The sequence below is a fragment of the Ischnura elegans genome, chromosome 2, assembly GCF_921293095.1.
Source record: "Ischnura elegans chromosome 2, ioIscEleg1.1, whole genome shotgun sequence".
NCBI classification, from domain to species: Eukaryota; Metazoa; Arthropoda; class Insecta; order Odonata; family Coenagrionidae; genus Ischnura; species Ischnura elegans.
Genome location: NC_060247.1, coordinates 61,175,451 through 62,328,883, shown reverse-complemented (window position 1 = coordinate 62,328,883; position 1,153,433 = coordinate 61,175,451). Strand labels below are relative to the sequence as shown.

General features: G+C 37.4%; 20 protein-coding genes and 1 long non-coding RNA gene across 27 annotated transcripts; 14 read left to right on the top strand and 7 right to left on the bottom strand.

Annotated features, from left to right (window-relative positions):
- The first annotated feature begins 21,828 nt into the window (after positions 1-21,828).
- On the top strand, positions 21,829-39,146 carry LOC124153839. The gene is made up of 7 exons (XM_046527218.1): positions 21,829-21,922; positions 29,453-29,548; positions 29,754-29,930; positions 30,291-30,353; positions 33,546-35,991; positions 36,842-37,022; positions 38,148-39,146. The coding sequence occupies exons 1-7, from the start codon at positions 21,830-21,832 to the stop codon at positions 38,614-38,616; spliced, it is 3,525 nt and encodes a 1,174-aa protein (XP_046383174.1). The 5' UTR covers position 21,829; the 3' UTR covers positions 38,617-39,146.
- A 7,363-nt stretch (positions 39,147-46,509) lies between these two features.
- Positions 46,510-52,794, top strand: LOC124153838 (vanin-like protein 3). The gene is made up of 6 exons (XM_046527217.1): positions 46,510-46,672; positions 48,352-48,474; positions 50,133-50,297; positions 50,586-50,752; positions 50,869-51,083; positions 51,668-52,794. Exons 1-6 carry the CDS (start codon positions 46,613-46,615, stop codon positions 52,474-52,476), a joined length of 1,539 nt encoding a protein of 512 aa, XP_046383173.1. The 5' UTR covers positions 46,510-46,612; the 3' UTR covers positions 52,477-52,794.
- Positions 52,795-58,943: 6,149 nt separating this feature from the next.
- LOC124153834 lies at positions 58,944-68,333 on the bottom strand. The gene is made up of 7 exons (XM_046527212.1): positions 68,204-68,333; positions 67,829-68,009; positions 67,407-67,558; positions 67,190-67,327; positions 64,693-64,827; positions 63,732-63,821; positions 58,944-62,826 (listed from the first exon to the last, which is right to left on the bottom strand). The coding sequence occupies exons 1-7, from the start codon at positions 68,256-68,258 to the stop codon at positions 62,087-62,089; spliced, it is 1,491 nt and encodes a 496-aa protein (XP_046383168.1). The 5' UTR covers positions 68,259-68,333; the 3' UTR covers positions 58,944-62,086.
- A 90-nt stretch (positions 68,334-68,423) lies between these two features.
- On the top strand, positions 68,424-90,434 carry LOC124153835. Of its 2 annotated transcripts, none has more exons than XM_046527214.1 (6): positions 68,424-68,806; positions 69,309-69,496; positions 69,575-69,666; positions 77,956-78,468; positions 84,081-84,235; positions 89,020-90,434. In XM_046527214.1, exons 2-6 carry the CDS (start codon positions 69,373-69,375, stop codon positions 89,438-89,440), a joined length of 1,305 nt encoding a protein of 434 aa, XP_046383170.1. In that variant the 5' UTR covers positions 68,424-68,806; positions 69,309-69,372; the 3' UTR covers positions 89,441-90,434. The 2 variants fall into 2 exon arrangements, with proteins under 2 accessions (XP_046383170.1, XP_046383169.1); XM_046527213.1 differs by lacking the exon at positions 68,424-68,806 and adding an exon at positions 68,813-69,123.
- Positions 90,435-90,509: 75 nt separating this feature from the next.
- LOC124153836 (phosphoglycerate kinase) lies at positions 90,510-102,157 on the bottom strand. Its single transcript, XM_046527215.1, has 9 exons — positions 102,003-102,157; positions 101,714-101,917; positions 100,926-101,070; positions 96,170-96,369; positions 94,335-94,473; positions 93,206-93,340; positions 93,002-93,123; positions 92,494-92,693; positions 90,510-90,712 (listed from the first exon to the last, which is right to left on the bottom strand). The coding sequence occupies exons 1-9, from the start codon at positions 102,062-102,064 to the stop codon at positions 90,669-90,671; spliced, it is 1,251 nt and encodes a 416-aa protein (XP_046383171.1). The 5' UTR covers positions 102,065-102,157; the 3' UTR covers positions 90,510-90,668.
- A 614-nt stretch (positions 102,158-102,771) lies between these two features.
- On the top strand, positions 102,772-105,769 carry LOC124153837 (DNA-directed RNA polymerase II subunit RPB9). The gene is made up of 5 exons (XM_046527216.1): positions 102,772-103,030; positions 103,112-103,166; positions 103,442-103,515; positions 103,632-103,758; positions 105,617-105,769. The coding sequence occupies exons 1-5, from the start codon at positions 102,957-102,959 to the stop codon at positions 105,677-105,679; spliced, it is 393 nt and encodes a 130-aa protein (XP_046383172.1). The 5' UTR covers positions 102,772-102,956; the 3' UTR covers positions 105,680-105,769.
- A 10,365-nt stretch (positions 105,770-116,134) lies between these two features.
- On the bottom strand, positions 116,135-120,440 carry LOC124153833. The gene is made up of 2 exons (XR_006863770.1): positions 119,452-120,440; positions 116,135-116,395 (listed from the first exon to the last, which is right to left on the bottom strand). It is a non-coding gene; the product is annotated as an uncharacterized LOC124153833 (long non-coding RNA).
- An 8,853-nt stretch (positions 120,441-129,293) lies between these two features.
- Positions 129,294-147,612, top strand: LOC124153832. The gene is made up of 9 exons (XM_046527211.1): positions 129,294-129,486; positions 129,810-129,924; positions 130,148-130,390; positions 132,340-132,742; positions 137,523-137,660; positions 138,011-138,085; positions 138,977-139,148; positions 145,174-145,333; positions 146,302-147,612. Exons 2-9 carry the CDS (start codon positions 129,862-129,864, stop codon positions 146,557-146,559), a joined length of 1,512 nt encoding a protein of 503 aa, XP_046383167.1. The 5' UTR covers positions 129,294-129,486; positions 129,810-129,861; the 3' UTR covers positions 146,560-147,612.
- Positions 147,613-157,650: 10,038 nt separating this feature from the next.
- On the top strand, positions 157,651-202,676 carry LOC124153831 (casein kinase I). The gene is made up of 8 exons (XM_046527210.1): positions 157,651-157,924; positions 159,390-159,496; positions 178,518-178,743; positions 184,469-184,608; positions 190,590-190,668; positions 192,130-192,204; positions 194,577-194,835; positions 200,227-202,676. The coding sequence occupies exons 1-8, from the start codon at positions 157,793-157,795 to the stop codon at positions 200,235-200,237; spliced, it is 1,029 nt and encodes a 342-aa protein (XP_046383166.1). The 5' UTR covers positions 157,651-157,792; the 3' UTR covers positions 200,238-202,676.
- A 33,983-nt stretch (positions 202,677-236,659) lies between these two features.
- On the top strand, positions 236,660-787,340 carry LOC124153830 (serine/threonine-protein kinase 32B). The gene is made up of 10 exons (XM_046527209.1): positions 236,660-237,228; positions 347,820-347,875; positions 415,841-416,006; positions 494,068-494,227; positions 497,688-497,725; positions 757,495-757,584; positions 766,334-766,551; positions 777,343-777,468; positions 780,967-781,101; positions 781,494-787,340. The coding sequence occupies exons 1-10, from the start codon at positions 237,174-237,176 to the stop codon at positions 781,827-781,829; spliced, it is 1,380 nt and encodes a 459-aa protein (XP_046383165.1). The 5' UTR covers positions 236,660-237,173; the 3' UTR covers positions 781,830-787,340.
- Positions 787,341-788,317: 977 nt separating this feature from the next.
- On the bottom strand, positions 788,318-797,887 carry LOC124153829. Its single transcript, XM_046527208.1, has 5 exons — positions 795,404-797,887; positions 793,389-793,607; positions 791,204-791,453; positions 789,565-789,697; positions 788,318-788,593 (listed from the first exon to the last, which is right to left on the bottom strand). The coding sequence occupies exons 1-5, from the start codon at positions 797,460-797,462 to the stop codon at positions 788,456-788,458; spliced, it is 2,799 nt and encodes a 932-aa protein (XP_046383164.1). The 5' UTR covers positions 797,463-797,887; the 3' UTR covers positions 788,318-788,455.
- Positions 797,888-803,825: 5,938 nt separating this feature from the next.
- On the bottom strand, positions 803,826-827,578 carry LOC124153828. The gene is made up of 5 exons (XM_046527207.1): positions 827,534-827,578; positions 824,919-825,400; positions 813,309-813,585; positions 805,516-805,648; positions 803,826-803,982 (listed from the first exon to the last, which is right to left on the bottom strand). Exons 2-5 carry the CDS (start codon positions 825,388-825,390, stop codon positions 803,827-803,829), a joined length of 1,038 nt encoding a protein of 345 aa, XP_046383163.1. The 5' UTR covers positions 825,391-825,400; positions 827,534-827,578; the 3' UTR covers position 803,826.
- A 17,947-nt stretch (positions 827,579-845,525) lies between these two features.
- Positions 845,526-859,659, bottom strand: LOC124153827 (metalloendopeptidase OMA1, mitochondrial-like). 4 transcript variants are annotated; one of them, XM_046527204.1, is made up of 7 exons: positions 859,559-859,659; positions 854,447-854,586; positions 853,701-853,877; positions 850,998-851,105; positions 850,565-850,765; positions 848,995-849,162; positions 845,526-845,757 (listed from the first exon to the last, which is right to left on the bottom strand). In XM_046527204.1, the coding sequence occupies exons 2-7, from the start codon at positions 854,540-854,542 to the stop codon at positions 845,728-845,730; spliced, it is 780 nt and encodes a 259-aa protein (XP_046383160.1). In that variant the 5' UTR covers positions 854,543-854,586; positions 859,559-859,659; the 3' UTR covers positions 845,526-845,727. The 4 variants fall into 4 exon arrangements, with proteins under 4 accessions (XP_046383160.1, XP_046383158.1, XP_046383159.1 ...); XM_046527202.1 differs by having other exon boundaries at positions 858,845-859,655; XM_046527203.1 differs by having other exon boundaries at positions 859,294-859,652.
- Positions 859,660-873,785: 14,126 nt separating this feature from the next.
- Positions 873,786-890,941, bottom strand: LOC124153826 (kelch domain-containing protein 2-like). 2 transcript variants are annotated; one of them, XM_046527200.1, is made up of 9 exons: positions 890,738-890,941; positions 890,507-890,598; positions 890,343-890,431; positions 890,102-890,255; positions 883,854-884,198; positions 881,273-881,388; positions 879,604-879,752; positions 876,800-876,858; positions 873,786-874,505 (listed from the first exon to the last, which is right to left on the bottom strand). In XM_046527200.1, the coding sequence occupies exons 1-9, from the start codon at positions 890,849-890,851 to the stop codon at positions 874,388-874,390; spliced, it is 1,236 nt and encodes a 411-aa protein (XP_046383156.1). In that variant the 5' UTR covers positions 890,852-890,941; the 3' UTR covers positions 873,786-874,387. The 2 variants fall into 2 exon arrangements, with proteins under 2 accessions (XP_046383156.1, XP_046383157.1); XM_046527201.1 differs by having other exon boundaries at positions 876,800-876,852.
- A 92-nt stretch (positions 890,942-891,033) lies between these two features.
- Positions 891,034-908,188, top strand: LOC124153825 (atypical kinase COQ8B, mitochondrial). 2 transcript variants are annotated; one of them, XM_046527199.1, is made up of 10 exons: positions 891,034-891,444; positions 891,520-891,607; positions 891,724-891,974; positions 893,401-893,710; positions 896,665-896,789; positions 899,786-900,008; positions 901,757-901,897; positions 903,230-903,432; positions 904,663-904,815; positions 907,396-908,188. In XM_046527199.1, exons 1-10 carry the CDS (start codon positions 891,034-891,036, stop codon positions 907,663-907,665), a joined length of 2,175 nt encoding a protein of 724 aa, XP_046383155.1. In that variant the 3' UTR covers positions 907,666-908,188. The 2 variants fall into 2 exon arrangements, with proteins under 2 accessions (XP_046383155.1, XP_046383154.1); XM_046527198.1 differs by having other exon boundaries at positions 891,724-892,130.
- Positions 908,189-926,997: 18,809 nt separating this feature from the next.
- On the top strand, positions 926,998-929,069 carry LOC124174081 (larval cuticle protein F1-like). The gene is made up of 2 exons (XM_046553216.1): positions 926,998-927,256; positions 928,563-929,069. The coding sequence occupies exons 1-2, from the start codon at positions 927,245-927,247 to the stop codon at positions 928,890-928,892; spliced, it is 342 nt and encodes a 113-aa protein (XP_046409172.1). The 5' UTR covers positions 926,998-927,244; the 3' UTR covers positions 928,893-929,069.
- Positions 929,070-971,285: 42,216 nt separating this feature from the next.
- Positions 971,286-973,293, top strand: LOC124174080 (keratin, type I cytoskeletal 9-like). The gene is made up of 2 exons (XM_046553215.1): positions 971,286-971,369; positions 971,894-973,293. The coding sequence occupies exons 1-2, from the start codon at positions 971,358-971,360 to the stop codon at positions 972,962-972,964; spliced, it is 1,083 nt and encodes a 360-aa protein (XP_046409171.1). The 5' UTR covers positions 971,286-971,357; the 3' UTR covers positions 972,965-973,293.
- A 33,682-nt stretch (positions 973,294-1,006,975) lies between these two features.
- Positions 1,006,976-1,012,513, top strand: LOC124153824 (chromatin modification-related protein eaf-1-like). Its single transcript, XM_046527196.1, has 2 exons — positions 1,006,976-1,007,265; positions 1,011,220-1,012,513. The coding sequence occupies exons 1-2, from the start codon at positions 1,007,254-1,007,256 to the stop codon at positions 1,012,174-1,012,176; spliced, it is 969 nt and encodes a 322-aa protein (XP_046383152.1). The 5' UTR covers positions 1,006,976-1,007,253; the 3' UTR covers positions 1,012,177-1,012,513.
- Positions 1,012,514-1,049,509: 36,996 nt separating this feature from the next.
- LOC124174079 (mediator of RNA polymerase II transcription subunit 15-like) lies at positions 1,049,510-1,052,566 on the top strand. The gene is made up of 3 exons (XM_046553214.1): positions 1,049,510-1,049,655; positions 1,050,283-1,051,236; positions 1,052,298-1,052,566. The coding sequence occupies exons 1-2, from the start codon at positions 1,049,632-1,049,634 to the stop codon at positions 1,051,207-1,051,209; spliced, it is 951 nt and encodes a 316-aa protein (XP_046409170.1). The 5' UTR covers positions 1,049,510-1,049,631; the 3' UTR covers positions 1,051,210-1,051,236; positions 1,052,298-1,052,566.
- Positions 1,052,567-1,081,887: 29,321 nt separating this feature from the next.
- LOC124174078 (putative mediator of RNA polymerase II transcription subunit 12) lies at positions 1,081,888-1,088,023 on the top strand. The gene is made up of 2 exons (XM_046553213.1): positions 1,081,888-1,081,990; positions 1,086,312-1,088,023. The coding sequence occupies exons 1-2, from the start codon at positions 1,081,979-1,081,981 to the stop codon at positions 1,087,683-1,087,685; spliced, it is 1,386 nt and encodes a 461-aa protein (XP_046409169.1). The 5' UTR covers positions 1,081,888-1,081,978; the 3' UTR covers positions 1,087,686-1,088,023.
- A 51,405-nt stretch (positions 1,088,024-1,139,428) lies between these two features.
- LOC124153167 (SHSP domain-containing protein AacuJ-like) lies at positions 1,139,429-1,143,029 on the top strand. Its single transcript, XM_046526269.1, has 3 exons — positions 1,139,429-1,139,710; positions 1,141,274-1,141,881; positions 1,142,840-1,143,029. Exons 1-2 carry the CDS (start codon positions 1,139,429-1,139,431, stop codon positions 1,141,874-1,141,876), a joined length of 885 nt encoding a protein of 294 aa, XP_046382225.1. The 3' UTR covers positions 1,141,877-1,141,881; positions 1,142,840-1,143,029.
- The last annotated feature ends 10,404 nt before the right edge of the window (positions 1,143,030-1,153,433 follow it).

Sequence of the window (1,153,433 nt, the reverse complement as noted above, 5' to 3'; positions counted from 1 at the left end):
AGGGGGGGTTCCGGGCTACCGGGTTTCCCTTGAACCTTTAAAAGAGGGGCCGAAAACGAGTAAGATGGCCTCTATAAATAATTTTTAATAAATAATCGTGCACAATTAAAGTTTTTGAGTCCTAAAAATCACGTTTTCAGCATTAAAAATCCCAAACTTTCCCGGGGGAGAACCCCCATTTGCCCTGGGTTATTTTCCATACATCCCAGAGGGCCCAAAAATCTCCGGTGAACCCACCCCCTTTTCAAAACCTGGGTACGCCACTGCTTCTAAACAAATAATTTTCTGTATAATATAATAATTATATTTACATGAAATAAAATAATTTTTGTGGAATATTCCTACGATCAAGTCTACTTCTACTAGTTGAAAACATCGAGCACATAATTTATACATACACCTTTAAACAGTTTTCCACCAGAAGCTATACGGAGGGTTTCTTCGCCCCATTCCTGCGCCGAGGGTGTGGGGCGTGGATGAAGACGGCAAGGAGCGAGCGCAGCGGGAATGAAAGATGAGGGTGGTGGCGCTAGAAGCTCTCCAGGACGAAGAGGTTGCGTTTGAGACACAGGGCTTGTGGGGGAAGGGTTGCGAACACCCTCTCCGACTCCCCTCCCCAAGGAGGATCCCCAAGGGGGAGGGAAATAAGGGAGATTGGGTGAGGAGGGGGTGGAGCGCATAGTGGAGCAATCCGAAGGCAGCTAAGGGGGTGGGGAGGAGTGTTCCAAAGGGGATAGGGCGGAAGGGAAAACCGAAGAGTCTGTAAATGTGTTGCAAGGAGGAAATACGTGGAAGACACGAAAGACGGCGCTGAGGGAAAAAAGGTTTTATATGGCAGATGTATAGACGTATGGGTACATAAATATAATACATGGAAGTTTTTCCATCACGGCATGTCCTCAAACCAGATTTATTTATGTACATGCATTTTTTTTAAATATGTTGTAGCCTACTTAGTTTAAGAAGTCTATATACCTCACAATTTGCGATGTAAGTATTCCCCAAACAATAAGATTAATGAATGATTTGAAACCCGGCAGCCAAGATTAATAGGTTCCTAATAGATTACCACCCTCCACCGAAATTATCAAGTGAATAATTTTAGTGAAAAATGGAGGAAATGGGATTTTATTGATTTATTTACGTGTGCATGTGTTTAAATAATGGTCAGGAGGAAGTATTCATTTGCACAGAGCAGTGCGAATGAAGGTCAGCTGCAGAGGCTGTTTCTTTCGCTAGGTCACCTCGCACTTCGAGGATTTTTGAACGGGGTCCGCAGACGTCACCAAGGTTTTGAAATCAGGACTCTTCGATCAATAACAAAAGGCTCAAATCATTACATTACCATGCTCCCCCTTGCCATTTTAGCTAACGTTTTATTTTTTTTAATTTGATATAGCTTACTAAGTTTAAGATGATATAGACCTCACATTAACGGATTAAAAAACGGAAAAAATGTGGGTCTTTTTTATTTTTTAACCAATCACACTCGGCATTGAAATAAGATAGACAAGCGAGGCTATTCCTGGCCGAAACAATCTCAACTCAGAAGGCTAATTGTCGCTTAAGTTCTGCTTAATATTTGTGGTAAACCAAAACAGAAATGAATGTGAGAAATGTTGAGCCACATGCTGGGAGAAAGAGAAACAGATATGGACTGAGGCAAAGCAAAAAATCTTACCCAAAGGTAATGCAGGATGACAAGCAAACATGGGCCATCAGAGAGAGAGGAAAGGAAAGAGGCATAAAGGAAGACCATCCATCTAGATTAAAGGATTACGGAGCACTCCACCAACCATGGGGTGATCCACCCAGGCCACACGGCTACCATCCGAAGATGAACCTCGTGTGCTCCCTTAAGACTGGAGCACAATGAACGTCCACCCTGGGATGTGACACGTAAACGTGAAGCGCGAAAAGATGAACCTCAATGAACGATAGGGAAAGGACTGCAAAAACTTTACAAGTCTCAATGCGTTGGTAGCGCCCAATCTCAATGGTCAACTGACTTTCTAATTATCTCGGTGAACTGTCACAGGTCCAGTCTCACGGTGCACGTCTGTGTTTCAGGCTTTAAAGGCCTGGTTACACTATACATTAACACGTACAAGTTAATTATTTAAATATACCGGGACTAGCCACGGTGATAACTTTTTACGGAGTCACCCGCAATGCACAAATTGTGCGAAAAATCCACAGAGGAAAAATCATTCGCCTTGACCGGGATTCGAACCCGGATCCCTCGATTTCCGGCCGAGTGCTTTTAGCCAGTTAAGCTACCGAGGCGTCATTCTTTCCTGTGGATATCGAGGTTTCTAACACGGTTGGTGCCTATAAATATCCGTCTTAACTCATCGTGAGGCGATTTCCAACGTTTTGAAATCTCATGGGAATGAAATGCTCAGCGGGAAAATGAACTATAGTTGTCGCCTGCGGAAATCGAGGGATCCGGGTTCGAATCCTGGCCAAGGCGAATGATTTTTCCTCTGTGGATTTTTCGCAAAATTTGTACAAGTTAATGTCTAAATTTATGAACGAGTGAATGAACACTGAAATACACCATGAAACCACCCAACTTGAGCGAACACATGAACGGAAAATAGAACCTGTTCTAATTTGGTTCATGCTTTCGTACATGTTCCGTTCCGGTCCACAAAATTCATTAATGTAAACAGACATTAACTCGTGCATGTTAATGTAACGTGTAACCAGGCCTTTAGAGTTGATAGAGAACACTGATGGGAAAACATTGCGTGTCAACAAGAAAAAAATTAGGGTCGTATCCAATAAAATGAGCTGTTTTCTCCCTTATAGTTACAATGATTTTAAAGGATACCGATCAAAATCTTCACTTGACACTTTCGAAGTGTTAACCATGGTAGAAAGATTATGGGAGCGGGGTATCCAAGTGATTAGAGCCTTAGCCCGCATCGAGCAGTCCCGGTGCAAATATCGGATTAGTCCTTAGAACACCCCCAAAATAAATCCTTGAGGTGAGAAGTGGTCAAGGAAAGGAACTGGCCTCCATATCCTCAATGCTTGAAATTCACAAGCCTTAGGGCCGTATTCTTAGTCGACGCTGTAGGGCCAACCGACCCTGGATACGTCATCAGCCCCTACATAAACCGATCTCGCCCTACATACGCCACATCAAGCCCTACATTTGGCCGTTTTTGGAACTAAACAGGCCATACTTGATGTAGGGTAGCTGAACCAGTCCTACACCCTACAAAACATTATGCTCGGTCATAAATTTTCGGTCGTCTTTTCTTAGTTTCATAGTTAGTTCCATTACACCACCAGAGTGTAAAATTAGCACTTCGCCATCATCTACGTCACTTCAGAGAACGTGACGACGGGATTACCCCCCACCACTTAAGTAGGGTCGACCGAGAAACGCATGTAGGGGCCTTTTGTTATGTAGGGACGGATACGCAGGGTCCACTAAGAATACGGCCCATAGGCTTAGTCCAGGGTGATATCTATCCTCATCTATTCAAACCAACCTTCCTGTTGAATCAGTGAGTGGTTGCAAAATATGATATGGCTATGACCTCGGAATTTGAGCAACAACAATATTTGTTCATCAACTGTATTTCTATACAAAACATAAATCATATTATTTATGTTTATATGACTAATAATTTTTTTTCAATAAATCAATATTTTATTGAAAGAGGATTTATTCTAGCTTTACAGAAAGTTTTTAAAAAATCTTCACGAAAAGAAACAAGATTTATGCCAGTAACATTCTCAATGGATAAGCTACATAGACGATCCAAAAATTCTTTCGCAACTTCATGTATTTCACTAAAAAATAAAAATACGACTGTAGGCCTCAAAATAGGTGTTCTAGCAAATCCTGCAAACGAATTACTTCTCATTGCACCACTACGCATCTTTTTAGGTACGTAATCCTTTTTTAATTTCTTTTAGGTAATCGCACACAGCTTCTGTCATATAAATATGGTCATAATCATACAAATATGGTTTATAATCTACAAACAAACTTAAATGTGATAGAAAAAGCCAAAATCATGGCGACGAAGTATTTTGCAATCGTATCAAAAACTTTTGAAAATCTACAAAATAACAACATGAGAACGATGGGTGAATCATCTGCAATAACATAATTATTGGAAGTTATTTCATAATTGGATTCATTCGCGGGATGGTTGATAATAAATTATTAAAAATTTTCTTCTTTCTTTCACTTGGGTCAACAAATTTCACCAGACGGCGGATGACTAAAATTTCACATGAAATATGACTGCTCCCAGATCAAGGACTTAATATTTGCTCCAGATTTTTTTCAATTTGTGCTCCAGCTTGCTAAAATTCTACATTCCATCAGATCTACTTGTAATGAAAGCTTTACTTTTAGTAAGCCTATGCTTTTCATCAATTAAATTCTTAGCCAAAATATTCTTGAAAATAATGCCTACGGTTACCATTTCTGGCTCTACGATTTAAATAGTATGAAAATTAGAAACTGAGAACTTCCCCACCCTTCTTTACTTAAAAAAATCACTAACCTTACATTAATTGAAAATCGTTTCTGCGATTCCAGTTTCCCATTTTTTCCAGAATATCACTATCCAATCTCAATTCTCGAACATTTGCCTCGACAACATAAAATCTCTGACCAGTTAATGCTTTATCAATGCTACAACGAATTAATAATTGCTAATTATGCCGATACCCAATCACCCATAGCTCGACTGTGAGAGCCCCCTTGTTCAGGCAGACGCGAAAACAGGAAGCTTATTGTTCCCCACCTCCTTTTCGCTATGTTGCTATTTCTTCCGCCCAGATGTACGAAAAATCTGGTCGTGCCCTCCAAACTTTTTTGGATCAAAATGAAGTAGAAAGCGCTGCCTAGGGCCCAGGATATGATTTTTCTTATTGAAATTAATAAAAAAAATAATATTTTGTCTTATTAGGGCGAAATAGAGACTGCTTAGTCCATTTTATTCTCCCAATCCTTCGAGAATCATTATTTATAGAATAATTTTTTTATTGTAAAATAATGCAATTCCGAGGATAAGCAATCCTTAAAATAAAAATTTATTCATTAAATTAATAGAAAATATATTTTTACTATGCCATTGCCAACGGATTAACGTGTGTCCAGAAACATTTCCAAAAAAACTAATTCCTTACCTTAGTATTTCTAAGATTCACGTATACGTAGGAATAATCTCCATCTGGGTAGGTCGTCGTTTCAAAAATTAATAATTAAAAATCGCGTTCAGAGAAAGAAAAAATAAAAAGCGTGAACGCGGACAGATACAGAAAGGAAAAGCAAAGGGAGGGAGACCGTGAAAAGAGACGCGTGGCACGAGAATCCCCCTTGAAGTGAGGGAGGGCGTAAGAGAGAAGGGAGATAGAGGACCGGAAGGGGCGAAAAGAGAAGAGGGAGGGAGGGGCGTGGTCGCCAAGTCGGACGAGTCGACTTGCGGGAGAGAACGGAACGATTGGCGCATGCGCGGAACGTCGCAGGCCGCGAGGAAGAGAATGCACACACACATGAACGTATGTAAGTATACACAGTGAGTGATGCAAATAGTGGAATCAAGGCGGAGGGTAGGAGAGAAAGTGCTGGGTGGGTCATGCACAATGAAGAGGAAGCATCAGTACAGCTCGGCCGGTCTTTTTCAGTTGTACATTAATCGTAACATACTTATTCTATCCACTTGAAAATTTCACGGTGTATTTTGTGAACTCGATTCAAATTATGGTCGCATCCCAAATTTGAAATTTCCGCCTCAGTATGATTGATGTAATATTGTAGTTTTCACACATGTCTCCTCTATGTTCCTAGGAAATTTTAAGATGATAACATGAAGAAAATATTTGAATTTTCGCGGTGTGTGACGCTGAAAAATTGCTGTCGGGTCTGTACCCGGACATTAAGCGACTTTGCAAACATTTGTAAATATCGTGTATTATTGGTGATGGTTTTCCGGGTTTACACCGCGTTGATACATGTTTTGCAGACGACAGTTTCGGGCGCGTTCCAGCTCCCGTCTTCGGGTCCAAATGATTTGGACCCGAAGACGGGAGCTGGAACGCGCCCGAAACTGTCGTCTGCAAAACATGTATCAACGCGGTGTAAACCCGGAAAACCATCACCAAATAACTAACCGCGGAAGCCTCCGTAATAATCGTGTATTATTATTTTTTCTATTTCGCGTCCTGGTAATTTAAATCATTTCATCTCGTTTCAGCCGTTTTAATTTTCATCATATTGACGCACTCGAGTGCGTCTTAGGCTTGACCAATTTTTGAATAGACATATCATGAAATGGATGAGTCATACATGAATCGGAGAGGTAAAACATCAAACTTTAATCCGGCAAATAATAGAGAGCTTGACTTGTATATGAAGCCGAGAGCATTTATCAACAATATGAGTTTTACGATACTAATTTGTCCCGACCGGACGAATTCCATCTTTCTTGCGGACTTGTCTAAAACTCGCACTATCATCTTTAAATTTTCAGCGTATAGGGAGTAGATGCTTTTTAAAAACTTGCTAGTATCTCTAATATGAAAATTTTACTTCCGAGATCATGCTAAAATAAAATATTCAGCATTGAGATACAGGCTATGTCAACAAGTATCAACTCAATGTACTCTTAAAAATTTCAAGATGTTAGCGCAAGTTTAAAAGCAGTAGTAGTACGTAGGAAATAAAAATACCGACCGAGCGGCAGCGATGAGAGTCCCTCCTTGCTAATGCTCGAGGAGGAGGCCCGCGGGGACATCAGGTGCGGGCGCCTATCGACGCCGGGCGGTCGTGGAATTGGAGCGAGTCGATCGGTTTGAATTCGTATTAACGACCACATGGGAGGACAGCGCGGTCGTGAGAGAAGGGGCACGCACGTACGGAGCCATCTGCGTCGCGTGCCGCGCAACTCGAGAAAGAAATAAACGAGGGGGAAACTCCGGGCAACTCTGCAAAGCGCGACTCTCGACAAACTGAATTAAAAAGGTAAGGGATGCGCGACCTGCCGGGAAAAAAAACAAGACGTAGTGCAGCAGTTGGGAGTAACCGAGTTGCTGACATTAAAGGTTAACTTGAAAATAACTTAACAGTAGCCTCCGAGGCGAATCACGGCCCCTGAATGTACACGCATACCAAGGGATTCGCATGGAAGAGGGGATAAAAGTTGATTATCCTACGACTCCTGTTCATATATGGCTCATCTTTTATATTTTTATTTTACTAATTGCAAAAGACTAAGACGCCCTCTAGTATGTCAATGTGATGAAAATAATGATGGCTGAAACGCGATGAAATGATTTACACTATTTTGATGCGAAGTAGATACCAATTAAGACAGGAAAAACGCACGCCATTTCCAACTGCTGGAAAAGTCACTTATATCAAAGGACAGTCTATGAGATCGCAAGATATAATATTCACCTAGTTAAAGGGTATAGGAAATAAAAATGTAAAGAAACTTTATGCAGCACAAAGTTCTAAGAAATGCTTTTTCTAAGACCAAGGATCATTATTTATTTATAAACACCAGGAAAAGTACGCGTTGAGTAATGGGCATCCGATACTCTAATGCGTGGAAAAGAAGAAAGTTTAAAGCGCCCTACGACGAAGAGTGGTATGAAAACCTATTGAAACTTATATACAAGTATAATACAAGTGTTTTCTTTTCTCGTTTCTGTGTCACTAAAGCTGACAATTTTAACCAATTCTGGGGCATTAAAGTTACTCAATGGAAAATAAAATATTTCAATTTTTAATAAAATTTGACGGAATATACGGATACGGACGGATAAAAACGGAAATAGACTCCAATATTTGGGATATTTGGCATCGACGACTATAGAACTACGATGGCAAATGCATAAAGCGATTCCATTCCATATAAAATAGCACATACAAGATCTCTCCAAGAAGAAAATCAATCAATCGGATCAAGAAGAAAACGAATCTAATGCAAAAAAACTAATCTTTATTCGTAATAACTCAAAGAAGAACTTTAGTGTAAGAGAGAGTGAATTACAAACTTGCAAGGAATGCTCAACTCGCAGTTTATATAATTCAATGAATCTCCACGGATATGCATTTAAACTACAGCCGCAGTGGCGTAAGCACTTCAATTTCGCTCAACATTTAATTCATCGATAATGTAGTATGATCATCAACTCCACCAATGATTATGAAACGTTTGACGTACCTTCTCAATGGATTGACCCGGTAAAATAATGTTGACATTCGAATTACGCATTTCATATTACGCAAGAAGAGATATACTAACGATTTTGCTGAGGCTTTCACTTTTTTCATGAAATTGATGCCGTCCATGCTTTGAATGTTTTTCCTGCTGATGAAGCACGACCCGGCAATTATGGATGTTCTCTTTTCAGGTCCGTATTTTAATCATACACTAATAATGATGAGTCGAATTAGCTAATTAAATAAAAGAATTCTGCCAACTTCTCAAATGATTGAAATAAAGTGGTACTGTCGCCATTTAATCCATATTGGCCCGAATGAATAACTAATATCAAACATCCATTTATGCTAATGGAATGATTAATGAAAGTCATAATGTAATCGCGAGTAACGATGGAATAACGGTTAAGCACGGCGAAAAAAATAATTGATGTTTCAAAAGCGAAGCTTTATTTCCATGGAAATAGGTAGTATTTAATAATACTACCGAAATGTCATCAGCATACACCCATTTCCCGTTCGACTTAATGTGAGAGCACTTCGTTATCGTCCCAATATCCATCCTCCTCTCTTTATGAAGTGAGCCCCCATAAACGAGGACTCGAGGTAATTTGTTCGGCCACTGCGGTCAGCTCGAAGCAAAAGTAACATTTACTGAACATCTATTTTAAAAGCCGCAATCAGTATAGAATTCCACTGGCGTTCTTTCGGTATTGTAATTAAAATCACAAGATTCCACGGTGCATCGCAGATATTGAAGCGTAATAGGAATAAATAGCAAACATGAAATCCCACCACTCACCATTGATGGCGAAAAGTAATATATCCCAGAGTTCAGAAAAAAAAAGATTCCGACTCCTACAAATTGCTTAAAATATGACAAATATCCTATATTTACCACTGAAACGGTAGCAGAATAATGGAAGAGGTAATTCTAAACGACATAATAAATTCCAATTGATACCAATAATTTAAAATACTACGAGGATATATTAAGTGATCGATATCGTAATCGAACAGTAATGGAGTGCGGATGGCATTTTATAAGTACACAATATTCACCTCATGCGGCAAAAAATGAATTTATCCATTATAATTAAACATTTATACATTTTTGATGTTGCGTCTTTGCAACATCAAAAATACATAAACATTAGCCGTATTAAGGATATATCTAAACTACGTATTATTTTTCGGTGTAAGTTTAATGACGAAATATTTAGCTGGCACGACATTATGAAGGCCTGGTTACACGGTACATGAGAATGTACAAGAAAATGTGAGAATGTCTGAATCTCAGAATGAACGCGAAAATGCACCGTGTAACCACGCAAAATGTAAGAATGTATGAATTTCTGAACGCCTGCTCTAATTTCGTTCAGACAATCATACAATTTGACCTAAGAGTCACCTGGTGGCAGACTACGAAAACGACACATTCATTTCATCTGGCTTGTATAGGCGACTTCTTTGTTTACGTACGGCCCCGATAGTTATTTCGATTTGATATGATCTTGCTTGACTTGGATATCTCACTGATTGGATATGGGTAGCGAAAGAACGGAACACAAGAAAAGGGGATGGGTAAAAGGAAGGATCAGATGGAAAGGCCAGTAATGTATGAAACGCGAGAATTGTCCAAGGATGAGATCCAAATGATCGTTAAAACGTCATAAAAAATCATGTGATAGGCAAAGAAATAAGTTTCAAGTGCTATTTACGCTGCATTTACTCAAGTTCCTGTTTTTGAATCGAGACCGACTGCAAAACGAGTTGAAATTTTAGGTGTTGCGTTGACATGCAGCGAACGTTATGGGCATCGCAGTAATAAATATTGAATTTACCTTGCCAAAAACCTCATATTTCTCGTATATTCCTGTAGCGTGCGCCGAATCACGGGAGAAGGATGGAGAGAAATCACGACACACTCGCTTTCAAGTCTAAAATTCAACTGCCTTTATTATGTCCTGTCTATTATATCACAAGGCTTAAGGGCACGAGAAATTTTGAAAATGTGCTTTTATTATGGAACACTACTATCCAACAAAATTTTAACGATATCGGTGAAAGACACTTCGTGAATATTCCTTGTTAGGGGCTCCTTGTGACGAGAGGCCGGCCGCCCATTACATTCCTTATTTTTCACCGTGGTTTAATCGTAATCAGTATTTATTCCCGTAAACAGCCACTTTCCTTATAATTTGATCCTACAATGGTTAAAATGATAGGTACATTTATAGAGTTGTTTACAAAGTGAAATAAGTAACTTGATAAAATCCTGCGGTAACCCTGATTTAAGAGTGTACTTACGTTGAGGATATCCCGTTGACAATATAGATAATGTATTTGACTCCATTCTGTGAATCATCAACCACTTACTCCTCTTATTTTTGTCCCTTCTAACACAAGCAAAAAACTTCTCCGGCGAGTAAATAGAGGCACTAGACGTCGGGGCACTTTATATGGTTTTATGGGATACACGATTTATATGGTTTTCACACGTTTTTCTATTGAAGGTCCGTGCTGCAATATACTTACTACAGCAAATGATGTAGATCTGTAACGTAGATCACAATCTGCAATCAACTTATTTTAATTTAATCTTTCTAAAGCCCCCCAAACAATCGCCTTTATTTGTTTCAACAACGCCTTGGCAACCCAATTTATTCACAATCCGAAGTTTGACGTTAAAGCAGCAATTATGTTCGCCAAATTTACGTTTGAGTCCCTACATAGACAGTTTTTCTATCCACTTCCTCAGTCTGTCATCAGTGGATTCCAGGCCGTTATGTAACGCGCGCACGCTCCGTCACGTGTTTTCAAACAGTCGATGAAGATTATTTTTTAAGACTCATATCTCAGCTATAAAACATTATTCATCCGCGAAATTTTCGGCAAGTACATTTGAGGTAAGGATCTTATTATTCTAGTACTTTTAAAAAAGTTTGCATGTCCCCATTGGTTTATATTTGAAGTTGAAATAATTTGTTGCGCATTTAAAAATGTACGAAAAAATGTCCGAAAAAATGTACCGTGTAGCCACCTACTCGTGGATCTTGTCCATGAGAATGTACAAGAATCTGTTCAGAAAACCATTCAGAAAAATGTACAGATTCTTGTACATTCTAATGTACCGTGTAACCAGGCCTTGATTGAGGTCAAATTTTTCAAGTTTACAAAATGAGAAATTTTGAAATTCGATTTCTCCCAGAAGCAGCTCTGGTTTAGGAAGGGTTAAATGGCAGACAGCAATTGAAAGCAAACCGTTGATATAAGTGTTTCCTAACTTCTTCTAATCCAGTCCTCTAGTATTATCCCGCATCGATCCAACGAGGAATCAAGGCTTCGTTCCTGAATCCCCCGCAAATAATGCTGACCTAGTCCTCTCCTATTCACTTCACTAAGGATTGGGATGTAAACATTTCTTCTCTGTGCCACAGAATTCACCCCTACCGATATCCAGGGATGAATTCAAGGGAAAACGAGCCCGAAAGATGGGTTCCGCAGAGTTCCTGTGCCAAAAAAAGTTTTTATTAAATAGTGGACACAGCAAGCAGCGGAGCCAGGATTTCGCAGTAATAAGAAGGGATGTTGCTCTTCTATCGGAAAAAGCTAAATAGTTTCCATAAAACGCGGATGGCGGGAATGCACCAAATATCAGTAGAAAATACGCTCTGGTAGATGAAAGTTGATGTAATATTGGGTACCGAGAGGAATTCGTTCGATTTGAAAAATTTGAGGCTGAAAATCTTTTTAGGGGGAGACTTAACATAATTGCTCATGACAAAAACCAAAAGACCATTGTTGCCTAAAGGTGGTTATACGTGCACTTAATACAAATAATATGCGAACGCGGTAAATATAGGATATTCGTAATTCCAAGCAAAAATGTATTGTGTAATGCAACGGATACGATAATAGGGTGGTTTCCTATCATTTTTTATTGCCTAAATCGAAATATTATTACTCCTGGAGTACGTATTTCACGCTGTTCGATTTTTAAATGACGATTTATATTTTTCGCGATTAAATGAAAAGTGAAAATTTTTCAAGCGCGCGAAAAAGCGACTGCTAAGTATGAATGCTGGGAAAAGCCCGTGTGACGTCTGGCTGCTGCTGTGTTAGTCCACCTGGGTGCGAGGCTATGAACGCCGCATGAGTTTTCACATTCAGACCACTCAACTCTAAAACTTAATTTCCACGACTTAGATACTATTTTTTTTAAATTTATAGGCAGTTTGATTATGTGTACTTCATCTAATGTACGCCTTAATGGCAAAAGAAAACATAAAATTTTCAATCAAATGCACAAAATTACGATAATTAAATGCAATTTCAGAGCTACGGAGCATCGTTTGAATATCGATGATACATACATGTGCACAAGGACGAAGAAATATCAACATTTTTAATTTTACCAGAGGTATAATTTTTCCATAACCTTTTTTACTATGCCAGAAACCCCACGACTTTTCATGCAAAATTAACTACCAGCTTTCTTATTTTTGCCAGCTTTTCGAGAATGGCTTCCCTAATGTATCATTTTATTATATACAGCTGAAACATATTCCTGTACAGTATTATATACTGTTTTAGCATTTTTAGTAGGAATAGTTATTTAAATAATAATTTATATGAACAGCTCCTCGTTGCTTCGCAAGGATTGAAGCCTAAATAAATAAAAAAAGAAATCATATAAATCCCACCACTCACCAATGATGGTGAAAAAGGACATATCCCAGAGTTCAGAAGAAAAAAGATTCCGACTCATTGCTTAAAATACGACAAAAGATATATTTAATAAAATGTTACGACCTACTATAGTTAATAAAATGCTATATATTTGTAAACTATGTCGTAATTTTCCTATATCACAATCAAATATAATTAATGGCTATTTTGGTTTAATTGATAGCTGACCTTAATACTATAGTACCTACCATAGTACTAAGGTCAGCACGGTCGCGAACTTAAGTGTTAATAGGAGTACATCTATGAGCTACCTTTATGGTGTTTGCAGGGGATGATCAATCACCAGCATGCAGCATGCAAAAGAATTCCCAAATGCACACCACGCGGACATAATAATGTTACGCATACTAAAAAATTATACTTTCACATTCAAGCTAAGGCAAAACTTGCCAGCCACTCATGAAGACAATCTGCCAATAAAGCTAGAACACTCAGAACATGCTGTTAGAAATAATCAGAAAATTGTGAAACATGCATTAAGGAACACACAAGTTAGAGGACTAAAGCACAAGTCAGCTAACTTATTTCTAAGTTTTAACGTTGCCGTTATAATTTCTCATTGATCGCGGAAAAAACGCCATCCTGAATCTATCTACTCTATGTTCTATCTCTCTTATTTTATTTAGATGATCTGATCTACCGTAGTAAGTTGTCGTTCGTAAGATATGGCTAACTTCGTAGGAAAATAAACTGCTCTTGAATTTACATAATAGGTTTAGTCTTGCGAAAGATCCGCAGAGAAAAAATCATTCGCCTTGACCGGAATGATCTTTTCTCTGTAGATCTTTCGCACGATTGTGCATTGCGGGTGACTCCCGTGAAAGTTATCACCGCGGCTGGTCCCGGTACACTTTGAACTAGGTTTAGTCTAGTTATCAGTCTACGGTCTGACATAGATTCTAATCTAAGAGGTCTGTAACACTAACAAGACTATCGTAACGATTTTTCATGAAACTGACAGATCATCTATCCACGCGTTCTAACTGTTTCATGAGGATCTCGAACACTGGCAGCGAATTCTATAAGGGGTCTAACGAGGGAGAAGAAGCTGATTTCTCACAGTTTTTCGTCGCACTTTCCTAGTATTCTTTTAACAAAACCCAATTAACGATTGGCTTGACCTCTTATGTCCTGAATATGTTTATTCCACGATAAATAATAGGTTTAGGATAGGCTTGAGTTTGCGTACAGTGAAACCTCTGTTAACGGACACCTCTGACTTAAGGACAGTACTCAATTTCATGACAGAAGAATATGCATTTGTATTAGGATAGAACCTACAGTATACTAATACTCCCACTGACGGAAACGAACACTTTTTAGGCACAATTTTACTATTTTACGGGCACCATTGCAATGGGTTTCCTGACCGATCGATCAAAATTTGAGAGTTTTCTTTAATAAAAGGATTTCATTCAGCGGGCTTAAATTCCTAGACTATAATACTTTCGGAGTATTGTAAAGCGTAAAAATGAGGTTTTCTAAAGGTCACTTCCGACTAAAGGACACCTCTCACATACGGACACATTTTCAAGGACCGTAAGCGTCCGTATACGAGAGGTTTCGCTGTATTAGGTTTAGAAGCTAGACAAAACTATTACAAAACGAAGCTTGTACAAAACGAGTACAGGATTACACTCACTCTGCATTGCCATCCTTGATGGACCGCGAGGGCCTGGCATCTAATACCATGAGCCTCGGTGCAATAGCCTGAATAGTGTAGTAGTCTGCGTAGTGACCCATAAAGTCAAAGGGCCGTGGTTCGATTCCCGTACCAGGGGAATTTTTTATCATGACAATTCATGTATATTTTACCGCCGTTCACGCGGCAGAATTAGAAATATTACACGAGTCAATGACTACTCACTTATAATTGAATCGCTAACTGCAGAAAGGCATTATGTCGACGTTAGACCATCTTTCTTATCTCTCAATAAGTTGTTGCTTGGTGCAAGGATCACTCAACGTTTCCAAATAAAAGGAATATGTCCGCTCGGTGTTCGGTGTAGTATTACATGTTTCCTTTGGAAACGTTGAGTCTTACACCTAGCAACAAATTAAAGGAAAAAAAGAAAAATCGTCCAACTTGGACATGATGCCTTTCTGCAGTTTAGCGATTCAAATAAGATCAACTCTTCTCACATTTGATTAGTAAGCACTTTCTAGCTTTCTTCCAATGCAGTGAGCCCCGTTCCACGATTAGGACACCGCCGCCCCCTCCCTGATCCCATACCCCGGCAAGCACATGGCCGCATAGCCGCGGGGGAGGATTCCGGACGCATTCGATTTTTTAGCTCCGAGGGCGCTCCTCTCCCGCCAAGGTTGAGGCCATTCCCGACACGAATGACCCCCGACGCAGAGAAGGAAAAACACACACATACACAAGGAGGAGGCGGCGCTCGACCCTGGGGGCGTGATTCGATTCCGGGGGGAGGGAATTTGGGTTATCCTGCGAGGAGCGGCCACCCAACCACCACGCTCCGATCCCTCCCTTATGCGAGTCTGTTCCACTCAAAAAGCAAACGCGGATGCCACTATCTAACATGCGCCAGCCTGAACTTTTCTCCGAACATCCTTGGGGCTGGCCAGACGATTTCCCTTAATGCAAACCCCGTCCACGCCAAAAGCATGATCACTTAAATATGACGCAATATTCAGTTAATGAGGGGGTGAGAAGCCAATGGGTACTAGTGATTTTCCTTTCCAAACATAGTTTGGTACAGAAATCAGGTAAATAAAGCAAATGAGATCAACTAGATATTTAGAAGATTGTTTTATTTTCCTCTCGCTGTCAATACAGGACAGAGACTCAATCGTACCCCTTGGCCACCAAGTTTTAGTATATATTTTTCATATTAATTTCTGCACCTAACTCTTTAGAAAAAAATCACTTTTACCCCTTGAATACTTAACCCATCGTTTGAGAACGTTCAAATATTATGCAATCACTCATAGCCAGAGAGTGGGATTTAAGATTTTGCTTATTTTTGGGATTCACTTGTGTTTATTTTTGTCTACTGACGGGAGAAGCAAGAAAGAAATTATCAGCAGAATAGCCCAGGCGAAGAGAGCATTCCACCAAAAGAGAGACCTGCTTACAGCGGGAAACTTAAATATAGAAGTAAAGAAACAATTTATAAGAACCTACATCTGGAGTATGCTCCTATACGGAAGTGAGGCATGGACAATGACCGCAGCGGAGAAAGCAAGGATAGAGGCCTTTGAAATGTGGTGCTACAGAAGAATGATGAAAATCAAATGGATCGACCGAGTTAGTAACGAGGAAGTCCTAAGAAGGGTAGGAGAGAAGAGAAGCCTCATGAAAACCTTAATAAGAAGACGGAACAACCTTATAGGCCACATCTTGAGACATGATGGCCTGATGAAGACAATCGTCGAAGGACAAGTGGAAGGCAAGAATGGAAAAGGAAGACCCCGAACAAAATACATGGAACAAGTAAAGAGAGATGTGAAAGAGAAGAAATACGTAGGAGTGAAAAGATTAGCTGATAGGAGAACTGAGTGGAGAGCTGCGTCAAATCAATCCTAGGATTGTTGACCAGTGATGATGATGACGTGGGGGAGGGGTTAACAATTGCCAAAAATGTGTTTCGTAACACTTACACGCTCCCCTTTAGAAGGAGCAAAACACCGAGACAAATCTGTCATAGTTATTTATTAGGTTAACTATTCAATCGTGTAAACACAAGATGTGTTGCTACGGTAAAATCATAATCCCAAAATCAAAACTTTATCATGAGGAGCTTGTTCTGGACCACTATAGCGTCACATCCACCATAAATGGCGCTTCGAAAGCACAAATAAGAAAAATAGCTCCAAACTGTGTCATGAAAGTGCCCCTAAAGTAAATACATATAAACGGCGCGACGTCTTTGGTACGGGTTTACGTTGGCATCCTAGAGTTTACAGCTCATAAAGGGACATGTCTAATTAAATATATTAGCAATGGATTGATATAAAAACAATATATGGTGTTAGCTTAAAGACATACCTATTCCAATTCTGTCAACAACTCGGCTATTATAATTAACAACAAACTTAAATGAAACGTCTGGTAAAGCCTATATTCAAATGATCGATGGTGTGTTGTATAAGCTTATTAAACACAAAAATTCCTTATATAAATAATTACTGGCTTGAATAAATTTTTAATTAAAACCCTAATTTTTCTCATGAAGAGTATTTCACTCTATCCATTGGAGATCAGGCAACGGAACTTAATCTGAAATTGCAGCGACAAAACTCATTCATTAAATTCATCTAAGACCTTCACTGCGACAAACACATTTCACACAAAATGGGTGAATCTAAGAGGCTGGAGATTTTCTCAATGCGGAAACACTTCTTTTGTATCTTTTAACTTTCCCTTTCCCTATTCAAAATCAAAACACTTAAAATATTTAACTGACCGCCTTCAGAACGCGCATGAAACTATAACCATGATACCACGGAGGAAATCATAATCTATATTTACCCTCACAGTGAACTACAAAGGGAATCATAGCTAATATTTAACGTCATATTGAACTATGATGATCTATCAACCGTTTTCCCGTAAATCTACCGCAGCAAGAGATGAAATTCCAATAATTTGTATTTTTTTATCAATATTTTAACACTAACAATAATTTGGAAGAGCAAAAAATGTCGAGTTCAAGTTGCAATTAAAAAATAGGCTGTTTATTCAAGATAAGTACCTTACTAAATCATTTTAATTGTTAAATATGAGTTTTCTGAGCTTGATTTTAAGGACTTGAACCCAATTTTGACTTTTACATCGTTTCCGAATGATTTAATTTTTCACTTGAAACCGCCAAAAATTCAGCAGCAAGAGATGAAGAGAACATGAGTTGCTTATATCCACATTGCCATGGAATTCAACAAAGTCAATCAACTTCCCTCGAAATATTTTGTTTTTCACAATTCATATGAAAATCAAGGTAGAGAATTTTGTTATTTAGATTTCACTAACATTTTTCTTAGCATTTTCTTAACACTAATGCTTTTCCCTCTTTTAGGTATGATTTTTTCTCACAGCCCTGTGAAATACTATCCGCTTTAGCTGGGTGAATGCTATCGCGACGCTCTTGGCAACACAAGCATGGAAATACTATCCGGGCGCTGTTGCCCCAAAACATTTCTTCAGTTGGCAAAGACTAACGTTTCATAAAATTGCGGGATTCGTCCCAAAACTTAACGGGAGGCGTCATTAATCTACGGCTGCTTTGTGAATTTCTGGCCGTGCCGTGAATGTGCCGATTCCCAACTACGGGGATCCACATTCGCTGCACTCCAAGCAATTGCGGGTCACGGATAAGCCGCCGATGCAATCGATTCCGACACAAAATCAAGCGGCAGCTAATTTAATGCATCTGTGCTGGACCATCGGGCGACCGCGTTTCTCGCTCGAGGCGATAACTGCGGATCACCGGTTTGAATTTGGAATCAATCTTTGTCCACTTATCACTACAGTCAGATTCACTCTTCATTCACATTTCTCCCATTATCTGTGAAGTGAGTATAAGTAAACGACCACGAGGCAAAAATACACTTTCGAAAACAATAGGCTCGTATATGCAAGCCTTTTTGCTAATTTTCATAAAGTTTTGATGGATAGTTTTCTATTACTTGATATAGGGGTGTTGAAATTCAAATATCTAGCAGAAATGAAAAAAATAACAGACTCGATATGATCTTCTCCGAAGTTAACTATTATTACTTAGGGCGTATTCCATTACTGGGTAGTTTATTACAAAAATTTGGAAAATGACGAAGCGAAATTAAGGCAATGTGATGGAGAGGAGAAATGAGAATATTAATACCTAATCAAGAGTAACGGTTAAGACAAGAACGAAATCGTACACAATCAGATTCGTCCACTAACAAGAACCGTAAGAACTAGAGAATGAAAGAATGAAAGATAATTCGATGTAGGAGTTGAAATGTACGGCTGAGCCTCTCACGAGACACGATAATTGCGTCAATCAATCCTCGTCCGCTTATCACTACAGTCAGTTTCACTCTTGCTTCTCATTTTTCCCATTATCTCAAGTGAATGACCACAAGGCGAAAAGACACTTTCAATCATAACGGGCTCGTCTACCCAAGCCTTTTTGCTAACTTGCATAAAGTTTTGATGGAGGGTTTTTGACAAGCTGAGAGAGGGGGTGAAAATTAAAACATCTTGCATAGATGAAACAGTAAAAGGCTCGAAATAATCCTCTCCGAAGGAAGGTCGTAATGATTGCTAAGGGTACACGCCATTATTGGGAAACTTACGAACAAAAATAGCAAAAATGACAAGGCGAAATGAAGACACTATGACAAAGAGGAGAAACCAGAATATTTATGGCTAAACAAGAGTGTAATTGATCTGTAGTCAGGACAAGACATAAATCGTAGACTATCAAATACGTCCACTAACAAGAGCTGTGTGAACTATAGAACGAAGAAATGGAAGGCAATTCAAACTAGGTGTGCAATAAGAAATAACGATGGAATGTCAATAGATGGCAATTACGAAAGAAAAAAGGATAACGACGGCTTTACGCCGTTTCATGCTAAAGCTTTAAAAATACGCAATTTCACGTACATATATGTAATAAATAGTTAACTTCACTCGCCGTAATCATTTATCAACTACGGGCACCTCTCTATACCTCCATTCGTTCACGAAAATTGAAAGAGTAATATTCGCGATTTTTACTTTCATTAACAAGAAAATATTACCCATTTTCACCAAAGTCATTTTTCCTCCGCTGTAGTCAGATTCATTTCAATTCTGTGACATAATAAATGACATGTATTAATATCATATATTTATTTATCCGAAGTAAAAGTTTAAAAAATAGAACGTATACACACAATCAATTGTCAATTGATCTTAATTATACAATTATATTTCTCAAACAACCAAATGAAACAGAATTACAGAGATAGATAGGCAAAGTCAGTGCTCTAAGATGAGAAAGAAATGTTTTATAACTTTAAAGACTAAAAAACTCAATATATTAAATGCATAATATAACTTCAATTGTTCATTAAAAGTAAAGAGACGTCCCCTCGCATTAATTATCGCATCAGTCATCTTTTGATCAAGTACATTACGTAATCACCATTGCTTTTCAATCCACAGAACGCGTACACACGTGTGCAGCTATAGAATAGAAACTATCGTTGAAGCCTTGATGGTAAAAGACTAAGTCATAAAGTGTAGTCGCATTTCAATTATAAATTATTGCGTAAATTTTGAAGAGAAATAAACAGATGATAATGCGCTATACTGAAGGTAAACTTACAACTCTGAAACTTAATCTTGCAAATGAGAAAATGCATATTTGGCCGAGTATAAAGTTTGACATCTCCCTGCAGGTGCTTCCAATTGATATTCAAATAATGACAAGTTCAATTCCAAAATTGAACAGCATCTCAATTATTTCGCAAACTTTGAAGTTGCCTGTAACTGCACTAATCAGAAATTCGTGCAAAGGATAGAATAACCTAGGTCTCATCACGTACTTCTGCAGTAGATGAAGCGATACGCAAGCAAATTTCTCATAAGATGATAACCCGTGTAATACGAAATTTGCTTTGAATTGCATGAAATACTTCTTAAGTGAGGAAGGCCCTTGGAAATAAACAACAAAAATAATTGGCAGTAAACATAGAATCGAAAAAAGTTAATTAAAATGTTCTGGCAAGATTCACAAAGGAACACAAAACAATATTTTCCAAATGATACTTGCACTTTATTTGAATAACATAAATGAGACGTCCAGTACTGCGTATTTGCGATTCGAAAAAATAAAATTAACATCACTTATTAATATTTAGCATTATGATTAAAGCGAAGCAAAATATCATGTTCTCTCGTACAACCGAAGAAACTAACCATTATCCCCGCAAACTCACCAAGGATTTCGCATGATCTTTTGTTCAGAAAAATCAAAAAAAAAGTAGTCATACCGCACAAATAATTCAATGCATAAAATAATAGCATTCTGCTGTTTGCAAACCTTTTAGCTATCATTTTCGTCTACAATATCATTTGTTCAGATAAATAAAAAAAGTATTCCAACTCGATAAAATGTCAATACTTTTACAAATAAAAACGTAATTTTTCCAATTTCAACACATTTCCTTCGCAAAATATTTATTAAATCAAGACGACATTTTAAATCATTATGGTTATATTATTTTTTCTTTCAAGAAGTGACAAATAAATGTTTCATTTAAGTCCAAATTTAATACGGTAGCTATCAACCTATGATTAAAAAAGTAAATAAGACATAGAAACGACTTTCAGCAAACTCTTTAAATCTTCAAAATAATCTTTATTGTAACCATAACCCATAAAATTTCGGTTGATTGAAAATTTCACAACAAACGTACACAGAAACGTACACAGAAACGTACCACTTTGGGGAAGTGGGAAAGCTGAAACAAAGCCGTCTCGAAAAAGAAACACCTCTAAATTAAAATGAGAAATTTTCAGAGGCAGTAATTGGTCGCGTTCAGCAGATGCAACCGTTGAGTGAACGGTCGATTCCCGAAAAACCGCTCACACACCTACGGTGTAAAAAAATTCGCACCGACTGGTAAGTAACTGCACTGTGTCTTTAAATGTGCGCACTCGCGGCATGGCTAAATTCTTCCCAGAAGCATATATTTTTTTGTTGTCGTCAATTCAAACTTTAAGGTTTGCGCATTGCAGTCAATTAAGTCCGAAGCAGAGAATTTTCGCCGATTTGTTTCGGCTGAAGGCGACCATTGTTGACTCCAGATACATTCAAAGGGGGTACAACAATACCGTTGCCAAGGACAAAAAATTTAGTTTTGGATCAAAATTTGAAGATGGAGCACGTATGCATTTCACCTCCATACCAAATTCTAGTAGTTGGTGACGTGGCCTCAAAGGAATTTCACGCAGCATGTTCAATTATTCAGGTAAGTGGTTTAAACGTTATTCCTATTAACATTATTTAGAGTGTTGAATAAAAATACCACGCTCAAGTTTACCGTGTGATGCTATTGAAATTTACCGGTTAATATTTGTATGATAAGAACATTATGGGATGTTTTTTTCTTCGGTGAAACCCAAACATATGTCAATTTAGTGTATATCAGCAGTGTATGCGACTTTATTTGAACACTTTAACAATAATTTATACGAAACCGTACGAAAAAAATCATAAACTGACCATAAGGCATGCAGCAATGATAATTACAGTGCATACTTATTACAGCTGGCATTAAAGGCGTGCCCGATCCTTATTAATTAAGCATGTAAACTTAGTACAAGAGATTACGAAATATTCGTATCCAAACCAAGAGTAAAATCAAAATTCCTTATAATAAATAAATTTATTTTAAATGTGCGCATGGTTAAATTTTTTCCCAGAAGCCAACATTTTTTTCTCGTCAATTAAAAGTTTAAGGTTATCCCATCGCATTCAATTAAGTCCGATTGGTCCAACTACACTCCGAACCAAATTATATTCACGCCTATAAAGTTGACGGCATAAAATGTAGACCAATGTATAATTTATTTAAGCATCCTCATATTGCATAACCGAAAGCGAAAGAAACATGATATCATACGAAATTTCTTGGCATGATTTTTCAGATGTATGCGATACAAAAAAATGATTGACGCGGAAGATTTATGGATAAGGTAGAGTGAATATAAATCGCAGACAGACGTAGAAAATGAAATTTCCCGAAAAGAGAAAGTGGTCATACTAAATTGATTAAGATAGTAATTTTAATTGCCATGAAAGATTAGTGAGGGCATATTTTGAAAAATCGCTTATCTAAGCCACGGCAGCACTACCAAGAGTGAACAAAAAATTTGGAAGGCTTAAAAAATATAAGCAAACGTGTTCTTACTATTGAAGTTTCGAAAGTTTGCGCACAAATACAAATGCAACGCTTGCCAATAGACCTGGAATTAGTTCAAAAAATAGTTAAAAAGAAAAACAGAAAGAATTATCTGCCAATTATGAGTAAAGAAAAGTAAAAGTTCAACTATTATGTAAGAAATAATTTCTGCTGAAGGAATGCAATACATAAAGAAATAATAGTTTTATACCAACGACTCGACATGTGTTAGTTTTATTGCTGCTTTACTTTACTGCTTTATTTCTTCTTCATTAAAAGCCTGATTATTATTTAGATAACCTATTCAAAACTAAGACTAAATATACTTCTATGACTACAATATCAGATGCAAACTTCATTTACTATCCCGCTCATCGTACAATTTCTTTCCATTTCTTACATTTCTTTGGTTGTTTTTTTCTTTTCATCATGTAACTTAATGCTATCTCTAAAACTTCTTTCTCATTCATTCTGCTGTCTGTGATTTGTGCTGGACAATTGATGGGCTGTAATGCTACGCATAGTTTTATGCGGGAACTAATTAGAATCTTTTGGTACATTGCATGATATGTTTTTCTTTCTTTCTATTTTTTAACTTTGTACAATGGAACTCTTTCGTAATATTGTCCAATTAGTCTATCGCTCACAACGAGTAAGTTGATTTCATGATTTTATGTTTACTTAATTCTATGTTTATATCTACTCTATGATTCTGTACAAGTATTTTTTTTAATTCTTAGATGGTCCGAGTCCTAGAAAAATAAATAATATCTAAATCTAATAATAGTTGGAGTTAAGAGAGGGTAATAAATAGCTGTGAAGTCTAACGAGGAGTATATGAATAGTTTATACCGGCATTTATAGGGAAAGAGTTCCTTTAAAAACGTTTCTGCCTTCCTTAAATGCCTCGCAAAAGGATAATTGAGGAAATGAATTAGTCAAATATAAGGTATACTGCCAGTCTACCGTTAGAAAGCAAATACGAACGACAGTACCATGACCTTCAATGGCATGATTGTTTCGCGGATAGTCATAATATTTCCATTTAATTATGTGCACAATAACGACAGCAAGAAAATGATACAATAAAATTCTGCTGTTATGTATGTCTTCTCAGCTGGCATTTGGAAGTTGTTCCCACCACCTCTCTTATCTTGCACAAATTTACGAGGTCATAACGGTCAATGACCTCAAGTCAAGAGAAATGGCTTGGATGACATATAAACGCAATGGACCTTGCGTGGTTAGTGTTCATCACGACATCACGTAATGTCCGTAGTAAATAAATTCCATAGAGACCACTAGGGTGCATGTACAAAAAAAATATTTTTTATTTTTACAGTAGTTCTAACCATGAGGCTCAAACTATAGTTCGAACATTTCCTCATTGAGAAAATCTTTCGATTAATTACTAGCTTCCTCTGTTTGGAAGGCGCCATTATTTAAATTAATATAATTATACAAATATATATTAGGCTTAAACAGTTTCAAAAGGAAATAATGACTAGTAATGAATTAGCTAAAACCCATTCCAGTCTAAAACGTGGAAAATATAAAAGGTCCAAGGATTGCGATCTGAGCTAGTGCGTGATATTAGCATGAGAAAAAGAGGAAGCCGTGTTCACTTGGAAATAATAGTCACCATAAATGATTACTGAATTAATCGATCCGAAAGAGCGTGGGAGTCTTCTTCCAGCGTTTGAATACGAAATTCCCAAACAAAAGCGTCGTAGCTAATCTGTATTTTTCTGCTTATCATAGCTGATCGTTTTATTTCCGACAGTCATTCTGCTGATAAAACAGAAACGCTGGGAAAGAATGACTGCATACTTTCTCTATGAACTGTCATTTACTGAGGGGGTTACCAAAATCTTATCTTTCCATAGAATTTTTCATCGATATCAGAAATAACAGTCACAATAGTGGATAGAGTCGGAAACCCTCTCTTAGTGACGTCTGTACCCAAGAGGTGAATGAAACCTTGAGTACAGGACATTTTTTGGCGACTCGTTTCAGCATTCAAGCGAAAAATACCCCTCAAGGCTTCAATTTGCGCGTTCATCATCATCACTGGTCAACAATCCTAGGATTGGTTTGACGCAGCTCTCCACTCAGTTCTCCTATCAGCTAATCTTTTCACATCTACGTATTTCTTCTCTTTCACATCTCTCTTTACTCGTTCCATATATTTTGTTCGGGGTCTTCCTTTTCCATTCTTGCCTTCCACTTGTCCTTCGACGATTGTCTTCATCAGGCCATCATGTCTCAAGATGTGGCCTATAAGGTTGTTCCGTCTTCTTATTAAGGTTTTCATGAGGCTTCTCTTCTCTCCTACCCTTCTTAGGACTTCCTCGTTACTAACTCGGTCGATCCATTTGATTTTCATCATTCTTCTGTAGCACCACATTTCAAAGGCCTCTATCCTTGCTTTCTCCGCTTCGGTCATTGTCCATGCCTCACTTCCGTATAGGAGCATACTCCAAATGTGGTTCTCATAAATTGTTTCTTTACTTCCATATTTAAGTTTCCCGCTGTAAGCAGGTCTCTCTTTTGGTGGAATGCTCTCTTCGCCTGAGCTATTCTGCTGATAATTTCTTTCTAACTTCTCCCGTCAATAGTTATCTTGCTTCCCAAATCACTGAATTCATCAACCTCTATTAGATTTTCCTTCCCTATTTTAATGTTAGTCTTGACTTCTTCTCTTCTGCTGCATACTAATACCTTGGTTTTCTTCGTTTTTATTTTCAGTTGATATTTACTCATTAACCTACCCATATTAACCAGAATATTTTTCAAATCCTTCTCTGTTTCTGCTATAACGGCTATGTCATCGGCAAATCTTAGCATGCTAATTTTTTCTCCATGGATATTCACTCCCAATTCCTTTTCTTTGATTTCATTAATGGCTTTTTCAATGTAAACGTTGAAAATTACGGGTGACAATGTACAGCCTTGTCGCACTCCTTTCTTAATTCTTGCTTCTTCACAGCTGGGCCCTGATTTTATCACGGCTACTTGGTTTTTGTATAAACTGTGGATGATTCTTCTGTCATTATAAAGAACCCCAATTTCCTTTAGGATTCCAAGCATTGTGCTCCAATCCACGTTGTCAAATGCTTTCTCTAAGTCCACAAACGCAGCGCGTTAACGGTCAAAAATAGAGGCACGCTCTTCACTCGCGTCATTTCGTTTTATTCCAGGGGCTCAAATAGTTTATTTTGCTGGAAAACATATTACAGCATTTAAATCCTACATTATATGCGTTTGAAAGAATCATTAGACTTGTAAGGGCTGTTCACGCCGATTGCTTGACCTCCATGGTATCATACTTCAAACATAAACACGGTCGAACAGGTCGAACTCAATGAAACATTACGAAACCGTGGAAGCAACTTCTACGCCGATACATCACTTCTCAAACTCTCGTGGCCCATAAGCCACACCTACAGCATCCTTGGAATTACTTACAAACTCCGAAAATGAAAATGAATGGAAACTCGGTCCATGGATAGTTTCTGGCATGAACGGGTAGAAACCATGCGTAGTCAAATAAATTGATATAATTTTGAACAAGTGAGTTGACTCGTTATTTCTATTTGACGTGATTATGACGCTAAGCACCGAAACGAATTGTTATCGCTAATAAACCAGTGGACAGTACAAAAAGTTTATCGTTTTATTCAGCATGCTGTTCCACTATTCTCGCCAAACATAGTTGTACTCATGCATAGTTGCACTTCACACCAACGATTCATGCAGGTCCAATATTCTTCATCCTGAGAGTGCGGTAATAAAATGTTTAATTAATTCAAGAGAGTCATAATTATGCACAGAGCACCACGACCTACTCTTCAAATTTCTCACTAATTTTCAAATTAGTTGAAGGCACTCACAGGTTTTCCGCATTATTTTAAAGGAGAATTTATATCTATTTCTGGCACGTATGTAGATTTATCTAAAGATTTTCCGCGAATACTTCAATTTAAAAATTGTGTGTTTTATTTCAACTCAACGAAAGCTAGCTGTAAAGTTACTCATACCGCGAACATTACCCATGCCTTTGACTAGATGACAGCCAAAAGTTCTATGCGCAGGTGACTCAAGGTTTATTTATGGAAAAACCCATAGCACTAGTTGGTTTTTTTCCACTATCCATCATTTCAGCTTATACTTTAACCAAAGAAAGAAGATTATGGCGATGGATGAAATATTGGGGAGGGCCTTGCTTACAGCGCTAGTCACAGAAATTGGTTATTAATGGGTGCATCTATAACTACGGTCGTATTACACGATGACCGTAGTGAAACACCAGCAAATTTGAATCCCCTTGAATTAATTTCATTGATGCTAATAAACGTGGGAAAAAAAACAAAATGTATTTTAACATACGTTTTATTTACCCTTAGAGCGGCTACAGCAACAAGCTAGCAAGCTTTCGTTGAGTTAAAATGTAATACACAACTTTTTCATTGAAGCATTCTAAATTCTCTATACTTTCTATAAATAAAAACTATCTAAATTCTTAATTAAAGTCATGCGGGGAATCTGTGAGTGGCTTCAACTAATTTGAAAAGTGGTGACTAGAGTTCGTTCTGTAAGCATAATTATGACTCTCTTGAATTAATTAAACATTTTATTACCGCAGTCTCAGAATTAAGAATATTGGACATGCATTAATTGTTAGTGTAAGTACGACTTCGTCAACAATACACGTAATTTTCAAGCAAAGTACACTAATTGTCAAAATTGTAACATTTCGTGTTGTAGAACACTGTCGTTATGCAACAGAAGTATAGTCAAGGATGGATTATTTAAGATAAGAGGAATAATCATGTCAGTCACAGGCCCTTAAGTTAGGATAAGTAATGAGGAGTACAATATTCTATTACATTCTATAGCACCACGTTTTCTTTCATGCTGACTACCAACCACCTGATGGTGGCACTCAAGTTGAATTCACTCTAGGGAATCAACTTTTTCGGATACCCTCTTCAAAGTTTTCCTCGGTGTTAAAAGTACACTGCGATTAGTATAAAATCCATGGGGAATGCATAGAGGAGACCCGATTCCATCCCATAGAAGGCTGAGTTCTGTTGTCACTCCGGTCTCATTATAATCTGCTTGCAAAAATGTCAACGGCGGGGTGATGAGTGCAATTCGATCCACTTTTTTCCAAAATTTTGCAGTATGGCCTTTGGAAATGGTAGGGATAGCATTAAAGAGTTATGAATTTGATAAATAACATCATCATGAATGTAAATTTCGGTTGACACCCCTAATTTCGGTGTATATCTGTGATGAAATTTGTCAGTTTCGAAGCAATGAAATGCTCACTTTGGTTACTTTTTGCTAATTCATCCAGAACAACGGATTGATCAAAATTTTACTACTGCCTGTAAAAAAAAGCAACACACCCGAGTCTGAGGAGTTCTATGGTCTAAAGAAAGCAATAAATTTCGTTAAAACAAAAAGCATACGAGAAAGAGCTTATTTCTACGTTCGATCAGTTGCTTTAAAAAACCTTCGGCTCCATAGAATTTCCTGTATTTATTTTTTTCCCCAAAATAGATCCGGTTTCTTGCGTTTCCGATACCAAGCGCTTGAAGTTGGGAAACTTTGAGCACTTGGTATTTCCGTAGTTTTCGTTCCTATGTCTTGCAATTTTGATATAAGGGAGCTAGATCTTATTGTTAGTAGACCTTTAACAGTGAAGTTTAGAAATCCTTTGTTCAAGTAACGAGGCATATGTGGGACCGTTCCCCTTTATCCACTACTAGATCTTCAGGAGGAAGATTATTTTGCATATCTATTCAAACTTTTATCTTCATCACATGTATTACTTCCGAATTTATTTTAAAATGAATACATATTTCATGTGCTTTACGGATGCGCGTTTTCGGAGGTTCCAAATTGATCGTATGCTAGCAACGTATTTACGCATTAAAAAATCAAGCGCATGCAATTATATTTCAACCAAGAATACCTGCAATAAAAATAGGCAATATGCCAAAGTAGGGAGACAGAAAATAGTCGTATCAAGACACTTGGCGGGAAGGAAGAATTGGATTTTAAAGGAAACATATTTACATAATGCATGGATCTAACAGATATCGATCTTACGCTTGACAAAGAAGCAGCTAGCCAAATACGTCTAGTTTACTACGGTACTACGAAAGGGATTTATTTTTGGCGTCTTAAAAACGGAGACGGTGCGGAAGACAATGTACCCTTGAAATAATTGATCCCCAAAATTAACCTATTACACGGCTATGATTCATAAGGCCCTACAGCCTCAGCTCATTAAATGCAGAGTAAAGAATGATCAACATAATTTTTAAGGTTATTTTCATCATATAACATGTTATAATTATGGAAATATAAGAAAGATAAAATTATATAAGATAAAAAGCACTACAAAATCGATGATTCAATTTTTTCCGATGCATCCAGCATCATAAACTGAGTCACTACCTATATGCATTCGACATACTTTGTAATTTAACTTAAAATGAATGAAAAAAGACCTAATTTATTGACTTTTATGCACTGAATAAAAGGACAATATTAAGATGACTTTGTTTCATTTCATTTTCTCAGGATGAGTACCGTCTATCCCCGAAGAAGTTTCATAAGCCTATCATTAAACCACTATTTGAGTACAAATGGAAGGAGTACTTGTGCGCAGAGAGAAAGGTAAGAACTTCCAATCAAAAATTCAACCTCATAAATTTACAGCAATGAGCTCAAATAATGTTTCGCTATAGATGGAGAACTCATTATACTGCTCTCCAATAAAATTCATGTCAGTCCTTTCCACAAAACCTACTATTTGAATTGTTTAAGAATAGGATACTCCTTTGAACATCCTATAATTTAGCATTTCCTTCGTTAATCATAGCGAGTGGGAAAGTCAGCTTGGAGAATTCGGCAGCCAGTATTTGTCTACGCGAACGGATGTTTGATTGGCGATTTATCAGCCGTCATTAGGAGTGGCCGTAAGCTGGATTACTCCTTCAAAAACATCGACTCATGGAAAATGTCATCTGCTTATGAGGAATACATGTCAACATTTAAAGTGAGTAATTTTTTTATTCCATTCCAAATAGCCTAATTTTGCTCCTTAGACTTACTATCGAACGTACTGAGAGCATAAATTACTGCAAACAAATAATAATTAATTTATTAAATTCATGCATAAAAACAATTAATTAATTACATAAACATTTATTTATTCTCTATATCTTTATCTTACAAGAGAATTATTATACTCAATTCAACATCGAAATTTGTGAAAACATATCGCTATGCAATCCGCGGTCTGCTTCAAGGCCTTCTTTTCAGTTTCAATCATTTCAAAATTGATTCAAATATATAAAATCAAACATACTCATTTCCTAACCAAATATTTAAGTTACTTCCAATTTTTTTCTTGCAGAGACACTTCGTCTACATGGATATATCCATTGATGAACGTCCAGTTGGCCGCCTAAAATTCATGGTAAGTATACGTTTATAGACACTTTACTAAAGTACCCTTTTACACCAAGATACAAACGAACCTATTAATTTAAGAAAAAATATATATGTACTAAAAGTCTTGAATACGCACGGCGAGTTTCCGATTTAATTATTATTTTGAATTAGAGACGAATCGGAATCGAAGGTCACTCTTATTTTCTGTGGAAAAATGATGTGTTTAAATGGTATATAACACAATATGTCATCGTTTTAAAATTATTAGGAGCTTATTTTCTCTACACATGCGGGCGATGATCATGGCTGTAACATATACGAAAGAGAATTCATCGTAGGGCGAGGTGATATAAAGTTAATCCTTTTTTTCTCGACCCCAATTCTCGCCTCCACATTTATTGAATGTGGGCTTACCAAAGTTAGCAGATGATGCCCTATCAAGGTAAAAGCCACACCGAAACGCGCCGCTAACTTTAGGAGCAAAGAAAGAAGCTTTCACGCCATCGGTGACGGCTAACTTTGGCCAATAAAGCCTCCACGAAAGTTCAACTCCGGTACAAAAAATTACCAGTTGCCAAACAATAAACGCAAAAAAGATAGGTATTGAGTATGTACAAAACGGTTATGAACTTATGAAGGTAATTTACGCATAAAATAGAAACATCTACGGACATGATAATGACTACTTTTTACATTGCATAAACAAGTGACTTTTTAAGCAGTCATGCGCACAGTTGCAAATTTATATACACGAAAAACGAAGTTCTCCATGAAAAAATATTTGGCTCAGCCGGGATACGAACCCGGATCTCCCGGTTGCTGGTCATGGCTAGAATTACGCCCAAACGATATATAATTCACCTATATTATACAATTAGGCAAAAATAGATAAACTAGATAGAAATCATTCCCATCAATCACGATTAAACTTAATGAAGCAATGAATCGCTTCCCTATAACTGACAGATGGCAGCAAGAAATGATATATTATCCTCAACCAAAACAGTACAGTCACTCTCTTCTTCGCTCCAATACCTACCGAAAATAAGATTAATCAGTGAAAATTGAAAATACTTTACAACATACTCCGCAGATTTCCAGATACATTTAAATCTTTTTTCAAATTGAAGTTGGGAAACAGGCTTTCTACTCTCTATGAATACGAAAACAGATTAATCAGACTTCCATTTAATTGGTAAGACACGGAGTTGGCAAATAAGGATCGCCGAAGGCTGATTACGCGGTTTAACTTATGCAACGACCGTTCACTGCACTTTGGAAAGCTACCAGTTTTTCACGGCTAATCACTCCACGTGGAATTCCTCCTGACCTGTTTTCACTCTTCTCCGCCGTAGCAGCGAACGGCTTAAGCCCATCAAATGAAATATAAATAAAAGGAGTGAGGGTTACATAAAATTTGTTATTCAACTATAAACGCAATTATGAGCATTAGAAATCATAGAACCAAGTACAAAAAGATATAATCCTAAACTCCGTGACACCTTTTGATATTCATATGCATTAAATTCCTTCATTAGAACAATGAAAGCTTCATCAACAGTTCCACCTCTCTGAAATCAATCAATAGGTATTCACCGGCTCACACCAATATGTAAAAATGATTTCTGCCTTATAGGACCACTTGCGGAGTGAAATGAGATAAAATTTCCAAATAAAATCGAATTAAATATTAGTTCTCAATCGTAGCTATAAATCGTGTCGTTAAATAGAATAAGTTTAAAATTTTCGACTCGTGTAGGCAATTTCATTTTTAATACACTTTAATGTATGATTTCAACAATTTTTCAATCGTCATCGCCGTGACTTCCACGAAAAATCGTAGAAACTCACACCGTGGGATACATTTTCACTGAGGCTCTTCCAATTTATAACTATCGCAAAACATTGTGAACAGACAATCAGTGCTGTGCCAAATAAATTATTCCAAAATTGTATTTGTCGAACTACGCAACTTGAATACACGCCTCGCCGTGTCATAAAATTGACCAAATAATTGCATCTCAGAAGTAACGTGATCTTCGTGATTTCATTTTAGCACATTTGTTTTTACCATGGCAATCGTACAATCAGAAATATTAATTCAACTAGGATTATCCATTGAAATTGCAAAATATTAGTTAAAATAACCTCGAATTACAGACCAAATAATGCCGTGAAAGCAAAATCTCACATTAATAAGAAGCAGCATTAACGGAACATTGAAAATATTTCATGAATTAATGCCTAAAAAAGAGTAAAAAATACAATGGAAAATCAACTAGCAATATTATTCGACTGCATTCATTCCTCATAAAATTATATGCACTTCAATTAGAAATATTCGATACATGAAATAAGTGCTCAACTTTTACGATTTTAGGGATAAACAAACAAACGTCCAAAAGGCATTTAAACGCAAAAAAAGATACAATAAATAATATTTATACTCTAGCCCATATATACTTCATTTATTAACTAAGATCCATGTAAACATACATTGAAAGATATTCAAATAAACCTCTGAAACAACTCGAGAAAAAGTCCTACATTTGAATTGTCGATTAGCAAGACATACTTCCACCACGGAAAAGTAAAGCTTTCTGATATCAAGAGCATAAGTGTTAACTAACATTTGTACCAGAAAAAAATTCTTCTCAATCACAAATTAATTGATTTTTAAAACGAAACATTAAACAGTAAAACTCGCTAATAGCAATTTTCAAAGGACCATCGTTCTATTTTGTTATAAATGGGATTTTGTAATATCCATAATTAAGATTTTAGCCCAATATATCTCAGGAATTCCGGCTAATATTCCGTAAATCATTTTTATTTAAGCAACTGATCCGTTACCCATTCTCCCACAGAATGTATTCAAATAGTGCCCACACCTCAAAAATTGCATTTTTTTAATAATATTTCATTAAATGCAATAGAAGTATAAACTAATTTGTTAATCGCCAATGTAAAATTAATATTAATGGAACATTAAAGACATTTCATTGGACAGAATATTGGAGATATTTTATGATTACTTGCTGAAAAAGACTTAAAAAATACTACGGGAATTCAATTAGCGACATTTTTCAACTACATTCTTCCTTAATAAAATTGCATACATTTCAAATTCCGATATTAGATACATGACGGGACATAGGCACGATTTCGTTACATGCATATAAGCGAGTTTTACGATATTATCCTAATCGTCCCGCAGCTCTACTCGGAAGAACTTCCGGAGACCAGCAGGCGCTTCGCCGACCTGTGCCGCGGCAAGACCGTGGAGGAGGAAGAGGCGGTACAAAAAGAAAAAGAGGAAGAGCCGGAGAAAAGGAAGACGAGCAAAGAAGCCGAGGACAAGGGAGAAGAGGAGAAGGCGAAGGAGAGAGGAAGCCGAGTGAGGACCACCATTGTGTGGGAGGACAACGCGTGGAGACCTAAAATCATAGTCAAGAGGTTGGGTCGATGCGCACCGGAACGAAAGAACTGGGATGATCTGCGGCAGATCATTGAGGAGGAAGTGGAAAGGGTTTGTCCGGACGATGAGACGGGCGAGGAGGAGCCGGCAAAGGATACCAGGGCGAGGTTGTGGTACCGGGACAGGCGGGATTCGTTCCACAAGTGGCAGGCGGAGTCACTGATGAGGATAGCCAAAGGATGGTGGGGTCAGGAGGGCATACCCGAGGACTTGGGAGACGAGGTGACCGAGCCATGGAGGAGACCCGTGATGCACGTGGGTGGGGTCGTGGTGCACGACGGGGCAACGTACACGCACGTCCACGGCGTGGTGATGCCTCAGGAATGGGAGCGGGAGGAAGAAGCGGAGGAGAAGCAACAGTATGCCACGCACGTTGGCGGCATCGTGGTGCACGACGGGGAACCCGTGGTGCACGTGCAGGGGATCGTGGGATACGGGCACTGGGACCGGGAGGAAAAGCAAGGGTTGACCCCACAGCCCGGCCACGTGGTGCACGTCGGAGGGGTCGTGATGCTCGACGGCGAGGCCGTGATGCACGTGGAAGGTATAGAGGCGCGTGGAGAGATCCAGACAGGTGACGATACGGAGGAGCAGAAGACGGATTCCGAAGCGAAAGAAGGTAGGAGCAGCAGCGTTAGAACGCGGGAGGGTGGGAGCAGGTCGAGTCGCAGTAGCGTTCCCCGCGATGACAAGAGCGAGACGCACGGTGAAGGGGACACTGAACCAGATGCATCGAAGGAAAAGGAGGAGAATGGAGATGGCAAGACCGAAGTGAGGGAAAGTGGGGGAGGAGAGGAGCCACCACAGGAAGAGAAAGAAGGCGGTGAAAAGGAGGAGGAGAATGGAAATGGTAAGCCGGAAGTACGGAAGAGTGAAGGAGGAGAGACAACACCGCAAGAAGATAAAGAAGACGGTGGCAGCGAGGAAACGGAGAAAAAAGAGGGAGCGGAAGAAGCGAACGAGGGAGAAAGCGAAGCGGAAAAAGAAAGAACCGACGAAACGGAAACCGAGGGAGGAGAGACGATGGTGGGAGACGAAAAAGAAGCAGAGAAGAACGAAGAAGGGGATAAAAAAGAAGGGGATGAAAATGAAGGACAAGAGAGCAAAGAGGAAGGAGAGAAAAAAGTTGAAAATGGCGAGAATGCGGAGGAAACGGAGGGCGAAGGGGAAGCAGCAGAATCGCAAGGGCAGCTAGGGGAAGACGATGACGTCGTCAGAGAAGGAGAGGTGGAAAAACGAGGGACCGTAGAAACGGAAAGAGAGGCGGCCGAGGAGACGAAGGAGGAAGGGCGCCCAGAGACCCCAGAAGCACCACCACCCGTGATGCACGTGGGGGGCATTGTGGTGCTCGAAGGAGAAGAGGTCATGCTGGTGCACGGAGTGGTAGAACAACCTGAAGAACCGACCGAAGAACCGACCGAAAAACCGACCGAAGAACCGACTCAATCGGTGCACGTGGGAGGCATCGTGATGCACGACGGTGAAGCGGTGGTGCACATCGAGGGCATAGTCGAGCACGGCCACTGGGAAAAACCCCCCAAAGCGCCTGAAGAACCAGCTCGCGCGGTGCACATCGGAGGCATCGTGGTGCACGATGGAGAACCGGTGGTTCACGTACAGGGAATAGTGGAGCACGGTCAGTGGAAGGAGCCGACGAAAGAACCGGCCCGCGCGACTCACGTTGGCGGAATCGCGATGCACGACGGCGAGCCCGTGGTGCACGTCCAGGGCATCGTGGAATACGAACGGTGGGACGAAGAAAAGGTACCGCCCCCAAGGTGGCCGCAGGCGGGTAACGTGGTGCACGTGGGTAGGATCGCGATGGTCGATGGAAGACCCGTGATGCACGTCGAGGGGATAGTAAGGCAGCCGATGCCTCTTATGGCGCCGGGTCACGTGATGCACTTGGGCGGCGTGGTGACGCACGATGGGGAGGACGTGGTGCTGTGCCATGGAATCGTGGACCACAGCGAGTGGGACCGGCCCACGTGGGAGGAGCTGGGCTACGCGGAGCATGTCGGAGGAATGGTGACGGTGGATGGGGAGACCGTGAGACACATCGCCGGCATCGTGAACCTGAGGGACTTATCCTTGGACGGCGACGCATTCGTTCCGAAAATGAATCCATGCTATAAAGGTTCCAAGATCCACCGCGTCGTCAAGGGAGGCTGGATACAGGGAGGTGGTGAGTTGCACGCACGCCCGGAACTTCTTATTAGTTTTTATTACTTGGTAGGTTTAATTTAGCATCAATTAGAGAATAAAACTGGGTACTGCAGTTCTCTCCGTGGTTTTTCGGGTTAGCAGCGTCGGAGTTATTTTCAAGATGAGGTTTCGAGGTCTATGGCTACATCTTTAGATCAACTCTGAGATGTCTGGTATCAGACTTGATCTGGGACAGGAGGGTCACGTGCCTCGGGCGGCAGCTTTCAAGGGGTGGGGGCAAAATGTGAATATTTTATTGAAAAAGTTATTTAGTTTTTAGTACTAATTATGCTAATAAAATATTGTAACGTATTCAGTCATGGAAAAACTGTCGAAGTGATGACTTTGGTAGCTTTAAATATGTTAAGAAAAATGGTTACGTCTAAGACTAATATGAATAAACTTGTGCAGTTTTGGAATGCATGGCTTCTACGATCAAAGGAGAAAGTGGATTAAAAAGATTGATATTGATATAAAGAGCAGAAAACTGTTTCAGATCATCTGCACTTTAATGGTGGAATCAGACGAAAGAAAAGTATTCGAAAATTTCCAGGGAGTTATGCCAATGGCAATTACTTTCATGCCAATGTCCAGTACATAAACCGGTGTCATAAAAAATCATGAGGTTTCCTTGAAACTTGAAAATGACGTAGAATGTAGAAACAATGGTTGGTACTGGATTTATGCATTTAAGTGTATAAATTACCATCTGTTGTTTATATTGTATCATGGATGAGGTTTCTCCCATCTGTTAGCAAAAATTATTTGGCAATAAGAATAAAGCTCTTTGCGAGCTATAACCTTTTCTTACTTCCTTTTCGCCTTGACAGAACTCGATGCGAAGGTAATGGAGGTGCCGGAGTGTTTCCCGGACGAGAGCTTTTCCGTGCCGTTCAGCCGACGAGGAGTGCTTGCAATGGCAAGAGCTGACACACACCACACCAACTCGACGCAGTTCATTGTCACTCTGGAGCCCACCCCATGGATGCGTTGCGAGTACGTGGCATTCGGGTAAGTTGTAATCCACGTCCATTTTCGGTCCTACTGCCGTGATTTCTGTCTGCATACAATAATCACCCTTTTTCACCTTTGGTTCATCGCCGGTAATTTTATTTTATGCACAAATAAGAAGGTGAAAAATATGAGTTTCAAAAAAGAAATCCTAAAATCTCCGAAATCATTACCAATGTTTAATATATTTTTTGATCAATTTAAGTATACCGGTACTAGCCACGGTGATAACTTTACGGAGTAACCCGCAATGCATGAAATGTGCGAAAATTCCACAGAGAAAAAATCATACACCTTGACCCACTGGCGTATATATATGGGGGCGCAGTGGGCATCCCCCCCTTGCGGGGCCGCCCGCATTACCGAACATTGAAGACCACCACTGTAACTTCTTTTATATCATAGGATGGCATTGTCTGGCATATGCGTATTATCATTTTAAATAAAACTTTGTGTGTGGCTTAATTATTTGTCATTAGATCAAAAGTAAAGGTAGCTCAAGATATCTTTTGCGCCCCCCCTTGAGTTTTTTCTGTATCCGCTACTGCCTTGAACGGGATTCGAACCCAAATTTTCCAATTTTATATAAGGAGAATAATCACACCTACTGTATTTGGCAGCACGACAAAATGCAATATCAGGAAGCGAAATGAACATTACTAATCCTAATCCCACTTTTAATCAGAGATTCTATGTTTTTATGGACCAAAAGATCAATTCTTTGTTGCCTTAAAAAAAAGAAATTTTAAATTCAGCTAAATCATAGTTTGGAGAATATTGACATATTATTTCACTTATGATTTTTCTCCTCCTCGCAGAAATATAACGTGATATTCCGTAAATTTAGACTATCACCGTATGTTTTTCCGATGTCAGTTGCACTCTTAAATCGTAAATTTATTTCACCTGCTTGAAAAAATATTAGCACTATGATCACACGATCAAACCATGGAGGTTTCCTTGACGGAGGTTTTTCTTTGAGGAAACCAAGCTTAAACTATCGTTCTGTTGTAAATCGATTCAATTTATTTTTATTTTTGAAAGCAATAAAGTTACTTTGCATACACAAGACGCGTCACGATAGAATTCCATCAGAAAAATCAATATCTTTTTTCATGCCCACAGTCAACTCATCGAGGGAGAGAAGGTACTTCGGGCCATTGAAAATGTCGGCACGAGCTTAGAGTCACCTACGGTGACCATCTCCATCAGCGACTGCGGAGTGCTGAAAAATGCCGAAGAGAGTAAACGCTCCCAGCAACGACGCAGAAGAACCACGGTGAAGGAAGAAGAAGAGAAGAAGGAACAAGAGGAACTACCGAGGGTGCCCACGGAGATATTCGTGAGGGACATGCTGATCGCCATGCTGACAGACGTGGCTGCCGGGATGGCCAAAGCAGATTCGCAGAAATTCCTGCGACAGATCCGGAACGCAGTGACCGTCGAAGCTTTGCTCGAGGTGATGGACGCGATGGCTAGGAGTATTCTGCGGGAAATGAAGAAGGATAGCAAGAACCAGCGAAGGAAAATGGCCCAGAGGCGATCCATGTACGGTATAAAGGCGGGAGGCAACGCTAATTTCTGCGGACGTTGATGCCAGGAACACCATTTTGTAAGGACAGAAGGACAGAGTCTTGATACATTATAGGTGCATCGCTGGTTTGCCGCTTTTACAAGAGGAAGAAACCATATGAAGTCAAATGACACGTGACCACAGTCAAAGGACTTGTGCAAACAAGAGCTATGAAACAAGTTGACCACACAGTCACAATACCATTCCAAGTTTCCCATTTCGAAAGAATGATTTGGTTCACAGATTAAAAAATAGAAGTCGACTCCTATTTAGATAGCGCATGAATATCAGATTATATAAATGGTATAAAGACAAGAGTGATTCTTCATCGTTCCATTATTGGTTTGCCTCCGCTACTTTTGCTAAGAGGCACTACCTGATGAAAGGGACCACTGTCAAAAACTCCAATCAAAAATCATCAAGCAGGTTGGCGTCACCAACACATTCACAACATTCCATTTTTCCTTTTCGAACAAAATGTTTTCGCTGAAGAGAAAAATTTATGTCGTGTTATTTATACACTGCCTGAATAAATATAAATTTTGGCTCCACGGGCTTGTTTCATTAAGAACTCACGCTGAAGGTATAAGGGTCGTTGATAAACAATAATGTCTCCTTAAATTCGCTGCTACCCAACATGTTAACAGAAAACAGTCTATTTTAATGTTTTCATTCTATCAAACTTAATCACATTCAACAGTAGCGTAACTAGGGATAGGCTCTGGGGGGGATGGGATGGCCGGGGGTGGGTACCCCCCACCCCCAGGCAACGGGGTCCGGGAAAATTTTTGAAAAATTACATGCCTGTAAATACATTTTACATCATTTTGGCACTTAAGACTTAACTATAAGCAGATGCAGTTATTGCATGACAAAACTAGATAATATTTTTAAATAATTTTTAAATTTCTGTGAGGCCTTGGGGGGGGGGGGTTTCTATCCTATTATCCCCCACATAGTTACGCCACTGACATTCAAAAACGCAGTCTGACGATATGTCACGATTTTTCGCAGCCAGTTATTTCAGGAAACCCTATTGATCCATGATAAATATTCGAATCAAGCCCAAAATGAATGAGAAAGCACATCGTGAGAAGAGGGCTTGTTGAATAAAATAGTCCGATTGAATTAGAAAGTACCTTCATGAAAAGGGAAATTAGTGAAAAATTGTTGTATTAGTAATTAAAAATAGGGGCTTGAGAATGGTTTGATTTTCACTGTACCATGTACCACACTCTACCTGTTGGGTTCCCCCCTGTCTTGATTAAAAATTATGTATCTCGATAATGCCAATATGCCTTCCTCATTAATCTAAAATACATTATGGATGAATAATCTGCATAATTTCATGTGTATTTTACAACACTTTATGTTTTTCTTCACCAACAACGCACTCTTTAGCGACCGAAAAAAAGTTTCCAAAAATGTCAAAAAATATGACGAACGTGTAAGATGAACATTATGAGATGGAGCTTGTGGATAGTAATTTTTACTCACATCCAAATGAAGGTCATGAACAAGACCTGATACAGTGAAAATTTCCAACAGTGGCAATGAGTAAACAAACGAGTTTCCTACATAATTACATCGCGCTACCAGATAAATGAACACGATAAATGACGTCCCTATTCCTTATAACGGTTCAACTGGTTCAACCACGCGGAACACTCATCGTGATCACACGCCAGCATTTCAACGCGAGATGTTATCGTGTGAGGAAAGTTGTTATTTGAGCCGTTTCAATCTTATCAGATGACACACACCGATAAAAACACACAGCAATCACGAAGTGAGTGACACCAGCCTAAAGACGGAACAAAATCTAAAATATACAAATATACAGAGAGGAATATTCCGATCGAACCTCAGAAACACCTCAAGTAATAACAAATAGATCACTGCGGCATATTGAAACTTAAAAACTCGTCAAGATAACATATTAATACTAGCCATTATCGAGAAGTTATCATTGATCCCTGTAGAGTTTTCACTACAGTTTTCTCCGGTGTTCGTTGACAGTAAAGACCCATGCAAAAGCCTTCCTCTTATACCTACCATATCACAGGGACCAGTGGCATAACTAGGAATATGCTTTGGGGGGGGGGATGAGGGGGGATGGGCAAGGGCGACATTCTCTCCCCCCCTGTTTGGGAAAATTTTGTAAAAATGACACCCCTGCAAATACATTTTACATAATTTTGGCACTTAAAATTTGGGTCTCATTAAAAGGTTACTATGTTACTGTGTCCAAACTAGACAATAGTTTTGAATTTTATTTTTATTTCTCCGAGGCTTTGGGGTGATCTATCCCCCTCACCCCCCATAGTTACGCCACTGACAGGGACGATGACCCGAATAAATTGAGACGCCAAAATCAGCAAGACAAACAAAATCAACAAAGGATTATCCAGCTTGAATGGTTAAAACGAAAGAAGTAGGTACTTATATACGTGGAAGAGGTGTCCTCTCGAGTTTCATCTGCAAGCTTGTCCACGGCACTTAAAAATCGAAAAAAATGCCATATTTAGATTGTAACCACGGATTCCTCGCCCCGAGCGGAATAAAAATCTGACACTACTGATCTGTTGTCCACGTGTCACGGAATTTGCCAGTGCAAATTTTAAATTATACATACAGACAGACAGAAAAATTGGAAAAATCATTCCATTGAGGCTTTTTGACATTAGCTGAATTAAATTCCACGGAAAAAATTGGTATAGACTCTATTGATATAAACTTGAAATTCCGCTAATGTTCTACGAGTGAAAACACTCCAAAGTGGTACATACAAATGAAAGACAAAAGAGTTTGAAACATAAAAGAATGATGATCTCTTAAAAAAAATATAACTACAAGATTATAGGGTGTTTTAAGGTAATATTCATATCCTATTCAAATCCTTTGCGCACTTTATCCAATTGCCGAAGCAGTACTTTCGAATATTTTCTCGGATTTATTTACCCACCCAATGCACCCAATGCTGAAATTCGAAAGATATAACAGTTAGGAAGAATTGAATGCTTTTTAAAAACTAAATGCAGTTTGATCCCGGTAATCCGACACAAATGCAGCCGTAGAATTTCCGGATTATTAGAATCGCAGAGTAAACAAACACAGTGCACAAAAAAACTCTTTATGTAATAATTTTGTAACGATTAGTGACTCTAACTCTCCCTACTTCTTCGTGTGCGAGTCAAGTTACATATATGCATGGTGATAAAACAAAAAGGTACTATGCATTGAAAAATCTTATGCTAAAAACTGATGAAATTATGTAAAGGGAGGTCGCCAGCCTTGCACGCCGGATTACTGGACGAGTCGGATTACCTAAGGCCGGATCACAGAAATTAGGTACGCTGTATTTTAAATTGGCAATAAAGGTCGATAAATTTCAAAAAACACAAAGATATGAAAAAAAACAAGACATAAGAAAAGCTACTTTTTATATAAAAAAACCAAACGCTATAAGATATGTTTAATTCAACAGTTCCTAGCCTTGAAAGATTCAACTTATTCAACTGAAACGACATGCATTATATATTGATAATGTCGCAAATAAAATCTTTCGTAAAAACTCACATAATTTACTGGCCCGAATAGATTGACAAAAATATCTTACCACGAGTTGCAGGAATTCACACCAGAGTTGAAATAAGTACGAAATGGACTTTATCTACATCGCTAACGAAAATTGAGTAATTGACAAAAGTGCAACCACGACTCCTCAAATTGCGAAAACAGACACACCTGCTGTGTCATTTCACTAAAAAGAAGACTAACCTCAGGATTACTGGAATTTAAAAAAACTTCAAACTGGAGCCCGCGTCAAGCCTCGATGCGACGCTATACTGGCGTTTAACATCCAACTTGTATGGGGGTCGCGTCGCGGCAGGTGTCAGCTCTCACCAGAGGCAAGTCTGCAATCATAATGACGATGTACACAACCGCCACCTGCATTCGAATGAATGTGGCTCAAGGTGCACATGAAGAGGAGTTGGACTAACGCCAATTCACCGAGTTATATACCATTACTATGGGAGGTCTTGATCGCGAATTTCGTGAAAGAAACAACTAACGGGCATCAGTGGTGTCATGGTAGATTAGAGGTGCCGGAACGCACTTTCCAGAACTTTTTTTACACGCGAAATATCCCTCAGCGTGTTTCAATTATTTCAGCAAATATAGAATAAACAAATCGAAAAAAATGGATACGAATGAATATATTAGAAAATTTTAGGCACCATTAGATTTTGATATAAGCGTAGACTACTATGACTTTTTTAACCAGTTCCCGAACGGCGCTCTGGCGCGTTGCGGCATTATAACACCATTGCCGTGCATGTAAGCAGTAAGACAAACTTAAAACATTTCGGTGTATAAAAAAATTCATCCTCGCTTTCAAACACTCTACCATCTCTGGATCAATGCATACATTAATTGTTGATGTAGTGAATTTGTCATACGGCTACTTACACTAACGATTGTAATTAGTGTGTATTTAATAAGCATGTATAACCGGTGAAGATTTTAATAAAACAGGACAGAAAATTAAACAACTACTCTATAACTGCATCTAAATCAGTGGCGGATGCAGATGTGGGCTTAGGGGGCGCGCATACCCCTTGCGGGCCCGCCCATATTGCCAAACATTGCAGAACCAGAGTTATAACTTTTTTTACATCATAAGATGGTGTAACAATTAATTTTGAGTTGGGTGTTGATGTGACAATAAGTGAATGGAGGAACAATGAGGCAAGTGATGGGGGACTGAGATTGTTGTGGACAGCGACGGGGAGTATGGTTGTAAAAGTTGTGGCGTGCGGGTGTCTTCGCTGCCGAGAGTTTTGCCGTGGAAGCTTTTAAAAGTGATTTAATTTTGTGTCAGTGACGTTTGTGTTTTAAGGTGTAAAAAAACGTTACAATGGTCCTGTATACGTGTGTAATAAATTTAACTAAAATTTTCTTAAACTCTGCATGTTACTTGGTTATTTTCTTTTACGATAAAGGTAAAGGTATCTCAAGATATCTTTTGCGCGCCCCTCGAGTTGTTTTTTTGTATCCGCTACTGATTTAAACGCATCGTGTCATTCCACAAAGTAAGCGCACCCACCATTGACATTATTTACTAAGAATTGCACTCCTGTGCGCATTAACTTTATTCCTTCGGAGGGAATGGGATTTGAACAGACTAAATACTGAAGAAAGAAAGATAGCAAAAAAAAGAGGGGAAAACATGCAACAAATGAAATGAAGAGAGTATTCACCAAATATAAAAATCTACTCACAGCAAGAACGCAAGTGTAGAATTTAAGAAAGAGTTCATCAGAACTTCCGTTCGCATCCATGAGGCATGGTCAATGACAGCAGCAGAGAAGTCAAGGATTGAGAATTCCAAATCTGACACAAAAAAGGAATGATGATCAAATCGATGGACCGAGTGACCTACGGGGAACTCCTGTGAATTTTATGCACAAGGAACGAATTATTTAAATGCGTCAAAAAGTACATACCTTAACTCTATTGTTGAGAAAAAATTTATCTTCTGTCTCAACTTCTTCTAATTCATACTAATTTAAGTCCAGACTGAAGGGCAAATTCCATACACTTTTCCAGACATTTGCTTTCCAATTTTACACTGCCTTAATTATTTATGTGCCTATGTGTCCTTCGTACGTCTTAACCTTCTTCTACTAATAGACTATTATTTAGTATTATTCTTGTCTCAAATCTCGATGTTGATTTTTTATTATCTCACCAAGTTTTCCTACTTATTAACGAAAACTTGAAAAGAAAAAGATATAATTTGAAAAAATACGAACTTCGCATTAGTGATTTCCATAAAAAATAATAATAAGATAATTAAAATAAAATAACAAATGTAATATTTAATGATGTTTACTGATGGATAAATTGTAAATTATTTTTCAACCAATCATTTTAAGTTCCCTTTTTCACACAAACAACATTGAACACAGTCAACGGTACACATACCTAACCATTTAATTAAATTTCCTTACGTAAATTAGCTGATTAGGGTGGGTTTCGACTCACCTGTACAGCTATTTGTCACGCGCCTTCGTGGCGGTCATTCCGTGAGATAGTAAAGTTTTAGATTATACAATTAGATATTATGTTCAAGACGATCGTCAATGGAAAAGCGACGGGTGAAGGGTAAAAGAGGACTTCGTATTTGACAAATACGAAAGGTGATTAAGATGGAGGAATACGTAAATATTATAACGCCACGAAAATATCAAAGTATCACAGTAGAAAACTCCGTCAAACCAGGCATGACAATATTGTCACCGATGTTGATGAGATTTCTTTCAATTAATTTTATTAAAAAAGTCTCATGGATTTTGAAAAGACTCGCTAAGTAGAAATAGTTTTGAGAAATTTCTTTTAACCCACTTGCACCAGTAAAAAAATTGGCTATTTTTCGCCTGAGATTTCAACATTTAAGTTCTGAAAATGTGAAAATGACCTTGAAAAATTAGTAGGTACGCGAGAGAACTCTTGCAGTGAATGTACCAAGATCGTAATTGATTTAGCTTTATTATTTTTAACTTTTAGGACTTCAGGCTTGAGATAAACTACGCCATCCAAATATTTCATTTTTTTCTTACGTTCTGATCTCCAAATTACAAAACGTTAATAGTACATAGGTACTTGACGTTATATTTTTTTTACATCTACCATGAATCCTATTTTATATAGTAACTAACGTAGGCGGATTTAAGGGGGGCACGTGCCCAGACGCTCAAAAAATAGACAAGATTTTTAATACCGTTATCATTGCATTAGTTTTGTTTTGTGTATTGCGGAGCCTCAATCATTTAATGTCATACCAATAACGTTCATATTAATACAAAGAGAATGCCTGTCAGACCCTAGTGCCCCACCCCCCACCCCTCAGAATAAAAATCCTGGATCCGCCTTTGGTTACCTACCTACAATCAATTCTAACCGAACGGTTTTAACTTTACGCTCCAATGCATACCCAGCGAGGGGCAGGAGGGGGTAGCTGCCACCCCTCCCCCAAGAAGCAAAAATCGCAAATTTCTTTAAAGAAAATAATATTTTTTAAGCTAATATTTTATAAACTAATAAAGACCTGTTACAGTTTCCTTAAAATGTTGGTTTCATTCACTTTTTCCATACTTAAATCTAACCTATAACTTGAACAACCATGGCTTGCCCCCCTAGTTTTGATCCTGGGTACGACCTAGCTCCAATGAACGGCTTGATGAGGCAATGAACTTTGTAAAGTTCTTGACACACTACTCATAGTAGTAACAGAATTTATAAACATTACTCCTTACTTACTAATTACTCCTAAGGTACAATGATCATATAAGATAGACTTGGAAATTTTTTTTCATGAAACGTACATGATGGTTCATCAGTTATGAATTAATGCCGGACATTGAACTCTCTGCTGTCGTATTTCATACTCGCTACCCCATCGGCACCATCATTTCCAATTATTTTCGTTGGTCTACAATGGGAAAATATGTCGATCTTGTAGGATAAGTCGTAACGATAACATTTATTTGCTAATATCTAATTGAAACTTATTAAAAAATAACATTAAAGTTATCACATTCAGAATAATTTTCCATTAAAATGTTGAATTGTTTAATTAAAAACGAACCGAAGTATATTAATCGGTTGCCGAGACAGGTTTTCATATTTTTCTACTGAAGAAAAAAAAAACAATCACTAGCGACTTGCTGTAGATACTAGCTGTTCGCGGTATCTACCTTGTCGGCGATTACACAAGGTGTAGAATTTTCTATTGGTCATCCTTTCAAAGAGGGCAGTTAGTTCTTACGTCTACCGTTCGAGCGCATAATTCGCTTGAATATGAAAGACGTGAAAGAAAGACCTTATCCTTATCTGGCAAAAGTCATCAGAGGGCATCGTACACATTGGTGAACCGTCACATGAGAGTGTTTTCGATTTCTCACCGAGGAGTGACAGAGGAAAGAATTTCAACGGGTCCTACTCCGTCTTCATGGGGCTGTTACATGGAATACTTTTCGTTCTATTAATTCCGCTCTGCGCAGCACATCGAGTGAGTGTTCTTAATGAAACCAATATTTTCTTATTCGTATCCTGACTAAATTCCACTGCAATGAATTTCGCATATCGTTCCTCAGTCTTCGGCGAATAACACCCATTTTTCTGCCTCAGAGATTTGTCCGTAATTTAAAATAATTTTACGATCATTTAGGGCACCGATTGTTGGTCGCAGGGGATGGAAAGTTTCTTATGGGAATCTTTCCCAAGATAATTGCCCTATCGGAGAATTCGGGGGTCCTCCCCCGGAAAATTTTTAGAAATTGCATGCCTGCAAATGGATTTCGACGATATTCAGACGCCTAAAAACTAGAAAAAAAGATTTGAAAAAATTCGCAATTTCGTGAGAAAAAATAAAATGGAAAGTGAAAATTTCACAGCATATAAAGTATATTTATGTATTATGGTTCCATTATTTACCTAGTGATTTTGTGACCACTTAAATAACCTTTTCGAAATACCCTTTCATAAAGCATCAGCTTCTCATTTATCTTCTGACACCCTTATTTTTTAAATTTATTTATAATCTTTTTTACACTGATTGTACGTGGTCAATGAAGCAACTAATGAAAACATCGAATTTTATAATTTCTTAAAAAAAACTTCTGTTCTAGTAATATGAATCCTTCTTTATTACACCTTTTATATACGCATCATTATAGACGTGAGTGTTGTGGGGGCCCTCTAAGCTTGAGGCCCTCAGCAATCTCCAACTAGTCGACCTGGCCAGACTGTCCCTGTTTCTCCCCCAAGAATGCACATACTGTCTCCATAAGAGACTAATAAAATTTCTTGATACGGCTTTATATTAGCAGATCCTCTCAGAATAGGTTCCTAACAGTAACAATACTGAGAGAGAGACGGAATTTCTAGGATTATTAACTTTATCTTTTATGAGGTGCTAACAGAAGTACCTACTTTCAATGTTGGATACAGGCAACGCATTGTGAATGTAAAGTCGGTGCAGAGCAGATGGAAGGGCAGTTCAAAAACGCAATAGACGTAAGGAATGCACTATGTTATGGTGGCACCATGGGTGGGCCAGTCCAAACTTTTTTAAGTCCATCCTCTGGTCCACCCAAAGAAGATAAACAAATTTTAGAATAAAAGTCCAAAGTTAAACTTTATTTTAGAAAATTAAAATAAATTGTATAAATTCATATGCATATGGAAAACCACTCTGTTAATTTGTAAATTTTATATTGTCCATATCAATTCCATAAAATAAAACCAATTCAATGGAAGTGGATTTTACAACAATGAATGCCCATTTTATAGTCAATGCCCTCCACCCCCACCTGACACATGCTAAAGCCACTGCTGGCAGTAGGTATGAGAAAGTAAAATAGAAAGAGTTAAGTAATACACATCGTAAAAATCAGATGGGAGGAAACTAAGCATAAATGGAAAATACTGCTAGGACTGATGATGGGTGAATGCTAGACCCTAAATTTAACAAAGTCAGATATTTAGCTAAACTTAAAAAACCCCACCAGTTGATAGTATGTCCAGAGAACTAAACAAGAGAAGCATTACATTCTTTCAACAAAAAAGAGAAAATGCATGCATTTTTGAACAATTAAGTTCATTCCTCTCAATTTGTATCTAGAACAAATTTAAGTGCAAACATACTATTTACAACATACTAACTAATCAATGCCACTTAATCCTCAGAAAACATACAGAGCAGCAGTGGTAGAATATCACCCCCTAGGTGACAGACATGATAACGCAAGTCATATACTGAATCTTAATGTGGCTGAATATGAGACACTGATAGAAGAGGCAAAAAGAAAGGTGAGTAATATCAATCAAACCCCACCTTATAACATTCTCTCATTAAATTCTCTGTTTCACTCAAAATATTTTTCACTACCTAAAAAACCTATCAGTTACCTTCCTTTCTCACAAACCCACTCCCAACACATAGAAATGAGCATTTAGGAAAACGATGGATAAAAACTGACTTATAAAAATTTAAAGAGTGCGTTTAATGGAAAGCTAGTGATAGCAACTACCTCTGAAGGCATTAGAGCCTATGTGAGCATGATAGTGTGTCCACCGGCACTCAGGGCCAAGGTTTAAACATTGGTAAGGATGTAATCTATCCATAGGAACCTCAATCCCACCTTGAGTACTGGACCCTGCTCAAGTTCTCTTCACATCGGCTGGCCCTGAGATGAGGGTCAACACTTTAGATGCAGAGTTCGTGGAGGTGGTGCACACACATGATGTAAAACTCTTGGTCCATTCAATGGGAAATAATATTCGATGGTAACCATTAGGGTAGGCCAAAAAATAACTTTTTCCGGATTAAAGTTGCTCTCTGCAGGGAAGTTGTCTACTTATATCCGAGTCCCAAATTCACATTTTTTTCAAAAGCTGAAAATATTAGTATCATGACTACCCAGTAGTGCAGAAGAAATTACCAATTAAATTAAAAAAACTTTTTGGAAATTGATTGCTTCAGGTGTAACATGGTGGAAATATTGGATATTCATGATTGAATAACTTTACTTAACACACTCAATGCAGGCCCGATTTTCATGAACGTTGTCAGAATCGGTCGATAAAATAAAAAAGAAATATAGAGAGAGGTTTTCATGCCATAACTTCCATTCAAACACTGCTATTTACAAATGGCACACATGGTCAAAAGAGGGAAGCTTGCTGAAGGCCATGCACATGATCAGAAGACTCGGAAGTGGATATTAGTCGCATACGGAGGCGGAGAAAGGCTCCTGTCCGACCGGCAGATCACGTCAATTGATGTGCTCCGCTCTGAATGTGTAAATTAATACATGATTTCAACAGATTTATTTAAGACTCGCATAACACGTTTCACCACACTGGTATTAGATGTTAGAAGTCCAAAGAAATGATTAATAAAATTTTGATTTACATTTATATGCATTTCAATAATTTATCAGTAATTAGGAACAAATTATTTCTATACATGGGTAGGCAAGTAGGATATCAGATATTTTTGGTGGTTTGGGTACAAAACTGCTAAGACTGTATTATGAGGTTGTGATATTCATATACTATTTGGATTCACTAAGGAAAATTTTCTGATGATGCCAAGCATCCAAATCATTTCTTTAATTTTGCACAGGTACTTTTGAAATTTTAACCTTAGGAGGACATTTCAACACCTCAACATACTGTTGCAATAACAATAATCTATTCCTATGTCCTTATATTTTCTGATCACAACTTGTAATCAATCAAGGTTTTTTTACATTATTGATACTCATGGCCGGCTCAAGGCACGATACTTACCCGGGCAAACTGCTGTTTCCCTCCTTCCAGGGGGTTTGGTATGGAATACCCCCCAATTAAATGGGGGTCCAGGCATTTGGTCGCCCCCCTAGCTACGTCACCCCAGGCAGTTGCTTGGGTAGCCCAGCCCTTAAGCCGGCCCCGATAATACTGATAATATTCTCATTTTGAAGGGAGCTGATATTGTGGTCTTCCCTGAATATGGACTCACACAACTAGCTGCCTCATCCAGCCGCAACTTGGCAATTCAATTTGCCCAAAGTGTCCCAACACCACCAGCACCGGGAACACCAAGCAGTGCTGCACAGGTTCCATGCCTTCTTCCAAATTCATCAATGGTAAACACCCCGCATTAAGATTAGAAAATGTTTTCCTGCCAAAATTATTAAAATATTTTACTAATCAAGGTATATAAGCGAGCAAAGATATCAGATTATTATTAAAATTATTTTCTTTTTTTATTCATATTCCTAGCCATAAGTAACTTGGAATGAATGTGCCAAATTCATTTATTATAAGTTTAAAAATAAAGGAGTATGCTAAAGCTGTTCATAGTTAAATTTCTGCATGCAAGCTTTGAGAATTAAATATGTATGTGAATAATTCACCACACATTGATCATTCAGGCAATAAGAAGATTAAGTTGTTCAGCTCGTGAAAATCAAATCTACGTGGTGGTCAATTTACTGGAAATTGCACCTTGCAGTATAACAGACCATGCATGTCCTGAGGATGGTTTCTTCATTTACAATACAAATGTAGCTTTTGATAGAAATGGAGGTGTTGTATCAAAGTAAGTTACTTACAAACTATATTTATGGGAAAAGGACTAGGATAAGCAACAATAATGCCAGATATCCTCACATTATTTATTGGAAATGATCCCAATGTATAACTATCATTTTTCAGGTACCATAAATACAATTTGTTCAAAGAGCCATCAGTAAATACTCCAAAGCATTCTATGTATTCAACATTTGACACAGATTTTGGAGTAACTTTTGGAATGTTTATTTGCTTTGATATACTTTTTGAAGATCCTGGCTACACTTTAGTAAAGCGTATGAATGTTAACAACATGATTTATTCAACTGCATGGATATCAGAACTTCCATTCCTCACAGGTAATGTAATGAGAAAATTTTCAGTTGAGTGAAAAGATTAGTTTATAACAGCCCTAAGGGGAGAGGTGGTCAAACCAATTTTAGGATTGTCAATGATCAAATGATGAAGGGCATGTAAGTATGAAAACAAAAACCAGGACTACATAAATTCTCATTCGTTGATAGTGGCATTATCCAGGTACATAATTCAAGTTGCTTTGTCTCCTTTCGAAACATATCTCAATACATAGTTGACAGATTACAAATAGGTATTTCTTTAAATAAATTGTTTTTATCAAATTTCTTTATTTTTGTGCCAAATTTGGAAATCAAGCATTATAGTAGATTAGTAAGTTTCTTAATAGAATTTCTGAAATGAATTGAGGAGCCAGAAAAGATTTTCATTGCCTTTCTAGAGGAATACATTGGTTGGATCGGTTAATAGCCCATGAAGTTAATGACGATACTTCCAGCAAAAACCAAAAATTTGACATCAACAAATAACATGCAAATATATCAAAATTAACTGATAGCAAATTAAATAAGGCATTGATTTTTGCCATACTTTTCTAATAGAAAGGCTAACAATTAAATTTTTTTCACAGCCACCCAGACTCAACAGAGCTGGTCCCTAGGATTGGGTGTCAATCTCCTGGCTTCAGGATTCAATAATCCCATGGGTGGAAATGGTGGAAGTGGAATATATGCTGGCGGAAGTGGGAGGCTAAATCTATTGATGCCTTCAACAGCAGGAACAACTTTATTATTGGCTGATGTCCCAGTGGTCTCTAGCAATCGGCTGAGAGGAGATTCTTTGTCTGAACCAGAACTATCACTTGACCTGCAAACTGGAAATCAAGCCACTAGTGGCCATATGTTTGTACTTCATGATGACCTTTCGAACTACAAGAGCAGTGAAGTGCTAAAAAATGGCTTGAATGAGTTGAATATGTGCCAAAATAATCTTTGCTGTAATTTTAAAGCGGATGTCCAGCTAAGCAGCAATGGTAGCCAGGCTCCAAAGTATCGTTTTGTCATTACTGACAGCATCATAAAATATGCCAGAACCTATCCAGCTCATGTTCAAGTTTGTGGATTAATATACTGCAAAGGTGATGATGTCAGCAAATGTGTCTACTTCCCCGATTTACCTGAAACATTGGATAATGTCAGTTTTCGATCACTTGGTATATCAGGAAACTTTTCATCGCCAAGAATGGTATTACCAAGTACCCTGACTACCAGTCTAGAGCCACTTAAAATATCTTCAGGTAATTTGATGGAAAAAGATGAGGCTATCACCCTCGAATACAACTCTGATACTCGTGGACTTCTAACATTTGCTCTCTATGGTAGGATATTCCAACAAAATATGATAAGGAATGAAGAGATAATGGATAATGACATCTATTAATTACGAAAACGGAAAATAATTAAAAAGCACTTAAGAATTCAAAGGCCTTGATTCCATCAACAGGAATTGATATCATACGACATCCTAGAACTTTCCACTCTTAAATCATTTTTGTATCTTCTGTGTAGCTCATACTGTTCACAATAATCTGCATCATACAACCAATTAACAAATATCTGAGTTAAAGATATGTTCACTCATATGAAGACTGCAACAAATTGTTTAACTAATATAATCGTGTGGACCAACGTATTGGCTCTTCAACAAATTTGTTCAACTCTATAATATTAAAATAAAAACATTTATTTTTTTCAGTAAGCATAAAAATTTATCATTATTAACCATGGTTAAATAAAAACACAGTACTATTCCACAACCTTATATTTTTGCAGTCTACTAGTTTCAACGTTTACAACGTCATTATCAAGACTGATCAAGACTAACTGAGAAAAGCATACAACATCCAGCCTTATTTATCCAACAATAGTGTGAGGGAAGGAGGAGGGGGGGGAACTAAATGAGGAGGAGCATTGAGCATTGTTGGTTGGGCATTGTTGGTTGGATAGGAGGTTCAAAACAAAAAGTATAAAAGCTTGGGGAGGTGGGGTAAATATAAGGTTGTGGAATAGTACTGTGTTTTTATTTAACCATGAATATCTCATCGTTCCACCAAGTAACGCCTAAATCTGTTGATTATTAACCAGTTTAACCCCATCAATTTCAAAAAATTAGAGATGTGCGAATAGTATCCATGAATACTCGATTACTAGAAAGTTTTTGATATTCCCATTACCCCAAAAAACAGTGACCTTTAGCCGTCACTGATGAAAACACACGGACACACTACAGAAAATGGATACCAGAAGCAGTCTGCACCATTACTACATACCTACTCTCCAACTCATAGCTACCTAATGTACACGATTCACAGGTTTTAGGGAATACAAATTATACACCTATCAAATTACTAGAGCTGGGTCACTCATATGTTCAAATATATACTAATTGCCAGATACTGCAAATACTTAAGCAGTCTTCAGGTTTTAAATTCCGTACGAAAAGTACCTTTTGCCAAAAACTCAACAAAGTGTGGCAAAGATTTTTTTTAATGGGGAAAGTAATGCAATGTTGTGTATGAGCTCGTCCCATTTGGTTTTGTTTTTTTTTTTTTGTTTTACCAACATGCTACATAATTTTTTATTCAAATTTTTTCATTTTTCTACATAGTTTATCATGAAATACCGAATGCATTTTTCATGAATGTTTGAAAATGTTAAAATATATTGAGGTATGCAGGGTAAACAACATTTGAAATATCTGGAAGAGAGCCTTGAAATATCTTAAGATTAATTACCACATACTGTCAAAGTCATCAAATGTCACACTTAAACTTCATGAATGAACTAAATGACTAAGAGAACAGGATTCCTGTCCATTCTATTTGATATTCGATCATGGGCGTACCCAGAATCAAAACTGGCGAGGGGTAAAACTAACCGTGGTTGTTCACGTTGTAACTTTTCTGCACAGAAAAGGTTAATGAAACCAAAATTTTACGGAAGTTATCACAGCAATTTATTAGTTTTTATAAATATTTGCTTGAAAAAATTATTTTTACTTTTAGTACCATGTCATATACTAATATCATTTTTCTTCAAAAGGAAAATTTGTTCATAACTTTTGTCTTGAACTCAATTTATTTTCCCTTCTAGGGGGGAGAGAGGGGTAGTTGCCCCCCACTGGGTACGCCAATGTATTCTATTGCAATATTCAAGGAAAGATTAGATTTTTAAGATACTTGAAATATCAAGGAAAAAGTATTCCCATCACCACTAATTAAACTTTGATTGGCATGAGAAAAAATGTATCTTAAAGGCATTATTTAACTATGTACTTCAGTCATGATGACTAGGAAACGGAAACACCATTGAATATTACATGTAATATAGGAGAAAGAATTCTTTCAAATAATTCATTAGTTTATAAAGGCCATAAATATATAATTACAGTTATCCATTTTGCTTTAATTATTGTCAAATGTGGTCTTTGTGTCATTCTGTATACATATTATTGGTAAGTTTTGGGTGATTCCAAACTTCTAATGTTAGCATATACACGTACAGAAAATAAAGAGGTCATAAGCGCAGAATCCTTAACTATGACACAGGATTTGTCATATAATATGCTGAGTTATACACATATATACCTTAAACAATTCCACAACATGCATAAAAATTTCTGCAAAGAAAGCTATTATGTGATGGGTGAGATAAATTATATGAAATAAAGATGAAGTGAGACAAACAAAGAATGATACTTACAGAAGACAAAGACAGAAGGTTAAAGAATTATTAAGAAATATGTATTTGGAAATGGAAAATCCAGATTAGGTGTCATCAGCCCTGTATGAATGAGTGAATTTGATAACATTTTCTGGGGAACAAAATTAAAGGTTGATAAAGTTTGCCTAACAAAATACCTAAGATTACATACTAAAAAAAACTTAAGTCAAAGCAAGCAGCAGCTATATGTACTTATTTTATTAACTAAAAAAGACAAGAAATCAGAGTGTAAAAATACCGCCTGACCGGGACTCGAACCCAAAACCTCTATACATGCACGCTAAAAAATTTAATACTCACCTCCAACTTATAGCAATATGCACAATATTGCTTTACCAAAATGTTTCTAGGTTGTTAAAAATAGGTACCTACTGCTAGGGTAAATGAAAAACGAAAATGTAACTCATCATTATTCTCATCTATGCAACACTAGTAATAACTGCATATCAAAAATTTGTACATTTTGTATATTGCCATATTACATGAGAAATATACAGTGAGCAAAAGTGTTTAAATAACTAGAATATCTGGGTGCTGTGTCATTAACTATGAATATCTTGACACTTTACCCAAAATCAGGTGATTTTGAATTAATTACATAAATCCATTGTTATTTCAATGAGATGTTCCTTACCTATCCTAGAGCCACATCAATCACAAAATAGAAAATATATAAAAACTGAGTTAAAAGCTGTTCATGAAAACAGCAATTTGTAAGAGATTACTTTGGCAAAAAATATGGCATCATACACCCATAGTATAACTGAAAATATCTCTTATTTTCTTTACAGTCACAAAATATTTTCACACATAAACCTTGATTAGAATCATATCAACCAACTGCATTTAAGTTAGTATATTTGTACTTAATGATATTGCAGTTCTTTTTGAAATAAAAACATTGAAAACAGACAATAAGATATGTCAATTGAATTTCATTTAAGTTGGCATAAACACTTTCAGTCCATAGAATGGCATACCACGAAATGCAAAAAATAACATACACTCCCATCAAGCAGTTGGTTAATGCAACAGCATCAACACAGGTATTATTCCTGGCAGTTGAGCATGTACACACAACATTTATAAAAATCACCCTACGACTAGATAAAACAATTTTGCGCAAGTCAAAACATTTCTTAAACTGATATAAAACTCCACAATTCAAATATTCATGTATATACTCATGTATATATATATATATCATGTATATATCTTTCATGCACACTATTTCTAAAAATTTCCAGCATTTAACAAGGAATTATTACTCCTGCATTTGAATTCTAAACATACCTATGCATTCAACATGGGAAGACTTAGATGCCAACAGGCATTTCTGTTCACGAAAACACACTGAAAAAACATCGTCAGGCACCAAAGATGTCCCAACAGCTTATCAGACAAAAGCATCTGCAAGCTTACCCTGATTTCTTTAGTGGCATATGACAGTACCTATCAGAACAACTTACATAATTTTAAATTGCTATCAAAATGGCTCACAATGCCAAAGCAATATAAGAGGTGAAAATTGACGGAAGGATGAAATTGATATCAGTGCCCATTAATGATTTAAATACGCATACTGAAAACCAGAGAAATTCAAAATATACAATATTTCTGAAGTTGGAATAGTTCAGAAAGCTATAAAATAACATTTTCACGCAAAGCAAAGACATTACTTCAATGAATATTCTTTGAAGCCTGAATTACATAATCATTTTCACGCACTACTTTGGTGATAGCAGAAATGTTAGGGATTACAACTCTTTTTTTCTGCCATTTGTGACCATTGTGTGTTCTGTACCAGCACAAATAAAATAAAATCCATGCTACCAAGACGTGTCTGGCAACAAAAATATACTGTTCTGTGTGTTAATAACACTAAAAAGTGCTAAGAATGGCAGGACTGGAAATGAACTTGCAATATGGCTAGAGCCAGTATTTTTCCAATCATTGAAATGTATTGCCCAAATGGTCCCAGTACTCATGCATGAGAAAATGATCATCTGATTCAGGGTCAAGGCAAGGTTATGTTTCACATGATATTATACCAAAATGGCAACTATACCATAGCTAACTTCAAAGATATAAATTAACTCAAAGTAGAATTAACATAATTCACTGACACATTTTTAACTTTGTGGTATTCCATTTTAAGGTTTCTTGGTCGGACGAGTTGTACTGGCACCACTTCTTCTTTAAATAAAGTGAACAGGGATTCGATGAATAATCATCATCATCAGGCAAAAATTATTATATATTTATCTTAATATCGTAACCTAGTTACCTTACAGAAGAAGATTGACTATCAACCAAATGTTTTCAGAGGACGAGATTAAAAAGAAGCAATTGGGCACAGTAACGTACCTTGATGCAGTTTCTCTGAAAATGGCTCATCATTTACCAAGAGACGAATTCCACATGGGTTTTAAACCTAATACCACTCTTCCAAGGCTGCTTGTAAAATGTAAGGATTCGATATATCAATTAGATAAATGTGAAGTGCATTAATTGAAATGCAGTGATTGCAATGGTGTCTATGTGGGGCAAACAGCAAGAAGCTTCAGTGTTACAAAAAAGAACATTATTTAAGCACTTACATAAATAACTAATAGTAATTTTGCTAAACACTTAACATGTAACCACTACAGGAGTGATTTTAAAATGAATATTTTACAATTATGCAACAACCGCCACAAAGTTGATTCTAGAGAGCAGTTACAAATTTTAATAACCAGGACAACACTCTCTTAAGGCCGTTTTACACGGTACACGGAATTGCGCAGGTTAGAGCTGCATTAATTTCTAAAATGGCGTGGAATTGCGCGAATGCATGAACGAAATTAGAACAGGGGCTATTTTGCCGTCTCGCATCCATGCATTCTCGCATGTGTTCTAGCAATTCACCGCTTTACACGACGCAATTTTGATTGCGCCTTCACACGTACGTCAGACTGCGCAATTCCGTGTACCGTGTAAAACGGCCTTTAAACAAATATCTTTATCCATCGTTTTCCCCTATTCTGGCATTCATTTCAAAACTCACCTCTTCTTCTGTTAGGTAACTGGGTTACAATAATAAGATAAATACATTATAACTTACACCTGATGATGATGACTCATCGAAACCGGGTCGCTATATTCAAAAAGAGAAGTGGTTTACGTAAAAGTTATCCTGCCAATAAACCTAAGAATTAACATGCTTTATAAGATGTGTTCTAAGAAAAAGATACAAAACCATAGTTATGATTTGTTATCTAGGAAAAAATATTTTCATGAAGCAAGAGTTAGATTTAGGAGATCATGATATTCATTAAAGCCCTAAATGATAAAACTGGAAGTAAAATTTGCCTCTAATAATGCTGCTACCTTTAAACGGAATATACTGATAAAATCTGACAACAACTAGGTTCTGATATTACATTTCATTACAAACAAAAATAATACACCCAGTATTGGGTGGTAGGAAAGTAACCATTATGAAAGGCAAGAGATTGATTGGACCCCAATAAAATTATCTTTCAAAGGCTTATCCCAGTTCATTTCAAAAGACAATGGACAGACATTCCTGACTGGGACTGTGCCACTAAAAACCAGCAAAAAGGTGAAAAACAACAACTAGATAAATGACAGCCCTAATATCTATCCAAATACAGAATATCTATAGTATTCATTCTAAAATTCAGCACCTAATTATTAAATCTCCTAAGTATCCTCCCACCCTTTCCTGCACAAGGTAGACTTCAATAATAGACTCAGACACACAAGAAACAGATCAGATTGGTAAGCTATGAGAGGAGATGAAGTGTACCCCACCAGGTCAGGGCCTATTACAAAGCACAGGAACAGATTACAGTCTCATGACAATTCTAAAGAATCTCATATAGGTATTTGATTAGAAATTTTCCCATTATTTTAATGTGAACTTAGATGTTATGACTTTCACCTGATGACGGCTGGTTACACAATACATTAACACACAATAGTTTATTTACAAATGCATGAACCACTTTGGTGGATCAGAACAGAACATTAATGAATGCAGGAACTAAAATAGGACATACTCCATTTACTGCTCTTGGATCAGTACAATTTGGGCGGTTATATGGTGAATTTTTGAATTCATTTGTTTACACATTCCCTAGCCTGTGTCAATGTATCATATTACCAGGCTTTTATTGATTCCTAACTCATGGCGACTCACACAGTGAGTAGCCAAAATCCAGTTGAAGTTAATGTATCGTGTAACCAGGCCTTGAAAATGAGAAAATATGCACATAATGCCACTAATATTCGCAAATGCCTTAAATCAATAAAATATGTACCAATTACTTTAGGAAACTCAGGATCCATGAATTGGAAATAAGGATTTTAAAAAAACGAAATTACATAAAGCCCTAAGAACCAAATAAGTACTTCCCTCCCAAAAAAAATGTGTAAAACAGATTATGGACAAAAAACATTTTTTCACAAAGGTAACTGTCAGATTAAATCAAATTAAATCTAAAAATTGCAGACAGACTAAGAAATGGACTTTCTCATTTGCCTCCCATTCAATGTCACTTACAAAATAATTTTCCAGTAGAAACTCTATCTCCTGCCACAACCCACCTTTCTTACTGAGCAATTTACTCGAGAGATGTCATTAATCATAATGCCAACGCATTAAAGAAAAGTATAAACCCTATCTTTCAGATTAACAAATGCAGCCTGTTTCCCTCTCAGGTAATCGTTAAATCTAAAAATTTTAATTTCACTAATAGTAAATCTGACTTCAAAGCTATTTTCAGAAGGCTTTCAACTTTCATTTACATGTATAGAGTCTAGATTTACAATAAGTATTATACTGCAATGAGGAGGAGCAATTCTCACAAAACTAGATATTTACCTCATTTTTTTAAGTAACTATGATAATCTTGTAGACAATTGATAAAATTCTACAAATTCATCTGTTTTTTTATATGATTTTAGATTCAATCCAAACTATGAGAACACCACCAAAACATTTTCATCTTAAACCATATACACACATATGTAAGATGAAAATGTTTTGTAAAATACTTTTAAAAAAAAAAGCCCCCCTACTTACTCCTGAATGAAGATTCCAATAATTGCTAGAATAAATTGATCATTTAAAGCATGTAAACATATTGGAAAACAACAGAATTCAAAAGGCTAGAAATCATAGCATGGAAAATTAAATTGAAAAACAGCAGTAACAGTCCAGAAAATAGAATTTGATTTTTCAATTGACTGAAGTTGACTTCACTATGCAAGTGTAACCATTTAAATTTAACCAAAAGGGTTGTCAATGGAATTGTATGATGGTCACCACCAGTAAAAAGTTAACACATCAGACTTTCATAAAAAACATTTCTATGATTAGAATCCCATCTATCACATCAGATAAACTTCGGTACAATTTCAACAATCAAATGCTTAAACAATACCAATACCTCTGCTAGGGTTCTACCATACCTCCTCATTTGTAACAACTTATACTGTAATATCCAACATTTTTGAGTTAATAATGCAGCTATGTAAAAGTTCCAAATTCATATCTGGATGACACAACCCTCAAAATTGGAAACTACCAACAATATGATACACATTGCAACTGTCTCAACCTCTACCCTTACCACATCCATTGCTTTTCCAATTTTTTTTTATTCCACCCATAACTTGAGATGCCAGTCATCAAAAATGATTGACTATTAGAAAGAAGAATGTCTGCCAATTCATCAAAGTCTCCATGAAAGCTGAACACTGGGATTGAATTATGAACAATACAAATAAAGTTCTCCCTCCAAAGATGTATATTAAAAATAAACTGTCTATACTTTATAACATGTCATTTTGATCAAACACTAATTTCATGAAACCACAATCGATTTTAATGCAAATTATCAAAAGTTGAATGAAGTAAGCAATATTGTCATAATCCTCCTCATTCTTTTTCTATTTCCTGATTGATAGAAATGGAGCAGGAATACAAAGATTCAGCTGAATCTTATCAAATCCATGGATTCAAGATCTGATTGTATACAAGGCTTCGAGATTCGTCCTGTCTATGAATAAAAGGAAATACCATCAACAGTAATAAAACTATCGATTTCAGATACAGAGAAATATCTGAGCCATTTTTTAGGAAGGGGCTAGTCCAAGTTCCAAGAACAAGACAGCAGCTGAACTATTCTGATTTTTTTACATAAGAAGCATTTATGTAAATTTCTGCTCAGCACAAGAATGGATAACACACCTAATCTCATTACGTAAACTATTTTATGGATTTTTCAGAGAACACTATCAGTTGATAAGACCTAATAAAATCCTAGACAACAGTTAATTTAAATAATTCCCATTAAAATAATGAATATGTAAGATGAGTTGACGGCACTACAAAAATTATAAGATTATTTCCCACATCATTGAGATAATTTATCTAAGCTCCAGAGATTCATCGTGAGTATTTATTATGGCTATAGAATCTATTCCTATCTCAGTGTGATGAGATTAAGTGGATGACTATATATAAGAAGTATTACCATGAGAATAAACCTTATATCTAACGCAATATGATACTATTTAACTGTTGAGTGAATAGCCAACAAAACAGGGAACAATCACAAATGCCAATGGGCACTGAGCAGCCATCATATAACATGCAGTCTAAAACTTGCAGAATTATCTTCAGATGCCCAAATGATATATGTAGTTAAGTTATACTCTTACAAAGGGTAAAATAAATGCAGTGCACATGAGCTTTATGATTAGTGCAACGTAATAATTAGCATTTGAAAAGAAACAAAAATCAGATGCTCCAATCAAGCACAAACATTTATATCAGGCAATATAAATACTTGTGCTCTACATAAATTGACAATACATAGTTATATTTGAATACCTAATTTTATCTTCAGAAATATCAGTGCTTGTCTTTGTTGCATCAGTGTCATTAAATGTTATAAAATTTATAGCTGCCTCATATGGTAAGTCAGTCATAAAAAAGAACCTGTAAGAAAGTTGTGGGCATGCACTCCTAAAAATTACCCTAAGAGAAAAATATCACATTCATCACCATTTAGTGACACAATTTTACGATTTTCTTTCAAGTGATCAACAATTAGAATTCCAATTTTCAGGTATTGTACCATAAATGGAAATTATCAGAGTTTTGCAGCCTCAAAAACTTCTTTAACTCTGGTCCCAATTCAGGTCCCATGTGATACCATTAAAAATATTGCTTTAAAAACTTGCATCATTAAAAGTCAATCATTTTCTACCGATGAATTATTCCTTCCTTCTAGAGACGGCCCTAGGAGAGAATCAGTTACTTGGGATTCAATATTTACAACTGAGGGCTCCATCACCGATGACTGAGATACCTCTCTGGACCTTTGAGGTGACTGGACTGGAGGAGTGGGCGGAGGTGTATTGTGTGGCGTGACAGAACTGGTACAAGATGAGTTTCCGGCAGCGGCCACTTGTGTGGATGGCATCTGATTCAAAGCCTGCGATGAGATGTCCTCATGCGACACATAGGGAGGTGGTGGACCTTCCCTTGGGGGAGCCGACATCACCTCACAATATGGAGGAGGGTCCACAGGTCGGCCCACAAACTGAACACCATTGTTGATGTTGTATGTCACAAGGAGGCTGTGTGGGTTTTGATTCACCCCATGTGGACCCTGATCTCTACCACTACTGCCAGGAACGCCGGTGGCAGCATTCAGGTATACATCCAGGTCGTACAGTTGGAGAGAGTGGAGCGGCGTGTTAGATGATGGATCCATGGGTTGGTGGTGGGTGAGCAGGGAATGCGTGGCACTATTCCTGGATAATGCACCACCAGGAAATCGGTTGCCACCATTTGAGAGCCGCGGGCAACGCACCCCATGAGAAGAGGTCACAGAAGTAATTCCACCGAGAGTGGAAGAGCGCTTCATGTGAACTCGGCATATGGCGACCACCAATATCGTAACAATGAACATGAATGCCATGGCACATCCTGTGTGGCAAAGAATGCTTCATCAGAATCATGTCAATTTAAGTGCCTTTATTATGCAACTATGTATCACCTTAAGACTGTTTGAATGAGGATGTTGATTTCACATTTGAACAATTTTTCAAGTAATTTTAGGAAAATATTTAGGCCATATTTAAGTTTAAGTTATGAACAACAATGAATTACTCAAGTTACAAGCCATTGTGTTGGACCTCAATAAAATAGAGCACACGAAATTTTCTTCAAACAGTAAGTACTCAACATATGAACAAGATGTGTTCCGAGGCTACGTTTATAGGTTGAAAAATCTAAGCGAGGCAGCAAGAGTCCTGCAGCATACAGCACTTCCTTGCATTTTTGCACTTACTTACAGGTGTCAAAAACTTATCTAGCTGCATGGGCAATGCTCACTTCTCAATGGCTAAATTGATACCTTAAATAAATAGTATCCCAAAAATAATTTCACTATGTGTATAGGCAACATTATGCCAGTTATTTACCACTTTTGTGACTGCTGGCAGTGTATCTTGCTACAAGTGCAGACAAGAAAAAGTATGTCTTTATGGATAATCACACACATGATTATCATTGCCACTTTTTTTCGCACTTAAAAATTGCTTACCCTATTCCGCCCCGGGTACCCCTACATATTTCATATTTTCAACAGTAAATACTATACGGAACCAACTATGCCAAGAAATAAAAGTGTCTTTTATTGCCCTTATAGCTTTGATTCCTGCAAGCAAAATTACTAACAAAAATTACAATTTCCAACAAACAGTCCTGAACCTTTAAGTAAACCTTTAATTATGACTAATAGATCTAAAACTTTTCACTAGATATCAACAAATTTTCAAAGGATTACTACTATAAAGCTACACTACTTCCACTAATTAGAGTCGACATACCAATCACAGTGTAAATTGTAGTTTGCAAAAAGCCCATGTCACTATAACGCTGCTGTTCAGATAGGTACCCATGATCATTGTCCATGTATACTGAAATGAAAATGATAGAGTTTAACGCTGTTGTGATTTTTCATTCACAATGTATACATACATATTTACAGAAACATAAAATTCAACATAGTAAAATAGAAACTAATACATTGTATCACTAAATATAAGAGAAAGATTACCATTACCAAATGCAAGAGCAAAACTACAATAAATTTCAAAAGATGCCAAAAGTTTGTAAATTGATTGTGTAACTCAAACTATAAGCATATCAATGTAAATGAGGTGAGAGGAAAAGTAATTAAAACAAAATATCTATGTAATTAACGAAAACAATAAATAGAAAGGGGCTTACTTCTATACATGCTTGGCTCGTTTGCTGCTATATACATGTACTTCTGTCTCAAAATGCATTTGCTTTTTTGCAGGACATTAAATGATTTTGAATCGTCAAAAACTAGAGATTAAGACAGATTGCTAATTATTATAAATCAACAACACATCTTGGACCAATAGGTATTTCAATGGCTTCCATTGAGATTATCCTTTATCCACAAGCAGAAAGTATGGGACAGATATTATATGATCAATTACTCTTATTCCCAGTTTTCAAACATTAAGTGAAGATCTCAATTGATCAGCCCAAGGATAAAGATGGAGAGAAGGATAAATACATAGGTACTATGTAACTGCAACTTTGGCAGGTCCAGAAATGGTCTATGTCACTACTTACACGGTTAGGCATTTTAATTTTTCCATTGTTACATTCATAAATGACTACAGATAAATAAAACGCATCAATTAGATAAATCTAAATAGATACAATCAGATAAATCCACCTATAGATATAAAAATAAACCAAAAAATATAAAAATACAATTAAATATGGAGTAAAAATGAAAGAAAAACCCACATTTATGCCACTGCGAACAGCATGCGGGCTTCACTTTGACAGTGCAGTTTGGATCACTGCGCTGGTCACAGCACCAATATTTAGGAATGCAACGCCCATCCTCACAGATTATTCTTCCCTGGCATGCATCAGGTCCTATTTAAAAAAAAAGGCACTTTAATTATTCAATTCCAGCAAAGAATACACAAAAATCAAATAATACTTCGCTAAGTAAAATTCAAAGGCACACCTAAGTACATATCTAGAATAATTGACAAGTAGTAAGGCAATGGTACGGCATACCAAAATCACAGTTGTTAGGCAAGTGAAATATGAGGACAGTTTGATTTGTTTTATTTCAACATTGAGACCAACAGGGAACAAAGGAAACATCATTTTTACTTGAAAATTCCAAAATTTTCTCTTCTGATGCATTCTCAAGGGTACAATTCCCAACTTTTTAGGAGTGGGTATCACATTCAAATCCAATCACAAATGTAAGGGCTGAATGAAAGAGGGTAGGAGGAGTGAGGTTGAATAGTCATGTAAGGTAAGAACAGTACATACATCTATCTTATTCTTGCCCATTTTTAATCTTTGACTAAGAGGACATACAAGGATAAGAGGATATTGTGTGTAGAGAGCATATGTCAATTAGGCACAACATCGCCAAAGAGACAGCTAAGTATATCTTTCAAGAGATTACAAAAAGCTTTGAGGTGGAGCAATTTCATTTGCATATTCATGTCATATAAAAGAAAATTACAAGAGAAATTGTTTCCTTCAAATTCAGAATATCTAGGTGAAATAGAGTGGAAAGGTAACATGAATATCACTAATAAGCATACATCTTTTGCCAATTCCACAGAAATTTAAAAAAAAACATAATTGCAACCTTTTGCTTGTTGTAGAATCATAAGGTAAGAACCAGAAATGATGTTAAAGCTGACTCTGCCTCGAGTAAAGAAATTCCCTCTGACACAATATTTATCCAAAATATTCAACCAGTGCCAAATTCATGACTTTTTTTAACCCTTTTGCTCAGGCCAACCTTTTGCAAACCTAACTGTCACATGCTGTGAAAGTGCTGACCGCATGGCAGGGAGGATGTAAAGATACGTTCACAGCAGCCTGCCATGCTAACGTACCGAGTACGTTCACAGCAGCAAAAGGGTTAAATCACAAGGACTTTGGCACCAGTAGAAACGTAGACATGAATTGCAAATGCGATACATTTACATAAGGCCATCAATACGTTATTCACACTACCGAATATATAAATAGTAAGGGATATGACATAAATTAGAAACCTATTAGATTCAGAAAAGTCCACTTTTGATTCATACTTAATTTTCCTGGTATCTACACCAGGAAATCTTAAGAGCAGTTGTGACTTAAGTTTATGACCTCACTCATGCTTCTGAACTTGGTTAAGACCAACTGTGTGTAGCTCATAACACCAGTAGAGTAGCTCTTGCCTTAAACCCAGTTCATCAATTAAAACTAGTTCAGATCAACAAGAATTTAGCTAATAGTCACCAAAATGTACCTCTTGATTCTAGTCATCAGTTTACAGGTAACTGTCCAAAAAACCTTTACCAAGAGCAAGTGAAAAGTGACTGACCTGAAGTCTTATAACCCTCTGACCTTCTTCTTAAGACATTTCGGTAAAAATACATTTCTAACATATCCCATGGCTACACAGTTTTACATGCTCTTTTGTACCTCACAGGTAACTTTTAGCCCCCTTCTTCCTTTTTCTTATTATTCATACATTGCTATAGATCTGATTTTGTAAGGGTGCATTTGTCTATCTTTCCTTGCTACTGTTACATCCACCAAAAATTATACTATGGGTGAAAAAAATCCCATATAAATTTGTGTCGCCACTATCGCTCTCAGGGAAAGACATGTTTCCTTTCTGATAGCAAATAACTCTTAGGGACAAGACAAGAGTAATTCAAATGCTATCTTTCATCAGCAACTAAGGTTGAAAGAAAATGTCATTTTAGGTGTAATTTGTGCACGTCACCAGAAAGGTAATGCGTTCCTTATTCTCTAAAAGTCTCATTATAATTAACTCCTGAGCCTCTCCACTGTCTCCCTATCACCCACCATTTGTTCAATGCTTTGCACCAGCTCTTTCACTTGCGCAAGTCCTGGAATTGCCTTCAAGCCCATCCCCACTTTTTCGCTACCCATTATAATTTTATTAATACACCTAGCAGGGTCCCATTTTCTAACTTGGATTCCCGCACACACTGGTGTACAGAGCTCAGTGTAGCCACTAACATGGAAAAATGCAGCATACTACATGACTCACTGAATCACCCTACATATCTTGGTGTTCCTGTCTACTTTGTACGTGATACAGTGTAGGACTGAAGATAGCAAAATAAGGCTCATAAAGGCAGCTACATACATGTTTCACAAAGATAGAAAAATAGAGACAAAGAAATGTATAAGGAAAGAATTTTCTTATTAAAATGTTTGCTTAAAAATTGCAGTTTGACCTTACCACAATACACAACTGCTTCATCAGCACCACTATCACAATCAAAAAATCCATCACACATGTAGCGACGTGGTATACATTGTCCAGCAGAGCAAGAAAACATCTTGTCATTGCATGACGTCTTTGGATTGAAAATTTTCTCTAGAAACGAAACAGGCAATGTTATCAAGTGAAAAACCAATTATATTATACAATACGAGATTGTGAAAGTTATACTCACTGTTTTTAACATTAACCGTGACAGATTCTCTGAGCTTAACTTCACCATCCAGTTTTGCCTCACAGTTATAATCTCCAGAATCAGACACTTTCAAGTTCTGCACAACCAAGGTCAAAATGTTTAGCCCTTTTCCATATATGACTCTATTTTTACTGAAAATAATTATATAAATAAACTTTCACCTAAATCATTTTGCATCTCCAGCGAAGGGGCAATGTGGGCCACCGTTTGTTTCAAGATAATAAATTGCATCCAAGACGAAACTTGGTAGGATGCGGAACACGTAAAAGGTAAATTTTACTAATAATGCAGAATATTACGATATTCTCCTCCACATTCTTCACAGATAACAAATTATTTGAACAACATTACAATCAACAATACAGGCACATTCTAAACATCACATCTCCACTGAAACTTACCTATTCTGCGGAGTGAAAGGCAGATCCCAGTTTAGGGTATACTGGGGTAAAGACCCTGTCTCTGATACAGCCCTGCATGTCAAATTAAGCGTTTCCTCTGCTCTCTTGTAAATAACATTCGTGCCTTTCGACTTTGGATATGAAATAATTACCAGTTCCACTTTAGCATTTTCCTCCGAGCCTTAAGGAGAATAGGAAATTGTAAAAAATGGGACATACCAGAGCGAATAGAATTAAATTAATCATTTTACAATTGACAAACATTAGTTTAGAAAACGTTGTCGTGTAGAGAAGGATATCCCTTCATAATGCCGGTAAATACGAACTATGCACAAGACATAGTTTTAAATAAAAAGTAAATACTAATTAGCTTACCGTTAGCTTTCAACGTCAAGGATAATAACAAAAACAACAACAAATTACGATCCATTTTACATCATGGCAGACCTAAGTCATTTTGCGCACATCACTCCTATTTTTTAATACGCGCTTTCTTTCTTTTTTATTTTTCATAGTTGGCCAACCGTACAAAGTTCATGTAAACATAAGATTCTTGCGGATTCTTGATTACCACATGCAGCCACACGCTTTGGTACTCGCGTCGATCGCTATTAAAATATCATTTTTCCATCACTGTCAAAGTTTTCATAAGAAATAATATGATTTGGTGCTGAATTCCGAATTAGGGGCCTTCCAATTTAGTCCATCTTGGTACCACATATTAGCTTGAATTTCATCATAATCAACGATTTTTTTATAGAATTGTCCTCGCAGTTGCTTTAACAGTGAGTTTCCTTCGGGAAATATATGTTCACAGGAAATATTCTAGGAATTCGTTGCAAATATATCTTGAAGATTAGCGTTAAATTAATGGCATTATGTTTATGGCAACAAAAGAAAATTTTGGCATGTTGGTAAGGCGTATTCATGCATTGGCCAACAAAAGCCAGCTATCAACATAGCAAGTAAGAATATGCGGTACGTGTGCGTGAAATACAATTACTTTATTTTATGTGACACCCTCCACCTTGAAGAAATTAGGCGAGAGTCTGATCATTGGAATACTGCTGAGCTCTAGTGATGGACCGGCAAATGACATAAGGAGATAAAGTTCACTTGCTCTGAAATTCTGTCTGAAATCCAAGATCGTTCTTGCTTCGATAGTATCGTAGACTTGGCAATCCTTCATATCGCATTAAGGACATCAATTATAGCTGATGACAGTCTGATCCTTCTCGTTGTGATCTAAGTTATTTCAACATAAGAATTTAGCTGCGAGTAATGATGTGTTGTTGGTTAGTTGTCTACATCTCGACTATTAATATCTATGATGTGTCGTGGAAGAGTAATACTAATGAATTAATTTAAACGACATGGATTTTTTGAGCATATACTGAGCTTTCTTTTATGCACTTATATACTTTAAATTATTTAACTTAGTGGGATGAAACGCACTCATGTCTTGTCATTTTTTGTATAGTTCGAGTCACTCGTCTAAAGTAATACTGTAAATAATCGGATTGATGGAATAAAATGCTGTAAGTATGATGTCAAATAATACGTGCGAGCCGCCAGTGGAGGAAACGCTGCCTCCAGGAAATTATGTTGTCGTAACGTGGGACTTGGAAACCACGGATCGGCACATAGATGACTACATATGCCAAATTGGTACGTCAACTTATATTTCTCTATCTGAATTCATGACTGTCATTGTGTCGTAATTTAATACCCTTCGTCTTTTTACAGGCGCTTATTGCCCTTCATACGAGCCATTTAATCAGTATGTTTTACCTCTAAAATGTGTGGATCCAGAGGCATCGAGCAAGATACATCTTCAGGTATGGCGCTAAAGCTACTGATTTATTTGACCCTTGAATCAGTTTTTGTCATGCTGCTTACCAACTTGTGTCATAACTAAAGCCTTTGTCATGTAATCGGGAATACACTGGTTCAAATCCACCGAGTAGATCGCCCATACTCTGGAAATTGCCATCTGTGCTGATGTTTACTATGAGTCAGTTGGAAAAATTGCTATTCTTTCAAGTATTTTCGATTTGAGCATGATAGTGAAGTAGTTAAACGCATACTGGAAGGCGTGATCGAATAATTAATTTTATAAGGCCAGTAATAGAACAAAGGCCTTACAAAGCAATCTTGCAGTAGTATCACATGGATCAGATCATATTCCAATTTGAAGTTCCTATAAACGTAAGATTGGTTGAATATTTATTAGTTGTTTAATATGCACCATTTATTTAAAATAATTCTTGCGATATGCATCCTCCTAATAACAATTGACCTGGCTAACCCTGGGTTTAAGATGTAAAAAGATCACCAAAATAGTGAAGGGAAGTCTGGTGACTGAAATAGAGAATGATGTCGTGATGGTGATAAAATAATCAGATATTTTGTCAGCTAGATAATGAGTAACAGGGACAGTATTAAGAAATGTCTTCAGGAGGCAAAGGTACATTTTCATAGCAACACCTCAAGAGCTTGGAAGACCTTTCAAGAGCAGTTGGAAAATGAGAATTGTGTAGTACGACCAGTAATTCATGAGAGTCCCATATGATGATGCTCATTTCAGTATAAGTTCAAAAGTGGTGAGAAGATTTAATTCTCAATTTGCGGATGTTATTGTTGACAATTAAAGCGAAAATGAGAAAATAATGAAAGATAAATATTATAATTAATGAACTTATAACATAGAAACATCTGATTACATCCCTCAGATTTTCAGATCACATATATTTTTAAACAAGAAACATATCTGCTAGGATATGAATGTGTAATGTTCTTACTTTGAAAATGTATTAATCAATTAATGCAAAATATTGCTAATTTTGATTGAAATTACATTGATTTTACTTTAAAGAATCAGGTGATATGAATCGATCAACCTTGGATTGTACTCAGCAGCTTCGTTCAGACTGTTTTGTCTGCCAGAGAGGCCATTCTAGCCATAAAGTTAAAATTATGGTGAGGAACATTACATGTTATGTCTTGAACAAATTTGTTATTTTTGAGTATAGCATGAACTTGAATCACATCATCAAGTGGGTAAAGTTACTAAATACTCAAGCAAACCAATAAATTCTAATCCTCTTCCTTGGAGGTTTAGAGAAATGGCCTCCTAAAATGTATTTTGGTCACTGACTTTGAGATAGATGGCTTGTAAAGAAAGATCTGAGGTTTTCCCGGTGTATGATGATGTTGAAGTTGTTTTGGGTTTCCCACCGGGTGAGGTTCTCCATCTCTGCCGATGTTTAGATGGACAACACGACCATCGAAACGTTGGTAGAGATGGAGAACCTCACCTGGTGGGAAACCAAACAACTTCAACATCAGATGGATTGTAAGTTTGTGCTGTGTATATTAGCATGCAAGGTGGAAGAAATGAATTGTATTTAACCAACCAGTTGCCATTGGAATGATTGACTAAATTTTCATTACGTTTCGTGTATATTTTTGGCACTTCAAAGCATTCTCAGTTCAGGACTAGTCCAATTTATATCCTAACTGGGAAAAATACCAGTGAAAAGGAACAGATATAGTGGCAGAACAGGCTTTTTAGATTTTGGTTGCAAAATAATTGGTAATAGTAGCCTCAGGCCGTATTCTTAGTCGACCCTGTAGGGCTAACCGACCCTGGATACGTCATCAGCCCCTACATAAACCGATCTCACCCTACAGACGCCACATCAAGCTCTACTTATGGCCGTTTTTGGAACTAAACGGGCCCTACTTGTTGTAGGGTACCTGAACCAGCCCTACACCCTACAAAAACATGGCAACCAAATATCGTCTGCTGATCACTTCGATTAAAGAATCTACATTGTAATGCATATAAAGCAAGACGAGCTCACACGAACTATTTTAAAATGTTCAGAAAAACAGCAGAAAGGTAATAATAATACCACAGTATAGCCACCAAGTTAAATAAATCATAAAATTGACTGAACTAATAAAAACAAAATAGTGATATACATGCACCTTGCTTCTACGAATATATAATAATATTTTTCACGTTTGGCACTTGGTATACTTTTGGGAAACCAATACTTCGTTTACCTATAATCATAGAAAATGTATTTTCATGCCACTATTTGCCACATAATAAAATTAAATACGGAAGATGAAAGGGCATGACGAACCTTGATGATACAACGTAAGTTCCCGCATCAATGATCATATTTGCTCCGTACTTATTACCATCTTGTACAGACCGCTTTTGAAGTAAGTTAAAGACAGTATGGTTCTACTTTTGGCTCGATATGAGAGTATTTGTAGCGATAATCAAGGTACCGACATGACCTGGCGGACGACACCGATTGTTTATTTACATTGAGCCGTTGCCCTAACAATACGCCCGAAAATTATCGGATGTCTTTTCTTAGTGTCATAGTTAGTTCCCATTATGCCACCAGAGTGGAAAATTGGTGCTGCGCCATTATCTACGTCATCTCAATATATCAATGTCCATTCTCACTTGATGTACGGCCTAATTTTCCTGGGAAACACGACAGCAGCTGCTAAAGCTTTCTCATTACAAAAACCAAGCTATCAAAGCCATTTTAGGTGTGTCCGTGAGGACTCCAGGTAGGCCAATATTTGAAGCTCTTGGCATTCTTACACTCCCTTGTATATATATTCTGCAATGCTCTATGTTGGTTAAAAACAATCCTTCTCTATTCCCACCAAACAGTGACTACCATTCATATAATACACTTGGTAGAGGCAATATACATGCATTTGGGCATAATTTAGAGTATTTTAGGCGAGGTCCTTTCTACCCAGCTTCCCAAATATACAATTAGCTCCCAAGTTCTTTAAAGTCTGTCTCTTCCCCGGCCATTTTCAAAAGCAGATTATGTAAAATTCTCTATAACAAACGGTATTACAACTTTAATGAATACCTGGAAGATATTCTCTAATTGATTTTTTGTGTATTGCATATATTGCAAGTTTGTATATTGTATTAGTATTCTATACAATATGTATGTTTCCAATTTGACGAGTTCTATGTCACATGACCAGCGGAACAATAAATTTTATTATTATTATTATTATTATTATCTCAGAGAACTTTACTACGGAATCACCCCCCACCACGTATGTAGGGTCGACTGGGAAACGCATGTAAGGGCCTTTTGTTATGTAGGGACAGATATGTAGGGTCGATAAGAATATGGCCCTCAGGAAATAGAATATATGGATGCATTAATATTATTTTTCATATCCTTTGCAATTGATCAAATAGTAAAGAATTATTGATGAAATGAAATGACTTAACCTGAGTTTTTCCTGAATCTGTGGGATGTTTTACGTGTGATTGTTCCAGAAAAACTTTGGGGAGGGGGAAACTCCCCTACAACTCCATATGAAGATAAACATGGGTAAAGGTCGCTCAGAATGTGAGGAACTTCCTATGATCCATTCTGGTTAACTTCTCTCTATAAGAAATTTCTCTGGAAAACATCTATTCGATTTACATTCTGTTATAGGACCTTGAGGCTATTAGGCATGTCATTTGTTGTTAAAGCCTGGTTTCAAATAATTAAATCTTAATTTGCCTCTAAAAACTTTATGTTGGATTTGAGAAGGGAACATTTCTCTCTTCCTTCCTTGATCTATTACTGTTTGCCACAAAACTCATTAAAAATATTCTGCATCACCTTATATCCTTGAAACTCAAAGAGTGTGGGCAAGAGATGACTCAAATGTTATGGGCCTAAGAGCATAATAAAGGGGTGCAGATAGGTGGATACTTCTGAAAACTTACTTTTTCATTTTCTCCCCAATGATTTAGAGATGGCTTGGAGAATAACTTGTCAATGGTATGGAAGCTTCCACAGTTATTAAATGGCTGCATTTTCTTTGTATTTTGGCCATGTTATAATAATAATAATAATAGTTTTATTGGACATTAAACAAATTAGAATTTGCAATAGTCTTCGTCATACACACAGGAATTATCAAACACAAAATACACATGGCAAAATCAATTGGATTATGCATCAAGAAAGGACAACAGAATTTCACATTCGAAAAACTCATTAATGGAGTAAAAGGCTTTTTTTAATAGCCAGTCATGAATAACTTTTTTAAACTTTGTCACACTCACAACTTTAGCTTCTGAGGACAATCTGTTAAAAAAACGACCTTTCATTATATCAAATGAATTGCTGTTATTGCTTAACCCGCAATAACTTTTTTAAACTTTGCCACACTCACAACTTTAGCTTCTGGGGACAATCTGTTAAAAAAACGAATTTTTAGTATATCAAATGAATTGCTGTTTTTGCTTAACCTGCAATAAGGGACGTCTAGGGTGTCACTATTCCTTGATGGCATTGTATGAAAATTAATCAATGCAGCCAAAATCTGAAGAAAATATGGTGATTAGCATGTACCTAAATGTTGCTAGACTTATATGCAATGTAAAGAATGAGCATCATGGAGAGTACTTTGAGCTCTGGTTGTTTATGATGGGGAAATGAAGGGGAAAGATCAAATGGATAAGTGAAAGAGATGGATAATCCCTTCATTTTCTCAGAAGTCTTTACCGAAGTTAGTCTGTCGTGCTTTCTCTGAATCTTTTGTGCCTATTCCATGTGGATTGTGCCAGAATAAGGGGGGTGGAGGGCTGTGATGAAATTTAGGCTAACAAATGAAACGAAGGAGGGGGCTATTAACAAAACTTGTGAGATTTCAAAATAAAAATTAAACATACAGAAAAAGCGAGCGTTCATACGGTACATATGGGGTGTAGGGTGGTTGTCGTGGGCAGTTGAATTATGTGCCAGGGCTCAGTGTTTGAAAAGAGACTAGTCGCTGCTAGAATCAAGGATACCATAGAGTAGGGTGCTGCCACAGGTAATCAAGCGACCCTCAGTCATAGAATTGGGGAGCATAAAAAGCCCAAGTTGGCACCCATGCTGCTCTTTGTCGGGCGCAATGAGTCTTACGGGCACAGCGTGTGAGTTTTTTTTTTATTTCTCAGCACCACTTGGTGGCATAAACTCTCGACGCCCATAGTAGCAGTTTTTTTTCTTGCAACTTTTCCACTTTTCTCTTTTATGCCGTCACATCAGTGGCTAATTATTTAGCATAATAAAGATAAATGATCTTATAAAATTCACATGCCAAAATACATTACCTGTAATAATACTTCATTGCCTAAAGAGCACGTTAAATCACCCCTTGCTGGATCAGTTTGGAGCCGCATGACAGCCTGTAAAGGGGCTATGCATAGAAGTGACATCTAGACTAATATGCTAGATATCATTGAAGTGTTTGACTACACTAATAATAGCGCTTTAAACGTTAAAGTTGTACCACTGAGCCATGCTAAGAGGTAGTGATGTTGTTAAGCATATTTGTATAAAAATTGAGCTCTGGTTGTCATTACTCGTAAACAGTTAGTGAAGACATGAAATCTATCTTGTGCCTCTCAGGCATATTGCGCCTGACAAAAGGTTAAGAATTTTGCTGAATGACTGTAATGGAGGCCAGCAGTTGCATTTCATGTTGAAGGGCCCTGATCAAGGCAATGGGGGCTTTGGGAGAATCTGGGTAGTTCTATTTGATATAGTGAAAGGTCCATAATAACTGAGGGGTTGTTCCGTTGTAGGTGCCCTGTTCATTGCAATGGAAAGGCTTAGGAAAGGGAGAGTATAGGAGGTAGGAAAGCGAGAGTGTGGTAGTGCTTTGAGGAATGGCTAGAGAAGGAATTAGCAATTGATCCTAAAATTTAAATCTACTGTATAAACGTGTGTAAGAGACGTACCTTTTTTCCCAGAAATTATGGCTGAAAATAGAGGTGCGTCTCTTACTTGAATTTCTCATCCCCCCACCCTTCCCTAGTCGCAGGTCCAAGTGGCCTTGGTTCTCAGCATGAGATAGTGAGGCAGCAGGCAGGGGAGTTTCTCCCTTAGTGACGTATTTTTACAATGCTCCTGTTTGCGCTTCTTACTCGTAAACTTCGCGCCGTCGCCTCAGTACCTCAGAGGTAAAAGATCACGGAGGGTTTTTTCCTCCGGAGGGCATGATAAATTTACTGCTATGAGTGGGCATTTTGCAGCATTTATACTGCAAATAGTAATTGCATAGCAAACTTAGAGAAATGCGTAGTTTTGATGGACATTATATGTTTAATAGTCAACATCTGTCTTGCCCAGTAATTTCCATTGTGCCAAAGCCCTCATTTTTCAAAAATGATTATCAGATGCTATTATGAGGATCATTGAAATTGAAATTATATTGGTGTTAAAACCTGCGGGTGTGTACACTGTTGAACTTAATGGCAGATAGAAGAAATCAGGAATGCTTGTTAGTGAAGACAGCTGAAGGAGAGGTAGAGGGGAAGGAGTGCACTCCTCCCATCTTTCAAGCAACGAGGCTTCAAGCGAAGGAATAAGGGACAAACACGTCCAATCTTGCATGTGACGTCGTTGCCTTCAAAGTAAAGGGGTGAAGGTGCGGCAATGTTATGAACACAGTTTGCTTTGCCTGAAGTTTCCAGTCCGTCTCATCTTGTTTGAATGTGCTCATGCTGCATTTGTTTTTTTCTGAAATTGTGCTTTTGGGACTATGTTGAATGTTAGTGACCTTGTTGCAACTATAAAGCTTTGTGTCAATCAATTAGAGCTTAAAAAACTTAAATGCTGTCAGATATGCGTAGCGTTAGGTCTCATTTTTTTTTGAACCTTGTGCACGTCATAAAATTGTTGAAAGTTATCAGGATATCTTTGGGCTCAGTAGGTTACTCACATTGCATTTGGCCTCCAGAAACTGGAAAAATTGAAGCTGGTAGACTGAAATAAGGTCAGTCAGTGAGATTGATTAACAATGAAACACGTTTCCATTGTTCCCATGTAATTTGATATTTTCCATCTAAGAAAATGAATTATGGTCTTTGTGGTCTTGGAAAGGAAAAAAAGACAGCAGCATTGGTTGATGGAGGGCAAAGGGTAGTTTTGTGAAATCTACGCAGTGGTTATTATCTTACGGCGCTGAGATTCCCCCAAGTGTTGTGCAATCTCTTGGGAAGGTTCACGCTATATGCCTGTCGTGTTTTGCTTTAAAATTTTCCACAGGTGAAATTCTATTGCGATACTCTTACAAGAGCTTTTAAACAAAATTGTTTGTGGGTAGGTAGGACCAGTATCACAGAGCAAAGGTGTATGCAAAGAGGGGATCGGAACTCTTTCTACTACTTCTTATGGGACAATGTTTTCACAAAATGATTTAAAATCTCGGATTCATATTCAATTTCTTCAACGAATTTGGATCCGAAGTATATGGTGAATGGCATTAACCATGGATATTTGGATCCAAGGTATCCGGTCCGACTATACCTAGTTAGCATCATAAGGTTAAGGCTACAAATGAATACTGTCTTATCTCCGAGCGCCTTACGTTTTGTGTAAATTTAGCTGAAAAAATGCCGGGTAAATTTTTAGCGTTGAAAGAGGAAAATTTGATAACTGTCGAAAGTCCAGTTATACGTCTGCAACACCGTGCGATAGGATAAAAAATGCCTCAAATTTTTTTTCTTTAGTTCCGATGCTCATAATAGGGACGTGCGTCTTACGCTGACATTTATACAGTGTTTTATTCTGTACTTTAAAATGAAATATACTGTCTGCTGGTTTGCTAAGTTAGGGCTCATAGGAATTTAAATTGGTGAGGACTGAAGGCAGGGAAAGATGCAATGTACATTTTGGGAATTCATGCTCCTTGAGAAAATTTGATTGCTGGAATAGGCTATTACTGAAGATATTTAGCTGTTTAACTGGTTTTCCTGTGAAGTGCATGTTCATGAGAGTGAGATAATTCTGTAAAAAAACTGATGTGTCCAATTAATAACCTGCCTGCGATTCTTCTCAGTTTCAGTGTATAGATTACATCAGTGAAGCAAAATCATTGACTTTCTGGTGTTTGTTAAATAAATCAGTTGACACCTGAAAATATGATATCAGCTAAATAACTGCATAAATAGCTATACTTTTTCTGAAGGTGGCCCGAATTTCAGCTCACACTACATGATGTGTGAGAATGGTCCTTATCAGTGTTGTTTCTAGTCAATTTTTATTACATATTGTTGAACCCTCTTCCTTTTTCAGGTGATTGTACATGAGGGAAAAAGAGTACTAATCAACACCATAACGAGGAAGATTTTGGATACCTTGGATGAATACACTGCCCTAGTACGCTTCTATGAATGGCTCAAGATGGTCTCTGAAGGGGCCACAAGTAATCCATCAGAATCTCTGCATGCTCCGGAGGAGGCTGTTAATTACTCAAAGGAAACAGGGATTAAGCAAATGGAGCCTCGCAGTGTTGTTTTAGTGAGCCACAGTGGTATTAAACTTGACATTCCTGTTCTCCTTCAAGCTCTGGAACGGCATGGATTGACTGAGTTATTTTTTGAAGTCGTTTGTGGATTTGGTGACTCTTTTGCACCATTTGCAATGGAACTTCGATCTCAGTTCTCTTCACTGTCACTTCAGAGCTTGCACTCCGCATTAGTTGGAATTGAAGGTACCAAGGAACATGATGCTGCATCTGATGCTGAAGCTGTGTATCGAGTTTTAGAAGCTGCATTTGGTGGTCCCCTCTCAGTCAATATTCCTCAGGTAAATCAATTTCCTGTGTATTATGTTGTCTTAAAACTAGTTATCATGTAAACATTATTCTTACCCAATTTCAATCCAGATGTGGTTGAAAAAAGGTGTTAGCAGTGAACGTTTTTCAAACCCTATGATTGCATTCTATAACTATGCCACATGCCCTGAATCTACGTTGGAGGAGGTATTAACCATAGAGAAAAAGTGGGATCTCTTTCAATGGTAGATAAAACTCCTGCCTTGGGAAATTTCTTTTGATATTTATTCTAGCATAATTAATGAAATATCGTTTGCATCACTCAATAAATTACTGATTTTTTTTCCTACAAGCAAAGTAGCTCGCATAACTTGTATGTACTGTTATCAAAATTTATGCATCTTTCAGTTTTACCATGGTCAATGAATTTCTGTCATTGTAATATTTAAAATTTTCAAGTGTGAGTGCTAATAATCATTTTATGCCTATGGGTTTAAATTCTCTTATAAAGCCTTGTAAAAATTGTATATATTTTCAATTGAGAGTTAATCGGGAAGAATATACACTTTCAACTTTCACTAAACCAGTGCTAGGCTAATTGCCATTTTAATCAGTACACTGTTACGTACCCTTTTTCCGAACTGATGGTGGGTGACCTTGAACGTGCTCGAGGGCCACCCTCTCTTCTAGCCAATCACAGAAGGGTGGCAGGTGAAAGTGTGTAGGAGGCCGTAATCTCTCCCCAACTTTCGTGCAGTGAACAATGCTCTCCAGCTTGCAATGTTGCCAAACTTAATGTGTGGAGATTGCGCTCGTACTGTCTAACATACAGTTTTTTCCATGGACTGGCAATGCTGGTCGGCAGGATGGAGGGGAAAAGGGAAGGGGATGGAGGAGAACATTGAGGTGGAAGGGGTAGTGCTTCTGATTGGCTACTACCTCTCTACTGCCCAGCCGCCAACAGTTCGGAAAAAGGGTATAGTTGGGCGTGTACCTGTAAAAAGGCAATAAAAGTAAAAGTAGTGCAATTATTAGTGGCATTTCAGTTTTTATGTGAGCTTCCATCAACAAAAGTTTTGGGGCCTATGCATAAATATTTAGAGAACTTGAGATGTCCTTTTAGTAGTAAAGTATTAATAAAATTACTAAAAACATTTACATATAGAAGCATGAATATCACTTCAGAATTCTCTATAATGTACATGAGCACTGGGATTGTCACATGTAAGTAATGTAATGGTGGCAATGTTGTGGGGGGGGGATGAGTCATTAGTTGCCAACCTTCGTAGGGCAATAAGGCCGTTTCCTCTGATTGATATTCAAAATATTGGTTAGTTTTTTTTTTTAATCCAGACTTCAACTGCACCTTAAACTTCAGTGGTGTCAGGCTTGATCTGCTGGAAATGTAACATGTTCATATAATAAACTGGGAAATTTCATCTAAAAAATTATGAAAGAAATGGTATGAAAATTGGTTGATGGTGAAAGTTTAGTTTCAATACAGTTCTTTTATCCTTAGGATAACTTTTTGTCGAAGTAAAATATATGTTAGTGGTAGTAAATTTTGTTATTCTAAAATTGCCAGTCTCTTCTATTCATTTGGATTTTATTACTGTCAGTCTCTTCTATTTATTTGGGTTATTATGTCAAATATCCAGTTATAATTACTAAAATGTAGTTAATATGTATTCTGTTGTAGAATTTTATAATTCCTATCCTAAAAGGTTAAATTAGTAAATGACAAGTGAAATACATCATTGGCTGAAATTTTATCAGGTCAGGGTTCATCATAATGGTCAGAGAAATATCAGTGAAATAAAAATAGGGACAGGAAGGCATTGAAAATGTCAGGAAATTAGATTCTTGTGAGGGAAAAACTTGCTCAGCTTAAAGGTGAAAATCTTAAGTTGAATGCGTAGTGCATAGCTGGGTCAGAGTAGTGAGGCGAGCATTTTGTTTAATTTGCATTCAGGAAAAGGGAGGAAAGAAAGCTAATATGAGGTCATTGGTGCAAAATTTGACCAACCTGAAGACAAGATGGCCATGGTAGCTACTGAAGGCTGGAAAGTAAGTGCCAATGGTTGGTAGTTTGCTGTTAAAATGGCAAGCCTAAGACAAGTTTCGTTTTTGTGATTTTTTGTGATTTATAATGATCTCAGACTTTCAGCTTTTTTTATTGTGGTTGGAACATGGTACATTCCAAGGATAAACAAGTTTTATTTCACAATGTAATTTGCTGATTTACATTTGACATAAAATCAGGGAAATGAAAAATTTTGGATTAGAAATCAATAATGGGAAGTTTATATTAACTTTGTAGAACAATTTCAGAAATACTTTTGCTTTTCATTTGAGTAACAGTTCCAAAAAGTAAATTTGGATATAGTGAATTACATTAGGTCCTTATCAGTTACTGCTTTGTGCTCATATCGTCAAAGTCATGTATTTTGGGCTTATCCTCAAGGCACTCGTAGGATAAAATTAGATGAGGAGCCATCTCCAGGAAATCAGGAAACTGCCGATTCCACAAAAATAAAAACTTAAAACATGCCGTGGCTTTAGCTTTTTATAGCTCCTCAAATGGCAGATTATTTAGTTACATGGCTAGTGGGTGTAAAATTTGCAACAGAGGGGACCGCGTAGTTTTGGTCATTAGTTGGTGGAAAGGAATGAGAACTTCATTTTTGGGAGAGTGTTTGTGGTTGGGGTGCGGGATGGCGCAGGGAAGAAAATCCTATATGTTATTACAGAAAGATCTTTTTCTATCATTCCATGTATGTTCTGTTAATACTGCACCTTCAATGATAAATGAGGTATCATTTTAAACATCGAATCGCCAGCTTTTGACGAAAAATATAATCTCAATCTCAAATTTCACTATTTACCCATTAATTTGATTTAAAAGTTTCGATTTTCCATGTTGATTACTCATGCAAGGTATATTTACTCCACACATGTTTTTATTCTAAACTACAAAAAAGGTTTAAACAAACCCGTTAAATCCCTAACTACACCAAACACCTCATAAGCAGGTAAAAATATTAAAAATAAAATCTAAGAAGTATGAGACCTTAAAATTTTCTGTTATTTTTGTTTTGTTTACTTTGTATTAAGGATGAGTCGGTTCTTAAATTTTTTCGGTTCTCGGTTCTGGTCTGGTTCTACTCCATCAGTTCTCTGTTTTCGATACTCAGTTCCAAGGATGAACTCCTATTATGTGAATGAATGTAAATGAACAAGCACAAGAAGGGAATGGAAATAATTTCACTAAAGATGTAAATTTGCAGAAAGCTCTGTAAAAAAAAAGCTTATGATCGTCTGTACATATAAATTTATTTGCCAAGTAAAAAAGTTAAAATAACATGTTGTAAAAGAATGCATGATTGACCAGTGTGTCACATTACAACAGGCAGCCACTGGTTCTTTTTCCGGGTTTTGATTTTAAAAATTCAACATTTTTACCCTATCTGAGTCTAATCTATTCTCTTTTTGGCAGAAATATTTTCTGCAGTACTGCACAGGGATTCACAGAAAACAGTATAGATCAATGTTAATTTTGAAGGGCCGCACAAAATATGCTTGCATCACATTTTATGCACTGCATAGCATCAGGATCAATGGTGAAACTCCCCCAACTTCTGACGGCATCATCCTTAAATTGTTGTAATTGTGGGTCGGTCAAAATTTATTCTGTTTTCTACGATGTAGCTTAAATTGTTACTTTATTTGATAACTTGTTCGCATGCTTCACTGTCACAGTTCTTATACCCTCAACAATAAACTGCTCAACACACCGGTACAGCGACACCATGGATAAACTGAGTGGCCCTGAGTTAAGGCAAAAGTGCAATGCAGTGTGGCATTCTGCAGGATTACCACACACACACACGCCGGCCTCGGTGGCGGCGGGGTAACGTTCTCGCCTGCCAAACAAGAGGTCGCGGGTTCGCGTCCCGCCTGGGTAGGTTTCCCCGGTCCAGGGCATGGTCATTTGTGTACGTTTACTTGTTACATTTGTTGAACACCCCGGTGTAAAATGGCCAATAAGAGCTGTATCCGGTGGTTTGAGAATAAAATTTAAAAAAAAAATAAAATTTTCGATGCTGTGCTGTGGGTGGCAAGCAAAAAGTCGGCTAGTTTGAAAGCGGCCTAAGCTACGGAAATGTTACTATGTTGGCGAGAGCGACAAACTAACAAACCCTTAAAAGCATGTTTTAGCGAGCAACTCTCAAAGGAAAAAAAACGTGGTTGCAATATGATCAGAAAGTAATATATTCATTTTTTAACCTTTTTTTCCTTTTTTGGCCTTGAATAGGCTGCGGAGCATTTCTGCTTTGGGTGCCAAATTCAAATCCTCGCCACCATTCCAAGCTAGTTCCAAAGTACTGACCGTATGCGATCAGTTCTCAATAGCAGTTCCAGAGGCTAAGAACCGGCAGTATCGAGAACCGGGTACCAAAACGGACCCATCTCTACTTTTTACGTTACAAGGAGTAACTTTCCTGTTGTTGGCGGTGAATTCTCGTTGTTATTTAAAAAAATGATGAATGCTTAACATTCTCTAAAAGAGACATCGTGTGTAAGAAACTTAAAATATAACGCAAATAAAAACTAGGAAACCCTTGCAAAAATCAGTAGTTTCTTTCTTATTTAATATGAGGCATTGGTGTATTCTTATAAAATATTTTTTTTCCCTGTGCTTTGCTGTCCTCCTACCCTCACATCTCCTAACTGAACCAAAGTGGCAACTTTCTCATTCCCTTCCACTTAAAGTTGACCAACCAAACTTACTTCTTGTCCCTCGCAATGCTTTAACCACCATTAGACATTTAACTACGGAAGTTGGCAGACATGATTCATTCAGCTAGAAAGTATGACCTTTGCATTAATTGAAGTACTTTTTATGCAATGGGAATTTGTTTATTTTCTGGTTGTGGTGATGTTATTTTTTATCACAATAATGACAGAACCTTCAGAATTTTTTCAGTTTGAATGTTACAATACTATTCCTGCATTAAACTCCTCCAGTGTATTTTTTTCAAAGTAATAGATCAGTGATACATACTAATTGTGTTAATTACTTTTAACAATATCACATATATGCATATTGTAATTGAATGGAGTCTGCATGATCAAAAACTATGAATAATGTTGTTGGTCAAAGATCATGAAGATAAACTGGAAAATCTGTGTTGATGATCCTGTGATTGTAATTAGTTTTTTCTTTTGCTGTATATAAGTAATCAAGGTTAAAAATTGGACTTAGGATTACTGTTTTCTTGGAGAAAATCTAATTTTTTACTAATGTAATTAATCCTTAAATTATATTTGTTTAATTTTATCTGTTGATAAATTGTTATAGAAAAATATTAAAATTTTAATATTCTTTTCGATTTCTGCTTATTTTTTTGTTAGGAGTGAAAATTTATTTTTTCCATAATTTAGAATGTCCTTTGTGTGTCCCCATAATGCCAATATGTATCATGCATTTTGCAATAATGAACCTCAGTTGCCAAATTGCCTCAAATAGGCAACCATGCCAGTTTTACATGACTGTATGATAATATTAAATATTTTTTGGGGGTCCAGTGAATTGTTGAAGGAATAGACTAGATTGATGTACATACTCTTTCTTCCATTTTAGGTTGGACGATATTGTTACACCCGCCATGCAATGGTTTATTATGTTGAATGGAAGCGTGCATTCAATGAAAAGGCAAAGGGGATGAGAGCAATAGTAGCCCATGTGAAGGATTTTCGTCAAGCTGGAAAAATCAAATCTGACCTTCTGACTCTGGGGTAATTCTTTTTTTTATTGATCTTAACATGCCATTTTTATGTCTCTTACGAGGTAAAATATCTTAATAGTTACAAAATTTTACTAAACTCCTTCATATCTTGTTTTTTTCAAAACTCCAAAAGTCCTTCATATCTTGTTTATCTGCTCTATCAACTCTATTATGTCTCTATGATTATATTTTATAATGGATGCGGAAAGAATGTAGGTTAGCCACTTAAAAATATTTGATAGCTAAGATCATAAACTGAATTGTTAAGCATGTCCTTTTTTAATGTGTATTCCATTCTAAGGAATCAGTGATGTACATGAGAGGTAAGAAGTATATCATGAGCGAATGATTTAAGAGAATATTTAAGTGGCAGTAAAATTTCTTTTAGTCTTGTGAAAAATTAATGTAGTGCTAAAATTCAATGCTTGTAGTTGGACTTCGATGCCACACTTCTCCCAAAATTTTATCCTACTCTTTTATCTACTCCAAAACACGCTGAACACTATGAAAGAACGTGTGGTGAAAAACATGGTCTGAATCTAGTCAAGAGTTTCTGAGTACATCAAGCAGAGGAAATGATAACTTGCAGGAGGAATGACCACATTTGTAGGTCAGAATAACTCAGAGCATGGTAATTGCTATAGTGCAGTCCAAGACAGAAATATCTTACCACCCAGAAGCCAAAAATTTTCCAAGTCCTCTGAAACGACTCTGACAATGCCACTGATTTATGCCTCCACTGCAAATAACAATTAACTTTACCAGCAAGGGCCTTCTTCCCTCATCATCATCAACATCACTGGTCAACAATCCTAAGATTGGTTTAATGCAGCTCTCCGCTCAATTCTCCTATCAGCTAATCTTTTCTCATCGACATATTTCTTCTCTTTCACATCTTTCTTTACATGTTCCATATATTTTTTTGAGGTCTTCCTTTTCTGTTCTTGCGTCCACTTGTCCATCGGAAATTGTCTTCATCAGGCCATCATGTCTCAAGATCTGGCCTATGAGGTTGTTCCGTCTTCTTATTAAGGTTTTCATGAGGCTTCTCTTCTCTCCTACTCTTCTTAGGACTTCCTCATTACTAACTCGGACGATCCATTTGATCCTCATCATTCTTCTGTAACACCACATTGCGGAGGCCTCTATCCTTGCTTTTTCCTCTGCTGTCATTGTCCATGCCTCACTTCCGTATCGGAGTATACTCCAAATGCAGGTTCTCATAAATTGTTTCCTTACTTCCATATTTAAGTTTCCCGCTGTAAGCAGGTTTCTCTTTTGGTGGAATGCTCTCTTCGCTTTGGCTATTTAGCTGATAATTTCTTTCTTGCTTCTCCCGTCATGTGTTTATTTTCAGTTGATATTTACCCATTACCTTACCCATATTAACCAGAATATTTTTCGTATCCTTCTCTGTTTCTGCTTTGACGGCTTTGTTATCGGTAAATCTTAGCTTGCTAAATTTTTCTCCTGGGATATTCAATCCCGAAGCCTTTTCTTTGATTTCATTAATTGTTTTCTCGATGTAAAAATTGAAAATTACGGGTTACAAAGCACAGCCTTTTCTTACTCCTTTCCTAATATTGCTTCTTCACAGCTAGGCCCTTATTTTATCACCACTACTTGGTTTTTGTATAAACTGCAAATGATTCTTTTTTCATTGTAGAGAACTCCAATTTCTTTAAGGACTCCTAGCATTGTGTTCCAATTCACATTGTTAAATGTCTTATCTAAGTCCATGAACGCAATGAACATTGCCTTTCCATTCTCTTCCCTATCAGCAGCCTAAGAGCCAATATTGCTTCCCTTGTGCCTCTGCTTTTTCTAAATCCAAATTGGTCCTCATCCAGATACTCTTCTGCTCTTCGTTCTATTCATCTATATATATTCCCTGTCAGTATCTTTGAAGCATGGGTAGTCAGGTTTATGGTCCTAAAATCTCTGCAGTTGTCTGCTCTTTTCCTCTTAGGAATTGGGATTATTATTATCTCTCAAAGTCCTTCGGTATCTCACCTGTGGAATGCATTTCACTTATGATTTTGTACAACTGATTTAACATCTTTTCTCCTGCATTTTTAATTAGCTCTGCGGGAATATCAATTCCAGATGCTTTGTTTATCTGAAGGTCTCTTACAGCCGCATCAATTTCTGATCTTAAAATTCGGGCTCCCATATCATCCTCATCCACTTTCTTCTCGTTTTTGATAGCATTCATTCTTAGGCTGCTTCCTTTGTATGTACAAATCTTCCAGATATTCCTTCTATCTCTTTCCTTTTTTTCGTTATCGATCATTAGTTCTCCATTTTGTCCCTAAGGGTATTACATCTTACGGCCTTTCCTTAAAGTGGCTCCTCACTATCCTATAGGCGGCCTCCACTTTTCCATGCACAAGGTTGTTTTGTACATCTTCACAAATATTTTTCTTCCACACTTCGGAAGCCTTCTTCGCTTTACGGCATACTATTTCATTTCTTATTCTCTTGTAATAATTCTGCCCTTCCTCTGTTTTTGCAGCCTTGTATTTTCTGCTCTCTTCAATGAGATCTAATACTTCCTGTGTGATCGATGGTTTTTTTTATAACGACTTTTCTTTCACCAAGAACTTCCTTAGCTGCTGTCTGCAGATCACTAATGGTTTTCCAGCTCTCTTCCACTGATTTATTGGTTGTATCCTCCTGTATTCTCTTTTCTACAGCATCTTTAAAAGCCAGTTGATGCTGAACGTCTTTCAATTTATCAATCACCATATGTTTTTCACCGTCTCCAACATTTATTTTTTATTTTTTTTTATTTTAGGTGGCATTTCATATAACTAAGTTATGGTCACTGTCGATAACTACCCGTGGGTAGCGTTTTCAGTCCTTCACCTGGTTCCTTAATCTTTGTTTCACTAGAATGTATTTGATTTGGTATCTTCTAAGGTCTCCTGGCATATTCCACATGTATCTTCTTCGCAGAGGATTTTTGAAGTGTTGGCAACCGCTAGCCTATATTCAGTGTAGAAATGAAGTAGCCTTTCTCCTCTTTCTTCCTTGTTAGTTAAAAAGAGTTCAGAATCCCATTGAGGATGACATTTTGACCCATGATTTTTATGATGTGGTGCTCCTGGACGAGGCAGTGCCCTCCCCCCTCTTTTCTTCCCTCTGCCCATAGGGCGGACCGGAAAAATCGTTTTTTTTTTTTCAAATCCATTTTGCCCAGTGAAAAAAAGTTGTGGGATCGATCAAAAATAAGGCCTGAAAATTTTGAGACCTCTAGGTGAACCCCTGATCCTCGCTCAAATTCAATTTAGGGGGGAGGGTCAAAATTCAAAAAAATATAATATTTTATGGTCTTTCCCTATAGATTTTGCTGAGTTACTGCCCTTCTATTACAAAAATTTCGTGAAATTTATACCTGCCATCATTTCGCCACAAAATTCCTAATTTGAGTTTGCGTCAGCAAAGAAAATATTCTAACGCCCACCCAGCATTGTGGATACAAAAGCAGCAGGCCGATCCCTTCCCCTCCCCGCTCGCTTCTCCTCCTCCCACGCCTCGAATACAGCAAAATTCATCCTGCGTGTGCTGCTAGGAGAGCGTTCATCTTTGATAATATAAATCGGAAGATGGTAGAAGGTAAAAAAGGATGTGTAGTGAGACGACTTGACCCTTATTTAGCGCCTCGTCTGTGTTAAACAAATCGATGTTACCAACTTTTAGAGAAGCAATGAAATATTTTTAGATGCGAGAACGAAGGAAAGAACGCTGTTGGACAATAGCGGAATAGAAGTGCATAACCAAAGTTCGCACACCTTCCACTAGAGAGGCCTCTTCATAGACCGTAGGCTCCTTTTCCTGATCTGCCCTACTGCCCATCCGTCAGACAAAAACCATTTTTGTAGGCAAAGGAAATTACTAGAAAGAAGGAAGTGGCTTACAAATAATACATTTGTAAGCCACTTCCTTCTTTCTAGTAATTTCCTTTGCCTTCCCAAAGACTGCCCAAAGACTGGGTTGCTGAATCAATGCTAATACCAATTTGCTTTAGCAAAATTGAGGTTTTGAAGTTCACAAAGCTATGAAGGATCACAAGATTCCTCACTGATAATTTATGAATTGCAGGAAAAATGAATGCCTCTCTCAGATGACCTCTTCAATTTTACTTTATTTTAAATATACAGGCGTGCACCCATATTTACAATAAAGGTCACAATGTTCATTATTATATTTTGCAAGATTTAATTTGTTTTCTTTAACATTTTGACTTTTCTTTACCTTTTCTGAAATGTAAATGCTTTCTACTTATCATTTTTCTCACAATATTTTGGCAACTTTAGGCTTTTGTTAATATGAACATCCTTATTGCTAAGTTTTTTTTTTTCATTTTCATGAAGCAAATCATTGATCACAAAAAAGGCTAATCAAGTCTTTAGTAAAATAAATGCTTCTAAAAATTTTCATTATTATAAAATTACAAAGCTCACTCCTTGGGCTGTATTCTGTGTTTTGCAATTTTGTTCTAAGCAAAATATTTTGTTCTAGCACTGAATCATTTCTCAATAAATGTTGTCTCCTTATTGTATCTCGGGAACTCTTCCAGCTTGGTAATGTGTTTGTCATGACCATAAATTGTATTGCATGAATAAAAGTAACAGCAACTTATTTGTTTCTTTTGGATAAGTTTTTTGAACTCTCTTCAAATTATGTCTAGTATATCCTGAAAAAAATTCTCCTTCTCTCTTTGAACCATGGTGTATTTCTAAGTAGGAATCCTTGACTGTGCCATGATTCCATTAATATGTCTGATTTTAGGTATGACTACCCCACACTCTGTTGGAAATGGTCCAGTATGGGTGAAAGCAGGTTCTCCGAGGAGCTTCAGTCAAAGTTGGAGACCAGTAAGAAGAAAGGTGGTTCATCTTACCTCACCCACATGTCTGAGCTACCCCCTGCAGTGGTGGTAAGAGAAGTGGCACAGCACTTCAAGAGGAGGAATGGGAGCTGGGGCCAAAGAAACAACAGGGGATCTATGTCGCATGGAAATGGAAGGGGAGCAGGCATTGGGTACTCTCCAGCTTATAATCACAGTGGTCAGCGTAGGGGTGGATTTAGAGTGAATAGAGGAGGTGGAAATGACAGCGTGATGCAATCCTTTGAAAGTGAAGGCAATGGGATGCAGAGGATAGGCGTTTGGAGAGGCGTCATGCATGAGGTGGCTGCAAATAGGCGATAAATGCTTACAAGGATACAAAAATTAAGGGCTTCTGTCAGAATGCTTCAGGCATGTTGGAACTCCAAGAATATAAGTCTGATAGTTATTTTTTTAACTCGCCAAGACTTAAGTTGTTTGTAATGGATGTGGCCTATCATTAATTGTTATGAAGTTGAATGAGACAGAAAATTTCTCCCACAAGAAAAGAATCACCACCACTCAAGAATGTCCATCAAATCAATTTTTAGGTGTTTGATCTTTATTCCAGCAAGATTATTTGAGGATGAGCCTTCGAAATCCTTAATTGTTTATGTTACATATTTTAACTCATTGTAAACTTTGCTGAATTTAAATTGAAGAACACCCCTATATAGATCATCTTTTGTTACCTTCCTTTGTGACATAGTGTCTTATAATTGAAAGAAGTGTATTAATGATATTACAAAGGTGTGGGAGGTGATAGCAATCAAATTATTGGCTGAGGAGAAAGAGAGTAAATTTACTAATTGAATTATTTGTAACCTTCATATTCACGTAAGGCTTTATATATTTATCATGATTTAAATAACTTTTATTTTGAATCCATTTACAAGCAACAGATTGAAAGTTATTTGTATATTTGATGTGTAATTTGTTTTTTTGTATCCTCCCTTGGAGCTTATCTGGAAAAGTGATGAATGAACTGTGATCTTAAAACTTGTATTGACATGGAAGCATATGTAGATTAACTTTAACTATTTGAGGCATAAGGTGTTTTTGAATAATTATCTGTATTTTAGTCTACCTTTACTGGTGCTATGCCACTATAAACAATTAATTGCTGAAATGTGGCAATTCCAAATTAAATTTTATGGTATGCTAAGTTTGATTGTGCACATTGCAGGCAGCATACAAAACTGAATTACAAACTGCCATAATATAAATACAAAATATTTTGATTGACCAATTATTTGTGGTTTTGCTGTACAAACACTGTGATAGCTGACAAAATATAAAATACCAATGCTCATGTCTATTCTTGGTAAATTTTTATAATTTGACATTGGCATTATTTTTAGCTGTGAGTCATTCACTACAAAAATGCATATTATTTTCATTCTTATATCCTGTAATTTATTGAAGTATACATCGAACAATTAAATCAGTAAGTGAGGCCAATTTAGGACTTTCACTTAGAGGGAACTTTTTACACCAAACATACACAAGGAGACTGGGTGACTAAGCATTATACAATTCAAAAATGATTTCTCTAAGCTGGATCGGACAGAGCAGCAACACCAGGCAATGTCTTCCCTGGAAAAGAGTTGAGGATAAGGATTAATACTATAAAATATATCAAGAATATTTATACCCCAGAGTTAAGTACATTGTTTCTTATGAATGTATTTCATCCTATGGACACTAAAACATTACTTGGTCATCATGATTGATATGCACTATGTTTACCAATGAAACTCTGATTGACCTGAGAAGGAAGACAACATTACTTTCCCATACTGGCTTGAGACCTAAGATGCTAAATGTGCCCTTATACATAAATAGATACGACTATCATTATTACTGGTAGATATGTTTCAGGAACTAGTTTGATATCAATACTTCCAAACCATATTAGTAAAATCAGCAAATCCCCATGGGAATTTCAGATATCAATCTGAGTTTAGATCAATTATCAATGATATTCGATATCAACCTGAGTCCAACTATAAACATAGTGAAGCTCATGAAAATAGCAATCTTACAGTACCCACTTCCAATGGATGAAAATCCTATTTTGAAAGCGAATGATTCTAATAAGGACATTTGTAACCCTATCATCACATGAAACTTTAAATTCTTCGCAAAAAGTGCAAAACTTGGCAATAAATATCTAATTCAGAAAACTGTGCCATTGATCACAGAAAATATTATTTCAGTTGAATTTCTGATTCACTTTTCTCAATAATGGAAGCCTATAAAAAAGGAAATGTAATCCCAAAAACTCCTTCTCACCAGCTGTGAGCGCAATCTTCATGGAAGAGGATTTAAAATATGTATCATGAATATAGCACAGCTTAGAATGATTCTCACTTAATGCTAGAAGGCCGACATCGCACACTACCCTGAGTTCTGTAAGACAGCGGTTCCCAAACTGGGGGTCGCGACCCCCAGGGGAGTCGCGGGCCGTTCGGAAAGGGGTCGCAAGATGTATACGAATAATAAAGTGAAATATGTACTTAAACTTAGACAACCATTTTTAGGGGGTCGCGGCTAAAACGTATGGGCTAAAATGGGTCGCAGAAAGAAAAAGTTAGGGACCCGCTGCTGTAAGAGATGGTGTCACTAATGTCAAAGAGTCTGATAAAAGGATAGCCCTCCCAAGAGATAAGTTCATGAATAAGTTTCCATGATTTGCAACTAAAGGCTATACATGGTGAATTATCATGCTGAATGATCACAGGATCATGCGAGCAATATAGAACATGTAATTTTCACTGAATGACAATACACATGACGGTGATTTGCAAATTCACTATGATAAAACAGGGCTCTATATGATATAGAAACATGTTTGGAAGTGTTTCAATAATAATAGTACCTGTATAGACAACTATGATACAACTATATTGACAAACTGTTTACATATTACATGTCTACCAATGAGATTATAATGGCTTAATAAAAATCGTTCATTTGATGTTAGTGTTGTTAAACTATACATAGTTTTAACCTAACTTCAGTAAAAAAACTATAGAGTCACTTCACTCAAGAAATTTCAGACTGGTTGCTTCACAGAAAAATGCAGTAATAGAAATGAAATTTTCAACAATTTAATGGCTTTCCTCAGGAGGTAATTGCTGTCAGTAATTACGGATGCTCTTCACTTAATTTCAATGTAATTCTCTGGAAAATGAAAAACTGTAATCATCATAATAGCAGTGCAAGCTGAAGACAGTCTTCATTTAGCATGAGAATAATTATGTTGGGAAATAACCCAGACTTCCGGTTTCTTCTAGTTAGTATTTGAGTAAAACTGGAGGCTTGTACCTTGGCATTAATAGTGCTAAAACAATTCAAATACAACCTGATCTTACCTTCCAATAATTCCAAACTAGCACCACCACCAGTACTGACATGGCTCACTTTATCTTCTGTATTCCATTTGGCACAGCAGGTTGCTGTATCTCCTCCACCAATGATAGTCACTGCACCCTTAGCTGTTGCTGCAACAACATTATCCATCATGGTTTTGGAGCCTTTGGCAAAATTCTCAAACTCAAACACACCCATGGGCCTTAAAGGAAGATAGAGGAATTGCCGATATAGACTTACAGTGGATAAATAATTGAATATTTACTTTAAAAGGCTGGATTGCTTGTCATTCACCAGAGAAGATTGTAAAAGGTGATCCAGACACTTCCCAAAAATTCTTGCGTACCCTTAAATTAACCTTATTATCTCTTAAATTATGGAGCCAATTTGCAAAGATCAGTTCTTCAAAATAAATACATTGTCTTTATCCACAACACTTGAAAACAATCCAGCAATTCAGTTAATTCAACTTCATTTCCGCACAATGAGGTTATGTGGATGCCTTCTTACCCATTCCATACTACAACTTTTGCTCGAGCGATAGGTTCTGCAAACAGGGCAATACTTTTAGGGCCAATATCCAAACCCATCCATCCATCAGGTACGCCTGACTCCACTGTTGCTGATCCAACCTGGGTAATCAAAATCACATTGGAATTATCTAAATTCAAAACATAATGAAGTAATGTGCAAGTAAATCATTAAAGCCTTTACCTCAGCATTTTCAGCAAAACGATTACCAGTAACAAAGTCTACAGGAAGGTGTATTTGAACATTATTTTTCTTTGCCTTCTCCATCAAACTCTCGACAATCTTAGCACCCTCAGCATCATACAGTGATGAGCCAATCTGAAATACAATTTTATATTTGTAAAGAAATCCTTCACCTCCTGGGATATCCTATCGCTCACTATTTGAATTACACATTATCCAGAAAATACCCTATCACGAAGAACCTATTTTTCAGCAAATATTAAGGGTATAACTAAACGGCATACACAGGCTTATTACAAGATCCTGGCTTTCAAACTTCCTGCATTTTTCCCAACCAAAATGTAATTTTTTACTGACTTTTATAAACACTACATAAAACCAAAGTCATATCATCAACACGTATACACACAATTTGCGAAGAAAGCCACAAGCGATTTCTGATCCTATCCATCTTACTCATTACCTATAAAGTTTGCTACCAAAGTGGGCAGCCATAGATACTATGCATTTTTGCTTGAACACATTCATTTCACACATAAACCATGGAAGCTTCCACAAAGGATATAAAAAAGAGATATTTGGAAAGCAGAATAGTTGAGCATCTTATTTGAGCTGTGGGGGACACTTTGACTAAATAAAAAAAGTTGGCATAAATACCAGGGGAAAAATCACCTTAAAAGTTACATAAATATTAGAAGAAAAATTATTTACATGTTGACTGTTTAGTAAATATTTCCTTTAACCTATCGGTGTTCTTTTTATCACTTGCGTATTATTGGGTCATAACACATAGAAATATCATTTCAAATCTATAATCTTACATTGAATGAATTTTACTCTGTTTTGAAGTATGTCCTGCTGTCATGATAACCACAACAGTCACAACTCATGTCTAAAAAATTGAACTGAGTCATCCGTGATGTCAGAAATCTACTGCCCATGGGACCATGCTACTGCCATTTACTCGCTCCATTGACCAGTCACTAAGTCCAGAATGGCACGATGTAAATATGTATGTGTGTACTTTAATTTTACAACAATGACCAAATATCTTCTTTATTAACCTTCAGGTGGATAAATTATATTCTTCACAAGCAAAAACAATGCAATACACAACTGGTATACGTACATTCATCCCATGTAGAACTTTAATAATAGTAAATGCCATTCCACCACCAATTATCATTTCATTCACTTTATCCAATAAATTCTCAATAAGCTGAATCTTATCAGCAACTTTTGCTCCTCCCAGTATCGCAAGGAATGGTCTGAAATAAAATGAACACGAATAATATTAAACAAAATGTAACAATTAATGACCTACATTGAACGTGATACTAGACAAGTAAATGTCCACCAATTAAACCTATGACAAGTGATTTTACTTATACTCGACTCCAATGGTACCACATAAATATGAACCGAGAACAATTCACTGAAAGTAAAAAGAATGGTGAAGGATTCCATTATTAATAAACATATGCTATCATGAAGGTTCTTCAGGTTTTCCACCCAATCAAAAATTCACTCCTGCCAACATTTTCATGGTTCAATAATCCATCCTCATTTTAGGTTAAGCCTCAATCAAATATTCAATTGTTGTGCATCTCTGAGGAACAGCTCCAGTAATAGATTCTCAGGGAGTTTGCAACGGACTATAGCCATCATATTTTGTATCTCACATTCATTTTCCCTATCCTTAATCCATCATTTTTTGCAGACCCTTCATTTTTAACTCCCATTCCATGTAAAGCATGGACAGGCTTAGTTATAATAAAGCAACCGGGATCCAATTTTATGGAGCCATTCCTGAAAATTATCCCCTTAAACAGTTCATTTTCCATAAAAATATGTACATTTGCCTTATCATTCAAGCTCATGGAATGGACAAATAAAGTAACATGTGAATCAGGTGTTATATGGAATGTGAAAATCCATTATTAAGATGGGTATTGATTAATATATTTGCTGACGGTATGACATGCAGTTTTATACTTTCAAATTTATGCTTTTTCAAAACCAATGCATAATTTAATCATGATAAGCAAAATAATGGATGATGCATTCAGCCAGGAGGATTGTGGATGACTAGCTAGAGCAATGTCGGCAGATGAAGTTTTTGAGCAAGCGGAAAAACCAAGTATCCCTCAAGACAAAAATTGATTCCACAGCATTAGGACTCTCTAGTAAAAATTTTCTGATGGAGAAAGAATTTATACCCCCTCACAAAAACGCTTCCATCATCGACAACATCTTGTCACTTAAAATGTCCGTAGCTTTTCTGTAGAAAGTCTAGGAACAGAACATTTCTTGACACAAATAACAATTTAAAGAAACAATCAAAAATTTTCCTGGAGAAATATATTCAGGAACTATTCTCGGGCTCTACACCAGGTTAATTCAGTCGTATTGGTCTAAGTTTCAAAAAAGACTTTTCTACCATTCTCTAGTCCTGTTGCTGTCTGAATGTCCAATTTCACAAAGAACCGAATTGACCATTTAGCAGGGACAACAAAAAGGCTCAGGTGTCGTCCGCTTGGCTGATGGTGTTTTGAAGTTCTTTATGTACTTTCCTAATGTTTTTATGCAATTAATAACAAGAGTCCATGTCTTGCTAAGATTAAAGCCCATATCATGATTGAAATTTCATCTTAGCAAGATATGGACACCTGTAATTAATTGCATAAAAAATATAAGGAGAGTACATAGAGAACTTCAAAACACCATCAGCCAATCGGACAACATCTGAGCCTTATTGTTGTACCCAGCAAACTTTCAATTCGGTACAGTGTGAAATTAGACATTCAGACAATAACACACCTTGAGAATGGAAGACAAACCGTAGGCCAATACGAAAGAATTAGCCTGGTGTAGAGCCCAAGAAGATTTCCTGAACAATATAAATGTTTAAGATACTATTTATCATGAAAAAAATAAATAACTTGAGAGAACATTCAACATTACCTTTCAGGGTTATCCAGAGCTTTGGCAAAATATTGTAGCTCTTTCTTCAATAGGAAACCAGCTGCTCTTTGTGAAAAGCCTTCACCCATCATTGAACTATGGGCACGGTGGGCAGTTCCGAATGCATCATTTACATACACATCACCTAATTTCCTCAGTGATTCCCTAAATGATTTGACGTCATCAGGCTTGGCTTTCACCTGAAAATGTCAATTAATGGATACAAAGAAAAAGTAAATCAAATTTGTCATCAAGGATGTTCATCAAAACTCTGGTACAATCCCATAATAAAATCTTTGATGTACATATATATTTAGGCATTGTTTGGAAACTGGCTTGAAATACACTGAACTCGCATGGTCCTAATAATGGAGGAGCGATGATATGGGAATTCTTGAAATTCGTCTTGTACTCCCTTAACATTGGAACATCATAATTTTGTCATGATCTACCTTATAAACTAATTGGGAAAAGTTTCCATTTATATTTCAATCACACCTAAACAGATTACATTGGACCAATTTTTGACAGTTTCAATATAAAGCAGTTTATCCATTAAAACTTACACATAGTGCACAATGATTCTATCAATAATAAAGAAAAGTATGAACTGCATTTATTCAAGCACATGTACAATTCACCAAGCCAGCTCACTGATTCTCAGCATCATCACTTTCATGGCTGAATATAAATTAGGAATATGTAAATAATAATAATAATAATTTATTCTTCCATGCATACATATTTTTTACAGACTATTATATCCATTCAAGGAAGTAAGGTAGCCCATAAGGCAATAAGCCTGTGCTTGGGCTAACTTCAATTTTCATAAATTGCGGAAATGATAACACATACAACCAAAATACACAATACCTTGAGAAAAAAATACATGTGCGTAATAATATAATAACAGAGCTGACATTAAGATGAGATACAACTTATAATGTACAACACATATGATGCCTAGGGTATTTTCTGCAATATACCGACCCTTTACCATAGCTTTTCGATGTCTTCAAAAGTCATTATCCATTTCTGTATCAACCTTTTGTATTTACCAAAACAATTTGTCTCTTTAATTGTATTTGGTAGCATATTATACAATTTTGGTCCCATATACAAAAAACTCCTTTTATACATCGTTAAATTAGGCTTGTGCATAGGGATCGAGAAACCTCTGCGAGAATTAAACAGCACATAGCTCCCAAAAATTTTTGGGCTATATCCACTACGCAAAAAAAATTTTTTAACACTTTATAGCAATACATATATCTTAGCGGGAGTATGCTAAGTTCAATGAATAAAGGACGGGAATGTTCGTAACGCTTTTTAAGTAATAATAGTCTAACAATTTTTTTCTGCACGAAGTAGGCTGATTTTAAGGTGTTAAAATAAGCTCCACCCCAACAAGTAAGCCCATAATCCAACTTGGAGTGTACCAAAGCATTGTAAATCATTTTTCGGGCAAAGAGAGGGCATTTATTACGGATAAAATAAAATTTGGTGAGACTACGCTTTAAAACAGCACTTACATTTGCGATTTGCTTATCCCATTTCAGGCGATAATCTAATGTTACTCCCAGATACTTCACTTCTTTTGTCATTTTAATAACAGGGCAAGTACAAGAGTGCATTAAAGCATGTATTATGTATTATGCAGTGCATAAAATAGAAACATCAAAATATACAGCAAATGCATGGTATGTCCCATATTTTTCCCATGACTTCTAAGTAGAAAGTATTATAAGGAAAACAGATTCTGATTTCTTACCATCTACTTTTCATTGTACATACGGTCCAGAGCACAAAAATTTTACCACCCAGGAGCTGAAAATTTTCTACGTTTAGACTTCAAGCTGAATTGGCTTCCTTACCGAATTGAAAACAAGCCTTAAGAGTCAGAGTAAATTTTTCACAGAGTTGAGTCATAAAGTATTCTGTTATCATCATTTCTTCCTCGGAAGGCATTTTTGAACGTATTGCTGGGTAGAACATATGCCAGAATATAACTGAAAAGCGATATTGTCCCAACCATTAGATTTGTCATATTAAATACTAAGAAATGCCTTTGCGATCACAGTCATGAAGAGTGCCTGATTACTATGATTTGTCTCTCACAGAGGAGACAAGGTGAGGGCCAAAGGCCAAGGGGTAATCCATTCATCTATGATTTACAATGGTGATGAGATTTTCTGCTATTCCACCAGTCAAGTGTCAGAATTATTGAGGATATTTCAAATACCTATGCAGTTTTTGAAAGCTTTTCGGCACAAATGAGAATCTCAGTCAGATATTCAAGAAGAATGCACTCAATAAAATTAATGATATATCACCACGGTAATACATATGTATATTAATTTTTGAAAGAAGAAATAGGTAAATTATTTCCAGAATCCCTAAAAGCTACAATAAGATTTAATCTGTGGAAATAATTTCCTCCTTTAATTACCACAAATCAGTGTGGCAGGTAATTCTTTAGTATACTCAATCCCCTGGCATAATATTTAGCTATGCATCATGTGAGACTGAAAAACATGCAAAACAAGCCATTGCCATCTTTTTTGTTACTTTATTATGTATCTTATCCCTGCTTATACACTAAGTTAATGAATGAACCATATTCCCAGCACAGACACATGTCTTTGTTATATTAATCGAAGCATGTTCTTAACTACAGCCTCGGGCACATAAATGTCACGTATGAAAATAAATGTATCAATAGAAAAAGTAATTCTGCACACACCGAAAAAAAGGAAATTACCTCTTTAGAAGTGGCTACCCGAGAGAGGTATTTGGTTCTCCCGTCAGTTATAAGTTACCAATATGGAATCTTAAGAGCATCTGAAGCTTTGTGAACTTCAACATCTTGTTTTTCCAAAATCAATTGGGATTCAACTTTTCCTCCCCAATTTCTTTCCTTTCCTGTACAAAAATAGTCTGTTCAATTTCTGGGCGGGTGAAGAAGGAGGTGGGCATTGCCTCAGCCCAGGAACTCGACCATAAGAATTACGGGTCAAAATGTCAAATGGAAGAAAACCTCTTTGAACAGCCCGGAGAAATAGGGTGGTTTCCCATTATTTTTTTATTACCTAAATCAAAAGATAATTTCTCCTGGAGTACTTATTTCACGCTTTTAGATTTTTGAATGGCGATATCTAGTTTTTGCGATAAAATGAAAAGTGAAAATTTTTAAGCTGGCGAAAACGCGACGGCTAAGTATGAATGCTGGGAAAAGCCCGTGTTACGTCATTCTGGTTCTGGCTGCCGCCGTGTGAGGCCACCTTGGTATGAGGCTATGAGTCTCCTGACTACTCTTATAGCATCTACGTCCCTATGACGCCACGTGGAGTGGCATCGCATGGCCGCCAATCTGACCTTTTTCAAATGAGGTTAAAATTGACCATTAACATTCGTCTAACCTGGGATTTCTAAAACCAAATAATTCGTATATTATGAATACACTAATGGTGGGTAACAAATTGCAATCAATGCCTTTCATTTTCTTTGATGAAGGAAACTACCCAATTCCCTTGTCCTATTTTCTGTTTGTTGTTCTCACAAGCAGGAGTGTGGTTCAGTAGCATTTCCAATTTTTTGTCCGGTCAAGACTTAGAAAGTTTCCGGCTCATGGGTGGTAAGATTTTTCTGACCATGAATGCACTAGAACCTCCAAGAGAAAGTCAAAAGTTGAAATATTACAGTAGAAATAGCAAGTATACAAGTGGAAAAGTATGTATGTACATTAGGTTCAACATGCACCTTCCTTTCACAGCAACTTCATTCAGACAATACACATTAACAATGCAGTATCTTAAGAAGGTATCTCACCGGCAGGGTCCCTACTCAGGGTAAGGAAGGGAGGGTAGAGAGCAATTTCTGGCCTCAACATTTGCTCTCTATGGCAGATGCGAAAGGGAGCACATCTAATGTCCTATCAAACCAATGGAGTGCAGTGCTGGGAAGAATTCTCTAGACAACTCATAAGCAAGGGTCAGCATGCTTCTGAAAATTTCAGCCCCTGGGATTTGGATCAGGGATCACAGAGTGGAGAGCCCCTAGCACAAATTTATTCACCATTGATTCATAATTCTTACTGCATTTAGTTGAGCACATATTTTCAGCCTTATTTGCGGCAGGAAAAAGTCCTCGTCTGCCAAACACATGGCCGCATATTCGCGTCCTGCCTCCGGACATAGGGTGAGGGTGTTGGGTCATTGTTAATTGTTGAATACCCCCAGTAGTAAAAGCCCACAGGTGTGCTATTTTTAGGGGAAATGAATATTCAATACTCCAAAATATCCATTGACATGCTCATAGTCATATTATATTATCTTTGTGTAAATTTTTATTTTTTTACTTACATCTTGGCCCTGAAAACGTCATGAATGTGTCCTTATCAAAGGGGAACATTCAACAATTAACAAGGAACTATCACAGACACCTATGTCCTAGATAGGGGCTGCCTATCAAGGTAGGACTCAAACCTACGACCTTTGGTTTGGCAGGCTAGAACTCTACCCTGCCACCACCATAGCCGAAAAATGTAAAGCAGTGCTCAAGAATCTTGATAAATTAAAAAAATAGAATCAGAAGGAAACTTGAGATAAGGTAAGGTCAAATGTAGGTTAAAACAAAGTTTCTTCAAGGTCACTGAAGGTCTTGGGGGCAAATACTATTTGATAAGGATAGTCAATGAGAAATATGCCTTATACTCTGCAAGAGCTTTATTTTAAAAGAAATAATATCTAAATAATACCTTATTTCCAGATGCATCCACTCCTTTTCCCTCCTCCTCAACATGATACCTCAAGTTTTCCAAGAGAATGACTGTGCCAGGTTCTGGATCAGCACAGGCCTTTTCAACTTCTGGTCCCACGCAATCCTCAAGGAACATGATATCCCTATAAAAGGATCGACCAAGGCATTATTTCTCGATCTTTTGGAAACCAAAATACCTTCAAGGATTCCTCCAGAGTACCGTACACAGTACTGCTTCTCCAATGCAGAAAAAAACTCAAGTCCCATGGAAGGGCATTATACATAATTACATAGGCTATGCATTTATGAATTTGGCACTGAGAGAACCGGACTCTTAAGACTATTTATAAGTCTAGAAAACTGAATCCACAATTGCTCCGAACATGAATGAAATGCCCACAAGAGACTGGCATCAGCTCTCAGGTGTCCACAGCCAATAAGACTTATCCACGAGGTTACAACGGATATAACTTGAATCCAATGGTCTACTTAACACCCTATACACTGAGGGGAGAAGTCTAAAAGGAGGAAACGCAACAAGAGAAGAAATTTAACTCCTTTCGGGCATATAACCCAGAGTTGAATGCCACAAATACATCACTTTATGGAAGAGAACTTCAAGAAATGCACAAAAATTCCACTGATCCCTGTATTCATGAAAATAACGTCATCACCTTCAAGCTCGAATTTCGTTTGATAAAATAGGAATGATAGATGAAATAAATCAATTTTTAGAGGAAAAGGAGAGAAAAGACGGATATTGGAATAATCAAGAAAAACGCTCACCTGTTCAGCAATTTCTTCAGTTCTTCTGCCACAGGCTTAAGGGTGTACTTAGCATTTCTGTTACCATCAGGCCGACCAAGGTGGGACATCAAAACCACAGACTTGGCCTTTTTATCCAAAGCATACTTGACACTATCAAGCGCAGCAACAATTCGCTGATTGTTAGTGATCACTCCATCTTTCAAAGGAACATTGAAATCCACTCTGAAAATACACAACATACAACACCCTCAATGACAGACCCATACATTCTCAAAATTAACCAAGTCCATTAAAACATAGCTTCAACCTCATTAACACTCTCTTGTTGGCCAAATCCAGAGCGTCAATGCTGAGTTTTTTGAGAGACATTTTCAATCCTTTGTACCAAGTCTTCTTTACTGCCGGCCTGACCCTTATTCAAACCCCGCACAGGTTTTTGACCTTGGTAAGGTCAAAGCGAAAGGCAGAGAAAGGGAAAGTATAGTAGTTATAAAGTTGACCGTATGATGTCGCAGTAAACTATAGGGCCCAACATTCGGCATTAAGATTTAGTTGGATTAATAGTCCTCGGCACGAAACTACGAGAAGAATCCATTTACCTTGTAATATTTATGGTAAATTAAAGAAAATTCTAAACAATTTAAGCAGGAATCAGATAGATGTTTGCTTGAAGTACAGATTGCGGCGTTTGCGGCAGGCTCTGAGTTCAGTTTATTTTTATTCGTTTACGGCAGAACTTTCTTAATTAAGGGCAAAAATCTTTATCTTATTGAATCATTACCAAATGTCTACAATTTTTCATCTATGTTCAAAGTTACATCTAACTATTTATTCACATTAATAAAGAAATTCATTGAATCTCACGATCTCTGAGAGTAATAATGGCTAACAGAATTTTTATTCTAGATCAAGAATATTCATGGCCATGGAATATTTCATGATAACGAGAGAATATTTTCTTGCGTAATTCTTTAGCAGTTTCCCCCTAATTAATAAATAAATATTTAAATGGTTGTATTACGGCGCCTTTCGTACTAAACTATCGTTTATGGAAATTATCGGAAAACAATTGACACATGAATATCGATAGAATCGATTATTGAAGAATATTTTCAGAAAGTGTTTATGTGTGGTGTTTCCTGTCATTGATTTATAATAAGCGCGAGTTTTGCTGTGCTGGTGAGAATTTTCCGCAAATTTTTCCATCGCTCGCGGATTATTAAACCACTGATTTTGTCATTGGCGTTGGGCATTTGCCAAAATGTCGAAAATAAGTGGATATGATACTCATGACGATGGCCCTGGTTTCGTTGGAATAAGATTCTGTCAGGAATGGTAATTAAAGTAGATTCTATTTTATGTTTATGATGATTTGCTTGTAATAGACGTAAATCTACCTTGTACCTCTGCTTTCAGTAACAACATGTTGTACCCCAAGGAAGATAAAGAAAACAAAGTTCTTCTTTATGCGGTGAGTATTCATTAACTTATTTTCCTCTGCAGTATTTCTTAAAAACGCTAAAATGAATTCCTACCCATACCTATTGATGTGCATTCATATCCCCAATCTGCATCAACATTTGTCGATCATAAATATATGCATAAAGATCATTGCTACTTTGTGCTAATTACCAAAAAACCGTATGGTTTTATATTGGCATTGCAAAACTTCTATGAGTGTATGCATAGTTTTTCCAGTGTGTTGTGTATGCATGTAATGATACCAAGAATTGAACTTTGTTTCAGTGCCGCAATTGCGATTACAAGCAGCTTGCTGACAGCAATTGCATTTATGTGAATAAAATTATGCACGAAATCGAGTGAGTTCTACTGTTATTTTTATATTTACAATAAATTGCCATTAATATTTAGAAACTTTTATTTTTATATTTACGATATTTTTATTCTTGGTGAAATTCTACTTACTTTTTTGCAGTGAGTTAACTCACATCGTATCAGATGTCATATCGGACCCCACACTCCCACGAACCGAGGAACATCCATGTCCCAAATGTAATCATCGTGAAGCTGTTTTCTTTCAAGCCCAAACTCGACGTGCTGAGGTATTTATTTTGGTTCCATTATTTGTTCTTCGTTGTTGACGGAAAAATATTTTGTATACGAATAACAAAACAACATGCCGTTGCCTTTCTTTTTTCGAGCAATTTTTCTATTGTCTTCACTTCATATCTAATGAAACTTATTTTCTCAATTGTGATACGAATTGTTAAAAACTTATCTTGAGCCACTAATGTTCCTTTGCTTTACCCACTGTAGCTATTTTTAAAATGAAGGTTCTCCAAATCACATAAGATTTAGTGTCCCCTCCTAATTATGTGATTTGTTGACTTAAGTTTTTCCTTCTACTGTCAACTTAAATTTCTCCTTCCTTAATATTAGTACGTAAGTTATTTTTTCCTGATATTTTTTCATATTGGTTTAATTTAATTGGTTCCAATAACTTTTTAATTAATTAATTACTATTTTTGAGTCTTTACTGCCAATATCTCATAACTTCAGGAATTTTACAAAAAATTGAGTTGTATGAATTTTTTACCACGTCAAAAAACACTTCGTAATGTTCAATTATGAAATTAAGCAGGCTCGACCCGGGTTGCATAACCAAGGTATGCTATCAGGTAATAATAGTCTGACCATATGATTAAGTGATGAAGCCCAATTGATTTCTCTAGAAATTCATAAATGGTAACTTATGTGGTCCTCTTACTTTACTCTCTACTGTCAATACTTTGAAAATTTGTCGTCCCTCTTGTATACCATGGGGTTAATTCTTTATTTCCAAATTTGGGCTGAAATTTGGATGATGTCATAGATTTAGTTAAACAAGGGCATTGTTTGGAAGTTAAATTGGTGGCCGAATGCAGTGTACAAGTTATCTCGCCTCTGTGGGAATGGTACATTTCCATCATGTGTTTATTGTTTCCTGAATGTTGTTTCATCAAATGACTTGTCCATTAAGTAACGAATGACTTGATTGACTGGAAAAAGTTTAAAAAGAAGAACTTTGTGCTTTCACATTAATATTTATTCACGACCATGGTTTCAACGTTAGACATCATCATCAGGTGATGATGACCTCTAACGTTGAAACCATGACCACTTAGGCCATGGTGTCTGATTCATCCTCGTCCTCACATTGAACATCCACCTTGCTTTGTAATGTAAAATTTACAGGACACTCACATATGGGTCCCCCACAGCATTCCTTGAGCTAATTAGTAATCTCTTTTGGCCTGAGCAGATATTCTGTCAACGTCCATCATCCTTAAATTCCCAGCTCCAGATACTACCCTCTCCAATTAAAAGGATCTACTTGATTACCCTCAAAGTCTTCCTCACAGCATGGCAGTCGCCCACAGCAGACTTAAAGTGTTTTGTGTTCACGTGGGGCCAGCATTGTTAAGGGTGGATTAAGGTGGTTCCTAAGTTTATTCATAAAAATCATAGATAGAAAACATTTTTCTCAATGTGCTTCAAAACTGTTTTCAATCAACTGGTAAGAAAAGATCCACCCTCCCAGCTCACAGTGCTTGTTGTTCTCTGCAGTAGGCATGGTATTCATGATCAAATCTAATCTGTTATTATGTTTGTAAACCTTTTAATTTCCCTATTTTCTATGGATTGAAGCAAATTTATTTTTTTCCAATTTAAAATAAATATGTTTATGTTTCTGTGGAAATTACAAAATTTTCATTATTCCATCACGAGTGTTTAACGACTTTGCTCCATGTATTGCTTTAGGATCCCTAGTTAACCTAGTAATTCCTTCACTTCCGGCGATGGTAAAATTTAGACTGATTATATGTGTGACTGTTGTTTTTTCAGTTTTATGTGTACTGTAATGTGGGTAATTGTCAACCTGGAAATCCCTCTAATTTTATTTTATTATTATTCTTGCAGGAGGAGATGAGACTTTATTATGTGTGCACCTATCGTCATTGTTCCCATAGATGGACAGAGTGATGTCATGTTGTTTTTATTGTAAATATCATTTTTGTATCAATTTGTAATTCAAAACTCCTTCATTAAATAAAATTTTTGTGACTATAAGTACATGTTATTTATTATTTTCAACTGTAGTTTTTGTCAAATGAGTTTAAAATTATTTTCAAATTATATATAACCGGTTTTGGCTATCAAGCCATTATCAAGTACATACATAAACAATGTTGAAAAAAAATTTGGTGGTTACAGGTTTATGTATGTTATGGGGGTTTTTTAGAGGGGGTTCTAGGCTGGGAGGTTAAGCAGGGAGGGGACAGGTGTGGGGGAAATAAATTTTGTCATTCAGGTTGGGGGTTTTTGGAGGGTGATGAGTAATATTAATTTTACGGGAGTAAGCCCAATTTACTAATATAAATTGTAAGGAAAGGGGTGGGTTAAGAAAGGTTAATTTGTCGAGAAGGTTTCCGTTTAGTGTAATCTCCATAATTTCCAGTGCATCCATCCTCCTTTTCCCGGTAAAATGTAGCATTTCTGGCTCAAAGTCGCTTTGATGCCACATCTCCAACAGTTGTCAGGAGAAGGCTGATGGATCATCCTTAATCTTTCAGTATGCATTGTGTTCTTTCACTCTTGTCTTTAAACTTTCTCCCATTGGGCCAATATAGCAAGATTCACATATTAATTTATGTGTACCAGATTGTAAATTAGGTTCAATTACATTATTTGCATTTGTCATCAACTGGCTGTTCGAAATGGTCCGGCAGGTGCTGCCCCTCTGGGGGACGCCGAGGAACTCGGACGGTCGAGCCAGTAAGGAGGGTGACGCGCAGTCAGTCGCGCGGAATGTGTGTAGAGAGACGGTGCGAGTTTTGTTGAGGGAGTACCACTCGAGTGCTGTAATAATCCTTGCTACCTCTGTTAATAAACCAATACCTCACAGTTCAGAAGTGGGATTGACCAGCGAGCTGCGGTGGAGTTGTTCGTGCACATCCAGCCATCAATAGATAGAACATCAAAAACCCCAGTGCGGACTGAGTAAGGTGAGAGAGTGTGGTTCTAGTTGTAGCAATGACCAGTCCGACGAATGCGTCGTGGGATGGCGAGTGTCGCGTAGGTAGCTTCAACGGGGTCCATTCTGCGGAAGGAAGGGACGCGACTGAATTGGCGGGAACATGTCGAGAGCAGGAGAGCAAGGCTGGCGTGGCCAGGGAGCGTAGTGAGATGCACCGAGAGGCTACCGCCAAGTGGGTTCTGCCTGCGTCGACGCCGTTTGCCGCGAGAGACAAGGCTAAGGAGGATATACAGGCAAGAGGACCCGGTGAGCAACCGCGCGAGGCTACTGTCGTGTGGCCTACTAAGGGCAGAGAACCGTCGTTGGGAAATTGGCGGTATCCTGTCGGAGAGAGTAGCGTCCTTAGAAGCGCAGCGGAGAGGGAACAAGCGCTCTTGCAACACGAGAGAGAATTGCTAGAGAGAGAAAGGAAACTTCTAGAACGTGAACGAGAGCTTTTAAATGGGCAATCGTTAGTTCTTGAGAAAAGTATGGTGGGTTATCGAGAAATAGCAGAGCAATTATTGCCGGAGTTTGAACCTTCGCTAACCCTGGGGTTCACGGCGGTACAGTGGGTCAGGCGAGTAGAGAGCATTGCATCAGCCTACGGATGGGACGAGTCGATGTTGTTAGCCCAATCCGTTAGTAAGTTACGCGGAGCGGCGAAACTATGGCTGAATAGCGTAGCCGAGGAAGTACACTCTTGGGAGGCGTTCAAAAAAGGACTATTATATTGTTTCCCATCAGTGGAGGACCAAGCCGACGTGCACTTGAGTCTTACAAAGAGAAGAATGCAGCGTGGCGAGACGCATGAGTCATATGTTTACGCGATGAAGACTATCGCTAGGCGTGGTGAAGTAAATGAATCCTCCCTTATCAAGTACATTCTAAATGGCATGTGGGATAAGGAACTGGTGAAGCTGCTGACTATGTGCGACTTTGAAGATGTAGAAGGACTATTACGCAAGATAAGACGATACGAGAGTGTCACTGATAGGGCCAAATTGGGAGATAGGGCAAACTTTCACAATCGACCTCCTGTGACCATTGACAAGAGGGCTGAGGTCAAGGAAGTGAGGGGCGAAAGGACGCCTACCCAGGGCGTTTGTTTCAATTGTGGAAAAGAGGGGCACCTCGCTAGGGAGTGCCGAGTAGCTGCCCGTGAGAGAATTTGTTACCGGTGCAAGCAGACGGGACATATGCAGAAAGATTGTTTGCAGGCAACACCGAGAACGACCCAGAATGAGAAAAAGTGGAACGTTAGGAAAATCACACGACCCAATTGCATCATAAAAGACGAGTACCACAAGTGGATAGAGATAAACGACGACAGGGTGGTTGGCTTCGTTGATTTAGGAAGCGATGTTGTAACCCTGAGAAGAGACGTTGCACAAGAACTAGGAGTCGAATATGAGGCGAGCCAAAAGCGTTTAGTTGGGTTTGGATCAGGGGGTTGTGAAGCTATTGGCACGAAACGAATGATCTTGAAAGTAGACGATGTGAATGTGGAAGTAGAGGTTTTAATTGTCCCAGAAAATTCTCAGGAGGATGCTATCATTGTAGGGCGGAGTGCCTTAGACCAACCAGGAATTCGGGTCGAAAAGGAGTTTGGGAGACTCACCATTTCCAGAGAAAACACTGACCTTAGTGAAAGCAAGAATTCTCAAGTGCTGAAGGTGGAAGAGGAGTCACGGATCCAGAAAGACGAGATAAACATGAACGAGAACCTGACGACGCAAGACGAAGGGGCACTATGCGACCTCGTAAATAAATTCAGGGGATGTTTTGCTAAAAACTTAAGCGAGTTAGGCAAGGCGAAATTCACCAGCTTCAGCATTGACTTGAATGACGACAAACCCGTGACGTGACGCCCGTATCGTCTGCCTTACGCAAAAAGAGAGAGCATGCAAAAAGCGGTGGAAGAGCTGATGAGGATTGGAATAGTCCAAGCTTCTACATCAGAATATGCTAGCCCGGCTCTGTTGGTGAAAAAGGCAAATGGAGAGGACAGATTATGCATCGACTACAGAGGGCTGAACCAGAAGACCCGGAAGGAGAAGTTTCCCATGCCGGCGATTGATGAGCAGTTGGATAGCCTCGCGGGAAACCGTTATTTTTCCACTTTAGACTTCGCGTCGGGTTACCATCAGATACCAGTGGCGCCTCAGTCAAGGCATCTTACAGCGTTTGTGACGCCGGGAGGGTTGTTTGAGTTCAACAGTATGCCCTTTGGTCTGGTAAACGCACCAGCCGTGTTTAATCGGGCGATGAGACAAGTTATCAGGAACACAAAACCAGGGGATGTGTTGATATATATGGATGATGTTCTGATACCGAGCAGAACCGTGAAGGAAGGACTTGAGAAGCTGGAAAGATTTCTAGAAGCACTCAAAGAGACAGGACTAACATTGAAGTTGGCAAAATGCGAATTCTTCAAGGAGCGCGTAGACTATTTGGGTTTCGAAATAAACGCAGATGGAATAAAACCCGGCGAACGAAAGATTCGAGCCGTGAGAGAGTTCAAGCGACCGGAAAATGTCCACGAAATCAGGCAATTCATTGGATTGGCCGGGTTCTTTAGAAGGTTTGTGCCAAGATTTGCTGCGATTAGCCAACCGTTGACAAAATTGACGAAGAATGGAGTGGAGTTCAAGTGGAATGAGGAACAAGAGGTGGCATTCCAAGAACTTAAGGCAAGACTGGTCGAAAGACCTATGCTGACGCTTTTTGATGTGAGTGCAAAGCATGAGGTTCACACAGACGCCAGCAAACATGGATTAGCAGGCATTCTTATGCAATCGCAAAATAAGGGACCATTGAGACCTGTGGCGTACTACAGCCGACAAACAACGGATGCAGAGAAATCCTATCACAGCTACGAACTCGAAGCCTTAGCGGTAGTAGAGTCAGTTGACAAATTCAGGATGTACTTGTTGGATCGAATGTTCAAGGTAGTAACGGACTGTAATGCATTAAAGACGGCGATGACTAAGAGGGAGCTGTTGCCAAGAATCGCCAGGTGGTGGTTGAGACTACAGGAGTACGACTTCGAAATCGAATACCGACCAGGCAGGAGCATGAGCCACGTAGACGCCCTCAGCAGAAACCCGGTGGGAAAGGCGGTAGAACCTGAGATGGTGGACTCAAAAATATTCACCACCAGAATTCAGCAGGAGGATTGGCTGTTGACCATGCAGCTGCAAGATCCGAGTCTCCAGGAAATACATGCGACATTGAAAAAGCCAGCACAGACAAACGAGGATAAGCAAGTGCACACTGATTATGTAGTAAGAGACCATCGAATATGTCGAAGAGTGGAGGGGGGAAGTCGTTGGGTGGTCCCAAGAGATGCGATTTGGAGAATCATAAAGGGGAGCCATGATGACATGGGACATTACGGAGAAGAAAAGACTCTGGAACACCTGAGAAGATATTTCTGGTTCCCGAGGATGAGACAAAGGATAAAGAGATATATCGCAGTCTGTATCGAATGCGCGTACCACAAGAGACCAGGCGGGAAAAGGGAAGGAATACTGTACCCAACTAAGCGCGAGGGTACGCCTTTTCATACTGTTAACATAGATCACCTAGGACCATTCCCTCGTAGCAAAAGAGGCAGTGAATACGTCCTCGCGTACCAAGACAATTTTACGAAGTTCATAGTACTACGAGCTGTGAAAAACACGAGGTCAAAACCAGTCTGTGAGGCATTGAGTGAGATAGTTAGTTTGTTTGGTTGCCCGGACCGTATCATTTCGGATAGAGGAACGGCATATACGTCGAGAGAATTTGAGGAATTTTGCGAGGGGCATCAGATAAAACACGTCAAGAACGCCACTGCGACGCCTAGGGCAAATGGACAAGTAGAGAGATCAAACGCCATAATTACTCGAGCTATCACTACGATGAATTCAACGGAGGAGGGAAGTGATTGGGATGGGCGCTTGAAAGACATTCAATTTGCCATGAACTCGATGAAGAACAAGACGGTGGGAGCCAGTCCACATGAACTGTTGTTCGCGTACCGCCCGCGGAATGCGTTAAGGAACCGAGTTGTAGTGACATTGCAGGAAGATGAACCTGAATTGAGCAAAGAAGTGATAGAGGAGGTTAGGAAGGAAGCTTTAGGCAGGATGGTAACATGTCAGGAGAGGCAGAAGAAAAGGTTTGACGAAGCTCACAAGGAGCCAAGAAAATACGTGCGGGGAGAGTTAGTGTTAGTCGAGCGAGAAGCCCAGGCTACGGGAACGTCTCGAAAGCTAACACCCAAATTTAAGGGACCATACAGGGTGGAGAAGGTATTCCCCAGGGATAGATATTTGCTGACAGACATCCCAGGAGCAGCCAGAACCCAGAGGAGGTTTCATTCGGTCTTTTGTGCAGATCGAATGAAACCATGGTGCCAACCCCCACCAGACTACGACCCCGATGCTGTAGAAGAAGATGACAACCCACCCCCATGCAGCCCCGGAGACCAGGGAGCCCACGAGCAGATTCAAGAGGACCCCGATGCTGTAGAAGAAGATGACAACCCACCCCCATGCAGCCCCGGAGACCAGGGAGCCCACGAGCAGATTCAAGAGGACCCCGATGCTGTAGAAGAAGATGACAACCCACCCCCATGCAGCCCCGGAGACCAGGGAGCCCACGAGCAGATCCAAGAGGACCCCGATGCTGTAGAAGAAGATGACAACCCACCCCCATGCAGCCTCGGAGACCAGGGAGCCAACGAGCCGATTCAAGAGGAATCCGATGCTGTAGAAGAAGAGGTCAGCCAACCGCAAGAGCGGGCCGAGGACGGCCCTGAAATCAGGAAAGGCCGACTGTCATCAACTGGCTGTTCGAAATGGTCCGGCAGGTGCTGCCCCTCTGGGGGACGCCGAGGAACTCGGACGGTCGAGCCAGTAAGGAGGGTGACGCGCAGTCAGTCGCGCGGAATGTGTGTAGAGAGACGGTGCGAGTTTTGTTAAGGGAGTACCACTCGAGTGCTGTAATAATCCTTGCTACCTCTGTTAATAAACCAATACCTCACACATTGTTAAGCCATCTTCCCTAGGTGTTGTTCTTATTCTCGTTAAAGCATACCTTGTATTTATTTTTTGGGATGCCTTGGGACACAACATAAAATAGGGAGCTGATAAAAGGTATTTTATGCCATTTGGTCGACTTTTTAGGCTCGAAGGGTAACTAGGAACTTGAATAAGAGTAAGCAATGCATTTTAATTTTCTATTAAAAAATCTGGTTAATTAAAGATTGCTTGTATCCATTTTAATGAGAAATTTGTCCTATTATATTTATTTCCTGTTTCAACTCTTTTCCTGAAGGGGAATGTTAACCAGACAGTGAATCATGGCATAAAACCATGTTTGGCTACTTATGTTCTTCGATTATATATATATTTTAGAAAACTGCAAGTTCACCTTTGCCCTGTTGAAAGTAATCAATTGAAAAATATTCAGTTGAAACTGAATCTTTTCAGCAACTTTTTCAAATGAAAATAATCTCAATTTCAAGAATTCCAACATCTAAAGAAATATTTTATTTATACATGCATAGAATTCACAGTTGGAATCTCATTTGAAGGTGTAATAGTAAAACTTAAATTGTGCTTTTCCACATCTTTCATCAGTTCTAATAATCCTGGATAGTTGTTTAAAAGCAAAAGTTTAGCCATGATTAACAGAACAACCGCTACAACAACAAATATCATGAGAAGGGTATATCTCCTCTCACGGGTGGTCTGGCCAGGTCGGCCGGTCGGTGATCGCCGACGGCCCCGAACTTGGGGGGCTTAGTGTAATAAAAAGACTCGAGAGTACTTGAACCAAAGTTTTTTTGCTGTTATAAAAGTCTTATGTTTTCATTGGTTGCTTTATTTATGACATACTCTGTTTATTAAGATTGTATAAAAAAATAAAATAAAGGCGTCAGAAGATAAAAGAAAACTTGATGGAGGAAGAGTTCTCGGGTTTCCAGCCGGGTCCAACGGTTTTTCAGCAGCGACGTTTCCAGGGCAAAGTCTACCATTATCTTCCTTCACCCTGAAGACGATGGCAGACTTTGCCCTCAAAACGTTGGTGCTGAAAAACCCTTGGACCCGGCTGGAAACCCGAGAACTCTTCCTCCGGTCTATTCGCCAGGAAAACCATAGATCTAGGGATGAGTCGATTCTCGATTCCACCGATTCTCGGGCACGGAATCAGAATCGAGAATCGATCGCCTAAAGTCGATTCCGATTCCATCGATTCCAGGAAGATAAATGTTTTGAGCATAGACTATAAAGACTAGACTAGACTGTTTGGGGCATAAATGCTGCCACACACCTAAGCGGCCGCGGTGTCAGCCTTGCCCGCGCGGAGGATACGCCCCGCACGCGGGTGCTGCGACGAACATACCTAAGCGGCCTCGGAAACATGAAAATGTCGGCAAGAGCGACAAACCGACGAACCCTGAAATACCTCGTGTTCATGAGCAACTCTCAGAGAAAAAAAATTGGAAACCACGGGATCGAGAAGCAACGCATGCGTTTTCCGTTCTTTTATTAACCGCTGGTCACGGCAAATCAAATTTTACGATTATGAATCACATTCGGAGATCCCATCTGGACCACCAATTTTAAAGTATAATAGATCGAAATATATTTTTTTACTTTCGAATGATATTTGAAGTCTGATGATAATAAAAACGTGCAGAGAGCGAGTTTTTCTGTGAAAAAAGTTTCTTGTAAATACGCGCTGAGAGCGGTTTTTTTATATGCGTAACTTTTTTAGACTAACACGCGCCTGCGTCAATAATAAAAAAAATTAGACACATTCGCGTTTGTATAGCCCAGTTTCATCAATGCAACCCTTGAGGAAGTTTATACTTGCTTGGCATAAGCCGCCGCGGCCTCCGGTCGGACTCGACAGGTTGCGTTCGGCCGCCACCGCGCACCCGCCAGGCTGCTCTGGTATGTACCGACGCCATGAACGCTATATTATTGTTTAGCCACCGCGGCCAAACGAGAATGTAGCCACCGCGGCTATTGTTATTTTTAGGGATGGTCGGATCGGATACCTCGGATCCAAATACCCGCGGATATTGCCCTTCATCGGATCCAAAGTCGCGGAAGACATCGGATCTGGATCGGAAATTTTAAATAATAGCTTCAGTGAATGTAACGCCCCATAAGAGTGGAAAGATTTCCGATTCTCTCTTCGAATGCGCCGTCGCATGCGATTCTTGTCCTACTCATGAACTGTTTTGTTTGAAAGCTCTCGCAGAGGTTGCAAGTAAAATTTCAGCCGTGGCCAGGATTTTCAGCATTTCAAAAACTATGTCGCAGATTTCAGAAAACCACCCTCGGCCGTCCATCAGCCCGTGCCTCTGTTGTTTTTTTTTCGCATCCGAAATCACACGGACCAAAAATCATTGTCTTCTAAGGAAAATATCAAATCACACGAAAACAATTGAAGCGTGTTTCATCCCTACCTCGTCTCACCAACTGACCTTTTTTGGCCTAACTGCTTCAATTCTCCGTTTCTAGACTACAAATGCTAGGAGAGTGATTTTCTGGGAAAGTGTTAAAATTATTTTAAAACCCATTATTTAGTGCCCGGTTTTTTCAACAATTTTCCCCCCTGGTTTTGGATCCCCCCCCCCCCCCAATTGAAATTCCTGGCTACGCCACTGCTCCTTCCCCTCCACCTCTCCTTTACACGCTTTTGCTGCCCACTCCTTCCTCATGCTGAGCGGTTGAGCACCTCGTCGCGCGTGACGTTATTACCGTTTTAAATACTTTTAATTGTGTTGCTGATTGCGCAGTTGCAATTTAATTTAATGATGCACCAATAAAAATGTCTTTCATTGTGTATAAACATTTCCATTAACAGGAGAACCAATGAATGCAGTGTGCGTGCACTATGGCGTAAATTATTGCGAGGATGTGCTAAATCCACCTCACCATACTAAAGCATTTTCGGATTAAACACAAGTCCGTATGCGATGAGAAAGTAAAATTCGGGGGAAACGCGTGTGAGGAAAATTTGAATTCAGTCGATAGCAGGGGGGTAGCCAGGAATTTTGTTAAGGGGGGGTCCAAAACCAGGGGGGAAAATTTTTAAACAACAGGGTACAAAGGAGAGGTTTTCAAACTAATTTAACGCCCTTCATAGTAGAAAAAACTTCATTTTTCAGAGATTCATTTTTTTTTCATTTTTGTAAATTCATGATTTTTAATATTTTGTTTCCTTTTATGAAGGAAAGTAATTGTGTTTTTATATTTTGGGGGTCCTCTCGCTACGCTACTGGTCAGTGGTTCATCCTAAGATTTTTCCTATTTTCATTTCCAAACCCAAGCGTAACAGTTTAGGCCCTGAGTATGTAAAGATGTTTTTAAAAAACAACTTGAAAGCCCATAAAATAATTTTTAAATTATAAAAATATAAAAATGTGTATGAAAATCTAAAAAGCATTCCATTGATTGTATGTACCCACAATAAACTTGAATAATGACTTTGTTTAATGGCAGGAATTCGAAAATGCATTTGGAATCGAAAATATCCGATTCGAAAGATCTGGCTCCAAAAATCCTGGATCCGTCCATCCCTAGTTATTTTATTCCATTCAATTCTTAAATTTTAATGACAGCGATGCTACAGATAAATCAAAATCCCACCATTTAGAATGAACAAGAATCGATGGAATCGGAATCGAGAATCGGGAATCGATTTGAAGGAATCGAAATTGGAATCGGAATCGAAAAAAAGTGGAATCGACTCATCCCTACATAGATCCTTCAAGATAACTTGATGCTTTTTGAAAGGGTTATTCGAATAGGTTATTTTTTTAGATTTTAGCATGGTTTCAAGTAAAAAATGCACTAAATAATAGATAATATAACCACCATGCATTATTAAATTTTATAAGCTGTGAAGTTCTCACTTTTCATCACATTTTTTCTCAAGAAATTTTTATTTTTTATTAACTTTTATCTTGCTTTTAAGTGCCAGAATAGTGTTAAAATCTGAATCCAGGCATGCAATTTCGTAAAAAGTTTCCGGGGAAGGACCCCCTAGTACCACCAGGGTAAGAGGGCCCTGTCATGAGCCCGAGCCGAGGGCCCTCAATCACCCCAGACTACCCCTGTCTCCTCTTACAATGATAATAATTCTTGGGTGTACATTTAAATTTGAGTACTATTTGAACTGCACAAAGGACAAGTTAATGTGGGATGTGACAAAACTACATACTGTAATTTTAACTGGCATACAAACCCCTATGAAAAAATTGTATAAACCTGTTTCAAAATTTTATACAATTGCCATGGCAATGTATAAGATTGTATAAAATTTTGAAACAGGTTTATACAATTTTTTCATGGGGGAAGGAAATAATACAAGGAGGAATGTGCAGTTAAAATAAAACTTCTGTGAACGAGAAGTTGAGAGCTGATTGCATTTTAATATTTATTCACTGGTGCAATACAGGGATGAATAAGTTTGTTTTCACACTCAATGCGGCTGTTTTAGGAGAGAGAATTTTTTTGTAAAATTTGGTGATCCTGGATACTTCTTGAATTTCGTTTCTGGGTTTCATGGTGTTGGTAATTTAAGACAGGCTTTTCTGGTGCATGCTGCAATTCCGGTCGGTGTGCATGTGCATGTATTGCAGTCAGCTTGCCATGATTCCCCAGGGGTGCATCCTGAATCGGCAGATTCCAAGGCAAGAAAAAACATTAATTAGGTTCAATTAGCAGCAATTTCTTCATAAAGTTCCAAAACATTAGTGCTTCAAGAGAAAATTCATTAATGAAATTTTTTATCTTTATAAATATCTTTGGTATCTCGAGAGGGTACCTATACCTTTTAGAGGGTAATTTTACAGAAACCTTGATCAAAAAGTATTACTGTGTTAAAAAAGATGTGGGTCCAATTTAATTTGTGTGAACAAATAACTTGGCCATTGGCGATTCAGTGAACTTGAATCAGGCCAATAACGCCACTTTAATTATCTGTTCTTTGCATAAATTCGCTAATTTCATTTTATTTGAAAAAAAGATGAAATATGCACGACTTCCTGCCTTAGAATGAGACGTTGGTCGCTGTGAATCCATGCAGCCCGCATGGCACATTCACTCAGCGGTGAATGTGCTAAGCGGGCCACCCGCGCTACGTACCACATATACCTACACGGCCGCCCCTAGCAGATGCGGGGCTAGGGGCGAACCTTCAGTGCGGCGCCCTTCACTTAAAATATTAAACTCTATACCCCATCTACAATCTCGAGCATTTTGAATCCGTACCACTCTCTGGCTAAGTATGTGTTCCCCTCCCAAATTCAGACTTCGTAATTACGCGGTTATGATACCATCACGCAGTTGAGTTCAAAATAGTACAATGCAAATAAAATTTATAATTATATTTATTCATAAAATTGTAACGTAAAATAAACATAAAATGCGCGCTTTTACAGTTGGTACGTATTTTATAAGTTAGATTACGAAAGTTAATTAGTTGTAAGCCTAAAGCATTTACTGTAAAATGAAAAAAGATAGTTTTAATTTCACATGCAGGCAATATTATTTTTTGTCTAGCACGGACTTAACAACACAGTAATAGTTGAAATTGCGTTTTCAAAACTATCGTATATTTTAATTTTTTTTCACGAACGCGGGGCCCCCCAAAGCGCGGGGCCCGGGGCGGTCGCCCCGCCCTAAGGCCGGCCCTGTATACCTACGCAAGTCCGTAGTGAGGTGAGGGGTTCAAACACCCCCTATTTTTTATATCGATATCGATTAGACCGATATATGTACGGCGATAAGTGTTCCCCTTCAAACCCCAATTTTTTTTTGCTTCGGCCAAGAAAAGATAACGATGTGTGCATTGCTTTACTTTCGATGATATATCATCACCTATTTGGTTCTTTCTATCGTTCTCAGTCAACTCATTCCGCTGAGGTCAATTCATTTCCATGCAAATTAAAAACTTTTTAAATCAAAAGAGAGCGTATTAGAGACAGGAAGTTTTGAATATGTTAGACCTTGAATATCTCGCATTTTTATCCTCGTATCTCTTCCCTCCAGATTCAGATCGCAATCATACACAACGGCATGTTCGAGTATACAGGATGGATATATTAATCCCACTCAGAAGCGCCGCATTTTGTCCGCAAGTACTCAACAACATGCATGTATCCATATTGATCGATGGAATGTAATTAGAAAATGAAATGGGCAAAACTGAATTTCATGGCGTGATAGTTAGCCCTCCACTTTTTGGAAGCACGGTAATGAATATAATGCTAATGTTAAATATCTCTATGATAAACTTGGGAAAAATGAAGATAAAGCTGCGCACATCAAAAAGCCTAAAATCCGTTGTAAAATTCAGTACGCGATTTGCAGTCGACCCTTCCGATGTATCATTATCATATACTTGTCCCTCCCCCACTTCTAACTCGTATCGTTGATACTGGCCATACTGACTGACCGGAGATTTCGGTGGCGTAAGCGCCGTAGGAGAATTTCGCTTGGGGTGGGATATTCCATTTTTACTGCGTTCCTCCCCTATTCTTCAATATTTTACTTTCAATACATGCATTACGCGAAAGCGCGCCAAGACTAAGAAGGTGCCACCTTTCCTATTTATTTGAATACGGTTCGTCGCAACCCTCAGCCTAAGACATCGTCATAGTTTAACCAAGCCTTGCCTTCTACCTAGCTATACTGAGCCGTGACCGAGTTTTCTATAAAGACTATTTTACACAAGGTATATCATCGCGCAATCTGACATGTGTACGAAGGCGCAGTCAAAATTGCGTCGTGTAAAGCGATGAAGTGCGAGACCACATGCGAGAATGCATGGATGCGAGATGGCAAAGTAGCCCCAGCTCACATTCTCGCAATTTCAAAAATGTTTTCAGAGCTAACCTGTGCGATGACATGATCCGTATAAAACGGCCTTAATAGCTGGTATAGCATCCACTTATGTTAGAGCGTACTTCTTTTGTGAAAACATCTGATGCACATAGCACTATTCTATGTCTAAGATATTTCGTGGAACTCCAGTTGATATCGGATACGGGTCATAATTGACTGAGGGCGCAAAATAATGTTTATTTTCCATGTGCAGTTCAAGAGGTTACTCGAAAGATCATACCTCCCTTCGAGGTCAGAGCAAGCGGGGATGGGTAGGGTTTGGGGTCCCAGGAGCGCAGCTAGGAATGAAGTCTGGGGGGCTTAGGTGCCCAATTGGGAACGGGGTACGAATATTCTCGTTATTATATATTTAAATTATGAAATATTTTCATGTAAATAACTTTAATATTAAAATAAAGAGTATTACGTACAATAATTGTTGTATGTTTTTTATCTGAAATATGCGAAGAGCGTTTGCCTGTTAGACCATTATTGTACCCCCCCATAAAAAATCCTGGATCCACCCTTTGGGAACCAAGTGTTGGCATATTTCTACTTTTAACGAAAACGTTTCCGAACTGAGGATTGGACTCAGGGCAACCGAGCGACCCATTCCACGGCCGATGTCCTGCTGTCTGAACAACCAGCAATAGATGTGTGACTTGGTGATAGGTTGCTATAGGGAAGCCTCTTTCAGGCGTTACACCCTTGCTATGAGGGTAAGCTTCCAGTATTCCAGCCACCATAAAAACCCGAACGCTTTAAGTTACTTCAGATATCAGGCAGTTCCATTAGATAAGGAATACTAATAATGCAAGTAAATTTGAAAAATGTTTACTAACCAGAGTCTCCCGCTGGTGAGGATAGCGCCACTGGCAATGCTATGAGAAAAATAGCGAGGCAGGCGATGATAATGATTCCACGGGCTCCCATTTCGGATGTGCTTTTTCCAATGTTTCACAGTGGATTGTTCGTTTCCCAAGCGGCTCGCAAGCCTTTATACCTCCTCTCCCTCCCCTACCCTTTGTGTATTCCTCCACTTCATTCTCATTTCTGGGGACTTACTCAGAGTAAACTCTGCGGGAACTTCCTCCCGCAGTCGGATCCTAATGGAAGGATGAAGGGTGGGGAGAGAGACCTTGGCGATCACGCGGCGATGTTAGTATTGGTGAATTCATAAAGCGATGTTTGCGTTTTACTTCACGAAATAGCTCTGTTGTTCTATGGATTTCGACAGTGGTGAGTCAAAGGCTGGGGCAGTCGGGGATCGGATTTACTTTTCTATCGAAGGACAGTATCCTCATTCCTAAGGTCCGAGCTCGAATCACGGTGGAAATGATATTCAGGTTTATAGGAAATCGTTTATTTAGAATGCATACAATTTTTTCAGGGGGATAGTGATTTTTCTTCGTGAACAACGTTAACTTCTATGTTAAATATAAGTCTCTAAAAAAATTCGTAGATAGCAATAATAACCTACGAAAATGTCCTATTACGAACATATATTTAATGAAATGTGTAGGAAGATGTTTCTGGTGACTTACAGTGACATCGCTCCTTCATAAATGGAATTCACATCCCTCAAATCCTACATTGCGATAGTTATATCATAAATTATTTATTCTCTTTTTTCGCAGAAATATTTAAATTTGTAATTGTAAAACTGTAAACATGCGTATCCATCTCCACCGAGATTCGAACTCGGACCTTAGGAATGAGGAGACTGCCCCTCCTTAGCAACGTATGCTCGATCACCGACTTTCCCAGCAACTGAAACTCCGCTGTCACAACGCACAAAATGAAGTTTTTTAGTGGGAGTGGCTAGTTAAGATTATCTCTGAAAAAATTTCTTCCACGTATAGAATATGAACGTGGGCCTCCCGCCTTATCAGCCAATAATAGGGGTTCCCTTCAATCTTGCGGGCTCACCCCCCCCCCCCTTAAATGAATAATACGTATTTAGAATTCTGAAATCCCTAATTTCCTTCAAATCATCCACCCATCAGTCAATTGCTAGCACAAATAGGAATTCAACAGTAATGTGATGCATTACATTGATTTTTTTTAAATCCTTTGGTAGTTAGCGCCTCTCTCCGCCTACTCCAACAAATATTTAATTAAATACTTAAATTTAGGGAGCGTGCTACCTTAGTGGGTGGACCTAAGGGATGGAGGTGTGAATTCCAGGTGAACCCTTCTGACACCTCCAAAAATCTCTCGAAGTTAGGAAAGGAACTGGACCCCGTATTCCGAGTGTCACTCTCACGCAGTGTCGGATTTTCCTATAGGCTAACTAGGCTTCAGCCTAGGGCCTAGTGACGTACATTCAAATGTTATGGTTAAGATCGACGGGAATCTAAATTTTAAAAAAATGGGAGGTGATAGGGCCTCATAATTGGAGTAGCCTGGGACCTATTTTTATCCAAATCTGGCCCTGCTCTCACGCTTGTGGCTTAGTCCAAGTTGATCTTATTCTGTCTCGATCAACCTGCGGTGCGAAACGCCAAGTGAGTGAATTTATTTTTATCGGTTTTATTTCAGTGCCCTCTTAAGTACATACATTTTCACGATTCCCCTAAAATTTTAATGTCGCGCTCTTCGGCATAAACTCCTATCCCCCTGGTCTGTATCCCCCTGTCTAACTGAACACCCTTGGTACCCAAGTTTGTCCGCTGTTTAGACCATGTTCTTTCATCCATACTCCAATCCAAATTCCTATACTACTTTTAAAAATCATATTCTAACCATCTGAAGTTTTATAGTTGTCGATGGATTCTCTTTGATGGAAAATCAATATCCAACGGGCTCGTTTACCATTATTGTATTGCTATTTTTAATTGATCAAAAAATAATAATTGTATCACCTACCTACTACCAGTGGCGGATTCACGGTAGGGACTGAGGGTCAGGGAGGCCTTGGGGTTAACCTCCTAGCAGTTGTGGGAGTCCAAACAAAATTACCATTTTATCTTGTGTAAATTGGATACCCCGTGGGGCTATAGACCCCCTTAACCCTCTCTGCATCCGCCACTGTTAACTACTCAATCCACATGTCTAATCACTGTTGTATTACGCCGCATTCATTTTTCCTAGTTTTATCTCAGGTCTTTGATGACGTTGGAAACTCTTCGAGGAAGCCTGGGAACGGACAAGGCCTTTTCATTTCCGAAATTTTAAGGAGCCAGTGGGCTGAATAAAAAGTTAATATTTCGCCAAAAGTATTTTTCGCTTCAATTACGTGGAAATTATTTAAAAAAAAACGGCAGGTCCGTGCCAGATTGATCTCATGTGGTAAAATAAGTAACTTTATTTATCTTTTGGTTAATTTTATGCGCTGTCTGTTATGTATGGATCTAAACCGGTGGTTAAATAGGTCAAATCCATACCTTGAAGACTTGAAGAAAGTAATCGAATTTTTCGCCATTTCTAGAACGCATCTGTTAATGGGTGTGGTCGTAACTACGAAAAACTCTCCAAAGAATTTGACGGGGTGGGAGTCGTTTATACAATGACTTTGCGATAAGAATCCCGGAATCCCGGATATTGCTGTTATGGTTCCTCTCAAATACGTAGCTAATGATGGGAGATTAAATTCCTGGTAATTCGTGGATAACTCATCAGTTATCTCGCATGAGTCAGATGACATCCGCTTTGCTGTCTAGCTTCGCACACTCTAAAGCGTTTAAAGTTATTATTTTATCGATTTCGACTTTTATTCGTCGTTTTCCTTAAACCCAACCCCAAAAGATAACAATATTTATTACTGGAATGTAATAGTCAACAGGTGTTTTTGGTGGGCGCTGAATTGAAGATATGAACAACTGATATAATTTATGGGGGCTAGGTGGGGGTTCTGGGGGGTAACCACCTGGAAGTAGTGGGGATCCGAAAAAATAACCATTTTTTCTAGTTTAAATTGAATAACCAAAGGGGGGCTAAGGCTCCCTCTAACCTCTCTCTCGGTCCGCCACTGAACCTTCGCATATCACGGTCAAAGATGATCCGCAGCTTTTCTTTTCGGGAAAAACAGAATGAAATAGCGAAAAATATTTTGAACGAACAAATGCATTGATTGCAATTTCTTAAGCTTGATGAATGCGATGAGAGATGATGATGAACATCTTTTTACTTGGGAAATGATACGAATGGAAAATATTCTTCTACAGTCTCCTTCTAGGAAATGACTGCGAGTAAAGAAAGATTGCCTCATTGGGACCTCCGCAGCGAAGCTAAGGACGAGTTATTGTTGATTCCCCATTCTCCATGGATGCAAATATCTGCGGGAAATACAAAAGACTTAATAAGTGCCCTTTCCTATAAAAAAATGAGCCGATTATCGAAAATAATGCTTATAAAATGACAAAGCACTGTATGAAACAAGTGATTTTGTACGTAGTCACGCGCATGGGTGCAAATTTATAAACACCAAGGGCTAGGCCAAATATTTTTTTCGCTATTAATCCTTTTCGCATCCTTGATGTTTATAGCATTTAGGAAGGCCCTTAGAATGCAGAAAATTGTACTTCAAGACATGAAATATTTTTATTGCCTTTTTCTTCTCATGCATGGATTTCAGTTTTGCTGTGTGACGAAGGACGTCAAAACGAAAATACTTGCCCATACCATCGGACGATGGGTCAGGACGCCGGTCGTCATAGGAAACGAAGACGAAGGATCAATGCGGAATGAGTAGGCAAATATTGACTCCCTCATTTGCACACCCCAAACCTGAGTGTTTTCTCCTCGCCTTGAGCAGCCCGTCACCCCTCTCTCCCCTGATCGTCACTCGTGATTTTAGCTTGTTCATCGTAGGATGTTGTCATGTTAGATTACTTCCTCTGGGAAAAGAGGGAAAGGAGTGTGGTGACTGATGTTATAATGCATATTGTATTTATCTGCACGCGCTACTAAATTTTCCCCTTATTGAAATCACTAATAGGGTGGTTTCCTATTATTTCTTATTGCCTAAATCTGAATATTATTACTCCCGGAGTACGTATTTCACGCTTTTAGATTTTTAAATGACGATATCTATTTTTCGCGATAAAATGAAAAGTGAAAATTTTCAAGCGCGCGAAAACGCGACGGATAAGTATGAATTCCGGGAAAACTCCGTGTGGCGTCGTTCTGGTTCCCGCTGCCGCAAGTGAGGTGACCTTGGGGCGAGGCTTTGAGCTCTGATACGACGCAGGATGCTAGCAGGTAGCCGAGTTCCCTGCTGGCTGGTAGCGCTTGGCTTAAATAAGGATTATTCATACCTTATCAAACGAAGAAAACTTTCCGACCTTAGCCAGTTTTCATGGCAGATTATTAAGACTTGTTTCCCTGAGCTCTGTGCCTCATGCATGCATTGGTAATCTCAGACGAGGTAAAACTCCTTTCTACTCGTATAGAACCTAGGTCCCTGTGATGTCACGTGGAGTGGCATCGCATGGGCGCCAATCTGGCATTTTTCAAATGAGGATAAAATTGACCCTTGCCATTCGTCTTAACCGGTATTTCTAAAACCAAATAATTTGAATATTATGAATACACTAATGGTGGGTAACGAATCACAATCAATGCCTTTCGTTTTCTTTGATGAAGGAAACTACCCTATTCTCCAATGGCCTACTCCGTTATTCCTTGAATAATTCTCTCTGGGAGGTCTTTCATTTTTATTTTAGGTTCGTTAGCTGTTTGCTCGTGCATGCCTGGTAAAGTAATTTTAATTCGTAGAAATACTTGACTGTGTAGGAAATTGGCTGGCATCGGAGGAAACAACCTACAGCTAAGTTAATCTTATCCGTGAAGAAAGGGTGGATAGATACTCGGCACGGTGCTAGCTTAAAGGCACCCACCATCTATGCTTATCCAACCAACCGGACGTGCTTTCTTTCGGAATTCCTTATTATGCATAAAATTTTCCTGCTTGAAGTGCCCTTCCCCTTCGTATGTAATCTTAGAAAAGGTCTAAGTTTTGTCGGATGGTATTTCAATTAGTTCATTGGCATTAATGATGTACAAACGATCGGGCAAGAAAAGTTAGAAATTTAGAAGTTTTTCTCGCCCCTTCATTTAGCCATACCTGGAATGAAATAACCTCACTCGCTAAGTGTACCGGGAGATGCGAATGATCCTTCGACCATTGATTAACTCAATCATTTTTCCTTTCGATTGATCTCACTCAATTTATTTCATTCTTCCAAATAATTTTTTGGAAACTTGATTTTTTATAGCTCTATTTCTATTATTTAAATATAAAAAAATCGTTAGTTAACATCTGAAGTGATTCATCGGCACATATTTTTTTCGTTGGAAAGTATAGCATTCAGATCAGTCACTCTAATTTCCTCCTATTTTTTAGACTCGATGGTGGTGCGTTCAAGCGATCGCTAGCCAATGCTGAATATCTTGGGTTCGATTCCTGCCTTTTATTATATAGATATGGGATGGTATTAGTAGGAGGCAGCCGACAGCTGAGGTCATTTGCGCCATGAGGGATGGGAAAGGAGGGAAGGGTGGAGAGAAAGCCGGCGTCAGTATTAGACTGCTCTTGACGATAGTCGCCAAAGGGACCACGGCTTAACGTTCTATCTGACGGACGCAGTGTTGCCCTTGTTATGTCCTCCACTCAATATTCACTCAAGGATAGAGCAGTCTCTGAAAATTTATGCTTGCGCCGGGATTTGAACCCGAGCCTACGGGATAGGAAGCCAACACTCTAGCTACCACAAAACCAGTTCCCCTTTTCTACATAGTACCCCACCCGGGTTGAGAGCGTATGCGAACGATGTTAACAGTTAAAAAAATATGGGACCACAGATCCCGTAGGTCACTCGATAAAAGAAAAAAATATATATAGCATATATTGAGAGTTGTGCGACGAAAATGATGATGCGAGTGCGGGCGATAAACTTAATTTTAATATCATTAATTCAGCATCAAAAGCGTTTCGCGGAAGACTAAAGGCCGTATCACACTAGCGACTGCGACCGCCGCTGCGACCGCGATTTCGGCTCCGGCTGCGACTGCACCCCATCACACATTGCGGCCGACGCCACGATCGCGCATGCGCACGTATGAACGTTTCTGCTTGTGGCATGTTTGTTTACGAAAGCCCAAAGAATAGATAGAGAGCAGCAATTGTTGAAAATGTTCTTAAAATATGTTAAAACGTACTTCATTTTCATTCACCTGTGTACTCGGGTGCAATATCCAATATTCTGGGCTTCCATCTTCACTTTAAAAATCCAAAATTATCTCAACGTTATCTTATAACCTTCTTGAACTTCCCTCGCTACGGTAACCAAAACAAACAAACAAGTCTGCCGCAAGCGCGCGAGATTGAAATGGAGCTCTCTGATTGGCTGCGACTGCGACTCAGAAGAATTAAAAAAAAATAAAAAAGTATAAAGTATAAAGTTTGAACTCAGAAGAATAGCCAGTCGGCTTCGGAGTCGCAGTCGCAGCGTCGACTGCCTCGCTCTGATTGGTCGACGGGCCAGTCGCAGCGCCGGCCGCAGTCGCTAGTGTGATACGGCCTTTAAGATGATCGCCTGATGAACGTAGTGGTGTCCCCTGACCCAATGGAAAATCCTTGATTTCACACCCCTCATCAACCTAGGAAATACATGTTTTACCAGGAAATTTGTTGAACCTTTGACATCATAGAATTACGAAAACTGCGAAGGGGTTTTCCTATCATTTATGGGAATCGCGATGATTGCACGGTTGAGGAATGCTTCTTCAGGGATATGTAGTAACTGCATTTAGTCAAATCATTCATGAAATCCATGATTTCTGTCAGGAAACGAAGTAAATATTCATGGATTTGATTCCCACCACTTTCTTTCAGCAAGTTGCTTTTCCAGTATAAGAAGAATCTCAGATAGATCATGGGAGAAGCCCCCAACGATAATATTTTTGGACCGTAATTAGATGACATGTGTTCGATTTCCGAGTGAAGACGAATCACTTCTCTGATAGAATTCCTCACATTCGCAAGCTTTCACAACGATAAAATCCGGAATTATTTCTCCTTTTATCCGCGGATATTTTGGGGGATTCACCGACCACGACGCATATCCAATCTTTTTAAATTTCTTAGAATGTCACAGGGCTTTTTTCCGGGCCAGTGACGTAAGAAGTCAATCGTCCAGACAAGTTCCTATCGGGATGATTAAGGTTAACTCGCCCGACAAGGTCGCGACTTCTATAGTCTGCCTTGAGGTCAAAAAATATTATCAATGAAAGTATATGCCGTAAGATTTTGTCTTCCCGTTGAAACATCGTCATAACGCTCAGGTCCAATCGGATGACCCATTTTTCAGTGTTTTCAATTTTCGTTGGAAACGATTTTTTCTGTCGTTCCTAACAAATTAATTCAAATAGGTATTCCTAGTTCACAATATGAGACTTACAGTGAAAAATAATTTACTTAACAGTGAAAATTGCAGAAAAACTCAATGGGGCGCAAAAGATATCTGGAGCCCCCTTTACTTTTATCGTAATAAAAAAATAATCAAGTCACATGCAATGTTTAAGAAAAATCTATTTTGACTGATTACATACATATACAAGAAAATGCCAGTTTATGGCTTAAAAAAGTTTTAACGTTTAAGTGGTTCTGCAATGTTCGGCAACGCGGACGGCCCCGCAAAGGGGGTGTCCCCATATGCATCCGCCACTGGTAGCTGACACCGCATTTCGAATTATTTGGTTAATATACGACGTATGATACTACGCAATGTATCTTCTTTAGAGATCTGACAATAAAAATTCCAAGCCCTCGACGTGACATGCCAACATGTATTTCTTTTTGGGATGGGAGGGTTGTCAGTTTTGTGTATCATATATTTTATGTTGCCCTTAGCCTTTCTCATTATATGCCAAAATGGAAATATTATTAAGAATCACGGTCTTACTCACAGATAATTTTATTATGACAATCATCTTCATTTAAATATGCTAGCATGTTCTCGGTGCAAAGTTTGTCTGCATGTGTTTATGGCGTTTGCGCTTGTGAACTGGTGGTAGTCTCAGGCTTATCCATCAGAAGATAAGGCTTTTCCAAATTTTAGTACGATGCTTGGTAAGTACCATATGCACTAGTTCTTTTGTTGCTAAAATAAATATTTTCTGACGAAACGTAGCTACTATTATGGTAGTATTTATTTTATTGCCTTAAAAAATTCTTATTTTCTCAACTTTCAGATTGAATTCTCTTTGGTCAGCATGATTTAAAAAAAGATATATTTTCTTTTTGCTATCTCTAGTTTTTGATATTTTGGCTATTCAAAAATTTTTAATGACTACATGATAACCTTATCATTAGGCGCGAATAACCATAATATTTCATAAACGCACGTGTAGTTATAAAAGGAAATACCTAATAATAGTAAAACTTGTTCATTTCAACGGTTATCTGTCTTTATATGTCATCTAATCCTTGTCAATGGGAGATCCTGAACAAGCTTGGAAATCTTACCTAGTACCTACTCTGACACTTATCCCGTTTTGTTGAAAATAATATCCTATGAAATAAATGCGAGAAATGGGGGATTTGGGAAAATAAGGAATAGAGAGAAAGAATAACGTGGAGAATATTTTTACCTGTTTGTCTTTTATTGATTGTCCGATAGTTGTGAATTTTAATATCTTTGGAAGTGGTATTTCCAATCAATTGAGTCAAATTGCCTACCACTGGAGATATCTAGACCTGCTACCTCATTATTGTCATCCCCTGAAATAAGTTACGGGGCTTTTCTCAGGGCTCTATCCGCCCTTCGAGTTTTTGCGAGAAAATTGACCTTCTTGATAGAATAAATGCAGGAAAAATAGAAAAGTTATGTTGTACGACTTGGGCCACTGTCATTTCGTAAATTCCTTTAGTGGAAATTCTCGAATGCGTTTTCATTAATTGTAATATGTATTTTATGACATTATTCCTTAGAAAAAAGACTTTTTTTAACGCCTATTACTTATATTGAAGCAATATATGAAAAATATTTGAATACATATGGTAATTTATTATCTTACATCAAATTATGGATAAGGTTGCGATAGCCCGTTCACTAAAGTACCAAAGACGCACGCTGACTCTTAATAAACTAAAAATCACATAAATCTATTTAAGTGCCAAAATTATCTTAATTAAATACCAACATTAGAATACGACCTTAGTAGCCTAAAATACTATTCTGAATTAATTTAAGTAAAAATAACTAAACAAATTGTTTTTTATTGCAATGTAATGAAACATAGATTAACGTGTTTACACTGAAAACACGAATTGTGAATAATCTCACGTGAGATCAGAGGGAGGGAGTCGAGCCAAATCTCACGATATCTCACTATGAGAAGGATTAAAAACCACAAAATCACCTCATGTAATTAATGGACGCCGCCTAATAAATTCGGCGTACGTAGTAAGGATAGCACACTTCCGGATAGCGCCACAAAATACCCTGGGAAATAGTGGAAGCATGTACTTATATTTTTCGAGTATTCACCACGGGTTTCATTCAGCGAAGAAAGCGACTTTCAGAAATCCGGCTAATATTTTATACTTTTCTGATATAAAGATACGACACGGTGAATACTTGAGAAAATGAAGACAACGCGCATTTTTAATTTTGTAACATCAAAACGATAATTTGAAACTCGCGCTGCATGGCCTTCTGCATACTTCCAAAACATGCCGGTTGCCTGATTTGGCGCTAGGATTCGGGCTGTTTTGGGGAGTGTAAGGATCGTAAGGATAAATGGGGAAGGGACACGGAAATTAGGATTTAAAATACTCTCAAGAGTATGGAAAGTCATCTAGTCAATATTTTTCATCAATCTATTTGCTGTCGAATATACTATATTTGTTGAACTCACTGGATATCTGGTTGGTAAGCTTAAATGGAAATTTTACTCTACGTATATTACTTCTCAGGTAAACAAGCTGTAGGAATTGTAAGTTATATTTACCCCATTTGGGAAGAGGGCATTTTTGATTTTCTCCCAGTGATTATATCACGATAATTGATAGTTTCTGCATATGTGTGGGTGTCTCAGATTTTTTTCTCGTAGTTTGTCTTTCAATTATTAAAAATCGAGAGTTTTAGAGATCCAATTCCGTCTTATTTTTCACGAGGAAGTAGTATTCGTTTCAAATAGTAACAAATTACTCCATAAATGAAGCTAATCATTATTTTACCTCTTGAATCCTCAGGTTTACTTGTTGATGCTCAAACGATCCGTGTTATTTAGCTCAGTAAAATAAAATGTCTTCGGTATCAGCCAAGGATATTTCCGATTGTATCAGCGTGTGGATGTCATATTTGCAGGTGAGTGACTTTATGGAACTTTTATTTTATGACTTAGCATTACCTTAGCGTAATAAATTAGTCGGGAGACTCTTGACTTTGTCATTAAATAGCCACTCAACTTTAAATGAGTGAGTACTTAGCAGACTTTAGATTTTGAGTGAAGCTTTGTCTAATGTTTCGATAAATAATTGTCCTTATGGAGATAGCGTTCGATCAATATCAAATGTAACGTTTGTTTCAGATGCTTAATGGATTATGCAGTGCTGGATCGAGACTATCCCAAGGTCTTCAGTCTTTGCTTGGGAGTTCACAGGGTCATGTTCATGCTGCACCTATGGCATCCCATTGCCGAAACATGTGGGATGAACTGGCAAGAGTTACAGCTGCTACTACTGCAACTGTTAGAAGTAGCATTATAGCTGCCCTTCAAGAATCTGCATTGAGGATTAACAACCAAGATGCCACCAAGTGTGAAATTGGTGATGTAAGTTTAACATCGACTTCTTCACTAGTTCTTAGCTAATTCCTGAGGGATTGAAACTAAAAAAAATCGATATTCTCAATGCTAAAATATCTATTGTCAAATAAATTATGGAATCATGTTTTTTATTTGAGAATGTGAGATTTTATTCTCATGAATTATTTTCCATGCTAGTTAACCACCAATTTGCTTTCATAAACCTGGGAAGTAACTACTGTTAGGAAACTGGAGTTGTATTGCATTATGCTGAGTTTTCAGGAAATACTATACTTGTAAATAAACGGGTCTGTAGGTGTATTTCATTGAAGAATTTGGCTCTCATGCTTTCACAGAATCCCTTCTCAGTTTCTTGACAAATAATGGTCCAGCCAAAACCACATGTACAATTTCAAACAGTACTGTGATATGCACCTGATTAAGGAGTAGAGGGGTGGGTGCAGCTTCTAATCTTTAGACACGTATCCCATGTGTGTTGGATATTTGGACGAAATGACTAATTATCTTTCTCTCCTATCTTGCTATCCTGCTTTCCTCCCTTCACCTATGCAACATCTGTGTTTTTAATTATTCAATGAATGCTTGAATTGTCAACTTCCCAGTTTTTTAATCCATTATCCATCCCAAAGATCTCTTATTCTTATAACTTCCCTTTGCATTCATGTGGGTGCTCACTGCCTTTTTTTTACCATCCAAGGAAAGGGATACTCGTCCTCTACAATTTTATTTTGCATACTTATTTTTTGTTACCTTTCTTATTGTTTTCTTTACCTAACTTAGATCTTGTAGTTTTATAGGTATTTAAATGTCTTTCTTCAACTGAATGCTGACACCGATTGAATGCCGACGTGGATGATTGGTATTATTGTGTACCTACATTATCTTCTATTGTCAGTTGTAAAAAATTTTTTGAAAATGACCAAGTATACTGACAAAATACTCATGTGTAATACTTTGCCGCAAATATAGTATTATTTGCCCTCTATGTGCATATAATCGTTAAGGATCTTAGAGCTAAGGATTCACTGTAATTAAAATTTGTGATGTACCATGAGCCCACAGTTGAAAATTATGGTGTCACTGACAAATTCCATAGGAGTAAAAGTATTACAAAGAGAGAATATTATGCTCTGATTTGGACTTTAACCAGGATTCTTTGAATTCACTTGATGTCACTAAAAATTGGCATAAAGGCTCACAGCTATAAAAATATTTAATATACTTTCTGTCATGATTTCACATAAAATGTGGTTTTGCAGATATTTGATATATATTAACCCATTAGCTTTACTAAAACAATTCAACGTCATTACTTAGTCTAATCTTGGAAAGTTTGTCACATCTTATGTGAAATATCTAGAAAATTTGTATTTTCTTGAAAATACAGCAGAAGGCACACTTTCATTTTTTAGGTTTGGACTTAAGGGACCATCTCCTTTGACTACAGGGCTAGGATAGTTTTTGCTGTCCTATCCCATTTGGGCATATATGTGACATTGATCCACTACAATTTAAAGCATTTTTTGCTGGAAATTTGTTAATGCCTGGTAATTTTTTATAAATTATGTTTGTAGCCGGCCTCGGTGGCGGCGGGGTAAAGTCCTCGCCTGCCAAACCGAAGGTCGCAGGTTCGAGTCCCGCCTGGGTAAGTTACCCTTTCCCAGGGCATGGATGTTTGTGATTATTAAATGTTATCAACCCCGATGTAAAGGCAGAACAGTGCTGTTTTCGGTGGTGTGTGAAATGAATAAAATAAATAAATAAAAAATGTCGCATACCTATATTTTATGGTTCATTTATGACTGCTGAAATCATTTAAATTACTAGATTATGTAGAGTGCCTGGAATAGCACAATGAGGGCACTCTTCAATTACAGTCGATTTCAGTGGCTAACTTGGCTGTGTCTTGTGTCAAGTCTTTGCAAAGGGTAGCTTAATGCCATATTTTGTTACAGGTTGCTTGTGCTAGTCTTTCAACTTTCATAAATATGCAGTACCAGTTCTGTTTGAGTTGTTGTGAGTGCCTGCGTAGCATGAAAATGACAAGGGGCATACCTGAGCCCAGAGAAGACTGCCCTCTTCCCAGTTGTAGGCCATCCCTGGCACCCATGCAAGTTGGTCAGCAAAGGAGGTGGTCGGAGGAGGTGGCACCCAAAGGTCGAAGTGCTTCAGTACCTGATGCTGGGGATACTGGTCCACGTCGGTGGTCAATGCCCTGGGAAAGTGGAGGCTCTCAAAACACTAGACTCTCTCCATCAATGCCTGGCGGCTTCCCAAACCCTCTTCCCCTAGTTACTCCTGCCACTTGCAATGCTCCACCAAGAGAAACATCCCACCGTAGTGGCTCCACCACTCCTGGCAAGTATATTTTTATCCATAGTAAGCCCCCTCTGCCATACCTGAGGTTAAATTTTTATCACAATTCTCCCCCACCCTTTTCCACCAATGCACCTGTCACGTTATTCTTACCCCTCACACCAGCACCTGCCAATAGCCTCCAGCCCTTCCCCCATACTTATCTTCCCCCACTCCTCCTGCCAATAACCCCCTTTCCTCTCTCTCCTATGGCCATTTGTCTCTCCTTCAGTTGTGCTAATAGCCTCCCTCTTCAGTGGACCTGAGGTAGCCAACTGGATGGTTGGCAAAATATGTATAGTCCAGAAAAATGGATATATGCAGAGGAAACCTGGAAGAATCTCTACCTTCCGTCAAAATATCTGCAGAAGCCTACATGGAAGCCTCTCTCCTATCTTCTTTAGCCCTGCATTCCTGTACCAACCCCACCCTCAACCCTTTTCCATTGGTTCCCCTTTATTATCACCCTCCAATCTCTTTGATATTTAAATTTGATATTCCTCATGTCCTCTTCACTTTCAACTTAGTGCTGGAGGTGCTTTTCCTTTCAACTTTCTGAGGAGGGCCATCTCATTTGCTGAAATATGTATTCAATGCGGTTCTTGTCCTCATCTGACCTTCTTAGAGCTAATTTCTCTTGGAGTGTTGAAGCCATCTGTGTGTGAGTGTTTTCTAAATGCTTGTGTGTGAACATCTACCCACAACTTGGCATTCTTAGCTGGGTCTCTCCAGCCCTGCAAAGCATCCTGGGTTGTGGAACAGGAAGCATTAGTTTGGATTCCTTCAGCCCTCTCAAAGGAACGTTTTTTGCTTGCATGTGTACATGAGTGTGTTTGTGAGTTTGGTTATTCCAGTTGAGAGGCTGGGATATGGTTCCTGTGGTGAAACTCTCCCATTCCTGAACACCACCATAGTGATTCATTTGTACTAGGTGGATGATCGTTGCGAGATATTGTACGGTCATTCACTTTATGTAGTAAAGTGAGTTTTATAAAGTAATGTGAGTCATCTAAGATTCATCTCCTTTCCTTTGCATACGGAAGACCTGAGAATAATGCAAGTATTCATCAATGAAGGTGCAATAATATTTACAAACACCAATTGTTTCCGGTGAAATCAGTCCCAACAAAGCCAAGTACATATGTTCAAGCAATCCTCTAGCTTTCTCTCCATCACTTGCAGGGAATTTCATTCTTCTCATTTTTCCTTGCACTCATACATCACTTCATGTAGGCAATACCCCTGCAAAGCATTAGTTTGGATTTCTCCCTTCCCTCCCCTCCCTTCAGCTCCCAAATATAGCACCTTATTCATAGAGGAGTCATTGAGGTCCTGCAAGCGGTCACGCCAATTTGAAAATGATACTTTTGATGCCTTTTGCTACCCTCCTAATTCTGTCTTTAGCTGAACAACAGTGACTCCATTCTCAGTTGTGACATAATACAGAAGCCCAACTCTATGTACCTTAAATATTAGATTATCACCTTCAATATCCTTGTCTCTCCACCATATGCCACAATTTTCTGTCCATTTTCTTCCTGCAAACCCTGGAAGATGAAATTTTCGTGTAAACTTGGAGGCATAGAAAACTTCCATGCAGTCAATGTCCCAACCACCTCATTCAATATGACAGAGCACTTATCACTTTCCTATAATTAATATTGAAGCACCATCCCCAACTGTGACTTCTCCATTGATGGGTAATGAGTCTCTGATTAAGTCCCTCCTATTCGTCATATGATCAGATGCCCCACAATCCAATAGCCACACACTCTCTTACTGACTAAAATTAGACTTTTGAGGTCATAAGGCTATATACCGTATAAGCTTGTGTAAGAGGCGCACACGTGTAAGAGGCGCACCCCTATTTTGAGGACCTAAGCTATAAAGAAAAAAAATTTTGCGACATTTTTTTTATCCTATCGTGCGGTGTTGCAGACGTATGCCTGGAATTTCGACAGTTATCGAAATGTCCTCTTTCAGTACTATTTGAAAGAGGAAATTTTGATAACTGCGGCGGCATAAGAGGGAGTAGAAAGAGTTCCGATCCTCTCTTTGCATACGCCATCGCTCTACGTTGCTTGTCTTACTCACGAACAATTTTGTTTAAAAGCTCTCGCAGGACTATTGCAATAGAATTGCAGCAGTGGAAAATTTTAAGGCAAAACACGACAGGCAAATGGCATGAGCTTTCCCAAGAGATTGAACAACAATCGGGGCAATCTCAGCGCCGTAGGATAATAACTACGTCGTAGATTTAAGGCCCCTTGCACACGCACCGATTTTGGACGGCCGGTAAAACATCGGCCGTCCGCATTCCAATAGTGAACAATGGGAGAGCATTGGAGCTTGCACACGTACCGACCACACGCCGGCACCGGCAAAATGCCGGTTAGCTGCCGGCTATTATCACTGTGGATCGCCGACGCTGGCTCAAAAACTTAGCAACGTATCGTTTGACCGGTAAAAATCCGGCGTATGTGCAAGCATCGCTTCGCCGGTAAAATATCGGCCAATATTTTACCGGCCGTCCAAAATCGGTGTGTGTGCAAGGGGCCTAACGGAACTACACTCGGCTCTCCATCAGCTAATGCCTCTGCCGTTTTTTTCCTTTCCGAGACTCCACAGGAAGATATCAAGTTACAGGGGAACAATGGAAACGTGTTTCATCCCTACCCCATTCCACCAACTGACCTTTTTCGGTCTACCAGGTTCAATTCCCCGAGTTTCTGGAGGTCAAATGCTACGTGAGTCACCTTCTGAGCTCGAAGATATCTCGATATCTTTCAGCAATTGTATGACACGCGAGAGGTTCTAAAAACAATTAGACCTAACGCGACGTATATCTGACAGAATTTAAGTTTTTTAAGCTCTAATTGTTTGACACAAAATATTTATAATTACAACAAGGCTACTAATATTAAAAATAAACAAACAGGACAATTTCGGAAGAAACAAGCGTAGCATAAGTGCATTCAAACAAGACGAGACGGACTGGAAACTCCGGCAACGCAAACTGCGTATATCACATTGCTGCGCCTTTGCCCCTTCGCTTTAAAGGCAACGACGTCACATGCAAGATCGGACGTGTTCTTCCCTTGCTCCTTCGCTCGTAGCTTTAAATACGGAGGGGAGGGAGCCCTCTTCCCCTCGACCTCTCCTTCAGCGCTCTTCACTTATAAGCATTTCCGATTTCTTCTATCCACCATTAAGTCCAACAATGAGCACACTCGTTCGAATTTTTTCAACCGCAGGTTTTGACACCAATATTACTATATGCAGTATAAATGCCGCGGGATGCCCACTCGTGGCAATAAATTTAGCGCGCGCTCCGGAGCGAATCATCCCGCGCGATCTTTTCAATGTTCACCTCTGGGGTACCGACGTGACGGCGCGATGCTTGCAAGAAATTCAAACAGGATAATTTTAAAAATACGTCACTAAGGGAGAAACTCCCCTGCCTGCCGCTTGATTTTGACCTAGGGTTTCAGATGACTGACTCACGCTGAAAACCAAGGCCACTCAGTTCCCCTTGAACTTGCAACCGGTGAAGGGGAGGGGGGGAAGATATGAAGTTTATGTAAGAGGCGCACGCCCATTTTCGGCTGCAATATCTGGGAAAAAAGGTGCGCCTCTTACACGCGCTTATACGGTATTCACGCATTATGACTTTCACTATGGTATCTTATCTTCATGATGAGGCATTTACTGTTTAGAAGCCTTTCTCGGACAGTAATGGAAAGCGTGGCCTTTCTCTCCAGGTTTATAGTTCCAAAAGGTCTTCTTTGATTTCATTTGATCAGATTTCCTGTGGTCTGGCATAAGATTTCCCTTGGTCTTGGGTCATTTACTCCCAGCATTCCTCTTCATTGTTTTTAAAGCTTTAGTCCTTCTGCTGCTTGCTGGACTGCAATTTCTTTTCCTCCAGAATCACTTTTCCTTTCTCCTTTCAATTCATCATACATCCTTCGATCCGTCTTTCCAAGCTCCTGTTCAATTCCTCATACTTATCCATTGGCAGGCCCATCAAATAAATGAAAGCCAGTGCACTGTAATAAAATACCAAGCCACATTTCGCTACCTTTCGATTCAGGTCTTGAATTTGGCCAATATACACAGTGATGTCATCCCTCTTTCTCATGTTAACTATCTCAAGCATAAATGAACTTTGCTGCTGGAGAACACATTCTTCAGCACTTCCCAGTTCTCGTTTGCAGTTTCATAGGCACTGAAATAATTGAGAAATTAATCATTTATGTATGTATGTAATAAGATTACCTTTTCAATAGTGTTTAATTTTGCCTGCGGACGAAGTTTGGTTGTATTGATATCTCTGTTGCCTCTTCTTCCACATATTTCCCTATGTTTAGTGTTTCCTGGGCCCAAAACCTGTTAGAATTTCCTTTGGTTAAAATTCTTATTACTAATATAGTGGCATATTAATGAAAATACGATGAAAGAACCAACTGGTTTATTTTTTTACCTTTTTATTCTCCCCAAATAAAAAGAAGCTTCAAATCTATCAACACATTATATAGAAAAATGAACAATCAATTACAACTGGAAATGGCATTCATCCAATAGTAATCGATATCTTAATAATAGAATTTTAATTGAGATTTATGATTTAATAATTCATGCAATAATACAATAATCTTTAAACTCTTATGCTTGTTCTTATATTAGATTATTTACAGTGAGTTATTCATTTTGTGTATTTGATGCAACAAATTTAAAAAATCATCAGTAAAGTTGGTATTTAATTTATTTTATGTTTTCATAGATTCAATTTGGCATGGATCCTCATTTGCCAGCATGGAAGACCTTCAAGGTGTGATACATCTGCTTTCATGCCAACCAGGTTCCACTCTCCCGAATTGCCATGTGACACATCTCCATCAACCTAGTCAACACGTTCCAGGTACTTATCTTGATCTACGTTTAATTTGTATTACAACCACTTTCAATATAATACCCTAATTTTCATGTATGATACACAATGAACACACTATTAGTGATTTGTGGAAAACATCTTTTAAGGTTATTGGAAATTTAGAAATTATAGCGAGATTAAAAAAAAGGTATTTTGCCCTAAGCTCTCCAATAAAAACCTCACAGTTGTCCTAATGACTCTCTTTGACTTGACATGGCTGCTGTAATTGAGGCAAAACTGCCTACTAAAGACAAGAAATGTGTGGAGAGCCACAAATGATTTTAATTTTTTTACCTTGTCAGATCTATTCTAATGTATTCTATTTTTATCGCTTTTAGGTGTAACTCTAACAAGCTGCTCTCTCAATGAAAAAGATATGCAGTCATCATGGGATTGGGGTTTGGAAAGCCTTGGTTAGTACATGAAATAATCTATCTCAGGATATGTTTTATGAATGCAAAGGTAATGAAATGTGTCTGGGTCATGGTTTATTAATTCAAAAATTAAGGCAAAGTATAATTGCATGAATGGTCGGAGAGGAAGGAAATTAAGGACTTTTTCATTACTTCATGTCAGCCTGAAAAAAATTTGTGTGCCATAAATGAGTTAGTGATTCTAACATACTATGAAGTCAATTTTTTGCCGAAAAGCCTTTAGTCTTAATTTTTTAACAATTCATTTGCATTGCAAAGAGCTTCCAGTGATTGGAAAACAGTGGAATTGTATTAATGAAATGTAGAACCATTTCTGAAGCCAGAAAAATTTTTGTAGGGGGAATTTCTCTTGGAGAGGAGGTATAATTTGGGAGCACTGTACTCATTTTAGAAGGTTCATGATATTAGAGGAGAAAATGAATGAGCCTAGTATTGAAACCTGTGGGACACCAGATGTGATATTCAAGCTTTTGGATACAGACTCATCAGGAGAGGGAGACTTTACCAGATTGAGAACATGATGAAGGGTGAAGGAGGCATTAAATTAAAGGTTGTTTATTTCTTAATTAAAGCCTACCTTTTTCCCAAAACTTGCAAAATTGTAAAATTTGACTCTCTTACTCCCTGGAAAAAGAGGTCATGTATTATTGTCCTCTTATGTATTTGATTAATTTCTTGTGTAAAGAATAATTAATACATACTCAGGTATGCATGAATTCACAGTAATTATTCCCTTTACTTTTTGATCTGGTTTTGGAAAGGATGGAAGTATTTTATGTGCCATTCCTTCCTTATTTGACATTTGCAAGTATCCATCATTCCATCAACATTCTCTTAGTAAAGTATTTTTTCTTATTGTCATATTATCAGGTACACCTGCAAGCACAAAATGCTCTCCTAGCGTAGATGACACACCAACATCTGTTGAGGAAGAAACTGCTAGAATCCTCTCTGGTTCACAAAGCTATGCATCAAATTTACTGCATCCAGGGTCCAGTAGTAGAGTAATACCTGGAGTTCTTAATTTACCTGGACTTCAACCGTAAGTCTTTCAGTTTCTTTGATTCATAAGCTAATGGGACCTCAATCACGGCATAGCATAGTTTTATCAGTTTTTTAATGATTAGCGTAATTTTTAATGTTTTTAACCTAGGTTTTGACCATGTTTCAGCCATTTTGAAGGTCTACATAGCTTTACTAAATGGGTTTATGTATTTTTATAAGTTACATTATTTTCACAATCATAGTAAATCTCCAACAAGAGGAGACCATATATATATTCGTTTTGTGTTCTTCTTTATTAAATCTTCATGCATATTGCTACTCCCTACAAGCCTTTAATGCCATGTGCTCCTGCAAGTTGTCGTTTTCATTTTTAATGTGGAAGTTGATTAGTACAGGGTGGGGCAACATAATTTCCTTAACTTTCAAAACTTAAATCCCATTTTATCGATCAGAAACTTTTTACTTGATTTTTATAATGTAGGCATATATCTAAAGTTCTCATTCACACAATTTTGAAGACTAGGCCAGGCAGATTGATGTCCCCCATTCTCTAGACAATGAGTAAACCATATTTCTGGCATTTGTCATTGCTGTTACCGGCATATCAGGGGGTATGCTGGCAAATTCATCCCAAATGTTGGTATTTGAAGCTTGCAGGGTCCTTGGACTTTGTACATAAACATGAGATATCAAAAAATTCCATTGAAAAAAATCACAAGGGGCCAAATCGGTAGAGAGGGCCGGCTACTCCTAATCGCCCCTAGTTGTGATGAAGCGCTCATGGAAGTGTTCCTTCAAAACAGCCACCTATCCTCTTGAAGTGTGAGCCAACTTAACGATGCATGATGGCGATTAAATTCTGCAGAAACAAAAATTTATAGTCACACCTCTCAAACGAGACCACTGGCGCTCCTCTACAACATCAAATGACTGAATGGCGCCCATTTTAGAAAAGGAAGTTATGTTGCCGCTCCCTGTGTAAGCAGTACAAAAAATTAACGTTCTGATGCTCACCAACCCTTTCTAGTGTATTCTTCATATATGCGAGTTTGAAATGACACTGCTTAAAAATGTAAATGCCATTATGATGATTAAATTTCCCCTTTTGCCTATGCTTACTTCAATTAAATTTAAATTTTACCTAGTGGCCATACGATGAAAATGAAGGCAGTAAAATATATTGCCACCATCTAGCCGCAAATCCTGACCCCATGGTGACAGTCAAGGATGTTAACCACTACACCAACTGGCCCATCTAATAGAGAAGGAGTTATTATATAATTACATCAGGCATGTTTAAAGTACTGAATGATTATTAATTAATTAATGGCGAACTAAGCCCCATTCAATGGAGCCACTACCAGTTCCGAGATGCATTCACCATTCCAAATGCCATAAAAAGGTGGTATTGAAAAAGGCGGAGCAAAGTATGTGGTCTTCTCTTGTAAGTTTCGCCTGCCCCCGCTAATTGAAACTATAGTCCATTTAACTCGATTGACATCTTGAATCATGTGACAAAACTACCAATTATGTGGATAAATATTGATTTTGTGTTAATTTCAGTATTTTTAACAGCTGCTTACCAGAGGTATTTGACTTGGAAAATTACAAAATTAAAAATAATGCAATTTGTCAACTCAATGAAAAAAATTGTGGCTTCTTTATTATGACAGCTTCTGGCTTCAAATTCTTTTAACCAAGGATATTTATTAAGCGGAATATGCTCCATACATGAAATGAAGGATTTTGTAACTTTTATTTTCCCTAAAATATCTGAAAAGTAGCACATTTTTTGTTTTATAGTACAAACTTAGGCAATAATTATAACAATGGAGTAACTGTCATTTCAAGTTATTTGGTATACTAAATTATTGACTCAAGTATGCATTACATATCCAATTTTATTTTGTCCTTATGAAGATACTTAACTCCATCTGAGAAAATGAAGTTTCCTCCAATGCTTGCAGTATAGGTTACCCTCTGTACTGCTGTAGAAAAATGGCAGCCAAAAGAATTTTATGCAGCCTCTTTGGTTTAAACTTTAGTTGATGAAATTCTCCTTTGAGGTGTAAGGAAATACCTTGTAAAAGCAAACACAGTCATGGGCATAGGTGCTGTGGAAGCTCGGTTTAATGATTGTTCATAATCCATGATAAATTGCTCTCTTTATCAAGTGGCCATCATATCTGAAGATCAAGCTAGAAGCCCCTAAATTCCCATATTCATATTGTGACAGAGCACGTCATCACATACGTGGTTTGGAGGGAGATAATCACGATCGTCCCGACTCTTAAACATACAAAATATATTTTACCCTTCATGAATTGTTACATTTTTCACAAAACAAAACAAAAAGAATAATACCCTAATGAGAATGATATGATTGAAATGACCCCACTTCGCAACAAAAAAATAATGACGATGATGAGAACGTGATGCTTCCCACCCTCCAAAATAGTACAAGTTACAAAAAAAATCTAATGTGAATTATTTGGGCCACTATCGACTTGTATCCTGGGATAAAGTTTTTTTGAACTTGGCTTTTCTGAGCACTTCTTAAAGTTATTTGAAAGGACGCGATACACTATGGTCTTGGAGAAAACAATTTCTCCCTTCTGATTAGGGGAAATGAACGGTCGTCTGACCTTAAACAGATGATATAAGAGTCGCGACTGCGACTTTCTTACAGTTTTCTGTTGCGGCTGGAACGGAGGAATGATTTGTAGCACAATGTTGTGGATCAGATGATCCACGGCACCGAGGTAACTCCTCTCGCACCGGGCGTGGGACACTGCCATAACTCGTCCGGGCTGATGCCAGCGTTGGCCACCAAAAATACTCCGCTTCCAGCTTTGATGGCGATCACGCACATCAATACTTTCCCCTTAGTCGTCAAGTCAATCATGCTCTCGATGCATTCCTTTCACGGGCATTTATACCCTTCGGGAGGGGAAAAATCACAGGTGGAATGGTTTGCGGGGAGGGAGGGTGATTCCACTGGGGCCGGAAATAAGTGGGTCACTAGCTGGTCCTAGATAACTGGGGCCAACACACCGGCCACCACACACCTGACTCATTCCCACTCACGCATACACACATCGCAGGACGCTATGTCCGGCTCCATGACTATCCCCTGCTCGAGTCGTCACTCTAACGTGAGCAAATACGAAAAATGCCCATTCGGCATATAATAAAAAAAATTACTTTCTGTACGGTACGCTACAATATGTATAAACTGCTTTTATTTCATATCTGTGCAATTCTACAGAGAAATAATTCCTGAAATTATAAGAGAGTGCGTATTTGTGTATAATTTTGCTTATGAAATATTGGAAAACAATTATTTGCACATGTTTCCGAAAAACATGCATCGGTGGCTGTGTGTTGCGCAATGTGACATCACAGATCTGGGAGTGCCCGGTATTGGAATGGTGCATCAAATCACTGTTCATGGCAGAAACCATGTTTCAAATACTGTGCCAAAGAGTTCCACTGTACAAAGTTGTTTGAGAGGCAGTCATAGGGGGATGCTGTTCTGTGATCAGTGCAATCATACCAATTAGAAAACTTGAAAACAATAAACATGAAGCTAATGCAGCTACGGCACTGCGTCGATGATCCGAGTGCAGGAGCGGAGTCAATTAGTCCAGCATACAGCCTTGGTGAGCTCTTGAAATTGACCCAGATCGATGACAGGCTGCTGGGGATGTAGACGAGTCGCCCCCCACACAAAGCTATGCAGCCATAATGCTGCTCATCTTTTGTAGAGACTTCTTGCCTTCTAAGCCGGTTAGTTATTCTGTTCAGTTGTGTCCAGTGATTTAATCCCTGCAGTTACGTGTTTGATTTAGTGGCCGCTGAAATAAATATCATGCACTTGTTTTTGGAGTTATATTTCTGCCATCATCAGTTCAACAGGTAATCCCTGCTCATAAGTTAACTAATTATGTACAGCTGGGAACAGATACTTTTGCCAACTTCTCATTGTAACGTGATTCTTGCTATATGCCGTTCTCTCTGAAACGAGTTTCCGCTATATTTATGGATGGATACGATGGGGCTTGCTTTAAGGACATCAAGTTTGCTGAATAAATTCCAATGCATTGGCAACGGTTTTGAAGGAAGATGTGATGGAGGAAGCTGGAGGTTGGCCCAGGAGTATTTTGTGGGTACATGTAAATCGCATCATTCTAAGACTTGATTATCTAGTCATTAATACTACTTTGAGAGCTACCGAAATAAGTATATTAATGATTAATGAATAAATAAGAATATATAGCAAGTGGCCAGGAGATGTCCAGTCAAAAGGAAATAGTCTAAGTGACTAGTACATACATATGGAGGGTTAAATTTTTGGGTTTTTCAAAAAGTTAGTATTGTTTATGATAAATTTATTTAACTTGGTTACTACATTAATGTATTGGATATTATATCATCATCATCATCACTGGTCAACAATCCTAGGATTGGTTTGACGCAGCTCTCCACTCAGTTCTCCTATCAGCTAATCTTTTCACACCTACGTATTTCTTCTCTTTCACATCTCTCTTTACTTGTTCCATATATTTTGTTCGGGGTCTTCCTTTTCCATTCTTGCCTTCCACTTGTCCTTCGATGATTGTCTTCATCAGGCCATCATGTCTAAAGATGTGGCCTATAAGGTTGTTCCGTCTTCTCATTAAGGTTTTCATGAGGCTTCTCTTCTCTCCTACCCTTCTTAGGACTTCCTCGTTACTAACTCGGTCGATCCATTTGATTTTCATATATCCTTAAAAATTAGCCAAAAGTATGTACAGTGGAACCTCGTTAAAGCGAGTACGGGCTATAGCGGCACCCCCGCTATTACGAGAGATAGCTGATGCACCGTCAATTGACGCTATAATAAGCGTGTTAAAAAATTCGTTTTACGAGACCCTTTCGGTGTTGGCTCTCGCCATAGCGAGGGTTTTACCGCCGGAAGACTTTCATGAAGACTCCTTAACCTCTGTAATTTCTAGCGATCTGTTAGAAATGAAGTTAATGGAGTGCTCAGTCTCAAATTTATGTGGTAAACTGTCGTTCGATAAATATAATGATGACGAAACAATGCTTTGCATGATTTTTATTCAGTGCGGCGCTTATAAATTGTTTGAATAGTTAGTCGTTATTTGAGTAAGGAAATTTAGTGATGCAAAAAAACATCGCCTTTCGTCTGGATTTATGCTTACGTTTATCGGATAGATGTTTATCTGTCGCCGCACCACTCCTGTTCCTGTATATCTGTTCGCAACAGGTATATTGGCTATTATTTGCTCCACCTCCTGTAAAGCGACAATTCGCTATAGCGAGTGTTTATTAGTGCACCGTGGGGTGTCGTTATATCGAGGTTTCACTGTATTTCATTTTAACATTTTAATTTGAAAATTTGAGCTCTTAATAGCCCAAAGGCAAATGATTGTATTTTTTAAATCGGCTGCAGATTTTTCCTCCCTTCACGTCTTTCTTGTCACATTGCCAACGATCATGATAATTGTTAGTCACTCAAAGCCTAGTTATTTGATCATTGACTGTTTTTCCTGTTGGTGAAAAGATCTAGATTGTGATTTTGCCAGTTTAGTTGGGAAAAAATTCTTGCAGCAAATTTCGGTGTTCATGAGGAGCCTTTTCAAAAAAACTGGTATGATGTTTACTCAGTACAGGAGGACAAAGAAGGTTGCGCTTATCCTAGATAACTAAGTGATGATGTTAGCTGTTACATACTATGCTTGGGCTGACTCACTTCCATTCCATTCCTACTGGACGGCTTACCTTCACATTCCTCACTTTGCCTTCTCTTTCATCCTGTCATGACCTGCTCATTTTGTAGTGTCCACTTTCAAAACCATTGTCAACATATTGGATGTTGCCTTGCAAATTTTACGGGAGGGTAAGTTTTTAGTAAATTTTACTATTGTCAAGGGAACACCACCAAATTCATCTGCGAGTACTTTTGCACGAGCGTGTACCCAGTAGTATATACAGTTTTACTGGTATGCATAATGAAGCACACATGACCCTAATTCTTTAGCCTGTGCATGGTGCAGATGGTGTGAAGGTGATGGTGCTAGTGGAAATCTTGGCACCTCTTCTGGATGGACACAATCTGCCTCAACAGAAAGTGGTGGTCTCTCTAGAAAAAGCAGCTCTTCAACAGATTCATCTGCCTATAGTCGATCAGTGGGTTCTGGATCTGATGGTGGCTCTGTGAGTATTATATCTTAATAGTGGAAACCTCCTTTTCTTTACTAATCGTAGTCAACTTCAAGTATCTAAACCCAAGCTGGATCAAAGATTTTTCAAAAGTTAGAAAAAACAAAACTTGGAATGATGAATGTAGTGAATAATGAAAGCAGGAATCTCAAATTTCGGATTTCATATATTCAAATGAAATGCTAAAGATCCCTGCAAAATCACTCTTTATAGTGCTAACTTGTTATAGGTTGTCAGCCTCGGTGGCGGTGGGGATAAGTCCCTGCCTACCATACCCAAGTTCGCAGGTTTGAGTCCCGCCTGGATAGGTTTCCCCTTCCAGGACATGGGTGTGTGTGATTGTCTGTTGTTGTTTAAACTCCCGATGTAAAGGCCACATTGTGCTGTTTTCAGGGGTAATTGAGATAAATAAATAAAAAAATAAATGAATAAAATAGGTGATCGCTATAGGAGGTCTATCGAAAAATTTTCAGGTTATACTCCACGGAAAGTGAAATATTTGTGTTTGGTATTAATGAATGCATACTTATCTGGAAGTAAAAAAATATATATTACGTTTATTTTGTAAATAATTACCTTGTAGTAGTAAATGTTGCTTTGAAGTTGATATGGAAGAAAATTTTGTTGAAATGGAAGTTGCTTAGCAAAGATTCTATTTTTCAGTCAACTCTTTCTCATTATCTATCTCTCCATAGCAAGCATTCTGAGTGTGCCTCTGCCTTTAGCAATATCTTCAAAGAATAGTGATTTTACTAGCAAGTTATCTAATTTCAAATTAGAACTTACTGTAGTAATGTGTATATGCTTAAAAATGTACTCTGAATGCATAATTTTTGCATGAAATTATTCATTTACAAAATTCTAGCATATTTGTGTACCATTGTATATTTGTAAAAATCTATATTTTATAAACTTTTATTCCTGGATGTGATTAATTTGAAAATATTTTCTTCGTTGATCAGGAGAATCGCTCTCATCTATACTGTATGTGGAAAGGTGAGGCTCCTTTCATTCAGTTAACAGAATCATTAGTGGAAGGAGAAGGATGTGAAAGTGCTACACAGTTGTGTTCAAGTGGTAGGAACAATTCTGGAAAGCTGGAGGAGGAATCTCGAGTTGGTGATCCACATCCACCAGTTCCCATGGCGTCAACATATGGGGAAGAGAGGATTCCTTGTCAAGATGAGGATGAAATTTTGGTTATGAAGGAAAGGACGTAAAAGTGAAAAGATGCATTTGAAATTGTTTGAAGTCGGAAGTTGCTGGTGGATAGAATACTTAAAAAACTGGAATCATGTCTTTGGGTTAAAAAAAGGTAAGATGTGACGTTATGTGATGTTTGTGTCTATGCTCTTGTTATGTAGTATGCTCTTCTAACAGAATGATTGTTTCTCTGAGTAATTCAGTGTTTCAAATCCAATTGGAATGGCCAAGAAAGAGATGGTAATTGAATTATGTGCGTGTTACTGTGTGTTGTTGACTATTCTGATGGTCTTTTTTTAATGCAGAAAAATCCATCAGTCTTATTCTGAAAACTTTTACTGTTATATTCTCTTGGTGTTGAACCTTTTTAAATTGTTATTTTTTATGACATTATATGAAAGCTAACTCTCAAGGCATATCACCGCTGTGAATGGCATTGTAATTTAATAATTTGCTGTAAAATATTTTTATGGTAGCCAACCCTTTCGCTGACGGTAGGCTAAAATATAATGAAGTTGTTGGTGCTGCATTTCTATGACTTATACACATTTGCTGGCTTTGTAGTACATACTACAAAGTTGATTCATTAATTTTCGCCATCTTTTCCTCCATTCAGGATGTAAAAATGTGTCGTAAACATGTACCATGATGTTTTATTCAAACATATTATGATAAAACTTTGATAGAAATATCCTTGAATCAAAATTATTTGTAATCTTTATATTGTTCAGAGAGAAAGGGTTGATACTTAAGAAAACTGCTTATTATAGAAGAATGCTGGCAGGTCCATTTCTTCTTTTAATTATGGAATCATTTAATGAATTTTTAAATTATTTATCTGAGAGTACCCAGGAGATAACCTGAGATATCTAATGGGAACAATATGTACTATGAATGCATTTTCCAAAAATATTCAGATATAGAAAATCTTAGAGTGTGTTCCTTTATATCAAATTCTATGGATTTAATTGCCACTTATTTCATAATTGCTTGAGTGTAAAGGTGCTTGAAACTGTGAAAGTGCCAAAGAAAAAAACTAAGATAATAAAAATTGGAAGAATACAAGTGTATATTTTTCATAGTTACCTTCTCAATTATTCTCCAAGTAATACATACAATTAATGAGTATTACCTCTTGAAATGGCCGTGATGGATGTCCGTGAAATAACCAAATGTTTCTCTCAATACTTTTGGTGTCAGAAAATCTTATATTTCATTGACTACAAATTTTTCCGCTCTGTGGATATCATTCTAACTATAATTGCTTCTTCCACATACATACTGTTTATTTTTATTGAATGAGTTTTCTGTGATTAGTACTCTGTTATTATATGAGGGTTGTACCAAAAATAAGGTTCCCAATGAGCTACAATGTTGAGCGAAGGTGCTAGGCTAAATCCCACAACATTGCCGTGCACGGTGGTTCCCCTACTCTTGAGTCCGCCAGTCCACGATTCACCTTGTTGCTCATTATTGGCTTAGCAACCGTCAAAAATGAAAGTGATGATCCCCGTTCCTGCCAAGTGTGAGGATTGAGCAGTAATCCGATTTTTCCTTGCAAGGAAGTTACCGCCCTTGGAGATTCATCAGCAACTGACTGAACTTTATGGTGAAGAGTGCATGTCTTTTCAGCAAGTCCGCAAATGTTGCAGGGCTTTTGCTGAGGGTCGCACGGAAGTTCATGATGAAGAACAGAGTGGAGACTGCTGGTTTTGGATTGTCCAGAAGATCAACAGTGAGCTGCTCAAAGATCGGAGGGTCATTGTCCGTGAACTTGTTGAACGTGAAGCTTCCCACGGCACAATTCAAAGAACTTTAACAGAAACATTGGGTTATTGCAAGATGTGTGCTTGCTGGGTCCCCCATATGCTGACCGACGGACACATGCAGCAATGCCTTGACTGTGATCGCTAATTTCTTCAACAATTTTTGGGGGAAGGGGGCAAAAAGGAGAAGTTGTTGGTCTCTATCGTCACTGGAGATGAAGCGTGGGTATTGCATTATATCCCTGAAACGAAACTCTGCAGCGATGAAGTCCGAGCTGAGGTCACACACTTCCTCAACGGGTTGGTGGGAGACTTCTTCAGCTTAGGGATAGAAAAGCTGGAGCATTGTCTTTTAAAGTGTTTTGAAAAAAATGGAGACTATGTTGAAAAATAAGCAAAAGTGTGAGCTTTTCAAGGATGTGAAAATTAATATCAATAAAAAAAGTTTTGTATTTGTAAAAAAACATGGGAACCTTACTTTTGGTACAACCCTATGTAGGGGAGAGTGGGCCTCAAAGAGACATTATTCCCTTTATAATTTTTTTATTTTTTCCTATTGATAAATTGTATTATTACTATGTATCTTGTCAGCTGATAACTTCACTATTGTCTACAATTTCTTCTCTGCTTACGATGATGTAATGTAAATTTGACTGGCTTTTAAGTTATTTTACAAACATCCTTGCGTCTCATTGTGGACCAATGTCAGGCCACAATGAGACATGGTAATTAACATTAGAATAATACATTTTAATAGCTATATTTATTGTAAATTTTACTTATAAAGGAAGTTTATATTTTAAATAAACCTCTTTTACATTTAAAATACTTGTGTCAAGGTTATAATACTTGATTTTAAAGTTATCAATTTTAGTTAACAGCAAACATATATAAGGAATGGAAAAATCATCACCAATTGGTGAAGGTTTTTGCAAAATCATTCTAATCAATGATACAAATGAGAGAAGAGGAAAACAAAAATTACTTTCATTTGTAATTCTATCATTTTCTTTATTTTCGTGTAAGAGCCTTAATGTCAGTGGGAGTCATAGCTTTTTCGTAAGCAGTAACAACACAACGAGCTACTTGATAAATGGTTATTGGTTTGCCTGGATGGTGCAAAAGTCACCTTTATAAGAAGCTTATCAATTTCTGCAAATTTTCAGGTAGGAAAAGATTAGTTAGTTACTACTTCAATAGGGCGAATCAGCAATAAGAATTTTTTCAAGTTTAGTAATGTTTTTTTGTTTTATTTATTAGCTTTTATCTTTAGGGATTGAACTATAAATACAGATGATTCCATGGGCCACATTGAGATACCTGAAATCTGTCTCGTTGTGGCCCAATGTGCAGCCTTTGATTGTTTTGATTGCATACAACTTGTTTCAAGAGTGATGAAGTTAATTTAAAAATATTGAAATGTCACATTTGAAACATTCTTTAATGCTTTACTATGAAAAATCAAAATATTCACCTTAACTGAGAGGTAAATGACAAGGAAAAACACCAGTATTTTAACTTTTGCACTGTAAAAACAATAAAAGTACATCAATCTACAATAGGGTGATGGTAGCCATAAATAAAGTGGAAGCATGATTCAAAACAAGTTTAATGCTACAGTAGACTCTCGTTATTACGAAGTTAGCGGGACCGAAACACCGGAGGTTCGTAATAACGAAGTTCGTATCAACGTTTCTTTTAGGAATCATCTAAAAAAACCGTATTTAATAAACACGATTAAATTACGCGGGAATTTGTTTAAACAGGAAAATTCATTCCAGTTTCTCAGCAGAAGAATGCGGCACGACGCAATCGAGGGTTGATATCTTCCCGAATACAGTAAGTGCGATATACGCACTGGTTGCGTTCCAAGACGTTGTTCCTAAGTTGATAAACCTACAGCACGGCCGCTGAGGGTTGTCCGATGACACACAGAATGGTCTAGGTCGGGGTAGGGGCAGGGTTGCCATCTAAGAAAGTGAAACGCCTACAAAGGGTTCCACGAAGAAAGGATGCGGAAGGGACGCCGCGCGTGATGGACCCAGACGAAGAATCACTTGTTTTGGCGATTCGAAGAAAGGATTTTTTTGATGATCAGCCATATTTCGGTGCACCTTATGCAGTTGACAACGTTGAGAGACAAGGCGAGGGTTTTGTTGGGCAGCGATTGACTGTAAACCGTGCTGGCGTAGGGTTATCCGCCTCTCCTATTGTGCCGTCATCGGGCTACTTTCGCCGGCCGGACTGTATGAAATTGCATCATGAGAAATACGGTCATCCTACAAAATGCAACACTGAATCACAATCGTGCTCTAGCTCACGATATTACGAACTGATCTAGCTGGGCGTGCGACGCAGCCGGAACCGAAAAAATCACTACTCGCGGTAAGGATGAACAGGCGAAACGCTGAACAGTTCCTAAATTCACACCGGATTCAATGATACTTTGTTCAGATTGTGCCCAAAGTGACAGTTCCTCTACGCCAAGCCAAACCGCGAAGCATCGGCCAAATTGAAAGGCGCCAAATTCGAAATTTGAATGCTCGTATCTCTGAAAATTCGTAAATCGAATGCGCGTAGGAAGAGGACTTACTGTACGTCCAATTTACGAGCGGTTACAAGTGAGTCACCATGGCTCCACAGGAATGAAACTTATTACATGATGTTGCGTGTACACTGAAGAAAGAGCCATAATTGACGCTCTTGGGCGCGTTTCACGAGAAGAACTTAAACGCGGCGCGATTATTATAACTCAGCGTAGTGAATATGCACCTAAATGCCGTTGCTTACACGGGGAACTTCGTAATAAGGTTTATTTTATAGCCGCCGGGACCGGGACTGAGGTTCGTAATTTCGTAAAAACGAAAATTTCGCAATAACGTTTCTTTTACTATAGCAAGCATATGCCTTTTCGTCTGGACCAACGATTCGCTTCGTAATAACGAGAACTTCGTAATAACGTTGTTCGTATTAAGGAGAGTCTACTGTATTCCCAAAAGATAATAAGACCTGTCACACAACTCCAAAGCTAAATATGCTCTCGGTCTCAAAGTGGCCAACTTTCCCCTACCTTTAGTGTTTGTTTCAATCAGAATCTAGTTTACATTTCCATCTGATTTTTTAAAATCATTTAGAAGTTGCCTTAATGAATGAATGCTATCTGAACTAGGCTATGAAGAGGTAGTTATTTCAATTCCTTTGGCTCGTAAGGTTCAGTGAACCTGTCACTAGCCTTCAGCCAGCGTCCATTTGTAGTTTCAATGGTTTGCAGGATTTATGAAGGGAAGAAAAGCTATTCCTTTGTTAGCAGAAAGATAGTAGCTTCAGACATCCCGATAGAAGTGTAGTCTAATCAGCAGTAGCTACTGTGGGGTAGGCCGGCCCTCATTTTTCAAAATTGAGAAAAGTTATGTTTTCCTAGTCTCAAAATGATCCAAATGAGGTTTATATTCACTTGATAAAATTTGGTTACTTTAAAATAACGGCAACCCATGCCCCAAGTACCGAGGACCCTCAATTGAATTTTTTGGGGCTGAAAAAGAGCTATCCATGTGTTAAACGTAACAGTAAAGCACTTAAAGGACCGATTTTGTTTGTTTTGACCTATCTGTAAGCGTTTACGAGATATCGTCTGTCGTAATGCAACCCACCACCTCAGGGTGCCACCCCGCACCGCTGAGGTACGAAGCGCACCACTTAGAGACTTCCCCTCCACCCCCTCCGCAAGACTTCGCATGTTAGTGGTACAGAATTGGAAAGGTTGTTCCTCTTGTGTCATGTTTATGTTCATCAATGCTTTTAAAGCCTACAATGTCAATTTTAACCATTCAACGCCATCCTATGTACTGTGTACCGGCCCCTTAAACCTTAATTTGTTGCCACCATATGACCGTGCACCATTACAGCATACTTTGTTCCAAAGTGCTCTTTGTGTACAAAGAATTAAAAGCATTTGATGCAATTGTGTTTGTGAATTATAAAGGAATGTAGGAAATCAGCAGGGCTTCCAGGGCTATAACAGTAGGTAGAAATATTCAAGGAAGAAGAAATAAGTGTCAGTTCACGGATGTAGATCAATGTGGAGAGATAGTTAATTCTTGTGTATGGTGTGCAAAGGATAGGCAGGGCTAAGTTTTTTTAGGATTGAAGGAGAAAAGTGGTGAAATAACTACTTTATCATGAATACACCTGACGTTCATTTTAAGAATAGGCCAACAAGGTAAACATAAAATCAAGACTTAATTCAGACATTGAACTGGTTGGAAAATAAAGTGAAGAAATACTTTGGCTCTAAGTTACTTACAGTGAGAAAAGCATTGTGTGTTTTGTCTATCACCTAATGGGTCCGAAATGTATTAGACTTAGTGTGAGGAAAACATTAAGAAATGCGTTTCATTCATGGAGCAAAATGAGAATTCCTGTTATTATGGAAAATAAGGCGATTGAAAAGTTGTAAAAATTACACGACAAATGGATGAACATGCAACAACATAAAGAGAGAGTGGGAACTACCGTGGAGATGAAAAGAATCTTTCATAACAAAACTTGATGATTTGTTTGACATTGCAAGGGGTGGTGTCATTGAATTTTTGACGCACGAGGAGCAAAGTGCATCTCTCGGATATATGTGCGTGGGCTGAGTAAAATTAAATTGAATTAAGGAATAAAGTAAAATTCTTAAGCAAACAAGAGGAGCACGAAATACAGGTATTGGTGGAATAGATTTCAAAATGATCAAGAAGAAAGAAAAAGATGTGGTTCTCCGCTCCTTATGCTGCATCTGCTCCCAAGAATGAATTACGAAAGTGTTAACCTGGACATAGTGAAAGCAGTACAAAATAGGTTTACAAGCCACTTGTGGTACCTGAGTGAGGAGTTGGTAGGCCTGTCATTCTTTGAGGGATCCTTTTCTAGGTGTAATAAGGAAAACGTGATATGCTGTATGAGGACACGTGAGGGAAAGTATGATCCACCGGAGAAGGCATTCTATAAACATTAAGACCTGATTAAGACATCCATATCGCTACTAATTCGAGAAAGTTGTTTAATGCATTGGAAATACGTACGTACTCCATTCTTTGATATGTCCACGCGAGAATGGGATAAATATATGTATTGATTTCAAAAAAGATTTGTAAATTATTCGGGGGTATTCAAGTGGTAAATGATTGTTATTAATGAGGGGTGAAACTAATTCAAGATTTTTAGTCAGTCTCATAGAAGGAAGAGAGCTTTCAAAATTTATTACCAAATGAGAATTTTCATCGTAGCACAACCCCTAACACGTGCAAATACACTTTAAATGCCAAATATGGAGTTTAAGTGAAAGATTAGAAATACCCTGAAAATGTATTTTATTTTGGTTAATAAATACCGAAATTCATAGACAAGTGAAAATAATTTGATCACTTTGATTGGAAATATTGTCATGGCAATTAAATTCTTTCTAACGTAAGCACATTCCTTCAAAGGCCAGTGGGAGCAAAGTCTTTGCCGAGGGAGGGGAAGTCTCTATTAAGTGGTGCACTTCGTACCTCAGTGGCACCGCGGTGTGGGGTAGCACCCTAGGGGGGTGGGTTGCATTACAACAGACGATTTCTCGTAAATGCTTAGAGATAGGTCAAAACAAACAGAAAATCAGTCCTAAAAGACCTTTACTTTTACTTGGGGATAGCACTTTTTCAGCCCCAGAAAATGCAATTGAGGGTCCTCAGTACTTAGGGCCCCTGGGGCACGGGTTGCCGTTAATTTAAAGTAACAAAATTTTAACACGTGAATATAAACCTCATTTGGATCATTTTGAGACTAGGAAAACATAACTTTTCTCAATTGTGAAAAATAAGGGCTGGCCTACAGTACAACCACCATTCTGCTTGCAGCTAAACCTGGACTTAACTTACTGTCCTTGGGGATTTTGGACCCAATAGAAAAGGTTACTATATTTGTGTGTGTGACATGCCACTTTTCTGCATGACATAGTTTTTATAGCTACTTTCACTGCTGAGATATCAAATTTTATTTCTCAAGCAAAAGCATCTAGGATGGGAAAAGTAATACTGAAGTTAATTTTTAAGCTCTTCTGCACTCCTATTACTCCTCATTATTGGCAACTGAGAACCCGCCAATACAGCATCTGTCTAATTTTTCAGCTCCCATGTTGTTTTTTTGGAGTGGGAGTAATTATTTAATTACCAATTTTTGCTTTTTTTCTCAGTAACAGTGTTTCCACCCAGCACCTCTAGAGCTGAAGAAGACTAACCAAATTTAAGGGTAAATACAAACACCCTTAACAGAATTGGCAGGTAAAAAAAATCATTACGCAGTTAGTCTGAAAAATACCTTGCAATACATTTGTACACAGGAACAATGGGAGAAATTGGCTACTGATAATATCAAGGTTTGAGGACATAACATTCTTTTGTTAGATAATTTTTCCTTCTTTTGGAAGATATGATTATGCTCACTCAGATAATTCGATTAAATCCATAATTTATTCCTATTAATGAAGCAAGGCCTTAAAATAAGTAAGGAGGAAAAACAAAAAAGCTGGAAGACAGTGTTTCCATGATCTTAAACATCTCATAAATGATGTTTTGTTTCATAAAGGTACAGGGCACAGAATTGCGCAGGTTAGAACTGCATTAATTTCTAAAATGGCGTGGAATTGTGCAAATGCAAGAACAAAATTAGAACAGGGGCTATTTTGCCATTACACATCCATGCATGTGTTCCAGCAATTCACAGCTTTACACGATGCAATTTTGACTCCCCCTTCGTACACACGTCAGATTGTGCAAGTACGTGCCCCGTGTAAAATGGCTATAAGGCCTGTTTACACGATACATTAAGACGTACGAGATGATGTCTGTTTGCATGAATGATTTTTGTGGACCGGAATATGTACGAATGCATGAACCAAATTAGAACAGGTTCTATTTTCTGTGCATGCATTTGCACAAGTTGGGTGGTTACACAGTGCATTTTGGCATTCATACCTTTAGACATTAACCTGTACAAGTTAATGTACCGTGTAAACAGGCCTATAAGCAAAAATGTTAACGGTTTATTTGCTTGACAACTATCTGAAAGTGATTGAATACTTGATTCCTCCAATATCCACTGCAAGGTTCTAGTAATTCAGCTTCCAAGCACTGAATTTCCTTCTACCCTGGAGAAAGATGACGCTGAAAATATAACAATGTGCACACTGCCCTGATCTGAAAACTGATCATTAAATGAACCTGAATTATGCCAGCCTCTATGTTCCAATGGCCACTACAGTATGCATAGATATCTACGTCTATGATGTGCAAATAATTTATTATTTTACAGGAAATTTGAATAACAATAAGCTTGTCCTTGAAGCTAAAGACCTTATTTTCTATAGTTGTTTTCTATCCCAAGCCAGGCATCTTTTCCACTGAGATGTGTGGAATAGAATGTATTCATGAACCAAATTAGAACAGGTTCTCTTTTCTGATCATAAATTTGCACAAGTTAGGAGGTTACATAGTTAATTTTTCTGTTCATCCACTTAAAAATAAACTCATACAGATAAATGTACCATGCAACCTGGACTTGAGTATTGCAGCGCAAGAAATTTCTTTCAGAAAATTTAATTAATTTCTTACAAGCATATGCAATGCATGTAAGAAAATAACCTTTGAGGGGGAAAATAGGTAACACATAAGGGTCCTGCTCTGTGGTTTTCCTGATCACAAGTAACTATCCTTAACACCAAATTCAATTTTTGATCGCCACAACTAGGCATCTGAAAACTGGGCTAGCCGAGAATGAAAATAAGGCACAGGAAGAGGAGAGGTTTACTGCATGTATACGAGTCAAAATTACAGGGAGTTACACATTACAACGACATTAGGATTTCTTCATGAAATTCTTTGAGAAAGAGAAATCATTATGTAATAGTTTCAAATGAGACGATTGAGGGAAGGAAAAGTATGAGTGGAGGGAGACCAGGGAGAAGACATTTAACTTAAATGTTATTAGGACAAAACCATGCACATTTAATGAAAAGTAATTCTGAGAGGCATGCATACCGAGTTAACTCACGCAACTATCTGATTCAGAAAACAAAGTACATGACATACGTTTAGACAGGTTTGATATTGTAATGTTTAGAGGCTAGTAGGATGAGAAAGGCAGAGAAAGAAATTGGGCAAATCAGGGTAAAATAAGAGGTGGGGAAATAAGAAAGACAACGTTATATGTTAGTGCGGGATGACTAAGTAGCTAGACGAGAGATGATGGCATTGAGGATTTTGTGGAGTTCCACTTAGATTGCCTTTCACCCAATCAGGGTGCAGTGGTTTCTGCACTTCACCGCGATAAATTTTCTTCATTAAACTATAAGAAGTCTTAATGTGCCCTCTTTGTCACCCCTGAACCAAATCGCCAAGGTATAAAATTTTATTTCTAGCATTCAGCACTGGTAATTTTAAAACTTTAATCCGAACGAAATAACTCGTTTGAATGTAATGGTACATCATGTACTGGAAATTAATCGAGAAATGCTTAATAAGTTGACAGTTTTTCAATCCAATTGGCCACCAGCATATAAATGCTAAGGTAGAATCACAGGTGTCAAAAAAGTTATGAAGGTATTAAAAATATTCACTGGATGAACAATTTGAAAATAATAACTTAATGAGTTATATTACTTTCACTATTTTATGGAAGATATATCGATTGTTTTCCATTTTTACTCGCATGTGTTTAGATGGCAGTGAGCTGAGGTAACGGTTGTAATGAGGCCTCATCGACAGTCCAAGATTACATATACCGGAAACACGAAGGAATCTTCACTTAATTTCCTAATATGATAATAATGGATTTTTCTGAGGGGGCAAAATATTTGCAATACACACTGGCTACCACTGGCAGGAGTCCACAGAAGCAATTAGACCATAATCTTGACAAGAAAAAGATACAACACTGGGCAGCTCATCGCTCATCGGAAAAAAATGAAACCTTTCGAATGAAATTCCCAATAAGTCATGACTAAGGTGGTTTATCACAAATAGAGTCCATTGAAACGCTGATCATTGCCAACTTCTCCCACTGCAGCCATTACCATCGCCGACCTTCGCTGCGGACATTTTCTGACATTGCCCGGAAACATTGAATCAGTTGAGAGAACGAAACGACTGCAATACTAAAATGAAATATTTTATGTAAAATTAACTCTATTTTACAAAATTAAAATATTTTTTAACGATAAAGAGCAATTTTAAAGATGAATTTTACAAACAAGAAAATAACTGGTGTCAGCGTCAATCGCCTCTTTGCTCTACATAGTTGAAAATTGAAATCCCAGGATTCAGTTCGTTGCTTTTTCCCTACGTCAGTCGTTGTGACATGGAGGAGTTGTAAGGGAGATGTCGGCCAATTGATCATGGTGTAGTGACTGGATATTGATTCGAATAACCTGTTCAATTCTAAATCTGTGAAATCTAAACACTTAAAAATGTCAATACCAATCATTCAATCCTTACCCTCTAAGGATTTCATAGTGTGTGGAAAATATCGTTTAGTGCGCAAAATTGGATCTGGTTCGTTTGGTGACATTTATTTGGGCATTAACATTACAAATGGCGAGGTAAGGATTATGTTTCTTTGTTACAGTGGTTCTATTGCATCGTTGTCGTGTTATGTGGTGTCCGTCTGTTGTGGAATCATTTTACATTAATGGCTCGTAGTACATGTAGTCAGCACAGCCATTTAACATTCTTTGTGTCATCTGTAATGAGAATATTCGGTTTATTACTACCTTTTTTGTGTTTAGTGACTCGTTCATCTTCCATTTAATTGCTCGTGAGATGCATTGTATGTGAATTGTTATTTGTGAGCCATTCAATCGTCGATTATAGTGTTATACTGGATTTTTTGTTTTACGAGTTCAGCCATCTTAGATGAAAACGCTTTCGTGATAAAATGAGCAATGAGGGATTCACGGAACTTGGGACGTTCCTCATTATTCACTTAAGTTCCCATATGACCCTGATTTCCTAGCGTTTTCTCTAAATAAATATTTATTTTTATTTTTCAAATATAGTTTGATGTGTGATTGATAAACTACGAATACATCGAATCAACAAAGGTTATGATATTTTTGTTGCGTGTTTAACCCCAACCATGCATAGTTACGTTGCTTCTTCGTTTGTGTGTGGATTTATTGTACAGTTTTGGTTACCATAAGATACCTAGGGGCCGTTGAAAGTGCTGTTTGTTTATCTATGACTTCATTTTATTTCACTTGGTGAAATGATAATGCATATATTGACCTACTCCTTATTTAATTTGTGATAGTTAAATATCTTATGAAAGCCTTAATGTTTTAACTCCATTATAGAACTTCTCATGTGTCAATTGGACAACAATAAGATGTTTGTGCTCCGTGCATATTTGACCTAAATAGCATTATCGATTCTTTGTTTTTGATATTATAACATTGTGGATTTTGTCTACACAATTTATCGGTGTGAAAACGTACATTTGTCAGCAACTCAGCATCTCGTATATTATGCTAGATTTTGATAGCTACCAATACCGGATGTGCGTTCATACAATGCAATAACAGTTATGTTTAATAATGGCGACAGAATACCGTAATTTTTCGGAGAAATCCTTACGTAGGTATGCTGTATAAAATGTACAGTCACCAGTTAATTGCTTATAATCTGTAATTGATGCTTATATCATTGTTTATGTCTTCCATATGGTTCGTGGGAGGTGTTTTGAACTCGCCTTATTGTTTTCAGTCGTTGAGACCTGGAGTTTGTACACTATTGTATTTTTTTAAATCGGTATTCTATTTTTCTGAATGGGATAATAGGGGACATTGCACATAGAAAGTATGTTGGCGCATTAAAACTGTCCTAGGATAAGGTTCCCTCTTTCAAGCCGTATATAATTTGCTGTAATTACTATTCACAACTGTTATCGTCACAGGATAATTAATTATTACCCCTGTTTGTCTTGTTTCGTTTGCGTTTTTTCGCAACTTTTCAAATGCCTTATTTTTGAGGGTATATACTGATTTGATGACGATGATTCAATTCCAGGAAGTTGCGGTCAAGCTCGAGCCCATTCGAGCAAGACACCCACAACTGCTCTACGAGAGTAAATTATATAAAATTTTGAATGGCGGCGTAGGCATTCCACACATACGGTAAGTACTCAACATTTTTGTAATGACTAGTAGACTGCATTAAGTTCTCGGTGAGTTTTTCCTTCGTGTCCACCATATATTGTTCCTTCCAGATGTCCAAACCTTATTTAACTTCACTTAAATATCGCATCGCCAAATCAGCCACGTCGGTTGTAATGGTTGATTGGTTTCATGTCGAACAGGTGAAAGCAGTGTTGTAGGGTCCTCTCGCCCTTAGGTTAATTCCCTGCTCGAATCGAGAAGTTTTCAGGCTCGACAGTCGACTGGGGAAAGCTGGTGTTGAGGGTAGGGGGAAAGTGATAGATCCGATGTTGCCATATCTTCGGAACGGAAACCCTCGACGGAAGACGTGATCAGCCGTCCGTTAACTCAGTTGCTCAGAGCAAATACCTTAAAATTTTATAGTCCGAGAGTCGGCCGACGAAAGGCCCTTAGAAGATTTGAATTCGTTCGAATTAGACGTCGAATTGAACGTTAAGTTATTAATATCTTCTTTCATCTAGTCGTTTTTGTGTCGGCTATGTTGGTTTGATTGGTGTATGCGACTGCTTAGATAACGTTATGCAGAAAAATCATCATTCGATATCATCATCATCACTCCTCGATGCAGAATGGTGTATTTTCAGTTTAGCAGCACTGGTATCAAAACAGTCGCGTGAATGAAACATTATTGTATTTTTGCAAACTTGCAATTGCAAATTGCAAACTACGTATTGCATTGAAGCTACGGTATCTCTTTGCTGTTTTTGTTGTTTTCGATATGAATAGTTGGTCATAGTACTGAAGGAAACTTTTGGTTGCTGCGTTTGTCTTGCGTAGCATTTCTCAAACCTGTTAGCTACGATACATTTGGTGGTCGAATGACCCCTCTCCCAGGGTATCTTAAAGCTAAAGCACTTTGAAAGCCTTCGTAACTGGTCCTTCTAAGGTTAGGGCCACTTCAACCATAGGAGCTGCTTGAAAGGGGAGGTTGAGAACCATTGGTGTTGCCGATCTTGGTTGATCCATTTATCAGGTTTTTGATGCTGTTATGAATGGAATCTTCGACTTAATTGAATTTCTTCTGTATCCATTCATTGTCCTCTGAAACATAGTACTACAAAATTTGATTTCGTAGTATCATGGTTTTCAATGTTTCTACTTATTTTGAAAATGAGTCTATGTGATTATAGGGGTCTCTAAGCGTTGCTCTTCCAATTTTGGCCCTTACACTGTCGTATAAAATAAGGTACACGCAATGGACTTGTGAATGTTATGTAATAAGGGGCGGATCCAGGATTTCTTTCTGGGAGGGGCACAAGCAAGGCCGTATCCAGGATTTTGTTCAGGGGGGGGCACAAGGATACTTCGTTATACAAAACGAACGAAATGATAATGGGACCGTATTAAAAATGTAGCATATTTTTAAGGGTCTGGGGGGGCACGTGCCCCCGTGCCCCCCCCCTGGATCCGCCTATGTATGTAATTGTTCAATTTTTTCCATTCGCCATCGTCGAAGTAATCCTTTGACTGAACCCTGCATAATTGACCTATGGCAAGGAAAGGATGCATACATTCACCGTTTTTACATTCTAACCATGACAAGGAAAGGATGCATACATTTTCCGTTTTTACATTCTAATTTTCATCCTACGTCTCTTATACGAAATCAATTTTAGTTCATTGCAATCCAACAAAAATTGCGTTTTCATAGTTTGATAACAACCCTGAAATTTCTATCTTAAATGATTATTTATGGATAAGGTTTGCTACAAGGTCTTCCTTTACGTTATCTGTAACCTTTGCTAATGTTCTTTGGGATATTCTGCGAACTTGCCTTCACATTAAATGTAATAATGCACCTCCCTCCACCATTGCATACGAGTGAGCAGAATATTCATTATTGTGGAATAGATTTGGTAAAAGCAGCCTAAGTAATTATCTTGGCTGTGTAAATGGTAATTAAATTTTTTGCCAAAAATTCGTCACTCCTGTATTTAATTCTTGGGCTTAAGCCTGTGTCTTTAGTTGCATGAATTAAGATGAAAGAAGTATTCAAAATTTGATTCCTTATGGGTTAGGAGTCACAACACTGCCTTGTTTACTCACATTAAATTTCGGGTGTACCGTGGATTGGGTGGTTAACTTTCAAGGTTTCAGATGCAGTTATGCAATATGGCGTATTTATTTAAACGAGTTCGAGTACGGTTACTGGCATATCACTTACAAGGGGATTATCCGTATACATCGGCAGTGTTGAAAAGTTTGTTGGTGTTACCAAATCTATTAACCTTACTTCCTCAGGTATTTTTTAGTGAGGCCTTATTGAAATATGTATTTATATTTGTGTTGCATTGGCCATTTTAATGTAAATATGACTGGATATGCAGCTGCAGCATTTGCCTCACGAAAAATCGTAAAGAATTTCCCTCGGGTTTGTTACTTATCCGAAGTATCTGCTGTGAATGTCGTCTGTCAGGTGTGTGGCGGCCAATTTCGCCATGGCCATCTGCGTTCAATTTTTTTACCTTATTTTCACTGTATGCCTAAAAAATAAAGCGCCCGGCCATTTTGCAGGTGTTTTGAAATGGATCGCGTTACTCAGGTGCCGTCTTTTCGCCTGACACTTGTTCCTTCGCCTGGTGTTATGCTATTAATTTGCTGCCTGTTATATTTTCGGATGCGGGTGCGGGCTAGTCACATTTTCACGCGGGTTTTCGGTACTAATGTTCGGTTATTCGGTGGAGCGTTTAAAAATTAATCCGATTCGACGTCGAAAGCCGTGCTGATGAACGTCTCGTTTAATGAATTATTTTTTATGATTGGTTTGAAGTGAAGCTGAATAGGGTCCTCGTACACATGGTATTGCTACTCCATAACTTCGCCTTAATAATGGTTTGTTTATAGTATTTGCTCTTTGTACCCGCTGTTCAAAATGTTCTCATACATTTGATTGCTTTTTCGGAGTCGTTTTTCATGCCTGTATGACATTATTCTGGCGGTTGATGCCTTTGGTTGGCAGTTCGCTAAAACTTAGTGGACTTACAATTAGTTATTATTTGTCGGCAAAACATAGTTGTCTCTCTGTGTTTATCTTTGTCTACGTCGAAAAACAAAACATTTTTCTTTTACTAATGAATTGATAATCCTGTGGTGTGTAAGTCGTACGTTTTAATAATGTTAGGCAATAGGGTAGCATCATGCCATATAACTGGTGGTATTGTTTCAGCCATGGCCCTGTTTCAGCATTGAAGCGTTCTTGGGGGAAATCAAACCGTAGACATTTTGTGGATGGGACTTTCCCAGGGAAAGTAACCTAGCACCTGTACTTCACATTTACTTTTGCTCGTAACTCTCCGAACATATTTTCGTTTGTCGTTAGCCCTTTCCAAATTTACGTCTTTATTTTACCAGTTCCTTAATTTTACCTGTTGCATCTGCCATTATATGCCAACTGCTCGCCTTATGACCTCAAAGTGTGTAATAGAACTCGCTGCTTTTACTTTTTGTATTATCCAGACCACAGTTATAGTTTGACCCGTCCTTGCTTTTCGTTCTCTCAACGACTGCACTTGGAGTCAGCGTGGTCAACGTGTAATGAACGTTGTTGGGGAATGGTCCGTACTGCGGGCGTGGAAAATATTTGCGCAACACTATCAGTTGCTCGACAAGGAGTTATTTAGTTGCTTAACTGTAGCTGAATGGTCCATGCAAGTGAACTTGAAATTTTGTTGGTACGGCAATGCACAGAAAGCCTGACTTTCTGCATTTGATCTTGATGAATGATGAGAAATGCATGGAAGTGGAGAATCGCTCATTAAGTTCTGTTGCCGTTGTAGTTGTGATAGATATCACTGGAGTTCTGGTCCTGGTGAGCTGAACTTCAGTGGCACTGCTATTTTTTTGTGCGGGTAATTTAGACCACTTTTTTGGTATTCCGTCGTGAACATGGCTGGTATCGTTTTCGTTTCTCCCCAATTTTGAAAATTTCAAAGTATCTTCCTCCTTATGCTGTTTTAGCCTATTAATGATAAAATCATTGTTTTCCCGAATGGAATATTTTTTGCCGATCCGATTTAATTAGGTGGCCTTATGCACCCGTCTTCTCTCCCATGATTGCGTTGATGCGCTGTTCTGTCCTAATCATAACTCGTTCGCTGTGTTTGGTTCACTGTTCGAGCCAATGGCCATCTCGATGGTGCGAATCCTAGTGAGGTTCACTGCAGAGGGGCGTCTCTGTAACGGTACATTCATTCCGCTGCGGGCAAAGCAAGGTTTGGGGAGGCGCATGCAGTCAAGCAGCGCTTCCGTGCTGTAACTCGCGTTTTGTCTTCGCGTCAGCTGCGAGGGAACTTGCTTGTAGATTCCTGGAAATTCAGTCTTTTTAATTTTTCTCCGTCATGTTATATCGTAAAACTGTGAAAGGCAACGTGTCTCTCATTTCCTAAACTCTGTATTTGTTTTTTTCTGTTTGTTGCCGAATGTATTTTTCAGCTGATCTCCATGGGTTGGAAACTAGTTTTTGTGACACTTAAAGCTATTGTTTAACTTGGTAGCTCTTGAGTATTGTTTGTATAAATCTCTGCCATTTGTTAAATCTTCTGTCGGCGAATCATTTATTCTCTGTTGTGCACTATTTGGAATGTATATTCACAAAGATATGTAGTTATTCACGCAGATTATACTGACCTTCTTTGGTAGGATTCTAGGTGGTGGGGACTGCTTAATAAATAATAACATTTTTGCTGACAAAGGGGGGGGGGGTACCCAATACATATTGGATACCCAATTTACACTACCCACTACAGTGGGCTATAGCCCACTTAGCCCCTACCATAGATCTGCCACCTTATCCCTCTGTCAGTCAGTCTGAAGCGCAATCCATTCCTGCTTTGTAATCATATCCTTATCGTTCCTTAATTGTGGTTATAATTGTTCTTTCAATGTTCTATTGCTGTTCTTAAAATATCAATAGGTGCTTATTTTAATTTCAGAAAGCGCATACTTAAAGTGCTTTATGTTGACATTTCTGTACAAAAATGTAAAGTTTTCGACTCATTTTGCCATGACTTCTTTTCGCGAAAATGTGTCAGTCAGTTTTAACTAAAGTTATGTTATTGTCTTTTGTCATTAAAATCGAAATACTGTCATAAGAATATTGTTTTCAATTATTATTTACCATACTATGTTTTTAATATCCGCGGAAATATCCTCATGCTTCTTGTTGGACGACAGTTCATGTTCGGCAAGTTTTACGGAAGGGTTTTAGATAGAGTGAGTGTTTGCCATCATTTTATGTGGTTATTGTTACTTATTATTAATTTATGAAAAGTCTTGCCGAAGCACAAACGCGTGTATATGGGTGAGTATACGTTGCATCGTAGCGCAACTCGAACTCAAAACTGATTTCGGAATAGAAGTGAGATAAACAATGTAAGGTTATTGCGAAGACAGCCAATATAAAAATAGTTGGTGAAATACTATTGAAGTCGTCGAACGCAGAAAATCCTCGGTTATCCTTTATCCCGTCCTGCGTTGTTCTTTCATGATCATTTCTACCTCAATGCTATCCGTGTCACGCTGCGATATTTACAAAAATCTTGACCCAAATAATGAATTAAAAGTTAAATTAATTTGGCCCTTATATTCGACGTCATCACTTAATTTTATAGGCAATAGGAGGTGTAAGTGGTGCCATCTACACATGTGTCTAGACACATATGTCAGTATTATTCATTTTGATAACGCGTCTGTTTGTATTTTGGATTGCGATCTACTCCGAACGCAACCTCAAGGTTACTGTGCCCTTCCCTAGTACATTCGATACCTCCGGGAAGGGAAAGCGGACCCGAATTTTATCTAATTCTGAACGATCTGTGACGTGGGGAACTTTCTCACATCTATTCGCGATTTAACGTTAAATAATTTTGGTGGTATCGTTTGTGATGTGCCATATTGTAAGTTTCGTCATAATGTTTTTCAAGGAGGGGCTGTGTTGTGTTTACTTGAGAGCTCATCGATTCGTGGGAAGCGCAAGTTGTCTTATCGGTTAAAGCGCTGTTGCCGAGGTGAAATGCCACTGTTGCCGGAATGCTATGGTTGTATTTCCTTGGTCAGCTTGCATGCGCTCGCGATAATTGAAATCTAACGCGATTTTTGTTTTATGAACGTGTTATTATGCTGTAAAATAGTTTCGGGCTGTCGAATGTCGGTATCATTTTAGAAGAATTGAATTAAATTTATTTTCTTTACTGGCAACATGTGCTCATGCGATCATGTGCCTTTTACAGTTCTAATAAGGATTATACATTTTTCATTAATATTTAAGGGAAAGATTTCACTCGTACTTAATGTGTATTTTGGGAAACTATATCAGACATCTAATGTGTGACGATTGGCGTGATGAAGCTCTGTAAGCATCATTGCGGATTTATTGCATGTACACTACGCAGAAAGGATTTATATGGCATCATGTTTTACTTGAGGCTTTGTGTACCTATCTTGTTTAATTTGTTCAGTAGTGTTATTGAGATGAGTGACTAGTGGCGTATCATAATACCTAAGGAAGTAAGTTTATTTTGTTTCCCAATAGCGTTCTCGCCGTTTCGCTAATCTCCGTTTCTTGAACACTGAATTTATGCTGGAATGTAAAAGCTGTGCTCAGCCCTGCTCGCCGTCATTTTGATTTCTATCGATATTTGATTTCTTGTACGGTTAACGAACGGAAGAGAATTATTATTAGAAAGCAGAGTTATTAAAGCATGAATGGATTTCTTTGCCAACAAGAAGTTTTTTTTCTTTTTGCTATTTCTTTGTTTTTTGATCGATTTTGATTGATTTGGTTGATACCGTGACAAAACGTTGATAGTAAACATTTCTCGCTGATGATGCTCATATTGTCATTTGCGTCAACTAACCTTCCTACGTTGGCCCTTAATTTGCTGAATGGGGTTGTGGAATATGAAGTAAGAACTTAATTTGAATAAGGTCAGCCTTACCAGATTCCCTTGAATAAACGACCATCGTCAGTCGGTAAACGTTGGGGCTACCCAAGCAATTGGAGATAGCTCCAAAAGTTTTGAACTATTGTAAGGAATAGCGTGCCCATATTTAATTTGGGCGTAATCCTTTGAATAAATCTAACTGGAACCTAGAAAATAACTCAATATGCGAAAATGTTTCTTAATACGTATTACGAGTAGTAAACCACTAGCGGATCTATTATGTAAATATCATATCAATTTACCTGTGTCTGGTGTCATGAGGGTTTCCTGTGCACTATTAAAGTCACTCCTGAAGAAGACGCATCACTTCCGCTCGACCAGTCTGTTTGGTGATTCATTATTTGATTTAAAACCTTATCTACCTTTATCATAATGAAATTACTTTCAACCATTGAAACTATTTTCTAGATATTGTATGCTGAAATCTAGGTCGGTTGAAAAGAAGGAGTGTGGGAATTAGATGAAGTGATTCTCAATGGTAAATATGTTTTACTTTGCTGTTGCACAAGGACCACAGTGTCTACGTCTTGCCGGTCGTTATTTAGATAAAAGAAGAGAAAATAGGAAATTAATGCCGTCCGAAAGAAGTTGCAATTTTTATCCCTATTGATCAGTCACTGCTTACTGATGAGATAACTTGGTTAGGGCTAAGGTTGGGGTTAACTTATTGTTTCGGTTGGCTTTTCATGCTAAAATGCAGTCAACACTTCATTTGTCTTCCCTCTGATTATATTGGATTATTTTATTCGTGAACGCTTTTAGGAGGTAAATTGACACGGTAAATTGTGTGAACTCTATGCAATTGTATGATTGACGAAGCTGAAATAGAATTCAATGAGTATTAATTTTTGTTACGGTAATTTTTCTTTTGTATCAATGAATATATTGGTACAGAACCAAGTAATTAGCTTGCTTAATGCACCATGCTATATCAAATGTTCAATTTCCACCCTCTAAAAAATTTCTATAATTAGGTTTTAATTGTTGATAATGGTATAGGTCAACGGTCTGCCATTGGAATTGCAACCTCCTCTTCGTATCTCAACACACCACCTTCTACTCTTAGTCCTCCCATCAGATGAAAGGAAGCGTGATGGAACGTGTTTTCATGACTCATAGTTCATGTACGAAACGCACCAATTCGTCAATGCCGCGCGAAATTTAACTGTGCATTTTATGGTGAATTCCATGAACATCAGAGATCACTATCCACAGAACTTAACCTATTATCGAATTGAAATTTCTCAAGTTGTACGATTCCTGATTGGACATAATAGTGTGGGATTAATCAACACCCTCTGAGAGAAAAACTCAGACGATAGTAATGAAATTTTTATTCGAAAACGGATATAATCACCTGCAAACGCCAATCAATTACATCTGAATTGTGATTAATTACTAGAATACAATTATAATTTTCTGTGAGGGATCGGAAGAGGTCATGGTATATTGTTGTTTAACTGCATTTTCACATTTTCATCCTCCTTGCACCTGTACTCTAAAATTTATGAAAAACGTAAAATTACTTCACGAAACATATCATGAAATTTGCGAGCGGAATTTTTTCTTATTTATTTTGTTTAATTGTCGAGGGTTTGGGCAAATGGTAAAAAAACTTGCTATGGTAAACGTTTCGCTTAATCGATATAGCATTCCAGAGCATGGATTCATGAGTAACACAATTAATGGATAACATAAAACTTTTTTATTTACTCGGCAACGAAAGATTAAAATATAAGGGTTTTAATCGTGTAACCATACCTTCACGAACGTGGCTACAGGAATATGGAAAACGAAATTGTCAATAAAACAAAATTATTATACGACAATAAGGAAGCGCTACCAGATCGAACACACTGGCCCTCACTACTAGGCATGGAGTAAGAATAACGTAAATTCGTTCTCGTTGCGCCGTGAAATCCGTTTACGACATGCTTACGTGAGCATCTAGAATTCGCATAAATTTGCTCTCGCTCGTAAAGTGATTGTCTTGATTTTACGTAAAGATCAAGTGTCTTTAACAAATTGCGCTTACGAGGGCGTGCGTACCTATGGATATCGAAAAAGTAAGGACATTTTGCTTGCTATAACCATGTTGCGGAGTCGACGCTCAAAATCCTTTTCCGGTTTGGTGGAAAGCCAACGGTGACCTAAAAAGCAAAGAGAGCCCGCTTGCTACAACACAAGTAGGTTACGGGGCCGCTTCATAAACAAAACCTCCAAACCTGGCGTAACGTGCACGAATTTCTACTCACCGTATGCCCTCTGTTTCATTCCAGTATCTAACTTAGTAGTTGATAATGTCCTTATTTAAATTAGGACCTCATATTTAAGTAGTTGGTAATTACGCATTATTGTCCTTATGGGTATTATAATCCATATACTGTTACACTGCCACCAGTTCTATGGTGTACGTTCAGCCGTGACGGCGAAGTTTATATCTTCTAGGTTCGTTCAAAGTAGATTGCAAGCAGTTTGGTACCCTTAATTTCGTAATGACAACGAATACGCATCGAAGCGGATCCACTTTAAGTGCTCTCATTAACAGTCGATATTGGAGCACCATTATGACTCGTAATATTTAGCAACAATCAAATTACATGCGGTATGATGCTTCGTAATGAACCGGAAAAAATATCATTATGCCAACGTGACATTCAGTTAATTTGTTAATCATGCAATCTCATTATAGTTGGTAACCTCACTGCGTGGCATTCGTATCCGATACAGAATGTGAGCGTTCATCCCAGCTTCTTGGTATAATTTTTTGACTTATTAATTTCCCTATTTTTTTTAACAATAGGCGATTGATATCGAATTTAACGACAAATTTTAATTTTATTAATTTTTAAATTTTTAATAATTAATCTTAATAGCATTTGCATTATATTAGAAATTATGTTTTGTAATTTATGTTTTTTGAAATGGTTGGGACGTTAGTTCACTGTGATTAGGTTGTTTGAGCTGATTGTTAATGTTATCGTATTAAAACTAATTTCATTGAAATTGTCCTTTTAAACCGGTCAATTGAGTCATTAATTTCCATAACGCTCCCGTGGTACTTCGATCGCAGATACGTGTCTGGCTACGCGCCAAGAGATTGTTTATATTTGCAGGATGTCAGGGAACTATTTATTTATTTGGATTTTCTCCTCGCTTAATGTTTTATAAAGGATATGGTCAAGTAAGCCCTAGCGAAGTGGAAGTAGTCCGTTTTCGTTTCTTGACGTGAAATTTTGAGAAGATCGTGGGGCAGAACAAATTTTGACTAGATTTTCACCAACTTTTCCGCTGAACTCAGTTATACCTAATTCCTCACTGCTCTACTCGCTATGTTTTAGGTTTTTGTAACACGTAAGTTTGTCTTCCTGTGGGGTTCCATATTTGTGTATTCTTGATTTTCATTCTCTTTTTTCTGTATCTGCTTCTATTATTTTTGTTCTTTGCCCCTACATGTTGAGAGATTTTAAAAGAGAACGCTTCATTTTCCAGAGGGTAGTAGCACAAGTAACAGCTGTCATGTGTATCGATGTTATTTCTATGATGATTTCAGGTTTTTATTAATTTTTGTTTGTATTAAAGAGGAATGCCAACATTTTTCCTTAACCCTTTCATTTAAATTAATTTCGCTTTACGTATGGGTGAAGCTCTTCCCCCAATCGCCTATTACTCGCAAGGTGGCTGACGGAGCGTTTTTTTTTAATTTGCGGTCCTTACTCCTTAGTTTGATCATATTAACATTCTTCGTTCCTCATTATGAGGAATACCGTTACCCGTTAATACCAGAATGACTGCAATTTTTTCGTAGTTTTTGCCCATAAACGGTGGTATCATTTTCCCTGCTGAGAACGTATATATCACTGCCTTTTTAAATGTATTATTTGCTCAGCGTGCTTAAAAAGTATACTTTTCCTTACTGTTAAGTTTTAGGATATTATTTACTGAGTCCATAGTGCTTGGTTAAGCTGATAATAATCCTTCCTGCTGGTATTTTCTCGCATTGCACCGGAACTAATAGGGTGGTTTCCCATTATTTTTTTATTGCCTAAATCGAAAGATTATTACTCCTGGAATACGCTTTACGGTTTTAGATTTTTAAATGACGATATCTATTTTTCGTGATTAAATGAAAAGTGAAAATGTTCAAGCGCTTGAAAACGCGGCGGCTAAGTATGAATGCTGGGAAAAGCCCCGATCACTTTGTTGGTCCCTTTTCAGATATCGATGGAGCTATCACTCAGGAACGGAATAAATCATCCCATGATACAGGCTTGCGATGTGAAGGTTTATGTATATTGCATCGACTTGGGAGATAGGGAAGCTAAATAAGGTATCTACGGGAATGCATGGGCATATTAGTTTTACGAGACAGTAAAATCGTATGTAGGCGCGGTCGGGGAGAGTAGTTGGTTGGAAACCTTTGGGATACGGAGGGGAAAATGGCTTTAGGAGTTCGTCACTAGACGATGGACCGACGCGACACTTCTTTCTCTCCGAGTCCTTGGCCCTTTCGATTGTGAGGAAACTTCCTATGACAGGAGTTTTCCTTGCAAATGATGTATTTTTCTGCTCATTGTGTTCTTTTTTGATTTAATTTTTCTGGTTTAAAAGTTAAGCAGTACCAGCATTAGCGCAGTAGCGCGTATGCCCCTATTTTTTTGTGGTAGATGTTTCCAGATATTCCCTTGAAAGGTATTTTGTCATAATTATTACACCAACAGGAAATTTTTTCATTGCTTCATATTTTGCCTACCATGTTGTGGGATGTCTGGTTCGTATCTATTCCGTACCTTTGATTCCGTGAGTCGGTAGCTTTGTGGTCTGGATTATTTTTGCTAAGTTTTTTTTGAACGAAGGGGGGAATAATTACAAATACTATTGTATTTTATGTTTATCATGTCTGTTCTTTAATTAAAATTCTAAGTCCTTAGGTCATTGGGAAGTTCATTTTACATCGATTGCAAACTTACAGACTAGCGGACAAGTTAGGAAGTTAATTAAAACAAAGTAAAATAGAGATTGGTTTCATGCAGATAGCAGATTTTTTTCGCGGATCCATGCGTTGAATTAAATTATAGAAGTGAATTTCAGATTAGCCATCATTACCCGTTTTCCATTCCGTTTCTATCCTAAGTGTCTCCAACTTTTCGTAAGGTTGTCGTTAGTGTATTGACGAGGGATCCTATTCTCCGTGATAAATGAGGGCCATACCGGAGCTGACTCCAGGTTTGGCTTCCTATACATTATTTATTGTCAATTGGTTGGACCATCCGTTTGGCCTCGTGCTGTCACTCATTTTCTAGTGCTTCTTGGTCTCCAAGTACATCATTTAGCTATTCATACCTTCCCTTATCCCCCCATCCGTCTTGAGATTAGCATATTCGTCTCGACTCGAGCCTTGAACGGGCGGCATCAAGGCCATTTCACTGTGGTAGATCCAGCATTACCTCCTGTGTCACGCGATTTGCGGTTGTCAATGAGGAAAGACTTATTTTCTACGAGCGAGGTATTTTATGGTAACGATAATAAGAATGGTTATGGAATACAAATCCACATGTTCGTTATAAATTCACTTCTCAGTAATGCCGCCTATTAACACAATATTAAAGTGAAATTGTATTGACGATTGTACCTTTTTCGCGCAGGCGTTTTGAAATTTCTTGATAATAATTAAACATAAAAGACACTTCATAATTTTGGTGGCTCTTGTGGAGTGGTACTTAGGTGGCTAGCCACAGCATTATGAAGTGAGATTAGGTGAAACCATTATTCGTCTGGTGCAGTCATCGAAACAGTTTTGATTTGTTGTGCTTGGAACGAGTGTGTATTCAAATGACACAGTCATATCTTTCATTTGATTAATTCTTGGTTCTAGATTTTCTAGAGATATATGGTTCAGGCTAAAGTTTCCTCGCTATCTGCTGTGGTTTTTTTGGAGGGTCAATGGGTTTTTGTGTGAAAGTAGTCATAGCTGCTGAGAGCTCCTGATTTACAATATTACCTGTTCATATTATTGATTCTAGTATTACCGATTGCGAAGTATGATGTGTGCAATAGATCGCATTATGTAAGCGACCTTACGTCGTCTCTACGCCTCTTGATTTGGCCGTCGTGTGGGCTGTCTTCTTTCGGAGGCGGTCTTCGAAGGTCGACATACATATGTCTTTAGGACACAGGTGCCACAATTGTTTTTGGTAGTAGAAAGTGCGTGGTCTCTATGGCAGCTAAGTTTTTTATGTAACCTTGCGGTGCGTGGTTCCAAATGTTATAGTGTTGGCCAATTCCCGTCTGGGATGTTGTATTCGCGGCATAATTCCAAATATTCACCATTCCGAATGAAAAAAACCCTCTTGAAAATCAGATCGAAGGTACAGCATCTACAAACGTAGATGAGATTATTGGTTATTTCTCGCGCAGGAACTCTTGGTTATATATGCAATTTTGTATCGTCCTGGAGAAGGCATTATGCCATAACTTGAACGTATACTGAAGCATTCTCGCTTATTTAAAGCAAATTTCTCGAAAATAATTCGCAATTGATGGTATTTCTATTTCTACCAATATTTTTAAGTTACAAACTTCAGACGAAATAGATCCTGATTTCCTTACTCATTATGTATCTGCGTACATCACTACTTTTTGGTCTTATCAGCTTCCCAATGGTGTGCACTTATTCCTGTAGCCATGTTTATTAGTCATTATGAATATTAATTGCATCTGTGATGTCGTTACCTCTCAAAAGGTAATGCAGAAATCTTCCCAGTGATCCTTCATGCTCGTCTATCTAGGGTGTCATGCCACCTGCTGCGTTAAAACGTGACGATGAACATGTTAAAGATTCATGAATTCGACTCACATCAAACCTTCGATCCAAACCCTTTGGAAATATTTCAATCAGCAAATGAGAATTATTTTCACTAGCAATCTTAGTGAAGGATATGGTTGGTTAATGGACCACTTCCCGTGAAGACAAAAGAAGTACTCTTCCGAATATTTGGTTAACATTGGCTGCGTGCTCAATTCGATTGAATTCTTTTAATTCTCCAGAGTATCTAACACGCAGCTCTTATGGCTGCGCAGCTCTGGTGTTTCGTCTTTGGCGATCATAGCAGTCGCGTCTCTCTTTGACGCATTCGGAATACAAAAGGCCGGGGAAGAAGTTCCGGCGAGCTTGAGGGCTGCTCGTGACGTCACGTTAACGGAATAGGATAGGAGAAGCGGACACACTCGTTTCAGGAGGAAGAGCCTTCGTCTGTGTGGGGAGTGAGCATCTCGGAATCTGTTCGAGATTTTATTTCAAGATATTTCATTTGCATGCTTAATAGCATTATTCGATTACCTGCCATGACAATGGCCTCCTTTCAACCGCCGAGATTTTTCCCTCTCGCATACTATTACCTCAGCCCACTCCTTAAGGTTGTCAGAATTCTTGATTTTGCAACCATAATCGTCAGAGTTTGGAGCAAATTCTAATGATAGTTTTGCAATGGAAGCGTCATTTTTTACGCTGTTTTGTGATAAAATTGGGTGCTCCGTATGTGCAGATTTACTCGACGTTTGTTACTCGTTCCATCGACGTCGCGACGGACGAATTACTGAATCGGGACCACAATTATAAGAAAATTTTATTTTATTTAAATATTGAGGAAAGATGTAGCAACTTCATCATAGTTCCTTCGTTAACACCTTTTTTCATTTGATCTTCTCAAGGTTCTCCCTTTCTGCTATGACTATTCTAATATACCGTTCCGTTTACTGTGGTATGTTTTAACATGATTTTACTGTTATTATTTGTTTTTGTTCTCTCAGAGGTTGCGGAAATCGTCTTTTTGCTTAATTCCTTTTGGTAAGGATTCATATAAAATATCTGTTTGCTTTACGAAATTGTTTATAGTGATTTGTTTCTATGTAACGAATAATTTCATAATTATCGCGTGGGAATCACCCGTATCCTGCGGGTTCATATTCTCCATGGCCTGATGCCATCCTTGTTAAGTCATTTCGATCTTTATACGTTTATACTTACTCTCTAACCGGTAATCATGTAGTGTCTACGTAATAAGAATCATCCTGAAGCCGTTTCGTGGTGAATGGAGGTGCCGTGAACATCGTGTCGTCTTCGGATAGATTATTCTCGCGAATCTAATTTAAGTATGATTTTCGTGAGAGCTGTGTCCGAGGTGTCCAATGGTTGCGTTGCGTGAGAATTCATGTAGCAGCCTATATTCGAGAACAATGGCTGTTAGACCACGTGTATTTTCTCGGCCACAATGGACGACTTGCTTCGTGAAAGAGGTGAAGCAATCGGCAGGAGCCCTTGCAATCTTACGGAAGTGGGGTTCGGTTAGGCTTTCTTGCTTTTCTTTTTCATTCGCAATGTTACCAGTGGTGAACTGATGCGTGTGCGCGGGCTGGAGATATTATCCCCTTCATCATTTTTGATGAATTTTTTGCTACTCTCATTTCGAGTTGCGTCGGATCGGCGTTTGTGAGTCGTTTACTTGTATCAAATTGTTCGTCAGTTGAACTGTATAAGTAGTCAGTAGCGGATCCAGGGAGGGACTAGGGGGGACCCTTGGGTATCCAATTTACTCTAGATATAAAGGTAATTTTGTTCGGAGCCCCACAACTGCTGGGAGGTTACCTCCTACCCCTCTCCCTGTCCTTATCCTGGATCCACCACTGTTTGTAGGTTATTGTGAAACTTCTCTGTAACTTAACAATGACTTAATCTTTTGCATTTTGTAAAGCTGTGCTGGAAATTTTTGGTTAAGGGCCATTACAGTGGCAATTATCTGAGCACCTTTTCCATTTAGTTGTTGATGTCAATTTAATGGATCATTGACGAATCAATCCTTGCATTAGTAATTTAAGTTATTTATCAATTCCGAATCAATTTTAGATTTAGAATGCTGAAAAATTCTCACTTTTGATTCATAGGTAAGAAAAAGTGTGTCATTGTAGTCTCATTCTAATGGAAAAATGCCTGTTAGACTACTAGGAACATTAAAGCCATTTTTGGTATTTCTCCTGGAGACTGACGTTTCAAGCAAGTTTATCATAAAAAATTGATTTATGATGAAGGCAATTTAAGCCTTGAAGTTAGGCAACAAGGGATTAATCAACACTTTTTAGTGGTATGTAAATACTCTTCTTGACAGGTAGCCCACCATTCGGAAAAACAGAAAACATAGGGAAAATGAAATGCAGCCAATTTGGGCAGGGAAACGTTTGGGATCTTGGAATATTTTTCAAAATGTGGGAATTGATAATAATTAATTTTAGCCATCTACTGTGCAGCACAGTGTGTTGTTGGTGCTCTCCTCCCAAAAATTCCAAAATTTTTGGTTTATTATAGAAATTTCTGCAATAGTAATTATTTCTTTATTAATTTTTCCATAATTATTGATCCCCTAAAATTTAAATTCTTGGTGTTTTGAGGGTGTTTTGTTTTGGTCCTGCGCGGGTTTCAATGTTTCTGAATTTTCAGTTCCAATTCTCTGCAATAAAAATGAATTTTATTTGTTAAAAGCTCAAACGATAAATTTGCATGCATGAACAAAATGAGGCTCTATAATTTTGTTTTTTCCACCAATCCTGCTAAAACAATTAAGAGAAAATTAGTGAATTGCTCTGCTGGGATCTCAAGCACTGGAAGTTCTAAATGAATGAGATCAACTCCTCTGCCAGTTAGTGCATGTTTCCAGATGTTAGTTTAAATGACAAGATAACTATTTATGGCACACTCAAACATAGCCCACTTATTTATGTAATTTATACCTTTACTGCTTCTAATGATCTATTCTATACATTCTCAAGATATTAATTGATCATCTTGTGTTCGCCCTTAGAGAGCAGCGTTAGTATGGCAAGTCTTGTGGTGTGCTAGTTATAACTCGGTTCGTAAAAGTTAACTGCGTAAACATGCCCCAGTACCCGATGCGTAAAAGTGCCTGGGTCTACCCTACACATTCGGCTTTATTCACTTGAGTCATGTACCTTCTGATATGCAACAGTTTTCGTTTCGTTATGAGGCGGAAAAACAGATGAAGTGGATGGTCTACCAACAGGTGAATATGCAACATATACTTGTTCATGAGAAAAACATGGTGCTCCTAGATTCATAGCACAAACACTCGCCTTGTTATTTGATAATCATCATTGCGAATGCAACACGACATGGTAATTAAATTTGTTTAAACTCAAAGGGCATATCGATTGGGATCATGGGAATCCTCGGAATGAGAACTTCCTCATATTTGAATTTTCCATTGAGTATAGTCATATGAATCACATTATCAGTTTTTTTAATCAACAAACACTTTCCATTGCGCAGTTTAGGTTGGTTTAGGTTTTGAAGCATCGTGAACATCGAACCCAACTTCAGCTGTAAATTGTGCTGTGGTGAGCCAGACATTAAAGGACTTTAAAAATTCAGATGGATAGTTGGTGACTTCGTCTTTGTTACACAGTCAATAGATTTGAATAAATGCTGAGTACAAACTGTTTGATCCTAATTTACCAAGTTTCAGTTATCCACATCTTAGTTCGTAGCCGCCAAAATTGCTTGTGGTTATCTATCATGCTCGTGAACTTTGTTGATAAGCTCATCTTTCGATGATACGAAATCGCAAAACTTCCAAGGAAATGAAATCAATCTGCTCTATTCGTCAACAGGTACACGGCCATTACTTAATGTTAGTCAACAATTGCTTGTAGATTTGTTTACACAAATGGTAGAGAAGTGTTTGTTGACATCACAATTCGAGCTGGGCTAAGCTTCAATTAAATGATTTTAATATTATTTTAATAATAATTATGTTTTAACTATTGAAATGCTTTAATTATTGTTAAGAAGCTCAGTCATTGAATTTGTTAAAACAAAACAATCTAGTTTGGACCAGCTTGATAGCTTTTGCAGTGTTACCAACTCCTAAAAAATAACCCTTTGATCAATATCATTTTTTTTTCGTGAACTTTTACTATTTTTAAATGTTTATTCTGTTATCCGGAGCTGTGACAAATCAAAAAAACTAAATATCATTAAAATCAGTACTGCAGGTCTCAAAGTTATAAAAGGTGTTACTAACACGATTTTGGACTTTCTTTTATGCATTAAGATTTCCATTGATCTGACAGAATAAATTTGTAGTTAAAGTGACACAGGTAGTGAGAATATTACCTAGCTCATGCACTCAAAAGTATAGAACTTGATCATGAAGAACTGTCAACAGAAGTCACCAACGGTAGAGCTTGTTAACAATGCTTCCGGTGTGAATTCAAGCCAGTAGCGACAACTGGTGGTGAAATACAGAAACCATAAACAATCAGAATGCTCTCGCTTATAGATGTGGGATGCAAGCTTCTATGTGTATTCGTTGTATTCCTAGAAATCATGCCATTTCCTTCTGTGTCAATAAATATCTTTTTATGTATTTTTCATGCATAATTCTGTAATCTTGGGAAAATCATAGAAATAAGTCAGTTTTTGTTGATGCACTAGCTTACCAATTCATCTGGAATGAAGGCTTTACCTAGGATTTGAACTCAGGATCCTTTGTTCAAAAGCAAAGCGGTCTGTCCACTAGACCACCATACTCCTGTTACGATATTTGAGCACAGTAAATTGATGATTAAAAGATACTTAGATGACCACTATAAGGTTTGAATTTTGTGCATGGTGTCTAGAAAGTGGGAATTCCTCAGTACCTATAAATGTCCGGGAATTCCATTACATCCGAGAAAAACCTGGGATAAATCCAGGGATATGACTTTAAAAGTTGGAATATATTGCTGTGTACACCCATTTCTTTATATATACATATATGCTTTTAATGCAGTAAATGGAACTAGAGTTCATAGTTAAAATTAGTACCATTGTAAGCTTAAATTAGGAAATTGCACTAAATGAAATAATTCATTCCAGTGGTTGTGGTGAAAAAATGTTGTGGTAAAGCCTTCAATTTTATTTTTGAGTGGAAACAATGAATCTGTTTTTTGTAATTTGTGAGTTAGTAGCATTTTCTTTCTCATTGCAGATGGTTCGGCCAAGAACGGGAATACAATGTGCTGGTGATGGATTTACTTGGCCCTTCTTTGGAAGATCTTTTCAATTTTTGCTCTCGTCGCTTTACTCTGAAAACTGTTTTAATGTTGGCTGACCAAATGATAGGCCGCATTGAATACGTTCACCTTAAGTGTTTCATTCATCGAGACATCAAACCTGATAATTTCCTCATGGGCATTGGCCGACATTGCAATAAGGTAAGCTCAATGAGTTAGAAAAGTCATCATGTAATTCTTTACATTTTTTTTAGGGATTACACAATATAAAATATATTTTCAATGTTAATTGTATAATTTACTTGTTTAAATCTCATGCTGATTGAGGTATTTTCTTGCTCTTCCTCTTGTCATTTTCCTTGTGTTATTGAGTGTAGGCCTTATTAACATCACCATTGCATAATCAAATCCTTCAGAGTTATTTCTATATATGTACTAGTTATTGGAAATACTTTACTTTGTGTTCATTTTTTCAATACTAGAAGTGGAGTGAATAGGGTGTTTTCCTATTTTCTTTTGCCTAAATTGAAAGATTATTACTCCTGGAGTCCATATTTCACGCTTGTAGATTATTAAATGACGATATCTCTTTTTCGCGATTAAATGAGAAGTGAAAATTTTCAAGCACGCGAAAACGCGATGGCTAAGTATGAATGCTAAGAAAAGCCCATGTGATGTCTGGCTGCTGCTGTAAGAGGTCACCTGGGTGCGAGGCTATGAATGCCACTACAATGCAGGCTGCTTGCTGCCGAGCATGGCAGTAGCGTAGAGTACCCTGCTAGCAGGTAGCGCTTGGCTTAAATAAGGATTATTAATATCCTATCAAACGAAGGAAACTTTCCGACCATAGGCAATTTTAATAGGTGATTATTAAGAGATGTTTCCCTGATCTCTGAGGATCATGCAGGCATTAATCTCAGATGATGTAAAACTCCTATCTACTCTTATAGCATCTAGGTCCCTGTGGCATGTTTGTTGGCATCACATGGGTGCCAATCTGGCCTTTTTCAAATGAGGTTAAAATTGACCATTGACATTTGTCTATACTGGGATTTCTAAAACCAAACAATTTGTATATTATGAATGCACTAATGGTGGTTAATGAATCGCAATCAATGCCTTTCTTTTTTTTTAATAAAAGAAACTACCCTATTATCATAGCTATTAATATTTCTTTGAAATTCAAGTCAGTCAAGTAGCTTGTAAGGATCTGCCTAAATGGTTTTCGGTGACACTTAATGGAATCTTCTATAATCCCTTGAATGAGAATTTAAATTTGGTAATTCCAAATTTATTTTTAACGCTCATGATTTTGATGCTTTACTTCTTTAGGACCTTTAATGTTATAAATTTATTTAGAAATACGAAGTTTAAACCTTTAATCATGATGAAACCTCTTCTTTTCCTGGATTCAAGCTTTAAGTCAATGTAAAACATAGCTGCTGGTGTTGTTAAGGTCAAAAATTGGACTAAAGGCTTGAAGGTGGTCCTTTTTTTGTATACTATCGTCCATATGTTTAAATGTCCAACCCTCCCATTGCTTTTGTTTTGTATTAAGTTCATTTTTATTTATATTTTTACATCCAAGGATTAGGTTCTTTAAGTCAAAAATACAGATGCAGGTTATTTTGCATGCCGTCATTTATTGGACTTTAAACTTGATCCTATCAGATATATTTTTTAATAAAATCAAATTACTTGAATTAGGGTGGACATATTTTTGTACTAATCTAAATTCTGTGGAGGGCATGGATAACTTTGCTGTGGACTATGAAATAGCTCTCTAAAAATGATGCATTAGTAGTAAAAATATTGTAGCTCAGGATCTGAAGAAATCAAGCTATTATCTTTCAAGTTTTCAATACACAGGGTGTATTTCTAGAATTTTGTGTGATTAACTTATGTGTTATGGTAATGGTATGGAGTGGTTATATCGATAAACCCTAAATATTGAAGAGGATTACATTGAGGCAGTAAGGACATACTACTCCCTTGAACTGGAGTGTAGAAATTTGTGAAAAACTAGTCCACTACAGTTCAAATGGCTTATGTGAATAGATAAATCCTGTAACATGTCACCATGTGGTAGCGTTATATTCTTGATTTTCTATCAATACTTAGGTATATTGGGTGTCAATGCTGGGAAATAGAAAAGTTTCAACTGCCCATGTTAGATTTCTTGAACATCTCATTTTTTACTTCATCAATATCCCTCAATAAGCAAACATTAACTACACCTTAGCAAAAATGAACAACTCAGTGAAATTGAATAACTAAGCAGTAAAAACTCTGTATGAATACATACTGCTCTGTACTTATTGCGTTGTGCTTATTGTGTGGACAGTTCATAATATGCTGGTTCTTTCCATGTCAGTTCATCCAAGCATGACTCCCACCATCTCAGATTTTGATGACACTTAACAAGTTTAATCCTTCATGTGTATATGTAGCAGTGTAAAAGTTTTTTGCTATATCTACCTGTTTTTTCATAATCATTTGAATTTAAGGTAAAACTTCAATTTTTGAAAGAAATCTCTCAGGGAATTCATGCCTCCTGAGGAAAATAAACTTTGTCTTATTTTTCATCCAGTTCTTATGAATAATGCCAGGGTTGTCATTGTGATTTCAATATTACAGTTGAGGACCTTAAATCCGGAATCCAGAAACCTGAAATCCAAAATGTTTGAAAATTCCTCTGCGTAGCCTTGTTCTGGGAGAAGTAGGAAGTCAGCACATGCTATGAACATGAACATATTAACAACCTAGGCAGGGACACATAGGGATCTCAAATATCGAATGCAAGAGCCTGAACGCATGTATAAATTGATTAATTAACAAAACATACCGCGAAGACTAGAAATCCAGAAACCCTTTGGTCCCAAGCTTTCCAGATTTGAGGTCCTCAACTGTAATTGCTAAAAATCCAAAAATGTTGAAAGTGCTCTAAACACTTGGCAGCAACATTAAATTTTAGAAAGTATTATGTTTGAAACATGGTTCTACGAAACATCAAGTATTGACCTTATGCAGCCTGATAATCAAGCTAATTAAAAAAAATAATTTTCCTAAATGTAAAACCCACCAAGTGTAAAAATAAAGTGCATGGCTTTTGGAATTGTTAGTTAGAAAATGATGGTGTACAAGAATAACACTTCTTCCCCCTGATTCTGATAGTCAAGTGTTGCCCACTCTCAATTACATCTAATGGTTGTAACTCTGCTGTTTAATGAGATTAAATTTACTCAGCTTATTACCGGAAAAGGAAAAAATGAGAAACCTGCTTTCCTCTTGAATATGAAAAAATATTGAAAGAAGAAACATGAATTACAAACTAAAATGTGAGTGTGGAGAAGCTTAATTTGGACCAACTGGATGGTAATTTCACATTGTGGCAGAGAAGTACCAGGACATGTGAGAAATCATAAAGAGGCAGCATTTTGTTAAACATTGATAGTAAATAACCACATCAGTGTGTTGACTTCTTAAGTTCTCATTGTGGAAATGGAAGGTCTAGGTTGGCTAGGTTATAGTGCATGCTTTATAGCAGATGGAAATTTAAATGGTGCAAGTGCGAAGGAAGCTATTGTTATTGATTTTTTGTAACCTGCCCACTCTCCTCTTGTAAACACCGAACCACCGTTATCAACAACATTGCAGCATATGGGGCAAGCCCCTCTCCTTACCACAATGAACATTGGGCAGAAAAGTACCTGCTTGGTTTGCTGACATCCTATCCTCTCCTGTCCTGATTTCCATCATATTTTGTGAAGAGTGCCCTCAGAGAATAGCGTTCTATTCTAGATGTGTCCATGTACAAGGTTTTCATTTTGTTGAAGATTCACCTAAGCATGAAAATGCACTTCAAGGCTTTGTCTTTTCAAATTAAAGATTTTTTTATGGATTTACAGTTAGCTTATCCATTTACGCCAGAAATGATTCCATTCAGTCTCACCTGAAACCATCTATCATATCATCTATGTGTTCCAAGATTCTAAGAAAGAGAAACTGTTAAAAATCATTTGATTTTTTGAGAGCTTGGTTTAAGCAAATTTTCCTAACACATGAAGTCAAACCTTTAAAATGGGTATGCCTGATAGGAGCTGGTGAAGAGCATCAAAAATTGTTTTAGGATTCCAATAAAATGGAATCAGCTTCATGTTCTGAAGCATTTCAGGAAAGACAATTCTCTCTTCTCATCTACATCCACATTATACCCTGAGAGCCATATTTGGAAGGAGGTGAAGTGGATGTCAGCACCTGAGGTTTGTTACATTGCAAGAGCAGAAGCAGATTAGATCATGAGAGTTGATCAAGGCAATGGGAAAGTTGGGCCCAAAGGGAAGTGTTCACAGAGGTAAAATGCTAAGCCATTAAGTCGTTTTTTGGTTCCAGTATGTGGTAAGTTATGTGAATGATTTCTTTGGCTTATCGTTTTTGGTTTGAGGTTAATGTTGATTGATACACATTCAATCTATGTTGCAATTCTATTGCACGGTTGCGTGATTGAAATATCTTACCTAAGATGATTAGTAATAGTGGTAGTTGAGTCCCAGTATTTCTTTAAATTTATTACTCACGATGATTATGTGGGCTTCATATGGGTATTCTCATATTGGCTGATCTTGGAGAAAAGTTTCTTCTCCTGTTATTAGGCATCTTCAGGTCAAAGTTGGCTTCAACCTGAAGAAGTCTGGGACTCCAGAAGAAACTTATTTTTCTTAATGCTCTCTAATGTATTTAGAATAAATATTGGTTGATGTCTTCTACCAGCTCAGGCATTTCGTTGCATTTATGATCCTGCCATTAATTTAGATGGCTTCCTTACTTGAGTACAGGCGGTCCTCGACTTTCGTACAAATTGCACTTTTGTACGTTCCAAATTGACACCTTTGACTTGACTTTTGTATGCTAAATTTGGACTTTTGAACGTTGGCCTGTAATTTTTTTTAAATCCCCACGAATGTTACTGTGCATCCCAACATTCAACTGTTTTAAATAGCAGAATATGCGAACAATAGGAACATACACAATCAAACAAATACATAGGGAATTGTTGGTTTTTGACTTTAATCAAGGCGATTTATTTGAGAGAGACCTTGCCTGCTACACGATCCTTCATCAAGAGAAGAAGAAAGCTGTAGTTCAGCCTTCATTGGAGAGATTTTACAGAAAATTGGGCTAGGCATCATCAAACAGCTGGCAATAAAATTAGTAAGTCCTTTTTCCTAATTGTGTTTTTCCCTTTGAGAGCTGTTTAATTGATGAACCTCTCAGGAATGATATTGTACGAAATATCATCCGAATTCCATTTGTCTTTTGTCTTTTTTGAATAACATGCGAAATATACGCGAACATGAATATCACCAGCCAAGTAATTTTGATGTAAAAATTTAAAGGTATCAAGAGTCAGGGTTCTACAATCACATTTTGTTATGCTTCTTGATATGTCTATTTATTTATGGTGGACAAAATAATTTGAATGTCAACTTAAAAGGTGAGAGGTAGTTTCACTCGGTACTCAGCGGAGTTCTCGTATTTTAACTTATATTTTCATTTTCAATGTATTTTCAAAAGAAATTACATGGTTTGAGGAATTTTATTAACACATTATTAAACATTAGTTATAAAAAATAAAATCTGTGTAAAAAATAAAGTTTTATTACATATATTTTGCTCTTTTGGAACATAACCCCTAATCAGCATGGAACTCAATGGTTCGAGTTTTGTACATTCGACGTACATGTTTTCAGGAACACATTGTGTGCGTGAGTTGGGGACCGTCTGTATATTATTTTATTGTAAACGTGCCCTGAGATTACCAGAGAAGCCCTCACCCACAGCATGAGAAACAAACAGCTTCTTAAATTTTCTAGGTGTTGACTATCTCAAATCTTTAATGGTATTGTAAAATTTGTTTGCCTTACAGCTATTCTTGATAGATTTTGGACTGGCCAAGAAATTTAGAGATCCTCGATCAAGGCTGCACATAGGTTATCGCGAGGATAAAAACCTTACTGGAACTGCCCGTTATGCTTCCATTAATGCCCATCTTGGCATTGAACAGAGGTAAGTTTGTGATTTAGCATTTCAAAGAATAGGGTAGTTGAAGATATGCTAAGGTATTTTATGTTGTATTAGACTTGGAGAAAACCAAGACTGGAATCTTATAAGTGTTATAATCTTGGAAGTGGAGTGCCAAATCTTGCCTTGGATCTTTTCATTCATCTAATGATCCCTTAACTATGAATTTGTCTGCAGTGATTTTGCTCAGTTTTTTAAAATTTGAAGTATAGTTAATCATTTGCCTTAGTAATTAATTCATTCTTTCAGCTTCCTTTCCTTATATTTAAGTGGCTTAAATTTTTTATCTAATCACCTATGTATTTTTGTAAAGTAAGTTGTTCACTTAAGTAATTTTTATGCGGTGACATTCGTGATGAGGTCATGTATGTGTCTGTGATAATTAAGTGGGTGTTCGTTTTGGAGTAGGATTTGAAGAATTGTAGCTCATCTGTTTTAGTCTCAGACTTCCTTAATTTTTCTCCATTTCAAGTTAGTTCCTCTTCTCTTCCCATATTTTGACCGTTATCACTCCCACTTCCAAGCTCCTCCTCAGAATTTGTGGAGACCCTAGCAAGTGGCTTCCACATTTCAATGCAACAGCATTAACCTATTTATATCTGCTCAAACAAGAGGCTTAGTACTTCAGAAAGTATCATTTTGCAAAGGTGCCTTTATCACAGGTGAAAATTTGTAGAAAAAGGTCATTTGAGGTAAATATTGAGCCAGCTGGCGTGCTCAAATTGGAAAGTGAGGGTAATGGTATTTAATCTGCGGCAATTTCAATCAGGATTATATACTTTTATATTGATACTTAATTATAAACCTAAGGCATATTTTTTTTTGTATTACCATGCCCTGAAGCAGTAGTATTATTCCAACTGTAATTTTTCCGACATAGCTCATGTACTGCCGATAACTTTTGCCTTTTTAGATAGTCCGTGAATTCATCACCTCTTTCAGCACTTGCGTCAATCAACGTCTTCATGCCACAATCAACAGTAGCAATTTCACTTGCTGGCTAAGGTTTTTTTTAATACAGATTAAGCAAGGTTGCGGCATTTTCTAAGAACTGAATACAGCACAAATTTTAATGTATAGGTCTAGCAATAGCCACGTGTTTTCACTACGAGGAAATATTTAAAACTAAACCTTTTGTCCCTATTGTTGGTGGCTGGACGAGTATGAGCTAGTTGCCAATGCACGTATTACATGTCCAATAATATTCAGAGAAGGCAACAATATAATAATGCATATTATGGAGAATACAGCTCCAACTAACTTTTGAATACATTTTTCTCAGAAATGGTACTATCATTTGCAAAAGTCTTGCAACAAATCGAGCGGCGCCACTTTCGCTCCACAAAGATTGTGCCCGGAAATTGTATGGTTTTCGGGTGTATGCAACAATCCAATACTAGTCTTCATGGTTCAATGCATGGAGAACGGGTCATTGGGTGGTTGAGGTATTTTGTCATCCTTTTCAGTCTCGGGATTTGACCGCTTCCATTTAAGTGAAATTAATGTTCATGATATTCCCCCAAACACATTGTAGCAATTAATGCAGTAGGAAAGATCGAAGGTAATTCCTCGGAGAGATTTTAAAAAGTTGGTAGCTTGGCTCTTTTTGAGTGATCTCAGCTCTTTTCAGAGAGCTGGAAATCACGAGTCGTTCACTGTGAACATGGTAGACTTTTGTTTACGGCTATCGACTCGGGTTGATGTTTTAATACAATATCTACGACATATGATACGAGGCAGCTTTGAAATTCCCAGTGTTTCATCATATAAATATCTGAGCAAACACGTAAAATATGAATTAGTTAAGCTGATCGGCATTAATCGTTGCGTAAGTAATAACAGAGTTCTCCGACGTCCGTCAATCGGTAAAGATGTATTCCTTTCCACTTATTCAAAGTATGACGAGGAAAACTTAATTCCAGCTAAAAGTCCCATTTTTAATGATTGTCGGATTTCAACAGGTATTGTTTGATAATATGTTCTACTGCTGAATTAGTGTGAATGCGAATAATAACTCTAAGCTGCTATATCGTTGATGATTAAGTTATCTTATTTAGATGCAATCATTTACATAGTATACACTGATGAATTCGGGATAATGTAGGATACTTACTTAGCATTATTAATTGAATTATCTACTTGCATTAAGTAGGTTACATTGTATTAGGAAATGTGTTTGTTGGCCATACGTTTTATGTTTAAGTCATCAGTGGAACTGCAGCTCATTTCATAAAACCTTTCAAGTCGAGTAAGAAGGACGTAAGCAAATCCTGACAGAATTTCTGTTTGTAATGAATGTATACGCTTGCTTCATTAGAAATACAAGTACCGAGTTTGAAACATAATAACAAATAATAATAACTTAAAAAGACGATACCATACCGAAATCGCAGGCGACAACATCATTATATTCCTATTGTATATACTAACCAGCCGAAATATAGAGTATGCGAAAGCCTACGTGCTCAAGTTATAATCATATAAACGAATAAAAGACTAATATACCGAGAAAGTGATTATTTTGATCAAATTCGTTCAAGTGAGAAGCCGTAGGAGAAGCACATGAAGGAGCTCAGTGTTACAATAATAACAAATAATCAAAATTACGCCTCGGTGACCTGGAGCAAGTAATAGCTCAGTTGATAAACAATCGGGCTGGTGATAGGAGGGGCCCGCGTTCGAGTCCTTCCCGTGGCCGAAATTTTTTATCCTCCGCAAAGCCGTGTTTTATTTTAAAGTTTTTTTATTTTTGAAATTTATGTTAAGAGGGTACCAGCTGTTGAATTTGAGCATTTTTTGCGTCAATTTCTAATTTAAATGACCGTGCGACGGGAATCATGCGTAGTTAGCGCGGTAGGACGAATCAATTGCGTTTTCTTGAAGGAACTCCAATCAGAATCACTGGTGAATGTAATTCCTAGTGCTATATGGTTTCCTTTACAGGTCCGTAACTGCTCAACATTATTAACCTTTGGAATGAGAACTATCGTAATAATCTAAGGTTCCATATACGTAATTTCTTAAATAGATCACTTTTATCTGATTAAAAAGAAAATTATGAATGATATTTTGCAGCGATTATGCTGCCCGCCTATGTTGTATGCTGCCTATTTGTCATCAACTTGTCGCCATTTCCTACCAAGTTAATTTCTCCAGTAAAGTTTTTCAGAACAATTTTACCCTTTTTCGTTTCGTAAATGAGCAGTGACGGAAACTTTTCTTAGAGATAGAAAAAGATATAAATTAATTGAAGAATTTTACTTTTAAACTTTAGGCTTCAGTATTCTACAATCAGTGTTTTTTTAATACAGTAATTTTGTTGGAAAGGGACAGAATGTGAGACCAGCTGATCTACTAAGTACAATCCTAGGAATAACCTATGTAATGGTAATCCTTAATCGTGCACGCACCACGGCCCTTATTTTTAAATATAGGAAAGGCTTATCTTGAGGTGTTTATCAACTATTTTTCTAGTGTGTATTTTCTTCAAGCAAATTGTGGCATCAACATGTATATATGATAGGGCTACAAATTGGCCCTATTTTCACTATTTTGGAAGTACGTGAGAATCACTTACGGCCTGCAAGTTCTACTCCAGGTAACTTACTTCCTCATCCCTGGCTGATAAAGTTGGGATAAAGATGTAGGGGAATACGAGGTGCAGGACCTATTAGCTGACGTAAAGAACTATTTAATGCCAATCAATTAAATATGGTGGAGACGACAGATTCGTGTTTTTTTCGGAAAATTGCCAGTTAATTTTTTTCATTTATTAATTCTTCTATATCGAACAAATATTTCAACAACTTAATATAAAGTCTCCTGAACGACGTTGAATCCCTAAAAAAAGGGTTACGAGCGAGTTGATTTCCGTGTTCCTAATGGCGAAATCGTGCCCCCAGCCGGCCTTTTGGGGTTTACCATTGGAAGCCAGGCGTCATAGGTAACTCTCGCCACTCTTTTAACGGGTAAATATTTTCAATTATCTACTCCAGTCAACTACGGGTACAAAAATAATCTCAAACGCCGCGACGACTTAATAACATCTACGCTCGTTTACTCAACTGAACATCGTAATGATTTCCTACGTCTCACTCCCGTGTCACGATGACCCGTTCGTGAGTCGTTCCCGAGCTACCATGAAGATTCATACCTAGATAGTGATCATACAAACTTAATGGTGGCCAGAAATCGACAATGGAGCGAAAGTGGCGCCGCTCGATTTGTTGCAAGACTTTTGCAAATGATAGTACATCTTAGAGAAAAAAGTATATTGACAATTTTGTAGATATTATCCAGGGTTCCCACTTAACCTTGAAAACCTTAAAACCGTGAATAAGCTGTGAATTTTGCATATTGTGACAAAACCTGGAAAAAGCCGTGAATTTTGTCCTAAAGCCTTAAAAATCTTTCAATCTTGATTGTATCATCGTAGAACTATGATTGACAGATTAAAAGAAAAATGGATGTTTCGGCCATATTTCAAGGTCAGTCACACCCAGACATGGCCACGGATTTGTCTGGACATGTATGTTTGAAGCGCAATTATTGGTCTTTGTCTCATGATGACACGTTGACCTTAAGCCAGTACCAAAGCCGGAATACTGGTAACCAAAGAGTTCATTAACACTTGTGAAAATTCAGACACTGCTTAACTTCCCTGGCATCCTGGTCCCTCTATTGTCCCACTCACAACCTTAGGCTGGAGCTGAATTTTGCGAACGATATGTGACGTCAGGAGAGAAAGCACTTCCATTGCCACGTTTGCATACACGGTGTCTGTCGCGTATGTTAAATTTGTAGTTAACGTGCGGCCGATGATTGTGATGTGATCAATATTTTTGCCTAAAATGGTGTATCTGCGAACCGTCAATTTGAAGACATTAAGACTGTGAAAACCTGGAAAAAAAACGTGAATTTTATAATTTAAATTGAGTTGGAACCTTGTTGCCTGATCGACAATTTTGGTCATAGCAATTTTTATCGTAAAACTAACTGTTTGGCCAAAAACAAAAAAACTCATTTTTGTGACCTTTGACCTGGAATAGAAAATTTTGCACTCACAGGAGTGATGGTGACTAAGTATTTCATTAGAGTGGTATTCCTAGCGTTCCCGTAAATTTTCAGCTTGTTAGGAATTTTTTCAAGGGTCAATGTCTATTTTGACCGGGCTAATAGTCTTTTTGTAGGTGCAAAGGAAAAATTCAGTTCCAGCGCTAATGAAGTATTTTCTTATTCATAAAATAAATATTAATTAGATAACATAAGCATCATAAATATCCCTATAGTTAAAAACAAATTGTCAGTGGGAGCATGATAAAGTGTAAGGATTATTTTTGCTAAGTTGTGCTCTAATTTTTCTCAATGGTGTGAATATTGAGGTTAAGGTTAGGTTGAAGTAACTACAAACAATTTTTAACCTATTCAAAATCCAGGTACTCATTGTGGAAAGCAATTTCTATCACCAAAAGTTGCTCTCCTTTCTTAAAACTGCTAATTCTGTTGTGTGGCCTTGAATAATCTGAGAATATTGGAAGTAGCGTTGGCAACATTCAGTGAAACATGGTTGGAGATTTGAAATGCTATTTGACATGGTCATTGTGCAATGGAGCCGAGTTTTTTATGGAATTTTTTTGTGCATATAAAACTACCCTTGAAACTTACCCACATCCCCTACAAATTTATTTTGACCACCTTATGGTGATTGGTTCATTTTTCTTGGAAGGCATCATAAATGAGCTCGAAAGTAATCCTGAATCTCAGTTTTAATAGCTTTATATATAAGTGGTACTAAAAACGTGTATAATTGGATGTATATTACTTTTGAATTGGACTTATGATTCGATTGTGAATAGTAGTTACTACTTACTTACGATCTCATATGCTAGCAAACTTGTCACTTCCTAAACATTACTGTAAATATTTTTATTTGAACTCTTAATTGTTTAACTGCACTTACTTTACAGTCGTCGGGATGACATGGAATCCTTAGGATATGTCCTAATGTATTTCAACAGAGGCAGTCTTCCATGGCAGGGATTGAAGGTATGTGTTGTGTTAATTAAATTAATTACATATTGTGATTACTGTCTGAAATACAAAGTTGAGTGAAAAAAATGAACGGGTACACAGCTTGAAAAATATTATGATTAGCATCAAGTATCAATTATAGCAGTTTTAGATGAAAATTGAACTTTTTAAATAATCTTTAGAAGTTGCTGCACCCTTGCATGTTCCTCCTCACAGAAAATTTCCTGTTTTCAATCTTTTTATTACCCCTGCTGTGTTCCTTTCCATATTTTGTCTACTCAGCATCCATCCTTTGTTACAAGTTTTTTGTATATTTATTTCAATCTTCCTGATTGTTCCAACTCTCAGGTTGAGGCTAATAGGTAATATCTCTCCCCGTTGGAGTATTGTAGAAGCTATGTTGTTGACAGAGAGTATGGTACATAACTTCTCTCTTAGGGCTTGAACTCCTGAAGATTTTTTCTCTGGTTTAATGCCACTTCTTTTGTTCAACACAATAGAAGTGAACTGAAGAGATGTATTGCTTTTTCCACTTTTTTTACTCATGTTTCATTATGAATCATAATGGGTTTGGTCCTTGTCATCTGATCTTGGATAGGATGTGGATATGTTTCCTATCATAATGTGCCATTAGCATTTTATGATTTTTTCCACTTTATTTATTCATGTGTCAGTATGAATTATAATGGATTTGGTCCTTGCCATCTGATCTTGGATAGGATGTGGATAAGTTTCCTATCATAATGTGCCATTAGCATTTATTGATCAGAGCACTTTTCCCCGTATGTTAATTTTTCAGTGAATTTCCTGATGTATTAATTTTTTTGGCGACTAATATGATTTTATGCTCTTTTGGCTCCATACTCAAGAGAAATGTTTTTCTGGAAGTGTTTACCTTTGAATTTGCTTAACTGAATACTTTCTGGAGTTGTAAGGCAGTAACACTCTTCTTTACCAAAGCGGAATTTTACCATTTCCTTAAACTTTCTACTGTCAAATATGTTTTTCTAGGCAGGGTGACAAATATGGCTGAAGTTCTTGCTCTTGAACAGCACTTAAACATTTGCATGAATACTTCCACCTGCCTTTCTTACTAGTGGATATAAAAGCTTTTCTTTCTAATAAAGCAATTAAATAAAATGTAAAAAATACCATTCAAGGGGTTACAGTGATAAATTTTCATATAATTTTTTCTGTGAAAACAGTAGAAAAAAAGGAACAGAGTGGTTTGTGTGAAAATCACTTCTTTCCTTCTGATGGTAAAAGTTGGGGCAAAAACGACCCAATTTTTTTCTATCTAAAATCCTTTCTTAGTGTGCTTTTAAAACCCGTTTATGAGGTACCTTCGACATTGTATGGCTTTATAAATGTACTTTGCGATGACGGGTGAGTGAATAAGTCAGTTAATGATGAACTTATATTTTTTCATATACTGAAATAATACTTAAATTGTTCTGTTAAATGCTTATTTTGCAGGCTGCAACAAAGAAGCAGAAATATGAAAAAATCAGCGAAAAGAAGATGTCAACTCCTGTAGAAGTTCTTTGTAAAGTAAGTTAATGTCAGTTTTATGAGTTACTAGGTATGGATATGATTTGTCTTTTTCCTCTCTGAAATGACATTTTTCTGTCATTACACCACTCATCATAGCCACCTTTTATATCAGCCTATTTATTATATTTTGGTTGAATTGATGAAGGAATTTGAATCTCTGATATTATATTTTTTATATTTGTAGGACTCTAAAAATATGTACAAATATTTTTATATGATGGTTAGTTTCCTGGTTTATTCCTCGTCGACTAATTTTTGGCGGACGACAGTTTCGAGTGCGTTCCAGCTCTCGTCTTCGGGTCCAAAATAATAACATTAATTTTGACGGGAGCTGGAACACGCCTGAAACTGTCGTCCGCCAAAAATTAGTCAACACGGAATAAACCTAGAAACTAACCATTAATTTAATCACCACGGAAGCCTCCGTAATAATATTTTTATATACAGTAGAACTTGTTAAGTATGTTTCTGAAGGGACCACAAAAAATGAGCGTACTAACCAGGAAAACGCTCTAATGAGGATAGTAAATATTAGCAGTTGGGGTAATTGCAATCTGTGTAAAAGTCGTCATAATCACAATTACTATCGGTAGTTCTCGTGGGATTGCCTCGATTGCTTTAGATAAAGTGGGAATTGGATAAGACTCATTTCCTTCTTCAGCATCATCGTCATTACTTCCATCTTCGTTTTCTTTAGACTCCTGTTTGTGAATTTCATCGATTGATATGGTACAGGAAACAGTGAGATCATCATCACACTCACAATACTCGTTAAAATTAATGTCTCTGTAAACTAATCTAGGGAACAGAAGATGAGGACCTCGGGGTGGGGAAAATTGTGGATGCAGGAATGTTCAATCCTCGTGCTAATTCCACTCGCTTTACGAGTGGATTTTGGTCCACTTCCTCGAGAATTTCAGTCTTTCCTAAAGTTATAATCTGGTGATCTATATGTTTTCTCTCCATTTCAATTGTAATTTAACTGCCCTTGTGATGATAACTTGTGCAATAGCAACAACTGCCCACTCGCGAAATTTGTGCAGTGTGTGGCAAAAAGGCAACAGAAGGTGAGGAGCTCGGGGTGGGGAAAATTGGGGCTTCTCATTGGTTGCATTTTGCATTGGCAGACATTCCCGAAAAATGGCCTCATTTTATTATTCATAATGTCACAAGAATTGAGAAATGCATTTGGATAAATCACAGTCGTAGTAAGAGAGATGTGGAATGTATGTAAGATTGTAAATGGCTGATAGTAATAATTTAAATCATGAATTTGGAGGTTTACAACCCTTAAGAAGATAGAAGATAAAGAATTGCGGGTTGCATCATGGCAAGCAATTGAGCTTACTAACCAGGAAAGCACGACTTTTTCAAAAGTACTAACCAAATTCTTTTACCTGTATTTCGTTTGGATAGTACTGGGACCAAGAGAAATCGTCGTACTAACGAGGAAAATGTACTAAGGAGGAACGTACTAACCAAGTTCCTCTGTATTTTATATGCATGCATAATTTTTTTGCTACTCAGTGAAAGTTGAATATCAGTTTTGACATGCATTGTGGAAGGAAGACTACTTCTGTTAGAAACTAAATTAGAAGCCCACAGATTATCAGCTTGATAACCAAATTATTAAATGCTTTGCATAGCAACTAATTACACAAGATTTGTCTTTGATTTATCATTTGTTTAAAATTGAGTGATTAATGAGCGTATAAAAATTATAAGATCAAGTTATGGTGTTTCTGTTGACATGAGATAAATTAAGTTAGTTCCAATGTTTAAGGAATTTTAGGAAGTGTTTAAATGTTGAAAAAAATTCAGTTAGTTTGAGAGTATGCCCTCTTGTGTTCATGCAGTAAGAAAAGATGTAAATATATATTAGCTTTACGTTAAAAATATGTGAAAATCATCTGAAGCTTAGGATAATAGGAAAATTTGGTGCCATTAGTTTTTATTGTAAGCTATTGGGTGCTCTTTATTGATTTTCAATCTTGAAGGGTTATGGTTGGCATCCAATTCTGTTGTTCACTATTAGCCTTACTTCTGTTCATAGGTAAGCAGTTCATGTCTTTGTAATCAATGGAGTGTTAAATTTTAGTGCTCCAGTAATGCTCTTTTGTTTTCTTTCCTTGATTCTGGTCGCTGGATTGAAGATTTACTTATTCTAATGTATTCTTAGCTAATATTAGTACCTTTTTGGTGGGTAATATTTTTCTCACACATTTTGACACTCCTAAATGCTTAGTGTAATTTCCTCAGTCAAGCATTGAACTTCTGTGTTATTAGTTCCTAGAATACTTTTGGTGCTTGGCAGAAATGTGAACTTTCTCATAAGTTCAGTATTTTATTATTTTGTACATTATTCGTAGGGATTTCCTGCAGAGTTTGCTATGTACCTCAACTACTGCCGTGGTCTCCGCTTCGAAGAAGGCCCGGATTACATGTACCTGCGACAGCTGTTCCGTATCCTGTTTCGCACGCTCAATCACCAGTATGACTATACCTTTGACTGGACCATGCTGAAACAAAAGGCAGCCGTCTCGGCGTCTGCTTCATCGACACCAGTCATAACAGCGCAGAAGGGTGGACAGACGAGCACTCCTCCCAATGGGGGTGGAGCAGCAGCAGGTGGGGGTGGTGGCGCTGGGGGCGCCGCAGGTGGTGGTGGGGGTGGGGGGGGAGGGGGTGGAGGCGAGGGGATGTTACCTGTACCTAGGCTGAAGTGCTTTAAACTTCATCCGGCCATGCCAGTGATCACTCAAGGTGAGAAGGCAGGGGCCGTTCCCTCTGCGTCCTTCCCAGAGGGTGCCACCGAGAAGCACCGGGAGTGAGGAGAAAGACAATGATTGCGAGGAACTATTTATTTGAAAGGCGAAATGGCCAAAAATTGAATTTGTTTCACTAAACTCTCCATTTGGCCCTCTTTTTCCTAGATAGAACTTGGAAATACTATATTCCTCTATCAATTATTTCTGTTCTACCTTTTCTTTTGCGTCCCAAATTTTATTGTCTTTTAAGAAAGGGGAAGTGAATGATGGACAGCTATATATGAAATTTGACTTTCACTATGCACTCCTTGAAGATTTGTTTTGAATGTAGTTCATTTGTAGAAATTCATTCATGATCAGGTGTATCAGTTACTTCCGTTATGCATCAAGGAATGTAATTCCCAGGAATCAATCAGTTTCTGCCATTTTTTACCTGTAATTGTAAGGAATCAACTCTTCAGTCAAAGGTTCTAAACCAGTAGTATTTCCAAAATTTCTTCTGTGTTAGAGTAATCATTTCTCATCTCTGATCATCAAAATATCTTTTCCTTCAATTGTACATCTACATTATCCCTGAAACTGTGTTCTTTTTCATTTGAACCCGTGGTTAAGTTCGTTATTATCAATCATTTGCATTTCAACCATGCCAGATCTTTTTGTGATTATTATTAGGACAACATCGCAGTTTTTTGTGAATTTTTTTTACTACAAATCATTTGTTATTAATTTGTACTCGTTACTTAAAATTTTAACATGTTTAGGAATGAAGAAATGTATTCCTTGATGTGGCATGCCATTTCTTGTAAATATGTAGACAAGATATGATCATTATTTATCTGTGGGGGTGCTTGGTAATTGTGATGGAATGTTACCAGACATTTGAATTTTGTATATAATAATAAAACAGGAAAAATTACAGTAAATGAGCCCAGAGTATTTGTTCTAGTTCCATAGATTTTGTAGTAAATAACTCATTCCACAGCTTTCAGCTATTCTTTTCCACAAGTGGTGGTTTGGATACATTGCATGCACATTCAGATTTTTAAAGAATGCTGGCTTTTTTATATTTTTAATCAAAAACCGTGAGTGTAATTTGCTAAGCTGTATCATTCTTGCAAAAGAATAATCCAATTTTATTATTGGCGTATTGGTATTTAATAGTTCTGTTGCATGACCAAAATTATTCCTTAATTTTCTGTTTTCCTGTAGTTTTGAAAAGTTTTCGCAGCTATTATAATTTTCTTTGCTGATTAATGTAAATGTGTAGGTTAAAGTTATTTTTCTCCAGTATTGATGTCACCTGGAAATTATGGCTAAATTCTTGGAGGGTGAGCCTATTTAACTATTGATGAGGGACGTATGTGTTGAATTCTTGTCTTTGTTAATATCCATGGATTGTAAATTTATCTATTTTGTGGAAAATTAATCACAAAGACATTGCATAAGAATTAATTCTCGGCATGATAACTTGAGGTATAAGTAATAAAATAGGTAGTTAATTATAGTGATGAGTATGCCGATATTGAAGGCATTTAATGAGATGATATTGAGATTGACTCTTCCCACTATTTGCATCAGTGCAGGATTACCATCAAAATGCCAGTTTGATATATTTCTTGATATATTGGCTTGCAAGGGTGATGATTCTTAGTTGCGTGAATTGACAGGTTTATTCTGCATGCATCACTTGTAGGTTGAAATATTTGTCTTAATTTGGATGTTTCATGGTTACCAAGTCCTTTCATTTGTATTGAGTTTAATGAGAGAGTCTAGTGGTGAATGCATAAATATTTAACTCTTCTTTAAGCTAGGTATTCAAAATGAATTTTGCATTCCTTGGATGCTAAATCTCTATTGGTATTTTACATATGGGATGGCAGCCCTTATCAATATTTTAAAATACATCTAGCCAATTGATCATTGGCCTCATTACCCTAAATAATGCAATTATGAGTCAAGAAAATGTTATAACTTTTTTGCATTGAGCAATTCTATCACAAATTTTAATGAAAAATTGTATTTGTTTGATAGATTTTAAATAACTGATGTCGTAGTATTGTATGAAAATGTTCCCGAGCAAGATTGAGTTTATTTGAATGTTACTATGAGCAAAGATTTTTTTAAAGTTACCGTGTACATATTTGCTGACAAAACTCAATAGGGCTACAATCTGGCATGCAAAGTGTTTAACTGTTTGTGGCATTTCTTTACTACCCCTGTAGTGACGTCCTAAAGTTTTCGAAGTAGGTGCACACGAATTTTTAAGCTTGTCTCATCTGTCAGCTCCTTGCTTTCATCTCCCCATTGCTAATGTCTTGCCTTCCACCCCTGATATAGTTTGAGGTGGTACCTCTGGGTTCATGATTTCTGGATGAAGTAAGCACCAGTATTTAGCCAGTAGCATGATTTCTGTGATAAGATTTTTGATGCCCTGTTTCCATTTTTATAAAGGATGAGATGCTAATGCGTGCAATTTTCTTTTGTCCCTTCCACTTGGTAGAGAATTCATTTATTCTTATCATGATGTTTACCTGTTCATTTTGCATTCTATGCTAGGCAGTTAGTTAATAGAAGAATAGTGATGTAGCTTGTGATGAATCTGGGCGTAACTCTGTTCTTTTGACTGGCACGTTAAACACAGTCTCTCTTGATTTTTGAAAATCTAAGTCATCAATTCTGCATCAAGTATATAGGCTGAAAGCTGATGATTAAGTGATACATTTCTCATACACACTTTTGTAAGTGAAAAACCCTTTAACAGGATGGTTGTGAATTCAGGAAATTATTTATTCCCTCTTGATGGTAGGGATATAAAATGATTTCGGAGTCACATAGGTGTTTTCATGAATTACATTAGGTTTCCAATTCATTGAATTCATTAAAATGGAGAGGTATATTTGCGTAGCTAATGCAAATTCTTTGGGGTGAAATTAGCCGTGGGAACAATCATTATTCATTCCTGTGGAGTTAGCTTGTTTTTCACCTTGAGTGTGTCTGCTCAACTCAATCCTCCCTTGACTGTGTCACTGGCATGATGACCGATGTTATCCTGAGCCATGGAGGAAATGGCTATAGTCATATTGATTTTAAAATTAGTCTACTTATGGCAGGGTCAATCTTTGCTATTATCTGTTTTGTGATATGAAGTTGGGCAGGTGATGACACCATGGTAGTCATAAGGTTGAAATGGTAAACTTATACAGATTTCTCATGAGACAATGGATATTAAATTATTAGATAAACTGATGTGTAAAATTTGTTAATAAAGGTTATGTTATGTTAATATCCTCATACTTACAGCATAAAGTCATTTTTCTATAATTAATGTTCCTATTCACCATTTAAACTTATTTGAATTATTTTGTGAAATAAGTGATTTCAGATTTGCCATCATTATCACCTTAGTACCATTAGGTTTGATTTTAGTTAAATTAAAATTTCCTGTTTTCAAAAACGTTTTCTATTGTTTTGAAATGAGTTTTCAGTCGTATTGATGCTTGCTGTAAGAACTTGTGGATTTGTATGCAACATGACCTTTCTGTACTTTTTTTTTTTCGAACAATTAGTATATTCATCAATTTTCCCTTGGGATTAGGGACCATTGCTAACAATGTTAATCGGTATTGTCTCTTGTTATGTGGTACTATATTTTCTTTGAATTGTATACCCTCATAAATGTCCTCTTACAAATTGTTGCCCTTCTCTAAGTATCCCCACTAAAATGAATTTGTGAAAAGAAACAAATAAATCAACTGGAGGTTTGCATTTGTATTATTTGCTTGAAGTATTCCCTTTATTTATCATGTTTGGCCTTATAGCTTAGATCTTAAAATTAAATTTGATTCCTGTTCATGGTGCTTGGCACCTGTGTGTTAAAGGCAGGGTAATCCGAATTACATTTAATCTTCATACAAAGAATAAAAATATGTTCATAGTGTACTTCAAATAAAGATCTCTCTTCCTATTGTTAAAAAGTTTTGCCTGGGAGATTTTACTAACTTAACATCTCTTCTCACTAATGCTGTTCATTGACATTCCATAATTTATTTAATGCCTCTCTTTAGAACTTGATGCTTCAGTGAATTTTCCTGTGACAAACCTCATTAATTCAATGAAAACTAAAAAACTAAATTTAAGTCTTAATTAACTATTCAGGCTAGTGTTGATCAAAATTTAGATTGCACATTGTGGAATCAATATGTTGTAGACTTAATTATGTGGAATCAATACTGTGTTTGCTAAAACTTAAAACATCTTGGCTTCATAAATTATTATTAGGCATCAAGTGATTGGTTTCTAATAGTGTTAAGTGCTTTTATTTGTTTGGAGTGGTGTTCATTTTTCTTTGGAAAGGACTTTGTGCACCATTTTATAAATATAGTATTCAAGAGAATTAATTTAGTTAACTTTCCATTGACATTTTTTTAAGTTGTCAGTATTGTAATTGCCAGTCAATTATGGTTCATTAATTTGTTGAGAATAAGATAGAAACTTTAAGAGAGCTATTATATTTATTTCTCTATAGATCTATTCTTATAAGTCACTTAATCTTCGAAGCATGTGGATTTGGTGGAATTTCTGTTACTTATGTGGTAAACATTAGGAAAATGCCTTGTGCCAATGCTTTAGCTCTTTGGAAGTGAGCTAATAAGTTATATGTTCCTGGAACGTTAAAATTGGTTTTGGTGTGCATGTTTGCATTTGTGTTTTTCCTATTAATTATAAATTTTGGATGGATAATGGTGTGGGGAAGTATAGAATGAGTATCTGTCTTCTTGTAGAAGCTTGTATGAGGTGTCATTTTGCATCCTTAAGCCATTTTCATGAAATGTCAGTATTATTTATCTGAAAATCTTTATATTAATTGTTTGTTTTTTTGAACTTCATTTCACTTATTGCAAATTCAGTCTGATTAATTAGATTGAATGGACTACTTTTATGCTTTCAGTGGTGACTGTTGTGGTAGAAATCAAAGTTGCCCATTGACATTTCATTATTATTTAATGACATAAGTTCTGATATTATATATTTTGGCCAAGATGTTAGCTTTCGCAAGTGTTGAAGGTTGTGGTATTGTTTTTGTTTGATTTAAGGTTTGTTCTTCATTTAGCGAGTGTCTGTATAATTTGAAAAAAGGATTATTTTTGCAAACAGTATTACATATTCTGATGGGAATCATCTCTTTTGACATGTGCTGTAAGCGTGTGGCTGAGTCAACCAGACAGGTCAAATTTTTTTTTCTTCTTTGCAGATAGCCACTAAAGCAGAGGAAATCAAGGACTCATTGGTTCATCAACTGTTTTTAGAGTAATGGTGTGTTCACCATTGGCCATGAAATCTATTTTACTGTTCCTTCAAGAGAACTAATGGTTTAATTTCTTGGGAAGATTGTAAAAGAGAGCAAGCATGTTTAAGCATTTCAGCTCTATCACAGCTTTGACAAGTTTGTGTGTTTGTATAGAACGTTTATATGTGTGGAGTGATTGTTCTGAGTGAGTTTGAGGACGTTAATCCCCCAAGTGGTGGTATTGATTAGCTAAGGTCTGGGGGTTTTCTCAAGTGAATGAATGCGGGTGAGAGTGTAAAATTTACCTATTCATCATTGGTGAATAGAAGTATTGATTATGTGCTCCTTGAGTCTGAGAAAGTTGCTTGCAGATGACCATTAATGCTGGAAAAGGTTGCATAAAATGGTCTATTTAGACTCAAATGGATAGGAGAGATATGCCTATGCTGCCAAAACTATTTTTTGGGAATGATATATTTGAGTAGTGAAACTATTTGAGTTACATTAGACCAGAAATGGAAGTGTAGGCTGATCAACAAATAAGAGGGACCTTAAAACCTTCATTAGGGCAAGAAATGCCTTAAGGTAAGGCTTATTGCCTTGAGTTTTGATGTTGGGATTGGTAGACCTGGTATCCCATTAATCTTTATTCTTTTCTAAATATAGGCTCTTATTTTGCTAATGGCTAAGAATTTCTTTTTTACATTTAAGTTTAAAAATGGACATCAGAAAGTACCTGCTTGTCCTCTTGGCATATTCAAAAATGTTTTATTTAGATGTTTTGATGCTGGTGTGAGGTGTTCAAACAATTTCTTCTGAAACTGCATACAAAAGTGTACATGGGCTTAAGTGTACTTAATCTTTAATTTTCTTCTCCTTTTAGCTTAATACGAGTGAATAATTCTTCAGTTTTATGTTCCTTCATGGCCCATGTAGTGTAGAGAATTGAATTTCTTTTATTTGGGTTAGGCTGTTAAATGTAAAGTCTTAAATGCATATGGAATCAAATAGCTGTTCAACGAATAGATTTAGAAAGACTTGCTGTTTATGTAATGGTTTCATGGAATGAGGCAAACCAAGATATAAAATTACAAAAATTGCCTGTGAAAGGTTTTTCTGAATCTCTGCACATAAATCACAGTTAACAGATTTTTCATCCCATTGGCCATTAACTATGGCGTAGTCTTATATATATCTATATAATTGGTATGGTTGTATTGGAGATGTAAAACAACTGACTGACTAATCCAATTTGTCTTTTGGGTCTTCTATCAAATATGTTCATGTAGACCCATAACAGTTAATCTTGAAGCATATAAATTTTGATAGTTAATTTTGTGCACTCCTCAAGTATGATTGACTGGTGCCTGTTTGATGGAAAGCTGGGGTATGTCCATTGCGTGTGTCATCTGTGCTTTTACTTTAACGAATATGCATACTGTAAGAAAGAATTTAAAGATATTATCAATTGTAGAGTTCAAGAAACTTTTTTTCAGTGACAGTGTGGTATTTCATCTGGAAGTTAGGTTATTTAATTATCACCATTCATAATTGCCTAAAATCATAATTAAATTGTGAGCTTTTTCAAAGTGTGTCTGGGGGTGCATGTAAGGATGAATTTTCCAAACCACTGATAGTGGACTTAGTGTGTCATACATCTGTCCCTAGGCTATGGAATCACATTTTTTTAACAACACGCAAATAATACAGAAAATAACTTCTCGAGTTGTGTGAATTTTGTCCTTAAAATTTTTTTATATGGTGATGAAATTATGCCAAACCAGCCAGTTGGCCACCATTCAAGTGAAATGGTCATTAATGAAAATGCTGTGGCATTAATTTGGTTATTGCAATGGAAGTTCATAAATGATGGTAAATGATTGGGAAATGAAATCTTTTTTGTATTTCCTCAGTCAATTTCTTGAACGACAGAAAGGTTTTTCTTTCTGCCTACTCAGAGTAAGTGAATGTCAGATGAAGAGCCAGATGTGTTCATAAATATATAGGCTAATTGAGGCTGAATCCTAGAAGAAATGGAATACTTGAATGAAATCCTGAGAGACCATATGGTTGTCATGTGCAGAATGCAGATTTATATTGTTAGTACACGATTATTATTGCGGTACTGATTATTTATTTTACTAGAGTACATCTGATTTCTGTTATGTGATATCAATTATTAACTGTCTTATGTTGGTCTTGGTTCAATTTTTTATCTCAATTGTCGTTTGCATAATTGTGATGGTCGATCAACTTCTCTTCTAGTTATCATCCTCATTTTGAAAAAATATTATATTTCAATGCTTTTTCAATCATCCTCATGACATCTGTGATTATTGTTTCCAGTTCACTTGTATGTGTTTAATTACTGTAGGTAGGACAGATGATGACAATAAAAAATTCTTCAAAATGAATTAATATGCGAGTGTTTAACTTTACCTCATTATCTCACAATATTTGTTCTCTTTGTCTTCTCACTCAAAATGGTTAATTGTGGCATTGCATGGCTCATAAATTTCTACTATTTTTTGTTGAGATCCAATTTTGAAAGGCATATAAGCCCTTTGAAGGAATAGTAGGTAATGGTTAAACCTATTTGGCTTGAATTTTCCTGCTTTTAGGTTGCTGTTTTTCAGCTGTATGTTCTAAGTGATCTAGTGGCAATAACAGCTTGAAAACTCGATTGTGCATGGCATATGTGTGGCAAGTATAAGTTCTTCCTAATTTAGACTCATGGTAGTGCTACAATAAATTTGAATTGGTAACACTGTTAGAGGCAATTACTGCAGCATAGTGCTGGGATTTTGGTTCTTTTTGAGGATTTGGTTCACGTGATATGAATCACGTCAATGATTCGACTATTCAAATCATTCATAATGAATGAGAAACCTAGAAATTTATGAACTGGATCAATTACACATCTGTTGTGGATCTTCGTGATTTTTGATTTCATTACAGATGAAAGTTCAAGAAATCAGCATACATATTTAATTTCTGTGGCAGATTACACTAGATAAAATAGTAATTTTGTTTGGGCCCCCACTACCGCTGACAGGTTACCCATTCAGGCCCCCCACCTAGGCCCTTAGTTTCTATACTGGATCCAAGGATAGATTTAGGGGGGTCTAAGGGGTCATGACTCCAAATTTTATCAAAAAGTTTAAATTTTTATTAGTTAAAAATTTTTTGTCTTGGAAAGGAGTAAAGTGAGTGTAAATGCAAATGCATGGCCACAAGTCCCAAACGTGAGAGAAGGTTTAGTTGTATTTATCCTATGGCGTAGAAAGCTCCCTACTATTAAAATGCCCCTCTCTCCCGCAGTGGCGCAGCGAGGGGGGGGGGGGGTTTAGGGGATAAAACCCCCTCCAGAGCTCAGAGAAATTTTTATGTTTAATCCATTGTACTTAATTAGATTGATATTGTTAATAGAATAGCGTAAGGATTAATAAAATATCCCTCAGAAAGCCGTAAAACTCACCATTTTGAAGCATTTACATTATAAATCTGCAATTCACTAATCTCTCACCTACCGCTTATCCTGGTGGGTGTACTAACCCCCACACACCCCGGTATTAGTTGCACCCACGGTCTTAAAATGTTGCACCTAAACCTCCCCCAGCCTTAATCCCTGGCTGCGCCCCTGCTGTCCCGGGGGGTATGTATTCCATACTTCCCGGACCCATGTAATGCCCCCCCCCTCCCCTTTCATACTGAATCCGCCCCTGCCTGGATCCGCTACTGATTAAATCGAATATACACTAAAGAAAATCGAAATCAGCTCACGGCGATTAAAATTGATTCCTCTCGGCAACCAACTTTTACTGTCAACATCGAACTGACCTCTCAAATTTGGTAAACAAAGATCTTAAAGATAAAACTTCGCTCAGTAATTTCCTGTTCACATCTCTCACAAAATGCAAGTATGCCACAATCTGAAACCTCTCATTATAAATTGTTCTTTGAGAACGAGTTATATTCGGCGAATCACAGCAGCTGCATCAGTTGATTTCCTTTAGGGGTGCTGGGGTTGCTATAGCAACGCAACGAACCGCAACTGTACGAGTCCTCGTTCTTGTTCATTATGAACGTTTTCTTTCCGTATGAACGATTTAGTTAATTTTGGACGAGAGTAAACTGTGGGAGATATCAGTTATGGTATTTGGTTGTTTCTAAGGTTATCCCTGCGGAGTGTCTTAAGGTTATGCGGAGTTGGTCGTCGTGGCTGTAGTGGTTTTAAATAGGTTAAGCGTCAAGGTAACGAAATGAACAAGTGAACAGTAGCTCTGCAAGTAACGTCAGCAAGTAGCATCGTTTTCCATGCTAACGGCTCTGGCATGCTCGAAGTAACGAAGAATTTAGTAAGTTCTATGAAGTAGGTTCACTTAAAATTTTCGGACCAATGCTTTCATTACCATCATCTAATGCACGACTATCTATGAGGCCGTTTTACATGGTGCTCATCAGTGCGCATGCGACTCACTGCATTCTGATGTATGTAGTACGAGGGCGAAGCCAAAATTGCGTTGTGTAAAGGGATGAATTACTAGAACAAATGCGTTGATACCAGATGGCGAAATAGCCCATTCTCAGTGACGTCATGGCAAAATTAGCAGTGCCGGAACGCATTTTCCGTAACTTATTTTAGAAGTGAAATATTACTGATTTTTTACAAGTTAGTATTTACATTTAATTATATTTTTTTGTTTTGGTTGCGAATGTATAAATTGGGAATTTTGAGGCAGCAAAATTTGATAAAAATTATATTTGACTATTATGTCTTGTTAACCAGAGGCGGAACGGCGTTCCGGCACCATGCCACCCCTGCCCCTACTCTAATTACGAGCTCGCATTCTCGCAATTTCAACATGTTTTTTATGATAACCTGCGCAATGACGTACTACGTGCCTGCACAGTACGTGCCTTGTGTAAAACGGCCTTAATGGACGTCGTGTAGTCTTCGATGAATCTCAGCCTAATAGCGTATCAGGATATCAGTGACGAATATTTCATTGAACTTTCTGATTTACGCGTATGTATTCCACGTAGTCAACCATAGGCGGATATAGGGGGGGGGGGACTTGCCCCCCTAGGACGCTTAAGAAATGGATACAGATTTTAACACGGTTGTCATAAAGTTTGTTTCGAAATGTGTATTACGGAGGCTCAATCATTTAATTTCATATTAAAATCAAGAGAAAAAGGAGTGATGGCGGGCCCTCGGCTGGGGCTCATGATGGGGCCCGTCTTAATGACTCGGGCGTCCTCCCTATAACATTCAATAAAATAAAATTTAATAATGTATTATGGTTATATCATATATTTAGTGAGTTTTCTCCTTAAAGCTGCACTGAAATCTAAAAAACCTCTTTTTCGAAGAGCCCTTTCAAAAAAGCATCTTTATCTCTTTTATCTTCGGACACCTGTATTTTATTTTTTATAATATAATCTTGTTACACTGAGTATGCTGTAAATAACGCAACATAGAATTTTATAATAGCAAAAAAACTTTGGGTCAAGTAATCTGAGTCATTGTTTATTAAACCTTTCATATACGCTTCACGATAGACAAGAACGTTGTGGGGGCACCCTAAGCTCGGAGCCGTCTGCGATTACCAACGACCTGGCCTCACCGCCACTGCATGTAACTTCAAATTTTTGACGAATACATAGATACTACCTGCGCGTAAAATATTCCTTAATACATAAACAAGTTTTTGGAAACATTCCTGCATCTTATTACCAATACTTTTCGGGCAAGTGGCTTACAAGTTGTAAGTTTATGCGAAGCGTTACGAGAGTAGCCTTTTAGGTGTCGGGAGTGAAGAAAACTATAGGAGTTAAAATAACGCAATTTTTAAATGTTTTTAAAAGTACTCTCCACGATAGTCAATGCTTTTTTGCATTCGATGGAACCAGTCGTTATAACATTTATTCCATTCCGAAGTAGGGGTAGTGAAAATGGCTGTTTTGTATGCATCAACCGATTCTTCAGACGTCTGGATGCGCTTTCCTCTTAGCATATTTTTGATTCTGGGAAATGTGAAAAAATCATTGGGGCTTAAGTCCGGGCTGTATGGGGGATGATCAAGAATTTCGACGTTTTGCTGCCCCAAAAACGACTAGCGACTCGATCGGTGTGTGAGCTTGCATTGTCATGATGGAGCGAAATGCGTCGATTTGGTTTATCTTTCCGAAGCTCGGCGATCACTTCCAGCAAGCAAATAATAATAATAATAATAATACGTCTTTATTGGGCGCGATTGGGACTAGAAAGTCCCATCTTCCATCTAACCCCTCGTCAAACATTAAATACCCAGACGGCACAGAACCCTCCGTATCTAATTCGTATGTACATAGTACCCATTGACTAAGGGGATACTGTGCCGCTCCGTCGCTTTTCGTCAATGGATACATACCATTCGCGGCCTGTCGACGAAGCGCGTACGCAGCATGTGAATGTCCGCTACTAAGCACGTACGATTGGATACATAGCGCGCAGGAACACGGCACTCAGGCTAATCTCAATCGATTAGGTCGAAATTAGTTATATCGTAACTCGCACGATCGAAAAATGTATCGAACGCAACACAATCGATAACTACCGACCGTAGCGAGAACCTTGATACGAATGAATTGTAAGTTCTCAATAGGTAAATAACACCATATCATGAATTCTAATTACCATGAAAGACTCACGACCGACAAAGTTTTTGTCGGTTGTGAGTTTTTCATGGTAATTAGAATTCATGATATAGTATTATTTACCCATTGAGAACTTACAAAACTTACTCGGCCACTTAAATAACTCTGCGAAAAATGAGATTCTCACGGCTAATTCACGCACCACCAGCATCCAGCATTGTTAAGTGGCTCGCACTTACTTGGAAACCTTGAGATGTTAATGAGAGTAAATTCTTATTAATTTTGACACTAAATAAGACATCACATAGCCCACGAGCATTAAAAAGCTTACCCTAAAGCCTGACGAAATAAGATTTTTAAATAAAAATTGCCGATGAAACAGGATTGCTGACACATCTGCTATTAGTATGATCGAATTCATCAAAATGCAAGCAAAAATTAACGTATAGTTCAGTCTCAGCTACTAAAACTTACCCATATCAGGCGCTAAAGTATTTGAAAAATTATTTGGTATGAGTAAAAGTCCCTAGGTAACTGCAGTAAATGTATCAACCTATTAAAAATATGAAAGTCCTGCCAAATCACCAGCATAAACACTTGTAAAATAAAACATGTTATCTCTTAGATCACACCTCCGATTTTATACTTACTTTGCATGAAGTCACCACCGCAAGAAATTTTAAAGAGGCAGGAAAGAAAAAACCCACAGAAATACAATACATATATTATGTATTTTCTATTGTCAACCACAATAATATTTCCAATTTTCTCTTCTATCCCACATCTAATTTAGCGAAACAATTACTCTTATTCTCTTTCGAATAGAAAATTATTTAAAAGAGGACTGGTCGATACATACAAACTATCGTCAATACTTTCTCCGATGAACGTCCACTATCACTGCACCAACTTGCACAAATCAAATCCACATCCACAAATATGTCACTTCTGCCACAATGTCTGTCTTCTTGGCGACAGGTAACAGTGAAGCAATGGTACCTTCCTCCAATCTGGGCACCTTCCATTCAGCAAGAATTTTCTCCTCGTCTTCTCGTCCAAGGCCACAGATTACTTTCTGATATCACAATGGTGCAATGTGAAGCTCACACACCTAAAATTAATAAATAATAAAATACCATGTAACTTATTAGGTCAAATCATTTCCAATTTTTGGTATTTCTGCATGAGAAATCAAATTACTAGGCTCGTAAATATAGTAAATATTTGTATGCCTGATATTTTTATTGTTTTAAACTATAGCATAAGATAATTTGAAATGATGAAAGCCGACGTGTAATACACCATAGGGCAAGCTAAGAAGCAATATTCGATCCTATAAACTTGGCAGCTTATTCCTAGTTTCTCCTTTAACCACACGTTTACCGAATGAATTAATACAAAAAAGACAACTAAAATGCAAGAATTTTCAAAAGAATTGCTGCTACAATATTTTGAATCACCATTTTTAGTACTGAATAGCCACTTCTGACTTAAAATTACATCCAAATAATTACAGCGAGAAAGAGTACATACCTCACAGTTTTTCGTAGGGGTGAAATGTTTTCTTCTTATCGCCCAAATGCACTTCTTCTTCAACTCAGGATCTTTTGGAGAGCTAAAAACTTGAACCATATGTCCCGGAGTTTCCATTACATCCCGACAATACACACACGAAAGGCATTTCTAACAAAAATATCTCACAAACACGTTTCTGAAGCCCAGTGAATGAAATTAAAGAATAAGGGAAACTTCCACATTACCAGACACTCTATTCTTCACTAACTTAACCACAAAAATCCCTGAAATGTAGTGAGACGTGACGTAAACGACGCGATCTCCAACGGCTTGTGAAGGCATGTGATCTTTCTAGGAGGATAGGGCACGATGGCACCAGATGGCACCACCCGCGAAAGAAAATAGTCCCAGACCGAATACAGTTTTATCGATGAGATACAATTTTATCGATGCATATGAATTTGCCAGTCCTCTTGCATCTTTTTTCGTCATTAAAGGAAATAAAGAAACAAAACCTTCTAAGTAACTTCCTAAGCGCGATTTTTGTATCTTGATTGTCCACCCTCGTATTTAGGTACGAAAACTTCCTGTGCCGTCTGGGTATATGCAGTTAAATACATTGTCAAGTTGCTCATGAAATTAAATGCAGAGAAATTACATAAAAATAAGTAGAAGTTCCATTTTCAATCAACAATTAGCATTATAATTTAACAAAGTTACTATTGACCAAGTGTAAAAAGATGTTAGTGAACGTGGGAAAAACCTAAGGATATTGACTGTCGTCCTTATTGGAAAAAACCCACTGCAGGAAAACGCCCACACAAGAAGGGGGGCGTGAAAAACCTGCGAAAACCTACTGAGAAAGCTAATGTAAACCTGAGTATACAAATACAATGAATTACATGGAAAATTTCACCCAGTACCTGTAAAGAAAAGGAAAATTAGAAAAGGAAAAAAGGAAAAGGCTGGAAGAAAAGGGTGAAAGGCGACCAAAAACCACCGTCGCTCAAGAAACGTGGATGCTGTGCGTAACGTGATTATAGAAGATCGTCATGTTACATACCGCAAATGGTCGTATACCATTGAGCATTAACTGTTCGCGACCATTTTCTTGGAAACGCTGCGAGAGCGAACAACTTTTGTCGGTTTGAGCTCACTTTGGAAGACCCATACTGAAGATGGGCGTTTTGATTCAGGCTCGTAGCCATAGATCCATGGTTCATCTCCACTTACGATGTTGTGAACGTGCTTTGATGCTCCTGAGTTGTAAATTAGTTCGACACCATTTGACTCGAGCTGCTTCCTGCTCTTCGGTGAGGAGGTGCGGTATCCATTGGGAAACATATTTTTTAACTCATAACTCTTTGTGTACGATCTTTTGAACTGAGGTCCCTGAGATGTCCAATGATGCCTAAATCTCACGGTATGTAACATGACGATCTTCTATAATCACGTTACGCACAGCATCCACGTTTCTTGAGCGACGGTGGTTTTTGGTCGCCTTTCACCCTTCACGCGGTTCGTCACTGAGGCTAGAGCGTCCTCGCTGAAACTAAGTATACCAGCGATAAACGGTTGTCTTTGATGGTGCTTCTTCGCCAAAAACCACAAAAAGTTCAGTAACTTATTCTTGCTGGGTGAGGCATCGCCGAAAGTTACAGAAAATTATGGTACGGTACTTTTCAGCGACTTGGGAACGTTGACACGCCACCGTTATAACACTATCAGGCCGATCTTGATGAAACTTTGCATGGGAATTAACCTCAGAGTAAGGATTGGGGTAGAGGGCACTTTCAGGCTGCGCAGTAGCAGATTCTTGTAGTCAACATGGTTACCACGTGATCGTGGGAAGTAGTGCGGGAATCCCTTGTGGGAAGAATTGTGGGAAGTGTGGGATGTATATGCTGTGTATGCGGGATCTTGACTACATGCGCAGTAGCCAAAGCGCACTCTCCCCCATCCTTACTCTGAGGAATTAACCAACTCAAAAAGTTGTTTATAATCACCATTTATAGTTGCTTGGTGATAAGGAACGTTCTATTCCCGACACAAAGGCTACCCTCGTATGTTGACCGTTATGTTAGTCATGTGTAGGGGCGCAGGTAGGAATTAAGGCAGGGGGGGGGGGGGTTAAGGTGCAACTAATACCGGGGTGTGTGGGGGTATGGAATACCCACCAGGATAAGCGGTAGGTGCGAGATTAGTAAATTGCGGAATTTTAAGATAAATGGTTCAAAATGGTGAGTTTTACGGCTTTCCGAGGGATATTTTAATAATCTTTACACCATTTTATTAGTAATATCAATCCAATTAAGTAAAATGGATTAGGCCTAAAATTTCTCTGAGCTCTGGGGGGGGGGGTTTATCCCCCAAAACCCCCCCCCTCGCTGCGCCTCTGGTCATGTGCCTCTCCTAGTCCAACCCAATCCAAACGGGCGCTGCGGACGCACTCGTCTTCTGGCTCTTTCGAAAACATTACATTCACTTATTTTAGCCTTATACGTATGTGATACATATAATACGCAGGGGTGCATCCAGGAATTAAGGCTGGGGGGGGGGGGGTTAGGTGCAACTAATACCGGGGTGTTTGGGGGTGTGGAATACCCACCAGGATAAGCGGTAGGAGCGAAATTAATAAAATGCGGAATTTTAAGATAAATGGTTCAAAATGGTGAGTTTGACGACTTTTTGAGGGATATTTTAGTAATCCTTACACTATTCTATTAGTAATATCAATCCAATTAAGTAAAATGGATTAAACTTAAGCATTTCTCTGAGCTCTGGGGGGGGGGGGGGGTTTAACCCCCTAATCCCCCCCCCCCTCTGTAATTACCGCCGCTGTAATTACGTGTTAAAATTGTCATCTTAAATCATGATGCACGACAGTAGCGTAACTAGGAATATGCTTTGGGGGGTGGGGGGGGGGGGATGAGAGGGCCTGGGGTGCGACCCCCCCTCCACGAGAAACGGGAAAATTTTGATAAACGACATGCCTGGAAATACAATCTTACATCATTTTGGCATTTAAAATTTAACTTTGAGAATATGCAGTTATTATATGTCCAAACTAGACAATTGTTAAAAATATTTTTTATTTCTCTGAGGCTTTGGGGGGGGGGGATCTATTCCCCTCATCCCCCCATAGATATGTAACTATGAGTATTCAGTTTTTTTGAAGTTTACGGTAGTTTGTTTATGAAATTTAGGCAAGATGAATATTGCGAATTGAAGTGCGGCAGTGCCATCATTTCGCAATAGCTCCATTGCAAGCTAAATCATTCGTCTCCAATGAAGGTCTTACAAGCTTGGCAAACTTGACACAAGATTGATATTTTCATAAGGCGGAGCGAGGGGTAAGTGGCTTTGGCGGTCAAGAAAGTCCTTATCGAGACCTTAACTCCGATCTTACATGGTTGACGTGGATCATTCAGTGTCCATTTTTGAGTGAAATGCCTTCGTTTTTGGATAATTTTTTTTTGAAAACTGTTATGTTAAACATCTGAAAATCCGATGGAAAATGCGAAAAAAGGCCTTTCCAGGTAATTGAACTTGTCTACCGCGACATTGAAGCATATTTTCGAAGGAGGGATTCATTTTTGGCGAAAAAATTCAGTCCTAATATACGGAACAAAATATGGACATAAACCATTTCCTGGGGATCGGGAAGACAATACATCGACCGGTATGTTTTATGTATATTAATCGATGCAAAATACTACTTTTCCGAAAATATTAAAGAACGAAAGCAATGAAAAAAATGTTGCAAAAATGCCGTAAAATTCAATATTTATGTGCGAAATATACTTTGAAAGCATAGACATTGACGTTTTTGCAATAATAATCTACTTGGAAACGCCAAAAAACGCCATTATTAACGACGCTTACGCCATGAAGGTCCTATTGCATACCTTTACTATACGCAACCAAGATTCTCGGTACGTAGTGAAGATAATCTTATCGCATTTCATAACGTACCCAAAAATACGATTTAAGCAACAAGGAAAATAGAATAATTTTTAAACTCATTCGAGTGAATACTTGGGAGTTCCGTTTCTATTAACCGACTTCTGATTATTTCTGAAACCACTTATGCATTTTTTTTGCATATATTAAAGAATTTTCGTTTTCTCGACTAAACGAATCAGACTGAACCTGGCCATGGTATGTTGGCGCGTATAAGACGGTTCCAAAACAAATGATGACGTCTATAAATCGCATGGATTCGTTCACAAAGAATTGCAAACGTATGGAAAGCAGTCACACATGAATCTTCTCCGTACACAGCAGTTACAATACGAAGGATGACGTCCGGAAATCCTGTCGAATCGTTCAAAAGAAGTTCCAAATGTGTGGAAAGCAGTTCCACACGAACACACTCTTTACAAAGAAGTTCGAAAGGGAATTACAAATGAGTTACAAACGTCTTCATATTTCCTATTTTTGGTACAAATGAGTGGAAATGAGTTCCACAGCAGTTCTATGATAGATCTTGGTGTTTCAAAACATATTCAAAAGGGTTCCAAAGCAGTTGGAAAGCAAAAATTGTCCCCTGAGACGCCACTGATGCACGAAGCATGAATTAATGCTATTTCTTATTCGATAATTGTCTTTCTTAATTTAATTTCTTATTTGATAACTTTCTTCGATAATTCGATAACTATCGAGCAGATTTATTATGCACTCAACCTAATATTAATAATACATTTGACGAAGAGACGGACCCTGTGATTTTATATGGATGAAAAAGGATAGAAAATCGGAGTTACATGGTATTATGAAATCCTTAATATCGGTAGCAATAAATGACTGTGAAATATAGGTTAAAAATGGCGCTACTATTTATACCAGTTGACTTCCCGTCAGTTTTAATTGTGGATTGCATCTCAAGATCACAGCCGGGTAGTATTATTGGAACAATATGTTTCTATGATTTTTTCTGTATCGCTAACGTGGATGCTAAATCCAGGAGGATAATGCCTTGCCCCAGAGCGATGACAGAGTCAGCTGCCGAATATTTGGCCGAAAAATAGTTAATATTCTCAGATGGCTATCATTCCGTAAATAATTTATCCATCGCTACTTCCATCCGAATATTGAAGAGTTAATTTTGTTGAGTTTTTTCAAAGAATCTCACTAAAAAAAGTATAATTTCTCCGTAAAAATTACACATCTTGTTTACGAGCTTAAAAAATATTTTTTATTCAAATTTATGTAAATATTTTTAATAAAGACAAGGACCAAAAATGATATTATAACCCGTAAAAGAATGAGAAGCAAGTTTCTGCAGTGCTATTGGTCCTCGTGGCTGCTGGTCATAAATTTATTGCCATCAATGAGGGTTGCTACCTCAACGCACCAGTAATGGGGTAATATTTATGAACCACCATGATAATGTCATATATAAAATAGAGCTGATATACCGCGATATCTTTTTCCAAATGACTCTGTGCTATATATTTTTTAATTTTCGGAGATGAATAATTCCCGTTAAAAAGTATTTAATGGGAGAGAAATGTGTAGAAATTAGTGTACTACAACTGACCCATCTGAAGAAAATGGTATGCAACCGCATTAATGACATGGTTTTATTCGATCCATTTGGCTCTAAATGCGAGAGAATTTTTTTTCGATATTTACAACGCTAAGAATACAGCGTACGCGTATTATGGAAATACGTATTTATATGCGCAATATATATTATGGAAAAGGACACAAATTAATTGAGTACTAAAAATGTGTCTGACCCCTCTATTTGCTAATCGAAACTGCGTGCGTAGAGATACATTTTTGAAGTCATAGATACATCCTCAGCAGCTAATGAAAATATAGCATCAAGGAGTACGTAATATGAATGACCAAATGATTATTGAAGAATCTGGAAGCTTTGCATAAGCTGGTTTTTGTTAACATATTTACAAATACAAAGGATAATGATTATTTACTATCTGAAATCTATTTTTTTACGAAGTTTAAATAGACTTGTACTTTACCTCACTCTATGTACTTGAGCTGTGCTAATTCTGAAATTAATAGAGAGCAATTATAGCATTTTGAAGAATTTATTTCTATTATTGAGTGTTATGTGAGATGCAGTGGCGTTATGGTGACGGAAAGCCGCGGCGCGCCGCCAAAGTAATGTTTAAACAAAGCGATAATAGTCAAATAACACTTTAATCAATTTTGTTACCCCAAAAATTCTAATATATACATTCGTAGCCAAAAGAAAAAAATGTAAATTGTAATAAAAACACAGAGTAATATTTTACTTTTAAAAAAGGTTAAAGAAAGTGCGTTCCGGCTCTGCTAATTTCACTATGACGTCACTGGTGAGATGTTGAATAAAAACGTTTGGACTTTGTCGCCGCGTCAAGTTTTGGGTGGCCCCAACGTTTCCCGACCGATGCTGGTCGCTTTCTCAAGGGAATCCGAATGGGAAACGTTGGGGCCACCCAAGAATTGACGCAGCGACATAGCCCAAAAGTTTTATTTAACATTACGAATACCAGCGGAAGTTTTTACGAAGAATGTTCAGTGAGTATTAAGGCCTGTTTACACGATACATTAACACGTACGAGTTAATGTACGTTTGCGTGAATGATTTTTGTGGACCGGAACGGGACATGTACGAATGCATGAACCAAATTAGAACAGGTTCTATTTTCTGTGCATGCATTCGCACAAGTTGGGTGGTTACACGGTGCATTTTGGCGTTCATTCTCGCGTTCATACATTTAGACATTAACCCGTACGTGTTAATGTACCGTGTAAACAGGCCTTTAGGGAGTGTGTGAATGTGTATAAAAGTTACAAAAGTATGAATTGATTTAAATTATGGGTTTTCAAAAAGTTTCATTTTAAATCTATCGATTATATTTGAAGTTAAGCTTCGAATTAAAATTTGGTAGCTTGATAAGAACGATTGTGTAATATTGGAAAAAAATCTTATCCCAAATTAATGATCAACGCTTGATTAGTACTGAAAAAATACATTGTTGTAGACAATAGTTGCCTGCACCCTATACTTTATACTCCCTAAATGCCCTAGTACTCCTGATACACTAATCATGCAGCACATACGTTGCACTTTGCCAGAAAATTTTTCCCGGTGTATGTCCGCTGAACGCGTCCAATCAGAGTCTACATTTTGAGTATATGTGCTGAAGTACTTAAATACCTATTTTCTCAAATTCTGGCATATATACTCCCAATCAGATTCTTTTTTATATTTCCCGGATCGGGCTATCGAATTTCAACGTTACTGCACGCACCACGGGCTGGCAGTAATGGGCTAAATTGTAATGTGCATTGGCCCTGATGGGCTTTCGGAGGCAACTGATTTGGGGACAGTGGGGCAAGTGGGGAGGCATATTGATTTAAAAATTGTCTAAACTATTCTTATCATTCTGTGCGTTCTTATTGTTGCCGCTAGATGCTACTACTGCCGATATAATTATAGAATTGATTGTTTAAAGACAGATCAGTTGAGTACCCCGAATCCGGAATTCCCTAATCTGGGAACACCCGTAATCCGGCAGTATTGCCGAGGCATGGTTCGTGGGTAACATCATTTTTTGCATTCGTCTTCACCTGCAGAAACTGTTTCCAACTGTAGACAAAATTTTTTACCCCTTTTATATTTAGACAGTAGGTCACGCAGTTACTCTTTTTACACTTCATTGCCAAGTCACAAATTGCTTCATGTGCTACCGATGCGATGCATGCATGACTTGACTAGGACTGACGAAAGAATGTACTTTTGAGTTTTATCGTATGAAATCATTGAATTTCTTAGAAATAATTTTGTATTTATCACCGTAGACATTATCATGGCAATTGGAACTAATTTTTTAATTAGGGTTGATTTAAATATCAAATCAGATCTGTGCTAAAATTGTTGGAAAGGAATTAATGTACTATAAGGTAGTGGCATCAAAGATCCAATTTTCAAGCATAAAATATGAAAATTTGCTTGGAATTTTCCTTAAAAAATTCATTTTTGAATATTACATTAGAATAATTATAATTTCACCTTACAAGTTGTTTTTTTTTGGGGAGAGTATACTTCCTCGTGTTTTAAATCCTTCCTTACAAATTGATGGAGAATAGAAAGAGGACTCAAGAGGATATCTCAAATTCTGGGAATAATATTTCGTGATTTGTTAGATGACCAGCCAAATCATCAAGAATTGTAGTTGTATCCCCAAATATAATATCTGGATCCTTTCCAATAATTTTACTTATTAAATTTGGGCCTCATATATAATTTGGCCCTTACATGTTTCCCGTGGCCATTCTCTCTCGAACGTGATGAACCGCCAGTATGTAGTGCGTGAAAATGTTTCTGAACGATTGCAAAAGAATATTGACAGAAATGATAAAGATAATTTTTCCCTTATGAATCTTCAATTTCCTTCATAATTGCTTCTGGCACTGATGAGCATTGGCGCAGCGAGGGGGGGGGTTTTGGGGGCTAAAACCCCCCCCAAAGCTCAGAGAAATTTTTAAATTTAATCCATTTTACTTAATGGATTAGTATAACTTACATAAAAGTCTTAAAAGTCTTGTTAGGATTAATCAAATATCCCTCATAAAGTCGTAAAACTTGCCATTTGGAACCATTAATCTTAAAAATTTTCTGGAGGAGGGCCCCCCCCGCAACTCCCACTTACCCTGGCGGGTATGTAATACCCCAATACCCCAAAGTATTAGTTGCGCCTAAAACCCCCCCTAGCCTTAATTTTTGGCTGCGCCCATGCTGATGAGGCCTATATAAAACGTATTTCGCTATTTTATTAAAATTTACTCCATTGCCACATTCCAAGTAATCTTACTACAGAAAAATGGAATGGAACATAATTTGACCGTGTCGAATTTAATAGTGCTCATTAGGTTATCTGTAGCCCTGAAAAAAAGTAGATAAATATTCCGTTGTTAGGGACACTTGTGTGCTGGATTGCCTATACCTATGATTCAAAGATCACGCGCGTTGAGATCTCTTCCCTCACTTAGTATTTGCTCTAATTAGATCAGACTTGATTTAATTCCATATCAGACCCGATTTTAATTGATCAAGTTATATCAGGTCTGATCTGGAATTAAATCAAGTTGGATCAAGTCTGATCTAGTCAGATCAGACTTGATCCAACTTGATTTAGTCAGATCAGACTTGATCCGATTCGAGATTAGACCCGATCAAGTTAGGTCAGACTTGATTTCATTTCTGATCAGACCAAGTCCTGATCAGATCTAGTTATATCAGACATCTCCTTGCAAATGTGCAGTGATCGGAGGAGTTTGCAATGGAAAATGTGTCATACACGGGTTTACTTCAAAATCTCAGGAACCTGGAAAACCTTTTTAACTTTAAATACAATTGTAACTCAATTAAAACTTGTAGCATTCCCTGGACCTCTAAAAATTGCGGAAGAGTAAGAAAAATCAATTGCTGAATTGATATGAAGCAGTGGGTAGTTTATATCTAATTTCAGTCCAGTCTTGGGCAAAGTCAATTATATTAACTGTCTTGATAAAGATTGCACAGCAACTGACAGGGAAGGATCCAGGATTTCTTTCTGGGGGGACACAAGCAAGGCCGTATCCAGGATTTTGTTCAGGTGCCTAGTCCTCAACGATATTGCCGAGTTTACCCTATGTTGGAACCCCTTGGTTTAACTCATCAGTAAATTTGATTATTTTGTCCCTGCTTAAATTTTTAGGGTGAGTCTAAGGGGCCCAAGAAGTACTTCCTCAGTGTGTTAAACTTGAGGGAAGGCACGGGGTAAGAGGCTCAAGGAGAAAATTGCCCCAGACCCCCAGACGCACATGGGCCCGAGACGCCATGATAAATCCATTCCCAATGTTTGATGCCATATCCTCGTAATATTTTCATCCTCGCTCAAGGTTTTCAACGGGTGCGTTGAAGGGAAAATCCCCTACCGGCTGGGGACTTACTTATCGGGATAATGGGCGCATGGAAGAGGCAGAAAAATTCATAATAGATGCAGTTGGTACGATACTCTTCAAATGTACTGGAAAGGGCTACTGAAGAAGTAGATGGTAATTTTGTGGACGGGTGTCCGGACCAGATGTAAGTACAGGCAATATAGGTTTGTATCAACGGGCAGCGGCTCAGCGTAGTTATTGTATACAGCCAGGGGCGTCCCATGAGTTTGACTATGCTGCACCTGTAGTGAAAGTCCGTGACCAGAAATAGTATTTCGGGCCGGGAGTAAGCGGAGGAGGGATGAGTTCATTTTAAGAGGGGGTTCATTTTTGGGGGACTTATTTGTAGGGTGCACACTTGAGAGGGTGTGCGTGCGTCATTTTTGCAAAATTATTTCTGATTTCGTTTTCCCGCGAGAATTATTTTGACAATGAATTTAACTACTCATTGAGTTTTTAGGAAACAAATGTTGTGATAAGATGTTGTGAAGTCAAATCACGTTAGTTGCATGACTGTATCGCTACAGTGGACTAAAATAGCTGGAATAGTGTCAGTTTAAAAATATAAAGATCGGAATATCTACATTCTCTGTGCCCAAAATTTGCCTTTCAGTCTCGATGGATGACGCCTAAGATGGTAATATTATTTTATATGTACTGGAAAAGTATTTTCATTGATTCATGCAGTCGCGGTACTACGTACTTAAACGACCTTCCATAAACCTTTTAGATAAATGCAAGAACAGTGTCTTTACTAACGAAGTTAGCCATATCTTACGGACGCCAAGATACTACGGAAGATCAGATAATATAGATAAAATAAGGAAGATAGATTGTAGAACAGACAGGTTCAGAATGCCTTTTTTTCCACGATCAATAAGAGATTATAACGGCAGCGATCGAACTCATAAATAGATTTCATGACTTGTAGTGTAGCCTACTAACCTATGTAAAACTTAATGCGTGTTTCTTAATTTTATTATTATTTCTAACAACATGTGGTAGTATAACTTGTTAGTATACGTGACGTTTTTTGAACCGTGTGGTGTGCATGTGGGAATTCAATTGCATGCTGGTGATTCATTACCCCCTGTCAAACACCCTAGAGGTGGCTCGCAGGGTATTATGTAGATGTAGACCTTATCTACCGCACATCTCTGGGAGAAGAAGGGGGTTTGATCTCCTTGGCTCATTACGGCATTGCCGCACTTTCGACCATAGCAGTCAACGCAGTGCAGCTTCTTCAACAGTGAGCCCGGGGCGGACTCCTCCTGGCTATACCTCTGCAATGAACCCGCGCCACAATGGCTGTCTTTACTTCTGACTCCATTGACCTGGATTGTGTTTCGTACTTCCGCACTCTACCACTGGCGCACAAATTATCTTTACATTGAAATAGAGAAAGCGCTCGCTTGTTATATTGTTTGAATTCATGTTATAATGATGTAGCTTTACTGTCGTTCAGGAGAAAGTTTTTCAATTCTTCCGAGACATAAGAGCCAATATAAAATCCATTCTTCATATCACAGGAGTATTTTAATTTTAATACAATTCAAATAAATTACAGCTATGTTGATTTAAAGAAAATTATATTTAAATCTTCGTTAAAACTTTCGGGGGTATTCGTCATGTTGAATAAAATTTTTTGGGCTATGTCGCCGCGACAATTCTTGGGTGGCCCCAAGGTTTCCCGACCGATGCTGGTCGCTTCTTCTCTTGGATTCTTCTCTTGAAGAGAATCACTTGAGAAAGTGACCAGCATCGGATGGTAAACGTTGGGGCCACCCAATAATTGAAGCGGCGGCATAGCCCAAAAGTTTTTATTCAACATTACATTTAAATTTTATCAATAATACATTGAGAGAGGAGCCATTTCATCTTGTTGCTGTCGATTTTATCTAACTAATGAAAGCAGTACTTCGAAGCTCAGGTTTTGCCTTAAGGTCTTGATATTTTTTCAACATGGCAATGATGATGTATCGACGTAAGGATGTGGGAAATTTTAAATACAGTGACATGATATCCTATGCCTCAGTATATTTTGAATTCGGAGAGAGAATATTTGCTTCATTTTGTGGCAGTTTAAATTACGTGTATGCAGGATTTTTACTTTTAATGAATTCTATGAGGAAACTAGCTGGCCCGGCAAACGTTGTTTTCCCATAGAAATTATTTCTAGTAAATATTTTTAGGGTCAAAAAAATAACTGATTCATTGTGTGTGGCGATGTAGTATATGACTTAAAGAGGAATGGAGCGCTGTGAAGGATGAAAACCTGTATACATAAAAAAAACTGACCATTCACGTTTTGAATACATTGTACTTTTATTATGTAAATCAATTAATTTCAAATTACATCTCTCTAGATATTTATGTTTATTATAAAAATTGTCGTTCATGTACGACTTAGGCGATATGTGCTCGAAGATGTAGGAACTTGCATGGAATATAAAAATTACTCAAGTAGTTATTTTTAGAAACTCGTTACTGCTACTTTCCTCATCAGCATTTAACGAACACTACCAGTGGGGAGTTACTAATATTTTAGATGGCTCACCTCTCGAGTTTGATATCGATTAAAAAAAAAGTTATGCAGAGTTCTCATTTCTATCGTATGCATCCGTGCGTTTCGACTGCCTCCTCATTTGGCTGGCTGTTTTATAAAATGTGCGTTTTGATTCGAACAGGTTGATATTATGGGGACGTGAAAGTTGGGCCCATTTGCCTTTTAATTAAAACCAGGCGACAAGAGACCTTTCATGAGAGGCACACCACCGCACTATTGAATACAGGGCCACCCATCCCCTGCCATGGATTCGGAATCCAAAAGACTCAAGGGTACTGTTGCTGTTGCTCTCTCCCTGAAGTCCTTTCATGCTTTTTGAAAATGTCGTTCCAGAGTTGCTTTCAAATCGCTGCATACTCGAGGTGAACGTAACTGTCGCATCCGGAATGGCATCCCAGTGTAAGCTTTTCTCTTTTTATTGAAACGAATCCATCACGTAAAGTTCCTGCAAAGCATCATAAAGTTTGGGATATTCATTTCTGAAGAGGAAATTTGTATATGCACACCAGCAATTGAAATAAGTTGCGAATAAATTGTGAGGACTAAGAGAGGACTGAAAATCGTGTGATTCAGACGTGAGGAAGGATTCTACTCTTATGGGAGTGTAATGTAGTGAGAGGTAATTAAAACTGAACGGTGGCCTATGAAAGCCGGATTTGCACCAACAGATAGAAAAACCTCAAATAGCCGTATATATAAAAATGTCAAGGCATTGATACTTATTAAGGTGAATAGATTTCCTGGCGGGGCAGTTCACGTTATTTGGATACACTAAAATCAAAGGAATCACATACGATATAAGAAATATTACACTTGCTATCGAAATAACGGAATTATTATCTATTTGGGATGACACGGGTAGAGAAATGCAACATTAGGTGTTAAGTATTAATCGTTAAGTGTTAAGGATGACATTAATCTAGCGCCGTTTACCGTCTAGTCATTAATAATTCAAAGGAGGGACCGGTATTTCTAAAACCAAATAATTTGTATATTATGAATACACTAATGGTGGGTAACGAATCGCAATCAATGCCTTTCGTTTTCTTTGATGAAGGAAACTACCCTATTGGGCAGGAGTCGGGGCCCGTGGGGTAAGAGTCCTCATGCGGACACTTGCCCCAGGACTCTTACCCCAACGGCACTTGAAACACCTAGTAAGTGATAACACAATCACATGGTGAGCTGCGAACCAGCTATATGCGAACCAGCTGCATGAATTTTCGAGGCAAAGAATGAATATATATAGGAACGCTGGAGAAATATATTACTTAAATAAACGCCCTAAGCACAGATAAAAATAACGCGGTTTGGCAATTTAGATAAACGTTGCGTAAATATGAAAAATAAGAAAAACTCACTTTCTGTCGTTCGTTGTCTTACATTGAAAGCACCCCTGTGCTACATTTGGTCACGTAAATGAAACCGGTTGACTATAAGTGTCATCTTACCGGCATTTAGTTAGCTATTGCGGAAAAGAAATCTTACCCCATGCTGACTCTTGCCCCTCACTACCCTATAACACATACGCAAAGTATGCGGGGAAGCCAACCGTATATTGGGATTTATATGAACCTAAATCGATTATTATTCGCAATGTACATATAAAATTTTATATATCTGCAAATTAGTCGCGGCAGGACCGAGGTGCCACTTCGTCAACAGTTACTCGTCTGTCCAAGAGAATCATTTCACATGAAAGCTCAATGTTTTCTTCATTTGTGGCGTTAAACGTTCGTCTGGCTCCTTCATCGTGCGAAACACTTGTGCAACCATTTTGGAATATTTCAATCCATTCGTAAACACTCGGTTGTAGCAAAACAGAGTTCCCGTATTGTACCGAAAGTCTTCGATGAATATCGGCCCCTGTTACGCTTTCCGACTACAAAAAACGGATCACTGAACGTTGCTCGTCTTTGGTGCAAATAGAAAGCGCCGTGATTAACGGCCCGACAGCGATAACGAAACTAGCAGATTGAAACTTGCAAAAACATAAGAACAAAGCATGAGCTATCAAGGTAAAACGTTTGCCATAAAAATAATTCTCGCGAAATGCCATAGAAATGACTATAGCACGCTGAAAATGTTTCTTGGTCCAACGATGATCATTTACTGAATCACCTTCTTTCTCTATTTCAGGAATTCATCCTATTTACGTGCCTATAAATGTAAACCCTGCTGTTATCTGGCAGCCAGGTGAAGGATAGAGCGGTATGTAAGCGCCAGGAAACACTACGTGGTGAAAAGGGAAAATACATATCTTCTTAGAAAGCAAAAAATGCATATTTTTTCCTCTTTTGATGGATAGTCAAAGAAAGAATTTTAATCATGAAATAATGAATTTTCATCAAACAATCGTTTGATAAATTTAAATACATAGCGGAAAGATATCTGCTGTCAGTATGAAGTGAAGAAAAAATGTAACTCAAAATATCATTAATCTGCAGATAAAATAACGCATCACTCTCACTCAACCGGTCATAAATTGCGTTTCTCCATGGCATATTTCTTGTTGCTAAATTATTATTTTGAGTATTATCTATAAAAATTGGGGTGCATTCTAAGAGAAAACCCTCATAAATGTTCACCTGGAGCTCAAATATATGAGTTTTATTCCCGAGAAAATAGATACTGACGTAACATTTGCATACTCATGAGACAGAAAAGTTTTAGCAAGGGTTTGTCTTGCAAAACCTGAAAATTTGAATACAATAGGGTAAGATGGCGTCCATTAATTACGTGAGTCGATTTTGGCTATTTTTGAAAACCTCATTTAGTGAGAAATGGTGAGATTTGGCTCGACCCTCTCCACCCCACCCTCTAATATCTCATGAGATTGTTCAAAATCCTTATTTTCAGTTTAGATATGTTAATCTATGCTTCATTGCGTTTGATTTATGAAAAACAATTTGTTTAATAATTTTTATTTTAGATTAGTTTAGACTAGTATATACGTTTACTAAGGTCGCAATTTCACCCTGCTTCTTGCGGGAATACATATTATGTGATACTTTCCAGGACCCACCCCTACCCCACGTGAGATTGGATGAGAATCGGCTTGATCCCCTCCCCCCCCCCCCTAAATGCCTCACGTAATTAATGGATTAATGCCCCCTAAGTAATAAACCAAGAAAAAAATCCGGTCAAGTGGAAGTGAAACGTCCTTTTAAACGCTTCTTTGGCGGCCATAAAAATACGAACTTTTTTTCGGGAAGTGATAAAAACTTATATAATTAAATTCAATACTGAGATGAATTAATGTATTAATTGTTTACGCCATTTAATATTACTTGTTATTATTGTATATTCAGCTGTTGATTGGTAGAATTAAGTCACAAGCTCTGCGGATTTTTCGAATGATAAAACAATCGATAAACATTTATTCGGAGTCAATGATAAATTTTGAGGGTAACTAGAGCAATGAATCACAAATCACGTGGACTTAATGTGGAATAGGTTGCAAGATTTCATAATTATTTTTTTGTAATGTAATAACATTTTTACGGAGATATTCATTACATTATATTGAAAGTAAGATTGAAGAACAACTATCCACGAGTGAAACTCATTCTTGAATTTAGCAACTTTGATTTTTCATTTGATAAAGCATTTCCTGGAAAACTTAAAGTAGTGAACCTTACGATTTAAGGATCAAATTACGAAGTTTTTTTGCCTTAGCAAAAGGAAAATAACATTCACTCTGTTTTCCTATGGGTCTTCTTTTAGGTAGGCGTTGTAAAAGTCGGAACTGTGATATTTGTACATGTTTATTCCTGCAGGCTTCTTTTCTCCATTTGTATTTTTTCTTTCGCGAGTCGCCTCTTTTCATCTAATCCATTAACCCTGTTTTCTTCCGACTCTTCCTTCTCTATTAAGGAGGCGTTCTTCATTCTATCACGGACTTCAACCTCACCACCCTAACCATTTCACTTTCCTGTTTTCATCGCTGGTTTCTCATCTCCTTTATCTTTGATTTCGTGGGTTTCCATGTCCACCTATAGTTTTACCTCAAAATTATGTTTGATAAGATGTGTGGTCATTATTAGGTTAGAGACCTCTGGGGTTTGAAATGAGATTTTGTAATTAAGTACCCTATAAGCTAAGGGGGATAAGTGCAATATTTGTTGGAGATAATTTCAGGCAACGGTTGGTGGGGTACACAATGTTGTTGTAACAAAGAGTTACATGTAAATCACTGAATCTATATGTATATGCTTATCAGTGATTTACTTGTATCCCTTTGCAACAACAGTATTGTGTACCCCACCAACCTGTACTTATCTCAAAAAATAAAATATTACTCTAATCCCCCTTAGCTTCTAGAGCTCTCAATTGTGATTGGGTATTTGGCAGTCATTAGGATATCCTCACCCTCGAAAGCTTTATGATCGTTCATTAGCATAGTTGACTTGAAGTATTGAAGGCTATCATTGTTCGATGGTCCTTAATCAGGAGAGGCGAGGAATATAAAAAACAGACCTTCTTCCACGGAAGAACGAAACGGGATGACTTTTCGGATATTTTTATCCGATATCAGTTTTCTAATCTGAGTGTGCTCGCTATCATGCAGAATTTCTTGCTGTTTTACAAATCATAGGCGCTAATAGTTCTACCGCCTCTTTTTCCCGGAGACTTTCCCGATTAAAAATATTTTGCTGTCATATTTATTACGAAGGAGGAAATATGAACCTCTGTTTGTCTGTGACGGCTTTTTCGTTTTTTCGTGCTTGGATTGAGTTAGGTATTAATTGATTGGCTGAATCAAAGATTGGAATATGCTTGTAACTTTCACTCCTCCTTAGTTTCATGCAAAGGAGTGTTTTGCGCCAAAAGAAATTTTAATGCCAAAAATACTAGATTCAAGATTTTTGTGACTCAAAGGTGATAAAAATAATAATATGATGCCTGTATTCGAAATTTGACATAAGCCAGCGATTTGATTGTAGTATTGAAAAGGATATTTTAATGTTTCAAAATTTAGTAAAACCAAGCTGCCATTTTTAATGTTGTTATATGTATATTTAAACGCTTTCTTCCTCATTTATGATAGCTCGTATAAAATTACCCGCTCGGTATTTGGAATAAGAAAGCAGGGTTAAAATATCGGTGGGAATTTTGAATTTTTGTTGGTAATTGCCAGACTGACCTACTCTTTCGACCTCTCTTTTACAGTATCAAAAACGGATCATCATCAATAAACGTGGACCTCTAGCTAAATGAACAGCATCACTGAAATTGTAGTCAAGTCTCATGAAGATGGTGACGGGACAAAGAAGTGAGGTAAGCTCATTTTCTCTCAGGAATATTATTTAAAAGCTTCCATTTTAGAGGCATTGCTTTCTTTTGTCATAATCAATATTGTTTTGCTGTTCATTTAAGTTCATTGTCTTTTTCATGATCAGTAATACTACGTAAAGTCAGATTACGTCTAAGTGCGCATGTAATTTTTTTATTACAAAGACTCAGGTATATCCAAATAAATATCCATACCTCGCCACCAAGGACCGATGAAGTTTTAGTAATATTCTTGTGATTATAATAATGGGAGTCCCGTTTGAGTATATTATTTTGAATAATTTTAAGTTTCACCACCATATTAATGTTAGCTCTACAGCAGAAAATTATACTGCAAAATTAACCAGCGTTTCCTTTTTCACGGTCGGAAGAAATTCGATACTAATAATTGGCTTGTTTTTTTCTGCCTTCCTGTCTTGCTTGTTGCCTAGTGACCTTTTGTTTTGGGTATACCCTACGCTAGGGAGATAAATGAGTTTCCGCGTGGATACATGAATAGCCATTTTCACGTTGGAATATCTTGTGTTGAAATTCAAAGCCAATGATGTAGGCTTTGTAATGGAACCCGTTCTTTGAACTGACCAGAACCCAGCGTTCGACCTCTACTCATTGTCTGATTTAGAGTACCATTCGCCATTACGTTCATGGTGGAAGGGTTCTCGCTTGGCATATAACATTGTATGAAGGATGAAAGTAAGCTGCAAATGTTTTCGTAGTTCTAGTTCCATGACTTGAAGCTATGTGCTGGTCTAAGATTGCTTGAACAATCAAGAACAGATGCCTTTCAGAATTTCGCCGGGGATAATTATAGACCGAATTCCAATCTAAGTGTTCTATCTCAATATACCCCATGTATTAAGTGTATCCAATGCACATACTAAAGTACATCTTCGGAGCGTACTGGCAAACCAGACTGTGAGTACTTACCCCTTGGTATATCCTTCAATTTTATCCACGATTATTTTTTCACGCAATTGCTGTGTACCAATAAATGGTCAATCCACCTGTTCTTCGCATGTCCAAGGAAATTTATAGCCATCCAAGTCTAATGTATATTTGATGTAAGTATAGTCATATTTTCTAAAATCAATATGCTGGCATAAAACTGTTTCATTTTATATCTTTTTAAAAAGATACGTTGCAATTTTCGTAAATATTTCAGGTGAAAAGTTCAAAAATTGTCAATTCAAATTGCAGTACCGCTCAATAATCCCTGGAACATTAAAAAGTTGGATTTAATTGGAGCTATGTTTTCAATATGAGTTGCTCTATTTTTCGTTCCTTTCGGTGAGCTTATCAACCTGTATTTTATGGCATATAAAATCGATAATCATTAAAAAAATACTCATGCCAATTGAGATTCCCTGTAGAATAGGCGGATTAAGGGGCACGTGCCCCCCCTGGCGATTCAAATATGGACATTATTTTAAATACGGTTATCATTACATTCGTTTTTTTGTACATTACGGAGCCACAATCATTTAATTTCACATTAATAACATTCATATTTGTTGGAAAACATGTATGCATAAATTTGGTGATGTATGTATTTCCTATGTATTTGTGATACTGGGTGTATCGATACCTTTGATCGATACTATCGATTGTTAATTGTCGGTGCGGTCTGGTTGGTAACCAAAAAAATAAGTTGGTGTTCTTGGAGTTTAACTGTTTCTTTTCTCGCTTGTGTCACGTCGATGACTGTTTAATTAATAAACGCAAAGTCACGCAAAGTCTACATATAAATCATTCAACAATATTAAAATAAAGAGAATATTTCGTTCAGTAATTGTTATATGCTGTTTTTAATCTCAAATATGAGATGACCGTTTGCTGTCAGACCCTTGTGACCTCCCCAGACAAATATCCTGGATACGGCCTTGCTGTAGAAACAGTTTAAGAATGATGAAACCATGCAAAGAGGTACAAAACTAAAGATGTCATACGCTCATTTTACAGAAGGATAAACGGCCCAGCATCAGTTACATGGTATTCAATCAGTTGGTTCATTACGGCTAAGGCCAACGCAAAGTTACAATTTAAAGAATGCCATTTTTATTACAATATCGCATATAAGCATCCAAGTACTGAGAATCGCTCACTACAAGAAGCAAACAGAAGCTCATTACAGTTTTTGGATTTATAGCAGTTTTCGAAAATAATCCTAAACAAACGAGTAATTTATTATACAGCAATACCGTGCTCACTTGCCACAATAGGGTGGTTTCCTTGATCAAAGAAAACGAAAGGCATTGATTGCGATTCGTTACCCACCATTAGTGTATTCATAATATAAAAATTATTTGGTTTTAGAAATCCCAGTTTAGACGAATGGTAACGGTCAATTTTAACCGCATTTGAAAAAGGCCAGATTGGCGCCCATGCGATGTCACTCCACGTGACGTCGCAGGGACCTAGTTTCTATACGAGTAGATAGGAGTTTTACATCGTCTGAGGTTACCAATGCATGCTTGAGTCACAGAGCTCAGGGAAACATGTATTAATAATCACCTATTAAAACTGGGTGAGATCGGAAAGTTTTCCTCGTTTGATAAGGTATTAATAATCCTTATTTAAGCCAAGCACTACCAGCTAGCGTGGTACTCTGCTACCTACTAGCATCCTGCGTCGTATCAGCGCTAAGAGCCTCGCCCCAAAGTCACCTCACTTGCGGCAGCGGGAACCAGAACGACGTCACACGGAGTTTTCCCGGCATTCATACTTACCCGTCGCGTTTTCGCGCACTTAAAAATTTTCACTTTTCATTTAATCGCGAAAAATAGATATCGTCATTTAAAAATCTGAAAGTGTGAAATACGTACCCCAGGAGTAATAATCTTTCGATTTAGGCAATAAAAAAATAAAAGGAAACCACTCTATTTCAACGCCAAGCCTTTTTATTTGTTGAGCAAGGTTATAGTTAGCCCAAAACAAAGCTTTTGGTGTGAAATGAAATTGACACATGCTAAATATGGACTTTGAGGAGGCTTTTATTCGCCTCGGTGCATTTTTCCTGTGCCGCCTGCGATTCAGATTCAACTCAGTACAAGCTTGGCGAGGTTTTAATGGTGCGTATGTCTAGGGGTTTCGCTTGGATTTGAATGTGGATTATCCCGCCTATAACCAGGTGCTCTACCCAATTGCAAGCCACACAAAAAATTAGTGATGTTAATCGTGCGATAAAACAATTTATTTTAATTGAGTGCAATTTCTCGGCTTGGAGAAGCATCAACGTGAACCATTCCAAAATATTCGTTACAGTAGGAGCGAAAGGGCGCCGACTCCCTTTCCTCTGAGGGAATAACTAATTTGGAATCGATGGACATTAAAATTAATCCTTTTTCACCTTTTTTTGGCATATTCAGACTAATTTTTTGCATTGGTTTTATTATTCACAGCTAAGATGTGTGTTGATGTTTGTTCGTAATTTTCCGGGGGAGTGCCCCTGTGCACCCTTGGGGAATACCATGACATCCAAACCTTTCAGTTCGCTTCATCTTCCAGTCTACCGCCTATTACAAAATTCCATCTGTCCGTGATCAGTTACGACACCATTTAAGTTTACTTATTAGCTCAAATTTACTGATGAAAGTGTATTCTTTGAACCATATTCAATCCGGTGTCTGCAAGCCTACAATTTTAGCAGAATTATTGCTGGTCGGTTGACTATTTGACACAGTATATTATAATGGAGGATTTCCACTTTTTTGATATTCAGATGAAGCGGAAAGAGCTCTCTTGGGCATGTAGAGGCAGACGCGGTAAAATCGCAACTTATTAATGTCGATGTGCTCCTAAGGTTCCGATGTTTCAGCATCCTATTGAACGGAAGCGCCAATGTAAGGAAAGGTTAAATAAAAATTTTTGGGCTATGTCACCGCGTCATTTTTTCGTTGGCCCCCATGTTGGCTGGAGTTGAGTCAACGTGGTCCGTGATAGCCGAACACGCCGTGTTGGGCCACACAATCGGCAATTTAAGGAAGTAAAAACTGTTGCCAGAGTGAAAGGTTTCAAACAGACTAGTCAGAGAAATAACTAAAGAATAATTTTAACAGAGATACTGGTCTTAAAATAAGTCGCACTTGGAAACCCGTAATCCGGAAAAACTATCAACAATATATAATATAAATTATCCGCGTTATTATTATGTATATAGATTCCCCCCTCATCACAATCCCTTGAGAAAGCGACCAGCATCGGTCGCGAAACGTTGGAGCCACCCAAAAATTGACGCGGCGCCATAGCCCAAACGTTTTTACGAGTGCCCGCGAAAATTTTAACGAAGAAGTAAGGAAAGGTATTAGGCATAACGTGGAAAATTAGGTCTATCGTGATTTTCCCACGTCTTGATTCGATATAGCCGGGACCTGGTAATCCGTACTCCACAGATTTTGCCTGCCTCGGTGGATACGCACGTCCGTTTTCTGCACGGAGCCCAATTCTGCTTTAACCGCAACTGTCAGCGGACTACCCCAAACCCAACTTTCCGACTGTGAGCGTCTAAAATTTTCATATTGGTGCTATGCTAATGGCAATAGTTCATCTCTAGGATTTAAAGTAGATATATAGTTATGTGTGTGTGGTACCTATAGGTATAAGGCATCTTGACATTTTGTGAAAAAAGTTTTTTATTTAACTGGTCGAAGCATTAATTTAACATCAGTGACCAAACCAAAAACCAACAGCAGGCGCTTAAGATCATTATTTAGCCTTTCTCATGTCGATCCATGTACCTATGGGCGGTCTTGAGTGATTGAGGGCCCTCGTCCAGGGCTCGTGATGGGGCCCTCCTCTTCGGGTGTCCTTCTTCGGGAAATTTTAGAAAACTGCATGCCCGGGAATGGATTTTGACGCTATTCTGGCTCGTAAAAATGAGATAAAAGTTGATTTATAATGCAACTTCGAAAGAAAAAAAAAAGTAAAAATTCTACAGCATGTAAAATTTAAAAATGTACGATGGATTTATTATATATTTTGAGAAATTTTTCCTTGAACCTGCATTGAATTCTAAAATAAATCTATACATTAACCTTTTCGAATAACCCTTTTTAAAAAAACATAAGGTTCTGTTTTATCTTTTGACACATTTATTTTTTTATATTATTTTTACGCTCTGTTTTAAATAAAACAACTTATGAAAAAGTAGAATTTTATAATTGAAATAAAACAGGTTCAAATAATATGTCTTTTTTTATTATATCTTTCGAATGCGCTTCACGATACACGCGAGCGTTGCGGGGGTCCCTTAAGCTCGGGGCCCTCTGCGATCGCCGACCAGCTGACCTGGCTAGACCGCCCCTGCATACAGTGGCGCAGCGAAAGGGGGTTTTGGGAGATAAACCCCCTCCCCCAGAGCTCCGAGAAATTTTTAAGTTTAATCCAATTTACTTGATTCGATTGATATTATTAATAGAATAGGGTGGTTTCCTTTTATTTTTTTATTGCCTAAATCGAAAGATTATTACTCCTGGAGTACGTATTTCACGCTTTTAGATTTTTAAATGACGATATCTATTTTTCGCGATTAAATGAAAAGTGAAAAATTTCAAGCGCGCGAAAACGCGACGCGTAAGTAGGAATGATGGGAAAAAAGTCCGTGCGACGCATTTCTGGTTCCCCCTCCCGCCTTGTGAGGTGACCTTGATCAAGGCTCTGAGAGCTGATAGGACGCAGGATGCCAGCGGGTAGCTGAGTACCTTGCTGGCTGGTAGTGCTTGGCTTAAAAAAAGGTTTATTAATACCTTATCAAACGAAGAAAACTTTCCGACCTTAGCCAGTTTTAATAGGTGATTATTAACCCTAGAAGTGCACACTTATTTTTTCAATCATAAAGTGCACACTGGGGTCCAGCGGACCCCATAACTTTAAAATTTTTTAATTTCAACCCCCTGATATATTTTTACTATTAGTATAGTAAATATCAATAATAGAAGTGTTTCTTACACAAATATGTAAATATAAGTTATTTAAACATATTAAAATGAAAGTAAAACAATATTTTTCATTCTAAAGACATAAAAATTCTTTAAGAAAGTCACCAATCCTACTTTTATTTACTCTTACGAATGCTTTAGATGTACAGACAAATAGTTTTAACAGCTTAAGTATTACATTGTGTAGTTCATGTAAAAAAATGTTTCATATTTTTTCTTTCCATAAAACGTATTAATTTTAACAATTGAAAACAACAAAATTTTCCAGTGTATTTTTTTTATTTTTTTTTCACAAATTTCATTAGGACTTTCTATTGCTCCAAAATGCACATTACTATTATTTATTTTACAGGTAAAATATAAATTTTTAGAAAAAAATGCTTTGTTGTTAATTTCTCACTCCAGTACAGGTAGTACACAGATAACTTCGGTGCTCGTCACACATCGGAGCGCGACACGATGAGCATATAATTCTTGTTTTTCTGTCTCTAATCCTTGGGCATGAGCTGCATCGTATTTTGCTGTGATGGATTTCAGGTTTATCAATTACTGATATTTCAATTTTTAAAATTTCCACAATAGTATTCCTGATTGAAGAACGCAGGTTTTTTTTCCAAAATCCGTTGATGCAAATGAGGTTTGATGAGTGACATAGCCAAGTTTTTCAAAAATGTTCTCCGATTTATTTTTTCATTACGATCAATATGAGAGTAAAGAACCATTGCGTTTATACCAGCTTGGTCTAGCATGCCATAGAAAATCCGCATTGGCCATCGAAGGGTTTTTCTGGCTGTTGTATATTCATGACACAGTTGGTCAAATGTGCCTGTTCCTCCTTTAGTGGCAGTATACATGCAAATACTCTCGGGCTTTCCATTGTCTTCATTTATAGCTCCATCCAAATGAAAAGATGACAACAAAGGCGCTATTTTATTTCTTTTCGGTGTGAAAGACACCAGGGTCATGTCAGGGTCAAAGGCAAATCGTGAAGATTGAACAACAGCTTCTTGTAAAATCCACTGGAATTTGACGCTTGTTTTTACGAATGGTGCCCACCATCGTTATTGAATAATCTTTTAGCATCTTCAGGGGCGGATCCAGGATTTTTTTCTGGGAGGGGCACAAGCAAGGCCGTATCCAGGATTTTGTTCTGGGTGGGGCACAAGGATACCTCGTACGAATGCAATGATAATGGGACCGTATTAAATAACATGCATATTTTTGAGGGTCTGGGGGGGCACGTGCCCCCGTGCCCCCCCCCTGGATCCGCCTATGAGCATCTTCTTTACAAGCTCAACAGAAGTGAACCGATTGTCGCACGTAATATTTCTATTCGTGCCATGAATTGGTGTTGACTATGTCCGTACATAATATGTCGGAACAGTTTCATCTGGATTGGTAACTACTTTTCCTATGTAAGGATAGGCATTTACCATGTAAAACGTTTTTGCATCATTCATCATTACAATTTTTATGCCATACTTATATGGCTTTCCTTTCATATATATCCGAAAGGGGCAACGGCCTCAAAAACCGAGAAGTTGTTCATCTACTGTACAATACTCATGAGGAGTGTAACATTTCTTGCAATTATCTACAAACCCTTCCCAAATTTTACGAAGTGGCGCAAATTTATCGATCGTTCTGCGCTGCATTCTCGTGTTTTTATCATCAAAACGCAAGGTTGACAGCAAAAACAGGAATCGGTGAAGAGACATGGTGCATTGATACAACGTAGATCCAAACTCAGTTGACCACAGTTCATACAAATTTGTGTGGCACGTCTTCTGCACCCCAGAAAAATATGGAAGTCCAAAAAAAGCCTCAATCTACTCAACATCTACATCACCGTGGTACGATTGAGGAATTGTGACATTTTGATGCTGCCGTTGTATTTCCTCAATTGTGTGCGTCATTATTTCGTAAAGCGCTATCCAACAGTAATTCCCAAGCTTGCCGGGGAGTTTTGACGTCGCGCGCTGCTCCTTTTGATCCAGGCACATCCGAAACCAAATTTCGCTCTCTCTTTCGATCTCCAAATGATTTCAAACGTCAATGTTTGATGAATAGTTTACTATTATGAGTAATATATGTTCAAAACTATTGCTCTACAATCCATTCCATTGAAGTTTGTTCGTACGTCTTTCACTCCGAAGTTCCCAAATTATTTGCAAAAGAGGAAACCAAATTATTTCACAAAAAAATTTGATGTCCTCAAATATCCCAAAGTGATAAAAAATGATAAATGACATTTTAATTACTATAAACGTATAAATACGATTATAACAAATGTATTTGCAGCAAAAAAGGCAATAAACAAATGTGTTAATTTTTTTTCGCAATTTCAAAAAAATTTCATGAAGTGCACACTGGGGTCCAATGGACCCCAGACCATTTTCAACATTAAATTATAAAGCAATAAGTGCGTTGAAAAAATCACCACACACATGAAACTTTTACTAAGATATGAAAGGAAATTTACATTGGTATGAGCTTTCAATATTTTGTGCATTACAAAAGTTACAGCAAAGAAAAAAACTCCTGGGGTCCACTGGACCCCAGTGTGCCCTTCTAGGGTTAAGACATGTTTCCCTGAGCTCTGTGCCTCATGCATGCATTGGTAACCTCAGACGATGTATAACTCCTATCCTCTCGTGTAGAAACTAGTTCCCTGTGACGTCACGTGGAGTGGCATCGCATGGGCGCCAATCTGGTCTTTTTCAAATGAGGATAAAATTTGACCCTTGCCATTCCTCTAAACCGGTATTTCAAAAACCAAATAATTTGTGTATTATGAATACACTAATGGTGGGTAACGAATCGCAATCAATGCCTTTCGTTTTCTTTGATGAAGGAAACTACCCTGTAGTGTAAAGAGTAATAAAATATCCCTCAGAAAGCCGTAAAACTTACCATTTCGAACCATTTATCTTGAAATACCGCAATTTATTAATCTCGCACCTACCGCTTATCCTGGCGGGTATTCCATACCACCACACTCCCCGGCATTAGTTGCATCCAACCCCCAAGCCTCAATTCCTAGCTGCGCCCCTGCCTGCACATACCGGCAGTGTACTCTAGGGTCTCACGAGGGAAAAGTAGCACGTTTATATAGCGCAGTCTTCACAATTCCCGAAAATGATATCAAAAATACGAACAACCAGCTACTGGTCATTTGCTGAATACAGGCGGATGGATAAGTGGACCTTTTTCGACCCTTGTTGACAGGCAGAAAATGCCCGGAATACGGATGCGACCGCCGCGCCGGTGCTTGGCTTTGGACATTTAGTTCTGATACGGCCGATTTTTCTTGGTAACTTAGCCGAAAGACTGCGCTCTGTTCTTAAACCCTATCGATGCATACTGTATCGGAGAATTGGTAAGTGCATATTGTGTTCCAGTGGACCCAATGAGTTTAAATTTTAATTCAGCCATCTCGTTATCATGGTAAAGAAAGTATACTATTTATTTGGAGCATTTCTAATTTAAAATAAACAAAAATTAAGTTATAAATGTGCATGGCAAAAGAAAAAGTAGGTACGAATTAATATTGACGACCCATAAAACACTGTTGAATTTTCCAATCTATTATTCTTTTCACGCTTTCGCAGTATTTTTTTGTTTCTCACCCGTTACAACTGTTCAGTTTATTTCAATGGAGTGCACGTTTCCATGTATTTCCTTCCATTGGTCCTCGGACAATGTTGTTCATCAGACCATCCTGTCATATGATATGACAAATTAAGTTTGTGTTCTTCTGATGATTTTCTTATGCGATGCTTTTCTCTCTCTCTTATTTGGACTTCCTCCTCACACGGCCGGTCAATGCATTTAATTTTCATCATTCATTCGAAGCGATAAATTTCGAATGTCTCATCCGTATATTTTTCTACTGCTGTCATGCTACAATTATTTGCGAAAAAATTGTCAGGTTTCATCTTCCGATGTAAGAAAGTCGCGCAGCGTTTGTTTTATCAATCATTATTTGACCTAACACCTGGATCAGACCGAGTCTATTCATCTCATGAATGAATTCCATCTTTGCAGGTGCCACCCATGCACACCCTGCCACGTGCCTTTTATGCAACTCCAGGGTTAGCAAATACACGTATTTATCTGTTGACCTTGAATGTCCCTTCGCCTCGCACTGCTTGAAACTTACCACTACTACATACACGGAGAGGCACATACGGTAAAAACGTAGGATCGGGTCTTGGAGAGGAGCGGAGCGCATGCGTAGGAAGTGGCCCACTTCCTCTCCCCCTTCCATTTCCTCCCCTCAAATCCCCACCCCTCTTCCCGCCACACCCCTCGACTCCTTCCTGCCTCCCCTCTCTCGCTGAAACGCACAAGCACTATCCTCCTCACTCCACCCTCCCCTTCGCTATCGCTCCTTCAGTGCCTTACCAGTCCTCTTCACCCACCACACCCCTTTCCGTCCTCCCGCACCCCTTCCCCCCCAGAACTTCACAGGAACGACCAACTCCTCTCAAAACGTCCGCTCCACCTCCAGTCTGTTCCGCGGCGCGGTTGATACCCACCGCGCGGGCGAAAACCTCGTCGATTGCCGGCGAGATTGAAGTCCTGGAAGACACGCTATTGACCAATTTGACAGGTTCGCGCGTTGGGCCCATTTGACAGCCCTCCCGCGATCGTCCGCGTCTTTCGCGGATTTCGCGCATCGCAAACGCCGACGTTTAACTGACATCGCTTTGACTTCCCTCACCCCGAGAGAGGTATTTCCCGCGAGACGACGGCGCCCTCGCCGAGACCTAATGGCCTGATCGGTCCCCGCTCAACTGGGAAACGGTAGCCTCGCTTTCCGGCACCGAAGATTGGCGTCTTCGGTGTCGTGCCGAAGAGCGGGGACGCCGCCTCCTCTTCACTCCTAGATGTCCCCCGTTCGTGCCAGTCGTCGGATGCAACGTGGACTTAGCGGAGCGTGTCCAGGACGGCGCTTCGGGATCGCTTGCGTGTAAACAGCTGGCGCGTGCCGCCGCGACGCCACGGATCAAGTCATGGGGGCCAACCAGTCGGGTGCGCGTTCGGAGAGGCGTGCCAGCGATGAGGATGGTCAGTGGAATTATTTTCTCATTTCTGCCCCCGTCTTGTCTCGCCAGAGTTTTCAATTATGAGAACCGAGTTTTTCGTCTTTCACAATACGTTGTCTGTATGTTTTATCTTTCTTTAAGTTTCACCGTCGATTCGGGGCTGACGTGCTAATTCTATGAAAATAATGGAATATGTGTACTCTCTCGTTCAAGAGTTGTGTGTCACTTAAATAATTTTCATTTTCAAATTTTTGCGCAAGTTTTGTGAACTCATTTTTTGATTAGTGGTTGGCGTTCGTGCCACGGTTATTTTAAATTCCACTTCGGACTGTAAGAGTAATTTTCCTCTAAAATGTAATCAAGTACTTAAATCTAATATTTCGTTGATGTTTCATGCAGTATACATCCGAACAATAGTTGCTATTTAAAAAATATCACGTCGTTAAGGATATTGATACTGTAGAGAGAGGATACTTTATACCATACCATGCCACGAAAGTAATTTTCTCGCTTGGTAATCACTCATTTAGTTATTAAGATGGCGCATTCCTGCTTATTGATACTGATTGCTGATATCTTTTTGTTTTGGTTTTTGAACAGAGTTCATTTTGTATCACCCTTTGTAAAGGAAATCTACACTGCTGTTTCTCTATGGTATCGTCTTTGATGTATTTTCTGTAGAAAATGTTTCATGCACCTCAAATCAGTTAAAAATCCGTGGAATACTCCTCGGCATTTCCAAAGTTTGTCGCTGGTGACGGGGTACTATCCCATGTTTTATCGTAGAGAGTACCTATCAAAGCTTTTAGTTGATGATGCTTTATCGTTATCAGTGCTCATTTTTTCCGTGGTCATCTGCCCGCGTATCTGATTTATCCTTTCCAAAACGATTTGTTGATTTTGGGGACCTGCGTAAACGCTTGGTTCCCTGGAGATATATGTATTGATGTTAATTAAGTCTGCTGGTCCGAGCCGTCCACAATCAAAATTTTGAAAAAGTTCTCTTTGGCTAAAGTTCAATCTCACCGTGGCAATGAATAGATCGCCAATATGCGATGAGTGTCAATTATTCACGAAGCTAATTCCCTGCGTGTGAATCATTCAAATACCCTTGCCTGAAACCGTCGTCTCGTAGCCACTTTGGAACGTACGGTCTTCATCAAGTCTACATCATTCATCAGCTGGCTGTTGTTTACCCTCACTGCCATGGGCGTGAGCCGGGGAAACTTCGTAGTCATATGACGTCGCTTGGGAATCCAAAACGGGCGTGTTTCTCATGAAAAATCGGGCTAATTTCGTTAGTGCTGACTTCAGCAGTGATTTCAGAGTTACAGTTTCATCTCTAATATTTGTTTTTCCATTTTGGAGAAGAATGAGAGAAGAAATGTCTTTGTTTTATTAACTACGGGTGGACATGAGCTAGTACGTTGATTTTTGGGATTGGAGTATGAAATCATTATGCTTTTCTGTAGGTATTCATATTTTGAACGAAGACATTTTAACTTTTTAAGAGAAATCTACTCTTTTTGGATTTTTGGGATTGGAGTATGAAATCATTATGTTTTTTCTGTAAGTATGTATTCATATTTTGAAAGAAGACATTTTAACTTTATGAGAGATATCTACTCCTTTTAATCTATAACTAAGCCATATTCTGATGATCTCCCAAGTGTATCCACGTTTTATCCACCCTACAGCGTATGGTATTTAGGTTATCAACAGTAGGAATGTGTACCGAACTTCTATATTTTAGCATCAAAAAACAAGCTACACTTCAGTTAGTCAGCGCTCAAGCCTTCACTTACCGGGGACGCAGGACAACTGGATTTGTCCACGCTTATTATATGTGCTTTATATTTTGGTGGTCCCGTCGAGGCCCGATAATCCTTGGTTTCAGCTGTGTTAGTAACGTGGGAAACAATGTTAACGGAAACTAATGTTTCCTACTTTCGAATGTTTTGAACTCTTAGCTTCCCCCGCTTGGTTCTTCAAAATTTTTAAAATATTAATACAAAGCCCAAACCGATTCCACGATTATTAATATTTCATCAATGTTGCATCAATTGCATCTCCCATTGCTTTGCAAATATGTTTTATGATCATCAATTCGGCATTATTCGCTTACCTTTTATAAGTTGCAACGTAATGCTCGCAGTTGAGGCACGTGCGTGTTTTTGAAAATGAAGCACTTTATAGGAGGGGTGGTAACTAATTCTTTTCCTCATGCTGGAATTGCTCACGGAACTGCATGTTTAGCATGGTGACGAAATTGATTCTACGTTAGCGATACTTCATTTACCATATTTTGTCCTGGAATGAATGCACGTAAAGCAATTTACCCCCAAACAAACCTGAAATGAGGTTTTCAGCGGGAAATGGGCTATTACTGTGTATTCACATATAATAAAATATTGGCGATTGCGGATCACAGCGTGTTGCTCTGCGCATTTATTGTCGGAAAGCGTGATTTTTTTCGAATGAAAGGTATGCTGATTTCCTCGAATCATAATCGTCAGAACGCGATACAGTGCGTCTTCTAGGAAATCCGTACTTGACTGCCGACGCGTCCCGGCGTTCTCAACGGCGCCTGGCCGCTGTCGCCTCGTGCCCCGCGCCGGGATTCGTCGTCGCTCGGGAGGCACCTGTTGAGGGATCCGACGAGCCCATTTCCGCGGTCCAAACAACTCTCCCAGCTTCCGATGTTCTCCAGCTTTCTCGGTTTGTGTTCCTACCGCTGGGGACAGATTGCATCCCAGCTCCCAAGCAGAAAATGGGTATCAGATATCGAAGCCATCCCACCCTTGAAACATATCGTCATATGCTTTATAATTTACATGGAAATAATTGTTTTAAATATGGTTTGGCTAGAATTTAGCTATTTTCGGTATTGTGAGTATTGAATCGAATAATTGTTTGCACCAATTCTTGAACATACCTACTGTATCCTAGCCAAATTTTTACAATCACTTAGCACATTCGTGATTTTGCGCAGTTTATTTTATTGGTTAAGGGATGAATATATAAATGTATATAGGAAATATCTTACTCAGAATTTATTGAAAAAAGGGATCGGGATCTATCTGAAAAACTGAGGTGTCACTGTGCCGTTATTGCAGCCTTTATTGCTGCTGTCCGTGTGCATAAAAAATGATCGCGTTATTACGGCTTAGCATTTTAATTCTCTCGGTATAATAAATTTTACGCCAGCCATCAGATGCCTTGGGGTATGTCATGCTTTTGTTTGGTTATATCGTTGTAATTATGGCCATATCCTTTGGAATGAAATACGTTAAGTTCAGGTAGCCAATTCTGATCGTAATGGTGTTGAGCAGCGGCTCCCAACCTTTCAGAACCGCTGGTGTAGAGGAAATGTTTTGGTTGCGTATATAAGTGGAAGTTTACGAAAAATGGAAGTCAAGTTGAATTGAGTGGGTTTGAAGCCAAGGGGTACTAGTGATTTCACTTTTATATACAGAGTTAGGTACAGAAATTAGGAATAGAAAAGAAAAGAGATCAATTAGATACTTAGTGGTGCACTTCATTTTCCACTCGATGTCAGCACAGAACAGAGACACATTCGTTTCCCTTGGCAACCAGGTTTTTGTGTATTTATTCTAAGAATTCACTTTACCTAACTCTGTTGAGAAAATAATCACTTGTACCCCTTGGCTTCCAACCCACTCAATTTTTATACGACTTTTATAATTTTTTTGATGGATATTTTATTCTTGGAAATCCCGGAGAATACTTTGCGTAATGATTGTATTGTAAATATGCCAGTTCCACTCCGCTTTATTTGGTAGAACCTCGACCGGTTACAGCACTTCGGTGTCATTCAATAGGGGAGATACAACTGAAACTGTTTCCTCTCGAGAATGACGTGGGAGTATTGAAACTGGTCGAGGATTTGCCATTTAAAGCTTTATCTAATTGAAGAAGTTTCTACATGTTTATTCAGACATTAAATATTTGTTCCTTGAATTAAACAAATAAACAATTGAAGATATTCTCGCGAGTTTAGGGAACCTTGATTTAATCTTTAAGGATCTCTGAAATTCGTTTCAAGGAGGTCCAAAATACATTAACACCCGGGATATTTCAATTTTATCGGGAATTATAACGGGAAATACAATTAAACTAGCGCGGTAAGATGGTGGTGTGCGGCTGTGAAATTTTTTCTTGTCCTTTTATTTGGAGTCAGTGAAGAATTTTCGAGAAGAGAATGCACGAGAGAAGGGAGACTTTCAGGAAAAAAGAGTGAAATGAAGTTGAAATCAAAATTTGTGAGTGCTACCGGAAAAAATGTGTATGGTTTGATTTATCTTTGAGATAGGTATTTTCACTGTTTTTGGCATTGTATCAACTTCTCTACATTATATGTCGATGATAAATCCTATTTTTCCGGAATTAACTCCGGATTCAACGGAACGAATATTATTGTACGACTGCATATTTTGTTTATCTTGGTGAACAATTTTTTTTCTCCATGTAAGGAAATAGCTGGTTCTTTTGCTGATAACGGCTGGGATCTCTCAAAAGTCTAATGTGATGGCGTAGTTCTAATATTTTTATTTCATTGTCCTTAATTGTTTCAGAAATGAGCATTAGGATATCCTTGCGTGACGGTGTGCAAAGTTATGGTATAAATAAAACGTCGTGAATTTTTTGTATCCCATTGAAAGATTAAAATAATGATGTCATCATAGAAGCAGTTCCATATTTGAATCTCTCCTTGGTAATGAGAGACGAGTGCTGCCCATGGTTGCCAGGAAGATGGGATGAGCGATGTGAAACGTTAACATTACTCCTTTCCGCGATAGGATTAATGCATCTCATAATTGCCTGTCGTTAATTTTTTGGCTTAACTTAAGGTGAAGTCATGTGATGAAACTAAAAACAGAAAAATAACGATATTTAATTATATATTTCAAACTCTTACCGAGATTCTGTTGACAAAGCATATAGCTGAAAAACAAATATATTGTCGATAGGTATGTGCGAGTAGTGCTTTTTGATCTCGAGTTGAGTATCGAGTCGAGTATGTTATTTCCTGGACCAGACAATACAACAGTATATTCTCCAACATATTCTTACTTTTCCAATACCCTTGTTAATTTTCTATTGCGAAAGCTTAGCTTGATGTCTATTGAAAAGATAATTAGGGACTTTGATGGTTATTGTGTCAGAATTTGGAGATGAATTAAAATTAATGTCTCTTTAAAAGTTCCATTTAAGCACAATTGAAATGAATTAACCTAAAGTAATATGTAGTCAATTTAATAAATATATGTATCCAAACTACTCGGAAGAGCCCTGAGTAAAGGAATTTGCACAATTATATTAAAAATTATATAGGTAAATGAAGCATATTAAATTTGATCCTTTCAAATTCTCCTGCTGAAAAACCAATTAGCTAAAAGATGGCACCACTTCCAATGTCACCAGCATTGTCCGCTGAAACCTTAAAAATGCATTGTTTTCATAGAAATCTTAACGATTTTTAAGTATTCTCGTGGCGTTTGTGTAAATATAGTAGGGTAGGGCAAAAGTATTGAATAAGGGAGTATAAGCGATGCAGCGGTCCACTGTGATAACTCAGAATACGCCGCCGGGTTAGAAGACGGTCAGCCGCCGCGGCAGAAGAAAAGGTATTCGGCGCTCACGTCGACTACTACAGTGGTTGACTGCTACGCATACAGCACGCTGAAACTCCCAGGCCAAGGCATTTTAACGACTTATCGACTTTAAAAACGACTCGAATTTTCGAGTACTCGCACATCCCTAATTGTCGATAATTCGGGATATATTCTTTATATATATATTCTTTCTTGCTTTATATGACGCTTCATGATATTAAACTCCGGTCAGTTGGTTATTATAATCAGGGGGATTACATTGAGGAGGCCCAATTCCATCCTATAGACGTCTGATTACTGTTGCCACTTCGGTCGCATTGTAATCGATTTGCAGAAATGTCCGCGGCGCGGTAATGAGTGCAATACGATCCACTTTTTTCCAATATTTTGCAGTATAATGTTTTTCATTGCGAGAAATAGCATTGAAAAGTAATAAATTTGATATCACATCAAAATTTGTATACATTTCGGTTAAGACCCCTAATTATACCTTATTTCCCCGTAAAACTCAGATCAATTTGTCTGTCCGCGACACGAGTGGCGACTTTTGTAAACCCATCTAAATGCGCGGTGGGTGACAACATATTTGGACGCCGACTCGAGGATACTCTTTTGTAATATTCGTGATTATAGTTAACATCTGAACAGCGCGGAGGAATTTCTGCTTGGGTTGCGAGGGGTGGTATGAGGGGGGGTCCTATGGCCTTTCCGGTTGGTATGGAATAGATTGAATTTTATCGTATTAGATTGTTACGCGGTTCCGTCATGTTTCGAGCTAATCTTCCATGACTGATAGCTCTGAAAAACTGAACTTTGTCTTCTATGTGTTGTGAGTGATATGAAAATGTGAAGCCTTTTTGGAGAGTGAGTATGTTGAATTAAAACCTCTATTTTTAATGCTTTCAAACAATGAATAGTTATCCAACTTTGGCATATTAAACGGTTGTTACATAATTCAAGAAAATTCATCTTGATTTAATAGTCATTGATCTAGTGGATGAATTCAGCTGTATTTTCCGCTATTTAATCTGCTAACCGTATCTTAGAATAGTGTCGCTCGTTTGTCGTTCGTTGTCTGTTGAACGTATTAATTTTTCGACCCGTGAAAATTCATGAATATGAAATTATTAAAATTCTGTCTAAATTTGTTGTCCTTATATATTTGTGTTTAAGAAACTGCCTCATCGTAAAATATACTCATTAGCGGCAGTCTTTTCTTCTCTGCGCTCTCAAAGTATTCATAATTGCTTCCGCGCAGCAATGGTCCCATGAATTATCTTTGTGGCCAAAATGTGAATGTAAATCCGTTTTTGATGAAAGATCAAATATTTAATTTAAAAAAATATTAATTTTCTCTGAAGGTAGGATTGTTTCTCTCGTTTTTGAAATTATCGACAAAGTCTGAACATTTTCCTCGTTAGAAGCAGCTATCAGTTTGGTCTGCTAATATTCATTGTATTCTTTTGAAAGGGGAATTTAATTACGGCCTATTTTTTTCTGCAGCTCAGATATAATTTATCTATATTTTTTTCGCATCTAGAATGGATCTCAAATCATTTCATCGTGTTTATACTATCCTGATATATTCTTCCCGTAATTCTATTCTACGTATCTCGAAATTTTATACTCTGCATTGGAGTAAGAATGCTCCTTTTAAAGTTCATATTTTCTGCGAGTGGTGGTCACAGTCCCTGCGTAGGAGAATTCCACTTGCCTCTCGGTTTCCTTCTGCCGCATTTTTCCTCGTTCTTGCCTCGATTGAATTATTTATAAATGTTATCCGAGTACTTTCAGATTATAATTTACATTTTTGAGCATTGATTCATCCATCATTTCAACGACCATATCTCAGTGGATATCTTCTCTCATGTCTCCTATTATCTGCCATGCCAGCCATCAATTTTCGGTATGTGGTATCTGCCTCACTTCTCTCAGGTTTATGTGGTGTTGCCATCTGTTCTCCTGCAAAACTCGCTATCCTGGATTAAGTCATAGCGTGGGAGATAGAACGAAGCTGCTTCTCATTCAGGCTGGGATTTTTTAAAGTATACACGGTTTGAGGCGAAATTTGGTGGTAAAGATTTGTTGATGATGCTCTGAGAAGTAATATCATATTCATTTCTATGAATCATTCATAGAAAGAGGGAGTCGTTCATTCATGACTTTTGCCAGGAAGTTTCGTCGTGGGCACAAATAGATCAAAATGAGGAATTTAAGTGACGTTTATTTGGAACGACTTATTGACTGCCAGAATGAGTTATCTATTCTTACTTCCTGAGTGTATCATGCGAGTGTTGCCAGGCAACGGAATCATGGAAGAAATTACACGAAAAAGAGTATTGGAATTGCGTCGAATGTTTATCATTTTCCCCTCATATTGAGATTATGATGAGAAATCCCATTCCTTTGCTGAATCCATCTGTGAAGTAAATTAGAAATAACGCGGAGGAAGCAGCGGGAGCTGTATATGATGAATTCCTTCTTTTCTGAGCACGATATGTTCCGACGGTCGTAACACACTTTCATCTAGTCACCCAGGATTCCATTTCGCAATCTTACTGTGCTTCTTTTTGATCGCCTAATATTTCCTACTACCTCGCTTCACTTTCATCTTCCATCCTACTCTCTTTTGAATTCCTTCTATGCATTTCTTTTTGCGGATCCCTCATCTCCCCTAGACACGTCACGCTGATGGAAAATTCATATATATCCCGTGGTGCGGTTGTCACTCCGAATATAAAATTTTTATTATTTACCATTTTTATTTTTAAGCATATTGTTTAGCGTTTAAATTTTCTCTTGAGGGTCTGCCGAAATATTTATCGAGCCATTTATTTTACTTTCCGTTTTCTTTATCGAGTCACTTGCTCGAAGGGGGAAGGATGTTTTTTTCTGGTGCCTTTCAAATTGCTGCTCAGTGGGCTAAAATCGAAAAAAAGCTGACAAAAATCTCAGAAACGTTTTTTTGACCTAAGAAGGTGAATTTTTGCGTAAAAATTCTCAACTAAATTGTGCATATCTTGCTTGATTGATTTATTCGTGTGCCCGCTCGCTAACAATATGTATTAGGCCAAAGTAGAACAAATTTTGCGTAAAACGACCCCACTCGATTTTTTATTAAAATTACTAGCTTTAGCCTCTTGCCGAAGTTAAATGAATTGCTGTGTGAGAAAAAATACACCTTTTTAAAGTAAAACTTTTCTCTTCCATTTTTAAAGATTTTTTTTAATTATTCAACATACATAAACAGCAAAGTAGCGAAGCCTATTTTAAGTCATTTTTAAAAATATATGCGTAGAGAAACACTAGATGCTTCCGCCGAATTCCTCCAAGTGACTTTTGCCGGGCTATTCTCCTAAATTTCTAGAATAGGAGTCTAGAGTAAAATTCTGCCCTAACTGGCGACCACCAATTTTTTACCCTCTTAGTTCTCAGCTTTTTTTTCTCAGCCGAATAGTTTCACGAACCCAAAAATTCAGCTTTGAGGTACTTAATTGTTCAAATTGATGATTATGCAGCAACTGAACGCTTGAATGAAAAGTCAGGATTAATTATACAGGTAAAAATTAATATATTATGAGTAAAATAAAAAAAACAGCATGTTTACATGCCAACAAATTAAATAAAATAAATTTTTCCTTTGAGATGTTATACATAATGAAAATATCTTTAAAATTTCTCGCCAGTGCCAATCCAAGTAGGGGGCTTTAATAAATTTTAATCGTTTTTTCGAGCGTGCGGCCGACACTGGTTCCGCGCGACGGGGGCGGATGGTACAGCTACGCGACAAGCGTGTGAATGCGATATGGATTTATTACCTTTTCTACCTTGATAAGTGATACTCTAGAGATCAGAATAAGTCTCCATAAAATATTGAAATAGCCATGCTACAAATGACACTTATAATATAATGATAGGGCACCATAGGAGATATATTTAAAAACTTATTTCTTTGAGTACATCCGAGATACTTCCACGGGGTTTACACTCACATAGCTAACTTTGTATGCAGAAGAAAATATGCTTCTTTCATTGACAAAATTAATACTCATTCGTAGGCTCGAGCCGTTAGTTGGTTTGATTGGCATACACTCCCCAGCCTCCCATACCTATTTTTATAGGCTAACCAACAAGGGTCGTTCTATGGCACTGTGGAGCCCCTCTCTTACGTTTTTTGCAAATGATCAGATTACATCAGATTTAGGTATTACAGAAGATGTAATTGTTAAATACTACAAACTTAACTGTCATTGCAATACAATTCTATTTTAAATTGAAAATATTATTGTCAGGTATTGACTTTAACGTCCAAAATGTTCCTTATTTACCACTTTCAAATGATGATATGAGATAGAAATATTGGCATGCATGTATTAGAGAGAAATATTAAATGAAAATTTGACTTCATTACTTTATTATAGAATAAACGACATGAACTTACAGGTAGCATTAATTTAAAAAACAATTATTATAGCCTATGCTTTAAATGATTTTCACATTGTGCCACTGAATGATATTTGTTCTAGCCACAAACGAAAAATATCAAAACTAAGTAGCCCAATTTACACTTTTACCCAGATGATAAACAGCTAGTTATATTTTAGCAATTTATTAACTGTTCGTCGTTTTTTTTCACAACATGAAAGGGCCTTTTCATCTTTACTACCTGAACTCAAAGATACTCATATCTTCCGTTGACCTCGTATTAGAGTCGTTGAACTCATATGCATTGTTGGCACGCAGGAATGTGAAAAAATAATCAGGCAAGTCATACACCATTTGGTGGAGATTATGTATACAAGGTTTCAACTTCCTATGTAAAAAAAAGCTTTTGAGGCATTACCCCACTTTTTATCGATTTCACCTCATTGTCTGCTGTTGTGAAAAATGACACGTCAAAACTCTCCTGTAAATATTTACCTCTAACACCTTTCCATCATGCATGAACGTGCCATTGGCATGAATTGAAGGAAGTGCAAGGAGCCAGTGAAGGAGAATACGGATCTTTTGCAAGGGCTGAAAGAACCAAACACGATTAGATAAAAAATCTGGGCGAATCTGCTCAACACGAGCATAGACTAAGTAGAAATGATATTAGTGGCCGATCTTAGAGACTTATTAGACATGTTACCTGTCAGCTTGTCTTGGAACTCTGGGATAGAAAGATATCTCTGTGAAATTGCACAGATTCCCTACTAATTCTAGAGAACGGTATTGAAACCCATTTATTTTACAATTTATTTCCTAAATTTACTTTCGGATCCAGTTCCGTTTGATTATCTGTATTTTGCGATTCCATTCTCTTCAATGTCTGACTGTTGATGACTGGTAGAGTGCGTTTGAAGATCCAACAAATAAAAAACACTTACGAAATTGCTTTCTTATATTTTATTTCATCGATTTTGAAGGATAGCATGGAATGGAGCTCCTAGCGTTAGAGCGCCTGATGCTGCCATACATCATGCAAGTGAATCCGAGATGGAGCGACGGCGACTCTAAAATGGTCCTCGATAGTGATTGGGCGGAGAAAGAGCCCTACAAAGTTTCAAAGTTCACTTTCCGGCGTCATTAATTATCCATCGGTAAATTTTTCTTCTTTTGTCGCTGGGAGCGCGTTGTTTTCCCCGTCAATATTTCAGCCACACGTGAGCCTGTCCCCAGGGAATCTTATGCCGGAATACTGGGCTTACTGATTATTTCGTGTCATGGCAAAATTTGGCCGTTGACAATTGCTTCATGTATACGAGAGTGTACTAATCGCGTTCTTCATGCCCTTATATTATATAAATAATTAAGAATTACAGTTTCGGATGAATCTTCACTAGTTCTCAAAACAAAATTTTATTGAATAATGCCTTCATTTGATATCTCTCAGGTTTTTCTGATTATTTTCTACGATATTCATCACTTAAAAACCATTTTTTCCTTCTAAATTTGGTAAATTTTTATACCGACACAATGAACTCCATGTATTCTGTATGGTCGTCCTTAATACGCTTGCTAATTCTTCTCCCTACTATATCTACGGGACACGTGTGGCAGATAGGTTTACCCATGCTTGAATCATTTGATTATTATCCCAATGAGGATTTTCATTCTATCCGAATGAGCTCTTAAAAAAGAAGTAACATTTATTTTGAACTCTCAATTCTCAACACTGCGATATTTCGCCGAATGTTTAAGGCAAGAATGTTTCACCGAAACTTATATATTTGTCCTATAATTAAACTAAGATTGTTATAATTTGCCATAAAAATTATTATAAAAATTTTTAATGAGAGTTTATGCGTTTAGTTGGTCCAAGTAATAATCATTTCCGGATAGCTCAATGCTTTAGGTGTAGTTTGAATAGTATATCACCCTACGGTACTTCGCGATGATAATGAGAATTCTATAGAACGCTATGTTAAATTCAAAGAATCCGTTGGGGGCCTTACACTTTCACGATTTACTTTGGCGCGGTTCCCGGTGTATTACAGATATATTCCGTACATTTAGCTGTTTTTTTTCATTTCATATTTCAAGTAAATCTTTTCCCCTAATATTTTGTTCCTCTTGTCTCCCGTTTAATTTTTTAATCCTCTAATTGCGCTCTCATTTTCGATGTCACGTACACGTGGTGTCGTAAGAATAGAAAGCGTATTTTTCCTCCAGATTAAGTTTTTTTTTATCTTAGGGATGACAGTTTCTGAGAATGGAATCTTTTCTTATTTTCAAAGCTTCCTTCAATATGATAGTTTTATTCGTCTGATGTGTTGTTATATTTTCGATGTGATAATTGTGCTTTAAAAAGAAAAATACTATGGCATCTACCATCTATCCAAATACTGATTAAATAGACCGGAAGACATACGATATTAAATATTTTTATTGTTTTACTTTGTAGGTCGATCACAGGGTATTATTGGCTTCAGTGTTATAGTTTTTTTTTAATTTAAGCCTGTAATGTGTCATCATCATTGGTCAACAATTCTAGGATTGGTTTGACGCAGCTCTCCACTCATTTTTCCTATCAGCTAATCTTTTCACATCTACGCATATCTTCTCTTTCACATCCTTCTTTACTTGTTCCATATATTTTGCTCGAGGTCTTCCTTTTCCGTTCTTGTCTTCCACTTGTCCCTCGATTGTCTTCATCAGGCCATCATGTCTCTAGATGTGTCCGATAAGGCTGTTCCGTCTTCTTGTTAAAGTTTTCATGAGGCTTCTCTTCTCTCCTACTCTTCTTAGGACTTCCTCGTTACTAACTCGGTCGATCCATTTGATTTTTTTCATTCTTCTGTGGCACCACATTTCGAAGTCCTCTATCCTTGCTTTCTCCGCTGCGGTCATTGTCCATGCCTCACTTCCATATACGAGCTTACTCCAAATGTAGGTTCTTATAAATCGTTTCTTTACTTCCATATTTAAGTTTCCCGCTGTAAGCAGGTCTCTCTTTTGGTGGAATGCTCTCTTCGCCTGGGCTATTCTGCTGATAATTTCTTTCTCGCTTCTCCCGTCATTAGCTATCTTCCCGTCAGTTACCTAAGATCAATCCTGAGGCCAAATCCTGAGCAATACCTCGGGAAAAACTTGATCCCGTTACCTTTGGTTTCATCTATAGGCGTTTTGATATCATGATTCAATACACTCAACGTTTTTTCTTCTGAGATGGCGATTGTTAAATGAGCTATTTATACTAATTTTGCTGTGTCGCTCACTTCTCTAACTATGGAGTTATATCTTGAAACGCGTTGAAATGCGGACATTCGGTTCAGTCTGATTTATTGAATGCTCCATTCATTATTTACGGTTGAAAGTGGCCACGACTCACGTGTTGGTATCTCACACAGCATTGATCTGCGGCTTGCGAATAGAACGGAGGTGGTCTCCGCTCTCATCCGGCAGCAGAATTGTCTGAAGTCTGACACTTGCTCTTTGCCGTGTCAATATCCTTATTGATTGACTCGGGGTATTCTCGTCTATTAGCTGGGGTTGAGTTGCCCGAATAGCTTCGGTTAGGTCTCCTGTACTGTTTGCTTTATCTAATTAGAGGCACTCGTGGAGCTGGGCGCATTAGGTAGTTGGTAGTAAAAGTAGTAGTCAACGTCTCATTGCCTATTATCCTTGTAATTCTTGAGTATGCAATGCTACTCGTGCGGAGGAAATTTTTGATAATTTTTTAGGAAACATTTCCTCAAATCATTCGACGTTAGTACATAATAGTATATAATGAAGGCGTTAGTATATTTGGTCGTACATAAAATCAGTCTCTTAGTGATTAAATCCGAAGGTTTTTTAGGAGCATATTATATTAAAATATTTTTTTTGCTGGCAAGTTGGGCTGTTATACAGGATTTCTTTGAAACCTATGAAGTTAAAGATTCGCTTTAACAGAGAAATGGTGTTCCCATGAGGGTTACATTGACCCAGTTGTCACTAATTTTTGAGAATGTGGGAATTCAATTCGTGATATTTTTCTAGTTCGAGTCATGTATAATCGTTTTAATCGATAGAAGTGAGAGCAGAAGGCCTTCGAAATTTTTAAAATTTTTGCTAAGTGCGTAGTCATTCACCGAAGAAAAATGGTATTCCCTTTTTTCCCAAGCTGGTCCATTGGAAAAGCGAGCGAGAACTATGTGGAGTGGTAATCATGTAGCCATAATAATATGTGCTTTCAGTAGGTAGGGTTTGTTTTTCAGGCTCATAAAAGCGTTTGCTTTACCCACCGTCTAAAGGGTCTTAGAACAATTAAAATAATAATGCCTTATGGGAACAGGAGTCTTAAGGTAGGCTGCGAATCTGACGATTTTAAGTTTTAAATAAGATGATTTGCTTTTAAACTGGAACTGGCTGGAAATGTTTACTATTATTTTATACATCAAATCGTCTTTTCTCTCGAAGTAGGACATCCTTACCTGGTATTGGTTTTTTAGTTACTCTTGATCTACATGTTGACTAATTGATATTTTTTGGGCTTATGGTTAATACCTACCATTCCAAAAATAAATTACTTCTTACGAGTAGATCTTAGAAAGAAAATATAAATTTTGAAGTTCAATGGCAATTCGAATCAAAGTCCGCAAAGTTTTTGTGGAAAATTCATGCCTTCGGTTATGTTCCCTTGATGGAAATACACCATATCTCAATGGGATTATGTGCAGCTATTCATTTATCAATATACCTACCGTCTATATAAAAAATACTACTCCAATAGCCACCGCTTTGGATATTAGTTTGCGGTGCTATAACAGGTGTGAATGATATGGGCATAAAATGATTAGTAGTGATGGAGGTAAGGAGAGCAAAGAGCATATTTAGGTAGCGTGTTTACTGTTCAGTGAACACGGTTCAGTCTACGCTTTGGTGGCCCACAAGTTTCTCAAACACTTCACTCCCAAACTCTGAGTTTCCCCCTCGTTCTCAGCCGGTGAAAGTGATTTTTTGTGAAGATTATATAATACTAATTGTAAGTTGTACAATTACCAAAAGCTTATGGACTGCGAATGAGACATTTGATCATGAGGTGCCTCAGGCGCGCTAGTGCTTTTTACTTCTTTCTGCGCTACTGAAGTTGTCTCTGATGGTGTATTGATTAAAGTTCAATTGACACTAGCGCATTTTCGTTTCAAAGGCATCTCCTATTAATAGAAAATTGGTTTACGAATGAGCTCTCTTCTGTCTTCACTTTGTGAAGCATTTGAGATGGACGATTACTTAAAAAAATCATCATTTTAATAATAAAGAAAAAGGATGTTTGACTCTTTCATTCACGTGTTTGTAAAATAGGCCGGTAAAGAGAGGCACACGGAATCATGAAATTAAAAATGAGAGAAGGGGGCAACAATTCGACGTCAAAACAAGTGTTCTGTTGACCAGACAAACATTGGTTTCTAAGGCCCAGTTTCACCAACACGGATAATATTCTCTATTATCTCAGTTTTCAAAAACTCGGTTAAAATTATTATCTCAGAAATGTGAGGATCGTGTTTCACCAACGACGTATTAGGTATCTTAGTTTTCAAAAACCGAGATAATCAGAATAAATTATTTGGCTCGTAAATTTTTCATAACTCCTACGTGGGAAAAATAAATGACGGTAAGCAACCGTATGGCATGGAATCAGCTTTAATAAGCCGGTAAGAGTACAATCAAGTACAGAGTGAGAAAATGAGCAGCAACAGTGTTAATATTTACAATGAGAGTTGGAAAAGCTCAAATATTACGTTTTCGGGGATGGATTTATTAATTTTCCTTACCGAATACCACGAACGGGTAATAAAAAATAAATAAAAAACAAATAGGGGAACCGCGTTTGGATAGAGCAAGGAATGCGAGAATATTGCGGTAAAAAAACTTGCAAGCTCCTTCGTATGCATCGTTATTAAAAAATTAATTTTTTTTATTTACCGAGACTCCCAGATTTAAATAAACACAGTTCTTGGTTATTTTGTGCTACAATAATTAATTACGTCTTACTTGATAACATTGCGATTTCGAAGATAACGATGCTGTTACACAGGTATTAATTTAGGAAGAGGACAGAGATTAAAGATTTTTGTATATATATGTGAGAAAATTCAAAGAAAGGTTTGTAACATTTACGGATACGAACATATTTCGGCAAGAGTTGTCGGAATCATTGGCTCAAGAGGAGCATAGGCATGGAAAGCCTCAAGTTTAAGAGAAAGTAGCGTGAAATTGCTTTGACAAGGGGAGGTCACGAACCCCATGATGATGATAAAAAAATTTCCTCATGTCTATGCTTGCTTCAATTAAAATTATTCATATACTTGTCGCCGTATGATCAAAATGAAGACGACAAAAAAAGCTATGCTAAAATTGCTATCGCGAAGGCTCGAACCCTGGCCTCCTGGGTGAGGGTCGACGACGGTACCACCATACCAACTGCCCATCACGTTAGAAACCGCGCTATTTTAGCTTTATATATTACTAGTTGACCCGGCGAACTTCGTACCGCCTAACAATCAATGAACTTACAGTTTACTTACACCATTTATAAATCAAGAGCGGCTGTATCGTTTTTAATCATGTTTAATTTATTATAATAAAATAAGGATACAAATTCAATAAAACTACGTAAATGAGTACCAAAATTGCTTGTCAGAAAGACATTTTCTTCATTGAATCTACATAAGGTGAATCGGAGCACGTTTACGCGGATTTTTTTCAACAAATTTTCTTACGCTTTAGCTTAAGAAATTTTGGGCATTGTGGTTTAATAAAGCAGTTCATGAAATAAAAATTATACCCATTCAGTTGTTGGCTATTTGCGTTATTAGCTGTAAAAAAATGTTTTTAGGTCCAAGTCTGTTGCATACACTTGGCCCATTCAGGGGGCAGGTTGACACGACCCCAGACCGACGCTTGACTGATGCTCAAAATCGTGCAAGAAAAGCCCCTATGAAGCAGCATTTGCATTAAATGACTTAAGGCGCGCCAGTTTTAGTATCTCTGTTTGGAAAAAATGCACTGCGTAAACGTACTGCATGCGTAAACGCACCACGGTGAGCCCTACACATTCGGGTTTAATGTCTTGCGTCAAGCACCTTCTGAGAAACAACAGTTTTTGTTTTGTTATCAGGCGCAAGATGAAGCGGATGAAGCTAAATAAATATAGCGAAGCAAAGCAGTGACACAGCGAGGGGAGGTTTTGGGGGATAACCCCCCCTCCCCAAGAGCTTAGAGAATTTTTTTATGAAAGATTTTGTTATTAATATTTGGGGGACGGATGACTAACAAACAAAACATATTTAACTATTCACACAGCCACAAAACCCACTATTTTGAACCATTTATCTTAAAAAATGTCTGGGGGAAGTGCCCCCACACTTCCCGCTTACCTTAGCGAGTTTTCTATACCCTACACACCCGTGGTATTAGCTGCGCCCAAAACCCCCTATCCTAGCTACGCACTTGAAGCGAAGGAAGAAATACAGAGGATGGTTTATCGACTCGTGAACATAGCACGCTAAATTGACCATGAGAAAATCATGGGTTTTCATTAGCACATGAGCACAAACAACACAAAAACTGAAAGAATGACCATGCGATTTTTTAATCGTTATCACGAATGCAACACGAATTGTAAATTGAATACGTTTAAGCTCAAAAGGGCATATGAGTTGAGATCATGGAATCTACGGAATGAGGACTTCCTAACCTTTGAATTTTCCTTTGAGTAAAGTTGCGTGAATCACATTCATCACCAATTTTTTTAATGATCAAACACGTTCCGTTGGATAGTTATGGTTGGTTTAGGCTTCGAAAGATCATGAGCACAGGCATTACCGTTTGTCAACAATTGCTTGGAGATTTGTTTACAAACACGGTAGTGAAGTGTCAACTCGAGCTGGGCCACGGCTGGGCTTACAATCAGCTCGAATTAAATTTTAAAAATGTAATTTCAATTTGATTAATATTTTGAATATATTTAGTAATTAAAATGTTATATTGTTACTAAATTTAGTTATTAAAGTGGTAAAAACAAAACTAATTATTTAATTTGTAGTTTTGACCGACTTATCAATTGTTGTGTTACTATAACTCCTAAATGCATGTCCATAGGAAAGAGATGAATTTTTTTTGTGAAATTATCCTTTTTTTAATGGCCTATATGTTAACCCCGCCTGTGACGAATCCAAAGAACCAAATCTCATTGAAATCGGTGCAGCCGTTCTCGAGTTATAAGTGTTCTAACTAACACGATTTTCGACTTTCTTTTATATATATAGATTATTGTATAAGGCTTGTTAAAAGTACCGTATGGAAATTAATTAATTACAGCCAAACTGAGGCCCATTTATTAGAACCACTACCAGTTTAGGGATGTGTTCGCCATTCCGAATGCTATAAAAGTAAACGGTATCGGAAACCTCCACCTCCCCTTGTGAGTAAAATTCGTCTTCTTCAATGAGAGCGAGAACTGCCTTTGCAGTTTCATTTGCCATTTTGGGATGAGTAAATAAATGTACTCTACCATGTATATTAAAATAATCTGCACGCTCATTTATCCATAATGAACATGGTCTCCGAATAGAATGTCGATATTCTTCATCGCTGTCATTCGTATTTTCCGAGAGCTGATGAAGCTATATGCGCGCCATGCCACGTTACATCTGCCCTCAGATTAACTCGGATAATAAGCTTTGAACGGCGGAATATCGTCAGTAAAAGTATAAACCGAGATAATAGCCCAAAACCGAGTTAATGCATCTGGTGAAACGCGATTGTTGTGATATCTCGGTTTTTGGAGAATATTATCCGAGTTAATTCAATTATCCTCGTTGGTGAAACTGGCCCTTAATGTTACTTCTTGTACGAATGACTGCCTAATCTACTCAATGTGTCCCATTCCCATTTTTTGACTGTTGAAGTGTTGTGCTATCAAAAGTATTTCTATAACTTTTCTCCCCTGTCCGAACGATTGTTGACGAGTTTACTTTGCGGAAATTCATATTTATGAGGAACAAACAGCGGCAGTAATTTTCCACTCTAATTTATTCGTATGATCAGTTCCAACGTTTAAACTTCATTATCAATCGTTTAAATTTCATTATCTCAAGAATTGGGAGTTATCAAAGGTGAAATTGACAACATTCAAATTTAAATCAGAGAATTGTCAAGGGACAGCTGCTGACCGCCCGAGCGTATAAAGTAGTGTGGAAAATTACTAAAGCTGTTTGTTACGGAGATTGGGTTGGTGTGGTGGCTAGAGTGTTGGCTTCCCACCCCGTGGTTCAAATCCCGGCGGTGGCAGAGATTTTTCAGAGACTGCCTGATCCCTGCTTGAATGCTATGTGGAGAACATTTCAGACGCAACAATCCGTCCGTCGGATGGGTCGTTAAGCCGTGGTCCCCTTGGCGCCTTTCATTAAGAGCAGGCTAATGCCGACGCCGGGTTTCTTTCCACCCTTCCTAACCTAACCTTCCCTCATGGCGCAAATGACCTAAGCTGTCGGTCGTCTCCTCCAAATACCATACCATACCAGCTGTTTGTTTCTTATTTTCTCCCCTGCCTGAGAGAAAATTAATCGGTCGCCAAAATCGAAAAACTGTGGTTCAGCGTTTCCATTTCCTGACCGGTTATATTCCTTGAACAGTGTTTCTCCGATGGCGAGTTGGCGACAAATTCCAAATCGTCTTCCACCTTGCGTTGGCCTTGAGACTTGAAGTTTTCCGGCCAACTTTTTCGACTTGCACGCGAGAGGTTTAAGGAATCCATTTCGAAGAGTTTTTACGAGTTCGGAAGCACTTCCGCTTGGCCGCGTGGACTTCATTCTTCGAGGCGTGAAGCGAGAGCGCTGAATGGTGCATGACTGTAATTCTTCCATAACTTTTGTGAGATTTCCACGGCATTGTAAGTTTTGCGGAGTGAATTTTTTTATTTTTAGGTTAAATCCGTTCCACCGAAACGACTTTTTCCCACTGGGATTCTGTGCTCTATTTGTTGCGAATATTTTTCGTTTTCCTACTATCATTTCCCAAGGAGTTTGTTGTTGAACTTCGTTGTTTTAAGCGTTTGCCTGTTACTGTTTCGTTTTGTTACAGGATATTGTTTTATGGAGTCTCGGCAGAACGTTTTCATCTGTATCTACATAAGCCGCCGTAAGCCGCCTCGATGGGCGTCGGGCTGGGAGTGTTAGGACACCAGGCATTTACATGTAAAAAAGCAATGCGCAAACGAAATTACGCAGAGCCTTTCTTGAAGTTCTTGATGGTGCGGGGGAAACGAATTCCCATAATTATCCGTTCGTTAAAATATCGCAATAAATTTATCGTTTCTGGAAATGTAGCGGGGTTCTATTACAATGGTCTCCGTGTCCCTCTTACTGATATTCATTCTCAATTGCTCAAGCAATCTGAGCCTAGCGCGCAGCCTTATTTCCCGGCTTCCCTTTCAACGATTTATTTTTGGCGTCTTCATTTGCTGTAGCTTTTCACATGGGTGCAAATGATACTATTATTATTTTAAGCAGTGTAGTTTGCTACATATCAGATTTATTCATCGAGCATGGAATAGTTTGCACCATTCCCCTCGGTTACTTAGGAGAAGAAAGATTTTCATCGCGATATATCTAGATGTTATCTAAATAATGATGCGTAAGACTCGTCAACTTAAGGCTGGAAGGCGATACTTGGTGGAACTTGGTGACAGGAAACATAATGAAGACACCCTTTTGTATGTTCCACAGGAGTTTTAATTACCGACCTAGGTTTCGACAGTACACTATGTCTTACACCTTGTACAGTACACCTTGATAATGACATAGTGTACTGTCGAAACCTGGGTTGGTAATTAAAACTCCTGTGGAACATACAAAAGTGTGTCTTCATTATGTTTCTTAAGACTCGTTATCAATATTTTGATGGTGATTTTTATGACATATTGTTATGTCATCGAAACAAAAGGTATTCGTCTGTTGTGACGGTGATGTATACTTACAGATGCCACTTGATGCCTTGAATGTGTTATCATGAAGAGTGCGCAATCAGTCGGTGGCAGTAATATTTATTTAGTTTGGCCTCTTAATTTTTAGAGAAACATCAATGTATCCTCATGCTCCATCAATAATATTTATTCTTGGCAGACTATTGAGTTGTCGAATAATTCTTGCTTGGCTTTCCCTATGCATGTACGTACTTTTCCCCCCTACCCTTGCAGGCATCTTTTAAATGTGCATGGCGTATTTTAGAGTTCAGTCATTTGTCAAATTTTCACCTGGATCTTCTATCTAACACAAGTAAAGGAAGCGTGATTGGCAATAAATAAGGATGTACTATGAGGTGACGAAGAAACCATTGATTCTATCTGTTGTAGATAGATGCAAATACATCTTATAAGTGATGATCATTTTTTTATTACCTCAGAATCATAGCGTGATTATGTTACTGACTCAATCGATTTAAAATAGTTTTAGTTTTTCTCTCGTAATTCTGTACTTATAATGTGCAGTGGATAATGCTAAATCAACATACCCAGGTGGTAATAATGTAGAATGCATTTTGAAAGATTTTTATTTAGATGTTGTTTGCATCTTTGATAACTCCCAATTCTGAGTGACCTATCATGAATGGAGCATAACTCTCGAAGAAGGCAAACTATTGGACAGGGTGGCACAAGAAGATGAAATCATGCTTCCTACGTTCCGTGACGGGAAAAACTGGGTTACGCGTCCTGCACACTAGAGGAAGTTTACGAGGTTCATACATGTTTTGCAATGATAAAAGGATTTTATAGCTGGTTTCACGATGGCGTCACGTAGCTACCCTTAGTTTTAAGAAAATCTTCATCTTGGCTCATTCGTCGGCTTCCACATTTATGTTCAATAAATAGAAGGAGGAATTTATTCCCTCCGAGTTGTTGCCATTTTATTATAGACGAGGTGTTCTCCTGTAAAAAGATGGACTTCTAAAAACGCTACCTATGCAATCAATACCTATTTTATGATTTCTTGAACCGAAAACGATTTGTTGTGAGACATTTAGGAGCCCAGGGCATTATAAAATAAGATCGTCAGATTTCCCGGCGAGCTAGTTGAAGGAATTCTTCTCGGGTGCTTCACCCGCTGAGATTCGCTATGGCCGAAATTTCAATTCTCTACTGGGGTACATCTCCCACTACGACTTACCGTGAAAGCCACCAGCAGGGTGTGTGCGGCAAGGGTTATTTCCCACCAGGCATGCAGCACTCATCCTAGCCTTGCGACCATGCAAATAAAACTATTAATTATTAATAGAAAACGAAGAGTTAGTGTGGTAGCCGATTCTTGTATCAGTTATAACATGCCAAGTAATGCCTGCAGATAGCAAGTATTGACAAGTACAGTCATTGTAGCTGTACTTATTAACACATTAACTGTACATGCAGTCTATTTTACCTATTCCTAGTCAAACTATTGTAGAGATAAACTATCGGGCGTACAGACAGTGTTACCCAGATGTTAAGCGAATCAGGCTGGGAGCCGTTGCAGACTCGGAGGCGCTAGGCTTAGATTGCTTAAACAATTGAGAATGGATATCTTTAAGAGCGACACAGAGAACATAATATTAGAGCCACACTATATTTCCAGGTCCGATAGAAGCGATAAATTAAGAGAGATGTTTTGCCGAACGGATAGGTATGGGAATTCGTTTTTCCCCCGAACCAAAGAGGACTTTAATAAACGCTAGTCCCAACCTCGTTAGATCACTTCATTTTTTTAGCTGTAAACGGCTGGCGTCCTAACACCCTATGCCACACGCCTTTTTGGCGGCTTGCGGGGTCTTATGTAGATGTATCGCAGGTATTAAGTTCCCTTATAGTGCATGAGAAAAACGACATCTTCAATCTATCAACTATTTCTAATTAGTACAGTCTATTTCCTTCATCTAGTACTTGTATCTACCTAAATATTAACTAGACTCTCTATAGATATCTTGAAAATTCTACTTGAAATTTTCGCAAAAGATTTTATCTAAGTTCTCCCTTTCGATCGGTTTACTTTCCCATTCTAAATTCCCAAATAATTCAGTTACCCTTCTATTTTTATCGTATCAGTTATTTTTTTACAAATATTCTTGATATGTCGTCCTCACTCATCTGCCCTGAGGACGATACCCAAGTCGAGTATTGAAATATTGGCTACGGAGGATCTCAACCGGTGGAGAACGCGGGAAGAATTACTTAACCAGGACAAAGTAGTCTTTCATTCGCCTATTCCCCTCCGCTGAGACTGTTTCGGGGATTCATCAGTGCCTCTCAAAGCGGGGGTTGTGGGGTAACCACATCCCCAGATACTTCGATATGCGGCCCTTTTTTTCTATATGGTCGTCTGTTGTCATAAGCATAAAACGGGATGGAAATCAAATACACGGATTTTATTTAGACGTCAAAAACAGGTTATTTTGGGAGTCAATAAGACAACAATTTTAGATGAAAGGCGAACCAGGTAAAAATTTTAAGTTTAGGATTTTTGAAATGATAATATTAGAGATTTTTATATATTTATATTGGAGAAGTGACGAAACGAGAGATTCTAATAAAAGTGTTTATTCCATCGATCCTAATTGAGGCTTGTCTTATATTTATGTATTTCGGATGGCTGCTCTGAAAATATTTCATATGATCATATTGTAAAAATTATTTAAAAGCCGCCAAAGTAATTTTGTGGGCAATTTATCCCTAAAACAGTACTGTTTCCTTTAAGAGCAAAGTCAGGACTATGTGTTTGGATAGAGGGGCATAACCCGGGGGGCCAGGAGGGTGGAACCCCCCCTGGGGAAAATTTTTATCTCTATAAACCACATTTAATGTTATTTTGGCTCTTAAAATTACACAATGGATGGGTCTTAGGTGGATCCGCTTTTGGACCCCTGGCTACGCCACTGGTCTCCTTGCCCGTGCTATCTCAGTATGCCGTTCATCCCAATCATTCCGTAAGGTAAACGCATCATTTTCATCCCTGCCTTTGGTCCTCTTTCGTCACTGGGCTCTGATGCATCGCAGCGCTCTCGGATCACGTGACATCCAATTCCTCACTCGACTCCGCCTGCATTTAAAGATCATACGGCAGCGACGTAATGGCTCACTGAAAAAGCATTCACGGGGTTAATATGGGATGGAAGGGCGCACAGAGGCGGTAGAGGGCTCGCGGAAAAATGTGATGCCGCTGTCGGAGATGAACTGTAAAAAATCGTCAAGTCTTCTTCCTTCGCGAGGTGAACGAAGGAAGTATAACACTCGAGCGAACCACAACGGCTTCTAGTCTATAACTTGGCCAAGGGGACTACTTAGAGGAGGCCCAATTCCACCCCATAGAAGGCTGATTTCTGTTGCCGCTTTGGTCGAACTTTAATCTGTTTTCAAAAATGTCCGCGACGCGGTGATGAGTGCAATGCGATCACTTTGTTCCAATATTTTGCAGTATGTTTTATGATTGCGATGATTTATCAAATCACCATGTGCAAAAAAATTTTTGGTTAACACCCGTTAACACGTCATTCATTGTATACATTTCGGTTAATACCCCTAATCATACCTTATTTTACCGTGAAATTCGGATCACTTTTTCCGCCAGCGACGCGAGTGGTGACTTTTGTAACCCCATTGCGTACCGGGGTATTTAAAATCCCAGGAACGCCGATTCTGGGTGGAGGTGTTGAGATTGGAAATATGCCATTGGTTTAAACATGGTTAAAAAGCTAATGTTTAGAATATAACTTTACCCAATCAAACGTCATGATGCTTCAATTCATTATGAATGACGAACAACAACTGAAAACGTACTAACGAATACGTATTGTACGCTTTAAAATTGTTTAGGTTGACGCGTCTAAATGACGAGAATCTTCGTCATCCGTCCGGAACGTTCGGGAAAAAAATGACGAGAATTCTCGCCATCCGTACGCAACATGTTAAATGCGCGGTGGGCGACAGCACATTTGGAGGCAGACTTGAGGATCCTCTTTTGTGATGTTCGTCATGGTCGCACGGAGGCGGCAGAGGGCTCGCGGAATATGTGATGCCGTCGCCGGAGATGAACTGTAAAAATCCTTTAGTCTTCTTTCTTCGCGAACTGAATGGAGGAAGTATAACGCTCGAACGAACCACAACCACTTCTAGTCCATAACTTGGCCATAACTCGGGGTGCATTGCGGTAGAATAGTTGGGCTCACCGTATTTGAACGGCTCACTTGCCCCTCCGCTTGCATTGCCGTCGATCCGCCTTTAGAAGCATCGCTCATGAGCACTTCGGTGGGTAGGCCACGGTATCAAAATGTATAACGCGATACTGTGCGGTTGATATGCGAGCGAGGATCTCCTCATCTCGTCTACAGCCTTCAAATGTGCTTCACTGAGACCGTACCCTACGTAATCAATAGTAGTTTTCGGACTGAAAAGGTTTGTACGTAGTATTTCTCATATGATGAAATATGCCAGCGATTGAATCCTGCAGTGTGTTAGTGATTGAATTTCTATTGAATGTGTATTATTTTTATGAATTGGAATAATATACCATAGCTGTGAGTTATATGCATGTAAATGTCAAAAGCATACATCTCTCACAAGAGGCGATTGACGTTAACATGTGATAATGATTTCGTCCTGTAGTGTGTTGGTGATCAAGTTCATATTATGTGTGTGATAATTTTTAATGAATGGAATAAATATGCGATAGATGTGAATTTAATTCTTGCAAGTTTTGAAAACATATATCTCTTACAATCGTCGACTGGTTTTAAACAATTTATGCGTAAAACACAGTTTCTAAAACTAAAAATGCGAATCTGCTAATTCACATAGATCATTTAGGCCACTAAAGACGTATTCCACCACATATTATCAAAAGTATCAACTATTTGAAACTTAAAAATATTTACCATTTTTATTTAAACGGCGGTGACTTGTGTCATCTGACGGCCGTGGGGTTAATGCCGTCTTCCCTTGTTAACCAGAAGACTGCGTGATAGAATCTTAGCTCACCTCTGCGTTCACTGGCGGCAGAGTATTATAATATGCACGAAAATGCATGTGCCCGTCCAATGATTGTGTGGGACGACCTATTGGTATTGTGTTAAATTCATCACATAGTTAATAATCAGTAGCATATTTGAGCCGACTTGGAATAGTTGTTCTCCATCAAATTTATAGTCAAAACCCAAGAAGTATTTTAATTTAACCCAATTTATTTTGAAGAAATGTCATTGGTTCAATCAATGGCCATGGGATGAATTCCATCTCAGTATTGAAACTTGGAAATAACGGTTTAGAGTATCATCTCACGTCTATTTTTTCCTCTCGCGGCATAGAAGCATTTTAAAATTATTACTGACAGTCAAATATTCCTTATTGATATGGATTTATTTAGCATTTAGGGCTTCTAATTCGTAAAATCAATATTATTATTTATTTATCAGCGAGAATGTGAATACAATCAATTTAGGTTTTACTTTGTGTAAACTCTCTATAATCATGGCCAAAGAAGAACTCTTACCTAGTATTATTGATTCACACTTTAGTTAAAACACCGACCCGAATTTAATGGTCTAGTTTGGATCAATGCTAAATAGTGTTTTTCTTAAGCATCATACCGAGGATCATGCACGCTACCGGGGGAGTTTGAAGGCTTCAGCCGCTCCCCGAATTTTTTTCCCATGTGGTGACCACCTGCGATGCATCTGCTGAGGAGACATGCAGCTCAGGGGCACTGCATTCCTCCTATGACCCTCTTTTTATCAATACAGTAATATTTGATAAAGAATGCCAATAGCCAGCGATGAATTTAACTTTCAGCATAATGCAAATGAAATATGTTGTTGAGTTCATGAAATGTATAGTTTACCGATGCGGGCGAATTGGCACTATATTTGTTTGAGTCTCTTTTTTATGTGTCTTAAATACTGTATCTTACCCAACCTGTGTTATATTTATTTGTACTCGTCCAAGAAATTTATGGAATAGAACTACTGATCGAACCTGCGCGCACTCGTTGAAATGAAGACGAAATTATAATTCTCCCTTCGCGGTAATAACTAGCATTCTTCCGCGAGAAGCGACGCCGGTCTCTGTGATAAAACGAGACGACTGATCCTCTATGGTTTCCCGGGTAAAGTGAACGTCCCTCATTCCATGGAAATGTCCTCGCGGATAAGTAATCTGCCTATCGCCCCGAACGCGACCTCTTATTCAGGCGCTGGCGCCTCTCCCTAGCTCGCCCGTGGTGACACCATCGCGCGCACTTGGTGACGCGTCGCCGCGAATGAAGCGTGATAATAACTGCGGACGGCAAAGTGAATTCCGGCGCAATACCGCCCGGAGGAGTGGGGTGCAGGATAAAAGATTGCACCGCGGCAAGTTCTTATCTCGGGGTCCGTGCGGTCGTCCCGAAGCTCTCTTTGTTCCGCTTTAATGGATGGAGGCGCGTTCCGGATTGCATTCCGGGATTCTGTGCCTTGGGTGGCACCATCAACAATTCAAATGTTCTCGTGGTAATACGCCCCGGCGAACGTTTGTAGCAAGGATTCGGTTACAGGAGGCCCAAGTGCATGACTGCTAAGCGTTATATCTGTTACCGTTTCGCCCGCATTTTATTCGGCGGCGCCACTAGGCAGCGGTATCTCGTTCAGATTAATTTTCACCGTTAACCGTTGTGGATGTGGTGTTTTTAATCGAAAATATCCGCGCATATGTTTTATGTGTGGTGTATATGATTTATTGGCTCAGTTACCTATTATTTCCGTGTATTTTCTCGAGAGAAGTGGATATCGATGACTAGTAGCGACACGAGTGGCGATTTTGAAATCTGATTTTAATGCGCGCGGAGGGACAACAATTCTAGCGTGGGACTGGTGATCCTCTAATGTAAAATTCGTGGTTTGCTGATAGCCTGTCTCACCCGCGCTCCGTTCGATACCTTGTGATCTGCTTTGATGTCCTCATTTCTCAGCCTCTTTCCCCGTTTTTTCCAGCATATTTTTCTTTTATATGTTATCGTTCCATTTTTATGCCTATTGATTGATTTGAAATGAAATGTAAATAGAGTGAAACGTGCCTGAAGTGGATCTCTAACGTGTTGGAGGAAAGTGGCCGTTTGAAGAGGTGACCGATGAGTGGTTATGGGAGATGAATGGGTTTTAATGAAGATTAGTGAATAAAGGAGTTCTTACTTAATTTTATACCTTAAATTGGTTTGATTACCTAGTTGAAGTGGGGTTTCGGGGTTTGTATGGTGGCTAATTGGTTTTCCACCCTGTAGGTTCATGTTCAACTCCTATTGGTGGCGGATATTTTTCAAGGACTGCACGATGCCTGTTTTAGTGAATTTTTAGGGCACTTCAGAAGTACAGCACTGCGTCCGTCGTACGTGAAGTTAAGCCGTGGTCCTCCTGGCGCATTTCTGAAAGTGCTGGCTAATTTCAGCATCTGATTTCCCTCAACCCTCCCTTCCCTAACTTTCCCTGCGGCTTTGACCAAGTCGTCCATCGCCTCCTTTAAACGCCGTACCATACTGGATGGGGTGGTAAAATTTTATTTTACGTACGGGAGGTTTTTATTCCATTAATAGGGTAGTTTCCTTCATCAAAGAAAACGAAAGGCATTGATTGCGATTCGTTACCCACCATTAGTGTATTCATAATATCATATACAATTTTTTTGGTTTTAGAAATACCGGTTTAGACGAATGGCAAGGGTTAATTTTATCCTCATTTGAAAAAGGCCAGATTGGCGCCCATGCGATTCCACTCCACGTGACGTCACAGGGACCTAGTTTATATACGAGTACACAAGAGTTTTACATCGTCTGAGGTTACAAATGCATGCATGAGGCACAGAGCTCAGGGAAACATGTCTTAATAATCACCTATTAAAACTGGCTAAAGTCGGAAAGTTTTCCTCGTTTGATAAGGTATTAATAATCCTTATTTAAGCCAAGCGCTACCAGCTAGCAGCGTACTCTGCTACCTGCTAGCATCCTGCGTCGTATCAGCGCTCAAAGCCTCGCCCCAAAGTCACCTCACTTGCGGCAGCGGGAACCAGAACGACGTCACACGGGAGTTTTCCCAGCATTCATACTTACCCGTCGCGTTTTCGCGGGCTTAAAAATTTTCACTTTTCATTTAATCGCGAAAAATAGATATCGTCATTTAAAAATCTAAAAGCGTGAAGTACGTACTCCAGGAGTAATAATCTTTCGATTATTACTCCAGGAGTAATAATCTTTCGATTTAGGCAATAAAAAGTAATAGGAAACCACCCTATTGTCTTTATAACGCTCGGTAGACGGTCTTTATTACGAAGAGTTGTTTTATAATTACAATAGATTGATTTATAAACGATATACCTAATTATTTTGTGTAGGCTAATGTCGGGGGCAGGTATCTGAAGGGTTGGACACTGGCCGAATAAAATTTGGCCGCTGGCCGTTGCTTGAGGCGGAAAGAGTCGTTCGCTTAGTCCCGAAATCGTAATTTATGAAATTAATTCGGGAGATGGAAGAGAGAGATATGTAATGACAAAAAAGTCTTCCTCATTCAGCTATTCTCTCATTACTTCAAAATGTGAAAATTCGATATCTGCCGCCCGATGTTTTCGTTCGACGTTGCTGACGTCATCGGAGTTCCGCTATTTTTTCCGCGGTTTCACTGAATATAAATCTCTGAAAATGCTAGCTGGACGGAGGAAGTTGTCTCGATGGAACGCTGGGTTGCGCTCTTTGGTTCATCCTTTCTTGTTCATACGGGTAAAATTCCATCTAGCAGCCATGAGTGCATTACTTGCCTGATTCAGGAATACATGTTACATGAGCCAGGAAAGCAATGGGACTACGCCAACCGGATTACCTCTGATGACTGTTTTTCGCAATCAGAATCTCTTTCTTGCTGCTCTTTTCTCATGTTGGACTGAATGAAATGTGTATCCTGGGGATTCATCATGGTTTTTCCCTCCTCTATGTGGGATTTAATCTGCTTTTTTATTTAATCTCCTCTATTTCCACTCGTGTTTAGTTCATCGTTGATATGTTTGCCCTTTCTTATGCCTTAAGAGGACGTATCGCCTCTTCATCGGTGCATTCCTTCACCTCCGTGCTGTCAATTATGCGCCGTTTTCTGTATTTAAAGTTTAGTAACATTTTCTAAGGATTTTCATTCCTGCGGAATGAACCCGCCAGTCCTACCGCTAAATGATTCTCAAATCTACTGATTGATGACTGTAAATTACTGGGTTTAATGAAACTGAATTTCGAAGTTGATTTCTAAGTTTCAATCTAAGCTGCAATCCTTGACAAACCGTTTAATCCGTCTTTTTGAATGAATGGAGACGCACGTAAAAGATGGATGTATAGTAAGAGTAACTCGCTGTGTTTCGGTTCAACGAGGGGTGCAAAATAGTTATCACGTTCCAGCCCTTAGGAGTAGTTTATGGGGCACTCTTCAGGATTACAGTTGCAGTAGTATTTATCGCTCGTTTCTCACGACTCCTCTGTTTTTCGATGAAAGTTTCGTTCTATCTTTTTTTTTATTCTTGATGTATTGCTGTGCTGATGCGCCCATGAAAAAGAATCGGGTTGTTTTCTACCTCCTCAGGCATATTTACTTCTTCCATCAGTTTTATTAATTATCGTTTTAAATTTAATAATATCCATACTAGCACTGGAATTTCTATGGGTGTTTATATGCTATAATGTCTTCCATTTTATATTTAACCCTTGCATTTAATTGCTTTGATAGTTGCTCATTTAATGAACTCAGCATCATAGCCTCTCAACTTGATCTAATTGTCACGTCAAATTCAAGTCAAATGTGTCTAAATATATTATATGCATGAAATTTACCTTTTTTTGCTAAACCAGCGTTCGATCCATGTGATACTGAATCCTATTAGAGGTTAGAAGCACCTTCTAGCAGTTGGTTAGTTCTAGTATAAGTTGAGTTTCATCACCATATGTATTTATACCTTTTTTATTTATACTCATGCTTCATTTTTTACGGCGATTTTTCTGTTGGAAAAGAGAAAATGGCTTATCGTAGGATATTGTCAGTTTTCTCCCGCCTTATGCGCTCTGCCTCATAAGTCGCGAGGGATATATTTTTAGTTATCCATTAATTTCTAGTAGTCATCTTCCTCCGAAAGAGAAATAAATAAAGCTTCCTCTGGACGCTTCCCAATTATTGTCAAACTCGGCGCAGTCATTAATCTCAGAAGTCGAGGGCCGAGCCCGCTTGCTTTTTAATCTCCACTCGCTCTTCTGTTATGAATTTCTCTCCACGATCCGTAAGACCTATCCTCTTCCGCCGCGAATTTTCAATTATTCGTGCCATTTCAGGTCATTAGGGACCCGTAGATTTTAAATGCAAGCGTCGTGCATCTAGCCGAGTGAAATTCAGGCATACCTTTGGCGATCCTTCGTTTGGTGAATGTTTTACGCATTCCTAATTTGAAATTAATTTTCCGGAATCTGAAAGAATCTTTTTACATAAAGCGCTCACATTTGCTACTAATTTGTAGGTGCTATTGAAGATTGAGCTTGAATTTGCTGTGAAAATATCAGCAAGCTGAGGTCACATTAAAAAAATACAGGGTGGAATATGTTATTTTGCTGCAGATAGGTATTGATTTGGCAACATTTTCGGAATAAGCGAACTTTTAAAGTAAATATATAATTTAATTTATAATATATTGGTAAAAATAAAGTGTTTCATCTTACAGGTTCTGGTATAGTTGCATTTGGTATAGCATTATTGGATAATATGGTTTATTTCGATTGAGCTTATTTTTTAAAATATGTAAACGTAACCTATTTTCAGCTTCATACGTTCTACATCTCTGTCAATACCCATGCCTTTGTACGCATTGCAACCTTTCGATTGTTTAAAATCATATTTTTTAAGAAGAATTTTGGAATCAGCATTGTGAGAGGCCGATAAGGGATTATATGTTGTATTAAATAGGATTTTAATGAGTAACATGCTTTGCAGTCGCGAAGTTCATAAATCATTTATGAACGGTAACAATAATTTAATAATTTTTAATGTAAAGAGATCTAATAAGAATTAACCAAATTAATTCTACTACTATAATCCAGGAAATTAAATTACGATATAATTAAGTTAGGGAAATTAGTAAATGTAGCATGGAATCCAATATCTGCTTTGAATTAAATACCATTGATAAATCAATACATTAGTGCTTAATGGCCTCAATACATATGGGGCTTTAATTAAAGTCATCATTGGTGCTATTTTATTGGAACTCGTTGAATAAATGGATGCAAATTTTGGAAAAAGATCACTTAGTGAGTCATATGATACTTGCACATCATATGATGCATATGCAATGATGGAGTTATTAGGAGTTTTTATACAGTGTTCGTTGACACAAACTTCGTTATTATATGCTGTAAGGAAGCTTGATATTTTTCTTTGATCTGTTAGTATATTTCCAATTTCTTTATTACAGAATGAATTTGTATGAATTTCATTGGACATTCGATGTTACTCATGATATCATCGTTTTACTTCAAATTAGTTGGGACCTAGGTGGATTTAGAATAATTGGATATTAAATATCCCTTGTATGTATCCCTAAGTTGTCACTTTGCTCCCATCAGAGGTTAATTATAATGGCAATTTGTGTGAAGAAAGGGAGCTGTTATTAATTTTTCTTGCATTTCGTGTCGATCCATGAATGATTAAAATACTTACTTGTCTAGATTTACGCAGAGTAAGGCGTTAGCCCTAAATATTGTTATTAATTGAAAGAGAAACTCGAGGCAACATGGTGGTAAAGGATAGGCGTAAGTTGTTGGATATTAGTATGATTTGAAAATATATAAAATGAAGGGTTAAAACCGTACTCTACTCACAAATTTTAAGAAGCGGTGTCTACTGTAATAAAAAAATAGTCCGTCGTCTTAATGGGGTATTTAAATTGCGGAGATCCGTTTGGTGAATTCGCAAGGCAGAATCTGTTTTTATCTTTGTTGATTGTGGCATTAACTTATTTTCGGTTGTCATTATGACAACGATGCGCTTATCTTTCTTTATTATCGTTCCCTTGTTTGACTCTAATTCACTTTGTGTCCCGGTGTTCAGTAATGAGCCAGTCCCTAATCTCCTTGATAGAGATTCGACAAAGCAGAAGTTGTCTATTCTTATAGTTCCACATTTCTCATAAATATTTCACTTGTATTTTTTATGAAGCATGTCTCTCAAAATTTATGAAGTGATAACTTTTCTTTAATTTTGAGTCGTACCGAATTTCTTTTGAAACGTTAGTATGTTATAACCTCACAGAACGGGATTTACGCATTGATTTTAGAAATTTTAGCAGTATTGCATTTACTGCATTACCAAGAGTGTTGTTGCATTTTTTCCAAATTCCTAATAAAGATCACGCCTTACATATACTATCGACAACTTCATTTCACTTCATATTGATGATTTTTCCCCGGAAAACTTTCTAATTGAGCCATCGACTTACTAACTCGTAAGTGTAAACGTGGAAATAGCGAGGAATGCGACAGTGTAATTGGTTTCTTCCGGCGGTCGTATTGGTGTGGTTCTTGCTTCGCATTCTTGAACGTGTGGAACCCGCACGTATTCTAAAGGATGAGATTTACTTCTCCTTTTGGGGCTGAGCGCTAACTGACAACCATCTATTTGGTGAATCAGGCAGCGGTCATTAAGCTTGGAAATTAGGGTCGATAGTTTGGAATGGAAGAGCAGCTGTTTTATTCTTGTTTGTGGCTCAGTAAACGTACGTGAACCTAAGATACTCATGTGAAGTACGCAACCCGCTTATTTACGAATAGAGTACTACAGAGTTATTACTAGGACGGAAGCCTGATCTTAGTCGGCACTTTGGTCTTTAAATTTTTATCGTTTTCTCTTTGTGCTTTTTTAAATCAGAGATTTACAGCTCGCGGGCCGCATGTGGGCCCAAAATCAATGTCGTGTGACGCAAAGACAGTTGGTTATTTCTTTTTAAAATATAGAAAATAGTTTGTTTTTTTCTCATATTCATAACATGCTTTTATTTATTTAATGCAATATCCATTAAAATTTTTGGTATATATGCCCATCGTAGATATTGCCCGCAGGCAAGATGAACTCAGTAGTACGGTATTTGCGGCAACGCTTGATGAAAAATATTTCTGGGAGTGGCGGTACGTCAGTGGAGTGAAGAGGTGTGTGTTAACAATTTCTTTGGCTAAACCCTTAACATCAGAATAATTAGAGAAAATTGTGAAAAAAACATGAAGTGCCTGCTGGTGATACTCGGAATTAAGAGAAATAATTGTTTTCTAATAACTTTCATTGATAAATTTAGGCATCTATTATTTCCCATAATGAAGTTAACTACTTTAATGGCCAGTATTTGTCTTGCCAGGCAGTTAGTTCCTCTGCTAACCTTTTGCTTTCCCATCTTAAATTTTCGAGATTGACTTAATGGACTCTTTTAACAAAGTAAATTCTTATATCGCTCGTAATTTTCTTACCACCTTATTTGCCTATTTCAACGTGGAAACATTATGTTAAAAGTGTTGTAAGATTCTTATTCGCGTCTTTATGACTAAACTGGAAAGCGTGGTAGTTCACTAAGTAAAGCGGTTGGGTACCGTCCCAAGGGTCCCGGACTAAAATGCAGGGAAAGGATTTGCCTCCTACTCTAAATATGTCATATCCCACACTTGTAGCTTTGTCTTGGGTGATTTGTACCTCAACGATCGCTTTGGGTGGGATTCTGAGTGATGCCTGAATAGATATTATTTTCAACGCCGGTAGTAATTTTATTTTGGTCCAAAGTAATATTTTTTGTTTAAATTGTTTATATCCTATTCATTTTCTTCATATAGATGATTTTTTTTAGCTATCATCAAATTTGAAAATTTTCAAAATTACTGAAGTTGCGCTATCTTTTTTCATCTTGCTAATTAGGCTCTGTTCAGTAGGCAGTCTATAAGAAATAAATATCAGCTTATCCATAAGATGTCATTTTCCTTATGGTCTGTGTTGGTTTCGTGTGAGAGGGAGTCGAGAAGAAATTAAATTTTATTTAAAATAGCCTCCGTTATGAAATTAAGTCATAAAAACCAGAGCTTGAAATGGTTTTTGTCGATGCTCCACATGATTTTGTATTGTCTGGGAATAATCTAAATGGATTCTTCTAAAGATAAATATGTTCTGCAGGTTCTGTTGATACTTTTGGAGATAAATAGATTTAGGCTTGTATCATGTGGGGCCGATGAATCGAAAATCTATAACTTTCGATTGCAGAAAGTACTAATTATAAAAATCTAACTCGAATAATTAATAGCACCCATGGAATACAACTTAAGAACAATATTCTTGTTTAAATTATAGTTCATATGTTTATAATATATAGTTTATATAGCTTTTTATTTACAATTCTTTAGACACTCGATAAGCAACCAATCAATCTAGCGAAAACATTTAGCACGATTAGCTGAGGTATTTTAAAGACAATTTTCTTGAAAATACGTTTTTTGGAGTCTTATGCGTATTCTAATTATTTTCCATAAGGCCTCACAGCAAGATCCATTAACCTCGGTTATTTTCTATGGGAATCAATGAAGATAATGTAGTAGTCTGCGTTGTGGTCCGGAGAGCCAGTTGTCATCGGTTCCATTTCTGGTGCAGCGGAATTGTTTCCATCACGATTGATTTGAATTTCTCCACCGCTCATTCCGCGGGATTGAAACATGAAATTCTTATGACTAAGTTGACATCCTCTGGGTGCCTCTTATCAAGTATAATGGCGTACTTCGTTCGAGCTGAGTCTTGACTGCAGACGGGGTTCAACCATGAAGTTGACTCGAAGAGTTCAGACGTTTTTCGTCTCCAGTTGTCCGCGTTCTCCATTCGTCCCTTTCCGAGTGGACTTATCTCGAAAGACCTTTTGGGATGTGATAGGGTCATAGGAGCCATGGCCGGCAGAGGGTAAAGGCTTGAGGTGGTAATTCCAGAGGGAATAAACGTCCGTCGGAACACGGCATTGCGGCTAACTCTTTAAATCCGTGAGCCCAACCCCGGTGGCTTTATGTCCTTCCTGCGGTTCACGAAACGGGTAATCCAGGTAGTGACGATGAGAGGTGACGTTACGTGGGTGCTAAAACCTGTGTCTTTCCGCTGTGCAAAGTTTCAGTTCGAGTCAGTGACTTCGAGCAGTGATTTTAAGCACATTTGTTTCAACTGCGAAACTTTTAGCCGTGCGTTATTTATCCGTATGTTTTGCCTGCTCTCTAAAATATGGAGTGACCGCGATGTGCTGCTCTTAGTCGACGAAATTCTCTCATTTGGAGTACTATTATTTTTTAACAGGATGGAAATGATTTTGAAACTACTTTTGTCCTGACAATTAGTAGAAGTAGGAAGTTATCGTAAAATTGGGATCGAAAATGAGGGTGAATTTTGAATGGATTAAATAGTTACCTACTTATTACTAAATTTACATTTTCTCGTAATATGCATCCAAAATATTAATGGCAAAGATAGTAATTTTACTTAAATGAACTTTGAATTTTCTGTTTGGATACTACCTATGACCTCAAAGATTGCGACGATATCTTTAGTAAAACAGCTATTTCATTAGAAATTAGCTTTTCACTTTTTCGTATTCAATTCTATCTGATGCCAATTAATACATTTAATGAAGATATTCTTTGTTTTGATTGTTTACGTTTATATTTCATTTTCGTTACTGGTCCACTCTAAATTGGCGGAAATTTTTGTATGTGAGCATTTAAATAAATAAATAAAATATTACAGGTTTTCAAACATCCAACTTCCTCTAAACGAAGATTTGACGATTTAAAAAAATACTATGTATGCATTCCACCAAGGCTGGAAGATCATTTCGAATGCATCTTTCCATCAATACTAAAATCGTAGCCTGGAATTTTGTTGCAGACATATCAGTAGTCAGGTAACAATTTGAGGAGATTTGGAGAGAATATACATTTGAACTTAAAATGACTTCCTATTTTGAAGATTAAGGAGACACTCCACCTTTCCTTGAATCGCAGGTGTTGGAGTCCCTTTTAATTTGAATAATGGAAAACTGGGTCGAATTTGAACGAAATATTCTTGTATGTTTCACGGTAAAAATCTGTTTATGATTCTATCGCTAGTGTGACCAGATTTAATAGGTAACGTCAGAGAAAAAGGCAGAGAAATTTCCTCTGCCTATTCCGTGGTGAATTTTCCTCCTCGTTGTATTAGTGGTAAGGATGGACTCGATCGAGCGGGAACCCAAAAAAGTTCTTTCTTTCATTTTTTACACTCATCATATTGCTATCGTTTAACGATAAACACTTCAGTTGTGGAACTTTTTCCTCGTCTGTTGGTATGAGTTAATATTTTGTTCTTTGGCAATCCTACCAGCTTTTCTATTCTATTATGTATTCTCTCATTGTACTACAAGTAAAATATCATTCTTATTCTATACACCACAATAACTGTTGTCCATTCTCTACAATATTCCGCCCGTATCGCGGATAAGTCAGTATTTATTCATCACTTTAGTGAATTAATCCAAACTCCTTTTTTTTCCAATCCTGAAATATATATTCCCAGGCTGTTCATCTCTTATCTTCTCGCTAACCTAATTCCTTCTTACACCAAGGTATTTAATGTTTCACTTTTTGATACTTACATTATCATTTCTAAATTCTATGACGTAGCATTTCAATTGTTTTGCTGTGAAGAAAATGATATGATCTTCTCAAGAATGTTGATGATTCATGCCAAAGAGGTCTTTTTAATGTTTTTGTATTTAATGATAGAATGGGCAAAAGCTGGCTGTTGACTAATCAGTTTCCAATCCAGATAACCAGTTTCCAATTCCAGTTGACAAATAAATTTTCATTGAATTATATTTTTACACCCACTAAAGGAGTCACGAAAGGATTTTCACAACATAGCTCTCGTAGTTACTGTCAATTTCAAAGTGCCAATGGCAGTCTTCCGCTAAAAACTCGCTCTAATTGTTTCTTTTGACTATACCGTTTAGGGAACAAGTAATTGGCTCCCTCATTAGCGCCAGTATACGTAATCCGTTTCAGATTACTCATCATTAGATGAAGTTTTGTATGATTATCAACAGTTTGAAGCACAAATTAGGTAGCAGATTTTCAGGCCGTTGAAATTTTACGGGTCGTAGAGCCTAAATGGGAAAAAATGTTTACGTTTATCTTCTTTGTCCTCGGAGGGAATACCAGTAGCTTTAATGCGGGAGTTTAGGTAGTTTACGACTGCAAGAACTGGGTCGTTTCGCGGTGAGCCGTTTGCGTAAAGTATACTGTTATTTTTTGCTTTTGGAAAAAAGATCTCACTACTGCTAACGATATTTAAAGAGTTTTACTTTGCTAGAGAAAAGGTGAATATATTTATATCATTGCCAAAGCAACCCTTTCGCAACCATTCGGGAAAAATAAGCAAAAAATGGCTTCCCCGGTATAGATGCAAATGGTTCAGTACGACTTTAAAATTAATCATCATTACTGGTCAACAATCCGAGGAAAATTAATGCTCATTTGAAATTGTTGATTTTTTATAGTGGTCATCTAATTCATTCCATCATAGTCACAATTACGCTTCTATAACGGGTTTTATCGACCCACATCAATCAGAAAAACATTAGCTATCTACATTGTGTGGACTGAGAGCTGAACCTTTTACTGTGGCGTCGTTTCACTATTTCGGATCCTTAGAGATTTTTGCATAATTTTGTGAACATTACGAAGCAATTGTATTGTAGATTTCTTTTTTTGGCCAGGTATATCGCTGGGCTTAGGGTTCGAGTGCAACAATTGCAACTTTAACCCGTCTCCATTTTTCTCTTTTTTTTCATTTTTCGTCTCCAAACAATTCTCAATCTACTCCATACCCTTAGTAAGCTACGGCGATTTTCGTTGCGAACCTGTTAGAAGATTGGGGTGATTGTTATCAGGGGCGGATTCAGCTTCGAATTTGGGGGGGTCATGACCTGGGTCTGGGGAGTATGAAATAAACTTATACTTAAACTTTTATAATATTATAGGGGAGGATTGTATATTTTAGAAATTTGCTTACATATTCCCTTTACTCCTTTACAAAAATACGAAAACTATTAACCTAACAAAAATGGATTTTTTTATATAAAATTAGGGGGGGAAAGGTCATGACCCCTATGTCCTACCCTCCAAAAATACGCCACTGGTCGTTATCCCTGCTGTGACGGGCACTTCAATCTGCTGTGGACTCCGTCCTCTTGCATCTCATTTATGCTCCCTCAATAGTCATCCATAAGTTTCAGTTGCTTTCCCCCCTCTAACTTCTCACCTTACATCGAGCCTTCGAGTGCTATTGCAGTATTCCATTCCTATATACTAAATATACGCGTATATACTTCACTATATTTTATTTTCTATTGAGGAATGCGGTTACCTTAGAATTTTACACTCCTCTTCACTTCTCTACCTTTACACTACACTTCTACACCTCTACACTACACTTCAACCCTTTGCTGCGTTTCCTCTCCCACTTATCATCTCGACTTTGTTTTTACCTCCACTTCCAGATGCTTTCTGCAGAAAGGACTTGGGCACATTCTGTGCAGCCCCCTAACCTCGTAGTTTCCCCACTGAATATTCGTATCCCTTCGCTGTGGTAGCGGTGGTGGTTGGGCCATTCACTCCATACTGTGCGCGTCCGTCACAGAGTAATAAATGTTCCTCTTTTGAGTCAGAGATCTCGAATCCACGTATGGCCGAGTTGAAACGCGAGGTCTAGTTACATCTGTCATCATTAGGGTTCGTTTTATTTTTCTTTCTTTCGAATTCTCCCGTGCGGAATTATCCTGACGACTTATGCCGAAGAATATCCGACGAAAAATAAGGGAAGGATTCGCGAATAAAGCTGGAGATCCGTGTTTCGACAGCGGTGCGGATGAAATGAAAGGTCGGCTGGGTGTGTATGGCCGCGATACAGCAGAGCGAAATCCCTCAGTCTGATGTCCCATGGCGGGTGAGCTATCTTCTTTTTTCTTAATAAAATACCGTGCGCCTCTACCCAATTTGGATAGGAAGGAAACAAATGTTTTTATTTTTTATATGAAGGCAACAAATGTTTTTATTTAAATAATATAAATTATAATAAAAGTCCCTTTTTATCATACTTGAGATTGTTCCGGTGAGGTCGGAGTGATGCGAAAAGTTTTGGTGATTTAAAACGAGAAAAAAAGCTAATTTTACTGATCCCTGTGGGGTTGGATGTCCCCCTCGTTAGCCACTGGATGATATTGAATGACATTAATTGGAGGGCCTCTAACAGGGATTTTTAGAACACAGATTTTTATTGCAGTATGCATTATTTATGTCGTAGGTTGTCTTTTCGGCTAATGGGACCGGAAAACGGATCCTTCTATGATTCTATTTATTTTTCCTCCAAACTAATGCCACGTTGAGCGTAGGTATAGGAGAGGCAAAGATCATTTTGCAATTATTTGTTTGGTTGTGGCTCCAATGAACTTTCGGGTTGGGAAAAAAATTTAGTTCACATTTATTTTTTCACCGTGTTTAAGTGAAGGGGTTGAGATAAAGAAAAATAAAATCTCAGCTGTTTCAATTGATAATAATACCTGTATAATTCGATGGGAGTACCCTTACATAATACAGTCCACCATGCTTGAAATTCTATTTTTGTAAAGTTTCATTTTATTCCCATTGACATTTTCTCACAAAAAATGGTGACGTCGGCGACGAAGGATTGATATTGTTATCTATTTTCCGCCGTGTGTTTTACGGCTAGCAGTTGAAAACTTTTCTTCGCTTTTGGTGTAAATATAATAATTTGTTTGCAAAATTATGATTTTGCTCGTCTACTTCCGAACTTCTTTGTGAATCAATCACCAGGTGTGTGGCTGTAACTTGAGCTTCATCATCATCAGGTATTGTGCTGATTATCAGGTCCTCCATAGACTTTCCTCTCCTCCGTCTTGTGCCTCCGTCTTCATTACCGCGTTTTTTACCTCCTCTCCTAAATCATTCGTTATTTTCTCTCTTCGCCTACGTCATTTAACCTTTCCTTCCACCATTCATTCCAAAACATCCTTCACTAAAATTATCTTATTAATATAATCCTGAGCCTGACAGGCTAGGGATATAGAAAAAGGACTCATTAATGTATATAGTTTAGACTTCATAATTGTGTCATTGAGTGTAATCAGAAATGATTTTCTGATAACATTAAACATTTCTACAGGAATTGGTATCAGAAGCACTCGAAAGATATTATGTAACACAGAAAAGTATTTTTTCTCTAAGATAGCTGCACCTTTATCACCGCATCCAAAAATGATAGTTTCCTCATTGTATCTTCCCGAATTGAATCTAATGCGCCAAGTGGCCGGCAGAAGTTTTTGAGCTATGGGAAATTTATTTATGTATTTTATTCCGAGGTTCTGCATACGAAATGTTGGGCTCTGTGGTTTCCATGTAATTCTTGTTTTCATAGGATATTTTGGTGAAAGCTTTTCATTTTGGAAAATGCCTTAATGATGATCGGGGTAAATGTCGTGTTTGGGCTTCAATTGTGATGGCTCTACTCTTTTTAGTCGGCCCTTCTCTGTATGATTCCGGTTCATATCATTGTTTTCCATCTCGAAGATTCTATTTAAGCTCTTGATGGTGTTGTGAAGTATTTACCGAACGTTGTCCAGCAGATATTAGTACATATGTTATTCTACTTCCCTGACGAGGGAATTCATTTACCTCTTCCATTTTTTGTTTCTATGTTTCTAGGTCTTATCCGTTTCAAATTGATTGTAAACACTAGTTTTAACGGATTTTTTGATATAGTTATTTTATTTCTCGCGCTTGAATCTCTCGAATTCGCATAAGTATTGATTCAATTACGTAGTGGCTTTCAGTGTACCAAATTAGTGCCTTATAAAAGGCACTTTCTTGAATCTTCTCGCGCTTGAATCTCTCGAATACGCATAAGTATTGATTCAATTACGTAGTGGCGTTCAGTGTACCAAATTAGTGCCTTATAAAAGGTATTTACATTAATAGGATAGAAGTTTGATGTTTTGGAAAGGAAAATGGATTTTATATGGCCTTGGTCTTCAATGCTGAGATCGCAGGGTCAAGTAGTGGAGAAATTCTGGAAAGCGAGTGATAGCCTGGAGGCTGAGGGTTGCTCTGATCGCCCTTCAAAAGCAGGGGTCGGATAACTTTGGAACTGAAAGAGAGCCCAACCTTTACTTTGCACCGACTTTTCCAAGTCCGGGAGCCATGAAAGTCATTTTGCAGGGAACAAAAATTTCAGCGTTACTGCTGAAAGTTTAAATACCATTTTTAAATCCGACGAATAACCAAAAAAATGAACTTTTTTGGGATGTATCATTTAGAAAATTTCAAACTATTGTGCATTCTATCTATTTGATTTTCAACTCCAATGCTACATTTACAAAATGAAAGACTCCTATTCATCTAAGCGCTGTTCTAAACCAAAATATCTCATTATGGCTGTTCAAATATGGTTCGGAGATTTTATTTCCTATTTTTTTCGACGATAATATTTGAACTGTTTACCCTAAAAAGCGCTTATTACGTGGTCCTTCTGGTAATTGCTACGTTTTTTCGTATTGTGATATCCGGAATTTGCATGTGGGTATGCTATTTTTGCGTGAAATTTATTATTTTGTGGAATACTGGAAGATTATCCCATAGTTTTTTCCAGATGCGTCGTACGGTACACAATTAACTAGGGGGTGATTCTATGTTTGACGTTGCTAACCCGCGGGGGCTGGTATCGGTTAGATAATTCAGACGGAGGCATATTTTTTAGTATTATGTTGCTCAATGGAAATGGTGAAAATTCAGTGCCATAAACTAAAAAAGTTGGCTCGTTGGCTAATGAAATTTTGATGTGTTGTGGAACGAAGGTTATCAGTCGTCGATTCCTGGCGATTATCGATGCTCGTCGGGTTTGGTTGCCTGCACTGTTAAAATTCCAGGATTGGTTCACTACAGCCCTAAATTTTGCCTTATCCTATCTCTTTTCTACGCTTATCATTTCCCGTATCCATCTTGTCTTGCCTCGGGAATTTGTCTCATGGTCTACCTCGGTTGTGATTATTTGTCGCTGAACTCAATGGAATGCTGGTCAGAATGCACCGCGTTCGGCATCAGTGAAGCCAGGCTAAAACCGGTCCTTATAATCTGGTACCATGTATTTTACATGCGTAAAATTAGAATGAGAGGATTGTGCATTATGAAGTGCAAAAACTGTGGTATGGGATCCTGTTAATATAGGTATATATTTCAAGTTACAATCTCATCCTAGTTATTAGAGTGGACAAAGAATTAAACTTTGGGTGACTTTCTATGAATTTTATTGGACCGTAATATAAGAGGTTCTTCTCAAGGTGGCCAGGTTCCCTTAGTCTGGGGAGAGATTATCATTATTCCTCTGTCTTTTTGTTCAGTGTTATTTGCCGTCAAAGGTGAATATGTTTTTCATATTATTTTGCTGACGCCAAGCAATCGATGACTATAGTTTTAGCGTAATGGTAAGCTACATCTACACCTACGTACTACCTCACCGCGAGGGTCTTAAGACACTAGCCGTTGACTTAAAGAAAGCACTTACTGAATCCAAGTAAGCATTTATTAAAATCCTTTATTGCTCTGGATAGAAAAGAACTCCTATACCTAGCCGTTCGGCAAAATATCTCTCAAACTTAATCGTTTCTGTTGGACACAGTAAAATATTGTGAGGTATTTAGATAATGTTCTCTTTGTCGTTATGAAAGATATCAATTCTTAATTGCTCAAGCAATCTAATTCTAAGCCTAGCCCTTGGTCTCTACGTAGAACGTATTTAGTTTGTAATGCCTGTAAACTTCTGTGAATTTCAGCATGGAGTGGCCACCGTGTTCCTGTTATAATTACGGTGAAATAATTGGATCATTCCCAGGGAGATAGCCTCATGGGTGTGGCGGTGGGTACTTTTACTGTTCATGCCCAAGGGATCGGATGTCATTCCATTCAAAGGAACGGGAGGCTGCGCTTGTTAAAGAACATGCTGTCCCCGCTGCTCTGTGTTGAGTGGAGATGGGGGAAAAGTTGCTGCCGCAACCGAGGCATCTGGCAGAAATTAGGCAAGAAGCTCCCCCGTCATTCTCTTCCTGGGAGAGAATGAAGGGAGATGGGTTGGATCATTTAGGGGGGCGTTGTGGTCGGGGAAAGCAGGCCGTGCCGGCAGTAGGTTCATGCATGCAAGACTGTTTTTGGGGTGGTATCATTTACCTTTTAAACTGTGGTTTTCTGGCCGGAGGAGTCTCGTTTTCCCTCATGGCGCTCGCTTCTCGACGCCTCCTTGATGACTACCAAAATCAGCGGCGGTTGTTCCCGTTTCCCTGTGGTGGGTGCCACCCTAAAACATTCAACCATCCTTTTGCGTTTCCACTGGAACCCTCCTGATCATCCTGCAGTCTCTCCCCTGTACAAAAACTCGCTCGAAACACTCTCCCGACCGAAGTCCCCACATCGGACGACCGACGCCGTCGGATACTCTTTCCAGGGGTGCAGCCAGGAATTACGGCTGGGGGGGTTTAGGTGCAACTAATACCGGGGTGTGTGGAGGTATGGAATACCCACCAGGATAAGCGATAGGTACGAGATTACTATATTGCGGAATTTTAAGATATACGGTTCAAAATGGTGAGTTTTACGGCTTTGTGAGGGATATTTTATTAATACTTACACTATTCTATTAGTAATATCAATACAATTAATTAAAATGGATTAAATTTAAATATTTTTCTGAGCTCTGGGGGGGGGGGTTTATATATATGTGTATTTTACTAATCAGAGTTTAATTTTGCCCTGCACCGAGTAGAGCCATGTATAAATTATATTCGTATGCATGAATGGAGACCTACTATAGTATAGCTTTTCTTCTCATTAGGCCGCTCCACCTCAATTCACCAAACTTTTGTTCCTAAGGATCTCTGATTTCGATGAAAATTTCAATTTGAGTATCCATCTCAAGCTAAATACCCCGTCATTGGTTTGCGGAAATAAAGTTTCTGCTTTAATGCGCATGTTAATTTTGTCGCAATTTTCCCAAAAACACATGTCTCGAATCATGTAATTCCTTATATTTGCACCATCAAATTGTCCGAGAGCAATAATTTATAGCTTATTTTAAAACTTAGACTTTAAGTAAGACACGAATAGTGCAAACATGTCATTAAATTCCCTCTCCTATTATTGTGATATTTTTATGTTTAAAGAATTGTTAATTGACCATTCTCCAATAATCCATCTCAGAATTGTCCAAAATTTAATTTTATAATTCAGACATCATCTATCAGCATCCATCTTTACAAATATTACTAAAAACTACTACAAAAATTAAAATCAGGCGGCAACTTATGAATGGATATTTTAAAATATTTAACGTTTATATTTTTTCCCGTGCAGAATTGCGGCTCCTCTTTTGGAACATACCGTATCCCTATTAAACTACTCTGTGGACGTGATAACTGCTCCAAACCATAGTAATAATGTCTAAAGCTTCAATTATAAACTATGAATGCCGTCAATATTTTTATTTACATTATTTACGATACGCTCCTGACGAACTTTATGCGAGAGCTATACTGAATATTCGAATCAGAGAAGCAGCGAGTATGATGTAATTTTCAAGTTTACTCATGACGTATGGTTTAGTAAGAAATAATTTTTTGTCATTGAAAGGTGAGATACTATTTAAAAAAATGTCTACAAATCTTCAAAAGTGAATAAGGATAAGGGAATTTTTTCTTGATACGATCCGATTTGTCTGAATAACAATTATTTTTTTTCCTACGATAGAAAGTCCGTTTTCGTTCATAATGATTGTAAAACAAACTATAAATCATAAAAGTGTGACATTTTAGGTTTTAACATCGCTCTTACATTGCGAGTAGTGTTAGTTGGCCTTAAATCTTGCAATGACAGCATAGAGAAAAGAAATATGTGATTTTTTGAAACAGTTTGTCTTAATTTTTATTGCATTTAGATTCTTAAATGTGAACATTATTACAATTCGTAGCAACATCAAATGCTGTTCGTGTCTCTAAATAATTTTTGTAATTTATGTTACTTTTATGATTGAAATTGAATTACTCATTGTTGGCATTCTGCACTCCTCTGGTTAGGTGGCCTCTCATGCAATTGAGTAAGTTTACGTTCATCCACGCCTAGATGTCAGAGATGATTATTGCAATTAATTATTAATGAATACATTTTGGTTTGTCTTCTATTGTACCCATTGCTCATATTTCATTGCTCCTAATATTTGAGTTATTTCTCATTATTATCATTATCAATTACCGATAGCTTTGGATGGGATGGATGGTATTGTGAATGGTGGTTATGGTGGATCTCTCTGTTGTTTGTCAGCGGATAATTAGTGGATGTACCAATTAAACTCTTTGTTATTTGAATGTTGTTGCCTATTTACGCAGCTGGTTATATTTATGGCTCAAAACTCAGTAGCTTGCTTGATACAACAGCTCCCTTGGATAAATAATCAATTTGTGTGGTAAAATTGGGCCATAATTAGAGTATAACTAGTTTCATCTCATGGGGATATGAAGGCTATGTATAATTTTACTGAATAAGTTTTCTGGCTGACACTTATGTGATATGCTTTTCGATGTCATGAACTCCAGTATTTTCATCGCGGGAATATGAAATTCATACTTTTTTTTGTTAAGAGATGTTTATTGAATCCACGAGTGCCCAATATTCTACTTCTTATTTTCGGTGTGAAAATAAAAACCAAGTATTATATTTCTGTATTTCGTTTTGTTAAATATTTATCACGGAGTGGCATTATACTACGCACCTTCATGTATTTTAAATATTTTACTTCATCTTCGAGAGTAACCTGACTTTTAAGTGGTTTATTTTCTCTAATGAGTTAAATACCTTGTTGTTTTATCGTGAGACCAACGTAGAAACGAGTCTTTCCGTCCCGTTAGATCCAGGTTTTTATTTTCGTAATGGAAAGGCTTTTCTTTCTCTAGTAATTTTCCGCAGGCATCCGTCCATGTTAATATTCATAAATTTGTAACGCTTCCAACCATTTGACTCTGCCAAATTGACTAGAAAATTTTATTTGGCTCCTAAAACTGTGTGTAATTGAATTTATTTGGAGGATAGTCTAACTTTTGGATGCTTTCACGAAATTAAAATTGGAAATAGTCCTGCCATTTCAATCTTTCCCTCGAAAACATTTTTGGGGAACTGTACGCCTCTGTTTTGGAGCAAACTGTTATCTTTGGTGGGATGCCAAGAATCCTTAGCCAGGTTAAAGAACCATCCACCTACCAATTTATTTTTAATGAATAGTTAAGATATAATTTTTTTTTAAGATTTCATGGCTCGATATTTGAATTCTCAGCCAAAATAATAATAACGCAGGCCTCTTGTTTTTCTCTCACTTCACATATTTTCCGGATTGCAATAAAATTTACCCGTTCATATTCCCTCTCAACTGTTTTTGCTTCCTCCCTATTTTCTCCTTTTTCCTCAACAATAACAATCTCCCCCTTAGCTCCCACCTCAAAACGTCCGCAAACATTCAACAATCCAGCTAAAAATAAGAAAACTCTAAGTGTCCAGAAATGATAGAAAACATCAAAACTTTTATCTTACATTAAAAAAACGTAAGTTACGTAATACATTATAATATCTATTGTTGTGCCATTCATCTATGTTTCTTTTCCTCCGAAGTTAGAATTAACTCGGCGAAGGACGTTTTTGATTACAGAGTGATTTTGTTCTCCATTAGCTTTTGGGAGATTTTTTTTTTAAATTTTGCAACAATTTTCCATCGGTATTATCAGTAGATTATATGAATTGCATCTTAAAGTAGCTCTAGAGCATAGTTATTATTTTCTTAAAATAATATCAGAAATCGGTTTCTGGATTACATTTTTTAACCGAAACTCATTAAGGTGACTACTGACGGTTAAAGGGCTCGTATTTTTTGGCTCTTAGTTCAAAGGAATTCCAGAGAGTACACTGTAAATGTTCACCAGCGACTGACCTAATACGCCAATAAGTTTTTCAACGCTAGGAAATGGAAATATCGTCGACCGAAAGCGGAGATTATGGAGTTATTTAATATTGCCGTGATTCAAGTTCGCTTCGTGCTCATCCGGCATGCATCCTAGATTGTTGTGAAAAAGCATTCTAAAATACAGCTGGCCTCGGCGGCGGCGGCGGGATTTAGCGCTCGCCTGCCCAACCGAGAGTCGCGGGTTCGCGTCCAGACAGGCTAATGTAATGAAAATTTAAGAAGATATAATAAAAAATAGGAAATGTTAGTTAAACCCTCATCCACATTTAGCTGTAATTCAGGTATGAAAAATTTTCCTATACTTTGCCTTTCCCCTGAGGTAAAAAATTTTGGTTGAGATAAAAATAAATGTTAAATAGGGTCTTTCCTAAGCAAAATAGAAATTTCGAAGTGATACCGTTTGGTTTTAAGAAGTAACATGTCGGCAGAGAATGAAAAAACCCCGGTCGAACCGGATTAATTCGCCTCCACTCCTTTTCCGGCTCTGAATTTCTCTCCTCCCGATTCTCAATTCCGGAAATAAAGATTCTCCCCCCAAAGAAACGAGGGTAGCTCTGGGGATGAGGATATGACACCAGGCCAGGAAGTCATCCTCTGAAGCAGAGTGCGGTCGGTGAGATATTAAAATGACTCCAGTTGAAGACTGGGGAGGCCGCGAGGGGACTAGATGTCCCTAATCAACTCAACCCAAAGTTGTGGATTTACGATTTTTGAAGCCCCCAGCTCCCCACGGCTGTACCTCATTCCGCGCGGACAGAAATCCTCGGCTCGTCCCGCGAATGCCTCCTGTGTCAGGCGTTAAAGAGTTGGCCTCCGTCGGTGGCTCTCTTGCTGTATTCGTTGGAACTTTTTATCTCGCGGTCTCCAGCCGGCATTGGGATTAGTTTCGGTCTCACGAGCTCTCACAGCGGTTAAAATTAATGTTCCATCTGCCGGTTGGTGGTGAAATTAATCCATTTTTTTCTGACAGATGGTTCTTTTTCTGAAAAATGAATTTTATCCTGCCAAATGAATTAATCATTTCCAGTTAAAGTTTGGTTTTATGGTGGCTCTGAAAAATCGGATTTTGCTGAAAATGTGTTAGAGGTAACAAACCGTCGATTATACTTTTTATATTATTGAATATTATTTTTAAGCAATGAGAATGAAGTACTATTTTTTTCTGTAATAGGTCATCGATGACTCAGTCAAAAATACTGTGATTGGTTTGTGGCAGTTCTCCTCTGAACTTGCCTGTTTTGTAATGTTTTCATATTTACGCGGTTTCGCACGTCTAAATTTTTCGTGAAGTTTAGTGTACTCGTACTATGAATACAATTTTTTCTCATATATTTTTACCGTCTACCTATCCTTTCATGTTTGCCTTCATCGACTGTTAAGTCTAATTGGGTTATTATTGGGGATTGGGTAACCATTTCACCTTCTTCACTTCTTCTCTTATTAATTGTAGTTCTTCACCTCTTGCTACATACTTATAGCTTAGCTTTCCTTTTCTTAATAGAATAGAATATCCTCTTCTTAAACACCACTGGTCTATTGAACTTTTTCCTTTGGAAGAAAATGTCTATTCCTCCCATAATTGCTCTCTTGGTGTCTGGCGTTAATAAGTTGGCTACCTTTTGTGGCCCTCTTGCTTATCATATCATCATTTAATGGTAAGCCACTCTGGAAGAACTTTATATCCTTACGGTGACTGGCAAAAACTTTATAATGCTGCAGTCTCTAGGCAACATTTGCATTTGAAATGGATATTTGCCTTGTACAGATTTCGTGTGATAAAATTTAAGAGAAATGTACTGAAAAAATAACACCATAATTTTTGGTCTTACATTAGCGCACCAGGAGTACGGGTATTACTGTTATTTCGGTGGAATTTCTCCTTTTCCTATAAGAAAACTGGAAGTTAACAAAAATTTTACTGATTCCTATGATCTTCATCTAATATAATTTTGAAAGGTTTTTTTCTTGTACTGGAATTGTATATACCTAGGTTTATTGCTGTTCCCTGGTTTTGTGACATTATGACGTCAGTTATGGAATAAGTTTGTCTCATTGTTATAAACGATATTTTTCTCTAATTGATAGTAGCGGGCGTAACTTGGTGGAAATCCATAATCGCAGGAATAGTAGGATCCACAACTTTGGTATTTCCACATGGTAATTTATTGAGACCAACCATGGTTTCGTTACAGAGTAGCATTATCAAGGTGTCCTTGTAATGACCTTGATAATGTTACTCTGTGACGAAACCATGGTCGGTCTCAATATATTGCCATGTGGAAATAACAAAGTTGTTGATCCTTCTATTCCTCCGATATTTTTCTCTTTTTATTTTTAGTCTAAAGTTCTTCACCCAGGGTGTGAAATTGATTAGTTGCTATAGTTTTTTGATTAAAATCCGGGAAATTTTGATAGTTTCTTCTTTAACTGCATTTTATTGGGGTACGTTGCAATTCATTTATTCTAAATTCCTCGGAGTTAATCGATTTTCAATTTCTCTCCCAGCGCCTTATGGGTCTTTATATTATCGGTGATTATTTATCTATCGCTTTGAAAAATTCAAATATAATAGAGATCCGGTGTGCTTCTTCGTGGAAGGTTTTAACTGTGTTTACTACTGCACAAAATTCTCCAAGCAATCTTAAGGGTTTATGAGCGGAGTGAATTTTTTTACGCAGTTCACTGCATTGCTACGCAGAGCATTATACACGCATGCATTAATGTGTAACCTATCACCAATAATATGTTCATGTACCCTTAAGAAATACTTAAGATAGAAATTGCAAGCTATATGGAGCATTTTTCTTGGTTAGTATTACTTATGAATACAGCAATAAAAGCCAAAGGAAGACCGAAAAAAGATTAAAATAAAATAAGGTGTGTTAGACAACCTTCCTTGCAAAAAGTGTGATTCTTTGAATATCATGCGTTGATACACAATTACTTTTGCCCTAATAAATGAATTATAGCATGATTCTGCCATAAATTTAATTGTCTCATGTGACTTTTTCTTTATCAGTGTGCTTTTACGTGTAAAATGTAATAATTACCTGCTGAAAATGGTGTCCGTCTACTTTGTTAAATTAGCTCAACCTATATTTTGCCTTTGGCTAAAGGAAGGCATGCATGCTGCCTAGACTATGATATTTTCCTTCTCAATTGGTCTTATAAAGCCGTGAGGCGTGATTAATGACCTGCAGTTAATTAACATGAGGGCTTAATTTGATTTTAGACTGAAGCAACTCGTTAAACTGTCGCACAACATTGTTCTTGAAACGAAGTGTCGAGCTCTCGGGAGATAAACAACAGATTAAATTGGCGCGCGGCTGGTAAGTGAGCGATTTCAGCTGTCGCTCGTTTAAGGGTTCTTGGACGTTAGCCCTTCTCGTGGAGGAAACGAGGTTAGCAGCCGGTGCAAGTAACAGCAGCCTCAACTTATAATTACTCGCGGGATCTCAGGGGGCTGGAGAGAAAGGACTGGAATCCTTGGCCTTGAAAGAAAAAAGTATTGCTGTGAAATCCTACTTGGTTCGGTTTCCAGATGAATTTCTCGGATTTAAAATTTTTATTTGATTTCTGCCTACGCCTGAGGAAAGTACGTGTTTAAGTATAAGCAAATGTTTTAAAGATTTCTATGTGTTTATAATTATAATGAGTTAAGTAAATAAAGTGATGAATGGATGACTTCCATATGCTATCCAGAGCTCGAGTAAGAACTAAAATTACTAATATTCCCAAAGGTACGCTTTAGCGCACAGAAGTTTTAGAATATTTTCTTTACGTTGCGTACACTAAGGACGAAGTCCGGGTTCGAATCCCGGCTAATCCAAATATTTTTCATGACGAACTTCAAGCTTAGTGTATAAACATTTGTACCATGTAAAATGTGCACAAAATGGTTTTCTTTAGACTAATTAGGCATCTTTGATTATCAGCATTCAGCATTTATTTTAGCTTCGTTGAAAGTGCGTCTGAAATCCAGGTTTTTTTATCATTTAGTAAGGCATGGTTATATATTTTCCCCCAAAAAATTGGGAGTAATTTGCTTTCATGCATTGCAAAAAACATATGGACACTTTTTCATTAATAGAAAATTGTCGATAATAAATGACATTAGCAGTAAGTTGGTTTAATATGATGGAAGTCATGTATGAAAGTTTTTTTTTTAAGTTTTGTAAAAAATTATAAAAAGTAGTATTGTAGAAGGTAACAGTAAAATTAGGGATTAAAATTGAAATAGATGTCTGTCATGTGTCTTACTTCGAGAAATTTCGGTCTAAATTTTTTAATGAAAGTAAATATTTTAGTCTCCCCATGTTTGGACTGCTCAACTGTGGCTCAGATCTGCAGTGTTTTGAATAATGGAAGTTCAGCTTCCTACCACGTGTTGGCTGTGGTAATGTGTTTCTCGTTTAATAGTCAACTTGTTACCGTAGCGAGTGGTGACGCATCTCGGACCGAGGCGGACTGGCTTCGAGACTAATATCATCGCTCCATTTTACCCGAGTAACTGATTGCAGGTCTTGAGCTTCGCGAGATTCGATTCTGTGACCATTAGGAAATGTCCCGTGGGGACGCTACTGATCCGCTAACAGGAACAAGAAGCTGCGCGTAACGATTTCAGTCCGTCCGTCTGGTTTTAAACGCAATTGACCGCGACGTATTGGACTAATGCCTTATGGCTTAATCCAACTCGCTCGCTCCGAGCACTTAGGTAGGAGCTCATTTTGTTATTGGGTTTGTGTTTGCGCTTTATTATTGGGTATGTTTAATGCTGAGCCAGTGAGGTGAAAAGTTAGGATATTACTACAATTTCAGGTTCGAATATTGGAAAGGTTTTTTGTCTTGCACAGCCTCACTAACTCGTGGAACTTCCTCATTATTGATTTTCCATGTGATGAAATTATATATTCCACAAAATACTGATTTTTTTACGGCCAGTTTAGTTACCTGATTGGATCTATTGGAAAACGGATATAGGAGTGAGGATAAATGCATTCGAATGGGAGACCTGCATGAATGGAAATTGAGTTAATTGAAGAATAACCGCGAGCAAAAATAAAGGAACAGCAAAGAGTCCGGATTGTCATAGATTTTAACAGTGGAAGGCATTCATATAAACTCCGCTTATATTTTATTAAAGTGCAAGAGGAGAAAGGTAGGTGGGAGTTAGAAATGGAGGTGGATGGGGGTGGAGAATTTATTTTACCCGAGTATACCCGATTTGATACGTGTGCCTGATTTTGAGAACACAATCACTTTTGGAGTTCGAGTTTTATCAAAAAGAGAAAAACCGACTGACCTTCAATGTGGATGATTCCCTGAGGGTACTGGTTTAAAAACCAGCCAAACGTGGAATCTAGCATATTTCTAAAAAAATTTCCGCCTCATACCATCCACCAGCTACCTTTCCCTCACCAGAATGAATCAATTCTCATCAGTAGAATTGGTGTGAGAGTACATATATATTTGTATCTGCTATCGGCGGTCCGTATTTTATTCCATGGACTAATGAATAGTAAAGAAACGAAATAAATCATCGGGCTGTCACCATTTAGCATGCAAAATTGTACTTAAATCATACGAAATTCATCGTAAGTACTTTGTTTCGGTAGTTTATTATGTGTGTATATTAAGGCCTTTCGAATTTTTCTAAAAACAATTTGACATCTTTTCTGCCCAGAGAAATATTTTCTGTTGTAAAAATTAAATGCGTATGCAATGTTTTAATTGTTTTACGATTTGAAATTTTGATCAGTAATAAGCTTTTGGTGATTCATTTAATGTCTCTTGCGTCATAAAGATGAATAGCGAGATCGGTGGACATTCCTTCGTTGGCATCTGCGTTGCATCTTGTATGTCTTGTAAATATCCGAGAGGGTATTACCGAGGAGGTATGAAACGTGTTCTTACTATTTTCTTTCCATTTCATGATGAAAATATTTATCACGAGTATAAATATACATCGAATTAATTAGAATCTACGCATTGTTGTTCGCTTTTGTGTCTTATTCATTGTCATGTGGCGGTAATTTAAATTATTTCTATTGCCAATCGTGTGGGTCACATTTCATGATCGTGCCAACTCAAACACATTCTTGACTTGAGTACAATATGATCTGTGTCTTTGAAAAAGGATTGTTTTCAGCTTTTCAGCGTGGTACGTAATTAAGGCCAAGGTCGTGTGAATTATCCGTATTACCAATCGTGTGGGTTCAATTACCAGTCGATCATTCCATGATCATGACTACTCAAACACATTATTGAATTTAGTAAAATATGTTCTGTGCCCTAGGAGAAGGAGAATTATTTTCCATTTTTCAGCGTGGTAAGTACTTAAGGCCAAGGTCGTGTGAATTATCCACGTTACCATTCGCGTTAGAGGACGAGATGAATGCGAGACACGCGCGTGGAAGTCGCCCGGTATGCGGGGAACAATCAGGGGCGACCGCGAGTACACCCCCATCCCTTGCCACCAGCAGTTCAGAAGGACCCAATTAGCTGTCCTGCAAGAGACGAGCGCGGCGACCATATTTCACGCACTCGAAAAGAATGGCTCTCTCACCATAAAAGGTGGTTGCAGGGTTATCCAGCCGGAATGGGAGCGAGGAGTTGGTTGTACCCGGGATTTATGATACCTCTCTCTTTCTCGTTTTATCCCTTTTCCTGTCTCTCCCGGCCACTATTTCCATCACTCGGCACTGTGCTCTGGGTTGTAAGAGACCGTTGAGCCGTGCTCTGGTCTGCATTTTCCGTCCGATTCGTTTCCAAAAAAAAATAAATCCGGTCATTTATTTTTCGTGGTAAATCTCAATATCATGCTAGATTTTAATGACTAATGTGCTGCTTGTTGGAGAACTCACCCGAAATTTTGTATAGCGAGTGCACTGAATAGACTACTTCAAAAAATAGGTATTTGCTGCAATGTAATAATTTCATTCTCTTCACAATGTTTGACTCGAAAGAATGCAGGAATGAATATTCAATAGATTTTTGAGACTGTTTCGCATGCGCCATAAAATGAGGTGAATAAACAGTGGTGAATAAAGAGAGGAATCGAATTGTCTCATGGAAACGCTTAAATTAGGTCATGATTTCTATCCTGGATAGATACGATGTGGAATAAAAAAGTTTCTGGTACAGGGACGGTTTTTAAAATTAATGCTACTGACTGAAATATTTTATTTATTTTCGTAAAACGTGCGTCTTGAAGATATTAGGTACTATCAAATTTTCATTGCATCAAGTTTTGAAACAGATTTTAACATTAAGTTTTTCTCATAATTTTGTGATCCCAGGTGTGTAAAGCTACCTTTATTGCCAATTGTAACTCATGATTCCGATGTAGTATTAATCGTCTCATTGCTGGATGAGATTAGTAGGGTATTTGTTTTATTTTCCTTTTCAAACCTCTGAAGCAGAATGGAGGTCAACCTCCTCCAAGCTCTAGGAACTGGCAGTGGTTTTGAATAATTACCATTGATCCTTTCATTTGCTCTAGCCGTTGTCTTTCTAGCATAGGCTGGATAGTGCCATCATAGTTTGAAAAATCACTGTCTTTGAGCACGTTAATGAGAATTGTATCAGTATTTGTAGTTATTGTACGATTAATTTAAATCTCTTTATTTTATTATCATATCTCAGATTACCAGTTGATGAGGCGCGAATCTCAGTCGCCTCAGACAAGAGTGTTGAGGAGTCGCGCTGCTTTCCTTGATGTTCAAATTTTCCCGTCGACAGAGTTAACTAGAGCATGAAAACTTTTGATAGCGTCGTTTCAAAGCACTTATTTTTGCAGCAGTAGGAACTGTAAACGAAGGTTTTAACAAGGACTTTTTTAAAATGTGGATAGCATCAAAGGAAATTAAATCATGAGCTGTTAATATAACGGCGAGAATTAAAATATGTTATGGTAACAGTTTTACCATGCATAGATCTAGATATTTATTTACATAATAACTGGGAGACGAATGTAATAATAAGTAAGTTAGCCCAAGAAACAAGAACATTACACGATCTCTTTGAAGGGAATATGAACTAGACAGTAAATGAGAATTTTATCTAGGCTTCTCACTTGAAGCGTCTTTCTTTCCGGCAGAGAGATGAGGAAGTTGAATGCAATGCAAAAATATTGTAAATAATTTCATAAGTACGGTAAAACTGGAAGATGGTCTCTAATTCGTCTCACAGCCACGACAAAGAGACTTCATACATTCTCATGAGAACATTGAAGGGAATCGCAGGCAACCTAATAGAGACACGACAGTCTCCTGTTTTGGGTATATTAATAGAAATAGCCATCCAAGCTCTTGAATGGATAAGTACATGGAACCTTGAACGGCGGACAGTTAAAACAGAATTTAAAATAAGAGGGGTTTTTGGATATGAAGCAATTGTCAACGGAAGTATGCGGTGTAATTCAAGCCTGCCCCGTGTACGGCGGTGAAGTCTACGTTTATTTCCATGAGAAAAATCTGGCCTAATATCTAACACCCTTGAACCTTGGTAAATTTGTCAAGTGAGTTAAAGAAACTGGATATCGAAGCGGTCTGCGCAGTGGCCCGGAAAGATGAGGGTCCATGGTTCGATTCCCGGTCCAGGGGAAATAGGGATCCAGGGAAAGAGGGTCCCGGTCCAGGTCTCTCATGGCAATTAAGTGAACGGAAGGATGGATTAAAATTGAAGATTTCAATATAAAATTCGAACAGCGTACACAAATAAGTAAAAGTGAAAACAGAATTTATAAAAGAGAACTAAAATACAAATTTAAACGAAGATAGCATCGCGGCAGGCCATTTCATATCATGAGTGGTGGTGTCCACTCGACTAAATAATTCCCTTGAAACTTTTTACGGCCTTTTTTCGATTCTCCATTGAATATTGGTAAAGCTGTACCACGAATAAGTTTAACAGATTCAGGCTTCAATTGGTGGAAGTTAGACATATTAAAGTAAATGAAAGGTCGTAGCACTTTTCCACAAGAATTCTTGTGGAAAAGTGCTACGACCTTTCATTTACTTAAAGCTGTACCAGTTTATTATTATTCCATTTAGCCACTTTCCAGTTTCCAAATGGCCGTCTTTGGTAAAAGTGATCTGAAAAGGGATTTTTTTGTGCTTTTCAAAAAATTTGAGAATTTCATTCCGGGTCAGTTGCTTTTTTGCGGATGGTAAATTTTAGAGAGGGAAAATTCTTAAAACAATATTTGGGTGGATTTTTTAAAATCTTTGTGTGGAAAACAAAGAAAATCTCCGATCTATTTAGGCCTAATCGTTATCGAGGGTGAGCCTAAATAGATCCGAGAAAAAGTAGAAATGAACGCGCGTGATGGAGAAATTAGTTTCGTAACTGCGGAGAGTTGCCTCCCTTGCAAATTAAGGACCATTCCGCGGAGTATTTAGGCGTGTCTTATTTTCTGCGCTTTTCGTCGGCTTTGTCTAATTAGGCGAAACTTTCGTATCTAGAAAAAACGCGCTCCAGTCTCGGCTTGAAACGGGCTGAAATTAACGCTTTTGAAGTGAGAGAGAGAGAGAGAGAGAGAGAGAATGAGACGTAGGTTTCTCTCTCTTTTTCCCCGCCATCAATTGCACCGGAGTCGCTCGCTGGAACTAATTAGAAGGTTGGTTTGTCATGCATGGTAGAATGCGCTGTGTGTAACGATCTTTGTGATAGAGCGGAAGAAAGAGTCATGAGGTTTAGGTCGTCGCAGAGTAATTCCTCTCGCGAATCAGGCCATAAGAGGTCGTTCACTAACGCCAGTGTTTTTTCTATGGGCGTGTAATGGGTTGTTAGTCATGTCGTGACGCGCAACGGTGCACTTTCGTTCGCTGTCCAGCTTGTTCAAAAGAAAGCCACAAAGGATCCGTTTAACCGTCGTTGCAGTGAAATCACGCGTAATATAGTTAATATTTTTTAAATTTGAAAGAGGGAATGTTTTTTGGAAAGGAATGGATTATGTCCGTTTGGACGGTTCGTTTTGTTTTGGAATCGCATTTTTTCCATTAGCACCTCGCTATTTTCATTTCAGTATTCTCATCCATGCGATTATTTTATTTTGATGAATGATTCAAACTCATGGATGTCAGGGCTCACCGAGATATTCAGCTCTTTCTTAATTCTGCTCTCGCGGTAGGGTAATCAATCCTGCTGAGGCTTACCACGGGCTATTTTTTTCAACTCCTCCTGCTTCTTGTGATATATCCATTATTTTCATAATATTAAGGAAAGTCTTCGCTTGCGAATAATGGCATTGATAAAAATTATTTGAACCAGAGACGGTGAGTAATGAATGTGGGTAAGTACGGAGTGCTCACTACATTGTGGGCCATCGCTTGGAGCTGTGATAGTGTTATCTTTTCAGAGATGAACAAATTACTTATGTTCAATGTATTTTTGAGTCTATAGAGGGCAATTTAATGTAATTTTGCAACGTTCTTGGTATTAAAAGTAGTTTAATGCTTTCATGTCGTTTTCGTTTATACCAATTTATGTGACAAATACCATCCGTTGTATGGAAATGGTGAGTAAATGCAATGGAGTGCCTGTTATGAGTAATGTGCAGTAGTGCAGTTACTTAAAAGGTCATTTATTATGAGCTGATGGTAAAAAATTTTTGTTTCAGTATCTCTTTCATATTTTTCGTTTTGATAGTGCGTAGAAGAAGATCGTATGTTGAGCAGTGAAACGGAGTAATCAGTGAAGATATTTAGTGGCATCTATCACTGTGTGAAATGGATTTATTTTTATTGTTGAGAAACCACTTGTGGGATTGTAATGAAAATATTTACGGCGTTAAGACAGAGTTTCAGGTGACTTTTCGTAGCTGTATTGTTTAGTGAGAAATGACCCTTAAATGGCTTATACTGTAGTCGTTTAATGAAATCGTAGGTACATAGCCTAAGGATTATGTCATACACAAAAGTATTTTATTGAATTTCGACGATTTTATAATGGCATTACATTGCTGATGCCTTGGTTGGTTGTTGTAAAAGTGTAGATAAATAACATGTTTATGTTTTTATTTCTCAAAATATTATTGAATTTTTTATTGCTGAAAAGAAAGCAAAGACTGTCTATAATCCATCGCTTTCCATCTTTTCTTTCCATCTAGTTTTTCGTCCTCGCTCCCGCTGTCAGAACTCTGAACGTCAACGCAATTTATTGAAGTCAGAGGAATATAGGCATTACATTAGCCGTTGGCGTTTGTATTATATAAAAGTGTTTTGTCGAAGTTCGACGCTTTTATAATGGTAGTAACTTGTTGATGCATAAGCGTAGATAAATACCACATTTAGGGTGTCATTTTTCAAATTGTTATTGACTTTTTGGTTGTTAAAGAGAAAGCATAGACTGCTTGTAATCCATCGCATTCCATCTTTTCTTTCCATCTAGTTTTTCGCCCCCACTCCCGCCGTCAGAACTCGTAGCGTCGACTTCTTTCTGAGTGCCTTTCCTTTCGAGATTACTCTTGCCCTCCCCGCCCGCCCTGAACTTTTAGCCCCGATCCACCCGAATCGCATTCACTGCCTTAAATTATTAGATTGAGCCATCAGTCGCAGCGGGAGGAACTTGGAGGGGAGGTAACTAACTCCCTGCATTTCGGATACTTGGTCTACAGCTTCATCCATCCCTTCATCATCCTTCCGCTACTACTTTTCAACGTTTCTCCTTCCCAGTCGTCAGCTCTTACATCCCCCTTGGGGACATCACTCACTCAAGCACAGTCGGTGCTTCAATACGAAGGTTGGTGGCGATATGTGAGGCTGGAGCTCGTCTAGGCCTAAGCCAAAATCGTATCAATGGAATCCTTTACTTATCGCATTTAAAGTTAGCTGCAATTTTCCACAGTAATTTTAATGCGTTTCGACTCACAGTGCTATCATCTGGCAGAACACAATTTTTTATACTGTCCATTGTGATAGAGTTTTGAATATAAAGAAAATGGACTTTTGTATTTTTTTGTCCGTCGCCAACTTCTCGAGATATTTACGATGGAAAATCGATGGAATAAGTTGATGACGCCACACGATCCTACCAATAACCCGTATCTCTTCTACTCTTACCCTGCCTCTCCGATCCAGGTTTCGTGGATCCTTGTTTACACTCATGTGAGCGATCCCTTTTCTTCAATGAGCGACTTTCTCTTAACGAGTTTAATTATGACGAAGACGTCACCAGCTCATGAGAAATGGGTAGTGAATTCCGCGTTTTTTACTGATAAAATTAAGATAGAATTGTTTAATGGGCAACATTTTTTCGTTTGTGACTTCTATCAACATAATTACTTTAATTAAATAAGATTTCCAGTCTAAGTAAACGACTCCATGACACACATTTAGTATTGAGTTTGCGGGGTAGTTTCCTTCCCTAGCCCATATCATAGTGGGAGGTCTTCCAGAACCTAGTCATAAGTAGCCATGCTCTCTGCCTGATTGGCCTGTATGATTCCCGAAATCTAAGTTGCAGTAAGCCAACGGGTAGGATACTGAAATAGCCATCCATTTGTTGGATCGCTCAGTACTTCAACCCGAAGATTCATATGGAGAGCTCACTCCATATAAATTCACAGGGTTATAGATTTCGCACGTTCTGGGGCTATTTTTTTTTACTCTGGACCACTTTTCATCGTAAATCTATATCTTTGGAGGTTGCCGAAGGCTTCATCCGGGTGCATTTGAACTAGGTTGGTACTTTTTGGTCACTATCCACGCAATATGCCCACCACTTACGACCCTACAAGCTCGAGCCTGATTTTTCACTGCTGTTGCTATCTAACGAAGTACTGATAGGGCAGTGGGGCAAAATATTCCATGGAAATGGAATGAATCTGAATTATAAGATGCGGCGAACTTCCTCACTCTATTACAGGGTTTACCATTTACGAGTTTTCGTTACCCTCGAAGTCATCTGCTATTTGGAGACCTGAGGAGTTTTCTTATGAATTTGGATGTAGGTAGGTGGATATTTTTGAGCTTTTTTCGGAACTCTGTATGGGAAGCTCGAACCATGCAAGCTAGTTTCTCCAAGGCTGGAGCCAATTCATTCAGATCCGCTGGGGCGATCGAGTTCGAGAATAAGTTTTAGCCCTTTAGCACCACTCTATTGAATATTCACCGCTACTGCGTTGCGTTCTATGAGAGTCTTCTCCTGTCACAGATGCGCTGCCTCTGCAGGTCGCAGTTTTATGAATTTCACAACCCAAAAGAAGTCAATCCCTCAGATATTTCTATGATGTATTTCTCTGGCGATAGATTCACCTGTTTCGCAGTCAACTTCGTTTTTCTAATCGTTTAATTACGAACAAAGTAAAGAAAATTTCTTTCGCAACTTTGCCAGTTCGAATCCAATTTCACAGCTCTAATTTATTGAAAAGGATTTTGTATACGATACCACAATAAAATTAAACCAGGCCCTTTTTCAGTCATGTCAAAAAAACATCAGATATGATTGAAAGGTTTTGTACTCCGACTATCTAAAATATAATCTAGATATCTTTTTGATGTTGCATGATTCGTCTTCGTGCAACTACTTTATTACTAAGAAACGGGCAGATTTCAAAACGTAATCGCTTTAATTTTGAATCAGACAACCGGCTACCACTGGCAGCCAATAATATCAGTCAGCCGTGTAAGATTAAGCCATCAGACGGAGAGAGGGAATTTGGGGAGGGCAACTTAACTCCCTGAATCCCGACTACTCGGCCTCAATCCTCCCTTCATCCATCGGCCACAACTTTCCCCGTCCAACTCTCCAGCTCTTTCATCCCCTCCGGGGCATTGGCTGTCCCTCGCTTGCTCTGCCCCCCCCTCTTTGCTGTAGACTCGGGGAATGCTCTGCCTCCCTTAATTACGGCTGCAGCCTCCTCAGTCTTCGATCCTCCCATGTTCGTTCCTTTCCGTTACATTCGTTCCCATAGCCGGCGAATATCTCTCCCTCGTATCCATATTCATCTTGTTACCACCAGGAACAGGTGTCTCGCCGGATGGATAAAGCCTGCTCTGCCCGTCGAGAAATTTAACATCTGAACTGATAATCACTCACAGGTGACATTGAACGGTGAATTTTCTGGTTGAGCTTTTCTTTAGAAGAGAGAACTTTTGTTTCAGAATTAAGTATTCATGTTGGCTATTGTATTTGGAAGTTAATGAAAAAGCCTTTAGCTTCCATTTTTGACTTGCTTGCCTCTTAACCGTCTATCATCGATATGTGTGCGAGATGTGATACTGTATTTTTATATTCTCCATACATTTCGTAATGAAGTTTCAAGTTTCATTCTAATTAACTGGTACACAACAGAAATACCATTAACAATAATGTAGACATAACTGCCCTAATATGACTGTAGAAATAACTTTCCTGATATGGCTACCTTCAAAATGACATGCATTGTTATACGATATGTTTACGTGAGGCCTCTAATTTTATATTCATAGCCATTGAAACGTTCTTTAATTCACGTTTTCCAATGTAAATTAGACCGTGATGTTAGTGAATATTTCTTCCGATGAAAAAGGAGAGAGGCATTGCTAAAATTTTCCTTGCAAAAATTTTAATTACCTATTATGTTGCAGCAGCGGATGGTTATTTTCTGGTAAGCTTGATTATAGGTTTTTATAAAAACTTCCATTCATAGTGCTTTAAATTACTCCGCATACTTTCTGGAAAATTTTCTCGTATATTTGCTCCGGCCTTTATTCTCGCCCTCCCGAAGCATGTTCTTTCTCTTCACTCACACTCTCTTCAAATTAAAGGAGATACTCATTGAGATTCTTTTTAGAGACGATTCTTTAAAACGAGGATCTATTGTTCAATCTCAAAACAGTCTGGATGTCATGCTCGGATCGGGCATTATTTTCTATGGAAACTCAGGACTTTGTTTAGGCAATGACTTTATCCAACTGCGCGGATTTTTACATTCTGAATGGTTAATCTCTCCGTTGCTCTCCCCTTTTTCTGGTCTATTTTTACTCCACTCTGAACGATTTATTGATTTCAAACTCACTGCTAGTTTTACCAGGCTTAGCGGTGTAATATATATTTGATATCAGATTTTAGTTTTTTTAATCATCCATCCATGCTCTTATCCTTTTTTACGAAAACTACAATGCCACCGGAATATCACTTTTTGTTTCACATGTCATTATCCATTCCATTCCATTATCATAGTTCTATGAACGTTTATATGGAAAAAATAAGGGTGGATGAGTGTGTTTGTATGTTAAAGAGTTCATTGGTAATTGGAATGCTAACTTAATTTGGTTTTAATAATAAATAGAATGTGAAATTTGGCTGAGACTTTTATGCTCCGTTATGTGTGTTTTATATGAACTTTGGTGTTATTGTGCGAATATAAACTGGCAAAGGTTGTATTATAAGTTATTTTTAAAAACTAAACTGGGAACGGCTTCTCCATCCCCGGATTTCATGCCAAACAGAAGAGCGTGAGGGGAATGATATCATAATGTCAGCTTTAAAAGTTTCTTCATATAAATATACAGAATGGAATACACAAAAAAATTTGATATACCTCTTAACTCTGAACATATTTATTGATGTTTTGTTGCTTAGGTATTGCCACACCTAGGTTACCATTAATTTTGATTTTTTTGTTACCATTTTTTATGGCTTTTTGCATATTTCATCATTGGCAACGAAAGTTGTTAACATTATTCCGCCGATAGAACTAACCACCCACCACAGCTAATCTGTAGAGGATAGACTCTTCCACTCCCTAAATAATTTATTACAGCTCTTAAAATCCCTATATTCAGTCACTATAACAGCTATGTTTAAAGTTCTTGGCACCTAAATGCGCTGAACGGAAGGGAGAGTGCAATAGTAATGTAGTGCTTTAATAACTCTTCGGGTAGTCTACTAAGGGGGAGTTTGCTTGGATGGGAAGGTAACATCCTCTCCCTTCCAGGACTTAAGGTGAAGATAGGGTCGTTAGGGTAGCTAACTGAAGAGGGCTAAATTTTAAACTGTTTTTTCATGTTTATTAAATGGAAGCATTTCGCTTGCTTGTCAGAGATCTCAGTCGTTCTCAGTGAACTATCTAAATGAAGAATTATTGTCATTTTCACCTGCAACCTTGTCTCTCTGCAGTTCATCAAAATAGATTCGCCCAGGCTGAAATCGAAAACTGTTTTCTGCGCCACGTAAATATAGCAGAGCTTCACGCAACTCCGCAAGATTTCACTTGGATTGCCTCTCCTTTTTATTTCATTTTTTAAGCTCTACAAATCCAAGCTTTTTTCTTCACTCTAATCTTTGCTTGTAATCGCGATCCTCCTCTGCTAAACCCCCACTAAGATCTGGCCACCCAATCAGACCGTCGCTTCATCTTGTCCCCTTCGCTTCCATTCCTCTCGCGCACACCTTTCTCATTAGCCAGTCTCCTCGGCTGATGATCTCGTCTTCTCTCACATTGCCGTTCATTCCAACCGCCCACAAAGGTGGTGGGAAGTGGGAATAAATCTCCCAACTCCCACCAACATAGTCTTCCTCCCCCCCCCCTATGTTCAACATAGGTATTAGTGGGAAGAAGGAACTTAATACTCTCAACCCCACCCCAATTATTATTATTATGACCCGTTCAAAGTGTAATAAAGGGTCCTATTATTAATCGATTGCCTAAAATACAGTGTATGGGAAACAAAAGTCATGAAGAAAAGACGGAAAGAGAGAAAATATATTTTGAAATAAGTTGATGGGGTAATATAATGGGGTTTTTACTGTTTTGTGGTTCGTTTAAGTTGAGGTCGAAATCCTTAACTATTGCTTAACTCGTTATAAATGCGCCTGGATAGTAATACTATGGAAAAGAGCAATAACGATCTGTGGCACTCATGTTTTATCTAACCATATGTTTCAAGACTCATACCACCTCAATTATACCCCATTACCCCAGTAATGAGAATGTGTTTGCCAAGTAAGTTAAAGGTTCTTTCCGCGCGGAGAAAACGTTTGAGGGGAATGAAATAACCTTGGTTCTCACTTAGCCAATAGATTTGTTGTGATGGAAGAGCAATTTCTTAGCAATTATTTAGAGAGTTTTTTTTATTTTCTACACGTTTACACTATCTGATTTATCATTAGGTGCAAGAGCGGATTGATAAGTTTTTTGAGTAACTTATTATCCCTAATTCTGCAGCAATTATTACGCTCAATTTTTAAAAATAAAATATCACAACTCATTGATAGTAGTTTCATACGATCATATCCTGTGTAATTTTATCTGAGAAATGAAGGATGTTATGTGGCGGCGCGTTAGTAACCGAGCAAAATACGACGTGCAATTTAATACTACGTGGAGATAATTCCAAAGTTCAAAACTATTTTATTCACTCACACCGTTAAATAAATTTATTCGTGCATTTGGAGGAAGAAAGAAACGAATATTTTTCCTCTGATATTGGCTCTTCATCGTTCCCATAGTCCGTCATGTATTTTGTGTTTTCTATTTCTATTTTATTTCAATATTTCTTGGCAGGTTCCCAATGAGCTCTAAAAAACCTCCGTATTACGATCACTGAGATGTTTATTTTTGTCTTCAGATCAGTGTAAGTTCCATAACTTTTCATCTTATCCCTATACCCTGTTATCTAACTCCTTCTGTAGTTTTCTGGCTGCCCGAACTAATATTACGGACTATAAAACCCTCTCCTCTTAACATGCTCTGTCTAATATGTCTTTTTCTCAGGAAGACACATTCTCTGCCATTTATTATACACTGGAATAAAATCATTTGTGATAAGTTTCGGAATGAGACCGATTGTTATCGGTCTTATTTCGATATTTTTTATTCCAATATTCATATTTTATTTTTAATGGTGTAGTCGGGTTGGATTGGGGCTGGGGGTCGTGTTGAACCCCTCCAAGCCAAAAATAGTCCTATCAAATGTGATTGTGATAAAATATTATTAATGAAAATTTTTTCATTGCGATGCCTTTTAAGCTGATCTATTTTTGTTATTTTACAAAAGCTCCCTTTTGAAATTTGCAGAATCTCCCAAGTACCTTGACGGTGAAGGATTGCGATTAAAGATGGAAATATTAAAAGGGTACATGCCTCGGGAATATGGTTAAAAGATAGTGCCGTATAACGTTGAACCACGCTGTACCTCGTGAGAACAGGCAGGTTATATACATTTACTGTAATTTGTGGAATGGAATGAATTGATTTTGGTAGTTGTGAGTCATAATGCTACCGACATTTTCATTCTAGGAGAAACGAAAGTGACTATTAATTTTACTATATTGCATTAGATCAACGGTCATCGAAACTAGGATTATCAATGTAATGCTCTGTAAGCTAACCTGGATACCAATAATTTTAGCAGAGCCTTTTAACTCTTTGTGTCACCTTTGCAGGTGTGACAGATTCGTTAGTTTGAAGGCTTTTGATTTGGTGTCACTCTCTGGATTTTCATGCATCTCTGCCTGTTATTTTTCTTTGCCTCCGTTCGCTCAATGAAACTGATATTATTTTCTCGCGAATAATCCATTACGTGAGATTGAAAGCCCTAAAAATCTCACGGCTGCCAAGGACATGCAGGCGCCATCGTTCGATTCTGGCATCATGTCATGTGATGCCTTTTGGGCTGATACCAAAACAATCACATTCCTTTAGCTTTGATTTGAATTTTCGCTCAAAAAAGTTTTTGCACAATACTCCAATCATATTCGGTGGTTAGTGTGATATTTCATGCAGAACAACATGCTTGCTTTCTTTGTCTTCATTTTTCTTTGCAATTTAAGGTGATGGACTGTATCAGAGAAATATCTGACGTGTCATATACGCTGATGAGAATATGCCTGGAATACTTTTTTTTGAGACAGGTCCAACTACGGGGAGGTGGGTGTACTTGTTAATGAGATACATTTTAATGGTGGATCACTCCTGATCGTTATGACTGTTGTTATGACGGGTATATTTTATTATTTATCTTTAAATATAATTGTTAAGGCAAAATTTTGCATGTATTAAGATCGGATTTGTGTTATTTTGTGCTAGGTTTCCCAGGTAAACATCAGCATAGGAGTGAGGAAATTATTTTTGGACCTTCCCAAAATGCTTTTTGCCTTTTAGTGGACTTGACGTTCAAGGAGTTGCAGAAAGTTTATTTAACATGGAATTGTGCTTTTTGTCTCATATTAAAATTTAATTTTTGGATAGCGCCATTAAGTCCTCTGCCTACTTGCCTAAATTTATGACACATTGCATTTCTTACAGTTCCTAATAAATAATATAGTTGTAATTGGTTCTTAAACGACCCCTCCTGTGAAACCATCGTTATTTAATTGGCGATTTGAGGATTTATCGCTTGCTGTTTGGTCTCATGTCTGTACAGTATAAAAATAAAAATAGATATTAATTGTAAAATAAATTTGAGTGCTGTTGGCATGATTTTTACTCGTGTTCTTCGAATGGTCAATCGTAAATCAAAACTAGTTGATCGCATCTGGCGTAATGGCTTCCATTGTAGTTTAAGTTATGATTACAGGATTTGTCTTGGATTCCAGGATTATTCTTTGAAAGGTAGTTGCAACCCTGAGCAAAAGACTCCTTAGTGGTTAATGTTTACATTGGCAGATAACGAATGGATATTTATAACGGGCTATTGACTAATCAATCTTGGGTTATATAATTTTCATCCACGATACCAGCTGATTGAGGGGGTATTGAAGGGTGCAAGAAGTCCGCGTTCCCGGAAAGCGGGCCTTCGCTTTATTATTCTAATGGATGACGCAAGTGAGTATTTATAGTCGACGGACGTGACTAGCGTTAGATTGATGGCCTCGTCGTTAAGCGCGATGTGTTTTGCAGTCTCCCGAAGTCTTTGCTATGTGTTTCCAGGTCCCGGCAGCTACCCTTGAAACCCGAAACTGCGGAACACTTTAATGTGCCTCGCGCTGAATTCTTTCCATCGGCTGTTGCAACTCTACACCGCTGGGGGTCCAAATGAGACCGGGGAGAGATAGAGAGGAGAAGAGGGAGATATATACGTATGCGGGCCGACACCGGAAACATAACTTTTCAACCAGTTTTTTTTTCTCTCTCCGGGGTCGAAAAATAAACACCAAATAGTCAGCTCTTGACCTCGTACGGCATGCTTTAATGAGGCGTTTAGGACCCGCGAGAATTCGGACTCCAGCCGGTGTGTTAGCTTTTCGTTATTATTTTTTTTTAACTTCCTCGCTCCGCACCACTTCGGGTTCCCGGAGTAATTTGACGGATGTGAGGCTTCGTGTGGATCTTGCGTCGGGCGCTTGTGTTGTGGGGTTTGGTGTCGTGTGGCGCCGATACCGCCGAAAATGAAGCCGCGCCTCCGCCTGCCGCGCCCGTTCCTCCCTCCCGCACCCCTTTCATGTGACCCACGCGCTCCGCATGCCTTTCTGCCGCACCCAGCTGTCTCCTCCTCCTCCTCTTGCGTTTCTCACCCCGTCTCTCGTTATGGGACTGTTATGCGAAAGTCATCACCATCGCCATCATCATTTCTCCCTAAAGCCCTCTTGCAGTGACAGATCACCCCTCCGCCTCGTCTCCAATACTTTTTTTCTCCCTACCTATGCCCTTCCCCTTCAAGCTTCTTCTTCCCCCAGCCCTTTTTTTTTTTTTAGGTTTTACACCATTCAAATCACCTCTTTCTCTCCCATCAGATTGTATTTTTTCGCACTCATTACATCCTTATCACACATTTTTGGAAGCAGTAAATTTTAAAGTTTTGCAATATTAAGAAATATTGAGTTATATATTTAACGGTTATTATTTGCACTCAAAATAATATTTTATACCTTACCTTAATTCAGTTACAATAATGATAAATTGGCTTTTAGATATCCGTTTTATTATGTCAACGCCAAATAATAAAGTAGAATGAAAAAAGCTATGTTTTAATATGACTTGTAGCCTTTTCCAGAACATTTCACATTCCAAATCCATTTATTCTGCTCCCGAATTTATAGAGGCGAGTCAAATATTCAGAAATTAGGGTTGGTGTATTCAAAGCTGTCGCGGGAAAGACGCATTTAAAATATTTGGGTTAGAAGCCTACCATACCTAATATTCAACGCGCGGAAATTCTTCGTGGGAAAAAGTAACAGGGATACTATTTCATACAGTTTAGATTGTGAATAAACTAATAACTTCATCAGTAATGTTGATTGCTGCTCTCTAGGAAATCAGCCCAAAACACGGGTGTTTCACATTTTTTAATGAATGTATCTCAATGATTCGATCGTCGCTGATTCAACTTTTTGGAAGACCGTTATATTAGTGGAAGTATTAATGACTTAAAATGTACCGCACTACGTTTATTCAACCCGACTGTTTTCAAAAATAACTGAGGAGTTGTACCCTAGGGAATGAGTACATCTACATATACATAATACCCCGCAAGTCGCCTAAACGGCGTGTGGCACGGGGTATTAGGACACCATCTGTATGAAAATATTATATATGCATGATAAAATATAAACTGCAAGTGGTAAATTTCATACTTCAATATATTACCCTACTGCCAACAATGGTATCGACAGGCTATGTGATCTATCCGCTGCAGAGGTAGTTCTATAGCGGCTATAGGACTCGCTTCGACGCTCTATGTCATTTTCAAGGCCTTTGATTCGAATCCATGGTTAATATTAGAGTTTTATATTAAAATGTAGAAATTGCCTAATTTTTATCATATATTTTATCATGTCGTGCGAAAAATTGTTGAATTAATATTAGTTAAAATAATTATCATTAATGGAATCAGATTAATTGATTTTCTTGGAAATTTGGCTTGGGTTAGCGTTCTTTTTCCACTGTAATTTGTTATATTCCAACCTGTCGTCGTTCATTCACTGGCTGCCATTCTTCCGTAGAATATAATCCATTGTCGCTTGTCATGACGTTGGGGTTCTTTCAGACGAGCAAGAAGCTCAAATAAGTTTTCACTTTCACTCGTATACATTCAATTCTTCCTGATCTGCTGTGTCATTTACCGAAGATGCTTTCTAATCCCTTTCATCAAGGATTACATCACACGCTTGTGGAATTCCCTCTTGCACCATTTTCCTTGTTCTCTTCCGTATTACAATAGGAGCCAACATTGAAACTTGTGATGGGATTTTTCTCCAAGCCATGGAGACGAGGAAGGGTTAATATTTCATGAGGGAAGATTAAATGTGGCTTTCACAGTGATTCCTGAGTTATTACGTGACATTCATTGCAAACCAATTCCGTGTTTTATTACCCTGCATACTATTTCTCTTCAATTATGATCTTTATGATTATTCCATAGGAAAAATTGTTGCTAAAGGAGGATCCTTTATTTCCCAAACTCTGCTGAAATATACGGCTAACGTGGCTAATGGAATCTTAAGATAGTTTTAGATTTTGTTTGATAAGCACTCGAATATATTCTAACCATTGAAGAAATCAATGCTGTATCCGGAATTCGAGATATAATCTTCTTTACAATGCCACATCCAATGATAAATTGTATATTTCTCAATATTACAAGTGGCAGTAATTGGTTTTGGAATAATGAATGCTTTAAAATTCATTTAAATGTGGAATTATGGATATTTGGCCCAAATACAACTTTAAAAATATAGTTTCTACTGTCTAACCATTTCAAATTCAGAGCTCAACTAGTTTTATACATTGTTTAAAATACAGCTTTTCCTGTTGACGTGCCTGAAGTAATGAGAAGCCGAATCAAGATCCAAACTATGCAGGTTGTTGATGATTGTGTTATTCTGGACGCCCTTTGACTGCCAAATAAATCAACTGCAGCGCAATTTCGACGGAATCAACATATGTCCAACATCTGTGTTTCGGTTGCTCTCTTAAACCGCTGACTATACGGAATTGAGGTCCACCACGTTTAACGTACGTTAGCTGACAATAAGGTGCCATTGCAAGTTAATTTAGCGGGTAAATGATTAGGGACTGACACGATGTGTTGCATTACTAACACGATGAATGCATTTTTACACATTTAGCCCGAGTATTTACTCTTTTTCGAATTGAAAATTTCCTCCAGTAGTTCTTTTTACAACTTTGTCAATTCCACATATAATGATAAATTGTTATTCTATTTAGTAGTAAATTTCCTTAATTTTAATTCTTTAAATGGGTAATGTTATAAAATTCCATGTGCATGCATTGAAATGTTTGGGAGGGTTTGGGTTCGTATAAGACTATAATTTTTTTCCCATAAACGAATTCTCTAGGCGGTGAGTGTTGAGCAATTGTGTGCATGATACGGGTATACACAAGTCATATTTATGATAGAAATTTTATGACGGATATGATGCGCGGAAGATTGTCAGCGTCTAAAATTGGAGAAAATGTTGATTTTTCACAGAGAAGCGATAATAGCCTAACGTACACCAGTATTTCAGGACGAAGGTTTCAGATACTCCTAAACGAAGCCAAAATAAAAAAAATCATTTTCATTTGTTTTTAATCCTGACAACAAGACGAATTATAAGAGATCCTTAGCTTTGAATTAATCTTCGATTTCTTATTCTAATTGTTGATTGTATTTTCAATCAAGAATTACGAATTGATAAAATAAGGATGAAGATAACTTATCCCCACCAGTATGTAGGTAATAGTTAAGTTTGTGGTAAATAAAAAAGAGTTTTATAGATTTACTAAAAACTACATGAAAGAGGCATAAAAAATAAAGCTGATGAAGCTTTTTGATAAAATTTGTAAGTTTTCAATAGAATAGGTTGATGAAATAAAAAAATGAGTTCAGTTTTCTGCATTTGCGTATCTATAAGAATATCGTCACGTAAAAGCAGATGTAGGGATACACGTGCTGCATGGTCATCGTCAATATAGTGCATCAGTTAATTTTGGGGATAATCCCAGATGATGCATGTTTGACGTGTATGCGACAAGCTCTTGGTCACTGCGTCCAACCGAAGGCAAGTGAAGCATGCTGCCGCATGCCCTGACCTAATTTTTTAATTGCCAAGTCTGCCGAAAAACGCAGCAAAGAGTCTAGTATGGTGTAGGTACTTTTTTTTCAAAGCTCCCGTTATATCTTGCGAAAGGCGCTTCAACGCCCAATTTAATTCGCGACTCATTGGGGTTAACATTTCGGCAAAGGGGCGTACAGGCGGAAGTCATGAATAAATTCATATTATTCGAATAAATTATTTTTATCTGATTAATTACTTTATTAATTATTGGGCAAAATACAATTTTGCCGCAGTGTGGATCGTGGCATTTTTGCAGAAAACCTGGTGTAGCTGGCGTTAGTGAGGAATTTTGGAATTGCATTTCTGTGGGTGTTTTTTGATCTTAAAATCCATTCGAAGTTTTTGTTTTTAAATTCTGACGTCAAGACGAGTAACTTCTGATCCTCAATTTTGGATCGATTTCGAAGGTATCATTCTATGTGTCGATTTTTTTGTTCAATCATGGTTTAAATTTAAAAAAATATACATTAAGATTCATTATTCATAGATAGTGTAAATAAAGGTAACGCTTGTGGTATTCATCACTCAACTTCAGTATAAGAGTTGAAAGGCCTTCAAGGGTTCTTCTTTGATCAAAAGAGTTGAACGGGCTACGTGAAATTAATGGTTTCTTGTATAAGTATACTTTTGAAATATTAGGGTTGAAGCATAAGATTTTATGAATCAAAAGCGAAAAATATCAGCCACCGTATTAGCTTCGTTGAATTTGAAATTTAGTGCCATATTAAAATGTAAACGCACCTAGAAATTCATGAACCAAAACAATTGTGGTACATAACCTTAATGGCAAATTCCTGCCCAATATTAGAGCTTTAATTGGTATGAAGAAGCGTGGAGTAGCTTAACTGAAGCTTTCTGATACGAAATCAGAAAAATGGAAAAACTCACTTCGGAGACTGCATTTGAAGGAAAGAGGATTGAAAACATACTTAACGTGTTCCGCAAAAAAACTTAAAATATATCTTAAAGTTTTCACGAGAGACAAATAATGATTTGAAAAGTAGCTGAGCTGTTAGAGCGCACATGTTTTGGATTGAAATTAAAGTTGAACTTTTACTGCTCATAACACTGCCTCGTACTTCATTACAATTCACTCCAGGAAACCAGGAAAAACTTAACGCAAGGGAGGCAATGTAAATTTTTCCTTTATTTTATGGAATTTTACATTGCTCGTCGAACGTCAATATCTGTAGTTTGAATATGCCGATCCATTGATGTCTTAACTAGTAAGTTCTCCACTGGGATGCCTCGTTAGTTGAACGCTCGAGTCTCCATTTGTAATGTAACGGTTTATCGATTGATATACATGTTACATATTTGGGTCATGGAAGAAAAAATGCCCTGCAACGGCTCGAATGTATTTGAAACATTATCAGGATATCGTTTGGCAACTTCGACTTCATTGTTTTGGAATAAGGGGATGGTGCAATATTCCATGTTATTGTGTTATATCACATCGTCATTGTAATTATCCCAAGTTGAATTTTTAATCCTTTTTCTTAATACCTGAATTCGTAGGTGAGACCGTTAATATGCGTATCCAAACGATTTTAATTTATTAAGACCCCTGAGTAATTTAGCAATGATACTTCGTCTGTTCTTATTTAAAACTGGCAATTAAAATTTACAATCCGTATCCTTGTCAAAAATCATTAAGTTTTATTTGGTAATACACGATTGTATGACCATGACATGTACTATAATGTGTAGTATGTGTGTATTGTATGATTGAATTTATAACCATGTTCTAATATATTTGATTAATATTTTGTATTTCTTACCAGATATTGCCAGAAAATCCGAAGGAATAGTTCCCATTGTTCCAACATTGTCGAGAAAAGGATAGCTTTAAGCACATGACTTGAAGACTAAAAAAAAAGGGTCTCTAATTTCCCCTGGTAAATATAACTGTAGGAGTACAAAGGTTTCACATTATACTTGGAATTGAAGACTCTTTCAAACAATCTTACTGTATTTTTGCCGTTATATTTAACGAAATACGTTCCCGAACTGCAGGCCCATTTCAGCTTGAAGGAGCGCTGTTTCTACGGAGAAAGATAAGCCGTGCCCGAAAGATCCTTTAGGTCGTCTAATTACATCATTCCTTCTACACCCTTTAGCCCCATTAACTTTTTCCCCAGCGACGACCTTCGCTCGGCGGAAATTCCCCTGGGTCCTCGCTCCTCCTCATCCACACGCTATCCACTCGTCGTCCTTCTGCTATCCACCCTTAAAGGGACCAATAGACCTTTCTCCCTTTTTCTTTTCAATTATCTCAGTCTGTTTCCGTGGAGCAGCTCGAGATCCTAGGGGGTGCTCGCTCGTTTAGGGTCAGGGGATTGATCCGTCGTTTTCCTCGGCGATCATTTCGATCCTTCGTGAGCCTATTGACGGCTTTTCCTGCGTTTATCTTACCGTCGCCGTTAAGAGGCCGCATTGCCGTTTAGGGGCCGCGTCGCTCCTTCTCGACGGTCGTATTTTGTACTTTTTTTGGTGAAGTGATACTCGTTAAAAAAAACTATTCATTTCGTGTGTGTGTTAACTTTATCTGGATTCCCACCGGGTTCAAAAAGTCCATATTTTTAAAAAGATGCATGCGAGCCGAAAACAATTTGAACAGTGATGAATAGTCTGGAACTCTCCTAGTTCATCAAGAGGAGAAATTTAAACCCACATCCAAAGGAGCCACCTTCAAAGACTGCTGACGATACCTAATATCCTACTGTCTCCAATCATAAGGCTTAAAGCAACAAAGGTCCACAATGATTTCCTTGGGCGAGCTCGAGATCTTAGGGGGTTCTTGCTCGTTTTGGGACACGGAATTAATCAGTCTGTTTTCCTCGGATATCAATTCGATCCTTCGTGAGCCTGTTGACGGCTTTACCTGTGTTTATCCTATCATCGCTGTTAAGGGGCCGAATCGATCCTTCTTGAGGGGTCGTTTATTTTCCTTTTATTGGTAAAGTGTTACTCATTGTAAAAACTAATTCTTTTGTTTGGGTAAACTTTTCTCGGGATCCCACCGTATTAAAAACTCCATTTCTGGTGACGTTACGAGCTCCTACTCGGGGCTATCCTCAGGTCTGCTGAATGTGGTTTTATAAAAAAATCATATCTTTCCTGAGGATGAGCCCAGACTCGGAGCTCGAAACTTCGCCAAAAATAGAGTTATCAAACCCGGTGGGAATCCCGAGAAAAGTTTATCCTCACAATTCGCCAGGAAAGTATAAAATCTTATTTATTTCTTTCGTATTGAAACTTTCACGATGGGTACGTTGAAAAAATACTCTTATCCCAAGCATAAAAATTTTAAATTTGAGAAGATGCTAGGGAAATATTTTTAAGTTATAGGCAAAGGAAAACATTTAATTCGGTCTATTCTGCACACTCTGAACACTTCAAGAGCGAGACGAAAAATGACCCATTGAGCGGGAGTGTTATTTTAAGCCGTTCGACTACAGAATGCTCCCATATAGAACTCTCATATTGCAACTTTCATGGCGTTCATGGTAAATTTTTTTCAAAATTTGCCTTTAACTCGGACGCAAAAAATTACAATTGTGGAGATACCGAGGAAACATTTCCAGCTTTTAGGCAAAGTCTAATGTTAAATACGCTCCAATTTACAAATTCTCACACACTCAAAAAAGAAGATGACACTGGCATTAACCCTTAACCAGTGACGTGCAATTCTTGTTACACTACCGGTGACGTGCGGTCTGGGAGACCGCAATAAATCAAAAATTCATAAAATATTGTTACGCCAATGTATTGTTATGTTTAATTTTTCTTTGAATGCTTAACTATTTTAAAACTTATATTAAAATTTTTACACTCCCAATACGAACCAATTTGTCATAAAAAATTGTGATTTGAAGCAGGATCAAAAAACTGATGCCAAAAACACTTGAGTTATAATTATTATATTTATGTATCAATATTTCGCCAGATTCAAAAAAGGCCTTAAATGTTAAAGTTGGAAGGCTAAGTAGTAAGTAGCCATGAACTTTGTCCCGCTTATTCCTTTTCTTGATGCATTCTTAGTAAGTGACGTGCGGCTTCACAGACCGCTAATCGAGTTTAATTGCAAATTTACAGAAATTAATAAAAGGAACGTTAAATTTTAAGAGTGGGATGTCCTTGAAATATAATCGGGTGTTTTCCCGGCGTAGGTGTTGGATGAAAAGTTCTCGGGCTTTCCACTAGGTAATAAAATCCTTCTCCGCCGACGTTTCGATGTCCATCAGGGGCATCATCCTCAGGGCAACTGAGTCACTCAGTGACGTCGCGTCGGCGGAGAAGGATTTTATTACCCGGTGGAAAGCCCGAGAACTTTTCATCCCCTGGGATGTCCTTGTTATGCAAAAATATGAAGCTAACGAGAATTATAGATATTTTGAAATCTTAATTTTGAAAATATTCATAATTTTAGTAACGCAGCGGTCTCTCAGACCGCACGTCACCCGGTAAGGGTTAAATTAGGTATTTGGAACGAAAAATGACCGGTCGAGCGGGAAGCGAAGGAGAAGCTTCATCTAAAAGTGCTCGGCTCTGACCTGCTTCTCCTTCGACAGTTCTCCGAATTCTTTTCACTTGGGTTTCGCTCTGCTCGCTGTCTCTCTCTCCTGTGTACTCACTCTGTCGAATTTACGGGCAAAAAACCAAGTGTGGCTGAGGGTCGATTGGGTTTGACGACTGGAGTGCTGGATGTCCGTCTCGAGAGCTCGGTGTTGAGGCTCGTGAAGTGTGGTGATTTTCCATTCGCAGGAATACGTGTCGCCGCTCTGGCCATGTTTGTCAATGAGTTAGGTCGTCGGGTTTTGATCGGACGCTTGGATGATATTCAATTCTCTCCATCCCTTGATTCCTGGAAAAGAGTTGTCTGTGGGCAAGTGCCTTTTTATGTCAAGTATTTGTACTCTTAAAATCTGGTTGAAAAATTTTATAAAACGAAAAAGTATTCTTTGGAAGCAATAGAGTAGTTTCCTTCATCAAATAGAACGAACGACATTGATTGCGATTCGTTACCCACCATTAGTGTATTCATAATATAAAAATTATTTTGTTTTAGAAATACCGGTTTAGACGAATGCTAACGGTCAATTTTAACTTCATTTGAAAAAGGCCAGATTGGCGCCCATGCGATGCCACTCTACGTGACGTCACAGGGACCTAGTTTCTATACGAGTATATAGGAGTTTTACATCGTCTGAGATTACCAATGCATGCATGAGGCACAGAGCTCAGGGAAACATGTCTTAATAATCACCTATTAAAACTGCCTATGGTCGGGAAGTTTCGTCGTTTGAAAAAGTCGTTTGATGAGGTATTAATATTCCTTATTTAAGCCAAGCACTGCGTCGTATCAGCGCTCAAAGCTTCGCCCCAAGGTCACCTCACTTGCGGCAGCGGGAAACATAACGACGTCACATGGGGTTTTCCCGGCATTCATACTTACCCGTCGCGTTTTCGGGCGCTTGAAAATTTTCACTTTCCATTTAATCGCGAAAAATAGATATCGTCATTTAAACATGTAAAAGCGTGAAATACGTACTCCAGGAGTAATAATCTTTCGATTTAGGCATATAATAAAGAAATAATAGGAAACCACCCTATTGTATCAATTTCTCGTAATAATTTAATTAGTGAATGGAAAATGATTGCTTTTTTTTGGTATTACGGTATAAGGGTTATTCCCTCCGACAGTGGCTTAGTAAGCACGACCCTCGCCACATGTGCCACAGTGTGGACTTGTGGCGTCAACATCTTGTTCGGTAAAACCCATCTCGAGGTTCCCTTTGAGAAAATGGCTTGGTGGTAACACACCTGACCGGCAATTGGGAGATCCGGGTTCGAATCTCGGCTATGTCAAATGTTTTTTCATAGCGAGCTTCATCCGTTGGTGTATTTAATTATCTTAGCTTTATATATAGCCCTTAACAAACTAATGCGGAAACCTCTCGCGTCCAAATTTATTTTGCACCATCGAAGCATGTATTTTTGCTGCCAAAATTAGCTACAGGAACCAAGGGTTCTTTCAAGAATCCACGAAAAGTCTTGATTTTCTAATGTTTTACGCTGATTGACATCTGCTTAGAATTATTCTGCAAAGAAAAACCTAAATATAATATACCAAACGCTTTCATTTAAATCTCGCTACGCTAAAAATTATATCTTATCGAAATATTCCCGCGTCTTACCATATGCAACCGTAACCTATTTTTCTCTATGCTCAATGAGGAACCCCATCTTGTCGTGTGAAATTGAGTATTTTACATTTCATTGGGAAAGTTGAAAGATTTATTCATAAAGAATGCAATTAGCCATGGTAGTTCGTGACCCGTGATGAAAAACTCGCTCTACTAAATATATCTTAACCAATGCAATAAATTCGATTATTTTAGCACTCATGCCTAAATTGCTCTTCTTTACCTTTACAATACCTTTAAAATTATCGTTGATGAAAGAAGGCTGCTGGTATGCTAAAGTATGATAACCGTCGTATGATAAAGGTAGGCGCAATACAAAATAATTGGACGACGTAGTTTCGGTACTTTCACCTATAAAAATTATTTCAGTACCATTAAATTGGTATAACCAATTCATCGATCTATAACACTTTAAGAGATAAGCGATATGCCTAAAAGTTTATTGCAGTAATTCGTCGTAATGAGGTCGATGATCAATTAAGTGGGATATAAGTCGACAAATCACCGCGGTAAATTTTCAGTGATTATGGTATTCGATAAATCATGTACTAAAATGACCCATTTGTCTTCATAAATTTCTGATATTACCACTCACTAATTCTATTCGCCATCGCTGCTTCGTTAATTGCTTTTTGTCAATGCCATACAATCTCTAATAAAATTACATTACCAATCATCATTATTTTGATGGATCCCGATGCTTTCAACCCAATTTGTGTTAGATATGTACTATTAATTGCCTTTTTACCATGAAATAATCCTACTAGAAAATTTAAGGCAGAGCTTTGGAACTAATTGTTATTGATCAGAAGATAAACACTGAAATCTTCTGCTGCTTTTAAGAATGGATAGTAAAGCGATTATTGGGTAAGTAATGACGAATTTGGCAGGAGATTCAAATTGATTTTATGAAATTCTTGTCTGTTCATTTTATTGTGTAAATTACTGCAAGTTCGTTATTTATACTTCTGCACAACTGAAATATAAACGTAGTCGGGATATATATTTAAGGTCAATAAATCAGTGTTGATAAAATGACTTAAGTTAGATCTTCAAAGACATCATTGGAAACTTAATATGTCACTGAAATTGATGCAGATTGATGCTATATGATGTTGTGAAAAATAAGGGAAATTAGACTCGACGCTCAACTTAAATAGGAAATAATTGCATTTTAGTTGCTATTCCAGTTTATTGGCAGGTATTCATAGACTGTAATAGTTAAGATTAAATATAAGGAGAATTTTGAGAATAGTGAAGAGTAGTTCAAGTAAAATGCTCAGCAGATGATGATGTATGTATACCAGAGGAGATATATTTTTAGTAGAAATACGGCAATAATGAATAGTTGATGCTCTACGCCATTAACATGCAAAAGATGCAGTTGATAGCATTTGAAGAAACATTTATATTTTTATCATTTGGTAAAAGTTTATTACTGATTAATATTGGAAATTCTGCGCAATCATTTGGATTCAGCACTAATTCCTTGCATTTATATTCTCATTATCTACATTTTGCGTCTCACCTCTGCTCAGTAAATTTAGCTCGTATTTATTCATATAATTTCAGGCAATTAATGAGCGATCCATTGCCCTAAATTAATTCATGATACGAAGTTGCTCCGTTCACTTTGAAGGTATATGCTTCATGGCGAAGTGTATTAAAACTTTCAGCCGGAATCGGTTAGTCGCGTGAAAACAAATTTGAGGCGGAAATTTTGGTGAATATTGCGGATGAAATATTTATATTCCTTAATTAGGGCTCTTTTGCTCTAAAGTGGCCCAATAAGGTCTTTGGGATTTTAATATCCTCCTTCATAAATGTTGAAAGTCACCATTGTGCGGTAATGATGATTAATTCGAGCCAAGACTGCCAATTACTGTTCAATTGGCCTTCGCCTTTTCATAAATCCTCGCTTTCAGCCATCATGCGGTTGAATGCTGATCTGGAGTTACCCCTTTCCTAAAAATCACTCAACTGCGTTGATTGCAAGGCTAAATGGGATTGAGTGATCGGGAAGATTAACACCCTCCTATTGAGGGAGGCAATGAGTAGCTAATGAGTTTTCAAAAAGAGGAAATTCTTTTTGTTCATTTTTTGTCGAACCGTACCAGAGAATGGCTTTATTCACACTTTACATAAAAAGCGTGGCAATGAATATCGGTTATGGCTGTAAAAAATATCAACATTTAGGCAATACGTACACCTACGAGGTATAGTGTTGAAGCAATGGAGATATATAATGAATTTCTTTTTCAACTGAGTAAATTAACTATTTGTTTTAAAATTTGATGTATTTTAACAGTAATTCATTGAATGATGTATTATCCTGAATTTTTATACTTGAAAAAACTTCATCGAAAGATTGGAAACGATCACTCGGTTTAAATATCTGGCAACGATTACGTTAATGCCATTTATTAACTTCACTTTATATTTTCATCTTGTTTGGTAATTCTTAATCTAAAAAAATATATTTTTGTTTTCAATTTTTGTATTCAATTTTTAATGAAGTTAGTAGTGTTTCTTGCTTACGGTTCACTCCAGAGCTAGGCCAGCTATGTGAGGCTTAGAATCTTATAAGTGAATTATCATTGTAGCATTTGGAGAAAACAGCCTTAGCGCGGCTATTAGGCCACAGGAGGTAATCCTTAGCTGTAATCCTTTTTTTACAATGAAACTTAAATGACTTGTACCTCAGTATTTTTTATTTCAACTTTTTTATGTCTGAAATTTTTATAAAGTTTTATCAGTCTACTTTACTATTTTCTTTCCTTTTGGTTCGTGATGTTTAGGGAAAACTATGCATTAGAATATATGCTTCAGTAAAGGTAAAAGAGAAAAAAACATTGTGCATTGTGCTGTGAAACCCAACTCTGAGACCAACTGTTTTAATTTTACATATTTATCAAAAATACAATGGTATGGATATGCTTGGGTCGCTCCTATCAAAGCTGTTCCTCTCCTACCGTTTTGAACCATCAAAAACTCCGCTGTAACGTGTCAATTTGGATGGAGAGGGTTTGGAATGGATTCTGGAAACATTTTGGCAGCTCCATCTGCTCCTTTCAGAAATAATTTACATTCATAAAAGCCTCGCAGGTTGAACGAGTATTCGTTGGAAATAATTTCGGAAAAAAAGAATAATTAAAAACTTTCCATCAGAAACGTGAAAGCGGTATGACCCTCGGTTGGGTTTTCCATTTCGCTTCAATTAAGCAAAAGACTCCGTCGCCATTTAAATATCACGGTTTATCAAATTAAGGGATCACTCTTCCAGTCCCCGGGTGCCATCTGGTCGCCTGATGACTCACTAGTGCCTCTCAAAAATTCATCTAATCGGCGAGCCGTTTTGTGAGGAGGTCGCCGGAAATATTTTGGCAGTTTTATTGCTCCGAGAGTTTATTCGCTTAGGTGACTTAAATGTTTAATCGCCGGTAAGGGCGCCGCGAGAGGCATCTATTCCCTGAAATTTATTTTCGCGCGATGGATCTTTCGTAGCGGAAGAAGTTATATCGAGGCTACATTTCTCATTATCGGTCTCATATCTCTATATGCTTCCATTAATCCCACCGCCGAGTAGAAACTGGTGATAGCAAATTTTGTGACAACTATCGCTGCTGCGGGTGATAAATTGATTCACTTTGATTCACGTTTTTTTTTCTGGAATGGGTGAAACATATTTGATATGATTTGTGCCGTACTATTTAGAATTTGTAATTGCAATTGTTCATACAATTTCTTTTTACTTAAAATTGTTTGCTATAGTCACTGCTTTGGTGATAAGAAGCGTGTGTATAGAAGTGATTTTTACAAAAAGATTATGTTTTGAAAACTTATAATTTCATACTTCTGTAGCTTATCGCCCTAATTGAGTCTTGTATTCTTCCTTACTCCTTCGTCTCCCTTTTCGTCACTAACAAGCCTTTTAAATTTTATGTTCTCCAATATTACCAATTATTACCAATATGTCGAAGGCTCTGTCTTCGGACTGGCCAAGTGATGGATGATTTTTTTCAACCGGCATATGAAGGGAAAAACATGAGACCTGTCCATAATCGGCTTGGCATTATTTTTAGGGGCAAAAAATGGCCTCAAAGTTCCAAAGTTTTAAATGCTATAAGGGGGTAGGGAAACGTAATTTTCCTGTGCAGTATCACCGTAGAAGACAGCGTAGCTCAACAAAATCACTTGGAAATGTCATGTCCATGTCAATGATCGAGGGCATGTACATTGCACATATAAAAGGGATTGGGATACTTCACATTGACAATATACAATTTGGAGTCTGTCCGAATGCATCTAACATTTTTAGATTATTAACAATTGTTCAATTCTAACAATTATTAATAATCTTCCTACATCCGACGTTAAATTTTCGTAATGCAGTGGGATTATATTCGTCATTTCAAAGCATTTTGTGATAAATATTTGAGATAGAATTCGACGGTGTAGCGCACAGGTGCGTAAAGTTTTGGTTTGGTTCATCCGTGAAGGAACCTCTTTTACATTTACATCGTGGTTAAAAATTTAAAAACTTTCTTTTGAGGCGACGGTTTTATTTATGTTTTGAGAACTTCCTTTTTTTATCATACCTTCTTTCTCCATCACCAGCCAGGAAACTTTATCCAGGGCATTATACTTCTATGGCTTTCCACCTATGGACTAAAAAAAGGACGCGGGAGATTCAGTATATTAAATCAAGGGAGCTGAGGCAAAGTGTATGGTTACCAAGCAAGTGCATTAGTTTACCTTCAAAACGTAAAAAAGTATTTTACCTTTCTTGGTGAGAAAAGCCTAGCATTGTAAAATTAATCTTTCAAAACTTATTTTTAGGCATTTTGCGTTACGCGTCAAGAATGGTCTTAGTGTTTTATATTCAGAGATTTAATGGCGTACTGATTCAGACGCACTGTTCCTTGGTATAGCCTTTTTCTCGTGAAAATGACAATTTCCACCGCCTTGCAAAAGTTGATTCTTGTTGGTATATAATGACTACGTTTAGCATTATTTTCAGATTCAGCAAAATGTTTTGGAATCAAGAAGAGTTTTAAAGTCGGTGCGTTATCGGCATTTGATTCGATTGCATTTAGAATTACCTTCTTTTCCAATGATTATTTTGAATTATTCTTGAAATGAGGTCCCGAAGAAAACCACTCGCGGCAGAAGTGTTGGCCCATTATCTTATTAGGTGACAGCAACACCTGCTTCTTTAGATTTAGTTCTCTTACATAACTTTCACTATATCTATCCTCTTTTGACAAATTTATGTCCAGTTTGTGGTAAATAACTCACAGTTAAATATTAGGCTCTTCATGAATATGGATACTGGACTCATTAGTACACCAATAATCTAAGCGCGTTAGTATGTTAAATAAAATAATACTATGTATGATCTTCGGGAACTTTAGTTGGAAGATTAGTTTATATATTAACCAGCCGTCAAAGACTAAGGTCATCTCATTTTATAGGAGTATTCATAATTTTATTGTATTGAAAATTGCGAGGTAAACGTTGGCTTACTTTATTAAAGGACACTGTGATAAAACTGAGTTATAAATGGAGAATGATATTCATAAAAATAGATAAATGTTTGATTTTTGATGAGTTAGGTGCAGTCCGTAGACGATAGAAACAGTTCCTAACAAGAAGAGGAGAGTTGCGTGGATACTGTATGAAGGATCAAATTAATTTACCGGAAAGGACGTTAATTAAGGCCAAGAAATTAAGTCTTTCGCCTTAAAATACAAAACATGTCTCCTTTAATCGGTATAAAATCATTTTTTTAAATTGGCCATTTTTATTTTCATACTTATCCCGTTATTCCAGGTTAGAAAGTTTTGATCGAAGCTTGTCATTGGGAAAATGGAGACGTAAATTTGTAAAGTGAGCTCAAGCTCCTAATTGAGAATGTTTTATCTGATGTCCAGCTGTCAATATGGGTTAAATAAATCCACAAACAGAGTAGTAGATTTATTTTTCATTAACGATAGCTGCGAACTATGCATGTTTGCTCAGGATAGACCTCATCAAGTTTAAATCGGTGTTTTAATCGCAAGTTTTTTCAAATGATATTGGGCAAGCCAATTCATCGCATGCGTGAAAATTGTATTGTTTTCCAAAAGTTTTCCGCCATACTTTAGGGGAACGGTTTTTTAAAACATGAGCTGGTATTTATCTTTTTCTATAAAGGATTATTTGTTTTATCAAATAATGTATTGACATAGTTTTTTTTCATTTATAAAATATAGTTGATGCTTGTGATGTATATGCCATAGCTTTTTAAATACCTCATTTTTTCAAATCAAGGCATTCATTTGCTTAATTTTTGTGTTTGTATTATTGAAGTCATGCTAATCATGGCTTCGAAGTGGGGCTGAATTTTACTCCCTAATTACGATGCAAGTTTCATTGACTCCCATGAATCCTTCTAGAAACTTTGGTACTGCATGCAAAAAGCCTTAGATTTTTCAATCATTCGAGCCTGACCTAATTTTCTACCCAGGTAAAAAGAGAATGTGTTTTAAAATTAGAATTGGAATTGAATGGACTTGAGATTCAAGGGACTCTTCTATTGAAAGAATAAAAAAACGCTCTTTTTATTCGTCTACTTGTATTATAATCTTTCTTATTTACGCGAATTCAATTCCTTTTTATAAGCCCCTTCGACGTTCTTGAATGCTTGGTTCAATGAAGTAGTTCGCGACTCGATTTTTGCTCTTTGCGCCTTGAACAGGGGAAATTACATTACTCATCTGCATCCAGGATGTGCCTATCCAAGAAGGGGTCAGTGCAAGCATCGCCTCCGAATTAGTTGTCTTTCGCGTGGCCTAAATTCTGCAATCCAAGTATTTTAAATGTATGTTACGCTGTGATTTGTAATTCTGTATTCAAAGAAACTGGGGAATGTGTGCATAATAAAAAATTATTTTGTTCTCAAATTGCAGCCAAAAGTGTTGAGTGCTAAATGCTTTATTGTGTAGTGAATGCAGTTTGTATCTGAAATTGCATGTATGATCACAACCATATTCCTGAAATATTGCAGAAGTAGGATAGACATTTTGTTTTAGTAAAGGAAAACAGAAGGTTTATCGCTCGATTGAGGGGTTTCAATACAGGGCGTAATACGTAATATCATTTCAGGACTAGGAAGGGAAGTAAAAAAGTCTTGAATTTTACTAGATAGATCCTGAATAAAATTATAGATGCACTGCAGAAAGCAATAAGAATTGCAATTTCTTATTTTAATTTCTGAAATTTATGTTTCATCTACCATGGGTGATGTTGAGGTTATGCTAGCAAAAAATGTTTTGCAATAGTTACATCAGATATGTAGTTAGATATAAGTGCTTTTAAACGTTCATTAATTGGTATTGTGCCGATGAGTAAGTATTCAACTCATTTAGTGCATTATTATTAGTGCATTCAATTGATTCAAAATATTTCTCGCAAATGAAAATATCGGAAATGAAATTGCTTACGCTTAGAATTTCCGGAGTGAAGACAGATTAAATTTCCTTTCGTTGGTCTTTAAAAGGATTGCTAAATTTTTAATGTTAAAGTTATGCCTAAAGGAATGAAAAACCTTACTAATGCCTAATGGATAACGAATGGACTATTTATTTTGCCAAAACTTCTATTTAATCAATCGTAAAAATCTTCCTTTTTGAATAATGTAAATTTAAAATCAAAGAGTTAAATTTTTCGTAGGGAAAAATTGGTTACACATTTTATATAATCCATAGAGTTTGTTCTCACGTTTATTTTTGGCATACAAGGAATACTCGGAGATTGCCGAATACACTGGCTAGAAAAAAGTTACGGTACCATTAATTCTGAGTGCGCCGTGACTCGATAATGGTGTTTCAGAGGTCTTTTCATTTATTTGCTTCCCATTCCATTTCCAATGGCTAGAATCTGTGTGAGCCTCTGTATCTAATTGCGTTCCCAACTTGTTATGAAGTCTGGGCTTGCTGGGATACGACTTATTCTCCAGGATCCTCCTTCAGCCCCTCTCGAGAAGAAGAGGCCTTGGTTAAGTTTTGAGTACATTTTCTTTTAACCGTGAGCCTCTATGCCTGGGCGACGAGAAGCTCATACATTCACGCCGGTCTCATCTATCAAGGAATTTCCAGAACTCATTTGCGGAAGGAAATAAGGAGTTATACGGACGAAGGTAGGTAAAGGAAGCAAATGGACGACAGAGGGGGGGGGAGACTCTTGTGTGAATGCCTCGGATGAATATAGTTTCATCTGAATATGCAAGATACAAAAAAAGCTTTAGATTTACACTCAAGGGTTGGCGAGGAATTGAATTTCTTTTCATGATGAAGGACTCGAATTTTTCACTCAAAATTCTGAAACCCGTTCTCTTCGATTTTACTCATTAAAGCGTGCAAGTGGGTATTCATTTTATTCTTATTTCACGAGTTATGTTTTTGGGCTCACGGAGGTGGAAATTCTATTTTTGTGACATAATGTTTGTAAATCGTAGTTGAAATGATGCATTCGAGAATATCAATGAAGTTATTTTTTTTAGCACGAACTTTAATTCTGTATTTACAAGTATCAAGTCTTTGATATCAGTCAGATATCAATAATCAAGTAGGATATATGATCTTAGAGCTTACCCAGATTTATACACGAGCGCATGATAAATGCGATGGTGGTTGGCGTAACATGGTGGAACTCCTTCATGATGCACAAAGGTTGAGAAAAAGAACAGCGAAGTCTTTTTCTTAACCTTTGTGCATCAACGAGCGCATGAATTTCACTCTTACAGATCGAAATTAAATGGAATTGAAGGAATAGTTCTATTATGATTGCTGGACTTACAGAGTACATATTTATAAAAAACACAATGAATGGAGATTGTCATGTTTTTTTAATAGATATTCGATATCGACAACACAATTTTGCAGTTAGCGGTGGATATTTTTGGAAAATATTTTATTCCTTCAACGGTTCGTTTTGCATTAGTTTCCCAAGATGATTAGTGGGAACCATCGTGTTAATTTTATTCCCCTGTGTTACAATCATATAACGTGGAGCGTCTACTACGATGTCCCCATGATACTTGACAAATGCATGCACGTGAAAGAAAAGCTTTAATAGCGGTGAAGTGAATTAATATTAATCCCCGTGCATTTTTCCTGGGGTGTAACTTATTTTTCATGCGGTTAAACGATGCGCAATGCTCACACGAATTTAATGAGGATGAAACGCTATGCTTCGAAAGTGCTCTCCAAAATTTCATTCGTGCATAATGTGAATTGCTTTTTTTTAACGAGCAACTCCTGAAAATGCGTATTTATAATGTGATATTTCGCTAAGCCCTCGTTCACATTCTTAGAGTTTCCGCGTGTTTAAGTGGTAGATTTTTGAGCGTGTGAGATGTTTTTAACCATGAGAATTTTCTGAGGTAGGTAGGTAAATTTTTTGCGGGGAGAATACTCGCGTTTACGGAAGAAAATCCGTAGAGGTACCCGTCGCTTTCCCAGTGAAGGAAGTTTATAGGAGAATTGCCTCCAACTGTCTTCAAAATAATTTTTTTTTGTCTTAGCTGTAGCAGTACATCACTGCTTAAAGATATCTGTTTTGTAACTTATCCCATAAAGTTGCTTGGAGAAATTATTAGCCTGGTTTAAATTTGAATGACTGAACGAAGGTACAAAGTGAAGAACTGCCATTTTTATTCTGTTCTCTCTAGAGAGCGCAGCACAAAAAGAATGTAGTGAATTACATTTTCGTTCATGAAATTGCTGTTAGCCCGTTGAAGCTTGTAATACAATTTTGTAGATCGAAAATATCAACATAAATATGAATGGTCGCAGTCGATTCCCGAAAAACAAGTTGCACGTCGCTGGTTGAATTTTATAAAATAGTCACTTCCTCTCTCCAATGACACAGTAAAGCAGAATCTGGTCCACGCAAAGATCAATTATTGTTATCATGGCGCTGTTTTGATTTTCAAGCTTTGTAAAACTGCTACATAAACTTATTTTTTATTTAAAGGACCTAAAAAGCGCTTAAGGAAACCATAAGTGCCTATCTATGCTAGTAAGAAATAACGTTGCAGTGGAGTTGCTCCCTTTCGGCCGGAACGTTTCTTCGTAATGGAGTGAAATCACAACTTCTCATGCGGGTCCTACATGCTACACTTAAAACTTTTTTGAAGGCCCTTTCAAGTCCGTATTTGTCTTTTCCCTCTGGACTTTTCCTTTTACATTCCCAACTCCAAACAAGTGTCTGGAATCACGAAGGCTTGCAGTTCACCCGTGTGTTGATGCTCGACTACGATGACATTTTCTAAGTGTACCAAATGTAGTGCAAGGTATTAATTTTTTACGTGCTCATAACAGCACTCACTGACTTTAGTAATGCTGAAAACATTTCGAAAGATAAATTAAACCTGTCTGAAGCGAGTTCAGGTCCAGTGAAAAAACTAGCTTCACCTAAATCCAATACTTCTGTAAATTACCTCCTCCAGGCTCATACCCTATGTAGACGTTTCAAAAGGGAAAAATGATTCTGTTGAGTGTAACCTGTGATGCAGTTTGCATGGACTTCCTTCAGTACATTCATTACCTGACACGATGGAAGAACACGAAAAAAGCTGAAAGAACTTGATCGTAAATTACAGGAAAACCGTTGGAACTTACAGACTTACAAGGAAAGCCACTCATACATATGATCTCTACACTTGTGTGACCACTGCTAATTCCCGTGAGAGTAAGTTGTTTGCGGTCAAGGTTTTCCCCCATTGTGTATCATTCATTTCTCCTTAACTCCACGTATCCAGGAGCTGTACAGTCTTTCCTCTCTCAGTTCAGAGGATGCTATAAACTTAATACCAAGCCCTAAAAAGGCAACGTATCCGCTTGCATGTGCCATTTCGGAAATATGTAAAAGTCGTAGCATGTCGTCGCTTTTGAAATTTCTTGAATAAACGAGAGATATTCATGAAAACGCCTGTATTTGAGCTTACTTGTACCCGTTTATATAAGATATTGTATATTTTTAATGAAATAAAATTCATATGAAAAACATATAATTTAAATTTTAAAATTACTTTCATGCCTCAGAAAAATGTTGAAAATGTAGGTAATTTGAGCATCTTATTTTCATCATTGGGCTTCCTGGCATCTCAGTTTTAGCCTTTTTATGTCTGAATATTCAATGATAAAGTGATAAATGTGATAAGTGATTTTTAATTTACAATTTATTCAAGGTTTGAGACCGCTCATGCCACGAGAAATATTTAATGCTGAGGCATCGTGTCGGAAACGATACTTAACCAACTTAATTACCATTCTCCTATGCAACTCGGTACACCTCATTTAAACGATTTGAATGGCTCCGCACGCTCCGCAGGCATCATACGGGCACTATGAAAGATTTGTAAAAGCGAATATTCCACTGCAAAATACAATTTTTAGTGGCTAGTGTCCTGCAATCTGAACATTTTTTTCTCTTCGCCGGTGCTCAAAAACTCCTCTGCCGCATTGAAGGTTCTTTATGGTCTTGAAAGAAAATAGCTCGTAATTTAGAAGTAGAAAACGAGGCAGTGCGTGGAGGGAAATTGGTGTCCGTTGAAACAGCTCGAAGTAGGGATTTGGTATGGTAAGGTCCGGTCTTCTCCACTGGACGCTTTGCTTAGCCCCTCGGACTCTCTCGCTTAAAGCTCTCTAAGCCCCAAAAGTCTTTTGGCGACGCGCTCTCAGAGTTGGGCCTCTTGAGTTATTTAGTGCAGCTTACCCCAGCTCTCAACGAACCTTTGGTCCCTTATGTTTTGCACGGACGACGCATTGAGGCCGCGAAGACAATGAAATGACCCCCCTTTGGTTGCTTTTCTTTTGACTGAAAACTCATGAGCGCTTAAGTTGCATTTGTCAGCAAATTTACATTTCACTTAATACCATTGAATTGATTTGATGTGGTATATGTAAATAGTTCCTGTCATCCAATCGCTGATATATAGAGTCAAACACGGTTTTATAGACTTTTTAATGGTGTTTATTTTTATTTCTAAGAAATTATTCATCCTTTCCGAGTTTTGATGGATGAGCGTCATTAAATGATGCTGATTAGCCGTGATCTCTATCTTATCCTTGCGAAAAATACTTCTTATTTTTTAATGATTGAATAATTGCTGGATGGAGGACAAGATCTACGATTAGGCTAATATCTTTAAAATATATTGTAGGTAGCCCATAGTGAATACCCGGAATATCATTGATAGCTGATTTAATGAGTAGCAATGAAACAACTCGGCTCTGTGCTAGGTTAGACCAGAAGGCGGAAATCTAAGCCACAAACAGACATCGTTTGAGACTTATTGACTATCATTGCGAATGCCAAACTAAATGGAAACTGAATCGGTTTGAATTCAATGGGCCCACTTGTCGCATTAATAAGGATTGGTGGTAGTAATACATGTTCTCCTTAGGTATTTCCATTAAAATTTTTCGACAACGTTTTTCATCATCTTTTGAATGCCTTTGCACAGCCGTGGTGGGTTCAAATTACGAATCATATTTAACTGGGGATCCAACCTTGTTGTAAACGGTGCGATGGTATGCCTGGCAAATCCAATGAATTCAAAAACTCAGGTGGATAATTTAAGCCATAGGTATCGCTAACTGTATCGATGGAAGAGACGTCAAACCACATAAATGATACTGACGGTCGTCAAGGCGACAGTGAGCCAAAAAAGCTAAAATTTAAGCATTTTTATGAATATTTTTTCAAAATTCACCTTGAAAGTAAATCGATCGCAAGAATAAAAATGTGCCTTTCTTTTTCTTTCCAATGGTATATGTCTCAGCTAAATGTGACCATTATCACTAATATAAATATGCAAATTTAAAAAGGTCTGCATGCGTTAATAACAAACGTTACATGTATTTCTTATGGAAATGATTCAGGGCCCAACCCAGGGCCTTTTGGGTCCTGCAGAATAAGAAAAAAATTCATCCTACTCTCAGACCTACTGAATATACACACAAAATTTCATAGGAATCGGTCCAGCCGTTTCGAAGGAGTTTGGCTACAAAAAAACTGTGACACGAGAATGTTATACATTAGAAGATTATACAGGAATAATACGTCGATATTACGTCAATTTAGTCCAATAATAGGTCGTCTTTTCCCTCCATGGAATTTAAGGAGGTGAGAATTTAATTTAGGAGATAGTTGTCTTCGAGCTATTATAGGAAAGTCGAATTGATAAGCCTAAAAAAGCAAAGGAAAATATTATGGAAGTAAAAAATACCACGGAAGCCTTGGATTCCAAAAAAAGCATCAGTTCACCCGGCAGTGTTTCAAAACAATCCGCCTCCACAATCCAATCTCCACATCTTCAATGCTGCTAAACCCACTACATGTGCACTTTAAACGTTAAAATTCTACTAATATCTGGGAATGGCGTTCCTTGGTCTGAGAGTAAGTTAATTAACTTCTTTGGAATGGTAGTAAGTCAGTAATTAAATGTTATGCCTATAGACATGCGAATGAATAATTCACCTTCTACTTCTCTCGGGGGCATCTGATATGCTCGTGTAGCCAGTGGAACTGTGCTTCCGCCTACCGTATGCTCAGGTTGACGCGCTGCCGAAGATATTACTTGCCATTCAGGCGAATGGAAGAAGACGAAGTGGCATGGGTTTAACTTCTTCCTACGCAATGCTACTAAATATGGATGGATGTTCTGTCGTTTTTGATTTCCATTTATGGATGTCTCTGCTCTCGCCAAAGCGATAAAAGTGGTTCCTCCCGTGAGAATTTTTTTATTCGAAGCCACATCATGCGTAAAGTTGTGGTAAAAAATTTCGTTTATATGTTCGCCAACTGTTGTCGTCCTTAAATTATTTGCTGTTTTTGAGGAAGTTCGAATTAACGAAGTAACGAATACAGTAACGGAAAATAATTCCTGTTTTCAGTAGGTAAGCTGAAGTTTTGTGGATGATTATCTTTCCTTATTAGTGTTAAGGTTTTTCCAACAGGTTGAATAATTATGCTTTATTGGATAGTTCAGTATATAGGTACTTTACCAGCTCATTAGATTTATTCCTATATCTAATTGAAAATAATCACTCAATTGAAAATCAATAATTACTCTGTCAAAATTTCGAACAGAATTTACTTTCCATCTCTATTCCTAAATTTACTATTTTATTTCTAAGATTTAAATGAAAGCTAATGGATTTCAATGTACTTAGCTACATATTATTTCTAGTTGGGGTTTGAATCACGTAATAAGCCTTATTTTTCTGGAAATGTAGATACATTTCTTTGGGTATTTACATTATATAGACAACTATTTTTAAATAAAAATTAGAAATACACGTCTTGTGGGTATTACTATACAATGAAATAACTCTTATCTACTATATTTTTTGCATCTTTTAGTGAAAGCTCTTTCTTGAAGTAATCTCACCAAAATTTTTATTTATGGGACATAATTTTGGGTTTTGGCAGGAGAAAGATGAGAAAATTTTATTAACTGTGTCTTTTCACTCTCTTTGATAGATTTACAGTGAAAATATTTCGATTTAATTCAGATTTTGGGTATGGAATCACGTTTCAGGTATTTGGAACAAAATATTATTTGAATTTTTTGGATTTCAGTTCTTTTTATCGGATTCATCTTTGGTTTTAATGGTCTAATAGTAGGTATGTCACGTTCGGGGCACAAACATGAATTCACCACCGACTCGCGTACTGTGGATTTTCGTATCCAAGGTACATGACGAAATTCAAATAAACTCGCTGGCTGGGAAGCATGTGATATGAATTCCCCTACCGGTCGGGTGTAAAAAAATGCGTTTTAAACAGCCATAACGCTCACGGGGAGAGCTCAAAGATTGTTTGAAGCTTAGGGGAAGAAAAAAAAAACATAGGCTTTCAGGACCAACGAGAATGCCATACGAGTTAATATAGGAAGTATACCTGGTATCATCTTTTTTCTTGACATTTAAACTATTTTCCCGAATGGAAACTCTGAGTGGCGGTATTGATGATTGGCGATGGTACTTGGAAATGGCATGAAGTATGAATTCAATGAAACAGGTAGCAGAAGATGTATCTTATTTTGCTAGTTTTCGCTCGCCATTGACTATTTGAATTTTAGAGTTAGGTTTTTTCTAGAACTAAATTTTCGGAACTTGAAATTATAACACACTTTTGAATGCAGTAATAGGTACTTCGCAGTTCAGAATTGTTGGGTTTAAAAGACGTTTGGAATATGGTTGCGTTGAGGATAAAAGTATTGGAGTTGAGAAATATATATTTTTTAATTAAAAAGATCTAGCTTGGCCATATTCGAAAGACAAATGCTAAGTTGTGAGGTCAGTTCTTTTTCGTGGCTCACCTTTATAGCATTTTGTGTCCTCTTCTGGATTTGAACCGAGGAACATTTTGCTAAATAGCTCTTTTAGGTTGCATTAGTTATATCTACTGAGCCCATCATGCAAAACAGGTCGTTAAAGTTAAATGCTACATTTAAGGCTGATATACAGAATTGTTGCTATTTTGATCGATTTAATGAGTACTGCTACATGGATTTTAATGGTTAAACACTTATGATAGCGATGTTGAAGTATGTAATCAGTTTTGCTTAAAATTATGTTCAAATAAATAAATAAATTATATATAAATGTTGTAGTTTTGGATGGTTTTAATAGTGGAAATGCCATCGCTGCTCTCAAATTTTGCTATGAACTTTAATAGTTTCTGGGATACATTTATTTAGTCGAAAAACCGCGTAAAAATGGACTGTTTGTAGAGAGATCACTATGAAATCGAGAGAGGAATACACGCGAGAGGGAGGCCTATGTTGGATGTTTTGAATACAACGTTGCTCGTCTTGTCGACTATTGTTCTTCGTCGTTTGTGGATATGTTAGTTGGCGTGGGGAATATTTCGACACTTTCTCAGCTTTTATTCTCTGCTGCTGGAGCCGTCCACCTTATTTCTCATCATTATACGGAATAGAAAACCCTCCGGGATGAAGTGTTGCGTAAATAAAAACTCCGAGCTTAAAGTTAAACTTGCAATGGGCGTAATCCACATTCAGTCTACCACTATCCTATTGTCTTCCCTTATCTCTCTGTAAGAGAAAAAAATACGTTTGGCAGCCCTAATAAAATGCAAGGGGATATCCCGAAGGAGTTCCTCCCTGCTCGCAACAGGCCTCTTTCGCGTTTTCTTGTCAGCGTATACGTACCCATTGTAGAATTTCAGTATCCTTTTGAATGGAACCTCTCATGCCATAGGAATGATGACAGCTTTTAAGCCCAGTTGTACTCTTCTCGACTTTTTGTTTTTCTCCGCACATCCATTCTCCTTTCGATGTAGCCGAGTTTCGCTACAATGAAGTGCTGCTTTCCATGCATTAGGTTTTCAAAACCTTGATTTTTTTATGTCCGGTATAAAAATTCAACAAGCCACACGCTGGTTTCAATCGATCAAATTCCCGTCCTCTTTCCAAAAACGGAAACGCGAAAAAACAGAACTACTGACAGAGATCAAACTGATGTAAGTACTCCTAGAGAAAACATTCATAAGTTATCTATCATTAGGAAATCGGCAGCCGGTGTTTTCTTTTTAGATATTGGTATAATTCAGGAGGAATGGAAAAAAATCCCTTTCAAAAAGCTAAGTGCTAGAAAATCTAAGGAAGGATATTCGAAAGGTTAGCCTAAAAATCATTAGTAGGAAAATAAACAGTAGAGACCCATCAATTTTCGTTGAAGTGGTTAGGATGTGCGAAAATGGCGATTTTTGAAGTAAGGAATAGATTTTTGTGTATATCATGTACGAAGTAAGTACTAAAGTAAAGAAGGACATTTTTTTCGTAGTTAAATCGTTAGATTTTTATTTTATAAGCTCCAAATTTATGATTTAACTGAATTACTATATACCACTAGAATAGTAGTCTCACTCACTTAAGTTACCTTTAAATAGCTGCCCATAATATTTTTCATCTTAAAGGAGATGCAGCTAGAGAGGTAGCCTGAAGGAAATATTATTTATCGATTATTTTCTTAAAATTGGTTTATATTGGTTTATATTCTCGATTCTTAAAGTATGGAGAACCTCTTGGGGAATAAATATATATATTCTTGCATAAAGAATATTTTCTTACTATTGGACTAAATTCGGCTACTTAGAAAAGCAAAATGATTGCAAAAATATTCCAATGTCCAGAATATTTTCTTTAATTCCGTATGTTTCTGGTGGTGAACTCAATATGATATTGGTACTCTCAGTCAGATTATAAAATCCTCTTAAACCTTCGTCATGTCTAAAGTAAAAACATTCAAAAAGTCTCTTCGGGTTACCTCACATTTGTGGTTACTAACATTTCGGAAAATTATTGCCAGCAAAAATATTTTCTTAAATTTCGTAATTTATTGGCCGTGAACTCTTGCTCTCAACTCAATTAGTATTGTCTTTATAGAAGATTATTATAGAAGATTAGAAAATCTTCTATAATAATGAATCGCCTTTTACATCTCAGAATTGAAAATGCTCACACCCTGCATGTATCGAAAAAATATGTCATAAATTATTGTAAACGTGGCATAACTACTTGTGGATTGGAATGAAACAGTCCTCACCAATGGTTACATAGCAACGACATGGATTCGGGTGGTCCTTTACCATGTCTTCCTCTTCCTGGATGGGCGTCATATTCGATCCCTTCACGCGGGGGGTGAGGAGAGAAATGAAATGTGACGTGAAGGTTTAAAGGAGAGATGGGTTCGGGAAAAAGAGAGAGAAGGTGGAATGGGAGAGGTGTCTTCCTTTGCTATTTTTCACTCGCCATCGACTATTTTGAAGGTTGGAGTGATGCTTTTTCTAGAAGTCAATTTTCAGAACATAAAATAAGGACACACTACGGTATGCAGTAATTGTTCATATTTCAAAATATCAATGTTTAACAGATTTATAGGTTACAGAAGAGCTGAGGAAAACAATGTAGGAGTAAGGTACATTTTTTTGGTTAACATCCTGACGTGGACGTGTGTGAAATGAAAATATTAAGTTTAGAGGCCAGTTCACTTCCGTGGTTTACCTCTAGAGGATTGTGTGCCCTCATCTGGATTTGAAACCAGGACCATTTGATTAGTGGCTCCTTTAGATTGTATTATTTTCACTCAACCTATCATGCCAGTTAAATTTAAATGCTAAACTTATGGCCGATAAAAAACCTTATGAGCTGTTTTGATCGATTTTGTATGTGCTTTTGTGTGAATTATAATGGTTAAAAACTTATGAGAGCGGTTTTGATGCAGTATATAATCAATTTAATAGGTACGATAGTACTAATAGCATTTAGAGTTCACGGTCTAAAACTAACGGAACTTAAGAAAATGTTATTGTTGTTAGAATACCTTCGCATTCACTTTTCTACCTGTAGCCAGATCATTTCTAATGGTAAGAAAATATTCTCAGTGATAGACTTATTCTTATACTTACGAAAGCGGTTTCGATATAGATATTCATTGTGAGGAGAAGAATGAAAAGTGACAAGAAGACTTAGGGATGAGATGGGTAGGAAAAAAGAGGCAGAACGTGGAATGGAAGAGGTGGTGGGTAATCAGCGATGAACGTGCGTTGGCAAGAAGGGCGTGGGAGTCGCGGAAATACGATGGAGAGGGTTGGGGGATGAATGAGACCTGAGTGAGAAGTGTGGGGATGTGCCAAAACGGAACTTTATCCCCTGCAACTCAGGGTGATAACGGGAGTATTTATTAAATAAACAACTCGGGAGGAATGCTCGAAGGCTTTTATTAAAAACCGGAGGCCGACTCCAATATCGCCTTTTAAGGATCCTCGTCAAAGTTTTCGAAAATCCACACCGGGGGATACTCGATGGGAGGGAATTGTGGGAAAAGTTTCGAAAATTCTTAAATACGATATCGAAAAGAATTCTTGAAATAATTTTGAATTTTTTTTGTGAAGGCGTCATTATCCCGAGCAGTGATCCAGATAATGATGAGAAAACTTTTGGACCATCGGATATTTTACGAAAAGTTGTCATGGGTTATTAGAAAGTTTTTATTTTATTTTAAAGTTTGCCTAAAGTCCGTCATTTATCATCGCAAGCGGTAAATTTAACTCTTTTTCATAGTCATGTTCCCGAGTGTGGAAATTATATGGGGTTATTTGAGGAAAGCGTTCTGGTTTTAGGGAATTATCTGTTATATGATCGCATTTGTAGTTTCGATGGAGTTACCGTGGCAATATTTTTTATCGCTCCTTAGCATTGAAGTAATAATTTGCGGATGAAGTTGACACTTATACTATTTCTTCCTTCCATTTCTTTATTTAAGATGTTTTGAGATAAGTAGGTAAGCGAAATACTCCCATTTATGAGAAACCATCGTGCTTTTACGATTTAATTTCTGTGGTATAACCTTAGCTTTTTAATTTTTTGGATACGTTTTGGATATGTTTTCGGAAACAAGTTAATTTAAATACCTGTATGACTTCCTTTATTTTGAAAATCGATGGAAATGAGCTATTGTGTGAAGTGCAGTGTCTTCATATGTGTAATGGTGTACGGTTGCGACAGTTAATTCAGTTTTAAGTATGTTAGCAATGCAAAACAAAGCAACATTGTTGGGTTTAAGAGTTTTTGGCACTCATCGGCAACGGTACCTAGAAATTGAACTGTTATAATGAATTTGATAATCTTCCTTATCATTTATTAATATCTCTTATTTAAATGTATGCACCAACTATGATTGCATCCATTGATTGCTTGTATTGGATTTTTAAGTCTATTCTTCATGTATTATTTTGTTAGGTTTAATTTTGTAAATGCTATCTATGAATTTATGGTGCCATAAATATTATTTTGTGCATTAACTTTAATGCTAAAGGTGTTGAAAGTAGTTAATATAAAGCGCGTAAATTGTACTAATTTCGTTTCAGAACGTTTTAAAACATTTGATGCCAAAGCTGCAATGGTGATGAAAAATAGAAAATAATCATATATTAATGGTGCGGTATTAGTAAACAGAAGAGAGGGCATAGATAGGCGTTTTTATGAGAACCATACAGTTTATACTGCTGTCTACCAATGTATATAATTGCTTTAAATATTCCGTACCTGGAATTTCTCGTGTGCATGGCGGTCTCTGCATATAATATCTTGAACGAAGCGAGATTTCAGGGATCATGAATAATGCATGAGTTATGAGCTGGTGTGGCTTTAAGGGGCTGAGTTGGTACCCTAGCTAATGGTTTCAGTGTTTTATCCGCTCTCGGTTAATCCATATTAGTACAAGAACCGAGGCTTTTCCGTCCCATCGATCCGTTCAAATCCGGGGATGACCCTAAAAATGTGCTCCGCCAGAGTTGTCAGATTACCATGGTACATCATATTTCCAAGCTCACCGATAGCTATAAGAAAAATTAAAAGAGATATGATAAGTGATTTCCTTAGTTTTTGTGGCGCCAGTATTCGTTTGAACCGATCAATTTGCTGACCTGTGCAATTGTAGACTTATTTATTTTCATCACTGATATTTATTTTCCTCCAGCTATCCCTTATTTTGACGAAAACTTTTCAGGAAACGAGCCTACTCTAAGATCTGGCGCGTTCAATGAATTTTCTTGATAGCTGCCATAATAATTTTTGCGATGGTGTTCGGCAGAGAATCACTCAGTTTTTACTCAGAATTTTTGTCCAGTGTCCTTCGAAGTCATTTTATTGGCAGTTTGATTGAAAGTTTGTCCATTTCATAAAAGGTAAATGTGTTTAAAAAGGGTAACTTTTTTCTCAAGGATAAATTAAGAAAACCAGACGTTGGATACCTACAATAGGCTTAGAATGGTATTTTTTAAGGTAAAAATTGATGCACTTAGTCCTTAGTATCAGTGTTTCCAGATTCTACTGCCAACGTTTTTTTTATTTTAATTTATCAGTATCTTATCAGATCTCTAATATCGGTGGTTAAAGTTTAATGAAGAATTTAATTTGTGATAATTTATCCGAGTCATATTCGATGCAGTGATAACCGTCTTAGACAGTGTCTGCGAAAAGAGCCTTTCCAATTTGATGAGAGCATTCTATTTCCACCATATTTTTCTCAATTTTGTGCATCTTATCAATTGTAATTTGTTTGGAAAATGTGGCGGCACTCTGCAATTTATTCTCATTTTCTGCAGTTACCCCAAATATGTAGAAGATGACATTTATTTGCTTTTGTGGCGGCTCTTCTTAAATGAGAAAGATGTGAGTGTGAGACGAAATTGTCAACGCTTTTCTCTGTCACGTTGAGCCCGATCGTCATCTTGCGGGCGTGGCTTTTGGCGGTCCTGAGGTCCTTGAGAGAGAATATTGGAGTGCAGGGGAGGAGGAAGTGATTGAATGGGCGGGAGAAAAGATTTGGGCTCGTGGGGAGCCGAGTGGGACAACGTTTATCATTTCGGAGCCCAGAGGGCGGCGATATTGAATACTTCTTTTCTCTTCCGGCGTGCGTGACTGCCCTCCCTCTCTCGGCCTATGCTGCCATTTTAACTTTAGGTTTCTGTTTCTTACGTAGAGGAGACCCGTAGCACCCACTCGTATTTTGTCCTAGACTAATTAATTGTTTGCAACTTGAGCTATTATCTTGAAGTCTTAAGGGTCTACCGAGTAGACATATGTGACAATTTGCCCTTATTTCAAATAAAAAAATATTATCTCAATATTTTCTCCGATGTAATATTTCTCTGTAAATAAGAAGGAAAATGTTGACATAGATCAACTCTACAAACGCTCTAAATATTCGAAAAAGATAACATTTTATGCGAATAATTAGTCGCGCAAGCAAGATGCTGATGTGATGCGTCCTATTTTGGGAATCCATCACAGCCGCTCAGCTGGGGGTATTTTGTCCTTTCTCCTCAACGAATAATTCGTCTAATGATTCAGATAACACATTGAAATTTGTCATAAAGAGTTGCCCTATTTCAAAATTTGACTATATGTCAATTGCAAAAACCATTCATCGGCGAAAATAGTCGCGTAAAATTCTCAAAATGGAGGTTAAAGCAATTGTAATTGTGATTAAACAAATTTTGATTAAGATTTGGAATTTGGGAAATTTGGAAAAAAACAAGGATTAAAATATGTTGATAAGACTCTACTTCATTTACTGGTGCAGCGGGTAAGATGCATTCTCTTTACCTATATTTGCATTGGGTACCATCGAGTTTCAGTAATGCGGAGAGGTCTGATTGATTGAAGTCGATGCTGGTCAATTAAGGCCTTGGTTCGACTTTACGAAATTCGCGAGTCCTTCTTTGCCAATAATTTAATTTTCGTGCGTCATACATATGAAAGTCCAGCCTTTGGTCGTTCTTTTTCTTTTTATTGTATTTGAATTACAAAGAAACCAAAAAAACAATCTGCCAAAATACCGAATTTTAGCCTACCCATTTTGGAGAGAAGAAGCGAAATTAGTTTCCTCACTTGCGATATTAAATACTAGTACACCTTAAATTTAAGACTGCTTAATTTTATTTTACTAAATTTCCTTGAATAATGTTAACTTTAGTCCATAAAATCGCGTTAAACATGGGGAAAATTAACCTTCAACGAAAGATCACTTAAAATTTCTGAGATTTTGTTTTGATTATAGAAACGAATTTTATATTCCGTTACGTGTCATCTAATGGTGAAGAACATTTTTCTTTCATCATCCAAATTATCTTTCAATTTATCAGCGTACCCCTAATACAAACTGCGCTAGCGGCTGGTTGTTAGAATTTAAAATAAAATGGCTAAATTAGAGTGAATCAATGATATGGAATTAATTGCCATATTCTATCTGAATGCTGATTCTAAAGAAATATTCTTTTGCTCACTATTCTTCCTTGAAAGTCAAAAGTATTATCCTCTTAGTGAAGGCAATTCCGTGGAAATACCATCGAATTAAATTGATGCCGAGTCTAAAGCTAAATTTTGAATTCTTTCCAAATCCCAAAAAAGTACGGAATCAAGCCTTAGAATGTACATTGAAGGAATAAAACATAAGAGCTTGGTTGAATTAAAGGAACGCTAAGCTACCCACCTTTTCCAAAAATGTCGCTATTGATAGACGTATTTTATTTTATACTGTGCACCGGTGCAGAAGTAGGTCATCCTCGAAGGCTTAACCATGACGTATTGTTCATAACGTCAAATGGCTCGCAACGGAAAGGAAGATAGCGATAATTTTCATCTTTCCGAATTAGAGTCTGTTATATCAAAAGTTTTAACTATAATCCCTCTTTAACTGTCGTAATAGCATCGGGATGTAATAAAATATGATGGTAACTTAAGAGTTTAGCAGAGACTATCATATTTACAATCTCAACGGGCCGAGCCGCGCTGAGATTCTTATTATTGTGTCCTAATTACTATGAATAGGATACGTAGTGGTTTTTCGATCTTTAAAATACCTGAATTCATTTTTTCGTATTATCATCTGTGAGTAATAATTTTTGGTTGAGGGTATAAATCGTAGGACATTCATGATAGGTAACCTTTTCAATGCATTTTCTTCAAGGTTTTCTCAACAGATATGGCAAATATATATTGTGAGCACAGGCAATAGGCTAAATATGATACAACGAGGGTTTTATCCAATAGCTCTGTTTCATAGGGTATTGATAACTGCGCGCGCCATAACCTTTATTGGGATTGGTATTACTGAAATGAGTTAGGCGATTGTATTTCTCATTATTACTCTTCGTGTATCCATAGAACGTACCTCATTCTAATGCAGCAATATTGAATTTACTATTTTGCGAAAAGGCATCGCAAAACAGATCGTTAAAGTGCCGTAATAAAATTATCTGCGCTGGCTCTGACGGCGCAATCAAAAATTATGTTAACATTTTCGAAAAGATATTTATTTAAAGCATTGCAGGGTTGCCAATACATTTCATTGGTATGTATATTTTCATTGCAATGCATTAGAAATCTCCTTTACTGTAGTATTGGCGCTGAACGTTGAGTTTGTTAAATCCGGTTACTCGTTGGAATGGGCTGAAATTACTTTTATTATACAATGGCTGTGTGCTGTATTGATGCTGAGGATATTTTTATGCTATCTTGAGAAATATTATCAATTTTAATTTAAAATTAAAGCAAATCTTAATGTGTTAATGGAAATAGCAATGCAAGTAAATAAACGCGGTATGATGTTTTCGATTTAAAATTTTTTATTGACACCGGCTCGGTTAAAAAAAATGGACTCTGGAATGGACTGAATAAGTGACTTATGCCGCCGAAAACTTCTTGAAATTTCAATTTTGATGGGATGAAAAACTCGCATCATTTCAGGAGAGAAAAGTTACTTGAATTATTCTATAGTACTACCCAGATGAATTGGGCGTTGCGTGACTACAATGCAGGTTTATATATGATTGTCTTTCCTCTTACTAAAATGTTTATGGGTAGAGTGAAGTTGTGAAAGTCCTATTAAAAAGACATTTATTCGAATTCCATTTTTTAACCATTAGTTATGTTTGCATGCTTATTTTTTGGTAGACAGAACTGAAATTTTGGCAATTACATATGGGAAATCGATTTACTAATGATATGTGACTTGAGCCACTTAGATGTATGATTTTGATACCGGCTGGTTACTTTGAAAAGCATTCCGTTTGAAAAAGAGACATATGAAGCTGATGAACTTTTATGCTTACTCTTGCTATGCTTTTGCATCACATCTCGCGTTTGAATTTATGCTACAAAATTGAATGACTTTGATTTCACCTTATATAATTTTTCATGTTACCAAGCAAAATCTGTTTTGTTAGCGGAGAGAGTACGGTGCTTATCAAACTTGAGTATGGCTTGTGAAATAAAAAACAATGGGCGTATGAGCATAATATTTTGTTTACTACTAGCATTTGTACTAGTATTTGATGTAATTTGGGTGAAATGATCTTATATTTTCGTAATTTCCCCTGAAAATAACATTATTTTTGTGGTGGTCGATTCTGGAGGTTTCCTCGAAGTGTGGGTATTCATGATTTGATGGGTTTAAGCTGCTCATTATTGAATCCCATCTTCCAACTCTTGCGAATTTCATGATTTTTCCGCTTAAAAAATAGGAACTTATTAAAAAAAGCACTATAAGTTTCTGCTACCGTGCCATATCTCATAGCCACACATATACCATAATATGGACCAGCGTTGAAAATAAATGTGTGGAAGGGTGATTGAATGACATCGTAAGATCCTTGTTTTCATATTAATCGTAAGATCCTTGTTTGATGCGCCTTTCAAATGCCAAGGGTGGAACGTATTGCCCTCTGAAATCAATTTCAACTGGTTCTTCTTTAACAGGAAGGGAAACCTAAATTTTACTTCGTACTTCGTACCGCTGAACAGGTCACTCTTAAAGTATCGTTCCAATTGAAATAAATTAATCACTAAAAACATTCCATTAAAATAAGCAAGATATGGTGGTAGTCTTCGTTAGAAAGTGTCCAACTTGCCCGGTCACACCTCGCTAGTCCGAGCGATGCCAAGGTTAGATGCAGAATACATGCCGCTTGCTGGATTAGGACCCATGACCTCCGGGTTAACCAGACCGATACAGATTCTCTCTACCTGGCACGATGGTGGACATGGATGTCACGTCATCCTAAAGCCGCTTTCTCTCACTCTCTCCATCCCTCTCTCTCGTCCAATTTATGGCGAAGCTTCCCTTGAGGGATGGCGTTGTGCGGTGGTGAGGGGCAAGTGGGAAGATGGAGAGTAAAAAATAGAAGACTGTCGTCACACGGAGAGAGAGAGAGTAAGAGAAAGAGAGAGGGGAGGGGCGAGGGCACAAAAGGCGGGTGAAAAAAAAATCTCGTAAAGGAGGAGTCCGATGGCTTCGGAGAGATGTCCCTGTCGTAGACGCGAGAGTGATGGCCAGGCGTGGGGGTCACAAGAGAGAGAAAAAAAAGCGAATGGCGAAAGGCGAGGGCGGGGGATCGGGTTCTTACTCCGTGAAAGGGACTGTTGGCAGATCAAAGCGACGCGGAATGATTGTGATAGAAATAGAAGTCTATTGCTAAGGTTTCTCTGATTCTATCTTCGTAACGATGTTTGTACGTCACAGGAATTTTTCAGAAGGATTCTTTTATCGTGAAATGTTTCCATGGCAATTCGTTTTTTCATCATAATGGGTAGCTAATTATGTAGTAATGCATTCAGTTTTAGAAATAGTTAGCCTATTAATGACGAATATTACTAAAAATGGGTAGAAAATAGTGATATCGAACTCTAAATGTCGTGTAAATGTCGCACTTCATTTACTTTAGTCCAAGGGAGTGTTGATACTAATGTATATTCTCTTTGCATTGTGTATTCTTCTTCATATTCAATAAACGTAACCTGTCCGTGATCATCCTCTCTTTTCGAAGTGAATATTTTAGGGCGTGTTAAACAGGCATTAAAAAATGAAATAATATAATTATAGCGGGAAGTCGATTTTGGTTAATAGTGAGGTGTTGTTGGCCCATAAAAGCTTGGTCTGTGAAAAGCCTATTGGCTATCCTTGTGACATAACGAAGGGCGTGCATTAAAACACCATTTTATAGAAAAATGGATGGAGTAAATCTTGTCTCTGTACCTAAATAAAATTAGTGGGCCAATTTTAATAGGCACACATGATTGTATGAGTATACTTTGTTACATAGGCCACAATTGTCTCCAATCGCATCGTGATTAATATTACTCTGGCAATTGAGGTGCACTACCTATTGCAGTATCATTGTAATTATTAAACAGGAGTTTTGGTGACTTAGATTGGTAAGTGCATGATAAGCGTGGTGTAATCAAGGTGATAGACGCATGGTTCAGGTAAATTTCATGATTATTATGGCATATTGTTCGGTGCATTGGGATCAATCTTTCATTAGGGAAATAGTTGGAGTGAAAGCAATGAGAATGGATTGTATTTCCGAGAGGTCACACCTCCCGAATTTTCTCTGCGACTAATTAAATATCATTATGTGTGGCCGATAATGCACTTACCTGTGCTTTTGTGTTACTTTTTACAAATAGGTCATCTATCAAAATGCGTGAACTATTTTTCAATATTGATAATTTAAGATCCATTTCTCGCGAGATAAAATATTTTAATCGATACCGTTCCCGAGGAAAGAAAGTATCAGAGAGAGTTATGGCGTGGGGCGCGAGAATGAGATATTTACGATTTGGAATTTACGATTCTGACAGAGGAGCCTCGTAAATACGTTAGATGTTGTCATCCGCGAGTGAGAGTGACATAAAACAGGATGGGATATTAATGAGGGTGGGGGGAGGATGGAGAAGGTATGTATTTGACGGAGTTGGTGTAGATCCGGGTGAAAGAACCTGGGACGGTCCCGATGGGTGATTGAAGTCGAAGGTCGTAAGCACGGAATTAGGCGTTAAGAGGAACGCAAATGTCGAGCGTGAAGAGAAAAAGGTAAATCTCACCGGGGAGAGTGGATCAGATCGGATCGCTGCTCTTCATATTGTCTCATTACGAGCCTATGCGTGGGGCTCCGAATGACGCATGAGCCTTCTTCTGAGTGCCTTTTCCCGTGTATGATCCACGTAGAATTTTTCTCGTTTTTCACCTTTAGTCCATGAAACTATGTTCGTTGATTGGCACTTCGCTATCATACTCATATTGTTTACAACGGTGGCGTAATTATGGAGAAGGGTGAGGGAAATAGGTCTCTCAAAAAGCCTTAGAGAATTTTATAGCATAGAAATATTTTCTCTATTGTGATTATTTTCCACGGCATTACGAATGAAACCCAAATTTTGAGTGCCAAAATGGTGTCAAATGTATTTCCATGGACGTCGTACTTAAATAATATTCCCCGTTGCCTGGGATGGTGACCTCCCCATCCCCCCTCAAGTCATATTCTAACTACGCCTCTGTTTTTGAGGAATATTCGGAAATACTTCTAATGGTTGTTTGGGTTTACTCAGTTTCGAAAACAATTCGGAGAACGGCCCTTTGAAATGGGTCTTGTGGTTTGATCAATTCGTACATATTTCCGGAATTGCATAAATATTCTCAGTGGCCCATTATGAATTACGGAATTAATTTTGACGTGCATGTACTTCAGGGGGCTCCCTCCACTTTTGTTTCACGGAGGTGTAGTATTATTATTTGCGTTACCAAGTATACACAGTCTGCCCGTTGATTGGCAATTAATTAATAATGAACCTTGAAAGCCACTTCATTATGAAAATGGAAACCCTGCGCATCCAAAACGGTAAAAGGGAATTAGAAAATTATTCATAAAGTAGAAAGGGCGAGCTCATGACGAATTTTCAAATATTCACCGAATTGAGCCCCAACTTCATAACACAGAAAGTTATACTTGGTTTTCCATCGTGAAATAATGAAATTACATATGTCAAGTAGGTTCATGGTAGTCGATTGTTAAAAAAATGGAATGTGCAGGTTGAAGTTTTTTTTTCCAGAGATAAGCATATTCTTGCGTAGTCACCAATATCTTTTCCCCGTTTATTTCCATCTATTCAGTCGGGGGACGGTGGCAGATTTAGGGTGCCCTCGCACGTGCTTCGTGCTCCATAGGCTTAAAATATTTACAAGATTTTTAATTAGGCTATCATTAAGTTCTTTCTGTCTTTTCTGTTTGGTGTATCACGGGTTCTCAATCATGAAAACCGTGAGTCCAAGTCAAGAAGACATATTTGCCAGTCATTGGTCATTCACTAGTCAACGCACAAAAAAAAGCATCGCCCAAGTGGGGAAGGGGGTCGATAACCGTCGTTATTATTATTATAAGTGTAACTTCTCGATATTTTAATATTAATAACTTTCATATTAAAATTAATAGAATATTTGGAACGGTAATTGTTGTATGTTTTTTTAATCTCAAATATGAGAAGACCGTCTACCAGTCGGACACCTGTGCCTCCCAGGGAAGAATCCTGAATCTGCCCCAGTTTTAAACCCTATTTTTTGGTGGGTGGCTCATGGTGTCTGTGACGGTGATTTTAAAAGAAAAAAGTCACATAAGAGTAGTGATTCGTGAAAGAAACGGATGGTGGTGGTGTATCAAAGCAAGGACCAGCCACATGAGGCGGGTGTTGAGGAAGAGGTGTCAAGAGCAGAATCATGTGGGGGGAAAGGCGAGTGCAGACTGAAGTTAAATAGCCTGCAGAATGGAGTGGATTGGACAAGCAGGAGGGGAATCCATCGAGTGGAGCGAGTAGGGCGGAGTGTGCAATGCATTGACGGTGCTGCAGGGTGTATTACAAGGGGGAATAGGTGAAAGTTATCGCGGCTGGTTGGAGAGACTGATTGGTGAGTGGAGCTGATGGGTTGGTCGGATGTATGGGGTGTTGTCTTGACATGGCTCGCGGAGGGCCAGTTATGTAGAGCGGGTAGGGGCAGCGTGTGAGGTTATAGGGAAGCGACGCGGGGATCGAATATGGATCTGAGACCTTTATTTCTCACCTCAATCGCATATCTCTCGGATAGGGTGGTGTAAAGCTTTATGGCTTGCTGTTAGGTTTCGCGAGTGATAGATACATTATAAACACGTGCTTAGTAAAACATATTACTTCTAAGAAAGATTTATTACTTTCCCTGCGAATTGACTACGTAAATAGTTCTCGGGAGCGCCACCAGGCTCAGGAAATGCTTTACTGCCAGAAATGATGTATACTTTACTGCCAGGAATGAAGAACAATAATTTGAAAAAATATGGATTCTGAAGTTTTTTTGAGTTTTAAATGCTATTGATGCAGTTCCTAACCCGGTGGCGATCCCGAGAAGTTTTACTACTACTTTGAAGGGCTGTTATATTGAAATAGAATTTAAGTTTCTTGTGGAATACTTTTGATTGTCTATTTCTGCAGTGGAAGCCAGAAGTATATTCCCTACTCGATGATTTGTATACGCACTGTAGTAAGTGGAACGTCAAAAAATAAGACGTCCAACTGGCTATTTTTAAATTGGTGCCAGTCTTTCTTTTCCATAATAAGCACACGCATTAGAAGCTAATCCTAAAGAGAAACCGATAATTTGAGATAAACGTGATGGATGGTATGAATTTTTGCTGTTCCTTTTTTATTCGTTTTTATTAATTTTTTACTGCCAATAACGACCAAGGCATTAAAACTTATCGTATCTATTTGAACCTTAGATGATGCATAAAATTTTGCTAAACGTCGAGGTAAATTATTCGTTCACAGTTGCACTGAAGTGATGGGGATGAATATTTGCATCTTTACGTCAGTGATAAGCACATATAACCTTTCAAGAGGATGAACTGCTATTATTTTCCGCTTTCACTTTTCCCCAAGAATAAAAATTTGAAAAAATAAGGAAGCAGAAGTTTTTTTAGTTTAAAAATATAGCGTGATTAATTTCAATCTTCCAATTTTTAAAGATTTTTTTATATAATATGAGTACGTAAATTCAATAGGAATATCCGGTTGTGAATGGTAATTATGCCTTTTATAACATAATCCATAAAGGTTACATTCTTTGAAATCCATGAAAATAATGTAAGAAAATATAAAAATGTAGAAAATATAAAAACATTAGGTTTGCATTTTCCTAGCTCTTTTAGGTTAAAGTATGAGTGAAAATTCCAGAAAGTATTCAGCTATTTTGAGAACTTCCTACTAGCAAATACCGGGATAAATCCATGACAATATTTTTAAAATCAAATAAACCGTATGGCATTCAGTAAAAGTATTTTTCAATTTTATTCAGGGCGGATATTTGCTACCGGCATTATTTTTATGACTTATTTTGGTGCAAAAATTTCGGAAGTCAAGTTGCCGAGATACATTGCTGAAAAATATGTTATGGGAAGAGTTGTGGAATCCTGGTCCCGCATTCCTGGCTTAATGTCGCCTGAATGATAATTTTTTGTGAAAGTCGGGATATTTTTAGCTACGGTCTTTAGCACCGAGCCATTTATTCAAAACTGGGAGAAGGTATAGTTGATGGAAATGCTGCTTTCCGACCGGATATTTTCCTTTCCACATCTTCTTTGGAGTAAGCCCGGAGTACAGTTGTGGAAACAATTTTGCGGATCCAATATATTCTCAGTTCAGTGACATTTAGAGCGATAAAAACGTACGTGATACAAGGTTTGCATGGAATTCCTTCAACGATTATAAAAATGAACCACTCAAAGTCCAACGTTTACGGGGGAAAATATACAAGGAATTTCCAGCCTAGTTCTATTTTGTAAAGTCGTCATTGCTTTGTGTGTACTATTTCAATACCGACGCGTGGACGGCGTGAAATTCACATTAATTGTCGTGAGAAAAATTTCCCTGGACCGGGAATAACCAAGGCCTTTAGGCTTTTCGAGTAACGGTGTAAAGCCAAAGGTCGTGGTTCGAAAACCGTTTCAGGTGAATTGTTTTCATGGCAATTAATGTAAATCATTTGTTCGATTTATTCCTTATACCAACTGCATATTTTTGTGGCCTATGAGTTAACAAAATTATTGTATTTTATGTCCTATGTGCAATGCTCATTTTAGCGAATAATATGCGCAAACATAAAGTTGAATTCTTTTATATACTGCGTGTATTTACGGACCATTTTCCTATTTGAATGAAACTGTGGCTGGGAATGTTTGTTTTGAACACTGAGGATCATATTCTGTTTTACTCTTGAACCAGGTGTAAATAATGTTTAATATAGATCACATTTATTATTGTGTTTGTGAAATAATAGGAGAAATATTACCACTGTCGGTTAGAAAAGGCCATTATAAATTGAATTCATTATTCCCCACATTATCCTGCATTGATTTTTGAAAACGCATTGCATATTAGAAAATAAGCTGAGTAATAAAAGCTGAGAGGAATATAAGCTGATTTAAGAATAGCTCACAAACGATTTACTGACTTAGAATTTACGACTGAAACTGCCGAAATAATTTTCCTCTGGGAAGCTTACTTCGCTTTAAGCAAAGTGCTAGCGTAAACAAACGTTTTCACCAGAAAACAACCAGCAAAGCTCCTTAAATTAGTGTGTCATTCTTTCCATACCTGTGAATTCAACCACCGTTTTCGTGGTGGTATTAGATTAATACTTAAGTAAGGTATTTTTAATAATTATGTATTGGTCAATTCTACTATTAACCGTTGTGTTTTTGTTTTTCAGTGAACTTCGACCATTTCCAAATTCTCAGAGCCATCGGGAAAGGAAGTTTTGGAAAGGTCAGTGCACAAAATCGAAAATACTAACTGTTATATTTTAATCCAAATTGATATTGAGCTGCGTTTTTTGTTTTTTAAATTTCTTTCACCTAGCTCACAAGTTGATGAGTGACGCTCACACTTTTAAAAATCAATGTATGTATATTTCAAAGTAGATCAGTGCTATCGCACGTTTTATAGTTAGTTTTGAAGTGTTTCATGAAGATAATTTCGGCATTAACAAGTTTTGGGAAATGTTTTTATCTAATTGAATTGAATCAATTTGAAATCAACTACTGCGGTTAATTGGATTACCTGGAAGGATTACAATTGTTTCATGGGTATTTAGGCTCATTTATGTATATTAAGCCTGAATCACTCGATCATTTTTTTTCGTCGCGAAAGTAATCATTGTCGCGATCACTATTCCCGTCGCGGAAAGCGATCGCTCTATTGATAATTTTTCTGAATCACAGGTCACTCTTGCCGTCGCTTTTCGCATAATTTCCGATATCACAGCTCGTTGTCATAGGACCCGCATCACGTAAATATATAGCGTGTTTGTTTATCTATGTCGTTCCCACAATTGTCAAACGTTGCGCTGCAATAGCTCCATACGGGCATGCGTTCCGATTGGCTGATATGGGGTTTTAGGGACGGTTTTAGCGACGGAAAAAGCGACCGGACGAGTGATGAAAAATAGCGATGGGAATCCTCATCGCGATCGCGAACGCGAAAAACAATTGCCGGCGACGATCATTTCGCCAAGTGATCGCGATAGTGATCACTTTGGCGACGAAAAAAAATGATCGTGTGATTCAGGCTTTAGACTCATTTGGATTGTTGTCAACGGCTTTCGGGAGGAGTTGTGTCTTGCGCTTTGTCACGCGAGATTTCGCGGCCATTGTAAGTCGCATCATCAGACGATGAATTCATTCTCCCGAAAGCCGTTGATAACAATGCATCTCGCTGCGAAAGCCTACGTTCCAGGCTCAATTGGATGTATTTTATTCATTGCGTCAAGTTTTATTTAAATTAGGTAGGTTCTATGTAATATCAATGTAAGTAATAAATGTACTTTCGATGTTCACGGTATTCGCGTAGGGAAATAGAATTCATTTTGTAGGTTTTGAAACTGAATATTCTTAACTCGGTGTAAGTTAAATTTTCAGTATTGATAACTTAAAGTGAATTATATATCCCTGTATCGCGGTTGAACTAAGGTAAGCCGGGAACAGGGTATTTGCACCTTGAACTTAGGCCTTTTTTCCTGACATTTAATATGTTAGTCGTATGCCGCGCTATTTAATGTTCTAAACTAGCATTTGTTCTTTGAGTATTTCCTAGATGACATTCAGAATTCATCGCCCTAGAGAAGACGAGATTACTGGTCTTGCGGGAATTTATCAGCGAGTCTGGGGATGGCGTATGAAGTATAAACCAATGCTTTGCTCAAGGCTTTCATTGTATTACGTCGAAAACTTCAGTGGAGCTCCAGGCTATCTGAGTATCAGGCTAAGCGTGCATCCGATTAATTAGTGCGCGTTGTGATAAGCCCTGCTTCTGACGTGAGGCTGAATATATTCGAGGTAACTTTTCAGCGGGTTGCGTGATAGGCGAATATCCTTTGGCAATACCCCTGAGGATATTTCCTGAACTTGATAAATTTTACCATTACTTACGTATCATGATGTCTATGCATGAGACACTGGTCACCTGCTTTCGTATAGAATGTGTAGAACAGCAATATTTTTATGATTAGTCAGTAAATGTTGAAGAGGCTGATTGATTTCACAACCTTTTCATTGACAATTATGCCTCTATATATAATGGTCTTATTAGAAACAAACCATTTGAATATCAATAAAACTTGTAATAATTTATCAATAATTTCTTCAGCAATCATATTATGATTTGTTTAGTTTGATCTGCAAAATTGCACATTATCGGGTTATCTCTGATGTTGGGCCTAGTTGCGGGTGGTCGAAATTCCACAGAGGAAAAATCATTGACATTGACCGAGATGCGAATCCATATCCCTCGATTTCTGGGCGAGTACTTTAGCCAGTTAAGCTACCGAGGCATCAATCCTCTCTGTGGAAAGGGCATAGCCAAATAAAAGGGTGAAAAGTCCCCCCTCCGGGATTTTTCCCGTACTTGGGGTATGCGATTTGGGATCAAATAGGACAAACCTCCCCACATTTCCAGCCTGCTAGAGGCCCACCAGGGCCGGCTAGATCGAAAATACGATTTTCACTCTTTTTTAAATATCTCGTTCAAGAAGGAATAGGAATTGAGCAGATTTCAAATTGTTTTCAAGAACTTTGAGTGGGAAAAGAAGATATGGCGTCGATTTAAAAATTTCTAACGAATGTTTTCATAAAACATGTTTAATAAGAAATAAATATTTTCTGGAGGTGTTTTTTAATACCTTTCGTCTGGCGTATTGAAAAAATAATTTTTAGGAAGTGGAACATCGCGAAAAAATGTGATTAAAAATATGCGATTTTGGCCATTTGGCTCTATGATCTGGCCTATAAATAACACCCGTTTTTATTTATCATGGTATTCTACCGATTAAGGTGCCCACCATAGGGACAGGATCGTTTGGATACTGGTGCCAAAAATGGCTTCAGGGCCTCCGAAAACTACCGGAATGTAAGAATATGGATTGAGAAAATGAGCTCGATTTGAGTTTTTCCCGCGTTGTATCTACGCACAAGTGTTGTTTCATTTGTGGATATACCACTACAAATTATCTCCACCCTGTACCCGTAGAAGCTAGATTGCAGGTGAAGGAGGTTGACCATTCCTTTCAAAAATGTGGTCTATAAAGATTATCTACATGATAAGCGGTTTTTACCGATGAAATTCCCACTTTCCGTATCTATTGCATAAGTATTTCCTTGCATGTTTAAAAAATTCGTCTATTTGTGGACAAAGTCGCAGATGTATCCAACCGCAGTTTGGCGGCGGAACTTTGTGACTTCCATTTTCCAGAGAACTGATTGTCCGCGAACTTTTACTGGTTTGCATGTCTCACGAGGTTTCGAAGAATGACTTATTCTTGATCTTCAATGCTGAAATGCAATTTCGATTTAAGGTTAAATGTATATCTGAAATTCAGGAGTTCCCCTGAGGCTGATGAAAAAGTTCTTCGAAACGTCGGGAGGCATGCAGCCCATACCGGGAATTCTTTTTGCACCTAATACGCCGGAAAAATCTGAACGAACGAATTTTTTCTCTGTCGGATTTCGCACGTTCTTGCGTTGCGAGTGACTTCGTAAAGTTATCACCGTTGCCAGTCCCGGTGTACTGGAATCATTTGAGGATGGTCGGCCATCTTGCTTGGCACGATTCAGTCTAGGGAGAGTGTTGCCCACTGATGGGTCTGGCCGCAGCAAATGTGTTGTACTAGCCGTAGTTTGGGAGAACAATTTCATTTTTCTTTCGACCTCTCCACTGCCAGCCATTAGAGTCTCTAAAATTCCCACCGTGTTTCGGCCTCCGGCTTTCGCTGGATGTCGTCCGAAGCGCTGCTACGACCGTCTAATACGATTTCCGCGAAATTCTGCTGGGAGCCGACACTCGCGCCGACCACCAATAACACAGGCCAACAAAAAAATTTTGTTTGGAAACTTTTTTTATTTTAATAACTGATCTTTATAGATTTTGATGTGCCAAATCCAAACCTGGACTTAGTTTTTTTGTATCACCCATAGTTTCCAAGCAATATGTATTTAATAGTAAGTCTAATACCCCTGTACGGTATACAGGGAAATCAATGAAACACAGTGTTATATCATAAATTTTGTTGTATTTACTGTTCACTATATCGTAATAATACAGGGTTCACTTGTCAACTGGAATTGGTCTACATTTTCTTTCCCTTTTTTCCTTGTAGAATTTTCTGCGATGAATCGCTTGCTGAAATTCTTGGTGAAATACCAACAGTAATACCCATGATCGTCATTCATTAGAACTAATTTTTCAATTTTATTATAACTATAAAAAAGCTGTTAAATTCTAAAATATTGCTTGATTTCATAACTTTAACTGTAAAATGTGAATAAATGGTAGGTGATGCAACTTTAAAACCATCATATTTGGATTCAGCAACTTTAAAAACATCAGAATAAGGTATTATCAGTAAAAAAGTTTTTTCATTGTTAGCCTGTGTAATCGTGCTAGGTTGTGTGGAACAGTTAACATCGCTGCGTGAGGGCGGAAATGAAATTCATTTGATGATGCACGTCACACAGTACAATGTTTACGATGAAATGAATGTTGAAGGTTGATAATTTTCGATGTGGATGTTGAGGGTGTTACATTGCAGCGTCATCTTGTCTTGCTGCAGTGTAGAAGTGCAACATAGTGTTGGCTACGCGATCATAATATTTTTGTGTGATCTGAATGAAATTTCAAAAAATATGTCGGTATACATTTTAAGTCTATAAGGGGGCAACCATTATTCACGAGAGGCGTTTAGAGGGGGAGGGGATCCAGCCAATTCTCTCCCAATCTCACGTGGGGGAGAGAGGGGTCCTGGCAAGTATCACGTAATTTTTTTCCGCAAGAAACAGCGTAAAATCGCCATCTTAGTAACCTTAAATAGTTCTTAACTAGTCTTAAATAAATATAATTGAACAAATTGTTTTATTCCAAATCAAACGCAATGAAGCATAGGCTAACGTAATAACACTGAAAATACATATATTGAACAATATCACATACTCGTAAGAGGGGGAGAGGATCAAGCCAAATATCATGGTATCTCACCAAGGGGTGGGGAATGGGGTCCAAATATCGCCAAAATCACCTCTTTTGTAATTTATGGACGCCCCTTAAAGAGAATAAAATACAATACATGCTAATTTTGCTAAAAATATTTTCAACGTTGATTCCATTGTTTAAGACTATCCCTTAAAAATGTTTTGGATCTGCTTATACCACTTTTAGTTCTGAGAACAGTGTTTTTTTTTTACTTCGACCTCAAAATTTCCATATTACACTTCCGAAAAGTTCACATATTGAGTGTTATATTTTAAGTGCTTAAAAATCAATTATTTATGTAAATTCAGGGTAAGTAATGGAAATAAATCAATAAATAAAACGCATGTCAGCTGAAATGCAATCATTTATTTACTCGACAAATGAAAACGAACTTAAGAAGTTTATGCATAGAGCACTAAAAAGATATTTTTTTACATTTCAAATTGGCCGCGTACAATGCTTACCGCTTAAACCAGCCCTGATATTACTGCATTGCATTGAAACATGTTGACTCATTAAAAAAATAAATATATACGTTGAAAACTGCAAAGTATCTTTACTTAATCCCTTAAAAAGTTTACTCCGAAAAAATTGTAATCTTTTTTGTGGACAGTGAGGTGATTTTATGGGTCATATAGCATCCCGAGAGAGAGAGGGAAAAAGACCTAATTGGCTCTTTGTCCCTGTTTGTATCGAGTCCCTTTTGCTTTTCTCGTAATTAAATTTCGCGTCCATTTGTTTAACGTGTATTTGGTTGCACGTTTTCCCGTCGATAAACAATGTTAGGTATACGGATCGAGCGCAAACATGGCTTCGTGCGCCAGATGTCCTCGTTATAGACGGATACCAGCTCGTTTGCGCTCTCCTTTGTGGTTTGTTCCGTTAATAATCCAAGCTAACCCAGCTTCTTAAATAGTTTTTGATTCTTAGTTTGCGTGAGACTGTCGGCAGTTTAGGCTGGGTTAGTATGTGAATGTGTCCGTTAACCCTAAATCACACGATCATTTTTTCCGTCCCTCGGATGGCTACAGCGATATGTTTTCAGGGACTAGAAGAACGATCGCTCTATTCATCTTTTCCTGAATCACCTGGTCATTCATACCGTCCCTATTCCCATAGCTTATTATTATTATAGTATTCTACCGATTAAGGTAGGTTTCCATGGAGTACGCAAGAAGTGATCTGGGAGCCTCCCTTTCCTTCCAGCACTGCCTTCTTTAACTCAAAGTAAGGCCTACTCTCTTTCAATCTATCTAAAAATCCTATTCTTTTCCTTCCCCTCCCTCGTTTCCCTAACATTCTACCCTCTAACACCATTTTCAACATCCCCTCACCGCTAAGCACTAACTCCATCCATACTTCTGTCTCCTCCGTATCTCATCTAAAAGCTTCCTCTCCTCGCCAACCATATCCAGCACTTCGTCGTTCCTTTTCCTCTCCGTCCATTTCACGGCGAACACGCAACAAAAAACAAAATGCACCACTCGGCGGCAAATACGAAAAGGAAGTTTACCGAACACGTGGTGTTACAATCGCTTTTAGCGGCCGCGCGTTCTTATTGTCTGAGGGGTGGTGTTAGCGATGATTTCAGCGACGAATGGAATATCAATGCTGCTTCCACAAAATAGATACTTTTCCAGCTGGATATATGAAACTAACCAACACAAAAAAATCGAAATATTCGGTTTTCAATAAAAGCAGTAGGAACACAACAAATAGAACCGTTCGACATTGCATAAGAAGCAGATCTAAATTTGAAAGAGAATATGCCTTAATTTGCATTTCAATATAAAAAGAGAATATGCCTGAGAATAAATATCAGCAAAAAACCACTCCCGTGTACCTTTTCGGCAATCCTTTTCATAGGTATGGGAGGCTGGGAAGTGGAGGCCATGGATCGTGGACGGCTCTCACCTATAAAGAGAATTTCTTTGTTAATAAAAAAGGGACGAGCCGAGTGATGGAAAAGGAATGGGATCTCCATCCCTGGAGCCATCGCGGAAAATGATCTCGTGAAACTGTCATTTTTTCCGCAATCATTGGAGCTATCGCTGGAGCTGTTCCAATCAAAGGATGGAAAAAATGATCGTGTGATTCAGACTTTAAAGAAGAAATGTGAGGGCAGGGGATGGACTGCCGTATTGTTGCACCTCTGCATTGCCAAAAATTTTGCGGTTAACATTCTTAAGATGAGCATTGATATGCCCGTGAATTTCTGTTCAAATTATTGTAACGTTGAATTTACGTTACGCTGAAAATTCTTCCGCGGTTACCGCTTAGAACCAAAAACCTTTTATGAAGGCAATTATAATGATTATGTGGAATTCTCAAAGAAAACATTGGGTTCTTTGCTTTGCAACTGTAGTAATTTTCATGACTGAAATCATTTTTTTACTGTATTTAACATTTTTGGAAGTTTTGACGCGCTTCGTTGTCACCAAATAGCTTTACAATGGTATCACTGTCAATTTGGATTTTAGTTTATCTTTTACATTTTTGGGAAAGTAATTTTGAAGTGACCTTGTAAAGATAACTATGATCAATAAAATCTAAATTAAGGTAAATATCAATGAGAAGTTAATGTTTTCTGCTTATGTTAAACTGAATTATCTACCAAAATTACGTTAATTATTATTGCGTAAAGGTAAGAAGAACGAGAAACCGGAGAAAATGGAATTATTCCTGACTTGTATCACCATACTACGTGTTCTCAATTAGGTTGCGTCGTTACAGAGACGCAAACACTTATATTTTCTCTTGACGACCGAGTACACCTCGTGAGTCCACATACCTGTATATTTTAGTTTATTGACAGATTGTAGGAATCACAGCATTGGCATTGAAAAATTAAAAACTGAAAAAATCAACAAGTTTAATGCGATTGAGCGAAGTAAAACAGTGAGACTTTTCTATGCACAAAGGTCCTTTCTATGTGATGGGCGAGGTCAGGTTTTCGTAAAAGGAAAGGTTATCCTCTGACATAACATTCAGTCACTATTCATATTGCTATCACTCATATGTTTTATCTTTGTACCAATTTATTATTCGCCAAAATAATGGAGGTCATTATATGATGCCACTTGGCATGACAAGCCAAAACTGTCGTATAAGCCACGTGATACTATTTGTAAGACCTTTGTATATTGTTAAAATTGCATTCTTTCTCTGTTTCTACCTCGCGGTATATTGTCTTGCCCTTTAAACGTGGATCAATAAGCTCTGCCATTATGTGACAACTCGCCCCGATGCTGGTGTATTTTTTCTGAAATTGGGTCTTACGGCTTAACCTTTAATCTCAGTTCTCCCGATGCATATCTTCTTGCGTGTTTGGATTCTTCGAAAATGTTCCTATCAGCCGTTTGACTTGGGCTCTATCGTGCAAGATAACTGCAGCTTTTGCTGTGGGTACAATGTCGCTTTGCCCGACATATTTCCCCAGTGCGCAATCTCACTTAAAGAACAATTCTGGGTTGCACGCGCAAGATAAAAATGGTCAAATGTTCCCGGAGGGAATGTAAACCTGTTTTTCTTCCTAAGCCCAGCGCGTGTGGTCTTTGGGCAAAACGTATGGGTCAACTGCTATCTTAACCACTAAGCTTAAGCTGCTTTTACTCTTCTTGCCGTGTATCGCAAAAATCTCTCGTGTCTTTTGTTTTGCCAGCCTCAGCGGTGGGGGAGTAAAATCCTTGCCCGCCTTTTAAAAGAGCGCAGGTTCGAATTCAGTCTGGACAGATGAAGCGCCAACCCCCTCTCAATTATGGGAAAAGTGTGGCTGTTTGATGATTTCGTGCGAAGCATTTACTCATATGGAAACGTTGATACACATTCCTGCAGGAAAACTGGAATAATTTTGTATGCACAAATTTTCCGTCTTTAGGTTCAATTTTAGGCAATTGTCGATAATCTTCGAAATGGTTACATTGCAATTTTGTAGTAATTTAGTAACCATTCGTAGCTAACGACAGCGTTAGTGATACGTCATCGTATTGTGCCGTTAATGTATAATTCTGATATAAGCTGTATGGTGCGTGTACTTGTACTTACTCATTACAATAGCGTAATGAGCCACTCTCATTGCACCTCTTCGCCAAGAATTGATAAATCACTATGTCAAGGCTGTTCATTCATTTATCGGCCTATCTACTCTGTTTTTTTCTTTGTAACTATCCGTTGAAATTATAAAAGTATAAAGCATTGCCTTATATTACTATTTAATTTTATAGTATTGGAGTGTAAGAAATAAATATTTCATTTAACGTATTTAACATGGTATTGGGCTAAGCGATATGACCATTTTAATGCGATGTGATCGAATGAAATTTCAAATTAATATGTTGGTATGCATCTCCTGCCTATAAAGAGAATAAAATGCAGTGCATGTTGTTGAAAATATTTACACTGTTGATTCTATTATCTAAGAAACATATCTTTAAAATGTTTTTTTTTTCGGCGTAGACGGCTCTTAGTTCTGGGAAGAGTGTTCTTTTATATTTCGACCTCCAGTTTTCTGACTTAAATGAAACTTCACTTGTGTACTTCAAAGAGATAGCTGGCGATAGAGGAAGACACATTCAATCACAAATTTTTGGGGTACAGTCGTAAGTGCTCTTCCTGAAATGCATACCCGCTTCAGTACCATCTCCAGGAAAACTCTTTGTCTACGACCTCGATGAATTATCATTTTACATTCGTCTGGCCAGTTTTCTTAGAAAATCCATGTTAGCTATTAGAAGACGATCACGCTAGTGATAGCAAATACTAAATACGGTAATCGCTATTCTATTAACTTCTTTCCTTTAAGGTAAAAAGGTGATTTTTCTTGCATTACCAAATGGATCGTTAGCATCAAAATGGAATGTGGTCCACGTCTATAAGTTCCATTTGCCCTTAATTACTTTGAGTACGCTTTTACAGTGATGGACCTGTAGCAAGTGAACTGGAATTGTTTGCAAAAGTAGATTGTTATAATATTTGTATTTGATTAGTATATTATATATACTTATTTCTGTTAGAACATTTACATTTATAAAATGGTCAAAATGAGAACATTCCCGGTGACGCGAAAAGTATTCAATACAATAATATTTCTATAAAAAATATTGTGTATATAGGTACAAATTGCTTTAATCAATCTCTTCTACACAATTATATTTATCTTTAATAGATTTAAATCAGGGGATTAACAGGTTTGCAGATTTAAATGGAAAGGTCATTTTTCCAGTTCTGTCAACATAACTATTTTAAATGTGCAATTTAAAATTTTTCTGAAGTTTCAGAAGAAGTATGACTCCTGCTAAGTCTTGCAGTCACTGTCTCACTTAGCCATGTGGCTGCATTTTATACTTCACTTGAAGTTTGGTTGTTACCACACCACTTGTGTGGAGAAGAAAGCCGTCGTTGAGCATTGTGTCAGTTGATTAAATTTTAATTGTCTCGCTCACCGCTATCCTCTTCATGAAGAGGCCTTTCTTTTGGAGAAAGGTTTCGTTCTAACTTCCTGCCGGGTCAGCCTTGAGTGGGTTCGTTGGCATTAAAGGGCGAATCTCTCTAGGGAACACACACTTTTTGATAAAAGGTCACTTTGAGATTGGCTCCGTCACTGGATCTAGAAAGGCTATCTCGGCTCAGTGTCCACTACGTGGAGTAAATAAATAAAGTAAATAAAACTATAAATGGGAGAATGGGTACCAGATCATTATCGTGTCCGCGTATGTTACAAAGTATCGATTCATATGGTTTTATCGAAAGGAAATGGTTTTTAGCGTTTAACTTTTTTTCCACAGCAGTCCCTTCATCGACTATATCGGGAATGTGGCAACAGATTACATTGGTCTTCTTTTATTAATTTTCTGTTGCAGTAAAAATATTAATAACCTTTTAGGTTTATTTACGTAGAACATTAAAGTTTTTATCTGTCGCATTGTGTGTGCATTTGTTGTCTTAAAAAAGAACATACTAAATACAGCTTTAAACTATAAATTAGAAAACTATTAAAGAAAACTATATCTTTGTATAGAGGAGATAAAAATGTAACTCATGTGATTTTAAAATCAAGTTGCTGAAATGAGTGTATGCAGGAAAACTTCTATCATCAATATTCTAAAAGACAAGCTTAATTCAGGAAAAGATATTTTGAAAACACTGGGGAGTACCCCCGAGGAAAAAATGGCTAAAAAAATGCACTTGTGGCCAAATAGCACCGTCGGTAATTTTGGCTTCCTTGCCAACGTTCACTAACTACCTTTTATCGTCGTTAGTGTATCTTTATTAGTGGAACTTTGGAAACTCTTAAGAAGAGATTAATGGGCTCCACATCTATTTGCGCAGATGCCGACTCCGCTGTACCGTCTCTTGGCCTACAATTATGTGGTAAAGCTAGAGACTGTGTGCACCAGTTTGCTGGGTAGGAAAAGGTTTCAGCATTGAAATGCATGGCGAGGACTACCCTATTCATGAAGTTGTTGGCTTGAGCTCTGCTGGTGTAATATATCGCTGTATTGTTCCCCAGTATATTTACCTTCGAAGCTTGCCTTCCTATATGCTAATGTGCCCTTAAGAAGGTCCATTCCCATAGCGGTGGATTATAGTGATCTTTAATGAGAGTTTGAAAGTTTTAACCTTGTTTTAGATGTATCCCTTTGGTATGGTGCCCTTTTGATTACTAACAATAAGTAGTTTGAAGTATACGTATATTCTAGCAAACTTATTCTCTTTATCCAATGATAAATATATTTTTGTCGTCCGAATGTTGATGATTTTCGACAGATATACTTTTCTTAGAGTAATCTGCCGTAATTTTTTGAAGGAGTGAATGTTCTTGGAAGTATCTATGTTTCTAATGCTGAAGAAGATTCTCTAAGGTAATAATTAAAGTGAGACTTAGCGGTTTGCCCAACTATTTGATCTCCTATTCAATTTTTCGTTCTCATTGCATTGAATACGAATAATTTCCAAGAATTGTAGAAGCAACAAAACCGTATTGTAAATGATGTTAGAAAATTGCGGTATCGTTTTTAGTGTACAAAATTCTAGTGGTGTGTATGAGGCAATACGCCTGCGTGGTGATAAGTCTTTATTTTTACCCATTCCCGATAAGGAATATTTTTTGTTTTAAGTAGTGAATATTCTGTGGTTGAGAATAGTGTTCCCATTTTGAACATGATCAAATCCCAGCATAAAGGCTTCGAGGCATTTCTGACTCCACATGGAAATGTAATGGCCTACCTCTCTATGAGAAATTAAATGCTCTAAGTCTTCAATAAAGCAAACACACGGTTCATGATAAAAGGCTCGTAATTGAAGGCCGCATTTTATTTCCCGTTTCAGAGACCATTGCCATTTGGATTTGGCCCCACTTATCGCTCCGCGAGAAAGTCAGTCCCAGTGAATGTTGTGGAGTGAAAAAATTTTGAAAACGGTTTTAGTCATTAGCATGGGAGCCGATGTTTCGTTACCTGCTGAGAAATAATGTTTTCATGCAGGAAGATAGAGCTGGAAACTCGCTAATACGAGTGTTCATGAATATAAAAAAACTTGGGAGCTGCTTTTATTTTAAACGACTTTCTTCGCTTGTAACGGAGGCATGCATAATATCAAGGCGTACTATGCTGTATGTTACATCTTTACTTTTCATTGACTTTATCAAATGTATTTAAAATGCTAGTCATTACTTAATATAATATTCACCTTCATTTATCTTCTTAAAATACATAATTGCGAAAGGAACCCGTCGAAATTCAATGGGTAGTAAAGAATGAATAGCTGTTCTTACTCTGAAGCAATTGGTTTACTGTTTGCTGAAAGTTTAGGTTAACATTATTATTATCGAATTATCCCACCTTTTATGCCTTCATTAAATTCCAACAAAAATTTATTACCTGTATTTAATCATAAAAATTTATGTAGAGAGTGTGAGTGCTTTTGTTTCATCAAACGGATAGTAGATAAATGGTAATTACTGACCGCTCTGAAGGCTCTAGTTGCTACCTAGGATGAGTGATCGAGCGTCATATCTGCTGTCATGGAAGCAGGCGTTTCGTTACCACACAATGGTTTTTCAGGAACAAAATGACGTGTTTCTTCGTTAATTATTTAAGGAATTCTTAGCGGGTTGAGGCAGACGGGTCGTGAAAGATATTCGCATCCCCTTATCATGAAGGGATTAAAAAAATTGCCTCCGCGACACAGGCTTTATTCGAGGATCAAAAGCGTCGCTTCACGGATACACCCAACCATTTATCTTAAAAGGGGTAGCGAGCTTTTATTTTTATTATTCTCTAGCATTTTTCATTGTTTGCGACGAGCAATAAATCAATCGTTTCAGCTTTTGAATCCTGTCGGTTTAATCCCTTTCCGTATGGTATTGACTCTTAGTCGACTCTGTTGGTTTTTATCCTGCGGCTCTGTGCGGCTTGCGCTTCGCAGAGTTTTATGCATGAGATAGGGACTTAACGGTCAATTCAAATTCGGGTCAATCGATTTTATTTTCTTATTTAGGGGCCATGTCAAACTTACGACATTTAAAAAAATAATCTCTTTTGAATTCCGTGAAAATCGTTGTGAATAATTTATTACAAGACTCTGTCGTATAATTATGTAAAATTTTGCAATATTTAAAACTATTTTATTTTTTCCAATACATAATGTCTTGAAATTCAAAGTATGTACCAATAAATTTAACTTATGTTTTATATGCGTAAATGACCAAAGCGTTAACATTTTCCTCTCTCATCTGATGCTTTGATGATGGCAAACACCGTGTTAGAGGGAGGAATGTTTGATAAGTAGGGAAGGAGGATGGATAAAATAGGATTTATGGACTGATTGAAAAAAGTCTTATTGTGAACTAGCCGGACTCCGGGCGTTTCCCGGGAAGGATAGTACCCAGAGAAGGGGAAACTTATAACTTTCATTACTACTCAACTGATAACTACTGGTCATTGACCTATAAATGGCAAAATATGGAAAAACGTAGGAGTAAACACGATTTTTCGAAATTATTGGTTAAAAGTTTGTTCGTGGGCCATTTACCTGTGAACGGTTAAATTGCGAGAAAAGTCAGTATTGGGAATGGAATTCGCCAAATCGGCCTTCACCTCGCTCACAGCGCACACAAAGATATATGTACAAACATGACAGAGTGAACGGAAATGTTTTCGGAAGGTGTGAGAGTAAGCAGTGGGTGAGGAATGGGTGATAGGTGGCGCAGAGCGCACTTGCAGGGTTCAGTAATGATAAAAAGATGGGAATGACGCGTCGGACGCATCCGAAAGTAGCACTGCGGGCATCGAGAGTACGAGATGAACCTATGTAGAAACTTTGGCCGTAATCCATGCAGCCTTAAGGAAACGCGTAGCGGACAGGCAGATAGACATCCTCTTGCATATATGTTGATTGAAAGGGAAATTTTAATTTGTTAGAGGGAACAAGGTGGTGTGAATCACAAAAAAAATCCGAGTTAACCTTCATTTGCCGGCGGTGTACCTTTAATGTTTTAATCGTTGTATAAGTTATAAAAAGTTAAAATTTTCTGTTTTCAGGCCTCAAAACGAGATCCATAAATTAATATTGGCGCCGAAAATGATCGATGAAAAATTATTTGCAGTGATATATTCGTCAATTGATACTGCAATATTGAAGCCGAAAGATATTAGTTTTAAACTGATTTAGTCATGTGATGCTGTCATACGCTCATTTGAATGTTCCCGTAATATATCATGCCTCTTAGCATAATTCCTGTGTCTTCAAACCATAACCTGGAATCTGGATCAACTGCTTTAGTTCATGAATATGTGATGATGTTCGATAAAGATATCAAGAGAGATCTTTCCTTCCAGATAATACCATGTCTCAAGTATTATGGCTTGTCTTACGGCAATATTATTCCGCGGCGGCATAAAATACTGCCTCTTGCGGGAACCCTTAGTTTACTTATGCACCTACCTCGGGAGACTACACTTCTATCTACATTGTTATACTATCCTGTACGGTATGTCCTCTAGTGTGTTCCGTTTCATACGCGATCAACGTAATAATTGGTGGTTAGAAGATATGGGTCGCTGCGATGATGACGATTGTTATCGTATTTTCATATTAATTCTTACTTTTATCTATCTTAGACTTGAAGCCCTGTAAATTCATCGCTTATATTTGTCTCCTTAATTATCATCTCTAGTGTTTCGCATTTTTATTTTTTTATAATTATTAATTATGTGTCTCCGTGTAAATGGTATTTTTTTCGCACTGGTGAATGAAATGGAGTTCCCCATTTATTCAAACAAAATTAATCATCCTCCTACCAGAATATTTCTTTGCTTCCCATTTCTCCCATTACGCGAATAGAAACGAATTGAGGGCGGTGCACATTTTCTATTATTTATTACGATTCCCTACCTTTTTCCCGAATCGTTTTTTCCGACGACCTTTTTCCCGAATATTTTTTCCGAATCCATTTTTCCCGAATAACCTTTTTCCCGAAAGCTTTTTTTCCGAAACCCTTTTCTCCGAAACATTTTTTACCGAACACATTATTTCCCGATTGTATAGAAAACAAGCTATTTATCGTAAAATTCAACAAAAGGGACTCCAAGTCCCTTACAATGACCCAACAGATAGAACCCTCAAAATGACAGTTCATATGATGGCAGCTTTAGCGTTTGTTCCAGTTGAAGACGTTGAAACAACTATCGAGCTTCGAAGAAAGCACGCGGATAAAAATATTCCCAGACTTGAGCCAATTATGAAATATTTTCAAGAATCATACTTTATTGGTGTAAAAGCTGTTGGCAGACGACGCGCTGTTCCTCCTAGTCTATGGAATCAACATGAAGCTACAAAAGCAGGTTATGCAACAACAAATAATGCATCTGAAGGTTGGAATAACCGCTTTAGGTTACTAGTCGGGAAAAACCACCCGGATTTATACTCAGCTGTAAAAGAGCTGCAGAAAAAACAAGCTGACACAGAGATTGCCTTGATTGAATTAAGTGTTGGGAAAAGTATCAAGGGCAAGCCAAAAAAGAAATGGTACGACATGCACGAGAGGCTGAAATCGGTTGTAGAAGAATATGAAGATTACAAGAACGATAGGAATTTTCTTGAATTTCTTAGAGCTATCGCGCACAATATAATTTTCTAAAAAAATGATGTATCTTGTGTATGAATATATTTGGTTATGAAAAATATGAACTCATTTTTATACAATCGGGAAATAAGATGTTCGGTAAAAAATGTTTCGGAGAAAAGGGTTTCGGGAAAAAAGCTTTCGGGAAAGAGGACGCGTTACGATTCGGGAAAAAATTCTTTCGGGAAAAAGGTCGTCGGAAAAAACGATTCGGGAAAACGGTCGGGTACCTTTATTACAATTATATTGGCCTCAAGTTAGAAATAATAATTTTTATATGTGCGGGGTTTGAGAATTTATACCTGCACACTACCAGGAGTTGGCTTGCAAACCGACGACTCTTAGAAATATCTATCCAAAGAAAGTCATCACTATGCATTTCTCTCTATAATTTGGTTTTCTTAATGAGTTTTGAGTCTATAGAAATTTGAACGGAGGTTTTCCCATTGAAATAAATGTTTCACTCTCGTTTTTGGTGGTCCTTTTTTGTTAATTGTCTTTTCATTTGTTTATTTCTCGAATGAGCCTCATTAAATAATTATTTCAAACTTCCATTGAAATTAACGAGGAAAATGGGTACCTATTTGGATAAATCTCCGTTTTTGAGATATTTAATATTCTAGTCAAGGAATAAATTCATGAGAACGAAAAATATACCGTTCATATTAACTAAAAATGTATGCTTTTTAAAAACATTTGGTGCAATCAATTAGAAAGTAATCCAATTAGATAAAGAAAAAATGAAATCAGAAATCCTATAATACACATGCGGAAGACAAAATTGTAATTTACAATGATGCATGGATAATTGATATATTTGATACATCATGAAGATATGAACAAAGAATCAATTATGACGTGCTATTGATGCCATTTTATCAATATAAAGCAGTAATGAATCTTCATTAATTTATTTTAAACGATTCATTCTATTTCTCAAGTATCATTCCGTTTGCAAGTTTATTTTAAATGTCAGTCTCCAATGACTTGAATGAATGGGTGAGTAAACTCGCCTATCCTGAGATTGCAAAATAATATCGCTATTTTTAGGTAGCTATTTCAGTAATTTGATGTAATTTTAGGATTCAATCTCTAGACATAACTTTTTCACGTCAACGGCTTTAAAAATATCCAATGTTTACTATACGAAACACTAGGAAGAAAATAAAAGCGGTCCTCGACGATTATGGAGTTTTCGTTAGGGCGTAGTCTTCAAACACGCTTTCCATCGTAAAGTTGGCCTATGCCTGTATCGTGATAGCATTTTTATAACCAATTGCTTTTGTCCTTTTGTACCGTGTCACATGTTACTCACACATTTCCTTATTCTTATTCGTCGCGGAAATTTCATGCATATAATATTCATAGTCCAAGCGAGTTCAGTGTCTTTCGTGGCTTTCCTCCTGAATGCAAAATTCTTTTATAACGGCTGTGATAGTTTGTTATTTCGTTCACCACCCTGTTTCGATATACTACGTAAATTTTATTGTTCTTGAAATATTTTATGTCTAAGATTCCTGGAGTGTAAATTGTCACATCACAATCTAAGGTGTAGATGTGGAAAGGAGAGGGATGTCCTCCCTTCACTGAGTCATACAAAATAGTTTTGGGAATAAGTAAACTATATTTCTGTGAAAACAATATGTTCCTATCAAATTAAATCATTTAGTTGCCTTTGATTCATCTGTAAGTTTTCAATATGATTCCAGATAAAAGATAATATAATCATAAGTCGTCTAGCTAGGCAAAAGAAATAGGAAATCATATAAACTCTCAATGACTCAATCCCTCTGAAAACGTTACCCCTTTCCCTATACAATTCGAAATTATTCCTTCGGGAAATTGTTGTGATTATATTTATTAAACCACTAATGCGGTTTGACCAGTTGTAGGTGAGTTCACTTTTTGGAAATCCATTGTAATAAGATTCAAACAGCTGTCGCAATTTTTACACGTCCTTATCTAGAGCTGTCCCTACAAGAGCTGTAAGATCAGCTCTTGATTATGTAAACGTTTAAACCGGTTGAGCGAATAAAGTAGCCTGAAAAAATTACAACAGCTGTTTGTACCTTATTATAATACAGACTTTATGTAATCTATTCTGCTGTTTAGGTCTTTAGAGTTACTCCTCTTAGTTTCCATACTCTTCGGCTTTCATTGAAGCGAAGCGATTAAGCAGCCCTTTGTCGCTAGCGGTGTGGCTGGCTCAGGCGTCCTCCGTGTTGTTGGTGCGGCGACTTTGACTGCAGGGGGTCTTGTCAATACTCCGGAATAGCCGTGCTCCCTCCTCACAAGGAGGCTTTGCCCTTGCTGCGATGTATCCGTCTCATGCCGCCGGCGAGTAACATAAAGGAAGTCACCTCCCCTTTGCAGGACGTGAGTGTGAGGGTCGTGTGGTAGGTACACGTAGCCGGGTGAGATTAACTCATTCTCGACGTAAGGCTCTTCCACCGTCGTCGGCGTGTTGTGTGCCCTCCATCTCAGTTCGACTCGTTGACTCCGTTGTCCATCGAAGCTTATTGCTCTGGGTCGCATCCATAATGACCTGCCATGCGGTGAGGGCTCAGAGGGTTTCTCGTGGCAAGAGCCAACTATCCATCTTCTTAAGTCCTCTCGTCTATGAAAGATGTTATTTTTTGTGTGCTCTAGGGAATGCACCATGCTTGATCAGCGTTTGCCCAGAAATTGGACTGAGAAATTATTGCTCAGTAATCTTGATTAAATGTGAATGCAAGGGCTTGCTCTTATTAATGCTGAAAATCTGTTGGGGAAGCAAAATTTATTTTTTTTTGCCAATACTTCAGAAATTCATGTTGTTATATTATTGTAAAAATGCAATATGTAGTCTTAGCTTGAATTGAAGCAATGTGCGTTTTAATATTATTTTCCAATCAAGTCTTACTGGTTCATTGTATATGGGTTCTGGTTTTTGGAACTAAATGTGTGCTTCAGCTTACGGCAAATACTTAGGTTTTTTGCCAAGTGAATTCATACCACAATTGCGTATTCAAGCATAAAAAGAACAAGAATCCTCATTAATTGAATTTTCAAATATTTTTTTTCCAAACGAATGAAGCCATTGTCATTACCTTATATTTTATTTTAGAAATGGTCATAGAGAGTTTTTTTAGGCTAAAGAAAATTTATAACATGCTAATAAATTGAAAGTTATGAACAATTTATCTTAAATACATTAATTTCACTTCAATATTTCAGGTGACCTAAAGGTAATACAAAACAGACCTGAATATAATAATAATTTAAGTTCTAAAGATGGTAAAAAATTAATCGAAACCGGTCGTGAAGTTTGTGTGGAATATTTCCCGTAACGTTTTATTTAATTTAAGGACTGGTATAAAACTCCCGATTGCATAATTCCTCTTCTTGATATCTTAAGGAAGACTTGTCTACTGCCATAAATAGCGACCCTGAGTTTGGGCTTGATTCCTACAAACAGTTCTAAACACATCGTCTATTATATGTCCTCGTAAATCATCCCTGTCTTTCTTCTGGCCGTACAATCTCGTATTTGTCAAGTCCACCGCACTTGTTCAGTTCAGATCCCGTCTAATCCGCTCACCTATACCCCGCCCCGCCGCTTACGCCACGGGCTGCCACCACCAGTCGCAAGCTATTCCGGAGTGAAGGATACGTTGTTTTCCACAGACGCTCCCAGATCTTCAGACCGATTTCTCCCAACTCTCCGAACTCCCCAAGCACTCCTCTTATCCCTTTGTCAACTTTCAAGCTGTTCCAGCCCACGCAGCTCTTGTGTCCGGGTGAACAAGTTAACGGGATATTTCGCGTCTCTCTCTAGCCATGCTTTGTCTCGATTGCGATACTTGCATTGAGTCACAACCGGGAAAGATTTCACTCGCCGGATGAGGGAGTTACGACATAGTGCAGAGAAACTTTTACGGAAAGGCTATGCGATTATTAATCGAGAAATCTTTGAAGAAAACTTGGTAGATCGGCAAATGAGTCCTTAAGATGACGGTTCACCCTCTGGACCGGTCTGATTTTTTTATAGTCTGTTACTCATCTAAAACTTTTTATATTTATTTTTGCCATTTTTAACTCATTTTTGGGATCTTCTGAAGATCTCCTGAGGATGAAAGCAAGTCGCTGCTCGAAACGTCGGGAGACATGGAGAACATCAAACGGTGGAAAACCCGAGAAGATTTTCTGCACTTTATACGCCGGGAAAACCTAAGATCATATAAAACTGATTGTTTGCATCTCGGATGAGGGCGCGGAAATGAGTGACTAGTTCTCTGTATCAAATCTCTACGAAGTATAACACGTCAACAGCACTATTTGTGTTCAAGCGAGCATAAGAAACATAATGAAGATACACTTTTGTATGCTCCACAAGAGTTTTTAATACCGACCCAGGTTTCGGCAGTACACACTGTCATTATCAAGGCTTGATAATGACATATTCATACATACATTATCATACCTTGATAATGACAGTGTGTACTGCCGAAACCTGGGTCGGTATTAAAAACTCTTGTGGAACAAACAAAAGTGTATCTTCATTATGTTTCCTGTCAACAAGTTCCACCAAATATCGCCTTCCAACCTTAAGCTGATAAGCGAGTATAAACTTAAACATTGTTGTTAATCAAAGACCTGGCAGTCGCTGTAACGTAAAGATTGTCGTGGAAGAAAATTAGTAACATTTTTACTTCCTCTTATAAAAACTTATATTAATCACATTGACAACTATTTTTGGTATTCTTATTGAATATTATAGTGAGAGTAACTTGGTAATATCGGTATTATAATGTTCGTCAAGCAACAATATGGCGTATAGCAAAGTATTAAAGAAAGTTTGGGTGGAGGTAAAATGGTAATTATAGCGATAATGTCAAGAGGAAATGCAGAGCGATGAAAATTAGCATTAGAAATTCAAGAATTGACAACCTTAATACGTTGAAAATAATGTCAGTAAGTCTCCTGAATGTGATGTCTTATTTAATATTCAGACTACCATTCATATGCCTGGTGAAAAGAAGGCTTTCCAGCAACAATATCGGTCAAATATAAATAGCTAGTCTTATAGTAATTAATGGTAATAGCCGCTTTTGTTGCTTCAATACAAAATAACGTTATTCATTGCAATAACACTCATGTCATTTCACCTTGTGAATGCAATAAAAATAGTAATGAAATTTTGGTTTGCATGAAAACTTATTTTATCTGGCCTAAAAATCGTATTCCAGCCCATAGAATTAGCAAATATGAAATTACATTTGGTCGAATTGTCGGGTGAAACGAGTTTTTTTTTTGGCTTTTAAGCGTGTAGATAATGAAGTTACCGAAATTATACACTTTTTATTGGGTTAAATGACAGCGGTTGTGGTTTTAATTTTACGGGGCCTAAGGATGTAGCATGCTATGTCATGCTTGCGTCGTTCATCACGACATCGCATCCGTTAGATATTTTTTATTATTTTGTTTCTCTCTCATCACAAAATGTACGTATTTTAAGAAGCAGATAATAAAATCGTAAAAATGCACCCCAAGTTTTTACGGATTAACAGAATATGCGCTGTGACAAGATGAGGCCATTTTGCTTACAAAAAATATTTAAAATAATGAAATTCTCAATGATGCGTCGTGTTATAAAGTCGTGTGCTGAACTCGTGCAAGGTTATTATTAAAATAACTGTAAACAAAATGTGTTCTTATATGCCACCTCGCATCATGAATAATGAGTGCTGAGTAATTATTAGACGGCGGCGTAATGAGTGAGATGGAATAGTTGCGGAAATTATTTTGGTCCGTTAAGGTGGGAGCTTGCGTGCCGGTCTTTCTTCGTGTGACAAATGAGGGAGGCTCTCTGAAAGCTGGCGTGAGGGCTCTAATTTATGACGGAAATTCGAGACTTAGACATTCGTATAATTACAGGAATTTCATAGTTTCTGCGCGGTCTAATCATAATTCAACGTGTATGACTAACAATTTGTAAGTTAATTGTAAACTTTCCTAGGGTGTCCATAGTGAACTTCGTATTTTTCTCAAAGAGCATTGCTATTTTATGTACTCAAGTTCGTCGGTGAAGAACTTGATGAAATATTATTCCCGCTGTGGTAATATTTTAGGAGTTTTATGTAGGTATTTGATATATGGTAACTTCTTTACATGCACAAAACACTATCAAACCTTTTTTGTTTATATTATTGGTCAGTTCATGTATCATTGTTTTCCCAGCGTTTCGGAAGTTAATTAACTCTGACATCTCGGCTACATAATAAGTAATATGTGATGGTACCGCAAAGATGCTATTGGTAATGTTTGGGCTGCTTAATATCAGCAATATTTAGTAGAGTTGTAAGTCAAGTGGTCGTAAAAGTCAACCGCTACTTCCTTCAGGGAAGTCGAGTCACTCCAGCCTCCAGGGGATAAGTGAATTATAATGGCGAACGCCTTGTATGGAATATCATTCCTCATGTTTGATATTTCGTAGCATTTTCCCTCCACCAATTTGAAGCTTTATATTCGTTTTTATTCCTAATTTGAAATAATTACCAAAAAGACTTGCACATACATTTGTGGAGATATAGGAAGGCGTTATGAATGTCTAGGCGGGATGAACTCATTTCGTTAAGTCATCCTGTCAATAAAATAGTCGATGGATAGCGTCGCAGGCATACCCCTACATAGATATCCCACTTTGATTTATTTGTAGACTTCATACTGGCAGAGATTGCGACAACTTCCCGACTTTCAAATGATTAAATCACCGAGGAAGACTTATGTAATGTGAGAAATAAATTAGGCATGGTGAAAGATGAATAATAATATCGTCTTTATTGGAATTACGACTATGCTCTCTATTATTTCGTACAACTCTGATAGTCAGACACATCCTATCTCTGGTAAGTATACCTTACCCTGATGGGATGTGACCATACGACCTTCGATTCAGCTGCCAAGAGCACTCTATAATAGTGGCAGGACGCAAAGCTGAAGAAAATCAATCTTCGTGTTAACCGTCGTTCATTTCTTTGTAAAGAGTTGAAGAAATTCCCAGGGAAAACCTTTAAATGAAAAAATAGTCATCTATCATTGGAGCGTCTTAGTAAACGACGTAAGCGTCGTTCGATTCTGCATCGTATATATAATGCATGGGTGGGAAAACGCGAAAAAAGTGAGGAAAATTCCATTTCACCCCCAGAGGATGTCGGTTGGTTCGTCTAAGAAATGATTTTTTTTATAAAAGTGGCTCTCCCGGGAGAGACATTTTCCTCATGATGGAAAGAGTACCTAGAGGAGACAAATAATAAAAAGAAGAAAGGTTTTTTTGCACCTCACTCAGCCAACCCTCAACCCCCAGCGGAGTACGCGGCTTATGGTTGATGGCGACGGAATTTTCATCTCCTATCCATCTTTCTTGGGCGTTAAGTGGACCGTAAAAAGAATGTTGCTTCCGTCCATCTGCTTGGGTGTACGAAGCTGCCTCGGTCGCTTCCCGGGGAAGGGTAAACTCTTTTGTCGGGGGAAGAGGGACGGAACTGGAGCTTCACTCACGAATTTCCAGGTGAGCTCAATGCAATGCACGTCAAGAAAAGTTTATGCTTTCGGAAAGTATTTTCACGATTCCTCTTCTGTATCCTTTTTAAGACTTCACTCAAAGATGCGAGGAAGTGGAAGTGACGCTTTATGTACCACTCATGCGCTCAAAATGAAGGGTTTACCTTCCGTCTGCTCAAATACGTTTGTCGAACTACTGTGCCTTCGTAGGATATTTTGTGTATTTTTATTTGAACAGCTGTGATATATTGACGCAATGAAACTTCATGGATGCATAGCTATTGTCGTTGGCGGGACCTGTTAAGTGCTCAATATCAGAGGTTTCCTGAGAACAGTCAGATCACCTCGTAGAGAGTTCCAAGAGGGAGAAAAAACTATCGATATTCCTTTTTTTTCAAATCTGAAAAGTCATACTTTGAATGAAAACGAGTTTGTTATATTGGTTCAGAAATTTTTGGATGTATGATAGCTTTATTTAGCGTACCTGTGAAGTTCTAAACAAAAGAGACTTCGTAAGGATTTCGTTGGACTTATGGAGAAAATTGTAGTTGTCGTTTTGAAAAAAATATCAACATTCCTTGTTTTTTTTCATTGGAGAAATGTGAGAATCGAGAAAAGGAACTGCAACATTAAAATGAAAAAAAAAACTGGAAAAATTTATGCTGTCGTACTTAATAGGAGAAGAAAATATGTGTATGCATAATATATGTGAATGTGTAATATAAAAATATCCCATGGATCACTCTTTTTGGAAACAAAAAAAAGAGCGAAGCGACCTTAGTTACCTGCTGCTCCTCGTATTGTTTGCACAATAAACTATGCGTCGCTGCAACAGGAGCTCATTACAAATACGATTAAGTTTCGTTGATATTGAATCTTTTGTATTTATACTATAATCGACTTGTTGTCATTCGAGTGCTTTCAATGTATCTTGAGTATTTCTGAGTGCTGAATTCGGATTATGATCCAGAAGAAAAAAATAGTGACATATCAGCTCAACGTACGTCAATGTTATTAAGGCCCCTTGCCTGATACTTTCAGTTATTTTCTTTAACGAAGCTGTTGTTTTTCCCAGAAAAATAGTAGGATAATTAAAACAAATAATTAGCCACAAAGGAAGATGAACGTAGAAATTTTCCTTAAATCCACAATTTATTGATGAGAAAGATTAAAAAAGTATGTTTGCCTGGTAAAAACTAAATTATTTTTATTTTCAGGGATTTTTATTGTTAAGTATTACTTCCTCGAGTTATATTTCAAATGCAAATTTTTCTTGCTTTTCATAAGCTGATTTCATTATTATCTCTTTTTTATAGTTTTTTTAAAATACCGTTATATTATTTGTGGCCTATAAATGATTCCTTGGACGATTAATTGACCTAGCATTATGCATCTACTTGGTTAATGTTATTGTAACAACTTTAAATACCAAAGGCGATTATTTTTGGTCGTAGAGCTTCAGAGTTACCGAATTGCTCATTTGTCCGCCCATAAAATCTGGCATTCCAGCTTGTCACAGTAAAATTGATTAGTGGAAAATTTATCGCGTAGCTCACTTATGGTCTCGGTCGGTATGTGCTTGTGAATACTCTTGTATGACGTCGAAATGTCATCCGCTATGAATCCATCGGAATCCCGAAGTACCTGGGATAAGCCGAGTACGTGGCGAGGACGAGTTCGATGCATTAAATTTTGCTGTACCATCACGGAGCTCCGCGGAATTAATCAAGTCCACGGACGTGCAATTTGAATTTTAAAGGTGGATTGTATCTGTGCTCTAATAATGGAGCAATAAGAGGGTTATACCTCGGATCCTCGATTCATCTCATACGTACAGTACAAGAGTGAATCCATGCCATGTTGCTTCATTTATTTTGGATTCTGTGGGTTAAGAAGGTATTTCGAAAAAGAAATTTTTGGGAGAATGGAGGGAATTTAGGTTGTTGATAGTTTCTTTGAGGAAAAAAATAGGCATCGTCTCTTGCCATCTATATTTAGATTGCCTACCTCCGTGTTCGCCTACATTTGCAGAGACGGAATTCCCGCTGGAAAAGAGGCGGAGCAGGATGGAAATAGTCAAAAGACCTCTCTCACTGCTTAAAGACCAATTTCAATTTCCTTGAAAGCTTTTCTCTTGGAGAATCACATACCGAGGCTTTATAGATCTAATCGCAACATTCTTTTTTAGGAAAGACTGAGAATATTTTATCCCAATGGGATCAGGGTGATAGGATTTTCTGTGGGAGAATGTAAAATAATGCACCTGGCCTGGAGTGGAATGTTGCACGTTTTAATTTTTCATTTTTATCTACTTCATTTTGATCTTTGCCTTCTCTTTACTCTTTTTTAACAATTTTGTTCTTTGTTGTCAGTAATCAGGTTTGATGGCTTCAAATTTATTGTTAAATTGGTGTAAATCCTTGCAGAAAAATTGGGCTATTTTGAGATTTGATTTTGATTCCTGAGATAATTTACGTTTTTATGAAATCTACTTTATGCTATTTTGAGGTGTTTTCAGCTAGATGATGCAGTAATGATAATCTATGAATTCCATAATTTGGTTTGATAAACCCAAAAATTAAGCTAAGCTAAAAAATGAATATAATATATATGCGTTGGTATTTGGAGGCTTACGAAACGCATGCACAGCTGCACTTAAATTTGTGATCTTGCGCGGGAGAACTTGGGTGGCAAAATGCCATCAGTGCCGACGCTATTCGAGACTCGCCCATCATTTCCATGTTATTGTTACACCTGTATTTTTATAGGGATTTTTTTTGCCTTGCCAGTCTTCGCTTAAAAACCTTACACATCATTGAGAACAAGGAATGTTGAACCAGGATCTTTATTGTCCTTAGCGCATCATGGACCACGTTGCAACGCTTTTCAATAAGGATTGATCAAGAATAATAGGGTGGTTTCCTTAATTGCTTTTATATTGCCCAAAGCAAAAGATTGTTACTCCTGGAGTACGTATTTCACGCTTTTATATTTTTAAATGGCGATATCTATTTTCGCGATTAAATGAAAAGTGAAAAATTTCAAGCGCGCGAAAACGCGACGGCTAAGTATGAATGCTGGGAAAAGCCCGTGCGACGTCATTCTGGTCCCGGCTGCCACCGTATGAGGCCGCCTTAGTGATAGGCTATGAGCGCCACTACGATACAGGCTGCTAGCAGGTAGCAGAGTACCCTGCTAGCAGGTAGCGCTTGGATTAAAAAAGGATTATTAATACCCTATCAAACGAAGGAAACTTTCCGACCTTAGGCAATTTTAATAGGTGATTATTTAGAGATGTTTCCATGGGCTCTATGCCTCATGCATGCATTGGTAATCTCAGATGACTCCTGACTACTCGTATAGCATCTAGGTCCATGTGACGTCACTTGGAGTGGCATCACATGGCCACCAATCTAGCCTTTTTCAAATGAGATTAAAATTTACCATTGACATTCGTCTAAACTGGCATTTCTAAAACCAAATAATTTTTATATTATGAAATCGCTAATGGTGGGTAACGAATCGCAATCAATGCCTTTCATTTTATTTGATGAAGGAAACTACCCTATTGAGGAACTGTCATCCGTCCAGAAGCATCGATGAAGAGGCAAAATCATCCAAAAAGTAATTAAAAATGGACAGAAAAACATTATTCTTGCTTTTGCTTTAATTATTCATCATATATGCTGAACAGACAGGATAATGGGAAAGTCGGAGGCTTCTTGTTAGTGGTTTGAAAGATGCTAGCAACTTTCTACTGTTTCAAGATTTTGAAGTGAAGTGTCATTGACATCATGTTCAATAATTCTGAATGAAAGTAGACTAGAAGCTGTTATTGAGAAAAGGGTTTAAAAGGAGGATGAATCTAAGGCCTGCCAATAAATAATTGTGTCACTGTTATCTCACTTTCTGTTATTTCTCTTTCTGACTCTGCGATTTAGTTGCTAAGTAATACTACGAATACCTATTCATTTATTTATTTTATTGTACCTAAAAATTACCATACTATGATTCGCCATTGAAACAGCGGTGATTAGATTGACGGAGAAGGAATGAAAAAAGATTCTGGTGAATAGGGGGGGGACAGATATATTATATTCACTGAAAATGGTAAGCTTAGAGTTGAGGGAAGACGATTGTTTTTTATTTAAGTTATCCACAAAACCAAAGAGGGTATGATTTACGATTCTCAAAATATCAATCCAACTGAATTGTATTTGTAGGGTCTTGTTATTTTAGCACTCACCATTAATCAATTTAAGATCTTAATTTTTATTATTCACCGTTGTTTTCATGGTTTTTAATGCTGAATGTAGGGTTCGGGAGGTTGACTTTTGAACCCCTCTTTATCATCCGAATTTTATGGCCTTCATTCCTATCAATGAGTTGAATATAGCGCTTTTTTTCCTTACCTCACCTCCGACAAAAATCTCGACCTCCAATACGAAAGTAAGCCCGTCATTTTTCGTTCTAAATAAACGTCATTTTTCGTGACAATTAATTCCGAAAATCTCGAAAAATATTTGTGGGCATAAAAACCCTTTGTGTTCCAAATTATTCATAAAAAATGAACAAAATTTTTACCCCTTTTCAACGTTCATTCGGTGAAATGTACGCTTCATATATTAACCCGCATAATTATCTCGCATCCTTTGATGAGCTGTTAATTTCAGCCGGAAGATCAATCACAAATGCCACAGCCGTGGCTTCGATTCGACACGGCAATTTTTTATTTGGCATTTTTTCCTGTTGGATGGTGTTTTGGGGTGCTCGAAAATAAATGATTGGAACTTGCTTGATCGTAAAACATCTCCATTCACATGGGCTGTATTCGAAAAATTTGTCCTTCAAATTCGTTATTTCCATTTGGACGTGCCCCACCCACGTTAATGACTCTCTTGGTCGTTATTTCGATTTTGAAGTCGATTTTTAGGCCCTCTTTAGTAAATTCCTATCACGGACGTCGGCGATGCATCACATTATCGGGAATTATCAAGCTATTTAACCATAAATATCTGGGTCTTGCTATTGTTTTTCCATTGGGAATGTATGGTAAAATATCTTGATATATTATCTGTTAATATTTCAAATTGTCGTGTCCGATACAAAGAATATAGCGATAAAAAATCTTAATTTTTCTTTGAATTATATTATAATGAAATAAATCACAGATTGAGAAAATATCACGATATATCTTACGATGGATAACCTGATTTTATCCGAATTATCTTGACATCTTATCGGGAGACGATTTTCTGTAGAGGTATATATCACGATATTTTATCGTATCCTATGAAGCGATAGTTATCGTCCATAATTTAGTTATCATAATCGCTAATTATCCATGTTAAAAACTCTCTTAGCCACTCTGCTCCGCTCTCCTTCGATTATACCAGCCATCGTCTAGCATCCTTCTTGTCACTCGATTCCGTAATCCTACGCTCCAAATCCATACTTTTGACGTCTTCACTTTGTTGTACTCTGTCCTATGCTCGGCATAGTCCTCTGTATAGGATCTTATCCTCTTTCTCCCTCATTTTCTAATTATATATCTGTTCCTTTATTAACACCTTGTCTGATTGTGAGTCAGCCATATTTGTGTTGAATATAATGTAAATATTATATAAAAGAGAAAATGTTTGCTGCGAATATTGAGGAATTAATAACGTGCCGTGGTGAATAAATGCTTCGAACATTGAGCAGCGCAGTAACTTACACTATCCCAGTCGTAATTCATTCTTAATTGTTCACCGTAGTTATTTATTATTTATTCCTCAATATTTTGGAAAAGAAATAAGAAAAGAAAATATTTTCTATATGATACAGTATTTGCGTAATAGAGATCACAAGTATGGCTGAATAATGGCCGTGGAATTGGACATCGTACTACGTGATACGAATGGTGCAGCCGTACCAATAGAATTCTATGCAAACACACACTTTCCCATACATAATTTATTCCTAATTGTTCTTTTTTACTCTATAATTTTTGCATTTGTATTTTAGTGTAAATTTCTTAGCTGCATTCGAGATTATAATTCGCATGATAAAAATACATTTTAAAAATTCACTTCATCCTTGTTCCAACATTCAATTCCATTCAACTTTGTTTTTAAATAAGATTTTCTGAATCAGTGATAGTACTTCGCGCACCAGATTGTATAGCATAGGGTCTGGATATTGTAAATTGTAATCCCAAAAATTATTTAGAGATGCAATATGATCACCACTACGTTACTAGCTCGTCGTAAACTGTATGCTTGCTACATTTAAAGCATCATCTTTGAGGTTAGACCCGTCAAATCACTGTATGCAATAGTGAGTTATAATTTAATTGAACACCTGTTACTGTATGGTATCTTCATTGTAAAAACGAGATAATATTCTTTATTGAACCAATAATCAATTTTATATACGCTTATGCCTTGATCCACTTGCAAATTATTAATGGAATTGAGGCGACTGTATTTTAAATTAATGAAAATAAGTTTGCCGCCGGTTCTGGGGTCGATAAACCGCGATTCAAATTGAAATTTAACAGAAGGAACAAATAATCCTGGTAGATTATCGAAGACACAAAATAGAGAATAAATAAAATAGAGAATCTAAATGGAGCATATGTCAAAGCCATGGGTACAAATTCATGCGACTAAATGGGCCAAGATGTAAAATTTTCACTTCAAGAAATTTAAATGCCTCCACAGATTCATAAAATAAATTAGACACCTGTTTATTTATTTTGGAGAGTTATTTTTTTCATTATACTGTCCTTTGAGATTTTTATTACCCTTATTCTAATGATGACTAATTCATTCAAATTAGTTTTTTTTTGGAAGTAAGAACTATCGATAAATCAACCAATGCATCGGTTTTTTGAGTAACTCTGTGAAATAATCCTCCTTTTCTCAATTCTCAACGCCGCTTATATCTTGCCTTCAGATTTTTTTCCTCGCTCCGTTTTCCTCCCAATCTCCTCATTCCTCCACAACTCTCCGCTACTCTACTACTATTTCTCCCTCTTGTTTGTTTTTCGGTTGCCCAGCGTATCGCTAATTTGGTAAATCCGAAACGATATCCCCTTCTTCGTATTTCATCTTAAGTCAAAAAGAAATGCTTAAGGAGACACGAGGCTCTTGTCTTCCTTAGGCTTAGGTTAATGTGCTCTCTAATGACTGCGGTATGCAAAATTTTGAAGGCATAAATTTGCTGCTTTAGTTGTGAGCTGAACTTAATTCGATTTCTTCAGTTGCCATGCTCGAAGGAAAGAAGGAGGGCATTTATCTTTTTCCTGTATTTTGTAGTGGTATTCTAACGAATACAGAGAGCTTCAAATGTCATTGTGCCATTGAAACTTAAGCTATTCTGCTATAATTTTTCGGCATATTAGTGATATTATGCGAGAAGATATGGTGAGGTTCGACATGATATTCACTCTGCGCTCCGTAGAACCTCACGCTCCCCTTGTTTTTTATTAAAAACAATTAATATCAGAATAATAAGATGGTTTAAAAAATATGATATTTTATTTAAAAGAAAGAAATTTCAATGTGAACGTGACTGATCATGAATTTTCAAGTTCTCTGTAACCCAAGCACTTGTAGAGCTTTCTTACAGTGATAAAAAGATTTTTGACATCAAAATCTTCGGCTTTTGGGCTAAAATATATTATGAGGTGCAATATTATGTGTAGTTGTTAATATAACTTCTGCACATTCTTTTCCTGGATGTTTAAAATTTATGTGGCATGAACGGAACGGCATACGATGAGCGGAAATTAAATCAATTTCTAAGAATCCCAGCTGGAATGTCACTGGCTAAGTAAATTTGAGTTGATCTGCGTGTGACATTAGGTTTTTTTTGCAGTCTGAATTTGTATTTTTCCTCTTGACTGTATTTGATTAATGAGCCTAGTATTATTGGCACTCGGGCAAACCATTTTCAGTGAATTAATAAATATTCACGTGGAATTTGACAAATTTTGAATTTAATTTGCTTCACAAGCTCAACTTTCATTGCGTAACAATATTTTTCTTGAGGATGACCAGACCAAGGATAATAGAAAGCCTCTTGTCCTCTTTTTTGTGGTTCTTGGCCGACTTATATTTGCAGTCATGGACACCATGCTCGGTGAGTTAATAAATGTTCAACTGGAATTTGACAAATTTTTTATTTAATTTGCATCACAATGGATTTCCATGAAGTTGAGGTTTAAGTATTACGATTTATATTTCAATGAAAGATTAATTTTGTTTTTGCAGTGAGCTAAAGGGGTTATCGTTCTTATGCCCACGCCAATACTTTCACCTGTGGGTGTGTTGAAGGGCTGATTTACCCGCGTGGGAACTGGCTTCCTATCGCATGCGACCCAACGGACAGTCTGTCGTCGTCCACGGATCTGAGGCTGTCCAGGCGACTCCTTTGAGGAAGAATTCGGTATTCGCATTGGACCGCCCTCTAGATAAGCGCATTAAGGGATCACGGCGTTGTAATACCGCTCCGTTGAGCAGCGTTCTTCCTACCGGCGGCCGTGCGTGCCCCGTCCGGGAACGGGACCTACGGCCTCTGGGAAAAGTGCCTTCCTCCGAAATCAATTCCGGTCCGCTTTCTCGAGCAATGGGCCACCACTAGACCGTCGTCTGAGGCCATTCGCTATCAAATTCCTAATGGACTCTACTTGAGGGATTGGAAGGTGATTCGCCTTACTGTACGGTTTACTCTCTTACTTCATCGATGGTTTTCGGTCGTGATTGATTGTAGGCTTTCCTAGGGCCATCTTTCCTAAGGGTTTTAGGCATTAAAGACCCTACTCGCTTTTATCCTCGGGTTCACCATTAACTTAATCCTAGCAGGGGAGTTGGGTTTCTGTAGAAAGCACATTAAAGGCTTGAGTGATGTGGGCTTGCGGTATTCAGCATCCTTGCGTAATTGATAAAGATCTATCGCGTGGATCATCAGTAAACAAAGAAGATATTGATTTTGTATCCATGGTAAACATATAAATCGTTGCGTTATCGGAGTACACCAATGAAGTTCCATTGAGATGGCAATTGTTAGTTGAAATTCTTATTTTCAATATTTTCATTTTTTTTGGTTTGACCTACGCACGAGCATTTATTTTATGAGATACGAGAGTTCGTCACTACCCAGGTTATCGATAGTCTCCAATTTGTTACCATATGACGGTATTGAAGGTATCGGATTAGTAAGTCCAAGGTAAATTAAGTTTAAGAATTTACTGTGGGGAGTAAGTTTAATACAAAAAGCCTGAATAAGATTTAATAATACATTTCATGTAAAAATATATTAAAAATACGATATTTTTAAACAAATGTTCAGAGTAAGCGATTCGTTGAATTTTTCCGATTATAAGGTTTGTAAATCGAGCAATTAATCCTAGAATTAAAGTTATTATTGTGAAAATGCTTGATATCAGTCAGATCGAGGGTTTCATTGATCGAAAATTCGAGTTCATTGCTGCTAAGGATGCTATCTTTATTTACCTATTGTGCAAGTTTTACAAGACTTCCGGCATTTATATGGAATTTTAGTATTGCATGTTAATTATGTCTAGAAATACTGACCGAAGTCGTTTATTACGAAAATTATAGTTGAACAGGAAGGCTACTGATTAGCGATGCCAATTTTTTTGGCATAAACATTAGTTGATTTTTCGAGGCTTTCGAGGTTAAGAGGTGGGAACTCGGGTGGTATGAAATGCCCTCTTTAGGTAGCGCTATTATCCTTCCTAATTCCGCGACCCTTTTATAGAGTTTCTCTATTGTGTTGACCCATAGCCTTAAAGTTATTTTAGTTGCTGCCTCCGAATTTCACCGAGAATATGCGTTCTCCCTTGGTATCAGCGTCCCTCGAGAAAGTCTTTCGACGCCCTCAGTGATCGCAACCCGGTTGAGAGATGCTGTGGTAGTGAATCCCTAGTCTAGATTATATTCCTTTCTGTATTTATTTCATCTTGCACGCATGGGTAAATGGCAAACTTTAGACGATTTATAGTCTGTCTTTCCCGTCTTTATGAGGAATGGCGGCATTGAAGCCGAATGAAAAGCATTTGCATAATTTTTTTCGCATTTTTCTTGCAATATTGTCTTTACCCCGTGGAATATGAAACCAACGTCTATTGATGATTTTGTCGCCTGGGGAACGTACAACTTCAATATACAATAACGTGGCGGTGATAATGTATAATTTGCATATTTCGTAGATTATGATTGAAAATGTAATAAAATAATATTTATAATTATTACCGAATGAATTTAGAAGAAATCAGGACAAGAAAGATATCTGCTGCCAATTGTAAATGCCAATGGAAACGATCTATCAGTTAATTTGGTAAATAGACAGGTAAAAGCCTCATGTTGAGTTTTATAGTACCTTAAGTAAAATAATACTCTGTTGACATAATTATTATTGTTAAAACTAATCCTCGTCCTGATTTTACCACATATTGCGAAATTAAATATACTTTGAACAAAGTCATGACCTTACAAGTTCGTCACCTTTTCCCCGACTGAGCCTGAGGAGTCGGTAAACATTGGTTTCACGAGAAGTGGAAGTTAAAATAGATTATCTATTTGTAGAAAAAAATAAAGGATGTTTTAAAAGGAGTATTTTTATCGATTAAACATTTAATTTTGCTAAAATAACAAGTGATCAGCGTACAAAACCTCCACGGAAATCACAAAGGACACCATTATATTGCGAAATATCCAGATTCTACCTGTGGGATATTATATTTATCTCTATTTGAAGGTCGTCGTATTTTATGGTTATCTATCACGTTCGCAATGCTTTGTTTTTTAACAAGTTTGACCTTTAGACCTACGAGGGTCTTCGAAGGTCAAAGTGGCTGTCGTTAGGACTTAATGAAACAGAATCAAAGAGCATATACCCTTTTCAACGGTGTTTTCAAGCGGTTTTATCAATTTTTTCCCGCAATATCGCTAGTAGATAATCTTTCGTGCTGGAACGAGAACATAGCGATTGGCAGATAATTTTTTGCAGCGTTTTTTTTCAATGATATGGAAAAACTTTAACCATATTCCCCGTATTGGTATTTAGGGAAGGAAGATTATGAGCGGAGGGCGTTTTCTACGAAGTTATATCCTCAAGCTGTATATGGTTACCTCTCTGGAATATGCTTGTTTCAGCTCATTCTTAAAATGAAATCCACGTACTCATAATATTCGTTTTTATTAAAATTTCCTCTTTGGCCCGCTAAATTACCGAGATATTAACTTTTGTCCTCATCCACTTCCTGTTCGATATGCCAAAATTTTCTGCCCCCTTATCGATGCCCCTCCCTTGCCTCGCCCTTATTATATTCGTCCCACATAACCCTATTGCTTCCTTCCCACAGTATTCACCAACCTTAATTCCGTATTCTCCCACCCTCAGGTCTTTTTTTACGCAACTCTTGCTTTGTTCAACACCATTTCTCTCTCTAACCATCTCTTGATCTCCATTTTCATTTTGGAAAAATTAAGCTTTGAAAAGCCACGCCCTCTTTATTCTCAGCCTTTTACTCATTTTTCGGTCATTTATTGATGTTTGAATATTCTTTTTTAATTTTTCGTTTCGAAGTCATATTTTTTATACCTAATTTATTAAAGCAGTCGAATCTTGGTTTTAAACATTCGATAGAGAAGCCAAAATTGGGCGAATAACTCAGTAAAGCAACTAAATTATGACCTTAGGCTGTTTCTGATTTTTGTTTGTGTAATCCCCGCTAGGAAGGGTCCACGGTTTTCCCCAAAAATCGTGAAGAAATAAATTGTATCTCTGCTATATCTATTATATACTATTAGGTATATTTTTATCTCTGTTGTACACCATGGAAAGGTTGCTCTGCGTTATAATTGATCATGCATTATATAATGGTGCGGTCGTCTCCATCCCTATCGCAGTTCGTCCTTTAACCGCTGTCCCAATGCATGGGTCGTTACTCAAGAGACTGAGGAGAAAAACCCTCAAATCTTTGAAAACGGGTGCTAATGGGGTCACGGGCAAAATCACATAACGTCCCTACCCATCAACCCTTCACGACTCAACACGGTCACCTCTGTGATTTCCATCTCTCTCTTCCGTTACCGTCCTGAATATCTTTCTCTTCTTCTCTCGAGGCGATAAACGGAAGGAAGAAAGAGGTTGTAAAATGTAATTATGTAAATGCAATCCCATGAAAAGTAGGCTATCTCAAGTTAATTATTATTGATCTTGAGGAAAAACGATGTTAAATCTCGACCATAGCGTACAGAAATAAATAAAATGATACTTAAATACCCCACATAGCCCCATTAAGGTCTTAATGCCGCACTGCTGATAAGTATATAAAGTAAAGCATGTATTCCATCGAATTGCATTGTTGTAAATGAAGATTTCTCTCTTTTTTTGTTATTTGAATACATAATTTGAATCTGAGACCCCTGACCATTTTATCATGACCATTTTACTGTATGTTTAATTTATTGACCACGATTCTATTAAATATGGTTCACATTTTAGATTAAATTGCAAAATGTAATTTTTTAATTCTAATAATTTTTTTCTTCCTGAAATGTGTAGGAATTAATTGACGTTCATTATTGTTATGATTATTGATTGACAACGTTGGAAAAGCTAATTAACAATTAAGTGCTAGAAAGAAACTAGCAGTTGCTTCCATAGAAGAAAAATTTCAAGTAGTTTAATTGGAAGTTATAATTTTCTCGTATTTAAGTATTTTATTTATGTTAATACAGTTTGTTGAATACTTTCCCAGTTCCATCCCGATAGGTGAAATTTGATGAATATTATTTGATTAATTTAATACCGTGTTTTATTCTGAATCGTATATTTTATGTGAAGAAAATCAGTTTAATTAGTAGCATGAGGGCTTGTATAAAATCGTAAAGTCTTTCTGAAATTTTCGTTCCCTCGCTTGATCTGACCCTTGCTCAATTAACCTGGAAATAAAATACCGAACCGAAAGGAATGATATTCTCCATTCATTAGTCATTTTTCCTGCCAGAGGGGGTTGTAGGGTGAAGGACGTATACAAAGCGCGAGCAAAGGGTTTGATTCCGTTCCTCCGTGGACCACGTTGGCCTCGAGAGTGATTTGAACCTTCCCGTCTGCCCCAGGAGAGATCCTTGATCCTCTCGGTGCGGACGTCATCATTATTCATCGAAAATCCCACTCCCCTGTTTACGTAGCGTTTCCTGGCGCGGAACCGCGCTGTCCTTGCCGGAGTACGGTGGTACATTCTGCATTGCTTTGTCCCAAGTTGTTTGCTTAAAGTCCTTGCCTTTGACCTACGTTTGGTATGGTAGGTTCCGTGCCCTATGTATCCCTGCTTTGGCTTTCCCCATTCTCCCAAGTTCGTTTAATATGCTCCTCCTCGATCTAGTTTGTCGGGGGATTTTGGGTTGCACAAGCCGGCGATTTGCCCTCCTCTGCCTCTGTCTTTGGGGGTTTACGAGCTTTGCTGCTGCTGTTTGCTTTAGGATCATTCGCCGTTCAGGTTGGACTGTGGTTTTCAACTTGAGGTACCCGCTACAACAGGCGGCAGTTGGATATGGGCACGCGAGAGAGGCGAATTTGATCCGTGTGGCATGAGGAGGTGAAGTCAACTTATTTCTCAAATGGGACGAACTTACGAGAAGCGATCTCCACCAAGTCACAAGGCATTGAAAACCGCCAGATAGTGTGCAGCTGTTAGTTTTGATATTCTTTTCTTCTGAAAGCTGGGAAGATATTTATTCGGGGTTATAGGCAGGCTCGGCCGGTATCTATCCCATTCATAATTATTCCTTTTTTCCGTCAATGGGAGAAACAGTTTAAAAAAAATTATAAATCGCTCTAAGAATATATTGCGATAGCAACAATCGCTTCATTTGAATTTTTTCTTTCTGATAATGTTGAAAGCCTGAACCACATAAATGCTGAAAACCACTGCTGTTATTGTTTTCATTATTTCATACATATTAATGGTAGCGCTTTAAATGGGTGAATAATAAATATCGAGCTCAATAATCCAATACTGAGGCCGGATCATTAAATTGCTAAAAAAATACAGTTTTTATCCCAATTAAATTCCGGGTAAAACCCATATTTGGTCTATTTATCGACATAATTACCTGGTTATTAATGTTTTGTTAATAATATATTAATGACGAGTGTTTGTCAAGATCTCGGACTATCTTTCCACTCTTCTCAGAAGCATCCTTTATCTTTAAGTTTATTACCAATATGCATTGATAAATAACTTCACCTATACGTATCAATGGCTTAGTCAAACTCAAGTAACTAGTTCAGCAAGGTTTCTACCTGTAGAATTGCGAGAAATCCCATTTTAGCAAAGAATATGTATTGAAAGAGATATTTGCTTAGCAGGAGTTATTTATCACTATCCACTTTATCATTTAGAACAATTATGACATTACGAGAAAAATTGGTCACTTATATTGGAACTGGGACGCTTATAATCGCATGTTGGATACAGTAGTGTGTGTAAAGATGTGAAGATACAATACAAATATTAATTCTCTACGATTCGGTACCATTGACTGGGGATTGATTATAATAAATTTGTATGCTACAATTTATGAGTGCACCAGCAGTGTTATCGGTACTGTGTTTACAACTGTGACGGTAGGTATGAGGAATGAGTGTGTAAGTTTTCATTGAAAATAAATATTGATTAGTATAGCTGTCTCTTTACCAATACCAGATGTTGCGCTTAGGGTCAGTTCCCGATTAATATCCTGAGCGAAGGGAAGGAAAAAGCGGTTATTTTGAAGCATAATGATGTTGTTCGATTATGATAGGGTTTTGTGTAGAGAACGAATAGATTCTTAGGAAGGTAGAAAGAATAAATTCAACGGAAGTTGGATTATTGTGTGAAAGTCTTTTACCTTTTCATGTCATGAACTGCCTAGGCTTAGAAATAGTTGGAAAAAGCGGTGTAAAAAAAACGATAAAGCGAGCCTGAGCGTTTTGGATTAATAACGCACCGATTGTTTTACATGAATGTAATTAGAAAATATTTCCTACCTATGCGACTGAAATTTCGTGAAATATTTACTGCAATTTTTGATTTCTGTGTCAATGGATATGGCATCATTTACTCGAGTTAGTGCATGAAGGTAATTTTTTATACCCGAGATTTGAAAATAAATTTTAAGGTCATTAAAAGTTTAGGGAGGACTAGGAATAAACTTCATGAGCTATGTATCACGCAGAACTTCAAGTACTAAAAAACGTCTGAGACCAGAGCAGTGGACTAAAAACCCGGGAAGGCATTTATAAGCTCAGAAGTTGGAAGGGAAGTGAGGCCTTCTCCCTTTTTCCTACGCGCTCATTAATTCAATAAAACTGATTTGAAATGGCTCGAGTTAATTTCAATTTGAGTCGTTAGAACTAATTGAAAATTGTGGCGCATTAATTATTTTTTCGCATTATTTATTTTCACCTTAATTTTGGTGAGCAGGGAAAATTCAAGCTCTAAGTAGTAGTGAGAAAGATTGAAAGTAGTGTATAAAAAATAGACATTGTGTTCAAGAGGTTAGAATACATATATATATATTTACATATATATTTGGGGACATACTAACTAAACTGCATGAAAATAGTTGGTAACTACTAATAAATGTATGAGACAGTGGTGAAATACCTGGCGATAGCTGTCATCGTTACGTAATCAGTGCAAATGTTAACAAATCCTAGGTCGTGTTTCTTGCTAGTAAAAGTTCACATAAGTTCACCTCTGTAAGAGAGAGAACTAATATGCAAGATGTCTCCGGCTTGTTGTTGTGGAATACCATAACCCACGAAAAATGATAATTTCAATTGTGCTAGATTTCGTAGATATTATAATGCCCGAGAGAAGATATTTGAGATGATAAAGGGAATAGCCATATGGAGATTGAGATTGAACGCTAACCGGCATTTGCGGGTGGAGGAGAAAGAGTAATGGGTCTCTCGCCTCTTGCTTTGCTAACCAGTCTGCTGGCAGAAAGGAAACCTAAGATAAAAGCAGGAATACCCTTCTGTTTTGTCGGGGAAGGCCCTGATGTATAAATTATCACGATAAATATTTTTTGCTAATTAAGTGCATCATGAAGGATCCATAAAAATAGGACCATAATGTAAAGGAAAGATATAATTATGTGATTTGGTCAGTATTAGTTCAATTTTTAGGCCAGGAGTTGCGTGAGAGATGTAGTTTGTAATAAGTTGTCGTTAGGAATGGAAAATGCAGAATTGCTCATACTTGCAGCGTGCAATTATGGCTAGAATGATAAAATAATAGATAATTTTGTTAATCCATTTCATAATTTGATTATGAGCGTTAAAGTCACTGCTATCATCTACTCTTTCCCCTAAGGATTTAGGAAATTTGAACCTATACGAAGTGTACAGAATTAACACTTCTTCTAATGTGGAATGGCATCAATTAATATCCGAGTCATTTGTCATTTATACAAGTTTGATATACCTTTATATATACTTAATTCTTTAAAGATATACAAGCTAAGTCGGCATGCCTATTATCAAAATTTGGCCCGAGATTTGTGATCAGAAAGCGATTTATTGCATGGAAAAGGGACAAATGCTATTAAAAGATAACGGAGGAAATCAGCTGTGGTGCATTACAAATGTAATAAAATCTTCCTCTGCCAATCAAAGTGAACTCATCAACTATGTTCTAATGAAGTCAGTAAAGGCTAATTTTCCTTTAACTCAGTGGAAGGTCATTGGTTGAGGCAGCTGAAATTCCTCCTGAAAAAAGAGGTCAATGACTTATAGAACTATAGGGTATAGAACTATATCTACTGATTTCTTAGGCTGGAATGACTTCAGTTGCTGTTTATTTTATTCAATTTTCATGCATCATATATACAGTGCAGGAAAACGAAACTTATAGGGAAATAGGACTCGACCTTTTCCACCAAAAGATATAATATAATAAAAGATTATCAAAGTGTTTAGTGCTAGTGCATTATGTTTTTCCCCCTGAAATTTGTATTATCATTTTGTAATCTTGTGGTTCATTTGTTCTGGGAACCCAAAATAATTGAAGCATGTCCGTTCATCGTTTATTCCGAACTGAGATGTGACAAGATTGTCATGATTATTTTTGTGTTGAAAAGATTTTTACGTGTAAATTTTATTATTATTATAAATTGTTACAAGTCGACCATAATGTCGGGTGGTAACATAAAATCAGTAAGTACATAATACAAAGAAACAGAACCAGAACATATATCCATGATAAAAATAATACCCTTATTCTAATCTCATACAACTAAGAATTTAACATTATCCCAATAAAACAATTTAAAACAATCCATTAAATACATTAATTCTAATATAATACAACTAAAAAATGAGCATTGACCCAACTTCAAACTCTTTCTTTGAACCATCATGTACTTAATCAATAGTTTAGTGCTTCACACTTCTTCCTAAAAATTTTGGCATTTGAAGGGAAGATCTTAAAAATCACTTCAGGTAGGTCATTCCACTCTTTTATTCCTCTATGTAGGAAGGATTTTCTCAAAATGTCCGTTTTCTGTTTTTTCAATTGAATTTTAAATTTATGGTCTTTCCTTCCTATGTAGCAGGGGGAGCCCAACTTTAGATCTAATTCTTTCCAACCCTGCTCTTTTGTAAAAGCTTTGTATACGCCGCATAGCCTATTAATGGTTCTTCTCACTTTTAGAGGTTTCCATCCTAAGCTCCCCAGCATTGCTGATACACTTTCCCCTCTTCCATGTTTCCCTAGAGTGTACCTGGCTGCCATGGTGGTATTCGTAGAGCACCAATGGATGTCCAACCATCGAAGCTAGTGTTGCAGACTTATTTCATACGTATAGTAATCCTTGATGCTTATTGTATTAATCGTTTATTTTTAACGGAAAGCTTGAAATAATCATTAATAAAAAACGCCGATGTTTCATAAGTGACATTGAATTAATAATTTATTGAATGTATAAGATGAAGTGTCCTATGCAAAGAGGCTTAATAATAATATATTGCCCTAATATAAATACTCGGAATGTAATATAATGCCCTATTGGAGTAAAAATTCATTAATTAAAGGTTCTCACTGATTTTTTTAATTAAATGAGATACTAATTATGACGATTGCGTGTTGTATTTTGGGACAGTGTTATGTTTGAACGTATTCTTGTTGGACATATGATAACCTTGACCATTAATTCGTCTGTCTTTTTAATGTGAGGCTTTGTTGGTTCTCCAAATGCTATTTCGCACAAAGTAATAAACTTGAAGGCGGTTCCTCTACGTGTCCTGCAATGCATCACAAAGGCAAAATTTTAAGGCTACCTCACCCCCTAAAATATCGATAAGGATAGGTAGTAAAAACTAGCTTACATTCAGTGTGAGTTCCTATTTTCTTATCGTGTTTTGAAATTCTGTGCGCATGGGGACTTAAGCTCTTTTTATAACCTTCACTATCGTCTCATTCTTCATGCCTTGTGGTCAACCTGCTGTCTAATGTGTACATGAGATCAATTGTGCACGGAGATTTATATGTACCGGAGTGGACTTGCCCGCCTCAGGCGAGTTATTTCTTCGGGCAGATGACCTCTGAGGCCATTCACGGGCGCCCCGCGTAGCTTAAATATGGCTGTCCCTGCCGCTTGGCTTGCTTTATAATTCATTGTTGTCAAGGAACGTTTCAGGGAGGTTACCCCACCAACCCCTCCGTCGTGCTAGATATCGTGCCGCGGGGAGCTCGGAGCCCCTTCCGCGCTCGCTTCTCGCTGCCAACCACTCGCACTTGGGAGCTCGAAATTTTCGATCCAGCTCGCTCCGCGGAATGAGACATCGAGGTCAAATGACGTGGAAGATTTCCAACCACCCCTCCTCCTAGCTACTCCCTTTCCGTCAATCCTTCATTGCGCACTTTAACTTGTGTTATGAGGAAAGAAAAGAATGTTTCTATTCACATAATTCTTCTGTGAAGAGCATGGTAGTTGCCTCTTAATTATTAGTGAAGTAGGCGGTGCATTTACGTTGATTTATGTTATTTTTTTTTTTTGGAATTGTGTCCTAAATATTAGATCCCAGCATATCCCTATTCGTCAATCCTCTGTCGTGCTCTTAACCCAGTCTTACGAACAGAGTAAAGAATGTTCAAGTTCAAAAATTTCTATTTGAGAGTATGGTAGTTGCCTCTTAATAATTAGGGTAGCATGTGGTGCATTTAGGTGGATTTATGTTTTTAACTTTGGAATTTTTCCTCAAAATTTGGAAAAAATTTCGCCACCGTCCTTGTGTTGAAAACATTTTTACGTAATAACTGTAGAATCCGTAGAGTACCAAGTGTTACAGATTTATTTCACACTTTTTATAACCCTGATGCTATTTTCATACATCGCTTATCTCTAACGGATATCTTTAACTAGTTATTAATAAAAATCTTCGATTGTTCAATAGTAGCATCGACTTTATATTTTATTGAGACGGAGCCATTCTTTGACAGATTTTTATTGTACTTAATTTTTTTCATGTAATGTCATTAAGAAAATCCCTAATTATTAGCTGTCACAAATCACGTGTATGAACTTGCCGCATGTATGGAACAAATTTTGCCCAGCTCTTAGGAAACGTATGTACATACCTGTATTAGCAATTTGTGATTGTGGGATGTGTAATGGATTCAATTCTTATAATGTCAATTGTAATCGATGAAAGTAGTTATTAGGTAGTCCTATTCTTATGTAGGCCTCAAAGTAATTAAACATTTTACGTAAAGATGACGCATTCATAAGTGAATATTTAGATGACTAGAAGGCAATTGTTAAAGTGTGGAAATATTTTAACTCAAGTGTATAAAAGAACTATAGGTTCTATATATTTTCTGTAATTTACTTTTCCAGTATAATAACTAGCACACGTTGAGTGAGTGCGATTGTGACCCTTATAAAATTATGCATGTGTATTATAATGTGGTTCTCCCTAAAACGATTTAAAACCTTAAGTGTCTAGTAGATATGAATGAAATCCGTTCGTGCGCTCTTTTCATCAGTTAAATTCCATATGTATTTGAGGACATATGAAGGCTCTACCTGAATATTTGCGGTTTTATCACCATGGAAGATGTTGTTTTCAGTAAGCGACTTTATTCAGCGGAACGCAGTTGAAACGCCTCGGGAGCATTCGGCATCGCTTAAATAATTTCGACCTGTCCTCTCGCTTCCATCAATAATTCCTTGTTAGCTCTCAATTTACGCACGGCGCTAGGCGGCAATCGAACGCTTTCGAAATCGCCTGAGTGAAATGAAATTTCGATGTTGCAATTCTGTCTTTGCAGAGATTTTCTCTTCATTCTGTCGATTTTTTCATTTTTTACCGATAACAAGAATAACTGAGGTATTAAAGAATAGTACGATCGCTTTCTTTATCCTTTTTTATAAATTGAAGGACAATCAATTCCCCAGGAGTGCATTTTCTGCACATCTAGTTATAAGAAATAGTTAACCTTCGTGCACATAAGTCAATGGCTGCGTGAAATAAACAGTTTCATGTGTTCAGGTGATAAGAATAGGGTGGTTTCCTATTATTTTTTTATTGCCTAAATCGAAAGATTATTACTTCTGGAGTACGTATTTCGCGCTTTTAGATTTTTAAATGACGATATCTATTTTTCGCGATTAAATGAAAAGTGAAAAATTTCAAGCGCGCAAAAACGCGACGCGTAAGTAGGAAAGTCAGTGCGACGCATTTCTGGTTCCCCCTCTCTCCTTGTGAAGTGACCTTGATCGAGGCTCTGAGCGCTGATAAGACGCAGGATGCTAGCGGATAGCTGAGTACCTTGCTGAATGGTAGCGCTTGGCTTAAAAAAGGTTTATTAATACCTTATCAAACGAAGAAAACTTTCCGACCTTAGCCAGTTTTAATAGGTGATTATTAAGACATGTTTCCCTGAGCTCTGTGCCTCATGCATGTATTCGTAACCTCAGACGATGTATAACTCCTATCCTCTCGTGTAGAAACTAGGTCCCTGTGACGTCAAGCGGAGTGGAATCGCATGGGCGCCAATCTGGCCTTTTTCAAATGAGGATAAAATTTGACCCTTGCCATTCGTCTAAACCGGTGTTTCAAAAACCAAATAATTTGTGTGTTATGAATACACTAATGGTGGGTAACGAATCGCAATCAATGCCTATCGTTTTCTTTGATGAAGGAAACTACCCTATTGTGTTTTTTTCGAACAGAATTTTTTTTTCTTTTTCGTTTTGTTTGGAAAAGGATGATCAGTGAATTAAAAATCTAAAATGATGATCCTTCTATCTGTCACTGCTGAGATGCGCAAAATTTCAAAAAGCTCATCTTATTTGGGAAAATGTTGGTTAATAATGTGAATGATAACTAAGTGAAGTGATTGAGATGAAAATAAGGTAAATGCCGCTTAGCATTACTATTTCGACCCAAACGGAAGCTTCCAACAAGGGAATGAGATGATGAATCTTATAAATTATCTGATCATGATAAAGCTAGGTATTGCTATAACACACCCGTAGATATCGCGTGCTTCATCTGTTTTTCGAAATATTTATGATCTCTTTCAAGGCAGCAAATTTGCACTTTGTGTAAAATGGAGTGAAACATCATTCGCAGCTGTTACCCCATTATTCCAGTGAATTTTTCGATTCGAACTCAAGTTCAAGCTGTTCTCCCGCAAAATTAACTACATGTCAATGAGAACTCCTTAGTTCCAACGCGACGCTTTCAATTACCGCGTGGAACTTAATCGGAGGACGGAAATTCGTAAAATGCTTCCGTCCTCGAGATTTAGACTGAACCTTGAGCTGAGTACAACATCGTGTATTACAGGCCATAGAGGACGGGCAGAATCTCGATTAAATATCTTCAAGGCGTTCTCAATCACTCTCAATTCTGCTTGCTTGCGTTTTCTGGGAACGTTTTCCTTTCCAGTGCTATTTTCTCCCGGAAATTCACTGTTACAACACTTTACGAGAGTGTTTTTGAACTCCACTGTGTGGCGGAGAATGCGAGCGAGGAGAATATTTAAGGGCACGGAGTGCGTGTAATTTCTATGCTTCGTGCGCCCTTTCTGCTTTAACGAGATCGCATGCCAACTGACGATCTTCCTTCGCATTTTGCCTTATTAATTTTGTTTGCTGACGTATCTTGATAATGTGCATGGGTGAAATTATAACAACTGTGCGTAGTAATTGCATCGGGTGGCATTCTCATCATATTTTTCTCTCCCACGAAATAAACGAGGGAAGAAACGAGAAATGTGAATTCATTTTGCAGAAAAAGTTCTGAGACTATCCCTGCGGCTGAAATCAGGAAAAAGTTATATTTGCTTTCCAAAGATAATGACGTTCTGAGTTTTAAAGGAAAAATAATTACTTCAGTTTTGCATTGGACGGTATATGATATCTAGGTTGCATCTTGTGAAATAAATGGGTATAATAAGTAGTTTCTGCCGATAAATATATGGGCACGACCGAGTCACACAGCAGTGAAAATATTTAAATTGATAGTATATTTTAACTGTGAAAACGATAGTAGCTGTGCGCATATCTGTTGCCTTTTGGTAATGTGTTCCCTCATGTGTATTTACAGTTTAAATGTAGTCTGAAATGAAAACTGTTCGGAATAAAATTTGATGTTTGAAAAGACGTAATGAACTACACTCAAACTTTAAATTTCAACTTACATTTCTTTGGCGTTTGAGGAATTTGTTGGTGAAAATTTGGGTATGGTCTTCATCACTGAATTGTCAAAGTCACTGTATAAAATTAACTGTTAATCCAAATTCAACAAAGTCAGAATATTCTTCAAAACACTTTGGTTACTGGATAAAACATGGATATGCTAATTTAGCCTGCCAAAAAAAATGGAGGTTTCTTCTTTTGTCAGATTTACCTAGTAGCCATAAAGGTACCACCTTGTTGCACTATTAAACATGTTATTTACATAATCTATTTTCTATTTACTTCAATATTTTAATCAACTTGTATATGATTTTTTTCTGAGTATACTGTTAGCGGTCCGGAGACATTCTAAATTCCGATGATTTTAATGTTTTCAATGAATGTTGTCGTGGGATATTTAACGTTCGGGGTTGATTTTTGAATATCGGCGTATTATTGCGAAAGCTCAGTTGGCGAGGGTTTAGAGAATGGTTGCATAATTATAATATTTCAGAGGAACTGGGGATATTTTCATTTCTTATCTATTCGTAGGTGTTATTCGAGTTTCCGTCAAAACATTATCGAGATATAGATTATACACAATATCTCGCTTCATTGATGAAGTGCGGGCAGAGAATAACGCTTTGCCGTGCGAAAATCATGCCCAAATTAAATGCGATGGTGGTTGGCGTAACATGGTGAAACTCCTTCATGATGCACAAAGGTTAAGAAAAGACTTGCCCAAATTGCTCTCATGCTGAGACGAGACAGTAAATTAATTTTAGTTCTTTATATATTTTCGTTGCATATATTTCGTAGTTTCCATTGCTTTATTGTTTAATATTTTAGCCCTTTTTCCCTCACTCGAGTTAAAAAAGGAAACCAATAATATCAGTCCTTTCTTCTAAATACATTTAATACTCAGGTCAAGGACATGAATATCTGTTTAACTCTTGCTTTGGAAATGGATGCGGAGCGAATCGGTGACAAAATGTTCTCGAGAGCCTGTCCCCCAGACGCCCATGACATTCTTCTTAGAGTGAATTGGTTTACGGATGAATGTGATAAGATGTAAAAAAAAAAACCAGGATTGAACAGGGGAAATGCGAAAAATAAGTTTTTCGATTTGATAATGATCAAAGTCTCTTCGGATTTTAATTCATGCCTTAAAAGAAAACTCAGGATATCCAGGGCGCTCTATCGATGAAGAAGTTATCATGATCGAGTATCTTTAGTTTTTTATATTCAGAGAAGCATATGATAAAATGATAACTCGGATTTTTCTTCTCGTTAGTAATTATAACTCCTAAAATAAAAGCCGCCTAAAAAAAATTATCCCATGGAAATAGCTTGTGGTACAAATGAAAGAAAACCAAGAAATTGCAACTGACGAGAAAGTGTCTTTTGATAAAGTATTTTGAAATAACAGGATAATGTGCTTTGATCAAATTTATTATTTAAGCGACGTATATTGTGTTTACCCTGCCTTACAATCAATAATATATTCTATATAGTAATATCAGAATTATCTTGAGTGTGAATTACCCGAAGGAGGGAGAATATGAACCTAAGCCAATAAATGCCTAGCCGGTTTTTACTAGAGTTTTTACTTGCTAGCCTATCCTGTTTTGTGCATCCGGAGACCTTGAGTTTTGTTTTTATTTCAAGCTTCTACTTTTACGCATTAAAGAAAGATTGAGCCGTCATACGTAATATGCAACGTTACTCTGTACGTGTATTGGACGATTATTTGTTGAATTTTGGCCCAGTAATTCCTAATGGTATTATAAACCAGTTTATGTTTTGGCTCATTATTTTAGGGTATCAAATATCCATAAAAATTATAATTATTTATGATATCGACAGTAAAATGAATTGATTTCCGGAGGGCTGTATTCAATGATGTCATTTTCATTCTTGAATCGAGTAAAATTCTTTGAGGCAATCTGGTATTTTGCGATCACATATCACATCACATGAGAGAAGTTCTTTTCCGCAAATGTCAGCGGCAGCGAGGCGGAGAATTTAACGTGAGACTGCCTATTTGGCTTTAGTTCTATTATGCTCTTGTTTGACTTCTAAGTATGTTTTGCTTTTATTATTTCGCAAAATAAGTTGCCTTGTGTTCGTAATTTAATTTATATCGAAGATAACCATTATTTATTAAATTCCTTCCGTAAATTCCACTGTGGAAAGGAATTCTTGGACATACACGCTACCTAGATAACTTAGGGATCTATAAAGCGTGTTTACAATTTTTTTTTAAATTTTATTTTATTTTTCGTCTACCGCGGAAGTTTAAAGCGCATAAAAATATTACAGCCTCCAGGGACCCTAACGTACTAGGCTGCCCTGTGCTACTCTCCCAGTTTATGTTCACCGGCAATTTCAAGTCATTCTTTTGACATGTGTTTTTCATTGGAGAAAGTGGACTGTGAAAGTAAAATCTTCTTGCGCTGTTTTCAATCCCATTGGTTCCAATCTCTTTTTGAGGTGCTTAGATTTTAAGACTCCGATTTGCATTCAAGGTTGCAGTAGTCTTATCGAACAAAACCATAAGCTCCGCAAGAAAAGGCGTTGTTAGTAGGACTGGAGCACGCATTGACATTGAGAAGGGAAAAGACGGAATATTATTTTTCAAATGCCAAACAAGAATTATCTATTACAAAAATATAGGGTCAAAAATTTTCCACAGTTGATAAGATTCCACAAATTGCCCCGTTATTATCCAAGTTGTAGAATTATGCAAACTTTTATATGAATATTTATCCCTCAAATGGGCCCGGAAAAAGGAAGTCAAAAATGTTTAAATGAATCATAGAATTTTTCTGATACCAACAATTTCTTCCGATGTCCTTCTAACATACAAGCCGCAAAGCAATCGTTATCTTTTCAATACTTTGGGTTGTATAAACAGCCCTGACAAATGAGACTTAACAGTAGAAGTAATTATTCCATTGCTTATTTCAGTACTATTCTGGATGGTGAACCACCCTACTGGTTTATGACTCTCCTTACTGTAGGTGTTTAGATGGAATGCAAAAATTCTAGAATCCAGGGATGAAATCTTGAAGTGAAGGGTTGTGATGATTGATTTATCAGACTTTCTTCCGCGTCTATCATGGATCAGAAAAAATTATCTCCACAACTTTTAGACTTCAAGTAAGTCTTCACGCGAATCAATTTAAGTGAAGAATTCATAAATTCAAGATTTGATTATTAACTTCAGTTGGATGCTAGATTTCAACTTCTTCTGAGTGGTCTTGCAAATGAAACAAAAGACCCTGGAGATGATAGTGATTTACGAAATGAGAAGAATAAAGACCCATGGTTTGATTACTGTCCTAGAGGGATTTTTACGGTATTATTAGTGAAATTTTTATATATATTTACAGTTTATTTTCTGCTCGAAAGTGGAATATAAAGGGATATGTCCTAAAACTAATTAAGGCTGTTATTGCCCTTGACCACATGTTTTCGATTCCCAATTGGTCCCGCAAAACTTTTGTCGGTTTACTACAAGCTGTAAACTAACAGAAGTTTTGCAAGGTCTTTTATTTTCATGGACTCTCACTGGAATTCTGCGACGGTGGTGATTTTATTTTCTCTATAAGACCAATAGTAATCCAAGAAACCCTTCAATGAGCCCCACCTCGTACCAAACCACACAAACTAAGTGTGGGGGACTGAACAAACCTTATTGATGGCCTTCCAAAAACGAAATTTCAGGAGAGTTTCATAATAACAAATGAAGTTTTCTTTTTCAATATTTTATTTCACCAATAGTTTGATTAGAAAAAATAAAAAACTTTTCAGAAATAGGTTGCGCTCTATGTGGAAGTGCAACCTGTGTCCATGGCACGCCAAAGTAGTCCAAACGTGTTACCAGCGGCGACTTGTTTTTTTTTTTATAAAACCCGCATTAGTTTTTTTAGCTACGTTGCTTAAAATCTGTATGTAGTCTGCCTTTTAGCAATAGAACAGCAATATTTTTATGAGGGTATCAATAATGTCCTTGCCGTCAAAGTTGAAGGCCTTGGTTTTTCAGACGGATAAGGATGGTGGCTGTTTCTTTCCACAGTTAGTTCTTTCATTTTATTAAGCCTGATTTCGGATTCGATTGTGACCCATTTATTTCTTTCGTTAGATAAATAAGACTCTTAACCTTTCTCACTATTCTTTCTGCTCGAATTTTCACTCTTTTTAAAAACAGCTGGATATGAAATTCATTTTTAAACACATTCTAGTACCTGTTATCAGCTCCGATGACAATGGCACAGACAGCCGTTGAAAATGCGACAGCAGCCGCTACCCGTAACGTGTAGAAAACTCTCATCAGAGTTAGGAAAGGAGCGAACCATATTTGGCTTCTGCGCGTTCGGAAAAAGGTTGAAGAAGAAATTCTTCCAAATCTACGTAATGTCGCCTGCCCTTTGCGACCCTAACCCCTCCGACCTTTCCGTGACAGTGAGAGCGGTACTTCCGTGGATAAAATAATAAAAAAACAATAAAATTAGTAATTTTTGGGACCTGCATTTTTAAATGGGGAATTAGGCGTCCTAATTGGTGGAGTATTAGCGTGTTTATTGAAGCGTCCATGGTTCAAATCCGTGGTGAAGCCTTCGAACACTCAATAAGTAAACTCCATGACGTCAGAGGTGGCCCGGGAAGGAGTCTCTCTCACCTTCAAGGTTTGAATTCACACACCTGAGACTTTGTATTGGGTAAGCTTACTCTCACTTATCAAATCAACCTTCGCGTTGAATTTTTGAGTGAGTAGTTTTAACGTTGGCTTCAACTTTCGGTTACTTGGTGGCCATTTTGAGTGCGGGAGAAGCAACATTAGAAAACAGATTGAAATCCACGCTTATATGTTGTTCGATTGATGCTCCAATCATGTACGGAGTAGATGCATCCGTAAGACAGAAGTTGGTAAAGTGCCTAATAATTTTCAAGAGGAGTCACATATTCTTCGAACATCATATGGCTAATTGACGTCAGATAGTATCATATCTTTGGAGTTTTTCTTGGCACATGTTAGTCAGTGGTCTTGTTAGATTTTGGGAGCAATGGCCTTCGTAATTAGGTTTTCAAAAACGGGCATCGGTAATCGAAGGGTTATTTCTGAAAAAAAATTTTGTATTTAATATTGTCCTCAGGGATGCGTGGTTTCCCAGGGGCTGCTGATCTAAGGGTTTTGGTTTCAAACCCTCGGCAAAGCCTTCTGAGCCCTTATCCAAAACTTCGAAGTGGTTTTGATTAATACGATAATACGGTGCAGAAATTCATAATAGAAACAGATGATATCAAAGTTTTCATCTAGCCACGCAGTGATTTGTCATAGTTTATCAGTATTTACTTACCATAGTAATGCAATTGACGCGTTCCAAATGCAGGAATAATTCTCGGGTTTCCCACCGGGTATTTTTTGAGTACCCGGTGCGAAACCCCGAGAACTATTCTTGTATGTCATACGGAAAAAATCAATTTCTACGTGTTTTAAATGATGAGAAAATCAGTCATGCTTGAGAAAATATATATTACAACCATTACGAGGCGTCCCAGCGAAAGAACTAGCCCCCTTAGCCACAAAGTGTGTAATCACGCGTATTTGGGTTAGATTGGGGCGATTGTGCTTTAACCTCAAATATCCTGACCAACATTCGGGCTGAAGCACTGAATGAGAATTGTTCCTTAAGTCAACTTTTTGCGGAGAGATGCGGTGGAACAGCATAACTAATGATCAACGAAGATATCATTTTGCCCACAAATTTTATTAAAACAGCTTACTAAACGCGTTTAGGCTCTCATCGTCTATTCACTTTATGTCTTCGGGTAAGCTTCGTGAGAGCCCGGACACTCTCGGATGGCTTCGCCGTTAGGGGAGGGGTAATACCGAGAGAGGGAGGAGGAGCGAACTCAATGTTGCCAAATGTACATAGCCGCCCTACTTTGTCACTGAAAACGTGTGAGTCATAGGTAGCCACAGGTATTTTGGCCCCGGCGCCGAGACAATATACCTACTCATTTGGAAGTTATAGGGGATAATCCTTTCACAGAAGCCCATGACATTGTCGGATACCGCAGTGAATGAGACACCGTTGGTGGAAGGCATACTTAGTCATATATAAGGAGAACGCGTGAGGTTTGGCAACACTGCTCCACGAGCATATTCACGATGTTCACTCGGCGGACGTCTGAGAGCGACTGACTGAAGCCACGCCTACTGTTTGCTGATTGGCATAGGCAGAGTCACATGTCGAGAAACATTCCCTCCCCTCATCTCCACTTGCTTTGGCCGCACCAGCTCACCCGCAGAGATAAAATGAACAGAGTATAGTACCTGATGACGATTGTGTAACAATCGAGACACGTGTAGTAAGCCGTTATAATGAAATCTGTGGGCAACACGATATCTTCGCTGATCATTTCATCGTTCTTAAAGCGAGCAGCAGTGTGTCATGGCATACAGACCTTTCGGTGCGTCTCAATCGTTGATTTCCACTCCAGGTCTTCCACCACCCCTTGGCCTGCCATTTCCATGGGAGTTGAAAGTGGAGGAGCGGCAGGCATCTCCATTTCCTTACTTGGCCCAATCGATTCCCTCAGACCGTTCGTTTTGACGTGGGAGACGTGCGGTGGGGGGTTGGAGGTGGAGAGAGAAGAGATTTGCTTGAAAGTGCTTGAGATCGCCAGTCGGAGATCTTCGACCGCTGCCGCCGTGAGCAAGTGGCTTAATTCGCCACGACTCGGGATTTGGGTCCGTGTCTCGACGTCGTACTTTAAAGAAAAGGTTCTAAAAGGAAAATGAAAAGAAAGATTGGTCCTCATGTCGTCCCCATTGTGTGGATGGCTGTGGGACATGTTTTTTTATGTTTTATCACGGAGTCCTTTTTACGTAGGGTTTTTACCTTTTTTATTCCCGTCTTTTCCTAAGAACTTATTCAATCTCTCTTTTTTTAATTTCGTTTTCGACAGAAATGCTAATCACTCTATTTGGAGAGTTGGCATATTCTGTGATAAGAGACTTATAATTCAGGGAGCACAGCAATTCTGAACGATCTTGTGATGTATGCAGTGCATATTATCATCTGGTTAAAATTTATATTTTCCATTTGGCTTGCCTTTGGCCGTAAATTCATGACTAATGATAACCTAGGCTTCCACAATATCCATTCATAATTTGAGGAAAATTTTCTGGTTAGCTCTTACAATTTATTTTTAATATCATATTTGAGTGATTTGGAAGCCAAGGGGTACAAGTGATTTCTTTTTTCTATACACGGTTAGGTACAGAAATTAGGTATAGGAAACAAACGAGATTAAATAGATATTTGATATAGTGCATTTGATTTTCCACTTGATGTCAGCACAGAACTGCTGCAACTGACTCGTATTCCTTGGCAACCAATTTTTGTTATTTCTTCTAACAAATTAACTTTACATAACTCTGTTGAGAAAAAAATCACTTGTACCCCTTGGCTCTCACCCTATCATTTAAATTTTTTTATGAAATATATAAAATTATCATTGAATTTATACTGTCAACATTAGATTGATATGGCAGTTATACAGATGGAGAATTTATCGGGATATGTTTCATTATATTGCTCTAAAAATTCCTGTTTACTTTTATGATTTGGATTTGTATATCTTGGCTTAAAAAATATCAAAGTATACGTAAAATAAAAATAATTTTGCCCAGTTATATTTAATATCAGCATAGTTGAAGGGTTAACTATACCAATGTGTGCCAAAATGGAGTGGTTTTGGAAGGTTCAAAATCAAAGAAAAAGTAGATAATTTTTCGGTCAAAACAGCAAATGTATAGAACTTGTTAAATCAAGTGCAAGGCTAAATTGCTGTTTTGTACGAAACTTTTTAAGCTGTTGAAATGCAAATCGAGTAAAAGTGATGAGATACATAACGTGAAGACACCACTGCTTCAATACGTTTGATATTCGGTTGAGTTCCTTACTTTGGGTCTCTCAGGTTTCTGACGCATGTTACAAAAAATAACAAGTAAATAACAGTTATATTATAGATTTGGAGTGTTTAAAGCTCAATATTTCAGGACAGTATTTGGAAAAATTACTTTCTATCATACTTGATAGAATATTACCCAATTATTTATTATTATATTACCCAATCCATTTATTCATGTTTGTATTAAAAATAGATTCAATTCTCGAAATTCTATGCCATAATTTGGTATGTGGTACTTGTCTAAATGATATTAGTTTTAATTGCTTAGTTACCTCAACAAGAAATTGCAACAATTTCTTTGTTAAATTTTGTAAAAACAATATTTTTCATAGTAATTTTGCCACCATGGCAATGAGGTTATTTTACAGTGCATCACATGTGACTGATTCTTACATATTTTATGATTCTCTTGAGTCATTTAAACGAAATATTTGCTGTCAATACACTACCTATCGACTTGATGTAAATTGTATATGATATGCTACCTTTATTGCACAATAATTATAACTTTAAATGTATTAATTTTCTTGTAATTTTCCTTACAGTTAATATTTGTAAATTGGGTTTACTCCCGTAAAATAAATATTATTATTATTAACTTTCATCCGACCTCTGTACCAGCTTGCACCCTAATATGGCTTTCCTACGATCATCATTTCCCATTCCAATCTGCGAGGTGATGTGTAAGCGGCGTGAATAACCTCACTCGCTACAGGTACAAGCTGAGGAAAAATAAAATTTTCCGCCATCACTCAACATTGCGTACCCTTCGCGCTCTCTCCCTTTGCCCTCTCTTTGGAGCTGTCTGCTGGCAGGTGTCTTCCGAACCCTCTTTTGACGCCTTAAGCTGCGTGCTTTTTCCCTTTATCCTTTGTAGCCTTTTCCATATTATATGTGGCCAAATGTTCTTTTCCCTTCATCCCCTTTCTTTGTATTCTGCAGTTCTGCTTGCTTTGAAGTTTTCATGGGCAGGAACGTCGCTTACATGCAAAATCCAGTGTAAATCTTTATGTATCTAGCAAAAGGTCTTTCTGGGGTTTCCACCCTTCCCAGGAATGGCATACCATTATTTCATTTTCTATTAAAATCGCTTCCCCTTTTATTGTAATGCCATATCGCCCAGATTTTTTGGAGTGAAGATGATTAAGGGCCTGAGAAAATATTTTCACCTGTAAACTTACTAGTTGCTCTTAATTTATTGCCATCAAATACACCCTTATTAAAAAGTGTTTTAGTTTAGTCTTGCTAAGTACGTTAATCTTAAGTTATTGTGGGCCATTTTATCTCAGCATCATTATGAGATGTAGTTTTGTTCTTACCCTTACGATGTCTCTTCCACTTCAAGCTATATCCAGCATCAGGTTATGGTCACCTGCTCAAATTTTATTGTCCCAGTCGTATGCACTCACAAAGGTTTCCAACCATATCACGTTTACTCTGATCCATAGGAAACCGTAACGGAGAGCTTAACTCTATGAGCATCCTACGCGAGGAAAAACAGCTCCTATGACAAATTTTTTTCAGTTTCCGTCTGATAATCCTTCCGCCGTTAAACTTTTTCTCTCTTATTCAAAATAAATTTAACCATCCTATATTTTGGAGGACGTGAATTCCTGAGTTTAATTCCATGATGATGTGCAAGTTTAAAGCTGAGGTGGAGCCTCATCTTTGGAACATATGACGCGTTTAAACTTCCCATTTTTTCGCCGTCAGTGTTTGAGCATGTGCTTGCATATTTTCCTTGGAAAGAATATCGTCATGAACTCAATTCTTTAATCAAATGATCCTTTAAAAGAAGCTTTGTTACAATTTCTGTAGGTCCAGTAAATGGCGGAGATTTGACATCAAACCACGTTGTTATTGGTCGTGAGTATTTTATCGGTAATGCAATATACATTTTCCTATATATACACAATTACTTATAGCACTTATTTTTTATCAAAATAAGTGGTATAAGTAATCACTTACACCATCGCTGATTTTTTTAATCACTTATTTTTTTAATGCAATATAAAATAATACCCTCGTATAGTATTAAATCGCATGCCGCTATTACTCGAATATCAATATATTTGGCCTCGAAAGCGTTTTATTAACAGCTAGTTCCCTATTTTTCGCTTAATGCTTTCTAACAATTTTTTTGCAGATATAATCGCTGGATTACTTTATAGCCTAATACAGAAGATTACTACGGATTTTGAAACGACAAATTCTAGTACTAAAAACGATAATCCTGGTTCGCATTGATTGACGCTATTTCGGAGTCGCATTGCAGAATGATCCATATTCGAGTATTTCTCCCATACAAATTCAATTATTCCTCTCATATATATTCGAGTACTCCTGCCACAATCATTTTTATTGAGAATCAAGTGGGCCACTTAACCGACTGGGCTCTCTCCCATGGCGAAATTAAAGGACTTTAAAAAATCCGCCACTCGAAACGCTGTGGGTAGAACGATTGGAATTTCACGGGGAATTAAAATAAAATTAGGCCTGTTAACTGGAATAGTTATTCAAAATCGCACAATCTATCGTATTCTTAGCTTTTCCATATTGTTCCTCGTTTGGTTGCAAATGCTCGATTCCAAAAATTGGAAACAAATGAATCGCTGTACGGTCATCGCTGAGCTGCGGTCATTTTTGAAAACTTATTCAAAAGCAAGCTTATGGATCGTATAGTAAATCAAGCCCTAAGGGATGCACTGGGGAAACCTCTAAGCATTAGTCTCTTTGGTACCTTAATTTTGAGTGATCCCTCATTGCATTGCCAAACCTCAATAGTGATGATTGCTGTAAAGGTGACCGGGAAACTGCCGACTCCATTTGGCAGGCGCAAAATCTGGAAATTTCTGACTTGTGTGGCAATAAGGAGCATTCGTTATGTTCAAGCATTCGAATGTCTCATCACTACTATGATTTCCGCATTTATTACGAGACGCGTGGGAAATCTCCATGTTGGCCCATTTACCTCGTTCGACCTGTGCATTCTCCTATCCTAGCTTTTCTCTATTCGAGATTTTCAAGCGCGCGCGTCCTTCCTCCCTCACATTTAGACGGAAACTGAGGGAAATATGGGTCAACTCGTGCCCTTTTCCGCGCGCGTCTCCTGGGTGACGCTCCCGTTAGTTCGCCCCGGCAAGCGCTGGAGATGCGACGACATTACTTGGACATCTCCCCACTAACCCTTTTTCTTTTTGCTCCTTCTATTGCTTCCGTTCGTGGAAATATTCAAATGTTCCGTCGACGGGAGTGAAAGAAAAGAAAAAAATCGGTCTCTCCATCCGTTCCGCCATTTCTTTCCTCCCCGGAACACTTGACCTACCTCGCAAACAAGACCGTGTCTCTGGCTTGTCAGAATTCTTCCCATCGACGCCCCTTGTCACCCCGCTACTCCCTCTTTCACTCCTCGTCATCGGAGGCTTTCTCGAGTACCGGGCGTGGAGGAAGAGAGGGAGGTGCGCGAGGTGGCGCGTGGGAAGTGGAGGAGGTGAAGACAAAGGAATACGTTGAACGGGAGGTGTCGGGAGGGTGAAAAATTTCACAGATACAATCGGGAAGAACTGGAGGCTGGGTTTTGGGAAGTGGCAATCCGATGGCTGAAGACGAGGTAGTGGCGTCGAGGGATCAGGGTAGATTTGAAGGAAGGGAAAGGAACGGAATTTTTTGAATGGCACGTGTCGTCGTCATAAGATATTGGGTCAGTTGAGAAATTTTGGTGAATCTGGTGTCCTTTTCGGAGTGAAATCAAAGTCATGTTCGGAGTGAAATCGTGTTGTGGTCCAAAAATTTCCACAAATTTCTACAATGTCGGTAGCTTAACAGGCTATATCACTTGACCGGAAAATGGAGGATCCGGGTTTGAATCCTGGTCAAGGCGGATGATTTTATCTCTTTGGAATTTTCGCACGATTTGTGTGCGCATCGCGGGTGACTCCGTAAAGTTTTCACCGTGGCTAGTCCTGTTGTACCTAAAATTTTCAATATCTTTTGGTTCTTCTTACTGGAAGAAAATAAAATTCCTCGAAATTATACTTCACTTTGAAATGAAAAACTCGCTAATTCCACGACATAAAGAGATATTAACTATGACCTGTTTTTCACTTATAACAGTATTTCACTTATTATCAGTTAACTTCCTCAAGTGTGCGCTATCTTGTATAGTTGACTGAGGGAGTGTGGGTTCTGTGTTTGGAGGGGGAAAAGCCTTAGCGTACTTGGGAGATCATTGGTTAGTGGAGGAATGAGAGGAAAGTCGTTTATTGGTTTTTATGGTGGTTTCCCCATGGTAGCGCTGGAACATTCTGAATATGATTTGTAATAAACAATATTTTATTCCGTTGCGTGTGTCTTTTACTCATTGCGTGGTACGAGTTTCCGTGTATATAATTTTATGTATCGTCATCTTAAAAATTCTGTTTACATCGGCTGCCATATTTTCATCCCCATCCGAAAAATCCATGGAATACTCTAGTTTTGTTTGTATACCTTTTAATTCAACCTAATACAAGATAAAGTGCCTTTCAATAAATTTTAGAGTCTTAAAAAATGGTTTCATATTAGTGGCAAACATTTTCAAATCGTTATCGAGTCTATGGAAGTATGTTAATATTGAATTAAGATTTAAGGCATTAAAAAAACATTGATCGCATGCTAATCTGAGAATTGAAATCGAATCCTTACGACTTTCAGATGCGCCAGTCAACGATAACTTTTGTAGTGAGAAACATGTGACATATATGTTCATTGATCGATTCTGCGTACGTCTTTCGTCTCGGATGTTGATGTCAAGGAAACGCGAAAATTCAAGGAAACGGGCCGAGTGGAATTCTCGCTCCGTCACTTCATGTGATGGCTCTCCTTGCTCGCATCATCGGATGCCTTCGAAGGAAAAAATAATCAATCTTTCGTGCTATTTCCGTTGAAATTTTACACCCGTCTCTTATCGAATTTCATGTAAATTCATCTGAAAGTGTACGTTTTTGGCATGGATTGAAACAACTCTGGTCGTTTCTCGCGGCATTTGAGACTTATAATCAATCTTGTACATTTTTTCGGTACCTTATATGTATGGAAAATAAGGAAAAAATTTGTGAGACTCTTTAAATATATTGCTATCTGCTATCATTCGTCGTGTAAGAGAATTTTAAAACTTCTCTGGCATCGAATCATACCCCATCCTGTCTGTGGGTGCCTGAGGAGACTCATGACGTTTGAACCTAAATTTTTATTTACCTTCGTTTTAGTCATAATGTTGTCGTCATGGTTACCTCGGGTAGGGGTCGGTATTTCTGCATTTTCTCCCATGGCGAGGTTTTGACTCCTGGACTCAAACGCAGTAAGCTGATGAAACATTCTCCACGCTATTACCAAAATTGTTTCCTCCGTATCCGTCTCTGTTATTGGGTCATGGAGTGTCCACGTGCTACCGAGATTATAAATTTGAGCCTGTCGCGCTGTCCACAGAATCTCATCCTTCGTCAAGCTAAGTACATGGTGTGATGAACCCCATTTGGCGTTATTCCGCGTGATAAAAAGCGGCACTACAGCTAGGCTCTATCCCTCACGTTCACTTGAGATTAACGCGCTCAATTTTCGGTAAAAAAAAAACCTAGCCGCTCTGCCGTGGCGAGGAAATTGCTGCAGCGTCTGTGCAAAATCGCCGGAATAGCTCATGCCGCTAATTATCGTGCGCATTAACTCTCTCAAGCCTAAGTTCGTTGAGTCTCTGGAATATGCGGTGGACAGTTTCCCTGCTGTGTCGTAATCTACTCGGAAATGTTATCAAATGGTATCTGTTTTGGGTGGCATTTATTGTATGATGCCATTTGGGACAGTTGGTTTGTTCAGAATGAAGGCATGTTTTCAATTAACCCCGCCTATATGTACATATCTATCGATAGGTGCAAGGGAGATGGTAATTTTCGAACTCAATGAAAAAAAAAATGGATTTTGAGGGTTGAATCTTGAAATTCTGTTTGGTAATGGGCAATTATCTTTGGTGGAAAATGAAGATAGTTATTTGATGCGGTGGTAAATAAATATCCGGAAATGTTCTTGTCACAAAATACAGTATGGTTCAATTTAGTAGAATTCCATGCATGTAAAAAATTAAAATCAGTTCTCGAGAGATATTTTGAACTCGAATCAAATTACAAGATTTAGCATTTTCTTATATAGCGTGTAATCCAAAAATTCACATTCCACTTTCATACCACGGTGGAAATGTCAGGAAATATGATCCGTTGGCGAGAACGCATTCTTTGTGTTCTTTCTTTTATTCTTCGTATTTCGTTTTGTTTGCCAAAATTCTCTATGACGTATGTGTTTCTAAATCATCATTGTAATGTTAGAGTTTTCAACACTTTTTAGTTTGCATTCATATGTTACCGTTATTACTTTTATGAGAATTGTACGGCAAGCTTCATAGGAGGACACGCTGTGTACTCCTATGAAGCTTTCCCTGTTCTCTATTCCCACGCCTTAGGCTCCGAATGTCCGCGACAGCTTGAATTAGTGAAAGAATCCATGTTTATTTTCTTCATTTAATTCGTATACTTTATGTTGACCAAAAACCTTCAATAAATTCCTAGATATCTAAAAATGGTGTTTACCTTAATCGCAGATGAGATTTAAATTTTTTTCGTATAGTCAATCAATACGTCATAAAGATCCAAGGTTTTAATCTAATTATATGAATGCGAAGATTAAGTGATCAATTCATTGGATAGTTCGAATGGAAATCGCTGGGAGACAATGAAGTTCTTTTTCCACAGCTGCCATGAGTTGATCAGTTTCCCTTTCTGTGCTATGGCTAAGTGGATACCGAACTACCTACTTCGCACACAATTGCTCCCTGTGTTTCTCTCAAGAAGGTATTAGGATTTGGATTAAGATAAGCACGTTGTTTAATATTTAAGGAGAGAGTGCTTGAAGGATCGGCGAATTTGAAAAAAGCATTTGGAGGTCCAAGAGTCATTTCATTGTTATGAAGAAACTTTTTCTCAGATGCTTTTATTATTAGTTTTTGTTTATCGAGTGAAAGCTTTGATCGTTCGTAATCAAAATATGGATGCTCAGAATAATCATATTTATATGCATAAGCACAATTAATAAAAAAATTGCATTTATCTCCAACGTTTCTCTGCAGTTGCGGGGGACTTAAGTCAGCAATAATATATAATACAGATAAAGAGCTTGCTATGTGAACTTCTCGCTTTTTATGAGTATATGGGCGAATAGGAATCCAGAAGGGATATGTGGTTGGAGGAGGTAAAATGCCGTTTGATACTCTAGAATTCATCGAAAAAGGTTACTAATAAGCCATGCAAGTAAAATAATTATTGCATACGTATTCTTCTAAAATTAAGCGTTTTTTTATGTTTACCCGATTGTTAGATGGAATGCCATTCGTTGTTTTCCTGGTGGCTGAATCCTTCTCATACAATATATTCTCAAATTTTATCGATTAGCAGTGCTAACTTGAATATTCTGGTGGGCAGGATCGTGATTTTAATACTTGTTTGATTGCGTAATGATATTTCGATTGTGTTTCCTATGGTAATGAAGTTACTAACTGTTGCCTGGCATAAATATTAGCGGAGTTGATTCACATGTTTTGATTTAAATTGGAGACGATTAGCTATCTATGTACGAATAAATAATTGCAGACGTTTGCTTTGGAGCGTACAGTAATTCGTTGAGGTTTGCAAACCTATCAATATTGCTTTGAAAATTCAATTGGCGCCTCATGATTACTCTCGAAATGGAATGCTCCCGAAATGCTATTTTTATCTTGGGGTGCGGCATTCATTAGCCCGTTTGATTGCTGCATCCGTTGAGCCACAATGATGTTATGCGTGAGACCTCTGGTGCTGCAGTGCTTTTTGTTATTTTCATTGCAAGCGCTGGTACTGGTTTTAGATTTTATCCATTTCAGCTCAATTCTCATTTTTCGATGGGCGATAAATTTCCGCGGTGGAGCCTCTTTTATATAAGCACAAAAAAGATTGATCATTTCCTCACGGGGAAATGAATTGCGGCTCTTTTTGCTTGATGATTTATGTACACAACGACTACATTAACCTTCCGATCTGTATAAAATATTGAATGTAATAAATAAATTCTGTACTCTCAGCTGTTTCGACGAGTGCTGCCATGAATTCTTTTGTTTTTGTAATGGAATAATAGTAATTTATTGTTAGTGTCATTATGATTGTTAAGAATATTGCCATGATCATGACATATCATCAGTGACCCCCCAACCGCGTAGCAAATAGATCTTCAACAGAATCTATCAAAAATCGACGGTAGGATCTTCGAAATTGGTTTTGCTTTATTTCATCATTTGTATAATTAGTTGTGGCAAACTGATCGCTGGAGCAGTGTTTCATCCCATAGGTTGGGTCGTCAATGTCCTTTCATCATGAGTAGTATTTTTTCTTTTCCTGCTTTTATGAAAGTATTGTTTTGTAAGTTAATGAAAGTATTGTAAAGGATGGTTTTGAGTGAGAATACTATTATCCATGCCTAGCTGACCTGAGATTATTATCCAATGCTTTATGGAATTAATGGCGATGAACAATATCAGAAGACTTATATTTCCTGTACATACAATGGCGTTTTCCTCTAAAATTTATAGCTGTGTATTATATATAGCTAAACTCTCGCATTATGAAAAAAATATCATCTCTATGAATTTTACTATGCCAAAGTTCATATGGTAAGTTATAGTAAATTTTGATCGGACATCTTCCATTAATTCAACAGCTGCATGGGAAATCATTCCTCAAATATAGAAATCATTACTACGAATAAATGAGTAAAAGAGTAGCTATTGCGATTTTTTCTCCCAATGTGTTGTTTAATGATACATTTTGTTGTAAAATCATGTATCATATCAGAGATTGTTTAGGTTAATGCAAATGTATTTTAAACACGAACAAAAGCTGCTGTTGAGTGAAAATGGTTGGTGGTCATTGGTTTTGCGGTTACAGATCAAGCTTTATTTTGGTAAAAAAATTTCAGTAAAAATGCGTTGTGAAGAGTGTAAAGGTTTAAAGTTTTTTTTTAAATGAATTTATTAGAAAAAGATCATGAAACGATGGAGGGTGAAATCACAAGACAAAGTGTTTCTCGAAACTCAAGTCGAAAAACTTAGGGCACAATGTTTCTACTGCCGAAAAGTGGTCGTATTGTTTGCGTAAATGTGTAGTTAGTTATGTTTAGAATGTATCATGTTAGGGAATTTATCTTTTTTTCTATTCACTCGAGATCATGATAAATTATTTTATAATTATGTTTGTAGTTTCTCATTTTGAGGGTCATATATCCGTGGTGGCGTTTATAAGTCTGGTAGTTGGAAGGTTGTGTCCAAGTATGTATGGTTGAAGTTTTAACGTGAATCTCTTATTTTTCAATGTCCTCTTTCTTAAGTACATATATTTAATTTCTTTCATCGCATTATCTGTATCCCTTTATCAATTTAGAATATTCATTTTGTCTTACCTCCAATATTTCTCCTTGTCTTAAATATTGCTCTCTGTGAATCACTTTTAAAGATTGCAGTTAATTTAGGGAGTTATACCTTACAACTTTGAGCGAAAGTAATCACTCTAACGCGAACGCGTAATACTGTGAAAAGCAGCAGATTTTGCTGAATAAATTTGGGGGCCAACATATAATGGCATAAATTTCAGTAATGTATGCAAGCGACACTTCATTTATTTGGATTTCGCCGTTTGGGTAATTCATTCATGAATGTTTCAGTGTTAAAAACGGGGCTTCATTTTGGTATCACATCTATCCGAAGCCATTACCTATGGAGATGAATATCCAAACAGGTAGCTGCAAGGATTATGTTTCCCACCGGCATCATAAAATTATGGCGATGAGTTATCATACACGGGATGCGGTGTGAAACCTTTTTTCCGAGAAGTGTAAATAGCCAAGGCGAAAATCAAGCGCAGACAGCATAAAATTTACGCTTTAATTTACCTTTCCTATTTTTGTGGAAATTTTGCTTACGCTCTGGAGAATTGCCTTGAGGTTGTTCGCGCAACATTATTAGTAGCTTTTTTTGTTTCAATGTATAAATCCTGAATTGTGTTTACTAAATTATTATATTAAATTATTATATTGAGATTGCCCTTGGAAATATATTTTTACAGTAAATTGTGTCAAAGCTTGTTATATCATTTTAAAAATTCAAGTATAATAAATAAGCGTTGAAAATTGATAGAACAGGTTTCGAAAAAAAAGGATTTCTCACAGTCAAGTTTTTATGAAGATAAATTTACGCTACGTAGTCTTGTCCACCACTTATGTGATGCTTTGTTGAGAAGATGGTTTTTGCGAAACCTATCAATAAAGCTATTAATCTTGTTCTTCTTTTACAACTTGGGCGTGATTATTAAAAAGTAGTTCAAGGAATTGGAATTTGAAATTGTTAAGCAACACGCCGGAAACGATAGCGTCGTAATGAGGGAATGGTTTTACTTGTTAAAATGAGATTAGAGTAATTTTATTTGTCATTTAAGTACGAAACATTTAGTTACATTTTAATTTTATCATTCACTTCACTTTGTGATCATCAGAGCGATTTACAACATTTTCATCAGCTTACTTCCTCTGAGAACACTTGCCCTTTTATTACTTTATTTAAAAAAAACCAAAGCGTTTGATTATCAGCACTGGGTTCATTTAAACCAAACTTTAAAATATCTACTGCAGAGAATAGAATCTGTAGCACCACCATTCTACCCCTGCATGTCCTTCAGAGGGAAATCGCAATGTGGCGTGTTTTATTTTATCCTCAATTCCATCCCGTGCTCTATCGGAGTGACCTCGAGTGTTGTTTTTTTTTACGGAAATGTTTCGCGGCAATTTTTTTTTCGCCTCGGGTCTCATTCACGAATCAAAGCCTGGGAGATGGAACAAAAGTGGCAGAACCGCACGTGAAGAAGGGTGATTGGCGTTAAGTACCGGTGACCTGTGACGGGCGAAAGAGAGGGTGTATAGCATGTGGGAGTTGGGTGATGGCTGGGGTGGGCCGTTGTCGTCGGATGCTGGGTGATGGTTCTGAAGGGTCGCGTAAGAGGGTCGCGCACATGGGGTTGGTTGCGGTTTGTATATTTTTTCCCCGAGTGGTCGAGTGAATTTTTTCCGACGTCAGCGTTTATCAACCCCCTTTTGCACGAGTTGAAGGGTGAAGTCGACCGTGAAGGTCTGTTCATCCCCGGAAATTATTTTTCAACTCCGTCGCTTTTTTTTCTCAAAATTTCCTCTCCCTCATTGCAGTCGCGCGAGTTCTCTCAATGACGCGATTAATCGTCCATTAGTGGGGGATTCAATGGACGTGGGGAGGTCACCACGTCAGTTTTTTTTCAATTACGTTGCTTCATTTGATTGAGCACCTTCGATAATTTTGTCAAAAGCGATCCTTCCCAGATCTTTCATCAACATTTTATTTGTTGACGACTTTATAATAGTTTGGTTTAATGCGCTCAGTCTAGCCTAGTCCATTCTTACTTCTTGATTTTACTTTTATGGGTTGAAACGATTAATGAATATAAATTTACCTGCGAAGAAATGTAGATTTAAATTGCATGTATAATTTTCTTTGAAGCTTAAAGAAAAGTGTGATTACTGTTAGAAACACAGAATATAAGCCGATGAATTATGTAGGATAATGAAATCCGTAAGCATAGCGATTTTGCATAATACGATATCATCAAATAATTTCTTTATCTTCTTCATACCAGATCTAATAAGTAACTGCGGTTCATAATGCAAAATACATGTGTATTGATTTTCATAACTTGAATTTAATGAAGCTATTAATTACAGTTGATAATAAAAAAAATCAATTCACCACCTACTGATTTTGACACCCCTTGCTGCCTTAGTATTCTCACTAGCCACATCGCCACTAGACCGAACAACTTTCCGCCAGCCATGTTATTTTGCATCCAGTAATTTTTAGTTAATTTCACTGCCTGCCTGTAGACTGTGATAAAGAACTCGTCGGCAATCCCCGGTATCACGGGTTTAAGTCCCCTGGTCTTGGTCTTTCTCGAAATGAGCGTGATTGTTATTTGATCCCCGAAAAAAGGGAAACGAACCATTGGAATAAATGGGAATCAAAGGTACGCGGACCAACGGTATTGTCCGAGAATAAAGGAAAAGGCCCCGCATTCAATGAGGTGAGCCACGGTAGGAGGGCCATTATTCCTGCCCTCAGAAAGATTATTTTAATGCAGAAACTGTATGCCATTCTTTACCTCGAATCTTGTGCGAGCCTTAAACCTCCTTCTTAATTGAATCCATACTTATTAATTAGTCATAATTTGTTCTAGTTTCTTTATCTACTCCTAAATTGGACTCCTCAAAAAGGCTCATTATAATCTCGATTCATGAGTTATTGAAGTCCAACAGGTAAACAATGTATAACCACCCATATGATGTTTTACGACATTTAAAGTCTCAGGAGAGTACTTTTTCGGCGGTAACCGTAGGATAAATATTGTTTTACGAGCATAATGATCTAATTCCTAAATTACAGCTTCATTATTTTTTATTAATTGAAGGTTTTTTATATTATTTTGACTCAAGGTAGATGACCCATGCAATGAGTATTGTCGGAATCAGGCACAAGATGGTTTATGAATGGATAATAGCTACTTTCGTTTGTGCATTTTTCATTCTGAAGCCTTTAAATCAATAAGTTTATTGTATTGAAATTATATTTCCTATTCAAAATATCATCTGGATATGACGTGAATAGCTCAAAATTTCTCCGTGATAGTAGGAGTTGTCGGTTGCAGAGTTTATAAGGAAGCATGCCAATCAGGGCCAGTCGATATATAATTTGTTTTATCGATTCCTCTGGGGTATTTTTATTTCCACTCGTCCATTGGTCTCTGCAGCTATCTATCGATGTCTGTGAAGATAACTTATTTTATTTTAGTTATATGGTCGTTTTTGGTCGAATTACTGTATTCTTGAATAATTAATGAATAATTATCCCCGGAGGAATTTTTTTCATTAATACTTCACGAACCTTTCGAAGTCCAATATAAGTTTAATAGAATTCCAATTTTCAATCTATCAGCGTTTGCGGAAAGGTATTTTAAATGAAGTATTCCGATACGTTTTTCCGGCTGGAGGAAATTGTGTTCAAAAGCTAAAAAATAATGGTAATAGTTGTAAAATATTAATGAAAACTTATTTATCATCAAATTCGTATGAACTTTTATGTTGAATTTGATAAATTATTTGTCCATATACCTTTTTATAGCTATTATCATTCTCATATCGTGTTTAAACGTATTATTCTACCCTCTACTGAACTTATAATGTGACAAGAGCTCTTAATTGCCGAATAATTACGTTGAGGATATTTAAAAGTCGGTATTTTTCACAGATAGGCTGTTTAAGCATCATTATATGTTTGTGTCGACTGTAAGCCGAGTGTATGTCTTGTATCATTCGCAAAATATGTGATATTTTATCGATAATTTTGGCGAAAAGGAAAGAATTTATTGTAATAAACTTAAAAAATATACGAGCGTAGAGGATGAAGAGTACACTTGGCTCCGGTTCAGTGGTATGTTTTGGATGTAACGTGAGGCTTATCCTCGAGGTGGTCGGCCGCATCTTGGCTCTTATGGCTTTCATTGACTAATTTACCAAGATGTTAGGTGGTATCATGTGCTCAACTCTTATAAATTTAAGGTATGGAAGGGACAAGGTTTCTAGTTGGCACTTGTCGATTTTCATTCCCAAAACGCTCTCCGCTTGAAGTCGAGGTTTGGTCACAAGTTCCTCTGTCTGGCGATGAATTAACAGCCTCTCTTTCTTGATCCACAGGTGTGCATCGTGCAGAAGAAGGATTCCAAGCAGATGTTTGCCATGAAGTACGTCAGCAAGCGGCAGTGCATGGAGAGGGACGCGTTGAGGCACGTAGCCCGGGAGGTGGAGATCCTGTCCACTCTGGAGCACCCCTTCCTCGTCAACCTGTGGTTCTCCTTCCAAGGTAGGAGCCAAGACGTTTGTTTCTACTCCCTTGTACACATTTTTTCATTTCAGGATATTGAAATGAGAAGGTTTGGAGCACTTCAGGTCGCGCTGCAGAATTTCTGGGCGAATGAGGGTTAATGTGTATTGCGGGGCGCTTTTCGTGGACGAGTGGCATTACTCCCTCTGCTTTTATTTTGGAAATAACAGCTTATAGTGTATGAGTGGTTTATGCAAAAGATGAAAAGCCTTAAAATCATTACATTTATTGGATCGTCATTCAATTCGAATTTTACATATACGGCAATATTATCATTCCAAAAAATCTAAAATGAGTGGGTGAGAAGACAAGGGGTACAAGTGATATCTTTTTTTATACAGAGTTATATGCAGAAATTACGTAAAGAAAACAAACGAGTTGAATTAGATATTTAGTAGTGCATTTGATTTTCTACTCGAGAGACTTTCATATTCCTTGGCAACCAAGTTTTTGTGTATTTCTTCTAACAATTACCTTTACATAACTCTATTGAGAAAATATCATCTGTACCCCTTGGCTTCTCACCCCCTCAAATATGAAAATTTATCCTTAAATTTCACCTCTAATCGTATAAAATAGCAGGCAAAATTATTCATGGTCACATTTAAAAGACAATAAAACCAAAGAAAGACGCTTTACTTCATAGGATAGGCTAAAGAAAATTCAATTCGCATCACAGCTTTTCCGATAATCCTTCAAATAAATGTGATCCAATGATTACAAGTACCAAATGAATACCTTCTAAGCCTTCAGCAGTGGATACGGTAATTTCAGGGTGGTGGATGTTGAGAAGGTCAAGGAAATTGCTATCTCGTAATTGTTTATACGGATATGGCTTAAGATAAACTGGAAAGGACCGAAAGGTAGTATTAATTTATTACATTCAATTTTACATAAATTAAAATAAAATGCCAGCGTCGGTGGCGGCGGAGTACAGTCCTCGCCTGCCACACTGAAGGTCGCCGGTTCGAATACCGCCTGGATGGTTAACCCCTAACCTGGGAATGGCTATTTGTGATTGCCCTATGTTAATTGTTGAAACACATACGATTTAGAGGCCTAATAGTGGTTTTTTGGGGTATTGGAAATAAATAAATAAAAACATGAAACGAAGTACTTCACATTATTTCTCACAGACACTACTGTAAGAATTGTTATGCGTTGAGGTTAGTTGCGAGAAAGAAAAATGATTAAAAAAACCGCTTTTAGAACGGATTTGGAGAGAGGAAAGACACACATGTTGAAGATACAGCGGGCATCCATGACTAATTTACGCAGATCTCAACTCAAGGTAAACTACTAGACGTACTTTCACCGTTTGGTGAGCTATTGCTGTTATTTAAGTTGGAGATTCGTCAATCGTCAAAGGATAAACCTTTTCGTGTGGTGGGAAATGTGTATTTTTCGTTTCTACATTCCTTCTACATCGACTTCGTGCAGATTTTCCGCTGACACCGCTGTGGCCTTAGTGATTTAGCGGAACGTGCTACCATTTGCATCGCACCCGACTGCTTTTCCCGCGCATCTCGACGAATGGCGTCACTTCCCGTCGCCGGAGACCGTAAAAGGGCGAGCGAACGAACGTTTTCCTCCTCCAAAGGGTGTCATCACGAATTAACTTTAATGCGTTGTCGTCGGCGACGCTGGCGCTATTCATCGGGGAAAACAAACAAAAGAGGAGGGCTTTGCGTTGACGCAAAACGCGTTTCGGAGGGGCTAAGTAAGTTTCGCAACGACTGTTTGTGCATCAATTAAAATGCCTCCGGTGGAAAATATAAGGACCCTTGGAGTAAAGGTTGATGCCTTTTTTAGGGCATAAAAACATCACGTAATAATCCTTACCGTATTTGTTTTATTTTAATCTGATTTGAAGTACGTAAATTGAAACATTTAATATACAGAGCATGCTTTTTGTCGTTTTAACAAAATGCCCATCTTCGGCGAGTTTTGCCTAATATGTCTTATTTGAGATTAAGTTTAAATAAAACTATATCGAAATGAATTTTATTTGCTAAATCAAAGTCGAAGTTAAGCATGAGTTGGTCACACGTGTTTAATTACAAAGTATCAAACTTCTATGGAAGACTTTTAGATACGTGCTGTTGAACAAATTATCTTCCAAAACTTATTTAAGATAGTATTGTAGAGCGGGATTGGCCGCGTTGTGGAGGATTGGAAATTTATGAGATGTAATAGGTACTGAATGGTCGTTCTAATATCAAAACTTGGGCGGATCGTCCGTCATTCTATTTTTTTATCTCTTTTATTCAGGCCGATAACTGATTCCACGGTTGTGTTTCAGTGCTAAAAGTTCCGTAAAAAATAAGCTGTGTTTGTAAACTTGATGCTATAAGTCATTAATTGTTTAAGCTGGACAGGTATCAAAATTGTATCTAAAATTACCTTTCAAGTGGTGGCGTATTAATCTGCTTTAATTCCTTTGAGAATACATTAAATTTTGGTAAAGATTATAATGCCAAATACAAATGAATGCGGGTAAAGCATACGTTTTTGATTTAATATCATTTAACTATAGGAAAGTAGAATTGCTGTTGCCAATATTAGTGGACGATCTTGGTTTTGATGGTTTGCGTAAGCATGAAAACAATGAAGTTTAATTCGAATTCCTTTGGAAACATTAGTAACAGTTCCCTGCTTCCCAATTACTGTGATTGTGAGGCTAGAGAGGTTTCTGGTTTTCGGCAGGCTCAATGATGCGTCCAAATGGGGCGAATGGTAGTGTGGTGAAAGGTACCTAAGCTAAGATTTTGTCGAGAAATTAATGCCTTCGCAATGTGGCCGTAAAAGCAGTTAATGGCACCTTTGCCCGTTCCAAAACCTCTCATCTGACACCTTTGTACCTGCGTAGGCGCTCTTCAAATTTGAATTTTTGGCTTATCTCCGTGTTGAATGGTATTATTATTTAGGCAACATTTTCTGGTCTCTGAAATATTTTTGTACATTTTTATGAATTTTGTTTGTCTCGCACTGATATGGAAATGGCGGTTTTGTACTCCACCGCATTAGCCCTTCAAACGGGCCTCGCAATTTAAAATTATGTCTGCAGTGATTCATCTGGCTTAATGGTGACGCCTAAGTCGCACATGCCTTCGTTTTGGGGCGGGTAACCCTCAAAATAGAGGGAAAGGTTTTCCATGTCATTGCTCACAAAATCAACTGCTGTACATGTGCTCATAGTGACCCGTTTCCAGCCTACAATTGCGGATATCCAGGTCCTAGAGCATGGCAATAGCTTAAAAAGAAATTTTTATTACGGCCTCTAAACAACTACTGACGGACTTGCGTTTACAACACCTGGAAAAATATTATAACGCGTCAACGTCAAATTGAAATAACACATTGAAATGAAATTAACTGTAGCGATTCGGTTTACGCTGAGCAAAATAAATAGTTTCTTATGCAATAATTATATGAAAAAATTAATTGAAGTTATTCGATACGTATATCAGAAAGAATTTTCAGGGTCTGCAGCTATTTACTGGTTTAAGGTATATGATAGGCAGTGGCTTGATATAGTAATATAGAGTTGAAGGCTACCGACACCAAAACCGAGGCCACGCCGCGGCGCCGTCGCTTACTTAGCTAAAAATGAGGAAGGTATCTGAAGGTATAAACTCTGAATTGGAATGAGGGCTCTATATTGTACTTAGTTTTGCAATTCGTTATCTTTGGAATACAATTTTTAAATATTTATTGAGTAATTCGCGCCGCGAAGACCATCGGCATGGACATCAGTGCATCAGAAGCAGCTTATCTCTCTACTCTATTCTACCACTCCTTTCCTCTGTGTTAATACCTTGCAAACAAATTGTTGTAGGAGAAATGTAATTAATCAGTTTTATAGTTTCTATTGGGCGAAGTGAAGCTATAAAATACATTTCTTAAATTACCCTGATTCGATAAAATTATTTGGAATTCCAGAATCTGTTTCGGTTCATATCAGATATGGTGTATTCTTCGTTTATGGCAATTATGCTGTGATTTTCGGTCACAGATATTTTTTTATAATTTCTTCCTTCGTTGAAATCTTTATTTAGGGACATTTCTCTATCTCTGTTGTCATAATCTTATACAACGAGCTAACTATGTAATGGCATGCAAAACATATTCTTTTAGAGAAGTATTTATTTTCAGAATGTGGGGATTATTATATAAAAAGAATAGCTAACCCAGCGAACGTAGTACCACCTAATTACTTATATTTGAATATTATATAGAGTAATGTCTCGTCAATCACATTGATTATCAGTTATTATAATCACAAAACGCGTTCCATTGAATAGTTTTGGCTGGTTTAGGTTTCTAAGCATCGTGAACACCAAACCTACCTTCCGCTATAAATTGTCCTGTGGTAAGCCACGCTTATTTAAGGAATTTAAAAATTCAGATAACTAGTTGGTGACTTCGGCTTTGTTTGTTACACTGTCAATAAATTTGAATAAATGCAGAGTACAAACTATTTAGATCCTGATTTACCAAGTTTCAGTCATCCACATATTCGTTCGAAGCCGCCAAAATTGCTCGCTCAATCAACCCTGTGTGCTTTTTGTTATCAATCATGTTCTTGAACTCTTTGTTGATAAGCTCATCTTTCGAAGATACGAAATTGCAAAACTTCCGAGGAAATGAAATCAATCCGCTCGATTCGTCGACAGATATACGGCCATTTCCGTAAGTCAATAAATGCTTGGAGATTTATTTACACACACGGCTGAGATGTGTTTGCTGGCATCTCAAATTGAGCTGGCCTTAGCTTAAATTAAATGATTTTAATATTGTTTTAATATTTTTTGTATGTTTTTACAGTTCAAATGTTTTTTTATATTTTTAAGAATCCTAGTAATTAATTGGTTAAAACAAAACAAATCATCCAGTTTTGACCAACTTTATAGCTCTTGCAGTGTTACCAACTCCTAAAAAAATAATTCTAATATCAAGATCAATTTTTTTGTGAACTTTTAGTGTTCTATAATGTTTATTCTGTAATTCGGGGCTGAGACGAATCCAAAACATCAAATACCATAAAAATCGGTACATCCGTTCTCGAGTAATAAATGGTGTAAATGACTCAATTTTCGACTTTTTTTTATATATATTGTGACGGTACACGCCCGGTTGCCGTGCACCGTCGAACTGAGATTACAATCAGAGTTCTTAATTTTTCGTAGGTTCTTGGGCTCGCGGTCAAGATGAGAACTCACGGCATTGAACGCAATGGCACAGCAAGGGGATGAATGACCTCGTACACAGCGAATGACTGTCATACAAAAATTTATTCAGAGAAAATAAAAACGAACACTTTTGTCCTTAAACACTAATGAGGGATGGAATGGTGATGCTGACTTGGGCGAGACGTCAATGATACACTTGCAAAAAAGAAAAATGAAGCAAATATGCCAGACACAAAAAGAAAGAAATCTTACATCTAATAAATGAGGGATGAGATGACTATTGGGGTAAATGAACAAAAATGGACAAAAATAACACTGAATACCTCAATGATTGCTATGGCACGGGCACTCGTAATCTTGCTCTAGTTGCGACAAAAACCACTGCACTTCAAAGACAATTATGGGTAATGTTCGTTGTTATACTTTCAAATGTTACATGCTCCACGTTCTGTTCAATCAAAAATGAGTCTGATGTCAACCAGATGGGATGATGCAAACGGGAGAATCGTGATACAATTTAAAATGGTCTTTAGACCGAGAAAGAGCGACGTGAGTTTATTTCAGAAACCACATGGTTATTAGGATGACACACGTGCACATTGGGGACTTTCTTCGTTCAGGGGCGCGTGGGCTGGCTGGAGCGGGGGAGGATCGGGATTATTTCCCCGTCCCGGGAGAGGGTTTAGAGTACTTAAGTGTCAAAGACGGCGAGTCCGAATCCTGGTCGCCGGGTCACGATGCGTCGATCGCGGGGAACCACGTCCCGCGAATCCTTGGACGATGTCGTGATGTCCTGACGAAAAAACGAGGACACTTTTCTTGTGCCTCGCTGTACTCCACGCTTTCCTCTCCGGCACGCCTTTCCCCTGGTCGCGTTGTCCGACCTCCAGAATGCCGTAGCCCTCGTCTGCCGCGGCCCCGTCTTATTGCCCCACCTCGGCACTGTCACAGCTGACCTCCGTCCTCTCTAGCGGATCAACCACCGCTTTCTCAGGAATCGACCCGAGTTCCAACAATACCGGGCCTTATATACCCATTAAACAACAAAAGACATGCTAAATTCTAGCAGACGACACAAGAAAAAAAAAGAAGGTCGCTCATCACTCGCTGTTGCCGCGCGCCAACATGAATCGGGAAGAAGACGCGGACGCAGAATGCGCCGTGACGAGGCATTTCGTCACAATATAGAGAGAGTTTTTAAAAAAGCATAATTTTCATTTCTAATATTTAAACCAGGATACATGCTCTTTGCAAAGTTTGAATCATATGTATGAGTGTAACCCTAAAATTCCCTACACCATGAACCCCCAAGCGCATAGGCAACCCAAATACAGTTTAGTATGCACAGATGCATAGTGCTCAGGATTAATCGGTGTTTATTTTCTCAAAGGCCAGGGCGTTTAATAACGTTGTTAGGATAGTATTTTACCGTTAAATAATTCCACGCTCATAGTAAATGATAGTGCCAATATCGTGCGATATGAGGTCACCAGATTAAAAGAGGAGGGGGAAAAGAAAGGGGTGGTTTCATTACATTTTAAACCACACTTCATGTTTATTTACTTGTAAGATATTTCTTCAATCATCGGTACAATATAAATTAAAGTGGTTAATTGTGATAAAAAAATCTTAGGGTGTGTCTGGCATTGAACGTTATTTTGTTTTAGTTGAGGACATGGTTTTTTATAAACCAATGTCCCTGGCCGTAAGGTATAGCTGGGATTGATAAAATAAATTGTTTTCATTACAATAATTAATCCAGGGAAATTTCCCTTGTTCTATGTATTTTAAAAAAGGGTTTTATGTTCCGTATAAAAATATTCCAAAACAACCTTAACGAATATTCGTAAATTAGTGAATATTCATCATTTACGAGAGTCATTTTTCCAACTTAAAATACTTGGATTAATGCGAATGTGGCCTTGAATGATTGAATTATAAAATTTCAATGAAATCAACGTTACACCAACGGCAGAAAACATTTTGGGCTTTTTTCTTTTTTCACTACATTTTTTGAAACTAAATACAATCTTTTTCACATTATTGCTTGGTCGATGATTTTTTCAGTGAGAGAAAAATTATCCGTAAGGGAAGTGAAATAGTTCTCGTTTGTTCCGCAAGGGTATTGTTTGCTCCTCTATTGATATCATGGTTTCCAAGTTTCTTGCAACGCATTTCAACGGATCAAAACAAAAGAGGAATATTCTTACTGGTCATATAATTGAATAGGTTTCCTTGGTAAGAAAGCGTCTCAGGGTACACCTCATTTTTCCCCGCCGTAGAGAAAAATGAATTCTCGAAGAGAATATTACGTGTTCTCACCTCTTCATGTGGACGCAATGAAACTAACCACCACTTTTAAGTATTTACGTGAACGCAACCAAGGTTTTGATGGAAGAATAATAATAGGACCACTAAGGAAGAATCGATTGTCCCTTCCTCCAAGTCCCTCCAAGGCGTCTGAAAGGACTAAAAAATTGAAAAAATGACATTTAACCGGCTTTTGTACGTACTGTCGTCTTTTTGGGAAGCAGTAGGTACGATTACACTTTTTAATGAATAAATTAGTATTTATATTTGTAGGATAGGGATATTTTTTCGGAAACTTAGCCTTTACCTGTGTTTCTTTTGTGAGTGAAATTATTAGTGAACCATAGCGATGCTAATGAATCCAAGGAAACAGTTTATTATCCCCAGTGGAGTTTACAGAATAGCCTGAGTCACCTGACTAAGGTGTCAAAATATAATTAGGGGAGAATGGCACTCGTTCTTCACACCGCCTGGATGAAATTTCAGAAAGTTAATTTTAGATAGTAAATGCTCAAACTCGATTGTTCTGGCAGCAAAGTGAAGATGTTTGTTTAGAATTTTTTAAAAATAACTTCAGTGTGGGCTACATATTGTTTTTTAATAAATTTCGAGATAATGTTAGCTACAATATCTCTCATCTTTGTGAAGTTTATAACAATAGGTGTTCTTTAGATAAGATGCTGTGCAGTATATACCTCTATATATTTGAAAGCACTGAAGGAACAAGTGACTTTGTACGCAGTCACGCGCACGGGTGCAAAGTTAAATACACCAGAGGATGAAGTTCGCTATGAAAAAATATTCGACTTAGCCGAGATTCGAACCCGGATCTCCCGTATGGGCTTGGTGGTGTAACTGGTAGCACGCCTGACCGGCAATCGGGAGATCTGGGTTCGAATCCCGGCCAAGTCAAATATTATTTCATGGTGAACTTCATCCTTTGGTGTCTATATATTTGAATTGCTCGCATACTTTTGTTTTGAATTTCATGACCATAAAAGCGAGGATAGCTTAAAAAATACGTAGCTAGTTTCTTATTTTATAAATTGGCTTCAAATGTTTAACGCTTTTCTTCTCAGAAAATTAAAAAAAGGTGGGGCGAGCGCTGCCTTCCCTCCAATGATATGATAAGGAATTGCCTCAAAGTTACTGTTAACTTTTTGTGCGGCATGGAGTAGAGAAAAATGTTATCCTAGAAGCTTTTAATTATGAAACCCGTCGTAGATATGGAGGTCAAGTATTCCTTTGAACGAATTAAAAGGAGATAATTCCGAATGGTTAAAATTAGGCCAGTAACTTCACTTTGGAACGCGAAAGCTACAAATTTTCTCCTTGAACTAGCGAATTCGTAGTTAAAAAGGTATTTTTTAGGATTCGTATGGTATTATGACATTACCTTAAATGTTTTAATTTTAATTACTGTGAAGATTGTCTTAAATAACTGCATTTCACTTTTTTCTAACGATGTGGTGAAGATAACACTATAGTGGTTTACTTTCCTCGTTTAATACTTGCGACATATCTTCTTCTGTAGTTCCCATAATTGAGAAATAATAATTTTTCTTTTCCTCTTGAAATGTTACGATAGCATTTAGCCAAACCTTTTAGCAAATGAAATTATATCGAGATATAATGCCCTCACGTTTATTTGTATTTTCATAATGGCGAAAAAATTGATTTGGATAGAATTTTAAATTTGGTCTCTTTTCTACCATCAGTTATTTGAGATTCATTAACCAAAATGCCGAAAATGGAAACTAGGTAAGCCCAAAAGGCTCTCCTGGCCGAAGGTTTCCTTTTCCCCCCCCATACTTTTTCACTTAAAGCTTAAGAGCAAATATCGACGCATCTTTCCCTTTAGGGACCCAATATTTTCATCCGACGTATCGCAGCCACGGCCCCGAAATAATCGGCCATTGCCTTTGACACGATTGCGTGGCTTGCCTCCGTGCCCATCGTTCGTCTTTTCCAATTTTTTGTGTACTCGCTCGCATACTTTTCCCGCACGGATAGATTCATTCTTATCATGCCAGCCTTTTCTTGTAAAAATGAACCAGCCTTTATTCCGCCTCCTTCTCTTCCTTCCTGCCATGGTCTGTTCTTTAAGCCAGAGGATCCCTTGGTGCTGTACCCAGGCTTCTTATCTTCGCGTCCCCTTCCTTCAAAATCTAGGATATGTTTCTTTTTTCAAAATCCACTTCCCTCATCCTTCCCCGCATCAGTTCTTCTCATCGCTCTCAGCCTTCTTTTCAGTTCCTTTATCCACCCTTCTGCCTTACATTTTCGTCTTCATTGGCCCTTCATATCCCTCTAAGTTTTCACCACGCTTCTTTGAATGGATTCTTTCAATTGTTGTTCCTAAATTCTTTTTTAGTTTCCGATAACAGTGCATGCCTTGTTATTATTTTTAATCATTCTAGTAGCAATAGATTGCTTTCATCTACGTGTCCCTACTATATTTAACTCAGCCCCAGGCAATTTTTGAGGTCTACACTCCTAATATTTATCACTATTTTTACGCGAAAAATGTCATTGAAAGAGAAGATGGTAATAACCCAACGGATAGTTTCTTTCGGTTATTGGGCCTCTAATTATTTTCTAGTTGCCTTTATCAGTGAATAGCTCAACCGTTTTACCCAATCTTGGCTCAATTAAATGCTTTCATTTACGTATTGTTTTGGCTTCAGACCGAGGGAATTGCAGAACCTTACATCCCATTATTTATCTGAATATTGACGCGAAAAATGTCATTAAAAGAAAGGAGGATACTCAAACCCGTTGTTGCGTCGGAGGGTACCCAATCCAGGTAGATAGTTGTGCATTGTACATAATTACTATTTTATATTGTAAAGTATCTAGTAAAATACATCGAGAATACAGCTATTGCTAGTCATTAAGTCATATTATTCCTTTCAATGCTCCATGATTCATAAAATATGAGTTCTTCATGTAAATTATGGATGTTTTAACATTGTTAACTTTCAAAGTATTTATATTGCTCCCCTCAATAGTACTAAAATTATGAATATCTAATGACGAGCTATATTCGTCATTGTGCGATTTGTTAATGGAAGTTCCTGACGATGAATGATAGATCTAGGGCTGCAATACTCTCCAAGTCCCGTCCCCAAAGTAAACTCTCATTTTCACTTGTCACTATTCTCTACAGCATTATTTGACGCATATCAACACTGACTTTGATTTGGCCTCGATCACATAAATGAAATTTCATAATATCTCAGCTTCCCTATTACCCCAATAAATTTATTCAGGAATATAGGAACCTGTTTGTAATTCGAGATCGTAATATTGCGACCCTACTGTATATTCAGTTTAGAGAGTGTGACTGTAAAGTCTTCCTAGGGAATGTGCAAAGAAATATTATAATACATACAATTCTACCATAAATGCTCAATATCATTAACATTAGAGGTACATGTGTCAACGACTATGGTGCCGCTTTGGCTCACCCTCATATATTACCTTAGTGGAAGATTTAATTTTATTATTATTATTAGATTTTGTTAACATTTACTCGAATAAATTTCAATGTTTAATAATATACGCTATGTGACCATTCACGTGATTTTAAGTTATGTATTATACCTTTTGAAAGCATACTCGTGTATTTTTATTTGAAAAAGATCTACAATATCCTCATGTTGGACACTCTCCGAAAAAGCAAAGGGTTTAGGAAATTGTGCTTCTCCTAATTTTTTTTTCTCTCGGAATGGATGCTATATATCGGAAGCGGTCGTCTCAGCCATCCCCTTGGGCTGAGGCAGCAGAATAATGCCTGGATACTTCCTATTTATTCTCCTCGCGGTGTCTCTTTGAGGATCGGTACTGGGGCAGAATGAATATCACTGATTTTCCTTCCTCTGGGAAGTTTGGACTTTGGTTGTGTCCTTCGAGGATCTTCTGATCGGAATTCCGCCAATGTTGGACTTTGTTTATTTTTTTATTTTCCTTTTCTGCTGGGTTCCTCCTAACTATGGATACAATGAACTTGATTTCTAGCTTCCGCCTGTGCAGGTTCATTTTGCCTCGGGGTTGCAAGAGTCTTCCTTCGATTGCCTCTCGTTCTTTCCGAGTTTTCTCATGAATCCGCGTGATTGGAGGCAGAATTCTTCTCCAAGTTGGTGTAGTTATGCCCTAGCGTATTAAGATTCTTATCTCTTAAAAATGAGGAGTTTATAAGATCAGTTCTATTTACGGAAGGTCTCACAAAAAACGTGCAGTACCAAGTGTACTACTGTATTGAAAATAGGATATCACAAGGAAAGTGGTTTATTCCAATCCCAAAATGTAAAATAGGCCTCTCTACTCGTTTTACTTTGTGATTTTTTTATAGTCGAGCTACTCTCCTACGACTAGGAGAAAAATTTGAAAGGACATAAATTATAGGGCAGTACATTGTTGGAAATATTTGAATTTTTTGATTAATTATGGATATAATTTATTAATAGGCAAATTAATGTCGTTTTTGCGACACCGCAAACCTCATGAACTTATGATCTTGTTTAGCAATTGACGAGTTGAACAATGACGTGGGTGGTAAAAATCCCACTCAGGTGAAAGTCGAACCTAAAATGCCTAAATCAGCTGACGAGGGTTCAATGAGGGAAGCAGTAGATTTTTGTAACACTTGTTTTTCTTAATAACCGCCTGCTGATAAAAAATAATCCTACTGACTGTCGGAGTTTGCAGAAACGAATTTTCCATTCTTTCGGGACCAGAGTTATGTAATAGAGGCCGATAATTGCCAACATCTTTAATTAAAATGAAAACAAACAATTTGGCTGTTACATTTGCATTATTTTGTGAATCTCATCAATTGCGTGGCAGCCGCAGATTTTCTTGTCAATAGGTCACACCGCTAGTTCTAGACCGGTCGTATTCAATATTTATTTTGATGTGTTATTCGTGTTAATCTTTAGACACCATCTTGTCATTCTCGTAGTAAAGCCTTATTAACATTAATCTGTTTCTGAAACATGAGACTCATTGCTGTGATAAACATAAAAAAAAGTGAGATATCGTATATTTAGTATTTTTTGAGTGTTATTTAACACATTTGCATTTATTTTCGATATTTTCTGATCGTTAGTTAACAACAGTATTGTAAATAATTAAGAATAAGTAAAAACTAGCTAAAAGATACAATTTTCAAGTTTCTACTTTTGATTTTTAGCATGCAATAGTATCACTTTAAAATACGGAAACGTCTTATTTTCTTATTCTAACTTGTCTTTCAACAATTTCTCTGCCATTAACATTGAAAGGTGTGAAATGACTTTTTATCCAGCGTTGATAAATATGTCACTAAGGAAAACGGGGCGTGTATTGTCCTTGCAGGACCTCCCAAAGTTTCGGGGGGATGTAGGAAGCTTCCTTATTGATAGTCCAGCATCGCCCCCATCCATCTCCGTCCTTATGCATTATCTACGTCCCATCACCCGGGCTCTTTCCCTTCCTTTCTCTTGAGGCGCCTGCTCTCTTCTCCTTTAAGTCCTTTTAGCATCCCACCCTTCCCTGCCTTCTCAAGAAGTTTCCTCCACTCCACCTCCTACTCCCCCTAACCCTAATGCACACACAATTTCATACTTCCCCCACCCTCACTCTCCCTCCAACACTTTATTCATCTCCTGCCACTTCCTCTGCTTTCTTCTTTTCCTATACATATTTTTTTATTTACGTCAACTTTTTTTTCGTCCTCGTTCTCCGTTTTTTTTCCTCTCCCTCTCTCAAGGCGGCTTTTAGGTCGCCTCCATCATCTGAACCTCCCAACCGCTCCCTTCTCTCCACGTTTTCTTCCCGTTGCTTCCTCTCCATGTTTTTTTTTGAGTCGTCGGCTTCCGCTATAGTACGGGATGAGCCTCCCCAAACTGTGGGCCAGAAAGAAAACTGGAGAAATGGCTTTTCAGTGGGGTGGGTTTTTTCTTAAGAGTTTTATTTTGAAAAAAAAGAGACAAATTTGGGTGAAGCTTAAGTAGTGGATGTGATTATATTTTTCAGTTGTATTTTTTTCTCCAAAGGGCCCAAGGTAGTTTAGGCCCAATTATCACTTAAGGGATTGTATAAAATCTCTTCAAATCTTTTCCTGATTTGTGCCTTCTCAAGGGTAATGTTCTTCCTGTGTTTTACCTCATGCCTGGAGCGGTATTTTGAGAATTTAAAGAATTTTTTAGTGTTGGATGGCCCAAACGTTTAGTAATTTTTTAACAATGTTTTTTTTAGTTAGGCAGGCTTTTATTACTAGGAAAGTAATTTATTTTTAAATTTTGAATAATAATTATTACAAAATCCGATTTATTCGCCAAGATATTCTTCGATAAATTCAGAACTATCCGCTTCACTATATTGTTGATTTTAGCAGGCACAATAAAACATTATTAGACCCAGAATCTAGTTATTTAACGGTAAGTTGTAGTGGTTACATTTCTGCCATTGATTTTTTATCTTACTAGTGTTTGTTATTTCTCTGCGGGGTGTGATGCAAAACATGTACCAAAATTTATAAATATATGCGTTTGAATATTTGGCGTTCATCTGTAGGTTCTGGATTTTTTTATGCGCCTGAATTATTGTTTGAGATTATATTTTGTGAGCCTGTATAATATAACTAAATTTCCGAATAGTAAGAAACTTAATGAACTCAGCCATATATTTAGTATTTCCTTAATATTAAGATGTGCGAAAAAAATTTCTTGTTATACCTACCAAAATTGGTACGTGCATGTTTTTAGTGCAATGTTTACTCTCTAAATTATTTTCCCACCCATTTACGAGCTCCTGTGTGTTATAAGCCATGTATCTGTGTAATGTAATTTTCGCTGTGATTTCGAGATTTTTTATTATAGAAAGCTGCTAATAATGTAAATTCATTGCATTTATTGCATTGAAATGTTGTGACTGGCTGTTTAATGGTTTTGCGGTGCTTAAGTCGTGTAGAGAAAATTTTATAGAAGTGCGGGAAGAATGTAAAGAAATCTCATGATGGCAATCTTTAGGCAGACAGCTATGTAACGTTTCCAGTCTCAAACGAGGATAATACGACTTCGATTTAAGGAAGGATCAAGATTTACGAGAATGATCTCACTGATAAAGAGGTATTTAATGGCTGGTGAGTTTGGTTACTCGGGAGAAAGACGAGCAGTAGCCTTCATTCCTTCCGTTTACGGCTGGTGCGTAATAGATATGATTGGTAATGGGCAAAGGCCTGCTTTGATTGGAGAATGTTTGAAGCTTAGATCGTAGTCTGTTCCTACCTGCTTTTAACAAAAGCGTCAAGGTATTCAGAGTACCTTATATATAGAGCTAGTATTGGGCTTATAACATATTTCTACTACATGAGTGTGTATTAGTTTACTTATAATTTATGATATGATAATAACATGAGTTTTTTTACACGATATATATGAATTTTTAGCAATAAATTATGCTAATATTATCAGTATGCCGGCCTTGGAAGCTCCTGTCATTGCCTCATTTTACTTACCACTGTATTTTTATGTATTTTTTTTAGCGATGTATAGTCTTGAGTTTTATTATAAATTAGGACAATATTTCTCAGTAATACGGAGAACAGGATCACCTTTAATTTATTCGCTACGTCGGGTATGGTTATTGTGGTTCATGTAATAGGGTTGGATTTGTGCCTTTGTTGCGGATAGGTCGGCTAGTGTACGAAGGAGGTTGTGCCTAGCAGAGGAGTGGGCGAAGCTATTCTGTGCTGACGACGTCGTCTTTGCGTCGTGGAAGGGGCTTCTTGCTCCTTCACCATCTCCCCCGAAGCTCCTGCTGATACATACTCCCACGCGGCACCATAGGGTTTCACCCACGTGGTGTATAGTGTGGGCGTTTCCGTGGCTTTGAATCATTATAGCAGTTTACAATCATTTCTCTCTTAAAGAACCGTAAAAGAGAGTCTCAGCCTTTCATGTTTTGACTAAACGAATTGCCTAATATATTAATTCCCGGTATATCTAGTGATCTGCCACTCGCCCCTTGTGTTCTTGGATATCGTTGATGGCCAGGAAGCTTTCGCAGGCATCTGCGAAGGTAGCTTTTTCTAGACCAGGAGATAGCATTTCTGCCAGATTTAGGTGAAATATTCTTTAAATTCACCGAAGTACCTATTGTCGACGAGCAGGATTCATATATTCGTAGCTTCATGAAAATAATAAGAATTAATTATTGCTCAAAGAAGGTATGAAGGTACTTAAAAGAACTTTTGGAGAACTTTCAGGAATCGGAGGATTTAGTTTTTTAGGGACTACAGTATTTTTAATCTTCCTCATCGTGGAAATTCTCCGAAACCTAATTCAATACCAATGGTGGTTAAAGTAATTTTTAATTCCTCATAATTTATGAGTAATTAGCGAGCTCAATTCAACTATAGGGATTCTTAAGTTCAACTATAACAAATGGAATTATCCGTCTAGTAAAAAAATTCTTACACTGCTTCAGAAGTTTTTGCGTCTCATTGATAATCATATGCGATCACGACTGAGTATTAATCGTATAAGTTTCCCGTGGCAAGGGAATCTCAAACAATTTCCTTACATTTGGTCACCATTTGAAAAAATTGCAGAGACTGCTTCATGTCCTGTAGGAGCAGGAGATGGTAGCATAAGCAACGTTCTTTTCCCTGTGGAGAATGGGGTGGTGCAAGGGTCTGAACTTGGACCTCATCCATCGCCGAGTTATGATGTTGAATTCGTTCTGAAGGAAGCTGTGAAGGCAGAAATGGAGGAATCGGAGTTCGTTTTGAATAAAAAGATAGTTGAGAAATAATCTGTTCCTCAAAACCTCGGACAAAGACAAGTAAGTTAAAAAGGGACGCGTCACTCAGAACTTACTTTATATCTTTTTTATATGTTTTATTCTAGTAACAGTACTTGTTTTAGATTTCACTGTCTTCTCCAAAATTCCTGGGTATACAGAGAGGGAATCGTTAGAAAATTTGTGTATATTTTAAATGACATAGTCCGTTTTAAACAATGTTGAGGTTTGAAAACAGACGGATCGACTGATAGTGATAATCGTTCCGTGCCATAAGTTATTTGGAAAAATATTTCAAATTCCCCTGCCACCTTTATCATTTCACCGGGATCAGAATTGCGGATTTGAAAATTTTCTAAGCATGTGTTTCAGAGCAGCAATGGCTGGTCTCCGATTTTATTTTTATACAGTGGATTGAAATGAAACGCCTGCTGCGTAATTGGAAATGATTCGGTTTTGTTCGCAATTGGTAATTATAGAAGTAGTCGAAACGTACCACAATTTTTTTGTATTTCATTGATCGAGTCAATTCTTGTGCTAATTATCCCGACGTCTTCAATTGAAAGGTCCGAAAGCTCTAGGCACATGGCGGAATTTCAGTTGTTAGAAATTTCGCGATTTTGAGTCACATAGTTTATATTTAATGGCATTAATGTTGATTGTTGTATCCATCTTTCAATGATCTTTGTTTTATTCATGTGTAATTTCATTTGCTACTAGATATAAAATAAATATGTGGTCCTGGTTGGAATATTTGTATGTGTACATAGCCTCATATTCCTAACCATGTGGAATGACATTTTTAGTGCTTCGTGCAGCTCGTTTGTCCTTTCTTATCGAGTAATATTCTCTGATAGAGTTGACTTTTCCCGGAGTCAGTGATAGAAAAGGGAACTTGTGATCATGCGCATTTAGGTGGTTGGTTGATTTGTTTCAGCGCAGTCGTTCTTCGAGAAAATAATACCGCTGCATTTTTCTTCCCTGCCCGTGTCACTAGATCGAGGTAGAGGGCAAGGCCATTTGTTATAGTTCCAACCAAGCGTGTCGTTCGAGGCTACCTTGTTAGATAATCGGGTCACAGTTGCTAGCTCCGCTGCGGAGCACAGCGATGTGCTAGAAAGCCGCAAATGGTGTACAGTTTCATATTTAATGGGCGACTAGGACTCGCGAAAAATCTGGAAAATTGCATTTTACTCTCACTTGATTTGTCCACTCGTTACGTGTGTGTATATTTTTCATTTAGTGTGCCCGCGGTCGCATTTTTGTATTCTGACCCAATATAATCCCCTCAGATCTACACGTTTGTGAGGGATACATGTTCTTAGTAATTTCTTAGTTGACACGATTTTTATCTCCCCATTATTTTTGTGAAATCATTGAAAGAAAGTGCGACCAGAAATACTTTCTTAACGGAAATCATGTTGTTTGGGAGTTCACCGTGAATTAAAAGTAGTAGATCGTACCCTCTCGCTTTTCGTACATTTCGTTTTCTTGGGCGGTATCACAATGAATGGTTATCATCTTAATTAATGTGTTTTTAATATGCTCTACCATTGACCCGATTGTCACTTTCCGACTTTTATCATATTTCTCCGCAGTCTGAATTTTTTATCATCATAAGGCTCTTTGTCAGTTGCATCGTTCAGTTACGGTATTTCTTTAAACTATTATCTAGAATCCTTCAATATTCATCTTTTTTATCAATTTTTAAGTTTTTTTAACCTAAGTGCTATTTCTTGTGTGGATGTCGTTGGATATGTTGTCAATATTTTGGATCTTCGTTCTTTTTTTCTCAGATATTTCTAATTTAATATTTTTTATCTGTTATTCAGTTTCGCTGATATGTTTCACGGCGAATAAAAATGCATTATTACTTTGCAAGGACAGAGGAGAGTAGGCTAGTAAGATATACTATCTCGGGGTTTGGTAATACATTTATTTCGTTGTTTTTTAAATGAGGCTGAGAAAGGATTTTTTAAATTAAAATCAGGGTTTTATTTAGTTTCAAACTTTACTGTACTGTTTTACTGGCTGAACCTAGGCGATTCTGTAAGATTTTGTAATCATTACATGATTTTAATCCGCAACGCCTGCCTCTTTATTGTAAATATCTTCGTATTTCACCAGGCACTAGGTACGCTTGCCTTGGCGCTCGAGAAAGTGTAGGAACTCCTCATTATCGTATCCATTTGCCATTCCTCCTATTTCATGCGCGTATATAACTAGCTGAAAATCCCATCGACAGTAAACAGAGAGGACAATGAGCCCGCGGAAGGGATATGCTTAGTTTTTTTCGCTATGATGAATAAAATAACTGTCGATTACTTCTCTTCCACTTTTATATTCTGCGCGTCTGTTATCGTCGTGTGAAACATGATCATTTTAGAACCCGTGATCAAATATTTCTCTCGTTAGTATGTAATCTCAAACGTAACAAAAGGCTGAAAATTTCATTGATGTGAAAGAGACCTATGAGATTTTGAGAATAAAAATCTAGATTATCTGTCGAAATACGGTTAAAGAAATATAATGGAGGCAGGATTGAATGGCTTATTTTTTTCCACTATCGAAATATATAGCCTATTCCTCTTATAAGTTATTATTATTGCGTATTATAGAGTGCTTATAATATATAGAGTGAACTACATAATGAAGTTGTCATTATTGCAACCGAATTTGGGACAGTCCATTTCGTCAGTCAAATTATTTGACTATTACGTAAATCCATGCTCTGATTAGTGGTAAATCCACCTAGGCGGCATGGGAACCCGCGATCTCTAGGCTGGCTGTCGAGGACGTTACCCCGTAGCCACCAAGGCCTTGTAGGGTTAGTAAGTCTTAGCTCAATATCATATCTGCAGTCCCCATCTCGCTAAATGATACGGCCGCCGTTCTCCTCGGCTCCCTCCTTCCCTTTTTAATTCTTCACGAAAAGCTAACTTCGATCAAATTTTCGAGGAGTGCTGGCCATTCGGTCTCAGCCCACGGGAATGTAGTCCTTTCGCACACGAACGTGCCTTTCCATCCTTTCCACCCTCAGCTTCGACTTTCATCCTTCCTTTCTCCTTCGCCTTCATTTTACTTCCACTCCGGCTCCGCGGTTGAAATTATTCCGTCTCTCCGTTCTCTCATGTTCTCGCTCTCTCTCTCTCCCTCTGTCTTTACTTCTCACTCCCTCTCGCTCGTAATTAAGGTCTGAGATCGCTTTCACCGTCGGTTTCATATGCATGCATTTTTTATTTTTTGGTCTGAAATTCTGATACCGGAATCGTTTATGCCAGCTTCGCTTCCCAGTCCTCATTCGAGTCGATACTTGTACTTCCTCGGCAGAAAATTTCAATTAATACCCAAAGTATGAGATCTAGGACGTTTTTGGTGGATTTTTCACCCATGGGATTTCAAGAATTTCTATGTTAAAATTGCCATATGGTTATGGTAATATGGTGAAAGTATTCCGGTTAATAATCCTCATATGAGTCAGTACTTGTACCTCCTCAGCAGAGTATTTCGATTTAAATCCAAAGTTATGTAGGATGTAGGATGTTTTTGATATATTTCTCTCCCTTTGGATTTTGAGAATATCTCTGGAAAAATGTTATCACCTCCATAAATTAATATATCTACTCCTATTTGTGAATTTTCTTTGGGGAACATTGAACACATAGCCAAATAAAATTGTTGAAACGTTGTAAATCCACACAGCTTTACTTGTTTGACCTCTACCGGTGTCAGTGCTCACGTGTCTTCAAGAGAGAATATTTGCCACAGTTTATAAATTTCAATGTATCTATTGAGTCACCATTATGAAAGCTTGTCATACCTCAATGCCTCTTTGAAAAACGCGAAACTTTAAATTCGGAATGAGGATAAAATTATTTCATTAGCTGATGTTTTCCATTCAATTATTTAGGGATAACATTTTTAGTTGTACCCGCTTCCTTTTCCTGGTATGGTGTGAAATTTAAAACTGAGTTAAATCATTCATGGCTCGTATTGAGTTAACGAAGAGATTTATTGGGAAAATCATCCCAGTAGAAAACAATACTATTTTTAAAATATCTATTCCTTTTTAAATCGAAAGCAATAGTATTTTAATCCATCGCTCCCAAAATTTGTTTGTTTGATGATGAAACAACCAACGCAGTACTCGCAGTAAGTGCAATTTCATTATTTTATAATTTTCTAAGCAGTGTGTGTATATGACAGATAATTATAGATTCTTTGTCAGGGTGGTAGTAATTTATTTAATTGTTGAGTGTAATGAGTGACTTATTAAAATAGCTATGAAACAGGTGCTTTATTATTTTTTTTTACCATTACGATCGTTAATATTTTTTCGTATTATTGAACTAGCGTTGCGATAATTATTATCGGTGTGATGGAGATAACTATATGATTAAGTAGGATTGATTTGACGCCTATTAAATGAATTTTCTAGAGGTCCTGAATTCCATTTCCAGTCAATTACTATTTCTTTAGTGAAATACTTATTTCCGCATGTGAAGGAACCTACCTAATGGTTTTCAGTATATGTGAGCAAGTTGACCCACATTCTATTCCATGTACCGCCTGAATATGAAAGGAGAGTAATGTTAGCGATTGTCAACAGCTCTGGGATTATGCGGTAGCCGTCCTTCATCAAAAATACATAAGGCCTTGTTGCCTTTTATTTTTTGCTTCACCTACCATTCCCTCAGCTATTTTAAAAGGTATAGTTTTCATCTTCCACGTTGCACTACTTAGAAGCCTTTTAATGTGCACTGTTAAGCTTTAAAAGTCACTTTCTTATATTCACCTTTAAACGTTTAGCTATTATCTTTGCTCGCTATCTTATCTCTTTATGACCCTTCCCTTCAATCGCAAGCCCAATTATCTTTTGACACCCGCTACAGGTTCACCTATTCCGCACTATTCTTTATTATGCTTCAAGGAGAATTAGAATATTCTAATTGAGATTGTCTCGGGCAGGATGAAAATACGTGGGAAAGAGTATTTGACGTTTTTTTCATCAATGAGGTCTTCGAACGTTCCTGGTGTAGGAATTGCGAGATGGCAATTTTTTCTAGTCCTTATGTGAAGGATCCATAAATTGTCTACAATCCCATGTTCGTCTCTTGATCATTAGTTCTCTCCCTCCACTCTCATCATCCCTGGGTCCTCTCTTTCGCGGCTCACCTCGCCAGCCCATTAACTTCCCCTGGTTCATAACGGAATTTTGAATCTCATTTCAGCGCTTTTTTTTACGAGCTCACGGCACCACGTTCTGCTCGAAATTAAAGTGTTTCATCCCCTGCTGGGATTAATTGCCTTGCCTACCTCGTTCTTTACGACTTGTTCCAATCCCACTTTGGGTTATAAATTCTTTAATAAAGACACGTAACTTCTTTGAGAGACAAATATATTTTATTTCAACGTAAAAGTGAATGAGATCATTGCATTTTTGATGGAGAAAAAGGGATGACGACGAAATTATGGCAAAATTAGTTCATAACTTTGATGTTTTCTACTAATAACTTCATTACCGTCGTATAACAACTGGTAAAATTTCCAAACTTATTAATGAGATATATTTTCCGGTTATATATCGAGGATAGATTTTAAATTCGAAATGGAAATCTCAGATATTACTCAAACTCCCAATATTTATCTCAAAACCGTAGCGATAATATGATTAACATGCTTTTGGTCCAAAATAATTATCACTCGTTCATCTGATCTCGGCACTAAAGTTAATACCATTATGATTCCTAAAGTTTTTCTCACATTTTATCGAGCTATGTGATGATTATATGGAAGGGCATAATTTAATGGTTATATCCTCGTTTTTCTTCTCGTTTTCGACGCGTCTTCTGAATGAGATTTACGAATGTGTTTTAATTGGTTATTGGATCCATAAATTACCACTAGAACCAGTGGCGTATCCAGGAGGGGGGAGTCCAGACCCCCCCCGAAATATAAAAGCACACTTACTTTTCATCACAAAAGAAAACAAAAAGTTGAAAAATCATGAATTTACAAAATATTTCTCTGAAAAATGAAGTTATTTCAATTATTGAAAGTGTAAAAATTAGTATAAAATCCTCTACTTAGTACCCTGTTTTTCAAACATTCCCCCCTCCCTCCGGTTTTGGTCCCCCCCGAATAAAATTCCTGGCTACGCCAATGACTTGAACTCGTTTTGTGATACCTAATGAAGATGCTGGGGACGAGAAGGGATTTAATACTATGTGACCAAAATTAGGTGCAAAGTGAAGACCGCTTCAGGTTTGCTTCGTTCCTTCCTTGCATAGCTACAAAGAAATTCTGAAAAGTTTGCTTACAGATGGGCGTTCCCAAAGCTCGGTATGTTTCTAAACTCAGATATTTCCAATTAATTAATAGTAGCGGTCGTAACTTCGTGGAAATCGTTAACCGTAGGAATTGAAGATATAAAAAAATACTTGACTATTTCCGTATGGTGATTTATTGTGACCAACCATGGTTTCGTTGCAGAGCAGCATCATGAAATTAACCTTGATAATATTACTCTGTAACGAAAGCATGGTCGGTAATAATAAACCAGTATGTGGAAATAGCCAAGTTTTTATATCTTCAGTTCCTCAGATATTTCCATTTAAAACCTTTCTAAATGGCCAAACGTCTGTGCTCATCTCCCTCCGTACCCTGTCTCTGCGGAAATTAAGAGTAAATACTGATATTTTGTAAAACGGTGATCCCATCCAATTGGTCCGGATTCAAATCTCGGCGGTGGCAGGAATTTTTCGAAGACTGCCCAATCCGTGCTTGAGTGCATTGAGGAGGGCACTTCAAGTGAAGCACTCCGTCCATCGGATGGGACGTTAATCTGTGGTCCCCTTGGCGCCTTTCGTTAGAAGGAGGTTAATGCCGACGCGGGGTTTCTCTCCACCCTTCCTTCCCTACCCTTCCATCATGGCGCAAATGAACTAAGCTATAGGTCGCCTCCTCCAAACACCATAATATATCAAAAGACGTGGAACGGTTGGCGTAACGTAATAACTGATAAAGTTTGTATGATCCGGAGAATTTTATTACTAACTCTTTCGCGTACAAGACGAGTATAGCCATAATTGAGTTGTGAGCTCCCTGGTACATGACGTGTCAAGCCTTCTATTTTTGAGAGACAGGGATTAGCGGATTAGGTGTATTTTGCTGAATTTGTGAGGTTTGATGCTCCTGAGAAAGGTATCATGTTAGCCACTTTCCGCGACCAAGGTTTCGACAACTAATATCGTGACTTTGATAAATACGACCAAGTTTTTGAAAGCAAGCTTGGTTAGTAAAAAAAATTCTATGGACCCTACAAGCGTTTTCTGCCATAATGTCTTTGCGTTGTAAACTCGAACCCTCACAAGGCACCACTTTCCTTGGTTTCCTCCCAACCGGGCTGGGCAGAAGGAGAAGCTGCTCGTGTCAAGGTCAAGCCCCTTAAGTGACGAGCGAGTGGCGAGAAAGGCATTTATGGCCCGATGGAAGGAGGAGAGAGAGATGTTCGCCCTCACCTCTGATGGGATCCAAAATTATCGCGCGCCGAGGCAATTTGGAGAGGGCCCTCATAGTCGAATTTAAAACCAAAGCAAGCTTCCCCAACCGGAATGAGGTTACCCGCTTCGAAATTGACTTAACGAAGAGGAATTGCTGGAGGCCTTGCCAGAAACGCGCTCTTCGCGGTGCGAGGGAGGAAGTATTTTCGGAGGAGCGTGAAAAAAAATATAAATATTCTCGAGGGGCATTTTGAAGACTTGGCTTGAAATTTTCTCAGAGTAGTTTGTGCGAACGGGAGAAGAAGGTGTGTGGAGAGGGGAAGGGGTTGAGTTATTGAACGTTTATTGGATCAGAGCGAGGCGAGAGCGAGGGTTGGTTGGTACGCCTGCCAATTCCACGTAAGCCATTATCGAGACCGCGAAATCGTTTCATTTCCCTCTCTTCCTCCTCACCATAGCCCTCCGACCTCACGCCATAGTACACGCCACTGCTCTTCCCTGTTTTTATCTCACCTTCCGACCAATCAGATCTCCTGAGGCTGGACCCCTCTTCTCTTGACGGGTCCGCAATTTCATCCTCATCGCTGCGGCGGAGGCGGTGGCAAGGGTGTTTTAGCGAGTCACCCCCTTTTCCTCCTTTTCCGCATCCCATCTACTTCCACCCAGCCGACATCATCGCCCTTTTACCGACGTCATCACGACCTCTCCTCTTCCCTACAAACTCCTTCCAATGTCTCTACGTCTCCAATAACACAGGTCTTCAAGACGATTTGTTTTTGTTTACAAAGATTTTTAAACTATTTTGTGGGCACTGATTTTACATACGAAACTAGTTTCCTTCTATGAGCTCTACTTTAGTGGATATTGCATTTTCGTATCCACATCATTTACATTTTATAGATATTTATTATTGATAGAATATACGCCTCTTTAAATATTACAACCTCATTATTTTAGTATTTAATTCTGTTGTGTATTCAATTGTTATCAGAAAAACTTTCAACTCACATTATCAAATTTTTGACAAATTTTTATAATGTTAGGAGAAATTAAAAAAATAGATCTTCAAATTAATAAAAAGGATATGAGGTAGTAGGTTTTGTTCAAAGCATGCCAGAATTCATTCGTGTACACTGTTTAGTAGTTAATGGCATTGGCGCGCATCACAAAGCAACTTATAATTGTTGTCTTTGCCAAGCTTCCGCCGCGCCGTTTAAATCAGGTGAGATTTTCTGCTACATTTATCAATGGCGAATTTTGCATCCTTTCCTTCATAGCGCCATCGAGGCTAAAATAAACCCTACGTCAACGCCAAGTTTGTTTGTTCTTGAAGTGTATGGAATGAATTTGTTGCCTCAACCACTGTAATCTTCTAGGCAAATAATTTGAAAATACCTTACGTATGGTATACTAAGAAGGATTCTCGAAAAATCGCAATGTTAAAAAAATCACATTTCAAAAAGACAACCTAATCTTGTTTTAGAGTAAAAAGCTGATATTATTGTAAGTTGATGAATTGGTTGGTGTCGATTATTCTAATGGATGTTGCTACGTTTTTAGGGAATATACGTTTAAACTAAAAGGGAAAACTATTACCGACTTTAAGAAAGCCATATCTAGGATATTTTGGGGCTCAACTCGGTTATCAAGATCAACTTGGGCTCCAAGTATAATGTACAAAATATATGTGAAACAGTTATGATATTGGGCTATTGGTAAAAGAAAACGTCTCAAATCAGGTGAGCTTAAGGCTTGGAAGGAACGCTTGAACCACGCTGATGACTATTATTTCTGCACGTTGAACATTATAGGAAAAAATAGGAGTATTCGCTGCAAGGAGACATATCCTAAAATCGACCTCACAAGATGCCTAGTTTCACACTGATTAAATACAAATTCCACAGTTATTCCAGTGCACAATGAGGATGAAATTAATACACGAGAAAATTCTTATGACGGAATTGATGACTCTGGCAGGACTTATTTGGGAGTTATATTTATATCCAACGTATTTCAGGAAAGAGGAGCTCAGTGACCTCGTAAGAGATTTAAACATTTCAATAACATCTCTATTATTTTCTTTAGTTGACTTATAAAAGGTTTTGGAAAATGGAACAAAAATTACTTTTTATGGTTCATAGGAAATAGATTTGCTCTCCTTTTTCTCATGAAAAAATCTTGTATTATATATCCTGTCAATAAAACCTGTCAAGATGTAAGAGTAATCGTTCGGAAAATGGGTCTTCTTGAGTGCTATGCGGACTATTTTTGCCTATTCATTCACATCTCTTAGCAAAGTTTGAATTATTGTATACTCATTCGCAGTGGCAACAAATTTCGCTCAAAACTAATTGTACATTCATCAAAGTTGAAAGAAGAATACGTCACCAATGCTTTGGTTACGGAGAAGATAAAGTATCAAGAGCATCAATGGTTGATCAATGTGGATTTAAAAAATAGTTGAATATCTCCATGGAACTCAACGTGACTTTGCAAAATATCCTTATCTCTTATGTGTTTAGTACAGTAGAAAAAGAGAAAACCACTGCGTGAGAAAGGATCTGTCTGAGAGGGAAGCCAATATTTTTGACGAGATACACGTCGTAAAACATACTTTTGTTGAAGGAGGTAAAACCATTTGCCTTCATCGTTATTATGGGACAAGCAAAGATCAAGATGAGCAATTTCCTCAGGATATGAAAAATAGTGAGGACAGATATCAGGGAAGATAGACTGTGGACATGACGGTAGATCGTTGCTGCAACCTTCAGAATTTATTTTCCGGCCTAGTGATTCTAGATTTTGTCAGCGAAGGAGCCTCTAAAGTGCTCTCTGACTCCTTTCACCATGTTTTCCTTCTACATGCGAAGTTTATTTCTTATCACGTGCTACAATTTTGTAAATGAGGTATTCATTTTTCAATTTATCGAGAAATATGAAAACATAAACAATCAAGGAATATTTAGTTCTCACCTAATTATACCTTAAATTTTGTAAGTTAAATGACCAAAGCTTTGTTACTCAAAAACTAGAACTGTAGAATGGTGAAACTATTTGAGTTTTTATGTAAATATTGTACTTTTTTATTTATTTTTATTGGCCTTGAAAAGGATATGTAAATCATGCATCATATGATTATTCAATTTTGGATCCATTATCAGCTTAAGGTTGGAAGGCGATATTTGGTGGAACTTGTTGACAGGAAACATAATGAAGATACACTTTTGTATGTTCCACAAGAGTTTTTAATACCGACCCAGGTTTCGGCAGTACACACTGTCATTATCAAGGAATGATAATGTATGTATGAATATGTCATTATCAAGCCTTGATAATGACAGTGTGTACTGCCGAAACCTGGGTCGGTATTAAAAACTCTTGTGGAACATACAAAAGTGTATCTTCATTATGTTTCTTGGATCCATTACTTTGATTTCCATGACACTACTCAATAGAATAATTAGGAGGCTAAAATTAGCATAGCTTTATCTAGTGTATGAGTTACCCATTGGAATAAAGTAAAATTCTCATTTATAGTACTCTTGTAGAAAATTCAAGTAGATAACGGGTAACGGGTTCATCTATGGTCTGTAAATAAGTATCCATTTCATCAAACTGTGAAATACATGAAATAGCGTACTTTATGGATCGATGAAAAATTGATAGAATCTTATTCAGTAGGGAATGGTGTCCCGAAAGGAAACTTTCAAGGCACGTGAGAAAAAATTGTTATACGACCCATGATTTTCCCATGGGTGTCTTCGGGTGTGTCGGTTCGATTAACGACGATTGATTCAGTCCAACCGTGACCTCGCACTTTCGCTGAATAGGGGCGCTATGAGTTCCCCTTGGGTTACGCTTTCCTGACGTGGATATTACTTTTATTTCGGTTGCAATCTATCGATTTTGGTGTTAAGTGCCATGTGCCATTTTTCTCTTTCATGGTCGATGTTTCATTTTTGCCTTTCATATTACCTCTTGTATTGCTTATTTCCTTTGAGGTTCACTGCTCAAGTTTTCATTGCCTTATTTTTGAGAGGCCATCAAAAATTTGTGGTTCCAAGAAACCACAAAAAATTTGTGGTTCATGTCGCGTCTAATTTATTTTCGATTCGTTTTGTCAGTCAACTAAATGTTAAAATTGTTATTATTTAGCCAATCAAAGACTACCAACCTCCATCGAAAGCAATAATCTGACAATCAATATCCATTGACGACCGTCCACAGTTGACCACCATAGACGACCGTCTGTACTTTACAAGGCAGGGGTGCAACGTTGGTAGGGATTGGGTAAAGGGGGCATTGCCTACCCCCGCAGTGAAGAGGGGTAACTTCCCTTAAGAGAAAATATAGGATTCTGATGTATCGTTTCCTTACTTATATGCTAAAATTTCCCGCTAAAAGTAAATCTTTCTTTTCGTGGAATGCTGTCTTCGCCTGGGCTGTTATACTCTTCCATCTGTAAGTATTATTTTTTCCAAAAAGCAGAATTCATTCACCTCTTCCTATTTTTGTTTCCCTATGTTTCTGTTTGTCTTCAATTTTTATCATCTACTGCGCATATAAAATTATCAAATCGATTGAATTTACCGTTCATGGAGCAAACCTACCTTTCACTCCGTCTCGGTCGCTTAAAGGGGCTTTGATCGACTAGTTGGAAAATGGAGCGTACTTCTTCAGCGTGAGGGAGTCACGTTTCCCGTGGGCCCAAGCACCGAGCCATCGTCCCTCTCTTGGGGAAAAAGAAACTTAAGGAAACCGTGTGGAGTGAATTCTGGTGGAACCTTGGTGAATGACGGGGAGATGTGGTCCACCGTCCGGGACATCGGTCTCCCTATGTATGTGTGGGTGTTGCCGGCTGATGGACGCCTTCCGGCCGGGTTGCTCGGATGATGACGGTCTGCGCTGTTTGTTTGTTCTCGGACAGAACGGGACTCGTGGTCTCTCTCCCTCTCTCATCTCTTCCTTCGGCTCGAAACGTTTTCCAGGGCCGTGAATAGTTGGGTCGTGTGTTTAAACTCGCCACGGCGGCGCGGCGTCCATACTTGCCGTTCCACTCCACGCCCTGTGCCCGTGTCCGGAGCAACGGACTGGATTATTGGAGCACGTGTGAGAAATTTTAGTTCTCCCGCACCCCAATAGCTCTCTCGGCTTCCGATTCCTGGAACTGTTACGGCTGCAATGATGATTAATTATTCTTTCCGCCGCCGGCAGATTCTGTCGTGTCGATAGAGCGTGTCCGACGCACCGCGCCGGGCGGCGATCGATTCGTGTGTGTGTGTTTTTTTGTTTTATTTTGGGTTCGTTCCGAAATTGATGGACGTGTTTGAAATGTTGACGCACGTGAACGCGCTCTTGATAAATAAAGGGGAAATTAGCATGGTTCACTCACGTTTAAAATCTGCGTTTTCGAATGAAGGCTTAAATTATCGCTTGTCAGCCTATTGGTTAACATATTTAACATTCCCTTTATATTGACCATGTGTGACTTATTGCAACCTTGTCACGTGAACGGCACACAGTGGTCCCGAGTCTAAAATCGCCGGACAAAAGTCCACATTAATTATTTTTTGAGATTGCTTGTCGAAGAATTGGAAAAAATACTCAAAATCGATTTATAATCAGAATTAGTAAGTCATTTCTTTTTGTCACCAGCTGTTACCTAGATACTGACTCTCAAATACAGCCAAATTTCCAAAAAAATTCCCGCTCTCGTTTTTCTTCGAAGATCTTAAAAGTTAAGCTAACATAGAATTAATTGAAGGAATTTTTACAAAATATATCAGTGGATGTACGACATCAAATTGGAGTTAATATTAATGATCATTTATATCAATTATCTTGTATCACATGCATAGGTATCAATTGATTACATATTTAATTGCATTTTTATAACATTTTTCAAAGAACTATGCGCTCATCACCTTTAGGCATGCAAGAATCTAATGAAATCCAAGGAAATTTAAATCTTATAATCATTTCCTGTTTGCACAATGTACAATGCACACTTTTAATATAATGTCCGTAAGTGTAAAACATATTTTCAGAGAGTAGGTTACGTGTACAATATATACGTCGGTAATATCTTTGCTTGAGAAAGTGTACCCCAGAAAAATCGGGCACTGGCTCTAAGCTGCGGCTTCAGATTAGTTTTCATAAAAACATACTCATTAAATGTACTCTTGGCTTACAGCCATCGGACAAAAAATGATTTTGATTATTTTAAGTATTCAGTTATACTTAAGTACGGATTTAAAGTGCAGTCCAACAAAAAGTCGCTCTACCTATAGAGACTTTTAGAATGAAGTGAAATATTGCGTCAAGAAGACGAAGGGCAACCGGCGTTGGAAGGGATTATTGGAACAGAACTTTCCCACAAAATGAATTTATACCCTAGATTTATAGCATATAGATTCGTTTGACGGAAGACCGGTTGAGTTCAAACTTCGATGAAATTGCTTCTGTTTTGGCTCAAGTAAATCTCGCTAGTAAGTAAGTCGCTGTGAACGGGCTCTAAGTTAAGTTATTTTTTTTACGCGTTCTAACCAACATTTACTTTTCCTTGGGCAACAACCTTTCCACGGCGGAAAGACTTGCCCTTTCCTATGACTGGATGAAGTGCGGGATATGGTGGGTGAGGAGATACAGCGTCTAGATGAGATATGGTCGGGACAGAAGGTTTGAATGGAGCGACTGGTGAACGGAAAGGGGATGTTGAAAAAAGTGTTAGAGGGTAGAATTTTGGGTACGCGGGAGAAAGAAAGGAAGAGAATATAATTTTGAGGTAGGGTGAAAGGGCCTTTTTGTGGATTGAAGAGGAAACTCTAAGTTTGGAGGGGAGTATTCCTGAATATTTCTTAAATAGTCCATGGAAATCTACCTTATTCGATAGAACACTTAAAATAAATATTTCTGGTTCAGGGAATGCATCAACCCCGTTTCGGTTTCATGTTATGAGCAGGTATTCTTATATGTTTGTAGGTGAACATCATTCTTTAATTCTTATCTAATACCTTCATTTTTCTAGTGAAATCCGAAACCATGAAATATTAGAATTCTACTCCACAATTCCAAGGAACATTTACATAAGCCTAATGAACCTATCACTGAAGTAAAATTTAACAATACTTTCATTAGATTCTGTTTTATGAAAATGTTTTCGCAAAAAATGTTGCTGAAGAATGGATGCTCGATCATATGGCTTAAAATTCTTAGGCTGTTTAATGATTTTTAAGAAACCTTTCTGAAAAATGTAGGATTTTTCGTTTTCTTAAAGAATAATTAAAACTTCGTGTTTTTCACAGAAAATTTCATGTGATCGTTGAACATTCCTGTTTAAACGACAAAATTTGGATTATTCACCGTTAATGCTCCACATTTCCTCAAACTTTCGGTTAAATAATATTTTTTTCGTATTCTTTTCGTACATGATTTAATTTCAGTACCTTGGAGATGTTTCGTCATTGATTAATGTAAAATGTTGTATAGAACTGCCTACGTAACTTATGCTTCTTAGCATTTTGAAAGTCTTAAAAACTTCAATAGAAAGAAGCCATAAGGCATGCTAAATGTAATTAAATCTCACTGCCACTTCTCGGATTTCTCGGTAAAACTTCGTAAAAACAAGATAAGGACACAAAATACTAGCCTGATAACAATTCAAAAAATGAAAAAAATGAGTTTCATGAGTAGATATTAATTTAAATTAGTGTTTTAGTCACTTGTTTATCATTAAATGGATTCATATAACTATAAGGGGTGTATATATATCACTATTCAGGATGAATAATTAATACTATTTTGTACAGATATTTATCTCTTAGTATTACATTCCTATTACAGGGATTGATTTACATTCATGCATGACCATGATTCATTAGGTGAAGATAGGAATTCCACTTGTTCCCCTAAATACATGCAAACGTTTAGTACTTGTATTGTAGTGGATATGTTAACATCGTACCGTGAGTATGGAGGGATTATCGATTCGCTTTCGACTGCGTGATCTCTCTCTTCCAGCGCAAATCCCAGCCACTTCATCCAGTATTTGCACCTTTCCCTTGATGTTCCTCTTTAGCACTTTCTCCGATATCCTCTCTTCATAATCTCTGCCTCTCCTCCGCTTTCAATATGTAAGATAAGTAATCCACAGGTGTCTGCAGACAAAAATTATCTCTCAAAACTCATAGAGGAAAATTGGCTTAGCTAAAATTCTGACTGATATGGCCAGATATCAGCTGAAAATCAACAAAAATAAGACTAAGATATTAGTTTGCAGCAAAAGAGAGGAGGCTAAAACAACCATCAACCTAGGAAAGCATAAGCTGGAAGAGGTGAACGAGTTTTCTTACCTGGGAAGCCGAATTACCAGCGATGGACGGAGCAAGAAAGAAATACACACTAGAATAGCGCAGGCGAAGAGGGCTTTCTACGAAAAGAAGAATCTTTTTACAGCTGAAAATACCAGCATAGAAGTAAGGAAACAATTCATCAGATGCTACATATGGAGTATGTTTCTCTATGGAAGCGAGGCTTGGACGTTGACAGCAGCAGAGAATTCAAAAGTGGAAGCATTCGAAATGTGGTGCTACCGAAGAATGATGAAGATAAAATGATTGACCGTGTGAGTAATCAGGAAGTGCTAAGGAGAGTGGGAGAAAAGAGAAGCCTCCTAAAAACATTAAGCAGAAGAAGGGACAACTTAGTTGGCCACATTTTGAGGCACGATGGTCTGATGAAGACAATCGTTGAAGGACAAGTGAAAGGGAAAAAGGGCAAGGGACGGCCCCGGATGAGTTATATAGGACAAGTTATAAAGGATGTAAAAGAGAATAAATATGTAGCTATGAAGAGATTAGCGGATAGGAGAGAGAAATGGAGAGCTGCGTCAAACCAATCTTAGGATTGTTGACTAATGATGATAAAAATTCTGACTAGTTCAATGGGTCAGTTTTGTGCCGGAGAATATTTGGAAAGTACTCCCCTTGCTGTTTTTACTCTTCAAAATACCCGGAAAAATGAATTTAAATTGGTGTTCTCTGTTTCACTCAAATCACTGTTAAGAGCAGAAAACACCTGTCAATTTTAATTGAGGATTCGGATCGCATCTATACAAAGCATGGAAATAAATCATTGTCAAACCGAACAAAAATGTTCATCCCCATGACAGGATCCTCAGCCCTCGTGATATCCGAGGTGATTAATATATACACTAAGGGTGAAGTTCCCCATGAAAAAATATTTTCCTTTTCCAGTATCCCTTACCTTCAACCTAGGTGTATATAAATCTGAACCCGTGCGTGTTAGTGCTTACAGAGTCACTTCTTCCATACAGTGATCGGAGGTGAAGTTTCTTGAGTCTTTGAGCCGAAGTGCATTCACATAAGTCATTCTTGTGCTTAACACAGCATGCACAGTGGTACCCCAATATCCCATTGGAAATAAGTAAATATCTCTACTTTAAACGCCCAGGAAATTTCAGAATGGTATCATAAGTTTTCAAAGATTATAAGTAACAAAAAAGAACCGTCTCTCGTAGGTAAAATTATCCAGTCATATACACAGTGGTTGATAGATATTGACAACGTCATGAGGGCGGTAGATAGTGTGAAACTGGAAGTCAAGGAAGCTGGTACAACAAAATTTGGCGAACTCATTTATATTCATCTTTAATTAAGAAGAAAAAGCTTAAAATATCGTTCAGAAAATTCAGTGTTACGTGAAATAATTCACTCCTAAGCATCATAGCGCCGTTCCACTTATCCCGCCTGGCTTATGTGACTTTTGAGATGAATTTACCAGTGTAATGGCTGCCTGCCATTTTTGAAGTGAGTACCCTGGTTTTGTAAGTCTTTTTGAGGATCTTTTACGCTTATGGCACTTTCGACACAGAGTAGGAGAAAGCGAGGAAGAGACCGAAATGGGAACATATTCCGCTCTCCCAACTTCCGACCAACTACTATCCCTGCCCTCTCTCCATCTCATCACTTCGCTGCGGTTTCTTTCCCCGCACATCTCTTAGCACTTTCCAAGTTTCCCTCTCCCAGCTCTTGGTACTCCTCCCGAGGGAGGCATCTGACCGCTAGCCGGCCTTTATATTCTGTTTCGGACGGGAAGTATGGGCATGAGAAACCACGACCCCGTTGTGGGAGATACATCTTGGGTTGGCTGTCGACTCTCGATGGGGCTGCTGATGGGGGTTTCTACTCTTGTCTTTTCTCTCGTCTGTCTACTTGTGTGACATTGAGCACGTCCTTTCTTCTTAGTTCTCCCAGACTTTAACGGAGAAATCAAATTTCACCACTTTAATTGGAAAAATGAATCTCAAGGACAGTTTCCTCCTTAACTATTGCGTTCTGTGGAACGTGAGTTATAGACGACAGAGTTTGACAAGTGATTTCCAAGTCTGGTTTCACAAAAATGTTTCCTACAGCGTTCGAGATTCATTCTTGGGGTTCATGTCCTCATTGTACCCATTATACAATATATACATATCACCCAGAGACACATATTTAACCATAGTTGGAGTGGTTGAATCATCATAAAAATTATATTAGAAGATGTACTTCAGAGAAGCTACAGCTAAAGTAATTCGGGCTCGTATTTCTCTTAATTTTTTCATTTGATCAAAATTCTGATAAATGTATTAAGATGACGATTGGTGATTACTTGATAATACTCATGGATTGCTACGAAATGCTGCATATTGATTTGCGTCATGTAAAGAATCTATAGCTGCACTTCCGTTGCTAACCCAAACTTTTATCCTAGTGAAAGTCACTTGCCAAAGAATAGATATTAATTCCATTTATTGTACCTCACTCCTATCTTGTATCATCTATTTATTGTAGAGATTTGGCCTGGGTGTTGAAATTCAATAATATTTTTCTCTCGTCTAAGACAATACTAGGTGATATACTTGATGCTCCGTGTGCAATGTGGCACAGGGTGGTAAGCCTTTGGTTTACGTATTCCCTTTAGCGAAGGGAATAAAAATATACCTACTATTCCTCTGTAAATGCGTGAAAGTACAATTGTAGGCAATCTTAGCCGCATGGACCTTGTGAGCTACTTCTTTGTGCCAAGATTTTCTACTCCTTTTTTAATCGATTGCGATAAAATATGTGCTATTATTTCATAAGCATGAAACTTCAGCTTTAATTATTATGAATTTAATTATTCAACAGCATCATGAATTTAAACATAGTTTTTCATACATAAAAGTCTTCGTAACCTCGTTGAACTTAACATAATATTTTATATTAGGAATGGCAAGTGAATTTATGAAATATGGCAAGCCATTGTATGTGAGTCTGAATTTTATTTCGGCTTTTAAGTTAAAATTATGTCCCTGCAATCAAATGACCTACATTTCAGAAATATTTTCCTCTTGGTTTCTCTATAGCTCAGTGTTTTTTTTTTGGAAGAAATACTCTCCTGCCATGCGTCCCACTCAGAACAGTAGAGGCGCGGCTCTGACATAAAGCTTTTAAGCGAGAATAATGAAGTAAGCTCGGAACCGCGCAGAAATGCAAAAGCAACGTTTTTCCGAAATCCACAGCCCTGGGAACCTGCGAGTCGTTGCTTTCAGCGCCATCAACGCTATGCGGTACAAATACTCGAGCACTTTCAACGCCCTCTCTAACTTTCCACGAAAGACTGTTTGAGGGAGTGATGGGGACCTCAGGAACCATTGAGACTTAAGTGGAAAGGTTGGTTAGCGAAGGATTAATGGGGAAATAAAGGAAGAGTAAAGCGAGACTCGGTATCTGGATTATCCCTCTACTGTCTGCGAATGGGCCAAAGTATCTGAGTCTGGATTTTTTTACTTTACTTTAGGACATTGCCTAGTGTGGTTCCTGGAGATTTTGAGGGAAAGATTTCGAATCAGAGCCGTGACGATGATATTTCAGTTAAATTCCGTTGCCTGGTGAAGGGAGCATTTCAAGCTCAGTGCTCTCGCAGTTGGATTTCACTCCGTGGACTCACAGACAGTGTTCCTTGAGAGAGGCCGGCCGATGTATCATCGTCATCACTCCCCTACCATTTCCTAGCGAAGATGATAATTCAAGAATTTACGGTGAAAAGTTCCCGTGCGATTATTAAAAACTTATTTTCCATGGTTACTAAAATTAAAAGACGCCCTCCGAATGTAAGTTTGATGTACCAAAAGTGATGAAAAGTAAATTGTTGAAACTTCATGTTAACACAATTTTTTGTGAGAATCTTGATAGTTTCAATATAGCCCTGTTTCAAAACTAACTTTCGTCCGAGGGGAATGGGATTGGCTATAATACTCTACACTTATTCTTATCTGCGTCACAGGCATTCGAAGGTTTTTTTTATGCCAATAACAAACTCCGTAATTCATACCATGTTTCGTAACGTTTCAGAAATCCATCCTCTATAGCGTACCAATACTCTCTCAGCGTTGATCACTAAAGGCGGGGAGAAAAAAAATGGGGCATCGACTTTCATTTATGGTATAGCAACGAGTGACAACGCTCTTGATTCACAAGGGGTGGCAAAAAGACTGCAATTGACTGCAAGAATCAAATAATTTGATGAGTAAACATGCACATTGATGCAAATGAAGAACTTTTAATACTACTGATGGGACTTTAAGGCCGCATGTTAACGTTGCCAAGAAAAATAGGCATCCAGGTCGTACCTACTATCTAGTCGAGGGAACTTGATGTGGGGGAAATGGTCCCCTTAGCAGAGGTTGGCTGTCATGGGAACTTCTGAGGTTTCAAAACGAACTAATATTTGTCCTTTATTTCGCTCTCTCGCTTTCGGAGCACGTAACTGTAATTATGTGAAGCACTACATTGAACAATTAACTTTGGACACAGTCACGCGATCAGATGCGTTATATGTACCCAGGACCAAATTCGCCATGAAAAAATCACTGGTGGACTTGAGAGGTCAACACCTTGTTCGGTTAACCCTGTATGAAATTTACCTTGGAAAAAGATGGCTTGGTGGTATAATTGATATCATATATGATCGGTAATCGGGAGATCTAGGTTCGAATCCTGCCTAATCAACTGATTTTTTAATGGCGATTTTCATCATTGGCATACTTCTATGTTCTTCAATAGTCATTTTTCCCATCGGAAATAGCTAATGCATAATGAGCTGGGAAAGGGAAGCAAGTATTTTGTATGACACCAAAGGTATTGAAAATTCATTTAAACGACCGTTGCTTCGAGAAATGAGATTTAAATTCGGATGGAGTGATAGTGGTTTCTCTTACGCTCGAGTTTTGTCTCTGAGGGAATCTATATGCTCTTGTTTCAGTTCAGGGAGCGTCAGGCAGTCCAATCTTTTCAGCATTTCCTTCGTGGAATTTGGAAAATATCCAATATATATTGCCGTTACAGACCGTTGTATCCTGCCAGCAATCTTTTCCCTTATCTGTCTCTGCGATGTATTTCGTGGGAACACGCCTTGAAGTCTGCTCCGTTTGTTTCAACTCGACAAACCAATAAAAGCGGCATTCTTTCCGTTCTTTCCATTCTTAGCAATTCCGTTTCAGTCATTGAGTTCTAAGGAATACTTTGATATTAAAGTGATAGAAGGCTTTTTGGAAGTTGCAGCTTGTATGCAAAAGGTAGGCATATGTATCGAATAAAATGAGACGAAATGAATCTCTGCTTTGTATTACGTATATTTCACTGGCTGCACCGATCTTTATGCAATCGTTGCTTTGGGATACCCTTGCTGTAGTTCATGCCCGAAGTCCATGTGCCTTCAATGAAACTTATAGAGATTAACGATTTTTGCTACCTTTATTATTCGAATGATTGTTTTTTGACTCGTTGATATTGTGGTAGTCATAAGAGCCATTTTTTGTAGGATGATTTTGACGGCTAAAATGAGGCGGTTGTGGTTATAACTTCATGGAACCCTGCGGAATAAATCAAAGCATAGGGTTGTGCGTGGGGGATGATTACGTGAACCACACTTTCCCTACCGTTAATTTCACATCGATTAAAAAACTCTCTCTTCAAATGAAGATTAAAATTAACCATTGCCGTCTAGTATTCTATTTTTAGTTACTCATGTTAATGTGCTGAGAAACATTTCTGTTCCTGTTTCAGTATATTTCTGTATTGCGCAGCAATTGCTTGGAATTATATGGAAAACAAAGTTAACTTTTGTGTACAGTTCTGTCAATTAAAATCCAATCGACGAGAAGACAATCATAACGGAAGGTGGATGGTAATATGACTTACTTTATGTAGTGGTCATCTGCTCTAGAAACAGAGTTTGATAAAATCTTGAATGTTAACAAAAAAGACGATAGAATTCAAATCGATAAAAAAATATTTAATTAGTTTGTTATATTCTGCTTTGCAATGAAGTAAAATACCTTTATACGGTGAATTAATTTGACTGATGTGAAATTTGATTAGATGTCACGGGACCGAACGGCAAAAATGAACTATTTCCGTGCAAAAAAATTCCACTCAATTCTTCAAATGTGATAACTTCAAAAAAATAACCACTGATACCATTGATTGAACTGGATTACAAATAACCGAACGGTATCCTTTTCTTGGGAGTCATTCAACTTTGAAGATCTCATCATCAGAAATCCTTCCCCGAAATCCCTACTCTCGAAAATAAGAGACATTTTTTATCCGTCCTCTCATCTCTTCTCCTCTCTCCGTTCTTCTTTTTCTGTGGTGCACCGTATGCCTTTCCTCCTCTTTATCTTTCTCTTTAATATCTCTTTGGATCGTCCCACTCCCTGTATCCTTCCCCGCAGCACTTTGGGGTCGGAAAACTCGTCCCCCGCCGACCGTCCCTCCCCGCGGTCTGTGAGTCGAGGCCCTCTTGAGGCCTACCCTTTAAGGGGCGTCCACTGAGAGTGTGGGAAGAGAGCCAGTTTGGCACCCTTTTGCCCTCCAGGACTCCTTTGGATGGCGACCCTTCTTCCCCCCGTGCTATTCCTCCGCTCCTCCCCCTAGTAGCTAACCCCCTACTCATTCTCCTCCTCCTCCTTTGAAATATCCTCCCTCTTCTGTGTTTCTCTTCCCCTCCACTTCACTCTCTCTCATCGTATCTCTCTAAATCTTCCTCTTCCTGCTCTCGGTCGCTCCCCCGTGGCGACGACCTCTCATGCGGAAGGGCTTTGTGATCCGGCGATATATATTATTGGCCGCGTGGCATCCAGAAATTCTTTAGTATCAGCCATATAAAATTTGATAAAATTTTGGATGCTAACAAAGTTGTCAGATTCTTTAATTCGCTTGTATTACTCTGCCTTTTATTCAAAGTAAATATACGTGGATACCAGGGAACTAACTTGAATGATGTGCAATCTCAGCAGATGTTACGAAACTGAACGGGAGGAAAAACTATTTCAACGCAAAATACGCAGGAGTGGGGCAAGGAGAGCGTGCGGAGAGAGCCAGTTTGGCGACCTTTTTCCCTCCAGGACCCCTTTGGATGGCGGCCCTCATGCTAACCGTGATATTCCTCCGCTTCTCCCCCTAGTAGATAACCCCCTTCTCTTTCTTCTCCCTTTGATATTATCCCTCTCCCTCTTCTGTTTTTCTCTTCCCCTCCACTTCACTTTCTCCCTCTCCCTTTCATCGTATCTCTCCAAATCTTCGTCTTCCTGCTCGCGGTCTCCCCCTGTAGGGTTGAGTTCTCGTGTGGAGGGGGCTTTGCGATACGGCGATAAATTTTATTGACCGTGTGATGCTTATAAGTTCTTATATTTTAGAAATAAAAACATAATTGTCCTACTAAGTAATTTTAATTGAATACAGTTTTTTTCGAAAATGAAAAGGGGACTTCGTTCATTTCCACTGATTTATTTCGTCCGTACGACATATGTCGTCCGACGAAATAAATCAGTGGAAATAATAACATAATAACTTTAACACAGTTAAAAACATTTTAAAATTTCTGAAATTAGTTATTGCCAGCCTATCCCTAAGGTTTAGTTCCAAAATGTTTTATTTTAATGGAGTATGTTTTAGATGAAATTTAAACTAACACTTGTCAAGATCTTTTTCATGTTTATAACAACCTTTGCCTTTCCTCTGTCGTACGTTATCACATATTTCTTATTCATCCCGCCCGTCCTGCTCCCGTGGCATCGACCTCAACGGAAGATTTCCGTGATACGGTGGTATAATTAATTTACAGACCATCAGGTAAGAAATATTTTTATTTCTTTGGCAAAAATTTACATTTCCTTTTAGATGCATTTTAATCTCGACTCTACTGCATGAGCAGTTTCATTTCACCACTAAGGTAGGGGTGCATATGCTTTATTGACTGTGAGATTATCGAATGAAATTATTTGAAAAACAAGTTTAACTTCAAAAGGTATGTTACATGTTTTACTTTAATGGATAGCCAAATTTTCCTGCCAAAAGCGAAAAACCCCTGGTTTTGAAGGTTTCAAAGCATTTCTCTTACATTTTTAGCAAGTCTATCCCATGGAGTACGGTTTAATCGAGTGCAATGTAGCATTAACGTAAGAAATTTAGTTAATGTTAAAAAAAGCTGGTATTATCTCTCTTCTTTTTTCGAATCTCTCTTTCCTTCTCACTCTTCTTTCTCCCCTTCTCATTGCCTCAATATCATTCCTCTTCCGGCTCGTGGCCGCCACCAGTGCAACGACCTCTCATGCTTCGGGACGCAATGATATTTTTTATTGACCGTGTAATTAGAATGGTTTTATTACAGAGGCAAAATGTCATCGAACAGATTTTGTATTGTAAGTAACATCACTTTTACTTTTATAGGCTCAGTGGTTTTCTATTGAAAGAGCGTTCTAGCGATGCATTAGTTTTTATTTACTATGAATTTATTGTAATAGTTTCGAAGGCCTTATAATGTTCTGCTAAATTACCGGTCTGCACGTCCCCGGGACAACTTTTAAAAAAATTGAAATCCTGAATAGCGAGTCACAAGTGAAATTTTATTGTGTTACATTATAAGATGGTAAGTTTTATATTAGTAAAAAATATTTTTTTTAATAATAAGAATAACTTGGTTCGTTTAGGTTTCGACGACGATGATCATCAAAGAACTGAAAAATTATCTAATCAATTAGCATGAAACGGAGATCCGTTGTGTTGACACTGACTTTTAAAATGGTTTTTCTACGTGGCACAGTGGGCTAGAATCGAAAAAAGCTGGCCAAAACCACAAAAACGATATTTTTGAGCAAGGAAATTTAAACTTCGCATACATATTCTCAATTAAATTATGCAGCACTTTCCAGATATTTCTTTCCTTTGTTTTCACGTTAACAAAATGTGTGAGGTCAAAGTTGAACAAAGGGCATAGCCGGATAAGAAGGTGAAAAGTCCCCCCTCCGGGATTTTTCCCGTACTTGGGGTATGCGATTTGGGATCAAATAGGGCGAATATTTTCCTCCCCACATTTCCAGCCCGCTAGAGGCCCACCAGGGCCGGCTAGATCGAAAAACGATTTTCACTCTTTTTTAAATATCTCGGTCAAGAATGCATATTTTGTAATGCGGTTTGCGGCACTTGAAACCTTATTTAATGGAGCAGATTTCCAATTGTTTTCAAGAAATTTGAGCGGGACTAGAAGATATGGCGTCGATTTGAAAATTTCTAATGCATGTTTTCATTAAATATGCTTGAGAGGGCTAAAAAGAAAAAACGTTTTCTGGAGGTGTTTTTTAATACCTTTCGGCTGGCATATTGAAAGTATAACTTTTAGGTGGTGAGACATCGCGAAAAATGCGATAAAAAATATGTGATTTTGGCCATTTGGCTCTATGCTCTGGCCTTCCATAACACCCCTTTTTATTTATTATTATGGTAATCTACCGATTAAGGTGCGCATCACAGGGACAGAATTGTATGGATACTGGTGCCGAAAATGGCTTCAAGGCCTCCGAAAACTGCCGGAATGTAAGAATATAGATTAAGAAAATGAGCTCGATTTGAGTTTTCCCCGCGTTCATATAAAACGGGAGCTGTTTTATCACTTTGGGCGCCTACGGGTTGAAATAGTACTTTTTTCACTTTTTTTCGAATATTCTCCTTTATTTTATCTTCCCTTACTATTGCTCCAATGGAGACTTGCTTCATTGATATGGCACCCCTTATAATGCGAAAGGCAAGAATGTTCGGTGCGGAATAAGACCCAGTTCACTTTAACTTCAGTTAAAAAAATTCGTATGCTTTGTTGGTCGATGACATTAAGAAGATGATTTAGTGTATCACTGTGATAGATTTTATCATTATTACATATATCATTCATTAAATTCATTGGAGTAATGCAAAACCACTCATGAAACGTTCATAACTTATGAAGTAAACCAGAAAAACTTTTTTTTTATTCTCTCATTTATTGAAAACTGATTTTTCCCAGTATTAATTCGGAAGCAACATTTTAAACGTCGTTATTCATGTATTACGTTAAAATTGGATCATGAATTGGCTGACGCCTGACGTCAAGCCAATTGGGCATGTTTGTATGCTGACCATGCTTAACTTAATTTCATCTTATGTGTCAGAAGCATTCATAATTTGACCTCCAAAACCCTTAAACTCAGTTCCATGATTTAGAGACGGAAGAGGAATGGCACCTGCAAGTTCAGGCTGAGGGATAAATTCCTATCATGGCTTCTTTGCTTGGTCATTGAAGTATCGGCAGCTGGAGTGATGTAGATTTTTTTTAAATTATTGTTTCGGGTCACCATGTCCGTAACTAGATTTTAATTTGTGCCCACAACGTTCACCGGAGATGGAATAAACTGAATATCGGAATAAGACTACAGGCAACCGAAAACACATTAATGATAGGAGGGAAGTATATCCCCTGGAGACAATACAATATTCGAGGTTAGGACCTGAGCAGGAGTTCCATATGATCATTCCTTATTGATGCGAAGAAATTTATACACACTTCCATTGTACTTTGTGAATAACGCTGAAAGTGATAGTGAACATTTTTTTAATGATTAATGGAACCGTGGTCGTAGAAGGGCAAAGTTAATTATTTTGAAGCCATCATTGTTGATGACCTATCAGTTACAAAAGTTTCGTGAATTCCGAATTAATACAATTAATCATACCCGCTTCATAGGTGCTCTAATGGCTCTGTCGAACCAAAGTCAACAATTCAGAAAAAGAGGTGTTGTAAAGAGATTCCAGGGTGGGTTAGAGTTTCATTGTTTTTAGACTAAGTACATTAACAAAACGATTCTTTTTGCGATACTTCAGATGTGGAAGTGATAGTTCCATGTCAGGTGTCAGCGATTTGAGGCTACTATCTTCTTTCAAAACTTTGTTACATCTTAGATAATGATAAAAAATGAATTAAGGTACATTCTTTAAAGTGTGGCTTGCGTTTTTGACGCATACAGCTTAAGTGAAACTGTCTCAATTAAACCTTTCGTGTTTGCTATTACCGATAACTTATTCCAACCAAAACAGAAGTAATGCCACTAACATTAATTGCACTCTCTCGGGCGCACATTTTTTTATTATATTCCATGTTATTAATTCTTGATCCTATGTGTTAGTGTGCAATTTAGCTGAACTCATTTTTTTATCCAACATTTTTTTTGCCTCTGTAAAGTTGTTGAAAATGTTGTTGCTGTTGCCTTAACTTAATTACCTTGTGAGAATTCAACTTTGAATTGCAATCATGTAGGCGTAAAAATATGAACGTTTTTAAACTGTTTTTTTTAGAATATCCGCCATAATTGCGCTAAGGAAAAATATATTGGAAGTTTTGAGAATTCTTTGGCGCTGAAATATTAAGTTCATTTGAAAAGAATAACTATAATTTCGTCGAAGAAAGTGCTCAATGCAACTTGAATTCACATTGCTTGTGTAATATTTCAGTTATAAAATTGTGAATAAGGACACTTGTATGGTCAACTTCTCCTTTTTATTGTCCTACCACTTCTTTTCCTTCCACCACAAAATGCGTATCAATCCCCTTTACATTGCTTCGCCCTCCAATAACCTATCACCCATCCCCCCTCCTCCCCTCCACCCTGGCACTGTGCACTCCTCGTGCCCATCTTACTCTCCCGCTCAATCTATTTGAAGGGCTTCGAGAGTTTTGAGAGACACACCCTTCTGCATTCGATGCTGTCTACCTCCTTACACTCAGCGGGGCTCGCCCTGAAAACCCTCGCGTTTATCATCCAACAGAAGTATATATCTTCCCCTTTCTCTATACCTGTAGTTAATATATGTCTCCCAAAGCACACCACGCCTTCTTTTCACTCTATAAATGAAAAACGCTCACCCAGTGCTTATACGTACAGGTGGTTGGGAGTTAGAGCTCTCCCCAAACTAGGGATCTCGCTTTTAAATTGAAGAAATATTGGAAAGTACCAGAGGTACGCATAATGTAATCCATGCGCGGAACTTGGTGAAGACAATCGTCGAGGGACATGTAGATGGCAAAAACAAAACCTCGAATAAAATATATGGAACAGTTAAGGAAGGTAAGAAATACATCCATCATATCACCTTTTGGTCTATAAATAGGCTACCAAAATGTGATATATATGGCTCTAGATCACTGTCAATAGCTCGTGGAAGTCACTTTTGCTATGAGTTTTTTTATAACATTAGAAATATAAGTGACCTGTAGAAAAGGCCTCGCAAATGAATTATGTTTAATTTTTACTGATTGTGTTGATATTCTGGGCTCTTTGAAGTCTTTCGTTGAATTTTGGGGTACTTTTTTAGGTAAATTGCTTCGCTAAAATTCGTAAACTTATTTATTTTCCTTGCTCAGGTGTCGAAAACTGTGACGCGTTTTCGGCAGAGAAAAATACAATACCGCATGTCTGGTGGCGACTTGGCGAGTACCAGCATATAAATTGGTTGACTGAGAGCGGAGGATTTTTCTTTTCAAAGCATTTCAGCCGTAAGTTTACGCATAAACGGTGCCAAAAATTTGGAACGAATTCCATCCTTCGCTCATCTTCGCCATTTCGAGCGGTCGAGAATATAGGAGGCAAATGGTGGAGATTTCTCATTCAAGCGTGATTCGCGCTGTCTTCCTCGCGTTACCTGAAAGAATCATGTTGAAAGTCCGTATTTGTATGCTTGAATTAATTTTTCCTATTATGGCTGGACGTGTTGGCATTGGAGGCCAAATCTTTGGATAGAGATGTGGATAGAAGAAAGATTGTGTCTTGAAAAGTGATGTTTGTGAATTTTACCTTAAATCAACAGACGTTTGGTTGTTGCAGTCCAGGTTTTGATGTCTTTTTATGAGTGACATTAACTATTCTATTATGTCTAACATTTCATGGCTTAGAACTCAAACGCAAAACTAATGAATACCACATCTAATTCTTGTTTTGTTTTCCGATAGGTAAATCGTTTTTACTTAGATGCTTGGAAACGACATTCAATTAGGGAAAATAAGGCATGATAGAACGGTTTTGCATTACTCAATGTAATCGAAAGCTCTAAAACTTTGGGTAGATAATGGACGCGTATTTAAAAATTACCAGTTAAATTATAGTAATTTATAGATGAATTGTGGAAATAATGAAGTGTATTTTATTGCTAATATGGAGCCCTTCCACCGCGTACAAGCTTCAAGTTTCGATTTGAAGAATTCCTTGCCCAACCGGACAAATGATACGTCGCCAGTGCAATCGCATTAGATTTTGCTGGCTGATCATCTCTCTGGACTTGACATCAAGGAATTAAGATACTCTCAGCGAGCAGTATTTTATGGTGGCTATATATTCTACTTTTGCTGCTGACGTTCTCCTTATCCTCCTCTTTTCTCTCCCAAATATCGTCGTCCCTTCCTCCACTGCGCGCTGCAAATCCCTAAGCTGTTCTTCCAAAATACGCACGCATCCCCCATTTATATCACTCGCAGATCTTTTGAGGGCCGTTTTTCACTTCCACATCCTTATCCACTCTCCGCATATTTACCCTTTCGCTGCTGCTCTGCAGGACTACTCTGCTATGCTGCGAGAGTTCGTATATGTACCACTTCTAACTGTTCACCCATTTCAAGAGAATTAGATTCCAAATATTTAACGTAGTTTTCGACTCTCCCTTTTTCTTTGCTCACTTGCTGCAATTACACGGGTCCTAATGAAACTATGCTAATGATTATGTGTATCTGCTTACCAATGTAACATCGGAAAAATTGAGTATCACTTGGTGAAGGAAAATCACTTTTAGATTATGAAGAATGAGAAAGAAGAAACTGTGCTCTCACATGAAATATTAATCTACGCATTTACACGACCATGGTTTCAGCGTAAGACGTCATCATCAGGTGAACTCTACAGAGGTCCATGACTTTTAGATTAAATAAGTAAAGTATAAATTAAATGATAAGGGATCTCCAATGATCCTGCGCGTAATTCTTGATCAGTTTTTGAAACATAATGAACTTAAACTCAACGGTAGGTTCTCACGTTAGGTAAAATTTGATACTATTAAGATACCAAAAATGGTGGTTCTGTGATCTATCCATCAACCTGTCAACTTAAGAACTTCGCAGTGCTTATCCGAATATTTTAATTTTTGATCAAGCGATTTAAAATGCGGAGAACTCTTTTGATTTTAAATATTCGAAATAAAGATAGAGCCGTCGTCATTTTCTTTTACTATCGTAAATAAATGATTGGAGGGAAATATAAATTAGGATGTGCAGCATTTGGACAATGATTTAGTTAATATTTGTTTAATAAATGGGCACATATTTATTTGAGGGTGTACTTACCACTTTCATTACGTAAAATGCAGTTTAAGATTACATTTAAAGGGTGCAATGACATTTGAGTAAAGGTTGAAAATATTTTTTCGGTCATTGGTCGGAATAGTTGATCGGGGAAGTAGAGTAAATAAGAATGGTCCAAATTGTATATCAGTAGTCATCCAGCGAATTAATATCATGTACAATAATGGCCACTGGTGTCCTTTATTTGAAGTATCTGGCCTTTTGTGCCCTTATATCGAAGTAGGTATCATTGAATTTCACTGTGTCTTAGCGGTGATTCTTTTTTTTCATAAATGATGAATATTTAACAAAAAGGTCCTAGCTTACAATTTGAGATACTTCAAGGAGTGGCTAATAGTACTGTAAGTGTACCCTTGAAATTAGCGGGTCAAAGTCGATAGCTGTTTCCAATTTGCGTGAAAATATGTGTAGTTCTTTGTCTTTCAAAGTTTCTATTTTCTCAAAAAAAAAGCAAAATTCATTCAAGCTAGGAAAAAAGCCATTCCTGCTTCGAGGTAATAGCCGCGGGCTATCCAGGGGCCTGCTAAAAACTAACACGCAAGTGCACGTAAAGTGAAAGAATTCCGAAGAGGAAAAAGTAGAAGCCCGTCCACCTGCAAGGTATTTCGAGGGATCTGAGTCCAGGCATACAATTTTTTCTTGAAATTACCGCACTTAATGAGCACTCAATGGAGAACCCGCCACGGTACTCTACCGTGGTTTGCAGTTCTTCGCTATAATAATGGTCAAAATCTTTAGGAGTAGAATAAGAGATTTAATTAGGCAGATTTAGTCAACGCTCATGTAAATTACCGCCAACCAGTATGCAGCGTACCTTTACGAAGTCACCTGCAAAATCACTTAAGCTGTGAAAAAGTATATCGATGAATTTTTTTTTGTAACCGGTATTCAAAAATGTATTCCATAAAACCGAAATTTTCAGTAGCGAAAATCCCAGTGCGGAACAGATATGCACGAGCTTGGAATTTTTGAGCGTTCATTCCTTGAATCATTGCAAAAATCCCGAAGGGAGTCTTATTGTGGCCAGGTGTGTTTCTTGCTCCGCTTCCCGTCCCAAGCGCGATAAAAGCTCTACTCGACTGTTAGTGGCTTTTACCCGCCGCTGGATCGCGCTCTCCCTTGTGCACGCATCATAGAATTCGTTCTGATCGCTCGTGGGCCCACAGGTGCGTTAAGAGATGATTTAGGTCATCTGTCGCCTCCGCGAATGGGGGACTTGGCCCTATGCACAATTCCCTCAAGTATCGTCTGCAGCGGCAGAAGTTTCATACGATTCTGTTGGTGACTCGCCAAGGTGAACTGAGCCGCTCCTGAGTCAACCTCCAGGTTTTAATGATTTACATAATATATGCAACACTTCTTACAATTATAAATGATACAGAAAACGAAAGAAGATCTATGCCAACGTTTAACCAAAACGTGCTCAATTTGAGCTCTATTTCTCGCATGTTACTAATCCAGATGATGGGTGATTTTCTGTTATGCCTTGACCTGTTTGTTTGAATTCATTGATGCGATGATCTATTCATTCCAGTTTTTGAATCACGGTCAGTCAGCTAGAAAAAAGATTATCTAACACAAACTCATTCGATAAAAATGCATTATAGTTGGTTAGAGGGAATGTGGAGGTGAGCAAAACATGCTTTCTGATTAGTAATCTCCATTATTGGTTCAAAAACTGTCAATAAAAATAATAGAATCAATGAAAAGAATAAAAATAATAATAGAAAATACTGTATCTGCATGCGTGAGCTTTTACTGCAAAACTATTTGTGCTGGTTTTTCATTTGGTTCAGCGAATGAAATCATGTGATCATGTAAATCTGCGGTCTTAGATTTTCCCGGCGCAGAAAATCATAACTAAAATGATATAAACACCACAGTAAATCCTTATAAATTCATTTTGAAATGCTTATTATTACATAATTAATTTATGAATAATATTAGTGGGACCCATTTTACATGAACGAAGCTTAGTTTGTGGAAAAATGTTCTTGAAATGAAAATGATAGGTGCACCAAAGATACACATTTACAGAACTAATTTCACATTTAGATTTTGATTTCGTGAAGAAAGGACTTATTTTCGTATCCCTTTGTGTTCGACTTACTTTAAAAATCTATGACTTTAACGAGGTTTGGTTGTTTTATCTTATATGCTTCTAGATATACTTTTACTGTGATCGGTACAGGAGCATTCTAGGAACTATCTGTGTCTGTGTAACAGGTTATTATCCTCCTCTCAAATCGAGGACGCTACATGGCTGGAAGGCCGTATCTGGTTTCTTGCTTCGTACGATCCACAAGATGTTGTACGCCAAAATGTGCCAAAGTCCCTCTTTTTATGACTCTATGCCGTATAGTAAGATAGAGATGAACTTTTGACATTAGTAGCGTCTATCTTCGCTCCCATTACATTCTCCCCACTACTTGGTGGTCTTTTATACCTTATCACAAGAGGGGCTCGTTGCACGCTCCTTAATGTTATATAATTACCCAGTGTACACGCTAGCATAATTATGATGGATTAGGACGTAAAAAAACGAAAATTTGAAAGCTGAGGGGGAAACTCCGTTTTCTCATGCTAATGCGTATAAAAAACATTCCACTAATTTTAAGCTCAAGCTGACAATATATGATACTACCGCTTCGCATTCAGTGTTTATATGTTTCCATGCTAGCATTTATTTTACGTCGCCTACCTCCCAGGGATACGGGCACGTTTAAAACCGGAATTAATTGTAAAATCTTAGCGCTAAGTATGTCAACCATCGGTAGATATAATAAAATCTCTGGCTACGATTCTAGGTATTACGGCTTTTTCAAAATTCATTCCCTGGATGAATCCATAATTTTCTTTTGCAAATGCCGATTTCGTTCATTCTTTTAAGAGCTATTTACGTTGGAAGCATAAGATCCCTTATTAACCATGCGTATTTGTTCGAATAAAATATATTCGTATCCAGTGGCGGATCTATGGAAGGGGGTTACAGCCACCCTCCCTTGGGTATCCATTTTACACTAGATAGAATGGTATTTTTTTTCGGGACCCCACTACTACTGAGAGATTACCCCTACTTAGCCCCCCCTTGTTCCTGTCCTGAATCCGCCATTATTCGTACCCACCCAGTATAATGAAAATAGCTATTTGCATAATACGTCTTTAAGTAGCAATTAATAGGGTGACAACCATTTGAGTGAACGGTTTAATTTTGTATTTATGAATTGTAGAAAAAAACAATGGAGCACAAATGCCGTTCTAATGAAGAAGATGCGAGAGACATAATTATAATGCAAGAATAATAAAGGTTGAACACTATGTTCTTCAAGAAACAAGTTCGCTCAACTTACCTTGAGCAGAGGTTAACTTGGAAATACGCGTACAAATAATGAATAAAGTCTGCATTAGTGCTTATTGCTTGCTCTGGTTTATTATTTTTGCTAAATTATCCCCATTAAGTTATATATGTTCGTAATATAAGTTGAATGTTTGGCTTTGATAGATACTAGGTTAGCCTAAAGAGGTGGTAATGATATGTTTTTGTGTGCCTAAAGAGGCCTTCAGGTAGCCCGATATTAAGGATAAACCTTTAAACACCGTATTTGTTTTTTTAAATCTGTAGTCTTTGTGGAGGCCTCTGTTTCGTTCACATTTACATGTCTTGGCGGCGGTATTGTTCGACGCTGTCATTTGGGAACCGAGCCCCTATATCTCGGCGCCGTCACCTCGGCCCTCCTCGATCCCTCTTTCTCAGGTGTGGGGGATTCTGGGCTTCGCGGTATGCTGGTCGGACCCTGTGAAAGGTCGAAGGGTGTCCCACATGATGTTCGCCCTGCGGAGAATATTAAAGTAGGTGGTGAAACTCAAGTGTAGTGTGTGAGTAGTCGGAAAGGAATGAGCAAGGGCTTTATCTTGACTGAACATTCACGGTCAGCAATCAATTAGCGTTGATTGGCTGCTTTCAGGTTCTCTCACGCGTTGTGCATCTCAGGCGACGACATGTTTCGCAAAAGTTGCAGTTTGCTTCTTCAGGTCCGAAGCGTAGGATGCAGTTGGTGATTTCCTTACACAACTTTCCTTCAGACAGGGACCGGCTCCTTTTGGTACGCTTTCTTGTTTTCGCTGAAAACTCGTTTCCAACAGCTGGGCAGTGTGTAGCCATCTTCTCTATTCAAAGAAACTGAAAGCAGCCAATCATCGGCACCACTACGCGGAAGCCTTCTTTCCAACATCCAATTAACGTTTTAATTATCAGAGAAATCATGCGGAATACGTTAGCTCAAGAGACATATTTTGGCTCATATTCGTTCATTAGAAGAAACATTTATATTTGTAACAAATCGGGATATTTTAAATTTTTCCCTTAATTTCTTGGACAAATATGTTAGCGATGGTCACATTTGTTAATATCGCCTAGTACTTACCAGTTACCAGTTCTTGGTGATGTTGACTGCCGATTTTTTTAGAGCTTTTCTAGAAGAAAATCAAGACAAATGTGTAAAATCAAGGGAACAGATAAAGGCTGGCAATTTTAATTTGTGGAAGTTCGCAATAATTTTATATTGAAATCTTTGCCTTTTTCCGCCAATAACAGGAAAAAAATTCAATTGTGTAGTTCCATCAATATTTGAATTATATTTTCGGTAATGACGTAAAAAGGTCGACATCGGCTCAGGTTTTTTTTGCTCTTAATGCAGGAGGAGAACAGGAGAACTAAGTATTTTATTGAAAATGATTCCGAAGAAGGAGATGGTCGAAAGAAACTCTTATGGTCGTTGAATTATTACTAAGATGACACTGTTTTGGAAGTTTTTTCTTATTTTCTTAAGGATCCTCTCGAAGATCAAGTTATGGAGTTATCGTCATTCATGGCGTAGGAGTTTAAAGACACCCGTCACAAAATTTGGATGCTCTTTTCAACGCGTCTCCGCCCATGGTAGAGACAAGGGTTCAACTATGAATGGAGAAAAGGCTATTCAGGCCGTTCCAGTCTTTCATACCGGAAGAGGTCTATAACAACCTCCCAAGGATTAACCGCCTATCACCTAGCTATAGCCAACGTAACAACCCTCAAAGCCACATTTTATCCCTTATATTCTTCTTTAGGGACTAGCCTCTGACAATCTCCAGCCCAGCTCATATAATATTTTCGTCGGAAATAGAAAATCATGCATATTTGCTTTTGAAGATGAAGAAACCTTACAATACGATAGCGATTGAAATTTTCTGGTATTTGAACTGTTCTATCCTAGTTTTTGAATTTTCTATCGGTAAAAAGTACGGTATACACGTTTTATATGATGTTCGAAAACAAATTTTGGTAAATTTTTGAATGTAAAAAATGCCATATCTCTGTTTATAGCCAGGTGAGCACTATACCAGCCTATGAACTTTGCACTTAGATGGCGTTAGGAGTGTTCTGGTAATAGAACTTTTCCATTCTAAATTTCGGATTTCTCGATCTGGAAGAGTAAAATCGTAGATAAAAACGTAAAAAAAAAGAGTTGGAGATGATACAAAAATAAATTTCAGGAAATTTTCGTTTATAAAAAATACTATATCTCTGATTCTAGCCAGCCGAGCACTTCACCAGCCAATAAACTTAGAAAGTTAAAGACGTAAAACTAGGCGTTGGAAATGATTCGAAAACAAATTTCAGTAACTTTTAGAGTATAAAACATTTCCACATCTCTGTTTGAACTGTTATACCTGGCAGGGTGAAAAGTACGTTAAAAACGAAAAATAATGCGTTCGAAAACAAATTTCGGTAACTTTTCGAATTAAAAAAAAATGTCATATCTCTGTTTCTAGCCAGTCGAACACTTCACCAGCCAACGACTCCACCCAGAGATCCCCTTCAAAGCCACTCTCTTTCCCGCTTCCCTTCTCTTCCTCTCAGACTCCCATCTCTTCCCTCTCTCTGATTCGCTCGTATCCTCATCCATGAAGGACCCAAAACCTACCTTCCTCCTCTTCTATCCTTGTTATTTCCGCTTCCCCTGCGTCTCCAATCCTTATCTCTCTCCCATTCGCCCTCGCGCATTCGTCTCTTAAACATCCCAATCCCGTAGCTCTGCACTCTCCTTCTTCCTCCTACATCTCCACTTTCCCCGCGTCCTCAATCCTTACGAGGGCCACAGGAAGGAGAGCAAGGGCCCTCGTCTTGCGCTCCGCACTGCCCCGTTGGAGCGAAGGAGACCCTCTCCTCTCGAGGAATAAAAATAAAGTACGCATCCGGCGTTACTTTCTCTCCAATTCTCTCCCTTGGCTCCTCTCCCGTCCCATTTTCTTCTCGGCCTACTCTCCAGATCTTGATACATTTTTATTTTCGCCATTAGCCCCCCAGACATCTCTTTTTCTCTCTTTTTTTTAGCTGGATTCTTAAGGATGTTGTGGGCAGTACCTTTTCAGCCTTTCCTTTCTCTCCGGGGAGTATTGCGGCGTGGTTGCTCTCTTGGCTGCAGAGGCGCAAACTTGGTCTTTTGCCAATGCCGTGAATTATCGTTGCCGTTAGGATTGATATTAAAGTATAGCTGCACCCTGGGGTCATTAATATTCAAACCTTATCTGCCAACGTTGGCCTCTGTTAAAGAAATAAGATTTTCTGGGAAAAGGATATTTTTATTCAGAAATAAATCGAAAAATTCATATTTAATCGTAAGAACTTAAGCTTTACATTTTGGTTTTAAAAGTATGGTGAGTTTTAGAATAAAAATAGTGTTAACTTATAATCGATTAATCACTGGCGTTGCGTTGTCAGGCAATGGCTGCGTTATTTAGAGTTGACTCCCGAAACTCACATTGGGATTAGCTTGTTTATTTCATCAACAGGCAGATTTAAAATGAAGAGCAGATGAAATCAACTTTATTATACCCTAATGTTTTAATTATATTGCGTGAATTCTCTGGAAAAATAGGCAGTGCTAATTTTTGTTATTCGACAAGGTGTTGAATGGTAACCAGTTAAAATGCGTCAACTTTTCTGGTTCATCACTAGTGACTATATGAGTAGCGACTTCATGGATCAAATGAGGATCAAATTCTTGTCTTTAATGATACATAGAATCCTCTGTTCTGGATAATATTGGGTATTGAACTATTGAAAAACCAAAAGAATCATGTCTCTGCCCTGATTTTTCCATGGTGATTTCTGATACTCCCATTGATCATTTGTATCATGTCGTTGAAAGTTTTTTACCCCCATGTACGATGGGAGGTTAGCAAGCGGAGAAAATGAAACAAATTTTGGGCATTTGAGAAACAAAATCGACGTGAGATTCCAATAAAGTTCAAATGGTGGAAATTGTTTAAAGCTTCAAAAGGGAAGCGTACCCGTCAAAATGGTGAGATATCCGAGATAGAATCAGAAGAACGAATAACTTGGATAAATAAGATGTGGTGATGGGGTTGGGGGTGGTGTTGAACCAATGCCTCCCCCTCTTACCTTTTCCTTTGCCATCTTGATCCCTTTTCCCTTCAGCTCAGTTTCTCGTTCGGTGGAGACGAGTGCTTCTGTTTGTGTACGCCGACTTCCCCGCCACTCCTGGCTTCTTCCTTCGCTTTGGATTTCCGCTGCAAGGGGGAAAAATGGAGGGAAAAGGGGAATTTGAAAGTGGCAAAGGGGTGGAAAATGAATATCTTGTATCGACTCCCACTTTCGGTGTTCCCGATATCGTTTTCCAGGATTTGAAGTAGTAGGCCATAACATGCGTTTTTTTGTCGACAAAACGTAAAACTGTAGTGGGTACAAAGCATCATGAAATAATACGTGTTACGCCTCGTGATGCAATGAGTAATGAAACGTAGGAATACGTGGGGATTTTCCGTGAATGGATCTGACATTCAGTAACTGTGCTCCTTAACCCAATAATCCCCAGACTGTATGTAGGGTTTTTAACTTCGGTTGTTTCGCATTTTCCGAGTTATTTTGGCCTAATTAAGATGAATTTTTGGAAAAAAAATATTTTCATCATATGATATGATTTTCATAATGTTGCGTATACGCAACGCTGGGAAAACTCCGGCAAATAAATACAAAAAAAGTAATAAAAAAACTTAAGTTACATGTTTTATTTTTTATCTTAATTTGTACGTACACGACATCTTCGCCGGGAGTTATCAGTATTCCTTTGGAGGAAATTCCCCATTCTGCCTTAACGGACATGCTGGGGTATGTCATTTTTCCTTGGATGTCTCGTATGTGCGCATCGATTTTTATGCCAAACGCCATCAGCCATAAAAATACAATTATATGAATGAAAATGTTGGTGAAAATAACAAAATTAGAAAAAAATCAGTCAGTAAATCGAAGAAAAAAATATTCTGAGGTTGAAACTTGTTCTGAGAATTAGTATTCAACAATGTTGCGTTAACGCAACGCTGGGGATTAATGGGTTAATGTGACGCTATGTCAGCGTTATAGGCATGAGATTGTAGGTGACTTTATAGTGATTGGTTTTATAGTCAGTTGGAAGTGAGCAGTGGATATAGAACACAACTGAAATAAATTTCTTTTTCATGCTAGTAAGCTAGGCGAATCACATTTTAAATTACGGAAGAATTATCAAGTAAAATATGTTTTTTTGTTGCATCTAAAAAGTCTGAGTCTTGACGATATCTTTATGATAGATAAAGCAATAGGATTGCCATTTTGAGTGGCAGTGGAGAGGTTAATGCGTAATTCTTAGATTGACGGTGCTTTCCTTTAATTTTTGACCTTATGTTTTCATGATACTAAACAATAGTTATCGCCTAAACGTGATACGTAAATAAATAAACTGGTTATTTGTGTAAGCCCAGAGTGTAGAGAAGGGAAAGTGGTTGGAGAGGAGAACAAATAAGGAAGTGCCGGATATGGTTTGTGTGGTGAAGCAGATTTTACAGGAGCAGATGGCAGTCAGAGGGAATGCTTATGTAGCTAATACATGGAAGGATACTGGCTGATGAATAATATGTATGATAGTAGCAGGTAGTAGAGATATGATAAAATATGTTGGTTCTAAGCTGGCCTGGAAAATGTTGTCAATATTTACCTAAGTAATGAGGAAGTCCATAGAAAAACAGGACGCAAGAAAAGCTTTTAAGGAAAAAGCTTTTCTTGCGTCCTGTTCAAGGTGAAAACCTTGATAAGAAGAGTACACCACCTTATCGGTCATATCTTGAGACGTGATAGTCTGATGAAGACAATATATGAGGGCAAGTAGATGGTAAGAATGGAAAGAAAAACCACGAATAAAATATATCGAAAACGTAAAGAAGGATATGAACGAGAAGAAATGTGTTATTACGAACAAATTAGCTGATAAGAGAATTAAGTGTAGAGCTACGTCAAACCTATCATAGGATTACTGACCAGTGATGATGATGAATCCAACAAATCTGAGTAATCTGATTCATATGTCATTGGTAGCCTTAGTGTTCTGACTTTGCTGGGGAATATAAATTTCGTTAAAATTGGATTATAAATGTGATTTTCGCAATGCATATATAGTGTGCGTTTCATTCAATCTTCCTGGTCTTCCTTTCCCTCAACTATCTGAAATAAAATTAATCGTGCATAGAGCTAATTTTAAACTTATCACGAATGAATGTGGTAATTTGTACAAAAATGAAGTATTACTGAATATTTTGTGTAATCCTATCATGAGATGAACCGACAAAGCCGCATTTATGTTTCTATTCATGGATTTTTCGAGCGTAAAGGCTATTATATTGGCAGGTTGAAATATCCTTCTATTTATTCGTTGCTGCATTTGCCTGCACGCCGTGGTTGGAAGTATCGCAGCATTGTGCGGTATTTTGGATAGAGTAAATCTTCCATTTAGCAACGCTCAAGCTCGTTAATCGCTCAGCCCGATGGCAGAGCGAGGACCATGGTGTAAGCATGAGGAGAATAGAAGTGCGAAGAAGTTCGACGGAGGGGTTGGCGCGGGTTCGGAGACGGAGATGAAAGGAGCTTTTGCTTGATACCCCTGCACTCAACTCGCTTCACTTCGACTAACCCCCTTCCCTCTCCTCGCATACCGCACCGCATACAGGACCCACCTCCTTGGAGCGCGCTTCGTCATCGTACGATATATCTCACAGGGCACACCCTTCCGCTGTTCGACGCCGCATTAGCATTCACCTTCATCCGCGGGAAGTAATGAGGCCGAGGTTTAACGGTTGGATGTCAGCCTCTCATTCGGTGGGTCCACCAAACCGCACATTAAAGTTGGAAACACGAGCGAGTAACGGGAGGTGGAATGGGTCAGGTATCATTTTCTGTTTTCCTACATCCACTTTACCCTTTCTCTCTATGACATCGTGTTGAGGGAACTGCTTTCTCGGGGTCCTCGCTGAGTATAGTCCCATGGGATATATTGGAAGTAAATTAAGGGGTGTCTCACGAGTTGGGAGAACTAGTGTCGCCCCAAGGTCGAAGTGTTGTTGGCCCGCTCGCCACCATGCCTGTTCAAATGCTATTTGGTTGATGAGTTTCTCTTGTTCTGAATGCTGGTAGTCCAGCGAAGTTTTGTTTTAGCATTCCTGTCTTGTTTTATTATCGGCCTGCGGTATGCGTTCAACGAGTGCTGAAGCATAAGAGCGTTAGGTTCTACCTTACTATCGATATGGGTTTTCATTCTAGTGAAAAGAAATGCGAATTTGGTTCTTTGCCTTGATGTTATCAGCGGAATGGTTGGTTGGGAAGCATAAGTTAGGGATTGAAAGGACTGTTGAGATTAATTGGGCTAAGTCTATTTAAAGAGCCAAAAGGTTCATTGGCAAAATATTTCAAACAAATTAGTTTTTTACTGCTTCCTCCTTCATCGTAGGATATTGACTACAACATCAGGTCCACGATACCGCACCGTTTTATAAAGATCCTTTCTCTGAGGACTTTCATGAGGTATATTGGGAGTAAGATAGTAGAAGCGTGACCCTATGGTAGGCTAGTGAGGTGATGGAATTCGTGTCGTTTTAACCGGGGGAACGTGGTTGGCTCGTTCGCCAGTGTACCTCCATGGATGCTATTAGGCTGATGAGGTTCTTGTGATTTGAATGGGAGTAGTTTGCCAAAATTTGTTTCACGACGCCTCTATGTTCTTGGAGAAATCCAGAGCTTGAACATCGGTGAGTTTCCGGAGAGTAGGAATTACGGAATCCAATGGTACGCCAATGAATGGGTTACCAACGGGCGAATACGGACCTTTGCCATGCTTAGATTAGTAACTTAGTTTTAAAATTAGTTATTAGGTTTGGTAAGGAAGTATGAAATAGCGATAGAAGGAGTCAACTTTAGCTTTGGCGGAAAGCCCAAAGATTTGTCGTTGAAATGCCGAATTAAATCACTCACCTCAACAGGCTTACCTAGGGACAGTTCATCATAGTCATAATTTATTTTGATAATGGTGATTAATGCTACCATGGTTGTGCCTTAAAAAATTCTCGTACTCTGGTAAAAGACGTTATTATTATCTGAGATCCCAAAAATGTGGTCACATAAGCCTTATTGCGAATGGTTGACTGTGGAACTTCATATTGTAACCTGAAATTGCACTTCATAATGAAAACGGCAAAAATCAGTCGTCGCGACTCGATTTTTAAACAATAGTGTTATAATTTGTAGCCTTTTATACAAATTATTATGATGATGGTGTACATTCTCCATTCAACCCTGCGCGTTTTTGATAAGTTGATTAGCTATTATCCTTCTCTTCTAAAGGAGAAATACCGCAGGGAAAACGGTACACATTCTTCCAATTTCGGTAGTCATAGGTTAAATTCGAAGACACAAGAGGTGCTCGCTCGTCTTATTACTTGGGAATGGATTTCCTATTAAAAATATTTATTTCTACCTGAATGTCGCTATTTACAGCATCGTCAAATTTTGATGCAAAAATCATCAGCATGGAAGGGAAAATAATCAAATTAGACGCTTTAGAGCAGATAATCGAGAATTTATTCAGCAATGTATAAGATAAGTTCAATAACTTCGGTCGGAATAATTAAGTTCTTCCCTTCTAGTACAACGAATGGAGCTTGATGAACTCAAATATGCGGCATGGAAAAGTTTGAGTTCTATTGTGCGAAGTAAGATTGTATTTTTAGAAGGTATTTTTAAATTGCAGTTGTATTTTGTATTGAAACTACACTTATGTGAAGTAAATTTTCTGTTTGGAATACAATTTTTAGGAGTGATTTTTTCAATCTTAAGTGCAATTGAAACGTATTTTACCCACCTCTGACCGTGTAATGTGTCAAATATCTGCTGGTAATTTGGCCGAATTTTGTGAGAAAAGGTTGTTGGACCTTTTTCCGCAGTTTATCGTGTTCAATCCCCGTTTTTTCATGCTCAAGTAATCAAGAGTTTAGTTTCATTACTGTATCAAAGACGAGATGCTTTGTAATAAAGATTCCCGCACTCATTTATGATTACGTGTCAATCATACGTTTGAATTCATCTTTGGCATACATTATCATCGTGATGTAGAGCTTTTACCTCTATTGCCTGGTCTGATATATTGCATTTACAGCTCTAATCCGTATCAAGAGTCAAGTGTTTTCTTACCTTAAGATCCCGTCTTTTGTGGTGTGTCCCCAAGTCACAGTTTCTCTGATGGAACTTAAACTTGGGTGAAAGTCTAGTCAAAGTTACGGGGAAGTATCATGAGGCTAATCCACCGGAGGTCACTTAGCTCGACCTGTAAGAGAGGTCGACACTCATGAGAGAGATGCCTCTCGCCAAAGGCAGGGGTCAATGGCCTGAGGCACTTTAATAAACGTAGACTGATAAAGGAAGAAGCTTCCCAAACTTGACTTTGCTTATTGCTGACGATGTAGTGCTAATCTTCTCCCGTACCCTGCACCTATATCGTACGAGGGTCGTTCAATAAGTCCTTAGAATCTCCAAGGAATTGCTCTCTTAGTATACAAAATCAATGTTGACTAGGAAGTAACACTCGGAGCTAGTCAGCTGTTAAAGTTTCGGCTGTATCCATCCCATAGTTTCATTCTTGTTACCGATTGTAGTGAACAACTTTCATTTGTTTATAAACATGGATGAAAATGAGTTTTGTGCGATGATAAACACTTGTTTTTGAAAGGGTTCACGCCCAGAGATATGAAAACTAACCTTAATGAAGCATATGGAAAATCTGCTCGTGTTAGAAACTATTGAGAATTGTGTAAATGAGTTAAAACTTGGCCGTACATCCGAAAAAATTGACATTGTTCCGGACGCTCTGTGGAAGTGTCGACCTCCCGAAAATTTTTGACAAATTCCGCGACATGGTTCTAAGTGCTAGACGAAGCAAAGTGCGCGATACAGGTAAGGCCACAGGCATATCGCCATGCACCATTGCTTTAATTTTGCATTCAAATTTGGGCGTGAAAAAATATCGGCAAGATTGCTGCCGCGTTTTCTCACATTGGAGAATAAATGAAAGTGTGGTCAACTGAAAGGCTGTTTTGGCGATTTTTCTTCGCAATCCTGAGCATTTTTCGCAACAATTAATAACTTTGGATGAAATATGGACTCATCACTACACTGCAGACACAAAATAACTGGTGGAACAATGGAATTTTGAAGATTAACCACCTTTAAAGCAGGCGAAGATGTTGAAATGGGCCGGTCAAGTCATGGCAACGATATTTTAGAAGGTATGTGGAATTATCTACATCGATTAATTGGAAAAAAACGATAATTGGAAAGTATAATGCATCGTTATTGGATCAAGAAAAGCGCCCTCATTTAAAGCAGAAAAATTTCTTCCGTCAACAAGACAATGCACGGTTGCACATCTGTTCTGAGTCAATAGCAAAAATTACAGAATTGAAGTTTTAATCATTACAAAATTCACCGTATTCACCATATTTGGCCTCCGGTGACTCTTTTTAATTTGGAAACTTGAAAAAATGGCTTTGCGGACATAGGTTTACGTATAAGGAGTAGGTGATCGCTCAAACCAATGCCTATTTTGAGGAGATCCCAAAATTTTACTTTTTGGGCGGCTTAAAATGTTTGAAAAAATCCTTACAAAGTTTTATATGGCTGAAAGAAGACTATGATGAAAAATATAAAAAAATTGCCTGATATAATTTGTTTTTATACCTATTTCTAAAGACTTAGTAAACGACCCTCATATTTCCAAGAGTAATGAACAAATCCTCAAATTTGGGATGTCTCTAAGTTTCCTTAACGCAATAATCCTGTAACATTTGAAAACTTAAATCCAACTAGGGAACGATGACATTGAACGATATAAGAATGTTAGAACGTTTGTGCGATATCTAAATCCATGGTTATGATTACTGCCTCTTATATTTCCTGTATTTTTTTAACCTCGTTTTTTCTACATTGGACTGCCTATTTTCATTCGTCAGTGTACTCTAGTCCTCACCCGCGTCTCATCAGTTACTAAATTATTTTTATTAATTATTTATTATGTGATGGACTGCCTTCTAACCCTGGTAAGGAATGCCATCAGGGCAGTATTCTCAGGTGTTTACCAGGCGTATAGCGTCTGGGAAGGCTACTCAGGTTTTCAGCATAGTCAATCTTGATCACATCAATGTGTCCTAACTGGAAACCGACTCGATTTCCAAAGCGTCGGCAGTCAGGTCAGCATTGACTTGGTTGGAAACTGGAGTTGCATTCCAAGAATTACCATCATCGTGAATATTAATCAATTAAAAAAATTCTTTATAATTTAAGTTAATTTTAGAATGATGAAACAGCATGAAGATCTTATACTTTTCGTAATTGTGTGCGTATATGGAAACTAATGGAAAATGTTTTCCCAAGTCCGTTCAAGGTTGTTTGATCCCAATTTCAGAAAATAAAAAAAGGAAACGCCCCTGACAAGAAATTGGACTCAAAATCCCTGACCTAACCTTCAATAACTTCGTTCTTTTGGATGTGATGACTGCAGAGGAATAGGGTGTCATATGTTTGCCTTGTGTGTAATCTGTTCACCGATAATGCCTTACTTTTCGTGTTACAAGTTGTCAAGGTGGTAATAGGTTTGCTGACGGGCTAAATTGACGGTGATGGAAACACTGACGGAAAGGAAAATGGAGTTTCCTCGGATTGGGGAGCGACGCGAAAGTGCCCAGGTATGGTGGTGCGCGCTCAAAGTTTCCGCGGGAAAAGGGGCGGCAGGAAAACTTTCCTCTCGGTCGAAGAAAGAACGAGAGCGAGAAAAGCGAAGTCGTGTTCCGCCCAAATCTTTCCGCCCCACGACACTGGGTGGGGAGGATCGAGGTATGGTAGAGGGAAAAGGTCACCGCATAACCCTTTCCGAACCTCATCCACTTCCCTTAACCTCCTTCACAAAATCTTATCTAGATATAACACGATTCAATATTACCCACATCTTATTTGAAAATTTCTACTAATCACAGCTCAGAACGTATCGTAACCCGTTCATGTAAAGAGTCGCCGATATACCGGCCTGTTTCTATTTTCCCTAAGCTGACAAATTGCTGGTTGCGTTGTTGCTGTGGCATTTTTAAAATTGCTTATGAATAATATTTTACACCGAAAAAATTACATTCATTCCATTACAAATAAAGACACGGATCTTGTGATGAAGTTTTATTCAGGAAAAATTAATACATTCATGAAATTTTTAAGAATTATAAAGGGAATTAGGTCCAGAAATTCCATGAAAAATTAAGAGGCGAGTGGTTTAACCTCTGCAGCGATTTAAGAGATCCTTCGATGGTTCATGCGATCGACAATAGATGTTTTTTAGTTTCTATGACTTTCTTCTTTCAATAGGGATTTGATGAGCTATGAAAAGCTTACTATTCCAAATCGAGATACGCTATTTGAAGTTATGTGAACCAGTAGACGTAAATTCTTACTTTCTTCACAATACATAGAGGTAGAGGGACAAGGTCACCGCCCCCTTCTCAGCCTCCTCTAAGCCCTTATCTTCTCTAAACGCCCTTCACAAAAATATATCTTAGGTGAACATGATTCAATACCCCCCAGATCTTAGAAATTGAAACATTCCACCAATCACAGATCGGATCTTGTATCAATCGTATTAGCAATTTAAGAGATCCTTCGATGGTTCATGTGACAGTTGATAGATATAATTATTTTCTCTTGCTTGATACTTCCAAGCTACATTTGATGAGTTCTTATAATCCATGCCGAGAGACGATAAGCTTAAAAACTCACTGATTCAAGTAGAGTTACACTATTTGAAGTTATGTGAACTAGTAGACTGAAAATACAAGAAAAATCTTACCCTCTTTGCAATAGAATTTAATCCACTAACCCGGGTTTTGCCCACTCCGCAGATATCTTAGTGTATAGTGTAGACACTAATGGCTATAATGAATTGAATGGATAGTTGTTTGTGTTGAAAATTTCAATTATTGATTTTTGGAAAACACATTTTTATTTTATTTTAAGCAATAATGCAGTCCTGACATTTTACGCATGAAACCGTTCAGTATCAGCAGTGTACTTTCTTCTCGGGTGTTCAAATCAAAGTTAAGCCGTGTAAAACGGTTGTGAACAAGACTTAACAAACCCTCTCCTTAACATGCTATTATGTACGAATTCCGTTCTGTAAACTTTATGCGGCTCAGAGTTCGAAAAAGCTTCTCTCTTCCGTATCTCCTCCCAACGCGATTCCAGGCTTTGGAACTCGCTTAATTCGTTTCCAACGGAGCCTCATCCAAGAGAAGGTAACATCACACCCTCCTTTCTCTCATTCCCTCCCCTGCCCGCAAATCCCGCTATTATTCGCCCGTCCTACCTCCCCATATCATCTTTGCATATATCCGGTTCAACTTCTCATCGCTCCCTCGTCGATCTCGACCTTTGCTGCGGTGGGCGGCGGTGAAGTCTTCGAAGTCGGGGGCCGACATGAAAGGTTCCTGGTGCGTTGTTATGATTCATTGATTAATTATTATTGCTGATCGCAAGTTAATCAAATGTATATGGAGCGATAGTAGAGGCTTTGTGGCTTCCGAAATCTTCGGGTAACTCTGGAATGGCGGCATTTTGAACCATATTTTGAGGATTGAGAAATGTTATATATATTATGAAAGTATAAAAAACTCTACTCTTTTAGTTCGGTAAGGGGATGTTTGATGGTTATGGGTTTCACCTTCTCCTCATGCATTGAATGGGAGAATCACTCTCATATCCTTATTTTAAGGCCACCGTCGCGAAAAAAGAATGCATTCGCGGGTTTTATTGTGTAAAATTTGAGAACTAATTATAAAGCATAACTTACAAATTACTTACACTAAAAATCACTTATTTAAGTAACAATATGCTTATAGTTCTGAATACCTTTATGAAATTTTTAATTTCTTTGTCCAAATGAAGTATTCCTGTACATTCCTCTTCTGTGGTTTCCACTCCATTATTTTCATTTCATACTTAAGTCAGCTGTAGTGAGATTTCACGATAATTTTCGCCATATTAATTATGTTGCCCAGAGGAACAAAAAATAACGGGTCTTAGTCTATTATTTTTTATTTTACGATAACTAACGTTTGGGTTTTGCCTTCAAACGAAGTTGCAGAGAATTAAAATGGCAGTAACCCTTGCATTTTTTGAGAGCAACCTCATGGCGGGCACCGTCGGCAATCGTGTGTTTTTGGGCACCTTCCCTTCCCGTCCCTCCCCCAACCGGTCTGCCGGATCCCCCCCTTCCTCCGGATCGGCCCAGCATGCCCCGCAGTCCTCAGCCGTCAACTCCTTTTGCCACGGCGAAATCCTCGCCTCCGCGTCGTGATGGGGTCGGATGGATGGTAGCCTATCGAAAATCGAACTCCCCTCTTCCCTCTCTCTGGCTTTCTCTTCCTCGTCCAACGTCTCCCTCTTCCTTTCCGTCTCTCTCTTTCGCGCTTGCGACTCAGGAATTCGATTTGGGGCGAGTAGTAGTGCCGCGGCGTGTTTGTCTGTGTGTGGCTGTCTTTTTCTTTCCCACCACCAGCCCCGGGCAACACCCCTTTCCAAAAACTGCCTTCTTCACCCAGCAAACCGCTCGCGCCCCCCCCCCCCCCTCGCCCCCCTATCCGTCTGGGTTATCTCTCGGATGGAGGCCAGGAAGGTGGTGTTGGTGGTAGCGGAAAAGTGGATGGGAGTTTATTTGGCGGTAGCGGCTTTGGTTGTTGGCTTCGTGACGCAGGCAATGACACAGAATGGGGTGGAGAGTTAGATATGGGTGGACTGGGAAGCCGTTGGGGAGAAGACAGGATTGATGGAAGGAAAGAGAGACGAGAGAGAAAGAGGTTGGGATTTGGAAAGAGTGGAATTTCGTTACACGGAAAGTTTTGGTCGGGCGCTTTTGAGTGCAACCCTGGAGTGGGGGCGCGTGGTAGGTACTATGTCTCCCTCCTATTCTGCGCGTTTTTTTTCTCTTTCCCTCATACTTCACACGTACACTGGTCTTAGAGGCGAAGGGTTCTTAATTACGGCGTGCTAGACTTCGCAGCTCCGCTTCAAGGACGTCATTTTAGTGAAGAATCCTTTGCGTGTACCGAAATTAAGCTGTATTGAAGAACAAGGTTTATTTGAATGGCACAAATTTGAGGAAGTATCCTCTGCCTCTAGGAATTTTTAATAAATACCTAATGGTTTCCCCTAGAGAGTACTTTTTCTGAGAAATATATTTCCATGGGTTAAGTGTAATTGAGTGCAGTAAAAGAGAAAATATGCGAAAATAATCTGGAAATGAAGCGACATGGTCATTAGATTAGCTAAGTGTCATTGAAGCAGCACATTATGAAAATTATTTGCGTTCTAATTTAACCCTCGGTCAGTCACGTTACATCCAAAATGTGGAGTGATTTGAGACCTCCTTTTTTATGTGTTCCGCCACTAATTCTTTTGCAAGACTTTTATTATTTGCAAGAATTCATAAAATTTCATTAGAAGTTTCAGGGAAATAAAAATTTCCTCACAATTATTATCTAGGAATTAATTTCTCCTACATGAGCATTGTTTGAATTTGGAGTTATTTCTATTCATTTTGGAGGCATTTTATTTTGAAAGCGTGTTCAGTTGAAATTGAACCGAAACAATTTTTCCTATCAGATTGAAAAGTTATTACTTAGTGCAACTACAAAATTATTTACTGTGTATATTTATGGTTAACTTAATGCATCCACCTCTACGTCTACACCCTGCAAACCACCATAAATAAATGTGAGGGACGGTGGAAAATGGTATAGTACTTACATGCCAAAGGTCACTCAAATTATGTGAGAGCAATAGTAAATTATTTGCAATAATAGTTTGTCAGGTGTTATGTTGATTACAGTCAAAAATTGGCAGCAATAAGACGCGTATTCAAAATTAAATGCATTTAATAGCAGTTTGTTTAAATTATAAACGTATTAAAAAACTTTGCAATGAATATCGCGAAGGTCTTACCATATAACGTATTGTACCTTAAGTTGTCGCGTCGCGTCTACCAGACTCCAAAAGTAACAAAATATTATTTTTTTTGCCGTAAATGTGACAAAACATTTAATCACATTGGTGACCAGTTCAGAAGCATAAAATAATAAGATACAAGGAAGGTGATTTTTTTTTAACTGCGAATACACGACGTGGGAAACGAAAAGAAATTGGCTTGGCGTCTGGTAGACGCCGCGCGACCAACGGAGGGTTAAGATTATCCCCGAATAGTACTCGCGCGAATAGGCGCAATAGCAGAAAAGTGGAAAAATCAACCGTGACACTAGGTTTAAATTCATTGAGGGCAGTAGGTTGGTGTAAAATAGGTGGCTAATCAATTTCTGCTGAAGGCTTTGCTTGAGGTGGCTAATAAATTTCAATAGAGATGAGTAAATAACACTTGGAAAAGTCTCATACGCAATGACACGGCGAAATCGGGGTCCTCGATGCTGATTGGTCGTGCCACTGCTAGACCATCCTCAGGATGGTAAATATAGAGAGCCATTTCCGTCTGTCGGCACTCAGACCTGATCTCAAGATGTGACCAGAATAACCTTCGAAACTTGAAAATGACTTTTACCCGAATACCCGAAAACCATGGAGAGAATACCAAAGGTGGCTTATAAATATAACTGATGGTTACTGGCTTAACTTTGTGAAAACTTTTCACTATGGAATAATAAAAGAATAAACTTTGTTATCATGATTACTTCCTCATGTGAAGATGTAGCCATGTTACCAAACCTGGGTCTTGACTTTTAAATACATTAAGGTATTAATTAATTTAAAAACTTAACGCTGCTAATATTGAAAAAAAAATGAAATTTTGGGTTCATTTTTCCTTCAGGAAATATGCGTTACCTATATCAGCTACTAATTAAGTTATAAATATTGATTGATTTTTATGGTGATTTTCCAGAAAGAATCATTCCTCGTCAATAATTTCATATTGTGTATAATAATAATAATTTTATTAAGATACAAATGTTAGTGGATACTTAACAACAAATGAATCTATGTAGCAGTGATTGCATCCATTTGTACGACTGTGAAAAGGATCTCATATTATTTTAGGGTGAAAAAGTTATTATGGATTTTGCGGCGATTCTCTTATACGTATTTTGGTTCTTAGTTTGAGTGGGGGAGCAAGTAGAACTAATGCCTATCATTCGTAACATTTGCTGAAGCCCTTTTTTTCCAGCTGGAAAAAACAAATTCCTATTCCTTACATTACGACAAAGAACCTCCTATGCTATCTTTATTGTTGGAAATATGGTGCGGTTCAAGGTGTTTTGAAATTAGGAAGGACTAAAGAAATGAAAAATAGCAGTTACTGCATTGCCTAAAATGTTGGACCCAGGTTCGACCTTAGTTGAAATTAATAGGCACTTTGCGGCGCTCCCGCTAAAGGGGGCTCAGCTGCAAGGGATGGACGCATGGGGTGTAGCGGGTAGGTATGTGGTGCCAAAATCACTCTCCCTCGGGTGCATCCGTAGAGCCAAATGGAAACGTCAAGTCACGCTCGAAAGGCTCCATTCGATCTGGCAGAGGAAAAGGGGCGGCTCGAGGTTTGATGTTAGCCAGGAAGAGGGGTGCCGGGCGGGTATGAATCCAATCTGAATCTTATTTGCTCGCGTTTGTTTGTGGTCTATGGGTGGAGGTGGTGGAAGAGCTGTGCAGAGTCGGCGTGGGTGCATCTTGGGGCGATGTGTTAGCCATGGCAGGCCGGGGTTGAAGGGTGGCCTGGGAGGCAAAACATTTGTCGAACTTCGAAGACGGGAGTAATCAATGAACTGGAAATCGAGGGCGGGCCGAAATTACCATGTATAAAATGATTTGAAATCAAAATAATGGAATTTAGCTACATTTGATGTATGGTGACGTGTAGAAAAAACCGCAGCGAAATTAGCAGAAGATGAATACTATCTTTATCTTTAAGAGTTTAAAGTTTCACCGTTTGTTTGGGATGTGAATTAGACAAAATGTTATTAAATTCCATGCGATCTTTACTTATCTTATTACACCACCTTCGCTGATTCGTAAAATTAAATAGCTAAAATTAGTGAGCTTCGACCTATCCTGAACAAAATGTTTATCTTGGTAATCAGTTATAGGTTTCCTAAAATGGTCTCAATAATTTTCTTTAGATTTTCTTTACTTACAAGAGGAACATTTGGTCAACAACCCTATCCCCGGTTAAAATCTCAAATCAAAAATTTGTGTAGGAAAGTTATGAAATGTTGGAAATGATATTGTTTGGAATATTTATTATATTTTGCACATTTGATTAAGAGTTTTCCTTAGCATTAAATGCTATATCAAGTTATTTAATAGTTTCATCATGAACGGAATCGAAACTGAATTAAAATACGATTAAGAACTCGAAAACTCTGAACAAACAAAATAATTCAACTCGAAAGTGAGCAAGGCCTCGAAATGCAACAAAATATTTTTCTTATCTTAGAATGTGGTGAAAATATGAAGTTCACTGCGGTAAAGGTGAAGTTACTCTTGTAGTATAAAGTTATAGCGGCCGAGATAAAGATGTTTGTAGTATAGTGTGATTATTACAGTGTTTTATTATGTGCAATCGTGAGCGGAATAGGGTAGTTTTCTTTTATTTTTTTATTGCCTAAATCGAAAGATTATTACTCCTGGAGTACGTATTTCACGCTTTTAGATTTTTAAATGACGATATCTATTTTTCGCGATTAAATGAAAAGTGAAAAATCTTAAGCGCGTGAAAACGCGACGCGTAAGTAGGAATGATGGGAAAAAGTCCGTGCGACGCATTTCTGGTTCCCCCTCCCGCCTTGTGAGGTGACCTTGATCGAGGCTCTGAGCGCTGATAGGACGCAGGATGCTAGAGGGTAGCTGAGTACCTTGCTGGCTGGTAGCGCTTGGCTTAAAAAAGGTTTATTAATACCTTATCAAACGAAGAAAACTTTCCGACCTTAGCCAGTTTTAATAGGTGATTATTAAGACATGTTTCCCTGAGCTCTGTGCCTCATGCATGCATTGGTAACCTCAGACGATGTATAACTCCTATCCTTTCGTGTAGAAACTAGGTCCCTGTGGCGTCACGTGGAGCGGAATCGCATGGGCGCCAATCTGGCCTTTTTCAAATGAGGATAAAATTTGACCCTTGCCATTCGTCTAAACCGGTATTTCAAAAACCAAATAATTTGTGTATTATGAATACACTAATGGTGGGTAACGAATCGCAATCAATATCTTTCGTTTTCTTTGATGAAGGAAACTACCCTATTAAAATTCATGTGCCGATGAAGATTTTACGCAGTCTCTTTCTAATGGTTGCTCCGGCAGATAATGACTATCGGTAACATGCCGTCAAAAAATGGAAAACCGTGATTTTTCTGATGTGATAGTTTTGCTCGTGGAAGCAAGCCCCCTTAAAGAGAGGAGTTGGAGGGTGGCCGCGGAAATAAACTCCAAGCTGCAGAGACAGGGGAAGTTGGCTGATCCGATCGCGGGTTATAGGGAGAGAAGGCATCGCTCTCCGCGCAAACAAACTTCTCCTCCCATCCCCAACGGACGCATATGTACCTTACTTCTCCCCGCTCCTTGCTCCCAGCACGTATCCCCGTGTGGTCGCGATTTGCGGCAGATAAATGCCCAATCAAGGCGGCATCCTCTTTTATCATCCGTGGGGGGAGGATCCAACCCCAGAGGTTTCGCATATATTCCCCCTGGTGTTGGAGTGTAGGCCACCGTCCCCCCTCCCGCCCCACCCCGACCGATTAAATTGCACCGGAGGTTATTAGCGGAGTTGAGCATCGTCGGGTAGCTAACAGTGGCGGCCCCTGAATGTACGCCTCATCATCCACCGCCGTCCCTGACTGCTGCCCCAGGATTCATTATCTTCGCCGTCGAACAGATCGTGGATCGAGAGGCGTGCGCGGCAATGTCTATATGATGCGCCTCCGGTCATGTCCACATACGATCGTGTTGCGTAATTATCGCCTCAGCGGTTGCTATCGAGTGTTCTGCCGCTAACCCTCCAATGAATTACTTGAAAACTGTTATTTCTACTCTTTTTTTGCATCGTTTCCCACTCCTTTAACGTCATTGCCTACTCTTATTTATTCAGAGATTGAAAATCAATATCATATTATCACCATTATCATAAAATTGAGTGAAATTTTTGTTCTCAAACATGCGGTGCTTTCGAGGTTTGAGAACAGATTTTAAAATATAAAATGAACAGTAATCTATACAAATACTTAGAGGAAATTTCGTCTTAAATTGTTCATTGCATTTTCATACTTACCTACATTAGCAACTTATACTGCGAAATCATGTTCGCACATCATAACCACTTTCACGCGAACTTGAATTAGTTTGATTGTAACTTATTGCCAATTTAAGGAAAAGTCAGATTAATATAATAGAGATTCATTATCCAGCTAGGGATCGGGGACTATTGAACTGAACTGAACCTTTATGACGTAACATTTCCTAGTTAGCGTCATATTTTGAGATCTGTTTCATGTAATAGGAATGGTTTGAATAAGGAAAAACTTTTTTCACACGAAATTAATTCCTTTTTACTCTTTCAAGGTACATACTAATCGTGGGATTAAAGGAAAATAAAGACAGGGATTAGAAGTCATGGAAGCAAATTACATATTTTCCCCAAAAAAATACCAATGGCGCAGAGAAAGGATTATCGTGCTAGGACGCAAGGAGTATTTCTGCGTTCGAATGAGTTCGTTTTGTTTCCTTCATCAATAAAGAGAAATTATTATTGGTACTATAAATTCGCAGAAATAAAAAAAATCTGGAAAAAGATAGCGAAAATAAAAGAAAATTTTAAATGGAAAGTTTGTATGAAGCATAAAGCCTGAATTTTTAAGAATGCAATTGCTATAGCGGGCTACGGCCCCATTGCGTTTTGGATGTCCTCCATTTCTAGATACCCAGATGACAGCATGGCAAAGTTCCTACCAGAGAAAGGTCGATCGTGAGCGAGTTACACGCTCCAGGGGAAACGGAGATAAGGCGGGTACGGAGGATGAGGAGGCTTCATCCTTGGGAGTTGTTGCAGCCGTCGAAGTTCACGAAGTTATGACTAGCAGCAATCGTGGGAATCCCTGCAAGGAATCCCGCCCGAATCAGTCTCGGCGAAAATTTTTGACTCAGGTCAGGTCCGTGCACTTACCAGGTTTCGTTCACTAATATTGGGGAGAGGGAACATCGGGACAGGCTCAAGGTGCTTAACAGAGGAAGGGAGGGAGGATAGAGGTCCCTGCGGATAATGCGGCCCTTAACGTATCATTGGAACCCTGTGAAGCGGAAGTGATTGCCTTCCTAGTTACATTCTCCCTGACATAAGCTTATGAGCAACAGTCTGCTTTTAATTTGATGGTGATAATGATGAATGAATTCTAGGTATAGTGTACCATCGTAGGCGTGGTAGGTAAAGTGTACCATCCTAATTACGGAATATTTTGGACTTTGTTTGCGAATTAAAAAGTAAAAAATATTGAATTTTATAAATTTTTGTATTTTTTTCAAATTTTTACTTGCTTGAAATAATTACGAAATTGAAGATAAATGACCGGCTGATTGTATGTATTTATTTAGATCCTTCTATACGCTACAGAATTTTTTTAACTATTTAACCACGCTTCACAATTGCGCTAAAACTATTGATTTCGGTCTTCAGAATTTGTAGTGCTTTGAAATCTTGAGTTATTCGATTAAACATAAGAAGTATGGTTACTCCGTGCTGGCACTGTAGAGTTTTTGAATATCCCGGTTTTTATTGATGAATATTAGGCTGATCTAGTGCTTCAACTTAAATATTCATCCACTTTGAATCACTTTTTAAATGGTTTTTCTAAATCCGGATCACATCGTTTTTAGGTTTGTCATGTGGAGCATTTCCTTCCCATCTGTAATGCTTGGGGTCTGGAGATGGAGTGTTCTTCGTGTGTTGCCATGCCTTTAGGAGTCAGTGGCACTATAAAAAATTATTGAATACGTATTGAAAGATCTATGAACGCTATTGTATCTTTTATTAGGCATTATTTGATGGTAGAAAGGCAAAATATTTTCATGGCTATAGTACGCCTGTCGGAATAAATGAGTATCTCTTCAATCCATTGACTGAAAATATAAGGATATGATTATTTTATGGTTATGGATAATTATTTTATCGAAAAGGCGTATGTAGGCTCTAAAATGAAGGGCTTTTGATTTAAATAATTGAATGCAAGGGATTGAAATTAGAAAGTTTACGCGAAAAGGTTCGATAAAATTTGTTTAATTTTAGTTCAGAAGATTGCATTAAAATTCCGTGTGATTATTAAGCTCTTAATACATGCTAATTAATGTGAAATTTGTATTGATTGCCGTTGGCTGTAATGATGTCGCTATATTTTGTGAAAATTGATGGCCTGTTACTTTGCGCTCAAAATGTAACGTAATGGCTTTCGAGGAAAATTGACATTATATCTAATATGGTTTGTGTGGTGTACCGGGCTCAATGATTTTACACACGTGATTGACAGTTCAGCGAGTCCGACTGGCTCGGCGGCAGGTAGGCAGGTAGGTAGGCAGGCAACTGGCCTCGAGCTAACAACTGCAGCTGAGAAGCCGGGGTAGGCGGCGTGCCGGTCGAGCCAATCGAGCCTCATTTATTTCCAGCACAAATACAACAATTCCTCCCTTTCAAAAATGGTTGCATCATAGGACAAAAGTTAATAACAAAAAAAAATAAATTTGTTTCAATAAACAAAAATTTAACAATTCTTGGAAACACATATTTGGAAATATAAAGCAATAACAATAGCAGTGTAACAATGCATAAACTATAAAAACTAATATAAACACCAACTAAACTCTCAAATATAACCAAATAAACATGATCATTGCGATTGAAATCTATCAACCGGCTTCCTAATGCGCTGAGGGTATCTTTTATCAACAGCTGATCCCCCGTTTGGAGATGGAACACTTGCATTTGACTGAGAGTCAGAGTGAGAAGGAACCGGGGATTGCAGCGATGGGGATGGGTGAGGCAAACGTGGCGTACTGGGAATGCTTGAGGTGGTTGAGGAGTGAGGGGAAAGGTTGTTTTTGTTTGGGAACCTCTCCGCTACTGCGTCATTATTGACATTGAAATCACCCGTTTTAACATCATCAGAATTGGCATACACTGAGCTGGAATTCATCCCAATGAGCTGATCAATATGTCTGTTACAAACAAAACCAGACTTGAACATTACCGAATACATGACACCACTTAATTGTTTTAATACGATCCCTTCAACCCATTTGTCTTTACAGCGATAATCCCTAATTAGAACAGGTTGATTTTCAAACAAAATCCTTGTTTTCTTAACACCAAAATACTCTTTTTGTTTTTCTTGCTTAAGTTCCACTCTCTTGACCACATTAGGCCTCAATAGATCTAGTCTGGATCTTAAAGGTCTGCCAAACATTAGTTTAGCTGGGGTTTCATTCGTAGTACTATGAATAGAGTTTCTGTAACTAAACAATATATTACTCAGGGCAATATTTACATCTGCATTTTCTAAAAAAGCGCAACTTAACTTATGCTTAGCATACTTAACAGAACTCTCCGCCTGGCCATTAGATCGAGGGTGGTATGGCGGCGAAAATGAGTGCTTCACACCATTTGATACCAAAAAATTTCTAAATTCTAATGAAGTGAAAGGTGGGCCATTATCGGAATGTAAGGAAACAGGTAGTCCAAATCTTGAAAATAGCTCTCTGAGCTTTTCTATGGTTACCTTAGCCGAGGTAGAGGTAACTTCAAATACCTCAAGCCACTTAGTATGAGCATCAATCACCACTAAATACATCTTTCCTTTAAAAGGGCCCAAGTAATCCACATGTAACCTCTCCCAAGGAGAAGCGGGATAATGCCACACATGAAGTTCACTCTTGGGAGGGCTAGAACGTTCTCTAAGGCAAGGCGAGCAATTATTAGCTAGGTCTTCTATTCGTCTATCAATATTAGGGAACCAAACATAATTTCTAGCCACAGATTTCATCTTTACAATACCTAGATGACCCGAATGCAATTCGTTCAGAACATAGTCGCGCAATTTACTTGGAACAACAATTTTGTACCCCCACATAATAATACCATGCTCTACAGTCAGTTCATCTTTCCTTAAGAAATATGGCTGTAACTCACTATTTTCCTCTGAGATAAAGTTAGGCCACCCATTCATTACATAATTATACACCTTCTTTAAGATAGGGTCACCCTGTGTTTCTTTTCTTACATGTTCAAAATTTAGTGGTACGGAACTCTCAGCTATACAATGCAAATAAGTTCCTACCCATTTTGTGTCTTCATTAACAGAGTGTAAGTCAGGTAATGGCATACGTGAAAGAGCGTCAGCATTACCATGTTTTTCAGATTTAACGTACTGAACATCAAAATTATACCCTGATAAAAACAAAGCATATCTCTGCAGTCTACTCGCGGCAAAAACAGGTAATCCCCTTTTTGGGCCAAAAATGCTTACTAAGGGTCTGTGATCGGTACATAAAGTAAATTTCCGTCCGTACAAATATTGGTTGAACTTCTTGACGCCAAAAACAACATCTAATGCCTCCTTATCTATCTGCGAGTACCCACATTCGGCAGGAGATAAGGTTCGCGAATGAAATGCAACTGGCCTTTCGACACCCTCCTGAGTGACTATGCTTAAAACAGCACCAAGTCCGGTGGAGCTGGCGTCAACTGCCAATTTCACGGGCAGTGTTGGATCATAGTGTGCCAACACAGGTGCTTGCGTCAAGATTTTCTTTACTTCATTGAATGCATAAAGACAGTCCTTGCCAAATTTGAACGGAACATCTTTACGTAGAAGTTTATACATAGGATTTAAAATGGTTGACATGTTTTTAATAAACTTAGAATAATAATTCACAAGACCAATAAATGCTCGAACTTCATTGACTGATTTTGGTATGGGTGCATTCACAATCGCAGTTACTTTATCTTGGGATGTGTGCAATCCGTCTTTATCAATTTTAAACCCTAAATATTCAACCTTACTTGCAAAAAATTTACATTTTTCCTTTTTTACTGTTAGACCACATTCACTAAGACGTTTACACACAGCCTCCAATCGCTCATAATGAGTTTTAGTATCCGGTGCACTAACCAAAATGTCATCTAAAAACACAACAGTACCTTCTAACCCTGCTAAGGTTTGTTCAATGGCCTTTTGAAATACTCCTGGAGCACTCGAAATACCATAGGGCACTGTGCAATAAGAGAAGAGACCCTTGTGTGTGCTAATAGTACAAAGCTTTTGTGACTCAGAATCTAAGGTCAATTGCATAAATGCATTGCTTAAATCAATTTTGCTAAAATGCCTACCTTTATGCATGCTTAAAAATAAATCCTCAATGCGAGGTATGGGGTATTTATCAACCTCCAAATACTGGTTTAGTGTGACCTTAAAATCCCCACAGATTCTGATGTCACCATTAGCTTTTAACACGGGCACAATTGGCGTACCCCAATTACAGCTACGTACAGGCATTAACACTTTTTCGTCCACTAGACGTTGCAATTCGCTCTCAACCTTTGACTTCAAGGAAAAGGGAATGGGTCTTGGCTTGAAATATTTCGGCTTAGCACTCTCTTTAAGAATTAATTCTACTGGTTCGCCTTTGTACTGGCCTAATTTATTGGTAAAAACTTCAGGGAACTTTTTTCCTAAATTGTTAACCATTAAATCAAAGTTATCAAATATTTTACTTGAATCGCTAATTCCGTACAGATCGGATTTATTTTTGAAGGAAATGTCTATGCCCAATATTTTAAGCCAATCACGTCCTATTAACCGATGTGATCCCCCTTGGATTACATACATATCAAGAAGTTTATTTACATTCTGATAGCTGACCTTGACTTTGATTTTACCAATTGGAACAATCGGTTGATTGGTATAGGAACATAGCTTTAACTCGCTAGGGTAAAGCGTACATGAACTTAGATTATTCTTGTAAAATCTATCACTAATAACAGTCACACTTGCTCCTGTGTCTACTTCGAACGTAGTCATTTCACCCTGAACGACAATATCTACCCTTATTGGGTCAACTTTGACTTTCTCGGTATGTTCCTCATACATGACAAACATATGCTGAATATCTTCGATGTGAAAATCGTCAGCTTGATTTCCCACACAAAAAGCACTTGGCGTATCGGAACATTTTTCCAAACCCACGAAATTGTGTTTTGGCTTTAACATAGACTTATTAAAAGACTTACATTTTGGTGGTCTGGAAGAGCCGTAACTATTATTACGCACAGTTGTCACACTTGTCATCGCACTCGTCGATCGACAAAACTTGGCAATGTGGTTTTTCTTCCCACACTTATGGCAAGTAACACCATACAATTTACACTGATTCTTTACATGCCCAATTTGCCCACAACAGAAAAACTTCACACCACCATCCCTGGACACTGAGTTTGACCTGGTTGATGTAGGGTTGTTGATCCTTTGCGTTGCTCTCCATGATGCGATGTGCTGTACTCGGCCGCCGTTGTCGACTCCTTGGACAGCCAAGGCTGCTGCGATCTTCTCTGCTGCCTCCACTGAGCTGGCAATCTTGACTGCCTGCTCGAAACTCAAGCTGGCCTCTGCAAGTAGTCGCTGTTTCGTCGACTCATTCCTGATGCCACTTACTAGGCGATCCCTTAAATAGTCATTTAAGGAAGACCCGAACTGGCAATATATTGACAGCTTTTTGAGGATTGCGATGTAATCAGCTACCGTCTCCCCCTCATTTTGATTTCTCTTGCTGAATTTGTAGCGCTCAGCTATAAATGATGGTGCCGGGTAAAGATGGTCCTCTACCAGCTTTACTAACTCGCTATACGTCTTTGACGATGGTTTGTTCGGCGTGCACAAATCACGAATCAAATTAAATGTTTTAACTCCCACAACGGTTAAGAAAGTACTTACTTTCTTACTCGCATTTATCTCGTTACATTCCACGAACAATTCAAATCGTTCGACATACGACGACCACGTGTCTATCGTACTATCAAACTCGCCAACCGAGCCTATTACTCCAGCCATTTCAGAATTACTGGATCACACAGAATTACTTCCTTTATCCTAGCAGTTATCGATCTGTTACATAACGCTAGTTTCCACATAGTTTATCCTCGTCGCCATTTGTGGTGTACCGGGCTCAATGATTTTACACACGTGATTGACAGTTCAGCGAGTCCGACTGGCTCGGCGGCAGGTAGGGTAGCAACTGGCCTCGAGCTAACAACTGCAGCTGAGAAGCCGGGGTAGGCGGCGTGCCGGTCGAGCCAATCAAGCCTCATTTATTTCCAGCACAAATACGACAGTTTGCTAAGTATTTTTGTCTATTAAGCGATTAAGGGCCTTAAGTTGATTCCAAATACTTACGCAGAATTCCTGAAATGTCTTCATAAGTAGACGCGATGGAAGCTCAGAAAAACCTTTTTTCAACATTTTTTCGAGTCATTCGCAGTGCTAAAATGAATGTGATGGCGTTTTGACATCTCTTGATGATTATAAAAATAGTTCCATAAAAATTTTTTTGTATCATGTCTGAAATCTTACATTTAAATCAGTTAAATGGAGTTATTTGAATGATGATCCTCGGATGGAATTGGATTGTTGGGTTTCGTATTTATTTCCATTATTTTCCTTCGCATTGACTCTTAAAAAAATTCTGTTAACTTATTCAATATCTCCTAAAAATGACTTGAAATGCAAATTTGGTGGTAATATATATCCCATTTTGGAAATAAAAATAAATGTGAGCACCTGATGCCACGATATGAGATAAGGTTAAATTTCCTTGATTGAACATACTGGTACAGATAACCCTTACTTTGATATGAAATGTATTTGCTAATTCCTGACAATATTTTCAGGGAAAAAATGTATACACCTTGTGGCAAAAAATGCTCATTTAATACTGAAATATAATAATGATATTAACATTGAAAGGGGTATATAGTGCTGTGATAATGATCATCAAAGTTCATTGTCTTCTCTTCTTGGTTTTAGATGAGGAAGATCTCTTCATGGTATCTGACCTCCTCCTCGGAGGTGATCTTCGTTACCATGTTTCCCAAGAAGTTCCATTCTCAGAAGACTGCGTTGTTTTGTACGTGGCAGAGATCGGATTGGCCCTAGACTACCTTCGAAGAAAACGGATCATCCACAGGTAAGAAAACAAGCGGGGTAGCATATCTTGTCATGCATTTGCCTCATTGAACGATTATCTCGTATTTCATATTGTAACAAGATTTTCATTAGCGTGTCAGAGGAAATAGATTTTTTGTTGGAATTAGTTTTTTTTACATTAATTGCGGAAGCATCAATCAATGGTTATAGTCTGAGGTTTCAGGCGAGATGGAGTGGAAACGTGACATAATGAAAATGAAAAAGCAGGAGCAATTTCCACAATTTTACATTTATTAATACGACCGGTTTCGCTTTTCAGCAACATCAGGTACCTGATCAGGTACCTGATGATGCTGAAAAGCGAAACCGGTCGTATTAATAAATGTAAAATTGTGGAAATTGCTCCTGCTTTTTCATTTTCATTCAATCAATGGTGTTCCAAGAAAAAGATATTGTAGATTCTCCCAGTTTGATCCATTGTATTTAAAAAATGTTTGAAAGAAGTGCGTGAGTTGTAGGATATACACACCGTTCCAGTCATGTTGGTCACTACAGAATTGTGGAACCACCTAAAGAAACCTCTGAGAGCAATTTGTTAGGAAAATCTTTCTAGAGGTGTGGACAGAATTTGACTATTGCACTGCCTCATAACTAGAATGGTTGAGGGATTTGCATCTAAATGCATACAAAAGTCTTGAGGTTATTCTTAAACACATAATCGTTGCCTGTTGAATATGAGGTAATGGTGCTCAGCCTTCTGTTACAAATTAATTGTAGGTTTTGAAAGCACGAAATTTTCAATGCAATCAAATAGCTAAACAAAAATATAAATAATTGAAATCATCATTAAATTTCCCGGTGTTCGTGTAAGGTGCGTAGCGCAAGCTTCTAGGACAAGGGCGGTCAAACTGTTTGAGAATACTGAAAGTTTTTAATAGCACATTGCGAGATATTGGACTCCCTGAATTTCAAATAGGAATTATTAAATACCTATTTGACCGGTGGAGGAGCGAATTCCCACGCTTAACCATTTTGTCATATGTTTCTCTTATTTTATCATTTCTGTCAGAATTAGAAACGTAGTGCAATTCTTGAATGATTTTCTTCTTGTCCCATTAAAATACATCCATTCCTAATGCAATCTAAGCTATGTATCCTGCCTCCGAGTTTCTTTAGTGATTGTTCATATACCATGTTACCTTGCCTGTTTGCTTGTTGTAGTACGCGGTATACGTTCAGTGAAAGGATACCTGTTTTAGCAAGCAGTATTCATGATATATTATTTAATTCTTTCTATTCAAAAGCTTCAACATTATTTCAAATGACTTATCGCGTAAGAAAGCAACTTTTGTTTTCAGTCGTCCCAAATTTTCTTACGTACTAGCCACCAAGAAATGAATTTACTCCGACTTGGTACCACTTGCCAAAACTTGCCAGATTACTGTATTTCATCCGGTACGACCCAATACGCTAGCCAAACTCAATTCGCAACTCAACTCAGTTCCGCGCGCTCTTGATGAGATTTGATGCTATCGTGGGTCTCCTCGGGCTGTCCATATTAATTATGGCGGGCATATGATAGCATTCCGATATGGAAGTATGTAATGTATAAGATAAGTATGTAATGTATAAGAAAAATGAAAAAGAAGAAATTTTTCATAATGAATCGCTTTCACAAAGTTACGCCTCAAGCCATCAATTTTATAATGTTTAAGATTTTCAGAGTGCTGATATCAAGTCTTTCTTTACTTACATTGTTTATATTAGATATTTATTTATTTCCGACGGATAAAAACATTTTAAAATACCGATCAAATGAAGAAATCAACAACAACTAAAACAATAAGCGAAAACAAAATCAACAACAAGTGATTACTTAACAAAAATAAGTGTACCAAAGTCAAGTAACTCCATACAAGACAAAGGAGTGCATGATGGTTGTGATTAGATAGGAAACATGAGATATAAAAATTTGATGAAAACATTATAATCTAATCAGTCTTTTTTCTTAAAACTGTGTTTTAATCATTGAGGCATCCGTAGGAGAGGTCAAAGTGTTGCATGTTCTACATTTGGAGATGTGTTTGCGCGAGACAAAATTCGTTTTCTTCGTATGCCCATTATTTTTTCAAGCATCCATTGTTACTCAGTGGAATCCATATGAGCTTTCACAGTTTTAGTAGATGGTGGATTCTCCAATTCATTTCGAACATCTTTAGGCCAAATTAATTTATGATTGTTTTCCTTTAAAGCGTTGTGATTTTTAAAGGAAAGACAAGTATCACTCTCCAACAAGTTATTCTACGGAAGTAAATAGTTATTTTCGGACAACATTGTGCTGTCTATTGATATATTCTTATGTTTTAGTGATTCATGTATCATTAAAAACAAAAATGACTTTTTATTGCTTAATAAATATAAAATAATTATGTTAGAACTCGTTGAAGTTTTGTTTTCCTCAAGGCAAGGTTACACGAATTGGCATGTATATTTTCTATGGATTTTTGTGCCCTTTCACGCTAATTCGTTTAGTTATTCATTTCGGTAGACAGTTTTTTTTTATTTTATTCAGATAATTTATAAAGTCCCATTGTGCAATACTTTTGCTTAAGCTTACTGCATTTATTCATGTCCTCTTGTCGTCATATCTTATCCTCAATTTTTTTTATTATCCGTTATTTCGTTATTTCGCGGGAATATATGTCACTGAAGTATTAATTGACGTGAGCTTCATCCTAATAGATCTTCATTTCCGACCGTCTTTTAGTCATTGTGGCCGCTCTCTCGATTTCTGGAGTTGCAACATGAGTCGCGAAAATTCAGCTATTGGTCTATTTTATTTAGTGTAGTAGAAAAAGTAATAATAATAGTCATCAATGCAAACATTCCGACTAAAACATATTATATTCAGCTGTTTCTATGCTGTGTGAAATTGAGTCGTGGAGCATAGGCCTAAGGCTAAACCTCTGTTTGGCATGCAGCTGTTGGTGTTTCATTCCATCCAACTATTCGAGATGATTTCTAAATTATATTTAAAAATAAAAAGGTAACTGAAGCGCTTAAGATATGCTAATGAGGTTTCTTTTTTCCAATTCCTTCTTTGCTCGGTAGTAGTCCTTACTTAACCATTGTTATATTTTCTAGAAAATAAAGAAGTAAGTTAAATTGTAAAAATTTAAATTATCCAGGGAAATTTATGTTGAGTAAACAGTATATGGCCTCTAAAAAAGTATCTATTGTATTACATTCAGCTCCAGCAATTATTGGAAAAATATTATATGCTTGTTTATCACTGTGATTTTATGTTGATTGTTGGCAAAAATTAAATCAATTGAAATACACCAAGCCGGAAATTTCAATTGAATTAATGTTTGCCGGTTTGGATTGAAATAGTTCAACTGCTGCGGTATAAGGCCACAAGAATTGTTATCAATTTTTATTTGATATTAAATTTATTTTTACTGCGATTTTATTAATTTCATGCTGTATTATTTTTGCAGGGACATCAAGCCAGACAATATACTTCTGGATGAGGAAGGTAAGTTGAAATTTTCTGTTTTAATTTTAAATGGTATGTGAAGGCTTACGTGATAGTACATCTTCAATTATGCTTGCATTTGGAAAGTTGAGAAACATTATTTAGATTATAAAGAGCCCCTGTGTGTGCACAAAAGAAAGTAAGATATTTCTTTTTTCGATATTATCTCGAATTTTTCATGTTGCTTCTAGTTCACCTCAGGCAGAACTTTGATATTAAATTCCACCCTGTATACTCTGTCAATTTCATGATGATAACACACGATTTGAGCATGTGAGAAATCAAAACCATACACGACCAGCTGACAGGATTACTTAATTTGTGTTGTTTCGATTCACAATATTCATTGCTATAACCTGATATTGGATTAGGTATTAAGTATTCCTATGTTCACTTTATCGTTAAGTATTCTCCCCTAGAGTCTATACATGCGTGGAAAAAAATTATGTAAATGATATTTGGCAGTGATTGGGTGTAAAAAGGCATTAAATATGCCTAATGGTACACTTACTTTATCAAAGGAAGAAAAGAGAAAGTAAAGCGTCAACATTTTATGAAAGTACAGGCATTCTGAAAGACATCCTGGAATAAGTTAATTGGTTCGTGGTTTTCGCACATTGAGTTAAACGGCCCATCTGTCAGCATCGGGTAATCAGTTACTTGTTATCGTATTACAGGATTGTGACGCTGCTCCGCCGAGATGTTTAGTACGAAATTTAAACAACTACCTCTATACTTCCCAACATTTCCAGCATAAGTTCCTCTAGTTGTTTAAATTCAACGGCCTGCCAATTTGCCTGGGGAAATGTAGATAAGGCTATAAAATTGAATTTAGTTTTATCCAATGAAAACTAAACAATCCACGGCTTCGGCAGTTTCTAATTTTGTTGTCTTTATTCATTGAATTAAAAACGGCAAAATTCACTCATGAAATATTTGGTTTAATAGAAAATCCAAATCTCAAAGCGTATTTGACCCTTGCATATGCACCTAAGTTATGATGTGACATGGCTGTTACTCAATATTTTTCATTTTGTATCCGACTTAATTAAATCACTGATGTAATTGAGGCTTGTATTTCTCGGTAAGACAGAATGATTAATTATAATCATTATACTGAATTAAGACCGGGACCGAGGTAATTATAAAAACCGAGTCTTTGCGCTAAATGCTATTAGTAACACATGCATATATTTTCCCATACAAAGCTGAACAGGGTTAACTTCACATCAGCTTCAGTGCGACCATAGTTTATTTTCACGGTTCTATTTTAATTTTATCTTGGAGTTATTCACCGTATTCATTTCTGTCTTCATTTGGAACGAGTCGCATTCCTCAGCGTGCTTCGAATATCTCCCATTGCTTGCCGCGGGATTGAAGAGTTTCTTCGTATCTCTTGCATCTGATGTTTTTTCCTCTCTCCACTCCACCCCTCTTTGTGTGGCGGCGTACTAGGATTTTATTCAGTCCGGATCCACTTACGTCCACGCATCCCATTCATTACCGTCACGCGTGCACGTTTTTGCGCCCGAGTTCACAAGATGATCACGAGTAGCTTTTTTTGCCTCCCGACGTCCTCATTTCTCAGACGACGCGGAAGTCGCGAAATATGTTTCACCCATCTTTGAACTGAGATGGATGCTTGGCTCGTGTTGGGGAGGTTCCCCAGGGCGTCGTAAATAACAATCTTTCTTCCAAGAAATAATTTGGCCTGGGGGAAAAACGTACCGGGGAGGTGGAAAAAACTGCCGTTCATTGTGTTTTTTTACCTCTTAAATTAGTCATTGATGTTTTCCGAGCGATGCAAAAGCGTTGGAAAAGTTCGTTGATGATGCAGAGATGACTAGGCTTCTATCACTTTTGTGCTAATAAATTTTCACCTTTGACATTTCCATACAAAATCGATTATTCTGCATATATAAGGTCAAGCGACAAATGCCATGGTTGAATTTGTCCTTTCCTCTCTTGTATTTTATCTTCCTAAATTTTAACTCTGCTCTTATTCCTCTAATGAGGTTATCGTAAATTTTAGTTTAAAATTTGAGTAAAAATTGAAATAGGATAAAATATGGACTCGGATATTAAAAATAGATGGAATTCAAATGAACTCAGGGTTCATTTAGGCAATTAATGATGTGGTGAATTGACCACAATTATCATAATTTGCGATACCTCTTAGATCAAAAAGAAGGTCACTGATTACTAATAGGATTTTATTACAGCTGATATATGGCGCTATTAATAAATGATAATGGGGGTGTAGTCAACTACTACACATGATTTAGTAATTATTCAGTTTTATACCGTTCAATCTTTTGCGATAAGCGATGAAAATAAATTAGATGGTCAACGTGAATGGGAATATAATATAATGTCCCAATTAAAACGGGTGTATGGCTCGGAAGCGTCAAAATGTCTTTGTTTTAACTATGTAACCTTTTAAACGCTCGTGCATTCTAAGAAAAAATTTCCTCCATTCTCCTCCCATGTATCAGGAAACATTTCTGCAAAAGTATTGAATGCTATGCGCGTAAGTGTTTTTTCTCAGTAACATCCTTTGATGCGAGATCGTGCTGTGACATTGGTGTGATGGGCGGTAAAAGGCGAGTGCATGTGACGTATCTGTGTTGACCCACAGGTTGCCCTCGGCCCTTGTTGATAACGCTCTCGTCTGTGGTGAGGTCGAGGGGATAGTTGTAGAAACTCTCTCTCGTCTCCCCATCAATTTCCTTCCCTCACAGTCTCCTTCGTTATCGGAACCTCCCTGGTTGCTCTCATTCCCATGTTGTACGCTGCCTTAGCCACCTCTATCTTCGTTGACCACCTCCCACCAATAATATGACATATCGTGGCTTTCCGGTGCATTTAATCCTTCAATAACCTGGAATTCTCTCCCTTATCTAAAATTTCTTGCAAAGTGTTATTAATAAATTAAATTAGCTATACAAGCAGCTACTGTGTATTATTAAAGACCCTAGATATTTCTATACCCTTATCCGTGATTTACTTGTACCTATCCCTTTGCTACAGCAATTTTTTGTATCCCAACAACCATTATCTGCGCTTATCTCCGACATTATAAAAATTGCACTTACACCCCTTGGCTTCTAATGCCCTTATTTAGAATATATTCAATATATCGCCCAAAATTTTGAGGAAAGTGATGAAAATAAATTAGATGCTCGAGATGAGTGGAAATACACTCTTATAGTCTAATTTAAATGGACAGGATGGATTTTTATCAATAAAATAACAATTGTAAGAATTATGACTGCGATGGGTCCGTCGGAGGAGGGACAGGGGACATTATTAAAAGAAATGGTGAGGTCAAGAGCATGCTATTTTTTCACCGCTTCACTGCTTCTAGCTCCTTCGGTGGGAATCATGTTGGTGCGAAGGCTACAGTGCTTGCTTCCCACTCAGTCGGTACGGGCTCAAATTCCGACGGTGGCAGAGATTTTTTGGCACTGCTCAATCCGTGCTTGAGTGCATTGTGGAAGGCGTACTTCATGTAGTGCAGTACTTCACCCGTTTTATAAGAATTTAAGCCGTAGTCCCCTTGGAAACTTTCGTTATAAGCAAGCTAATACCAACGCTGGGTTTCTCTTCACTTCCCTCACCACCCAACTCTCCTCGTGCAAATGACTTAAGCTGTCGGTCGCCTCTTCCAAATAACATGCCAAACCACATCTCGCGGTCATCTGCACGCCGCGAAACAGCTTGCCCTCCGCCTCCAACTCCGCCTATAAGCGTCCGCACATGATCGGATCTCACCTCTTCCATTCGCCGTCATTGCCGTGGCATGAGGTTCGTAAGTCACTCATGTTGCAGTAGCAGTGGGTTGGAATGAATGTTGTAAAATACCGATGAAATGTTTAGTCTCTTACGTAACTAACTTAGTGGTGTTGTCTAAATTCAGCAATTTTCGTTTACTTGCGTATGTATGCGATAGAGTTTGAAGGCTAGAGAAACCTATATGATTCCGTTTTTCGGTGCATCTCCTTCTTTTCGATTTATTCGTGATGCAATATCTCTAGTCTCAACCCTTTTCACAGATAAGTTATGACGTCATGAACTCATACCTAGCGCTAAACTGCGTTTCATCTACTCTTCAAAATTGTGCATATATTTCCCTTGGTTCGTTTTTGTTTACACGGTTGTGAGAAATTCCCTCCATAAATGCAAGGCTCTTCCAACATGAATGCGTGAATAAAAATTGTAATGACGTCATAAACTCATGAAAAATGGGCGGCAACTTTTGGGTTTTGTTATTTAAACTTAAAATAGAATTTATTAATAGGGAGATTTTATGATTTGCAACTTCGAATATGAGTGAACGACCTTTATTATCTTTGTCACGCTTGAACTGGTCTCTTCCCTTATTTCAAACTTTACCTTCATGTGCCTGTTCGTGCATATGCTCCATTTATGTCGCATAATTTATGTGCGAATAGCATGGATCACTTGATTGATGGATTTATCCCAGACTCACTTTTTGCATTAATTAGCAGTTTTCATATTACCTAACAGCGAAGCCTAATTGACCGCTCATCAATCATGACCATCACTCCTCATCAGCCTCTAATCCTTTTCGCTTCAACCCTATACGTCTCTCTTTAATCGCGTTCACAAATATTTCTTTTTCGTTTGAGGTCTTTTCTCTGTGCTCTTTATATTATGCCCGATATTTGTTCCAATTAGTGTTATTATTTAATTCATTACCCAAATAAGTGACTTTTTACTCTGTCACTAATTGTATTGAACTGGGAAATAGTTCCAGTGATGTGTAATATTTCTTAATACTAAAGTTTTTTTTTGTATTGACCAATAATCGATTGCGAATTGAATCAACTAGAATAGCACGTAGTTGTATTTCTCTCATCAGAGAACCTGAATCCTTAATAACATACAAGTTTTCTACATGCTTAAGTATAATATGCCCGTCGATCTATCATTAAATATTATATTAACGTTTTAAAATGCTAGTGTGATTTTTAAAACGTGAAATAAATTTCAAGAATTAACAATATACTTACAGGTAATATTAGCTGCTAAAATAATTTTCCGTTTTCCTTAATGATGTGTGCAAATAATGGCATTGCAATCGAATAGGTTTGTATGGAAGTACATAAATACTCAGCAGACATATTTAAATCTCATCTCTATACTATGATATATTAAGCCTTAAGTGTTGTATTTTTGTGAATATTACTGTTGAAAATGCTTAGGAATGATGGATTCCTCGGATTAGAAAAGGATTCATTTTTCAAATTGAAATTTCGTATTAATTTGGTGTAATAGCCGAAATTATGGATCGGAGACACCTACTATGGCTTTAACATTGGTATTCATTCCAACATTATTGTGAATGCTGTTGGGTACTCTTTTTCCACTCTTAATCTTGCTATTTAATTCTAGGTTCAAATTTCGTAGTAGCCTATTATGATTCTCATTTAATGAACTCATATAATAGACATTAAATTTGAATTTTGTTGCCTTGGCATATCCTTATAATGATAGAATTTTAAGATAGGTGAAGAAAGCAACTTCCAGTTGAAAGATTTCCGCGCATGAAAACTTTTCTGAATTTCTCAAAATGAACAATTTTATCTCTGAAATATTTCAAGTACATGTTTTTGCAAAAATAGATTGTATTTCGGGTAAAAACACTTCTGAGATGTATGAGTTCAAAAAAATATTAATGTGTTTTCCCTGCGTAATGCAATGAGAATAGGTAGGTGAAAGGCTCGCCCCTATCCCACGCGAAAGCCGGATAAAAAGGAGAGTGATTTTATGTAGAGGTTTATCTAAAGACCTCACGTCTCTGCGAGGGGTCGAGATCCCTTAGTTAAAACACTCTGATCTGCATAATTTCACCAGTGGTCGAGGGAAACCTAGAGAGTCTTTTCCCTGCTTTTCTCAAGGTGGGACCTCACCCAATCCCAACGGAGAATTTCAGTAGAACCCTAAAATAGAACCTTTTCTTGTTCTTTCTTGCGGTCCCATTAAATTTTTTATGACGCCGAGACCAGGCAAAATGCATAGTCTCTAATAGGCCCGTAATAAACCCTTCTTTCCATCTCGCCATCCATTCCCGCTCAAGCATAAATCCAGGGACTACCGTTTCAAGTTTAAGCCCCTTGTCTTTTTCTTCTTTACTTTCACGCTTTCCTTCGTGTTCGACGTCTCCCCTCCTTTTACTCATTATTTTCTGCGCTCTTATGTCTCAACTTACCCTGCTCATATTTTATCCTTTAAAAACCTGCGTTTTCACTTTTTCAACCTCCTCTCAAATATTTTCTTCATTCTTGATTACGGGATTTAATTGACAAGAGACAATTACTTCCATGCAAAAGCTCTAATCGCAATACTTGAGTTGAGCCGGATAGCTTATGAGTCTGCGATACTTTAACGTTAACTGAATAGAAAGTAATCTTTCAAAGAATGCCACAGTGAAATGGTGAGTATGTAAAATGCATAAGTTACCCACATAAAATGGAATGTGCATTAACCACTGTCTTATTTTCAGAATACTCATAAGCAATATCCGTTGCTAGTTAAATGACTTCAGTTTCATTCTTACCTTTGTATTTGTAAGCACTATTTCAAAGATGTATTTGAAAGAGATATATTTTTACAGTTTCCACAAAAATTGTATTATTGACGCAGGCAATGCATGTAATTAAAAATCAAATGCATTACAAAACAACGTTTCAAAGTTGCTAAGTAACAAAAGCATTCTGGATTTCCTAATTGCATTCTTATTTGATTTTTCTTATTGCATTCATTTCTCCGATTGCTTTTAATTAGGGTTTTCCCACTACATGTCACCTAAATTGGTGCGGTATCGTAGTTTATACATATTACGAAGCAATTTTCGCTGTTGGATAATTTTGTTTCAATACATTGCAAGGCAATTTTTAGCCGTTTTTTTTAGGGCTATCACTTTTTCCATTCGTGAAAATTGTCTTTTACAATTAATAACATTTTATTTCTTTAAAATCATGTATATAGTCCTTATCTCCCTCATTTAATTAAAAAAATGTTTGCATATAATTTTTCGACTCTTATCCAAGAGCGTTGCTATCTTTTTGTGATTATATTTCTGTGCAGGCGTCTACTTTTTGCCTGCTGTCCTTTTATAATAGGCATAAACACTTAAAGCTGCTTTATATTTGCACCTATATTTTCCCATTATCTTGCGTTATTAATGCTGTACATGAGCGATAAACTCAAATTAGGCCGTAAATCCTCCAATAGTGTCTTTGTAATTTTCACGATCTTTACACATTCATGGCGTCCTTTGTTTTAATGGGCTCCTTTATGCAGTAAACGTGCTTGATCTGGCGTAATTTTTCACTTGTCGGCGAAAAATGAAATAATTTAGCCTTTAATAGATGATTTTATTACCCGGTAGATAGGCTGGTGGTAAAATGGGCATTTATATTCTTTTTTATGATTAAGTTACGTTCCCAGTTGCTTTCATGCATTCAAAGGCGAAAACTAGATTTTTTGCTAGAACCTTGGCTTAAGATGATGTTGAGTCATTTTTTGTGATGAGAAACCGTAATTATGCTAGTACTGTAATTTAATAACGAATACTCTACGAAAACAGTCTTCTCTACCTGTTTGATATGAGTATCACAACAGTTATCCGCAGACAATGATTACATGATCAGAGCGCATTACAGCTTAGTTCTTAGTATATATATATATATATATATAGTTTTTAGTATCATACAGTTTTTTTTGTCGTCGAGAGGTGACTTTGTTGATTAAGTATTAGCTAATAGTATTAGCATATAATGGTAGTGCGTTTTTTAATACCACCACAGCTTGAGGAATTGCGTTTATTCGTGCATGCAAGAACCTTTGCAATTGAAAATTGTCAGTGGTACTCCGAGTTCACTCGCTTGAGTACGTAACCTCGGTACATGCTATAGTTTTCCTTCAGTGACTCGATGTTTGGTCATATTTTATGCCCTTAATGGCCTCCATTAATTGATTACTCGTACGGCAAGATGTCATTGTCGTGATCTGAAAAATCTTGGCGACAGAATACATGAAAATTGCATACGCTTTTTTTCTATGAGTCAATGTCTATCATCTTACTTTTTATCGTAATGCATAACTGAGGAACTGAAAAAAAGGTGAATATTCCTAACTAAGGTAGCGTAACAGTATCACTGTTTGTCCCTCTTTCTAATAGCAATGATAAGCGAAGTTTAATTGTTTATTGAATATGCTTAACCTAGAAAGAAATCAAAGAAATTCACATGCTGGCGATCTAGTAATTTTGAATCGTTACATGCTCTGCTATTGGGTGATCATTGTTTGGTTTGGTTGAAAAAAGGCTTTTGTGAAACGTTTAGGCGCGGATCGTGGACTCCGCGAGGAGTGTGAACTCCACCATTAGCTGGATACATGCTATGCATTTATACTTGAGAACTGTCGTTAAGTGATCCATATCTTTAAAAACTGTTGTTATCAATGTGATGTAGGAAATGGCCAATTGTGATAGCTAATTAGAAAGTACCCTCCCCGAGGAACCGTATTAAACAATTTTTCATTATGTTTTCATAAATATGTTACAGAGAGATCGAATGGGCTCTGCTTTGGTGGTTTTACTGTCCTGTCTACGCTGCAGAGTAATGCATTCGAAATGAAGCACTTTTACCGAGCGAGACCAGAAAAAAGGCGAAATTCCTTCCTTTCTCTTACTTGGGACACAAGGAAGAGTAAATTATTCAATAGCTGTCTTGTCTTCTCTGTTGAAAAGGACCGTCATCTTCTCATTTTTCCTACTTTCTTTACCTGGCAGAATTCCTCTGTAAAGTTTTATTTTCCCTTGTTAGAGTTGTTTAAGGTTCAGCTTTGTCTGGTAGGAATTTTAATTAAAAAAGGCACTCTTTTCGAAGTATGTTGTGCCCTTCACTTGGAGTAAAAACTTTTTCTTAACCAATGTCCAATTTAAAATGGTTGTCTATTCATAACCGTCCGAATTGCGACCAGCATACGACATTTCCAATGCCAATTGAGTCATGAAAATGAATTTTTGAACAAAATTCAAACAAATAAATTTAAAGATAAACCTTTTTAAGTACCCACTGTTGGCTACAAACATTTTAATGTCACATTTAAAGCAGAATTCATGAAATTCACATATTATTTTACGTATTTTCATTTAATTTTCTATATTTTGGCATTAATTTAAGCATCAACAAGCTCTGTATTGACTGTAAGCTTTAATTTGATATAAAACTGTTTATTAGTTGTTATTTTATCCCGTTCCTTGCTTATAAATACGTTAAGAGCATAATGTTACGACTGTGGCGAAAGAAGATCATTTTTATTTCTGATTTGACTCGTGTAGTCATTCGACCAGGCTTTAAAAGTTGTGGTGGATAGTTCTAGGGCCATACCGAATTCCAAATTGATAGTGACCGCGATATACCGTAACCAACCATGGCTAGGAACGTATTATGGAAGGCAAATTGACGAGTGGCGCCGAATGGACCAGGTGAAACGATGAGAAACCATTAATGCACGTTCCCATTCACCCTTTGGAAATCGAGCATTTGAATGGATAAAGGCGAAACGGATTTATACCCTCATTCGCGTCGTAATAGGCCGTTGAACCACCTATTTCGAAGCACCGATCGAAATGAGCAGTATACCCACCACGGAATGAGCTTGCAGCGAAGCTGTTGAAAGTTGCAGAAAGCCCGTTTGATAGGCGTTTAAGAAATATCGTCATTGATAAATTTAGCCGACGATGCAATAGCGTCATCCATTGTTTTTTTTTGCGCCAAGGGAAGGTAACTTGGTTATGCAATGTAGTAGTCGAATTTCGACAAATAAATATGAGCGTAAGAATTCAATATCCATGAAACATCCTATGGACCATGTGATACGTTTTGCGAAGTTTTAAGATCAGAAAAATATCCTCAGTGTTTGTGCAGCATCTAATCATCCGTCGCTGAGACTTGATCTTTGGAACCTATGTTTCGATGCATGAAGGTAAGGTGCGACTTGGAGTTTGAGGTTAAGCTTAAATTTAGAACATACCCACGTGCTCGTTATTTGTTTAAATTTCTCCTGCATATCTAAATCGATGCTAGGAAATACTTTCATAAATCCCTTTTTTGCTTAATTCACTTGGAAAGCATTTTATTATTAGCGGATAGTAACGTGAAAATTTTTTGTGCAAGAATTTTTATTTCCTATACCTTGCTTGATAATTTTTAATACCATTTTACCCGAAACGAAGAAAATAAAAATGTGTCACATATTACCTGTTTAAAACTTGTATTAGTTGTCAATAACCTGTTGCCGGCCTCGGTAGCGTTGGGATAAAGTGCTTGTCTGTTAAACAATATGTCACGGGTTCGAGTCCCACATGAGTAGGTCTTCCCAATCCAGGGCATGGTTGCTCTTGTATCTTTAATTGTTAATTTTGTTAAACACCCCGGTGTAAAATGGCTAATACGAGCAGTAGTCGGTGGTTTGAGAATAAAATAAAAACAAATTAATAAGATAAAAAATAAAATCCAAAATACATTTTCTACATTGTGTGCATTTCATTCCGGCTTTGATTAAAATAGAATACGTTGCGTAAATAAATTAAGGAACAGGATATAGGTAAAAAATTATCTTATTAATTTATTCATGGCAATCTGATGTTGTTTGCGAACGAATCATTTTAGTATGTGGCCTCTTTTTTTCCGATTTCCTCCGTTGATTATATTCTAGTCATTTGTAGCCACGGCACTGTAGGCTATGTTTATGGAAATCTTACATTTCGGCGAGAAATGATTCGAAAGCATATTTTCCTTCTTAAACATAAGTGCCGCAAGAGGCAAGAGAGTAGGGGTAGGTGGCAGATCTCAATAATCAACTAAATAGGTTGTGCTCGACCTCAAATACAAATTTTCAATTGTGCTATTTTCTGTTCCTGGCTAACATCGAAAGCATTTTTGTGGTAGCTGTAAACTTTTTTTTTACTTGTTCACTATTTCATCCTTGGATATAGTTTTAAATATGCCAAAAAATGTAGTGTTTTGTTAGAATTAATCAATTTTAGCAATGCTCGATGTAAATATCTCACGAATTAGGGAATGGAGAGGAGATATGTGATATGCTCTTAATAATTTGAACATTTTAAAAGTTGCAGCTGGTTTATGATCTAAAATGATTTTTTAGTTGGTTGAACAGAATACAGTCTTTTCCTTGAATACAGTCTTCTCCTTAGGATATTAAGAATTCATGTATAATAATATGAACGAGTGTCTTTCATTCAACTCTCATCCGGTGATAATCTAATGATAATTCTGAATGAGTTGGTATTTTGATATCTGAATATGGATACAGTCACTACCACACGAAGAGTCGTCCAATCTCACGCCACTTGAGGAAACATTTAGGTATTGCCGCGCTTTAAGAGGAAAACCCGGAGGAACTCACGCTTGTCAAGCATTAATGAGGGCATGGCACTGAAGGCCCGCCCTGTAATCACAGGGAAGGGTTCGGAGAAACGTTTTCGTGGGATTCAGACCCGTTTTCACCTCATTCCTTCTCGCCCTCTTCTCTCCACCACTTTCGCTGGCGTTCCCGTCTATCTCTCCCCATTTCACCTCGCTCCTCCCTACCCCTAGCCTTCCGTCTCCACGAGATAACCCTCCCACCCCTTTTGCCGGCAGTTTCCAATGCCCTTGTTTGCTCCCTCGACCGATGCCTCGTGATAGTCTGACCCTCGTCACCCTGGCTTCAACCTCGCCTCAATCTCTCTCTTCTCGTTGCCTCTTCCCCTTCACCCTCAGTCCGAGTCTTCGTCGTAGAAACAAACCGCCACACCGCTTTCATGCAGTTCTTGACAGCCGTCCTTTCTCCTCTCAGCGTGCGCAGATACAACAGCAAATCGTTCGTGGACTCCCATCCCCCTCTCCCTTCACTGCTCTCTCTGACCGCTTTCTTCCCCCCCCCCCCCCCGGTTCAATTTTGGAAGTTTTTCTCCCACATACGTGCTGCCATTTCTTTTGCAAACACTAGCGTTTCTTTGGAATTCTTCAACTGGTAAAGTCGAGAGGATGAGTGCAAAAGCCTTGATGCACAAGGAATTCCGGCAGTCAGTGGATACATAGTATAGTCCGGTTTATCGTTAATATTTTTAAGAATCAATTGCTGAAATATTTTTTCTCAAAAAACTATACAATAATGCATTGCGTTGGTCATTATTTTGATTCATTTCGAAATGAAATTGATAAAATAAAATCCTTGTTTATTATTTTGGCTTGAATTAAGAGTAATCTAGGATGAGAAGGAAGCTACGGTGTGCATTTCAGATACAACGAAATTGGAGATAAAATTCAGAACGATGAAAAGGGCCATAAAATGTTTCCTCTGTATTCCAGAGTGAATGTTAAGCTGAAAAACTTATCGCCTGGTAACGTAGAGGCAAAATAAAGTTCTCACGCACATAAAATCGCTCTTTCGTGGAGAATCCACGCCGCCTTTCTCTCTAGTGCTCTATCGGACCACTTCCTTCTCTCCCGGCTCAACAACAACCATGTCGTGGAATCATTGTCTTCAACTGAAAAGGGGATTTCTCTTATCAAGCATGCTTCGTTGATATTATCAGATTCCCCTAAGGTGGTACCGATAGCCACGCATTTGAACGTCTATTTTCGTCTGCCTCTCATATATTTGGTTCACAGCAATCAGCTTGGGTCCAGTGGGCACTTCCTGGTGATAGCTCGACTGGAAGAGAGTTTTTCCACCCCAGTAGATTCAAAGCGTGCTAATCCTCGTGAAATAGTCGAAACCTTGAAATTATCCTCATCTAAATTTGCCGCTATCCTCTTACATTTCACACCATCTCAAAATTACATTGCCACCTCACCATTGGCATGTGATGCCGAAAGCTGGGTAATGATCGAATTTTGAGACTAGGTAGGTATGCTTCAATATTCAGTTGATATTTTTAATACATATATGGAATTGCAATTATCTAAATATAATTATTTAAATAATTTCCTAAATATTTCCCTAAACACTACTAGCACTTCCTCTAGTCAACTAAACATTGATTTGTGATATATAATATATATTGTAAGGGTTTAATCGATTCCTATGTGCCAACTAGATGCTCTAAGCGGATGTATAAAATTTTTGCTAATTGTGTCTAAACGGGGTACCAAAACGGTAAAGTATATATCTGTTTGATAACAGCGAGTCTGTTGGTAAAATGCTACACCAAGGTGTCATACTAAATGATGATTAGACGTGGGAAGATCATATTGTTATTGTCTATATAGGTGATGACAGACCAGCCTGAATAAAAAACATCAAGAAAGCAAGATAATAAAAAACGCTCTATGAAAACTGAGAGAGGCTCATATAAGCTGTCCAAGATTCGCTCAAGGAAGGAAAGTTCTTTCTAGTTACTTTTAAACTGTGTAGCAATGGGTGAATTTCAGCCTAACAGTGAACGGCTGTTTGTTTCGTCCAGTTGTTAGGCTTCTGCTCGTGCTGTTACCTCTGATTCAAGGGTACGTGAACAATTCGGGATTGTACACGTATTATCCTCCCACCAAGGAGCAATCTCTCATTCAGAACCATTACAATCTCAGGTGATTGCTTTTAAATGAGGGACTTAGTTTCTGCGCTGATGTCGCGGAGTTAATGAGCCTACTAGCTTTCTCTTCGAGTACGATGCTATAGGTCTATTGTACAAAATTAACGTGCCACGTTTTCCGTCATAATATGAAGGGGATGATGGGAAGTGGCCTCCCCTGCTGTAAAGCGATTAGACGAGACTTTATCCGATTGATGATGTGTCAATGGGTTCAAAACTCATTATCTTTGGGAGCCATCATGTATTGTCCTTCTCCAGGATATGGCAAGGAGCAATGGTCAGTCCCAATCCATCGAGTGAGTGGCTTACAATGGTAGAAATTATAGCTAGTATTTCAAAACTTGTGAAATAACAGGCCCAATTAGAAGGGTGGAGATATTTATTATTAACGTATTCTCCCAAATGAGGTAGGTATACATGGAGGATTTAGGGAATACTTCGATCTGATCCCACTCCATAACTTAACTTGCCTCTTTGGTTCGTATAAAAAGGTGTATTCCCTTTCATTGCAACTACAAATGGTGTTCTTTTCCCCTCCCTTCCTTGCTTGCCAATTTTTCGTCCATACTATGCGATTTATATATTCCTAGCATTAGAATTTGCTCATTCTAAACATTACTTCTTTCGTCCTCATTCTTTAGCGTCAACGTTTCCGCGGCCTTCATTCCAGGTCAGTATCCTTTTCATAAAAATCTTCGGGCCACACCCAATTAGGAAATTGGGATGGCGAAGGTATATTCAATCATATCAGAGTTATTTATTTCCATCCATAAGAAAACGTGAGTTAATTTTAAGTTAACTTTTCTGCGCTTATGCACACACAGAGATACAGAGTGATTCTGCCGTCACTAAAGTTTAATAATTTTTAAGTTGGTTGGGGAGGCGATGTGATGGATATTATTATTAGAGGAGCTTGGGCACCGACAGGTACCGAGCGATATCCTCGCAAATATCCTCGTCGCACAGTCAATGTGACTACCATTACATAACAGGGTTTCTTTCAATTTATACCTAAGTTTATTCATTGAACAACATTCACGAAATAAGTTGTACTCGTGAAATTAAATCTGCGCCAAATTTTGATATACCAGGACGTCATTTTTTTTGGCTCAAATGAATTCTCACGTGTTAACGTTCATGGGCCACGCAGTCGTCAATTAGCCATTTGTTTGCAGCATGAGTTTTGTTATTTTAGCTGCCAGCACGTGTTGAAATGATACGCTTGCGAAATAATTAAGCGCTGCCAATGGAAAATGAATGACAACCTCGTAAAGTGTGCTTTCACATCGGCAGCTTTATTGATTTAACTTTGAATTCTAACCCATATATCCAAACCCCTTATGCATAACTGATTGACGCATGAATATCATTACGCTTTTGGACTCCGGATGCATGTTGTGACAATACTGGGGCTGATACATCCGTGGAAAATGGGAGATATTGAATGGTGAATTGAGTGAATGTAAATGAATAGTCTCTGAACAGTCATTTGAAGAAAAAACATTATCTTGTTGTGAAACCTTTAATGAGTGAAAATTCAACGAGGCATATTTTAGTTTTATCATGTTTGAATAGCTACGTAATGTGTTGTTGCTACATTGAAATTTGAACAGCATAAATCATGAAATTCTGGCTTATATATGTGGTATTTGAGGGTTTTAGCTGAGAATTTTAGAGAGAAGGCTGGAGGAATAACCTTAATCAGTCTTAGTTTGGAACGTTGATGGCAGTAATTGTGCGATGGGTGCGAATTACCATTCTGCGCCTACGTTTTCCTCGGGAAGGGCTCTAATGGAGTATTCTACTCCCTGCTGGTGTGCAAAAATTCCGCGGAGTGGATTTACCCTTAAGTCCTCGTGCCATCGTCTTCTGTTCCCAGGAGGCACTACTTCTCTCCCCAGCTGATATTTCACCCTCGTAGTTTCGGCATGGCATTTTCCAACCCATTTTCCTCGCAGCTTTGCCTTATATGAGTTCTCATTCATCATCTCCATTCCCACTTATCACCTTCCTCAATTTTCCGCCCTTATCGACTCTCCCTGGAAATGAGTCTTTCTGCATAATATAGGAAGTGTAAGAGGTCGCGAGAGTAAAAGGGTTTTGGCACTATACAAACCCCTTCCCCTCTAAATGATTCACCACAGGGATTTCCCCCTGAAACCTTCCCGTCCTTTCATATTCCCTTTGAGTAAGTGCGGCAGAGAGTTGGTCGGGAGATATGATATAAGGACTCTCTTGGAACCCACCGACGATTACTGACTTCCCCTCCTGTGATTTAAGGTGGGTTTTTTCTTCTTGAACGGAATTCAACTGCATTATATAGTTTGGAGAAACGTTGAAAACGCGTCAAAGAATTAAAGGCCTAAGATTTAAGTGGCCCGGGTAATTTTATTTTTTCATACCAAGATGCGCATTCTTTTTATTATTATTATAATTAAATTGTTACAAGGAGGCCATTGGCCTGGTGGTAACATGTACATATTATGCAAAAACAATAGAAAACATTATAAAAAGCCCTTGGTCCCTACTTCTTCAACCGCTTTTTAAAACTATGTAAATTTTTCGGGAAGGCCTCAAATAGTTTTGCTGGTAGATCGTTCCAGTCCCTTATGGTCCTATTCAAGAAGGAGAACTGCTTCGCATTTGCCCTTTGTGATCGGTCCTTTATCTTAAACTGGTGATCATTTTTTCCAACAAAGCTCAGTTTTGAAATGTCCTTCCCAAATTCTTCCTATGCTTTTTACCCACTCATTATTCTAAACATGCCGCATAGCCTGCTTCTTTTCCTCCTCTCTTGTAAACTCTCCCGCCTTAGAACTCTGAGCATTTCCGTTTTTTTATGCTTTCCCAGCACATACCTAGCGGCTTTTCTCTGCACCTTCTCCAATTTCTTGACCTCTCATGTAAAATGTGGGTCCCAGACAAATATCTTAGCGTGAAAAAAGGTTATTTCACCAAATAATATTTTTTGGAATGTAACCTCTCAGGTTTCCGAGCGATGATTTATGATTCTCCATCTTTTCGAGTATCAACAGTGTGCAGTTTTGCTGGTAGTTATTATTGTCAGTGATGGTCCCCCCTGTGATTTATTATGGTTTTTAAAATCTTCATTAACAGATTTCCAGTAGAGTATGTGGGATGGAGAAACGTTAAAAACGCGTCAAAAAATAATGGCCAAAACATTAAGTGGCTCGAGGAATTTATTTCTGCTTAACAAAATGCGTTTAATTTTTCCTCTGCATTCTTTTTTTTCTCATATAAATGGAAATCGTTATTTTATGAAATTATATTTTTGGGAATACAACCCCACCGATTTCCGTTGGGTAATTTACGATACTCCAACTTTCCGGGTTTCACTGCGAGCAGTGTTTTGTTGAACGGCATTTTTTGCAATTATCCCACCGCCATCTAGTAATAGAAGTACCAATGAAAGAAGCATTCATTCATGAAACATAGGCAAATAAGCAGGAGGAGTTCGAGAAAATCACAACTTGGCATCTTCTTCCTAATGACACAAGTAGGATAACTGCCGAAACCGTCGCATCTTATAACAAAATTCTGTACCTAATGGAAACCCGATAAGAGGAAGCATCATATTATGTACGGGAAATTATTTTCAGCGTCCTTACGAGGTTCTACTTCACAAGGAACGCAAGATAAATTTCCTTAAAATTTTGATAATCCTGCTACAAAATCGCAAAAAATACTTTTTTCAGGAAAATAAGAACAGAGGACCTTGTAAGAGGAAGTAAGGACGGATGGCTTCTTACTGTGGGAATCTGCCGTAGTTTCTCAGTATCAGAGATGTCTAATTAAAAATAAAAGATCTGATTCTTCCTGTTGTCTAATTAAGTTGTTTCCATGAATTTTCTTTCCTAACAATTATTTACTGTGGGACTCTTTGATTCTCATGCAATCGCTGGATTCTCCAAAATATTTTTTTATCTCGTTTCTCTGGAGTTATTTGAATAACGATATCCTCGTTCATGAGGATAAAATAAAATGGTTAACTTCCACACACTTTTTATTAACAAACTACCGACCCGGTTTCGACACGTAGTGTCATTACCAAGGACCACATTATATACCTTGATAATGACACTACGTGTCGAAACCGGGTCGGTAGTTTGTTAATAAAAAGTGTGTGGAAGTTAACCATTTTATTTTATCCTCATGAATATAAAACATTTCCACTATATATCGCCGGACACTGTGTATTAGACATCCTCGTTCTCGTAAAATGCGTTTACATTTCAATTTATGCCTGAGGACCCTTGAAGAAAGCATTTTATTTGCTTTTATTGATGTAAAAGATGAGGAATAATCATGAAAGCCGAGCCTCAAGCAGAGAAAATACCCGTTTTCTATTGGGTGGTTCTTAGAATTGAAAAATCATTTTTAAGTCATGAATTGATGGTAAGACCAAACACGACTAAAGGCCTTTTGTAGTTACATGAGTGAAATTTGTGATCATACCGCCTATATAGTTGTTCGTTACCTCTTTTTTGCTACTCCTTCTTAATGATCGTTTTTTCCCTATATTTGCAATTCTGGGTAACTGGGCACTGGTAATTTCACATTACTGGTTTTTGTGATTTATGGCGTTCTTTCTCATAAAATTTTATTTTAATTTTTTATATAGAAATTGAAATATTTTATTATTCTAGGAAACATCAGCCAACATGCCTTTAGTTTCACTTTACTAACGTAAGTCATCCGAAGTAAGTCGTTAATAATCGTTTTTCTCTATTGTATATGTACAATTAGAAGATATCTCATATTCCAGGTAATCGTGATTTACGGCGTTCTTTCTAATATTATAATATCTATCTCTCTTCCTTAATCCACCAGTATGTTCTCTTCATTTATCAGGTTGGGTCAGCGTTAAATGAGTGGTAGTTGAGTTCCAGGGTGAACTTATCTACGGGTCGGGAGAGAGGTGTCTTCACTATTTTTGCTTCATGAGTCTATAAACTTCCACCATGACGCGTCCATGTGGGTGGGGCGAAGGATATCCTCCCAGGGGAGATGGAGACATTGGGTTGAGGATAGTTTCCGCGGGGTATGCGCGCAGGCGTGATGAAATACCCCTTTGGGGGATCGGTTACCCGAGCTGCGGTTTCCGTGGGGATACTCCAGAGTGTCTACCTCACCCCTCAAAGGCCGCCTCACACTGGTTGCAATGCTATGCTATGTGCTACGTGTCTCTCGTTTGGATGTACGAATTTTTAGCAAGTATTATGATTTCTTTATAATACCGTAAAACTTGTTTATAGGTCTCAATGCTAACTTTAGACTTGGAAATGTTTTATTATTCAAAGAAAAGACCGCGGACAAACATGTAGCGTACCTTTACGGAGTCACTGGTATGTTCACGTGTTGTAAGCTAATTTCAGGGAGTAAATATGATTTTCCTGAAGTGGAGCTTGATATACATTAGTTTCATATCAGTTTTTTGTATAATAACGAGACTAATCGACCTAGGTTACGTTGGACTCTATAAAATTATCTAATTCATTAAGCAGCGCGGGAGATATTATTCAAAACTTATAAAATAAATATATAAATAAAAAAATGTTTCAATTAATTATTCATTAATTAATTCAGGGATATTTGTGAGCAATACACGTGATCATTTTTAAACGAACACTATAATATTCGTCTGAAGACTTTCACAGCTTCTTTTATCTATGTTGCTGGTGGTTTTCGGGTATTGCTGTGTAGAAAACATTTTAACTCGACGTTTCACTCCTCCTACTGGGAGCGTTATCAAGAGAATGAACACTATAATATTTTTTTTTTTAAGTTTAAACACGTAACCGAAATTGTTCGAATCCTTCACCAAGCTCGGCCTTTTAATAATTATATGTAATAATAAATTTGTTGATTAATCACGATAACCAAACATTTTTTCCGAACAGTAGTCCCAGTAGCTGATATCACGGCAGTTAACCATTACGTGCTAAAGTGAGTGTCCACAGCGGAATCCGATGCGATAAAACTTTTTCTAGCTCGGCATCGCACTCGGGGGGTGGCGGTCTGTATGCCCCATCCCACTCTCTCCTTTCCCTCCGAGCGTATCTCAGTCCCCAAGTCCCCCTTCCGGTCTCTAGGGGGTGATTTATAAGAGTTTTCCTTTTTTATTCTCGAGGGTGTGGAGGGGGGTTGGTCATCGAAGTTCCCCCATGGCTCCATTGGACACGAAGATTTGTGCTGGCGCAAAAATGGGTTTGGCGCGCGAGGCCAATGGTCCATTATGATCGGACGATTCACGACCGTGATTACACGGCGGAGCTTTGGCGCTCGGGCGAGATTAATGTGTCGCGAGTTAATTGGAGGAAAGAAATTGTTAATCGCCGGGTAATGAGATTTGGGAATTGAAAGGGGATGAATTACGATCTCTCGTGGAGGTAATCATTCGTTTCATTTTTGTTTTCCTTGTTTCTGATTGGGATTTTCTGCGAAAATTGCATTTGTTTTGTTGGAGAGCCTTTCCGGTTCCAGATAACTGTTTTGGTCAATCAATATGGGTACGGACAATGGCAATAGGGTTCCATTAACATTTTGAAGTATAGATTTTCCGTTATTCGTTAAGGCAACGGGTAATCAGTGAGGTGTGGTCATCAAACTCTTTTTGTTGTGTGGCTTAATATCATTAACGTAGTACATATAATAGTGGGAACATCCTTGTTCTGGTTCAAACTTTGCTTTCTGCCGATTGCCTAGCTAAAGTGATCGCAATAACTTTAAGCATATAAAAATGGTTGCGTAATAAGACTCTTTTTTTAAAATATTTAATGGAATTACCTTTATCCTTTTCTTCAGGTCATGTTTTATTCATACTTACAAAACTGATTTTTGCGTACCATACTTACGTTTTTGGTGGACCTTATCTTAGATAAATGAACTAATGGAAATATTGGAATTCTACATTTTTGTTCTCTAGTTTGGAATCCGATCTACTTTTGGTAATTGATGACAACTAATTCGAATTGTAACAAAAATATGTTTAATTTTAATCTTACTGTTTGGATTGTACTCATCTGTAAAACTCATCTGTAAGTGATAAGCTTAGGGATTTTGTCTGAATAGGAATTATTTAACTCCTATCAAGGAATTTTAAATTATTGTTTAGTCTTAAAGCGAGATAGCGCTGAAAATAACGCCACATTCAGCCCGGTAAAATCGCATTAAATCCAGTTTTATTTAGGGATAAGATGAAATTCATATATTACTTATTTGAATTTAATCATGAAGCAAGTTTTTCGACGGCAGTGCATAAAAAATTTTCAGTCTGTTACCGAAACACTCCGGTCATTCTCGATAATTATAGAGAAAGTTATGTTGAAATCACCTGCTAATTACTTGTCTATGGAATACTATCCTAAGGCTTGTTTTTCTTTTGTTACTCATGGTCATTTTAGTCTATATCTTTCGCAATTACCTCCATGTTTTAAGTTGTATTTTAGTGGACGTATTTCTCGCCCAAACATTTTTTTATCACTTTTTCATCTTACATAAGCCTCTTTATCTTAATGCTATAGCGATAGTTTAACAATTTCGCGACGGCGCACAGTGGGCTGAAATCGAAAAAAGCTGGACAAAACCTCAAAAACGATTTTTTTGAGTGCGGAATTTGAAACTTTGCACAGTTGTTGTCAATACATAAGTGCATTTTTTGACACAAACCGTTTTTCATTGGTAAATTTTTTAAACAAATTACTTGACCTCAAAGTTGAACAAATTTCGCAGAAATTGCCCTCATTGAATTTTTTTCGAAAATCAGCATGTTAAAATTAATGCCACACCTTCTGTAGTAATCCAATAGAAACAAAAATTTACAATATTATTATGTGGTTTATTATTGTTAATTCTTGGTAACTTTCACGACTCATTTGTATTATTTGTGATCGATACGATACGAAATGGCGGACCCTGTTTTTCGTCGAAATTTTGTGTTCATGAAGGATTTAAAAAAAAAAGGATCACCGAGTTACCTCGAGATCCGCCGCGGTGGACATGTCTTATGCCAGCTTGCGATACGGACTGCGGTGAGTCTCTTTACGTCTCTCTTTAAGGACCTTTATAAAAGGCATTAGAGAAGTGTTCCACGGCAGGTATAGCCTCCCTAATCCCCAACCTTTTTTGACCCCCCTCTCCGGGGGGACCAGTCCATTATCTCGGACTCCGAGGGACCTTGAGCTCAGCCCCTTGATAGTGGCATGGGCTCAGGTGGTCTAGATATTGTTCATACACAGTTTAACTACATTTATATTTATTGAGTTAACAGAAATTGTTGATTTATAAATTAATTCTTTGTGTTAAACTTAAAGTTTTAAAATTGCAAACGAACTCTACTATTAATATTAACGACTTGAATGTACATACTAATTGCAAAGCAGGAATGTGTGCTGATAAAATGCGCTTTGATTCCACGTACGCCCTCAGAAAACCACATTCCTTTGAAATTAATTAGCTGATATAAAATTTTTGTCTTAGAAATGCTCATTTACCATCACAACTATGAAATCCTTGCTATAATTCGGAAAATACCCCCGCTGCAGGCACGTAATACTCGCTTATACTACTAAAACTTCTCTGGAATTTCATCTACCTTTGAGTACCATCTAAGTTGTTCTCAGAAAAATCTATATTCGAATTATTGTTCAAAATCCGAAAACACTACTTAAAAATTTAGCCGCTATTCACTCCAGTCTTAGAAAGTAGTCGGTTCGGTTGTGGTACTGTACTTGAACACCTCTTTCTCAGTATGTAGAAAAATTCGGATACCACAGAATTCGGAAAAATATGTGCTGTATGTGACGTTCTTCTTTGTGTTTTGTCGTGCTTCAAGGTATTTCTCACTCACAAAGACTGTTAGCGGATATTTTTTTAAATATGGAAGATGAGGTATTCGTGAATGCCAATCGCTGCTGAATTCTATGATTGTCCCTACTTGGTTTCTCATTTTATGTGTCTAATATTATTCTCTTTCTATGACGACACTTTCAAACATGTGCAGCGCTATAGATATGGATCATAAAATGATTTTCACTCATCGTGCAGCTATGGAAATGGTAACTTGGGTTATACAGCGATTTGTAGTCGAAGTAATAAGTTTACTAGATTAATCTTAATCCGCGACCGAGAATTTAGTAGATGTACTGAATTATACGCTTTAACTACATTTTCACATTTACTTAACTATTAGTTGAGCCATAAAGTATTTGAAAATAGAAATTGGCTAGTGAATGGTTGGAAGACATAGAAGCCCTTTTTCTAACGGAATATATAATTAAAATCCGACATTAGGTTTGAAAATGTTCAATATTTTGACCTCTGTTTTAGCGCAATCATTTTGGGTTTATTACCTTTGTCAAGTTAGGTGTTAAATTAAAATTGTTAAATTACAAACGACTTCTCTTCTTAAAATATCTTTATGGGGAGTAACGAATTCTAGCTTCGCATTTATGGATGAAATCATTCGTCAATGAAACCCTTCACCAGTACTCTTTACCCCAGTTACAATCTCTGTTTTTTGTGCAGAATTTTAGCACCACTTTAAGCGGTGAAATCATAGCCGGATGCAGACTTGTGCGAGCACCCATGTACTAGCGTAAAAGTTCCGCATCTTAATTGCACCCGGTATCCATCTTTTAAAGTCCTCCTTTGTTAACTTCTCATATCAATTTACTCACAAACGGAGGATTTCCTCATACTGCTAGCCGTTTCCTTTGCATGCTCTGCCTTTATAAGAGTCTATCTATCTTGCCGTTGATTAACATTTTTTCCGTCTTGTCGTAACTACTGTGGATAAGATATTTTGCACCGGCCATTCAGAGAGCAAGGGCATGGCCTAGGACAAGTTGTAGAGGAAAAATACTGCCTCAAGGTAATAAATATCTATTTATGAAGTTCAAACACATCATAATTTGGTAAAATGAATCGTGGAGGCCGGTGGTATGTGAAATTCCGCTCTAATGGAATGAAATGATTGACTATATAGCCACGTGTACATTTATTTCACGAGTTAGCATATTTCAGTACACTGAAGAATGTTTATTCTGTCTTAAATGTCCACCAGCGCAATGATTATCCACATTAATTGAATTATTATAATATTTTCAAAGAATATTTTCATTGAATTTCCTATTCTGTCCATAAAAACTAAATGTCATCTACACACTAAAACAATGTGTGAACTTTCGCGAGGAGTGGTTGTTTACAATGGAATAAATCCTTGTCCAAAATAAAAGGATTTTGAAGAGGTCGAGAAAGGAAAAAAATAATGATAATAAGATTTATCATATTCAAGAAATCTTTTTTTTTCGCGATCCACTTGTCATCAATGCATTCATACTAATTCAAAAATATGCCACAATTTTACATTAAAAATATATTATTTTATATTAAAAACTATTGCTCGGATGAAAAGGGGATAAAGTGAAATTTCCATTCATCCTGGTTTACCTTCATTAGGACATTACCATGCAATTTAAATATTTATCTTACCTTTAGATTTGCTTGATTAAACACCCCTTTTTATTACAAATTTTGCTTACGTACGAGTTATTTGCGGAGCGAAACGGAACATGTATGAATAGATGAACCAAATTAGAACAGGTTGTATTTTCTGTGCATGCATTCACACAAGTTGGGTGGTTATACGTTGCATTTTCGTGTTAATTCTCGCGTTCATACATTGAGACATGAACTTGTACGGGTTAATCTACCGTGTTAACAAGCATTTATTTAGTATAAGTATTTTGAATACAATGTAATTAGCATAGTAAGAATTTTCAGTTCCTTTTTTGCAAACTTTACAGTTTCAATTAATAGCATAAAATTTCTTCGTTTTTGAAATCTGTATTATCATTAAGGCAACTATAGTAGCAAAGGCAAGTAATTTTTTCGTCTGCGGAATTTTTGCTGTCTGATCTTATTCTTGCACCGTTCCACGTGTAATTAAGATGATAATTTCTATGAATGAACACTAATTTCCAAGCATTCGAGGTCTCTAATCATATTCCCGAAAGTATCGCGTAATGTTATTTCCTATATGGAATGTTTTCTCTCTGATAATTTCCTAGCAGTATCCCTAATTAAAGTACGCCTCGCCAGTCTCGGTAGAAGAGGGTGAAGTCCTCGACTGCCAAACTGGAGGTCGCGAGTTTGAGTCCCGCCTGGATAGATTACCTCAATCTAGGGAATAGGCGTTTTCCTTCTTTAATCTTTAGTTGATGCTAACCGCGATGTAGACGTCGCTAAGTACTGTTTTCGGTATGTTACCCAGTCGGGGAGGAAGAAAAGTAAAACTACACAAGTCCGGTTACTTGAACGTCTCTCGCTTTATTAATTCAACAATCTCTCCCGTAAAACTAAATTTCGCAGCTTTATTGACAAAAAATGAACAGATCAGATAAATTGAACACATGACCAATACGGATGAGCGCAGGAGCGTGGCGTTAGAAGGTTACTTGGAAGTAATTGAATAAGTATAAGGGGTCTAAGAACTTAATTAAAAATATAACCTCGGTATAAGAACACCAAAAAAACCAACTTGAAATACAAATCTGACAGCGATGTCCACCGTATTGCAGATAAAATGTTTATTTATCACAAAAAAGTCCTTTGCGCAGCAACAATCTAAAAATGGCTAAATATAAAATTGTAAACTGGAGAAACTTTAAAATCAAGGGGAGTACATATAGGAGGCCCGTTTCCATACCATTATTTCTGTTGCCACTTCGGTCGCTTTCCCGTTAACGCCCAAAGTTTTTTTTCAATTCACACATATTTCACTTTTAAAAAATATGATACATATGATCTTAACACAATGAACATAATTCAAACTGACTGAGTAATAGAGAAAACCTTCTACTAAGTATGTGCACCGAAATGTACGCTAAAATTCACATATTAAATGCATTGTAGGAGTATTGACTCAGCACTGCACTGGGTTCCATATGGCACCCTTGGGCGTTGACGGGTCGGTTTCCAAAAATGTCCGTGGCGCGCTGATGAGTGCAATGCCATCCCCTTTTTTACCAAAGTTTTGCAGTATACTCCTTTTAATTATGAGGAATAGCATTGAAAAGTTATTAATTTGAGTAATCGCGTCATCATCTTTATAAATTTCGGTTGATACCCATAATTATACCTTATTTCCCCGTGAAACTCAGATGACTTTGTCCGTCAGTGACACGAGTGGCTACTCGTAAACCCATTTAAATGGGCGGTGGGTGACAAGGCATTTAGAGGCCGACTTGAGGATCCTCATTTCTAATATTCGTGTAGAAACAAATGAAGTTAGAAATATTAACTAAATATTAATGAAGTATGGACGACGTAAGTACTAAAAGTTCCCAGCCCCAGGTCGCAGCTATATACTTGATAGGCGGCTATTGTGTGTGTATATTGTAGAGTGCACGTGCAGGATAAGAGAGAGAGGGAGGACGTGGGGGGGGGGGGGGACACGACGACTTTGAATGGAAGTGCGTTATACACGCGATGAAAGCACTTCTTCGCAAGGCCTTTCTCTCCAGCCTTCACGGCCCACACACCCCAATTACGGGAGGGGGCGCCCGTCTCATTTGAGGAGCAAGAATTTCTTTTTGTCTCTCACCACGGGAGACGCCCTTACGCTTCCTCCCGCGACTACCTCCCTCCTCCCCGGGAACTCTGGGAGAGCCTTCCCTCGAATTTCTCCGCGAATCTCTCCTCTCTTCTCACAATATCTCTGTCCAATCCTTTTGCTTTCCGTTTCCTCATTCGCTTACCTCCGAAGCGAAAGGCCCTCTCAAAGCCTTTTCCCTCCGCTTAATTTCCCCTTCGCCATGGCCTCTCGCATTCCCTTTATATTCTCTCCACCCATTCCCCTCATGGCCGGCCCTCGTATTTTAGCCCGCCCCACCACCCCCAGGACACCCGCAGTTGCTCTCTCGCCGCTGCCATTTCCCTTGTCCTCGTGGTGGGTCCTTTCTTGTGCAGTCATTGCTTTCCACTTCTTTTCGCCCCACATACTTAGTCTTTCGGAGACGGAAGTTATGGATGAAGCGAGTACTTAGTAGGGAGATAATGCTGAAAACAGTGCTTGGGTCGAATGTTGGGTAAACGAGGGAGAGGAATTTCCAGAAAAGATTTTTTTGATAGAACGAAAGGGAGTTGGCCTTATTGCAAATTGAAGAGGGAAGCGTACGAAGACAGTAAAGGCTCCCAGAATACTTCTAAAGTACACCATGGAAATCTACCCTAATCAGTGGAATGCCTAAACAATAACTTAGTCTTAAAATTTCTCATTACTCTCATTCCTGAGAGATACTTCATTTTACGGCTGTATCTCCTTCTTATACTGAACACTTATCTTTGGATATCATACCTTTTTACTGTGATTAGTCCTTTCTGTAATAGTTACGGTTTCCTGCTGCTTAGCCCTTCATACCCTCATAATGCCTCTTCACTCCGATTGCCATGCAATACGTTAGCTTTAAGTGACATCGCCTCCTAATACTTCTTAGTTTTACTATGCATATACTGATGTCTTGAAGTCGTGAATCCTTTATTTTGTAGTCATGGCTTTCTACTTCTTTTCACGCTACATACGTAGTGTTAACTTCTCTCGTTACTCTCATTCTTTACGCGATGTTTTAGTTTTCGGTGATCAACTCCTGATACTATACACTGATCATCAGGGGTGCCGACTTACAAAGAATATTGGGGGGGCCCAAACCGGGGATCTTGCCCCGGGAAATTTTATATGTAGTGAGTTTTAAGTTTTTTAAACATTTTATAAGAGTCATATGATCATCATTAGAACCCTGATAACTCGAATCTCGATATCTGGACATTCCGGGGAAAATCAACGAGCCCGACACATTTTTTCCTCACGGTCATAAAGAACTTTTGAGGGGGCTCGGGCCCCCTCAGGTCCCACGGAGTCGGCGCCACTGCTGATCATTGCATTTCTTGCTTTTTTTTACTGTGGTTAGTCCTTTCTTTTGCTGCCATGGTTTACCACTCCGTTATCACTTCATACCCTTTATCTTGCCTCTTCTCTCCGGTTTCAATGGTGCACATTACTTTATAGTGGCATCGCTTCCTAATATTTCCTCCTTTTCTAATACAGGTATCATACCGTATTATTATTCGCCTCTCACGACGGTAGATTCCCTTAAATCCCTCCCTTTTTCACTCTTGATATTTAACATTTCTACCCGTAAGTTATTTTTTTATTTTTTCAGCTGTATTTTTGATGGGCTCAACCGTGTACGACTCAAAATCTTTGCGGCTTCGTAGGAAGTGGTGAATTTATATGAAAGCCATTTTCGCACTGACGTTATCACCATTTTCCTTTTTTATCGAAATTTTAATTGACACCATAGGGATATGTTGATTTTTTCACCCTCTGTAAACGTGCAAATGAGAGGTTAATTTATATTAATGTAGGCATACGGACGCGAGTTATCATCTAATAAGAACCAGCGATGCTCCCGGTGAGCGATTTTATGGTTATATATTTAATTCAAATTTACTTAAAGATAAAATCCAAGTTTCGTTATATCTGTATAGTTACAAATCATGCCGTTCATTACTTTTAATTCTTAAACTTCATTCTACTTAAATAGCCAATAAATCCGAATATCGACGTTAGTCAAACCAAAGGTTATAATTTGGTTGAGAGGAGTTCCATGAAAAGCATGTGTGGTAAAAAGATCGTAATGAAAATTAAACAGTTTCAAAGTTCTCTTTGTTTCAGACAAAAATCCGCTTTTCATTCACGCTAAATGCTTCCTTTTCCTGCAGCATTTCCTCTTCGTTTAATATTCTTCCCGGCATCGACCTCAGAGTCACCTTTTCTTTCTATCAGTTTACTCGTCATGAGAGTTGGTATTGTATTTTAATCCCTTCCTGCCAAAATTCTCTTTTCCTGCACCCTTGATCTCCCTCTTTCTTGTATGGCTTCCTCTTTCTAAAGTCTTCCTTCCCCGAATAAGCACCAACGATGTACCCTTTGGGAAATTTAATGATTATATATTTAATTCAAATTTATTTTTAAGACTAAATCAACGCTTAAAAGCATTGTATTTGTAAAGTTGTAACAAAGCCGTTAATTATCATGCTTAGATAAAACCTAATGTCGACGTTTGTTATACCAGAGTGTTAGTGTCATAGTTTGGATAAGGACATTAAGGACCATTCAATGAAGAGTTACCGTAGGACAAAAATCGCAATGCGTATTAAACGGTTTCAGTTAAAGTTTTTTTTCCGCCTTCTTACATACTTCCTTTTCCTGCAGCATTTTCTCATCCATTAGTTCTCTTCCCGACAGTGACCTCAGAGTCACCTCTTATTTCCATCAATTCAGTCGCCAATGCAGTTAGTTTCGTACTTTAATTTCTTTCTGTCGAAATTCTCTTTTTCTTCTCGGTTAATCTCCTTCTATCTTGAAGCGTTTCCTCTTTCCAAAATTTCCCTTCCCCGCAATGACTTCAGACCCGCCTTCTTCTCATAGGTCTCCTGCTTGTTTTCGCTACTCCATCTCAATCCACAACTCTGCCAGCACACAATCTCTCGCCAGATGATCGTTTCGGCAGTTTTCCTCCTTCTCCGCTGCCGTTTAGAGTCTTCCTCTCTGTTTACTCTGGTGAGCTCTGTGAAATGCCTTTGTGAATCGGCAGCAGCGTTTGGTTGGTTTGGTGTTGGATGCTCCCCCGTCTTGTTCGTCTCGCACGCTGGGCGTCGACGAGTCGCTCTGCATTCCCGCCCCTTCTGACAATCGCCGCCCGCCGCGCGCCTCTTAGCTCCCTTGCGATCTCTGTCTCGCAGGATTCCGCGTAATTTGACTCGGCGCGGGATTTTCTCGGGAGGATGTCTGTTCCTTCCGGCTTGTGTCGTTATCGCTTTCCCACGTGTGCCATTTCCTACCTTTTCACAGTCGGTGCAGCCTCCAGAAGAATTTCCTTCGGGTATTTAATTCCTTTGAAATGGGAACTGTTATCAACTCGTAGGAGCAGTACCATTGATGCTGATGCTTTGGTGCATGATGTTTTGGTACTCTTGCAAGTTATTCCTCATGTATAAATCCACCTGCAAATAATACATTATAAAAGTATATTAATAATAAATTTGCTGTATTTTTTTCGCATTTACTCACATAAGAATGGGTTTTTATAATTATTGTTGCACGTATAATATCTGGAAGTGTCTTAGGATAAATAATCAAATACTTGTATAAAAAGGCATGAAGAAATCCATTATAATCAATCCAGACCCCTATGATATACCTATGTGTCGATAGTTTTCCATTTATTTTTTGCGTAGAAATTAGTTGAAATGCCAATGCTAGTGAGTTTTTATTATGCTATTAAGCACCAATTTAAAAAAATGTGCACATTTTTTTCATGAATTTGGAGCAGCGAGCTAATATTTTGCCTAAACGCTCGTTTCCCTTATCTTTGCCGTATGCTCCATTGAAAAGCATGAACTAGACAGAGCCGAAGAAACATTTTTTTACTTATGTCTTTACTGAGCAAGGAAAACCTCGCCTAAATTGATAGAAAAAATTATCTTTATGAATGCTCAGAGAGACCGGTTTTTGCTTCCAAAAATTTCCATTCTTAGGTGAAAAAATATTGAAATATTCACAGGTTTTTCCATAATTTCATCTCAGTGGAGTTGTGATAAATAAAATCTGTAATAGGAATTGAAAATATGTGTATTTTGAGATATTCATATCTCGAATCCTGGTCCAACTGAAAGATTTTATTATTTAAGGTTTGATCTTCAAAATAAAATATCTTTTATGTATCTTATCCTTGAGAGTTAAATATAATATACAAGACAAACAGCTGATACGCGTTTTTTTGACATATCTTGAAAGCCGTGTAGTATTTATTAAACACAAAACAACAAGCTGAATCGAGTTTTTTTGTCATATCTTGAAAGCCCTGTTGTTTTAGTCTTTACTTAAATTCACCTCAGATTCTTGAAATTCAGTCTTATGTCATTCAGCTCTGTATTTATTTCACTGCTTTTCCATATCTCCGGATTATACCGTATTCCATTCTTCTACTGCTTTTCTTATTTCCCCATTCGTCCAGTCATCTTATCCAAGACCCCTTTCTCCATCGTAAGCATCCTCTAGCTGTTGCTGTTCATTCTTTGCCTGTACCATTCTTTTTTCTTTAGCTCCTATCCTCGTCTTAGTTACGTGTTATTCTCGCGTTTTCTCGACCTTATTTCCTCCTATATCATAATCTAGTCCCGTTTTACGGAAGGGAATCCTTCTCATCCTAATTTTTCCGAAATCATGAGCGCATCCCTCTTCGTCGTAAATAATCGCCTTAGCACGTTTATCTTTCCGCTTTATTGTGTGGATGAAAGAAGCGCCGTATAATCCGAAGAATCGTCGGCATACTCCTTATTTATCCTCTCTGCTAAGAGTTGTTTATGCTCTGGGTATTCTCGGCAATGTTTTGGAAGCAGGGTTGAGCAGTAATCTGGGGTGTGCTTGTTGAGTGCGAATTCAATGAATAACATGTAGCGGTGGGTGCCTGAGATTCGCACGTTCGCTCGCAGTTTTTATATGATGTTCTAATATATAATTTTCATATATCCTTATTCATTTAAATATTCATATTTTAAGGAATGTGGTTAACGAATTCATAGACGTTAATTTCGGTTTTAGCGAGCACATTTATGTGAGGAATGATGAAAACCTCAAGTGGGCAAAATCAAGTCGGCATAATCACTTACTGATTGCCAGGGGCGAAGCGTCTTAAGATTTCTAATGTTGTGTAAACCTTTGAAGTTCTAAGCACTTAATAATTGTTCAACCGTGGATGCTATTTTTTTAGTAATTGATGCTGCTTATATTGTCATTTTTGTATAATTTCTTGCTTGAAGGTATTAGGCCAATTTGGGTGAAAATATTTCTTAGCCGATCCTAATTGCAGACCTTCAGTGCTGCCTGCTCTTGCTCACCTGCCGTTGTGATTAAATTCCTTGGACTCAAGTTCTTCGTTTCACATGTCACCTATCCCGTTTTTACAATTTAATTTGACCATGGTGAACAACTATAGGATATATGGCTCTGATTTAAGTGGTAAAATTTAGTTCTTGATAACTGATGCTATCTGATACATTCTTTGTGATTGGCAAACCTTTAATTGTTTCTTGCTCTTTTTTTTGCGAAAATAATCATTTTATTCCCGGGAATTCGTTTGATTATTTACTACTTAGATAAGCATTAGCTCATCTAAATGATAGCAAGTACTATCCCTAACTCATGCAACTGTAGGGTGTTACTTTCATTTTGTTTATTTTTCTCCCGATTTTTCGTCTACGCAGCGGAATCTTATATTCTTTTTTTTACCAGAAAATTTATTTCATTGCCTTCAAGTTGCGTATGCATGAGGTTTCCTAAAAAGTAGTAGCTACCTTGATCTATAAATAGGTGTGTCTGTGTGTTTGTAGTATTTTTTTTCCTATGTGTGTTAATTCATCGTTTTTTCCCCCTTATTTACATTGTGCTCGTCTACCCCATTTATTATCCGAGGACAGCGAAAGAATTGGCTATTTTTTCTTCTCTATTTTTTCAGGTTCAGTCTTTCCTTTCTAGAGTTCTTTTTCCGAAGGAATGGTTATAAAAATGTTGTGAGGTTGTATACGAAGTCAATTTTATACCTCATATTCCCCCATATTTCACAAATGTTTAAGTTGGACTCCTCTGCAAACACCCAATTTCCAATATCGTTTTTCCTCCTCCTCTTTATTTTCTATTTCTTTATTCTATATTACTTCATTTCAGACGTATTTGCCCCTTTAATTGTCAGCATAGATCTGTTAAAGCTGAAGTTTGAATTCACCTAGGGAGGGAGGCGATTTTTCTCATCCTTGCATGGAGCATATATTTCACGTAGCCTTATAACATCCACACTCCACAGTTTGAGAAACCTCATTCGAGGCTCATACTTTTCGATTTTAAAATTTTATTCTATGCGTGAATTATACTTTTATGGGGATTTCTGATTGAAAATTCGCCCACTACGTCCACACTCCACAGTTTAAGAACGCTTCTATCAACGAGGCTCGCCTTTTTGGATGTTCAAATTTCACTCTCTGCGCACCAGATATGCAAGCAATTCTAAATGAAAATTCGCCCACGGTTATTGGTTTACGGGGAACACGATGCGAATACTATTTCGATTAAATTCCGTGGGGATTTCATCTCATATCTGTTTTTTTTTGCGGTGTCTCAACAGTGCGAGCTTGTGCTGCCCTCTGACCTCTCGCTATCGTCCCCAAAATACTGGACGATGTCCCTTAGTGCCAGAATCTCTTCTTCTCAGAATTCCTCGTCGTCTCGACGTAATCTCGCACTCTGAACGTCCTTTATTGTTTTTTCCGTCTTTCTTCATTTCCTTCCACATCTTTCGAAACTCACGTCCCATCACTTCCCGACAGGACCCGGAACTTTACGGACCTTTCTTCCGCCCCTGAGGCTTTACCTTACCCACTGTCATACCCTTTTAATTCATTGATCTCCCTTACCTGGAACTAGGAGACTAGAGCGTGCTTTTAACCTCCTTGAAAAGGGAAGACATGCAGTGGACATGAAAGGGTATCTCGCCTGTCGAGGGGAGGTGGAAGGTGGTAGCTGAAAAATCAGTTGCTGCTGGGCCTTTAGGGGGAGTCGAGCTGTTGCCTACTTTGTGGGAATGGTAAATATCGAGTAGGCCGGTTATTTATCGATGAAATTTAGACGAGCACTTACCCATAGCCAGCGTTTGCAAAAAAAGGCATTCATTACTTTTAGCAGTATTGAAGTAATTTATCGAATCAGTTTTACAAATCCTCATGGCACTAATTTTGTGAGGAATGTTTTTCCCGATATTTAAATATTGGGATCTTTTACCGACATTGGTATTTTTAAGGTTTCGGTAATAAAGTATATTTATCGCTAAACGGCTTAAAGTAGTGCAAAGACGGATAATAAATGGAATTCCTCGCGAAATTTAGAAAAAAATATAATTTTTCATAAAGAAATATGTCCCTCAAAGCATATGCCTTTTATCACTTTTTCTTCTACCGTAATGGATAATGCATTTATGACTTTTAATTATTGCGTGACTCATAAATTACTATTCCTAATGGATTTTTGTCATTTATTTTTGAGTAGATATCCTGGGAATTACCTTGAATCACAAATATCAGAAATAAAAACAAGAAAGCGTAAAAATACTTTTAAAGTAAATTCACTGCACAATTTGTTTTGACACTTATTACGTAATCTTTGGACATTGGTAATGGTCAATGTGTCTCGTCCAGTATAAGTAAGTAAAGATGTAGCAATAAACGTTGACAATTAGGTACCGGCGGATCTAGGATAATGGCAGAGTATTTTGAGGCTTTCAACAATACCTTAAGGTTACTAATTTTCCAAAGAATTAATTTTGTTAAACAAACATATGTGTACAATTATAGTAATTTTTCTCTCTCTCCTGTAGGTATACAGATATATATAATTAATTACTGAACAAAATTACCATTTTATCTAGTTAATGCTTGATATCCTAAATAATAATGTTGGATAAAGTATTTGGTTCCAGGCTCTACCCCTGAAGACGATGGCAAACTCAGCCGTTGAACGTTGGGAGTAGTTACCCATTACTACACCCAGGAATGAGTAACCCTGGAATTATTCCTTCAATATACGATAAATATTTGTATTATAATGTATTATAATGCTCAAAAACATTATCTCTAGTCTTCCGGTTTGATTATTTACTATGTGTATCAAGTTTTTTTTTTATTCTTCACTTTTTCTCTTCCTCCGCCTTTACTCTAGGCTGTCATGCCCTTTTAACACATTGATCCCAATGTCCAGGGAAAAAAGGGGTTCCGTACCCTGCCGTCGAGACTCTTTGAAAAGGGAAGACATGCAGTCAGCGGACTTGAAAGGGACGGCGGCAGTTGTAATATCAGTTGCTTCCAGACCCTTGGGATGCCGGGGTTGGTTTGTTGCCCCAAGCAGTGTAAACTAGGATCTTATTTTTCATTCCGTCGGATCGCTCCCTTTTGAGGAGAATCTGTTTACATTCCTCTCTTTCTTTCTCTCCCAATCCGCCTCTCCTCTCTCTCTCTCTTATTTCTTTTGAGCGGATTGCCTCGAGTGTGCATAAACTCTCTCCATGATTAGAGTGAAACGAGTCGGGGAGAAAAGTGGTTGGTGGGAGATTGGAATGGCTGAGGAAAGAAAGGCAAAAAATCGAGGGGGAAGAGAGAGAGGAATAAAGCAATTGAAGCCAGAGGACGTCTCCAACCTGGAAAATTCCTGTGTTTCTGCGAATATGTTGGAAGAATACCGTAGGGTGCGCCTTATTTTTTATTCGGACAGGGTTGGAGTCGTCGCTGGTCCTCGAAGATTTTTTCTCCAAAATTATATTATTATTATAAATACATAATTTGTTACTAGTCGACCATGAAGTCGGGTGGTAACATTAATTTAGGAAAAACATTAAGACAAAAATATAAAATGCAAAAAATTTTAAAAACCCCTCAAAATACCATTTTTACACAATACATGTCCCCATGTACATAGCACCAAATCAGTAGAAAACAATACATTTACATTGCTCTCTAAATCCATTTTTACACAATAATAAACGAAGGCCAAAGTAAAAAAAGACAAGAAACACCGAATTCAAAAAATATACGTTTATAAAGACCTCAAAATTCAATATTATTTATCCTATTGATAAATATAGCGGCGTGAGTCGGGAAGGACTCAAAAGAAATTTCCTCCGGTAAACCATTCCAATCCTCTATCCCCCGATGTAGGAAGGCAAATTTTGCTCTTGGTCTTGATATGCTGGCCTTCCCGACAACTTTACGGTTATATTGTTATTAAATTGAAATTTTGGAGTGTAGGTCTTAAAATTGACGTGAAATTTTTTTCCGGCGATTTGGTTTATTCATTAAAAATCATCAGGGTTTGAAGTGAAAATGAGTGCATTAAATTGGTAGATTAACGAATGAAATGGTTACAAAAATGTTTTTACGATGATATAAAAAGGGAAAAATTCAGTTGTAAATTAACAAAAAGAGAGACTAGAATTTAGACATGCCTTTTTGCAATGTTTATTGATGGTTACTAAGCTAATAGCATTCATGATTACCGTCAAATGTTAATACTTAACTAATAATAAATTTTGTGTAAGCATTAAACATAGATGTAAGGAAAAGGAAAATACTCATTTTATAGAATCAGTATTAGTATCTAGTGGTGTTTGTATGTGCTCATATACGGCGTTACGTATTGTACATTCTTTAACTTCTGGTTTCAAAGTAATCCCAATGAGATATATAAAGTGAGCGCAATTCGCCATAACTATTACTGAACACGATCGCAGCATGCTGCGTTCATGGTCTGCTTTTGTTCCTTTATCAAAAATGCTTGCTATGGAGTAGTGAGCGGATATATAGAACTCGGATCGGAATAAACTTGTGAGGAAAAAATACAAGGTAATAGAAAATAGCTACATGCATTTTATAATACTCTGAGTTGCTTAATTTTCTATGCAGAATCAGCCAACCGATGTTATTTTCTGGCCTAAATGATAAGAATTAATAAATCTCAGGAAGAAAATGAATTGATGGCATTTGCATAATTAGTTTCTTCCACACCGTAGAGAAATATTATTTTTTTAACCTGATAGAGTGATTCATCATATTTTTTCTTTGATGAGCATAAAGCATAACGTCTGGAATTCTGTAGCTGATATCATGAAGTTAAGTTATTAATGATCATCTAAGGAACTACATTGTAGAAATGGCTATTCAACAGCTCACTTCGTTTACTTAATATAAATGTGTTTTTAAAAATTCCTTTCATATGATACACACGTAACATTTGATCGGTACAATAGAAATATCGAAGTATCGGACGATGCGTAGTCGGCATAGTACCATGCGCCTAACTGGAATCAGGGCGGTCTAATTTAATTTCCTTTCCGGGCGGGCGATGGAAATATGCGGCTTTATTGGGAGATCTCTCCACTCATTTTCATTCCACATTCCTTCTCCTCCCTCACTTCCTTCTCATTGCTCTCTCCCCTTCTCTTTTAGCGTTTTATTCCCTCATCCTTCCGAGGACTTTGTGTATCTTCCCCCCCTCTCATGGTTCGTCTCCCTCGAACACACGCCACAATACCCCGCTGTCCTCTTTTCACCCTCGCAAGTCTTCCTTCCTCTTCCTTCGGGTCCTTCTCTCAAGGATACCATCCGTCGTCATGCGTTCTTCCGCCCCGTTCGGGCCGTCTGGACCCATCGCCATTTCCTACGAGTCTTCAAACTCCGCTAACATCAACAGTGATGCGCTCTCAGGCATGACTGATAGTTTCGGCCCACGCGCTTCATGCCATCATGCGCCTCAACGGTCGCCCTGTTAACTCAATCTATTTCACTCATGAATTGGGCTCAGTGGGAAATTAAATTTTGACGCAGATTCATGCATCGTAAGTACGCTGAAAAATAGGCTTAAGAATGGTAATGGTAAATGTGGGTTTGGTGATTGCCAAAATCGGAATTGCATTCCATCTGGCTCCTGTTTTTATTCAATTATATTTCTTGTATTAATAACGCTAGTCCAGCTGCTATTTATCTGTAATGTTTTCCTGATATATGTATCAGTAATATTTTTATTAAAAACATAGTTTTTGATCGTGAAATTATCTAGCAAAAGTCGTCCAAAATATATGTAAAGCTCCAATTTTGGCTGGTACTCTTGAGCTAGAAAGAAATCTTCTTGATTTTTCGCATAGTTCATCCTTATGTCAATAAAATTAAGTTTAGTTTGAAATTTGTAAACTTTTGGCTTTACTTGAAAATTCTGCATCTATTGGTCAGGTAGTTAGGTACTGTTCTCTTGAAATTTCATTATTAATCGGCAAGCCTGATTTAGATTTCTTAAATTATTTAAATATTCACGAAGAAATAGCATATGCAAAATTATGAGAGTTATGTAAATATTAGCAATGAACATCGATAGAATTCATCAACCTAAATGATACACGCGTCTAAGCAGGTCAACTGCGCCATTACAGTTTTTAGTGTGTTCCTAAAATTATTTGATCAGTTTACTTAAATTATCCGAGAAAAGAAATGATCTAATTACCGTTTTATGAAATACTTGGCTGATGTTTACATAGTACGCGGAAATATCATTCTCTGAATAGGAGGTAATTTGGCCATCATACATATTAAACGGAAATGAAACTCTGTAGAAGGCTTTTACTAGCTCTAGTTTTTTCACTCAAGTAAAATCAAAGGAATTGGTAAATTTTATTTTATTTGAAAATTAGATTTCACATGTGTATACTGTATGTGTGTGTTCAACTGGTATGAATTTTGATTCTTGCTCTTTCTCTGTGTGATTCTATTCCTCCCTTTTTAATGCAGTTATGTACTTCATTTCTGTGCATTTAAAGTTAAATGGATGCTCGTTTTTTTTAGAAAATTGCGGTTTAATTAAATAACTCGTGATATTGATCGAATCGTACAATAAAAAAATTCTGTATCGACATCATTTCCTCTATGCATTACTATGGGAAAAACGTTATAATTTTCGTCTGCTGGGATGATACCAGACAAATCTCTTTTCTATCATTTGTGGCAGAATGAATATAGTAAAACCTTAAATTAATTAGTGTCTAATGTGGAAATGTGTTCATTAAATCGATTCGATATTACTGCGGAACATATTTTAATAGATTATCCATGGTACTGATTCAAAATATTTTGATGTAAGTTAGATTTTTTATCTATATATAGCTTCTAACCACCGTGTGTTATAGCCTATATTTTTCTCTATTACTTTTCCTTATCTCTTTCACCTTGGCCCCAATATGCGTTTTCATATCTGGGGAGGATGTTATTGCGGCGCTTATTCCGCGCTTTTGAAGCCAGCACGTTATTATGCGGCCTGTTAGACGGCTGACCGATTACAGTGTACACCCACGGTCTTGGGAAACAGCGTATCTTCGGTAATCTCGATGCATGCCTTCATCTTTAGGTGGACAGTTTCTGCCTCAAGCTGCTGCAATGTTACAGAATTGCCTGAGATAGTGGAAAGTAGAGCGGGAACTTCTTGCCGTTGGTATTTCATCATCCACCTCCTTGTCCTCTCGCTTAGCCAAAGTCTATTGAAAATTCGATCCTCGTAGCTATTCGCATGAAAGGAGGTCTATTATTTTTTGTTCTTCATGCATGATCCTCAGTATATTCATCAAAAGTTTATGAATAATTAGGAGTTTCACAAACTTTCGTTGAAATCCTTATTTTAACTTATTTAGTCTTCTTTATATTATTATAAATAATTTTATGTATATGTTTATAGTGAAATATGTTCTTTTTCACTAAATCACTTGAATAATTATGCCAAGTTAAATTTTTTCGGGACTCCAAAACTTCGTATCCCTCCATTTTCGTCCTTAACCTAAATGGCTATAAGTCCTCCGGTGTTCAAACATTGTTAAATTTAATAGTATTCTCGGTGTCTTGGATTGGAAAATGGGTATTTTATTAATACCATTAATTTCCATCCTCCCATACAAGATATTATTTCTTCTCTTGCACTAGAAGGTAATAAATTAGAGTTCATAGCCTTAACCTAGATTGAGATCCACAATTGCATCTGATCTACGATCATAGCGGCATAAAATATTTATCTGTGATAAAATAGTAAACTCAGATTGTGTTTCATCGCTGCATATAATCTACGATCAAATTTGGAAGGCTGTTTTACGTGCTGCGTTTTAGGCTGCACGTGATTGCGCAGGTTAAAACTACATTAATTCCTATTTATAGCGCGGAATTGAGCGAATGCACGAACGAATTTAGAACAGGGGCTATTTTGCCATCTCACGTCCACGTACTCTCGCATGTGTTCTAGCAAATCACAGCTTTGCACAACGAAATTTTGCCTGCGCCATCGCACTCACATCAGATTTTACAAGCTCGTGCCCCGTGTAAAACGGCCTGGATATAAAATAGTAGATGCGATCCCTCAACCGCGTCCTAGCAGAATTGTGTCTCCTAAGATCAGAGTGTAAGAGATTGAGACGTACTCGAGACGTACAATAATAATTAAATTGAGCGAATGGGAATTAAATAGAGAACTTTAACAGGAACGAATGCGATATATTCATGAGAGTACTTTTCAGGGCAGCGGTTCTCAAGAGTAACTCTTAAAGGTCCGGTCAAAGCATAAATTATACAGGCCAGATCTGGTGCTTCCATTAAAATACGTTAGAAATCTTCTCGTTTTGCCCCACTCAGTCTTCTTTTTTAACCAAAATTTCAAATGGCAACGCGGTAATCGTCATCACGGCTTTTGAGTGGGTGATGGACCAGATGGGATTTCTTGCATTTTTTAATGAATACTTTTTTCATGAGTGCTTAAAAAATGGGGGTTCGCTGGATAAAGGAAATTGTACCTTACTCGCGGTCTGTATAATACCATTTAATGTTATCGCGTCCGAGCAAGATCATAAACGTGCGGTTGTCCTAAATAATTTATCTTTGAGTTTTATGAAGCGAGTGGTTTTAGTGAGTACCAACAATTTAATTGCTCAATATAACCTATTTTGATATTAATTGTTTCAGACAATTATGAAGGCATTTTTTTCCAACCTTAAGTATTTGATGTTCTTAAAAATCCAGAGTATAAAATAAGGTGTCAAAAAGGCTGGGTACCTAAGAATAACTGTTTTTGTGGGAACTGCATCCAAAGTGCATATGGTAATTGCATCCAAAACAATGTTAGCGTTGCTGTAACTAAGGATTTGCAACCCATTGTGTATGGATAAAAAATGCTTAAAATTTTCTCCTCTACCTTCTCCTAGAGTAATTCGAATTCCACCTAAAACACCGTGTATATGGCAAAACGTTGACACAGAGAATAGGTGATTTTAATTTAATACATAACATATAGTGACCAAAACTCTAGAACGAACGTATTTGTGTATTTTTAGTTGAAAATATTTTTACTTGCGGTTAAGGAAAATATTGGCACAATAACTCTGTAAACTTTGAAAATTTCGAGATGATGTCTGAAATTAGTGGTACGTCAAGAATAAAGACAAAATATGGTGAGACGTAGAGATGCGCCCCCTTAATTCGAGCTCTCTCGTTATAGTAACATCTTGGATTCATTATATTCCCCGATGGTCATTTTTCTCTCTCCATCACCATCTGCTGTGTCCGTCCGCGTGAGTGGTCGTCATCTTTTCGGTCCTCCTTTAATCGCAAATCTTTTCTTTCGCGACCATTCTCTTGAAGGGGGATTGTTTTCTCGAGACGACAGCCTCGTCGCGCCCTCTTCTCCGATAACCAATCCATCTCCATTTTTTCTACATTATTGCCGTTGAATCAATGCGAAAGGAATTGGAATGATATAGGCGGATTGAATGCTATCCAGCGATATTCATCTTAGAAGCTTCTATCGAGAAGGGATTTGAGTGTCTGCATTGATGCGAAATCAATCTCTCCCGGTGATGATCCAGATTCATGCTTATGGAATTTTTCTTCATCTTTCAAATGAACGGACATCTTACTTTCTGTTGCAATTTTTATAGTAATGATAATAATAGTAATAGTAATAATAACTCTCTCTATAGGCCTTACCTCGGCATCCACTGGTCAAAATTAGAAAATATTTTAGGTGCAGCATGTAAAATGTCCAATATATCGTTGGTTACCAAAGAATATCAGTTGAAAAATACCAGCGCCTTCTTATCGCCACTCGTATCCCAAAAACAGCCAAAAATGCCAAAATTTCTCTACTTAAAGTGCGATGCGGCACGTCTTCCCCTAATTAAATCGAAATAATATTTTACAGGATATGTTTTTACACCAGTTGGCAAAAAATGAGGGAGTGTCGCGAAAGAAATTCGAAAAATAAGGACCACCCTACTGAGCGAGTTATTGGAAACATAGTCGCGTCACAGCGTTCGTTAGACTGAATTTGTGGTGTAAATGTAATAAATTGCCGAAAAAATCAGTAAATTCGGATCAGTCAAGCATTGTTATCATTGGCCTCTCGATTATATTTTAATCTGACGAAGACCAAAGATCTAATGCAATTGGAAGCCGTAGTATTTGTGGTGGTTTTTATTTTGAGTGTGGTTTCACTTAATCAGCCCTCAGTAATGCGCAATTCCAGGGAACATCAATTTTTTGGTATACTTACGTACATATATTTAATTTCTTTAGTTTCTACTTACTTCTACATTTCTTGATGCTATCAATTTTTTGTGGTAGAGGTGCTTGACTTCCTGATTATTTGCGATGATGTTTTGATAAGGTTTTCTGGTCGTTGCATCCCATACACTGCACCATGAAAGTTTTTTAAAGTTTGTATGACGCTTTACACTGGACATTTATTTGAGCTGTTTGTTTGAAATCTACCCCTCCAAAATTTCTTTATGTGGAGAGGTATTTCAGTGACATCATACCATTGTATTATTTTTGAAATGTCATTCATCAGCTGCACAAGAGTATACGTATCTCTCGGCCAGTGTTTGCACGTATTTTTCTGTATTAATTTCTTCATCTTTCATTACGTGGAGATGAACCGAGGGTTATTAATTATATTAGGGAAGGATGTGGAATTTTCCTTGTGAGGTCTTACCGTAGTTATTGCTTGAGATAATACCTTGTTTTGACAACTTAACCCAGTAACGCCTGAATTAAAAAGTTTCTGCGATTTTTGTGGTAATCATATATTTTAATACCAATGAAATTCGGACTCATTCAGTGCAAATTTTATTCTTTCAGCACTAATAGTTACCAAGATACAGCCTGGTACTATATGGTACCGCTAGGCGTTTACGGGTTAATATCTTCTAGTGGTAATGGATATATAAAAAATTGTACTCAAGGTAGTCTTTTGCCTTGATATTTTCTCTAATGATACCCCTTCGGAATCGTGTGCAATGTATTCTTAAAATATATGGTTATTGGCTTGGAGTCGTAATTAAGTTGGTTGTACGCTTATGATTCATTTTTCATTCCCAGTGTTAGTAATCCATAATTTGAATCAGGAATGAACATTTTCACTTATCTACGCCGATATATATCACTTGATCGATGATTGAGTATTCTTGAATTGTATCTTAATTCTGTATTCAGATCGTGGCGATCATATGTGGCATCATGTGTGATCAGGCTACATTTTGTGCATCGTCCAGTTCATCAGAAGTATTTCTTCGGATTCTTTTGGATCAAATTATCGCTTTTGCCAACCCTAGGGATCCTTATCAGATAATCAAGTATCGATCAATGGTGAAATCAAATCTCCGAGTCATCGTCAGGAAATGAGCTATTCAACAATTCTGGTTATTTTTCGCAAACTAGTAACTTCTGAGGACGAATGTTCATGGGAAGCTTCGGGTTGAGTGGCGTTCTATCTTCCGAAAAAAATTCGGTAGGATTCATCAGAAGCAGTTTCTATGCTGCTCACGTTTTTTCTGCCTTTTGCATGCGTCGCAAGCGATGAATCGCAAAAGATATCGAATGAGGAACTTTTGGAAGTCCACACGAACGCACATAGACTACCCATTTTTCCCTGAGGCGAGCGTTATTCCCGTAAACAGTACCCTGGAAAATGGCTGAAGTTCATCCCGTCCTGCAATGCAATTGAAAATCATCACTCTCATTGAAAATGATTCTTCGGGGACCTTACTATTACGACAGAAATGTTGTGCAGGAGATGAAGGGAGAAAAGAAGCTGATAGGTTGTACTATTTTCATCCTTGAACCACTTATTGGGAACTGGATTTCAGCTGATACCGTGAGCGAACTTGGCGTAAGTGCCTTTTTTTGGAGTCTTCCATGTTGGTGCTTACATTTGTTTGTTTTCTTTGCTTTCATTCGTAGATATTACAGCATTCCAAATTATAAAATTGTTTAAGTATTGCGCTTCCAGTGTTATCGTCAATAGTAATCGCATCTCTTTTCTTGAGAATATTTTGCATCTGATCATCGCTGCGTGAATTTAAAGCTCTTTAAAAACTCCCTGTTCACTAGCTGAGAGTTATGCATGCTACTTTTCCTGCCTTAATTTCTTGGTTATTGCTTTGGTTTGACGATTTGTGGAGTAGTCACCTTCATTCTGTCATTCTTTTATGGAGTTAATATAATATACTGCTACAATATACTATGTATCAAATGTATTTATTTTTCTAAATTAGACCATTTTTCATTTTAAATTTTACTTCGCACACATTTGAACCATGATGATGCCCAATGATGAATCGGATGTACAAAGATGATTTGAAATATTAAAAAAAATGTTGCGTGCGAGAACTGAAGTTGTCGAAAATGTTATTAAATAAAATATCGTTTAAATTAAATAAAATATCGTTCAATTTGGAAAGAAAATTCTATTTTTGAAATTTAACGCACATGAAAAGTACATGTTTTCAACCTATTTTTATTATTTTTTTGGCTGCAAAGGAAAGTAAAATCAGTGAAAGTAATTAAAGACTCAAGACAGCATGCAACAGCCATGAGATTTATAAATCAGAAGACGGAAACGATGCTTGTTGAATGGAAGGAACCAATCAGAGAGAAAAAAATTAATCTGGGCACTAAGTCGGTTCCCATCACCTCTAATTCTTATTGTCTTCACGGTTGCGTTCGCGCGAGTGCGTTGGATCCTCAACTTACTGTGAGCGCACCTACGTCTCATTTCCGACGCGATTTCCCGTTCCTTCCTATGTAATTTCCTCGTTTCTCCTTCGCTCTTCTTTTGCGAACGATCATTCCGTTCGTATTATTCCTCTGGGTGAGACCTCCGCCCGCCAGGGGGCTGAAGGGAGGCTGGAAGGCGCCGGGCGGTGGAGGTCTTAGGCGCATGAGTGGGCTGGCGGACGTCCTTTCTTTTCCCTTCTACGATCCTCTCTCCTCCCCCAGATTCCGGCGGACCCGTGCTTTCCCCTGGCGCCCCTTTCGCCTTTTGTCCTCTTCCTTCCTTATCTAACCAGCCCCTTGCCCTTGCTCCCCCCTTATTATTTCATATATTCTCTCACTCTTTCCATACAAAGTAGTGGTCTAGCCTGCTAGCTCTTAGGTCAAGCATGAGCACTCGGACATTTTGGTGCTTAATTTAGAATGAAAATTTCAATGAAGTGTCAAGGTAATTCAATTTGTAATATTATTCTTAAGAAAGATAAGCTGATTTCTTCTATAGAGATTTAGCGTCAAATTATTGTTCTCTGACTTTCGTTCCTAACTCACCCCTCTTCTAGGCCTTCCTTCCCCTTTGCTATTTCACCTATTCTATCCTTCCTACGGTAGAAAATAGTGGTTTTAATGTTGGGACCTGCCCCCTAGCTCGTAGACCAAGCATGTGCACCCGAACATTTTGGCGATGAATTTATAATGAAAATTTCAAAGTACTTCCAGTGTACTAAAATTTGATATATTATTCTTATGATACATAATCTGATATCTGGTTTAGAGATTTAGGGTCAAATTATTATATTGTAGGAGGGTTTTTTGGTGGGAGAAAATTTTCTTGAATAGTAACTTCAAGTTAACCACGATTTTTGAACGCAAAAATACATACAATTCTGGTCTTCTTAATGTTCTACTAAAATAGTTCCCTTCCATTCTTATCTCATCCAATACTAGCCTTTCACTCCCCTTTATTTTTTCGTCTGTTCTCTCCATCCTACCCCAGAAAGTAGTGGTACTAAGGTAGTATCCGCTACCTCATAGAGCATGAATATTCGGACATTTGGATCGTTCTTATCTCTAAATAAGAGTGAAATTTGCAAAGGAGTTCCAAGGTATTTAAATTTGAAATATTATACTTTAGATACATAATCTGAATGCCGATTTAGATTTTTATGGTCGAAGTAAGTCTATGAAGGGAGAAAAGTTTCTTAAAGATTTATTTCCAGGAAATCATTCGTGTCGTCACAAAAATAATTCTAGTAATTATGAACTTTCATATAAAAAAAACTAAAGTGTCTAGCGCTCTAAAAATCATTATGCCATTCAGAATTATCTTCTCTGAATGCCATTGACAATAATTATTTGAAGTGAAAAGTATCATGATGTCACCTTTTCTTAGGAATTAACGTACCTACCATGGCTTCTTGCATTCTTGCTATGGCGTAATTTTAATGGCTTTGGAATTGCCATTTTATATTCTATGTGGGTTGTAATAATTTAGCCATCAAGGCGCACAAAGTAAAATTGCCTTAGTCATTGTAAAGTCTTTATCTTGCTGGAAATTACTTACTAATAGATTAATTATTACTTTCAGAACAAAAAAGCCTAGAGTAAAAAATAAGAGTTAGTTTTCAAACATAATATATACTCCTGCGTAATGGTAATTGGAATAAATATGCTACGTCAATAGAATAATCCAGGGAAAGAAACGATGCATTCGTTTAATTTACAATTTTCGACCTTAAGAATATAGTAATTACATTCATTTCTATTGCATGAACATTGTGACAGCATTCCAGATAAAATATAAATAATATAGTGAATTCAAGATAGGGAAGTATTTAGACACGGAAACGCAGCATATTATTTTCCTTATAAGCTATATGGCTGAAATGTCAGTCGCGAACAGAATACGTCTGTTTTCCAAAGTTCATGAAAATATAGGCATTTGGCCAATGCGTATAGTTTATTTTGAGCTTAACGCAGCATTTATCAGCATGAGCATTTAACGAGGAGTAGCTAGCACCGAGTTACGGTGTGCTGAGTGCAGATTGGAGACGACTAAAACAAGGGGAGAGAAAATAAGTGTGCCTCAGGAGTATATTCACTTTATTTTATGATGAGGCAAACTTACTATGCTTTCTTTTTCGATTGAACCTCTGTAAGAGCGCATTGGCACGTTTTGTACAAATAGGCTTTCTAAAGAATTTCACGTTACTTTATCAACACAAAAATTACGTTCATCATACTAGTGCGGTCCTAAGATAGCAGGTACAGTAGCCATCCAAATCTCCCTTTCCCAAGAAATGCCCTTCACTGTCCTGAATTTTTTTCTTCTTTGTGTCTTAAGCCAGATCTCCTAGCTTTCCTACGGGGCATTCTCCTCCTACATTTCTATCCACTCTATTTCACACGTGATCACTTTCTTACGACATCGCCTATCCACCCGCATCCATTTATGGCGTATGGTGGTACACATTTGCCTTTCTTCCCATATTCTGCGGCACTTCTCACTTCTCACCCACCCATCCATTTTATCTTCAGCACTCGCTGACAGCACCAAGCCTCGAAGGCTTAAGACTTTTCAAATCAGCTTTTTGCATAGTGCATGTCTTCAATCCGTTGAGAGCCACAATCGAAAACAAGTAAACACTGATGCATTTTTCTCTTTAAAATTTATTTTGCATTTTATGCCCCTGTACCTATCAAGTAAAAGCGCGCGCCGCGGAACATTCCCGTTATAATAGCACATCCTTACCATTTCGGGCACAAGTTAGCATTTTGCATACGAATAGTTGATCGATGCAGCATGATGAGAAAATATTTTGGGATATTTAAGTTTAAAGGTTACAGGGAGTCATGGCGAAAATTTATTCCGTCAATTGAACTTTAAATATTATTTCCTTCCATTTATCTATTTATGAGCTTTACTTTTGACTTTATATCTTTACTAATTTTAATCAGAATGGAAATTAGGTACATTGATACGCTCCATAGGTCCTCATTTAAAAATAAAGTATGAATTTCTTATTGCGAAAATCACACACGATTTTCGTTTTTGAAAACTGAGAATCCAGATTCATGATTAAATTTTTGAATGTGTACATCATACAAATTTTCTTAATAATTCGAAAACTTTCGTCACATTTATGATTAATGTGACATAGGAGCACTCGTAGCATAAACTATTTCATTTTTGCAAGCCGAGGTACATAATTTAGATTGCCGTTACATTTAATGCGACGTGTTTGAGTGGTAAGGGGAGGTGTGAAGGCGATAAACGGGGTAAACGTACACCTTTCCCTTCTTTGTTTTCCGTGTGATCTTACGTCTCCATCCCGCACCCATCAGTCCGCCCTCCCCTCCAACGTATCGATCTCCCCTCCCCCTTCCCTTACCTCCCCTTTTTCGCGCCTACTCTCTGCCTTCCATTCTTTCCTTCTCTGTCGCTGCCACACCGACTTCTTTCTCCCCTTCAACTTCCACTCAAATCCAGTCGCGTTATTTTTTTGGCCTTCCCTCCTCCCCTCCCTTTCCACCTGTCCTTAATTCCTCCGCCTGCTATCCCCTCGCGCATTCCGATGAATTTTTCCATCATTTACTTTCTCCTTCTACCTCTGTTTTCGTTTTTTTTTTTCGTTTGCGTATGCTTTGGGTAGTGGTTTTTCCGTGGCCAAACATCTGTTCATGTTCTCAGTTTATTATTTTTTGTCCTAGTTTATTAACTCGAACCAAGCTCAACACCGATGGGGTAAAATATAAAAACAATTTATGATTTAGAGATGGAAGAGCGATTGAGAAGGCTGTGCACTTCGCCTACAGTATACTGTCATCTAATTGGTGTGAAAAACGGGAGTAGCTTCTTATGACTTCATTAAGATAAACTTTAAATTGTCTTCTTTTGGAAGAAAAACTAATTTTTGCCCATTCTCACGTGTCTCGTGGCAGATTAAATGTACGTAGTTGAATATATCTCTACCCATTACAGTTTATGCAAATAAAATATTCATATGAAGGTGGTGTTCGGGGTACTTGAACTAATATTTCATGTATTATAAGAATCTTCACGGAGGTAATAAAATGATGAGGTGAAAATACGTATTGATTTCAGACCTCGGGTAAATTCAGTTATGATACATTCAGATCCAGGAACGATAACGATCTGTGCTCGTTTGTCATAGTGTCATTTTTACAGATTTTGCTATTAAGTAATTCATTTCATGGCGGAGGGGGGTTTCACATTACTTTTACATTTCCAGGGATAAAAATTCGTGAGTTAATTTTAATGAGTGGCATTCTGGTTTCACGACTGATTTTCTGCTTACAGTTCTTTATTTAAAATTCAAAGTTGTCTATGAAAAATTAAATGGTGTTCTCGAAGTAAATTTATTATAATAAAATATAATTTCTACACATTTTCATTCATTTTATTTCGGGTCTAAATTGTCGTTAGTTGAAAATAACTTTTTTTCCTGTTGTAATCGTTATGGATATTAAAATATTATCCATTACTGGTCAGTATTCCACTGCATTAAGGATTACTTCATTTTTTCGCAACACAACGGTAACTCATTGGTCTCGTCGGATGAGAATAAATTGGTGAAAGTGCTACTGGATCCATTACTCTCTTAGACATTTCCCAAGGAGAACATTTATCATCTCTCCTGTGCAGTCATCTGCCATAAGCTCCGCGCTTACTCTCACATTTCTCCGTTTCAAATTGAAGAGGCGGAAAAGCTAGCTAATCTCTCGGTGCTCAACGTTAAAGCGAGATACAGAGGTAATATGTCCAAGGTCATGAGATTATTCCGACATGAAAGAATGATTGTCCAAGAGCACAAAACAGGAGGGTATTAACACGAACTTTTCGTAGAGTGCGGGTGGATGGTGATTTTCAATCGAGATACCAGCATTAATATCCTGGAAGTGATATCAACATCATTTTATTGCAATGAAATGATTAATTATTATAGTATTTAAATGTATACTTTATAAACAGAATGCTTATGTTTTGCATAGAGAAATGGATGTCTGTTAGCGATTCCTTCAGTATTTCTGGCATATCGAGTTTTAGGTTTTAGCTTACTTAACAGTAAACCTCTTCAGGTACTTCAAAATTGTCAAAATAATCTTTCATTATAACATATCATAGAATTAAAGGCGCACTCTATTAATTTATCTTGACGGCTATTTTAGTATAATATCAAACAAGTACCTACCAATTTTTGGGTATTGTGTAAAAATGCTCTTACCTTTCAATATCCTTTTATTAGCTCTTTAATTATATGGCGGTTGGAGTGGTTTTCGATGCTTCCTGAGCATCAAGAGTGGCAACCGATACCTTTGAGCCCATATTTTATACCACTATGCTTTTATGAATAGACTTGAAATTTTCATCTTCATGTCTAGGTTTGATATTTCCAATGACTTTTACACTTCAAATCCAAGCCAAGGTGGTCGAATGGAAATTTTACGCGTGAAATGTTTCGGAGTGTTCGTTTAAGCCTTTAAATCTGTAGATTAGGTCCACAGAATTTTGAAAGCCTTGCCGTTAACGACATTTTTATGTCCCATGGTTCCTTCTTTCCTTAGCTTTCTCTTAATTTCCTTTTTTTTGCCCAATACAGATGGCTTTTGTATTTTTCGTTAGCTTTATCCCTTCTTATTTCTTTCTTTCTAATCCTTTTCTTTTTTTTAAATGTCTTCCTTCGTGGTTTTTCCGCTCCGTCGCCTTCCCACAGCGCCATTTCCAGCCTGCTGATCCTCTCACCCTCTCTACTTTAGTTTTCCACTTTCCTCCTCTCGGCCTTCATCTCAAATTGGGGTTCGGTTCTTCTAGGGTCACGAAGTTTCCACTCCAACTCCAGTCTCAAGTTGTGACTCGTTTGTTAAGGAGGAGGAAGAATAGGGAAACGGTAACAATGAAATCGTTCCACTCTCACGAAATAAAACAATACGTCACACGGAAAGCTACGTTGAGTCGAGGTTTTCGGTCTTTAATTTTCATTAATATTATTAAAAAATAAAAGTCATTATTCTGTCGATAACAAGTGGTGTTGAATTTTACCGAAAAATATCTGCATGCAATAGTTAAGATTGTATGCTTGTTAAGCTGTTCAAATAGTTTAGCTTGAACCCTTTCAAAACAGTGAAATCCCTGGAACTTAGCAGCAGTTACTTGGCAACTGCACTAAGTTTTTCTTTACTTTCCTCAATCAGTTTCAAAATGTTGAAGCTGTGCCTAAATCGTTTGCTGTAATTCCGTAGTAATTTTATGAGCAATTTTTCATGGCTAATTTCTGGCCAGCTGGATGTAAACCACTAGTTCCAATAACTGTTATCAGAATAAATATATTTACATTACTGAGTGTAAATAAGACGTAGCTTTGAATTATTATCAGCTAAAAACGTTGAAAACATTGGTGGATGGTACATCCTATGTCTTGGTTGTGTTGAACTTATTTCTGACGAAAAAAAGGTCAACGTCAGTCAGTGTCACTTCGTTAAATACTGAATCGGCATCTTTTGTGTTTTGGATGGAGAAAGACTTACTTCAGGATGTTTGATACTTATTACTTATTATTCATAGCGTTTTATTGTGTTATAGTGAAGAGTTTAAGTATATGCTAAGTGCTTCGGAAAAATCACGTGTAAATACTTTATTTTAAGTTTTGAAAACAAAAGGAAACGAATTTGGTGAAGTTATTGAGAAATTACATAGAGTCTACTGTTCACACTTTAATTTGGGCGTTTGAATTTTATGGTCTTCTATACTTTTGAGTATAATAGTATACTACTATACTCTCGAAGAGTATACTATTTCCTGGTTTTGCCTCTGTTTATGATTTTAGTTTCAAAACTACTCTTGGCTTTGACTACGTTGGAATTTTGGTTGAATAGTGGCGTTATACTCACGAAAACTAATTTTAAATCTTCCCAAACCTTAAGAATAGTAATGGAAAGTGGTATCCGTACACGCTTTTCATGAAGTTGCGTTTTTCCCGGATATCGATGTGTTTCTTTAAAAAAGGTACAATTTCCTACTTTCCCGTTTGAAGAACTTAAATCAGTACTCGCCAACCACTGAATATTCATATCTTTCGAGTGCGCGGCCAGTCGATTTCAGGGGTTGGGCATTGTAAACAAGAGATGTTGACGTTGATCCTCACAGAAAGTGGTCCAATTAAGACTCCCGTTCTTTTTTCTTCCTCTTCGCTCTCGTCCATGACTTTCAAGCGCTGAATGTTACACCAGGCCATGATTATTTCAGTGATCATTAACATCGATTTGATGAACTTAAATTGAACAATCGACCACGGAAGTTACTTGCGTAAAAAGTTCTATTATTTTTCGAAGTACAGTTAATTGAAGTATGCGTAAATGGTTCTTGTAATCTAATATAAAAGTTAGATTTTTTTATATCCAGATGATAAATCCATTATTTTTCAATCGAAATAATAAAAAAATTAAGTAATTTTTTTCACGGTTTAGTCATGTAGAAAATGTGTTACGTAAATACGATATTTACATCCAGGCGAAATGAAAGATTTCTTGGTTCTTTCTTTTTCCCTACGGTGTAATCTCAATTAGCAAAAGGTAAAAAGACTGAGGGTAGATTTCCTCGCGGATTTTTTGGCACGACTTGTTCAAAATTAGATGAAATTCATACGGTTAATTTTATAACGTGAAATGTAAAATTTTTCTGGATATGCTTTGCATATTCCTATGCCTTTTCAAATAGGTATATTTCTATGTCTCTGCATACATTAAAAAAACATGCGTTCTTATTTTTAAATACATGGTCCAATATTCCCCTGATAGGACATAAGAGCAAAAATGAATAATTTTGGTTCATTGTATAGTAAAATTTTGCTTAAAAAAAGTAATTTTGTTGCGCCGTAAAAATGTTCTTCTACTTCCTTATTTGATTAAGGGATGTTTTTTAAATCTTCATTACTTCTATTTTGATAAATAAAGCGAAGAAAATATTTCTCTTTAATAGGAACTTAAAAAGGAACATTGCTTACTTGAATCCAAATTTCGACACTTAAGCTATGGTGCAAGTATAAAATTTCCAGCTAGTTCATCCTGATGGCCTGAGGAAAACAATCACGGGATAAGTAGATGGCAAGAACGGAAAAGAAAGACCTCGAATGAAATATATGGGACTGGTAAAGAAGGATGTGAAAGAAAGGAGATACGTAGGTGTGAAAAGGTTAGCTGATAGGAGAATTGAGTGGAGAGCTGCGTCAAACCAATCTTAGGATGGTTGATGATTATTATCGGCGCAAAATGGTACAACACTGAACTTAAAGGATTTGTAAGAAATTCTGCCGAAGCTCTATAGGGTCGTTTAGGGCCGCGGTAATGCACACTGCCAAAATGGCGAATTTCTTATTTGTGGTTTATTTGGCTAGAGGATCAACATCAGCATATCCTTCCATGAAAAGTTGGAAATTTTATTCCCATTTATTAAACGTAATTTGGATAAACTCGTTCTTTTTTATGCATGGGAAATTTGAAATTTACCTTTCGGCCATTTTAAAATTGACAATATGGGTAAATTTTAATTTTTCACAAAGCCATTTTTAATGCGAAGATGTCGTTCTTTTTATAAAATAACAACAAAGTTCACCAATCAAATATTATGTCCGTCACGAGATGAAGAAGACTACGGTGTCGCCGTTTTCATTGTTTTTCGCGCGTTGTTCTTCACTCTTTCGAACGAAGAAGGTTAACATTTATGTTCAGATAATGTTTAATGATTTATTGTAGTAGCCGATTAAACAATGAGTACAACGATATATTACACGACCCTTTGGAGATCCAGCAGAATTTTTTACATAAAATTCAGCGTTCTACCTGTTTTGCGCTGATAGCAAATCATCATTCATCACATAATGGAATACTGTAACTGCTTGATCATAATACACAGATTCAAATTCATTAGCCCCATATTCGCGTTGTATTTGTTGGATTATTCATATGGTGAAATGCGGTGCAGTGATAAATACCCCTCTATAAGACATCATAAGGTTTCATAGGTAGTTCCCTGAATTTTCCGGCTTTTTTCGGCAACTTCCTTCATTTCCCCTTCATTATCCACCCCCTTTTCTTGTATATCCCTCCCTCTATCTCTCTCGCCTCGAATGTTTTTTCCGTCCCCTGTTCCAAAGGGGTCACGACCTGCGCCATTCCGACTTGGGCAATTTCCCCGTCAGGAGTGGCGACGCATGAATTTTTAACCCGGTCTGCCTCTTAACAAGCCGAGCAATTTGGAGTCTCCTCCGTGCAGGAGCTCTGCTGTGTGCACAGCGTGTGGGTTGAAGGCGGTGCCGCCGCCACTCGCTTGGTTAATTGCATCCGGGGAAAGGTTATGTTCTCCGTTCACGCGGGGTGATATGACACAACGACCGCCGTGAGAAATGCAGGGATCTTGTATCCACCTCAGATTCTATCAAGAGAGCCTGTGTATACCGTGTTGCACATGACAGGTGTGGTTTTCGATTAATCCACAACCAGTAGAATCTCCCACAGTCTACATTGTGTCATTATTGAAATCGTGAATTTCGAAGCAACCTCAGTCCAATCACTTAAGTCCCGAGACAAACTACATTTTCTGTGTGTACATTGTATAAGCTGCCATAGCAATCAATTTTACTTTCCTTTCCAAGAATGGATATGTTAATTTATAAAGTATCCATTATTTAAAAAATCAAAACAATATCTGTATTAGGCCCAAAAATATGCAGAAAAATGTTAATTCTTAATTTTTTCCAGGTGAATGTGTTCGGTTTTTCAAATTTTGGTTTTATTTGTGTTGTGCAGCCAGTATATTAACGGTAGCGTAGCAAAAAAAATAGAGTAAGAGGAGAATTGAATTTGTGGTACTTAGCTATATACTTTTATCAAGATCACTTCTGAGACTAAATCACATTATTTATTATAATTATGTGAGCCAAAGATCAAATGATTGTAAAAATATTAATTAATAATTTCTATCTTTTTAGATAGTCTGCTGGCGAAGTTAGGTTTTCATTTACTGTACCACGGAAAAGTTGTGTTTTCCATTCCTTTTGTTCGTGCGAATGACGCTCGTGATGTTTGTGTGGCCCAATGAATGCCGTGAAAAAGTTGGAGTCCCTTTATCCGTCTTAGATTTTATCGAGAAAGCCCGCTTATCGTGTTGTACTCGTCGAATGTGATTTTCTGTGAACATACAACTAGAGGCGTGTTCGATAGTTGTTATTTTCGGTAACTCCGAACCGAAACCTCAAACCATTGTAAGAATTCAACCGATGGAAGAGAATAATTAGTTTCGGCCAAAAACTCGCTTTTATTCGGCCTTTATTATCGCAAGTTTACAGCATGCAAAATTTGTGCCCACTATTTATTAGTTTACTACATTGTTATTGCTCTCGTTTATCAACTCGTTCAGGGAAATCCGCTCATTGAGGGATGAAATCGCTCACAAGAGTGAACACATCCAGAATCGGAGCTAATTCTGAAAAGTATCAAATCACGTAGTCTGTGTGTCTTCGAAGGTACCTAGTCAGCCATTACAAATTTTTCCTGTCAATAGGCGTGTTACTTTATGCAATATCCATTCGTACTTAAGTCTACGGAGCAGCTGTAGTAGTTCCCAAGATATGTATGAAAATGTTCATTCTAAATTCCTTCCAATTGGACTAGTGCAATTTAGGAAATCATGGTCTCAATTATGAAACGATAAATTTCCATGATTTTGGGGTATGATCCTCTGCACCGGTACAATTGTCACAACTGTTGTTGTCTGCTGTGGGAATACTATCACCATAAGCACTTAAGATAAAAGGTTGTTTAGTTATTAAAATAATAATTATTATTTAAGGTCATCCATTTTAAAGCTAAGTTATACATTTGAAATGTCAGGGAAATGTATGTTCTCCATTCCTTACCTTTTTTTCCGCGACAGGTGAAATAACACATCGACTTATGCCTGTAAGTAACAGAGGGATATTGATTCCTTCGCCGATTCTGTCGGGGAGACCTGTCGGTCTCACGCCGTTTGCAATTAAAGTGCGCAATTGGTGGCAATTATTACTATCCTTAATTTACGTTAAAAATCTCATTAAGAGGAGTGATGTGACATGACGGCTACCTTTATTGACGAAGAAATCGCGCCCTAGCCGCAGATTTTATCGATAGAGCCAGCATATACAATGCACTCACTACTCCGGGGTAATTTCCCATGAATTAGATGCCTATATGAAAAAAATAGCGTAACTTCTCTCGTAATTTTAGAGGATACGTCTTGATTAAATATCTTTAAAAAAAGCACTACTTTTAGTAGTAATATTGCTAAAGAAAAATTTAAATGGAGTATGCCGGAAAAGAGTCAGACCCTCCGCTCCTCGTCGTCGCGTCGTAACGGATTATGTGTCTAGACTACCTTTAGTAGCACTGGTATGTCGCACGCGCTGCAGATTTTAACTATGACACTTACCAAGGATGTTTTCCTCACTTTTCCTTTGTTTTTAACAACCAATTGAGCCTAAAATTTTGGGAGTATTTCCTACAGTATCGTAGCACTGAAACAACAGTGCTTCTGATCCCATGAAGTGGTAAAAGTGTCACCTGATCCATTTATAAATTAAGTATAGTACTTGAAAATGTACCAAATTATGACGCTTGCTAAGGGTATTTTCCTCTTTTTCTGTGACCAACATCCGATAGAACATAGATTTTTAGGGATGTTTCGTGCAGTATTGTAGCATTGAAGCCACAACGCGTCTGATCCCCCAAAGCTGTAAAATGTGTCACCTGAATAAATTTGCAAATGAAGTATATTTCTGGAGATAGTTGTTGAAACCTTAGATATGCTCTACCCTTGAAAGGAACCACCCAGCGTTCGAGGAGTTTTCAGCTGAGATTTTTAACCGGGTTTAACACCTGTATGACGCATGCATTTATTTATTGCCGAAATATAACAAGTAGGTAATGAAATTAGATGTGCATTAATGTCTGTCGAGCAAGGTGGTAAAATATATGTGAAATTCTGTTTTTTCTGTTTTTTTCAACGCAAATTTTATGAAGGTAGGGGACAAGAAAAAATTTTTCCGCGTAGTACCAGACCGCACCAGAAAAGAGAGGGTTTTATGATATGCATACCACGAGCGGAGCTTAAAGGACTTGCGCCCCGAAAGACCTAATGAACCTTTTTCATTCTTCTTTATTTTTTATTCCTCCTCCCCGCCTTCCTTTCGCTCACCCAATTACTTCCCTCTCTCTCCTTCTTCCTCTCATTTTCTTAATTTAAATTTTCGCGCACGTTTCCCAGTCTCCCTCCATCATTCCATTCCACTCCCACTCCATTCCCTGCTCATACCCTCGCCGCATTCCCCTCCACATAGCTCTTCCTCTTCTCACCGTTATTGTCCCCGACCGCCTCCCGGAATCACCAGCGCCCTTTCCCGCGTCCCCTGCCCGTCATCCCGAAATGTCCCACCCTCGGCCTCTTTGCTCGTTATCACCCGTGCGCGCCTGCCTCCATGTTTTCTCCCACTTAAAAAAATCTCCCCTTTCACGCTCCCCCGTCGCTGCGAAATCATCCCTTAACCACCCGCCCCAACCTCCCTCTCCCCCTCGTCCCTTCCTGCTTTCCTCCTCCTCTGCCACGTCCCTGTCCCTTTCTCGCCTCGCCGCTGCCCAGGTGCTCGATCTTACACTTCCAGGATCTTGGGTGCTTCGTACATCTCCTCCTTGCCTTGCTCGGTGCCAGTTCCATTTACTCTTCTGAGAAGCCCTCTCTTGGGTGTTTGGTAGGGGGTGATTTTCACACACGTATAGTAGGGTGCTAGTGTCGAAGAAGAAAAACTGGTTTATTTTCCTCAATTTGATAACTTGTTGGCCTCGGTGGCGCCGGGGTTATGTCCCCGTCTGCTAATCTAAAGGTAGCGGGTTCAAATACTGCTTGGGTGGATTTACTACCATCCGGGACGTATGTATGTCACTGCAAAACAAGTAAATTGTAAGAAGGGACTATCTACTCCTAAATTTGCCTGTAATTAAGATGAAATTATTATTTTTATTATTATTATTACTATCATTATTATTAAGGTCTGGCGGGACCGAATTGTTAAGGCTTTTTGCCTAAAATAAAAATAATAATAAATTATTATTATTATTAATTTACAGGGATTCATTTGAGTTTCATTTTTTGACTTGAACTTAAAGATTTCCACCGAATTTCGCTTGATACGCATTACACGCTCCCGAGTAATAGTATATATTATTAACTCTCTTTATAAAGTTAGCAATCGTGGTAACATAAAAGCCTTACGTTTCCCTATCAGGTTGATGAAAAAATATTCTCCGACACACGCACAATGGACAAGAAATTTATAGAACGTTTGTAATAATTTATCGACAAGTAAATGTTTTCAACCACGGCTAAGTTTTTCTTGACAGAATGAACAACTTTTTGCTGTTTTTTTTCGGCATCCAGCTATGTCATGATACCAGTGTTCACAACCGGTTTGATACTCTGTATCCGAAACGGCATGTAAGTTGTCGGAGCACACAAAAACCGCTGCAACGAACTTCATATTGATTAAATTTTAATTCTGCTGTAAATAAATTGGAGGCTATATTGTTTTTCATTTTTTTATGTTTACTCAAGACGGATTTCAATGCCTTAAAGTATCATTAGTCATCAGTAGAGTAAAAGTTCTCTAGTGGAACTTCTTCCCCAAGAGTGGCAAGTGTCTAAAATTCAAGGTCTACGAGATAAAAGTTGAGAAATAATGCTAAGTTTCTCATCAACTTGGTTGTAATTCTTGATAATGCAGTGATAAAAAAGAGATCAATTTGTTTCCATTTGAAAATGGAATTCATACGCTAAATTTAAAATATCTGTTGTGTGTGAAAATTTTAATTAACTAAGATGATATGTAGCATATGCCGCGTAAGAATTGAAATACTTTAATGTGAGTTAAAAATTGACCTTTGGGCTTCAAATAATATTCATAATTATTCGGACTTAAATTTTTAAATTTATTTGCATAATTTTAAACCCAAATTTGATTGGTGGATGGACATTTTGGATACACCTTGCATTCCGAATATTTTAGCGAAAAGAGTATATTTACAATCACAGCTGAGTTTTTCTTGAATAAGTAAACAAGGTTTTGCTGTTTCTTTTGGCATCCAGCCACGTCATGAAGTCAGTTTTCATATTCGATTCCATGTTTTGCATTCGTAACGTATTTACCGTACATTCAAGTAAAGATAATTTAATAATTAACATCGTAATAGTTCATCCATTGAATCGGCTTCCCAGGGCGAAAGACTGAACTTGTCGCGGCGTGCCTCCTGATAGAGAACCTTCTCATGCACCTCCGCGGGCTTCGAAAATTAGAAAAGATTCGCAATTGCATGCTGTGACTGCACGTACGCTTCCGTCACCAGCTCCGCGCCAGCACAGACTCCGGCCGTCATTAGATTGGCCGTGGAGTCGGAAGCGGGATGTGCAAGGTGATTGGGCGGACGAGCTGCGTGGAGTGGACTCCATTGATTGATATCGACCCGCTAATATCGAGTTTCGCGGGCGCCGCGGGGTCCTTCAACGTGTGCATTCTTTATTCCTCTCTTCTCTTTCCTTCTCCCACCTCCACGCCGTTAGGCCTTGTGCATCCGCCCTGCATCCGCATAGGTGGCGCCATCATTGTTGGAAGCGGGTGGGAAGGGAATGAACCCTAAGGAAAGAATTTAATATTGTATGATTTGGACAGGGTGCTGGCATGTGAGGCGGTTGCTATGGAGATTCTCTGTTGACATCGAGGACATATATGGCAAAGGTGTGTGGGAGTGCACGTGCAATGATTCTACAGGGTACTCGAGGATTCGAAGAAGATAGAGTCCAACTGAAAATGTACCGGGAATCGTCGACCTTGACGATTCCATTTTCAGATAAAGGGAGAGGTATGGATTTGATATGACTGCGATATTTAACTGAATAATGAGCATTTACAGTATAAACTACCACCTGGGAACGTATGAATGCCTATCAAGCGGAATTTGGTGGTCATTTTTATTTTCAGGTCATAACGTCCCTGTAAAGTGGCTGTTAATATTATACGCAAGTTATTGAATATCTTTTGAGGAAAAAGTTCCGTTTTTCTTTTTTGACGTGCGGTTTAAAAATTATGATCATCGTAACATAGGCCTATTTGATGTTAATTTTCTTATATATTTATAGTTATATAAAGATGATTACGTATTTGAAATGGTATTCGAGTAGGGGTGAATTTTTAATTCGGAATTAAGTCCTTCCGCTATTCTTATCGTGCATTCAATTTTGAGCCTAATTTAGAAGATAATCTGGGCTACACTTTTGTGGATGTCTTCGTGATTTGAATAATTTCGAAGTTCTTTAGTGAACATATTCATTACTGAATGACATACACTGATATTAGTCCTTTTATGCCTTTTTTAGGAGCTATAATATTGTGGAAATATCACTTTTTATTATGATATCCCTTAAAATAAGCCGAAATTGTTGTGAAAATTATTCGGCGTCTTTGAATTATCCAGAGCTATTATGTATGCTGTCATTGTTTTATTGTGACCTAAGATGTTTTATTTAAATTTTCGATAGAGATGCATAACTCTGGATATGTGCATGGGCATCCTATTGAATTACATATTTTGATCTTAGAATAGGTTAATCCTTGGTTACCCTGGAATTAGAAAAATATACCAACAGCTCCCTTTGACGAAAATGTGATTCATGAAACCCATCCACATACTCTAAGTGGGAAAAATGGAATTAATGAAAACATACGATGATGTTGTATCCTGTCGAAACCTTTCCTCGCTCCTTGGTATCGTGAGCATGTAAATGAATGCTCATTCATCATTTGTTCATCAGCAAAATGATAAATTAAGAACAGCCATTGCTACACCACGTCATACCGTTATGTCCGTTGAATGTCAGAGAGATCTAGGTATGGCTGAGCCTCACTCTCTGCTGTGTAATTACAAAACGACGACATTTCTTGTCTCGCCCACCAGCCGAAGAAGTTCTAGCTGCACGAGTATAATTGCATAGCTTGCTTTAATTGGAGCAATCTAGCCATCGTAGTAATTTAAGCTCGGTTCCGTCCGGCGTTTAATTAAACTCTCTACCCAATGATGTTTCTATCAGCTAAAGCCTTTGAAATTGAAATTGACCCAATGAATCCAGTGTTCTCTCAGGGCAATAAGGTCGCGCTCAACATCCGGTGTCATTGAAGATATAAATAGGTCTTTTTAGAGATTTTTTTCGGACACGTGGCAGTGGTTTTTAGACCTGCTCATCTGAATCCAATAAAATGATTAAATCGTTTACGTCTCTGTGATAGATATGTTACTATTTCAATCCCAATAGGGGATTGAAGTGGAATAGCATTGCTTCTTGCATTTAAATAAGAAATCGTATTTCCGTACCGAGACGATTGACCCACCGAATACTGTCTTAAATCGACTTATGAAATTATGTTGAAACCAAGTCAATTTAATGAATGTTTGTCTTTCAAAAATGGGAGCATCTTTGGTATATGTAATACACAAAGCTCACTTATTGCCGGACGACTCTGTCTGTCTCACTTGGGTTAAAGGCAGAGTTCGCATTATAATCTCAATAATGTCGTAAAATGCAGATGCCCGCGCATATCAGACTTTGTCATAATTTTTCTCCCATAATTTTCATATTAACGCATATCCTTAGGTGCTTAACTCTTTTCATGGTTATACGGTCACTCTTAAATCGTATTTATGTGCTATATTGCGCAAAAGGAAGTAGCATGCTAGATACATACTTTTTAGATACATATATAGATAATTTAGGATTTTTTATTCGATCCAAATATGTGAGAACGGTGGTTTCCTCAGTGTGCGTAAAAGTTCTTCATTTCCGGTAACCACCCCGTCGGTTAGTGTGACGATAACAATAATTTCCTAATAATTAGTTATTAAAAATTCTGGAAATTAGAGGAATTATTATTATCAAGCGTAATTTTACTTTTTTGTCACAAGTGCTCTCATAGCTTAGTGATTTTGCGTGTCAGCCAGTTTTGGCAAGAAAGCTAGTTTCAGTCCTCCATTTATTCCACTTTCACATCCGGCGCAAATCATCCCTTCGGATTTCAAGAGAATGCGAAGCAATTTCCATGATTTGCGTTCTCAAATAACACTGTATCGAGTTATCAGCTGTCAATTCAATCATGGAGTTATCCGAGCGGAAACAGGAAGCAAACGTGATTAAGTCATTCCCGATTCGGTCGTTGCGCGAAAAATGTGTTTTCCTGTATAGTTATTTTACGAAATATCTCCATTAATTGAGTTTTGTGGCCTGCATAAATGTATTATTCATTAAATTATGTAAATAAACTAGCAATGGTATCGCATGATTTTTTTCTTATTGCTTAGTATTTATTTTATTGGATTTTTAAGACACATTAAGTGAGGAATTGACCAATGAACGTAATCGTTTACATCTCTACTAATTCAAAGCATCGTAAATTTAGGCAATATCAGAAAATAAATTGTGTTGTTTGAATTTCTCTCTTGGTTTGATATCTAATATGCGAGTGTTAAAATCAAAATTAATATGAATGCACCGTTACCATTACTATTCTGTGACATTACGTCCTATTTTGGGTATAAAAATTTCGTAAATATTTTTGTTACCATTCTGTAGAATAAACATATCACACGTGTTAAGGCGATTTATTGGTATTTTTAGCTCGCTTAGTGCACAAAATACTAAGCACTCGTGTTTTTTTTATATTCACTGTGTGCAACAAAACTCGAAAGAGTGACTCTATGTGGTACAAAAAGCTTCGAAAAAGTTTAATAAAAATATTATTGGTGACTGATTTAATAAGAAATGTTTGCATGAGAAAGTTCAAAACAGTCAAATAACGTGATGAAATCTAGTGCGTTTACCGTTTTAATGGATATTCTCAAGAAAATTGGTGTAGATTGGAGGGATAGGCGACTGATTCGTAATCTGTACATACATGGCCTAGACTGCGCAAGTGATGGTAGCGGACGGAGAATCTGGGTAGGAAAGCATAGGCCGAGGAGTGAGGCAGGGCTGTATTCTATTGCCACTTCTCTGTAACGTGTACGCTGAGGAGGTGGTAAGGGAAGCGTGGGATGAGATAATAGCCGGAGTAAAAGTGGGAGGAATGATGTTCAAATCAGTGAGATTCGCGGATGATCAGGCGTTGATTAGCCAGTCGGCAAGGGGGCTTCAGGCTCTAGTGGATGCGTTATACGAGCGTTGCTAGGAGCCTGGGATGAGGATTGACCAAGGTAATGCGGTTTTGTAAAGCATCACGAGCGAGGAATGTGAAACTTAAGGTGAAGATGGGTGGTGAAAAACTTGAGCAGGTTGAGCAGTTCAACTATTTTTAATTCATGGCTTTTAGCGAGTAGAGCATTTTTTGTTCAACTCCAATTATCATATTTAGGAGATTAGAAAGCTCTAACTAGACCGTATATTGCTTTTAATTCATTCTTAATTGATATCTGATCCTAGAATGTTATCCAAGATTAATTACCATTACGTTACCTATAAAGGGTTGGATCATAATGGGCCAATATCGTATAAATAATGAAAACATAGTGAATTATGAAATTTATTCATTTACCGTAGTAAACAACATCTTATATACCATAATTTTACTTCAATTTATAAATTAATTTTCACAAAAATTGATGCGCCAAAATAGCGTAATTTTTCTGTGGTTTAGTTTCTGAATCTCTGGCCTTCAGTTATATTTGGATGTTTGTTTTACTGGGTAGTTCCCAACAACCGTATATTTTTCTGTTACAGGAGGTGCTTTGATCATTTTCTTAAATTAAATTCCGTTTCATAAATGCTCATTCGGTATATTGTACCAATTTTGAATCAGCTGACACCAACACGTCGGAAAAAATTCAAATGCATGCGAACTGTGAGAGCGCCCTAATTTCAGGGTCCTGGTGGACAAGTGGACGAATATGAGGTGAGGCAATTGGAATGACCTATTATGGGTCATTGTGCCACGAAGTGCGCGCATCGGTCATTTTAACCGTGGGTCGCCCACTTCGCTATGCGAAACCAAGTTTGAGCCGAGACCCAAGCGCTCTGGCTGCGCGGATACTAGATTTCAGCGTTGAGTGGATTAGACTCGGACGTCAACTGCCCGCACTCATTGACGCTGGACAGAATTATGCACCGACTTGCCGTGATACCAAAACCTACGTGGAGCTCTCTTGGATCCCAATTTGGCACGCCAGACTTCCTCCTCGCTCTCATTGGCTTGTATAGGGTGCGCCTGCACTCATGCGGCCATGTGCGGAAGAACTCAAGTTCTCGCGGGATGGGGGTGTACCGTAATCTAATCACGCATCGCAGTAAGGGCATTTAGTAGAGAAAACTCGTTTTCATTCGAATAAACATGTGACAAAAGGTATAAAGTTGAACTTAGTGTGGTACTACCCATGCATGTTACACAACACGATTATCGGATTTTGTAAATTCACACCACTGCGTAGATGTGAACCACATATCTTTCGCTGTTTTCAATTTCCCGCAGTGAGAATTCACTGCTGGATGAGCTGAAAATTTGTAACTCCTTGGCGAGCTTTAAAAGAAAAATTTTCAATGCAGTACTCCCCAGCATGATGAAATGAAAATAGAAATAGATTTTTGTATTCTCTGTACCGTTTTACTCTAATTTACTCTACTTATCGTTGAATTATCCACTCAATCAATAAGTACACACAAGTCGGGATTTTTAGTTGCTTTTTTCTCTATTATGTTTTATTCATTTGTTTTTTGTGTAAATTTATTATTTTGGTTGTACATCTATCAGTGCTTGAAGGACTAGGGAGTCTGCAATGATAAATGTTTATTAATATTATTATTATTTAAGGTTTCAGGAAAAATTTAAACCCTACGTCATTCATGGATTTCGCATTTTGCTTTGACCCGTGTTAGTGACTTGCTATAACCCATTTCCGCCCAGAAAATTTTCTGTCTGTGCTTATGAAAATATTTAGGTACGTTGTTCCTAAGGTCATCTCTAGTGATGTTTTGTATACGCATCAGCTTGTTGCTTTAGAATGACCGGTCAAAGAGCTAAACGGAGTGTTTACGAAATCATAATTTAATATTGTTCAATTTTTACGAGTGACCTTGATATAAAGGATGAATATTAAGTGCAAGAACATTTTTGTGATGAAGGAAAGTTAAAATAATCTATACAATGCCAGTTTCTGTTAATTTTGTGTATAATATAAAGACGTTAGGCCCTAATATTGGATTTCCGCTTCGCACAAGTCTTTTTCCGTTAGTGGGCTTATTTAGATCGGCTTCAAAAATTAACCAGCAAGTGGATTAAGTCACTGAAAGCTTCAAAAACATATCTGTGTCCATTCCACAGCAAAAAAAGGGAACGGGTTTTCCACCAAAGCCATACGTGCTCAGAATGGTTGGATAGCCATACGGTGGGCGGCAATGTGTATGAGAACGCATGGGAAAAAAGTATGGGAAGAGTGTGGATTTGGAAATGGAATCCTTGAGATAGGGATATAGCGTGATTTCAAGGGGAATGAGTTTGGGAAAATGAATAAACGCCCATTAAAAAATTAAGATTAGTCTAGCAAATGAAGACATAAGGTTTTTGCTACGTTCTTTTCGTAGTAGATATGTTTCCATTAGCACTTGCCGCTAATCTTCTTAGAAACTCAATTCTGGTTTCATTTAATGGGCCGTAGTGGTACTGCAACATTATATAAGTAGCCTCATCTACGGCATTAGTGAATAAGAAAAAATTAAATATGTTCGGGTTATTTTGTTGTAAGTAGGATTTGTGAGTGAAGCACAGTCCTTCATTACAGCGCTTCAATATTTCAGCTAAATTATTTGCTCATAAAGCGGACTCAAATGCGCTTTTCACTGCGGCATTTTCCCCATTGATTTTCGAAAGTTTTCGCTAAGGTTGAATTCTTCTCGTGAATTCAAAGTTCGACTTATCCTGATAACCCGAGAATAATGAATGTATACGAGTGATTATGCTTGCGGCACTTCTGAAACTCAATGAAAAATAATAATAATAATAATAATTGTAAAGGCAAAGCAAAATTTTCCAATGGTATAATTTTCGGGAGCCCCTTGTTACAGAAGGCTTGCATAAAATTGAGTGACCGCTCGCTGAAATAATAGTTATTATAAATTCTCAAGTTAATGTCACCTGCAAATGCTTAACTGCGTTTTTTGTTTAAACTATTGGTTAAATAACCCCATCTGGGGGATGATTCGCGGACAGCTCCCGATGGATTACAACATAAAAAGTTTCGTTGAAATCTGAGACTCAATTTAGTGAAACTCCCCTTGTAAGATTTTTATGAAAGTAGAAATACAGGTATTCATCTATATTCCAATAAACAACTACGAATGGGTTTTTAAATAATGACAACATATTCCTATGATTTTGCTGTAGATTTCCAATTTTTTTAAATGTGGACAATATTTTCATTTATATTCACAATGGAGATTGTTTCCCGTCGAATACCCGAAATCCTTCGATATTATTCGCTGTTTTAAATTGACGTCTGGGCAAGACCTGGTATTTGGCCGTGTATTGTGGAACAGGCACATTAAGGTCATGAGGAAAAACAAAAAAGAAACAAAAAAGAAAAAAAAACAAAAAAGAAAAAAAATTCCTGATTACTCGGAATCTTACTTCGGCCCACCCTAACGATTCGGTCCCTATGTTTTTCATTTTATTCCATTCGGTAATATTTCGTGTCCTAATATTCTCTGTTATCACCCACTTGGTAAATTTTTATATTCTCACCCGTAACTTTTTCTTAGCTATTTCCCGACCGATTAAAATTTTTCCTTGCAATAGCTGTATTCCATATTGTCGTACCTACTCGTACTTTGGTCGATCGTGGTCGAGTACCCGCTATCGACCTATTCACATACATTGTCTTCTACTCACTTTGGGAGTGTTCCAATGGAGAGGTAACATTTAAATAATCTCAATAATTTTTAATTAATTTCAATAAAAATAATTTTTAATATTTGATCCAATTGTCGATAATTGAGTCCTGAATTATTTTGTGAAAATTGCTTCCGCACTACTTATATTCAATTACTTACGAGAGCTGTGCCCCAAGCTTTAGAAGTAAGTACCCTTATCGGGTTCGCCTGCCATTTGTTTTACGAATTTATGCATATTGTAAAGTCGTGCATCTAGATTTAAGGTGTCTCAAGTCAGAAATATGTTACCGAACTAGAGCGTTAATCACCTGCTCTTACTCAAGCGTTCTTACCACATTAAAAAAACTACCCTTTAGTTGCCTTTGGTCACCCTGAATCATTAAAACCTTACCTCAGTTTTGGTACAAAGGAGTAGTTTGTTTACGTAATGATATGTACGGCGGCGATATAGAATGACGTTATACAAACTATGTTTCATTCACTGTTGATTTTATTTCCCATTTAAAAAGCTGTAGTGGAAAGACTTATGGGTCTTGTTTGCAATTGATCGATATTCGTATTTCAAAAATGAAATTTAATTAGTGTTACACGTTACATTTGATATTTTTAGTATACATTTTTATAGCTTTGACGAAAAAGTTGTGAAAAATGCCATTATTTATTTTTTTCGTTCCATGCTTTGCCGCGCAGAAATGTCACAAATTCGCCTCCCACGCAGTGGGCCGAATACTGGCAGTATAATCCCCTCACATATGAGTTTAGTTTTTACCATCCGTACATACATATGTAATAGGTTTACGGCGATTAGTCACGAATCCACCGGAGATCAGCAACCACATGCCGTTTATTGGTGCGATGCAGTGCTCGCTAGTTGTGGCCCACTATCCACTGCGGCGGGTACAGAGTATTCCTGGCCCTTATCCTCTATATCCACTCATCCTCCTTCCCCAAAGAGCCCATCACTCCATTGTGTGCCGGGTCTTCCTCGGTAAAATGTCCATTAGCTAATGATGCCTCTCCCGAATCCAAAGCGCAGCGCTGGCTGGCTCTCAAGACGACTAAAAGCGCAGGGAGTAGTTGTTTTTTCAAATGCCTAGGAACGTAATCCCAGTCGGCTCAAGAAAGCGGCGAACCAGTAATGGGGCTACAGATTTGCTGGGCCACCTTCCATTTTCCACTTCCTCGGCTCTTTATATTTTTTTAAATATTTTAATGGCCCCTGGAAAATGAATATTTCATCTATGACATTTTTTATCAGTTTCGCATGTTGATTTTATGTGTTTCATAAGTTATCGGTCTGAGATTTTTTACGCGTTGTTTTCGTAAAATTATCAAAGAATATATGACAGGAGAGCACAGCACATTTTTTCTGCATACCTATTTCTAAAATTGGTATTCTGTAACCGCTGTAGGTATACTGCAGTAAAGGAGTCGGCCAATGTAAAAATTACCAGATGACTACTTTCCAAAAATTAGTATTATTTTAGTTCAGCCATGTGTTCAGTTTTATCTTCAAATCATTGATCCAAGAATTACGCAAAAGTTGTTGTACCCTAACTGAAAATACTACTTTTAAAGTATAGTCACTTTTATTATTGTTTTACCCCACCGGGTAGAAGTATAATCATCCTACGACGATTTAGTTAGATATTCATCTTAAGAGGGTGACGTTTTTATTTTATTATTTTCTAATACAACGGCAAAAGAATGTGGTGAAAATGATAAATAATCTATAATATTTTACTATCGGTTTTTCTTTTTCCAAGATTCCAGCCAGAACTCATCGGAAATAATCTATCTCTACTCCATAATGTACTTCTTTAATTTGATAAATAGCTGTACTGGTTTTTATGAATGTAAACTTGAGTTTTTCAGCAAATTGTAAATGGTGAATATCATAGATGGTAAGTCTATTGCACTTAGTTTATTTTTAAGTGTACTCTAAAATGTCTTTCACTTACAATTAACTTATGATTGCAATTTCTATAAAAACAATGGTTAATTTCACTCGTCATTGAAATATGGTCTAACAACAGTGACAATAGCTTTAGGGTATACATCACCATATTTCTTTTTTACTAAACCTTCCATTAACGTTTCTTATTCCTTATATATTACGCTATGAAAATCCTATTTTACCTGCGATGTCTTCCGTTTCAAACACTTGCCACCTGCTGCCAAAAATGCCACAAATGCCACCTGCTGTTTACTTTATTATTCGTGCCAGTGTAAGCTAAGTGAACGTGATCTATTTTTTCAGGCTTTGAAAAAATGAGCACCACGTAGTGAAGGATATTTTTAGCGTCATCAATCGGATGATAATGGGTTTTTGATGCTTTGCCTAAGTTGAAATTTTTTCTTGGCCTTCCTTTGGCTTCGAGTGACTTTCCATCCTAACTTGGCAGAACTTTAACTCCTGGCTGAATCTTGCTGGAAATTTTTGGTTGAATTGACTTCGCTCAACTGTGGAAGTGGCTGCCAAGAATGAAGAAAGAAATGGCTTGAATAATTTAAAACGGATTACGGACAGTAACTAGAGTAATTCATTTTTAATAATTCCGTAACCAAATTTAAACTAGAGAAATGTTAGCCTTGACTTTTATTTAACCATTTATTGGCAAACGTAGAAGGTACTTCCAGAAAGTAAGTTCCGTTTTGAAATAAAATAAAAAGAACAAGTACAGATATTTCAAAAAAATGTATAGCACACATCTCTGTTACTCTTACACTATTTTTCGACGTAGATCCCGTGATTCTCCAATTTGTCATAGCGTGGCACACGTTTTTGCACATTCTCTCCGTAGGAAATTGCCGCCAGTGTCGTCATCCATGAGGTAACATGTTCTCTCAGCTCTTTGTCGCAGTTGTGCTACTGACCGCCAAGAAAAGACTTCAGATGCAGAAACGAGTGAATTTCGCCTAGAACGAGGTCGGGGCTAAACGGAAGATGCTCAAAAACATCGACAAACAGCAGCGAAGAGCTAAAAGACACGATACCTCATGGATGACTACTCTGGCGGCAACAATCTACGAAGAGGGCGTACAAAGGCTTGTGCAACGCTATGAAAAATACTTTGAAAATCACGGGATCTGCGTCGAAAATAGTGTACGATTGGTAGAGATGTGTGCATTAAATTTCTTCGAAGTATCTGTACTTGCTCTTCTTTTATTTCTAAACGGAACTTACTTTCCGAACGTATCTCGTATCTCTTGCGATGCACCGTTCGAGCTTGCTAGCATACGATATCTCCATGCATTTCTTTACACTTCGGGCGATTTAGGAAACATGTATTATAAAGACATCTCTGTCGGAGTTCTTCCGAACTTCTGTCATGTTTATGAATAAGCAGATCGCTAACTCGTACATCATTGGTCAGTTTTGTTTTTATTATAATTTGTTGCTTATGGAAATGCAGAAGCCAAAAACAGCGTGACTTACGTTTTTCATGGAGAATATTTAGAATGTCTTTCTATCCAGTAAAAATAAATTATTTAGCCAAAATCGGCAAATGTATATTAGGAGATTCGTTAAATTATTTTATAAATAATCAAAATTTTTGCAAATAAACGATTATGTTCTGTCATGTAATTTATGTAATTCTTACTTATCTTGGAAGCGAAAGAATATTTTCACCTCAAAATTAGAGTTATTAACCGATTTAGGGTTAAGTTATTATCGATGAAAATTTAAGAACTCCCAATTGTTTTTTTCTGGTTAGGAATTCACTTTAAAATGAGTATTTAACATTTAGTTTGTATTTCATTTCAAAATTCTGTAATTGATAACACTTTCCCTATTTCATCCTAATTATTATCAACAGCAAATCATGAAGACAACAATGATACCTGTATTTTTCCAATATTAAAAAAATTATTTTGTTTTCAATGTCGTTAAAATTCATGAAATCCGAGGTTTTAAAGATGACGCCTAGTTTCTATGTCGCATATATGCTGTCTTTATTCAAAAGATAGATACTTGGGCAGTGGAACCCCGTACTACAATGTATTCGTCGTTAGAAGGTGGAAATATAATCCGTAAAGTAGTTGATGAAATGCAAAAGCATATTTTAATCTGCCTGATAATAGGATAAACCGAAATTAATAGTTAAAATCGATTTATGTAAAACAATTTTTATTTTCATGCTGTCTAGAAAACAACTAGTGGGAGTCAACATAATAAAATAAATTTCCCTGTAGGCTTTGATAAAAAAAGGGGGCCTCATCTTCATTCACCTCGAGTGTATTGTAGCCCGCACTAAATCACTAAAGCTAAACATTCGCACAAATTTGCTTCTTAAAAAATATTTTATCGACTGCTGATGTGTTTTTACCTGTACCATTCTAGAGAGTAGACTTTAAACACTCATAATATGATTAAAATCTGTAGCAGTATTTTCTGTAGCAAGTATGACTGTCACACTGATTAGATTGCCCACTTTTTAATGACAGCCTTTTATTATAGAGAATATGTTTTATTTTGGAATTCGTTGAGGGTTAAAGACTAAAAAGTCCCCAAACATGGTCAATGAGTTTAGCTTGCAATATTCTCTAGAAAACTGTTAATTCTGGTCCAAAACTGTATAAAATAAGAATTAGAATTGCTAAAACGATAGCTGTTACTTTTTGCACTTTGTACGAATGTCTACATTCGCATTAACTTGGACAGATGTCTGCATGATCAGTCTTCGTCTAGGTTTTGGTACCTTGATTAAAACAAATTGACTCTTATGTTTAGTTGACCACAATTTGTCCTTCAGATGGATTAATGCTTAGTATTTATATTATATTGGACATGATTGAATTTGAATATAATTTTTATGATAAGAAAATCGTGATTTTTCTAGTGAAGTCTAACATTTTCCCATATTTTTTTCCTTTTGTAATTCATTTTGCTAATATTTTGAGTTGCATCTATTTACTAAATCACTTTTGCATCTATATATCTAATATATCTATAATTACACTTCTACTACCATAGACTCGTTTCATTATGGAAACTGGTCTTCTTGCGCAGCGCCTTTGGCCTCATAATTCGATTCGTAATTACGTTGTTAACTCTCAGTTGAAGGTTGTGCCTATATAAAAATCAGAACTTACTTCGTGAAAGTTGAGGGACAAAATGAGTTGAAAACTTTTAATGAGTGTTTTACGTTTTCCTCGCGCGGAGTTGCCACTTCGTGTTGTTGGTTGGGTTCTTGTCTATCCTCGATTTGATTTAGATTGGAGGGAACATTAAAGAAGTTTAATTTGATTTCAGAGCTTACTAATGCCAGTAATTGAAGGAAGCGTGCATATTAGTGTCTATCTTCTCACTTTCTAGATGTTCATTTTCAGGGAAGATAAGATGCATCTTTATTAATAACTTATTATTCCGAGATATTCATACGATTATTTCATTGAAAAAAATTGCCTCTTCTATCGTTACCTATTCTGATAGTGACAAGTTTCTTTCATGTAGCAGATCTGTTTTGTCTACTTATTTTTTTAGCAATTACTATTCATCACGCGTCTACTTTTAATACTTTTTCATTTTTCTCTTCCTTACCGTGAACTACTTCCCATTTTAATTATTTCTACTGAAGTAATTCTATTTTCTTTTCTAGGTGAGTACTGCCCTGCTTGCAACCCTTCACGCACACATTGGTAATGTACCCTTTTTTTATAACTTATAACTGATTTGGAGAGGTCAAGGCTTTAATTAATAGCCATTATTTTGCAGCTTTATAAAGTAGTTGAATGGTGACCGATATTTTTCATTTTTTATTATCAACGATTTCATCAGTATTTTAACCAAAGTGTACCCTTACTATTACTCTTAAACTTTTCATGGCATAGAGTATAAAATTTTTTTGGGTCTAGAAAAAATGTAAAATATAAAGTAATATTGAATTGTATTGGATATTTGATCGATCTTATTCTTAATGCATTTTTGGAGTGAAAGTAGAGATTTTGTTGTTTGAAGACCTAGATTGGCTAAAATACTACTTAGTTAATTTACTTAGTTTTTCAATATCTCTTCAACGTTATTCATGGGTTCATAGTACAAAGACTGACTTAGATATTGAGGGTTTTCGTCTATTACCGTTTCGTTGTGTGACGACTTTGAATATGAATTGCTAAGATTTAATTCTAAAATTTTACAATTTGGGTCCCGAATTCTCAGGTTAAACGGCGAAAATTCTTTTTCTACATATAGGGATTTACTACTTACCGTATTTTGCCGCATTAAATTTCGCCCATCATTATTCCTTCCTGAATGTATGTGTATGAAAGTACTTCGACCACTTGGAATCACGTAGGTCCTTCAGCCAGTGAGACCTGGGAAGGAGATCTCGTTAACTCCGGCGAAAGGGAATGCAACCAAGATTATTTCATCAAAGAATGTACGGAGTTCGAGGTTAACCCGAAAGTGGAATATCCGAAAATAGTCCCAACCTAGAAAGCCGTCTCCAATGCTTTGTGATTCTGGAATAAAGAATATGGCCTGAATACAAACGGTGCACTGCGCTGCTTCAGTTATTTAGAGATAATATAACTCGCTTCCCAGATTTTTTGTTGAATTTTCTTGCCAGTGTCCTATAACAACCTGGTTTATAATAGTTTTCTTTCAGTATTCCTTAGCAGACGGGTAGTTTTGTCGCAAAATGTACGTAATAAAATAGTGAACGAGAAAAAAAATTATAAAAATGACAGTGGTCATTTCCCTAATTAAAATACATACGGTTTTCTGCATGCGTATCAATGTGGGCATACGTTTGTTTGATCATTATTATTATTATAGTTGCGTGAGTAGTAGACAGGAACATATTCAAATGTTATAATTATGATGGATTTTGTTCCAGTTGTTTTGTATGCTCATTGAAAATAGCTATCAATTTTTACAAAGCGGTTTTGACTGCTTCCTTTCAAACATAATTATTTTAAATTCATCAACAATGGCATTGGAAAAGACAAGCGTTGATTTTATACTTAAAAACTTTTTATATGAAAGATTTAATTTTATTTTGATTGATGCGGCTTGTAGCATCTAAATGATTTTTCTCCAATTTCGTTATGGGAATTGGATGATTTATTTGAATAAGGACAAAAATACTTAGTCTAATTTCCATTTTTTTTACATAATATTCTTGTGATACAAGACTGACTTACTCATCAACGAGTCAGACTATGTTTTTCTTTCAACATTTTCAGGAAATATTCTTAAGTCATCATGTAGCAAAGTCAACGCTGATACCGTGACATTTTTCTTCCCAGTCGAATTTTCTCCCTCGTAAAATTTAGTACGCGCCTATCCATAAAATTAGCAAAAAGTGTCAAGTAAAAGTTCCATTCAAATATAATGATGGTGTTTTGGAGCATATTTTAAACATATAATTCTCAAAAGTTTGGTATCTCACTCATCCTATGATAATTTTCTCAGATAACGAACGCCCCTGCGCAAATAAGGTGGGAGGTACTTCAACAATTAATTCAGGCTAAAAGGAATTTAAGTTGTTTCCTCTCAGCATTCAATCCCGAAGCTATTTGGATTGCACTTAAGCTATCGCATTAATATTTTGATGCTCAACAAAAAAGAACGCAAAGGAGAGTGATTTTTTTCGAACGTATCCAAACCTGTTTAATCCAGTAATGAGATGCACTGCACCCATATTACCAGGATTCCATGGAAGGTTGATCCAGCTGCATACATAAGTGCCGTGTACACCAAAACTATCCCATGTAAGTAAAGCCATAGTCCCTCCCCTTCATCCAACGTTATTCCCTCGAAGAGAAATCATTGCAGTTGGCTTTGAGGTCTTCTATGTATCCCATCCTGTGCGTATTGAGCTACTTTGTGGTCGGGTTTCAGCAGGAGTGCTCGAATGAATAGGGAAATGTCGGGAGAGGTTTAGGAGTAAGCATTTATGCGCAGGTCAAACAGAGGAAACAGATTGACACCGAGTCGAAACCAAGGAAGTTGGAGGGAATGGCTATAAGGGGGAACCCGCCATGATTGTGTGCATTCGTTGAAACATTCAATTCAATTGCGCGCTCCGACTGGATGTTGGAGTGAGATTTTAGCCTCCATCCGCTTTCTCTCCGGTTGCGATTGTGTTGCCAGTTTGCCCCAGCGCCGGCTCTGGGAGGGAAGTCCCACCTACGGGGCTCGGTAGTCTCCCGCCCAGCAACCCACCTGCGTTCACCTTCTACCCCTCCACGATGAGAATTGGAGAGAGACCAATTGTGTGAATTTCCCAACCGCCTTCATCCAGTTTCGTGGCTTGCTCGATTTCATCCATGCGGCAAGTAAGAATGATATTTAAAGGAACAAAATAAGCAGTATAAGTTAGCTGATAGGAGAATTAAGTGGAGACCTGCGTCCAAATATTCGAAGGATTTTTAACCGATGATGATGATAATACCAAAATGTCCAACATATAGCCGCAACTCTCTAAATCAAAATAAAAACTTTCATATGAAAAAATGTTCAGTATAAAAGCAACGCTAGTCATTTCTAACACCAATTGATGAATTTTAAATAATGATATTTGAAAGAAAATAATGAAGTCCGGCTTTGTAAAAATTGATGCCTACTTTCAATGAGTATACAAATAAACTGGAAGAAAAATCAATGTAATTGAGGGGGTACGAAGCCAAGGGTGCATGTGATTTTTTCTCTAAACGGAGTTAGGTACAGAAATTGATAAAATAAATATACAAAAACTTGGTGGCCAAGGGATACGAGTAAGTCTCTGTTCTGTGGTGACATCGAGTGGAAACCAAATTCACTACTAAATATCTAGTTGTTCTCATTTGTTTTCTATACCTTATTACTGTACCTAACGCTGTTTAGAAAAAGATATGACTCGTAGCATTAACCTTTTCACCCCCAAAATACAAAATTTGAATATTTTCTTGTCTAGTCATGTAGACCTATAAATTAACTATCATGTAAACGCATTTTTACATCTACACTAATGCAGATATTCGTAGGAAACTTAAATTAGATTGTAGGAAAAGAAGGAATAATAATTTTTCTATTCCCACTTTTCATTCTATTTATACTTATTATATTTATATTATATAGTTATTATTCCTTCTATTCCTACGATTATGGATTTCCACCAAGTTATGCCCGCAACTATTAATTAATTAAATTAGATAAATGACGGCTATCATTTTTTCTTAAGGGTACTTTAATATTACGTATTTTTTCCCATAAAACTACCCGTTTGCAAAACATTGTAAAATAAATCGTTTACACACCAGGCTATTAGTGTGCTCTGACAAGAATTTTAACGAAAAATATGGGAAGGGAATTATGTTATCCCTTTGATTAACTGAATCAAGGAACTATACCGCTTATATACGGACCATATTCTTTATCTTATGTACATGTAAAATTTGTATGCATCTACCTACCTTTTTTTCACAATATGTTCATAGTCGTTGAGCTGTATTCCTGGATATTGAGTAGCAATTTGTTTTAGATAAATTTCTTAAGAAAGGCTATTGTAAAAAAATCCAGTGTGTTTTGCTGGTGTGGAATTCAAAGCATTCATAAGTATGTCAGGATAACGTGTTCCAAGACTCAGCTCCCAGTTTCGCGGATTGTATGATTTCATCTGATCTACAATAAAGAGCTCGGGAAATGGATTCGCACAGCAAAAAAGCCTTTTCTTCATAAAATGTGCGAAATCTTTGTAAAATGAGGAGGCGTTGAATTAGATTCCTATAATAAGTAGGATTTGATAGGGTTTTATTCTTCGAGATTGTTGAGCTTAATGTGTTGAATTAAAAATTTTCGCATAATAACGCATTTCGAATCAACCGTCTTATCGTCGCTTACTAGATTTCATTCACTATGGAAGAAACAGCTCAGAAATTGGATCACCGCAAAATGCTGTCTTTTTCATAAAATGTGAGAAGTCATTGAAAATAGAGAGCTTTGGACTGAATTCCTCGTTAGTAAGTAGAAATTGGTATTGAATCCCATAAAAATGGCTTTATTCAATTTTATTCAGTTTATTTAGCTTTAGGTGGAATAGAAAATATTCTGTGTGAGGATAAACTATTTCGAACAGATTTAGTCTTCCATTTTCTCGACTAACTTGATATCATTCACACTGAAATTAAGTTTTTAAAAATGAATAAACACCGCGAAATTCCATGGCTACGTAAAATAATATGCGAGGTGATTATTCTTGATGTAAAATGAAGTCGGTAATTAATTTCTGAAATTAAACAATGAGGGTACTCTAGCTTTAAGTGTTCAGTTTCAAACGATCTGAGGATGTGAGACCTACATATTCCAGGCCAGGATCCAACTGTTTTAAAACTTCATTAATTTCGTCCTCTTTGAAGGAATAGCTCGAAAAATGCACTCTGCCTTGTACCTAATAAGCCCAATCCATTTTTATGTTTAGTCATTGAGCCAAGTTCATTTGACGGAAACCAATTATAATTACGATTAAACTAGTCATGCAAAATAAGCAAACATTTTGACGGATTTAATTTATTGTTATCGGTATTTTCGTCCTTATTTCATTTTATGATCTCGAAAAAAATATCAAATATATGTTCTGCTCTATAATCTGTAAATTTATCATTTTCTGAAACCCATTTTTTGCCCCCAATGTACTTGTAGATGATAAGGTTGGCTTCAAGCTTTTCCTTCCGATAGTATGTTGCCTTACCAACCCAGGATCAAAACTAGGGGAAGCAAGCCATGGTCGTCCATATTTTAACATTTATGCACGCTTTTAAGTGGTTGAAACCAAAATTTTAAGCGAAAATATGCGGTCGTAGAATTTTGCTAGGCATTAAAAGTATTTGTTTGATAAGTGTTTATTTTTATTGCAATTACATGTATTATTCTGAAATTATTTTTTTTTAATCTAAAGAAATCTTTTTCGAAACATTTTAAAACTATAATGATGTTTGCTTCTAGAGAGAAGCTGCCCCCTGTCCCTCGATGGGCACGCCCATATCGTCGTAGCAATATCCCACTTCCTGCTCCCTCCGTTTTTGGTTGGCCATTTCCTTCACCAAAATTCCCTTCCCCGAAATCCTGCTAATTCTATCATCACTCCTTTCTCAGTAACCCACTCGGGGACTTCTACCCTCCTTGCTAAATTACTTACTCCCTTACCTATCCATTTCTAATGATATGCGGCCCTTCTTTCTCTATATATTCATCTCTGCCGGGGGAGGCGGGGGAGGGTGGAGAAGAATAGATATAGGGGGAGCCCTTTTCCTTCCCATTTCTGTAGTTCTTTCCCCAATATCGTTCTTCTACAGTTATGACAAGAGTTCTCCTTCCTCCCCTTGATTTTTCGGTTTTGTCTCTTTATTTGCATGTTTTCTCTTTGTTTCCCACTGCATGCCTGTTTCCCACCCTTTCCTCATGAATGTGAAATCCTCCTCCACCTCTTCCTAATGGGTGTAAATATGATGCTCTCATGTATAAAAATGTTTTGCACCAGATGATGGCTCTGTGAGCTGAAACGGGTCGCACTTCACATGTCTCTTTGAATTCTTCTTTCCGAGAAGCTTAGTCGAAACACCTACTAGTTAACTTACGACCTTTTATTGCTACCCTTCGGCAAAATAATGACTTGCCAGTAAAACACAGTTTGCTGGGTTGAATCACGGACGAGTAGTAGAGGCTTGCGGGAGGAGGGACTAAGGGATATATAGGGGCCGCTGATGGGCCCTTATACGTTACATTCTTTGTCCTCTCTCTAAAAAACAGCGCTTTTCGAACAAAGAGGACCGATTTCATTCCATCCTATTCACTAGCTAAAACTTTTTTTGTTTCGTGACGATGTCGCACCTCTCCCGTGGTCCCTCACCACAGCGTTCGCCGGCATGAATCCCTTGCGTTTGAAATATTCACAGACGTCGTCGAGGCGGGCGGGCTCCAATGCGTTATTTTTCTTCATTCTTTCGGAATGAAGCCACTCCCAATTTTTTGTGTCCCCCTCCCGACTCCGTCATCGCCGATTTCGATGAAGCGGGGACTTGACAAAAGTATTTCGCCATTCTCTCTTCTCCCAAAAGTTTTATTCCTAAATTTATTCTTCCTACCTCTCTCTCTTGTTTTTTTTTCCTCGCTCTCTCCGACGGGATACCTATTTGAATATTTTTTCCTCTTTTATTTCGCAAAGCTTGGCGTTGCTTAGCGATGCAAACTCGATCTTTTTGTGTTTCCGCGCTGTTGCAGAGGAATTGGGTTGATAAACAGTGTGATTTGGGCATATAATGCTGAATAAAAAAACCAAGGAAATCTTATCGACTCGTCAGAAACTGCAACGGGCGTACAGAAATCGTTAAACAGATGTTAAGAGAATTAGGCTGACTTGAAAGCCAGCGCGCTAGGATTAGATTTCTTGAGCAATAGAGCATACATATCTGTGAGAATGACACGAAGAACATTATATAAGAGCCCCACTTTATTTCTAGGTCCTAAAGAAGCGATAAATTAAGGGAGAAATTTTGCCGACTTAGTTAATTGAATTCATTTTTCCCCCGAACCATAGGGACTTTGATACATGCTTGACGTAATTTAATTTGAGAATTTTTTAAATGTGTAAACGACTAGTATCCTTACACCCCCGCCACTCGTCTTTTTAGTCGCCTTGCGAGGTAGCATGTAGATGTAAATTAATATTCACACGCCAATATGTGAATGGCTGACCCATGCGGTAACTATGCAAGGAAATTTGTGATTGCAAAAGAAATTCGGCGTACATCCCTCAATTTCGTAATAAATATGGCATAATTTATTCTTTAATTAATTATTAAGACTTATTTAATCCCAAAAAACCTATATTTTTTGACGGTGTAGCTTCTTATTAGGAATACTTAAGAATTTGATTGACTCTCTTAGTGTATATGTGGGCGATAGATATTATTTTGTGGGTGTAAATTTTTGTCCCCATGAACCGATGCTATTGCCCATCTGACGCCATTTTTGTATGACTGGCAAACGTCAAGGTCAATACTAAATTTGATATTTTGTCAAGTTTAAGTATTTATGTTATTTTTCTCTTTTTTTCTAGATTTTTATTATAAAAACATTTATTGATTTGCAGCTAATCGAATTAAATATAGAAGTGAAGAAGAGACAACACTGATTTAAGCTTAATTGTTTGTGATGCCTCTTAACTCTATTGCAAAAAGCTATAATTTCACCTCTCTAGGTCTCAAAATTAATGAGGGGTGACTTTCTGCCAGAAGGGAACTTGGAAATAGATGCAGTTCCCTCGAAATATTAGTTCGACGTGCATAAATTTAATATACTTCGTATTCTGCGAACTCGGCAGCCAGCGCAGTTCCATTAGAGTAGCGCGTGACATAATTTGATGGGGCTCATGGTAAACATCACCTATTTGCCTTTGTGAGCGCCTTTGCGGGTAAAATCTGCCGCTGTTGCACTCTGGCGATCGTAATGGCCTTTTGCCCCCGCTACGGGCGAATGCGCTGGGTGATCGACGGTTACACGAGCTGTTTGTTCCCGTATCATTTGGATCATAAGTGAATTTTCTACGATAGCACGGCAACTCTCGTGGCCCGAATGATCGACATTTGCGTAGCTTTCAAAATCGTCTGATCGTATAACTTCCATTGGAGTCTGGGAAGAGCATCAAGGCAGTTTTTATTTCATGGAAAATTTATACCTGTATCCTAAGGCATGACGGGGAAGGAGTTTTGATTTTCAAACCTTACTTTTTCAAAATCGATATAAGTATCCAAGGTGGTGAGAGATGTCACAAAAGTTGAGGGCACTGTCTTTAAGAATGATTGCATAGGGCTATTTCACGTTAACGTAAAACTTTCAAAAGGTAAAATAATTGAGTCCGCTTTTTCGGTGTAGTTATAAAACGTGTTGAGTAGATTTACTACTGCTAATTTGAGATAAAATTCATATTAAGTGAGATTTTGTGCGAGATGATGTGTACATTTTTTCGGTCTACAGTGGAATAAAATATTAATCTGGTTTCTGAAAATTTTATGTTTTTCTTTAATTGGAATGAAACTTCATATCTAGCAAATAAGATGAAGTAAAGGAAAATAATCACTTCTAGCACCGTTGCCTATGCGAAATGGAAAAAATGTGAAACTGCATAGACAATAAAAACCACATGCACCACCCACTTTTTTGTTGCGCATGGTGATTCTATCGTAAAATGTTTTTTTCCCTCGTTTTTGTCAAGTAACCGCTACATTCCCTCATATTTGCCTATTCGCTATTTTTAGGGCAATTTTATTATTTCTTCTAGTATTCCATCTTTGTTTTCCTTGGTGAGCTTTAGCAATTGTTGAAATTAATGATTGTATCCCCTTGCTTCTTCGATTATAACTTAGATGGTGCGCTAATTAGTTAGCTATTTTTTCAATTTCTTTAATCATATTATTATCCGTTAGTAATTTCTTTAATTTTATTTTTCCTGTACTCTTCTTAATGGAATTGAATGGAAAACTCGGAAACGGAGCGTGAATTGCGCAGTTGGTAAATATATTTTTTTTTTTAACTTTACCCTGTAAATTAAATTATCCTGTGCCCTTTTGTAGACTAAACCGAGAGAGGATCTCTCTCTTTCCAAGCATGAGGGCCTCTTAATAGAATAGTTGTGTTGTGCGCTGGAAGCCTGGCATTTTTTTCCTCGTGTACTTGATACTGTGTGTCATTTTCTATCTTGGAATCTCTATTCTCCATTCCTATGTCCAAAATACCGTCTTCATTAACCGACAACTAACATTTGGGAGGGAGAGAGTTTAAAACCAAATCTACAGTTGTTCGGTTGTTGTTTTGTAAGACCCAGGGGGCGTAAATGTCACGTTTTAGGAGGAAAAGTTAGCTGACGAAGGAAGGATGTTATAAATGCGTGAAAGATATGCATTTGGCACTGCTTGCAACACTTAAGTCCGTTGGGAATCGACGTCGCATCTTTACTTCAAGCAGAAAAGCGCTTCACTTGATATTAATAATATGAGTTCAGGGTGTGTATTAAGCGATTTGGACCCTTCTGTCCAAGTGTCAAGTTAATTTAACTTCTTCCTACTCTGTGTTTCATCATGAATAAAGACGGCATATAAAGTTCTCAATTTACTGCTTTGCCTAAATCACCACTACCTTCACTTTCACAAATGCTATGCATGAAAATTGATTGTTTAGTTAAAAAAGAGCTTACTCTAAATTAATCTAGAGTTATTAATGAGAATCTGTTGAGGCGTAAGCAAAAAACGTGAATAGTCTCGTTGGACTTCTCTTAGGTCATCCAGCTGTGAGACCATGATCGAAGAACTAAAGTTTATAAATGTAAAAACATCATTTCTTAATACCCTATTATGAAGGGATATTTTCTTCACGAAATATTTTACGTCAAAAACGCAATATCATGACTGAGTGTTTGTAGGGGCATTAGCCACATGCCATCACGTAAGAAGCTTTCCTTTATAAAATAATGGCTTATCAATAATAATATGTTAAGACGGAATCAGGTAATCTGGAAATAATGTACCACCTTTATTATTATGAAATTCAATTAATTCTCAGGTCATGCAATCTCTCGGCCATGATGAAGGAAAATCATTGCGTGTAGAAAAAATATTTATCAATACCATTTTCTAAATTGAAATCCCCTTGTAAAATTTGAGGTCGGAAAACCAATATCACGGCTTGTAGCACGGTCTCTATCGGAGATTCAGCCCTCACACCATGAGGGAAGGAAAGACCAGGTACCATGTCCAACTCACCCACCTGGGACCCCTGAAATCTGTATCGATACGTCGCTTGAATGCTCTCGGGGCAATCCTAGAGGGCGGGGAGGGGGACTGGTGGGCTTTTGTGCGTGATGGAGCACCTGCGAAGGTTAAGAGGGTAGCGGGAGTGGGAAGGGCATCATGTCGAAGACCCAACGACACGCACAATGCGGGCCCAAGACATCGACAAGGGTACGGGGATGGGATCCCTTTTATTTCTCCCGCATCCCCTTTATTCACGTGCGCCCCGGAACCTTGGTGATTGAGATGGAGGATGAAAAGGGACAGGGCTTTGCCCTCCTCGTCCCTTTAAGGTACGCGGGTGTGCCTCGGGGTAGGGATGCACGTGAATAGTCTGACCGATGGATCCAATGTGCGATATTTCAAGTAATAGGAACTGTTAACAATTGTTAGTTTTAGGACGATGACTTTCGATATTTGTTCGTCTTTATGTATTGCTACTACCTTCAGATTTACGCAGGTATGCAGTAGCTTATTAAAAATATGCTGGAAATTAGTAGGATAGTCCTAAAATAAAGCGAAAAAATGAAAAGTGAAACGAAATTGCGCGAGTCTCTTGAAAGGATGCATGTGGAACTACAGGTGGTACATTATTTTCAGATTACCTGCTTCCGTCTCAGCATATTATTATTCATAAGCCAATATTTCATAAAGAAAATAATATGTCCATAATTTTCCATATATACGTATTATGAGGACGCCGCTGCATTGAGAATTCAAAAAAGATAATTGTATGGTTATTAATAGGTTTCGTTACCAAGTTTTAAAAATATTACCATCGAGAACATTACATGCTAGAGTGAATTCTATTTCATGCTATTGGGACCGCGCTGGAAGAAAGATTAAGCGACAGCATTAATCATAAAACCCAAATTATTAATCCTTCGACAACTAACATATCTCTTTGATTGCATTGTGTTGACGAAACTCGTACTAAGTATGTATTCCATCTATCGTTTGAACTTGTAGAATAAAGCATATTTTGTCTACTTCGGTTCCAAAAAAATCTCTGGCTATAATATGCTCTCCGGAGTGTGTGAAGTGGTGCAGTACAAAGAGAAGCGGTCTACATGGATGGAATCGTCGAATGTCGGCAGCCGGTTGGGGCGTTTTCATTTCGCCGTTTACACCACTAAAATTCTCGAACATCCGAAATGAAACGTGGAATTTCGGATGAGCGAGAGAGAGATAAAATGGACGCACATACGTGGATGATCGGCGAGCGTGTTTATATTAATCGCAATCCTTTTCGGATCCGATTAAATTTTTCATCAACATCATCCCGTGGGGATGAGCGCTTTCTTCGCTTGATCTCTCGCCACTTTTTTTCTCCCTCCGCTGAACTCAAAATTGTCTACTTTATCCGCACCCTCCATCCGCAAAGGCCTCGCAAATTTCAATTCGTTCGACTAGTGCATGGTCGGCGATCATTGTGTGCGCGCTCTCTTTTTCGGGGGCATTCCGGCATCGGCGGCCGAGCCGACATAGTCTAATCGCTGTTATTCATCGGTGGATTCGAATGCAAATCCTAAAGCCGCTTATCGCTCATCCCCGCTCTCTCCAACCGGTTGCTTTCCCCTCTCTCTCTCTCCTCCCTCCACTCTCTCGCCCCGTTTCCGGGAGTTATATGGTCAGGCCGAGTTGGGTGCACGGGTGAGGTGGCCAGTAAATGAAGCCATTGCGACTCGCAGCTGGAGATAGACGCGATGCTGCGCGCCGTTTGATCCCGTGTCTATTCGTGGAATGATACGTGGAAATTTATGACTGGGATCCAACGAGTAGGGCGAAAAAAACTCCCGAGTGTTTGAGTTTTACATGGGAATGAGTAGTTTATGTCCGTCTAGTAAATTCATCTGGTGGCCTTAATAGGAGGATTAGCTGTAACTTAGTTAAATTCCACCTTGTGGCGCTCAATAGATACTACGAACTTTAGCTCTAAGCTGTATATGCAGATTATGTATGATCTTTAAAATATTTTTTCGAACTTTTAAAATAATGTCATTAATGGATTATGTGAAAATATATGATTGGGAAGACAGAAAAAAATTGGGTGCTAAATTTATGCGAGGGAATGAATAGTTGATGGTCTTCTAGAAAACTCATCTGGTGGCATTAATAGGTGAATTACCCGTGAATTAGTTGAATACCCCTGTATGACGTTATGTAGTTACTAGGAACTTCAGATCTAAGCTGTATATGCAGATCATGTTTTGTATTTCAACATATTTTTTCGGGATTTTAAAATTATATGATAAATGTAAAACTCCCCTCTTACGCAACCTGCGTTATTTTTATTCTATATTTATGCTTTTTGATACCCATTCCGTTGTATTAATTTCGAGGTATTGCAAATGACGAGGACTGCAGCATGAATAACTCGCTTTGAATAAATATAGTGATAGACATATAGTATGGAATTCAAGGTTAAAAAGCACCCGCAGCGTGCAATATTGGAAACTGTCTAGTCTCTGCAACGCAGGTGACATTGAAACGCGCCGCACCGACGCTATGTGTCGGTTTTATTTCTCCACGTGTCGAATTTTTCTTTTATCACCTTTTATTTCCAAAGGATTTTGGTCTTTTATACCGGTCTTTCATCTTCTGTCGAGAAAATATTTAATGCCACTCTTTCACAAAGTATGAGATACCAATATGTCAAGTCGTGCTAATATCAACTAAATCATTTCTATCGTGCGTAAATAGTGCATAAAAGTCTTACCATTTGGCTAGGCCGTGTTAGAAAGATATCGTATTGAATTTAACTATTACCTTCCACAGTTGTTTTGTGTTGTTATACCTTATTCCATTTATTTATCGTGTATTATAATTGCATATCTTTGCAATTTATTGATTTAAAACAATGTGGAGATGTTAATAGCACTTTCTATGAACCATAAATGAAAAATCCAATTACAAATGTGGGAAGATTTATGTAAAAAACACTCTATGTAGAATGCATATATGCGAAGTATCTCCATTTTTCATCTCTGTCAAGAGAGATGTTGAGTGTCAATTAGATAATAATGTCCCACTGGAGCTGTATGGAGACACACTGCTAAACACCGCAGCTGCATGGAGACAAAATTTCATTACAGATAAAGAATTGGTATTCTTCCCAATGGACGGTGATAGGCATTTCAGTCTCATGAATTTCAAAATCCTAAAAACGGTCATCATTTTGTGAATAATTTTTCCGTGAGGTTATTTGACGCCAAATGAGTGTCCACACACGAGATCTGGTGTCGTGGGTTCAATTAATTGCTTGAATAATTAAAACTCTCATTTGATAACCTTCTGAATAATGAAATAACTTTTTTAATTTCACTCGACTCTTGATGTCATAAGTAATTTGTGAAAACAGTTTTCTCGTTAATTTCAACCGTTTATGCTGTTTCTTTCAAACTTTAAAGCAAGATGAGAATATTGTTGGGAAGTCCATCTATTTGTATGAAACGAAAACAATTTCTTAATTGATTTGGCTGGTAACTATTCACCCTTACTTTTATGACCATGAATATGTGGGTTTATTTCCTAAGCTTAAAAATTTCTAAACATTATTTGTTTCTCTAAATTTAGAACACTACGCAAATTTCATTTGCGAGGACTAGCAAAATTTCGGAAACACATTTATTTTATATTTGATTTGTTTTCATTGGAGAAAGTATTAGCACCATTAAAAGCAACTAAAATAAATTACAGTTAATGCAAAAGTTGTTGAATTCAGTATTTTATAGCCGATAATTCTTAAAATACATGCTAAGGGATACATCGAACAATTTTTGGCTGCTGAGAGAAGGATAAATGCGCAAATAAGACATCAATGAAATTCCAATGTTTTTTATCTTAATATGAATCGCATCGCTATTTTCTTGTGCAGAAAGTAGTGGGCGTTACGCTTATAAACGATAAATAAACTTGAAAAAAGAAAAAAGATATGAGGGTTATGCAGAGGTTTTCTCACCTATAGCCACGCCTTAAAAATAACGAGTGTTAATTTTATTTAATTTGGTTATATTTAGAAAGCATCTTGGTCATACGGATTGGTCTGAAGAATCCCCGAATGTTCTCTTTACTGAGTTTTTTTTTGCTAAAATTGGATTGTATTTCCTGTGTGTACATAGTTGTAAAGTGCCTTTCTATATTATTCAAAATGTGTTTTGACATGAAACTATGAGACGACAGCATCTGCACGGAGGAAACTGAATGCATCATCTTTTTTTATTTTGGCCCCATTTATTGCCATACGTCTTTACTATCAGTGACATTTTTAACTTTAAATGCTCAAAATGAGCAGTTGTGATTAAAGTTTCATTATGCCGTGAAAATCCTCATGTAGGAAAAAACATATCTTGTGAAAGTCTCGCTTTGTCGATCTTATTTTGATCTTTAACAGGTTAACCTTGCGTTAGCCAATGCAGTATTTTAAGATATTATATTGTAATAGGTCACTGCTTGATTTTTTTTATTTTACGCACGGTATATTTGGACATGAATATTTCCGAGCCCGTTATCAATCTCATTGTAATTTTACACATTTTTCACAGTCATCCAAATAAGCGTGGAAAATTACTTCGGCTGTTTCTATCTTATTCACATTGCCTTATGGGTAAAGAAATTACTTTCGCACTCCTGCCAAATAAGCCGTAATAATCGCAGTAAACAACAAGTCTGGTATTCTAGGCATCATGCTCATGTCAATGGTACTATAATGAATCAAATCATGCTACTTACTCAAAACAATAACTGTTAATATTAAAAATGGAAGAAAATATACATTTGCATATGCTGCATACTCTACCACGCCAAATATTATCTAGACAGGGAATGGAATCGATGACCTTTTGATATCCTGGTGATGCTCCTTCTTCAATGCTGTAAACGGTGTGCGGATTTTTTTATGATGTGCTCCTGACAATCTACCACCATGCATTTTATACAAGATATGTAAGAAGCATACTTATCAGGATGCTAAGAGATATACTTTTTATAACCTCAAGTAAAGTTTTCGACAGTAGATCTCATTCTTTGGCAGTGTGAAAACTGGAAACCGGGAAAGATTTACGCTGCATAGAATGAAGAGTGAGAAAACAAAATAATAGGCTTCTGAGTATTCAGTTCCAAAAATATCGTGCATGAATTAAGAAAGATATTCATGCGGTCACCTTCCGCAATATACATATTATAAAATATTGCTTCATTCGACGTAAATTTTACCTTATTTCAGTATACCGGGACTAGCTGCGGTGATAACTTTTACGGAGTCACCCGCAATGCACTAATTGTGCGAAAAATCCACAGAGGAAAAATCATTCGCCTTCACCGGGATTCGAACGCGGATCCCTCGATTTCCGGCCGACTGCTTTAGCCAGTTAAGCTACCGAGGCGTCATTCTCCCCGGAAATCGAGGGATCCGGGTTTGAATCCCGGTCAAGGCGAATGATTTTTCCTCTGTGGATTTTTCGCTAAATTTTACCTGTTAAAGATTAAAATAAAAGTTGATAGAGTCGTAAATTCACAAGGGTCAACTCTTGCCCAAGATGGGGAGGATCGACTCATGTGAATGTCTGTACTCGCTTCGACAGCTGAATGGTGTGGGCGGGAGATGGGATGGCGTAATGAGACCAGGAGGGACCCCATCGTGGGCGAAGCGGAATGGAAGAAAGCGGCAGTGTGCTGGGCAGAGATGGTGTGAGACGGGAAGAAGATGGATGAAGGAATTGGGTGCGAGGTAGGGGGTGTCGCAACTCGGAACTTGCTCAGACTTTGGACAGGTGAAGTCCGGACTTGGGGGTGGGAGAGTTTCTAAGGAAATGATAAGGGTTGGGAAAGGTCCGCGGGGGGATGAGACGAATAAAGCGACGGCTAATTCGGTAGATTATTGGATGCGGGAGGGTGTGGGGAGGGTTTTTCTCCGTAATGGGGGATGGGGGCGAAAAGAAATGGAGACGACTCCCGAACGAATGGAGAGTCATTCTGGTGAGATTGGCTTTGGTTTGAAAAACGAGTTGTGCTTAAAAGCCTATGCTTTTATCTCGTTGCTCCATTAATTTCCCTTTTCCGATCCATTGCCCTTGCGTTCGCTCTCGGACTATGGATTCGCGATTGCGGTCGATTTAGGTTAATGACTGGTTACTCTGGTATAAAACCTCACCAAAAGTGGGGACGGGCATATTTCTTTGAAGTATCGTCAATCGTGCTGATATCTGAGTCATTTCAAGTTCGTTGCTAAAAACTATTCTTTAATTTCTTATCTTCTAATTAGGTTGATTGACTAAGGGTATTTCTGGTTTAATTCCTCAAAACTACCTGATATTTTCCTGCTAATCCATTAATTTCCGATCTCTTATTCATTTTCTTTGATGGAACTAAGTTTCACGGTTCACAACTTAGAAGTAGAGACGCAACTTAAGCATTAGTGTTAATACATAAAAGTTTTTTTGAGACCAAAACATAAATTATGAATAGAGCCCCGTTGCTCAAGTACCTCAGTTTCCCCACTCGGTTTTAATTTATGTTACAAAAATAAGAGACGGGAGAAGTTCATGGCCTGCGTTACGGAGCATTTAATGACATTTATCGAAATTTTCAACTGCCTGTTTTAACGTCAGTATATTTTTATATCAGTACCAATTAGGCATTCCATTGAAGGATTAATTAAAAATGCTGAATATGAATATTAAATTGAATAAATACTGATACTGATTAAAATGCGGACGAAATATGAGGATTAAACAAGGCAGGGTGAACTCAGTACTTCACAATTATGATGCTGATTACGTTCAGCTCTAGTTAACGAAATCTTAAAATCTCGATCCGTTTTTTCTATTGGTCACGGTAAAAGGGAAGAAATTGGAGTAAATAAATTGTACACAAGCGTGATGCACCCGCTCCCAGCGGCCTTCCCCCGGTCTTTTTAATGCAGGTCCGCAGATGGATAGGCGAGTTTCTAATGTTAAAATGTAGAAAAAAGGCAGGGTCTTATGTACACATTTTATTGGAATGTTCATGTACAAATTGAGGTCAGAGGACCTCTTTAAACACAACATTGGAAGTAATTACACTATACTCTGTTAAAACTTGTTTAGCGTTTTCCTTAATATTTACAAAAATATTTTGAAAAGATCTTGCCCTAGAGAATGCTACATAAAGTTGACCATGAGAGATTACAGGGTCAGGCAGGAATAAGCCAGCTCTTTGCTAAGTCTGACCCTGAGCCTTGTTAATAGTCATCGCATAGGAAACCTTAATAGTAATTTAAATGTCTGCCAGTCAAATTAAAAGGCATGGTGAGATCCGACGGCGTTAACTGTATTTTTGGAATGAGGACAATCTTGCCGGAATCCATTTTTTTGTCTGAGTGTCTAGAGTAAGAATTCGCAATTAACTTTTGTGAACTATAAATAATTGAATTTTTGCCGTAAAACTACGCTTATTGGGCTGCAGGGGAGAATATTCCTTTCGGAAATACACTTGATAAGTTATTTTTTAAACATGCTGTCCAATCTACCGTTGGTGCTAATTGCCATTAGCCTCCATTTAATAACCCAACTACCATTGCCATTTGTGTTCAATTGGGCTCAGTTGGTCGGTGTATTTTTGCCGGATGTGGCTTCCAATAGTCTAGTGAATTTTAAAGGAAAGAAGCTAAAATCAACATTTGTAGTCTAGATTCAGCCGGCGTACATGTCATTTCGTCTCGCTCGTCCAAATTCACCTGCCTCTCTTCCCCGTGGATTATCCGCCGAATCCCTAAATGCTTGCACATGGGATTATTTCCTTTGCTATTCAATTCAGATTTCGATTTATCCGCAAGTGAAAATGTTGCTCCGACGTTTGATTTTTGAGCTTAAAAAGCAGCTGCAAAACGTTCTTCTTTAAAAATTCAATTCTGAAATCTTTCAGAATAGCGTGTGTATTTTTCCTTGCGAAGAATTTAATTCGCAGGCAAAAAGTTCGGAATATTTGTATGCTCTAGTTACAGAGTAAATGATTGGCCGGAGCCGAAATTTTTAAGAGGGCTTGCTAGAAAAACAATTTTGATTTTCATTCGTCGTGTGCATTAAAAAAATCTTTCAATATGACTTATTTACCTTACTAACTGTCGTTTAAAATGATTCGGCTTTTGATACTTTTAACGGCGAAAATCTACCAATTGGTTGATGTGGCAGTTCTATCGTAGCCGTGGATGAAATATTGATCACAATAAGAGCAAATGAAATCCAGAATAATTTTTGCAATGAATATATTTAAAAAAGTTTGGATTGGAAATACGAAATTCATGATCAATATATTATGTCAAAACTTCACCCAGCTTAGTCTATAGTTAGCAGCGAATTTTGTTCTATTTAACGTCCAGTATGTCTTATGAACGAGAATATTTTTTCTCTAATGACTGGCATCATTATAATACTCCGTTATTATTTATCCGGCATGTCTTACTCTATAAATTAGTATATTGGCGTGAAAAGGTATCTTCTCTCACAGTGAATCTTGAGTTTGTTTGGATGGAATGAGGTTTTATTGCTGTACAGCATAGTCTAGGAGGAAACACCATTTTTCCCTGTTGCTCCCGATACCTAACATTGGATTCACTTTACGTTAGCCGACGTTATCCTTTGTGCTTACTGATAATATACTAAAATCGGTGAGTTGGTGACGTAGAATTTGCTTTCGAAGGAAAAATTCATCCTAATGCTTTCACAGATTCTGAGCTTTGAGAGGAGAACGCCGAATAGAATGCTTATGATTGCAGTTTTTCGTAATGTTTGTCACAGTATGTTTCGTCTCACTGTTATGAATCCCTTGAGTACCGTTTTCCTTTATACCCTGGTAACAAAAATGAATTATCCGAAATTAGCAGTAATTGGGACAGTACTACTATATTTAATTTTAAGCAATTAGGATTATTCTTGCCATTTATATTTGTATTACCGTCATAAGAGTTATTTTTACCCTTCTTCGTAAGAAAATTGTAATTATGATTGGACGTAATTTCTATTATATCAGTTTATGTGTAGATGGATTATGGTAATGGTAACTGAAAAGTCATTGCGGTTTTCATGCACGTATTTCGTGTATATCCTATTGTTACTTACTTCCTCTTGGGTATTCTCTTAACTAAGAACTACAATTTATGCAACATTCTCAGCAAATATATTCCGTAAAAACGATTTTCTATAATCTTACTTTCTTTTTGAGCGGAATTAAAATACTATCAAAAAAATTCTCTTTGAGGTTGAATATATATCTAGAGGAAGAAGATTGAACAAATATTTTGGCTGGCACAATTGCTTATGGTAGCTACTGAGAAAAGGGAATGGAGAAGTGTAGTACAGCCTGGGCCGCCGTGGATCTTACTCGCTATCACATTTCTCGAATAAAGCCGGCTACTTCTCTTTCTTATCGCATCTAAAGGCCTGGAGATATAAGGAAACTACTTTGACCCCAGCAAGGGATCTCACTTTCTTCCCTGGTGTGCGATTAAAGAATAACGCTAGCGCAAGTTTCGTATTTTGACCTTCGGAGTGCTGTAAAGGGAGAGGGCACGATATCGCACAGGCAAGAAGTGGAAATAAATTGGGCCTAGATCCCCATTCGAAGAGGGAATAAAGGTCTGGAAGGATGTAAAGAGTTGACTTGAGGTTGGTTCTTCTGGAGTTGGGAGGATCCCAGGAGAAATATAAGGGTTGGAACTGGAGTTTAGCATAAGAGCATGACTTAAACGTGTTTACTGCCAATTTTTTCCTGTAATCGACGTATAAGAATAGTTATTACACTTCAAATTTATTTATTTTCTCTCTCTTTGCAGCACATGTTTATTCCTGCGTTATACAGGAATGGATTAAATGGATGGATAATCGTAAATGGATAAATTTTTATCATTTTATTTCATCTTATTGCAATTGGTGCATCAAATATTGTTTTGAGACATCCTATAGATGAATATCCTTGAAAAAGAGCACAGGCCAATATTTCAGCCGCTTTAATTTAGCTTTAAAGCTAATTCAGTGACCATCACATTTGTCAGACTTGATTATATTAATTTGTGAGAATGCAATTAACCCCGAAACAGCTGAGGCTAAAATTTGAAGTTTCTATCGGTGACTAATTGAGCACAAAGAAAGTGGTTGCAGCTTCTCCCAATAAACGGCTAAATAATCATTCTGTTCTTTTAATTCTACAGCTATCCTGCCTACTTTCCTCAAGTACTGTATTCTAATGTGAGATTGTATTCACGATAACACTAAGAGGACATTGGGAAGAACGTACCGGAGTTTTTTTTATATTTTATTTATGGATACAATAGTTGGAATAGGAATTCTCCAGCGATGGAAATTGTGAATCAATCTACCGATCACTCACCTTGACAAAAAATATTGCTTTTAATTCATCTGTTATCAACTCAACGTTCTTGACACCATTAGGCTTGTAAATCAATATCGCCCGCGAAATGTAATGGAAGAGAATTACCGAATATCCCCCGTTGTCTGTGAATTTCGTCAATTATAATCTTCGCCCATTTTCTTACTAGCGTTAAGGTCACTATTTTGCCACTAATAACTCTTTTATATTTATATTTTGCATTCAAATCGATGTCCTCCGAACTTTAGGGGTTTATCTTCAGAGGCCAGGACTGCAAGTCAACCCGCGCTGTATTTGAGGCCAGAGCGTGAACTACCACTGCTGAAACCTAAAAAATAAAATTACTTTCCGGGGAAAAACGGTAGACCCCTCTTAAGAGGTGATGGTTAACGGTATATCCCCAGGCTACATCAGATTCTGTAGTAAAAATTTGGCCAAGGAGTCGGAGGAGGAAAGGTTCAAACGGTGGGATCCATCCGGCTCTAATGGGGGAGGGGGGCAATGGAAAAGGACCGATACAGGAGTGACACAGACACTAAGAGGTGTTACGATTGCGTAAGATACGAGGAGGGTCTAAAGAGAACAGGGGTGCGAGGAGGAGGAAGAGGAAGTGATTTCTGGCTGGGGAATTCTACTCTTGTGGGAACAGGTTCAAATGCAAGTTGTGGTGGGGTGGGGCTGAGAGAAAAGGAAGTGTCGGTTGACGCGTTAGAGATAGAATTGAAGGGAAGATATACGTTGAGGTTTGCTTTGTCATGGCTCTTTGAAGGAAGCGTTGATACTTCTCAGAGCTCTGAACGGGAATGGAAATGAACGTAACGTTAGAACGCAGCGTGCACTAAGAAGGCATTTTGAGTGCTCTGCCGTGAATATATGACGACATAAACTTCATGGAAAATTCCTCGTACGCAGTGCTTTGAAGTGATGATGCCATTAATGTTAGGATGAATGTCCATAGATATCCTATCCAATTTTATATATTTATAATATCCAATATATATTTATTGGTTGAATAAAATCGTGGTGATGCATCCGCGGTTACATCTAATGAGACACCTTATTGACCGCCGTGAAAATATTAATGGATCGGTGCCTTGATCTTTTCCGTCAGTTTCTGACATGAGTTCAATTCCGTCAACATTAATTTTCAGGGTTTGTTTTGGATTAAATAAAATGAAATATTTATGCGCACGAATAAACGAGAAAAAATGGCGAATAATAAATTAGGGCCGATTATATTTTGGTTTTCATTTCTCCTTCCTTATTACAGAGAAGTTACAAGTCTGCCTTTCAATGACCGAAATGTTGACAAGCTGTTTTACACAGGGAAAAATGTCTCAATTCATTCTAGATTCTGGAATTTCCTATCGCTACCAAATCATCACAATCCCTTCAATCATTTAAAGAAATATTGTGCTGTTATTAGAAGACCAGGATTTAAGTTTGTTTACCATTTACATTTTTGGTGCTATTAAAACTTTCTATTGATATAAGTGCACGGTTCGGTTTCTCAAAACTTATATTTCATATTACTGATATTGAATATTTTTTGTGTAGTTGTCAATTTTTTTGTAGCCCCGCTATAAATTCTTTAAAAGCAAAAAATAATTATTTTTGTGTCGCTGATATGGAATATTTCGTTAAAATGATATTTGCTTACAGAGCAGAACATGATATGTAATTTCTTATTTTTGCTCGTACAGATTATCCTATTGCATAGTTAGCATTCATTCGTTCATATTTTGAAATGTTAATGTAAGGAAATTCAAAGGATATTTTTATTGTTAGTTACTAGATTACGGATATTTTAACGTAAGCCGTATTACTTGTCTGTTTTTTTTGTTCCGAGAACTGGAAAACTGGTTAGCGGACATTCTCATGGGAGCCTTCTACGTTCTTTTTGGACGGCGCACTTGGGAAGGTGGCAGGAGGGGAGCGGTAGGGTGTGGCAGAAACTCAAGCTTCCCCAGCTATTGTGCTCGACTTGATTCGATATCATCCCCCAAATAGTTTCCCTTCCTATCGCACGTCCCCTTGCCGCCGGGAGAAGTTTTTGGGATTTTTTTCCTTGGTGTGTCGGAGACTTGTTATCTCTCGCCTTATCAAATAGTGGTAGATGCCCCTCGAGGGCTAGGTAGGTTTCGGTAGAGTAGAATGATAGGGCCTTAGGCACGAGCGAAGAGGATGTTATTGGATTCCAGACATTGCGTCTCTTTATTAATCCAGCCAAGAGTTGGACACCGCATCTAACAAGGGATTGCGTGTCTCAAATATTTCACTGTGTCAATACTGAGGTACCGTATGTAGTTTATTATTAGTAGTAATCTCATGAATGGACTCATTAAATCTGAGTACGACTCAATTAAATTCAGTATTCATTGAAGCCGTATGGCTAGTGTACTGATAACTATACATCGTGCACTTATGCATTGCTTTAGTAGTTGGCTTTCAACGTGGCGGTTGTCGAGCATACAGAAAGTTTTCCGTCATAAGGTGTTGTTTCTGCATTAAAGCAAGTCAGTTGAATGGAACCGTAAATTTACATCATTGCTACTAAGATCTTTGACCCACGCAAATCTTGGCTAGGATTTATCGACCACAAAGATATATCTTTAGATTTGGTGTGCATCATAACTGCTTGAAGGATTTGAAAGTTATTTTCACCAGAGCCGTATCAATGAATGGAAATGGGTTGAGACCATTGTTATTCTCGAATCGATCCATAGTATTCAAATGTAGCTGAAATTTTTCGTTGCCTTGTCGGTATCAATAGTCTCATGTACGTGGATATCGAATTGATAAGAAGTAACTCCTTATGCATCGCTATTTTACCAATATTTTTAAAGTAATTATAGTATATTTTTCACTTATTTTGATATTACATTTATAATATTATGTCCTTTTTATTAACATGAAGATGATTTTTGGACGTAGAGAAAATTATTTAAAACTTCTCATGCGGATTTATTCAATTAAAAAAATTAATCTTCATACTCAGTACAAAATTTCAAACAGTCTCTTTTTGTAGGCAATAAGAAAAATACATTACTTAAGGCTGAGGTATGCCTCCACCTCCATTGCTAACTATTAGAGTCCCTGCGAGGATAATCCCAACGCCCAAGAAATTCTAGGGAGAATGAATAGTTTATTGCCAATCTTCCGCTCAACTTAGCCGTCAAAGGGATACCCTATCTCTCACTTTCTTGCCTCCACTCAAGTGACGTATCGCGGTGCCTTCTCTTCTCCTTGCCCGCTCATATCTCCCCGTTATTCCACCAATAGATCCTCCGCTTTTCAATAATTTAGAGGAGACGATAAATTTGACCGCTTGCAATTCGGGCGGGTTCCCAGGCGCGCGTAAGACGCGTGAGGCGAAAGCCGTCAGCCGCCCGTTGAAAAACAACTGACGTCCCTAAAGTGCGCTGACGTCACTGCTAGCGCACTTGAATCGCTGTCATGGAAACGAGGCCAGGTTTTAGCGTGGAAGCCTCGGGAGACATTAAATCGCCTACGCATTTTGTACTGGCTCATTTCCTCTTAGAAAGAAGCTTTTAAATTGTGTGGAGCGAGAAACGAATGATTTATTGTAAAAGATACAGTTTCTGGCGTAATTCGGTGGATATCTTTATTTACCCTAATTAAGAGTACTTGTTTTTTTCCACACCTATTTATTCATTCCAATCGATCCATGTGAAATGTCATCTCAATGCAAAATGTGCATCACTATGTTCAGTACAGCCAAAATTATGGTAATAAACAATTTAGGTTGTATTAAAAATTGTTTGCAAATATTGAAATTTTCTACCTTTAAAGGTGCATCATTAGCCACATTACGGTAGTATAAAACCAGATTACCTGGAATAATAAATATTTAAGTAGATGGAGAATTTTATGAACCAATCTACTACTTCTGCCTTAATTATTACATGAGGCGACTATTTTAGTCCAATACTATAAGAAAGAATGTTCTAAGTTTACGGTATCTCGTGTGCCTGGGAATAAAATTAAAATGGAATTAAAACATGGAAAATGTTCATCACTTATGATGGTGATTTGTATATTACTTTATATATTTGATTAACCATAAAAGGGGAAAATTGAGATAAGTTTAGAAAATGCTTTAACGATTTAACGTGGAATCCAAGGAAAGGAAAATGAGGGTTATATTGATATTCATCTCCTATTGAAATTGTTAGACGGAGAAAGAATTCTATAATTATAAATAGATGCAGAAATCAGGGAGAAACGATGCTTGTATTTTATGCTCCTGGTACCCGAGTTCAGCCGACAAAACAGTCCGGTGAAATGAAAATGATCTAACACATGAATTGATGATTATATTCCTAACAACGATTCGAATGCTGAAGATCCATGATTTTGTCGCAAGTTGTATGAACGGTCATTATTTTCAGAGGACTTGCTCGCTGTACAGTTTTCTGCAATCATAATGATATGGATATCGTCTTTGTAGAAATCTGTGAATTCATCGACGCCAAACGAACTTGAGGGAGGGGATTCACAAGGTAATTTATGCGATTGTTGCCGAAATTCGAGGGATTTGGTGAGGGAAGGTGAGAAGGGGTGGAGTCATTTTCCTTTCAGGGCTCGGCCCCTTCTCCCCTGAGGCGTCTCCTCTACTCGCCGAGAAGCATCACCGTATTCCGTCTCTCGGAATGAATAAACAAGCCAAGTGCGGGGGAGGAAGTTTTCTCAAGGCGAAGTCCCCGTCTTCCTACTTAAAAGTCCTTCATTCCTATCCCTTTCTCTTTTACCCTGTGCTCTTCACCCTCTCTTCCTTCTCTTACCTCTTACTTCACTACATCCTCTACGAGTACATTACATCAGATACTCCACCAGCCGCTATGATAGGCGTGCGGTGCGGTTTTTAAGACTTCAGCCGTTTGTCTGTTAGGGAATAATTATTATCAGAATGATAAACAAAGGTATAGTACTGCCCACTTAATTTTATTTAACAACTCAAAACACGTGTTTCTATTGCCTTGCAATAATCAGGTACTGTACTTAATGATGATTGAAAGGAAATCGAATCACATGCTGTGAGCTGTTGAATTAGTGAGCAGTAGAATATCTTTTCTATAATTCCATATGCTGTTCCACAATATATCTCCATAGACATTTGACTTTATTATGAAAAGTTTAGAGTACATATTTTTCTTCGCGACCGGTCTTTTTTAAATAATGAAAATAATTCTATTTTAGTACTTCAGTTATCATCTTGAAATCTTCAGGAAATATAGAATAGAGCATATTAATAAGTTAACAACTACTGACAATTTTCCAAAATCACTTAAGTTTCATGGCCAGTTTCAATATATATTTAGTCTTATCTGCAGCCCTCAAAATAATATAAAATACTATTAAACCGTTCGTGAAATTATAGTATTTGAGGAAAATCTCCTGTAACTTTGAATTTTTTTTTATATTTTAAATTTCCCCTAGATTAGCGTGAAGCAACCCTGTGTAGAGTGGAACTTCGTTCATATTGTCCTGTGCCCCTAATATGTACATTTTACAGCAGAACTTACGGATGTTCTCGGGTAAAAATCCTTAATTTGCAATACAGATTAATGCTGATCAAGGTCAAATCTACTTACCCATATTATTTTGAGATGACATTATTGAAATCTTCTGCTAAGCTATAATGTCTTTTACTTTTTCATGGTGACAGTATGAGTTTCATAAAAGCACTAACCTCAAGAAAAAAGAGCTAACTACGATCAATTGGAACAATTCGGGATCTTAATCTGTGTGCTGTGTTTTATTATGACTCCATTGTTATCGCAAAAATAAGTCTGAAATTTCCCGTGGGAAAAAGTAACTCCTGCACCCATGCTTTCGACAAAGAATCTCTTTTGTTTCAATGTAACTTTTTCATTTGGAAGAGTGGTGAAGTTTCTAAATGATGTTATTTAGAAAGAATTCTTTTCTTCTATGTTCCAACTGTAAGCCTTGCTCGTTTTAAGTAACTGCCGTATTTCCATCTCCTTTTACCCGCTCTTTTGTTTCCTTCGTTGCCACTATAGCACCTTAACCTCAGACTAATAATAAATAAAGGTGAACAATCGTCTTCTGCGCATCTAACCAACTTTAAAATGGGATAACACGAGATCAGTTGATGGTTCTGACGGTTCTTATAGGCTGAATCCGAGGATAGTATTTGTACACGTGTTGTTTGTTTAGATCAGAAATTTTATTTTCCATTAAAATTAATACCCGTAAAGAAAAGAAAGTTCAAGGATGTTTGTACCGTTAATCTCTTTAAGTTTTAATATCATTTGCCGATATATTTTCGGTTACTAAAAATAATAACAAATTTGGGAAGTACTTAATTCCTCAACGAAGCATAGAATGGTTATCCATTCTTTTCACACCGAGTCGACCGCTTATAGCGTCGACCTTCAGATAAGGTGTTTTCTGCGGTGATTGAACGCAGCCTGTTGAGATTACAGCGGTAATATTGAGCACTTGCGCCAGGTTAAGTAAAGAAAGGAAAATCATGATAAGCTCTGCACGGATGGTGAAAGTTGCGTAAAAAATAAGACTCGAGAAACTCAAAAAGAAGAGGGCGACATGAAATAACTGCTTTTCTCAGCGCAAGCTAATGTAATTTTATTTTGAGCCTCTGTCTTTGGTTCCTGTGCGGCTATCTTGAGCGGCCTTGCATACCTCGAATAGTAATATAGAGGAGTCTTAAATCGGCGTCCAGACGTGTTTCCACCCTCCTCTCATTAAATTTGTTTATCATAGTCGCCGCTCGCGTCATTACCGGATTGATCGATCAGAATTCCACGGAGAAAAAAGCCACAATTAGGGCTGTTAACCCAAATTTATATTCTTGATGATGTGATTCGTACAATCATGACTTTATACATCGCGATTGCAAATATTATATGGGGCAGGGGGTGAGAAACGAAGGGGTATAAGTGATTTTTTCTAAATATAGTTAGATGCATATAGGTCAGCATACGTAGATACAAAGTTAGGTGAAGGAAATAAACGAGACTAACTAGATACAGATACGAATCAACTAGATAAATAGTGGTACATTTTATTTTCCACTTTCATGTGTGTATAGAATAGAGACTAACTCGTATCCCTTGGAAACCAAGTTTTTGTATATTTCTTGTATCAGTTTTTGTACCTAACTCTGTTTATAAAAACCCTTGTACTCCTTGGACTCTCACCCCCTCTTATACAGTATTTAGTTATAATAAATGATCGCTCTCCACTCATTGCCACGCTGTGGGTATACTTGTTAACCAATTAAAATGCGCCCGAAGTGGCGGCAAAAATCAAGCTTCATCGGGACGGACTGGGGCTCATTTTATATCCTTGGTATCTACTGCGACGCCTTAAACAGCCCATCGCCTACCGTCCAGCTTGATTGTCGCCAGTAACGCCCCCTAGCGGCCTCGCTGTCATCGCTGCCGCCGTACCGGCGCGCCGCTGCTTGTCTCTCCGGAACGCCATTTTGTTCGTCTACGCCGCATTTCCAGCGAACGCCGACCTCTATTAAGCACCTAACTATTCTCTCAGGAAGACTTTTCCACGGTCAGACAATCCATACTTTTTCATGAGGTTGCCTTCTCGAAGACTGTGGCGAAAAGTGGGACGAAGGAAAATGGAACGCATTTTCTCTTATGAAATTAACAAGCCAAATTCCACGTCTTCACCCACGTATCTAAAAGTAAAATTTAGTATTAACCGATGAATGGGAAAAAATAATTTAAAAATTTAGAATTTTCTTAAAGGCGGCCCTTCGGTTCACAAATTAGAAAAAAACATAGACTAGGCATGTATCACTAGATGCCGAATGCCTATGAATTCGCCAATTGCACCATACCAACGCATTGTCTTTTTGATGTTGCTATTTAAAAGCTTGGGGCCAATAAACGAGGATAATGAAGAGCCTCAATGCCTCCAAACGGGATTTTACGCTCCATATCCACTTTAATGGTCATTGTACTTAGAAATTCCAGCATTTTCTCTCTCCAGCGGAAGAACATCATCCTAAATTTTTGCTGTCGTAAGATTCGTAAAAAATATTGAAAAACGTCAGGTTTGCTAGAAACTTCATTATGGAAATACCCGATATTCAGCAGTTTCTATAGTTCTGAGTGCTTTTTTAAATATTTTTTCTTGTGGAGGTGCAATGTATGCATACAAATTTTCTTCAAATCAAAAGAGGTCAAGGGTAAACTCTTGCACGAGTTGGCGTGGAGTGATAAGCCTTTTATTAATAGTATTCTAGGTCGTTGGTTTCAAATAATATCTGCATTGTATCTCGTGATCTTTTCCATGACTGTTTTATCGGGGAATCTATAATTACTGTAATGGGGTCACTCCAGCTCAATTCAACAAAAGGTTTTTCATCATAATTCGATGAAAATTTCTATATTGGTATATATATATATAATATATATATATATATATTTTATATACATCTCAAAATAAATAACCTTGCACTGTTTCGCGGAAAAAAATTACGCGTGTTTTAATTACTTCGCATTTAAAAAAAAAATGTGCTTTGAGCCTTAAAATACCTTTTGCTTCACCAAAAATCATCGTAGAGCCAATGATTTATGGTTTATCTTAAAGTTAAGACAATGAATGTTCAAAAATTCAATTAATGCCTTTTCCTATTAATGATAGATAAAAATGTTTAAAATTGTTAATTAACATTTATAAAATAATATATTTAAAAAATAGTCCTCACTACTATTTTCTGATCTATAATGCTTTTAATTACTAATTCCAAAATGTAATTTAATGGTAACTATTAAATTGATATTAAAGAAAATTTTAAATTTTCCCTAGTGTAGTGTTTCGGCTACTCCATCGGAAATAAATACCGTTATAATACAATTTTGTGGATGTGATATATGCTCCATACCATAGTTACATAATGAACAGCTTCCATTATTATTTTCAATCCTACCAATATTTGTTATCGTTTTTTATTAACAATAGACTTTCGGCTAAATTAATGCGAGAGCTCTACTGAAGATTTGTATTATACAAGCAGCTAGTATGACTGAATTTTGAAGTTTTTTTTATAATAATAGTTAATTGAGATATAATTTAGTAATTCTAAAAGAGGAGATATTAATTGAACATATTTAAATACCGTCAATAGTGATCCCTGTGTATAAACCACTCCTTTTATCTCTATATGTGATCTGACTTGTGTGAATGATATTTATCATAAAGGCCTAAGAAAAGTCAAATGATTGTTAGCGCACCTAATTGAGACTCTCTATGTAATAATGTCGGTATGTCATCTATTACCACGACGGAAAAGTGTAGAAAAGTTTCGGTTTTTATTATTTTAAATCGAGTCGTTAACGGCTAAAGTTTAATTTGCGAAATTTGTGTGAGAGCTCTTTTTCAACCTAATTTTTTAATTGTGTTACCAGGAAACCTATGGGGTTAGTCCATCTCAATTCCGAAAGCGTTTGTTTATCGTATTTTGATGAAAATTTCTATATCCACCTCAAACGAAATGCCCAAATTTTTAATGCGTATTTTTATTCTGCCATATTTTTGACAAAAAAGTGCTCTGAATCATAATATTCCTTCTCTTGCACCAAATACTATCGTAAAGTCATGATTAATGGCTTACTCTCAATCTAAAACTTTGCTTAAAACAATAAGCTTTTTGTCGATCTGGCATCTCCATGCGAAATACATATCGTAGGCTTATAATACCAGAGAGGTTTTTTTTCAACCTTCCAAATCTCAGCAAAAACTACATACAAGCGACAGACGGGTGCTGCGCGGGTAGGGCAATTGCGCATCCTTCGCACCACACGCTCAAGTCATTTCTTACCGTAAGTTGTTAGTTTAGGGTTAGTAGCAATCTCATTAACTACACTGCCTCAATTGATTCTCCTGACAAGTTTGCACTGCGGAGCGACAGCCAGAAAACTCGCAGAATGGCTTCAGTTGACATGCCTTGATCTATATGCCGATAAAAGATAATTTTTCTTCAATGCAATGTGGCTAGAATGTGAAACAGTTTGAAAAATTACGTCCATTCCCATTCAAAACAAAAGAAGAGGCATGCTGAGTTATGGAAGTGTTCTGATCCATGACAATGCCCGTCATCTCAGCGCTATGCAGCCGAACTTCTCCTTGAGCAATTTTAATGGAGCATTTTCGATCACCCCCCGTGTAATGCCAACCTAGTGCCGGGGACTTCCATCTTTACGCTGAAATGAATATGTGACTAGATGGCAAGCGTTTTCGAACGGGCGATGAGTCACAGGACAAAGGCATAATTCATTGGAAGTCATTGGCGGCAATATTCAATGAAGAAGGTATAGTAAAGCTTGTCCACGGGCACGACCAATTCCACAATTGTCGAGGCGATTACATTGAAAGGACACCACAAGTGTGCTTAATATATAGCAATGAAATACTTTTTAATCAATCACTTCGTCTTCTGATCATGACCAATCGGATATTAAAAAAAATGGCCCTCGTAAAATGTACTAGTGGGAAAAATTTCGAAGTTGTGAAGTACCTCACAACCTTGAATTTTATTCATAGCCTAAAATGGCGCAGAAAATGTTCCTTACGGCTCTTTTTGTTCCCTCGCCAGATTTTGCGGTGATGTATCATGTTTTCTTCTCCTTCCTCGTTTCCTCGACCGATGTCTCCTTTGCAGTCGAGCTCTTTTGTCATTGTCCCCAAAGGCTCCCCAACTTCCTCGCCTCTTCTCTCTGACGCTCTTTCTCCCACGTCCCATATTCCGCCGTCACCAACCCTGCCTTTCATCATTTCTTTGGGGGTCGCAGGCGATAATTAATTCCATTCTTTGCCCGAGAGAGTTTGAGGAGGAGGAGGAGGAAAGTGTGGGGGTAGTCAAAGTGGCTAGAAATTGCGGGGGCAAAGGGGGAACGGTTAGTCTCACTGACGACCCGATAGGTGGAGGTCTTTTCTCTGAGAAGATTTATAGGTGCGCGGATGTGGTGTTAATCTTTTAAGGATCGCGATCCTTTAAGGCGTTCTAATTGTCCTCACATGATTTTAAATCCATGCTAGCCTATAATTTTTTCTTTCAATGAGTATAAAACTTTTACTGTACTTTCAGCTATTTAAGTGTTTTGTATGAACTAATATGAGAGAATATATTAATTTTTAAATCTAGTGTTTTTGTAATTTATTTATAAAATCAAGGTGTAATTACTTCAAATGTAATAATTGAACATAATGTTTACCATAAATTTCCTTAAATAGCTCAAAGCGCTTGTCTCTGTTAAGTTAACATGTAATTTCTCAGACGGCTGTGACGGAAACTGTTCTAATGCAATCTTATATTCATTGTTGCATTTCACGTTACTTCTTAAATTTAAATATCAACAGAGTATCCTTTTTCCACCTCCAAATATAGTGTAATACCTGTTGTAGGAGCTACTTGCTTTAGTAGGCCCTTAGGTATATTCCGCGTAACTTTTCGCCTGCAAATCCGTGGTATTTTCACCTGCCAAAATTTTCTTTTTGATTTGTGTCGAATTTTCTATGAAAATTTTGCTTCTATTGAGTTCTATTTCACTTTAGAAATTGTATGAACTCAAGTAATATATTATTATCTGTAATTAGGATTAGATTTTTAATTCACGAATTTCCGTTATCCTTATTCTTGATTCTATGACCCTGGTTTACGAAAGGTTACATATCTACAGAATCCAGAGATTCGTTTTGCTACAGAGATATTTCTCTAAACTCATGAGCTAACGGTATTTTTTGTCATTAAACGTGAGACTATACTCTATCGATCAAGTTCCTAATGCCTAACTTTATAAGTAAGGATGAGAATCTGTTCAGTTTATTTAGCATCGCTGAGTCATGCCAATAGGAACTTAACGAGAAAGGCCATTCCTCGTTATCATATGAATGAGTAGGAGGTGTTGGGTTGGAGAGGACTTCATGGGCGCGAGGTGAAGTCAATATTAAACATAGCTTCGCCCCAGATGGGAGATCTCGCGAGAAGTGTGAGAACTCAAACAAGCGATGGGAAGGGAATTTGACTTTTATGTTTACGCGGGGACTTATAATTCCACGAAGGGGAATAGTTCCGACGCTGGCGTCTCCCGCTTCATTTCTTGTCTTATTCCATTCCTTCGAATTTTGGAGTTAGTTGCCCATTCTATTCCCTCTGTGCATTTCATTGCTTGGCCAGCTAACAACTGTCTGCCTCTATTTGCCAACGGAGGGGTAAAAATTGAAATTAACGACGTAGTGAATTCGTCGGAGAAAGGAAGAAAAAAATGGTTGAGAATAATGATTTCTTCGTAAGGTCATAGTAAATAGATGCCCTCTCTATTCAATTATTTTACTTTAAAATTCACGTGAATCAACAAATGGTCATTTAAGGGGAAGATTACATGATTGTGTGTTACAGTCACCAGTGTTTTTACGAAAGTATTGAATGAAAATATGCCTGTAGTTTTGGGGGAAGCTGTATCGAAATCGAATTTTTTTCCAATGGAGACATTGGAAAGTCTTGAATTCCAAGCTAGGTAATCTAATCAAATGCATTTATTAGGGTAGTTAATTTTTGTACTCTTTGGAAAAGAGAGCCAATCCCCTTGCATGAATGAATATAGTATAGATGAAATCAAAGTAGTTACATCGCGGGTGACCGTCAGTCATTTCAAAACTTAATTTCAGGAAAATATCAAAAAACGAGACAAAACTTAATCTGTTTGTGCAAAAGTTTTGTTCAAATTGTGCTCATGTCTTTCAAACTTATTGTAATGCCGAAAGAGAGGAAGAGGAATGTAATTGCATGGGTCTTTGTATTGATACTTCTGGTCCTCATGGGATAGAAATCGTGATATCAATACCATTCTTTGAGTACGTGTGAAAACCTTATTTCAGATAGCATTTTGTATTTCGTTATTTAATTGCATTACTGCATTTTTTATATAGTATAATTAATCTTGGAGAAATCATATCTGTTTCCTAAGGTCTAAAGCATAAGAAATTGAATTAATTTGAACCAATGTGGTAAATTACTCTTACAATCAATTCTTATCGGTCTCTAATTTAGGCTATTGTTTTGAAAGCATCGTTGAAGAAATAGAGGGCATTACCGTGGGTATATATTCAGTCAGAATTTAACTTTTTATACGGTCATTATAACGCTTTCTCACTTAGCCTCCTCCAAAAATGTCTGTGGAGGTCTTGTATCTGTTAAGAGCAGATTTAGGATCCAAATTGACGAGTGGGAGAACTTTAGTTACTTTTGTTCGAATTTCATTTACTTCCACTGAACCTTACTCCCGACACGAGCTGTTTGACGGGGCGAAACGATTTGGCGCCGTTTCTGCTTCAATGGAATGGACACATTCAGGACTGCTAGCATTGAAACGTATCAAACTCGGCGAGCAAGTTTTAATCGTCCTCGAGATGTAAGGGAGTGGAAGAAAGAGGGGCGAAAATTGTGGGAATTTACCGAGGGGGAAAAGGCAGGGGGGAATTTTTTTTGCTCACGAAATGGGGATATTCCGAAGGGTAATGCGTGACCGGGGTCAAGGTTTTCAAAGTGGAGACGAGTAAAAAGGGACAGTGAGGAGGAAGACGGATGATTTGGTGGGGCTGGAAAGATGGTGAAAGAGGAGGGGGTTGCTCGGGCTGGTGGTTGCTTTGACGTTTTTGTAATTTATCGCCCGGAAGGGTGACGTCTTCGGAAGTCATTAGCTCCCTCTCTCTCTATCTATCTCCCTCTATATCTTTATCACTCACTATCCTACTATCTTATGAGATTCTGAATATTGGCGTAGTGAACAAAAAATAGTAAGCTAGTGTGTGAATTCTTCTTCTAAGGTAACAAGCATCGTCCTTGCGCCGTTAAGGCTCGATAACGCAATTGAAGATCCTATGTTAAAGATTTAGAAGCATGCGAAAGGTATAAATTTTACTTAATATCGTAGCTTAACGCTGGTTGTTTTCGTCTGGTCAGAATCTCTGAACTATTCAGCCGTGAGTTGAACTTAAATAATTTTGAAAGTTATAAAATGCCTTAAAAATTACAGTCAATTGCAATAGTGACCTGAAGCGGAAGAAACCGTTATTTTTTGTCTCAGTGCCACGCACAAATGAGACCATATGTACATCATTAAGTCGATCCGTGAGTTTTTCTCAATTAATGTCCACGAATTTAAGCATTTCATAATATGGACTATATTTTATTGGCTCTAAATATAATTGTTGTACAGATAGGTGCGGCCGATACTAACTTTTACCCAGCGAAAAAGGATTCCATCTTATTCGATTCATTTAAAAAAAATCAACACCTAAAGAATAAAGGCAATGCTCGGAATTCTTTCTCGGCCTACCTTGACGAGCGCTCCATCTCCCGCAACTCCTAAATCTCGGCAACTTGCGCGACTGTGGCCGATAGTTTTTTTGGGCGCGATCGGGTGAGAGTCAACCCGTAGCCAGTGTCTCTGCTAAAGTCTCTGACGAGAAGGGAAGAGGTAAGTTTGAAGATGATGGATTGCACCAAATGTCGTCTTTCCTCTGGAACGAACGCTTGCCGGCTTGTTGATATATCAATCGAGCCGTTTATGGCGACAGCGTAACGACACGGTCCTCGCCCTCATTCGTGAAGAAACGCAATGATCGATGATTACTCTTGTGGATGAGGTCAGATGCGTCATTGAGTACGAACGTGTTAGTAGAGGGGTTGTGTTATCTGGGGAAGGATAAGATGGACGGTTTTGAGAAACTCGGTGTTGGCATTGGGAACAATATGTCATGCATTTTGCCGGATGTTGGTTAAAATGTATTGTAGATTTTGAAGTCTCTCTCCAGAAGCATGATAATATTTTGATTTTTACTGAAAGCTGATTCAGTGCTTGTTCAGGGATGTAAAAGCCATTTATTTGTTGGCATGATTAGACAAATAGGAGCGAGTGGTATTATACCTATTTTCGACTTACCGTTTTTAAAACGGAAGGCCCGAAACGGTCAAAAAAGGTTTGGCACTCCTCACCTAAGGTGCTGTAAAATAAACTTTTCTTTACGTTCTTTCTATATTTATTTCACTTTACAAACTTATCCATTAACTCGGAGTCAATAGGAAATAAGTACTCAATGAAGGAGAAGCAATATTTTTGACGAAGTGAGAACGAAGCCACGCTTAAGCTACTTCCCACTTGAGCAGAAAATGCAAATTTTTCGTCCATAAATGTATTTTTTTAATTATTCGAGTGCTAAATTGAATGTCTATGGAGGGAAAATAAAGCATCTTCACTTTAGGATCGAAGGAGATAAATATTTTGCAACTAAATTTAGGGGTGTTTCTGTTCTTCTTCCGTTTGAGTTTAAAGTGATACACGGCATTTCCAAAAAATCCGTGTGGAGAGTGAATACCTCGGCTTTATTTAAGCCTAGAATATTTTATGCTCAGCATATTGTTTCCTGAGACTACCCAATAGAGATTAGTGAGAGTTACCATTGATATAGAGCTCATATATCTTTGTAAAACGAAAATTTAATGCGCTACTATGCTTTACGTGAGAGATGCATACCTGTTCTCTCCAATTTCCAATCATTGGTCCCCTTTACTCATTGAGTCCGACAGTGATAATTTCATTCCTTCGCCCTTCAGAGTAACGAAGTTGTTCAGATGAGGGAAGGCGTTTCTTGATAATGAAGAGTAAGTCTTGCGAAGCAGAATTTCGAGGGTCTCCTTCTTTTTCCTCTGATCCAATCGTGTTTCTGGGAATCCGGAGGCGTTCGAAGTGAAGCCTGCTGAGGCGCATTCATTATGTAGTGGAATTTCCAATTTCTCTACCACGGATTTAGCCTCATTACTCGAATTCCACTATAGTGGCTCTACGGAGAAGAGGTAATTGTTCGGGCTATGAAACCTCGTTCTACTCTAATCCCTAAAACAGGACATCAACGTCAAAGCATCAATATTTATTGGGCGCCTAAGAGTGAGTTACTGCAATTGGATGGATGAAAGGCGGTGGAAATGATTTGGTCATCAAATTTGTTCTTTTCTCGTTGTCCATTGAGACTTGAATAAAAAACTACGTACGTTACCGCGTGGCAAATTGTTTTTTTTGTACCTCCATTCGAGCCACTTGACGGTACAATATGCGGAAGAATATAGATTAGTGCCCTACCTATGCAATTCCTACGTGTGAGATGAACTCAATATTATGAGCGGAAAATGATCCTGTATTTTTCATATTTTCTCATACTATCAGTCATTGTAATTTTAATGATTGAAATGTAGTATCTTATTATACTAATAACCACTTTTTAGGAATTGAATAGGATTATCTTTCCTCAAAGTTGATGTAAATCCTCTATGATTTAAGGTATAATATCTACGTAACTCCAAGTCAGTGGTATACCCGAATGTGCGGTTCCCGCGTTAAGGATGACAATATCGTTAAGATCACACATTTTCGTCATTTGTTCTCACTCTAAGCCTTATAATTATTGGAAAGACTTATCTCAGTGTTCTGGCAGCGCTCTTATTGGAAAACTGTTGCTATATACTACTTATCCTTATTAAATAGCTTGAAGAACGACGTCAAACTTTGCATTGATAGTTTAAATTATCTGTATTTATATTTATTGCTGAATCTCAGCAATAAATATAAATACAGATAATTTCTGGCTTTTGCCGGTTTTTGTCGTTCAGTCACAAAAAATACCCTAGTGTATAAAAAAGCGCAGAAATTTTACACTTGAAGTGGTATTTAAAAATATCGATACTCAGGGCCATTGTGAAAATCTATCAAAATTTTTGGCGAATACTGCCTATAATATCCCTTTTTACCACGTTTTATACTGGCTGTGAAGATTTTTCGAGCTTTATCCAGGGTAAGATTTTCAATATCTCCCTCCAATGATTCGATGAGCGACTCACCCATCATCCTCAGGCATTCAGAAATCCAAATTTCCAGGAATAATTGGATTTATGAATCTCTGATGACGATAGTTGAGCCGCTCATTGAAGTTTTGGTAGGAGGTATGGAAAATCTCACTTAATGTGAAGCCAGAGAAATCTACTATGCCATTGTTCTCCGGATAAATCCAGGCGATACGATATTTATTCCTTATTATTCGAAGGAAATAAAATGAAAAGTTACGTGGTTAGATTTCGTTGTGTAGTGATGATAATTCATTAAAATGTAACCCTTTCTCGTTGAATTATATGTATAAATAATCATTAGGTTTCTATAGTGGCTTGATTTGTTGCTGCTAACGTATCGACGGAACACTTATGTATTCTCCTAAGAAAGGTAGTATTTGCAGGAATTTTTTTCCTGCGCTTTTGTTTCCGTCTAATCTAATTCTGATTGGGCATTACTTCCTTGATTCGTTATTTTTTTGAAATAAAGGTTTCCACTTCCAGCTGAGGATATTATCTCGGTGAGTTTCGCTTAACGTTGTTATTCTCAAAATTTATGCTGATTAAATTTGTTGCAAGAACCAATACTTGCAAGAAATAAACGTGAGCATACTTACGATTCATGAACTGGAACATATCTCCCTTTTTTTCTGTGGAATGCTCGAGCATACTTTTTTTTCGAAGAAAAGTGTACTGTTATCTTTAGGAGCGTGGAATGTGAAGATCACGGGGATGGATGCATTGGGGGCGTGTGTGGGCGGAGAGGGTGCGTTTTTCCTGACGGGGAATTATCCAGCCGGGCCAAAGGTCGGAACGGAGAAAAACGCGCGTTCCTGAGCGTAGTGCGGCGAGAAATTCCGAGGTCGGTGGTTTCTGCGTGAGGCACGGGAGAGAAAAAATTCAAGCAAGGAGTCAAGAGTGTGGAGGGTGAGTGGAACGCTATAAACGGACGAGGAGAGGAGTATGAGGTTTGCTTTAATGTATATAAAGGCTCTCTTGAATAATTAAGCAGGCGGAGGAAGTCGACTTGAAACCGAAGAAGGGAAATGAATTTTCAGGGTGTTTCCACCATGAAATGAAACGAGCGTTCTTCTTTTTTTACCTTCTCATGCGCGTGTCTTTCGCAGGAAAAAAAAACGTGTTTCTCGCTTGATGGCAGAGGCTGGATCAAACTTTTCAGCTTTACTTTTTCTGATGTCATTTTGCTTTCCTTTGGGGGTTCTGTTTTGAAATTCTTTCCTATTTTTTAATCTTACTTGTACGGTTTGATTCCTTCCACCGTGCCACAAGTCATGGTAATATAGAGTCCATCATTAATTCTCTTGTTGTCATTAAATGGAATTTGAAAGCCATTGCGTATGATATATCTTTTTATTATCCGCTAAGAAATTGCTTTTCACTGGGAATGAATGCTATAAATTAGTAGGGATTTCCAAAATATGATGCAATTTGTTAATGAACTAGCTCTGTTCTTGTCAAATTTGTAATATTATTAACACGGCGTTTTAATTGCCATTTATTACCCAGCAGAAAACTGTGTTACAGGGAAACGCTGCTATGAAACAGAAGGGGAACCCAATATGCTCAATGTATTGAGGGAGAGGGAATAACCCTTACCGACACTGAACAGGCAATTGAAAGAGGGATTTATTGATTGATAATCGATGATAAATTAATTTAACGCTGTTGTTCTTAAGGACCTGTTCATGAAGGGGGATGAATTCTCTGAGCATAAATTTATTGATGTTAATGTACGAATAACAATTTGATTTCATTATTGTTTCATTCGCTGTACTTGGCTCTCAGGATGCTCGGATTAGGAGGGAATCGCAGGTAAAAATGCTGATGAGTCATTTTATAATTGACCAAACCTCCAGTGCGTAATCAAGTTTCATATAATAACTTTATTGCTCTCGTTTCACGTAAGTACTTTATTGTTTTTGTTTTCTCAGATACGATCCCCATCACAGTCAGTGCTTATCGCCGATTGATCTCTTTCAATAAGCTTTCGTAAAATTACCCTGAGCCATTTTTTAAATCTCTTCTTGTGCGTTATGTATCTTTTGTTACAGTACATGAATTCCAGGTCTCTAATTCGAAGCACGTAGCGTGATACTAACTATATCATTGAACAATGTCCTTGCTAAAGAAATAGTCTTTGGAAGTTCTCAAGGTGGAAAAAATAATTCCACAAAATAATAAGCGGCTAAAGGGTAGGTACATACCTTTACGTGCAAAGTACTTTGAGTTAAAATATAAATGCCTTAGGAAAAAAAAAGTTTTAAGGAGTTTCAGTGGCGGGCGTATTTTACTCAGTCTGAGAAAAAGGTCGAAAATAGAAGACATATAGAAGAAATAAAGCAAACAGAACTTTGGGTGGCGCGAAGGATCTTGTAAGGGAGAAAAGAAAATAGTAGGAGATGAATAAAACTCTAGGGGTGCCTAAGAGTGCAAACATAAGACACTGATGAATGAGTCTAATTTGGGGCATTAATGTCGCGAGTCGCCTGGAAACTTTACGCTTGCGTTAAAATTTGTGGTTGAAGCGTTCCCGGCCTTTGGACGGAAACTAAAAACATATCCCCTTTAACCTTTGACTACCTAACTTTGCAGCAACTTTGTTTATTTAATAAAGTAGCTGGATATAAGGGAGAAATATCTGTCCTGTACGGTACCCTGCGGTTGGTACACTAATTTCACCGTTTCTGGCAGCATTGCAAGATAGTGTCGGTACGATTGTGTTGGACTGTTGAAAGAAATGGTGCTAGAGATATCTTTGGGAAACAGTCGTTTATTTTTTCTCTTCATAATGTAAAAAGACTCTTCTTACATTTACATAATCTTATGCATTTGTTTTTTGCTTGCCTGTTATATTCTTATCTCACATTTAAATGTTTGCCTGTTAGAAAAAAACACAAAGCTAGGTATGAAGGGGTAGCACCATTTTAGTTATACTCGAATGGTAATTCATTGTTACGTAATCAGAAAGTTCGGTTGGTTGTAGTCATCGATGACTAAGTACATGTAGTTTTGTTGCAGAAGACTTTTTGTCTATTAAAATGCGATTTAATTGTCCTAAAGTTTTAAAAGTGGCCCTTTATCATTGAAATAGATCTCATAAAGTGGTATTCAACTTTAAGATTCACCTTTGAGTAGGATAATTGAAATTCTAGTACATTGCAATTCATTAACTTATTAAGTTATTCAACAGGAAGGTTTTCTGAGAAAGGGGAGGGTAGAACTGACTCCGGAATAAGCCTCACCAAGCATTCAAGGTAGGAACGCCCTTTCCTTGGCCACCTCCTTTTTTGAAGGTTTTTGTCTTCCGAGGGGTTAACCTGGGATATGAGTTCCATATCCTCCATTGAACAGCCCCCTGCATTACCAACTGGGGCTCAACTATCTCAACGTGTTTGAGCATTGCCATACAAAATTTAATTGCGTTAGAGTATATCCCCAGAAGTAATTTTACTATTTGCATTTCAACGCAAAAAAATAAAAATATCCGGTAAATATTGGGATTAGTGGTACGGTCTATTTTTAAGAAACAGATTCATTCAAATTTCACAGGGTGACTTAAGGTATGAAGCAAATATTTTTCATTGTTATGCGATTTGTTAACAAGCTACAATATAGAGATATGCATGCCGTTGTCTATGATAATGAGCAAAGTTTAATCCTGTTGCAACAATAAGGGCTTAAAAGTTGAATATTTTGTATTTGAATCTTATTACACTCATCGACCATAATTTAATTTACTGTAAGTCGTCTATGGCCTAAATTATCATCTATTATAAAAATTGATTTTATTTTAAAGTGGAACTTTATGAAATTCTTAAATGTATCTCATACGTACTTACTTATATAAACGTACTCCCTGAGTCCTTTTAACCCCCCACCCCCCGATTCCCAGGACTATCAGAGAGGAAAATTTATCCCCAATTTTCCCCCTCGAAATGGGATCCTAGCGATGGAGGATGGTTTTGAAAAGGATGTGAAAAGTGAAGGTTGATCTTCTTTGCCAACCTTCCCATCCGTAAACATTATTCCTCATTCACTGGGGTTTGAAGCAATATTTTTTATTGGGTGGGGAGTTTTACGTTGCCGTATGTTCCGCGTAAAATTAAGTATTGGTTACTAAGGTTTTAAGAGCCTTATGAAAAAAAGAAAACTGTTACTCCGAAGGTAATTCACAGTTGACTGAAATGGATCTTTTTTAGTCTGAGGAAAGAGCTAAGCATGTTTCATTATTTCATTGTTTAAATTTTCATTCCTTACAACACTGTAAGGTTGCCGCCATTTCTTGGTGTGACTCTTCAAGTGCAAGGGATTCAATCTTTCATGTTGACATATTAGCCAGCTTTTTTTATAATAAAAATATATATGTGGATATGCCGTATTCTAAGAAGACGAGCAAAGATTAATTTTGTGGCGAAAGAATGACTCATAACTTGTACTTTGAATTTGAATCAATGTACAACCTTTCGAAATGCTAATTGTTTTAAATGATACCTATTCAAAAATATCTCAGCTTTAATATCTGTTTTGTATTAAACAAATTTATTCGAAATTCACGAGGTGTTATAAGGAATAAAATAAATGTTTTTCATTGTTATGCTATTACCTAACTGAAATTTAGTGAAAATACGCCGATATCAATGTTTTATAGATAGTAGCAACTTTCACGAAACGATATAAGATTTCACGAACCTGAAGTAATACATTTCTATGCTCGGTCAATTCGTAGATGAAACCGAAAATTTTTAAGGCTGGAAATCACTGTGCTCCATTTAATTAAGGTCACTTTGAAGACTGCATTAATTTTTTGTGTAAAATCCATAGATTCAAGGTGTTGGAGCGGATTTTTCTGTATTGAAATACATGCTTGAAATTTTCCAGGGTTATAAAATTTATTCCGACCTAGGTTTCAATATTATTTCATCATCTTCAAAGTACATATGGTGTGTATTGCATTCAATTTATGCAGTTAATGGCTTCACTTCATGGTACAAACGTTTGCGTACGGCATTATAATCATTGCTCATTTGGCCTGAGGGTAACGACGTGGTAAGGCTCCCGGCAGATAACTCATCCTTTGTTTCACTGCGATAAAGGCACCGTGCATAATAGCCATTCATTCTCCACGCTTGGTTAGCCATCACTGCTACTTGAAGCATCAAAGTCATCTCAACTGAGTGCCCTGCGGAACGTGGTTATTCGCTACCTTGTCCTCCATCATTATAATAATTCAATTTGAGGGATCAAGACGGTGGCTATTCAAAAAAATTAATGGAGGTAAGATATGCTATGTTATGGAATCACTGGATGTAATTATCTTAATGCAACTAAAACCATGTAGATTTTTAAAACACAATTTAAATTGTGCTATACTAAAATGGAAAATAGTCCCAATCGTTATATAATCCCACCTTAAATATTTATGTTAAAAATCAGTCAAAATAAACAGTTTACACTTGTAGTCTGCGAAATAATGAGTATTGCTAATGATTGCGTTTTAGAGACGAAAATTTGAGTACTTTCGTGTTAGAGCTAGTGGACCTTTGATAGCAGAAGTATTTAGTTTCGTTTTGCCTACCTTATTCGTGAGTTGAACATCTTAGTTCCGTCTAAAAAGCATTAGTTCAATGCTCTCACGAATCTTCTTAAATTGATTTTTTGACCATATTTTATTTTCAGTTTCAATGAGATTCATTTTTGTTTTAGATAATGCACAAAAGTTTTTTGACGTTTAACTTTTTCCTTCAACTTCTTTCTGGCATAATCTAAAATAGTTACTCGTGATGACCTATCAACGTTGAAGCAGCGGAGCGTATTAAAAAATGTGGGAATTTACAACTTAGCATTTTTTATTCATTTGAAGAATATGCCACCGTATTTCTTCAGAAGTGAAGTTTATTACCTCATCCTATACACCAGTAAGATCATAAGTCAGCATTCACATATATACTGGGTGTCCATAGGGGGAAGATTTAGTCCATTTCCTGCGGATAAATCTGGAAATGGTGAGGTTCAACTCGAGGGTCTGGTCTGAAATGATATATTTGGTCATCAGGGTGGAGTTAATGAGGTCAGAATGTAGTTAGAGGCTAAATCGGTGCTCAAAGGACAGGGGCAGCTTCCTTTGTTATAAATGAGATTGATACAGAGCATGTTAGGGTGCTGTGGGAACTACAAATGCGTCTTGCTACCCTCTACCATTTCGTGGAATCGCATTTTCCTTCCTCTGGCATAGCCGAGAAATGGTCCATGACGGAATCTCATCTCATCTTGCTGGAAAAGTCGTCATGTAACAGTGGTCCTGTAAAATATTCCAGGTTGTTGATTTTTGGTGGGATTTACATTTACATTGTGGTTTAAATTGGCATAACGCATCATATTTAGATATCATAATACGCCTCACAATTTTTCGTGCAATTTAAGGGATCTTTATCTTAGTAATTAGTTTTTTACCTTCCTTCCTATGCGGAATATATTTTGGGCTGCCATCATATTCTCACGGTATTCTCGTTGCAACTACTTTTTAATTCAAAAGTACTCACTCTTTTTTATTTAGGTAACGTTTTCAGTGCTAATTATTTTTCAATAAATATGTATTAAAAAGGATTCGGGGTTATTCCCGTAATGCTTAGAAAGGTTTAATATTTTTATTCATAAATCATTGCTTGTATAAAAATGTCTTTCCTTAGCCATGACACTTTTTACATTCATTTCGCTTAAAACTAAATGAAAATAGTTCGCTTATAAATATTCCCCAGCGTTAAATCTATTCATATATTCATAGCCAGATGTCTGCAATCAGAGAGGCTGATAAAAAAATATTATATTTTACACAAAATTTTATGAAAATTTGCGCGTTTAAAATATTCTTTAATATCATTATTATAACTGAATTGTTAATTTTCATTTCAGTACGGACAAATTCCATTCCATCTAGGTGGAATAATCGACTTTATGCTTAATTAGCAACTTGATTTCACTAAACGTAAATTACCTGCTAGCATATTATATCGTTCATAGAAATAATGAGGTTCCATCGTTAATGTTCTTCCTCATTAGGATGTTAGGGCGAGGCATTGTTGTTGCGGGAAGGTAAAATTACCGAAAAAAGGAGCTTTGATTCTTAAGTAACGCCATATTCGGTCTAGATGGAAATTTTTTTCTGCATAAAAATTTCATGTAGGATCGACTTTTGACGAACTTTGGATTTGGATCTAGGTGACAAAAATCGCACATGTGGACGTATTTCGTCATGGTGTAGTGCTGGTGTGTGAAAGCTGGAAAACGCCGTGGCAATACCACCCACCCACAGTATTCACGCATAGGTTTAAATTCCCATTGGGCAACCTTGATAGTTCTGTCCTCTGTTCTCCGACACTGAATTCGGTCGCTCTACATTTTGGATAATAGTTTATATTCAACGCCAAGAAGGCGGAATTTTTTATCCGGAGTTCCTGTAACATAATCATACCGTATTTACCATTTACATCCCTTCATGAATGCAAGAGTATGCGGAAGGAACTCAATAAAATGATTGAATAGCTCATAATGCGCTTCAAAAGGTAAAGAAGCACGATTAATGATATTTTTAACCCATGCGTTCATGAGTTCTATTGTTTGTAATATCCTTATCGAAGACATTAAATCGCGTTGACGGATATAGTATTATATTATAAACTAAATAGTCCTGTGTATATCTAAGTAATGAAAGTAATTAAACTGGAGTTCAATAGTCATTCTTTTCCAAAAGAATTCATTGGAAGTTCAACCCATACTATATCAGAACCTTCTAATGTTTATTTACTGTTTTTCTGACGTCAAGAATGGATTTCATATTTCTTTTCCTTTTTTTCTCTCTATTTGTAGTTTTACTATTATTCCCCAATTCCATAGGGCTTTATAAAGGAAGAATAAGGATTTTCAGTGTGAAATAATTCAAGGTTATCTGTGCTAGTTTCTTCCGTAAGTCTTCATATATCACTGAGACTTAGCTAAATTAAACTGTACATTATATCGACTGTTATAATATTTTCTTATAGCTTTTATGAGAATGGATAGATGCATTCATAAAATCCAGATATAATAGCTATTTAGCTTGTGCATGGAAATATTTTTCGCTTCTAACGGCTGCAGTACGTTTATAACTGTCTTTCACGTGGGGTCATAGCGTTGCAAAATTGGCTTCTTAGAAGGCAAAGCGTGGTTACGTCTCTTGTGGGGTAATTGGGGCAGTGCTGTTGGCTTCATAAGAAAAATAGGCGCCTAAACCTTCACTCCTGCTTATACACCTACACTGTGCATGAAGAAACCATATTTAATATATGACAAAGCATACATGAAATTTGAAAAATACCTTTGCCAGCACTGAAATGGATACTGATAGCATCTATTCTACAGGAGGTGTTTCATGACAGTTGGTGCCAGAGATGGATCGACCTTAAAATGCTTCTCGTAATTTTTACTCCAGCATATTCATGCTCTTGCGGAAACTGCGAGGAAAATCGCGCCGAATTTGGGCAAAATTCTGACCGTACAATGCGTTATAAGTGAAAGGTGAAGGATTATATGGCATTTGCGAATTTGATTGCGGCTACATAAAATAAGTTTTTGACTGTTGATGTAGCCGTTCAACGACTCAATCAAAAAAAAAACACACGAGCATGCAGTATTAATGGAAACATTCCATGGAGTAATGAAGCAACCTCATGAGAAACTAAATCCTCATTTTTATTGATATTTGGAGTAAAATAAGTATTCAAGGACAGCGTTACGTTCATTTTTTGCTATGAAGCGAGCTAGGTTAATAATTTAGCTTGAAAGTAGAAACCCACCCACTTTCGTAAAGCATTCTCTTTTCGTGGAACGTCATTCATTTCATTGCTGCTAAAACGATCATGCCTACTCTGTCTCTGCCAGAAAGATAAAAGGAAAAACCACCTGCGGTATTTCTTTTTGCGAGGTTTCTTTTTCCACCAAAATTTTAGGACTGAATATCTCTCTCAGTTTTTTAATGTTAGTCATTTTAAAAATGTGCATAGATAGGCACCTATTGACAGTGGACTGATAGAGGAACATAAAATTTCCTCATTATGTAATGTATCCGGCTTTGATACTATTTTGAAAGGCTCATACAGTGACAGAACAACCTTTTTTTATTAAATTGATCTGCGTACCGCAAATCGTGGCTGTAGTTGAGATGAACCGAGAGCTCTTTCACCAGGATTGTCGAGGGTATCGCAAATCATAATGGAGGTCCCAGTGAATTGAGGATAGAAAGACCTTCCTTTTGGTTCCATCACGCAGAGCGGAATGAAAATTTATCTCGGGCAAAGAGACTAAAAAAAAAGAAACGATCGAGAGACGCCCTGGGAAAGGGACCTTCGTCGAGCAGAAAGATGGTAAACGGAGGCATTCTTCCCTGCTTGAAGAAAGGGGAATCGTTTTAAAAGCGGGCGCTCTTTCTCCTTGAAGGAGATGGATAGGCACTTGAATAAACGAACGTACTTTTGAATGAAAGCATTGTCGAGAGGAGAGTATGGGTAGATGAGAGTGCTGGGGAAAGTGGAGGTAATAAGAGTAAATAGCTTCAGCAATGCTCTCAGGTGGGTTACGTACCTATAAGAATAAGAGTCGAAGGAAACCCTCTGTACGATATGCCCTCGTGGATTGATAAAAGTTTTAGATACTATGAGAGAGATAAATTTGGTGAAAATAAAAAAAGTATGTACCGAGTTATTGGGACAGTAGAGATGATGGTATTAGTTTCAGTTTAAGAAAATATCTTCGTTTTCATCTAAGAGCCATGGATGTTATACCTCCAAATCTCATGGGAATCGAAGGAAAGTTTCCCAGTGAAAGTCAGAGGAAAATTCTGATATGCACTTAGGGATTTATTTTTTATACTCGTATGGGCATAAATCTATGGAAAATTCTGGATATAGAAGTAAGCTGTCAATATAGCCGCGACAGATTACGCTGACGACTCTAATTATGCTGTGGAAAACATTAGCAGTTTCATCCGAGAATTTCATGAGCGCGATAAAAACAATAACTTAGTGCCTCATGGGCTAAAAAAGATATGTGATTACCTAAATGCCAATCGAATATGATAAAAATTAAAACTGCTATTTCGTAAGTGTGAGATTTTTATTTTTGTTTCCTTGGTTACGCAAGTGAACTCCCTCGGGAAGGATAGACATTTAAACAAACGAAACTTCTCCGGATGAAAATTGAAGGGAGTGTTTGGTAATGTTTTGGAGTAAAATGGAGGTGATTGGAATATCTTTAGCATTCCTGGTAGAGGATATAGATGCAATTTGCATAAGACACCAAAAAAAATTCTTGGAATATCGAATTCTCTTAGGCTTATAAAATACTATTTTACTCTTAGGTTGATCAAATTAGGGAAAATATTTTAAGAAACTTTCGAATGCCATAAAATTAATCTCCGCATATGATACGAAAGAAATAAATGATTATGTTTAAAACAAAATGAGTTTGGTGGTTGGTGAATGCTTATTCCTCATGGATTGGAAACATTTAATGTAGTTCCTTGATTTTTGATGTAATGGGAGAAAAATTTTCAAATTTAACTCGCCATAAATGCTAACTTATTATTATAATTTTCTGCATACACATTCTATGGAATTTGCTTCTAGTGTTTCGGACTAATCTTAGGTTTTGATGGGTAAATGTTTGAACAGACGAAAACTCTCCGGTATAAAACCCTCGGGAGTTATTGGTGATTTTGCGGAGAAAAATGGAGTTAATAAGAATAGGATAAGCATAGTTTTTAGCTGGAATAGATATTAAATAGAATAAGATACTAGGAAATATTAAACTGAGAGACACTGCGAACTAATACTTCGGCGTGTGAATTTCACGCAATAAGGGTTGTGGGAGCCGTATCTTTCCTTTATCCACCTGTGATTTAACACCAAGTTACGACATGGAAAAAACAGGATCGTGAACATTTTCGGAGTCGACTGACTCCTTTAAAGTGTTTCGCTCCATCTCGGGAAGATTTGCGTGCACAGGAAGTGAAATGATGCAGCATGCTACACAGCATCGCATAAATTGGAGAGAGTTCTTAAACTTTTCCGCTATCTTGGGTTACTTACCGAGTTCTATATTTCGAAGTAGGTTTGTCGTAAAAAAAAAGAAAAAAACGTTAAACGAAGTTATGCCACGGGAGATATTTAAACGGAGAAATGAGGTAAGAAGGAACTTAATATGGAGATATATAATTTTTTCAGAGCGGACGCGATATAAAAAGAGTCAGGGGAGACTGTCTCTAGGGTAGGGATCTCCAAACTATGGCCCGCGGGCCGCATGATTTCATCCGTTCCGCCAAACGAATCCCTGTGTATTGGCCTTGAAAAAATAATAAGTAATAAAGGACAGTATCATTCGTCACACTAATTTGGTTTCATAAAACTAAATACAGGACTCTATTTAATTTACCCTGATTTTATTCAACAAGATATATTTTTAATTTTTCTATGTTAATACTCTGTGTGGAATGTGTTGAGGAAATTAAATAACCTGCACTGATTTGTTTATTTATTTATTTATTTTTCATTCCTTCCGCCCGGGAAATATATACTATGGTACTGATATTCGTTTACCCTGATTTTTCCCAATAAGTTATTTTTTAATTGTTTAATGTTTACACTCTAATTTTTAAGGAAATTAAATTTATGGCACTGTTTTTTATTTATTTTTTTATTCCTTCGGCCAGCATGAATGTAGGAAATACATTATGTGGCCCTTACATTGAAAAGTTTGGATACCCCCCCACCAGAGGGAAAGGAGATCGGGGCGAAATGGTAAGAGATGCGTAATGGAGAAAGATTGAGATGTGGGTAAAGTTGGTAGATGTGGCGGTAGGAATCAGGCAAATGTGATGGGTGGGGGCGTTTCGGTTGCTATGGGAATAAGTGGATGGGGTCACGGGGTACGACCGATGTAAACTCTCCCCTCTACCACGCACACATGAGCTGTGGTAGGGGTTGGATGTGAGGAAATTGGAGGGGGGGAAGCGAATGGATGAGGTGAGATTGGAAGGGGAGGTAAGTGATGGATGTCCGTTGGTGGCCATCCGTCGGAACGGGGCGGAATGCTAGGGAAAAAAATCCTCGGTGGGATAGTGTAATGGAGACGAATGGTCTAGCGGGTTTATTACGGACGCCGATGCATGCGATCCGACCCATTCTCGGTCGATTAAATGGGACTCAGGCGCATGATTTGCGGTGAGGATGTTTTGAATTTTATCTCGATCAAATTGATGGGTCCCTCGTATAGGAGACACCAGTACGTCTCGATGAAGCTTGATTTTTGTTGACACATGGGTTGAACTTCAATCGGTTTTCAAATATGTCCGCAGCGCGGTGATGAGGTGGGAGCAGGCCATGCATTCTCAATATTTACCATATAATAGTCATGAGGAATGTTAAAATAGTTCTTGGAGTGTAGGTCAACGTATGTTATGCAAAAAAGCAAACTTTTCTGTTTATTTTAAACTGTCATCAGGGCATAACTTTGTACCTATTTATTATCAATATGTACAAATTTAAGCCCTGATGATAGTTTAAAATAAACAGAAACGTTGGCTTTAACTTTTTTACATAACATACGTTGACCTACACTCCAAAAACTATTTTAACATGAATGAAACGAGGTCAAGATAAGGAAAAAAAATAATTGTCATGAGGAATATTACGATAGAGGATCAATATTATAAAAGGTATGAATTTCATAGAACACATCCGTTGAGCTCGGAATGCCTTGTTTTTGTTCTCCACATGAGGGCGGGATGTATACCGGCCGCACAGACCTCAGACCGGATTCGCGTGGTTGTATACAGTAGGTACTTGTCTGTCAGCGGCATTGGTGTGGGTCGTTCTACCTTTTGATGGGCAATGTGACACGAAATTTCGGATTGTGGTATTTAGTGATTATTATAGAGTCTTATTCGCTCAGGTCCGCAAAATGAGCTCGATTTCAAATTATCTTATACATTTGACGGCAGTAGTTTTTGAAAAATGAAGTGATCCGTATATTTACGTTTTGCGATCCGTAAGACGGTGTCCTGCCATCGATAAAAGTTGGCTAAACCCCAAAACAGTTTATACCATAGTTACCAGTGAAGAAGTTGAAAATCTACATGAAAAAAAAATTGTGTATAATATGCAGCATTAATTTTTTTGTGGGTTCAATTAACCACGTATGTGGTGTCAAAATTTAAAAAAAATAAAAAAGTGGCACTTGGTTTTTGACGTGTCAACGGTCAATATTAAGAGATAATCCTCCGACAAAACAGAAACTCCGACAAAATCATAACTGAATTTGGTCTTCTTGCTTCTGGTTGGCTACACTGTTTCAAACAAAAAAGAGAAAAAATTGTTCAAATTTTTCCTGACGAGATGACGAATCACTTGAGAGTGTATATTGTTCATATTTATCACTTTCGTGACGTATTACCTCTTAAAACATTAAGTTGCAACGCTGAAATTTTTAGCAAGCATGGAAAAGAGACTTCCTGTCATTTATCTCTATCTCAAGAATACGAATTTGTGGCTGAGAAAAACCTGAGGAAAGTTTTGATTTTAAAATTTGAGACGCAGGTAAATGTCTGCAAGGATCTTTTTCGTGTACTCTGAAAATTTCAATTTTATTATTGGAAATGTTGCGATAGAATACTGGTTGAGCGAAAAAGATGCATTCTACTCATTGTCAGTAGCACGGAAAAAACCTACAGTGTAATTTGCGATGTTTGGTTTGAATTTCCATCTACAGTATTCATAATAAAATTTAATTAATTATAATTTATTTGATTGCATCGGCTGGAAATTTTTTCTTAAACGAAATGTTTTCTTAATGCGAAAACTCAAAATCAACTAGAGGGGAAGAAAAAAATCCTGATTTGCTCCTTGAAAACCATTCTTGCGTATAGAGCTGAGTGCTCAGTGTGTATTGAAAAGTAGTGGAAATCATCATCAAATGGATTACTTTAGCTTGAATTAATCGTTTCACTCAATCTAAAGCTGAAAAAACCTGAATAGCTGAGGGTGAAACAGAAAATTTCGTTCCCAATTGATGGAGATGGAGAATATTTAAATTTAGTCTCCTTACATTACTGTAATAGTATTACAAAGTTAGCGGCTCATATAATAAGTCATTCATGTAAATATTGTTACAAATGAGATATTAGCCAGGTGCGAGATATTGCGGTTCGGCTAAGTATTTAGGTTAATTTTTTCCACTTCAGCTTTTCAGGTTTCAGGAATATTTCCAGGCAATTATGCAAATGAATTAAAATATATATTCTTTTAAAATAAATTTCTTAAAAATGTAATTCATCTTAATCAGCAATACTCAAAGCACATTCTACTAGTCCCTTTCATTCCAAGAGCGGTGCTTTCAATTTAATCTGAAGTTTTGCTAACCGCTCCACTTTAACCTTAGGCGCAGACGAGTACTTATGGTGTGCCTTGCATTCAAGTCTCGTACGAGACCGAGCGATGAAACTTTTCACTCAAAGGCGCGATCTTCAAAAGGCTTCGAAAGTCCAGGTAAATAGGAACTTCTCATTAAACCCTTTTTCTGTTGTAAATAATTACTGCGAAATGAATAGCGGAAAATAGAACCGTCAAAATGAATTCCGTTTGGAATCGTATTGAAGATCCCGTCAGAGTTTTTTGTCGCCTTGCCTTAGTGTCATGTAAATGAATCAGCCTTCATTGCTTTTTTGCGAAAAGGTTTTAGGAAAAGGTGATTATGATCTCCGTATCAGTTTTTAGAAGACAATTACTACTAAGGCGTAATTGCGTTGATAATTCTTTGGTATTTCTTTTTTCCGCTTAAGTATTCATCTCAAATAGCATTTTAGTAATGATAATGTCGCTGGCTATTTTGGTGTGAATATATTTTTCTTCAGCAGATTCAATGTAAAAGCAACAAAAGAGACTTTAAGGACGAAGTCTTAGCTCACAATCTCTATTTTCTTCGTGGTCTCTTGGTCTGAGTCATTGTTTTCAAGTGACTCTGGCAACCAAAATTTAGGTGTCTTTCCTTTCCTAGTGTTGTAAGTTTATTGTCAAAGTGGTTCGTTATTTTACTTTTATGCCTATCAAATGTATTGTAAACGTAGTTTTGGAACGAAGTGTAACCGCCATGCATTCATTTACCTGGTTTTTTTTTTTACTTTACAGAACACGTAAAGAATTTTTTTCTGCAACTCTTATAGAGGTCTTCATCACCTTATGACTTGAAATAGTCAAAATTTAGTGTCTTTCTTCTCTATAATTTCATTAGAAGCCCCAGTAAGTCTTGTGTTTGTGGAGATGATTTTTACAACAAAATCATTTCTTGTTGAAGAAGGCACACCATACTGTGCAATGGTATTACGTTAAATTTTTATGTAATAATTAAATAGCTGTTCTAAATTATGCTTTTCAAATAGTTTTAGGATTAGTACACCATAAGTGTTGGAGGAAAGATTTGATCAAAGCTGTTTATTCTATAGTAATCTGGGACTTCAACATTTTGGACTGGATATTGTGATGTGTCGCATTTATTTCTAATCTTCTCCATTTCCCATTGCTACCTTAGAGAGGCAAAATGTAACCGACCTCAAACCATGCTACTGCCTTTTCTTATCATTGAATGGTAATGAATCATTCTGATTCTCATTTGGCATGCTGAATTTTGTCCTTTTTATGATATTATGCATCAAATTCATTTCCAACGATATCAATTTCGTTATGGGAAGCGTGGCTTTGTTCCAAGCGTAGAAATTATGGTTTCCAAATATTTTCCCCGAGGTTTATGCTCTTGGCTTATTCCCAAAAAATATTGGCTCACTTAGTCTAATTTAGACTAAAATTTTGTGTAATGTCTCTAATTGTAAGTCTTAAGATCAATTGGGATTCTGAATAAATTAATTATTTTTAGACCACTTGGGAATCATTTTTGAAAATGACATTTTTCATGCATATCATATGTCATTATTATTAGGTAAGGAAAGAAAGGGATAATTATTAATAGAATTGGTTTTAATAGCCCGCAATAATTTAAAGAATTCTGCGAAAGGGAAAACTCGTTTATTTGATGTGGTCTCAGTTTGATTCTTTTCAAATCAATGGACCCATTTATATGCACAGAGCATCATGAATATGCGACGAAGCAGATTGCTTCAAAGCGTGACGCACGCGGCACTCATTATTTGCCCTACGTTTATGTTTCTGCATACAGGTTAGTTCTCTACTTAGATTTTTTATCGGCTTTAGGGTGAAGGCATGTACGAAGGTCGAAGGTTAAATATATTTTTCTCTTTTGAAGCATTTTTTTATTAATTTATTATTACTTTGTTAAAAATGGGCTACTTTTTAAAGGTCATCCGTATATTTTTGCGATTTTCGCCATCTTACAGGAAAAAGTTTGGGTCTAAAATGTAAGTTAACTTATTAAGTGCAGACTGAGTAATGTGATTTGGTTTTTGTTTAGCTTCGCCTTGGTGTGCAAATGCTGCTGGCTGTTAGAAATAAATGAAATATATATGTATAGGGAAGGCGAGGTTTTTGTGAAAGTGCATATGGAGTGGCTATTCCTCCTGAGAGCTTTAACATTTGCACGGGATCAATTCTGCCCGTGAACTAAAGCACCGAACGTATAAAACAAAATCTTGACGTCTCCTACTGGGCAAATTTTGAAAATAATTCCGGGCCGTGTGATAGTAAAAACGTGTGCTTTTGTGACACTAATTGCATATATTTGAGCTCATTGCGCTTGGTTTTCTCGCTCACTACGCATACAGATCGATACTTAGGAATTTGTTGGGTACCTATGCTTGAGGGAATTAAATTAAGCTGAGTAGCTGCTTCATAGGTTTTGCTGATTATTCCTTCGTAAGTGTGGCATTTCTGCTATTATCTAGAAAAAAGAGGATTTACTCTGGATATTCAACAATATATAATGTAGTTTATAATGGATATGATCTCAGTTCTTTTCTTTAATCTCACTGATATCTATTGTGCATTTCGTTAAAATATCAATTTCCTTACCTTTATTGCACTATTTTATGTAATAAGTTGAGCTTTTTATTAGGGAGGAGTGGCGTATATAAATACATCTATATTTTTTATAGAAGCATTTTTCGCAAAATTGAGTCATTTTTGTGTAAACGTTGACCAAGAACATATAATATTCGAAGATATGATAGAAATATTTGAGCATAACTGTCCCCTGTGAAAATGACGTCTTCATGATGGGCATCTTCGTTTTTATAGCTCCTATAATGTAATCCCTTACTCGGTGCAACATTTTAAAATATGTATTTGTTTTCGTATTTTAAGGCTGTTGTACTTCACAACCTTGAGATTAAAATTGTAATTTTCATTCCTTAAGTGCCAAGTCGTAATGCCCTTATATCGGGCATAAGTATTTTTTATATTGGGAGCAATAAATGTTATTTTTGTAGACGATGCAGAAATATATCAATCGCAAAGAATTCGTTCGCCTCAGAGTTTGTTATACTTCGACTAAAATATCTAACAGTGAGTGTAGCCTGTTAAATAACCCTGCGCGCTATCTTGGTAATCGTGTGTGATCTTGTCTCCGGGCTTCATTCATTCACTCAGTGGAATTAGACGCTCAGTATGAGGTTTAGAATGATTTCTTGACCTTTTCTATTTTAAGGGGTTGTACCTATGTATTTTTACGGAAACTCTAACTGTTTCATGGTGGGCTAATTTTTTTTAATATAACAATGTTATACAGTAATCAAAATGAAAATTAATACATTTATTGTATGTGATTATTGTCGGATATAACATTATAGAAGGAACTCTGCAGATGCTAGAGTTGTATCATTGACTTCATAGGTACCATAGCTCTTTGAGTCGCTGATTTTTGCTTAAAATGATTTGATATTTTATCTGAAAATGATGATAATATACTAACGAAAAAATTAACTCAAAGTTATTGGTAATTAAATGTTAGATACATCGCTCCAAACATTTTAATAATTTTACTGCGATTTCTGGAGTGTTAAGGTTGCTATTTCCATAAATATTATTTTTGTATCTGAAATTATGACTATATTACGTTAGCTAGATCTTCTGGTTTTGCTGGAAGAAATCCATAGATTTCATCAACTATAATGGCATCCCGGTATAATATCAGCAACGTGAATGAAGTTGCTGACAGTGTATTTTCCCCCAATATTTTTCGCTAATAATCTATGTTCAGCCACTAAATGTATATTTCTATTTACATGCATAAACTGAAGCGATCAAATTTGGTAGGGAACTATCGATAGTCATAAATTATTTATGTTAGATCACACTTTTAAAATTGAAATTGTTCGTACTAGGTTGCAATTTGGCGCTGGAATTAAAAAGAAAGACACATACCGATTTAGTGATGGTGATAGAAGGTGAGCACATTATTTTAAATTCTTTAACCACGCCTTTCTTTGGAACTGTACCGCTACACGCGCGATTGAAGTTATAATGAAACTACGCTGAGTTTTATAGCTGGCGGAAATTTATAGAACCGGAGGAAATGCATAGTTCTGAAAACATGCGCGCACTAAACCTTCACTTAGGTGCTCTGTGTAAAAAGCTGAAGGATAACGATGCATACGGGATAAGTGGAGAATGTATTGGCGCCTGTCTTCCGCCATTAAATTTGACTTACGGCGGCACGTCTAGTACATATTTATCTCTCTCTCTCCGTCTGATCATTTTTCACAGCGTAATCAAAAGTTAAGGGCCCCGAGATCTCCCAAGTGTACTGCCGCGGAGATAAAAAAAATGGCGACCTTGAATACAGGCCGTAAACGTTTGAACACTTGAATACAGGCCATATCACGTACGGGTAGGGAGGTTGGGAGATCGTTCAACGCATTCATGAATAAATGAGAGATAGCTAGGCTTGTTGGCTGGGGAGAGCGTTGCTCTCTTTCTCCAAACAGTCTTAAAATTTAAGCGGCGCGATAAAAAAAGGTAGGAGATCCATGAATTATGCCTTAATATTTGATCTAATGACGTCCTTCCCTGCGGCAAGCTAAGTCTCGCAATATAGGCCTCTTTTCCCAAGAAAAGGTGAAGAATTCGTGGAACAAAATAAGTAATCAATAGCGAGTAAAACGATGAATAATCGAACGTGGGCCAATTTACCGAGCTAAGGAAGGGAAATGTGGTCGAATTAGATCTTCAGATTCTTTCTGTTGGGAAGGAACAGCGAAATTACCATCGAGGTACACTGTTAAAGTTAATCGACTATCGTCATCATATATGTATCGTCCACCATAGGGGTTCGGCGGGAAGACTGGCGCAATGATTTTGCTTCAAGCAAAAGTTATTTTCAATGAGTTATCAGTATAGAGAAAATTAATATTTTCAATTGAATTATTTATATATTGCTATAAATTTCAACAAAATTGCAACATTTAACGGATAATAAATGCGCCCGAAAGAAGTCAGGTGTGACAATAATGCTTAAATGCGGTAGTGCGTGTCATGATCTGTTTTCACTCTATTTTATATTCTTTGCGGTTCCATTGTTTAAAAAATACACTCATCGCTATTAAATAATTCATGTCCTCGAAGTAGCCAAAGGCGGTATTTTATTTTTCATTGTTTTCCATTTCTATTTGTTTCTCTTTCGAGCTCTTATTGTCATTCATATGCTTGTGTTTTTTTTATCCTGAGCTTCCCTGATACTTTTGAAAACAAATTTTGGCAGTAGCTTTTACGATCCTCAGTATCATTTATATTTTGCAGCCGAAATTTTCTCAGTTCATAGCGTCATTACATAAACTGGAACTGAGTTGTTTCTGGTGATTTGATGAACTTTGTTTTGTTTTCGGATCATTTCCTGTTTTTTTACAGTTGAAAATGACAACAATTCGAGCGCACATCCTTGAGTTAATATTGAATGATGATCTAATTGCTATTAATTTTCTAATGAATTAAAAGGGAACATATTCTGACAAATGAAATCTATGAAAACGAATAGATTTCTAATGCTTTTATACCAAGCGTCAGTTGTGAGTTTTAACTCGGCGAATCATTTTATCATTCACTAAGAGGACTCAAATTTTCCATTAGTACCTATTGTAAAAGATTTAAAACCTTAGGAAATCTTAGGTGTTTCATTTATAGGATTAAAGGTTGATATTCTTAAACTAAGGAATGAACAATGCCTCGACTACCGTTTGAAAAATGATTTTTTTTCTGCGGAAATATGGTCTTAAGACAGCACAGTTCAGAGTGAAACAGGCTGAAAGGTTAAATTCGTCGGTAAGAGTTTTTTTTAATTTTATAATCCTCAGTTGTTTACTTTATAGGATTAAAATTTGATATTCTAAAGCTAAGGAATGAATAGTGCTTTGAATATCGATTTGATGATACTCTTTTCTGCAGAAATATAGTCTGAAGACAGCACAGTTCGAAGTGAAACAGACTGAGAGGTTGGAGAGTTCGTCTAATAAAATGAGATCGTAGAGATACGTGGAAATCGCACTTTCATTTTCATTTTATCGCACTTTCAATAACAGTTTATCGCGTTTTGTAGCGTCTAATTTTTTATTTTTATAATGAGGTAGCTGACGATAAAATGTTGTGAAACACAGTTAAATGACAAAATACAGAATATTTTAAACAACTATGTTGTAGAACAATGATAAATTAAGGAATAAGACAGATAGTGGGGGAGGTGTAGCTTGCCCGCGCCCACTTGTAGTTCGCGGCCGCATTAAGTCCCAGCCAACTAGCAGCTGGCCAGTCGCTCACTAGCTTTAAGCGGTGAGTATCGGCGGAGCAGTTGAACTGCGCTCGGCACAATATGTACGAATTTTGCCGTCGAAAAGGCAAATTTGCGTAAAAATATCACAAAAGTCCTGTCATCGCATCTATGCCGCATTTATTTGCGCACATCGCATTTATCGCATTAGCGATTTTCGCGCATCTCTAAAAATGCGGAAGCCATGATGGATAAACACGATGAAATATGAAACGGAGGCCAATTTATTAGTCCCCGGAAGGAAGACTGACTGCATGGGCAGGGAAGGCTAGTGCTTGGATTGGATCCTCAGGTGCTGGCTCCTAGACAGGAAAAGAGGGATTGGGAGCTTTTAGGGTCTCAATCTTGTTGTTTGTTGGGAGGTGTGGGGAGAGGAAGGAAAGGCACTTGCGAGAGAGGTTGGACGAAAGACGGCTAGAAGTGGCGAACTTATGGATGCTCCCGACGCTCTAAAAGCTTGAAGGGTTCCTCCAGATCAAGGCTCCGGCAACTCCTTTGACTGCGGGAATGTCTCTGGAAAATTAAATTTTGAAATGTCCTAGTCTATCTTCTCTCTCAAGCATTCCTTACCCTTTGCCGAACCTCTCTACGGTGGTGCTTTTTTACGGTTTAGAGGTAGAGATGGAGCGAAGCAGTTCAGCTTATGCATGGAATGGATCGTGAATCGGGAAAGTTAACCAACACCATAACGGTCCGGGGAAAGCCAGATGCTGTGATAATAATTAGCGAAGTATGGAATTGCAATATTCGAATACTACTATTTATTTAGTGGTGGCATAAATCTTTTTGTTAAATGAAACATTAAACCTTTTGGCTCCTGCTCAGGAAGTGGTTGGAATTTTAAGTGATGAATTTCATCGTTGAATTCGATATATTAGTTTAACAGTTCAATTAAACAAGAAACTCTTTGAATAGGATCAATTACTAGTATTAAACTTAGTGGTAGTTAACAGGGAATGTTTTTTATCCTCAGATGCATGCCTCTAATAGAAAAAAGAGGAATAATTTAAGATTTTGCTGCTTTCGATAGCTGGATTTATATTGTATGGAAGAGAGTTTATCGGTGTAGTGATGTATTTTGAACAGGGGCGCCGACTTATAAAAAATATTGGGGGGGGCCCATATCGGGGTCTTACCCCGGGAAGAGATTAAATTCAAAGTGTGTCTCAGCACCGTAACACTATCATAATTCACACCACTTGTTTTCAGTTAACCTGCTTACTACCTTAAAATTATTTGTTTTAACACATTATTGAATGCATTTTAAAAGGTACCTATCGTCAAACATGGGAAAATACCAATATATTTTTGTGATTTTCCCAAAGCATAATATAACTTAATTATTTTCTTGAATTAGTATTGAGGGGGCTCAGCCCCCCCTAACGAATCTTTGAGGGGGCTCGGGCCCCCTCAGGACCCATGGAGTCGGCACCACTGATTTTGAATATGATTGATACGTTAGTGTCTGTTGAAAAAAATTTCAGACTCCCGATTTTGAGGAGTTTTATCATGTAATGGAAGTGACTTATTGGTTGCATTGCGTCGTAGGTGATGACTCTTTTAGTTCAGGGAAATTTTACCTTTTTCATTGCATGATACCCTCAAACTTTGGCCAATGGCTGGATTTAAATTAATTGGTAAGCTGAGCAAAAGTTCCAGTGGTTTTATTTCACTGCCAGAACGATTTTCTCCAAGAATCTCTTTAAGTTAACTTTTGCCTCTTTTTATAAAGAAGCATCAGGCTGACGATTCTTTTGAATTTTTATATTTTTATTTGATGAATAATGTAACTGATCAAATTTGATGTTAATCGTTTGAATATTATTTCAACCACTTTCTCTGTAGTGTGCCAAATATAGTGAATGGGATGTAAATGTCATCAGTCATTTTACTTGTCGTTCAGCAGCGACCCTCCAAGAATCCTTCGATGCCTCAATGGGCGCGTCGTTACCTTCCCTTCTCGTTCCCGAGTAAAAGTGACAGACTAAACGGTGTCTAGAGTAGAAGGCGGCTTTGTCCCCTACCTTTGCCCCCTCTATACCCGTGCGCCCCTTTGCGAAACGCGCTTTGTTCCCTGCATGAAGCGCCGACTGCGTAATTGTTTCAGCTTAGCGGCTGGGGAACTTATCAAACGCCTTCCCTCTCTCCCTCGCAAGCACTTCTCCTCGCTTATATACATTCTTTTTCCCGCCGCATGCCTTTAAGTGGTTCCTCAGCCGCGTCGGAATTTGTCTGAAAGCTCGCGCTCTTCCGCCTCGTGAAATGCAAATACCTATCTCGTCTTAAATAACCTTTCACTTTATCTCTCTCCCTCTCTTCGCCTCATTTCATATCCTTCGTTTCCCTCCTTCTCTCTTTCTCTCTCTCATCCGGAGTTAAGGATGTTTGCTTCGCGAGTTAATGCTTCCTGCACCACATATTGGTCTCTCGGTTCGTTTTTTGCGACAATTTTCACTGTTTTCGGCTTCCTTATGGTTACAGATACGTGAAAATCGCACTTTCATTTTTATTTTATCGAACTTTCAATAACAGTTTATCGCGTTTTGGAGCGTTTTTTTTATTTTCATAATGTGGTAGATAACGATAAAATGTAGTGAAACACAATTATATGACAAAATACAGAATATTTTAAATAAGTATGTTGTATAACAATAACAAATTAAGGAATAAGACATGTAGTGGCGGAGGTGTAGCTTGCCCGCGCCAACTTGTAGTTCGCGGCCACGTAGAGTCCCAGCCACTAGCGAGTCGCTCACATGCTTTAAGTGGTGAGTGTCGTCGGAGCATTTAAACTGCACTTGGCATAAAATGTACAAATTTTGCCGTCGAAAAGGCAAATTTGCGTAAAAATATCACAAAATTCCTGTCATCGCATCGATGTCGCATTTATTTGCGCACATCGCATCTATATCGCATTTATCGCATTTGCGATTTTCACGCATCTCTACTTATGGTGTATTTTTCCGTATTGAAGCAAATTTACTGATAAATATTAAGTATTAAGGTGGTGAAGCTGTGAGATTTGTTTCTATTAATATCTTTCATCTATATTCACCTGTTTCGGCTTCCTTATAGTGTATTTTTCCAGAATTGAAGCCCATTTATTGATTAATACCAACTAAGTATTAATGTGGAGACGCTGTGAGATTTGTTTCTATCAGCATATTTTCGTCATTTGGAGTGGATGAAAGTTAAAATATTGATATTAGTTTGGTATATGCTGGTATTTTGTAGTTCCTATACATTTTTTTCTCATTATTGATAATTTTGATGTCCCATTAGCTATATTTTGGTCAAGTGAAAACCGTGGGAAAAAAACTCATTCTAATGTTACTTTTACCGTGAGTGTAAGTGACAAGTCGTACTCGAAATATCGGCAGGTATGGAAGTTCTTAGGCGATGTATTGCAAAGAACCCTTCACCAGGGTAACTAGTTTTGAAGTTAAATAGCTAGCTTATTCGATGGTAGTTTGATTAACATTAGCAGTCTATCTTAATATATCTAGATGGTGTTGTTCTAATGCATTTTGCATGTCATCGGAAGGTGGTGGATTAAGGCAGTCTCAGTTGGTTGCTCCTTTCCCGTGTTGGTGCGTTTATATTTGTCCATATTTAACACTGTCTCTATAACTTCAACGACAACAGAGCCTCCTTTATCAGTAGAAAATATTAATTGGACGCCAGATATTCAGGGTTCTCCTCAGGAAATTGTCAAAAATAATTTTATTTCGAAAAAGTTAGAGGTACTATGGTTAAACCAAGGCAATCCAAGAAAATAGTTGCAAAATTGTGATTTGAACAGTGATTATGAAGATTATTCATTTAATTTGTATGTCTACGGGTCATCGCATTTCCACTAGTCATACCTGACATTTATGCCACAGTTTGAATTAATCTGCATTATTCGCGCAAATAAATGGCAATTGGCCGTTTTATTATATGCCCCGCATATATATCCTCAAATATTTCCATTTGTGTAATTTCTCTCTGTGATGATGTGCTATTAGTCTTCCTATCATCATACCTCCAGAGTAGAGAGCTTACTCATGAAGCCGCAACGACCAAGTGCTTTTGGCTATAAATCATGTTAACTTGCCCAGCAGTATGAACTCTCCAGATTAGAGTTTATGGAGCTGAAGGCTATTAATTTCCTCAAGAAGGAATCGTTATTGTATGCAAATTACTTATAAGCCCCACTTCCATTAATACGATATCTATGTGTACGCGGCTCGTGCTTGAGAAAGGTGATGACGGAAATTCCCGAAAACTAAATGAAGCAATAACGTGATAAGAGAACTAAATGCTGAGAGTCCTCGAGTGAAGGGAGTGTTTAATCACTAGCAACTTTCATGGGCTCTGTTGAGTTGTTCTGTTAATCTCGCTTATTACCACTGGTATATTCGGATTTATACCTGATGATGAATATGCATTGCATTGACTCGAAGTTCATTTCTTGTATTTAGTGGATGATTCTCCGGCTGGGACTTATGAGCTCAATTCTCACTACTGGTTTTCTGAGGAGTAACCATTTCCTATTTAAAGTAGGGCAACATTATAAGATATAATATGAATGACTTCAAAGGTTAACTTTCAGCAATGCATTGGCTTAAACACTTTAAATATTACAAGATATTACAATGAAGATCCCTTCCTTAACTTTAGTAAATTTCCGTTGATTACAGCCTATTAATAATTACTTTAATGGTTGAAAATCTTTTATGAAGTCGATTTGAAACCTACTCCTCGAAGTCAATCAATGATGACGGCCCAAAGAGAAAGATCATTTATGTACACGAAGTAAATATTTTACTAGCTAAGATCTTGGATGGTGCAACCCCATTTAGTACTATGGCTGGAGATGAATGGGCTTAAAGTCTCCTAAATGACTAAGAATTGTTTAAAGCATCTTTTTTAGTCACAAGAAGGGTACACGATATGTCTTAAGTTATAACCCTAATACCAGTAGGCTATCGAATGACACGTATTGATTTTTTTAATTTCAAGAGAAATTACTGTTTCCTGAAAAGAATGGTTAACTGATTAAAATTATCCAAGGCTGTTAATTTCAAGACGGATTACAATACTAACTTTTCCGTAGAATGTGTACATAAATTATCGCTTTCAGGGGTTTCTTTTGCTCGTAAATTGAAAAGTTCTTATGAAAGATTAGTTCAAAGCGTGGAAAGCGTCGGACGTGAGGTTTATTTTTTATTGATTTATGTAAAGACGTTTTATGCTAACATAAAGTTTTTTTCCAATAAATTGCTTTCTTGGTCGAGTTATCTGACACAGAATTACCGACTTAATAATGATTTTTTCCACAATTCGCCAAATCAAAAAGAGAAGTATGCTCTAAATTATTTTCATTTATCAGGTACTACGTAAAAGTGAGAATTTGAAATTAAGTGAGAGTGAATTTACGTAGCAAGTGTTTCTGAGTGCCAGAAGAAGTCATGCATCCGCGAATACTAGCTGAAAATTATTTGTGAAAATACCTGTAAGATATTTTATCCAATCTTTAATTTTGCAAAGAAGCTGTGGCGCTAGTAGGAGTCTTGATTCCTTCGACATACTGTCAGTACTCACTATTAAGGTCTTTTGGAACGGCGATTTTTTTTCTTTTCATCAGTTACTTTGTTAGTTGTGAGATATTTCATGGTATGTTATGATGAAGCTCGGAAAAGATGCTTCAAGTCACCGGAAAAGCATAATATATTGATTCATTGATGTATATATTCGATGAAGAAATCCTTCAATGTAGCGTTTTTGAATCAAGCATTGACTTCTAAGGATGACAGTTATACTTTGCGATCCTAAATTTTTTTAATCAATGGAAAGGTAACGTCTTGGCTTTCGTGCACTCACTGTGTGACCCAAGCGACCAACCCACCGCTATTCTCGGAGCAACTGCAAACCTCGATAATACCTACGCATAATTGCGAGTGCTCATGACAGGTGTCTGTCTCTCATCTCGGTCTTTGCTGTGAATTACAGTGAACTATTGTCCTTTCTCACAGGGTATCAAATATTTTTTTTCTGTTTGTGTTTTAGTTATTAGAAAACTTCTAAGATGAAACACCTTTTTATCAGTGCGGCTAGTAGAGTGGTATCGATATTTCGTTTTTAAAGTACAATTCCTCGCTCCAAAATGAAAATGGAATATAGGTAAGGAATGCCTTTAAGGTAACCTTTTCATTCTGCTGAGTAGAAAAATTCAGATCGTTGCACTAAGTTATGTTCCGTGACCTTTACTCTATATTACCGAACATCGTCAATTTGCATTTATCATAATCATAATTTTTCATGAGATTTTCGATTTAGCCAACTGTCTTAAATTGCACTACGTTCAATTTACAGCCCACAAATAATAAAATTATTTTTATATTATTGAGGCAAGCGGCTTTGTTTGCTGAGCAACTACCTTGATATTGAAGGCTCCCGGGTTCAAATATGGGAGAAGTCTGTGAACACACTCAAACAAAAAACTCGCGATATGAGGTGGCTATAGAAAAATAGTGCTATACATCACACGCCCATGCCTTGGTTTTGGGTGAGCCTCTAACATGTGTTAACCTACTTCCGGGATAAATCACTGACTTAGAACAATGATAAAATAAAGAGGGTATTCGAAGCATCTTAGCAGATAGAAAGTGAGCTGCACTGTAATTATATGTTTGCTGAAAGGATTATTTTCTATTCAATATGTTGATGGAAATTATTTCTATGGTATTAAGAATATTGGAATATATCACGGGGCCTACTGTTGAGCAAGATTATTTGCAATGATATAAGTAAATCGAATGGAGTAATTTCCCTTACACTCTATGCAATAAATCGTGGCAGACGGCGTTGAATTGATATATTTTATTTTTTCTTAACTAATATTTTTGTCTCAAGTCATATATTGATAGGAAAAAATGTTGAGTGAGGAATTTTTTAGCTATTTAAATTTCAGCTGCCTTCTCTAGTTTATTTGAAACAGCCAACAGTAGTTGTAGTTAGCCCAAAAATATTGATCTTTCTCTTAATACTCAATTATGCCAATTAAGGTCTGTTGGAATTCATTCAATTATATAGACCGAGGAGAATGCTTAATTTGACGTTCCGTTATTTTCCAAGCACCTATATTAACACAATGTGAATTATTTTACCGAAGTGAAGTTCAGCAAATCACACCTTCCTCCCGTGATATTTTTTCTGCTCAATAAGTGTGTATGACTTGCCTTATGGACTTTGAATCGCTGTACGTGTATGCATTTAGCCAGCGGAAGAGAAGACGGATACCAGGCTTCTACGGTTCCGAGGAAAATTTCATTGGGTGGGGAAAAATAACTTCAAGATAACGAAAGGGGAAATCAATTGCTTGAGTCTGATGCTTCCTGAATTATGACACACCTGGAGGCGTTAGAGCGTTGGAGCCGTTAAAATGCCGTGAGGTTGATTTTGATTTTGCCTCTTTACGAGTTCTAAAGCAGTTCTCATCAACGGATATTTCTTCAGGGATTTCCGTTGTCCCAGTAATTAGATCCCCAGTCTACTATTAATGGCTATGCAGTTGTATGATATAAAGTCGGGGCACAAAGCCTTATGGCCATTTCACGCATATTAAGCCTATTAATGGAAGATTTAATGCATCGCCGTTAATGACTCACTATGTGGACGCGAAAGACTTCGTAGTGAGATCTTATAGGCTCAGGCTATTATCTGTGTTGCCTTCTCAGTATGCAGCGATAGCTAGATTCAGAGTTTGAAGGGAAGGAATATAACTTATCCACGTAATTGTTTCGTGAATACGCGGCCTAAGAGTCTAAAATTATGAGGAACTCTAAGTATTCTATTAATTTTCAAATACTTTGATGTAATAAATTTTACTTGTCATGATAATCCAGGGACGTTGTATTAGCGTGATGGTCTGGTGTTGGTGATGATTTCCTTCTTCTCCGTGGCATGTGAATTCGCTATATGTGTCTTAACTTAGGGTCTTCACTAATGACGACTGACTATACTGTCCCCACAGATATTGTCGTTCACGGATTCTGAATTTTGTAAATTACTGATCAAGATTTGCTCAGAGATTTGGCAGCTAATTTTAATTGCGATTACGAAACCGATTTCAGTGTGTTTTTTCAATAGGTGAGAATATATATTCCCGTCTTCCTGGGGAGGAGTTGCTAATTATGGCGTCATTCGCAAGGACGTTCAACAAAGTTCAGCGTGCAAGTAATTATAATACGTTAATAGCATGGAATTTGACAATCTTGACTTTCCTTGTCTCTTAAGTGATTTTTTGATTTACTATACAAGTTTTACCCTGCGAGGATGAGGGCTTTCATGACATTTTTTATTTGTACTTGGATCCTAGATTAAGCTCCAACTTCCTCTCTTTTTTTAATATGTTATATACAGTCTTCATATGCGGGATAGATGTAGTGGTTTTATTTTGCTGATGTGAAAACAATGTTTTGCATTTAGTCAGGAGGATGAGAAGATGGTTACCAGGCTTCGATGGTTTAGAGGATATTTCGGTCTAGAATTTCATAGGGTAGCGCAAAATAGCAAGATGACGAAAGGGGAGATCTAATGCTTGAGTGGAAATGATTTCATTTTGCCTTATCTTTAGACCGCGCTCCGCTTAGTTAACAGATACTAATGAAAGCACGATATAAATCATCCAAACATGGCTCTTGCACAAAATCCAGCCAACTAGCTGAGGTTAAAGGAATTTCCATTTCAAGGAAGATAACTCTATTTCTTTGCTAATCGTTTTCTCCACATCTTCCACCTACTTGTGCGAGATAGTATTGCATAAACCGATGCCGATTGGATGTCAAAAAAGCCTTTCATTTCAATTGTATTTTTTTTGTAATTTCTGTAATAGTAGATTAAAAACGTTTAGATAAATAATGGATATTCTTCGTAGTAAACCTGTATTCTTCGTAGTAAAGTTGGGGGAAATAATGAAGTTATTGCTGATGGTAAGGACGTCAAGTGAGTATATTGGATGACAAGTATGAATAAAGGGGAATATGCAGCGAGTCAGCTAGTAGGTTTTTCGAATGCTGAAAAACTGCAGCTAATTCGTTGCTGAGATTTTTTTCATTTAGAAAAGAACCTATGCCCCAGCTACAATTGTGTACTGCGTATTTCCGGAGAATTCCGTGATAGCGCACGGGTGTAGGTCAAGGGAAAGTCACTGGGTGGCTCGCGAGGGTACGGAAAGAGACGGTATTGAATGTACGAGGCTGATATCCTTCCTTTCCTTCTCTGCTTGGTCTATCGTTTGGCATTCAATAACGAGTAATGAATCCAGCTCGTCGGAAGCAAATGGGATTTCACGGATGGTCGATTCGTTTGAATCCATAATCGGTGCCGTTTTTGATGAATGATACCTGTAACGGTTCGTCGGCTCAATCTGCCTACCCACGCCTCGGCGCGCCGTGTGTATCTCACTCCAATAACGATCAAGGGGAACATCAAGCTGTTCTGCCTTCTTTCGACACTTCGTTTTTTGCTTCTGGTATTTCTTAACTTACAAACCTGCTAAATGTTTTTTTTTTCAAGGAATTCAATTTGACCAGTTCTATAATGGATTCTGCCAAGATATGAGTAAGAGTTTTCCTCCACTCCACTTTCCGTCGAATTAATTATTTAAATATTTTTATCGTGTGAGCGAGAGTAACTTGGGAATAGTTTCTTTTGCATAATTCTTTAGTGCTATAATATATTAAGAAATAATTTTGTCACTGGCAATGGTGGATGTAACTAGAGGCTTAGTTCTTTATTAGTGGCATTCAATTTCATAATTCATTATTGCTTCTGGTGTTTTATTTAAATATGCTTCTTGATCATATTTTCGGGAGGCAGATTTTAGCGTAGTGATGAATCTAATAGAGTGGATATGTGCAAGTCAACTATAGTGTTTCAGTCATTAGTACGACTTCAAAATGTAACGATATTGTAATTGGTCCCTTCAATCTGAGAGGAAGTCTCCGTAAGCTGTCAATGTGTTACCCATACCGCGACTAAATGACGGAGTACTAAATTTGGAGAGAAATTTATGTTATTTATAGGATTACATAAACCCATGGCTACAAATTTCAATTCTGTGGCATCCAAAATTGAGGTTTTCAGGTTTAAATTCACTTCCTCCAAGCCAAATAAATCTTCCATTGTCAAACTATGGCTCTAGTTAAAAATAAGGTTCAAATTTTTTGCTTTAGGAACAATAAATTGAATGGAATTTCTTAGGAATAGGTTAAAGAGGGAAGTTCTTCAAGTCATATTAGTATTAGCCCTTTACCCTTACTCTCAAAACTTTGATTAATCTATTTTCTCTGAAAGGAAGGAGGAAAGATTTCCCTTGGCAATGACTTTACCTTTCACAAATAGGAATTCCACCAGTCTCCGTCCGTCATAAAGTTTTAAACTAATTGAGAGGGAGTTGTTTGAGTTATCTCAGGGATGAGACGCATTTTGGGAATGCAAATGCTCACGTGGGTTAGACTGAACTTTTAAAATTATCGCTGCGGTATACTATGTTTTCTTTCTTTGTCGCATTATCTAGAATTCATCTTAAAATAAATCAAATTATAACAGTGGACCTGTAAGTGATAAGACCGGTAAATTAAATTCAATGCAACACCCCTGCAAGGTAACGTCGATATTAGGATCGTTATGTTGTGTCAATGTTCGCTGACTACTGCTGGACTGTGACAACAGGTGATCCGCCAAAGAGATAATAAAAAAACACAAAGAGTGCGGCATTATGCTAGAAGAAACCGTTCCTTTCTAAAAAATTTCCAGTAGATAATGGAAATTTTTGCATTGTATTAAAACTACTGCGCGGAAATTTATTTATTTTTAACATACCTTTACGTGAAAAGATGGACTTTTGCGCCTCATTCTTCAGTGGGTCTTAAGAGGTCACGTACCTTGCTCCGCCTTTTTCAATACCGTCTTCATTTTGATCATACAGTGACAAGTATTTTATTTATTTTAATTGCAGCAAGCATATGCATGAGAGAAATGCTTTTGTCATCATAATGGCGTTTAGGTATTTCAGCAGTGTCATTTCGAACGCGGAGTATGTATTTGATATATTCAATTCCTAAATGAGGGCAATGCCACTAAAAATGCATTACTCCACCTGTTAGTATGAATAAGAATCGATGAACTCAGAACCGAGAATCGGGTATCGATTTGCAAGAATTGGAATTGGAATCGGAATCGAAAAAAGTGGAATCGATACATCCCTATAAAATAGCATAAATTTTAATGATTGAATTGAGATTTTATGTTAATGATCTAAGAAGGAATATACAGGATAAAATGTTTAGGTTTCCTGCCGCATATTTTTACCCTTATGGAAGTGTCCAAGTTTTTCCTCCAAATGTCTCTCCGCGTTTAAATTTATGCCCACCGTTTCCGAAAGGAATTTTAAATTTTTATCGAGTTGTGAAACAATTTCCTCCAAGATCTCGAGACAACAACAACTCTCTCCATCCGTCTCTGCATACCAAGTAGCCGCGTCGTAAACTTTTCCCGTTCCGTACGTGTCTGAATGAAACCCTAAATTTGTCTCCTCTTGCTAGCTGGCGTACGCCACTCCCAAACGAGTTTCAAACGTCTTCCGGCGAATTCAATCATTCAAGTGTTCTTCGCTTCCGAGGTAGACTCTCGTATTTTCGACACACTGTGTGCAGCCTCCCGGGGCGATTGTTCGTGACTTGGCTGCACAAGCGTGCTTGAACCTTATCGAGCAATTCACGCAGTTGGGCGTAGGTTGAAGGCATGGCGTTACAGCCATGCGTCAACACCCACCAAATTCTAAGTCCTCGTGCTTGGAATACTCCGAACTCTCTCAATTCCCAACCCGCAGCTGCGGTACAAACGCAAACCTCGCCCCAGGTGTTCCGATTGTAAATCCTCTCTCTTCGAGCGATCTCCGCTCGATAAGCCCTTTGTGCTTGCAAAAATAGTCTATATTTACGTACGCCGCTGGCATTATTATGAGGTGGCAACTGGAATGTGAGATATCAGTAGGATATTATTTAAGGTATTAAGAATTGTTCGCATTTTCTCCGGAAAAAGTACCATTATTTATGTTACTATAAATATCTCTGCTTACAGTCATAATAGAAAGATGATTTCTCGTTTTAAAGCTAAGATTCCAAAAATAAATAAACTTTATCTAATAATTTTTCATTTTTATCGTAAAATTTTCACAAAAATATTAAGCCACCTTTTATGAAATATGCCTTCTCACACACAGCTGAAACTATTCTTTCATAGCCCACTTATCAGGATTGAAAGAGTTAAATTTGTTAAGTTTAAGTCAAAGTTTAGCGGCAAAAGAAAAGGAAAATTCGGAGTCTGCTTTTCCTCTAACGGCCATTTATCTCTAAATGGCCTCCAAACGGAATTTTTCTTCATTTAATCGAACAAAACCTTCCCAAAGTTTTGATACAATGTTTAAAATAAAGTTAATTATGACAGGTAGAAGATGTGAAAAGTGTAAAAAGTGAAGGTAATTAAAGTATTTAAAATGTTATTAGTAATCGAAAAATTGTTTAAACAATTTTGAATCCAGAACCTCCCGGTTGCCGGCCGGGTGATCTTCCAGTTGCGCTGATAGGACGTTTAGATTTACCATGATTTCGGCGTGGATTTATACTCAGAAAACTCCCTTTGCTTTAGCCCACAAGAGTAACCAATGGATGGGGAAATAATCACTGGGGCAGCTCACCACTCATCGACAGAAGAAATGGGAAAGGACACAAGACCACAGGCGGTCAAAGTTTTGGAATCCCCGAACCTTGGATCGATTGCTTAAAAGTAAATTGGCACGCTGAATTTTTACGAGAAAAAATTGCCAAAATGGCGATCGTGGACAAACTCCAAAAGCATTCGTTTCGTCCGAATACAAAAGCGTGAGCCTTCTTTTTAGGATATGCTGAAATCGAATGAGATACCCTCCAGGTAGGTAGCGTAAAGGGGAAGAATGGAGCGAGGAGAAGACGAAGGAGTAGTCTTGCACACTTTGTAGGGAGGCAGGAAGTAAGGGAGAAGTACTCGGAGCGAAGGTTTCGAGGAATAAAGAAAAAAGTGTGGAATGAAGAGAAGATGAATAGTGTGCGGGAAATGGTATTGGGAGGAAATGGAAAGAGGTCGGTGGGTACGGCGCGGGCGGATGCAGATGAGGAATAAAGATGAAGGAAGAGGGACGTGGTGGATGAATTCTAAAAAGAAAAGTATTAAGCCCTGAGGGAAGGTGAGGGTTAGGTCGGCGTGTATTTTTTTCTGGACGAATTTCAGGGTAAGATGCGATGAAGCCGCGCATGGTGTGTTATTTGCGAGGGCGACGGGAGGATTTGAAGGCCCAAGGAAGTTGCGATGAAGTCTCTTACATTTGAGCAAGGGAAAATAAAGAGTGAAACAATTTCGAGGAGGAAGGAGAGATAGCAGCGTTGGGGGGAAGCTGGATGAAGCGTGGCTTTGAATCAGATTGATTGTCGACGAGTTCACTTTGTGGAAATTCATGGATAGTAATAATTCAAACAGCTGTAGTAATTTCCCACGCTTTTTTTATTTTCTCAACCGGTTTTAATGTTTTCCCATAATTTCCAAGATCTATCTTTAACAAGGGGACTGTTCTTGATAATGGTGTAAAAAAATTCAAACAGGTTTAGCAAGTCAAAAAAAGTGTGGAAAATTACTACAGCTGTTTGCATTATTACTATGCATGACTCCGACTCTATTTTTCCTGTGATACGTCAGGTTGCATCGTGTGTTGGTTTCTTATACAAAGAGATCTGGTTCAAAATATAAATGAACTGTCCCTTCACACTGGTTCACATCCTTCAATACCTGGTCGCCTCATCTTAGCGTCGACCAGCCTCATGGACGTCTTCCTAATGGTACAGTATTGTAAACCGCACTCCGCCTTGTTACGTTATCTCCTCGCAGGACATGGCCGAAGCAGCTCATTCTTTTTGCTGTAATCGATGGTATAGTGTGTGAGTACTGGTAAAGAGTTTATAATTCTCTTCTGATACGCCACAATCTTTCATCCTTTATTGGACCAAATATTTTACATACAACCTGTGTTTGTAAACAATAAGACGACCTTTGTTTTTCTTAAGTTTCGCTAACATTTAGTAAGACTAGTAAAGATTTAACATAATCTTAATTTGGTACATTGTGATAGTGACCTTGATAACAAAAGTTTTTTACAGGCTCTAAATAATTTATTGGCAGTTGCTCGTTTGTTTACTTTTGTAACTCTACATCTTCTATAGCATCGAGGTACATGATTAAGCAAATAATTCAGCAAATACAAAAATCGCTCGCCAAAATTTGGACCCGAATCTGGATCAATCGAATACAGTGTGTGGATTAAGAGGACACATTTCTCAATCTAGACCAATAGTATTTTTCAAATGACGCATGACTCGTTTTAACCTTAACCCTGAAGTCCTATATAACTCATTCGGGGCCGTCCCTTGCCCTTTTTCCCTTCCACTTGTCCTTCAACGATTGTCTTCATCAGACCATCGTGCCTCAAAATGTGGCCATCTAAGTTGTCCCTTCTTCTGCTTAATGTTTTTAGGAGGCTTCTCTTTTCTCCCACTCTCCTTAGCACTTCCTGGTTACTCACACGGTCAATCCATTTTATCTTCATCATTCTTCGGTAGCACCACATTTGGTGGAATACCTGGCAAAAATTATGGAAATCTGGGCTCGTATCAAGTAAAATGATTTTTTCTCTGTAGAATTTTTGTACTTTGAGCGCACTTGCCGGTGAATCTGTAATGATAAAGTTAACTTCATCTGGAGAGATATAGTGGAACAGCATTTCAGCAGAAAAAGAAAGATATCGCCTTGCTTGCTTAAATATATTTCGCAGATCTAATACGCGTATTTCATGAAAGTGATGTTTCATGTTCAGGCCCTTGTTTCATGATGATTGTGAGCCAAAATTTGGTCTATTATTATTTTAGGTGCCGTTATCACCATCAGGTACTAATTATGATTGCAAGCCAATCGAAACACATGTATTAGTCTGTGATATAAATTTAAGCAAGCATGGCGATATATTTGTTTTTCTGTTGATATGCTATACCACCATATCTCTCCATAAGAAGTTGACGAATTAAAATCGGTGTGTGATATCTTTGTTTTTTTATTTCCATAATGGTAGACTGATGGCTAATAATTTCTTGGATAGTACAGCTAGAAGTTGAGTGCGGATAATGAACTGAGAATGACGGGGAGCAAAGGAGTGAAAGAGAAAGAATTTTCCGGTAATTCGAGCGGAAAAGAAGGAAATCGGGAGAGAAAGTGAGTGGGAAGGAAGAGGGGAGTAGATTGAAAGAGTCTTGTGACGCGTCGGAATCGGGCCGAAATTTAGTCCAGCTGTGTTCAATTCCCAGAATTTAGCCGACACTCTCATTTAAGTCGACTGGGGTGAAGTGAGTGAAGAACTAATAGGTAGGCAGTTGATTTTATTCAACCCCTTGGGAGAGATGGAAAACCAGGACGAATTCCCGGAATTCGGCGGGAAGTCGGAGGCGGAAGTGTGCGATGGACGCGTGAATAACTTGGCAAAATGAGTTTTTCCTACGCGTGGCCGGCGATCGATGTAACGGAAGTCTTCGCCGCCGAATCAAGGCGCTAATGAACCCTACGGGGACTCATATCTTCGTCCTGCAGTTATACGCAGCCTTGAATAATATCTCCTAAAATCGCATTCTCATTATTTTACATTAGAAATATTTGCCGCGCTTTTTTCAGCTTAAGGTCAAATAACAAATATTATTAAATAAATGCTTCAATATTGGATTTATTATTTCATTTGACCTTTTACGAAGAATGTCCTCGTGAAGGTTTTCACTGCCAAAAACCTTGTTCCTCACCGGTGAATATTATTCAACGGGTAATTTGAATGTAATTGGTAAATTTCAGGGGTAATAATGTGAAAATTTTCCATGATGTAAATTATAAAACTTGCGCATTTTCCTCTATATTAATTTTTATTATAACACGGCTCGGGTTTAACAACATTGTTTTTTAATTATTTTCCTTAGCATGATACAAAGCATTGAAACCTTGCTTGGTTTCTAATTAAAATTAAAAAACTGAAATTCGCATGTTTTATTTACTTCCACCTAGGATAGACTGCTTTGATGGTTTCCGTAATTGTGAGTCGTTGGAGATTCATTTTTGAGCGTGAAGCTTGAGGAAAAAAATTAATATTTTTGAAAGCCAAAGGAAGGTCTTTTGTATTAGCCTCAGGGTTAAAATAATAAGTTTTAAACCTGAAATCTACAGTCTGGTGATTTTCCTCAAGGGTCACTCGTTTTTCAGCTAGTTCATCGCGTGTAGACTTTTATCGCTCTTAGGGAAACAATTTGTTGAATATAATCTGTCTGCAAGGTATTCACCAAATTTATGATCTATAATTCCGTGTTATAGAAAGTTTGTACTAGTTACAAGCAACATAAATCATCGCATCGCTTCTGAACGCATTACAGTAATGTTACACTAACAGTACTCACTGGGTGATCAAGAAGAGCTCATTAGAGTTCTGGGGTGCTTACCCATTTACTTTGCTATTTTATTTTCTGGAAATCTTTACACAAGTCATAATGTCTCAGTAACTGCACCGCTTTTGAACTTATTATATTTTTTCCTCTGTTACTTTTTTGTAAACTCTGTACTTTGAATTTGGCGGTATATTATTTTTTCCGTTAGCGCCGTCCTATTAAGAAGCAATTAGAAACTTCTCTTTTTATTGGTAATTATCTGTTTGGTATAGTCTTCCTATTAAATCCATATAGTCTTATTGATTTTTTCTTGCACAAACTATGAAATAAGGCATTGGGCTCACAAAGGTTATCAATAATTTAATTGATAGACATTTCTCTTCTAACAGCATTTTTATTAATGTGGCGAAAAATTCCTCATTTTTTATAATTCTTCTAATTAAAGAGATGTTTATAGTTCATATCGTTTATTAAAGTAAAGCTTGCCCATTTTTTCCAAAAAACATTTTATGAATTAGTACAAACTACCGACTCATTTTGAAACTATGTATCTTTTCTTTCTCTTAAAGATGGTAGTTTTATACAAAATTAAGTAGTTTCAGGTGATTTTATTTAGAAGATTGAATTTTCTTATATTAATTGGCCATTTCTTTATTCACCTACCTTTTTAGTATGTGAGGCTTTGGTGAAACTTTGCTAAATTGACTTGCCGACTTTTCGTTATATTTTAAACTTAGGCTTGGAGTACATTAAGAAAATTAATGTCACCATAATTAGTGCAGTAAAATTAAAATATACCATATTTTTTTAAAATTAACTTTATTCATGGTGATCCTATACCTTGGTGATTTTTTAAAGTCTAACGAAGCGTTGGCTAGCTAAGCCAAGCTAGTTACATTTTGACCTAAACCTCAAAAACTGAAAAGGAACCTGGATAATTACACTCCCGCTCGAGAGCACGCAGATACGGATAAAAATATCATTCACATATTTTTATATGCGTTATATGTTCGGTGTGCCTGTGTTGAATTAATTGCTTCGTAATAAATCGGATGTACGTATGTAATTTTCACTGAAGGTATTCAACGTACGCTTTTGAATAATGTATTATCTTTGGTAACTCAAGTGAGATTTACGAGCGCTAGCTTGATACTATGCGCTGATTTTAATTTACAACTTGAGTGATACTTTGTGTTCACGGTTAAAAATGAGGTATTTTGACGTGAAAACAAGTTGAATGCATTATCAAAAATACGTAAATTATAACTTGGGTTGGAATAGTTACGTTAACATCTCGGTGTTAATTATTGAATTCTTTTGGATTGTTTCTAAGCTATTTTTTTTATCGCCGCTATCCGAAAATTCCACAAGAACAAGCTGGAGATATTTCTCATTGTTTTGAAAACAAACTATAGCCCGGTCAAAATAGACATTAACCCTTGCATAAATTGCCAACAAGCTGAAAATTTCCAGGAGCGTTAGGGATACCACTCTAATAAAATTCTAAAAAGTCCCCATCGATTCCGTGTGTGCAAATATTTTTATTCAAGGTCAAAGGTCACTAAAATGGGTTTTTTTGATTTTTCGGCCAAACGGTTGGTTTTACGATAAAAATTGCTCCGTTCAAAATTGTAGAGCAGTTAATTTTCTACAAAATTGTTTCCATACTTTTTCTCTAAGATTTATCGTTCCTGAGATAGAGCCATTAGAGCAATACACGTGTTACGTGTCCAATAATGTTCAGAGAGCGCAATAATATAGGTATGCATATTACTGAGAATACAGTTAGGGGTATTTTCGAATAGCTCTATCTCAGAAATGATAAACCTTAGAGAAAAAAGTATGGTGACAATTTTGTAGAAAATTAACTGGTCTACAAATTTTTAAACTGAGCAATTTATATCGTAAAACCAACCGTTTGGCCGAAAAATCCAAAAAAACTCATTTTTGTGACCTTTAACCTTGAATAAAGATTTTTGCACACACGGGATCGATGGGGACTTTTCAGGATATTATTAGAGTGGTATTCCTAACGTTCCTGGAAATTTTCAGCTTGTTGGCAATTCATGCAAGGGTACCCCCTTTTTTTGGGCTAATTTGACCGGGCTACTGTGTGAAAAACGTATTCTCTTAGTCATGTGTGATTATTTCCTGATTTTCACGTTAGAGAAATTCCCAGAATCCAGTATTCTGAATATCCGTGGATTGGGTTTCTGAAAACAGACTGCGAACGACTCGTCCGGGGCAAAAAGCGAGGCAGGTGTTAATTACTTCTCGGGGAAAAAGGAGTGGTATCGATTCAGATTGTTGCTGTGCGGGGGCGCGAGATTAATGAGGTCTCGGATTTCAACTAATTTAGATGAGGAGAGGTGATAAGCCTTGGAATTAGAGTGACGAGGAAAGATGTGAGAGAGATGTTTTTGACAGAGCACGTAGGGTCTTCAGTTCAGGGTCAAAACGACAGAAAGAGCTTAGGTCGTGGGAAGTTACCGCTTGATAATACATATTCCCAATAAAATCATTATATTCATTAACGTAGAAATGTCGTTAGATAATTTCCGTAGAATCTATATGGAGAGATATGCAACGTTTTCCCCAGTTTATAACCCTTAATAGCCATTAATAATTTGTGAATTAACTATGGATTGGTGAACATTACATTGGACTAGCGAGGGTCATCGCTTTATATATTTATCGTTGGAAAAACTTCGTATATATTCTAGAAGAACACTGCTTCTACTAAAAGGATTTTTCTGATTTTATCGGATTATTCTAACCAATATCAGCGTAATTTGAATATTTTTGTCTTTATTACAGTCTTCACCAACGAAAAATGAATGTTCTGCTGGATTAAGAAAATGTGCGTCTCATCTTTGAATATATCAACGAAATATTTCATATTTGGATGGAAAATGATCCCAGTCATTGCCAACTTACCTTTGAACACTGATTACTGATCAATGGCGATTTTCGGACCTTTTAACCATTTTACGCCCCCTGAAATCTGAACAAATCAACATAATATGAATAGTATTGTTGGCTTAAGAACTGAGGAGTGTAGATAAAGCATTTAGAGGTCTCTTTATTTAATCTCATTTTTCTTGAAGCTTCATTTTTTTCGTCCACTGCCTAACTGCCATACTCACGCAGTGCACGGTCGCAGTTAATGTAATGGAAATTTTTTAAAATTACGTGGTCTTTGCTCATAAAAACGGTTTATCTATTTCATTGCCATTCCTTACAGTACCTGCAGCCTTACTATTCGAGCGTAGCTTCCAAGGTTATACTACAGTGTATTTCTGTAGTGTCTGAAAGAAATTAAGGCTTCGCATTCAGCACTGTTATACGATATAAGACAATGTATTTGCAGTATAGCATTGGGCAAGTCGGGTAGAATTTATCTCTGCTAAGCATCCCTATATAAGCTATCCCTAGTGGTGGCTGGCAGGGTATCAAATAGCAAAAGATAATAGTAATAGACCCTCGGTTAGGTTGCGGGCGATGTAGCAGTACTTCTCAGGTTGAGAAAGATCCATGCCCTTCTCCACCCAATCCTTGATCGTTGGCTATCCCATTTGAATGCCACCACGGTCACCAATCGGCGAGGTTCTGCAGATTGGTGCTGGGAGGAATGTAGGTGGACCGGACCTTAAACGTCCGAATCTGAATGGATCTCACCCGATTCCTTTGGGCCAAAGAAGCCATTCCGTTGACCCAAGTCCCAGGCCCCTTTCTCGAGGCTGCAGATGAAGGCGATGGAAGGACGTCGTTCCAGGGAATAAAGCAGGGGCCTCGCCCGTGTTTGTGATGGGAAGGGAAAGGGGCGTGGGGGTGGAATGAGAAAAGAGGGGTTTTTTATCGTGAGGCCGTGGAAGGGTGAGATTTGCGTGGGGAGTTTGAACCTCAAAACATCGAAGGAAAGGCGTCTCAAAACGCTCGAGGATTGGAGGGAAAGGCGTGGGACAGGGGTGAAAGGAGTGATCCTGCGAACGTGAAGTGGGTTCGGTGAAGGGCGGTGGTGTGGTAAGAATGTGGGTTGAAATTCAGTGCGCAAGAATGATGCTGGTGGGCGCGTTTGGAGAAGTGTACCAACTGTTGGCAGTACTCCGGTATTGACCTCTGATCCGCCGACATCGGCTACTGGTCCACGCCACGAGGCGACGACGATTCTGATCGATCAAATTTTATTTATTTATTTATTCCCATGCCACCGAAAAAAGCACACATTGGACTTAAAGCGGGGGTATCAAAACCTTTTATCCATTCTAAATGCATGACCAACCATGTTTTGGATAGTGGCAACTTACCAAGGTGGGAACCAAACCCGCGACCTCACGTTTGGCAGGGAGCTCGAGTCTAGGCGACCTCGCCTAGACTCGACCTCGCCTCCATAGAGGCCGGCGAGTCATCAAATTCCTGAGTCTCAAAAATGTTGCCCATCACTAGTATGCGCTCTTAATATTTATTCTTTGTTTTTCACTTCTTTACGCTTTCAATCGTACTTACAATTTTCATTTTTCAAATTCACCGTAGACATTATCGGCGTAGAGATCGGCGTGCCATCAAAATACCTCCGGATGCCGCTGCCATCGAAGTCGACAGTCTACGCACAGGCCTATCACGGTATTTTTTAACATGTACAAAAGTTGTTTAAGCGTTAAAAAGCTGAAATTTAATGAATTAAAGGCTATTAATCGAAAACCAGATGCCTACTCGTAAATATTGCTTCATTATTATCTTAAAGCATGTGCGTTTTGGCTTAGTGAGTGAACCGCTTGACAGCTGATCGTAAGGTCCCAGTATGGTATGATACGGTATTTTGAGGACGCGTCCGACGGCTTAGATTAGCGCAATAGCGGCAGGGAGGGATGGATAGAGAGAAATCCGGCGTCGGCATTGGCGGGCCCTTAACGAAAGGTCTCGTCGTAACATCCCATCCAACGGACGAGTGTCGCACTTCAAGTATTGGTGCTTTCACGATGGCCAAGTTAGGCATCAAAACGTCGGCAGAAAGACCCGGCATACGAGAAGCGAGAACTCCTCACGCATTTTTCTGGTGAACACCATTTGTCCGGTGTGACCACTTAAAACACATGTTACGTCGTATTGTATTAACTCACTTTACATTATGTTCCTAATCTTCCATTTTCTATTGGCTAGCCGGATAGTAGAAGATGGCAGTATGAATCGGAGTGGTATTGGCCTCTCTGCGAGAAAAATCATTAGACTAGAAGGCATAAACCTAAGAAAACGGCTCTTTAGACGTGAAGATGTTTTCGGAACGTCTCCGGTATCATCCCAGCCGGAGGTCTGGGTCTGGGTGAGAACCTCCCGCCCAATATATTCCCCCCTGGACCCACCCACGGACGAAATTGCGTATACATGCATGCATAAAAGGCGATGAGGCCGGCTGATATGCGAGTCTCCGAGGGTGAGTGTATGCGGGAGCAGGGATCTTCCTTCGCGGCGCTGTTTTCGGAACGAAAATTCGGTTAGGACGTGTGGGAACTCGAGGGACCAGGAGGAAAGGAAGACCCCGAATGCATTTTTCTTTTCTTCCCTTTAATTTTTTTTTCTTATTTCCTCGCAACGACCTGAATGGATGGCTTTTGGCGCATATATTCGCGCCATGCACCGTGACCACAGGACCCGCGCCACATCGCCGCGACGATCGGGTTTGTTTTTCTCCCCCTGGTGGGACCAGGAATGTATGGGGCTGAAGATAGCCATGGTTTGAGGCTAAAAGATTGGATGGTGCTATTTTGTGGAGGGAAAACTTTGCCAGTTCGAAGGGTGCAGCAGCGAGGACATTGCGTCTGTCCTTATGATAAGAACTCGTAATCAACTTTTATCTGCTCATGTCCTCTCGTCATTATTTATTATCATATGTTTTATATTGTAGCATTAAATGTCACTTTTTATGTCTACGTATGTATTCAAACCAACATATTAAAATTATAAGGATTGTTAAGGTCTGAAATATGTTAAAACCGACTACAATAAGTGACAAGATTTTTATCTGTAAATTCATTACCCAGGATAAGGAAATTGAAGCGCATGTACACATTATTGAATTCTATTATCCTAGTACGTATCGCGTTCTATTATAAGTATCCTGCTTGCATTTTGCTAAATAACTTCATTCTTATTTTTAGGATGGTATAGCGCTCTAATATTAATTGCTCTGTTGCAGTACGTTGGATATAAGTGAACTTCTTAATAGTGTGCCGCGCGGAACTGATCCCTAAAGAGAAGAGGAGAAAATGAGTCACATTTCCCCCTGAATTTTAATGTTTGAATCTACGTGAGTGCTGGCAAATGCTTCCCTGCCATGTTATATAACAACATGCTGATATGAGTTAACTTTAACCATCACACGCTCCGCAGAACGATTCCATCATGCCTTGCCCTAAAAATTGAGTTGTGATGCTCCCTTTAATCTTCCTCTTGAATTTTATTTTTCATCTGGTCCACTGTAAGTAGTTTTACTCCGGTAAATCACTTATTCATATGAATCGTTTGGATTAGAGTTATGTGACTAAATAGCTGTGAAAGAAGACTTTCGTTTCAGCCTTCAATATAAGTAACCGAATCTAGACTAAATAATGTAATAAAACATGTATTGGTCATTTTATTTTGATTAAACCAGAATACAATACTTATATATGCAGTATCAATCCATGCGAAGTTGATAGTATCTAATGAACTTGAACAAAATATCTAATTTCTCTTTTACCTTCTAAAAGGGAAAATATTTCGCGCGCACTGAATTTTATATCCCGACTTTTTGAAAATTTCGAAGGTGTACTTGTAGAGTTATTAAAATTGCACTCCAATCCAAAATTTACATGTGCTTCTGTATGAAGTGTTTCGCGTATTTTCTAAATCAGTGATCTGGTTGTCTAATGGCTGATATACGAGGCGTGTTTTTAAATTAAGTACCGTTTTGACATAAAAAAACAAGTAAATTTTTTCAAAAATAATTTATTCACTTGAAAAGCCATACTTTACTCTACTTTTCTACATAATTCCCATTACTATTGAGGCATTTATCGTATCTTGGGACCAGCTTTTGTATGCCATCGTCAAAGAAGCTTGCCGCCTGATTAGACAACCACTGCTTCACGGTCGTTTTCCCTTCGTCATCATCGGAATGGCGCTGACCCGCCAGATGCTTCTTCGAGTGCATAAACAAATGGTAGTCGCTCGGCGCTAGATTGGGACTGTATGGATGGTGATTTAATTGTTCCCAGCCAAAAGAAGTGATAAGGTCTTGTGTTCGATTTGCTGTGTGTGGACGGGCATTATCGTGGAGCAAGACGACACCTGCACTCAGCATTCCACGCCTTTTGTTTTGAATAGCGCGGCGCAGTTTTTGTAAAGTCGCACAGTACGCTGTTGCATTGATTGTGTCGCCGCAAGTCAAAAAATCGACCAGCAACACACCCTTAATGGCGGGACAGAGCCATTCCGATGATGAAGTGAAAACGACCGTGAAGCAGTGGTTGTCTAATCAGGCGGCAAGCTTCTTTGACGATGGCATACAAAAGCTGGTCCCAAGATACGATAAATGCCTCAATAGTAATGGGAATTATGTAGAAAAGTAGAGTAAAGTATGGCCTTTCAAGTGAATAAATTATTTTTGAAAAAATTTACTTGTTGTTTTTTTTTATGTCAAAACGGTACTTGCTTTAAAAACACGCCTCGTATCTATATTACTAACTTTTGTTTTGCTTTCAATGTTAGCTGAACCTCCTTTTCACTATTATTTTTCAAATAAGCGACTTTTTAAAAAATATTATCTAATTGCGTATTGAGAATGTCAAGTCTCCTAATGGTTCCTCCGAGTATTATTCTACGTATGCTTATCTGAAGAATGTGGTAGATTAATTAATGATTAAGATGAATGATATTTTCTATCTTGGAAACGTCTAGCGTTTGAAATGCTACTTAGACGGAAATAATATTTTTCTTACCTCCAGAGAACCTCGTTCTTTGAATTACAACTCCGGAGGGACTTTAATATTCCGGCATGAGGGAATTTTCTGCTTAGAATCGGCAAGCACCAGTATTTTTTCCTTACTTTCTTCGCTTTCTCTTACCCCTACTCTCTCTCTCTCTCTCTCTCTCTTTTCGTCTTCTCCCCTTAACCAACCTGCACACTCTTTTAAGTTTTTTCCTCTCCACATTTTCGCGCCATTCACGACGCTGGGAACGCACACTGCTCGGCACCCCATTTGACTCCCCTTTCCCATTTCCTTGCCCCATTCTGTGCGAGAGTCGATATTCAGCGTGCGCTCCCAGCTCGTCGTCTTCGGTGTGGATTAACACGGTCCCGAGACCTTTTCCCCGGTCCCGGACGTGAGCGGAAAGGGTAAAAACCCATTTCCGAAGAATTTCGAATCCGGTGGCGTTATTCTACCCCTCTCTCCTACCCTTTATTTACCCCACTCTATCCCACCCTTCATTCAAATTCCTCGAATAAATAACAGTTCGGCTACGATTTTTTAATCTACTCTGACGGATCTGAGGTGTTTTCATGTAGAGCACGGGTAGAAGAAGTCTACAAATAATCGAAAAGTTACTAAAGTGATTTTCCATATTTACTAAGTTATGCTCTTCGCTTGGGCCTATTTATGCCTATTCATGCTGCCTACGGTGAGAAAACTGAGGTGTTTTCATATACAGCACGAACAGTAAAAGTCCATAAATACTAGAAAAGTTACACTAAAGTCCTTTTCCATATTCACTAACTTATGCTCTACGCTTGGGCCTATTTATGCCTATTCGTGCGTAGTGTGTAATGTGCTCGTGTTAATGTTATTTCTCGTTGTCCATCAAAGGAAATATCATCAAAGAGCGTACTGATCAATACTTTGAAGGCTCATCAACTTTGGACAATATGCATTCATCTGAGACAATACTTTTATAAGTTCATTTTTTAAGATGATTAGTTATTAAATTAAAAATTAATGATGATTGATCAAGGAAATTGGCAATTACATTTTTTTAATACCGAATTGGGGTATAAAACAATATTTGGAATAATTACGTTTGACAGAGAGAGGTAGAAAGTCTCATGGCAGTTTCTAGATTTGTTGTTTCTGGATGCACTGAAATACTGATCAAATGAGTTGGGTTTTCTCCCTTCCTATTTTGTTTCGATTGCCTAATTATTTCTTATCCTCGTGCAATTGTTTGTTTTGTAACTTTACTATCACTGCTCACAATATTTCTCCGAACAGATTTACGAACTGCCACGAGCTATCCTGCCCTCATCCTTCAAATTAACGTCGATCGATAACAAGGGGCCCCAAACACATCAGCCTAAAAATTTTGGTTAGAGGGCGACATCCCTTGTTCAATTAACGACTTAATTATACGAATAATGTAAAGAAAATGACGAAAAACGTCATCTCATACCCTATTCGAAGGGAAGACAAGGGAATTTTCCTTCTAAATTTGTAATTTTGTTTTTTTATCCCATTAAAATTCCGCTTTATTTTTTTTCCCAATGCTATTCTGGTATTTTTATAAGCCCTTTTGGAAAATTTTTTACGGAGGTCTGCTCCCGAAGGGGACAGAGGTCTTGCATCAGTGATTGGGGGGGGAAATCATTTGATCAGTCCAAAAATGTTTAAGTGAGCAAATGGCCTCTAAGGGACTTACGACGGTTGATTAGTCATTCCAAACGATTAGTTATCGGCTAATATTTCATGGGTGATGTTTTTCTTTCTCATTTCGCAAAAAGGCGCTTCGATGAATAATTTAAGTGTTCATCCAAAATATTTTGTGAGGGCTAAAATCAGTCGATAAACATGTAACAATATCCTAAGCGATTAATCGTATTTACAAAATCCAGTGTAGTCCAACTACCGTTCTAATTCCTTTACAAAACCTGGACGTTCCCAACAAGCCGTTTGCCACACTTGCAGCCTTCCGAGTAAATTTTTCGAGGTGGGAGTTCTTTGAATCATTACCACGTGCATACTTTCCACGAGGAAGAATTGTATTTGTTGTTGTTCCTTTTATTTACACGCGCAGGGCTTTGTATCCGGAGAAACTACCGGAGAAAACTAATAGTAGATTCTTTTTTAGGTTTTTATTTGCTTATTTTATTTCTTTTAGAACACGTTTTTTGACTGAATTTGGATCTTACAGAAGAGACATTTTGCTAGCGAAATCCCCATGAATCTAATTCTCTCTACGATCATGAATTTCTTTCTAAATTTCTTTTTTCCTTCTTGCCTTCTAATCTACTTTCATTTTAGTGAGCCATGATATTTTTGCTCAAAAAGGAGTTTAGGCATGTTACTTAACCAATATATGCTAACGAAATAAATTGTTCGGGGCAGTTTTTCCATTGTGGGGTTGTTAAATTCCTATTACGTGGTCACGTGATCAATTATTTGATCAAGTGGAAGGAATTTGAAAATTTCTCAGATCACGTTATTCATCTCTCCTCCAATCTTTCCGCATCAAGTGAGATCGGATGGCTAACTGCGACAACTGCATTTTGCTACCTTGTTTATTTTGATTGCAAGTTTTATTTCCATTTTTCAAAACATTAATATGAGACCTACACAAAGGTCTGTGGTGCCATGATAATGAAGGCTGCATTTTCTAGTTCCTGTCTTGTATCTTGCATTCCGCGAAGCGTGTTCAGTTTGAAGGACTCGATGCCGTGCTTGAGCTGCCCTTATAGTCTAGTAGAGGTGATGTGTCTTGTTGCTGAGTGGTCACTGAAACTTTATCTCTCTTTGGCGACCAATAAGGAGGGGTACGGGAAGAAGAGTCTCTTCCGCGCGTTGTGGAGTTGATAGTTGATTTTTTTTATTATGAGGACGTTTGCTTATTTCAATCGCCTATCGAATGATCTTGGGCAAATATCTGGATTTACTGGCGATAATGTTTTTGGAAGTGGAGTGGAGTGGAAGCATTCGAAATGTGGTGCTACCGAAGAATGATGAAGATAAAATGGATTGACCGTGTGAGTAACCAGGAAGTGCTAAGGAGAGTGGGAGAAAAGAGAAGCCTCCTAAAAACATTAAGCAGAAGAAGGGACAACTTAGTTGGCCACATTTTGAGGCACGATGGTCTGATGAAGACAATCGTTGAAGGATAAGTGGAAGGGAAAAAGGGCAAGGGACGGCCCCGAATGAGTTATATAGGACAGGTTATAAAGGATGTAAAAGAGAAGAAATATGTAGCTATGAAAAGATTAGCGGATAGGAGAGAGAAATGGAGAGCTGCGTCAAACCAATCTTAGTTGTCTAATGATGATGAATTTTTTTCTTACCCAGGCTGAAGCTGTATCCTGATTCTGACCAAGCATGCTAAGCCAGGGCTGAGAGATGTAAGCGTTTATTTTTCACCGCTTTTCCATGCTCCTTTATGCGGCAGCACTTCCGTCCTATGTGCGGTATTCCGCCACTGCGTTCAATCTCGAACTCCTGGGCGTGGGCGGTTACGGTCCTTGGGAGTTGGTTGAAATTCTCCTGTCTTCTTGACGCAGTCGAAGCGTATGTTAACGTTGAATTTTTATTTAAAAAGGGCATCAGATTTATAAGCAAATCGATTTATTTTTATTTTATGTTTTCCTATTTCGCTATGGTATTTAATTTTGATGGTTTCAGTACAGTACCAATTGACCAGTTACTATACTCCTAATTTACGTATATCCATTCTGAGGTCGCAACATTCTGTTTGCCGTAAGCCCTCCGTGGTCCATGTACAGTGGTCATCCGATAAAATTCCAAACCATCCCCGATAATTACTACATTCCGACTTGGCACGATAGGAAATAAAAATTTATGCTAACTAGCGCTGAACCCCGGCGGGATACTTAAAAATCGAGTCAGATATGCGTTTGCGATTTCAAAGCGCGCCGCTTTTCGTTCAAATTTTCGCGAGTCAGCTCCGAGTACACGTTTACAGATCAAATCGGGTAGCGGAATGTAATGGCTGCACTTACAAGCCAGATTCGGATTCACAGTGAAGCGATCGGTATCAAGGGACTTTGGTCTCGAGGATGCTCCGTGAAATGAGGTCTCCATTAGCTTCCTCTCTCTCTCTCTCTCCATTTCTCGCTATCACTGCGCAATCCCATATCAATACGGGTTGAGTAGGCATTACTGCGGTCCTCCCGAAGGCCTTTAAAGGTCGTTTTATGCGGTATACGGAATTGCGCAATCTGACGTACGTGCGAAGGCGCAATAAAAATTGCGTCGTGCAAAGCGGTGAATTGCTAGAACACATGCGAGAATGCGTGGTCGCGAGACGGCAAAATAGCTCCTGTTCTAATTTCGTTCATGCATTCGCGCAATTCCACGCCATTTTAGAAATTAATGCAGCTCTAACCTGCGCAATTCCGTGCCCCGTGTAAAACGGCCCTAATATTACGCAGTAGAAGATTTTGGAACTCGACGTGCATATATTTTCTTCATTTGGATAGTCATGGGTGGAGGGATTGCAATAGAGCACAGTGGTTATCAAGCCGAAAATAGAAATTACTATTTCAATAGTTTTTTGTGTTAATTTAAGAGGTGTAGTATCTTAGATTTATTATTGGTCGCTAGCCCGGCATGCAACTGGTCTTTCAATTGGAATCGAAATCTACCACTAACTCACAGGTTGACCTTATTAAAGTAGTATGATCTTGCAGTATTAACTTTATAGGAGTGTGAATTCAAATGTTACGCCCTGTGTTCTTTTTCTCTAAGTTATTTTTGGGTGGGAAATTAGTTCTGAATGGAATAGACTCCCTGCAGAACTGTTTAAGCCCTACCCTAACAACGTAAGGATTTTCAAGAAGAGGTGTAAAGGATTTTTACTGGAAAATTAATATCATTGCATTTTAAATATTCAATAACTAGTTTCATTTTGGTGATATATTTTTCATTTACAATATTTTTGTTTTTTTTATTTTGTATAACCTGTTACCACCTGGCAAATAGCCAACTTGTAACTTTTACAGTATAATAATAATAATACATTACTTAATATATTCATTATTTATCAAATCAAATATAGGAAAAGTATTTTAGGGTACTCTTTAATATGAATATCTGCATAGGATAAAAAAAGGATATGGAATGACCCAAAAAAATGAAATTGAGCCAATTGATTTCCCGTTACTATAATTGACTGTCGATTTTGGAGCTAAAGTGCTGTTGCAGTAGGATAGGTTTTGATCTAGTGTTTAATATTCATGTCTTAGCGACGACTAAGAGGTGATAGAGTATGATAGTAGGCGTCTATCAGACTCGTCAAGGTTTACTTGAAAAACGTCTGGTAATTGGCTTTTTTCGTTTTAAGATACACTCTAGATACAGTATGCAATTATTTTTACTTTAGCGAACGATAATTGTTGCTTACAAATTTGCAGAAATGAGATGACTATTAATTGAAAAATCTATCAGTCTGTTTTCAGGGAAAGAAAGTTTTATATTTATGAATTTGAGTGGTAGGTAGGAGTCGCTTAAGGGATGGCGCTTTGCTCGTTTGCTGCAATTGCGGAATTTTGGTATTTTTAATGAGGTACCTCTAATTGCCTTTTTAATTAGAGGAATTTATGCATGTCTATTTATAAACATGGTGCGTCGACGAAAGTTTTTGCGTTGAAATGCAAACTGGCTCCCAGGTACTTGTACACTCAGCTCATACGTTTTAATAAAAGACCTTTTGCACATTATTCAATGCATCATCGGAATTAATCAATCTAAGCTATGAGACCAAATTTAAATATGAATGTTAATACTTCCCGTTCCAATGCAATTAATTAAATGGAGGATGAATTTGTCGTCCGTACCTCAAAAGTGCGTAAGTAAAAACATCAACAGTTCCCTTTTAGCTTGAAAATGCTCGATTTTGAATTTTGATTTTGAATTTTATCCTCGTTCGTTCAGAATTTTAAAAAAATGCAAATGGAAATTTTTGTTAATGAAGACGAATCTTTAGCCTCGTGTCCGTTTCATATCATCTCTGCCAAAATTTGAGTGCTGAGTTGTGCTTTTTCATGGATATCCGCTGATTATTACTCATGGTATTTCATTGTTGCATTTTGAGGCAGTCACCGAATTAGTGGCTCCAACTTACGTATGCAACACATATGAATTTGTAGTAGAGCATCACACCTACGCTACTGACCTTTTTCAATAGTTTTGTGCTATTTGGATGAATTCTTCCGCAGATTTTGCAACCAATGCATACGTTTAATTTGATAAATTGAACTTGCCATCAGTAGTGGGGCTTAATGCAATTAATTTAAGTTCATATTTTTCATGTTGTGGAAATGGATATTATTTCCTTGAGTAGTCTGATTTTTTAAAATCAGAATTACTTCAGAGAAGTCAGGCCTCTTCTTGAAAGCGTTGAGTACTTAATTGAGCATATTTATGGGAGGTGTCCTTTTCGTATGGTACTTGAAAATACTTATTAACCTGTCAGCGTACTGTTTGAGCATCTCAATGATTATGTGTCTTGTATTGAACTAAAATTAATTCAACCGCAGTGTATATCAAAGTGGTAGTATAATTTTGGAGTTAATCGTCCGTAAGTCCTTGTTTAGAAAATAATACGGAACTGAAACGCTATAATATTCTAATTATGTAAAGCTAAGAATGCTTTGCTCTTCATATATGTTCATCTATTTCTATTTCTAGAAGAGAATAGTTTTATATATATAGCAGTCATATAATTATTGCATAAATTATTAATAGCAGTCATTAAATCACTGTGTCTCGTAACCTGTAATACTAAAAGCGTTGCCAAACTATGAATACATGGCTGTATTCGTAGATACCATTTAAATTCTGTTACTGACCTTGAAACTTAAATTAATCTTAAATTAAATCGCTGTTACTCTTTTGAGATAGCATCATTATAAATGTTCATTTCTTCCTTCATTGCTTCTACTAATCACTTTTTTTCTTTTTTCAGGTAAGAATGATTGCTCAACTATGATGTCTATTCATACGCCATGTAGTTCATTCGGTGAGTAATCACTCACCTTAAGTTCTTGGCCTGCTTGAGCACGTCTATATGGAAAAGGTGTGTAAATCATGGATATTTTAAGTAGTGTTAATTTCAGTGTAATTTAGCTTTACAACAAAACCTCCGTGTAATATATGTATTCTTAGTTGCTTTCCCTGGGTGATTTTGTAAGAATGTGACTAAATACATTGTATTAATGCTTACTGTAGTGAAAGACATTAAGATTAAGAGATGGAATTAAAGATATTTCGAGCTAGAACGAACCCTGGCGTCAATGTTAGCCTATTCTCATTGAAAACCGCCGAAGAAATTATTGTTGAGCTCCCACTGTTGAAAATGCAGAGTTTGTAATGACATATTATTCATTAGTAAGTTACAAATCTCTACGTTAAGCTTCAGTCTTAAACCTAAGCCAATCGTTAGGAATTTCTTCTCGTGGCTCTAGGAAACTATTCACGATTTTCGAGTCATTTACTTATAGTTAATCCGCCGTTTAATAAGCGACTTACTCATCTGAAGTTTAAGAAAATAGTCTTTCCAGCAGATTGTTAGTTATTATATAAATATTACTCAACGTGCATGCATAATAAACAATATCATCTTCCACTAGTCTTGAATTGGTATTTGTGGCTTGTATCCATGATAAAAAGAAGAGCTTAATGGTAATTTCCACACTTTTAATATTACAACTCAGCACCGACCATGGTTTCAACACATAAGTATCATTATCATTACCTTGATTATGACACTTATGTGTTGAAACCATGGTCGGTGCTGAGTTTTAATATTAAAAGTGTGGAAATTACCATTGTGTTCTTCTTTTTATCATGGATATAAAGAACCTCCACAAAATCGAGCCGGATACGATTTTATACGTTTGTGGCTTGTATCTTTCCTTTAAATTTTCATTTTTTTATCATTTTATTCCTTTACATGTACGCGTACCATTTTTTTTCTGTTACGTATCTTAAAAGCAGTCATTAAATTAGCAGTTTGGTTTAAGAGAGTTTAAATCCATGTCTCTGATCTGAGAAAAATTTCAGATTTGCGTACCAATATGAAGTACATTTTGAGGAAAGGGAAGAAGTTTATCTATCATTGACTAGGTATTTTAACATGTATTATATTAAAACATTTAATCCATGCCGAAAAGTGCTGAAAAAAATTTCAAAGGCTCTAGGACCCTTTGAATCTACCTTAAGAGAGTAAGAACTACCTTAGTACCTTAATCATATGTATTGCAGTATATAATATGGCACAGAACTACATTCTTTGTGAAACTTCAAAATCTTATCTGGTGCCTTTTCAAAATAGAATATATCTGAAAACCTTTTATTGATCGATCTTCACTCTCGTATGAATATTAGATTGACAAGGCTTTTAGCTAATGATTTCAATTCAAGTTTACATTCTTTCGCTTCCTTCTGTATGAGTGTGTCATTTCGACTTTCAATAGCGATATATTAAAAAGCTTACTCTTTCAAAAACTCCACTGATTAATTTGAATTAGAAGTTATTGCGTAATTTAAATAAACTTCTTCCACGATTGCAAAGTACTTAAAGCTCTACTTTCGCTGAATGATAAACGAGCGTAAGCACTTGGTCTGTCGTCCACTGAGATCGAAGAAAAAAGGTATAACAAATACTGGAAAGGATTAGTCTCAAAAACCTACGATTATAATAAAAAGATTTTACGTAAAAGCCTCGTCTGTACTTCTAGCTTCTTTGAACATGGAAAATATTAATAATTGCTATCTCATAAATATAAATAAACAATTACAGTGAAGATGCCACAATCTCTGTGCCCCATCAGAAATTGTAATTTTTCCCAGATAAATTAGCAGTATTGCCATATTTGTTAGCATACACCTGTTTGGTATTGGGTGAGCAAACCTGGTTTGTTGATGAACCAGTTACAGTGCCTTCGGATTGTAATTCATGGTGTGATGCTCGGAGTCCTAAAATATAATTTTCGTTTTCTTTTTGACTCCCTATATTTATTTTAGCCGTTAAAAAGCTCGCACAAAGAAGAAAATGCTGTCGAGATACCTTGTTGTTCCACGTAGGCACATTTTCTCATAAGTCAGATAACTGATGAATAAACACGTCCCATGGGTTCATGTTTTTTTTATCCTTCAATAAAGCGCTACAGCTGATGATGCTTATTGCCAAGCAGTGACTTAAATGACACTTGTGACTCGTAAAATTATTATCAGGGTAACTCACCGGCTACAAAAAAGAATTTTTCTACTGTTGGAAAAAACTGTTGGAATTAATTTTTCACTCGAAAGAATGAGTCAAGCCAGTGTTTTTCCTTTGCCAGCTATACTGTTATATGCATAACTTACTGATAAAAATGTATATAATGATATCAATTTTGTTTAATTTTATAATTTTTTAGTGTGTAAGTTTGAAAAATGAAAATGGTAAAATATAACGTTTAATTTTTTTTTCACTGTTTCATTTTTTATGAATTAAATTATACAGTTTAATGTGTTTCAAATCAATGCCAACCTAATTATAAATGGCGGTAATAGCGCCACAAACATGGCATAGCCATGAGGCTCTTCCATGATTAGAACGCAGTCAGAGGTGATCGACCGGGAAAGAAAACTGCGTGCTTACAAATCCTTGATGAATTCAGTATTTCTGTAAAGCAAGTTGAAAATTGTAAATAAATATTCCAACATAGGACTCATTTTTGCGTTTTGATGTCTTTCATTTATTTGCCATTCATGTATTTGTGTAAATCACAATGCGATGGCTGAATCTCGCGATCAAACGTTAAAAATATCAGGAAAATCATCTCTCAACTCCAGAAATCATGTACCGATGCGCCGTTATAATCATTTCCTGTCAAAGACCTGTTTCCAATTGCTAGTTGACTCTAGTAGTAAAATCATTACTGTCTTAAATTTCCAACGCAGGCACCGAGGCAAGATATTTTACATGTAGCATCCGTATTCATTTAAGCAATAATTTGCGTTCATGGATTAGTGTCAAATACTCAATTCAACCATTTAGTCTCCTTTCTATCATTGTTCACCTCTCCTCCCCAAACTCGTCAAGCCTATCTACTCCACTTATCAAACACCTTTACCCAGACACTTCCATCTTCGTCCGTCGCTAAGGATTCCGGACGCGTCGGAACTCCACCTTTTTAAAATAACCCATCGTATGTGATTCTATCAACTCCTACCTTCGTTCCCGTTTGATCGTCGTCTCTTCATCATCCCCATCCATCTTTGCACCTTCTTCGTTCGCGATGGCGCTCATCGGTCGCATCCATTTTATTTGCCCTCGTCATCATCGTCCTTCTCCTCCTCCCGCAATCCACCCCTTGCTTCCCCCTCTGGGAGGGGAGCTGCGGGTATGCGGAGGGGCCTACATCATGCAAATGATTCTGAGGATTTGCGTTATGTTGTTCTCGACGTGCGATGCATAGGGAGGCCCCGATATCTTCGTGACCCACGATAACTCGTCAGACAGGTTTAACTATTGTTACTAACTCAGTACGCTATCCAGGTTATTAAATTCCCATGGAATGTTTTAAAAGAACCTGGATAGCGTAGTGGTCAGTGTAGTGGCGTGAAAAGGCAAAGGTCCGTGTTTCGATTCCCGGTCTGGGGAAATTTTCCTCATGGCCAAGGGGACTGCATAGAGGAGGCTCAATTCCATCCCACAGAAGGTTGACTTCTGTTGTCACTTCGGTCACGTTTTAATCGGCATTCGAAAATGCCCGCGGCGATGTGATGAGAACAATGCGATCCAATTTTTTCCAACATTTTGCAGTAATGCCTTTGAAAATGCGAGGAATAGCATCGAAGAGTTATGAATTTGGTAAATTTTATTATTATGTATTTATATAAATTTAAGCCAACGCCCCTAATTATTCCTTACTTCCCGTGAAACTCGGATTGTCCGTCAGCGACGCGGGTGGCGACTTTGGTTATCCCATTTAAATACGCGGTGTGTAGCAACACATTTAGAGGAGGGCTTGAGGATCCTGAGATAGCAATTGGTGAGGATTTCTCTCATGGCAATACACGTATATTTCAACGACGTTCACGCGGTAGGTTTGAAAGAAACCACGGTAGGTATACTTAAGTTACTCGCGACAATTGTGATGCAGACTATGGTAAATTGTTATACCGTGTGGACTCCGTGGATTACCTAATTTTGTTCTCGAAATCGATACGTTGAGGCACCCATGCCTTCATGAACCACAATAACTTTCATAGATTGTACTGTATTTTATTAAAGGCTGTGGTAAGCTGTCATACTAGGTAGATTCCCAGGTAGCCGTAATATTGCCCTCCTTTTGCGGTTCGTTGAGGCACCGAATTATCGTGAATCACGACAGCGCCTTAGTTCACTTGAACGTTATGTGTACCTGTAATTTAAATACATATGGAAATTTTAATCAGTTTAAGACTGTTCGGTACCACGTGCGAAGCATTTCGGTGGTACGCAGATCGGCCCGCTTGACCGAGAAATTTATATTGATCGTTGGTTCTGTTGTCTGAATTTTTTCTCACAGAGCGGACTGTTAGTTCGAAAATAAGGGGTGCATCATTTGCAGAGTTGATTTAAATGCCATTCCCTACCTGTTTCGACCATTACGTGCAATTATCAAGGGTAAGCTGACGTTCTTACTAAGGGAAACTCTGAAAAATAAAGGGGCTAAAACCTGCGGGTTAGTTAAAGGTGACATCTATACTCTCCTATCATGAACAACATTTAGATTTAATGACTGAATGATTGACCTTATGCCATCCAGGTACGTCTACAAACCCCCGTGCCCACGAGAAAATAAACTCTCAGTAATCAAGTTAGTTGTACTTACATTCTGCTTAGTCAGGTTATCAACCTTATTGGTATCATTACGTCTTCTCTTTTGAAATTCTACGTTATGGATTCTCCCTTTGAGCCAGAATATTCGTCTCATAGGAATCCTTCTCTATACCCCAGTCTTGGAGCCCCTGGATAGAACGGTGTTTTCTCCATTACACGTGGATTTACTGCACTTTTAATGTCGTCTCCAAGTGCTCTTTTTGCCTCTCCATAACCATAAGTATTTTGGCTCAATGCCTCTCCGCCTCTCTCATTCTTCATGGGCTCCCTTTCCCATCGTTTCGATGGATCAAATGGATGATTGATTGTTTTTCGATGTGGTTGCCAGCGTCATATTTGTTGTTCTCCCCCTTTCCCACTCGTCTGGCCACGCCCATCCGCTAAGCAATCATATGGGTGCTACTTTTTTCGTTTTTTTTTAAATCGTCTCTTTCCTCTTTCTTCTGCTGACTCACTGGGCGTTCCTCCCTCGCACCTTCCGAAAATGATTAATTCTCGCTATTTTTGTGTGAAAGAGCGGTCGAGACGTGGAATCTGTTTGCTCGCCGCTATTGTCTGATGCTACGGATTTCTTGAGAGGGATTCAAGTGACAGCAGTGTGTGCGTGGCGTAATGAAAAATCCGTGTTCAAGAGACAGTTCTTGAGAATAGATCATTCTTTTGGAAAAAAATACCTGCAATGGGCAGAGAAATAAGTTTCTGTCATGAAATCATAACGTTGGGCGCATGGCTACCCAAAACGATTTGGTTTGATTTAAAATTTGTGATTCATATATTAACCAATTTTATATTGCATGAACGAAGTTATAGATTTTTAAGAATTAATAAATATGTGTAATTAGTAAGTCAGATTTATCTATTCAAAATAATTGTTTTATTAAAGTGCTTCATAGGAAATGGATAAGAAATGTAATTCCGGCCAAATCTTGTCGATAAATTTGTCAAGTTCACTGGAAACATCTTTTTTGACTAAGCAACAGAAATGAAAATGAGCAAATGTAAATTTGGATCCTATCAACTTTTTTGTGGCATAGGGAGTGAGCTTTTTTTCTTTTGATGTTAGTAAATATTTTCTTGAAATTATTGCAGATATCTCGGCTAAAAGTCAGCAAGAATATACTACCCATTGAAATCTCTAGAATCTTTTTAACGTCTTCCGTTTTCAAACCACGTTTTCAATATTTTAAGCATTTTTCATCAAACTTATCATCAAACAGCAAATAATCTTCATCAAACCTTTCTATCCAGATGATTTTATTCCAGCCTTAATTCTTTATACGAATGAATGGTCGACAAATTGCTCTTCAATGGAGCATAATTTTGGCTAGGATAATTTGTTTTATTATAGCATGGTATAAATTATTTACCATTGAATTCAGAGGTCTTTATCGGCCTATGTTTCTGTTTAATGTTCTTTTGGAACCGAATTAATCGCCGAATAACGGTAATTTACTTCGTTCGGAAATAATAATTTATCCTAAGTTTCATTCATTAATCATGCCACACAACAAAAAACACATGAGGAGGTTGAAAGAAGCTTCAAGTTAAACTATAAGTATACATTCTATAATTTCTCTTTCCTTGAATTGTTTAGCTTAATAAACTTAGGAAACGGAATAACTCATAAATATCGCGCTCGAATATTAGCCAACAGGATATTTCGTGTAGTGAGAATGCGAGAAATTATTTACATAGAACCACTGTCCGATACGAATGCTCTCTATATATCGAGTGTTTCAGGATGAATCTGCATTACTACAGGAAGTGGTAAGGGAGACAATTTTAAGGTTTTTTTTACCAATGTTTATTGAAAAAGTGCTTAAAATACTATCCCCAACCACCTCCTGAAAAATTGCAGATTCCTCCGGAAACACCCTGAATAATAAGAATATTGTAAACTTCTGACCATATGAACGCAACCATAATATTTCCATTGTCATTTTCAGAAAAAATGTGCAAAAACCTGAAAACTGAGCGATTCATTGAAGTAGAGGTTGAAAATTGCCAAGATGCGTTTTTCATCAATGAAGTGGATGAGACATTCCTCTACTAGGTTCTTTTCTGGAAGTCACTCTATTCAAGTTGGTATGCAGTGGTATTATGTCATTAGGAGATTTCCATTATCCCCATGCGTCACTGCGCATCATTTTCTCATCACTGCCTCCTTCATAACTCCCACGCTCCTCTGGAAATCCAATTCCAGTCCTTCCACGTTCTTTCAAGATTGCTGCTAATCGTCCATTTCCACCTGATCCTTTTCTCTTTCTCATAATAGTCCTATTCTACAGAGAGCTGTGGGGCAGTAGTAAATATTTTCAAGGGCTGTGATGGATTTCGATGGTGGAATGGATAATGAATTTCCATCCCGCGTAGCATTTAAGACTTGAGAAGCGAACCACGGATACCATTTTTAGAGGCAATCGATTAAAAGAACGTTAATATCTTTCGATAGTGTCGATTTTGAATTTAGAGATGTGAGCACTAAATTTGTGTGATATAGTTATATTCCGTAAGTATTGGTCCCCCAGTCAGAAGCCTGTTGGTTGCCTATAGATTGGTGTATCTTGGGAGAAGGTTTGAAGATCAATGTTAAGTTACGTTTAATGATTTTAAATAAGGACACTGCATGATATTTTGTGCTTCAACTACATGAAAAATAATAAAATAGGGTGCGATACATCAATATTTCCCTACTAAATACTTTGCTATCTATTCCTATGTTACCAATGTAGTCCACTGGATTGAACACTATGCTTTGCACTCACAGGCTGTCGGAAGAAATATTGAGCAAGCAATTACATACCAATGCAGGAATTCTTACCCTAAGAAGTTGTTTTTCTTTGTCAATCTTGGCTTGCTATCTATTTGAGAGAGAATGGAACCCTATGAATGTTTTCATATTTATGCTAAATGGTTATACTGGGGTAAGATTTAACCTCATATATCAAACTGTAATTCGGCTTGAAGCCTTGAGAGAGGTCGTTTTATTCGGGAATTCTTTTTATACTTCGTATTTCAAAGACGGATATTGCATTTTAATTTAAGGCAACTTCTTTTTGTCTTGTGCCTCGATACCCTTTTGTCCGTGTTTTGATGAATCATAGTCAAAATAACGATTCAGAAAGGTCGTAGAGACTAAAAATGTTCTACATTAAACTGTAACAACATTAATTTATTCACATTTTATGTGTTTCGTGAGGGAAACATAAATCATAATTTTATACGTGCACCGTATGAAACTTCATCCTTAACGTTAAACTCATATTACGGGAGAAAAAGGGCTGACTGGCTTTTATGTCTCCTGGTTGAGTGATAGAACACAAAAACTGCTTTGAAATACGAGTGTAATAAATTTATCGGTAAAAGGAACTGGGCTTTCTCCGCTTTTTCACGTCTCGTCTCGAATTTATCAATTTGTCTCGAGAATACCACTCTTGTAATAAACGAATTCGGTTCCAGGTTGTCGTTCTCATTTCCGCTAGTTTTTCATCCTTGCCCTGCAATTCCATAAATCTTGTAGAGACTCGGAAAGGAGGATGAGAGATTCGATCCTAATGAAAAGTCCCTTTCCTTTTATGTTGTTCCTTGCCAGTTCTCTTAATACGTTACTGAAAAGTTGAACAGCATTATTTGAGCACGTCTTGCTCTGAAATCGCTATCAATCGCTATGGCAATAAATAGTATTATTTTTTTTCCTCTTCTATTCTTGACCTTGTTTAAGACATTTTATGATATTTATTGGACATTACTTATTTACATTGACCTAAACTCCAAAAAATATCATAAAATGTATGGCAATAAAAATAATCAAAAGGTAGTGATCTCCCGAGAGCATTGGATTTGGTGTAAGGATTATGGGAGAGAAGAAAGGGCACTTGGAAAATGAGTAATTAAGTCCGTGTATATCTTTTGATTATTCCTTTACTTGCCTTTCGTTATCAGTGACGGCTAAAAGTGATTTTTAACCATCTTCAAATGACCCGTTATTTTGGTTGTATCAAAAAACGTTTTTACTTTTTTTCCTATTCTCTTATTACTTTTGCTGTGGCTTTCAATTGTTACTTCATTGATTTTTTTGTACTTAATTCATTAAATTTAAATCAGTTAAAAGACGGGAGTGATTCAGTAATTTTCATTAGATGTACCATTAGGTAACGGCAGCGTAAATTTGATAAAATTTAACTGGTGAGTTATTAGGTCTCAATGATGTTGAACGCTTTTAATGCAGTAAGATTTATGAAAAGGTTAACAGTACTTCGTGGGGACAAGTGAATGCTTGAAAAAGACTGGTTGAATGGCATTTTAAAATAAAGTTGGTTATTTACAGAGGTGCAACTGATTATCCCTATTAAGTAACTTCATTTTTGCTTACGCTTGAAAAATAGCTATGAATATTGATTATTTACGTCTTTTATAAGCATGTAAAAATATACTAACTTTTTATGATACGGAGAGCTATAGGGGAGTAAGATTGAAAGCTGCAATGAGTGAATCTTTTTTATATCTCTTACTCCGATTAATCACTATAAATTTTCCGTTGTTAAACACCTCAGTTAGAAAAAAAATGGAAGTCATTCGTAGCCCAAAATTTTTGTAAAATCTAATTTTCATTCACATGTATTGTCTTCCTGGGGCTTAATAATCATAGTTTGATGCAGTTTCGTAACCATTTTGGTAGCTCTTGCCTGTCAATGTAAAAACAAACCATGAGAGTGTGTCCAATGACACGGTGAAAGCTGGAATTGAATCCGTTTAATTTTCCTTCCGTTATTGTTCATTCTTTCGAGTTAGGTAATTTGCGTGTTTTTGAAGTTGCTTAAAATTCTATTTGCATTTTAGTTAATTAATTCAAATGTGCTCTTCGAATTTTCAATTCGTCTGTACACTCAAAAGTGATCATTGTTCCGAAAATGATAATTTTTCGTTTTCAAATCATATTTGTAAAAACCTCCAGCTTGTTGAAAATACCAACTGTCAACCAACTGAAACTCAATATTTGCACAATGAATAAACATACATTGTCAAGCGAGTTGGACCGAAGCGCACTCATCGCACATGCTTGAGCGTAAATTGCCTTTGCATATTCATCCATTTGTTGTAAGTGAGGCTTTTGGTTGTTTTGTTTGTGAGTTGAATGCATTATTCCATTAGGGAGAATATGTTTCTGTACTGGACGAGCTGTCAACGTATTCTGAAAATAAATCTAATTTCAAGTAATTCCAAACATTTTCCTCTTTATTATGGTGTAATTTAATCGATATAATGATGAATTCATGAGTCTCTTTCACTATCTTTTAATTTTTCTGCGCATCCTCTTCAATTTAATCATTGGACTGAAACAGCATTTGTTGTGAAAGAAGAGAATTGAACAATTCATAACTGTAGTTGCTAGTTGCCAGTGTATTTCTTGGATTGAAAATACAAATATAAGGAAGGTATTGAAAATTTTGATCGTTCATCATTTATCGGTAGAGGAGCTCTTGGCCGCATTTCAGTTTTGATCCTACAGCATTCTTCTATGCTAATATTATTCTCCAAATACGACTCTTAATTGTTCACATCGATTTTACATATATGTGTTGAAGGTTGAAACAATCAATTTTTTTCACGAGTTTAAGAGTGCAAAATTGAACCGAAATTGCATACCATTTTGTCATCGCACACTGATAGACAAATTTTATTTTCAAGCGTTGATATTGCTATAATGAACTGGTAAAGTTATGAAAGTATACCGGGACTAGCCACGGTGATAACTTTTTACGGAGTCACCCGCAATGCACAAATAGTGCGAAAAATCCACAGAGGAAAAATCATTCGCCTTGACCGGGATTCGAACCCGGATCCCTCGATTTCCCAAATTTCCACAGAGGAGATTGACGCCTCGGTAGCTTAACTGGCTAAAGCACTCGGCCGGAAATCGAGGGATCCGGGTTCGAATCCCGGTCAAGGCGAATGATTTTTCCTCTGTGGATTTTTCGAACTGGTAAAGATTCGTTTTGTAATCCAACCTTAATATTCGTATGTTTCTGCCCGATGCGAAATTAGAGACAAAATCAATGATCATAAAGGATGAAATACGATGCAAAATATATAAAAATATTTTTACTAGGAAAATATCTAATTAATGAGAGGAATCAAATTCCGTCATTTTTAGGGAAATGAGTGGTAGTGGGTAAAATGTCTCCGCGAAAATGAAACTGGCGAGAGCGAGCGTACTCTGTAATTAAGCGAAATAATGTGTTATGATTTTCGACTCGAATCTTTGAACAAAAAAGCTTTAAATTCTTAAATTTTATTTTGCTTCATTAAGATTTTTGGTTGGCACCCATCACCTTTTGTTAATATTTTGTAGCTGTTTTCTTTTAATCTCTTTGATCATAATCTCTTCTGACTGAAAATTTCCATTAGCAATAAATCTTATTTATTCTCTTGCTGCTATGTTTTTAGCCCTTTGATCACCTTTTTTAATCACTTGGGTAGTTAATGTGTTTCTACCAAGTTATTCCTTATTTACGTGCCGGTACTTCTATTTTTAAGAAAGCTCATCCAATATTCCGTTTTTACCTTCTTTCTGTATTTATATTCTACTTTTACTAACAGTTTGCGATCCACGGCCTTGTTAATTGCTATTTACTACCTTTTTGGGTACCTTCTCGCTTTTTTTAGCCCTTGTTATCGCGCGTTTTACAAGTCCCCGTCTTCGGTTTGGAGTATGTAGAAACTATTGCAATATTAAATATAAAGCATATATAACGAGTCTTGTCGTGATAAATCCAAAAACATCGTCTGCTTGTCTGGTGAAATTACGTTTTAGCAATACTAATATATGCGCTGGGTAATCTGAGAAATTAACTACGTGGTAGCGATTGTCCACCAATCGTATTGCTTGATGTTTCCCTGGGCTAATAAATAAAAAAATATTGCATTAATTTTTAGTAGCCTTCGTTATTTACCACTCGATGGAAATCTCGTACTCGTATCCACATGGAAAAAAAATTTACATATGGTAGAGCTGTGCCATTAGTAAAAAGTGCCATTTTAACTTAATTAAAATATATTTCAATGTTTTGGTTTTTAAATTTTCCTAGCGGTTTCACGTGATATTCAGGTGTGTTTATTACCCCGTTTTACTCTTGTTCCGATAGGTTTTAATGCTGGGAAAAACCAATCGAATTCCTGAAATTTATTGAAAAAAGTTGTTAATCATCTGTGTAGAGTAGTATTGAAATTTTGTACAAATAAACAGGTTAAATATTTAATATAATTGTATATTTGCTTTATAATTTTTAAATGCAGTCACTGTTGAATATGAAATCATTTTATATAAAATAGAATTTCATAATAAATGTATTCATCTAAAATATTCCGTAATAGTGAAAAATAAATGCCCGGATATGATATTGAAAAAACTCATTTTCTCTTGCACGTCAAAAGTAATCTAAATTTTTCCTAAATTGGAAATCAGCGCTTAATATTTCTTGGTTAAGAGTCCTAACTAGCAGTAACTCTCAATAAGTTATGCCAATATATATATTTGCCGCCCTAATTAGCAATGATTTATATTTTTAGGCTATCAGATCTACCCATGACCGTGATGCGAATTTTCTCCGCCGAAAAAAAGGAATTCTCTCTCCCCTTGTTTTTCTGTGGATAATTCCCACTAATTTCGTCTGTTTTATATTTTTTCTTGGAAAATAATTTCCTTTCCATTTCTTCTTAATCTATTTGTTTTTAATTGGGCTTCAAAATATAATCTCTCTTGGCCTTTTCTCTTCATATTCGAGGAAAGAATATGCCTGCCTGCCCCCTAGTGGGAAGGATGGGAAGTAGGCTGGCGCACCTGAAAAGGAAAGATAAGATTGAAAAAAGGGAAGGCGCTGGAAAAATCCGCTCTTGACTGTATTTTCGTGGCATATGAAAAATTTCATCGCCGACTCATACCTTTTAGTTTCTTTTTTCCTCTAATTTTCCTCTTATTTAAACTAAATACTGAATGACATTAATAAAGTATTTCAATTTTTTCACTGCATAAGGTAACGTTTCTTAGAATATATATTCATCAAAGTTGAGACACAAGCATTTAAGGTGTGGAGTTTTTTCCAAAGTCTAATTTTTGTTTTTCTCCATGAAGTTTGCGATCCACGGCCATGTTAATTGTTACCCACTGCCTTTTTGGGTAACTTCTCGCTTTTCTTAGCTCTTTTTATCGCGCGTTTTACAAAAAGTCCCCGTCTTCGGTTTGGAGTATGTAGAAGCTATTGCAATATCAAATATGAGGTTGGTATAACCGAGTCTAGTCGTGATAAATCCAAAGATGTCTTCTGCTTCTCTGGTGAAATTTCGTTTTAGTAATACGCATGTATGCGCTGGGGAATCAGAAAAATGCCTTCTGTCATACGTTATGCACGCTTGAAATTTCCACTTACTCGGTTGTTTGGAGCATTAGTTAGAAATTTTGTATAATCAATGGCTACAACTTAACCCCTGTTAACCCTTAACCAGTGACGTGCAATTCTTGTTACACTACCAGTGACGTGCGGTCTGGGAGACCGCCATAAATCAAAAATTCATAAAATATTGCTACGCCATTTTTATTGTTTTGTTTAATTTTTCTTTGAATGCTTAACTATTTTAAAACTTGTATTAAAATTTTTCCATCCCAATACGAACCAATTTGTCATAAAAAATTGTGATTTGAAGCAGAATCAAAAAACTGATGCCAAAAACACTTGAGTTATAATTATTATATTTATGTATCAATATTTAAGTAACTTAAGTGTTAAAGTTGGAAGGCTAAGTAGTAAGTAGCCATGAAATTTATCCCGCTTATTCCTTTTCTTGATGCATTCTTAGTAAGTGACGTGCGGTCTTACAGACCGCTAATCGAGTTCAATTGCAAATTTACAGAAATTAATAAAAGGAACGTTAAAAATTTTAAGAGTGGGATGTCCTTCTTATGCAAAAATATGAAGCTAGCGAGAATTGTAGATATTTTGAAATCTTAATTTTGAAAATATTCATGATTTTAGAAACGCAGCGGTCTCTCAGACCGCACGTCACCGGTTAAGTGTTAAGCACCGAAGTGAAGTGCACCTTGGATAAAAACATGATCATTCTATCCCTGATATTGGTGAAGCTGTCGGTCTCACAGCCGAGGAAAGTATTTATAATTCCATGGATAAAATGTATTGATGGAAATAAACAGGTGACGAATTTAATTGGCTATTAGCATAAAAATCAAAATGTGTCCAAAATGTGACGGGAAGAGTGAGTAACATTAATTATGAAAATACTGGAGACTAGGATAAACTGATTGTAGGTAGATATGGTTATGAATGAGAAATTTGCCAAAAGCTATTGGTTTTATAAACGTAATAATATGGTTGACGGTCGCAGTAATCCGGTAAGGTACCCATTATCCGAAATTTCTATTGCGAGTGGTATTGTTCTGCAGGAGCAATTAGTGTTATCACTATCAAACCTTATCATGAACGGCGAACCGCCTCTTTTAGCGTACCTTAATTCTTCCGCCAATGTTCTTTTATTCCAAGATGCCTTTCTCCACGCTCCTTGTTCAGAGCTCACTCCTTTAATGATTTATATCAGCCGACGATCCCTCCAAAATCCGATATTCTGCACTCAAAACGTCATCCTTTCTTCTCTGTTCTCCTTCCCGTAATTAATCCTGCTGGCAAGTCTAAATACATCCTTCTTCCAGCGCATTTCTGATCGATCCCAGACGTAAGATGAGCGAAAAACATTTCCACCCTAAAGCTAAGGCAAGCGGCAAACGCTGAGACCAGTGAACTAACACGTCTCAGCTAGCGTATAACCTTACACGTTTTCTTCTATGAGCTGTCAGTTATTTTAAACGAACCATATTTATACCCAGCATCTTGTTTTATTTTCATCCAATTCCGTCCATTTTTACTACGTTTTATTGACTCTTACTTGTTATTTTAGACTTCCTTTGACTTACGAAATTATCTTCTTGTGCATAATATTTTATTTTAAGGCGTCGTCAAAACTCGATAATAATTTATTCTCTGTCGAAAATATATTAACGCCGACAATTCCATTAATGCTGTATTCTTGAAGGAATTTTTCCCTCGTAATTTTCTTCGTCTATTTTACTTACTATGTTGCCAGTAGTGGAACTTATTGGTGGACAAAATATTTCTCCCAGTGTTGAAGATTTGACACTCGTTTCCTTTAGTAGTTTAAAAAAAATTCTTCCAACGTAATTTTCCATAAAGTATCCTTCATCTTTTCCCTTGAAACGACTGCAAGAAGGAAGTTGTTGAGACAGCGTAAAACGTACGTGCTCTTCACAAAGCTAATATATGCGTTCACTGATGCCAATCCTAATGTGATTCCTATGAGACTTCGCTGCATTTGTGTGTTTTGCTTGTATCTACATAACCTCTCCATAATATGTCTATAATTTATCCGTTATAATGATTACTGGAGCAATTTCATTACAATTTAGATGCTTTTTATCCTCTTGCTTGTTTAGAAAGCCTATAAAAATATTAATGTCTCATCAACGGTTTCCGGAAGCCGTTTAAAGACCCGTTTCTCTGGAAGTCGTATATGCCTCTGAAATACGGTACCGGTAATGGTTTCAGCAACGGAAAAATGGACGAGCCGAGTGATGGGAAAACGGATTGGATTTCCATCCCTGGAGCCATCGCGGAAAATGATCGCGTGAAACGGTCATTTTTCCGCCACCATTGGAGCGATCGTTGGAGATATCGCTCGGAAGGGGCGGAAAAAAATGATCGTGTGATTCTGGCTTATAATTTGGCTGGAAAAACCATTTGCAGTATTTTCGTGATCGTGTCGTCATTTCTTTCGAAGAATTAATTTTTGTTTAGCAGCGCGGGATGGTAATTCTCGCCACTATTCAGGATATTACGCTCCAAATAAAAATAAAATCTGGTCTTCCATGTTCCAGGGGAGGGAGTAGGGGAACCCGAGCTTCAATGATGCTGAACAGTGCTTGTAACAATATTATTAATAAAATAAACTTCGTTACTCCCCTAACGTATTTAAAAAATTCCGGCCGGTTTCGGCTGTTAGACCATAATCAAGTAAATAAAGTATAAAAAAGTAAATAATAATGATACAAGGTTATTTTATGTAAATGCTCCTAAGATGAGCGGGCTCGACAGAATTAAGGCAGACATGAAGACCATCAACGCCACGCCAGTAGACGCCCTGGATCGAGCCAAGTGGAGAAGACTTAGCTGAACAGCGGACCCTGCAATAGCACGGGACAAACGCTAGGATGAAGAAGAGAAGAAGAAGGAGCCTTTATGTAATTGCTAATGGTGTAACAGCCGAAACCGGTCGGAATTTTAAAAATGTATTTCGTAATCAACAAAGTGTCTTTTATTGATAATATGGAGCCTTTCCACTACATACAAGCTTCAAGGTTGCGATTTAACGTTGTAACAATATTTATCGTGCAATTAAAAGCAGGAGGCGTGCGAAGCGGCGATTTGAATTCAACAACGGGTCGTGTGTGCTCACTCGTGATAAATTCATGAGGGGCAGCCCCGGCGAGGGGCAATAAAAGGCGAGGAGAATTGCCCCAGAAAAGGGAGGGCGGAAACGAGAAATAAAGAGTGCGAAGTGCCTGAAAGGGAAAGGGGAGGATTCGGGGTGACTCTTTGTGCGGGAAATGGAGGGAAAATCCAGTGTCCCCTTTTTGGAGAGCTCTCCGGGAGTACTGAGTTCGGAACAGTCGTTGCCATTTCCATCTACATAGAGTCATATCCAAAGAAAAGTTAACTCTGAATCATTGACATAAGTACTATGTGATGTGAATGCATCCTAGCTCCTTTTCTCTGTTTCTGGGACTCTGAAATAGAGTAGCATACTCCCGTGCAAAGGTTTTATTTATCATCAATCCACAATCCAAAGATTGGTTTGATTCATTTCTCCACTCCGCTCTCCAATCATCTAGCATTTTTAATGTAAGCATTTCCGTACTTTTCCGTAACATTCTTTGAAACTTGAACTTCCACAACCGATTTGAGGCTTAGCTTTCCTTTCCTTCGATGCATTTGTCCTTCGACGGTTGAAAACTTAGACTATCATTAAAATATTTTACGATTCAATTTTCCGTTATACTTAGTCTGCATCCCATTAATTTTGCGTTTTTCTGTGAATAGTGAGTAAATTTAACCGTTAAATGGGATATTTCCATTTTTGATATATCTCTTTGCAAACTCATGAATACCAATGTACCAATAAAATAGGTACGCAACCGCAATTTTTCTTTAATCTAATGGACTAAAGTAGCTCGCTAGTTGCTTTATTTGTGTATGTATTCAATAGGTAGGAAATTATTTAAGCATACGTTTAATTATGCGTATAAAACCTTTCTGTTATGGAGGCTATTTTGCCGGAGATAAAATGGACCAAAATTTAGTGTGCAAGGGAGAAATCTCTACTGATACATTTTTTGCGCAGCTCAATTGACGAGAAAAATTATTAGCATTGGGATTAAAGAGAAATATTCTTTTCAGAACAGCTTAAGGCAACAAAATTTTCGATGTATATTATATGAGGGTGAAAAAGTACTATTTTTCGTAACAAAAACGCTGAATTGCGTTAAAATATATTTCCCTCGATGTCAACCTCATTATAGTGCGGCACCCAAAGATAGATAGGGAGAACAATATTTATGTTGTTTATCGTTTCCTTTCTGACGTATGCACATGGCGAGACAAAGAGAGAGGGAGGGATGAATTGTACGGTAGTAAAGGGTAGGGTGAAAAGCCAAGAAATGCTCTCATAACTGCTTCCTTTTCATGTCGCCCACCCGACTGACCCTATGTGCCCACACATGGTGTCCCTCTCTTTGCGAAAGCCACAATATCATCATCCCACCCAATGGAAAGCGCTGTTTACCCCTTAATTACATATTTATGCCATTCCGAAACTCAGAGTGCCAGCCCGTGTTATGGCTGTTTTCCACTGGTGCGCGGGTTCCTCTCGCGGTAGGAACTCTGCGGCCGGGTGGGATTGTGAGGCCGGTGTCGGCGGCGACGCGGCAGCGGAAAGATGCGATGGGAGTCGCTGGTTTGCTTTCCTGTTTTATATGGGTGTTTTGGTTTAATTTTGTGGGAGGCTAACCGAGTCTGTGCGAATGCTATTCGGAATGTTTATAAAACAATCTGCGGCAGCTCTGGAGTTCACTTGCTACCCTGTATGTTGCCGAAAGCCATTTGTTTGATTATGATCATGAAAAGCTTGGTCTCAGGGCTAACGGTAGCCTATGATGGGAAAATATGTCGTGCGTAAATAGAGCGAATTATTTCAGTTAGTCAGGATTTTTAAAATTCGCATTTCCTAATTGTATATTCAACCCATTGTGTTTGATCAAAGATAATGAACAGCTTAGTCTCAGGGATTAGTTACCTATGATGGGTAAAATTTTTACTCCGTAAATACTGCGTATTTTTTTCAATTTCTCAGGATTTTTAAGCTCGCAATTCCTAAGTTAAGGTATTAAATATTTTCATTTGGTGAATAATTATTCTAATCGCGGCATCTGCAATGAAAAAAAAATTCAAGTGATTTAATCATAGGAAATATAAGAGCATAATTTATAGTGATTCTAAGTTAAACTATTTATTTCACAATGGGAGTAAATCATTACATGACCACTTGTGTAGTTCTTCTTATGATATTAACCCTTTCTAACCCACAGCTGCTTCTGGAAGGAATCTAATTTCAACATTTCTCATTTTTTAAATGTGAAAATTTTCTACTCATAATTCTTGTGATTACATCAGCAATAACAGCAACATATTTCATCATTAAACTTTACAGGACGAAATAACAGATACCTAGTAAAAATCTTTACTTAATAGAGCTGAAAATTTATACATTTTTGATGTTACTTATGAGCTACATTGGATTATAGTTGTTGTTTCAACTTTCAAATAATACCACATTTTTCTGACAAGATGGATTTATTTTAGAATAATTGTAGTGGCTCAAAAAAACCTTTTCCAATAACTTGAAACAAAGTCAACCGTCCTTGCTGAGGGAGGAAATTTGTTGATTGTATTTCGTTGACTCTCGTAGTCAAATAGTTAAAAGCATTGCCAAAGCATGTAATTCTTTTATTGTATGTTATTTTCGAATGTGCAAATTTTGATTTTCCATTAAAATTTTCGCAAATCTTTCGTAAAAAAGGAATTAAATGAGCCCCTTATATTACAAAGTACTGAAGAGGAATGTTTTTCTGTTTATCGGTTAAAAATTAGCATGGCTTCAGGAAACATGGGTAGCCATGGATTTATATTTAATTTGATGAGTGAACTTTGGCATTTTGTTGACCTTCCAGGCATGTAGTAGGGTCTCGGCTTTCGGAAAGTTTTCCCGGTTTGCTTCTAATTGGGAAATTTAAATATAATAAATATTTATAATAAATTTAATACCGCGGAGTTCCAGTAATGTACCGGAGGTTTTATATTTAAATCTTTATTATGCGAAATGCTGTACATTGTACAATTCTAGGCTCTCAACCGAGGTGTGGTCTATCAGTGAAATATCAAGTTTTGCGTTCTTTCTTCTGTGTGTGCTGTGTTACTCTGTTCGGACGGTGTGTGATTAATGAAATGTACAATGCATGCTTTCACATTCTGAAATAAATGTCAGTTTTTTTCCAACTTATACGTTAACCTCTATTAGGAGACTTTTACCCTCTCCTCTGGGTCGAGTTTTAAATGCATTTCGTGGCTTTCTTTATGTGTACTTGCACGTGAAATGAAATTTTTATTCCATAATTTTATCGCACATAGGTTTTCTGCAGTATTTACTGTGTTTTTCTGACTCATCGGTATGACCATATGTTTGGTCTTGCCTCTAATTGCTCCTTCCATGACCTTAGGTGCTTAAACTCCTTTCGCGTCTGCTCCAGCAAAAAAAGAGGCAGATTTGCTGTTGTTATTGAAAATCCTGCTGTTCATAATAAATATTCCACATCGAAAGCTATTGTTCTTGATTTAAGATCTTAAAAAGCTTGGTCTCAAGTGTAACGGTTACGTGTCATGGGAAACTATGTACCGTATGTTTTTTTTTAATATCTCAGAGTTTTAAAATTCAAATATCCCAATTTTTAATTGATAAATAGCTAGTAATTGGTAATTGGTTAGTAAAGGCCCCAAATGTGGCCTCCGATTTGTGTCACATTATAAACGCCTTAGGCGCATCGCACAGTCAGGAGCCATCCCAAAGCTGCCTGGTGTTAGTTTTTCCGCTAACCGAGTTATTAAAAAGTTGATATTTTCCTCGAAAATATGTATTAAATTAAGTAAGTTAAGGAGAACCAGTATTGGAAAACTTATAAATTGAATATTGGTTCATTACTCTGCCCTAAAATCTTCAATTTTTCACAATTATGTTTTCCTGTACAGGAGCTTTTCTTACTCGCGTAATTGTTCTTTGACTAAACTACGCTCAGTTTCCATTAATAATCATAACAATTACTTTCACATTCCTCTATAGCCAAAGAAAAAATTCCACAATCCCGATTTCAATGCTGGAGTATCATCATCAAGTGTTGTATTTCGAATAGGTCACTGTATGTCACAGGTTATAAGTAACAAAATCAAACAAAGGGAGGCCGATTACCATTTCATTAGTTTCCCATAATTACTAATAAATCATCGCAGTCCCATTTTCTCTTAAGAGGTCTCACCTACTGATAATCCACCCAAACTATTTTCTGTTCGGCCTGTTCAATTTCTTGACGGCCTCTGTTGATGACAGTTGCAGACGACACTGGTTCTGGTCTGCTCTCACTCAACTCCACGCACACAATGCGTTCCTCCTAGTTGCAAATATTTGTTCATTTAGTGACGTGGGAACAGGATCTCGGGCGCATTATTAATTTTATACTTTTCATGATTTCATATTTTTCATTATTTCATGATGATGAAGTATTTTTTCGACACGAGATATTGTATGAGTGTCTTTCAGGACTTAACTGAAGTCGCTCTCAATAATTAGGTCATGGGAAAATAGTATATCAGGATGATTTTTTCACTGTTAATGGTGCTATTGGTATTATATTCAAAGGAATATGCTAAGCACGTCTATAGATCCTGTTCACAGGAATGCTATGTTGTTCTTTCTACAATAATTAGATTTTTTCCTTTGAAAACATAATTAGTAAAATAGTGAATATTCCGGTGCGGTATATGTAGAAATGAATGTTTAATCTGAAAATAATGCAATTTTCATTCCTTTATATGTAGTATTACACCGGGTAATGTAGTATTGGTTAAACTACTTATGCAAGATCTGATAAAATAAACATTTTGTTTTAAGAAATAATTCCTGCGAATTTAGCCTGCGAGTAATGACTATGAGTAATAACTTATGTAAAACAATAAGTATGAATGAGTGTGAATAAGTGTGAGATCAAATATTATGAGGTTTTTGTGATTACTTAAAATCTAGAAAAAAGTAACGAGAGCTATACATATTGTAATCGGAATATTATGCATCATATTTTTAGAATGAACATCACGTGATAGCGAGTAACTCTGGGATCGCAAGTATTGTTTCGCACCAAGAAGCACGCTTGCTCTAACCTGCCTCTTATTGAGATTATTATGACGCAAATGAAGACCTATTCCAATGGGATAAGAAACCTTGAGAAACTCTTCGAAGCATCGTGTTGATTTAGAAAAGTCTAAGCGGCTGTCGTGACAACGTTCGCGGATGAGAGGATGAAATTTTTTCCCTCCAGTGTCTATGCTCGTCAGTGCAGGCAACTGTGCGGTTGCCTGCGTGACTATTTGTTTTCGAGGAGGCCCGCAGGAATGAACGTTTGTTTGCTCGCTCGCTTCCTCACATTGAAGAACGGTCGTGAGCTGAGCGAGAGGCATTTTGTGTATTCTAGCTCATGACTGATGGATCTTTTATATATCTCCGTTTTACGGCCAAGTCAGCGGGTCGGAAACATTCCACGCTTCCAAGCGACCTTTCTGTGACGTGCGAACTCCGAGAATGTCGAAGGACGTCGGGATTAGCGACTAGAAGGACGGGGCGAGGATAAGTGCGAGTTCTTCCGCGAAGGCGCGTGAGGGGGGCGTGACTCGGGTGATGATGATAATGCTCGAGGCAGTGGAAATTTAGCGCTTATCTCTGTGACTTTGCATAATAAAGAGTGACTCTTGCGATTCAAAAGAACCTGCAATGCGTGCGCGGAGTTGAATAACTTTATTATTTTTGCCCCTTGTGAGTCGAAAGTTTGTTTTTTGAAGCGAAAATGTTTTATCGTATCACTAGGAATAGCTAGGAACATATCTTTCAAATTTTTACTCGATATTGAAGAAAGCATCGCAATGTTTCACAATAATTTGTTACTGAGCCCCTATTTTTATGTGCCGCAACATATTTATGTTTGGAAAATTTGGAAGCGTTCTTCAATATGAAGAAATACCACCATATCGCACCTGAGGATATTTTTTGTCCATTATTTTCTCGTAGAGAGTATGGTTTTCTTTTTGACGTGGTGAGTAGTACCTAATATAAAAATCAATGCTTTTTATACTATATGTTTCCCGGCTGAATGGAAACCGTATTAGGTCAAAACAGCTAAAGTTATATGATTAATATCTTTCAAACTGCTCATTGACTATCATTTAAAAATATAATGCTTTATTTTGTAAAATCTCCTTTGCAGATGCAAAAACACGAGCTTTAATGCATCCACTGCGATGCGTCATTCAACCGTATTTTACTAATGTGTACTTTAATTCGGAAATGTATTCTCCATTGTGGTATGTAGTTTTATCTTTAGCTCATCGAAAACATTTTTTGCCACTTTTACTATTAATATTTTCCTGTGATAGGCTTTTCAGAAAAAGCAATAAGTTTATGCTAATTGTGGTTTACAAACTAATTTTCTCAAAGTACGATTTTGGATCCAGCGTTTTATATTCTCTTTGAAGGATTTCTATTCTCACAGTGAAGCTATCGCATCGCATAAGAGAAGTTGAATGGTACCCTTTATCAGCTATCCTCGGCCAATTAAACTCGGAAGATTACTGTACTGAAATAAATTTCCGTCACATTTAGAGTCGCGTAAATTTTCCTCGCATCAAGTGGTCGACACGGTTCTCTCTACTTCTTTTTTTCCAAGTTTACGGAAGTAGATTCTCCTTCAGGATACTCACGCGACACTTCTCAGGGATCCCTGCGATGTCAATGTGCCCCATTGTGAGCCAAGTTGCATGAAAACGAGACTAACTGGAACATGGCGAATTGCCTAATTGGATAACTCTTTTCCGGGGCGCGCTTTTTGTCCCTTTTCTTTATTTTTTATTCGTCTTCTTTCCTGATACCCTCCTTAATTTTCGTCCCAGCTCTTTCATATGTTTTTTTCTTATTTTCCCTGTTGTCTTCTTACGTCTTTATTTCCTCCGCACGACGCTAAGTGAGTGGCAAACGTCCTTAATTCCCTAAGACGGATGGTCTAAGAGCGTGCTGTTGCGAGGGTACGCTCGAGGAGGTCTCACAGCCCGGGTGGAGAATTCGCCAACTTTCGCCACCCCCGCGAGGGAAATTATTCACGCGGGCAAACAAGTCTCGGATAGCATGACCTAGGAGGAGAGTGTTGGGGAGGTGAAGAATTAATGGGGTAGTGCGAGAACATGGCTTAAAGAGTATGGGATAATGGCAAGGAGAGAGGAGTATTGAGTTATGATGGAGGGGAAAGTGGAAGTGCTGTTAATGGGAGAGGTTATCAAAATTGCGAGAACTATATCTCGTCTTAATTTGGATTAAATATTGTTACTGTAGATACATTATATAGGCCTGATGGAATTTTAGTTCCTAATTAGTCTAGGCTATTTTGTAACTTATTTGTTTAATTACTGTTAAATATGTCGTGAGAAAGGGATAGAGTCCCAGAACTAGTGAAAATTTTGATGACATTTCGTGTAATCATTTTGGATTCGGTATCGGTATTGCATATATAATATAAGATATCGGTATAGCAGATATAATAAAGAAAGTGACCCAAAATTCTGATAACCTAAAATTTTGGGAAACTTTATCTACATATGGAATTCCCTTTGCTGATTTCAATGTAAATCACTACTTTATGGTTAAGTAAAGTAAACTTCATTCTATAAATTAATAATTTTTCATTTATATAATGACGTGAAGTACGAGGATCAGTCATAAATGTTGTTTAGCCACACCAACTCACTAAATAGTACAGTTTAGTGTTGTAAAAGTACTATTCATCATGGGAATATAGTTCCAAATCTGTTGGTAGTGGGAAATTATCTTCGAACTGCCATTTTTAGTATAATTTGTATGGTCAGCAAGGATAAAGTATATTATTGTGTATCATAATGGATAAAAGGTCACCCTAATTGCTGTTGTGGTGTGGTGCATTCATTTTCGAGTTCTACATACATTCATGCCTATTTATCTTGGTTAACAAGGGTTTCATTAGGTATTCTGCTATCATCTTAAACATGAAGAAAAGGTCACCTGTTATCTTCATGTATGAAACTGTCTTTTGACACTGCGCCTTCATTTGATGGAAAAGAAATAATGTCATCAATCAGGCAGGATACTCCAGGGATGACCGATGGTTAAAACAATTTAAGCATGTAGTCTTGTTTTAGTGTGCCAAATGTGTGATCATTGGAGAGGTATTTACTAATTTTCGTGAGTCGTCATTAATCCAGGACTCATGATTTTTCAATCTACACACGGCATAATTGAAAATGTGTAAGAAATAAAAAAATAGGATTAATAAGGAAAGTGGTAAGGTTTTTATCTCGATAATATTATAACCCATTTGAAAACGAAATAATGAGTGAGTGGTTTTAACATGATACTTTTTGTTTGTTACCACTAGTTTAAGCGTCAGTGGATCATTTTTGTCGACTTAGATCACTTTAGAGTCCTAAAACTAGTGCTGTTAAAAAGAATCTCGGTGAGAAAAAAGTAAAGTAAGCCTCATATTCGACAAGAGTGGGAAGTGGAGAAAGGAAGCAGATGGCAGGAGGAAAAAAAGAAGAGTATTGAAGAGGAAGAACAATGGCGGACGAAATGGAAACGGATTGTGACGGATGAAAGTGGGAGTGGTGCAATTTCATGCAGCATTTATTTTATCCAGTCCCTCGTCTTTCATTGCCGTCCTTGGTCCCGTTTTAATTCCCTTCCCCGTCCGCGCACTCAGCGTGGCGCCGGGAGTCGTGTGGAGATCGCAAACAAACGCGAAGAGTTGACGTATTAATGAAAAAGGTAGTCAGCGGCCGGGTTCAGAAGGGCGTGGACAAAGCGTGGGGGAGATAGAGAGAGTAGGACATTTATATATATGTATGTAATTGTTGGCGAGAGGAGATGGCGAAGTTGGGATGGATTAAAGAAGAATGGGCGAAGGGGACTTTCGCTGGTGAAAAAAGAGAATTCTTAGTAATGCGGAGCGCGATGATTCGTCAGAGGTGTTGAATGGGGGAACGTGTGCGAGGATTAGCGGCGGATCATCCCACCCTGCAGGGTAAACGTGGTGCCCTCTTCCCGGTAGGGGGAAGAGGGTGTTCCAGTCCCATAACTCTTCACTTCCCAACTTATTATTTAAATTATTTATTCACCGGAGAATACTGCGTCATTTCTGCCTAGCTTCACCTTTATTTGTGTTGGCACAGATTCCTCGCTCGGGGAAACGATGATAATGTGGAATAATAATATTTATTGTGTCACCAAGACTTCAGGCCTGAATTTGCAAGTAACCGGTATGAGTGAAAATGAATCAGGGATGGAATTCCTTCATGTTTTTATCGAAATAGAAGTTCAAGGCTGGTTATACAGAAATTTGTCCAAGGTAGAGTATTTATACGTTATCTGCATGTTATGTGTATACCTCTATCTCGAACTTAAAAACCCTGTTTCTAATTTGAAAAAAGCAATTCAGTAAGAAATATAATAATCTTAGTAATTATTAGACTCAACAGAGATGTTTTAAGCTGCTTAAAATTTGAAGATAATTCTAATTTAATCACTAGGTTATAGATATATCCTAATTCCAAATTATTCCTTTTACCATTTCAACGTAACTTAAAGGCACCTTAATCAAAGGAACATAACTACTTTTGGATTTGGGATGCGATCGTAGAAGCCATTTGTGGGCATGAACGTATTCATGTCTAAATTGTTGAGATAAATCATGGAAAAAAATCATGATTATGAAATCTCGTGTTTGCACATTAAAGAGATTCATCGAAAGAGGAATACCTTTCGTTAATTAAATATTCGTGATTAGTTAATCACCGAAATTTTCTTACTTATGTTCCGTGTGTCCTCCAAGTGAGGTAGCCATAACAGGTTCTCTCGCCCTTCATTCGGACCGAGCAGCTTATGTAGAGGGCTTGGGAAGTCAAATCATTGTTTTTTCGCGAAAATTCTTGGGCGGAGGTTTACGAGGGGACAGCGACATAGGTATAAATAGATAGGGTAAGCGAGGGACAAGACAGTATACAATGGGAGGGATGCTGCTGGACGCTAAGGGAAATGGAGAGGAAATAGCGTGGATGAGATAGGGAGGAAATGAGCAGAAGACATGGCGGTATTGTCCGGCGTCAACCCTCTCTGCGCTAAAGCGGATGAGATTTTGTGCAAGTTAAACTTCACGTGAAAGAGCATTGTCATATGCCAACTGCGACGTGTTACACAGAACGCTGGGTGCTTATTTTTTTATATCCCTCATTGCTCGCACACGTTTTTTTTTAGCGACTCGCTGCGACTTCAATTACTTATTCAGTTGAGAATTTCAACATATTTTTGCAAGTATTTGTTGTTTTTTGTTTGCTGGTATACAGCCCTCGTTTGGAAAATATCATAAATATTTTTAAACCAAGCAGCTCTGTTAGAAAACGTAAGACTAGGTCCACCGTTGTGCAGGTGTAGGATCGATGATAAAAATAGATCGAAGATAATAATAAATATGGCAAAAATAATGATCTTAGTTTAAGATATTTTTTAAGAAATAAGGAGTTGTTCTTATTTTCTAAAAAAATCTTAAACTCAGATGTTAGATTAATGAATCAAATTTATTATAAAAAATGTATTTTGTGGCCATTTCCATGTTGTATTCCTCTAACGATGTATTTTATATAGTGCATTTGATGTGTTATGGCCGCAATTTACAGTAAACAGCTATTAGGAGCAATTATTACTCATTTAATTACCTTTTTAACCTACAGCGGTACGTATTCAACTCAATTATTTTATACCATAGCACTCTAGTTACCAGAGAAATATTCCAATGATTGTTTTTATCGTGCTTTTTGAAGGCTTAACTTATGAGGTTTTTTCGATCACGTGGTAATCATCGAATCTGTGGGAGATAGTTTTCTCGGAGGCCTGTCAAAAGGTTTTAGCTCGTAAACCACTCATTTTTTATATTATAGCTTATACTTGCAGAATTATTAGTGTTATGAATAATTTGTGAGTCCGTGGGTCATAGTGGCTTTGTACTGAGAATAATTTTCTCCTTAAGTTCTTCCGCTTTGAGTCTGAAACTAACCAAAAATTAAAGCGTGCTTTGGTCCATGCCCTTTTTCCTTTCATTTGTTTGCCAGTGCTCCCTTTGCTGCTGAACATTTTAGATGTTAATCTCGTGAGTTGATTACCGTAGAGAATTTAGATGCCTCATTTAGCAGCCTCGTGGTGCATGGAGGATTACTTAGAGATTATGAAGAGAAATCATCAGCTCTCAAAGGGGAAACGATTATGAAGCGGATGCAGCCAATTTCATGATGCATTTCCTTGGCTTAGAATTGGTTCAGAAATTGTTAATTCCTTCCCAAAGCATGTTCATCTGCGAACAATTTTTCGAGTTAACACTGTGGAGTTGGTTTTCAATTTTTCCCATCTTCCCTATCATTCCTTCCGTTTGCAGCTCTGAATATTTTCTACGTACTTAAGGCCACATCTTGGATACTCAAACGCTCATCTGTAGATATCGAGACATTTTAATACCGGGAAGTTTAAAGTATGCTCTCGATAAGGAAAATGTGGCGTGGATAATTAATTCTCTACTGCATATCTCGAGTTCCGAGAGAAAGTTAAATTAATAGCGATATATTTCCTAGCGGATAGGTATAGATATAATATTTTACATTTGAGCAGCTGAGAGAGTAAATTTTATATCGATGCATTTGCCTCAATGAAATCAATTACCGAAGATCATTTTTATATTTTCAAAAATAACCAACGTAGTTTTTCACATTTCTTAAGCATAATTTGTAACTTCTATTCTCAATTAAGGTTCAAAAATATGAACAAATTTATGAAAATTTATTCCGTTGAAATGAAGTTTCAATATTGATAGAAATGTATAAGTTGATAAGGATGTATTTTGTATTGCAAATACATTCAGAAAATCAAAGTACGGTTTCCATTAATAAGAGATGTAGTAGTTATTACACTATCTTCAAGAACCTGTATTTTTTAATAAATAAGTACAAGAAATGCTAGCATCTTAAATACTGTTATGATGTTTTGATGCCGTTTTCATTAAGTACCCGGTTGGAGTTTTTTTGCTTATTTGTGGAACTAAATGTACCGCATAAAATCTAAATCCTTGTGAAAAATTTGTGTGGAAATTGTAGCCTTATGTAATCGTTTGGACCTTTCCTTGTGGTGATAATGGCAATAAATATTTGCACCAGTTTCATTTTTATCACATTTAAATACTATGAATCCCTTATGTTGCCACAGCTAGTTCGGAGTTGAAGAGAGGGCATGAAATATTGAAAGCCGGCCATGCTATTCGTCGTAAATGTTCCATTCCTTTCTGAAAGAAGACCTTTTAAAAATGCCCCAATGAACTCCAATTTGCCATAAGCATTTTTTTGCTTTGCGGGGCATATCGGTGGAGGAGAGAGGTTCATTTATCTCGGGGCATAGAATGAATTACGCGCATAAATTCAATTTACTGCCCTATCAGCCAAGGGTTGGCGCTGAGCAACACATTTCTCTCGAAGCTCCTAAAACATCATTTAGAATTTTGATTTTTGCGATATGCATGAGACATCGTTTTTATTTAATTTTTTCTGCGTCTCATGGGCATATGGAAATATTACGAATGAAATGCTGTGAAAGACGTGACAGTTCCAAAACTGGAATTTTTAATTTGAATGAGGATTTTACTTTGGGCATATCTTACTTCTGTTTTGCGGAGTACCCTGCTCATTTTTTGTAGCATAATGAATTATATTCTTGCTTTTACGGCTAATCGCGAGTTATAATAAAGTAATTATAAATACACATGAATTCTGTCCGGATTATTAGTTAAGCAGCAATTAGGTCAGTTTTAATTAATTTAATGATTTTATCAGCCTTAAATTATGTGTTGCGGCCATATATAATGAATTAAAATACAATTAATAATGCTGATCAAGTTTGCATGTTTAGTTTGGTCAATGGCAGTATGTATGCTTAACAGTTGAAAACAATTATTATCACGAAACATCTGCAGAATACCGTAATCTCGGATGATTCAGAAGTGGGAAAGACTCAGTTGATTCGGAAGTAAATCCCATCATTCCTTTTTTAGTTACATTTATGTTCTTCAGCTTTCAGAAAATGTTTAGTTCCAAGAAGCCTATTTTAATTCTCTGAAAATGATTTGTTGAAAGTTTCAGCCGACTTGAAAAATTTTGTTTCCATTGGTAAGAGTGATATTTTACGTCTGCTCATCCACATATATCAAATTCCTTGTCCTTACTGTGAAAAATATTTAATAGGGAGTTATTTTTCAGAAAAATAAACCTCGAATTTTTGTTTTTCAATGTCTTGGAATTAACATTATCAGACACATGTACGAATATAAAATTGGAGAACGCTATCATACGGCATATGGTCACATGGATATATTATAAAGTTATAACAAAAGAAGAAGTTGAAAAGCGTTACTAAGCAAAAGTAGATTATCATTATTATGTTTTTCATAAGAGTTTTTTTTTATATTATATTTCCGAAGAAAGAATGATATTAATAGTTTTTTCATACAGCCGTACGTATCTATCACTCTCCTGTCGTCATCGTAATTAGACGTAGCTACGTCTTAATTATTACCGAAGTATCATTCCTTACATAACTGCTTTACTGCAATACGGCTGCGCTACGGACTGGTTTCGTTTGATTAGTTTCTCAAACGCCTTAGAAATAGGTTTTCTTATCTTCAAGAATTATTAAATTTCAATCTTAGCGATTTTCGTGATATTCCCTCCTTATCTTGTTGAGTGTTTTTGATCCTAAGGTACCTTAGTATCTATAGATGGAAGCTTTCATCTCTTTTATTTTACTTCACCTCGCTACGGTTTCCTTTTAAAGGATATATCCTCGTTTTACGTCATGCATTGACGGAGAATGCCCCTTTCATCTCTCATAGGGTACCAGGCACAAAAAATTAGTATCCTAAACTATCCTAAATTAAATTTGTATCCTAAATTGTCAATCTAGGGATTCATGTAAAAGGAAAGTTTAAACCCTATGATAAATGGATATCAAAGTAATATTTCAAATTCATTTTCTTTAAATGGTTCATTTTCCTTTTATGTTTAAATTTTATAGATTCATCGCCATTCATGGAACTACCGGTTTTAACCAAACTGAATTGTACGTCTTTTTATTGTATAATTATAAGTTTATAATTAATAGAAACCATAACAATGGATGTATTTTTACGCTGGTTTCACTTCCATTCCGCCTATTCATTGCATGGCATGACTTGAAAATAATTAGGATTATTATGATGAAATAATCGTCATCGTAGATTGATCGTTTTTAATACTATAAACAATAGTTGATTATTCCTTGCAGGCCTTGAGCTGAAACCTTAGGGATTTGGTCATTGATCTGATTCTATAAAATATTTTGGAGGGTGATTTTCATTTGATTCAAACTGCCGTCATGCTTATCAACGCTGTTTGTATTACCTATTTTGAATTGAACTCAATTTCATCGTAATAGACCAAGTTGGGAAAATCAGAGGGAAAAATAACATTGTTAATGCTAATCATAGTAAGATAATCGGAGTCGTTGTATGCAAAATTTGTCTTTGTAAGAATTTAAATTCCCAGCACGCAGTTCAATTGCCCACGATCCTTTTTTTTTACTCTCCGGCAATCCCTTGAGAAGAGAGGTGGAAGGTTTGCCCAAAGGTATTCTTATCGTAAGTCAGTTTGGCCGTCCCCTTTAAGAGGCTTGAGGTTCGACTATCGGCAGGTTTCTGCGGAGAATTTGTGACCTTACTCGGTTAGAATCACGCCGCGCCGTAAGATAAAGAGCTGAGTTCAAAGTGCAGCGGGATTCTACCCTATCGGTGGTTGCTCGTGCCCTTTCTAGTACTTTTTGGTTTCCGGTTTGGCGAGGATGACTTTTGGTCTCTTAAATTTGCTAGTCATGCATTCCCGATAAAGGCAGCTAGAACGCACCTTGTTCACACTCCGGAAAATATGGCTAAATTCCGAATTTTTTCCTTCCCTATCTATTGCGAGAGCATTAAATATTCGAAAATTTAATGTAAATAAGAAGTTTCAATGGTTTTTCTTCTGCCATTAATCTATTTCAAACCTTATATTCATTTATAATGAATTTTTAAAAAAACTGAAAGTCCATAAATGTTTTACTGTACAGCCTAGGTTTCGACGTAACGCGTCATCATCTGGTGATGGTGACATGCCACGCCACAATATGATGACGTATCACGTCGAAATCATTCGGTTGCACTCACAGTGATAAATTTATGTGGAATTACAAAGCTTTTTACATTTCACATTGTTAAGTCGATTCCATTTAGTCACACCCGAGATAACGAACTAAATTCATTTTATCAAGCATAATTGGCTCAAACTTCCCTCACCTAAACTATGTACAATTATCAATACCATATGCCATCGAAGAGGACGGGCAATCTTCATCTATATAGTATCCTGAAATTAAACTCAACAACCTTGAACAAACAGTGGTAGCTGTTTGTGTTGAGCAATTTACCGGTATTTGTTCTACAAAACTTTTCTGACATTTATTGAAGTCCTTTATTGTTTTCGGGAAAAACTAATTATTTTTTGGACCAAAGGTTTCTGCGCCGGATCACATACGCTTTCCGCGTATTTGAGATGTGGTCTCATGAGCACGAAGCACCGTCTCTCCGTCTTTTACTCATCCATAAACCATCCTACGACAAGCTTTAGATATCCTGGTTCCTTTAGGCTCCTATCTTAACCGATGCAAAGAGGCTAGGTAACAGAACACTGGTCATAAATTAGATCAATATGGTTTTCTCAAATTCAGCCGGAAATTACGGAATTTTTAGGGAAAAAATGATTCATATTGTCGTAAAATAAGTGAAGTAGATGAAGGTCCTTTTCCTGAACAACAGCGTGCTTGCAAAGAAAACCTTGTGATCACATTGAAGTTATTAGATTACACCACAAAAAAGATTGTATACCTTTTCTTTCGCGAACCTCTCCACTAGGCAAAATTCCGCTTGACGAAACTTAGGGCTCCGAACAACATTTTTTAACCGATCCTTCCTTTTTTATATCAGGTTAGATGTAAAATTACAGTAACTCCTAAATGGAAACTTCGTTCAAGCTTCGTGCGGTATTTGCCATCGAATTCCAACGGATGAACTTATTAGATTGACTCCGTTTAGAAAAATGTACTCGGAATGTCTACTATCATCGGACGGCTAAATTTTAACTTAACGGTTAATTTTAACTTAACGGTTAGTTTGATGCTTATTTCAAGAATTGTGTTTCCGTAAATGTTCTGAGATTCGTTCAATTCTCTGACATTGGCTACGCGAATGAATGATTTTAGGTCAAATGAGAGGATTCAAACTCAAGAGTCTTCACATATTTCGCGATTGTGACAGCATCGGGTGGAAGTAAATATATTTTGCCTTTGACTCGAGAGCTGACGGAGTATGTCGGTCCTCACCGATTATCCTTAAAATATTTATCCGCAACTCACGTTGAACTCTCGGCCCTTGAGGATAATTTCCGTATTTCTACATTGTATAGATTATTCATTTCCTCTTACCGGTTTCCGTGCACTAATTGGTTTTTGAGTAAAAATGCATTGGATCCGGGATGAGCTTAAATGTGGAAAATACGATAAGAATTTTCAGAATAATCACACTTCCAGTTTCAATACAATGAAGCGAGTAATTCAAATGTTAAATACCACTGCGGTATCCTTTTTTCTGTACTCCTCGGTGCCTCTCTTCATGAAAGCCCGCAAATGCTGACGAAAGATTTTTCTACGGCGTCTCTTCTCTCCTAAAATCCTTTTTTCATCCACCCTTCCCATATAACATGCATTGTCAAACTGGCCATGATGTCAAGATTTCGACCAACGTACTATGTGGAACGGTACCGGCAATCCTTATTGGCAATGTGTGTTTCTCCTCTGGCAGTCGATCCAAAGATTAGTCGACATCAGAATCACTGGTCGGCACTCTCAACTCCTCACGTTTTGCCGACTTACTTTTCATCTCTTTGTTGCTCCTGATTCCGGCATCCTACGTTGTTTTGAAAGTGAATATGTGGTGTACTGTGCATTATGAAGCATTTTGTGCTATGAAAAATTATTTTTTTAATATTTTCTACTCTATCAAACATTTCTACGTATCCAAAAGATTCAATCTATTCCTGAAGTGCTCATAAATCTTCCTTTAGAAACTCCTTAAGAAACCGGTCAATCCATAAACCTATTCCCCGCATGTCAGTGGCCATAAATTCGCTAATTATAAGAACATTAATAGAAATATCAAAGAACTTGAAACACTATTTTAAAGTGTCGAATTTTTCAGAATCGTTGGTAACGGACTCCTCTCCCCGAAACAGCTATCACTCAATCACAGCCTAATCCATCCCGTAATCATTATTCGACAACGTTCGATGTGATGAGATTTCAAGGGGAGCCCGCCCGATCAAGATTAGAATCCATCCTTTTGCTGTATGCTTTTCACTGCATTTTCTGTTGGTGGGAAGGGGAAGGAAAGAGGGTTCGTATGAGGAGGCTTTTTTTTGCTGCTCCGATAAGTAATCCTTCCCAAGTGGATGGACGCGCCCTACTCTTTTCCGATAGATTTCCTCGTGGAAAATAAGCAGGGGACCGGAAAATCCCTCCTCCGGTGGTCCATCTCTCGCAAGGGCATCCGTATCACCCGGGGGAAAATCGAATCCGTGATTGTGAGGTTTTGTGAAGCTTAGTGGGATAACAACCCCAATAACTGTATAGTAGTCCTCCGCTTTCCGAGGGAGACGAGTGGGGGTGAGGGAAGAGATTGGTTTGATAGGGCAGGAACGGACGAAGCTCGAAAAATGGATATCTTTTTCCCTTAGGGTGCCCACGTTTTTAGGGTAAGCTTGTATAAGGGTTCAGGTTGTGAGAATCGGTATTGGGAGGGGATATGGATAAGCCAAGGGTTTTTACTTTCCAAGGGGTTTGCGCCGCAGGGCAAGGTCCTCTCAGGATGGTAGATAAGAGCACGTGGAAGTGATGGGCTGTATTGTCTTCACCCTGAAAGAATCGTTCAATCGATGGGAGTATGCAGATTCGGTGAAAGAGATATCTTTTTTCAAGAGATGTTTTAGGAGCTCTTAGGAGGATTGATAATTCAAGATAAAGGACGGGTTGGATGTAATCTTGCGCTTGCTTCTCCTTCCTCTTCCGGGCTCAATATTTTTATTTTTTTTATAGCTTACATTTATTGTCGGTTGATTGCTAGTGTTATCTGTGTTATGAATCAAAATACCCGTATAAGATTCAATTTTTTCTTTTACTTAGGGAACCAAGTCCATATCTATGTATGTCTCGCAGGAATGTAATTGATAACTTTATTTGCCTGCTAGAAATAGAAGAATTTAAGTACCGTTAATGCATGAATAAACTCTCTGTAAATTTATCCTGATGAAACATAAGCAAATTACTGTGAAATTCCAGAAAATGTGACTTGTACCATAAGATGCTAAAATTGACGCTGGTGGAGAACATCTAGAAAATAATTATCCGTCTGTAAGTACCATAAATTCACTTTCCACTCAAAATTAACCTCCGGAATGTAAATTCTCCCAAGGATGAAGTTATTGGATGAATAATTGACATGCTGGGTGAGGGTGGAAATTGATAGAAATTAATAAGTGTTTATCATCCGTATTCTACTAGATGAGTTGCGGAGGGCATCCGTAGTACTGAACCGGGCTGTGAGGAATCTTTGCGGGGGATTTTAAGCCATCAAGCTCCAGTGACAGCTCAGAGAGTCACCACTGCGCCACCACTGCGCCACCACTGCGAGTGTATCCAAACAGCCTTCCTTTCCTCCCTCTTCTATGACTTCCCTCTCTTTCTTGTCTCCTTGTTTCATATCTTGTCTTTTGTTTCATCCTTAGAGGCTAAATAAAATATATTCATAGCGTAGGGAACTATCTTATTAAAAAACCAGAAATTCATGGTTTTTGAGTTATTCTATCTTGAGCAGCATTTTGAGCTATTAGTCACAATAAAGTCGTCAATTCGAATTGGGGTTAAGCTGCTACCAATCTGTATTTTCACTTCAACATAGCGAGATGATGAATGGAACATTTGTAAGGGCCTTTTCTTACTTGGATTCAAGACATAAATTCTGCGCCACCACTGCGAGTGTATCCAAACAGCCTTCATTTCCTCCCTCTTCTATGACTTCCCTCTCTTTCTTGTCTCCTTGTTTCATATCTTGTCTTTTGTTTCATCCTTAGAGGCTAAATAAAATATATTTATAGCGTAGGGAACTATCTTATTAAAAAACCAGAAAACCATTTTTCAAGTTTTTTATAGACTCAATATTTCGCCAACATAAGCCACGATCATCTTTCGGCCTAATTAGGGTGTAAAAAATTGATATTATCAGAGTTTTTGAATTTGAAAGTACCAGAATCTTTGCGTAGTGCTAGTAAAGGATAGCGATTAGTCAACCATTGAGCATATCAAATTCATGGTTTTTGAGTTATTCTATCTTGAGCAGCATTTTGAGCTATTAGTCACAATAAAGTCGTCAATTCGAAAAATGTTGTAGATTATTTGATGGCAATAAATGACTACTACTACTACTACAATCTATCAGCGGAGTGACTTCATCTTCAGCAGCTTCTTAATACTTGCTTCACTAAAAATTAAGTATCGTAATTTAATATCCTTCGCTCTGAAATCAATGGCTGACGAGTTTATATGGATGACGTTCGTCAAGATAGTAAAATTACTCCTAATGTTCTTCTTTAATAATTAACAAATATAATTGAACCATTTTCGGCCTCTAAAGGTGGTTATTTATTGCAAAAAAAGTATTTGTGTATTCCGTTATACCCTTGTATCATGAGACTAGCCTGAAAAGCTCGGAACTGATGAAATACGCGGAAACTGAACGGACGCTTTCTTAATTAATTAAGTGCACTTTTAAACTCGTCCATCCCCCTGCTTGGTGAGGGGCATGCTCAGACTCTGAGAGAATCGTCTGCCATCATCAGTCCTTTTCTCGCTAATTTTGAAAGGAAGTCTTCAGCTTCTCGACATCATCCTCAATCGCACTCTCTCTCCTTTTCTTGATAGCTATCATTTGCGTAGGGTCTCTTTCTTCCCTTGAAGTCGTCATTTTCTTCGCATGGAGGGTCCACCTTTCTCCTCTCCTTATTCAGTTCCCTCCTGCTTAACGCTCCCGAGGATCATCACAGCCTCTTTACCGTCGAGACTCCTTTCTTTTCCCCTGTTTCTCTGGAGAGGAGCCGCTTTTGAAAGCATCACATCCCACATCCATTATGGAGTGGCAAAACGTTGATCCATTCTCCATCCCTGTTCCGAAATAAACTCAAATACATTTACGAAAGTTTTCTTTGCGCTTCCGGGATTGGCGTTGTCGCAAAATGTCGCACAAAAGAGTAACACGGTTGATTTTTCCGAGTGAAATACCTCTCTTGGTTTCCCTCTTAAGTGACCGAAAAAAACATGGAATTAAGCTGTTCTCTAGAATTATGCGCCCTTGAAGGTGTTAATTTGATTTTTATTTAACTCTTCTGGAAGTAATTTTTCTACGCCTTCCGTTCCTGTGGAAACATTTAGTATCTTTTTACATTTCTGAAGGTATGTGTTACCTTCCGATAATATTTTCGACAGTGTAAAAGCATTGTAGAATTGCAAAGGTATTGAAACTCAGTAGTTTTGTACTGCCCATATTTTTTATTAGCAGAAACAAGCTATGCGTGTTACGGAAGTATTCAGTCACAATTAGGTCCCCTTAATGTTGCAGACGCAAGCCTAATGATGTCGTGTAAGTGGCAATTTGGTGTGGTGCGTATCCGATAGATCTTATTATGGCCAAAACATTGTGTTTAAATATACTCTCTACATTTACTTAGTAAGATTGATTTTTTCAAAAATTAGTTTTCGCGTGAAAAATAAGTTGCTCATAACTGTTACTACCCTCATATCTAGAAAATATCCAATAAACAATACCCGAGAGATAAAAACTTATCGTTTTCTGGCTATATATTGTTTTCAGACTGAAACTTCATAGTTGATCGGTGTTCTCCTGGCAATATTGAAGTATAATTTTCATATTTTTCATTAATACTGGGCATTGAAGTGACTTTTCTTATACTTAGTGAATACAATGATATTTTGACTTTAAAGAAGCATGCAAAATCGCAGGCTGTTTAAAAATTATTCAACAAAAAATAAGAATTCTTTAATAAATACGTGCAGCGTTAATCTAAGAGAAAGTGAATCTGTGTAGAGGATATACAGCTGTTATCCTCTATCAATACCTATTCTCTTTAGAACTCCAATTAATACCATACCATGTGCATTATGCCTGCTTTGTTTACTTGATGTTTCGTCTCGGGTAAATAGCGGCCGAGAATGGAACTTTCCCGCTTCGTGTTTGTCTTTCCATAATTTCATAATGTGTTTGTCCCTCTTACTCACTCAGAGACTCAACCTGAAATTTGGTTTGAACTCCTTTGATATTAAAATTCATACCAGTAACGTTACTTCCTTTAAGACTTTGGTCTAAAAATATACATAATGGATACCTCTGAAATCGGCTGCAGTTTGAGCTTATTGAAATATATCTATCTTTATTTATAGCCTCTACTCGGAGAGAGTGGTTTACTTATATTCTTGCTAAAGTAATTTAATGCTTGCAAGATTTTGACGACGATTTCTTCATAGCGCCAACGTAATGATGGTATATAACTCCGCTTATAAAATGCGGTGTTGCATATTTCAAAATCTGCTGTACTGCTCATCCTACCGTGACTTTTATGCCACATCAAAGTATGTATTAATTCCTGATGCTTTATATTCATATCTTTGTATGGTTTATTTCCCCTAACCGTTGCATCGATGCCAAAAAAATTACCTCTGCGAGAATAAGCATTAACTATCTGGTGTCTATTTATTTCCTCATTGGGTATTTAAAATATCTGTATTAAAATGATCAGCATCGGTAATTTAGCCATTTCAATAAATTATAAAAGAAATATATTTTAATTTTCAAACTACTTAATGTGCAAAATCGTTGGAGATATGCTAAAATAGTAGAAATGTTACTCACCAACTTCCTATCAAAGAGAATAGTCGTCGAATCAGGTTACAAAGGATTCCTGGTATTTCCGGAATTACTCTATGTAGCTGATAGCGAGCCCCTGTGTTTAAATTTAGTATGGCGTTACTGGACCGGAAATCCTTGAGCCATGTTCATTAATGAGACAGGGCCTGCAATGCGGTTTGAGGCTCATTCAAAATATTAAATTTTAAACCAAATTTTAAATGAAAACAATTATTTTGTTAAACCTCGGAAAGTTGCAATCATAATTTCTGTAAATCGTGCACTTTAAATATCTCTAAGCTTTTATGCTAATTTACTCATTTGTTTTGCTTATTAATAAAATCCAGAATGTGATTTTATCAAGTGTGTTATCTGAGACTCTTGACAGACTATCAAAATTTATTATGTGAATCCTAAAAATTAGCTGCAACAAAAGGCAAAGGGATTTTAATACTAAAAATCAGTCACTGAAGAATTAACCATGTGGTTAGTTTGTGGCTGGGATTAATGTATTTGCCGCGAACTAAAGTAAATTCTAGAAAACGTATTGAGATCTGATGTAAAATTTCTCGAAATACTACTAAGAAATACTTGTTTTTGTCTTGCAAGCTGTTCCGAAACCGAAGTATTTACATTCTTAACTTACTACGTAAAAATATGTATTCATCCTGATATAATAATTAATCTGGAAGAGCACAAATGTTTGTTCACCATCAAATCATTGGAGACTACAGGTGTTAAATAAGCATTTAATTCTCAAATTAACCGGCTTGGTGATAATTATATTCTCTTACTCTACTAATTCACTATGAATATTTGAACTATTGAGTGATGAAGAAAGTGATGACGTAATAACTCTTGCTCACTGGCGCAAAATGAGGTCCTTCCACCGTTTCGCGCTTGAGTGTAAGGCTGCGTGGAAACTCATCAAGAGATAATCGCTTGACCTCAGCCGCCAGAGCCACAGCGTTGAAGGAAGACGAGCTAGATTCTGGCTTGCATTACCTGCCTCGAAAACATCTTTGATGTCAGTAACTGTATGATGCACTTTTTTGGCAGCAGTAAGATCACATTTCGCATCCCAGTCATATTTTTCCCTTGCCTTAATTATGCCCTTAAAATATCTGCGTCACTGCACTCATCTTTCTGCTACGTTGAAGTGTAAAGACCGCTTTGAAACGGTGCACCATGTTTTAGGAGTGCAGTCTCCTCGTTTGTTTACGAACGTTGAGCGGCCTGCAGGGAAATTGAGGAATTTCCACCGCTCCTCACGCTTTGAGAAGGTGCCCGGGGCAACCTTGGGGTCCGTTTCGTCACGAATTCAGGTTGGAAGTAATGATGACGAACTTCAACTCCAGCCCGAACCCCAACGCGATGGGGTCGAAACAATCTCGCATTTTTTTTGGTATGCGAGCGAGTGTGCCCTCATTCTCAGAAGACATTTAGTGAGTTCTCAACGTTGAAATTTGTGAAGAGCAGCTTGTTACTACTTTACGATGATGCATCAAAGAAATTCTTTAGTGTTTCGTACAAGAAGGACCAACCGAGTACTAAGACGTCCCCGTAGCCTTCTTCCGCATTAAACTTCTGCGGTCTGGGCTAAATGTGTCTCTACTATGTTATCGCCAGCGAGAAGTAGGTCAGGTTAAGATGTTAACGCGACCTTTATAGCCATTACCCACGGAAGTATTATACAGGCGGTTCATGCCTATAAATAGGAGGAATAAGTGAAAAGCTTTTTTAGCCAACATTTCTTACCGCAAATGTTAGACATCAATCGATCTAATTTGTTGTAAATCCTCTCATATCAATTTCAAGATTATTTTGAAATCTCGTAATTTAAAAATCTCTAGCTAGATCGAGGTAAAACTTTAGTAAGTTTATTTTTAATAAATGGAATAAATAATGAAATTTGATGCTGCGGCCCCGTGTGAAAAATATGTCACATATTTATTCTCTCTCCAGTTCTAAACTAAGTTATCCATGCATTTTGTGACAAAAAGATTTCTTCTGGTCGATTCAAGTATCGCCATGAAAAAGGTTAGAAAATTATTTCGTAATTGAGCGTTACGCTTAGCAGTTCGTATCAATCGCAAAATCTATTTAAAATTTGAATTTCTCCGTAATTCTGATCTTTTGGCTTCGAAATTTGGATATTTCCATTAATTATTTGAAAATATCAGTTTTCCTACTTTTCTGTTTTTTTTTATGTTTTCAGATCCTCAACCACTATTTGTTAACGAAGAGAGTGAACAATCTTTAATACTAGTAATATAATGATTTTTATTATTATCATTGTTATTCTTTGGTTTCACAGCATTTTTGCTGGTTTGAGGCGGGTATCACCAAGGCACGGGTATCACCAAGCACTCTCGTCTTTTTACTCTGTGTTGAAATTTTTTCTGACAATCCGGCATGTATTTAAAATTGCTGCTTTTTGTATTGTAATGAACAAGTTTTCCGGCAGTCCAATAGTTTTAAGACCTTGATGAATTGAATGCGGCACTATTCCTGTGGCAGGGATAATGATTGGTATTATGTGTACTTTATCTGATTATCGTAATCTCTGAATTTCATCTTTAAGTTCTTCATACTTTTTCCATTTTGTTGGTGTAGGCTGTCGTGATGTTATGCGAATGAGGTACGTCAATGTCTATCGAGTACGTTTCATTGCAAATTTTATCTTGCACTACTACATCAGGTCTATTGCTATGGACCGTTTTATCGGTGATAATTGCTAAGTCATAATAAATCTTACAGTGTATGGTTGGAAGGAAATTACTTTGCTTTTCTAAAAAACATGTGTTTTGTAGAAAAGCAAAGTAATTTCCTTCCAGCCATATAATGGAATTCTACAAAGTAAAGGCCTCAACAATTCAGTGCATCAAATCTTACAGTGATCGTTTTCAAGCCTGGTTTTAGGTGTGTATTCATAATAAGGAACTGCATTTTTTTATGAGTTTATACTTTAGAGCTCATTTCTGGTGGATGATGTTGCATATTTGATTGTGTCGGTGAAGATAGTCTTTTAGGGATAAGTTAGTGCATCCACTTGTGATGTGCTGTATCATCTCAGAGACATTGTTTCATTTTCTGCAACTTTCATCCAATAAAGTTGGTTATTTAATTATACATATTTCATAATTTTTTATTTTCACCACCTGGTTTTCTATTGCGATCATAAATCCTTCTGCTTCTGGGAAGAGTTGCCCATGCCTGAGGCGTGCGATGCATTTTAATCGATTTCAGGGGCCTCCTGGGCATGAGGGTGTCTTCGTGAAGCTTTCCATGTTGACATTTAACTGCCTATAGTAACAGTGGTTTCACTAATTTGCGTACTTTCGTCAGATAGGTTTAACGCTGTGTATTTATTGTCTGTGTCGCAGATAATTCTCAGGAAATCCGAGGTAGATTTCTTGCCGAAAAAAATTTCCGTAATTGATAAAGTTGTGAGTTGTGCTGATTCTTGATGTCTACTATACCCCTTCCACCAAATTTTCTGGGCAACGTGCTCCGCTCTATATTCGAGTTTTGATGCAGCATTTTTTTCGCTGCCACTTGGGACCGAATTTTCTTTGTAGGTCGTCTAGATCTGTTTGTGACCATTTTATTATACCAAAGGAGTATATCAGGGTAGGGGTGGCAAAGGTATTAATTAATTTAGCGAGGTTTTTGCTGTTTAATTCAGTGCGAACAAGTTTCTTGATTCTATTTTGGAATTCGGTTGTAAGTTTTTGCTTTATCGTAGAGTGGTCTAGTCGTCTTGCTTGTTGGAATTCTAGATATTTATTGGTATCGCACTCATCCATGGCCTCCATTATTTGCCCATCTTGTAGTAGAATATCATTCCTTTGTACTTTACCTCGGACTATTGTGGCAATTACATTTAGCTATTCCAAATTCCATGTCTATAGCCTTAGGAAATATTTCAGTTAAACGGGTTAATTGATATTGATTATTATTTGCTCCTGCATACAGCTTGAGATCGTCCATATAGAAAATATGTGATAGAGTATGGCATCTTGGTTCTTTTCCTTTTATTTTGACTCCATATTGAGTATTATTCAGGAGGTTTGATTGAGGATTTGGGGCAAGACCGAACCATAACGCACTCAAAGAGTCATCTTGAAATAATCCCCGTTTGTTTTTTATATTATTTGTCTGTAAAAGACCCTCGTCTGTTTTTATGTGCAAGATAGTGCTTCATTTTTTCAAAACGGCATTGAGTCCTTTGAAAACTTCTGGGTGAATCTTATAGATGTTTAGTACTTCTATAAGCCACGAATAGGAAACAGTCAAAAGCGTTTTTGAAATCTACGTAGCAACTGTGTGCGTTCCTCTTCTTTTCTTGTATTTGTTTAAGAATTATTGAATCAATTATCAACAGCACCCTTTGCTTCCTCTGCGACACCCTTTTGGCCATTCGTTTTTGATAATGAAGCACCTTATTTGAGAGAATGAAATTAATTTATCTAACGATATAAGTAATTGAAATAAATTATTTTATATATCATTATCCTCTTGGGTTTTGTAAAGTTACCGATAAGGAGCCCGAAGCTGTAATAGCGTATATCAGAATGGGAATGAATTTTGGTACAAGGATTTTATATCAAATTCAAAAGTACTTCTGAGCTATCTAATGCCCTTCTTAAGGAAAAGTATACATGTTTTCCCATAAGGCAAAGAAAATGAAAGGAACGATAAGAAAATTTCAAAATTTATTATTCATTCTTATATGTAACACTTTTTCATAATGGAGAGAGCTTTGCCAATATTTTTATTTCGTTTGTTAGAAAATATTATTGCTCGCAGTTTCTTCGAATAAAAGTTTCCTTCCCCGAATATGCCTTAAAGAAAAGCCTTCTCTTACAGGTATTTTTTTTAGAAAAATGGGACACAAATTTTGTTTTTTTTTTTTTTAATGGTTAGGTTCTAAAGTGTTTTTATTTAAGCATAAATATACTCTTGACTCTTACGTGAATATGAGGGCGCATAATATGAGGATATATCACCAGATAATACTAGTTGGGTATCTGCAGAGTATTTAGTTGTCTTGAGCTGTTAAATACGCAATACAACAAGAATTTGCCTGGGAGCAACATTCTTGAGAATATGAAGAATCTTAAACATATTTAGAAGGTTTTCATTACGGTCTTTGAAGCCAAGCTGAAGTAGTTCAGTGAATTAGAAAAAGATAGCGCATAGTAGGCTATAATCGAACAAAGCTGGCCAAAATCTCACAAACGAAACCTAAAAAATTCTCCGTAGTAGTATATGGAATGCACTCGAAAACTCGAAAAAAGAAAGCCTTTCAGCGTACCTCTTGCAGTGCCCAGCGATTGCATAATGAGTCATTCGTAGTAATATTTATTAATTTTACTTTCTGGTGATTATTTTCCATCACTATTATATCTATTAACCAGATATAAAAGTGAATGTGGCCATATCGCATCCAGACATTTGTCTCTTCGCCGTACTCTACGCCGCCGCCGGCCAGAACCGGAGTCGACCGCACGCTCGAAAAAAAAATTTTAAATTCGGGGTTGCAAGTTGGTGCAAGATTTTACTTTAGATCCACGATGCAGAAGCTTCATAAAACGACGTGGTATAAGTCACTTGGTGGAATTCGCTGGCAGCATCTACTTTTTCTCTACATTTATGTAAAATGTGGCTGAAAACAGGCTCCGCCATTTTGTTACATATCTATGGTTAATGATGAAACAAAATCTTTGAAAACCCTCAAAATGAAATGAAAGTTGTATTAATTAAGATGGGATAACATTTTTGTGAATAAAACTATTCATGAAACCACTGCACGGGGATAAAATTGCCAATTTTCAGAAAAAAATTGAGGATGGGTGTTTTACGCGGTCGTAGGACGGTCGATTTTAAATTTGTTCAACTTTAACCTCAAATATATTGTTAACGTGAAGGTACAGGATATAAAAAATCTGGTATATTATGCACCATTTATTTAAAAATATGGGAAGTTTCAACTTCCTAGCTCAAACAAAATCGTTTTTGAAGTTTTCGCCAGCTTTTTTCGATTCAAGCCCACTGTGGAGCGTTAAAATCCTTGAATTTGCTTAGCTACTCAACTACTTACGGATTTGTTGAGATTGCAAGTCATACAATCGTGTTCTGAGATGCTTTTCTAGTGTTAAACACTGTAAGTTGGTTGTTCAAATTGCCCGCTGCCCATTGCACGATTGAATTCTGTCACCAAGCACGTGACTCATCTCTCACGTAGTAATGTTCCGTCTCGGCCTCATATATTCCTCACTTTCCGCAGCCTGTACGTGATCCACGGTGTAATGGAAAAACGGGGAAATGAGGCAAGACGGAGACGTGCAATTAAAAGAATTGATGACCTACTATCTATCAATAATTTTTTTTTAATTTTTCCGTGCAGCTTTATTTATTTGAAACGTGCACAATCATCTTGAACTTTTCAGGGCATGTGGTGTGAAACTTTATTTTGACAAAATATTTGAATTGTGGGCTCAAGACGTAAACTGGAACACGTTTCCAGCCCTCATAATTTTCGTAAAAGCTGCAAAAATGTTAGTATTTTATGGAACCAGCATTACCTCATATTGCTGTCAATGCATAGCCTAAACATTATAAAATAAAAACCATGATTTGTTTAATACTTTATTGAGTGATCTTAATTGAGTTATAGTGTCATAAAATCGATTAAATAGTGTTAAAGTCAGCAAACATGATATCCTGTCAATTTACTGGTATCAAAGAAGTCCTTATTCCTTTTTTCAGATTCAGTCAGAATCTTCTGACAGTTTATTTGATACTGTTAAGGTGAAACTTTCTAACGCCCAATTAGCCTCCGATGAAATACGTAGAAACTTTTAAGATGGAGCATGTTGACAAGGGTCAACATTATTAATCTAAAAGTTTTAGGTGATAGCTAAAGATTTAACGCGTGCTATGGGCGTAATATAATGCCACATGAAATCTTTCGCTTTCTTCAACGGGATTAATATTATGCCATCCGTCTTTTGAAAAATCAAATTTTTACATTTTTCAACATAGTGGTACTAACCTTTAAATATACAACTGATAGAAAAAAAGAAAAGTTTATTCTTTAAAATGATACCGAACACTTATTCCTGGCATCGAAAGTTGGTCGTTGACATATAACACAAAACTATTTGAAATGACCATCTCTGGAGTGCAGATCTAAGATGAATGTACTTAGGTCAACACGCTAAGTGCTAAGCAAGCAGTACGTCGCGACAAAAGACCGATCGATGAGAATAAATGCGTTCTCTTAAAAGCCTCCATCCTCAAGATGTATGCACCGACACCTCAAAGCCGCATCGCCCGCTTTACCCTCACTTTCCGCCGCAGCTACGTGATCCACGTGCGAAATGGCGTCAACCGGGCCCGCTTGATGGTTTATTTGGGGAACGGGGTTTAGCCAAGTCGGGTGGGATGGGCGGGCGGGGGATATATGTATGAGGCCGTGCGGATCCGTGCGGGTGGGAGAGAATTCTGATTCTGAGCCAGTCGGGACCTATGAGAGTTGCGGCGTTCGCAACAGGTGTCAACCGATGGCGGCGCGCCGTTGCGGGATTATTGCAAACCTCTTGGAGCCCTTTCGTCAAAGGGGGATAGGAAAGGGCTGGTTTGTTACGAGGTGGACCGCTCCGGTGTCGAAAATCTATGTGCCACATAAATCTAGGGATTGCCTTACGGCTTAAGAACCGGGCAGCATATGTGTTCGCGGCGGTCGGCTCTCGCACGTGGAAGCCAAACAAGAGCTGTCAGGGGCGAAGTACATTAATTTCGAGAGTAGCAGGCACTGGCAGTGCGGTTGACTCATCCAAATCGTGGTTGATCGCGCGAAACAGAATTCTGTGCGGCGGAAATGCAGGAGAAATGAAGTTCTGGTGTGTATCTCACAATGTAACGAAAGGTAACTCAAGGGCATTGAGCAAAAGACCTTTTAATTTATTATTCCTGGTCGTGGATCAATTTGTTCTTCACCGAGGAAGGAGGAGTTGATGCAACAGCATCTAATATTAAGAGGACGCATCACTTCCGCATGACCGTTATTTTATAATGACCATTTACCCATTTATAATTGATCTACTATTTTATATTGTTGACCCTTGTTGACATTTACCTGTATTTCGCTTGATGTTTTCCCAGATGAAAAATATTTGTGCTTGCATTGATGGAAAATGTTGAAAAAGTTCTCCTGTTTCAATTTCAAGATAATTACTTGAGTTTTAATATAATAAATACGGCCGTTTGAAAATCCCCTAAAACCTGGAATATCATTGGTAGTTTGACTGGTCTACTTCATATCAGTGCTTAGTATTTGGTCGTAATCGAATTGCCCTTGTCCTATGCTTTGGTTTGTGTGATGCATGGAGAAGGCTCTCACATTGCTATTATAGTGTAATCGAAACACGCTACTATCAAAATCGTGATTCAGTTTATGCTTTAAAAATGAATTTGCTATGGCATAAACCTCATTATGCAATTGATGTGAAATAAAATTGATTACAGGTTTACTAGCCCATGTGTTTATAGGTATAGAAGATGCTGGCACGTTTCCTTACAATAGGCAAATCAATAGAATAGTCTTTTCCAATCTTTTATTAGACCCAATGAACACGTTTCTGTTCATTTTAATGAGGCCTTGATGATTTAAGAATTTACTGTCGTCTTTTTGCGCAATAATAGAAACAAACCTTAAATACTTATTCTATAGCCATTATTTCTTGTTTCTTAAGAGATGTATTATTTTATGAAGCCTCACTATTCTGGTGGTTACAAATTGTAGTGAAATCCAATTCTTTGATTTTATCATCCGTTTAGATGTCTTCTTTTTGTATTGTTGACCTGCTGTATCTTACCTTAGGTATGGCTTAGGAGTTTCATCAACCTGTTTGGTCTATCGTATTGATATTTCTGATTAGAGAAACGATATATCGTTCATGGTAATTAGCAGGAAGTGCGTTGTGTCGAAGGAGAGGGACTGTAGAGGTTAAGGAAATAGGGTAGTCTGAAGCGAATAAACGGAAATCAATATGCACACCTCGTTCTCTCCCCTATTAGTGTGGTAGTCGTAAGCCCTCATTTGCATTTGAAACGATGACCGCTGTGTGGATAAACACTCCGGAGGGAAGACTCCCGTTAGGAATCGGACAAAGAGCTGAACGCGTGTGCTACCGGAAACGGCGGCCTATCAGTGACATTTTTAATTTTAAATTGAATTTCGGCGTGTTTTTCTTCTTCTGTGAAGGAAATTCGTGCCACTGGCTTCGTTCCGAGTCTACATTTCCGACGGCTGTTGTCTGAGTGCACCGTTTAGTCTCCGCTCTGTCTAATTTACGCTCATGAATAACGCAGTGGATGGGCAACTACGATGTTTTCGCGCGTGACGAATTGAGTTTAGAGAACTCCACAGGGCTCATTACAGTGGCGTTTTGAGTTGAATTGGTGACAGTTGAGAACGAATAGACCTTCTGCTATTTGTATTCCTGAGTTTCCGCGTGTCTAAGGAGGTAAAATTCAGTTAAAATCATTATCTATCAAATGTGCGAATGAAGTCAATATTGTTTAAGGTTGCTATAGATACTATTTATTTCAGCGAAGGCTAAATTTTTACACATATTGGGAGCTGGACACAAGAGCTACTTATATACAGAGAGAGAAGAGTTTCAATGAATGAAACGAGGCTAATAAATGAAACGGTTAATAACCTTCAAGCAACCTATTGTACAAACGAAATTCATTATGTTTGAAACAATATATAAAGAGTGAGATCAATTTCTTGTAGCTAGTGAATATTTGTCTCACTTAACTGTTAAAATTGCATTTGATTGCTTAAACTTCCATCACCAGTTTTGCGCAATGTTATTCTATTTTTTTTGTTTACGCCTTTTCCTTCCTTTTTGCTTTCCTAACATTTTTTAACTTCCTCCGACTTTCGAGAGGTAGCTATATATATTGTTTTTATTACTTGACATGACATATTATAACTTTCTTTATAAACTAGCATGCTTAACTTCTTTAGATTATGGTGAACGCCTGATGGTGATCCAGATGGTGACAGGCCACTTAGGTTACCAGAACCCTCTAGGTGTGTCAGCTATTAGCTGAACTAATTTTTAATTCACACTTCCATAACCATATTTTCTTCACATTCTCAGTATGAAAAAAGAGTTACAAGAGAAAGGCAGCATCTGAGTGGAAGGGCTTGAGGACCCAGGTAACCAGAAAGCAGAGCAATATGGGTTGTCAGCGGTTCGTATTTGTAGAGCTATGTCTTAGGGTGTTTGTATATTTTTCTAAATGATCTAAATCGCAATTATTTCTTGAGAATAATTAAAAATAAGTACCATAAGAGGCTATTTTTGGCATTTAACGACATATTTGGGGCATGCACTTATTGATCCCAGTGTCTTTCTATCATTCGTTGGATGCATACTTGTGCAATCTCAGTTAAATACAATGAAATGTTTTTTTAAGCGGCTTTAAGCATTTCTTGTATAGAATTATCTTGTGTTTTTTTAGGTAAAAAAATGTAGTCATAATGCTGAAAAACACCCCATGTACACACCATAAACACCCTATACATAAAATTCCTCATTGAATAATTATATGGAGGTATATTTTTTCTTCAGTCATAGGGTACTCGTAGAAGTGGTATTTTCAGGCTGCCAATGAAATCCATTGAGATGGTCATTCGTGCCATTAAAGAAAGATAAAAAAAATTCATTGAGGAGTAAAGTTCACTCTTTTTAAATTGTCTGAACCTCTCGACAGCTTATTTGATGATGGAAGTGGAACTTAACTGATTTTAGCATTAAACGTGACAGTTAATGCAAATCTTTATTTTTTATAAATTACTGCTCATCTGTTAAAATCTAACTGTGAAACAATTCAAATAATTCAGATATTTCAGATAATTTAGCGTTTTAATTTGGGTAGAGTCAAAAATAGGAGCTCAAGGCTTATTGCCGGTGGATTTGTAACTAAGGTAAATAAACCGCTACAGAAGTTATTTTCGGACGTCGGACGTCATTCTTCTCCTACACCAAGCTAAAGGGTTTCCCATCTGAAGTGACGAGTTGATAGGACTACTCTTGTAGCTGTAGATATTTGGAGTCATAATAACGTTACCATCTGATCAGTCACCGTGGGGCTGAACACTGTTATGATGAATTTTCATTTAATATCATTTTGATCACCACAAGTATGTAGTTAGCAGCGGAATTTTATAACATAGTTACTATTCATAATAATAAATTAATTTAGATATTCCATCTCATTTGAACAAAAATGAGTTTCAATTACAGTGTGAGGATTTACTTGCTACTGAGGGCAATTATCTGTTGTTGGAGTCACTTTTAAATCAGAACTACAGGTGCTACGTATAGAATAACTAATTATCACCAGGGAGAAAAAGAAAGAAATATTTTTGGCAACGGTTATCTTAAAAAGGTAAAAATGAGTCTGTATGCTGTAAGTAACCGATAAAGTATTTTGCCAATCATATTTGTCATAAGTGAATGAAGGCGATCCTTAAAATTTATTCATCGAAGTAAATTTTCAAGTTCTGCGATATATTGCAGCAAATTCTCCCAACTCATTTTAATTAAAAAAACTAGTAATTTGCGCAATTCTTTCGCAGACGGAGATATTTTAGAAGGCATCAATCGCGTATTCATGAAGCTTCCCAGGAGCGGTTGGAATGGAGGCTGAATATTTTACGACCCCGCGGACGTTTGGGCAGTTTTGACGTTCACTCATTCCTCCGCCGTGGGTGGCGGCGGCGCGACGGTCGCGGCTGCGGCATTCCCGGAATGTCGATGTTGACATTCCGCGGCGAGAGGGCCAAGGAATGGGTGGTTGCCTTGTGGGAAGCGGGTACGGTTTGGATGTGAAGCGAGTGGAAGAACTCGCCTGGGTCGTCCGTTTAATTATGGAAAGTGAGCCAGCCGTCGGAGGGTAGCGGAATACGCGCGCAATCATAGTAACGAGTTGGTTTCCGTCGTGAAAGAAATAATATATGGTCGCTTCGCGAGAGGGAAAAATGAAGGCCATGCATGGGCAAGCAGCTCACTTTGGCGGCCATGAAAATTAATTGCTTTCCTTTTCTAATTCATGGTCCGTACTCGCACTATTTAGCATTTGCGGAAATAAGTACGGTATCGTGTACCTTATCATTAGGTCGACGAATATGAAATTTCTCTGTTCTTAATTCATTTTGACTAATTCTGGTGTTTGGTGAAGAGACAAAAATGGTATTTCATTGAAATTTACTGCAATTTGGATTTTTCCTTTGGATTTCATGTAAACATGTGAAAAGTGAGTCTTGTAACTGCTTTACGAATTATACCGATTAAGTTTTAGTGATAGTCCAGTTTATGTGAGTATGGTTTTAACAAATAGTGTTTTGAGTATTACTAAATTTTTCACCCGAAAGCATTTTAATGTTTTGAATCTCTTTCAGTATTGTTCTCACGTGTGTCTTTTGTATGTATATATCCTCAGGTATATTGTCCTTGAGTGGTATGTGATGGAAAAAATAATTTTGGCGATTCGAGACTAAAATTTAAATAGCTGAACAATCATGATGTAACAAGCCTTGCGTGTCATCACTTACAAGAAGAAGGCTACTTATTACATTCTCCTCCAAGAATGATAAACATTTACCAGAGTTGCTTCACACTCTTCTGTAATTTCTGGTAGATTAAAGGCTTCATTTATGAATAAGATAGTCAGTCTAACTGTTGCGTCAATGGCGAGTGATTTAGCTTTTCTGGATGGTTTCTATAAAGTTATGTATAAATTAACGCGATTTCTATATCCATGCAGTAGCCTGCAACTCATTGCATGTCTTCATATCCAGTGTTTTAGTAAAATCAAATAGTAGAATTTAGGAAAAAGAAGGTAAATTCGCCGAATAAGAGGGCCACTGCAGCTTATTTTATCCACCTTTTGTTAAAATTTAAATGAAATTTGATATTAAAATGTGTTTTGCTCCTTCATTTTAGAGTAATATGAATATGAATTCATCCAGTAATTATATAGCACGTAAAACTAACACTGCCTACCACCAGATCATATACACCTGATACTAAAAATTTTTCTAAATAAGTATTGGAAATATTATGTTTCGAAAATTATTTATGGTAATTTGTGCTATACCACTGAATTAGTGTGCCTCTGAGAGGAATAAAGAGGAAAATATGAGATAGAAGCTGACGTAAATTAAAATTTACTTGCAATTGTCCACAAACAATTTCATTCTCGCGACCGGCTCCCATACATTTTGTATTACAGTCAGGTGAATGTGAATGGTAGATCAAAATTAAGTGTAACATATTAGTACTCAAGGAATATCCACTATGCATAGAGCAGTGCACATTTAAGGCGTCAACCGCTAGTGCATCCAGGATTCCTATGAAGAGAAAAGAGTTTTACCACTGGGATTTACGGTCTTAAGTATTTAGAGCAATGTATATTCTACGCTTTGAATTTGGCTCTATTTTACAGTTTTTATTCCTAGATATTATAGTTTTTTACGCCCTTGAATGTAAGCTTAATTTCCTTATGTCAATATTTTTACTATACTACAGGCCAATTTTGTCATTGGTTGAAAAAGTTTTATACTCAACTCGTATGCCTCTGAGCTTGGAAGAAACTTATGTACTTACCTATTTTTTATTTGTATTTCCTGTTGAATGACATTTGGATGACTTAAAAAAGTGGCATTTTCTTAGACCTAACCTGAATTTGATTATATTACTCATATTTCTAGCAGTTTCACCTAAATTTAAATGACCAGATGGCAGACAATGAATGGCCATTTTTGGCGTTATATTGTAATAATTTTATCTGATTTATATTAATAAACTTCTTAAAATCTGAATGCGAGGGAGTTTCTTTTGATATCTCTTATCGTTGCTGTATAAAAATGCTTCGAGAAAACACTGTGCACTATGATTAGCATTATCGTCTTTTTTGTCATTATCTTTTGGTAATTAATCGCCTTTTTTTTTAAGATAAATTATTTCGTAGAGTCCTGATGTGGGCATGATTGGCTAAAGCATCCCTTGTCGTTGACAGGGTGTATTCAATCCTGCAACGTACGCCACCCACCACTCAAATCAGTATATAAAGCTGCATAACCACACGGATACGCAATAGAACAAGTTCCAATTTTGGCCACTTGAGGAGTTGTAATAGCATGGAAGTGGTGAGCAGACGTTGAGGGGAATATCAATATAATTTCACCGATATAGATTACCCGTTTACGAGAAATAATGAGGGTAATTCCTTAAATTAAATACTTAATACGTCATATGATATGTATGCAAACTATTATATCAGAATACTTGTGTGTGCATTCTGTTTGCTGGAGTCAGCCAATATTAATTCTTCTATCCTAGAAATTTGTATTTAATTCACTCTAGGCGCCTTATATGACATAACACTTTGATAAAGGGTAAGGATGTGGGGGATTTATGCGTGGTTTAAGGCTCATATTTTGGAAAACTCATACTTCCAACCATTCAAAAAAAGGGGCACATAAATATCAATTAGCGTGTCCAATGATGTGTATCAATTGGTGGATTGACGGCTGACTGGCTCCATATTTTTAATTTTCGTTGTCAATCACACGGATGGAATAACACTTAAAAATTATTTACCATTTCATCATTCACCCACCCTCATGGAAGGTCATAAGCATGATATTACCACCACTTATTAAATTTAATATGCTGCATATCAATGTTCAGGTTTTTTGTTTGTAAAAAAATTATCTTTTTTCAAAGCCAAAATTATTTGATCTGAGACTCGAAAATGGCAGAAATTTAAAATATGAGCTCATTTTGATTAGCAGCACGTTTCGTAACCGAATTGAGTCCCTTAACATTTTCTGCTAAAGTAATTCAACGTAATGTATGAGTGTCTAAAAATAATTGCATTTTATTTTTTTGGTCTTCTTTATATATTTATTCTTGATTAAGTGCTTTCTCTATAGTAGGTATTCTGATTATAAAAAAATAGACGAATATATATTCTAAATAATCTTAATGACTATATGTCGCCAATCGATTTTCGTATGACGCATCTTTGAATGTATTACCACAGTTGATGATTTAATTTTAACGTTTTTATACTTTTCTGGGGTCATCTTATAAAGAATTAGTTCTTTATGCTGTTTTATTGTTACTTACCACCTTTTTCTCATTGGTAAGAGATCGACGAGGTGCTACACTTGGATTCTTTTATGCTGCTACTAAATATATATGGTGCGAAAAAACACGAAAATGATCTAATATGAAATAAACTTGTAAATGTATGCCTACTAAGATTCATTGAATTGACGCAAATTGGCTGTAATCACAAGTTCAGTTTCCTATGCATACATTTTTTCTGGTTTTTCGTTACCCTCGGACTGCGCATTAACTCTGACACATGACTTTATTGGCAGAATGGCTTTTGCTGTTGATTTATCACCAGATCTTCACTTAAATGAATGCGATGGTGGTTGGCGTAACATGGTGAAACTTCTTCATGATGCACAAAGGTTAAGAAAAAGACTTCGCTGTTTCAAAAAATAATATATATTTGCGACCGGTTTCGATAAGGCGTATCATCGTCTGGCAATTACAAGAATCAGTACATAGAATTTATACCCTTGAAGGCGTTAGAGGGGCGGTGGAGTGGAGGTGGAGAAAGGGGGGGGGAATGGGGGAAGGGGGTAAGGGAAGGGAAGGTAGGTTTGGGAAGTACGTCGCTGATGGGTCACTGCACGGGGTAGCCGAGGGTTGGTGTATGATGATGAAATACGGGGAGGGGTGTTATGGTGTGGTGAGTGGCATCCGTAATGGTTTCTCAGAAAAAACATTGAAAAGTGGTGAATGGTGAGAATACAATTGATCGTTAACTAATGTTATGTTGGGTGAGGTTTGGCCCACAAAAATTTCCAACTGCTCGAGTGCGTCAAGCCTTGGGCCGTTGTTTTCTTTATGTAGGATTATCGGTTCGAAATCGCTTGTGTGGTTGGAATCCAAGAGGTGTTTGGTAAAGTGTGAGGTTTCTTTGTTGTTAATAAAACATGAACGATGTTCCTTGGCCCGGATGTTGAAATTCCGTCCAGTTTTTCCTATGTAACAGGAATTGCAGTCATTACATTGGAGTTTATATACTCCAACGTAATGACTGCAATTAAATGAATAATTTGGTTTTCAGGAAACAAAATTTATCAAACTTGTTGAATTAATTTGGGTGATGTTGCCTCTGCAACTCTAAAGTGCTGTTATCATCAAGTACCCCTCCCTCTTGTTCTCTCTTCAATTTAGTCTTTCCCACTCGCCATTGACAAAATATGCGTCTATGATATAAGGAAAATGACAACCTACATTCCAAATTAGCATCCATACCGCAGGTAACGTATCTTTTGCATCCGAATATTCACGCCATTTTAACTGTATTTAATTATGGAATTCTGTTGGAAATAACATGGGGCTCCAATACTAAGCCTGTAACAACGTATGCCCTCTATTTCATTAAATTTATTGCAATATGCTTTCGTTCGAAAAACTGTTCGTTCTGCATCGCCGTAAAAGAAAGCACCTTCCTCGTATTCTGTATTCATCGCAATATTCCCTTTACTGCCACTTGTGAGCTTCAAAGGAGTTCATTGAGCCACGGCGGTGTAAAGCACGTTTAGGCTCATAAAATTAAATTATATAATTGATGTTGAATTTATGAGGACGCCCATGAAAGTCCATCTGTTATTACTTTAAAAATATTATATCAGTATTGCGGATATGAAAACAAAATTATTTATTCTGCGTAACTATTTTTGGCGTGCATGCTACTTACTGCGTTTTAATCGACACTGATTACTCATGGCATAAATCTTCTACTACCATTATATGGTGTTCTTGCCGGCAAAAATTATTTTTCCAAATCTGTAGGCCCCTTTAATCCTATGAGTGAGAATGTCGTATAAGACGAGGTTTCTAACCTATATATTACGTCTGCCACTCTTCGCAAATGTGTTTCCTGAAATTCAAGGAGGACATTTTTAACTTTTAGGGCAAGTTAGATTCGTGTCCTCAAGGAGCAATAAAAGCTCGCTCTGACCGAGTGCTGTGGGAAAATAGGAAGCTCAAACTTGTTGATGCATCTCTTACTCCATGAGAGAAAAGATTACTTCCGGCTAGGGCCATTTGCTCCTCGGATCGTTTGCTTTGTATACACTGTTGATTCCCACTCTCTGCTTCCCACAAGTGCAGTGACCGGAGTACGTAAAGGAGAGGAAATATTTCGTATCACGTTTTTATTGCTTTTATTTTATTTTAAGTGTGCGAAATAGTGGCGTTAAAATTGTGTTTGAAGCGGAAAAAAATCTTTAAGAAGCATGCTCTATCATCAAAACTAATTAATGCGTACTGGATGAACTCATCGTAATATATATATATAGGGTCTATGAGAACTCCTTTTCATTTAGATTGGAAAAAAATACCAAGGAGTGTCTCTTAATGTTTTGAAATTATCTTTCAGTCGTCTACCAGGGTGTTTTTTCCCTGATTCGGCTACACTCACACGCGGGGGCAAAATATGTATATGGCTTGTTGTAGGAATTTCCAGTTATATTACAAAAATTGTCCACTATATATCCCTGTGATAGACTTCCGGTCCTATATTTCGCGCGAGACTTAATGATTCTCGGGCGAGCTACCTAGGAATTCTCTTAAGCGGGGTATGTCGGTGAATGAAAAATTAATTAAGCATGGGGATGAGATCTGAAAGGATGAGTTTTTAAGTCCCCTCACAAATCCTTAAAGCGCGGTTGGTGGAGAATAATTTTGACGAAATATTCCGCCCGGCAATCCAGAAAGCTCCTGAGGCGAATGATTAAAGATTGCCCTGAGGAGATGTAGGGTCCTCTTTTCCCTTCTCTGCCTTTCTCTCTTATACTCCTTCCCCATTCCTCATGCTGCCACTGCGGTTTATTACTTGAGCGTACACCTCTAGAGGTGCGTCGTTACTTTTATTTTTTTATCCTTTTGCAATCATTCAACCTAGAGATCACTCGAATGTTTTAGAAATATTATTTTCCAACGTAATGATCAAAAATGTTCAAACTACCCAAAAATTTGAACTACCATGTGAAGTTGAATGAAGTTGAGTTACTAATTGGCTTTAGTGAATGTGTCCAAATATAAGAAATCCGAATTCGATGCATAAATGAGAAAAGTTTTCTCCTTGAAATAGGTAAATATCACCTCGCTAGGAGATTTTTATCAGATTTATTTGGAGTTTAGATGATATTTATTTTCCTTGTAAGGATATATCTATCTTTTCCCAAATTTTATTGGTATTTGGATTTTCTGTACTCGGACAAATTCACAATAATAAATAATGTGGATGAGAAAAGCTATGGAGGAATCCAATCCACTGTGTGATTATTGCTTTACAATATAGTTTTCTCGCAACATAGTCAGATAAGTTAGAGAGAAGTGAATTAATATGCGAAGCAGACTTGACTTCTCGAACCATTCTAATTCCCCCTCTCTCTCTCTGTCTCCCTCCCTCTCCCCCTCCCCCACACCTTTCTCTCTATGTGTTTGTGAGTGGGTTACCTGCATAGTGTTTCCATGGGAACTTATCCTTCATAAAAATCGTCTCGTTAAATCAGCCCCTATTCTTTACGCAGTGAGATTTTTGAGACTTTTACTATGAATGAATCTGGTAGTTTGAACTAATAATTGGGCTTATAAATAATTCTGTAAGCGTTCTGAAATGCCTTTTAACTCACACACCCATTTTAGAGTCTTGTGACTAAATATTCCTGTTTTTTTGTTTTTCGTCATGGTTTTGAGAAATGCAGAGCTTTGAAAAAGTGAAGATTCAGGCATCCTTGAGCAGAATGAAAAATTAAATGGAGAGATTTGCAGACATAAAGTAGGGAGATTAATGTTTCATGAAACGGGTTCTTTTTTCCACGTTTCCTTGAAAATATAGTTGGTGATATACCTGATATTGTAGCAGCGTAAACTTTTTATAGAATTTATGGCGAGTATTCTGAAATAAAACGTGCTGATTACTGGCGAATAAGTATTGCGCAGCAAAAATAGTGATAGCATGCATAGAGCAGCTTTTGACCTTAGAATAAGCATACAATTCTACCATCAATCAACTACGTGCCTTTAGGGTCCTCTGGAAAATTAATTAAAATTCGTGTAAAATTGAATCAGCTAAGAAAAGCAGCAAATTATTTTTTTTTTCAGAAAAAGTAAAAAATATTTCATTACAATCACAAGTAGTTCCATCCATCACATCAACCAAACTGCTTTTACAGATTGCAATAGTCATCAACTGAAATTGTATTTGTACGTAAAAGAAATAATTGCTCCCAGCCTTCACGAATACTAATACTGAATTTAATTATAATCTAATTAACGACTGGGCTTCGTCGCTATCGCCGGAAATTGCTCTACCCGCGATATCCTAATGGCAAGCATATATATGATGCCATGACGCCATTGATTTCCAGATTTCGCGGTTTGCTCTGAGCATACGAACTTACTGGAATACTGAAGATGATTATCTCTCTCCGACCCATTAACCGCACTGCTGACCTCTAACCATATCCCTCAACTCTTTGACCCTGCATGCCCTCTCCCTTGCTCTGCCCGTCGTCTAATAATGTCAGCTGGGTCGCAATCTCTTTTTCTCCCGACAAAATCCCCCCTACTCCACACCTCCAGTCACACCCTATAGTCCGCGACTCTTTCCACGGCTTCTTGGTTGGATAAATATTACTTATAACAATTCTTCTTAAAACTTTTTTTGCCATGTTAATGTTTTTTGTTTATGAAGTTTTTACTTGTAATGTAATGCAAATTCTTTGCTTTCTATGTTGCCACTACGTACGATAAATGGAACCTTCTGACAAGCCATATGGCTTACAAGGACCAAGTTTGTATATGCTAATAAAGGCAATCTATATTTAAATATTTAAATTAAAGCGACCCGGGTTTCAATGAATAATCATCATTATCATCAAGCGTAAATTATCAATATAATAGATAATATACGCTTGACAGCGTAAATTATTCCTTAAAACAAATAAATAAATTTAAATTATTAACTGTTAAATACATAATTTAAATTATCTATTATCTATTGATCTATTAAATAGATAATTTACATATGTGCTCCTTCATTATAATTTTAATCATTTCAATTGATAATTTACGCCTGGTAATGATGGTTATTCGTTGGGATCTAGGTCGCTTTATTTTAAAAAAGAAATTTTATATGTTATAGTTATTCAACCAAGCAACCTTAAAATGTGTACCGTACACCTCAAAGTTAATAATGAGTTGGTTCTTTTCACGGAGTCTACAAACTCTCACCCCACCCCGTATCTCCACCAATCCCCTCTGCCAATCACCTCAAATCTCCCAGGCCGCCATTTACCCTCCTCCTCCTCCATCTCCCCTTCCCCTCCCGTTTCTTCCCGACCCTTAATCCTCTCCCTGCGTTCCATTTTCCCGGCTATATAACCCTGTTTCCTCATTCCCTCTCTCTCTCTCTACCTGTCTCTCTCTCTCTCTATCTGTCTCTCTCACTCGCTGGTGTACTCTCTCACTCCTCACGTGTTTTCCGGCGTTTATCCTCGTCTTTCCCGCACGCTATCGTCTACTCTTTCTTCACCCCCTCCCACCACATGAGTGCCGTTTTTTTAAAGGGGCTCGTCATGAGCTCCACTAAATGACATGTAGAGAACTGAAGTATATTTTTGCCACATAAAGCTGAATTTGTGTGTAATATGTGGCAAGAATACATCCATATTTTGCAATTAAATATCAATAAAAAAACTAATATCTATTTTTAGTGGAAAATTCACAGCATAGACGTCATTTTTTATATAAACTATGATTGAATAGTGAATTTTCCATCGTCGGTAGAGAATTTTAAATTGGGATTTTTCCATCGGAGTCACTGCAAATTCCTACCAGGGCCTAAGCTCAGGATTAAATGGCACGAAAACGAAGATCATTTGAACCAGCATTTATCTATTTTGCAACAAAAAATAAAATTAATACATTTTCGACTCTAAAAGTTAAATTTTTGTGAAATATGTGTAATGTATATCTCAAAATTTATATGAAAAGAAATGTGCAATAAAACTAGGAATGAGAACTGTGGAGCACTATGCTTCCAAAAGGTATGGATATATCATGTTCATGTCATAAGACTCTGTGGTTACGTTGGGATTGCAATTGAGGGAAAAATTGAAGGCTAAGTCCCCCGACGAAAGCCAAGATTTGGAGGTATTTGGAACCATAAAAGTAGCGCAAATGAAGAAGAACATAGGGGAATTAAATATTAGCTTGGGAAAGGAAGAAATGGACGCCTATAGTTTACCAAGTATAGGATTGAGGTACTTTAAATAATGAAGTAGCACGAATAAAAATTACTCATTGATTACCAGGTCTTATGCGGGGCTTCGTTAGGTCTCCAATGTGTACATAAAACAAAGTGGTGCTGACTTGATTTTGCTCTCTCGCTCCTTGTCTAGGAAGATTCATTCAATTCATCTTTGTGTCTTGCTTCATTCACTCTTGTTATCGTGGGGCTGCTCGGACCATGCTGGTTGTAATGTAGCCATAAAATCTTTCTGTGATAAAATATTCACTAATATTCCATCATTGTCTACTTCTTGGTTATGAACTAGATCATATTAAAACTACCCTCGAAACTGAAATTGTAATTCGTACCTTAATGTACTCGTTTCTAATGAAACTATAAAAAATTGTCCACTTTTTGACGAAGGTTGTGGTGCTGCTACGAAAAAACAGTCTAGTAGATATAGGTTTCTATGTAATCATATTATATATCGTTTCTTTCTCTCACCTTAAAAGTAGTTTTTATGGTGGAGAAGGATATTTCATCGATATTTTTGTCCTTTAAAATTATTTACCTCTTTTATTTTCGGGTAATACTATTTTTTGTTTCTTATCACAGAGCTGTTGATAAAAATTCAGGCAAATGCAAATACCACTCCCTGAGTTTTCAATCCCTGGTTCAATGCGCACTTGTGCTAAAAAGCTAAATTAATCTCAGTATACTCTAAAAATTTAAGCATTGTACGTTTAACTATTATTAGCTTTAACGGTCTTTATCGAAAAAAATCAATTTTAATCCAATAAGAATCAATAGGTGAAAATAACGCAGTTCATTTGGAGTCATTTTTACAACCTTAGGCTATAAATTACCACAAGAAATTTTATAATGATTATAAAGTCCCTCATGGATTCGTTATGCTGGTCAAATATTGAAATATATAATATATAAAATTTTCACTTAGCTAAGTCAGGATTAGGTGTTCCTTCCTTTGGATTTATTGAATGAATGAAAGCTTCTAACATCAATGCTCTGCTCTGTGAAATGGAGCATAGATGTCACAAGCAACGGAAGATCTTAGTATGAAAAAAATTTCACCTGTCACATTTCATCCGTTATCTGCTTCTCGAAGAGCAGTCTTCCATCTATAGCGCCTACGTATATCTAGACTCCTTTTTCGGCAATACTCCTCACGATGACAAGATGGTCGATATCGGTTTCTTGTTCTCGAGACAACTGATGTTATATTGTGCTCCAACCTTGTCAGCCTCCGTGCCAATATCACTTGCATTCTATCCTTTTTAGTGTCTCATAGTAGGTCACAGTAGGTTATGTTATTTTTTCCATGTTATTTAGAGAGTTTTTGATATATCTTTTTATATTTATGTGAGATAATACTCAATTTCTTATAAACATTAAGAATCAATCTTAGACCTTTCTTTTTACAAGTTTCTGGAAGCACAACTTAATTGTTTTACATACTTATATTTCTTGAACTTTTGCATTAGGGTTTTTCGGTAACCTATTTTCCTGTAGTATTTTGTGAAAGCAAATAATTACTATAAAAGATAATCCTTTTTAGATATGAATTACACTTCCCATAAATCATCATCACATGATTCCACTATCGTTCATCGCTGGACCTCTTAAAGTGAAAATATTTATTTGATAAAGCGTGGTTGAGTACCATTTCGAATGTATTACCCACCCTCTGCTTCGTGGTTCAAATCCAAAATCTTGCAATAGCGGTGATACTTCTCATGGATTGTTCACAATACGCAATAGTTTTTATCGTGGACTCAATAATAAGGTAATGCTCGCCCCAAGTTTTTTTCTTCGTTTCCCGCATATTGCTCTTGCCTTTGTACTTCAGACGATCCGCAATGGTGCAGCTGACCCCATTCGTTGAATTGCGAGGCAGCCAACATTAGGTGCAATTTTCAAACCTTGAGCTACGGTCATTCTTTCTCCACACCCGCCTCTGTCCCTTGGAAGGAGGCGCCATTCCCACACTTACGGTCTTCATATTCCGGTTCCATGTACCTAGTTCTCGCGTCGGGAGATAAAAGGTTGCCCTCTAAACTGCACTGTGGCATCAAATGTCTACGTAGACGATATCTCCTCGGGTGAAAAACCGATAGGATTTTTATTCCCTGCACTTCCTGAAGTGCAATTTTACCCAACGTGTCAAGACGCGGACACCGAATGGTTCGGATTTTTTTTACTATCCCTTCGCGTCGTCTCCTGGATCGGTTTTCGTGAGAGTGGTACGCACATCCGATCCTAACTCAATGAAATTCTACGGTATTCTTCTCATTCGCTCTTTCTTCGTTACCCGCGAATAGCTGCCCTGCATAGGCGTGCCCTCTTCGCGACCCCGCATTCACTGGCGCCGTTTCCATTATGCAAATGAGAGAAGGGAGACTAAGGTCAATTTCCTGAGGACTCGGAGAAAACCAAGTTTCTTTAAGTCACTTAAGGAGAGTTTGATTGACTACGTGGTAAGAGCCGCAAATTCATTGGGGTCTGTAAGGAGTGGTGGAAAGAGATCTCACATTTTCATTTGCGCACGGAAAAAAATGTACCGAATTAACGTTTCTCTGAATCGAAAAGGGAATATAAATTAAGCCTTAAAATTTATATTATAATGTACTGATAAATCATAGCTTTTATTTTTAACTCCCCTTACAAAATAAAAAATACACTCCATTAGCTCTCAACTACTCAGAATTAATCCAACCAATCACTTTCTTCTGTAGTGCTTATGTTTTTAGGAAGGTGACAAAAAGTTATAAAGTGATAATTAGTGATATACTAAAGCCCAGGTACTCGTAGTAGTAGCCAACTTACCTTTGTTAAATAAAACACGTGGGCAATTTCTTACAAGAGGTATTTTCTCCTGACTGGTTTCAATAGATTTTGTATAATATTCACCTGAAGATAATAAAAAAATTATGGCAAACAGTCTTGAGGTAAAACCTTTTTGTGAAATTTTTCAGTAATTTTTATTTTGTTAACATTTTCATCCATACGAAATTTAGTCTTAATATTTTCTGTATTCTGAACCAATGTACCGTATTCCTCGTAGCACCTTCGGGCCAAATTTTGTTCAAATCCGATCCATTTCCGTTGATGAGAATGCCAGCTGATTGGTTTCTTTACGCCGGCATCGTTCTTCTTATCTTGTCATCTCCTCTCCAAACTTTGCCAAGCGTTGAAAGTTTCCTGTGTAGGTCGTTCGAAACTATATGGCTTTGCGGAAATCATAGCGGGGCATGTTGGTTTCCGGTAGCTTCTCAACAAACCTGTAAGGGTATCGTATTTTGAAATTCTTTTGCCCTAACAACGCTAATCACTCAAGTCAAGTCCTTGAAGCTGATTTGGAGTTGATGTATGAACTCTAGAGTGAATTTAATTTTATTTTTGAGGAGACGATTTTTGTCGACATCAACTTTGCCCTGAGAAAATGAACCAATTATATCGGTAGAAAATTATTTATAGGACACCCTACTTAAATTTTTGTTGAGGAATAAGGGTTGATACTCATGAATCAAACTTTCTAAAAATGCTACCATTATTATTTTAAAAATACTTAAAGAGAAAATCCTATCCCGTAACATGCATTTTGCTTACTCAAATGGGACGCAGTGAAACAATTCAATTCAAACCTACTACATTCATACTATGATAGCATATGGATAAATATTTTCGATTTTTTAGCATTATGTTGAGGAAAAAATTAACTAAATAGAGTTAGCTATATTGATGGATAAATAAATAAAAGCATATGCACATAACATAAGTGGCTAAATCATAAATGATTTTGGCTGACTAATCAATGGTCTATTATCAAATGTAGGCTATTAATGATGTCGTAGCTAGATTACTTCGAAACTTTGAATGATGACATCGATTAAGGGCAGATTTCATTGGCATATCGTTAATATTTCAAATAAAATTGAGATTTTGTGAAACTAAATATCCAATCTAAATTACATAAACAGCAGGATAAACGACATGGAAACGATCTTTATTGCCGTAGTAAGACAATAAAATGCATTTCGTTATTCTATATTTTGCCATTTCAATCTAGGCTTGGCTGCAAACGCATTCCCGCATGTGCTTACTATGAGGTATAAAATACTCGCAGCATAAAACAGCGCCAAAATTGATGGATCCGGGTAAGAATGTTTTTCAAGAAATTACACATTGTTATGACAAAGAATATTGTGTTTACTATCAGTGACCTTGGACTTATTTTCCTATAGAAAAAATGCCGTGTTTTTTCCTTTTCAAATTTTTGTTTTATGGAATGGGTTGGTGGTTTGGAATGAGCAAGAAATCAAATGACTTCAGCGAATCAAGTAAAAAAAGACTTCAAAATCGAGTTCCGTTTCCGCGAATTTTAATTACCATCGCTTGAAAGTAAAAAAAAGCACTGTCATGCTCGTTTCCTTTTGGATGACATCATCCGTCCTCTTCGGATGGTACTGCTCAGTGTTTGTAACGCCTCTTTTCTTGGACGTATGTTGAGGTTAAAAAATGTTTGATAGGGCTTCTTATACAACCATTCACTACATCCACCGGCAATGTCACGTTAATTGAATGAACTCATCCTACGCACTTTAAAGGGAAGCCTAATGCATCGTGCCGTTCCCCGTAACTAGTCAGTGTAATGGAATATCTAACTATTAGTTATGTGCAAGCCGAAAGCTTTCTACATTGCTTCCTAAGAGCACTAGTAATTCATGATTCCATGTATATATTTATTAAAATAACTCTTTTATTATTCTTTATATTTTATTTCGTCATAATAATTGGCTTCTGGTCTTTATAACTCCAGCGTGACTTTCGTTCTCTCCCTCCTGGTGTTTTTGCTTTTATTTTATTCGAATGTCCACTTCTTAACTATGCATGTTCTAATGGTAACGGAAGCTGTAAATAAATTGAAGTAGTTCTTCATATTGAACATTCAGGTTTGGTAACTGGTTAGCTAAGTGCTTGTAAGGGTGGACAAAAATACCTTGTGGTATAATGTGTAACTTTTTCACTTTTTTCTCCTCTATGCCTTTTCAGACTCATCGTTAAGACCAATAACGCTGAAAATATAGCACCATTAAAACGGAATAAAAATGCATATCCATGTATTATCGTTAATGAATGCTGGTGATGAATTACGTTTTTCTGCCAAAGATAGAGCTACTGTGGCAAAAAAGACATTAAGTGTTCTCGGAACTTTAGATGAATATTTGATGCGATTTATGGATTGAGCACTTTGTTGACCTTTTTAAGTTATCCGAAGATATATTTGGAAACACCTTGACAAACCTCAATCCTTCTACGTGCTATGCTGTGAGATATTGCTCTATGCCCTTTAAGTCACGTTCTTCGTGGTACCTATAATAGCTGGTGGTTGTCTTAAAGCTGTTTTCGTCATTCAGCTATGTGTTACTACCATGCCGCAAATATGCTTATAATGTCTCCAAGTTTTGCTATTTTTAACTTTGTCCTTGGAATGAGTAATTAATTTCTGTGTGTTTATTGGGTCCGTTATCGAATAAAACTTTGTATTTGCCGAAAAGCCGTTGGTGGGGTAGATGATATGTTTCAGTATTTATTCAGAATGTAATAATTCATATCAACTATTTTTACCCAGATATCATCAAATTAGCTATATTTTAAGTGATGCCGTTGTGCAAATCTCCTGTAATCTAAGATCAATTGGTATGCTTAAAATATATATTTATTGGTTGTGTTGTATATTCGTCAGGTTATTATTGCAACCCAGTAACCTTGAAAAGAGTCGAAAATGAATTTCCAAAATGCGTTCATTTACTGAGTTACACTGCTTTGTAATATCCTTTTTTCGAAGCAACGAATAGGTCCCCTTTAATATTCCCCGCCTGCTAAGTTTTCGACGCCCTCGCGAGGCTGCTCAGCTTCATCATTAGTTGTTAGATACCTCATCAAAACTTTCATCCTCTTTGAGTTATACCCGGTCTTTATTCTTCTTGCTCGCGTGTACGTTAATACGATACGACGATGTAGTAGGAAACTTTAATTCTCTGGAAATGATTTTAATAGTGATTGTACCATTGCGATTCTTCCTTCGAATTCCCGCCACTATTTGTCTTTTTCAAAGTATTTTTCGATGTAATTTTTTCTTAATGCAAGTCTGTATAATGTAATATTCCGCCTTTGTAACTCCTCATTACGTAGGTGATCATAGTGTGTAACAGGTTGTGTTATGAATATTTTGAATATCTGTTTCTGAAGGTATTTAATGGCTAATTAAGTGTGATTTTTTGACATAATATTCGCAGCGCTTTCTTAAGATACCTGCCTGTGTTTATCATACCTTAACTGTTAATTTTTTCATCCCGTATACATTAATAAACATTTATTTATTTCTTATAAAGGTAACTATCAAAATGAAAGAATTGTTGTTGAAGCTGCACTTGGTCCATTTAGTTGATCATGTGCCTGCCGTTCGACCTGAGTGTCCGTGAGACAGGGTTGTCTATTCGGACTTAAAGGTAGCGTAGTTATCGATTTTTTCAGGAGCATCATGACCAATTTCTCAGAGCTCCTCCAAAACGAATATTTATTCATTCAGACTAATGCTCATCAAATTTCCAAGTTGCTGGTCACTAAGAGTGATTACAGCTAATTAGTTCTCAAAATTTTCCCTTTATGTGAATTTTTTTCATTATTTGCTAATGATAAATGAGATGATTTCAGAAAAATATGTTAACGAAATCTCTTCTAAAGCGTATGTTTCAGACCTAACCATCATAATCGGAGAATCTCTTCTTTGATATAATAGATTCAGGTTTTATGAAAAGCCATTGAGCCAAATCGCATTTTTACATTGGTTTTGAGTCATAGTCACATAAACGATTGAAATTTTCTTTCTTATTGTATTAATCTGTATCCGTCTTGTCTTTCTTGTAAATATTTAATTGAAGGGGCTCTTTATTCCAATGTATTTGAAACCCATCTTATCGTGAAAACTCTGTATCATCATCATGACATTAAGATCCGTGATGAAAATTTGTGAATTTGATCTGGTGGATATATATTTAGATTCATCATCGATTAATGTTTTATAAAAGTTAACGTGATATGGTCGATGTAAACAATTTAAAGCAATTCTATTAAACTCATGAATATGTTCTAAATTTTCTATATTGACCGTAGTAACTGAACTTGCATCAACAAATTCAAATAATGGCATCCAAATTTATTAATTTTCACCGAAGATATTTATACCACGATGATTCGGACTCTAATTATTATAAATTGTCTCATCAAATTAAAACAAATTGAAAATCCAATTTCACTGAACAAAACATGATACAATTGTTGGGAATAACGAAGGACATGATGTTTTACATTGCGAATGTGAGCAATTTGATAATTTATTCTTTGAAATTTGGAACCAGCAGTGTTTCGGTTTCTTAAATTAAGGAGTTATGAAATGAGGGTAATAAAGATACATATAGAATCATCCCTGCATTGTAAAAACTTGAATATTCGTGATGTAGAGAAGTGAATACATGGCAGTTTGTTTTTATTTTGACATTTTCGTTCTGTCCGCATTACCTAATAGATTTTATTGAATTTAAAAAAAATCCCTGTAATTTTTTTATTATAAGCTCACTATTTAGTCGTTACAGTCCTTTTTTATAGTTTAGGGGAATACATCCGTTAAATAAAATTCTAAAATTTGTGGCCATGAAAGATTTGGAATATTGTTAGAGGTTAAATAAGTTACTTAAATTACCTCGAGTTCAGGTATTATATCCACTAAAATACATGAAAAAAATGTAATTAGTATGAAATATTTTGAAAGACTCAAAATTGTCTTTTCTTATATGTTAAGGGACGAAAATATTCTAAAATTGATACAAAGAACATTCAAAACCCATAAATCAACGTGAGACTCCTTTTTAGCGTTTTATATTGCACACCGATTGAAGGACGTGGCGTTATTGTTCGTAAAATTCCTTTTTTTTTTTTCATTTCAGCAGTCATTTCAAACTCTTCAATAATTGAAGAACACTTCTGTTATGTAGTCAATACTCCATTGATTTGGTTTTTGCATGTAGTGACTTACCTGGGAATTTTTATCAGTAATTGAACCAAATTTTCTTGTTTTTTGTTTCGCTATTTCAATAGAACATGCTTAAATGCTTTCCTCAGCTACATAAATTTGCTTGAACACTACCAAATACCGCTAAAATAAAAAAACGATATTGACGTCTTAGGAATCAATTTGCTAGTGCATATTTTATCGTTAGAGTAAACTAATTAGTGATCATGTTTAAATTACCACCTCGCTACGGTGCTTTTGAACCCTTCATCTACAGTTTAACGGTGTTTGTGTTAATTTTTAATTATAGATCTAGTAATTACCTACTCATTCCGCAGATTAATTATTTCTAGAGAATTATGGGTATTACTTTGGATGAAATTTATATGGGGATGGAAATTAACCATTTCCATCAATAATTCCGTGGCAAATAATTAGCGAGAGGTATCCTAAAACACCAGCAACTGTTAGATTTAAAAAGGAACCTCTTGTAATTTGAGATAGGCAAAGGTGTACTCGTTGCAAATCGTGGTCAGTTTAACCTATGTGTACATTTAGTGACTGGTATGAATTAAGGATCATCACATAAATAATGCAGTTGAGGCAATTATTTTAGCTAATTGATTACAGCTAGTTCATTTTTGAGTGTAACTAACTTAGGGCTTCATTATACACCAATATCCTTGTCCCACGTATTTTGCGACGTTAATGCCTTTCTATCCGCTTGTATTTTAGCATCAAATTCCTCTGTGTAAAGGTATATATTCAATAGGACGTAGCCGATAGATGTAAACAGAATGAGATGGGCGTGTAACGGGGCAGATGAGCATTCAATGCGGCATCATTCCTGAAATCCATTCATGGAAAATACCAGTTATTAATTTGTGAATCTATGAACCTCTATGTTAGAGAATAGCCGGCAAATGCAAATAGCAGAAACCTGCTACATCTTGCATCCATCCCATCCTCTTAATTTGATAAACTGTTTTTTAATATGTTCCGATGATATGCCGTGGGTATTTCTAATTTTGAGGCGTGTTTTTTGGTACTATAAAGATGGGAAACAGTATGAACGGCCATTAATTTACTGGCATTTCTACCGTTTCACGGTCAATGACTAGTATTTACTACTCGCAATACTTCTCGGTATAATGCTCTTGTATTGTAATAGGATTTTGCTTGGCTATGCGGGATCTGTTCGTCAAATCCGCACATATTACCTACAAACGACTTCTATTATTTTCTTAGATGAATCTTTCACCACGATAGAGGTTCGTTTTTACAACCTCAACTTATCCGTTATGTATCTCAATTGGCAGAGGTTCTAGCATATGCCTACGTCTCATATACTGCAATGCCTGTTCTGTGCGGTCTCATTATACAATTTTATGTTTATATAAAATATTAATTTCTCAAAATATTAAATTACCAAGGCCTCGTATTTTATTTAAATATCATATTACGGTTTATAGTAGACTGTTTTTAATCTTATAGTTTTCCCATCGACTCAGAGAGAGTAATTTTAAATACTTGGATGCGGGGAAACCTTGACCGAATTGAAACAATGCCATTGAATATTTTCTCGCACACTCACTCAACGTTAAACGTTGAATTCGCTCCATTGATTGTTCGGCTGATATGTTTTTTTTTTAACGGCTAGTGTATTTTTCTGGTCTTGACAAATTCAAACTTGAAAATGACAGCTACCCGTGAAAGTAAAGGCATGGAACATTATGGTGGTAGAGTACTTAAAAAGGAGTTTTACTATTTGTGGAACAGGTATCCCGCTTTTTTGAGTGCTTCTTTCAGTGGAGGAGATTTTAGTATGAGAGCTGCAGTCATTCGGGCACTCTTCTGTGACGTTCGAAATTGTGGAAATGCATGGTGTTCCCCTCGGAGTTGCATTTCAGCTGCTCTCCAGTTAAAACTCAGCCGCTCAACAGATGAAAATCGCTTTGCGCACGAATAGTTACTGCCTACTGTTTGGGAGATGGTTGCTCGTGCCTCGCGGAGTGAAGCCTTCTCATTTTTTTCTTTTGATTTTCCCATACCAGGAGGGATGATGATTAGAACATATTGCCATTATTTACACCCAGTCTGGTTCAAATTTCGGCTTTGGTAGTGATTTTTAAGTTGACGATAGAATCCTAGACTCGTAGATATATGCATTGTAATTGGAGAACATTTCATGTGTTTCCGTTTTTTTTCTTTCAAAAGAGGTGCTCCATTACTAGCTTTTCCGTATTTGGTAGTGATTTTTAAGTTGACGATAGAATCCTAGACTCGTAGATATATGCATTGTAATTGGAGAACATTTCATGTGTTTCCGTTTTTTTTCTTTCAAAAGAGGTGCTCCATTACTAGCTTTTCCGTAAATCGGCACTACTCAACTAGCTTTGGTAAAGTACCGATTTCTACTCATTTCACCTTTCTCAATAACTCATTGATCCAACTTGAATGTTGGTCCGGATAGGTGAAGGTGATGATCACCACGGACTAAGCCACAGGCTTATGAAAATACTATATAAAATAAGTATCTTCGAAGGTTTTTCAATATTCACTAAATACTGACAGTTTTATGGAAATCCTGATAGCAATTCTTTTGTGGGTCAGAATTGAAGTATTATGATTATTTTTTGCGGCAAATTTTAATTTTTCAGCATACCATCCTACGCGTGTCAGTTAAGGTGGTGCATGAATCGAACATTGCGTTGCCTGCGGTAAACTTTATACGGAATTAGTAGGAATTTATAAAAAATCCAATTTACCAGAAACTCTGTTTGGAATTTTTGTCTCGTTTAAAAACGGAATGTATTTTTAAAACTACCATAAAATGTTTTGTTTAAGAGGAAAAGAATGAAAGAAAAAGTCTCAAAATATGGTCTCTAAGGTTTTTCCGTCTTCTTATCAAGGTTTTCATCAGACTTTTCTTCTCTCTCGCTCTTTTTAGGACTTCCTCATCAGTGGCACAGCGAGGGGGGGGTTTTGGGGGTTATAACCCCCCCCCCCCCCCCCAGAGCTCAGAGAAGCTCTTAAGTTTAATCCATTTCACTTAATTGGATTGATATTACTAATATAATAGTGTAGTGGATGAATAAAATATCCCTCAGAAAGCCGTAAACTCACCATTTTTAACCTTTTATCTTTAAAATTCCGCAATTTATGAATCTCGCACCTACCTCTTATCCTGGTGGGTATTCCATACCCCCACCCACCTCGGTATTAGTTACACCTAAACACCACCCAGCCCTAATTCCTAGCTGCGCCCCTGTTCCTCATTACCAACTCGGTCGATCCATTTCATCCTCATCGTACTTCTGTAGCACCAAATTTCGAAGGCCCCCACCCTTGATTTCTCCGCAGCTATGATTTTTCACCTCACTTCTGTAGACAATCAAACTCCAAATTTAAGTTCTGATGAATTTATACGAAATATACGGTATTTATTTTGGAATTTTTACCCAGCTCAAAATCGAAGAGTGCTGATCACTTTTTTTTAACCCTTTCCAACCCAGAGCTGCTCCTGGAAGAAATCACATGTCAAGATTTTTCATTTTGAAAACTTGAAATTTTGTACTCAACCATAATTATCGTTATTGAATGGAATAAAACAAATTTATTTTATTCCATTCAATAATGAAGCAATTCCACAAAATAACGCCTGAGACCGTGTCTTATACATAATTATCGTGGCCGCTAAATATCCCGTCATCACAATTTACACCACAAAATAAAGGGTATTTTAGATATTTCCTAAATATATCAGGAAATGTATACATTTTCGATGTTGCTTAGAAGCAACACTGGGCTATAAAAGGTTAACGTGAAAGCTAAATCTAAAAGTGGGTGGTCTAAATCGTGCAACGCTCAATCTTATGCATGTCGGTTTGGGTGAACCGAACATTATCCGGTGGCCTCCACCTCGAAGTCAAGGCCTTCGTGTGAAGCGCTCAACCGTCGCTAGCCTCGTGGCCTCCCTCTCCCGAGGTTCTTTGCCCCCACTCCCCTCCTCTCAGCCCATCGGACTCTCAATTAACGCACTCCACCTTCTCCATTACCGTCCTCTCTTCTCGACACAGCCACTCACCTCCAGACCACGGTCTCCCGTTCCTTCCAACCCCACTCATATCGCGCGCAGCTGCGCACAAGTTCCATCGCCTATCTCTCCATCGGCAACTGCGCACTGGCGTGCAGGGTGCGATGCGGTACGTATGTTGGGCTGATGACCCGCCTTTAGACTTAGATTGGCGGTGCATGTGGTGTGCTTAGGAAGTTTTTTTTGACGAATCTCTTTCCTGGAGGAGAGATTTACCAAATTTCATGTACGTAATGATTTTATCTATCACGTTCGTAAATTTCAGTGCTATTTTCCATGATCGTTGTAAATATTGTGTAATAAATTTTTAGAGCAAACCTATTGCTCTCACCTTTTCGCCGCGCTGCGGATATTTTTTAAACCAATAAAAATGAGCCTAGTGATAATAAAAACAAGCTCCAACATGTTGTTTATTTCAAACTTGCCGCGTGAACAGCGGTGAAATGCACAATAAGTTCCATGACAAATGATTCCTCTGGATCGGGATTCCAGCCACGGGCCTTAGGTTTTCCGGGCCAATCCGCTATCCAGGTTCTATAACTCCTGTGGTAATTTTACCATGGTTCGACGGATTTTAAGCTTCATATTAATTGCCATGAGAAAAAATTTATAAATATAATAACGGCTCACTGTAACTTCCACCGAGCATACTCCCTCTCAGACGCTGCCTCCATCGAAAAAGAAAAACGATTTCATGGAAACTTTCCAGATGAACGGCTTCCGGCGAGAAAACATCTTGAAGATTTTCCACAAAATGGAACGTAAGCAGTCGCGGATGGCCCCGAAAAGGACCACGCTATCCTACCTTACGTCGCCGGTACCACGGAAAAGATCGCGAGAGCCCTCCAGAAACACAACATCATGACCAGATTCAAATGCGTCACCAAGATGTCGAATATCCTCGTCAACACAAAAGACCACCACTCTAAAGACATCTGTGGAGGAGTATATCAAATTAAATGCAGCTGCGGTGAGTCCTACATCGGCCAAACATCACGAACACTGAAATGCCGAGTCTAAGAGCACAGAAGGGCAGTAAAAAATAGACATTTCACCCAGTCAGCGGTGGCGGAACACCAATGGAGTGGACCGACACACAATATTGACTTTGACAACGCCTCTCTTTTGAACAAAGAAGGCCGCTACTACCCGAGAATAATCAGGGAGGCAATTTAAATCACCAAAACAACTAAGAACTTCAACCGTGAAGACGGCTACAATCTCGCCAGTGCGTGGAAAAGAGTCTTCAAATATCCAGACCAATCAGGGCACACCTCCACAAAAAAGGCGGCAAACGGGGTGTATATAAGATGAACAACTTTCTGCATCGACACTTCAGTGGACCTGAGGAAGCCAACTGGAACGCTGGCGAAATATTGCCCTACAAAATGGATAAACGCGGAAGAATACCCGGAAAAATCACCAGATGTTATCATCATAATCTCCGCGGAAGCCTACTTGGAAACGGATAACTGTAATCTAGCATCGTTAGACTTCGGTAAAATTGTCATGGAAATTAAAGAACCTCGGTAGGGTAGTGGTCTGCTCGGTGGCCCGGAAATAAAAAGTTCCAGTGAAATTTTTTCTCATGGCAATCAATGTGAAGCTTTAACATGTTGGACTGGTGCCACCTCCACAAAGTCCCCTCAGCCTAAATAAACACGACCCGAGGACCCCTTTGCTCACATGACCGACTGCCACCTATGTAAGAGCAAGAATCCCTCCAGCAAGAAAAATGGTCTCCGAATGTGGTCCACGCCGGTATTCACGAGAAAGCATCGCTGCAGGGAGGCAATGTTACAATTTTATGTGAATATTCAACGACACTAAGAGTTATCGATGATTTTATTCAGATGCGTGTCTTTAACGCGTGAGGAAGTAAAAACTGTATTTTTTCAGGGGTGATAAAAACAATGGCAAAATAATCTTACATAAGGTTCCCTTGAAATCCCAAAACCGCACGTGCAACAGGAAAAGAACGACACAAGGTCGAAAAGAGTTACGTAATTCTTCAGCGGCCCCTTGAGGACCTACCATGAATCACGTAAGACACTTAATTCGATTGGAAAAGGGATCTTCTTGAATATTCTTCTCAGATCTTTTTCAGCGGATAAGATCTTTCTCAGCATTTACCTTCATCTTAAGCATGACTATGTTGCATTCATTTTTTTCTTCGAGAAAATATTTTCGTTTTTGAAACACTGGAAAATTCGGAAAAAGATGTACTCTAAGGGCCCTAAAATTTTAAAGGATGGAATAAGTTTAAAATAATTAATACGATATGAAAATTTACAAAATTATACCAGACGAGCCGGAGTAATGCGTCTCCTAGTTAATAAAAGCTTCATAAACGGAGATATTTGGAATGAACACAGTTTTCGTCGGCCAAACATTTTCGTTTTCAAAGAAACTCCTTCCCTACGACTGGAATCTTTTAATTTCAGAGCAGCTTGTGTAGTGAAAATCTAATTATTAAATAACAGCAGCTGCAACATGAGTACAATCATGATCGTCATGAAAAGCATCAGTACAGCATGCGGCTCTTCTGTCTGATTGCTTCGAGGCCTATATCTTCACAGTGCCTGGTAGAGGAGGGTACAAAGGAACACTGAGTGCATAGTTAGCGTCGTGTCCATGTGACAAAAAAGAAGTTTCTGAATTACGGCGCTAGAAACTGCCTTCGCGGGCTTTGATGCCAGCATTCCCCTTATAAAAACGCCCGCCCGCGGCAAATGCAGTACTTCTCTTTAATTTCAAAGCAGCTTTGACGAAAACGTGTTCTGAAGAGAGAAGATTAGAAACAAGGGAAATGCACTTTGATCGAGTCGTGGTGAAGATAATAGGCGGTTATATTTACTAAAAGGAAATTCCGGTGAGGGGAATATAGCTGGGAGGTGAAGCGTGTTGTGGGTGCAAAATTAAACCAGATTTTAATAATTTGCTCTGCTAAGCAGGGAGTCTAACTTTTTTTCTTTAAATAAATGATTAAATTCGCATCGGGAAGCATTGCTATGGAATAATGCGATTGTTAGGGGAACAACATTAAATAATATGTCAAGTTGGAAGAATTTATTTTTATTAGAGTCTGTGTTATGAATTTAGTCATCAGGATAATATAATCATTGTATAAAACATTGCATTCGTATTATCTTCGTCGGCCTCTGTCCAAAGAACGAGCGCGTTTCTGATTAATGCTAAAGATCAGGGCTGCGTGTTTGTAGTGGAATCACCCCGTGCCACACATCGTGGTGGTGGCTTTTACGGTACCTCGTAGATATATATTTAAATTATCTACCTATCTCGCATTATTTACAGTGCTTAATGTTTTTTAATAACTTGGACCCATTGTGATATTAGTATTTTATATTGTCATGAGAAGAAATTAAAAACCAAATCTGCGGGGCCAATACCATCTAGGGGCGGACTAGTTAGCCAATGGGCCGGCCAGCAACGTAGTGAAAGGGGACCATCGGAAAAATCTGCTGGTATAGAAGGCTGCTCCGGTGCTCCACTGTGTAATATACCCCATGGCTACCGACGTTTCGGGTTGAAAGCCCTGAGGATGGAGGTACGACTCGTGCCCCGAAACGTCGGCAGCCGTGGAGTATATTACACGGTGGAGCATCGGAGTAGCCTTCACTACCAGTATACGCCTTTTCTCGGGCAAATATCCCCTTAAAAAGAGTGAGGACATGAGAAAAAGGTGGGTATGTTTTAAAGATGAAAAACAAAATAAAAAAAGTTAAAATGCGAAGCCTTAACCGAAAACGGAGCGTGATGGGACCCCATCCCCGGCGTATCTTTGTAATCACGGTGTTATGGGCGTTGGCGAGTGCGAGAAGGAAGATAGACTGCTGCAAGATAACTGCTGCAGGTGTTTCGCGTGTTAACTCATTTTATAGTTCACGTTCTTGCAGGGTCCAGGGGAAACGGAAGGTGCTGAGAGAGTCCAGGAGGAGTGTGCTTGACAGATCTGGATTATTCCGATTGATTTTCATTCCAAACGGTTCATTCAGATTAGTAGCAACTATCGAAATTTGATTGAAATTTGTTTTTTTTTTTAATTTACACTACTGTGACACAATACTGGGGCTCATATTGCTGTCGGAATGAAAATTATTAAACACAAAAAATTCCGATCGCGTGAAATAATTCTGAATTAACCTTCCGGAATGAAAACCGAACGGAATAAATCAGCGCAGTATCAAGCACATCCCTCAGGGACCAGCAGGGCTGTGGGCCGAGTTCCCACCCATCCACCGTGGGCAGTCCGCCCCTAATATTACGGTTAACTATATATGAAAATATATAGATTATCAAAAGGGTTTCAATTTTTTGAGAGTGTGAATTTTATAATTCGAATTACTGTACCAGTTATAAGCTAATGGGCTTATGATACGTTAATAAAAATTGAAAATTCAATCCGAGAAGTAAACTATTTGGCAATGGTGTGGTGGCTGGAGTGTTGGCTTCCCACCCCGTGGGCCTGGGTTCAAATCCCGACGGTGGCCGAGATTTTCTAGAGATTGCTCGATCTCTGCTTGAGTGCTTTTAGGGGGGTTTTTCAAATACAACACTCCGTCCGTCGGATGGGATGTTATGCTGCGGTCCCCTTGGCGTCTATCATGCAGAGCTGGCAAATGTGATTGCCGGGTTTCTCTCCACCCACCTTCCCTTACCCTTCTCTCATAGAGCAAATGAGCTCAGGTTTTTATAGCAAAATATTAAGAAATAGTTAGCTAAATATGAGATAATATTTAGGTAAATCGATTTCTTTTTCTTGACATCAATTATTTAATTATGTCTCCCAGTAAAGGTCTGAGAATGTTGTGCAAAATTGTTTGCTAGCGTTTCGAAATATTTCTAATGTCTTCTTTCTCTGATGAAGGTATAACAAATATAAGTATCGCAATGCTGGCGAACAATTTTGCTTATCATTCTCAGGCCTATACTCCGAGATGCCATTTATCATTGCAATATTTAGTTACATGTGAGATATATATATAACTCTGACGAAGATGTTAGTGTGGAAAATTAACTTGTTTGAGTACTTTTTGTGTCTTTCATTGCCTTCTATACTGTCTTACCCAACCTGGGTTATATTTATGTTAAATATGAGATATAGTATGCATCTCATATTTAGCGGATATCCATGTTTAAATCGCGTCGAATTCTGGTTTTTATCGTTTTCGATTTGAAACTATTTTTGAAAAATGAGAGACTCCTCTATTCCACGCTCCATTCTTGTCGGAGGGGCATCTTGCGTGACCCACTGCCGTCTGTCCGGTCTCCATGGGGCCGGGCCGAATTGGCAGGTGCCCTCCAATCGGACTAGAGGGAGCCCCGTCGGCCTGTGGGAAGCGGCTAGGATGATGTTGCGTGTTCGTGTAAGCCCCGCTGCGAGGGACCAGGTGAGGGATGTAGGGGAATCAGAGGGGCTGCGAGACGAGTGATCGATTTCCCGTGAGCCCATGCCCGAAGGTGCAATGGGCTGGATGGACGTGTCGTGGCTAGTGGTCGAGGAGACGGTGGAGAATATGGTATCATGGGATTGGGATTAGTGGGGGCACCTGTGCACCCTGTATATTTTTAAATACATATTTCATGTCGGAACATCACATGGTACAGATTGATTGTTGATGAATTCGCTTTGTGGAAATTCATCGATAGCAATGATACTAACGGCTGTAGTAATTTTTAACACTATTCATTTGCTCAACCGGTTTAAATATTTATACATCATTATCAAGAGTTGCCTAAATAAATATCAACTAGCCTGGTATTATTTAATTGCTGGGAGGTAGGTGGGGTAGAAATCATAAATAGGAATGGGGTAGTTAAGGTTGGGTAGTACTCATTTGCGAAGCAGAGGTCTAGTATATGGTCGTCCGACGACTTCTAGGAACGGCTTCCGCAAGCTCTGCTAAGTTTTTCGGCTTCCTATCATCAAAGGTGCAGCGAGGGGGGGGGGATTGGTGGATAAAACCCCCCCAGGGCTCACATAAATTTTAATCCATTTAACTTAATTGTATTATTAATAGTCATAAAATAGTGTAAAGATTAATAAAATATCCCTCAGATAGCCGTAAAACTCACCATTTTGAACCATTTATCTAAAAAATTTTCTGGGAGTGGGCCCCCAGATCTCCCGCTTACCCTGGCGGGTATGTAATACCCCCAGACTCCCCGGTATCAGATGTGCCGAAAACCCCCCAAGCTTTATTCCTAGCTGCGCCCCTGCCTATCATATACCCTTATGCCCGCTATTTTTTGACGTTGCATAAAGGAGATTTTTACAGATTTCGACGGAGTTACTTCCTAGTCTGTCATCATAAGAACAAATGAAATTTAGTTAGTCAGAGGTGGTTACTCTAATCCTGCCAAAGCATTCCAAAAGGCCATCTAAAATTATATCTGTTGATTTTAATTTGCATTTTATAGGCCATAAATTGTTATTTCAATTTAAACTTAGCATTATCTGGAGCCCACCATAACTTGGAGGCATAAAGAGGAGCACGAAGAAAGGCTGGAGGTTTAGATGGTAAAATGACTGGAGGGAAAGACAAACGAGGAATTTTGAGGCATAAAAAAACTTTTAGAGGAAATTATGGGGAGACTAAGTATTGGAGGGCATATTTAGAAACGTGGGTGTGGTGAAAACTGTCGTAGGAGAATAATGGATGAGCAAGGGAGGGGAAGGAAGAGAGCAAAGCTCATGAATCGAATTAGAGGTACGAATAAGGAAACTGAAGGTGGTACAGGAAACAGGTCTTGATGATAGCCACAATGTAGCATGCAGGTTTAACTAAACTTATATAACCGAAATATCTGTATTAACATAATTTTTATTATTTCAGGATAGAAATAAGTCTCATCAAATATCGAGGGTAGGTGTTTGCTGGTACTTACTGTCGCCAGAGAGAGGGCTAGTACCGGGTATTTTTTCACCGTCATTTCCCTCTCATCCCTTTGGGGAAAATGGCCTTGGTGGTTCCCTTCATTGTAACAATAACCTTTTGCGCCTAATATGAAGAGAAGGCTTGTTGCACGCAGTGATTGTTTTGATTCTGCCCCCACGAGTTTCTACAATGATCTGATTACGCTATTGTCTTTTAAACTTTTAAAAAAGTTTTAGCTTGTTTGTTCCATATTCTTGTTATTCTAATTTTTCCTCTTTGTCGTGAGAGGCATTTAAAAGGACTTTAACTTAGCCATTCTGAATTAAATGAATGAAATTACGTAGTTTTTGAATGAAGTAGTTACCACTCCTTACTGGAATGTTTTACGTAGGATTAAAGTTATACTGTTTTTCATCTCTTCATGCAAAGCAAACTCCACCAAGTTTCTCAGCAGACTGTCATATACGTATGATGATCCCACCGGGAATACGCATTTATTTTGTCACCTGTGTTATCGCGCCAAGGCTTTCATGTTATGCCTTGTAACTGAAATGATCCCAACCCGTGAGACCTTTTTTTCACCAGCGATGCTATAAAAAATTCTGATACGTATAAAATTTAACCGTATCGCTAAAACCCACACACTTGCCAACCCTGAACTGATCGTGTTCTTGTATGCCTCGAAAGTTAAGTTCCTTAAAATTTACTCAATATTGAATATATTTTCTTAAAGTGGGAGTCTGGTCTGATGCAAAATTGTGTTAAAAACCATAAATTTACATATAATGCTCTAGATCCCGTCTTTCTGTTGAGTCGCGCAAGGAGTTAAAGTATTTAACGGTTCGCCCATGTTCTTGTCACCAGTTATGTGTTTAACTAATTTAGCATTTAACCAGCTAAGTGTTTTTCCTATTATTATGAAAAAGATATGTCAAAGATATCTTTTATATTCACTATGTAGTGACAACCCTGCAATGGTATATACAAGTATAAGTCGTTAACTAATGAGTCATATAATTCACTCTTGCAATATAGCCCTAAAAACTGGGTGATATCATTCCAAGTGAGAAATTCGAGGCGTGGCTAAAAGGCGAGACTGCGAAGGAACGCATAGTTTAATTGTAAAGCACCTAATATCTGCGTATGGATCTTTAATTCACCCTGGCGATCAGAAATGTTTATTTGGAAACATTAAGAATGAAAACTTACATATATTTCTATCAGACAGTTACACAATATGCCTCGAAAGTTAAAAAAACATTCAGTTATACATTTCTTTATCTAAATTATTTCGATAAATTGGAATCAATTTATTTCTATAAACATTATCCATACCAACCAAAAGTGCTGCAGTTGTCTTTACCGCCGCCAGGTTTTGAATCCATAGTCCTCAGAACATTGCAGTCTGGCTTCTACACTAACGTAATCTCGAAGAAAGTCTTTCATTCCCTGGCCAAGTTTTTGCTCATTCCCTAGCCATCTCTTTCCCATCCAAACCTGGAGGGAAGCAGGCTGTTCAAACGCTCACCTTGATTGAGAGGAGGTTGAAAAAGCGTCACGTGTTATGGTTGGGCTTAGGGGCAAAAGGCCCCGGGATTTGCCGAGGTTGATCGCCCTGAGAGAGACGGGGCCGCCGCCCGTAGAAGCGATTGAAGGGAAAGGATATGGAGAGTGTTGTGGGTTGGGTAATCCATCGCTTCGAGGACCGATTGTTATGATTGGATTTGGGTGTTTACACTTCGGAGTAAACCCTGATGGAAAATGTGTGTTGCTTAGCTTTATTCTAGTGCTGCTGACGGCAGGCTCGCTTGATTTTGATTTATTCATGGCGCGGCGGAATATGCTGGAAATTTATTCCCTTTGCGGTGTACATTGGCGTACTCTGTGACACGTTAATAACTTATTATTTAGTAGGCGTGTCTAATGTAGCGACGTTATTCCTCCGTAACTGCAGAGAGACCTCCAGATCGAGCTCTTGTACTACCTGAATTTGCCTTTGAATTCACACCTGTGGCTTAATAGATACTTATCAATGAACGCCCGCCTTCGTAGCTGATCCGTAATAAAGGAAGCTGACGAGAAATTGCGCAGTCCTTCGTTTAAGAATCTACTGATTAGTTTTGTAGTTAAACTATTGATATGTTGATCATTTTATGAGACCTTTGTACGTGGCATACTATAATTTTACACCAATTGGTGTCACAAATATCTATTTCATATAAGTGATCCAATTTGTTTTTTTTTTTTTACTTTCTAGACCTACGTTGTGTGGACCATATTCTGAGTGAAACTCACAATCAGTAGACTAGTGTATGAAAAATGTAGTGAATTCGCTTGGTACTTTCATCATAAGGGATGAACTACCCCAATTTATTCCAGAATTTCATTTTTCCCGGCGTATAGTTCTAAAGAATAATTCTCGCGTTTCCCACCGGGTGTGATTTTGATTATTTGGTCCCAACGGCTGAGTCTACCGTCATCTTCAGGGGTAGAATCTGGAGACGTAAAGAATTTCGATCGAAGATTCTGCACCTGAAGATGATGGTAGACTCAGCCGTTGAAACGTTTGGATAAATTACCCCGAACCACACCCGGTATAAAACCCGGTAATTATTCCTTTACCACAATTTAACTCGGAATCTCTACGTTATTTACACTGCCTCACTGAATTTGGCTGTTCTGCATCTGGTGCCTTCCATCGCCGCTTCTACCACGGCCAAAGCGTGCGTCTGCCGATTCCGCCTTGCCACAGTATTTCCCTAGCGCCGATTCCCCTGACGCTCCTCGAAGCGTATGAATCAGTAATTAAATGAGCAGTCAATATTGGGCTTAATCCGACTCCCTCGGTGATGGACGTACTGGAGTGATGTCCTTTGCCACCCACTGACGCTCGTGTATTCAAAAAGCGAGTGGATATAGCCCCAATCATCAAAAAGCATACGTGACTGCATTCCACTCTGTACGTCGCCTCTCTTCGTAAAGCGCGAATCGTTTTTATTTTGCTGATACTCTGCAATGAAGTAAATGGTACAAAGACATCAGGTGCAATGTGAGGTGATGATAATAACTACGCATGCAGGGATACAAAAGGGAAGTTTCGGGTATTAGATTAGCACGTGAGATATCGATGTCGTACTCAACTGTGTAATCCTCTTCAGTCCCAGTATATCATATCCGATTCACCTGTTTTTTTTATCATTTTCTGATCTAAGAGTGTCTTCAAGTGCTGAGAGCCACTTTGTATCGCATTTTATGCATTCTGTAAGATTTTACAATTTTTATGCGGATTAATATTTTGTTCAGTTCTATTTCTGTAGAAAAATGAGGCATTAGCAAATTTTCTGCGGGAAATACACTTTCAGGTCTGAAGACGGTAATGAATAGCAGAATACCTCATCAGAGGAGGTAACATTTTGTCCTACTTGCATCTATTCTTTATACTCTGGATTTCTGTCTTGATTTTTTTAAAAATTTCCGATCGGCACTTAACGCAGTTTGGGAAAAAATATCTTTCATCTGGCTCCTCGAAATATTTTTTTAATCATCACATGTGCCAAAATCACATCTTTTTTCGCATTTAACCTTTTGACACACTTATTTAAATGAGAAAGTCCACAGCCCATTGTTTCTAGGTTTATTTTCCTTAATTTTATGTACCCGAAGTCTAAGTCATTCCTTAAGCGCCTCATTTTTCCATTTCTCACTCGTCCGACCACACCTTGAATATGCTGCGAGCATATGGGATCCAGTACAGAAAGACTTAATCCGTGAACTTAATAAAATATAAAGGAAAGCTGAGTGATTCGTCAAAAACTACTACGGGCGTACAGAAAGCGTTAGCAAGATGTTAAGAGAATTAGGCTGGGAGCCACTAGAGACTTTGAGGCTGCGCGCTAGGCGTAGATTTCCTAAAAAATTGAGAATAGATATCTTTAAGAGCGACAAGGAGAACATCGTCTTAGAGCCACACCATAATTCCAGGTCCGTCAGAAGCGCTAAATTGTGAGACATATTTTGCCGAACGGAAATATATGGGAATTCGTTTTTTCCCGAACCATAAAGGACTTAAATAAATTCTGGTCGTAATTTTGTTTGAGCGTTTGACTTTCATGAGCAAAAGGGTGGTGTCCTCACACCCCCATTCCACACGCCTCTTTAGGCAGCTTGCGGGGTAGTATGTAGATGTAGGTTTTTATGCACTCGGGATTTATTCTCCTCTCAGCGTGGCTAGCGGTACTCTTTCTAAGACCAAGAATGCCATGCAAAGCGATTCTTATCAATAGTATTTTTGGAACACAAGCAATAAGGAGGTCTTTAATATTTATACTTACTTTTTTTAATAACGTTTGCCTTCCGAGTGGTCCCCGGAATTTTTCATTTCATTTTTCATCATATTATTCGATCCTGAACTTCGAATATACACTGCATTAGCTTATTATATTTGTTGCGCAGTAATTCTTTTGATCTTGATTTTCCCTAGAATTGTAACCACTACTAAGTTTCTTGGAAGTTTACGATTCCTGGGCTGCCTTCAATTTGGCCCCACTAGGGTATCTTTCCAGTCTTTTTCCTGTAGGGTAAAAAACTATGGGCGTGATTTCCTTTAGATATCTAACAGGTTTATCGTATCGCAAAATTTATAAAATTATTTCTAGAATCCTGGTTGAGGCATATTTTACTTCTCTTTCTACTTTCGGAGACTCGTGCCTCATAGTGGTTGGTCTCTACATGATAACTCTAATGTATCAAAGCGATTTTATGAAAGAAAAACATCAATATCATTATACAGTGGAAACGAGACTCCAGGGCGGGCTCGCAAGGTTACACTCCTGGGGCAGGGACTGTAAGCGCGAGCTTTTCTCCTCTGCACCCAGAAGGGGAAGGACGGGAAGGAACAAGGAAGGAGGCGCCGCCGCGATACGAGCCCGACGACGCCTCCTTGGAGGGGATAGGGAAGGAAGGGTAGGGACGAGGAATCCCGCACCGTCACAAAGGCTGGCGGGTCCTACTATTAGCTAAACCAAGCTTACGCAATTAATGTGCCAGCGATGTTAGTGCATTTTCCTATGAGATAGAAAAATCCATCGATCAAATCGCTAGATTACTTCATCATTATGCAGTAATATATTCTTATTATCATTATTCAGTGTACACTATTCTATCTTTCTTTATCCATTACGTATCAATCTTCTCCCACAACAATCTCTTGTTTTTCTCTCTTTTACCAAGATGCCAACTCGATACAAATCACTAAAAAAGCAAAAAAATACAAAAAACAACAAATGAACTTCAGGAAATGAAACACATAAATAGAAGGGAAACGTACATAAAAACATGTATAAAAGAGATGTTGGTCATTCAAAGTGTGCTCAGTCAAAAGTCAGTGTGTGCATCATTTCTCATTTCCTATTATTTATCTGCGCATGGACTGAAAGTCCTAGAATTTAAATTCAAAAGAAAACATAGTATGCTATTTGACCAAGTTTAAACCCTTGTATGTTTACCCTTTGCGTGGGTTGAATTTGATGACATTGTAGGGATAAAATTTGATTTAAAACTTGCCAAGGGTGGAAATCGAATGAAAACCCTTCAACCCTCGTTTGTCTGACTCGGCCTTTGTGACTATTTAATTTAGAGTCCCGTTCCTTTTTGTGTATCTCCATGCGCGAAAGCTAGAATTTTAGTACGTGATACCGAGCGATCTTCGTCAACAATTTTTTGAAATAAGTATGTTTATTGTGAAACAAAAAGGAATTTCAATAAAAGGACAAAGCACAAGCTAGGATTATTGTCAGTGCAGTGCAGTTCCGTACGAATATTTATTTCCCGTTGAAAAACTAACAGTTTCGCCATGTATCTCTTTTACTGCTTCTGTTGGACAAGGAATAACACTCTTATTCTGAATTTACATCCTTACTGCCTCACTCAAATATCATAATGATAAACGGTCAAGCGATCTTATGCCTAAATCAAATTCTCTCATGTTTATAGAGGCGACCAATATAATTCCTGAAATTAATGTAATGTTGGAACTAAATTCACTTGCATCCGGACTCTAATAATAGAACTTCGGCTCTTGGGAAAATATTTTCTGCCCCCCTCTATGTTCACAACCAATTGTTCTCACAATTATCCTCATTAATGCGTTATATTAGAAATTACTATCAACGGAGGATGTGTAGGTTCTCTGTATAATGGGGCAAGTTAGCAGTTTTTTTCGTTTCTCTGGTTTATTTGGAATGCAATTCATCATTTCTATTTGCTTTTAGGGAAACATATTTCAGACAGAAATATTCTTCTTCCATTCAGTCATTTACATAATATGCATAGTGTAATCGGATTCCATCACCTAAATTTATTATTTCCTCGGTTATTTTCGCAGTCCGATTCATCACATTCGTTTATGCAAGGTTCTTTTATGGGTAATCAAATTTTAAATGTAGAAATATTCTTCTGCTTTCATTTAATTGCGAATCGAAAACAAAATCAAATGATTTTTTCCAACGTGTGCGAAAGTTTTTTGACACCCCCAGAGATACAAAGATATGCTTGAAAGAAAGAGAAAAGCTTGTGATGAAGGCTGTTGCGTTGCACCCGTCAAGGTTTATTCGGAGTGAAGTAAACAACATTCCACTCCCCTTTTTGTGAGAGAACTACAGTGTCTTTGCTCCGATATCAGTTGAAAAACTTGGCATTTAAAAAGTATAGGTCGTTCATTGTTAAAAGTGCTATCGATACTGGCCTCAGGAATAAAATATAATAACCCCATTCATTTTTGTAAGGATGTTTACTTAAGCTTTTTTACGGCGTATTTGAAATTTAGACAATGTTACTTTATTTCTTTTGAAGGTTCGGTCGATTCTTTTTTTTTTTATCCAAATCCTTGATGCTGGATGATTTATTTTTACTTTTTTGAGATCAACTAATTTTACTTCTTGTAATTTTCTTGTTTTACTGGCATTTCCCTGAATTATTAACGACGGGGTTAGTATTACGTAAAATCGGAAGTAAGAGTTTTAGTTCCTTGTACAAATCCCGCCCCATTTCTGAGTGACTTTGCTCCGCGTACCCGTGAAGGGATTGATTAACCCGTCCCACATGGACGGCGTGGCGCTGTTTATGTTGGATTACGCGCCCGTCATTAATCGGCGTCACATCGCGTCACACTGCTTATACGAGCGTTATATTGATCTCGGAGCAGTCGCTCGCTCCCTTCCTCCTCTCCCACGACCACCCATCCACCCACCTCCCAGTCACCCCGCCCACCGCCAGACCCCACAGTCTCACGCCCTGCGACCTTATAAAGCCTTGAGCCTTGTAAACAACAATTTAAGCTGCTAGGTTTCACGACTGCGCGTACCAAAACAATGAACGTTTTCCGCGTGAGTCAAAAGAAATTTTCCATTATCGACGGCATTCAATCATTATTTATGGAACATGCTACGCATTAGCCAGTGTTTACTTTACGGAGTTACCCAAAGGTGCAGAAAAAGTACAAAAATTTCAGACGAAAAATCATTTGCCTTGCCCGGAATTCGAGCCCGAATCTCCCACATATGCGCCAGATGTCCTGCGCACGGCTTTTAAATATTGTCATTTTAAATGAAATCCTGAATCCGTTATTTTCATAAATATTTTTAGGCATTGCTATTGCATATACAATTACCATAGATACCTAAAATTAAAGGCCACATGGAAAACATATTAGTCATAACAAGATTATTGGTGGTGCATTTTTTCCAGCTCGATGAGGAGACTGATGAGCCATTTCCATGAAACTAACGTGTATAAATTTCAGTCACCGCATTTTTATGCTAGTAATTGAGATGAATAATGGGGTCAGAGGCCGAAATTATATTTTAATGTGGTTCTGATTCAATGGCGTCCCTTATGGTAGAACTCGTATTCATTCAGTATTACACTCCTAATCATATTTCAGTTTTAATGTATATTTTTACTGCGCAGGGGCTAGTATCGTCATTGTGTTCTTTCGTAATCAGAGGAATTGCAATTCAAAATAAAAAATGAATCGTGGAAAGTCCAATTTTTAAATTGCGGTCAATAGATAACAGGGAAAAGATAATATTAAAAACTTGTGTGAACATTGTATTTATTTCGTATTAAGGTGGATCTTTGTAAACTGACGCTGCATTTTCATTTTCGTAGAACGCATCATTCTCCCCCATTTTTCATCTCCACCTAGAGAAACTTTATATTATTCGCAGTGAGTACCTAGTCCCCAATCTTCCACTCATCTCTGTCCTTCTCTATCCAAACCATCCTAAAGCTTTCTATTAAACCTTTCTACTATTCACCACCACATAGTAAACTTTAAACTGATATCTGAAAAATAAGTTAACAAACAAATTTAATTACTTTATAAATGCATGTGCAGAAAACATTTTAAATGCTTTCCGATGTAGTGATAATAGTTACGTTTAGTTAAACTCGGTTCTCAAGGAAAAGTGGAATTTTTATGGATATCAATATTCAAACCATGAGTTACCATCTAACTCATCTTACTCTATGCCTATCCGGTACTTTTTTGTTTCGAGCTGTTTCATCTTCCCTTCATATGGTGTTTAATATCAATAAACAACAAACACGATTTAATAAATAGTCTGAAGATATTGAATAGTCATCAAAACAATGGTTATTATTTATAAGATTTTTGAGTAGAGAAAAAATTATTTTAGATAAAAATTATTAAGTTATCTGATGAGTAAAAATTATAACTCAAGAACACCAAGTTAAAAAACAAGTTTTCAAGATAATATTAACCATGCTTACCGTTAAAATCAAAAGTCTTAATCGAAATTTCGTTGAAAAAACCCACACAAAAGTTTTAAAAATCTGGAAATCACCCTCGATTCAAAATCATTAGCTTATGTACCTTATCTATCCCCTTTGGTGTTTAGGGATTACTGATGGATTATTGATTAATTTTAGCCCCCGATTGACAATGAAAAGTATCTTTCAAGAAACAAGATTTCTTTTATTGGCACAAAAGTGTCAACGTTGCATCTCCAGTGCTTGTTTTTTTTCCTTTATTCTTTTAATTTCCCAATTTCCCCTTTTCCAGCTTTCTCGCTCCTTATCTCGCGTATAAAATCCTTCCATCGAAGCTCGCTTCCAACCGTTCTACACCGAGTTTCATCCCTTCCTCCCTTAGGCTGCCTGTCGTCTCTGGAGAGAAGCGGTTGGTGGGGCCCTTCTACAAACAAGTCCGCATGCATATTTCATCCATCGGAGGAAATACGCCATCCCCTCGCGGCTCAGGCGTGACGTCGTTGGCATCGTATGTGTGTATGCGTTTCATATTCCCCGTGCGTGCTTTATTGCCACGATGAGTGGGTGACTCCAAACTGGTAGATTATCCTCCTTTAGGAATGAGGGCGGAAAAGGTTCGAGAGTTCATCCGCATAGAGTTCTGGATGCCTCCGACGCAGAGTACACTCATTTCGCCATTGTGAGTGCCTCGCTTTTGTGCGAGGTTGTTATATTTTTTGTCTTGTTTCCGTGGCAGCTTGGGAACGCTCTTGCCAGAACTAATGTGTACATTTGCGAGCGTCGAGAGTCCCAAAAGTGTAGCACTGACGCACAAGGCATTTTTTTCTCTAGAAAAGCGAAGCTATACCTATATGAAGAAAGCGAAGTCGCGGCCTCGTCTTAATCGAAGAGAATGACTGCGGTAAAATGTGCTCTGAATGCTCTCAGAGAATTAATTGTGCTAGGGAAATTTTCTGCTTCTCTAAATTTCTCACGGGAGGCTCTTCATTCTGGGAACGAGATGTAATTGTGTTTTTGACTGAGCGAATCTTCATTATACAAGGTACATTCTATATGTAAGTGCGCTTAATGTTTCTTCACTTATGAAAATCTGTTTTTTTAATAAATAATATAAGAATGTTCCATATTCAACATAAATTAACGATTTGAACAGCAGATACATGGGGTATGGTAATCCTTATGACCAGGGAATATTTAGCAGTACTCTATTTATGGAATGTTATTAAAATCTCACTCACAGTCAGCGCCATTATTTAAGTAGGCAATTAGATTTTAAATATTCCTGAAAAACTTATATTTTGACTTTGACTGTGATGGAAAAAATTTTGGCCTTGCGATACTTTGCGAAAAAAATAATTCAAAACCTAAAAATGCGTGATAATATGTATCGCATGAATCACGCTTAGGCATCTTCCATGCGTATACGTCTGATAAATGAATGCATATATTTCGGAGTTATAATTTATGATAGACAGGAGTAAGAGAATTATTTAGCCCCAGACATTTACAGTTTTAGTATACTGGCGTACGGAGGAACTATAACCTCTAGTTAACGATCCGATGCATTATTTAATTTATATTCATCGATGCGATCTTTTTTACAAAATTTTGACGAAGTATATTGTGGAGATAGCACAGAAATAGAAAATCTCGCCGTCTCATTTCATTCTCTGTTGTATATTTACAGATGCTCAATATTATAGTTCGTGGCTTGTTTATGCATCCATTGCTTCATTGCAGTTCTCTGAGTAAAATAGTACTTAGCCATTGCCTGCTGTGTGTAGAAAATTTTCAAATCGCGAAAACACTTTCGTCTTCCTATAGTAAGCTCATACTATTTCGATAAGTTCGTTAAGAAGGTAAATAATGTTGTTAAGAAAGTCAGAATATAATTTTTTCAATCATTGTATCATGTGAATATTTGACTCTAGCGTAGAGCTCTACCTCGCTCATTTATGCTTCTGACTTTTAATTGAACATGAATGTTATACTGTAAATTTAGAATTATACTAAGGCTATGAGGTCGAATGCCAGCAAAGTTATTTCTTTTTCTGATTCTGGTGTTTACGTGAATGTGCGCTTTATTTCATTTATTTCCCATTTTTTATTAAACTCTCATTTCAATTCAGTTCTTAGCGTTTAACTTATTATATCAGTAATTTATTAAGTTCCATTCATTCGGGTTTCAATTCAACCTTCCCATAAAATGTTTGAGAACCAACATTTTAAATTGGCAGCACTCTATTTCTTCCCTTTGATAATCCGTAATTACTTCAACCTTTTAAAAGAGGTATTTTGCACTTAAATGAGCTCAATGCTTAACGTCAAATGTTAGGATGCGGTAATTTTCAGAATTGAAGTCCCTTATTTTTTCCCCTATTACTTGTAATTCAGTAATGTTTCTTTTTTTCTACAGTTGTTCATGCATACATCTTTTCATTTCGTGCCTCCGCGTTCAAAGCGTCTTCCACCTTATTCCGTGCGTTGAAAAGCCACTTGGCGCGGCGAAAAGGGCCTGGCCTTTCTCTTAAGAACACATCCCCTCACGCGCAGGATCGTCTCGCCTCGACGGATGCAATTCATGACCGCTTTTCAAATTCCCACCTCCGCCCTTATCGCGCTCCCGCTCTTGGTAAGCCGACAAAAATCTTTTGAATTTCTTCTCTCTCGCTTCCCCTCCCCAATCTACCCTTCCTTTCTCTTCCACCGCTATTGGCTTTTCCTCTTGCGAGTTAGGCACCCTTCTCTTCCCTGCCCCCGTCAGCCTCCGCGCAGTGGGCGAAGTTCACTGACAATGAGTCTCCCACCACTCCCTTGCAGCGGCGAGTTTTTAAGTTTCCGGAAAGCAACTTATGTGAACGCGATTGAAATTTCATAGAAGCACGATGGAGGATGCCTTCATTAGGATAGGATAGGTTCACGGGAAACAGTCTTTCCCTCTAAAAACGACTCCGAATTGGTCATGATTCTGCCATTCACTATTTATAAATGTAGCTAACTATATTTCGTGTGATTTTTTCCCAAGACTTTGATCTCTTTCTATTTCTCTCTCCATGTCAATTTAATATCTTAAATCTTCGTGAATGATTGTATAATGATTATTGCACTTTTAGAATTTCCATTTGGTTCCCAATATTCTAAGTTCATCATGGTAAGTTTTCTTATTTTTGGGTGTTTTTATTTAAATTTAGTTCCTTTTCTATTTCAAGATAATGCGATAGTTTATTTTGATGGCTGAGAAAATGTTTTTCACTTTTTTGAGGAATTTTCAAGGTGCCTGATTACAGTCAACATCCTATTATGAAAAGTGTAGGATTTTATTCTTGTTCCGGCCCGTATTTTCTTAATACTTTTTTCTCTAAATGCCGTGAGTATTTCTGCCATTATGACTTCAGTTTCTTTTATTACTGAAGTCAACGGAAATTTTTTCCATACGTTACTCGAATCGTAATTAAAGTTGTTCGTCAACCCTCGAAAACTCTAACTTTAGATTTAGAAATAAAATTTTAGAAATACGAGTGCTAAATTAAAATCAATTAATTTTACCAAAAAATTATACTTCTATGCTAGCGAAGACTACACCTATCATGAAATTAAAATCCAAACAGAAAATTGATATATAATAGAAAACCTTTGAACAGTTAAATCGTGTTGGGCGCTATACTGTGGAAATTTACAATTAGTTTTTGTGAAAGAGTAAAAAATATGTATTCTTTATGTTTTCCTTTCCACAAGCTTTAATGCAATTGCGAAAGGTACTCAAAGGTCTGTAAATACTTCACTGATTTAACAAAATATAATTTTGCACAGATACAAATCAGCGGTTGGCATCAAAAGTTAAAGACGATGGATTGATACAACAGAAAACTACTTCTTAATTTCTTTTATCTTGATTCATAGAATTTCTACAGGTGTATGTATAATTTATAATTCGGTATGAGACCGATTATTTCAAATCCCTTTGCTAAATATTGAGAGTGAATATAGTTGAATGTTATATATAAGTGAATATGTAAGTATGTACAGTTGCATTAAAGTGAATATAGTAAATTGAGAGAATAATTATTTGCTATTATTGCTCGAGGAAATTCTTCGGGGAAATAAAATTACTCTGAAAAAAATTCTTGCGATATATGATAGTTTTTTTCTGGGAAATAGATGGATTAGTGATGGCACTGCATCCGCCCGTATTTACTCAGTTACGTTTTGTTGTTCCAGGAAGGCGAGTCGTGACGGTTGGTCTATCGGAAAGATCCCGCGACCTTGAACGGCCGACTTTCATTCAACTTCCCTTTAGCTTATCCGAGCGGCGCCGATGTAATTTCTGAAGGCAGATGCATTATATTGCCCCCATATCTCATCTTTTTCCTCCTCGGAACTCGCTATATATACCCCCCCTTACAACCCGCCTAATTTCCCGGCACGCCTTCCTTCCTTCTTCTCGACCCCAAACCCCCCTCTCTTTATCATTTCCCACCCCCACCCATCTGTTCATCCCTCTGCACGTCCATTGAGGCTATATCCCCTTCCCTCACCTCCACCTTCATTACCACCAATTCTTTTCCTTCTTGCCCATGCGTATATCCCACAGCCAGCCTCTTATATTCCCCCACTCCCAAGTGGATTTCTCTTCAATATCCCCTCCCATAAACTACTCCCATCCACGTTTCCCTCATCACGGAACTTCTTCAAATCTTCTCTTATCCGTTCAGTAGCTTCCTCCTTTCCTCCGGCTGGCTCAATGAGATCCTCCCTCCCTTTATCCATCCTCCTTCTTCGTCGCCTTGCGTTTCTCTGATCCGTCTCATCTTCTCCTCACCGCTGAATCTTTTCAATTGATACCAGTATGAGGGATGGTTTTTTTAATGTCTTAGTAACATTTTACGGAACAGTAAATCCGGAGTCAACAAATTCATCACTGTAAGTTGAAATGAAAGGTAGTTGCACTTTTCCACAATAAGAAATGTGAATGATAAAGCAAAAATGAATTATGTCGAATGTCGACTACATCATTCCTGAATCGGTTTAACTTATTAAAACTAAGCGTTGCTGTGAAGTAGTTTGCTTTGCACGAACTTCTAAATGTCATTTAAATTGCAAAGCGGAGTTTTTGTAATGTCTAGGTAACATTTTACACACTGGCATTAATCCGAAGTGAACGAATTCATCATTTTAAGGCCACTGCTTAAACTAAGCGCTGTTATAAAGTACAGTACAATCTCGGTAATCCGACAGATATGCAACCGTGGCATAGACTGAATTTCGAAAACACCGAATTATTGGAACCGTACAGGATACAAACTTGATGCACAAAAACTTTTTAAGATATAATTTTATAAGGTATAATTAAATACTTATAGTGTCGCCAACTCTCGTTACAGCTCAGGGTGTGTGCCAAGGTAGAAAGCCAAATTAATAATAACAATAATAATAATAATGTAATATTTTTGATGGTCAATATTGGAGCCTTTTAGTTAGTTACCTTGGAGCCTTTAGTGAAACTTATTGTGAGCCATTTTTGAAAATTTGATGAAAGGAATATTTTTTCTTTAGCCTTGTTTTCAAGGTTACTAAATGTCGTCTCTACCATGTTATAGAATGGAACGTTATAAACTGATAATATAAAAACAGTGCTTTAAATTTAATGGTAGATTGATTCACCGGTTGTAGCCAAGATTATTAAAAATGGCTTATGTAAATGTGCTTGTATTTAAAATTGATCACAAAAGTCGCACTACCCAGAATTTTTTCTTAGCATCAAAAATTATTACGAAAGGGGGTTGAACCACGAGAAAATATAGAATAGTTTTGGTTGTCAGAATTATAAATGTGAAAGGCATTAATAATAAACAAGATAATGCCAACCATGTTGAGAATCATGGATACGTCGGTGAGCTACGGCTAGTGAGAAGCGTCGGTTTTTACCATAATGTGAACTTTACCATCACTGGAACCCATCAGTTGAAGACTCTTCTTGAAAAACTTAATTTGTTTCATCCTCGGTGTTAAAGTTTCAAGACCAGTTTTGTTTTTGCCGTTTGTTTTTATTTTCTCCCATTCTATTTCCACGGCTATTCACGCTAAGGTTTTTCCCTAGTCAATCATTGAAAATTAAAAAAATATATAATCGTAAAGAGCAATGCATGTTTTAATGCTATTAAAGGAATGACAGATTTTAAAGGTAAGCCGAAGTCTCCATTTAAGTCCAATTGTGACAACGTCCTCTTTTAATATCGTGCAAATCATTTTTCTCGTGCTGGAATTCTAACAAGACAAGCTCTTTAATTTAAATATAATCTCGCTTTTCCCCCACGGAATTAAAAGCTGAAAAAATATATAAATAATTATCGTTTGTGAGTGAAACAGGTGGCATTACTTCCATTCATAAATCTTTATTCACTTGGCCTTTTGGCATCCTTGAATCATTACATGAGATTACCTGTAATACTAGAACTAACGGTTTAACGGAATGAGGTTCTGTAGTTATCTTCCGATTCGTATCTTGAGCTAACTGAGTTCGACTGAAATTCTATTTTCTAATATTTAATCTGATCGTATTTGGAAATACTTCATGTCCTCTCATTGTTAGTCTCCATTTTCGAATGAAAAGAATCCATTCATCAAACTAATTACATGAGTTTAAATGTGAAATTCGACCTAGAAAGTGTAGACGCCTTGGTATGGACAACATCCCTCTTTATGAATACTTGCTTACTTGCTTATGAATACTTGCTTACTTATGCTTGGAAGGAAGTAGCCAAAATTTCATTTTTACTTTACCTTCAACAATAGTCATCCTTCATGGGTTCGTATTATGCATTATAGGGAGGATTTGTAATTTATAAGGTCCGTAAGATAATTATTTTAAATAGAAATCCCTAATTATGTTAATGTTGATCCTGATTTTAGATTTTTCAAAATTTTCTATTTTTAATACATGGAAATTTTATATCACTGGGAAAGAGTTCTTTATTTGCAGGAAAAGAATTTATATTCAATTTATCACTTTTTAGATCACTGAATATAACGTCTTTAGGACCTAACACCGAGTTATATTTCGAGTTCCTATAAGGTATTTCTTGCTTTAATGGCAAACTTTATCTTTGGAATAAAGTGAAAAGCTAATCTTAAATTTACATTGACCTAGTTCGTAACAAAGTTGCCGTATGCACTCGTGAAAGGAACAATATGAATTTAGATGCAAAACTCGTAAGAGACAAAAATATCCTTAGAGTTTGCTTTGACTGTTGATTAAAAGTCAAAATGCCATAAAGGTGCAGATATGCATAGCATTACCCCGTGCACTAAGGCTAATTATTCCACATCAAAATTTAAAAGTCCTTTTTTCTAATAAAAAACACACAGCGCTCCGATATTAAGTCACGTCACGAGCGGTTGAATGCTTCAATTTCAATTCAAAAGGGATTAAAAGATTTTATTATTCTTGCTGATTTGACGATTTATTTTTCTTCCTTTTTTTATCCCGCTATATCTTTCGTCTAATTCAAAGGAAGTATACTCCAAATCCGGGTGATCCGAAAATATTTTTTGCATCTCTAATCCGTATCCTCCATAGGACCTCTTACCATATTGTGACTTCTTTCTTTTTTTCCATTATTCTGTGTACTCGCTTTCCGAAATTTACTTCTCTGCTCTATTTTCTTGAAGTATGCTTATCCACGTGTGTACACCTTATATAATTTTCTCCTTAAACGTGGCAAGGAAATCTTTTGGACGAAAGGAATTTGTGAATTTTTACTGCCTATTTCAGCGTGGGAATGTTTTTACAAGTGGGTCATTGCTATTCTTCTTGGCCCTCATCCTCGCCAAAGCAGCTGGCAAAAGCTATGAAATTCATGTCCAATATTTTTTCAAGTTTCTCCTTTTGAATTAAATACACACCATAGTCCCTCTTTTGATAACAAAGAGTTTTAATCAAATTAAGTTCCTCGAAGTACTCAGATGATGCTTCATTGGTAGAGTCAAAATATTATGATATTTAAATTCGTCAAATATCACAACTTCAGTTGAAGGCATTTTCATGAACGGTATTTCATATTCAAAAGTTAATTCGTCAGTTAGAATTTGATAAGTGAATAAGGAATGCATGTAATTTCAATTCATGTTTAGTAGAAATCACTGCCTTGCTCTAAGGTACTCCTATTATTCAGAAGATAAAAATAAATAATTTTAGGTGTCCCGAATAACGCTGCAATAAAAAACTTGTAATATATATTTTTTCCCCAAAATTTTCCCGTGCATATCCGATGAGGTTGTAAGATTTACAATGTCATTTTTGCCGTGAAAAGAAGATAGTGGTGATTCTCACATCTACTGATCCAAGTACTCCTTTACAATTTACGTCTTTCATTTCAGCTTAAATGACATTTTAGTATTATATTTTCAGACTTTTAAGCTGTTTAGAAAAAAACTGGGAGCGAAATTGTGTTCAATTGGAAATTAAATATTTTTATCGTTGGAAGATATCCTTTGTGAGTAAAAACTTTCAAATGCAGGGTGAATAATTCGCGCATCCTCAAACAAGAATGCTTGAATTGGGAGGTAGCGCAGAGGTATTGCCTGGCTCTCTCTCCCTGATTGCGTGAAATTCACGCGCATTTTGCTTAGTGCGGGGTGTGCTCTTTCCTAAACCAAACCTTTATTCCTTTCCTAAACCTTTCTTCTGACCAAAACAACATTTGGGTTGAATTGAGGGTTAGGGTAGTTTGGTGGGGCCAAGATCCAACCAGGTAAAAAATATACTGCAACAGGTCATACCGGTAGGGGTGGGCTCCTGCTGTGACTGCCGTCTCCCGAGGACCCAGATTATCTCTCGGAGTCCGAGGAAGGCCTTGGAAAAGGGTCGCGCTCAACCATTGCTTAGGTCCAATATACCTTGCTGGATCTTGGCCCCACCAAACTACCACTACCCCTTTGCTATTCTTTATCGCATAGTCGGAATCCTTGCTCCTCTGATCTAGTACGCTTACGTTCAGCGTCGGAATCCTTAATTAAGAATTCTCAATCGCCGAAATTATTTCAAAAGCTCCCCAGATCCGAGTTAGTCATTAAGTGTTCCAAAGATTGTTTCACTTCCCATTACTCAAGGTTGTTGAAAATTTCAAAATATCTCATCGTCTACTTGAAGTTAAGATGAAAAGAGAAAAATCAATAATTCGTCGTCTTTCATCGCCGGTATGGATTCGATAAAACTCTCGTTTAGTAATTAGAGGTTAAATCATTGTTAAATATTTGTCCTAAATCCGTGCGGCTGCTTTATTTTTCGATTGATTCATCACATTCTAGTTATTTTTTGTGCCTGGCATGAGTCGAATCATTAATTACATTCACGATACTTAGCATTTTTCCGGCTGGGATTATGAGAACAAGAGGTCAAGGTCACCGTGTTTTTCATTAGAATACGTAGACATCTTTTGTCTCCGATAACCTCCTGATCTCCCTCATTGACAAATTCGAGTAGCTTTTAGTTGCCATACCGATGAATATACTTTTCTTTTTAATGGATCTTCCATTTCGTTTAAAAAACATTTGTCAGTTTTATTGTAAATTGGGGAGTAGAAAAACGCCCCGAGTACTTTTCAAATGTAACTCGGTAACACGCAGCACGCAATTTAGACCAATTAGTAGCAGTTACAGGTGTATTTTAAATTTAACCTCACATTAAAGAGTACTCTCCACTTCGCCTTGTCAGTATTTGATTTTTTGGTAGTCTGCCCGAAAATGCGCGAACCCTTTGCAAGGTTGTTCGAGACACCCTGAGATGAAAGCTTCGAGGCCCCACCCTTTCTCCGACATGAGTTGAGCCAAATTTAGGTCATCTCTTCGCAGTAGTAGTCAAGGGATGGATTGAACGGAGACTCATTCATTTCAACTGTGTAATTAGTGACGAATTTTAGGAATCCTAATTGATCTCGGTTTTCGCGTCGGTGCGTCCTCGTATCTCCCATGGTTACCTGTGTAATTTTCTCTCGCTGATGTCGATGGAGTATTAACGTCAGTCACTTTAATACCACAAAATCCATGCTATTTGTGGTTTTTAGTGCTAATGCCGAAGGTGGTATATTTTATGCCTCTTCAAAAAATTTATCTTGACATTCGTGTAGGCAGCTTATTCCACTTGCATCATTAAATTTAATATTTTTTTCTAATCCAGGTCATGCCCACATCACGGACTTCAATATTGCCACGGTTCTCTCCGAGGGGCAGTTGGCTACCTCTATGTCTGGCACCAAACCATACATGGGTGAGTACTACTGTAATCCATCTTTGTAATAATTGGTTGATTGATGTAACTTTTGCAGTATAGCCAAATCTTTGCACTATTTTTTTGCATTGAAACAGTGCATAGTAATGATGATATTAAATATTTTTTACCAATCCCCTGCAATTGAAATGATCGTGATTTACGTACATTAAAGCATTTTATTATAATCTTGGTTTACGTGTGTCTTTGAATGCTACTCATTGTATTGTACTATTGTAGAATGATAGGCGATTCATATTTTAAAGGATTTCAATGACAGTGACTATATTTTAGACAAACCATACCGCATTACTGCTGATAGTGAACCAATCAATCATTTCTGTAAAACAGACGATCTCGCGTGTTGTGGTTAAAAAACATCTTTCATAATACAAATGAAGTCTCTCTATTCACCTGCTAAATTGGTTCATATCTTAATTATGACAATCGATATTGGAATAAAGTATTAGTTTTTCCTGATATATGGGTGTAGGAAATTGGTTTGTGAGTCATGTCATGTCATGTCTGAATGAGGCCCGCTGACTTTTCTTGTAACTACTTAATCGATTCGCTTAGTATGGAAAACACTTTTCTCAGTTTATTTTTTCTTCCTCACTACCTGATTCTTTGCAGAATGCGAATTTCTTTCTTGAACCTTGCGCACGCTCATAAGCCATTCTCTTGCGTAGTTTGAGTGAGTCTTATCCCGAAGTGTAATCGCAAATCGTCTTTTAATGAATCGCACATGATGGACACTCCACACACTCCTCGTAAAATTGGCTCAAGAACCTCCCTCATTAGCCTAATGAAGGTTCCATTTCTGTGCATGACAAATGAAATGCAACCATGAGTTGCGCGTGCAATTACTTTTGGAACGAATTTTACATCCGCATCGTGCATTTTTGGAATGAAGAAATTTAAAGTTTGAAGTTGCATTTATTGGAAATCCTAGTCGAGGAGAAAGTTGTGTTAAAGTGATTCATTTTTCAGTCGTTTCAAGATATTTTTTGCCGTTAAAAAATAATGTCTCATTTTTATCATTGTTTCCATAGTGCATTTCACTACCTTTTTGTGAATACGTGCAGCTGAGAATTATTTGTGCATTTATATCATGAAAATATGACGTCATTATTAGCATTATCCCTTTCATTTATTCGTAAAAAAATACCCATAATCATGACTTCAAATTGGCGGAGAACGAGAGTATATTAAGAGGAGGCATAACCACAAATTGACCGGTCTATTTTATGACATCATAATATCTCATAACTTAGACTAACATCTTGAAATGTTCAAGATACATAGAGTTAACCCTTTTCGATTTTTTACTTCAGTAACTCATCTGTAAATCGTCCCCATTTGAGATGCAATAAAATACAAGCCTATCGCCTCATTTTGTTGTGATTCATTCTAGCACTTTGTTTGCTCTTATTAGCTTTTGTCTCGGAGAAAAAAATTGATTCGAATGAATATTTTTTTATGTAAAGAGGAAAAAAATGAATTTCGTAGGGTTTACTCGGGGCACCTAAAATTTTCATGATGATAAAGATGGCTCTAAATTTGCTAGCTTTACTTCACCAATGATGAGTACACTCAAAGAGATTTAATTTGACTTATTATAGTATTCTACCGATCAAGGTAGGCTTACATGGAGTACTTAAGAAGAATTCTGGGGGCATGCCCGTCCATCAAGCACTTCCTTTTTCAATTCACAATGACGTCTACTCCCTTTAATTCTATCTAAAAGTCCTATTCTCTTCCTTCCCCTCCCTCGTTTACCTAACATTCTACCCTATGACACCGTTTTCAACATCCCCTTCCCACTAAGTTATCCCTCCATCCGTACCTTCTGTCTCCTCCGTGTATCATTTAAAAGTGCCTCTCCTCACCCACCATGTCCAGCACCTCGTCCTGCCTCCTCTTCTCTGTCCATTTCACTTTCTCCATTCTTGTTCATACCCACATCTTGAATTCCTCCAATCTTCTCTCGTCCTCCTTCCTTATGTCCACGTTTCCGCACCGTAGAGAGCCAAACTCCACATCAAACTTTTTACTAACCTTTTCTCAAACTCTTACATAACGATCCTCTCAGAAGCTCCTTCCTGTTCATGAACGCCTCCTTTGCTATTGCCATTCGCTTCCTCATTTCCTTACTACTGCATCCGTTTTCCTCTAATGTGCTGCCTAAATAGTTAAATAGATCTACCTGCTCAAGTTTTTCCCCACCTACTTTTATCTTGAGTCTCACATTCCTCGCTCGCAATGCTTTACAAAACCGCATTCCCTTGGTTTTCTTGTGATTAATCCTCATCCCATACTCCTCGCACCGCTCGTCTAACGCATCCACTAGAGCATGCAGTCCCCTCGCTGACTGGCTAATCAGCGCCTGATCATCCGTAAACCTTACCGATTTAAACTTCATTATTTCCACTTTCACTTCAGCTTCCAACTCGCCCCACGCTTCTCTTACCATCTCCTCAGGGTATACGTTAAAAAGCCACCATCAAAACTATGAAGCTCACCATCTCCTCGGAGCCAATGCTTGCCCACCAAGATTCTCGGTCTCCTACCCTCACTTGCGCAGTCTGCGCCATATACAGATTACGAATCATCCGTCTATCCCTCCAATCTACACCTGTTCGCTTGAGAATATCTATCAACTTTACCCAGTTCACCCTATCAAATGTTTTTCAAAATGCTTTTCCACAAAATAGACACAAACGTGCTGGTCATATTCTAGGCTCCTCTCCACGAGGGACCTCAAATTTCTCTTGCATCACGAGTTGACTTCCCTTTTCTATAACCAAACTGATCTTCCCCCAAATACTCTTTTGCCCTGGCCTCTACTCATCTCTCCAATATCTTCGGTAACTTTTTCGCCGCTATTAGGCTAATAGTCCTATAATCTCCGCATTCCACAGCATTCTTCTTCCTCAGTAGCTTAATTCAAACCGTCTTCACGAAATCCTCCTGCTAACATCCCTCCGGTACTAGTTCGTAAAACATTTTCTTGCTATCCTTCCCTAGATTCTTCAGAAGCTCACCCGGGATATTGTCCACCCCCACTGCTTTATTTGCCTTCATATCACAAAGTGCTCTCTCGATTTCCGAATCTAAGATCCACGGCCCAAGATTATCCTCCTCCACAGCACTTTCCTCCTCTAAAGTTAATCTCTCCGGACTGTTTCTTCCGTCATACACATCCTCCACGTATTCTTTCCATCTACTCTGTCCCTCTTCTCGCTCGGTCAGCATCCTCCCATCTTTAGTCTTAATTTTAGACATGGCTTTACCTCCTTTGCCGCCCAATAGTGACTTAAGAGGCTCATTTGGTTGTACTCCATGTTTTCAGGGAAGAGATAGTTGGTAGGGTTTCCCACTTCCATTCCAACAGTGCTTTTTACGTGACCCAATCACGTGGACTACCTTTCGTCGGGCTCCTACCCTTCAACCTATCTGGCATGGGTTGCCTTAAGGAGTAATTTAGTATTAATTCCGCCAGCTTTAAGGGTCATAGGAACGCGTAAGCCTTTCCACTGCCATAAGGTTGTAGGCCAAGGGAAAGGACTCAAAGATATAAGTAAAAAATACGCCTGGTCGAGCGTATTTTTTCTTCCTCGTTATTAATCATGCCTCAAATTAGATTGTGTTCATTTTTATGCGAGAATTTTTACGTAGGTAACAGAATTAAAGTATTTATTGGCCGGTCATTTAGTCAGATCGGGTTATATTTCGGTGCTCGCGCTTTAAACGTAGGTAATCTCTTTTTTCTCTCATATTTTATTTATAATTGCCTCTTGGAGTATAGCAAAAAGTTTATACGTGGATTTTCTTTCATATTTCATGTTTTTTAATAAATATATTTGAAAATCTGCAACATCAAGTTTCTTGGAAAGTTTACTTTAAATCACTTTTTATCACAATCCGTCGTATTCAGATGCTCACAAACCCATGCCGCTTATCCTTGCCCATTTAAAGTCTCAACCAGGGAAATAAATCCCGAGGGGCGAATTTTTTTAGGAGGCGGACATCTCGTTAACTACTCAGCACTTCCCTAATGCGCGGCGTGATTCTCCGAAGTCTTTCTTCGAAGTTAAATCGAGCTTATTTCGTTTCCGAAACAATGCTAGCGTCGTCGGAAAGTCTAGAGGGAATGGAGAGCAAAAACAGCCTTATCACTCCGCTCCATTGCATCCTGCGCCATCTATCCTCTAGTTTTCCTCGGTCTGATTCATGGAGGACGTGTTTATCCCTCTCGAGTTACGTTGTCCTTCCCAGTTTGTAGTAACTTGTACCCTCAACCCAGTTCACCCGTCCTTCCATGCATCAGATTCTTATCAGACCCTTCGCAGCGCTTTCCCGTGGGAGATAAAGACGATCTTTTACAATTCTCCCTCTCGGGCATGGGCATGCACTGCACATGTCGTCGGCGCCGGGTTCTGTTCAATCTTTCGCGGTATTGTCGAGGGAGCGCCGCGGGAAATGGAGTCGCTCCCGGGTTTTAAGTCCCAGCAGGACAAACTGACATGAAATTGACCGAGTGGCGGAGGTTAAATCGCTTACAGGGGATGGTGATAGGAGTCGGCATACGATCCTCCATCGCTCCCTGAGGAACCCGCGTGCGTATTCCGTCACCGATCGCCCTACGCATCAAATCTGTAGGGAACTGGTACAAGACAGGCGTTGTTGAAAGCATCCGTATCGACTGGGGATTTGCATTTTTTTCCGCTTCTTTAGAATTCGATTGTGACTGTCGAGTGTGTTGAACATGCTGGCCAATCTGTCTTCGAAACGAAAAACATTGGTTTGTATAAGATTTATTTGCCGTGTAAAATTTCATTTTGATTCGTTTGTAGTCAGGTACGGATCAGACGGATTGTATCTTATCCTTTGATATGACATTAAAATACATTAGTATTACGTTTGGCTCCAGCTCAATGAACACGTATAAATATTGAAATCTCCCATCTCTGAAAAGGAGAACAAATGGCTTTAATTTTAAAGATGGTTTCTTCACGGAAAAAGTATTTAGAAATAAGCATAAGAACCTCAAACTGATTTATTTCACCCTGAAAATTGTAAATTTGTGAAAAATTGAGCATAGACCAAAAAAAACTTGTCTTGGAACTGGATTAAAAAGCTGTTAATCTCCTCTCCTTAAATATATTTCTTCTTCATATGCACTCATTCATAAATTGTGGTGATGCCTATGTCATAATATAACTTTATCTTAAAATAAGTTTCAATAATCATAAGCAAAGAGGAAATAATTAAACTCTGTATGGATCTAGGAATGCATAAATAACTTTTCTTTAGAAGGCATTTTTAATATCAGAAAATGCTTTGTTCCCCAGTTGCGTAAATGCAGTCTAACTTCATTTGAAGATATGGAAATTTTTTAATAAAATAATTGAAATTCCTGGTTCGACGGTAATTTTCGTGCAATTCTGTTTAAAATCTTTCGAACTTAAAACGCTGTGCTTTGAAGTAATTCAACCGGAATTCATTGTATTCACACATACATCGTCTTTTTTTTCAATGAAAATGTGTGACGTGAGGTTCGTTTACATGGCTCTCTTAATCACAACTCTGGATGATGTTGGAATTGTTACGTCTGATTGTGCAGTACCATATCTCATTTCAGTATTTTATTACTGCTAGTTAAACCCTATTTAAAACGCATCAGGTAAGGTATATTAGATCGAGGAGAAGTTCAGTTCATATAGCACTAAAGCCTTGAGGCACTAATCATTTCTTTGAAATTTCCTGCTTAGTGAAGTCTTAAGTATCTATGCATTGCAAAAAATGTCGTATTGCAGTCTGATCATAAAATTACGCTGTAGCAAATATAAAACCTTTAAAAAAACACGTAGAAATTGATATAATTTTCATGGCGAAGTTAATGTTTTACGTAATCCGTGTGAACCGTAAAAATAAAATCATATGGGTAAAGGGTTAAACATATTATAAAACTTCAAGGTTAAATAATTAAAATTTTATTTACACTCACAATTTTTTAAATTAAAACATTAATTAAAAAATAGCTATCAGAGGTTTTAATGAGCTACGCTTAGGATTAAACGGTTCACTTTCGTAATTATCGCTTAAAATACTGGTATTTGAACATGCATTGAGAGTGAGAGTGAACTTTTTAGCTCCTCATGCGAAGAATTCAAATCAAGAAATCCTCGCTTGGTTGCATCCCGGAGTCTTCTAATGACGCGGTAAATACCCGTCCGCTGAGCCTCTCATATTTCGCGCTGAGACAGCGAAATCGTATGGTCGATCAGATTGGATTTCTTCGACTTTTTTTGTGCAATCAAAGATTCAATCAGCCGGAGTTCAGCAGTCTGGCAAATCACTCGCCTCTCCACTCTCTATTTGCTCCTTCGTTAGCCTCACCGTTTCTTCCTACACACTTTCTACCTCATTATTCATCGAATTTACCCTCTCAGCCCTTCGAACTTTAAATGTATCCCGTTAACCTTTCAGTCTACAGTTTCCAGTTGTTATCATTCTTCTCCCTTCCAATTAAAGTTAAAGTTTCAGTAGCCATTGGTTGATTCGGTTGATAATTCATCAGCATATGCATAATACCTTGCAAGCTGCTTCAATAGGCGTATTGTTGGATGTGTTAGGATACCATTCGTTAACCCTTATGGAAAGACGTCTTATTTTATATGATCAAAGAGGTTTTTTTAATTAATAAAACTAACATTCAGTTACACATTTTCGCTATTTGCGTCCCATTTCATCCCATAGTGTACTTTTCTCTTTCTTTCTATGTCGTTTTTTGTGTCCAGATATATGCATTATGTACCATATATACCATACTTTGTATATGAATGTATTTATAATTATATATTATTTGATAAACCATGACAGTACTTGCATTTTATCTGTAAAGATATGTATCAGACCACTGATTCTTATGGGAAAACAATGAGAAATTCTTTAAACAGTTTCACTTTCTTGTAACTAAAACCCAGATTCATTTCAAATCACGCGACTATAGTTGCTCAAAAGGTTTAAATTCTGGGTAAATATGACCCGACGCCAGTGGTTACGTAACTTCATCTCAGATGACTACTTGAGGGTTAACGCGCTCGATATCCAAAAAATTATGAGATAGGTACGCGTTATTATGGATTTGACCGTGTGAGCCGTGAGAGTATGTATTTGACCTTCCATACATTAAAGTCCTATATTTCTGGGGAAAAATAAAGATTTTGATTATTTTTTTTTGCAATTATTCACCGGACTCTCAAGGGTTTTCCTGAAAAATATGGATTCTGCTTGGCACTTAATGGAAATCGATATATTATTCTAATCAAAAACAACCTTTTTGTGGAGACAATTTGGGTATTTATGAGTGGTGATGTATTTTTAACCACACCACAAGCATAGTTATAATGCATAAAATGGTACTGCTTGCATCTCCACTCTCCAGCTATATACGACGAAAACTATATGGCTTTACCTCTTGCACGTTAAACTTGCACGTTAAACGAGTTCATGCCGTGTGGGACGCCGCCTTCACGTTACTCCTCGGCTTTTTCCTCGGGTCTCGAAGATCAATGGCATAGAGTGTATGTACCAATATGATGAATATCCTTTCATGTTATTTAATTTTTATTCAAAGACAGGTTTAAAATGTTGACATGTGTTTACCTAGCACGGCAAGAATTTTTGTCTGAATTTCCAAAGTACGAATAGTACAATCGAGGATTCTTCAGTCAGCATCTTACACGTGTTGTCACCACGCGCGCATTTAAAAGGGTTTTTACATGTGTTCGCGTCGCTTTCCTGTACTTTTGCTATGTGTCATTTTTTGTGTCACTTGCTAAAGCTAAGATGTAATTTATGGGAGAGCACTCTCTCTATGGCATTACTATTTATGAGAATTAACTAAAATGGTAAACTTCCACACAATTTTATTTTCTTAAGTACCGACCCGGTTTCGACAGGTACTATGTTAGTTTATTCTCGTGAAAAAAGGCAGTGAATGGGTGAGGTAGGAAGAGAAGTCATAGCAACCAGGAAAGGAGCGGGTGTTGGTGAAGGTCAGAAATTAAAAACATCAATGTATTCACGGAGCGGGGCGGAATGTTCAGGGTTAGAAGAGGTGAATGGCGACGCAAGACGCTACGTGTCGAAACCGGGTCGGTACTTTAGTCAATAAAATTGTGTGGAAGTTTACCATTTTAGTTTATTCTCATGGATATATAATAGTAATAATAATAAGATGCCTTCATTCGGGCGAGGTTGAGACTAAGAAGTCCCCTCTTCCACCTAACCCCGCGATAGCGTCAATGCAAACATTTTAAAAAATGGTAGATAAACGTTTACAATACAAAATATATACAATATACACTCTTTGTGAAATGTCAAAAATATAAACAAGTATATGTGAAAATTTTGTGATAAAAAGATTTCTGTTTGTGGTAAAAAACATGAGGATAAGGGTGTAGTATCCCTCAGCGAAAAAACCCACTGCAGGGAAACGCCCACACAAGAAGGGCGTTTTCCTGCGGTGGATTTTTTCGGTGAAGGATACTACACCCTTATCCTCATGTTTTTTTACCACACATAGAAATCTTTTTTACACAAAATTTTCACGGATAAAACATTTTCACAAGATATCGCCGGACACTGTTAATCGTGTATTACTATTTTTTTGTAACTGGAGTCCATTGGACTAGGCATTAATGCTATCATTAATTCCTTTGTGGTCACTTTCTTTTCGCAGCGCCCGAGGTGTTCGCTTGCTCCGCAGACGAGTGTCCGGGGTATGACTGCGCCGTGGACTGGTGGTCGCTGGGCGTGGTGGCCTTCGAGATGCTCAACGGGGTGCGGCCTTTCGACATCCACGCGGCCACGCCGCTCGCCGAGGTGCGGCGCATCGTCTCCGCCGACCTCCACTGCCCCTCCGCCTGGCACCGTGTCGTCGTCCACCTCATACGAAAGGTATCACAGCTCACTTAACTCGGAAGCAGTGCTCAATTTCGGCCGGAACGCAACGGAACGGCGCGGCGTTCAGGACGACCTCTCATGAAAAATTGGGTGGGGTCAAAAAATTCATGGTTTTTTTTTTTGTTTGGTAAAGCATAATTCCTCATTGAAACTTTTATTACGAGTTTAAAAAATCGGAAGTTTTAGCGGGGTGCGGGGGCTTATATTTTAAAATCAAGTACGGTGAAAATGTGTAGGTATGCGTTGTAGTACTTACAGGGGGTGCAAAAAGTATTCCGACAATACTATTACCATTTGCAGTTCTAGCAAAGGTTTTTATGTTGAAAGAAGGAAAAATTGTTGCTAATTTGCTATAAAATGAGTCCAATAGACGAATATGCAGAACTTTAGCGTCCAAAAAGTATTCGGACACACGGTGCACGTCGATTTAAACGCGTATGTAGGGGAGTCCAACGGTGTCATTGCCGTCCAGCTGTCGGCGCATGTGCTTCCCCTTGGCTGTGGCGAGGTGAAACGCATCTTTGAACGAACTGCGACCTGAAGTGTTGACAGGCAAGGGACGAAAGGCAACTGAGACGACTGAAGCTTAGCGAAGGCTAATTATTAGCTACTATAATTAATCAATGTAAGTCACTGAATCAAATTGCTGGACTTGTCAGACGACCTAGCTCAACTGTCTACCACATAGTATATCGATTCGGGTAGACCAAGACTGTTCTAAACAAGCCCCTAAGCGGACGTCCACGGAAATTGACTAACAGTTACACCCGATTGATTGTGCGTAGTGTTGCCGCGAGACTCGAGACTTTCTCGTCTCGTCTCGAGTCTCGTCTCGTTTTCGAGACGAGACTCGAGACGAGACCGTAGGGTAGAATTCGAGACGAGACTCGAGACGAGACCACCTTTTGACGAGACGAGACGATACCACTTCCACGAGACTCTCGAAAGTCTCGAAATTTAGATACACGTCCTTAATTAATATTTGGTATAGTTTTATGCCTAGAGGTTTATAGGTTTATGCCTAAAACTATATCCTTCAGTTAGGACGAAATACATTTTACGTTTTTCTTAAGCATTGTATTTTAAATACAGCTGAATAATAACTTTTCGATAGATTATCAAACTATAAACTAGAATATGTGCTGAAAAACCAATTTATGAATGCATGAGCGACACTTATGGAGCCAAGTAAGGGAGTGTTAATGGCTGACTACTTTTCCTTGTTTCCCGGGATAATTAACTTGGAAAATTGGAGCCTTATTTTAATGTAAAAAAGTTCTGGCTAAACTTTCGAGATCCACAGCCTTGTGTTACAAAAATTTGTTACGTTGGGTGGTTAGCCCCTCGCTCGGTATCTTTTGCTTTGGGTATTTCCTGGATATATTTTTCTTGATTTCTTCAGGGTTACAAAGTATGTCTTCAATCTGCACTTGTGAAAGCATCGGTGTATCGTAAACAAAAGACTGCATTATACAAATATAAAATTAGGACGTATGACGAGACTTATTCCGCGTCGGTAAGCGATACCGCACAACATAATAGATCGTAACGAGAACGCCTGAAATCGTGTATGACTTTCGTAAATTGCAGTTTCCTTTTTCTTTCTACCGTTTTTTTGTAGCAATCCATCACAAAATTCACGTTTATATTACTTCAGTAATACTTATTACTGCGCCCTTCATTTCTAAATTTTTCCTAAGATTGCAACGACAGTATAATTTTTATTACAGCTGATAGGAATCTTAAATTACCTCTACTTTGATCGCTTCAACTCTAATGGTGAAAGGTTTTCACACGCCGTGCCAACTCCAAGTTATGCATTAAGTAGGAAAAATATATTAAAATTCTAAAATTTTTACAATTATTGAATTTCATAACAGACATAAACGTGTTTATAATTATATTCATTAAAATTCTTATATAGTTATTCATGATGAACTCCCCTGAGATCCTGCCAACTTCATTTTTTTTTCTTAACTATGAAGTCTGTGGTGCTGTCATCGGCACTAAAATCTCAGTAAGCTGAAGAGTCATGGTATCCTCAATTTTTTATCTCATTCATTTGAAGATACTCGGAGAAGATGAAAGTCGTGCCTCAGCAGTTTAACTTTTCTGAAAGAAAAAATTCGAATCGGTTCATAATTGGTAGAGGGTATTTCGAGGTGGTATCAGTACCTTCGTGTATTGCGATTTCATTACCCTATTGGAGTTCCATCTCTAAGGCTATGTCCGGAAACAGTTCACCCGCATGTAATTGCAAAACAATGAGCCTCGCGCGGCTGTTAGCTAATAATTGTTTCAACGTATTGCATATTGTAAGAACTTATGGAGAGAAAGTCGTACTTAAATATGTTACAATTGTAATTAATTTTTAAAAACTTATGGTGAAAAAATGTGTCCTACACAGTTATGCTACACTTGAGATAATCCGGGAAAAGCCTGTGGCGGGGGCATGAGGCTGCTGTTGGCCGCACCGCGATATAGAGGGATATATATAGGTCACCATATTTTGTCTCCGGAAGGCGTGGGCAAGGATAAATATTTGAGAGGAAAGTGTTGGTTCAAATGAAAAAACATCAACTCGGTACAATTATTTACTATAACCTGATGCCTTCTGAAATAGTTAGCGCATCAGAAAGCTCACGAACTCCATTTCTTTGGCCCAAAAATGATTTTCCCTTGGTATTCAATTAAAGTACCATGAAGATACCACCAAATAAAATCACAATATTAGATATTTCTAGCTGTCTGCACTTGGTAAAAATATATACTTCTTCTGCGTAGCTTTTAATTTCCTTTTTTTATTTCCATGAAGGTAACTTTTACTTTCAACTTGTTCCTCAGGAGTAATATTTGTACCACCTAGACCTCGTCATCAAATATTATCCCATCAGGACTAGCAGCCAAAAAAGTGTATTTTGATCATCAAAACACCTCCGAGCAAAATTTTATTTTTGCTTGATCTCTCATATTCCCTGACGGCAGATTTTTCATTGGCATTCCCCCAATCGGTTGCCTAGATTCCTCTGAAGGAAGGAAGCAAAACATCGTCAGCCAATTTTAATGTTTGATTTCCTAAGATTACACATACGACCAAAGGAAGAGGCTTGAACCTCTTCCACTTTTCTGACTGCCACGTCCCATTGAGCATTTGATCTCTAGTTTCCTTCTCTTAATTTTCACGCCACCTTTGTTTTATTTTTGCTGATGAAAGGAAATCACTCATTGAATCGTGGTTGGACAACGTTACGTCACTTTGAACATCACGAAATCACGAATGAGTCTATAATGATTGTCTGATCCCTCTATTCGATGACGTTTATTTTTGGATGTTGCAGATAACTCCATACACGTTTCCTCATATATTCCTTATCCCTTTCTGAGGAAACATTTTTTTGTAAATTCTCCTCGGCTCTTGTCCATTAGTTCTTTGTGAAAAATGTACATTGTTTTTCACATTGGAAGTTACTGATGCAATAGGGCACCTAGTTTCGTAGGACCCCTTAGACAAAAATTTACTCTCTTCCCTCTTATGTACTTTGCCACGTAAGAGTTGTAGAACTCCTTAAGATTGTTATTGAAATTATATATAATAAAAAAATAGGGGACTGACTAGATAAGAGACTGTTACCATAAGCGATATCCTCCCATAAGCCGCAACTGATGAAATGAGGGATAAAGTGTTCCTCTCCTTCTTTGGGCCCTTTGCAATAATATATATCACATTTACTATGGTTTTCGAGGGTTTTATTTCCTTTTCTTTAGCCGGTTACTCTCCGATATCTCCACATCACGTAACTAGTCGGTTGTTCCATTTTATACTTTCTCACAATCAAATCACATTCGACAGCAAAGTGGAAAAACAAAAGGGTCTCTCTCAGAGGTTGAGGAAAGAATGCCCATAGGTAGTACCGAGAGTCCGGTAGTACTTGGCAGTATTTAAAAGCGGTACTACCTTATCAATACTAGAAATACCGGTACTTATATAGAGGTACTTCGACAGCGCTGCCATTTTATGTTTTATCAACCAGCTAACTACTAAATTAATTGAGCGTTGATAATATTACAAGCGAAAATAATCGTGAAGAACATAGCTATTAATAATGACGGCATAATTTACAGTACCTATTCATGAAGATTTGATTACACGATTTATATTTTTTCTGCATGTATGTTAAATGACCTTAAAGTATCAATTATAAATGAAAATATACGAATAAATATGACTTGCAAAGTAATTTTACCAGAATTTCAGCCAAATATCCAGTTCAAAATTATTACGTGTTTTGACTATGGCTACATGCTTCACTGCTTTGACTGTTCATCACTATGGCCATAAAAGATTTTTTAGCCACAGAAGGCAAGAGAATCAATGTTATTGAACCGTAAAATGTATATATTTTTCCAAACTAAACAGAAATGTGACCTACACATCTAATTTTATTCGATCGCAGTATTTTAGGCATAACTAATTCCAATTCTTGAAATGTAAAAACTACTATGTCTTTACATGGGACAAGTGTAAAAATATTTAACACACATAAATACAGCAGAAATTAAAATGACAAAAGCTTTCTCGGGCACCAAGTGAGTGGTTGTTGTATAAGTAGCCAAAGTTTGTGTCGTATTGCCACCGTCGGGTGTTTGAATAAGAAGACGTTCTGCTGACAGTGTCTTACTCTTGTCTGAGAAAAATCCAAATTTATCATTCGCTAGGAAAACACCAAGAATTAAAACGCGTACTCCGAAATCGTTTGTATAACGTTGCCTTTGACAACTACATCGCTATCACAGTTCCACAATTAGATTATCGAGCCAGTGTAATCGTCCGGTATAATAATCTAATTTTCGGAAACACCGGATAATTATTATAGATTAATACGAAAGTTTATTTTCAACTTATTAACAAATTTTATAAATTACGAATGTACCAGTATACCGGTATTTTTTCGCCGGTGCAAACGAGGGAGTACTATTATTACTATTTAACCCCTCAAGCGTGACTTTAAATGCCCGTGGTCGTTCCCTGAACGTGCGTAAAACCAACGTCTGCACTATTATTACTATTTAACCCCTCAAGCGTGACTTTAAATGCCCGTGGTCGTTCCCTGAACGCGCGTAAAACCAACGTCTGCGTCTTCTGAATGCCATGCCTCAAGCGTGAAAGACACAGTATGAGTTTGCAAGTTTCATTAGGTATTCCTATCTCTTAATCTTCCATGTATGTACTTCCAGTGAGTATATATGTGAGGCATATCTGCCTGATTTCGTTATGTGCCTCTTAATTGCCACTGTGTGCTCGAATTTTTTAAGAATATTTTTTCCAGCTGATGCCAGGATGGAGCGGCGTCTAGTGGACACGTATGGAAGAAGTCTTCCACTTACGCTCCGATTTATGTGCTTTCTTAGCGATTGTGTGTTCAATGTGGGGACGCTGACTGCCTTACTCTGTGGTTCATTATCATCTCATCTTCTGTCTCATCTTTTCCTTTCTCTTTCATCGAGGCAATGATAGTGAAGGCTTGGACCGTCCAGGCATTGTCACTCAATAGTTCTTGGAACCTCGAAGGCCTGCCAGCATCTGGTATCTTATTTATTACGTTGGAAGCAGAGGGTTGGAGTTTTTTCACGCTTACGTTTGCTTCGGTGGTTTTATTTTTTTCGGCCTTGGGCCCCTTCCGTATATGAACCCCTTCTTAGTTGACCATGCCTTCTAGCTCTCGTGAGTGGTCCGATCAGTGTGTGCTTGACTTTCTGGAACAAAAGAGTGCAGAATGTTCTGATACGACTTCGTAAGTTTCAATTGGATACTCCCTTGACTCTAGGTTCGAAGATTTATAACATCTCATTTTTCTGTGAATTTTCAAGAAAACAATTGGGAAGAGATCGGCTGTGAAGACGCGCCTGTAACCTTTGCGTGTGATTTAGTTGAAAAGAAATATCGCCTATTCGTGTGAAAAGGATCCTTGGAATTGGAGTTATTTTTCGATGATGAAATAATTACAATTATAGTGACTGAGACAAACCGCTACGTGGCATAGTTTCTTTAAAATTCACAAATAAAATTCCAAAGAAAAAAAATGCGCTTTTAAAAGTGGGTTCCCACAACTCTGGTGGAAATAAAATTATTTCTAGGGTTGCTCATATTGATGGGAATAAATAAGAAACCACGCTTCAGAATGTATTTTATCGGAAAACATGTATTCGAGACTCAATTTTTCTCAATGTAATGGAAAAGGAAAGGTTTTCATTGCTCACCAACTTTCTCTGTTTTGTAGATAGAAAGAGGAAGGAAGTTGTAAAAAAAAAGGTCCTTACCACTATAAAATTTCGCCCATTAGTGAAAATTTGAATCTTAGTGAAAAAATTATAGCAGGACAGAATTTAGAACAGCACAAAGGACGCCTCTCGGATACCGATACGGAATGCTCGATCGACCAGATGGCATATTTTGTTCAACAAAACCCACAAATTGAAATATATAGGGTTGAAAGAAGAAAAAGTGTAATAAGTGAGATAAACATAAAGAGATACGAGACAAGATACAGGTGTAAAACTGCCCAGGAACCTGTGTTTTGAGTAACCCCACAGACTTTTCAACTACTAAACACGGCATACAGGGAGCAGGTAAAAGTAATCGGCGCTGAACATTGTAAGTACTTACGTATTAATAATAATCAAGTTCAAACAATTTTTAAGAGAATGTAATTTGTTGAATTTTTTTCGGTGATCGATTACGATTATGTCTACATTCCGTTTTTAGACATTTTTCGTTTTATGATACTATTTTATTCATTTATCATTTTATCAATAAAATCAATGATTTTAGCACCAGTTTGATTCAATTGGTGTCCAGATAAATATGTGTTTGCAATTTTTATTAATGGCTCTCCTATTTTTAAGACCTTCAATTCAGCGATTATGCACGCAATGGAACCGACGCTAAATTTATTACGGGGGAAACGAGACGAGACGAGAGTCTCGTACGAGACTCGAGACCGAGACGAGACTGGGGTTCTCGAGACGAGACTCGAGACGATACCAGAGGTCAGGAAACGAGACTGAGACGAGACTGGCGAAAGTCTCGTCTCGTCTCGTCTCGCGGCAACACTAATTGTGCGGGAGATGAAGAAGGACCCAAAAACGGTTACCACGGCCAAGTAGCAAGGAGGATACTATCAGCATGGTCGATCGCAATAGGCAGGTAGATTTCGCTCGGGAATCTGAGCCTATAGAGGAGTGAGTACAATCTTAAGTTAAGCAGGACCAAAACCAAGACACTCGTTATAAGCAAAACAGGAATACCAGCACATATAACCTTGGGTAATACACAGTTGAACAATGTAGAAGAATTCACGTATTTAGGAAGCAAGATCACCACGGATACCAGAAGCAAAAGGGAAATTAGCAGTAGAATACAACAGGCAAAAATAGCTTTCAACAAGAAGAGAAAGATATAAGTTTAAAAAAACATGAGTATCAAGATTAGGATGAATCTACTCAAAACTTTTGTATGGAGCATAATGCTTTATGGCAGTGAAACTTGGACGATAGGAGCAGCAGAGAAAAAAGAATTAATGCTTTTGAACTATGGTGCTACCGTAGAATGTTAAAAGTTTCATGGGTAGACCGGGTTACGAATGAAGAAGTACTGGACAAACTGGGAGTGAAAGCAGACCCGTGGAATATTCTAACTGCAAGGAGAAATAAATGGGTTGGTCATTTACTGAGACATGATGGATTGGTAAAGACAGTTTTAGAGGGCACTGTGGAGGGGAAGAGCGGCTGAGGAAGGCCGAGGTTGAGTTACATTACCCAAGTAATGAAGGACAGGGGCTGCAACAGCTACCTGGAGCTGAAGAGTCTGGAGGAGGACAGACAGAGATGGATGACTGCTGCAAACCAACCCAAGGGTTGACTACTTAGAAGAAAGAGGAGTGGGATAGAGTGATCTTCACTGACGAGAGCAAGAACAACATATTCTGATCCGATGGTCATCAAATGATGAGGCGATACTGAGCTTCATCCCAAGAACTAGAAAGCAACAGTGAAACATGGGTTTGGTTATGTGATGGTGTGGGAGTGTTTGGGCTCGTCTAGAGTGGGTAATTTCCACTTTTTGAAAGGGATCATGGACCGCAAGATGTAAATAGACATACTTAAGCAAAATGTTTTAGTAGCACTGATAAAATGGGAGTGAGAAACAAATTTACATTTCAACAGGACAATGATCCAAAGCTCAAGGCGAAGAATACAATGCTGTGGATCAAGCATAACACACCCAAACAGTCGAACACCCTTCCACAATCACCTGACCTCAATCCGATAGAACATCTGTAAAGAACCTCTCATCTCTTGATCTTCATCTGGGACATGTTGAAATGGGCATGGCATTAAAAATAGTTTTCAATTCAAGGTATGTAGATATGGTAAAGAGTCTTTCTGGTGACAATATAGCTCGTTAATGAAACACTAAAAACATGGTGCAATAAATGAAAATGTTCGCATAGTAACTTTATTTGGAGACATGTAAGATCAGCTTAAGTTTCGGTCCATCAAATAATTCAATTTGTTCCGTTATCCGCATATTTTTACATGCATCTCCTTATTGATAAAAGTTTTGATAATTGGTTATAATTTCGTCGATTCCTTAGAATGAAAGTTTGAAGAATTTTGAGTTGACGTTTTCCTATTTCAGCGGGATCGACTTTGGTATCAAGAAATAAATTTGACCTAAATTCACAAAAAGATGATAGGATAGTAAGTAATGAATTTAATCATTTGAATTTTTCATTCCTTATTACGTCTCGGTAGCTTATTTCTGGTATCATTGGAAGCATATTGTTGAGTTGAACATAATACCGCTGCTCGAAGACGTTGTGCTTACCCATGGCTTTCACGGTACTTGTGGCCTTATTTTCTTCGAACGCGCTCCAAGCAAGATCCTATTCCTTGGAAATTCGCGTTTTAAATCTTTAAATGGGGCCGAATACCTTTTCCTTCCTCTGTCTGAATGAACCGTGAGCTTTCTACCATCCAGTAATCCATTCAATTCAAGCTATTTCCTTCTCTTTTTATAAAAATCATGCCAACAAAATGCGATGATTTTTTTCCCACCGTCACGGTGCAGTGAACATTGCATCCTCCTTCCGTGAAACGCCGCACTTACCGAAATTGGATTCACCTAAGCAGAAAGTCTCTCTCTTGAAAACTTATCGCGCTCAATGAATGGTGAGGCTTGGTAATTCAGCTGCATTGACGTGGATTTTCATCCTAATCCAATCAGTCAAATCTACGTCCTTGATAGGTGGATTTAATAGAATTGTACTGTTGGAATGCCCATCCATTTTTAAGATTTTTCTTGTTTTTCTGGATTCAATGAAAAATACTGACTAATCGTTTAATTTTTCAAGCATGCCTTATTTCAATTTTCACATATTTTGATATTTAATTCTGTGATGATCCTGGTATTTTTATGGATGCGATTATTTTATGAATTAAAACTAACAGAGATTAAAACAATTTTATGTTTACGCGGTTACAAAATATTTCATGGCGGCATCCTTTCCAGACTCTTATCAGGCTATCTTTACATCCATTTTTTATTTATATTGCCACCAAACGATAACATTCCATCTCCGACATTTGTGAAGAAATGTAACGATACATATATTATTTTTAACAGCTCAGTATCGTAGATTCATATCTTTCGTAAATACGATGATAATTAACAAATATACTCAACACTGCCACAGTGTAGTGTGTCTAGATTATACTTGCTTTTTCATTGTCCTGCTCTTCTGATTATCCAAATAGCACGAAATTTATGATACTTACTATTACTCATTGATTCTATTTCTTTCCATGGTAAAAAATTGTTTACCCAAAAGATATTCTGATCTGGCCTACCTTAACTACTGCAGCCAATTTAAATTTCAGGTATCTTAATGTGAAAATTCCAGTTTTTGTGTGTGATTATTTACTATAGCTAAGAATACGTCAATTTTTAATGCTTCATCAATAATGTTCCTAATCCGTAATTGTTGTGTACGCATAAGTAATTCCGTATTCATAAATTGCTGCCCAAGCGTTGCCACTAATCAACAAAAAGAAATGAATTATTATAGGATGTCGTATTGAAGGTGTGACCCTAATACTGGATGCAAAAAACAGCCTTATTTCTTCTCTAGGTTACAATAATTCACGCTTGCCCTTCCATAAAATCAATAATATGGAGGAGGTATTCATAAAGTGTATGGTTAATTCAGTTTCTGTGGCGTCTGGTAGTAGAATCTATGCATCCAATACCGGGCATCCCGTCAGGTAAGCTGGCTTGAAGTGACTGAAGTCATTTCACGTGACGGAATACCCGAAAATTATCTCCTATGTGATTGGAGTTTCTATTTTTTTGTGGCTTTGAATTCTATTAATGACCTTAATTAGTTTCTTGCTTTGAATTCTATTAATGATGCTTCAATAGTTCATTTTCAGCTGTCTTTTTTTGGCCACCATTCATAACCAGCGACCCTGAATGACCCTTAATCAAACAACATGCCACCTGTGAAACCACTTTTTTCCGTGAAAACACCATTGCTGTGGAAAAATCAGTTCCGATTTTGACGTGTCATTGTTCAAATGCTGCATTGGTTTTTTCTTTATAAAAATCAAATGATATCAATAGGACTTGCAATCAATGTACCATTTTGAAGGTGAAAATTTAATTTTCAAGCATGAATTTTTTTAAATTTTTTAAAATAACTCTTTCTCTTGTCTCTTTGTAATCAGTTGCTGTGCGTTAAGCCTGAAAATCGACTGAAGAGCATCGAAGGACTTCGGGAGGAACCTTCCATGCAGGGATTGGACTTTGATGCCGTGCTACGCAAGCAAATTAAACCTCCTTTCACCCCTCCAGTTAGTAGCATATTCATAGTATTTTATGGCCCAATTGTATTTATGCAATATAACTATATAGGTCGAATGATCTAAAATAAAATATCTTATCTTATCTCAATTTTTAACTACTCCACGCTAAATTTCTATTGCTTCCAATAGAAGTCTTCATTATTTAAGGCTAATCACACTGGACGGCAAAAATAATTTTTTCTCGAGCCCTGGTACCATTCCTGCTGATTCTTATGTAAAATGACCTCCTGAATCCGAATATGGCATCCGTTTTCCTCCATCACCCAACATTTTCGGGCGAAGCCCCCCCTCTAATTATCATCACTTTTGCAATAATTTGGAGGAATGAAAAGGATTTTATCAGCATATCTCTTTCTTAGTAGGTTTTTGAGAGGTGAAAAGTTCTAAAACATTATAATTAATGGTAAGGATGTAGATTTGGGGGGGGGGAATAGTTTCCGTTAATGATTTATAAAACGCATTAAAAATTATCAACCTTTCCTTTTTTCGCAATTTTTTCACTTATTTTCTTCATTTTTCCGCTCCCATTTTATCTTCCCCTACCCGAAATATCCCAGAATGATGGAAAAATATATCAAATGCTCATATTCGCAAAAATAAAAATATTTAAGAACACGGCATAGAAAAAAATGAAAATTTATGCCAAAAGTTCAGAAGGTACGCTACCACGCTGGCGCCCTCAATACCACACGCGCATCAACAAAGAGATAAATAACAAATGTGAAGAACGATGAATAACATAAGTAATTTGGCATTTGATTTCCCTTTATACATTGGGGTAGATGTTTCTCATACAAAAACCAGCAGTAGGCCTAATATACATACTAACATGCCCGCATTCAACTTCTCTGAAAATCTCCTCCCCTTTGCTGACACCTTCATGGAACCGTTCCCAATGTTAATTTGAAACTGCTCCAAAATATTCTATGAAAAGGTCCAGGTGCTAATGTAGGATATGCATGTTACACCCCATGGCCTAATACGCTGACAGCAATTCCTCGACATGGGCGACATAATTATCACTTCTTTGTCACCCAAAAAGTTCTAACACAGGTTTCGGAATCCAAGGCAAGCTCTATTTTCTTTATGATTCAGGTGTTTCATAAACGTCGAATCTTGGAAAAGTTTCCTATCCTCGGGGCCCACGAATTTCTTCATTGGTCTTAGCTATATTAAAACGAAGACTTTAAGTTAAAAATTGAAATTCAGCTCCTGTCTTGTCAATTGCGTTCACAAAATATTTCATCTGTCCTAGTTCGATGTGTAATGGTGGCAAGTGAATATTTTCTGTCGGATCCAGGGAAACATAAGCGACATTTTTATAAACATGAGTGAAGCTTTCTCGCACAGGCCAGTTACGTAAGATGTAATGTTTTTCTCGGCCGCGGCTGTTGTATTCACAAAGGAAGCAGTTCAGAAGCAGCAATAGTAGTTTGACCAAGTATTTCGTCAAGTTACTGTAAAAAGTGGTACAGCAAACACTTGTAGCTTAATCCTAGCCCTGGCCGCCAATTTGGCAGCCAGAGTAAAATTTATATGCAGTTTTAAGAATTAAAGAAAGATGATATGTTACGATGTTTAAGTCAATTTACCGCAAACATAGCTGAAGCGATGAGGATGATTTTTACATACGAGTAGCATAATTACACATTAAATCACGGTAATAATCACAAATTAAGCCCACATACTGACATTCACTAGGAAAAAGCCGGATTAAAACAACGTTTACTGTTTTGCACAATTTTAACTACTTTGAAAAAAGGATCCTTGTCCAGAACACCGAAAGAGTTGACTCTGCGATCACTAGAGGCATACCGAGGGAAGGTGACGACAACTGCAATTTACATAATTGATTTGAGAGGCTGATACTTTGTAGAACTCCATGATTAAGGAGAAAAAAATTACTTTTTAACTCCAATGAGAATATAAAAATTTCAATCTTATATTATTCGTATAATGAGAAAGTATTACTTTTCCTTTTTTAGCTGCGAAAGCAAGAGAATTGCCGTCCAAGCCTGAGCGGGACAGGCGGGAGAGGCCAGCGTAGTAAAGTGAATCTTCCGAGATATTGCGAAATATTTTAAGTATTTAAATAATGTTGCTATGCTATGCAACGAAATATTTTTATTGTTACTGCTGTTTCCTGTTGTCGTATATTTTTATCATTCGGGAGAGGATGATGTGAAATGGAAGCTGGAATTTTTTTTAAATACGTGAAAATTTGCGAAAAAATGCTAAATTGATTATTTTAAATGCGTTTTTACGCAATTTACGGAAACAATTTCCCCCAAAATATATCTCTTTACCATAATTATTAATGTTTTAGGAATTAACTCCCCTAAAAACCTCTAGAAAAAATTTAAATGCTAAAATAATCCTTTTATTTCCTTCAAATGACCGAAAAGTGATGATAATTAGAGGGGGAGCTCCCCGAAAATGGTGGGTGATGGGCAAAAACGGAGTACATATTCGGATTTAGGAGGTAATTTTACATTAGAATCAGCAGGAATGGTGTCATGGCCGATTTTCATGCCGTCCAGTGTTATTTTTGCTCCGAATGTATTGAAATTTCAACCACATAATTATATTCATTTTGAGGGAGTGGTATTCAAAACTGCTATCAACAGCGGGAAGGTACTCTGATCGTATGGCTGATATTACATTTTTGTCGCAAAAACCCTTACGTCACCTGGGGTAACCACCAAATTTTTGCATTTTACAAGCCATGGAAACCACAGGTGATCGTTTATTCAGAGCCATGGTCAGGGGCGATTTAGGTTTTACAACCACTCCACTGATGCAACGTGAGTATTTTTGTATCAACACCCTATTTATAGTGTGCTTCATCGTGAATAAAAGAGATTTAGAAATACATTACAATTAAAAGTCCACAAAGCTTCTTAAAATTTTATATTAGTCACAGTCATATATCTATACTTACATTGATATTATCCCCTTAGTCCAGGGAGAATTGATCTAGTGAAACCACTTAAATGACAAAATGTGGTTCTGAATTTTGGTCATATTTAGTATGGATTTGTTGAGGCAATACCGAAATTTTTATTTGCACGCTCATTAACTAAAAATTGCGGCAAATTTTCTTACAAAATGTAATTAATTTTTGTATTAATACTTTATTCATATTTTCCTTCAATTGCGGGATTATAGAAGAGTTATTTTCCACAAAAAAATTATGGATCCGTTAAAATGGTTTCATATTCACTGAATCGGAACTGTTTAAATTTTCCGTCTCAACTTTGTGAAATCAAGACAGAAAAATAAAATTCACGTAAATCTTTCCGCACTACAATGCATTACTGGCCATAATTTTGACACTTATGCGATTAAACATAGATAATGACCTAAAATTCAAAAACAATGGTCGGTGGTAAATTGCTAGTTTGGGCCATGCAAATTTAATTTTAATTTACTATTTAATTTCGAGGATCTGCTCACTGTCTAATGTGGCCATTGCAAACTTTGCAGAAGGACCACTTGAACTGCGATCCCACCTTTGAATTGGAGGAGATGATCATCGAGACGCGACCGCTGCACAAGAAGAAGAAGAGGCTGGCGAAGCAGAGGTCTCTTCGAGAGACTCAAGGCACTCCTGGTGACATGGTGAGCATCTACTCCAAGGCTAACCCGGTCGGAAGCCCGAGAGTAAATCGTACAGCTTCCGGGAAAAACGAATTATTTAATTTCGGCTTACAGGTATACGTCAAGTTCGGAGAGTGCATTTTTTGTTTGGAAAGAGTGACTAGTGCCAAGTTTCTATTTTATGGAAAAGTCAAAATGTATTTATATCATGTATGTGCTATTTTTCGTAGCATTTCTTATGATTTCCTTTTTCATCCTAATGCGTGTTTGTGTCTTAATATTTTAAAAAGTTAATTTTGTGTTAATAAAAATGTGATTTGATCTTCAAAAAAGTCACAACTAGTTAAGATGCCGAATAGGGTATATATGGCTGATGATGTAATCTCCCTCGTCATTTTTTCCCTCTTCGTTAGGAGTCGCCGGGAGGTGAGTTTGACAACTTCCCAGTGCTGCCGTTCCTCGTGTACAACCGCCAGAAGGAGCTGGAGCGGAGGGAGCGGGAGCGGAAGGAGAAGGCGTGGGAAAAGGAGCTCAAGATGGCCATGGACGCCTCCGAACCCATCACGCCCTCCAGGAAGGACATGCCCTCGCCGGGGTTCGAACCGATCACCCTGAGCGCGGAGGCCGCCTCGTCCGGACTGACTGTCGTCAAGGAGGAGGAGGGCGGGGACGGATCGTCGGTCGCGCTCGACTTCATCGACCGCACTCCGTCGCCGCAATCCCGCACAGAGACTCCGCCGCCACCCTGATGGGAAGTCCTCTGCGGCCTCATCGCCGTCCAGGGGTTTTTCCATTGAAACATCCATTTGTCGTGTTGCTGTTGGTATGCTAAAGACTACGTGCAAGAACCGACCAGCCAATAGGTCTTTCCCACTCCCGAGGAAGAGAAAGGTGCTGAAAGTACATATGCTAAAGACTAATTTCGAGAATCGACCAGCCAATGCTTCTTTTTTCGGCCCCCGAGTGAGAGAAAGGTATGCGTACGATTGTAACGAGAGATTGTCCGTGCTTCTTTATACCAATCCTGAGGAACGGAAACTTTATCTCTTGCAAGAAGAGATGTTTACTAGAGCTATAGGAAGTTATCTTACATTTGTAAGAAGTGACTACTGTCTATGTTTTTTCTTTCAATCCTGAGGAGCGGAAAGATATTATTTTAAATGTAAGAAGATACGTTTTCCCGCTAGATTTGTGCTCTATATAGGGAGCCCGAGAACTCTTTGACGTTTGGTTAAACTTCTCGAGCAAAAAACTGTGTAAAACAGAAAAATTCGATCAGCATCTTTCTTACTTTTGTCTTCAAGTCGTCGTGCTTGGTCCTTCGTTCCTGGGACAATCCTAAGCAATTAATCCAGTTGATGTTGGCGACGTTCAGGTCTACAACAGACGTTTATGGAGACACTTCTTTCCTGTGAGCATATATGTTGGAGAGCTCTCGGGCTTTAGTACTGTTTAACTTCTTGGAAAACATATTGGCCACTGGGATGGGTTGATTTCAGATCTTTCCTTCTTTCCAAGTTGCAGCGCTTGTGCATTCGTTCCTGGGACATTCCTTAAGATTTGCCATTCTCGTGATTGTACTTCTGTCGGCGACTTTCAGAACAGGAAGTAGCCAATGAGAGTGGTTGGTAGGAGGAGGAGGGTGCGGAATATTTACTGTGATTATTACGAAGTGTGCTTGTGGACTCTTCTCTGGACTTGTAAATTTGTCAGTTTTTGGCCGTGATCCTGAAGAGACTGGTTCCCCCGAAGGATTGACGCCTGAACTTCAGTTTTTTCTTCAAGCTCTACTGTTGTCGACGTGAACGTATAGAGGTTGCTGCAGTCCGTGGAGCTACATTAAAAATTTGCTTCAGAGACGGGTATTGAGAATGGAATTCGTGCTTTTATCCGCTGTAGCTCATTCGTCAGCATGGCTGCGGAGGTAGAAAACATTTGAGTGGGGTGTCTGGCTTCCATCGTCCTGCGTTGTTATCGTATATTTTCTCCTTCACTTCACTCTGCCTACCAACTGTCCTCCTACGATCTCTGAAGGGCTGCCTTCCCTATTTTCTGAGTCGAACCCGGCCCACCGTCGAAGTAGGCTGTTGAATGCTGGCCAAGCAAACGCAAAGAGCTATAAGCCTTATCTATACGCCGCTCGCCGTTGTATTTCAGTGACTTCGTGACGCGTTCATTACTTCTCTGGTCCGTCCTCTTAGGTGACGGAGTCACCTCCGTACCCCCACCCTTATCTGTTTATACAGGTTTCATTGTAAGAAAAACTAAGTCAAAATTGCGTCTGTATTCTGATGTGTACGTTTGATTCCGGATCAAAGTCAAGGATGCAATTGATAAAGAACGTGAAGCGATGGCTCCTGTGCAATCCTTTGAAATGCAATGTGAAATATTCTCATCTGATATTTTCCAATTACGTTATATTTCGTCTTCAGCATGAGAGTGAGTTCAGAGAGAATGCTCTGCCTCCTCATCATCTCGGACGTCAATGGTCGTATTCAGTAAATTGTACCCTCTGCCAGTATCACATTCTCGCACTAAGTTCAGTTGGTGCTTCAATGTAGATATTTTCTCCACCCACTATTTATTTATTTCACTGGTTAGTCAGAATATTCTACTTTCCTCTTCTCTAAACTACTGGAAATTAAACAATTGACAGCTCAAAGAAGACTTAATTAGCGTCAGCTTAAACGTTTCATTTATTCTTTTAATTTAGCAAACAAAACCCTGGTGTAATTTCTTGTAGAATACGGCCATTGGGGTTATATTATCCCTTGGAAGACATGCACGCCACTTCTCAGTTGCGATTGCGCACTGAATTATGCGGGTTGGTTTTTCCTGTGATCTCCATTGTACAGTTTTCGACATTTCTTAACATCTTGGTCTTCCGCAGCCGTAGCTTAATAGAGCGCTAATATCCGCGGAGGAGATATGAGTGCACAGGCGAAAATTTTCGATTCGTGAAGGAAATACATCGTCGAAAGATTCTCTAAATTATTTCCTCTCCTTCCGTCTGTAATCCTTACCTGCTCATTACCATTATCGGGAAATGTTATGTTCCTCCTTATTACTATGTGATATAGCAAGTGGATTTGGGACTAACCCCTGCTAAGTATATGATGATGGAGCATTGTTTTTGTGTTGATTCCTGACTTTGCCCGCATAAGCGATTTTCAGTAGATATTTTCCTTCACGAAGAAGGTCGAATATTTTAGGCATAGTTAGATAGCTCATTAGTAGTTACGCAAGAATTTCACACAAATTTTTCACTCTATAATACCAATATTTCAATGACCACGTAAAGGCCTATTGAATTTTAATTTTGCACAAAATTGGTACTGTAATCAAGTGATAAACGATATCTGAGATAAAATTAGACGTACGGTCTTCCTGCTTGGACCGCAACTGATTCCTAATACGGAATAATGTGTTCGCCTCTATTTTCGCACATTCCGCGACGCTCTTCACAAATATTTAGCCCTCGTGCATTTATATTAGGCACAATCATAAATACAATTGAGCAAGTGTATATAAAATCGGCATCTCGTTCAATTTTCCCCGATGACCAAAGAAAATTTTAGTGTAATTTGTAAATATACGTATATGAGCGAAATATATTTCTAAAAAAAATACAATCCATTACTTTGAATGGCAGCCAGTATTTAACCGCCAAGGAAAATTATATGTGTATGTATTAAACACCCCCACAACGGATTCTAAATACTTGTTTAAAATGAAAATTTTTGACCGAAATAAAATGACGTTAAAGTGAGTTCGTTAGTCCCTGTTCACAGAGACTTAATCTTGGCGTGACTTTAGGTTTGTAATCTTTGGAAGGGCATTTCGTAGGTGATAGCTAAAAAAATTAACGCAAGGTGACTTGGCATAGTTATTATTTGAGAAAAATCTCTACATGCTCATAATTTGAGGCAATTTCTAGTAGGATTGCAACGCTAATCAATAGCCCTATAAACAATCATTACTCCTCTAAATTTGATATCATGATTTATGCATAGTCTGAGATGTGATCGGCGAAGTATTTCTTATCGGGGTAGGTGATAACATATATTCATTACAATTATTCTTGGCCAAAAAGTAATTACAAATGGGCTATTAGCCATGCGGTAACATTCAAAAATAGACGTTTACACAATAATCTAAATAAAATGCAACCGAAACTAGCGAGAATAGATCAACATTAACAGGGAATTAATCCTCCAGAATAAATCTTTTACAGCTTTTCTCATAAAAGTTTACTTTGCTCGGGCAGGGTTTAGCAGCTCTGCTGAGAGACTGTTCTAAACTACAATCGTTCTTTTAAGGATTGGATGTATATTTTACATAAGTTCTGTGCGACCGAAATTTTACCCTGTACTATATGAAAGAAATTCTTTTTTCTTCCGGTCATCATATTTCGACAATCACAGCTCAGACCACGCATTAATCTTGATGTCGAATTGTGAGGGCGTTCGTTATTTTATGGGACATTCGAAGTAAACTGTTATTGGCCTTGTTGTTGGCTCTGATAATCTATGTCACGTCATTTCACGCCGCTTTATATTGCTGTAAACTATCCAACACCTTCCATTATCTGTGGGGAAATTCCTTTATATTTTTGACTCGCTAATGTATTTTAGGGTGACCCGCGTTTTGGTCTTAAAATAAATGACATTTCTTCCCCATTGCAAAGATCTCTTAACGATGCAACAAGTTGATGTAAAAAGTACTGTTATCCATCGGCTCTAAAGAGATGTTCGGCAATGAACAAGAAACGTCGGCTATTTTAACATCAATACCTGTCCTATTTTAACATCAAAACCTGGGTAATTAGGTACAATGTACATTTTCTAAGTCATACATGGACCGCAAAAGTGTTAACAATGTCACATTTAATTCTTCATTGAGGATTTTACGGTTCATGGTTGATAAAAATATGAAGAAACTTTTCTGGTTCTTACCGCGTAGTTCAGGTTATATATCCCGGTAGCGGCCCAATCACGTCTGAAGAAGCAACCGGCAGGAGTAACGAACGTCGGGATATAACCTGAACTACAGGGTAATACCCAAAAAAGTTTATATTTATCAATTTTTCATTTATATATATAATTTTATAAAGAACTGCCACGATATCTCACCTGAGTCTGTTGAATTCATTTTTACCTTATGAGATTTGGTGAGCCAAGTTACCCCAAGTTAAGTTGTTGTGAACAGGGCATTTGAAATGGGAAGACCATTTGCGAAGAGTGGGATGTCGGCCAAATACGGCTCTCATCCCTCCTACGGCGTCAAGTGAAGCCACAGGTGGAGGTGCGGTGGAATGCTCTGGCTAACAGGTTGGCGCAGAGCTCTCGACTCTCGGCCCCTTTACCCCTTCCAACGACGTTGTACGACAAGGGTTAGCGAGACGACCGCCGGGATTGGTGAGCACGAACGACGCCGCGGACAGCCGGAGTCGAGATAAATGAGGGAGATTCCTCCTTTCCCTAGTTTTTCCCGCTTTAGAAGCACAATGACACATTCTACATGCATCCCTGTAGGGGTTTCACATCCAGTGAGACGCGTTCAATGGCCTTTACGGTCAGTCCTTACCAAGTTTTATCAGTATCGAATGAAGGGAGCCATGTAATGAGCTTGATGAATTCGGTTCTAACCTGGGTCATACGTGAATTTTCCCCAAGTCAATGATTTCAAGCATGTAGATTTTTGTGGAAAATTGACAGTGGTGATTTTGGTAACAGTTATCAATTTCCTAAGGCTAAAAACATTGATGAATCTTTTGTAATCTGTATTTATTTTTCATGTAATGGTGCAATCACATTCGGTTTTATGTTTCAATTTTTTTCAGAAAATTTTCAAGCTTAATTTGTGGAAAAACTATTTCGGAAAGGATAGATTTCGTTGGCGCTCTCCGGAGGGTTATTCCTTTCCCTCGTGAAGCATGATTAAGGAAAAAAGTGAGTATAATGCATCATTGAAACCTCCTTTAGGCTGAGGTGAGAATGGTAAGATCATGGATAGCTGGAGAGTGGACTGAATAATTGTTCGCCGGCTGCTGATTCAACGTTTTTAGTGCTTTCTACGCTGATGGAAAAATCTTCGTGCTGTTTGGGATATTTCGGGAATGGAAAATATTTTTAGACTCTGAAGGTTTTCCTAGGCTGTAGAATGTATTTTAACTATGTTTATAAACTTTTTGTGGGTACATATATATTATATACACATAGTTCTTGGAAATAAACTTTTACCCTTCCTAACTATTAAAACATTATTGTTATTGCTGATGATCCTTCCGTTAAGCACTAACTTTTATCTAGCGCACCGTCAAGACGATTCTCCTTAACCCATGGAGTGGCCAACAATAGTTAAATTTATTTCATTATTATTACTATCGCTATTTTTAAGATTAATTTTTTTCATATGATTTGATTAAGGACCAGAATGAGTCTTGCCCAGTCATTTTTTACAGCCCGACATCAGGTTTGAGCATAAAAAATGACTGAAATACACGGCAATTATTTTCATAGACGCTACTGCTTTGTAAATTTGTAGAATTTATACCAAAAAAGCGTTTTGTGATAGAGCACTCGTACTTTTCATGTTTAGTCACGGCTCGGCAATGATTGACAATCAAATTTTTAAGTTTGAATTAGTTCGATCACTTCGAAATTGTTATTTCTTTCGTGTGTTTTTTACGTTAAAAAGTTAATGACAGGTCAAATACTTGTTGTCCATGACGGCAGAATAATTTTTTAGTACTTTTTATACTTATATGACGCCTATCATTTCATTTTCTTTCAGGTGAATTCTCAGTTAATTTTGAAGTCAATTCAGGAGCTTCAAAATTCGTCACATTCCTGCATAATATTATATTTCATCGATGAGCTTTGGACAACGTGTAGTCAAGATTTTACCTTATTATAAGGGTTAGTATTATTCTTTCCGTGTTTATCAAACGTAAATAAGCGTAGACGGTAATATAATTAATACTTGAATGATTCCCTTTGAGCTGATTTTGCTTCTCATGATAAATGAATATGATGGATGATAGATGGTATTTTTAATTTCACTTCACATGTAATATATTTTAATATCGCTTGAATATTTCCAATGATTTACTCTAAATAGCCGGGTGACTACCATTAACCTATTTATGGGACTGAAATTAAGTATTATGAGCACTCTATGGACTCGGGAATGAATCTAGGAACATATCGGTTATTGGGAATTTTGAATTTCCAAATTAAGTTTTCAAGATTTATTGAAAAATATTATACAGCATTAGAAAGAGTATTACTGAGAGGGTTAATTATAGTTGTTGAGAAAATGAAGATTCCAAATTATTTACAGGAGTGACAGGTGTAATCATCAGCCCTCGTATTCATGATTTCATTGGCAATACTGCTACTGCTGCGCCACTCATTCTGCACCCAGTTTGCCCTGACCATTTGACCGCTCCGTGGCTGAAGCTAACATAGCGTGCCCCTTTGCATTCCTTGCCCCTGAAGACATGGGTTATCTGAAAAGGGAAAAAATGTTTTCTTAAGACTGGGAAAATTTTGAAGTTATATCTGTCAGCATCCATGGAAGTTTTTTTTTGTTTTTTTGAATCCATAAATTCTTTAAGTATTAGAACTGTGCGTTAGTGACAGATAATTATCTGTCAAAAATGTAGGCATTTGCCTTAAAATGCAAGGTTTGCTTGGTTCCAGTAATGTCACTATTGAAAAACACTACAACAATCGATTTATCATTGCGTTTATTTCGAGAGAACAGCCGAATCCAAAAATGAAAATACCTGACTAAGAAATATTTCCGATATTACTTTGGAGATTAGACAAAGTTGTAAAGCACAGCCTCATAATTAATTTAGATACCCAGCATAATACCTACTCTGCCACATGAGTCCAACTATATAAGGTGTTTCCCTTGAAATTAGATCACTGCAAATTAAATCGAAACTTGAAGCTTTTACGTGGTGGAAGGGCTCCATGTTAATAATGAAAAACACTTTGTTACTTCCACAAAATTTACAGAGTTTATATTTTATTACCGGTTTCGGCTATTACACCATTTTCAAATTCATTCTGATTACACCATTTTCAAATTCATTCTGATTACACCATTTTCAAATACATTCTGATAGCCGAAACCGGTAATAAGATACAAACTCTGTGAATTTTGTGGAAGTAACAAAGTGTTTTTCATTATTAATAGATCACTGCAGCTAAAGCACCCTTTCGATGGAATCGGCAACTACGCGATGTTTTCTAAAAAGGTATATGTATAATGAATTGAATTTTTTCCCGGTAATCTTCCCACATGAAAGTGTTCCCGGCAATACTTAACCGTTTTAATTTTCCAGGAAATCTTTTTAATATTCCATAATTCTCATAAGAAGTTTCTCCAAATATTAGCTTCAAAATACCACTTTTAACGAAACAATAATCACATATATGCATAGCAAGATATCCAAAACTGAATACATACCTTCCTCCATTCATTATCCTTGGCATTGCTGAAGACATCATCGTAGTCGAAGTCCGAGATCTTCACTTTTTTCTCATTGAGAATTCTAACTCGTAGCTCGTACGTACTCTTGCAGTTTTCATTCACAGATATCCTGTTTGGAAATTAATATATTTATACTCCAATATTACTCCACGCTCTTTGCAGAGATATCTCTTCTTTTCCTTTCGCGATGCTTTATTGTCAATTTGATTGTCGTTTTCTGACATCTTAGGCAACCTCAAGTCCCGGGTGAAGCAAATACAATCCCAAATAAAATCCTCAAAGTGCGAGGTGGCCCAGGGAAAGGAGCTGAGCATTATAAATGAAGACTCGCTGTAGAACTAGCATATAGTGCCATTCATTGACTTTGTAAGATACGTGAATGGCAAATTTTATATTATTAAAATACAAATTATCTAAGATTGAAGTGCACATTTATTCCAAATCAAAACTTTTAAGAGTTTACGAGTTGAGTCAATTGAAAAAGTTGGTATTTAATAACAGATTGAATATTTTGAAAAGGTTAAGATAAATTGTTGATTTTTTAATATAATTTTGAGAAAGTTTGTCAATTTATAATTCCATCAGAAGCGATAAATTAATAGATATATTTTGCCAAATGGTTAGTTATGGGATTTCGTTTTTCCCATTCAGCTCTTTAATAAAGGCTAGTCTTAATTTTGATTGAGCATTTCCTTTTTATGTGTAAACGGCTGGTGTCCTACCACCCCCTGCTACATGCCTTAAAAGGCAGCTTGCGGGGTGCTTATGTAGATGTACATGAATATTACTCCAGAATGCATATTTGATTTAAGAAATATTTTTGTCATGGCAGGCAGCGTTGAGGTAAAGTGGATAAAGCGAGGGAATGCAGACCAAACGTCTTCGGTTCAAATCCCGAGTGAAGCCTACGAACTGCCCTAAATAAAACCCTCGAAAGGCCCAGGGAAAGGACCTGACCCCTATGCCATGACTTTGCGAAATTCACATGCCTGTTACTTAGTTTGGGGTGAACTCTATCCTCACCTTATCAACCTTCGGCTTCAATTACTGAATGAGTGAGTGCGGCAGCTAGGGGGCACTAGATTGATGGAAATGCCTTCCTTCACAGTCCATGACCATGGTCTTACAGAGAGAGTGCCCATAGGTTTTCTTCAAAACTTAATGGCTTTTCCAATGCAATAATCTCTTCGGTTAACATTTATTATAGGTGACATACAGAAATAATTATAGTTTAATTTTTTTCTTTTTTCAGCATAGTGTAAGGCATACGACATGTGGAATTTTTAAGTCGTCGCAAAAACTTTCAAGTATATTTATTCATTCAAAAATGTAATCCAAAAAATATTTAGCCTAATAAAGTACTGCAAGCTTTTAGGTAATGAGTTATCTGGAGTCTGTAGAGATTCACCAGAGAACATTTGAAATATTTTCTATACTCCACTCATCAGAAAAATAACACTTGAGTGTGTCGACACAACTTATAATTCGATGAAATCATTTAAAATTTTCATTCTCAATTGACACAAATCTTGTTGTAATTCGCTTCCTTTTCATCTCGATATTTTAAGTTCATCTTTCATGTTTTTTTAGTACGCGTTACATTATACTAACTCACCATTCGCTCACTTCGATTCTTGCTTTCGTGCTGTCCAAATATTCGGCATCACAACCCTCTGCAATCAAGTCGACCGTCTGCTCCTTCTTGCACATCCTGTTCACAGTCTCGAAGTACGTGTTGCAGCCTATGAACTCCGGTAGTGGGTCCCCAATAGCGTTCCTTGTCGGTAGTTTAACGTCACTTGCCGAGCAATAACACACAATCCAGCCATGGTTCTGCTGCTTTAAAGTCCAATGGTCGAATTCCTCTAATAGTGCAACAGGTTGGCGCGCGGCCCGGGATTTCCACATGGAAAAAAAATAAAGATAGAAGATAACGTTGAGACGGACGTACTTAATTACTAAATAGCGAAAAAATGGTCCATAGAGTTCTTGAAGTGATTATTTAGGCTACCGTAGTAGGTTTCCATAGATTAACATTACTGAACTTTCTGAAATATTTTAGTGTCTTCCTAAAGTACTAATTGAGTAGTATTTGCCGTCCCATATTACCATTTTTATGGAAGAAAACCCGACGAGAATACGAAATTGGACCCCTGCTTTGATGAAATACGTTTCAGAGGATATCTATGGAAATTTCAGTTTGCTAAGTGGTTCCTTCTTAATTTGGTTTTGTTTTTCTTGTCAACCGGGTAATTTTTATTGATATTCCGTATTCATTATTAAATAACAATTCTCGTTATTTTTGACAGAATAAATTACCTTTTATTAATTATTTTTAATATGTTAAAGAATTTGATATTTAAGTCACATAAAATGCTCATATTGTAAGTCATAGAAAATCTTCATGTTACAGTAAAATCCACCAATTAAATCATTTACATAAGGCAAAATGAATATGTTATGGGCTAATTTTTTAATGAAGCTTGACGCCATTGTTCCAAGGTGGTTTTAACCATCAAATAAAGGGAAAGAATCAATTGAATAAATTATTCTATAGATATTATTTGCGTAGTGCAAAATTAGCATTGAATATACATTTTTTCATCTACTGTCATCACGTGGCTGTATAGACACTTTTTGCTTAATGTACATAGAATCACTTAGATTTTCATATTTTGTCTGAAATTTTCTTTGTCATATTATCTTAAATTTGCTCTAAATTACACTCGCACCCATTCCATTTTATATTACATAAAGCTTTTACAGAACTATTTTTTATGATGCGATGCAGCTTAGGTTGATTTGCCTTTTTCATTGGTCATTGTAATATTAGGAATTTTAATTTTTTTTACAGTCCCTTTGGCCTCCGTTGTAGTCCAGATCGTTGTCGCTTTTGCCTCATAACCCCTTGTGACGGGATAAAAGGTTAAAACATTCGTTTTCGCGTAACCACGGACGTTCTGACGTGACGGTCATGCTGTGCGCCGTGAGGTGAAAATATATATTTAAATAAATTATAAATTAGTTAGAGGTATGGAGATGTCATTTAGTGAATAATTTTAGCAGACCGTAAAGTTGACTCACTAAGTTTCCTTACAAAAGGATTAAAATTAAGTAATTTGAATTTATGATTGAATCGGATTGAAAAAGTGGCGTTTACTTGAATATGCTAGCAGGAAAAATGGGAAATCATTATGGACAAACAGGGAAAAATTTGGAATTAGAGCAGATTTTCATTAGACATGGCGAAAATAACTTGATTATTCATTAAATTTATCCCAGAATAAACGGAATATGACCAACGGAGTAAATAATAGCCAGAAAAACTGGTTTGGTATCAATAACAGGCATTTACAACTGTGCAATCCTTGTAAATGCCTGATATTAATACCAAAATAGTTTTTCTGGCTATTATTTACTCCGTTGGTCATATTCCGTTTACTCTGGGATAAATTTAATGAATAATCAACATATTTTTTCCATGTCTAATGAAACTCCGCTGTAATTCCAAATTTTTCCCTGTTTGTCCATAATGATTTGCCATTTTTCCTGCTAGCATATTCAAGTAAACGCCACTTTTTCAAACAGATTCAATCATAAATTCAAACTACTTCTTTTTCATCCTTTTCCAACTTGGTGAATTTTCCACCATATTTCTGAAATATTATGACGTATTAAAGTAATTGGCATTTGTTAATGCTACGAATAATAAATGCAATTTATGGGTTAATGGTATGCGATGAATGTTATGAGATATTTACTCCTTCACTTCTAATGTAATTTTACAAGCACAAGCTTACCTTGGCCGCAGTTGTTTTTCAATAAATTACGCCCTCCCGTCGAATTTACCAACACTTTGTCATCTCCGAGGCTATATGGGTCAATCGGTCGCATTATTTGCACTTTAGGCTTCAAGTAAGTGCTGATGAAGTCATCACTGAGCAGCTTTGAGATTTTGAGCTCTTCTGGTTGCGTTTCAAAGTCATCCAGTTTTATCTTAGGGGAAAATCCGGAAAATTCTGCAGTAGGCGCAGTAAAAAATAAGAAATAATAATAATTAATAAAAAAGAATTATAAATTTTGATCATTATTCACTAAGAGTCAAAAACATGGTGCGCTACATGCTCAAAGAGTCTCTTGAGGATCAAATTTTAAAATAAGTTTTTTAAATAATGTTCATTAAATGATCCTCTACGTATAAATTGTTTTATAATCTTAAGTACTGAATTAAATTGATGTCAGATCAAGTAAGTTGAACGAAAATTTCTTTGTGAGGTCTTTATTTACCTCTTGGTTGTAGTGAAACGACAGTTGTAGGTTGTAGTAAAACTCTCATGACAGATTTGAAAATATACTTATAAATTTGATGCTTTGGTACACTTAAATAATTATTTATTCTTCTTCCATGATTGCCATTTTCATGCAATACATTCACGTCAGGACATCGGCCCATTGAACTTGCGACCAAATGGCTAAAAAATGGGAGCCCACACATACGAGAGAAATTTTTTAGTAAACGGTCATTGCCGTATGATGTAGACTTTGGTTCAGGGGCGGATTAAGGAAATAACATAATAATAGATTAAGGTAATAAGATCGCTTATCGCGACACTTTGTTGGTATGCAGTTCCTCAGTCATAAAGAATCTGAGGTCTGATATGCGTAGACAAATGGCTTTTAGATAATAATCAATTACATCGATAATTTAGAGTGAAATATCTCGTCAGATTGAAACGCATTGTTATTAAGCAGATGTAATAAAAACTTATAATGGAGAGCCGCATTAAAAATTGCTATCCTTTCATTTCTATTTATTAAAAGCATCGACAGATATGATTGTTGGGCTTATAGCATAATAATTTGAAACCGGGGGAAACTGTCAGCGAATGGTCTATATTTAGTGATTATGTTGATGAGAGATTAAATAATTCTATACTTTATTTTTAGTTTGATAAAATGTGACAAAAGGGATCAATTTTATCATTCCCTACTATTTAGGTATTAGAAAATTTCGTTGTGGACCAAATTTCATTCTTTCCACATTGATGAACAGTAATAGTTTTCTCCTCTTCGCATCATTCAAACACTGTTTTATTCCTGGATTTAATAATAATTTAATCAGTGATTTTCTTCCGTTTCCATTTGTAAAAAATATCCCTTTTTATGGGTTAATGCTCTTTGAAATGAGCATATTGAAATGGAATCCAACATGAAATTAAAGTCAAGTCAGGGATGTTTGGCACCGATATTAGCATTTATTTCTGTGATAGTTTATTTCCTGCTTTCAAGACTACTGCATCAACGTAAATCAATGTAAGACCCTTAGTTTTGGGAATGCAATTTCCTACATTTTTATACGAAGAGAAGAGATGTATCGGTTTACTTAATACCTGTAATAGGCCTATAACTCATTTGTATCTATCTGGAAGGTGAAGATTTATCTTTTGGTCTAAGGCGTGAAATTGGACTCAAAATGAGCCTTATTTCTTATATTCCGATGCTCGAATAATCACTTGCATCTTCACCATTGAATACCTTTTCTTTGATAATCTCGTAATCATCCACATCGCTTTCCGTCCTATACCTGTCAATCAATCCCGATTGCTATGCATTATCTTTTCAAAGTAAAAATTTCATAATAGGGCTGTTCATAGAACTACATGAATGTATTGTTTATATGGTCTCACTCCTACTGTTATATCGTGCCACAAATTACGTTTATTGATCGATTTTTCGACTATTCTATTGTACGGCAACCTTTAAAACACATCAGGGTGAAAAGGTGACTTTTTTATCGGTTCTAAATTTAGCTTACCTTGATCACTGAATTCCATTTCGCTTACGTAACTCGAAGGAGCTAAATTCCCATCGTCCGCTGCCTTTACCGCATCTTCACTTGATTTTTCAACGTCGTCCGCGACCTCAGTAATCTCTATCCCCCAATGCCGATACGCTTGGCTGGAATCTTCCGGTTCCACGTGGCTGACCGTGCCGACCTGCACATTTCCCGGCGACTCTGTCGCCGCGCCCTCGGGTCCGGAGGCTCGGTCTTCACCGCCGGTAGCGGCTTCTGGCATCCGCGTTCCAGCTGCTGGTTCCGATTCACCACTACTGTCCCCATTAGCGATGATCGGCTGCTCATCGTGGTTCACCGATTGGGCAAGGTCTTCCGCGCCATATTTATCAGCGAGTGGCTCAGTTTCCGTGACATTACCTTCATGAATTTCTTCTGGAGATGTATCATGGTTGATTTCGCTCCTCTCTTCTCTTTCTTCCTCTACCACTTCACGATTTGGTGCTTGAAATTGCTCGTGAATAAGACTGATCGATTCTGTTGTATCGGTCCCATCTTTGCTTTCGCCGCCGATGTCTCCGTTGACCTCTGGTAAAGTATCGAAGTCTTGGTGATCCAGGATCGTTTCCCCTTGCTCTGCATCGTTTAATGTCACCCATTTTGGTTCAGTTGGAGTCAAAATGGAGTCATCCAATTCTGAGCTCTTCACGGTTTCACTAGGTGGTTCTAATATTATCAGATCAGCAATTGGACAAGTTTGTTCAGTCCCGATCGTCATGTCTTCCTCCTCCTTGGCGTAATGGTATTCGTGGATAGGCATAGGTTGTTCATTAGCTTCCTTAAGCTCATTATTGTCTTCTTCTTCTTCTGAAATTTTTCTCTCTTCTTCGACGTCCAGAATATTTGAACCATGAGTTTCATCATTATCCTGGACCTCGTCGTCGGTCACATCAGCTACTGTGTGCTCGTGTTCATCATCGCTTTCTGAGGAAAATGATGTTTCACTACCTCGAAAAGCCGTGATTTCTTCCATTTCTGGTTCGTATGAGCCCTGGCCTGATTCATCGACGATAACTATCTTAGGAATCGATCCTCGGCCTATCCTGTGCTCAGTCTCACCGGAGGTGTCATTGGTGAATTGGTCTTCATCGAGATATTTGGAACTCCTTTCTTCAATCTTTTGGCTGGCTTGCTCTCGCTCTGCTACATCTTCCAACTCCTCACACTCTTCTTCCTCTTCTTCGGAAATCCGCAATGGGGCGTCGATCAAGAGAACTTCGTATCCACTGGAATCTTCGCTTCCTTCTCCGTCATTTTCGCGGATAACTTCGACCTCCATCTCTTTCCAGTCCATCACAGAGTTCGGAACATCGGTCGTTTCGGTGGAAAACTCTGCAACCTCTTCGATACAAGTTTCTGCAGCTTCTTGGGAAACTGCCTCGTGGATGAACATATCCGACGGATCCTTTTCTTTCTCCATCTGTACATCATCACTGCGCTGGTGTTTAGAGAACTCCTGGTCGGCAACGTCGCTGGCCTCTCCCTCAGGATCTATCCTTTGAGAGGAATCATCCCCCTCGGAGCCCTGCATATCTTCTGGCTCAGCCAAAGCCCCTTCAACTTCCACTTGAATCAAATCCCTTAGAAGAACGGCATCTCCCTCCGTTTCCGTCACGTCCTGCTCTGACACCATCACCTCTGCTGTGTCTGTTCTGGCTTCTACCTCCGGGTAAAGTTGTAGATCTCCTTCCTCCACGTCATCTCCCGGCGTAGATTCATCCACCAATTCCTCCCATTGAACCTTTCCTTCGGATACCGATATGTTGCCTCCGGAACGAAAACTTTCGTCCTCGTGGAGCTTAGCTGCGTACTTTTCGCGAATGTTTTTCTCATAAGTCACTCTCCGTGTGTGTTCCTCCTTTTGAACGCGCAACCCTGTTTCTTCAGACTCTTCGAGGTCCCTCTCGGAAGTCAGTGTGATGAAGACGTTGATAATGGTCCAAATGAAGAGGGCCGCCATGCCGTAGAATACATATTCCATTCCTTCATCCCAATTCCATGCCTTCGTTGGGTGCCCCATTGCATGCGGGAGAGCGGAACTTCCCTCAAGAAGTTATTCTTCGGAAGTATGAAGCAAGGGTGTTACTGCTTTTGGTCATCCCACCATTTCTGAGGGTTCAGTCCGTTCAACGGCTGTGTCCTTTGCTGGCGAACAACCCTCAGGAATTGGATTACCACGACCGCCCAGTCCTCTCATCAGTAACTGAACCTGTGCTGAGCTCTAGATATGCGTAGGAGGTGTAAAAGTCCGATAGCTTATCACTCGCTATAAAATTCTCACGATTGGAAATCCTCCCAGTCATATATTTTTCACTTGATCAAGGAGTTCAGCTGATATCTCCGCCTTCAATCGAATACGTCTCGTGATGCGGTCCAAATGATGTCTATATGGCGCGACGATTCGTAAGACAATCGCTTTCTCTATGTGGCACAAAAGACGTGGTAAAGTTGACGAAATTGTGATGCAGGTAGTTTCTACTGTCTTTCGATAACAATCGTTAATTTCGGCTCTTTTGCCGAGTGGGATTAGCTACTGCTAAGATTAGCAAGCTGCAAGAAGGCAATACAACAATGTTGTTTTCAATAAAATTCTTCGCTAACTTGAGTCAACGATTGTTAATAATGGCCAGAATCATCGCTCTAAGCTGGTATTTAATAAATCATTGTTCCTACTTCATTCAAATTTTGAGTTTTGTTTCATACTAAAAAACTTTGAGCAATTTGATGGGACGCCTTACTTTCATGATAATTACAAAGTGGGAAAAAACGTTCGTAGCTGGCAACATTACGGAATGAATTTTCAAGTATAAGCTCTTCCAAGTTTTGTTCCATCTTCTTATATGGGCGGGTTGTTACCACTTACATATCATCATTCGTAAGGGGTAAGTCACTAGCCCCCGAGTTTAATTGAAATAAAAAAGTGGAATGAATCCTTTTGAGTAACACAAAGAAATATCAGCATTCATAAATTTAATCATTCATAATTTTCAAGTGTGAATTCATTCGAGTTTAGTTCTGTATTCTTGTATTTCGATATCCTAGAAAGGTGGATTTTCACTTTTTTAATGTTTTGGCGTGCCTCAAATCATCGAGCACTATTTACTCGATCACAAATAAGTAAGTAATCCCATTAGTGTTCATTAGTGTACTAATGAAATTGCTTTTATACCGACAGTTGTGAAAATTTGAGTATTTACAGATGCATCGTTGAGATATATTCCAATGTCATATCATGCAATCACATGCAATTGCTGGCATGATTATTTTTTCTCGGCTTTTTACAACAAAGAATTGTATTTCATTGAAGCATGGTAATTCATCTCAAACCTTGATCTCCCGTACTATGGAAGTAGTGAACGTATTCGAAATTTGGTTTCAATTCTTATCGTTGCTCCTTATTGGGTTAGTTATTTTATCTTTTATTTTTATCTCTGCCAGCAAGTAATCTCACATCGAGAAGGAATAATTGGTGAATAAAACCACACCCATCTCTTGGAACCCAATTCATTCTTTGACGTGGACGGTAATCTTTCTCGCGTTTGCCAGCTGTCGCACATGTTATGTATTACATGCTTGATTTATCTCTGAATGTGTGTCGTACGCTTATTCCTTGCTGATAGTGTAAGTCCTCTACAGGACTTTAACTTTCTCAGAACTTAGCCGTATAAAACCTTATCTTTATAATGGATTCGTAAAACATTATGGACATTAAATAAGAGCTGATGTTACATTACGAATGTTAAATACTTTTTAGCAACCCTACGATATACTCTGATTCCTCATAGGTTGGTGACTTTAGCGACGGTAAACTGCTATATGACGTAAGATTTTCCCGGGGAAAAATGAGAGCGCTGCCAGTGGCGATAATATGAATTACATAGTTGGAGACATTTCACAATACCAGACCATAAAAGCGTCCTTTTCAACTCAAATTTCTTGCAATGTGTCCATTGTAAACAGCAGTGAGGCAGCTTTGTATTATCTAGTCCGCTAATAATTCTTTTACGTAATGAACTACCTTGTTATCATCTTTTCGAAAAGAAAAGTATTTTCTAAAACTCGTTCTCTCCTCTTGAAATTGAGATCATACATTACCCCATACTCTTTTAATATTCCGTTTGAAATCTAGTCTTTAAAATGCGTGCATATGAATTAAATAAATTTAGGGCTGATAATACGTCACTAATATTCATTTTGCTACTTTTTTCGCAACCCTTCCTAATTCTCCGATTGCAAAGGCTCCTTAAAGGGAACGCAAGTAGCTTTTGCAAATTCTACAATTTAAGTGAGCAAATAAAATCACTCTCATACTTGTTTTTCATTAGGCACCTCATATTCTCTCTAATCACTCTTTATTTCTTTTTCTTACGTTCGCAGCAATAATTATTTTTACTTGCCGTGTGTACATCTGTATCGAAGTTCTACCCCGTGCGGCGCCTCAATAGGCGGGTGGCGGAAGTTTTTATAGCATTTGCCATTAGCCTGTATGTGAACTGAAAAAAACTAATTTACGTTGGCAAGGTGATTTGACTATGACGAAAAAAATTTTTAAGACTTATATTCTCTAAAAGGAAATACTCATTCCTTCACCTTTCCAATTGGATCTTTATCTCAGTTTAAATGTTGTATAACGTAATTTAATTTAAATTGCGTAATTTTCAGTAAAATCAAATAGCGTTCGCTACCTCCATCATGTGAGATCAAGAGTTAGGATACTTTCCGAAACTCCAATGAAATTTATTATTCGCTGTAAAAAGCCAGGTAAAAATAAAGATTCTGGTAATCAATGTTAGATGCATGATATTGGATTGGAGTTTATCTCAATTACGAATCTATAAAATACACAAACATACCCGTATTCTACACTTGTCGGATCTAAAAATATGGTGCGGTTCTAAGATCATGTCCTCCGTGTCCATGCAGAAATATTGCCATTGAATTGTAACCATATTCAGGGATTTCCTTCCCCGATGATTGTGTATTATCTTACCGAGCTAGGATTCGTTGAGTGTTATGTAATGTTTTTTCCAATCTATCACCACTCACTTGCATCGTTCATCGCTTTTTGGAAGCGGCCCAGTCCTTATTTAATTTCCGTTCTCGAATTTTTATTGGTACATTTAAGTGTGGAAGGGAATAGCTACTATATAAAACTACGATTTTGGAAAGTTTCTTAAAATTTAACTACCTTTTGTATAAAAAAATCAGCTATGGCAGCGATGAAAAAATTATCATCAGGCCCCCCTACGCCTACTGTAAATTGAAAGAAATTTCAGTGGTTGAAAGTGATGTAGATATTCAGGTTTCACTATTTCTGTCTACTTAACCGTGTTTCTTCGATATAAATTTTTAAACCAAACAAATATTTCTCCATTCTTGCTTAGTTTTTATTTCTTGATTACGCCCCATATTCGCTGTCAGGAAAGTCGATGCCCGTATCTTTGCGGTTATATATTTATTTTTTAGCAAAGAGCGTGATGTTGGGAATGTCGTCATAAGATAACAAAATGAGAGTCGTAAGGAAAGTGAGAAGGAAATATTGCTGGTGTTCGAGATACTTGGAAAGGTTTGAGGAGAACGATGAATGATATTATTAGCTCCAACAGGCTAGCGGAATATCCTGGCTGTTTTGTAATTCTATTGAGGATAATTTACAGCTGCTGCTGGACAAGAGAATCGTAAATTTTCTGAGGCAAATAAAATAATTCAATGCCAATCCAATAAACCTGTGCCAATAAAATCTTTTAATCCGAATTGTAGGTATTTGAATTGTAATTTTATTAAGATACGTAAGTAAGCGAATAATAGTCTCATTTTTGCTTTTTTATATTACCATAGATAATATATATGATCCATTATCGTTACTTGTTAACCAAGGTTTTATGAAATAAATGCTAATTGAGTAATAATTAGAGGATTGCGGTTAAATACTTACTTTGGTGTTTACGTGTTTTTTTACGGGCTTTATTTTTTACTCCAAGCATTTTGCTTCTGGTGTAAAATTCGAAATTAATAAAGCTTGAACATTTCAGCAACAGTACGCTTCCAGTGAATATTAAATCTTTCAATTTGGAAATCGCTGTGTCACATGAGAGAAAACATAAGCAACGGTGCTCAAAGTAACTGCGCAGATCATAGGATCAAAGAGCTGAGTCCATCATAGACTCCTCATATTTCAATATGGCTATAGAGAATTGAGAAGTTTAGAAAATGAAGTGCTTATGAATAGATTTTTTTAAATCTTGTTTCTTCTCCTTCCTCAATTATCGTTAAAGTTGATGGAAATGAAATTGTCAGACGGAATAAGTTACATATAAATAGACGCAATCTGGTCAGGACAAATGAATCCGATGTATAAAACGGAAGCAGTCAATCAAACCATGAGGCATCAAATGATCTAGAAGTTTGCTCTTTTAATCTTGGGCACGTTTACAGAGCCCGACAATTATATGTAAGGTCAGAGCTTAATCCATTTTGCTGTTAATACGGTGAAAATGGATGGCGCACACATAGCGTTAAATGATCCTTCTAACCAGTGAATAGTGAACCAAGGAATTTGTTAATGAATTGATACCTTTTCGCCGAGTGAGGTGTGGCAATTGAATTGTATTGAGTACCGGTATGGGCAGTGAGTAAAAATAGAACCCAGGAGAATCAGACGACACAAAGTGCGTTAGAGTTGGTAAGAAAGAGAGAGGATGTATTGAAGGCCGAGATAGATGGAGTTAGGCATGCTGCGTAAGCGTTATGTTGTATGTGGACGGAAAATTATGAGTTCATGTTTGAAAATAAGAGAAAATGACCGTATTCTGCGCTGAGTAACCGTGGCAGGAGGTAGAGACTTGCGGTTAGAGAAAAAAAAGTTGAGTAATTATATTCTCTATCAAGCAGAGATCACCTGGATAAATAAAATGGCTGATAATTACCGACCACGATAGTTTCTTGGCTTGTCTTGGATGACCTATTTTGTTCTTCAACATTCTCACCAGGCCGACGAGGATACTTTGCGTGGTAATAACACAATGACTGGGAAAGCTTTTACGGGTCAACTTCTTCTGCATATGTCTAATTAACGATTGCTTATTAAGCCCATACGCTTTTTTCATCTCGCTCAAGCTTACTTGTTTGTAAATGTACTCTTGCCAAGAGGAAATTCCGCGCGAGGTTCTTTCTACTAGAGCTGACATTATGAAGCCTTCATTAGCACATATATGCCAGAGTTATCTGCATGCCGCCTGAAAAACAGGTATCATGGTAACTTAGCGATGATGTATGCCTCATTTGTATTTCGTATTTGTTATTTTCAATAAAAATGTATATAACCTCTGGTCGGTTTGCATCCCCTGTTTACGTGTAGATCAAAAGAAATTTGCACTATTGGATATGTTTAGAGAAATTCTTATGAAGACAATTTGGAGAAATCAGTCATTAACTACATATGTTTACTTCTAAAACTTCTTCTCTAAAACTTTCCGGACTACGCTAGACCAGTGGCATAGTCGGGAGGAGGGGTCCGGGGGGTCCGCTCCCCCCTCCCGAAATATAAAAATACAACTATTTTCCTTCATAAAAGAAAACAAAATATTGAAAAATCATAAATTTACAAAATATTTCTTTAAGAAATGAAGTTTTTTCGATTATGAAAAGTTTTTAAATTAGTTTAAAACCCATTAAATCCCTGTTTTAAAAAAAAATTCACCCCTGGTTTTGGAAGCCCCCCCCCCCCCCCCCCCCCCCGAACGAAATTCCTGGCTACGGGCTGGACGTAATTGAAGTGATAGAATCACTTCAATTAAGTCCAGCCGAATGGATGGATGGAATTAAAAGGTAGCGACCGAAGGCTTATTTTCGCGTTTAAGGAAGAGTATGGATGAAGTGTGGAGAGAAACCCAGCCTCGCCTTTACCTTATCTTAACGAAAGGCACCAAGTGGACCCCGAATGGAGTGCTGTGCTTGAAGTGACCTACACACAACACTCAAGCCGGGATAGGGAAACTTATGAAAATTTTAGCGACTCTGGGAATTTGATCGTGGATACTACTCTAGCCAATACACTGACCTGATATCCGCCTCATTTAGGTCATCAACAATGAAATTATGCATTTTTCTCCGTCAATCCAAAATGAACAGATTCCATTGTCTTGGAACATTACGAACTGCATGAGGGAATGTATGTTCAATTAGGAGAGTCGTATCCACAAGAACCTCATTTCTCTTTGGGTCAGTTCAAACCCGTTGTTATTTCGGATAAATATGATTTCTACTACCGTTACGAAACCGGCAGTATGAATCATGTTGCAATAAGGAATAAAAGTATTTCAATTCCTCTATTCTTACAGTGCGGGCTTAGTTATGCATAATATTGTTTAAACTCATGAAAATGGTCATTTTAAGGTATTTATTTTGAACAGTTTTCTTAATCCACTATACATTTCACTAACACTGTGTCCTTTGCATTCTCCCTTCGTAGATTTTCTTCTCCTGTGCGTGTAGGTGACGTAGCGAATGCCAGTGCCATAGTTTTGGAAGATGAGAGATACCTGTGGATGAAAAAATAAAATTAAAACTCAGGCCTAAGACTGGAATAAAATATTCGTCACTTTGACTCTTGATCCGTTAATGAGATGGGAATTAAGATAGCGGGTTGTAAAATGTGTTTAATTGAATTCACTGTTTTAAATCTTCTCAAGAGAATGTTTTAATTTTTTTTAGTGACGGTTAGCTTTTAAGGTAGACAAGAATGCTATTGTGGGCACCTCTACTTTTACGACTCACATGTAAACATTAGAGGAACTTAAAGACATTGTGTCTTTAAATTGAACTGTATAGTTTGAACCATTATAAACGCTCACGTAAATTGCTCTTTCACTTTTTTAAGGGGTGAAATTTCCGTTTTATGGCCCATAAATTTGTTTTTTTTTCGCCTCCGAGGGCCCCTTGGGTTACCACTCCTATAACGTATACTAATTCATTTTTTGTTCAGTAGGTATATATCAGTCAATTCTGGAAATAGCTCATCAACAACCCATCATAGCCCAATAATAAAAATCAATTCTGTTTTTAGCCCGAATATAATCAACCATTCAATAGGCTGAATAACAATGATCATAACTTTAACATAATTAGCTCATATAACTTCCCTCCACCTTCCATTTTTTTATTTAGATTAAATTCTCGTCCTAGCTCTCCTTAATTCATCAGTTTTTTTATATTTGAAGGGTGTCATTTCTGCTTTAAAGAGATCAACAGAAGATTAAATGGATTACACTCAACTCTCCTAAAGATATAGACTGAGACATTAAAATGTACGCGTTAGCCGTAACAACGATTTCATCCCATAGGATCAGATTTAAGCGTAATTACCCCGATTGCGGTTGAATTTGATAATAGTAATTTGATTATTCGTTACACCAATCACCAAATATTCTTTTCTAGCTGACACTTTAGTGACTTTTGTGAATTAAGAAACAATTTTCCAGATATCGATTCCAGCTACGTGAAGTGGACTAGAATTTTCCCGTGAGGATTGAAATGTCCAATGCATCCATGGGCGGGATAAAATTGATTCCTATTTAATATATGCTCTTTTGCTGAATAAAAGCTGCATCCACCATCAGCAATCATTAGCAGCACGATGATTGAACCAGCCACTGGGAATGAGACGCGGAATCCAGCTTTCATTCCCGTGTATTGCTCATTATAATGCCATCCAGGGATAGTTTTTTTCTATTAGGGGAATTAAATGAACTAGTTTAATTAGTTAGACAGCTTTAAAGCATGATTGCACGGCCTAAATAGTTGCACTTTGAAGAAATATGCAACATCCATAATTCAAAGTGTAAATGCGACCAGTTTCGCTTATTGCATTATTATCAGGTTGACCTCGGAGGAAGTTGTGCAGCTTTTCCTAAGGCATTCAAACAATACTTCCACAACATCTCACCTGTAAAATTATATTTTTACGCAAATATTTAATATAAAAACTCCATTAATACAGGAAAATTCCATTCAGAATTTTTCCTTTTTAGCCCGTTACAGCGTTTAAGAGAATTTTTCAAGGGAAGATAGCGTACCTTTTTATATACACTGATTGCTGTCTTGAAAGACGCAGGGATGTGTTGATAATCGGTAATCCTCCTCCTCTTCTTATCCTGAAGTATTACTTCAAACTCCAGACTGCAGTCACAGGATTTATGGTAATCAAACCTGCCGAAAAATTTCGTAGAGAATAGATGGTTACATAAAAATACATATTTGATTGGAATATAAAAATTACTAATAGTTTACCATTGTTTAATTTATCATCGTCATAATTTGACAGTAAAACATATATTTAAACAAATATTAGAGTATCCGCGTTAAATTCATGCTAAGGCAGTGCATCTTGTCTTAAAATGGTACAGATTTTTTCCTTTAAACATTTTTAAAATACTGTCAATTCCTTCTTACGCGTACATTCCATACAGTGAACTCGTCTAACTGCAGTGCTCAACTTCATTACAGCGGTCAGATATTCTATTTTTTCCTTTTGTCTGTTAGTTTGATAAAGATTGAGCCTAGAATCCTGGACGAGAAAGTCCAAATTCCAGTACAGTGATGGAGATTTTTCGTCAGCTCCTAGTTTTGTGCTTGGCTAACAAGGCTTGAACGTATAAAATCGTATCCGGCTCGATTTTGTGGAAGTTCTTTATATCCATGATAAAAATAAGAACACAATGGTAATTTCCACACTTTTAATGTCACATCTCAAAAACTATCATCATTTCCTATAAACTCCAGAATGTCTTCCCTAAAAGTAATTGCAATATATCATTTTATAACCCTATGACACTTGACAAGTTTTATTTAATTTTAAGGACTAACATATTCGAATGGACAAAAGTGGAGTATATAAATTAAAATGTGACGATTGTGGAATTTGTTATGTTGGTCAGACTGGCAGAAGGTTCAAAGACAGAGTGAAGGAACATAGAAGAAGTTTTATATACAATGACGGGAAATCTTGTTTCGCTAATCATTTATGCCTCTGTAACCATTTCAGAAATTTTGACATACATATTTTACACTGTATTGACAAAGGGCTTAAACTAGATTTTATGGAAAAATTCGAAATTGCCAATAGCCCGGATGGACTTTGTAATGATGTTTTATTTTGTACTGGCTCTCCTTTAAAATGTATCCCCATGACGTCAAGACCCTGACCTTCACTCCGATCCACTCGATGTATGTTTTCGTCCTTCACTCACTTGTTCACCAAAACCGTTTCCCCTCCCACTCCCCCACACCTAATTCCATATGCCCCCACCTCCTACCTTGGCCTGGGTATATATACCGAGAGAGTACTGGGTTTTTTCACCTTGAAAATGACACGTGTTGAAACCATGGTCGGTTGCTGACATGTGACATTAAAAGTGTGGAAATAACTATTGTGTTCTTCTTTTTAACTAGGCTTACTTAAGATTTGATGCTTTCCCGGCAAGTTGTAAACTAAACTTTTTCGGGATTCCCACCAGGCTGAAAACTCCATTTCTACCGGCATTTCGAACTCCGAAATGAGGTGTAGCCCGAGTCGGAGCTCGAAGCATCGGCAGATATAAAGCTATAACCCGGTGGGAAAAGGTGGCACTCCTGCCCTTCAAGGTGACGAGTCTTTCGGAGAGGACTCGAAAAGCATGGTTTACGATATTTCGTTCGAATTGATAAAGCTACGATGTTTACAAATCTCGCGAGTCTTTTAATCCAAAGTCCACCTCTGCCTTTGATACACGATGACTAAAAAGTAGAGTGATAAAGGCGGCTCCTTAAAAGTAATTTTGCTCAAGTGGCATTCCCGGAAATATTCCCGGAGCTGAATTTCGAAAGTATTTTGTAAGCGAGCTTAATTTTTTTAAATATCGTTTCAAATTGTTTATTGACTCGTCTTTTAATGATCTTTCCTTCAAATATGCTAACTGATAACAGACTTTGGGATCATTGAAGCCGATTGAATTATCTCTTAGTTCATCGATCACCTTATCTTCAGGCTGGATTTACCTAGCATACGAGATTGATAACATTTCTCTTTTTTAATACTTCATCCTTATCTCGGAGCAAGGGCCCTTATAGATACAGCGATTAAAATTTCGCAAAAAAATACAAACGCTGGTTTCGGCTTGGTTTCATTTAAAGATGGCCTTACCTCGTTCTAATTCTAATATTAGAACGTAGAGGCAAGAGAGAGCGTCAGTAAAATCCACAAAATATTCTTCGGGTATTCATTCCATCACTCACACACACTGCGATTCAACTCGAATGTTGTTTTAGATAGATGAAGGTAGAGCTCATCGCAGACTTGGTCACTGGCTTGTGAATACCACACATCCGGGGTAAAGGGGGCAGTTCCTTACCCTAGGCCACCTCGCACCTCGAGAATTTTTTTGAGAATTTCGTAAGGATTGGATTTTAACCTTAGACCCTTCGATCTGTGGCCCAACGATTCATTACTTCATCTTTATCAACTCTTTAGAGCAGGAAACCTTCTAGAAAGAGCGATATACTATTTTCGAGAAATTTTTAACGCTAGTTTCGGCTTGGCTTCATTTAATATTAATATTTTTCCTTTTTATTATAATTCGTAGTCTCGGACGTGACTTCATGGAACCAACTCAAGATAATTATAAATAAAAAACTTCGTATTTCCACATAAATTTAATACTGTGCGGTCTAGATTTCGACGTAGCACGTTATGATCTGGTACATTTGCATCGACGACAGAGAATTAAAAGAAAAATTTACTATCTTCGATACAAATGTACCAAATGATGACGTTCCACGTTGAAACCTAGGTCGTTCAGTATTGAATTTATGTGGAATAGGGTAGTTTCTTTCATCAAAGAAAATGAAAGGCATTGATTGCGATTCGTTACCCACCATTACTGTATTCGTAATATACAAATTATTTGGTTTTAGAAATACCGGTTTAGACGAATGGCAAGGGTCAATTTTATCCTCATTTGGAAAAGGCCAGATTGGCGCCCATGCGATGCCACTCCATGTGACGTCACAGGGACCTAGTTTCTATACGAGTAGAGAGGAGTTTTACATCGTCTGAGATTGCCAATGCATGAATGAGGCACAGAGCTTAGGGAAACGTGTCTTAATAATCACCTATTAAAGCTGGTTAAGGTCGGAAAGTTATCTTCGTTTGATAAGGTATTGAAAATCCTTATGTAAGCCAAGCGCTACCAGCTAGCAGGGTACTCTGCTACCTGCTAGCACCCTGCGTCGTATCAGCGCTCAAAGCCTCCCCCCAAGGTCACCTAACTTGCGGCAGCGGGAACCAGAACGACGTCACACGGAGTTATCCCAGCATTCATACTTTGCCGTCGCGTTTTCGCGCGCTTGAGAATTTTCACTTTTCATTTAATCGCGAAAAATAGATATCGTCATTTAAAAATATAAAAGCGTGAAATACGTACTCCAAGAGTAATAATCTTTCGATACAGGCTATAAAAAAATAAAAGGAAACCACCCTATTGTAAAGTTTTTTTTTAATTTTTCATTATATTTTTTGTTTGAAGAATTTTCATTGGCTTTATTTCACTTATGAATCAACTTCTCGATCATTTACACAAAATTTTGAACTTAGCTCGGTAGCAACAAAACCATTAGAGTAATGCCATAATCCATAGATAAATTCCCGTTTAAACTCCCTTTTTTTGCGTTCTCCCAGTTTGTGATGGTACTACCATATCTTTATTAAATCATGCTCCTTCGTCCTCTTTGAGCTTTCACTTCAACCTTGGTTTACAGTAGGGACTCGTGCACTTCAAGTTATGGTAAACATCTCCACCAAGTACTACCCATGGACCTTTTTTTCTATCCTGAGATTCTGTTGTTCGGATTACCACTAACTTCAGGTTAGTGGGTGACATGTAGCCCCCGAAACAATTCCATGCGAACCGCATAGCTGTTAGCTATCGATTACTTTGCGCTCGAGATAGTAAAATTTTGTTTCTTAGTTTATCCTGTCAATCACTTATTTACGAGAATATCGAACATCAATACTGGTTATTTACACCAAGGGTGTTATTCGCCGTGAAAAATTTTTTTTGCTGGGATGACCCCTAGGCGGTTTTACCTTTGATATAAATAACTTTGCACCCGTTTGCGTTACTGCGTACAAAGGTAGTTGTTTTTTCAGTACTTTAAAGACAGGTATTTGCGTTTGATGTGGCCATGGCCTGCAAGCTCGGAAAGGTTGCACGAGAAAGTTAATGGAAAATGGTTGGTCTCACAATTTTGAATCGGATGATTCTACAATTGAGACAAATGTAAAGTCATAAAGAGAAGAACCTTATTTACGAAGCGTTCTTTCTCGAAGTTACGATCACCTTTGATTAACGTTACCTACCCTTATAATCCTCATTGAAGTTCTGTTCGAGGCTTATCGAGTGGTCATTGTCTGCATTCTATATCCTTGGAATTCACTTTATTATCAAAGATAGGATGATGAAACATAGATTTTCACGGCCATTTGAGTAAAAAATGTGGAGATAAGATGACATTTTCGATACGCAGGGTAGATACGGTTGAACTTCGTTTGACCCGTTGCCTTGGATAGTAATTAATGCTTTCATCGGAAAAGGAAGGCTGGGTTCTAAACTTTTGATACCATTGCACATTTAGAGGAGTATGTAAAGAGGTGAAATTTTTTTTGTCGCGTTTAATGGCAGAATTGAGCAGTTATTACATTATATAAATGGTGGTAATATTATTAAGAGCATCTAAGAGCGAATAAAATATTTGCATAAATCCCCTATGGGTGGCACTTTAATATGCTAGTTAACATCGGTTTATTGTCTTTAACGACGATTCAACTTTAGGTGCATCTTGAATCATTGCTGCATCAGAAGACCGTATCATAAACTGCGAATTTATTCCTAAATATTATAATGTTAAAGCATTGAGAGCATATAGGAATAGACACCATGGTTGTTTTGTATTTTATATACTAATTTTAGGATGAATTTTCTGGTGCCGTCTTTCTGTCCGGACATTTAAAGCTTCAGATCTGTGGGCGATCACGATGTTCAGGAAATCCAATTCACAAAATCTTCCAAAATTTGATTAAATATCTGGAGACGCTCTCAAGAATAATACAATATAACCCTAGCGTAGAAATAAATGTATCTTACACTCATTGACCGATTGGCAAGACGTAGGTGACTTTATGCCCATTTCTTTGAATGCAGGAATAATTCGATGTAAGTGCAAGGAAAAATAGTTGTTAGGTCGGCTCGAATTGCTGGAAAAAATATTGACATACATCTATAAATTATGAATTACCCCATAACTAACCCGTTAGTTTTGTATTTCAACCCCTATGGATGTCGTCCATAGTGGAAAAACACTTTTATCACTCACAGATAAACATTTGATTTAAATCGCGCAGTAGCGGTTACGCCTCCAAGTAACCATTCGTCGCGCCTTCATAATAAATATAAACAATAGCACTCAATTTGGTAGCACGGTAACTCAAGTCTGAGGCCATCATTGAAACTCCCAACAGTCATTATTGCTATGATACATTGAATACGTTAATAAATAAAGTTACTAAATATACATTTCATAAAAAAATTGACTCTTCCCCTTCTACGTGATTTTTAAAGTTACTGGAAATAAAATTCCAAATGGAAATAATAAACATTCAAACAAGGGCTTTCGTCGGAATCAGCCAGTCAGACCCATCGGGGATCACGTGATCTGGTATTTTTACATTTCTACCTTGGTCATATGTGCAGAAGCCGATCATCTTTCTCGTTTATAATTATTCTGAGCTCGGGCCTGCGTGCCGTGGGCTATGAAGAATTGAGAAATGGTAACCACACCCAAGTATAAATTGTATGTTTCTGGCATTACTTAGAGAAGTTCATTACTTTCATTGATTGAGGGTGTAATTAAATGTGCTATTTCATGAAATGTTTATCTCGCCAGTTTTTGGGTGCTAGGCACATATTTTCATTTAAGAGATAAAGTATTTTGTATGTTCGACAGGTAACTAGGTTTGGACTTGATAATTATTGCCAAGCAGTTGAATCTTGGATCAGTGCACTAAAACCTTTCGTGAAATTGTAGTTTTATTTTACATTGTGAAATAGCTCAAGGTTTCACAATGAGCTTGACCTAGTTTTGAGACGGCCGTCCTTCTAGAAAACCATTGAGTAGTAATATCGGTTGGGAGTGGGTTGTAAACATAAGCCTCTCTCGGTAAATGAGACCAAGAGATAAACCACGCGACGACATTGGGGTTACCCGGCAACGGTTCTCAGTTCTTTCACTTCAACGCCCTCTCAACGTCTCAATTCAATGTCATCGAATAGGAAACGCTGTTGAGAGGTAAGAGCAACAGCATGGAAAAAGTCTGACATTATTATATTCACAACATTGAAAAATTACTTATCAAATATCTCATGGTTACCATGCAGAACATAAGATTTCTGTAGGTATACAAGATCATTTGTGATACATTTCGTTTTTAAGCGTCATTTATCGAACTCGGAAGGTACTTCATATGACAAATAATCAACAATAAATCAATGGACCCACTGTATTATTATGTATTTGAGGATACTGGACCAACTTTGATCTCGTACGTAAACAGATACGGGTCCTCATTTAACAGTTCAATATTTGCCGTAGTATTTTGCACCATCAAATTGTATACTGTTTACATGATCGAAGGTTTGTCACGCTATCGCAGATTTTCCCCCAAAGGAAATACTTCCCCCACTTACTTCTGCATATGGGACCAAGAGTAAAATGGAAAAATTAAGACGACATCATGGATGTTCTTTATTAGCTGATTATGACGGAAGCATTTGTTTTCATATTACATTCATAGTAAATGTTAGTTCCTTCAAATGTAATCTTCAAGAAGAAGGAGAAATATTGGGATTTCTATAAAATCTTTAAACAATTATTTGTATTCAGCAGATTCTATTTTCCATACTAAAAGAGAAGTTTGGGTTTCAATGTCGGCCTCACTTTTCTAGTGCTGCGCAGCCATCATTCGCCCTTTTTAGTATATTTCCTTTAAGGTTTAAACCAACATTTTGCCCTGGTCACACATTTACTGTTGGCATGTTCGACGTGGATCAGTATATCACATACCTGATGCCCCTTTATGTGCTTTACCATGTAGAAAGTTGGTTCCACAACCAATTGGACCACTGATATGACGCTGTTTATATGTTCACCAGAGAATCGTTCATGAAATGGTTTCGATCTGGTTATTGCATATGTGCAGAACCGCTCATCTGAAATATGACATTAATGGTCCAGAAAAAGCTTCTATTGAGAAAGTTTTGATGTTGAGAGCGATATTTTTCATTATGGGTAAATCCACTGTTTACATGATCGACAATGTAGGTCCTAAGCAACGACCTACAAGCATTAACAGACATTAATATTTATTTTCCGCGACTTTTTTATTTGGGGGACCGATGCACGAAGGGATCGTATTTAGCTATTTCGGAAATAGGATTCCTACGAGCATTGATTCGCCAAAATTTCAAAATGACATTCGGACTAACTGCGTGACGTCCCTGGATCAGCACGATGGCATTGTAACAGCTAGTCATATTTTCGCAACTTTTTGATTTAGGGGATCAATGCATTTAGGAATCCTATTTGGTTCCTTCGAAAATGGGGCTCCTGCGTGTATTGATCCGCCAAAATCAACATATTCGGACTAACTGCGTGATGTCACTGGGTCAGCACAGTGGCATTGTGTACAAACGGTTTTGCCTCTACCGACATTTACACTCGATGGAGAAAACGTGCTAGGAAAAATTAAATTATAATCGAGTTCGTAGTGATGTCATACCATGCGTAAACTTCAATGGGTCGCTGGTGAACGTCCAACTCTTCCTCCGTCCAGCCGCTGTCGAGGAGGCGGACCACGTGCGGCCCCTCGTCCTTCCACGCCCCGTCACGGGCCCGCAGCCGCTGTCCGCTCTCTGCAGATGTCCGGCACGCGTTCACGTCAGTCTCATCGGACGCACCATCCGAAGATCCCCGCTCTCCCTCCCTCTCTGGCCCGCCGATCAGTTCCTCGACTGAGCCAAGGGTCGCTTCCGATGACCGCAATTCGTCGAAAACATCTGTGGAGTTCAAGAGAACTTTAAAAGGAGTGATACATCACTGGGGTGCAATCATGCGCGTAAATGCCACTGGCAATCAGGCGTTTCCTAATTCACTGATGCGTGAAATTCACGGCGATGGCAATTTTAAAAAATAGCCTTTCTAGAAGATTCTCCTCATCGGAGAATTAAAAAATTTTATTTGCCTAGCTCTGGTAATGGGGTGGAAGATGTAGAGGAATATCTTTAAGGAAAGGTGGGTCAAAGCCTTTAAAATGAAAGTGTATTTGAAATTATCATCCAGCGATCTGACTTTCACGACTTGTTGTGACATATTTTTCTATTTCCTGTAGTTCGAATCACATGTTTTTTACAAAAAAATTGTCATAATCAATCACAGAGATTTTTCTCTTTTTGTGAAAGTGAAAGTAAATTGAAATTAAATAAAGTGGAAGAATATAAGATGTACTTCGACCTTAAGAACTAAATTGAATGACATGGGAAGATTTGTTCACTTTTATTAAAACAGACATAGTGAAAAAGATTATATCTAAACAGATATAATGAAAAAACTCTTGAGTTAAAAACTCTGAGTCGAATATCTGACATTGGTTATATGAAAAAAATCATTTGTGAGAAATGATCTTGCGAACATCAGAATAGTTAAAATTCTATTTTAATTTGAAATTTTCTGCGAACAGTCACTAAGTAATACCCGTTTTGCATCGTACTCATTGTAGGCTGTATAATCTCTAATCGCGTTAACCATGGCACGATACCACCGTTACCATAACTTAAGAATGGTTGTTAAGCCTTATTGAAATAGCAAGGCATTTTTTAGTTTAATTAATGGCCTAAAATTTAAGAATTGTAACACTTTTTTCATGCCAAGCGAAATTTCATTATAAAGCCGTCTCTTACATGGCCTCAGATGCCATTGCAATCCATGCATTTTCATAATTCACTCCATGACTACGTACAGCTTGGTGCTAGCGATAAATAACCGAATGGTTGGGAAGCTTTTAATTAAAATTAAGCCGTACATAACCCGAAGGTCTGGGGATCCATCTATGTCACACGCTTCTCTCACCAACATTATTATCCATCGGAGAAGTGAGGACTATAAATGTCAGAGCTTTTAAGTTTGAATATGATTACGGACAGCTCATCATTGTTACGGACAGACCTCGCGACCTCTTCGGGTGAAAATATGTGTAGCACATCCGTGTGTACAATTTTGTACTAGATCTGTGCGCCGAGAGCAAGGATTCGATAGCGGCAGCTTCTGGGGACATTTTTACGGTGTGCGGCGATGAAGTCCACAACGATGACTTCTATGGAGTGAGTTCTATCAACGATGACTTCTATCTTAGTGAGAGAGTGAGTTAGTGTTACTAGCGTTTAAAGATTTTGTTACAACAGTTGAGAAGTAAAAAACTATGATTAACCCTCTTAGTGCTATTCTTCTTCCTGGGGTACTGGCGAGAAATGCGGAGGGTATTTTCATAAAATGTAGCTATAAGGAAAAAAAACATTACGAAGATATTTTATTACAAATCCATAAGCGGTTTTTTTAATTATTGAGGTTAAACTGGCTACCATAGACAAAATATTTTTGCGTTTACTGAAATAAAACATAGCAATGTAATAAGTTATATCAAATTATATAATTTACAACGTAAGAGCCGATATATCGGCCCGCCGCACTTTTCGCCCGAGCTGCAAAAGCCGATATATTGGCCAGCCGCACTAAAAGGGTTAAATATTATAAATGTATACTAATACTGAATATATTCTGGTAAATACATGATTTCATTATATAAAGATGCAGCGTCGGCGCCGCAGCGTAGACTAATATCCGATTTCGGAACTGCGGCGGCGCCCATCTATGTATGTACAACATTGTACACATCATCAGTAATGCCGCCAGGATACGATTGGAGCGGATATTAATACTTTCGGAGAGATTAGTTTAAATAATTTCTTAGAATGGAGTTTATTTAGGATAAAATTTTAGTAATAACATGAATAGTGTCAAGGAAATGGGTACCAATAGCATTTTTATGGGACAAGTACATTTTTTAAATATATATTAACAGTTTATATTAAGAGGCTTTTTACCCCTCATAGAGCCAATTTTGACCTCAATTGTTTCAAACAATTAAGCAAATAATCTTTGAAATATTTTAAACAGTTTGATTGTTAACCGCGAAATTTTTCGTTGATGCTAACAAAACAATTAATTACGAATATATTACAATAGATCTCTTTTCTCAGGATAATATTTTGAGAGAATTATCAACGTAGTAGCATCGATAAAACTCCCTGTCGAATAATAGAATTTTCCTGCAGGGTTGCTTCATAGCTCGAAAGACGTTAAGTTTCTTGTGTAGAACAAGACATATGTTTTTCTCATAGTCGAGTTCGCGGAGCATTCCATGAATGTGGCTGGTGGTTTCCGTTCCGGTTTTACTACTTTGAAAAATTTCACTACGCAGCTTTATGAATAGATGAACGCGATGTCAGCGTTGAGTCAACAAATTTATTGATTGACTTGAATTTCCTTGCAAAACATTACTTAATACCAGGGATATCAACCACGCACTGATTGCACTAATCTTGCGCCATTTGATTAAAAACTTTACCGTATCATCCATATGTCTTCATTTTACTGGAATACATATATATGAGAAGAAAAGAGCAATTCTCCGCTCTTTTCTTCTTTCCTAGGACCATAAGCCTTACTACACATGCGTCAAAGATACTGACAAGGATCATCTATAGAAGAATAGAACGAAAAGCAGAAGAGTACTTGGATGAGGACCAATTTGGATTCAGAGAAAACAAAGGCACAAGGGAAGCAATATTGGCCCTAAGACTGCTCATAGAGAAGAGAATGGAAAAGAACAAGCCAACATTCGTTGCGTTTGTGGACTTAGAAAAGCATTTGACAACGTGGATTGGAGCACAATGCTTGGAATCCTAAAGGAAATTGGGGTTCTTTATAATGACAGAAGAATCATCCACAGTTTATACAAAAACCAAGTAGCCGTGATAAAATCAGGGCCCAGCTGTGAAAAAGCAAGAATTAAGAAAGGAGTGCGACAAGGCTGTACATTGTCACCCGTAATTTTCAACGTTTACATTGAAAAAGCCATTAATGAAATCAAAGAAAAGCCATTGGGAGTGAATATCCATGGAGAAGAAATTAGCATGTTAAGATTTGCCGATGACATAGCCGTTATAGCAGAAACAGAGAACGATTTGAAAAATATTCTGGTTAATATGGGTAGGGTAATGGGTAAATATCAACTGAAAATAAGCACGAAGAAAACCAAGATCTTAGTATGCAGCAGAAGAGAAGAAGTCAAGACCAACATTAAAATAGGGAGGCAAAAACTGATAGAGGTGGATGAATTCTGTTATTTGGGAAGCAAGGTAACTAGTGACGGGAGAAGCAAGAAAGAAATTATCAGCAGAATAGCCCAGGCGAAGAGAGCATTCCACCAAAAGAGAGACCTGCTTACAGCGGGAAACTTAAATATGGAAGTAAAGAAACAATTTATATGAACCTACATCTGGAGTATGCTCCTATACGGAAGTGAGGCATGGACAATGACCGCAGCGGAGAAAGCAAGGATAGAGGCCTTTGAAATGTGGTGCTACAGAAGAATGATGAAAATCAAATGGATCGACCGAGTTAGTAACGAGGAAGTCCTAAGAAGGGTAGGAGAGAAGAAAAGCCTCATGAAAACCTTAATAAGAAGACGGAACAACCTTATAGGCCACCTCTTGAGACATGATGGCCTGATGAAGACAATCGTCGAAGGACAAGTGGAAGGCAAGAATGGAAAAGGAAGACCCCGAACAAAATATATGGAACAAGTAAAGAGAGATGTGAAAGAGAAGAAATACGTAGGTGTGAAAAGATTAGCTGATAGGAGAACTGAGTGGAGAGCTGCGTCAAACCAATCCTAGGATTGTTGACCAGTGATGATGATGATGATGATATATATATACATGAATTTAATATTCTTTCAATCGCAAATTTGGACCGTTATCTTAATTTTGAAAGTCACATTTAGTCATCGAGAACGAGCTGATAAATTTAAGAGTTTTTTCTCAGTATTGACTCATTTTCATTATTTTACATCAGCATATAGAGACATTTGCTACGTATGTTGTTTTCCTCAACAAATAGCCATTCTTAATTTCACATATTGATGCATTCGAAATTAAAATTAAATTATTAACATTTCAGGAAAAAAATATGTTTTGCTCTCCCCCTGAGCAACCTCTGCATACAAATAAATTTATTTCTTTAGTTGCATTTATTCATGCACTAATTTATGTGGAACCATTCCTTCACAGTTTGTTACTTAACCTAGTGTTTATAAGTTAATTAAAACAAGCTAAAATGAAGATTTAAACGAGATTTGGATTTATGTTATTTTTTAAGAAAAAAATATATTCTAAGTTCTTACATCTTCAACCTAGTTTTTTGTGTCGTTTTTGTGATTAACCGACAGGTTTAAGGTGAATAGATATTACCAAGAACGCATTTGGAGGTCATACTCCCTCGATCTCATTTCTAGTTTTTCTCTCAGTTTGAACGCCTTATCTCAATGGACATAGTTCGGCGGAGTACTGATAAAATGAGATAAGAATGATTTGCTGCTTTTTTGCGAAATTGCTTACTCACATTGATATTATTTATGCATGGAATGAGCAGTACAAACTCTTTTTATGCTCCATAACTTCCTCGAAAGATATCTATTTTCCGGTGGTTTCTTGGAAGCGTGTTTCAATAGAGGTAATATCTGGATTTATTTTACATTCACCATTGCATAAATATTTATTTTTATTTGCAATATCGTCAGTATGAGTTGCTGAGCGTTAACTGGCATTCTAATTTTCAATAAAATTGTTTTCTTCTGGATAAATTTTTGTGAGCAACATATTTCGTTCCCAACTACATTTGGTCTTTCGCTAATTCACCTGATTAACTATTCTAATTTGTGTCATTTTTAACACAATGTTCGTTAAAATCGGAAGAGCACAATGACGTCTATTATATTTGAAGTTGGTATGAATGTTTTATTATGGTCTGCCAATTTCGCAAATTTCTATAGGTGCTGCCATTGGATTTTTTATAGCTTTAAGTCCTCCTACTCTCTTGCAAGGAGTGAACGCTGCATTTTCCTCGGCGCTTTCCTCAGTAACTCACATTTCTTAATCTTTGAAGCAAATTCGTTCAAAACAGAATCATGGAATTCATTTGTGTAGCCATCAGCAAAACATACGCACGCGTAACACCAATGCACCTTAAAAATTATCAGGCCATTGTCAACTTGCCTCATGGTTTACCCCGGGAAACAGATACTTATTGTCATTCAGGAATAGCTTAAGACGAAATCGTCTACCTCTTCATCATGATCAATATTACTTCATAATAAATAAAGAGCAGAACCAAACCCTCATAGCCATTGAAACTTACTTTCCAGACTTACGCTATTCATTTTAGGTATAACTCTCCGTTCGAGAGACATACTACTTAAAATTATTATTTCAAACATTCCAATCGACAACTTGAACTAAGTCCAGCGATACCATAGCTTGACGCCATCAAGATTTGCCGTTTCAAATAAAGTGCATAAAATCTCTACAAGATGAATTTTTTTTAGACATTTAATACCATTAATCCAGAGCTAGAGGCTGGCTGCAATCTTAACATTTCCATGTGTTGACATTGTTGACTTAATCGCAAATGAACATAGAATGAAGCACCTTATTACAAAAACTTCCAAATTCCTGTTTTCGGTTTATCCTTTAAAAATATCGTAATGATGAACTAAATACTCCCTATTTCGCAGAGATGGGCTGAAATAAAATCAATCAAAGAAGAAGGAAAATCCTAAAAGCCTTAAAATTATTTTAAGTACCTACCAAACTCAAAAACTCCTTCGTGTGTTTATAATAATTTGATTCTTCATGACCAAACCGCAAAGAGATCGACAGGAATAAAATATATTTTATGCCTCGAAATGCGACACCGCTAAATACGAAAATTCTTCCCTTATTTCATCCTGTAAACTATGGAACTTGTCTCTCAATAACATGTAACTAAGTGTGAATGTGCTCCAATTTAAAAGAAGTATAGTTTACACTCTGTATATTCAATATGTGAAACGATTAGTTAACTGGGTTTCAGCCTGAAATAATACTGATACCAGCTTGTGTTAGTCCTTTTTGTAAGTGAATTATCTGCTCTTCTCATCTCTCATTTACTTTTCATTTCCTTCCGAATGTTTTTTTTTTCTTGCCACCTTCGTTTTTTCTTTGACTACCTACATAGCTACTTGCTTGTTTAATATTCGTCGTAAAGATATTTATTCCATTTCCATGCTTATCCTAGCTGTTTCGCATTGCATTCATATTTTTCCCCATGTTGGCATGTATTTCTATCTAACCCTTTTTTATTTATTTCTCCTACCTGCTGTGGGTAATTTTCAAGGATCACCGCGAGGATGAGTCTATAATTGAAAAGTGTAGTTTCATTGCCTCTAATCTCATTTAGTATATGATATTCACGGTTCCCTGTTTAATTTTGTCCCCCCTCGGTAAGGTTGAATTTCCCCGGTGATCTTTTTCCGTCTTTTCCTTACTCCTTCGCAAGTTAATTGTTTTCAGTACACGCGGAAATTCTCGCATGCGAAATTGAAGATCATGCCAATAAAGAATAGTTCCTATAACAGATTTACTAGGAAAGAGTCGTATTCAGAACTACATTTTATAAACTTTGATTGAAGGATTACTTCAGTTCCAAATTGGCGATAAACTTTGAACCGAAACGGACTTTAGGAGATGCTAAGTAGTTCATAATTTAAAATAATTTTGGTTGTTCAATTAAGTCCACCAATTCATATTTTTGAGTGTCATTCAATTGCAAAACTTGCGCAAAAGTGCTGAATGAAAATGAAGCAATCTAAGTATGACTTCACTGAAAATCAACTTGAGAAAGTGCTGACGCTCAGGCGATGCTAGAATTGGCTTGGAGTACCTACGTGAATCTATCCCGACTTTACGAGCACCTTTGACACTTCTGCCCTTAGATGCTTTGTCACTTACTATTTTTATTCCCTTATCTTTAATTTTCCCTTTCTAAAAACGTGACGAATGTGCCATTCAGCAAACAAACTCGAGAGTTCCAACTCGTCTATAATGCCTCTGAGAATGTAAACAAACAAAACAATCCTTCAAGGCACAGCGCGCCGCGGCGTCAGTAAAGCGGACGAACGCAATTCTTTATTAAAAAGATTCTATACTCCCAAGCTTATTGAGGTTTTAGAGATATTATTTCATAATAATTGTATACATATTTGATCTGTGTAAATTGGGGAAAAAAGCAGATTTCATACGTGCATGTATTGCGTGATAGCACCATAGCTTGCCGGAGCACAAGTATTAATTACTTATTTTTTAATTTACGCTTATCAACTCGAACATATCTACGTTGATTTTATGCATTTCATAGAATTTTCTGTCCTTAATCTCACTCTAAAATGTGCTTCATTTGAGATAATATAGCCCAAGCTGTAGTTTATAAATGAATTTCTTGGTACTAAAAGCGATTAAATGTTGAACGCCCTAGATGGTTAGAGCTTCAGCCAAATGAATTCGATAATAAAATGGGTAGAAAGGTAGACATTTGTTGGTGGTGATGATGGAAAGAATGTACGAAAAAAGTGTTAAGCTTGAAAAACATATAAATTATTTCTTATCATGCCTGATCATTTTGAAGGTCGGTCCATGCGCTATCTTTGAAAGGTAGAATTTGGTATCAGTCGTTCATTATTTTGTAAGGGCTCGTATACGTGTCTATCTGGTTCCTTTTCTTAGTTTTATAGTACACGTGTTAGCAAGCATATTAACTTTGGCTCCATTTGATAGAATATACAATGGTTAAGAAAAATAGACTCCCTATCCTCATTATCAGACACCAGGAGGGAAAATTTTGATTGTTTATAATAATATTTTAAATGCCTATTCTATAATTTCTTCCACCAAGGGAGCCTTCGAATTATAAAAACATGAATACCACATAGGGATATCATGCATATTATTGATAAAATTGGTAAAAGGCTGCAGTAGTGTAAATGACTCTTCCGATATTCATAAAAATTACTTATCCCTTTTCCGCAATTGTAATATCGTTTCGAAAATAAATTAAATAAACGTGGAACAGTACGAAGGTCTTATTAATAATATCAAGAGCTTTCACGAAATAAAAATGTCCGATAGTTTTCACACTCTTATTTGGAACTAAGAAAATTAGTTATTTCAGCCCAAAGGATAATGTCAAGAATTTATTTTCTTTGATATTTTTAGTAAATAACTAAATGGATGAATATATGATGTCGATTTATATTTTTTGCAATAGAAGAAGATACTCTTGAAGAAAGATTTATTCTCTGACAATCAATCTTATCCAATTCTTTAGATACCTCCTTATTTGGAGTTCCAAATTGAAATATTTTGGTGATAATCATAGTTTCGTCACTGAGTACAACTTCAGAGGTTTTCGCTGTAGTCTATGGTATCTGCAGATTTCGTTTAGCTTAGATACCTAGGAGCCATAGGAAATCTTGCATCATTATGGGCCTTAGGATGGGAAAAGTTTTGATTTCCTTTTCTTCAATTAGTGAATGTACCCTCGGCGGATTTGAGGGGCCCTGTTGGAGACCCCTTATCCTGGGGTCTGGGCCTCTCGGAAATTGTTGACCCAACGAGGCGGCCTCATCTTGCACAACTTTAAATCGTACGCTTGTGCCTAAAATGTCGATGGCATGACGTTCTTGTGGTGATTCCTATCATAAAAAAGTGATAATTGCGCATTCTTAAAAAAAGGAATATTTTCGCTGTCGTCCTTTCGTTATCATACTAGCTATTAAAAGTGCTGGTTCCGCCCTGATAGTGAAATTGACAAGCTTTATCTTTCTAACAAAAATAAATGCTGGATGGGTGCAGTATAAATGCTGGCATAGCCTTGAACTGATATTATTTCATGGCGTTTAAGAGTTTAAAACTTCTTCTAGCTTCTTTGGTGACACAGTTGACATGTTTCATTGGCTTGTGGCGCCAATTATTCTTGCTAATCGATGTGAGAACAAAAAAGCTATGCTGAACACGTGTTTTTCCGTGTGACACAGTGACGAACGAATTAACATCTTATTAACGCGGCTGCACTTATTAGTTCATTCCTGTTCCACCGCGCCTTAACAGAGCGAGGACGGTCAATGCTTTGCCCATACTTGGAACACTTTCACCGAAAATTAAATCGAGGGCATGAAACGAGGGCTGTTAGAACGGTATTCACATTCTTCAACCGGTTTTCTTAGGAAATAGACGTATTATGACATGAATATGAATACATTCTGGTATTTTCCAATCGAGCAATATCAAAGCACCCGCGCGCGTTAATCTGTTCATAAAAGCACAACTGGTAATTTGCTTTGACATTGAAATTTTGTCGTAAACTTCTGGTGAATTAACGAATATTACGCTTATAACAAACCTTCGGGTTAAATCACTTAGTGAAACGAGATACCGTTCCTGATGCTAAGAGGTTTTCTCATAAGTACCTATATCGTTAAATATTGTACCGGTGTATCGGTATTATTTGTTGCTTATATTATTTTTTTATAAAATTTGTTTACTAATTTACCGACTTCCAATTACCTTTTGGTGACGTAATATGTTCAAAAGTGTCTACACAAATGAGCGTGGAAGTTTATCATCACCTGATGCGTACCCTGTGGTGTTGATCAGTCTTAATGAGTGTTAAAGGTCTGAGTTTTTTCAATGCCATGTTGCGCCATGGCGTTAGATGCAATAGAATGCTTTCAAAACAATTTTTAATAATAAGTTCTGAGGGGAAATGTTTTTTTGAGCAAAGCGAGAAATGTTTACAACATTTAGGTAGGGATAATTATTGTTTATAGAATAAACATGTTGAATAATTTTCTGATTCTAACTATTCCAATGCAAATTAAACTTTCAGATTATCACTAAACTATTTTATAATGAGGAATAAATTAAAGTCCGTCTTTAAAGCTGACCTGCATTTATATAAAATAGTGAATGAGGTATCCCACGAATTCATTACCACATATGACTACACAAAAGAGAACTGCGGCGAAAAAATCATGTGTCAATGTAAAAGGAATAGTTCTATAATTGAAGATGAGCTGTTATAGTTTCACTGACGTAGACCCCATAAAATGTATTCCCGACCTGCTGTGGAGATAAGCTCCAGCACAAGGTTCAATGCCTATACCCGCGCGTCGTGATGGCGACATGCCCCAAATCCGGGTCATGCTTTGTTCATTCTACGAGGGAACTGAGGAAATCTCGGTTTTTGACCTCATGAGGTGTCTTCGTTAAACGATTCTCTCGACACAATCACGTCGCATTACTTGCGTCATCTCATTTCGCTTGAGATTCCTCTCCCTTTTGCGGAAGCCACAAACGACCCCAGAAAGTCATCGCTACAGTTTCAATTTCCATCCTTTCAGTGAGACGAAGTTAGGAAAACGCGCGCGTTAGGAAATACAAATATCAAGAAGCATTAGAGAAGTAAGCATTGTGCAACGATATCTTTGTCATGGTCGGTGTAAACAGATACCTAAGTACGCGGTGGTCTCATGCTATAATCGGCTTTGATCCGCCTAGCAGTCATCGCAACAGTTTCAATTTCACATCCTTCAACGAGACCAAGTTAGAAAAACGCGCGATGAATCAAGAAAATTAGAGAAAATAACATTGTGCGGCGATTAAGTTGTCATATTCGATGTAAATAGAAATGCGGTGCTCTCAGTCATGTAGTTCTTTGACTGGCGCGTTCGCATTTTTATTTTTATTTATCACCGTAAACATGGGCGGAGTTTTGGGAGGGGGGGTCAGGGGAAGCCCGGCCCCCAACTTAAATGGTAATTTGTCCGAAACATCAAAAGTTTAAATAAATTTTAGTCTTAGAAAATGCTTAACATGCTGTTTACATAGGCTAATTATTTTAAATTGTCCAGGGGAGAGCCGTGAGGACCTTGTAAACGTGGGGAGCCGTGCGGAGGGTGTATTCCATAGCCACTAAACCCCCGGCAAGATTACTGGTCCCCCCAACGTAAAACTCTAAACTCCGACCATGACCGTAAAGGTATTTACTTCCTACTTTTCCAGGTCATGACGCATGCAATCAAACCACCAGGTTGAATCTCGCATGTCAACCGATGTCGTCTTCTAAGTATAGACGTGTGCGGCAGAGTGCTTGTTGCCCAATACCCGCACATCCAACTCACCTTGGTCGTGGCCTGGCTCCGATTGGATGCGACCCGCGTTCCCGTTCACCAAGCTGCTGATCTTGAAGTCTCCCTCTCTTGGAGTTGCCACTGCTTTAGCGACCGCACCAACACCGTTCCTTCCATCACGCTTGACTGCCGTGCTCTTCTTGGATTCGACGCGGTCACGGGCCGGCTCCGTCGCGTCGCGGTCCACGAAGCCGTTTCCGAAATGCTCGTCGATCTTGACGCATCCCGCCAAGGGTGAAGGGGCCGAAGATGACACTTCACTGGAGACGGCGACACCATTAGCACCCCCGCCGTTTCGTTCATCTTGCTTGGGTGGCTCTTTCTTCTTGGATTCGCCCGAATTCTTAGCGTACGAGACGATGTTCCAGACGACGAAGGCCGCGATTCCGCACACCACGTAGGTCGTCGCGTTCAACTCGATGCCGCTGCAGAACGATGGGAGGGACAGTCCCTTAGAGGACATGGCTTTTCGTCTGAAAACAACAATCTCACATAAGAGACGGGGACGAGGTTTCGCCACTATCGCCCCCGTTTTCGTATTAGGAGAATAAACAAAAGAGGATCACAAACTATTCCGGTGAGGAGTTAAGTTATCTGTCACTAGTCGCGGGCCGGGAGAGGTGAGGGAAACGAAGTTTCGTTCCCATTGTCAGAAGGAAGGTGATAAGGCGATGTCACGGGCGTGGAATCGTTCGTACGTGCTCACACTCCAAAGCTCAAAGCCTTGTTCAAAAGTTCTCGTTCACCTCCCCCCGCTCGCTGCGCTATCTGCGGAAAGCGTCTCTTCGGTGAATTAAAGTCATCGCAGAGCCTTCGAGGCGACTCTGTAAGGATGTATCGGAGGGACATCGACCCCCGAACAAGGAATGATGCGACAGTATTCACTTTTTCCGTCCCAAAAGTTCGCCGTAATCAATATGTTTTCCTCTCAGACAGCGTACTATACCACCGTCTCCAAGCTACCTTCACGATTTCCTTGCAAACCAATCGAAGAAATGTCGATCACCGATGGGGTTGAGAAGAAGTGTAATTCCTTTTCCAAAAATATTTTTTTATGTAAATAATGTTTTTCCCCCCAAAATTTCGTCGTAAAAACTTTGTTGTTATCTTTTTCACGCAGGAGTTGTTATCAGAGAACTTTGCAACATTCTTCGCGAGATAAATGTCAGAGATAGTGATGGTCACAAAAACAGGCAAAATCTTCTGGCTTGTTTGTTTTCTTGAGGATCCACCGATGAGTACTTTACTTTCTTTGCTCTTGAACGGGGCTGTCGCCCAAATACCGGCTTCGCACACCACACGGAGAGCAACTAAGACGAATCAGAAAGACACCGACCTCTGGAGAAACGAAAGATGTTGCAAGCGAAGTGGCTTGCCTTTATTTTTTTCCCGAAATTCCGACGTAATCAATAAGTAGACTCCGTCGATCACGAAAGGTATTCCACCGTCCATGCTCTGTCTTCACGCACACTCCCTGCTGCTGGCCGGCGAAAGAAAAAATGACCAGTCCTTGGTTGCTTTTTAAACTTTCTAAATGAACTCCGAAGCGCGATGGTGGGGGTGTGTGCGAGGGAAAAGGTTACGACACTGCACTCACTCTGAGATCATGCAAAATGGATTTAAAGTGACTGCTTACGTAAGAGCCAGCGCCGGTGACGTCCCAATCAATATGGAATAGGTTTTTATCCTCTTTTTTTAAGTGCGATCTTCGGAGCTTCCTTTCGCGTTCTTCGTCGGACTTATCCAGTTCCGACGCGGTTACCGAACGCGGGGAAACCACTGTCAGTCCTTCCCGGCCGTGTCTTCCGGACTGAACGTCTCCCCACCGGGAGAGAGTGCCATGCAGAAAGGTCTTGAGGGGAGGAAAAATAAAACAAAAACGAAGCGCGAGTCAGCGAGGCGAGCGATAACCTATACAGCTATTTCGCTCGAACTCGGCGGCTCGAATGACGGGAGAATGCATCACCCCCCTCACCCCCCCCCGCGACTCGTTCGGGAAAGTTAAGCGGGAAGAATTTCTTAAGGTAGCTCACTACTTGGGGGAAAGGCGTCGCAGCGGGCCATCACGATTTTCCATTTCATTACTTAACTTTGCGGTTGTGGTATGCCTAAATTTTTCATTATACTCCAAAGCTGTGATGTTTCTGGAGTTTCATTGCGATAAATCATCAAATTTAGAGCTAAATTAGAGGAAAATGCACGCTATTTACGTTTTTCGCCGGTTTTACTAAATACATTCATGTAAGTAGTTTTGACTTCAAAAGTGGATATATCTCTCAATAGCAGCGAACAATATGCATTACCTCACTAATGAATGAAAATGTACATTATTTAATAGTATTACGCATGTTTCCAGACTTTTAAGTGATATTTGCCAGGTCGAAAAAAAACTCAAAATGAACGTAGCTATATACCTACTATTTTAGTACATTTATATTATAAATACTGTCTTGCGTGGAGATAGCATTTTTTTAAATAGGGGACCAATCGTTGCTATTACTTTTCGAGTGTTGCGCCTTCCAATGTGACAGTGGTGCCTCCTTAACTTCTTTACCCTTTTCCCATCCCACGATCAACTGCTTACTTACCCCTTCCTTCCCACTCACCTCAGTACCACGACAACTTCCGACAGACGTCCTCTGACAACAATTTCCGCGCAGGCAGTGGCACTTTCAACTGTTTAAACATGTGAATTCCTCTTCTCGACTCCTCCTCCTCCCCCCCCCCTCCCCCCCATCGGTCGCTTCACTTGCATCGATGCGAATTCCCTTCGCTCCCTTCGCCAAACGGACCAAATTTCGCTGATTCACCCAAGTTTGCGTTCGCGCGGGAATGTCAACTTTGTCGACGCCGCCGCCTGCGGACGCTTCAAATCGTTTTTTTTTCCTCTCTCTCATGCCGACAAAGCCTGTGGTTGATGAACCTTGCGATTGATCGATGACGAACAATATAGACTTCGCACTCATTTCTTTTCCTTTAATTTCTGAACCCGACAAAATTTTGAAATCCTATTTGGAAAAGTGGTTAGGCTTTTCCTTGATAATTTTAAAAAATGTGTCTACTTATTTTTTATCTCTCCAATGTAAAATAAGTTCATTACATTAAGATCGTTCGATTTCTGGTATAAACTAATACCTTGAGTAGGATTTGAAAGAATAACAATTTTGCTTTTTTCGCATGTTCCGAACATGTTTTCGTTGCAGCGTAACATTTCCAAGGTACCTTGAAGATGTTACGCTGTAATGAAACCATGCTCGGAAAAAATCAATCACCAAGCGGAAAAAGCAAAGTTGTTATTCCTTCAACTTACAGCGTACCACGGAACCGTAAATAGAAATATGCCAGGGTGGGAGTTAGTCACCGGTCAGTATTCAGTGGTTAATCTCACTGCCATGATATTAAAAAAGGATATTTAACTTTAAGCAGATGCTGTTATTATGCATAAAAACTAGACAATAGGTTTCAATAATTTTGTATTTCTTCGAGGCTTTGGGGGGGGGGGGGAAATCTATCCCACCATCCCACCTCATTGTTTCGCAACTGGCGTACAAGGTATATTGAATATTCTACGCTGCAACGAAACCATGGTCAAAAAAAATAAATCACCATGTGGAAAAAGCAAAGTCGTTATTCCTTCAACTTCTACGACAAAGGATTTCCACCAAGTCACGTCCGCTACTATTACGTATTTTAGTACCTAAACCTTGATCTTTGGTGAAGGAGTTTCAGACATCCAGACCTCATCCATTTTATCTTCGCCTATTATATCATAGCGTCAAATCTACAAGGGTGAATACTTCTTTGCCTTTTAATGAATATATGTGTTGACATTTTTGAATATAGGTCGAAATCAAAAAACTTGCAATCCTCTTACCGACGTACTGTGGGATAAATTTGTAAAATGCTGGCCAAAACCTCAAAAACGTTTTTTTTTTTTGAGCTAGGAAGTTGAAGCATTAAAAATTCTCAAATAAATTCTCCATATTTTCCCCTTTTTTGTGCCCATGTATTCACAATATTTATGAGGTTAAATTTGAACAAATTTCGCCGAAAACGGCCACCCTCGATTCTTCCGAAAAAAAACTTTAGCCTCTTGCTGTAGGTTAATGTATTGACGCGGGAAAAAAATTAGACTCTTTTAATTAAGAGTTCTTTATCTTGCATTTACTAATTTTTTTGGATTTCAGGTTTGTTTTAATCATAGGTACACTACGAAATGGCTCAGGCTGTTTTCAGCCAAATATTTTACATATGCGTGGAGAAAAAGTAGATATTATCGCAGAATTCCATCAAATGACTCATACCACGCTACTCTGCTAAGCTTCTAGATTGTGAATATAAAAGTTAAATCCTTCCATACCAGATACCACGAATTTTATGTATATTTTTCGAGGATGCGGTCGACTGATTGTGAGGTTCTGGTCGGCGGCGGAGAGTACGGCGACGCGGCAAGCGTACGGATGCGAAATGACCATATTCATTCTTCTATCTTGATAATTGATACTGGGACATGTCCACATTAAATGATTTAAAGGAAGTATGATACATATGATACTTATAATCTAATCTAGGGACACCGCATGAATATACGTCGCGACGCGACGTTTCGCAACATGGACTTTTTCATCTTCGAGGCTTCAGAACTTTTTTCTAAATGACCACGTTCAAATGAGAGTGCTCAAATCCTTAACCATTGAAATTCAAGTTAGTGCAAAGGGTCCTAAAAGTCTCAATTAAATTGCTAATTTATAAAAAAAATCTCCAAGCCACGAAGATGCAAAAATAAATGTTGCGAATCGTCAGCAAGATAATTTGTTGATATTTTTGATAAATGGAGACTGATCTCTAAAAATAAGAATCTATATATATAAATAAATATATAAATTGAAAGCCATGAAATATTCACCTTTATTTAAATTACCTACTATCAGTGGGGGCGAAGATATAAAGGGTGAGGTCTGGGTGCCAGAGCCCCCTTCACCTCAGGCCAAAGCCTATAAATTCATATAAGAAATAAAATGTTAGGTACTACGTAAATTCTTAACTTAATCACACTCATTGCCAAGCAGTATTCCATTTTTGATCCATCGGCAAGACAGAAAAGGTTGTTATATTAATAGTTGCTGTGAAATTGATGATGATGCAAATTCCATTCTTTCCTGTCATCTGAAAAATAGAAACTGACTGAAAAAATATGCTCTTATAAACCATCAATTTGGAATGACAGTGTCAATATTTTTCCTTTTGCTCTAACTCCTTTATTTATGAGCACAATATATTGTAAAAGGCTCCTCTTTTCTTTACAATGCATGTTATTAGGTTATGCATTCGTAGATAAAAATTCCCTTTGAAGAAGAATGAACATTGGGAATGTACTTGTTCGTTCACTAAACCTTCAAGTGTTGTCATAAGCTGCCGAAATAATAATAATAGCTCTGCGTTCTTTTTGATTTTGGCTTCTTGATATTTCCTGTAAATACATAGGTACATCGCGGTTCTCTTTGATGACGTAACAACAATAACTTCTTCCGTAGTGCTTTTGAATTGAGAACGTTTGCCGATTTAAACGGTAAAAAAATACAATTCATCAATATGTACTTACGTAGAGACCATTAGCTCGCAAGAACAAGTTTCGAAAGGTTTCGCCTAAAATATTTTAGCTTCCATTTCTTCTACACAATCATTTCAACGGCAAGAGTACGTTTTAATTCAAAATCGTAGTAAAAGCCTCGTAGTTCCTCACTGCATATCATAAATTCTTGGTGGAATTCATCCGCCCGGAACACACTACCCTCTCGGTTTTCAATCGGATAACAACGCCCATATTCCTTTGATTCAACAACTTTATTTCGTTTACTGTGAACGTCATGCGAAAATACCCTCCGATTTATATTCCACGCCAGCCAGTCAGTCGGGTGGGAAGGAAATATAGGCCGTAGAGGCCTCATGAAAAAACCAGCCGACGTTAGTACCTGCTGAAGGTCTCCAAAGGCCAAGGTTTTAGGAGAAAGCTTGTGAAATACTTAAGCCTTTTTTGCCAGGTAAAGCTAATGATGGCTTCTTGTAAGAGCGCGCTAGAGGTAGAAGAATTCGTGTTCTGCTAGCAGAGGAAAGGCTGTTTGACAGAAGAAAACTTAAAAGCTTTTTTAGCTTTGAACTTCCGACGAATTCACTGATGCATGGGAAAATATAGAAGGAAAAATAGTTTGAGGATTTCTGAAAGTGTAGAAAGTAATGGTGGGCGACATAATTCCTCGAGCATTCGACGACAGAGATACTCATTCAAAAATTCATTAGAATATTTGCATTTAATGAGATATCCCTCGTTAAGACAAACGTAATGATTAAAATTTTTCAAGAAGTGTTGCAAAAATTTTTTTTGTAAACTCTACAATTGGAAATTTTGGCACCTGAAAGAACCAAACGATCCAGGATATGAATATGAAGCACGGTAGTTGTGAAAAGAAGTTACATACGTGGTAAATTAAGGCATATTTTTTTATAAAACGATCGTTTTTATCTTTTGGCAACATTTAAGCAAATAACGCTTATCATAAAAAGTAACAGAGACTAGTATAGTCAGCTTGTCCAAAGTTCGATTGTATGAGATTCAATGAGAAAAGAATACTAGACTCAATTTTAAATCAAGGAAAATATGCAGCGATGAAACAATGGGCGTAAATTGTAGCAGTGTTCGACGCATGAGTTATTGCATTCCACGATGCGAAAGAATAGAGATCTATCGCTCAGAATAGAAATGTGGCCTTTAAGGATGAACATTTCGAGTACCCGTGACGTCATGTCTATTGCGTCATCGATATGCATTCGTGTACATTCAACCATGCGGCGTCATCACGTCTTGCCGCACTGAAAATTTTTAGTGGTATAGGCAAATACTGAGATAGTGAAATAGATAGCTTATTGGCTATAAAAGGACAATGAAAAATTATTGCGAATAAAATATTAATACGATTAATTAATGGCAGCTCCATGATGTCACTTTTCATATTAATATTATTTATTTCACGTTCCGTTATCTTAATTTTGCTTTATAAATGTTTCTTTCGTAAACTTTTCTGTAGACACCTCTATATTCTACGACTCTGATGACGTGATGACCTCTATTTTATACAGATATATATTCCATACCTTAGAGCCATTCATTGGTGTAGAGTAGTCGGAAAGCTTGAGTTGCGTTTCGTGAACTCTTCACTAAACGCGCAATCATCTGTCACATGTTTTGCCATGTGACTTCCATTATTTCCTATTCATTTCAGCGAAATATTTCGAATCCCTTTTCAGTTCTTTCATCAAATAAGATAATTTTTAATGACAAAATGCCTTTGGCATTTAGTGAAGCACTTTCACAACTGAAAATTTTAGCGTGGATTGATTTTGACGAAAACGGTACACCATGAGAATAAATGTAACCTGAATCAAATAAACCTACTATTATCTTTTCCACAAAATGTAATTAACGAGTGTATTTTACCTCAATGTGTGTAATTACATAAACAAAGCAATAGCCAGAACGCGAGATTGAATCATATTTAGAAAATAGAGATTTCCGTTGTTAAAAGTCGATGGATTCACGTCTGAAATTATCTCGCCGAAGTCGAATTTAATGTCAACGTGACTCGTTTCGCCACACAGAGCATTGTAGCCATCTAGAAACTAGCATAAATGTGTGGCAATGAGCGGGGTGCCATCAATCTGAAAAGAAAAGGTCTTTCCGTTGGTATAGTTATTTTATATTTCCAGCTCTTTTTGATTTTCAGTCATTTTATGTTACATACCCTCGTTTCGACATAAATTTGAGCAATTGTGAAGGAAAATACTCATCTTATTAGAGAGTACACGTCAAATAGACTACTTTCCAGCTAATTCAAATAAATGCATCAGTAATTATTTACTCCGAGCTAATTAAATCTCTTAAGACGTCGCGAACATTTTGCGCTGAGCACAGACTCTGCAGAAAGGATCAAATCGTAAAATATAGCGAGAAGCCATTTTGCCTCTAACACGTATCAACAACTCAAGCTTGGTTTATTCATGCAACTGTTATGGAACACTTTTATTTGTGGGAGTGAAGCTGCTTTTATCGTGAGTTTCCTTTCATTCATTGTTGTTTTTTTACAATCAGCAACAAAGACAAAATATCGTTATGAGCGTTCAGTGACCGCATTTGACATCCACCCGTAGGGTCATGCGAGTTCGGGATTTTCATTTTCCATCTTGGCCACAAGTGAAGAAGCCAGGTTGGTTTAGTGGCGTGAGCGTTGAATGTTGGCCCATGACCTCGGATTCAAGTCCCGGAAGTGACACAGATTTTTCACAGGTTCCTTGATACCTGCTTGCAATGGCGTAGTCTTGAAATTAGTTCGAGTTGGGGTCCTAAATCAGAGGGGGAAATTTTTTTAAAAACACGGTACTAAGAAGAGCGTTTTAAACCAAGTTTAACACTTTCTATAATCGAAAAAACTTCACTTTTCAAAGAAATCTTCTGTAAATTCTTGATTTTGCAATATTTTGCCCTCTTTTATGAAGCAAAGTAATTGTTTTTTTTTTATATATTTCGGGGGGGGGGGGGGGGGTCCGGACTCCCTCTCTCGCTACGCCACTGCCTGCTTGGGTACCTACTTTGAGGAGGCTACCATAAGTTCAGCTCTCCGCCAGTCGGATGGGAAGTTAAGCCGTGGCCTCGGCTAATGTCGCCACTCCCACCCTCCATCTCTATCCTTACTTAACTCTTGGCGCAAATTACCTAAGGGTACGTCCATTAATTACGTGATGTGATTCTGGCAATTTTTGGATCCTCCCCTCCCACCTCAGTGAGACATAGTGAGTTTTGGCTCGACCCCCTCCCTCCAATCTCACATGAGATCGTTCAAAATGCGAATTTTCTGTGTAAATGCGTTAACCAATGCTTCCTTACGTCGGATTTATCAAGAAAATAAACAATCTGTTGAGTTATTTTCATGTAAGATTAGTTAAGACTAGTACCTAAGGTTACTAAGATCCTATTCAGGAGTCACATATTACACTGTTTCTTGCGGATAAATAAGTACATGATGAGTACTCCCTCACGTGGTATTAGGTGAGAATCGGCTTGACCTCCTCCCCCCCTAAACAGTGGCGGATACCAGGCGCGCAGCGAGGAATTAAGGCTAGGGGGGGGGGGTTTAAGGAACTATTACTAGGGGGTATGGAATATTGGAGGTGCGGGTACCCTCCCCAAGAAAATTTTTAAGATAAATGGTTTAAAAAAGGGAGAGTTTTACGACTTTCTGAGGGATATTTTTTTAATCCTTGCACTATTCTATAGGTGATATTTATCCAATTGAGTAAAATGGGTTGAATTTTAAAATTTCTCTCAGTTCTGGGGGGGTTTTATCCCCTAAAACCCCTATCGCCGCCCACCCGTAATGCTACACATTGCAGAACCACAATTGTAACTTTTTCGCATCATATGGTGGCATTGTATTGTGTGTGTGTATAATAACTTAAATTAAAGCTTTTTTAAACTTTGCATGAGATTTTTTTATAACGATAAAAGCAAAGGTAACTTAAGATGTCTTTTGCGCCTCCTCCTTTGAGTTTTTTTCTGTATCCGCTACTGCCCCTAAACGCCTCACGTAATTAATAGATGCCCCCCGAGCAGTCGGCTGCCTCCTCCAAATACAATACGATTCAAGAAGCCAAAAATCTCTCCTTCGCTACCCGTAATCTGATGGTTGCTCCACACAGTGGCGCAACGAGGGGGGGGGGGGTTTGGGGGATAAAACCCCCCCAAGAGCTCAGAGAAATTTTGAAGTTTAATCCATTTTACTTAATTGGATCAGTATTACTTACATAATAGTGTTAGGATTAATCAAATATCCCTCAGAAAGCCGTAAAACTCGCCATTTTGAACCATTATTCTTAAAAATTTTCTGGAGGAGGGGCTCGCAACACCTGCTTACCCTGGAGGGTATGCAATACCCCTACACATCTAAGTATTAGTTGCGCCTAAAACCCCCCCTAGCCTTAATTCTTAGCTGCGCCCCTGGCTCCACAAATACTGAATCCCTCTTCCTCCCGAACTATTTCCTACAGACGCTCTCGCTAGAGCTCCGGCACAGCTAATGTAAAAATAGTTTCTTTATCATCATCAAAATTTAATATTTCGGTGAAAATGCACGTTTACCCGTCAAAAGACATATAATTATTGAATTTAAGGTGCCATCAGAGGTTTAATTATTGTGCTAACAGATTTCGGGAGTGTCTCTTCAAAATACTTGATTGATTTGATTCTTCATTGATGACGATTATTTCTACAGCCACCGTGCGGGGTTTTAAGTCTGAAACATTACTGCCCCTTAACTACAATGGCTCTCGCTTTATTACTTCGTCCTGTGAAAATGAATGTAATATTTTAAAGTCTGCCGCGTGAACGGCGGTGAAATATACAATAATCGCCATGAGAAAAAAATCCCTTGGACCGGTGATCGAACCACGGACCATAGGCTTCACAGGCCACTGCGCAGATCACTACGCTATCCAGGGACTTGATTTTTCATAGCAATTGTAAATCAGGATCCTGGATAGCGTAGTGGTCTGCGCAGTGACCCGGAAAGCCAATGGTCCGTGGTTCGATTCCCGGTCCAGGGAAATATTTTCTCATGGCAATTCAAGCATACCGTGGAAATGAGCTGCTGCTCTGCATGTTAGGATCATCTGACACATGCGCTAGACCTATGACGTTTTTGGGCTCCCTAATTTACGCGAATGCGAATTTTCACGATCTCATTATTGCTTGCTGTTTTTGAACGTGATGATAAGGTCCTAACACAATCCAAAACCGTGAAAAAATCGTAGATTACTCACGAATACTAAAAATCGATTAAAATACAGAATAATAAGAAGGCATAAACATTTTCATTCGCAAAAATCGAGGAGCCCAATGCTATGAAGTACGCCGACCTGCAAATCAGACGTTTATGAATCCCTGGAACATACCCTTAAGAAAAATAGGTGATACGAGTAACCGTAAATTACCCGATTTCACATACTTTCACCCAAAATCCAACGCGTTTTGCTTGAATTTGACCTACCTCGCCTGAAAAAAAATTCGCCATGTATCTCGTGTTGCGTCAATACAGGAGCATCAGTCTGTAGGAAGTAATTTCCAAATGTTCTCGATCCTGTATGAATTAAGCCTTGTTCACAACAGCTTAACTTTACTTAACTCTGCGTAGTATGGAGTTAAGAATACAAAAAGAGCATGTCCTAGATCGTAACTTAAAGCGCCATAACTTGACTCACTTATTAGTGAAGAAAATATATAATTTTTCTTGAGAGACAACAGTAGCAAAGAAGATACGTCTGACGAAAGCCATAATTATGATGAATGTCGTCTAAGAACGATTTTGCGACTGATCCCCAATCCAAGATTGAATGGGTGGAATATCTCATAGACAGTTTGGGGAAAATAAGTCGGGTACACCCAGTTAAGTTGCTATTATCAGAGCTGCACTTCCATTTGTGCTTAGCCTTGTTTTCCTCTATGCCATTATATCATACCGTTTACATCTGTCTCTGATGCACAAAGGTTAAAAAGACTTCGCTGTTTCACAAAATAAAATATATTTGCCACCGGTTTCGATGCAGCGTATCATCATCTGGCAATTACAAGTATCAGTACATACTTGTAATTGCCAGATGATGATACGCTGTATCGAAATCGGTCGCAAATATATTTTATTTTGTGAAACAGCGAAGTCTTTTCTTAACCTTTGTGCATCATGAAGGAGTTTCACCATGTTACGCCAACCACCATCGCATTTACATCTGCCTCTGTTTTGCTGGGTCATTGGATCATAATGGGCATAAGAACAAGAACATTACTCATCCTCCATCCGATGATGCATAAAATAAAGTGGGCATGTTAACTTAATTCAAGTGGGCTTTTGCATTTGACAGTCCGATTCAGTGGCATAACTATGGGGGGGATGAAGGGGCTAGATCCCCCCTAAAGCCTCAGAGAAAGAAAAAAATATTTAAAACTATTGTTTACTTTTACGTGTTACTTTTAATAATTGCATCTGGTTAAAGTTAAAGTACATTTATTAATATCATGGTAGTGAAACAAGTCACTGAATCCCAACATAGCCCCTGGACCCTCCTGTTGCCTGGATGGGGTCGCCCCCAGATTCCCTCATTCCCCCAAAAATATTTAAAACTATATTGTTTATTTTTTACTTTTAATAATTGCATCTGGTCAAAGTTAAGGTACATTTTTACAGTTAAAGTACAGTTTAAAGTACATTAATATCATGACAGTGAAACAAGTCACTGAATCCCAACATAGCCCCTGGACCCTCCTGTTGCCTGGATGGGGTCGCCCCCAGATCCCCTCATTCCCCCAAAGCATATTCCTAGTTACGCCACTAGTTCGACTGTAATTTCAGAGACAAGACAGGAGGAAAGAAGAGGGCCACTCAAATCTATAGAAGAGGCCTGCTGGGTCACCATCATGGTGTCTCAAAAAAAAATAATTATCAGTTTATGATAATTATTCAAACAACCAGCCTTCATTTCCTGTCTTAATTGGGTGTGTTAATTCAGTTATGAATTTAAAATTGGCCAATTTTTAAATAGTTTATGTGTGTCTACCTCAGAGGAAATATATGAAGAGCGCTTATTATAGCTGCGCAGTAGCCGGGATGTGAGGACAAGATTGAAACCATGTGACTCCGGGGAAAAGTGCGGGAAATTTGAATACGCTAGAGCTACTCATAACACTACTACGTACGAATATGCACACGATTTCAAATTAAAATATGACGAGAAGTTAGCTCTCCGATATTTTAAATGAATGTAGGGTTAATACATTACGGTGTCCAACGTGTTTTCAACGTAAGATTCTTATCATTAGCATGCTTGCTGAAGGATTTCTTACCAAATGGAAATAAATATTACAGCAATGAAGTTGACGTACGATTGGACAACTCATCCACTCAGAGATATTTATAATTGCAATTTAAGGAACTTCGAAAATATCAGTCTTAAAAACAGTCTTAAGAAGCTGGTATAGTTTTATAGATGCGAGGTTGTAATGAAATAAAAGGTATTTAACATTTGACAAAGATTAACCCTAATCCGAAAAATGTTACATTCAACTCAAGGTATTCAGCCGTTTAAGGACCAGAAAATTTTTAATAAAAATTATCAATGACAAATTAATTACATTAACTACATTAAAGAGAGGGGAAATAATTTTTGCATCAGTAAAAATTAATAGGAAAAAGGTCTAGAAGACTGATTTAGATGAATTTAGAAATCGAATAACTAAGGAAACATTGCAGGGAAAGTGCAATTAACCATCCACAAAAACCTTGTTAAGTTAATCAAGGGAGGCATTATTTTGAAAGAGAACTCCAATTAAAACTGATAAAATCATTTATTAAATAACAACCAATCATCAGAATATAAAACATTAAGCAAGCTATGAACATTTGTGACAGCCGCAGAAGCTCCAAAGTAATTCATTCACTGAAAGAATTTCAACTTCATAACTTCATTGACTGCAGCCCTGAAAGCAAAAAAATTGAAATATTAAAAGAAGTTCATCATGGATAATCATATAAAGATTATGTTAAAAGAGCTATAGAGTATGATGCTGAATGTTTTATTGTTTAAAGCCATTATGATTCATGGCATGTTTATGAAAATTATTAATATCAAACCAAATAACCAAAAAGGTATGTAAGCAACTACATAAAGGACCTAACATAAGCAACTAAGGTAAAAATGTAATAAACTGTATGATTCTAAGCTTGATGACATAATTTATTATTAGGCAAGTCATGTTAATGTCCTCAGAAGTTAAACTCAAAAAAGGCAAAATGAGTATGATAATTTTAAGCAATGATGACAAATAAAACAACTTTGAAAGCTACCATCACAAATTAACAACACTAAAAATCCATGACTTAGGTCGTTAGAATATAATGAAATCGAATTGTCAAAGAACGAGACTGTAAAACAATAACAGCATGGAAATTAAAATGATGAGTAATAGCGAGGAAAAACATAACTGGTGAGTACTAAGTCGAGACAATATACTGATATATGCAAGAAATTATGCAATAAGCGAATAAATAATTGTCTGCGATAATATACCTTGTAGGGAAGGTATTGAAGAAGAATAATGTACCAAAAAAGGTTCAATGAAAATAGGAAAAGTGAGGTTAACAAAAAATGATACTTGATATATAATCATAAAACAATAAAAACACCAAATAAAATCCATTACCAGTCATTGTCCACAGAAATAATCCTCACAGGAATACTGCAATATAAGGAAAGGGATTGAATACATGAGGACTGGAAACATTAAGCTCAATAACATTACTAAAAGGCACCTTAAAATCAAGTGTTATGATCATCCCAAAAGCCTGTCAGCACAAAAGAAGTAAAAGAAATATGGAAGTAGGCACTTCAGGTTGGATATTTTACTGTTTCTATGAGCATTCAAAACAATATTTAAACACACTTATAAAATCATGAAGCTTCAAAGCAAATGTCATGAGCATCCCCCAATACTCAGCAGTAAAAGAAGTATATTAAAGATATAAACAAGCACTTCAGGATGGATATTTAAGAGAAGAGTGGAAATGTAACCACTGGCCTTACTAAGGAAATCCATACGGTCACCTAAGTTGTTCTCCTTGATGGGTGCCTTATACCCACCAGAAAGCAAGTTCCTACTGTTCAGGATATCAAAGAAGTCATTAAATTTTTCAATAAATTCAATGGTAGCCTCACAGCCATCGAATCGGGGGTGTTTCAGTTCATAGCCGAGGTATTTAATGGCACTAGCAACACTGCGGCTGAGGGTCTGAGCAGCCAACCTCACCTTCATTTTCTCCCGGTACCACTCAATGTGCTGCTTCCTCAACTTCGTGCCAGCATGAAGCCCTTGCTCTCGCTGAAACTTTTCCAGCTCCTCTATAAGCTGCCACTTGACATGTCTCCCTTCACCATCAACCAGTACCCTTTCTGTGGCAAGGGCATTCCTAACCAACTTCAGCATGTGGCACGGATCAAGAAGGGTGTACACTTTTTTGCCACCATGCATAAAAAATGGAGCCATGCTTTCTGGACACAGGTTGGCCCCCAATGATGACACCATACCTACTTTGGAACTGAGACCATCAAAAGTGATGCAGCTCACTTCCACTCCAGTCTCCCCAATGAAGTCCAGTGCCTGCCGGACTAAATTGGCCCTCTCAATTGAATGGAGGCCATTGATGAAAAAGTACCCAATAGGAACTTTCCAATGGCCATTAATGGCAGTCAGCATGAAGGTTAAAGCTTCCTTGGCAACAGGTAGATTGTCATCATCCAAGCCTGTGCCAAAATCCACATATCCGGCAAACTTAGATCCATCCCACTCGATATGCTGCCTGATGGCCATCTCATCCACTGAGAGAGCACAGTAGATGGGGGTCTGCTGTTCTTTGCCTCTCTCAGCTAATGCCTTCAGGGTAGGCAAAACTTCTTTAGAAAACCCCACTGATGTCTTGAGGGAGGAGCACCACTTTCTCAAAGTTGAAGGATGGGGGAGTGCTGCATTGAAGGACTTGCGAACATAATTATATGCTCCGGGGGAGTAAAAATGGAGGGTTAGGGCATATGCCCTTAAATCAGGAGAGTAGGCTGTCTTCCCTTGCCCATTCTCACTCCTCTTCAGAAGTTCTGCCGCAGGTCCAGGAAGAGACATCTGATGAAATATAAGAGAAGGTGACCATTACCACATCACAAGGACCACTGGCATAAGTAATAATGATACTATCCCCTATGAAAAAATTGTATAAACCTGTTTCAAATTTTCATACATTCTTATAATGGCAATAATAATAATTGCCATGTATAAAATTTTGAAACAGGTTTATACAATTTTTCATAGGGGATTGGACATGATAATGGCATGCTTATGTTCATATGCACAGATCACAATGGTAAATCAATCTATGGGTTCATATATCTGTGATCCAACAGATATGGAAACAACCTAGTAACCACTAAAAGAGTATAATTTGACTCACATTAACGATACTCATTATGCAAAATGAATAAATTACATTAAAACCTGTACTTTCACATGGATTGCTTAAGTTAGTGATAAACAAGATCTTTGCCTTACCTCCAAAATATCTCCAGCACCATCACTAATTAGTGAGTTCTTCTTTAACTCAGCCAAGACTTCCTTCAATGATGCCACCTGCCTTTTCAACCTACTTGCTTGAAGGTGTAACTGCTTCACCTGCTTCCTCTTTCTCTCCGAATTCTGCTGAGCAAGAAGAAGAACTTTGCGAGCTTTTGTCGGGGAGTTCATATCCTCCTCTGTAAAATCTCCCACATACCTTAGGGAAAAACAGAGAACAAGTTCAAGGTAAAGTCAATTTTCCAGGGAAAAGAGTTGAAGTAATTTGGCATATCGGTGAGCTACACAAATTATAAACTGTTCATAAAACAAGTACCGGTACTTCTTTGAAGGCTTGAGAGGGGTGGTCAGTTTTGAATCTTCATTTAGGGGGAAGGAAACAACTTCTGAGACCACCACTGAAGGCACAGGATCACAAGAGTGGGGGACACCTGGAATAGTAATCAGTTAAGACAAGTAAAAAAGAAAACCAATTAAAAGTAACCACATCACAATCACTAAAAATTGGGAAGGTCACATGGGAATGAACACAACGATGTGTTCATTCCCATATGACCTCCCCAATATAACACAGCCATGGGAGTATGAGATAATTATTAATGGAGTACAGCAACAGTGGTAATGCTACCTCTTTTCACCTCTTTATTGCAAACCCTTGCCACATTTCCATTAATCCAATACATAGTTTTTGATGGACATAGCAAATCTCAGATCAAATCTTAGAAAAAACAACTCCACATTCATCGTAACTGAAATTTTTTTTAGCCCAGAAGCATTTGCCCGTTGGTGGGATCACCTTCAGAAACAGTCTTATAACCGGGTCATTGCAGTTCAATTCAACTGAGGTCCTAGGCCCACAATCTCAGATTTAAAGATATTATTCTTTCCTTCTTGTTAGTTTCAACCTTAGTTAGGAAATATTAAAGACCCAGTGCTAGTATTTTCCAAGATCTGAGTATTTGAATACAATGAGGCACATAGAGAAATTCTGCCTAGCAGCTGAATTATTCAAAACTGCCATATTTGTGCCTTGCAAAAACTATGCTTTTAATTGAATGAAGTAGGAGTGTAATTGTAGTACATCTCTTCACTTCCACCCACTTCATTGCAAAAGCCTTGTCACATTTCCACTATGCCAATACCAATCCAATCGTCTTAGAAGGACTAAGTGAATCACAGAAATATGGCACCACATTCATCCTTTATTTTGAGCCCAGAGACTTTGCCTCTTCTTGGAATTACATTCAAGAACACTCGCATCACTGACTTAATTTGAAAAACAAAGAAGTCTTCTAAATAAAATTTTGATAGCTAAACAACATAAAGTAATGATCTGTAAATAACACATATTGATGGTGTAGTAAGTGCTTTATGTGAAATACTTATCCCACAATATTTTTTTTTGTAAATAGTCAAAGTTTCACATGCTTTAGGAAGTATATATGATTTTGCTCTCTTTCTTTTTGGCAAATTGTTGTAAATGTTATTTGTACAACTATAAGAGTGAAGTTCCACAAAATGCCTAGAGTTTTGGTATTAAAATAACGGCAACAGATTAGGGTACAATTCTAAAATCATCTGTGCACAAAAGGATACTCCTCTTTATCAAAACCAATGCTTTCCATTAAGTTCTACCTTGGTGAGTTTTTGGGTTCGAAAATAGCTCTCATTCGTGCAAAAAATAAATACCGAACGATTAAACAACAGATATTAATTCCCTACGGATAAAATAACCGTAAAACAGAAATCTCTATTCTCAAATATATTTTCCTTCAGCACTATACATACTTTTTCAATGATTAATAGTTGCACTACTGAGCATCAACTACTCGGGGGTGGAATAAGACATTCTCAACTTAAGTCACCAAAACAGCAAATTTACCGAGGAGCCATAAAAAATACAGCACCATCCTTACATTATTGACAAGTGATAACAATTTGATAATGGCATGATAGAGCTAATCACTTTTCCCCAGAAATCGCAACTATAGTTTAATATATTCTACAGATTAAATATACTACAGAAAACATCAATTTAAATACCACTTACTTGAAAACACTGGCTCAACATTTTCCTCGCTGCATTTCCTTTTCAAGGGGGATTTCCTTTTCTTCTCCTTGCACAATAAATGATGCGGAAAATCGAACAACGTAGGCACAGCAGTGGCCTTAAGCCAGTGCCCTCCGAATTTCTCCCTGTCGAAGGAGTCCTCCGTAAAATGCTTGGAGCATATCTTAGTGTGCTTACTAGGGACGAAGTTCTCTCTCATCACGTTTCTCACCCATTCCTTACGTCGCTCCTCATTAGCAGGGAATCTGAAGATAGTGAAAGAGATACTCAGCAAATATGTATAGACAAATACGCAAAAAATCACACAATTTGATTTCCCGACAACGTGAAGATTTTCTAAGACAGAAAGAACTTACCGCATTTCATCGTTCAGCGAGTACGCATTTTTAACACGAGCCATTAATTATATTTACTAATTAAAAAGTATGTGATTTTTAACAGTGGTGGAATCGATTTAAAAATCAGCTACCAAGGATATGGACAGAAGCACACAAGTACATGCATTGTTAACCACGTAGTCTCATTACCAACGTAGCTAAACACTATACTTTAACATATTTGTAGCAGGGTAGTTCAAGCGGATAGAAATAAAACACATGGTACACATAAAAAAGAAATACTTACGAGCGGAAAGAAATTTTTCCTCCTTTCACGTACGATTCCGTACAATAGGGTAGTTTCCTTCATCAAAGAAAACGAAAGGCATTGATTGCGATTCGTTACCCACCATTAGTGTATTCATAATACACAAATTATTTGGTTTTTGAAATACCGGTTTAGACGAATGGCGAGGGTCAAATTTTATCCTCATTTGAAAAAGGCCAGATTGGCGCCCATGCGATTCCACTCCGCGTGACGTCACAGGGACCTAGTTTCTACACGAGAGGATAGGAGTTATACATCGTCTGAGGTTACCAATGCATGCATGAGGCACAGAGCTCAGGGAAACATGTCTTAATAATCACCTATTAAAACTGGCTAAGTTCCGAAAGTTTTCTTCGTTTGATAAAGTATTAATAAACCTTTTTTAAGCCAAGCGCTACCATCCAGCAAGGTACTCAGCTATCCGCTAGCATCCTGCGACGTATCAGCGCTAAGCCTCGCCTCAAGGTCACCTCACCGGGCGGGAGGGGGAACCAGAAATACGACGTACGGAGATATTTCCCGGCATTCATACTTAAGCGTCGCGTTTTCGCGCACTTGAAAATTTTCACTTTTCATTTAATCGCGAAAAATAGATGTCGTCATTTAAAAATCTAAAAGTGTGAAATACGTACTCCAGGAGTAATAATCTTTCGATTAAAGCAATAAAAAATAATAGGAAACCACCCTATTCCAAGCTCAGCAATACATAACCATCTTGCAGGTATATTTGAAGCTAATTATTGCACAAAATAGGTGATGTATCGGCCCAAAGATTCTTCCGTGATAAGAACAATATCTCTTCTTCAACGTGAGGGCACTAGAATCTTCTTCATAAAAATATTTATGCCGAATTTACTGCAAAATAGCATACCTCGCACAGAAATCCCATGCATTTAAATAGGAGATTCCAGCAAAAAGCACCGATGACACGTGACCTACCCCCACCACGGCTCTTTCAATGTTGTCCGCATGCACAGAAACCAAAAATCTCTCTCCCTATCCTTACTCTGAGGTGTCTACAACATGCATTCTTATATGAAATAACTACCATGGTGACCGGCACTTTTCTCTGGGGCCTGCACAAATGGCCCAAGACATCTTTGCATTCCATGCAATTAGCTTTTATTTGTTTTACTGTTAAGTATTAGCAAATATGTAAGTAGTAAGATTTAAATCACTCTACTATACTGGTGTATTGAAAAGAGGGCACAAGGGAGCATTACATAGAAAACTGAGAAGTAAGAATGATTACGTAATGGGTCTTTTCAACCCATGTTATTACTATACCAGCTCAATGTGTTCTTTGTTACATATAGATAACTTCTAATTAAATAACTTTCATCTAAATTAACTTCTACGGGGAGATCCTCAAAAATCTCTAGTTTGTTAAAAGGTATCGAGCAGCACAATATATTTTGTTGAAAAATGTTCAAGGTTGTTTCTCTGCAGAATGTATGCAACCCACTAACAATTCATAGAACACAAAAAAGAAGGGCGTTTAATAGCTCTTGGGCTAATTGATTTGAGCTCTGAAAAATATAGCAATAATATCAATAGAGGCAATAAGTGATCATCAACCAGAACTGAATGAATTAGTCCAATTTTACAATCTATATTAACTAATTAGCATGAAAATTAAAATCATGAAATGATAAAACAATAAGCATCCCCATCAGGAGCCACATTTTTTATTTAAATACTGAAAATATAAATATACATAGTCATTAATGAGCAACTGTAACAGTTTCAACATTCCACTATTCCATTCCACTACATATTTACAAAATATATTGAAAGTCTTAGATGCACTGACCCTTCACTGAGTATACAATATTTATTATCCAGTACAGGTACATTTATCGTGATTTGAATGTTCAAATTCTTACTCCAAACAGAGGAGGACACTAAAAGAAAAATGAAAACACTTTCAATGAGAATGATAGATATAATTACACATCAATTTACTACTCTTCAGACCTTCTTTCTGCATATTACACAGCCGTGTTCAGTAAGTATCGTTCAAGTGGATTTTTTTTCTCTGCACAGAGAAATTTTAACTCAAACGAATTCCCTTTGGTACAATGATACATACATGGCTGATGGCATAAAATTCCACTGTGGCCCCAGAAAAATACCTTCAACATTTAGCATCAGCAGTCAACCAATTTATATTTCCAATACTAAGCAACTAGTAAAAACGTTTATAACTGGAGCAGTAGACAGAAACAAAAGCATCTACTCTTTGGGAAAGCAGCATTTAAGCTGCAGGAGAAAACGTTGTTAGCCAAACAGTTTGACCCATTTATAAAAAAACATTGAAAAATGAAGACTTTCAAGGAAATTTTTGAAACAAAATGCAAATGTAAAAGAATATGTATACCCTTACCTTATAAATGTAAGCTTGGGCTAAATTTTCATTTCATATTCATGTTCAGTGGCATGACTGGGACTCAGATTTTGGGGTGGGGAGAGAGTGGATCAAATTGAATAGTACACCACTCCAGGTAATAATAGGTATGTATACAAAACTTCACTTTAAAATATGTACAAATTTTTAAGGTTTTGGGGGTGGATTTATACCCCTAAGACCCCCATAACTACAATAATGTTCATGATATCACAAAAACTAAAAACAGAGCTAATAACAGGGTTTTACTATGACAAACAATTGAGGGAAAAGTTGGCCAGAAAATTTTGTTCTGCCACTATCCCTTTGAAAGAAAATTGGATTTTTTTTACGACCTATTAATCATTCTTGGACCTAGAACAGAGTCAGTGGAATTCAAACACATCACCTCATCTTCATTTTTTCTTTATAAAAGTTGGTGATGGTTTACAGTCACCTTACCTGCCCTGAACATCCCAAGACTCTAGTCATCCAAATAGAGTGCAACAGATAATTTTAATCTCTTTAATTCTCTAGCAAAAGAAGGGAGAGGAAAACTGTATGTAACATCAGGGAGTTAAATATCATTCTTAAAATCTTAAAGAGATTATATGTATTATGTGTCACCATCATAGTATCATAGAGAATCACCTATGCTGTCAGTATTCTTCAATTTGTACAATGAAGAGAGGAAGATGAATGGGTTTTTGGATTTACCTTTCTGTGAATTAGGCCAAAAAATAATATGGCAGTGGAAAGGGAATCTATTTTGCAACAGAACGATAGAGGCAGCACAAAATTTTTTAGAAAACATTATTCCACCATAGCCCAAGCATTTAATTGTCTCCACTGCCAACGTAGCATCTCATTAAGATAACACATTAGTAGAGATGGGTCGAATAGCAGATTTCTCGAATTCGAATATTAAATCATTGCTCGAATATTCGAATACCTCGAATTTCGAATACCTCGAATACTAAATGATGAATGCTGGAATGCTTGACTCGGTTGCCTATGCAGCAGGCAACACAAGATTTTGGGGAGTAATTTTGATTTACTTTAAATGATTCGAACAGGAATTTAGCTGATTAATGAATATTTTAATTTTATGGAAACAATTGGGCATATAATTAATTCAACTAACATCGCTTTACCCCCACTTCTGCTGCCAAGTGCTAGCTGACAATCTGAGGCATTTTGCAAAATACAAGCTCTTTTCCACCGGATTTTCTTCAATTATTTTCAGTCCATCTTTGGGAGTTCTCACGAGAGAAGAAGATGAATTGGAATTGCTATCAGGGAGAAACCAAATATTCTGTGAAAATATCCCTTTGTCTGGGACTGTAACAATAAAGATTTATAGCACCACTCATTAATTGTAACTTGATATATGCTTTCGGAAAAAAATACCGCATCAACTTCCAAGAAGCTCTGCTGCTCATATCGAGTTTCGCCAGAATGCTAAGTCTCCGTCGTATTTTGACATTTATTTCTTTGCGTAAAATGCTTAAATAAACTCAGAAATACGTCGTGTTTGGTCTTATTCTTTTTGAAATTACATGCACATTACTAATATTTCAATCCAATAAAGGTGTAACATCAATTGACGAAAGTCATTCTTAGACACCTTTTGTGCTAATAGATGACTCATGCAGCGGTTGACCTCCACAGAAATGGAGAACTTCTAAGCTGGTAGGAAAAAAAAGGTCAGTGGGGGAGAAAAGGGAGGGCCGGAAACACGTTTCTATTGTTCTCGTGTAACCCGGTATTTTTTCGAAGCTAAGGTCTTCGTAATATGATCCCTGCGCGAGCTGTGACCTTTTTTTTATTTCGAAGAAGAGGAAAGCGTCAGAGTGGATGAGGCGAGTGCTGAATGGAGGGGGATAGCGGATCGTGGGAAATGCCCTAAGGTTGCTATCCCACGGCACTGAGGTTCTCCTGGTGGGGGGAATCGGGGATTTTCGGATTTTTTCACCCGACCATTTTCGGTTCCCCTCGTCGAACTCTTTTCACCGCTAAAATCCACGAATTTGATGTAATTCGTCAAGTTGCGTAAAACGGCGCTGCGAGCACTAAATGACTACAGTTCTCCACATTTTTCCGAGTCAACTACCAACGACGTGCGTGCGACAGTGTATGACGCGAAATTCAAAGTATTCGAGGCGGTACTTTTCGCATAGCTATTCGAAACCTCGAATATCGAATACTTTCTAATATTCAAGGTATTCGAGTATTCGCGGATACTATTCGCACATCTCTACACATTAGTTAACAAGATTTCTACCTCATAAAAAACTATGTATGTAGATATGTAGTTTAATGTGCTCTGATTGGATTAATCATATAAAAAAGCTGATAGATGAAATAGTGCCAGAGAAAATCTTTCTCTGAAATTTACCAAACTGATTTTCATTTTTGATGGTGATATTGAGGTAGATGACAAGAAAATCAAATTATTATGATTTATTAATGGGTTCATTGTGTATATTTAATTGTTAGAAATGCATATTCAACTTGACTTTGATCACTAAAAACTTAAAGATATACAGAACCGGCGGATTAAAAAATGAACTGAAATTACTGAATAAATGTGAGCCTGGTCATGACAAATACATCAAATCAAAATCAATTGGTGAAAATTTTCAACACTATGCGCTAAATATAAGATACATTTTTGAATGTGAGTAGAATCATACCTAATCTAAAACATAAATTTGTAGAATACAGATGAAGAAAATTTGAAATTGCGGCTTACCTGGCAATATTCCCTCACTTTGATAGCAGTGGGAATGTGGAACTCCATAAGACTTTTACGGGTACTGAAGCTTGGGTGAGTGGATAGCCACTCCACATCATCATTACCAGCTACGAGTTTGTCCATTTTTGCCCATAACACAGCTGATTCCCTAACATCAAAGCATGCCTAGAAAAAAATCAGATTATGGACACATATGTAACGCAGAAGGCTTCATCATTAGCAAACTTTTATTAGAAGTTTGGATGCATTCAACACTCTTGTCTCTATGTATCCATTTTTACTCAGCATACATCCCAGAAATGAAGGCAGATACATTTTGATACAGGAGTAGCCTAACACCCAGATAAATGAATATTTTTTGACCATTTGGACACCAAAATGAATGCAAATTCTGATGCATTAATATTGCCATTTGTTTATCCCTCACATGCAAGGCCGTACTGAGATGATACTGCTATTATCACAGCCACATGAAAATTGGGCTGTACAGACATGAATTGAGATGGAGAATAACAAGGTAAAATTTATTTAGGTAACAGCAACTATTACATTTCAAGTTATATTTACTTTTTATCACTATACTTTCCAAAATGTAACTATAATTTGTAATCCACCAATAGTTTCCTGAAAATAATTTTTACTTTGCAGTATTCCTTCGACAGGTCTCGGCCAAAAATGCCATTTGAAAATGTAAGGCTATCCAAATGACTAGAATATTTCTTCGCCTTGGAATTAGAGGTAAAATACGTTCAATATTTTCTGATATGATATAAAGTATGTATATACTCTAGCTGAAAATGCACCACACAAGAAATTCTTACACCTTATGTGCAAATGACTCTAAAATGAATTTTACTGTGTTTTGAAGCACTGCAGTCATAATGACCACTTTGGTCATGATCCATGCCTAAAAAATAGGTCTCGGAAACCTTTGGCACCAGAAATCCAAATGGAATTTAGTTGCTCACTATGGCCAGTCACTATGACAAGCCTCATGTGGTGGAAACTATCATTGTTGGTCACTACAACATGCCGGTCAACATGTTAACCTCTTAGGATATTATCATAAATATTTACAAAGGTAACAACAACTGTGATGGTGACCACAACTACTTCAAAAATTCCACAGAGGAAAAATCATTTGCCATGATAGGGATTCAAATCCAGATCTCCAGAATTTGCAACAGGCAAAGCACCTATGAATATAGTTACGTACTTCCCAGCCAGAGCTTTGAAGAAGATGTCTTGGTTGTTCATGTGACATCTGGTATGTATTTAGGAGATCCAGGTTCAAATATTGGTCAAGGCAAATAATTTATTTTCTATGGAATTTTTTCACTTTCAGTGCACTTGTAGGTGACTTACACTGGCTAGTCTTCAGTTATTTCCTCAAATAATGTTATTACTTCCATTTAAAATTTTAAATAGTACTTAACTGATAGCAAATTTTAAAATGTTACTTTAATGAAGAACAATTAATTTTTCTAGTTCTACATGAATCTACACACAGGAACTATGCAATGAATTAAAAAACACAAAATATAGACATGAATATAGCCTAACTAACCTTAGCAGCCATCAATAAACCAACTTCATCTGCTTCAGCTTCAATTCCACGGCTGAATGGAAGATTGACCATTAAATCGGTAACTTTGTGGGTAACCCAATGGGAGAACACAGCACTCTCATTGGGCAGGATGGTCCAAATTAAAAGAAATGGTATGAACAACATCATTTGTATCAAATGAGTTTTGCTTAAATTTTCTTCCTGAGAATGAAAGACATCAACAGATTAAGAATAAATTACATTGGTTAGTGATATTTGCCAATCAACAAAGGCTGATTTGAATAGTTCTACGCATTAATTTCAGGGCTTATATAAGAAAGTTAGACACTTAGTGAAGTTCTGCATGTCTGTAGCAAAAAGACAGATTCATTCAAAGAATGGGAAAAAGAATCCTAGGCTAAAATAGATGTTAGGATACTATGACTGAACTCACCATGTGTGAAAGAGCAACGTGTGCAATTTCATGGGCCAGAATGCAAGCAAGTTGATCATCATTGGTGCAAACATTAAGCATTCCCGTGAAGACAAAGATGCACTTATTCTATCCAGGAAAGAAATACGTAAAGAAATCAGATTGGTATTTATAGCAACAAAACTATTACATATTTGTGAAGATGAAGAACAAAAAAAAATGTTTTCGAAGGTACAAGGTATGAAGGTACAAGATACAATTATCGATGATAATTATCTGATACACTGTTTCATACTTATGATCCATAGTAAAAATTATAAGGGTCATAGACTGATGGGCAGCAGCATGGGGGGGTCCCTCATCAGGTGCCCTGGCATTATATTGATCCAATGTGCTAACTACATTTACCCTGCCTGCCACCTGTAATCGCAAACAAGAGAACCACAGAAATGGTATTAAAGTCACCCATCTGACCTAAGTCCTAGATCAATATTACCTAACTACGGTGCACTTGCCCAGCGAGGGATAAACCCCCCCAGAGCTCAGAGAAATTTTAAAGTTTAATCCATTTTATTTAATTGGATTGATATTACTAATAGAATAGTGTCAGGATTAATAAAATATCCCTTAGAAAGCTGTAAAGCTCACCATTTTGAACTATGTATCTCATAATTCCATAATTTACTAATCTCGCACCTACCGCTTATCCTGGTGGGTATTATCCATAGCCCCACACACCTCGGGATTAGTTGCACCTAAACCCCCCCAGCCTCAATTCCTAGCGCCAGTGTATCATTGTGGCTAGGCCCTCACCCATGTAAGGGCCATAACAAGTAAAAGTTGAAAGAGGCTAAAACGAAAAAAAAATATCATTGAGCCAAGTTAAAATATCCCAATCATGCTGGTGATAAAAAAGGACCAATGCTAAGGCAGGTTTGAACCCGGTTGAAAATCTGAGAGCCAATGTTTCAGGAATAGGAAATTTCCACCAACCAGCTATATTCTTGGGGAATTTATTTTAACACCCCATACTGATCAAACCCTAGGTATTTAATTTTGACAAATATTTTATGTTACATAAGAGCCATTAATTTGGCTACATCGGTATGTTTTCATTAGTGATTACTGATCATGTCTAATCCAAGGACTGAATAAATTGTCAGATTCATGGATTCCAAGGGATTCTATTGAATCTTGAAAATCTCTCCCGCACATTATTTTTACTAGTTTCCATATTATTAGCCATACTAATGGAATAAGAATGTAAATACCATATTTACCCGTAGAAGCTGCGCAACTTTTTTTCAAAAATACTGGTGAAAATATGCGTTTGCTTGCACGAATTCTCCAAATTTTAATTTAAGCCGCATTCCATTTTCCCTCAAATTCTTATCGTTTATTTCTCCAGAGTTTAGCATTGAAACTAGGAAACCTTCACAAGAATTACATATCTTACATTATTTAACCTTATCAATCACGGTAACGTAAATTTATTGATTTAGCAATGAATCACGTGTAATTATATTAGGACGCACCCAAAAAGCACTGGGAAGGTTTTTTTCCTCACGAGCTGGCCCAAAAATGGAGGTTAGCAGGATACACGAGGGCACGGCTTACACGAGTAAATACGGTAACACTGAGAAACAACCAATTTGTTGGCTAAAATTTGAGACTTATTATTGACTAACTTTGGTCTCTGGATATGAAAATAACCTCAGTTTTTACTTATCACGTCAACTTTTTATGCTACCGGATATCTACTCTCTTTTTGTATCATGTATCATATAAAATTTGCATATGAATGAATTTAAAATAAAATCTTACCTTGTATACCGCTCATACAGAATGATTATCAATTAATGGTTTGGTACTAATGAATGTATCGATTACTGAAGCATGTGAATTGACAACAAAATATCAGTGTATGCAACCCGCTCAACACTGAAGCTGCCCAGAAGGAAATTTTGGACAACGTGCCAGCATCTATCTATAGTATGTCCTGCGTAACTAAACAACTATGCACCAGTCCCTGGCCTTCTACAGCGTCAGTCACCCGGCAACAGTCGTGTAAGGTTAATGTCAGCCAAATAGAGACCAATGACGCCTCATTGTGTTCGACACAGAGTGGGGTGGCAATCAAACAAGGCGTGGTGAAAAAACTTGACGTGGTAAAAGAAAACTAAATACAGTCATAAAATCAGCAAGCCTATTTTTCCCTGAAACAACTCAAAAATTGAAGCCAACAGAAAATTTATTAAAAATTGTACACCAGTATAATCCACTTCCCACTTATAATTTCAGCTTTTGGAAGTAATTCACAGCTAGCACTATAAGCCCACATTATTTTTACATGTCCAGTGCAGCTGCAGAGAAAAAATTGTAACCTATTTTTTAAAAAAATAAATAAATAACACTATTTCGATGGAATTTCAGAAAGATTTTCTTCTCTAAAAAACTACTCTCCCTCACCAATTATTATTAACGTGAAGTTCATTTCATTTTGCATACCTACTCATGCACTCATTCTTTGTGCATTCATCTAATTACTTAATACTGGAATCATTTTGCCCAACATAAGGAAAATGACAAAAAATTCAAATAAGTTTAATTTCTTCCCACAGGTATAAACTATTATTTATAAACTATATTCACAAAACACTCAAACATGTCTATAAATTTATACATGACATAATGTCAAAAATGTCAAAGACACTTTTCACTCACTGGAAGGACAAATGCATTCCTTTGTTCAGGGTCATCAACCAGAATTATAACCCATGGAGAATCCTGTACACCAAGCAAATCTTCGTTTTTCACAATAATTTCAGTAGCCACCCTAGCCACTCGTTTATAATGATAATGTGAAGATGGGAGTAAGTGACGTCCATGTTCTTCTAATAACTGCTCCACATGAAATGAGGAAGAAATTTTTGAGCATTCAATATTATTTATCCATGAATCATTATCATAATGGCAGCCAAACTAAGATTATTAACACAATCACATAAATATAGGTAGTTGTTGTCTCAGTTGTAATGATATGTAGCCAAGTAAGACAGAAAGAAAGATGCCGATTCAACTAGCAGAAAAATATTTTCTCATTATTTAAATCAAAACAGCAAAATATGTGATTTCGGTTAGAGTGAGCAACTCCATTCTATACTTACCCAAAGGAAAGGTTTGCAGAGTATGAATTACAATTTTATAAGCATAATACATTTATAATATTGGCTACATTAAATATTCAGGATAAAACTGAGCATGATCATAAATTCAATAAAGCGCTATAAATTAAAAATTACAGTTTCATGATGAGTATGAAATATATTCCAGAAAAAATACAACATTTGAGGAATGACTAAAATTTTTCCCCAGAAAATCCACTCATTCAAATCCAAGATAAGATGTAAGTTATTAAATTTTGCCATAAAATAATGCAAAGTACCATATCCACTCTGATACCCACTCACAATATCCCGTTGAGCATCAGCCAGTCTTAGCAACTCATTCTTGGAGAATACTATGAATCTCTTCCTTCCTGTGACAGGAGCCTCCACCAAGTGCATCTCATAGTATCCATAGCATATAAGAGGAACTAAAGCTGCACCTCCTGTACGAATCAAAGTAATCTCCCATGACTAAAGTCATTTAATCACCATGAAAAACTCAAGTACATATAACCTGACTTGAGGGCCAACTATGTATTTTTTAGCAACCAAAATGTAAGGCAAACTATCAATTGCGATCATTAGCAACTTTGAGATGGCGAAACCTCTTGCAAGTTCTATTACCTCTGGCTTACCAAGAACAGTTTACTCTTTATTAATAGCTTCTCAGACTATTTGTGATACTTCTTCACTAATATATTTTTTAAATCAGCATTGAAATAAAGAAGTAGATAGCAGAAAAATTCATATGAATTGCAATGAGGAAAAATTCCCCTGGGTGGGAAATCGAACAACCGATCTTTGGCTTTCTGGCCACTCAGCAGACCATATGTATCCAGGTTCCTGATTCCCCATGACAATTGGGTGGTTTCCTATTCTTTTTTTATTGCCTAAAGCAAAAGATTATTACTCTTGGAGTACATATTTCACGCTTTTAGATTTTTAAATGACAATATCTATTTTCCGCGATTTAATGAAAAGTGAAAATTTTCAAGTGCGAAAACGCGACGGCTAAGTATGAATGGTGGGGAAAGCCAGCGTGGCGTCTGGCAGATGCTGTGTGAGGCCACCTGGGTGCGAGGCTATGAACATCGCTATGATGCAGGCTGCTTGCTGCCGAGCATGGCGGTAGTGTAGAGTACCCTGCTAGCAGGTAGTGCTTGGCTTAAATAAGGACTATTAATACCCTATCAAACAAAGGAAACTTTCCAACCACAGGCAATTTTAATAGGTGATAATTAAGAGATGTTTCCCTTAGCTCTGTGCCTCATGCATGCACTGGTAATCTCAGACGATGTAAAACTCCTATCTACTTGTATAGCATCTAGGCCCATGGGACATCACGTGGAGTGGCATCGCATGGGCACCAATCTGGCCTATTTCAAATGAGGTTAAAATTGAACGTTAACATTTGTCTGAACTGGGATTTCTAAAACCAAATAATTAACATATTATGAATACACTAATGGTGGGTAAGGAATCACACATCATTGCCTTTCGTTTTCTTTGATGAAGGAAACTACCCTATTGCATTGAGGATCATGATACTAGATGTCAGGTTCATTCATGATGATTCATTCATTCATGATTCCCTCGTGGTCCGTTCAAGATGGATATGCAAGAGATAGGGCTTCAATGAAGCCACCACTGTCAAGAGCCTTGACCAATTATGGCTTCGGTTTACTCTTTATGACTTAGTTCATACACAATGTGTGATACTTCTCCTTTGCTTATAATATAAAAATATTTTAGCAGTGAAATAAATAAATAGATAGTAGATAAATTCTTGTACAATTGGACTCATGTAGGAAGAAGTATACAAATGTGAATGATAAATCATATATGATCATCGTATTACTGTTACTGCCATATTATTCACCACATGAAATGTAATGCTCATATCAGCACTGCTCTTTCTATTCCCTATAGTCATCCATTATTCCTATCCTTTCACTCATTTAGAGGCATAGATACTTGAGTTCACTGAGGCTGTAAATTCTTTCGAGGCAATAATGTTGCTGTGAATGTGAATTATGAAGTAACCCAAAAAATTAATTTCAAGGGTAAAGGACTGGCGGAAGGGGTGAATCCAGCTAGGAGGTGTGTAGGTAATGCACCTCCTCTCTCAGGTTTCCTTTAATATCCATGCATATAGTATTGAGTAAAAGATACCTGCATTATACAGTCATACTCGTGCAGATGGGTATTCCTAATTTCAGGTATATTCACGAAAAATGCTGGTTTCAAGCGCCTGAAAACTAACAGCTTGTCTGCGGCATTTACAAGTGCAGGCCTTTGTGGCCTTTCACGTTGTAACATAATGTAAACAAGCCACCATCTTGTTTGTAAATAATTTAAAACTAACAATGGTAGTGAGGGACGGGGAGATTATTGTGAACGGAAAAGGGGAGTCGTGTATGTAGTCGGGAGGTAGACGTGTTATAAAGAAAGATCGGGAGAAAGACTATGGTAACGGTGTATTGAGAGAGTGGAGGAAGAGATACGGCAGAATTCAAGATCGGCAGGGAGAAGAAGAGAACGCAGAGAAAAGGAGGCGCCTACGAGAGGGAAAGAGGCCGGAGGAAAAGAATACGGCAGAACTCAAGATCCCCACTGGTGCAGTTCATGGCATTGGCTCAGTGAACGGTAGTACGGGTAGTACAAATGGTATTGTAATAGTCATGGTGGCTTTTTGATGTTGTTTTTTGCTCCCAAGTTAAAAAATATAGAGCTTGTTTTTTAATTGTACTGAAATTATTTGCTAAGTTAGTGGTGGATATTTTTAAAACGTTACAACGTAAAAAGCTGGAAACAAGTTCTAGTCCTTAGTGGTTGAGATGTCTTCATCAAGTGATGATGAAGTTTTTTTATTAGAAAATGTCGTGTTGAAGCTAGACAAGCTGGCAAGAGAGTAGGGGGTGCATGATTTTAATATCGAACAAAAGAATTTAGGCAAGTACCCCATCTCTTTCCTCAGTTGAAGCATGACAAAGCTAGATTCTTTTTATACGTGAGAATGGTATTAGAGACATTTTGCTACATTCTAGAAAGAGATAATGGAACATTAACAAAGAACTGGGGAAATTGGCACAAGCAGCCAATATATCCATGCATTTGTATGATAGCTGCTTCTGCAGCCAATATAAACAGAGTTTGCCAGTGTGGTAGGCACTGAAAATAATGTTTCAAATATTCTGGTTTGCTGGTAGGATATTACAGCCGGTGCCGAAAAGTCCTAACAAGCTTTGTCTGTGAACAGACACATATGAAACAACATAAACTTTTATTAGTGCCTATTTGCACTTGATGGTGCTGAGCTGTCGGCACTGGCAATTGGTGTTCTACGTGAATGCACCCATCCACCCCTGTCCAATGTCCATGCCAACTTCATATTTCCAGCCTGCATTGCTCCTCAAGAACTTGCTCCCCTCTTCATAAAATCCTTTCCCTTCCTAGTGGTACCCATATTCACCCATAAACCACTGGAATACAGGCTCTTATGATTTTGGACCAGAGGGAGTTAGCCCCCCACCCTCCCTCTCAGCGTGGCAGCCTGAAGAGGGCTTCAATCTAAGGTTTTAACAGTCCCAGCTTTGCATTCCTAACAAAAACAACGGGGATTTCAAGAGGTCTCTGGAAATTTATACGTAGAGATCAAAGAGGGTTACTGAATATCAATAAGAACCTCTATTGCAAAGCGAAGGCATTTTCTACCCAGGGAATTACACCAGAATTTCAACACAAGGGAATTTAATACTGATGGGTTTATATAGATCCCAACTTGCAAGAGCTTTATTTGTGGAGGTTTTGCAGCTGTTTCTTCAGAGAGGATTTCAACAAGGGTTATTAAAAACTATAAAGAAATCTCTCACAGCAATCCCTTAGAATTTTAATTTAACCATTATATGGGTATTCTCAAATGCTGAAAATAACGCTTACAGACACTTTGAGTTTTGATAAGATTTCAACAAAAAGTTCTCTTGCAATCCTCTTTAAATCCTGATAATGTCCTCTCATTGGTGCCAGAGTATATTTTCAGGATATAATTGCTGACATAAATTAGAATTTCTATTCAAGGTAAATAATTCTCTTGAATCACCATCTACCATAATGAATAACGAAGAATCAAGGAGATATATTTTTATCAAAATTAAATTTCAGATTTGGAACTAGGAAGCACAGAACATCTCATTTCCATATAAATGAATTGACAAAGTAGGTAATTGTTATGCATAAACCGATATGGAAAATGGAATAGTTGGAGTTGCTTTTGTGCTATTTCTTGCTGCATTTTTAGAGAAAACTGATTTTGAGATTGGGAACAGGAAAAGCAATAGTGTTGCTGATAGATTATTACAATAAAGTTCCAGCCCATAAATACCACAAATGCCTTGTGCCCACATGTTAGAGACTAGGAACCTAAGTTTACAATCTTTTCATAGTTAAACCAACCAATTTCAGATCTAATTTTAGATGTAAATTTTCGTTTTACTTCGTATCTTAGTATGAAATTTTGGATGTGGTAAACATAAGTCAGATTAGATTTTGATATCTAGAAAAGGGAATAACGAATGCTGGCCGTTAGATAGGAGGAAGAGACCTATTAGGCACCCTGGTAAGGAAAGTTATTATTAGAAATAAATATGATGCAATCACTTTAAGTTTGAATTATACGATTTCAAATATGTACTTAATTCTTACCAAAAAATTTATACTTCTGCTTTTTGATATTTTCAAGTATCTCTTTTCTCTTGCTAGAAGATAAGGACTGCCACCATTTCCGAAGCCCACGACCTAGTAGCACACTAACTACATTGATAACTGGTCGTAATAATAATACCAATGCGGGAGGAAGAGCGTTACAAGTTCTAGATGTGTGAAACTCACGATGAAGTACTACACTTTTATTGTGCTTTCTGGGTAACAGTCTGGGCAAAGCAAAACGATCGTAACGCAAAGTTGGACAAAAATTAGAGTAGCCCCTGTTGCATGCAAACGAACGCTCACATTTCGAAAAACGTGATGCACTCTTCGGTACAACTCTCGAAACTACACTACCACATTTTATAAATGAGAACCGCAAATTGCTAAACATTTTGACGTAAGTAAAAGCAAAATCCGATGAGGCTAGTAGAGAAAAATTAACTCATCTGAAAGATGGATTTGGGGCGCCACGGTGACCGAGTTGAAAAATCTCCACAGTGTTTCTGGGCACTAATTTAACACTGCGTACTTAACGACAGTAAAGATTTCTTTACGAACTGCACCCAACACTATTAGGTTTGCATCCTAATCTAAGTTTGCACATGTCATATCTCACCCCAATAAGGGCGGTATACTTACAATAAACTCCGCCTATCTGACCATAATGATATAATTTTTCTGATAAGAGATTGAAAAAAAAGTTAAATAAACCTCAATGAAATTGGCTGATAAAAACCCAGAAGACCCGATTGATTCTTGAATCCATGTGGATCCTATTCAGACGAAAATTGCATTGCGGTACGTTGCTGACACCTACCGCCTGAAATGACTGTTGTAAACAAATGAGTATCATGAGGTGTCCTATGGCGCGATTATATTTGAAGAAAGCGACTTGTAAACGCAAGGAAATTGTTTAAAAATGTCTTTCATTTTTGTGTGCGTTGAGAAAGTGACCAAATTCAGGGGAAACTTACGTGAGGAATATTAAAATTCAGTCAGATTATATTTGACGAAAGCGACTTTTAAACGCAAGGAAATTGTTTAAAAATGTCTTTCATTTTTGTATGCGTTGAGAAAGTGACAAAATTCAGGGGGAAACTTATGTGAGGAGTATTAAAATTCAGTCAACGGTTTATCAGAAGATTGAAACCTATTTTAATGTACAAATGCAAGCGTAACAGTTTAGATCCTGAGCGTGTGAAGATTTTATCATTTAAAAATAATAATTTGAAAGCTTATAAAAATGATTTTTAGTCAGTAAAAATATAAAAATGTGTAAGTAAATCTAAAAAGTAGAGATGGGTCGTTTCCGGTTATCAGTACTGCCTGTTCATGGCTATGGAACCCGCGGTATCGAGAACCGATCGCATAAAGTCGGTTCTGGAACCGGCTCGGTGTATAGTGGCGAGGATTTGAATTTGGCGCCCAAATCCGGAATGGTTTGCAGCGTATTCAATGCCAAAAAGTGAAAAAAAAAGAATAAAAAACGCACATATTACTTTCCGATTGCTATGACGTCCACGTTTTTCTCTTTTGAGAGTTGCTCGCTAAGGGTGCGATTCATAGACGGCACTTTAGGCTAAAGTATACTTTAGCCGGGCTAAAGTCTGCTTTTTCCGTTTCATAAACGCCACTTTAGAGGAAAAATGGCCGAATCGTCACTTTACCGTAAAGTGCCCAACCGGAGCTCACTTTAGGGCTAAAGTGTCCTTTACGGATGAATAAATATGGCTGCACCGGCTGTTATTGAAGTTGAAATATGAAGATATTTGGGTTACGGAAATGAATATGAACTAATTTTTTGGTGAGAACACAGCAGCAAACTGGCGCGTTTCAAGAAATAACCAGACAAGTAATATATGTCTTTTCCCTGAATATATATCGAGTCGGTATTGATGGAGATGACCCAATTCTTATATTTTGAAGTTTAACTCTATCGGTCGTGTGATAATTACAACACAGTAAGTGGTTGAACAGGTTGGCATAATTTATGTTGATTTTATATACAAGTTAATTGTTAAGTTCTTAGGTTATTTATACGTTCATATTCTAGAATTTTCCTTAAAGATACTTGAATATGATAGCAAAATTCTGTTTACATTGGCGTCAATAGCCTTCGTAAACAAAGACTTGATTTTCATATCGTTTGGCCAGCCAAATACTAGTTTCTACACCTTACATTGCATTTTAAGCGTTTTCATTCAATATTTGCTTAATGTACTCTTTCCGTATGCCTCCATATCACGCTTAACATGTTTCTGTGATTGTGAAACTAGAGTCGAGTTTCTGTTTCGTTTTTCGACTATGCATTTGCATGTTTACAATGATGATATAAGATCTCGTCATGAAAGGCAGCAATAAAAAGTAAAACGTACTTTCCTTCGAAGGATGATATCATAGCCATATTATCAGCAGCAAATCAATGTTTTCTCGAGGATGTAGGATTGTTATGAAATGTTATTTACCCAGCATCACAGACTTCACTGACATTTTTTACTGCAAAATTCGTGAATGGATACTCGGGTTAGGTATTCACATATGTCGAGGCATCTTTTAAAGTAGACAAAGAGATATTTATTGATATAAGTCCATTCTCACATTCAACATGTTTCATTGCGTGGCCATTCATTCATTGGTTTTGATGATATAGATATTCTTGACTGTACATTCTCGTCCATTTCTCTAGAATATATAACCCCTTAAGCCCGTATGACACTTGCCAATTTATTGGCCAATATATTGGCCAATAAATTGGCCCAATATTGGTAAAAATATTGGGCTTTACGCATCGTATGACACGTACCAATATTTACACCAATATTGGCCGTTATGGTGTTCTAATACCCCACTAGAGAACGCCACATAACACAAAATGACAAAAGAGCATCTCAAGACGCAGGTTAATTGCCAATGAGCTACAGAATGGGAGGTGGCATAATAATTGTAAATTTAATAACTATTTCGAGGGGCTGCAAAGATATTCTCGAATTGCTCGAAATTTCATTCGGGTGAGTTCCTTGAATGATGAGAGATAGGCAATATGGTGATCTCATAGGTGAGCCAAGATAACGTAGCGGCTCGTTTTGGCTGGAATATGTTCATCGAATAAACAGAGATTGTGTCATCAATTGGGACTTTCACCCGAAACTTTAGCGCTCAAATCATGAAAAATAGTTTAATAATTGTAAAATAAACAAAATATAGACGCTATCGAGGAGAAACACGACGTTTTTATTCATTAAATATCCGAAATGTTATTTCCGAATTACCCACTTTAGACAGTTGATGTTTGTGAATTTATATTCTCTCAAAGTACACATTAATTATTTGAGCTATTTCATGGGTTGCTATGCTTGTGAAGTTTTTATATATGATATTAAAATTCCGAGGTGAAGTGTTTTGCAAAGAGCTTCTAGTTTTGGCCACTAGGAGTCGACAAGACTGAGTTCTGATTGGAGATTGGCCTCGAGAAAATAGAACCTGTTCTAAATTGTAGATTGGCCAAGAAATTGTGCCCAATATTGTGAAACTGAGATTGGGCTAGAAATTGGCGTGTGTCAGTGGGTACACAATCCAATATCCAATGGATTGGCCAATAAATTGGCAAGTGTCATACGGGCTTTAGGTCAACATTCCAAGAATTAAAATATTGGTAAGCACAAAAGAATTCAACAAACACCCATACCTCATTCAAAATATGCGTCCAACTGAGACAACCACTGATCGGTAAATCTTCAAATTAATTGGTAGTTTCAAGTTAACGCGAGAGAATTTCACTATTTCACCCACCTTCAATAAACGTACACCATCAAACTTCGACTAACATATAGTCCAAACAACCGTATGCAGTTAATCATAGAAAATGATCATAAAATGACGTGAAAATATCAGCATTTGAATATTTACTTCGCTGGGAACATCGAAGGGCATTACCAATGCACGAAGCTAATTAAAAGTGAGCTTTTATTCAGCCAACTCAGTCATTAACGTACAAAAAAGCTAGTGGGGAAAAGCTTTCAATGACGCAGTATTCATTTACATTTGCACATAATATGAGAAAACGAGAAAATACAGCTTAATAAATCTTAGCAAAATACAACACGAAAACCCAGTCGCCAGAAATATGTAAACAAGTACGCATTTAATATCGTGTGTCATCTTTTTCTTCACTTTTTCGCAGCGTTCATTGCCAACACTCAAAAATTTCAAAGCATGATCGAGACTTTGGGAGCTAAAGTTCCACTTTATAAAGTGAGATCCTTGGGACGACTCTGAAACGAACTTTAGCTAAAGTCTCACTTTACCGTAAAGAGAGACTTTGTAAAGTGAGCAATTTCAGTGTCGTCTATGAATCGCACCCTAAAACGCGCATTTAAGGATTCGTCAGTTTGTCGTTCTCGCCAACATTATGACATTTCCGCAGCCGCGGCCGCTTTCAAACCAGCTAACTTTTTGCTTGCCGCGGTCCACGGCACGGCGCCGTTCTTTGAACTTACCATAGGTCTTCACGTCAAACGAGTCAATTCGCACCGTTGACAGCACGGCGCCCAATTTAATCCACCTCGGCGATGCGACGCCTCCGGCGTGAAATATACTCAATGCTACATTGAGGCCGATTTCAGACGACTTTTCCGCGGCAGCGGTCACGTGAAATTCAGGGCTTTCAGACGAGACGGCTCTCTGCAACGCCGTGTGCCGTGAACGGCGGCCGGCGGAAAATCGTTTCACCTTGGTGGTCTTACGATTGAACACGTACAATAATTCTTTGACAAACGAGCAATATGCTCTCCGAGAGCTTGTTCGTAAGATGATTATTAAACCTATGCAAGACATCGAAAAGTGTGGTTATCCTGCAGAATGCAACACTGCATAACAATTTTTGCGTTAACTCACGGCCGCCCAGTTTTTTATGGTATCGCTATACCGCCGTGTTAAGCAGTTTATTGTTAAGGTTATAAAAACTGTGACAGTTAAGCATCAGAATAAGTTGTCAATTAAAGCAACCATTTAAGCTGCGCATCACAGAATATATTTTGAACCGACACACAAGTTACAACAAATTAAGCTCCACGCATTTTTGTGCAGCCCTTCAAAATCAACATCGACAACTATTGTTATTATTTAATGTCTGTTCAGCACCGCAGGCTTTTTATTATATTTCTGGAAAAAAAGAGATAAGGAAAAATGGTGAATTTTTTAAATTAAAATCTAGAGAAAGATCCAGTGGCTGCCTGATGTAATGTGACATTTATTAGGTCGATCATGCATTCTTTAACAACATGTTATTTAAAAATTTTACTTGGCAAATAAAATTATGGAGATGATCTTAAGTTTTTTTTAAAAAGCTTTCCTGCTAATTCACATCTTTAGTGACCCTATAGTAGCACAAAAAGGATTATATCTGTATATTTTTAAGATTTCGAAATACATCCGTATACATATTTGCAAATCTGTATATGATACATATTTTATACATGTCTGATGATCCATGGTTACACCATAAGGATATTAATTGTATATTTTAAAGATTCTGGTATACATCATATACAGATACACATATCTGTATTATATATATATTTATCATATATTTTAAAATCTCTGCTTCTCTTTCAAACATCCCCACACAGCACAAGAACTCGCGTACATAATGTATTTACCAAGGAAATTGATGTTTACTATACATAATGTATTTTGTAACGTATTATTGCTGTATTACAGCGTTATTATATGTAGGGATTTACATTATGTATATTGGTGTATCCATACCGGCATAAACCTTTGAGTTCATATTAGCGACTAAAAATATTAATGTAACATATAGATGAGTATACTGCCGAGGAAAATTATATTTGTGGATTAATATTCACTCTGAAAACTAATAATTACCTAGTTGCACATTATCGGTTTTAATGAGTCCACTCATAAGATCATCTTTGAGCGAAGTAGTGATATCCTTGAAACTCCTACGTTGTTTACGAGTGAATTTACGTTACGTTTCACCACTTTATAGGGATTTTTGTGGTGTAAGTTGTTGAAAATTGAAGTTTCTGAGGATAGTGAATTTTCCTTTATTCTTGAATTTCATTCGCTGGGCTTAAGAAACGTGTGTTTGTGAGACATTTTTGTTAAAAACGCCTTTCATGTGTTCAGTACCGGGGTGCGAAGAAAACTCCAGAGTGGACCCAAAGTTTAAGGTTTTAGCTTTCCAAAATATCTTGAGTTGGAGATCAAGTGGATTCGGGCGATCAGAAGAGACAATTTCACCTCCACGAAAAACAGTAAGGTATGTACCCTTTCACGCTGTAATTATTTGGATGTAATTTCTAGCTAGATGTGGCTTGGGGATGTTGATGAATGTCTCCAATACTAAAAGTGGTGGTTTAAAATATTGTAGCGGCAATTCGACTGAAAATTCTTCTATTTTAGTTGTTTTTTGTATTATTTCGTTCAGTAAACGTGTGGTTGAAGGAGTTAGTTGGAATTATAATTCAGCAGCCAAGTTTATGGTATCGAATATTATTTCTTAGCTTGCCCTTTGGTGTGTTATGCGTCTGAAACTCAGTACTCAGTTAAAAATACTTATTTAACTTAGATTTGAAAAGCTGTTTGAATTATTTACGCCCTAAGTTATATACTAGGGTATTTTTGATGAGGCTTCCTGAGTCATTGTATTTTTGGCGTAGTACCGTATATTACGGGGGAAAGCACATACCTTTTAAGGTATTCATGCTTTCGAATTAATTTGAGCTTATGTATCATTTCGCAAGACCAGTGATACTCAATTAATAAGTTGCATGGAAAGCAATGCTGAGACATTCATTGAGTCTCGTCAGAAACTTCTATACTATTAGTGTGTATGAACCGCCGTGAATGGAAATATGCGTTTTTCTCTTACAATCGTGAGTGGTGCAATGAACCGGAATTTAACTGTGTCCGGCTTTTATCAGCTCAAATTATCTTATGCTTATATCTAGTTTTTTATAAAAAAATCATTGAGGTATATAGTTATCTCCTGTATTTACCAGCCAAGTCATTAGATATATTTCTCATTCAGAAATGCCTTAAATTGAAAATGAAATGACTAAGTAATTTACTTGGTATTTTCTTATTTATTAATTTTAGGTGTGTGAGCTGCACTTCACATCGATTGATATCAGAAAAGAATCTGTGGCCTTGCACGAGAAGATGGGGAGATAATTCGTGTTGAATTAAAGGTGCCGAGACTGGAGGAAGGTGCCATTTCTTCAGTTACCAAACTATCATTCAGAAGACAGAAAGACAGTGGTATTAGTGACGTATAGAACTATGGTGGATGTGGATTTTTTTTTAAGTGTATGTGGCAATAGACATTCGTTGGAGAAACTATTGAAGATAGTATGGCTTCTGTCAATGCACTTAAAAATAATTTTTGTTCAAAGAGAATGACAGTATTTGTTTCAGCAAAGTATTTCATGGTAACAAGAGAGGATTGCAGCTATTATTGTGATTGAATAATGAAAATAAAAAATATGTATTTTAATTGTTTTTTTCTTTCCTGCCACTAAAATTCATTATGGTGATGTCCTCATGCATGCTAAGAGCTGAGATGTGATTTAAGAGATATCATATTCTTTATACATATTTTTATGCTGGTGGTTTGGCAGGACTTTCAAATTTTTATTAGATTGATACATCTACTGAAGTGACATTGAAACTTTTGCTCATCCCATACAATATTTCAAATACATATCCGCCTGGGACTGGTACGTTTTAGTAGCTGAGGTTGGACTAGTAGTTGAGGTTTGGATTGATCTTTCCTTTTGCTGGCATAGTGGAAGTACAATCCTTTCAGACATATTTAGTTGAAAATATTATTTTTCTCGCGAATTTTACATTGTCAATAGTTCTTTGTGGCAAGTATAGTCTCTCTCTATTATCTCGTAGGTATATGGAGGGTTAATATATATTATCTTATTATATTATGGATTATATTTTGAATATATATTATGGAGGGTTATATTATGTCGCATATTTAATCTGTATAAAATCCATATTATTGCAGCAGATATAATACGTATAATATCTAGATATTATATGCGTGGTAGAGGACATTTGCATGGATTTTATACAGATATAATCTGTATACAGTGTATACAATGATACGTATTATATCTAGATATAATCCTTTTTGTGCTACTAATTTCGAAATTATTTTCATTCACTTCTTGTGGTTGTTCATTTGAATTTGCCATTAATGCAGATCACGAGAGTTCATCCTTGGAACTGAGTATCGAGAACCAAGAACCAACGGGGGAGAAACGGACTGGTACCAAGAACCAAAAAAATTTAGGAACCAACTCATCCTTACTAAAAAGCATTCCTTAGATTGTAAGGACCCAGAATAAACTTGAATAATTACTTCGTTTTATAGCAGGAATTTAAAAATGCATTTGGATCTGAAAATATCCTAAGAATATCAAGGATCTGATCCAATCCGAAAAAATCCTGGTTTCGTCCATCCGTAGTTATTATGTATAATAACTGGTGCTGAATGCAGTTGCAAATTGATGTCATTAGAATTGTCTTTTATCACAGTCAGTAAATTAAAAACATCTTGCAATTACAAATATAAAATCTGTGTATATGGTGTTCATCACGAGACAACAACTTATGAGTAATCACAAATTATTCGAGAAAGTACAGAATGAAAAAATCTGAAGAAAAATACATTAGTAGGATAGTAAAATCATTAATGTTCACCCATTCATCGAAGACATTCATAAATTGAAAAAGAAAAATTGCATTCGTCTATACTTGTGCATGATTCATCACACATAGTTAATACTAATCACCTCATCCACAGCATCAATCACCCTTTATGCAGCATCATGCTTCAATTTCTGAAAGAAGTATCCTTACACCATAGCATAGAGAGTGGGAGAGCAGTCTTCCGATCTGGGAGCTAGAAAGATAAAACTCCGATCAGAGCAAGCGTGGATGAAAAGTTCTACAGGTCATCCCTTCAGCAGGGGCTCTACAAACCTTTTGACTAAAGCCCAATAACATACCTTTCTCATCGACTCTTGGAGATATAAAGCTCATCCAGTGAGGGCCTTGTTCTTGAGCATTGCAAGAGTTTTTCCTTCCCTCACGAGTTTTTCCCTCCCGTTTCCTCTTATCATCTGGAACAAAAAATTTTCTTAGCCCCGAATTGATGCCAATTTGGCAATGCTGCTGAACCATGACTCCATATCAGAGAACAACAAGCCCTCCGTGTTGGGAGGGAGGGTCTTTTCTTTGGTGAGGTCACAAAGAAATACATAAGTAGTTCATAGCGGATGGGAATTAGAATTTTCAGATTAGTGTTTTCATGAGGGGGGTGTGTGCGAGTCTTGATCTCCGAGTAAGCGTGATTTCTTTCGTTTCTGTAGCAGTAATTCCCTCAGTGGAAATTGCTGGGTAGTATATGTCAGATTATAATTGAAAAGCCATTTTGACTCAATGATGAGACATGTCATTTTTAATACTTTGTAATGCCATCGCATTCATGGTTATGAGGGATGTCTGACTGCTAACATATATCTGTCACAGAATTAAATTTTAGCTATTGTGACCCCATAAACAAGGACTTATTATTTGGTCACACATGAGTATCAAAGGATGAGAGAAGAATTTGCAACATTTAAAGCAGAACTCTTTAACTTATCCTCTGTCAAAATATTTCTTGATATGGGTTATAATAATTCATTTAAACTTGAATAATGTAAATTGTTCATTAATAAATTTTAATGTATACATATAACAGCATAAAAATATTTTATTTTTAAATAATATTGTAGTGAAAATTATTCCATTAACAAAGTATTTATGTATTCAATTAACAAATATGTAAATATGGACATTTAATTTAGAACCTGAAAACTAAACTAAATATCTAGAAGTATATTCAAACCCCATTGTTTTCATTTACTAATAGCAGTCTGTATTTGGGTAACCGAAATGAAAGAGGAGAAAGGCTACTTGAATTCTGCACGGAGCACAGGCTAGTGGTTGCCAACACTTTATTCAAAAATCCCCTGCGAAGAAGATACACGTGGAAGATGCCAGGAGACCGTAGAAGATTCCAAATCGACTACATTCTAGTGAAACAAAGATTCAGGAACCAGGTGAAGGACTGCAAAAGCTATCCAGAGGCAGATATCGATAGTGACCATAACCTAGTTATGATGAAATGCCACCTTAAATTTAAAAAGTTGAAGAAAGCCGTGAAAAACATATGGCAGGTTGAAAAATTGAGGGAGGTTCAGCATCAACTGGCTTTTAAAGAGGCTGTAGAAATTAAAATAGGGGAGGATCCCACCAACAAACCAATGGAAGAGAGTTGGAAAACCATTAGAAGTGGTCTGCAGGCGGCAGCTGAGGAAGTTCTTGGAAAAAGAAGAGTCGTTATGAAAAAACCATGGATCACGAAGGAAGTATTAGATCTCATTGAAGAAAGAAGAAAATACAAAGCTGCAAAAACAGAGGAAGGACAGAATCGTTACAAGAGGATAAGGAACGAAATATGTCGTAAAGCACGGAAGGCTAGAGAAACGTGGATGAAAAGCATTTGCGAAGACGTGCAAAACAATCTTAAACATGGAAAAGTAGAGTCCGCTTATAGGACAGTGAGGAACCACTTTAAGGAAAGGGGCGTATGATGTAATACCCTTAGGGACAAAAACGGAGAACTATTGATTGAAAACGAAGAAAAAGGGAAGAGATGCAAGGAATATCTGGAAGATTTGTACAAAGGAAGTCGCCTCAGAACGAATGCTATCGAAAACGAGAGGGAAGTGGATGCCGATGACATGGGAGCCCCAATTTTAAGATCGGAATTTGATGCGGCTGTAAGACACCTCAGGATAAATAAAGCGTCTGGCATTGATGACATTCCTGCAGAACTAATCAAAAATTCAGGAGAGAAGACGTTGAACCAGCTATACAAAATCATTAGTGAAATGTATACGACAGGTGAGATACCAAAGGATTTCGAGAGGAACATTATAATCCCTATTCCTAAGAAGAAACGAGCGGAGAAGTGCGAAGATTTTAGGACCATAAGCCTTACTACACATGCATCAAAGATACTGACAAGGATCATCTATAGAAGAATAGAACGAAGAGCAGAAGAGTATACTTGGATGAGGACCAATTTGGATTCAGAAAAAACAAAGGCACAAGGGAAGCAATATTGGCCCTAAGACTGCTCATAGAAAAGAGAATGGAAAAGAACAAGCCAACATTCGTTGCGTTTGTGGACTTAGAGAAAGCATTTGATAACGTGGATTGGAGCACAATGCTTGGAATCCTAAAGGAAATTGGGGTTCTTTATAATGACAGAAGAATCATCCACAGTTTATACAAAAACCAAGTAGCCGTGATAAAATCAGGGCCCAGCTGTGAAGAAGCAAGAATTAAGAAAGGAGTGCGACAAGGCTGTACATTGTCACCCGTAATTTTCAACGTTTACATTGAAAAAGCCATTAATGAAATCAAAGAAAAGGCCGATTTGCCGATGACATAGCCGTTATAGCAGAAACAGAGAAGGATTTGAAAAATATTCTGGTTAATATGGGTAGGGTAATGAGTAGATATCAACTGAAAATAAGCACGAAGAAAACCAAGATCTTAGTATGCAGCAGAAGAGAAGAAGTCAACACCAACATTAAAATAGGGAGGCAAAAACTGATAGAAGTGGATGAATTCTGTTATTTGGGAAGCAAGATAACTAGTGACGGGAGAAGCAAGAAAGAAATTATCAGCAGAATAGCCCAGGCGAAGAGAGCATTCCACCAAAAGAGAGACCTGCTTACAGCGGGAAACTTAAATATGGATGTAAAGAAACAATTTATAAGAACCTACATCTGGAGTATGCTCCTATACGGAAGTGAGGCATGGATAATGACCGCAGCGGAGAAAGCAAGGATAGAGGCCTTTGAAATGTGGTGCTACAGAAGAATGATGAAAATCAAATGGATCGACGGAGTTAGTAACGAGGAAGTCCTAAGAAGGGTAGGAGAGAAGAGAGGCCTCATGAAAACCTTAATAAGAAGACGGAACAACCTTATAGGCCACATCTTGAGACATGATGGCCTGATGAAGACAATCGTCGAAGGACAGGTGGAAGGCAAGAATGGAAAAGGAAGACCTCGAACAAAATATATGGAACAAGTAAAGAGAGATGTGAAAGAGAAGAAATACGTAGGAGTGAAAAGATTAGCTGATAGGAGAACTGAGTGGAGAGCTGCGTCAAACCAATCCTAGGATTGTTGACCAGTGATGATGAGTCTGTATTTAATGCACCATAAAATCCTTTATCATAATGAAAAAGAGTATATGACGTTTACAGAATATTTTGTAACTTAATTCCGTGAGGAATTCAAGCTTGCTTGGAGGCCAAGGCTCGTGTGCTCCCCATCATAAAAATCACTTTTTGAGTCAAACTGCCTTACCTTGATGAGCTACATGCTCCTTTTCCAGCACACTGAAGAAAAAGCCCTCCCTCCCCCCATTGCAGAGGGTTTGTTGTTCTCTGATACAGAGGCATGGTTCAAGGGCATTACTATATCAGCGTCAATTCGGGACTTAGAAAATTTTTGGCCCTTAGGCATTAAGATTTTTATGTCTGGGACTGCACATTCCATCCCTGTTAGCCACCTCAACAGGCATGCCACAAGAGCTGTTAGGACACCAGCCAAAACATTTGTGTGTGCATAGGATGGGTGATTTTACTGCAGACTAGAATTTATTTAAGTTCTTAGTTTTTCAATGCAGACCTGGATTCCTATTTGTTTGTCAAAATATCTATCTTCTTTCATCACATCTGTTGGACCTGGAAATATATTATAGATATATATACATAATATAAAAGAAAAGTGGCACCAACTGTAAGTATAGTAGCCCATAGTAATAAAAAAATAGTTTGGCATTGGAGAGGTATGCCACCTTTTTTAGGGAGTCTAATCATCACCTTTGGCATACTTTATTGTTGAGCCAGGATGGGGGCCTCAAATCATAACCTCAGAATACATATATCTTTCCCCTCTCTTTTGCCCTCATGAATCAACATTTCAACTACGACACCCAAATTTTCATGAATTTATGGCCACATGCTGAGCAAAAATGAAGAGACCTAAACCAATCTCAATTAGGACACAACTCATGTTTATATGTAATAGCAAAAACATATTTATTTGACAACAAATAGCAAACACCATTTTCAATCATTATACAATTCTTTCACATAAATAAGCAATTTAGAGGCTATGTTCTCTGTGCACTCCTTCCAGATTTTGTGGTAACCTGCAGGAGGTTCAGGACCAATGGAATACTACATATTTGTGTAACACAATAGATAATTAAGAAACCAGTTTCAATGTTGCAACCATAATATCCCCAAGCTCGTTTGATTGAGAAAACTTAAGGGAATCATCTTGAGAGATACTGCAAGTAAAATACAGATGCAGGAAATTTTGCTCGATTAAAATCAAATTTATTAAATTAGTAGCTATAATTATTTGATCTGATAAAATAATTACAGCCATATTCTGCTTCAATTATTGCATCAGTTAAATGCTCTAAAAGTTCCTAAACAAAACAGGGACATCAAAACTTGGTAAGAACATTCATAGGTTAGGTATGAGAATAAGGAGTTTCTGAAGGATCAATATGAAGAGATTGGACTAAATTTCTGAACAAAAAAGTTTTTGATGAAATAGTAATATGTGAAGATGAGGACGAGGTAAGACATTCAATGGCATATTGCTTTGAAAAAAAAACTGTCTAACTAACCACTGGTTTAACATGTTGAGTCTGGCATATACGACTTTTTGTTTAGGAAGAAAACAATGATTCGGTCCATTAAACAACAGGAATGGGTAAACAACTTTAAATTTTTGATGTAATTAATCAACAACACCCATTGGATAGAGTTAATGGATCCAGGACCCCGACTTCAGACTCGTTGATGGTAATTAATATTAAACTCAGGGTCATTTTCAACACCCTTAGTGCAGTATCATAAAAAAAGACAAATATTCAACCACAAGACATTTTTCAAAGACAGGATAAAAATTTCAAAACAAGCTTTTTTCACAGTTATTCACCATTTTCAAAAGTATTGGTACCTTGGGCTAACAATGAATCACTACAGCAACTAAAATAAGGATAGCATCACTACCTTTGCCTCCACCCACATAGCAATGAACCTCTCAGAGACGCCTCACTATGGTCTCGAATGACTCGAATATCACGTATGTCTCACAGATGTCTCGGAGATGTAATCGTGAGACGTTCAGGAATTAAAAAAAAAACGTATTTTAATCACCATCAATGCCTTCCATATATATTTTTCGGTGCAATTATGCAGTTTTGATTATTAAAATCACAACATTTAATATGGGTTTCTTATTTTCAAAAGGTGATCCATCACAAAATTTGTCGCTAAAAATGATCGAGAAACGTAGGCCATAACTGTATAATTTAAATTTAATTATTTTTTTTGCCTAAATTTAAAGCATACCACAGTACAAAGTCTCATGAGACATCTCAGAGACTTTTGTGAGACGTCTCAAGAGATGTCGCATAGACCATTTTTTTGGACATAGTGACATCTCAGAGAAGTCTCAGAGATGCCTCTGAAGCTCTCAGAATGTCTCTGAGACGTAACATGTGATATTCGAGACGTCTCAGAGACATATCCAAGACGTATTTCTGCTATGCGGGCAATTCCAATAAACTTGTAACTTATGACCAAAATGAGTAGAAAAATTCATGGCAGGCACACACAAGATACCTATAATAACAAGTATGAAATTAGTGACTCAGCTGATATGATCTTGTTCTTTCTAGGCTCTTTTGCCATTCGATATGGAAATTAACAAAAACAGAACTGAATCATATTCTGATTAATGCTTACTTTAGAATTTGACATTTATTAACTCCCATAGAATTAGCTAAATCTAATTAATTTGATGGCAAAACAAAGAAAGTAAATACACCATATATGGCCATGTTAACCCAAGCCACTTGCAATATTCACACATGACCAGATAATCAACCCGATGATTACTGGATAAATGGCTGCAGATAATTAAAATCCATTGTAATTATGTCTGATCCATAGAGGAGGCACAGAGATAGGTTGACAAATATACAATAACTATACAAAAATAAATATACAGCATTTACATCACATTGTAATGAATAAAACAAAACATACTCTTCCTTCTGAAGAAAAGTAAATTCTGATTATTCGGACAAAATACTTGTAGCACAAACAGCTGCACTCATGAAATATTCTCCATTGCACTGTATGCTATGAACCACATTTTAGAAATTTTGCCACATTTCAGATCTAAAACCTATGGAAATATAACAGATCCAAAACATTATTTTGCAACCAAATGATGACACACATTTGGTGATTGATCATACGTAAGTAGTCTAGGTTGGGCAATTCTTTACAACCATTTCTGGAGAAAAACACGTTTAGGGAGAGGTAACATTTCATTAATGACACTACCTCAAAGAGCACTGTTCAACTCGAAGACGGAGCATTGCTTGGAGAGTTTCAGGCAACCAGCACCAGTTTTGAGAAAGCTGTTTCTGATGCTTGAGTATTTCATCAAGACACAACCTAAAATAAAATATAAAAAAGCAAATTAGATCAAAACATAGCCTGGCAATTATGTACCATGCCATATTAAGATGATTATTAATTCCAAACACACTCTCTAGTAACTCTGTTTCGAATGAGAGATATGTTCTAATGAATCCTTGTACTGATTAAATTTAAATAAGGCAACAACTGTAAACTTGAAGAATGATTCAAAAAGATGATTCTAATAATTCAATTCATTTACATAAATAACTCATTCATGACAGGGAATTTATCAAGGCACATACTTGATTTCTTATTTAAGTCAACACTGCCAATTCAATTTAATGCGTAATTTTTGCCATCACAGGTTATCTGTTGACTTCCAGGAAAAGGGTCTACGCTAAAGCCTTAAAGGTCACGGGGGAGAAATGGAGCGGTGGCCGAGTTGCAAATGAATAGCATCAACACATAAAAGGGTCCACTGTAGAATCTCAAACACAATGGCTTCATTCCCTCCCAGCTGTCGTAGGCCCTCTGCATCTCAGGAATACAGTTCAGCAGTAGAAGGTGATTTCGATAGAGCCATACAGAGTAAAAACCAAGAGAAAAATGGCAAAAAATAGGAATGTGGGTAGAAAAATCAAGAAGTTATCAAGAAAAACCATAAACCTAGAAAAGAAATTGAAAGAGGTCAATTGCCTTGAAAATGGAGAGCGTCAAAGCAAGATTATGCGGAAGTTTAAACTCACGATGCCTTATTCTGAATAAAGACGTTGTTAAAACATCAGTGACCTCAGCTGCACTAACTTCAACCAAGCGGTCAACACGTACCGAAAGTTCATAGTGAATCTGTACAAAAAGACGAGGGTGGTAATCACTCCGGGACATTTAGTGAAAGCTCCAGTTGGTTCCAGAATTTTAAACAGCAAGCAGATATTTTCAGAGCAGAGATATCAGGGGAATCTGAAAGTGTTGATAGCAGTCACCGCAACATTTTCTGATGAACTCCAAGCTGTGATTGAAAGTGGCACCTTTGCCCCTCAACTAGTTTTTAATGTTGACGAGACAATATTGCTTTGGAAAAGAATGCATTCTCGTTCATTCATTTTCAGCGAAGGAAAACCTGGGTCAGGTTTCAAGGCAATTAAAGACTGTTTCACGTAGCTGCAAATGCCTCGGAGGACTTCAAATTAAAATGATTTATCATTTACAAACTCTGCTAGCTATGAAATGGCATTCAAAGTAGCATTTGCATGTCATTTTGATGAGCGACAAAAGGGCCAGGGAGACTCAATAATTGTTTTTAGACTGGTTTGAAAAATTGTCAACTGCTGGCAATGCATTACGAACTCCTGAGATAGCAGATGTTAGCCCACCCGCACGACAGGAGGGAATTTCAAAAGCACATACGAATTTTTTTAAATGTGAATAAAAGTCTTTGAATGCGTGCCTACTATCTTTAAAGATATTTTAAACTATAAAATGTATATAAATAACATATTCTAAGGCTATTTATGGGAATATAATGGTTTAGAAGAAATTAGTTACCCAACACCTATGCTACCAGGAACGCATCCCTATCTTCCCAATGTTAAAATGCTCTCTTATAACACAAATTTGTATAGCGCATAGACCCCAAGGAAGACATCCCTTGTGCTATACAAGGCATGGGTGTACAAGCAAAAATTAAATTTTCCAGACCATGTACGTATGTATTTTCCAGACTATGTGTGTATGTAAAAATAACACTCTTGCATGTAGACTGAAGTACATAAATGCTAAATGCATAGATGCACAGTCCCTGACAGAAAATTTTTACCATCCAGGAGCCAAAAATTCTATAAGACTCAAGTTGACCACTAATTGGCTATGCCGTTGAATTTTACCACTGGTGCTGAAAACAACACTAAGGGCATAGATTGACACCTTCTTCCTAGCCTGTTGAAAAGGTTTTTGAAGCCTGTCCTAAGACATTTCACTTGCAATTCTAATGGAGGAGCGACCTCAGGCTGAGGCACTGCCCGCCTACCTCCTTGTATCCAACTCCGTGATTCTCACTTGAGCAGTGGTCAAGACCCATGAGCCCTCATTTAAAAATAATACAGGTCAAAACGTCCTCCTCAATGAGCTAAAATCCTTTTTGACTGGCTGGCAAATACCCCCTCACTAAATGCTCAAGAGTATTAGCTGTTCTCCGCAGTGAGAGAGGGATTCAGCAGCACTGCCAATTCTGCGTCAATTTTGGATTTAGAATATTTTTGGCCCCTGGGTGGTATGATTTTTCTTTCTGGGACTTTACATCCACAATTCAGAAAACAGGATAATCTTACCTTAGTAGTGACTTAGGTGTGAAATTTAACACAAAAAGTTCCTCCGCATGATCCTGGAACAAAAAAAGTAATTACAACGACAGACAGGATCATAAATATTTGTAGGTTAGAGAATGAATTTATACACAGACCGTTAGAGAGAGACAGTATTTTAGACAGTTACAAATTAGATCTCCAGTCTATTGCCTCCCATCAAGAGTCCTCAACCCCAACCAACCCTCCACCACTTCAGCTCACTCTCACATACTGCAGCCATATAATTATGCACCCTGTTTAAACCATTTAAAAAGTCTAGCTTGATATTGCCTACACTAATGGTTTTCCTGTTGCAGGGAATACACGAATATAAATAAATTATCACCTATTGAAATAGGCTGAGGTGTAAGTTTGGTCTGATCTGATCTTCACTAATTTACTTTGAGAATAAGCAAGGTAAGCTTAATGCTTAGGGATCCAAAGGAATGATATAATTACCCCCAAAGATATGCAAAGGTCAGCAACCATTTCACCAGATGATAGATGTGAAATAATATAACAAGCTCCTTCCTTTGTATATAAAGAATAAAATAGAACTGTGTCTTTGTGTAACAGAATGCATGTGCTTATGTACATTGAAGTCACTTGTATCAACCTGGGTCCCCTGTATACAGGCAACACACAATACGTATTGAGTTATTTAGTTATTTACAGGAAATGCAGTTATAATAAAGCATACACAAGTTGATTTCAACATCCTCTAAAATTGAAATAGCTCATCTGAGGCTTAAACAGTTGATGCCTTCCAAAGGGATGATTTTATGAAAGTTGATTATAGCTGATGCCCTGAATTTTCGGCAGTGAATCATTGTAGTTCGCAATCATAGTGACCAGGTGATTGGGGCATCAATTGTTGCTTTCATCCTATTACCTTGGTCACTACCCAGCATTCCTTCACCTCCTAAGGGCAAATTTGTCATCAAACTGAAACTCTGACATCATCATGTACTTTTCGAGCGGGCAGCAACTTTTCTGAATTTTCATTTAAAATTTATACGTCAGAGACAAGTTCAGCACCCTAAGGTTACCAAAAATTTTCCAATTTGAGTACTGGCTGCATTGAGACATGTCTGGGTAATGAACACGGTATCATAACTGTGTTGCAATTGCACTCACTATTTCCTTCAAAATATCATTCCAACATAATTTTAAAAGAGAAAGCATGCCATTGTAAATTTTAGAAGGAAATTTTTTATTAATATACAATGAAATTCTAAGCTGAAATCATTGGCTGGAAAGTGCATATTTAACCTTGAAATCATGTCAGGATTCAATATCTGAATTCTACTGATTCAACTGATTCTGTTTCTGATTCTGAACTGAAGTTCAACAGATTCAGGCTTCAATTGGTCGAAGTTAGACATATTTAAATAAATAAAAGATCGTAGCACTTTTCCACAAGATTTTTTAATGCGTACAACACATTTCGGCTCACTGAGCTATCATCTGGTACAAGACGCTGCCAAACATTTGAAAATCTCCTTTCTACCCTTGAGAAAGGGGAGGATTTGGTATCTTTGAAGAAGGGGGGGGAATGGGTGTACAGAGTAGAGACAGTGGGAAAAGAATGAACAAGTGTTTGTCACCCAATTTCCTTTCCTTAAGATACCCTTCCCAAAAACAAATGGTCAAATTCTTTCTTCACCCACCCCTTAACTGACCCCAACATCCACAGGATTTTTTCCCGTCCGCCCACCCTCTCTCCGTATTGTGTTGACCATTTTCTTTTGCTAGCAATTTCCTCCCGGTACCCCCCCCCCCTAATTCTCACTCCTTCTCAGCTAAACTAAAGGGACTCCTCACCCCCGCCTCTTTTCCTACTTACTCCTCTCCCTTTCTAAAGACACACGGCCTCTCTTTTTACCCTAACCCCCCCTTTCTTCAATCTCCTCAACCCTCCTCCCATTTTTCTATGGTTCTTCCACCCCACGTGTCGTTATTTTACAGTTATGACTAGAGTCGCCCTTCCAACGTGGGTTCCCCACATCCCGTAGCTGTATCTTTTCCCACTGTCTCTACTCTGTAAACCCCTTCTTCAAAGAAGTTAAATCCTCCGCAAATCCCCCCTTTCTCAAGGGTATAGAGGAGATTTTCAAATGTTTTGCAGTGTCTTGTACCAGATGATGGCTCAGTGAGCCGAAATGCATTGTACGCATTAAAAAATCTTGTGGAAAAGTGCTACCATCTTTTATTTATTTAAATCAACTGATAGACATGAGAAAAGCAAAGTTGATAGGACTAGCATTTTAACCATACAAGGTGCCTCTATATAAAACAAACAACAAAGAAAGGGTTTTGACCATTTTTGATATTTTTGGTGCTTTACAAGAATATCTGTAAAAATCATAATCTTTTGTTAAAAGCCAATTTTGCATTATTTACTACTACCTTTGCCAATTATTTACTATACTGCTTCACTTCTATTAACACTTAATTTTTCCAAGTCTTAATTATAGACAGTGAAATGGTTAGGAAAACAGAACTATATCAATTATTATTCCAATGGAGTAGATGCTCAAGTCATAGAGGAAGTATGACAATAAAACAAAGGAAATATTTCATGGAAAATGATAATGAATGGATTATTAATATAAATGTTCATATCATCCGCTTGAGTGTTTCCCTCTTTTACTAAAGATAATTGGTGCTATACTGCATTGGCAATGATTTATAAATACTGGCTGTCTACCTAAGAAATCACAAGTTTTTAAAGTATGTATGCATAGGAAATTGAATGAATCTATGGTCAGAAATATGAAGGTACTTACTTTTCCAGGATCTGTAATACTATGCTTATGGCCACCCATTATGATCAAATCTCCAGTGTTTAAAAATGAAGCCCTGTGCCAAAGCCTTGGTCTACCATCACATAATTTAATCCAATTCACCGATGGAACTTCTAAAACCCAGCAATCTTCTAAATAAGTAGAAAAAAAGTAGCTTTAGAATTAAGGCAAAAAAATAAGCTCTTCTCCTATTTACACAAGAGTGAAAGGCAATCATAGAACAATACCATTCTTATGTAGGTACTCAGGAAGAGCAAACATAACAGTAACAAAAGTTATGCCAAACTCTTCACTATATTGCATGGCAAAAAATGAAGTGCCAAAATCCAACAGGAATGGAGTTGTGGATGAAAGCAAAAATTACCAGGCATCACATGATGTGGCTCTGTAGAAATCATTCTCAAAGTTCAATTACCCATATTTAATAAATAATTGAACCTAGCTAAAATTTTACACAATTATTTTACACATATACATATTCATTCCAAAATGAATGTTCATTGCAAGTTTAATGAAAATCTGAGCCAGTATGATCTTTGCTTCATTTTGTGATATATGTTATGGATTTTAATAGTTTTCTTAACTTTCCCAGATTATGTTCCCAGAGATGAAAAATAGGGAGCAAATCATCTGACTCCTTGTTAGTCAAATCTAGCAATAGATCATATAACTCCACCTATAAGTCACTTCTTCAATTGCAAATTTACTATGGAATAAAGTTTCAACAGTCTGAATTATTGATTCTACTTTCCTTTCAAAGCCTCTGATTTTAAGCACACATAAAAGAGATACCAAGGATTATCATCGGAATTGCTGTAAATACGCTGAAAAATAACCAATAGCATAGGCATGTGCAACCAAATATTTTTCAATTTCACTGCATATTTTTTGTTTGCTTGCAAAACACAATATGAGTAAAGTAGGTTTAGAGACATTCAAAATTTTAATTATGAGTGTACATCACTGGTATATCTCAAATATGTGCATGCTAAAATATTACTACATGGTCCCCAGAAAGGGAACTTGGTGGTAATCGAACAGCATTGCGGATAGTTATTTTTCAGGATAACTCAGGCAAGAAATGTAGATACTATCTCCCAAGTCACACCCATTTATAACATACAAAATAGTTTTGCTGAGATATACAAACCAGTTCCACCATCCAAAAAAAACAACAACAAAGCTGCAATTGTTCAATGACTATGACAATATAGTAAACTCTCATCATTATGAATTTCATGGGACCGGAAAACCGAAGGTTCGTAATAACATTTCTTTTATTATAGATTGGATAGGCCATTTCGTCAAGAGCAACGAACTTCGTAATAATGATTGGTTTAGGATAACAAGGTTGTTCATATTACGAGGGTGTACTGTAATCTACCATAAGCACACTGGGATGTGGGTCAATGAATGATGTTAAGTGGAGAAGCTTAACACATCAAATTTTATCAACTACCTTACATACCATATTCCTCCGAATATAGTCCCCCCCTAATTTTGAGGCTTTTAGTTTCGGGAAAAAATTAAAAAAATGGGTTTGAATATAGTCCCCCCCTTAACTTTTATCACGGGCATTTTTGGAAAAAAAGGGGGGATTATATTCAGACATATACGGTAGTTTATAATCAGAATGATACATGAGACTTACTCAATATAATGTTGTGCTGGTTGAATCCGCCATACAATACAGCTTTTCCATCTTCTACAAATGTGAGGCTGTGCCATGAGCGTCCTTCTGGATTTGCTTGATGACATTTTTTTAAGCTGTAACACATTAAGTCAACAATTTGAAACAGCAATATTTTCAGAATTTATATTAAGTGCCACTATATCAACTTGCAGGAGATGCGACAAATAATACTGATCAAGAACTGAAGGAAAGATTACACTAAATGAAATAATAGCATAACAAGGATATCTCTACAGATAAAAGCTGAGAAGATGTAAAACAAATTTCTCACCAGGGTGAAATATTATTACCCACTCTTTAACTAACCACTTATGTATTCCCAAGAAGGCCTGTGAGTCACTAGCATTCACTAATTTCCCGCAAAAAAATGCATAATAATACAAGAGAAATAAATTGATAGCCTAAGAGTATAAAGAATTGTGACCTGCTTCTTATAAACAATTACCAGTGACATCAGCTTTAAATATGTTCCCTGCGGTATGATCCACCACTGGGTAACACCCATCCTCTGTACCATGTGACTGCGAATTTATCATTTTTATTAATTTTGCATAGGTATATTGCCATTTAAAGAAATGAAAAGTTAGAGACCTAAAACTCAAGTATACTCTATAAAAGGTACTCTACGAAGCAAAACCGGAAGTTAGGTGAGACACACTGGTGGGTCACATTCTCACCAGACTCAGTAGCAACACGAAAAATGGCCCCCAATCTCGAGCTTGGCCCAAAAATTATGATCACAGAAAATCTGCATGCATGCAATTTTGTGTGAAACGCATACATTCTGTGTGTTACACCATCCCCTCTCTGACATAGCTTCAGAATCGAGTGTTACAATAAAGCTGAAAAAATTGGCATTGGTGCCACTTGGGCAGAGCTCCCAGGTTTGATACTGGCCTCAGTCTATCGCTCAGGAGGTGAAAGTGCAGAAATTTAGGAGTGCTGAGCCATTGTAATGCCACATACTTGAGATACTGTGGTTAGAGAGCCCCAAAATAAAGGGCCCTTAGCGTAGTCCCTATCTGCAGGGGGTCCAATAGGACGTAGTTTCCTTCATCAAAGAAAATGAAATGCATTGATTGCTATTCGTTACCCACCATTAGGGTTTTCATAATATACAAATTATTTGGTTTTAGAAATCCCCGTTTAAACGAATGGCAATGGTCAATTTTAACCTCATTTGAAAAAGGCCAGATTGGCGCCCATGCGATTCCACTCCACGTGACGTCACAGGGACCTAGTTTCTACACGAGAGGATAGGAGTTTTACATCGTCTGAGATTACCAATGCATGCATGAGTCACAGAGCTCAGGGAAACATCTCTTAATAATCACTTATTAAAATTGTCTAAGGTCGGAAAGGTTCCTTTGTTTGATAAGGTAGTAATAATCCATATTTAAGCCAAGCGCTACCTGCTAGCACGGTACTCTGCTACCTGCTAGCAGCCTGCGTTGTATATCAGTGCTCAAGCCTCGCCTCAAGGTCACCTCACACGGCAGAAGAGGGAACCAGAAATACGTCACACAGACTTTTCCCATCATTCCTACTTAGCCGTCGCGTTTTCGCGCATTTGAAAATTTTCACTTTTCGTTTAATCGCGAAACATAGATATTGTCATTCAAAAATCTAAGAGCGTGAAATGCGTACTCCAGGAGTAATAATCTTTCAATTTAGGCAATAAAAAAATAATAGGAAACCACCCTATTGGCGGCTGACCCACGTTCCTTCTCCCCCTCAATCCACTCCTATTAAAGGAAGGCCCCCGAGTCAAGCACCACCTCAAGGCAGTGGTTAAAATGTGAGCCTACATGCGACCCACAGGTGGGTCACACAGCGCAATACGGAGTATACCCATGACCCACCTGTTGGTCCCGCCACAGTCTTAACCCGGGAAGTGATAGTCAGCTCTGCAGCGAACATGTTAAGGTGGTTCTAGGTTCATGCCTACTTTCCAATTTCCCTGACTTTTCCCTGATTTATTAAAATTTCCAATTTTGACTTTATATCAACTGGCAAAGTAATTGTACACAGGGATTTCATGGACAAATGCAGCAAGATTCACTGTGAAATAAAGTGAAGCAGTAGTAGTAGTGGGAGAAACAAAGTCGAGAGGCTCCAGCCAGCATTATAAGTATAACACACGCTGCAATGCAAGAATCGCCACAAAATACCCACCTCATTGATCAAGCACAGCAAATCAACCACAATATTCATCTTTTTGCTGCACCGCTGAAGTTTTTCCTTGACTATAAACTAATTTTCCCAATATTTCCATAACTTTCCTGACTGGTAAAAACCCTTTAGTACACTACCTTAAGTGCTTCACTAATTTTTCCATGACATTAGGGAAAAGTAAACTCCCAATAAGTATCTGTATAGTCTATATCACATCTTTACATTAAGAATGAAGAAGTATAGTGTTTATAAGCAAAGACAGAGAATAAGTCACTGCAACTACTTCACAAGCTGAAAATTAAGTTTCTCACCGCAAGCTTCTAAAGTTAAACGAAGTCACCTTGACTACATTTTGTATACTTACTCTCCACTCCAATGCATTGTTTCCATGTCTAAGCAGTGTAGATCATTCATTCGGTTGTATTTCAGTCTCCCTCCAAATAAATATAACTTAGAGCCACAAATGTCAGCAGCATGTGCTGCTCGTGGAGAGGGCATTGCTCCGGAAGTTTTCGGCCACTCCCAAAGCAGCTCCTTTTCTCGCCCCTTCGAGAGGAATTCTCTGCAGTTTCGCACATCAATCGACACCAACTGGTTGTTCCATCCTCTCTGAGGGTGAGTTTCCATAAGAGAATGATCGGGAACAAAGTCAAAAGTTCCTGAGCTCCATATATCAGGTGCAGGCCCAAATCCACCAAAGAAATAAAGCCTGAAATATACAGTAGAATTTTTCATCTGACGAGAAACACAAAACTTTGGACTTATCCTGTTGTTTCTAGTGAATAAAATAGATCTTCAAATTTTTTTTTATTATATCACCTCAGTAGAAGAACCGGTTTTCCCTAATATGTCATAATTTCTCAAATTGTGCATAGTTTCCATGCCCAACAAATACATATCTGTTTTTGACACTTGCAATAAATTAACCATCCCATGACCTCCTTACCTCCAGGCGGATGCAATTCAGTCATTTCAGTCTCAAAGAAAGTCTAGCGACATGTGAAGCAATCCCAAGTAAACAGCTACAAATTTCCATGCAGGTACCATGATTCCTAATTAAATTAAATGAAGAACTTTGTGCTTTAAAAAATCTGAGATGGTGGGCGTGGGACCCCCCAAAAATTGGTTGAGTGGACATGGAATGACCCTATTACTTTTTGTGGGATTATTTACTACCATATGATGACTTATTTGCTAAAAAATTAAATTCAATCGAAATAAATATTATTTTACCTGCAATTTAGCCCCCAAAATGGAATTTTAGAAACGGAGGCAAAAATGAGTTGTGTTGTGCGGGTGGTCTATACTCTAATTTTGTTGTTAATTCATAGACATTGTTTGAACCATAGATTTTGCCAAATAAAGTTCAAATTTCATTTTCATAAACCCTAAACATGTATCCAATCTTTGATTTTATCCATTATCCCATATTTTCATAAAATTCGTCGTCATAGCCGTTTGATTCTGAAATCAGCCTGATTTTTCGTGAAATTTTAAACTTTAGAGCTCGGGCGGCAGTGGCATACTATCCGATTTGAAAAAAATTTTGTGTGCAAGATCCTTATATCATTTCACAACTTTCCCGCACAGGGCAAATTTGATTTGGAAAAAAAACCTTTTTCCGGCCCACCCTAGTATACATATATGACTGGCATCAAATGTAGTTTCAAATTGATATGCGGGTAGTTTATTCTCATTTGAAAGAATTCTTAAGAAAGATATGTAATGCCCCTCCCATATGCCCCTTGATACCCTTCCCATGGGCTCCCTGCTGAATCCTTCCCATACATATTTTACAAAGAGATTTAACCATTATAGAATAACAAGCCAAGACCTATTAGCAGTGTTACACAGATGTATGGTTTGCCAATTGATGGCTACAGCACTGAGCAAAATGATTAAAGTAGTTTAAAGCAGGGATGGTAAGTGAAACGAAACGAAAAAATTTCGTTTTGACCCGGAGAGAACCAAAATTACTAGTGATGGGTCGGTTCGATTCCTCGATTCTTCGATTCCTCGATTCTCGGCCAAGAACCGGAATCGAAAACGAGTACTTGCCAAGGCGAAAAATCGATTCCGATTCCAGCAGTACTTCAAACAACAAAATATACGACCGCATTTCCAACAGTCATTTGAATTTTCGCGCCACGTAATCGTAATAACAAAACACATATCTTCTTGGGATGTGCGAGTACTCGAAAATTCAAGTCGATCGAGTAGTTGGTACTCGACTCGAGCGTTTCGAGTAGCATTACGGATGTCGAGTCGAGTAGTTAAGGCTACAGAGCTTTCGAGGCTAGTAGGTCCAGCAATCTGCCGACAGGAAGCGCTATCATGAAACTCGTGTATTAATGCAGTTTTTAAAGCCGATAAGTCATTCTAATGCCTTGGCCTGGTAGTTTCAGTCTGCCGAATACACTATTGTTGTTGTCGATGTAGGCGCCGAATACCTTTACGCCAGCCGCGGCGGCCGATCGTCTTCCTAGTTCCTACCCCGCGCTAACTGGTCCGAAATCGGAAAAAGCTTGAATAAAGTCCAAAATGACCTTTTTGGGGATAAAGACTGGAAACTCAGCGTAAATACTCATAAATCATCAGCAAATATTGATTTATATGCCATTTTACATAATTGCGAACCTTTAGTGAGATACAGAGGCCCAAACATGACCAATTTTTCAATGCCACACGAGATATCGTTTTTCCTCAAAATCCTTTGAATTTGTCCAAGTGGTTTTCCGTTGATATGAGTTTTGTGGAATAAAAAACGCAATATCCCTTTGATCTGGCGCTTTGCCTATACTTTCAATGACTTTTGAAGATTTTGGCTCTCATCTGTCTGGTTTTACAACGCAAAATGGCCGACCCGTTTTTCACGTGGAATTTGACATTAAGTAGACATTATCTTTCGTTTACGAAAAATATAACTCGGAAAATTTGAACCACAATATAAAGTAGAGATTTTTAAAGAGTACTAAGTAGAAATCTTGAAAAAAAGTTTGCGACGAAGGAAATAAGAACGATTTTTCAATCGCGCGTCAAGGCTGACCTACACGCCGCGGACCTCTGAGGCTCGGTAACTGGGGCCGATTTTTAAGTTTTTTAAAACATTAGTCCTGCAAATCGTCATTTAAAGCATGGATAATCGTCTTCATTGACTTAAAACAATAAACTGAGGATGTTAAAAAGGATTATGTATAGATCGACTAGACCATTTAGCGCATTACTCGAGTGAAAATACTAAGGATTGGATATTTTTCGGAACCATCCCGCGCGTAAGAAATATGCCTCGGGTATTGAAGTAAAGTGAAGAGATTAAGTCAGCATGCTTAAGAGAGAGAAAAATGAACTGTTTCCGTGAAAGGCAACAAGCGATACCCTTTTTCCCTTTCCACCCTCGCCGAGGAGAGTCGCACGGTAGGCGGAGTTTTCACCCCCACAAGGCTCTTTTAGCCTTTTTTATTACTGCGTCCGTCCGATGTAATATTCATTTGCAGCGTTTAGTTTCTTTCTTGAACTTAAAAAAGCAAGAGATTTTAAGGTTGATTGAATGACGTGAGAAGTATAGCATTTTTTTTGGCTCTACAAAACTAAAGTTTAGTTCTATAGTTGTTCGCTTCGTCCACTTGGATTCCATTAAGATTCAAGATCCAACAAATCGTTGATATAATTTTTAATAAAAATTCCAAAGTCTCCAAAATCTTGCAATTTTGGTGGGAAAGTACTTGCCCAATAACACACCTGTGTAGGAAAAGGCAATTTTCTGCAGGAATTAATACTGTAACATGGAGAAGTCAAAACTTGCAAAAGATTTGGCTGAGCATGTAGAATAATTGGATTTTCTGCTTGAGAATTTGAAAGGGCCAAATATTACATGATTCATACACGTAGTATGTAATCTTTATTACAGCTATGAAAATTCCTGTACTCAGGGCTCTCCCTTGTAGTTTGGATATATATATATATGTTGTCGACATATATGAGTGCCAATATTCTAAAGTAATACCTATCATGTAACACCACTTTTCAGGTATGTTCTGTTTTGAAATTTAGCTATTATATTTTAATTACATAGCAATGATATGAAAGATTCTTTTGTCAACTGACTCTTTCACAGAGTAATATTTAAAAAAGTAGTTTTCTTGTTGCCTGGAATTAATTGATATTTTTCTTGGAGCCTATGGCATCAGAATCGATGGAATCGGTATCGGTAGAATCGGAATCGAAATGTCAGAATCGGAATCGGGATCGGAATCGATAAAATTTTGGAATCGACCCATCACTAAAAATTACGAGGCTTAGATTTAGTTTTGTTTCTGCACGAAATTAAAATCACCACGGAGTGTGCTGACCAGGGACAAAACTTTTCTCCCGGGAACAGAACTAAATTTATTGAAACCCCACCACTCATAGTTAAGTTTCGATCCCAGAAGTTGAGCCAAGGGGGATAAGAGGGAATAATTTCTACCCATTTCACGACAGAATGTAGAGAGCTTTAAGCATTTAGCTTCGTTATTTTGAGACTGAATACTGCATTGCACATTAAGGGTGGAAAAGTGCCCCATGCATCTAGACGCGGTAGGGCAAACCTCCACTCCATTCAACCATACTTCATACTCGGTGTAGGAGTCGAAACTTATTTGTTCAAAGGTGAAGCAAGTGGTCCCTCCGGTGTAAAACATTACCTGTGTTTCGTTTCGTCCCAGAGGTTTGGTTTGGTTTCGACCCACAGCAGTTTTGATGGCTTTTTCGTTTTAGTCCCTGAGTTTAGCTCCCCGGGTTTTATTCTTTTTCGTTTCAACATATCGCTCCTGGAAACAAACCTATTGAATTTTACTGGTTTTGTCTTTAATTTAGTTTCGACTGCCATCCCTGGTTTGAAGTCTCTCTTCTCTTAAAGTCTTTGAAAATGACTCTAGATTCAGGAAAGATAGGCTATATATTTTTTAAATCTAGTTAAAATTTGAATTTTTACAAATTGGCTTTAGCTGTTTTCATCAGCATGACTACTAAATTCTTAATAATTTTAAAAATATTTTACAAATAATACAAAACATAATAGAAATGAGTTTTTCACACATTCTGAAGATTATTTTTGTTGGTACCTTCTAAGGAGTAACTTTGTGAAAATCTATTACAGATTTACAATTTGAAAACAGAAGTAATCAAGTACATAATTTAATATTACCCAACTGATTTAAACACACGAGTGTTTTTCTCACAAGGAAATAATGCACATCTTGAGCTTGGGAGAGTCATACCTATGTAAAAAATTAGAATTCCATGCGGAGGTTTCAAGCTATAACGTTCTAAAAGGTCGCATTTTCAAATTGGCAAAAAGCTGCATGGACCATCAATAGAAGGGTTGTCCCAAGGTATTCTTACAATGCAATAGTAAGTCTTCTAAACTTGAGCAGAACATTTTTCTCCCAGGACATTATCTCACGATTGGAGCGTAAAATTATTGGTTAATGATTGACCCTTCAACTGCCTCATTGGACTAGCAAAAAATAGCAAGGGTTTATATCAGCCCATATTGTTTTTTAATAATTTCAATTTTTAAATTTACCTTAAGTTATAAAAATAATGCCGATTCAGCCATCACAACTCATAGTCGTCCGCCCCACATGTCCTAAAGCATGGGGAAAATTCTATATGTATTGAGTACTAGAAGTAATTAAAAATTTGAAATATTGCAATTTCCTCATCATCATGCCTTCAATTAGTTGCTAGAAAGGAAGATTACTCTTTCCTGCTGGATTCTAAGAGTTCCCTAAAATTCCTACCACCAGTTTTAGTATAAATTCTGTCATAAATGGGCGTGGCTCACCACATAACTATTGTGAGTCAACCATGTTTTGTTATCCCCATGATACCATAGGCAATGAATTCAAATCGGGTGGATTCTAAAGACAGAAATTTAAAATAATAAACATAAAGACATGAGTTATGAAGATGAGAATTCCATTTCAACCAATGGTACCAGTAAAGTGTGCAAAGCACAAACGTCAAGGGAACCACCCATATAGCAACGAACCTCTCAGAGACGTCTCACTATGATCTCGAATGTCTCGAATATCGCAAATGTCTCAGAGATGTAATCGTGAGCCGTTCAGGAAATTAAAAAAAAAAACTTATTTAAACGCTATCAATGCCTTCCATACATATTTTTCGGTGCAATTGCGCAGTTTTGATTATTAAAATCACGGCATTTAATGTGGGTTTCTTATTTTCAAAAGGCCATCCATCAAAAATTCGTCGCTAAAAATGATCGAGATAAGTAGGTCACAACTGTATAATTTGAATTTAATTATTTTTTGCCTACATTTTTAAGCATACCCGAGTACAAACTCTTATGAGACATCTCAGAGACTTATCTGAGACGTCTCATGAGACATCTCATAGACCATTTTTTTGGACATAGTGACATCTCAGAGAAGTCTCAGAGATGTCTCTGAAGCTCTCAGAATGTCTCTGAGACGTAACATGCGATATTCGAGACGTCTCAGAGACGTATCCGAGACGTATTTCTGCTGTGTGGGCAAGGGCTTTGTCTGACATAAACCAATAAATACCACAATACAATAGAGTGATAAAGATATATTCCATCCTTACCTTCCCTGGTACTCCCATCCAACGAGTTTATCACAAGGAGAAGGAGCAACACCTTTAGGGAACAGCTGTTTCCAAGTCATAGTGGTCAAATCTAGTCGAAGGAGCTGGTTACTATTCCCTTCCATGACGAAATTGTCACTGACGCCATGATATCCTTAAATTAAAGAATTATTGGTAAGGGTACTATAAAAATGAAATACTAATTATTCTCATGAAACAATCGGCAAAAATTGATCATTACCACCGAACACGTATAAGAAATCGTCGTGCAAAACACCACATGCTCCAGAGTTTCTCGGAGGTGTGTCACCTTTCGTCAATATAAGTGACCTGAAAATCATATCATTAAATATAAAACGGCACTGAGAATAAATTGGCATATCTCAAGGAAAAAGTTGTACGTACCAAATTTCTGTGTTGATGTCATAGGCCCAGAGTTCATTAGTGTTATGATAGACACATATTTCACGAATTCTTGACCTTTCTACTGCATTTTCCTAAATAGGAAACACAAAAATATACTAAAACAAAAAGGATCAAATAATGGGTGAGCCCAAATATCGCACTGCATCAACATGAAACGGGTACTACAAAAAATTAACTTAAAATGAAGGACAAGTTGTATTGCAACATTACCATATAACCGCCCCAAACTAGCATGTATTCCTTGTAAAGAAAGGTTATGTGGCCACTACGATGATGAATTTTGTCATGCATGGTGAAAAATGGTACATAAGTTTGCGAGGACATGTTACAATATTATCCACGATATTAGCGACGATAAAGCAATTTAGCCAACCTAAGATATTTTCGTATTGTTTACTATCTTCTTATCATGAGATGATGCATTTTATTCCTTTCATATTTGATTAGTCCTGCAGAAAATTTAAAAAAAGGCAATACACTATTCTTGATACGAAAATAATAGCTTGATGCAAATATTTTCTCACGAGCGTCTCTCTCCAGAAAAAGTGCATTTGGTACCTCCGTTGTCTGAAGTGTTTACATCCGTCCTATGGAATGGGATAACTGGTGCTTTTACTGTATCAAAACATTGCGGTCACGGACTCTCTTTATTTTGGCGTAGACAGTGTTACCTTATTTCCCGATTTTACGACGCTTTCATCATCCTGTATCCTGAAAAAATGTCCGCTGCTTGGGTAAATGATTTGACGAAAATTGCAAAAGGTGTAGAAGTTGTACTTCGTGCCGGAGTTCAATTACAAAATGAAAGTATAAAGCAAATTTGGTTAAATTCGAGCGCAAGAAGCTTGAATGAAGAGTTATGTAAGTATACTGTTGAAGGAAGCAAAAAAATTGTGGAAGAGCCCTCCATCATTTCGGTAAGTTCCTTTCCGATTCCCCTATTTCAAATTAATCCCTATAATTCTAGATTATGTCATTAGTAAATTTTACAGGGGAATGCTTCGAAGGCCTTTAAGGAAAGTACGGAAAGATTGAATGGAGTACTTGCTGGAATACAAGAATTGGCTCGTTATTCCCTAGGTAAACGTATCATGTTGTTTATGATTATTTACTTGATTGGCGTTTTAAGCTGTCACAAATCAATAATTTTTATAACGTAATAAGATCATGTATTATTTTTTTGTGCCAAACTACAGAGAAAAATAAAGCCAAACTTACAAAAACTGATTCAATATCAACTCCTGAGGAGGTTTTGGTTGATATCCCTCTGGATGGCGATGCCAAGAAGGATTCCCCTGCACGATCACCACAGAATGACAAGAAAGAAAATGTTATTTTCGCCGGAATAGGTTCGGAAAATAAAGAGGGTATTGGGCTGAATGTCGAGTTTAATGCTGCAGCACGCGCTCCAATTATTAAAATGGACGTAGTTGCTGATGATAATACGGCAAGTAACCCTACAATCGTTAAAATGCACCGATTGGTGGATCATAATATAGCAACTAACCCTCCAGTCGTTAAAATGGACCAAATTGTGGATGCTAATGTGGCAACCATAGGTTTGACCATCAAGAAGGCAGACAATAAAGGAGGTGGAGTCAAGGTAATCAAATCAATTTATATGCTCCCCATCATAATATATTTTTAATCTCATGGCTTTCTTTTATTTTATATATGCCACTTTTACCCATGGCAGTGGGAGTTCTATGATTAGGCTCAACCTCCCCCACATCCTGATGTTGTGTGCTTGAGTCAGATGATGGGTATTTTCTGATAGCTTCTGGCCTAAAAAGGCTGGGAACCTCTGATTATTTGCCTTTGCTTTTCTTGAATCTGAATCATTGTTTAACCAGAAACTCTTCTGCTCTACTTTCTATTCTCCTTTGCACAATCCTTGTCCGTATCTTTGATGCATGAGTGGTCTGGCTTATAGTCTCAAAGATATTACAGTTCTCCATTCTCTTCCTGAGAATAGGAATGATGATGTGCATTCCAAGTCCCTAGGCATCTCATCTGTAGAGTTTAATTCATGCATGGCTTTGTATGGCTCTGTTCACGTTTTCTCTCTTTTATTTTTACTAATTCTGCTAATTACTAATATCGTTGATTTCAGTTGCCTTGTTACCATGCTGGTCTCTTACTGCTCCATTCAATTTAAATTTGTACTTATTAAGATTAGAAGTCTCAGTTCAACATCACTTTCCTCTTCAATTACCTATATGCTAAACTGCCTATGTTGTATAACTCTTCCAGATATTCCTTACCTCTCTTCACTTTTCTTTTTGATGCACATATATTATTTTGTACAGCTTCACAAATATTCTTCATCCATGCTTCCCATGAATTCCTTAATTTGTGACTTTGTTCGCTATTATTTTTAGTTAGGTTACCATTCTTTAGTTTTTGCATTCTTGTTCGTATTCTATGTATTAACGCCAGTGGAGGCACATGGTGCCTGTAGTTTTAGGGGTGAACATATTTTATTATTCCATTTACATTTGACCACCATGAGTGGAATTTTTAATGCTCTATCTTAGAAAACCATTAAATGCTTTTGATTGATAAGCCATTAAACTGTGGTCATTGCACCATCTTTCATTTAGAGCTGGCCATCAAGCCTCTTGATAGCTTTACATTTAGGGCAGACTCTGGAGCCTTTTCATAGTCTTACATTGCTGTTGTATCGCTGTTACCAGCTGATCATTTTAAGTGGCAATGCTCTGGTAAATTGACGGGTAAAAGGGACTAATGTTCCTGAATGCTTCAATTGAAGAGATGAAGTTAAAACTCTTAGTGATAAGTCTGTTATTGTTGGAACAATGCTGATATAATTTATACATAAACTTATCTGATATTATTTTCATTTCCATCAGGAAACCTTATCAGTTGATCCAGTCAAAGAAATCAATTCACTGAAAGCTAAGCAGCAAGAGTTGAGTTCTACAGCTCGGCAGAGACGAGTCCCTGCTAGCCGCTTTGCACGTTTAATTTCATTTGGAAGCCTCGCAGCTGGCCTGGGAATTGGGACAGCTGCCGAATTTGCTCGTAGAACCCTTGGAAGCTCTGGAAAAAGTAGTACAGCTTCGCCATTGAATTCAGGAACATCAGCACAATCTCTTTCTAGTCTGTTTCTTACACAGGCTAACACTGAAAGGATTGTTGACACACTTTGTAAAGTTAGAGGTAAGTTGAAAATTAAATGTTCTAACAAAGAATTAATTTGGGAAGTTGTAGTAGTTCAACTCGTGATCTTGCAGAAGCATGTGACTTGGGATATACATTGTGGATGTATTATTGCAATAAAGGTTTGGTGACAATCATCAATTGTAGTGGTCACCAAATTCCTTCACTTAAGCAATTGCAATTATCGGGCCTTGTTTAAGCTTTACCTTTTGATAATATTTTCTGTTAATGTTTGCTTTTGCATAAAAGGGTGGTTTCCTATTATTTTTTTATTGCCTAAATCGAATGATACTCCTGGAGTATGAATTTCTCACTTTTAGATTTTTAAATGACGATATCTATTTATTGCGATAAAATGAAAAGTGAAAATTTTCAAGCGAAAACGCGACGCTTAAGTATGAATGCTGGGAAAAGTCCGTGTGACGTATTTTTCTGGTTCCCGCTGTCGCAAAGTGAGGTGACTTTGGGGTGAGGATGTGTGCGCCGCTGAGATGCAGGCTGCTAGCAGGTAGCAGAGTTCCCTGCTAGCAGGTAGCGCTTGGCTTAAATAAGGATTTTTAATACCATATCAAATGAAGGGAATTTTCCGACCATAGGCAGATTTAATAGGTGATTATTAAGAGATGTTTCCCGGAGCTCTGTGCCTTATGCATGCGTTGGTAATCTCAGATGATGTAAAACTCCTATCTACTCGTATAGAAACTAGGTCCCTGTGACGTCAAGTGGAGTGGCATCGCATGGGCGCCAATCTGGCCTTTTTCAAATGCGGTTAAAATTGACCATTGCCATTCGCCTAAACTGAGACTTCTAAAACCAAATAATTTGTATATTATGAATACACCAATGGTGGGTAATGAATCGCAATCAATGCCTTTCGTTTTCTTTGATGAAGGAAACTACCCTATTCTTTAGAGAAAGAATGCATAGTTACCAGGTGGAATACCAGCTAGCTTACTATTATACATTTAAAAAAATCACCATTTCCTCTTTTACTTGGGCATATTACATTATAAGGTTTGTGGGGAAAATACTTTGACTAATTTAATTTAACACATTCTGTGCTCACCACATTAGTCTGGAAATGACACATATTGCCACAATTTTACAAGTTTTATTGCACTAAAGTAAATATTATTAGTGTTACCAATATTTCCTGCAAAAGTATTGTTCCCTACTATAGATAATATGATTGAGTGATATGATATCCTCTGGAAAAGATTTTATAACGACGTACATAGGTTTATAAATAGAAAGGAAAATTTGGATAAACAAAGATTTATTTTAATGAAGCATATTGTTTTACAAAATATAAAATGACATGCATTTAAAGAAGATTTTTTCATTTACTCTTCACATACACATCAAAGAATATCATTTTTAAAAAGAAATATATTTGTGTAAAAATACAAAAGAAATTCATGAAACAATTTTTTCCAATGTATGAATGACATTTTTCAGTATAATAAATTCTCGCGGTACTCCTGGCAACACTCAAGAAACAATCCAGGCTCATTCAACACGAGGGGCAGTAATATTCTTTTGTCTATGTTATAAAGGCGAGGGAAATGGTCAGATATGGTGCTCGGGGCAGAATATACTCCAAGAGGGAATCATGAGGTAGACCTTACTTTCTCAGTCACGCGGTAGAGACTGCCATGATGTAGACACTATGTCATTTTCTAGCTTAGACACTAGAATTTTCTGCCTCTGATGTCCAGCATTTGCTTCTGGGTGACCCTGTCAAATCAGAACTGTATGCTGTCACACACCAAATCACTGAGAGCTTATCTTCTCATAGTGCTATGGAGGCATAATAGGTATGTATAGTGCGAATTTCTTTAGGTATCAATTTTAAAAAGGTTGCATGGCTCCAGGATACCACCATTATCCACTATGCCCACTTTCCCAAGTAAAATCTCACTTTGAAAGTTCTTTGGAAGCCTTTCTTGATTGAGGCTTTCATTGAACATGATGACAGTTTGACCTTCAGGTGTAAGCCCTGTGGTGCACCAGGATATTTGGCACGACATTTGGTGACCCACTGCTGAACACTTATTCATGAATCATGAGAAATAATCATGGGTCACAATTGGACGAAAACTCTTGGTGCACTATGCTGCATACATCTGTATGTCTAGTTATCTGAAAGCCTTTGTTATTTTTACTCCAGGTATTATCAGCCATTTTCCTTAAACTTTGTAGCTTTTAGCAGTAGCCCGTTTATACAGGTGTTATGCTGCCTTGCCTACCTTTCTGTCATATACTTTAGCCCCTGTAAATTTAGCTACCAGCATTAACTTTATGCCACAATGGAGTAATTGAGTTGGCATTGCTTGAGCACTAGGATAGTACTGTATAATTTCTATCAAATTGTCTCATCAGAAAATTTCCTCAGGACTGGACTTAATTTTCCTATTTTAAGGGCCTTTTATATTCCTTACGATTTTCTCTTTTGAATGAGCCTGTTGTTCTATTAAAGACAGGATAATCAGCTTTTGCTAAATACAGTGAAACCTCTATTTTACACTTTTGAATGGACCACTTACAAAAAGTGCAAAATTGAGGATATTGTAAAATATAGTATCATTTTTTAAAGGCGGTATTTTTTGGGACCTAATAAAAACTGCAAAATCAGGGAAAATGTATAATGGGGGAATGTAAAATCGAGGTTTCAGTGTAATAATTATTACTGAAAATTGTTCCTGCTATTGGGGAGGAGACATATTACCTATATGTAAAAGAAATCGTACAGATAACGAATGTATGTGTCCATAAAGGAAAAAAATAATCATAATACTTCAGAAAAGGATTTGTAATCTTCTCAGTTTGATTGCTTTTCTTGTCTTGATTGTGATGGATGTCCTTGTGTTCTTAATATATATGCATGTTTCAAGAATCCAAAAAAGTATGTATAATTGATAACATGTGTTATGCTTTTAAAACATATGACATAGGTGCTGCATTGAAGCTTGGACAGATTCTCAGTATTCAAGATAGTAGTATTGTTAGTCCAGAACTTCAGAGGGCTTTTGAGAGAGTACGACAGGCAGCGGATTTCATGCCAAAATGGCAACTGGAGGTAAGCATGAATTAATTCATTGTACATAATGAAGTGGTCTTGATTAATGGATACAGTACCTGAAGTAACACCAAGATGATGGAAATAAAAATGAAAATGGAAGAAATTATGATGAAAACATGTGTCATAGTAACCATGAAATGTCATCACAGATGGTGAAGAAGAAAATAGATTGAGAAAGACCTTATTTACTTGAGATTTTTAAGATTTAATGTTTATCATTTGTTATAATTAATAGCAGGTAACACGAGTGAATTAATTGTCAATATTACAATAAATTTTCTGTAGAAACATGAGCATAATTTAAACTAGTGATAATGCTTCAGTCATTCGAAGTCTTAATTGAGGGGGTGAGAAGCCAAGGAGTAAAATGATTTGTTTTTTCTAAACAGAGTTAGGTAAAAAACTTAGGTAAAGAAAAAAAACGACGTCAACTATATATTTAGTAACGCATTTCCCACTCAATATCTGTACCAGTCAGCACAGAACTGAAACTTACTCGTATCCCTTGGTGACCAAGTTATTGCATATTTCTTCTGTCATTTCTGTAGCTAACTATGTTTATAAAAAAATCACTTGTACCCCTGGGCTTCTCACCCCCCTCAGTGGATGCTGTCAAAGCATTCTTGTACACCTGTGGTAGTTTTAGAGTTCATCTCAAATATCTTTGCGACTGAGAGGCAGCCCCAAGTTTTGTGGGGGATGAGGATGGAGGGCACTTGACTTCCTGAAAACCAACAAAAGTGCAACACTAGCCTCTGGGAAACTCAATTGCTTTGATACCTCCGTGTTGTGCACTTTGTAAGTAAGTTGGCTGTTTTGCTAAGTGAGAAAAGGGTTTTTGAGATATTCTTTTGTTTTCATTCACTGGCAAAGTCTGTTAAGAAAGAATAACAATGGATGCTTCTCTCTCTTCCCTTCCCACGCCTCTAGTGTTGTAGGTCTCCCCTCCTGCTGTAATGCCACTCGAAATATTCTGAGCTTGTACCACCAGTCGCAAATATGTTTGAAAATTATCATAGCAGGCCCATATATTGATCTCAAGGCATGAGTGCGAGGAGCAAATCTATCAGTTAGGAAAGGCTGTACTCTCCCACTCTAAAAGTTTTTGTTGGCATTCAGTCAGCATGTATTTGCTTTGCTTCTTCATTATTATTGATCAAATTACACAATTCTAACACAAAAAAAATTCATGAGTACAGTCGCATGTATTAATAAAAATATCCTGCCTTTCTTCGTGTGTGCCTGGTAAAAGCAGTTGCCATGTAAATAGTTCAAAAAAATTATGGATTTGTAGGATATGCTTGTGAATATTGGGCAAATGGTGTCTGATGCGAAGCTCGCAAATGCTTACATCAATTCTGTTTCCTGTTGGGGTGTACCTGTTAAATTTAGCTCTGTGGAATTTTGTTTTGGTATATTTTTATGCATATGCTAATGTGAGAATTTGAAAAACTCGTTCCAATGTTTGAACATTTTCTCCTCTTGCTATATACATAGCTAGGTGTGGATCCATGGGCTGGCCCACTTTTCTCCCTTTTTTATAATTTCAAAGAATTTAAATCATTGTTATCTTATTTACTATCCAGGTCATATTTATCTTAGGTGATATTTTGCCTCTTTAGCAAGCATCTGGCTCAATCTTTTGCCACTGTTGCTCATATCTTTTGCATGTCTCTCCTTATTCAGTCCCTCCATTTCAGGCTTGTTCTTTGTGTTGTCCTTCTTCTCTTAGGATTCCTAAGCAATACTTACTTAAGAAGGCATCACTCTCCCCTGAGAGCATTTTCATCCCATCTAATTTTTTCTGCATTTTATCTTGCTTAGATGTTTGTACAGTTACCTGAATTATATTTTTTTATAACCATGATAATTCTTTAAGCCTGAAAAGACCAATTCAATATTCTGGCACTTTCCTTTGGTTAGAGAAAAATATTCTGGCATTTAAGGTGACTCCTAATTTTTCCAGATAAAATATAGATTTTGGGCTGCATTCACTGTGTAAGACTACCCGAGTATATCCATGCTTTTATATTACTATTGATTAAACATTGCTGCCCTTGCTCATACAGTTGCCACATATGGCAGAGATACAGTTGCGGTCTTTTTTTGAGTTTCCCCCTGCCTATGTGGGGACTGTGAATTCTGTTTTCGGGCACGAAAGTTTGAAATCCAGAACTATGTATTAAATCAGACCCAGCTCATGAGATTTTTAGAACATTTTTCTGGGTTAAAAAGTCACCTTACATGCCAGAATATATGGTACAGTAGATTCCGTTTAATGGGTCCACCAGTTACTTGGGGCAGCCGCTTAATTGGGGCAGATCTTGAAGAACAGAACCCAATAGAGGAATATCCAAGAGTATTCTCCGCTTTATTGGGACAGCATGCCGCTTTATTGGGCCATGAGCCGGCGACATAGACTCTATACTCGCGACAAAATTAATTTTTTTTGTTTTCAGAATACTATTTTTTATATTTTCCTCCTTTGATTTACTCTTATTTTCCACAAATGTTCCTATTCTTGCCCTATTTTGATAGCTCTTGTTGTTATACTATGCGCAAGAGAATAGGACTTTTCTTTAATGGGAGTTAATGGAAGACATTCATTCAGCGTCGCCCGAGGCTGTGAAAAATGTTTTTAACTAAATTGTTTTAATTCTTATAAATGATAATAAATTATCTAAAATCGCTGATTTTCATCAAATTAATAATTTAATAAACTTATGTTGCATTATAAACATTCTTTAGTATTCTCTCTATCATTTCAACGTTTGTTTATGCCCATATACAGGATAGTTCGCCTAATTGGGGCAGCCGCTTATTTGGGGCAAAGTGCACAAGTCCCGATGTGTCCCAATTAACCGGAATCTACTGTGTATGAGAAGTTGATATCCACCAGGCCCTTTAATTTTTTCTTATTGCTCCCCTGTTTGTAGCTGGATTAAATGAAAAGGATATGTTTACATATGTATCTCAATTTCTCCATATTGTAGAGAGTGCTTACTCAAGAACTAGGTGCAAATTGGAGATCAAAAGTTGTGTCGTTTGATGAGAAACCATTTGCTGCTGCATCCATTGGACAAGTCCACCTGGCTCAACTACCAGATGGGAGGCAAGTGGCAATGAAGATACAATACCCTGGAGTGGCAAAGGGCATTGATAGTGACATAGATAATTTGGTCTCTGTTCTTAAAATATGGAAGATTTTTCCTGATGGTAATTTTCTTTTTATTTATTAAATATATTTCTTCTTTGAGTCTTAAAATAAAAGTAGCCAAGCTTGATGAGGGGAAAATCACCTGTAGTAATGCAGACTTAAACCTAAATTGTGTTATTTAGAAATTATCTTAGTAGACATAAATTTCAAAACGAAATTAACTCTAATATCAATTTACATTTTAAAAATCATATAAATCTGTCAGCTGCATAAGTTTCTTCAGCTGTGTGCATTCATTTTTTATTATGATTTGGCCTATAAATATAGAGCCTCACAAGGGTACATCAGGGTGATCTAATTTGATATTTGATGGTTCAAACGTACCTAAATAAGTTAAGTGAATGTAATTGTTTACTTATTCCTGTACCACTGAAAACAGCACCATTGGTCTTTTACATTGGGGTTTTTAACTTAGCAATGAAAAGTATATGAACATCCATGCTCTGGATAGGGGTAACCTACCCAGATGCGACTTGAATCTGCAACCTCTTGTATGGCAGGCAAGGGTTAACCCCACTGCTACCAAGGCTGCCATTTAAAAAATCTTTAATGGTTTCTTTCTAGTTACATCAAATTGACAGTCATCATGTGCTCTGTCTTGAATTAAGTACAACTTTGAAGAATATATCTGATATGTATATTATTTTCTGAAAAGGCCTTGAATATGACAATCTGGTGAACTAATTTTTTTTCTCCTGAGTGATTTGGACTGCTTAATTTGACTGATGAAATTTGTGATAGCAGGTTCTTAGTTCCCCTTATGCATCACAAAAAATATTGATTATTCTAAGTAAATATGTGTGAAAGTATTTTTGTGGGTATTAAGCCAAACAGTAAGACAATAATATGATGTAGCACCAATGAGTGGGATGAATTTCATACATATAGTGTGATGGACAGTGACATAGCTTTAAATTTCTGGGGGAAAATATTCACTTGTACTTGGACTTGAATCATAGACCTTCCTGTGTGGTCACCCAGGGAAATGAGGTACCAAGGAACCAAGCACTGCATGCTGTCACCCATAACCATAGTTACGCAGAACCATAGTTACCTAAGCAGTTACCCAGTGAATCAAGGTATCATGTGCCATGTGGTACCATGTATGTACCTTGTTCTCTGGGAGACTGCACATGCCACTAAATTATTCAATTTCATTAATTAAAACAAGGGCGTACCCAGGATCATAACTATGGGGGGCAAGCCATGGTCTATAGGGGGGGGAGCATAGTCTACGGGGGAGGGGGCAAGCCAAGTTGAGACATTTTAGCATGGAAAAGGTGAATGGAACCAACATTAAGAAAATTATAACAGCGCTTTATTAGTTTATGAGATTATTTCCTTGAAAAAATAGTTTTACTTTAGTCACATATCTTATACTAATACATATCATTTTTTGTGGGTTTAAAGAAAATTTGTTGAATACTTTTGTTTCAATTCAGTTCTGATTTTGCTTAAAGACTTTTGCGATTTTTGCATGGGGGGGGGGGGGAGCAGCTGCTTCCCCCTGCCCCTCGCTGGGTACAACCATGAATTAAAAATTACCTTGGGAGTTAAGGTACCTTGATAAGATTGGTCTGTACTGTGGCCCATGGGGCCAAAGGTCTATGGATCATTTCTGGTGCTGGGAATTTTTTCCCCATGGAATTTAATGTGAATTATAACTGTAAGTCTTATACAGGATTAGTTTTCACATTTTTATATTCATGATACATATAGTGTCTAATTACTGTAATTTTTTCCTCAGGTATGTTTATCGACAATATTGTATCTGTAGCTAAGAGAGAACTTTCCTGGGAGGTGGACTACGAAAGGGAGGCAGAGTGCACCAAAAAATTTAAAAAGCTAATGGAGCCTTATCCAGAATATATAGTGCCCACTGTAATAGGTAAGTGCTTTCTTTCTTTGTCCGAAGCCATACAAGATTCAATTTGAGTACACTCATGCTTTGTTTGAGGCAATTTTGATAAGCGCAAGTCCACTATAGTGCAAATTGGGAAACATTTCCTCTGCTGCGTAGACAAATGAATTAGACTTTTTCCTCGTTTGGCCAAGCATGAACAAACCACTAGTACATACATACAAAATTTCTCTCAATATGCAATTTTACCGTATGGTTTGCCTTAATTCTTATTTTGTTTACATATTTGTTGAAATATGTCACTTTGCAATGGTCGCAATCAATGCTTGTCTGGGCAGCCAACCTGGCAAAGTGATTCATCTTATCTCCTAAACTGATGGCAATATTGTGAATTTTTATCAATAACTGACTTCATTGCTGAAGGAAATGATTTTATGAAAGCAATATAACTTGAGATATATATAATGCTTGCAGTCATAGGTTACCTGTGGAAGAGACTTCCACCAGTACACTCATCAAGAAATGAAGCATTGGCCTAGTGATGTGTTGCATTACATTTTTATTCTTATCAGATGTCTTTCTGTCTGGTTTTCATTATTGTCCAGGGAAGGAGCTACATTTGTAAACAAGTGATAATTCATAATGATCCTCAAACATTCCGTATACCCATGTAGTTCCATGCATTGTCAACCTACATACAGAAGGAGGGATTTTTAAAAATGCATGCAAAATTTATTTGCAAGAGAATATGACTTTACGTTTGGGCATACCATTTTCAATGATATTTTTAAGAAGGAATGCTTAGTAAATAAAGTTTTCCAAGGCTTTTAATGGAAATAATTATGGTTTTTAAGAAATTTGATGTATGTACTACTTCGACACACTTTAAGGACACAATTGTCCTTGATTTATTAACTAATTGGTGGACTATCCAACCTTGCCTAGCTAGTTCCTCAGAACATTTCTACACTCGTCCTTACCAAACATGTTCTATTCTCCCTTCTGTACCTTTCTTCACCTCCTCACAATTACATAGTTTTTTAATGGAATGGGTGGAAAAGATTTGACAGAGAAACCAAAAGCCGCTTCATATGTAGTTGGTCACAAGTGGGTTATCCATCTATTTTGATTATCCATTTGGTGATTTCCCTCCATTAAGGTCAATGATTGAAGCTGTACTTTACTTGGCACTAGTAATTGTTTTAAAGGATGCAGTGAAAAAGATGAATTATTAAGCTCTATTCCCTTTTAGCAATATGCATTCATATTATGTATTTCTCATCCATTTGTAATTTATATTGAATGATGTTGTATGAAGCTCATTGACTCTTGTGACACTTAACATTTTTGTCATTGCAGATGAACTAAGTACAAAGCAAATATTTACATCTGAATTGATTAATGGAATACCTGTTGATAAGTGTGTGGAGTTAGATCAATCTACCCGAGAATATGTGAGCCTGTCAATCATGCGTCTGTGCCTCAAGGAGTTATTTGTTTTTAACTACATGCAAACAGATCCCAATTGGGCCAACTTTTTTTATGACACAGAAAGTAGAAAGGTGAGTGCTATATGTGCATACTTATGAAGAAGCTCATTTTGTCAAACTCTCTGCCATTAATGTTTACTTTATTTATTTTATGTTAAGACCTCTCTTATATTTTTTGAATTTTATTCTTATTGCCTGAAGAGCATATTTAGGGGGATTAGTGGGATTTAGGGGGATAGCTAAGATATTAATTTGCAGAGGTATGACTTGCTAGTCAAAATCGGTTTGTTCCGAAACAAAAATAACTGAGAATAATGGGATCATTCCTGTTTTAAAAATTTCACGCTCTTGAGTGTATGGTTTGTAAATTAAATTATTGGACATCTTTTACTGATTGCTTAACCAATAATGTTTTCCATCAATTGCATATCTTTTATTCTAGAGCAATGTTTCCCCACTGATTACTTAATTGCAAGGAAGGTAGCTTGGATTACCCCTGTTAATTGAAAAAATTAAGTGTGATTATTTGTTGATAAAATATTTGTATATTGATTAAAGGCAAATGATATTGCTTTAAGTGTAATATCAATTTGTCACGACGTTGTTCATGTTGTTTGTATCTTGCAATTTTTAAGCTTTTTTTATGTAGTAGAAACTCGTAAGTTGCGTCTAAGACAAGCAAATATGTAATAGGTCATCTTGGAAGTACCTCTTTGTTATTGAAAAGCCGATTTTGGTATTTTTTATTAAAATTGAAATACATAAATTATATTAAGTCTTGTCTGTGAGGTGCCATTTGTAAAAATACTTAAATTAACTTTGCTGTGGAATTCCGTGGTAATGTGGTTGAGTTTTATAGCCATATGCCAAATTATCTCTGTTAAAAAATCACTGCACGTAACTAACATTAATCCCACGGAAATCCTTTCTATTGTCATGGCCAAACATGTCTCATGATGATAAGCCGTATGTTTATCTGGTTAGCTAAGTGTTCACATTACTTGTGTATCATTTTAATCTTCATTTCTCAATGGTATTTAAATAAATGCTTTTGAATTATTTCACATTGCTGGAAGAGTCTATTTTTAAAATTTGATTTGTTAAGTGTTATGAGTTGATTCATTTAGTAGCATTTCGGAGATTAGTGAAAATTTATACATATTGCCTAAAGGACTCTGACGTGACATGTTGCTTACAAATACTGTACAAAAAATTTATAATGTCACAAAATGTAATTTAGGTTATGAGATGAAATTATTTGATTTCGATTATGAATGCTACTTCGTTTTTCTTAACTTCTAGTTGGCATTGTTGGACTTTGGGGCAACCAGATCATATGACAAAGCTTTCATGGACAAGTATATTTTAGTGATAAAAGCTGCTGCTGAGGGCGATAGAGACCGTGTTCTGAAAATCTCGCAAGAACTTGGATTCCTTACTGGATACGAGTCAAAGGTGAGGGTGTAATTGCGTACGCTATACAATTATGGGGAAAAAAAAGTTTTTTCCTAATGGTGAATAATTTTGAAAATGTAAAAAAGGATAATTCAAAAGAAATGTTAAAATTAGATGTTTTGGATTAATATTACCAGTTGTAAAAATTTCAAGGAAAATGATTTCAAATATAATATATGTTTGAAATCATGTCTATCGAAATTATTTCTCTTCATTAATTTTTTGGCTCTCTGGGAAATGAGTAGCCCTCATACTTATTTTTTGTTTTCAAATCTTATTTTGTTTTAATTTAATTTTTTTATAGTGATCTTCTTCTTAGAGAAAGAGAGAGTGTATCAATATAGACTTAAGAGTATCAATATAGACTTAAGAGCATCAATATAACAGCTTTCCCGTTGGTATTGGACTGATTGAATTTAGTTTTTGAACATCATGTCTCTCTCTCAAATCCTTTCAAGTTTATTTTTTATTTCTTGCCCATCTTTCTTCCGCCTCTGACTAAGATGCATGTACTTTAATGATCGGTAGATTAATGTCCTGGCCTTCTACAGAGCAGCATTAAAGGGCAAAATAGTTTTTTTACATTACTTATTCTCTTTCTGCATCCCAGTTTCATTCTGTTGCTAAGAGAGAATTTATTGAATGTATACTCACCGAAGTCTTATTAGCAAACAGATAGCAGCAAAGGCAGGGCTTCTAGTGACATTATTTATGTATGAATAATGGTCCATACATTGATTTAGCTATTATTGAAGATGGCTGGGTATAGGATACATGGAATAAGGGTATAGATTTGGGGAGCCCAATGAATGTGGTATTTTTGGTGTTGCAAGAAGATCTCAATGAATTATGCATTTGAAATTTTATTTTTGTAATCTGTATTTAAAAAAGATTTATATGCTCATGTTTTCTAGGCAAATATTAGTACATGCATAGTATTTCTAACCAGCCTTGGCCCCAGTGATTTAGCTAACATACTGAGGACACCAGATCATTGCCTCAGGCCCCAGTAAGCTAAGGTGGCCCAATAGTGTATAAATCCAGAGCTTCATAAAATGAGTTTTCATGTATATGTGGAGAAAATGAAAATATTTTATTTTTACTGATATTGACTATAATATTTTAAATAATTTACTGATGAGGGGAGACCACGTACCTTGCTCTGCCTTTTTCAATGCTGTATTTTTAATGGCATTTGGAATGGTGAAGACTTCTCTGAACTGATAGTGGTTTCATTGAATGGGCCTTAGTATGGCTGTAATTAATTAATTTCCCAGCGGTATTTTTAACAAGCGCTACATAATCCCAAAATAGCGCCAATTCTCCAACAACAGCAATTGGTCTAGTGGATAGTGCGTCCGGCTCTCACCTTGGGGGCTCAGGTTTGGTACTTCTCCATGGGAACATTTCTGTAGTTTTCATTTTGATCATACGTTGACAAGTTTTTCACTAATGTTAACTGCAGCAAGCATTGGCACAAGGTAAAAATTTTATCATCATAATGGCATTTAGGTATATAAGCAGTGTCATTTCGAGCACGGAGATATGAGGACTATGTTAGCAAGGTTTGGTGTGCGTTAAAATGTTAATTTCTTGTATTGCTTATATTGATCAACTTCCTGATTAAATATAAAAACCACAAATAGGATGGAATAAAAGTTGATTATTTAAAATCAACAATTACGCCAAATGTGTATTGTGCTTGCTGCTTCCCATAATCTTCCACAGCCCTCCAGCATAATAATGAGAGGATCACCTACAAATGTAATTTCTTCGAGAAAAAAGCCACTGTTAATGTCCACAGTTCATTTTTCCGCATGTTATTGAGGACGGCAGTAAGTGTAGTCTTTATATTTCCCCGTTCGAAATGACACTGCTTTAAATACCTGAATGCCGTTGTGATGATAAAAATTTTTCTCACGCCCATGCATGCTGCAATTAGCATTAGTGAAAAGCTTGTCAACATATGATCAAAATGAAAACTACAAAATATATATCCACGACGAATTATCGAACCTAAGCCCCCCAGGCAGGAGCCGGATGCGCTATCCACTAGACCAACAGTTGTTATTGGAGAGAAGGCGCTATTTTGGGATTGCATAGCACTTGTTAAAAACACTGCTGGGAAATTAATTAATTACAGCCAAACTAAGGCCCATTCAATGGAACCACGTGCTCTCAGTTCAGAGATGTGTTCACCATTCCTAATGCCATGAAAAATACGGTATTGAAAAAGGCGGAGCAAGGTACGTGGTCTCCCCTTGTGAGTATATCTTCTTTCTTCATATTCTATCTCTTTCCTGGGGCCAATGGGTACAATTATTTTATATTTAAACTGTCAGTGTCCTTAATGTTTGCATTATGTAGAATGCAATTTCAAGGAATTAAGAAAGGCTTGCTGGGATATGCTATTTTATGTTAATGAATCAATAATTAATGAACGAGAAAGTAAGTAAGTAAAATTCATATTCTTATCTAAAGTTCATTTCTCTAAAATTTGGCTTATGATTTGATTTCTAACTGTAAATGGTGGTTGAATGATTATTATCAAAATATAACTTTTCCTACTATTCTTTGTAGGCTATGGAGAATGCTCATGTTGATGCTGTAATGATCTTAGGTGAAGTGTTTGGAACCGGTGGTTTTGACTTTGGACGTCAAGACACTACCAAGCGTATCCAGCACCTCATACCCACTATTGTTACTGAGAGACTGTGCCCTCCCCCTGAACAAGCCTACTCCCTGCACAGGAAACTTTCAGGGTTGTTTCTTTTGTTTTCAAAGCTCAAAGTGAAAATTAATTGCAAAGACATTTTTGAAGAAGCGTACAATTCATACAAATTTGACTGATATAGGTAATGAATTTAGTATAAATTCATCCAGAACTTTTAGTGGCAGTAGAATGTACAAAATTATTACAAATGGTGGGATTTTTGGATGAAAATTTTCATGAATAAGTACTGGTGAAAGCTTTTTGAGAGTGCACAGTTATTTTCTTTACAAATCGTGTTTCGCTATTAAGTGGTATGGTTTACAGTGAACTAAAACATCACATGACATTTGTTCCGGAAAGTGCCTTGCCATTGCCTGTGGTGCTTTGTACATAATTGTTCATAACTGTATCATTTTTTTATAATGCTTACTGTAAATAGGTGATGTATATTTTTTAGTGAAGAAGCTTCTTTATTTCATTGATTTGTGATTTAAGTGGTTATGTTTGTTATTTGGAGGTATTTGTTAAATCTAACACGAAAAACATTGAAATAAAATGGAAAATTTCAGTGGTATTCTCATTTATAACTTAAACATCAAACTATGATTGTAATGATGACTGAAGGGTTATCATAAATGAATTATTTTTTGGAATGGTCAGGATTGAGGAGCACAAAATGTTTTATTAATTGTTTTACACCATGGGCATGGGTGTACTCAGCGAGGGGCAGGCTGCTGCCCCCCTCCCAGAATCAAAAATTGCAAATGTCTTCTAGGAAAATAATATTTTTTCAAATAAATAATTTTAAAAACTAATAAGGAGCTCTTACAGTTCCCTTAAAATGCTGATTTCATTTACCTTTTCCATACTTAAATCTTACTTACAACTTGAACAACCAAGGCTTGCCCCCTCCTTGTATTCATCCTGAGTAAGCCCTTGTCCATGTACTCTGCACTACCCTTAGCAATATTTTATGTGATAGTTTCACTACTGTGGTCTAAGGAAATATGTCCTAAAACAGTGCTATGGCTAGGAAATTACATTCTTGGAAAGGAATGAAAGGAGTTTGAAATAGGCCTGCATCATGAACACTGAACTTCAAAAGAACTTAATTGGACAAAAAAATAATCAGGTGAAAGTAAATGTCAGGTATTAACATGGTCATTGCAGTAGTTAAAACAACTTCACTGGTATAGATCCCATTTAGGGTCTAACCTAGGTTCACCTATTATTGCTGCCACAAGGTGACACAGTAATTTGTAGAGTACAGCCGACTAATGCCAATAGGAAAGGGGAGGTGGAGGAATGGGGGCAGCAGCTGAAAGGGCCCATTATAGCAGGGTTATGCACAATGAATGCTTACTGTGGGCTTTGCCACACAGTATATATGAGATATCTCGTCCCCTGGGAGTCAGTAAATATGACCTTGCTAAGGGCAGAGGCAAGGTGTGTGATCTACCTGTGGGTTATACAGAAGCAAAAGTGTTTTGAAATGATTAAAAAAAATGCATATTTTCGAACACTATTTAACAAGAGCCTTCACATTTTCCTCGATCTAGTTATACCTATGAGATTTTAATTGGAAATCCATTGTTGCTTTAAGGGAGTCTTTTAGCATACAAATGTGGCCTTGCCCACTCCACAATATAAATAAGTAATAATTATTTTCAATGCAGTAGCATCAGAATGGTGTAGACATGGGTGGATTAAGGTGGGGTTGAAATGGGTGTAGAAATGTGATGTTGAGCATCAGGGGCGGATCCAGGATTTTTTTCTGGGGTAGGCACAAGGGTCTGAAAGGTATTCTCATATTTCAGATTACAAAACAAAATAAAGCTATTATTGAATAAAATAGTCTCTTTATTTTGATATGAAAGTTATTAATATTAAATTAAATTGTTGAGGCTCCTTAATACACAAAATTAAACGAACGCAATGGTAACTGTATTAGAATCTTCCCTATTTTATAAGCACCTGGGGCGGGGGGGGGGGGGGGGCACGTGCCCCCACGCCCCTACCTCTAAATCTGCCTATCCTGAGCACTGTAGGCTCAAGTCTGAATCTCCCTGCCATTACCGTTCCAAGTACGATGAGAGGCCTTCTTATGAAGCAATAGAGGTTCCCTGAACTGTAATGCTCCTTGTATATTATTCTCGCCTTGGAGAAATAAGGCTTAAATCTCGCATATTTTTGCCCCTGGGACGTCAGATTTGCTTTATAAATGGCATTTTCGAAGCCGGCGATTATGTAGTGTCGTACATTATGTTAGGAGGTATCCTCGTAAATGGTATCATTAGAATTTATTTACGTTTTTTCTCCCTTTCTACAGCTTTCGTGGTTGTTGACTGCTCATTGAACGGCTGGCTTATTTTCCCTCCCCTTAACGGCTGACAAGTTGAAATGCACTCCCTCCGCGTATCTTCTTTTCGCTGAGTGCTACGCCAGCTTATGACAAACAGAGCATTGGGAAGAAGGGTGAGTATCGTCCACCAGCGGCAACAGCTCAAGTCAAGTTGGGCAACTTACAGGGATACCTTCTTATATGTTATTCTCGCCGTGGAGGAACATGCCTCAAATCTACTATATTTTTGCCCCTGGGACCTCAGATTTTCTCTAAAATGGACTTTTTCGAAGCCGGCTAGTAGTGTCGTATGTTATGTCAGGAGGTGTGCTCGTAAATGGTATCATTAGAATTTGTTTACGTTTTTCCTTGCCTTGTACAGCTTTCGAGGTTGTTGACTGCTCATTAAACGGCTGGCTTATCGTCCCTCCCCTGAACGGCCTGCTCGTCATAATGCACCCGATGCACCCCCTCCGCTTATCCTCTTTTCGCTGAGAACGACGCCAGCCAATAGAAAACAGGGCATTGGGAAGGAGGGTGAGTAGTCGTCCACCAACAGCAGCAGCTGAAGTCAAGTTGGGCTACTTACAGGGATACCTTCTTATACCTATGTTATTCTCGCCGTGGAGGATCAAGCCTCAAATCTCCTATATTTTTGCCCCTGGGACGTCAGATTTTCTCTAAAATGGACATTTTCGAAGCCGGCTAATAGTGCCGTATGTTATGCCAGGAGGTATGTTCGTATATGGTATCATTAGAATTTGTTTACGTTTTTATGTCCCCTTTGCAGGTTACGGGATTGTTGACTTTCGACTTAAACGGCTGGCTTTTCGTAATGCACCCCTCTCGCTTTGCCCCCGCTGGATACCACGCCAGCCAACGGCGAACACCGCGTTGGGGAGTAGGATGAGTGGACACCCTCCAACAACTACAGCTGAAGTCAAGTGGAGCAACATGCGGGGATACGTCCTTTCTCGTTTTTATCGCCTTTGGAGATACTTAAGACTCAAATCTCGCCGATTTTTTTGTCCCTAGCACCCCAAATGCACTCTAATAAAAGCGGCATCTTCGAAGCCGGCCCTGAGAGTCGCATTAGGAGGTATTCTCGTAAATGGTAATATTGCCACTGCCACATGGATTTATTACAGCAGTCTCTGATCCTTTCGTTCAAAAATTGAGTACCTATATATTGAAGTTGTTTTCGGCAAAAAATTATATTGCCGCATATTTATTTGCATTTAATGTAAAACTGAAGGATACATTTGAAGCTATTTTCCAAGCACTAAATCAATGAAGTAACTACTTTTTAATGCGTTTGTGAAGGGTGAATTATGTTTGCATTGCTGCCATTTCGACGCAGGTCACTTACCTACTAGCTGATTTCAAGTAGCTTAGATGCCCATTGCTCTCCTCTGCTTTCTGCGTTGATATGTACCTACTTACCTGTTAAACAGATAAAATAAAATATCCAACTGATATCTCCAGGCTTTACTTTGTTAGAATAAAAGAATGAGCTTTGTGAGGTTCACTAATATATTTAAAAATCATAGGGTGTTTTTTTTATATAATAAGATATATACACATAAGTATGCATTAAAAAGGGATAAATTTATGTTTTTCCATCAAAATTCCTTTTTATTCATATTTTAAACATACAATTTGGGATTACAGATGAAAATTAACCTTATTTTCGTAATTTAAAATCCAACCAAATGCGATATCATGTCAGTAGCAAGAAGGAATAAAATTATTTTGATCCGCCGAATTTTTAATTACGCCTTTCTCTCGAACCCGGACTATGAGAAAAGCCGTGACGCTTATTCTATGTATCCTCAATAGTATAAGAAAATTACTTCGCCATTTGAATCCCGAAGATACCTATCGTGATCTCTATGTTTTCCAGAAATATAAATTTAAATCAATGCAAATGGACAACACATTATTTATTTTTTATTATATTTGCCAAAACAATGTCTCCCATACTCAATGCTACAAATCAAGGGCGTATCCAGGATCATAACTATGGGGAGGCAAGCCATGGTCTAGGGGAGGGCAAGCCAAGTTGAGACATTTTCGCATGGAAAAGGTGATTGAAACTAACATTTTACGTAAATTATAACAGTGCTTTATTAGTTTATGAGATTATTTCCTTGAAAAAACTGTTTTATTTTAGTTACATATGTAATACTAATACATACCATTTTTTGTGGGTTTAAAGAAAATTTGTTGAATACTTTCGTTTCAATTCAGTACTGATTTTGCTTTAAGACTCTTGCAATTTTTGCTTCAAGGCCGGGGGGGGGGGTGGGGGGGGGGGCAGCTGCCCCTCACTGGGTACGCCCATGCCACAAATCTTTCCCGAATGAATTATATCCTACCATTAAAAACTCGTATTACACGTAACCAATTATCAAAACCTACCTTAGGTTCCCCCCTTTGGAAATTTAATACACCACTTAAGATAGCCGTAGCTTTCTGTAGCCCAAAATACTCTCTCATTCTAATTAAATAAAGTAATTCTGCGTAAATTTTGATTTGAAATTGGCTAGAGGTTACAAAATTCGAGAAAAACTTACACAGAAAAATAAAAACACTTAATTTTTCACATTAATGAATTTTTCCAAATTTTCATTCTGCAACATATATTTTCTGAATGATTATCGTAATCATTGTCAAGAATTTTTTATGCCTGATACTTTTACTGCGCATGATCTAATGAAATAATGTAGATTTTTAACTATTTGTTTCTCCGATAGATATCTTAAATAATAGTCAAATAACCTTTCAAAAATTGTTTGTCATAAATTTAACACTCATTTAGCGCATTTTGTTGGCATTTAAGTAATCTGCCCTCGTGACCATAGGACGTAAAGAGGTTACCAAAATTATTCGTGCAAGGAATGGGTTTGAAGTGTTACTTTCCATGACACAAATATTCTGTTTCCGATTAGTTGCTGCACTCCTGTATGCATTTTGATTTTTTGATAATTTTGGAATCTTATATCTAAGACAATATTTTATGAAAAAATTAAAACATTCAATTCTATTCAAAACATATTCTCTACAAAATTCACTTTCACCCAGCGTAAGAAGCGAAGGAAACTAGCCTAAAGAAGTGTGTTGGTGCCGAATTAGCATTGTTAGGAGACTACTCGAACTTTTTAACGATATTTCTGATAAAATTCTGTGAATGAATGTATTCTCTTGTCTTAAAGTACAATCCCTGAATATTTATTTTTTACCGTACACGACTATGTATAGTTGAACATCTTCTACATATCCATGCCTTGAATACAAGCATGGCTACAATTACTATCTACATGGCTATCTGTAAAAAGACTACAGGGAGATGTGCCTAGTGCTTTCCCAGCGAAATGATTGTGTGAAGAGTTCCCGGGATCGCCACCGGGTCTTGATCTCTTCAGCCTGAAAAGATACTATTATTAATAGGTGAATGAAACAGTATTATGTGTTTTCTTTTGCTCTACCATGAGCATAATTTATTAATTGCACCAAGTAACCCCAAAATTAGCTGAGTCGATGGAGATTTTTAGAGTTGGTTGGGAAATTTCTTAAGATACCGCAAAATTGAGACTAAAAAGATATAAGAAACGAAAAAAATGGTCCAGGTATGCAATAAAGGATACATTTGCAAAGACATTAAAATAAGATTTGGGTAAATACCATAAGAGGCCCGAACATCAAGCTCCCATTATATTACTTTTAACTAAATGAGATGTGAAATATCCCACGGGTGATGGGACTCATCTCACCCTTCCTTCGATGTCTGCATGCAATGTAACAGGTACCGTTCATGATAGTGCAACGGTTGCTCGAACTTTGATAAAAACCAATTGCGTATGGATTTTTTAATAAAGTACAATGGTGTCCAGTGAAATTCATTCACATTAGCAAAATTCTCCCTTGTGATAGGCATTATAATATATATCACATTTAATAAAATATACATTCACATGTTATATCAATTATTTATCGTGTCTTCTAGTCGATATACATTAAAAATGTTAAACTGCACTCAGAACATTAATTTTTCCCATGCCAAAAGTCATCTTGCCCGGGGTCATATCTCATCTGCCAATAAAGAATCACCCTTGCTAACTGCGTCGGACTTTTGTTCCGCTCTTGAAACAGAGGCGGATACAGATGGGGGGCGCAAGGGGCGCGCGCCCCCCCTTTGCGGGGCCGCTCACATAGCCGAACATTGTAGAAACACAGTTGTAACTTTTTTTATCGTAATATATTGACTTAAATACGCGTATAATGAGTTTAAATAAAACTTTCTTCAACTTCGCACGTGGATTGATTAATTTCTTATCACGATAAAAGTATAGGTAGCTCAAGATATCTTTTGCGCCCCCCCCTTGAGTATTTTCTGTATCCGCCACTGTCTTGAAACGTCTTAATGTCGCAATGGAAGCTGAAATAGAGTGTTAGGGTGAATGCCTCGGGCAAGATCAAGTTTTTACACGAAGTATCGCTCGTTTAGTCTGTTTCAGAATCGTGAAGAAACAATCTTTCCTGTTTCCGCAACTGAGTTTGCAGGTAAAAGGTCGAAGCAGCTAAAAGGAATAGTGTAGATGATTCGCCTCCACACGAGGTGATAAATGTGATTGATCAGAAAGCTGATGGTTACTTGTAGAACTCCGCGTAAGCAATAAAAATAGGCGAAAAGGTGCGTGTATTCTTCAAAGGTTAAAGGAAGCATTTATGTCAAAGGTTACCCATTTCATGTAGTTGCTCTACCTATAAGCATTTTTTACCAATCTTATAATTTGAAAAATAGTAAATTTCGGTTTTTTCCTTTCATCTAGTTAATAAAAACCTCATAATCTGAAAAATCTGGGCTCTTTTTTTTTTCATACAATAGGGTGGTTTCCTATTATTTTTTCATTGCCTAAATCGAAAGATTAATGCTACTGGAGTTCATATTTCACGCTTTTAGATGTTTAAATGGCGATATCTATTTTTCGTGATTAGATGAAAAGTGAAAATACTCAAGAGCGCGAAAACGCGACGTCTAAGTATGAATGCAGGGAAAAGCCCGTGTGACGTCTGGCTGCCACTGTGTGAGGCCACCTGGGTGCCGGGCTACCCTGCTAGCTGGTAGCGCTTGGCTTAAATAATGATTATTAATACCTTATCAAACGAAGGAAACTTTCCTACCATAGGCAATTTTAATAGGTGATAATTAAGAGATGTTTCCCTTAGCTCTGTGCCTCATGCATGCATTGGTAATTTCAGACGATGTAAAACTCCTATCCTCTCGTGTAGAAACTAGGTTCCTGTGACGTCACGTGGAGTGGATTCGCATGGGCGCCGATCTGGCCTTTTTCAAATGAGGTTAAAATTGACCATTGCTATTCGTTTAAACTGGGATTTCTAAAACCAAATGATTGGTATATTATGAATACACTAATGGTGGGTAACGAATCGCTATTAATGCCTTTCGTTTTCTTTGATGACGGAAACTACCCTATTTAGTGTAATTTAGCGATTCTCGGACAAAATACTAAGAGACTTTTTTCCTAAATCATTGCAACTTTTTTGACGAACTTTTCGGAAAATTTAAGGATATTTGTCCGCCATCTACGAATAACTGTACAAAAGGCTTTATGACATGGGAGACTGCAACGCCGAGAAAATACCTAATACATACATGCAAAAATTTAAGTGTCACAGCTCACTACACACCATTTAAAACTATCAGTGGGTGATAGAGGAAAGACGCAATACAAAGATACAATCAGTCGCTCTAGGAATAGGACTTGGAATCTGATTATCCTTTCGCAAATAGCTCGAGAAATAGGCTAATCTCAAAACGGAAAAATACGGGTCACGATTGACGGGAAAATAAAATTGGTAAGGTTGTCTATTGTTTGGAAAAGAAAAAAAAATTAGCAAAACTAAGGCTGAGGCACACGAAACGCAATCCATCAATTGAACAAAAATGGTAGTATAAATATGGATTCATCGCACTTCCCCATCGTACTTTTTATTGGTGGTGAAACTAATTTTACTGCGCAGAGGCATCCTCACTTACAACATACAAATCATTTGTAGCATTATAAGTATTTAAATATGCATCTTCACCGTAGATGATGTCTTCATGACGCCGAATATAAGCGCTTGCAGGTGGACTTGTGAAACTGATGAAACAATGTAATGCATGGCTATTTGTAAAAAGAACTGTGGAAGAGTAGAGTTTATCCATATAAGATACTTCCATGAAGTCACCCCAGCTATGGCCAAACATTTTTAAGAAAGAATTTCTAAATTTCTCCGAGGATGAAATCCTTATAAAAAACGTGGTATTTCTAATAGCAATAAAGTGAATATTTATCATTGTTAGCTAATTTTACCATGGAAAAATATTGCTACGTTTTCAAAACAGACGAAAAAGAGGTGGAAATGATTTGCATGAGTTCAATTAGGAAATGAAAAATAATTACATATTTACATTTATGTAACCACAAATTACCTCCATCATACATTTATTTATTTCTTCCCTGAAGCAAATGTTTCCAAGCCCAATAATGAGACTTTCCAGTGCACATGCAGTGAAGCTTTATCACTTCCTTGAAATATTTAAAATCTTACGAATCTTAAATTCTTTGGTAGTCGCAGCAAGTATCAAGTATAAAGTTCCAGGGCTTATATTCCAACTATTCTCATGTTTTTTTTAATAAACGTAAAAGTACAACCCTTTTCAGGTGTATAAAAACGGGACAAAAGAGGCGCCTTCAAAAAGGAAAAAATCACTTTCCCTGCTGCAGGCGCGAAAAGGTTCCCGCCCTAGGTGGGAAGGCAAGCAATTCATCACTCGTATCCGTACAACCCTGTGGTAAATAAGAATCCATGGCTACATACGACGGTAATCACGAAAGTAACCGTCGTTTGTGAGTAGCGCGAGAAGTAGCGGGGGTAGCGTCGTCATATGGACATCGACGAGCGCAGCAGATCAGTACGCTTCTGTGCTATGCGGAGCATTGTACTTTCACGCGTTTTCCAGTGATAGCCCACAAACATGAATATCATAATAGAAAATCTCCCCATGTGTGAAGTGCGTGGTGTTTTTCGATTTCTTTGGGCAAAAAAGCAATCGGCAGCCGAATTTTGTGCAGTTTATGGCCAAAACATTATGAGTGAAAGTGTAGTCCGTCATATAGTGAAGATTTATTAAAGATTACTGACAGTGACAGGTTGGCTCCATTCACAGGCAGCAGATTTTTATGAAGAGGGGATTGCAAAGACTGTTATGAGATACGAATAGTGCTTGAATCGATTTGGCGACTATGTGGAAAAATAAAGTTTTAGTTTTAAGATGCATATAATAAAATTGTTCTAACTTCACTGATTTAATTTTTATTCCTAAACGGTGGTTACTTTCTGGATTGCCATAATTGGCAAGACCAAAGCAAGATCATGAGAATCTGTCACAAGCCAAATCATACTTGCATATTTTAGGCCTCATATAATTATTACATTCAGTTTTATGGGTAAGTGCCTCTATGAGTACTAGTTCACCTTCTGTAGGTACGTTTGAATATCTGTAGGAGCATTTGGCTCAGACCTACACTGTCACCTTTCATTGAAGCAACTTAGTCCATCTGTAGATACTTAAGAGGACGCATCACTCCCGCTGGTCTTTTTTGTGATGTGTTATTCGTTTAAAACTCATGTTATCATCTCTCAATTTTCTGGGTACCTATTTAAAGTATACTCTTTTGAACATTTTCCTGGATCTATGATTTTCAAATTTTGATTCAGTATTTTCATAGCCAAATATATCAATTTAGATAAAGATAAATATTAGCAAAGGTTTACTCTATACACCCTAAATATTTCAAGATGATAACACAAGGTTTAAGCGAATCCTTCGTCCTGAAAAACAATTAACAACCGATTGCAAGGGGTTGATGCGTCCTATTAAGGGCTCCGGGCAACGCTGTCTGTCAACTATGATAAAAACTACTAATGGTAATTTCCGCACTTACATTCAAAAATCAACTACCGACCATCGTTTCAACGTATTATGTCATATTCAAGGTGGATATCCTTGAAAAAGACATAATATGTTGAAACCATAGTTGATACTCGAGTTTTTGAATTAAAGAGTGGAAATAACAATTTGTAGTTTTTATCAGGGATATATCGAACTTGCACTTAGTCAAGCCTGAAACTATTTTATACGTTGTCTTTCAACACCCGTTCCCCATCTTTAAACACGCTGATGATATTTATTGGACTGCTGCCAACCAAATCCCCCCTTTGAGTATGCTACTGGAAAGCATACTAACGTCCACACCGGGTTTCTCTCCTCAATAACTACTTGCCTCCCCACTCCTCCATGGTGAAAATGGTTGTTGTTGTCATCTTTCGAATGACCTACCAACCGACAGACATCCTTGCGAGAGGGAGCAACTTGACTTTCCCGGGAAGACTTTTCCCTTATCGTGGATTTTTACGAGATTGGCTGAGGCCCAGAAATATATGACTCAAGGCGACTGAGACACCACGGCGCGGCGGCGGCAAAGGGAGCCCATGGTCTCACGCGGTTCGCCCCATCGCCTTGCGTCTCCTCCGTTGACACTATTCACGTCCTGGGTGTAGTTCGCGTCACACCCTTGTGAGCCTTGAGTAATTCCCTGAACGTCCCTCCGACCATCGCACAACATTTTCGCAACGTTCTAGAGAGGTTGAGGGGCTTCTCACAATGGGGAGACGAGGGGAGGAGAGTTATATTTTTCCGTATGTATTCAATGAGAACCAACCAAATGCATATTTATTATTCACGGAGGGGGTAGTACTCGAGTATCTTAGGGGGGAAGGGGTGCCAGCCTCGCCCCAGAGCAAATGATATCTTATAGAATATATTTATGCCAGTAGCGAGTATGGATACGTATTGTATTTGGGAGAAGTGAGCAATGAACAGCGCCAAGATTTCGGGGATTTGGTCTGGAATGGGAAAAATACAGGAGTATTTGAAATACAAAATACCATTATAAATTGACTTGGATATTTGAAAAACAAACTACAAAATATTATTTTAAAATCCTTTCAAATACAAAATACAGTTGTATAGGAAATAAGAGATCTTAAAAAAATAACCTGCCTTGGATCGTTATGGATAGATGCAAACATAAAGAAAACGTTTGTAACAGAAACGAAATAATCTCTAAAGCATAATGTTACAGAATTGTTATCAGAGCTACTTCAAAAGTATTTCCAAAATGTATTTTTTTTTGTGGGAAAATACCAAAAATCTGATTTTGAAATATAAAATATAATATACCTTCAGTTCGTGTATTTGAAATACCAAATACAAATACAAATGTACTTCAAATAAGTTTTTTAAATAATCGTATTTGAAGTACTTCCCGGATACGGTTACTAGTAGATTAGTAATTTTAAAGAGTGAACCCTTGAATAACTTTTATTTTAAGTAAAAAATTCCTCCCGCCATTGTATCAGATAAACTCTGCATATACTCTGAACTCTGCCTATCCCCCCGCTGATGATCTATTAAAATAATTAAGATTAAGCTACTTGTAGAATGCTTACTTCATTTCCATCATTAAAAGAACAGCGGTCCGGGCCCCATTGCGGTCACTCCTTGCATAAGCCTCAGCTTTGTTTGATTCCAAGAGATAATTATTCATTGGCAAAACGGGGTTTCAAGTACTAGGTTGTCATCATCAAGGTGATATGAGTTATTGTATATTTGAGGTGGTGAATGAACAAGGAGGTTGGGATAACAAATAATTGAAGGGAGGGGGAAAAAAGTGCGAAAGGTGATTTCGGGAATGATGACGAGTGGGTTGAGCGTTGAGGTAATCTGAGTAAGTAGAAGGATAGAGACACGATACACTCAGAAGGAGCGGTGGCAAATCATGGAGGGGAAGGACGGTGGCCGCCCCCCGTAATTTAGGGCAAAATAAAAAAGGTGGTAATCTTTTCAATTTGAAATGAAAGTTTTTATTTCACCAGTTTCACACACAATTTTCTGAAATTCTTGATGATTAATAAAGGATGTTTTACAATGGGTGCGAAATCGCGCAGATTAGAACTGCTATAATTTCTAAAATGGCGAGGAATTATCCGAATGCACGAATGAAATTAGAACAGGGGCTATTTTGCCATCCCACGTCCACGCATTCTCGCATGCATTTTAGAAATTCACCGTTTTATACGACGCAATTTTGACTGTCTTCGTGCACGCGTCAGATTTTACAATTACGTGCCCTATGTATAATGGCCTTAAAAGTCACTCGCCTATGAATTTCGGCCCTCCGAAGCATTATCGTTGCGAGGTGTTGCATACCACCAAGGCGTCACGGAAAGAAATTATTCCCCGCAAAATTCAACCTTCATGCGCCCCACAGGAGGAAAGAGTGGGAATGAGGCAGACATTCATTTAAGAAGAAATATTACAACCACCCAACTGGACTTACTTAGTATATTTTGGTGAAATATTTTCTTTATTAAACTTAAGCACGTTAATCACAACTTCAAACGCTGAGAGAACTATTAACCATTTATTTAAATATTTCGTCATTAATGATATATTGTTCCATGAAAAAAGCCGAGAAATTTTCTAAATTCATTTTAGATTTCCAAGTTTTAACGCCTGGAATGACATCGCGGCGATCGAATTCTGCAATAAGCTCAAAAACGCATAGAAAAACGGCATCGAATATGGTTTTAATCTGTTTCCAACTCTCTTCGAATGCCATTCACTCGACGGAATGATTCACTGAGTGACTCCGTCGAACCTATGATGAGCAGTGTTCCGTGACGAATGTCGAAATATCGGTAAAGAGGAAAGTGACAACGGTTAAGACGGACAGCCCAACCCTTGCCTCGGGTTTGGCATTTCTCGCTGGATTACGCTGATTGACGAAGCCAATGCAATCGTTTCGAAAGGAGAGACCACATATTCACCGACGTTATCCTGGTTTTACTCACTGGAGACAGTATAACGTGGCGTGCACGACAACAAGGCGATTATTCACTTAGCATTCATAATGTGGCTGAAAAAAATCAACCCTTATCTTTACGAATATCGTAACTGAATTTGAATTTTAAATTATGAAGTTAACCGGAAGGGATTAAGTTCAGGAGATAGGACCGAGAAACGATTTACATGTAATTTTACGCGAAATTTAACAAAATATGCTCCTCTTTTTATACTTCGTCGATTGTCGGCCACCAAAAAGGCTATCTGTGCTATGTTTTGCGGAAATAGCAGTCGAAAATCTGAATTATTTTACAGGGTCTTGCGGAGATATTTGTCTAAGCATACAAAAAATTTGAACAACGCTAGAATGTATGTGTCGTATTAAGATACACTGAAAAATTTTTGCTATGCTTTTATAGTTATCAGAAAAATAAATTTCAAACTCTTCTTCGGACTACCCTTCCAGTTATTAACAAATGAATGCTGTAATTGATATGAAAGTTCGTAAGGTGGCACGTAATGGCACTGCAACCCGGCACGGAGTTAATTCCCACTGGTGTCGTATTGTGCAACCACAGCAAAAATATTGGCGACAAACTAAGTACAAAGTACATTATCGCTTATCGCCCGGAAATTCTATTTAATTGAATGCTATCTAGTCACTCGTGAAAACAAAGCAGAAAATTTTTCGGGATCTCATCATAAATAAAATTTTATTTGAGACAAGTGTGTTCCTCAAAAAATGATTAAATACAAAATTCAGTACGTAGGTGACCACTTTCATTGTACTCCATTTGGTTGCTTAGCTTCCTGAGATTGAAATGAAGTTGTTAACAAAATTACGTAAGGGCCTGGATGTTCAGCCATTCTCCCCAAGCAACTCCTAAATATACTCCTCCTCATTCAGTAATAAACTTAGATACAGAAGATTCAACGTCTGCTTTGAAATCTGTCACAAGAGGCCACCGATCAGAATGATTAGAAGTGGCTGCATAAGGAGGAGATCATTTTCTACATTACAGACATGAGAAGGAAAGGATTTAGATGAAAAGAGGCCCTAGGAAATTTCATTTATGAGTCCCTTTCACCTTCCATTTTCAAGTTAGCACATTGCATGAGAGATAATAAAATGTCTATCGTAACAGGCTCAACTTTGTGGAGGTTCATTCTAATAAATAAAAGCGAACAAACTATGTATATATCCACCAATTTATTTTTGTGGTACTACTAGTTTCGACGCAGCGGCGTCATCATCAGGTACCTAATGATGACGCCGCTGCGTCGAAACTAGTAGTACCACAAAAATAAATTGGTGGATTTATACATAGTTTGTTCGCTTTTATTTATTATAATAAAATGTATCATTACTGTGATATATAAGTGTTTATAAGTTACAAGAAATATGTTGTGATTGGTTCTACCCTTTATAAAAAAATGTGGATCAGTGTTTTAATGTTCACTGTTTTAAGAATAGTGTCATTTTAATTCTGATGACAATTAGAATGTAGGCCTCTTGATATTGAGGCCCAAGGCTGAAGCCTAGTTACATTATAGGGAAATGAGACCCTGGACATGATTATCGAACTTCATTTTAAAAGTTTAATTTCATTCATTAATGTCATCGACAGGGGTATAAATGAAGCAATACTGGTTGCAGGTCACGCAAGGGTGGATATTCCTTTTATTTTAGAAACGTTGTTAAGGCCCTCTTTAGAACGTAGATTTTCCAGGTTTGAAGAGATCGAATCCCGATCGATATTTCCAAGCATATAGTGAAAGTCAAAGCCGGAGTGGCCGCTAAAGGATTAGCCGTTTATAGGAAAGTCTGGCCGTAATCAATTATCGACTAGCAATTCAGTTCATTTCAATGGTACTTGGCCAATAGTTAAAACATAAGAGAAAATTTCGCCTATTTCTAAATACTAATGAAAGCTCATTTCGGTTAAGGTTATTTCTTTAATAATGATTAATTACAGATTCATAAATAAGTCATTATTATAAATATAACAACATATTTTCGTGTGTTTATGACATGTAATTCTCATAATCCCAATGAAAGAGATGGATTTTATACGGTTTTTACGGGAAATACGTTCAGTATTAGGAAAATAATACCACCAATTGAGATGTCTGCCGAACAGATGTGGTCACTCGGGCAGGTTACAATGTAATTTTCAAAACTAGACATAGGATAACACTTTATGTAGATGTGATTCGCTGCACCAGTCTAAAGATTGCAATACACCTGGGATAAAGGAGAATCGTTAACGAGAAAGAGAAAAGCACCTGCATTGGCAACTGCATTCGGAACGAATTCTTCGAAATCAAGCGAATTTAGTATTCCAAATGGGTTTCGAACCATGCTCACCGTTTCGGCATAGGAAAAGAAAATTCCACAATGTTCGACACATACTATTGAACTAGTGCAAACGAAAGGTGAAATTGGAGCATCGGATCGAGGAGCATCGGTGCCAAATCTAGTTGCGACGCGGAAAAACAAATGCCGTTCGGCAACCGTTGCGAAGATGAGTGAGAGTAAGGGGTTGTTTAATTACCAGATCACGAATGACTCCGTCTCGAATCCAGGGCTTGCTTTCCTCACGCACAGCTGTACGTCGAGTCTATGGCAGGAGAGGGGTGTCGCATTGCTTTCCAATCATAATGAAGTTACCGGAAGATATGCATATCATCAATAGAAATGAGATCGTAGTTTTTGCAGAGAATGAATAAAAGACCAAGGACGATGACAAATTAAATGAAATCAACGGTTAGCTAGATACCTCAATCGTAAGAATCCGTAAACTTCGGTTATAATGCTCCGCAACATGTTATTTAGATATTGTAAAGCCGTTCCTAATTTCGAATATACAGTCAAAAATATGCGATTTAATATATGGAAATGTAATTTTACAAATATATCAGCGCCCTTTTCTCAAGATAATTACTCTGAGAAAATTCAACAACTATTAATCAAATATTGATTCACTTTCTGTAGATGAGATATGCCTCCAGCAAAAGATTGTAATACCCCTATTCTAAAGGCGAAGATAAACAGAAAACTACAAAGGTGGGTTTGGAAGATATCTCCTAACATGATTACTGTAAACTCAAGCAAAATTATTGATAGCAAAAACGATTTTTCGAGTAAACCTTTGCCGTTAATGTTTCAACAATGAATGCCAAATTATTCAATACTAAAAATATAGGAAAATATAAATAGGTTATGCGTACTAAAACAAAACAAAAAAATGAAAAATTAAGATGAGGGGCAGAGACGAAATTATTACATCTAGAGCAGGTTAATATCTAATAAAATAAAACTTCTTAGATGGCACGGGTTTAGGCAAATAGGTACAAAGCGAAGAGCTTCATTTTATTACAGCCATTTAAAATCATGCGCATTCTTGAATTGAAAGTAATTACAGATAACATATAGAAAACACATTTGTTATTATCGAGTGTGCAGAATCACTCACCTACGTCGGTTTATGAAATAAAATTTCAAATGAGAAGTACACGAATGTCCATTATTTTACCTATATCAACTACGTAGACGTCAGCTCACGCATGTTTGAAAGCGTTCATCTTGCATAATAACCTGAAGGAAATTATTTATCAATTCTAAAAAATAAGAAAATCTAAAGGAAAATTATTCATGACGAATAATTGTTCATACGTAGAACTCTTTTCAGTAAATACCTGCACAGTGAATGTCGAGTGATTAAAAACCGTAAAATAAACACTACACATTCATCTCAAAGACAAACGTGGAGTAAAATTTTAAAATAGAAAAATTATTTTAAAAATTTAAAAAATATTAAAAAAGTAAACATGCATACTTGGCTACATACAGATGGCTATGAAGGAAGTGGTGGAGTACAATAGTAAAACTGACCCCTGACTTTAAAGCCTATACAGTGAATGGGATATATCAGCTCAGCCATCTTCCTGCACCATTTTGATCCGATTGTAACCGATGTATTTAAATGACGATTTCTTTCACCAAAACCTCTTGATTTTTAGGCTTTAGTTAGATGGCAGTTTAGAAATGTTCAGTTATATATGATCTCAATATTTGATCAAGCAGAAAGTTCAGAAATCCTGCATGTCACACATTAATTAATCCAAAAACATGCGGCCGTATCGTAGTCACCCGTCACGGACGCTACTACTCTATTATCATTAGCCTCACCATTGATGTTCATTATGTGGTCCAACTTATTTCAAACTTTTTAATGTGGCCCATGCCATGTCACTTTAAATCACGAGGATATTGTAAGTATTTTATCTCTTTCACTAATTGCACTACATGGTTGCCTCTCTTTAGGACATTCCGCAAAGACACGCGATGAATGTGACGGCTAGCTTCTTTCTATCGTTCATGACGCAAAAAGTGCTTACAAAGGTAAATGAAAAGAAAAAAATTGCATTGAGACAGCATTTTTAGCTGTAGCGCTTCATTCATTCACATCTAATTTCATGTTTGTATCCGATAAAAGTGTGGCAAATAACGCATTAGGAAATGTTACTTGATATATATAACACAGTCGTATTATTTTTTCCGATGCAAATTAGACACATTTTCATTTTATTATAAAAAATTGTATCAGTGCTATGCATATTTTTTTTCAATGCCAAATTTTCTTCCTATCGCTACGTCTAACCGTAACGCATTTCAGAAAACTTCCACACTCATTAGAAAAAAATCGGAATACTTAGTATACTTATTTACTTACAGCTCACAATATTTACATACAGCTCACAGTATCTATCTTTGGATTTTCAATGTACTGAAATGCAAGTAAAGGCTACAAATAGCAAAGTTGCGTGGCATCCAAAACTTTTAGAGCGAAGTCAATGATTTATTTGCTATGATGCATAGAGAAATATGAATTTGAACAGCAATCGGATGATTTGAAAAATGAAAAACTGAAGGATGATGCATCGAATACTTTTCAGATAAAAAATTTTCAATGAAGTATATCGCACACTTATTATTAATGGCGTTCAATAGTTTTACACATGAATAAATGACTGAAGAAATATTTTTCTGAAAATAATTTAAAATATTTAAGTACATAGATGAGGATGCAAAACGAATATTTCAATCAGTTTGATAGAAGAAATAAAGGATAAAGTTTACGACAGATTTTTCGCTCTCGAAGGAATGCACTGCAAAGTGAGCAATCAGCTGAGCAATTGGAGCAACTTCGACAATAAGTTTTACAATACAAAACAACAATATATGAAGAGCCTACCTGAACTGTCAAAAAGATCAGATATCGAAGATTCCCTTACTTTTAATAATTCACAAAGTTGCACCTTAAATAAAGTGAATGTCTAGGTATCTATCACCTACTTACATTGGAAAATATATAGGTACAAAATCACTAGTCAATGCCATAGATTGACTCAAGAAAACAGAGTTATATGTTATCCATAAAAAGCAACGCCAATGAAGTGCCCTAGAGTCCTACCGCATAGAGTGCAGTACCTTATACATCGAATCTACTGGCTACAACGAGGACAAAAGACAAAATTTTATCCATAGAATTCTCTTGGGTGTTAAGTGCAAAAAAGAGATTGCAATACAAAGCACTGGCTAAATATCACCGAGTATCTTGATAACATGAAAAATTAGCCCATATTCGTATTATTTAACTAAGGAATCATATTTTAATTCAACTGGCGGCAGTTCGTGGGAGTGTTTTACCAGCATAATCACGGGCAAACTTTGTAAATTTCAAATTATTTGTCTAAACTGATCTAGGTCTCAGCAACTGTGAGCCAATATCATGGTAGGTATACAAGTAATTTTGATAATGACTTAGCCGCCGGAAACAACGTCGATTTAATTTAACTATTAGGAGAATATGCTAGGATATTACGCGATAATATCAGAAATATTGTCTCCTTCGGACATCCACTGATGTGGTCCGATCGATACTCACCACTGGCGATGTCCCGCGCGGACGAAAGGGAAACCAAATGACAGGCCGGCCGAGAAGGCCTCTGCCGCTGGGTGGAGGGGCCTTCGACGGTTGAATGGCGTAAGCCGAGGAGCGTGCCTGGAAGTCTGCCCGAAGTCGAGCTGCGCGTGCCGCCTCTTGTGAATTCTACCCGCGAAATATCGGAAGCGCCTTCTGGTGCACTGGCCTCCTCGCCCATCTTCAACTAAACGGGGAAGGATTACGACAAGTGAGGTAATCTATTCATCGCATTCTGTGAGGTGTTGAAGGGGTTAACGTCTTCCTTTGCCAGGACCCCTCTTCCTCTCATCGGGCGGGTATATAAGGGCCGAGTTCTGTGGACAGAGACATCGTTCACTCGAACAAGCTCAACAGCACATCTTACCTGCTCTCTCAAGCCGTTGTTTCCAACAACCCAAACCGCAGACATGAAGGTCCTGGTGAGTATTGGTCCATCTTGGCTCCACCTTAATCGGATAGTCCCAATTATACTTGAATTGTCCCCGAGGCTACAAAATACGCTACCATATTAGCTAATTTTTCTGGAGTTTTGGCCAGAGCAGATGCATAACTTTTCTAAATTTAACTTTATCAGAAGTATTGGTATATTTGTCTATGAATAGCGAATACAGCCTTTTAAGTCTTGGGTATAGACAGAATATCTAAAGTTTTGCAAATTCAAAATGTTATGATTCTATTTCATATACTACACAGCCATCTGTATCTAATGGGCTTAACTAATGGAAAAATGAGAGGATACACAGGTCATTGAGTTGTTTTCTGTAACCTGTAACAAAAGAAATTTTTTAGCCAGCACACGTGTAAGCGATTGCAGAAAAATAACGTCACCAAAAATATTCCTATAACGATATACCAAATTACTAACATTTTCTTCCATTAAAATTCAATAATCGATATTTTCTAAAAATTTAGCAGCGATATCAGTGCCAATGAAAAGTAACAGTTAGTTCAGTAGATGAATAGATATAGATATAATTTTCTCCCAGATAATTTTCTAAACATTTTAACTCAATTAACATCAGCAATCTCTCAAGTGGGAGGGACAAGGTACATTTTGATTTAAAAGTCGGGGTTATTATATGTTTAGAAGATTTTTTTGTGACATTGCAGTTTTTCACTGAGAGATACTGTATTTTACGACCACTTGCTAAAGCTTATTCAGATTCAAGTTGACCTGGTGTTGTAGCAGAGCTGCCTAAATCAGTCTTCACACGCTATTTTCTGTACGAGAGCTCAAGCTTTTTCATTTACCTAGTTATTTACTGTAGAGCTGCTCCATCTTCATCGCCAATAATCGCTAGTACATTAACCCTTTCTAAACCATAGCTGCTTCAGGGAGAAATTAAATTTCAAGACTTCTCATTTTCAAACAGTGACAATTTTCTACTCAATCATAATTATTGCGGCAGATACATATTTCACCATTAAAATTTACAGCACAAAGGAACGCGTAGTTTAAATCTTTCCTGAATAGAGCAGAAAATGTATACATTTTTGATGTTGCTTGGAATCAACATTGGGTAATAATAGGTTAATGCACTGTACGCGCTTCATCATTGGTTCTCCGAATTAAAATATACTTGTTCACCTTGCTCACCTTCTTCCGATGAAAGGACTCTTAATTCATCCCTCGAATGAGTGCACAGAGGGCATTTTTATTTTGTCAACCCTCTGCTATCGACCACGTGCTACTAATCAACAATCTCCTCTCTCCCTCCACCGCAGGTTCTCGTCCTCGCCGTTGTGGCTCTCGTCGCCGCTGAAGCCCCACGTGACAAGCGTGGAGCCCTCTTGGCCTACAGCGCACCTGTAGCTGCCGCCTACACCGCACCTGTAGCTGCCGCCTACACCGCTCCCGTAGCTGCCGCTTACAGCGCACCTGTAGCTGCCGCCTACACCGCACCTGTAGCCGCCGCCTACACCGCACCTGTAGCTGCTGCTTACACCTCACCCCTGGCTGCCTACACCGCACCAGTGGCTGCCGCTTACACTGCACCAGTAGCCGCGCCATTCGCAGCCTACACCTCCCCCTACGCCGCATACCGCTATTTCTAAAAGGTTGACGCCGACGATTCTCAGTTGGATCTAGAGAACCCTCAGACTCGACTAACCCGACCGTCCATGAGCATGCCTCTGGAGTGCGAAGTCCGCATGTAGGCAATGCTTGTGTGTATACCAGCTATGTATATTGAGAACGGGATGTTGCAATAAACAATCGATGATATACAGTAACTCTTGGTAAATCTCATTTCTTCCTTCGCCATATTTTTCCATTCCTGAATTGCCGAATGTATTCCATGTGACCTTAAAGTACTGAGCTGTGATATATCTACAAAAATTTAATCCACCCTCGACGTATACTATTATACGTAGATGTGTTTCAAGGGCCCTTAGTCTCTCTAAAAATAAGGCTTTAAATCGATTGGAGGTAAATAAAAGTTTAAAGGAATATAAAATATCAATTTCATAATTATCAAAGAAAAATTTAACAAGGTTTCAGCAGAATTGTATTGAATGGTAATAAACTACTCATTAGAACTTGAAATAGTTTTTACAATTTTCTAACGCCGCGAATTTTTCGGGAAGGCTCATTTATAGCGCCCGATTATGAAACAACAAGCAAGTAACAACCTTTCCACGAATTTAATACAACAAATTGCTACTCTTAGCCTACGACAGTTGTAAGTGGTCAATAAATAAATATTATAATACATTTACTTGAAATACTGTTCAAGTTCAATTTCCATCCACCACAGCACCGTTTTCTTTGCCCAGTTTTTTGCTATATGTGTTCCTATCAGTGATTAATTTCTAAAATTTAGGTACCAGATTGCATACCCACACATTTTACACACACATGATTTTCAAATATAAGCCGCCGCCCCCTTCCCCCTTAAAGAGAGAGAGAATGCCTCGGCCCGCACCTGTTTCCTGGCAATCACATCACACTGTGTGTTGCTTGAGTTCACCCATTGTTGGTGCCGGAGCAGCGCCGAATTTTAGCACCAATTTTTCTCGAGAGGTGTGGGAACGACGTTCCGGTTGAAATTAAGCACTGGTTCCTATTCCTATTCGTTTCTTTTCTCTTCTAAGAATTTATATTGTATGATTATGGTGACGGCATTCTGTGAATGAATCAAGTAGAATACATACCGAATATGCGTCGAAGACCGAAGTATGATAGCATCCCATCTTGTCCTCCGGAAAATTCTGGCGGATAGAATCGGTAGGAACACACTGACAAGGCAATCGGATCTGCAGATTATATTCGGTTCAGGAATATAATTCAAATTGGGTAGTAACCAGGATCATAACTAGGGGGAGGCAATCCATGGTCAAGGGGGGGGGCAAGCAATGGGATTTATGATATTATTTCCTTGAAAAAATAGTTTTACTTTAGTCACATATCTTATACTAATACATATCATTTTTCGTGGGTTTAAAGAAAATTTGTTGAATACTTTCGTTTCATTCAGTACTGATTTTGCTTAAAGACTTTTGCGATCTTTGCTTTTAGGGCAGGTGTCGGCAACCTGCGGCTCGCGAGCCACATGCGGCCCTTTGGATATGAAACTGCGGCTCTTTAGTTCCATACGCAAATATTACTTATTAAAAAAAACATTGAAAAATGATTTTGAATCGACTAACGAGGATTGGGCACCATTTCTCTCTCTCAGCCCATTGTACTCGCTTTTCACTACATCTCTCCCCCGTGGCACGCGTTGTCACTGTCGTCAGTATGGTAGAAGCAAGCTCTCGAATGACGCCGTTGCCTCTATAAGCTAATTAACTATTTTTGCAGAAGATATTCAGAGCGGTAAATTGCTTCATTTTCAATTTCTAAAGCAATATCGCGGTAAAACCAGTGCAACTGTTGACACGATTTACTTCAGCACAGTTATAAATAAAATTAAAGATGAATTTGCTGACAGATTTCAGCAATTTAAAACCAACAAAACCACTCCAGCATTCATAGTAAATCCTCTCAACTCAAATAGTGACGAAATCCACATTGAGCCATTTGGAGTCGATACTGGATCTTTAGAAATGCAATTGATCGATTTAAAAAGTAAAGCTTTGTGGAGTGGAAAATTTACAGAGTTGAAAAGCAAGTTGGAAGAGTTGGAGGTCCAGATATATATGTACGTAACGCAACAAAAATGGACAGCTTTAAAAGAATTGCCGCGAGTTGAGGCTCTTATATTCGACGCATGGAATAGTCTTCCAGATTGCTACAGTGGGGTGAAGAAGTTGGCATTTGGAGTACTGACAATCTTCGGATCGACATATTCGTGCGAGCAAGCGTTCTCTTGCATGAATATAATTAAAAGTAAAGTAAGAAGCCAACTAACAAATGAAAATTTGGAGTTGTGTATGAAACTTAAAACAACAAGTTATGAGCCAAATTTATCCGAACTTTCTAAAACCATGCAAAGCCAACGCTCCCATTGAATTTGTTTGTTTTTATTTTTAAGTGCAAGTTACATTGTTTAATAAAGTTTAAATTTTTGAAATGTATGTTATTGTTTGTTTTTATTTTCACATCGATAGGACATGTGCTTGCAGAGCAACACTTTGCCAATTTCAAAGAAGTTAAAAAATGGGTTAATTTATGGTTTAACTCACAGGAGTTACAATTCTTTTAGAATGTTATCCATAAATTACTTCAGAGATGGTAAGATGTATAGAATCGAATGGTCAACACTTTTATTAAATACATTTTAAGTAAATACTTGAAATAACGTGTTTTATTTTGCGAAAAATCCGGTAGAGACTTTTACACACACCTGATATATTACATAATTTGTTGTAAAAACACTACTTATATAAGAATAAATAGATATTTTTCTTATGAATAAATAGAATCGTTTTTTTTATCAAAAAATATATTTATGCGAGTGCTATTTATTGTTGGCAAGAAAAATTTTTGTGGCTCTCTAAAACTTTGAAATTTTGTTAATTGTAATTTTTGGCTCTTCCGACTCAAAAGGTTGCCGACCCCTGTTCTAGGGGGAGTAGCTGCTCCTCCCTGCCCCTCGCTGGGTATGCCCATTACATGGTCGGCTGCACATGGTCGATTACACAGTCGTGGCATATGGCTCCCAGGAGATTTGCTTAGACGTCTACACACACGAATGATTTTTCAATCGAATTAAACTTAATGCCACTGCCATTCCAACAATTATATAATAATGAATTTATGTATTATTTATATATTAGAGCTTGCACTCGGTGCTAAAAGAAATCCCGTCATAATTTTCTGTCCACGGTGAAATATTATAAAATGACTGCTTTCTATCGGAAATTGTTGATACTTGATTAATTAGATGCCAAGGTGTAGCGTTAATGTTACATTATCTGGATACAGGCGTGCATATATGAACTTCCTTAGGAACTGCGGTTTATAGATTTTTTGGGAAAGCTTCAAGTTTAAGTATCTTTTGACGCAGTTGGAATAATTTTATAGATAAAAATGGCTTTACTTGTTAATGTGATACAAATTCTTTATTTTTTATCAGTGTCAGAGATTTTCTACTTAGTTTGGGTGCCATTGCATTACAAAAATACAGATGCTGATTTTACTCGACTTTTCACATGGTAAGGAATAAAGCTACCATTTTATCCTTCACGTGGATTCGTAAATTTCGCTGCCTTGGTGGTTTCTCGGCACCTCAGAGGTGCTGTGTTTTTTTTCGGAAACTTAACAATAAAGGCATTTACTGTTATATTTTTAGTCGTCTGTTCGTATTGAACTCTTAAGCTCGGAAGTTTTTTTATGAAAATGCAACATGCTATGCTTTACATATAGTGTTGTGATTTACTTCTTCCATTTTAATAATTCAGATCAGATGGGAAGGGTAAGAGGTGTCAAGATACTGGTACCATCGTGGATTTAGGACTAAATTGCAGTGATCGTTGTGGATGATAAGGAGGTTTTTGGAGATTTAGAGGCTGTCGTTTAAAATAAAAGCGAAAAAAATCGTATTGTCACGAATTGCAAGTTTTCCACTATAAAAAAAGAAGCATGGTTTCGTTAGTCTAGTGAGAGATAGGAATTAGAGTCATAAGAGTAGATATGCGGGCCCAGTATGGTAGTTTCCTCACGCTGAAAATGTCTCCGTAGAGATGGGAATGTAAAAGAGATGTATAAGAAAATTGCAGATTGGGATTGCTTGAGGATTGATGGAAAAACCCAATATAATATTTTATAGATATTTAGGTGATGAAGAAGTAATGAAATGAAATAAAACAGCGAATAGGACCTGGTCTTTCGATTGTTCTACCATGCATGAAAGACCGATGATAGATGACCGGTGTTCTGGGGGGACCGAAATGACTCCAAGCTGAGGAGGCCCCCTCAGCCGTACTATTAGTATCATTTCTTTGAAACAATCATTATCAGTGGCGCAGCGAGGGGTGTTATGGAGGATAAACCCCCCCCCCCCCCCCCCCAGAGCTCGCAGAAATTTTTAAGTTTTTTTTTTTTTTTTTTTTTTTTTTTTAATAATAATAATAATATTTATTGCAGAGATTAGAAATTTTACAAAAATTGATAACATTAATCAAAGATGAAATGTCATTTACAAGAAATACAATGTGAAAAAAAAGTCTAGGTCCCGCTAAGCCTTTCAAGGCTTGTCAGCAGGTGCCTATTAGTTTTTTTTATTCGTGGTCGTACATTGTCTTTTAAAATTGTGTATCTCATAATGTTTCCACTATTACCAAAAACATATTATAAAATTATTAGGAAGCAAGAGTACATACATAAATACACATTAACATTACAGGAATATATGTATTAAATATTTTTTTTTTATATATATAACGTGATTGCATTGGAGTTATTTCTTGTATTGGAAGAAAGAAAAAATATATATGACAAAATAAAGACAAAGTATATGTATCTTTCTTTATACATGTATAAACCATAAATATAGGTTAATTTTTAACAAAACAATGTTTAAAATTTTTAGCAATATAATGCAATAATATGTTTTAACAATAGACTTTTTTATAATATAAGAAATTTAATGGCAGAGATTAGAAATGGTAGCAGAAAAGGTTATAACTTTAAGCAAAAAAGAAAAGAAATGTATTATCACATTAGCAAACATGAATTCTCACTAATAATGTTTCCACTATTGCCAAAAACATATTATAAAATTATAAGGGAGCAAGAGTACATACATAAATACACATTAACATTATAGGAATATATGTATTAAATTTTTTTTTAAATATATAACGTGTTTGCATTTGAGATATTTCTCGTATTGGAAGAAAGAAATTATATATGTGACAAAATAAAGACAAAATATATGTATCTTTCTTTATACATGTTTAAACCATAAATTTAGATTAGTTTTTAACAAAACAATGTTTAACATTTTTAGTAGTATAATGTCATTAAATTTTTAACATGTGTACATAACATAACATATTTTTAACATACCTACAAGACAAAGAAATAAATGTATTATCACATAAGCAAACATAATTCTCATATATCGGTATCATTATATTTCTCTAGTAACCAATGTCTCAGACGCGTTTTTAGTAGAGAAATATTTTCTATTGATTGCAAATTTTGTGGTAGCGTATTAAACAATTTAGGAACTACGTGTTCCAAGGTTCTTTTCCCGTGAGCGTTGATGAAACTAGGTACATTATATATTCTAGTACTTCGGAGTCCTATATCGTGTGTTACATTTCTTACAGTTTTGTAGCTATTGTTAAAATAGTTGTCCGTTATTAATATGTAGTGTAATAAATCGCGTATTGGAAGCATGTTTAGATTTTTGTAAATTTTAAAGACATTTCTTTCTCTTGGATCCAATTGTAATACCATATTGTTTTGGATTTTTTCCACCTTTCTCATCAGGGTTTTATTTGTGGAGCCCCAGATCGTTAAACCATATCTGAGTACTGCTTCACCGAGACTTAAGTACAACATTTTTTTACATTTAATTGGTAAGGTATATTTCACACAATATAGTTGGTACAAAATACATCTAAGTCTATTACACAAGTGATTAATATGCTCACTGAAGTCAAAATTTTCGTCTACGGTCAATCCTAAATATCTAAAGGAGTTGACTTGGGAAATAAATGAACAGGAATATAAATGACAGTTACTCTTTTTATGGCCAGGGTTACCAGTATGAAGGCATAAATGCGTATGAAATCTTAATTTTATTAGTTTTCTCGTTGCCTTGGCGTTTCGGAATTGCATGGTTACCGTTTTCTTATCATTTATTACTAATTTATTGTCATGGCACCAGCACTGTATCGCATAGAAATCCTGTTGCATTTTTTCCTTAGCCATTTCAAAAGATTTGCTGATTGAAACTAGCGCTATATCATCAGCATACATATATATTTTAGAATGATTAATATATTCTGGTATGTCGTTTACATATATACAGAAGAGTATTGGCCCTAATATAGAGCCTTGTGGCACACCAGAGGTGACAGATTTAATCGTGCTCTTATGTTCAAATAATTTTACAAGTAATTTCCTTAATCCCAAGTATTTTCCTTAAGTTAAATCTATTTTACTTAATTGGATTAATGTTGCTTACAGAATAGTGTGAGAATTAATAAAATATCCCTCAGAAGGCCGTAAAAATCACCATTTTGAACCATTTATCTTAATTTTTTTCCGGCGGAAGGCCTCCGTACCTCCCGCTAACCCTGGCGGGTATGCAATACCCCGAGCACCCCAGTATTAGTTGCGCTTGAAACCTCCCCTAGCCTAAATTCCTACCTGCGCCCCTGATCATTAGGACCATCAGTGCTTTCTTGCTTGACATTAAATTAGTCATCCACCGATAACTTTCTTTCACTATCGAAAATTAATAGACTAACTCCTTAACCTTGACGACATACCCCAGCTAGCCCTTCTCAGAATGAAGGGAAGGCCGACCTCTTTGCGCTAAGTCACGGATTCCCTGTCCCTCTCGCAAAGATGGAAGGATGAATGAGCACGCTATTGTGTCATCAGAATAGGGTGGTTTCCTTTTATTTTTTTATTGCCTAAATCGAAAGATTATTACTCCTGGAGTACGTATTTCACGCTTTTAGATTTTTAAATGACGATATCTATTTTTCGCGAATAAATGAAAAGTGAAAATTTTCAAGCGCGCGAAAACGCGACGGCTAAGTGTGAATGCTGGGTAAATCCTGTGTTACGTCGTTCTGGTTCCCGCTGCCGCAAGTGAAGTGACCTTGGGGCGAGGCTTTGAGCGCTGATACGACGCAGGCTGCTAGCGGGTAGCTGAGTACCCTGCTGGCTGGCGCTTGGCTTAAATAAGGATTATTAGTACCTTATCAAATGAAGAAAACTTACCGACCTTAGCCAGTTTTAATAAGTGATTATTAAGACATGTTTCCCTGAGCTCTGTGCCTCATACATGCATTGGTAACCTCAGACAATGTATAACTCCTATCTTCTCGTATAGAAACTAGGTCCCTGTGACGTCACGTGGAGTGGCATCGCATGGGCGCCAATCTGGCCTTTTTCAAATGAGGATAAAAATGGACCATTGCCATTCGTCTAAACCGGTCTTTCTCAAACGAAATAATTTGTATATTATGAATACACTAATGGTGGGTAACGAATCGCAATCAATGCCTTTCGTTTTCTTTGATGAAGGAAACTACCCTATTATATTAAATTTAATGGCCAAGGAGTCACATCGGTCAATTTCGGCAACATGGAGTCTTTGGGAGTATTGACCGGCTATTTTCATCGAATCCACTTTCCCTTCCAGTATTCCACTTCCACATCCATTTATCATTCTTCTCATGAAAATTGTTTCAGCTGGAGGGTAATTTAAATTTCTTGTGCATTTGATACTCGTACATGACATGATTGAACAAGAACTGGAATATTGGCTATGCCTCCTAACGCACTCTCTGAAAGCTCTCAGACAAAAAATCATCATGTACCTCGTTCTCTTCCCTCTAAACTTAGTAATTTTTACCCTTTTGCAGTAACTTTAAGTGAGCCATAGTTTCATGTATTTATCTATTCGGTATATATCCATTTATTATCCTTTGTTATTAATTATTATAACCTTTATTATTATTATTATACCCTTTATTATCAATTCGTATTTCCTCTTATGATACTGACCGTGCATGGACATAGTATTTTTCACAAAATTTATTATTATTAACCAAAAAAATGGTTTCATTTGTCAACAGAGAGTGAAAATTCGCATGGAAAGATATGAAAATCAGATCTAGGATAAAATATCAGTCAGATATTGGAGGAAATCCAACACTCAAAGAAATATAATCATAACTTCAACCTCAAGAATAAGATTCAATTTGTCACCTCGACTTTAAAGGTAACGCTGTTTTCAAGAAATGAAATTTTGTAAACACGTAAGAATATAATTCAACGGATATTTCAAAGCAGCGATGGAGTTATAGATAACTATGATATTGTTTAAGCATTTCTGAAAAATTTAAATAAGTTTCTACCGTCTCTAAATTTGCTTACACCTCTCATTCGGAGAGCAATAGTGCAGTTATTCAATTGGGAATGTGAAGAAATGATGTCTATAAGGATTTGTTGATCACAGTAAGTTTGACTCTAAATTACTTAGGTAAGAAAGCTCGTAATTTTTTATATTAGTCTTGTTCAATTCATATTTCCAAAGTTTATCACGTTAAATTTGTATGAATCACAATTATCTTACTTTGCATAGCAATTTATGCCAAAACACTAGCCCCCGTACTGCACTTGCAATGCCCTTAACCGGTCATGAAATTCGAGGGAGATGATAGCCTCTGCCCAACCTTCATGGAAAGTGTCCTGCAGAGTGTACCTGTAGATGATCGCTCAAGGTCAAGTGTAAATTATTATTTTCACTCCAAATTTTAAAGCAGGCAATGTCAAATTCAAGATCTCAAATAATGTACACATGAGATAGCTGTACATTATCCATTATGTTTTCTTAGTCTTGGATGGGAAGTAGCACTTTTTTGCTCTTCGAGATTGCCGTAGTTACATCGCCGGATGACAACAATTTTCCCACAATGTACATGCTACCCACCTTTGTGACGCTATTGGTGTACATTCTTCAATGCAAAATATCGAGCCTGGATTCTGTCTTCTGATTGATCTATTTATTTACCCATACTATTGCAATCGTCAGATTGGCATTCTGCAGCTCTCTATTTATGTCAGTTGCCGATTGTTTTAATGTTTACCTACACATACTTATGAAATAGGTAATAAAACTAAGGTTATATAGTAGGTCACCTTTTTGTGGTAGGAGAATCCTTCATTGCTCGTGGAGCGATGAAAATTTTCATTTCTAATTTTTCTATATTTTGCTTCGTCCGTTCGTCCAACTATTTAATTCGCTAAATAAATACATATGAACCGATTTCTCCGACTTTAACATCATTGCATTCCGACACTTAAATGTCCATTATACCTATATATACGATTGGATATAAGGAAGTGACAAAAGTTCATAACTCTTCAAATATCAGGCTGATAGCCTTGACCGCAACATGCAGAGTCACCCTTCACTCGAATTACAAAATTTTCACAAAAGGCGGTGGTGGTGGTCGAGCAGGCGACCTTTGCGGGGACCAGTAACCAAACTCTCTACCTCGGAAGCCTAAATGTAACTAACGGATACAGGTTTCACATACGGAACTGGTATTGTGGATTTCTCGTTCGGGATTTGACCTCAGTCGAGCCACTGGGCCACGAATTTCTCTCCGGAAGGGGTATGCACATTAATCTTGCTAGGATAATTGACTGATTGACCTGCTTATCTCTTTGTTTCGCTATCACGCAAAAAGGTTCGACAGCTGGCCTGAGAAACGAAATATATGCTATTTTAATTCAAAATTGAAATGCTTCTCTTATTACACTTCAAAGACTACCGGCCTTTGAAAATATGCTTTCCGTTATATATTTTCTGAATTCCATTTATTTTCATTAATTTCATTTGAAAAAAAATGCATTTTTATAAAGGCTCTTATGGTGATATTCGACCAGGCAAACGAAAAATGTAGATAGGGGTCACATGACTTCCTCCCGACGGGTCGCATTACCTATAACTTTTTTGTTGACTTATTACTTATTTAAAACTTACCCTATCATGTTTAAATGGTCAGAGAAGGTCTTCGTCAACATTTCCCTGAATATCAATTGAGAAAAATTGTACGGGAGAAAATAATGAAGGAACAGTTTCAAAGCAAAGATAGTATTCCAATTTATATACCCTGGAAAACACATAATGATAGCATAATAATCGAGTGAGTTATTAGCAAAAAAGAAGGTCCGAGCGGGGAGATTCGTCTCCTTTAGACTGGAATATATTTATCGTTATGGCATGAAAATGGTAAAATATTCGTAATGTCATTAGAATTTTAGTAAAAGTAAAAAAAAATGCTCAACACTGGTCTACTTCTCGGGTTATTTACGAATGAATAGACAAACTGAAGTCAAATCACGCCAGAGATACATGAAATTGCACTACAGTCAACTGAAATAGCTGAGTGTAACCACTAAAAAATATTAGGATGGAATAATGCACATCCTTAGAACCTCTAATTTTGCTTTTTAAGCTCGATGGATGCCGTATAAGGTGTCTAAGAGTTTTAAAAATAACAATATTGGAAAATAATATTTGGAAGAATATTTGGAAATATATTTGTATGGAATAGCGCAGTTGCGAACTTGCACTTTTAACTCATGGGCTGACATGGTAAGAACAAATATACCTTGGTTAACGGGTATACCGATAAGAAAAAAATTAAAATGTTGATTACTCCACAGTAAGCAACAACTTCCTTTACGGTAAAAGTCATCGTGAAAAGTTACTTCTTTCATTTGTATTTACTCACTCATTCAATGACTGCTTGCTAAGTTTTATGGTATCTCCATCGTGGTGATAAGAGATGTTGTTGAGTTTCAGTCTACGAAGAGGCGAGACTATGTTAAAATATCGTAAAAAACAATAAAAGTACCAATGAGTAGTCATTATAATCGTATTATTTTAAACTAATTCTTCACAATTAACATTTTCTTTCTCCAGCACCTCAGCTGTGCCCTGTGCTACTGGACTCGAGGTCAACGCCTTTGCAATTACCACTGAGACAGATTCCAGAAAACATACATGATTTTAAAGAGGATGCCACTAATTTAGCGACATCTTCGGACCGATTGAGATGGCCATCATTAAGTCACATCGTTTGAATCTGGACTGGAATATCCCGTCAGAACCCGCCGTCCTTCGGGGGCGAAAGTGCGGATGTCCACCAAGGGCTAGTTTCACGCGGGCAGCTGAAGTATTTTTCCCGCGGACACGAATCCTGAGAATAGAGAGAAGCTCTCGACTCGTCTCTTCGAATTACAGGCGACATACAAATCTACCAGACCGCCGGAAAAACCAGTTGCGTAAAAAAATCGAATCCAACCAAGCATAACTCCGGAGCTGCAAGTGTGGTGGGTGTTCATTAGGGGTTGGGAATCAGAAAAACATGCGCACATCATCGCACGTTCTCAACGCGCTCTCTCCAGCACAAGTGTATCATTTCTGCTATGTGCTCACTTTCACGTATTCTCTTTCTGCTATCCTCCACCTTTAAAATATACAGCGAGAGGATATAAAATGATGCGGTACCCAAACTATGTTCATTGCGTGGTGTCTATAAATTTACGTCAACTCAGGGAAATGAAAAACTAACTGATGACAAATTAAATTGAATTTACATCCATTTTTGAATAAAATACACTTTGATGAATTGTGAAAGCATATACTGAGAAAATGGGACATACAACTAAACTCAATCACTTTACGTTTCAACCTTTACACACGCAATGCGGATGCCTTGAAGGCATCGGTCCCCATCTGTTTCTAATTTCTATGGCATAATATCTATATCGCATTTGCCGAGTGGTTAGCCTTTATACGATGAATATTAGTATGAAGATTTTAAATGCGGTAGTTTGATGTTATGGTTGTCATACGAGAGATTTGCCGCGATGGCTAGTAAGTGAATACGCGATAATTGAAACTTGGACTCGAGCAAAGCTACTGTATCGACGAGAAAACTAAAATTTGGCTAGCTCCTCTGTCATTGCACAGTTTACTAGCTTATTTTTTATTAGTTTTCCATAACGGGAAGGATTATTCAACGCCGAAGCCTTGAATTAGGATTCAGGTGTCAAAACATTCAAGTAGTACGATCATATAAACGGTTGAAAAATATTTTGCCGCACTGAAATTCAAATTCTGACTTCACTCGTGGTCAATACTCTTGTGAGGGAGTGTATCTCACCGCAATAACTTGACACATGTGGTATAACCATGAGACGATTTAAAATGTTAAGCATCGCATCTTTAATCTGCTTTTATTTTAACCACACCTTCAAATGTTAACCCTATTGAGGCCTCCTGATTCGGCATCTCCACGCAGAACAAGTTAATAGTGGGCGTGCTATTTTTTAATGGTGACGAACAAAAAGAAAAATACGCCCCTTCTCAGAGCCGAATGTAAGTGCGTCAGTAAGTTTCAAAAGGAATGCCGTTCGGGTGTTGGTGGAAACGTGTTCAATGTTCACAATTTCACAACGAAACCACGAAAATTCAACCCATAACACCGGTTTTCGATTAATCCCCTTGCGGTTTGCTGAAATCTCCAATAAAAATATAACAGCATGGAGATGGGATACGGGTGGTCACGCATACAGGCGAACCTTTTCCGAAAAGAAAAGAAAAAGACATAACTTATGACAGCCACTATTATCTTTTTATATAATGAGCAAAGTTGAAATGAAAGTGTTTCCTAATTGAGAGAATATTTTCAAGAAAAATGATACTCCATAAAAAATGAACTCTATGTATTCTTTATGCATGATAAATTATCATGGATTACAGTGACCGCATTGCCTTAATGGCAGAGAGTTAAGGTAATTTTTAGTCATCCCAAGTGATAGGTATTTTTTTATTAGTAATAAAAATGTGGTTTGGGCACAATAAGATATTTGTAAAAATAATAGATTACCATCCCAAAATTAAGATCTCCTGGAGGCTCTAAATTTCCTTCACTAGATGAAGGGTTAAATCTTCTTTAAGGGTTGAATTTAAAAAAAGGTGAGATTGCGCAATCGCATATTTTCGTTCTTAATTATGTAATGCCCTTAAAATAAAGAGTTTTGAATAAAATGTCGAAAAGGCTGCATATCCAAGTATAACCGTTTTCATGCTACCTGCAAAGTGCATCCAAAAACATGTTTGCGTTGCCATAGCTTAGTAACTAAGGAGTTGCTATGTTATGTTTACTAGTAAAAAATGATTGAAAATGTCTCCTCTATCACCTACTGAAGCATTGCTGATTCCTCTTGAAACCAGTGGCGGATACAAATGGGAGGCGCAGGAGGTGCGCGCCTCCCCCTTGCGGGGGTACCCGCATGGCCGAACATTGCAGAACCACAATTTTAACTTTTTTATATGATAAGATAGCATTGTCTTGTATATGCGTATGATAAGTTTAAATAAAACTATATTAAACTTTACGTGTACCTTGATTATTTTTTCCTACGATAAAAGTATAGGTAGCTCAAAATATCTTTTGCGCCCCCCCTTGAGTTTTTTCTGTATCCGTTACTGCCTGAAACACCTTGCATAGCTGTGTTTTATAGTCAAGGACAGACCGGGCGGGCTAGGCGTTGTGTTCACTGCCTCTTCCAGCGTGCTCAAATGCTTTTCATCTTTCCCACCACACTTTCTCCCTCTCTTCCCTCTCGCATGATGGCCGGAAGAGAAAGGAGGTAGTTCATCTTTTCAGCAAAAGATGACACTGCCTGTTCTCTCAGATCTAGAGGCACATAGAGGATTATTCAACGCGCGTCTCAAGCAGTTCCAGTCGCAGCTCATAAACCGCAATACTGTCTAGAGATTCTTCGCCAAATGCCTGGCGTTATTTTCCAGAGTAGGCATGAGCGAAATTTTCAGGAATATATTACGAATATAAAATGAAGCATTAAAACCTTTTTCGCGCCGATGTAAAAAATATTGCATGATACATTAGTACCAATTGAAAATATGTTTCGTGAAGCCACTAACAAAAACAACAAATCAAGAGCGGGAATTAATCAAATGGTTTGTATCAGAAAATACTGCCAAATGAAAGAAAAAATCGTGTTACACTAGCATCGCAAATCAAGAAAAGGCAAAATTATAATTGATTCACAGAACCAATATAACAGCCAAGGTAAAAGTATGTAGACTCCGCAGGTTTTCTTTTTCCAGCCTAGTAAAAATTGACAGTAATTTTAGGAAATGATAAAAAGACTGAAAATGAATGAAATGGAAAATCATATAAGGAGATAATAGCATGAATACACTGGCTAAATTAAATCAATTATAGCATTTTATAATATATTTTTTGGCACGATACCGGGTGATTTTCAAATTTTCAAGAAATTTCCTTGTATAGAAATTCCTGATTGCTGGTATGACCGAGCGATGCCAGGCGCGGTTTATGCGTTATAGTGAGTTCACTTGCCATGGCTTAAATAAAAAAAGGAGGAATCTAAAAGAGACCTTGAAGTCTTTTCTCCATTGCCTAGCCATCCTTGGTTTGCTGAAAAGACACATTACCGATCACCATCACGGTGAAGTTGTCTCGTAAATAAAAAAATGCGATTAACTTAGAGGTCTGCGCAATGGCACAGATGGCTAAAAGTCACATCAAAGGATCGCAAGGTCACCGAATCGTGTCTTGCACCATGAATCTCCGTGAAATTTCCAACGAAATGAAATATTTTGAGTATCATGGTGGAAGTTGCGGAGATGAATTTTTCCTCCCCGCAATACATGTAAACGTATTCTTTTCAAGGGAAAATAGCTGCTCCTTTAGCATACAAACCGCTTTAGAAAAAAAAATATAGGCATTATTCGAGAAGATTAACAGGATTTTTGAATGAGACTAAAATCTACTTCTTCTACTATTCGGAGACATTACGGATTTTCTCGCCTTTATTCTAATTTCATCTTGAGAGCTGACTACTCCACCCCTATTGGAAGGGTTCCAAATTTGCGTGATATACTTCAATTTCAAAATTTTTCTCTTGAAAAAACTAACCGCGAGAACCCACGTACTCGTGCTTCTCTCATGGTCACGACATTCATTATGGCTAAAATTAAAGCCCGGAAAAGTAACCTATAGCTTATGCGATACCTCCGTGTCGAGGAAAGGAAAAGTTCCGTTCCTTAGAATAGGGTAGTCTCCTTCATCAAAGAAAACGAAAGGCATTGATTGCGATTCGTTACCCATTAGTGTATTCATAATATATAAATTATTTGGTTTTAGAAATACCGGTTTAGACGAATGGCAATGGTCAATTTTATCATCATTTGAAAAAAGCCAGATTGGCGGCCATACGATTCCACTCCACGTGACGTCACAGGGACCTAGTTTCTATACGACTAGATAGGTGTTTTACATCGTCTGAGATTACCAATGCATGCATGAGGCACAGAGATCAGGGAAACATGTCTTAATAATCACCTATTAAAACTGCCTAAGGTCGGAAAGTTTCCTTCGTTTGATAAGGTATTAATAATCCTTATTTAAGCCAAGTGCTACCAGCTAGCAGGGTACTCAGCCACCTGCTAGCAGCCTGCGTCGTATCAGCGCTCAAAGCCTCGCCCCAAGGTCACTTCACTTGCGGCAGCGGGAACCAGAACGACGTAACACGGGATTTACCCAGTATTCATACTTAGCCGTCGCGTTTTCGCGCGCTTGAAAATTTTCACTTTTCATTTAATCGCGAAAAATAGAAATCGTCATTTAAAAATCTAAAAGCGTGAAATACGTACTCCAGGAGTAATAATCTTTCGATTTAGGCAATAAAAAAATAATACGAAACCACCCTATTAGCCTAGGAAACTCCAATTCCAACTTTTTATAATTAATACAATAGGTTTGCGATTTAGGGCAAATACTTAAAATGTTTTAACTTTTTATGATGTTTCTTGGAGTTTAGGTCAATTGAAACCAAGTTATAGCCAACGTTTCGATTTATGTAAAATCATCCTCAGGGCTATGAAAGTGAAAACATGAACAATATAAAATACAAAGATGACAACGATATACAATATTTTTACATAAAAATGTTACGATCGCGTTTTTTATACAGTAATATAATTTGAAGTATACACATAATTATATATGAGAACAGAATAGAATACACAAAAAATTTTGACATAATTTTAATTTAAATTTTTAAATTTTACTTTTTTTTAATTGAACAAGGTCAAGAATAGAAGAGGAAAAGTAGTAAAATGTTTTACATTACTTAGGCATGCAATTCAAAATGAGGGTAAAATATATTTGAATTCTACCCCAATATACCTATACTGCAATTATAAACTGGAGTCAAACGAGTGATTAAACATTAATTCGTTGTATTATGTGTATGTGAAAGTATGAGGGTTTAGTTCATGACCATCAGTTCTTAATACGGAGCCTATTCGAAAATTATGAGAACTTTTGCAGCGCGCTTTGATTTGTAGACTCAGTAATTTATCACAGATTTGACAACGGTTTTAAACATCTCCTTGCGGCGGATCCAATTCAATGACAGTAGCTGATATGAATTATACCTCCAGTGTAATTGATAATCATTCTAAAAGCAGAAAAATGCAGCCGTAATAATTTTCTTCCAATTTAAATTATATTAATATTTTTTCAAAGTTGCTGGCTTATCGTTGAAATAATATTTATAACGACTTCTTAAAATGTTGAAGCACATTGATTAGAGAACATGACATATATTATTTACCAAAAATTAAACGTTGCTACTAATTTAAGGGTCAACATGTTTCTTATACCCAGGGAAGCTTCAGTGGAAATATATTCAAATTTGATAGTTCATTCGGAAGCATGCGTCTATGTCAAAAATAAGTACTTACAACATGTAAAAATTAGGAAAAATTTTAACGATAAGGAAATCTAAGAGGAATTTTTCTTAATGACACACAGGAATTAAGCAACTAAAGAGGAAAAATAAATATTTTAACATTCTCTGGTAAAAAAGGTAATTCTTCTACCTAGTAGATTGTACCAACAGTCTCTCACGCCTTATATTATGCAAGTTTTAAAGAATCCTCTAGAAAGTTACAATATTTTTTTACCATAGCAACAACACACGAAGTCTATCGTTACGGAGCTAGACCCTGTGGTTCACGCAGATGACGATGCATGGGGTTGGGATTTTAATGAGCCCACTTGAGTATGCCGGGATTGTATGAACTTCTTTCCATCCTCAATTGTTCCCAGGCTCTGGGTTAAGCGTTTAGAATGGGATCTTGCCATGGAATGCCGCTTCCGAAAGTTACCCTCGCAATATCTCAACCCTTTCGCGCTGGGGCGCGCCGTAGAAAGGCGAAGAAGGTGGGGCTAAGTCGGAGCAAACAATCCTCCACTGAAGACCCTCATCCAGGGACAGCGCGTGAGTAATTATAATAAAAAACTCTTAAGTGGAGAGAGGAAAGAAAGTAGGTTCAGATTTTCAACCACATCACTTCCGTAGCAAGCCTTTTCATATGGATGGCCAAAAATTTGGTAAATAAAAACGCATGCGATGAAACGGTTCATATCAATAAATTCGAATGGCTGAGTTTTCAACAGCTAATAACCCGTGTTCAACTCAAGTTTTATAAATAGTTACATAATTAAATCACAGTAACAGTACCTAATAAATATAGTCTCTAATCGAAAGACATAAAATTGGGGATAATTGTATTTGGCTGATGAAGTTACGATTTAAATATTGATTTGTCTTTATATGCTCATAATAATGTCATGACAGTATCCATTAATCGAATCCGTCCAGGAGAATACAATTTAAAAATTTGTTTATGAACTGCTGAGCACTAGGCTTTTTTTTATGTATATTCCGTAAAAAATCATAAAACCGTAAAGAGTCCATCTGGGCATCGCGGCGCCCAGAAGCCCGACGCGTCGGGGGATTTATGCAGCCTTTTTTTCACAGATCAATTTACCTACGATTTTCATCATAAATCCTGTCCTCTCTGCTTTATGAAATCCCTCTAGTTCGGCTTCCCAAAATATTATTTTCCATTGTTTTTCCTAAGGCTCAGGTTATAAAAATTTTTATTGGTACCCATATATAATTTTCAACACTATAAAAAGGATTAAACCGTCTCTGGGCCCGAGGTAGGTATTCTATGTTGATGAAATGTAATTTCAACCCCTTATAAAGATCCTCGTCCCGCAATTGCAGCGGATCTGCACGTCAGCATCTCAGCAACACAGGCCCTAAGGTAGAGAATCTGCCGAATCATTACCCTCCTCCTGCCGTCCCATCGGATTCGCCCATCTCCAATGGCCACTTTCCACCCTCTTCCGTGACCCCCGCGGACAAATCAGATCGCCGGCTGCCTGTGCCCACGAAGGCCTTTTACACCCGGCGAAGGCGGCCGCCACAATGGGTGCAGTCCGGTCGGGCGTTGACCCCACTGCCCTACATTCGCTCCATCGCCCCTACGCATTCGAACCCCACCCCTCCACGCCTTCTTCCCCCCCTCAATTTCCACTCCCCTCCACTCTCTCCTTCGCTTCCTTCTGCCTGACGACTCAGCGGAGAGAAGGCCTCTAAAGTCTAAGGGCGCCGTTTCCTGCTTTCCATCGGAAAAAATAGTGTTCAGAGAGATGGGCGTATCGTCGAACTCAAGACAAAAGGATGATTTGGAAGAAGTGGAATTCTAATTCTTCTCTATCCCGTCTATCTGACTTATTTTTTTCAATTCATGCATTCGTTTTTTTCAAAGAATAACATGGGGGGATTATAAACACGCTCTGAGATTTTAGCATTGGCAATATTTAACACTAGTGACGCGCCCATTTTTTTAATTCCCATTCCTGTATCCAGGTCTTTCTTGCAGTCATCATTCTAACATTGATCAATGACTTTCCAAAAGTTGCCAGCATTTAGAAATACCTGAAATGGTATTAAAAGTTCTTTTTTGCCTCGGTATTTGTATTCAATTTGTTCATATTTACACGTTATATTCTCAGTTGATATTTTTTATTAATAATTCTTTTAGTTCACATTGATTTCCAATTATAAACACGGTTACAGTTGAAAAGTTGAATTAGAACAATTAAAAGCTTCTAAACGGAAAATTATTTCTAGTTACTTCCATAAAGAAATTATAAATGAGAGATGTGATACTAAATCATGAATTAATTTTCAAATCCATGTAAAACTTTGCCATTTTAATTCTTGGAAAAATTGACCTTTTATGAACAAAAACCCCAGTTCATCGAACAGTAAAGCAGCACTAAGAAGCCCGAAAAGAAAGGACACGAAGACACTAACCAAAATTCATGTTGTAACTTTATTAATGTAACATTTTCCAATCGAAGGTGACCACGTGGTAGATAATAAAAATTAAATATTTATCTTTGGTTGCATTGCATTTGGTTGCATAAATTAGAGCAGGAGAAAACGGTGCCCGTAGAGAATCACAAAACAGCGTTGGAGGAATGGTATCGTTATTAGGGAGGGGATAGCATACGGATTTGCGAGTTCACTTATAGAAGGAAGTCCGTGACAAGAGCCTTAGGTAAAAAGTCCATGAATAAGCTTGGACAGTGGTACTGTACCTGAGATTGGATTCGTGAGGGAATGAAAATAGGCTGCAAACATTAGAGTTGAGGGAGGATAGATGGATGGCTAGTGTATGGCCGAAGGTAAGAGAAACAACAAACGAATTGCTCGATGAGAAGTTTAAAGTGAGAGGTTTTTGAGGAAGGGGAGTTACTGAGGGGAATCCAAACGAAGTGGTGCAGAAGATTTAGATGGAGATGAAGCTTATGGTGGTTGATCATGGTTAAATAAAGAAGTAGAAATTTTGAGGAAAATGTTTGATAAATAGCACTGAATAGAGGAATCTAGAATTACGTTAAGCTAAGTAAACATGAAGGGAAGATTCAGTGTAACCATCACGGTCGGAAATGAAATACAATTAGTTATTATGTCTGAATAAAACCTCCCAACTATCGAGAAAACTTGCTATTTATATAAAAAGAAAATAAACAGATATACTGTAAGAAAAAGCGTGGGTACTATTCTGGCAATGGTACGTAGTCGTTTTAAGTCTAGCAAGGATATTTCGTTTAAAAACTATTTCTGGGCTGTTTTGAACTAGAGGTTTATGCAGTTGTCGATAAATACCTTTTTCAACAAATATCCCGTCTAATATTCAAAATTCATTTTCAAGAGGTAAAACAAATTGCAATAATTTAATTTCACAGAAATGAGTATGCTCTTGCCATATTATCGACAGCGACGATATTTCAACATCCTAGTACTAATTTTTGTTGCCTTTGTTTATTCCTACCTCTTTCCTTCTTTTTCTATGGCCTTTAATAATTGCCTTTAGCGAAAATTTTCTGATATGAACAAATCTTTTTAAGTAGGAAAATCACTTTGATCTCAAAATTATATAAAATAAAGTAAGATAATGTCACCAACAGAGGAGAAGAGCTAAATGTAAGCAAGTATTTAATTTCATATTCCAATAAAGAATTCATGACTAAAAGCGAGAGAATGTCTGAGTCATGTTTACTTTATGGCAAGTATTTCTACCTGTGAGAACTCAAATCCTGAAACATAGTTCGCAAGCATGAGGATGAAAACTTTGTACAACAGTTTTTTGTGGGTAGGTACGTTAAATAACATCCCTCTCATTCCCGTAGTAGAACAAACGAGAAATATGACGCATAAAAGAATACTGTGTCACAATCATTGATATACAAAAGCGAATGCTTATAAATTATCTTCCAATTGCATGGTACCTTTTGTTAGACTTACGAAATGTTGAAACGGATGGACTGATATATTTCACAAAACGTAAACCGCGGCCCCACGGCTGGTCTCTGAGGCGACGAGGCGAGAGAAATCACACGTTCTCGCGACTAAGAATGACATTTCGCAAAATTGTGAGGATGCGAGTATATAACGGGATTTGAAAGGCTTAAGGATATGAAAGAGACTTACGTCGACGGCTCAGGCATGACCCTCGCTGAGAAAGCAAAAGAAGGGTGCAATAAGAGGACTGTTCCTAGTTTGTGTCCTTAAAGATCACAAAAAAGTTAAAAAGAGCTATGAAATAAGCAAGGGTAACTCGCTTTTTTTTTATATTTGCCTACCCATACAGGATACCATTAGGGACTTAATTTCCTTGTAATTTATGCGTAGAAAAGTATTTTTTCAGCATTGCACTTGCACATTGCATTGCACAGTCAAGAATGGACTTTGTAAGGTTCACTTAATATTAGTGAACCTGGATATTAAGTGAACCTAACAAAGTTTATTATTTCATTCTTGACAAAGGAAAGGTTTCAATAAGCCTGAAATCATAAGTGAAATTTACATTTAATTTGAGCATGCGGCACATTTTTTCAGCATAAGTGATACAAGAACTTATAACTCAAGAAAAAATAGTGTTAACCATAAAAGTATAAAAATAAGTCAAGCATAGAAGTTATAAATGAAATCGTTGTCATCACCTCATTAAATATTGAGTTACTGGATAAATTACATGATATTTACTTTACCTCATATAATACATGCCCCTTGCTTGAACTCACACAATATAAGGGTGAACGAAGCTACAACTGAAGTTACTACGTTTGGCCAGAGTCAACTCTGACGTAACTCCAAGGCATGGCGTAAAAGCGAGGCGGTTTGGCCCATTTGCGACAGGAGACGAAAGAGAAAGGACATACGTAGGCAAATAAGAGAGCTCAGTTTGGGTGTAGAGACATATGAAACGTGTATTTAGCGAGGCCAGGGATAGCGAAAAATCAACTTTCCACGCTTGAAACTCTGGACAAAATAATGAGGGGTTTTTCCATTCAAGAAAAGAGGTGAAATAACACAAGATGAGGAGTGGCATGCGTATTCAAAAAACAGAATGGAATTACATGATGAGCTCTGATAACAAATAAAACTGTGCAATCTTAAAATGCCATTTTGATTTGATTCATATAAGAGTTTTTAACGCAGCCTGAGAAATTTTCAAGATATGCAAGCTGCTTTTACTATCGGAATTACACCATGTAAATTTCGCAAAGCCATACCCTAATGATGCATCAATCCATCTCATCCAAAAAAATTAGCAGAACTTACATATAGATTGACTTTATAGATAGAATAGGCAAACGAATTTTCAGCTACATGTATTGTGTTAGGTCCAAGTTAGATGTCAGTTTGACAAATGAGTAACCGAAAACTTGGACGCAACCATAGCATGAGGATCATCAAATGGATGCACAAAATTGAAAGTTCTGAAATTAAAGAGTCTCTTGTCTCCTTTTCAGTGAAAAGTTTTCACTACTATACAATAAAGGTGTCATACTTGTATGCATGAGACCGGGACTGAGTTTTGAACTAGTTTATTTTTTTTAAACTATCCCCCGTGCACGGAAGGACTGCATCTTGTGTCTGAGTATGAAAACCACCAATGAAACTGGTTTCGTAATATATAAACTCTTTAGCAGGAAGAGTTGGCACGTAATCACGTTTTTGTCATTCCGGACGAAAAAGGGTGGCACTAGTTAGAATGAGTGTTGAGGTTCTTACGCGGAGAGTCACTACTCCATGTATACATTCCACGGTACACGTAATACAACCAGGACCAAAAACAGCTTTGAGTCAAAGAATCCCTCTCTAAGTTATTCTTGCGTCGTCCATATCAAGCATATAAATTCTACAACTTTTTTCTATCAGTGGTTTTTCATGCTGGCCTACTGTGATATGCACAGCTAGAGCTGCTCCGTTTATTGAAGCCATTCAGATCAGTAGCATAATTGATAATATTAATTAATTGTGAAGCATACAGTTGGAATACTCCGGGGATATTTTGCTGTAAATTTCCAATTTTGTCTCCTACCCTGCCTTTTCTTATATTCACTCATTAACTACGCTGTCTTTTGTCTGAAATTATATTCATTCAAGTTTGTCTGTCCTCGGTACCATCATTCAACCCATTGTGTGAGCAACAGTTGAGGTAGCAACATCCCTTACTCAGTGACTTAACTAGGGGATATAATCTCTGTGTACCCTAATCTCTATAGGTTTTGATATAATCCATCCAGATCCAAAATGAAAGAGGCAATTTAGTTGTAATGAATTTGAGGAACGATCAGGAAGACAAAGAGGCTTCTTTAAAAATAAATAATAAAATAGAGCTTTAACAGTTTCGGTACTACATTTTCTTCTTCTCAAAATTGATATAGATTTTATTTTTGCTATTTTAATTTATATGTAGTCTTATGAAGACTTATGCCAACACATTTCGCTATCTTTTCATACCATAAATTGTGTGATCTATATTCTTTAGTATGGAAACATGTGCTAATGAGGGAGTATGAATCCCCTAAAAGCCATGCCCAATTTTATGGACATTATGACCGTAAGGGCTAACGATTTATCCAAAATAAAGAAGCAACCAGGAACAAATACAATTCTGTGGGTACTAGCGATGTTGCACAGAAGCCCGTTTTAAATCATTCTTGCGACGTCCATATCAAGCCTATAAAGTCTACATCTTCTTTCTATTAGCTATTTTTCATAGTGGCTACTTTTGATAGGTACAGCTACATTTGCTGTGTTTATTTTAGCTCTCTGATCACTCACATTTAAGCCATTCAGGCACAAACGATCCATAATTGTGAGGTATTGTGAGGCATACAGTTGAAATACTCCGGGGAAAATTTTCGGTAAATTTCCAATTTTGTCTCCAGTGTTGCCTCTTGCGTTCGGCCATATGAATTATTTTCAGAATTAATTTTAAATTGCTGGATTGAAATTAAAAAACATATTTCGGATGCCATGCCAATTATTCCAGAAACATTTTCATGCAGATTACATATAAATTATCCTTTCCATTTATTTCCTCGCCCAATAACCATTTATACACTATTAAGGCCGCTATACACGGTGAATGATCGTGCGAATGATCATACTGAGTGATCACGTAATCATTCACAGGATCATGCGAGCAAAATAGAACATGTTCTAATTTTCACTGAATGATCATGAGAATGATGATTCATTTGCGAATTTTTTCCGTTCGCACGGCGAATGATTTCATTCGCATGATCATTCAGCATGATCATTCGCAAGATCATTCACCGTGTATGGCGGCCTTTATAAATTAGATTCCGTAATCCAGGATATTCACTCACTAATCTCGATTCCATCATCCAGCCCATTGCGAGAGAAGCTGAAGAGGTAGCAACACAACTCAGTGGCTTAACAACGGGATATAATCCTTATATATCCTAATCCCTATAGTTGTACCTATAATTCCTCCAAATGCAAAATGAAAGACCCCACTGAGGAGTAATGAATTTGTGTGAATTTGCGTTGTTGAAGCTGCATCTGCAACTGCAATAAAGTGAAAATATTTAAAGAAAACTTTCTTTGCCAGGGTCGTTTTTCTAGTTGCACTACTCCCTAATTAATCGGACAAATAACTGCAATAGCAGCGTATAATAGATTTAAATGGATATTAACCAATTGAAGACGCAGATTATTTACATATTATTGTCATTGCGTGTCAGTGCGCATCATCAAGTTTCTGCTTGCTAAAGTCAGAGGGAATAATTTTTTAATGGTGGAGTTTTAACTGGTGGTGAACCTGCCCGAAAATCGGAATATCTGGGTTCGAATACTGACCAAGGTTAGCGATTTTTCGCAGCTCGGTGTTTTCACAATTATACTCGTGCGTGAGACTGCGCATAATGGCATTTTTATATGCAATACGCACTTGTTCCCGTCTTTACATACTGTCTTCGTCCACGCGTCCCACTCTAGACGATCGACGCCAGCTGTCGGAGAGCTAGTTTCTGTCCGTTCGACGGCTCCATTGGTCCCACGCTAGAAAAGACCTTATTACCCAGTCGGAAATCCATTCACCTCAGAGACTTATGCACAGTGGTACGGCTAGGTCGCGCAGATAACGTCTCAAAGCCGTGGAACTCACTCCCCTGTGACGACCCTCACACGCCGATACCTCTGTCTCCTCCGTATTCAACGGCTTTTGAGCGCCTGCGTTCTGCGAAAGCTGTAGAAAATGGTGACATAACCACGAGCCGATTGAATAGCGTAAATCTAGTATTTTGCTCATTGAGAGCGATCAGCGATCTGGTAAGGCTCACCGCACCGACTCGCTTGCGAGCATTTAAAGCGTCAAAACCAACGTTCGTTACATTCCTCGCTCTAATTTGTAGCACGACCTCCACCGGTAATACCACGCTATTTCTTTCTCTCTAGGCGACGCTAGGTTTCTCACTTTTTACTACGCTCTCTTGATTTCTTCTTGAACGTAATACAGAGAATAGGTGAGCGGAGAACAATGGAGAAAACGATAAGGTATTTATTAGGCTTAACTTATTGCACCACAACTATCACTAATTTAGCTTTGGTAATCATTAAAATACCGCGACCGTAGCTTAAAACGTTATTGTAAAAGCGTATTTTTCGCTCATAAGAGCTTTGAAAACAATTTTCCTGACCGTTGTGACTTGAACAGAAATAGAAAGCCTCGATTAAAAAGAAAAGAAAATATTTTAGCAAATTAGTATCCAGGCCTGTTAAAAGATATAAATATCACGCAATGTTTTGATCTAATGCATTTTCATATTTCTTTAGAATAATATTACGTGCAGGTACTAGAGAATGCGTAAAAATATTCTTGAAAATATCTCATATGTTCGTTGCAAAAAATAAGAAGTCCAAATTGTCATTGGAAGAATTTATTAAAGACCAATTCGATAAAAAACGGATGGAATGACGTAAAAAATGGAATTTAAAAATTTTGAGCAACGTATGGTATAATAATTTTATTCTTATCAAAAAATTATAAATTAACTTTTTAATAGCATGAGAAAAAATGTAGGATAGAAAATTCTATGGCTAAATGACGTAAAACTCGGAAATTAACCAAAGTGAATGTGCAAATATTTAATATACGGTATTTATCCATGTCATCCTGGCTTGAGGGTTTAATGGTATCAGGTGACGGAAACAGGAAATTAGACGTCCATAGAATCGAAGGCTGCATTCAAAGTGGCTCAATGATGAGCAAAAATCGAGTGACCGGAAAGTAAGGAAGCAAGAAAAAAACTCATAAGTGAGAGGGATGAATCGCGATTTTAAAAATCAATCCCGACTGACACCGGAAACGCACTCACTCAGGTTCAAAATACGGTCTACATATCTGCCTTTAGAATAATACTAAAATAAAGATTTACCATCACCCACTACAGATGAGAAGATAATACTCTTTCGGCTTAAGTCCTTTTCCGGCTAATTTAGTTTCTTTGCCGCGGATATAATTCACTTCTCCGTCAAATGCGTCTTCCAGCCATATGCGCTAACTCTTTTTTTATTTCGAAGCAAAAGGCGACTCCAAAGCTTTCTCTCTCCGTGAGAAAAATTATGCCCTCAAGCTGCATGGCTCCGATCGAGAACTAGTCGATTGTAATTTAACTGCCCCTTGTCCAATTATCCTTATATTACCCTTCCGTCCGCGTTTTTGGAAGTTTTTTTCCTCCCCCTCTCTCCGTTACAGACCACGAAAACCTGGCAGGATGCAATAACATCCACTGAGACGCACCTCAGGGGCGAGAATGTGTGCAAGAAAAAGTTTTCACCAGATTTCAGAAATCTCTCTGTAGACATGAGAAGGGTTCCATTTCCTTCGCAAGAGCACTTTCGCAAATTTTCCGCGTGGTTTTACCAAATCCAAAAACTCATCAATTTTATGGCCATAAAAATTTGAAATTAGAAATGTCTTTTTCTTGTACGCTGATAGAAGATTGATTGTCGCTGATTCCGTCATTTGAGAACGCCGTACAGCGGTCCGTATCGCGAATAAGAGGGATAAAAGTCAGATTTTTGTCAGATTTCTTCGGTGAAAATAACTCACTTCCTATTTGTTTTTTTTTTAGCGGGCTATTTTCATTCCTACAGATAGTTCTACGAAACAGCTATTACTTCAGAGGACTTTGTGGAAACATAATTAGTCCACTTGTCATTTATAACAAAAAACGCTACGTGTGATAAAATAAGAAAATAAATGATAATTATTAACATAGTATGAGTTATGATCTTTTAATTAACAAAGTAACAAAAAAATGTTTGCAAAAGTAAGACTTTTGGGCGCACTGACTTACGTCGGGGGCCGTTTTATTCCCCTTCCGTTAAAAATGTGTTGCCTGAATAGCTCAAAAACATTGAGTGTTTTTACTCCAATTTCTCAACTCACTCGTGCTTGAGATAAAAATATCCGTTTCCTGAATTATATGAAGTTTTACTTGTGAATAAGAGGGCTATAAAGATTTAATTTCTCGCACTAAAAATGATAATTCTCTTACATTTTACGCCATTCTCCGGATAATTTAGTTTTTACCGTGGATATAATTCACTTCTCCATCAACCGTTCCTTCCAGCATAAAATCCACATTTCTCCTCAATGTTAATGCAAAACACTCAAAGACTTGAATACGTCAAAGGAATTTAGACGAAATAAATCCAATTCACTGTAGTTTCTGTAGAAATTAAGTATTGCTTACAAAGGATTCCACTTAAAATTTCGTTTAGCAATAAAATATTTTGTGGCAAATAAAAAGTTTACTTTACATAATTTCGCAATTATATGCCGCAAGTTTTCTCTTTCTGAAAAATGAGCAGTCAAATCGTTTCAATTAATAGTTTATCCTTGATCAGTTAGTCTGTAGAGATGAAATTATTGCTGACATTTGGTTCCTATTTTTTAGACAAGATATGTAGGAGATGATGTAGGTATTAAAATAAACTCATAACAACTATTTTTGAAGGCTAAAATTAGGCTTTACGACTTATAAAATCGGTTAAAATTGGATGTTTATTTTATTCAAAAGGTTGTAATCTTGCCATTTGAGAAAGTTACCTTGAGGACAACGGTTTATTCTCCCGAAAACGGACGGAATTCAGTCCTCAACGTGTCCTCACAGCATTTCAGTAGTAATCAGAATTCACCAGTAAAATCACCAACCCCGAAATTTGAATCCAGTATATCATCAAGGGAGGAGATATCGAGAGAAGTATTATTCTGGTCAACTAACAAATTCAAACCTCAGGAAAATTTCCATTTTTCGACAAATGAATAATTATTTAAAGGCACTTAACCCATTACCTCCCGGTGATCTCATATGAGATCACTCAAAAATCAAAAGATTTCGTTATTACCTGTCTGTCTATGTGCATATCTAACCTACACCCTATATCTATTAGGTATATGGAACAAGTAAAGAGAGATGTGAAAGAGAAGAAATATGTAGGTGTGAAGAGATTAGCTGATAGGAGAATAGAGTGAAGAGCTGCGTCAAACCAATCCTAGGATTGTTGACCAATGATGATGATATTACCCTCATTAGATTAAAAAAAAATTCGCTTTAAATTAATTGATCTACAGGATTTCGCCTGCTTCGCCTTATTAATTATAAAAACGTACAAGGAGTGTGTATGATTTTACTAAATGGCTATTTAGTACTCTTTTTTACTTGTATGAGAAGAAATTAGCAATTTAAAAATAAGTACGATCATTATGTTGGTAAAACTTTCATACTCTTCAGAAAACAATGAAATGGAGTGACTAAAATTCACAGGAGGAAGACAGTATAGTTTAAAGTAAAATTATGTGGGTACTAGATTTGAAATATCGTCTGAAAAAAAACTTGATTCAAGTTCAAAGAACAAAATTAATGAAGTTTTACGACGGAATTTGACAAATATGAGCACTACTCAGCTAAGAAAACGCTGAAGTTCATAAAACTGAAAGCGGAGGAGAATTTTTTGAAACGCACGAATAATAATAATGGTAAACTGAAAGCGCAGCAGGCCATATGCTGTGCGTAAGATCTCACGTATGTTCCACATACAGCGCAATTACTGCCATTGAGTCACAAGAAAGGGTTCTATTTTCTTTTCTTCCATCCGTTCACTCCATATTCACGAAAAGTACGAACGTGTTTACCCTCTCATCACGGTGGATTTTTGGATACATGGCCACCTCAAACAGCGTGAAGGTAGAGCGTTAAATTCATGCTCACACGTATATTTTACTTCCTACGAAACAAATGTCCACATGTACTCGTCCAAATTTCACTTCATACGAAATAAATGTCCACTTCCAGTTAAAAAAAACATTTATCATACTCTTGTTCATTCAAAAATTTCTTATGGTATAATCTGCTGGGGCAGTGCATACATGAGCACATTTAAGTGTGCACTCGTTTTGCAAAAAAAATAACTAGGGTAATATTGTCTAAAAATTACTACGAGCACTCATTTCCGTTGTTTGTGGCCCTAAATTTGTTGCCACTGAGGCATTTGTATTTATTCAAAGTGCTTAAATTGTTTTTTGCCAGAAGTGGAAATATGCCGAGTGGATGTGACAAATATAAATACAATTTATGGAATGAGTCATTTATAGTAGCAAACAGACCAAAGTTAACTTTATATAAACGATGTTTTCTTTATATGGGGCCAAAGATATATAATTCACTGCCCGCTAGAATTTAAAAAAATAAAACCTCAAATGTAATTCAAAGACTTGATAAAGACTTGCTCATCTCTCAAGAAATAGTTGAAAATTTATTTTGATGTTATTTATCAAAAAAACTCATGTATCATTACTGCATTTTATGTTTATTGGCACACATTTTGTATTTGATGGTGGCTCAATTCTAGTCCTATGACCTTGGAGATCACCTAAAGCTCCTTCTATTGTTTTCTTTTTGTATAAAGATGTAATAACAAAATGTAGGAGTAATAATTTATTATTATTATTTTATGATCAAGATATTTTTTGACCCCGAATACGCGGAGTCCTGCATGGGTTGATTTGAACGAGCAGCCTTGAGCACTTTCTCCGAGATATATTTTTGGAAGACCTGATCAAGCTATAAGGTGTTTGCCCAGTATACAAATTTCGAAGTACAATGCGCATAGTACCATTTCAATGAAATGAAATGCTTAATTAATGGCGAAATACTAAATAAAAATTCTATAATTCTAACATTATAACATAGATTCTTATACCTATCGATTAACCCCCAAGGGGTATTGTGATGTGACGTTAGGTTTAATAATTTTAAATGAGGACACGCCACGATGGTTTATTTCGAACAAAATTTACAAATGACAGAATATCACTGCATTTTGCGGTATTCCCTAGCAAATTATTCCCTAAAAATCATTTAAATTTCGGTGTTCAATATTTCTTGAATTTTCTCATTTTGGGGCTTTGGCTGGCGGGGCCCAATGCACCCCCTCTAATATTTGTAGTTCATACGATAAGAATTTAGGACATTAAATTAGATGGTAAAATACAGATACATTTCAATTAATTTTTTCAAAACGTTTTGTTAACTCTCTACCATGGTTTCATTTTACGTTGCGATAACAACAACTTCATAATTTGATAAATTCACGTCAGGAACAGAATATAACATGGAACAATATGATATCACACCATCTCAGCGTCGTCATCAACGTACTATCCAATAAGGGTGATGATGTGCCGAAATAATTCTGATGTGAGAGTTATGCCGGGAGGGAGGTTTTAATCTCCTATTAAAGCCACCCCAGCCCAAAGTAAAGGACGGTAAGCCAGACTCTAAGAGACTTATTCCAAGTGGAGGTTTAGGCTAACACGACCATTTATAAAAATTAATTTGATATTGCATAGTTGAAATCCTTTTAAGGCCTTCAGCGCCTAGCAGTAAAAATATAATGCTTAAATTCTATACGCGATGATGATAACATGTGAAAAAACTCGAGTTAAGACTCTGAAAAAAAACTGCCAAGAAACAAAAGAGAGTGTGTCAATAAAAAGATATTTTAACGCCTAAACGGCCAACAACACATCATTCAAAGGATTTTTGTTAACAAAAGGCAATGTATTTTTAACGAAAAGCATGAGATAAAGTAGTAAGAGAAGGAAAATCCGTATATATCCATCTTATACCGCCCCTTCAGCCGAATCGTATTATACATTGAATTTCGGACGCATGAAAAAACACACTTCAGTCTTAATTACCTGAAGTGGAGATCAACATTAGGTCGTAATTGGTATGTGCCGGTCTATTAATTAAAAGTTCAAACGTTCATCTCTTGAAAAATTAATTACAGAGACCTGTAAAGCCTAATGCATGATTTTTTTAACAGGTAGATAATTGCCATCATGAACGAGCATTTTTCCAAAACATCCATCACTAGAGTTAAGGCAAGACCTATAGATAAGGGGACTTTCCACCTTAGTATTTACTATGAATTTGACTGAGAAAGTTACGCACTTCCGTGTACTAAGGCGTGATTGAATACGTGCAGCAATGAACAGTCTGCAGTTATTTCGAGTCCGAGAATGGGCAGTTAAAAAGGGCTAAAAGTCAACCTTTTGGACTAAACCGCTATGGAATCCAGTTTTATAACCTTGTGGTATTTTTTATATGATAGCGAATGACTCATCGTTCCTCTAAAATATCTATATGGGAGAATAATATCATACATGATGGAGTGGCTAAATGTACCACCATTATGACATGAGTAATCTTGGAAATAAAGTCACTCTCGCCAGTTGCCTCATCAAAATCTTTATTTCAGCTCTCGCACAAAATGTAAAAAAGCATATTCATGATAATATAGGTAAGAAATATTGCCAGCATTAAGAGTTTATAGTAGAAGCTGTAGGTCACATCACTACATAGATGTCATATCGCATTGAAATTATAACCCTTCCATTTATTCTCATTTATTCATTTTAAGAAAACGTTTATATTTCCCAGAGATGAATTTATGCCAGGAAGGATAGAATATAATTGACATAATGTAGCTATGCAGCCTAAATAAATAAAATAGGTCAACCAATTAGTCGAAAAAATCCTTGTAAAATCAATAGATTTAATTGATAAAAAACTTAAGATTTATCTTTACCTTTGGACAAATATAGGTTAAATATACATTCTAAACAAGATAGGGGGCTGAAAAAGTTGATCATTGAATTTTTTTTAAAAGGAGGAACCAGTTTTCAAAGATTTCGTTTGCAGATACTTTCTCACCAACGTATCAGGATCAAGCTTACTCGAAATGCCCACTTTGTTGGTGAATTTGGGAGGCCGATTTCCTGTAAAAACCTTAAGAATGGCCGAAAGTGAATGTAGGAAGAGATATATACGGGAGGAAACGGCAAACGGCAGAACTGGAGCGGCGTAAAATCCAAGTGCTCCGATTCGCAGTTTCGCATAGGGCGGAGTTGAAAAAGACTTCCCCCTCAAAAGAGATAGTGAAACCACTACCTCTGAAAGTTCAACAAAGTTCATTCTGGATATTTGATCCCTTAAAATACGAGCATGGTGGGGGGTTTGTCGCCTGCAATGCGGAAGAAATGCATATTAATTGATCTTCTCATTCTTCTTCGGCTCGTACAAAAGAACAAAAGCTGTTTCCATCAAAGCAAAAAAGAAAATATGCATTTTCGTTGCCATTGTGACACTGGCAGAGGAACCATTTACTATATCCAATGGATAGGTGTCACCCTACATATCATGTCCAATCACTCAGATTAAATAGTCGAAAGAGAAGGTTTTTATTTTACATTCGGGATGCACGTCGAAGAGTGACAAAAAAATCCAAATTACTTATAATAATAACTATGCGTTCTGTCTCCTGAGTAGGAGGTGCCATAAAAAATAATTTAAAATTTAGATGCTAAAGCATCAAAAGAACATATTACTCAGGCTTTCAGGAGGCAAAGAATTGTAGGGTAACCTAAGGGAAAATAAATGCTGATGACTTATTATTTACAATTGCTATCAAGGAGTTTTCGGACAAATACATTATAATGTCTTTTATAATAGGAGAGATTCCCACAAATACCCTGGAAATATTCTCTCATAGCAACGGATTACTGTCTAACGAAGAATTTAACGATGCTATGAACCTGTGAAAGGAGTTTGCATTTCTGCTATCATGTTGAATTCAAGGCACTTCACTGCCAGCATACTTTCCCATGGTTAAAATGAATTTTATCGTGAAAGTGACATCTAAAATTCAAGGTCAAGAGTGGCTCTGGAATAGTTGGACAGCTCCGACACATTCAACAAGTATCGCAACTTCTTTCGCGAGTCGCTCGTCCGTGGATAATTAGTCATCTTTCATACGAAGAATATTTGCTTAGGTGCGCTCTCAGCTGGAGAAGGAACTCAGAGAAAGAGACTTTCAAACGATTATGCAGAATTAGTAATAGAATTCTTCAGCTTGTTTTACGCAAAGTACTCGCATCAACAGAAAATAACACTCTATTTTACGAAATTTATTATCTTTTGATGGATTTTATTAATAAGGCAAGTGAATTTTGGCAAGCACACCTTTTATTTACATTATCTAATACAGTTCCAACCAGGCAGCTACGAGTTAAGGCTAGGGGGATTTTAGGCGCAACTAATACTGGGGGGACTTGGAGGTGTGGAATACCCGCCAGGGTAAGCGGCAGGTGCGGGGCGCCTCCCCCAGATAAATTTGAAGATAAATGTTTCAAAATGGTGAGTTGTAAGGCTTTCTGAGAGATATTTTATTAATGCTTACACTATTCTGAAAATAATATTAATCCAATTAAGTAAAATTGATTTAACCTAAAACTTTCTCTGAGCTCTGTGGGGATGGGGTGGGATTTATCACCCAAAAATGCTGCGCCACTGGTTCCAACTAGTTCAACTACTATGAATGAGTGCGAAAGCAAATTCTCCGTCGATAAAGACAAAATGGCAATTTAATGGCAGGTAATTAAAAGAATCATTTCCGAATTTTTGTAGAAATTCCTTCACAAATGAAATCCTATCAGTTCGATAATCTTTAGCTATTTATAACTTATTAAAGTACTTATTTATATAGTTTGTATGAACGAATGCACAAACACATTTTTTGACATGTAGGCGTAAAAATTAAATTTCTACCATAGAAAGCAAAAAACAAAGGAGCAGTCACCCAAATACCTATTCAATCGAATTTCCTCCTAGTTTAGTCAATTGTGACACTTTATGAAGGTTGTGAGGTACTGAATTCAAGGACATGGAGGAGTGAGCAAGAGGTTTGCTCTCACAGGAAGAACATTGTGGCACGCATAATAGCCGGACGAGAGGCGGAACAATTGACGAAGCGTGACAGAAAAACGAAGACATGATGGGAAATAGTTTAGAGCGAGACCGGCGTTTTGATGATTTAGAGGGCACAATCGAAGGCTGACACATGAAAGCGTTCTTCATCCTCAAAACAGATCAAAAGATGATCATAAAGAGGTTATAGATCTGGGGTGAGAAGGTTCACGCAGAAGACGAGAAAGATTTTTCGCCCATTCAATCGAGATTGCAGGATATCACAATCTAAGGGAAAATGATCCCGAGTTGGAAGGGGAAATATAACTGGAACACGAATTGAACGACGCCATGAAATATCAGAGAGAGTGTAAGAGAAAACTACTTGTTCAAATGAAATAAACACAACCATTGGTGGGTTTTGGGGGGGCGGGGCACGGGGCCACATGCCCCCCCTTCCCGGACGCTTAGAAAATGGACAAGATTTTTAATATGATTATAAAATTACGTTCGAATTGTTTGGTGAATTAAGAATCCTCAATCTAAGCCGTGAACCCAAGTCAAAAAGTCAGATTTGCTGGTCATAGGTCATTCGCTAGTCAGAGTTAGAAAAAAAGCATTGCCCAAGGGGAAAGGGGTCGAAAATTGTCATTATTATATATGAATTTAACTTATTAATATTATCATATTAAAAAAAAAGAAGACTAAGATATTAGTTTGCAGTAAAAGAGAGGAGGCTAAAACAAACATCAACCTAGGAAAGCATAAGCTTGAAGAGGTGAACGAGTTCTCTTACCTAGGAAGCCGAATTACCAGCGATGGACGGAGCAAGAAAGAAATACACAGTAGAATAGCGCAGGCGAAGAGGGCTTTCTACAAAAAGAAGAATCACGATGGTCTGATGAAGACAATCGTTGAAGGACAAGTGGAAGGAAAAAGGGCAAGGGGCGGCCCCGAATGAGTTATATCGGACAGGTTATAAAGGATGTAAAAGAGAATAAATATGTAGCTATGAAGAGATTAGCGGATAGGAGAGAGAAATGGAGAGCTGCGTCAAACCAATCTTAGGATTGTTGACTGATGATGATGATTAAAATAAAAAGAACATTTTGCACAGAAAACTTTTGTTTGTTGTTTTTAAACTCAAATATGAGAAGACCGTCTGCTTGTCACACCCTTCTGTTCCCTCTGAATCCGCCCTTACACTCATTGCTGCAAATATGCAATCCACACGAGAAGGTAAAATTTTTGTGATGATAAGAGCAGTTAATAGATGAGATCAGTACAAATTTTCGTCATGGAAATTAAAACTTTCCACTATTCCTGCTGAATATGTATTTAGATAGTATGGGCAGTCGCCAGATCTAGCAGTGATACTGAGGCAGGTGCTTGGCCAAGATACATGTGGAAATGTTACCTTGAATTCAAGACAGTAGCTCTGAACGTGTTAATGGATGATGGCGATACTTGTTGAAAATTGTGAACGGTAAATATGGTAAGCATTCAGCTTTGCATATTACCCGATTAATTTCGACGATTAAGCGTCATTTTCAAATTGGCTCGTTTTCAAATTTATTTGGCTTCCCCTTGAAAATGACGCAAGTCGTCAAAATAGCTAAGAGAATGTGTAAAAATATGTAGAATGGGCATAGTTAGTTTCATTTGCAATATTTAATATTTATTCATACATTGAATAATAGTACATAGTTTGCAAAATATCTTAAGACATGCTACGCTATCTTACGGCCGTGGCATCTCATGATATGTTAAAGCATTTTAAATCTAACTATTAGTCAATTTTCAAAGCCCTGAATATAAATGTCATGCATTCCATCGAGTTATTTTAATAAAAAAATGTTTTAAAATGCCTTTGATTCCACGTTCAGCAGTTTTGGTTCGACAATCAATATTCATGAACCTAACTGCATTGACATAAACGCAAGGAGTCATTGTTCATGCAAATTTGCATAATACATAACAATATAAAAATTATTATTTTTAATTTGCGTGACTGCCATTTCAGGGCTATATGAAAGCATCGGCATACATTTTCTGATCATCATGAATTTTAACTTATTTCCATAAAAATAGAATCAATGTTTTCCATATCTACTTTATCTTCTCAAAGTCATAAAAACTACTAGTAATGTTTTAGTGAACGGAAAAAAAACTTAATTTTCCTGAAGAAATCGGTGTCATCGACTACACGAATGCAGACAAATGGAGATGATCCAGAGCGCTAACCGCTAAGGAAAATACAGGGCCTGGAGGGCAAGCTGCAGGGTTACTATTATTAACCATATCCGTCAATGGATAGATATTATTTTAGTTTCTTAAGTTGGGAAAAATAAATTGTAAATTGAAATAAAATTAATTCAACAAGTAACTACGAGCATTTTTTCTCAATCTCACTCATTTCACACATTTTGACACAAAATCTAAGCGGGGTAACTCGGGACTGTAATCATTTCGGACATAATTGTGTTGCGTACAAAAAATGCTACTCTAACAATAATTATAAATCGCCTAAAATTTTGAGGATTAAAACGGAATGTTGGACGTTACCTAGGTTTGACGCAATATAGGTACCTTATACAAAGATAAACAATCAGCCGATTGTTTCCTCGTGAACAATGATGGTAACTCGACAAAAAGCGGTAAAATTTTCCTTATCTCCATCATTTGATATTAAAACTCATGAATAATGAAGTATTATATATTGATCAATGTTTACCACAAATTACTGCTGTGAGTCTGGAATGGACATGCTTATAATTTTAAAAACTAAATGAGGCTAGCGGAGTACACGATAACAATATCCTTAAGAATTTCTCATACAGCAATGAAAAATAAGCATTTTTATCTTGCTGAAAGTATTGACATTTTAATGATTGATGGTTCTGTGGAAACGTAAATGATGTTTATTTCATTTTACGTACAGTTATGATAAAAAAAATATATGGTCAAAGTAACTGACAAGAAAATCGAGTTGACTCCAAAATGACCATCCTAGAGTTGCTAACCTATGATGATGCTTAGGAAAGGTTATGCTGCGGAGCTATTGCTCACTAAATGTACCGTAGAAAAATGTGGCGTTGCCTAAAAACAAGGTCATGGATACATTTTGATCTATTGAATCCTTCCATGGAGTTGTGAAGAATTCCAAGGTTAACTAGCATCCTTGCGACGCGATAGGCGATAATCGCGAAGAAGTAACCAGTTTGTTGGGATCCCGTTATCGTCGCGGTCCAGAGACAACGCGCTTTCAACGGAAAAAGAAACCTGGTATAGAATATTCTTGCCACTTTTGAATGTCAACATTCGGTAATTTCTCTTTGAAAAGAGAAAACCTGTCGAAAATTCGGACATTTGGATATGTGTGAACGAATTATTTCTGGATTGAGTTCCGCTATCTTAAATGTACTCTTCTCTGTGTATAATGTAAATCTACTCTTCTTTCCAGAGTAAAATCAAAATATAAACAAACAAAGACCAATTTACTCTTTCAGGAGCATAAAAGACAAAAGCGTTTTGCAATAAAACCGAAGGATTGAAATTTTTTAAGAAATTGAATATTTAACAACGTAAGAAAGTGGATGTTGCATTACACCATGCCGATTATAGGAAACAAACTATTTATTAGAATATATGATCACCTTGACTTGAAATAAAGCTATTTTAAAGAGTTTTATAGTTAAAACCTCGACCTCGACCGACCGTTTGCCAATGCCACTTTCTCTTTGAAATATGCTCCAACATTTTTTTTCTTGGATTCATTCAAAGCTTAGCTGCCAGTAAAAATACGCATATATAAAATTCCAGCTATTAAGCCCAGTAATGACGGATAGTATTTATCCCGACCAAATGTATTTAATATACATTAATATCAAAGAACACCATATGCTTACACTGGAGAAACAGGTTTGAACTATCTGGAGAAATATTCGAAAACCTTTTATTTATATTCTTCTCACTCCACTAAGAGGTTATTGGATTGATCATAAGTCAAAGTAACATTTTTAACACTAAGAACTCATTAGCGGCTAATAACAGAAATTCAGTGATACTATGAATAAGTCATTAGTGAAACTAAGGGGTCAGATCACCTCGGTACGTATTAACCGCTAAAAGTAAGAGTTTGCATTTCCTACAAGCTCCGTGGAAACAAGGAAAATTGAGATTGGAAAAATATAAGGTTGTAATAAGTGATTGACGTTACGGTAGTAAAGTGTTTAATACTAGTCAAAGTAATATTTTAAACACTAAGAACTCATTGGTGGCTAATAAAATAAATTCAACGATACCCAGGAATTGGTAAAGTAAGGGGTCAGATCACCTCGGTAAGTGTTAACGGTTAAAAGGAAAAGTTTGCATTGGCTGCAAGCTCTGTAGAGACAAGGGAAATTGAGATTGGAAATATACAAGGTTGTTATAGGTTATGCACGTTCATGCTATGGAAGCAGAGAAGAATGCGAGAAATCAGTGCCTCGAAGAGAAATGCTCTACTTACGCTACGTGTTATAAGTATAGTAAATGTCACGAATTTAATTTCACCTCGTCACTCCACCTTGTAGTTTTCTGTTTTGATCTTCCACTGAGACACCTTTCCCTCGACAAACGCTGCACCCCTTTTTAAACAAAGAACTTCCTCTCATTTCACTCTTCACGTAGGCTCGGCGAAACTCCGGAATTCTGACCCACGCGTGACAAAAGACTTCGCTCGAAATCGAAATTCGTATCGTCGGTGGGAGGGTAGGGGTGGGGTCAATTTGGTAAGAATTAAGTAGAGAGTAGAGGTGTGTAGGGACGCATTTTTTTGTCTCATCCTGAAAGAAAGAAATTGCGTGACTAGAAAGAGAGAAAATTAACATTTTATCCACATTTCTTCTTAGATCATACGAGAAATTCTAGTTTTGTAATACTTATAGGAAGAAAACATTCTGGTGATGAGAATGATAGCAAAATTAAAATTTTATCCGCACTTGTTATCATGGATCCTGCGATAAATACTAGAATTCCAATAAATTTTTTATGACAACGATCGGGTGATGAAAAATAGGGAAAAAGAAAATTTTTATCAGCATTTTTTCCTGGAGCATCTGAGAAAATTTAAGATTCAAGTACGTTTTGTAAGAGAACAATCGGGATTAGGAAGAGAGAATATTTAAATTTTTATTGACGCTTCTTCTCTGATAATTTGTGAATTTCTAGGATCCTAATTATATCTCATTAGAGATTGATAAAAAGGCGATCGATTGGCATCAACGTATTCTCGATATTTACTGTGCTTTGAATTCTCCCAAGGAAGTATGTATGTAATCTTAGAGATTAAGAGAGGCATTTAAAACTCCATAAATAATTGATACTCTGAATGTGCATTTATTGATCAAGTATGAAATGAAGAGGTTATTCAACATTACTATTAGGTAGTAATGGATAAATTTTTCAAACTCTTCTGCTAGCAAAAGCCGAAAGTGGCAGACGAAATTTACTTAATAAAACTTTAAAGCCACTTTGACCGGTAATGGACCATTTTTCTAAAAGGCTCAATGACTGATGTAGTGAATACAGGTCCAAAATTCACCTGGTTTGTTCACAAGCTGAGAAAAAAATGGATATCTTCAACGGCGAAAAATAATAGCATCTGCAAATAACTTTCCGCTATTATTCATAACATGCCCTTTAAACCTGTTATCACCTGATTTGACTCTGCCTCAGCAAATGGTCTACGAATTAATCATCAAAAGTGATCCCTGCCTGTGATTATCTAGCCTCAATGACTGTTTCTATAAATTATTGGATAGAACGGCTGGTTGGCTTTCTAAAAAAATCTGTTGCATCACATCGCAAAAAACGCTTCGCGTCTGCGGTTGCAAATAAGGGAATTGTGGATACGAGAACCTGAGGGAAGCAGCCAGTGCATGTGCGCAAATTGGAGGAAGGCGTGCTGCTGGAAAATGAAGAGGAAGAAGCGATGGAAGATCCGTAGAGAGAGAGACAGGGAGAGAGAGGGCGGAGCGTAAATTACACGTAATGCTCTCCTCTGGGACGAAGGGGTTGAGAAATGAGGTCGAGAGCTGCTTTCATTGGGCGAGAGTTCGGGAGTGTGGAACTAGATGTAGGATGCAGGGCGAGACGGTGAAGGGGGTTGCAAGGGGGAAAGGGTCGTCCAGTGAACCCGGAGGAGGGGTGCGATGAAGAAGAGTGCTCAGCAGGTGGGCGTTGCTCCGCAGGAGAAGAGAGATGGAAAGTTTGAAGAGAGTGAGAGTAAAAAAGAATGATGAGGAAATCGGCTGATATGAAATTCAAGGATTAACCCAAAACTTTATATTTAACGGAATATAAAGATAAATTCGTGCAAAAAAAATTGTTCCCAGACAAATTTCAACCTTTTTTTCATACCTATTTGATGTATTTTCTTAAACAACCTGTATCAAAGATACATTTTTCTTAAATATGACAAATATATTTTCATTAAAGATGCATCAAAGATGTATATTTTAATAAACTCTATATGTTTTCCAAAAAATATTTTGTAATATACTGCCGCTCATGCCATTTCGGGTTTGTCATCATCCACATCAGTGTCCTAATGTATTGAATAATTTAATAATTAGATGGGTTTGATATTCATATGCACTCACCTTTTCATACATTCTTAAGTTATTTTTCTTTTATAACCTCGATTAAGTATTCTACATAATGAATTAGAGATCTTCTTTACCATTATAACTGTTCATTACGGTTCGCGAAATTATTTTTGGGGGATAAATTTACCGTGGATCTTAAAATATCTTCTTAGTAAAACTTGTTTAGCGCTTAAATTTAGATTAAAAAAATGAATTAATTCAAAATCATCAAAATATAAAGTACGAACTATCTAGTTCAATTAAGACGGTACTCAAACAATCTTTTTTTCTGATATACTCTGCAATCATATACCAGTTCCTCGTAAAGAAAGAATGATATCAGATTTAAAATTTGGCACCGAAATTTTATATCGCTAGAACAATGTATTTCACCATTCTGAGACACGATTATGTCCCCACAATATTCCACAGCGCACACATAAAAATATCCATTCATACCAGTTTTCAGGAAATATGACAATGCCTAGGCATTTCATGATTATGCCACTGAGTGGCGAAACACCTGGCGCGAGTTCGAGAAAAAATTTGAGGATGCATTAAAGTTTTGCGTCATTTATTGCGCTAGCAGATTACAGAATTTCCACCAAGTTTATCTCTTTAGGCTTTATCTCATCAGTTTTATACTTTTATATATATAATTCACAAAGAATATCCAAACTCAATGTTTTTCGCGTTAACAATTTTGCGCTAAACGATTTAAAATTTATAGAGGAGATAGAAAAGACGAACTTGAGGGCACTTAAGGGTAATCGATTATTTCGCACATTCTTCAAAGAACCATATTTCCTATCGCTAAAAGTAAACCATTTACTAGCGATAACCTGTTAACACATAAAAAACATTTTATCGGTAAAAACCGGTGTACAGGTTTACGCTGTGATACACCGATATTTCGAATATTCTTCACTGAACCATATATCCTATCACTAAAAGTAAAACATTCACAAACTCTAACCGATTCATTTATTTACTCACTGGCTAACTGGTTTACCCTGTGATACAACGATATTCTTTACTGAACCATATTTCCTACTGCTACAAGTATGCAATTTTTAGTAGCGCTATACTTACCAACTACCATCACTACCAACCATTTTTACTAGCGCCAACCGGTTTACTTTTTTTGCTCACTGCTTAATTGGTTTAACCTGTGATACAACTGTAACTCTTCGTTACTAAACCTGCGTGTGGGCTGCATCGGGCGGTCTAAGGCGATCTTTTGGAAAGAGGAGAACACCGAAGAGAGGAAGGAGGAAGAAGCCAGGAGAGAGAGGTGTGGATAGTTATTCTTTTTCTTTAGGCCACTGGGTGCGGTCGGGAGTGGGGCGCGGAGGGGGTAAGGGAAGAGATGAGCGTGGGATGAGTTTCATTTCGCACAGGGTTGAAAGCCGAGCGGGTGGGTGGAGGGGAGGAAGTGTATCTGCAAGGGGTGAGGATGTGCAAGAGGGAGTGGGGGTGTGAGAGGACTCGTGGACTGGAGAGCCGCTCGAATGAGAAAGGTGACCTCAGCACGAGGATTCTCTCTTTCTTGCGCCCCGCCGCTATATAAAAGTCAACGCATGCTCTTGAACTTCAGTCGCATAGCCATTCCCGAAGAAGGATCATTCCAACTTGTGCTCCTCTCGTTTAGTTTGGGACCAGTCAAAGCGAAAACATGAAGTCGCTGGTACGTTGTCGTTCTCTACGGTTTCCGCGAGTGATGTAGATCGACGGTTCCCAAAGTGGAGTAACGGTATTTTAAGAGTACGGGGTGCCCACGTGAAAAAAGGGTACTGGTAGTACATATTATGGAGACGTGAGAGCGAGAAAGGAGAAGTTGGGAACCTGTGGATCTACATGGCTCGCGGATTTGAGCCTTGACGTCGTGTTACTGTCCAGGATTTCCAAAATTAACTATTTCATACCAAAAATCCCAGTACTCATTTCTTGAACATGAATTGTTGCTTCATAGTATTTTTTATCTGAAAATTTATTTATAAGCTCTGCAGGCCGTGCTATCTCATTTTTTCAATTATTCTCCATTTAAAATAGTAAGCAGAGAAATTAGATAAGTTTAGGGGTCGTAAAATCAATTTTGTTTAGAAGAATTAAATGAATTATTTCAACGCTCGAAATTCTGCAAGAGTTAAAGTCTCCAAGGTGATACCTCATAATTCGTTACGTAAAGTACTTTTCCGATTATTTTTTCAGACGTTAATCTTCGCAGCGTCTCTACTTGTGGCAGCATTAGCAGAGGAGAAGGCCTCAGAGACATCAGTGAAAGACAAAAGGACCACGGTACCGGTCAACTATGGAAACAGCGGTTCATACAGTGGAGGGGCTGGTGGCTACAGCGGAGGATCCGGCGCTTACAGTGGAGGAGCGGCTTCGTACGGGGGAGGCAGTAGTTCGCAACTCGGCAGCCTTGGAGGATACTCCGGAGGTCTTGGAGCGTACGGAGGAAGCACGGGCTCCTACAACTTTGGAGGCCTCGGTTTGGGTGGCCTGGGAGCCGCGTACGGCGGTCGCGGCCTTGGGGCTTCTCACGGACTTGGATCGATTGGACTCGGTCACGGTATCGGAGGATTGGCTGGTCACGGAGCTGGCGGCTTAGGCCTTTCGAACTACGGTCTTGGATCTGGTCTGGGATACGGTCTGGGTCTTGGCCAGGGTCACGGAGGTGGATTAGGAGCCATTGGATTGGGCCACGGAGGTGGATTGGGCTACGGAGGTCTCGGAGGACTTGGAGGAATCGGAGGTTATGGTGGTTACGGGGGCCATGGAGGCTACGCTAGCCTTGCCGCACTTCCCGCATACAGCGGATTGGGAGGGTACGGTGGCTATTCTGGTGCAGCGGCCCAACCACACGCTGGAATTGGAAGCTACGGAGGAGGCATTGGACTGGGGGCAGCCCTCGGCTCTGCTGGAGTGAACTTGGGCCAGACCAACCTTGCATATAGCGCTGGAGGAGGCGGCTACGGTGGCCATGCTGGACTCTTCTCTCCATCTCTGGGAAATGGGTACTCTAGCGGCTCCTTGGGATATTCTGCCGATTCTTCGTCTCACTTCCAGCCATCCGCAGGCATTGCAGCGACGGTGTCGAAGGCACCAACTGTCGCATACAGCGGTGGTTCCGCGGGATCTTATGGTAACCAGGCGACCAGTTACAGCAGCGCGGCTCTCAATGGAGGTTACGGAGGCTCAAGTCTGCAAGGATACAGCGGTGGTGGGTATGGCGGCAGTTCTGGAAGCAGCGGAACGAAGTCCAGTTACTCGGGCTAACATCCACATCAAACCGTAGTCATTCATTCATCATAATATCCGGGGTGCGGTCTTCATGCTGGGGCCGTATCTAAATCGGATGGCAAAGTATTATAACCACAATGTTCCTCGGCCTAACAGCGCTGTAGCCCATATTACCACTTGCCATTCCATGAAATTACAGTCCATATTTCCTTCATTCATAAATGATATCATCACTCACTACCTGATCGAAGGCGGCCAGCCATTTCCCAAATATTTCACCCACATCAGTCACAAATCCGCTCTGCGCTGTCCCCCAGAACTCATCTGTATTGTGATATTTGTCCAATAAAATTTTTTATAAACATCTTGCCTGCTTTCTCTTATTCCATAAACCTTATTCAATTTCATCAGGATATCAGCTATTTGTAATCTTAAATTTCAATATTTCGAGGTGTGAAATTATGAAGCCAGTTGTTATCCAAACATGATGCAGCATATACAATGTCAAGTATCAAGTTCGTGGATACATGTGGTAGATAAAAAATTGAATAGTATGAATTATTAATTTTCAAGTGAAAAGAAAATACTGAAAGAAATGTATTCAAACAACAAACTCATATGGTGAGAGCTAATGTCTTTCATAAATAAGAAGAAAAGTCCGAACCAAATTATAAAAGTGAATAGACAAATTACTCAGCTGACCTAGGGTTTTTAATTATAAAATCAATGAAAGTAAATAGTGGCGAAAGGGAGAAAATCATTTAGGAGCATTGAAAGACACGCCGGGCAACGGAAACTTCAAATCATTTACGATTCTTGAAAGTGGAATTGCATGAGAAAGTTTATGAGCGAGCTAACGGGTGTCTTTTTTGCCTTCTGTTGGATCCGAATCATCCCTTTCCATTTCCACTCTCATCGATTGCCCTCGGCACTTGGAAATCCCCAGCTTCCTCTGGGCGCGATCATCGAAAGTGGAGGCACGCGACCTGGTTAATCTCCTCACCATCAGAGGAATATGGATTGAAACCAGAAAAATCACTGAAACTTTTAGCTAGAAGAATTTAATTTGCAATCCATCTTTTGGTTTAAATGGTAGTATTTCTTTGCCTACTCACCGTCACATTGAGGTGAAGGTGCCAGATAAATAAAGTGTACCAACGCGTCACGCGGTCATTGCACGTTTATATTTTTGGTATAATGTGAGAGAAAATGAGGCACGTAACAAGGCTGAAAGATATAAAATAAAAAATACGTGGTAGAGTAATTCAAATCAAGTTCTAGGAGGAAACATATATATTGTATGCACAACGCATAAATTAGCTCACAGAAATCGACTGGCTCTTTAAAAATCTATATGAGATCTAATAGCAGCAGCTAAAATAGCAATATCAACTATAGCAAAGAAATAAGTATTAGCGAAATATGCCTATTTTGATTTGAATTTAAAATAAAATTCACTGGAATCGTAGTGCATGGAATACGGAAGAAGCCGGCCATGCCCTCATTATAGATTTTGCTTGCTAAATAGGCAAAAATTCGCAATGACAACAGAAAGTACAAGTGGGAATTTATGATATGTATGAATAATTAAGGCATTCATGATGGTGCCCATTATTTAATGCAGGGCTTTCAACATGGACAAATTTACGATTAAATAATTATTCAACGCTTCTCAAGATATTTCAACATATATTTACGAATATTCGGTGTTCAACTGATTTAGGTCAGGTGATTATTCAACGTTTAAGTTTAATAATATATTAGATATCGGCAGCGAAAAATCAGTATATAGCGAAAAACTATGGTTTCATGCAGACTACACACAAATTTGAATAGAAGCACTAGATGAAGAGGCACTCAGCCTGGTAGAATGAAATGTTAATACGTATGATCAAAAGAATTAAGTCATGGTAAAGATTAATGAAAGCTAGAATAACTAGATTCAATAAACCGTATTTAATGTAACATGAAAGCAAACTAATTAGAGTGTTCTTTGACCGAAGGTTATTAGAACGGAACCCATCATCGGTATTATCCTTTAAAGTAAAATTCCTGAACTGTACAATTCAATAGACGCCCTATACTATAATTGCCCTCGTGTATGCTTTTAAGCAGATAATTATTGCTTTCATATGAAAATTCTTATGACGAGTGTGCTGCGCCCGCTCCCAGCGGGCTTCCCCGCTCTTTTCAATGCAGGTCCACAGAGGGATAGGCGCGTTTCTAATTTTAAAATGTAGAAAAAAAGGCTGTGTCTTATGTACAAATTTAATTGGAATGTTCATGTACAAATTGAGGTCAGAGGACCTCTTTAAACACAACATTGGAAGTAATTACACTATCCTCTGTTAAACGCACATGATGACTCATAGTTACGTATTAACAGGAGACTTGAATGTGGAATCAGCCGCATTTTAATAAAAGTTATTTAAAGAATGCGAGATATTGTTGCAAATGAACAATTGTATCAGTTTGTGCGCCGTTAACGTCATGAATATTTACAGTGTCTTTTTTATTATTATTATTATTATTATTTAAAAACCAATTTAAGGAAACAATAGCAATATTTAGGAAGTAAGATATGCCGTCGCATCTTCTCTGATAAATTCTGTGCATTTTGGTACCTCATTTGTAGAGTTTGGTTGCGTATAAGTTGAAAAAAAGGTATCTATACAGTAGAAATAATATAGAAGATAGTTATTCCATGAATGATGTTTCTATTACTTTGAGTCACTGACTTCGTGGGTAAAAGCTAAGAAAAAAATAAGCACTCAAAAATGCCAGTCAAAAGTAAGAGGTGTGAGAAGAGTAAAGCAAGAAATTGGGTGAGCGGTGTAATATTGACGTAGCTCGGACTACTGCGGAAATCCAGTCTTCAACGACAAAAAGAGACAATAACAGACTGAGAAATTTTCCCTTTTCCTTTCAATCTAAATCTCTAGTGACTGTGGGAGAAATTGGTGGGTTGGTTTGAAAGAAGTGAGGAGGTTAATAAGGTCGCTCGACAAAAGCGACCGTTTTTTCGTGAAATTTTTTTTTTGACACGCCAGTTTTCCCTTAATTCTCACCTTAACGCATAACTGAATCGTTAAATGCACTTCCAAAAGCCTTCTGCTGTTCTGTAGCTCTCTCTGTTGCTCATGCCGGGAATTTTTAGAGGTCCTGCGGAAAACGACCGAAAACGATCTTTCACCACGACTCTCTGCTATGCCTTGATACGGCCGCCGCAAAACAAGCGAGTTTAGTAGAATGAACTTTTAAAATCCAAAACCTTTGAGATAATTACACTAATAAACTGCGTTGAGATACGAAATATTTTTATTTGAAGACAGTAATCTAGCGACAAAAAAAATCACGGAAGAAGCTCAGATAATTCAAAAGAAGATATAGGGTAAAATTCAAGGGCTTCAAGATAAATGAATACCAATTCTATTTCTCCTATGTCCTCTATATATGACATAGTACAATTCTCTATCTAATATAATAAAAATTTTCACGTAAATTATGGCCAAAACAAATAGATAAAAACAAATATTCTATGTTATAATGAAATATTTATCTCGATTATTCTTCTGAGGATCAGATGATTTAATTCTTTAATCGATTATTCATCTGTCAGACTAAAGAGGTGGTGAAGAGTTCTACCACAAAAATGTAATTGAATATAATTAAAAATGCTAGCCTCAAAAGGTAGATTTATACGGACGAAATTATGGAAGCACTTATAGATTCTACTATCTGTTTTCAAAAGGAAATCGGAAACTCAGGCACTCAATAGCTCTTATCAGAATGTCATATCATAAATCAATGTATCTCAAGTCATCATGATACAGTAGAGAATCTCGGTAGGGACAATACCCATTCAGACTTGGAAAAAGAATAGGAAGGAACTGAACCGCTTATGTCACCCATTCTAATGAATCGAGTTCTAAACTTATTTAGGTCTCTAAAGAAAGGATTAACGTCCATCCAGTCACGCAAGAACATGTTTCATAATCGCATATTTTTTACGAAGGTTCAAAAGCTAATCAAGGAACGAGTTTTTCTTTCCACGGGCGCGACCTGGAAGCCTCTCGAATCTACCCGAAATCTGAGGTTCTGGGTCAGCCCTTGGGAGACTACGTTGTCCTCTGATTTCGACAACGGCTCAATGAAACTAACTCTACCACCTTTCTATTCCTTTCCACCTCCCCCAGTACCCCTCACTCCAATAATTACGTCAACCTTTCCGAGGAATTATACGTTTTTTGCACTTTATCCACGCTCCATCTAGCCAATTTAGTCAAGCTTGGCGAAGGGCACTAGATGCATCCTCCAGAGAATTCTAACACCGGAAGTAAGAAGTGGTATGCATGAGGGAGCGTGGCAGATGAGATTAGATAGCGAATTGATGATATGGATGTGCAAAGTTGGCCATGCAAACGGCTGTACAAAAGCCATTACGCGAGACGAATTGAGATCATTGTACTGCAGAGGAGGATCGAACCTTCCCTAATTTTTGAGGCTGTATTCTCGAGGCCGGGTGTGCAAGTCCAAGATTTTTTTTAGCCTTCACTTCAAGAGGGGCTGGAGTAGGGAAGATAAAAAGGAAGGAGACGTCCGCGAGATGATGACCCTAACGAAATACCCTACGATTAGGATGGGAATGGAGTGAAGAGGTAGGGGAGGAATCTCGCGGTGTCATTCAGGCGACACGAGCATCCATTACCAAAGCGAGATTTGATTTTCTTAGAGAAAAGGAAGACCACCCCATAGAATGCATAGCTCAGAGATATTTCTCTAGATATTATACTCCGCAGTGAGTGGAATAATCATCAAAGAGGCGGTGGAAGTATTAAGTAGATAGAAAGTTTTCTTTAAAGAGTAATGAGGCAAGAAATTGTTGATTGGAGAACCAAATCCTTCTTAATTGGTGAATAAATTCAAAAGTTAAATAGGTGACACAGAAAGCCGCAATGGCAACAAATTAATTTTTGTATATTTTTGAACAATTTACACTGAAATTTAAAAAATAAACAGCATTTTCAAACGTTTTATAGTTATCGATAAATTGATAGAATCTATATGACGTTAGCTACTACGAAATGCCTCGAAAGATATATATGAGTAGCTTTATAGAATAGGTATAATATTTTCGTTCTTATATCAATTTAAAAAATTCGGTCAATAGACAAAATTTTTAAATGGTGATTACTCTGTGTCAGTATAAAATTGGAATTTATGTTCTAATGATGCCATCTGAGAGTGCAGTCTACACTAATGTGAATACTTTCTCCTCTGAATACAGTGGTAGTTTAAACAGTTATAACTTAACATACATGATCATACCTATTTTCCTTTAGATGGATCTTTCCGGGCATGTTTTGAAAAAAAGAAACGATGGAAGGAATACAGTAAAGCGCAACGAGGATTCAATATGAAGAAATGAGTTACAAAGGAAATGACACGGCCTTCGAGTAAACGCCTTGAGAATCCAAGCGTGATGGCCTCATTGAAGTGTAGGCTGAAAAGCATACTACTAGAAAAGCTAATGAAAACACGAAGAGCGCCACAAAAATCTGAAATAAAGGAACCAAGAACTGCTTATCAGCCTTGAGATTCACTTAAGGATGAATTACGCGAAATTCCATTTTTTAAAAGAAAGGGATGGCATGACAATTAATATAAAGTGGGATGTTCATGTGTCATATTTATGTAAAAAATTGAACTCAGTATTTTATATATTGTCTGTTTTAAAACATACTGTAAGCCTTGACGTACTGAAAACATTGTACTATGGTCTTTTCTATTCTAGAATTTCATACGGGATTATATTGTGGGGAAGCTATTAAGAATATTTTGTCGTAAACCTTTTCGTGCTCACTGTCGGCCTCTTTTTCAGTCACAAAAAATGTTAACTCTGCCTTCATTATTTATTTATTATTCCGTACTGTATGTAAGAAAGCATGAAGCTGATTTTATCTCAAATAAGAACTTCCATAACTATGAGACAAAAAGGTGTAATGATATGCATGTGTTATCATCTACTCTTGCCATGTATTCTAAAGGACCTCGTCATTTGTGTGTAAAATTGTACAACCACCTACCACAATTTATAAAAATAGAAAAAACAATGGCTGTATTCAAGAATTTAGTCTATAATTATCTATTGTGTTACTGTTCTTATAATGTAAATGACTACTTATAACATCAGCAATGATTGTGTATGTCTTGCTAGTATTGATATGTTTTTTTTAAGTGCCTTATATACTTGGAGCTTAGACTACATTGTATCCCTTGGGCAAAATAAAGTTATTATTATTATTATTATAATGATTACTGTAGATTGAAGTCATTAATGAATAATACTATTTAATTGTAAGAGTTGTACTGAATACTTTATCGTAAAGAATAAAAAAAAAGAAGTTAATTTTTCTTGTAAATGAAGATTATCGAAAATAATGCAAAATTTTGGAAACTTTAAAGCAAACGGAGAATATTTTTCCCTTATTTTTCATTTTGCAAACGTTTGGAAACCATGGAAGTTTTTATTTTGGCATATTTTACACTTATATCAACAATATGATCAAAAATATTTCTCAACATGTAAATATTATCAGTCACTGGGAGGTAAGTTAAGCTATTGTAAGAATTTGTATGCATGTATTGAGGTGGAGATCATGATACACCACTTCCACGGCAAACCATTGACCTATCGCACGCGGTATTTCATTATATGAATATCAGGTTTTCCGAATTCCATGCCATTTACCAAATTTCATTTGATTCCGTTTGTTCTTTGAAGAGAATATCGAAATTTTTTACAGCAAATCCTAATGAAGCACATGTTATTCACTCATCATTAACACGTAAGTCATGTAAGCCGATTACGGCGTAAGTAATTACAAGTGAAACTCCGCGAGTGAGAGTCAGAAAAATCATTATTGGTACACCTATCTTGTGTGGCAGAAGTTCTTGATATAAGTTAATTGAACATTTAAATATTTCCACAGGATTCGTTCGAACAAGACGCGTTTTGTTGTAACAACAGCATTATCTAGTGCCTAAGAAACAACGGAACGTGCCATTTTTGAATAAATCCTGTGGAAATATTGCAACATGTTGAGTAACTAATCATCATTACTGGAAATTTATATTTTTATTCAGAATCATGCGTATTTGTAATAGATTCCTCGGTATCTAGAAAAACTTTCCTTTTTGAGGGCGACTGTCAGCGTCTTACATTCGTCAAATAATAAAATATCAACGCTCATCCTTTTCCTTTCCACTTCATCGTTTAAAAAAAAATCCCTTCATCTTTGCATACGATAATTTGCCCCCATTCAACATCAATGATCTTTAAGTTTACTCATAAAAGGTTACCAAGTGTACATTTCTCTTTCTCATAGCCTCCCTCCTCCGAATCTTTGGCAGTAATTTCCCCACCACATCCACTAAATTATAAGGTCGATCACTAACTTCCTGGTAAATAATCTCGATTCTCAATACCTTTTCTGAACTTACCATCAAATGCCTCCTACCTACGCACATTCACTTTCCACAAAGTTCAACCCACGTTAGAGTTTTCGCCAGTAGTTTATATCCGACCGCATCAAGAGTTACACCGACTATATTGCCTTTCCCTGCCAGATATCCTCGTCGTAAGAAGACACAGTGATAATATTAATCATGAGAGGAATGACCATACAATCCTGAACTGTATCCAATTTAGTGCAATTATTGTGTAAAATTTTTACATCTGAATCTTGTTTGCATCAAATATCAACCCATGTGAATGAGCTGAAATAATGTATTCGGGTCAATTTTCACTCAATATTTGTTTACGGAAATTTACTCCGGAATTATTTTTACTGATTTAATATAGTAGCCTGCATCAATAGAGTAACATATAAATGATCCGAGTATGGAGTAGTTTATTAAATAAATAATTCGAGAGCATTAAAACCGAAGAAAAAACGGCAATAACAACCAAAATTCATCATCAATCGAAACTAAGAGATTTTTGACAACCTTATGGCTCAACCAAAATTACCTTGGTTCATCAGAGTATGCTTCATATAAGTATGCTTTTGCGCTTGAGCAACTGTCTAAGAGATTCAATTAAATAAAATAAACATTATCGCGTTTGAAATATAAATCCGTCGAAAAAATATTGTCAGCTACTTTTCCGATGCCGCCAATCGCTTCTTGTATATAATCACCATAATTTGGTTACCAACTAATTTGCAGGATATTTGTATAATATAATATAACTTTATTCCACAATTATGTAATTACATTACAACAGAAAACACTTTAAGATTGGTGGAATATATAGGTACCCTTGTGAAATCGCATTGGGGCTACCATCATTCACTGTTATTACAGAACTGGTGCTATCAATATATGAAAAATAATTTTCTTTCGTTGAATTCAGTGGTATTTTTTTCTTGCCGTCTGCCTGCAATTGTGATATTCCAGTATTTCACACAATACTAATACACATGGTGACTAACTTGCTTTTAGAAACGCATAACAATTACATACGTACAATGTACATTGTATTGAGAACATTTTATGCTACCTTTATCAGCGAAAACTTAACTTCCTCATCTATATATATAAAAGAAAGTCGAAAATCGTGTTAGTTAGAACACTTATAAATCAAGAACTGCAGCACCGATTTTATTGACATTAGGTTCTTTGGATTCGTCTCAGCCCCGGATAACATGTAGAACATTAAAACATAGGAGAATTTCACAAAAAATCATCTTTTTCATAGGGATATGTTTTTAGGAGTTAGTAACACTACAGCAAATGATAAGTTGGTCAAAACTACAAATTATATTATTAGTGATCACCACAAAAATCACAAATGGTTGATTGAGCGAGCAATTTTAACAGCCTAGAACGAAGATGTGGATGACTCAAACTAGGTAAATCAGGATAAAATAGTTGGTACTCTGCATGAATTCATATCTTTTAACTGAGTAACAAACGAAGACGAAGTTACCAACTATCTATCTGAATATTTTAAGTCCTTGGACGTACCTGGCTTACCACGGCACGATTTACAGGAAAAGGTAGGCTCTGTGTTCATGATCTTTCTAAACCTAAATCAACCAAAACTATCCAACGGAACGCGTTTAGTGTTTAAAAAAACTAATAATGAATATGATTCACGCGACTATACTCAAAGGAAAATTCAAGGATGAGGAAGTTCTCATTCCGAAGATTCTATGATCCCAACTTATATGCCCTTTTGAGCTTAAACGAATTCCAGTTCTTGTTGCATTCGTGATGATGATTAACAAATCACAAGGCCAATCTTTCAGTGTCTGTGGTCAAATGCTCATGAAAAACCCAAGATTTTATACGTAGTACGTCCACTTGTAGGTAAACCATCCGCTTAATCTTTTTCTTCGCTTCGCTATATTTATTTCGATTCATCCGCTTTATCTTGCGGCTGATAAAAAAACAAAAAATGTCATAAATCAGAAAGTGCTCAACTCAAGAGATTAAACCCGAATGTGTAGGTGCCGTGGTACGTTTACGCAGTGCACTTCCCCGAACCGAGTTATAATTAGCGCGCTACGAGTATATGGCATATTAATGGCGCTCTCTCGGGGCTATTTTCACGAGGTTTTGAGCGTCAGTCAAGTATCGGTCTAGCGTGGCGTAAAATTGCTCCAAGAACGGGTTTGACATTAGTAATTGCTTTATAAGACCACAGTGTCTTAAATGTCCTTAGTTAAAACATGAAAATTAGGAAATCCACTAAAAAAATCCGCTTATACATGCCTTGGTCTACCTCCCGGTGTAGTTTGAATAAAGAAATTATATTTCTTAAAAGCCATTGTTATGCTTATTTATGTTTTTTAAATTTTTTATTATTTAAATACCGTAAGCTAAATATTATTAAAATCAGTACAGCCGCTCTTGATTAAAAAATGGTGTAACTAAACTGTTCAGTGATTAATAGGCGGAACGAAGTTTGCCGGGTCAGCTAGTTGAGTATAAGCCATTTTTTAACAACGGATGTAAATCCACATCTTTTCTCCTTCATTGCCAGATACATATTTATATACATAAAGCTTATGATAGATTATACTTCCTATGTGAAGGCTTATAGTCTTACACTTATATTCTATAAGGCACATTTTTTACTTCAAATGATTCATCTCCTTTCTCGGTAAGTGTATGCACTTTCTCCATACCTCTGGCATCATTCCCAATGTCCTTTGTTCAACGCCTACCACGTATTCCGAACAATTGTCTAGCGCTATAATTCGACCCTCAAAAGCTTCCTACGCATTGACCTTTGCACTTGAAGATGGGTGGCATGCTTATTACCGAGTTTTCCTCAAGTCTGCTCCACCTATTTACCCTAGGATTTGCCAAGATTATTAGGAACTTTCTCTAATAGTCGTGGGCTCCTCAACGCCGAGAATGGAAGCTTATTAATTTAATTTCCAACATGCTCAGTCACCTCTTTCGTGTTTGTTACTCGAAAGTTAATGGCTTATAATACATCCGGAAAATTGATTTATATTACTCTGGGAGAGGAGAAATATAGACCTACGTTGATTGATGCCCTGGGACGTCCCATGCCTTTTCTTTAGCGTATTCATTTCAATTTCAGGAAAGAGGTAAAAAAATATCTATGTCAAAAACAAGCAATACTCACGTGGATGCATGTTTTAAGAAATCGTTCACTTAGAATAAATAGAGTGGTTTCCTATTATTTTTTATTGCCTAAATCGAAAGATTATTACTCCTGGAGTACGTATTTCACGCATTTAGATTTTTAAATGACGATATCTATTTTTCGCGATTAAACGAAAAGTGAAAAATTTCAAGCGCGCGAAAACGCGACGGCTACGTAGGAATGCTGGGTAAATCCCGTGTTACGTCGTTCTGGTTCCCGCTGCCGCACAGTGGGCTGAAATCGAAAAAAGCTGGACAAAACCTCGAAAATGGTTTTTTTGAGTATGGAAGTTGAAACTTTGCACAGTTGTTACCAACACATTAGTGCATTATTTGACGCAAAATCTTTTTCATAGGTTAATTTTTTATATGAAATACATAGCCCCAAAGTTGAACAAATTTGGCGCAAATTGCCCGCTTTGAATTTTTTTCGAAATTCAGCATGTTTAAACTAATGTCACACCTTTAGTAGTAATTCAATAGCAACAAAAATTCATAAAATTGTTAAACGGTTTGTTATCATTGATTACCATCAACTTTCACGACTTAGTTGCCGTATTTGTGACCAAAACGATACAAAATGGCGGACCCTGTTTTTCGTCGAATTTTTGTGTTTATGTAGGATTTTAAAAAAAGGATCACCGAGTTACCTCGAGATATTTACACCACATATATAACAAAGTATGTAGATTATGATAATCGGAAGTACAGCTGCGACCACCTGCGACGCCGAAATTAAGATCGATTTTTCGAACGTGCGGCACCGCCCGGAGCTGGCTGCTGGCCACGGGAATTGCCGTACTCGACGGATGTTGGATAGTGAATCATTTTAAGCAAATTTATTGTATAAAAGCTATAATATATTATTAATACATTTATTTTCCTTTTGTTGTAACCTGATTTCTTTACTGTCTTACAATATTTATCGTCGATGCAGTACAAAATGGCGGACGCTAATTTCAGTAACATTTTTGCCCGTGTGTGGCTGTATAAAAAGAAGGACCCCGAGTTGCTCTCAGATATTTACATCGTAATTGCATATAGCCTTTTAGAGTCTCCATCCACAGAAATAATCTGTGTCCGTTCGCAACAAACACAATAAAATCGATGTTTTTACCGTGCCGCGCAGTCCGCGGCTGCTCCCTGGGCGCATGGAATGTCGTGACGCAGCGTACATCATAAAGCGCTATGAAGTCTGCTGTGGATACGTTTTATTCCAACATAATTATTACCATTTCATTTCAATTTTGGTTTGTTGTCACTTTTGGTAAATGAATTCGCTCCTCCATCAATATTTACTGACAAGTGACTATTTTTCAAATTCCCGAATGCAAACTAGCTAACTTGAAACTCTGACAATTCCGCATGTGCATTTTACCCCTTGGATGGGTAAATCGGCTATATTAGCCTGCTTCTAGCCTCAAACACGAAATAGATTTTACAACCAGCCGATCAGCCCGCAGCTGGTTGGTATTTGCCCGTCCACCCTCTACGGTAGTTGCGAAAAGGGTCTTTTTATGACCCCACGTTGCTCGTGTGCGGTCCCTTTTACCTTTTTCGGAAATTCCGTTTCCAGAAAGAAATGCATATATGAATTTAGTTTTGAATATAGGTACAGTGAAAGAGGTTAGTTCTGCTGTGGTGATTTTGGATGCACTCGGATACACGCGCTTTGGATATTGAGAACTCCGGGGAATCTAATCGGTTTTCTGCTTTAACTGCATTGGCGGTGTCAATCACTCATTCACCAGTCATCTATCATCGAAACTTGTAAGAGATTTTAATTTGTAGTTCTTTATATTTTGCCTCGTGCTATAAGCAATTTCCCTTTTTTTATTTACCTTGAACGCCTCTAGAATTGACCCTTTCTTTAATTTTCATGTGTGTTACTTGTTATTGGTAACTCGTTATGCTGCGTACCCGGATGGCATAGAGATTACAGAAATATCGTGCGAAGTCAATCTACAAAGTCTCCTCTCGCACACTGCCTCACGGATCCTAGCTTTCGTGGCAACTTTTCCTGATGCCAGAAGTGAATTGAAGTGCACTCTGATTTGTAAATATGGTTTCGACGGCAGTTCTGGGCATTCGCAGTATAAGCAAGTTTGGCAACAAGAGCCCAGGTCGGAGGAATATTTGTTTATGAGTTCTATGGTACCCCTTAGATTGCTGGATGATAATATAGGTAATATTTAAAAAATGCGCCCAGGGAGCAGCCGCGGACTGCGCGGCACGGTAAAAACATCGATTTTATTTTGTTTGTTGCGAACGGACACAGATTATTTCTGTGGATGGAGACTCTAAAAGGCTATATGCAATTACGATGTAAATATCTGAGAGCAACTCGGGGTCCTTCTTTTTATACAGCCACACACGGGCAAAAATGTTACTGAAATTAGCGTCCGCCATTTTGTACTGCATCGACGATAAATATTGTAAGACAGTAAAGAAATCAGGTTACAACAAAAGGAAAATAAATGTATTAATAATATATTATAGCTTTTATACAATAAATTTGCTTAAAATGATTCACTATCCAACATCCGTCGAGTACGGCAATTCCCGTGGCCAGCAGCCAGCTCCGGGCGGTGCCGCACGTTCGAAAAATCGATCTTAATTTCGGCGTCGCAGGTGGTCGCAGCTGTACTTCCGATTATCATAATCTACATACTTTGTTATATATGTGGTGTAAATATCTCGAGGTAACTCGGTGATCCTTTTTTTAAAATCCTACATAAACACAAAAATTCGACGAAAAACAGGGTCCGCCATTTTGTATCGTTTTGGTCACAAATACGGCAACTAAGTCGTGAAAGTTGATGGTAATCAATGATAACAAACCGTTTAACAATTTTATGAATTTTTGTTGCTATTGAATTACTACTAAAGGTGTGACATTAGTTTAAACATGCTGAATTTCGAAAAAAATTCAAAGCGGGCAATTTGCGCCAAATTTGTTCAACTTTGGGGCTATGTATTTCATATAAAAAATTAACCTATGAAAAAGATTTTGCGTCAAATAATGCACTAATGTGTTGGTAACAACTGTGCAAAGTTTCAACTTCCATACTCAAAAAAACCATTTTCGAGGTTTTGTCCAGCTTTTTTCGATTTCAGCCCACTGTGTGCCGCAAGTGAGGTGACCTTGGGGCGAGGCCCTTAGCGCTGATACGACGCAGGATGCTAGCAGGTAGCAAAGTACCCTGCTAGCTGGTAGCGCTTGGCTTAAATTAGGATTATTAATACCTTATCAAACGAAGGAAACTTTCCGACCTTAGGCAGTTATAAAAGGTGATTATTAAGACATGTTTTCCTGATCTCTGTGCCTCATGCATGCATTGGTAACCTCAGATGATGTAAAACTGCTATCTAGTCGTATAGAAACTAGGTCCCTGTGACGTCACGTGGAGTGGAATCGCATGGGCGCCAATCTGGCCTTTTTCAAATGAGGTAAAAATTGACCATTGCGATTCGTCTAAACTGGGATTTCTAAAGCAAATAATTTGTATATTATGAATACACTAATGGTGAGTAGGGAACCGCAATCAATACATTTCGTTTTCTTTGATGAAGGAAACTACCCTATTTGGCGTGAAACCATAAACCTTTGATACAACTAATAAAAAAACTGCCTGGATGAAAGAAACAGTTAAGTTCACTAGATCTATCTACTTGCGGGTTCCTTCACCATCGTTAATTCCGTTAGTGGTCCAGTAAAGCAATGCCACTGGCTAGTCCATGATTATTTCCTAACCAAAGCAAGCATACTGTAAGAGACTACAGAACAAAATTTATATTTTCTAAAGAAATTAAAATATTTCACATAAATACATATTCATCATGAAAGAACAAACTTTAAACTTAAAAGCTTGTTTTTTCATGATGAATACACAAAATTTTCACGAAATATCATATTATCAAAAATATCCAAATAGCTAAACATGGTTCGAATGCTAATTTCCAAGGTTAAGCAAAATGTTATCAATGAAATACTCCAAAAAATAAATACAAGACAAATTGGTTACAAACATTTCCATACATAAAAACCACTAGCATTTTTTACCATAGCTTCAAATTCAAACATATAAACAAAATAGAGTGAAAATAGTGAGGAGATGGATAAAGATAAGCTTTAAGATAATTATTATGACAGTGCCTACCTAAGCTTCCAACAACCCCCTCCTAGTGATTACTGAGCATGCAAGTTAGATACTAATCATTCATCTCCATAGCTGCCTGACAATGAGGGAAATAAAAACACAGTATTAAGTGGCTAAAATTCAATGTTTATACTATTTGAAGCATCGCAATTTTAACAGCATGACGAAGAAATGTTTACGGACAAAAATTTGTTTCTATGGCGATGCAAACTGGGATTAATCAACGTCGATCGTAGGACGATGTTGGAATTTATCTGGACCGAATTCCAAAGACCAGCCGGGTGACCTTAGGCACTGATTGATACTTGGCACGGGATTTAAGGCGCGTGCTCTTAAGTGATTGCGATTTCCATGCAGCTGGCGTAATCTAACATCCGAAATGATAATCTACTTAAGGGCAAACGAGCCGAGAACAGAAATAAGTTTGACCTTGATGAGAAAATACTTCACCCGCTGCCATGACGGGCGAAAGGCACTGCAAAATAATTGCAGCCCGAAGTCAAGAGCGCCAAGTGAGCTAAAGTCCATTAAATTCTGTGAAAACAGAGATAAACTCAAAAGCAAATTCCACGCTCTTTGAAGAAAGGAGAAATATTTCGCGCGAAGGGCCCCAAATAAATTAGTGTTACTATTGGACTAAATGATTACAGTCACATCTAAGAGAATATTAATTTTTATCAGAATCTCATATTTCCTTCCCAGCCATATTTTTATTAGAGTTTTCTTCATTAGCATTACTCAATTTTGAATTCAAAATGGAAAACTATCATAGAATACATTTGAAAATATTGACAAAAGAAATTATATATATTGATGTGTCTAAAACTTAACGAGTTCTTGCTAAAAAAAAGTTGAGTATTTCAAATGTTAATGCCAAGACAATTACGCTTCATTTTCTGTACCATGAAGATCTATCCTTTGACTTTAGATCGAAATAACGATGGAAAAAATAAGTAGAGAAGTAAATATAAGAAAATAGGTAACAGATTTTGTGTAGGCTCGTAAAATATGTTTAGAGTTAGAAATCATGAGAAAAAAATAATTGTGGAGAAATTTACACTCGGGACTACTGCAGAGAGATGCCGACAATCGGGAGACGGGAACATGTAATAAACTTAATGCCCCCACAACAAGGGTTAGTCCATAAATTGTACTGATAAACATTACCCATCAAGTCCTCGCTGCCAGATGTATTGAGAGGTCGGAGAGCCGCTCTCTGTGAGCTATCTTAGAGGGAAAACCGGAAGCGTTCGATGAAGGCAGTCATTTTATGACGATTTAGTCTGGAAATGACCGCTACTCCGCTGCGGCCGTTATTTTGCATGTGTCGCTCAGAGGGTTGGCTGGCATGGTGAGCGCCCATGCCAATTGATTGCCCGGAATGTGCGGGCGAGTTCTGCTCCCTTTGAGAGCGAAATGGCAGAGCGTTTGAGAGAGAGAGTCAATCATCGGAATTGTTGGAATCCATGGAGCTCCTTGGAGAGAGGGAAACGTTTCAATGCACAGAACAAGAGCCCTTGCACGCACCGTCACGGAACAACGATCAACGTGTCTTCACTTCGTTCCAGAACAACGAATGCTAATTGGGGCGATCTGGATCATCTTTGGCATACGTTCCGTTTAGCACTGTGAAAGAAGCGTACATGCGCGACAGAGCGAGAAGAGAACTTGAATAAAACTTTGAAGAGGGAGATTTTTATCCTGGTGGTTGGACGGCTCATATCATTTAAATATTCAAAAATAACTTGAAAGATTAAGGTATTTTTCTGTTCAAAAAGCAAACATACTACTAAGTTTCATTTAGAGCCCATCAAACTGCGCAAAATTTCAACTGATTATTCCTTATCTCTTATCCACAAACATTTCTCATTTTCGAATATCAATTAATGACTTAATCTGTCGCTATTATCTGGATAAACTTGAGGAAAAAATTGCCATGAATACTGCTATAATATTTATTTTATAAAGGATCGGCAAAAAATTAAGTATTGAAATACGTTTTGCCGGATCAACCTAAGAATGTACAGTTAAAGAGATTTAAATATATTAACCTGTAATTTGTAAATGCCGGTCGTATTTACCTGTAAATACGTATTTAAAGGACATTGGATGTATAACTAATTAAACTTCCAAGGTTTATAGATAAAACAGGTGATTAGGAAAAATATAAAATTATAGCTAATATAAATTGATTACAATGAGGCACACATCTTCACTTCAAGGATCACAGCTAGTGTTTGTTCTTCATGTTGGATAATTTCAACGCACTGAAGGTCGTCACACCTTCAGTGTTCCAAGAGAAAAGCACAAAGAATTCATGATAATAATAATTAGAAGTCTTTTATGCAGTAAAATAGCATTTCTGAAAATAATACCACGCTTGCTTAATTATTCTCATAAACGAAATATAAAAGCTTAATTGCCGAGCTAACTTATATTATCCTCCGAATTTGATCCACCAAATTACTCCTTCAGATTCATATATAAATTCAACTAACCCTAAATCTAGAAAAAGTATCAGTGGGCACTTTATACTAGTCGGTAAATATGAGCAAGAATTTGCATCATTCAATACTTCAATTTGTGAGATGGATTGCATCTATCAGTGTAAGGAAGAGCTTGTAAAAATGTATTAATAATGGAATGTGGAGTTGGTTAGCAAGAGAGAGAGGCATGTTCATCTCTCCCATGATGCTGCATCGAACTTCATTGGCTTTAAATAGTTAAACACTCGCTATCATTACTACGATGAATTCCTTTAATATAATTGAATATTCCCTTCGTTACCTCGAGCGTCCGTCCGCGCCGAGGTATGGTAAAGCGTTCCCATAAGGTTACGCGTCTCGCCTCCGGTAGGCTACACGTCGTAGTGACCCGATTCCTGATTGTGCGTGCTCTAAATTTCCCGTCCGCCCTGCCATTGCGTGCCTTTGGTTCTCCGCAGGGCGTCAATTATTTCGGAGGATTGCAAAAGAGGGAAACACAGACAGCTGTCCTCCTTGGGTTTAAGTCAAGTTTAAATATTATAAAGCAAAGGATCATGGGAGACCTTAAAGGACCTTATCTAAGAATAAACACTGCAAAAATAAATCATCATTGGATATAAAATTTCACCATCCAAATAACTTTACATCACCCTCTAGGTGTACTACCTACAATAAGGTAATACAATTTTAACTGCTAAAGCATCCATCGTACCATTCAATGGCAAAGGAATTTTTCGATTCCACATTTTAAAATAGTTGTGGTCATACTTCAAAATTTTTTCAATTAAAAATATATATTTTTTTTTAATCTTGAGAATGAAAAAGGGAAAAAGGACATTTTTTCCCCTCTAGAATTCTACTCATGAGGCGACGAAGTACGAAAATCAGTGTTTTACAACTTAAGACAACAAGACATATAGAGGTGATATTTACTTATATAATTATAAGACAGATAGGGGTCATATCAAGGACATATACTTTTGAGACAATAAAACATATGTTCAAACGTTTGCTGTAGGCGCTAAAATTTATGAATCAGTCATGGGACAAATCGCTAACAATACCTCGACCCATTACTAAATTGGACTAAGAGAAAGTTATGGCCTCAAAATAAAAAGGAGGGTTACACGAGTTATTGTGTAAGTTATTGGCGGAAAAGAAAAGGGTGGACCCACGAATGGACGAAAAACTGAGGAAGAAAGCATTGCTTATACTTTGACGTTGTGATGACGTATGATGCCGATGGGAAAAGTTTTCATGGCTGAGAGAGAACGAAACAACAGAAGCGTGCACGGCGGGCGGACGAAAAACAGGTCGGATATTTCAAAAATCTTTTTTGGCGTATTTTTCCCAGAAAAGGCGTCTGGGATTTTCTAACACATGTTTCACTAAATCTAGCATGGCAATCTTTCCCCCATTTCCTATTGTGCTCTTGCTCTCTCAACCAAAGCATGTTGAAATTAGGAGAGGAGCACTCGAGGAAATTTACATGACAAAAAACCTTCCCGTAACAATAATATTCAGTTTATCTATTTCATAAATGTGATATTTTTTGAACGCGGAGTTTTTTTTCGATTCAAAGTGAATTATTCGAATGTTTATGACTACACAGGGAAGTAGGATGATCGGACTATACCTACGACAATAGCTTTCCCATAGCATGTCTAAATACTTCCATCAATTATAATTTTTCATAATTACCATTCATTATAATTGGAACGTGGCTCCTGATAGTTTCTTTTGTTTGCATGTGCAAATACTAATAATTTAAGTAAAATTTTTGAAAGATTTTTTCATCAAAATAAGGTCTTCAACGAAAAAACGTTTGAAGTAAGCAAACATTTCAACAAAGAAATTACGCTGAACACGAGTTTGAAAGTAGTACTCATCCGGATATTCCTCATCAGCGAATGTTCTAATTTACGAGGGCCGCAGTCGAAGATATTCTGCAAGTATTAAATTTTCATTTATATCCACATAATACCACGCAAAACGCCTGAAAAAGGTGTGTGGGCTGTTCTAGGACACCAAACATTTACAAAAAGAAGAGAAGGCGCGAGTTGGAGATAACTGACTACTAAGCCTCGACTACCATTCATAACAGTCCTTCATTGCTCGGAGGAAAGACAAATGCCCTTACCTATCCGTTCAGCGATGGATATCTCTCATTCTATCTTTTCTGACGTAACTAAAACCTCTGAGGTTATATTAAGAATTCCTCAGTGTTGCTCTGCACACGGAGACACGCCGTTGAAATAATGAGGCCGTCATTGGATGAATTTTAGCCCAATTAAAAAAGATAATTCGAAGCTTTCGAAACCCCGAATGCGTCTTCCTTATTGAAATTATTGATAGTTACTGAAAATCAAGTAGACAAGGCCATGCTCAACTGATCGAAGCTTCTGAACAGAAAACGTACATTTCCCAAGCCCCGCAAACTCTTACAGCCTAATTACTGCCGAGGTACCAGAATTATGATTATTACATGGCACAATCAATGACAGAAATTGAACCAGTCAACCTAAACATGATAGACTTAGTCAAATCGATCGATGATTAGAAATGTCACTAATACGTTAAATCATAGTAGAAATCTAGGAGTTATGCTTTTGGTTTCGACGTTGAGGCGATCTCCTAAAAATTCAGCAAGTTTACAAGCAAGTCCTTCGTAGTAAGAATCGAAGTCTCGTATGGCGGCGCGCGCAGAATTAGACTTTAAAAAAGAATATAATAGATGCTGTGGCCAGAGGTAGAGATTTTTCATCTCCGTCTACAAATTACCGTGCAAAACACCACTAGGGTGTGCGGCACGGGAAAATTCCACACCAGGCATACAGCACTCATCCCTGTTTTAAACTAGAAACTCGCTCCCTTGCCGGACACCGGCCAAGCACACAGGTCAGTGAAACGTGATCAGATCAGAAACTAGGAGAGTGCTAAGGACACGAACATGCTACCATGAATATAAAACTACAAGTCAGTAATCGAACCACGAAAAGTCAGTGTAGTGAGTTATTGATGTATGAGTTATAGAATTCCGAAACAGGTAATGTACACAGTCCATACCATAGTACCACGTCTATTTGCAATAAATTGCCGTCTGATGTAAAAAAATTAATAATTTAAATATCTTCAAAGTTAGAGAAAAAATACCTTCTAAAGCACCTCTGCTATTCATTAGAAGAATATTTATTATAAGTGAACCATCTCTTCCAGCCATTGTACATAACTCATTTTATCTCTTTTATTCTACTGTACTTTTATACATGAGTATGTTTCATATTTTACATGTGAGGTATGTATCGCTATTTATAGTTTGACTTGCCTGATGTTTGTAAATGCAAGCCAACCTGGCCAATAATTATTAATTTAATAAGTTATTAATTATATATGCGGAGCCTATTTCACCTAGTCCGAGTCAAGCCATCATAGAGCTAAACTATCGCAGTTATAAGTATCCCTTATTGTCGACCGAAAAAATGATTTCTCAAATTTATCGGTTCTACAATCTATTTCCCCAATCTTATCCTTGTAATCTTTCTACCATAAAAATTAGGTTCTCTCAAAATATCTTGAACAGCAAGCAAAAAGTATTCTAATAGAAATTTCCGCAAAAGATTAAATCTGAAAATTTTCCTTCGATCGGTTACACTTTCCCGTTCTGGATTCCTAATTAATACAGTTACACCACAATGTTTATCGTTTCCAGAGAAGCAATAAAAAGAAGAAAATGGTAGGGTCACCAAGCTCAGGACAAGGTTCATGGCAAAATTAATTTTTTTTAAATCTTATCAATTACTCTTCTCTCAACTTTCTCTTGACATTTTTCACCATTTCAAAATATTACTTGCACAAATACAATTAAATGTTTGATCAGGTTACTTGAATCAGCTAGTGAACACTGATAGCCCAAATAGTGAAAAGCCAAACGTTTATTTATGCTTGAAATTAACGCAGACCTACTGAAAATAAAAGAAATGAATTTGTTACGAGCTACACTTACCAATTTACCTCGAGATATTCTCCTCCATTCTCGATAGGAGCGAACCGAGAATGATTAATCGGGAATTATTGAACGCATATCTTATTTCCGTCATGAGCGATTGTGGAGTTATAATAACTCTGTTAAAGTTACTTGAATCAGCCGGTAAACACTGATAGTCCAAATCGGGAAAAAGCAAACATGAGGTAAAACAAATTATCGTTACCACTTCACAGGTTTATTTATACTTCAAATTAACGCAAACCTACTGAAGATTCTAAAACAAAAAATGCTGTAGCATGCTACACTTTACCATTCTACCAATTAATATTCCTTTTAAAACTCGGTATTAGCGTATCGAGAGTCATTAAATGCACATCTCATATCTGACTTGAGCGATTGCGGAGATACCACTGCCTCTACAGCTCAAATTAGCTTACATCTGAGAGTCCTTTTTAACGAGATCCATTTGAAACAAAAAAAAAACGACAACTGAGGGCCGGGAAAAGAAAGTGGCTTGTTTTTAGCGGCATCCTTGCGAGGAGAATTCTAGCAGGGGGGAGAAAGAAATGATTGTTCCTTCGCTCTTCGGGTGAAAAGTGAAGGGGATTGCTGAGGTGATGGGCAGGGTTGGAAGCGACTTACACATTGTGGGCCCCTCGCAAGCAGCGAATAGCTGCGGTGACGAGGCGTCTTCGAGAGGAGGAAATCGCTACTCCCGTTCGCGGCGAGAGGAAGGGGAAGGTGGATTGGCCTGCGCGGATGAATACCCGGACATGAATGGCGGATCCATAGGCGAGGTAGGCAGTCGTTGACGACGAGAACAAAGGCCCTGAAAAGGAGTGGCTTACATCGGATGGGAGGTGGTCCGGTGGAACAATGGAATAACGCCACGCGTCGTTCATACACGATCTCAGGTCGTACGTAAACAGCATAGCTGCATGAGAGACATTTTCTCGAAAAAAAATACTCCTCTCAATATTATTTATCGTTTTTAAAACATGGTTGAGAAGCCAAATTTATTTCACATACACTGAGTTTTATTACAGCTGAGGAGTGTGAATTGAGATCACAAGCTTAAAAAAAACCGTAAAATTCATGAGCCAGTGAACCTTGAACTTGATAGATTTGCTACAGTCGACTTGAGATGTCAATTAGACCTCAACATGTCGTGAAACCTTGGTGTAAATGTTTTGGTTCGGCGAAAAGACGATGACATGTAACTGGATCACTTACCCAAGACCGGGAATCGAACTAAAGGCATATTGATTTGTGGACCCTTCAGAGACCACTTTATATCCAGACTCCCAAATACCCAAATAAATTAGACCGAGGAATATTGTGCTTGGAGTTATTTTCTTAATCCCCCATGGTCCATAAAAGATGCCGACGCACAAAGGAATGGAATTCAAAGAGCCATAATCAGTGAGTATCTAATACGAGCACATAATCTGCTCTTGTAGTTTGCAATAAAAGTAATACTCTTTAAGCCTACCACGTGAACAAGATGGTGGTGAAATTTATATTAATCTGAATTCCGTCACTGGTCAGGTGGTGGGTACAAAATATATGCCGCTAAGTAATTTATGATGATTAATCAATTATTTAAACCTGCCTCATGAACGTTAGTGAAATGCGTGTCAATTTCCCGAGAAAAATTCATCTCCATTAGGAATCAAATTGAACTCTACATATAGCACGCAATCTCCCACCCTTAATTCCTCTATCAAATTTTAGAAACCCACAGGTCACTCTTTTATCCCCGATACAGTTGTTTATTTTTCCGTGGAAATTAATGCAACCATCCGTTTTGCTTTGCGACCTGCTTATGGCCACGCAAGGGTTATAATCAACGCTTGACTGAGATTCCAATACTGGCTATTGCTGTATGAGGTGAGATTAAACTGGGAAATGCCTAGTTTGCGAAAGAATATAACTTGATGAAAGTTGATTTAGGCAACTTTTTCTCGGAATGAAAACCTTTGAAAATTCATAAAAATTCCACGAACGCATCAATCTAATTCTTGTATTGCATTAGATAGAGAACATCGATTAATGGGAAACGAATATGACAGAGTTGAGAAACAGATTTTGGAGTAGAAGAAGCTATCGGAAATAATTCGCTGATTTCTAGCAGAGCATTGGACATAAAAATTGGAATAAAACGCTTAGAAAATGTAAGTATAAAGAATTTTTTAACTATATAAAGGTAAGGAAAGTGGACATAAGATTGTATAGACTGAAGAATGAAGTAGGAGAAGCCCTCTATCTTCATAGGAGAAAATCCCCCGTAGGAAATTATGCATTTATCAGGCCATGGAAACACTTCAACTTTATTTAATCGTGGCTGAGGCAGAAAATCAATCATTTTAGTGCTTTAAAACACTTGATACTGAACCATCGTGCCGCAGAAAATTTTCTATTCCTGGCCAAGTAACCATGAGGTCGAAAAGATGAATCTTTCTTAGATTCATTTTTACCGCATTTTTTTTAATATTCACAATTAAAACCAATTTTTTCGTGAATGAAGGCTAATGGATCATCAAAACTTACATTAAATCTGAAATGTAATATTCAAGCAAGAGTTTTAAGATGAATGTCCTCCTTACCATCGGTATTACAGATGACTCAGGAATTTTACCATATTTCAAAGAGCACTTTGATAGGCTACAAAAAATCATGATAGAATACAAAAAGTTACTGAATTACAAGTAAATAAAAACTGTTTCAAGAACATCCATTTTAATCTCCAATGTATGCTTCTAAAGCAAACGGCAAAATCAGACTGCGAATAAATTGAGTAATTTTGAACTGTGGTGCCCGTTCTCCCAATATTGAAGATGCGTTGCCACAAAATCAATAACACTCAGTATATGGCACTCATTTCTTAAAATATCCCCAAATTTTTTATTCTCCCCTAACATTTTTACAATCGCGTAATTTAAGCCATATATTCCAACATAATGTGGCCGTAATTTCGAAGTAGTTAAATTTGACGCCCATCCTAGCTAAGGGAGACACGGCTCAGCTGAGTGTTCTATCGTTACTCACGAAGAGTGGAGAAGTTGAGCATTTATGAAACATGATTCATTTTAGCATGTGCAGAAAGACCCTGAAAAGCGGTCGTGATAAATGTAAAACGCATGGTGCAAGAGATGAATAGGTCACTGAAACTTCCTGTTTCAGGGAGCTTGGAAAGGAGTGTGATTCACAGATCGGTCATGCTGGGAGAACGTTCCACTCAAATGAATGGATAGCCAAACGAAAGAGTAGTGAGTCAGATTGGAGAAAAATGACAAAAATGTTAAAATGTGGCGAGAGACAAAATAAAATCAAGAAAGAGAGTAATTCGTGCAATCCTACAATATTAAATATCCATCGGGAAAACTGAATAAATAACACAAGCACCACGACGAAAAAAGCGGGTTCTAACCGGGTCAGATTTGACTCCACGCCGACGTTTTGACAGCTTACTCCGCTATCGTCCTCAAGGAATTAATAAATTTTCGACTGTTATAATTAGGCTCTCGTTGGCGGAGGAGGTGCCTCATATTTGGTGGATTTTTCCCTCGTCCTCTTCGTGTACTTCACGATTGGTGCCCAAGTTCGGCTAAGTTGAAAACCTGTATCTTTCTTCATTCTATTCTCTTCCAACCTCAGGGTGACGGCTACTTTCACCATGCGATTCCAGCAATCCGTGGACCACCAAAGGAGCTTTGGTTCGTCCAAGTACACTTTGTGGCCATGCGATGTGCATGTGTCCGACTGCGCACGGTCACCGCCAAGTTGTCTGTCTGTCTTAAGCGGGTAAAGCGCTCATCTTCTTAGAGTCTTGTCTCGATGGTTCTTCCTGTTTATTTCCGACTTACATCTCTTCGGAGTCACAGGAAATTCTGCTGACCCCTTCAGTCTTCAATCCAGTAAATCTTTGGTACTAACCAAGCTGCTTCACAACATAGAATGCGGTTGGTGGTGTCATTACGATGTCTTCTAAGGATTCTCGAAATTCTACCTGATATAGTCGGGGTGTACGGAATGAGTGATATGTCTATTAAGTCATCATGGTCCTTGATCTTTTTTAGGGCTATCTCTTCCGGTACTCTGCTTAAGGTGAGATTTACTTCAGGTTACGTAAATCCATTCTGGAGGAATGTCGTCTTCAGCCGTTGAAGTTCTCGGGCTGAATTCTCTTGATCGGAAATAGTTTTTGCCTGCTGTACCAAATTATAGCTGACTATTCCTTTGTGCGAAGGATAGTGGTAGCCGTTAGAATTTATGCACAGATCCGAAGAGGTTGTTTTCCTATACATACTGAGGACGATAGCGGAATAAGCTGTCGAAACGTTGGCATTGACCAGATCTGACCCGGTTCGAAATCCAAAGGTGTTTCATTCAGCTTACTCACCGGTAAAACCTGAAGTCTTTCATCAAAGGGGTGTTTTCGGAACATGAAGAAATCTCACAACTTTACAATATATAATTAACTGATTGAAAAAAATATGGAGCGGATGAACTACAAGAATGGAGGTGAATATGTTCCGCAATAATTATAAATATTTGTTTCTAATAAGAAATGGCTACGGCATATTAATTTCTTACTAGTTTTAAAGGTTAACAAGAGGGTTATTCCATTTTTCATAGCATTAATTATTTTTTTTGTCAATGAAAATTAATTACAATCGAGTGAAGAGCGCTGGATAAGTTACGAATGTATATTATTTACCCTTAGCTAAAATATTAAGCATATAGTTTCACCTCATGACACATTTCCTGCAGTTTGGAAATCATCTTTGATTCGACCGATCTGTAAAGTTAAGACTCCCACTTCTCCAGGAGATTATCGACCCATATCTATCCTCTGCGCCGCCTCAAAATGTCTAGAAAAGATAGTCTATTCACAGGTAGTAGATCATCTAACCGCTAATCAGTTATTAGACCCATTCCAGTCTGGTTTTCGAAAGAACTACTCCACACAGACAGCCTTGATTAAAGTTACTGAAGATATAAGGTTTGCTATTGATAAAAAGATGGTGACAATATTGGTCTTGTTTGACTTTAGTAAGGCTTTTGATAGCGTGAACCATGCTCTTCTCCTACAAAAAATGAAAAATCTCAAATTTTCAAGTTCATCCCTTAACTGGTTCCATTCCTACCTAAATGGACGTCGTCAATCTGTCAAAGATTCCAAAGGAGACTTATCTAACTGGGTAACAACATCTAGGGGTGTTCCACAAGGTTCCGTTCTAGGGCCACTTTTGTTCTCGTTGTATATCAAAGATCTTCCAAATTGTATTGACCACTGCAAATACATGATCTATGCAGATGATTTGCAGATCTATTGCCATTGCTTTCCAAACAAACTCGGTGATACCATCAATAAGGTTAACGAGGACGTATCTGCTATTACATCTTGGTCTAAGCTAAATTTCCTCGTGTTAAACTCTATAAAAACTAAATCCATTATCATTGGCAATAGCAAGATAGTATCGCATTTAAATATCGCAGAACTGCCAATGATAATGGTTGAAGAAGTAAGCATACCGTTCTGTAACAGTGTGAAAAATTTGGGGCTGACATTAACCAACAATCTTTCATGGAAAGAACACACGATGAGGATATCCAACAAAATAAATACAATTCTACATCAATTAAAAATCCATAGAAATTTACTGCCACTTCAGCTAAAAAAGAAACTAGTCACTGCACTCATTCTCCCTCACTTAGACTACTGTAGTCTTGTGTATAATGATTTAACAGAGGAATTGAATATCAAACAACAACGTCTGTTGAACACCTGTGTGAGATTCATTTTTAACTTACGGCGAGACGAACATATCACACCATATTTTAAAAAACTGTCCTGGTTCGACCTTAAAACAAGGAGAAAATATAGCATGGCTTGTTTTATATTTAATCTATTTGAACATGGTAACCCTCTGTATTTAAAGGACCTTTTTCTCCCCAGTTGCAAAAACACTACTGTTGTTACAAGACAAGACCCCTGTTTTCTGTATGCTCCACAGTTCCGCACAGCTACAGTGCAGAAGTCATTTACTGTTGTTGCCGCAAAGCTGTGGAACGGCTTGCCGAAATATGTTAAAGACAGTGCCTCACTGGAAATGTTTAAGAAAAGGGTTGTCAACCACCTACTATCTTGCTATCCATAAACAGTGATCATATAATTTAATAACCATTCATTTCCTCATTTATGTGACCTATACTTATTGTTGTGTTAGAAGTAGTAATCTAGTTTTTGTTCATTTGTAACCTAAATTTCCTTTTTTTTAAGAGTGTTTCATTTATTTTTGGTATGTTTAATGTTCATTTCTCCGCTAGAAAAAAATTCTTTTCCAGTTTTACAATGTCAATTTATGTTTACTATACTATGCTGTATACTATGTATATCTTTACTATGTTGACCGTACTGCTCACCATATTCATGATTTGTATGTTCCAAAGGAGTTATAACTCCTAGAGCAATAAATATGTTTATTATTATTATTATTATTATTCCCATGCAGTGAATGATATGTGTTTCAACATTATCTACAAACTTCGAAATCAATAGGATTTTTATGGTACTGTAAGCAAATTTGTTTGATTAAGTATCACTGTTGGAACCAATCAATCGAGCATGTAATTTGAAAGTTGAATTTCTGTATGATGATTGAAGCTAAATCATATTTACTCAGAGAGCTGATTGGTGTTCGCATTTATAGCATTTTCACTGTGAAAGTAAAATGTTTTTATCGCCTAGAATCTCTCCACGAACTGAATAAAACGGGGGAAATTTTTAAACTTGCTACCGAAATAAGTATAGAGTGTATAAATACGATTTATGAAGAATATCACCACAAAACTGCCCACAAAATTTTAGTATTACTTAGGATTAATTGAGAAAAATGTACATTTTGAGAGACTCGTACAAAGAAAAAAATAAATGCATAGCTTATACCGAATAATTGCATCCCTTCTTTAGCTAACTTGTATTATTGAAACACGGAAAAGAAAGCGGGCGTAAAAACCTTTGTTTTTATTTGCGTAAAAGTCGCTGGGAGTATGAGAACTGGTTCACAAAAATATGTAAGAGGCGGCTTAATTTAATGCATTGCAGCTTGCTCAAGGTCCGAGGTTCCCAAATAGTGCGTGAGAAATGCCACGGACATTTGAGGACCGAACACCAGGAAATAGGTAGAAGGAAGCAGAGTCCAGCGCTTTCTCATGGGTAAACCCCTGGCCTGAATTCACAAAGTTGAGACAGGATATGAATCAGGAACACGAAATGTTAAATTGAATAATTCTCTTCAATGAATTATGATATCAATAATGACAATAGTCACTATTCGCAATAAATTAGTTAAAGAAAATAGGAGTGTTTCTTTTTTTTCGGAATTTTTTGGAGAGGTAAATGAATATAAACGTTTACATCATCAAAGTTTGGCAAGAATCTTCAACAGCAGTAGAAGAGAGGACTATACGGAAAAATTAAAAATATACTTTCCCCAAGCCTGTGACTTATTGAGCTCTACAGTTGATCGCGAAATGGATTAACTTCACGTTTGATTGGTACGTGCCATGTTCTCACCCCCGCTTTCACGAAATATTAATTAGGAATTCTTGCATAGCTCAATACATTTAATTGGAATATTATTATAATATTGCGCGTGGTAAAATATTGGAAACAAATGATTGGTAGAAAATGCATTTCGATACATCAGTAACCCTTAACAACTAATTAAAAAAACACCAAAAAAGGATAAATATTTGGCATTCTCCTTCTGATTAAGAGTTAAAAAAGAAAGAAATATTTAAGGCTTATTTGTATATTTTTACCATTTCTTTTTTTTAACAATTTAACCAAATATTTTTCGTAATAATCAAGGAAAAAGGCAACCAATCACCGAGACTTCATTTTGCGGCTTAGATAAACATCCCCTGTGGAACTGTGGTGGAACCACCCCTTTGGTATAAAGTGAATATTAGTTAGTACACAAAATTTGGCCTGCAAGGGAATATTTTTCGGTGAAATTTAAATTTTCATTCTTATTTTTACCCAATTTAGAGATATTATTAAAATTTTCACATTCTATTGACATTTTACATCTTAAATAGAGTCTTGTAGACAGTTGACAACATCGTTTTTTCCCTGAAAATGTTTGTAAAAAACTTGAACGGCCGTAACTAGTTAAACACGATTGCTTTCATACACATGCTAATCTGCAACGGCCGTCGTCCGTAGTTCCAAGAGAGCAATTCCATATGCATAGAGAGTACGGATTTTTTAAAAAATTCACGATCAATTACGGAAATGAAAAGAAAAAAATGCCTCCAACCAAAGAATGAGAGTTATTGGTACAATCATAAAGAGAAAATAGTAAATAGCTCCTATCACGGCTTGACGGCGGCATCACGGCACGTCAACACAAACATCAACTTCTATTATGAATAGAGTTCCTTGCAGGCCAATATTAAGCCCTGTTCACAAAAACTTATCTTGGAGGAATTTGAATGATAAAAAGTAGACCAATAATAACATATTCTAAGTTAAGACTAGCCTATTCACCTTGATACGAGTTTATTTAAAAGAAATCGTTGCTTACCTCAGTAAATTAACAATTACAAGCCAAGTTACGACAATTTAAGTTATTTTCCGAGAGAGGTTATTCCTGATTTTTCAACTGAATAGTTACGCCAAATCAAGTTGCTGTCAATAAGGATATATTCTCAGTTTACACAAAACAACGAATCCCGGGACTGCTTATAACTTACTCCTCCTCTCCTAAGTATCTCCTAATTTAGCCCTCTGTCTTGGCCTTCTTCTAATGACACTCTAATCAATATTCCCTTATTTGAGTTACACCTGTTTCATCAACAGCAGAGATGCCATTTTGGATTTTGATTCTATCCCGGGATATGTCATATCTATTAAGAACTATTTTGCATAATGGATACCTACATACCTATCAGGACACAATAGTTTCCTTCGCTTGTCGAGAGCTATAAACTTCACCATAAATTCCATGAGGAGGAGGATAGGAGAGGGGAAATTGGAGTGGTTTTGTGGCAGAAATAAAAAGAAAGGGCAAAATCAAGAGTAGAAAGAAAAGTTGTTCGAGATGCGTGACTGATATAATAGAAAGCAGACCAATTATACGACATTCACTGAGTTTATGGGGAGTAGAAGAATTGAATTTGGCTCAAAGTGGGTGAAAAGCATGCACCTGTCCTTTTAGGGTTACCAACCACACGTTCGAGGGGTAAAGAGCATTCTTAGGCTTAATCATTTTGAAGAATTAAATAACAGCGCATTTCAGAGGCCACCTAAGAATAAATGCAACAGAACTCTCAAGACCGGCCAGAGGGGGGTTATAGAGGAGTGTTTTTAGAATACCTCCGTAGACTACCCAAAATACTAATTGGGGTCCTTTGAATAGCTATTATGTTTTCTGCATCTTAACGTTGACGGTCTATTACATAATAACCACTAACTTAATTAAGGTCTTACTTTCGTAACCAATAATTTTTCTATAATAATATTTCCTGTGTAACCTAACTCAAAGGATATTAGTCATCTACTGTCGGATTAAAATGTTCAAACAAAGCATCTCTACAATAGCTCACTATAAAGCAGCTTAACCTCAGAATCTTCATTCTGGAGGCAAAGTTTACAAGAAGGGTTCATAAAATTATATTTATTTTGGATTATCGTAAATATTTCTGATAGACTTTGTGAACGGATTGAGGGAAAAATTTTATTGAAAGCCAATACTACCCTAACTCATACGCTGCGCTGAAGAAAAAACTCGTTTCTATGGATTCAATTTTTTCCTCACCATTCATAGGCTCGTAAAAAAAGACACATAAGCGCGCAAGCCCGAATTCAGATGATGGCATTTGCCATTCTTTTTCATGTCACCTGTAAATGCTAGGCGAGGCAAGGGAATTTCGAACCTCCATTGGAGGAGAAACGGCAATAAATCATGCAAAGAAGAAAACCACGGAGCTTTAACAGCGCAAGCAAGTCATAACATCCAGCAAGAGACGCTGCCGCAGGATAAGAATGCACAAACGAAAGTCGCCTCCTGTTGTCTGAGGAAACACCAACAAACACACAACGTTTTTTTTTTCACAAATCTCCGAGGAAACCATGCGCCTCACGTACTCTCTCCATCTCGTAAGACTGATTGAAAGCGGAAGAATGATACTCTCAGAAGAAAAAAGCACAACAGATGGCCCATTGAAATGTTTCGGTAGAGTCTAAATTTACTCGAAGGCGTAATAGGGACACAATATAACACACGCGACTATAAAAAAAAACAAGTGAAACAACATGGGTTGTCCCTGGACCCGTATTGAGTCATCGCAAGAGAACCGGGATGTAGTTCAACCTCCTCCGTTGGGCCGAAAACGAAAGTGAAAATTTTCAGGAACGAGGCGGGCCGGAATACAGGTGATTTCAACGATGGGAAGGGAGCCAGTTAGGGATAACGGGTTGAAGAACCAATACCTTATCACGGGATTAGGCAAGGGGACGATCTACAGTGTCTCAGCACATAAATATTAGCCACATATTCTATTTCCGGATCTAATTATACGGGGAAAAACTGAGGTCAAAAATGAACGCAGACGCAGAATAACACTAAAATGAATATTTTTAGCAAAAATCACATACGAAGTACCGGTCGAGAGTATTCACAAAAATGAGGCCGAAAGTGTTAAATTTTTTACGAGCCGAACAATCGGAAAAAAACCATCAATAGTGAATGTCCTCCAACATGGCTGAAATATCCATCGAATCATAATGCTAGAGAGGGAAATAGGTACATTTAGAATTCCTGTCCCTGAAATAATGTTTTACTGTTAAAAGGTTTTCATTCACCTTCAGGACAACAGGACTCTAACGATCAAATGACGATGTCCAGCATTAAGTACGCATTTTTTGTCTGTAATCAATCGTCGAAAATTGTTATTCCCATATTATTTCTATAATACGGACATTTTTTCAAAAATGAGAGGTTGGAAAACTCAGTGAGCTTCTGCTTTTAGCTTAAGAACTAAAAACAGAGAAAAATCTATCATTTTATTAGTTACCGGTTAGAATAACTTAGTATTGATCATCGTAAGTATCACAAAAACTATTTTCTACGGCTAATATGCAAATTTCATGATTGGAAAGATCTATTATCATGATAGCTCTCACATTTTTCCAACTCATTCCTCATTAGATCCGAGGGCAGTCGATTAAAAAAAATTAACTATTTTATTTAGTTTCAGAATTTGAAACTATTCCTTGAGCTCTAATATCTTAATGATCGCATTGTTCAATCAGCATCTCAGAATACAACCCTTTCATTATTTACTTTCCAAAATATTTACTCGAAGAGTATTCTATTACAACAAAGACGAATTTTGGCATCGTAGGTATTTACTATACAGTCAATTTTAAAGAATGCGAAATACTGTTACAATTAGCGGTCGCTCATGTAAAACGTGTACACATCTGCTTATTCAAATTGTTCGGCAATAAAATAGTATTAGAAGGCCTTGCACTCATAGATGATTAAGCAATGGCTCATTTAATTCTGATGATTAGTTTTGTTAGTATATCAACTTATCGTGTCACTATCATTTCGTGGGGCTGGTGAATTCTGTATGCTGGTTTTTACAACCGGATTTGCGTTTTAACAGACTCATGGCTCATCAAATCAACAGCAGCTGTGAGGGAACAACCACGAATAGGGTGCTAAGGAGCGAGTTTGAGCGTCCATTTTTTAAGTAATTATACAAACTATTACATCATAAGCGTCCGCTAAAATAATATTGTGTTTGAACAGACTCAGGGATTTACTATATTAAAGGCAGCGGTTCCCTTACCACGATAAAAGGCGGAGCCAATCGGCTAATTTGAGCGCTCATAATCTCACTAATATTCCTAATTGTGGGACCCATTTTACTTCGACCTACGGCTAAAATATCGTGTTTGAACGGACTCAGAACTCGCTCGATTAATTGCAGTAAGCAGTAAAGAAGGAATTATCCCCATATGGGTATAGGGATGGAAGCGGTGAGTCCAAGAGCTCGTTATTGAACTAATTTTCCCAAATGAATAATCTATTTTATCTTTCGCAAGCGCTAAAATAATAACGCCTTTGAACACACTCAGGGCTCGCCGGATTACTGGCCGAGGTGAAGGAATTCTGAAGCCACGAGGGTATGGGGAGCTAAGCGCAGGGGCGGATACAGAAAAAACTCAAGGGGGGGGCGCAACATATCTTGAGTTGTTTTTACTTTTATCGTAATAAAAGATGATCAAGTCACAGGCAAAGTATATGAAAATTTTATTTAAAGTGATTATAAACATGTAAAACACAATGCCATCTTATGATATAAAAAGTTACAATTGTGGTTTTGCAATGTTCGGCAATACAGGCGGACCCGCAAGGGGGGGGCGCGCGCCCCCTGCGCCCCCCATCTGTATCCGCCACTGGCTAAGCGGCGAGTCTGTTCTCCCATTATCCAACTACTGTTTGCTCCAGTTCCCGCCATTCGCGCGACCTCACCCCATTGGTTAGTTCCGTCGGTGACGGAGACAGTGTTTTCCGACATCCCGAAGGAGAACCCCTTCGCGACTTCGCGCTCCGGTCGCCTACAGCTCCCCACCTTTCCTCCAGCAGCCAACGGTTCGCCAGCCGCTTGGTCGCTCCCGTCTCAGAGGGGTTGGAGGTGGGGGAAGTCTTTTCATAAAGGACTTCCCTTTCCCTTTCACTGACCGAGTCTATCTTGTCTCATTCTCCTGCGCCCGCCCACCCTTCAATCCTCAAAGCGGCTCGCCCTCCTCTCCATGTTTCACACTTGAAGCCCTCCAGTGCCCTCTTTCGAGAACGCAGCGAAAGTTACCGTTTGCTAACGCATATAAGTGCCCCGAGTGTCCCGCCGCGCACCTCAAAACTCTTATTCCTTCCGATCCGGAGTGGGTGTCCTATACCACCAGCCGCGCCACTGGTGACAACAATGAGACCCGCGGTGAGTGAGAAATAATCTGTTTGATTTCGGGAACTATCATGGTTTATTCTTCGTGTGCGAGTGATTGTGACTTCGTTGTGAATCTTATGGAAACCGTTTAAAGGACCGTTTATGTGTTCCGCATTCCGTGGGTGCCGGCTCAGGGGCGCCGATATTACATCAGTGGTGACTTTGGATTCATAATATTTCGGATCGTTTTTTGATTGTGTGATCGAGAAAGTGATTTCTGATAATATTATCAAATAATGTGCTTTGTCATTTCTCGTGCATATTGTCGCAGTTAACGTTAACTGCCAAACATTTTTACAATTGTAACATGAACGTAGTTCCCATTGTACTATCGGGTAATGTTTTCCAAATTTAAATTAATTTTTTTATTGTTAAATACACTTCATTGACCAACGTAAAATTTTAAGGAATACTTTATACAAGTTGATGAAATTAGATAATGGTAGAAAATTCAAACAGATTTTCAAAAATTTTAATGTTTCCCAAGAGATTATAGCATGGGAAAAACTCTAATAAACTCACTAAATCACAATTATTATGGCAGATGTATATTCAAAATACTCCAGATCCCTCTCAATATGTGTCCCATTCACTTTTTTCAAATAACGCATAATTAACATTGAAACTCTAATTGGCTGAAGCCATCAAGTTCTGATTTGATTATCATTTCCTTCGAAAGAAAATCACTTAATTTAAATACATTCTTTTTGTTTTTTGCTCAGTTTTGCATGCATACCAGCACGTAAAAGAGTAAAGCATGTCTTATATGTTTACACATGTTTTGGGATGTTAATGTATGTGAATGAGAATGCTAATGCATGTTTTTTTTGTACATTGTTTAAAATTTATCGGAAAAAATATTTCATTGGGGAGCAGAAAACTCTGCATTTGTTAATTTAGCATTTGATTAAAATATGACCTCCTGATAATTCTATAAAGAAAATAGCTTATTGACTACTTCATAATGTTCTCAGGATAGTTTCACACTTATAAAAAAAAGCTAAAAAAATATATGGCCAAGGAAGTCAAGGAGGAGAGTAATCAATCGATTCGAGACATTTGTAACCGACGGATAAATGAAATTATTTTCAACACAATTACCATTTAAACTTTTGAATGAGAATAATATAAAAATGTATATTATATATATTAATATAATCTTATTGATATATTAATATAATCTAATCAACATAATAACGAGAGTCAATGCAGTATTTTATAAACTCACTTATCAAGAAAAAATGAGTCTATTCAATGCTACAGTTCAATGCTGCACATTAAATATAGTGCAAAATAAATTAAATGAGATAGTAAAAACCAATATGAACAGCCAACTTATACCTGTCTTCTAACTTTAGATTATTTATGACCTACAAATTTTTGTAACGTAACCAACAATAAAATACGTAGTGACACCCAGGCAAAATTTAATGTAATGTTGTGAAAAAACATATAATTGTGAAGGTGAACCTTGCTAGAAAGTTAATGTGTACTATTATTTTTTCCTTTTTATGCATATCAAATAATTTTAATGAGTTGCGCCCCCTGTCCGCCTTGACAGTGAATTTTTCCCCACGGGAACAGCACGTGGGAGTCGATTTAGCGTATGGATTGGATACTCTCGCGGAACTGCTGTTTAGCTTACAGCAGCTTCATTTCCTGGTGGATTAGATTTGCCGCCGCGCCGGTGTAAGGAGATCCGCGTTGCTCGAGGACGAATGGGCGGGGGAGACTAAGGAAAAAGAGAGAGAGTTCTCACGCATGTACACAGCATGTGGACTGCGTAATCAAGGAATGGAGCCCCCCTTCTCTCGCGGATTTCAACTCAGAGATGCAGAGCATAGAGTAAATAGCGGCGCGAATCGTTAGTCAAGCAGAGAGAAAATCTCCATGTCGTTTAATATGAAACTTAAAATGTGTCCTTTTTGATGCAAAAATTGACTGGTCATAAATAACCATAGGTGAGAAGATAGGTGCACATATACCTGGTTTGTCATTTTATTTTTCATCTCTCATTTTTATCAAGTAATTAATTCAAGTTCTATTTCGATTTTTGTGGAACTTTCAACGTATTTATTATCCTTTTTCATGCAAAAATTGAATGGTCATTAATAATAATAGATGAGAAAATAGGTGCAAATATGCTTAATCAACTCTTAATATTTCATATTGATTTCACTATTTAATTATGCATCTTGAATTTTTGCAGTTTTATTGAGTGACTTATAATTTTCCAAACTTGAATCAAAGAACATTTTGTCTTCATTAACTGTAAAACCTTCCCCTGAACTAAGCACTGCCAAATTTATTTTTCCCGACTTTCTAGTATCACCACTCATATACATTGAGACATTTTAGAAAAAGTGTCATGAGTATTAGGACATGTCCTTTCATGCATTAAGGTATCGCGTTTGAACAGCGATGATATATTTACTCCTGAGTTTTATCCTTATTTCAAGAGTGAGCTCCAATTTGCCAAACCAATTACAAGCTAATTTTATGAAAATCATCGTCTTCTTGAACTTCAATGTTTAACCCTCATCCCAACAGGTATTTACTTGATATAATGTGGAGAAATGAGTTCGAACATTTTGTCATGAGTCGCGAATGAATAATTAGTCAAAATAATGGCGTTGCGATAGCTCTTTCTCAAATTCTTAATTCCTCCCCAAAATACCGTTTTATTATCATTGTTTCAAAGTATTTTGTCCAGATTAGGGATCCATACCTGTTTTCAAAATGCATAAAATGTAAATTGGTGCTTTCACATAGCAAAATAGAAACAGTCTTTGGTTACTACGTGTGACCGTTAATAATTTTTCTGCAAGTTTTTCAATGAAAATAATAAATCCCTTGTCTTCAGGTAGGAGTCATTCTCCATACATTACATCATAGTTTGGTTTTAATTTAAAAGATTCAGGAAACTAAGTACTCAATTTTTATAAATGAATAAAAATGAAATAAAATTATGTTAAAATAGGCCACGTCGTGCTTTTAAAGGCCCATTTTAGGCTGAACAACAAACTACGCACGATTTTTAAAATAACTGCACAGCAATGCTATGCACAGAAATCCTCTGATTTATTTTATTTTGAAATTGTATACATTTATTCTACTCAATTATCTATACTTTTTCAAGGTCGCCGATTAAGTTTTTGCCAGAGAAAAAAGGGAGGTAAACCATAATTGTTTCACTCACATCCACGCTCAATGAAGCAATATTTCTAGTCGTGAGAATCAATACTCGTCAGCGCAATTGAGTCACGTGGGAAAAAAAGCAGTTGAGTTTCTAGGAAAAAGAAGCGCTTACACAATTTTAAGGTCTCGGTCACCATTTAGAGATTAATTCCAGGCTAGTACATGAAACTAAACACGCTAAGGTTATTTTAATTTCACTGATGCACTACTTTGAAAGGCTTCTGGTCCACTATGCACAATTTTCAATCCCCGATAAAATTTTACCGTAATGTATTCAGATATTTTTCCGAGTACGTAAATTACTATAGCTCCCTCTAGTACATTCGATTCAATGTCTCGATTGCTCTCTATAACGAACTAAAACCATCAAAAGTCGACCAAAAGTGTGATTTTTAGATCAGCTATAACTCCTAAGCAACTACTGGCAGTTAGATTTCTACTGAAAGTTGCAGACACTACGGTACAAACAATAGTTTGAGTGGGCAATGTTTTCGGAAATTACATTGCTAGAAATGGGTGTGGCTGAAATTTTTTTAAGCACCCATAACTTTGTAAGCACTAAATTCATTTTCTAATCGTTCCAAAGTCTACGCAAACACAACCCATTAGAGGGCAGCGAACCTTAACCAATCTATTCACTACAATGCGCACTTTCATGATGATTCAACACTTAATGAAACATGTGAAGGAATCTTGACCACTATTTGATACAAATCCGCATTTTCTCTCTTTCTCTTGACCTTGCAGGCCTTCCTTCTGTGCTGCCTGGCCCTCACCTTGGCCGAAAAGTCCTCCTCCGTCTCAAAGCGAGGCATTGGCCCTGAGGCCTTCGCGCCCGCAAAATCGCAAGACACCTCTTCGGCCTTCAACTTGAGAGCGCTGATTGGTAACCAACAATTACCGGCATACTCTCAAGGATATGGTCTCCAGCCCGACTTATCGGCCTACCAATCTCCCTACCTGGGCCACGGCGGTGCCTCATTATACGGAGGTGGTGCCGGATTATACGGAGGCGGTCACATCAACTCAGCCGGATACAGAATCCCTCCGCAAACTGCTCCTGCACAGAAACCAGCGCAGCTAGCCCTGGCCGCAGCCGCGGCGGTGGCCCAGCAGAACTTCGGTCATCCAGCTTACGGTGCACCACCCCCAGAGCAGCCGAGTCCACAGATGCAAGCCATACAGAACTTGCAGAATCAGCTCAACAGCCTGCCGCAGTACCAGGAGTACGGCCAGCAGTTCCAGGCTTTCGTGAGGCAACCCATCGCCCTGAACTACGCAAACACTCAGATACGCGCTTTCCCTCCTCCGGAGCCACAACCAGTCCAGCCCAGTCAACCTCAAGCAGTTAGCCAACCTCAAGTCCTCGGAAATACTTTCCAGGCTGCTTTCGACAAGGGATTCCAGTACGGAGGCTTTGGATATGACGCCGTCCTGGGTAATCACTTGGGTGACGCAAATCTATTCCGGCCAGCACCACCTCAGGTTGCAGCAGAAGCACCACAGCCGGCTCCAGTAAAATACGCTGCGGCCCAACCAGGTTTGCAGTACGGAGTCCCCCGACAGGCGCCTGTTAAATATTCTCAGCCAATTCCTTCTTACGGTCTGCCGGCCGAGAGGCCATCCTTCTCTTACTCCTCGTTCGCCAGCGGCGAAAAGGAAATTAACTCTGGTTTCCGTCCCATAAACCCATTGTACCCTTGAGCGACACCACAACCTGGAGTCAGTCGACTGGGGCAAAACAAAAGACATTTGACTGTCAGATTAAAGAAGAACCTGTTGTAGATTGGCAGGAAACTCGAGTGGAGGTAAACCCAGCTCACTATACGCTGAATATGGATTGCAGCCCAAAAAATAGCTTTACTGACTAAAGAATGTTTTTGGCTGGCACCGAGCAGACTTATTTATGAAAGGTTACTTATTTAAAGACTTTTCCAGACTGTGAGATCGAATTAATTATTTTGCATGTGAGAGTGATGTATTTTTATTGTAAATAAACTTTGTACTATGTACATAGAATAAATATATTATGAACTTGTGATGAAAGATTTTCTTTCCTCCAGAAGGTCTTATAGTTCATTAAATAAAAATAAAATATTTCAGGAAATCCGAAGCTTAGTCACGAGAGCAAAGAGACGGAAATTTATGATTTAAAAATGACAACCCAGATGAAAATCAAACTGACGGCATTTTCTTCTACAGGTACGGTTTCAGTGACTTCCAATAGTGTTAATTTTTCAGGAAATCCGAAACGGAGTCATGAAGGCATTGAGGCGGAAAGTTTACGAATTGAAAATAACAACCCTGATGAAAATGAGACAGATGGCATTATCTTCTACACTAGCGGTTTCAGTGACTTCAATAGTTTTAAAGACCTTAAGATTCTGTAACAATGTCTTCTCCTATAATAGTACTTAGCCAATTAATATGTTGTGTTTTGAGGTGACATGGGCTCAACATTTTGGAAGATAAGGGTCTAATACACTGTTTAAGATTATAATATATGCTGTCCGATAATGAAAAAATGGGAAATAAGTGAAAAAGGCATGTTATTCAAGATATTCGAGGAATTATAATCCTTTTGTAAAGGAAAAATGTTGTCGTATATTACCTAATGCAATTTAATACCTCAAAGGTATTCAGCATTCAAATATATATGCGGAGATAATTAGTTCATAACAAAAAGGTATGATAACATAGTAGATCACCAGCACCGCCACCGCTGAAATCCAAGGCCAAATTTTGTTACCAATAGCTATTTCAAGAAGAAATATTTTGGAGTAAAATCACAAGGACTTAAGGATAAAATATTGGAATTACCGAAATACCTCAGAGAAATAAAAATTTTCGTCACTTCAACAGAATTGACATGTTAAACGGGACGGAATCGTTTCGTCCCAGAAAATTGGAGAGCTGTGTAAAAGAATTCTATAGGTGGCGTTACGATCCGATTCACGGCTCCACCATTTGCTAATTGCGACAGCACGCCTCGGATGACCGGCTTTTCATTCTGAATTGAACAAACCTATCCATCACGTTCGCCTTTCCCTTTCCTCGAGGAGTCCCCAGGGTGTGTTCCACATTCCTAAACCGCATCCACGCATTCGCTGCTCGTATTAACACGGACTGTGGCCATGAGAGCTTCCGGGAGCCTTGCCCACCTACCCGAAATTCATTTTTCACGCTCAATAACGTTATAACATTACGCTTGAATATTGGGAACATTCGCGTTGCATGCCGGGGCTATAGAAGCCTTAGTGGCTTCCATAATCTTGGACATAGACACCTATCAACACGAATATATAGCTTGAATTAAATAAAATCATAACACTATTTGCACGGGAATGGTTATTCTTTGATATTAAGCGTACAAATGGCCAGGTTGAGAATCCTTTGCATCGCAGTATCTGTCGATAAAAGGTAGAGCCTAATATATTTTTTGGCAGCTTAACCTTTCATAACAACCATAAAATTGTGGAAATCATTTGATTATGGAATGTAAGATGAAGCACTATGTCACAGAAAAATATATAGAACAATTAACTGAAGATTACATTCTTAACTAACAATGAATACAAGAAATATAGAAACAATGAATTGGGTAATCAGCCGAAAGGAGGAAGTAGGGGTTAGATTACATATCTCACAAAAAATGTGTCTACATTATATATTCAATCTAATATTATTTAGGCAACTATTAACATAAAGGCTGATAGACTAGCGCAATTAGACTGTAAAACAAAAACCTGAAGTCAGAATATCTGGTATGTTCACCCATGTTGCTCCACGTTTTTAAAAATAATTTTGGAAGAGATATACAGTTTTCTAAACAAATTATTCAGTTTGTAATTTTGACAGAAGAATTGCAGTATTTAGCTCCCTCGCGGAGCAATAAGCAGAGAAAAAAATAGGAATGGGAATACCATGCTCATCGACCCAAGGAAATTGCCACATTAATTTCTGTGATCTGTTTCATCCTCCACATCCATGAGAAACTCTTTTTTCAATGTCATTACCTTTTTTCTCCGCCGACAACCTTTAATCTGGATTTCCCCATCATTATAAAATACCTGGATTTCGGACACTGAAATTTTATCGACTTCTTATTGCAAATAAATGAACTTTAATAAATCTCAATTACATCCTTCACCTAAAAAGGGAGCAACATATCTTACTTGATTATGGTACAGGGGTACTAAAACTGTCCAAACAACTTTCATCATGAAATGAGTAACTGAAACTTCGGTCGGCCATTACAAAAAGAGCATAAATAAACAAGGTTGAAAAAACACCTCTATTCGCAGAGCAATAAACAGATGTGCATATAGGCTTGGGAATAGCGGCGGATTCAGCTTATGGACAAGGGTGGCTAAGTAGGTGGTAAACTCCCAGCAGTAGTGGGTGTCCGAACAAAATTACCATTATATCTAGTGTAAATTGGATACACAAGGGGGCTATAGCCCCTTTAGTTCCCCCCCCCCCCCATAGATCTGCCACTGCGTGGGAATACCATACTACTTGATACAAGGAAATCCCCACATTAATTTTTATAATCAGCGCCCTTAATCCTCCCTACTGCTGAAAGGAAATTTCGTACTCTCCCTCGTTGGGTTGAATAGTATTATGAGATGATGGCTGAAGGAAAATGAAAAGAATTCGAGAGCCAATTAGAAATAATAATACGTCCAAATACTAATGTTTTTCCAAGATAAATGGCCTGTTCATCACAGGAATTCGGCCCGCGCCAAGATCTGCGCTGGCTGTGCAAAAATACATGTGCCTCTGAACCTGCCGACCAAATTACCTATCTCTATTTCCAAGGTCTAATGCCCTTACACTTCGTTGCTCATTGATGAATGACAGAGCAGAATGTATCAGCAGCCTTCACATAAGGCCTCTTGGAAATTCTTCTCCTCCCAATTCATTCCATTTTCTTGTCAATAAGCCAAACATTCGCTCTTCTTGAAGGAGAGGAGTGGCCTGCTTCTAGTTCTTACAGCACAATATCCGGCGAATTTGAAAATCCAACTCGGTGAGTGGCTCGCTACTCTAACACACTCCTTGCTCGACCAATTTAAATAATTATTCATTTCCATATAATCAGCGGTACAACTAGAAATAGAATGCGCAAAACGTTTAATTTTTTGAAAATAACGGTGACCTAACCTTTACAGAGTTACAAGTCATCAAAGTCAATAAAATATGGATGCTACTTGCTAAAATGATGTTTCCCCGTAAAATTTTCGCCATTTTTTCAACACCTTCCGTTTAGCATTTTCTTTTAGGATGAGGCAGACCCTAACCAGGTTTTTTGGCAATTAATAAACAACCTGTATAACAATCAATTTCACTCGAGAATTTCAATTGTAATTAGCAGATATATTGCAATAAAAACTAAAGCCGATGACCGGATGTACCTTTGGTTTCTTTAGAAATATTAGTAACTAAATTAGCGTCTTCATTTTATGTCCAACCATCAAAATTAAAAACTGAACTCGCCAAATGAGGCTGTTGGGTTTCACACTGTGGAAAGTGCCATGCTTTCTTAAAGATTTGAAAAGTTTAGAACTTTAGCGCTTTTCCTTTAATTCATGTGGAAGATAAGAAAACCTGCACAATATGACACTTTATTTTATCCAAATTTAAATAGAAGTTAAAGTTACAACTTTTTCACATCGCTGTAGTTTCCGATATAAAATTGTCACATCATTGGATCTACGCTCTTCATCATGTATAAACAAATTCAGCAACTAAAAAGGCCACTAAACATGCTCTTACTCACTGATTTTAATCCACTCCGGAGCAAACACCAACCCGTCACCCAGCGATCGCCCGAAAAACCAGTGATACCAAAGGACACCAGTATTTGGATCTGATTTCATTACTTCGGGAGCAGGACACATGACATTTACACCCGACCCACACAGGGCATCTCAGATTTCCTTCACGTCTCGGGTGAATGCCGGGCCTTTCTTTATTCCTCAAGAAAGGAGCACCAGGAAATGATCAAACAAGACCCGCTATATTTTCTCGATAAAATAATATACTCATTTTATCGAAACTCCTTTTATCCAAATAACCTTTGGATAAAGGAATTTGCTTGATTTAATACGCTCTTCTTTTACTAAGTACAGAAATTCCTCTTGATTTTTCAAAAAAAAACGTTCCAAATTTCTGAAAATCATTCCATCAAATTCAAACGTTAGTTCTTAATTGTAAAAACTATTATAAATATCTATTTTACGCACAATGCCATCACAGGAAATGATGGCCCTTATAGGCCGACTAACCAGGTGGGTGGTTAATTTTTCTCGTCTAGCAATAAGCCACCTCTTTAATTGAGCGGCAGGTCTTTTTACAGCTAACCCTGAACCCCAGGCTCGAGTAATACCATACTAGGGTTTCCAATTTCATTAAAAACCCTCTTGTGTATGCTCTAGTTATTCCACTCAATGTTCTCATATTTTAGCCCGAGATGACAAAGGAACGGCAAAAAAAACATTGCTTATGCCGATGACCACTCGCAATATTACTTTCGTTTTTTTTAAATGACAAGAGCGAATGAATTTTACACAATTGTTCCTATTGGTATTTTCATCATATTTAAGGTAATCAACGATGATTCCATTTTCGATCAAAGGAGGAACTGGCTTGCTTTCGTTTTCACATCGTGCGAGGGGAATGGGTTATGGGTGGAAGTTATAATAGGCTTCAATTTGAAATTTTAGACCCACGATTAAAGATGAAGATGATGGAAGAACATTGGTGATTCGCGGATGTAGCACTGCAATGGAAGCTCTACTCGAATAAAAAATTTGCTTAGGCTATCCGAAGAAATTTCACAAAAATTGGAAAAATCTAGGTAAAAATCAATTATTCCCAGATTAATTTACTGGCGATTTCTTACTAATTTTGGAATGCCAAGTACATCTTTAGAAGCAAGTAGGTAAGAGGAATAAAGAATTCTCACAAAAGAAACTGCAATTCAACCACGTCTCTTCATTCCGTAAGCAGTTATCTCGAACCGGTTAACGCCTCTGGATTTCATTAAAGTGAGGGCGCGTGGTGCCATGGGATAAGTTGCATCGCTAACAGCTCTTTTCCATTAGATTCAGGTAGCAGTACCGGTTCTTTGCAAGCCAATCACTTCGGGTACTGGAAGTTGTCGTAACGATAAAAATTAGGTCATCATGTGGCACTCTCGTGCTTTGATATTACTTAACCAGCAGGGAAAAGGCACTGTACAGGCTGTGATAAAATTATCCACAAGAAACTCGAAAATTTTGAATTTTTGAGAGAGAAAATACAAGAGGAAAATTATCTTGAGAGCCCATCGCGAGTCTATCTATGTGTGTAACCAAAATATTCATTAACTGCTTCAATACTTGTATCGGAATCTTGAAAAATTTATCCAGTATACATAAAATCGACAATAAGGCAAAATTTCTTAGAGATATCAATAGAGGTAAATATATTCACAAAAGATAATGCTATTTAACCACGTCTTCACATTCCATAAGCAGCTATCTTGAACCGGCTAACGCCACTGGGTTTCATTGAAGTGAAGGCGCGCGGTGCCATGGGATAAGTTGCATCGCTAACAAATCTTGTCCATTAGATTCAGGTAGCAGCACCGATTCTTTAATAAAAAAAGAAACAGGTTGAGTTTAATACTTGATTAATACGGCATTAAATGATCGTCTTCAAAATTCGAGACCTTTAATGATTTCCAGCAAAAAATACAAATTTGCTTTCTGTCAATAAATCAGCGAGTAGAACCGAGAATTGAATTGTATGGCTGACATTGTAGCTCTCCCCCATCAAAGCCACAGGTTTGTGAATCCCACACATTAAAGGTATGGGGGCGAATTTCTATCCCTAGTCTACTTTGCCTCAGCCATACTTACCTACACTTTTGGGGATGTCCATAACGTAAACCTGAATTTGAACTCATGACCCTTCCAGTGGAACGTAATAGAGCCCTACGCTGTTATCATTACACTAACATACCTCGAGATGATGACTGTATGATGCAAAAAAATAGATTTTACAACATAATGCTTAGCATGCCGGTCCAAAAACCGCTGGTCATTTCCTGTATGCCGCCCGTTTTTGCCACTTTTCAAAAATAAATTGTAAAATAACCATTAAACTCATTATAATTAAAAACATCATGTTTATGCATGCTTACTCTATCTATATCGGCTTCGAATGGAATTAACTACATCAAGAAATGAACACAGACTTTTAGATTACGTCTAGTGATGGAATAACTCATTTAAATATGGTTGAAAAAAGCATTTCGTAAATTGACACGATTGGCACGTTAAGTTTAAGGCGCTAGAAAAGTATTCATTTCATTAAATGTACGAAGAGCTACTTATACCGATTCTACAGAAGCACAGAAGAAGTACTGTGCAATTAAAAAAATAGCCTATTGCGACTGCAGGGTACCACTCTCTACCATCTATAGAAACTTTCTCCGCAGTAAATAGGCATGGAATAGTTATTTATTGCAGCATATACCTACAAAATTGCAGAGAGAACCTCTATTGTAAATAGGATAGATGAAAGCACCTAAAGAACTTAAACATAGAGACAGAAGAAAAGAGGTAATTACATGACATTAAGAAGAGAGAGTATTTCGCCATAACGGAACCCTAGTGAAGGTTTTAACTCATTTTCTGACGTAAATAGTTAGTTATATTACAGTTGCTGGGAGAGAGAGTCACGAGAAATAGAGAGGGAAAGGGAGAAAGGTGTTTTCACTCTTTGCTGAGCGTGCATTTTGGGGCGGAAAGCACAGAAAGTTCCACGGTCGGAAATTTTTTAAGCACCTTTTCAACTTCATCACGAAAATTTTGACCATCCTCCTTCGGGTCAAAAATAAAATTTATTGAGCCACTGCTCATCTGCCCATTGCTGCGAACGTGGTTAAACTGAAACAATGGAGCCACTGCGAAGGCCGTGGGAAGATAAATTGGACGCAGGGGTTCTTAAAAGTCCTGGGAAAGAATGAAATATTTCCGTCTCATCCCGGGTAAAAGTTATGTAGCGGAACAGATTGCTCACTGGCCTTCGGTATTATAGATAAGAATCACAACAAGTAAGGGTTCAAAAAAGAAGCAATGAATTTTGAACATCGTGGGTTTAACTTTCTTGTATTGAATGGATTGAATTTGTTTTTGAGCTGAAGCTTAGCTATTTAAAAGCTTCTGCATTGATAATACATTTTTGCCAGCTAGTATATTTTGTCGGTATATTTTGAATAATGAAACTATGGAAAGAAACAAAACGGTAGCGTTCAGTAGCATTCTTTGTATATTTCGGTCGACATCCTTTTGGACGACAGAGTCCTCGCCATGTCAAGTAATAAAAACAAATTCATCCAAGCGTTCATAATTAATTATGGTGAACCAATGCACTTAGTTAAACTCATTGTGGGATAGTTAAGATGAAATCCAACTGGAATTTGAGAGTAATTCGCCAATTTCGGAGCCATAAGCATCTGGGTCATTCCATTTCAAATCATCCAATATGAATAAAATTTGTTGCTCGACATATTTAATTATCCTGATTTTTTTATCATTGGTTCCCTACAAGTAGACAATCACAAAAAACCATTTTTTTTTTTTGGCAAAAATTTACAAGCCATACTTTTTTTTGGCAGCCATTTATGAAAGGGCGGCTGTGCAAATTTAGATGAAAAACGTGTTTTGCATGCAGTTTAATTTCGAAGCTATTTTAAAAGATAACAGAATAATTAATAACCATTGTGTTCATCATGAAAATAACTTTTGGAAGCCATTTTTAAAATTTTTCTATCATAAAATACAGTCAGTCAAAATCTTTCCGTATAAAAACTCGGGAAAAAGTTTTCAATCTAAATTTTTTAACGCCATAAATTTTTATTAAGGAAACGAGACTCACCAACAAAATGTTATTTCTGAGTTGAATACTTAAAAAACTACTTGCAGTATAAGTTTTAGCACTGAGAATGCACTCCTTTTTTTCTGGAGCTTGTCAGACAATACCGAAAGCCTTCTAGCGTCGATTTTCGCTGGTCATTATCTAAAAAGGGACTGAACGAAAACGAGTGAAAATTTTACAGAATGTTCTTTATAAACATATAAAAATGTCAGAAAAAACTTATGACTAAGACTCTCCTACATTTAGAGTGGTAGAGGAGTGAATTTCAATAAAAATGCTACCACTTTACATGCTCCTGCAGTACAAGTTCAAGTTACAGTTCAAGGGATCGTGTAGAGCAAGTTAGCACACAGAGGCTTGAATAAATATTTACTTTAACAAAGAGCAGTTTTTAAACTATTAAAATTACATTTGTAATGAATATCACTTAAAGGTAGAAATATTTTGCATGGTCTGCATCGTGAACGCCATCTGTTTTAACTACGATGCACTTGCGGAGTAAGCTGCAGTACAAAATGTTAACAGCAGATGGCAATCACGATGCCGAAAATGCAAAATATTTCTAAAAAAAAGTTTTCATTATAAATTTAATTTTAGTTTAAAAAATACTTATTTTTAAACTAATTGTTTGATTTGCAGTAGGATTCACGAAGTTCAGGACAGAAGTATGAAGCAGAGGGAAATCATTGGTATTTTTGTCCTTGATAATATCACACCTTAATAATAACATAAATTTCCGAGATCTTCGATGACTAAACAACATTGTATCACGCTCTCAGATCAAAACAATTTTTTGGAATACAAAATAGTACTACAACCAGAGAAGCATGTTAAACAGTTTAACAACCTAAAAAAGTAAAAAAAAAGTTAATATTGAAGGGATAGAAGTAAGATCAAATTATTTGATATAGCTATGTCTGTTAGTTTGAGTAATAATTGAATATTATTTAAGGATCACAATTTAGTGAATTTAAGGTTGAAAAAGTAATTTTATCTTAGCGATTTTATCTTATAAAATCGAACGGAAATAATTCTTAGCATACTAGTATTTCAATTAAAACGATGTATGTTAGATAATGCACCTAAAATAATGGACAAATGATGACAGCTAGAAATAAACGCGCAGCATGAAGTCCTTAACTCAGTCAGCCATTACTGTCGGAATGCGAGCTCTTTCCCCAGACAGAACGCTTAGGTTTGCTTTTATCACTGAAATTATTGGGTTGAAATTCCATAATAACGCAATGAAATGGTGAACGGGAGCAATAAAAATAATAACGCACGCTCACCAGAGCAAGCGAATGGGCCATTTTGAAACCAGTTCCAATCATTGAGAAAAATATCTTTAAGATACTGTTTTCCGATTAAGTGAAATATGTACCACCAATTTCCTTTTCAAATACTTAAGTCAAATAATTACTAACAGTGGTCCATTAAGTAATGCAATACCTAAATGTTATTTTAATTATTAACATTCCATTTATATTACACTAGTGGGAAGAAGCCATGCATAAATAACATATTAAAGGGCTACTTAGAATATTTGAGGATAACGCCCTCACTTCTGCGAGAGTCAAATAAGATACTTTTCGTGTACATATTTCGTTTAAAAAATACGTTTGGTCATACTATGATTCCGTCAAAAATTATTGGAAAAGTGGGCTTCTTTGAATGTGGATTACTCAGTTCATATATAATTTATTTAATACCTATTAAAAGTATTAAAACCCATCGTTGAGCCATTTTCATTTATCTAACACGATTGGATTTCAATTACAGTATTCATCAGTAAATTCAAAGTTTTCAAATGGAGTCACCATAGAGAGAACAATATATTTGAAGTTATTTTGGATTGAGTTAAGCGCTTTTCTATCAACTATTATTTTCTGTACGATAATTCTCCATTAGAATCAACTAAAGAGTGGATGGTGAAATCTGGTGGAACTATGTATCCGTAAACATTAACACAGATGCATTAATATTATATGTTCCGCAAATTATTTTAATGGCCTGACCCAGGTTTCGACACTATACGCTGTCTCAGCGTTGCCTATGAGAATGACTTAGTGTATACGTAGGTTTGTTGTGCATAGGTAACTTTGAGAATGACATAGTGCATAGTGTCGATAACTGAGTCAGATCATTAAAAAAATTTGTGGAACATAAAATATTAATTTATAAAAGCATCAGCTACTTTCAAAGAATTTACAATCACAATGAGGAATTCCACTGAAAATGGATGATAATGCGATAAAAAAAATATCCTTCGCGCTGAAAATTACAGTGAAAGCAGTTCTTCTATAACCTGCGTAATATTCGTAAATTCCTTTTTGAAAATTGTATATTAATGTTGCGCTCAAAACGACCCATCGCTATGTTGGCTGAGCGTGACGTCAGAGTCCAGTAAGCAATAGGTTTACGTGGGGCCTTAGACTATTTGTCCCAGTTTTATAAAAACCTATGTATCTCTCTATACAATTAATTTTTTATATGTTAATGCCATCATCAGTCGTGTGAAATATTTATCCTGAATAATTGACAGGTTTAAAGAATGTATGCATACTGGAAGACACAGCACAATCTTGACAAATAGCGTTCATTACTTTTTCATCCTCCTCATCCACGGTGATTTCCACAGTGTGAGATTATTGTTCTCACTTTATGTTCTGGTGTCACCTTAGCCCCAACAGTGCAAACGCTCAAATTTATTAACACTTGAACCTAACAAACTGCTGAAACGACGTTGGTCTCTCTTCCAGACCTTATGAATGCTTAGTAAATCGGCGTAATATATGATCCGTTGTATTTCTCCAAAAGGTTAACTTCACATATTCCAATATTGCACCAAGTACACATTGAAAGCAATGAGCAAATGACAGTAGTTAAATTAGATACAAACCAAGCTTTAGATTACTAGCGAATGAAATTATTGATTTAATTTATGTTACATTTCAATTTCGCGGTTTATCAACTCCGCACCGAGGAATCTTCATTACTGGAGAAGAAATAAGCGGCCATGAATTAATCTACCTTCAGAATGTTCCCAGATTGCGTCTTTATGAAGTCGGAGTAAACCATTCCGCAATACAAGTACCGTAAAAACTTTTAAACTCTTCACATCTGTTTTTCACACACCCTTCACGTTATGAATTGATATCGTCGTAGATGTTTGTATCATCGTTACTGTTTTGTTACTGCCATGGAGCGAGTCTGCTTACTCGCATTCTGATGTCACAGGGCGTTTTTATATCGCGAAAGAATTTAGTAATTTTTGCGAACTTTGAAGCTCTCTAGCAACACGAATATTGAGAATTATGAAGTCATATTTTGCGTACGTTAATAACTTTAACTTACTTATCTAAAATTGTAAAAAAGTACCTTTTTAATTTCATGAGAGCACCCCATTGACCTTCTGCAGTTGAATCTATGGTAAAGCGCTTCCAAAGGCAGAAAATAAAAACTCGAGTTATGGTATACAGTGATATGACGAGTAAATAAATTTTCCTAAATGGAGAAAACTTTTCACTTCATAGAAGTATCCAACAAAGATATTACGGATGTGAGCTATCCTAGATACCATTAACAGAACAAAGCAGTAATAAAGAGTGCCAATTGATTAATTCGTGACGGTCCCTATTTGAATATAACAATGCAAAAAACTTATTTCCACCTCCATTTTTCGCAATATATGGATGATTCTATAATTAAGTACCCGCTATTGAGACGAAAATAATTTAAGAGAGATTTTAAGACTATATCCATGAAATCAGTTAGATACGCAACATTAAATATTTTGATGGTTTGAGGTGAAACTGCTTTATAGTAAATAAAATTTGCAAAGTTTTTTACTTACATTAAATATTGTCATTTTTGATTAAATCTTGTATGCAGCAACATTTTTCATAACTCTTCAGAAAAATATGTCGCTAAAATAGCAATGAGAGAATCAATCAAATTTCTCTCATTCTCTTGAAATCCATAAAATTCCTCCGTATCGCAATTATGAGGCAAATCAATAACATTATGTATTTAGGATATTTAAAAAAAGAAAGTCTGTAAGAAATAAGGATTATTGAAGAGGTAACTGCGAAAAACACTCTGTGGGTTCCTTGTCTCTCGTTTCCTTTCCAATGGAATGAATTTCGTGTAAGCGCCGAGTTATTGCTTCGCCTACTCCTTATTTAGCAAACGATTGTGATAATAATCAGGCATTGAAACTATTCGATAAGTAATTTTTTTTTATACGTTCAAAAAAAAGAGCTCAGAATAAAACCCATTTCGTGCTCTTGCCGCCTATTCTATACAGCTCCTTGAATTGAAGTTATCTCTTAAAGGTCGATCTTTGAATATCTTACCACGCCCAACAAGCGTAGGGTCAGGAACCTCAGTTGGCTTGTTGGATTGACTCTCGAATAAATTCAGCATTTATAACATGAGCCATGCTGAAAATATTGTTCTTCTGCTAACGTTACTCAAAACCAATATATGGCTTGAATTTTAGTTCCAGTACTTCCTCGTATAAAGCGTATCGTAATCGTAAGCGTCGTACAGCGCTTTATCCCATTTTATACGTTTTAATAGAGGATTGTGATTAAAATTTTCAATCAAGAAATCTTCATGAAAATTCAATAAAAAAAAGACAAACAATATTTGTGACCTATCGCTAATTTTTTATCGATACATCCCTTCACAACATCACTTAAAATATAGTTGTTGGACTATTATTACTTATTAAATTCTAATGACGCTGATGCCTATCATAATAACATATTGTTTAAGTTTAAATATTTGGATTTAGCTACTTTTAACATTTAACATGCTAACCATGATCATTGGCAATTGCAAATTTTCTGCTTGGAAAATTGATGTGGATCCTATTACTTAATTGGGAACCTTTTATCTGTATTTGCTTCCCCTATTGTTCTTCCTAAATTATTAAAAATAAATATAAAAAAAAGTAATTTTATACAGTTACATTAAAATAGATCGACTTGTTTTATATTCGCACGAATTTAGAAGACCTGAAAATCCAGTTCCCAACATTATTATCTACTTATGTCCTAGATGAAGTAAATATTCAACATAAGCCAAGAGTCCAAAAAGTAAAAATAGTTCTGGGATACTTTATCGGCATTTAAAAAAAGATGAAGTATCCAATTTAAAATATCAAGCTATCGCTAATGACCCTCAAAATCTCCTCCTTTTAAAGCTCCATCTAATTGATAACATGGGCTGGAAAAATAAAGTATTTTTTAGCATAATGTGCAAAAAAGTGAATTAAAAAAGCCACGCGAAAACTATTAACACGTTAATCAGAGATTAATAGACTTTTTACTACCTTTGATCAATAATCTCCAGTATATTTCCTATATATAATTCTTATCCAAACTATTTCTCGCCATTCAGGATGGTTGAAAAGATTAAATGCATTTTCTCCGGCGATAGAGGTTTGCATTAAGGTAGCGAAAGAAGGTCATAAATTTGTGCAAATACAAATCCTGGCCATGAACTTTAAAGACTTAAACTTTATGGTCAAAATATAGAATAAATTTCATGGAAATACATGCTTTGTGATTCAGAACCATCTCAGACGCACCGATTATCACAGAGCTGTTGCATGATTTCTATGTGATGCTCATGAATTTGCGAGAATTTTCATTACGTTCACGGTCTGTGGTCAGATTTTAAGTTAACGATGCCAGTTCTCGTAATGCGAGCTACTAATCCCATTGTTTCTGTACCTTCTAATTATAAGTTCCCAGGAATTGAAGGGGCGTTTTGCTTATTAAGTAATCAGTTTAACATGACTTCTTTCGCGGGGTGAAACAACAATTAAAGTGAAATATCATCGTGAGAAATAAGTCGGGCATCAATCCGGATCTTATCCCACATTCAATGCCATGGCAAATGATGCACTTTTGTGTTCCACCGTAAAAAGGAGAATGGCCAATTATTAATGTTAACTGATACGTGAACAATACACAGGCGAAATATACTGAGAGTACCCAATGTGAAAGATAGCCTTAGGAAACGTTATTCACTCCAAATTTTAAGGATGCCTCTTTGTGTTAATTGAGGTAAAGTAATCATCAGCGAACAGTGTTACGACAGCTTGCGTGCGCGAGATCGCACTCTAATAATTGCACTTACTAGATTACAAGAAAGAAACTACAGTGATACGTTTGAGAGAAACATGATTTTCGCTTCTTTCGTAAGAACTCTTTATGTTCAATCCCTCGTGATCAGGTACCTAAAGGCACGGATTTATTTGCCTTGCTGGAACAAATTACGGTAGAAAGAATGGATTAGGCATGAATCTCGCAATTTAATGTCATATGCTTGAGTTCAGTAGACCTCGAGCTCGGAGGAGTTTTCAAACCTAACCATGTCTTTCAATTTTGGATTTAGAACCTTTCATTGAAAGATTTTTCGCAAGTTAATTTAGTAGTTTTGTACTTTGAAGTTTCGTATGTTACACGCTTTCTACAAATTTGAAAAATAGGAAACTGGACATATCCTCAGTTTGTAACCGGAAACCATGTGAAAACTCGTATGAAGTCAAGTACAACCACGAGAATTTAATGGACCAGGCTATGCAAAATGTGTGAAGGAGAGAAAATCCTTCTTATAGAGTTATGGCCTTTTTTTAAATCCTGGAAAAAAGAAAGAGCAATGAGTAATATACCCCAAGGATGAACAATACCTTCCGTTTCGCACCACAGGTGTGTTGAAATCAGTATTAGTAAAATGATAAATCACGTAGATGAAAACAAATGGTAGACAAGAAATATGAGGACAGAGTGGCATAAGTGTAAAATATGCCTAGATTATCATGATATAATATAGCTCTACTTATCCAGGAAATATTTATACCCATCAGCAATGCGAATTTTGTCCGCATCTTTTTCCGTGGAACTGTCCTCGAAAACTGACTATTCGCATTCACTGAAATAGGTTATTTCACACTTCTGGGATGTGGTAAAGGCTTGATCGAAGGCACCAGAGTTTTACATACAGTATCTTTCCTTTAGTAATTATAAGGACTGCTCTTAAGTTGCTCCATTCGCTTTTTGATTGCTTGCGTAACTGGATTAAACGATTCTTTTTCGAAAAATAAATACGATGGTTTTTAAATAACATCCTCCGCATTTATTGAGTCAATACACTATTTCTTTTAGTGCGGGTATTATCAAAGTCGTAAAAATGTTCCACACATTCTAATTACCACATTAGAAACAAATACGTGATAAAACATGCGGTAGGCATATACGCGGGCATTATATCACACAATTACGAAATCAATAAGTAGATTTTAATTACCGATTTCGCTAAACAATAAGATGTTAACTGAACTCGAATAATGTATATACCTCGAGGAGATGAATTCCCTGGATTTTACTCTCGATACTTTCCTTCATAACCCGGACACTCATACACATCATTATGCGGTTCTACGCACGAGCGCACTTAATAGATACCATAAAATCATCATTTAATGGAACCCATTACACACTCCCGCTGTCCATTATAACTGACGCTCTGAACAGCTAAGCCTTCAATCGCAGTCTTCATAAGTTTTTTATGTCGGGGCTAAGGGATAGAAAACCGTCTCCCACATGTGGTCTGATGTCGCAAAGCATTTATTTCACGTAGATATTCTAGAGAGCTGCGCTTGTATGGTGAACGCTTCGCGAAAACGTGCACAGAAAAGGAACTGGTAAATTACATAAAATTTTCAGAAAAGCTGAAAACTTTTTTGTGGGTGGAATCACGGAAATAAATTCAGGTAGCAAGAAATAGCCTCAATATGATACGATAAAGAAACGAGTTCTGTGACTGTAAATAGCATATAGGTACGTTTATACATTTACAGCCTGAGGAATCAAGCTACGCCATTACGTGTAAGTTGAGATAAAGTTGCCTGAAGGGAAAAGTTACAGCAATGCGCTAGACTCTTCACCGCATAAACTTGTCAAAATATGCTGGTTCAACCAGTTTTTACTTGTATTGTAAGTGGAGCGTAAATTAATCGTTATTTCATTTTGTTGAAATATTTTGAGTGTAGCAAACAATGTGCTTAAAACGAATAAAATCAACAGATTTGGGCGTTGCTTGGTGGAACGATGAAATATTCATAGTGAAATAAAAACACAGTACTATTCCACAAACTTATATTTTTACAGTCAACTAGTATCGACGTTTACACCGCCATTATCAAGACTAACTGATAGTCTTGATAATGACGGTGTAAACGTCGAAAGTAGTAGACTGCAAAAATATAAGTTTGTGGAATAGTACTGTGTTTTTATTTCACCATGAATAAAGTGCTTAAAACGGTTATATTGCATTGTAGTATCACATTTTATTAAGAAAACGATCGAATTCCCCGGATGGTACTCAACTCTTTCGTGAAATATAAAAAAGTCAAAAAGGTTTCAGCTCCGTGCAGAATGTGAATCTGCAGGGTAGTGCAGATGAATTTTTTTGCAAGACGTTTTTTAAAAGTCTTTCGAAGAGAATCTACCGTCAATTTAAAGTTCTAATGTGAACAAGGTTTCATCTAAACCTTATAGTATTAGACTACTGCTAATTAATAACCAAATATTTAGTATTTACCAAGTAAATGGGCAAACACGCATCTAATAAATTATTTTGAATCCCGATCGACTGGGTATCTATTCTAACTTCGTTAAGTATTAATTGCAAGGAGGTGACGAGGAAAAATCAAAGGCCATTATGAAAGAAGATGAAATAAATCAAGAACTCCATCACTAGAATGACTTTAGACAATGATGACCGAAAATATTACCATATGACTTAATGTCTGATATCCGTTAAGGTTTATTGGTCATCCTAGAAATCAGCGGCGCAAGCCCATTTGAATTGGGATACTGATTCCAGGTGGAGTTTTTCTCTAGAAACTTTATTAGAAAAAATAATAAATTTGAAAAGGAAAATCAATATTACCGCCGCACTCAACCCAAGGATACTAGAAAGGTATCGGTTAAGGGAAAGTTAAAAGTAGCGAAAATGTGGTTACTCAAGAGAAAACTAGATATAGGTAATGCATTGAGAAATAAATTTGGAAAGCTCAGCGGGATCGGCTATTCATCAGGGAGAGAGACACCATGAAAGTCATATTTCCAGTAGCTTGAGGCAAGTGACCGCCAGAGGCAGTAGTGACAAATTAAGAGAATTCTGGAGAAAATTTTAAACATTTTCATTCTATCGTTTTTTCCACGGAGTTTGGGCATCATTTGACCATCAGAAAGTAGTTGCCGGTTGGATGAAGAGGGTTGAGGCAGCGGAGAAACCCATAACGAAAAAAATATGGCAACTTTTGTTTACATCAGGTGATTGGGTCAACATCGCTAAGTTTTCATTGATTTATTGAACACATTTCATTGTTAATTTGTAGATATCATTATTAAAATGTAGAGGACATCAGTTTCCCATACTTCTACACACTCTTCTAGAATCTACAGCCTTTACATGACTTCTTCCACATTCTGATTAACAACTACTGCAGACACCGGCCTTTAAAACAGGATTTCTATTTGCTTTAGAGGTTAACGTAATTTAATTTAAGTATAACGGGACTAGCCACCGCGATAACTTTACTGAGTCACCCGCAATACACAAACTGTGTGAAAAATCTACAAAGAGAAACAAATCATTTCCCTTGACCGGGATCCAAAGTCGGATCCCCCGGCTTCCAGTCGAGTGCTTTAGCCAGTTAAGCTGCCGAGGCGTCATTTTCGGAAATTTGAGGATTATACCTGATAAATTGGTATGGACTGCTGAGTATATGATGTCCAAATCATGCGCATAGCGCCACATCGGAGAGCAGTGCCACACGGACCATAAACAACGTCCATAATCCAACATCGTGTATTCACTTGTATAAAAGCTTTTGATTTCCATGTAAAACATGAAAACCAAAAGCTTTTATGCAAGTGAAAATCTCTCAGAACCTACCCATCCGACTCAGTCTCAAAGTGGCTGTCATCCGACTATGTCTCGCCAAAAACTGCAAAAAGTACCATATCGAACTGTTCTCTTGACTGATTTTTATCCATCTTATGGCAATCAGGATCCACAAATGAAGGATACAATTAATAATTCCAACGCCATCTGCAATTCGATTGTCGATACACACAGATTATTTTCCGGTTTTAGAATTTCAGCTCTAAGTTAGCCCATGAAAAGCAATGGAAAATCATACTAAAGCCAGAGCGATTAACGTATGCAACGAATGCACTTGATTCAGCATTGGAGGAAGCCTTGGAGGGGGAGGTTGAAAGGTGATGAAGGATGTTGGAGGAGGCTTACAATTAGTGAGAATAGCATGGGGTTGTCATCCGAAGTTTCAGGGTTTCAAATTCTGGTGAAGCGTATGATAAATCCCAAAATGTCCACGCCTAGGAAGGCAACCTATGGAAAGGTATCTCTCCTCTGACTTTGAGATATTTAGATAGATTGGAAGAATAGATGATGAATTACTTCGTCTCCAACTTCACCTTTGCTATCCAAACTTCCGGTTGAAGCTCTAGAAGAGTGAAATAGTTTCAATGTGTTTGCATATTTAACAATAATCTACTTGTATTCGATTTTATGAAACATCATAATCTACTGAAGAATAATGGCATGAATGTAACAATCATCGAAAAATAACCCTTCGTAAAATCTGTGGTAACTCTTAAGTAATTATTGAGAATAATAGTATTAAAAATATCAGAATGAGGAGAGGGATCTCATCCAACAGTGACTACTGCAATTTTTTTCGAATTAAAATCATATAACGGAAAAAATTGTTTTTTATATACTCGTAGTTTTACTATTAGCAGTACTTCTCGTAGTATTACTAGTAGATTCCTCCTTTATTAGGAAACACAGCACTGTAGTACGATTTTATCAATATATTTGATTCCACGGAAGATGAATGTTGAAGTAATTGAAAAAAAAAATCATCACCTCGTTCACCATATTTAATAAAACCTAATTAACACAATTAAATGCTGCGGAAATGGAAGCTAACGCTATCAAACGTTCATAGAATCATCGAAGAAAACATGCGTTTACAGAAATCGTAAAAATACTTTACATTCTCTTACAGGGTGGCGTAAGGATATTTTTTCACTTGGGCCCAAAATGAGTACTGCAATATTTTTTAATAAAATTTAAATATTTCCTGATTGTCGAATACAGCAGGGATATGTACAAGATTTATTCACATCTATAAATACATGACAGCATATTTCATCCCCCAATAAATCAGCCTGATACTGTTCCTTGGAAAAATCATATTCATAGTTAACAAATCGGTATAAAAAGAATAAATATAACGGCATGTAAACTGACGAATCCACTCTTTTTAGGCTCTGACATTCAAAATCCTATCGATAACCTTCACCTTGCCCACAAAATCTATTTCAGTAACCGTGAAAAGGAAGAAAGGGAGCATAAATCTTCATGGCATGAGATATTGCGGTCAATTAAAGTCATTGCGCTTCTTATGATTAAAAATTGCAGCAGCCATTTGATTGAAGGCTTGTCAAATTAGTTGTTTACGCCGATCTCACTCCTGGTATTTCATGATTACTTTAAAGAAATTTCATGTCCTTCGAGGAATTTTAACGAGGCACCGTCGCGAGATGTACACCTATAATGCTATCTGATCTGCTTTCTCTAGTTGTAAAGGTCAAGAGAACGAGGTTACCATAGGACTGGATTCAAAAGTAAAAGTACCCATCTTTCTACATATGATCTACCATACCCTAAGGTTAGGGGAGTATAATGCCGGGAGGAGAAGTTATTGTTGATGCGAAAGTAATAGCCGCCGGCGTGAAACAAGCCCGTGGCTGGCTGCAGGAAAGTGGCGCCCATGGAAGAGGAAATACAGGTTTTTCTATCTAGGTCTAGATGATAGAACTTCGAAGCAATAATATACTAGTGCGAAAGTAGAATCATTACTTCCATCATAACATTTAAGCCTATTTTTGAGTATACATTAGGGAAAAAAGCATTTCTCATCAGGCCCGAGGTTTTATCATTAACGAGGTGGATTATTTTCCAAACCAACTTTGAAAATAACATTATAACATCATCGTCAGTGAAACGAAAAAAATCATCACAGAACTTAGCGTCACCACTGAAAGGCATTAATATGGTTAATTTACAGGGATAAATATTTGCATGGGATATTAAATGTACGGTATTGACAATAAGAAAAATGTTTTATTCATGCCATGTGGAAGATAATATTATTCAGATTTTACAAGGGTAATAATTTAATCTTGAGTTAACAACATTTACACACGAAATACTAAGCAATCGCCTGTGTGTGTTAGACGTAATTATTTTATATTTTTGGTCGAAAGAGGATTATATCAGACAATTGGCTAGAAAATAAAAAAGGTATAGTGAAATGTAATTAATAAAATCTTTATTATAACAAGGGAGGAAATTCGTCGCCAGCTCAATGCATATACACTTAGGAAATTATATATTAAGGCATTCACAGTAAAAAGTAGAGTACCAATGTGACGGCTGAAAAAATAATAGTTCACTTACTCTCATATTCATAGAAAAGTGACAGATGACGGTGGAATGAACAAGACACATTACAATAGAGTAAGACGTAACAAATATTTAACTACGATGAGATCATAACATAAAACCCTCCGAAACTTATGGATTTAGTTACATTAAGTAGTTATCCTTAGATTTATCTGCTATACACGTTACGAATATATAAGTTACCGACAAAAAATTTAAAAAAAGAATTCAATCAAGTCTAGCGTCGCTTCAAACTTTCTTTTCTGAATTCACTGTTTATTTGCCTTTGCATTTTCGATAAATACATTTTGATAATAAATATGCCGCTAGTACACCGTGATTCCCTTCAAAATCGCCTCTTTTTTAATACGATTATTTTGCCAATTATGCCTAAAGATTGCTCCAAAAAAATTGAAGATAATGATAATGGAAGGCCCTGATTTGACCATTACGAATTTCCAGGAGTTTCGGTAAAAGATCCAGCAGGCTACGTGCTATACAGAGGAATTTTAGTGAGAAGAAAATAATCAAAATAAAATAAACGCAGAATATGAGTCATTCACTGATACTTACTTGCATTGGCGCACATAAAACGGGGAGCGACGCGTTGCGGAGAGCAACAGATATTCCAGAAAACGAGCAAGAACTTAGAGAAACGGAGCATTAAATATGTTTACTGATACAATTAAAAGCTATAAAAATTATGCAGTCAGCAATTATCAGTTTTTGAGAAAACTGAAAATTCCAACCCTGGGCACGCAGGGAGAGTTTAGAACCATTTAAAACTGTCGCCAATTTCTCTGCGACTATTTGATATTCATCCTGCATACTTTTTCCAGCTCAAATCTAATTTTATGCGGTACTTACTAAATATAATCTAACTGTTCAACTAAACATAAACGTCCACTCGCTATTCCCGTACTTGAATTCAAAAAAAATATTTACAGTCTTCGATTCTAAAGTAGTCGAAACAAGCATGTCGTTCAGAGATTCGAGCGAAAGAGAAAGCGATAGGTGACTCATGATGCATGAAAGTCACGAAGTAGGTGGCGCCGCCGCGGAGCTTTAGTCAACAAACTCACTTTCGTCAGTTACTGGCACCGCGGATGCTGCGAGAAGTTCGCGGTTGCCCCGAGGATGGCGCGTCGGTCCAGTATCCGAGTTTGCGAAGAAAAGCCATTTCAAATTTGAAAACACTGCGTTCATTTCAATCATGTAGCTTAATAAGTACTAGGCAAATCTAAAGCAATTAATTGAAGGAGATTATTAATATACTTAAACCCTAAATCTCATGAAATTAACCAATGTCATCGCGGCTATTTGATAATTACCAAAGATTTTGTTTACAAAATATAAAACTTATCAAATCCATCTGTATAAATCTTATATTCGTCCTCGGCTGCTTTACGGGTGCGAAGTGTTCGGCAACACTTCCCTCACGAATATCAAACACTTAGAAACATTCCAGAATCGTACTCTGCGCTACATCACAAACCAACGTAGACTCATGCCAATGACTGAAATAAGACGCGCTCACAAAGTACCCAAAATACACGAGTTCATCAAGTCACAAGCTGTGAGACTACAGAACTCCCTTCCACGTAACACGCTTACAAAAACACTATGGGATTACCCTGTACATTCAAAACGCTTCAAAAGCTACAGACTTCCAAAAGAAATATTATTTCGCTGATAACGAATTCTATCCTATGTCTTTTCTTTCAAAAATTTAATCATTGTTATGGTAATAATTATATTGTGGTTTGAAAAGAAAATGGAAAAACTTAAACAAAAAAAAATATAAAAATGCTGAAAATCAGACAAAAAAAAATATTAAAACTGATAAAATGAACCAAAAAAAATATAAAATGAGCAAACACGCATTGTATGCGACAAAAAAAAATGATAAAAATAATAAAAGCTCAAAAATAATTATTGTACAAATTGTAATGTCATTTTGGGGCCATTAAGGGCCGTTCCCGGCTTCCGATGCCGTTAGTTTGTAGTCTTTTTAATTTTTAGAGTGCTTTTGCACGCGCTCACTAGAAGCCTGTCTTTCTAATTCTCCTTCACTTACACTGGAAAGGTTACACTGGTCCCTATACACTTGTTGAGTCAAATTCCCTTTTTACGCACTTGCGTAAATTCACCACAGCCGGAGAGGTGGTATATATACGCACCGGAGGTTGGACGAATCAAGGGTATAAAAGCCCGTTAAAATTGAGGATCGTCGTCGTCGTAATAGTATACCATCAGCTATTACTTGAAACCGTTCAATGGAGGCTTCTAAAACATAACAAAAAATAGAATGAATACACGGAAATAATTAAAAAAACACCCATTATAAATTCATAATTCAGTAATTTATGCATGGCAAAAGTATTGTAAGATGTAGCAAGTAGCATACCTGCCAGTTTTTGAAACCTCACTCGGAAGATAAGCTCGTGATAAACGAAAAATTTCAAATCCAAAAACATGAATTGAGTGTTCAAGTACATCAAAATAATCAAAATCAATATGAAGAGTGCCAAATGCATTGCACAACAGGACAAATTTTTTACTGGTGAAATTCGTATCCCTCAGAAAATGACTTTTGAGATCTACGTTGTTCATGTGAATTTACTATAATATTTCCCAACAACTTTCCATTGATTGGCTCGCAAAACTTTATCGATACGTTCTAGTTACTCTACATTCATAGTAAATCGTGTTATGCAAAATATTTTACGGAAATTATATGGCGCTGAATTCAGCTGCATTTAACAACTCTCACCTTCCGACGTGCCCTAAAATATCATCAACGTAACGAACGTAAGCCTTGAATAGAGCACCCATAATATTCAGGAAGCCCAATGATCCATCGTCAGCATTTACCGGTCAAATGGTAAATCGCCTAGATAATTCATGGATATTCTCAAAAGAAAATATAGGTACTTTGTAAAAGAGTAAGCGGTAGAATGCACATAATCATTATTACCATACCCTCAGCTCTTAAGTAAAATCGCATGATGAAATCATTGTTGGTATTATTCTCTTCATCTCTGATTGGTCCATTGATTACCACTACGAATATTGGTGGTCACACAGCTCTAAACGACATTCTATCGAATGAGACCCTAATTTCACTTTACGAAGCTTAATAGGTAAAAAAAAATAAAACGCTTTTCCATCTCAATCTTTTGGCACGAAATGAGTCATTTTAGACGCCTAGAACAGAAAAATAAGAGGGTGATAGATTCATATGAATACTTTACTACTGATTACTACATTATATTGATTTGAACTAATTAGGACACTGAAATTTTAGGCAATTAAAATTAAATTAGGTGGGTCGTAAAAGAAGTATATGACATGAGGATAGAAAGGAAATATTTGAAGTGAAAAGCCAAGCCTATGCTGACGGCATAGCACTAAGAATACAAAACATAATGCTAGATACAAAAGTCATGCTGGGCACGCACGGAATATTATAGAACTTGGGATTGACTGGTAGTGATAACTGAAAACAAAGTATAGAGAAATTAGGATAAGCTACATAACTTAATATAATATAAACATTAAAATCCGAGGGAAATTAATTCACTCGAAGCATACTGTAAAGCAAAAAAAAAAGGAATAGCGAGTATGACATAATGCATCTAGCTTTCAGAATTACGAGTGAGCAAAAATAAAAGAGCAATATCTATTCAGACTATAGAATAATAATTTAGCCCTAAGTATAGTATCGTATCGAAAGTCCTAACGATAAAAATAAAAGCGGATCGACAAGACCTGGAGAAAATAGTAGGAAATATAAAAAGAAAAATTTTAGCCATTGAAATATGAGGGAAAGAATCTGTTAAGAACTGACAAGAAATTCGCAGGATGGATGAGGGAAAAGGAGATTGAAATTACATAGACGCATACAGCGCTCAGATGAGAGAATATTGATCTAACTTGTTAAATCAGCAATATTTCGAAACAAAAATCATCCAAAAGCTTGGTTTGAAGCGACCAAATAGGCCGCGAGGGAAGTCTTCTAAAATTATATGAGAACTGAAATTTCGAATATGAGTATGAATTACCGAAAGGAGTATTTATTCATTATATTTATTCAGCAGAATTTACCTGCACGTGAAGCTACGTTGTGCCTCGGATTAAACATTTACAAACACCTTTTGTTCGAGTAACAGAGCTGAGAGAAGGAGAGAAATCCTTATTGAAAGGTAAATTTCTTATTTACCAGAACCCCATGAACTTCATGCTTAAAACCTGATCGATTACATCATGCGCAGGGTATCTGAACATTCTGGACTAAATTTAATTTTACATTTAATATCATTATTTTTTAATATTTATGAACCGTAATGGTATTTTTTAATTCGAAAGCTAACATAATTTTATTTTTTAAATATTTTTTCTAAGACTCCAAAATTCTGCTTTTTCACACAATTTTCAGAGTACTACATGCCACAAAACTTCTGTCGCATCTTCCCTGCCGCAAATTCTAATCGCATTATTTTCATTATGAGTTACGCCAACCAAAACAGCTCTAGAAAGGAATCAGAAAGAGATCAAATCATTTCGTACTTACGGATATATTTCAGCAGGAATGAGCTGTGCCACTAAAGAGTGAATTGAAAATACAAGATAGCTTGGACAGGTGGCAAACTACAGATGGCATCTGAACTATTTAGCACTGAAATTTTTAGTCTGGGTGAGCAGGCACTTAAAAGAATTATATTTAATATATTAGGCAATAAATTTCGGATTTGTGTGATGCAAATGCCTTCATTTTCCTGATCGAACATAAAACTACGATACTTCTCAAAGTAAACGTTTTTTATCCGATTACTTAATTTTATACTCTAATATGCATAGAAGGCTAAACTGTTTGATTCATATAAATAACAGAACTCAGAATGTATTAAATTAATTCTTACTTCTACCGTGAGTCTGTCGTAAGTTTAAGGTAATATACAACGAAACCAAGAACTAGTCTGGAAAACATTACCCATCATTACTTCTCCCAGTTCAAAAACTTGAGTTTTGCTTAACAGAATCATATGCTCTATTCCAGTTCCCCTCAACAGAAATATCAATTTCCGCAAAAAAGCCCTCCAGCAATGAAACTTGTCATCACCAAAATTTAAGAATATCATTAGTGTGAATACAACGAAACAACGATAATTTGCAATCATGGCGCTCATACTCGCAGTTGTACACGTCAAATTATGACACCGGACCTTTCTCTTGAACTTAAACACCTTAAACGTTGTTCCACGAAACAATCGCACGCCTTTCTTGTAACATTCTTGTCATTTTCCCGCCACTCACCAAACGATGCATCATAACCTGGTTAACAGAATAATACACTCTGTTCCACTTCGCCTCAAATGAAATATCACTTTCCGTAAAACATTCACCAACGAAATTTAAAACTTTCATTAGTGTGAATACGACACTTAAATGAGAAAATGTATCCTTGGCGCGTATATTCGCAAGTTCAGACGACAATTCAATACACTTAGCCCTTCTCTTGAGCTTAAACACTTAAAAAGGTTGCTTCAGGAAACAATCGCAGGCCTTTCTCGTAATGTTCATGGCATTCTCCCGTCACTCGCCGAACGACACATCATAACCTTATAGTACATGCGTAGGAAATGGGAGAGTGGGATACCCAAATTGGCTGGTAAAAGGCGGGATTCTATTTTTTGCCATGTATACGATAAAAGTGAGGGTTCGAAAAGCAATTTAACTTGTTTTCACTCGAATGGCAAAAGGAAAATAGTATGGTGGGAATGTACATCCAATAGTTCACCCCCTTTCGCTCACTTAAGCGTGAATGGGCTATTGTTCGATGGCAGTATGGAGGATAGTGAGAGGATTTCCGGCAAAGAGCTAGAAAGTCATAAAATGGGCAGAAAGTATCTAAAATCCTTAAGAAATGAATCAGGAAGTGACCGCAGCAATAGCCACTACAAGACACGATTTTGAGGCATACACTATACACCCGATCCAAAATATTGTAAATTAACTCTTATTTGAAAGACTTTACAGAAAAAATATTCTTCAATACGTGCATTTTTTATTCATAATTTTTCATCTACCAAAAATACATGCATCTTTCAGTGCAGATAAACTGTCATTTCAAGGTTACGAGATGAATTTTAAATTGTAGTATTGAGCATTCTTACATTTTAAACAAAGGTCATTGTGGTCTTATTATTAATTTATTATTAATAAGTTTATCTTTTCAGTCAACGCCGTCTCGAAAGAAATATAACAATCCACTTAATAGCCTCAATCAGTTAATCACTTAAAAGCCTCAATGAGAACAAAGTTACGACGTTCTATTTTTACAGAGGTGGAGTTTTGATGACCTAAGCATAACAAACTTCAAAGAATTACTGCCAGAATACGTTGCGTGGCATACGCTTGGTGTTCGAGGATAAAATTTATTCCCTATAATTTAAAATACCTATCATGAAAATTTTATGCAAATTTTTATACAGGTCGCAATTAATTTTTACCTTCGCAGAGAGCGAAATAGAGAAACATGCCAGCGGGAACTTGTGTGATATAAATGTGAAAAGTTATGATGCAAAACGAAGGAAATAAGCATCTTTGATATATAGGCATTAACTGCACGAAAGTGAAAGGCAGGAAGAATATTCATAACGCAATAGAGCAGCGAGGGTGCGTAACCTTTATGCATATTTCCACGGAAACATAAATTAAGGGAATAATAGGGTGGTTTCCTATTATTTTTTTATTACCTAAATCGAAAGATTATTACTCCTGGAGTACGTATTTCACACTTTTAGATTTTTAAATGACGATATCTTTTTCGCGTTTAAATTCAAAGTGAAAATTTTCAAGCGCGCCAAAATGCGACGGCTAAGTATGAATGCTTGGAAAACCCCGTTTGACCTATTTCTGGTTCCAGCTGTCGCCGTATGATGTGACCTTGGGGCAAGGATGTGTGCGCCACTGCGATGCAGGCTACTAACAGGTAGCTCTTGGCTTAAATGAGGATTATTAACACCTTATCAAACGAAGAAAACTTTCCGACCTTAGCCACTTTCAATAGGTGATTATTAAGACATGTTTCCTTGAGCTCTGTGTCTCATGCATGCATTGGTAATCTCAGACGATGTAAAACTCCTATCTACTCGTATAGAAACTAGATCCCTGTGACGTCACGTGGAGTGGCATCGCATGGGCGCCAATCTAGCCTTTTTCAAATGAGGATAAAATTGACCATTGCCATTAGTCTAAACTGGGATTTCTAAAACCAAATAATTTCTATATTATGAATACACTAATGGTGGGTAACGAATCGCAATCAATGCCTTTCGTTTTCTTTGATGAAGGAAACTACCCTATTTGAACCATGATCAAGTGACATGAGAAAAGTAGAAAAAATCCAGGAATAAACATCTAAAATTATAGAAAAATCATACATTTGCGCATCGGGAAAAGGATATATGCATCCTAACCATCTAAGATAAGAAATATATTCATTATAACTTAGCAGTTATAACTTTCAAACAGAACTATTGAAAAATATTTTGTAAAATCTACAATTTTTACGACTTGTACGGAAGAGGAAATAATATTTCAGTGTTTTTGTTCTCATATTTTATTATCACCAACATTAGCTTATTTGATGTTACCATGTTTTCATGGCAGTCGTTACAACTCTTCAGAATCCACTTTCTTCGGTATTCATATCCATTAATTCTGTAATTATAATCACCCATTAGTCCTCCTCAGCTGGAGAGTTAATCTGTCACTACTACTTGATAGGCGTGATTTTCATAACTTACAATCTACTTGAGTACAATTACCAATTTTATTCTCCATTTTAAGGCACCCTACTGTATAGATATATAATACGTTTGAATTATCTACTACTAGCCCTTTCTCTTTGAACGGTTCATAATTTTCCATTAGCAATAGCCTTTATCACATATTTAATCTCTTTTTTATCATCCGGTAGCCCCACGAAAAACGTCTATGAAAGATAAAATAAATAACGTCTTTACATACGATTCAATTTATTGAAAAGGAGCTGCGAATATTTCTGCAACATTTGCATGGCCTCTCCAGCACTTAGATGAAATGCACACAATGTTAGGAATAGTATTCCAACTTAGATTACATATAATATCTACATTTTTACGCTAAAATAAATACCCCTGAGGTTTATAATTGATTAGTTACTAGTTTGATTAGATTGAAAGTGGATTTTTACACCGCTTTCCTGGCTATTTTTTGTGGATCGCAAGTTGTTCTTAAATAAAAGTTCCTGCCCAACTCAATGGCTCGAAAAACCGGTTGGAAATTTTAACCTCCAAAGAAATGTAGAATCGACCCACGAGGGTTAAGGCCAAGTGGTATTTTGCATTGAGTCCGGTTGTCCACAGCTTTCCTGTTAAGTCACGGCGGAATGTCAAATTCGTGATGTACGTGAATCAGGTTCCGTGGTTTTGGCTTAATGCCAGGCAATGGGGAGACATCCCACACTCATTGTTGACCGCTGATTTACACCTTTAAAAAAAGAATGGGATACAACCCGAAAATTTATTTCCTACAAATTGTGAAGGGAAAGACGGAAAGAGAAATCGTAGATCCTTAGAAAAGATTTGGGATGATGGACCGAAAATATTCGCCATTGGAATCCAACTGCGTCGACACATGAGTGCACTAAATAACCAAAGTAATAAACTGTCATGCCAGGCACAACGCATTTTTTATGATCATTCCATCATAAAGTAATTATTTTTGTGAATTTCAAGGAACTTAATATACAAATTAGATATTAATTTAAATATATTTACTTTCTTCATCACTTTAATTACAACACTTGATGTTATGGTACACAGTGGCGCAGCGAGGGGGGTGGTTTGGGCGATAAAACCCCCCCCAGAGCTGAGAGAAATTTTTAAGTTTAATCCATTTTACTTAATGGATTAATATTAATTATAGAATAGTGTTAGGATTAATGAAATATCTCTCATAAAGCGGTAAAACTAGTCATTTTGAACCATTAATCTAAATATTTTCTGGAGGAGGGCCCCCGCAACTCGCACATACCCTGGTGGGTATGCAATACCCCCACACCCGTAAGTATTAGTTGCACCTAAAACCCCCCCAGCCTTGATTCCTTGCTGCGCCCCTGATGGTACAAACAAAAAAATCATAATATTTCCCACCACGAGCAATGCTATCAGCAATCATTAATTAATCATTAATCCCTTAATCCGTCCTCCCAGGTCCTTCCAGATCATCTCTTTCACGCCAATTTAAACTACATGAGACGTTTCCGAAACCCCTGCACAACTTTCGAACTATTCAACTACTTACATAAATCCTTCGTTATGTTTGCCATTCAACGCACTTAGAACTTTCAAGAATCCAGCGGGACAATTTCATACTCGGATCATTCTAATATATGTCTCAAAAAAATAATTATCAGGCTTCTTTGGACAAGGCTTTGTCCCACCACTTCAACTGTACCTTATTTCAAACTTCTCTCTTTTGCCTTAAAGGTGTTAAATTTGTCAAACATCTTTGTGCTAATTTTTCCAGGAAACATTCCCTCTTGTAAATTTTTCATTTATTCTTTCATTTCATAGAGAAAATAATGAATTATAAATAAAAAGTAAACATTAACACAACCACCTTTATTGACTCAGCATAATCTTGACATTGAACAAAAATATTAATCTTAATTCCCATTCCATCAATCCTAATACCTATTCCATTCAACCCCGATTTCATTCCTATTGCTTGAAACACCTAGGTTACTCTTTTACGCTTGAATTTTTTATGAGCCATTTAGTGAAATTTCCTTCATTGAAATACAGCAAAAATATTAAATGCCGTTCTTCATGAGTCCATATTGTGAGAACAATAGTAAGGGCCCCGTTGAATCACTAAATTTACAAGAGACTAGACTCAAAGGATGATTACGTTAACGCCAAAAGTTTAACATTTGAAATTGTTGAGCTCATAAAATATTTCGACATAGGCTAGAAATATTTATTTTCACAGATTTAGTTTTCTCGTTTTACCTTTTCATTGCAATTCCACTGTTTGAGAACGGGAGTTCTCATTATAAATGCTGTGCACACGGTCATAGGCTTGAAATATTTTTCACAGATTTAGTTTTCTCGTTTTACCTTTTCATTGCAATTCCACTGTTTGAGAACGGGAGTTCTCATTGTAAATGCTGTGCATAAGGTCATAAGCCTTATCTCATTCCACTCTTCAGTCGACATACTTCCCACGTCCGATCGCGACATCGATAGCCTATGCCTAGTCCACTCCACCCATCTTCCCACTTTCCCCGCACCTACGGTCTCTCTCGTATTCTTCCGAACCCCTTGTATCGCTTACCTTTTTCCTTCCATCTTCTCTCAGATTGAAGGCATTCCTGGAGAGACTTTAAATCTTTTAAAAGACGGAGATGTAATTGTTTTTTTACATGCTGCAGCGGAAAGTCTACCATATGCCCTCATACGCAAAGGCAAGCCATGAAATCAATAAAAATCTTATCAACCAAACCGCACTGCTTCACCATTTCTCTTTGGTGTGCACCAAATGAGGTCAGGGTGTTATGATTTTTTCATCTAGCTAGCCACAAACTTGATTTATATTAGAAAAAAAAATGTTCTAAGTAATAAGAAATTTCTGAATGATTTCATGGTATTTCCCGGTGAAAGGAAGCCGATGGCAAAGTTTGAGGTTTTTGTCATCCACGAACAGAAATCAATGCCATACTATCGAAACATCCTTTACGGTTCAAGGAAACAAGAAACGATGGGATGCAGTGCGATGGTGAATATAAGAGGGTTTTCCGTACTCTTCATAGTTAACTGATTCATGAGAGCTTGAATATGATAAAAAGTCAGTACCTAGTATATAATTATCACTTTAGCAGGGTCCCAAAAAATAATTCATACCATTTAAGTGCACCGGGTTGAGCCATGGTAATATCTTTACGGAATCACCCGCAATGCACAAACTGTGCGAAAAATCCACGGAGAAAAAATCATTCGCCTTGAACGTGATGAATGACGATTCGGTAGCTTAAATGGTTAAAGCATACGACCGAAAATTGGGGGATCTGGGTTCTCATCCTGGTCAAGGCGAATGGTTGATTTCTTTGTAAATGTTTCGCACAATTCATGCCATGTTCCAACTCGATGGATGGTTTTGATAGGTCAGGACACAGCCCACTAGGACGTTAAACTATTGGTGCGTGAATATCAGATATTCATAATAGTGGAGAAAATTCCGTTTTCTAAGACACCTGCGGTTGAGTACTGATTAAAATAAGGCAAGAATTATTGAAATTGATAAACTAAGTGTTGTTCAATGGGAATTGTTGAATTCATATACTAAGAATCGTTCAACTTTTTGTTTTCAGTGGGGCGAGGTTCATTCCTAGAATGAGTAACAGTGCGATATTCCGTAACGTTTTTACCAGTAAAGCAATAAGGCATATCTATGGATATTTTCACTATTGAAGGGAAAAGCCACAGTGTTTACAGCAATATTTTTGGCTCGTTCGTATTAAGGGGAAGAATTATTTTCCCTTGGACTGGCATCAATTTGCGTTGTGTTAAAATGAAATAGCTTGGTTCAACATTTGGATTTAAACCCTTCATAAGCTTGCATTGTGAATACTACCTCTTCATCCTCTTGAAATCCAGGGTGATACTCTATAGTGTTAAAACCAAACCATGTTCATGCGCGACTACCCATAGATGGCAAAAGTCGATACCTTAAAAATACCAACACGTCATTCCCATACTTTATACAATATTAGGTTTATAAATCCCGATCTCATCAAAATAGACATGAATAGCCGAATAAAAAATGTATACATAGATACTTATCATTTTCCAGTTTTGTCTACTGAATCTGAGAATTTAAATTTATAAAATAGAATGAGTTTTACGTAATTTTGGAACGTGATTTTCCCTGTAAAATTAATTATTTCATTGTCACCTCATTAATTCATGATGTCTCCAAATCATTCAATCTCATCTGATAATAGACTATAAGGCGCCTCGATAGAAGGCAAGATTTAAAAAAGATCCCTTTTTTTCTATTCGACGCAATAGTGTAAAAAATATAATTGCATCCGCATTTGATTTTCACAAAATTTACGCTTCATATATTAAAGTAAAGGATTTACGGGTGTAATTTATGGATCAAGGTGTTGAAACACACCGTGAAATGTTTGAGATTTTCAGCCTTAAGTATTAGCCTCCCCCAAATGTCCCTAAAAATGCATCCACCCTCCAAATGAAACGTATCCACCCCCCCTAAAAGAGTCCTGGCACCGACACTGATCGTATCTGAAGAAGTTTGTCGACCTTCCGCTTCATTTAGCGATGTTCGAGGACGTATGATGACGAACGGGCTTAAAATACAAATACACTTCCATCACATCTAACTATCGGAATTACTAAAAGATTTTTTCTGTCAAAATTCTTAATTGAAGTACAAGTTTGCGAAAGCAACTGCTGTTCTCCAAAAAATCTTAGTATGAGCAATATTAAGGGCACCTTTTCTCTTTGAGCGTGATTTAATTCCTTAACACATTTCGTCTAAAATAATCCCTTTCACGGAGCTTTCTCTTTCATGAAGTCTGGCGATATCTTTGAGTAGGCACCTACCAGGCAAGGAGCTGGCGCCAATCGTCAGACAAATTGCCGAAAGTTGAAATTACATCACAAGACTGTCGAGATAGCAAGTGGTAATGATTCTTGGATGAGAAGGAGAGTGTACGGTAGAAAAAAAGCCATTGGATTTTCTAAAGAAGATTTGGTGAGTACAACCCTCACATTTATGATAGCAGGGAAAGAATATTTGTGAGTTCAATTGCATGAATGTTGAAAACATAGAAGGTTGGAGATGGTATTGAACTAGTGATGTATATTCAAGGAGAGAAAATAACAGTATGAAAAGAATAAATAGAAAAGTATTCTTCATTGACATAATACAGGATCTCCTTTTTTTAAAGAATATTTACTACGAGCATTGAAAAATAAAATTAAATGTGTTCACCCTTATTCCAGATCGTAAATTGTTTCTTTCTCTCTATTTCAGCCTAGAAACAACGAGTGCTTGATGATTTCAATACCCTTAGACAATAGAAAAGGACAGAATTTGAAATAGCGGTTTATTGAGTAAAAATGGGTTTTAAATAAGACAACTCGAACCAGCGAAAAACTCTTTCCTTACTCATTTAATGTGACTCAAACTGTGAAATTCCATTTCAAAGAATTGTCCTGTTTTTAATGGTGGAACTCTAGTCATGTAATAACTGAACTTAATTGGTAAAACATCTCACGCGTAGTTCAAGAGGCAATGTAATTCCTAGGAATATGATTGTAATGTCAGTTTGCGCGTTTTCTTCTCAATGTAGTGATTCAAGTTCGATTTCCGGTATAGGGAATTTTTCAAAGGCCTCGCTGAGATCACATCGCATTGCGAGGTCGGCACTTCAAGCTTCGCAATTTGTCCGTTGGATAGTATGGTCAGACGTGATCCCCTCGCCGCCTTTCGTAATGTTTGGCCAGTTCTGACGCACCAACATGTCATGCCTGAGAAACAATGATTTTCGTCTGCTGGACGCGCGACTAAGATTTAAACGGCAATAACTGGGATAAAGTGATGAGTCGGACTGGCTGGCCATAAGGATACCATTTCTTACCATTACACATTGTCAGACGAGATATTGTGGAACATGATGCATAAAACATGAAGGATTTTGCAGTGTCCAATTATAAATTTAATTGAGTACGACGTGGACATTGAAATAGCTTTTCAATGTTAATCTTCTTACGATTCTGTTAATTTTTACTCTGAATGTTATCTCTTTTATATTTAATTCCTATTAAGAAGTACAGAAATTTTTATAAAATTTATTCTTAAGTAAATCGTTCGTTAACTTTTTTGTATCACGTTTTATCTCTGAAATTGGGGTTTCAAAGATGGCCACACTTTAGGTTACTGCTGCTCCAATTTTAGCGATCTTGCATGCATTTAACCTGAATACGTACCTCCGTCAATGACTTCTTTCGCATCCTTCAATGGACCAAATGGTCATGGTAATCTCCATAAAATAGCCAATCATCAATGAAATCTCTTCAGTAAACTTCCAAACATGCTATTCTTACCCTAGCTACACCACTGAAGCATAAATTGCCGGCTAATTCCTTCATAAACCCACATTCCCAATCCGGGCATGGATTCTCCTCCTTTGTGAAGCAGGCGGAAAGTTTCGCGTTCGCACCTACCTAACCGCAGGCGGGTCCATTATCATTAGCGGTCGCTGATGCTCCCATTGAAAATTTCACCGCGGAATCCGATCCCGAACTGGTGCTAAAAAAAATGAAATAATGGAATGCTTTTCCGTGGGGATGATGGGCCGGGGTGGAGGTTGTGGGGGGGGGGGGGGTTTCCTCTCCTCGATAAAAAGTGAAAAGAAAGCTCTAACAGTTCAACGGCCACTCTTGAAGAGAGGAGAGTGGGAGATGTGTAAAGGTCCACGTAGGGGGAGGCTGACCCAGTATGGAAGGCAGCCGTTCGGACGAAGCAGAGGGGTTTGGCCTTGGTGAGAGTGGTTGGTATAGTGGCGTGGTGTCCGGCCCCCCCCCCTTTCTTAGTGCTCGACTTCTTGCCCCCCGAAAGGTGCGCCCGATAGAGAGAGAAAGTGAGTATGTTTCCCACCACACACGCTGCGGATGGGAAGATGGTGGCAGCCAAAATAGATATGACCGCAGATCAAGCGTGGAAGGTTCGAGAAATCGTTCGAGGGCAGCTCTTCACGGTCAATGGCGAGCGCTGGTGTTATACGAGAAATGATGCATGATAAAATGAAAAATAAAAGGTTAATGAATGCATATATTAATTTTAATCGTCAATCATTAACTGATGGGCATAAATATGTTTGGTTGGAAAGGAATACGTTATCCCCGCTGTCTTGAGTTCAAGGAATTGCCAATGGATTGAATAAATAACTGGAATGACAAGGTGATAGAAAAAGAGAGCCAGTTCATGAAACGAGAGCCACCACGGTGTCCACTAGCCATGAATTGTGCCAAATAAAACTTAGTACTTTCACAAAATAAAAAGACTCATTTGACCTAAGTTTCTCTGCGAAGCCGGATTACCATAAACAGACTAGATGCTGCTGTACTGCAGTGAAGCCTAATGGATACTTATTTAAGTCTATTTTCAACATTGGCAGTTCAAATCTTATAACAATGAATGAACTACGACTGACGCAAACTAATAGCGTAAATTAAACTGTTGGTCAATTGGTAAATTGTCGCAGACGTGTCATCAATATGGAGATGGAGAAGCTTAGAATGTAGTATTTAGGATTGATACATCGTGAACTTTACCATTACATCAATGAAACAACGATGAAAGTTCCATCTGAAATACCTATTCTACAATTTGGTAACTTTTGCAAATGTAGAAAGTATTTCTACCATTTTCGAACATGAAAATAATGAAGGGAGCCCATCTCACTACGCACGGAGGCACTGGGATCATTGATGTACTATACTACGAATTCCTTTTCATTGGAATAGAAACATAATTTTCCCTGCATAAAAATCTAGATTCTGGGAACAGACAAAATTTTAGCCAAAAGAAATCTAATAAAAATACTATAAATAGAGTCATGTAACATTTTTTAAGACAGCTACAATTATAGTTATTGCATGATGAATGACGGAAATTTTGTTTACTTATCAATTGATTTAGGAAGGCCATAGTTTATGCTGATTTATTCAAACGCCCTTAGAGTGAAAGGTAATTAAAAAATAACAATTCCACATTATGCACAGCTAGAACCCAGATCTAGACCAGCCGTCATCGTAAGGGAAAGTTTAAAACAGGCACGAACATAAATATTTAGACCGAAATTCCATTTTGGTCGGTCTATCATAAGGAGTGGCCGAAAGAGCATATGGCTCCCCTAATATCAGTACTGTTTCGTAATGTTTCAAATGTCTTCTCTAACACCGGGCCTTCTTAACCCCCAAATCGATTCAGCCGAAAACAATAGGATGAAACAATCAGACGCGAGTTACACACCCACCATGGACTCTTTTCCCTCCAGAACGTGGCCGATCCCTAGTTAGGCGCGAAAAAACACAGCCGCGGGGTGTGGGCTCGCCTACTCGAACCCCCTTGGCGGGAAAATCCCATCCGGTGCGCGGGAGAGCCACCATCCGCCGTTTGCGAAGGGTGTGGGATCGTCGGGAGAGGCATGTCTGAGAAGGGGGTTGTGAAGGGGTGGGGTAGTCTGCTTAGGAGTATCTGGGTCTCCGGCCACCACCCCTGTCGCTCGGAGGGTGTGGGAAAGAGCTCTTTTGGTTTTGGAGTGAGGCGATGAAAGTGCTTGAAGGGATGTGCCATCCACCACTCGGGATGAAAGCGAGGATGGGGTTCGGGTTTCCTCACCGAAGGGCGCGTGGGGGAGAAGTATATAACGGCGCGAGTCATCTTCGCGGGCCGTACAGTCGCGCTCCGCCTTTCGCCGGCGCAAGAACGTGGAAGAAAGCACACGCGTCTCTCCTCTTTCTTCGACATTAGCCACGCGCGTTCACGTGGGGTTCACCGCGGCTGCTTGGAAATCGAGGACCTTGAAACATGTCGGCGGCATTGAAAATTGCGGTGAGTTTTCTCACGTGGTCCGCTGCCACGGCTTCTCTCTACCTTCACGTTGGAGGGGGCGTGGTTCCCACTGATTTTTCTGCAAATATCTTGAATAATATTTTAGCACTTTTGATTTTTTGATCACGGAAAATTTCATGTAACATAAAAACGTAATTTTTCTTTAGAAGATAAGTATTTTTGACGATTAATTAGCAATAACATGAGAGTTGTGCCATACTTTAAATTATGCTGAATATTCATGTTTTCGTGCCGGAAATATTTTGTTTCGTTTCAACATTTTTGAGTTATCTACAAATTACAGCAAACTGCATTCAATGCAAAAAAAAACTTCAGTGTACTTTAGCGTTTTTATTCTTTGATATTTCTAAAATTTTTACAAACTAGCTTTTAGCCGTGATCGATATTCTAGCCAAAAGTATTAACTTAGAAAAATATTATCAACGCATTTAAATAGATTTCCGCAATTAATCTGGTACCAATGGAATCATCTTCAAAAAATGGCCTTTAAAAAGTTCTTATCGAAGAAATTCTTCAAATTTTCTCGCAGTATACATCGAAACAATATGTACCAGTACAAATTATATAAGAGCACTGTACTGATCTAAATCTTTTCTCTCAAAACAGATAATCGTCACGGCGTTATGCGCCCTGGCCAATGCTGAAACCAAAGTGACCAACGATAAGGAGAAGAGAGGATCAGACAAGGAACCGTCACCGTTGCAAGTTATACAGGGCCAGCAGAAGCAGCAAGTCATACCGCAACAGACGTATCAATTGGTTTATCCTCAGGGTTCTGTTAAAGGCTCACCCGGTAGTCAATATACACCCGAGCAACTACAGTACATCTACCAGCAGGCCGTACTGCCTCAACTTCAGAAACAGGCAGTGCCTGCGCCAGTGCTGCCCCAGCAGTACGTGATCCAGCAGCAACCTCAGTTCCAGTACGTCCCCGTACCTCAACAGCACCTCGCCCAGCCTCAGCTCCAGGCCAAGGGAGTCGCATCCGGTGCGGCACACGCTCCACAACTTCAGGGACACTTTCCACAGCCCTATCTCGGGGGCCAGTACTACTTCCACCCCTCCCAGCTGGCTGGAGTCCTGGGAACACATCAGTATCAGCATCCGGGAGCGGCAGCCGCAGCACCTTACTACTACGTACCGCAGCACCAGGCCGCACCACAATTCTATCTTCCGCAGGGTCACCACGCCGGAGCCGTCCAGGCTAACCCGGCCTTCTACTTCGGGGGGCAGCTGAACCCGTTCGCGGGCCACCAGCAGTTCTATTTCCCTCAACAGCAGGCGCACCACCCGCAGCAGCTCCTCAATCAGAACGTGAAGGGTGCAGGTCTTGAGGTCAGGGGCAAGGATTCCTACGCACTGCCCCCGTACGAGAACATCCAGCACCTGCAACAGTATTCGACCCTGCCCGATTCCCTCGTGGACGGCAATGCGGCACTCAGGGCCGGCCCAGTTCAGGCGCAGCAGAGTCCGGCCTTGAACCTGAACGGGAAATACGCAACCAAGGCGGGACCAGAACGCCAGCAGGGGTGAACGACCGACCGGGATTAAGCTGCCACGGTAAGGACGCCAATGAGCGCGAAGCGAGGGCGGCCGTGACACTTGGTCCTCATGAAATATTTGAACATTCCACGCCATTTAATTAATTCTAGAATTTTTCCTGGCGTAGTAGTTCAGGGAGAGCTAAAAACAATCATTTAATAGCAGTGAATTTTGACAGAATATCTTCATTTCTAAGGTTAAAAAAATTAAAGATAACCAATATTAGATGAAATTTAGTAACAAATATCGAATTTTAAGTCTTTTATGCAAGCCATTCCACCAAAAATAGTATACATGGCCTCAGTAAACGGCCAAAATGTTTTAATAAAATCTATAATAAAGTTTATCATGTAAAACTATTCTGCAAAAGGCCAAGTCTCATCTAAATCAGAATTTCATTGAATGTAATGAAGAAATGAAGTAAATAGAGTGGGGAAATGCAAACAATTAGATGAAATTTTTATTATAGTAAACTATTGCGTTATTTAAGGTATTAATTTAGGTTAATCAAAGTAATTTCTGAGAGACTGTAAATCCTGATGAGATCCATATTTTTTAACTATTATACTATAATTTATCCGCGACATTTAAACGGGGAATGATGCTGACCAATGCAATCATTTCAAACTTTTATTTGTTCTTAAAGAGAACTTCCTTGACCATAAAAAAATAGATGGCTTACGCGCAATTTCACTGGTGTGATTCATCTAAGTAGGTATTTGATCCCTCTCTCGTTCATATCTACTTTTACTAAACGCTTCGCCAGAGAAATGATGATGACCTCGTTTCCTTAGAAACTTTCTCCAGATGAACGCCTTCATGGGCGTAATACGGTGTAATGACACATCATCCTTTTCAAACAAAAAAAACTGAACAAAAAATTCGTTCGCGCTAATGTTTTCCCTCTTTCTATAGAACTCTCATTGGGTCCAATCGGATCTCGGTCTTCCGGTATTTTATGGGAAGTCTTCATAGTTTTATTACCCTTTCTCTAAAGTCTTGAACGTACCTCGAAGTAAAGAGGAAGTTCATTAATTCTTATACGAGAAGATTGATTTTTTTTTATTTCTCCATTCTAGAATTTCATCGCTGGACGAAGAATTAGTGCCTGATCATAGAAGTAACTATGGGAGCCGTTATACTGACCGAGGATTGAGCCCCACCCACCGCCATATCCGCACCCTACCACCACCTTCCAAGAAGACCTAGGTGTGCCAACAAAGGCAATGCTAAGAGTCGGATGTGAACGGAAATGCTGCTCATGTATATAGTTCTGTAAATGCTCACTCAATGTTGTTGTTTTTGTTATTTTGTAAATAAAAAATAAAACTTAAGTTATCACCATTAATCAGTTTTGATTATTTATTGGCGGAGAGGGATCGTTCGAGTGAACAATTAAAACTCACCTCTTAACCCATATGCATATCCCCTATCAGACTATCCTAACTGCTTCCCAGAGAAAGATCTAAAAGAATATCGATAGTCACTTTTAAAATAGGAAATCACTCATTACTACATGCACTATCCAGTACAGCGAAATTCCTGCGTGAAATAAATGCTGGAATTTAACACTAAAGAAAATGGTAACAAAGCCAGTGAAAATTATTTAAAATTTTTAGTTTTTAATCAAAGCTCTTCATCAATCAAACAGTATATTTTCAGCCCTTCGATAGATAGTTTTTTGCTTTATTGCATAAAAACCAATTTATGATTAAATAGCACACAACTAGTCATGACGAACTCCTGAAAACTTAGTAGTGGAGTCATGGAACATAATTATAAAGAAAGCATAAAAAATAAGACCGTCATAAAAATTAAAAGTAACATAAAAAACGACAAAATGTAATAGAATGTTTTGAGGATGATAGGAGAAGATGATGACAGTAAATGAGGGCAGCGATGGATGGAATTTTTATGGTGGCATGAAATGTAGCATTAAAATGCCGTGTAAATGATTTTGGCGTATTCTGCAATAAACATAGCTTTTGTTGCTATTGGGCAAGAAGGCACTAAAAATGAGGCTACACAGAGAACTCTTAAAGCGCTTTTAAAAGTATAACAAGAGTGAATCTCATCCTGGATTCGCTAGAAATTGTCGTATGCTTTAGGCACATGACTTTTCGCATGTTCTTAAGGTAGGTACTTAAATACTTCAAAGTACTTTTTCATGCAAAGATACGCAAGATGTATTAAAGAGCTTTCCTTTTTCACGAAGGTACACAAACGAGTCTGAACGAGATCAGTTCAAACGATAGAAAACAGAAAGAAAAACACAATTTTCTAATGCGCAATAAACTTTCACAGCAACCTAATTAAACCAGTAACTCAACATCTCCACCTCGGAAAGGCATTTGAGGGGGCACTAAAAGGAGGATGAAAGTGAGTTGCTCCCTAGATAAAAAGGGAAATCCCACGTGCTCATAGTGGAAGATAAATCGTTAATGCACTTGAGAAGAAAAAGAAAACGCATTTCAATCTGTTGAAGGAGATATTCCGATCGTATAAATTTCCAGTGGAGTGGACAGTCAATCTTCCACCAACGGCGAATACTATATTTGTAACTTCAATGCTTTATTTGCTCATACACGTCCATGCATGACAATTAAACCTCATCTACAACAAAAAATTAATATAATCTATACCTAGCACCACTGTATGAACTATGCCTCGTGATTTCTCACTGCCTGACATGTTTTCAGGAACTCTCTGAATCTCTACAAAAAGCGACCATAATATACGCCGTCCAGGACATAAATTGAATGGAACCCTGAAGTCACAGATATATATTCAGAAATCGGTCAGATTACGAGCATAAAATCCTCGGCGACCGCGTGTGTCAAAGTCCGAATAGATACATAGTACCTCGACACAAAGGCATTCTAACCTGGTGCAACCCACTTAAATTCAAGGTCTTTATTTATTTCTCTGAAATTCCGTTTCTAGTGAGGGGCCTCTGGGGAAACGACAGACAGAGGGAATAATATGAAAGGAACTCTTGATGGATCTGCACACAACAGCAGGACGTACAGGCGAGCAATCCGACCGAGTTACCTTTTCGTTGTCAACATTGGCGTCGACTATAATTTGATCGCGAAGATTAAAATAATATGAGGGGTGAGAAGGCAAGGAGTACAAGTGATTTTTTTTCTAAACAGTGTCAGTTAATGAAATTAGTTAAGTGAAACAAAAGAGTACAACTTGAAATTTGTTAGTGCATTTGATATTCTACTCGATTTCAGCACAGTACAGAGACTCACCCGTATCCTTAGGCCACCAGGTTTTTGCATATTTTTCTTTTATCCATTTCTGTACCTAATCTGTTCCGAAAAAAAAATTCCCCATACCTTCATAGCCCATTGTGCCCCATTGCTTCTCACCCCCTCCATACATATATTCTATATAATACATATAAATATACATAATTAAATGAGAGAGATATATTATCCATACGAAAACATATCTCTCTCATTTAATTAATTGTTTCAGGTGTGACTTTATGGAATTTACTTATCATAGTGAAAAGTAAATAAAACTTTGAAATACCACTTATTTTTAGAATTGATTACAAACATTTCTCTACTTTTCATTATATCTCTCTCATACTCAATCGAGCAGTCTCGAAAACTCTTAGTCCATGCTTGCACATATTATCAAGCCTCTTAGCTTACTTTTCCAAGGATGATAACCTGAAGTAATGGCTAGGATTGTATACAATTTTGAAACATTTTTCAGGCCAAAAAATGCATTTAGAGTATGGAATAAATGAAAATAATTAAAATCGTGAAGGAAAGGAAAACCTTTACGAATCCTTCGAGATGAAACAGTTCTCAAAGGGTTTTTCCGTAAAATCAACTTAGGACGTTTCCACATGATGGTAAATTTTAAGGCTACCGAGGGATAATATCATATTAATATCCGCGAGATATCAATAGCAACTGAAATAAATTAATTTTACATGAGTGACATCATAGTAAGCGACAACTAACAACCGTTTGACGGAAATTTAAATTAATTAAACAATAATTAATGATGAATTTCGAGTAACATCAAAACTTAAATACAGTACGATAAAATTAAGAGAGCAGTTAAATTCATATGGTCATTACCGAATAAAGCTACTTTGATTATTTTTAAGAGCGTCAAAAAATACACACATAGGTAGATTATCATTTGGTTGAAATATATTTATGTTATGAAAATCACTTGAACCTGTTGAGCTCAAGTGATTTTCTTATAGGAATACAAGCACTGAATTTCAAAAATTTGTCTTGATTGAAGTATGCAAGAATATATATATGGCGTGATTACCAATGCTACATAATATAGATTTAGAGGTCTATCAAAATTATTCGAAATGTTCATCATCTGTGTGAAAAAATAATGAATCGTAAATTATAATTAATTTCGATGAAGTTAGAGCAAATATTTTTTTACATATTACTAAAATCGTAATAGCAAAAAATAAGCTTACTATGCTCTCATCGGCTCTCGATGAAATCGTTCTCTGCATAACATTACGAAAATACTAGGGGGAGAGTCAGAAACTTAAATAACTAACTTTTTTTAAGTCACGATTTTATGAAAGCAGGCCTTTAGCCTTGTTTTCTCACAAACCTCTCAATCTAGATAAATCAAACCTTGCTTAGCAGCCACCTTCCTTCCCCAATCCGTGATTCCTGTACCTCAGCAACAATGCCATCCCTCAACCCATACCCTTCCCTTCAAGCCTTTGCTAATAACCGAGGAATATTTATTTCAACACGTTCATGAAATGATTACCACCTTCGAAATGATAATGAGCATAATGAAATAAGGCTCCATGAAAATGATTACGTTCGCTACGTGAAGCTTCTTCATACTCATTGGTCAATCAATACTCAGATTCATTACAAAACATTACCTCTCGGTTCTTCTCAAAGCTATATTTTCCATATTTGGGTATTTTTCCATACTTGAGTCGATAATTACAATATAACACTTCCTATGCATTTTTTAAAACTAGAATTTCCTTTATCATTCTACCCGTCTACGTGTACATTGAAAATAGTTCTCGCGCCTACACTTTTCATGATGTAACCGTTTGAGCTGTCACATATTTTACCAACCGTTAGCAGGTTAACTCACTCAGTGATATAGCGCAGGTTGGTTTGAGTAGGTGAGGACGAGGGTAGAGCTCACTAAAGACTGCACAAATATTTATATTTAGCATATTGAAGAAAGGGAGGCCAGTTCCTTCCAAAGGGCCACAGGGTTGAGGGTTACCAAAAGCTTTGTCCGGGAATCGCTCTTAGGACCCTTCAGCCAATAGCTAAAAGCTCAACGAAATACTAACACAACTACCACGCTCTTAACCACATTAACTGACAATACAATATGCTAACAACAGCTTCAAATATTGGATACAGAACTCATTATGGTATAAAACGCTATAAATAAAGATTTGAGGATTTCCCAGGGGATTATGAGCATAAATATTTCTCCTACTTTCAACCGCATGATTTGTTCCATCTACAAAATTTATACAGCAAACTGAGCTATCGTCTTCCGGGGTAATTCCCTCTTAAAGCGGTAGCGAAGTGAGAGTCCGAAACGTTGGAGAATGAGCTATTCACCCGCTGGACTACCCGAAATGAATTTATGGAACGCGCAAATCACTGGTTCCGATAGCGGTGAAATTCCACATTCAGGTAATCGAATACACCCCTCTAGAGTTTTACTTCTGGCATAAATTTGATCATTAAATTACTATTATTAAATTATGGTAATTTAATGATCATGATAATGAATTAAATTATGATGGTTTAATTAATATGTGATTACTATTATTAAATTTTATAAATTATTATTATCAAATTATGATCACTAATTTCTCACGTAAATAATATAATATTTACAATCACAAATTTCGGTTGAATCATACTCTAAGTCGGTAAGAAAATGTGTTTGTAAGAATTTGCTTTCTCAGGAAGACTTCATGGAATCGACTTAACATAATGAAACGTAATGATTTTGTACGTGGAAATATTTTTCCACTTTAGAAAAATGTGGAAAATTTCGTAGGTGAAAACTTTGTAATTTATGTGGAATAAAAAAGCTTTTACATTTCATTATGAATTTGTAAAAATTTCCGATTTCTGAGGACAGTAAAACTTATATATAACGATCACGCCTGCTACGAAACACCGCCTATAATAAGGTGAGGTAAAGGTGAGTTTCCCGTCCCATGGACTTTCCTATGATCTCCAATGTTAATTTCCCTGCATGTAACGAGTCCGGATTATTCTAAGTCCCTGATGCTACTAATTATTCTTCGGTCTCTTGGGACATTTTTACGGACCTGTTCCTTGAATAAAGACGATTTTAACCAGCAATCCTGTGGTACGTAGCAAAATCCTTAACCCATTATAACCCAATGTTGCTTCTAAGTAACATCAAACATCTATACATTTTCAGCTATGTCCAGGAAAATCAAAACCACGTTCTCTTTTGTGCTTTAAAGTTCAATAACGAAATGTGTATCTGCCGCAATTTTTAAGATTAAGTAGAAAATTTTCACGTTTTAAAAATAAGAATTCTTGAAATTGAATTTCTTCTAGAAGCAGCTCTGGGTTATAAATGGTTATTTATGGATTACCTAAACGAAAACTCGCTCACAAAAAATAAAACTAGAGTCCCCTGAAATTTATTGTATGCAAGTTTTACTGTATTTGCTGTTGAGATATTTTGGCATTTCAGAGAGTACAAAGTGGACGGCCATTTTGAGTGTGGTGTGAATAACATCAACCCATAAAGAGGGCAAAGAAAAGGGTGCGCCCCAGGGAAAAGAAGCGATTACGAGGAATGAAACCTTGATCTCATTGTATAAGCCCGCATTAAATTATGCGGAGAACGCGGCGATTTCCGCGAGCACAATCAGGTCTCCTAGCCTTGCCTGGTGAAAGCCCGAAATTTTCGCAGCGCAACACGGATAATGATCACACGAATTTTTTCGCCGCTGACTAGCAAACTTATGAAACGAATTACGCATTCCTTAGGCCCACGATACCAAAAACTGAATGACGTCTGCGATTTGGTTTTGAAACTTTTTCTCTCGGCCGGGCGGCATGAGAAACATTGGTGCCCACTAAAGCGCTCGCCTCCGCGTGGATTCCACGCTCGAAGGTCGTTAGAATGTTTACAATAGCTAAGTAAGTAGTTTTGATGCAAATTACGGGATTTTTCTTTGAATGTGAATATATATTCTAGCGTTTGAAATTTAAAAACTGTTATTTAATGTTGTCAGGCAATTGTTGATGGAAAATAATAGAGGGATTGTTGAGAAGATAAACAAAGGATTAAGATGTGTGAAGGAGTAAGACGATAAAAAACTGTAATTTGAAGAAAATAAGGAGGCTTTTTGGGAAAAAAATCGTATGAGTTTACAACATAATAAAATTCATTTACAACTATTTTGGCTGCAAACGATAAATGCAAAGAATCGTTACTGAATTCCTTCCACCATAACACATAGCTTCAAAACCTACTTATTTAAGCAAACCATGACGCAATAACTTTATTAAATATTAATCGTATTATAAATAATAATCAAGCAAAATTAAAATCTAGCATTTAGTATTGACCTCATGATTACCCAAGCTATAACCTGATTTCGATTAACATTCAATGGAGACCATGTCCTCTTTAAATTGGAGTGGCTATTACCTCAGTCCTATCCTACCACTTCTATCCAGCTAAACCACATTGCAGTATTAAAAACTTGCAAATACAATAGGCGGTAAATATTTGATGCTGTTTAAGTTGCAAAGATCAACCTAAGGATTTTCCTAATTTTAGAAAATGAATGCTTGCGAAAGTATTAGGTAAATATCTTTTAAGAAGATTTTGAGCAAGTATTATTCAGGTTGCGCCTCTGTACGGACTAGGAACCCATCTCGTAATTTCTTTGGAGATTTATTTTACAGAATTCAATTGGCAAGAAATAATTTTTGCATAAGAAAAAGACATTAATAATATTTGCAATAACCGTTGTTATAATACCAGTTGAATCAAGTACACGCAGTCCCACGTTAAGGGGACCGATCGATCGTGGACCAGGAGCGAAAGTAATGCGTCCTCATAACGAGTAAGTAAAATGTCATGGCTGCGAGGTAAAAAATAAACATAAAACGCTAAAAGATGGCATTATTGTACACCACCAAACTATTTACCCCTTATTTCACTGACATATACATGTAAAGCCTCATTGTAGGTTAATATTCACTCTGTTCTGGTTAATTTCATCAAAAAAGGTGCAAGGATAAAAATGAGATTAGAAAAGCGAACGACAACCATTTCCGTTTCATCAAGCTATTATTCACTACAAAAACGACGAAATTAGCGTTCAAATATGTAGAATTCCTTTTTTTCTGCAATGGGGAAGAAGTTTAACTGAAGAATTTTGAGAGGAAAATCTTCGCAGATCAAGGAATTCCCGGGAATTCTATTATTTTAAGAACGGAAAATAAGACTTTGCGTAGAACGATAAGGACACTTCAAGCCGAATACACCGTACGCTATGTAAAATACTATTTCACAAATGTTATGTTTCAGAAACTAAACTGAACAGTATTTTCAAAATTGTACCGTTTCATTTCCTATCGGTAAAAAAATAATAGAAGTATCGGACAAACATTGGATAGTTATATACGAGGCGTGTTTTTAAAGTAAGTACCGTTTTGACATAAAAAACAACAAGTAAATGTTTTTCAAAAGTAATTTATTCACTTGAAAGGCCATACTTTACTTTTCTACATAATTCCCATTACTATTGAGGCATTCATCGTATCTTGGGACCAGCTTTTGCATGCCATTGTCAAAGAAGCTTGCCGCCTGATTAGACAACCACTGCTTCACGGTCGTTTTCACTTCTTCATATAACTGCATAAGGTTTCACTTCGTTATAAATAATTGTATAAGGTGAATACTTGCAAATCAATGGAAATCTTCGATAAAAATCAGAAGAAAAATAAACGTTAGTATCACTGAGGCTCTTACCTTAACCGCCGAAGGATCTTTCGATTTCTTATACTCACTCACTCAACTATCCAACCTGAAGGTTATACTGCATACGTGAGGTTAGAGTTCTGCCGGAACTAAACTAGAGACGTGAATTACTCACATACAGGATAGGGAGCCTTTAGAGGTGTCCGGGAGCTTTACGAGGGGTTCAAACCCGGGACATCTAGAACAGCATTCAAATCCTCTACCCACTGGGCTACCATGCTCCTCCAATATTTTACAATAATAAGCAAATTCCATATTTTTATTACAGGACTACACGTCCTTTTCGCAGTAGCCGAATTTTCAACAACACATCAGAGATACCATTTTAACAATATAAGTAAGTTAAGATACGGATATAACGGAAAATCTATGGGGGCACGATCTATGGTCTGATGCGTTGTTTAGAATTCAGCATTTGATAAAATCGATATTTTTGGAGGTTGCCACTTTATACAAAAGTATTTAGTTATATTTTCCGATATATTTTCCTACCTTAACGAATCGAAATACACATTAGCTCTAATTTTATGGGCCATTTTACACGATTTTGGCATTTTACCATCCAGTGGAAGATCCTGAAAAGGGCTATATCCCCCTTGGATATCCAAGAGTTCCATGATGAATTCATGATAAAAAACACCAATAGTAATTTTCACACTCAAATTCAAAATTCAAACTCAACTACCGACCATGGTTTCAACATATTATGTCATCTTTAAGGGAATGGTAATAGAATGGCAATTTCGTTCGGACCCCCACTACTGCAGGGAGGTTCCCCCCTTGTCCATATACTGGAGCCGCCACTGGGTATAATCATGAACGTAAAAAGAAGATGTGGTCTCGCGTCCTTCGCACTGATTTTAACACAGGTTTTCCACTAAATTATACTCTATGTACAAATAGGAACACTAAAGCGTATATTTTCATCTGAGTTTCGTAAGGGGTAAAACCTAAAGCCTCTTTCCAGCAGGGAATCAGAGCGTTTCATTCTCCCACGATTCAAGAATTTATCATTCTCGAGAAAATCTCCCCACAAAAATAATCCTCTTCCCATGCCTCTTCACAATTTCATCTAAAGCACGATACGAAGCAATGGCCACTATATCCATGTCATGGTCATAAAACAGAATTTCCCATGTTTAAATCGTTACAATGGCGTGTGAAATAATTAGTGCTACTCGGTGACTGGCTCCACGGTAGGAGAATCAGTGGACGAATGCCTCAATAACATGTGGTTGGAGTAAGTCAGTCATAACTGTTTCATACCTCGACCTTACTTTCGCTCTTAAATTTTGTCTTCGACCAAACAGGGGTAACTCTTTCCTTCACTAACCTTCATGGCTGAATAATATTTGTCCAAATTTAATTCAATTTTTCACCTAGATATCCCTCCTTCCACATAATGTTTTACCGCGACAGGTAGAATATGAGCCTGTGCCAATTTTCTCACAGTTCTCGTAATACACGCAATTCTGACGATATCAATAAATTGCTAAGACACCATTGATTTAAAAAAATATTTTACACTGATGTTCCATAAAAGAAGCTCATAAAGGACCAGCTGAATTCAATTGAATGCAACTGGATTCATGACTTCGGTTACATTGATCTTCGAAAATATGAATAGATGCAATCAACAGTTTTCCATCCATTCTTAAATCATTAACTCATTAGGAAAAAGATAAAATCGAAGTTCAAAGTTATTTCATTGCTTTTTAAATTCAAGAGAATCCACAGGTGAATGATTGTTCTGCTCTAACGCCAATCACGGTCATGAGGTTAAACAAAATAATCGGGAAATGCCATTTCACCACTTATTTACTATCTCTCATTAAGTTAGCTCATTCAACGTGGCAATTTGAAATGAATTTCTCGGATTAATAATATTTAGAAGGATATTAACTGGGCCTTAAGTCTCCATATCTTGATAAGTTTGTAAAAAGTTAAATTTATCTTAATATAGGTACTAAATTGACTTGACTGAAATTTGATTTACCTGGGTTGGGTAAGGCCAGATGGCACCATCTTCCGCCAACCCACAGATATTTTGGATGAATAAATTAAAACTTTGTTTTTCCACAGAGTTTTTATGAAAACACGACCATGGTTTCGATGGTTAACGTAATCTTCTGGCCAAGAAAAACAAATTACATTTATTCATCCGAAATATACAGCAAATTCCACCAAGTATTGCCGGAAACCATCAACCCACAGAGACATTTTATCAACGACTATTCATACTGTTATGGCCAGTTTTATACATTCTGGTTACAGTTAACAGTAGCATCAAAAAGCTAAACCATTACTTGAGAATGATTAAAAGTTACAGCAAAGCAAATTAGTTCCGAATGTCCTCAACGTAAATGTGTTTCGATTAATTCGTTGGTGCCTGTTTTTAATTTTGGAAAATTTTAACTGAGCATTATGAACGAGCCCTGAGAGCTGTCGGTACACAATATTTCGGGTTTCCTTTTTACGTAATTTATCAGGAAGTCATAATATTATATGCAAACGAGTAAGGGTAGCGCCAAGCCTAATGTCGAGTTAGCATATATTCATTCAAAGCATCGCATAGAACAAGTAACTTTGTCGGCAGTCACGCGCATGGGTGCAAATTTATTTACACCAAAGATGAAATTCTCCATGTAAAAATCATGTGCTTATCCGGGATTTGTTCCCGAACGTCCGTCAAGGAATAACTACGAAGAGGGGTTTATTCTCCGACAGTGGCTAAGTAAACAAGACCTCCGTCACCTGTGCCACAATGTGGACTTGAGATCTCAATACCTTGTTCACATAACCAAGTCTAAAATTCACCCATTAATAAAAATAATGCGTTCGTTTTGTAACTGGTAGCATACCTGACCGATCATCGAAAGACACTGGTTCGAATCCCAGGAAATCGAAATTATTTTTCATGACCAATTTCATCCATGACATATAACATGATCATTCAAATTTCTCCACCTCATAAGTAGAGTTGCATCTAAATAATTCATAAAAGTGTTGAATATCAACCATCTTGACGCAATACAAACAACAGTTAAGTAATTCAATTTTTTCATGCATATCACTCTAAATATGAAATTTACCGAAGCATTAATGAAATAATTTTTAATTTTATTTACTTATGAAGTTGAAACTTGAAATGCAATATGAATGCCATGCTTTCAATGTACCACTTTTAAGGATAAATGGAACCTTCTGACAAGCCATATGGCTTAGAAGTTGTGTATGTTAATAAAGGCAATCTATATTAACACAAATTTACTGGGCTAAAGTGGTTACATCTAGATTCTTATCCCATAACTGCTATTCAATAATACTAGATTTCATACAGTTCACCGAGTCCGAACGGTTAGGACATTGTAGGAAAATTGTTGATTTAAAAATAGCGCACCGCTGTCGATGGATGGATCAGGAATTCCTCCAATAAATCCAAATTGGCTAGTGCTCCACACAGACTCCAATGATTCCTCAAAAGGAAAAATCACGCAATACACACGCTTCGCAGTCCCAAGCGTGTCCGCATCCCTAGAGACCGGCCTTATTCGCTGCCCCACAATTCCATAAGAGAATTGTGGGATAGCCATAAAAATTCCTCACGTGGAACAACTTCCCTGAACTATGTAGACACCAGCAAACGGGATTATTTTCCGTAAATCCAATCCAAGAGTCCTTACGAATGCTGACCATTACGAATTACCCAGATCATTACGAGGTGGAATTGAACATGTCTGATGCTTAGATAACAAGGCAGTTGACGATGCCATCTGATGATGTCTCGACAAAAGTCCTCTTCTTGTAGTTTTTAACTGGAATACAATGTTTTGAATTGATATTTATAGAAGAATATTTCAACATGAAACTACATTTTTTTAGAAAAAATATCGTTTTTCCTCGCGCACTAAAAAGATTGAGGTCGATCAATAAAAAAAAATCGAGGTGCAGCTCCAATTATAATCTATTTAAATAAAATAGGGTGTCTGTTTGTCTCACCGCTATGCATTTCCATGGTGCACGCGGCTGCAGGGATTGCCACCAAAGTTAGTACGAATGTGCATATAATGCTCCCAAAGCTGTTTCCTCATTACCGTTTGTTACGCCACGCCATATAAATTCTGTGGTTGGACCTCCTGCTTCGTAAAAACACACCTTGACATTCTCAAAGGGAAATCATAACTCAAACTATACTACACCCAGTCAACACAACAATTATGGCCACACTGTGGCCGAGTTGTGGTTTACCTGTGGCAATTAGGGTTATGGCTAAACTTATCTATTAATCCTCCCGGGGTAAACCTTTGTACTGGGGTATGAGTTCACACGACGTTTTTGGCCTACGCACGAACGGGCACACAATACGATGAATATTTTGGAGCGGGGTATAAGCTGATCCCGTGTGCGATGTACGGAAATCGATTTTTCTACGATTTTCTGTTACATAGGCATACCATCATCAAGCCTGCTTTGTTCCTTTACCTAAAATTCCTGCCATGTAACCATTAGTTCCAAGTCTCCCATTTCTCTGGGTAATACCCTTCCCGAGCAACACCAGGTGGCCTGCTAGTAAAGTAATAGAATATCGCATTGTCATTTCGTTCTGAGTTATCCTGTAATTATTATTCTTCAGATAATTGGAAAGTAGGTTAAAATTGGAGTTGCAATATTCGACCCGGATAAGGCAATAAACAACAAAGCGAGTTTATATAAACGTCGTAAAAACCACATTTATTTCGACATTAGTGCGTCTCAAATCCTACTATATCATTCCAATCCTAAGTTACGGTAACAATACTAACAGCCACGTTAGTTTCACAGTGTATGACATTGAATTCATAGGAGAGTGAAAAAGGAATGAATATAAGCGTATCCTTGCATCACATACAATTGCCATACTTTTTATACTTAATTAATGAAGAGGAGAAAATCTACAAATGTTATTATACTATGCCAATAATTCATACAACCTATAATTTGTGGGAAATTTGGTGGAAGGTGGAAGTCACAATTAAAAAAACTTCACTATTTAAGCGACAGTATATTTTGAGGCAGACAAGCAGGCAATAGTTTGGGCAAGAGGTAATAATTTATTTCAGAAATATTCTTGAATAAGGCTTCACTTTCTCTCGTGTCTCGTTTTTTACCTGGATCAGCTAATTACGTCATTATAAGAAATTTTAATCTATTTACGCTTTATTACGATTAAATGCTATAAAAATTGAAGGGATTTAAAAAAGTTAACGCATAAAAGCTCAGTAGTAATAAAAACAGGCGAAAAGGTAATTTACACAAGCAATGTGGCTAATCAAGATGAAAAACGATTAATTACTACGGATCAGCTATAGCAGCAGTAAACAAGCAAATTAGTTTTTACCCTATGTTAGAGCTCAATAATTTTAGACCATAAAAGGTTCGTGCAAGCTTTATAATGACATTTATAAAACATCTTCTCAGGGAAAGAATGCACCGTAATCACGCACAAGTGGAAGGATCGTCAACTTTAATGGACTCCTTCTGAATATAATTACAAGTAAAATTAAACTTGAACGTGCAGAACTACATAACGGCACTAGGAACAGATATCACGAGTTGAGAAAAGGTCGCATACATATAAAGCATGGAATGAGGATATCATCTTGAAAATAGCTATATGCACCACCTCAATTAAAGGTCACACTCCCCCTTTTATGAATGGCTCCGTTTATGGTGCTTCGCGGTATATGAAATGGCACGTTACATGCATTATATTTAATACTCCACAAAACACTGAATACGTAAATAATAGTGCATATTAAACAGAACTAATGGAAATCTTACATAGGACGTAAATTCTGAAGGGGCGTAACTTGCAATTATAGAATCGGATGATAATAGGATATAATAGCGATGTAAAATAAAAATTATATGAATCTAAAGATTTAAACGAAACCATTTGTTCGCTCAAACACTTAAACATAAGGGCGGAAACTGATTATAAGCTGGTAGAAATGAAATTTTTAACGGATTTGTGATGCATTGGTGTTTATTTACAATAGGGACAAAAAAGAGGCTTTTGGATTAAATGTACGGACATTTATCGAAATTTCCCTTTAGTATAGCATATATAATTAATGATCTGGTTATTTAAGTAGAAGCTGAATCATTTGTTTTTAAATAATTTATTATTGTTTATAAACACATTGCAATACATTAAAAATACATATCTCAAATATTAAAATACATATGATACATTAAAAACATTCCCTTTTCAAATTCTTAACACGCTTTTCACTATATAACCAACACATATTCTGACTTATTGGGCAAGAAAAGATAAAAGAGAAAAACCCTGATATTACAATATTTTAGAATAAAAAAATAATTTTACAATTAGGAGACCTTCTGAGCCAAAACAGGCTCATCAGCAGGTTCTCCATAATTCATTTGCAAGAAGTTAAAAAACATCTAAAAACAATAAAAGAAACGATAAAAAAACTTATCTTACCTTAAAATTAAAAATTAAAGTCCTCAAGTAGATAATTTAAAAGTTTACTTTTGACATCCAAATATGTGGTTAAACCATGCATTTCTTTAGGTAATTTGTTAAACAATTTAGAAACGGTAACCACCATTTTTTTTTCACCGTATTGATTGAAGCATCTGGGGATTTTATATTGGTATAGATTCCTCTTTTCCATTTTATGAAAATTGTCTTTCAGTGTTTTGTATTTATTGGAAAAATAATTATCTATTACTAAAATATAGGTTAGAAGTTTTTCGAGTGGTAGTATTCTTAGTGTTTTATAGAAATTATTTGTATCGTGATAGTCTGAGTTAGCTGATAAGTTATTATAATTTTTTTGTTGTAAGCAATCGCTTTGATGATCCGGTTTTGTGTACTGTATGGTTTTATTTTATGTACTCTACCGGTTTACCCCAAATAGTAACAACATATCTTAATATTGATTCAGCTGTTGCGAAATACAACATCTTTTTAACTTTAATATGCAATAAATCTCTAATATGATACATTTGATAACTAACCTTTCGTAATTTACTACATATAATAGATTTATAAATAATAGGCAACCAACAAATTGCCACACCACATTGTCAGTTACTGCAGGAGAAAGATGAAGGATGGCTAGTAAAAAATAAATTGAATTTCATTTGGCACTAATCAAATCAAATCCACGCTACCCACCGTACGACAGAAGAACAGGGATTAGTAAAGTCTATAATTTAATGCATCGGCATATTATCCGGAGACATTGATATCGCTTCCTCAACACTCGAATGGCTCGAAAGCATTGACATACTGAATTATGTAACTGAAAAAAATACTACAAATTGCAAAAATTACATTAATACATGGATCAATAAAAGGACTAAACGGTATTCCACGTATGTGGAATGAAATTGTACGATGGGTATTTCTAATACATGCGATGTTATTCAACACAATTTACCTCGTGTGAGTCTGCGTACGTGACTGTTCATTTTACATTAATCATTCAAGAAAAGGATAAAACAAGAAATACCAGTTTTTTCGTAAATTTCAGAAAAAATCCCCTTATATTAGCATTTTAGATTGAAAGTTTCACTATCCTGAAGGATTCAGAACGCGTTATTGAAAAAAAAGCCTTAGGCTGAAACAAGCTTGTACCAGCCACCGTTCAAATTTGGAAGATGACGTAATCAGGACATAATGACGTTAGTTATCCTACTCGGTTCTAAGGAACAACTACGGGTTGAAACGCGAGAGCTGTTATTGACCGAAGTGAGAGACCATTCCATTGAGATATTTCGCAAGAAACTTGAGCAGTTTCAATCGCCAAATATATTTCTTCGCAATCAAAAAGAAAGTGCCAATGAGGGTAAATGACGAACATTGAGGAGCTGTTAAGGCACTTATTTTGCGCAATGAGCATCACAAACACTTATTTTCAAATGAATATCGGAGCAATAATGCTGTTTTACAGATTTCTACATAAAATTCTAAACTTAACATTTTGTGAAAAAATGTGAATAATTTTATTGGAAAAACCTATTTACCTAATGTAATGCCTACACCTCCAATGCCCATTTAATATTTCTTAAGACCCACGGATAGAAAGGTATTGTATACCCACAGATATAGCGATTAAATTCTGTGCCTAGTTGCCTATTTTTATATTCACCGTGGTAATATTTATTTTCGCTGAGAGGCTAAGCTAAGACGGAGTTCAGGAGGTAAGGGAAACGCAATTCAGCAATAGCGACAATTATGAAAAGCAAACCTCATAAATTCCGCCCAGGAAAACCTTAAAATAATGTAAAGGGAATATTTTTACGACCGAATTCCTGTTTTGCATGAAATAAGTAAGACAGCTGATGTATTAAAATGAAATGATAAGGTAATAGTGGTGATAAATGAAGGGAAACAAGATCAGATATTATGTATTTATTAAGGCAAAAATGCTCTCTTACAACCTTTAATAATAACAAGAAATAAGAGCTTATTTTCAAAAACTCTCTACCCCGATATTGTACTAAAACTATTTCCAAAATCAAATAATGTGGGTCTGATATCTGGAAAAACTAATAGGGGCACTATTTTGATTAACTTTTTTAACAAATGAGGCGCAGATTTTTGTAGTTTTCTTTTAATGGAGTAGGTATTAACACTTTGCGTGCCATGGACGTAATATTACGTCCTGCTAATCCTTCTGAGGATTGCCATGGACGTAATATTACGCCTTTCCATTTAATTGGCTTTGTATGCGTGAAGCCGTAATATTTCGCCCGTGGTACTTTTCCAGTTTACTGCTTAGTGGATCTGTTTTTTCAAAAATCAACTGCTCGATGGAAAAAGAGTTCACTTTATGTCTTGAGGACGAAAAGTCCTCCGTAGCTACCGGCATCCTCATCTTAGGCCACTTAGTGTGAAAATTCTCTGGGCCAATGGACCATTCGTTGAGGGTGCATTGACCCTTTTTGTCATCCAGGATTTTTAATGCTTTGCTTGGAACAATGCTTTTTTCTGATTTCCATGCTTTAAATAGTTCAAATTGAGTATTAAAAAAATTATTATGCATGTTATGGCGGTACATCATATGTTGCAACTTTTTTATTTTTCAAAAACAGTAGGTTTTCATTGTTAAATTATATATTTAAAAATTAGCAGTAAATGTTATTCAACTCATTCATAAAGAAGAACAAAGTCCATTTTTATGGAAATGCACATCGATGTAAATATATTTTTGATGCTAATGTTTTAAAAAAAATTACGAATATAGTAAAAATGGCTGGATTTTTCAGTAGGGCTTTAAATTTAGCAGCCGGCACTCGAAGTGGATTTGGTGGAATGGGCATAAAGTGTAGTAACTCTACTTATTGCCTTTAATTATATGGAGCTTACGAATGCTATCCTTAATCAATATTTTTAATTTCCATTACCTTAGGATTCCATGATGATGACGTAGATGAATTAAAGCTGAATCTCAATTTGTTAGTCACCGATGGGATAAGAGATAGCAGGATTAAACGTTCAGTGCCAGGAAAAGAATAGGACAAAAGTCCACGACTAAAGCCACATCATATGTACTTAAGGGACTTTGAAAATTTAGGAAATTTAAATCGCATTGATTAAAAAAAAACTTGCCATAAACTGGGCAAGAAGGGAGTCGTATCATAAAACTGAAATTTTAATGGTGTGTAATATCTAAACCTGATTTAGATGCCATAAGTTATCAACAGGAAAGTAGTAAATGACACGTCTAAAAAATATACAGCAAAACTCCCAATGGTATGTTCGTAACCCAAGTCAGTCTCTAGAGAAAAATGCCTGAGCGAATTTTCCATGGGAAAATTAGCAAGGCAAGGAGAGAAATTTAGAAATGTGGACAGAAAATGCTGCAACCAAAAGGATAGAAAAGAGCTGATGGGCGAATATATTTGACAAATGCCAACACTTTATGAATATGAAGCAGGGGCGTTAGAAACGGACACCTTTCCAAGAGAGATGGAAAGGAAAATAACAATGGGAACTGAATTTGAAACAATCTCTCCCTCACAACAAAGACTCCCGCGACTGAGTGACTCTATTGTCTCCGAAGAGCATCGACACCGCCCTTTGAACCACCGACAGCCGCTCTCCGAAATTAGATGACTGTCTAATTGGATTTCATTAAGGCCTGGCCCCAAAAATGTCAATTTAAGGGCCACTCGTTACGCGCCGCAATGTGTTGCAATGCATCATTGCAAATCCTACCGTAGATCACGTGCATAAGAAGTGATTTAACTTCAATGTTTACGAGACAGCTCTAAATTTTTCTTGACTTTGAATTGAGTGAAGCAGCCAGTATTTTATTCCTATGGAAATATAAGGATGGTTGGTAAATTAATTAAAACATGGAATCCATTGAATATCAAAAATACTCGAAACAAAACTAATTATGTGGTAAACAATTATTATTTAAAATATTGTTATATGAATTACAGATCTTTAGATCCAGCATTTCATAAGTATTGTTAAATTAGCTGGGGTTCGAGTGATTTCCTCGTATTCTAATCGAATTATAGAGAATTCTACATGCAAGGTAATTTTCAGTCACTAGCAAAATTAGTTGCAATCGTAGCTCGAAAGGTGAATGTTACTGAAATGCTTCTCATCCGATAAAATACCTCAATGCAGTTAAGAATTAAAGGGAACTTAAACAAACGAGCTATTGGTCTTAATATTAAATGAGAATGAAAAACTAATGCCCTAATTAAGGCCTTTCAAGGAGTATGTTTTGTATGTATTTGATAATTGATACTTACATTTCTTTAAGAGATTATTTCTAAGAAAGAAAGTGGGTACACTAAGATGAGCAATGAACACAGCCTTGACGTGCGATATAATCGCAGAGGCTGTCCACTGTAAAATAATTAGTCTGAGGGCACTAATTGGGATCTCAATTAGAATAGACCCTTTCATGGGGGAAGTTCAATGTCTTAACGCACTCATGAGTCGCCCTAGTATTCCCATTTTGCCCGCATTTCTTACCGGAGTGTGAAATTCAGTGGACCAATCGATAGCTTCTAGAAGCTGGAAGTCGATTGCACAATCACGTTATTGAGCATGCAAAGAAGACGAATCAACACAAAATTTCGGAAAAATATGATAAATAAATCTATTTTTGCTGGAAGAAATTTTTTTTACACTTGAGCCTTTCCAAAATCTATCCACGCAAAGATTAGCATAACAGTTTAAGATATGAGAGGTCACTATCACATCTTTTGCTTTCTACAGTACACTGAGCCACTGACAGATTAAACTGTAGAGACCTACAGAAAATGAAGGTTGTCAATAATGCATTGCGGGAATTCATTCCGTTAGGAATAAGATTGATTTAAAAAAGAACCACCAAATTAATCATACATTTTCTTCTCCATGAATAATACGGTTTAGTAATGAAAATGTAGTTTAGAAATGAAGAAGATTTGAGAAAATGAGTTTCTACTGTTGCATATTGCACATTATTAGAGTATAAAGACTCCTCCAATCTAATTTTTCTGACTACAATTTTTACCACTCTTTAAAAGAATTCATTTTGGCTTTGTAACAACATACAGCAGCTTAAGGTGGAATAACTCGACTTGGAACAGTTGATAGTCGACTTCAGTTCTCCTTCATTATAGGCAAATGCAAAGGAAAAAATTTCTTTCGACAGACGTATAACATTACAAAAGTCTTCTAAAATCGATTGTTTGATGGATTCATGATCAGTGATTCGAGGAATAGTTTACACATGGGGTCCATAATATATTTAATATAACTGGAAGTTTCATTAGTATTATTATTTTTCTTTATTCTGTCGGCGAATTGAAAGTACCTAATCATTTTCCTCGGGCTTCGTACACATTAGGCAAATTAGGCGAACTCAAGTCGTTGTAAACGAGCTGAAGGAGGTTGATTAGCAACTACTAGATCCAAAGCAATATTTCTTCACCTACGTTATTAAAAGTTTTGCTATCACGGGAGAAGAAAGTTTAAAAATCACAATGACGGAAATGACAAAGTAATCGTTATTGTTTGAAGTTAATACTTAATTCACCAATTTCTGCCGATCGTAGCGCCATTTTCGTAAGATAGTAATACAGTGATATGCCTATATTTTCACGATTCATGTAGTATGACGGACTTAGTGTTTTATAGATGTATAGATTATATCAGTATTTTGTCAAAATGATATTATCCCGAAGTAATCAATGTTTTTTTATTCTTTGACAAGTAACTCTAAATGAGCCTGTGCAAAAATAAAGTGGAAATTTGCGAATGCAGTGTTCATAAAGTATAGCATGGAAATCATACAAGATGTATTATGAGAATTGATAAATTTCGGGGGTTTGGAGACCCCGATTGCCATTTTTTCATTATGTTGGAATACGTGCCCCTGAAGTATGATAAAATTTTCAACTCTATTTAAGGGCTTTACTTTGTGGTAGCCGCTAAAGATTAGGCATGTTTATGAGCTTGGCGATTTCCAGATCAAACTTCATTGCTTGATCGTGAATTTTTAGCAAAATAAATACTGTAATGATCCCGCAGTCTCCATATTCGCAAGAAATGACTCCGTATGACTTTTATTTCCAAAAAGAAATAGAACATTTAAGTGCCGTCGCTTTAGAAGCAAATGTGGCATTAAAAGAAATAGTTGTCAGAGCTAAAGGCTATCCCACAGATCGAGTTCGAGAAGGGTTTCAAGGATTGGTAGAGGCGTTGGCACAAAAGCATAATATCTAATGAGGACAATTTGAAGGTTACAATATTAATACAGAGGAATAAATAAAAAATAAAAAGAAACTAAAATCCAGTTTTTTTCCGATTACACCTCGTGTAGTGTTCATGCGGGCGTCAGGTATTTTTATCGAACTGCAATAGGAACTGCAGGAATATTTAATAATTATTAACTTACTCAATCAGGATCAATCGCAATATTTAATATTTATTCTACATACTTATCGATAGATTCTAAATCGTTAATTTTTCTGCAACCTCACACATGATTAATTAACCAACTATGCTTTTTAGTAGCGAGATTTGATCCATGTACAGCAAGAATATTCAATAATTATTGACTTTCTGGATTAGCATCAATCGCAATGTAATACCTTAGATACTCCCGGCGTATCAAGTGTAGAAAGGAATCACGGGTTTTCCACCGGTTAGTTGGCTCAATGTCTCCTGACATCCCCTGAAGATGAAGAGAAAGTCAATCTTCGGAACGTCGAAGGACATGGAGCCAATCACCCGGTGGAAAACCTGAGAATGCTTTTTGAAATCTAATTGCAATATTTATTGCTAAGTAACCCATGCGAAAATGTCGCTCTTTTACTAAGATTTTATTTTATTATTTTTTTCTTGGATTTGTAATTTTTTGTTTAATTTTGGATTTAACGCCTTTTTACATCTATTTTTGAAGTTTAGAATATAAAATGTGAGGAGTCAATACATTTCAAGCGAGTAATCAACATGGAAAAATGGAAACTTTTAAGTCAAATTAATGGGTAAATAGTAAAATTTGATATTGAGATTTTGTTTTCGTCAGAAGCTGGTGATTCAAAGTTAAAAATGAAACCTAATTGATCACTGTAGGTGCAGCATTAATGGAGCATGTACGGAACGGCAGAAAAATACCTATCGGTAATAATTAATATGTTTATTCTACATGCTTATCGATGGATTATAAATCATTAACTTTCTTTTAATCTCACGCATGACTAATTAATCCTCGATGTTTCATTAGAAGCGAGATTTTATCCATGAGAAGAAAGAATATTCTATAGTTATTAACTTCTCGATTCGTTCTCTGCATTTCTTCAAGGTTTCCTTCCGCGTCAGCTTGTTTGTGGACAACAATTTCGCTGGCTATCCTGCCAGCGTCTTCAGGTCGAAGGTGTCGGCTGTTGGTTTCTGCCTCGCTTATATACTGTAGGCTGGATTGATTGATCTGTAATAATTAATATTTATTCTACATGCTTATCGATGGGTTATAAATCATTAACTTTCCTATAATTTCACGTACGATTAATTAATCTTCGATGTTTCATTAGAAGCGAGCGCTACATAAGCGATGCAGAAACCAACAGCCGACACCTTCGACCTGAAGACGCTAGGATAGCCAGCGAAACTGTTGTCCACAAACAAGCTGACGCGGAAGGAAACCCTGAAGAAATGCAGAGATCAGACCATCGCCTCGGAAACCTACGTTCTAACATTTCTCGATTCGTATCAATGGCAATATTTTTTATTAAGTCTAGATTCCTATCGATCGATTCCCTTGCCCCCTCAACTACGACTAGAGTCACACTCGATAACCTCGATGGGTGGGCCCGAATCCTTTGAAATAGAGTGGATGCAAATGGGAGAGGAAGAAAGCGGTGAGGGAACTGTGGGCTGGGCCAGTCTCTACGGAGGGCGAGAGGAAGTGGGCGGGTGGCTGACTGGTCCGGGGAGACACTCACAAGACAGACGGACAGACAGACACCTTCCGCACGATAGAGGAGGGAGCCTTGACTCGACTTTTACGTGGAGGAACGAGGAGGGAAAAAAAGGGGTTTAGCTCGTACGTAAAGTAAAGGGGATGAGAGCGAAAGGATTTGCCTGCCTGTTACTCAGGTTCGCAAAACTGGAAAGGGAAAGCGAACGGATGGAAGTGATTAAATGTGGCTGGAGGAGGACGGAGGGGTGGTTCACGCGCTCTTTTTAAAAGGGTGGGATTTGAGAGAGGGGTGGGCGGGAAATGAAAGTGTAAGGGGAAGGACAAGGTGACCGGGTGAAGGGGACATTCTCGGACGTCGCCCGTTATTATGAAAAGTGCATCACGATCGAGAGATTTCCGCGCTACAGGGGAATGGAAACCGAGACTATCTTCGACGACGACGAGCTAACTAGAATGTCGAAAGCTCCTTCACGGGCTGAGAACCTCGTCATGAGTGCGACCATGATGGAATTCTCGTGCAAGGAGTCATTTTATGTTCCGCACGCATTTCAGCGACTTTAAATTGAAGTAAACGCTGCTGTAGTTTCATCCTCAACTTTCCATTGAATTTCGGCCTAAATACAAATTATAACTAACACGATATCCATTGCTAAGCTCTAAAGACACGTATCTCATAATTAGAAATTTTTCAGGGGAGAAAAAAACGAGTAATTTATTCTAATTGTACTCTAACATTAAAAACAAAAAATTCATTAAACTGAAAAAGAAGCATAAATGTGCCAACAAAGAGTTGCTTTTTGCCTTAATTATATTTTTTAATGTTATTACACTTAGTTTAACATACCTGTGTCAAGCCGGCAAAATTTTGAGATACGTGCTGTTGGAACTTCGCCATGGATGTGCCTTAAATCAAAATATGAATTACACCAGGCAAAAGGAAATTCAATTTAATAAAACCAAGTGCATTGATAAATATTTCTAATTCAATTCATAATCATTATTTTATTTACCTGGTGATACCATTCAAGAAAACACTCTACAAAAAATTCAAGATCTTAACCTTTCCAGATGGATTTCACAAATATATTCCGCTTTGGCGCCGGGTCGGGCTTTAAAATGTTTTACTAATTCCAGTAATATTTTTTGGGAGAATAATCTCCTACATGATTAATCAATCTTTGATGCTTCAGCAACATTTGAGCGATCAGCAACAAGAATATTCAATAATTATTATCCATATCTATTTTAATCGATCACAAAATTTATTATTTAGTCTACATAACTAATGATAGATTCTAGATAATTAATTTTCTCTTTTACAAAAATAATAAATCTAATGTGACACTTCAAGGAGAAACGTTATCTTTATTTATAACATATAGGATAGTAATTCATGTTGTGTCAACTCATTTACGACCAAATATTCACATATTATAATTATTACATAACAGATTCCATTCCCTCCCAATTTCTTAAAAACTGCTGATGAAAAAATTATTGGTAAAATAAATAATTTCAGTTTTTCTAATATCCATGGTTATACACGGCTACATGGTACAAACACTATTTACTGAGGAAGTATTGGTACAGAAACATGTTTAACCAGCTAAATGGACGAAGCTTAACCGTAACCCGTTCACTTACTCGGCTGAAGGTCACCGATCATACCAAAGCTTTAGTCACGAGTGAGGTGTACTGACTTAACTGTTAATTTAACTTGCGGTTTCGTGTTTTCCGCCACGAGAATACCTCACATATGATTAAGAAAGATCAATTATGTGATGATTAATCGAAATATAATCATCCATTTTATTGGTACAGCTCACTGTTTTCACCGTTTGAGTTCCCAGAAGAGAACATAACATATTCCTTCATTCTATTTCACCTAAAAGGAAGCGATTTACTTCACAATCATTCATTACAAAACCGATGAACTCTCTCAGAAGGCGATACTGAGGAAATATGGATTACCTAATAGGAGTGGTAAGAAAGAAGAAGAGCAGGAAACAATAAAACCGGTGAAATGACTTATACATCTGTCTCACTAAGCTCACATAACTACAAAATCACTTGAAAAATATAGCAATATCATTAACTTATAATTATTACTACATTAAAGGCGTCTAGTATTCAAAGACGCTGAAATTATGTAAATTTAAGAAACAAATGGTTGTGTGATGGCTCTAAGTTATAATTTCCTGATGGTTTTCAACGAATTGAATAGTTAGTGGAGCTAAGCCGAAGACTAAAATTTGATTCACATAGAAATCTCCGAGTATATCACCTTCATTTTAGAAAACAGAATTTTATATAAATGGCAAAAATTATCTTAGCGTAGATACAAATTGGTTTTTGATCACAGAACAGCCCACAGCTTTAAATACTGCAATTACGATCGCGCGTTAAACAAGTAGGTAGCTGAGGCTGATTGGCCAGCCATGAGTGCATATGAAGCATGGTGTGTCTGAGCGCAGAAGGAACGGCACGATAATTTTGCAAGGATTACAAAACGTCGAGTGGAAACCCTTTCGCCGTACGAGGGCGTGGAAAACCGGGTTGAGGCGATTGGAACGATCGCAGAAGTAAACGAAAGGCAGTGAACCGCAACGGAAGCCGTCTCACGAAAAAATCTGAAGTGAACACGGATAGAGGGGAAAGGTTAAAAAACAATGACAAGCGTGAGGTCGACTTAGACGTTGGGAAGGGGAATAACAAAAGGGGATTAGTGACACGATCAGAGCTGAGCAGTGGGGATCACGAGCAACGATAAATGTAAATAAATCGGTTTCAGCTACGTTAGCAAAAGCGTAGCCGTCATGATTACTTAAAAAGCGAAATATTTCGTTTTAATTTATTCAAGAAATATTGAAGTTGAAACATATTTTCCAGAGTGGGATATACCTTTTGAATATTAATTTAATTTCAAGACAGTTTCCGTTTTCACTCTAAGAAAGCTCAATCTCGATTCAAGAACGCACCAGGCGTTATATAAACAGATATATATTTAAACATGATATTTTGTTTATAAAGAGCATTAAATAATATTGACGAAATACAGTTTCATCAGGAGTGATAAATATTTATATAATCTCCAGAAAAAAAGTGAAACTAACTCAAATATGAACGAACATATTTTTAATGGGATTAAACACGTGGCCGATAATCGGCAAATTGAGGGTTTAAACACGGAAATCAAAAGCCGATATATCGACATTTTGAGCATCTAAGGGTTAACAGCAACGCGTAGCCTTGAAATCTATATTGACCCCAACATCGCCTCCTTCTTCATTCCAAAATATGTTTTGAGTTACGTATACTTTTAAAGGCATCTAAATGAGCCTACACCTTTCTCTTTGCTCAGTAATTTACGCTCTCTTATATTAAAATCCCCGTAAATATACTACAAACAGGGTATTTTCCCGACTAATCCATGCTCAGAGTTTGTGATACATAAAAGTTATATACGTAGCCGATGGTGAACTCAAACCTAGCCAACGAAACTCACCAACGAGTTCTAAGATTGGAAGCGAGTGAAAAAATATGATGTAAATAACATACTATGATCAACATACCGTAACAAAGATGATATTCGAGCACCGCAAAGACCAGTTCAGTATCGCATGGTGGAGCAGATACGACGGAAGAGGTGGGATCTCTTGATGAGGTAGGGAGACGAGGAATTTTGTGTTTAGAATCCGTTGGGAAACAATCGAAAGCGTAGAGCTTTGACGAAACGCCTCGAGAAATTATCCTTTGTTATTATGAAGGTGGAGTGAGAGGTTGGGACGAAGGAATATCTCGGAGGACTATGAGGAAGGGAAGGACGGCTCCGTGGAATTGTGAGGCGACTCTGGGTGTGAGCTGGGAGAGAAAAATATAGTCAGGGATCGTGGAAAACATCATCCATGTGAGAAAAAAATATGATGAAACTCCATGGAGCGGAATCCTCTTCTGCAAAGGCTTGGAGACAAAAAAAGGAAATCGGTGTCGAAGAGGTGGCGTGCATGGGTGAAAGCGATGGGGGGTTCCGGGGGGAGAGGAGGAAACGGAAGGAGGAAAGTGCAAGTTCCGGCGGATTCCGGGAAGGCTCTATGCTCGGGGTCAAACGCCGCCTTTGGGTCAAATGGGGCCAAAAAAATGGCAAGATATCCTCAGAGCCAAAAGTACTGAAACTGGTTCGTGACGCTAAGGTCAGAGGCAACCAAATAACGGCCTCTGAGAAGCCTAAAATAGAACTTACATTTATACCCGAATTAGCGCTTCGGAGGTTATTTATTTATTTAATCCCACGTCGCCGAAAACAGCACATAATGGCCTTTTACGTAGAGGTATCCAACAAATATGACAATTACGCGAGCACGAACAACAATTCCCTGGATAGGGACAATCTATCAACTGGGACTCGAATCCTTGACCTCTTCCTTGGCAGGCGAGGACTTACCCCACTTAGATATTCATTTTAATAGAAAATATTTAAAAGGATATCAGCACTTATAGCTTAACGTCACTCCATAAATCGATGTGATTCTCGGTGTTTGTCGTTCAACCCTACACATTATTCAAGGTCTACTGGAAGTTTTGGACTTGATTGTGTTGCGAGGATTTTAAAACAGGTTGGCTGCTGAAAAATGCGAGCAATTTTACCACGAAATCTCGTTTGAGTCAAGATGCGTTGCTCGAGTTTGGGCTGAGATTCAGTTTTGGTGCAGGTTTTTGCTGAACTCCACCTCCATTCATTCATGACAGGGAAAAATTTTGACCCGGCATCACAATTAAAGATCAATGTAACATCCAAATATCCACATAAATTTAGCTGGGGACCTGGTGGTGTGTGTCATCAGCATCACCCTTTATTTAGTTTCCTTTTATTTAAATTTCGTCTTCGTAAAATTATAGCTCTCACTCCCGGATTTTTTATGTGCAACATACTTTTTACTAAAAAATAATAATCCAAAAGTATGCTTGCATCTAAATACTTGTAGCACAAATACACTCATTGTTTGCTTTCGGATTCAAATCCCATGCATTGTCCATGTAGTAAAGAGTACGATGGATATTGGCTTTTATTCTATTAATGAGAGCTAACATTGGAAAGGGTGAAAACTACTTAAAATAAAGCAAATGAACGAATATAAATTCTGCATTTTTGGGGTATTACACACCCCTAATGAGACTTTTATGCATTTGTACGGTGATGTTTAATCGCTTTGGAGCTACCCATTCGATTATTCAGTGTTAGAACACGCGACAAAAGTCGATTAATCGGTGGATAGGAAGATAGAGAGCATTCCGAGTGAATTGAACCAGCAAGGGAGCACGGAATTGTCGATGAAAAACGCTCTTAGCAAGCGGGAGGGAGAGCGAACGGCATGCGAGGAGTGTAGGGCTGAACGGGTGGGCGTTGGGTCCCGTGAGAATCAGCCGAGCGTGGAATAGCATTTTTATTTTCGGATTGCCCCTTTTCGGAACGCCGGAATCCCGTCATGGCCACGATACGCAATTTCTTGAAATACTCTTGCGAAGCTTTTTTTTCGGAGCAGATCCAATTATGATGTGCTTTTAGTCCCAACTGACTGATTTGACTGCCAAAATTGATATGATCATGGAAACGTTACGTACAAAAACATTACGCAACGTGGTTTACTTTCTTTGTGTAATAACCGCTCAGTTAAAATTGGGTGAATGATTCTGAAGTCGATAGAATCTCGGATCACAACATTACGATGGCTGCATGTTGAATATTTTACAGCGCGTATCAGTTACTTCAACTCGCTTTCAGTAAAATTATGGTAACTAAAAAAACTAATCAAATTAATGCATTCATATGAAATTAGCTTTTTCTTAAATTAAAGAAAGAGAACAAGATACTATAAAATTATCATCAATATGTAATACATTGGCAAGCGTCAGAAAACGGTGCAATTTCTGCCTAAGACCACAAAGCTCTACAAATTTCCTATCGATTTTTCTTGGATGCACTCCCCATTAAATTAACATTGAAGCGGAACTGAGTGAATTTCCAAAGATTAAATACGTAAATTGGTCTCCCGTTGCTATTTAAAGGAAAGTTCGGACGAAATATAATGCCACCCAATTACCCTTAAGCCATTATAGACATATACGGATTCGATCCACGGTAGTTTATTAACGGAATAAAGAGGAAGTAATTAGTAGCCTAATAAACGAAAAACTAACTGCATTGGATTCGTCTTTCATCATTACAAGAGAAATAATTAAGCAAGAGAGAGAAAAAGAGAGTCAAACCTAATGGTCTCAGCTTTTCCACAATACATTGGGCATTCCTCACAGTGTGTGCCTTTTACCTATGATGAAATAAAATGCAGGTAAAACTTATTTTTGATTTATTAAGTCTTAAGCCATCCAGGTCGTTTTTCCACCCCAGAAAATGATTATGTTTTAAGTGTTTAGGCTTCACTTGGTGAAACCACATATCTATAGTGCAGAAATAAATCACTTAGTTAGCAATGTTACAAAAAACTATTGTTGCAACCCTGGGTTTCAACTACTATATCGTCACTATAGCCATTAAGTTTGATAATGACTATAAAGTAGTTGAAACCCATGATTGGAACAATCAAGTCTTTGTGGAACATTAATAAATGATTTATATCGGCACTAAAGAAAATGATTGTTCGCTTTCCTCTTGATGAATCAAATAATTATATAATTTGAATTGGTATACTTAAAAACAAAATATATACTAAATACTGAAATAACTTAAATCGCTCGAAATAGCCAAAAATTAATTTAGGCGAATCCATGCATATAATTCAAACAAAATATGGAATAATTATCTGAACTTCGATACGAAAGCGAAAGTGAAATTCATCGTTCCAGGAAAAAAAAGGATATGCTTACCACTTCCTCTTTGATCCATGTTTTAAGAGGGTTATAGTTCCCGTGCTTGAACCGAGTGAAGGACAGGTTAGGGTGGAAGAAAAGAGAGAGGGAGGAACAAGCAAGGAATAGGAAGAGTGGAGTCATTGAGTGAGAGGGGAGGGAGGTGGGGCGACCAAGGCGAAGTCTTCCTTGGCCGATCCCCTTCCTTTCCTATGCCGCTGCTCTCCCAGCGCAACACTCCCCTCACTCCCCCTTCAAGGGTTGGCTACATATATAAAGGGAGAGAGCCATTACGCCCCTCGCTCCAATTCCCACTTGAAATTCAAGCTCTCCGCACGAAGAAAAAGAGGTGTGTGCGCCGCCGAATGGTTTAACGCTCCCAAGACATCAACACGAATTGGTTAACCATGGCCAACACGGTGAGTGATCTACCTGATTTTGCAATACTTAATATCTCTTTCCCCCCTCAGTGATTGATAGATTCCCGATTAAGCAGGAATATTTCAAGCAGGAAAGGAAAGACCAGTTATTTTTTTACGATCCACCTCGTTGTGAGAATTAGTGATGTGGTGCAGTGATCATGCTTGTGGATACCATCGTACCATTTTTTTTAGGAACAAGGATTGCCATCAATCTAAGGATATTTATGTGTCAAAGCTAGATTATTGGAGATAAAACCGTTGAAAATTATAGGCAGGGGTCAGACACAATGAGGCTATTTGCCATTTCTATGAAAATGTGAATCGCAGTCAATAGTCATTAACTCACTAAGACCACTCACTATAGGTGGTGAATGTAGTTACCAACTTCATTTTTGATTCAATGAATACATTCGTCAAAATAAATTTTATAGATACAACTCTTTGATAAAATAAATTTAAAAGGATTCATGTGCTATATTAGAAGTAATTCTTATACCAGTAACAATCGCGCACGTTTATGTTTTCATTCTATGCAAAATATTTTTGCTAAAAAAATATCTTATAGGAAATGAAATTTTTTTCTGGTCTCCTGTCTTTACAAATTACCTAATGGAATCAACTTGAATTTGATTTTTAAAAATACAATCTTCCGTTAAACATTGATTCTCATTTTGATGAAAAGCTAAATATTTTAGTTTTCAGTCTAGAAAAAAAGGGAAAAAAACTGTAAATCTTTGCAATTTATCATTTTTTAAGGTAATATTTTAAGCAACCACTCATAAAGTTATTGTTGAGAGTTTTCATCACATACAATAATTCTTTCAAAACAGTAATTCAGCTTTCCAGTACGTTAGTGGGGAAGTAATCCGTTACTTATAGGTATCACGGTTGATAATAAATAATAATAATAGCACAATACTGTGGTGAATACCACATAAATGATAAATGCATGTGTTTATGGTTCCTTCTTCTCTATGGGATCTTCAAATATATTTATAAGGGTGAATCATCGACACTAAACCGTTAGGAGTCCATAATGTGCAACATTTAACTATTCACCGTCTTTATAGTGATATAAAGGAGGATTAAGGCTATAAAACACACTATTTTGAAATTGCGTGTTATTGATGAGTAATATGGCGCCTATGAGGCAAAAAATTATCAAACCTCAGAATTTTTCCCAGTCATTAGCTGAGTTAATTGGCTTCCTCATTGAATAACTTTCCCCTCCTCTCACACTTTTCCATCACCTCAGTGAAAGGAGCTACCGGTCATAATTTGGAGAGAGGGAAGAGGAAAGTTAATGGGCCTTAAGCACATATTTTTCCGCGAAAATGACTCCCATTCGAATTCATCAGGAGTGTTATTCAAGGGAATGTTGGTGTAGACTTTGAAATTATCCGTTCTTTTTACGTGAATACTCCACAAGATTGTCGTGAAAGGGAAGTATCAACAAGGGGATTGGGTATTTCTTAAAGACTAATCATTGACTATAGTACTTCCGCATCTGAGTAGCAATCAACATAAAATGTACCGAAATAAAAAAATAAAGCTCTCAAATAAAATACGCTGAGCTTCAACTAAAAACTACAAAATGCGCTGTGAGAGTACAGTTTGGTAGCATGTAAAATGTTCCCCATCTTTCGATCTTATTGAATTAAAATTGAGATAGGTCCCACATTCCGAAACTAGCACGAATAGAAAATGTTGATGGCTCTAGTTTTCAACAGTTAAAACCCTTCTAGTAATCCCATATCATCAAATATGACATATAATAGGTACATGGAATATGTTTTAAACTTAATCTTCATGAACACATAAATAACCACAAAAATAAGATATATTTAGCGTATCAAATGTAACGAATGATTGGTAATACATGAAATATGTCTCAACAGGAAAAAGTTATTTTTCATAAACAATAAAAATGAATTGATTACAATTTTGCTCAGAAGTGTTATAAAAAAAGGAAGATATGGAAAAGAAGTTGCTTTCTCGAAACTAATCTTCATGGACACCCAAAAACATAAAAAATAAGATATTATTGACGAGTTTGATACTGTTATTATCACTGCCAACGTTTATAGAGACTTTTGGAATATTTAATTTACTAGGTCCTTCTGCAAATGCATTTACTTTACGATATGACGTCATGATAAAGAATATGTCAAATAATTCCTCCCTGAGCGCTCAGTGGTGAAGAGTTTTAGAGAAATTCGAGATAAGTCCATTGTAGTTGCTCGCATGTTTTTTAAATTAAACGAAAAACTCTGTGAAGAATATTTTAGATTGATTCCCATTAAGACTTAACTATTAGTTATTTTTTAATTTAAATTATGCATGAATTTACCTTTACCTGCTCAATAAATTGCCTGGTTTTATTCCTACGGACAAATCTATTTCAATTCACGCTACTTCCGTTGCAGAATAAGGAAAGCTATCAGGAATTTCACAACTTACTTCTTATTATGTATCATATAAAGAGTGGTAATTGATTTATTAAAGGAAAACTCATTTTTAACGTTTTAAAACTAATTTCTGCCTTCTTTATATGGAAACTGAGAAGTAAAAAAAAAGGATTCCATTATATTTGCACTATTATAGGGACTTAAATTCTTAACTAAGAACATTGTTGAAATATATTTTCCAGTCAATTGGCAATGACTAAAAATTTGATTGGTGAACATTCAAATGCTTAAATTTGCATCAGTAGGAAACACAGAGGGCAGTTTCTACAGAAGCGTAGAAGAAGACAATATTAAACTTTAATTCGTAATTTCATGCTCAGCGCCGAAAATTCAGTTCATTGTTTGATATAAATAATTGTAACTAAAAAATTGGTCCTTAATGCGAGAAATCATCAGTGAAGTAAAATAGGGAAGAATATATGATCAAATTTGATTTAAAATAGCATAGCGAAATCATTAACTCGATGAGGATATTTCTTATTTCTATTTTTCTTCGATATTTATTCACTGCAGTAGTTCTCTTGTTTTATGACAGTATTGCCTAATTTTCCAATCCAATAATATCATTTAATTATATCTCATAAAATTCCTTATTTTTAATTCTCATGAATTTTCAATGTCGTCAAATTTATAAATAATTGTATTCAAGAAGAATTGCTTTCCATCAACGGGAATCAAACTTTAGGACTTTGAACATATACTATATAACCTTTACTGCCCACCTAAAAGAACAAATTCATTGAAATAATTATGCTACAAAATGAACAGGTATCATACACATTGTAAATAGCTTGCCAAGCAACCATTCTTTCGGAGATAGAGAGCAAAAATCTTGAATGAAAAAATTCCTTCACAGTGATGCAAAGGTATAAGGTTTGAATAGGGAATGTTTCATATAGATGGAAATCCCGTTCATTAGATTTGAGGGAATGAGCTTGTGAGAGAAATATTCGAATATTAATTATTAATTTACGAATATTAGCCCCACGCTCTCACTCTGCTACGCGACGTCCTTTTTACCAAAGGAAAATTTGATTAAATCTGTCAACTTTTGAATTCAAAAACATTATAGTAAAATGAAAAAAATTCAATATTTCCAATTTCCAAAAAATAAAAATTTCTTTAGTAAAAAGGACATCAAGTAGCAGAGTGAGAGCGTGGGGCTAATATTCGTAAACGAATAATGAAAATTAGACTATTTCTCCAACTAGCTTATTCCTTCATATCTAATGAACGGGATTTCCATCTCTATGAAACATTCTCTAATCAAACCTTTTACCTTTGCATTTATGTACAGGAATTTTTAATTCTATTAATACTCAGAAGAAAATTTGATTACATTTTTCAACTTTTGAATTTCTGTTGAAAATAACATCTCTCCTAAGAACTTATTTTCAACAGCCATTTTGAGTAATATTTTCACTATGGCTGTAAATTGTCATATTTTGCTCTCAGTAAAAAAAATAATCTTCAAAAGTTTACTTTGCCACTCTTTTACAATTCCAAGAGACTCATTACTATTTAATTTTTTAAAGAAGGCCTTAAATAGAATACAATGTAAATCGAATAGAATGTCCCTGATTTGTAAATCAAATGGCTTTTCAATGCTTTTTCTTAATTCACCCATTTTTTCCAAATTTCACTAATGCAAATTTAAATTAAAAATACATAAGAGATAAGACAAAATAAGATGGAAGTAAGCATGTGCGAGTTTAAACTCAGATCTTTCTATCAAAGATCTAATTCCCTAAGTTTTGGAATTAAAATGGGATTCATTTGTCAAATATTTTAGTTCCTACTATAAAATGAAAAAATGGCAGCGTGATAATTTTTTTCTGTCTCTCACACAGTCAAGGACTTACGCCTGGACCCTGATAGCATGTTTACTGGTCCATTATGCCAGTGCTGCTAAAAACGTTCAAAAAATTCGTTTAGAGGACATCGAGGAGGAAAATAACAGGAAGGCTCAGGAAGCAAAGAATGCAGCAGTTCAAGCTGCGGCAAAGGCTCCTGATTTCCAACATCAGGGAGGCTTCCTTCCTCAGCAGTACTTTCTTCAACCTCAGGGTGTTCCAAACTATCATCCCCAAGTTCAAGGAGCAGCTCCACAGCCCCAGTTTTATCTAGGGCAGCGTGATCAGCTTGCCCTTCTCCAGGCCCTCGGTCAACAGCAACTTGGACAACAGGCCCAATTCGGCGGTGGAGTATCTTTTGGCCACGGAATTTATGGAGGATCGCAAGGTCAAGGCATACCAGTACAGTACAGCATAGGGGTGGGCGGACAAGGAGCTGAAGGAATACCTTCCCAGCATGCAGGATTTGCATTGCAAGCTGCACAAGCCCTACCCGCCGGTCAGCCAGGGAAAACTGTCAACATTCCAGCCCAGCCGGCTCCACAGTTCCAATACCAAGCAATTCAGGCCCAACCGGTCCTTCAGAAGGCAGGCATACCATCTGCGCATATCCAGCAACAGCTACAACAACAACTCCAACAACAGTTGTTGGCCCAAGCTCAAGCCCAGCAGTATCCCGTCCTCCCACAGCACCAGCAGAATGCTCAGGCAGTCGCTCAAGCCCAGCTCCAGCCCCAGCAACAGCCGAAGGCGTATGCTGCACCAGCCCCCCAGCAAGCACCCCAATATTCTCCTCAGCAACAATTCTTCCAGATACCCCAATACTTGCAACAGATAGCTCCCCAAACCCCTCAATACACCCAGCCCATCTCACAGCAGGCGATCCCGCAACAATACATCCAGCAACAGCTCACCCAACAGTTATCTCAGCAACCCCAATACGTCCCACAGATCTCTCCTGAACAGCTCCAGCAACTCTTCCGTCAACAGTACCCTCAGCACGCCGCTCAAGCTCAGGCTCTTCAGGATCCCAGTAAAGTGGTGCAGTATCAGGTACCACAGAAGGTGGTGTCTCAGAGGCAACCGGCCGTTCAACGCTACGTCCCCGTGCCCAAGCAAGAGCTCTCCTCCTCCGAGCCTTTCAAGCCGTCCAGACCGATCTTCCCGCAGCCTTTCGTGTACCCAGAGACGGTAGCCCCGCAGAGGATCGCGCTCCAGGCCCTGCCGCAGGGAGGTCAAGTCATTTACGGCGTGGCCAGCCCGTTCTCTTCCGGGAAGTCGCCAGCCGTGGAAGCAAAGAGGGCAGGTCCTGGGAGCGGCGGACAGGCGGGGGTGGCGGTCTACAGAAAAGGAAGTTACACGCCCTCATAAGAAGGCTGGGAGAGTGGGAGGATATATTCTCGCAGGGAACTTTCATTTTTCTCCCAGGCCGGAGAACGAGAACGAAAGCTGTCCCATGGAAGAGAGGGGAGTGGGATTAGCAAAGGAGAGCAGCAGCCTGGTGAATGATCCCCTGACTTTCCACTCGACTCAATTGAAAACGAAGGGAGCATCTCTCCCATCACAACTCGCTCCCGTGTCATTGCTTCATCCCTCGCGTTTCACTTCGATCCATTGTCATAAATATATAAATAATTGAGTGTGTGAGTGTGCTTGAGATGCAATTTGTTGCTAATATTAATATATTTTATATATTTTGTATCAAAATATTCTCTCTGTGTATCAATATGAAAATGATATCCCATCCTTTCAGAGGAAAGAATTCTGGATAAACCAACTGTTCAACTTTCTGCGTCACATTAATTTGTAAGAAATTGCCCATCTAGCCATTGTTGCTGAGTTAAGATAACATTTCTCCACTTCCAGTGGAAATTAGTCTATTTCATGACGGCAAAGCAGCGGTATTGTGTGAGAATATGTCATTAAAGTACCACACATATTTCATATTCAGAATTTCCAAGAAATTTAAGGCGAGAGGACATTTTCAGATCTATTTTACTTTTCAGTATCAATAATTGCACGAATAATTTTAATCGCAGTCATGGAATAGGATATTTTGCTAAACTTATTAGTTCCCCAATCGCACACAAGGTCCAATATCACCGTTGATAATAGCTCAAGGGTCTATTTAATTTAAACAGGTAAACAGGAGAATATCCATAGATTGCTCGGTTATCTTTAATTCTAAGAAATTAATTTAACAACAAGAAATTAACTTGCACCTACACAAGACATATCTCCATAGCAGTACATTTACAATGTACATATTTCAGGGAAACCACTGTTAAACGATTCCACTTCTTCTAATAATGATTGTGCTTGAGAGACCTAGATAACATAGCCGATAAAGCATAATGAGGACAAAGTCTATCCCAAGCAGCACATTTAGCGTTTAAGCCTACAAATCAGGTAGATAAAAGATTCCCAAGTGTTCATTAATCAGTTTGAATAGCTTCTTAGACATCAGGTATGTTTCTCAAAGAGTGACTAATGGAATTCAAGTTTTTTCAAATTTTCAAAGGGGCTCACTTTTTTCATCTGACTAATCGGAGTTGTCTCACGAAAGAGAAGTTTATAATTAGGTTACTTCACATATGGCTAACATATTTATGGGCAAGAAAACGTAAATTAAGAAAAATTACATATGTTACTTAAAGGTACATATTTATAGACGCCACAGCTGCTCATCAAGATTCTGGGTGCAGTTCTACACATCTTCTGCGATCACAGGTTAGTGTATCCTAGAAATCATCTACAGAATGCATTTCAGTCAAGGATAAGGTAAGACCAAGAGTTGTACAAAAGGATTTCGGGTTCTACAAAAAAAATTAATAAAACATATCGTTGATTCGATAAAATTCTTAAATGTGCTCTCTTAAGATAAAGTACCTATAGTTGAATATGGCGCAGCATAAATTAAATGAATAACATTCAATTAGCAATTTTTTAAGTCTATTAATTTTTTCGACTCCAATGATTATAGAAAATGAAAAGAAAAATATACATAGTTCAATCAAAGAAAGAAATGTTAATGAAGGGAAAAATAAAACAAATAACGAATAATACCTCCTTCAGATTAAAATGCTAACGTATCTCGGAGGATGTCACGTTATAAGAATTCCATTCAAGACCTGAGATAGCACCAGTTTTGACAAGAAAAGAGCTATATTTCTAATTCCAACATACATCAGAATTGAGGAACCCCACGCTCTTCCAAACGTATAGTGTTTAACCAGTATGAATCATCAAGCTACCGTAAATATTCTTACCGAATTGTTAAACAAAATCATCATGTGATGTTAATCTAATTTGTAAAATCGTTATGAAAATAGCTGGTTAAAATTTCACATAGCACAACACTCCTTTCCGACACAAAAACGTTTGCTCTATATAAGCCAACAGCCTGAGACTACATACCAAGTTACCTTGCTCGTAGACATCCTAGTAAAGGAAATGGCAATCGCCAACTATTTATAGCGTAGTTGGCAATTCATTTGGGTGTCGAAACCAGGCTCGCGACGAAAAATGGCGCAATCACCTTATCATAGAAATTTCGACATTGTAAGGCGTGATGAAAAGGAAATTTTAGTTTCAGGAAATAAATATAAGGGGAAAATATTCACTAAGATATTGAGAGAAATCGCGGGGTATATCAGCTAAAAAGTAAAGGAACACCAAAAATTGGCATGGATAAATTGCATGCGAACGGGCAAGGTACTTCTCCTGCAAAATGTAGGATCAAATTTAACTCTTGGTACTGCGTCCTGTTAAAATTGCGGCAACAATAGGCTGGAAAAAGCCGACTTCATCAATTCATTTTTACATGGAAATATTTCAAAACCTTAATGATAATACGAGCATGGTTGAAAGAGCATATTAAGTAAAATATTAAATTAAAAAGACTAACAATGAAAGTTATGATCAATATTAGGGTTGGTAAACTTAAATTCCACATTATTTATCGTAAAAGTTACTTGTACGATTAATTTTCAGAGTAAAGCCAGCTCTGCGGCATATTTAATTAAGTCTTTTGAACGAATTTCGGAGGACATGATGAAACAATAGCCTTATATTGATATAGTCATCCCTTAACGAGGAAGGAGGGTTTAGAGGGAGAATCAAAAACGGATAATACGACGAAATGAATAAGCAAGTTTACTGAAGATTAAATTTTATCTGGGTTGTCCATTACATGACGGAAATATATCGATGATAATTCACCGATCAGTTTCTTCGAAAAACAGGATTTGTCGCAACTGCGATATGATTCTTCTGGAGTTTTGTGATTTAGTTAAAGATCATTATTAACATGAGAAAAAAGAAATCCGCATTAAATTTTCGAGGCAATCGGCAACGTGCATCATTGAAGGTATTAAGAAATATGATCTATGCAAATTTCGAGATCAGAAGATGAGGAATTATTCACCTTAGCGCTGAGATACAGGTCAATGATCTGAAGGGAAGTAGACACTGAAACTAGTCTGGAGAAAATAGAATACTCACACATGAGAGCATTTGAAATGGGGGCCTTCAAGCGACGTAAAAGTAGCGGTAGAGTAACAGTTGGTCATGAAGGCTATGCATCGCTGCAGGTATCAAGGGAAAAGTTGTTTGACTAGGTGTAGATGCAGAGGAAAAAAATTATATCTGAACGACGCTTTTAGGGAAGATGAAACTTCTTAGGAAAGATAGATATAGAATTAAGGACGTTCATCGCGATACTATTTTATTAAATATCCAATAACTATGATCTCAAAATTTGTAACAATAGAAAAAGGAGATTTGACACAACTGAATTCTGCAAGTTAAAGAGCTGTTATCATATTTGCAAAAAGAAAAAAGTAAATTATGACGTACTCTATGTTTGCTATGAACTAATTCATCATTCCAACTTGAAAAATTTGCCTAACAGAAAAGCACCATAAGTGTAATGTTCATCACAAAAATTAGTCCGAGAAACCGAAAAGAAAAGAAAATTTTCACCGAATCAAGCGTCAAAATAAGATAATAATTAGTTATTTAATTCAATAAAAGGCTGGCACCTAGTTTAGGTACTTATCTTCCATTCCAGCTACCAATCGCTCCATTTTCCAGCTTCCCCCTTCTATTACTGGTTTGCACCTAGGGCCAAATTAATCTAATATTGATTTTAAAGACAAAAAGATACGTAAGCCAGAAAATTATTCATTCAGAAACAAATATGCGCGTAATACTTAAGTAGCATGAACAATACATCTCTATTTAAAATGTAGGAAATTTTTAAAATAGCTAAATAAAATTTCTCTTGATAGCTATAATATTTTTAAAATTTGTTCAGACATCCGAAAATAATTGTTAATTCCTCATTGAAGTGTATCTGTTGTCATATGGCGGTGTCTTTGATGAATTACATTTATCAAGGTGCAACGAAAGTATTTTAGTTTAAAAGTTTAATCTCATTAATTAATTGTAGATTTGACTCCTAATCAATGGGTATTTAAATAATGAAAATATAGAGGCAATATGAGATTTTCTAGTTGATATTATGACAATAGGAGTCTTCAATCCGAGCTTCCAATCGAAGGAATTGAAAAATGCGTCTTTACCAGCTTTAAAATAACTTTAAAATATGTCTGCCAAATTTTAACTTTATTCCTTTAAAATTGAGTTAAAAATAAAATAAAAACTCGGGCATCTGAGAGTATAATAAAAATCTAGAGGAGCTCAAGTATTGTGTGAAAAATCAAAAGATGAACATGCATAGTGGCCATCGATGGTTTCCGCGAACTTTTAGAGAAAGATGAATAAGCTAAAAAGGCTATTTTGACAACAGAAAAGAGAAGAGATACATCTGCTATCCATTACTTTTTTCTTGATGAGAGACCTCGCAAAAATGATGGTATTGAAACATCGAACCCAACCAAATATAACTGACCTTGAGAAGCTCCAAGTAGGTAGTAACATAGATTACATACACATCAGCGACTTTTGTGAACACTTTCCCGTCATAACCAGGTTTCTAATACCGATATTACGAGATTCATTATGCTGCAAAGAGTGCAAAAATAAATGGCAAGTAAAGCATCCAGAATTATTTGGTTCAATTAATAATAGTGGAAAAATTGAATATGTCAAATACACTATCAGTTAACAATTTACTTGCATTATATTTTGATAATTTTTAGCGGGGGTTGTGTGAATAAAAATATTTCAGAATGGTATACAGATGAATGCCAAAACTCAAACTTATAGCGTCCATACTATGATTAAACATAATGGAGGACAAATATGAATAAGTTGCAAATATATATTTAATTGAATTTCGATTTATTCTATCCCGAGTCCGTCTTGAAATGTCAAATAAATATTGAGCCAGCCAAATCGAGGATAAATTATAACGAAGAGAAAGCGTGTTAATGTAAGAAAGAGTTTTAAAGACACTGAAGCCTCACCAGATTAAAGAAGAACTTTTCTAACGAAGTTCAATAGCCAATGCTAGCGGCTTTAATAAGAAAAATTGCGCGTAGCATTATTCTCATAAAACATAATAACATGGTGAAAATAAGCCTAATGCATTAAAATTTTCTACCTGGAGCATGGGAGCATTTAAATGCACCTATGCAATATACATGCGGCTGCATTGGCCACGCTTCCAAATGAGAATAAAGAGGTCTTTAAGGAAGGAAGTATCATCATGGAAAACATTGCTATGTGCATTCTCATATGTTTTAAGGCACGTGTTTTCATTTAGTATCCTCGATTTTTGAATGTCATGCTTTAAATAATTTTAAATAAGCATTTCCCAAGTGAACGAAAATCTAATAAAACATCAGATGGATATCTAAGGTGAGACGAGTTAAGGAAATGAATATAATATTCCCGGCGGTTGAAAAAAGTAATTCGTGCCTGCGCAAGAATTTCAACCGGAGGCATCCTGAAACTAGGCGAAATAAAAATTAAAAATTAAAAATGCCAAAAATCACCAATAAAAACAAAAATTAAAATTAAATAAGAAAATCAATTTTTTAAACTATAAGTGACTGCAGTCAGTTTTAAATCGAAGATAAATAGGATAGAAATGTTTCTCAGTGATTTGAACAAAACCATTAATGGATCGATACAATTCTGAAATTCCAGCTTGAAATATTATTTTAGAAAATATTGCATAAATCCGTATATATAATGAATTGGTAGCTAAAGCAATATCATTTTCTACTACATAAGGGATAATTTTCGTAATTTTAACACCTAACTACTCACATCATGATGAGATACAAAGAAAAATATCAAAAAGAAAATGTTTTATTGTGATTTCACAATTAGATTTATCAATAATCTAACTGATGAATTTAAGTTTTTCTAATCTATGAATCATGTAAAAATGAATCTGCTAATTATCGGAATGGCTTTGAAAAAAAGACAAGAAGATCACTGAATTGATTTTATTGGAATTCAGTTTCTCAAACTGACCTAGTCACGTTAATGAGCAAACATCCAGAGCGTAGACTTGGTGAAGAGAGAGCTTAAGCGTCACCAATTCTTTTGCATTCAATTGAACGATGAAGGGGGAGGTTTCCTATCGTTAATCACCGTTTATTGCTGGATTATCAAGAAAGAGAAATCCCGCAGCACATACCGCTATAAGTACTAGTTAGGAATGCACTCAGGGCATTTGTGATATCTATAAACCATATCTTATCATTTTTTTCTCGAAACTTCACATTTGGTTATTATCTGCTTCTAGCGGTCATGTCTTTAGCTCTTTCTAACCCAGAGCCTCTTCTAGGATAAATTAAATTTCAACACTTCTCATTATAAAAATGTGAACATTTTCTACTCATTCATAATCGTTGTGGCAGCTACATATTTCGCTATTAAACTTTACAGCGCAAAAGAACAGGAAATTAAAATCTTTCCTGAATAGAGATGAAAATGTATGCATTTATTATGTTACTTAAAAGCAACATTGGGTTATAATGGGTTAATTATTGTGACCTCAAAGAGCCTCTGGGAGCCTCAAAGAATCACCAGCCTATGGTTAATAGATATCACAAATACTAATCACGTTAAGTAGGGAGAACTATACATTCATCATGATTTTTGGGTAATCTTCATAACCATCACCTTTCTGATCGGTATTGAAATAGGGTTATCATCAGGGAAAACAATCAACAGGAAATTCTAAATGCTAAAAATTCTGGAAATCGTTTAATACACAATTTTGAATATGTTGCAATAACGTTACGCGTGAGCAAACAAAGACATATAAAGAATTAAATAAACAGGAACAAATGTATCTAAAAATAGTTTTGAACAATTAGTTAAAATGGATGATTAAATAAGTACCCAAATCCATGAAACATAACCTATTTTGGCTCAGCCACTTGTATTTAACATTAGAATAAAAAATATCGCACTTCTTGTTTGCAAGATTGCATCTTGAAAAAAATTGAACCTTCCTGTCAGATACTGCTGCTATCATAAATATTATTACGAACTACTCACGTATGTTACCAGGTGAGTATAACTCTTCTATATTTTGGCTTAGCCTATAAGAAGATAGACAACCATTCCGAATATACTCGGGAAGCTTTTGAAACTTAATATCTCATGATCTTGGAAAATGCACTCTTTTTCATGCCCATTTTGAAACTTTGTATAACCTCCTCTGTTTTGAACCTAAGGGTCAACATGTAAAAAAATAGTAATAAAGTTAAATTTTCAATCGAAACAGATAACCGTAAAATATGGTACTCACCAAATAATATTTGCTGCAACATCGTGAAATTGGCACGGTAAAGTAATGTTCAGCATCGCAGTCACTTCCAAAGGAAAAATGGCATCCTCAGCGGAATTAAACGTATATCTGGAAGGTAAAATAATGAAAATCTTGATAAAAAAGCGGAGTTAATTCCTCCAGAGACTTGTTCACGGACTTCAGCTTAAAATCTGGACAAAATCATAAACAATGAGCCGCTTCCCCACTTCACTGCTCAGTGCGTCCGTTCTGCTCGGAGATCCCGATTGTAATCAAAGGGACACGAAGAGCTCCAACCACCGAAGTCAACCAACGGATTCTCCCAACCACATCCCTATCCCGACTCAACTGATGATCCAAGCGAAATTGATGAAACGGCACCGAGCGAAAACGTAAAACTCAAGATGCGCAGGGCAGAAAAAGTTGAAAGCGGGGGCGCGCAGCCGTATTCATTAAAATGGCACACCCTACTGAAACAATTTCGTAACCAAGGCCCAGGTGTGAGGAAGCGAGTGACCTAATGGGAGAGTAAATTAGATTTCGGCAAGGTGGAAGTGTGTATGATTGCTGTCGGTCAATTAAAAGCACGCTCTTTTCATTCCTGGAAATACTCGGTAACATCTTGAGATGTCCTAGGGATGGAATGTGGGAAGGATGAGAAGCGAGTGGAATTACGAATTATTTCATCTCACTCTGAAAATCCCTTGCAATTGGCATCTCATATTCCGAAGCAAGACTTTTTGGTGCGGAAGGTGAAGGTGACGCTCTAATTTTCATTCATTGTGACGTAAACTTATTTAAACGTTTTAGAACTTAAGCAATCTTTTTTACTTTAAGTTATATTTCATTTTTATCGAATATTTTCTTGTCCACTATTTAATTTTAATCAATCCAGCACGAATACAATCTTATTCAGATATATTGCAACACGGTCAAATAATTGAAACTAAGATCAAGTCAGTGACCCAAAACGGTGTTTCTCCGAATTCTCTGTAGAAAAGAGTAATTCAAACTGTATTATATTCATTACATTCAGGACTAAACTCTATAATATCATTTTATATAATATGGATCAGAGCCTAGTCAAAATCTTCCAGCATCTCTTACGTAAAAATTATATCTCAGTATTCTTTTGTATCAGGTATATACAGAAAAGTAAATTTTGACTACTTTTTCCTCTTTATTTCTTTAAGAAATTCAAAGAAAGAGCCTAAATTTTACACGACGCCATTAAAATTTGAAAAATACGACCAATCTATCGGAATAGATGCTTTATCATAAGGGATTGGTGGAGTGCGGAAGATGAGAGGGATCTCAGAGACTCCGGAGCCATGGAAACACTACGAATGCCCTGGTATATTCTCCAGCTCTATTTCTCTAAGAGAAATAGACAGCGGTACTATCACAGATTTGACACTTTTCATAATTGCTGTCAACATGTGAAGGGTTAGCAAATCGCTCCATTGGTTAAACGAGCGTCTAAACTTGAAATCTCGATTTTGTGAAGATTAGTGAGATCTATTACAGCTGTTTTATGTTTGATGTAACAAAATGTCAAGGCTTTGCATAACTAATCAACTAGTTAAATCGATATTAAGCGAAATTTGAGGGAAAATTCAGTTTACCTGAGTGATGTAACTTCAGCAAAGAGGATTAAAACATGAACGATTTTTCCATCAGTATTATCAGAACATTGTCAGGCATATGGCGCGATATCCCTTAATACTACACCAAAACCGGGCTCGGTGGGCTTAGCGAACTGCCGGTTTTGTTTGCCAACCTGTAAGTTGCAGATTCGAGTCTCACCAAGGTCAAATTTGCCTACACCGGGCATGGGTGGTTGAAAATGACCTAGGGACATGAATTTCTAATATATCGAGAGAACCGTTTGCAAATAATACACTATAAAAGTTTCTTAAATTCTTGGTGGAAGCAAAAACCTTTAAATTAAACTCGAGATAATCACAATAAACCTATACAATTCCAGCATATCAATAAAGTATTACAGAGGAGAATAAAGAGATAAAATGGGGAATAAGCACAAAAGACATTAACGCAAGCAGAAATTAATTGAAAAATCATTGTCAAAGCTTATTTATTTTATACAAAAACGATCTCTTCACCGATAGTATAATTCAAATGGAATACTTATCATCAGCTCTGGAGATGATACTGTAAGATCTTTGTGGCATATAAATATGAATGCTTCTTTTGGTGCATCATCATAGCTAAATATAGAGTAGAACACGACTTCAAAACGTCTTTGTCGTCGTGAAATTGAATAACAACCAGTAACCATAACAACCGGTAACTGTTTCGGTATTCAAAAACTAAAAAAATCATCGCGTTATAGAGTCATTCGTCAAAAACGGACTTAGACCGTGTCGGTTGGTACTTGGACTGCAAGTTCAAGGGTACATACCCACGTTAAATATGTACGTTGCCCATCTAAATAACCCGGTGGGCTTTGAAAGAACAAATTTAATTTATAAATTGCCATGCTTACCCGGGTGCATGAAATATCTCTTGTTATATCAAATCATATTTAAATATAGGAAATTGGTCTGTTACAGATCCATAAGAGATTTTTCTGTTCAAAAAGTGAATCCAGGATAAAATTCGCGTTTATTTGTAAGAAAGAGCGACAGCCCTTGAAAGCCTTTGAGCGTGAGTTTGCATTTTATGTTCATTGGTGATGTTCCTCTTATTCGAGGTCTAGAGAGGTACTTATTATCGGTAAAATATAATTATCATGACATTGCTCCGGGTAAAATTACGTGCATTAAGTGTTATTCCATTTTTTTGAGCTCGATGTTGAAAATTAAATCCATTAAAAATAATTTATTTCGTCATATTTGACGTAAAAACTATTGAATAGCTGGAGCCCATTTCATTCCTAGTTCCAATGCCTTTTGACGTCTAAACCAGGTAGTAAATCAGTCAACTCTTGCATAAAATTATGTATCGCAATCAGGAAAATTTGATAACTGCCAAAAAAGAAATAATTATTTCCAGATGCTGTTATAATAATTATTTTTTCCTCAATGCACATATACAAGAGCAATCAATTGACGTGGATACAATTTTTCAAACACAAAGCGGTTAACTTTGTAAGGAAATAATACATCTACTATCATCGATACGAATTTACAGAGTTAAGCTAGGTGGCTATACATAACTTTTCATTTCTTTTGACTGATGACTTACAAATTTAATTTTGCTAAGAAATTAATAAATTTCTTTACCATCCCTAACTTTGCAAGACTGAACTCAAATATAACTCCAAACGGGAGCACCATACTACATTTCCTGATGAGGTCACTACGATAAATCAGATACGTACGTAGAATTAGAACATGCGAAACGATCCTGTTATTTATCCGTTTCCCAACTTTAAAATTAGTTTTAAAATTGCTTAATACGAAGTTGGGGAAGTTAACAACGACATGTCGAAAGGTAGACACCGGTGGGATGAATTGAACCAATTGCATTCGAAAGTAAAAATTTGTTCCCATAGTAATTAAAGACAAATGAAGTTTCTGTTCCTATGATTGAGCGTAGAGTTAACGGAAGCATAAGAGAGAATAGCACAGCGAACGAGGCATCGCAGAAATTGGTGCCAACCAATTATGACGAAAGAAAGCTGCCGTCACTCTACGCAACGAAGGCCAAAAAATCATAGATGACTATTGTGTAATTTCGGCTCCAATATCTATAGAGAATTTTGTCACGAAATTCGGACGGTATTACCGGAGTTTGATCCTGAGAGATTTTTTTTTTAGATCAATGCGCACTTCGAGTTCTTAATCTTAGGCCATGAGTAATTTTCATTGGAATGATGAAAATAAAATGATCTATTCATAATTCACTGTTCACCGTAAATGATTCCACCACGGGTACTAAAACTAGACATTTTGATCGACATAAAAGAAATATAATGTCACCAAAAACGGATTTGCTCAAATGTTTCTGCCATATGGCTACGTGTTCACTATAAATGATAATGCAAAAGTGAGGCTGAACAGTGTTCTTTTAAAAAAAAACTGTCATTCAACCTCCTTCCTCGAGTTTTGAATTATAAATCAAACATATGACTAATTTTTTACATAAAGTTAGCGCTGAAGTTAATTCTAATCGATATCTGTTCATTGAATTATGGCTTATTTTAACATAAATACAAGAAATAACTGTACATAAAATACAGACGGGGTCACCATCTTTTATCTTTAAATGGTCAGTTCGAATGCCTCTAATAAGTACGTGACATAAGCCACGCGACATTTTTCGGCTCTCAACAAAAGAGGATTTCACTCAAACAACATTATTATTGGAGAAATTATAAAATGATCTTGAAAGAAATGCATGATACACCTACCTCTCGTAGGTACATGGTTATTTTATATCGTAAATCATTATCATACCTTCCAGAATCTTTTCTGACCAGCAATATTCGTTTTATCAAATCACTAGCCAGAGGAAAAAATGAAAAGAAAACTATGTATTTATTCACCAATTTGTTCTCGCGGTACAACTAGTTTCGGCGAAGCGGCGTCATCATCAGGTACCTAGTTGCAGGGGCGCAGCTAGAAATGGTAAATAGTTCAAAATGGTGACTTTTACGGCACTCTGAGGGATATTTTAATAATCCTTACACTATTTTATTAGTAATATTAATCCAATTAAGTAAAATTGATTAAACTTAATAATTTATTTGAGCTCTGGGGGGGGGGGGGGGGGTTTAACCCCCGAAATCCCCCCTCGCAGCGCCACTGCCTAGTTGTACTAGTTGCACCACGACAATAAATTGGTGGATAAATAGTTTTCTTTATATTTCTTGGAATAAACTTCCACAAAGTTGAACCGGAGGCTGTAGATATTATCCAGACAATATTTTACAATTAGAATTTCAATTTCACGACGACGACGCAATTCAACACAATTCTCCAACTTGTAAAATCCCGAGCTTTTTCTTCGGAATAGCGAAATTCGGATCTCGATTTTTCTCGAAAAATGACGAAAGAGCATTTCAGCTAAGAAGGAAGTGAAACGCACAAAATGTCTGAAGCCCAGGACTCTGAAGGAGGTACGTGACGGAGGATAACGGACCACCCTCGCGCCTCAAGATGAGATTCCCGCCGGGACGTGTCGATTAATTTCCGAGGAGGTCTGAAAGAATGTTCACGACTAGGCAGGGACATCGAGGGCTCAATTGACACGCCTTCTTCAAAATTGCCGCTCATCCAGCGACAAAGGGTCAGGCAAGAGGTCGGACTAATTAGACGTGGTGCGGAAATCCAGGTACGAGGTTTTGGGGTCTACCATGGCGGAGTTGCGGAAGGTGCCTGCGGACCGAATTTTGTATATATATCCCGCAGGACGAGATATCCAGCATCACATTCAGCCGAGCTGATCTACAGACATTCAGGATCTTGCCAACGAAGAAGAGACTTCTCAGCAGCACCATGAAGGCCTACCTGGTAAGGAAAATTCCCTTTCGGCAACTGTGGAAATATTTGACTACTGGACTATATAACTTTGAATCCGTTGAAAATAACTTTTTAGACAAAAAATATACAGCTATTAGATTCTCTTGGCTTCTCTTAGGAGAATACTTTTGTTTTACTAAGAAAACATATTAATGCTCTATATTCACTTCATAACTCAACGTGGTACTATAGCTTGAAGCAACACTAACAAAGTTTTTAGTAACCCTCAAAGGTGATTCTGCAAGCTTATACGTTCCCACATTAGTGTCAGTATATTGAAAGAAAACATGAAAATACTAGATTTTACATACAGTAATACTCACGATTACAACTTTTTCATACATTAATATTTGAAACCGTGTTCAACCAATCGGTAACAAAGTAAAAATATTATTCCATTACAAGCAATGGATTAATAACTCGTTGTGCCTCGTGAATATTGCTAGAAAAAGTTTCATGAAGATCGTAAATATACTATTGAAAATAATCTTTACAATGACACCATATCTAAATGGAATTATAGTAAAACCTGCAAAGTGGAATATTTGTGTTAAAGTTTTCATTGCTAATTCAGTTTCAACGCCGCAAAATGTATTTTAAATGCACGGCGAAATAGTTTCATGCATTACTTTGTCAATTATCAATGCGATACTATTTCAGAAAACTTCATTACAGACTAAAAAGAGGCAATAAAAATAAAAATCAGGGCTAAGTATGGTTTTCTAAAATAGTGGAGTTAATTTTTTTTAAATATAAATAGGATAAATATATATAATAATAAAATACGAAATATGAGCTAATTACACATGTACTACAGCGAGATCGACGGCGGTATATTCATTTTGAATTCAAATCCCGCTCTCCCCTTTTCCCGCAGTGCTCACTCGTCGCCGCCCTGCTCCTAGTTTCCCCGTCCGCCGCATCAAGCGAAGAGGCGCCCAAGGCCAAGCGCGGAGTGGCGGGCGTTGGTGGAGGAGCCGACTGGCTCATCCACCCGCCTCCCTTCTCCGCTTTCCCCGTGCCAAACTCCTTCGACGCAGCTGCCGCACCCTGGGCCAACTCCGCCGCATTCGCCTCCTTCCCGCTCGCCGCAGCTGCAGCCGCCGCCGCCGGACCCTGGGCACCCCGCACATTGACCCCTCTCTCCCCGGCCCACGCCACAGCCGCCCTCGAACTCGCCGCACTTCGCAAGCGCATCGAGCTTGCCGTGGCCCAGCAGAAGTATGCGGCTGCCGCAGCCGCCGCCGCATCCGCCAGGGAGATCGCCGCCGTGAGCGCAGCCAAGGAGGCCGTCAGGGAGGCCGCCGAGCAGAGGAACCACGCTGCCAAGGCTGCGGCCGCCGCTGCCGCCACACTGTCCCAGCAGTCGGCTCACTCCGCCCAGCACCTGGCCGCGAGGGCTGCAGCCGCCGCTGGGGCACACTCCAAGCCCGGTTACGGACCGTGGCAGTAAGGAGGGGATCGTTGTCGAGAGAGAGAGAAGCCCAGCTGAAGTGGGCATTTATTTTGTTAACTCCACCATGTATTCTGCGCGATACTGGGAATAAATTTACTTAGTAAAAAAAAGCAAATCTGATACATTGAAAATCATTTTTTCCTCATATGATTTCCCTAAAGCAAACTACAAGACCCCTACGCCTATCTGAAAATCGTATCCTTTTCCTTCCTCTCCCTCGTTTACCATACATTCAATCCTCTAACACAGTTTTCAACATCCCCTCCCCGTTACGAACTCGCTCAATCCATACCTTCTGCCTCTTACGTCTCTCACCTATAAGCTACCTCTCCTCACCCACCATGTCCAGTACTTTGTCGTTCCTCCTCCTCTCCGTCCTCTTCATCTTCTCCATTCTTCTTCACACCCACATCTCGAACGCCTCCAGTCTTCTCTCGTTCTCCTTCCTCAGTGCCCACGTTTCCGCACCGTAAAGAGCTACACTCCAGATCAAACTCTTCACTACACGTTTCTTTAAACTCCTATCTATTGATCCTCTCATAAACTCCTTTCTGGTCATGAACGCCTCCTTTGCTAATGCAAGTCTCTTCCTCATGTCCTTCCTACTGTACCCGTTCTCCTCTAATATGCTGCCTAAATTGTTGAATTGCTCATATATGACAGAAAGACGAGGATTTTTTTCGCCCGTGTTACAATAAAAGTAATGACTTCCTACTTGAGTGATACGTTTTGTTTGCTTTCCCACTATGATATATGATTTCCTGTAAAATTTACTGGTGATGAGTGGATTTTGGTGATGAGTATGACAGAGAATGACTTGAGATAAAATAAATCATGCTAGTGCGACAGGGGGAGAAAACCGCAAGGAGAAATGATTGTTACCTATGAATTAGGTTAGAGACAGTACTATGCAAATATTAGGAACCAAAGAGAAAGAAGTAACCAACTGAGAAAATCACAATAGTCTAAAGAAAACCAAAACTAAGCGAATAAAAGTAGTTGAGGGAAGATGACTGGTTATGTTTCAATGCCCCTTGAGTTACAAAGTGAAGAAAATTAAAATCATATGCAATTTCTGAGGCTCATAAAAGTATTAATTTGATAAAAAACATTTAAAGAATATAGATAAAACGATAATTACTACTGAAGTAAATTTTTTTAAATAACGAATTATACATTCGTATTAACGGCTGTTCATATTCTGAATGCATATATGTGTAATAAAACATTGGGTATGGTAATTAGTCTAATTTGGCACATATTTATAATAAAATAATTAACATCTGTCAAATATAATTGATAATGGCCTGGGGTTCAAATTTTCATTGCAGAAAAGTGATGGATGGTCGCATCTTCAGTCAAGCGCCATGAAAATGGACCATATCTTTGTCAATATTCATCTGCTCTCAATGAGTCGAAAGCATCGTAGAAGTAACTTTTATTTCGTGGAGAGAAGAATGGCTTGGTGAATGCTACATGCAAAACTTTTAAATACGATACGATAAAAATATGATGGACGTTAGAGTTATGAGGACCATTTTTTAAGGAAACAATGTATTTTTGTAAACAATCCACCATGTCATTGAATTTTGATGGGAGGAGTAATTGAGAAACATAACTTCCTATTGTTGCTAACAAATTGCCACGCACAAAATATCGCACCAACTGCAGATACCGTCCAAGAAGCAATACCAGGAGACTGTCGCTCATCGCCTTAGAAATTCAACGATGGGCTTATTATTGGATAAAGTAAAGAAAAAAGTTGCGTGAATAGACAGTAGGTACTTAAATCATGTGTCCATTCGCAAGAACTGCTTTCTACGTTCCACTTATGCCCATGATATTTACTCGCAATGCACAATCAAAAAAAATATTCCCGTGAAAGGGATTTTAGTGGAAGTGTAACCCCTCGCTGAAATGAACTTCCTCCGGCTATGTTCACGGGCCTTAAGCGTTGAATTCCCACGGAGAAAACGAAAAGGAAGACACCTTGGGAGAAAAAGATTCGATCCTTTTGCCTTTCACCCGGCGATGACCGCTCCTTTGACGGCCGCTCATAGAGAATGTTCTCCAATAAAAATTTCCATTCTCCATCTGAGTGATCCTATCCGAGAACTTACCACCGCGGATATTCACGCTTTCAGAGCCATGGGAGGCCACTCAATGTTTTTACATGCGCCATAAAATCCTCTTCATAACTCATGCGATTGTACGCGCAGTTAACTTCAGATGTTATTAGTCCCGTCACTATTTCAACTCTCCAATATTCGCAAGTTTTTCTCACCAAAGCACGTTTGAGGGTTTTCCCTGCTATGACCTTTCCATTTGTGCTGGAAACTAAAGCAACATTTTTCATTCACATTCACCCAAAACGCTCTTGATGGTTTCATTCAGTTCTTCAATAATTTGCTATTTCCATTACATTCTTGAACCGTGTACTGATTCAATAAGTTTTATATTCCTGATGAAAATTAGTGAAGTAGCATTCGTGGTAAACAGTACTTGTTTTTTTCTAATCTTCATCGCTCCAAGAACAACACATTTTCTCTCTCTCACTGCGGGGTAATATCACGAATAACAACGTAAGACGATAATAAAACCCATGCCGAGGATAGGGACACGCGGGACTCGAACCCGCGACTATCGGTTTTGCAGGCGAGGACTTCGCCCCACCGACCACAAGGCCTTGTTTCTTAACGATAAAAATGAATGTATCATTAATCTAAAAAACATCCTTAACGTTAGGGTCTCTTAAAAGGATATTTTAGTAAAATTTCGGCAGAAATTAAGAAAATAACATATTCACGAAGAATGCTCCAGTGCGCCATTCAAAAACCTAATTAAACACACATGGCATAAATGCAACACTGCGTAAAATACGAACGTGCTAATTCGGTTTATACTCGAACTCGGATTCGGATAATCAAGTCATAGTCAATTCGAAAATACGAGCCAATTATTGGCCTTGAAAAGGAGCTGAGAAACGCAGGCACCTTAATGCCTCTGCAATCCTCTCTAAGATGCAGCTTGGAGAAAGGTGCATTTGAATAGCCGATTCTATTAGCCAAGCTTGAGGTGTAACATGCCTTTTAATGACCCTTGGTAGCCTCAAAGCTTTATATTACCTAATCTGGGTATGACAATTATTAGTGAAATGTATTCATGCAAATATGGTCTTAAAATCCTTTTCGTAGATCGCTGTTCATGCATCTATTCCTCAGCTCACTCCAATTACCCATGCAGTAAAATTATTCAATATTCGCATTTAACGGTTCAAATACCTCAACGCGTTTGAGTGCGAAAGCTCTCTCTTGGCTAAAGTTGAATACAAAATAATGAGAGAAAACACTAAAAGTACATATCTTAGCTACCTTCAGGGAAGAAAAAAGCTAAATGCATTAGAAAATAAACCTTAAGATAAAATAAATAACCAAGCCCTACCACAAATAAAAATTAACGGAGTTATACCATAGCAGCTTAATAGTAACTGTGCAGCACCTTAAAATTCGCTTCCACTTTCGCCTTTGTGACCATTTTACTATGGTCTTTTTTGATCTTTCATCAGTGCTTTTACACTTTCGAACAAACAATGAGGCTATGCAAATAGACTGGCTGGATATTTTGGCAACTTTTATAGATTTATGGCTCAATAAAATGAGCGAACCTGGATATACATAAAAATACATTAGATACTATTTAGTTAAGCTTACTAATATTTATCCACATTGTGATGGAGACTAAAAGGATATGATATAACCTGACATTTTAAATTGTTTTTTATATTGCCTGTTTGGAAATAAATGTGAAAATTTGAATGAATGCTAGGAAACAGATCAACGCAGAAACTGCAGGAGGCCATTTTTTGTATGATGTTAGAAAAAAGGATTCAAAGTATAGAAATTACTTAGGCCAACTTTGTAATTCAATGTATTATTAAACTTTAATGCACAGAAGACTAACTAGAGCTAAATCAAAAATTCTGTAAAGAAAAATACTGCCAAAAAATAATACTGAATATTTACATCAATGTAATTCATACACTTTTTTTCGGCTTCGTTTGAAACATTTTATCGGAGGACCTGATAGAAAAAGTCCCCAGGGAAAACTCCGCGTACTAAGTATAAAGAAAAGTCGCGACTATCGTATAGGTAGGGATTAAGTCTAAAAGCACAGAGAAAGATTGGGGTAAATATTTATTCAATAAAAATCCGCCATTAGCGCTATATTTCTGACACTTACCTACACCTGTTAGTAAAATATGAATCTTTTCACTCCACTCACATGTCAAAAATAACAAAATTGAGAGTTCATCATCGGGCCGAGCATTCCAAACGACTGCGTAGCATTTCAGCACATCATGATATTCTTCAAATAGAGGCTATCGATTCCGTTTTTATTTCCTTTCAGAGTTCGTCTTCAAATATTTATTCTCAAATCATCAATATGCATTCAATTACAAAGCTCATTCTGCCCATTTCACTCTCTCTCTCATCATGATATATCAAAAACATATATTTACAGCTTAAGAGATTTGTTAGCATTAGGTGATAGCATATAACTACTTCCCACGATCATTAGGAAAAATATACATCCAAGTAATAATAAGGCATAAAAATAGATTTTTTCTAGTTTATAAAAATTCTGTTAAGAAAAAGTCTTGCAATTACTGTCTGAATTAAGCACTAAATAAAGTAAATCAAAATATATAAGCACTTCCAAATAAGCCTGACGTGTAGCGAACACTAGTGGTCACTTTTTCAAAGGCAATTAAGGCAACCACTGTCTCCAAAGAAGCGACCGGCAGGGGTCGCGAAACTTCAGGCCGATCTTATCGCATGGTAAGACCCGTTTTCCTCTATTCCAACTATGAACCGCGAAAGTCTCAACGAAGAATTACTTCCAAAAAAGGGCACGCGAAAAATCCACTCATTAGTTTTTGAAGCGGTATAATTTTCGAATTCAAGTTTCGGAAAAGCCACGAAAATCAAGTTTCAGAGTGACTCATTGAAAAAGCGCTCTCGATTACGATTCTCAATTGCCTGTCGACCTTTCTCCATTTTTTATCTTCGGCATCCTACTCTGCGCCCCTAATTGCATCTCCTCGGATCAAATCGCGTGCTTTCTCCAAACCAGTCTCTATTTTTGACAATTTTTTGTACCCAAGGTCTAAACCTGACTCAATTTTCACTTATTGACTTGATTGAAATAGAGTTTCAGTGGTAACGCCTCAAAGAACAAATGCATACCAAAGATATACCCTGGCTATATTTAATCAAGAAGTTCATCCCTCAAATATTACACGAGAATGAGAAAAAGATAGGAAACAAACTAATTGAGCAAAGACACTCAAGCTCAGCAAGATAGTTTTTATTCACGCCACATTTGATTACGTCCAAACAGCAAATTTGCATATCTTGCAATTGCATTTCGTCTTTTCATGGATTATCTCATATGCTAAATTAGTCAAAAAATATTAGAATTGGCATGAACAGAATTTCTTTTAAGTTCATAATTACCTGCATTCTTTACAATTAATAATGAAGCAAACCCCAAGTGGCAATATTTACTTTCAAATTCATTCAAAATATTTTGAAATGAAATCTTTATCTTCCACTCTACCAGAACCATCAAAATGGCCATATGAAACAACTTGATAAAATTGTATTGCTCCATAAGGCAGCCAAAGGCAAAAAGCGCAAATTATTTCAGGTATTCTTATGTTTAATACATATTGAGATCCTTATTTCGTGATTCTATTCCAGAACTATAAAGTTAATTAGTGGAACAACATAGCATCATGCCCAAAATACAGCCGCAGAATACGATATACTCATGCATTCATTTAATTGTTAATATTTGACAATACATGGTAATTCCGTTTAAGCGGCTACGGAAAAGAAGTCCTTGCATCGTGTTCAGGATTATTGAGTACACAAATTGCTAACATATTCATGAAGAATTCAATTTTAGCAACATAAGAAAATTTTCTCAAGGATATATATTCTTTAATCTAGTCCAATTGAATTGAGCAACGTTAAAACTTGAATATTTAAACTAAACTCGGGCGAAACCATTCTTCCTATACAACTAGCTTCACGGTCGATAAAACTATTGAAGATAATTGAATGCAAGAGATAGAGGCCTATAAATGTACGTAATATGGGCCTCAATTGAGGAACACATCCGAAAGAGTACACTGAGTCAGCGCGTCGGAAAGGATCAAGAGACCAGATTGCGCCCAACAAGGGAGAAAAACATGAGAGATACAATCGTAAAAGCTTGTTAGTAACTTGAAAGGACAAAATCTTATCTTCCCTCCTCCAAAGAGATTTCGCTCTCTCCAACTTTGTATTCATAGCCTAAGCACAGCATATTCATAAATATCTCACAAGAAAATCAGTATAAGTGACAGGTAAATTCTTAGAAAGTCACATTTTAAGAAGCCTCAATTGCTTGAAAATTATAAAACGTATTGGGATACATGTGGTCTTATAAGGGGAATTAAGGATATAAATGGAGAAATAAATATGATTTTTGATTGTTTCACCCCTGGAGAAGTGAGCCAGAGGGAAAACGTCAAACAAGTAGGAAATTTTTGAGGGCCCCTTTGACGTCTACTTGTTTTTAGGATTTAAAAAGTTGCTGTTAAAGAAAATTTTCTAAAAATTGCTGTTTATTATATGAATTGTCTACCCGTATTCCCGAACTATCCATTGAGAAGAGCTATTATTCTGCTAAATGGTATCAGAGAACAATTATGACGGCTATCTATAATCAGTACCGGCCAAAGGAAGTTTTCAGGCAAAGTACTATTTTTGTTTCCATTTGTTTTGTGATCTTTTGTGATTTGTCATCGTAACGCCTCATCATTTCAAATGGAGACACATAATCGAGTTAAAAACATAATATTATTGACAGAAAACTTAATTAATACCATGACGTATAATATGCTACTCTTAATATTTGTAAAATTTATTGAAGATGTTAATGGATCAACACACGTAGGAATTGATATTTTTCAAACAGGAAAATCAAATCACTTTTGACATGTCTTAAATTTATAAGTAGAGTTTTTATGTCATTATCATGTTTTACCCGGCACTAATAATTCCTCCTCTTAATAATCATTGCGTTCACCGAAATCATAACGAAGGATTCTTCAGGACTTAAAATATACATTTTTTAATGCAAAGAGCATTATCTCGGCGCAAGAAAAATTCCTCGGATGTGTTTATAACTTGCATAGTGCCAACTACTAAGGGAATGGAGGGTTTAGCCAGTACAACATATCCCTCTCATTCAAACCACATGAGAATAAGCTGCTTTCGGCTTAAAAAAAACCTGTTACCTGATCTACATTCTTTCCCAAAAAAAAGAGCAAGGAGAACAGATGACGACCAAGATGGGCAAGTTTCACTTTCGCTCGTTGAAGTCGAGAACTGGTGATTTCAACAGGTGGACGAAAGAGACCCGCTCGCGGCAACGTATAGCATCCTTAGATCGTACCCCCGCTAATGTCTCTGCTGTCCTCTTGTTCCGTCATATTTCCCGGGTTCCACGGAAATCCCGAATGGGAAATTCTTTTGAGATGTAGCCGCGACATCATTATCACTATTATTAAAATAAGGTTACAAGTCGACCATTCGGTAGGGTAATGGCAATGATTGGTTACAAGTAGTGATGGGTCGATTCCAAAATTTTATCGATTCCGATCCCGATTCCGATTCTGACATTTCGATTCCGATTCTACCGATACCGATTCCATCGATTCTGATGCCATAGGCTCCAAGAAAAATGTGACTTAATTCCAGGCAACAAGAAAACCACTTTTAAAAATATCACTCTATAAAAGAGTCAGTTGACAAAAGCATCTTCCATATCATCACTATGTAATTAAAATATAATAGCTAAATTTCAAAACAGAAAATACCTGAAAAGTGGTGTTACATGATAGGTATTACTTTAGAATATTGGCACTCATAATATGTCGACCATATATATATGTATCCAAACTACAAGGGAGAGCCCTGAGTACAGAAATTTTCATAGCTGTAATAAATATTACATACTACATATATGAATCATGTAATATTTGGTCCTTTCAAATTCTCAAGCAGAAAAACCTATTATTCTACATACTCAGCCAGCAGCTTTTGACGTCTCCACGTTTCAGTATTACTGCCTGCAGAAAATTGCCTTTGCTACACACTTGTGTGATTGGGCAAGTACTTTCCTGCCAAAATTGCAAGATTATGGAGACTTTGGAAGTTTTATAAAAATTATATCAACGATTTTTTTGGATTTTGAATCTTCTTGGAATTCAAGTGGACGAAGCGAACGAACTAAAGAACTAAACTTTAGTTTTGTAGATCTAAAAAAATTCTATACTTCTCACGTATTTAATTAACCTTAAAATCTCTTACTTTTTTTAAGTTCAACAAAAAAACTAAACGCTACAAATTAATATCACATCGGACGGACGCAGCAATAAAAAAGGCTAAAAGAGCCTTGTGGTGTGAAAACTCCCCCTTCCGCGCGACTCACCTCGGCGAAGTTGGAAAGGGAAAAAGGGTATCGGTTGTTGCCTTTCACGGAAACAGTTCATTTTTCTCTCTCTTAAGCATGCTGAAATAATCTCTTCACTTTACTTCAATATCCAGGGCATATTTCTTATGCGTGGGATAGTTCCGAAAAATATCCAATCTTTAGTATTTTCACTTGAGTAATGCGCTAATTGTTCAAGTCAATCTATACATAATCCTTTTTAACATCCTCAGTTTAGTGTTTTAAGTCAATGAAGACGATTATCCATGCTTTAAATTACGATTTCCAAGACTAATGTTTTAAAAAACTTGAGAAATCGGCCTCAGTTACCGAGCCTTAGAGTCCCGCGGCGTGTAGCTGAGCTTTGACGCGCGATTGAAAAATCGCTCTTGTCCCCTTCGTCGCAGACTTTTTTTCCAAGATTTCTAATTAGTACTCTTTAGAATTCTCTACTTTATATTGTGGTTCAAATTTCCTAGTTATATTTTTCGTAAACGAAAGATAATGTCTACTATATGTCAAATTTCATGCGAAAAACGGGTCGGCCATTTTGCGTCGTAAAACCAGACAGATGAGAGCCAAAATCTTCAAAAGCCATTGAAAGTATAGGCAAAGCACCAGATCAAAGGAATGTTTCGTTTTTTATTCCATAAAATTCATACCAACGCAAAACCACTTGGATAAATTCAAAGATTTTTTTTAGGAAAAACGATATCTCGCGTGGCATTGAAAAATTGGTCATGTTTGGGCCGATGTATCTCACTAAAGGTTCGTAATTATGTAAAATGGCATATAAATCTATATCTGGTAATGATTTATGATTATTTACGCTACGTTTCAAGCCTCTATCCCCAAAAAGGTCATTTTGGACTTTATTCCAGCTTTTTCCGATTTCGGACCAGTGTGCGCCGGGTAGGAAGACGATCGGCCGCCGCGGCTGGCGTAAAGATATTCGGCGCCCACGTCGACAACTATAGTGTATTCGGCAAGCTGAAACTACCAGGTCAAGGCAATAGAATGACTTATTGGCTTTAATAACTGCATTATTACATGAGTTTCATGATAGCGCTTCCTTTCGGCAGATTGCTGGACCTACTAGCCTCGAAGGCTCTGTAACCTTAATTACTCGACTCGACATTCGTAATGCTACTCGAAACGCTCGAGTCGAGTACCAACTACTCGATCGACTTGTATTTTCGAGTACTCGCACATCCCTAGAAGATATGCATTTTGTCATTACGATTACGTGGCGCGAAAATTCAAATGACTGTTGGAAACGCGGTCGTATATTTTATTGTTTGAAGTACTACTGGAATCGGAATCGATTTTTCGCCTTGGCGAGTACTCGTTTTCGATTCCGGTTCTTGGTCGAGAATCGAGGAATCGAAGAATCGAGGAATCGAACCGACCCATCACTAGTTACAAGTTTACCCAAATTATTACGTATTTAAAGTCATTCGTTATAGTTTACCCAAATCAAAACATGACTTTAAAATTAGGAGAAAAACATATGTAACAAGTTATACAATACAAGCTTTATCCCAAACGTATTAAATTTACCAAATGAAAAAGACCCATACAACTCAATGGGACATCTATCAGAGAAATGCAAAAAATAAAATATTAAATACAAGCGCTGTGTCTAGCTGCAACATTCATGCTCGACATGACAAGTAGAGGCAAAAGTCTCAGGTGTTTTTCATTGCCAATTTTATCGCAAATAGATGCTAACTTTCGTCAAAAATATGCGAAAAAAATTATAAAGCCTTCTCTGATAAATGAGTAACAGGTATAAGGGATGAAATTAAATGTCAGATGTTTAAGTAATAGCAGAAAATATTTACTCCGTTTGCAAAAAACACTATGTAAATTAAGTAATTTATGCAACGGCTGATATACATTTTTCAAATAGCTTTTCTCGCCTCGGTTGTCTAGCCCTGAAAATTTTTTATCAACCAATGGACTTTGGAAAAAATAAGTGTATTGTCTCCTTTGAAGAATATTAAATATTTGGCTAATTTTTTATATTAAAGAGTGAATATTTTTTGCTAGCATACTTTCATTATTTTTTAATACACTTTGTTACCGCGTATTGTCGTAGTACATATTAATTCAAGCAAGATTCATGAATTGGTCCATAGGAGCTCTTTGCTCGTTTCTACTATTACAAATAATAAAAAATAATTATAAATTGTAAATTATGGACTGTGCACTATAAAACGTTAATGTATTAATGTGTAATTATTTCCAAAACTAATATCCTAAATTAAAATATTTGATTCCATATCCCAGAAGCCCATGATTCCATTGAATCTTATTTCTAATTTTTAAGATTAAGATCTTATTTCTAAGAATTAAGCTAAATTAATAACCATCTGATAAATAAATACATAAAGTATGCCATCCCTGCCTCAATATTCATTGCAGAATGAATGGAGAAAACGCTCACCTAGAAATCTTGGTATCGAAGGCATGATATTTTCAGTTTAGCTGAAAAAAGTTTACAGCAAGATATGCTGTACGTACACATAAATAAAAAATATGAAATGTTTTTGACATAAACTTAGCTATTTACATGGAAAAACGAGTCGTCTCGAAGCGCTAAAAAAATATCTTAGCAAAAAAAATGGCTGGCCAAGCATGGAATTCCGCTGGATATTTTCACTTTTATTGCCCTTCTCAAAGCATTCACCCTTTTCTCATAATTGCTTCTCATTATCAACAAATTCATTGCCCTCCTTAGCAAGCACTGCTGCATATTCTTAAAAACTCGTTCACCCTTAGCGAGGGGAGAGGGGAGTTTATTTTTCTCGTATACATTGCACGAGGGAGATAATAGCACGGAGATTTAAAAACGTTTGATATTATAAAATGTTCCCTTCTACTCCCATACGTAATTTGCTTTCTCCGTTCGCACATGAGAGTGTTTACTCCGGCATTCTTGTCGCTGTCCCCTGCGCTCCTTTTGATGAGTCCGGGGCCTTTCTCGGGCCTAATGAAAATTCACCTTCACCCGAGAGATGAATCGCTCCCATTGTCTGGTGGTCCCTTCTCTCCAGCCTCTAGATACACGCCCCAGATTAGGGCGACGAGAGTGCTTTGCCGCTCACGAGTGTAGCTGGGTGGGGCGACCCCCGCCCGCGGGCCGGCTCGACCATTCTTCATCGGGAAAGTTCAAGGGTGAACGGCGGCGAAGGTATGGACGTGGAGGTCCGACGGCCAATGAAGATTTAAAAAGAGCAATCTCCTTTGGGAGACGGGTTCGGCGTGGGCTTTCACTGTTAAGGTCAGGGCATCGAGAGAAAAATCGATGGTCACTTATTTTCTAGGAATGGGTTCCACTTGTTTCGAAACATTTAACTCTAAGTGTTGATGGAGGCTTCCGCGGAGGGGTTCAGTAGGGGCAGCTTGGCTTCCGGGTTTTCCTCCGCGTTGATCCATCTTCCTGCGACAGTTTCGCCTTCAAGCCTAAGGACGCCTGCTGCAACGCCGGCGAAACCACGGAATCTCTATTATGTGGCAAAACTGTCGCAGGAAAATGAATTGACGAGGAGAAAAACCCGAAAGTCAAGCTCCTATTAACTTCCAATTTTTGCTAATGGTTTCTAGCATCCCCACAATTACCTTTTTTAGGTTGTGCCTTGTTCATTTGTGATTTTTTTCCTCGCCTAGAATATCTGCTTTCTCAAAATACAAGATGAAATAAAAGGAATGAACTTCTTAAGTTTCGAAAATGAAAAGGAGACTTCGTTGATTTCCACTGATTTATTTCGTCTGTACGACATGTTTTGAGCCATAGAGCTCATTATCAAGGTACTTTATTATGACCTCTATGGTTCGAAACAAGTCGTACGGACGAAATAAATCATTGGAAAACAGCGAAGTCTCCTTTTCATTTTCGTGTATTAACTTCCACATAAGTGAGCCTAATACCATTGAACTACTTAACCCGTTAACGCCTAGCGGTACCAAATGGTACCGGCTGGTAGTTTAGTGCTAAACGTAACCTTTTTTGTCATTTATCGTAATTTATTAGGTTTTTTGAGAGTTTTAAATTGATAAAATATTTTTAATAACATTTTTCCGAAAAGTTTGCTATTTTGAAGCCGTAATTAACGCATTCAGAGCCGTTTGAAATTTTTTTATTATCAACTACCCCAAAAAAACGGAATTTTTAGACCAAGCATCTCGATTTTCTTTACTTACACCTTATGTACTGTTAATTTAAAGGTTTTCTTATGAAATTATGATTGCTATAAGATGCATATCTCATGTAAAGTGTAGTGTAGTAAAGCTTATTTGATGTGAGCCTAATATTTGGGTTGTAATGATGCAAAGCATTTTGGCTTATTGGTGGTACCACAGTTACCACTTATAGCGGTACCATAAGGCGTAACTATTAGCGGTAAAAGAATAAATATTGCACCTAATGACACCGAATTTCATTGATATTTAGGTACATTGTCACCACAAAAATCGCAGAAACTTTTTAATTCATGCGTTACCGGGTTAAGTTTCATTTCGTGGAAAACAATTAATATGAAGAAAAACAGCGTAATTACCGTAGCAATTCTTCACCGATAACTTATAAAGAGTCTAAAGCCATCTCAGAGCCAGCGAATTGTATGGACGCAGAGGTCCGACAGCCACTGACGATTTAAAAAGAGCAATCTCCTTTGGGAGACGGGTTCTGTGTGGGCTTTCACTGTTAAGGTCAGGGCATCGAGAGAAAAATCGATGGTCACTTATCTTTTAGGAATGGGTTCTACTTCCCTTGAAACATTAACTTCAGGTTTTGCTTGCGGTAGCTCGCGTCGCCACATTGTCAGTAAGATTTTACCTCTTTTCTAATATTTCTAACTTATCCCAACCTTAAGGGAGTCGTCGTACCAATCACGGTGGACCCCAATACCCCGCGTTCTTTCCCAAATCCTGCCACTTCAGAGGTAGAGGTATAAACAAATTCGTGACTAGAACATCTAACATGTGGAGGAACCTGCGAGGTTTAAAGATTTTCCATTCCACTGTAAATATTAGAGCATCAAGCATCTATAATAGCCCCCTCTGATATGATGAGTATAACAGTTATTATCCTTACCGTGAAATTTATAACGGTAAATATTATCCTAGATTATTAACAACATGCGCCACCGAGTTTAAATGACGACATATTATGTATAATATATATATTCAGGACTGAGGACTTAGTTCCTTCCCTTGGAGCACCTCGCGCTTCGACAATTTTGACAATTTTTGGAGTGTCCCAAGGCTCCCTTTACCCTTTGGTCAGAAATATAGCATTCTGACACCTAGGCTACTCTTAAGTACCTTTTCAGCTACAAGTAGGCATTGATTTAATATTCATTTTTTGGGTATATCTGATAAACTATATTAGGCACGTAATGGACTATGAATTTGATCTAATAAAGCATTTCAATTTTGTTTACGGATTTATTTCAGGGGACAAATACGACAGTACTGTATAGAATATTGATATTTTGTAAGATAAAATAAAATTTGCGCATGACGGATTCTTTGAAATACATTTTATGTCAGCATCATCAGAAAATTTTGCCAACGTATTGGAAAATATAGAATAAGCACTGACCACTTAACCCGCAGTTTCAAATTTCGCTGTAATAATATAAAAATCAAAAATGTATAAATCGATGCTCGAAGGTTGCCTGGCTGATTGATCCAGAAAATGTACACTAGAAGAATGAAAAAAATCTCATGGAATGGTTGTTCTTCATCGAAGTAGCCATTAATGCCAGTTGAGATGATATAGGAATCTGTGAGGGGTATTCTAGCCCATTAATTGCAAAAAATATCCATTTTTGATGAGTTGTATGAAAGATTTAGCCTATTATTACATAATTTATTTCTTGGCGGCGTAATCAGGCGTATGCACATTCTACCGAACAGGAGCATAAATGCCATACTGCAAAGCCTTTTCTCATTCAGAGCAAAAGGCTTCACGGAACTTTAGGAAAATATCGTTTTGTCTTGCACCCTCGGAAATTGATTATTTAGCTTATATGCACACTAAGTTTTTATTAAAATAAATTTTGTAGTAAGTCTGTCAATTTACCCAAAGGCGTCGCCGCTGGTTCATACGGGTTATTCAAAGCAAGTCATTGGATAAACAAGTCTGGAAATCCGAGTACTATTAGCGAATTTCTTTCGGATATTCCGCCGGTCGAGGGTCAAAGTAACTGAAGAATGGATAAGGAGCCTAGACATCGGTTCCGGAAGGGAAATGGAGCTGGATCGTCAAGGTGGATTATGGCGAGGGTCACATACTTCGTAGCCCCACAAGTACATCTCGACTCCGTATTTAATGAAATCGCCAGGAAGAGGCCAATAAGTTTTTACTACAATCATTTTTGTGTACAGTAGCACCGACTCCATGGGGCCTGAGGGGGCCCGAGCCCCCTCAAAAATTCGTTATGTGTGTGAGCCAAAAATGTGTCAGGCTATTCGATCTTCCCCAGTGTGTCCAGATATCGAGATTCGAGTTATCGGGGTTCTAATTTTGATCATATGCCTCTTCTAAAATGCGTAAAAACTTCAAACTCACTAGTTATAAAATTTCCTGGAGCAAGATCCCCATTTTTGGCCCCACCAATATTTTTTGTCGGCATCCCTGTTTGTGTACTAAGTCTCTCGAGTTCCTCAAAAGCTTCGCCAGTGATTCGAACGGGTTATTCTAAGTTCAAACTCTACAAATTATCGATCCTGGGTACTTGAGAATTACGTGAAAATTTCTTCCGGGTATTCTGGAGGGTCAAAATTACTGTGGATTATAAGGAATAGAAGCCTAGACATCGATACCGAAAGGGAAATCAAACTGGATCATCGAGGAAGATGGATGATGGCGAGGGTCATAGACGCCCGTATCCCCACACGTGTATCTCGGCACCGTATTTAGTGCAAAAACCAGGAAGGCGATTGGGGGAGTGGAGGTGGATCTTTCGGAAGGGACAGGAATGGCCATTGCTGCAATGGAGCGGGGCATTTCCTGATTCCGTTCCTGAAAAAGGAGGCGCGGTGTGGCAGGGGCGAAAGTGAGATGGGCCACATCGAGGAGCCGATGAGGAGCGGTCAAGAGGAAAACGTGACACACGGCCCCCGAGTGAAAACATGGAAACCTTTCGCTTTTAATTGTATCGAGAAAGTGGACGGCCGAGCCGCCGTTTGGAGGCGTGGTGGGGGAAGGTTAACGGGAAGGACAAGATGCTTCTTCATCGCGCCTTTTTTGTTCGCAACAAGAGAGATGGAAAAAAGAAGAATGCAGGAGGAAGGAAAAAAAAGACACCACGATCACCTGAATATCGAACTCGTTCGGGATGAAGAGCAAAGAGAGGCTTAAAATAAGGAAGCTAAGAGAGGAATTAAGAGAAACTGATGAGAAAAGAGCTTAAAGGTAGTTTATTGAAACGACTGACTCCTAGGGCCATTGTGTTCAAGTGTCACTAATTATAAGTGTCAAGGAGGGCAACGTACGTTTAATGTCAAGAATAGAAGAACGGCTGTTAACACACTAGATTATGAATTTACGAAAAGCTTCCCCAATAAAATTCACTGTCATGCCCTATAAAACTGTAAGCATGTAATTGATTATATTTTTTCTATGATTTTGACGACTGTTTTACTTGAAAATTATACGTAGGCGCCATAACATCAATAATAGAGATGTTATAATCCATTATTAATGATAAGTTATAACAGTAATAAAATATTTATGTGTAATATTAATATAATGAATAAATATTTCGTCATTACACATCCCTTGTTTATTCTATGAACTCGAGAGTTTCTAAATAAAAAAGACTGCAAGTCGCTGGAAAGTAAAAATAAGAACCTTAATATAGGTTTTTGAGAAAAAATAAAAGTTTTAGGCATTCAGGAAGACAAAGAGGATATAGAATTACTTTTGGCCTCGCCTAGGTTTTAGTGGAAGAAAAATACGACCATAGGTCAAATGGTATTCTTTTTCAGGACATCACCAAGGCGGATTTGCTACGAAAGTAAAAAGCCGAGTGTATCTGTAGTCAACCGACTACCAAAGCAGTGGAAATCAGAAAAATATTAAAGTTCATTCAGCGCAAAAGAAATTTATACTGCATTAGTCCAGGGGCATAATTAAATCTTAAAAAATTCTTACCCTGTTGCATTTCCTGTTATAGGTTCACAAGGTGAAAATGTTAATTAAGAATAATAATACTGGAATAATACCGGGACTAGCCACGGTGATATCTTTACGGAGCACCCGAAATCGTATCCAGGTCAAGACGAATAATTTTTCTCTGTGGATTTTTCGCACAATGAAAGTGTTAAATAAAAATAAAAAAATCTACCATTATATGCGTCACTTCGTGTTATCCTTCTCGGTTCCGGGGCACATCCACCGTTATTTTTAGTCCTTATTTCATGTATTCTGGTTAATTAGGTTTAAACATCCAACATCAGCGATTTTTGTGAATCTTACTTCTGTATAATGCTGTTGTCTACCAGAAAGCGCTGAACTAGTTACAATAACGAAATTTTAGTTTGCCAATTTGGGAAAAAGGGCATAGCCGGATAAAGAGGGTGAAAAGTCACCCCTTTCGGATTTTTCCCGTACTTGGGTTATGCGATTTGGGATCGAATTGGACACCCCTCCCCAGATTTCCAGACAGCTAGAGGCCCACCAGGGCCGGCAAGATCGAAAATACGATTTTCACTCTTTTTTTTAATATCTCGGTCAAGAAGGCATATTTTTAATGCGGTTTGCGGCATTTGAAACCTTCTTAAATGGAGCAGATTTTCAATTGTTTTCAAGAACTTTGAGCGGAATAAGAAAATATGGCGTCGATTTGAAAATTTCTAATCCATGTTTTCATAAAATATGCTTGAGAGGGCCAAAAAGAAAAAACGTTTTCTGGTGGTTTTTTTTAAATACCTTTTGGCTGGCGAATTGAAAATATAACTTTTAGGTGGTGGAACATCGCGAAAAAATTCGATTAAAAATATGCGATTTTGGCCATTTGGCTCCATGCTCTGGCCCTCCATAACTAGAGGGGGGACTTTTCACCCTCTTTATCCGGCTATGCCCTTTAAACGTCGATGCATTGCATACAATACGCCAGGGCCGAGGAGGCTACTATTATGAAGGAAAACGGAAATGCTTCACCCAGAAGCACAAGAGAATCCTTGAAACGATAAGTGAGCAGACCAAACCTCCAAGAACTTGGACTGATACGACCTTGCCCTTGTCGGGAAATTGGATGCGGAGGTCTAACCAACAAGCGCACTAATTGTAAGACTGAGGCGACGAAAAGGAGGGAGTCATTGGAAAGGGAGACGGTGAAAGCGTGACCATAAAAGAATGGCAAGTACGCACTGGAAGGAGGGGTCTGTGAAATGGCTTTAAGGCTCAGGAAAATATGAAATGATTGCATGCATTCCATCAGGAGTTCGGAGAATGTGTAAAGGAAGTTAACTTTCAAAGTCGGCTTGTTCTAGGTCATCAGACTACCACCACGTAATGAATTCAGCAGAGACTTAGCAAAAAAAGGCATATGACATTATTTTACGCGATATTTAACAGATGGTATATGTTGATCGTTGAATAAAATACTAGCCAGGTACCTGCTTCAATGATTGATCATCAAGGTGTTCCTACAAGAAACTCGAGCCTCGACAAAAATGCTCATCAAATAAATACAGTTTTAAATTTTCTCTCCAAGACTATACTTCATTGAGCCAGACAGCAATAAATTGTGCTCAGTTAAACGTTTCAGGAAGAGACGGGTTAAGATTCAAAATATCTTGTTTAGTAGGGCGATTCGGGGTTATCAATCCCGAACTGCAAGGAGAGTAATCCAATGAATGAGAGAAAGTTATCCAGCCAAGGACCGGAAGTGTGAATGTTGTCGTCCCTCGCATAAAATAAGGGCCAATTACAGCTATGAGCAAATAGCACCCTGATACCTCTGGTATTTAGTTCAATGAAAACTGCATAAAAACTTACATAAACACTCGTCACTCTTTGATAAAAAATGCGCAAATTATGAATAATATTTTGTTAATATACGCCAAAATTTCTCATTTAGATCACTCATTCAATTTTATATAATTTGAAATTAGCTATTTAGTTCAGAAATTTTAAAGACCTTGGTACATTACCACTTTATAAATTGTATCAGTACATATTAATAATTGATAATTATTTTAATAATAGATACAAAAGGAAAAGCCATAATAATAGTAATATCGATTTAAGGGCTTTAGGAAAGTATGACATTCCGCGATGTTATACGCAAAAGGGTTGTAGGCAATTGAAAGTTGTTGTACCTAAACTGTTTAATAATTTGAAGAGCGAATTTAAAGAGTTAAAATCGTTGAGTGAAGTAAAAAGAAAAATTAAGACATGGATATTGACTGGTTGTTGATAATGGAATGTAAGAGTATTTTATATAATGATATGCTTATTTGCTATTAAGAATGTTTTTTTAAATGTTTAATTTGTTTGTTAATGAAATTGTTAATTTAGTAATTTTTACAAGACACAAATTGTAATGCTTAAGTCGGCACCTGTTGACAAGCCAATTTCGGCTTAGCAGGACCAGAATGTTTGTTTACATTTGAAAATTTAAACTGTTGTATAAACATTATTTCTTGTTTGTACATAGTTATAAAATGAATAAATAAATAAATTACTAAATTACTAAAAAAAAATATTTTCCATTTACGGAAATGACAACCTTGAGCATCAAAAATTCAGGATCATTGGAATTTTTTTTTTATGTTTTCATACGTTAAATTAAATATAATGTAGCTCGATAAAGAAAATCACTGTAATATATAATTTAACTTCCCTCGAAGGAATGAACCTTTACCTCCATGAAACTTCCATTTGAATGAACGTCTGATTATAGAGAATTTAAGCCGAGGTAATTCTGGCCAACATTATTTAAATGCTTATTTTTTACGACGAAATTCAAATAAGGTGCATTTTAGAATTACGCGGTAGGAATCCATCCTTCTCTCTTTACCTGTCCTTCTTGAACCCCAAGAAAATAGCCCTAGCCATTTTATTATTATTTCACTGATAACCTATTGTAACTAAACAAATGATCCTATAGGCTTTGGAAACGTTAAAGCAGAAAGTTGAAATCACCTTCATAGGGCTTCTAAACCTCAAAATAATTCAGTTTTCACTTGTTTCACGATATTCGGTCACAGTAGTGGATACAGAAAACCATCAAGGGGATGGGAGCAAAAGATATTTTGAGCTACCTATACTTTTATAGTAATGAAAAATAAGCGAATTAAATGAAAAGTTTAAGAAAGTTTTATTTAAACTGATTCTACACATGTACAAAATAATGCCATCTCATGACATATAAACTTTAAAATTGTGGCTTTAGAATATTTTTTATTTCTAGTGCAGTACTGTAACTAATTTACTCTCAGGTACATCAGAGCATTATTAGTGTAGGCATTTAAGTACGAAAGAGAAATTAACGGGCGAAATTATCATGCTAGTCACAATTTTTTATTCAGTAAAATTCCAAAGAAAGAAATATAAAAGAGTAGTTATGATGCTACATAATTTCTGAGATGTTGGTGATACTCGATGGGTGATTGGTATAGTACTTGCCTGTAGAGTGAAGGGATTCGGTGAAAATTCAGAATAAGTCCATTGAAAATCCAGCATAAACACCTCAATGATCGTTCGAACTTAATATTGAAGTGTAAAATATAGAAAGAAACAAACTTCAAAGCCAACATATAAAAGCCATTAACCATTTTCCTGGAAATGGGTGATATTCCATTAACTATGCCAAAACTCGTATAAATGACTCTTTCCTACACCTGGGGATAGAGGATTGGAACTGTTTTCCTAAGGTAGTTTTGTAGCCCTTCCGCGAAATCTTTTGTTCTTTATGAGAAAGTTAAATAAGGTTGAATTATAAGGGTCTTTTCATTTTTCGTGTTACACTATGCTTGGATTAACGTTTATATTGCATTAATTGTATATGTGTTTTTTTATTTTATTGTACATAACTTACCCCCCGGCCAAATGGTAGACTTGTAACTGTATTGTAGTAACAATAAATAATAATTAATTAATGCACAGGATGAATAAAAGCCATAGTATGATCTTCATGGACAGTGTCTGTTTTTTCTTGAAAAATTATTTATTTATTTATTTATTTTCTTAATCCCGAAAACAGCACTGATTGGCCTTTACATCGGTGGGATAGAACATGACGATAGACGATAACTGACATCCATGCTCTGGATGTTTATGCATCATATTTCGCAAATAATCACTTGCAATAAATGACTTTCGCAATCAATGCCTTTCCAATTAAGAAATGATAGAGAAGGTCATCTTCGGACACTTTTTCTAAAGACATATGCACAAGATGCCAACCATAAAATTTAATATCAGCAAAATGCTTCACTATTGCTCAATGAAGCATTGAATCACAATTTATTGAGAGAATGCGATAGCCTACTTAATTTCATGACTTGGTTTCATTCCATCCAACCGATGAAATAAATTATATTAAAAATCGAATACCAACTATGCGGATACGGATTGAGATTCTTTAAGTTTATGCAAGGTATTTTGAAAAGAGGAAATTTACTCATAAAGAGCTTATCGTAAAACATAAAGTACTAATTTCTCGATGGATATGAAATTATCAATTTGATACGCAATTCATATTACTCAGAAATCTAATCCCAGCTTGTTCAAATGTAACACCACTGACCCAGATTTGTTTTCGCTATTATTCTTTTTTCACGTAATCCTAATTAGTTATGTGCAGTATCATATTTCATCGTTCTTAATGCCACTAATAAATGAAAAAAGAATTGTATTCCGTCAATTTTCAGGATATTTGTTTTAAAATAGACATAACGCGCTCGCAGAATGGGGTGTTTTTTGTGTTAAACGGAAGTTTATGATAATTTACAGAATTAAATACTCACTATAATATAATATATTCTAGTTTATAAATGATAATAATTGTGGAAATTGAAGTTCACTTCTCGGTCGATTGCCAAACTATTTGAATGATTAATCTCACGCTGAAGGTTCAAAGAATTCTCGTGTTCAATTCGTTTTCTGGGAAACCCTAAGATCTTATTTAAGGATTCAAGAAAACATGAGATGCTATCTAAACAACATCTGAAATAGGGTATATTTTATTTTACAGTAACATTTGATGATATTAATCATAGACATTAAAGTTTGCTCTTAAGTCGATTGCCAAGCTGTTTGAATGATTATCTCATGCATAAGGTTCAAGATATTACCTTGTTAAGTTAGTTTTCTTGGAAACCTTGCGATCTCATTTAAAGATTCAAGAAAAAAAGGTGTTATCTTAATGATATCCGCACGCATGGCATGTTGCGCCACTTCCTCCCAAGCATTACGGGTTATCGTGAACTAGCTCCTAAAACGAGTCGACACATCGGAACGTCCACACTTTTCACCCACATCAGAACAGGATGGAAGGAAGTGTCACGGATCTCGGTGGCATTGACAGCCGAGATGGATCAAGCCCGAAATTATTCCGATGCTCCCACTCGCACGATCTTGAAAAAAAAAATCTTCGCGTCCTCTCCCATACTTTCGCCGTCGCGAAGGTCAACCTGCCGGACATCGGTGGACATTTCGCCTCGGCTCCCCCACGCTCACGCATCATCGGTTTGTTGCAGGAAAGTGAATGAGAGCGTCAAATTGGGTCACGAGCAGAGGATCGCTTCCACGGAATCCATTCATCTGGCGCCCCTCACACTCTCTCCCATGCATATTATCTAGGCTATCTAGGCTGAGAAGGAACGCGAGGTAGAATAAAATGAATGAAGTTACATATTTTGAAGTAAACGCTTTCATCCAACGCACAGCATACTTCATTTCATGACGTGGTTTCATGACATAATTTCCATTCAGCTGATGAAAAAATTACGTTAAAAAGCGAAGACTAACTTTAAGGATACGCATTTATATTCTTTTAGTTCATGCATTTAATTTTTATAAGGGGAAATCTACCTATAAAGATCCACTCGTAAAATAAATAGTAAGGTGGGTAGTGATAAAACTATTGATAAACAATGCCCTTACACTGAGAAATATTAAGAAATAAAATCGAGGAATCGGTGGCTAAGAAAATGAGACAAAAGAACAAACAATGGTCGTGAAATTCGTGAATGAATAGAGTAAGAAGTGAACAAAAAGTGAGAAATCATTATTTGAAATTGATGACATTTTGGTGAAAACTTTGAAAAAAAAATTTTTTTTAAGCTCTCTGTAATAGAATTTATATGATAAATTGTGTGGAAATTACCATTTGTGTTTTCTATCATGGATATAGCAATATTCCACAAAGTCAAGCCTAGAACGATTTTATACGTTTATATTATAGTTCCTGATTCTATTGCTTTTAATTACTTACCACTTTCAGGTCTATGTTAGGATTTCAAAACGATTATGATTTTTCAAAATAATACTGAAATATGTGACAGTTTCGCAAAAAATGATTACAATGGATAATTTTTATGGCTTTTAAGTAAGTCTTCAGAGATAGTATGATAAAATTTTGGTAGAGATTTATCCTTGAAAGATTTATCCAATAAATCCTTGAAAGGCAACACCCATAAACTATAGTATAAGCATATTTTAGTTCAATGCTGCAGGCAGAATGTGTTTAGTATCATCTATAGGAAATATTGGTACCGCTATTAAGCTATTTCCATCTAATTTTTTCACACCCCACTCACACTTGCGCTCGAAGACGTCTACGTTTCAAACGGGAAATATGGGCGATTAATGTCGTGCCCTCCAGTTTGACTGCTTCATATAGAAGTCATTGATCTCAGGATGCAAGAGGCGCGCCATTGAGGTCAACGCTTTGGTACGGAAGTTACGCATCAATGGGTTCATTTTTACCTTTGCTATCAGCCAGGCTACTACTTCCAAATTAAGATATTAAGAAAAATCAACTCCTTGGAGAATCGTGTAACGCATTAGAAATGGAAGAACACATATTTAAGGTTATTTGCAGAGGTTACAAAGATTTCAAGCCTAGTGGTGCGACTTTCGTAAACCAAATTCAGTTATAAGAGTTATTTAACGGTTTATCTTGTTTCATTTATAAATTTTTACGCGACATTAGACGCATAAAATTTTGCACCAAAAATGACAATGATGAATAATAATGAAAGCCTGAACATCATCATGCGTGAGTTCACTGAGTGGGAGAACCTCTACTAGCATTTGGTTTAACATTAACATTTAACAGAGGGTAGATAATTCTGTGGTATATTTCATGATTTTTCACGACTTTTACGCATCATTTTTGGACGTAGATAATTATATCACAGAATGGTATGCATGCTTATTAGCAACATGAGTACCAATAGCGTAATAGAAGCCAGGTATTAGTACAATCACATAGTTTCAAATCAGGATGAAGAAAATAATGATGCAAATGGTTCCACTACAGCTATATTTTTTCACATTCTCGCATATGCTTCATTAATTTAACTGTAACAGCATCAAAACTGCCTATAGATTAGCAACTGGAGATAAAGGCACGATATCAATGTCCATTAATTTCTCTAGGCCATTTCGTTCTAACATTTTCTCACAAAAGGAAAGGTCAACAATCCCCTAAAGTGCGAAACAATTTTCTGCGATCATTTTTCATGTAATTTTTTGTGAGGCAATAAACGATTCTCAAATGAAAATAATATGTCCTAATATATGAAGCCTATTAGAACCTATGAACCTATGGCATAAAGAAATGTTTCAAAATTAAATATAATTATCTGTATTCATGCATGTTAGGTTTAAGGTGAGGATCAAATTTTCTGCGGATATAACTCAATAACCATACATGGAATTTATGCCATTATGTATGAATTAAGTCATACGATTTTCAATGCGTGCTTTTGCGTACCTTAATTGGGTATCAGGAGACAACTCAGCTTGATATTGTACCACATAGTTACCACATAAAGCGTACCATGAACGTAAGAATGCTTTAAGCAGTGATGAAAATATGAGAAGTAATGATGATGATGAAAGTACAGGAACCAAATAGGCCATATATTTGCCATCATTACACATACAGTATCATATAGCGGGAGTAACACACCCAATATACAGTATTGATATAGCTTTTGCTATTTTAGTAGTAACTTAAATTAGTACTCATGAGGTTTTTTCACGGTTTACAAATAATTACATGGCTATTAAAATTGAATGGCAGACTATAAAGTAATGGAGCACGTAACACTGATCCCTCAACTTCACCCCCTTGGAAACTAGAAAAAGCTGACATTTATCCACTTTTTCCTCGTCTTTCAACCGTAAGTATTTGGGTGAGCCTCGTCAATCGCATAACTTTTCTACCCACCACTTCCATCTTCTCTACCACATATCTCCTCACTAGGAACAATTTGATGCTTCCTCAAAGAAGATAAATTCCTATAAAAACCTAGATATGAAAAAATCCTCCATTATTTTACGCCGTCTTTTATTTTATACGTACATGGTTATTTCGCAGTTTTATACCCATCATTATTGATTCAACATAACCTTGATTATACGTTTTCCATGAACCATTCTAATATCATCACGGACAACTTTGAAATTTAGCACTCGGTGCTTCAGGTATTTCAAGTTTTACCGAAAGGACAGGAATATGAATGCGTTCTCTGCCATACCATAAAGAAAAAATAAATAAATGCAATCTCCTTTCCTTAATTGATAATTAATTTTTTTTTTCGATTAGGCTTGTTTTCTTACACACGTCTGTTCAACACTATTTATTTTAATCCTCAGCAGCGTAAATGCATAAATAACTATTAATTAATATTTTACTGATTACTCGGCATAACAAAGTTAAATTCAGTTGCCTAGCCTAGCATTGATAGAAACTTCCAACCATTCATTAATTTCATTCATTCATAAATAAGGCTAATATATAAGGCTAAGTATTTTAGAAAGCATATAAATGGGCACCATATGAGCATGCATAAGAAATCGCTAGATATAGCGTGGCAGAGTTTCTAAACATGTGAGTACATACTTCGTTATTTGAAAGATTTTTTACCACCAGTTTTCATTAATGTACAGTGATCCATATGACCACAAAGAGAAATCAAGAATCCACTATGATGTTTGCATTGGGTATTATAGGAAAAAGCTAAGGCTTGGTTGAAGGAGTGGAGAAGGGATATCAATTCCTGTGACCGCGGTGAACTTATGCCTTGGTAACTAATTGCGTTTCGCATGAGGGACCCCGTCACTTTTCTTTCAATCTCGTATGGAAGAACAATAAGGGCGACGCTCTAGTTGTCGCACTCAGCCGCGGAAGGCCAACTCACGCCAACGCTGCAGACCGAGACGCAAATTAAGCCCTAGAACTCCCATGATAAGCATCTCGACGACCAGTTTCAACCATGGGAGGCCATTTGAAATAAGAAACGCGAATTTTTTACAGGTTTCACACGAGAAACAGTTTTTCAAGGCATAGAAAGTTCATTCACAGCAATATAATGTGAGCTGTAAAGTGAAAGAAAATAAACGGCGGTATCACGCGCCAATTTGTGTTGGAGGATTTATGATACGCATCTATCATTGTGACTTTGACCGAGTAGGCATAACACCATAGCTAACTGGATGAGCTTGAGGTATTACGAGCAAGTTCCATAGTAATGAATAGTATTGTTGTGTCCAAGTGGCTCGCAGTTTCTTACTTACGTTTAAAATAATCAATCACAGTTACTAAAATACAAAATAAAGCAGTTTTTAACTATTAGTATTTCTAAAAGAATTTCCTAGGGAAAAGGGTTATTTTTGAAAATTACTTTTCTGTATCATAAAAGAGGCTTTTATATGGTATAGGTATGGTATATGGAGGAGGCGACCGACAGCTGAGGTCATTTGCGCCAAGAGGGAAGGGTGTGGAAGGAAGGGTGGAGAGAAACCCGGCGTCGGCGTTAGCCTGCTCTTTAACGAAAGGTGCCAAGGGGACCACGGCTTAACGTCCCATCCGACGGACGAATTGTTGCGCTTGAAATGTCCTCCACACAAAATTCAAGCAGGGATCGGGCAGTCTCTGAAAATTCTCTGCCACTGCCGTGATTTGAACCGGAGCCCACGGGGTGGGAAGCCAACACTCTAGCCACTACACCAACCCGATCCCGGCTTTTATATTATTTTGGAACAAGCAGCTCAAATTTTACTGAGTATGTACATGGGTAAGGGAACTGGAATGGGAGGGTAATTGGAATTTATACTGAATTTTATTTTTAAGGAAATTGTTGGCAAAGGCAGTGGTAAAACAAAGAAAAACGACAGAATGAAGCGCATTTCGCTTGGATCTTACCTTCACCAGAGAATACTGTCCGCTTCGAGTAGACTCAAAGCTTTTACATGAGACGAGGCATTTCATTCTGATAGACATCGCAAGCTACCTTCCACAAAAAATTATTTTTGGCATCCCGTGATCAACATGAAAAAGGAAAATGGATCGAAGGGTAAAATTGGTGAAATTGGATCAATGGTCACGACGCGGCGCCGAGCCCCACACGACTTACAAGTAAACATCGTGCAGATTGCGAATCACATTTTATCCACTGGAAGCTGGCAGGGCTGCGTCTGTTACAATCATGTCTATTGAATTACTTCCGTCGAAAGGAATGCTGGAAATTACGCGCACGAGCAGCATGAAGTAAAAGCACACGACCTCCAACAGGAGTACACTCAGCTCTTTACAGGAAAGGTAAGACCTATCACATTGTGTCACGATCTCCAAGGGTAATTATGACGGCTATAATCCCTTTTTCGGAGATGGTTGGGGAAAGTATGTCAGGAGGCGTTGGTTGATATTGACGTCGGCAGACGGATGGTTATCTGTAACATTCAACCGACATCAGTAAAACGTCCGGAGTGAGAAGGAAGATATTTGAATGACAAAAGAACGAATACTAACGATGGATCATTGAAGATGGCCGTTCGAATTCATTCTTTCGACCGAACGTTCGTATAAGACCACTATCTTGGTTCAGAGCGAGAATTAAACGGACGATTCATGATTGTTTACTTCATACTTAATTGTTCTTCATCATAGGAACAATCTTTTTCCCCGAAATTGAAAATGAGACCTTGCGCATGTTGCCAAACAACTCCTCTCAAAACAATAATTTAGCAGATATATTTAAGTCAAAAGGATTTAATGATAAGCGTTTCGGCATTGACACTTCAATTGTTACTATCAACGGATAAATTTTTCTTTGAAAGTTTGAGCAATATAATAAAACACTACTGTCACTCTGTAACTAAGAAGCAATTTCAACTACATCAATTAAGCTTGACCGTAAAGGAGGTTGATAAAAATTAATATTTTAAGCTTCAGTAATGGAGATAAAGCTTAAGTGTACTTTTCCGAGTGAAGATTTGTTTATGAAAGGCAATCAGTACCGTTGAAAACATAATAATGTCAAAACCACAAAAGTAAGTATTGTCAGTTCTTGCATGATGTAATGATACGCAATAATATATACATATACATACATAGGCTGAGGGAGATGTTCATAGTTGAGATTATTGGCTGAATATATCACCTCAGATAGCCTAGTTATTCCGTCAATGGATTCCATCCTAAATTTTATCCAAGTTTTTTACACGGTTTTTTGATTGATTATCTCCTTATTTAGAAATTAAAGGAAAATTAAATACTTAAATCGCGTTTAAATTCAGAGTTAGCAACAGCCGAAATAAGCGGCTGGAACTCAGAAAAATGCCTTTCAGTTCACTCTCGTTTGCTGCAAAAGCCATTACTTTTTTTAGATAAACGTAAACTGCATGTGCAAAAGCAAAGCTTCCATTTTTGTCGCTCAGGGGAGCCGTAGCGCTGCCTAGGATTCATGCATAAACACATCCATATCCGAGATGCCGAAATATAAAATGCTCTGTATCGTTGGGGCTTCGGCAATGCCGAGCCGCCGACAGATAGGTCGTTTGATGGATTAAAAGTTTAATGGCCGCAATATGCGGCTGTAACTCGAAACTATACCTTGAAGTTAAAGCCTAAATCACACGATCATTTTTTTTCTTCGCCAAAGTGATCACTATCGCGATCACTAGAGTGATCACTCGCATAATGACCGTCGCCGGCAACTGTTTTTCGTGACCGCGATGAGGATTCCCATCGCTATTTTTTAATACCTCGTCCGGTCGCTAAAACCGTCCCTAAAACCCCATATCAGCCAATCAGAACGTATGGTGTGATTGCAGCGCAGCGTTGGACAATTGTTGGAACGACATAGATAAACAAACACGCTATATATTTTCGTGATGCGGGTCCTATAACAACGAGCTGTGATATCGGAAATGATGCGAAAAGCGACTGCGGGAGTGACCGTGTGATTCAGAAAAATGATCACTACAACGATCGCTTTTCGCGACGAAAAATAAAGATCGTGTGAATCAGGCTTAACTCTCGTTGCCATGGAAGCCACTACTTTTTATAGGAGAGTAGTATAGACTATGTGGCTGTGCCTGCAACATAGAACCCTCAATTTCTAAGGGGAGTTGTAGCGTTTCCTTGAACTTATGCATGAAACCTCCCTCACTGAGATGATCAAATCTACAAAACACTCAGCATCGTTGTGGGTCCGAGAATACCGAACCGCCTACAGAGTTTGATGGATTAAAAATTTTGGAAAGTGAGCGCCCAAAGGCATGAGTGAGCGTCAAATCGGAGGCATAATACAAGTGCGAAAGAGTGAGAGGCTCTCGAACGGGAAGTGCAGAGAGTGGTCCAGTTATTTCGACTCTTTTATTTTATTTAATTTTTCGTCGGAATCTCGAGCGGACAGAGAATGCCTGGGCGTTGGGGAACGGGATATTTCCGCAAGACTGCGGTTCATGCCGGGCAAAGGCGGACAAAGACTGGAAGATTTTAAAGGGGGAAGGTGGGAGATGATGGGATTGGATGCGGCCGCCGCCATTGGAACAGGCTCAGGAAATAAGGTTGAATTGCTGAGGGGGGGCCTTCCGCGGGGAAAAAACGTATGCGGCAAAAATAAATGGATTCGATGGTGGAAAATTGGTCGAGAGTTTCTCCCTTTCGATCATGAATACATTCTTTTTTCGATCATGAATACATTTCCTCTCAAAGGCCGCCAGATTTTGAGCAGGAGGCCATTTATTTCGAGGGTCCACGTGTTGTTCGAATTGAAATTAATCAGTCATCTTTAAGCGTAATTGAGAAAATAATTTCGACGAGAAATTCGATGGAAATTAAAGGAAAAGTTCAATATTCTTTAGAAAATACAATAATGCGAAGGAAAATCGATAAAAAAACGTTTAGAAATACACATATGGAGGGAATTATAGAAGTTAGCGGAGTATGTTACCAATTAAAATTGCCCCCTGAAGGATCAAAGAGTTCTATTACCATGGCTAAGGTTTCACAAAATTATCATAATTACCGGAATCGTAAAAAGGCAGCTTTGACTGATACCCTCAGGAAACAGTACAACTAATTTAACGAATGAAAAATTAATTTTTCTCACCAGATGATAGCATGAAAATTAATCAAAATTAGAGTAATTTTTATTTAACCTTTGGAGTCTAATCATATTTTCGTCATCTGTGCCACAGCGTGGTCCTGTGACGATATAACCTTGTTCGGATACATCTCCTCGTTCATAAGATTTGAATAATAATGGCTTGATGATGTAATTAGTAGCATGCCTCCTCAAAAGTTGGATTCGTTGAAATACAAGTCAAGTCAAATGATTTTTTTGTAGCGAATTTATTCTTTTGGTAATTGTTTACATCTTACAAGTGATATTCAGAAACCTAGAGAGAAATAAGGTTCAAGTAATTGATATTACGGTTGGTATTGAAATATATACAAAATCTTGAGTAGAAAAAGGACCAAAATACACCTTATTCACACGTCATAACGTAAAAACACCATAAAATTAATATACTTTAGGACCTCGCTAATTGGATATACCTATTGATAATATGGATACTTACATTTTAAAGTTTGAGCAAGATCATTTGAAAGTAAAACTTTTAAACGATTAACAAGACACAAATAAACGGAAATAACACAAAGGAAAACATAAGGAAAAGTGAAACAAGAAGAAGGGCAAGAGTTCATGCAGAAGCCTAAAAACTTTTTCCCGCCAAGACGAAAGTCATGGATTCCTTAAGGTCTGAGGCATTATTTTTATCCTAGATAGCGGATATAATGTAAGGTGCCCGTGTCACCAATGAAAAGGTCACAAGATCCGTTTCGGGAAGCGACTTAGGTAAAAAATCAGGTTTTAGCATTTTCCTGATGGGACCGAAGTCGGAGATTTCCTTAAAATAACACTACGGACTGCGGAATACATTTATGTCGATTGTTGGTAAGGATAAAATTCACGGATTTAATTGGCTAGTTGTCTTAGCCAAGACAGCACTCCACAAAAGAGACAATGTGGTATCGGTTTAAAAAAATAAATAAAGAAAAGTATTGGAACAAAAGCATTTATACGCAGAATACTTATCGGTAACATTCATTTAGGTCTTGTTACTAGAAGCACTTAAGATAATAAGCTGCAATATTGGTATAAAGGCACAATCACTACACATGACCGAATATAGTCTAACCATTTGCATTTAGTTTAATATTCACCATTAGAGTTTTTATAAAAGAGACAGTGTCCGACATGATACGGTGGAAATCTTTGATATTCAGCAAAACCACTTGTCTGTTTCCTCACAATTTTATATTGAATATGACGTGTGAATGAGGTGTAATTTGGTCCTTTTTCTACTTAAGATTTTGTTTATATTTCAATCCCAACCGTAATATCAATTATTAGAACCTTATTTCTCTCTAAGTTTCTGAATATCACTTGTAAGATGTAAATAATTACCAAAAGAATAAAATAAAATTGTGTGGAAACAGACAATTGGTTTTAATAAGCTGAATATTAGAGTTTTTAGCTAGCCGAACGAACTGACTTCTGCCATTTTTATAATTTCTCGTAGCTACCATTACCTTCTTCCATATTTTCTGAGAAAATTAGACACCAAATGACGTAATTATTTATCGGAAATTCTTCTCATTTTTATCTTACCAAAAAGTTGATAATGATAAAACATATCTCCGACTCGTATAAATATGCTTCCTCAGCGAATTCGAATTCCATTAAATCTGTAGTGCAATAAAATATTTCACTTGAGGCCTTTTTGGCCAGAAAATCTGCGGCTTTAAAGCACCTGATGAGTGGTACAAAAATGGTCGTAAAGGTCCTCAAGCATTTAAGTACAAAACTGTCTATATAAGTACGAAAGCAAAAAAAAATATGCAGCCGCAACCAGTATATAATTAGTTAATGGTGTCTGGCAGAAAAAGTACAAAAAAGACAAAAAATCCTATTTTTATGAGAAAAAGAATACAATTTCCAAGCAATTGTGAGAAGAAATAAAATCTGCGATAAACTAGTCGTAACTGGTGGTGACAGAGAATAGTGATAGGACCAACCGATTTATTTGTGACCAGCATGGACTCAAAAATCATTAGTTAATCCCAGTAATATTATTTTTGATGCTTAATTGTTCATTCACTTTTCAATCAGTGTTAGGAAAATTAACCTCTATGAGAATTTTAATTTGAATATTCACGGTATACTTTCAAGTAAGTTCAATTCGTTGATCTTTCAGTGAGTAGGTAGTGTGAGATCTATTCAAAATTTATGAAAATGGTTATTGTAAAATTCAATCATTGAATTTCAACAGATTGCTGACACTAAAAATAGAGTAAAGACCATATGTCCCTTTGACTTAATTATGTAATTTCAGCTGAGCAAAGAGTCTGGGGATGTGCTACTGTGTGTGAAGTAAACACATCTGAATAAATATAGACGACAATCACGAGCTCCAGCATGTGACTGACAGTTGTGCCAAAGGCTGAGCAATCTGGTAATATAAAGAAACACTTTCCAACGGGTTATTAAATGTAAAAAGTTGCTGCAAACTTGAGCAACTACTACTTTTCAGAGCAGCGATGTAGTAATGAGGACAAAATTTTCTTAACGTTAGCAATTAATGACGAACTCTAAATTCTTAGAATTTCTTGGTTTCTTTTCTTCAATGAAATACTCCTTTCTATCGGAGAAAGTGGTAAGTGGAATATGGATCTCTTTAGAATCTGCGGTCATAATTTACGGTTATTATTAGTGACAATAGTAAACAATACCGGAAACATAGTTTAAAATCCATGAAAGGACGGTTATCTTAGATTATTAGGGAAAAAATGGGAAAATATAGAGAAAAAATAAGTATCGGTATCCAATTCGCGACCGAAGACGGTAAGAAAATCAAACTTTAAAGCTAACCTGGCAAAAGGGATAGACGCATAATCTTATCAGTGGTTTTAACAGAAGATTCAAGTAAGGACCAATATACACTGATAGCCTTTACTGATGCAAAGTTTACCGTTTCTCGAGGTCTTTGGATGAGAATCCAATATTGCTGCCGTGGCAACAAATCTTAAGACGAAAAAGGTGCGGTCTTGATATTTTCCATTTCAATTGTATTCTCACTGTGCATTTCACATTAAGTACTTACCAAAGAAGCAAGAATCTATCTTCCTAAATTTATTTGCAAATGTGTATAATTTCCCAACCGCCAGTTTTCGTTTCAATTCTTCTCCAATACAATCGACTGACTATTGGAGCGCATGCTGGGGAATTTTCATCGTTATATCAGAAAGTTTTTAATTCATTCAGTAAAATAAGTTGCAATAGGAAATTTTTTATGATGCTTTTCTATGATTTGGGAATGTTTATGAAAACGCGCATGCCATTAATAAATGAGGGCTTGATTTTGAAAATATTTATTTAATCTCGTCACCATGCCATCCGAAAATATGATTAGCCATCTGATTATTCATTATTAGCCATCATTATGATTCTGATTAGCCATCAGAAAATATGAATGAAATCACCCACTAGTACAGAAAAAGCCTCTATAGCCACATTTAATCACACGGTTTTACTACCAAAAGTTGATATGGTGGGTCATGTTCCGAATCCAGATTGAGGCTAATGCGATTTCCACTCTGGTATTTTTGTTCTCAGACGCATTTTAGAATACATACCAATATAACATACTCATCCTCGACAATTTCAGGGCTAGAATAAATTACACTTTTCAAATTAAGCATATTACCCGATGCATAGATTCAAAATATTTTTTCTCCTCCCCTGCCATAAATGGTAGCGGTGGAAACAGCGATTTTATTTCGTTGATGTTGCTCTCACAGCCAAGCAATAACTTACTTTTTACCTTCTACATAGACTTAATCGTAACTTCGATAAGGCAACAACAAAGAGTAACGTATACCCAAGAAGATTTAAAAAATATAATTCATAAGAAAAACCAACTACCTTTCAGCATCAGAATATTTATTGCGAGAGTTATACCCTTCAATCATTACGCTAAGATCCAAACTAAATTTCTATGAAGCTACTTCTCAAGGAAGTAACCCAAAATATTATTGCCTATAGAAAGCGGTGGAGCTAACTTTTTGTTAAGGCCTCCATGTTGTAGTTCACATCCCCTAACAATGGAAACTCAACCTCAATTCCCAAGAGACGCTACATAAAACGAAATGAAGAATCGAGAGGGCGTGATCAAGCTAGGTAGGCACAACCCTTTTCAGGGGCATTGAATTCGGAATGCACCTTCATTGGCTTATTGAGGCAATGGCGCCTGGAATCGTATCAAGTCAAGTGACGAGGCCTTTTTCAGAGATGAGACCGAAGAAAGGACCGCGAGGTTCTCTTCTTAGAAAGCAAATTGAATATAATACAAGACTATCGGGTTACATTTAAGGGAAAAAAACTGGCTTGATGATAAATTTCACGATCCAATCGCCGACGGGCACCTACTGCACTTTCGTTACGGTCATGTAAAATTGCGACTGGCTTCCCTTTCGCAAGCTTTCACTCACAGTAGACCACTTCAGCACTTCTGTCCTTCGAGTTAAGGAATTTCCGTTATGAATTCTGGGGTACAATGGGAAATTCGACATGCTAACTCAATGGTAGTAAAACACGAGTCATTTTTGAGCAAATAGCTCGGTAGGAATGTAAAGTTTACCAGCAAGAGAATTGTGAGAGTATATGAATATTTGCATAATTATATATTAAATAACTGATTACAATCCATGCCTATTTTCTTTGAAAAAAATTACTTTAAATAAATGTCAATTTCCAAAGAAAGCATACACCTTTATCATTACCCCCGATTGACAAATAAAGTGTTCAGCGACAATCGTCAAAATATTTAGATAGCTATGTTGTGACTTACGACAGTGAGTACCGAGTATATTCGTGTACTGAAAATTAAAAGAAAAAAGTTGTCGTAAAAGAAAATGAGTCCGCAAAATATCTTCGGAAGGGTTCCATTTAAAAGTGGTTTCTAAGTATTTTAGAGCCGCAGTGCTTATATTTTCTACATCATGCTTGTTGATCGTGTCGGAGTAGTATTTGAAGACCTGGAGATGGAAAAGCTGCAAAATTACTTGCAGAAAATACAAATAAAAATATGCTTATAGATACTTAACGTGCCAAGTATGGAAGTTGTAAAGAATTTATTCCTCCATCAATGGTGAACTTTCAAAAGAATAATAAAAGCGTAATAATCTGAGATTACTCACGCTAGGGTAGCTACTGAACCGAACGCGGAAAAGTGTAATGGATACTCATCAATGTATATAATCGATTAAAGCCTAATTCGATTCGATCTTTCGCTGATATAAAGAAAAAAACAACAAATTTTCAATAAATCTTATATGTGTCAAAACCTATGTAAGCATGTGCATACGTAGTTTCCTTAAACTTTGGGTTATTCAGACTTAGTAAGCAAAATTGTAAGCCTCTCAGCTAAATATTTGTACTTTAATGTCACAATTAGTCGGTAATGTAGGTATGCCTTCATAATGATACCATTTAATGGTGCTCCTTTATTAGAGTACGTATGTGGTCATGGGATGACTAATTTAATGAAGAGACAGCTTTCTTTATCGATTCCGCAACACTTTTGTTTTAGATACATCCGTAACATCATATAATAATATCATCATATGATATTTCTGATGACATATTACGAATATTTTTCAAGTTCATGGTATGAAAACATAGGCATATCAGCAAATGCGTATAAACAGTACGGTATTCTAACAGTTTTTATTTCAAATGAGAGTAACAAAACTACAACTGCATCTGTTTAAATGGTAAATCGAATTCAATTTAAATGGAAATCGATGCATTTCAAAAAATTGAATGATATTTATTGTAATAGCAGCATTAAACACCGCGGCGTGGTATAAAATTACGTGATAAAGATTTTTATTCCTCCAAAGACATAATTTAACCTAATCGATAATATTTTATGCGAAATTATGAAAAATATTTCGGATTTTCAGGTATCAAGACACTATTTCTGCCAACGGCGAGTCCAGGATAGGGACAAGGGGGGGAATGAGGGGTCCTGGGGGTTACCTCCCCTCAGTAATAGGGGTCTAGGAGGTTACGAAAATTTTGATAATTTCTATGCTTGTAAGAACACTATAAGGTTGTCTCATTACTAATTTTCCTAATAATTACGTTTTTAAACAGACATCCCTCCTCTCTCTCTTGGCTTTTCTCTCCTGTGTATACACGACAACTGAACACAATTACCATTTTATCTAGCACAAATTGGAAACAACAGGGGGAGGAGGCATAGCCTCCCGTTGCCCCTCTCTGGATCCACCCCTCATTTCTGCCAAAAATACTAATTTCGCCTCCAAACCCTAACTCATGCAGAGGAAAAGATGCCTGGATATATTTTACCCACTGTTGCAATTACATAAAACGCACACATAGTTTTTCCGCTTGCTTCAGATCGAAAATTCACTTCCTCCTTTGCATTTAAATGGAGACGTCGGAATCGCTTCAAGAGACGGATGTACTTAATATTCGCGTCGCACGATCAAACGGCCAACCTGCTGCAAAGGCTGGCTTCTTCCGCTCACGGCCTCTTTTCATCCTTCCGCAATAGCCTCACTAACCCTCTGACGGCTGGCTTCGCAGAACATTTTTGATGTGCATGCCGCTGGCTAGTACTAGACTAGAAGATACGAACGGGAAGCGACCGAGACGTAAACAGCACGAGCCTCACCACTGCCAGACGAGCAAGTAGCGGACATTTCACGACCATCGCGGAATAACTTTCCTCACCGCCAGCCTCACTAGGAGACTGTTTTCCCCCCACCATCACACCGGTTTGCACTTCAATTACGGACATGGTCAAGGGCTTGCCACCGCTGTGAGATGCTTCCAGAAACGGGTCGGTCGACGAAAAAAAAGGCAATGAGGAAGGAAGAGAAACAAGATATTATGGGGATTAAAGGTTTTTGAGATAGATCGTAGATGGGGAAAGTGAAGTTCTCTTCCTTGGAAGGAAAGGTGGACCAGTCTTAAGGTTAGTGGACCCAATCCTCCCTGCCCCCACCCAACAAGTGGGAACCCAGGCATGAGGTTGCTCCAATCAACATTGGGCACATGCACACATGGCAAAAGGAAGTGAAAAAAAGTGCAAGTCCTTACCGCCACCCCTACTCCACCACCACATTCTGACTTTTCCTATATTTCCACCCCCTAAGAGGAGCGTCTCCTCCCTGATGCCCTTCTCATTTCTACCTCCCCTTCCCCTACAACGCCCCACCCCTCTAGCACCAGAGGCCGACCGCCCTTGCCCTTCCTTCGCGTCGTGAGAATAGCACTTGCTCCAACCCCTTCCCGGCAAACGCAAACAGAGATGATGATTCCTCCCCTTTCTTCCTCCACCCCCAAGGAAGGGGGCGGGGTAGTGGAAGCCCCCTTCCCTGCCTTTGTGGACGAGGACCGAGGGAGCAGGGTGGTGAAAGTGGCGGCTCCTCAATATAATGCGCACCCGACGTCCATTCAGCATCCAGTGTCTTCCGCACATCCTCCCGTGAGCGTATCAACCCTTTTGCCTGCCTGCTCCCCGAGTGCATTTCCAGCCGGTGGCGATCCCAATCCAAGCAAGCAACACACAGCTGACGGAATGAAGTTCACGGTAAGAGCGAGGAGTCAGTGGGTCAAGGACTTTACTCAGAAGTTTGTTGTCGGGGATAGAAGGAGATTACTGCGGTTCGGGATTACGTTCAACCGAGGAGCCAGGGTTTTTACTTTGTATTTCGAATGAAATTAATAGATAGAATTCAATTCAGTCTGAGTTTTTGTAAATCCTAAAATTTTAAATCTCTGCTCCATGCAATTTTTTTCTCTTGAAGTACTCTTAGGTGTTACCAAGCTGCACTACATTCTGATTGAAGCACTTAGATTATCATTAAAAATTGTAAGAAAGAACGTCAAATTTATTATAAGCATACTTATCTTACGAAATAATGAGACAAGAGTGGATATCACGTTTTTGCTCATTTTAGAAATAAACTCTAGCAATAAATGTAGTTATTTATGTAGACATTAATTTTTTTATTGCCAATGAGCTAAGAGAATTCAACTATTCCAAAAAAATCTTCAGAAATTGTTATTATAATTTTATTTCGGCCAGATACAGTCAATAGCCATATATCCTTTTAAAGCAAAATCCCTCATTGTTAGCGAGCATAAGAAACATAATGATATCATTAGGGCTTTAACCTGAATGGGAAGTTACTCCGTAAAAATACTAATATCATTGGAGCCAATTTTTGGTAAATGATATTTAATACTGATAAGTGCCATTTCTCTGCAAGAAATAATACTCGCAGGAAATCTTTGCTGAAACAGTTTATAGAATATCTAAGTTTAGGCTAATTTGCAACAAAAATGGAATTTTAGGGATTAATTTTCAGCAATAGATATTAACTATTGTTTAGAAATGATGCACTGAGGTAATTTCATATACTATTTGAATATGTTAGTAAAATATTACTTTTCATGATGGAATGAATTTTTATATATTTCAATAGCAAAATAATCCTTAAGGAAAGTTTCGTTAATATTTTAATGTAAAATTGTGGTACTTACCATAATGCAAAAGTGTGGTACCTAGTATTTCGATTGTTTCATATTTCAAAGGATGGCTTGAATAAATTCCAAAACTTAATTATTTTTTACAATGATAAGAAAAATACGTAAATTTAATGCATTCATAACAAAAAATAATAGAAATAAATCTATTATGTAATCAATTTTAATATAAATAAAAAGATAGTACATTCCGCGAAAGAATTTTGAATAATATTCTTTGGAAATCATCGGATCTTTTTCTTTCAGAAACTATAATAAAAGATGACTAACATAGACTGCCTCTGCAGCAGTTCTAAAACTACACGTGTTTAGATAACTAAGAATATTTTTTCGGAACGGTTTGACACCGGCTATCTTCTTGACTGGTGTGAGATTTCATTTTACAGTCGACTCTTTATATTCATAACATTTATTTCAAAATATTTCTAAAGTGGACTTGCATAATTTATCGAATTACTTTTGCAAAATTCATTTCTATATTTGACCTTTAGCTTAGACCTCACTATCCCTGCCATCTTTCCCCTAAAATATGTAGCCGAGTCACAATATTTCTCCACCACGCCCATTTTAACCGTCTCTCCCCCTCTCTCCTCGCTCTGTTTAGTCCGCTCTAGTGCTCGTCCTGTTCGCCCTCGCGCGGGCGGACGACTCAGACGTGGAGGAGGCGCTCGAAGAGAAGCACCATGACAAGCGAGGAGCGGCATACAGCGACGTCGGCTACGGCGGCTACGGCGGGGGCAGCGCCTACGGCTCATCGGGCTACGGCGGATCAGCACACGGACACATAACGCAGACGGTCGAGGTGACCAAACCGGTAGCCGTACCCATCATCAAACACGTCCAGGTTCCGGTGCCACACCCGGTTCCCATCCACATTCCGGTAGCAGTGCCGCATCCGGTTCCGGTTCAGGTTCCGGTTCCTCAGCCATTCGCCGTGCACATCCCTCATCCGGTCGCAGTGCCCGTCATCAGGACCGTTGCCGTGCCGGTGGAGAAGCCCGTACCATACCCGGTCGAGAAGCCGGTGCCTTACCCGGTTGAGAAGCCCTACCCCGTGACCGTTGAGAAGCCCGTCCCGGTTCCCGTGCCAAAGCCCTACCCGGTCCATGTGCCCGTCCATATTTACCACAAGCACGCGCCCGTCTACCACCACAAGCCCCATCACAAGTACCACCACTATGGACCTCCACACCACTACCACCACTGAGAGAGGTGAGTATCGTAGGGGGTAATAACAGAACGATATCATAGCATAGGAATACTAATTTCCACTATGGTTGAAATCCGCCAAAAAATCATTTGGCCAGATCGGAATTCGAACCCAGATCTCCCAAATACCCATCAAGTTTGCAACTATATACATCACTGGGTTATATTCGAAGATTCCTTGCAAAGAAGTTTAAATAAAATATTACACGTACGTGAGGCTCCATTGAAAATAACTTTTTAATGAGGTATATTAGAAAAGTTTTCGAATATGTCTATAAACCAATAACAGAGCCATTTAGTAAATGCAAGATTTAACGTCAAATAAAAACGTGAGGCGGATTTTTTTAACCATATATGCTCCACAAAATAATGAATCACATTACCAAACCATGCTTAATCCTTAAAGAGGTTAAAAATGGGGTATTCAGGTCTTTAGTATTCAAACTTTCATACTAAATTTGTCCTTCGATCCAGCAGAAGGAATTAGGACTGAAATAGGAGGTATTATTATTATTTTAATGCAAACAAAGACATTGCTAATCACTAATTTTGTGATTTTATTTATCCCTAAGAGCAACGAGGAAGTAATATATTCGTGACATAACTGAATGCGCGAAAGTGATGATCCACCAACGACCCTTCAATTACTTTCGGGAGAATAATTAAAATGATATAATTGGCCGTGCACAAGAACAACTTTTCTATTCCCAGTAAATGAAAATTACATGCATCGGCACAAGTGCGGTGATTTGAGTTATGCTCGTAAAATCCAGGGCACCTAAGAAGAAGTAAATATTTTTTGTCTAACAATGTTTTTGGACGAATCACTAAAATATGAATTGGTCATTATAGCTAATCTTTTCACAAATTTTGTTCATCATTTGTAACAAGAAGTTTTATTTAATAATAGAATGAAAGTGATAACCTTCACTGAACTTAATTTATAAAACTTTCTTTCTAGGTGATCTTTTAACGCTGAGTCACTATGGTTGGAATGGCTTCCTTCGAACCTCAGGACACTCATCTCTTGGAAATATACTGGTCATATTGTTATGATATGTTACGTTTTTAAGTCTTGTGCTGTATATATTTGTTGAATTTTCTCATGCAACTATTTTTTCATGTTTTATACAATAAAACTTTCTAATATATATTTTCTTTGATTTAAAGTTACGAAACTTAACCAAATGTACACCCAAAAATCGCCGCAATTTTACGCTTGATATTTATTCATACCTTAGAAAAACTCAAATAGCTTGAAATTCTTAAGAAAACATGATGGCAGTAAGCATATGGCATCTAAAGGAACATTAATGAAAAAAATAACTGTTGCTATAACGGCGACTCGCTACGCGGGAAGCTCAGTTTCAATTACATTTTATAATAGTTGGATTATAAGCGCTGGCAGGATGTTTTCCCTCAAGACTTTCTTCTTTAAATAAATAAGCATAATATATTATTTATAAATAAATATTGAAATAAAAACATAAATAATTATACAATTAAGTTTAAAATAAAGTAGTAAAACAAGTGAAAGAGTGTAACTGCAATTTAAACCTGGGATACATATCTGTCCACTATTTATCTAAATACAAGACAGTCTTTTAGTTCTTTTAAAAGTAAATCTATAGGACAAACCAGGGACGCACGATATCAAAATTTCATCATTTCTGAGCAATAGCTTGACTTTGCAATTCTAGGCCTGCACTGCGGTACACGTAGAAACAAACAAATGTTGAAATATACAATCGTAATTTTCCCTTCCATACAAGAGTGGATATTTATTTATTTAATCCAGTCCATAAACAGCACGAGGCCAATTACAGAGGACTCAAAATAACAGGAGAAACAATATAATAATATTAAGCAACCTAACCAATAACGAACAAAAATATTCAACAGTATTTACAAAATACAGTAAATATTAACGTCATCTTGGTTTGTACAAGGAAAATCGTGTTGGGATTAAGTAATTTAAGCTTTTTCACTTTATCCATATTTGCACGAAAGTAGTACTATTTTAACAGGTACCCACGTCATATTAATTATCCAAATTATAATTATTAAAGTATCCAAGTGGTTCATGTTTTAAATCTCGAAAAGTCCAACACATAGTGAACCTCCATCAATACTTTTGTCTTGAAATATCTCAGACACTTGTTGGGAAGGGAAAGGGAGGGTGAAAATTAAAAAATTTTGGAATTTACAAAAAAAAATTAAATTTAACAACCCAGTATATTTGATCATAAATGAGGGGAGGTGTTGTAATAATGTCTAGTGGCAACTGCATGGTCATACCTAGAAGACAAGAAACTATCAGTAAAATGTAGCCAAGGCTAACTTGACTATAAGCCCATGGGGAAATATTTTCTTCAATGAAAAATTTTCTTAAATATGTATAGGAGACGACAAAGAAGAATCACATGCAAATATTTAGGGAGTTAAAATTGAGAAGTGACAGTGGATTAAAACGTATTTGTGCAGCAGCAAACAGCAGCGGTTATTAGGATAGTAACTTCAATCCTACTTATAAATACAATCATATCAGTGAACAATAAATACCTTGGGTTGCAAGTATATTGCCCCTCTAGTTGGTTCTCTAACATTGCATGTATCAAAACAAACTATCGAATAACACTTGGTGTGGCTCAATATTGTTTCCATGGAAAATGAAGTTAATAAATGAGTACGTTTATATTGATTAGTGAAGTAAGATTTATTTACTCAAATGAACTGATTCTTTTTAAATTATAGCCATAGATTTTAAAAGTTCATTTAACCCTCCAGCGGGCGCGCTGTGGCACAAAGTGCAACATTGTGCCGTTTCGGTCTCACGTTATTAATAGTAGTTGGTCAGTGAACCAAACGCACCAATTATTCCTTCTTTGTATCACTATGAAGATTTCTGTTATTGATTCAAGCGCCTAGCTTCCCGAATTTCGAAATAAAACGAATAAGTAGATGAACTGGTCGTCTTTGTTGCACTCTGTGCAACGCGCGCCTGGTGATGTAATACTATCCCGTAGTGACAATTATTGATCAACATTGTCTATTTCTGTACGATGTAGCGTGAGGTGAGTTGGTGGGAACACAAGAGTTTTCACCATTCCTTCTCTGAATCAGGTTGAGCTAACAGCTGAGTGAATGGTGTGTACAAGCAGCTGTTTGTGGAGAGAAATTGACCTGTGGCATTTTCTCCAACGTGAGCCCAATGATGTGAATAAATTTTATGAATAATTTCCATAGGATATTTTGTTGTCCTTTTATGGGATTTCGATGTAGAAAAATTCAAAAGCTAATTATCACACTGCTTAGGGCACGAAGATTCATTACTGAAGAAGACTATCTGAGTGTACTACAAGAGCTGTCGGACGAGGAACAGGAAGTAGGCATTGAGGAAAGCGATGACACATATGAGGAGGAAAATATTTCCCCTCGTGATAACGGCAGAGACTGATGAAGCTACGTCTGATGGTGACGTGAAAGAACCTACAACTGCTGAAGATTGTGATATTGATGGTGAGAATAATAATTTTTTTGGAAAAGTTGATAAATCTTGCAAGTGAAAAAAAACTTCTTTTTGCGGTGCTACAAAGATCAAGCGCCAAAACATTATGAAAACCCTACCAAGGACAAAACTCTGTGCAAGAAATACTCCTGATAAGGCTGCGGCTTTTCGAAAATGTATAGATATATACATGATTGATGAAATTGTGATGCAAATAAACGAGTTCATTCAAAATAAAATTGCTCTTGTCCACTATTCAAGGGAAAGGGATTGTAAGGAAACGACAAGAACAGAATTTATGGCTGTGCTGAAAATACTAAATTGAAAAGAGGTTTTCATGCCAATTTTTTGGACTTGTGTATTGAAGATGGATCAGGAATGCAAATTCTAAGGGCAGCTATGAGTTACAAGCGATTTTTGTTTATTTTACGATCAGTAAGATTTGACGACAGAGCAAGTAGGGATTTCCGAAAACAAACAGATAAATTAGCTGCAATCCGAACAATAATAAACTCGTTCATAGGAAATTGTCAAAAAGCATATAAAATGAGTGAATTTGTGACAATTGACGAAATGCTGCAAACATACAGATGCCGTTGAAGTTTCATTCAATATAATTCAAGCAAACCCGCGAAATACGGGATAAAGTTTTATTCTATGTGTGATGCCAAAATATTCTTCACCAGTAATCTCGAAGTGTATTGCGGGAAGCAGATGAACGGTCCATATTTAGCGTCAAACACACCAGTAGACGTTGTCAAGAGGCTTGTAAGATCAATTGAGGCAACTAATCGTAATCTTACCACAGATAACTGGTATGCTAGTTATCCGCTTGCCAAGCATCTCCTCAGAAAAAACATTACTACCATTGGCACGCTGAAAAAAAATAAAAGAGATTTTCTGCCTGAATTTTTGCCAAACAAGACGCGCGCTGTAGGGTCATCTCTCTACGGGTTTTAGAAAGACATTACCCTACTGTCATATGTTACAAAGAAGAACAAGGCGGTGTTGTTGCTTTCAACAATGCATGATGAGGGGATCACAGATGAAGGTTCAAATAAACCATGTCTTATAATAGATTACGATGCAACGAAAACAGGTGTCGACACGGTTGACCACGGTTGTATGTATTCTGTGTCCAGATTTACGAAAAGGTGGCCATTAGTTTTATTTTATAGATTTTTGGACATCGCAGGAATCAATGCTCACATATTATAAAGGGCAAACAATCCTACAAATGAACATTGCAGGAGGACATTCCTGAAAACTTTATCGTACATATTATTGAACGCACACTTGAAAAACAGATCAAACATATTATCTCTACCAGCTGACATTAAAATATTCTTGTCAAGTTATCGAAATGAAGACTTGCAAGTTGAAGAGGTGAGCGAGACAGCAAGTAAGAAACGCGGAAAGTGCGTATAGTGTGGCCGTGCAAAGAACATATCAACGACAATCAAATGTGGGAGGTGTAATAACTTTTCTTTCCGAAAGCACTGTTAAACATTTACTACCTGAAAAAAGTGTGCATAAATGACGTTAAAAAACTTAAGACATAAAAACTGAGTTTTTGGCATTGCTAAAAAAAATGTGATAAAAATTTTTTTATTATAAAAGTGCTTAAAAATCTGTACGTCTAAACTATGCAAAGTTCTATTAGAAAACAAGGTATTGAATATACGCTTCTTAATTCGATTTTTTGTAATTAATATCAGCGGAAAACCAAGTGTTGCACTGAGTGCCACGCGCGCCCGCTAGTGTCAGAGAATATGGCGCGCCTGCTGGAGGGTTAAATCAATTACCAACTACGTTTTCATTCCATTAGCTCGTAACAACTGTTTTAAGCATCGCGCAATTTTGGGTGAAAATATACTTCCAGGTAAACTTCGAATATTACGTGAGGGTAATAAATTTAGTAGGAAATTATTTCCCCTCAAAGATTCAAGCGTCAGCGGAACTTAAATACAGCAATTATGGTCTATCTTTGGGAAGGATAAGTGCCAATATCACGTCCAATCTTCATGCATTATAAGTACAGGATCGACAATTTAAAAAAAAATATATATAATTTCTCGATATGCTTTTTTACAGCTTAATGGCATCCCAAGCAAATATATGAGATATGTATCGCAATTAATGATACTTTGAGCTTTCTTGGGCGACAAATATTAGCCTTCTGTCGTCAATTGCACGCACGTGCGCTTTGAAATAATAATTAAACAAACTTCAAGAGAAAAGGATACAGAAAAATTGTGCAAATTTAACATTTCATTCCGAGTGGCGATGACCGTAAAGAGCAATTAAAATGTGGGGTAGACGCATTTTGATAAAAGATATGTCTAAAAACACGTGAATTATTTCAATAATGAAATTATTGCAAGCTTTCGATTAGAGTACATAATTGGATAATATTTAGATTCCACCAAAGCTTGTTGCCTATGTATATTTCCAATCGGCACCTTCAACCTTATTACTATAATCATCCAACATGCTACTGGTCGAAGGTTGAAATGTCCACTTGCCAATTTATTATTAATGTCAGATTGTAATACCAATTACTGTAATAATCGATCAAATACTGTTACCGTACCAAGCGAGACGATAATAATAGTCTCAACGAATTACCTAAATTGAATAGAACGTGTGAGTAAATAATATTGGTGAGAGGAGCGTATCATTATATGATACACTTCATCTCAATAATAAATAATCTTAAAGCAACGCAAAATCGCAATGTCACCACGAATGATGTATTTGCTAATTTCGTGAAAGTTGCCTTGTGATACTGAAGATATCCGCCCTTGACACGAAGGCATGTATGAAAGGGAATGCAAGAGAATTAATCGTATTCTCCTAATCTCCTGACGATTCGCTATCCGCAATTTCAAATACCGTATTTGAAATTTTTAAGGAAGAGATATTAACGTCCTCTTTAACGTCCACTTTGAGAACTGAGCTCTGGAGCCGGCTAGAGGAAAATAATATTTTTTCTGCCTCTAGAAAACATGAAAGGGGATATTTCCTTTTGCAATACGGGGATCAGTACAATAAACTAAATTACTCACTGGTAGTAAAAACTAAAAAAATGGATACAAAATATTTTCAATAAAGCGACATGAAAGTATTTTCAAACAGTTAAAAAGGCCCAGCTAAAATAATATCTCTACATTTCCCCCACTACTTATATAGTGTAAAAGTAGCATTTTCCATCTGGTCCTCTCCAATTACTTATAAATTATTTATAAAATTAAGTGAGCTTTATGAGTTATGAAAATATACCAACGCCAGAATTTCAAATTAATAGCTTAAAAGTAAAGAAAACCAAATTAGGATATTTTTCTGAATTATCCCCTACTACCAGAGTCTAGTAAATAGGAAAGAACAGATTAAAATAATCACTTCAGTAAGGAATTTTTAAACTAAGTTGCAAGTCTTGAGACATTTGTTAAGAATGCTGGGCAGACAGGATGGCATTTCAGAATAAGCGCTCAGGAACACTGTCGTATGGATAATCTTACCAATGGATCTCGAGCTGTTTTTTCTGAAAAAATTTCTTCGACTGCGGCGAGAAAAATAATTTTATCCCATTCATTTCACAAATAACATAAAAATGATTTAAAAAAGGACATTAACTAAAAAGAGGGCACATATTTGAGCCCAAAAAGAGTCTGTTTTCGAAAAAAAAATTCACACTGTCCAGTGTCCACTGATAGAGAGACAAAGTCCACTTCCCCACTCATATTCGAGTTAGCTCATAAAAATATTATACGAAAAATTCGTCTCTGGCGCATCTTCTATGATGCGGTCATCTCCTTTAGCTCTTTTATTTGTTTTAATAGTAAATTTATTGTAATTTCAATTTGTTTTAATAAGTATATTTTAATTTAAATTGCAATTGTATTAATTTCTTTTTTCATTTTACGTAGTAATTTTGATAGTATTCATATTTCATAAAAAATGTTTACCTCCATCACCTCTATTTCTGAGGAAACAAAAACGAGAAACTGAATATTCTGATGAAGCAACGTTGCGGCGACTCTTGTCTAGGAAAATATCGTGGAAATCTACACACAAATATTAACATGAATTCGCTCATTTCTGTTATTCTGAGTTTATGTTCATTCAACAAGTGTATTGGAATACATATGACTGCCAGAAACAACTTATTACTCTTTGCATACAAAATATAGTCATTAATTTTCACTGCGCCCCTCCAAAATTTCTTTTCACCGTTACATTTTCGTGAACGCCCAACATCAAGTGCGCTATATCTTACGACCACCGCCCCACCTGATTTGCAAGTCGTTCGGACAGCTCCAATATAATCGAAGACGAGTTAGAAGAGGATGGAAAAAACCACGAAAGACTTTCACTCTTTGCATTCGCCCGCCTCGCTTGCTTTCTCCGGAAACAATGAGTCTTACGCCCGACGAGGAATAACAGACGAGCGGATTTATTTATGCCTTTTTTTCCTTCCGAATGGACCGATTCCGTCATCGTGAATGAGACGGGAGGAAGGAATCTATTTTTCTCCTCTCGATGGAAAGCCCTACGACGACAGCGTGGCTGTAGACCGTGCAGGTGGGCGTAGGTTTCGGGATCAAAGAATATAACCGGTGGGTCGGTGATGATGTTTTCTCCCCACAAACCCCCATTTTCGAGCGACGGGACGATTCTTTCGGAAAGAAAAAAGATTGACTTACGAGGCGCGGGCAATTTTTATTTCGCACCTGGAGACGGTCGAGGCGTGTCTACAGCGAAGGTAAGGAAAGTGAGAGTTTGGTGATACAGACGAAGTGGCTGGCCAAATGATTGAGGATGTCTGGCTAAGTGAGGCTAAGGATCGTCGGAGGACTTATAGGAGATAACGGTCCTACGCGAAATTGAGGACATAAGAACATGTGGAGGCACAAAAAATTAACGATATACGATGTGGACCATACAGGCATAAGTGGACGCAATTTGATCGTGGTCGACGAATAAGGTAAGCAGGGTACGGCGAATAAATTGAACAAAAAGAAAGTAAATATATTGGAGGAGGAATACGTAAATGACAAGACTGGTTTCGACAACTAAGCAAGTGCGTCTTGGCTATGTGGGTTTTCACAAGTACACATAACAGACAGTGGTGGATAAAAATTAGGGGCGCAGTCCCTCACAATTGCGGGCCCCTTGGGGGTCCACCCGCATTGCCGAACATTGCAGAACCACAATCGTAAGTTTTTTATATCATAAAACGGCATTGTGTTGTATATGTGTATAATCAGTTTAAATAGCACTTCGTTAAAATTTGCAAGTGACTTGGTTATTTTTTTATTACGATAAAAGTAAAGGTAGCTCAAGGTATCTTTTTGCGCCCCCGCCTTAAGTTTTTTTTCTGTATCCACCACTGGTAACAGATAGACAGTAATAGGATAGGGACAGGTGGGGACGAGTTAGTGGGAGGTCTAGGGGGTAACCTCCCAGCAGTACAAGGGGTCCGGGATGTTCCGAAAATTTGTAGAATTAAACTATGGCCTGTAAAAACACCTTAAGGTTGTCTCGTTACTAATTTCCCAACAAATTAAGTTTTTTAATAAACATTATTGTACATTTTTAGTAGTTTGACAAAACTAAAGCCCATCCTCTAACCCTTCTCTGGATCCGCCACTGCAAATAGACTGTATATTCTTGATGCATTATATATTCTAAAAGATCATCCAAATCCAAGTCTAATCTCCATCAATCTGCATTCTCTCGTTTTGATTCAAATTTCTTATCGACTCAGAATAGATTAAGATTAAATAGTTACGAAATTTACTTCATACTTATTAATGAATTATGATGTATCTTGGTAATTTAACTTTTGACCTCAACACATCTTAATTTATAATATACTATCTACCCAATATTTATCATTTATACATTACCTCGGAATCGTAAAGAAAAAGGGGCAAACAGGCTCTCTGAATAAAGCTACTGTATTTACGTTTTCAGGCGAAAAGGTAAGATGATATTAAAAGCGAGCTCTCCTCTTCCCGTGAACTTGCCAAAAACCTATTCCTTTGCCCTGAAAAATCCAATGTGCTTTGATCAGACGCAAAATATATCGATTATAAAATACTGTGACTAAAGAAATCAACAAAAATATCAGGTTAGCGGAATAAATTTGGTAGCACTCATTCAGCATACACAATTAAAGCACAAGATATGCATTCGGCTCAATCTTAAGTAGAAAACTAATCGAGAAAAGGGAAATCGGTTTCGATTTCACTTAATCCGTTGGCATAGCGGAATTAGAGACCCCAGGGGTGTTGAAAACCATGAGTAAGTTAAAAACAATTTACAAACTCAATTAATTAAATTTAATTCGCGTATAATGCTTAAAAATATCACAAATGTTTCCGTACATGAATAAGGCAATATTGACCGACCACTTTGTCATCATATACCTCCAGGATTCCATACAAGTTGGCTCGTCATCGTTTAGAATACATGTCGTTCAAAACAGAAGACGCAGAGGATCGACATTCATTTGCCCACCTCCCGATGGGAATGCAACCCTTTCCGCCATCTAGGAGTCATAGTGGAAACTACACTGGGAATCCCGGGGAAAAAAGCTTGGAAAATTGTTCCAAATCTTCCCCGGAATTCCTTCTGCTGTATATCTTACTCCAAATAATTTTAAACGCCTTGGCGAATCTTTTCTTAATTCTTTATGACGTTGGTATCATAACAAATGCATAATTAATTAAAGTTGTCCATTGATGGAAGCGTTATTAATAACACGCGCTAATTAGCATGTGGAAATTGATTTCACAGCAAAACTTCAAACAAATTGAGATTTAGTGATACCCAGTCCTCAGGGCTCATCGCATGGGAAAGTTTACCGAAACTACAGATAATTTACAAAATATTTAAAGAAGCCATTTGAGTATGAACTCTTTTTACCACTCAGAAGCCTGATGTAATCAACTCATATATTCACTACCTGTGCAATCTCAAGATCGAAACTCTATGGAAGGGTTGAACTCTTTTGACGCATGTTGAGACGGTTTTCCATCAAATTTGGACCTGTAACATAAATGCATGCAGATAAGACCAAGTTTATCGAAAAAATTAAATAAAAAACAGGACATTTATAGAAAAATAATAATTACCATACCATAATTCATTATAAAGGATTATTACAGAAACACATTTAAATTCATTGAGGATAAAATAAAAACACGAATGCGATGGAAATTGTGAATGATTTTTCAACGAATTTTCAGGCACCCAAAACAAACCATAAGCAACTGGGGAAGAAGAAAAGGGTCTCCATTTTCGATCCACTGGCGTAGTATTAGAGGCTCCGGTGGTAAATAAAGCATGAATAAGTAAAAAATAAATTCAGACACCCAATTATTAAATGTCATGTGTTAATATACGTCAAAACAGTTCAACACTTACATAGAGTTTCGATCTTGGAGTTGTACAAGAAGTGAGTATATGTTTTATTCAAAGTTGGAAGTTCATACTCAAATTTTGCTCTAATTGTTAATCTTTCATTAAAATTCCGCTTACGAAATATCCGTCATATTTAATTTCATCAAATCACATGCACTCAAAAGTTAAATTAAATGCCAATCATAAAATACAATTTTTTGGAGATTTATGAAAATTTTACTTCAGCTATTAGTAGCCAACTTTGTAAATATTGTGTGAATACTACACTTGGCCTGAAGAGCGTCATAGTCATTCTTCAGAAGAAAAAAAGACCCGAAACAAGCATTGATATGTTGAAAAAAGTTGTATTCTTACAAACGATATAAGTGAGCAATGGTTTTTTGGGATTCGTTGGCACGCCTGTTAAATAAATTAACCAGTACCATCACTTCTCGCCAATTAGAAGGCATTATCAAATGATGAATCCAGACCCGTCACTACATTGTAATATTTTTTACAAGCCGTTTTTACCCGTAAATATTTCGATAATATCCCGCAGATAATTTGTCCGTCACATTAAATTTTATCAGTGATAGCGTTATTCAAAAAGGATAAAATTTTTAGGACAATAAATCCT

Bases quoted from the DNA above. Each gene is read 5' to 3' on its own strand.
- LOC124153839 (XM_046527218.1), top strand. From the start codon at position 21,830: ATGGAGCACGTATGCATTTCACCTCCATACCAAATTCTAGTAGTTGGT. The intron at 21,923-29,452 runs GTAAGTGGTTTA...TCATTTTCTCAG, and splicing joins CAGCATGTTCAATTATTCAG to GATGAGTACCGTCTATCCCC. The intron at 29,931-30,290 runs GTGAGTAATTTT...TTTTTCTTGCAG, and splicing joins AATACATGTCAACATTTAAA to AGACACTTCGTCTACATGGA.
- LOC124153838 (XM_046527217.1), top strand. From the start codon at position 46,613: ATGGGGCTGTTACATGGAATACTTTTCGTTCTATTAATTCCGCTCTGC. The intron at 46,673-48,351 runs GTGAGTGTTCTT...CTTAATCCTCAG, and splicing joins CGCTCTGCGCAGCACATCGA to AAAACATACAGAGCAGCAGT. The intron at 50,753-50,868 runs GTAAGTTACTTA...ATCATTTTTCAG, and splicing joins AATGGAGGTGTTGTATCAAA to GTACCATAAATACAATTTGT.
- LOC124153834 (XM_046527212.1), bottom strand. From the start codon at position 68,258: ATGGATCGTAATTTGTTGTTGTTTTTGTTATTATCCTTGACGTTGAAA. The intron at 67,559-67,828 runs GTAAGTTTCAGT...AATTATTTTCAG, and splicing joins CCTTTCACTCCGCAGAATAG to TAAAAATAGAGTCATATATG. The intron at 62,827-63,731 runs GTATGTCGACTC...TTTGCCACACAG, and splicing joins TACAATTTACACTGTGATTG to GATGTGCCATGGCATTCATG.
- LOC124153835 (XM_046527214.1), top strand. From the start codon at position 69,373: ATGATGTCAAATAATACGTGCGAGCCGCCAGTGGAGGAAACGCTGCCT. The intron at 69,667-77,955 runs GTATGGCGCTAA...TTCCTTTTTCAG, and splicing joins CGAGCAAGATACATCTTCAG to GTGATTGTACATGAGGGAAA. The intron at 84,236-89,019 runs GTAATTCTTTTT...GTCTGATTTTAG, and splicing joins TCTGACCTTCTGACTCTGGG to GTATGACTACCCCACACTCT.
- LOC124153836 (XM_046527215.1), bottom strand. From the start codon at position 102,064: ATGTCTCTCAAAAAACTCAGCATTGACGCTCTGGATTTGGCCAACAAG. The intron at 96,370-100,925 runs GTATTATTTAGA...TGACATTTTCAG, and splicing joins TGGATGCATCTGGAAATAAG to GTGAAAGCCAAGCCTGATGA. The intron at 94,474-96,169 runs GTAATGTTGAAT...ATTTTATTTCAG, and splicing joins GCTCTGGATAACCCTGAAAG to ACCATTCCTTGCGATACTGG.
- LOC124153837 (XM_046527216.1), top strand. From the start codon at position 102,957: ATGTCGAAAATAAGTGGATATGATACTCATGACGATGGCCCTGGTTTC. The intron at 103,167-103,441 runs GTGAGTATTCAT...ACTTTGTTTCAG, and splicing joins ACAAAGTTCTTCTTTATGCG to TGCCGCAATTGCGATTACAA. The intron at 103,516-103,631 runs GTGAGTTCTACT...ACTTTTTTGCAG, and splicing joins AAAATTATGCACGAAATCGA to TGAGTTAACTCACATCGTAT.
- LOC124153832 (XM_046527211.1), top strand. From the start codon at position 129,862: ATGTCTTCGGTATCAGCCAAGGATATTTCCGATTGTATCAGCGTGTGG. The intron at 137,661-138,010 runs GTACTTATCTTG...TATCGCTTTTAG, and splicing joins ACCTAGTCAACACGTTCCAG to GTGTAACTCTAACAAGCTGC. The intron at 138,086-138,976 runs GTTAGTACATGA...TCATATTATCAG, and splicing joins TTGGGGTTTGGAAAGCCTTG to GTACACCTGCAAGCACAAAA.
- LOC124153831 (XM_046527210.1), top strand. From the start codon at position 157,793: ATGTCAATACCAATCATTCAATCCTTACCCTCTAAGGATTTCATAGTG. The intron at 190,669-192,129 runs GTATGTGTTGTG...CTTATTTTGCAG, and splicing joins TTCCATGGCAGGGATTGAAG to GCTGCAACAAAGAAGCAGAA. The intron at 192,205-194,576 runs GTAAGTTAATGT...CATTATTCGTAG, and splicing joins CTGTAGAAGTTCTTTGTAAA to GGATTTCCTGCAGAGTTTGC.
- LOC124153830 (XM_046527209.1), top strand. From the start codon at position 237,174: ATGGGGGCCAACCAGTCGGGTGCGCGTTCGGAGAGGCGTGCCAGCGAT. The intron at 347,876-415,840 runs GTCAGTGCACAA...CTTGATCCACAG, and splicing joins GGAAAGGAAGTTTTGGAAAG to GTGTGCATCGTGCAGAAGAA. The intron at 497,726-757,494 runs GTAAGTTGAAAT...TTTCTAATCCAG, and splicing joins TATACTTCTGGATGAGGAAG to GTCATGCCCACATCACGGAC.
- LOC124153829 (XM_046527208.1), bottom strand. From the start codon at position 797,462: ATGGGGCACCCAACGAAGGCATGGAATTGGGATGAAGGAATGGAATAT. The intron at 793,608-795,403 runs GTAAGCTAAATT...CGCCTACTGCAG, and splicing joins AATGGAATTCAGTGATCAAG to AATTTTCCGGATTTTCCCCT. The intron at 788,594-789,564 runs GTATGTATTCAG...TTCCCTTTTCAG, and splicing joins AGGATAATGAATGGAGGAAG to ATAACCCATGTCTTCAGGGG.
- LOC124153828 (XM_046527207.1), bottom strand. From the start codon at position 825,390: ATGTCCTCTAAGGGACTGTCCCTCCCATCGTTCTGCAGCGGCATCGAG. The intron at 813,586-824,918 runs GTGAGTTGGATG...TGAACTCCACAG, and splicing joins GGAGCCAGGCCACGACCAAG to ATGTTTTCGACGAATTGCGG. The intron at 805,649-813,308 runs GTATGACATCAC...ATTTTTCGGCAG, and splicing joins CCCATTGAAGTTTACGCATG to GTTTGATTACCATAAATCCT.
- LOC124153827 (XM_046527202.1), bottom strand. From the start codon at position 859,238: ATGTTTAGCAATTTGCGGTTCTCATTTATAAAATGTGGTAGTGTAGTT. The intron at 854,587-858,844 runs GTAAGAATTAAG...TGATTCGTACAG, and splicing joins GCAGAAGTATAAATTTTTTG to GAGGTGCAGCTTTAGTTCCT. The intron at 853,878-854,446 runs GTGAGTGGGTAT...CATGTGGAGCAG, and splicing joins CTGATGCTCAACGGGATATT to TTATTAGAAGAACATGGACG.
- LOC124153826 (XM_046527200.1), bottom strand. From the start codon at position 890,851: ATGTCCTCGCAAACTTATGTACCATTTTTCACCATGCATGACAAAATT. The intron at 890,432-890,506 runs GTACGTACAACT...TATGATTTTCAG, and splicing joins GACATCAACACAGAAATTTG to GTCACTTATATTGACGAAAG. The intron at 874,506-876,799 runs GTAAGATTATCC...ATTTTATTTTAG, and splicing joins ACACCTAAGTCACTACTAAG to GTTGTGTCTTGATGAAATAC.
- LOC124153825 (XM_046527198.1), top strand. From the start codon at position 891,034: ATGCAAATATTTTCTCACGAGCGTCTCTCTCCAGAAAAAGTGCATTTG. The intron at 896,790-899,785 runs GTAAGCATGAAT...TCCATATTGTAG, and splicing joins TGCCAAAATGGCAACTGGAG to AGAGTGCTTACTCAAGAACT. The intron at 900,009-901,756 runs GTAATTTTCTTT...TTTTTTCCTCAG, and splicing joins ATGGAAGATTTTTCCTGATG to GTATGTTTATCGACAATATT.
- LOC124174079 (XM_046553214.1), top strand. From the start codon at position 1,049,632: ATGTCGGCGGCATTGAAAATTGCG. The intron at 1,049,656-1,050,282 runs GTGAGTTTTCTC...CTCTCAAAACAG, and splicing joins CGGCGGCATTGAAAATTGCG to ATAATCGTCACGGCGTTATG.
- LOC124153167 (XM_046526269.1), top strand. From the start codon at position 1,139,429: ATGATGATTCCTCCCCTTTCTTCCTCCACCCCCAAGGAAGGGGGCGGG. The intron at 1,139,711-1,141,273 runs GTAAGAGCGAGG...CGCTCTGTTTAG, and splicing joins CTGACGGAATGAAGTTCACG to TCCGCTCTAGTGCTCGTCCT.